The sequence below is a fragment of the Mastigoproctus giganteus genome, chromosome 5 (genome assembly GCF_048544385.1).
Source record: "Mastigoproctus giganteus isolate SK-2022 chromosome 5, ASM4854438v1, whole genome shotgun sequence".
NCBI lineage: Eukaryota > Metazoa > Arthropoda > Arachnida > Uropygi > Thelyphonidae > Mastigoproctus > Mastigoproctus giganteus.
In genome coordinates this window covers 69,722,565-70,734,808 of record NC_143579.1, presented here as the reverse complement: position 1 = coordinate 70,734,808, position 1,012,244 = coordinate 69,722,565, and the positions used below count along the sequence as shown (strand labels likewise).

The 1,012,244-nt window shown below is 37.5% G+C and overlaps 3 protein-coding genes across 8 annotated transcripts in view; 1 reads left to right on the top strand and 2 right to left on the bottom strand.

Moving 5' to 3' along the window:
- Positions 1-67,714, top strand: part of LOC150085475 (ATP-dependent 6-phosphofructokinase-like) — a 499,449-nt gene extending 431,735 nt beyond the window's left edge. For all 4 annotated transcript variants that reach the window (XM_090374056.1, XM_090374057.1, XM_090374058.1 and 1 more), the window contains 4 exons: positions 8,286-8,512; positions 27,669-27,780; positions 31,869-32,077; positions 66,186-67,714. In XM_090374056.1, the coding sequence (XP_090230182.1) occupies positions 8,286-8,512; positions 27,669-27,780; positions 31,869-32,077; positions 66,186-66,351 (714 nt within the window). In that variant the 3' untranslated portion in view covers positions 66,352-67,714. The remainder of the gene's footprint in view (positions 1-8,285; positions 8,513-27,668; positions 27,781-31,868; positions 32,078-66,185) is intronic.
- Positions 67,715-94,905: 27,191 nt separating this feature from the next.
- On the bottom strand, positions 94,906-301,503 carry LOC150085474 (zinc finger protein 385B-like). The gene is made up of 9 exons (XM_090373286.1): positions 301,348-301,503; positions 261,706-261,759; positions 224,601-224,673; positions 209,839-209,968; positions 184,733-184,831; positions 176,470-176,571; positions 139,839-139,972; positions 102,130-102,207; positions 94,906-95,388 (listed from the first exon to the last, which is right to left on the bottom strand). The coding sequence occupies exons 2-9, from the start codon at positions 261,753-261,755 to the stop codon at positions 95,260-95,262; spliced, it is 795 nt and encodes a 264-aa protein (XP_090229412.1). The 5' UTR covers positions 261,756-261,759; positions 301,348-301,503; the 3' UTR covers positions 94,906-95,259.
- Positions 301,504-320,305: 18,802 nt separating this feature from the next.
- On the bottom strand, positions 320,306-940,835 carry LOC150085473 (uncharacterized). Of its 3 annotated transcripts, none has more exons than XM_090374054.1 (26): positions 940,728-940,835; positions 887,827-887,970; positions 864,749-864,869; positions 822,781-822,812; positions 786,593-786,681; positions 739,732-739,767; positions 737,675-737,932; positions 724,791-724,883; positions 687,892-687,979; positions 673,875-674,005; positions 644,233-644,292; positions 607,360-607,415; positions 580,845-581,061; positions 563,183-563,285; positions 543,179-544,585; positions 501,766-501,842; positions 471,975-472,089; positions 453,982-454,106; positions 447,052-447,231; positions 424,341-425,060; positions 399,283-399,376; positions 392,072-392,286; positions 377,694-377,907; positions 341,293-341,420; positions 333,157-333,294; positions 320,306-320,522 (listed from the first exon to the last, which is right to left on the bottom strand). In XM_090374054.1, the coding sequence occupies exons 2-25, from the start codon at positions 887,891-887,893 to the stop codon at positions 333,181-333,183; spliced, it is 4,740 nt and encodes a 1,579-aa protein (XP_090230180.1). In that variant the 5' UTR covers positions 887,894-887,970; positions 940,728-940,835; the 3' UTR covers positions 320,306-320,522; positions 333,157-333,180. The 3 variants fall into 3 exon arrangements, with proteins under 3 accessions (XP_090230180.1, XP_090230178.1, XP_090230179.1); XM_090374052.1 differs by lacking the exon at positions 940,728-940,835 and adding an exon at positions 939,649-940,295; XM_090374053.1 differs by lacking the exon at positions 940,728-940,835 and adding an exon at positions 939,916-940,295.
- Between the last annotated feature and the right edge of the window lie 71,409 nt (positions 940,836-1,012,244).

The window sequence follows — 1,012,244 nt, the reverse complement described above, 5'->3', positions numbered from 1 at the left end:
CGACGTCTACAGAAAGGATAGACAGGATAGGAAGGGAGGAGGAGTTATGCTATTAGTTAAGAAACACATAAAATCCAAGGAAGTGAAGCCAGTCGACATCGCTGGACAGTGCAGTGTCGAGTCAATTTGGTATGACATAAGCATTGGGAGATCAAAATTGAGAGTAGGAGTGTGTTATAAGCCTAATGACTCTGATGAGTATAACAAGAAACTGTACGGGGAAATAGAGTGGGCCAGTAAATCAGAGAGTCTTATAATGGGGGATTTTAATTTCCCAGATATTGACTGGAATTTGTGGGTTGGTCACTCACACACTAGCAAGGCTTTTGTGGATTTATTGGATGATTGTTTTCTACATCAGCATGTTCTGGAGGCAACTAGAGGGAGTAATACTCTTGATCTGATTATCAGTAGTGATTCTTCATGCATTAAGAATCTGCAAATAGAGAACCACTAGGTGGCAGTGATCACAGTGTGCTGAAGTGGGATTTACTCAAAGAGGTAGTAGTAGTAGTAGTGGCATGTGATGCAAGAAAACAAGTGTATGAGCTTATGCAGCATCAGCCAAAAAAAAAAAAAAAAAAAAAAACACACCATTCCCTCCAAATGCCTGTCCAGTTCCTCCATAAATTTATTCAACCTATCAACTTCCACAACGACAGATGGAGTTTTCTTCCAGCAATTAACCACCCGCTAGTTAAAGGCAAATTTCCGCACATCTATTCTACATCTGTCTTTTCTTAATTTAAATTTATGCCCCTTAGGTTTGTAATCTGAACAAGTGGAAGGATCCCATCAGAATTCAGCGTGCTCAACCCATTCAAGGCCTTATACACCTCAATTAGATCACCGCGCAGGTACCTAGTCTCCAGCCACTGCAATTTGCAGAACTTAAGCCTCTCTTGGTAAGAGGATCCCTTCATTCCCCTCACCAATCTTGTTGCCCTTCTCTGTACATGCTCAAGCAAATCTACATCCTTCCTAAAATGAGGCCTCCAGACCTGTACTCAAGGCGTGGCGTGACCGCCTTATACAGAGGAACAATCACTTCCTTTTCCCTGCTAGCAAAATTTCTATATATCATTGACAAAATCCCATGACCTGCTCTGGCAGCCTGTCTGCATTGCTCAGAAAACTTAATATCTGACTGCACAATTACTCCCAGGTCTTTTTCATTTTCTACCACCTTAAGTGCAGTACCACACAGTTGGTACATTTCTCTGGGGTCACTTTTACCCATATGCAGTACTTTCTATTTGTCAAGGTTAAACTTCAGTTGCCAATTCTTAGCCCATCTGCCCAAATTATCTAGATCATGCTGCAGTAGCACACTGCCATTACTGTCATTGACAACCCTGCAAACCTTTGTATCATCTACAAACTTTGACACTAAGCCTGATATACCTTCATGAATATCATTGATAAATATACAAAACAACAGTGGACCCAACACCGAACCCTGTGGGACTCCACTAATAACATTAGTCCACGAAGAGCAGCACCCATTGATTACCACTCTCTGTCTTCTCCCACTTAACCATCCTTTTATCCATTGTAGCAACTTACCCTTAATACCATTCTGCTCCAATTTGTACAATAGTCTTCCATGTGCAACAGTGTCAAAACCTTTCCTGAAATCCAAATATATGATATCAAAATTATTTTTTACATCCAGTTCCTTTGTAACCACATCATAATAACCAATCAAATTTATCAGACAAGACTTTCCCTTAACAAACCCATGCTGTGTTTGAATTATTGCTACAGTCTTGTCTAGATGATCCTGCAATGCATCTTTAACCAGTGACTCCATTATTTTACCCGGAATAGAAGTTAAACTAACTGGTCTGTAATTAGTCGTATCACCCTTCGATCTCCCTTTGTGAATTGGGGATACATTTGCACATCTCCAGTCAATGGGAACCTCCCCTGAGTCCAAGGATGCTCTCATAATTATGGCTAAGGGTTTGCTTAGTTGCTTTGCCGCCTCCTTTAATATAACTGGATAGATCCCATCCACCCGAGATGCTTTTCTTATGGTTAACTTCAACAATTTCTCCTCCACTTTGCTCTCAGTTATTACAAAATCATTAAGTACCGTGCTACAATTTGATAACCTTCTGCCATTTTCAAACCTTAATAATTCCTAATGTGTGAATGTAGATGCAAAATACTCATTCAGTTTGTTTGCTATCTGAGCAGGATCATCAACAGTCGAACCATCGATGTCAAGTGGACCAATCAGATTCATCCCCTTCCTTTTAATTCCTGCTACAATTTGATAACCTTTTGCCATTTGCAAACCTTAATAATTCCTAATGTTTGAATGTAGATGCAAAATACTCATTCAGTTTGTTTGCTATCTGAGCAGGATCATCAACAGTCGAACCATCGATGTGGAGTGGACCAATCAGATTCATCCCCTTCCTTTTAGAGTTTATATAAGTAAAGAAATCCTTCCTGTTTTTCTTAGCTTCTTTTCCAAGGATTTCTCGTAATCTGCCTTTGCCTGCCTAACCTCCTTTGTGACCTGATTACAGACTAGCTTATATCTGCCATAGGCTTCTGAGTCGGTTGATAATTTATATGCATCCCATGCATTTTTCTTCTCTGTTACGAGTCTCATTAGTTCATTTGATAATCATTTAGGCCTAAACCTTGAACAATATATTTTCTAATAGGTATGAAACTTTTAGTAGCATCCACGAATATTTCCTTGAATGCGTCACACTTAGAAGTTACTGTTGGTAACATCGTCAGTTAATTCCACTGTTCAGAATTTAAAAACTGTCTGAGACCACTGCTCACCTTTACGGAAGCAAAAACTCTTTCCTTTACCCCTGATGGTAATTAAATCTTTAAGTAAATCCCACATCAGTACACTGTGATCACTGCCACATAGTGGTTCCTTTATCTGAAAGGGTAAAGGGAAGGGTTTTTGCTTTCGTAAAGGCGACTACTGTTGTCTGAGACAGTATTTAAATTATGTACGGTGGGACCAACTGATGATGTTACCAACAGAAAGTTGAAAATGGGAAGCATTCAAAGAATTAATCTTGGAAGCTACTAGGCTTTACATGCCAACTAAGAAATATTGTTCAAGGTTTAGGCCTAAATGGATGACAGATGAACTAATGAGATATATGGCAGAGTAGAAAAATGCATGGGATTCATATAAATTAATGGGTGGCATGGAAGCTTATGATAGATATAAGCTGGTCTGTACCCAAGTCACAAAGGAGATTATGCAGGCAAAGGCAGATTATGAGAAATCCTTGGCAAAGGATGCAAAGAAAAACAAGAAAGAAGTCTTTACCTATGTAAACTCTAGAAGGAAAGGGATGAATCAGATTGGTCCACTGGATATTGATGGTTCAACTGTTGATGATCCTACTCAGGTGGCTAACAAACTAAATGAGTATTTTGCATCTACATTCACGCATGAGGAGTTATTCAGGAAGGAGAATGATGTAGGTAAAGTAAACATTGGCAGTGAGCTGGATGATTTTGTAATAACTGAGAGGAAAGTGGAGGAGAGATTGTTGAGGATAAACATAAAAAAGGCACCTGGGGTGGATGGGATCTATCCAGTTATATTAAAGGAGGCAGCAAAGGAAGTATGCAAACCCCTAGCCATAATTATGAGAGCTTCTTTGGACTCAGGGGAGGTACCCATAGACTGGAGATGTGCAAATGTAACCCCAATTCACAAAGGAGGATCAAAGGCTGACACAAGTAATTATAGACCTGTTAGTTTAACTTCTGTTCCAGGTAAATTAATGGAGGCACTGGTTAAAGAAGCACTGCAGGATCATCTAGACAAGAATTCAGTTATAGCTCGGACACAGCATGGTTTTAAGGGAAAGTCTTGCCTGACCAATTTGATTGGATACTATGTTGCAGCCACAAAAGAACTGGATGCAGGGAATAACATTCACCCATGAGGAGTTATTCAGGGAGGGGAATGCCAGAGGTGAGTTAACCTCTGTCAGTGAGCTAGATGATTTTGTAATAACTGAGGAAAGTGGAGGAGAAATTGTTGAAATTAAACATAAAAAAGGCACCTAGGGTGGATCGGATCTATCCAATTATATTAAAGGAGGCAGCAAAGCAATTGCTTTGCTGCCTCCTTTAATTAAGCAAACCCTTAGCCATAATTATTGAGAGCTTCTTTGGACTCAGGGGAGGTACTCATGGACTGGAGATTTGCAAATGTAACCCCAATTCACAAAGGAGGAACAAAGGGCGACACAAGTAATTATAACCTGTTAGTTTAACATCTGTTCCAGGAAAATTGATGGAGTCACTGGTTAAAGAAGCATTGCAGAATCATCTAGAAAAGACTTCGGTTATAGCTCGGACACAGCATGGTTTTGTGAAGGGAAAGTCTTTCCTGACCAATTTGATTGGATACTATGATGTGGTCACAAAGGAACTGGATGCAGGGAATAACTTTGATATCATATATTTGGATCTTAGAAAGGCTTTTGATACTGTTGCACATGGAAGACTGCTCAAAAAATTGGAGCAGTGTGGCACTGGAGGCAAATATAGATAAAGGGATTGCTGAGTGGGAGAAGGCAGAGAGTGGTAATCAATGGACACTGCTCATCGTGGACTAATGTTATTAGTGGAGTCCCACAGGGTTCAGTGTTGGGTCCATTGTTATTTTCTGTATTTATAAATGATATTGACGAGAAAAGACTTCAGTTGTAGCTCGGACACTGCATGGTTTTGTTAAGGGAATGTCTCGCCTGACCAATTTGATTGGATACTATGATGTGGTCACAAAGGAACTGGATGCAGGGAATAACTTTGATATCATATATTTGGATCTTAGAAAGGCTTTTGATACTGTTGCACATGGAAGACTGCTAAAAAAATTGGAGCAGTGTGGCACTGGAGGCAAATATAGATAAAGGGATGGCTGAGTGGGAGAAGACAGAGAGTGGTAATCAATGGACACTGCTCATCGTGGACTAATGTTATTAGTGGAGTCCCACAGGGTTCAGTGTTGGGTCCATTGTTGTTTTCTGTATTTATAAATGATATTGATGATGGTATATCAAGCTTAATGTTCAAGTTTGCAGATGATACAAATGTTGGCAGGGTTGTTGAGGACACTAATGACAGTACGCTGCTGCAACAGGATCTAGAAAAGTTGAGCAGATGGGCTGAGAGGTGGCAAATGAAGTTTAATGTTGACAAATATCAAACAAATATTAATTGGTAAAGTGCTACCTATGGGGAGCAGTAACCCCAGAGTGACATTATCAACTCTGTGTTACTACACTGACAGTGGTAGAGAACGAAAAGAACCTGTGGGTAATTGTGCAGGCAGATATGAAGTTTCTAGGCAGTGTAGATGGTCTGCAAGAGCAGCTCATAGTGTCTTGATAATGATATACAGTAATTTTTCTAGCAGGGATAAGGAGGTAATTATCCCCTTGTATAAGGCAATGGTCAGGCCACACCTTGAGTACTGTATACAGGTCTGGGGGCCTCATTTTAAGAAGGATGTAGAGCTGTTGGAACGAGTACTGAGAAGGGCAACAAGATTAGTGAATGGAACAAAGGGTTGCTCTTACGAAGAAAGGCTTAAATTTTGCAAATTAGTGTCTGGAGACTAGGCACCTGCGAGGTGATCTGATTGAGGTGTATAAAGCCTTGAATGGTTTGAGCATGCTCAGTGCTGATGGGATTCTTCCTCTTGCTCAGAATAATCACCTGAGAGGGAATAAATTCAAATTGAGGAAAGGCAGATGTAGAATAGATGTGCGGAAGTTTGCCTTTAACCAGCAGGTAGTTTGTTAGTGGAACAGACTTCCATTCTTTGTTGTGTAAGTTGATAGCCTAAATAAATTTAGGGCTGACCTGGACAGGTATTTGGAAATGAATGGAGGGGTGAAATGGGAGCGGTTTTTTTTTTTTTTTTTCTTTTTTATGCTGGTGCTGCATAAACTTGCTTTCTTGCAGCATATGCCTCTATTAATGCTAATGCAACTAACATCAAGGGCAATGGGAAGGGTTTTTGTTTTCGTAAAGGTGATTGCAGTCATCTTAGTCAGTGCGGCACAGTGTACAGTGGAATCAACTGAGGATGTTACCAATGGTGAATTCTAAATAGGAAGCTTTCAGACACTTAATCTTGGAGGCTACTAGGCTTTTCATACCAACTAAGAAATATTGTTCAAGGTTCAGGCCTAAATGGATGTCAGATGAATTAATGAGGCTCGTGGCAGAGAAGAGAAATGTGTGGGATGTATATGAATTATCAGGTGAAACAGAAGCCTTTGCAAGATATAAGGTAGGCTAAAATCAAGTCACAAAGGAGGTTAGGATAGTGAAGGCTGATTATGAGAAATCCTTGCAAAGGATGCAAAGAAAAAAACAAAGACTGCTTTACTTATGTAAACTCTAGAAGGAAAGGAATGAATCAGAGTGGTCCACTTAACATAGAAGGTTCAACTGTTGCTGATCCTGCCCAAGTAGCTGATATACTCAATGAATATTCTGCATCTACATTCACACATGAGGAGTTATTCATGGAGAGAAATGCCAGAAGTTTACTAAACTATAACAGGGAGCTAAGTGATTTTGTAATAACTGAGAGCAAAGTGGAGGTGAAATTGTTGCAGTTAAACATAAAAAAGGCACCTGGGGCAGATGGAATCCAGTTATATTAAAGGAGGCTGCAAGGGAAGTAAGCAAACTCTTAGCCATAATTATGGGAGCATCCTTAGAGTCAAGGGAGGCCCCTGTGGACTGGAGATGCACAAATGTATCTCCAATTCACAAAGATGCAAAGGGTGTCACAAATAATTATAGACTTTTTAGTTTAACTTCTGTCCAAGGAAAAATAAGAAATCACTGGTTAAAGAGGTGATACAGGATCACCTGGATAAGACTGCAGTAATAATTCAGACACATCGTGGTTTTTTTTAAAGGGAAGTCTTGTCTGACAAATTTGATTGGATACTACGATGTGGTCACAAAGGAACTGGTTGCAAAAAATAATTTTGATATCATATATTTGGATTCCAGGAAAGCTTTTGATACTGTTGCACAAGGAAAACTGCTGTACAAATTGGAGCGGTATGGCATTAAGGGCAAGTTGCTGCAATGGATAAAGGGATGATTGAGTAGGTGACGGCAGAGAGTGGTAATAAATGGACACTGCTGTACATGGACTAATGTTATTTGTGGAAATCCCTAGGTTTCTGCACTTGGCTGATTGCTGTTTTTTGTATTTATCAATGATATTGATGAAGGTATATTAGGCTTAATGGCCAAATTTACAGATGATACAAAGGTTGGCAGGGTTGTTAATGACAGTAAAGACAGTATACTACTGCAACAGGATCTAGAAAGGTTATGCAGATGGGCTGAGAACCGGTAACTGAAAATTAACATTGATAAATGCAAAGTACTGCATATGGGTAGTAGTAACGGAAGAGTAATGTAGCGTGTGATACTACACTCAGTCAGGTGGAGAATGAAAAAGACCTTGGGGTAATTGTGCAGTCAGATATGAAGTTCTCTGTGCAGACAGGCTGCCAGAGCAGGTAATGGAGTTTTTTTGAATGATATATAGGAATTTTGATAGCAGAGATAAGGAGGTAATTATCTCTTTGTATTCTGCAATGGTCAAGCCACACCTTGAGTACTGTGTACAGGTCTGGACGCCTCATTTTCGGAAGGACATAGAGTTGCTAGAATGAGTACACAGAAGGGCAACAAGATTGGTGAGAGGAACAAAGGTTGTTCGCTAATAAAGAAAGTCTTAAGTTGTGCAAGTTGCAGCATCTGGAGACTAGTCACCTGCGAGGTGATCTGATTGAGGTGTTTGAGCAGGCTCAATGCTGACGGGATACTTCTGCTTGCTCAGATGAAGAACCTGAGGGGGCATGGATTCAAATTAAGGAAAGACAGTTGTAAAATAGATGTGCAGAAGTTTGCCACTAGCCAGCAGGTAGTTGATTGCCACTAGCCAGCAGGTAGTTGATTGCCACAACAGATTTTCATCTGTTGTTGTGGAAGTTGATAGCTTAAATGAATTTAAGGCTGAACTCGATAAACATTTGGAGTGACTGGGTGGGTGAAACGGGAAAGATTTTTTTTTTTTTTTCTTGGCTAATGCTTGCTTTCTTGCATCAAATGCCTCAACTAATGCTAATGCTAATCTATATCATGTGTGCATCTTAACATTCTGTGATCACTTTCTACTAGTATTAAGGCTTAAATGTGTTTTCACAATTAGTCAGGCATTCTTTCTTTTTTAATAGATTTGTGATCGCATTCGGCAGTCAGCACAGGGAACAAAGCGAAGAGTCTTTGTTGTTGAAACTATGGGAGGATTTTGTGGTTATCTGTCAACTCTCTCTGGATTAGCGGGGGGTGCTGATTCAGCTTATATTTATGAAGAACATTTCTCAATTAAAGACCTGATTGGAGATGTTTATCACATGCAAGCAAAAATGGCAGAAGGTGTTCACAGAGGTCTTATACTCAGGTAAAGGTAGTTTCTTGAAGTTCACAATTATTCACAACCCATTAGAAGTGTAACTAATATATGATTTTTACATAAGTATTTATATGGATGTTTTTAATCACATATGTGATTTAGCTAGCAATGATATTAAACTGTGTAGAAATGAAAATTTGGTGTTTGTTGGCCAGTTGGCTACTTTATTGATTTAATTTCATTTTTTTTTAGTTTGCTACAATTCAGAAAAGGAGGGTGGGACAATAATGGGAGGGACAATAAATATTCACTTATTTATTGTGTAAAATACTTATTCTATAAAATGTATAAAACATTTATTACGTAAAATCTTGTTTTCAAGTAATAAAAATTCACACTGTATTTTGATGTCTTTATAGTTATTATTATTATTATTAGCTGTATAGTGCAAGGAAGCCTGTGGCTTATGCTGCACCAGCCAAATGGGAATCACCAAGAAAGAGAAGAATGATGATATCCAGCTCAGGACACTAGGTGTGCCAAGCCCATACTCACCAGCATGGGTTTGTTAAGGGAAAGTCTTGTCTGACAAATTTGATAGGATATTATGATGTGGTTACAAAGGAACTGGATGCAAAAAATAATTTTGATATCATATATTTGGATTTCAGGAAAGCTTTTGACACTGTTGCGCATGGAAGACTATTGTACAAATTGGAGCAGAATGGTATTAAGGGTAAGTTGCTACAATGGATAAAAGGATGGTTAAGTGGGAGAAGACAGAGGGTGGTAATCAATGGGTGCTGCTCTTCTTGGACTAATGTTATTAGTGGTGTCCCACAGGGTTCGGTGTTAGGTCCACTGTTGTTTTGTATATTTATCAATGATATTGATGAAGGTATATCAGGCTTAGTGTCGAAGTTTGCAGATGATACAAAGGTTTGCAGGGTTGTTAATGACAGTAATGGCAGTGTGCTACTGCAACAGGATCTAGGTAATTTGGGCAGATGGGCTAAGAAGTGGCAACTGAAGTTTAACCTTGACAAATGCAAAGTACTGCATATGGGTAGAAGTAACCCCAGAGAAACGTACCGTGTGGTACTACACTTAAGGTGGTAGAAAATGAAAAAGACCTGGGAGTAATTGTGCAGGCAGATATGAAGTTTTCTGAGCAATGCAGACAGGCTGCCAGGGCAGGTCATGGGGTTTTGTCAATGATATATAGGAATTTTGCTAGCAGGGAAAAGGAGGTGATTATTCCTCTGTATAAGGCAATGGTCAGGCCACGCCTTGAGTACTGCGTACAGGTCTGGAGGCCTCATTTTAGGAAGGATGTAGATTTACTTGAGCATGTACAGAGAAGGGCAACAAGATTGGTGAGGGGAATGAAGGGATCCTCTTACCAAGAGAGGCTTAAGTTCTGCAAATTGCAGTGGCTGGAGACTAGGCACCTGCGCGGTGATCTGATTGAGGTATATAAGGCCTTGAATGGGTTGAGCATGCTGAATTCTGATGGGATCCTTCCACTTGTTCAGATTACGAACCTAAGGGGGCGTAAATTCAAATTAAGAAAAGACAGATGTAGAATAGATGTGCGGAAATTTGCCTTTAGCCAGCGGGTGGTTAATTGCTGGAATAAATTTCCATCTGTCGTTGTGGAAGTTGATAGGTTGAATAAATTTAAGGAGGAACTGGACAGGCATTTGGAGAGAATGGTGTGATTTTTTTTTTTTTTGTTGGCTGATGCTGCATAAGCTCATACATTTGCTTTCTTGCATCACATGCCACTGCTACTACTACCAGATGTGAGCTCCTGAGGTTAATTTTTGCACTCTTTGTGGTCATTTGTTCTCCTCTTCCTCCCTAAATATTCATTCAATATAATATTGTGCACTGATGATTTCATCTTCAACATTAAATAGGAAGAAAGTTCCATACATTGTACGGTAGATAAATACTCTCCTGAATATTTATATACTGTACAGTGTGGAACTTCCTTCCTTTCTTCTCTTGTCATCCCCAACAGCTATGGTGGCTATTTGAAGATGGAAGTGGTGAAGATCTAATCAACTTTCTCCTCTACCTTTTTCACGTGGTCACTTTCACTTGTGTTCAGATTCTTTTATTAGATTATCAGTTCTGGATTGCCTGCTTGTTTTTATTTTTAACTGCTTCCTTAACATTTTCATAATCAAAGGTCTTTATACAATAAAGCTAAACGATAAGCTTTAGAATTGTATATAGAAGAACTTTCTGTAATAAGGATAGATGGACTGGAACCAGGATATGTCTACCAGGGGCCAAAATTTTGATATTAGCAACAGGTTGTCAGTTTGGCAAGGGAAGTGGGGTTAAATAAATATTAGTAGTCATGTGGGAATTAATGATATTAAGTGCACATGAACTTATGACTTGCTGGATAAGCATAGGGTTACCAAAAATGCCATGAGTAAGGTCAGAATGTTGTCTTTTGTATTTCTGTTTGGGAAGACAGGAGAAGCTAAATACTGAAATCCTTATAGATTAATTTAAGATTTGAGTGATTCCACAGGACTTTTGGGAGGAAATATTTTTTCAGTGTGATCCTCTCTAGTAGGTAGGGGAATATATTTTGTAGAGATTGAATACATTTGAACAAAGGTAGTGCAAAGTTCTTTACTGATATTGAGGAAGCTTTAATAGTATAGGGATGCCTGTCAGTTGAGGATGGTGGGCAATACAGTTACTTGTGTAGAGCAGCAGAGTCTTCTGATGATAGAAAGATATGCCAAGGACATAATATTTTAAATGACCAGAAAGCTAATGCTAGGGCAATAAACTTTACTTTATCCCAACAGTTGTGTACCCCATTTGTAGGAAAGACAGGGCCCTTCTTTTTTTTAATTTTTGGAAAAACATGCTTGTTTGTTTTTTTTTGATTCTGCTTAAACAATGCCAATATGTCATCTTTTCTTAATGGATTGCTGTATCTGTTGTAACTTTTTAAGTTTTAAAAAAATTAAAAATTTTAAAAGATGTTTTACACATTTTATTTAAAAAAAAAAAAAAATGATGAATTTTGCTAAAAATTACAAAAAAACCCAATTAAACATAAAATAAAGCCATTACTCTTGTAGTCACTTCCATTTTCAAATATAAAAGACTTAAGTGTGTAAAATTTTAGAATTTTGAATCATTGATTAACAGTTAACACAGGAATGCTATTTTCAGGGGATACCTGTGAGGTATCTTGCCACCACTGCCCAGCTCATGAAGTATCAGGATAATAAACAATACAAGAAAGTCTGAACTTCGTCAACATAATAGAGCTAACAAACACTTGATCACCCCCAGAAGCAGGGGGCAGTGAGTTTTGCTGTGTGTAATGTATTTAGAGACAACAGGAAAGACAGAGTGAAAGGTCGTGTTGCTTTTTAAAGTATCCTGTGCATGAAAAGAGCATTCCAGATTTAGAACTAAAACATGTCATTACTGAATTTGTATGTTGTGAGGTAATAGGAAATAAGAATGAGCAGGGATAAGTTACATACTGGACAACTGAAAAGTAGAATACGATGAGAACCTCTATATGTGGATAGAATGGGCAAGTGACTGCCTTGTTACAGACTGTTGTAGTTGGAAGGCTTCAAATTTAAAGAGCTTTAGCCACTGGGTAGATGGGGGTTGACCTTGTCTCTGTTTCTCTCCTGTTTTTCTGATAAATCAGTTTGAAAGGATAGCTTCCAAATATAGGGGAAGGTAATTGTTCTCTTTCAAGCTGTATTTAATCCTAGAAAATTCAAGTTCCAAATCTTTTGGGCCCTCAAGATGAGTCTGTTGACTATCTTATACCAACATGTTAGGAAGGGAAGAGAGCAGTTATTCCCAGTTTCAAGATTGAAAGAAATGTGTTAGTTCTGTGAGTTGAGAAATAAATGAAATTCATTTAAATTTTCTCAGTTGGGAAAAACCACTGCAGAGAAATGTTAGATCATCAGGTTATTGGGCCCTTTTTAAGCATAAAAAATTTTATGGTTCTCCACACTATAGTAGTTGTGTTTTTAGTATTATCCATTGATTGAGAAAATGTGTAATGACAAAAAGCTACTATGAATTCACCAAGACTTTTAAATGAATTTGTATTTTATTAATTCATACTACTTCATCAGCATTCCGCATGCTCAATGCTGATGGGATTCTTCCTCTTGCTCAGAATAATCACCTGAGAGGGCATAAATTCAAATTGAGGAAAGACAGTTATAGGATAGATGTGCGGAAGTTTGCCTTTAGCCAGTGGGTAGTTGGTTGGTGGAACAGACTTCCATCTTTTGTTGTGGAAGTTGATAGCCTAAATAAATTTAAGGCTGAGCTGAACAGGTATTTGGAACGAATGGAGGGGTTAAATCGGAGCTGTTTTTTTTTTTTTTTGGCTGATGCTGCATAAGCTTGCTTTCTTGCATCATGTGCCTCTACTAATGAGATGAAATCCAACAACTGTTAACTGGATTAATTTCAAGAAACTGAAAAGCTATGGCATGCTATGTAAGGGAAAAAAGTGAAAAAGATTTGTGGATCAAATTTGCTTCCACTATTACAAAATATATAGACAGTAGAAAATTTGGGAACAAAATCAAAAAAAATTGAATGGTGAATCCCTCCCAGTATCAACACCTATTCTTAGTTGGAATGGCAAAGCATCTTCCTCTCCAGAGGAAACTGAAAATGTCCTGGCAGAATCCTTTACTTGAATCTCAGCCATATCAGCATATGAGTCAGCCTAGTCAGCCTTTAAACAAGAAAAAACCAACACAAAACAGTATAAGCTTCGATACAGTGGTGCCTCTTCCATACAATCAGTGTACAGTTTTTGACCTAGAGAGTTCCCTAAACAGATCAACAAACAGTGCACCAGCACCTGATGGGCTGTTATCACATGCTTCAGCATTTTGACAAGAAAGCTCTAAATCCATTACTGTTATATTTTAATTGATACCTTCAGAAAGCTAGTTCTTGGTGTCACTCAATAGTCCTAGCCCTCCCTAGACCTGGAAAGGATCATTCAGATCCATACTGAATCCTTTAAAATTTGCCTCAATAATACATTAGAAAAGATTTACAGTCAGTTAGTATGGTATCTGAAATCTTGATCAGTGATAAATAAGAACCAGTACAGCTTTTGAAAAAAATCAGTCAATGGTAGACCTTATGATCAAGGCAGAATCTAACATATGGAATGCTTTATCCAAAATGAACATCTTGTTATAATCTGCTTGGACATTGAAAAAGCCTTTGATTCCATCTCGAGCTATGGCATTCTTCAAAATCTGTTTGCCACAAGACTTTTGGGATCAGCAGCCACTAACCACACAAAGCTTTTTTCCAAAACAGAACCGATCAAGTGCATCACTGCAATGCTGTATCACCAATAGTTATTGCAGAAGAAAGGATTCCAAAAGGAGGATCAATTCTTAGTGCCATGCTCTTTATGGTTAAAATACAGTCTAACAGAGAGTATCCCAGCTATTGTCGACACCTATCTCTATGCAGATGACCTTACAGTATCTTACCACTCACAAAATGTGCTTTCTATTGAATGACAACTTCAGATTTCACTAAACAAAATAGTCATGGGCATCTCACAATGGCTTCCGCCTCCCCATATCAAAAACCACAGCATCCACTTCTGCAAAAAGTGTTAACTTCATACAGATCCTAAGCTAGTGCTGGGAACTCAACCAATACCACTTAGGTAAAATATACAGTTCTTAGATCTAGTACTTAATAGTAAATTTACCTTCCAGAAGCATATAATGCAAACACAACTCAATGTATGAAGAAAATGAATATACTTAAAGTTATTTCTTCCACAACATTGCAAGCAGATCGTTTTACACTGCTACACCTATATTGAACCTTAATCAGATTCTGTTTATATAGCTCTAGTTTATGACTTTGCATGTAAGGCTTCATTAAATTGGCTCAATCCTAGTAGCTTTCAAAGTATCCCCAGTATTTCAAAGTATTGCCCTAGTAGCTTTCAAAGTATCCCTAGTGAAAAGTCTGTAGATGATCAATCTACCTCCACTACACCTTAGCAAAAAGACACTGCTTTTTAATTGTGCAGCCAAATTACAGAGTCTCCCTTCTCATCCCATTTGGACATATCTTTTTAATCCTTAGTGGTTAAACATATATAGAAACAAACCTAATGAAAATAAACCTGATGGAATCCGGTTGCAAGAACTAACACAGCAATAGAACATTGATCTTGCAAATATCTCCCAAACCTCAGAAATGGTATAACCACCATGGAAGTTACATATACCTCCTTGCGATAATTGTTTTTGTCATTTTAGACAGTTACATGCAACTCATGCCTTGGCAACCTTTTCAGTATATATAGACAACTCATAAACTGATACATCTGTGGGAGAAGAAGTAATCCTTCCTACATCTGGTGTCTCTGTCCTGTTATTGCTTTAATGCTTTAATACAGTGTGTTTACAGCTGAACCCTGTGTATTCAAGATGGCATTGATCCTTCTTAATAATATTTTAAGTTCACAGGTCATAATATATATAGGTCCTTTAAGTGTGTAGTAATGGATGGCCCTACAAAATAAATCACGGATACACGGGCACATTAGAGTACTAGAAAACAAATGTGTAGATCAAGCAGCAAGGCTTTGATTCCATACAAGTTCCTTATACTGATTACAAGCTAATCATACAATATATGTGGCCGACCGGGCTAGGTGGGTGGGTAAAGTGCCTGCCTGGCAACCCAAAGGTCGCAGGTTCGATTCCCGCCTCGGGCTTGGATCAAAGTACTGCAAAAACCTTGGGAGGTGCATTATGGCCACAAAAGCCTATGCGCCAACAACTACCAAAAAAAAAAAAAAAAAAACAATATATATATGCCTTGACCTGTGGTCTCAAATGTGGCATACCCAGACATAGCAAGCTTCTTCAAATAAAACAATCAAATGGGCGTAGAGATCCAGTTTTCAGTTAAACATGCATAAAGAAGTCATGCTTACCAGAATGCGAATTGGCAATATGCATTTAATGCATTTCTTTTTACTGTTGGGGGGGGGGGGGATCCTCCTCTATCAGCAAACACACATAAGTCTACAGAAAGCCTACAGACACAGGAGTAGTCTTTAGCTATCTTATTTTCAGAGCAATCCTAAGTTGAACAAATTTACCAGGCAAAGAGGGGAGGGACAGACGTTTTGTTCCAGGAAACCTTTTGCCCATGGAAAACAGGAACACGATCTAAACTTAAAATGTGGTTCAAATAAACTTATTTAGGGGGGATAAAATTTAAAAAAATAAATAAAAATAAGAGATGCAACTACATGTTAAATTCTGATTTGTTTTATATTTAATTTATTTTAATAAAAGTATAAATTTTTTTTTTTTTGTTCTTTGTGGTAGAATGTTTTTCAAAATCTCAATAATTTTCATAGGTAAGGTATGACACAAATAAAATTTAAAAACTAGTCTGACTGTTAGTATTGGCAAAATTTGGTAATTATTTTTTGTTTTTCGTGTTTGATTGAGTGACTTGTGGTGGACATTAACATTTATTGTAACAATTTTAAGAGATTTATTTGCATAATGGCAATAAACAGTATCTTGTTATTATTGTTGTTTAGTATTAGCATTAGTTTAGTAGTGGCGATTGATGCAGATCAGAAAGGAAAAAAATAAACACACTACCTACTCACATCATCCGGATTTCCCCTCTAATAACATTGGTCTGCATAGATTTCTGTTGTGACTCACAGATATAAATTAGCATTAGCATTAGTTGAGGCATATAATGCAAGAAAGCAAGCTTATACAGCATCAGCTAAAAAAAAAAAAACCCTTCCCATTTCACCCATCCGGTCACTGCAAATGTTTGTCTAGTTCAGCCTTAAATTTCTTTGAGCTATCAACTACCACAACAACAGATAGAGGTCTATTCCAGCAATCAACTACCTGCTGGCTAAAGGCAAACTTCCATACATGTATTCTACAACTGTCTTTCCTCAGTTTGAATCTATGCCCCCTCAGGTTCCTAATCTCAGCAAGTGTAAGTTTCCCATCAGCATTCACCTTGCTCAACCCATTCAAGGCCTTATACACTTCAATCAGATCACCTCACAGGTGCCCACTCCAGGTGCTGCATTTGCAGAACTTAAGCCTTTCTTGGTAAGAGCACCTTTTTGTTCCCCTCACCAATCTTGTTGCCTTTTTATTCATTCTAGCAACTCTACATAATTCCTAAAATGAGGCCTCCAGACCTGTACACAGTACTCTAGGTGTGGCCTGACCATTGCCTTATACAAGGGGATAATCACCTCCTTGTCTCTGCTAGCAAAATTCCTATATATCATTGACAAAACTCCATACCTGCTCTGGCAGCCCATCTGCACTGCTCAGAGAGCTTCATATCTGACTGCACAATTACTCCCATGTCTTTTTCATTCTCCACCTCCCTGAGTGTAGTACCACACAGTTGGTACATTTCTCTTGGGTTACTGCTACCCATATGGAGTACTTCACATTTGTCAATGTTAAACTACTTCAGTTGCCACTTCTCAGCCCATCTGCCTAACTTTTCTAGATTCTGTTGCAGTAGCATACTGAGGGGCTCACCAGGAATGTGCACTGCCTGTGTGCAAACATTTATACAGCACCCTATTGAATAAAAACATCAGAAAATAATATTCTAAAATTTAACATATTTCTCTAAATTAATCCAAAATTATCACTGTTAATTTTATAATGCATATCAACACCACATTAGGAAAAGTAAAAATAAACCACACACAAAGAGTTAAATAATTAATTTTAAAAAATTAACTACGGTAGGTTATTTAAAAAAATAACCTACCTTAGTTGCTGTTCCTGACATTCTTATTATTGGCCTCTGGCACCTGTGTGCATCGCACACATTGCAAAGATGGATGGCGTGCCCCTGAGCATACTGCCATTTACAACCATGCCAACCTTTGTATCATCTGAAAACTTTGACATTAGGCCTGATATACCTTCATCAAAATAATTGATAAATACACAAAACAACGAGCCCAGCATCGAATCCTGGGGCATTCTGCTAATAACATTAGTCCACGTACAGCAGTGTCCATTTATTACCACTCTCTGCTGTCTCCCACTCAACCATCCATTGCAGTAACTTGCCCTTAATGCCATACCGCTCCAATTTGTACAGCAGTCATCCATGTGCAACAGTATCAAAAGCTTTCCTGAAATCCAAGTATATGATATCAAAATTATTTTTTGCAACCATTTCCTTTGTGACCGTATCATAGTATCCAATCAAATTGGTCAGACAAGACTTTCTCTTAACAGTTACTGTCTGAACAGTTACCGCTGTCTTGTCTTGTCTAGGCGATCCTGTATCACCTATTTAACCAGTTACTCCATTATTTTCCAAGGAACAGAAGTTAAACTAACAGGTCCATAATTATTTGTGTCACTCTTTGAACCCCCCCCCCCCATTTTGTGAATCGGGGATACATTTGCACATCTCCAGTCCATGGGGACCTCCCCTGACTCTAAGGATGCTCGCATAATTATGGCCAAGGGTTTACTTACTTCCCTTGCTGCCTCCTTCGTTATAACTGGATAGATTCCATCTGCTCCAGGTGCCTTTTTTTATGTTTAACTTCAAAAATTTCTCCTCCACTTTGCTCTCAGTTATTACAAAATCACATATCTTCCCGTTAGAGTTTGATAAACATCTGGCATTCTTCTCCTTGAATAACTCCTCTTGTGTGAATGTAGATGCAAAATACTTATTCAGTTTATCAGCTACTTGAGCAGGATCATTGTTCAAGGTTTAGGCCTAAATGGTTATCAAATGAACTAATGAAACTCGTGACAGAGAAGAAAAATGCATGGGATGCTTATAAATTATCAGGCGACACAGAAGCCTATGGCAGATATAAGCTAGTCTGTAATCAAGTCACAAAGAAGGTTAGGCAGGCGAAGGCAGATTACGAGAAATCTTTGGCAAAGGATGCTAAGAAAAACAGCAAGGATTTCTTTACTTATATAAACTCTAAAAGGAAGGGGATGAATCTGATTGGTCCACTTGATATCGATGGTTAGACTGTTGATGATCCTGCTCAGATAGCAAACAAACTGAATGAGTATTTTGCATATACATTCACACAGGAGGAGTTATTAAGGTTTGAAAATGGCAGAAGGTTATCAAATTGTAGCAGGGTGCTTAATGATTTTGTAATAACTGAGAGCAAAGTGGAGGAAGTTAAACATAAGAAAGACACCTGGAGTGCATGGGATCAATCCAGTTATATTAAAGGAGGGGGCAAAGGAAGTAAGCAAACCCTTGGCCATAATTATGAGAGCATTCTTGGACTCAGGGGAGATCCCCACGGACTGGAGATGTGCAAATGTATCCCCAATTCACAAAGGGGTGACACGAGTAATTACAGACCAGTTAATTTAACTTCTGTTCCGGGTAAAATAATGGAGTCACTGGTTAAAGATGCATTGCAGGATCATCTAGACAAGACTGTAGCAATAATTCAAACACAGCATGGGTTTGTTAAGGGAAAGTCTTGTCTGATAAATTTGATTGGTTATTATGATGTGGTTACAAAGGAACTGGATGTAAAAAATAATTTTGATATCATATATTTGGATTTCAGGAAAGGTTTTGACACTGTTGCACATGGAAGACTATTGTACAAATTGGAGCAGAATGGTATTAAGGGTAAGTTGCTACAATGGATAAAAGGATGGTTGAGTGGGAGAAGACAGAGGGTGATAATCAATGGGTGCTGCTCTTCATGGACTAATGTTATTAGTGGAGTCCCACAGGGTTCGGTGTTGCAGGTCGTGGTTTTGTCAATGATATATAGGAATTTTGCTAGCAGGGAAAAGGAGGTGATTGTCCTTCTGTATAAGGCAATGGTCAGGCCACGCCTTGAATACTGCTACAGGTCTGGAGGCCTCATTTTAAAAAGGATGTAGATTTGCTTGAGTGAGTACAGAGAAGGGCAACAAGATTGGTGAGGGAAATGAAGGGATCGTCTTACCAAGAGAGGCTTAAGTTCTGCAAATTGCAGCGGCTGAAGACTAGGCACCTGTGAGATGATCTGATTGAGGTGTATAAGGCCTTGAATGGGTAGAGCTCGCTGAATTCTGCTGGGATTCTTCCACTTGTTTAGTTTACGAACCTAAGGGGGCATAAATTCTAATTAAGGAAAGACATGTAGAATAGATGTGCAGAAATTTTCCTTTAGCCAGCGGGTGGTTAATTGCTGGAGCAAACTTCCATCTGTCATTGTGGAAGTTGATAGGTTAAATAAATTTAAGATAGAACTGGACAAACATTTAGAGGGAATTGTTTTGTAAAATTTTTTATTTGTATTTTTGGTTGATGCTGTATAAGCTCATACACTTGCTTTCTTGCATCACATGCCACTTCTACTACTAGTACTATCATCAATAGTTGAACCATCTATGTTAAGTGGACCAATCTGATTCATCCAGTTTCTTCTATAGTTTACATAAGTAAAGAACTCTTTGCTGTTTTTCTTTGTGTCCTTTGCCAAAGATTTCTCATAATCTGCCTTCGACTACCTAATCTTCTTTGTGATTTGATTACATACTAGCTTATATCTGCCGTAGGCTTCTGTGTTGCCTGATAATTTATATGCATTCCATGCATTTTTGTTTTCTGCCACGAGCCTCATTAATTCATCCAACATCCATTTAGGCCTGAACCTTGAACAGTATCTCTTAGTCGGTATGAAAAGCCTAGTAGTGTCCAAGATTAGGTTCCTGCAGGCTTCCCATTTTGAATTCACCATTGGTAACATCATCAGTTGATCCCACTGTATAGAATTTAAAAACTGTCTGAGACTACTGTAGTTACCTTTACGAAAATAAAAACCCTTCTCTTTATCTTTGATGGTAGTTACATCTTTGAGTAAATCCCACATCAGTACCCTGTGATCACTGTCACCTAGTGGTTTCTTTACCTGCAAATTCTTAATGCATGAATAATCACTGCTGATAATGAGATCAAGGGTATTACTCCCTCTGGTTGCCCCTTGAACATGTTGCTGTAGAAAAGAATCCTCCAATGAATGCACAAAAGTCTTGCTAGCGTGCGAGTGACCTAATCACAAGTTCCAGTCAATATCTGGAAAGTTAAAACCCCGCATTACAAGACATTCTGATTTACTGGTTCATTCTATTTCTCTGCACAAGTGTTCATTGTACTCATCAGAGTCATTAGACCTATATCATACTCCTACTGTCATTTTCCTTTTCTTAGTGCTTATGTCACACCAAACAGACTCAACATTGCACTGTCCACCCGTGTCTGGAAGCACTTTCTTAGATTTTGTGTGTTTCTTAACTAATATATAACCCCCCCCTCCTTTCCTACCCTGTCTGTCCTTTGTGTACACATTGTACGCACCAAATTCCAATTCTGCACTGCTTATATCTGTGTGACACCATGTCTCTGATATTCCAACAATACCTGCCTTTGATGTCTTGATCGAACATTCAGATTCATCAATTTTATTTGCTATAGTAGTAGTAGTAGTAGTGGCATGTGATGCAAGAAAGCAAGTATGTGCTTATGCAGCATCAGCCAAAAAAAAAAAAATCACACAATACCCTCCAAATGCCTGTCTAGTTCCTCAAATTTATTTAACATATCAACTTCCACAACGACAGATGGAAGTTTGTTCCAGCAATTAACCACCTGCGGGCTAAAGGCAAATTTCCGCACATCTATTCTACACCTGTCTTTTCTTAATTTGAATTTATGCCCCCTTAGGTTCGTAATCTGAACAAGTGGAAGGATCCCATCAGAATTCAGCGTGCTCAACCCATTCAAGGCCTTATGCCCCTCAATCAGATCACCGCGCAGGTGCCTAGTCTCCAGCCACTGCAATTTGCAGAACTTAAGCCTCTCTTGGTAAGAGGATTCCTTCATTGCACTGACCAATCTTGTTTCCCTTCTCGGTACACGCTCAAGCAAATCTACCTCCTTTCTAAAACGAGGCCTCCAGACCTGTACGCAGTACTCAAGGCATGGCTTGACCATTGCCTTATACAAAGGGACAATCACCTCCTTTTCCCTGCTAGCAAAATTCCTGTATATCATTGACAAAACCCCATGACCTGCCCTGGCAGCCTGTCTGCATTTCTCAGAAAACTTCATATCTGACAGCACAATTACTCGCAGGTCTTTTTCATTTTCTACCACTTTAAGTGTAGCACCACACAGTTGGTACGTTTCTCTCGGAGTACTTCTACCCATATGCAGTACTTTGCATTTGTCAAGGTTAAACTTCAATTGTTACTTCTTAGCCAATCTGCCAAAAATTTTCTAGATCCTGTTGCAGTAGCATACTGCCATTACTGTCATTAACAACCCTGCCAACCTTTGTATCATCTGCAAACTTTGACACTAAGCCTGATATACCTTCATCAATATCATTGATAAATATACAAAACAACAGTGGACCCAACACCGAACCCTGTGGGACTCCATTAATAACATTAGTCCATGAAAGCAGCACCCATTGATTATCACCCCCAGTCTTCTCCCACTGAACCGTCCTTTTATCCATTGTAGCAACTTACCCTTAATACCAATTTGTATGATAATCTTCCATGCGCAACAGTGTCAAAAGCTTTCATGAAATCCAAATATATGATATCAAAATTATTTTTTGCATCCAGTTCCTTTGTAACCACATCATAATATCCTATCAAATTTGTTAGACAAGACTTTCCCTTAACAAACCCATGTTGTGTCTGAATTATTGCTGCAGTCTTGGCTAGATGATCCTGCAATGCATCTTTAACCAGTGACTCCATTATTTTACCTGGAACAGAAGTTAAACTAACTGGTCTGTAATTACTCGTGTCATCCTTCGATCCCCCTTTGTGAATTGGGATATTTTTGCACATCTCCAGTCCGTGGGGACCTCCCCTGAGTCCAAGGATGCTCTCATAATTATGGCTAAGGGTTTGCTTAGTTTATTTGACGCCTCCATTAATATAACTGGGTAGATCTCATCCACCCCAGATGCCTTTATTATGTTTAACTTCAACAATTTCTCCTCCACTTAGCCCTCAGTTATTATAAAATCATTAAGCACCCTGCTACAATTTGATTACCTTCTGCCATTTTCAAACCTTAATAACTCCGCATGTGTGAATGTAGATGCAAAATACTCATTCAGTTTGTTTGCTATCTGAGCAGGATCATCAACAGTCTAACCATCGATATCAAGTGGACCAATCAGATTCATCCCCTTCCTTTTAGAGTTTATATAAGTAAAGAAATCCTTGCTGTTTTTCTTAGCATCCTTTGCGAAAGATTTCTCGTAATCTTCCTTCGCCTGCCTAACCTCCTTTGTGACCTGATTACAGACTAGCTTATATCTGCCATAGGCTTCTGTGTCGCTTGATAATTTATATGCATCCCATGCATTTTTCTTCTCTGTCACAGGTCTCATTAGTTCATTTGATAACCATTTAGGCCTAAACCTTGAACAATATTTCTTAATAGGTATGAAACTTTTAGTTACTTCTAACTTACATACAGTATACATGTACTTGTTCTTACTCTTATTTACCTAACACAACTCTTGGAGTTACTTGTTTCATGATGACTCCCAGCATCTCTTGAAGCCCCCAGCAACTTGCTCTCTAGGCTGCTGCTCATTACAATAGAAGCACTGTAAGAATCACTTTTGCCTCTGCCTGCGGCTAGCATTAATATTTTAGTCTTGAATCCCCCCAATTTAGCAGTTTTGCAACTACCTAATACTGCCTTGGTAGCATCAGCAAATATTCTTGCACCCTTTCTATTTAAGTGCATCTGATCCCTGTAGAAACAGTCTCTCCTGTTAGAAAGCACAGACCACGCTGAAAAAAATTCTACCCCACGAGCCTTGCACAATCTCTCCAGTGCCGAATTGATTGACAAGGCTCTCATCATACACTCCCTCCTATCGTGTCTGGGCAGAATTGCAGACAATTTCAAATTTAACTCTAACACACAACTTTTTTTCCACAATTGACCTTTACTTGTTAAGTAATTCTGCAGATCTCTTACTTTTAAGGTCATTAGTGCCAACGTGTACAACAATATCACCTTTTGTGCCCTTAAAATGATAATTGCCCTACAACGTCATCAACTTTTGCCCCTGGCAGACATACTCTGGTCCTATTCTAACATACCCTGGTCCTATTCCAGGTGCCATATGTGTTTAGATATATCAAGACCTACCAGTCAACTAGCCAAATGAACCGGCAAAGTGCTTCTTCCATATTCAGTGCTTTCTGGTGCCATCGTGCCAATTAGTATCTGCTTCTAACATAATTTTCCTATTCTTTGTCTTTGACAATGGCAATTCGTGGTTGTACGAACAGTCAAAATATATTTTGACTGTTCGTATAGGTATTACTCCCTCTATGACATCATTTGTCAAAAATATATATGCCACATATTTAAGAATTAAATTACGTGACCAAGATAAAAGTTTGGTCTCCCCATCCCCAGGTGTGGCTTACATGTGTAGAAGACTTGCAATTCTGGAAATATGGTAAAAAGAAAGCCATGACATTTACTATTCCCATGGTAATGGAGAGAACTTTACGATCATATTATTGACTGCTACATTTTTTTCCATAAATGTAGCAGATTATAATTGAAAGAACGAGAAGAGCATTGTATACCCCGACAACATTACTTCAGCTGAAATATTCCATCAACTCCTGAATGTGACCTAGAGAAAGACATACTATTCTGATTAAGAAATTCCCAACTGGACCACAGCTGTTTACACAAAGTAAACTCAAAGATCTTGTGAGATATTTAAAGTTACCCAAAAGACTTCTAGGGTTAAGGCAGAAATTCAAGAATCTGCCAGACTCAGGAACAGTCTTTTCATGCTATAGACATTTTAAAAAAGAATGTATTCCTTATTTTCTGGAGAAGGTTGAATGATATATTGTAACAACATTCCTACAGTTATGAATGTCTTTGGAATTTTCTGCCAACCCCAAGTGGCAGCTATTTATTTACTTATTGAATCAAAGCCCCCAAAGGAGTTCTTCATATTGGAAACAAGTGTGCATTCATTCCTGTTGCCCATTTAGCACACTTAAAAGAAAGCTACAAAAATATTAACCTTCTTTTTAAAAAAAATTCAGTATAATGATGATAATGGTTGGCTAGTGTATAGAGATTTTGAAGTTATTCGTCTGCTATCGGTCAACAATGTGATTACACTCAAATGCCTTGCTCTCTGTGTAAGTGTGATAGTCAAGCAAGAAGTGAAAATTGGTAAAGGAAAGCAGCCACCAAGATGGTCTCAGACGCCAGGTTCAAAGAACATTAAAGATGAGACACTAGTAGATTGAAACAAACTACTGTTATCTCCTCTTCATATAAAGCTAAGTTTAATGAAACAGTTCATCCAAGCTCTGAATAAAGAAGGAATTTATTATAAGTATGTTTGCACTAAATTCTCAATGCTTAAATATGAAAAAATAAAAGAAGGAAGTTTTATTGGACTGCAAGACTCTAAAGAATCCACGAACCAAACTGAAAGAAATGCTTGGACTGGATTTAAATATGTAGTACACAATTTTTTGAGAAACAGTAAACACCCAGATTATGAGGTAGTAACAAGTGACATGCTGGAGACATTCATAAAAACTAGGCTGCAACACAAGTGTTAAGGTGTACACTTTTTTGCACTCTCATCTCAACTATTTCCCAGAAAATTTATGTTGTTTCAGTGAAGAGCAGGGTGAAATATTCCATCAGGATATAAAAGAAATAGAATAAAAGTACCAAGTGGGATGGAATTTAAGTATGACAGCTGACTACTACTGGATTCTAAAAAGAGAATTGCCACTGAAACTAGCTATCTGAAGTAGTCAAAACGACACGGGTTTAAGCCAGTTTAGTGGAAGAGCGATTCAGTTGCAGCTACTTGACAGGAGGACGTAGGTTTTAATATATTTTTATCGGTACTTTTTTTTTATGAATAACCTATTTGTAAAATCTGTAAAAATATGAAATAAACCAGAAGCACCACTACCATAATATTTTTGCTTTTTATTTATAAAAGATTCTGACATGATAGAGAAAATTTAAAGTAACTTTAAAAATTTCCATTTAAAATGTAGTTCCGATTTCTTATCAGCAGTAAAACATCAGAGAACTTTTCTTAAAATGCAAACCAGTGTAATTTGTCTTATTCCTTAAATTTATTCAAACTATCCACATTCACAACACGAGATGGAATTTTTTTTTACAATCAGTCACATTTTTTGCACATCTTACAACCATCCAATATCAATTTTCAGTTTAAATTTCCCCCTATGTATGTCATCCAAGCAAGAGTTAGGATGCAATGTAAGGCCTTAAATGCTTCAATCAGGTCTCCATGCAGTTGTCTAGTTTCCAGACACTGCAGTTTGCAGAACTGAGGTCTGATTTGGTAAGGGCACATTTTTGTGTCCCTGACTAATCTTGTTGCTCTTCTCTGTACTGGTTCCAACAGACCCATATCTTTCCTAAAACAAGTCTTCCAAACCTGCATGCAGTACTCAAGGTGCAGCTTAACCATTGCCTAGTACAATGAGATATTCACCTCCTGCTGTCAAAATTCCTGTATATCATTGACAGGACTCCATGAGCTTTACAGCAACCTGTCTAACAGCTGCTCAGAAAACTTCATGTAAGACTGTACAATTACCCCAGCTCTTTTTCTTTTTCCACTACCTTTAAGTGCTATATTGAGTGGGATTACTGCTTTTCATATACAGTATCTTGCATTTTTCAATGCTAAATCTTAATTGCCACCTAATTTTTCTTGGTCTTATTGCAGCATCATACCCTAATTTCTATCATTAACTAGCCTGCTTTTGTGTATCACTGCAAACTTTGATGTATTCATCTATATTATTATTATTATTAGCCATATGGTGCAAGGAAGCATGAGGCTTATGTTGCACCAGCCAAAAAAATTCCTGAGTTACCCTGGGAGAGAGAGAGAAAGAGAGTAGAAAGGAATCACCAAGAAAGAGAAGAATAATGATATCCAGCTCAGGACCTTGGGTGTGCCAAGCCCATACTCACCAGATGTGAGCCCCTGGGGTTTATTTTTAATAAATATTGAAAACAAAAGGCCCAGCACTGTACCCTAGAAGACTCCACTAATAACATTAGTCCAAGAAGAGTATTGCCCGTTAATAACAACTCTCTGCCTTCTGCCACTCAACCATCTTTTAATCAATAGCAGTAACTTGTCCACACTTTGTATAGCAGTCTTTCATATGAAAAAGTATCAAAAGCTTTGCTAAAATTCAAGTATATGATATCAAAATTATTTTTTACATTCAGTTCCTTGTTACTATGTCATAGTAGCCAATCAGATTGGTCAGACAAGATCTTTCCTTAACAGATCTATGCTGTGATTGCCATATAACTGCATTCCTGTCAAGATGATCCTGCATTACTTCTCTGATCACTGACTCCATTGTTCCCCCCCCTTCCCCAGAACAGACTCAAGCTTACAGTCAATAGTTGCTTACTTCTCCTTTTGAATTCCCCCCCTTTTTTTGAATAGGGAAATCATTTTCACATCTCTAACCAATTATGGCTAAAGGTTTACTTACCTCCTTTGTGGATTTTAATATAATTGGATAGTTCCCATCAACCCCATGTGCCTTATTTAGGTTTAGCCATAATTGGTTAAAAGTTATAAGTTAATATATTTCCAGTATTCCTATCCCTAAACACTTGCAGCATGGTGGATGTAGATGCAAAATATTCATTCATTTTTTTCAGCAACCAGAACAGGGTCACCAGTCACTTTTCTTTTCATTCCTTTTCTTCCAGTGTTAACATAATCAAAAACTCTGCTATTTTCTTAGCATGCTTAGCCAAAGACTTCTCATAATATGCCTTAACCTGCCTAACCCCTCCCCCCCTTCATGGATTGATTGAGATTAGTTTTTACTAACTGTATGTTTCTTGTCTCCTGACAATTTATAATCATCCCATGCATGTTCATCTGTCATCCATTTAGGTCTACATGAGAAAGGGAGCTTATTTGCATCACTGTATAATAAAAATGTATTCTGTATCAATTTTATGCTAGTAAGCTTTTTTTTTTGTTTTATTTTAGAAATGAATATGCAAATGAGAATTACACAACAGATTTTATATACAGATTGTATTCTGAAGAAGGAAAAAACATTTTTTCTACTAGGATGAATGTACTTGGTCACATGCAACAGGTAATTATTATAACGTTATCTAGCTTCTAAAAATTAAATCAAATTCATAGACATCATTTTTTGGTGCCCAGTTGATTTCACTCTTATATTTAATTCTTCTCATCTAAATATTGAGTTAATTTTTATATCAATGTGATCTGATTCATAATATGAATCAGATCACATCGATATGAAAATGTATAAGAAAATCATAGTGAAATATTATCAGTTATATATCATCTCATTATGGAGTTCAGTTATCGTCATTTGTACCAACTGCCTTGTTAGATCCAGTTCTCAGTTGTGAATTTGGTAGCTGAAATTGTGTTATCACCAGCCAGGATGCATCTAAACCATTTTAAGATCTTGCTAACATTTTAAAAATTTACTCAGCTAATGCTTATCTTCAATGCAATCCCCTCTCAACATGGGTACCTGTCACTAGGACAGTGATGCCACTGGATCTCCAGATAAACATCACTGGAATGTAATACCCACAGCCTAGGTTACAGGCTAACGTCATAAGAATATTATTATTATTATTATTATTATTATTGTTGTTATTAGCCATATGGTGCAAGGAAGCCTGGGGCTTATGCTGCACCGGCCAAAAAAAAATTTTCCCTATTACTCTGAGAGAGAGAGAGAGAGAGAGAAGTAGAAAGGAATCACCAAGAAAGAGAAGAATGATGATATCCAGCTCAGGACCCTGTTTGTGCTAAATCCATACTCACCAGATATGAGCCCCTGGAGACAGGTCAACAAATACAGATACTTGGGAAGCATAATGACAGAAATTGGGAAAAGCTTGAAAGAAATAAAAACAAGAATTGCAATGGTAAAGAAGCATTTAGTAATAGAAAAGAACTATTGAGAAGAAATTTCAAGGAGGAATTAAGAAAGCTAATGGTGAAAACATTAATATGGACTATTGTACTATATGGCTCCAAGACATGGACACTGGGAAAGAGGAGATTAGATGCCCAGAAGTTTTCGAGATGTGGGTGTGGAAGAGAATGGAAAGGGTGAAATGGGTGGACAAAATGAGAATGAGATTTTGTGGAAAGTAGAAGAGAGAGAGAGAACGTTTGTAAAGAATTAAGAGGGAGACAAAATAACTTTATAGGACATGTATTGAGAAGAGAAAGCATGCTGAGGAAAGGGATTGAGGGGTAGAGGTGTGGAAAGATAACTGTTGGGAGGAGGAGAATTGGAATGATGGATTGAACAGTAAGAGGAATTTATGCAAGAATTAAAAGTATAGCACAAGATAGACAAGCATGGCATCAATGAAGCCCTGAACCTGCCTGAGGGCAGAGAACTTATAAGCAAATTAACTTATAAACAGATAAGCAAATTAATGTGTCTGCAATTTCATGTACAGCAGGCCTTTGTTATAACGCGATTTGCTTTACGCTGATTCGCTATAACACTGTTCTTATATTATAACCCGTATCTGACTAAAACGCTGTCACAAATCACTATAATACTCATTTACAGATTGCATTTTTGGCATATTTAACAAAATCGTTTCATTTGATGGAGTCAATAGCTTGAAAATGAATAGCAAAACAGTTTTTAAAACGTTTCCCACGCGACTTTAGAAATTTTCCCATGCTCAGTGAAATTTTCTCGCACGCTAATTTAAATTGCAGAACAGTGACTTGTTACATAGTTCCGAGATAAACATTTTAAAAAATGATCAAGTATATTGCTAGTAATATTTGCGTTATATGCATTTATCCGAAGTCTAGTCAACACTCAGTACAGTATTAGACATTGTGAATAGTGGACAGTTTACTTGAACATTGTATCATAATTAATGCAACCAACACAGTTACATTTTTGAAGAGTTAATAATGGCTTTAAAAGTTTACCAGGAAGAGGGCCAAAGTACAGCCCAAAATCGAGACATTTTTCATGATTATATTCATCAATTAAATTAAATCAATTAAAATCAATTTAGATCAATTAAATTCATGGTTTAATTGGAATTTTAAGTTTAATTTTGATATGTAAATAGTTACCACATAATTATATATGTATGTAATGCAGAATATTTTATATGTGCAGATATTTGAATATTAAATATTTTGACCGACATTTGTGCATCTTTTCGCTACCGTTTATTATTGATTAGGAAATATCTATGGCACCGACCACAACTCACAAATACATATGTTACCTTATGGGAATGAGGTGCTCGCTTAGCATGGATTCACTTAGTGCTCTGTTTTTCCAGAACGAATTATCAGCGTTAAGTGGGGGTCACCTGTACTGTATTTATTTTAAATGAATTATTTGCCTGCCGTGTTGAATACTGGTAAATGATGGAAGTCGTGCTGATCATCTAATTGTATAAAACCAATTGGATGACCAGCGTAACTTCTGGGTATGTGGGACAAGCAGTTGGATAGGTTTTAAGAGTAACACTAAGTTGCAGAATGGTAATCCCTTTGGCTCTTAATTCTTGCTTAGCAGCAGCACTAATTGACTCAATAGGAGCAAACAATGCGTTCCCAGTAAAGTCTCGTAATCCATTTGTTATATGGAAATTTTCTTCATTCTACTGAAACTATTATAAATGTAATTACCCAGGGGAATTTAAAAAATATATCAAATTTCTCTATAAAGAAGTTCGTTAAACAGAGGTCCGACTTGTATAAGTCAAAAAATTTTTTTGCTGCCCTCCTGAACTGCCACCTGTAAGCAATGCTTACTTTGCCTATCCACCTGTGGCAGCCCTGGCAATGAGATTAGCAAGAGCAACAGAAGGGTGCTGCATCTGGCGACACCTGCGAGATGATCTGATTAGGGTGTTTAAGGCTTTGAATGGATTGAGCAATTTAAATACTGATGGCATTCTCTCTCTCTCTCACTCAAACTGCACAAGGGGGCATAAATTCAAATTGAGGAGGGATGGTTGCAGGATAGATATGTACAAATTTATCATCAACCTGTGGGTCATTGATTGTTGGAACAAACTTCCATCTGTTGTTGTGAAAGTGGGTAGTTCAAATAAATTCAAGGAAGGAAAAAAATAACTATTGGAGCTGATGGACAGGTGATGTGGGAAGATTTTTCTTTTTTTGAATCATTTGCCACTACTTTATATGAAATGTGCCCTGGTGCATATATTTCCTCTTATTATGTATATAAATATTATTAAAAAAAATAAATATATATATATATATATTCAGTACTATTAGTTACTTTCATTTTTCAGATTTATTTCAAATTTGGCATGCTTCCCAATGTGTGAAACTTGAAACTGATCAACTGTATGATCATTTTTACTGATCATACAGTTCTTGACTCTACCGATATCATCTTTACTGATATGTAAGATTTTGATTATGTAGGCTACAGAGCTTGCAACCAGACACTTTATAGGGGAATTGATTGAGGTTTATGAGGGTCTGAGAGGGGACTAGGGACTATCCAGAACTAGGGACTCATAAATTAAAATTACAGGGAAAGAGGTTTAGATTAGATTGTAGAAAAGTTTTCTTTTAGCCAGCAAGTTGTTGATTACTGGAACAAGTTGCCTCTGCAGATAGTTGAGGCTAACAGTTTGAAGAAATTCAAATGTCATGTGGACAGTTGCCTATGTGAGGAGGGAAGTGTGTAATTTGTATTTTCTTATTTCTTATTTATTTATTTTTTTGGCAAGTGCAGCAAAAGACTGGTTTTCTTGCACTAAAAAAAAAAAGGCCATTGTTAACTATATGGGGTTGAATACTTCCCCTAGCTGTACAGATACACAGTAAATAGTCCATTGTTGATTGAGTGGCATTATATAGGCCAGTGGTTCTCAAATTTTGAGGTGAAACATTTCAAGTAAGAAGCAGAAGGGTAAGCCTAATACATTTTTTTTCTCTTGATTTATATTTTTGTTTCTCAAATATTTTCAAGGCAAATTTGCATAATCAAAAGTATAACAGTTACTAAGGAATCATATTGATAATTGCTTCCTTTTTAATTACTGTACTATCCATCTTTTGAACCTGAAAGCTTTTCACTTAGTAATAATCATAAGGTGTTATATATATATCACATATTGTACACTATTTTATTTACTACTTTTTCTCTTTGTTTATTATCCTTAGGGTGGAAGGCCTTCTCCTTTTGACAGAAACTTTGGAACAAAGACAGCAGCTAAAGCAACAATTTGGTTAATTGAGCAACTCGAGAAGAATAAAAAAACAAATGGAGATATACCTTGCACATCACCTGAAAGTGCAGTTTTATTAGGCTTATGCCAACGGCAGTATGCTTTCACTCCAGTTCAAGAACTAAAAGCACAAACTGATTTTAAGTAAGATAATTTTTCTTCTCACTTTATATGACTACATTTGTCAAAATATAAAATCAGTCACAACTAAAATAATCCACACCATATATTTTAATATATAATAGAGAGTTTGCAACAACAATTTGCTCATAAAAGTTGATTCTGAGCAAATATATATAAATCTTTATCTAGCTACTACTGCCTGGAATGCACAATATAATGAATAAATTTTTCAATCAACTTTCACTTAAGAAGAAATTAAGTGTATGCTGTTTTAATTAACTATTCTTTAGAATACAACATTAATCCTCCCTGCAAGGTTTTTTTTTTTTCATATGCAGAGGACCTAAAAAGCATGCACAAAAAATTTTGAGATGTATTGTAGGGAAAAAAATGAGGGAAAAAATATATAAACATGTATCCAAACACTCTTTATTTCACAGTTATTATGCATAAAAGTAATTTATAGCAATTATTTTAATCCTGTCCTGTTCTTAATCTAGGATGAAGTTAATATAAATGCAATGTGATGTGATGTGAAGATGAATAAACATATTAAACAAAATATTGATATTATTGTTTGTTTGAAAGAATATGATCAAAAAATTAAATCTTTGCTTATATTCTCTTATCCTATCCCTCACTAGATAAACACTAGTGAGTGTGCATGAATGTGCATAAACACATTCATGCACATCTGTTTTGTCTATAATAATAATTGTTCACTGGGGGTTTCATCAATCAATGACAATGTTGTCTCACAGCAGTGACTTTATTTTTCAGTGTTGATTACGCAACCATGCACCTCCTATATGGTTTCATTGAAGGAATTTCACTTGGAGCAAGACTATTACACTGTGAAAACTTTCCTAACAGAAGAGTACCAAATTCTTGAATATTCATAGCCATCAATAGATTTTTGAGAGCAATTACTACATCTTTTCAAACTACAAGGCTGCCAAGGTGACCAAATGCCTACCACAATTGCAGTGCAGACAACAGAGAAATATCTGATAAATTGTACCTCTTTTCATGCAGAGACAGAATCCAGGAGAGTACCTTCACAACTTGCATGAGTGGGCAGAAGAAAACCTGTATTGTGCATTGATAAAGATCTAACAAAGCAATTCTCTATTAACACCTAGAGTACTGTATACAGACCTGGAGGCCTCATTTCAGGAAGGATGTAGAGCTGCTGGAACGAGTACAGAGAAGGGCAACTAGATTGGTGAATGGGACAAAGGGGTTCTCTTACGAAGAAAGGCTTAAGTTTTGCAAATTACAGTGTCTGGAAACTAGGCACCAGCGGGGTGATCTGATAGAGGTGTACAAAGCCTTGAATGGTTTGAGCATGCTCAATGCTGATGGGATTCTTCCTCTAGCTCAGAAAAATCACCTGAGAGGGCATAAATTCAAATTGAGAAGAGACAGATGTAGGATAGATGTGCGGAAATTTGCCTTTAGCCAGCGGGTGGTTGGTGGGTGGAACAGACTTCCATCCCTTGTCGTGGAAGTTGATAGCCTAAATAAGTTTAAGGCTCAGCTGGACAGGTATTTAGAACGAACAGAGGGGTGAAGTGGAAGTGGTTATTTTTATTTATTTATGTTACTTTTTTTTTTTTTTTTTTTTGGCTGATGCTGCATAAGCTTGCTTTCTTGCATCAAATGCCTCTACTAATGCTAATGCTAACACTGGGTACAGTTTTGTTTTTGATCAGTTAATCAGGCCACATGTTGTTCCAAGGTTGCTTACCAGCCAAACTGTACTTTTACCCCCCCCCCCATTCGGAAGAAGTTCTTTTCCAGATAAGATGTAATATGCCTGATGTGCGTGATATGCCTCTACTATACAGTAGAGGCATATCATGCAATTTTACCTCCATTAAAATTTGCCTCATTACTGCACCTTTGGTACTTTCTTCCCATCATAACTGCCATATTTTGCACAGTTCCTCTGTGATATGCTTTGTTTCTTGCTTGATATCTCTGTTGGAATCAAGACTAATGTCATGAAAGAAAGCAAGCTTATACAGCATAAGCCGAGAGGGAAAAAAAAACCTTCTGATTTCATCCATCCATTCGCTCCAAACATTGTCCTGTTATCACATTCTATCAAATTCTATCAGAAGCTATTGAATTCCATGACAGATGGAAGCTTGTTCCAGTCATCAACCCTCTCTGGCTAAAGGCAAATTTATGCACATCTTTCTACAACTGTCTTTCCTCAATTTAAACTTATGTGCCTTCAGGTGTGTAATCTGAGCTAGAGGAAGAATCCCATCAGCATTGAATTTGCTCAAATCATTCAAGGCTTTATACATCTCAAATGCTGCAATTTATAGAACTTAACCCTTTCTTCGCAAGAGCAACCCTTTGTACCCCTCACCAATCTTGTTGCTCTTCTCTGTACTCATTCCAGCAGCTCTTCTCTGTACTCATTCCAGCAGCTCTATATCCTTCCTAAAATGAGAACTAAAGATCTGTATGCAGTACTCAATGTGTGGCCTTCCCATTGCCTTATAGAAAAGGATAATCATCTCCTAATCCCTGATAACAAAATTTCTGTATATCACTGACAAGACCACATGGCTACTCTGGCAGCCTGTCTGCACTGTCAGAAAACTTCATATCTGACTGCACAATCACCCTTAAGTCTTTTTCATTTTCCACTAGCCTGAGTGTAGTATTGCACAGTTGGTATGTTACCCTGGGATTACTTTGCATTTATCCATGTTAAACTTCAGTTGCCACCTCTTAGTCCATCTGCCCAACTTTTCCAGATTCTGCTGCAGCAGAATTTCCCCCATGCTTATGCAGCAGAAGTGTACATTGCCACTTTCATTATCAACCCTATCAACCTTTATGTCATCTGCAAACTTGGACACTAAGCCTGTTATGCCTTCATCAATATCATTGATAAATATAAGAAAACAACAATGGGCCCAACACCAAACCCTGGGGACTCCACTAATAAAATTAGTCTACAAAGAATAGGGTACATTTATTAGCAGTCTCTGTCTTCTCCCCCTCAAATCCCTTTATCCATAGCAGAAACTTGTTCTTAATTCCATACTGCTCCAATTTGAATAGCAGTCTTCCATGTGCAACAGTATCAAAAGCTTTCCTGAAATCCAAGTACAGGAACTCCCTGACTTACGTAAGGGTTGCGTTCCACGGAACGCTACATAAGTCGGGGAATTTCCCCCATGCTTGTGCAGCACTCGCAACTGTGCTCGCTGAATTGGTTGAATAAAAAAAAAATGTTCGATGAACAATTTTTTATCTCATGCACAGGAAAAATTACAAAAGTGTGCAATTTAAAAAAATTTTAAAATTATAAAATTGCAAAAAAAGAGAGGAGATAGGCATAATGTCAGTAAGTTGTACCTCTCGAGCATCGTTGCCAGAATCGAAGTCTTCAGCTGATAAGTACGCCGCTGGGGAGGTTGAGGGCTATGTAGATTTAGAAGGGGGTCGTCTGCTCAACCTTACAAAAGAATATATTAATGGATGACTGGACGATCTTTTTTCTTTTCATCGTAGATTTCTTTGTAGCAAGTGAGCATATCATTCACCCCTCTGTTAACTTTTACGCATCATTCGCTATCAGGATCAATCTTCTCAAACCTCGCCATTGCCGATGCAATTTCAAGAAATGTCATTGCCATCTCTCTGGTGATGAATCGTCTCGGCTCCTCATTTGGTTCATCTTGAGCTTCGTCAGCATTTTCTTTTTTCACTTTCACTGCCTGCAAGTCAATAAGTTCTTTGTTAGATAATTCCTTCTCTTCTTCCTCTAACTCCATGTCCTTGGCATCAACCTCCAACTGAAGTAGCTCTGCAACCTTTACATATTTTCTGTGGGCATATTTTCATGGGCATATTTTCTTCCATGCACCATTTAAACTTTTAGTAATTTCTGTCCAGGCCTTATTAATGTTTAAGATGGAGTGGTAAATATTGTAAAATTTCCAAAAGTCTCTTAACGTAAAATTTTTCTCACCATCTACTGCAGACCATTCCTGAGAAAATGCTGTGTGTAAATAGTATGCTTTTAAATTCGAAATAACACCCTGATCCATAGGTTGGATGAGTATAGTCATGTTTGGCGGTAGAAATATGACTCACATTCAAATTGAAATAATCTAGATGTGTAGGATATTCAGGAGCATTATCTAATAGAAGAAAAATCTTGAAAGGAACGTCGTTGTCTTTACAGTTTTTTTCAATCTCTGGAATGAAGCAGCATTTAAACCAATCCTCAAATAGAGAGATATTGTTATCCATGCTCTCTGGTTCGATCAGAAAAAGCACGGGTAGGGTGGCTTTATTGATGCCCTTAAATGCACGAGGATTTCCAGAATGGTACACAAGTAGTGGTTTTAATCTGTAATCTCCCACTGCATTAGCCCCAAGCAAGAGCGTGGCCCTATCTTTTGACACCTTGAAACCTGGCATTGTATTTTTCTCTTTGGCAATGTATGTTAGATCTGGCATTTTTTTCAAATACAGAGCAGTCTCATCAACGTTAAAAATTTGCTGCATTGAATAGCTGCATCCATCAATAATTTTTTCCAACTCATCACAAAATTTATGTGCAGCTGCAGAATCAGCACTGACAACCTCACCGCATACTTTAACATGGAAAACAGCGCGATACTTGAATCTATTAAACCACCCGTTGCTTGCCGCAAACTTGGGTTGGGGTTCACCATACTTATCCTTAATATCTTTATAAATACTTGTTGCTTTTTCTTGAATGGTCATTAAACTCAGGAGCACTCGCTTCTGAATCTGATTTTCCATCCATATTATTAACAGCTGTTCCATCTTTGATATAGCACCTGAATGCTGTTTTGTGATCACTGTTCATCTTAAGTGCTTTGATCCTTTGACATGTTCTTTTATATGCACACTGTCCTTTAAAATAGTATTCACTGTTGAAGCAGCAAGACCTAATTCCCTTGCCTGACAAACTTTGTTCTGCTTCGTACTTCTTAATTATTTTCATCTTCATTTCTAAATCAATATTTTTTCATTTCCTGGCACTACCACCAATGCACTTTTCGTTGGTTGCATAGGAATGAAGAGAATTCTGAAAATTATTTTTTATACAATTGAAGACTTCAGTGAAGAGAACATATTTCACCATAACAGCGTAAAAACCCACACAATTGCAGTTATCGGAATTATTGCAGATGCAATAAGATCGAGTTTGCTACCCGTTTATAATTAGATGCACTAACAAAAAAGCCCAATAAACTGGAATGTCATATTGTTTTATGGTTGTGACCTCCAGAAATGTGTTTTTGAAAAATATCACAAAGGCGTTCAAAATTGATTCTTATAACGGGAACATATGATAACGATGAAAAGGTAGTGCAATTTCCATTATAAATGTGACCTTTTCGAGAGATAAATAGCTTAGTGGTATAACCAAATTTTCAAATTCCAAGGACTTGGAACGAATTACAAGAGAAAAAAAAAACAATAAAAAAAACTGTGTTATTGGGTTCACATTACGATATTTTCACGATACCTTCATTTATTCCTACGGGATGCAAAATACGTTTCCACGATTTTTTTTAAGTTTTCATCAGCCGGCAGAAACTTACGTAAAGTCGAATTTCCGTAAGTCGAGTATTACATAAGTCGGGGAGTTCCTGTATATGATATCAAAATTAATTTTTGTGTCCAGTTCCTTTGTGACCATGCCATAGTATCCAACCAGATTGGTCAGACAAGACTACCCCTTGACAAACCCATGCTGTATCTGGATTATTACAGAAGTCTTGTCTATATGATCTGTTAATGCTTCAGTAATTTTATTATTTTCCCTGGAACAGAAGTTAAACTAACATGTCTGTAATTACTCGTATCACCTTTTGATCCCCCTTTGTGAATTGGGTATGCATTTACACATCTCCAGTCCATGTGGACCTCCGCTGAATCCGAGAATGCTCCCATAATTTTGGCTAAGCGTCTGCTTACTTCCTTTGCTGCCTCCTTTAATATATTTGGATAGATTCCATTGACCCCAGGTCCTTTTCTTATGCTTAACTTCAACGATTTCTCCTGCAATTTTCTCTCAGTTATTACAAAATCATTTAGCTCCCTCTTTGAGTTTGATAAATTTCTGGCCTCTCCTTTCCCACAGAATTCCTCATATGTGAATGTAGATTCAAAATACTCATTCAGTTTGTCAGCTACCTGAGCAGGATCATAAAAAGTTGAACCATTGATATTAGTATTAGTAGCGGCATATGATGCAAGAAAGCAAGCTTATACAGCATTAGCCAAAAAAAAAAATAATAATAAAAAAAAACATTCCCATTTCACCCATTCATCCAAATGTTTCTCTAGTTCTGCCTTGAATTTATTTAAGCTGTGAACTTCCACAACAGCAGGTGGAAGTTTGTTCCAGCAATCAACCAACCCGCTGGCTAACGGCAGAGTTCCGCACATCTATTCTACAACTGTCTTTCTTCAAATTGAATTTATGTCCCTTCAGGTGATTAACCTGAGCAAGAGGAAGAATCTCATCGACATTGAGCTTGCTCAAACTGTTCAAAGCCTTCTACACCTCACTGAAATTTCAGACACTGAAATTTGCAGGGCTTAAGCCTTTCTTTATAAGAGCAACTCTTTGTTCCATTCACCAACCTCATTGCCCTTCTCTGTACTCGTTCCAGCAGCCCTACATCATTCTTAAAATGAGACCTCCAGACCTGTATACACTACTCAAGGTGTAGCCTGACAATTGCATTATACAAGGGGATAATCACTTTTGTATCCCTTCTAGAAAAATTCCTGTATATCATTGACAAGACACCATGAGCTACTCTTGCAGACTGTCTGCACTACTCAGAAAACTTCATATCTAAGTGCACAATTATTCCCAGGTCTATTTCATTTTGAAGTGTAGTACCACTTCAAAATGGGATTACTGCTACCCATATGCAGTACTTTACAATTGTCAATGGTAAAATTCAATTGCCACCACTTCTCAGTCCATCTGCTCAATATTTTTAGACCCTGTTGCAGTAGCATATTGTCATTAACAACCCTGCCAACCTTTGGAATGTCTGCAAACTTGGACATTAAACCTGTTACCATTAATAAATACAGAAAACTATCAATAAACCTTCATCAATACCATTAATAAATAAATAAAACAATAATGGGCCCAACACCAAACCCTGGGGGATTCCACTAATAACATTAGTCCACAAAGAGCAATGTCCATTGATTTCCACACTGTCTTCTCCCACTCAACCTTCCCTTTAACCATAGCTGCAATTTACCCTTAATGCCATACTGCTCCAATTTCTACAGTCGTCTTCCATGTGCAACAGTATCAAAAGCTTTCCTAAAATCCGAGTATATGATATCAAAATTATTTTTTGGATCCAGTTCCTTCGTGACTACATCATAATGTCCAATCGAATTGGTCAGACAAGATTTTCCCTTAACAAACCCATGCTGTGTCTGAACAATAACTGCAGTCTTGTCTAGATGATTCTGCATTACTTCTTTAACCAGAAACTCCATTAATTTCCCTGGAACAGAAGTTAAACTAACAGATTGTGTCACATTTTAATCCCCTTTGTGAATTGGGGACACATTTGCACATCTCCAGTCCATGGGGACCTCCCCAGAGTCCAAAGAAGCCCTCATAATTATGGCTAAGGGTTTGCTTACTTCCTTTGCTGCCTCCTTTCATATAATTGGATAGATCCCATCCACCCTAGCAGGGTGCTTAATGATTTTGTAATAACTGAGAGCAAAGTGGAGGAGAAATTGTTGAGGTTAAACATAAGAAAGGCACCTGGGGTGAATGGGATCTATCCAGTTATATTAAAGGAGGCGGCAAAGCAACTAAGCAAACTCTTAGTCATAATTATGAGAGCATCCTTGGACTCAGGGGAGGTCCTCACGGACTGGAGATGTGCGAATGTATCCCCAATTCACAAAGAGGGATCAAAGGGTGACACGAGTAATTACAGACCAGTTAATTTAACTTCTGTTCTGGGTAAAATAATGGAGTCACTGGTTAAAGATGCATTGCAGGATCATCTAGACAAGACTGCAGCAATAATTCATACACAGCATGGGTGTGTTAAGGGAAAGTCTTGTCTGACAAATTTGATAGGATATTATAATGTGGTTACAAAGGAACTGGATGCAAAAAATAATTTTGATATCATATATTTGGATTTCAGAAAAGCTTTTGACACTGTTGCACATGGAAGACTATTGTACAAATTGGAGCAGAATGGTATTAAGGGTAAGTTGCTACAATGGATAAAAGGATGGTTGAGTGGGAGAAGACAGAGGGTGGTAATTAATGGGTGCTGCTCTTCGTGGACTAATGTTATTAGTGGAGTCCCATAGGATTCGGTGTTGGGTACTCTGTTGTTTTGTATATTTATCAATGAAATTGATGAAGGTATATCAGGCTTAGTGTCGAAGTTTGCAGATGATGCAAAGGTTGGCAGGGTTGTTAATGACAGTAATGGCAGTGTGCTATGCAACAGGATCTAGATAATTTCGGCAGATGGGCTAATAAGTGGCAACTGAAGTTTAACCTTGACAAATGGAAAGTACTGCATATGGGTAGAAGTAACCCCAGAGAAATGAACCAACTGTGTGGTACTACACTTAAGGTGGTAGAAAATGAAAAAGACCTGGGAATAATTGTGCAGTCAGATATGAAGTTTTCTGAGCAATGCAGACAGGCTGCCAGGGCAGGTCATGGGGTTTTGTCAATGATATATAGGAATTTTTCTAGCAGGGAAAAGGAGCTGATTGTCCCTCTGTATAAGGCAATGGTCAGGCCATACCTTGAGTACTGCGTACAGGTCTGGAGGCCTCATTTTAGGAAGGATGTAGATTTGCTTTAGCATGTACAGAGAAGGGCAACAAGATTGGTGAGGGTAACGAAGGGATCCTCTTAACAAGAGAGGCTTAAGTTCTGCAAATTTCAGTGGCTGGAGACTAGGCACCTGCGCGGTGATCTTATTGAGGTGTATAAGGCCTTGAATGGGTTGAGCACGCTGAATTCTGATGGGATCCTTCCACTTGTTCAGATTATGAACCTAAGGGGGCATAAATTCAAATTAAGAAAAGACAGATGTAGAACAGGTGTGCGGAAATTTGCCTTTAGCCAGTGGGTGGTTAATTGCTGGAACAAACTTCCATCTATCGTTCTGGAAGTTGATAGGTTAAATAAATTTAAGGAGGAACTGGACAGGCATTTGGAGGGAATGGTGTGATTTTTTTTTTTTTTTTTTTTTGTTGGCTGATGCTGCATAAGCTCATACACTTGCTTTCTTGCATCACATGCCACTACTACTATCACTACCACTACTACTACCCCGGGTGCTTTCCTTATGTTTAATTTCAACAATTTCTCCTTCATTTTGTCCTTAGTTATTATAAAATCATTTAGCTCCCTGCTAGAGTTTCATAAACTTCTGGCATTCCCCTCCCTGAATATCTCCTCATGTGTGAATGTAGATGCAAAATACTCATTCAGTTTGTCAGCTACCTGAGCAGGATCATCAACAGTGCAACTGTCAATATGAAGTGTACCTATCTGATTCATCCTCTTCCTTCTAGAGTTTACATAAGTAAGGAATTTTTTTCTGTTTTCTTAGCATCTTTTTCCAAAGATTTGTCGTAATTTGCCTTCGCCTGCCTAACCTCCTTTTTGACTTGATTACAGAGCAGCTTATATCTGCCATAGGCTTCTCTGTCTCCTGATAATTTATATGCATTCAATGCATTTTTCTTTTCTGCCATGAGTATCATTCATTAGTTCTGACATCCATTTCGGCCTAAACTGTGAAGAGTATTTCTAAGTAGTTATGAAAAGCTTAGTAGCTACCAAGATTAATTCCTTGAACAGTTCTGATTTAGAATTTGCTGTTGGAAACATGATCAGTTGGTCCCATTATATAGAATTTAAAAACTATCAGAGACCACTATAGCCACCTTTACAAAAGCAAAAAACCTTCTCTTTACCGCCGATGGTAGTTACATCTTTGAGTATGTCCTACATCAGCACACTGTGATCACTGCCATCTAGTGGTTACTTTATCTGCAGATTCTTAATTCATGAAGAATCATTGCTGATAATCATATCAATAGTATTACCCCCTCTGGTTTCCCCTCTAACATGCTGCTGTAGAAAACAATCATCCAATAAATGCACAAAAGCCTTGCTAGTGTGTGAGTGACCAACCTACAAATTCCAATCAATATCTGGGAAGTTAAAATCCTCCATTATAAGACAGTCTGATTTACTGGTGCACTCCATTTCTCTGTGCAGTTGTTCATTGTACTCATCAGGGTCATTAGGCCTTTACCACAATCCTACTCTAAATTTTGTTTTCCTAGTGCTTATGTCACACCAAACTGACTCATCATTGTACTGTACACCCATGTAAACTTGATACACTGATTTAGATTTTGTGTCTCTTAACTAGAGCATAACCTCGAATCCCTTCCTATCCTGTATGTCCTTTCTGTGTACATTGTACTCCCCAAATTCCAATTCTTTATATCTGTGTGACTTGATAAATTGCAGCAATCCTTGCACAACATGGTACTTATATAACATGGTTTTGCTCTAACACGGTTAGTGAATTTCGGTAAACCTCGCATAACAGGGTATTTTTGAGCCTTTGTAAGGGGGAAACCCAGCTATTATGTTGGATGTAATTTTTCAACATTTCCACTCTTTTTGAATCCCTACTGTAGACTCGCTAGTCAAAAAAATTATTGAGAAATCATTGTATTTATTTTGTTTATAGATAATTTATAGACAATATACACAGAGTAACATTGCCTTAGTCACCTATGCTCCTAAAAAAATAAAAAAAAGATATGATTACTGAAGACATTCAAGAATAAGGCTGCCCAGCTCAGCCTTAAATTTATTTAGGCTATCAACTTCCATGACAAAAGATGGAAGTCTATTCCACCAATCAGCCACCTGCTAGCTAAAGGCAAATTTCCACACAATCATTCTACAACTGTCTTTCCTCAATTTATATCTATGCCCCCCTCATGTTCTTAATCTGAGCAAGAGGAAGAATCCCATCAGCATTCACCTTGCTCAACCCTTCAAGGCCTTATACACTTCAATCAGATCACCTCACAGGTGCCTACTCTCCAGGTGCTGCATTTGCAGAACTTAAACCTTTCTTGGTAAGAGCACCCCTTTGTTCCCCTCACCAATCTTGTTGCCCTTCTTTGTATTCGTTCTAGCAACTCCACATAATTCCTAAAATGAGTCCTCCAGACCTGTACACAGTACTCTAGGTGTGGCCTGACCATTGCCTTATACAAGGGGATAATCACCTCCTTGTCTCTGCTAGCAAAATTCCTATATATCATTGACAAAACTCCATACCTGCTCTGGCAGCCCATCTGCACTGCTCAGAGAGCTTCATATCTGACTGCACAATTACCCCCAGGTCTTTTTCACTTTCCACTTCCCTGAGTGTAGTACCACACAGTAGGTACGTTTCTCTTGGGTTATTGCTACCCATATGCAGTACTTTGCATTTGTCAATGATAAACTTCAGTTGCCACTTCTCAGCCCATTTTCCCAACTTATCTAGATCCACTTGGAGTAGCATACTGTCTCTACTGTCATTAACAACCCTGCCAACCTTTGTATCATCTGAAAACTTGGACATTAATCCTGATATACCTTCATCAGTACCTACCGTGTTATACGAGGGTTACCTTTACTTAGTATTATGTTTGAGCTGAAGGTTGAGAAGATGAAAGAATTTACTTTTTGACATTAGACTTGAATTGCTGTAGATTGTAATTTTCAGGAAATACGTATGAAGAAAGTTTGTTCCAGAAAACAGAAAGCAACAATGAATACACAAAGCAACAATGGGCCCCGAACCCTGGGGAACTCCACTAATAACATTTGTCCACAAAGATCAGTGTCCATTGATTACAACTCTCTGTCGTTTCCCACTCAACCATCCCTTTATCACTGCTGATTGTAGCAAATTTCCCTTAATGCCATACCTCTCCAATTTGTACAGCAGTCTTCCATATGCAACAGTATCAAAAGCTTTCCAGAAATTCAAGTATATCAAAATTATTTTTGACATTCAGTTCCTTTGTGACCACATCATAGTATCCAATCAAATTGGCCAGACAAGACCTCCCTCTAACAAACCCATGCTGTGTCTTAACTATTACTGCAGTCTTCTCTAAATGATCCTGCAATGTTTCTTTAATGAAACATTGCAGGATCTGTGACTCCATTATTTTCCCTGGAACACAAGTTAAACTAACAGGTCTGTAGTTACTTGTGGCACCTTTTGAATCCCCTTTGTGAATTGGTGATACATTTACACACCTGCAGTCCATGGGGACCTCCCTTGAATCCAAGGAAGCTCTCATAATTATGGCTAAGGGTTTGCTTACTTCCTTTGCTGCCTCCCTTTAATATAACTGGGTAGATCCTGTCCACCCCAGGTGCCTTCCTTATATTTAACTTCAACAATTTGTCCTCCACTTTGCTCTGTTATTACAAAATCATTTAGCTCCCTGTTAGCATTTGATAAACTTCTGGCACTCCACTCATTGCATACCTACTCATGTGTGAATGTAGATGCAAAATACTCATTCAGTTTATCAGCTACCTGATCATGATCATCAATAGTCAACCCATCTATGTTAAGTGGTCAAATCTGACTCATCCCCTTCATTCTAGAGTTTACATAAGTAAAGAACTCTTTGCTGGTTTTCTTTGCATCCTTTGCCAAAGATTTCTTATAATCTGTCTTCTCCTGCCTAACCTCCTTTGTGACTTGATTACAGACAAGCTTATACCTGCCATAGGCTTCTGTGTCACTTGATAATTTAGATGCATCCCATACATTTTTCTTCTCTGCCACAAGCCTCATTAATTCATCTGATATTCATTTAGGCTTAAACCTTGAACAGTATTTCTTAGTTGGAATGAAAAGCCTAGTAGCCTCCAAGATTAAGTCCCTGAAGACTTCCCATTTAGAATTCAACATTGGTAACATCATCAGTTGATCCCACTATACAGAATTTAAAAACTATCTGAGACCCCTGTAGTCGTCTTTACGAAAGCAAAAGCCCTTCCGTAGCCTTGATGGTAGTTACATCTTTAAGTAATTCCCATATCAGTACATTGTGATCACTGTCACCTAGTGGTTCATTTATCTGCTAATTCTTAATGCATAAATAATCACTGCTGATAATTAGATCAAGAGTATTACTTCCTCTGGTTGTTTCTTGAACATGCTGCTGTTGAAAACAGTCATCCAATAAATCCAAAAAATTCTTGCTAGTGTGTGAGTGACCAATCCACAAGTTGCAGTCAATATCTGGAAAGATAAAATCCCCCATTATAAGACATTCTGATTTACTGGCCCATTCCATTTCTCTGCACAATTGCTCATTGTACTCATCAGATTCATTAGGCCTATAGCACACACCCACTCTCATTTTTCATTTCCCAGTACTTATGTCACAGCAAACCGACTCAACATTGCATTGTTCACCAACATCAATTGGATGCACTTCCTTAGATTTTGTGTTTCTTAACTAACAGCATAACCCCTCCTCCCTTCCTGTCTTGTCTATCCTTTCTGTACACATTGTACTCCCCAAATTCCAATTCTGCACTGCTTATATCTGTATGACACCACCTCTCTGATATCCCAACAATAGCCTTTGATGTCTTGACTAGCACTTCAAGCTCATCAAATTTATTAACTGTACTCCTAGCATTGGTGTACATGCAAGTATACATGGGCCTCTTTCTACTCTTAGTTACCCTAACACAGCCCATGTATTTATTTGTTCAACTATGACTCCCAACAGTCCTGAAAATCTCCATTGCCTTGCTTTCCATGCTGCTGCCGCTGCTCATTCTAATAGCAGTGCAAGAATCACTTTTGCCTAAGCCTGCAGTGACTGTTAACCTTTTAGTCTGTGTTTCCCCTCCCCCCCAAGCTGGCACTTTTCCGACCCACCTAACACTGCCTCGATAGCATCAGCAAATATTCTTGCACCCTTTCTGTTTCAGTGTACCCCATCCCTGTAGAAGCAGTCTCTCCTGTCGGTAAGCACAGATCATGCTCATAAAAATTCTACCCCTTGAGCCTTGCACAATCTCCCCAGGGCCGAATTGATCGACAAGGCTCTCATCAAATACTCCCTCCTATTGTGTCCGGGCAGAATTGCAGACACTTTCACATTCAACCCTAACTCGCAACTTTTTTTTCAACATTGACCTGTGCTTGTTGGGTAAATCTGCAGATCTCTTACTTTTAATTCCATTAGTTCCAACGTGTACAATAATATCACCTTTTCTGCCCTTAAAGGATGATATCTGCTCTACAGTGTCATCAACTTTTGCCCTAGCAGACATTCCCTGGTCCTGTTCCACCTATCCTTCTTGCATAGTATATTCCCAATCTCCCTGACAATAGAGTCACCAACAAGAACTAGTTCCTTTTTGACCAGCACATTCTGCCTTGGAGAGTGCCTCCTGTGTTGCCTGATGCACAGGAGTCAGCTCTACCATTGATCTGGGCAGCTGAGAGCTTGATGGGCCCCTCATATTAATTTCTTTGAGGGCATTTACCCTACACCCCAAGCTCTGATAGATGCCCATCAGAATGCTGAGCTGGCACCTAATTTCTTGACACTCTAGGCATCTAGCACACACAAAAACATCCTCCTTGGCTAGATCATGACTGTTTTAGAAAGTTCAGCAAACCTTTCACATTTCACACATTTTTTGAGACTGTGATGCATTGGAGAATCGCCCCCTTTGTTTCTCCCCCAAGTCACAGCCCTCTTGCTAGCATGCAGCAGAAACAAAACGTCAGTGAGACAGAGAGTGGAGACACCCTGTCAGAGATGAGTCATTAATTAACCTAACTGTGCTCTTTTGAATGGAATCTAGAAGCCTGAGAGAGAGAGAGAGAGAGAGAGAGAGAGAGAGAGAGAGAGAGAGAGAGATTTTTGGTGTACTGCCCCAGATTTAAGAACAAATATTCCATGGTAGGGTGGATTTGTGATTTGTACAGAGTGAACAGCTGTTTGGAAGAAAAGTAACTCTGAGAGTGAAAGAGAAAACCCAGATTATTTTAGATGTAGAGGAAGCAATATTTGTGATGTGCTTATGACACTAGAGATTAGAAGTCGGGGTAATTCCCAATAGAGATAGATGATCTTGCCCAAAAATCAGTGTGTCATCACAGATAAGCATAAGAATACGAAGCAGAATAATACTTTTTGTGAGATATAAGACAGGACTGAGTTTTAGAAGGATTGAAATCAACTAAGTTATCTTTTTCCCACTGGAGAATTATCTGGAGATGAGCATTTAAAGAATTGGTAGTGGATATTCAAGAAGTTGTAGCTGTTTGAGCAGGGCAAGGTTTCTCAAACTGGAAGGTGGAGTGCAATGTGCTATCATCGGCAAAACTGTGGATAGGATTTTTGGTCATTAATGGAAGAAGGTCATTAATATAGAAGATGAAAAGAGTGGGAAAAGAACTGAACCTTAGGAAACACCAGCATTAGTGGAGAAGCTAGAAGATAGAAAGTTATCTACCATCATCTGTAGTGAGCGGTCAGAGAGAAAACTGGACACCCAATTACAAAAAACAGTTAGCAAACCATAAGATAGAAGCTTATTTAGAAAAACCTTTATGCCAAACACAATCAAAAGCCTTTGAAATATAAACAGAAACTGCTTAAGTTTCATCAAACTTTTCCATTGAATTTGTCTATAGATGGGTACCATAAGCCAGAGTATCACCAGTCGATTGACACTGGCAGAATCCATGCTGGTGATCGTTGATCAGATGGAAGGTTTCTAGATAGTTTAAGGGTTGGTGGTTAATAGATTTCTCCATTACTCTAGAAAGGTTAGAAGTAAATTCAATGGGATTATAATTGGATAGTAGGAATTTGTTACCCTTTTTAGGAACTGGCTGGATACGAGCAAATTTCCAAGCAGTAGGGAAAGTTTCTAGATAGTTTAAGGGTTGGTGGTTAATAGATTTCTCCATTACTCTAGGAAACACTTTTGGAATAAGAAAGTGAAAAAAAACAACACAGAAAAGGAGTAAATTCAGGAGTTTTAAGAACAAGTGGGGAAATACCATCAGGACCTATAATTTTCTTAGCATCAAGATTGTTCAAAATCCTTCTGACTTCCTTTTGACAGGAGACCACAGAAGGCATTGATTGGAGTGTAATGGGAATGGTAGGAGGTGGTTTGCTAAGATCATTAATACAGAAGTTGGAAGAAAAGTAGGATGCTAGCAGGTCAGCTTTATCTTTGGCTGAAGTGACAATAGAATCATCTGGTTTTGATAGAGTGGGAATAGAGATGGGCAAAAGTTGTGGCCAACAGCTTTTCAAGAGACCAGAATGCTCGACTACCATTTGGACAAGAAGCAAGTTTTTTACTCCAGTTGCAAGCAGTTTTGCCTTACAATTGTTGTGAGCTTTGGTGTAGGCAGAAAATGAACCTGGAGATTTATCTTGAAAGGCCTTAGCACATTTATTGGAAAACTCCTGTTAAATAAAGCACGATAAAAATTTAGATAAAGGACAAGATTTAAGGTGGAGTACCATACGATTTGAAACCATACGATTTGGTACCATACGATTTGAAACAGTAATCCAACCAAGGAAAGTAAGAAAAGAAATCTCGTAGACCAGTGGTGTCTAATCTTTTCCGGTACTGGGGCCATATTCAAAGTTAGATTTGTTTCGCGGGCAGCACTGAGTGATTCGAAAAAAATCAGTGTTACATTTTCCATATTTTTTTACATGTAAAAGGAAGTTTCTGTTTTCATGTTACCATTTTTTTATTTTCAGGCTATATATAAAAAATGCAAATTTCCAACACTTTTATGCAATAAATCTGTCAGTGGTTTATTTTTTAGATTTTTATTAAAATTAAAAATATGACTTTTGTTTTTTAAAAAAATACCTTACTTTTGTTTTTAATTGGTTATTTTAGAAATTTTACAACCAGAAAAGGATCACTGCTTTTCAATATTAAGATGAATAAATAAATATAATGATACACCTGAAATTGAAAATATTCAAAAATTTTATTAAGTATAATACACAATAACATTTACTGAACAAATCTTAACGTTTAAAGAGATGATTGAGGCTTGATATTTTTAGATAATTGTTCAAAATTTGGTTGAAAATTTGTGATGCCAATTCTCAATACTTCTGTATGAAGGTGCTCATCTGTTATTCTGTTTCTTTTTAAATATTTATTTTATTTCATGAGTTAAAAAAAAATTGCTCCCAAACATGCATTGATCTAAACAAAGTAATCATTTTCATGGTAACCTTTTATTAGTGGAAAATCTTCAGTGGTACATCCTTGTAGAATTAAAGTAGTTTATTTTCACAGTCCATATACTTATTTTTGAACCATGTTTTGCCTTGAAGATCAATAATTTCAAGTTGCAAGCTGGGATTGTAGTTTTCAGCCATAGAAGTAAAGGAATTCTCAAAGAAGCTCATGTCTTTTTCATGGGATCTTATATCAGCAAATCGACTTTCAAACTCTCAAAAAGTAATTGTAATAATGAGAGGCAACGATTCTCTGGAAATATGTGTTTCACTTTCAGCTCCAACGTGATGAACGCAATGAACCAACGTAAGCAGGGGTCGAGGTGTGGTGCCCACACCACATGGAGGAACGCCGCCCCTCTAAGTTACCAGGCAGTACTAGGTGGTAGATGACTCCCATTAACCGGTGCAATACCACCACTTTGCTTATTGGAGGCTTGAAGTGGTGGAACCCATGTTTAGTCTCTAGAGCTAAGTTCCAGTCAACCCTTCCCTATCTCTTCCATCATACAGTACGATTGATGACTTTTGAGGTTATGATGAACATTCTGGTGAGATCCAATATTCCTTACATTTTGAGGGTACAGCTCTAAAACGGTGTTCGCAGGCCGGCCGCTAGTTAGTACACTGGACCGAACCTATTGGTAACTCTCTAGAAGGCTTCCGGATCAGCTAGTGTATAATCTTACTACCTCTACTCTGCCAGATAGTGACTGGAGGGAATCCGAGTAGTGTGTATGCATGGAGCATTGTCGAGGCCATGTTATGTCAAGGATCTGGGTATATTCTTACCACGTGTACGCCATATCCAAAAATTTCATTACTTCATACAGCATGTCCCACCCACTTTTTCTTACAATTGAATACACCATGAATTGTCAAATTAATAGAGCAAGCTCATCTGCAAAAAGATCTAAACCTCCCAAGCACTTCCTAATTCATTTCACAAATATACGTGGTCTCAATTCTAATCTCAATGATGTCCATTTCCATTTGCAGTCTGCCAAACCCCATGTACTTTTTCTGACAGAATCTCATTTATCGGTTGATTCAACTACTGCTCATCTCAGATGCCCAAATTATTCGCTGTATGATTCCTTTCGCCTCAAAGGTGGTACTTGTCCATTCTGATATTTCCTGTCAGAGACTTGGCAATTTGGAATCTCCTCTTTTTGATCTTCTCTGCTTAAAATCTCTCTACCTCATTGTGTCAAATTCATACCGTTCTCCAAAGTCCACTAATCACATGGAGCTCTTTGACTTCCTGTCTTTGCAACTTGACTTTCTCCAGTCCAACTTTCCTAACAGTGAGGTAATTTTGCTTGGTGATTTTAATGTTCACAACTCCAGCTGGCTTCCGTTTTCTAGTCACACAGACCCAGCAGGTCGAGATGCTGAGGCTTTTGCAATTACTAATGACCTTGCACAGATTGTTCATTTACCTACAAGAATACCGGACAATCCTAATCATACAGCCGATACGCTTGATCTTTTTCTCACAAACAACCCTTCTAAGTACACGGTCGAAGTGAGAGGTCCTTTAGGCACTTCAGATCACAACTTGGTGATTGTCTCTTCTCCAATGGAACCTTCATCTCATGGCTACTCCGAACCTCTTGTTGTTTGGCATTAGAAGAATTCAAAATGGGATGACCTGCGAGATTTCTTTTCTTCTTTTCCTTGGTCGGATTACTGTTTCAAAACTTCTGATATCAACGTTTGCTCAGATCGTGTCAGTGAAATTATTCTTGCAGGAATGGAATCCTTTATCGCACACTCCACTTTAAAATCTCGTCCCAATAAATGTGCTAAGGCTGTTCAAGAGAAGAATGTTGCATATTGTAATTGGCTTGTTTCTAATTCTTCAGTTTCATTTTCTGCCTACACCAAAGCTCGCAACAAATGTAAAGCAGTTATTAATTGGTCCAAACTAGAGTTCAAACAGGCCAAGAGTAGAAAACTTGTTTCTTGCTCTAATGGTAGCCGAGCATTCTGGTCTCTTGCCAAAGCTATTGGCCGGAACTGTTGCCCATCTCTGCACCAACCTCTGTCCAAACCAGATGGTTCTGTTGTCACTTCAGCCAAGGATAAAGCTGACCTGCTAGCATCCCATTTTTCTTCCAACTCATGTATTAATGATCTTGGTAAAACACCTCCCATTCCAACACACTCCATTCAGTACCTCCTGTGGTCTTCCGTCAAAAGGATGTCAGAAGGATTTTGACAAATCTTGATGCTAAGAAAGCTCCAGGTCCTGATGGTATTTCTCCTCTTGTTCTCCAAACCTGTGTTCCTGAACTTACTCCTATTCTTTGCCACCTTTTTTCACTTTCTTATTCCAAAGGTGTTTTTCCTTCTGCTTGGAAATTTGCTCATATCCAGCCAGTTCCTAAAAAGGGTGTCAAATCCCTCCCATCCAATTATTGTCCCATTGCAATTACTTCTACTCTTTCTAAAGTAATGGAGAAATCAATTAACTGCCAACTCTTAAACTACCTAGAAACTTTCCGTCTGATCAACGATCGCCAGTATGGATTCCGCCAGTGTCGATCCACTTGTGATATTCTGGCTTATGTTACCCATTTATGGACTAATTCAATGGAAAGGTTCGGTGAAACACAAGTAGTTGCTCTTGACATCTCAAAGGCTTTCGATCATGTTTGACATAAAGGTCTTCTAAACAAGCTTCCATCTTATGGTTTGCCAACTGTTTTTAGTAATTGGTTATCCAGTTTTCTCTCTGATCGCTCACTGAGGGTGATGGTAGATGGCTCTCTGTCTTCTACTGACGTAGCCCAGTGGTCAGGAGCGAGGGTGCATAGCACGCGTTCCTTGAGTGGACCGGGGTTCAAGCCCGTGACTACTAAATACGATAAATATTTGTATTGACGATTTATTGTAAACTCTACTGACTTGGTTGTCGTGCCGGAGTATAAACAGAAAATTTTTTTTTTTTTTTTTTTAACTTCTCCACTAATGCCGGTGTCCCCCAAGGTTCAGTTCTTTCCCCCACTCTTTTCCTCTTGTATATTAATGACCTTCTTCCATTGGCTGGAAATCCTATCCATAGGTTTGCCGATGATAGCACATTGCATTCCACTTTCCATTTTGAGAAAAGTTGTCCTGCTCAATCAACTTCTCGAAAATCTGCTACCAATTCCTTAAATGCCGATCTTTAAGTAATTCTCCAGTGGGGCAAAGACAACTTAGTTGATTTCAACACTTCTAAAACTCAGTCTTGTCTTATATCTCGCAAAAAGGATTCTGCTGCTCCTATGCTTATCTTTGGTGACACTCCGATTTCTAGGCAAAATGATATATCTCTTTTGGGCATTACCCTGACTTCTAATCTCTCTTGGCACAAACACATTACAAATATTGCTTCCTCTGCATCTAAAAAACTTGGTTTTCTCTTTTCCTCTCGGTGTTACTTTTCTTCCAAACAGCTGCTCACTCTGTATAAATCGCAAATCCACCCTGCCATGGAATATTGTTCCCACATCTGGGGTGGTGCCCCCAAAACTTCTCTCAGGCTTCTTGATTCCATTCAGAAGAGGGCAGTTAGGTTAATTAATGATTCAACTCTAACAGAGTCTCTCCACTTGCTTTCTCATAGACGTACTGTTTCTGCTGCATGCCTCTTCTACAGATACTTCCATTGGCACTGTTCTTCTGAATTGGCTTCTATAATTCCTGCTCTCTCTTTCAAAACAGTCCGAACACGTGCCGTCACCAGCCAACATTCATTTACTATCCAACTTCAAACTAAGAGAAAAACTTTTTATCTTCCTCATTTATTCATTCATCTGCCGTTTTCTGGAACAACCTTCCTTCATACGTATTTCCTGAAAATTACAGTCTACAGAAGTTCAAGTCGAATGTCAACAAATATCTTCTTTCGTCTTCTCAACCTCCAACCCATGCACGGTACTAAGTACTATAGGTTCTAATACCTCTCGTGTTTGGGGTTTACATAAAAAAAAAAAAAAAAAAAAAAGCTCAGTAGAATGTTCAAAGTGAACTGAATTGTCTTGCTCAATTTGGTATTTAAATAATAACTTATTCTGAAATGATTTGATGTCACTATACAAATCAGAGACCAATTTTCCTTTCTCTTGTAGTTTTAAATTAAGATCATTGAAATGACTAGAAATGTCTGTATGAATTGCAAGATCAAGCAGCCACTCCATATTTGATAGTTGCTTTATTGGTTTCCTTTTTTCTATGATAAAAATATCAATTTCATGATGCAATTTAAAGAAACGATATAACACTACCAAGACTAAGCCAGCTCATTGCACCACGTAAAATTATACCTTCGTATTCAACTTCAATTCCTGAAAGAAACTGTTGAAACATACGGTGATTAAGGTCATGTGATCTTATAAAATTTACAGTTGAAATAACCACATTCGTAACATGTTGGAGATCCAATGCTTTCCCACAGAGAGCTTCTTGATGCACAGTGCAGTGAATTCCATTCGAAGGTTCAGCTCCGATATATATCATTTTCTTGGTTATTCTACCCATAAGCCCAATGTTATCACCAATCATTTTTTGCACGGTCAGTTGTGACTCTTACAAGGTTTTTAATATTTAGTCCTAACTTTTCAATAGATTGGCAAAATTTTTCAAAAATATTTTCACCTGTAGTTGTTTAGTGCATAGTTTATCAGCTAAATCTTCAACTGATATAAAATTATCATTAATTCCACGTATGAAGATAAGGAGTTGGGCTGTCATTTACATCAGTACTGTCATCCAGTGCCACACAAAAGTATTTTTTTTGTTTTATGTTTTGCAGAAGTTGTTGGAACAATTTCCAATATCTTCCACTCTTCAAATACTTGTTTGTTGAGACAAACTAATGTCTTGTATCATTGTTCCTTTCTCCAAACAAATTTCTTTCACAATTTTTAACAAAGCACCATTTAACAAATTGACCATCACTGAATGGTTTACTTTCAAAAGCGATCAAATGTACAACTTGATAACGATTCTTTCTTGACTGATACGTTTTTAAATTTCTTGACTGATACGTTTTCGGTGTGTTTTGTTTTTTGTTAATTCGTTTTGTAACTTTGAGCACTTCTTTTTCTTTTATGTTGATCATAAGATTTATGCTTGGAATCAGTGTTGCTTTAAACTATATTCTTTAAAAACTGACCCAGTCTCCTTACACACAAAACACACTGCTTTTTCGTCATACTCAATGAAGAAATAGTCTTCAGTCCTTTGATTTAAAACATGACACACCAAATCAACATTCCTCTTTTGGAACAGTTTTAGGAATTGATTATTTAATTCAATTCAATGAACAAGTTATATCAAAATTGTAGAATTTCACAATATGAAAAGAACTGAACTACATTTACGTGTTTGACACAGTCGAGCTTGATGCTTCCATGCGTGTACACGCAGTGGTGTGACTCTCTCAAATGCTGTTTTAGTTTATTTTCTGTGCAGGCCATATAAAAATTACTCACAGGCCATAGGTTGGACATCACCATTGTAGATCATCCCATTTTGCATTCTTGTAATGGCAAACAACACAAGTTTGAGAATGTCCACGAGAGGAAGGCTCCATTGGAGAAGAGACCATCACCAAGTTGTGATCTGAAGTGCCCTAAGGACCACGCACCTCAACCATGTACTTAAAAGGGTTGTTTCTGAGAAAAAGATCAAGCACATTGGCTGTGTAGTTAAGATTATCTACTATTCTGGTAGGTAATTGAACAATCTGTGTGAGGTCATCAGTAATTGCAAAAGCCTCAGCATCTCGACCAGTTGGGTTCGTGTGACTAGAAAATGGAAGCCAGCTGGAGTTGTGAACATTAAAATCACCAAGAAAAATTATCTCACTGTTAGGAAAGTTGGACTGGAGAAATTCAGTTTTCAAAGAGAGGAAGTCAAAGAGTTCCAAGTGATTAGTGGAGTTGGGAGAACGATAGAGGGAACAGATGAATTTGACCGAATGTGGTAGAAAGATTTTAAGCCAAAGAAGGTCAGAAAGAGATGATTCCAAATTACAAAGTTTCTGACAGGGAATATCAGAGCAGATATGCACAAGTAGCACCTTTGAAATGAAAGGAATTGTACAGGAATGATTACGACAACTGAGATGAGCAATAGTTGAATCAACCGATAATTGGGATTCTGTCAGAAAAAGTATGTCGGTTTTCGCAGACTGTAAATCGAAATGGACATCATTGAGATTAGAACTGAGACCACGTATATTAATGAAATGAATGAGGAAGTGTTTGGTAGGTTTAGATCTTTTCACAGATAAATTTGTGGTATTAGTTCGACAATTCATGGTGTATATAAAAGTAAGAAAAGGTGGCGAGGATATGCTGCATGATGTTAAGAAATTTTTCGATACATATGGCTTACATATTGTGCAAGAATATACCCAGCTCCCTGATGTAACATGTCCCTGACAAGGGCCCCCCCCCCAACATACACACTACGTGGACTCCCTCCAGTCATTCTATGGCTGAGTAGAGGCAGTTAGATTATGCAGCCAGCATGTGAACACTTCGAAAATAAGGAAGATTGGATCTCTCCATGATGTCCATCATAATCTAAAAAGACATCAATCATAGCCGCCTCCGTAGCCAGGTGGGAAGGAGCAGCAGTGCGTAGCACACGCTTCTTGATATAGACCGGGGTTCGAGCCCGTCACCACCAAATACGGAGGATGCGGAAAGGTCAGGAAATGACCACCGCATATCCCGGAGCAATATAGCCTTAGTTGCTAATGCTCCTAAAAAAAAAAAAAAAACCAAACCATCAATCATACTACATATGATGGAAGAGATGGGTGGGTTGTTGCAGCTTTGCTTTGGAGACTAAACCTGGGTTCTACCATTTCAAGCTTCCAATCAGCAAAGTGGTGGTATTGCATCAACTGATGAGAGTCATCTACCACCTAGTATTGCTTGGTAACACAGGGGCAGCATTCCTCCATGTGTCATGGACGGAACACTTCAAACCCCTGCTTACGTTGGTTTGCACCTGGGTAGTCACCTCCAGTATGCCTTGTTTCGGGACCATAATCTTCCATGCTGGTCCAGTGCTGGTTGGCAGATCGACCGTATTTAGCAGTCGGGGCTTGAACCCCGGTCTACTCAAAGAGCGTGTGCTACTGCACTCCTGCTCCTGACTACTCGGCTATGGAGGCCTCTGGCTGGAAAGTAATCCCCAAATCTCTCTCCTCATTCTCTACTCTCTTTAACTCAACGTCTCATAATGTATGTCATTTTGGGATTGCTATTTCCTAAGAGCAAAGATTTGCATTTTGCAGCATTGTAACATGTCTCTCACTTTATGACCATCCCTCAAGACTATCTAAATCATCCAGAAGAAGCACTGCTTGCTACTGGTCATAGACCACTCTCTCAACATTGATATCATTTGCAATTCTAACACTAGTCCAATCTGAAGAGTAGTAGTTGTTATTTTACAGTCCTCTGCTTTCTCTCCTGCAGCCATCCCATTCAAGGTATTCTTGTATGTAAATGTACAATCTGTGCAAGGTCATTAGAAATTGCAAACGCCTCAGCCTCAGTCACACCGAACCAGCTGGGTCGGTGTGACTAGAAAACGGAAGCCAGCTGGAGTTGTGAACGTTGAAATCACCAAGGAAAATTACCTCACTGTTAGGAAAGTTGGACTCAAGAAAGTCAAGCTGCAAAGAGACGAAGTCAAAGAGCTTCAAGTAATTAGTGGAGTTGAGAGAATGGTAGAGGCAGCAGATGAATTTGACACAATGAGGTAGAGAGATTTTAAGCAACAGAAGTTCAAAGAGAGGAGATTCCAAATTATCAATTCTCTGACAGGGAATATCGGAATGGACATATGCACAAGTACCACATTTGAGGCGAAAGGAATCATACAGTGAATAATATAGGCAACTGAGATGAGCAGTATTTGAATCAATTGATAACTGAGATTCTGTCAGAAAAAGTACATGGGGTTTGGCAGACTGCAAGTGGAACTGGACATAGTTGTGATTAGAACTGAGTCCACGTATATTTGTGAAATGAACTAAGAAGTGTGTGGGAGATTTTGATCTTTTCGCAGATAAGCTTACTCTATTAGTTTGACAATTTATGGTGTATTCATTAGTATGAAAACGTTTGTGTGTGGGGGAACATGCTGTATGAAGTAATGAAATTTTTGGATATGGCGTATACATGGTAAGAATATACTCAGATCCTTGACATAATGTAGCCTCGACAATGCCACCCCCCATTTGTGTTCCAAGAACACTTTATTTCTGCACATTCATTCTTCCAGTCAGTGCTTGGCAACAAACATAATAGTCAGTGATTCAGTTACAATATGCAGTATATGAATAACTTATGTGATAGATAAAAAAAATATATATATAAATAATTCCAGATTTATATCATTTAAATTTTAATTGAGAAGGTTCGACAATCTCTAAATGAGCCAAATATAAAATTTCACGAAACTCCATCCACTGAGAGTCACATTATTGTGTGGATGGACAGACATACACTCCTGTATAAAATTTTGGAATCGTGTTTCTTTTTTTAATTTTCAAAGTTTTTATTAAAATAGGACCAACCTGTTTACCAATTTTTATTAAATATATTCTAGAAAGTGGGAGTATTGTTTCAATATTATAGAATATTGTAGGTAGTAGTAGTAGTAGTAGTAGTAGTAGTAGAATGTGATGCAAGAAAGCAAATGTATGAGCTTATGCAGCATCAGCCAAAAAAAAAAAAAAAAAAAATCACACCATTCCCTCCAAATGCCTGTCCAGTTCCTCCTTAAATTTATTCAACCTATTAACTTCCACAACGACAGATGGAAGTTTGTTCCAGTAATTAACCACCCGCTGGCTAAAGGCAAATTTCCGCACATCTATTCTACATCTGTCTTTTCTTAATTTGAATTTATGGCCCCTTAGGTTCGTAATCTGAACAAGTGGAAGGATCCCATCAGAATTCAGCGTGCTCAACCCATTCAAGGCCTTATATACCTCAATCAGATCATCGCGCAGGTGCCTAGTCTCCAGCCACTGCAGTTTGCAGAACTTAAGCCTCTCTTGGTAAGAGGATCCCTTCATTCCCCTCACCAATCTTGTTGCCCTTCTCTGTACACGCTCAAGTAAATCTACATCCTTCCTAAAATGAGGCCTCCAGACCTGTACGCAGTACTCAAGGCGTGGCCTGACCATTGCCTTATACAGAGGGATAATCACCTCCTTTTCCCTGCTAGCAAAATTCCTATATATCATTGACAAAACCCCATGACCTGCCCTGGCAGCCTGTCTGCATTGCTCAGAGAACTTCATATCTGACTGCACAATTACTCCCAGGTCTTTTTCATTTTCTACCACCTTAAGTGTAGTACCACACAGTTGGTACGTTTCTCTGGGGTTACTTCTACCCATATGCAGTACTTTGCATTTGTCAAGGTTAAACTTCAGTTGCCACTTCTTTAGCCCATCTGCCCAAATTATCTAGATCCTGTTGCAGTAGCACACTGCCATTACTGTCATTAACAACCCTGCCAACCTTTGTATCATCTGCAAACTTCGACATTAAGCCTGATATACCTTCATCAATATCATTGATAAATATACAAAACAACAGTGGACCTAACACCGAACCCTGTGGGACATCACTAATAACATTAGTCCAAGAAGAGCGGCACCATTGATTACCACCCTCTGTCTTCTCGCACTTAACCATCCTTTTATCCATTGTAGCAACTTACCCTTAATACCAATTTGTACAATAGTCTTCCATGCACAACAGTGTCAAAAGCTTTCCTGAAATCCAAATATATGATATCAAAATTATTTTTTGCATCCAGTTCCTTTGTAACCACATCATAATATCCTATCAAATTTGTCAGACAAGACTTTCCCTTAACAAACCCATGCTGTGTCTGAATTATTGCTGCAGTCTTGTCTAGATGATCCTGCAATGCATCTTTAACCAGTGACTCCATTATTTTACCCGGAACAGAAGTTAAACTAACTGGTCTGTAATTACTCGTGTCACCCTTCGATCCCCCTTTGTGAATTGGGGATGCATTTGCACATCTCCAGTCCGTGGGAACCTCCCCTGAGTCCAAGGATGCTCTCATAATTATGGCTAAGGGTTTGCTTAGTTGCTTTGCCGCCTCCTTTAATATAACTGGATAGATCCCATCCACCCCAGGTGCTTTTCTTACGTTTAACTTCAACAATTTCTCTTCCACTTTGCTCTCAGTTATTACAAGATCATTAAGCACCCTGCTACAATTTGATAACCTTCTGCCATTTTCAAACCTTAATAATTCCTCACGTGTGAATGTAGATGCAAAATACTCATTCAGTTTGTTTGCTATCTGAGCAGGATCATCAACAGTCGAACCATCGATGTCAAGTGGACCAATCAGATTCATCCCCTTCCTTTTAGAGTTTATATAAGTAAAGAAATCCTTGCTGTTTTTCTTAGCATCTTTTGCCAAGGATTTCTCGTAATCTGACTTCGCCTGCCGAACCTCCTTTGTGACCTGATTACAGATTAACTTATATCTGCCATAGGCTTCTGAGTCGCTTGATAATTTATATGCATCCCATGCATTTTTATTCTCTGTTACGAGTCTCATTAGTTCATTTGACAACCATTTAGGCCTAAACCTTGAACAATATTTCTTAATAGGTATGAAACTTTTAGTAGCTTCCACGATTAATTCCTTGAATGCTTCCCACTGAGAATTTACTGTTGGTAACATCGTCAGTTGATCCCACTGTACAGAATTCAAAAACTGTCGGAGACACTGTACTCGCCTTTACGGAAGCAAAAACCCTTTCCTTTACCCCTGATGGTAATTAAATCTTTAAGTAAATCCCACGTCAGTACACTGTGATCACTGCCACCTAATGGTTCTTTTATCTGCAAATTCCTAATACATGAATGATCACTGCTGATAACCAGATCAAGAGTATTACTTTCTCTGGTTGCCTCTCGAACATGCTGCTGCAGAAAACAATCATCCAATAAATCCACAAAATTCTGACTAGTGTTTGAGTGCCCAACCCACAAGTTCCAGTCAATATCTGGGAAGTTAAAATCCCCCATTATAAGACATTCCGATTTACTAGCCCACTCTTTTTCTCTGTACAATTGTTCATTGTACTCATTCGAGTCATTAGGCCTATAACACACTCCTACTCTAATTTTTGCTTTTGCAGTACTTATGTCACACCAAACTGACTGAACAGTGCACTGTTCATCTATATCAACTGGATGCACTTCTTTTGATTTTATGTTTTTCTTTATTAACAGCATAACACCTCCTCCCTTCCTATCCTGTCTATCCTTTCTGTACGCATTGTACTCCCCAAATTCCAGTTCGGCATTCCTTATATCTGTGTGACACCACGTCTCTGATATCCCAACAATATCCGCCTTTGATGTCTTGACCAACACTTCAATTCATCAAATTTATTTACTATACTTCTAGCATTGGTATACATGCAAGGTGATTCTAGAGTGTTTTGCAATAACATAAATTAAGGTGTAATAGTTGTAACTTTTAAAATCAAATACACATCATTCAGAAAGAGTGTTTGGTGTAGGTTTTGTGATAAACATGGTAAGAAATAAGGAACTGAGTCTTGAAAAAAGAAGTGCTATTATAACTCTGTGTAAAGAAAGTTATTCCGTGAGAAGTACTGATAAAAAAAAACTAGGTGTTTCATTTAAAGGAGTACAAAGTACCATTCGATTATTCAAGGAGACTGGCAATTTAAAGGAAACACCATGATCAGGATTAACTCATTAACAATGGACTCACAAGATAAGACCATAACTCTGATTTCCAAATGCAATCAATGACACTGCACCTGAAATCTGAGCTGAGTTCAGTAGAATCAGAGAAATTCCCATGTCTACATCCACTGTAAAAGTTTGTCTTAAACAAGCGGGACTTCATGCTCATAGATTGTTCGAAAACCCTTATTAAAACTGGAAAATCAAAAGAAACATTGGTCAAATGAAAAGTGTAAAAATGTACTGTGGACAAATGAATCTAAATTCAAAATTTTGCGATTCAAGCATATAGTTTATGTGAGACAATCAACTGAAGAAAAAAATGGTGCTACATTGTTTACTGCCTATAGTCAAGCACAGTGATGGTTGACTGTAAGCACTACAGTCAACCACCACAGCAAGCACAAACAACACTACACTATACTATACTATACTATACTATACTATACTTTAACAATACTATAAAATTAATTGCCGGAATTCCATATCTGTGTAAAGCAGTGATAAAATTTCGTGGAGGATATTTTGATGAAAAATCAGTATAGTTGTTAATATTGATCATTTCAGTATTTATTTTGCTGTAAATTTTTCAATGCTTAATAAAAAATCTTAAAATACTTTGTAGTTGTAATGTAAGGTTATTTTTATATAACCTTACATTGTCATAGCTAATTTCAAAAAATTAATGAAACCTTTGTCATACACTGATTCCAAACTTTTAGGCCGGAGTGTATAAATGGACATGGTGAAGACAATAGGTTCTTTATGCATATATGCCTACACAATGAACAAGAATACTGCACTCTGAAATTGAAAGAAGAGTGGTTGTGTGGATGATTATTGTTATCCAATTCAGTTTGCCCTCAAATTACTTAGATTGCTAACCCTCAAATCACAGGGGGTAAATTGTGAATTAGGATAAGATAGGAAGGAATTGAGAACTTCATTCTGACAGGTAAAAGTACCAATCATGGGCAACAGTTTTAAATATGATGTCATGACCATTGTTGTCTACCCAACTATTGAAGGGTTGAACAAGATTATCCCTTTACAAAACCATGCTGTTTATTTTCAAATATTGTTCTATTTTTAATGATTGCTTCCATGATTTTCTCTGCCACTGAAATTGGACTGGTTGATCTATAGTTACCCACTTCACTCTTAGAACTGTGTTTTTGGATCGTTGATATGCTCGCACTTCTCAAATCCAAAGAAACTTCCCCCTGAGTTCAACAATGTCCTTGTAATTAATTTTATGGTTCAATGCATTCTCTTGATACCTTCAAAATTACTGGGTATGTGTCATCAACCCTAGGAGCCTTACTTGCCTTTAGGTTCAAAACTCATTTGAATAAATAATGTGCTTTTAATTTAAATAAATTAAAAACAAATTAAATGAACTCATGTAAATAAATAATAAATAATTTCAGTATTACTAATTACATACTGCATGGCTACACATACACAGTTTCTTCTCTCCATGAAGGATATTTCATCTGTAAAGATAAATGCAAAGTACCTGTCAGTTCATCAGCTTGGTTATTAATAAGTTTCTCATATTCAGTACGTAATGGTCCATATTGGATACAAGATCTGAATCTCCATTTTGTATTTGCAAAAATTTGCCCTGTTCTTTGTTCTATTAGCAAGTAATTTCTCATAATCAGTCTAGCGGTTACTATTACAGATCAACTTATATCTTTTATAAGCTTTAATACTTTTCATTCCCCTGCAACTCAGCTATGAATTTTTTTTTACCATTGCTGGAACAAACTTCCATCTGTCATGGAAGTTGATAGCTTAAATAGATTCAAGGAAGAAATAGATAAACTTTTGGAGTAAATGGATAGGTGAAATGGGAAGTTTTTTTTTGGTTGATGTTGTATAAGCTTATACTTTCTTGCATCCTATGCCACTAATAATGCTAATTTCAATGGCACTGAAAATTCCCAAGTTAACGATTAGTGATGTGATCTGCAAACAGAAACAGACTGGTGCTGAAACTCATGTAACAACCTAGTAAACCTCTAAAGCTAACAGAACATGACAAGAACGCCCTGCAAAGAATTGTCTGCTTGAAATACAGGTTGACATTGTTGCAGTATACACAGTGAGATGATTATACACTACTGGTGCTGACATGCTGTATGATATGGGTTACCTGTTGTGTAGCCATCCTCAAGCCACTAATCACCCCAACTAATGCCAGACCCTGTCTAGCTTGGCGTATGGTCCATTGTTCTTGGACCATAAACCAATGGAAAGCTGTGCTTTGGAGTGATGAGTCATGGTACATAGTCTACCAGTCTTACAGTTGTGCATGGGCATGGCAGATTCCAAGAGAAAGCTATCTTCCAGACTGTATCATCCCAACAATGAAGTTTCACAGTGGCAGTTTTTCATTGTTTGCCCTGGGACTAATGGTTGTTTTGTACAAAACTGTGAATTCTGAGGTCCAATCAAGATATCCTGGACAATCATGTGTTTTTTACATTGTGGCAACATATCAGAGAAGGCTCATACCTCTATCAGCAGGAAGGACAACACTCCATGTCATAATCTTGCTTTGTGGTGGAATGGTTGGAGGATATGAGTGTCAAAAAAGTTGGAATGGCCAGCCCAGATCCCTGAATTCAATCCTATAGAGAACCTCTGGGATGAATTGGATCATCTCTGTGTGAGGTGGGACTGCCCAAAAAACAGATCCAAACTAGTCGCTGCTTTGAAGGCCAAATGCTGGAAAATATTGGAAAACATTTACAAAAATTGTCTGACTGAAACCTTTAGCCTTTATGATGCTGTCTGGATTGTGGATGACAATGAGGTTTATAATGTTCTTGCTCCTAGTACTTTCCCTAATATGCCGATATAAATAATAATCATCTAGTTGATTTAAAATTTTTTCCCCATGTGAGTTTCCCTTTTCTTGTTCCATTTAAAAAGCAGCAAATGGAAATTGCCCATAAGGAAGCATTAACACTTGTTTGCACATTCTGTCTGCATATAGAAGCTCTCAGCATACTTTTCACAATCTTCTGGCCTATAGGATACCCTCACTCTCATTTTCCCTTTGCTTCTGGCAGTCTCACACTATACAGATTCTGCACTCGTATATACTCAGTACACCATACAGATTCTGCACTTGTATGTAAGTTTCAAATCTCGGAATGCTTTAATTATACTCGGGCTGCTTTTTATAAGGAGAATGACTCTTGTCCCCCCCACCCTTCCTATTTTGCCTCACCCATCACACTGAAATAATGGCACACTTGTAATATGGCAAACTCCATAATGGGGTGCATGTACAGATCCATCATAATAGGGGAGTGCTAATGCACCCCATTATGGAGTCTGCCATATTACAGTGTGATGAGTGCTGGCATTCCTTACGCATGTGTAATGCTGCGTTACCGGCTCTGGAGGTGTGATTTACAGTTATGCCCAGTTGGCTTCTGTTATTTTACCCAATGTATATACTCAGTACACCATTCACCGACCAGCTGATGAAGGGACACCTCACCCCGAAAGCTTCTATTTTATTATTTATATATTTTTTAACCATTTTATGTATTTTATCACTTTATTTTATGTCTGTATTAGTATTTTATTTATGTGTTAAACTTTATTATTTTGATAAAGTGTAACTTAAACCAGTCTTCAAGTGTTCAAGGCTTTTTTTCTAGTATGTACATGATATTATTCAATTTCTGAATGTAGAAACCATCAATTATGCCTGACTCCCATGTTTTCCTCATTAGCACCTGAACTCTCATGTGAAGGGAACATTAATGTAATATCTACATTCTGAAAAACTTGTTGCAACCAACAAATGAAACGATATGGAATGGTAAAGTAATCTGAAACCTCTGTCTCACTGTGATTTCCCTGTGGCAGACACTGACTACTTTATAATCAGGTGGTGTCAGTGATTATGGTTGATGGTTTGATTGCGGCATCAACAAGAATGGCTGTAAGTGTATGCCAATATTTGCAGAAAGTTGCATAGCTGTGGTTTCTGTATTAGTGTTGCAGTCCACTTCCCAAACTTAATGCCAACAAATCAAACTGAAAATTTGATTTGTTTTGTTTCATTCTTGGGGAGTAGTGCATTTTCCATTGTTGACTCTGAAATGTTGGGAAAAGAGTCTGTGGAGTAATGAACTGTGCCACATGTTGTTCGGGCGAAGTGGGAAGAGCTCAGACCAGAGATGGGAAATGCTGTTTTCCAGAGTGTGTCATCCTGACAGTGATGTCCAGAGGAAGAGATGTCATAGTGTGGGGACCACTTCTCACATTTGAACTGTGGTCATTAGCTGTATTGCCTAGGATCATCACATGTCTCTATTGACCATTCTATACCATCTGTGCAGTAGCATTTTTGTGGAGATGGATTTTTTTGCATACCACTTTGTGAATTCTCTTATAGCTCAGAACAGTTACATATGTTCTGATTAACAAGTCAAACATGTAGGCTCCTTAATTTCTGAACAGTGATGTTGATCAGGATATGGCCAATGCTGCTGCCTTCAACTGTACAGATATTTTGACTGCTTTGATGGAGTGGAGCAAAATATTAACTGCCTACTACTGTAAATTGATTGAAAATTCATTTCTGAGAAATCTCAAGTCTGTCACTGAAATGAAAGATTAGACTTAATAAAATCTTTTGTGTTATTAATATATTCCAAAATTAACATTTATTTTCTTTAAAATAGCTATGTCTAAATATTTTTGAGAGTATGGGTTTTGATATAAACTCATTTGAGATCCCAGTTGAGTCCAGTTTCTGTTACTCACTCAAAAATATGATCCAGAAATTGTATAATTATCGAATATCTCCATCTGAAATTATTTATTTTATTTATTTTTAATGAAGATAAATTGAAAACTCAGTTAACATGATATATCTTATTTGCCAGGAAACGTGTTCCCAAACATCAGTGGTGGTTACATTTACGTCCTTTGTTACGAGCTCTTGCAACCCCTGTGTCTTTTCTCATCAAGGAGGGCATTACACCTTCACTTTCAGAGATTGAAAAACCTATCCTAGAAAATATAGATGAAGTAGCTGCAGCAATTGAGTAATCTAAAATAACTGAATTTTTCAATTGAAAGAGAAACACTTAGAGAATTTTTTCAATATAGATTTTAATTTTAATAACCAAGAATTATAATCAGTTAACTTAATGAGCATGTTATTTGATAGAGAATTCATATACTGGTGTTGCTCATGTATAACTTTAATCTTCTCACTCTTCTTAAAGAGTGTAAAAAGTTTATAGCAAATATGCTTTCTAGATTGTTCTCAAGCAAAAAAGTATTAATAAGTATTGTTACAAAAGAGAGTATGTTGCATATTTTTAAATCTTTTTTCCATTTTTTATATTTATTAATATATTTTTGGCAGTTTGATAGAAAGACTACCTACAGTATGCTATCACAATGTCATTTCATTCTGAAATATAGTAAAGTTTCTATTATGTAACCTTCACCTTACTGACATTCCATTTTAACCAGGATTCTCTTGACACTATGATGAGCTCAAATATTGTATGTATCACTACATCAACAGTATATGTGTTTCACTTCTTCAAATATAATATGGTTTAATTTTTTACCTCCTGCACTATATATAAATTACTTATGCACATCGTTGCAATTTTTGTGTTTCATTTTACTATGCAAGTACTTTCCTCCTGTACATATTTCTGCATTTATATATTATCTGTAATCCTACATAACTGAGTAAGGATTGCATAGTAATGAATAAGGCCATTTGCTAGATACAGAACTCAGTAGCAATGCACTTGATAGTGTTCAATTGTTTTTTATAACAGTCACAAAGAAAACATAATTTTTATGAAAAATCACATTCATAAAGCATCGTGTCAATAGGTATGTAGAAGCCAGTCTTCTAGCTAGCCATAGGTAAATGGAGTGTACACAGACCGATAATTAAACATTTAGGTATGACTTTAAACAATCATTTGCCTATTTTTTTGGGCATTGTATTCTTAAAATAATATCCATTATTTTAAGAATACAATGCACAAAAAAGTAGGCAAAGTAGTAGTAGTAGTAAATAGAAGTACTTCACGGTAAAATGAAAAGGTCAGACAAAGCTGTCAAGCCAAGAAAAAAAAGTCAAATCAAGAAAAATTAGTAAAAAAAGATAGAGGAGAATGTCAATAGACTCAATGTCATAAGAGAAGGAAAAGCGATTATGTAGTCAATATGCCCCTGTAATAATTTGAGGGGGCATAAACTGAAATTGAGGAAAGACAGTTGTCAGATAGATGGTGGAAATTTGCCTTTACCCAGTGGGTAGTTGAATGCTGGAACAAACTTCCATCCGTTGTTGAGGAAGTTGATAGCTTAAATAAATTCAAGGCAGAACTAAACAAACATTTAGAATGAATGGATGGGTGAAATGGGAAGGTTTTTTTTTTTTTTTAAGTAGTTGATGCTGTATAAGCTTGCTTTCTTGCATCGTATGCCTCTACTAATGCCAATGCCCAGAATATGCACATAATAGGCAAAAAATAGTTTTAGCACTAAAGATTTTTGATGGGGAACAAAGGGAATCAAATTCCATCAATAACATGAGAGAGAAAACTGTTCTTTTTGTTTAATATATACAAGTTTTTTTTTTTTTTTTTTTTTTTTTTGAAGGATTAATATTAAGATTGAAACTAGCCAAGATGTTTGAGAGATTAGAGAGTATTAAGAGGTTGTTGATTTTAGTGTCATCATAATACAGAAAATGTTGAAAGATTACATGTTGAAGGTCACAGGATACATGTTGGAAAAAGTAAAGCTGTAAAAAAAAGAGAATGGGGAGGGGAGTCTCTCAGACAACAGCATTTACCAATCTATGATTGCCATATTGCTCAATGAGAGGAAAACAGGTCAATTTCTCAACACATCTAAAATGAAGGCAAAGGGAATGCCACTAAGTTGAAAGCACTGTTCCAGAGAATAAAGTACATGAGATTGTCAGAATCAGAAGCAGGAGCAATATCAATATAAACCAGGTTAACTTTTTTTTTTGATTTAATGCTGTTTAGATGAGATTTGTTTTTTGATAGACCGAAGACTCTTTTTTATGGTTCAATCAGTTTCACTATTATTTTTAAGAGGAAAAGAATTAATAATCTTGAATAGATTGTTTCAAAAAATAGATGTCAGTAAATGACAGTAGATGGTTAGAAGAGGTGAGTGGTGAGACTGAAAGCCTTGTCACACTGATCCATCTGTTTCTTGAGACAAAGGTCAGTTGTAACTTCAGAGGTAGAAGCAAAATAGACTCACCTTTTGTAATGATGGCAAAAGAAAGCATGTAACACGTGATCTTTGTTACTGTTAAATTTTTGCCTTAATTGTATGTGGACTGCCTGGTGTTAGCAAGATCAAGTTATTTGTAAGTGCTTTAGCATATATGCATAAAGTGCCTACTGTCTTTATTGTATGTCTATCTGACCATCCATCTACATATAATAACCCAACTCCTAATAGATGGATTTCATAAAATTTTATATTTGGCCCTTTTAGAAAAACTTCTCAAGCAATACTAAATTTCACTAATATTGGACCCATTGAAATTCAGCAATTATTCCTTTGTCTGTCCATACATCTACACATAATAACTCAACTCCCAGTGGATGAATTTTAATAAAATTTTATACTAAACTCTGATAGAGACACTTGTTGAGTCATCCTAAATTTCATTAAAATCAGACCAACAAAAATCTGTCAGTATTTCTTTATACATCCACTGTTAATAATAACTTGACTCTCAATGAATGGATTTTCATGAAATTTTATATTTGACCCTTTTAGAATGATTTATCAAGCCTTCCCAAAGTTCATTAAAATTGCACCAGTAGAAATCTGACAGTTATTTTTTTTTACACATATCACATAGCTATCCATATACTGGGTTATTAGTCATGAATTATTACTATTTGCTAATGCATCTGAAATATAATGCCTTACATACATTAACTAATGTGCGGTTGGACCTCCATATAACAAAATCAATTGTTCGCTTGAAAACATTTGTTATACAGAAATTTCGTTATAAAGAAATATGACCTTTTCAACAATGAAAAATACTGTAATTCAAATCAGAAATATAGCAAAATATGGGAAATAAATCAGAAATAAGTGGGAATGAAAAAATTTTCTAACATTTTAAAACAATTAATTTATTAATACACACATTAAGAAATTACTACTTACATGATGCGCACAATATATTAGTACACTTTTAAGAATTATGTCGTATTTGGTTATTTTTTGTTGTACACTAGATTTTACTGAACATCATTCATAAAAATGTTTTCATTTGTTTAAGCACTCAAGATATATTTTTTGGCACATTTTCTTCACACTGAAGGCCTCGACACAAAGTTTCAAATGCTGCCAACCTTTCATGTTTTGAAGGTTTAATATTGCCTTCGTTGTCCTCAATTTCATACAACTCATCGATATTGTTACTAGTTCTTTGAATAATCTCCAAAAATCACTCGGATATTCAGCTACTATGACATCGTTATCAACTCCTAGAAATTCTTCAAGAACAATTTCTCCACTGATCAAACCTCTCGCTTGGAGCTCTTCCCAAGATTGCTCAGTGCCTTGTAGCAGTTCATCCCTCTCATCACTGTTAATTGGTGTTTTAGCAAACCTGCCTTTCCGAAACAATTCTTAATCGTTGTTTCCGTCACATCTTGACTCCAAACTTTTGTCTACTCTGATATGCACATCTGCAAATCTATAGGTTGGTTGGTTTCTATTCTCAGTATAATTTTTTCCAGATGAGCCTTTGGTAGTGCATTTTAAAATTTTTGATAATGCCTTGGTCCATTGACTGCAGTTAAGACGAACTATTCAGAAGGAAGAAAACAAGCTTCACACTTGTAAGTTTTGAAATTACTGAGTTGGAAGGTGTAGGGCAGTTGTCGACAATCAAAGCAATTTTTTCTGTTTTCTTTCATCATCTTTCTGTTGAATTTTAAAATACACTGTTTAAAATTTCACTTGTCATACAATAACAACCTTACTCCTTTGAAACATCAGGGTCTATTACCAAATGCACCAACCAAGACTGTAATTCTCTTCTTACTATTTTTACCACATACACATTTATCACCTTTAAAAGTCAGTGCCTTATTCGGCAAACATTTAAAAAATAGACCCATTTCATCAACTTTGAATATGTCTTTGGACTTGTAGTCCTCCATATTTTTTTCAAAACTGTTTCTTTCCAATGGGTACAGTCTTCTTCAATTACAATCCCACTTTCACCATAAATAACTTTTTTTTGAGTAAGCCATTGCACTTTTTAAATTTGTCCAGCCAACCAGAACTGGCTTGGAAAGTTTTATGCCCAAAAAAATATGCATACTCCATAGCCTTTTCTTTTATTAATGACCCTGATATCGGCATGTTTTTGTCTCGAATCAACTTCACTCACTTAAAAATGGCTTCATCGGCATCTTACAGGCTTTTGACTGTGTCCCATTTCCTCAAACAGTTTAAGAATCAAAACACCATTTTTACCAGAATGCTTGACACAATACTGGCAAATTTTAAAGCGATTTCTTTTTTTCTTTAAAGTGAATGGCTGTAAGTGTATGCTTACAGCCATTCACTGTTAAAAAAACAGGAAACAATCTATCTACACTATTAAGCACTTCCACTTTTTCCACTACACTCAAGGATTTCCTCTTAGACATTGTAAGGTTACTTGCACAGCAGCCTAAAACAAAACTGATTTAGGGACAAACTTGTACCTACCATACAGAGACAGGGAATATTCCTTAATCTTTGCCAATGACTGTGGACACACAGATAGCAGTTGACCAGCACGACTTCTTGGTACAGTAAATGCTTTACGGGCAACACTAAATTGTGAAATGCTCTTAAGAATTAAACCTTCTAGCTATTAAAAGCTAAGTGATTAATTCTTAATCCTTTTAGCTCTTAATTTGTGCTTTCTACAGCATCAGCTCTATTGCCTAAAGGCCAGAGGCACAAACAATGCATACCCAGATCTCTCGAAATCAGTTCATTATATGGAAATTTTATTTGTTATAGGGAAGCTATTTTCAATGTAATGACCAAGGGGAAATCAAAAAAGTTCACTACATAGAAAAATTTGCAATATGGAAGTTCATTAAAGAGAGGTCCGACTGTATTTCCATTCTCTGTAGCCTTTTTTCTGTCAGTGAATATGCCAACTATGGCATGCTTAGGTTTTATAATTATTGGCTATTGACTTGAACCATATGGATAAAAGCTCACATGACAACATAGTGGGGCAGTTAATAAGAGTATGTCAAGGATTAAGCAACAACAGTGGCAAATGAGAAAATAGGTGAGGCCACTATATTCAGATTGTGATTGTTTTGCTATAGTGCCAAGACCAGTGCATTGAATTACTTCATTGGAGACCATATACTATATATAAAAAATGATTTGCAAAATATTTTACTAGTTCAGTGACTTATTTTATTTCTTTCTTTCTCTCTCTCTTTTTTATTATTAATATTGTTATTAGAAAGGGTCCATTCTCTGTTGATCCAAAACTGCCAATAATAAAAATATAGAGTTAAAATAACCTATTCTAGTCTGATAAAAACTCCACAGCTAGTCCAATTAATTGTGATATACTGTATTATGTATTAAAATTATTATGTGTAGATAATAAACATATGCTCATATTCATATATTTAATGCTCATGTACTTACATTTGTACATTATTATATTTATAAAAGATATATATATATAATACAACAGTATGTATGGTGTATGGCATTTAACTCTCAGTTAAATGGCATAAAGGAGACCAGGTTAATCTGACTTTTGGTTTGTTTTGTATGAAATGCTATCTCAGTAGTATGTGAAATGAATATTTTAACCAGCAAAAATCTATAGCAACAGGTAAAACACAACTGAGCCCACTCCTGACCTGATATGTTTATAAAATCTTTGAAATGGAAAAGGAGGCAATTTATAAAGATTACATTGAAAGTCACACATTATAAGGCATAGTGTTATTGTACTTTTTCATATGAAGTCTCTCATGCTGGAGCACATTATTATTATTATTAGCTATATGCAGGTGGGTAAAGTGCCTGCCTGGCAACCCAAAGGTCGTGGGTTCGAATCCTGCCTTGGGCTTGGATCAGAGTAAAATGCAAAAACCTTGGGAGGTGCATTATGGCCACAGAAGCCGATGTGCCAACAACTAACAAAAAAAAAAAAAAAAAAAAAAATTAGCTATATGGTGCAAGGAAGCCTGAAGCTTATGCTGCACCAGCCATAAAAAAAATTCCCACTGCCACTGCAAGCATGAAAAGCTGCTTGCACTGTTTCTTAACTGCCTGCTGAGACTTTTTTGTCTCAGCTCAGAATTCATCACAAACAGTAGTGACAAGTTTGAGAGTGGTAAGAATAAAGTTTTGCTAATGAATGCACAAATGTAATTTGCCTGTAACAAATATTTGACTGGAAGAGATTTCAGGATCTTTACATTGAGGATCTGTCATAAGAACAAAATTTTGGTGGGGTCTGGCTGCTGGGATCCAAAAGATGGTGAACTATGCTTGAGCAGAATGAAGGTGGTAGAAGCAAAGGAAACTCTGGGGGGGGGGGGGGGCTGCAATAATTCTGCTCTCCAAATTAATCACCAGAACTGGGTATAGAGGCAAAAGACTAAACTATCTAGTGATTGATTTCCTCTAAAGTTTTTCTCTCTGGACAGTTGGTGCTTGAAGGAACCAGTCTCATCCAGTAAGGGTCCCCATAATGTATTCTATATATATATATGATGTATGATAATGGCTGAATTGGATGAAGAGACAGTTGGAAAGTTTAGGGGCTACTGATTAAATCATTTGGGATAGGCAGATGATATCACCTTATTGGGTGAAACCAAAGAAGAAATGATAAAACCCTTAAGGGAAAACAAGAATAGGTTAAACAGGAGGAAACAAAGTGTGGACTTGTGTTAAACATCAAGAAGAAAAGGTGATGTTTTCTGGGAAGATCAAGTGGAAGCAGTAGCAGGGTTCCCTCTAAGCTGTGTGCCTGTGTAGTGCTGCACACTAAAATTTTTAGACATGCACTACATTCTGGAATGCAGATAAATATGGCCACACTCTAGTCCCAGTCTGCCAGGGATTCTTCATGAACGGTTTGCATATTTCTATTACTGGAATACAAATTATGCTTTATATCTGTTAGGAAGAACCACATTTACAGGAAAACTTGGCAGAACCACAGCACAAATAGCTTTTCAGAGAAAATACCTCTTAACCCTTACCAGAGCACATTGTCATATGGTCAGTAAAGGATATATGGGAGGCATATAAGAATTATTTTCTGAATGTTTGTTCTGTAGTTCACAAAATTTGTTAGAACTGTTAAGATTGGTTTCATAAAACTAAATTTAGTCTAATAGTTATAATTATCGGTTAATAAATGTTTTATTTTCCAATTCATGTGTAAAAATCACATGTAATAATAATAATTATTATTAATGATTATAATCATTAATATTTTTATGTGGTACCAGCCATGCAACAGCATAAGGTAACATGCAAAGCAATATTCCACACACTGAGAAAAAAAATTAGAGGAAACTGTGGGTAGTAGGTAGTTTTGTTCTCTTGGGCAATAGACAGAAATGAACAGTGCACTCGAGACAGTAGGAGAAGATTAACTCTGCAAAGGAAAGCAATAGCAGGACTGACAAAGATCACTGAAGGATGACATTTCTTTAACAGTTACGATTTTTTCTGAGCCGATGTATGGGTGTCAAAGCTGGACCTAGAAAAACAAGAGGAAGAATATGGTCTCCTTTGAGTTATGGTTCTAGAGAAGGGTGCTCAGGGAACCATGGATGGTGAGGAAACAGTCAATCAGTCCTGGACCAATGGAAGCCTGTCTGTTCCCTTAAGTAAAATCTATCCTACTTCAAGCATGTGATTCATGTGCAAGGCAGAGGGAAGCAGAAGAGGAAAACAACAGATAAAATGAACAGATAGGATAAAATCATTAGGATGTTACAATGGCTGCAGAAATATAGTGGAGATCTTTTTCAAAAACTCAAAATCAATTCAATGCGACCTAACAAGGAAATTAAATAAAAGTAAAACTTTCATGGTATTGAATGATGTTAAAACCAGAGATCATAAAATGATACTAAGGGGAAGGAATTATAAACTGGGTTGTAGGAAGTTTTCCCTTAGTTAGTGTGTTGTTTAATCATTAGATTTAATTTTCCGAAACCATTGGGCTCAATTACCCACACAGCCTGCAGTATGGTTGTGAGAAGAAAGTGTGTGTGTTTGCAATTCTACCTAGTTCTTTGTTAAATGGTTACTTGGAAAATTCCTTGAATTCCTTGGAAAATTTATTCTTACCTCTTCAAAACGTTGCTATTTATGATGAACTCTGGGCTGGGGAGGAGACAACCCATCTCAGCAGAGTTTCAGTTTTTCACACTTGAAATATATTTTTTAATTTCCTTCTGGTACCTTCACTATATCTCTGTGTTTTAAGGTCAGTAAACAACTTATTTAATATTAGAAATACCCAAGTTATATTAGGGAAAGAAGTGTACAATTACTGGACTTTAAATCACCTGGATTCCTATATTTTATGTGTGCATTCTCACTAACCTCCCCCATAGAATATCTTATATACTGGCACTGTTAATCAGTATCTGGTTCCTAACACTTTCATGGATATTTGAAAATTCTTTGCAAAAATGGACAGCAAAGAATTTGGAAATTATTTGTTGTTATCCTGCTCACATCAAGTGAATTTGCAAGTAACCCACAGGCTTAATACCTAGTTAAAATAACTTACATGAACATTCCAGTGCCTAAAAAACTTTCCAAGAATTATGCAATACAACTCTGGAAAACAAGCATAAAGCTCAGTTATGAGAAATTCATTTTTACATGGTATTTTTGAAAGATTGTCTACACAGCTGGCAATAAAAGACAGGAAGTACAGTCAGTTACAAAAAATATATATGCTTTGATTATTTGAAAGGGAAATAATACATGATTTATTAAAAAAGATTAAATTACTTCAAAAGCACCTTTATACCATGTGTTATGAATTAAGTTAATTTATTGAAATGCTACAATTGGTAAATACCTACCAATTGTAGGTATTTACCAATTGGTAGGTATTTATTGGTAGGGTTTTGAGATTAAATTAATCTCTTCTTCAGGTATAAGAGAGAACATAGCAATACACAAAATTAATTACAAATATTATGTATATGTGTGTGAATTTTGTAAGATAAGTTCAGGAGATTAGAATGGATAGATTTAACTAAACTCAACTACTGATGAAATAAGAAATAAAAAATATATAACTGCAAATAAAGAATCAACAAGGTAATGTTTTCAGGGAATACTTATTGAGGACAAAAGTAGATTTGGTTCAAGTGGGCTCCTTTCTTTCTGTTGATAACAGAACCAGAACATTGTATCATGGAGTGAGGCTTTTCATTAAAGCCTATAATACAGATTATTCTATAGTTAAGTTCTTTTAAGTGCAGTATCTCTCAACCTCCTCCATGTTTATCCTTGGACACAACTACTGAACTTCGGGTGGTTTTTAGTTTAACCTGGCAATTGTGTTGGAGCACCTGACAGCACCTCTTAAAAATAATGGGCATGCATTAACTATGAATTAATGATTAAAAATCTGAAATGTGACCTTTTTAAATAAACAAATTTTTATTGCAGTAGTTTCGGAATAAATTTGTATGGCTTTCACAGAGCAGTTGTGTATTTTCTCAACTATTTGAAGAGTTGAAGCATGGCAGAACACTGTGGGGCATCTTTGCCAATAGTATGCAGTTTCAAATTACATTCGTTTACAGTTAGTTCAGTGTTACTTGGTTTTCCTCTTCCCCTAGTTCTATAAATATCTAGTTTTACACAAGTTGTTTTGCATAATAAAGCCAAGAACACCAGACATGATATTCACTCAAGATGCATGATTTTAAAATTTTGCATGCTTCACAGCGTACTGAGTTTGAATACTATTAATAAAATATGAAAATGGAAGACAAATAGATTCATGTTTATATTTTCTTTAATGTTTTTTTTTTTAAAGGAGCACTTAAATTTGTATGGAGTGTAATCTGCCTTTGATTTCTTACGAATTACAGATTATTCTCAGACATGGTACTTCTCTTCACTTCTTCAGTGATAGCCTGCAGAAACCAATATCTAATAATGAAAGGAATCAAACTTAAGGGTAAGGTTGATGGTATCATAAGGACAGCATTATAGGAGTTCATCGAAGAAGTGTACAGGAAGTACCACAAAACGTCCAAGAATGATCTGTAATTCTTTAAGAAAATCAAAGGTAGATTACACTCCACGCAGGTTTAAGTGCTCAATTATTTCAAAATTTAAGTATTGCAGTCCATTAAGAAAAGATGAAACAAACAGAATTTTTTTTTTTCAGTGAAGCACACTTGACCTCATTTTTATCTGGTAGGCTAGTCTTAGTGAGTTAAACCAAAATTTCAGGCAAAGTTGTCTGTCTGTTCCATTACTACATATCACTGACTTCTCTCTTGCCTTTCAGATTTATCCATTTTAGCTTTTAAAGCTCTATATCTAGTTTTGTACGTTTCACATTTATTTCCTGTGTCACACTAAAGTTTTTGTTATTTCCTTTTTTGACAATTTTTTTCTAATCACTGGTTCTGAAGGGTGGTATCAGTATTTCACCTCAATGGGTTGATTCCGTAATTTCAGTTACATATTTTTGTCTTTCTTATTTCATCAATAGTTCAATTTAATTAAATCTAAAATCTACATTCTCAAGTCATGAAATTTATTTATTATTTTTTTTTTTTTACAACTAGCATCCATGTATATCTAGTCTATTTGCAGAATACAAACAGTAACTGAAAAACAATAGCAAGCAATTCAGTGTGAATGAATGATTACTGCTACCTGTGTACAGCATGGCTTTATGCAGACTTACTCAGTATGCATTTTTAGCACTCTTGATTTTTTACCAAATATCCACATGCATTGTCTCTTTTCCATGAATAGAATTATTTATAATTAATTTTATTTATTGCAATGTTTTCCCCCATTTAAGGCCTGAAGATAAGAATTAGTAAAATCTCTATATATTGCCAATGTGTATGTTAAGTTTAGGTATTAAGGTGATCAATTACACAATTGGTCATCTGTAATAAATTAACATAGCATGTTAATTTATCAGATATGATAAAAGAGTGTTTATTCTGCATTTTAGTCTTTTAGATATGCTTTTCAGAAATATCTTTTTTTTTTTTTTTATTGACTGTGAATTCCGTCTTGTAAGAGCAGTTTTTTCTTGAATTTCAAAAATATTGCATACCTAATTTGTTGTAATGTAAACCACCTGTCTTCTGTGTTTTAATTAATCATTTGTGTAGGAAATATGTTGGAAACTGCCCATTCATTGGTTAAGAATCACTTGATTTTAAATAGTGACAATTTGATATGCTAAGGAAAGAAGTTTTTATGTGGAGTGTTTTTGATCTGTAAATACACACACACAACATATATCTTTGTGTACATATATGCAAAGATGTATTTTTATATATAAAAATATTTTTCTCCTTTATGATACTGTTGGATTGTTTAATAATCACAGAACTACTACTTTTATTTTTAGTAATCATGTATTCAAATTTTTTTAATAAGAACTGTTAATAGCAAAACAGAGTATGTATTTATGTTAAAAATAAAACATATTTAATAAGTACTGTCTCTCGGTGTTTCTTTTAAGTGCTTTCTAATTACCCGAACTGGATATAGATGTGCCAAATTGCTATTATGATATAACATTCTTTCTTTGATTTTATAAAAGTTGTTTATATTATTGATTCTACAAATTTTATTTATTAATTTTAACAAAAATAATTTGATGTTATTGGATCATCATTGTGAATCATCTCAACAAGCTGAGGAAAATAAGATCCTGGAGATACATATTATACAGGGAAAGTATGACTTACTCTTCTTGTAGTTTTCACTGTACAACTGAAGTTGTACAGTGGCATCATTAGTCCTCATATTGTGAAATACTTCATAAGTTGTGAAGGATTTCCCAATATGAGATGTTATTTTAATGCCACTGTACAACTTCAGTTGGTTTACTGCATATAGAAGTGATGCCATTGTACTAACTTATATGTCAGTAAACTCTTCTGCAGTCTGAGGCTTATTAGCCCTAAATTTTATAAGTGTTAAACTACACCTCACTTGGCATCTCTCAGCTGTTGTACCATTAGGGTACTTACCCACTCACTGATGAGTGAGGGGCCAGATAGCCTTGAAAGGCCGACTAGGTAGTTGGTAGTTATGTCCACCGAGAATAAGTAACTGTAGTCTTCTCTATTGGAGAAACATTACTTATTTGAGGTATAATGAGATGGGCAACTCGTTAAGAAGGGTTCCACAATATGAGATGTTATGTAATAGTGCCGCTGTACAACTTTGGCTGATTTACTGTGTATAGAAATTATGCCATTGCACTAACTTATATGCTAATTCACAAGATTAAGCCATGTTTTTTGGTTGACCTTACACCACGTGAAGAAAGTTGAAGTCAAGGGTTGAGAAGATGAAAATTTTTCATAGAGTACTATTTGATATCCAGTATCAATTTGCAACAACTCAATAAACCTATTTTGTATATTTTGCAAAAAAATACTGACATGATTGGAATGGTGAGAAATTTGTATTGCCACCTAAACTGGATGCTAACAGGTCAGCTAAAGGTATAGCTGATCTGTTAACATCCCACTTTTCTTCTAACACATGTATTGATGATCTTTGTAAACCACCTCCTATCATTCCCCGTACACTCCATTCAATGCTTTATGTGGTCTTCCATCAAAAAACATGTCAGAAAAATTTTGAACAGTTTTGATACCATAAAAGTCCTGATGATATTTCTCCATTTGTTCTCAAAACCTGAGCTCACTCCTGCTCTGTGTTGCTTTTTAATACTTTCTTATTCCAACAGTGTTTTCTTGTCAGTTTGAAAATTTGTTCATATCCAGCCAGTTCCTTAAAACAGGTTTCAGATCCCTCCCATCCAATTATTTTCCCATTGCACTTATTTCAACTCAGTCTAAAGTAATTGAGAAATCCATTAACTACCAACTCCTAAACTATCTAGAAACCTTCCAGCTGATTAATGATCACCAAAACAGTTTCTTCAGCATTGATTCACTGGTTATATACTGGAATGGTGAGAAATTTGTATTGCCGCCTAAACTGGATGCTAACAGGTCAGCTGAAGGTATATGTTATTCATCTGTGGACAAATGCAATGCAAAAGTTTAGTGAAACTCAAGCAGTTGCTCTTGACACTTCAAAGGCTTTTCATGTTTGGTATAAAGTTCTAAATAAGCTTCAAACTTATGGTTTGCCAACTGTTTTTTTTAATTGGGTAGCCAGTGTTCTCTCTGACCACTCACTGCAGGTGGTGGTAGATGGCTCTGACTTCTCCACTAATGCTGGTGTTCCCCAAGATTCAGTTCTTTCTCCTACTCTTTTCCATCTTGCATATTAATGACCTTCTTCCATTGACCAGAAATCCTATCCATAGTTTTGCTGATAAGAGCACATTGCATTTCAGTTTGAGGAACCTTGCTCTGTACAAAAGCTTCAACTTCTTGAATATCACTACCAACTCCTTAAATGCTATCTCCAGGTAATTGCCCTTGTGGGTAGCATAGCTGGTAGAATTGCCATCCTCCTCCACACCAGGTGGAAAAGACCTGAGTTCAACTCCTGTTGATGACGTGAGGAATTTTTATGGGCCTTTTTCACAATGTGGCTGAATTAGTCAGTTAGGAAAGGGTGCTGTCTCTGCCATAAGGAAGAATTTCTCATTTTCTTATCCTATCTTGAAATACATTCATTCCCAGCTATTCTCCTGCAGCATGCCCTTTTTCTGAATCCCTGGCAATTCTGAGAAATGAAAGTGCTGATCATCCTCTACCCACTCTCTCAAAACATCTTCAGGTTCCTTACACTGATTATAAGTCTATCATTTGCAAAGCATGCTATGACAACTAGTCACAGAACTGGAAAAGTAACACCAACAATAAACTTTACAGATAAAACAAGACTCAAAGCTGTGGCTCTCTGGTTTCTGATGAAACAGACAAGAAGAAAGTGGCATTGGAAAGACTGAGAATTGGACACAATCATCATACTCATCTCTTCATATTATTGGGCAAAAACCCATCACAGTGCTCATACTGTCACAGACAACTTATGGTCCATCATTTTCTGGTTGATTGTCCCTTACCTTCAACCTACAAACTCGTTTCAAACACTTTTCAGCCACTCTCCACATTGAACATGTCACGTTTTATCTCCTTAGGAAATGAAGCAAATATAGAAGAACCTTTTAACGTAGTTAAAACATACTGGCCTGTATGGGAGTATATAATTTAATATCTCTAATGATATGCATGTAAATAAGCTATGAACAGATACAATTTGGCCTCAGTAGCCCTTGTGTCATTAAATCCAATACCAACAACAGCGAGGGTGGCATGGTTTTTTCTCCCAGAAACTTGGGTTTTTCGTCCAGAAAACCAACCACGGAACACACAATTTACAGACAGCATACATAGAGCAATATGGCCTTAGTTCTGATGCTGTTAAAACCCAACAATCATCACCACCAGGTAATTCTCCAGTGGGGCAAAGGTAACTTCATTGATTTCAATCCTACTAAACCTGTCCTGTCTTATATCTCACAAAAAGGTTTCTTTTGCTGCTATGCTTATATTCGACGACACTCAACTTTCTAGACAAGATCACATATCTCTATTAGAGATTACCCAGACTTCTAATCTCTTTTGGGATAAGTATATCACAAATACAGCTTCCTCTGCATCTATAAAACTGGGTTTTCTTTCGCTCTTGATGTTACTTTTCTTCAAAACAGCTCTTCATCCTGTACAAATCTCAATTCCGCTCTACCATTGAATATTGTTCTCACATCTGGGGCAGTGCTCCAAAAACCTTTCTTAGGTTTCTAGACTCCATTCAGGAGGGCAGTTAGGTTAAATAATGACCCATCTCTAACAAAGACTTTCCATTTGCTGTTTCATAGATATTTTGTTTCTACTGCATGCCTTTTCTATAGATGCTTCATGGGTACTGTTCTGACTTCATTTCTATAATTCCTCTCTCTCTTCCAAACCATTCAAATATGTGCCACAACCAGTGTTTTCTTTTACTGTCCAACTTCAAATTCACATAACCAAGTTTCCCTCAATGTCTGTTTTCTGGAACAACCTCCTTTCATACATATTCCAGGCACCTCCGTAGCCAGGTGGGAAGGAGCAGCAGTTCGTAGTACACGCTTCTTGATTAGACCGGGGTTCGAGCCCGTCACCACCAAATACGGAGGATGCTGAAAGGTCAGGGAATGACCACCGCATATTCCGGAGCAATATGGCCTTAGTTGCTAATGCTCCTAAAAACCAAATAACAACAACATACATATTCCCCGAAAATTACAATATACAGAAATTCAAGTCTAATGTCAACAAGTATCTTTAATACCTCTTGTGCTTGGGGTTTTCCTAATAAAAAAAGGTCAGTAATTTTTCAAAAGATGTGTGATAATTTCTTAAAATGTAAGCCTAACATGCATATTCTCTCTCTCTCTCTCTGATAATGACTTGCACATTAATTAATTTTAAAATTTAAAAGGTCTATAAATACTGGTGTTCAAAGAAAGTGCATCACCCCTTAAAATTGTAATTGTCGTCCAAATAACATAAGTATATGGAAATATTTTTTACAGATGGCATCAGATAAGATTGACACGCATAGGTGATGATATAATATTGCATCAGCTGTTACTTTCAGCTATATAAGCACGCTCTGCAAGAGTTGCAGTCATTCCTTGCTTGTGTCAGGATGGTGAGTTATGTGCAGTTGACGCCACAAATAAAGAGTGCTATTGTTGCTTTACGCAAGGAAGATGTTCTTCCCGTCATATTGTATATAGTGTCTTGTAAGCAGTTGACAGAGAGTAGATTTCTTTCCAAATTCAAGAATACTGGTTCTGTTGATAGGAAAAAAGGAACTGGATGCAAGTGAGTCTCTATGGCAAAACAGGACTGCATTTTGAAGTGCTTACGCCTTAAAAACCGTAAAGCTTCTTCATCTCAGCTGAAAAGAGAATGGGAAGAACATACAGGAGTGGTAGCAAGTGCAGTAACAGTCACAAGATGCCTCTTCAAAAATGGACTTGTAGCCCGTCGTCCTGAGAAGAAGCCCCCTCCTCACACAAAAAATGAAAAAGGCCAGATTAGTTTGGTATAAGGAGCATTTCAAATGGACCACTGAGCAGTGGAAGTCTGTTATTTTCTCAGATGAGAAGAAATTCAACTTGTATGGCTCTGATGAGAAACAAACGATTCGCCATAGACGTGGTGAAGAATACCATCCAGACTGTATGGTTCAATTCTGCAAATTGTAGCACCTTGAGAGTAAGCACATGCGAGGTGTATAAGGCCTTGAATGGGTTGAGCAAGCTGAATGCCGATGGGATTCTTCCTCTTGCTCAGATTAAGAACCTCAGGGGGCATAGATTCAAACTGAGGAAAGACAGTTGTAGAATAGATGTGCCAAAATTTGCCTTTAGCCAGCGGGTAGGTGATTGGTGGAACAGACTTCCATCTTTGGTTGTGGAAGTTAATAGCCTAAATAAATTTAAGGCTGAGCTGGACAGGCATTTGGAATGAACGGAGGGGCGAAATTTTTTTTTTTTGGCTGATGCTGCATAAGCTTTCTTTCTTGCATCGTATGCCTCTAGTAATACTAATGCTAATAATTCAATTGTGTTTGCTCTCTGTGAGATATCTACCCAGTTAACAGGGCCATGTAGCACCATGTAGTATCCTGCTATCCATTTAAGGATTTTCCCTGTGATTCCAACTTATTCCAGCTTAAGTAACTACTCATGTGGGACTGAGTCAAATGCTTTGCTGAAATCCAAACAAACAATATCAAAATTATTCCCCAAATCCAGCTTGTGAGTGATCCTGTCAAAATAGCTAACCAGATTTGTTAAACATGATTTTCCCATTACAAAACCATGGTATGTATCCTTCAGAATTCCATTTCTATCTAAATTATCCCAAATTCCACCTTTGATCATTGCCTCCATGATTTTCCCTACTACTGAAGTTAGACTGACCAATTGGTAATTTCCCACTACACTCTTAGAACCATCTTTATGTATTGGCAGTACATTGGCATTTTTACAATCCAACGGAATCTGTCCTGGGTTCAGCAATGCTCTCATAAGGCGCCTCCGTAGCCAGGTGGGAAGGAGCAGCAGTGCGTAGCACACGCTTCTTGATTAGACCGGGGTTCCAGCCCGTCACCACCAAATACAGAGGATGCGGAAAGGTCAGAGAATGACCACCGCATATCCCGGAGCAATATGGCCTTAGTTGCTAATGCTCCTTAAAAAAAAAAAAAAGCTCTCATAATTAGCCTTAATCGTTCAGTGTACTCAATTGCTGCCTCGCTTAAAATTATATGGTATATGCCATCAACCCCAGGAGCCTTACTTGCCTGTAGGCTTGAAAGTTTTTTCCTTTAAATGAAATTTTAATATCATTAATTATATATTTTTCCACTTCACTCTCATAATTTGTCATTGACATAAAGGGTTTTTCTTCTGTAAATATTGTTACAAAGTAACTGTTGAGTTCATCTGCAACATCAGCTGGGATATCTAATACTATCCCACATCCATTACATAAGGGTCCTCTCTGATTTGCCCTTCTCTTCTTTGCATTTATATGTATGAAGAATTCCTTATCCCCACTCTGTACTCTTTGCCAGCGAGTTCTCATAATCTGCCTTTGCCAGCCTAACATTTTCTGTGGCACTATTACAGATCAATTTGTAGCTGTTATAGGCTTCAGTACTTTTTATTCCTCTATAACTTTTCCATGCCGTCTTTTTTGCTCAAGTAATCTGACATTATTCATTTAACTTGGAATCCTCCTTGTGGAGTACTTTTTAATGGTATATATGCATTCAGGGCTTCTGTGATTAATGTTTCAGAAGTATACCATAATTCAATTGTATTCGCTCTCTGTGAGATATCTACCCAGTTAATATAGGCCAGGTAGCACCTTAAGCCATCATAATTTCCTTTCCTGAAATTTTATCCCATTCCTTTGCCTCTAACTACTGCTACCTCTCTCTTCATTGTCCACTGTAGAACTCCCTGGTCACTTCCTGCTGCTCGTTCCTCCTGTACTGTCAACCCTGTTATGTCATCTGGTTCATGGGTCATGATGACTAGAATATTCTTTTCCGACATGTTGGTACAAATAAAAATCATCTAGTTGATTTAAAAATGGAGGTTCCTTCCCATTTGCTCAAATCAATTAGAGACAAATTAAAATTAGCCATAATAAGACATTCACGCTTACTTGCCCATTCCATTTACATGTAGAGGTGCTCATCACAATCACCTGGTCTGTAGTTTACTCCCACTCTCATTATACCTTTGCTTTCAACAATCTCACACCATACAGATTCTATACTAGCATGTGAAAAATCCGAATCTGGAAATGTTTTTGCCATGCTCAGGCTGTTTTTGATAAGAAGTATGGCTCCCATCGCCCCTTCTATTTGCCTTATCCTTCCTAAATACATTGTACGTACCATACTGAAACTCATTGTCACCTATTTCCGGGTGGCACCACGTTTCCGTAAGCTTTATTATGTCAGCGTTACTTGTCCTAACCAGCAGTTTGAATTCACTCATTTTTTTGATGACATTTCTGGCATTACTTAGTGTTCTTGTATAGTTAATTACCCTGACACACCCCTTGCAGTTATTTAAGCTTGCTTCCCTGGCATTAGCTACCTGCTCATTTGAAATGTTTCTATCCCCAGAACATCTTGCTAATATGATCTGTTGCACTAACAAACAAGAACTCTTGAGGTATGTGCAAGTGTTACTTTTGACCGATATTATCAGATAAACTCGTATCTATGTTACCCTTGTCCCCCCCCCAAAACTGGAAGTTTCTTTCCCTGAATCATTAAGGTATCCTCGATGATACTGGCAAAAACTCTTGCACCACCTTTGTTTAAATGTATCCTGTCTCTACAAAGCAGATTCCTTCTACCTACCAGTGTGGCCAAGTGGATAAAAATTTACCTCCAAAACTCTTCTTCCTCCTCTTGTTCAGACCCCACACACACACACACAAGGAGGCACAAATTCAAACTGAGGAAGGACGGTTGCAGAAGTTTGCCTTTAGCCAGCAGGATTGATTGCTGGAACAAACTTCAATCTGTTGTGGAATTTGGTAGCTTAAATAAACTAAAGGAAGTTTATTGGGGGGAATGAATAGGTGAAATGGGAGGTATGCCGATGCTGTATAAGCTTGCATCTGCTAATGCTATATTAATTTTTTTCATACAGCTGGGTTAAAAAGTTTTCAAGAAGGCCATCTGTCCCTTCATCCTGCCTTCCACTACAAGGAAATGAAGGGGACATATATGCTGGAAATACAACCTATTCTCTGCTGCAACTAAGATCAAAAAGAAACGATTTCTGGATCATTAAATTACACACAGCTTGCTGAGGCAACCTTGTCTCCTATACAGCATGTGCTTTTGTATTGCTGGATTTTTGAATTACAAGGCCAAAAGATAAATGATTGAATATAATTGAAAATATATGATGGAATAAAGAATTTCATTTCTTGAGAGGTTTCATCTTTTCAGGAACCACAAGGCACCAGCATCTGAAACAACCAAGAAACACAGTATATTTCAGTAACCTCTAAGTCTACCAAAGGCTAGATTGAAAGACTGTGAATTTATGCTATGCAAATCACTAATAAACAAAGTACTGACCCAGTTGAGGCTGAAGACAAAAAACAACCTTCACATAGTGCACTCTAATGAAAAATTAATCAAAAATGGAACAGGTAGAATGGACAACTTATGGAAAAATATAACATTAAATTAAAGGGATAAAAATAAAATATACATCAATGATAATTTACATAAAACCTGCAATACAATTCTGTAACCTGATTCATACTGTTTAGCAGGGGAAGAAGATTTGGCAAGACTGGAATCAGTCATAGTCTTTTGTAATGTCTTCTTTAAACATTTTGCCTTAAATGTGTAGACTGCACCTTGATTAGGTCAAGGCTGTTTTACTCTGAAATGTCTTGTTTAATTATTATATTTGCAATATTCCTCTACAGTAGAGCAGAAGTAAGCAGTAAACTATCCTTCCAAAATCTTCCTATCCACCCCTTCCGATTTTATATATATATATATACAGTAAACCCTCGATTTAACGGAATAATAGGGAAGAAGGGGTGTCCGTTAATGCTGAGTCTGTTAAATTGAATGTAACCTGGGGGGGGGGGGGGGCATTTTTTATTGTCTTAATGTAAAAAAAAAAAAAAAGCTTTAATACAATATACAGTACTGCACAATATAAAATTATAATAAAGAATATGTAATATTCTGTTGTAAATATAAAATGTTGCAATTTGGCTTTTGATTTACGGATATATCAGAAACAGTTTTTTTTTTTTTTTTTACTCCATAAATTTCACAAACGTGCTACTCAGATGCCTTGTTCTAATTTCTGTGTCACATTTAAGTTCATACACTTTCTTTTAACTCCTCTATCACTTGATGCTATTTTAAATTGTAGGACTGCAAAACTATTTAATAAATAAAGTCACAATTCAGAAATCACAGAAACACTCTGTATACCTGACCACATGGTAGCTTGAGGCAGACTGAGATCCAAACAAAGTGACCCATTCAAACTGAGGAAGGACGGTTGCAGAAGTTTGCCTTTAGCCAGCAGGATTGATTGCTGGAACAAACTTCAATCTGTTGTGGAATTTGGTAGCTTAAATAAACTAAAGGAAGTTTATTGGAGGGAATGAATAGGTGAAATGGGAGGTATGCCGATGGACTGGTAGACCTACAGTTTAGTGTCCCAAGTCTCGTTTAGCTCGCAAGTCACCACCTGCTGTTATCTGGCTATTTGAACATGTTTTCAGAAAGAATTTCCTGAATTAGATTATAAAAATAAAAGTAGGTAATTATCAAAACAATAATGGAAATAGGTAATTATTATTAATTTTTAATTAATAATAACACTGAAGTTTTGTATAACCTAAAAAAAATAATATGTACATTACTGTATTATTATTTGTCCGGTCTGTTAAATCCAAAATCCATTAAATCAAGGGCTCACTGTATATGTATCTTTCAATAGCCCTTGTATTCTCTCTGTGATATACTTGCATGGGCTTCAACTTAAAATCCCTTCTGCATTTGCTCCTTAAAAGAATAGTTAACCTCCACCTTTTGCTGTCTTAAACCCATGTGGACTTTTCTTCATGAGAAATAAAAGTTCTTGACATCCTTTTCAACAAAAAAGAGAAGTCTCATCTACACTGAAGACTTGACATGGTAAATATTCTCCTTTTTCAACAATGGCTTGCAAAGTTTTACCATAAGCTTCTGCAACCTCAAAATCAGTACTACCCCCCACCTCCCTCAACCAGTTTATTTCAAGTTGTGTAGATTATCTTTGTTTTTTTTTAAATGATCACCACCATTGAAAACTTAGCCTGAAACTTTCAGTGGACATAAATTCACATTTTATATTCTTCAAAGAGATCCTTGACTTTCGCTTGAGTGTGCTTAATGGGAGTCATGCAATTTCATCTTCAATCCACATTATTAACAAGGCTCCCATTTTCTCCATCATCAAATGCTGCAATTTTTTGACAGAATTACATTGTGAATACATTTCTTTATTTTATCTTTCCTTATAATATATTTTGGCAAGCAAACAATCACCCTTTTCAAGCACTTAATCAAGTTTCACTTCAAAATTAATACATATCCTCTTACCAGCAGAAAGAAGTTGAAGATTTTTTTTTTTTTTTGGAGACAAACCCCTTGAAAATATAAATTGCAAATAGTTTTTGAAAATTCACAGAGCAGAAATGTAATAAGAAATTTTAAATGTGGCACATGATAAAAGATTAATAGAGAAATAAAGTAAGAAAAGGCAGCATACCATTAAGATAATTTGATCATTAACAGTTTTCCTTACATTTTATACATTCAATTACTCGTAGCATGATCACAAACCCACAAGAGATGCATGTGCACACAGTGCCACTGACTAAAATATGCAACAAAACATCACTGTACATATAAACAGTAACAGAGCATAATCTAGAATTTAATCTTGACATTACTAAGCTTCATTTGAATTCTGTTGGTACAATAGTAATTGCAGTGGTGTGCAAATCAATCTTAAGGTTATGATTAAGTAACCACCTCTAATTGAATATGATGCAGGTAAATTAAAATGGGAGATGCATGAAATGTTGAGATTTTCATAAATTTATTAGCAGAAAAACTGCACAAAACTGAAAATTACATCCATGCTAAACAAAAGTTTCTTTTTTTTGAAAACTGCACAAAAGTGAAATCATGCTAACTGAAAGTGTGCTAAACAAGGAAAACCGATATTTACAATGATACAAAATAAACAACACAAGTTCATGTTTCAATGTACAGATTATACATATCTGATTGTATGACTATTATGGTGGCAAAAACAAACTCTGTGATCTTTGTTATTATGTTCAAATTAGAAACTGAATATTTCAAAGATTCGCTAGAAACTGAAGATTTCACATGTTGCATTTGTGAAAAAGAATATTTAATTTTTTTAATGTGAAAATACCTTTTCTCTGGAGAACATTGATTATTCTCTCTCAAACTGAGGAGCTTACACTTAGTAACTTCAAGATGCACAGCATCCATATTGGGAAATCACATGTTTTATAATATCAGCAATCAGTACCCCCCCCCCCACACTCCCCAGCAGCATCAACAAAGTGAATTGCATGTTTTTAGAAGAAAACTAGAATGTCCTCAATATCTGAAAAACAAAGATTTCTCTTTTAGGTCTGCACTTTTAAGCTGCAGTTTCTGGCACTGTGTTAACCATTATATAATGTTAAGGATTTTAGCTGCTGCACATGAGGAATTTTCACTTACTTGGTTTGGCCATTAATTGTATATTAATAGACAAGTGTCAGAAAATATCTGTTACCTGGTACAGTGCAGTCGTGATCTAATTTGTGCAATTTGAAAATAATGCATCCTTGATAAATAATAATTAATAAATCTTATAATTCTTAAATAAATCCTATTATACATAAAAGTTTAAACATAAGTGGAATCTATTCACTATATGTGGAATCTTGTGCTGAACAGTAACACAGTGACAGCAGAACTGGAGAAAGAGAGGTTGCGTAAAGACAAGCAGGCAACCAAAAGCCAGCAAGAGTCACCTGAAAATTCCATACACAGTCTGAACATCAAAGTTTTGGGCAACAGTTAGCCTATATCAGTGTGCAGCTTTGAACATAATGGAGAAGAATGACACAAATATGAACAGAAGTTCAGCACAAAATGAGGGATGCAATTACTGGTTACAAAGAACTTCTCTGACAAAAACAGCAATGCAAGACAGAGAAAACACTGGATTCCTTCTTCATAATGCTGAAAGTGTTATCTCCTGATGCACCTTCTACAGAGAGGGCGGTGCTGACTCTCTTTAAAAATTACAGCTGTGAATTACAGGCTCCGAAAAAGCAATGTGTTTGCCATTTTATTTACCTAATTGTTATTTTATATTGTACTTTACACGTAGTCTTATAGTTCTAGTTACGCTGGTTATTTTTAATTGGAATAAGAGTTTTTGTAGATTACTACTTAATATACGTAAAACCATTGTTTCGTTGGAATCGTGCAGCCATTGTTTTTGTATGGAGTGGTAGGGAATTTAAATTTTTAATTGTGGTAACTAGGAAGCTCTAACGTAAAATTAGAGAGTCTTATAATGGGGGATTTTAATTTCCCATATATTGACTGGAATTTGTGGGTTGGTCACTAACACACTAGCAATGCTTTTGTGGATTTACTGGATGATTGTTTTCTACATCAGCATGTTCGGGAGGCAATTAGAGGGAGTAATACTCTTGATCTGATTATCAGTAGTGATTCTTCATGCATTAAGAATCTGCAGATAAAGGAACCACTAGGTGGCAGTGATCACAGTGTGCTGAAGCGGGATTTACTCAAAGAGGTAACTACCATCAGGGGGAATGGGAAGGGTTTTTGCTTTCGTAAAGGTGACTACGGTGGTCTGAGACAGTATTAAATTCTATACGGTGGAACCAACTGATGTTACCAACAGCAAATTCAAAATGGGAGGCATTCAAAGAATTAATCTTGGAAGCTACTAGGCTTTACATACCAATTAAGAAATATTAATCAAGGTTTAGGCCTAAATGGATGTCAGATGAACTAATTAGGCATGTGGCAGAGAAGAAAAATGCACGGGATACATATAAATTAATGGGTGACATGGAAACCTATGATAGATATAAGCTGGTCTGTAACCAAGTTACAAAGATGTTTAGGCAGGCAAAGGCAGATTATGAGAAATTTTTGGAAAAGGATGCAAAGAAAAACTGCAAAGAGTTCTTTACTTATGTAAACTCTAGAAGGAAAGGATGAATCAGATTGGTCCACTGCATATTGATGGTTCAACTGTTGATGGTCCTGCTCAGGTGGCTAACAAACTAAATTAGTATTTTGCATCTACATTCACACATGGAGTTATTTAGAGAGGGGAATGCCAGAGGTGATTTAAACTCTGGCAGTGATATATATGATTTTGAAATAACTGAGAGGAAAGTTGAGGAGAAATTGTTGAAGATAAACATAAAAAAAGGCACCTGGGGTGGATGGGATCTATCCAGTTATATTAAAGGAGGCAGCAAAGGAAGTAAGCAAACCTTTAGCCATAATTATGAGAGCTTCCTTGAACTCAGGGGAAGTACCCATGGAATGGAGATGTGCAAATGTGACCCCAATTCACAAAGGATGATCAAAAGGCAACACAAGTAATTATAGATCTGTTAGTTTAACTTCTGTTCCAGGGAAATTAATGGAGGCACTGGTTAAAGAAGCACTGCAGGATCATCCATACAAGACTTCAGTTATAGCTCGGACACAGCATGGCTTTGTTAAGGGAAAGTCTTGCCTGACCAATTTGATTGGGTATTATGATATGATCACAAAGGAACTGGATCCAGGGAATAACTTTGATATCATATATGTGGATCTTAGAAAGGCCTTTGATACTGTTGCACATGGAAGACTGCTGCACAAATTTGGAGCAGTGTGGCATTGGAGGCAAATTGCTGCTATGGATAAAGGGATGGTTGATTGGGAGAAGACAGAGCATGGTAATGAATGGACACTGCTCTTCGTGGACTAATGTTATTAGTGGAGTCCCTCAGGGTTCAGTGTTGTTTTCTGTATTTATAAATGATATTGATGATGGTATATCAGGCTTAATGTCCAAGTTTGCAAACAATACGAAGGTTTGCAGGGTTGTTAAGGAAACTAAAAACAGTACACTGCTGCAACAAGATCTAGAAAAGTTTAGCAGATGGGCTGAGAGGTGGCAAATGAAGTTTAACCTTGACAAATGTAAAGTACTACACTGACAGTGGTAGAGAATGAAAAGGACCTGGGGGTAATTGTGCAGGCAGATATGAAGTTTTCTGAGCAGTGCAGGCAGTATGCAAGAATAGCTCATGGTGTCTTATCAATGATATACAGCAATTTTTCTAGCAGGAATAAGGAGGTGATTATCCTCTTGTATAAGGCAATGGTCAGGCCACACCTTGAGTACTGTATACACTTCCGGGAAGCCTCACTTTAAGAAGGATGTAGGAGCTCTGTTGGAACGAAGGGTTGCCCTTACGAAGAAAGGCTTAAGTTTTGCAGATTACAGTGTCTGGAGACTAGGGACCGGCGAGGTGATCTGATAGAGGTGTATAAAGCCTTGAATGGTTTGAGAATGCTCAATGCTGATGGGATTCTTGCTCAGAATAATCACCTGAGAGGGCATAAACTGAAACTGATGGTTGTAGGATAGATAATCGGAAGTTTGCCTTTAGCCAGCGGGTAGTTGATTGGTGGAACAGACTTTCTTTTGTTGTGGAAGTTGATAACCTAAATAAATTTAAGGCTGAACTGGACAGGTATTTGGAACGAACGGTGGGGTGAAATGGGAGCAGTTTTTTTTTGCTGCATAAGCTTGCTTTCTTGCATCATATGCCTCTACTAATGCTAATGCTAAAATGTCCTGATCACAAGAATGAAAATTACCGAGTACGAGTAATTGGCCTTTTACGCTCATGCATGAACGTAAAATGCCAATTCTGATACTGCTGAACGAGAAGCATGAACTGAGGACGAGTGCTGTTTTAATCTCACATCCAGCATACATTGTGTCGTGCCCTCATAAGATGAGTCGCAATTGCTGCAAGAAATACCAAGTCAATGATTTGTGTTGTGAAAGGGGATAGGACAGAGACTGTTCAGTATAGCGTGTAATTTCTATATTGGTCTGGCAACAATTATAAATTCAGTATCTTTAAAGAATTTTTAAGCTATTTGTGCCACTGTTCAACTTATGGAACAGAAATAAAGTAGTTTTTGATGTTATCATTGTATTTTGTATCCTATCCTTTGCCTGTACCCAAGTGTACTGTAGCAAGGGGGTAACCCATTTTAGAATCTGCTGTTAAAATCTGTATTTCTGAGTCTAAAGCAGATTCCTTCATTGAATATTTATAGGCATTGAGAAATTGATTAAAAATAATAGACTTCTTGTAGGTGAACGGGTGATAGCTGTTGTAATGCAGCAACATACCAGTGTTTGTTGGTTTACCATAGATGTAAAATTGGACTTTATTAGCTTCCCGAGTAAGCGTTAAATTTAGAATATTTAATGACTTTTAGTATTTTCTCTTTCTAATGTAAAATTGAGTCTAGGATGAATATTATTAAACAAATATAAAATGTCTTGAATAGCACAACTAGCAGTAATAACCAGAACATTGTCTACAATTATGGGAATACCTCCCATGATATGTTATATGGGGTAGAAATGGTGTCAAATGTATATGCTAAATTGTTGAGAGGTAGACCTCTGATATTAAGCCCCTTAGACTCAATTCCATTGGCAAACCAAAAATTTGTTTGTATACCTAGTCCCAAAAGGTGATATAGTTGGCTTCAACTAAGAGTTTAATCAAGTGAAAAATTTCTTTAATAGGAAACTTTGTATAATTAATTGGTATAGTTATTATTTAACATATCCCAAAAAATATCTAATGTGTATTCAACATTTACATTTGTATATAAAGAAGTAATATCTAGTGAGAATAAATTATCATTATCGCCGAGTCTATGTTCCTTAAGGTTATTAAATAATGTGTCATAGTTTTTTTATCCCAAACTGTATTGCCTGCCTAAAGGGTTTTATATTATATACATGTGTGGCTAAGGATGAAAACATTTTATCTTGAAATTATGATGAAAAATTTGATTCCGCATAACATAAGTTGGAAAATTGTTGCGTTGGTGACTATTTATGGATTCATGGAATGCATCCTCCTAAATAATGTGTATTTGTTTGGGATATATTTATGAATCTTTGTTTTTGCACATTCTAGGAATGCAACCCACACATAAATCATGAACACCCTGTGATCATGATTTACCCCCTATCAAGGTAACAAAATGACATGCATACATGCCAGTTTGCTATGAAGATTAAAAAAAAATCACCTTTTCAAGCAATATTACATAAAACATAAATGAACACATACTAGGAACATCATTTATTCAAATAATTGCGGCTTTTTATGAGCATGCGTATAATCTCTCTCTCTCTATTTAAGATTCTGATTCAAACATACTCAGTAATTTCCATTCCCGTGATCAAGACATATAAAGATGGAAAGCCCTGTGAGCTTCAGGAAGGGAAGTCTTTTTCAAAATTTGCATTGAACTTGTTTCCATCTGTTAATTGTTTTTTAACCATTTTATTATTGTATTAATTTGCATTAATTTTATTTTTGTTTATTTGCTGGAGAGTGTTATTAGGAAGTGTTCTACATATCATATTGAAGTAAATTTCTCTCATTCTTCTACAAATTGAAATACAATGTAGAAAGTATTGAGCATCATAGCTCTGTCTTATACTAATCATTTTTACTGCACTTTACTGTACAAGTAACTTTCAGTTGAAAGTTTTATGAAAATAATTTCTCATGTAAATTTTTGTTAAAAATTTAATTTAATTTTATCTTATGATAATTATAAAAAAATTTCTATAATATATCTGCATAAAATAAATTGCTTGGTGACTATGCATTCATGGAAGGCGTCCTCCTAAATAATGTGTATTTCTATGGGATATATGTGTGAATCTTTGTTTAAGTGCACATTCTAGGAATGCAACCCACGCATAAATCATGACCACCCCGTGTAAAATGACAAGCATACATTCCAATTTGTAATGATTTAAAAAAAAAAATCACCTTTTCAAAAGTATTACATAAAACAAAAATGAACATATACTAGGGACAGCATTTATTCAAACAGATAGTTTAAGCTCTATTGTTTTACATGTTGAGTTTTAGTGAATGAGGGGTATAAACAAAGTGATCACAGTGCATGTAGCTGAGGTTCAATAAACAATACAGAGATAAACCATCAATGCTTACAGTAAAAATATCTAGTGGTTTAAAAGCATAAAAGAAAATATATAATACTGGCTTGCATAACACAGTTTTAAAGGATTATGTAAACGTTCATGACATTAACATTCAAGTATAAAACTACACAAACTGAGTGATGTGTTTTATGACAACAGAAAAAAATGCCTGGCAGCTATACAAAACCAAAATTTTATCATAGTTAATTTCTGATTTATTGCAGCATTCCTCCAGGTACAAATGAATGTTCAAAAGCTGTTATTCCTCCTCCATAAACTTGCTGGGTATAATTTCTGTTTACATTCTGTGATGCTTCAACAGTACTATCACCTGGCTTTATACCCTAAAAAAAAACAAAAATCTCAGAATTTATTACACTGAAGCTTAAAGGAGAACTGGAGACCATATCAGGCAAAATTCCCAATTTTTATATTTAATAAAGAACAGTACATTATAAAATAATACTTTAACCATCTCATCACTTAAATGCATTACACTGCACCTTCCAGAAATTGTCCAATATATAAAAATTATTCATCAAATATAAAGAGAGACACTCTTTCTGTATTTAAATTTGTAAAAAGTATAATTCAAATTTACTAAAATATAAGCTTTTTGTAACTACAGGCATCTCAGCTATTAAGGCTCAGCCTCTACCAGTTCTCGGAGCAATTTTCACCTGGCCCCCAAAAGTTTTTTTTTTTTTTTTTTTGTCTAACCTGTATCAACTTAATCAAAGAAGTATCAGTAGTTAAGTGAGAGATTATATTATCAAGAACAAATAATAACAGACAGTGAAAATTATACCAAAGCAATTTAAAGCTGAAAAAGAAAAAACAGGCTACCCATAACTTCCAGAGAGGGTGGGTGAGTTTTCTTATTCCCCAGCGGGGTATCTATAAAGAGCTTTGATTCCATTAAAAGTTTTGATATATCAATATCAACTCTAAGTCACATAAGTAACTAAAACTACTTTAATATGATGTTTAAAAAATGAATAGCAAATGCTTAGAAAATGGTACTCACCTTGTATAAATCTGCAATAAATTTTTTTGATAGATGGTGGTTAAATTTAGGTTGGAAGAAGCATTAAAAAGAACTAAGGCGGGGAATGGGGTGAAAATATTTTAAACAGATTTTAAAATGAGCGCAAGGAAGTAGAAATGCAGATCTCCAATCCTTGGTTGTCATAAAGAGGTTAAAAGACGTAAATGAAAAAAGAGAGAAGACCGGTGGTGCCAATGATGTTTTATAATGTTTATCACCTTTTAGTGTTCAGTATGGCTAACCTGGAAAACTTTCCGGGTTAGCCATACTAAAACGTTATTGTAATATTTCGCCATTTCTTTTGCAGAAAACTTTGCATATTTGGCATTCACTTTTCCGTTTCACCCCTTAGATGTTCAATGAGGTTATGATCAGTGTGTGTGTTGGGAGGGGGGGGGAGGAAATTTTTGGATATTAGAATGTTTTAATTTTGAATGTTCAAAAGCTAAAAAATATATATATATATATATATTTTTTTTTTTTTTTTTTTTTGTGGGCAGTAGTGAGGCTACAAGTACTTTAGATTCTAACCCCCATCCCCCAAGAAATGTTTTTCAATATATTTCCCATTGTCTGCATTTTATGAATTAACCACTACTTCAAATTCAAGTTTATTTACTATGCTCCTAGTATTAGTGTACATGCAAGTACACATGAAAATGTTTTTACACTTAGTAACATTAACAGCCCATGTATCTGCTTGTTCCGCGAGGACCTGCAGCCGGTCTTGAAATTCCTTGCTTTTTGGGCTGCTGCTTTGCAAGGCTAAAGTTTTAACTAAACAGATGATTCCTTCCTTGGAAAATATTTTTGAAGATTCATTCAGATTGCTTAGCCATGGAATGCTTGGCATCCAAGGCCACCCTGGGAGCTAATCTAGAGAAGTGCTGATAAAGTGAGTGATTGGAGAATCTTAATTTTGTTACATGAGTTGTACTAATCAGCTGTTAAGGTTAGCTGCCTACTTTCTTGAAGTCTGGGACAGGTGGTCAAGGGTGAATCCCCTGGCTGGCTAAACAGGTATTGAGAAGTAGTGGGAGCAGAAGTTCCTTTGTTGACTCTATTTCTGTGCCTTTGAGTTTTTGGCTCCTGGGACCCTCACCCATTAAACTTGGGTGAGGGAGGTTTTAGTGGTTTCACATAGATTTTTGAAGCATTTTAGTTTCCATTTGAAATATGCTGTGCGGTCTCTCCATCTGTCTCCATTCTTGTATTTGAAATTGTAAATAGTTGTGTTTCTCATTGTTTTGAGATAAAACTTTTAGTTGTACATAGTATTTATTGTTTTATTATATACTGTATATGAAGATGGGAGAAAGTACTTCACTTATTGAAGAAACAATAAGTGAAGAGGAGCTATGACAAGCGACCTCAGATGTTACCGATGAATGCAAAGAAATTGATAGGGAGATATTGTCAGAGGTACAGGACTTAACTGATACAGAGGTTTTCTCAGGAAGAAATTCGCAAAGAAACCCCCCCCCCCCTCAAGGTCCTGAGTGACCATCTCTCTCTCTCTCTCTCTCTCTCTCTGGTCTGCCAGAGAGCTCACAAAACTCTAAATCAATGAAGCGGATGGAAATACTGCTAAGAAAGATCAGTCTGATGTGTAGAAGTTCAGGGGGATCAATAAAAAGGAAAAGAATGTATCACAGTAAAGAAAGATCAAGATTCCAAGAATTCGAACATGTAAAGGAAATAAGAAGTAGGCTGAAGGCATATTTGTTTGATACGCATAGCAAAATTCAAACTGCTGCGATGCAGATAATCCTTGAATTATGGGATGTGTTGGAAACTAAAGCAGTCAATGTGTATATGGAAAATCTATTGCTGAAAGAAAGATTACACGAAAAAATGTGGTTTCTTATGCCAGTGTATTGAAAGAAAAAGGGTTCAAAAGTTGCCTTGATCAAGTGTGAAAAGTTTAAAACTAATGAAGAACATTAGGACTATTAGAGATTGTGGTGTTCTAGTGGAGGGAGGGAGATGATGACATAACAGGTTGGACTTAAATTTAGCATACCAAGAACAATATATCCTAGAATTGTTATTTTTGAAGTGGAAAAGGAAATTCAGCAAAAATAATTCCTAGCCCAGTTATGGGTTAAAAACTGTAAGGAATATGGTATATCCAAAAAAGAGATTAGCGAAAATATTGAAATTGTGTCTATAAATAAGTCTAAGAATTCAGAAATGATGAATTGGGTACTGGAGGTCAGGTTGAAGGTATGGGATGAAATTAAGATCAATTTTATGCCTTTTGGGTGGCACATAAATATTGTGAGATTTTCTCTGTAACTCAGTGCTATAAATGTTTGAATTATCAGGTCGAAGGTATGGGATGAAATTAAGAAAAAAGATTGATTGCATGTCTTTTGGCTGGCACATAAATATCATGAGATTTTCTCTGAAACTCAGTGCTACAAATGTCTGAATTATGGTCATATATCAAAACATTATCAAAGGGATCTTGTATGTGGACACTGTGCCAGGGCTGCTGGGCACTCTTATAAAGACTGTACATATAAAAGTGAGAATCCATCTTGTATTAATTGCAAGTTACGAAATAGACCAATGAATGAAATAGCCCATACTGCAGAGGACAGGAATTGTCAAGATTTTAAGAGAGTGCTAGTGATGTACAAACAAAATATAAACTATGGCTGAAAAACTATCTATTGTCCAAATAAATGCACAAAAAGCATAGCAGCACAGGTAACTTATGAAATGGAACAAAGAAATATTGATGTTAACATTGTTCCAGGAACCTTATGAGGTTGCGGGCAGTATAAGGGGATATCCCACCAATTATAGGAAGATCTCAGAAGGAGAAGATCCAAAAGCTGCCATAGTGATAAGGAATACAGAATTGGTGGTTACCAAACTGACACACTTATCAAGTGAGAAACTGGTATGCTGTGAAATAATTGGTGAGCATGGGAAAGTGTATTTTGTCTCACTGTACTGTCTGCCCTCGGAGGAGATGGGGCCATATGTGGATCAATTGGAGAGAATTTGTCTTATGTTTTTACCAAATGATATCATAATAGCTCTCGATTCAAATATATATTCCACACTCCGGGGTGGTGTGGAGTCTAATGAGAGAGGTGAGATTCTCAAAGAATTCCTCTCTGCTTCAGGGCTGGAGGTACTGAATGTGCAAGGACACCAGCTAACATATTCCATCACACACGGGGAGTCCTTTACATTTTTAACTATGTGTACAGTTGCTATTTATAATAGGATAGAAAGCTGGAGAGTAGTGGAAGATTTCTCAACAATGACTAAAAAGCAATTCTTTTTGAATTAAGAAGCACTGATGTAAGAGAGGATAAAGAATTAAAACGGTTTGATGTAAAACTGTGAACTTGGGGAAGATTCGACATGGCCTTTTGTACCGAAGTTGATGATGTAAACCGGGATATATTGAGCGAAGTTCAACATGTATAAAAATTGCAAAGTATTCTGCATGCTGCCTCCAAGTGCAGCATGCGGAGGAAGAAATTTAGGAAAAGACCTGTGAATTGGTGGAATAACAATTTAAAAATACAAAGAAGAGAAGTAAGAGACATTCGAAAACAGTTTCAGTTCTATTGTCAGGTAAATGATGTACTAATGAGTGATGTTTATAAAGTAGAATATAAGATGTTAAGCAGAGAGTATGTAAAAGAAAGAGGATTGAGAGACCCATGGAGTTCTGTTTTTAAATTAATAACTCATAAAGTTAATTCTATTTCCATAATAAATTTACTCATTTATATCACTTTTTTTTTTTGTCAAAAAAAACAAACAAAAAAGCATGCAGATGCATTCATTACTCCATAATGAAAACTAATATTCATACATGGAACTTTCATCAATACAATCATTAATATTCAAGTGGCCAATTTACAAAGTTCTCATAAATCAGTGAAAAATGTTTCATTCAGTTATGCAATTTCATAATTAAAATGAATTAATTTAATTGCAGTTAATATAACAATGCACATTTCAAAATGTCATGGGCCACAATTTTGATTGCAGTTAACCGCATTACCATATGATGCAAGAAAGCAAGCTCATGCAGCATCAGCCAAAAAAAAAAAAAAAAAACCTTCCCATTTCACCTACCCATTTCCTCCAAAAGTTTGCCTAGTTCTTCCTTGAATTTATTTCAGCAATCAACTACCCGTGGCTAAAGGCACATTTCTGCACATCTATTCTGTAACCATCTTTTCTCAATTTGAATTTATGCCCCTCAAGTATATAATTTAAGCAAGAAGAATAATCCCATCAGCATCTCAAACCATTCAAAGCCTTGAACACTTCAATCAGATCACCTCACAGGTCTGTTCTCTCCAGATGCTGCAATTATCAGAATTGAAGGCTTTCTTGGTAAGATCACCCCCTTTTGTCCCCCTCACCAATTTCATTGCCCTTCTCTGTACTTGTTCCAGCAACTATACATCCTTCCTAAATTGAGGCACCCAGGCCTGTATGCAGTACTCTAGGTGTGGCCTGACCACTGCTTTATACAAAGGAATAATCACCTCCTTATCCCTGCCAGCAAAATTCTTGCTAAACCCATATGCTCTCATCCAATAACAATCATTTAAGGGCATGTTAAGAGTCATGAAGTTATTCAGACAATTACAAGTGAGTACATACACCACTGCATGTAGGTAAAGTTTATTTATTACAGGTTAAGAGGGAGACAGATAAGTTTATGTACTAATAAAATTAGAATAGACGAGGGGCTGATGTTCTGAAGGCTGCCTTCCCTTCTTTTCAGCTAAACAGAAAAGAAAAGAGAGAGGGGGAGAAAATGTATTAAATAACTAGAAATTAATGGAAAACCAGAATTTGCAAACTTAGGGCTAGTGTGAAACCAGGTATATACACCCTGTTGGTAAAATATAATTTATGGAATACAAAGCTCACTTGGTGAATCTAGTATCAGACTTACAAAGTAAATTGCCAATGGTTATTTAGTAAGTGATTTCTTTCTACAGTCCTCAGGAATAATGGCTATATATACTGAGTGTTTATTGGTTCATTATCTGGGATCCAATATAGAGATACCACTCCTGAGGTCTAGGTTTGGAGTGACAAACTAAACTGGCACCTGAAAGAACTTCCATGGCCAACCTCAGAAGTTCTCTGTGGGTGGTCATGGGCCTCTGAGCTGATTGGTTATGGTGCTTCTAAAGCACAATCACAGTATGAACCAGAATTAAATAATTTCTTTTTAATATGAAGAAATGATTTGTCAAAAAAAAAAAAAAAAAAAAAATTTGCACTAACATAATGTTAAATTCACCTTTTGCAAACTTTTCTAAAAGTTGGCAGAAATATAATTGTAAACGAGTTATAATAAGTTCTTAAGTCATGTTATGTCCAACAAATAAATAAGAAGCTCTATAGTGTAACTATCTCTTAAATTTATATTGGGCAGATATAACAAAACCATTCTGGAAATAAAGACAAAATTTTAGTTTTGTCAAATCCCTGGTATTTAGGATAAACAAATTTCCAATTAACAACTTCAATTCGTGCTTCACTGAGTATTTCTTCTGACCATTCAATTATGAAAAACAGATTAAAATTTTTTTATGAATGTGAAGAGTTGAGCTGAGTTGAGTTGAAAAGCATGCTGAAATGCAGGGAAACAATATCAATAAAGAAACATAGCACTGCAAGTAGAAACAGAAGAAATATTAAATCACCAAATTACTAATGTAATCACTAAATTAAAAAATACCACATCAGAAGTGAGATTTAAGACATAACAGGTGCTTTTTAAAGATCTAATACCAAACGTCAAAGTCGGGTTAAAAATTTTATGTCAGAACATGATTGTCATAAGGGATGAGTACAGAGCCTACTTTGCTAACTCATTATTATTAAGCTAAAATCTTACAAGTTAAGTATCAATTACTCTAAATATCCCACAAGTCTTTGACACAACATTTCTCTTCTTTTCTATACGCAGCAAAGGGTTTCTTTATTGTTAGTTTATTTATTTAAATTTTTTGTAAACATAACAGCTAACACTTACTTTCTTTTTTGCCCACCACTTCTTTACTGGTAGTTTTTTCCCCTCAACTTGTGCCTGATGTTTCTTACTTCCCATATGCTATAAGATACAAATTGCTTCAGTCTGACAAAAAAATTGCTCAGCACCAACTGCTATATCTAAGAAATGTAGTTATGATTAATAAAACCTTCCTTTAACAGACTGCTGAAGAATATAAATAATAAATTTCAATTTTTTTCTCTCATGTCAGCCATTATACTATATTCTTAGTTATAGCAACAATCTATTACCACTGAGACTTTTAGAAATAATAAATTTCTAAAAGAAATAATAAACATTTTTGTGTTGCTTACTATTAATACACTTACTACTGATGTTCTTAATATTAGACCACTCATAACTAATGTTATGAGTGCTCAAACTGTATTATTAATAAGTAACATTAGTGAATCTACATAATCAAGCAGTTATAATCATTTTATTTGATTACAGCAAATCATTTGAACACACATAAAAATTCAAATGATAAGCAGTTAGAACATTAATATCTTGGTTAGTAATGATTATTCTCTCATCATGGACAATCCAAATAATTTTTTTCAACTTCAAAGTGGCTTTTGATTATGTAATTTTTTTAAATTTACATTTGAATATCAAATATCAGCATTAGTAAGGCTGAAATGATGCAAGTAAGTGGAGTTTTTCTGCATCAGCCAAATAAAAGTATGTAAATAATATAAACTTCCCACAAGGTAACCATAGAAATCAGTTCCGCAGAGGGGGGCAAACAGGGAACTTGCCCCTCCCTGGAATCAAGTAAAAAATTCCACAAATTATAATTTTAAAAGTGATTGAGATATGTAACCTTACACCCTCAACCATGGGATGCTTTGCCTGTCTTAAAATTTTATTCCGGGTTGGTTGGATTACAGGTAACGTCATACCAATAACTATTGGTATGACATTACCTGTTACAACCTGTACCATTGAAAGAAGTTTCAGCACCTTGAGCAGTGTTAAAACATGGTTAAGGTGTCCACTGTCTCAGAAACTCGCTTATCAGGAAGAAATTAGAAGAGGAAGCGGTAAAGAATAAATTTATTGAAAATGTCATCAATAGGTTTGCAAGCGATAGACGGAGAATTCAATTCTTATACGATACGTGATTATTGAAATTATTATTATCTATCTATATTAATTCTTGTTTCCTTTATATTTTAAATTTATATACATTATGTATGTGTTTTTGTATTGATGCAATATTGTATTCTATAATCTAATTGTATAATTAAATAAAAATTTATTGATGTAATTATTTATTTGTCTCCAAGCTTTGCCCCCCCCCCCCACCCCTGGAAAATTTTCCGTGGATGCCAATGGTGTGAACTTAGCTAGACTCACTGCCTCTTCCATGGGAGGCAAATTATCCAATAGAGACTGAACTAGATTTAATTAGACTAAACTGTAGGAAAACTTTCTATAATCTAGTCTATACCTCTTCCCCTGTAATATTAATTTATGGCCCCTAGCTCTGGAATTCTTTATAACAGGGAAAATGTCAGAAGCCTTTTAACCCCTCTCAGATCCTATAGATCCAAGATTCCTGGTTGCCAAGCTGCATAACCCACACAATCAGTCTTTCCTTGTATAGTCACTCTTTTGCCAATCTCACCATGCAAATAAGTTGCCCATTTTCGGACCCTTTCAAGAAGCTCAATGACTGTTTTCAGATGTCTCTACTCTTCGACACAGTATTCCAAATGTGGTCTTACAATTGCCTTATACATTGGGATTATGATCTCCATATCCACACAGGATATTGTTTGATAAATCATCAATAAGACACCTTCTGCTTCGTGGCTGCCTGATTATGATCAGAAAACTTTATATCTGCCTGTAACTCCCAGATTCCTTTTTTTCTCTACTGAATTGAATTAAAAGTATCATTAGTGCCAACTAATAATACTTTTAATTCACTCCCATTGAGTGACCAGGACCAGAGTATGTCTGCCAGGAGCAAAAGTAGATGACGTTGTAGAGCAGATATCATATTTTAAGGACACAAAGGGTGATACTGTTGTACACATTGGAACTAATGACATTAAGAGTAGGAGATCTGCAAACTTACTTAGCAAGTATAGATAAATATTGAAAAAAAAAAGTCAAGAGTTAGGATTAAATTTGAAAGTGTCTGCAATTCTGCCCAGACATGACAGGAGGGAGTAGATGATGAGAGCCTTGTCAATCAGTTCGGCCAGGAGAGACAGTGCAAGGCTGATGGGATAGAACTTTTCTCAGCCTGGTCTGTGCTTGTTAACAGGAGAGAATGTTTCTATGGGGATGGGATACACTTAAATAGAAAGGGTGCAAGAATATTTGATGATGCTATTGAGGCAGTGTTAGATGAGTCGGAAAACTGCTAGCTTAGGGGACTATACAGAATAATAGATTAACAGTAGCTGCAGGCATCAGTGAAAGTGATTCTTGCACTGCTTCTATTGAAATGAGCAGCAGCCTGGAAAGCAAGGTGGTGGGGACTTCCAGGAGTTATCATGGAACAAGTAAATATATGGGCTGTGTTAGGATAACTAAAAGTAAGAATATGTGCATGTATACTTGCATGTACACCAATGCTAGTATAGTAAATAAATTTGATGAATTTCGGCTGCTGGTGAAGACATCGAAAGTGTGTATTGTTGGGATATCAGAGACGTGATGTCACACAGAGATAAGGAATGCAGAATTGGAATTTGCAGAGTACAATGTGTAAAGAAAGGATAGAAAGATAAAAAGAGAGGAGGGGAAATGCTGTTAGTTAAGAAACGCAAAATCTAAGGAAGTGCATCCAGCTGACATGGGTGGACAGTGCAATGTTCAGTCAGTTTGGTGTGACATAAGCAATGGGAAAACCAAGTTGAGAGTAGGAGTGTGTTATAGGCCTAATGACTCTGATGAGTACAATGAACAACTATACAGAGAAATAGAGTGAGCCAGTAAAGTGATAAAACTGCTTTTTAACTAAAGGATTAAATTTAGTAGTTATCTTCAATACAAAATAAAATATCATGCAGATTTTATTCAAGGTGAATGATGTTTGGTGGAGTTGAACATAAAATTACAAGGATGGAACAAGAATTTATTAACATGTATGGAACAAGAATTTATTAACATGTATGGACATAATGAGAAAGTGTCTGCAATTCTGCACAGACACGAGAGGAGGGAGTATATGATGAGAGTGGTTGTCGATTCCACCCTGGAGAGATTGTGGAAAGCTCACAGGATAGATTTTTCTCAGTATGGTTCGTGCTTGTTAACAGGAGAGATTGCTTATGCAGAGGTAGGATACACTTAAACAGAAAGTGCAAGAATATATGCTGATGCTATTGAGGCAGTGTTGGGTGGGGGCTGGAAATCTGCTAGCTTGTGGAGGTACACAGAATAATATTTTAACAATAGCCTCAGGAAGAGATGAAAGTGACTCTTGCACTGCTTCTATTGAAACGAGCAGCAGCTTTGAAAGAAAGGTGCTGCAGATTTCAAGGAATGCTGGGAGTTATCATGGAACGAGTAAATACATGGGCTGTGTTAGAGAAACAGAATAAGGCCAGGTACATGTATATTTGCATGTACACCAATGCTAAAGGTACCACTATGTGGCAGTGATCAGTGTATTGATGTGGGATTTACTTTTAGAAGCATGGTAAATAAATTTGATGAATGTGAAGTGCTGGTCAAGCCATAAAATGAACATTATAATTTATTGGAATATCACACGTGGTGTCACACAGATATAAGGGATGCAATATTTGAATAAGGGGAGTACAGTGTGTACAGAAAGGACAAACAGGATAGGGGGGGGGGTTAACTCTTAGCTTAGAAGCACATAAAATCTACAGCAGTGCATCCAGTTGAAATGGGTCACCAGTGCAACGTTGAGTCAGTTTGGTGTGACATAAGCAGCAGGAAAGCAAAAATAAGAGTAAGAGTGTGTTATAGGCTTAATTGACTCTGATGAGTACAACAAACAGTAAATCTGAATGTCTTATAATGTGAGATTTTAACTTTTTAAGTATTGACTTGAACTTGTGGATTGGTCACTCACAGAGAAGCAAGCCTTTTGTGGAATTTTTGGATGGGTGTTTTCTCCAGCAGCAGCAGCATGACAGAGAGGAAACAAGAGGAAGCATTACGCTTGATCTGATTATCACTAGTGATTATTCATGCATTACGAATATGCAAATAAAGGTACCATATGTGGCAATGATCAGTATATTGATGTGGGATTTACTTTAAGATTTAACTTGCCAAAGCTATTGGCCGCAACCTTTGCCCATCTCTGCTCCCACCTCTGTCCAAACTAGATGGTTCTGTTGTCACTTCAGCCAAGGATAAAGCTGACCTGCTAGCATCCCATTTTTCTTTCAACTCATGTATTAATGATCTTGGTAAAACACCTCCCACCATTCCCAACACGCCCCATTCAGTGCCTCCTGTGGTCTTCCATCAAAAGGATATCAGAAGGATTTTGATGAATCTTGATGTTAAGAAAGCTCCAGGTCTTGATAGTATTTCTCCACTTGTTTTCGAAACCTGTGCTCCTGAACTTACTCCTATTCTTTGCCGCCTTTTTTCACTTTCTTATTCCAAAGGTGTTTTTCCTTCTGCTTGGAAATTTGTTCATATCCAGCCAGTTCCTAAAAAGTGTGACAAATCCATCCCATCCAATTATCGTCCTATTGCAATTACTTCTACTCTTTCTAAAGTAATGGCCTGCCAATTAACTGCCAATTAACTGCCAACTCTTAAATTACCTAGAAACCTTCCATTTGATCAACGATCGCCAGTATGGATTCCGTCAGTGTCGATCCACTGGTGATATTCTGGCTTATGTTACCCATTTATGGACTAATTCAATGGAAAGGTTCGGTGAAACACAAGTAGTTGCTCTTGACATCTCAAAGGCTTTCGATCGTGTTTGGCATAAAGGTCTTCTAAACAAGCTTCCATCTTATGGTATGCCAACTGTTTTTAGTAATTGGTTATCCAGTTTTCTCTCTGATCGCTCACTGAGGGTGATGGTAGATGGCTCTCTGTCTTCTGACTTCTCCACTAATGCCGGTGTCCCCCAAGGTTCAGTTCTTTCCCCCACTCTTTCCCTCTTGTATATTAATGACCTTCTTCCATTGACTGGAAATCCTATCCATAGTTTTGCCGATGATAGCACATTGCATTCCACTTTCCATTTTGAGAAACCTTGTCCTGCTCAATCAGCTTCAACATCTCGAAAATCTGCTACCAAATCCTTAAATGCCGATCTTCAGGTAATTCTCCAGTGGGGCAAAGACAACTTAGTCGATTTCAACCCTTCTAAAACTCAGTCTTGTCTTATATCTCGCAAAAAGGATTCTTCTGCTCCTGTGCTTATCTTTAGTGACACTCCGATTTCTAGGCAAAATGATATATCTCTTTTGGGGATTACCATGACTTCTAATCTCTCTCTTGGCACAAGCACATTACAAATATTTCTTCCTCTGCATCTAAAAAACTTGGTTTTCTCTTTCGCTCTTGGGGTTACTTTTCTTCCAAACAGCTGCTCACTCTGTATAAATCGCAAACCCGCTCTGCCATGGAATATTGTTCCCACATCTGGGGTGGTGCCCCCAAAACCTCTCTCAGGCTTCTTGATTCCATTCAGAAGAGGGCAGTTAGGTTAATTAATGATTCATCTCTAACAGAGTCTCTCCACTCGCTTTCTCATAGACGTACTGTTTCTGCTACATGCCTCTTCTACAGATACTTGTATGGGCACTGTTCTTCTGAATTGGCTTCTATAATTCCCACTCTCTCTTTCAAAACAGTCCGAACACGTGCCGCCACCAGCCAACATCCATTTACTGTCCAACTTCAAACCCACAGAACCAACTTTGCATCTTCCTCATTTATTCCTTCAACTGCCGTTTTCTGGAACAACCTTCCTTCATACGTATTTCCTGAAAATTACAGTCTACAGAAGTTCAAGTCCAATGTCAACAAATATCTTCTTTCGTCTTCTCAACCTCCAACCCAAGCATGGTACTAAGTACTATAGGTTCTATCACCTCTCGTGTTTGGGGTTTACATAAAAAAAAAAAAAAACTTCCATCAAGGGTAATGGGAATGGTTTCTTGTTTCGTAAGGTGACTCCAGCGACCTCAGATAGTTTTTAAATTCTGTACAGTGGGACCAACTGATGACGTTACCAACAGCAAATTCTAAAGAGGAACCATTCAATGACTTAATGTTGGAAGCTGCTAGGTTTTTCATAGAAAACTAAGAAATACTGTTTTAAGTTTTAGGCCTAAATGGATGTCAGATGAACTAATGAGAGACTCCTGGCAGAGAAGAAACATGCACGTGATAAAAATATTACTTATTATTATTACACAGAAGCCTATTGTAGATATAAACTAGTCTGTAATCAAGTTATAAAGGGGGATTGGGCAAGCAGAGGCAGATTACGAGAAATCTTTGGCAAAGGTTGCAAAGAAAACCAGCAAGGACTTCTTTACTTATGTAAACTCTAGAATGAGGTCGGGGGATGAATCAGATTGGTTTACTTGGTATTGATGGTTTGACTGTTGATAATGCTGCTCATGTTGCTGACTAACTGAATTGAGTATTTTGCATTTGCATTCACACATGAGGAATTCTTTAGGGAAGTGGAGGCCAGAAGTTTATCAAATTCTAACAGCTCCCTGTTAGAGTTTGATACAATAGAGGTGAGTGAAGAGAAATTGTAATACAATAGAGGAAAGTGAAGAGAAATTGTAATACAATAGAGGAAAGTGAAGAGAAATTCTTGAAGTTAAACATAAGAAAAGCACCTGCGGTGGATGAGATCTATCCAGTTATATTAAAGGAGGCAGTAAAGTAAGTAAGCAAACCCTTTCTCATAATTATGAGAGCATCATTGGATCCAGTGGACGTCTCCACAAACTGGAGATGAGCGAATGTATCTCCAATTCACAAAGGGACAAGTAATTACAGACCTGCTAGTTTAACTTCTGTTCCAGGGAAATTAATAGAGTCTCTACTTAAAGAAGTAATGCAGAATCATCTAGACAAGACTGCAGTTATAGCTGAGACACAGCATGGGTTTATTAAGGGAAAGTCTTGTCTGACCAATTTGATTGGATATTATGATGTAGTCACAAAGGAACTGGATGCAAAATATTAATTAATTTTGATATCATATACTTGGATTTTAGGAAGACTTTTGATACTGTTTCACATGGAAGCCTACTATACAAATTTGAGAGTATGGCATTAAGTGCAAATTGCAGCTATAATATATTTATTTATTTAAATAAATTATCAGACCAACGGGAACTGTACAGTCAAACTGGGATCCTTCGATGGCACATCATGCAGAACGGATGGCACATGAACATTCCATGCATCAATCTTCATGCACAATTTCATTTCTCAGAGGTGGTGCTATTGAATGTCCAGGATCTGGATGGCGACCAAAAAAATTGTGGTGAGTATCGACAAATATACAGGCAAAGACTCTTCAGTGATCGTCAGCCAAGGTCATCACAGTCATCTCCCGTGACTCACTGACCTGCATCTCCAGCCAATTTGTTTGAAGGTCCATGCACGTAGTGCTGTCTAGGAATCCACCTAATACTTCTCTTTGGATACGTGTTCAACTGCACAGTTCCGTAAAGTATCCTCATATTTTAATGTTAACTACTGGCTATTGCCGTGTGGGCTGTTTATAATGTACAAATTTGCTTTTGCGTGTGTTGTAAAAAGGAATTACTCTTGGATCAGAGAAAATTCAATTATTTGCTCGTCGACAAGAATGTCAATACTTTCATTGCAGCTCTTAGAGCCTATCAAAGACATAAAAAACATTTCTGTTTTTGATACGCTCTAAGATGGATACATTTCGAAAAGTATACTTTAAAATATTAAATATATGTAGTAACTATTACTAATATAAAATAACATTAGTAATACAATACACTATAATATAATACTAATACTTACTGGTACTAATACTAACACTAGGTAGATGGCTCTCATCAACCTGTGTAATACCACCACTTTGCCTATTGGAGGCTTGAAGTGGTGAAACCCATGTTTAGTTTCTAGAGCAAAGTTTTCAGTAGTCCTCCCCCATACTTCTCCTTCAACCCATGCACAGTACTAAGTACTATAGGTTTTGATACTTTGTGTTTTGGATTTTTATAAAAAACTTAAGAAGCACAGATCACACTGAGAAAAATTCTACCCCATGAGCCTTGCACACTCTCGCCAGGGCTAAATTAATTGACAAGGCTTTCAACGTATATTCCCTCTTATCATGTCTGGGCAGAATTGCAGACACTTTCAAATTCAGTTCTAACTTGCAACTTTTTCCCACCATTGCTCTGTATTTGTTAAGTAAATTGTAAGCTTAATACCAACATTTACATCACCTTTTGTGTCTTAAGATGATATCTGCTCCAGAATGTTATCTACTTTTCCACTGGTCCTGTTCCACCTGTCCTTCTTACACAACATATTTTCCATTTCCTTGACAGTAAAGTCACTAAGAATAACTACTTCCTGTGGGACTAGTGCATTCCACCTTGGAGACTGCCGCTGTGTTCTCTGATGCACATGTGTGAACTCTGGCTTTGAGTTTTGCAGCTGAGAGCTTGATGGGCCCCAATTTTAATTCTTTTGAGGTTATCTACCCCACTCCTATAAACACCCATCAGAATGTTGAATTGGTGCCTAATTCCTTCGCACTCTCTGCACCTATCTCACACAGAGACATCCCCCTTGGCTGGATCATGTCCTGTTCCAGACAACTTGTGTTACATTTCACGAGTTGCCCATTTTATTAGGCTGTGATACAATGGAGAATTCCCCCTTCGGTTCAACCTCTAGCCACAGCACTCCTGCTACTGTGTGCCCGTTGATTTGCTGCTTTAACCTTTCTGTTTAAATACAATTTAATTGATTAATATAAGCTAACAGATTCCTGAATGCAGTGATACGTATTAGGCTATCAAGTTTTACGTTATGCCTTATGCTGTCAGTGTTAAATTAGTTATATCCCTACTAAATAGTAAAATTCCTTAGCTACATGGAATAGATATATGCCTAACAAGTGATGAGAACCTACAAGCTACTTATTTATCACAATTAAAACCCTGCTATTCCACTGCACTACTTGTTATATGCTATAATATTCATGCCGAAACACCACCAAACACCAATACAATAGCAGTATGAATAGTAAGTTGTAATTCATAAAATGACTAGCTAAATTTAAAAAAAGTTAATGAATGTGACTAAGACTATTAAAACACAATTTAATACGTTAATTAGTCAAAGTTAAAAATTTCCAAAAAACTTATCATTCCCACAATCTAAAAATTCTGAATTCTGGCACTTATAATAATCTTATACCCGAAACCTCAAGTTTATTTACTAGAGACTGGGTAATCGGACTTCAATGGTAGGAAAAATCTTAAAGGCAATGATTAAGAGTGCAACCCAGGGACATTTAGATAGCAGTGCCATTCTGAAGGACACACATGTTGTTAAGGGGAAAAGCATGTTTAACTAACCTGAAAAGCTATTTTGACCTAGTTATTTATGTGATGAATGTATCAAGACAATTCTGGTCCTCACAAGAGGTTACCATATAAGATGGATTCCACAACAAAGGCAGAACGTTATGATTATTTGATATTCTTCAGATTGGTGTAACATCAGAAGTGGGGGGCCAAACAATTGCTTCTTGGACCACTGTTGTTTTTGATTAGCATAAACATTAATGAAGGGATAAGGGGCATGATGTCAAAATTTGATATAAAGATGAAGGAAACAATATTGATATTAGGAGCATTGTTCAGTTGGCAAGCAGTGCTCTTTCAGGATGTCTTAAAATGGCTTCAAGAATTGTCAGAAAGAGTGGCAGCTATATTTTAATGCAGCAAAATGCTAGTTACACTTGGAAATAGCAACCCCAGAATAACTTTAGCATTAATAGAGGCATATGAAGTAAGAAAGACAGCTTATATAGCATCAGCCAATAAAGGGGGAGAAAAAATCCTTCCCATTTCACCCATTAATTCACTCCAAATGCTTCTCTAGTTCTGCCTTTAACTTATTTAAGTTTTCGACCTTCACTACAACAGATGAAATTTTGTTCCTGCTGGCTAATGGCAAATTTCTGCACATATTTTCTACAATTGTTTTTCCTCAATTGGAATTTCTGTCTGCTCAGGTGAGTAATCTGAGCAAGAGGAAGAATGCCATCAGCACTGTGCTTGCTCAAACCATTCAAGGCCTTATAAACCTCAATTAGATCACCTCGAAGGTGCCTAGTCTCCAGATGCTGCAATTTGCAGAATTTAAGTCCTTGGTAAGAGCAACCCTTGGTTCAACTCACCAATCTTGTTGCCCTTCTCTGTACTCATTCCAGCAGTTCATAAAATGAGGCCGCCAGACCTGTATGCAGTACTCAATATTGCCTGACCAATCACCTCCTTATCCCTGCTAGCAAAATTTCTGTATATTATTTACCAAGACACCATGAGCTACTCTTGCAAATTGTCTGCAATGCTCAAAAAACTTCATATCTGAGTGAACAATTATTCCCAGGTCTTTTCATTTTCCACTACCCTGAGTTAGTACCATACTGGGATTACTCCTACCCATATGCAGTGCTTTATATTTGTCAACGTTACAATTCAGTTTCCACCTCTCAGCTCATCTGCTCAATTTTTTCTAGATCCTGTTGCAGTAGCGTTCTGTCATTAACAACCCTGCCAACCTTCATATTGTCTGCAAACTTAGATATTAAACCTGATATATCTTCATCAATATCATGATAAATACAGAAAACAACACTGGGCCTAACACCGAACCCTGGGGGATTCCACTAATAACATTAGTCCACGAAGAGCAGTGCCCATTGATTACCACTCTCTGTCTACTCCCACACCCATCCTTTTAACCATTGCAGCAACTTGCCTTTAATGGCAAGTTGCTGCAATGGATACTTGCCATACTGCTCTAATTTGTACAGTAGTCTTCCATTTGCAACAGTATCAAAAGCTTTCCTAAAATCCAAGTATATGATATCAAAATTATTTTTTGCATCCAGTTCCTTTGTGACCACATCATAGTATCCAGTCAGATTTGTCAGACAAGACTTACCCTTAACAAAGACATGCTGTGTGTGAACTGTAACTGTAGTTTTATCTAGATGATCTTGCAGTGCTTCTTTAACCAGTGACTCCATTATTTTCACTGGAACAGAAGTTAAACTAACAGGTCTGTAATTACTTGTGTCACCCTTTATTCCCGCTTTGTGAATTGGGGACACATTTGCACATCTCCAGTCCATGGGGATCTCCCCTGAGTGCAAGAAAGCATTCATAATTTTATGGTTAAGGGTTTGCTTACTTCCTTTGCTGTCTCTTTTAATATAACTGGATAGATCCCATCCACCCCAGGTGTCTTTTTTATGTTCAGTTTCAACTATTTCTCCTCCACTTTGCTTTCAGTTATTACAAAATCATTTAGCTTCCCTTCTCGAGTTTGATAAGCTTCTGGGCTCCACTTCTCTACAGACATTCCTCATGTGTGAATGTAGATGCATAATACTCATTCAGTTTGTCAGCTACCTCAGCAGGTTCCTAAATAATTGAACCTTCAATATCAAGTGGACCAATCTGATTCATCCCTATCCTTCTAGAATTTACATAAGTAAAGAAGTCTACTGTTTTTTTTTGTTTTTTTTTTGCATCCTTTACAAAAGATTTCTCATAATCTGTCTTCACTTGCCTAACCTCCTTTGTAACTTGATTACAGACTTGCTTATATCTATCATACAAATTCTGTCACCTGATAATTTATCAGGTGACAGAATTTGTATGATAGATATAAGCATCCTATGGATTTTTCTTCTCTGCCACTAGTCTCATTAGTTCATCTGCCATCCATTTAGGCCTAAACTTTGAACAGTATTTCTTAGTTGGGAGAAAAGCCTAGTAGCTTCCAAGATCACTTCTTTAAATGCTTGCGATTTAGAATTCCCTTGATAACATCATCAGTTTATCCCATTGTACAGAATTTAAAAACTGTCTGAGACCACTGTAGTCATATTTACGAAAGCAAAAACCCTTCCCTTTACCCCTGATGGTAGTTACATCTTTAAGTAAATCCCACATCTGCACACTGTGATCACTGCCATTTGTGGTTCCTTTATCTGCAGATTCTTAATCCATGAATAATCTCTGCTAATAATCAAATCAAGAGTATTACTCCCTCTAGTTGCCTCTTGAACATGCTGTTGTAGAAAACAATCATCCAATAAATCCACAAAAGCCTTACTGGTGAGCGAGTGACCAACCCATAAGTTCCAGTCAATATCTGGGAGGTCCCCCATTATAAGACAATCTGATTTACTTTAGAGAAAATTATCTGATCACTGTGTATGAAAAGCATGGGATCTACTCCCAACTGTAAGGAAAGAAAGAAAGGGGTGAGGTGAACTTGAGTGGTCTTGATTTTATAAAATTACTTATTTTTATTTTTTATGATGATAAGGTTTACATAACATGATCATTAAAAGCTTAAGTTTTTTGTAATGGTTTTGAAGAAAATTTAATTGATTGGAAAGCACTAACCAATTCATGGGAAATATTTAACATGGAAAGTTGTATGATGCAATTTGTCTCTGTATACAGCCCAGTTGAAAGCTTAAAAAAAAAAAAAAAAAAAAAAAGAAGCTGAAACAAAAGTTCAATTCATAATTAATCGCAAGAAAATTTAAAATATTAAAATTCCTGTATGCATGTCAAAATTTGTGTGTGTGGGTGGGGGGGGGTATTTGGTGGTCATGGGCTCGAACGCCGGTCTAATCAAGAAACTTGTGCTACGCACTGCTGCTCCTGCCCACCTGGCTACGGAGGTGCCATTTTAGAGCTGATAAAATCATTCAGTGTGCAAAAATTCAAATTTACACACGCACGCATACACTGAGTGATCAATGAATTACGACCACCGAACTAATACCATGTTGGGCCACTGTTCTCACAGATAACAGCCGCTGTTCGTCTAGGCACTAAATCCACTACATGTCTTCAAGGCTGCTTGCAAGGCTATCCGTCGGAATAGATGACAGTTGCATGTTCATATGCCTCACATCCAATTCAAAACTGGATTGAGATCGGGTGAATTGGAACACCAATCAAGATGAGCAATACTGGCATTGTTTTCCTTGAGCCACTCATGCATAGTGTTGGCCTGATGACAGCACATTATCATCCTGGAATATTTCATTTCTGCCCGAGGAAAAATGCAACATGGCAGGGTGCACATGGTCTCCTATGAGACCATGTGCACCTGAGAATACCTGAAATACCTGAGAATCATCATCAATGCAAAGTTTACATTCCTTCCACACCTTGTTAGCAGCAGTGCGTAGCACACGCTTCTTGATTAGACCGGGGTTCGAGCCCGTGACTACCAAATACAGAGGATACGGAAAGGTCAGGGAATGACCATCGCATATCCCCGGAGCAATATGGCCTTAGTTGCTAATGCTCCTAAAAATCAAATAACAAACAACCCACACCTTGTTCACTTCGCAGCTAAGATCATAAGGTACTTCACTCAGTCATGATCTCTAAAGTCGACTGGGGGCACAAATGTAGTGCCCTCTCTCCCCTTTACAAGGTCGTTTTTCTGCAGGTGGTGTGCTACAATGCTAGTATTTGGTGCCATCGGGTTGTCATCAATAGAAATCAAAGTAAATCAGATTTGATTTAGCAACATATTTTCTTATCCAGCACTCATTAGTACTGCATCATCAGAAAACTAACCTCTAGATCCTTGCAGGGACTGTTTCCCTACATCTTGAAATCACAGCCTACTCTGCTGTCACGAGAAAGAACTCCCTGCATCCATCCTAAACTACAAGCTAAACCTTACAAATTCCCAACATTACTACAACACTCTGATATCTAGCAAGCAAACTGGCATATGACCCCAAAGGGCAACATTACCAAGAGATTCATTTTAAATGTCTCTACCACACCTGAAACCTCTTCTGTGATTCTCTCTTTAACTCTACACAACCTATCTGATTTGACATGGCTCAATAAATTCTAAGCTTGCCGAGTTAGGACTTATGGAGGATCCTGTGAATTCCCGAAGGATAGGGAGCACATCCTCTATCACCGTCATCAACATCACACAACTAGAAGGAAAATTCTCATGGAATTCCACTCTCCTCCTTACAGAGAATTCTTCATCATAAACGAGCACTATTATTCACTTCTTGACCCTTGCATAGGATGTCTTCACCCTGAGAAGAGCAAATCTCCACCCCCAAAGGATGTGACATCAATTGCAAACCTTCAACCTTGTCACAGTCCTATATGACTGATGCCCCAGTTAGTATTCTGCTGGAATCCTGTCTTCGGGGTGCAGTACCTTTGCTAACCCACATTGCCGGCAACCTCATTTGAGGGTGCTAGACAACCGCTAAGCCATCCAAGGGTAGGATTTCACCTGCATATCTTGTTGTGGGACAGGTGTGACTGATATCCATCCAGTGATGTCAGATGGGTGATGACTGACATTCCTCCAGTGTGCTGTCCCTGAAAAGTCTTTCCTTGGTCTGGGTAGGCTTTCCAAACCCAGGTGTATTCCAACTCTTCCTCCCTCTCCTCTTCTCTGCTGGAGGATAACTTCTTTCCTCATTCTCCTCCATTTTCCCTACTTTACCCTCCCCTTGTACCACCACCCACACTCAATCCCCCCCCCATTTTTGGGCTCCCCCAGAAAGCTCAGGCAACTCTGGGTGCTGCCTAGCCAGGTTGGTGGTTGTTGTTGGGTTTTTTTGGCACAAAAGCAACTTTGGCCATATTGCGCCCTGCCTAGCCAGAGTTCCACTGTTCTATGCCTTGAACTTCATCCCCATGGCAATGGATGGGCAACATGGGGTTCCACCAGGAGGCCCTACGGCCAAGCTGAGCAGCACTCCAACACAACCTGCACCAACATCTCACACACACACACCATTTTGGCCTTGTACACAGTTTTGTATTCATCACAGAAACATAAACACTGAGTTGGGGAGCCCCCCTGGTGCTGCTGGACAATGACACTATACACTCATGTTCTCAGAAGAGAGAGTATAGAGTATTTATACAAATATTGTTTGGTTCTTAATGTGGTTCCCTAATTAATGTTCCAGAAGCATAACATTTCTGTTAAGCTTCTGGACTCAAACTTTAAAATATTCATAACTAAATAAACAGTAAAAAGACTTATGATTACATTTTAAATTTTGGAGCAAAAACAATGTACAACTTACATTTCACATCTCAGCAGACTTATAATGCCAAATTTCAGACAAAGTGGCCACAATGTTTCGCTTCTAAATTAAAAAAACTAGTACTTGTTATAAAACAGATTTTTTCCATTACTCTTTATATATAATAATCTGGGAGGGAAAAACTTGCTTGTCAAAATAAAGTGAATAATCTCCCTTAATGAAAATAACTATTCCCTCTTCCTATTTTAATTTTCTCCCTTTAACTTTAAAATCCTTTAAGAGATGATCTGTTTGCACACTTTATGGGTGCAACATTTACCCTTTAATAGTGCTGACTGGAAGACAAGAATGTTGACAACATTAATACATAAGGGAAAATCTTACCTGAGTATCAGAAGATTTCACATTGCAGAAAGTTTTAATATAAACCTGCAAATACTTCCTTAAAAACAATTTCACTGAAAGCTTTATCTTCTGTCTTTAAATTCATTCCAATATATGCTTAATGAAATAGGCTGAATTTCCCTTCAAATTAATCGTATTCTTATTTACAGAAGAAAATTTACAGTATTTTAAACCCATAGAACAGTTAATTAATGCAACTCTATACTGTCATTTAACTAACTTGTTTTACTGCCTTAAGGTTATTAAAAAAAAAAACTACCCCTTGCTTCAATCATTAATTGTTTTCTCCTACCAGTAACAAAAACAGAAAACAACAACACTAACCTTGTTAGTACTGCCAGCACTCCCATGGTTAGTAGCAAAAACATTAAACAGCTTATTCCCCAATTGGAGCAATACTGAAACAAGCTTACAACAATATGAAATTAACTTGTTTTACTACCTTTAGGTCATCAAAAAAAAAAAAAAAAAACCCAACTTTCTTCTTTCATTTTCAATCATTAACTGTTGTCTTCTATTGCAAGCACAGAACTACAAAGGTTAGTGGCAAAAACGTTACACAGCTTTATTAACTGGTTGGAGGTTTATTGAGACAAGCTTACAACTCTATGAAAGTATGAAACATGTATTAGCAATGGCCATGTGGTGCAAGGAAGCCTATGGCTTATGCCGCACCAGCCAAAAATAAATAAATAATAAAATAAAACAACAAAAAAAATATAAAATAAATAAAATAAAATAATAAGAATAAAAACAAATTAATAATGTTTAAATTATAATATATCAAAATCACCACTCCTACACCATGCGGAGCCCCAACATACTTCATTCAGGCACCACCCAAACCAGTAACACAATGAGCAACGCTTCAGGCAACCCACCGACACCCATCATCAGACCTCAGAGGTCTAATGATGGGCATCAGCAAGACATCCAAAACACCACTCACTGCACACCAGTCCAGGCAACATCCAAACAAAACATATTAAAACTACAAGCGACACAAGAGCGGCAATCCAGATATATTACAATTTAAATGGATAGAAACCACATAACGTCCTTCCCTAACCATATTAAATAATAATAAGAAGAAAATTTTTAAAAGAAAATAATAAAATAATAATAAAAATTAATAAGAGAAAAGGAAATGGACAACCTATGCATTTCCCTCCTCCCTTAGGTAATTATCCAGCTACTCTTCGAATTTCCCCAGACTGTCAAGCCTCTACCACCCATGTAGGTAACTTATTCCAGTAATTGATAACTCGCTGGCTAAAATAAAACTTCCTGCAATCCAGTTGAAACAACTCCCCCCCGTAACTTGAAATTATGGCCCCTAGTTCTGTGAACAGGAGCAGTTTTAGGTCGGTTGAGGCCCCGGGCGCAGAAGAAAATATTGGGCCCCTTAAAAAAAAGAGAGACAGGGAAAATAAAAATACATGTTAACCATTTTTTTAAATAAATAAAAAATATTATGTACTATTAATGTTTTATTTCCAATAAAATTTGAATATAATATATGTATAATATAATTAATAATAATCACAAAGTTTTGAACTAATAGTTGAACATATTAGTTCAACTATTAGTTGAACTAATATGTTCAACTAATTTGTTGGGGTTTTGCGTGGGCCCTTCAGAAGTCAGGCCCAGGGCGCGTGCCCGGTGCACCCGCTGTTAAATCTGCCTCTGACTGTGAAAATTTCGTTTAAGGCTCTCAGAGGCTTATGCCTCTGAGAGCCTTAAATGCCTCAATCAAGTCTCCTCTAAGGTGCCTAGTTTCCAAGCTCTGCAACCCACATATTCGAAGTCTTTCTTCAGGGGTTAACATCTGATGAGTATGGGCTTGGCAAACCCAGGGTCCTGAGCGGGATATCACCATTCTTTTCTTTCTTGCTTTCCTGGTGATTCCCTTCTACTTCTGACTCTCTCTCAGGGTAACAAGGGAATTTTTTTTTTTTTTTTTTTTGGCTGGTGCAGCATAAGCCTCAGGCTTCCTTGCACCATACGGCTAATAATAATAATGGATGCCATTTGGCTGATCTCACTAGTGAGTTACCCGTCTTTGGACCCTTTCAAGAAGAACAATGTCTTTCTTTAGGTGTCATATGTAATATACAGTATATGACAGTATATTACATATCTATATGTAATATACTGTCATATCTGACAGTATATTACATATAGATGTTAGGAATATGCAGCAAATTTTATTAATTATGCTTAAAATAAAAAGTTACAGCCATAATATATACAAAACCAGGAACCTATTAGGCACTCACGCCTTTAGAGTTTATAAAATCATTCAGCATGCTTAAATTCAAAGTTACCAATTCACACATATCTATTTATGATTATGCTTTCACACCTTTTCCCACTTAATATTTGGTATAAAAAAGATCCAAATATGGATTCAGCAATATTTCTTAATTCAAAAAATTCAAACTTGACAACAGAATTAAAAGAAAAATAATATATATACTAGGGGGCTTCGCCCCTGCATGCCTTTGCTCGCCCACCCCTGCACATGCTTTTCTACGTAAAATGTAGAAGTATACGGAGTAAGTCAAATTTTTTCTACACACCTAATCAGGAAATTACCTACTTATCTACGTGTGCATTTGTAGTGCTCAACATTCTCAAGGTCGAATAAATACCACAATGTAATTATTTACCTGTGTTTACATAGCTCACTTAGGAAAAGGAATTTTGCTTCGGGTTCCATAATGCATGAGGAATACTGTCGATTCCGAAAGAGCAGGACCAAAATATTTAACTGAAATATTTACAAACTATACAAATATTTAAAATATCTACAAAATACTAAACTATTTACAAATATTGTATATAATATTCATTAATATACAAAAAAACATTACAATGGAACATAAAATGTTAGACAGGGAAGCATGTGCACGAAGTTGGTGAACGTTATGGAGGCAGTTGTCAATAATTTCATTTGTAGTGACTTAATTGCCTCGCCATCTTCTCCCATTCACTCAAATACATATCACTAAGAGGAAAACTTTTTTAATGTATATATATATATTATGTTTTTTACTCCTTGCATTACTGTATTTGTTACAGTTCTCCAATATTCATAAGCTTTGATTGAAGTATTATCCATAACATACATTTTACAAAGTAAATAAATAAAATTACTTTTATGTAATAAATGAAATATAAAAAATATAATCTCAATTACTGTTTAAAAACTTCAGTACCTTTATGCAAAAAAAAAAAAAAAAAAAAAAAAACATTGAAAAACTGGACTGAGTATTTCTCATCAAATGCAAGACAAAGTTTTGATGCATTTTTCTGATTGGGTGTTTTCATTCAGATACTTATTCTGCAAAATACCTGACATATTCCTCCCAAGGATGAGACTGTTTTATTCAGAAACTTAGAAAATTCGTAGGGTTACAGAGTGTATCTGGAGCAGAATGGACACTATTTTTTTGTTAATCCATTTGATTTTGTTTGTTGTTATTTGTAGGAAATGGATTAAACTTAAAAATGCAGCTTTCTTCTAGGAAAGTGATGAATTAAAATTAAAAGAGAATTAGAATTAAAAGTAACATATATAAATATACAGAACTGATTTTCTATGACAGCTAGTCAATTTCTTAACACATCAGAAAATAGCATACATACATAGGGAAAACAAAATCTACAAGTGAATTTTGTGAAAATTTAATTTATTGCAGGACTAGTATAATGCTACAATAAACTACAAAAAAAGTAAGTTGGACTCGGGCTACATTTCTGATTATTGCCGAATCCTATCCTCAGTCTAGCACTGGGCTGCAAAACTGGAATGCAAATATAAGATCCACACATACAATGCTGGGGGTATAAAATAGCAGTCTCTATTTGGATTTTGTAGTGTAGTGTTACAGTGATCTACATCACCAATACTGGCCTTTTGATAACATAAACACACAGTAGCACTGCAATGAACTAAACTTTCATAATACCCCAATGGTTATTTAGTGTTTTTTTTTAATGAAAACCCCAAACAACCCAAGCATGGTACTAAGTACCTATAGTACTTAGTACCATGCTTGGGTTGGAGGTTGCGAAAACAAAAGAAGATATTTGTTGACATTAGACTTTAACTTCTGTAGACTGTAATTTTCAGGAAATACGTACGAAGGAAGGTTGTTCCACAAAACGGCAGTTGAATGAATAAACGAGCAAGATGAAAAGTTGGTTCTGTGAGTTTGAAGTTGGACACTAAATGGATGTTGGCTGGTGGCAGCACGTGTTCGGAATGTTTAGAAAGAGAGAGCGGGAATTATAGAAGCCAATTCAGAAGAACAGTGCCCATGGAAGTATCTGTAGAAAAGGCATGCAGCAGAAACATGAATCTACGAGACAGCGAGTGGAGCGACTCTGTTAGAGAGGAGTCATTAATTAACATAACTGCCCTATTCTGAATGGAATCTAAAAGCCTGAGAGAGGTTTTGGGGCACCCCCCGAGATGTGAGAACAATATTCAATGGTAAGGCAGATTTGCGATTTGTACAGAGTGAACAGCTGTTTGGAAGAAAAGTAACACAGAGAGCGAAAGAGAAAATAAAGTTTTTCAGATGCTGAGGAAGCAATATTTGTAATGGGCTTGTGTCAAGAGAGATTACAAGTCAGGGTAATCCCCAAAAGAGATATATCAACTTGCCTAAAAATCGGAGTGTCACTACAGATAAGCATAGGAGCGGAAGGTTCCTTTTTGCGAGATATAAGACAAGACTGAGTTTTAGAAGGGTTGAAATCGACTAAGTTGTCTTTGCCCCACTGGAGAATTACCTGGAGATCGGCATTTAAGGAATTGGTAGCGGATATTCGAGAAGTTGTAGCTGATTGAGCAGGGTAAGGTTTCTCAAAATGTAAAGTGGAATGCATTCCATGCAATGTGCTATCATCGGAAAAACTATGGATAGGATTTCCAGTCAATGGAAGAAGGTCATTAATATATAAGAGGAAAAGAGAGGAGGGAAAGAACTGAACCTTGGGGGACACCAGCATTAGTGGAGAAGTTAGAAGACATAGAGCCATCTACCATCACCCTCAGCGAGCGGTCAGAGAGAAAACTGGATCACCAATTACAAAAAACAGTTGGCAAACCATAAGATGGAAGCTTGTTTAGAAGACCTTCATGCGAAACACGATCAAAAGCCTTTGCGATGTCAAGAGCAACTGCTTGTGTTTCACCAAACTTTTCAATTGAATTAGTCCATAAATGGGTAACATAAGCCAAAATATCACCAGTGGATCGAACTAACGGAATCCATACTGGCGATCGTTGATCAGACAGAAGGTTTCTAGGTAGTTTAAGAGTTGGCAGGTAATTGATTTCTCCATTAATTTAGAAAGAGTAGAACTAATTGCAATGGGAGGGATTTGTCACCCTTTTTTAGGAACTAGCTGGATATGAGCAAAGTTCCAAGCAGAAGGGAACACACCTCTGGAATAAAAAAGTGAAAAAAGGTGGCAAAGAACAGGAGTAAGTTCAGGAGCAGAGGTTTTGAGAACAAGTGGAGAAATACCATCAGGACCTGGAGCTTTCTTAGCATCAAGATTTGTAAAAATCCTCCTGACATCCTTTTGACAGAAGACCACAGGAGGCATTGAATGGAGCATGTTGGGAATGATGGGAGGTGTTTTACCAAGATCATTAATACAGGAGTTGGAAGAAAAATGGGATGCTAGCAGATCAGCTTTATCCTTGGCTGAAGTGACAACAGAACCAACTGGTTTTGACAGAGGTGGGAGCAGAGATAGGTAAAAGTTGCGGCCAATAGCTTTGGCAAGAGACCAGAATGCTCAGCTACCATTAGGGCAAGAAGCAAGTTTTCTACTCTTAGCCTGTTCAAAATCTAGTTTGGACTGATTAATAACTGCTTTACAATTGTTGCGAGCTTTGGTATAGATAGAAAATGAAACTGAAAATTTGGAAACAAGCCAATTACGATATGCAACGTTCTTCTCTTGAACAGCCTTAGCACATTTATTGGAAAACAAAAGTTTAGATAAAGGATGAGATTTTAAAGTGGAGTGTGGAATAAAGGATTCTATTCCTACAAGAATAATTTCACTGACAGAATCTGAGCAAACGTTGACATCAGAAGTTTTGAAACAGTAACCCGACCAAGGAAAAGAAATGTCGCAGGTCATCCCATTTTGCATTCTTGTAATGCCAAACAATATGAGGTTGGGAACAGCCATGAGATAAAGGCTCCGTTGGAGAAGAGACAATCACCAAGTTCTGATCTGAGGTGCCTAAAGGACCACTCGCTTCGACCATGTACTTAGAAGGGTTGTTTGTGAGAAAAAGATCAAGCGTGTTGGCTGCATTGTTAGGATTGCTAAAGGTATTCTTGTGAGTAAATGAACAATCTGTGCAATTAGTAATTGCGAAAGCCTCAGCATCTCGACCAGCTGGGTCGGTGTGACTAGAAAATGGAAGCCAGCTGGAGTTGTGAACATTAACACCAAGGAAAATACCTCACTGTTAGGAAAGTTGGACTGGAGAAAGACAAGTTGCAAAGAGAGGAAGTCAAAGAATTCCAAGTGATTAGTGGAGTTGGGAGAACGGTAGAGACAACAGATGAATTTGATACGAGGTAGAGAGATTTTAAGCCGGAGAAGATCAAAAAGAGGAGATTCCAAATTACAAAATCTCTGACAGGGAATATCGGAACGGACATATGCACAAGTACCACCTTTGAGGTGAAAGGAATCATACAGCGAATAATTTGGACTGCAAGTGGAAATGGACATCGTTGAGATTAGAATCGAGACCACGTATATTTGTAAAATGAACTAGGAAGTTGTTTTCCTCATATATACAATATTAGTATTAGTTGAGGCATATGATGCAAGAAAGCAATCTTATACAGCATTAGCCCCCCCCCCCCCCAAAAAAAAAAAACCCCAGTCCCATTTCACTCATCCAGTCACTCCAAAATTTTGTCTGGTTCAGCCTCAAATTTATTTAAGCTATCAATTTCCACAACAACAAATGGAAGTCTACACCAGAAATCAACTACCCGCTGGCCACTGGTAGTTGACTGCTAAAGGTAAACTTCCACACATCTATTCTACAACTGTCTTTTCTCAATTTGAATCTATGTCCCCTCAGGTTCTTAGTCTTGCAAGCAGCAGTATCCTGTCAGTGTTCAGCCTGCTCAAACCATTCAAGTCCTTATACACCTCGATCAGATCACCTCGAAGGTGCCTAGTCTCCAGATGCTGCAACTTGCAGAACTTAAGCCTTTTTTTGTAAGCACACCACTTTGTTCCTCTATCTTGTTGCCCTTCTCTGTACTCGTTCTAGCAACTCTACATCCTTCCTAAAAACAGGCCTCCAGACCTCTATACAGTAATCAAGGTGGTGTCTGACCATTGCCTTATACAAAGGGATAATCATCTCCTTCTCTCTGCTAACAAAATTCCTATATATCATTGACAAAACTCCATGGGCTGCTCTGGCAGCCCATCTGCACTGCTCAGAGAACTTCATATCCTACTGCACAATTACCCCCAGGTCTTTTTCGTTCTCCCCCTCCCTAAGTGTAGTACCACACAGTTGGTACGTTTCTCTTGGGTTACTGCTACCCATATATAGTACTTTGCATTTGTCAATGTTAAACTTTAGTTGCCACTTCTCAGACAGTCTGCCTAATTTTTCTAGATCCTGTTGCAGTAGCATACTGTCATTAACAACCCTGCCAACCTTTGTATCATCTGTAAACTTGGACAATAAGCCTGATACACCTTCGTCAATATCATTGATAAATATACAAAACAAAAATGGACTCAGCACCGAACCCTGGGAGACTCCACTAATAATATTAACCCACGTAGAGCAGTGTCCATTTATTACCACTCTCTGCCATCTCCCACTCACCATCCCTTTATCCATTGCAGTAACTTGCCCTTAATGCCATACAGCTCCAATTTGTACAGCAGTCTTCCATGTGCAACAGTATCCAAAGCTTTCCTGAAATCCAAGTATATGACATCAAAATTATTTTTTGCATCCAGTTCCTTTGTGACCATAACGTAGTATCCAATCATATTGGTCAGACAGAACCAATAACAGACCGCTTAACAAACCCAAGCTGCATCTGAGCTATTACTGCTGTCTTGTCTAGATGATCCTGCAATGCTTCTTTAACCAGTGACTCCATTATTTTCCCCGGAACACAAGTTAAACTAACAGGTCTATAATTATTTGTGTCACCCTTTGAACCCCATTTGTGAATTGGGGATACATTTGCATATCTCCAGTCCATGGGGACCTCCCCCTGACTATAAGAATGCTCTCATAATTTTGGCTACAGGTTTGCTTACTTCCTTTGCTGCCTCCTTCATTAAAACTGGATTGAATTCATCGGCTCCCGGTGCCTTTTTTATGTTTAACTTCAACAATTTCTTCTTCACTTTGCTCTCAGTTATTAAAAAATCACTTAGCTCCCTGTTAGAGTTTGATAAACTTCTGGCATTCCCCTCCTTGAATAACTCCTCATGTGTGAATGTAGATGCAAAATACTCATTCAGTTTATCAGCTACTTGAGCAGAATCGGCAATAGTCAAACCATCTATGTTAAGTGGACGAATATGATTCATCCCCCTTCCTTCTAGAGTTTACATAAGTAAAGAACTATTTGCTGTTTTTCTTTGCATCCCTTGCCAAAGATTTCTCGTAATCTGCCTTCGTCTGCCTAACCCCCTTTGTGACTCGATTACAGACCAGCTTATATCTGCCATAGGCTTTTGTGTTGCATTAAAATTTACATGCATCCTATGCATTTTTCTTCTCTGCCACGAGCCTCATTAAATCATCTGACATCCATTTAGGCCTGAACCTTGAACAGTATTCCTTAGTTGGTATGAAAAGCCTAGTAGCCTTCAAGATTAAGTCCCTGAAGGCTTTCCATTTAGAAATCACTGTTGGTAATATATCATCAGTTGATCCCACTGTATAGAATTTAAGAACTGTCTGAGAACACTGTAGTTACCTTTACGAAAACAAAAGCCCTTCCCTTTACCCTTGATGGTAGTTACATCTTTAAGTAAATCCCACATTAGTACACTGTGATCACTGTCACCTAGTGGTTCTTTTATCTTCAAAATCTTAATGCATAAATAATAACTGCTGATAATCAGATCAAGAGTATTATTCCCTCTGGTTGCCCCTCAAACATGCTGTAGAAAACAATCCTCCAATAAATCCACAAAACTCTCGCTAGCATGCGAGTGACCAACCCACAAGTTCCAGTCAATATCTGGAAAGTTAAAATCCCCCATTACAAGACATTCTGATTTACTGGCTCATTCTTTTTCTCTGCACAACTGTTCATTGTACTCATCAGAGTCATTAGGCCTATAACACACACCTGCTCTCATTTTCCCTTTCCCAGTGTGTATGTCACACCAAACAGACTCAACATTCCACTGTCCACCCATGTCAACTGGATGTACTTGCTTAGATGTTTCTTAATTAACAGCGTAACCTCCTCCCTTCCTGCCCTGTCTGTCCTTTCTGTTCACGTTGTTAGTTAGTTATTTGGTTTTTAGGAGCATTAGCAACTAAGACCATATTGCTCCGGGATATGCGGTGGTCATTCTCTGACCTTTCCGCATCCTCCGTATTTGGTGGTGACGGGCTGGAACCCCGGTCTAATCAAGAAGCGTGTGCTACGCACTGCTGCTCCTTCCCACCTGGCTACGGAGGCGCCTTGTTCACGTTATACTCCCATAATTCCATTTCTGCACTGCTTATATCTGTGTGACACCATGTCTCTGATATCCCAACAATATCTGCCTTTGTCTTGATCAGCACTTCAAATTAATCAATTTTATTTACTATACTTCTAGCTGTTGTTATTTGGTTTTTAGGAGCATTGGCAACTAAGGCCATATTGCTCCGGGAATATGCGGTGGTCATTCCCTGAACTTTCCGCATCCTCTGTATTTGGTGGTGACGGGCTCGAACTCCGGTCTAATCAAGAAGCGTGTGCTACGCACTGCTGCTCCTTCCCACCTGGCTACGGAGGCGCCTATACTTCTAGAATTAGTTTACATGCAAGTATATATGCTCTTGTTCTTACTCTTAGTTACCCTAACACAGCCCATGTATTTACTTGTTCAATGATGACTCCCAGCAGCTCTTGAAGTCACCAGCAACTTGGTCTCTAGGCTGCTGCTCATTACAATAGAAGCAGTGCATGAATCACTTTTGCCTCTACCTGCGACTACAGTTAATCTTTTAGTCTGTGAATCCCCCCCATCTAGCAGTTTTCCGACCCACCTAACACTGTCTCGATAGTATCAGCAAATATTCTTGCAAAATATTACAAGTATTTAATGCAATGTCCTTTACATTATAACAGCAGAAAAAATTTTAATTGAAACCATACAACCATTATGTGTGCTTGTAGAGAGTTTATTAAGTTTAATGTATTTTATTATTCTATTTTTGTTCTAATGGAGTCCAAATGACAACACGAAATTCAGCAAATCATACAGCAATATAGATTTTAAAATTAGACCGTTGGCCTAATTTTAAAACTGGATAAAATATAAATTTCTGGTATAATTTAAACTGATATTGCTCTTATTGGCTAAATCTTAAAATTGTTAATTAATATAAGAGCTAGTATAGTCTGCAGCATAAAATGCACTATGTTCAAGCTTTATTGTTTTATTGCTGAGACCTGTTGGAGTGATACAGTGAAAGAATGGGGTAAAGGTAAAAATCTGTCTTAATTTAGTATTAATATGCATATATGTAGGGCTTTTTTTTCATCCCTTACTCCTGTTTGCTGTAGTAATGTTTAATTATATAAAACATTGGCTTTTTAGCAACTACACACTACTAAATTAAACATCTAAATCATAAGACTAATGAAGATAATAAATAATATTGTAAAACTGGACAAGGAGAATAGAAGCATGCATTATATATATTAATGTTCATTTCTTTTCAATATTGATCCATTCATTAAGAGCCTCTCATTAGTGTGGAGTAATGTTCACGTGAAAGAATATAACTTATTTTCTTATATTCAAATTAAAAAAAAAATAACGTTCATAGTCAAAGTACAGCATCTAATTAGGCCAATCACCAATCCATGCTAGTGCACAATTGATCTGATTTATTTTATGTTACATAATTAGGGCTCCATTAGAACAAAAGCATCATAATAATAAAAGACAATAAACTTAAATTAAAAAAAAAAAAAAAAATGGGTAAAGTACAATTACAAAATTCAATGGCATTAGTGATTCAGCAGTCATAAAAATAAAAAAATTATACAGTCAGTTCTGCTATAACATGGTACATGCGTTCCTAAAAATCTCCGTGTTATGGCATTTCGAGCATTAAAAACAACAGGGCTTATGGGGAAAATAGGGATAGGGGCAGAGCACTCAAAAAAAAAAAAAAATGTTCAGTGTGGTAAATAAAAGACTAAAAAAAGTTAGAAATCCAATAAAATTGCTAACGCAGGTTTAAACATCTTAAATTTCTAATAAATAAATAAATAAAAATTACAGTAAATATAGCATTATAAAAAATACATGCTAATTAATATTTCTGTTCACTGACTTCGTTTTTTTTATTGTAAAATTTAAAACAATAAAAAAAGATATGCAATCAATAATGACGAACACAAGCACGTACAAATTGCACAAGTGAGATATACAGTAACAATTCCGCGCATTAGAAATAGGGAGCTTAAAAAATAGCAGTGGAGAGAAGGTTCTGAAAGTTTATTTGTTTTTTTATATGTGTGAAGATTTCATGGAAGCGGAAACACATTTCACCATAATAACATAAAAATCCACAGAATTCCAGCTATCAGTATTATCGCAAATGCAATAAGATCGAGTTTACTACCCATTATAATTAGCACTAACAGAAAAGCCCAATAAACCGGGAACTGAAAATTGTTCTTATTGTTTTATGGTAGTGACCTCCAGAAATGTACTGTTCTGCTCACGCTATCACACCTAACGAAATTTCTATTCGAACTGAAAAATGTGAGCTCCTGAAAACATGAGTTGGCCTGCAATATCTTGTGAATACAGCTAATGACAACAGTGTGTCTCTGACCAATACAATTACAGTAAACGGTAAATATAGCTCTCAGACATTTTTTAAGTTTTATAAACCTGTATGTATTGCTGTGCAGATCGCTATGTTCAGTTTGGTGCCAGGTTTTGCATTCACCTGATGTTACTCGCAGACGAAATCGCACTTGAGCCAATGCGAAAATAGCATTATACTCGCATTGTTCCCTAATATATCAGTTGCATTGGAGCAAATTCGAATTGCCAAAATGCGCGTTATAGCAGAACTGACTGTAGTTTTAAAAAAATTTAATTTTCTGCTTAAACTCCGAGACGATTGCACAGTCAGAGGAGTTCACAAATAGAAAGAATACAAAAAACATCACTGTATTCAGCAGTCACGGGCTTGAACCCCAGTCACTCAAGGCACGTGTACTTATGTACACTCATGCCTGATCACTCAGCTATGTTTAATACCAATAAATTTTCTGTTCATACTCCGGGAGGACACATGGTCAGAGAAGTTTACAAGATAGAGAGAATACAAGCAACAGCACCATATTTAGGAATCATGGGCTTGAACTCTGGTCACTCAAGACACGTGTACTTATGTATCTCTGACCATTCGGCTACGGCACTTGAATTAACTTTTGGTTTATCAGTAACTAATAGCTGCAAGGAGCTAGACTTCTGTTGCATCTAAAAAAAAAATTGGAGTAAGCTGAATGCTGATGAGATTCTTCCTCTTGCTCAGCTTAAGAACCTGAGGGGGCATAGATACAAAGTGAGGAAAACAGATAGTTGTAGAATAGATGTGTGGAAATTTGCCTTTAGCCAGAGGGTAGTTGATTGGTGGAACAGGCTTCCATCTTTTGTTGTGGAAGCTAATAGCCTAAATAAATTTAAGGCTGAGCTGGACAGACATTTGGAACGAATGGAGGAGTGAAATAGGAGGTTTTTTTTGCTGATACTGCATAAGCTTGCTTTCTTGCATTGTATGCCTCTGCTAAATTTGATATAGAAAGTTTGATATAGAAAATTTGATATAGAAAGATATAGAAATATCTTTCTATATCAAAAAATACAGAAATCATATGTTTTGAAGTTATAAATGCATCTCTTATCTGTTTCTATTTGTGCAAGGTGATCTAGTATGTCTAATCTTTTGTTGATTATCTTCTCTAGAACTTTGCTTAAGCAGGTAGTGAGGGCTATCAGTCGATAGTTATTTGGGTTGTTCTGATCTTCATTGGGATTTTGGAATGCTAATACTATTGCATGATGCCGCCGTAGCCTAGTGGTCAGGCGCACGGGTGCATAAGTACACGTGCCTTGAGTGACCGGGGTTCAAGCCCGTGACTACTGAATACGGTGCTGTTTCTTGTAATCTGTCTATCTTGTGAACTCCTCTGACCGTTTGGTCATCCCGGAGTATAAACAGAAAATTTATTTATTTATATTGGTTTTCTAGGAAAATGTGAATGAAAATGTAATTTAAGGTTTTCTACTTCTTTTTTCTTTAGATGTTTAAGCATATCATAGTGTATGTTGTCCAGTCCGACTGCACTTGGTTTTGTCTGTGATACTGCTTCACGTAATTCATGTAATGTAATTGGTTGATCGTAGGATTCGATCTTTTTGAGGTAAAAATTAATTCAGTTTTTTTTCTTTTTTTTTTAAAGTTTTCTTCTTATCGGTCAAAAATTGTGTAGTGTAAGATTGTTTTGATGACACTTTGCCGAAAGTGTCTCCTAATATATTAGCTATCTCTGATGGTTCGGCAATGCTTTCTCCATTGCAGTGTAATACTATGGATGGTTAGTTTTTATATTTCTCATTCATTTTCATATTTTATTCCATATTATTTGTGTGTTTGTTGTTCTATTTATTGAGGAAGTCAACTGGATCCAGGAATTTTTTCTGGCTTCTTTCTGAGTATATCTAGCTAGTGCTCATGCTTGTTTATATTTTGAGGAGATTATCTGTTGTAGGATATCTCCGGAACTTATTCCAAGCTTTTGTTGTTTGGTTTTGTCGTCTTCTTGTTCTCATGCAGTCTTTGTTCCACCAGGATTTTGGGTGCAATGGAAAATGAGTTGAAGCTGTAGGTATGGTTTGTTCAGCAGCTTGAATTAAGGTATCTGTGACATGTTTCACAGCTTCTTCAACCAATTTTTCTTGAATAATTTGTGGATTAAATATTGCCAGTTCTCTAAATATTTCCCAGTTGCCTCTTTCTATTTTGCAGCGTGATGGTCTGCTGGGATGGCAGGGAGGGTTTCTGGTCAGTGTTGTGATTACTGGGTAGTGGTCACTGCTGTATGGGTTTTCTATTACTTGCCACTTAAATTCAGGTAGAAGTTAAGGTGTGCATATACAGTACACTGTTGAAATAATGGCACATTGAGATCGGATGATTACATACAGCACAGATATTTTCTTGCAGTGCTGAAAAAAAGGAAACGGCAAGTCACGTGATTACTGTATTTGTTTACATTCACCATTTTGAAAGCGAATTCTGTACTGATATCACAGGTTATACTGCTGTTTCATATTTATTTTAAATTAAAACCCCCTCAAACTATGGCTCCTAAAGTTAATAAATCTCATACGTAGAAAACATCAAAGCTTAGTAACAAACTTGATATAATGCAAACTATTACATTAGGGTCAGCCGGAAAGCTAATTCATATACCCATGTCTATTGTGTCTGTAAATTGCATGTATTCTCTGGTCGATCTGCCTGTTTTGATGGACAAAAACCTTGCTATCTACACCTGAGATGGATTAACTCAGCCATGCAGTGAAAAAAGCAGATAAAAGTTCCTTGTGTCACTGATGGGTTACGAAGCAGGGACTTTAAGGGGTGTGGGGAGGACAGTGACGATACCACTGTGCTACATGCAGACTACACTTGATATAAGAAAGAAAATTGGTGTCAAACAACGTTAACTACAAAATCATTTTGTAATTGATGTTTTTGTAATTAACCAAAAAAAAAACAGTCATTTGGCATTTTCTTGGTTTACTGGAAATGTACTTACAGCCTAAGCTAACTTTGTAAAGTACTAGATAGAAATACAGTTCTATGACATGATGATGATCTAGTAATAAATAGTAGTAGTAGTAATCAAGGCATGTGATGGAAGAAAGCATGTTTATGTAGCATTAGCAAAAAAAAAAAAAAAAAAAAAAAAACATTTCACACATCCAATCCCTCTAAATGTTTGTCCAGTTACTCCTTGAATTTATTTAAGCTATCAACTTCCACAATGACAGATGGAAGTTTGTACCAACAATCAACTACCCACTGGCAAAGGCAAATTTCCGCACATTCATTCTATAACTGTCTTTCCCCAATTTGAATTTATGCCGGTTCTCAGTTTCTCGGTTCTGAATTTCTCAGGTTCGTAATCTGAGAAAGAGGAAGAATTCCATCAGAACTGAATTGAGCCTGCCCAACCCATTCAAAACTTTATACACCTCAATTAGATCACCTCAGAGGTGTCCAGTATCCAGATGCTGCAATTTGCAGAACTTAAAGCTTTTTTTGGTAAGACCACCCTTTCATTACCCTCACCAATCTTGTCCTTCTCTGTACTCGCTCAAGCAACTCTACATCCTTCCTGAAATGAGGCCTCCAGACCTGTATGCACTACTATGGTATACATGTATGGCATACAGGTATCAAGGTATGGCCAGATCACTGCCTTATACAAAGGGATAATCACCTCCTTTTCCCTACTAGCAAAATTCCTGTATATCGCAAAAAGAAAATGCAATTTTGTAATTAACATTGTTTGACACCAAACTCTTGATATAACATTGGATTGTCAATATGTTTTTTATGTGCAGTTAATAAAATTGCATTCATAATCTCTCTATTTCTTAATTAAATATATTAAAAATAAAACTTTGTAGATAACGGAAAAATCGAAATAACGACACTTGAATCCCCAAAGGTGCTGTTATTCTGAAAATCTACTGTAGTTAGATCTACTGTTATAGTTGTATTACTAGGAAAGCGAAAGTATGTATGGTTACCATTATTCAGTAGAGAGAGGTTATGATGATCTATTATTCGTCCTTGTATGTTGATGTTAGTGTTTCCCCACAGATGGCTATCTCTATTCAGATCTCCCATTATACAGAAAGGTGTTGGAAGACTAGTTGGTCTATTTCTTCAAATGATATATCTGGTCCTGGTGGACCAGATATATCATTTGAAGATATATTACTGAGCAGATGGTTGTCCTAAATTGTAGTGTTATTTGTACAGTTATTTGTATTGCTGTAACCATTTAAAGCTGTATATCTGTTTAAAGGAATGTGTTTGGTTGGGATATGGTTATGGACCAAGATGGCTTCATGCATTGGACCTTCTCTTATTCTGTCTTTCCTATATATTGTATAATTTTTTTATTGAAAGAGTGCCTCGTTGTCTATGGTGTCTCTTGAAGACAAATGCAAATTGGCGTATGGTGTGTTATTAGATACCAGCTCATAGTCCTCTACAATTCCACTGGATGAACTGTTCCATTATTTGGTTTTCCTAGGGCCAGAGTGGGCCATACGTGACCCTTTGGGCACACATGCCCAAAGGGGCATGCATACAAATTTTTTGGGTATGTAGAATTCGGAGAGTCCCAAAAAAATTTAGTCAACTATTGAACAGTTTTCTTCAAGATTTGTCAAGTTCAGATAATTGGAAGAAAATGAAAAATTCATTAAGTTTGCAGACAGTGTAAAACTAGCTGAACTGAACCTAAAAATTTCAGTTTGAACGTCTACTGATTTATATTGGGTCAATGCTTGTGCATGTTGGCTTGTTTGTAGGCCACAGCTGTATCATTCTCCTTGCTTCTTGGTACATTGTGTTGTGTTCTATTTTATATTTCTGAATTAGTTTCTCTTATTTCCATTTTTCGCATGTTTTGGAGTAAGCTGGGTGTTCCCCTTTACCGTTTGTACATTTCAAGATGTTGACAGGGCAACTGTAGTCTCGTGTTCTTTAGAACCACATTTTGCACAGGTTGCTGAGTTTCTGTATGCCATTTGCAAATGTTCAAATTTCTGATATTTGTACATCGCAATGGATTTGGTATGTACTGTCTTACTTGGCAGTTCCAGTATCCTGCTTTGACTGTTAAAAAATGTTCTTGTTTATACTCTGGCACGACCACCAGGTCAGTGGAGTTTACAATAAATCATCAATACAAACATTAACTGTATTTAGCAGTCATGGGCTTGAACCCTGGTCCACTCAAACAGCATGTGCTATAGCACTCTTTCTCTTGACCACTCAGCTACGTGTTGGAGGTTTTCAGCATGTTAAAGGTTATGATAAGGTTTCTTGTTGGAATTATATTTCAGTCTCTTCGGATATCAATTCTTTTCACCCCTATCATGCCTTGATTTCTCAGTTCTGTGAGCTCTTCCTCTGACACATTTAAGAGTTCCCACTTGGAGATCACTCCTATGGAAGAATTCTGAGTGTTGTGTGGTGTTACAACTACTGTTATTCCTCTAAATATTGTTGTTGCTAACAGCTTCTAGGAGTGTTTGGGATTTTCTGTTTCTATCGGTATGTCCCCAGATCTTCAGAGTGTTGTGTGGTGTTACAACTACTGTTATTCCTCCAAATATTGTTGTTGCTAACAACTTCTAGGAGTGTTTGGGATTTTCTGTTTCCACCGGTATGTCCCCGGATCTAAGGTGTCGGACTGACTTGAGAGATCCTAGTAGACATTCCAATTTTTTTGGGATGGCCGGTCACGTGATAAGAGGATAGTGGTACTGAAACTGCGGTGTTGCCATGCATTTTGCTGAGAGCCATAGTTGACAATGTAGAGTAACTCGTTAATATGAGAACCCAACTGTAATTCGAAAACAAGAGCCAGTCGATAAATATTTTATGCTGCTGAACACAAAAATCGCTAAATTGATTTTCATGTTCAGCAGCATAAAATTTGTCAAGATTGGGTATTTTCATTTTCGTAACATTTTACATGTTGACCAGTGTTATCAATCCACTGCAGGATGGAAGCCTCTTCAACAATTCATGTTGAAAGAAATGGACCATAATCTGCCATGCTGGTCCAGTGCAGGTTGGCAAGCTTGACCGTATTTAGCAGTCAGGGGCTTGAACCCCAATCTACTCAAAGAGTGTGCAACTGCACTCTTGCTACGACCACTCGGCATTGGAGGCCAAGGAACAGAAGAAAAAAAGGCACAGGATGATTCTAAATTGTCAGAGGATAGAGATTCACACAGTAATTCATAAGATGCTGCTAAAGCAGATTACAAAAAAGTCTTTGGTTAAGAGTAAAAAGAATTCTTTGCTTATATTAACAACAGAAAGAAAGGTAAGAATCATGCGGATCGACTTCACATGGATAGTATTATTCTTATTGATAGCTAACAATAGTTTATCAACAAGAGTTTAAGATATTGATAGTAGAAGTCTATCTAATACTAACTGGAAGTGATTTTATAATAACAGGAAAGAAATTGGAAGAGAAATTATTTCAGCTAAAAGTATATAAGGTACCTGGGGGGTATAATGAAATTGACCTATTCATATTAAAAGAAGCAGTAAAGGAAGTAACCAAACCTTTGGCTATAATAGCAAGAGCATCCTCAGACTCAGAAGAAGTCTTGATAGACTAGAACTTGTGCAAAAGCCTCACCTATTTCAAAGGAGAATGAAACAGGGCAAAATACTCAATTACATAACTATAAATATAGCTAGACGATATGATTGACTGATTAAAGATAGATTCAGGAATGACACATATATACAGTATATCTGCATTCTTAATTTAATACATATCTAAGATATCGCAGAGACACTTGCAAGCAAATCTCATGACATATGTTATCACAGTATGCCCAATAAAATTACATTTCCAGGGCTTGGCACACCCAGGGTCCTGAGCTGGATTTCATCATTCTTCTCTTTCTTGGTGATTCCGTTCTACTTTTGACTCTCTCTCTCTCTCTCTCTCTCTCTCTCTCTCTCTCTCTCTCTCTCTCTCTCTCTCAGGGTAACTCAGAAATATTTTTTTAGCTGGTGCAGCATAAGCCTCAGGCTTCCTTGCACCACATAGCTAGTAGTAATAATAATAATAATTTCAAAATTATATGGTAATCTTACTCCCCCCCCCCCCATCTATGATCTGAGATAATGCAGTATATGTGTATACCAAAATTTTATTTTCCACTTTTTTATTTCATGTATAGTTCATTCCAATCTCTTTTAAACAAAAGAACAAGACTACTCCCTTCATCTCAAGTCAATCATGGAGTTGAGTATAGTGCACAGTGCAGATGAAGAGGATTTGTTTACTCACCACCAGGGAAGACCATAAACTTTTTAAATTTCACATTAACAAGAGTGAGTAACAAATTACATATATTTAAATAGAATAGAACAAATATATCTAACCCTGTTTTTACCAAACATCACTTTTTAGGGAGGTATTTAGATGACAATCTTATTATAATGGATGAGCAGACACAAGACAATATTTTAGAAACATTTAATAATGTGAACGCGAGGTTAAGTTTTACATTGGAGAAGGAGGATTAACAAGGGAAGACCATAAACTTTTTAAATTTCACATTAACAAGAGTGAGTAACAAATTACATTTTAAAATACATCATAAGCCCACAAACACAGGTATGTTATTACATTATTCGAGTTATCATCCTTTCGCTTATAAAGGTTCTATTCTTTTAAATCAATTCACAAATGCATATAAATGTACAACAACGCAGACTGCATTAGACCATGAAATTGAAGAGCTGACATACAGGTTTCTAAATAGGGGAATTTGTTAAGTATCATAAACAATATTAGGATGCAGGCCACAACAGTTTCTAAACTTTTGTCGCTTGAATCACACTTGCAGTTATAATATGTTGTATCTAAGACAGCCTGACAGTGATTGCCTCTGAACTCAATGGAATTTTTCCTATTCGTGCATCACATTTGAAGATCATGGCATGCCAAAGTATTAGGCCAGAGTCTGGAAACCACTGCATTCTACCCTCCCAATGACTCACTCTGTAGATTTTCATATATTGACTAATATTTACATTCTTCTTTGGACTTCTATTTTATAATCTTGTATAATCATATATTTATATATATATATATATTTTTTGTATATTTATATACAAACTTGGCTATATTTTTATATTTTGTGTATATATATATATATATATATATATATATATAATATACAAATATTATATATATATATATATATATACAAAATATAGAATAAGCTAATGGTGTAATTTACACAAAGATTGCAGGTTATAGTGCCAACCGAGAACAACCATAATACTAATAATTTTTTTTCAAAACTGCTTCTTTCCAATGAGTACAGTCTTCTTCGATTGAAACTTCACTTTCATCAGAAATAACTTTTTCAAGTAAGCCATGATGCTCTTTAAATTTGTCCAGCCAACCAGAACTGGCTTGGAATGTTTTGTGCCCCGGAAAAGATGCGTACTCTATAGCCCTTTTTTTTTTTTTTTTTTAATAGCCCCGATATCGGCATGTTTTGGTCTCGAATCAACTTCATCCATTTAAAAACTGCTTCATCTACATCTTCCCATAATTAATTTAGTTATAATTTTGCATGCTTCCGACTGGGTCACATTTCCTCAAACAGTTTGAGAATCAAAACAAGGTTTTTCAGAATGGTTGACACTACTGACAGGGACATCAAATTTTAAAGTGATTTCATTTTTTTTATTGCTGTGATCTACACTATTAAGCACTTCCACTTTTTCACACTACACTCAAGGATTTCCTCTTAGACACGGTAAGGTTACTTGCACAGCAGTTAAAACAAAGCTGAAATTAGGGACCACTTGAAGCTACGATGTAAACAGGGCCAGGTGGACTTTAGTGAACGTGTGGATGACTCATTTCTTCGAAACAACAGATGAATTTCCGAGATAAAGGAAAAATCACTCCCTCCTAATTCTCTAATTGCATGCTTACGTTAGAAAATAGGTTGACCAGAGCCAATGCCCGCATCGGGAATATGCCTTAATCTTTGCCGATGGCCGTGGACAGCTGACCAGCAGAACTTCTTGGCATAGTAGTGTATAAGTTGTATAGGTTTTACTTCTGTTTAGCCATTGCTGACCAACTGCTGGGTAAAGGCCTCTCCCAAACCTTTCCATCTTTTTGTATCCCGTGCCATGGTTGGCCAGTTTCCTCCTGCAGGGTTTTACAGGAACCATTAAATTGTAAAATGTTTTAGCTCTTAAAAGCTAAAAGGATCAATGCTTAATCCATTTAGCTCTTAATTCGTGCTACAGCATCAGCTTTATTGCCTAAAGGCCAGAGGTGCGAACAATGTGTACCCAGGTCTCTCGAAATCAGTTCACTATATGGAAATTTTCTTTGTTATAGGGAAACTATTTTCAATGTAATGACCAAGGGGAAATCAAAAACGCTTGCTACATAGAAAATTTTGCTATATGGAAGTTCATTAAAGAGAGGTCCAACTTTATATATTTTATTGGCCTATTTTATTTTTTTCCCTCCAACCCACTGATAAATTTCTATTTTGAAAATTTGATGACGGAACTTGTGAGCCTGCTGCATTGCCAAACAATACTTTTTTTAGGAACATACTTCTCGTGGTTAGATAAAGATTACTCACTATCAGAATGACTGAATGGTCATTCCAAGCCAGAGCATTTTTCCTTGGCCTACATGATGAGAAACATCTGTATTAGTTTTATGCAAAAAAAATTAGTTTTAAAGTTAAAAAAAAGTCAACAATGTAACTTTTTTTTTCATATTAAAGTTATAAAACACATTATATACAAAAAAGTTACTGGAAAATTTATATGGCTTACATAGTGGACCATACATACCTGTTGCAGCTGAACTTCTGAATTTACTGACACACGACAAGTATCACAAAAGAACTTTCCAGATTTTGCCGGAGTAGCCTGAGACTGCACTGGCATTACTGTTGGTTTTACCTGGCTTGGCTCAGCAGAGTTTCCTGTGGGAGATTGATAGTCAAAGTCTGATCATGCTTCATGATCAGATTGAAGATCAATCAAAGAAATGGAGAATATATGAAACATTGCAAATATAATAACCAGTTAGGAAGGTGGAAGAAAATAATATGGCCCTTTACGTGCAAATTTTAAGATTCTCAACTGTCAGAATTATAGCACAACTAAAATGAAGTGTGTGTGTGTGTGTGTGTGTGTGTGTGTGTGTGTGTGTGTGTGTGTGTGTGAAATTTAAGATAGTCAAGCAAATAAATTATGAGATGACTCTAAGCCACATAGCTGCAACATACCAAGACTGCTTACAGATACCAAAAAAATATAAATATATTTATACAGAAAGATGACCAGGGATGTAGGAGGAGAAAAGTAAGGAAGGAATACACCTAATACTACAGAAAAATTTCCAAGCAATACGTAAACATTATGGTGTAATAAAACATATGATTTCATGATTTTTGGTTTACTGATTTGGTGTTTTTTGAAACAGGAGCATCTTACACATTGTGATTCTATTGTGATTCAATAGAGTCACAATGCGTTAAGTCCATGTTTGCAGAATAATAAAAAAGGTTAAATTGTTAAAAATCATGCCATTAAAAAACACTACACCAACAAGACAGTTTCTAAGTTTGCTTATGATATAAAAATAAACAGAGTGGTTATGCAGCTCTATTTATTTTTGTATCAGATACTAAGGTAGAACTTTTAATTTGTATTTTCTTACCCTACTTGGTTTCTTTCTAAAATGAGGCCTTCATACCTGAATGCAGTACTCACAAGATGTAGCCTAACTATTGCTTTGCACAATGGAAATAGCCTAACTATCACCTCCTTATCCTTGCTAGAAAAGTTCCTTTACACCACTGACCAAATTCTCATTAGCTGTCCTGGCAGCCTGTCAGCATGGCTCAGAGAATTTCATATCTGACTGCACAATTATCCCCAGGTCTTTTTCATTTTCCACTAACCTGAGTGTAGTACCACACAGCTGGTATGTTAATCTGGAATTACTGCTGCCCATATGCAGTACTTTGTATTCGTCAATGTTAAATCTCAACTGCCAGATTTAATATTTTTCAGCCCAACCAACTAATTTTTTATAAGATCTTGTTGAAGTGGCATACATTATTTCTGTCTTTGACCACCCTGCCAACCTTCATATCATCTGCAAACTTATATGTTAAGCCTGATGTACCTTCATCAATATCATTAATAAATGTGAAAAAACAATAATAGGCCCAGCACTGAATCACAAGGTACTCCACTAATAACATTAGTCCATGAAGAGCAGTGCCTATTAATAACCACTGTCTTCTTCCACTCAATCAACCCTTTGTCCAGAGCAGTAACTTGTCCTTAACACTACACTATCCAATCTGTACAGCAGTCTTTTATGTGCAACAGTATCAAAAGCTTTCCAAAAATCAAAATACATCATAACAAAATTATTTTTTGCATCCAGTTCCTTTGTTACTGCATTATACAAGGGATATTCAATAAAGAATTATAATTTTTCACGAACAACTCTACTGCTTGCTACTTCTAGCTGAGATGTAGAATTTAAGACTAAACAAAGCTGCTGTTCAGTTTTGCATAATGAACGTGACATGTAAGGAACCAGTATGCTGCTTTTAAATTGTGTTTCTGTCCGAAGAAAACATCAGCTGAAGTGTATGAAAGAGGCTTATGGTGAATCTATGTTTCCATATAGCACAATTCCCAAATGGTTAAGAATGTTTAAAGATGGATGTGATTCAATCACAAAAAATCAGTGGTCGTGGAGCTCCATCCACTGCTGTCACCACAGAAACCATAAACAATGTTTCTGTAATCATGACAGAAGATTTGTCAGTTAAGAATATCAGTTCAGAAGCACACAAGGTATTCTTCATAACCATGTGTGTATGACGTGTTTTTGCACACTGGATTCACCATCTTCAGTAACCATCTGTTGCTCAAAGTGCAAGTAGTCTTGGAACCCAGTGTGCAAAAACACGTCATACACACACTGGGTATGATGTGTTTTTGCACACTGGGTTCCAAGACTACTTGCACTTGAGCAACAGATGGTTACTGAAGATGGTGAGGTTCTGCACCAGGTGATAACAGTGGATAAGACATGGTTTCATCATTTCAAACAAAAAAAAAAAAAAAAAAAGCAAAAGTTATGGCTTCTGCAGGAAAGGTCATAGCCATCTCTTTTTTTTTTTTTAAATTCAAGAAATGGATTGCTCATACTGTCATTGAGTACTTAGCCAGCATTAATGTTGTATGTGTTTCCCATGCACTCTACACCTCTGACCTTGCACCCTGAGATTTTTTTTTTTTTTTAAATATCCAAAGTTAAAAAAAGAGCCGCAAGGAATGTTTCCAGTTGTCAGAAGAAGTTTTGAAGACATCAGAGGCAATTCTAAAATGCATATCAAAAATGGCTTCCACCATGTTTTTGAAGAATGGCAGATACATTGGAGCAAGAGCATTTCATTGAAAAGGACCATCAAGACATGGATGATTAATATAGGTATGTCGAGGGGAAAAAAATTATGATCATACTTTATTGAACAACCCTTGTAGTATCCAACCAGACTGGTGAGACTAGATCACCCTTTTACAAATCCATGCTGTGACTGCAGTATAATTACAATCCTGTCTAGCAGGTCCTCATTACTTCTTTAACTAGTGACTCCATTATTTTCCTGGAACAGAAGTTAATCTAAAAAGTCTTTAATTATTCATATCATCCTTTGATCCCCCTTTTTGAAATGTGGACAGATTTGCATATCTCCAGTCCACAGGAACACCTCCCCCGAATTCAAAGATGCTCTTATAATTATGGCAAAGAGTTTACTTAACTCTTTTGTTATCTCTTTTAATATAAGTGAATTGAACCATCCAACTCCAGTTGCCTTTTTTTATTTTTAGCTTCAACAATTCCTCTCATTTATCATAAAATTATTTAGTTCTCTGTTAGAGTTTGATAAACTTCTGGCATTCCCTTTCGCAAAGAATTCTTCACGTGTGAATGCAGATGCAAAATACCTATTCGGTTTGTCAGCAAACTGAACAGGATCATCAACAGTTAAACTATCAACATCAAGTAGGCTAATGTGATTTAATCCCTTCTTTACTTGCTAATATTAGTAAAGAATTCTTTGCTGCTTTCATTTGTATTCTTTGCCAGAGACTTCTCATAATCTGCTTTAGCTTGCCTAACCTCCTCTGTGACTTGATTGCAGGCTAGTTTATATCTGCCATAGGCTTCTGTAAAACCTGAAATGTTTGCTGTTTTGAACGCACAGAGTCAATACTATCTGATGCATATAAAATTGGAGATTTTGTCCTTTAAGGCCACTACAAATACATTTCATACATAAGACACATGTCGAGGGGGAAAGGTCCTTTTAGAGTTACACAACAGTTATCATCATCATAATTTGAGTAAAACAGGTAACCATTCCTTATAGAGCAAATGGTCCTTCTAGATGATATCAAAAGTACTTTGTTTGAGGAGATGACACTCTGATTCCTGGGTTTTCACTAAAGACAATTTTGAATATAATCAGTGTTACAATTTAAAAAAAAAAAAAAAAAAAAAATCACCTGTGTACCCTGTATGCACAAAAGGTGTTTTATGTGTAAACACCTTTGACGACACCTACTAAAATTTTGAACAGATAGAACTGAAATCACGAACGATGTAATTTATGCTCACACCCGCTACTTGCTCTACCAAATCAATGTCAGTGATAAATTGGATACACAAGTCCGCTGCTTATTCTACCGAATCAACGTTTGGAAGAGGTTAGGCCAACAGCCTAATTACCCATCTGATTGTAGTCATTTGTTGAATAGTATGATTGCAACAAATACAAGTATTTGTATTGTTACACTCATACTATCATGCTTTGTCACAAATTACACACACACAGAGCTAAGAGATCTGCAAGAAATGACAGTATCCACACATAATACACTATCGAAACTATGACTTGGCTCAGGATCTCAACAAGTACAAGCATGAGATGGTAACGCTGCACATTCCATTTCACAATGAGGAAAGAGAGATACTGTCGGAGATGAAATATGTCAAGATCTATGACGATAATGAAGAGCTCATACTAGATCATAAATTGTATGAATCGGACTTGGACATTCACAAAACTATTATTTGTTATTTGTTATTTGGTTTTTTTTAGGAGCATTAGCAACTAAGGCCATATTGCTCCGGAATATGCGGTGGTCATTCCCTGACCTTTCTGCATCCTCCGTATTTGGTGGTGATGGGCTCGGACCCCAGTCTAAATCAAGAAGCGTGTTCTATGCACTGCTGCTCCTTCCCACCTGGCTACGGAGGCGGCCCACAAAACTATTGAAATATGTAAGACAATGCATCAAGACAATGACAATGTTCACCCTGATGAAGCTTGTGGTAATGACCTGCATAGCCTTGTAACGTGACTGCAAGAAGAAGACCCTCTTTCAAAACTTTTACAATCATCCAAACAGCAAGATGAACGAGGATATAAAGCCTGCCATGCTCAACCAACTCAGCGCAATTACAAAGAAACGAGAAAACTTGATGAACAACAAGGACTTCTACAACTTAATGAGAATGGCCAATGACAAGCAAAAGATTCTACCCATACATGTAATTTGGAATCTGTTATCTCCCAAGTTCAAACCAATTCCAATATTCCTGACCGGCCCAGCTGGTTCCAGAAAAATGTTTACGATTCAGCTCTTGATGGAAATATACAACTGCTTCAGTAATACAGATGGGTACTGTAACGCCTACATTACATGCGCTTAAACCGATAAGGCTGAAGAGGCGATAAGGCTCCAAGATCACTGCCCCCAAGGTATCCATTTCTTGGTTACCAAAAGGTTTCTGCCACGGGTGGCAATGGTTATCCCAAAACCACCTAAGTGGTATGCCCCAAATCATAAACATTTTTCTGCAACCAGCTGGTTTATGCCAGCTCTGAGCACATCCAAGATCACCTCTCCCATATTTTTTACACAACCAGCTGGTTCATGCCAGCTTTGAGCACATCCATCGCATCCCATGAACCTTTGCTTTAAATACTTTACTTTAAATTTTGCAAGATATCCATTTCTCCGGTTACCAAAAGGTTTCTGCCACGGGTGGCAATGGTTAGCCCAAAGCCACCTAAGTGGTATGCCCCGAATCATAAATGCTTTTCTGCCACCAGCTGGTTTATGCCAACTCTGCACACACATCCAAAATCACATTCCATGATCCTTTGCTTTAAATTTTGCAAGATATCCATTTCTCCGGTTACCAAAAGGTTTCTGCCAACATGTAGCAATGGTTAGCCCAAAGGAACCTAAGTGGTATGCCCCGAATCATAAATGCTTTTCCGCCACCAGCTGGTTTATGCCAACTCTGAGCACATCCAAGATCACCTCCCACGATCTCCTTTCCCAACTCCATTTTTCTTTGTTATGAAATGGAAATGACATCAAATGATGTCATTTCCGCGGCACAAAATCATGATGAATTGATTTTACTACCATCCAAAATTTAGTAGGTGCAGCCAAAGATGTTTACACATCAAAAACTGCATTCTGCAAACAGTGAGAAAATAAAAACTACAGGAAAAACTCTTGGCAAAACTACTGAAAATATACATGAAGACATGAATCACTTGAAATTGTTTACTTCAAACTGTGGCCAAAGGTTGTTTTGCCATGCTAATGATTGTTATGCTTCATCAAATGACTCATTCTGCTAGAGAAGCAGAAAGAGGAGTTGAACAGATAGAATCTGGAGAAGCAAATGCACCACACCGTTGTGAAAGTGACAATGTAGAGAATCCTCAGAAAAAATTAAGCACTATGTCCAAATACAGCTCATGACTACTCAAGTAACAGAAGGAACATATATATATATATATATAGAGAGAGAGAGAGAGAGTGAGATCACACTAATATTAAAAAATTAAAAAAATAATAATAATAATAAAGAAAAAAAAGGGGGGGGGAATTTCCTTTATTTGAAGTTTATATTTATATTTATCTACATATCTATTCATGGATCATTGACGATTTAATGAGAATGTAGTGAATTTAACCCAGCAGTAGTATCATGTCCCCACGACTAAATCAGAGGAAAATATTTAATCTTGGTGACTCACTTGGTTAGGGATTAGTAATTGATTCTTTTTGTACATTCCTAATAGTGCCTTTAGTCTTGTATGTGCTTGGTTTTTTTATTTTTTTTTAAAAACAGTTTATATTGTTTTTTGTTTCATGAAACTTGATAGCCCTGAAAGAGCAGACAATATGGTTTACATTACTCCATCGTGTCTATCAAAGTACAATTCACCATACAGCAAAACATAGCTTTTCATCACTATGGTGTGATTTCCACTATCCAAAAGCTTATCAAAGTTCAACACTCACTTGTAGTGCTATCATGGAAAATAAGAGAAATTCCAGTAGAGTTTATAGCCATGAACAAAAATCAGCTTACCCCAGCATATTTGTTTTCCAGGAAGGTATCACAAAATCAACCTCCATTACCTAAAAATGGCAGAACTTTATTCTGACAGGTAGTGTTGCACTGTGTAAAAGTGATGCTTCAACAAGAGGTAGGAAAAAGCCAACAGATTGCCATATATTACAATTCAGTAGGGGGGGGGGGCTTACCTAGTTGGAAGAGTTATGTACTATATTTGATATCAACTGGAATACCGTATACTGGTCGAATGTGATTTTTTCTTCCCTAATGAATTAAGAAGGCATCAAGTTGCAAGTAACATGTAGGTAGTAATATGAGAAGGCTGTTTGGAATAAAAATAAAAATGATCACATTAAAAGAATGGTGTGTATTTCAGTCATGCAGAATTTTCATGTAGTGAATGTCACAAGAACCTTGGAAAAAAATGTGAATGAGTTCATGTTACTGTTTCTTGTTTATAATATTCATTCCATGCATTGACAGCATTAATAGAAATTTATTATTATTTTTATCATTGAAATAAGTTCATTTCAAAGTGTTTTTTGTAAATATTGGTTTAATTTGTTGAGTTAGAGTAATGCTGATATTTTGTTCAATTAATGCCTCCCCAAACTTAAATTTGGCAGAGATCATATGTTTCACATTTCTATTTATGCTATCAACATTTTCCAGAAAACTTAACTATAATTAATAAACTTTTTATTTCATTAAAACTAATGAGTATTTATTAATGGCAAAAACACAACATTTGCAAAATTTTAAATTATTATTATTAAAAATTAACTGAAATTAATAAGTAATGCAATTTATTGGTAAATGGTCAAGCATTAGTACACTAAAATCACAATTCAAAAAGCAAATACATTTTTTCAAATATTAAAGTTAAAACATGGAGCCTGTAAGGGGATCAATATCACTCATGTTACAAAAAGAGACAATACTACTGTTGGGTTAATATATTATCTGTTGTACTTTAATTTTTTGCTTTAGCTGATTGTTAGACATATACAAAAAGGAAAAAAAAAAAAAACTAATTCCCATTGCACAAATTATTATTATTTTTATATCATTTTTTGATTAAAGATGGGAGAAAATGCGATGAACAGGTTTGGCTATGAACAGTAAAAATAAAAGCAATGGATTGTTTTCTGTAAGATTGCTCAACCTTTATAAAAGAATTTTAAAATTGCTTTTGAATTCTGTTTTAGAATTTAATAATTGAAATATCTTTGAAAACAGTAAAATTTGGTTTTATGGTTTTATAATGCATACTTAACTGCTGTTCTTCCTACATTATCATACAAGTATTCACAGCTCGGGACATCAGGACTAAAAAGGAACAGGGATGGACAGTACGTTGAAGCTGATGACATTTAATCAGCTCTTTATAATATATCATATGATACTGAAATAAAATTCTATTCAAGAGATGCTGATTCTCAATTTAGTTTGTTCAAATGCATCTATCTATTGACATCAGAACACTTCTACAAACAACATATGCCAGTGTTATTCAGTGATGACTGTTCACAGATGAAATCCATTTACTAAAAAGCACTGCCTAGCTGTTCCAGCACACCACGGCACAGATAAAAGAACCTCCCTAATGTAAGCGAAAGCAAATGTGTTAGCTTGCTATGAGCTTTAAAAGCTGGAAATTTTTTCCTCTGAATAAGTGAGAAAATTATTAGAGGAAATGCTTCATTTAGATTATTTTAGGAAACTACATATTGGAAAGAATTCAAAGGCAAAAGATAAAAGCCAGAGGGTTAAAGCTTTAAACAAAAATATTTTTTAACATACAGGTGACTCCCGCTTAACACTGATAATTCGTTCCAGAAAAACAGAGCACTAAGTGAATCTGCAATAAGCGAGCACCGAATTCCCATAAGATAACATGTATTTGTGAGCTGCGGTCAGTGTCATAGGATATTTCCTAATCAATAATAAATGGTAGTGACAAATGTCGGTCAAAATATTTAATATGCACAAAAATGTATACACGTAACTACTTACGTATCAAATTAAACTTAAAATTCCAATTAAAATCATGAATTTAATCATGAAAAATGTGTCTATTTTGGGTTGTACTTTGGCCCTCTTCCTGGTAAACTAAAAGGGGTTTTAATTTTAAATCCCCCACAGCCTTACCACCCAACAATAAAGTCAACCGATCCTTAGCCGCTTTGAAACCTGGCATGTTTTTTCTTCTTTCAATATGAAACTTCTTTTAGGCATTCGTTTCCAAAAAAGTCCTGCTTCATCTATGTTAAAAACTTGTTGAGAAGTATAACACATAATACCCCTCTTCAATAATTTTAACAAGTTCTCTTTTGAAAGTTTCGGCTCCTTGATCTGCACTTGCGGCTTCTCCATGGATTTTTTAAATCTATTCAACCAGCCCTTACTAGTTTTAAAATGGTTTCACATTTTTTTTTTAGGGCGAATTTTTTTCAGATCATCATGTAGGCTAATCTCTCTCTTTTTTTTTTTTTTTTTTTTATAATATTTAACTTAACTGAATTCTGCATTGGATATTATCTTCAATAAAATTAGTTAAAGTCTCCATTTCAATCCTAATAGCCGGCCTAGCCCTAGTTGCTTGCAGTGGAACAATTGTCTTTCCTGCTGCTAAAATTAATTCTTTATTTTTTATAATTGTTCTTACAGTTAAACTTGCCAGTCCTAAATTATGGCACACATCCGCTTGTCGTTGACCGGAATCGATTCGCTTCAAAACGCCTAATTTAATTTTCAAATTCAGTCTTTTTCTTACATTTATAGTCATACTGTGTCCAGATTTTGTTGCTTTTTCATTATTATCAGCCATTATTAACTCTTCAAAAATGTAACTGCGTTGGTTACATTAATTATGATACAATATCATAATTAATGATATTGTATCATAATAATACAGATCATATAATATAGTACTGAGTGATGACTAGACTTCGGATAAATGCATATAACACAAATATTATAAGCAATATACTTGATCATTTTTTAAAATGTTGTCTCGGAACTACATAAAACAAGTCACTGTACTGCAATTAAATTAGCATGTGAGAAAATTTCTCAAGTCGGCATGGGAAACGTTTTAATGCTGTTTTGCTATTCATTTTCAAGCTATCAACTCCATCAAATGAAACAATTTCGCTAAATATGCCAAAAATGCAATCTGTAAAAGAACGTTATAGTGATTTGTGATAGCATTATGGTCAGATACGGGTTATAATATAAGAACAGCATTATAGCAAATCAGTGTAAAGCAAACCACATTATAACGAGGGCCTGCTGTACTTATGGGTTTACATTAATGTTTGCTGCTACATGAAGCCTTGATACTCTGATAAGACTTTTCCTCCTTTATTAACTTATTAATTTATGCTGAATATTCTTGTCTTCAAGTTAGTAATAGTATTAATAGTGGCAAATGATGAAAGAAAGCAAGCTTAAAGCATCAGCCAAAAAGGCGGGGTGAAATCTCATTTCACCCATATATCCCCTCCAATGGTTTGTCTAGTTCTTTGAATTTATTTAGGCTATCAACTTCTACAACAGATACAAGTCCGTTGCATCAACAACTTTCTGGCTAAAGGAAAACTTCCACATATCTATTCTGCAACTGTCCTTCCTCAACTTTCTTGTTGCCCTTCACTCATTCCAGCAGCTCTATATCCTTCCTAAAATGAAGCCTAAAATGAACCAATTGCCACCTCTCTGCCCATCTGCTCAATTTTTCTAGATCTTGTTGCAGTAGTGTACTGTCATTAACCAGCATGCCAACCTTCGTCTTGTGTGAAAACGTGGATTAAATCTGATATACCTTCATCAATATCATTAATAAATACAGGAAGGAAGAAAAAAAAAAAAAAAAAAAAAAACAATGGGTCCAACATGAAACTGGGGGGGGGCTCCACTATTAACATTTGTCCATGAAGGGCAGTGTCCATTGATTACCACTCTCTATCTTCAATTCCAACCCAACCATCCCTTTAACCCTATATATATATGCATATATATATATATACAGTGGAACTTCTCTATTATGAACTTCTATTTAAGAATTTCTCTGTATTACGAATTTTTTCGCAAAAACATTGCACCTCGAAACGAAATTACATGTAAAATTAACCCCATATAGGGAAGTGTTAGTCTCTCTATAACGAATTTTTAAAAAAATTAATAAAAGCATTCTTGAAGATTTTCAAGCATTTACTGCTAAACAGCCGATCAAATATATATATATATATTTTTTTATGTAAATCCCAAACACGAGAGGTATCAGAACCTATAGTACTTAGTACCGTGCTTGGGGTTGGAGGTTGAGAAGACGAAAGAAGATATTTGTTGACATTGAACTTGAACTTCTGTAGACTGTAATTTTCAGGAAATACGTATGAAGGAAGTTTGTTCCAGAAAACGGCAGTTGAATAAATAAACGAGGAAGATGAAAAGTTGGTTCTGTGAGTTTGAAGTTGGACAGTAAATGGATGTTGGCTGGTGGTGGCACGTGTTCGGACTGTTTTGAAAGAGAGAGCGGAATTATAGAAGCCAATTCAGAAGCACAGTGCCCATGGAAGTATCTGTAGAAGAGGCATGCAGCAGAAACAGTAAGTCTATGAGACAGCGAGTGGAGGGACTCTGTTAGAGATGAATCATTAATTAACCTAATTGCCCTCTTCTGAATGGAATCAAGAAGCTTGAGAGAGGTTTTGGGAGCACCACCCAGATGTGGGAACAATATTCCATGGCAGGGTGGATTTGCGATTTATATAGAGTCAGCAGTTGTTTGGAAGAAAAGTAACGCCGAGAGCAAAAGAGAAAACAAGTTTTTTAGATGCAGAGGAAGCAATATTTGTAATGTGCTTGTGCCAAGGGAGATTAGAAGTCAGAGTAATCCCCAAAAGAGATATATCATTCTGCCTAGAAATCGGACTGTCACTAAAGATAAGCATAGGAGCGGAAGAATCCTTTTTGCGAGATATAAGACAAGACTGAGTTTTAGAAGGGTTGAAATCAACTAAGTTGTCTTTGCCCCACTGGAGAATTACCTGAAGATTGGCATTTAAGGAATTGGTAGCAGATTTTCGAGAAGATGAAGCTGATTGAGCAGGGCAAGGTTTCTCAAAATGGAAAGTAGAATGCAATGTGCTATCAATGGAAAAACTATGGATAGGATTTCCAGTCAATGGAAGAAGGTCATTAATGTATAAGAGGAAAAGAGTGGGGGAAAGAACTAAACCTTGGGGGACATCAGCATTAGTGGAGAAGTTAGAAGACAGAGAGCCATCTACCATCACCCTCAGTGAGCAATCAGAGAGAAAACTGGATAACCAATTCCTAAAAACAGTTGGCTTGTTGGTTAGTTGGGTTTTATTGGCACATTACAACTAAGGCTATAATGCGCCAAAACCTGGTCATAAAAAAAGTAAAACTTTCAGTGGCCTAATGAATTAGGTCACTAAGTCAAGGTATAAAAACAAGTATAAACTGTAAAATATCAATAAACAAGTAACAATAACAAGGAAGGTTTTTTAAATATCAGTAAAAAGGTTTACTGATTTCAAAAAGCTAAAAATAGCAGACACATGGTTATTGTCGGAAAAAATCTGACTGAGTATATATGGCTCAGTCAGATGGTTAAAAACGGTAAAACGGATATTGTTAAAAACTGGACAGTCAATTAAAATGTGTCTGATTGATAAAATTGTGCCACAGGACACACACATAGGAGGATCATCAGCCCTCAGCAAATACAAATGAGTCAAATGACTATGTCCTATGCGGGTCCAGGCAAGAACAACTTCCTCCTTACGATTCCTGTGCAAACTAGACTGCCACGGTTCAATTACAGGCATTATACGATATAATTTATTCATAGTCTGTCATTCCACGAATCTTGCCATTGGGAGTGTATCTTTTGGTGTATTATTTGCCTGTAGTCTGTATAGAGGACTGACAGGCAGCAATTATTATTGAGAATTGCTGATTTGGCTGCGGTGTCAGCCAAATCATTTCCCTTAATCCCAATGTGGCTGGGAATCCAGCAGAAACGGATATCATATTCACGTTCACGGAGAAAGTGAATCTTCTGCTTAAATGCAAGACAGAACCAGATGAGGATTATATCTCACAGTTATTAAAGCCTGTAACACGCTGAGAGAGTCGGAATATAAAATGAACCGTTGGTATTGGCATTTACTAATGTGATCCAAGGCTAACTCTATAGTGTGCAGCTCTGCAGTAAATATGCTGCATTGAGAGAGAATCTACTCCAATGTAGTGGTCTCTGTAAAGACAGCAGCAGATCCCACATATGATTCCGACTTCGAGCGGTCTGTGTAAACTGGTGTGAAGTCAGAATGTTCAGCTCGGTGTGCTGAATAAAACTGCAGGTAGACAGATGATGGAGTGTCGACTTTCCAAATTTCTAAGGGACAAGTCACATGCTGGAACATGAGCATGCCAGGGTGGAAGGGGTTGCTTTGGTGTTTGGGCAACCTTGTCTACATTGATCTTAAGTTCCTTGAGTAGCTCTTGGAGACGAATACCAAAAGGATGATTGGCAGTCTTAAGGGTGTTGTACAAATTTTCCCATCATGGCTCAAAAACGAAGGGCCACGTAGGATGGTCTGGCAGGGATTTCAGTTTTAAAGCATACTCTAGAGACAACTGCTTACGTCGAAGCGATAACGGTGGTTGGTCTGCTTCGACATATAAGCTCTGGACAGATGTTCGATATGCTCCAATAGTGATGCGGAGAGCCTGATGATGGACAGGATCCAGCCATCAAAGTACACTGTCTCTGGCCGAATTGTATACCAGGGACCCGTAATGTAATCTGGATCGTACAAGCACACGGTAAATGTGTAGTAGGGTGCATCGATCCGCAACCCAAGATGTAGAGGAGAGAGAGAACGCAGAATATTCAGGCCTCTTGTGCACTTTGTGCAGAGTTGACGGATGTGATCCAGAAAGGTCAGCTTTTTATCAAATACGAGTCCCAAGAATTTTGTCCACTGCTACTGGAATTGCATTTTGTCAGAGCCTTAATTCAGATTCAGGATGAAGATTACACTTACGAAAAAAGTGTACGCAAACAGTCTTCTGCAGCAAGAACCTGAATCCATTAGACAGTGCTCACGAATTTAGGCGATCAATGGCTTTTTGCAGTTGTCTTTCAATAACCCTCATGTTGCATGACTGACAAAATATGCTAGTCATCAACATAGAGGGCACTGTTTACAGTTGGAGGAAGTTGTTCTGTGATGGAATTTACTTTGATGGCGAAAAGCGTGACACTTAATACTGATCGTAGTGGTACTCCCTCCTCTTGGCTGAAGGAACGAGAGAGTGAGGATCCCACACGAACTTGGAAAGATCGATTGGCGAAAAATTTTTTAATAAAAATGGGGAGATGACCTCTAAGACCAAGACTATGCAAATCTTTTTTAAGATTCCAAATCTCCAAGTAGTGTCATACGCTTTCTCCATGTCAAAGAATACAGACACCAAATATTCACGTTTTAGGAAAGCATCCCAGATGGATGTTTCCAGTCTAATAAGATGGTCCAGAGTTGACCGGTTTCTTCGGAAGCCGCACTGGATGTTGGAGAGAAGGTCATTTGTTTCTAAATACCATATTAAACGAAAATTAACCATTCTCTCCAGGATTTTGCACAGACAGCTAGTCAGAGCAGTAGGACGATAATTAGTAGTGACATTTGGATCCTTTCCTGGCTTAGCAAAGGCAAGAATGAGTGCCTTGCGCCAGGAATCTGGAAACTGCCCTTCAATAAAGATTCTGTTATATAGAAGGAGCAGATGATCCATAGATTTTGGTGAAAGATGCTTAATCATTTCATAATGGGTGCCATCTGGTCCAACAGCACTTGCTTTGGAAAGAATGAGAGCTCTTTTCAGTTCCTGTATAGTGAATGACCCATTGTAGGGATAAACGCTCTTAGACTTAAAATGAAGTGCCTGTTTTTCGATTTTATGTTTCAGGACCAGGAACTCTGGGGAATACGATGTTGCAGAGATGTCAGAGAATGTTTCCTCAAGAGAATTGGTTACTGCAGTTTGATCTGCAATAGTGCATCCATTATAATCTAGGATTGAAGAAGTGTGGGATGTATATTTTCCCTTCATTTTTTGGATTTTAGCCCAGACCAACTTACTACGGGCACAAGCCAAAGTGTGCTTTGGCTCGTGCGCGTTTAAAGGCTATAAGGTTGGTCATGGTAGGATATTGGCGGAATATCCCCCACGCTTTGTTTTGAGCCTTTTTTGCTGCTGTGCATTGTGAATTCCACCATGGTTTGGGAAATGGTGGAAACCGGGCAGATGTTTTTGGGATGGCATTCACAGCTGCTTGGATGATATTTTCTGTGATGTATGTTACAGCATCATTGATAGGCTCCTGACTGACGGTACTGAGGTCTAAATTTGCCTGATGTTGGAAGGCAGTCCAGTCAGCCTGATCAGTCTTCCACCGTGGTAACCTGAAAGGAAGACACGGTCTCCCACTGTGTAACGAGGTTATCACAGGGAAGTGATCACTTCCGTATGGGTTCTCTTCCACTTTCCAAGTGAGTGAAGGGAGTAGAAAAAGGGAGCAGATAGAGAGATCAATGGCAGAAAACATACAGGTAGGCATGTGGAAGAAAGTGGTTGTTCCAATATTTAGAAGGGAAAGGTCATTGTCATTTAGCATATGCTCTATGACTCGTCCCCTTCTACTGATGCTAGCACTACCCCACAGGGTGTTATGTCCATTAAAATCCCCGAGAAGTAAGAAAGGGGGAGGCAACTGCATTACAAGATCATCAAGGTCTTCCAGGGAGATGTCAGTCCCAGGTGGCAAATAAATAGGGCAGATGATTGATAAAAATCCCACTGTAAGGCGAATTGCAACAGCCTCTATGCTGGTTGTAACTAGCAAGCGCTGAACTGGGGTCTGGTTCCACACAAGGATAGCCACTCCTCCATGAGCAGGACCATCCGCAATTCTATCCTTACGAAAAATTTTGATGTTATGCATGGTGGGATCATCATTTGCCTTGAGTTAAGTCTCCTGCAAGCAAAAGCAACCTGGCTCATGCTTTTGTAGGAGGGCCTTCATGACATTAGTACTTCGCTGCAATCCACGACAATTCCATTCTAGGAATTTAGCCATTATTTTGGCTTGGTGGGTCTATCAGGCGCTTCCGAGATGCTGAAGGCTTACTTTTGCCAGTCTTGGATTTATCTTTTTTGGGGAAGAATGGATGCTGTCCCATGTCCATTTCTTCCTCCGCAAAGAGTTTCAAGACTGATTCATCCGGTACCTCCTTGTCCTCGACATCCATTATTTCTGTTATTACTGGTGGCTCTTTACCACTTGGTTTTGGTAGTGGTGGAGCACTAGGAGGTACAGATATAGGAGTGGCAGCTGAATGTGTTTTTCTGGTGGGCTTTTGTGAACTCCATAAATAGCGGGCAATCAGAGTGAATGACTCTCTTGGTGGTACAGTCATCTCAGTTTGTGTACCGATAGTGCACTTTGCAGAAACATTATGGGCATAAGAAGGTTTCGCACTATTTATTGGTTGTATGCGTTTTCTAGCCTCTGGGTAGGAGATATTCAGCTCTGTTTTTAGTTTTTGGATCTCTTTTTCATCCTTCCACCGCTGGCATGCTCTCCTTGGCAATTTATACAGATCAGTTTGGAAGCTGAACATTCCTTGCTCTCGTGATCTTTCGCACCACATTGAGCACAGGCAGGGTTACCACAACAAGCCGTTTGTGAGTGGCTGTATTTTTGGCATTTAAAACACCTCAGTGGGCTTGGAATATAAATCCTCACTGGGCAGTTTAAATACCCTGCCTTGATGGAATTTGGAGGCCGTGGGGGTGTTAAATGTTAGGATGAGAACTTGGGTAGGGACGAGATTCCCATCCTTCCACATTGATATTCTCTTAACAGCTGTCACTCCTTGGTCTTTTAGTTCAGAACAGATCTCTTCTTCAGAGACATGAAGAAGATCCCACTCTGAAATGACACCTCATGAAGAGTTCAAAGTTTTGTGGGGTGTTACACTGATCGGTATTCCTCCTATGGACGTCGCGTTCAGGATTCTTTCTGCTTGAAGCTTCGACTAAAAGATTGCCAGAACGCAGCCGTTTTACAGATTTTGGTGATCCTGCCAAACCTTCTAATCCTTTCTGGATAAAGAAGGGTGACATCTTCCCAATTCACTGCTCTCCGGTAGAATGGAGAATGAGTAAAATTACGATATTCAACATTCTTCTCTTGAACAGCCTTAACACATTTATTGGAAAACCAAGGTTTAGATAAAGGACGAGATTTTTGTTGTTGCTCTGGAGGTTTAATGGCACATCAGCTGCTAAGGCTATAATGTGCCTATTCACTTATTATATTAAGACATGAGTTTTCTCTAAATCAAAAGAAAATCAGAAATAATTGAAAAGCCCAGTTTGCCTGAGAAAGTCAAAAAATTCAGAAATATTTGCCTTATCACCAATCAGGTTTTCAAGAGTAATTGGTTTATGTAGATTAACCAGTGAGATCAAGGATGAAGTTCTCGCTTGTTTATAATAGGGGCAGCCAATAAGAATATGTTTTACAGTCAAATTGTTAGAACAATGTGTACATTGTGGTGGATCATCTCCTCTCAGTAAATGAAGGTGGGTCAGATGTGTATGTCCTATTCTTGCCCTTGAGAGGACTACTTCTTCTCGTCTCGATGTACGGACACTGGAGCGCCAAATTTTCGGGTCTTGTTTAAACTGAAAGAGTTTATTATTAGTCTGGGAGTGCCACAGGGCTGTCCATTGTGATAGGCAAGCAGCATGAATGGTTAGTGCATAATCTGATGCTGGAACAGGGATGTTGGTTACATCTAAGGTAGTTGGATTTTTTGCAGCTTTATCGGCCAGTTCATTTCCTAAAATACCGGAATGTGCTGGAATCCAGCAAAAAGTGACCTGTTGATTGGGTTCTTTAATTTGCAGTAATAAGCTTCTGATTTCATCTAGAACAGGGTGAACTTTATCTGAGGAATTACATAACGACATGATTGAGCTGAGGGAATCAGTGTAAATGACAGATTTTAAGGAAGAGTTAAAATGAAGATTTTCTAAAGCTAGTTTTATTGCGTATAATTCAGCAGAAAATATACTAAATTCTGACGGAAGGGAAGCTGATACAATTGTATTTGGAAACACTGCAGCTGCTCCAACATTTGAATTAGATTTAGAGCCATCTGTATAAATTGGAGAGAAATCAGAATATCTTTCAATGTGAACTGCGTGAATTTGGTTGATATTTGCTGCTTGCAAGGAATTCTTTCTCCATTGACAGAGGTAAGTGTCACAGATTGGAAGAGGAGGAGGAGTCCATGGAGGTTGAGTATAAGTTGCTACCTGCTTTACGGAATGGATGGAAATATTCCAAACTTGCACAAGTTCAAGAAGGCGAAGACCAGCTGGTTTTACTATGCTAGGTTTGTTTCTGTATAGGGTTTCTAACGGTGGGTTAAAAAGGTATGACCGAATGGGATGAGAAGCACAGCTTTGTATCTTGACAGCATATTTGAGTAACAGTGTTTTCCTGCGTAAAGTTAGTGGGGGCTCATGAGCATCAATGTAGAGACTATGTGCTGGCGACGTTCTGAATGCACCAGTTGCAATTCTCAAAGCACTGTGCTGAATGGGATCAAGCCAGCGTAATGCACTCTTTCTGGCAGAATCATAGATTGGAGCACCGTAATCGAGACGAGATCTGATTAATGCCCTGTATAACCGAAGAAGTGTGGTACGATCTGCACCCCATGTTTGGGCAGATAAAGCTCTGAGTATGTTTAACTTTTTTAGACATGAAGTCCGTACATTTTTAATATGATCTAGGAAATTTAACTTATTGTCAAGGGTTAATCCTAGAAATCGGATGTTGCTGGTGACCGGGACAAAGATGTTAGAAATTTGAAGTTCAGGATCTGGATGAAGTTTGCGTTGTCTACAGAAATGGATGGCAACTGTTTTCTGTTGTGAGAGCCGATAGCCGTTGAGGCTCGCCCATTGTTGAATTTTATTAAGTGATATCTGAAGCTGTCTTTCAATAGACCTCATGTTTTGAGAATGACAAGAGATGGAAAGGTCATCTGCATAAAGGTAAGTCTCAACTGTATTTGGAAGCTGCTTAGTAATACAATCTATTCTCAGGGCAAAAAGTGTGGCACTCAGTACTGATCCCTGTGGAACACCTTCTTCCTGGATGAAAGTTGGGGAAAGGGCATGTTGATATCGAACTTGAAATGTTCTTGTATGTAGAAAGTTCTGAATGAATATAGGAAGATTGCCTCGTAGTCCGAGAAGGTAAAGATCACTAAGTATACCATACCGCCAGGTGGTATCAAAAGCCTTCTCTATGTCTATTGAAACCATTACTAGATGTTCATGTTTGACAAAAGCATTACGGATGGCAAATTCGGCCTTGACCATAAGATCTAAGCATGATCTGTTTTGGCGAAAGCCATATTGACAATGGCTCATTAGATGTTCCGACTCAATGATCCAGACGAGTCTTCTGTGGATAATTTTCTCAAGGATTTTACTGAGGCAGCTTGAGAGAGATATGGGTCTATAGCTATTTGGGTTTGATGGATCTTTTCCAGGCTTCAGGAATGCCAAAATTGTAGAGTGATGCCAAGATGCTGGATAAACATTTTCTAAAAATATGCGATTGTAAAAGACCAGGAGGCAGCGCAGAGCTTTGTCATCAAGATGTTGTAGCATGACATAATAAATTCCATCTGGTCCAGCAGCACCATTGCGAGCTGTTCTAATGACATGTAAAAGTTCAGAATATTGCAGAGGTTTGTTATATGGGAGAGGACGGGTAGTTTGAAAATGAATAGCATGCTTTTCTTTAGTGATTTTAATTCTTTGGAAAGAGGTAGTATAGGCTGACGTTGCTGAGATTTCTGCAAAAGTATTGGCTAAAGCATTAGCTATATCTACAGGATTAGAGAGATCTTTTCCATTCCAGGAGAGGATTGGAGAAGGTATGGTAGGAAACTTACCAGACAGCTGTCTAATTTTTTTCCATATTATTTTGGGATCGGTATTTCTGTGAAAAGTGGATGCAAAACGGGTCCAGGATTCTTTCTTTGCCTGTTTTTGTATGAAGCGTGCTTTTGCCCTTAATTTCTTATAATTAATGAGATTGACTGTGCTCGGACATTTCCGAAACAAATTCCAGGCTTTATTTTTTGCTCTCTTTGCTGTGGTGCATTTGTCATTCCACCAGTAATTATAATGCTTTCGGCCCGGCGGATTTGATATTGGTATTGTGTCTTTAGCCACATTTAGAAGATGCGACGTGATGTAATCTGTCACATCATCAATGTGCTGGAGGCGGATTTTTTCCTCATCGAGGTCAATTGATGATTGAAATTTTGCCCAGTCTGCTCGGACAAATTTCCACTTTCTGCAGGGTTGAATTGAAGGAGTCTTTGCTTTTAGAAAGTTGCATACTATTGGGAAGTGGTCACTGCCCATGGGATCGTTTATTACATACCACTCTATGGCTGGGACTAGTACTGGTGAACAAATTGAGAGATCTATTGCTGAGGTGTGTCCTGTTGGAAGCTGTACGTGTGTCGGTGCACCTGTATTGAGTATAGTGAGATTTAGTGCATCCAAAAAACTTTCAATTAGTCGGCCTCGTCTATCCAATTTAGGAGAGCCCCATAATGGGTGGTGCCCGTTAAAGTCCCCTAATATACAGAGAGGTGGAGGTACCTGTATAAAGAGGTCTTCAAGATCTTTTAAAGAGTTAGTACAGTTTGGCGGTAGGTATATTGAGACTAGTGTTATTGCACTATGGAGAATTATACGAACAGCAACAGCTTCTATATTAGTTTGGAGTGGGATATGTTTAGTTGGGATCTTTGAATTTACTAAGATTGCCACACCACCATGGGCAGCGCTAGCGGTATTTCGATCTCTTCGATAAATGCAATAGTTCTTTATCGAAGGAGAAATTTGTGTGGTTAGGTAAGTTTCCTGTAAACAAAAGGCAACCGGAGAATATTGATTAATTAGGTATTGAATATCGTCTGTGTTTGAACGAAAGCCTCTGCAATTCCATTGTAAGATGCTGTGGTTCATTTTGGTTTAGATGAGGACGATTCATCTGACTGTTTTTTGTTTGAGGAGGATTTTTTTCGGTCTCTTTTCGGGAAGGTAGGGCGACCGGTATCCATAGTATCGTTTGCGTGAAGTTCTAGTATTGGTTCTTCATGATCTGGGTTTACATCTACTTCCATACTACCAGTGGATGATTCAGGTTTATTGTTGTGTTTAGTAGTTTTCAGTTTTTCTTTGTCATGCGGGACTGTCCGAGTCTCAACTGGGATACTGATTGGAGTGTTGGTCGATTCAGTGGTTTTAATTTGATGTGTGTCTTTGACAGGGCTTGATAATGTGTTTTTAACCCATTTAGATAGAGATGTGCAGGGAGGTATGGATACATCTGTTTGAGCTGCTGTTGAATTAAAGCTTCGAGTGTGAGCTGCATATGAACGACTGGGCATGGTCGACATAACCTGTCTGCGTGCCTCAGGGTACGTGACTTTGTGCTCTATTTTATATTTTTGGATTTTCTTCCCCGTTTCCACATTTCACAAGATTTGGAAAAGGCTGGGTGACTTTCTTTGCAGTTTGGACAAATGGGACTTGAGGCTGAACAGTCTGTTTGTGTATGCTCCTTGGAACCACAAATTGGACAAATGGCATCACCTCTACATGCTTGTTGCGAATGTCCATATTTTTGGCATTTAAAGCAACGTAGAGGATTAGGTATGTAAGGCCGTATTCGGCAGTTTAAATAGCCAGCTTTTACTGAGGATGGTAAATCTGGGGTGCTGAATGTTAAAATTATGGATCGGGTTGGAACAAGATTTCCATCTTTTTTGGTTTTTATACGTTTTGCACTAATTACTTTTTGATTGCCCAGTTCCTGTACTAGTTCCTCTTCAGATACTGTAATCAGGTCCCACTCTGTGATGACACCTTTTGACGAGTTTAACGTATTGTGGGGAGTTACAGATACGGGTAGCCCAGCAAAGGTTGTTGTTTTAAGCAGCCATTCTGAATGTTTTGAGGAAGCTGTTTCGATTAGTAGGTCTCCGGACTGCAGACGTTTAACCATTTTCGGCGTACCAGCAATGGATTCCAAAAATCTTTGGATGACAAATGGTGACAATTTGCCAACAGGCTGGTTGGAGAGCGAATGTATTACAAGGAAGTTTGGCATCTCATTGCTCTGCACTTCTCTTCGGAGCCTTTTTGGTTGGTTTAGGTCATCATCATTTGGTATGTCTGGCCTTGAATTTGAAGGCTCTAGAGGTGGATAGTCATTTATATCCATCGTTACTCCTTTTCGCCCTGGAGGATAACTTTTCCCCCAGGTTACCGGCCCCGCCACGGGGAGGCAGGAGCAGTGCCGCTCGGAGGCCAAGCGGTTGAAGTGTTAGTTAATTAGTAAAAATATAAATTGAGGAAAATGTAAAGAAAGGTGTATTTCCTTCCTGTGTTCTACTTGTTACTTTTCAAGTATAGAACTGTTTTTTAAAGTAAAACTGTTTATAGAAATGTGAACGTAAAATATAATTTCAATCACTTATCAAGAGCACTTTATAAATCGCAAGAATATAGCTTGGCCTCGAAATACGCTTGGCACCCGGGGCCGACGAGATTTTAAAGTGGAATGTGGGATAAAGGATTCCATTCCTACAAGAATATTCCCCCTACGGATGTTGCGTTCAGGATTCTTTCTGCTTGCTTTGTGCTTGAAGCTTCGACTAAAAGATCGCCAGAACGCAGCCGTTTTACGGATTTTTGTGATCCTGCCAAACCATCTAATCCTTTTTGGATAAAGAAGGGTGACATCTTCCCAATTGACTGCTCTCCGGTAGAATGGAGAATGAGGAAAAGCGGTGTTATAGATGATGTTTTATCCTCAGTTCTGGCTCTTTTGGCAGAATTGGTGACATTCTCATCTGATAAATTAGGTAGGGGCCTTGTTGGGGCCCCAGAAGAAATTGAATTTAAATTACTCATATGAGTAAAATAAAAATTTCAGATGAGCTAAGTACCTCACCCACCACGGAGTCCTGCGAGGAGATGCCAAATCGTGAACTAGCAGGTACTGCGTACACTAATGGGGTGACAAGTTAGCTTAGGAGCACCATACCCACGTTTCCAATAAGCCTTGATCCCGTCCCAGGACCAAAGCGAGGGAGACTTATTGGAATGCAGTTGACCCTAGCAGTAGAACCACCTGCCGATCGACCCAGTTGGGCCAGTCCGGGACCACCCATCTTGTCGAAGCAGGGGCCAAAGTGGCGTATTAAAGCTGGGCCCCTCAACCACCAGGATACCCCTTTCCGAATTCCACAGGTCGCGGCGCACGGCTGCACACGCTGGATTCCAAAGATGTAACCCTGGAACCAAGGTATGGGCGTTAGATCCCAGTGATGCTAATCTGGAAAACCAGCAGCATCACTGGGAGGTCCCCTAACCACGTACAGGTGCCCACATCAAGGGGAAAACCAGTTGGCAAACCATAAGATGGAAGCTTGTTTAAAAGACCTTTATGCCAAACACGATCGAAAGCCTTTGAGATGTCAAGAGCAACTACTTGTGTTTCACCGAACCTTTCCATTGAATTAGTCCATAAATGAGTAATATAAGCCAGAATATCACCAGTGGATCGACACTGACGGAATCCATACTGGCGATCGTTGATCAGACGGAAGGTTTCTAGGTAGTTAAGAGTTGGCGGTTAATTGATTTCTCCATTACTTTAGAAGGAGTAGAAGTAATTGCAATGGGACGATAATTGGATGGGAGGGATTTGTCACCCTTTTTAGGAACTGGCTGGATATGAGCAATTTCCAAGCAGAAGGAAAAACACCTTTGGAATAAGAAAGTGAAAAAAAAACAGCAAAAAAGAGCACAGGTTTTAAGAACAAGTGAAGAAATACCATCGAGACCTGGAGCTTTCTTAGCATCAAGATTCGTCAAAATCCTTCTGAGATACTTTTGGCGGAAGACCGCAGGAGGCATTGAATGGAGCATGTTGGGAATGATGGGAGGTGTTTTACCAAGATAATTAATACATGAGTTGGAAGAAAAATGGGATGCTAGCAGGTCAGCTTTATCCTTGGCTGAAGTGACAACCGAACCATCTGGTTTGGACAGAGGTGGGAGCAGAGATGGGCAAAAGTTACGGCCAATAGCTTTAGCAAGAGACCAGAATGCTCGGCTACCATTAGGGCAAGAAGCAAGTTTTCTACTCTTAGCCTGTTCAAAATCTAGTTTGGATTGATTAATAACTGCTTTACAAATGTTGCGAGCTTTGGTGTAGGCAGAAAATGAAACTGAAGAATTAGAAAAAAGCCAATTACGATATACAACATTCTTCTCTTGAACAGCCTTAGCACATCTATTGGAAAACCAAGGTTTAGATAAAGGACGAGATTTTATAATTGGTGTGTGGGATAAAGGATTCCATTCCTACAAGAATAATTTCACTGACACGATCTGAGCAAACAGTGACATCAGAAGTTTTAAAACAGTAATCCGACCAAGGAAAAGAAGAAAAGAAATCTCGCAGGTCATCCCATTTTGCATTCTTGTAATGCCAAACAACACAAGGTGGTGAATAGCCATCAGATAAAAGCTCCATTGGAGAAGAGACAATCACCAAGTTGTGATCTGAAGTGGCTAAAGGACCTCTTCACTTCGACCGGGTTGTTTGTGAGAAAAAGATCAAGCGTGTTGGCTGTATGATTATCCAGTATTCTTGTAGGTAAATGAACAATCTGTGCAAGGTCATTAGTAATTGCAAAAGCCTCAGCATCTCGACCAGCTGGGTCGGTGTGACTACAAAATGGAAGCCAGCTGGAGTTGTGAACATTAAAATCACCAAGAAAAATTACCTCACTGTTAGGAAAGTTGGACTGGAGAAAGCCAAGTTGCAAAGAGAGGAAGTTAAAGAGCTCCAAGTGATTAGTGGAGTTGGGAGAACGGTAGAGACAGCAGATGAATTTGACACAATGAGGTAGAGATTTTAAGCCAGAGAAGATCAAAGAGAGGAGATTCTAAATTTCCAAATCTCTGACAGGGAATATCGGAACGGACATATGCACAAGTACCACCTTTGAGGCGAAAGGAGTCATACAGCAAATAATTTGGGCATCTGAAATGAGCAGTATTTGAATCAACCGATAACTGAGATTCTGTCAGAAAAAGTACATGAGATTTGGCAGACTGCAAGTGGAAATGGACATTGTTGAGATTAGAATTGAGACCACGTATATTTGTGAAATGAATTAGGAAGTGCTTGGGAGGTTTAGATCTTTTCGCAGATAAGCTTGCTCTATTACTTTGACAATTCATGGTGTATTCAATATACTGCCTCCTTCCTTCCGAAATTGTGCATTAGCATGTGGAATTAAATAATCCTCCTTTTAGTGAACACTTGTGGCCATTGATGCCGTACGAGGGTCTTCGTTTCATTTTTGTTACAGTTATTAAACAAAATGGGTTTTCTTAAAAGTGGTCGTAAACTTTACAACAAATAGGATAGATTTGTAAATTGATGTTGGCTCAGGGGAAAACTAAATTCGCTGTGGTAAAGCTTTAGCGTGCTGCTGTGGCAATACATATAATGCTACTATAGTCGGTTTTTAGTAATGCCTACTGAGTGACCTTCGCTTCTCACCTCAACTGTACCACGTGACCTTCCTGTCAATCATTATATGATATGTCCGTTCTCAACTAACTGGAGTTCCAGTAGATGGTTTTCAGGAATTTTTTTTTTTTTTTTAATATCGTTCTTTTAGAACAATTTGTCATCAATCACATAGGCTATTTGCTCTTGTATTTTTTTTTCTGTAAAGTAACATACAGCATATATTAATGATAAATTTTGTTTTGTGTATATATGAATGAAAGCAGAATAAAAGAAATTCACAAAGTCGTATATTTCTTTAAAGTGATTGATAGGAAAGGTCACGTGACACTGCTGAATTGGCAAGCGAACGTCATTGAGTAGGCGGTACTAACAATTCACTATAAGGCCAGCGCAGCGAAGTTTGCGGTGTATGTATCGGCAAGAGCTGCAGTCCAGTAATTTTTACAATTGCGGAAACAATGTCGATGAGAAAGTGTTTAAGTATTAATGATAAAGCAAAGATTGTTATGATATTGACCAGGGTTTTAAGAAAAAAAGATGTTGCAGAGAAATGTGGCATACCTGCAAGCAGTTTATCTACAATTTTAAAAAAGCGAGAATCAATTTTAAATGCAATTGAAGGAGGAGGAGCAGACAAGAAGCAAATTAAGTTGGGTATATATACGAAGATGTTGATAAAGCTGTTCTAAAATAGGTGCAAATGATATGTAAAAGAATATACCAATATCGGGCCTAATAATTAAGCAACAAGCTCTGAAATTTGCACAGTCTCTTGGAATGAAATTCCAAGGGACTGTGCAAATACAGAATTTAATGCGAGCACTGGGTGGCTAGATAAATTTAAGAAGCGCCACAGAATTGTGGAAAAGGTTATTTGTGGAGAAAGTGTTAATGTAAGCGAAGAAGATTGCAACAGTTGGAGGAACAATACCTTAAAGAAGATTTTGGAAGAATATGAGCGTAAGGATGTTTTTAATGCTGATTAAATGGGTTTATTCTTTAAATGTTTACCGAATAGAACACTTGCTTTTAAGGATGATAACTGTTTTGGCAGAAAACAAAACAAAGCAAAGAATCACTGTGTTAGTTGGAGCAAATATGACAGGAAGTGAAAAATTAAGACTTTTAGTCATGAGAATATCAAAAAACCCAAGATGTTTTAGAGGCACAAAATCTTTGGAAGTTGACTACACCTTTAATAAAAAAGTATGGATGACAAGTGATATTTTTGAAGAATGGATATTAAAACTAGACAAGCGTATAACAAAAGGAAAATTGTGTTGGTAACTGTCAACTGTCCAGCACATCCTGCCAAACTTAAAAGTGCGAAGTTGTTGTTTTTACCACCAAACGTAACATCAAAATTCCAGCCAATGGACCAAGGCATTATTAAAAATTTTAAATTTCATTATCGAAAGAGAACAATAATGAAGATTGTCAATGCTTTATCAGAAAATAGAAACATGGAGGTTACAATTACCTTAGAGATTGCATCTCTGAACTGGCAAAAATTTGGACAAACGATGTCACTGAATACACTATTCAAAATTGTTTTTCGAAAGCGGGATTTGCAATGAATAAAGAAGTCGAGCGACAACTGGACGAACAAAATGAACTGCCCCTTTCACAACTGAAAAAAATTTGGACATTATTAGAATCGTCTGGAACATCGAAAATGAAATAACACTGGATAGTTATGTTTATGTAGATCACAGCAGAACATCCAAATGAAGATGAAATACTGCTGAACAGTGCTAGATGCAACCATGATCACGAAGAAATTAACAATGACACTGAAGACGCATCAGAACAACCCGTAGAAAAGCCAACTCGCGAAGAAATGATTAACGCTTTTAAAACGATTCATATGGGTCTACAGTTTTGTGAAAATGTTCCTGATAATGTTTTTAATGCTCTGAACAAATGTGAGGTTTTCTTTGAGAATCAGACAATTTTTTAATTGTATTGTGCAAACGAAAATTACAGATTTTTATTAATTTGTGATACCGGCGAAAACTGTGTAAATGTAATTTAAAGAAGTATGTTTTTGAAATAAAATACATTAAAAATAAATGTAGATTCGTTTTCATTTTCTAATTAGATAACAATTTCTAATAAAAAAAGATATTCTCTGTATAACGAAATTTCTCTATAACAAATTTTTTTGCTGGATTTATCGAATTCGTTATAGGGAAGTTCGACTGTTTACAGTAAACCCCCGCTATTAATGGGGGTTACATTCCTGAGAAATGCCGCGAATACTGAGTTATGGCTCCCATAGTGATAAAGGGGTTCCGTTCCAAAGTATGAAATATATAAGAAAAACTAGTCTAAAATTTTGTCTATGTATATATTATATGTACCTTCATAATATGACTATGTACATAGACAGTACATAGTGAAATGCAAGCATATGGCATTGAAATGAAAATAAGAAACAATTTAATATTAAATGTAATATTTATTAGAAATTTCAAACAAATCTTTCAAAAAAGCGCCTTTGCTAGCTAAAAAACTTATCCCGCCAGTGCTATCATCAGTTTCGCTAAAGTGTTGATAAAGGAGTTTTGCCTTTTCACGAATGATGAGTGAACTTAGTGGAATTTGATTTTGAGTTCGGTCTTCTATCCACAGATTTAAAGCCTTTTCCATTTTTTCTAATTTAACATCACGAGTTACAGAGCAAATTTTTGAAGCAATTAGCGCGTTTTCACGGACACTATGGCGGATTTTTCCTTCCGAATTTTTGATTGATCGTACCGTTGATTCATTGATTTTATAATGTTTTGCCACTGAAGAGACACTTTCGCCATTATAAATTTTGTCTAATAACTCAATTTTATTCGCTAATGTCATCACCTTCTTTGATCTTTTCACATTTCCCTTATTATTCGTAGCCATATTTTTGTACGGGTTAAAAAGAACTTGTCCACAATAAAGTCACTTTCTTCCGTTAACACACTCGAAAAAGTCTGTTTTACACTGCAAAACGGTTGATTTTTCACATTTGTAAGCATATCAATTTATAAATTTATTCAATTTATAAGCATACAAATTAAAAGCAAATGACAAAACCTTCCATAACAAGTGCATAACACATACTGAACAAGGTTTAGCAAGAAACATCCACGCCGTGATTTTTTCACCCCTCTCCCCCACCCACTGAGCGCTGTTTTGACTGGGAAAGATAATTTTAGCCATGCCCATGTTTTTTTATGGCAGAAAATGCTCATGGCACTTTAAAATTCACATTTTTTTTAGGTTTCATTTTAGATTGAATACGCGAAACCGCGAATACAGATACCGTGAATAGCGGGGGTTTACTGTATATATATATATATATATATATTTTTATGAAAACCCCAAACACAAAAGGTATCAAAACCTATAGTACTTAGTACCGTGCATGGGTTGAAGGAGAAGTATGGGGGAGGGAAGCCGGAAACTCTGCTCAACGAACTAAACATGGGTTTCACCAATTCAAGCCTCCAATAAGCAAAATGGTGGTATTGTACCAGTTGATGAGAGCCATCTACCGGCTAGAGTTAGTATTAGTGCCTATTAGTATTATATTATTAGTGTTATTTTATATTAGTGTTAGTAGTCGTACTGGTAGTGCCCTGCATGAATTGAGGGAGAAGGTGGGGGATGCCGGAAACTTGCTCTGGAGACTAAACACGGGTTTCACAACTTCAAGCCTCCAAAAACCAAAGTGGTGGTTTTACACAGGTTGATGAGAGCCATCTACCACCTACTGTTAGTATTAGTACCAGTAAGTATTAGTATTATTTTATATTAGTTATCGTTACTGCATATATTTAATATGTTTAAGTATACTTCTCGAAACATATCCTTCTTAGTGCGTATCAAAGACAGAAATGTTTTTTGTCTTTGGTACGCTCTAAGAGCTGCAATGAAAGTATATGAAAGCGATACTTTCATTACGATAAGAGCAAATAATCAAATTTTCTCCAATCCCAGGTAATTCCTTTTTACAATGCACGCAAAGTACAGCAAATTGCCATTATAAATAGCCTACACGGCAATAGCCAGGAGTTAATGTTAAAATATGAGGATACTTTATGGAACTGTGCAATCAAACTTGGATCAGAAGAGAAGCATTAGGTGGATTCCAGGAAGGCACTACGTGCACGGACCTTCAAACCAATTGGCTGGAGATGCAGATCAGTGAGTCACGGGAGATGCCGGTGATGACCTTGGCCAAGAATCACTCAGGACTCTTTGCCTGTACATTTGTCGATCTTTACCAGAACTTTTTCAGTCACCATCCAGATCCTGAACATGCAACATTCATGCAAAATCCGTTCTGCATGATGGGCCGTCGAAGGAGTAGCCCAATATTAATGTCGGATCCCAGTTCGGCTGTACAGTTCTCGTTGGTCTGATAATTTATTTAAATAAATAAATATATTATAGCTGCAATTTGCCCTTAATGCCATACTGCTCAAATTTGTACAGTAGTCTTCCATGTGCAACAGTATCAAAAGCTTTCCTAAAATCCAAGTACAGTGGTACCTCGGGGTCACAAACTTAATTCGTTCTTTGACTCTGTTCGCGAACCGAAACAATTTTCCCCATTGAAATTAATGCAAATCCAATTAATCCGTTCGCCCGCTCCAGAAACATTGTTTTTTTTTGACTTTTTTAAGGATTTATGTGTGGCAAAAATATATAATATAAAATATACAGTATAACTTTACCTTTGTGGTTGATAGTTGCTGGCACAGGTAGATGGTAGAGGAGGAGGAGGAGGAGGACTACTCCTTCGAAGAAGAGTCCCATTCCATAATAACCTCGGGCATTTCTGGTGTTTTTTCTCTTGTTTGTATCCTGGGAAGCAGTTCGATTGCTGGCTCGGTGGCTGGTGTTTTCACAAGATAACGATCCAGAGACAATTGTCTTTTTCTTTGTTGGATAATTTTCCGAAAATGGGACATCACATCGTCATTTAAAATGTCCACTGCTCTGCTTGTTATTTGTTTGTTATTTGGTTTTTAGGAACATTAGCAACTAAAGCCATATTGCTCCGGGATATGCGGTGGTCATTCCCTGACCTTTCCGCATCCTCCGTATTTGGGGGGTGACGGGCTCAAACCCCAGTCTAATCAAGAAGCATGTGCTACGCACTGCTGCTCCTTCCCACCTGGCTACAGAGGCGCCACTGCTCTGCTGATCACAGTTTTGTTAGGGTGATGCTTCTCAATGAAACCTACACTTCACTCCACTTGCTACAAATTTCTTTGATCTCAGCACTTGAAACATGTACCACCTCTTCCTCATCCTCTCCTGAGTGCTCCTCCTGCATAACTTTCATCTGTTCACGTTGCAACTCAACAAGTTCTTCTGTGTTGAGTTCTTGTCTGTGGTCTTCCACCAGCTCCACCACATCCTGCTCGATGACCTCCAAGCTCAAACTCTTGCCAATGGTCACAATCTCGTTTACTAGAGTTACATCCGTCTCCTCGAAGTCTCTATCAGGCACACAACCTGGCTAGTCTCCTCCAGGCAGATTGAAACGTGCGGTTAGAGACATTGTTCCATGCCTTGTCAATGAGGTTTATGCAGTGGAGGATACGGAAGTGATCCTTCGAAAAATCACGCATGGTCAAATCCGTGTCGTTGGTCACATGGAAACACCTGGAAAAAAGAGCCTTTGTATATAACTTCTTGAAGTTGGAAATTACTTGCTGGTTCATGGGGGCGCCTCCGTAGCCAGGTGGGAAGGAGCAGCAGTGCGTAGCACATGCTTCTTGATTAGACCGGGGCTCAAGCCCGTCACCACCAAACACTGGAGGATGCGAAAAGGTCAGGGAATGACCACTGCATATTCCCGGAGAAATATGGCCTTAGTTGCTAATGCTCCTAAAAAAAAAAACCAAACCAACTGGTCCATGGGCTGGATGAGAGGAGTGGTGTTAGGAGGCAGAAATCTGACTTTTATGAAGTCATATTCAACATCAAGGTCTTCTTCCATACCTGGAGGATGGGCAGGAGCATTGTCCATAACCAGCAGACACTTAAGGGACAAATTATTTTCCTCAAGGTATTTCTTGACAGTTGGCGTAAAAACTTCAGTCAACCACTCCATAAAAAGTAATCTTGTTACCCAAGCCTTGCTATTCGCTCTCTGGAAGTTCACCCGTTAGCACTTTATTGCGTTTAAAAGCGTGCGAATTTTCAGAGTGGTAAACTAAAAGAGGCTTAATCTTACAATCCCCACTTGCATTAGCGCACAATAAAAGTTTAAGCCTATCCTTCATTGGTTTGTGGCCAGGCAGTGACTTTTCCTCTTGGGTTATGTAGGCCCTTCTTGGCATTTTTTTCCCAAAAAAGTCCCGTTACATCGCAATTAAAAACTTGATGCGGTACATAACCTTCAAAGTTGATAAAGTTTGCAAATTCCTCCCCATAGGCATCTGCTGCTTTTTTGTCCGAACTAGCTGCCTCTCCAAGCCTAACAACACTATGAATTCCCGTTCATCGACAAAACTTCTCGAACCAGCCTCTACTTGCTTTAAATTCGTCAACGCTAGCATCACTTGTATTCGGCGTTTTCACCACTGAATCACCGTGCAAAAGTAAAGCCTTCTCGCATATTAGGGCCTCGCTAACACTATCTCCAGCAAGCTGCTTTACATTAATCCAAACTAACAATAATTTTTCTACTTCTTCTAACACTTGAGACCTTTGCTTCGTTAACATAGTCACTCCTTGAGCCACATCAGCCGTCTTTAGCGCATCTTTGTTCTTTGAGATAGTACAGATCATAGATTTAGCCATGTCGTACTGCTTGGTGAGATCAGAAACACGAACACCATTCTCATGTTTAGTTATTATTTCCTTCTTCGTTTCTACTGTAATACGCTTAGGCTTCTTTACACCAGTCACTAACACTTTTCACTTTCTTGGGAGCCATAATGAGGGTTAATTTAATGCAAAAAGTAAAAAAAAAAATTGTATCAAGAACGACACAACGACAAACAATGTTCGCAGCGCGCAAACCTGAGTACAACTGATGCTGTTCGCAAGCCAAAAACTTGGCGGCAAAGCCATGTTTGTGCGTTCGTGCGCCGAGGCATTGTTAGCGGGTCGAGTCAAAATTTGTTCGGAAATTGTGTTCGTGGGCCGATTTGTTTGTGACACGAGGTACCACTGTATATGATATCAAAATTATTTTTTGCATTCTGTGTCTTTGTGACTACATCATAATATCCAATCAAATTGGCAAGACAAGACTTCTCCTTAAACAAACCCATGCTGTTTCTGAACTATAACTGCAGTCTTGTCTAGATGATTCTGCATTACTTCTTTAACTAGAGACTCCATTAGTTTCCCTGGAAAAGAAGTTAAACTAACATGTCTGTAATTGTGTCACCCTTTCATCCCCCTTTGTGAATTGGAATACATTCACTCATCTCCAGTTTGTGGAGATCTCCCCTGAATCCAATGATGCTCTCAAAATTATGGCTAAGGATTTGTTTACATCCTTTGCTGCCTCCTTTATTATAACTGGATAGATCCCATCCACTCCAGGTGCTTTTCTTATGTTTAACTTCAACAATTTCTCTTCACTTTCTTCTCACGTATTACAAAATAACTTAGCATCCTGTTAGAGTTTCATAAACTTCTGGCCTCCACTTCCCTAAAGAATTCCTCATGTGTGAATGCAAATGCAAAATATTCAATTCAGTTTGTCAGCAACCTGAGCAGCATTATCAATAGTCAAATCATTGATACCAAGTAAACCAATTTGATTCATCCCCCACCTCATTCTAGAGTTTACATAAGTAAAGAAGTCCTTGCTGGTTTTCTTTGCAACCTTTGCCATAGATTTCTCGTAATCTACCTCTGCTTGCCTAATCCCCTTTATAACTTGATTACAGACTACTTTATATCTACAATAGGCTTCTGTGTCACCTCAAGTTTAATATTTTTATCACATGCATTTTTCTTCTCTGCTAGGAGTCTCTCATTAGTTCATCTGACATCCATTTAGGCCTAAAACTTAAACAGTATTTCTTAGTTGGTATGAAAAGCCTAGCAACTTCCAACAAATTCTAAAGGGGAAGCATTGAATGCTTCTCCTTTAGAATTTGCTGTTGGTAACATCATCAGTTGGTCCCACTGTATAGAATTTAAAAACTATCTGAGATCACTGAAGTCACCTTTACAGAAGCAGAAACTGTTCCCATTACCCTTGATGGTAGTTACATCTTAAATTAAATCCCACAGTACACTGATCACTGCTACCTAGTGGCATCTTCATCTGCAGAATCTTAATGCATGAATAATCACTACTGATAATCAGATCAAGCATAATGCCCTCTTGTTTCCTCCCTGTCATGCTGCTGCTGTAGAAAACAGCATCTGAAAATTTCATAAAAGGCTTGCCTCTGTAAGTGACCAATCCACAAGGTCAAATCGTAATCTCCCATTATAAGACATTAAGATTTACTGTTTGTTATACTTTTCAGAGTCATTAAGCCTATAACACACACTCTTACTCTTATTTTTGCTTTCCTGCTGCTTATGTCACACCAAACTGACTCAACTTTGCACTGGCAACCAATGTCAACTGGACGCACTGCTGTAGGTTTTATGTGCTTCTAAGCTAAAAGATAAACCCCCTCCTATCCTGTTTGTCCTTTTTGTACACATTGCACTCTCCATATTCAAATATTGCATCCCTTATATCTATATGACATCATGTCTGTGATATTCCAATAAGTGATAATGTTCATTTGATGTCGACCAGCAGTTCACATTCATCAAATTTATTTACCCTGCTTCCAGCATTGGTGTACATGCAAATATACATGCACCTGGCCCTACACTGTTTCTCTAACACAGCCCATGTATATACTTGTTCCATGATGATTCTCCAGCAAGTCCTTGAAATCTGCAGCACCCTGCTTTCAAGGCGGCTGCTGCTCATTTCAATAGAAGCAGTGCAAGAATCACTTTCATCTCTTCCTGATGCTATTGTTAATCTATTATTCTGTGTACCTCCACAAGCTAGCACTTTTCCAGCCCTCACCTAACACTGCCTCGATAGCATCAGCAAATATTCTTGCACCCTTTCTATTTAAGTGTATCCTACCCTTGTAGCAGCAATCTCTCCTGTTAACAAGCACACACCACACTGAGAAAAATTCTATCCTGTGAGCTTTGCACAATCTCTCCAGGGCAGAATTGATCAACAAGGCTCTCATCATATACTCACTCCTCTCGTGTCTATGCAGAATTGCAGACAATTTCATATGTCCATACATGTTAATAAATTCTTGTTCCATCCTTGTAATTTTATGTTCAACTCCACCAAACATCATTCACCTTGAATAAAATTCGCATGAAATTTTATTTTGTATTATAAATAACTACTAAATTAAACCTTTAGTTCAAAAACACTTTTATCACTTTACTTTAGAGAAAATTATCTGATCTCTGTGTGAAAAGCACGGGATCTGCTCCCAACTGTTAACAAAGAAATAAAGGGGGAGGTAAACAAGAGTGGTCTTGATTTTATAAAATTACTTATTTTTATGATAAGGTTTACATAGCATCATCATTAGAGGCTTAAATGGCAAAGAGGCTGAACTGACAAAAGAATTAGGTTGATATGATACCAAAAACCAAGACCGAATACAGGCGACAGTTTCTTGAAATGGTTTTGAAGAAAGTTTAATTGACTGGAAAGCAATAACCAAGTCATGGGAAATATGAGAAAATTTTAAATTCCTGCGTGAATGTCAAAATTTGAGGAGGGGGGGAATATATATATATATATACACACAGTCGATTCCGGTTATTTGGACACATCGGTATTAGTGCATTTTGGCCCGATTAAGAAGCTGCCCCAATTATCCGAAGTTTCGTGTAAATAGTTAAAAATACAATGGACTCCCGCTTTACAATTGGTTTACTGTACAATCAAATCGCGTTACGATGGACTTGCCATAGTAAAGTACCGTTCACTAAACAGTGTGTAGTAAGCGCCAGTCAGTGTGATCACGTTTGTGAATTGAATTTTAATTCTATTAAACAGCGATTCTAATTAGCATAAATAGGAGGAATATTATCCACAGGCTATAAAAGTAAAGATATATCAAGCACAAATTTACCCTTTATTACCTTACCAATTAAAAAATTAAATGATACCTGATAATCGGAATAATTAATACGTACTGTAATATGTACATACTAACTAGTTGACATTTCTGTTCACTGATGTGTGGGTGGGGGTTAAAATTTAAAACAGTAAAAAGAGAAGCAATCAATAACAAAGAACACGGCACACACAAATTGCAAGTAACATGATATGCGCAAGTGAGAACGGAGTAACAAGTTAAGCTCTAAAAATAGGAATGAAGAGAAGATTCTGAAAATTAATTTTTTATATGATTGAAAATTCCATGAAATGTAAACACACTTCACCATAATAACCCACAGAATTCCAGCTGTCAGTATTATCACAAATTCAATAAGATCGAGTTTACTATCCATTTATGACAGATTGCACTAACAGAAAAGAAATACAGGTGATTGCTAATTGTTTTTATTGTTTTATGGTTGTGACCTCCAGAAATCTGACCGAATCGTAGGGTAATCTCCAGTGCTGCGGTCTCCTGCCCCGATTAAGCGAAGTAAACCCTGGCTATTTTCTCGATTGGGTTCTGTTTTTTAAGATTTCCTCCAAATAAATGGCTGCCCCGATTAACCGGTGCCCCAAATAACCAGAATCTACTGTATTATTCCAAATTATTTGTTTTTTGATACCAATCTATATTTTCAATCTTACTGACCACAACTGTGAAAAATCCATGTTCTACATTAAAAACATGCATTAATTAATTTTTGAAAATTAAATTCCTTTAGATCTGTCAGATCTTTAGATCAGCAAGCAAATGCAAATTTAAAAACCACACCCTTCAACGTACCCTTTGATTAGCTGAGAGTACATCAGTAACAGAAGTGCATGTTGCATGGAACATGATATACGACACATCAACGGCTTGATTCCAGACAATTGTCCCCTTCAGAATTTCTTATTAAGCTACTCAGGATACACAAAACCAGTATCACTTTATAAATTATTATAGCAATTTAATAAATTAACAACATGAGTACTTTATATAGCTTAGTATAAAGACAATTCATTTAATGTGCTAAATAATGATTCCAATGATTATAAAAAATGTGCATACCATTTTCTTGTGCAATATGAATTCCTCCAGCACCAAAGGAAGGTTTTGTAAACTGGCTAGATTCCACACGAAGTTTTCGACAACGCAATTTATGTTTATTACCTTGTAAAACAGTTTCAATTAATGAGTCATGCAGCTAAAAATTATTTAAATAAAAAGAAATTATAATGCAATTACACAACTAAATGAGTTTTCTAACATTCCTGTGGAATTAAGGTTTTTTTTTTGTTTTTTTTTCTTTTACTTTTTCAAACCATAAAAACTTAGACAAAACAAGATTTAGGTACTTTTCATTTAACCAATACTCATTTCATTAATGCAAAATATAAAAGTATTAATAAATAACACATTCAACTTATTCTGCATAAAGATTCAAATAATATTTAACAATTTTAAATTATACAAATCACAATAAATCCAGAGATAGCAACTGTGATTATTTACATTAAACAATTACAGCTGTTGCTTATTCTAAACAACTGTCATTGTTCTGCTTTAAAATTAACGCTAAGGAAACTACAGACAAGAGGAATCCCTATATATTGTTTAAATTGCATTTATTCTATAATCAGTATGCATATTCCGGAAACTTTCTAGACAATGCATTAAGAATGTTTGGGACAGCATCCAGGTAAAGTTTCGCCTTAATCTGGTGGTGATAGCGAGGCATCTCACAGATGCCCCTTAAAAATTAGCCATTAATCAATGATTAAAATTCTGAAAATTTCTTATAGTTTTCCTAGAGAAATTGGGTGCAAGAGTCTGTCAGGTGCCACACCACCACTTCTGAAACTGTCAGGATTTTGTATAAAGAATGGCCTGGTACCGGACAAGCACTGGAGTCGCGTTTGTTTAAATTTGCAGGTCACTTTTTTGCATTTCTTCTTCTTCTGGGTCAATAAACATCTACCACCTTCCCTAGTTGCTTCTGAAAGCTTACTGATTTCATAACATAAAGAACCCCAGGGACTCACATCTGGTGTGTATGGGCTTGGAACACCAGGGTCCTAAGCTGGATATCATCATTCTTCTCTTTCTGGGTGATTCCCTTCTACTTTTGACTCACTCACTCACTCTCACTGCTCATGACCACCAAATACGGCGGATGCAGAAAGGTCAGGGAATGACCACCGCATATCCCTGGAGCAATATGGCCTTAGTTGCTAATGCTCCTAAAGACCAAATAACAAACAACAAGCAGGTATAATATTTGTATGGGTTAGTATTTCCCTAACATAGCAATGGGAAGGGGTTTTTTTTTTTTTTTTGGCAGATGCAGTATAAGCTTGCTTTCTTGCATCATATGCCTCTACTAATGCTAATCTCTCAGGTTAACTCGGGATATTTGGCGGTTTTTTTTTTTTTTTTTTTTTTTGCTGATGCAGCAAAAACCTCAGACTTCCTTACACCATATAGCTAATAATAATAACAATAATAACGATAATACAAAATCTGGTATATCAAAATGGCTGCTATAAAGGCTGCCAAATTTGAAATAAATTTCAAAACATACGTGCAAATAGAAGGAACTACAGCCCCTCCAAGACTTACGTAAGGTTGTGTTCCACAGAACTCTATGTAAGTTTGGAATTTTACATAAGTCAGAATTTCCCTAAATGCTTATGCAGCACTCACAAATTTGATTGAAACAAATTTGATTCAATTTAATTGAAGCAAAAAAGAAATGTTCGATGAACATGTAAATAGAATTATTTATTCAATTTTTTATCTTACATGCAGGAAAAATTATAAAAGTGTACAAAATGACTTCACCACATACTTTAATGTTTTGGAAACCAGAGTGATGCTTGAACCTATTAAACCACCTGTTGCTTGCCACAAACTTGGCTTGGGTTTCGCCTTACTTATCCTTAATATCTTCATAAATACTTGTTACTTTTGCTTGAATGGCCATTGGACTCAGATGCACCTGCTTCTGAATATGATTTTCAATCAATATTATTAATAGCTTTTCCATCTTTGATATAGCACGTGAACGGTGTTTTGTGATCACTGTTAGTCTTAATGCACTGATCCTTTAACATGTTCTTTTATATGTGCACTGTCCCTTAAAATAGTATTCACTGTTGAAGCAGCAAGACCTAATTCCATGCAACAGATGACAAACTTTGTCCTGCTTTGTACTTCTTAATTAATCATCTTCATTTCTAAAATCAATTTTGTTCTTTCCTAGCATTGCCAGCACTTGCACTTTCTGTTGGTCCCTTTCCCTTCACCATTTCAATAAGTAAACAAGAATGAAGAGAAGATTCTGGAAATTTATTTATGTTTTTTATATGACTGGTAAGATTTCAGTGAAGGGGAACTCATTTCACCATAACACCATAACGTAAAAACCCACAAAATTCCAGTTATCTGTATTATCGCAAATGCAATAAGATTGAGTTTACTACCCATTTATAATAGATTGCGCTAACAGAAAAGCCCAATAAACCGGAAAGTGCAAATTGCTTTTATTGTTTTATGGTCGTGACCTCCAGCAATGTGTTTTAGAAAAATATCAACAAAGCCATTTGAAATTGATTCTTATAGCGGAGCATATGATAACAATGAAAGTGTAGTGCAATTTCCATTATAAAAATGACCTTATAGAGAGATAAATAACTTAATTATTGTTATTTATTGTTATTTGGTTTTTTTTTAGGAGCATTAGCAACTGAGGCCATATTGCTCTGGAGATATGCAGTGGTCATTCCTTGACCTTTCCGCATCCTCTGTATTTGGTGGTCACGGGCTCGAACCCCGGTCTAATCAAAAAGCGTGTGCTATGCACTGCTGCTCCTGCCCACCTGGCTACGGAGGCGCCCATAACTTAGTTATATAGCGAAAATTTCAACTTCCATTTCTTGGAACAAATTACCAAAAAAAAAAACTGTGTTATTGGGTTCGCATTACAATATTTTCATGATACCTCCATTTATTCCCACGGGATGCAAAATACATTTCTACGATTTTTTTAAGTTTGCACCAGCTGGCAAAAACTTACGTAAAGTTGAATTTCCATCATAAGTCAAGTATTACGTAAGCCTGGTAGTGGCCTGTAATAGTATTGAATATACAATTTATTTGTAATTTTTAATATATTTAATGTTTATATTTTATGTATAATATGTTTGTTTTGTAATTATTAGCAAAATTAATTTTTGTTTTGAAAATAAAAGGTTGCATGTTTTAAAAAAATTTCAATATATTTTTAAAACTTAACAAATTACATACGCTTAAGCACACGCTACTTAATCCATTAGAAAATAGCAAAATACTGCCATTCTTCAAGCAGAATTCAAAAATCCCAAAATTTAAGAAAATGGGAACATGTCAGGTGCCCCACCACCATTTTTGCTACAAAATGGAATGGCTACCAGTACTGGGTTAAAATTGATTATTAAAAGGGAAGAAGGTTGGGAGGTGGCTCACTGAAATCATACGCTAACAAATATATATACACAGTGTGGGATGATTTATCTGGAAGTTCCAAAAACCAATAAAGTGAAATATTTATCTGTATTATATATTTATTGGTATTATTATTATCATTATTTTTGCTCACAATCTTAGTGTTTTTAATAACTTTTATATTAACTTAGTCGTGTATACATATACTGTATATACAGAGCTGCAGTGAGGGCAGGACAACCAGGGCACAACCTTGTAAGGGATTGCCAAATGGAAATTTCATTATACACTATTTTATAGATAACTGAAAGAAAATTTGTTGTCTGTGAAGTTGTGAATCTGCAATCGCTTCCCATTTAATTAAGAACTATAATATGAACTAAAAATATTCATCTGCTATTAGGAAACAACCGACTGACGATGTACGCACTGGCAATATCCAACATGACTGAAAGAAAAAGAAACTGCTTTAAAAGTCCTAAGAATATTATTATAAAAGTTATTTTTAAAAATTCTTAATACAGTAGTTTTTAACTCTGTTCACTTATACCCATCATCATTATGTCAAGAAGGCCTGCAGAGAAACCTCTGGGTGGCAAGACCAAAAGGAAGTGTGCATCTCTAAACATTAAGGATAAGGTAGAGTTACTAAAACGTCTGGACAAAGGTGCATCAGTCAAGTTTTTGTGATTCATCACCATCTACGATTTCATGAAACAGAAAGAAAAACTGTTAAAATTTTATGGTGATAGTAATTTACGAAGTTAATGGAGCTCAGAAAGACATTACACTAGACAAAGAATTTAGAAATAGACGAAGTGTTAATGGCATGGATCCGACAACGCCAAAGTGAAAAATACCATCTCAATCATTCTATTATCATGGCCCAGGCAAAACTTTTCCATGAGAAGTTAGACATAGCAACACCGTGTGAATCAGGGTGTTGCTATGCCTACGTCAGGCTGGTATGCAAAATTTAAGAAATGAAATGGTCTTCGTATTTTGGCAGTGTGTGGTGAAAAGGCATCAGCTGATTACGATGCTGCAGAGGCATATTTGAGTGAATTTGCAAAATTGATTGATGATAACAAGTTTACTGCAGAGCAGGTGTATAATGCTGACGAGACTTCTTTATATTGTCCTAGAAAAAACTGTTGTTGCACCAGAGGAATCAGCACCCAGTGGGTTTAAAGACTCAAAAGAAAGGATAACACTTTTAGATTGTGCAAATGCTATGGAGTCATAAAATGAAATTCCTTGTTATTGGTAAAAGCAAAAATCCAAGATCTTTCAAAGGAGTAAGTGGATTACCAAACCAATCATCCTTGATCGGTTTGAAAACCATTTTGTACCAGAGACAAAAGCACGTTGTACATTTACAGGGCTTCCCAGTGACAGCAAGATAATGTGTTTGCCATATATCTGCCACCTAACTGTACATCCTTGATCCAGCCAATGGATCAAGGGATACTGAGGTCATTCAAGGCAATCTGTAAGAATGAATTCATGGACAGAATGCAACAAGGGTTTGGAATAAAGATATTTCAAAAAGATTTTAATATCAAAGATGCAATCTGGATTGCTGCAAAAGCCTGGGACAAGGTTGATGAAGACACTTAAAAACTGATTCTTTCCATAAATTATTGGCATAATTTATGGAAAGAATCAGTCTTTGATGATGATCATGAACAAGAACATGATTTCACTGGACTTAAGGTGTCAGAGAGAAGAAAACTGTCAATGACTTGATGAACTTTGCTAAAGGTTTGTCATGTCTTGAGGCACAGCTGTTGGATTATGATGCAGTGGAAGAGGGCCTCCATATTGATAATGATGCTCCAGTTACCCTCAGATTAACATACAGTGAAATCTGTGACATGATAATGAATGAAAATGAACATAACGAGAGTGATGATGAGGATGATGATGATACTGTTGCAGAAAAAATCAGTATTGAAAGAATGATAAGCCTTACGGAAGAACTGATTCGTGGAATGGAATGGAGGAGTTTTGCTACAGAGCATCACATAATGTCTATAAAATTCAAGAATTGCTTATAAAAGAAAGACCAAAATATCTAAAACAACTTAGTTTAATGGATATATTTCAGAAACTGGCTTCCACAGTAAACTCTACAGGTACATGTACCGCATCTATGCCTTCAACATCTGGTGTGTTTATCCCATCAACTACATCTTTCCAAAACTGTCAAGATATTTCTTCTGATGATGCCATGTAATTGATATCAATCAACTTAGCTCAATAAATATTCATATTTTATTTTCTTGCATTTCTTCTTGTGTTTTTTGTGCATTTTAGGCCTGGCTACCCGAATTCTGAAAAAAACCCCCTATCCGGCAACCCTCGGATACTGGGTAGCCAGATAAATGGTCCTACACCTGTATATATAATAATTAATGAAAATAAAATAATAATAACTAAATAAAATAACATTAAAAATGCATATTATGGTATGTAAAATAACTAAACTGGCTTATATTATGTATTATGTAAAACTCAAAGAATTACATTTTAAACATACTATTTTCTAATTTTATTAATCCCTTCAAACTGCATTAACAGATAGTGGATCAGCTGCATTTTGTGAAGGGAATTAATTGTACAATGCACAAAGAAACAAAGGAGAAAAAAAAAAGGACCTTACACAAATTTATCTATTTAGACTGATTTAAATATATCAAATTCAATAGACACAATTTTAAAATTTACTTTGTTTTTCCAGCTACACATTTCCCACAAGTAAAAGAGAAATTTACATTACTATACTGCATGTAGAGGAGAAATTACAATATGTTCACCACTAATAACAGAAAGACTACTGAACAGAAGCATCCTCATTTAAGCCAAACTGAAGTTGACAAAACTGTTACCAAAATTAAAAATAACAACTACCCCAGAAGAAGACCCCATTAAGGATGAAACTGTCAAAAAATTTAACACACTCCAAACCAATTCCTGCACTCCTCTTTAGTAAATTTCCCAAATTCTTGGAAGTGTATCCTCCTTAAGATTATTTATAAAACTACACATAAACCTTAAACAAATGTTAAGTCATACTTCTTTCTTTCCTTGGGAAAACCCTGAACAGGCTAATTGTTTTTAGGATATGATGTTGCCTAAACAATTTGGCTTTTGGCCAAGCAGATGTACTGAGAATGCTTTTGATGGGCTGCTCCAACTAGTGGACGATAACACTCATCCTCCAACAGTGAGCAACCTGTCACCTAAGGGATGCTTAATGCTTCTTGCAACTCTGCCAAATTATTCAAGCTAATTCACCCACAGGGGAACTACCATTAAGACCAGGTACCAATCTGTAATAAGAATAGAGGATTCCCTCAGGGATCTATCTTTGTGTCTTTCTAGACAAGTATATCATTAGACTATCAAGACAGATAAGATTACATACATGGATTGCCAAATTTAGGATTTAACTAGAATGACAAAGTCCTTACTAATTTTCAAATTGGAAGTGCCAACATCGTCATAATGTCTATATCCAAGACCAAGCCTAAATTAGACCACCTCTTGTTAAATTTCACACACAAAAACAAAGTACCTTGCACTATTGTGGAAATTCACAAGCATGTTTTTAAGAATAGCTCAAAACTGGGGAGTTAATTCCAAGATGCTTCAAATATTCTGCAAATATGTTTTTATCCCTATTGCCACATGGGTGACTGGCTCATGGTCCTTTATGGTCAAGAAGCCAACTTTCAAAACAAATTCAGATCTGCATAGGGTTACCCTGCTCCTTGACATACCAGGGATTGCCTGACTATTTCTGTTCTGGCTCTGCAGATAATCACTCGCTGCATGCCTTTGAATCTCTTTTCAGCTTTGAAGACAACTTTCTGCTGATATTTTGGGCATCACTCTAAACATCAAGATTCAGGTGCTAGGATGGTTCTGCACTCTCTTTAGAGTGCAGAACTGTTTGCAAGTGAGTTTGGTGGACACCAAGCTTCCCTGACATGGGCACATCACTGTGGTGACCTGAAAGACTGGGCTCATATTTCAATGGGCTGCCCCAATACACAGACATCAGATTTCCTTTGACTACCCTCAGTGGAGCTTTTGAAAGAGGTTAGCAATATAAGTTCTTGGAGAAAAAAACAGAAATCTCTGACCAATCACAGCTTCGCTAAAACAGCACTTGAGACAGAAATATCTCCTGAATGGACATGGACAAAGTGCCAGCCTAGGAAACAAGCATTAGGACATCAGCTAAGCTCTATCTCATTAAAGGACAAAGTATCCTCGACCGATGCCCTTCCGACTCCTCATCACGCAGCGTCCCGTCGAGTGAGAGGGAGAGCGAGAGAGAGAGAGAGACGAAGAGAGAGAGAGAAGAGAAGAGAGAGAGAGAGAGAGAGAGAGAGAGAGAGAGAGAGAGAGAGAGGAGAAGAGTAGAGAGAGAGACGAGAGAGAGAGGAGAGAGAGAGGAGAGAGAGAGAGAGAGAGAGAGACTCCTATTTCAAGGCTAAGACCTTGCTGCCACTGGAAGATTTCCTCCACTCTTCTGATGGCTCATCTCCTTGTAGCTAGGGATGTGAAGTTGGAAGCGGTTTTCCAAACACATTACTCACATGATCAATAGTCATCATCAGTACAGAGTACCAAAGTGGAAATAAAGTGAACTTCAGGTACAGTGCTACATTAGATACATATGTACATCCAATATATTTGTCAAAAATAAACAAATTTTTAAAGTGTGCCCTCTTTCCCTAAAATCATTGAGTGCTGTGTGCTCTTGTTAATTTTTTTTTGCATGTCCACTAGAAAATTAAAAACGACAGTTACTAAGAAAATGATAAAATATATTGACCTTCAATATGCATTTGGAGCTGCTGAGAACTGTTTACTGTCAAGCCACAAATTTCACAATGAAGAACTGTATTTGTATTCTGAGTCTGAGCTGACTGACCTATAAGAGAATTTCTGATGCTCTAATAAAAACTATGAGTAATATATAATATAGCTAAGGACATTGATAAATCTTGAATGCCCTCATTCTAAAATATCAGAAAATTAAAGAGGTTTAAATGTGGAATTTAATTCACAAATAGAGAATAAAACTCTATAAGAATCCCTTTCTGTCCTTGAAGAGTTAAATTTAAATCATTTAAGATTTTCAAATATATATCATCCCAGGGGGTCACACCTGGTGAGTACGGACTTGGCACATCCTGGGTCCCGAGTTGGATATCATCATTCTTCTCTTTCTTAGTGATTACCTTCTCTCTCTCTCTCAGGGTAACCCAGAAATGTTTTTTTTCTGGCTGGTGTAGCAAATGCCTCAGGCTTCCTTGCACCATATGGCTAATAATAATATATATATATATATATATTTTTTTTGTCCTCGCTTTTTTCCCATTATTATATGAGGTCAGCATTTTACTGTTTTGGCATGAAATTTTTACAGCTGGATGCCCTTCCTGACGCCAACCCTCACCCTTTATCCGGGCTGGGGATATGCGGTGGTCATTCCTGACCTTCCACATCCTCCATATCTGGTGGTCACAGGCTTGAACCCCGGTCTAATCAGGAAGCGTGTGCTATGCGCTGCTGCTCCTGCCCACGGAGGCGCCAATAATAATAATATCAACAAGGTAACCAGGTTTTCCAAGCCATTTTTGATTTATAAACAATCGAACAAGGTTTTAATTTTTATCGGATAAAACAAAACTTCATGTTTGAGGTCAAAAAGACGTTGCAACACCTTACCACCGGATAACCACCTCACTTTTGTATATAAAAGAAAAATTTCATAAGCAGGTCCAATTTTATTACAAGCTCTTTATATCATTATAAGCTTCTACTTTTAATAAAGTTGATCTCACTTACTGCATCTTTCAAAACTTGTGCAAATCAGTTTGCATTTCCTTAACTACTAGTGCTTCCCTATGTATAATGCAATGATTAAAAACTATCGTTGGAACAATTTATTTTTACCATGCCTTTTAAGCTATATTTTCTCCGGTTAATGCAGCCACACCATCGGTACAAATCGCAACGCAATTATTCCAAGTAAGATTATTTGTTTGAAATAAAATATTTATAACATCAAAAATCTTCTCACCTGTCATTCTTCCTTCCAAAGCTTTGCAAAATAAATCCTACAAAATATTTTCTTCATAGCAGTATCTGACATATACAATAAGTTGAAAAATGTTGGAAATATCTTGGATTCATCTAACTGTATTGCAAAAATTGGACTTTCTCTCAATCAATTTAATAAATTGAATTTTACGTTGTCAGCAATAACTGTAATACACCACGATACTGTGTCTCTGGATAGAGGAATGTTATTTAAATCATTGCTGTACTTTTCTCCATGCATAATTGAAATTATTTTTATTGCAGCAGGGAGAACATAGATTCAGCAATAGTATATAATTTCAAATTTTGTCTATTAAATAAGAAACTTCCAAAGCTGCTCTTAAAGCTTTACCAGGACATCATCATTGCTGTCATATGCTTCTTCATGAAAGATTTCAGATCTTGTATGGCTTCATCAAGTCTTTTGAAAAAGGATTCAGTTTATTCTATTAGTTTTAGATGTTTCTTATGCATGTACCTTTTTAATTTAGGTTTCATGCTTTCAATAGCCAGTTTTTCATAACATATTACGCACACAGGACATTGCTCATCATCATCAACAATGTAAGTGAAGCCATACCTCATACATTCCTCTTTATATTTTCTATTCTTTTTCCTTCCTTTTGATTTGGAATACAATGGCTCTCTACCAGAAATTGGTGGTTGCACTACAACTTGAAATAACGTTGGTATCCAAATTTTCACATGATATATTTCTTACCTTATTAGTTTCTGAAGTATCTGTATCAACATTATTGTCGTCACTCCTCGGCCGTTTTGTTCTGATTACCCAACTGTCCATGGTAAAATATAAATTTTTTTTTCTTCTTAAAAACAACAATAATGACAATGAAACGTGCAATATAAAAAAGTAGCAGAAGAATGAAAAACACATCCAAGTTGACATGAAAGCACCGAATTACAAAGCAGAATAAAGCATATATGCAACAAACTTGCTATATAACGTATCTTTAGTGCCACAGCATATTCACACCTCAGGCCTTTAGACAATATAGGGCAATTTGAGAATTTGTACTGTAGAAAGCATGAGTTAAAATCTAAGGGGATTACCATTCAGCAATTGAGTAGTACTGAGAAGTATTAATGCATACTGAGAAGTTGCAACAGTCAGCTGCTTTCTGTGTGTCCATAGCCAGTGAGAAAATTAAGGTGCATTCCTGATGCAGACAATAAGTAAGAATGCCACCTGTGTCACACGTGCAACCACCCTAACAAAATAAAGAGTGGCAGTAGGGTTCATTCATATCTCGGACTTCATTCAAGTAGTAAGGTTTCCATTTACACAAAAAATAATTTTATTTAACAATTGCTGCGGCTCCTTTAATTTATCCCGTGACCCCTCTGGGGTCACACCCCACAGTTTGCACACCACTGAACTGAACCCATCTAGGTGTAGGAAATATTTTCATTCTTGTTATCAAACTATGTGGAATTCATTGATTTAGTATATTTAAATCGAATTATCAATTCCTAACTGTTAATGCCTTTCATACAACATATTAGTATTAGTACTGACAAATGATGCAAGAAAGCAAGCATTTACATTCTTACAGCATCAAAAAAAAAAAAAAAAAAAGTTTCTCTAGTTCTTCCTTGAATTTATTCAAACTACCCACTTCCACAACACATGGAAGTTTTTCCAAACAATCAACTACCTGCTGGCTGAAAGCAAACTTCCACACATATTCTGCAAATATCCTTCAATTTGAATTTATAAACTTACATGTGTACTCTGAGCAAGAGGAAGAATGTCATCAGCATTGAGCTTACTCAATCCAAGCCTTAAGCACCTCAATCAGATCACCTTGCTTATGGAGTCTCTAGATGCTGCAAGTTTCAGAATTGAAGCCTTTCTTGATGCCTCTCTGATGTAAGAACACATCTTTGTTTGTCTCGCCAATCTAGTTACCCTTCTCTACACCTGTTCGAGCAGATCCACATATGATCTAACATGAGGCCTTCAGACATGTCTAGTGTTTAACATGCGGCTTAACTATTACCTTATACAATGAGATAATCACTTCCTTATCCCTACTAGCAAAATTCCTATACATCAGTGTAAAACCACCATGAACTGTCCTAGCAGCCTATCTGCACTGCTCAGAGAACTACATATCTGTCTGCACAATTATCCCTGGTCTTTTTCATTTTCCACTTCCCTGAGTGTGGTACTAAATAGATGGTATGTTAATCTGGTTTAACTGCTAGCCACATGCAGTACACTGAATTTTTCAATGTTAACTACTGTTAAACAAATGCCGATCTTGCAGCCGAAGTACAATGAATATGCAACTTTTGTGAGATTGTATATTTTCTTCCTCTGAGTTTTTGGGGTTAAGTGTCCACAAACATAGCAGACGTTGTCTGGGTGAGTGACAAGTTCTGTGCTTTGTCTTCTCCATTTTAACAATGCATTAACCTAAAAACAGTAAAAGCAGAAGGTAAATTTGAACAGAAGGTGAATTCTTGTAGCATAGTTTATCATACACTATATACTGAACAACTGAATGGTGTAATAAAATTAATAAAAATTTTAATATGAAAATCAAAATATACTATATTGAAAGAACAGTAATGATGTACTTGCTTAACTTTTAGCCCAATAAACAAAACCAACCAAAAGTTAAGTTTAAAAATTGTATTTCAAACAGTAATGATATCTTTGTACAGAATCCAGTTATCAATCTATATCTTAAATCTGAGACATGATAGGAAATATTCATGATTGATTTTAAATTCTATACATAAAACTTGACCAGAAACAACCACTGATTTGCTGGAGGTAAAAATCATGTTGGGTAGTGTAATTTTTCCAGATCTTACTGACATAGCATATATTAATTAAATAAATTTTCTGTTTATACTCCGGCACGACAACCAAGTCAGCAGAGTTTACAATAAATCGTCAATACAAATATTTATCATATTTAGTAGTCACGGGCTATACACTCTCACTCCTGACCACTCGGCTACGTCAGGCCTATGTATAGTTAAAGTGAGGGGCATGTTCGGGGCTGGGCAGAGAAGGCATATGCCCCACCCCTTAACTAAAAATTTGAAATTAAAGAAAAAGAATGCAGAAGGCATTCTAGAAAAAAAACTCAAAAGCCTTGTTTACTATCATTAACTGCCAATCTCTATCATCTGCAAACTTAGAGACATTAAGTTTGGTATACCTTCATCAATATTATAAGTAAATACAGAAAAAACAATGGTCCCAGCAATGAACCCGAGGGTTCATTGCTGGGACCATTGTTGGGACTCACTAATATAAGTCTATGAAGAAAAGCACCCATTGATAACTGCTCTGTCTTCTCCCACGCAACCATCCACAGCAGTAATTTGCACCCGATGCCACATTGCTCCAATCTGTACTGTAGTCTTTTATGTGCAACAGTATCAAAAGATTTTCTGAAATCCAAGTATGTGACATCAAAATTATTTCTTGCATTCAGCTCCTTCCTCACTGCATTACAGTATTCAATCGAATCGGTCAGAAAAGATCACCCTTTAACAAATCCATGCTGTGAGTGCAGCATAACGGCACTCCTTTCTATAATACTGCATTATGTGTTTAACCAGTGAATCCATTATTTTTTCTAGGAACAGAAGTTTAGCTAACAGGTCTAATACTCATGTCACCTTTTTATCCTCCCCCCCTCCCTTTGTGAATAGGGAATACATTCACATATCTTTTGTCCACAGGGCCTTCCCCTGAATCCAAAGATACTCTCACAATTATAGCTATGGGCTTGCCTGCCTCCTTTGCTTCCTCCCTTAATATAATTGAATAGACTCCTTCCTTCTCCCTGTTAGGATTTGATAAACTTTTTGCATCCCCCCTAAAAAGTTCATCAAGTGTGAATGTAGATGCAAAATACCTTATCAGTTTATCAACACCTGAGCAGGATCATCAAGTCCTTCCTTCTAGTGTTTACATAAGTAAAGTAGTATTTTCTGTTTTTCTTTATATCCTTTGCCATTGACTTCTCATAATTTGTCTTAGCTTGCCTAAGCTCTTTTGTGATTTGATTGCAGACTAGTTTATATCTACTGTAGGCTTCAGTATCACCTAATAATTTATGTGCATCCCATGCATTTTTCTTCTCTGGTATGAGTCTCAGTTCATCTGATATCCATTTAGGTCTAAGCCTTGAGCAGTATTTCTTAGTATAAAAGGCCTAGCAGCTCCTACGATTACTTCCCTGAATGCTTCCCATTTACAATTTGCCATTGGTATAAAATCAGTTAGTACCACCGTATAGAATTTAAAAACTGTCTGAGGCAACTATAGTCTCTATTCATGAAAAAAAAAAAAAAAAAAACAATGACCACTTTATATCAGCGATGAGTTAAATCTACCTCCTATTTTTTTAAATTCTCAGTAACTTGATAAAAAGATAGATTCAAAAAAAAAAAAAAAAAAACTAGAGAGAGAAAAATATAAGTATATATACCTACATATTATTTGTATTAATACGCTTGTATAAACTACAATACACTTAATATTAAACACAGTTTATTTTCAGTAATTTTAAAACCATACACTTAATACTAAACAATTTATTTCTCTGTAATTAAAAACAATACTATTTAATACTAAACACAATTTATTTCTCTGTAATTAAAAACAATACTATTTAATAATAAACACAATTTCAATTAGTCTTCATTTATGAATCTTAAAATTGATACTTGTTTTAAAGATTTCACTTTGATATTTCTTAAAGTTTCTCTTTAAAACATTCAATTTTTTTGAAGGAACCTCAGTTCCTTCAAAAAAATTAGCATTAGCAAGGGCAGATGATGCAAGAAAGCAAGCTTATATAGCATCAGCCAAAACAACAACAACAACAAAAAAAAAAAACCTTATTTCATCCATCCACTCACTCCAAATGTTTGTCAAGTTCTACCATGAATCTATTTAAGCTATCAAATTCTACAACGATAGGTGGAAGTTTGTTCCAGCAATTAACCACACACTGGCTAAAGGCAAATTTCCACACTTCAATTCTACAACTGTCTTTCCTCATTTTGAATTTATGCCCCTCAGGTTGGTAATCTGAGCAAGCAGAAGAATCCCATCAGAATTCAGCGTGCTCAACCCATTCAAAGCCTTATACACCTCAACCAGATCACCTCGCAGTTGCCTAGTCTCCAGCCACTGCAATTTGCAGAACTTAAGCCTTTCTTGGTAAGAGAACCCCTTCATTCCCCTCACCTATCTTGTTGCCCTTCCCATACAAGCTCAAGCAACTCTACATCCTTCCTAAAATGAGACATCTAGACCTGTATGCAGTACTGAAGGCATGGCCTGACCATTGCCTTATAACAAAGGGATAATCACCTCCTTTTCCCTGCTAGCAAAATTCCTGTATATCATTGACAATACCCCATGACCTGCTCTGGCAGCCTGTTTGCATTGCTCAGAAAACTTCATATCTGACTGCACAATTACTCAGAGGTTTTTTTCATTTTCTACCACCCTAAGTGTAGTACCACACAGTTGGTACATTCCTCTGGGGTTACTGCTACCCATATGCAGTACTTTGCATTTGTCAATGTGAAACTTCAGTTGCCACTTTTCAGCCCATCTGCCCAAATTTTCTAGATCCTGTTGCAGTAGTACAACTGCTGTAGATGTCTTTGTCATTGAAATATTTCCTGATTTCTGCCCAAACACGACCAATCCATTCATTTGCCATTATTGGATCTGCAGATTGAGATTCTTTACTAATTTTTGCATAAACGATGTTATGCAAAAATTAGTGGTGTTTTTAAATCGATCCAGCCAACCACTGTTACACACAAAATCTTCTCATCAAAATTGTTCAGCAAATTTTTCCACTTGAGCCTTCAAGATCTGACAGTCTATTGAAAATCCAGCACTTCTTTGTGTGGTGAACCATTGAAGTAATGCTTCCTCATTGTTTGTAACCTCGCACTTTCTAATTTTATTTTATTTTTTCCTGTTATGTTCTTTTCCAGTGCTGATATGTAAACAACTTTATTCTTCCACAATGTCAAACCACTTAAAAAGGACAAAGAAAACTTTTTACACACTTCAACATTTTTTGCACCATGTTCTAATTCATGAATAATTTTGACTTTTTCACTAATCAAGAGACACTTTCTTTTGTTAGCAGACATGTTTCCAAAGGAAGGGTTCACTCCTAACTGATTTTACTTTAAAATGATAAATTGATCTGCATACAAAGTCCCAAAATGCATACAAAGTTCTTAGAAGTCCCGAAATAAATTTATGGTTGTTGTATAGCCACCCACCCCAGAGGACAGAGTCATAAACCGGCCATTAATCCGATGCAGGTGGTCATAAAGCTAAGTCGCCCTTTTCATTTTTGTCTATTCCAAGAATTGGGTTTTTCCCACAACCCGAGCAATTAAGAATGTTTGCACAGTTACCAAAATTTGTTCAGTAAAACCGTGTTATGCTCATTACAACAGTGAGTGATTATATGGGAATATGCATAAATTAAAATCATTATGGCTTTTTTCTTGTTACAGCCATGATTTCGTTATTTCCGTGCTCATTATAACCAAGTTCGACTGTATTTATTTACTAAGTGAAGGGTATTTATGTTAAAAAAAAACTAAGGGGGAAAAAGGGTACTTTTTTTTTTTTGGGCTATAATGTGGGTATTTAAGTTATCACCTGACACCCGCACACTATATCAAAGTTGCAATGTATTTTATTCTCTCAGTGCCTCTTTAACATGGTGCTGTAGAAAACAGTCATCCAATAAGTCTACAAAGTCTTGCTAGTGTGTGAATGACCAACCCACAAGTTCTAATCAATATCCAAAAAGTTAAAATCCCTCATTATAAGACATTCTGATTTACTGGCTCATTTTATTTCTCTGTATTTGTTTTTTATACACATCACAGTCATTAGACCTATAGCACACTCATACTCTTATTTATATTTTCCCAGTGCTTATGTCAGGCCAAACCGAGTCATTGTTGCATTGGCCACCAACATCCACAAGATGCACTGCCTTAGATTTAATATACTTCTTAACTAAAAGCATAATCAGTCCTTCCTATCTTCTCTGATTGCATTGTATTCCTCATATTCAAATTCTACATCCCTTATGCTAGTGACACATGTGTCCGACATCCTGACAATGTCTGCATTTGATGACTTAACCAGTACTTAAAATTCATAAAATTTATTTACCGTACTCCTAGTCAAGAGCTTAGTGTCAGACGTTTACTACAAAATTGCATTTTTGTTTTGAGACAACTTTAGTTTAACTTTATACAAATAACAATGCATACCACGCCGTAAAAATCTATTTCTCTAGTAGTTTCCAAGTTAGCTTGGCTATAAGCAAATTTCAGTTAAACCAAGAAAATGTCAAATGATTTTTTCTTTGTTAATTACAAAAATGTTTACTACAAAATAATTTTGTAGTTAACATTTTCTGACACTAAACCCTTGTATTAGTGTATGTGCAAATATACATGCACCTGTTCTTACTCTTTACCCTAACACAGCCCATGTACTTACTTGATCCATGATGATCTGCAGGCCAGTTTTGTCAGGCTATTGCACATTCCAATAGAAGCAGTGCAAAAATTACTTCCACCTCTGCCTGCAGCTCTAGTTAATCTATTAATCTGTGTATTTCCCCAAGCTAGCAGTTTCCTGATCTACCTAAAATAGCATCACAACAAATATTCTTTCACTCCTATTTAAATGTATCCCATTCTTGTAAAAACAGTCTCCCTTCTCAAAGCACAGACCACACTGAGAAAACTTCTACCCTATTAGCCATGCACCATCTCTCCAGGGCCAAACTGATTGACAATGAGTTCAACATGTACTCTCATGGCTGGGCAAAACTGCACACACTTTCTAATTTAATTCTAACTCATAACTTTCCCCAACATTTCCTTGTATTTAGAAGCACAAGTAAGTCCTCAGATCTACTCATAATATTATTAGTGCCAGTGTATACAATATCCACTTTCGTGCCCTTAAAAGATGGTATCTGCTCTATGACAAACTTTTGCCTGAGGCAGACATACCCAGGTCCTATTTCACCTATTTTTTTCGCACAATATAATTCCAGTTTCCCCAACAACAGTCACCAACAATAACTACCTCATGTGGGACCAGTGCATTCTGCCTTGGGGAATGCCTTTGTGTTGCCTGATGGGCCTCCTATTTTAATTTCTTCAAGGGCATCCACCATGTTCAAGCTCTCCTAAAGGGCAATCAGAATGCTGTTTGTGCTTAATTTCCTCACACTGTCTGCACCAAACACACAAAAAAGACATCTGCTTTGGCTATAATATCATCTCCTGTTCAAGAGAGGGCAAACATCAAACAAGTAGCAATTTTAACTGTCTCCTTCAGTTCTCCCTCGAGCCAAAGCATTCCCACTACTTTGAGATGTTTGCTTTTCTGTTCCAGTCTGAGGCATAATTTCCATTTAAATTCAATTTAATTTAAGAATACTACACAAAGCAAACAGATACCTGAATGCAGTAATAAGACTACTGTAATCGCATGTTATGCAGCAATAATGCATAATACTCTAGCATATTTATGTTATTGTATATATATATATATATATATATATATATATATATATATATATATTATGCTATACAGTTACATTCATAATGTTATAAATTAGTTATAGCCTTACTATACAATAAAATTTCTTAGCTAAAACCAAAAACAACTATACCAAGCTATTAGAACCTTTGAAGAGATATTTAATTACCACAAAAACACTAAAATTACTACTACACTACAAATTACTAGGTATGACATTTTTGCTGAAATCAATAATACAAAGACTATGAAAAAAAAAAAAAAAAGTAAAGTGCAGCCATTATCAACCCACTGCAGGATGGAAGCCTCCTCAACAATTCATGTTGAGGGAAATGGACCATAATCTGCCACGCTGGTCCAGTGCGGGTTGGCAGATCGACCGTATTCAGCAGTCAGGGGCTTGAACCCCAGTCTACTCAAAGAGCGTGTGCTACTGCACTCCCGCTCCTGCCCACTCGGCTACGGAGGCCTATGAATATTAAGTCATAACTTACAAGGTCTCCATCCAAATTTAAAAATAAATTAAATTTTGACTATTAAAACTCTTTAATGAACACAATTTAATATGTTAAGCAAAAAACAGCAAAATTTTTCAGAAAACTTCTGTTTCTTAAATATATTTATTTATTTTTGGTAATAAAGTGTAAGATGAATGATAAAATAGGAGTAAAAATTGATTTACATATTCAATATATTTTATTTACTGGCATCTTTTTAATAAATGAAAGAGAAACAATGACTTTATCCTCAAATCAACAAAAACAAAATTGTAACAACCAGTATTGAAATGCTTTCATGGCTTAAAAAAGAAAAACTAACTCAACTAACGAACAGGTATCTGGTTAGTTTTTTATCATTTATCCCAACCCCATCCAAAGAATAATAGAACAGTAATTTGTACCGAGAACATGCTCCTGGCCTACTCACAATGTTATCATGGCAATCAATTCCTTTATCACATTGCCTTTCTGCAGTCAATGACTTTAATTTTATACAATATTAGATTATTGGATTAGGGCTAGTTTACCCTAGCTGGTGTTCATCCAGATAGGATGTTTCTTCTATTCCATATATTTCCATAGTTTTCTGCTAATGTATCATAAATTCCTAGAGAACAGAATTATAAGCGAGTGACAAACTGGCAAAATTAAATAATAATTCAAAATTCTTTCAATTTAACCCTTCGAGAGTGAGTTTTTCATAGGAGCTGGTTCTGTGAAATTTCTTCATGAAATTTAAAAATTCATAAAAATGAAAACTTTAACCATAAATGCCTTTAAATAATAATTTGTTCGTGTTTTAATTCCACTTGCCCACGTTATAGTGAAGCAATTCTCAAAATCAAATCAGAATTTCTACAAAAAATTATTTTGAAGACTAAATGCGCAAGGCATAATATTTTATGGGTTGAAATTAACTATATAACATTGGTGTAACTATATAACATTAACTATATAAACACCATAGTTTATCCATAAGTAGTGTAAAGGCATTGTTTGATTTTATCTCATATTGTGGCTACCTTCACGAGATACCAGGTATTGCACTACTCCGAAAATGGTGCCGTCTCGGTGGTAGTGCCCACTGAGAATAAATAACAGTAGTCTCCTCTAATTGAGAAGCATTGTTTATTCAAAGTAGTGCAATACCCAGTATCTCCCCCCACCACACACACACACTTCTCCTTCAACCCATTCACGGTACTAGTACTACAGGTTTTAATACCTTTCGCGTTTGGGGTTTTCGTAAAAAAAAAAAAAAAAATCACGTTGTAGTTTCCTTTATCACAAGTAAATATGAGATAAAATCAAACAATGCCTTTACACTACTTATGTAGTTAAACTTATGGGCACGGTTCCCTCTAAGCTGCATGCGTGCGCGGCCGCACACTGATTTCTATGAAGTTACACAGGTGCTTTTACTTCCCACATACACAGCCGACGTATTAGATGGCGACAGAAGTATCAGTGGAAGAATGGATATAGGAAGGGGGGATAGCTCATGCCATAAGATTCGCTATTGCAGGACATTTTCTCACATCTTTTATTTACAAATACATAGTGCATAGTGAAAAGTTATATGTGTTGATTTTTATATATATGAAAAAAATTATTACATTACAAATATATATAAAGGACTGTAGAGGTTGTAGTTTATGTTGTATGTTTTTAAGGTGAGTTTATTATTATAAAAATAATATAAATACCATATAATAGGAAAGGTCAGCATTTTTACATTCCATCCACTCAACCACACACATACACAGTATGCGCGGGGATAGGCGTATAAGGAATGTATCATGATCGTGAAAATTTTCGAAGTTTAGTTTTTTACATACAGTAAACCCTCAATTTAACAGACTAATAGAGGAGAAGGAGTGTCCGTTAATGCCGAAACCCCGTTAAATCGAATGTAACCTGGGGTAGGGGTGCATTTTTTATTGTTCTTAATGTAAAAAAAAAGCTTTAATACAATATACAGTACTGTACAATACAAAATTATAATAAAGAATATGTAATATTCTGTTGTAAATATAAAATTTTGCAATTTGGCCTTTGATTTACGGCTATAAGAAACAGTTTTTTTTACACCGTAAATTTCACAAACACGTGCTACTGAGACACCTTGTTCTAATTTCTCAATTAGCTCTAATTGCTGTGCCACATTTAAGTTCACACGCTTTCTTTTAACTCCTCTATCACTTGATGCCATTTTAAATTGTAAGGATTGCAAAATTATTTAATAAATAAAGTCACAATTCAGAAATCACAGAAACACTCTGTACACAATCTGACCACACGAAAGCTTGAGACAGACTGAGACCGAAACAAAGCGAGTCGGTAGACCTGCAGTTTAGTGTCCCGAGTCACTGCTTGCTCTTATCCGTTATCTGTAATCTGGGAAAACAGCTATTTGAAAACGTTTTCAGAAAGAATGAAAAACAATTTCCTGAATTTGATTATAAAAATAAAAGTAGGTAATTATCTAAACAATAATGGAAATAGGCAATTATTAATTTTTAATTAATAACACTGAAGTTTTGTATAACCTAAAAAAAATAATATGGTCGAGATTAATATATACATTACTGTATTATTATCTGTACGGTCTGTTAAATCTGAAATCCGTTATATCGGGGTCTGTTAAATCGAGGGTTTACTGTATTAATTTTTACTAATTAATACGTAAAAATATGTGGGCAGATTATCGGCAGATCTACTGATCCGGATATTTGGGACACTGTGCATTTTGGCCCGATTAAACGGCTGCCCCAATTATCCGAAGTTTCACGTAAATAGTTAAAAATACAATGAACCCCCGCTTTACAATTGGTTCACTGTACAATCAAATCACGTTACAATGGACTCACCATATGATGTGTAGTAATCGCTGGTCATCGTGATCATGTTTGTGAATTGAAGTTTAATTCTATTAAACAGCAATTCTAATTAGCAAAAATAGGAGGAATATTATCCACAGGCTATAAAAGTAAAGCTATATTAAGCACAAATTTACCCTTTATTACCTTAACAATTAAAAAATTAAATGATATGTGAAAATCGGAATAATATAAGTAATAATCGGAATAATTAATACGTACTGTAATATGTACATACTAACTAGTTTACATTTCTGTTCACTGACATTTGTGGGTGGGGGTTAAAATTTAAAACAGTAAAAAAGATAAGCAATCAATAACAAAGAACATGGCACACACAAATTGCAAGTAACACGATACGCGCAGGTGAGAATGGAATAACAAGTTGCGAAGCTTTAAAAATAGGAATGAAGAGAAGATTCTGAAAATTAATTTTTTTATATGATTGAAGTGTAAACACATTTCACCATAATAACCCACAGAATTCCAGCTGTCGGTATTATCGCAAATTCAATAAGATCGAGTTTACTATCCGTTTATGATAGTAAACCATAATACATTGTGGTTTACTATCATAAACATTTCACCACAATAACCCACAGAATTTCAACTGTCGGTATTATCGCAAATTCAATAAGATCGAGTCTACTAACCGTTTATGATAGATTGCACTAAAGAAAAGTCCAATAAACAGGTGACTGCTAATTGTTTTTATTGTTTTATGGTTGTGACCTCCAGAAATCTGATCGAACCATGTGGCACGGTCAGAGTCTATCGTAGGGTAATCTCTAGTGCTGCGATCTCCTGCCCCAATTAAATGGCATGTTGTCCCAATTAAGCGAAGAAAACCCTGGCTATTTTCTCGATTGGGTTCTATTTTTATAGATTCCATCCAAATAAATGGCTGCCCCGATTAACCGGTGGTGCAAATAACCAGAATCCACTGTATTACTTAATATTTTATTAAAGAAGGTAAAATATGAAAAATTAAACTTTTTAAAAATTTTTATAAACTATTTTAATAATGTGTTAAAAATTTGTGATTTTTCCTAATATTTTATAATAACTTCATGTACAAAATACAGAGAATTAATAGAATTCTTTAATTTTAAAATTTTTCAGATAAAAAATGTCCAAAAGAAAAACTGAAGACGTAAATAAAAAAAAAAAAAAAAAATTGCAAAACATTTAAAAAGGATTGGCTTTTAAAACAAATTGATGCCGAAATTCCATCATCAAACAAAAAGCAAGGCTAAAACTAGATATTTTTCAATACAATGAAGAAAATAGTGTCGTCTTGTGTACTTTTTGGGCAGAAGCAAAAGTTGCAGGAGAACTTAGTACAGGAAGAAAATGGGAAGAATGGAAACTAGATTACTTAAAACAGCATCTAAGTCAGAAGATTCATATAGATGCAGTTATGAAGTTAAATAATCAGAAAAAAGGTGGAATTTTAAGTATTTTGACGGAAACTGTAGAAGTACGTAACATAAAAAAGGAAAGAACTGAACGAATGAAATCAAATTTTTATATGGTTAAGGTTTTAATTAATGATGTGATATCAGCCCTAAAAATTAATGCATCAATGAACTCTGTACAAGACATTCACATGAACACATGAAAAATTTTATAAATATACCTAAAAAACTGGAGAAGGAAAAATTATTCATTTGAATTTGTTGAATATATAAATTCTGTTCTCAAAAAAAAAAAAAAAAAAAAAAAAATATATCCTGAACGAAATAAGAGAATCTACTTTCCAAGCGTTAATTGTAGACAAAAGTACTGATATTTCAGTACAAAAAGTATTAATTTTGTATTTTAAATTGAGTGAAAAATGAAACATATTACAAAACAGTATTTGGAGGTATTCTGAAGCTTACAAACTGTGACAGTATGTCCATTTTAGAAAAAATGTACAATTTTTTTACGAAGAATATATCTTGATATTCAAAAGATGGTCAGATGGAGCAAGTGTTATGCTTAGAAGGAAAAAGGGAGTGGCAGCAATTCTCAAAAAGGAAACATTACATCTATTTGAACAACACTGTGTTGCACAATGAGAAAATTTAGGATTGGACAACAGGTGGAAAAATGTATCTATTATGCAAGATATAGAGACGTTGCTTAGAACTAGCATAAAAAAAGGAAAATTAGAACTAGCCCAAGTTACAGAATACAATGTTGTATCTTTTAGACCAGTGGCTTTCAACCTTTTTTTAATAACAGTACCCCTACTCAATTTTTTGCCTGTTAGATCTGATTGTGTGTGTGTGTGTGTGTGTGTGTGTGTGTGTGTGTGTGTGTGTGTGTGTGTGTGTGTGTGTGTGTGTGTGTGTGTTAGTCAATTTTATTTAATGGTATCTATCTGTAGGGAATTAGGTGTATAAGGACCAAACTAAAAAGTTAGTAAAAGTAAACTAGCTATACTAATAAAAAAAAAATAACAAAAAAAAGATGATGAACAATGAAAATAACAATAAAAAATGATAATAAACAATGAAAATTGTAAATAACATTCTCTCACTTGGTCATCGGTGTGCTACTTCTTCGGGGGCTTTGAGCAGACCGATAGCCAGACTAAAAGAATGCTCATACTTACCCGTTTCTGTTGTCCCCACTCCAATTTTGCCTGATTTTAATTTTTAGGTGAAGTGCTAATAAATGAGAAAAGATAATGTGTTAAATTAAAATTTTGTAAAAATAGTGTCAGAATCAGCAAACTGGGATAGGCGGTACAAAGCCCAACGGGTATGTATCAGATTAAATGAGAATGGGTTCTTACTTCCTTCTTGTTTTGTGGTGGTCAGACTGAAAAGGGATCAATTCCCACTTTCTGGTTGTTTTATGTGTTGATTAAAAGATACTGCGCAGCCGCACTTTTCATTGACTATGGTGTGATGGTGAAATTGCTGTAGACAATATGCCCTATGTCAATGCAAATGTTCTGATAGCCTTGAGAGGGTTTATATTTGAGGTAGTGGGGGGGGGGGGGGGGTTGCCTCTGATGGCAGAAGGAACATATATAAATGAAATGATGTGTTTGTACAAGTACAAACACATCATTTCATTTATATATGTTCTATATTTTTACACTTATGTAAAAAAATATGTTATATATTTTTTTACATAAGTGTTAGTATAATTAAATACAAGAAGTATGTTAATGAAAAAGTGTGTTAATGTAAATATATAGGAAATGCTATTCCCTGGACAAGGGCCTGTATTGTTTTTCTAAGGTATAATGACCCATGTATGTCCGAGGGGATAACTATATACATATTTACAGCCTCCTTCAATGTGAATTTTCACCCTGTGTCTCTAGGTTTTATACAGTGTTTGTAATTAAATGAAGGGATATAAACATTATGTGTTTATATCCCTTCATATAATCGTGCCTAAGGTTTATATACCTTAGGTATGATTATTCTGTTGTTGGGAGTTTGATACAAGTTGATAAATTACCAATTATTAGATTGTCTGTTTTGGGGGGGAGGGATTTTTGGTCAGCCAGGTTACAGTGTGGTCATATGATGAGCCTCTTCTGAGTGCAATAAACCCGGGAATCAAAATTGGGTAGTCATTATCTTAGTTTGATGAAGGACACTGGTTTTTAGACAACCAGGCAAAGATGGGCTACGGGCCATTTATTGGTGTTATAGTTCTAAACTGGTTCAGTGTATTGGGATTGGCATTGGGGTGGTGTAGGTTGAGGTTTGCAAGTATGGCCACTTTAATATGGTGTCTGCTGTAATTGGCAGGTATATTATTCTTGATGAGAATATCTATCAGTTTTTTATTGCTTCCGTCATGTTATCTAGATTATTGAAGATGTGTATTAACTTGTTTGTCTGATTTCTAATAGTGTTGCCATGGATTATATGTATCGCTGAGGTTCATCTCCTCTATATACTTAGCCAAATTGCGATCCTAGTTGGTAAGTTTTATAGCTGGGAAGCTAAAATGGTCTCTCTTATCATTATGTCGAGTGTAAACATTGTCATTGGTGATGGTGATTTGGATGTCGAGATAGCAAGCTTGTAGGTTGCTATCCGGGTTGGTGCATTCTATGGTTAAATCTGCGGGATTTCCTCGGCTATAATATCGAAATTGTCAAAGTTGATAACCAGGACATCATCAATGTATCTGTAGAATATAATTTCTTCTTTGATATTGTTTTCGAAATAATGCAGGTAAAGGTTGGCTATGGAGCAAGAAATACTAGCCCCTGTAGCCACTCCCCTACTCTGCACGTAAATGCTGTCTCCCATAAGAACGTAATTGTTTTTGACACTAAGATTAATAAGGTTGTGCCAATACTGTTTATTACGTCCCATTATATTTTTATAAGTTTCGTAGTAGTGTAAAAGAACTTTTTTAAATTGTCGTGTGATATACTGGTGAAAAGGTTTTTAAAATCGTAAATGTATACACTTCTGATTCTATTGTTTTTGTTTTAGTCTAAATATTTTTTGTTATTGGAGATAAATTTAGTATTAGTGAGTTGGTTGGCTATAATATTTAATTTGTCCTCCATTAAATTACTGGATGGTTTTATGTAGCTGTTTCTGACAGAGGTGATGAACCTTTTTCCAATCAGGACTTTATGGAATTTGGGGATCCAATAAACGAATGGGTATCTTGTATTATATTTTTAATTTGATTTTTTTGTGAATGGCTATAGGTTTTTTGGTAATGCAGCTAGGTGTGGAGTTCACAAGCTTATATGTATCGCTGAGGTTCATCTCCTCTTTAAGTGTGTCAATGCAGAATTTTTTGCATATAACGCTGAAGTTGTTATTGGCCTTATCTGTATTTGTAAGAACAAATTTATTTTGCAGTTCTTTCGTTTTATAATTAATTCTTTTAAGGTTGTATTGTTTAATGTAATTTTGGTGTGGTATGATTTCTTTGAATCTAGCCAGAAGTTGGATAAATACTTCCACCGAACTTATTCTGGCTAGATTCAAAGAAATCATACCACACCAAAATTACATTACAAAACCAGACAATTTAATAATTGGTAATTTATCAACTTTTATCAAACTCCCAACAACAGAATAATTGCACCTAAGGTATTTTAAACACATAACATTCATATCGCTTCATTTAATTACAAACACAATATAAAACCTAGAGACACAGGGTGAAAATTCACATATAGCTATACCCTCTGAGGGTATAGCTATATGTGAGTATAGGTATAGCTATATGTATGAGGGTATAGCTATATGTATATAGCTATACCCTCAGACATACACGGGTCGTTATGCCTTAGAAAAGCTATACCGGCCCTTGTCCTTTACATTAACACACTTTTTCATTAACATACTTCTTGTATTTAACCATACTAACACTTATTGTACTTGTATAAACACATCATTTCATTTATATAGGTGCCTTCCGCCATGAGAGGCAAACACCCCCCCCCCCACTAACTCAAATATAAACCCTCTCAAAGCTATCAGAACATTTGCATTGACATAGGGCATATTGCCTACAGCAATTTCACCATCATGCCATAGTCAATGAAAAGTGCAGCTGCGCAGTATCATTTAATCAACACATAAAGCAACCAGAAGGTGGGAATTGATCCCTTATCAGTCTGACCACCACAAAACAAGAAGGAAGTAAGAACCCATTCTCATTTAATCTGATACATACCCGTTCGGCTTTGTATCGCCTATCCCAGTTTGCTGATTCTGACACTATTTTTACAAAATTTTAATTTAACACATTTTATAATATTTTTATTTAACACATATTATCTTTTCTCATTTATTAGCACTACCAGTTTAATTTCTATTAATTTCTATTCAATCACCTAAAAATTAAAATCAAGCAAAACTGGAATGGGGGACAACAGAAACGGGTAGGTATGAGACATTCTTTTAGTCTGGCTATCGGTCTGCTCAAAGCCCCCGAAGAAGTAGCAGACCGATGACCAAGTGAGAGAATGTTATTTACAATTTTCATTGTTTATTATCATTTTTTATTGTTATTTTCATTGTTCATCATCATTTTTATTTTTATTTCCATTTTCATTAATATAATTTTATATAGGCCTTCCAGGCTAAAGCTAGTTTACTTTTACTAACTTGTTAGTTTGGTCCTTATACACCTAATTTCATACAGATAGATACCATTAAATAAAATTGACTAATATAATTTCATGCATGTATGTGCAATAGCATTAACGTTGCACAACTGACAGGTAACCAATACGGTAAACTTTACCAAATATCATTTTTATAGTCTTCAGTAAGAACACAATATATATATATATATATATATATATATATATATATATATATATATATATATATATATATACAGGGTGTCTCAAAAATATTGGTACAAACGTTTAGGGGAGGTAGGTAACATCTAAAGGAATGTGAATCACATAGGAACCCATAACCAGAAACGTCACGGGAAAGTAGTAGCAGAGGCACAAGACAGTAATTAGACATTTATTTGATATAATATTAACAATGGAGTACGAGATGGATGCATTTCATGATGTTACAACAGATGCTCAAAGGTTCCACCACGAGACGCAATGCATGTGTGCCAACGCAACATGGATTGGCGGACACGATCGAACACACCTGGAGTTTCTTTGGCAGTAGCAGCAGTGCAGACAAGTCTTGCCACGAGATCCATTTCTGTCTCGACATGTGATCCATACACAATAGATTTGAGGGGCCCCCCACAGAAATAAATCAAGGCTCGATAAATCAGGTGAGCATGGGGGCCAGGCAACGGGTCCAACACGGCCAATTCATTGACGTCCAAAATGCCTGTTCAAATGGTCACGAACACACCTTCCATAATGGGCAGGTGCCCCGTCATGTTGAAACCAAATGTTGTGTCTCACATTTGCTGAAACATCATCAAGTAACCCTGGTAGAACTTGTTCAAGAAAGATCCGATATTTAGCAGTTCATGCGGGATGGTAACAGGTATGGGCCGACTAAGCAGTCACCGACCATACCTGCCCACACATTTATTGCGAAGTGATGTTGGGCCGCATGGGGGCGCGCACTGTGGGTTATCGTGAGCCCACACATGAGCATTGTGCTGATTGAATAAGCCTTCCCGAGTGAAATAAGCCTCATCCATGACCAAAACATAGGCTAGAAAAATTCAAGTCTTGAACACTTTCTTGGAGAAACCACTACGCAAAAGCCACACGTGCAGGATGATCTTGGGGGAGCAGTAACTGAACCCTTTGGATATAAAAGGGGTATAAGGGATCGTCGTGCCAGACACGCTGTACACTGCAATGAGACACTCCTAAGGCAGAGGCAACGGCATGTGTGCTGGTAGTAGGATTATTCTGGATGGCATTCAACACACTTTCTTCCATGGCGGGAATTTGCATCGAATGTGGTCTGCCCGCACTACTCCTGTTACCTCTAAATGACCCATAATCGCACAAATTTTGATGCACACGCGCAAACAAACGGTGGTCTGGTACATGTCTGTCTGGGAAGCGTTCTCCATAAATTCGTTGAGTGGCTCGTCCATTGCCCTCTGCTAATCCATACACTAGGTGCATGTCTGCCAGCTCACAGTTCGTATATTGATGCATGCTCTTTGTGCGGCGACTACTGCTTGAATGAGTAAACCAGAAATTTTCCCTCTCGCGAACTGATGAACAATGCCGTGTACCGACTTACGGTGACGTTTCCAGTTATGGGTTCCTATGCAATTCACATTCCTTTAGATATTACCTACCTCCCCTAAATGTTTGTACCAATATTTTTGAGACACCCTGTATAGTAGTAATATAGAACAGTTAAGAAGCAAAATAAGCAGAAAAAGGAAAATAACAAAAGTTATCGTATGTCTAATGATCATTTCCATTTTAAAGACACTTTATCTATTTTACAAACCACACACTATATATATATATATAAAATATTAAAAAATATATAAAAGTACTAAGTAAACATCAATTACAGATTACCAAAATTAAAAAGATACTGTACACCTTTTTATAATGAAATAAACATTTAAATTTTTAAAAAAATAATAAGTTTAAATAACTTAAACCCAAATTACGTGGCACCTGTGGAATGCTGTTGCGGCATCCTAAGGTGCCACGGCACCCCGGTTGAAAACCACTGTTTTAGACCATTAAATGAAGTCAGATGGTTATCCCGACATTTTGCAGTTGATGCTTTAGTAAAAAAATTATGAAATATTAATTGAATATTGCAATGAGCACGTTAATGAATGTAATGATCCTATTAGTAAATACTGTTTACAAATTTTGACAAATTCACAATATCATGTGGCTTAATTGTGCTCAATGATGTATTAGGAGAGCTTGCATCGCTTTGCAAATATCTAAAAAAAAATAACTTGGAAAAAATATTTTCTGGAATGAAAATGTGAAAGTATTATCAAAATTCAAAGTGATGTTGACACCGCAGCTATAATTCACTTTATCAAACGTGTATATCACATCACTTAGAGAACAGATTTCCTGACGATGAATTAAACGATTGGAAAGTATTTGATATTAATGCTATCACAAATGAAAGCAATAATTTTGATTTTGGGAAACTTAATGTGATATACCTTGCAAAAATATATTCACGATTTATTACAAATAACGAAAGTGATGTTATCTCTACAATATCAGAAGATTATTCGGAATTAAAATTTATAATTGCCGAAAAAACTCCTAAAGCTGAAACATTTAAAACTTTCAGCAACACTTTAAATTTCGTACTTACAAATTTAGAGTTTTGTAACCTATCCATTCTCTATGATATTATGGGAACATTTCGAGCATCAAGTGCAGACTGCGAGTGAGGATTTAGCACTATGAATTCAATTAAAACAAAAAATCAAAATAGAATATATGAAGATCATTTAAGTGACCTTATGAGAATCAAATTGCATTTAGCTAATGGTGCAACAACTTCTACAAAGAAGAGAAGAAAAAAATTCCAAGAAAAATAAATCTTCCCTCTTGTGCATTTCTGCACAGCAGAAATGCACAAGAGGGAACATTGCTTATGGGTAAACTTGCTTATGGGAACATTGCTTATGAGTTAGAGGGAACATTGCTTATGGGTAAACTATGATTTATTTACACCAATATTAATTATAAAAAAATTCTGTTTTTTTTTTTTATGCAATACTATCTTGTACATATTTATGCATCATGTCATTCAATTTTTTTTTTAAAACAAAATTGGAAACAATGGCTAATAGGCACAATCTGCTCCTCTTAATATTTTAAAAGCTATTTTCATGTAGCCATATATTTACAAAGGGTCGACAATTACTTAGAAAGAAAAATAAGAGATACCAGCACTTACTGGAAGATGAAAACAATACATACATGGGCATGTTATTTGAAATGACTTCGAAAAATATACAAGGGATCTCCAATAAGTTATCTACCTTGACTATAAATATGCTTGATATATATATATATATATATATAAAACACAGTTTTATCATAGTTTCTTAAGCAGTTAATGATATTTGAGCAGGTCTAGTTCAATACAGTGAAGTATGGAAAAGCAGAAAAAAACAATTAAAATAAACAATCCAAAGGAATACATTGAAGCATCAGACAATCAAATTTTTGACAAAAGAAGGGAATGGACCAAAAGTTAGTCATAAATGCATGAAAGCTGTATATGGTGATGCTATTCCTTCTGAATACCAGATATCATTTTGACGTAAGCAATTTAAATGGGACGAGGAATGCAATGAAAATGATCCTCATTTAGTTTGACCAATAAAAGTAACAACTCCAGAAACGTGCCAAAAAAACTGATGACCTGGTTATACAGGATAGATGTATTCAAGGGTCCATGGACTGCCAGAGAATGCAATATTTCTGAGGAGTAGGTACTGAACACACTCCTCCATGAACACTTAGTCATGTCAAAGTGTCAGTTTACTGAGTGCTAAGAGTGCTCACACCTCTTCAGAAATAGTACAGATCTCAAATTTCTGAGGAAAATGTATACTTGCATGACGCAGATCCATAAGGGTTTCTTTCAAGCTGGTGATGATGAAATAGGTGGTTCATCACTGGAATCTGGAAAACAAACAGGAGTCCATGCAATTGAAACACAATGGATCACTGCCATCCAAAATATCTGGAACTCAAACATCCACCAGGAAGATAATCGCCTCTTTTTTTGGGATATGGAGATGTATCCCATAGAAAAAGTTGAGATTCACTTAATATTTTTTTGAGATTATTTCGATAGATGACATGCCATATAAAAAAAACAATTACTGGAGATGCCTATCTCAAAATTTAAGAGGGGTCACAAAGGAACAGAGAAGAGAGAAATTGATATGAGGTGTCTTGCTTTTCATGGCAATTCTCCTCTAGACATCTAATAAAGCAACTGCTGCAGAGATATTGTTATGGATTCTAGGAGTTAAGCCACCCACCCCATAGACTGATTCAAAGTGATTATTTCCTCTTCAGAAATCTGAAGAAGCAGTTTCATAGACACTGATTTTTGAGAAATAATCATCTCAAAGAAGCAGTAAATGGCCTTTCAGGTATTCCCTCTTTGCACTCAAAAATGGAACCCATATTTGACCAAAAGGGTTTATATGCTGAGAAAAAATTTGGCTATGTTGGTTTCTTTATTACCCCAGTATATAACTTTTTGAGTTGCCCTAATATATACATATCTCAGAGATCACTGAATTATGACATCCATTCGTAATGCCACATAGCCCACATAGAAAAAAGCTATTCGGTATAAAATGCCAAACAGCTTTGTGTGCTAGAGCAGTGGTAATTTACATCTGATCATATAAGTCAAAGTGATAAAGTAGCAGTTATGGGCATAGTAAAGATATCATGGAGTTTCAAAAGGGCATGATTGTGGGAGCTCATGCACTGAGTGCTTACTTACCGGAAACAGCATGTCTTGTCGACTACTCACAGCCCAGTGGTTAAGGTGTACAAAGAATGGTGTTGAACAAGTCAAACCACTTCCTTCTGACAGAGCTGCAAAGGATTACGCAAGATGGATGTTCATGGTAAGCAAATGGTACAGTGCATTTTACAGGCTCAACAGCAAGTCACTGAGCAACAGTTGACATCGCAATACAACGTGGGGAATGCAAGAATAATATCCCAAATTACAATGCACCACACACTCAAACATACGGGGGTTCTACAGCAGACAACCCAAGAGATACCCTCTCCTCACTGCTGATCATCATCAATAGTGAATGCTGTGGTTCAACACACTGGCTGGACACTGGAGGATTTGAAATGATTGTGCTGGTCAGATGGGTCCAAATACCTGGTGCAACACGCTGACAGATGCCTTCATGTGTGATGCAAGCAAAATGATTCCATGGACCCATCGTACATGGGGCCCACTATCCAGGCAGGTGGCACTGGTTGCTTAATATGGGGCATGTTTTGCTGGGAAGAACAAGGACCCCTAGTGCATATGGGCCAACTTTTCACTGGTGATGCCTACCGGCAGCTCTTAAGAGATCATGTGCACACTGCCATGTTGCAATTTTTCCCGGCAATGGGATTGTGTGTGTGTGTGTGTGTGTGTGTGTGTGTGTGTGTGTGTGTGTGTGTGTGTGTGTGTGTGTGTGTGTGTGTGTGTGCAGTCTGCAAACTTATGCACAAAAACCATATGTACATACTCCAGAAAAAAGTTAACACAAGAGGGCATGGGGACACTCATAAAATGTTTAAATTCAATGAAAACCAATTAATTTGTAATAAACAATACACATAATATCCAATTCCATAACTATATGTTCTATTTTCTATAACTGTTTTAAAACACTAGAGGGATCTTTTATACTTAAGAATTACCTTGAGTGTGAAGGTTTTGTAAAATCTCCTGAGATTTTAATTTTTTAGCATGCTTAGCTCCTTTTAAATGCATATCAAAAGGGACTTGAGAAGTAAACGTGATGTCACATACATCACACTTCAGTATCACCTAAAAGCAAAATATGAAGAGAAACTTTATTGACTAAGTTACCCTTCTATTTAAAGTAGTGTGTGTGTGTGTGTGTGTGTGTGTGTGTGTGTGTGTGTGTGTGTGTGTGTGTGTGTGTGTGTGTTTCACATTACTTCATCAAAAATTTTACAAACCACTAAACATAATATAAGAATTATAACAAAAACTCATGAACACTTTAGTACTTATACGGAGGGCAATTCAAAACTCTTCCCAAACTTCTTTATTATTGATCTGCTGCAGCTCAATAATAAAGGAAAATATCCTTACACACACATGACCGAAACATCTTGCTATTTTAAAGCTTCTTGAAATTTTTTTTTAGTCCACAAATAGGAGACTGCTGTGTTTATTCTGAAGAGCAAAAAAAACCAGCGTGTAACATCCATGTCACAAATCCTAGTCCCCCAACCAGTCAGTATGATCAAGAGTTAGTAGCACGCTAGAGTGTGTACTTAAAGAATGTATGGATTGTTTAAATGACGGCATAATTCATAGCTGTAGAATACAACGGAATTTTAGGTACTGTACACACAATGTGCAGAAAATAAACTTATTTAATACCAGTTCCCTATTCAGGTTCACAATTCACAATTAGAAAAGAATAACTTGGAGAAAAGAGACCAGTTGTAAAAAAAACAACAAAACATTTTTATTATTTGTGTTATGCATTTTCTTTCCAAAAAACAATTATAATTGTATATATATTAAAAGAAGCTGTATTTAAGGAACAGGTACAACTTCTAGAAACTCCATACAGTTATACAACATTCTTCACTGTTCATCATCATCATCATGAACTTGATCCGGCTTAGGTCTTTTACAACCTAAGCCACATCCAAGAGCTACAATGTTCCACTGTAGCTCATGGAGGTGGTCTTGATCTTGCCATTGTCTCAGTCGACCCACTTCTCTCTTGCCTGTAGTTTTGTAGTTAAAGACATAGTTAATTTTGGGTTCCAGTTTAGGTTTATTCAGTTTAGGTTTAGGTTTTATCTGAATTTCTTTGATGATCTAGTCTTGTAAAGCCTAATAATGGTCTTAAAAATCTCATTTGTGCATCTTTCTTATTTATTACCAAAGTCTCACAGCTGTAGAATAGAGCTGATTTTGAAGTGATGTTGTGCAGTGATGTTGTGTTCTATTGGCTGACCCATTTTTTCTGATACTGTTTTATGTCATTTACTATGTTTATCTACTTTTAATTTCTCATGAATATCTGAATTTCTTTGATGATCTAGTCTTGTAAAGCCTAATAATGGTCTTAAAAATCTCATTTGTGCAGCTCTTAGTTTTTGTGCATCTTTCTTATTTATTACCAAAGTCTCACAGCTGTAGAATAGAGCTGATTTTGAAGTGATGTTGTGCAGTCGTAATTTTGTTCCAGTTGTCATTTGTTTTCCGAAGTGGCATTTAATTGTTCCCTTCATTTTATTATATTGTTGTAGTTTAGTGTGGATGTCTTTCCCTTCATTTGATATTAAATTTTCCAAATAGGTGAAATCAGATATTTGTTCTGATATTATTTTATCATAAAAATAACAATTTTGACTCATTGTACATTCACATAATCCCATTGATTTCATTTTTGAGGTGGAGATTTTCACCTCGTACTTTTCTGCTTATTTTATTTAGTTCATAAATGCTATCTGTAGTTCATCTTCCAATTTTGCAATTATAACTAGATCATCAGCATATAATACAGTTTTGATTTCATTCCTGGATTTGGTTCAACTGTATTCCATTGTTAATTGTTTGTTTCCCTTCTTTAATAATTTTACTGATGTAAATATTAATTAAATTAGGTGATAGTCCACATCCTTGTTTGATTCCTTTATTGGTGTTAATTGGGTTTGATAGTTTGCCATTAGAATATTTTATGCAGACTTTTGAGTTTTTATATAGGATTTGTTCACTAATAACTAAAATTAACAATCAGAGGGCTGATAACAACTGGACAATGCATCCAATAATGTCTTGCAATAACTAATGCAAAATCACACATTACTTTCTGTGGCCAAAAAGAATTTTAAAAAATAATAATAATAACCCATGGATTGCATCAGCAAAAATTACTCAACCGAAACTACCAGCGGTAGAGTGGTAAAGGGAACGAAGCCATGGCAGAGGGAGAAGCCTACAAATACTTCGGGATTATGCAGGCTCAGCAGTTACAGCACAAGGAAATTAAGGCCTGCCTGACCGAAAAATACCATCAGAGACTCAGAAGCCTGCTGAAAGCAAAGCTGAACGGAGGGAACACAGATAAAGCCATAAACACCATGCAGTCCCAGTGCTAACATACTCCTTTGGGGTCATAGATTGGACTAACACCGAGCTGGAGGATATCATGAGAAAGACAAGGACAATGATGACCAAGAGCCGCCAACAGCACCCGAAATCTGCCGTGGAGAGACTGACAATTGCCTGGAAAGAAGGAGGAAGGGGCCTGATAGACCTCATTGAGCAACAAAAGACAGCGATAGTTAACCTGAAGGATTACTTCCAGAAACACACAGTAGCACTCCACCAGGCCATAAGGAAGATAGACAAGTGGTATACCCCACTCAACCTAAGCGAGGAGTCCCACCTCCCAACCAGGAGGTTCAAACAAAGCTAGAAAGACAGGCATAGAAGACACTCCATGGCAGACACTACAATGATCTCCATCAAGATCACATAGATAAAATTGCCTCCAATGCATGGCTCACAAGCGGAACACTCTTCCCCGAGACTGAAGGATTCGTGCTCGCCATCCAAGACCAGGCAATCAACACCAGGAACTATAGAAAATACATCACCAAGGAATCCAGAGTGTCCGATGACACATGTCGACGATGCCACCTGGATTCAGAAACAATCCAACACATCACTGCAGGATGCAAGGTGATCACCCAGACTGAGTACACTCGTAGATACGACCAGGTAGCCAGGATAATACATCAGAAGCTAACAAGGAAATACCAGTTGGTCAAAGACAGTGTACTGTACTACAAGTACGAACCCCAGACAGTACTAGAGACCCCAACCCACAAGCTGTACTGGGACCGTGCCATAATAATGGATAGGACAATCCCGCACGACAGACTGGACATAACCCTTGTGGACAAGAAGGAAAAGGCTACCTATCTGATTTACATAGCGGTACCCAACACTGGCAACCTGCAGAAAACCTATGGGAGAAAAATCACAAACTACACGAACCTAAGACAGGAGATCAAAGAGATGTGGCATATGCAAAAAGTAATGACCATCCCGATCATCGTGTCAACCACAGGTATGGTGCCAAAGACCCTACATAACAGCAATAGGTCTCCCAGCAAACACCTACAAGGAACTCCAAGAAGTTGCAATCCTGATCACCTGCAGGATAGTCAGAGAGTTCCTCGACCAACAGTAACACGAGACAACAACTTGGTAGCAATACCTGTCATGAGGTGGAATCCCCAATCAGGGAGAAATAATATAAGAGCAACAATAATAATAATTGTCAGTCTATTAATGCTTCTAAATTGATTTAGGATTCATAAACAAAAGTAATTACCAAATATTAGGATATCTTTGTCTTCTATTTTTCTCATTCCCAGGATCATTTTTTTTAAGCTTTAAAATAAATGATTTAACACTTAAAACTAACTTCTTTCCATTATTAAGGTATCTCAATTGAAGGCTTTAGGGAAATATACATTGAAGATCTATGTACCTCAAATCCATTTTTGTTGCCACAATGACTCTATATGTGTAAGAGGTACACATAATTGTATTTATGGATGTGTATTTTTTTTAAAATTAAAATATGTAGTTGTCTGTGTGCTGCACAAAAACTTCGTGTTCCATATAAAAAACGAATAACAGCAGAAGAAAAATACCATACACAACTAAGCCAAATATACTGTTGATTAATTCCACTACTCTTAATATTTTTCATCTTTGTTATCTCTTCTTCTCCATCTGTGCAAAAGCTGATGTATCTAGTGCTGTGTGCCACAAGAGCTCAGGTCTATCACACATTTCACTTAACTATAATTGCATTCTTGGCACCAAATAAAAGTATTTACTTGATGTCAGAGAGTATTTTTGCCTTTCATTTATAACTTCTGTTATGAATAACACTTAAAACTAACTGCTATAAGCTTGTACTCATGAGTAATAGCTGTAAATCTAAATGTCATGTCTACCACTAGGAGAACCTTTTACTAATAACTTATATTCAGTATCGGTAAGGGTACCCAATCCACGTGTTTTACAAGTTTTGCAACTCCAGCGAATGCAAAGTTTTTAGCTATATTTAGCCACTTTATTGACTTAATTGTTATATTAAATTATTTTCTATAAGTAGCTTACAGACCTAGTCAAGATCCTTGGTTTATTCTGAATTTAGATAGCGAGATTTTGGAAGTTAATTAATACTAAGTGTCCGTAGATTTACCATTCGTAACTTGCCACCATTTTTATACGAAATGTTATATCTCATACTAGATAGCGTAGCTTAGTACAGTATAGTATATAATATTATCAATTAATCAGTAAAATTTATTAATCTTGTTAAACTTCATTGTCAATTAAATCGTACTTTTTTTTTTTTTTTAACTAAATACCCATAATGACCTAGATTTTACAAACATAACATTATTAATTAATACATAACTTGATACTGCAATTATCAAGTTATGTATTAATTTATGTATCAAGTTATATAGCAAGTTATCAATACAAGTTATGATAACTTGCTATTAATTAGCAAGTGTATCGATACATAACTCAGATAATACTCAATACTGAAATAAAAAAAAAATATATATATATATATATAGTGTTATAACTGCATTGGGATATAAGTTTAGGGTTATAATTTTGTACTGAAATTGAATTGAAATCATGATTCAGACCAGAGCAGCAAAGCAAAGGGCTCAAGCTAATGGAAGTGCTGTGGCTCAGGGAAGAACTGATAGGGGGTGGGGGGCAGTGCCCTTTGAATCACAGCCTTTTAAAATGCACTGATTGTTTAATGTTTGTGGATCAATCAGGAAAAGGACATGATATTGCCAAGTGGAATGTCTTTGTGTGAGCGCGATGTAAGGAGTGTGAGGAAATCAGGCGACAACTCAATGTTGTTATGGGCCTATATGAGAGCTTGAAGGACAGGGTGAATGCCCTCAAATGATCTAAATTGAGGGCCCACCAAGCTCCCAGCGGCCCACATCAATGCCAGAGCCTGCACTTGATCATCACGCAACACAGCGGCAACCCCCAAGGCAGAATGCACTGGTCCCACAGGAACTAGTAGTTGTCGGTGACTCTATTGTCAAGGAAACAGGGAACATATTGTGTAAAAAGGATAGGTGGAATAGGACCAAGGTATATCAGGCAGGGGCAAAGGTTGATGACATTGTAGTACACATTGGCACTAATGATATTAAGAGTAGGAGACTGGCAGAATTAGTTAACTAGTAATTAGGGTTAAATTTGAAAGTGTCTGCAATTCTGCCCAGACAATACAGGAAGGAGTATATGATGAGAGCCTTGTCGATCAATTCGGCCCTGGAGAGATTGTGAACGGCTCAAGGGGTAGAATTTTTCTCAGCCTGGTCTATGCTTGTTAACAGGAGAGACTGCTTCTACAGGGATGGGATACACTTATATAGAAAGGGTGCAAGAATATCTGCTGATGCTATTGAGGCAGAGTTAGGTGGGTCGGAAAACTGCTAGCTTGGGGGGATACACGGACGAATAGATTAACAGTAGCCGCTGGCAGAGGTGAAAGCCATTCTTGCACTGCTTCTATTGGAATGAGCAGCAGCCTGGAAAACAAGATGCAGGGTATTAGCATTAGCATTAGTAGAGGCATATGATGCAAGAAAGCAAGCTTATTCAGCATCAGCCAAAAAAAAAAAAAAAAAACACACCACTCCCATTTCACCCCTCCGTTCGTTCGAAATACCTGTCCAGTTGAGCCTTAAATTTGTGTAGGCTATCAACTGCAACAACAAATGATGGAAGTCGGTTCCACCAACCAACCACCCGCTGGCCAAAGGCAAATTTCCGCACATCTATCGGACATCCGTCCTTCCTCAATTTGAATTTATGCCCTCTGAGGTGATTATTCTGAGCAAGAGGAAGAATCCCATTGGCATTGAGCATGCTCAAACCATTCAAAGCCTTATACACCTCTATCAGATCACCTCGCCGGTGCCTAGTCTCCAGACTCTGTAATTTGCAAAACTTAAGCCTTTCTTCGTAAGAGCAACCCTTTGTTCCATTCACTAATCTTGTTGCCCTTCTCTGTACCCGTTCCAGCAGCTCTACATCCTTCTTGAAATGAGGCTTCCAGACCTGTATACAGTACTCAAGATGTGGCCTAACCATTGCCTTATACAAGGGAATAATCACCTCATTATCCCTGCTAGAAAAATTCCTATATATATCATTGACAAGACACCATGAGCTACTCTTGCAGCTCGTCTGCACTGCTCAGAGAACTTCATATCTGCCTGCACAATTACCCCCAGGTCCTTTTCATTCTCCACCACTGTCAGTGTAGAAACGCAGAGTTGATACGTTGCTCTGGGGTTACTGTTTCCCATATGTAGTACTTTACATTTGTCAATGTTAAACTTCATTTGCCACCTCTCAGCCCATCTGTTCAACCTTTCCAGATCCTGTTTCAGCAGCATAGCGTCAGTAGTGTCCTTAACAACCCTGCCAACCTTTGTATCATCTGCAAACTTGGACATTAAACTTGATATACCATCATCAATATCATTCATAAACACCGAAAACAACAACGGACCCAACACTGAACCCTGAGGAACTCCACTAATAACATTAGTCTACGTTGAGCAGTGTCCATTGATTACCACTCTCTGTCTTCTGCCACTCAACCATCCCCTTATCCATAGCAGCAATTTGCCTCCAATGCCACACTGCTCCAATTTGTGCAGCAGTCTTCCATGTGCAACAGTATCAAAAGCCTTTCTAAGATCCAAATATATAATATCAAAGTTATTCCTTGCATCCAGTTCTTTTGTGACTACATCATAGTATCCAATCAAATTGGTCAGGCAAGACCTGCCCTTAACAAAACCATGCTGCGTCTGAGCTATAACTGAATTCTTGTCTAGATGATCCTGCAGTGCTTCTTTAACCAGTGCCTCCATTAATTTTCCTGGAACAGAAGTTAAACTAACAGGTCTATCATTACTTGTGTCAGCCTTTGATCCTCCTTTGTGAATTGGGGTTACATTTGCATATCTCCAGTCTATGGGTACCTCCCCTGAGTCCAAAGAAGCTCTCATAATTATGGCTAGGGGTTTGCTTACTTCCTTTGCTGCCTCCTTTAATATAACTGGATAGATCCCATCCACCCCAGGTGCCTTTTTTATGTTTATCCTCAACAATCTCTCCTCCACTTTCCTCTCAGTTATTACAAAATCATCTAGCTCACTGCCAATGTCTACTTTACCTACGTCATTCTCCTTCCTGAATAACTCCTCATACGTGAATGTAGATGCAAAATACTTGTTTAGATTGTTAGCCACCTGAGCAGGATCCTCAACTAACTGGATATTGAACCATCAAGTCCACTGGATATTGAACCATCAATATCCAGTGGACCAATCTGATTCATCCCTTTCCTTCTTGAGTTTAAATAGGTAAAGAACTCTTTTCTGTTTTTCTTTGCATCCTTTGCCAAAGATTTTTCGTAGTCTGCCTTTGCCTACCTAATCTCCTTTGTGACTTGGTTACAGACCAACTTATATCTATCATAGGCTTCCATGTCGCCCATTAATTTGTACGTATTCCATGCATTTTTCTTCTCTGCCACATGTCTCATTAGTTCATCTGACAACCATTTAGGCCTAAACCTTGAACAATATTTCTTAGTTGGTATGTAAAGCCTGGTAGCTTCCAAGATTAGTTCCTTGAATGCTTCCCATTTTGAGTTTGCTGTTGGTAACATCATCAGTTGGTCCCACTGTATAGAATTTAAATACTGTCTCAGACCATCATAGTCGCCTTTACGAAAACAAAAACCCTTCCCTTTACCTCTGATGGTAGTTACCTCCTTGAGTAAATCCCACTTCAACACACTGTGATCACTGCCACCTAGTGGTTCATTTATCTGCAGATTCTTAATGCATGAAGAATCACTACTTATAATCAGATCAAGAGTATTGCTCCCTCTTGTTGCCTCACGAACATGCTGATGTAGAAAACAATCATCCAATAAATCCACAAAAGCCTGGCTAGTGTGTGAGTGACCAACCCACAAATTCCAGTCAATATCTGGGAAATTAAAATCCCCCATTATAAGACTCTCTGATTTACTGGCCCACTCCATTTCCCTGTACAATATCTTAATATACTCATCAGAGTCATTAGGCCTATAGCACACTCCTACTCTCAATTTTGATTTCCCTATGCTTATGTCACACCAAACTGACTCGACACTGCCCTGTCTATCGATGTCGACTGGCTTCACTTCCTTGGATTTTATGTGTTTCTTAACTAATAGCATAACCCCTCCTCCCCTCCCCTCCTGTCCTGTCTATCCTTTCTATACACATTGTATTCCCCAAATTCCAGTTCCGCATTCCTTATATCTGTGTGACACCACGTCTCTGATATCCCAACAATATCTGCCTTTGATGTTTTGAGCAATACCTCAAATTCATCAAATTTATTTACCAAACTCCTAGCATTGGTGTACACGCAAGTATGCATGCACCTGTTTCTATTCTTAGCTACCCTAACACAACCCATGTGTTTACTTGTACCGCAATGACTCCCAGCAGTCTCTGAAATATCCTGCATCTTGTTTTTCAGGCTTCTGCTCATTTGCAAGAATCACTTCCACCTCTGCCAGTGGCTACTGTTAATCTATTAGTCCTTGTATCCCCCCCAACTAGCAGTTTTCCGACCCACCTAACACTGCCTTGACAGCATCAGCAAAAATTCTTGCACCCTTTCTATTTAAGTGTATCCCATCCCTGTAGAAGCAGTCTCTCCTGTTAACAAGTACAGACCAGGCTGAAAAAAATTCTACCCCTTGAGCCTTGCACAATCCCTCCAGGGCCGAATTGATCGACAAGGCTCTCATCATATACTCCCTCCTATCGTGTCTGGGCAGTATTGCAGACACTTTCAAATTCAACCCTAATTCACGGCTTTTTTTCAACAGTGACCTGTACTTGCTAAGTAATTCCGCCAGTCTCCTACTCTTAATATCATTAGTGCCAACGTGTACAACTATATCACCTTTTGTGCCCTTAAAAGATGATATCCGCTCTACAACGTCATCAACCTTTGCCCCTGGCAGACATACCCTGGTCCTATTCCACCTATCCTTTTTACAAAGCATGTTCCCCGTTTCCCTGACAATAGAGTCACCAACAACTACTAGTTCCTGTGGGACCAGCGCATTCTGCCTAGGGGGCTGCCTCTGTGTTGCATGATGATCAAGTGCAAGCTCTGGCGTTGTTGTGGGCAGCTGAGAGCTTGATGGGCCCCTCAATTTATTTCCTTCGAGGGCATCCACCCTGTCCTTCAAGCTCTCATAAAGGCCCACAACAACGCTGAGTTGTCGCCTGATTTCCTTGCACTCCTTACATCGTGCACACACAAAGACATCCCCCTTGGCAGTATCATGTCCCATACCCGACTGCTCCGCAAACATCAAGCAAACAGTGCATTTTAAAAGACTGTGATTCAGAGGGCAACTGCCCCCCTCAGTTCTCCCCTGAGCCACAGCACTCCCATTAGCTTGAGCCTTTCAGAGACTGCTGGGAGTCATTGCGGTACAAGTAAACACATGGGTTGTTTTAGGGTAGCTAAGAATATGACAGGTGCATGTATACTTGCATGTACACCAATGCTAGGAGTTTGGTAAATAAATTTGATCAATTTGAGGTGTTGGTCAAAACATCAAAGGCAGATATTGTTGGGATATCACAGACATGTTGTCACACAGATATAAGGAATGTAGAAATGGAATTGGAGAAGTACAATGTGTACAGGAAGGATGGATGGGATAAGAAGAGGAGGAAGAGTTATTAGTTAAGAAACACAAAATCCACGGAAGTGCAGCCAGTCGACATCACTGCACAGTGCAGTGTCGAGTCAGCTTGGTGTGACGTAATCACTGGGAAATCAAAACTGAGAGTAGGAGTGTGTTGTAGGCCTGTGTTACAGGAGTGTGTTATTCTGATGAGTATAAAAAAAACTGCACAGGGAAATAGAGTGGGCCAGTAAATCAGAGTCTTATAATGGGGGATTTTAATTTCCCGAATTTTGACTGGAATTTGTGGGTTGGTCATTCACATACTAGCAAGGCTTTTGTGGATTTATTGGATGACTGTTTTCTATATCAGCATGTTCGGGAGGCAACTAGAGGGAGTAATACACTTGATCTGATTATCAGTAGTGATTTTTCATGCATTAATATGCAGATAAAGGAATCACTAGGTGGCAGTCATCACAGTGTGCTCAAGTGGGATTTACTTTAAAGAGGTAACTACCATCAGGGGTAAAGGGAAGGGTTTTTGATTTTGGAAAAGGTGACTACGGAGGTATGAGACAGTATTTAAATTCTATACAGTGGGATAGAATATAACTGATGATGTTATGAACAGCAAATTCAAAATGGGAAGCATTCACAGAATTAATCTTGGAAGCTACTAGGCTTTACATACCAATAAGGAATATTGTTCAAGGTTTAGGCCTAATTGGATGTCAGATGAACTAATGAGACATGTAGCAGAGAAGAAAAATGCATGGGATACATATAAATTAATGGTAGATATAAGGCTGGTCTGTAACCAAGACACAAAGGAGATTAAGCATGCAAAGGCAGATTATGAGAAATCTTTGGCAAAGGATGCAAAGAAAAACAGCAAAGAGTTCTTTACCTATGTAAACTCTAGAAGGAAGGGGATGAATCAGAAGGTCCACTGGATATTGATGGTTCAACTGTTGATGATCCTGCTCATGTGGCTACAAACTAAATGACTATTCTGGATCCACATTCACACATGAGGAGTTATTCAGGGAGGGGAATGCCAGAGGTGAATTAAACTCTGGCAGTAAGCTAGATGATTTTGTAATAACTGAGAGGAAAGTGGAGGAGAAATTGTTGAAGATAAACATAAAAAAGGTACCCGGGGTTTGTGGGATCTATCCAGTTATATTAAAGGAGGCAACAAAGGAAGTAAGCAAACCCTTAGCCATAATTATGAGAGCTTCCTTGGACTCGGGATAGGTACCCATGGACTGGAGATGTGCAAATGTGACCCCAATCCACAAAGGAGGATCAAAGGGAGACACATGTAATTACAGACCTGTTAGTTTAACTTCTGTTCCAGGGAAATTAATGGAGGCACTGATTAAAGAAGCACTGCAGGATCATCTAGACAAGACTTCAGTTATAGCTCGAACACAGCATGGTTTTCTTAAGGGGAAGTCTTGTCTGACCAATTTGATTGGGTACTATGATGTGGTCACAGAGGAACTGGATACAGGGAATAACTGATATCATATATTTAGATCTTAGAAAGGTTTTTGATACTGTTGCACATGGAAGACTGCTGCACAAATTTACAAATTGGAGCAGAGTGGCATTGGAGGCAAATTACTGCTATGGATAAAGGGATGGTTGAGCAGGAGATGACAGAGAGAGTGGTAATCAATAGACACTGCTCTTCATGGACTAGTGTTATTAGTGGAGTCCCTCAGGGTTCAGTGCTGGGTCCACTGTGTTTTCTGTATTTATAAATGATACTGATGATGGTATATCAGGCTTAATGTCCAAGTCAGCAGATGATACGAAGGTTGGCAGGGTTGTTAAGGACACTAACACTAAGGACACTAATGACAGTATGCTGCAACAGGATCTAGAAAGTTGAGCAGATGGGCTGAAAGGTGGCAAATGAAGTTTAACATTGACAAATGTAAAGTACTACATATGGGAAGCAGTAACCCCAGAGTAATGTATGAACTCTGTGATACTACACTCTTAGTGGTAGAGAATGAAAAGCATCTGGGGGTAATTGTGCAGGCAGATATGAAGTTTACTGAGCAGTGCAGATGGTCTTCAAGAGTAGCTCATGGTGTCTTGTCAATGATATACAGGAATTTTTCCAGCAGGGATAAGGAGGTGGTTATCCCCTTGTATACGGCAATGGTCAGGCCACACCTTGAGTACTACTGTATACAGATCTGGAGGCCTCATTTTAAGAAGGATGTAGAGCTGTTGGACTAGTACAGAGAAGGGCAACAAGATTAGTGAATGGAACAAAGGGTTGCTCTTACGAAGAAAGGCTTAAGTTTTGCAAATTATACAGTGTCTGGAGACTAGGCACCTGCGAGGTGATCTGACTGAGGTGTATAAAGTCTTGAATGGTTTGAGCATGCTCAATGCTGATGGGATTCTTCGTCTTGCTCAGAATACTTGCCTTAGAGGCCATAAATTCAAATTGAGGAAAGACAGTTGTAGGATAGATGTGCTGAAGTTTGCCTTTAGCCAGCGAGTGGTTGATTGCTGGAACACACTTCCATCTTTTGTTGTGGAAGTTGATAGCCTAAATAAATTTAAGGCTGTGCTGGACAGGTATTTGGAACGAAGGGAGGGGTGAAATGGAAGAGGTTGGTTTTTTTTTATTTTTTTGGGCTGATGCTGCATAAGCTTGCTTTCTAATGCTAATGCTAATATACGTAACACACTATTATTAATCAAGGCAATTCCAATAAAATAAACACCTAAGAGTAATAAATTAACAACTCTAAAGTATATTATACTGTATACACAGACGAGAATTAAAATAATATTATTATTCTCCATTTATATATATATTTTTTTTTTCTTAAAACACTTTTATGTTTGTCTCTGGAGTGTGACCATCACCACATAAGACATTCATTTTGTCTTCTCCCAAACTACTTCTGAACTCACATCTGCTCATATGCTGAGATCTAAAAGATTGCATGTCATGTAGCCTGAATGAATATTTAAACAACAAACAGTTTCATCTGCATATTCTTGCTCTCCATGACACATTAGGAATAATATCTATACTGGGATTCACCTCACTCAACTGAAGAATCAGTGTGAATTGTTGCTAGGGCAAAGGTTGGTCACCAACTTGTAACTCCTGATAAATCACTCCATCACAGTTCAACCATGTGTTGTTTCTGACTGGTTATGTAGTAACCACTCCTCTTAAAGTGGGCTCAACATAACTGTTCTGCAGCTCACCATTCCACAAGTAGAAGTAAGTGTACTTTATATGTCAGGTAAGGACAATCATTCTCTGTTATCTTAGAGATACTATAGAGATCTGTTGACTACCCTACTTAACCAGGGCCAAACTTTCTCTACACAGCCCACTGAGATGCCAAGGAGAACAACCTCTCTTCTACCCAAAAAACATCTTTTAAGAACATTAATGTGAACTTGTGACCGGTAATTTTGTTTAATTTTTTTTTTTTGTGTTTAATTTTGGTCATTCTAAAATTTACCTTTAACAGTTTGTCAATGACTCTGAAGGGTCCCTCTGCAATTTTTTCTACCCTCCAAAATATAGTTAATCTTGCAATAGTTTCTGCAGTGGTTTAATGTTCATAGTTTTTGTACAGAAACTGCACGTGAAAACTTGTCAGGTGACCTGCTGCCATCTTTGCAACTATTTGGCTTTTTCTTGAAGAGTGGCATGGTACCTAACAAGTGCCAATTCTGTGTTTGTTTATAGTTAAGTTATTTGGTTTTCTTCTCCTACTAGTTCAATAATACCCATAGAGTTGGTTTTGAAAGATTTATTGCTGTTTTCGCATAGTAAAGATGAAAGCACAAAACAAAATTAGCAAAGGCTGCCTTTACTAATTTAGTTACAGGGAAGGGTGGTGTTTTGACTCTTACTTCTAGACTGTAGTGGCAATGCCAGCTACAAGAGCTGACATTCTGTACATTTATTTTCTTTGAAAATAAATCTTTAGTAATATTAGTTTTTAATAAATTTAAGTGTTTTTTTATCAATCTTTATTGCTTTCTAAATTGAGAGGTATCAGCCCTGGGTTTAATGAACAATAATGCATGTTCACTCAGCTGCTCTAGTAATCCAGTACATTCAAGGAGTACACCCCATATGGAATAATCAGCAACATTCCTAGGCCTCAATGCAACCTGGAATGCTTGGGATGCTCTAGACTTGAGGCCTTCCTGAGAGTTATTTCAGAGTACCCCCGCCACCCTCCAAGAAACTTCAATGGGCATATATCAGATATTATGCAAGAACTAGAATTGATGCCTGCAATACTCAATGGAGTATGCTTCCATAAATTAGAGGTATAATTTTTAGCTGCTCACAAAGTCATCTGCATAACTCTGATTTCAAACAAAAATTGGTGTAGTCTGAGCATTATTAAGATGCAATCAAATGAGTCTCACTAACATTTTGCCATAATCTAATATATGCCTCTGCTAATGCTAATACAGTTTTGATTAATTTATGTATTTGTTCCTTAACTTTTGAGCACATGTTATATTAGCTTTAGTTTACCACAAATTTTTAACTAAACAAGAACATTCTAACAGAAAAAATGTTATAAGGTTAAGACTTACTCGTGGTTTTGCTATGGGAAGTTTGCCCATTACATTATCCAGCACTGCTTGTGTTACAGGATCGTTATTTGTTCTGAAATAAGAATAAATATCAGTGAAAAGTTTATTAAGATATATTTCAACATTACTTTCAAATGTCTGATAATTACCTTTACTTTGGAACAATACTTGCTTAAGAATATTGCAAGAGGTCATATAGAAATCAGAAAGTGTTATAGAAAACTCAAAACCTTCGTAGGTATAACTCTTCTTATATATTTATTTCTTCGTGCTTTCATCAATTAATTAGCTGTTCTTCAATTACAGTATATGGGTGCAATTACAAATTCACAGATGTGTGTCATATTTACTAGAAAGCAATATTTTCTTTGCCTTATTGGAGAATACTAAATTTACAAAAGAATGTAAATGCAGTCAGAGAAAATAACTATACAGATAAGACAAAATTATCAGCATATAATCAAGGATCAATGCTAGTAAGTTAAACTTGAACATTTCTATTTCCTCTTACAAAAGTTCTGTCAAAATTTAATTAGTTACAAAATATCAGAAATTATTTTTATTCAATGAATTAGTAAATATTAAGAGGAATAATAACAATTTTATTTATTTAGAGTTTGTTGAATGAGACTGTTCATTTAACATAATACCTCCTGAGCTCAATTTGAATTTTATTTTATTATTATTTTTTTAATGAAATTCCCAAACATGAAAAGTATTACAGCCTATAGTACTTAGTACCATTCATGGGTTGAATAACTGAAAAAGATGGAAGGTACTTATTCACATTTGATTTCAATTTCTGTTGATTGTAATTTTTGAGAAATACATATGAAAGCAGGCTGTCCCAGAAAGGAGAATGGATAAATGAGAAAGAGCTGGTTCTTGTGTTTGGATTGGAATAGTAAATGGATGCCGACTGGCTGCAGCACGTGTTCAGACAGGTTCGAAAGATAGTGGGAAAATTACAGATGCCAATTAAGAACAAGTGCCCAAGAAGAAGGAAGTATCTATAGAAAACACACAAAGCAGAAATTGAAAGTTTATAATGCAAAGAGTGGGGAAACTTTGCTAGAGATATGTTTCTGAATGGAGTCCAGAAGCTTGAGAGAGATTTTGGAAATGCTATCCCAGATGTGGAAACAAAAGTTCAGTGTAGAACAATTCAAGGTTTCTACAGAGTGAGTAGTTAGAAATTGGTGTAATTCCAAAGAGAGATATATCAGATGTGGCAATAAAAAGAACACAAAGTGAAGATGCTCAAAAATGATTTTATTTTTATTCAAAGTAATTGCAACGTGATTGAATGCACTTATTACACCGTTCAAGAAGTTTCTAAAAAGTCAGCAAAGGCATCCAAAGATATGTTATTCAGTTCTGCAATTAAGTTTGTCCTCGACATCCTGAAATCTCTTTCTTTTATGTACAGTTTCCACCTTGGGAAAGAGGAAGAAGTCTGCTGGTGCTTGATCAGGAGAGTATGGTGAATAGTTGATCAGTACAATGCAATGTTTCATCAGAAATGGCTTCCCAACAAGTGCAGAATGGGAAGGACATTGTCATCATGCAAAATTGTGACGTCACCCAGGAAATGCACTTCAATAGGCTTTGGAGCACTTGTACACAGAGCGTAGCATTGGCTCTCTCCTCTTCAGGTACAAATTCCTTGCGAATCACAGCCTGTTTGTCGAAAAACACAATCAGCATCATCTTGATCCTGGACCTCTGTAAATGAAACTATCTGGGCCTTGGTGATGATTTTGAAGTTCAGTGCATGCTCTGACACTTCGTCTCTGGGTCATATTGAAACACCCAACATGCATCTCCATAACAATACAGTCAAGGTAATTAAGGATTTTCTTCACAAGCCTGAAAGAAGTCTTCGCATAATGACACTCTTCGTTGCTTCTACACCATGAGGTTGTGTGGCATGAATTTTGTAGAGACCTTTTCCCTAAACCTTTATGCAGAATTTGATGAAGCATCTCTTATTCATATCCAACTCATTAGCCATCATTCTGAGGATCAGATGATCACTTGCCACAATTTCTCAAACTCTTTTGCAACTCTGTCCTCATTTCGAGTGATTGATGGATGTCGACTTCTAAGGTTATCACAAACATCCTCATGTCCATTACTGAATCACTTATGCTATTCAAATACACTTGTATGAGTTTTAATGTTTCATAACCATAAACAGTTTTTAACATTTCAGATTTTCCCACTTTAAACCTAATGAAACTGGTTTTTAATAGGAACCTGACAGCCTACTGGATAACTTTGTACCACTTTTTGTCAGTATAAGTTTGAACTACAACATCCCGCTTCCGTTTATTTTCAAGCTCATCAAACATGACAGCAACCATCTAGGAACTTTATTGCCACACCTCATATGATTTAGTCTACAAATCTGAGTGTCATCAAAGATGAGCACAGAAGCAGTAGACACTGTTGTGCAAAAAATAAGATGGGAGTTTAGAAAGATCAAAATTAAGTAAATTTTTTTGCCCCACTGGAGGATTACCCGGAGATTGGCATTTAAGGAAGTGGATATTTGAGAAGTTGAGTGCTTGTGCAAGACAGGGTTTCTCAAACTAGAAAGTGGAATGTAGAGTGCAATCATCAGCAAAATTATGGAACGGACTTTCCAGTCAGTGGAAGGTCATTAATATCCAAGAGGAAGAACTAAACCAAATCCTCGGAAATAGCAGCACTGGCGAAATTAGAAGACAGAGAGAAGATTACCGTCATGTGCAGTGAATGTTTGGAGAGAAAACTTGACAGCGGCAAAAGACAGTCAGAAGACCATAAGACAAGAGCTTATTTAAAACTTTAATGCAAAACATGATCAAAAGCCTTAGTCGTGAAAAATTGGTTGACTTTAAAAAGCTAACCACCAGTGGATCTAACACTGATGGAATCCATAATGGTGATCAGTGAGCTTATGAGTTTCAAAGCAGTTTAAGAGCTGGCAGCTAACGGATTTCTCTATTACTCTGGAAAGAGTAATGGTAAGCCCAGTAAAGGTATAACAGTACAAGAACAATTTGTCATTCGTCTTAGGAATTGTAAAGTAGAAGGAAAAACACCAGTGGAACAAAAAAATGTGAAAAGGTGACAAAGAATAGGAGCAAGCACAGGAGCACATATTTTGAAAACAAGTGGAAAAATGCCATTAGGACCAGGAGCTTTCTTGGAAACAAGTTTGTTCGGAGTTCTTTTAATATCCGTCTACTGGAAGACCAGTAGGTGAACTACAGGATATACCAAGTGAACTGTAGTACAGTAGGAGGTATTTTTCCAAGATCATCGATACGAGATTTATGAGAAAAGCAGTATGCTGGCAAGTCTTCCTTTGGAGAAGTACTTTTTAAAATACATAGTGCAATATGCTGAGGATGCAACGGACAGAAATCGCAACCAACAGCTTTGGAAAAAAGACCAGAATGCTCACTGCCATTTGGACAAGAAGCAAGTTTTCTACTCTTAGCCTTTTCCAAACTTGGTTTGGAAAAGGCTACGAGTAGATAACTCTTCAGCTTCGTGTCATGAAAAACTGGTTGAAGCTTTAATATAGGCAGAAAATGAAGCTGAATATTTGGATACAAGCCAACTGTAATATGCTACTTTCTTATCTAAAACAACCTTTTATTGGAAAACCAAGGCTTTCGTGGACTTCTACTATTAATAGAATTCTTGATGTAATCATACACAAGGACAATGGAATGTCTGAGCTCCCGGAGCAGGTGGAAATTAAATCTAAAAATTCAACTTTTATTGGGCAGTTGAGAAGCTTCCTTTCACATTTGAAAAGGTAGATGGCAATAAATTCAATGTGCTCTGGAAAATATCCAAGTTTGATGGTCTTGAGGTGGATGTCCTCAAAAGAGCCTGGAAAGTTGCTTCTGCTTCTATTCTCAAGCTGTTTAGTAATTCTTGTCTTCGACGTGGAGTTTTTCCGAAAGACTGGAAAATTACAAATCTTAAGTTTCTCCTTAAACATCCAGAGACACCTCAGGAAGACCCAGCTTCCTACAGGCCCATTGCCTTGCTTCCAGTTTTCTGTAAGGCACTGGAAAAAGAAATCGTTAATCAGCTATTATTTATTCACACCAATAAAGCATTGTAGTCTCTGGATCAATTTGGTTTTACTCGTGGCAAGGGGACCACAGATGCAATTTTTGTCTTTGAAGTTGTCACAGACATTCTCTCAGATATGCCAGACAAGCTTAACTTGTTACCTGGGAGTCTAAAACGCTGATGGAACTGATATTCGGGTGACACTCAAGTCAAGTGGACCCAATTTCGGCGAAGTCCGGACGGTCTATGACAGCCGAATCCTCTGCTTGCACCTTCACGATGGTGGGACTGTTAGTAATCCTGGGTATAACCTCCACACACAAGTACATGGTGGGTGACCACCCAGGTAAGTGTGAACCAACGTAAGCACGGTACGAGGTGTAGCGCCCACACCACGGGGAGGAATGCCGCCCCTCTATGTTACAAGGCAGTACTAGGCAGTAGATGACTCTCATCAACCGGTGCAATACCACCACTTTGCTTATTGGAGGCTTGAAGTGGTGGAACCCATGTTTAGTCTCTAGAGCTAAGTTCCAGTCAACCCTTCCCTATCTCTTCCATCATGCAGTATGACTGATGACTTTTGAGGTTATGACGAACATCCTGGCGAGACCCAATATTCCTTACATTTCGAGGGTACAGCTCTAAAAAAAGTGTTCGCAGGCCAGCCGCTAGTTAGTACACCGGACCGAACCTATTGGTAACTCTCTAGGAGGCTTCCGGATCAGCTAATGTATAATCTTGCTACCTGTACTCTGCCAGATAGTGACTGGAGTGAGTCCAAGTAGTGTGTATGCAGGGAGCATTGTCGAGGCCATGTTATGTCAAGGACCTGGGTATATTCTCACCATGTGTATGCCATATCCAAAAATTTCATTACTTCATACAGCAGGTCCCACCCACTTTTTCTTACTATTGAATACAACATGAATTGTCAAACTAATAGAGCAAGCTTATCTGCGAAAAGATCTAAACCTCCCAAGCACTTCTTGATTAATTTCACACATATACGTGGTCTCAATTCTAATCTCAGCGATGTCCATTTCCACTTGCAGTCTACCAAATCCCATGTACTTTTTCTGAATCTCAGTTATCGGTTGATTCAATTCAACTACTGCTCATCTCAGATGCCCAAATTATTCGCTGTATGATTCCTTTCACCTCATAGGTGGTACTTGTACATATGTCCATTCTGATATTCCCTGTCAGAGACTTGGCAATTTGGAATCTCCTCTCTTTGATCTTCTCTGGCTTAAAATCTCTCTAACTCATTGTGTCAAATTCATCTGTTGTCTCTACCGTTCTCCCAACTCCACTAATCACTTCGAGCTCTTTGACTTCCTCTCTTTGCAACTTGACTTTCTCCAGTCCAACTTTCCTAACAGTGAGGTAATTTTCCTTGGTGACCTTAATGTTCACAACTCCAGCTGGCTTCCGTTTTCTAGTCACACCGATCCAGTTGGTCGAGATGCTGAGGCTTTTGCAATTACTAATGACCTTGCACAGATTGTTCATTTACATGCAAGAATACCAGACAATCCTAACCATACAGCCAACACGCTTGATCTTTTTCTCACAAAACTTTTCTAAGTACATGGTTGAAGTAAGAGGTCCTTTAGGCACTTCAGATCACAACTTGGTGATTGTCTCTTCTCCGATGGAGCCTTTATCTCAGGGCTATTCCCTACCTTGTGTTGTTTGGCATTACATGAATGCAAAATGGGATGACCTGTGAGATTTCTTTTCTTCTTTTCCTTGGTCGGATTACTGTTTCAAAACTTCTGATGTCAACGTTTGCTCAGATCGTATCAGTGAAATTATTCTTGCAGGAATGGAATCCTTTATCCCACACTCCACTTTAAAATCTTGTCCTTTATCTAAACCTTGGTTTTCCAATAAATGTGCTAAGGCTGTTGAAGAGAAGAATGTTGCATATCGTAATTGGCTTGTTTCTGATTCTTCAGTTTCATTTTCTGCCTACACCAAAGCTCGCAACAATAGTAAAGCAGTTATTAATCAATCCAAACTAGATTTTGAACAGGCTAAGAGTAGAAAACTTGCTTCTTGCCCTAATGGTAGCCGAGCATTCTGGTCTCTTGCTAAAGCTATTGGCCGCAACTTTTGCCTATCTCTGCTCCCACCTCTGCCCAAACCAGATGGTTCTGTTGTCATTTCAGCCAAGGATAAAGCCGACCTGCTAGCATCCCATTTTTCTTCCAACTCATGCATTAATGATCTTGGTAAAACACCTCCCACCATTCCCAACGCACTCCATTCAATGCCTCCTGTGGTCTTCCGTCGAAAGGATGTCAGAAGGATTTTGATGAATCTTGATGCTAAGAAAGCTCCAGGTCCTGATGGTATTTCTCCACTTGTTCTCAAAACCTGTGATTCTGAACTTACACCTATTCTTTGCCGCTTTTTTCACTTTCTTATTCCAAAGGTGTTTTTCCTTCTGCTTGGAAATTTCCTCATACCCAGCCAGTTCCTAAAAAGGGTGACAAATCCCTCCCATCCAATTATCATCCCATTGCAATTACTTCTACTCTTTCTAAAGTAATGGAGAAATCAATTAACCGCCGACCCTTAAACTACCTAGAAACCTTCCATCTGATCAATGATCGCCAGTATGGATTCCGTCAGTGTCGATCCACTGGTGATATTCTGGCTTATGTTACCCATTTATGGACTAATTCAATGGAAAGGTTCGGTGAAACACAAGTAGTTGCTCTTAACATCTCAAAGGCTTTCGATCGTGTTTGGTATAAAGGTCTTCTAAACAAACTTCCATCTTATGGTTTGCCAACTGTTTTTAGTAATTGGTTATCCAGTTTTCTCTCTGATCGCTCACTGAGGGTGATGGTAGATGGCTCTCTGTCTTCTAACTTCTCCACTAATGCCGGTGTCCCCCAAGGTTCAGTTCTTTCCCCCACTCTTTTCCTCTTGTATATTAATGACCTTCTTCCATTGACTGGAAATCGTATCCATAGTTTTGCCGATGATAGCACATTGAATTCTACTTTCCATTTTGAGAAACCTTGCCCTGCTCAATCAGCTTAAATTTCTCGAAAATCTGCTACCAAATCCTTAAATGCCGATCTTCAGGTAATTCTCCAGTGGGGCAAAGACAAATTAGTTGATTTCAACCCTTCTAAAACTCAGTCTTGTCTTATATCTCTCAAAAAGGATTCTTCCACTCCTATGCTTATCTTTAGTGACACTCCGATTTCTAGGCAAAATGATATATCTGTTTTGGGGATTACCCCGACTTCTAATCTCTCTTGGCACAAGCACATTACAAATATTGCTTCCTCTACATCTAAAAAACTTGGTTTTCTCTTTCGCTCTCGGCGTTACTTTTCTTTAAAACAGCTGCTCACTCTGTATAAATCGCAAATCGCCCTGCCATGGAATATTGTTCCCACATCTGGGGCGGTGCCCCCAAAACCTCTCTCAAGCTTCTGGATTTCATTCAGAAGAGGGCAGTTAGGTTAATTAATGATTCATCTCTAACAGAGTCTCTCCACTTGCTGTCTAATTGACGTACTGTTTCTGCTGCATGCCTCTTCTACAGATACTTCCACAGGCACTATTATTCTGAATTGGATTCTATAATTGCTGCTCTCTCTTTCAAAACAGTCCAAACATGTGCCGCCACCAGCCAACATCCATTTACTGTCCGACTTCAAACTCACAGAACCAACTTTTCATCTTCCTTGTTTATTCCTTCAACTGCCGTTTTCTGGAACAATCTTCCTTCATACGTATTTCCTGAAAATTACAGTCTACTGAAGTTCAAATCCAATGTCAACAAATATCTTCTTTCGTCTTCTTAACCTCCAACCCAAGCACGGTACTAAGTACTATAAGTTCTAATACCTCTTTTGTTTGGGGTTTACATAAAAAAAAAAAAAAAACTGTCAGACTCCTTACTTTGCAAAAGGAAACTGATACAAAATACCTGCTTGGCCTCTTTGTGGACTTCAAAAATGTGGTGTTTGATTCATGGCTCATCAAGAAATTTTAAGGAACGAAGTTGATTGCCTATGTAGACAATCTTACCATCCTTGTCTGCGGCAATTCAAGAATGAATCTGAAAATCATAGCTAACTTCGTCTTACAAGAACTTTCAATTTGGTCTGCAATTCACAAACTGCAGGTTTCAACAACTAAAACATTGCAGATACTTTTAAAAGGAAAATTAGATAGAGAACGTCTGCCACTTATAAAGTATAGAGGATAGACAATTAAATATACCACCAGAACAACATATTTAGGTATTCAACTTGACAATGCCTTAACTTTTCTGCCACATGCAAGATATGTGAAAGAGAAGTGCAGGTCTTTCCTATCCCGATTGAGACAGGTATCCAGGGAGGGATGGGGCCCAAGATGTCATTCTCTCAGGTTATACTAAATTGTGTTTTTTTACCTATCATTGTTTATGCAGCTGGAGCGTGGGGGCATAGGGACAACGTCTGCAATTAGGAAACAGCTTCTGCAGGCCCAGCGTGCTCCCTCCTGATGATGTCATGGGCATGTAGAACCACGTCTACTATGGCTCTGCAGGTGTTATTGGGAAAATTACCTCTTCCTCCTTATGATTTCTGAGCAGACTAGACTGCCACGGTTCAATTACAGACTTTATATGATATAATTTATTCGCAATCTGTCTATTCCACAAATCCTGCCATTGGGAGTGTATCTTCTGGTGTATTATTTGCCTGTAGTCTGTATTGGGGACTGACAGGCAGCGATTATTATTGGGAATTGCTGATTTGGCTGCGGTGTCAGCCAAATCATTTCCCATAATCCCAATGTGGCTGGGAATCCAGCAGAAGTGGATATCATATTCACGTTCATGGAGAAAGTGAATCTTCTGCTGAAAACAAGACAGAACCGGATGAGGATTATATCTCACAGATATTAAAGCCTGTAACACGCCGAGAGAGTCGGAATATAAAATGAACAGTTGGTATTGGCATTTACTAATGTGATCCAAGGCTAACTCTATAGCATGCAGCTCTGCAGTAAATATGCTGCATTCAGAGGGAATCTGCTCTGATGTAGTGGTGTCTATAAAGACAGCAGCAGATCCCACATATGATTCCGACTTCGAACCGTCTGTGTAAACTGGCGCAAAGTCAGTTGTTGTTGTTGTTACTTGGTTTTCAGGAGCATTAGCAACTAAGGCCATATTGCTCCAGGATATGCGGTGGTCATTCCCTGACCTTTCCCCATCCTCCATATTTGGTGGTGACGGGTTTGAACCCCGGTCTAATCAAGAAGCGTGTGCTACGCACTACTGCTGCTCCTTCCCACCTGGCTACGGAGGCGCCGCGCAAAGTCAGAATGTTCAGCTCAGTGTGCTGAATAAAGCTGCAGGTAGACAGATGATGGAGTGTCCGACTTTCCCCAATTTCTGAGGGACAGGTCACATGCCAGGGTGGAAGGGGTTGCTTTAGTGTTTGGGCAACCTTGTCTACCTTGATATTAAGTTCTTTGAATAGCTCTTGGAGACGAATACCAAAAGGACGATTGGCAGTCTTACGGGTGTTGTACAAATTTTCCCCATCGTGGCTCAAAAACGAATGGCCACGTAGGATAGTCTGGCAGGGATTTCAGTTTTAAAGCGTACTTTAGAGACAACTGCTTACGTCGAAGCGATAACGGTGGTTTGTTTGCTTCGACGTATAAGCTCTGGACAGGAGATGTTCGAAATGCTCCAGTAGCAATACGGAGAGCCTGATGATGGACAGGATCCAGCCATCGAAGTACACTGTCTCTGGCCAAATTGTATACCAGGGACCCGTAATCTAGTCTGGATCGTACAAGTGCACGGTAGATGTATAGTAGGGTGCATCGATCCGTACCCCAAGATGTAGAGGAAAGAGAGCGCAGAATATTCAGGCCTCTTGTGCACTTTGTGCGGAGTTGACGGTGTGATCCAGAAAGGTCAGCTTTTTATCAAATACGAGTCCCAAGAATCTTGTGTCTGCCGCTACTGGAATAGCATTTTGTCCGAGCCTTAATTCAGGTTCAGGATGAAGATTACGCTCGTGACAAAAGTGTACGCAAACAGTCTTCTCCGGTGAGAACCTGAAGCCATTAGCAAGTGCCCAGGAATTAAGGCGATCAATGCCTTTTTGCAGTTGTCTTTCAATAACCCTTATGTTGCATGACTGACAAAATATGCTAAAATCATCAACATAGAGGGCACTGTTTACAGTTGGATGAAGTTGTTCTGTGATGGAATTAACTTTGATGGCGAAAAGCATGACACTCAATACTGATCGTTGCGGTACTCCCTCCTCTTGACTGAAGGAACGAGAGAGTGAGGATCCCACACAAACTTGGAAAGATCGATTGGCTAAAAAGCTTTTAATAAAAATGGGGAGCTGCCCTCTAAGACCAAGGCTATGCAAATCTTTTAAGATGCCAAATCTCCAAGTAGTGTCATACGCTTTCTCCATGTCAAAGAATACAGACACCAAATGTTCACGTTTTAGGAAAGCATCCCGGATGGATGTTTCCAGTCTAATAAGATGGTCCAAAGTGGACTGGTTCCTTCCTGTGAAAACGATAAATCTTTCAAAAACTAGGGTAAGACTACATGTTTATTGAACTAGTGGGAGAAGAAATCAAGTAACTTGAAAAATTGCTTCAAAATAAACTGTACTAAGATCACAGATTCAATCAAGCATTACAGTTCTTATAATGGAAAGAAAGAACCACAACTTGTCTGGTATCACATTACTCTTCAAGCAAAAAGACAAATAACTGCAAAGATGATGGTCACCTGAAGGTACCTGCACACGATTTCCGCAATCAGCCAAATTTTTCTAAGTTTTGTTGCAGTGGTGTGCCTTATTTCCAGTCATTAACCATCCTTCCAACCTTGGTATCATCATTTGTAAATAATAAGGAATCCAGCACCAAATCCTGATGGATGTCACTAATAACATTAATCCAAGAAGAGCAGTGACAATTTATAACTATCCTTTGTTTTCTGCCATTCAACCATTCCTTTATCTATAGCAGTAACTAGCTAATACAGCAATACCTCGCTTAGCACGGCTTCAAACTTTCACTATAACATGGTTTTCAATTAAGTTTAAGTCAAAAATTTACTGTACATAATAACTCATTCAATAGCCTAGCCGTACTCTACATATATGCTGCATTGTCGTAGCCTAGGAACGCGTACATATATGCTGCAGTGCCAACTCTATTGTCTCACATGCACCAATAGCTTCCCTCAGGCAGTCACTAGCAAAGGGCAACAGTGTTCAATATTCTTAATTCCATCCTGACATGATAGCTTTTCAGTTCACAATTTATTTTTTACGCCTTTAAATACGATTGAAAATATATTTGCATCTTGTGGCTAGAAATTGCTGCCAACAACATGCATTCTGTTTGGCAGCATGTTTTGCCCCATTTGGCAAATTATTTCACTGGTTTTGAATTACGAATTCAGACAATTGCCAAAGACATTGTGAAGATCGGAAGAGACTTGGGATTTTAAACTTTTTGACACTGCCTGACTGCATTGACTCACATGCAAATGACTTAGATGATGCAACTCTCCTTGAAATTGACGACCAAACTGCATATGAAGAAGAGGAAAACAATTCTGAAGTAGCACCAAAAAAATTTTCAACAAAAGAATTGAAGAAATTCTTTTTTTTGGGGGGGGGGGGGGGAATTGACATGGCCTGCAAGGCGATTATGAATGGAGATCTGGATGTTGAACGTAGCATCAAGATACGGCAAATTTTACAAGATGGGTTTTGCTGCTACAAAAATGCTTCTTTGATGCTTCTTTTTCTCGACGTACAAGTTTTTGACTGCACCAAAAACTTGTACGCCGAGAAAAAAGAAGAGACGACTTCACTGGACTTTATTATTGAAATACCTAAATAAACAATAAAGCTTTTTTCTCATCTCTAATGATGTTACCTTTCATTAATAAAATTTTTGCAATATTTTTAATTTCAAATCCTTTTAATTGGCTATCAACCGCAAATTGTTTATAGATTTATTATAATTTGTTTATAGACTATTTCTCTGGTATGCATTCAATTAAAACCCATTATAATTATATCTCAATCAGCACGTTTTCACATAACACGGAACAGTTTCGGTACCAATTATCAGTGCTATGCGAGGTATTGCTGTAATTCCATGTTGCTCCAATTTGTATAGTAGCCTTGTGTGAAACAGTGTCTAAAGCTTTGCTGAAATCTAAATGATAGCTAATCAGACTGATCATACAGAATCCCCCCCCCCAACAAAACCTTTTCTTGAATTCTATTTTGTGAAGTCTTCTGACCATGTGGTTGTCCCGTGGTATAAACAGAAAATTTATATTTATTTAAATCCATACTGTGATTTTAAAATAATTGCATTTTTGTTAAGATCATCCTACAAATCTTTTAACTATTGACTCTACATTATTTTTCCTAGAATAGAAGTCAAGCCTACAGGTCTATAATTGCTCATGTGGCCCTCCAATTCCCCACCCTTTGTGAACAGGAGAGATATTTGTACACCAAATGTCTATAGACACCTCCTCTGAATACAAGAATAATTATTCATAATTATGCTACAAACCCAGGTGCCTCATATAATTTTGCCTTCAATAATTTCTCTCCTGCTTCCTTTTCAGTTATAACAAAACCTTTTTTTTTTTTTTTGTTATGTAAACCCCAAACACGAGAGGTATCAGAATCTATAGTACTTAGTACCGTGCTTGGGTTAATTTAGTTCCAAGCTACACAACTTAGGTTGTTGTTTTTGATGTTTCTATCCCTAAAAACTTCATGTGTGAAAGTAGATACAAAATGTTTATTTAGTTTGTCAGCAACCTGAACAGGATTATTAATAGTTTTTCTATTCTATCTAGTGGGCCAATGCTGTTCAAATATTTCATTCTAGTGTCAACATGGGCAAATAATTCTGTGCATTCTTAGCGAAGAATGTCTCATAATCAGCCTTCGCTTTCCAAACCAACCTAGTCACTTGAGAGCAAAGTTTATACTTACTTTAGGTTTCCATGTTGTCTGCAAATTTGTAATCATCCACGCATTTTTCTTCCCTGTCACTAGTCTCATCAGTCCATCTGCCATCCATTTGTGTCTTAACCTTCAAGTTCCAAGTTAGCATTGAATTTGAAATTGTCTGAATTCCTGCCCAGCCCACAATAGCACATGTAGAGCCTTGTCAATCAATTTAGCCCTGGAGAGACTGTGCAAGGCTCATGGGGTAGAATTTTTCTCAGTGTGGTCTGTGCCTGTTAATAAGAGACTGTTTTTACAGGGATAGGATACACTTAAATAGAAGGGATGCAAAAATATTCGCTGATACTATCGAGACTGTTAGGTGAGTCAGAAAACTGATAGCTCAAAGGGATACACAGAATAATAGATTTAACCAGAGCTGCAAAGAGATGTGAAGATTATTGCACTCTTCTATTGGAACATACATGTAATCTAGAAAGCAAGATATCAGGGATTTCAGACCCTGCTGTGGGTCATCATGAAACAAATAAATATATGAGCTGTATTGGGATGCCTAAGGGTAAGAACCAGTGCCTGTATGCATGCATATACACTAATGCTAAGGAGCATAGTAAATAAATTTGATGAATCTGAAGTACTGAGTAAGTCATCAAATGCAGACACTGTGAGGATATCAGAGATATGGTGCCACTCGAACATAAGAGATGCAGAATTTGAATATGGGGAATACCACGTATACAGAAAGCACAAGGTGAGGGGAGGGATATGCTCTTAGTAAAGAATCATCAAATCTAAGGCAGTGCATCCAGTTGGCATGGGTGTCTAGTGCAATACTGCATCAGTCTGGTGCAACATAAGCATTGGTAAAACGAAAATGAAGTAGGAGTATTATAGGCCTAATGACAGAAATGAGTATAACAAACACTATACAGAGAAATAGAGTGGACTAGTAAATCTGAATGTCTTATAATAAACGATTTTAACTTTTATTACATTCACAGGAATTTTATTACTTGTGGGTTGGTCACTCACACACTAGCGAAATTTTCTGGATTTACTGAATAACTGTTTTCTACAGCAGCATGTTAGAAAGGCAAAGAGAGAAAGCAACACTACTGATCTGATTATCACCAGTGATTCTTCATGCATTAAGAACCTTCACATAAAAGACACTCTGGTGGCAGTGATTACAGTATACTCATGTGAGATTTACTTAAAGACATAACTACTGTCAAAAGTAAAGGGAAGGGATTTTGTTTAGGTGAGTGGTCTCAATTTAAAGCTCTTTAAGTGATCTCAAAGAGTTTTAAATTCTACTCAGTTGGATCATCTGATAATGTTACTAACAGCAAATTATAAAATGGGAACCATTCAGGGAAGTAATTGTGGCAGCTACACACCAATTAAGAAATACCGTTGCACGCTTACACCTTAATGGATGTTAGAAGAACTGATCAGGCTTGTGGTAGATAAGAAAAATGCAGGAAATCAATATAAATTAACAAGTGATACAGAAGACTATGGTACATATAAACTAATCTGTAATCAAGTCACAAAAGAGGTTAGGCAAGTTAAGGCAGATTATAAGAAATCTCTGGAAAAGAATGCCAAGAAAAGCAACAAAGACTTCTTTACTTATATTAACAGTAGAAGGAAGGGGCTGAATCAAACTTGTCCACTTGATATCAACAGATTAACTGTAATGATCCTGCAAAGGTTGCTGAAAAACTGAATAGGTTTTTGCATCTACATTCATGCATGAGTTTTTAGGGAGAGAATGGCAGAAGTTCATTAAATTCTAAGAGGGAGCTAAACAATTTTGCAATAACTGAGAGAAAAGTGGAAGAGAAATTGTTGAAGCTTAATATAAAAAAGGCAAGAGGGGTGGGTTCTATCCAATTATATTAAGAGCTAAGCAAATCCTTAGTCATAATTATGAGAACATCTTTGGATTCAGGAGAATGTCCTTAGGGACTGTCCATGTGTGATGTGCAAATGTATCACCAATTCACAAAGGAGGATCAAAAGACAACATGAGTAATTACAGAGCTTTTGGTTAAACTGCTGTTCCAGGGAAAATAATGAAGCCTTGTATAAAGAAGTAATGCAGGACAGAGAAATGCAATTATACTGCAGTCACAACAAGGATTTTTTAAGGGACAACCTTGTCTGACAAATCTGATTGGATGCTATGATGCAAAAAATAATTTTGATATCATATAATTGGATTTCAAGAGAGTTTTTGATACTGTTGCATATAAAAAACAGCTGTAAAAATTGGAGAAGTGTGGCATTAGGAGCAAGTTACTGCTTTGGATAAAAGGATGGTTAAGTGGAAGGAGACAGAGAGTGGTTATTAGTGGACACTGCTATTCATGGTATTATCAGTGGAGTCTCCTAAGGTTCAGTGATGGCCCCATTGAATTTATTAATGATATTGATGAAGGTATATCAGGTTTACTGTCTAAGTCTGCAGATGATACAAAGGTTGGAAGGGTGGTTAGTGACAGTAATTAAGGATGTTACTGCAACAAGATCTAAAAAGAATTATGCAGATGGGCTGAGAAATAGCAAATGAACTTCAAGGGTAACAAATGCAAGGTATTGCTAGGATTGCTGATGAGGTTTTGTCAATGATAAACAGCAAATTTGCCAGTAGGGATAATAAGTAGGTGATTACCCCATTGCACAAGGCAATGGTTAGGCTGAATTTTGAGTACAGGTCTGGAGGCCTTATTTTAGGAAGGACGTAGAGGTCAGAGCCCACACTAATCCTCAAATACAACCGGTTGAAACTGTGTAGTCGGTTCCTACCTGCCCAGGCACTCCCCAAAATTCAAGCACTGCTCCGTCTTGGAGTTGACCTTCAGAAATCGGCTACCGACTACAAATACGTGCTCCTCGAGTGGATTCCATCTGTGGAACTGGGATAATTTCCTCCATATGACGTTAAGTTTCCTCATATTTTCATTATTATAATTTCATTTTTACATGTTTAATTTTGTGTAACTCATAATTTCCCATGTAACAGTAAATATTTTTGGCAATTAATCTCATTTATAATGTAAAACTCCTGGCCATGTCGCCGTGATGAGTATTATTGTCTCTCTAGTACATGTTCTGTACTTATCAGCAATAAAGAATTTTTTTATTTATCTATCTACTGGAATGGGTGCACACCAAAGGAACAAAAGGGTGCTCTTACCAAGAAATGGCTTCAGTTCTGTAAATTGAAATGTATGGAGACTGGGCGCCTCCAAGGTGATCTGCTTGGGGTGTTTAATGCTTTGAATGGATTGAGCAAGCTGAATGTTAATGGCATTCTTCATTGGGATCAGACTACACACAAGGGGAATAAATTCAAATTGAGAAAGGATGGTTGCAGGATAGATGTGTGGAAGTTTACCTTTAGCCAGTGGGTGCCTGATTGTTGGAACCGATTTCTCTCTGCTGTTGTGGAAGTGGACAGTTTGAATAAATTCAAGGAAAAACTAGATAAATTATTGGAGGGGACAGACAGATGTGGGAGTTTTTTTTTTTTTTTTTTGGCTGACGGTTTATAAGCTTGCTTCCTTGCATCATATACTACTAATAATAATATTATTATCTCTTTGTTGGTATAAACAGTTTAGCTGCTTCTATAATTACTTCTCTGAATGCCTTCCATTTAGAATTTGTTTCTGGCCATCGTCGGTTTATCCCACAGAATAGAATTTAAAAAATCTGTCCAAGAGCATTGTAGTCACCTTTAAGAATGCAAATGCTCTTCCCTTTACCCTTGACAGTAGATCCCATATCAATATATTATGATCACTGCCACCTAGTGGTTCCTTTATCTGGATTCTTAATTAATGAGGAGTCACCACTGAAAATCAGATCAAGAGTGTTACTTTCTCTTGTTGCCTCTCTAACATGCTGCCATAGAATACATTCTTACAATAAATCCAGAAAATTTTTGCTACTGTATGAGCAAACTAATCAACAAGTTCCAGTCAATATTCAGAAAGTTAGTCACTCATTATAAGATATTCGATCTGTTGGCCCACTCTATTTCCCTGAACAGCTGTTCATTATACTCAACCCATTGCTCCATTATACTCAAGACCAATACTCCTCCAACCTCCTCCTGCCTTGCTTGTGTTTCCTGTTCACATTGTACTAGCCATGTTCAAATTCCACATCAGTTATGTCCAAGCGGCACAGTCTTTCTGATATCCCTACTACGTCAACTGATGACTTAACCAGTACTTCAAATTCATCAAATTTGTTTACTATACTCCTAGAATTAGGGTACAAGTAAGTATACATGCCTATTTTTGCTTTTAGTAACACTAATAATGCCCATGTATTTACTTGTCCCATGAAGACCCCCAGCAGATCATCTAATCTTAGACACCTTGCTTTTCAGGCTTCTGTATGTCCCAATAGAAACAATGCAAGAATGATTTTCACCTCTGCTTATGGCCACTGTTAACCTTTAGTCTATTTGCACCCTCTAAGTTAAGTTTTCCATGTTGCCTCGACGGCATTAGTAACCCCCTTCTATTTAAATATATCCCATCCCTGTAAAAACAGTCACTCCTTGTTAACAAACAAAGACTATCCTGTAAAAAGTTCTACCCCATGAGATGAGCCTTCAGTCTCTCCATGGTCCAATTAATTGACAAGACTCTCACATCATGTACTTCCTCCGATCATGTCTGGGCAGAATTGCAGACATCTTTAAATTTAATCTGAATTTGCAACTTTTTCTCAAGATTGCTCTGTACTTAAGTAAATCATCAGATCTCTTACACTTAATATCATTAGTAACAACATGTATAACAATATCACCTTTTCTGCCCTTAAAAGTTGATATCATATCCTGATCCTATTCCACCTATCCTTATATATTCCTCTTTTTCATAACAGAGTCACTGACAATTGCTATATCTGTGGGACCAGAGATCTCTGCCGTTGAGGATGTTGTTGTGTTGCCTGTTACATGGTCTGTAGCAATGAGCTGAGCAGATGAGTGCATGATGGATCTCTCTTATTTTTTCAAGGGCATCAACTCTGTTCTTCATGCCCTTCTACATGCCAATCAGAATGCTCAATTTGTGCTTAACCTCCTCATGCTTATTTATGATGAACATACACAAAGGCATCCTCTTTGGCTGTATCATTCATGGCTAAAAATAGCTTTGCAAAGAGGCAGCAAGCACGGTACATTATAAAGTCCTGATTTCAAGAGAACCCTTGGGTCGAGAACTGCTGACAGTTCTCGACCCAAGGCAAAGTATACCCACTGTTTTGAGTCTTTTTTTTTTTTTCACTGCTCCATTGAGGCTTAATTCTAGTCTAAATTTAATTTAAGAATACCTTACAACAACCGCTTCCGTTGTTTTAAATTATGTTATTTGATGGTATATAACAGAGCTATGATGCTCAATACGTTCTACGTTGATATCAATATTTGTAGAAGAATAAGAGAAATTTACCTCAATATGATACACAGAAAACTTCCGTATAATAATCTCCAGAATTAACAAATAAAAGATTAATGCAACATGATTACAATAAATGATCAATGAAACAATTCAAAATTAATAAAACATTTCAAAAAAACAATTTTAAAAAATTAATTAAAAGTTAACATAAATTTCTGTTTGACATCAAAATTTACTATACTTAATTAATTGTATTAATTGTTTTTTGAATTTTAATTAATTAATGTTTAATTAGTTTATTCAATTATTTTTTTACTATAATCATTTTGCTGTAATCTTTTATTTTTATCATAATATAATCACATGGACTTACATAACAAATAAATTGTTATGTACCATGTGATGCAGTTGCCTTATGAAATAGTGTTTGCATTGCTATAAATTTATATTTTATTGACTTAATAAATCCTAATATTAACTACATGCTCACGGAATTACATAGAAGACTACTAAATTGCATTGATACCATTGTTATATTGATACTAATACTATAACAATGGCATCTTTTGTTTTTAGACAATTTCAGAAGCCAAATAAAGAACAAATTAACTAACATGATTAAAGAGGCCTGTGCACTCCGGCTTCATTATTATATCGAATTACTGCAGACACAGAGTGAAACGGAGACAGAATAAATTATGACAAGTTTAATAATAGGAAAAATACATACATATATTAGATTAGATACATACAAAAAAGCTTTCGGTTGTTTTTGTCACCCTTCCTCAGTCAAACTGACAGTTAAGAGTGGAACATGAGGGCGTATACTACCAATCATGTACATGAACTGCGTTATTAATTGTTGGGTGTTGAAGCCTGTGGCTGTGATGCATATGGACTTTGCCAGCGTTTGTCATTAATCAGAATTGTTTCGATGATAGGGTGGACTCGACATCCACTGCTCCTGTTGACCGGGGTATCGGAGCATATGATGCTCAATGACTCCAAACAGGCGCATCGTCGATAGTGGTGGGACCTATCAACAATCACAACATCATGGTATGGGTCAGCGTCATGGTAGGTTGCATAAACGTGTTCAGTAATAGCTGAGTGTTCTACATTCGCTAAGCGGATTGCTCTTTCGTGTTTGGAAAGACATTTTTCGAAACATCTCCCAGTTTCCCCAATGTAGCAGCTAGTGCAGTCACGGCAAGAGATGCAGTAGACAAAACTGCTTTGTAGTAAGGTAGGGACCGTTGTTTTCACCTTAAGAGATGAGGGATTGCAACTGTCTGCCTGGGAGTTGTACGCATTTTATCCCATGTGATTTTAGCATTAGCAAGGCACATGATGTAAGAAAGCAAGCTTATATAGCATCAGCCCAAAAAAAAAAAAAAAACCCCTCATTTCACCCATCCATTCGCTCCAAATGTTGTCAAGTTCTACCTTGAATCTATTTAAGCTATCAACTTCTCCAATGACAGATGGAAGTTTGTTCTAGCAATCAACCACATGCTGGCTAAAGGCAAACTTCCACACATCTATCCTACAACCGTCTTTCCTAAATTTCAATTTATGCCCTCTCAGGCAATTATTCTGAGCAAGAGGAAGAATACCATCCGCATTGAGCATGCTGAAACCATTCAAGTCTTTATACACCTCAATCAGATCACCTCGCAGGTGTCTAGTCTCCAGACACTGTAATTTGCAAAACTTAAGCCTTTCTTTGTAAGAGCAACCCTTTGTTCCATTCACTAATCTAGTTGCCCTTCTCTGTACTCGTTCCAAAAGCGCTACATCCTTCTTAAAATGAGGCCTCCAAACCTGTATACAGCTCAAGGTGTGGCCTGACCATTGCCTTATACAAGGGGATAATCATCTCCTTATCCCTGCTAGAAAAATTCCTGTATATCATTGACAAGACACCATGAGCTACTCTTGCAGCCCGTCTGCACTGCTCAGAAAACTTCATATCTGCCTGCACAATTACCCCCAGGTCCTTTCATTCTCTACCACTGTTAGTGTGGTACCACAGAGTTGCTACGTTACTCTGGGATTACTGCTTCCCATATGTAGTACTTTACACTTGTCAATGTTAAACTTCATTTGCCACCTCTCAGCCCATCTGCTCAACTTTTCTAGATCATGTTGCAGCAGTGTACTCTCATTAGTGTCATTAACAACCCTGCCAACCTTAGTATCATCTGCAAACTTGGACATTAAGCCTGATATACCATCATCAATATCATTTATAAATACAGAAAACAACAATGGACCCAACACTGAACCCTGAGGGACTCCACTAATAACATTAACCAAGAGCAGTGTCCATTGATTACCACTCTCTGTCTTCTCCCACTCAACCATTCCTTTATCCATAGCAGCAATTTGCCTCCAATGCTACACTGCTCCAATTTGTGCAGCAGTCTTCCATGTGCAACAGTATCAAAGGCTTTTCTAAGATCCAAATATATGATATCAAAGTTATTCTTTGCATCCAGTTCCTTTGTGATTACATCATAGTATCCAATCAGAATAGTCAGACAAGACTTCCCCTTAACAAACCCATGCTGTGTCCAAGCTATAAATGAAGTCTTGTCTAGATGATCCTGCAATACTTCTTTAACCAGTGCCTCCATTAATTTCCCTGGAACAGAAGTTAAACTAACAGGTCTGTAATTACCTGTGTCTCCCTTTGATCCTCCTTTGTTGATTGGGGTCACATTTGCACATCTCCAGTCCATGGGTACCTCCCCAGACTCCAGGGAAGCTCTCATAATTATGGTTAAGGGTTTGCTTACTTTCTTTGCTGCCTTTTTTAATAGAACTGGATTGATTCCATCCACCCCAGGTGCCTTTCTTGTGTTTATCTTCAACAATTTCTCCTCCACTTTACTCTCAGTCATTATAAGATTATCAAGCTTACTGTCAGAGTTGAAATACACCTCTCGCATTCCCCTCTCTGAATAACTCCTCATGTGTGAATGTCGATGCAAAATATTCATTTAGTTTGTTAGCTACCTGAGCAGAATCATCAACAGTTGAACCATCAATATCAAATGGACCAATCTGATTCATTCCTGTCCTTCTAGAGTTTACATAAGTAACGAACTCTTTGCTGTTTTTCTTTGCATCCTTTGCCAAAGATTTCTCGTAATCTGCCTTCGCCTGCCTAACCTCCTTTGTAACTTGGTTACAGACCAGCTTACATCTATCATAGGCTTCTGTGTCACATGTTAATTTATATGTATCAAATGCATTTTTCTTCTCTGTCACATGTCTAATTAGTTCATCTGACATCCATTCAGGCCTAAATCTTGAACAATATTTCTTTGTTGGTATGAAAAGCCTAGTAGCTCAGAAGATTAATTCTTTGAATGCTTCCCATTTTGAATTTGCTGTTGGTAACATCATCATTTGGTTCCACAGTATAGAATTTAAATACTGTCTCAGACCACGTAGTCACTTTTACGAAAGCACAAACCCTTCCCTTTACCCTTGATGGTAGTTATCTCTTTGAGTAAATCCCACTTCAGCACACTGTGATCACTGCCACCTAGTGGTTCCTTTATTTGCAGATTCTTGATACATGAAGAATCACTACTGATAACCAGATCAAAAGTATTACTCCCTCTAGTCGCCTCCCAAACATGCTGCTGTAGAAAACAATCATCCAATAAATCCACAAAAGCCTTGCTAGTGTGTGAGTGACCAACCCACAAATTCCAGTCAATATCCGGGAAATTAAAATCCCCCATTATAAGAGACACTAATTTACTGGCCCACTCTATTTCTCTGCACAATTGCTCATTATACTCATCAGATTCATTAGGCCTATAACACACACCTACTCTCATTTTTCCTTTCCCAGTGCTTATGTCACACCAAACAGACTCAACATTGCATTGTCCACCCATATAAATTGGATGCACTTCCTTAGATTTTATGTGTTTCTTAACCAACAGCATAACCCCTCCTCCCTTCCTGTCCTGTCTATCCTTTCGGTACATATTGTACTCCCCAAATTCCAGTTCTGCACTGCTTATATCTGTGTAACACCATGTCTCTAATATCCCAACAATATCTGTCTTTGATGCTTTGACTAGCACTTCAAGCTCATCGAATTTATTAACTATACTCCTAGCATTGGTGTATATGCAAGTACAGTAAACCCCCGCTATTCGCGGTTTCGCGATCGCCGATTTAATATAAAATGAAACCTAAAAAATGTGAATTTTAAAGCGCCGTGAATATTTTCCGCCATAAAAAAACATGGGCGTGGATAAAATTATCTTTCCCGGTCAAAACAGCGTTCAGTGGGTGGGGGGGGGGGAGAGGGGTGACAAAATCGCGAGCGTGGATGTTTCTCACTAATCCTTGTTCTATGTGTTATGCGCTTGTTATGGAAGGTTTCGTTGTTTGCTTTTAATTTATATGCTTATAAATTGAATAAATTTATCAATTTATAAATTGCTATGCTTACAAAAGTGATAAATCTACCGTTTTGCAGTGTAAAACAGACTTTTTCGAGTGTGTTAACGGAAGAAAGTGACTTTATTGTGGACAAGTTCTTTCTAACCCCTACAAAAATATGACTACGAATAACAAGAGAAATGTGAAAATATCAAAGAAGGTGATGACATTAGCGAATAAAATTGAGTTATTAAATAAAATTTCTAATGGTGAAAGTGTCTCCTCAGTGGCAAAACATTATAAAATCAATGAGTCAAGGGTACGATCAATCAAAAATCGGAAGAAAAAATCCGCCGTAGTGTCCGTGAAAACGCGCTAATTGCTTCAAAAATTTGCTCTGTAACTCGTGATGTTAAATTAGAAAAAATGGAAAAACACTTTAAATCTGTGGATAGAAGACCGAACTCAAAATAAAATTCCGTTAAATTCACTCATCATTCTTGAAAACGCAAAACTCCTTATCAACGCTTTAGCGAAACTGGTGATAGCACTGGCGGGATAGGTTTTTTAGCTAGCAAAGACACTGGTTTGAAAGATTTATTTGAAATTTCTAATAAATATTACATTTAATATTAAATTGTTTCTTATTTTCATTTCGATGCCATATGCTTGCATTTCACTAGGTACTGTCTATGTACATAGTCATATTATGAAGGTACATATAATACATACATAGACAAAATTTTAGACTAGTTTTTCTTATATATTTCATACTTTGGAACGGAACCCCTTTATTACTATGGGAGCCATAACTCAGTATTCGCGTTTTCGGTATTCACGGCATTTCTCAGGAACGTAACCCCCGCGAATAGCGGGGGTTTACTGTATACATGCACCTGTTTCTACTCTTAGTTACTCTAACATTGCCCATGTATTTACTTGTTCCAATATGACTCCCAGCAGTCCTGGAAATTCCCATTGCCTTGCTTCCCAGGCTGCTGCTCAATTGCATTTCAATAGAAGTACTGCAAGAATCACTTTTACCTCTGCCAGCGGCTACTGTTAATCTATTAATCCGCGTATCCCCCCCCCACACAAGCTAGCAGTTTTCTGACCCACCTAACTCTGCCTTGATAGCATCAGCAAATATTCTTGCACCCTTTCTATTTAAGTGTATCCCATTCCTGTAGAAGCAGTCTCTGTTAACAAGCATTAGGACCCTAGAAACCTGTTGTGCTAGGTTTGGGTACTATGGGATAAAGGCGTTTGTGGTTGAGTCATTTTATTCATTACCTTGGATGTTTCTCTTGGTCGCTACGTGGCCATCTGTCTGCAGTCACACCAGTCAAGGGTATTGATGGGATAGCCACACCTCGTAAGATCTGCCTTGACTTTAGCAATTTCAGTGTGCCTCTCATCTACAGAACTAGAGTGGGTCCAGGCACGAGTTAGCAAGAAGCTGGCTACACATGTGTGCTGACCGGAAGTTGGTAAATTGGCCAGCACACATTGGTTTACAATGGCAGTTGTCTTCAAGCGCATGCCCTCACGTCGGACAAGGGTGTCTAGGTATGGTGTTGTCCAATTCTAGCTCGATGCTGAATTTTATGAAAGGCGACAGAGAATTGAGGTGGTCTAAGAGTCGGTCACCCGAATTTCTGGGGATAACCACAAACACATCATCCACGTAGCAACAGAAAAGGTTATGGGATCTGGTACATTCGTAAATGCACGACCCTCTAATCCCTCCATCACGATATTTGCCGTGACTGAACTAACCGGGGAATCCGTGGCTAATTGCTCCACCTATTAAGCATAGTCTGAGGGCGGTGGATATATCGTCTGGTGTTAGTTCAGGTGACCGACTTTTAGATCATCTCAATTCTCTGTCGCCTTTCATAAAATTCACCATCGAGCTAGAATTGGACAACACCATACCATACTTAGACACTCTTTGTCCAAAGCGAGGGCATGTGCTTGAAGACAACTGTCCATCGTAAACCAATGTGTGCTGGCCAATTTACCAAATTCCAGTCAGCACACGCACGTAGCCATCTTCTTGCCACTGCATGAACCTTGCTAACTCGTGCCTGGACCCACTCTAGTTCTGTAGATGAGAGGCACACCAAAATTGCTAAAGTCAAGGCGGATCTTACGAGGTGTGGCTATCCCATCAATACCCTTGACAGGTGTGACCTACAGACACATGGCCATGTAGCGACCAACAGAAACATCCAAGGTAATAACTTAACCGCGAGCACCTTTATCCCATATTACTCAAACCTATCACAACGGGTTTCTAGGGTCCTAAAATCACATGGGATAAAATGCGTACAACTCCCAGGCAAAAAGTTACGATCCCTCATCTCTAAAGTAAAAACACCAGTTCCCACCTTACTACAAAGCAGTTTGGTCTACCGCATCTCTTGCCATGATTACACTAGCTGCTACATTGGGGAAACTGGGAGATGGCTCAAAAAACGTCTTTCCAAACACGAAAGAGCGATCCGCTTAGCGGATGTAGAACACTCAGCTATTGCCGAACACGTTTGGACAACCCACCACGATGTTGTGATTGTGGATAGGTCCCGACACTATCGACAATGTGCCTGGTTGGAGTCGTTTAACATCACATGCTCCAATACCTCGGTCAACAAGAGCAGTGGATGTCGGGTCCACCCTATCATCGAAACAACAATTCTGATTAATGACAAACGATGGCAATGTCCACATGGATCACAGCCACAGGCTTCAACATCAACAATTAATCACGCAGTTCATGTACATGATTGACAGTACACGCCCTCATGTTCCACTCTTAACTGTCAGTTTGACTGAGGAAGGTTGACAAAAACAACCGCAAGCTTTTTTGTATGTATCTAATCTAATATATGGATGTATTTTTCCTATTATTATACTTGTCATAATTTATTCTGTCTTCGTTTCGCTCTGTGTCCGCAATAATTCGATATTAATAAATTAACCAACCTTATCAGACAGACAAGTAACAAAAGTGCACTACTAATTTTAAGCAAAAAAAATTTAGCAAAATTCAATTTTTAATTAATTTTTAAAAAATCAACTTTACAGCTGCAAAAAAGCAGTCTATTCACCATAACCGTCACTTGTAATTTTTGATCAGTACAAAAAAATAAAAAAATCACTTTGATTTAGCTAACTTTTTAAAATTTTTTTATTAGAATCTAAATTACCACATATTCTAAGCATTTCTTCATGAAGTTTTGAATATACATTCACAATATTTTGCCTAACACTACTCTTCAACAGTCTTCACATTTAATTCTGAAAAACAGACTTTTCAGACTGTAACGCTGCAGTGAATATGATATGTCATCCACATTTAAAAATATTGCATCCTGTCTCAAAGTCAAAGAGAAATGTAAAAGTAATGTTGCTTTTACATACAAATGAATATAAAATAAAATTAGGAGGGAAAAAATGCATTTTATTTATTGTGCCATAAAAATGCATAGATCCAAATTTATATAATGTTATATCCTATTAATATTACTGAACTCTTTCTTTATATTAGAGTATTATACAAAACTAGGATAAATGGAAAAAACAATAGCATAAATGGAGAAAAGCCTAACATAAACAGTATATAGATTAAAACTTTGCATAACACACTGCATAATCTTGCAGTAGAAGCCACATTACGCAGTATGCTGATTGCAGTTTTAATCGAAAGTATGTAATTCTGCCAAACTGCAGGGTCCACATGCAAAGCAGGCTTTATAGTAAAAAGCTTCCTTCCCATAAACTCTTCCTTTGCTTTATATTTAACGAGCCCAGCCATTATTTCTCCACCACACACCTGTCATTAAATTGTGTATGAACTCAATTCCTTGCACTTCAATCTTCTCAAGAAAAACAATCCCTGATACATCTTGTATCTAGTATGTTTATTACAAAATGAACTCCTTTAAAAGTCATATTTTTCCCATTCCCATCATGAACATTTGGTTAACAACTGATTCTTCTAATTTCAGAAACTGGCTTCATCCTAAATTATAATCCCCAGGAGTGATTAAGTCAGACAGCTTCTGATATGTACACAATGTCTACATTTTGTGTGTATACACTGTTCTTGATTAACCCTTTCATGTACTGTTCTTTTGTTTAACCTTTTCATCAGTGAATTTGGTGAATGTGGGTGAGTCACAGATGGCAAATTTCCAATAGCAGTAGACTCTGTGGAGAAAGTATTTTTCATGGAATTTTGAAATTTTGCAAACAGGAAAGCTTCTTAAGAATACTTTAAAATATAACAATTTGATCTTATTTTGACTATTTCCAAAAAATTCATAAATAAACCCATCATTTTTTCATTTTCATCAACTTATGATTCTGAATTCTAGAGAAATTCAAAAATTTTAGTTTTTGTAGGCTAAAATCAGAAAACTAAGGTCAACAGGTGCAATATCCTCTGACTTTTGAAGGCTACTTTCATTCTGCTATCTAGTAAAACCATCTACTATTAGTTAAAAGCATATAAATAGATGGCAGCACATAATTCATACATTATTAGACAGTTTGAAGAGAACTTCAAATATTGATCAATGTACATGCTTCTCAGGGCTCACCATGTAAGGCTAGATCAACAGATGTACTCATGAAAGGGTTAAAGAAACTATTAAATCTTCTTTCACAGTAGGATTAAGAACCTGTTTCAAATCTAATAAGCTCCTTAACTCAGCAGCAGCAGTCGTGAGTTGGGGATAAATTTGACAGTATCTGCCATTCTGCACAGACACAATAGGATGGAGTATATGATGAGAGCCTTGTCAATCAGTTCGGCCCTGGAGAGACTATGCAAGGCTCGTGGGGTAGAATTTTTCTCACCGTGGTCTGTGCTTGTTAACTGGAGAGACTGCTTCTACAGGGAGGTGATACACCTGAACAGAAAGGATGCAAGAATATTTGCTGATGCTATCGAGGCAGTGTTAGGTGGATCGAAAAACTGCTACCTTGGGGAGATTCACAGAGTAATATATTAACAGTAGCTGCAGGCAGAGGAGAAAGTGATTCCTGCACTGTTTCTATTGGAATGAGCAGCAGCCTGGAAAGCAAGTTGCTGGGGATTTCAAGAAATGATGGGAATTATCACAGAACAAGAAAATACATGGGCTGTGTTAGAGTAACTAAGAATTTTGATAAGAACAGGTGCAAGTATACTTGCATATACAGCGATGCTGGGAGTATAGTAAATAAATTTGATGAATTTGAAGTGCTGGTGAAGACATCAAAGGCAGATGATATTGGGCTATCAGAGACAGATGTTAAGGAATGCAGAATTTGAATTTAGGAAGTACAATGTGTATAATGTGTACAGAAAGGATAGGAAGGGTAATGTTGTTAGTTAAGAAACACAAAATGTAAGGCAGTGAATCCAGTTGACATGGAAGTACAGTGCAATATTGAGTCAGTTTGGTGTGATGTAAGCACTGGGAAAGCAAAAATGTGGGCAGGAGTGTGTTATAAGCCTAATGACTCTGATGAGTACAATGAACAACTGTAGAGAGAAAGAGTGGGACAGTAAATCAGAATCTCCTGTAATGGGGATTTTATATTTCCCAGATATTGACTGGAACTTGTAGATTGGTCACTCAATGCACTAGCCCAAATTTTGTGGAATTATTGGATGATTGTTTTCTACAGCAGCATGTTCGAGAGGCAACCAGAGGGAGTAATACTCTTGATCTGATTATCAGCAGTGATTATTCGTGCATTAAGAATCTGCAGATAAAGGAACCACTTGGTGGCAGTGTTCACAGTATACTGATGTGGAATTTACTTAAAAATGTAACTACCAACGGGGAAGGGTTTCAGTTATCGTAAAGTTGACTACAGTGGTCTCAGAGTTTTTAAATTCTATACAGTGGGACCAACTGATGATGTTACCAACAGCAAATTCTAAATGGGAAGCATTCAGAGAATTAATCTTGGAAGCTGCTAGATTTTTCATACCAACTAAGAAATACTGTTAAATGTTTAGGTCTAAATGGATGTCAGATGAACTAATGAGACCCATGGCAGAGAAGAAAAATGCATGGGATGCATAGAAAGTATCAGGTGGCACAGAAGCTTATGGTAGATATGAACTAGTCTGTAATCAAGTCATAAAGGAGGTTAGGCAAGCGAAGGCAGATTATAAGAAATTATTGGCAAATGCAAAGAAAACTAGCAACGACTTGTTTATTTTTGTAAACTCCAGAAGGAAGGGAATAAATCAGATTGGTCCACTTGATATCGATGGTTTGATTGTTGATGATCATGCTCAGGAAACAGACAAACTGAATGAGTATTTTGTATCTACATTCACATATGAGAAGTTATTTAGGGGAGGGAATGCCAAAAGTTTATCAAACTCTAACAGGGAGCTATGAGCTAAAATATTTCATAATAATTGAGAGCAAAGTGGAGGAGAAATTGAAGTTAAACATAAGAAAAGCACCCAGGGTGGATTGGATCTTTTCAGATATATTTCAATATATCTGAAAGCAAAGGAGGCAGCAAAGGAAGTAAGCAAACCCTAAACCATAATTACGAGAGCATCCTTGGATTCAGTCGAGGTTCCCACAGACTGGAAATGTGCAAATGTATCCTATTCATAAAGGGGGTTCAAAGGGTGACACGAGTAATTACAGACCTGTTAGTTTAACTTTTGTTCCGGGAAAAATTATAGAGTTGCTGGTTAAAGAAGCATTGTACAATCATCTAGACAAGACTGCACTAATAATTCAGATACAGCATGTGTTTGTTCAGGGGAAGTCTTGTCTGACCGATTTGATAGAATACTACAATGCAGTCAAAAGGAAATAGATGCAAAAAATAATTTTGATATCATATACAGCAGACTCTCGATTTACCGGGATCGGATTAACCGGGACACTTCAAGACTCCAAATTAATAAAAAATAAAATAAAATCAACAGAAATTATAAAATTCAAGTAATAACTAGAATAGGTATAAACAGATATTTTGCAAGTCGTAAATAAGCAACAAGGACCGGCATTATAAGTCGTCATTGGGAGATTAGTGTGCCTATTATCTTGCAACCTCCGCTGTCTTCATACATGCCGCTCACAAAAAAAAAAAAAAAAAAAAAGAGAGAGAAATGTTTAGTTTGTTTTAGTGCATCGCGTTGATTGCTGTGTTCCGTCGCAAATCAAAAAAGATAAATTTTCTTTTGTTATTTATGTCAGGGATGTCAACATTTTTTTTTAGTATTTTTTTTTTTTTTTTTTGTTTAGAAATCGCAAAAATGGGTAAACGCAAAAGAGTTGCACTTTCAGTTATACAAAGACTTAAAATTATTCAAAAGTTTGAAAACAGTGCATCCGTTAAATCTCTAATGAACCATTATAATGTTGGTGACCAAACCATATGCGACACTGTGAAAAATAAAAGGGAAGCTATTAGATTTAAAATCGACATAAAAAAAAATAAAGGGAAGCATCGTATTGGACGCGCGAGTAGTACATGGTAAGTTTTTTTTTTTATCTATCACCATATTTTTTACATAGATTGCTGAACATTTTTCGATACAGTATGTCCCCACCTTACCCAACTATGGATTTACGTAAATTTGTTTTCACTCAATTTTTTTAATTATTTTTTATTTTTTTTTTTAGGATTGTAAAATTTAAAACAACAAAAAAAATAATAATAAGCAATCAATAATACGGCACGCACAAATTGCACAAGTGAGATCGGAGTAACAAGCAAAAAAATAGGAAAGAAGAGAAGATTCTTACAATTACTTATGTTTTTTTTTTTTTTATACGACAAGATTTTAGTGAAGGGGACACACATTTCACCATAATAATGTAAAAACCAACAGAATTCCAGCTATACGTATTATCGCAAATGCAATAAGATCGAGTTTACTACCTGTTTATAATAGATTGCGCTAACAGAAAAGCACAATAAAACAGAAAGTGCAAATTGTTTTTGTTTTTTGGTGACCTCCAAAAATGTCCTTTAGTAAAATGCGATCTCGCGCAGGGTGATAGTGAGTTTTCGCCTTAACCCTGTGAAGTTCTTTCCAGAAAATTTCATTTTGACCATTACCATGGGGCCTACTAAGAGAATAAGTGACAGCAGTACTAGTAAATCTACCAAGAAAAGGAAAGCGATCGATTTGGATCAGAAAATTAAACTAATAAGGATGTATGAAAATGGTAAAACATTAACAAGTATCGCGTTGAATTCAGATTTGTCAATAATAATTTAGTAGCAATATGTTACTAGTCATTCCCGAGTTACGTTAAACTCAATGAAGTAAGAAGTCCTGGAACATATCTCTTACGTATATCACGGACTTCTGTATTTTTTGCATTAACCAGGAAATCGATTATCCGGGATTTGTTTTTTACCATCTATCCCAGAAAATCGAGAGTCTGCTGTACTTGGATTTTGGGAAAGCTTTTGATACTGTTGTGCAGGGAAGACTGCTGTACAAATTGGAGCAGTATGGCATTACGGGCAAGTTGCTGATAGGGATAAAGGGATGGTTTGGTGGGATAAGACAGAGAATGGTAATCAATGGACACTGCTCTTTGTGAACTAATGTTATTAGTGGAGTCCCCAAGGATTTGGTGTTGGGCCCATTGTTGTTTTCTATATTTATAAATGATAATGATGAAGTTATATCACAGACTTATGTCCAAGTTTGGAGATGATACGAAGGTTGGCAGGGTTGTTAATGACAGTAATGACAGCAAAAAATATTTAATATTTTGACCAGGGGTTTGTTTTAATTTTAAATCCCCCGCAGCGTTACCACTCAACAATAAAGTCAACCAATCCCTCGCCGCTTTGAAATCTCGCATGTTTTTTTCTTCTTTCAATATGAAACTTCTTTTAGGCATTCATTTCCAAAAAAGTCCTGCTTCATCTATGTTAAATATAACACATAATACCCCTCTTAAATAATTTTAACAAGTTCTGTTTTGAAAGTTTTGGCTCCTTGATCTGCACTTGTGGCTTCTCTCTGGATTTTAAATCTATTCAACCAGCCCTTACTAGTTTTAAATGGTTCCACATTTTTTTTTTTTTTAGGTGAGTTTTCTTCTGATATAGGCTATTCTCTCTCTCTCTCTCTCTCTTTTTTTTTTTTTTTTAATAATATTTAACTAAACTAAATTCTGCATTGGATATTATCTTCAATAAAATTAGTTAAAGTCTCTCCATTTCAATCCTAATAGCCAGCCTAGCCCTAGTTGCTTGCAGTAGAACAGCTGTCTTTCCAGCTGCTAAAATTAATTTTTTTATTTTTACACTTAAACTTGCCAGTCCTAAATTATGGCACACATCAGTTTGTCACTGACCGGAATCGATTCGCTTCAAAACGTCTAATTTAATTTTCAAATTGTCTTTTTCTTACATTTGTAGTCTTCATACTGCATCCAGACATTGTTGCTTTTTCATTCTTATCTGCCATTATTAACTCTTCGAAAATGTAACTGCTTGGCTGCATTAATTATGATACAACATTCGGTAGTAAACTGTCCATTAAGCACGATGTCTAGTGCTGTACTGAGTGATGACTAGACTTCGGATAAATGCATATAACGCAAATATTACAAGCAATACACTTGATCATTTTTTAAAATGTTGATCTCGGAACTACGTAACAAGTCACTGTACTGCAATTAAATTAGTGTGGGAGAAAATTTCACTGAGCGTGGGAAACGTTTAAATGCTGTTTTGCCATTCATTTTTAAGCTATCGACTCCATCAAATGAAACAATTTCGTTAAATATGCCAAAAATGCAATCTGTAAAAGAGCGTTATAGTGATTTGTGACAGCGTTATAGTGATTTGTGACAGCGTTATAGTCAGATATGGGTTATAATATAAGAACAGCGTTATAGCGAATCAGCGTAAAGCGAACCGCATATAACGAGGGCCTGCTGTATATGAAGTTTTCTGAGCAGTGCAGACAGGCTGCAAGAATAGCTCTTGTATTAGGAGGAATTTTGCTAGCTGGGATAAGAAGGTGATTATCCCCATGTATAAGGCAATGGTCAGGCCATACCTTGAGTGCTGCAAACTGGTCTGGAAGCCTCATTTTAGGAAGGATGCAGAGCTACTGGAACAAGTACAGAGAAGGGTAATGGGATTGGTGAGGGGAACAAAGGGTTGCTCTTACCAAGAACAACTTAAGTTCTGCAAACTGCAACATCTAGAGCACTGTTTCCCAAACTTTTTTAGTCACGGAACACTTTTCATCTCACAATATATTTACGGAATACTTACGAAACACAAGTTTAGCAGGAGCCAAAGAACTGTTTGCTAATATATAACGAGGGCCTGCTGTATATGAAGTTTTCTGAGCAGTGCAGACAGGCTGCAAGAATAGCTCTTGGGGTCTTGTCAATGATATAGAGGAATTTTGCTAGCAGGGATAAGAAGGTGATTATCCCCATGTATAAGGCAATGGTCAGGCCACACCTTGAGTGCTGTAAACAGGTCTGGAAGCCTCATTTTAGGAAGGATGCAGAGCTACTGGAACAAGTACAGAGAAGGGTAATGGGATTGGTGAGGGGAACAAAGGGTTGATCTTACCAAGAACAACTTAAGTTCTGCAAACTGCAACATCTAGAGCACTGTTTCCCAAACTTTTTTAGAGTCACGGAACACTTTTCATCTCACAATATATTTAGGGAATACTTACGAAACACAAGTTTAGCAGGAGCCAAAGAACTGTTTGCTAATATTTTATTACCGTGCATCAGGAGCATCTTTATTTCCAATACATATTATTATTAGCCATATGATGCAAGGAAGCTTGAAGCTTATGCTGCAGCAGCCAAAAAAAAAATTTTCTGAGTTACCCAGAGAGAGAGAGAGAGAGAGAGAGGAATCACCAAGAAAGAGAAGGATGATAATATCCAGCTTAGGACCCTGGGTTTACCAAGAACATACTCATCAGATGTGAGCCCCTGGGGTTGTGAAGCCAAAATTCAAATAACTACCATCATACTTTCGTTTTGGTCTTTTATCAGTTGGTTCCTGTTCTTTCACTTCGGATTTTTGGGGGACAAAAGGCTGCAATTGTTCATCTTCACTATGAAGTGTGACAATATTGTGTTCGTTTTCATCGACCACAGTTGCACTACTAGAAGTACTCGCTTCTCGTGTTAAAGTTCCTTTTTTCAATAACAAATCCATGGTCATTTATTTTAATAATAATATTTCAAAATACCGATAATTATCAAAAAACCTTTATACAAGGAAGTGAGTTTAGTTATAATATTGGTTTGCTTCCTCCTCTCCTTCAACCCGTGTATACTCTCAGCTAAATCGCATACAAATGGCATATTAGATCACTACATTGCTACTTTTTCGTAGATGTCATTACTTCTACACGTACTTCTCTATGCAAAAGTCAGCCAAAATAAAGTGTTCCTTGGTCTATTTGATTATTAGTCTATGCCTGTATATTAATAACCGGGAAAAAAAAATTAAATAAAAATAAAAAAATAATGTTAAAAATTATAATGATTCAAAAGTAGTGTATGCTACAAATATGCAAAAATTTATTTATTTTATTTTTTTAATTATTAATTACGATTTTTCACAGAACACTAGTGTTCAGCGAAACACAGTTTGGGAAACGCTGGGCTAGAGACCAGGCACCTAAGAGATGCCTGGTCTGAGACTGAGGTGTATAAGGCTTTGAATGGTTTGAGCAAATTCAGTGCTGATTGAATTCTTCCTCTTGCTCACATTGCACACCTGGGGGGCATAAATTCAAATTGAGGAAAGACAGTTGTAGAATAAATGTGGAAATTTGCCTTTAGCCAGCAGGTGATTGACTGCTGGAACCATCAGTCGTTGTGGATGTTGATAGTTTAAATAAATTCAAGGAAAAACTAAACAAACTTTTGGAGCAAATGGATGGGTGAAATGGGAAGGGATTTTTTTTTGGCTAATGCTCCATCAGCTTGCTTTCTTGCATCATATGCCAATGCTAATGCGCAGTCTGACTGTTTCCAGAATATATTTATTGCTAATGACTCACTAGTTGGGGATCATTAGTTGTCACTTTTTGTACCTTTTTTATAGGCATCTTTAGCTTTATGTACTGCTATTTGAATTAAATTATATTGTTCATTTTTATAACCTGTAAAAGCTGAGAGGTGATGCAATATTGTGTAAGTTGTCAACACTTTCACTTCTGGAGTAAGTTGTGCTTTAAATGGTGTGTTTACTACAGGTCACTTTAATAAAGTTGTTTCAACAATTTGTGAGAATGTTTTTCTGAATACTTGCCACTTAACAAAACTTCCATGTAAATTACATGGAAGTTGTGACATACAAAAACAAAACAGTTATTATATACAGAGTACTAAAAATTCATGAAGCAAACAGTAACAATAAAAACAAATTTAAATCTGGTTATTAGTGAAGACCGTGCCTTTATTAATTACTATGTAAGAAATGGTAAGTATTATTGAGCATGCAAAAAAGTAAAATTTACTGTTCACCCATGACCATTTATCTAGCATTCCCTTATTCAACACAGGTGCAAAACACTAAATTTCAAATGGTTGTTTCGCAGAACGTGTTCAAAAGAACTGATACCATTCATTCATTCATTCATTCATTCATTCATTCTCTTCAAACAAATTAATTTGGTGGATAACCTTAAAGGAGGCATGATATAAAAATAAATATATAAAACTCATACAAAATCTTTTAGAATTTTCCATTTCTAAATACTCTTTCAAACCTATTGCTTATATACTAATGGTGGCCACTGTTAATGACTAATGATAGATTAGTTAACAGATGGAAAGCCTTGCTTCACACATGCTAAATATAAAAATATATATAATAAATAATAAAAAACCAAATTATATCATGCTGCTACAAAAGGAGTTACACTTTTGATCAGTTAAGCCAACATTTCATTACTGCTTTCAAAAATTGATTTTCCCGTATACTTGCTTCTGATTTCTGAAATAACTGCCACTGTTCTTTATTAACTTTTAAATTAGCAGGATTCTTCATTACATATGAAAGATTTTACCTTCATTTTCTTCAAAAATATAAAGCAGCCAGTGAGAGAGCAAACATCTTTAGAATTTATTATTATTATTATTATTATTATCATTAGCCATATGGTACAAGGAAGCCCGAGGCTTATGCTGCACCAGCCAAAAAAAAAAAAAAAATTTCCGAATTACCCCGAGAGAGAGAGAGAAGTAGAAGGGAATCACCAAGAAAAAGAAGAATGATGATGATATCTAGCTCAGGACCCTGGGTGTGCCAAGCCCATACTCACCAGATGTGAGCCCCTATTTCTTAAAACAAGAGGGCTGTAGTAAAATAATGTATCCTTTTTAACAGATTGCCATCTCTCTCTTTCCACAAAAAAACAAAAGAATAATGAACAATGCTTAACTCAATTTAAGATATCATACTTGCTTGAAAGAAGGGAAAAATTTTCAAACATGCAACCACTTGTCAGTATTTCTATTTAGCTATATGCTTATCAAACATTTTCTCTCTTTCACTCTTCCAGTTGCTGTGTGCACTCATGGCTCACATTCACGATTGCAGCACTAATGCTATTAACAGATCCAGTGAAAAAAAAGAATAAAAAAGTCATTAACACAAAAAGTACTCTTCCAGTTATTGTATGCTCTCATAGCTCACTCTCATGATTGCAGCACTAGTGCTATTAACAGACCCAGTGAAAAAAAGAATAAAAAAGTTATTAACAAAAAATGTACCTTTTAGTCTTCACAATAATGCAGTTAAACAAGGTGTGGATATATTAATAAATTGATGTGGATATATTTACTAATTATAATATACAAACAATATCTTTATAAGTAACAAATCTTAAAACATTAAAATACCAAAATCAGGTGAGTAAAAATTATACAATAACTATTCACAAAACAATTTTCAGAATAAGTGAAATGTGCGAATATTTTCAATTCACATCACTAAGACATGTTCATATTAACATGAAATTTTACACAAAACTACATTATCGATTGCAATCACTTTTTACATTATCAATTTGTAAAACAAAATTTCTAGCAGAGTGCACATTGTAGTTCTAACTTCAAGTGATGGATTTAATGCCACAAAATTTAAAATAGAAAAACTTACATTGGAGGATATCCACTTGCCAAAGATGCTGCTATATCTGAAGTGTTCATTGTGCTAAACAAGAAACAAAACAAATGAAACAAAAATTTTGCAATATGAGTCAAATAAGCATTATTCAATCCTGAAGTGAGAAAAAGGTGCAAGATTAAAAGCAAAGTTCTATCAGTTTCAGTTAATCTTTTTTTTATGAAGAAATTAAAAAAAAAAGTTTTGTATTAGCAAAAGTACTGGCAAATTATGCAAGGATGCAACCTGGAACTCCACACTTCCACAACACCAGATGAAAGTTTGTTCGAACAAAAAACTACCCTCACACAAAAAGCAAATTTTTGCGTATCTATCCTCCAAACGTTGTTCCCTCAATTTAAATTTATGCCCCCTTATGCACGTTGCATGAACAAGAGTAAGAACACCAATTTTATTCAGTGGCGTATCCAGGTATCATCATGGGGGGGAACGGCGACTAGGTGTTTGCATGTTTTTTTTTTTTTTTTAGATGGACTTAGGAACACTTATACATGGATATAAATAATATTTTATTGATTATTATCTTTATTTGATTATTAGGAAAGCATGTGAATAATAATACTTACAGTAAACCCTCGATTTAACGGACCCTGATATAACAGATTTCGGATTTAACGGACTGGACAAATAATAATACAGTAATGTACATATTAATCGCAACCATATATTTTTTTTTTTACGTTATACAAAACTTTACTATGGTGAGTCTATTGTAACGTGATTTGATTGTACAGTGAACCAATTGTGAAGTGGGGGTTCATTGTATTTTTAACTATTTACGTGAAACTTCGGATAATTGGGGCAGCCGCTTAATCGGGCCAAAATGCACTAGTCCTGGTGTGTCCCAAATAACGAGAATCGACTGTACTAAATGTTTTTGGTTATACATAAAAAAAAAATACCCAGATCAGTAGATCTGCCGATATTCTGCCCATATATTTTTACGTATTAATTAGTAAAAATTAATACAGTAAACCATCGATTTAACAGACCCCGATATAACGGATTTCACGGACTGGACAAATTTTTTTTTTTTTTTTTTTTTTGGTAGTTGTTGGCGCATAGGCTTCTGTGGCCATATTGCACCTCCCAAGGTTTTTCCAGTACTTTGATCCAAGCCCGAGGCGGGAATCAAACCCGCGACCTTTGGGTTGCCAGGCAGGCACTTTACCTACCCGGCTGGCCCGGTCGGCACTGGACAAATAATAATACAGTAATGTATATATTAATCGTGACCATATTATTTTTTTTTACGTTATACAAAACTTCAGTGTTATTATTAATTAAAAATTAACAATAATTACCTATTTTTATTTTTGAAATTGCAGTCAGGAAATTTTTTTTTTATTCTTTCTGAAAATGTGTTCAAATAGCTGTTTTCCCAGATTACAGATAAGAGCAGGTGGTGATCTGCGATCTGAACATGACTCGGGACACTGAACAGCAGTTCTACCGACTCGCTTTGTTTCTGTCTTGGTCTGCCTCAACTTATCATGCGGTCAGGTTGTATACAGAGTGTTTCTGTGATTTCTAAATTGTGACTTTATTTATTAAATAATTTCTCAATCCTTACAATTTAAAATGGCATCAAGTGATAGAGGAGTTAAAAGAAAGCATGTGAACTTAAATGTGGCACAGAAATTAAAGCTAATTGAGAAATTAGAACAAGGCATCTCAGTAGCACGTGTTCGTGAAATTTACTGAATAAAAAAACAACTGTTTCTGATATCCGCAAATCAAAGGACAAATTGCAACATTTTTCTTTAAAATACAGTGTTGATAGCTCTTTTTTTACATTAAGAACAAGAAAAAATGCCCCCCCCCCAGGTAACATTCGATTTAACAGACACCCCTTCTCCCCTATTAGTCCGTTAAATCGAGGGTTTACTGTATTAATCACAAAAAAAATGACAATAATATATTATTTCCAAACATTTGGCAAAATAACACACAGAACAAACAAGATTATGAAATATAAAAGAAAATTATAAAAGGAAAGAATAATAGAAGTATGCACAGAGGTGGATTTACAGTGAAGCTAATGAAGCTTAAACTTCAGCTTCAGGGCCGCTCACTTGCAAAGGGCCCCTAGTTATTTGTTATTTGGTTTTTAGGAGCATTAGCAACTAAGGCCATATTGCTCGGGGGATATGTGGTGGTCATTTCCTGACCTTTCCGCATCCTCCGTATTTGGTGGTCACGGGCTCGAACCCCGGTCTGATCAAGAAGTGTGTGCTACGCACTGCTGCTCCTGCCCACCTGGCTACGGAGGCGCCAGGACCCCTAGCAATAGGTTCCCATGGTCATATATTTTTGTAAGATATTTTAACCACAATCGGTTAACACCACTACTGTCTCTTTCCATTTCAACTTCTCCTCCGTCAACACTGTCGTGTTGGGTAGCATTGGAGTCATGGGCGGTGGCAGGATATTCTGAAAGGTGATGCATCTGGGAATAAATTTTTTGTTCAGCAAATTTTCAAATACATACAGTATTTTAATTAAGTCAAGTTTGACTGATTTATGTGTACAGCTGAGTCAACGTTTCGTGATTGGTGGAAGAAAGTACTTGTATTTTGAAAGAAAGAATTTGTATTGTTTTAACGTTTCAATAAATTAATAAAAATATTAAAAATTGTGTATTACTTCAAAATCCAAAGGTGGCACTTGCACCATGCTGCCGGCATCCATGGTTTGAGTGGCCACCTGCTTTAAGAAACATACAAAGAAATTTTGTATTCTTTTTCTTAAAGAGGGGCCCAAAAATTGTATAAGTTTCGGGCTCCACAAACCTCCATCCCCCTATGAAAAATTACAATGCCTTTCAATATCAACTTAATTTGGCTGTCAGTATGCATTTACAATATTTACAAAAACATTTTAAATAATCATCGTCTAATTTGCAGAGCCACTTCTTATATTTAGCGTCTTTTAGCCATTGGTCATGTAAGTGTTAACTATATATTTTTCTCAATTTCAAATGGGGGCAAAATTACACACTCTAGTTTAATATGAGAATTCATAAGCGGAAAAAAAAAAAAAAAAAATTAGTTACCTACTCAAAGTAATTGAATCATCACAAATGAAAAAGGGCAAGTTTTCATCAACTCTGTTAAACCTATTCAGAACAGTGGTTTTACATGCGGAAACAATTTAATTTACTGCATTTTTGTTTTGGGCAGTCTACTCCAGTAATTCGAAAAGGGCGCATAAGTATACATATCATGAGTGACCGGGGTTCAACGTTGTGACCATCATCACCGGCAGCATGGTGCAAGTGCACCAGTTTGTGGATTTCGAAGTAATACACAATTTTTAATATTTTCATTAATTTATTGAAACACTGATCACAAAACGTTAGCTCGGCTGTACATGTAAATCAGTCAAAATTGACTGAATTAAAATATTGCATGTATTCGAAAATTTGGTGAACAAAAAATTTATTCCCACATGTGCACCACCTTGCAAAATATTCTACAGGCACCCATGCCCGTGACTGTTAAGTACTGTGCCTTTTCTTATATTCTTGCTATCTTGTGAACTCCTCTGACCGTGTGGTTGCCCGGAGTATAAACAGGAAATTCATTCATAAAATCACTTATTACAGAATCACTACAAAGTTGGCATTGCATTGCACACAAAGCAAATCAATGCACAGTTCTCTATTCAGAGGAGAGATTTCATTGTTTATTGAGCGCAAAAAGAAAAAAAAAATAACTTTTTGAAATTCATATTACATCTTTCTCTAATCTGTAAAGGATCCATCAAAAAGTATTAAATAAAACAATAAATAAATACTGACACCAGAGCAACAAAATTATAGATCGTTGTGTCAATTTGTAACAAAATGCAGAGTAGTAAAAGAAAAATAATATATCCACAGCAATGAGTAACATATATTAGTATCAAAACTTGACGTTTGGAGATCGCCAACATCATGGATCATTCAAAATTTGTGAATGGTCCCATCATATAAACTCATGAAAACCAGAATAATAAAATTACTTACATTTCCAGCCTTTCTATCACAGGTTAGAAAAAAATGGTTGTAATGGTAATGGTGAATTTTTTTCGTGCAAATCACTACACTTGAAAATTTAGAATCACAGAATACTACTGTACATGATGCTTGATAAGAGATGCAGAACTTTCTTTGCCAATAAAGCAAAATGAAAATATCCGATTGGCTGAATTTTTCTGTTTCGTTTCCCACTCTTGCTTCCCCAGTTTTTACTTCAAGTAACTTTGCAACAAATTTTCCCACCCCAAACGAAAACAGAACAGATAAAACGGTTATAAAATGTATTAAAAGTGACAAAATCCAGTCTTGTTGGCTGTATAGAAAGAAAGCAATAGACAAGGGTAGAATGTCGTTGGGAAAATGACCACAAAACCATAAATTTAATGAAACTGCATGCTTTGGAGTGACATGTTGGACACACAACTTGTGTGATTTGAGACCCGCTAATTTTGGGGTGACTGAAGTAGAGGTTTTACTCTTCCTTGTCATTGTTTAATTCCCGCTCTGAACATCATGGGATATGTGTTAATTGCACAAAAAGCTTCTCCCAATGCACCAGTCATTTACCGAATGCCATTGACATATGCAAGGATCAAAGACTTTGCAATTTAGATGTGTCTCTGGTTAGCATAGTAACAACTCATTCGTAGTCCTTGTAGTTTTTCATTTCAGATAAACAAAAAAAAAATCTAAGGCACTAATACAACACTGGCCATAGCTAGACTGTTATGTGACAAATTTCTGTATTGGAAAATAAAACATATTGCCCTCCAACAACAATCAGTGTACCCACACACACACACACACACAAAAATGTAAAATAAATTCAACACTAGAATAAAATCAGATGTGATGTACTGTATATTTATTTTTGGCACTGGTTTTGCTGAATATTTCACTACTATATTTTATTTGCTACTATTTCTATAAGTGTAGCACAGTCAAAACAATACTCATATGGCCAGTCACTGGGCTGATAAGAATGTGTTACATTTATTTTTAAAAAAATGCTCGTTTATGAAATTTGTTAATTGTCTTGAGAAATGAATATGTCTTCCAAATTTCAAGGGCCCCTTTCAAGCTCGAGCCCAAATGCAGCTACATTGGCATAGTTATGCCACTGAACAAAATCATTGTTTTTCTGGAGATTTTGTCTTTCAGTTAGCTCTTTGTAGAAGAAGAGAAGAAGCGAAATGCCACCGCATTCTTTTTCTTTAATTTCGAATTTTTGGTTAAGGGAGGGAATATGCCCCTTCTGTCCCCCCCATATGTCCCTGATTTTATGTACTCAATCCATTCGAAGCCTTAAACACCTCAATCAATCTCCTCACAGTTGCCTAGTTTCCAGATTCAATTTGATTCAAGAAACCTCACAAAAATCCAGCAGACCCATGCTCCCTACATCCAATTGCACTGCTTGCAAACTTAGGGCAAGTCCTAGAATGGGTTATGGTCCTGCAGACCGTGGCTCTTTTCCAAACGCATAATTTATTTTCACCTTGCCAGTACGAATTCACCCCAGGTCATTCCTGTAAGGAATGACCTGGGGTGAATGCCCCTTCGACTTGGTGCTCCATGTTAAAAATTCTGAAGCAAACTTTGAACTCATCATCTTTATTGACTTTGAGTGTGTGTTCAACACTGTCTCTACAGTGCTCTGGAAAGTTCTCCAGCTGAATTACCCATATCACCAAAATTTAATGGGGTCTGTCCAGGCTGACACTCCTCCTATACTATAAGGCAGTCTTCCTTCCGATTGTGACATACAGGGCTGGTGTCTGATTTCATCAGGTTGGGCTTGTGAAGATGAGAGACAAACTGGGTTCTAAAAAACAATCCATGTTGTTGGCCACCTATAGAGTCTGCAGGACAGTTTCCACCACAGCACTACAAGTTACTGCTGGAACCCTCCCACTAGACCTGTATGCTGCCTTTCACAGCTTGATGTTCAGAATTAGAGAGAGAATCCCAACAAAGATATTCGACATAGAGCTTAACATTGAATCAGACCCTAAAGCAGAGAAGATGCGCTGCTACAATGAGTTGGTAAACATCTGGCAGACCCAACGGGAAAAAAAAAATCCCACATCAGTACACTGTGATCACTGCCACCTAGTGGTTCTTTTTTCTGCATTCTTAAAGCAGGAAGAATCACTGCTGTTAATCATATCCAGAGTACTGATTGCTTGTTGCCTCTCTAACACGCTTCTGTAGAAAACAGTCTTCCAATAAATGCACAAGTCTTACTAGTGTGTGATTTACCAAACCACAAGTTCGAATCACATCTGGACAGATAAAACCCCCCATTAAAGACATCTGATTAACTGGCCGCTTTATTTTTCTGTATAATTGTTCGTTATACTTATTAGGCCTATAATACCCTCTTACTCTAAGTTTTATTTTCCCAGTGCTTATGTTACCCCAAACTGACTCAACATTGCACTTACTACTATGTCAACTGGATGCGCCCTTAGATTTAATATACTTCTTAAGCAAAGGCATAAATTCTCTCCACTCCAGTCTGTCCTGTTCATACTGTACTCCCCATATTCAAATTCTGATATGTCTGAGTGACACCACACCGATATCAATACAATATTTGGAATTGGCTTAATAGTACTTCAAATTCAAATTTATTTACTGTGCTCTTAGCATAGCATTAGTTTAAATTAATCTGTTCTTGCTCTTCATTACCCTAACACAGCCCATATATTGTTTTTCCAAGAGGACTCCCAAAACTTTTCTTTCCAGGCTGCTGCATGATCCAATAGAAGCACTGCAAGAATCATTTTCACCTCTGCCTACAACTGTAACTGATCTATTAATCTGTGTATACTTCCAGGGCTAGCAGTTTTCTACCTAACAGTGCCTCGATAGCATTAGCATATATTCTTACACTTCTTCTATTTAAGTGTCTCATCCCTGTTCAACTGTAAAAACAGTCTCTTCTGTTAACAAGCACAGACTACACCAAGAAAAATCCTACCACGTCTTGTAGCTTCTCCAGGGCTGAAATGACAAGGAACTCAACATGAGTTCCCTCCTATTGTGTATGGGCAGGATTGAAGACACAATTTAATCCTAACTTACGACTTTTTCATAATGCTGTCCTACTTGTTAAGTAAGTCTTCAGACTTCTTACTTTTAATATCATTATTTCCAACATGTACAACAACATTACCTTTTGTGCCGTTAAAAGATTATATCTACTCTACAATATTATCTTTTTGCCTCTAGCTGACATACTCTGGTCCTATTCCACCTATACATTTTGCATAATGTGTTTCCTGTTTCCCTGAAAATAGTCACCAACAATAACTACCTATTGTGAAATCAGTACATTTTGCCGCTGTGTTTCCTGATAGACAGGTCTAAGCTATGGCATTGAGTTGGACAGCTGACAGCTTGATGGTTCTCCAATTTAATTTCAAGGGCATCCATCATATTCTTCGAGTTCTTGTAAATGACCATCATAATGCTGAGTTCACATCCCATTTCTTCACACTCTCTGCACAAAAAAGCACACAGATACATCCCTCCCCCACCAGCTGTATCATATCCCATTCCAGATACTCACAAACACTGAACAAGTAGCACATCTGTGAGGCCATGGTTCATAGGAGAATTGCCCCTTCAGTTCTCCCTCGGCCACAGCACTCCTACTACTTTGAGCCCTTTGCTGCTCTAGTCCGAGGCATGATTTTTGTTTAAATTCAATTTAATTTTAGAATACTACACTAAACTAATAGATACTTAAATGCAATAACACTATTCTATTCATAGGCTAATACATCAATAATATGTACTACGTTAAGCAAGTTTACTATATGTGTGTATATATAAAATGCTATCAAGTTAACATTTTATGTATTAAGCTATACCATTATATTTGCACAATTATAAATTAGTTATAACAGATATAAATTTATCCATTAATAGAATTATCTTAGCTAAAAAAAAAATAAAATAAAAAAAATGCCAACCTACATGAATAGAACTTTCGAATAGAATAAATCATAACTCAGAAAATCACTAGCTAAATTTAAAAATAAGCTAATGAACACAACTAGGACTATTACTAAATATTCATTTTATTTCTTTGTGTGTGACCCCAAACACGATTCATTTTAGAGAATAAAATGAATTCCAACTGATGGAATGAATGTGGATTTTGTGCATTGTACATAAAATAAAACACTTCCTAGTTCATTTCACAAATATACGTGGTCTCAATTCTAATCTCAACGATGTCCATTTCCACTTGCAGTCTGCCAAACCCCATGTACTTTTTCTGAATCTCAGTTATCGGTTGATTCAACTACGGCTCATCTCAGTTGCTCAAATCAAATTATTCACTGTATGATTCCTTTCGCCTCAAAGGTGGTACTTGTGCATATGTCCGTTCAGATATTCCCTGTCAAAGACTTGGTAAATTGGAATCTCCTCTTTTCGATCTTCTCTGGCTTAAAATCTCTCTACCTCATTCTGTCAAATCCATCTGTTGTCTCTACCATTCTTTCAACTCCACTAATCACTTCAAGCTCTTTGACTTCCTCTCTTTGCAACTTGACTTTCTCCAGTCCAACTTTCCTAACAGTGAGGTAATTTTCCTCGGTGATTATAATGTTCACAACTCTAGCTGGTTTCCGTTTTCTAGTCACACCAACCCAGCTAGTTGAGATGCTGAGGCTTTTGTAATTACTAATGACCTTGCACAGATTGTTCATTTACCTACAAGAATACCAGACAATCCTGACCATACAGCCAACACGCTTGATCTTTTTCTCACAAAAAACCGTTCTAAGTACATGGTCGAAGTGAGTGGTCCTTTAGGCATCTCAGATCACAACTTGGTGATTGTCTCTTCTCCAATGGAGCCTTTATCTCATGGCTATTCCCAACCTCGTGTTGTTTGGCATTACAAGAATGCAAATTGGGTGACCTGCGAGATTTCTTTTCTATTTTTTTTCTTGGTCGGATTACTGTTTCAAAACTTCTGATGTCAATGTTTGCTCAGATTGTGTCAGTGAAATTATTCTTGTGGGAATGGAATCCTTTATCCCACACTCTACTTTAAAATCTCGTCCTTTATCTAAACCTTGGTTTTCCAATAAATGCTAAGGCTGTTCAAGAGAAGAATGCTGCATATCATAATTGGCTTGTTTTCAATTCTTCAGTTCCATTTTCTGCCTACACTAAAGCTTGCAACAATTGTAAAGCAGTTATTAATCAGTTCAAACTAGATTCTGAACAGGTTAAGAGTAGAAAATTTGCTTCTTGTCCTAATGGTAGCCGAGCATTCTGGTCTCTTGCCAAAGCTATTGGCCTCAACTTTTACTCATCTCTGCTCCCACCTGTCAAAACCAGATGGTTCCATTGTCACTTCAGCCAAGGATAAAGCTGACCTGCTAGCATCCCATTTTTCTTCCAACTCATGTATTAATGACCTTTGCAAAACACCTCCTACCATTTCCAGCATACTCCATTGAATGCCTCCTGTAGTCTTCTATCAAAAGGATGCCAGGATTCTGATGAATCTTGATGTTAAGTAAGCTCGAGGTCCTGACAGTATTTCTCCACTTGTTCTCAAAACCTGTTGTTGTTGTTGTTGGTATGAAAATTTCACGACACAAGGGCAACTGTGGCCAATATGTGTCTGTCAGCGTCATTACGTTCATTTTAATGATTTAGGATGGATATATCAGAGTGTATTTATTATTCCTAGATGTTTAATATATATAAAGAGCTCAGTTAGGTTTGCCTTGTCACCGAGTACATGAGTGAGGGTTAGAGGTGCTTGCAAGTTTGCTAATGATTGGAAGGATGTGGCTCGAATGGCTGAATATGATGGACAATCAATCAGGATATGCCTTACTGTAAGTTGTATCTGACAGACAGAGCAGAGCGGTGGATCTTCTCTTAAAAGTAAATGTTTGTGAGTAAGGAAGGTATGTCCAATGCGCAGTCTGGTTAATATAACTTCCTCCTGTCTATTTGTACGTGAACTAGAATTCCACAAACATAGATCTTTTTTTATTCTGCGAAGTTTATTGCATGATTGGTCCCTCCAAAGTTGTTTCCAGATGGAAATATATTTGGTACGAAATACATCCCTATAATCTGTAAATTGTACAAACTGAAAGTTATCTTGTACATCAAGATCTGGATTTTTTGCGGCTTGGTCTGCATGATTATTTCCTAGAATTCCAGCATGGCTGGGAATCCAACAGATAGACACTTGTTTTCTTGCTTTATGAAAAACTCCGAGTTGTTTTTTGATATGCTGAATCAAGGAATTTGAGGAATGTTTGCTGTTCTGCAAAGCTGCTACTGCACTAAGGGAGTCAGTATAGATTAGAGCAGGTAGAAGTTGATGCTGGGTAATATCATCCAGTGCTAGTTTAATAGCATATAATTCTGCTGTGAAAATACTGCAAACATGAGGCAAGGAGACAGATATAATATATTCCGGTAAAACTACTGCGGCACCTACTGAGTTGTTCGATTTTGAACCATCTGTGTAAATCTGATGACTGTTTCTATTTTCAAAACTGTGCAGTGCATGAAGCTTCTGTATAACGATTGGAGAGATCTCTTTTTTATTCCTGTTTGTAAGGTGTGATATGGATAAAGGCACAGTCGGAGTCCAAGGAGGTTCTGAGTTTATATCTACTGCAGAAATGTGCTGGAAATGTATTTCCCAAACTTGAGCTAAGTGTCTGAGGCGCAGTCCTACTGGTTTATTTTCATTTGGCTTGTGATCATAATTACTCGTCCATGGTGGATTGTGAATAATGGACCAATTTGGATGTGATGGCTGACTGTATATTTTTGCCGCATACATGCACAGTAAATAATCTCGTCGAAGATGCAGCGGGGGTTCCGAAGCATCTGCATACAGGCTGTAGATTGGTGAAGTTCTAAATGCTCCTAAAGCTATGCGGAGAGCATTATGGTGAATGGTATCTAGACGACGTAAGATGCTCCTTCTTGCTGAAGCATATACAGGAGATCCATAGTCTAAACGAGATCTAATCAAAGTTTTATATAATAGTAATAATGTGGACCTGTCGGCTCCCCAGGCCATTGAAGATACTGTGCGCAAGATGTTAAGTTTTAAGAGGCAACTGGTTCGAAGTCTTAGTATATGTTCCTGAAAGTTTAGTTTTCTATCTATTGTTAAGCCCAAAAAGGAGAAATTTTGAACAACAGGTAGAGCAATTTTATTTAAGTATAAGACCGGTTCAGGATGAAGACCACGCATTTTACAGAAGTGGATAACAACAGATTTTTTCTCAGATATTCTATAGCCATTATTTTGAGTCCATACTTCTATTTTGTTTATGGATAATTGCAGCTGTCTTTCAATGGTGTTCATGCTTTGTGATTGAAATGAAATGGAAAGATCATCTGCATACATATATATTTGCAATGATGGGGGTATAACCTTTGTGATATTGTTCACCCGCAGTGCAAACAGGGTTGCACTTAATACTGAGCCCTGGGGAACCCCTTCCTGTTGTATATAGATTGTAGAGAAACAGCCTTTGTATCGTACCTGAAATGTTCTGTCGGCAAGAAAGTTTTCTATAAATTGTGGAAGTTGTCCTCTGTATCCTAATTGAAATAGATCTCGTAGAATTCCGAATCTCCATGTTGTGTCAAAGGCTTTTTCAAGATCTAGATTTACCATCACCATATGCTGCTTTCTTATAAACGAGTTTCTAATATTTGTTTCTACTTTGACATGTAGGTCAAGTGTTGATCTATTTTTCCTAAATCCAAATTGGTGGGGTGATAAAATATTCTCTTTTTCCAGCAACCACGTAAGTCTATTATGCACCATTCGTTCAAGGATTTTTCCCAAGCAGCTGGTCAGTGAAATCGGGCGATAATTATATGTATAGGAAGGATCTTTTCCGGGTTTGGGAAATGCAAGGACAATTGCATGCTTCCATATGGATGGATACAGGTTGTTCAGAAAAATTCTATTATATAGAGCTAGCAGGATTTCCAGACAATCAGAGTTTAGGTGTTGTATCATAGTATAATAAATGCCATCGGAACCTGGTGCGCTATTTGGTAATTTTGTAATGGTTGTAAGTAATTCCTCTTTTAGAAATGGTAGATTATAAGAATGAGATATCTTGGTAGAGAAATTCAATTTACTCCGTTCAGCTTGCTCTTTATATTTTTGAAAGTCAGTGCTGTAGCTTGTAACTGCTGATATGGAAGCGAAAGATTCAGCCAAAATTTCTGATATCTGGTCTGTTTGAAAAACGTCCTGCCCTTTCCAATGGAAGATCGGAGATTGTGTGATTGGATATCTTCCACTTAAAATCCGAATTTTTTTCCACACCGAACCAGGATTCGAGTTCCTAGTAAGTGTAGAAGCGAACACGATCCAAGACTTTTTCTTTGCTTTTTTCCGAATTCTCCTTGCTTCAGCTTTGGCTTTTTTATATGCAATTAAATTGGCGGTAGTTGGGTATTGACGGAATCTATTCCATGCTCGATTTTGTTTTGTTTTTGCTGTTGCACATTCTGCATTCCACCAAGAGTTGTACCGTGCCTGCCTTGCCTTACTTATTTCAGGTATTGTAGCTTTGGAAGCTTCTAGCAGTTGATCGTTAATATATAAGACAGCATCATCTATTGGCAGGGTTTCTATTAATTGCTTATCCAGTTTGATTAATTGCATATATTTACTCCAATTAGCTTTTTTAAAATTCCATACTGTTCTCGTTCCTTCTGTAAGAGTTGATTGTGTCTGTATGGAACATACTATCGGAAAATGATCACTGTTGTAAGGATCATTGAACACGAACCATTCTATACTAGGATAAATTGATGGAGAACATATTGTTAAGTCTATTGCAGAGGTGATACCTGTAGACAAACTGATATAAGTGTGAGATCCGGTATTCAGTAAATTCAGTTGTTGATCATCTATGAGAGTTTCGATTATGTTACCTCTATTGTCTGTGTGAGTAGATCCCCACAAATGATGATGGGCATTCATATCTCCCATAAGGCAGTAGGGAGGTTGGAGCTGCATAGTAAGATCATTTAATTCCGATCTGGAGAGGGGGATATTTGGTGGAAGATAAATGGACGAGATTGTGATAGAAATTCCGATGGCTATTCTTACTGCTACTGCTTCTAAGTTGGTTCTTAATGTTGTTTGCTTAGCTGGTATATGAGTATTTACCAAAATTGCCACTCCTCCTTTGGCAGTTCTGTTATCATTCCTGTCTCTCCGGAAAAGTGTATAATTTTGAAATGTGGGTGAAGATTGAGGTGTTAGATGGGTCTCCTGAAGGCAAATGCAGGCCGGTTTATACTGCTGAATTATATCTTTTATTTCATCCAATTTTCCACGTAAACCACGACAGTTCCACTGTATAATAATATGTTGCATTATTTAGGCCTCGGGACGATTTGCTGAATCTGACTGCGCTTTTGAGTTTTTCCGTTTATCATATTTGGGTCTATCTTTCTTCGGAAAATTAGGACGAGGTGTATCAATATCTTCTGCAGGGTGTAGTTCTAGTATGTTCTCTCTCTGTTCATCAGTGTCCATTTGATCTATATTTGTTTGTTTCTGTTCACACGGTTTATTAGATGATGTTTGCTTTGTTTTTGAAGATTTTACTTCTGATTTCTGCTTTCCAGGCATGGAAGTATCTTGCTCTTTACCACTGGATGTTTCTTGTGAAACTGTTTTTGTCATCAATATTACTTTACTCCAGTCTATAATGTGATTTAGAGGTATTACTACCTCCGTTTGAGTGGCTATAGTTTGCTGTCGTTTCACTGCTGAAGCATAGGAACGTGAAGGTTTGGTTGCAAGTATCTGTTTTCTTGCTTCTGGATAAGACACTTTATTTTCTACTTTGTATTTTTGAATTTGCTTTCCCAATACCCACATTTCGCATGTCTTCGAAAAAGCAGGATGATTTTCGTGACAATTGGGACAGAGTGGTGTAGTGGATGTGCAGTTTGCTTGATTGTGGTCTTTTGATCCACAGAGTGGACAGATGGGATCACTGCGACATGTCGCCTGAGAGTGTCCGTATCGCTGACAGTTGTAACACCTTATTGGATTTGGTATATATGGTCGGATTTTGCAATTTAAATATCCTGCTTTAACTGAATGGGGAAGAGAAGGATTGTTAAATGTAAGAATTACTGATCGGGTTGGAATGAGAATTCCGTCTTTCTTCATCATTATCCTCCTAACATGAATTACTTGTTGTTCTGTTAGCTCGCTCAGTAGTTCTTCCTCTGAAACAGTCAAAAGGTCCCATTCAGTAATAACACCTTTCGATGTATTCAGGGAATTATGTGGGGTAATTTCAACTGGTAGTCCTGCAAAAGTTTTCATTTGTAGTAATTTTTCCGATTGATGACTTAATGAGGTTTCTACTAAGAGATCACCTGATTGTAATCGTTTTATCATTTTTGGTGATCCAACCATGGACTCTATAGTCTTCTGAACTAAGAAAGGGGATAATTTTCCCACGGGTTGTGATGATAACGAATGTATCACCAAAAAAAAAGGGACAGTAGGCTGAGAGCTGTTGATTTTCATTCTCTTAGCCTGAGACATGTTCAGCTGTAAGTCGTCACATTTATTGGAGTTAGCTTTCTCCAATCTTGTGTTATTAGTATTTTGGTCCATTTTCAACTCCTTTTAGTCCTGGGTGATGTATTTTCACCCAGGTCCAGCCCCGCCACGGGGAGGCAGGAGTAGTGCCACCAAGTGACCAAGCGAGTAAAATAGAAGGTTAGTACACAGAAAAATTAAGAAAGGTTACTTTCCTTTCTGAAACTTCTTCCTTATACTTTAAGAAAGAGAACTTTTATTATATATTTGAATAACGGAAGAAAAAACGTGTTAACTTAAAGTGAAAAGCTTATCTCTCTAATATAATCGCAATAGAATTCGCAGGGAAGATCGCTTGGCCTCAAGATTCGCTTGGCACCCGGGGCCTTCTCTCAAAACCTGTGCTCCCGAACTTACTCCTGTTCTTTGCCGCCTTTTTTCACTTACTTTTCCAAAGGTGTTTTTCCTTCTGCTTGGAAATTTGCTCATATCCAGCCAGTTCCTAAAAAGGTTGGCAAATCCCTCCCGTCCAATTATCATACCATTGCAATTACTTCTATTCTTTCTAAAGTAATGGAGAAATCAATTAACCGCCAACTCAAAATACCTAGAAACCTTCTGTCTGATCAACGATCGCCAGTATGGATTCCGTCAGCGTCGATCCACTGGTGATATTCTGGTTTATGTTACCCATTTATGGACTAATTCAATGGAAAACTTCGGTGAAACACAAGCAGTTGCTCTTGACATCTCAAAGGCTTTCGATCATGTCTGGCATAAAAATGTGTCCTAAAGAAGCTTCCATCTTATGGTTTGCCAACTGTTTTTTGTAACTGGTTATCCAGTTTCTTTCTGACCGCTCACTGAGAGTGATGGTAGATGGCTCTCTGTCTTCTAACTTCTCCACTAATGCTGTTTGTGCCCCCTCAAGGTTCAGTTCTTTCTCCCACTCTTTTCCTCTTGTATATTAATGACCTTCTTCCATTGACTGGAAATGCTATCCATAGTTTTGCCAACGATAGCACATTACATTCCACTTTCCATTTTGAGAAACCTTGCTCTGCTCAATCAGCTTCAACTTCTCGAATATCAGCTACCAATTCCTTAAATGCTGATCTCCAGGTTATTCTCTAGTGGGGCAAAGACAACTCAGTTGATTTCAATCCTTCTAAAACTCAGTCTTGTCTTATATCTCACAAAAAGGATTCTTCCGTTCCTATGCTTATCTTTGGTGACACTCCGATTTCTAGGCAAGTTGATATATCTCTTTTGGGAACTGACTTCTAATCTCTATTGGCACAAGCACATTACAATTATTGCTTCTTCTGCATCTAAAAAACTTGGTTTTTCTCTTTCGATCTTGGCGTTACTTTTCTTCAAAACAGCTGCTCACTCTGTATAAATCGCAAATCGCCCTGCCATGGAATATTGTTCCCACATCTGGGGTGGTGCTCCCAAAACCTCTCTCAAGCTTCTAGATTCCATTCAGAAGAGGGCAGTTAGGTTAATTTATGACTCATCTCTAACAGAGTCTCTCCACTCGCTGTCCCATAGACATACTGTTTCTGCTGCATGCCTTTTCTACAGATACTTCCATGGGCACTGTTCTTCTGAATTGGCTTCTATAATTTCCGCTCTCTCTTTCAAAACAGTCCGAACACGTGCCACCACCAGCCAACATCCATTTACTTTCCAACTTCAAACTCACAGAACCAACTTTTCATCTTCCTCATTTATTCATTGAACTGCTGTTTTCTGGAACAACCTTCATTCATACATATTTCCTGAAAATTACAACAAATAATGTCAACAAAAAGCTTCTTTCGTCTTCTCAACCTCCAACCCAAGCACAGTACTAAGTACTATTGGTTCTAATACCTCTCATGTTTGAGGTTCTCATATAAAAAAAAAAATAGAAATGATGATAACTTCCATCTTCACTCTCCATTAGGCAGACTTCATTCTTCTCTAAAATCATCATTTCAACTCATGACAAATCAATTAAGGAGACATACAGTCTCACTGGCATTCTGAAGTTTTCACTTTGAAATTTCTTCCAGTCATTTTGTGTACTTCATTTCACAATACAATAGACTTTCGAAATAACCGCATCTTCGGGGATTCAAGGTGCTATTATTTCGATATTTCTGTTATCTAGAAGGTTTTATTTTTAATGTATTTAATGCAGAAATAATGAGGCCAAATAAGAAACAGAGAGATTAAGAATGCAATTTTATTAACTGCACATAAAAAAACAAACAGTTGACAATCCAATGTTATATTTTGTCATTAATACACTTCTGCTACGCCCCGTTCTATATTCTTTATTATATCAAGTTTAGCCTGCACGGGTAGCACAGTGATATCGTCACTGTCCTCCCCACACAGGGTGGAAAAGGCCTGGGTTCGAATCCTGTTGATAACGCGAGGAAGTTTAATAGGCTTTTTTCACTCCACGGCTGAGTTAGTGGGTTGCAGGTGTAGATAGCAGGGTTTTTGCCCCAGTAACTGGGGTTTTTTGTCCACCAAAATAGACAAATTGAGCAGAGAACACACACAATTTACAGACACAATACACATGGGTATATGAATTAACTTTCTCGGTGATCCCCAAAGTAACAGTTTGGATTATATCAAGTTTGTTACTAAGCTTTAATGTTGTTCTTCTTTTCTTCTCTGTATGAGGTTTATTAACTTCAGGAGCCATAGTGAGGAGTTTTTAATTTAGAATAAATGTAAAACAGCGGTATAATCCATGATATCAGTACAGAATTCATTTTCAAAATGGCAAACATAAACAAATACAGTAATCACATGACTTGCCATTTTCCTTTTCTGGAACTGCAAGACATCTGCGCTGTACGTATACATCCGATCTTAACGTGCCGTTATTTCAACTGTCTACTGTGATTTTAGAGTTTTCCTTTTTTTCCAATAATTCCATGTATTTTATCTACAGGTAGACTTTATTTCCATAAAATCAGTATTAATGATCATATTGGTCATGTTGAGGATATCCAGTTACTTTACATTATTCAGAACCTGGACAGTGGTGAGAACACCATTTGAGGACCATGTGATATAGTCGAGCCATCTTCTCTGGGTTGAAATTCTGAGGGAAACTGAACTGAACATTTGAACAGGGAATTTTCCCTTTATTCAAAGTGTCACTGATGCAGTTCTTGATGGCTTGTGTTTTAGTCAGATGAAAGGCAGCTCTAACTCCAGAGTAGTTTACTCTGGAATGGGTCACCCGTGTCTTTCCAGATGGCCTTTGATGTTGCTTAAGCATGAAACCATAGTGAAGAGATGGTATTCACCATGCACTGGACTTCGAGGCTTTTTTCAGGCTGCCTATTTCACAATGGTGTTAAGCGATCCCTTGAGCAGGTCAACAGCCAAATCTGCACAACAAGTTGTTAAGACATCCCAAAGAATTGCAGTAGAGGCAGAAAAAATACACACATTTGGATGTTCAAGTAGTTACGACTAACAATGATTTTAGTTTACTTGCAAACTGGGTAGCTGAAGTTTATGAAAAGCACTGGAAGAAGTAATGTCACTGGTATGTGGCATTACTTCTCAATTATAATCAAGATATGTTTCTGGAGAGAGCAGTGGGTTGATAAGCTTTCGAGAATGGATGAGAACCAACTGAGGGAGTCCAGGTTAGGAGCTCTGACACTTTCCATGCTAGCAGCCTCAAGATCCTGTGTTAGGATTTGTCTGAGATGGCTAAGCTGCCGAAGAAAGTTAAGGTCTCAACAAATCAATTGTATTGCATTTTGATTTACTAACCAGTTGGTGGCATCCAGAATCTGGTGGTGGATGGATATAAACAGAGCATATATCAACATTCATGTTGCCAAAATTAAGAGTGATTCTTAAGGCTTCAAAGAGTTGGTCTTGACCGGACTGCTAACTAATTACAGTAAAGCAGTTTAACATATACCTCCCCCTCTTCTATCAGACTGAGCTGCAACTGTTGTGGCATATTGTGTAGCATTAGCCACATCAATGTTTTGTTAAGTCTGGTGAGCCAACAGGTTTCAGTAATGCACACAATATCATACTGCTGTAATAGGAGGATCTGCTCAAGGATATGAAACATATTTTGAAGGCTCCAAGCATTTTGATAAAAAGATAACCAATGGATTTTGATGTGGTATGCAAATTATAGTTGGCTGTCCAAATCATAATGTTATAATATTACTATCATTCTGGAGGGGACAATGAACTGAAGTGAAGCTAAGAAAGAGACAGAGAGTGTTGAGATGAACAGGCTTTTCCTGTCATATGTCCCGTTTAGTTAACTTACAGAATGACTAGATGTTTTCAAGGTTTCAAAAGCTATGTTACACCTGGACTTAATTGCTCTAGATCCTGGATGAGGATTAACAGAAGTATGGCAGTAGGCCATACTTCTGTTGGCACTATTGCTAGATGAAGTAGTAAATAAGATGTGAAAAGTTGGTAGCAGGAGTCTGTTGCTGATCTCCTCAGAGCAGCTTATCAACAATAATGGCTTGTTTGAACTCTTTTTGTTGACAATTGGGAAACAGTAAATACCCCATGCAAAAGAGGATCAGTGGAACAGGAAGGTATGTCTGCTGAGGGGAAAAGATAATGATGTTGTAGAACAGCCATCATATTTAAAGGTAAAAAAGTGATACTGTTATATTGGCAATTGGTCCTTGTGCCACAGGGAGAGAATACAGAACTGAACAGAGGGGGTGGGCATAAGGTGAAGTCTATCTGGGCCTTGCACCATACTAAATATGTTATTGTATGGTGAAATAGGTTAGAGTCCCACTTCGAGTTCTGTTATTAGACTTCCCAACTGACTCATTGAATGCAAGCGGTTTTAGAGGTTTCATTGGTATTGCTGGTAACCCTTAAAGAATTTCATTCTGAATGAGTTTGAGTAATTCCAGCTGACATTTTCAATTAGCAAATGCTTGGTTTGGTTTGGTTTGGTTTTATTGGCGCATTAGCATCTAAGGCTATAATGCGCCAAGACCAGGTAATATATAAAAATTTAACATCTCAGTGACCTAATTAATTAGGCCACCGTGTCCAGATCTAATTACAATGATAAATCAATAAACGAAATAATAATAACATGAATTTTAAATACGATTAAAAACGTTTATTGCTTTCAAAAAGCTAAAAATAGCAGACATTGTCATTGTCAGATAAAATCTGACTGAGTGTATACGGCTCAGTCAGATGGCTAAAAGCGGTAAAACGGATATTGCTAAAATCTGGACAGTCAACTAAAATGTGTCTAATTGATAAAATTGTGCCACAGGACTCACACATAGGAGGGTCATCAGCCCTCAGCAAAAACGAATGAGTCAAATGACTATGTCCTATGCGGGTCCGGGCGAGAACAACTTCCTCTTTACGATTCCTGCGCAGACTAGACTGCCACGGTTCAATTAAAGGCTTTATAAGATATAATTTATTCGCAGTCTGTCTATTCCACGAATCCTGCCATTGGGAGTGTATCTTTTCGTGTATTATTCGCCTGCAGTCTGTATAAGGGACTGACAGGCAGCGATTATTATTGGGAACTGCTGATTTGGCTGCATTGTCAGCCAAATCATTTCCCTTAATCCCAATGTGGCTGGGAATCCAGCAGAAGCGGATATCATATTCACGTTCTCGGAGGAAGTGAATCTTCTGCTGAATGCTAGACAGAACTGGATGAGAATTATATCTCACAGATATTAAAGCCTGTAACACGCTGAGAGCGTCGGTATACAAAATGAACCGTTGGTATTCGCATTTACTAATGTGATCCAAGGCTAACTCTATAGCGAGCAGCTCTGCAGTAAATATGCTGCATTCAGAGGGAATCTGCTCTGATGTAATGCTGTCTGTAAAGACAGCAGCAGATCCCACATATGATTCCGACTTCGAGCCGTCTGTGTAAACTGGCGCGAAGTCAGAATATTCAGCTCGGTGTGCTGAATAAAGCTGCAGGTAGACAGACGATGGAGTGTCCGACTTTCCCCAATTTCTAAGTGACAAGTCACATGCCGGGAAATGAGCATGCGAGGGTGGAAGGGGTTGCTTCGGTGTTTGGGCAACCTTGTCTACCTTGATATTAAATTCTTTGAGTAGCTCTTGGACACGAATACCAAAAGGTCGGTTGGCAGTCTTACGTGTGTTATACAAATTTTCCCATCGTGGCTCAAAAACGGATAGCCACGTAGGATGGTCTGGCAGGGATTTCAGTTTGAAAACGTAGTTTAGAGACAACTGCTTACGACGAAGCGATAACGGCGGTTCGTTTGCTTCGACGTATAAGCTCTGGACTGGAGATGTTCGATATGCTCCAATAGCGGTACGGAGTGCCAGATGATGGACAGGATCCAGCCAACGAAGTACACTGTCTCTGGCCGAATTGTATACCAGGGACCCGTAATCTAGTCTGGATCGCACAAGTGCACGGTAAAGCCGAAGGAGGGTACATCGGTCTGCTCCCCAAGATGTAGAGGAGAGAGAGCGGAGGATATTTAGCCCTCTTGTGCACTTGGTGCGGAGTTGACGAATGTGATCAAGAAAGGTCAACTTTTTATCAAATACGAGTCCCAGAAATTTTGTATCCGCCGCAACTGGAATAGCATTTTGTCCGAGCCTTAATTCAGGTTCAGGATGAAGATTACGCTTACGACAAAAGTGTACGCAAACGGTCTTCTCCGGCGAGAACCTGAAACCATTTTCAAGTGCCCAGGAGTTGAGGCGATCAATGGCTTTCTGCAGTTGTCTTTCAATAACCCTCATGTTGCATGACTGACAAAATATGCTAAAGTCATCAACATAGAGGGCACCGTTTACAGTTGGAGGAAGTTGTTCTGTGATGGAATTTACTTTGATGGCGAAAAGCGTGACACTTAAAACTGATCCCTGTGGTACTCCCTCCTCTTGGCTAAAGGAACGAGAGAGTGAGGATCCCACACGAACTTGGAAAGATCGATCGGCTAAAAAGTTTTCAATAAAAATGGGGAGTCGTCCCCTAAGACCAAGGCTATGCAGATCTTTTATGATGCCAAATCTCCAAGTTGTGTCATACGCTTTCTCCATGTCAAAGAACACCGACACCAAGTGTTCGCGTTTTAGGAAAGCATCCCGGATGGATGTTTCCAATCTAATAAGATGGTCCAAAGTGGACCGGTTCCTTCGGAAGCCGCACTGGATGTTGGAGAGAAGGTCATTTGTTTCTAAGTACCATATTAAACGAGAATTAACCATTCTCTCCAGGATTTTGCACAGACAGCTAGTCAGAGCTATAGGACGATAATTGGTGGTGACTTTTGGATCCTTTCCTGGCTTAGGAAAAGCAAGGACGATTGCCTTCCGCCAGGAGTCCGGAAACTGCCCTTCAATAAAGATTCTGTTATAAAGAAGGAGCAGATAATCCATAGATTTTGGTGAAAGCCGTTTAATCATTTCATAATGGATGCCATCTGGTCCAACAGCACTTGCATTAGAAAGAGTGAGGGCTCTCTTCAGTTCCTGCATAGTGAATGCCCCGTTGTAGGGATAGAGGCCCTTGGACTTGAAATTAAGTGCCTGCTTTTCGATTTTATGTTTCAGGACCAGGAACTCTGGGGAATACGAAGATGTTGCGGAGATGTTAGAGAATGTTTCCCCAAGAGCATTGGCTATTGCAGTTGGATCTGCAATAGCGCATCCATTATAATCTAGGATTGAAGAAGGGTGGGATGTATATTTTCCCTTCATTTTCCGGATTTTATCCCAGACTACCTTAGAATTGGTAGCCTGGTTAATAGATGATGTAAAACGGATCCATGATTCCTTTTGACTCTGACGGCGAATGTAGCGTGCTTTGGCTCGTGCACGCTTGAAGGCTATTAGATTACAAGTGGTAGGATATCGACGGAATATCCCCCACGCTTTGTTTTGAGCCTTTTTTGCTGCTGTGCATTGTGAATTCCACCAAGGTTTGGGAAATGGTGGAAACCGGGCAGATGTTTTTGGAACAGCATTCGCAGCTGCTTGGACAATGATTTCTGTGATGTACGTTACTGCGTCATTGATAGGCTCCTGACTGACTGTACTGAGTTCAAAATTTGCCTGATGTTGGAAGGCATTCCAGTCAGCCTGATCAAACTTCCACCGTGGTAACCTAAAAGGAAGACATGGTCTCCCACTGTGTAACAAGGTTATCACAGGGAAGTGATCACTTCCGTATGGATTCTCCTCCACTTCCCAAGTGAGTGATGGGAGTAGAGAAGGGGAGCAGATAGAGAGATCAATGGCAGAAAAAGTACGGGTAGGCATATGGAAGAAGGTGTTTGTTCCAGTATTTAGAAGGGAAAGGGCATTGTCATTGAGCATACGCTCTATGACCCGTCCCCTTCCATTGATGTTAGCACTACCCCACAGGGTGTTATGTCCATTAAAATCCCCAAGAAGTAAGAAAGGGGGTGGCAACTGCGTTACAAGATCATCAAGGTCTTCCTGGGAGATGTCAGTCCCAGGTGGCAAATAAATAGAGCAGACCGTTAATAAAAATCCCACTGTAAGGCGAATTGCAACAGCCTCTATGCTGGTTGTAATTAGCAAAGGCTGAACTGGGGTCTGATTACTCACAAGGATAGCCACTCCTCCATGAGCAGGACCATCCGCAATTCTATCCTTACGAAAGATTGTGATGTTATGCATGGTGGGATCATCATTTGCCTTTAGATATGTCTCCTGCAAGCAAAAGCAAACTGGCTCATGCTTTTGCAGGAGGGCCTTGATGTCATCTGTATTTCGCCGGAATCCACGACAATTCCATTGTAGGAATTTAGCCATTATTTTGGCTTGGTGGGTCCATCAGGCGGCTTCCGAGGTGCTGAGGGCTTACTTTTATCAGTCTTGGCTTTATCTTTTTTGGGGAAGAATGGGCGCTGTCCGGTGTCCATTTCTTCCTCCACGAAGAGTTGCAAGACTGAATCGTCCGGTACCTCCTTGTCCTCTACATCCATTGATTCTGTTAATTTTGGTTGCTCTTTTTTACCACTTGGTTTTGTTAGTGGTGGAGCACTAGGAGGTACGGATATTGGAGTAGCAGCTGATTGTGTTTTTGTGGTGGGCTTTTGTGAACTCAATAAATAGCGTGCAATCGGCGTGAATGACTCTCTTGGTGGTATAGTCATATCTGTTTGTGTACCGATAGTGCACTTCGCAGAAACCTTCTGAGCATATGAAGGCTTTCCGCTATTTATTGGTTGTATGCGTTTTCTGGCCTCTGGGTAGGAAATGTTTAGCTCCGTTTTTAACTTTTGTATCTCCTTTTCGTCCTTCCACCGCTGGCATGCTCGAGAGTATGCAGGGTGCTCTCCTTGGCAGTTAATACAGTTAGGCTTAGGAGCTATACATTCCTTGCTCTCGTGAACTTTAGCACCACATCGAGCACAGGCAGGGTTACCACGACAAGCTGTTTGTGAGTGGCCGTACTTTTGACATTTAAAACACCTCAGTGGGTTTGGAACGTAAATCCTCACTGGGCAGTTTAAGTACCCTGCCTTGATGGAACTTGGAGGCCTTGGGGTGTTGAATGTTAGGATGAGAACTCGGGTAGGGACAAGATTCCCATCCTTACGCATGGATATTCGCTTGACAGCTGTTACTCCTTGTTCTTTTAATTCAGAGCAGATCTCTTCTTCAGAAACGTGAAGAAGATCCCACTCTGATATCACACCTCTTGAAGAGTTCAAAGTTTTGTGAGGGGTTGTGATGATGGGTATTCCCCCTATAGATGTGGCTTTCAAAAACTTTTCAGCTTGATTTACATTTGATGCTTCTATTAGAATATCTCCAGAACGCAGCCGTTTTACGGATTTGGGTGAACCTGCCATCCCTTCTAATCCTTTCTGGATGAAGAAGGGTGACATTTTCCCAAGTGACTGCTCTCCGGTGGAATGGAGAATGAGGAAAAGAGGTGTCACAGATGTTGTTTTCTCCTCAGTTCTGGCTCTTTTAGCTGAATTACTTTCACTCTCATCTAACGATCGATTAAGTAGGGGCCTTGTTGGGGCCCCAGAAGAAGGATTTAAATTACTCATGAGAGTAAAGAAAAAATGTCTGATGCCTAAGTACCTCACCCACCACGGAGCCCTACGAGGGGGCGCCCACCCGTGAACTAGCAGGTACTGCGTACACGAATGGGACGCCGAGTTCGCTTAGAACACCATACCCACGTTACCAATAAGTCTTTATCCCGTCCCAGGACCAAAGGGAGGGAGACTTATTGGAACGCAGTTGACCCTAGCAGTATAGAACCACCCGCCGATTGATCCCAGTCGAGCCGGTCCGGGACCGCCCGTCTTGTCGAAGCAGGGGCCAAAGTGGTGTATTAAGGCTGGGCCCCTCAACCACCAGGATCCCCCTTTCCGCTTCCACGGGTCGCGGCGCACGGCTGCACATGCCGGATTCCAAAGATGTCTAGCAAATGCAGATCATCAGTTACATGGATGAGTCCTCTGATGTTAGCAGTGCATATAGGAATCTCAATCTTGTGACACCTGGTACTCAGTTTGGGTTGACCTTTCATAAAATGGTTGCTATCCTCAAAAGAGGTGTTAGGGCACTTAGCCTAAATGGTAACAAGGATATATATCATAACTTTGTACAGGATGATATGTATAGGAAGGGCCACTTTGTAATTATTATTACTTGTAGTAATAGTAATAATGCAAGGTAGAATCAGGTGCAGCAACCCGTTGAGAATGCAGAAGTAATTACACACCATGACTTCTGTTCCAGATAACATAATGGAGTCACTGGTTAAAGAAGTAATGCAGGATATCTAGACAGAAATTCAGTCATATTGCAATCAGAGCATGTATTTGTTATGACACAGTAATAAATGAACTGGATGCAAAAAATAATTTTGACATCACATACTTGGATTTCAAAAGAGCTTTTGATACTGTTGCCCATAAAAGACTTATACAAATTGGAGCAGTGTAACATTAATGGAGAGTTACTGCTATGGATAAAGGGATGGTTGAGTGAGAGAAAACAGTGATTATCATTGGACACTACTCTTCTCAAACCAATGTTATTAGCAGTCTCCCAGGGTCCAGTGCGGGGCCCACTGTTGTTTTCTATATTTATTAACCTTTTGCAGTCCAGCATTGCTTTCACTGTCTTCCCTATGCAGTCCAGCTCTAACATCCAAAACAATGACTAGCCGAAATGCAATGTTCAAAAATTATTTTTGGGTTTTATACGAGCTAATACAGGAACTACCCGACTTATGTAATACTCAACTTTACATAAGTTTTTGCCAGCCGGTGCAAACTGAAAAAAAAATATGGGAACATTTTGCATCTGTAGGGATAACTGGAGCTATGGTGAAAATATTGTAATGTGAACCCAATAACACAATTTTTTTTGTAATAGGTTCCAAGTCCTTGGAAGTTGAAAATTTCGCTTTATTACTAAGCTATTTATCTGTCTAAAAGGTCATATTTATAATGGCAATTACACTACACTTTCATCATTATCATATGTTCCTGTTATAAGAATCAATTTTGAATGCCTTTGCGATATTTTTCTAAAGCACGTTTCTGGAGGTTACAACCATAAAACAATAAAAACAATTTGCACTTTCTGATTTATTGGGCTTTTCTGTTAGTGCATCTAATTTTAATATACTTAATTGCTCAATCTTATTGCATTTGCGATAATACTGATAACTGCAATTGTGTGGGTTTTTACACTATTAGGGTGAAATGTGTTCCCCTTCACTGAAATCTTCAATCATATAAAAAACAAATTTTCAGGAACTTCTCTTCATTCCTATTTACATATTACAATGAGGAAGGGAAAGCAACTAACAAAAAGTGCAAGTGGTGGTAATGCCAGGAAACAAAACAAAACTGATTTAGAAATGAAAATAGTAGTAGTAGTAGTAGTAGTGGCACATGATGGAAGAAAGCAAGTGTAGGAGCTTATGCAGCATCAGCCAAAAAAAAAAAAAAAAAAAAATCACACCATTCCCTCCAAATGCCTGTCCAGTTCCTCCTTAAATTTATTTAACCTATCAACTTCTACAACGACAGATGGAAGTTTGTTCCAGCAATTAACCACCCGCTGACTAAAGGCAAATTTCCGCACATCTATTCTACATCTGTCCTTTCTTAATTTGAACTTATGTCCCCGTAGGTTGGTAATCTGAACAAGTGGAAGGATCCCATCAGAATTCAGCGTGCTCAACCCATTCAAGGCCTTATAGACCTCAATCAGATCACCGCGCAGGTGCCTAGTCTCCAGCCACTGCAATTTGCAGAACTTAAGCCTCTCTTGGTAAGAGAATCCCTTCATTCCCCTCACCAATCGTGTTGCTCTTCTCTGTACACGCTCAAGCAAATCTACATCCTTCCTAAAATGAGGCCTCCAGACCTGTACGCAGTACTCAAGGCATGGCCTGACCATTGCCTTATACAGAGGGACAATCACCTCCTTTTCCCTGCTAGCAAAATTCCTATATATCATTGACAAAACCCCATGACCCGCCCTAGCAGCCTGTCTGCACTGCTCAGAAAACTTCATATCTGACTGCACAATTACTCCCAGGTCTTTTTCATTTTCTACCACCTTAAGTGTAGTACCACACAGTTGGTACGTTTCTCTGGGGTTACTTCTACCCATATGCAGTACTTTGCATTTGTCAAGGTTGAACTTCAGTTGCCACTTCTTAGCCCATCTGCCCAAATTATCTAGATCCTGTTGCAGTAGCACACTGCCATTACTGTCATTAACAACCCTGCCAACCTTTGTGCCATCTGCAAACTTCGACATTAAGACTGATATACCTTCATCAATATCATTGATAAATACACAAAACAACAGTGGACCCAACACCGAACCCTGTGGGACTCCACTAATAACATTAGTCCACGAAGAGCAGCACCCATTGATTACCACCCTCTGTCTTCTCCCACTTAACCATCCTTTTATCCATTGTAGCAACTTACCCTTAATACCATTCTGCTCCAATTTGTACAGTAGTCTTCCATGCGCAACAGTGTCAAAAGCTTTCCTGAAATCCAAGTATATGATATCAAAATTATTTTTTGCATCCAGTTCCTTTGTGACCACATCATAATAACCAATCAAATTTGTCAGACAAGACTTTCCCTTAACAAACCCATGCTGTGTTTGAATTATTGCTGCAGTCTTGTCTAGATGATCCTGCAATGCATCTTTAACCAGCGACTCCATTATTTTACCCGGAACAGAAGTTAAACTAACTGGTCTGTAATTACTCGTGTCACCCTTCGATCCACCTTTGTGAATTGGGGACACATTTGCACATCTCCAGTCCGTGGGAACCTCCCCTGAGTCCAAGGATGCTCTCATAATTATGGCTAAGGGTTTGCTTAGTTGCTTTGCCGCTTCCTTTAAAATAACTGGATAGATCCCATCCACCCCAGGTGCCTTTCTTATGTTTAACTTCAACAATTTCTCCTCCACTTTGCTCTCAGTTATTACAAAATCATTAAGCACACTGCTACAATTTGATAACCTTCTTCCATTTTCAAATTGTAATAATTCCTCACGTGTGAATGTAGAGGCAAAATACTCATTCAGTTTGTTTGCTATCTGAGCAGGATCATCAACAGTCGAACCATCGATGTCAAGTGGACCAATCATATTCAACCCCTTCCTTTTAGAGTTTATATAAGTAAAGAAATCCTTGCTGTTTTTCTTAGCATCTTTTGCCAAAGATTTCTCGTAATCCGCCTTCGCCTGCCGAACCTCCTTTGTGACCTGATTACAGACTAGCTTATATCTGCCACAGGCTTCTGCGTCACCTGATAATTTATATGCATCCCATGCATTTTTCTTCTCTGTCACGAGTCTCATTAGTTCATTTGATAACCATTTAGGCCTAAACCTTGAACGATATTTCTTAATCGGTATATAAAGTCTAGTAGCTTCCACGATTAATTCCTTGAATGCTTCCCACTTAGAATTTACTGTTTGTAACATCGTCAGTTGATCCCACTGTACAGAATTTAAAAACTGTCTGAGACCACTGTACTCCCCTTTACGGAAGCAAAAACCCTTTCCTTTACCCCTGACGGTAGTTACCTCTTTGAGTAAATCCCACTTCAGCACACTGTGATCACTGCCACCTAGTGGTTCCTTTATCTGCAAATTCTTAATACACGAATGATCACTGCTGATAACCAGATCAAGAGTGTTACTTTCTCTGGTTGCCTCTCGAACATGCTGCTGCAGAAAACAATCATCCAATAACTCCACAAAAGTCTGACTAGTGTGTGAGTGACCAACCCACAAGTTCCAGTCAATATCTGGGAAGTTAAAATCCCCCATTATAAGACATTCTGATTTACTGGCCTACTCTATTTCTCTGTACAATTGTTCATTGTACTCATTCAAGTCATTAGGCCTATAACACACTCCTACTCTTATTTTTCCTTTCGCAGTGCTTATCTCACACCAAACTGACTCAACAGAGCACTGTTCATCTATATTAACTGGGTGCACTTCCTTTGATTTTATGTTTTTCTTAATTCGTACTTCTTAAATGATTAAGAAGTACGAAGCAGGACAAAGTTTGTCACCTATTGCAAGGGAATTAGGCCTCACTGCTTCAACAGTGTGCGTATAAAAGAACATGTAAAAGGATCAATGTACTTAAGATCAACAGTGATCACAAAACAGCATTCATGTGCTATATCAAAGACAGAACAGCTGTTAATAATATGGATGGAAAATCGATTCAGAAGCGAGTGCCCCTGAGTCTAATGACCATTCAAGCAAAAGCAAAAAGTATTTATTAAGATATTAAGGATAAGGGCAGCAAATCCCAAGCCAAGTTCATGGCAAGCAACAGGTGGTTTAATAGGTTCAAGCATCGTGCTGGTTTCCAAAATGTTAAAGTATGAGGTGAAGTCGCCAGTGCCGATTCTGCAACTGCAGAGAATATTATGTCTAACTACACAATTACCCCCATGTCTTTTTCATTCTCCACTACTCTGATTACCTTGATTACTTTGCTGCTCTTGGCTATAAAATAAGTGTTACTGTTAATAAAATGACTACCGCTTAGGAAACTGGATAATTAAAAAAAAAAAAAAACATTAAAATATGCTTAATAATTGCTTAATTAGTTTAAAAAAATGCTTAATAAATGCTTAATTAGTTTTAAAAAATGATGGTAGTTCTACAAAATACAGTATTTTCAACCATGATATAATGTGGATGTCGGGCAACAACTTTAATAGTCACGTTATAGTCGAAAAAAAATTACCATTTCTTTCACAGTTTTTTAACATGAATATACCTTCCTTAGTAAATAAATACTTTACTTACTCACTAAAGGACAAATTACTTTACTTACTCACTAAAGGACAAATTATTACAGGTTATATCATTCCTTTACATTCTACTAATACACAATACTGTTATGGATTTAAATATTACACATCAGTTCTGAAATAGTCATGTAATTTATTTTGCCAGAAATGATGACAGTTTTTTCAGTACATAATTCCTAATAGTGGTCAGATACAAAAAAAGATGTTTACTCTCACATTCTACCCATGCCATCACCTCATTAATGTTTTCAAGCACTTTATTAATGTCTGATGTTTTTTTCCTTACACGAGTCACCCAGATCATCTCTCAGTCACTCCCTATATTAGTGGCCTTTCAATTGTCTTTGCACTGTTCATAGTGGTTATAATTTCTTGCTCACTGAGATAATGTACAACTGGAGCTTCCACATCTACTTCAATCTAAACAGCCAGGTCAATTGCTCTAAAACTGCCACCAAATACATTACGAGTAGTCTTTGCTCCTTTTTCTGAAAACGCTACTAATTCAAGGTTATTATTAGTGATTTTCAAACAGATTTTTACAGCAGTTTTCGATTGCTTTTGGGCTTACTGTCTCCCATGCTAATCCAATATTGTATGCAATGTCTTTCAGTGTTAATTTTTTCAGAAATTTCTAGAACTTGAATTTCTGAGTTCACAATACGAAGTAGCTGACCGCAATAGTAGGCTTTGAAGGTTCGAATAATTCCCTGATCCACGGGCTGAATTAGTGCAGTTTTGGTACTTGGCAGAAATGTGACTCTGATCTTACAATCTTTCGATTTCAGGACATCAGCTGAAGGATGTGCCAGGCAGTGATCCAACAGTAACAGGGCATTTTTTTTCAAGTTTTTTTTGGAAAGCAGGTGGCAACTCACCGATGGTAAAAACTCACTTTCAAACCATGAAGCAAAACTTTCATTCTTCATCAAAGCGTTGTAGTTATTTTTATAAATTACAGGTAGAGATTTTAATGTTGATGTACTTAAAACACTGGAGATTTTCACTTTTACTATGCAATGGCTTTAGCTTGTTTCTAGTCTTGTTTACACACAGTAACAAAGAGAGCAATACTCTGTTACTTTTCATGACTGCTTTGTTGGGTGCCTTTTTAATATAGAGTGACTTGTTGGGAGAAGTTTAAAGAATAGCATTGTTTAGTCACTGTTGTAAAACTGTTCATTAGCATTAGTAGAGGCATATGATGCAAGGAAGCAAGCTTATATAGCATCAGCCAAAAAAAATAAATAAAATAACTCTTCCTATTTCACCCATCCATTCACTTCAAATGTTTGTCTAGTTCGGCCTTGAACTTATTTAAGTTGTTGATCTCCACTACAACAGATAGAAGTTTGTTCCAACTATCAACCACCCGCTAGCTATTGGCAAATTTCTGCACATCTATTCTACAATCTACAATTGACTTTCCTCAATTTGAATTTATGTCCCCTCAGGTGAGTAATCTGAGCAAGAGGAAGAATTCTATCAACACTGAGCTTGCTCAAACCATTCAAAGCCTTATACACCTCAATGAGATCACCTCGCAGGTGCCTAGTCCCCCAGAAGCTGCAATTTGTAGAACTTAGGCCCTTCTTGGTAACAGCAACCCTTTGTTCCACTCACTAATCTTATTGACCTTCTCTATACTCATTTCAGCAGCTCTACATCTTTCCTAAAATGAGGCCTCCAGACCTGTACACAGTACTCAAGATGTGGCCTGACCATTGCCTTATACAAAGGGACAATCATCTCCTTATCCCTGCTAGCAAAATTCCTGTATATCATTAACAAGATACCACAAGCTACTCTTGCAGCCTGTCTGCACTGTCAGAAAACTTCATATCTGACTGCACTATTAGCCCCAAGCCCCCTTTTCATTCTCCACTACCCTGAGTGTAGTACCACCCAGTTCATACGTTACTCTGGGGTTACTGTTAGCCATATGCAGTACTTTACATCTGTCAATGTTAAACTTCAGTTGCAACCTCTCAGCCATTCTGCTGAAATTTTCCAGATTCTGATGCAGTAGCTTACTATCATTACTGTCACTTACAAACCTGCCAACTTTCATATCGTCTGCAAACGTAGACACTAACCCTGATATACCCTCATCAATTTCATTGATAAATACAGAAAACAACAATGGGCCCAACACCGAACCCTGGGGGACTCCACTAATAACATGAATCCATGAAGAGCAGTGTCCATTGATCACAGCTCTCTGTCTTCTCCCACTCAACCATCCTTTTATCCATTGTAGCAACTTGCCCTTAATGCCATACTGCTCCAATTTGTACAGCAGTCTTCCATGTACCATAGTATCAAAAGGTTTCCTGAAATCCAAGTATATGATATCAAAATGTCTTCCATCAGAAAGCTATTGTGATTTATTACTTTTATATTTTGTTTTATTTAATAAAACAAATGAAGAAAAATGCACGAGATGATTATAAATTATCAGCAGGCCACAGAAACTTAACAGAAATAGTAAGCAGTCTGGTCGCTAAGGGGGTTAGGCAATGAACTGTATACAGGAAATCCTCGACTTACATAATACGTAACTTACGGAAATTCAACTTTACTTAAGTATTTGCCGCCCGGTGCAATCATAAAAAAAATCGTGGAAATGTATTTTGCATCCTGTAGGAATAAATGGAGGTATCATGAAAATATCGTAATGTGAACCTAACATTGCTTCTTTTTTTTTTTTTTTTTTTTTTTGGTAATTCGTTCCAAGATCTCAGAAGATGAAATTTTCTCAATATAGCTAAGCTATTTATCTCTCTAAAAGGTCATTTTAATAATGGAAATTGCACTACACTTTCATCATTATCATATGTTCCATTATAAGAATCAATTTTGAACACATTTGTGATATTTTTCTAAAACACATTTCTGGAGGTCACTACCATAAAACAATAAAAACAATTTGCACTTTCCAGTTTATTGGGCTTTTCTGTTAGTGCATCTAATTATAAACGGGTAGTAAACTCAATCTTATTGCATTTGCAATAATCCCGATAACTGGAATTGTTGTTGTTGTTGTTATTTGGTTTTTAGGAGTATTAGCAACTAAGGCCATATTGCTCCGGAGATATGCGGTGGTCATTCCCTGACCTTTCCACATCCTCCGTATTTGGTAGACACAGGCTCGAACCCCGGTCTAATCAAGAAGTGTGTGTTATGCACTGCTGCTCCTGCCCACCTGGCTATGGAGGTGCCTAACTGGAATTGTGTGGGTTTTTAAGTTATTATGGTGAAATGTGTTCCCTCTTCACTAAACTGAGCAGACGTCCCGGATTATACAGGACAGTCCCGGATTTCAGTCGTTTGCCCTGCATTGCAAACTGTCCCGGAAAATGTTATGTTGTTATTTGGTTTTTAGGAGCATTAGCAACTAAGGCCATATTGCTCCGAGGATATGCGATGGTCAATCCCTGACCTTCCCGCATCCTCCGTATTTGGTGGTGAAACCCGGTCGAACCCCGGTCTAATCAAGAAGCGTGTGCTATGCACTGCTGCTCCTTCCCACCTGGCTACGGAAGCGCCTCCCGGAAAATGTCCCAAATTTGATATGTAGCCTCCATGCTTAATGGAAAACATGATTTGCATGTAGTTTGCCGGGAACCAATGGTACAACGGAAAGAGTATCGGTAGCAAATAAGTTGTGGACATCAACAAAAACACAGCTGTCCGTAGAAATGCTGAAAGCAATACTACAAGTGCAATTTTGCTAATTCTTGTGAATAATTTTACAAAGGAATAACAAATAATGAAGAATTATTAAGAAATTTTCACTCAGCGGAAAAATATATTTAATTATATTATTTAATCTCTCTTGTTTTTATTGTTTAAAGAAGTGCGTATTTTTATTATCTGTTTGTTTGTTTTGGGATTTATTGGGTGCATCGGCAACTATGACCATAGTGCACCATACATATGATAATTATGCATGCCATTTCTTCTCAAATAGAGAAAATGGGAAAAAGGAACCAGAAAGTAATATTATTTTTTTTTTTTTTTTTTTTTTTTAGCTAACTAAAGGAGGTGATATACTTTAATCATCTTGAGAAAGTTATATATGCTTGAGACATTTGTTTCATTGTTTAAAAGTGAGGTAAGTGTAGGATCTTTTGTTGTGGCTGAAGTGCAAAGATTCTGGTGTTCTCTTGTATATTTTGTGCATTCAATCAGAATGTGTTTCACTGAGAACACTGTATTACAGTGATGACATTGGGGGGGTATCTCTCCTCTTAAAAGATAACCATGAGTGATATTTGTTTTTTATTATCATTTCACAGAAGAAAACGTAACTTTTTTTTTGATAAACAAAAATTAAAATCGATTAAAAATATGACCCCTGTAATAAGTGTTTTTTTTCCCCTTCTAATTACAATTATTTTTCTCAGTTCACATCCTTCAGGCAACCTTCTGTTCGTTACATAGCGTAACACATACCGTATACTGAATTTTAGCCTTTCTGTGAAAAATAAAAAGATATATATATATATATCTTTTTACTACATTACCGTCATTTGGTATTGCTATCTCATATATTCTGGACACCGTTAAGCTGGACGAAGAATACAGAAACGGATAGCCTGTTAATTATGGTTGATACATTGAGAGGGTTAGCCCTCGAAAAAGTCCTTTTCAATGTATCTATATACCTATAATTAACATAATTTTTTTTATAATATAATTTTGATATGTAAGGTTTTGCCTTATGTTATATTGCATATATATTTTTTTCCAGGTTGCCGTAGGCGCGTACATAGGTTCTTATGTTTCTTGGGCCATTATATTGTACCGGTTGGTTTCTCGGTATACACTATAACCTGCTAAATTTTGATTATAACTACACCATTAGACTCTACCACTATAACTAACATCTTAAATAATAAAAAATATATATATATACACACATGCTATATATTTTTTAAAGAAGTTTGATATTTTATTTTATAAGTTTAGTTCAAAGCCATCAATGTATTTAATTTGTATTTTGTATATGAATATTTTTTATATATAAAAAATTTTTTAAAAAATGTGTATATTGTTTCTAGAGGGGACTGAAAAATCCCGCATTGGAATTCTAAGGATCTGGTCACTTTACCCTTCACTGAAATCTTCAATCATAAAAAACAAATAAATTTTCAGAATCTTCTCTCTTCTTTTTTTTTTTTTTTTTTTTGTTTTGTTTTAGTTAGTTGTTGGTGTATCGGTTTCTGTGGCCATAATGCACCTCCCAAGGTTTTTGCAGTACTCTGATCCAAGCCCGAGGCGGGATTGAAACCTGCGACTTTTGGGTTGCCAGGCAGGCACTTTACCCACCCGGCTAGCCCGGTCGGCGAATCTTCTCTTCATTCCTATTTACTTATTACAATGATGAAGGGAAAGCTTGGTAAAACTTGCTGATGTTATGCCTGTTTCCTCTTTCTTTTTGTAATTTTATAATTTTGAAATTGTAATTTTTCCTGCACATGAGATAAAAAAATTTAATAATTCTATTTACATGTTCATCGAACATTTCTTTTTTTCTTCTATCAAATTTAGCACGCACAGTTGAGAGTGTAGAATTTCCCTGAATGCTTATTTAGGGAAATTCTGACTTACGTAGCATTCCGCGGAATGCAACCCTTATGTTAATCAGGGAGTGGCTCTATATGCAAAGTATTTGGCTAAGAATGCAAAAAAAAAAAGGAGCAAAGATTTGTTTGCTTATGTTAACCCAAGAAGGAAAAGGATGAATAACACTGGCCCATGACTTGAATGGCCTTAACTACTGATGATCCTATTCAAGTTGCTGACAAACAATAAATATTTTACATCTGCATTCATGTAGGAAGAGATTTTTTTTTTAGGGATAGGAATATCAAAAGTATTCCAAGTTATAACTGGGGCTAAATGATTTTGTGCTAACTGAGGAAAGGTGGAAGAGAAATTGTTAAAGCTAACAATTTCTCTTTAAAGCTAAATAAAGTACTGATGAAACAGTAGTGGTAGGGTGTCCATACGTCCCAAATTCCTGAAAGATTTTTTTGGGACACTTAAAATGTCCTAGTTTCTTGTTATGAACATTTTTGTACAAATGTATTTGTGCACAATCAAAAAATAGGAGTTCACTGCATTGTCTTCAGTCACAGCCTGTACATTATTATTTATTATTATTATTAGCCATATGGTGCAAGGAAGCCTGAGACTAATGCTGCACTAGCCAAAAAAAAAAAAAAAAATCTTGAATTACCCTGAGAGAGAGGGAACTAGAAAGGAATCACCAAGAAAGAGAAGAATGATGATATCCAGCTCAGGACCCTGAGTGTGCCAAGCCTATACTCACCAGGTGAGCCCCTGGGGGGCGCCTCCGTAGCCAGGTGGGAAGAAGCAGCAGTGTGTAACGCACGCTTCTTGATTAGACCGGGGTTCGATCCCGTCACCACCAAATACGGGGATGCGGAAAGATCAGGGAATGATCACCGCATATTCCCGGAGCAATATGGCCTTAGTTGCTAATGCTCCTAAAAACCAAATAACAAACAAACAAGCCCCTGGGGTCATTGCCTGTTTGTGTTCCGTGCACGTGCTTCAATCAGTCTATAGATAAAGAAAGTGAAATTTTTTGTAACAGTTTTTAATAAGTTTAAGCTGCATTGTAAAAAGTAAAAAAAGCCTGAAAGTAAATGTGTTTTCAAAGGTTCGTTGGTGAATTTACGCTTTCGTTTTTCCATTGTGTGTGTGGCATACTGAATAGAAATATCAAAAAGGACTCTAGGATAAAATCTAACAAGCATAGGAATACACACTCAGAAAACACAATGAATTAAAGTTTCTGTCAATTCGCACCAGCGTATTTGCATCGAAAACCTCTGATATACTTCATTATTCTAAGCTAGATATCATCATACTTCTCTTTTTGGTGACTCTCTCTCTCTCTCTCTCAGGAATTTATTTTTGTTTGGCTGGTGCAGCATAAGCCCCAAGCTTCCTTGCACTATATACAGTGAAACTTCCCCTAACGGACACCTCCCTTTAACGGACATTTTCAAATTCCCCAATTCACCTCCATTGGGTTTTAACGTGTTTTCAGCTTCTGTCTAGCGGACATTCTCTGTAACAGACGCGGACAGGCAATCTGCACTGTTTCATTTAGATTAGCACTTAATTTGATCTCCCCATAACGGACTGCGGGAGAGCTCACGGCCCTTTTTCTAGGAACTTTTCTTCCACGTATTGCCTCAATCGTGTGTTTATTTTCTATTTCCGATTCTCTAAATTTTATCAAGGTTTACATCACGGTTCTAAACCCTTTTTCAAGAATTTTAAGGCACGTGTAAAACTTATGATGAATTCGGTGTGTGCAGGGGGTGGGGAGGGATTTGGTTGGCCTTTCGTCTTTTGAGTTTCAGTTTTCAGTTTTGTTCAGTGTCATGTGAAGTGCACACAATGTCTTCTCTAAACATTTAACTTTAAAAGATAAAGTCGAACTCATTAATGCATATGATCAGCAAAAAAATAGTGTTCGCAATCTCGCTGCAAAATTCAAAATTGGGAAGATGCAGGTAAGCGACATCCTAAAAAAAAAAAATTAACTGCTCAAACAATTTTGGCAACACGGAAATGATCAGGTTCAAAAATCATTCCCAAAAACTGTTGGACTTCAAATTGACAATGTTATGTATGAGTGGTTTTGTCGCGCACGTGCTAAAAAAATTCCCATTAATGGGCCTATTATTAGGGAAAAGGCTTTGGAGGTTGCGAAATCTATGGGAGTAAATGAGTTCAAAGCTTCTGTGGGATGGCTAGACAAGTTCAAAACTCGGCATAAAATTTCTTGGAAAACCGTAAGTGGTGAAGGTGGATCTGTTGATACTGGGGTTGTAACAGAGTGGACCGTCAAATTGGAAGATTTATGTCGTGATTTTGAAGCTAAGGATATTTACAACTGTGACGAAACAGGGTTGTTTTTTAAGGCTCTTCCTGAAAAAACAATGAGTCTAAAAAACGAAAAGTGCCAGAGCGGAAAAATTTCTAAGGAGCGCTTGACTGTACTATTGTGTACAAATATGCTGGGAGACTTTGAACAACCTCTTGTTATAGGAAAACCACAAAATCCTCGTTGTTTCAAGGGCATAAAGTTGAATCTTTTGAATGTTGACTGGAAGTCTAATAAAAAAGCGTGGATGACACGAGATATCACGAGCAAATGGATAAGTCACTTTAACCAAAACATGATTCGTCAAAACAGAAAAATTATTCTTTTCATGGATAATGCTGCATCTCACCCGCACATTGAATTGTCCAACATTCAAATCGTTTTTCTGCCACCAAACACATCTGCAGAGTGTCAGCCCTTGGATCAAGGGATAATAAAAAATTTTAAACTTCACTACAGAAAACATGTTTTAAGACATCTCATTGCAAACATGAACGATGTAACATGTGCGAGTGACCTTGCAAAGAAAATCAGCATCTGAGATGCGATTCAATGGATTTCCTCTTCAGTAAACGCAAATAGAAAATAAACTGTCGTGAACTGTTTTGTAAAGTCTGGCTTCTCAAATGCAAAAATTGAAGTTGTGAACAGCAATGTGGAGCACCAAGAAGAACAAGAACTCCAACATCTATTGATAATGTACGATACTTCAGCTACAAGTTACCCTGGCTACAAAGATATAGACTCGAATCTCACTACAGAAGATGGTGCTCTAGATATCAACGACATTATCATCGATATTTTTCAAGAAGTTCCTCATGAGGATGAAGAAATGGAAAGAGGTCATTCTGTCGAAGAACATATTAACGACGAACCACCGATGAAAATAGAAGAGGCGCTCATACAAATCAATCGTTTAAAAATGTTTTTCGCCGCTGAAGAAGATACTGAAGGACTTTTGATGGTTTCTTCACTGTAAACAAATGTTGAAAATAAAATTATCTGCCAGAAGAAGGTGCAGAAGAAAACACGTGATTACTGTATGTATTTTTCTTAAGATAAAGTCATAATATGCATAGCACAATTGTATGTATATTATTTACAAAAATATTGTGCAAAATCTGTATATAATTTAATTTAATTTTACATTAAACGTTTAACGATTTTTCTTTATCTCTTGTGTATGTAATTGTATATTATTTACAAAAATATTGTTCAAAATCTGTATATATTTTAATTTAATTTTACATTAAACGTTTAACAATTTTTCTTTCTTTCTTTTTTTTTTTTCTCCCTCAGACTTCTTGTTAGCGGAAACTTCTCTCTAACGGACAAATTTTCGTTCCCCATGGCTGTCCGTTAAAGAGAAGTTTCACTGTAGCTAATAATAATAATTATGTTTTAGGCTATCAGCTAAAAATACTCCCAGAGCCATCGCATCGGGAATGAATCTAGCCGAACCTATATAACATCACTCAAAACGTGAGTTCTCATATACTCTCTCAAAAATATAAAGTGGGGACGATTCTCAAACACTAAAATTTCTACTTACATTACACTGACCCAATCAAAAAATTACTTATGCAAATTCAGAAAAACAATATACTTTTACACAAGCAAACAAAACTGGAATTTTCGATTAAACCAATACATGCATATTGTCACCACTACATACCTTAGTAATAAATTCAGCACCAAAAAAAATAAATAAAAATTAAAAAATAGATGATAAGTGCGCTATTTAAAACGTGTTAATACAAAATTAGCTAAAGTAAAAATTTATAATAAACTAATCTACCAAAATATATATAATAACTGCATGAAAATTAAACACAAGTACAGTATTTCATTCAGAAACGTACTACAGTACACAAAACACACAAGCCCCCTATGTCAAAACAATACTGAAATTCGGTATTAAAGAAAAGTTCAAAAAAAAAAAAATAATAATAATAATAATAAACAAAAACAATTTCGCGTTTTCTTTTAGCGCCAAAATGACTAAGACTGTCATTGGATGAAAATTCGGTGCCATTGTTCAGTGATTAGGGGTAGCTGCAACGATACAAGAATATTAGTGTTATTTAATATTCTTTTATGTCAAAAATGATAATTGCGCTATTTAATATTCTTTTATGTCAAAAATGATAATAGAGCTATTTAATATTCTTTTATGTAATTTCGCAATTATATCATTAATTTTAGAAAGGTTTTCATTAAGTCTAAAAATTTCATCATCATCATAAACTTGGTCCGGTTTAGGTCTTTTAAGACCTGTTCCGTTGTAGCTCTTGGAGGTGGTCTTGATCTCGCCATCGTTGTCTTGGTCGACCAACAACTCTCTTGCCTGTAGGTTTGTAGTTAAAAGCTAATTTTGGTATCCGGTCTGGGTTCATTCTTTCTACGTGGCTGATCCATTTTTCCTGATACCGTTTTATGTCATTTTCCATGTTATCTACTTTTAATTTCTTGCGGATATCTATATTTCTTTGGTGATCTAGTCTTGTAAAGCCTAATAATGGTCTTAAAAATTTCATTTGTGCTGCTTCTAGTTTGTGTGCAGCTTTCTTATTTATGACCCAAGTCTCACAGCTGTAGAAGAGGGCTGGTTTTGAAGTGATGTTGTGCAGTCGTAATTTTGTTTCAGTTGTCATTTGTTTTCCGAAGTGGCGTTTAATCGTTCCATTCATTTTATTATATTTTTGTAGTTTAATGTGGATGTCTTTCCCTTCATTTGATATTAAACTTCCCAAATAGGTGCAGTCAGATATTTGTTCTATTATTTTATCATCAATAACAATTTTGACTCTTTGTATGTTTTTTCCACATAATCCCATTGATTTTGTTTTGGAGGTGGAGATTTTCATCTCGCACTTTTTACCTATTTTATTAAGTTCATGTGCTGCTATCAGCAGTTCATCTTCGGATTTTGCCATTATAACTTGATCATCAGCATATAATATAGTTTGGATTTTATTCCTGTTGTTCAACTGTATTTCATTGTTAATTGTTTGTTTCCATTCTTTAAGAATTTTATTGATGTAGATATTAAATAAATTTGGTGATAGTCCACATCCTTGTTTCACTCCTTTATTGGTGTTACAGTAGTGTTATCCCTCTGTAGTTGTTAATTGGGTCTGATAGTTGGCCATTAGAATATTTTATACAGACTTTTGAGTTTTTATATAGGCTTTGGATCGCTTTCCGGAGTTGGGTTGGAATATTTTCTTCACGTAGAATCTGCCAAAGTTTTTCCCGGTTTACATTGTCATATGCTTTTTCATAATCAATGAAGAGCAGAAATGTTGGTAGATTGAATTCTCTTCTTTTCTCCAAAATTTGCTGTAGTGAGAAAATCGCATCTAATTGTGCTTCTCCGTTTTCTGAACCCACATTGTTCTTCTTCTAAGAAGTGTTCACTGTATTTATTAAGTTTATTCTTTAGTATATTACAGTATAGCTTTGCAGCAGTTGACAGTAGTGTTATCCCTCTGTAGTTGTTAGGTTTATTTCTGGAGCCTTTTTTGTGTAAATTGATTACTGTTCCTGTTTCCCAATCTTTGGGTATCTGTTGCTTATGCCATATGATGTTAAATAATTTTAGTAGTGCGTTTTTTAGTAAGGTGCCCCCCATATTTAAATAGTTCTACATTCAAATGGTCTATGCCTGGGCTTTTTCGGTTTTTTGTAATATTAAATCTAGTTCTTCCATTGTTATATTTTCGTCATCTTTGCTTATCACAGATTCATTTTCCAATTCCCTAGTGCCTGGGTTATACCATAGTTTGGAAAAGTGTTGCTTCCATTCTGCTTGGGAGATGGAGTTGGTTTTTATTTGATCATTTCTGTCTAGTTGTAATTTCTTAAAAATTTTAAAACCTCTTCTCTGTGGGCCCGTGATATCACGTTCTAAAGATTTAACATATTTATCCCAGTCATCTCGTCGGATTCTTCTGGTTAGTTTTCTGACTTCTGCTCGAAGCTTTTTATATTTTATGTGTAGATGTAGGTCTTTAGTTTATAGGAACAGTTTATAGGTCTTTTTTTTTCTCATTAATTGTTTGTTTCAATTCTTCATTCCAAGTTCTTAGCCAGTTTTTATTTTTTATAGGTTTATATCCAAGACTTTCTTCAGCAGCTCCCAGAATTGATTTTTTCATGTTTGACCAGATTTCCTCAACATTATCACTTTCATCTGATTTGAGTTTATCTTTCAATCGACTTTCATACAGGAATTTAGTGCTTTCGTCTTCCAACAAATGTATTTTTAATTTCTTAGTAGTTTTTGTTGGTATTTTCTTCTTTTTATTAAGATAATTTCTTTTTATTTTGAAGGAGCTTTCTACTCTAGTGTCTCTAATTTTGTCATTTAAATTTTCATTAATGATAATATAATCTATTATAGACCTTGTGTTTCTTGCTTCCCATGTGAATTTATGGATATTCTTGTGTCTGAAAAAGTATTTGTAATTTTAAGTTTATTAAAAATGCAGAAGTCTATCAGGCATCTTCCATTATTGTTGACCACGGGTTCGCCTTCTGATCCTATACATTTGTCTACTGATTGAGCACCAACCCTTGCATTAAAATCTCCTGCTAGTATGAGATACTCGTTTTTGTTAGTTTGGTCTATGATCTGTTGTAATTCGTCATAAAATTCTGTGGTTTCATCAATGTTGCCTTCTACTGGTGCGTAGATGCTAATGATTGTTATTGTATAGAATAGAATTTTTAGTCTTAATTTCAATATTCTGGGTGATAACCAAGAGTAGTCTAGTATTTTGTTTTCCCATTCTTTCTTTATTATAAAAGCAACTCCCGATGATGCCCACCTCTCACTTGGTATGCCGGAGTATATCATTATGAAGTTACCTATTTCTTTGGATTCTGGGTTCTTCTTTTTTGTTTCGGTAATGACTGCTATATCAATATTTCTATTTTTTAGTTCCATGGTCAATTCATCTAATTTGTGATTTATTCCCCTAACGTTCCAAGTTGCTACTTTAAGTTCCTTAATCGTAGTCCTATATCCATTGCCTAGGTCGTTACCCTTGAGATCCGTCCAGTTTTTTTCCCATGAGCTTATTTCCAGTATTTAGAATGTCCCCCCCGGATAGGTTACCAGCCTTTCGCGGGGTAAGTGGTGGGGCTACCACCTTATACCCTCTAGACAGACTTCAGGCACAGCATTTCCTCTGTATGTGATGGGACAGTTACACCGCTGTGACTCGATCGCCAGAGCCTCGTCTGTGGAAACGGGTGATTTCGCCCCGAGAAGGTGAGGTTGACATTTGGGTAGGACAGCTTATGGAATGCACGTCACCACCCCTTGAACACACCCGTCTAAAAACTTTAAATTCATAATAATACGAGTATGATTTTATAACGTAACTGCATAACAAATTAACACCAGAGGCTCACATCTGGTGAGTATGGGCTTGGCACACACCCAGGGTCCTGAGCTGGATATCATCATTCTTCTCTTTCTTGGTGATTCTCTCTCAGGGTAACTCGGAATTTTTTTTTTTTTTTTTAGCTGTTGCAGCATAAGCCTCGGCTTCCTTCCACTACAAGGCTAGTAATAATAATAATAACGCAATTTTATCGGGTAGATGTATCATTATCACACAATCTAGGAATTCTGTGATAATGATACATCCCTGAGCATCAGTGTACTTAAGTATTAAGTACACTGATTTTCAGAGAAAGTGCATCACCCCTTAAAATTCTAATTGACATCCGAAAAACGTAAGTACATGGCAATATTTCTTACAGATTGCATCAGATAAGATTGACACGCACATGATGATGACGTAATATTTCATCAACTGTTACTTTTAGTTATATAAGCACTCTCGCTCTGCAAGAGTTGCAGTCATTCCTCGCTTGTATCAGGATGGCGAGTTATGTGGAGTTTCCGCCACAAAGAAAGAGTGCTATTGTTGCTTTACGTGAGGAAGGCTGTTCTTCCCGTATATTGCTTATAGAGTGCCTTGTAATCAGTTGACAGTGAGAGTAGATTTCTTTCCAAACTCAAGAATACTGGTTCTGCTGATAGGAAAAAAGGAACCGGATGCAAATGAGCCTCTACTCCAAAACAGGAACGCGTTTTGAAGCGCTTATGTCTTAAAAACCGTAAAGCTTTTTCGTCTGAGCTGAAAAGAGAATGGGAAGAACAAGGAGGAGTGGTAGCAGTCAGAAGACACATCTTCAAAAATGGACTTGTTGTCTTAAGAAGAGGCCCTTCCTCACACAAAAAAATGAAAAAGGTCCGATTGATTTGGTGTAAGGAGCATGTCAAATGGACCCCCGAGCAGAGGAAGTCAGTTATGTTCTCGGATGAGAAGAAATCCAACCTGTATGACTCTGATGGGAGACAAATGATTCGCCGTAGATGTGGTGAAGAATACCATCCAGAATGTACGATGTCTACAGTGAAATTCCCTACCGGCCAAATGATATGGGGGAGCATTTCGTATTGTGCAGTAGGTCACCTGCAGTTCTTAAAAGGTTCCGTAAATGCCAAAGGATACCCGGCAATATTGGACGGCAAATTGCTGCCAACCATTAGACACCATTTAAATATGCCAAATAACTGCATCTTTGAGGACGACTCTGCTCCTTGTCATCGGGTGAAAAGTGTAAGTAGGCATTTCTGTAGTTACTTTAGTTTCATTTGTGCAATAGAGGTTCGACAGTAATGTGTTTACATTTGTTACAGGTGGAAAAATGGTTGGAAGAACAGTCCATTGCAACTCTTAGCTGGCCAGTAAACAGACCAGACCTCAATCCCATGAGAATTGTTGGCATCGTGTGGAATCTGCAGTTGCCAGAAAGAAACCAAAGACACTTCGTGAACTTCAGGAAGCCATACGTCGTGTTTGTATCCACGAACTATCAGTTGATTATCTTCAGAAATTGATCTTGTCAATGCCTCGACGGTGTGCTGCTGTCATCAGGGCCAGAGGCGGTTCAACTAAATATTTGTTTGCACTTGATGAACTTTTCATTTTCTTTTCCATTTAAAATGATAAACTGAAGTAAATTGAGGACTTCTGATAACATTTCAGCCATAATTGTGTTTACCAAAACTGTTGTATAAAGGTTGAAAATGCGCATTTTAGGATATTTTGAGAGCACCTGTCAAATATTACTCAGCTTTGCTTTAACTATCAATAATATCTTTTGTTTATATTTCTATTAGTGATGCAAGTCATTAATGTGACATACTGTCGCGAAAAAGGGTTAGATATGTGAAATTCCTAGGTGATGCTCTTCCTTTGAACACCAGTGTATAATATTAATGTCCTTAAGTATATAAATTCCTTGTGGTATTTTCAATTTAATTGCTTCAGACAGGAGCATAAAATAAAATTAAATACTAGTTAACTTTTGAGCATGAAGAGCTCAGAGTAGTGGAAACGCTTAAAAAGGACCGGGACTATAAAAAAATACCCAGGGGCTAACATTTGGTGAGTATGGACTTGGAATCCCCAAGGACCTGAGCTGGATATCATCATTCTTTCTTTCTTCGTGATTCCCTTCTACTTCTGATTCTTGTTCTGACTCAGAGTAACTGAGAATTTTTTTTCTTTTTTTGGCTGGTGCAGCAAAAGTCTCAGCTTTCCTTGCAAAATAATAATAAAAGGGGCGCGATGCCACAGTGGTTATGACTACCAGCCTGATGGACCCGGGTTTGAGTACCGCCTTGGCGGAAGCGAACGTGGCTCCATCATGCTGGGAGACCGGTAGAATAATAGTAATAAATCAGAATAATAATATATTAGTATAATAATAATAAATAAATTAATAGTAATAAAAAATTAACAAATAATAAACATCGTGAAAGGTGCTCCATAGGACCTACCCCAAAGTCGAAGTTGCGTTTAAGGTAGATTTTGGCGCCATCTGGCGCTACGCCCGAAAACTACCACTGGACATAAGCGAAGCTAAACAGGTCCATCTCTACAGATGGATGATGTCGCAGAGATATATTAATCATACTGCATCCACTATGGCGCAGGAGTAAGTCACTCGTGTTCAGGTCTTAAGCCGAGGGGTTGGTTCAAAAAATCAGAGACGTCCTCCTAGGGAAGACAATGGAGCGAGTGGCGCTTTCTCCCATATGGCTACAGGAGAAACCGCCACGAGACGTCCTCCCGAGAAGAGAGTGGAGCGAGTAGCGCTTTCTCCCGTATGACTACCACGAGAAAGGCAAGACCATCCAGCCCCACCACCGGGAAGTGCTTCCTGCGCAACTGCGCTAGTGACCACCCAGGAAGTGAGAAAACGCCAATGCATGAAGTGGAGCAACGAAATGAATACGTACATCATGTAAGCATACTACGAAATAACGAAGCTGGAGACCGATATGACAACTTACAGGGCGAGACTGCATACCAAGTGGTTGGAACAATTTTCGGATATTCAGGTCACTGAATAGCGGGCCAGAGAAGGACCATCATCACGAAGAATCTGATAGCTCTTGCAATCTTGGAAAAAATCAAACAGTACTTGAGCGATCAACTAAAAAATAAAGAATACAGAAGCAGAGGAGGAAGAACATACAACCACCGAACCAGAGGAGGAAGAGGAAGAAGAAATACAACCCACAGCAGGTGAAGTAGAAAGAGACGAGGTCATGGTATCCAGAATAGAGGACGAGTGGAAGGCACTAACAGAATTCGAAGGAATGGACCTCACAAAGACTCATGTGATACCGAAGCAGATGCCGAATAGAACCTTGTGGAGAGTCACAGACCACCTGAATCGACACATAATACCCCATTACCTGGACAGCATTGGTGCAACACTGGAGGCCATCCACACAGCCGTGTATTGTACTCCGGAAGCAGCCACGAGGATTAACGGAAGAGAAGCACGAGACCAGCAGCAGAAGAACCGAAAACAGAAGGAACCACCAGGTTGGCAAAGAAGACTTCAGTAGAAGATAGAAGAATTAAGAGAGAAGATAGAAGAATTAAGAGTCAAGATAGGCCAATTGACCCAGTACAACGGGGAAATAGGAGTAAGAAATTAATTGGGAAAGTGAAGAGAATCCGCAAGAGATAAGAAATTAATTGGGAAAGTGAAGAGAATCCGCAAGAGAGAGAGAGCCAGCACCCACGAAAAAAAAAAGAAACTATTATATTTAGGCCACCAGAATAATTAAATTCATCTGCTGAGCTGTGTCTTATGGCTACTAATTGCGTGTTCTATGGTCGATTTTTCTGTTTGCTGGACGAAAAACCCCATTTTCTGGGAGGGAAAACTTGCTATCTATGCTTGATACCGACTAACACAGCCACAGAGTGAAAAAAAAAAAAAAAAAAAAGCCCATTAAAGTTCTTTTGGTCATCGACGGGATTCGAACCCGGGCCTCCCCCCCCCCGGTATGGGGAGGACGGTGACGATACCACTGTGCTGTACGCGAAGACTAGACAGTGTCTATAGTGTTCAGTGTGTTGAGGGTAAAACGGTAGCAGGGTTTCTCCAATCACCGCGAGTTTACATTGTCGTGTGATACAGTACACTGTAAATGCCAGAGATTTAAAAGTGCATGGATACAGTACAGTGTAGTGTTGTGTACTGTTGTTCATATGGTCATTCATAGATGCTGAGCACCTAATGGAACCCAACGTTTCCCTATGAAGGCAGACCAGGTAAACCAGTACATAATTTGAACTCTGGCAGGCCCTGTCACCTAATTTCCTTTGATTTCAATGGCAAGGGCCTATAAAAATAAATAAAAAACATGAGACAAAAAAATCAGAGAATAGGAGAGTGCTTGGACACATTGAAGCAGAACCTCCTTGCACTCAGCAAGAGACTACGCCGATACAAAGTGAGCTCCCAGAGGAAAATAAACAACCAATCTTCGATGAAGACCAAAGAGGCTTCTAGAGGAATCTCGGGGAAGACGGGAAGTAGGGAACGGACCACCCTAGAAGAAGAAGACAATTGAGGAGTTCTGTGGAAACATATATGGAGCTGGGAAGTAAGACATAACAGCCGAGCCACCTGGATAGAACTAAAACGCAAGAAAAGCAAGGACGTACAAGAAATGAGAGGGTGAGAGATTCGGGAAGAAGTAAAACAGATGATCAAGAACTCTCGCAACTGGCGAACTCCAGGAATAGACAACGACCACAACTACTGGCAAGAAGTTCACTTGCACACACAAGCACCTGGAAGAGCAGTTCACCCGAAGGCACCCAGAGACAATCCTGATGTTTCTCACTCAAGCAATCACATATCTGAAGCGTAAAGACGAAGATACAAGAAACCCTGCCTCCAATAATGTACAAGATACTAACCAACTGCATAACCAGGAAGATATCAGACCACTTGGAGAGCCAGAACATAATGGCCGAACAGAAGAAAGGATTCAAGCGGCTGAGCAAAGGATGTAAAGAGCAATTACCCATAGATGCCGCGGTTGTGGAGCAAACCTACAAGAAGCGCCGCAACACGTACACAGCCTACATCGATTACCCTAAGGACTTCGACTCCTTGCCTCAGAGCTGGCTAACAGAGGCGCTGAACATCTACAAAGTCAATCAGATAGTGACAAACTTCCTAGAAGGAACGATGGCGAAATGGAGTACCACCAATGAGGTCGAAAACATTACAACCAGGCCAATCCCCATCAGGAGAGGAATCTTTCAGGGAGATGCCCTGAGCCCATTGTGGTTCTGTTTAATACTTAACCCGCAATCCACCATGCTCAATAATAAAAAGTATGGATATAACATCAAAGGAAGGAAGGAAGGAAGGACCTGTACACCCTCACCTTGTAGGACCTTGATGTACATGGATGACATCAAGCTCTACACAGGAACCGAGAAGCACCTCCAGAAACTACTCCAGATTACCGAAAAAATCAGCAATGATATTATGATGGAATTTGGTCTAGACAAATGCAAGATCCATGGATTGCCCCAAAGGAAATTAGTCAACTGAAACTACCAGCTGCAGAGTGGTAAAGAGAGCGAAGCCATGGCAGAGGGTGAGGCCTACCAATACTTCGGGGTGATGGAGGCTCAGCAGTTACAGCACAAAGAAATTAAGACCTGCCTGACTGAAAAATACCACCAGACTCAAGAAGCCTGGTGAAAGCAAAGCTGAACGGAGAGAACACAGATAAAGCGATAAACACCTATTCAGTCCCAGTGCTAACATACTCTTTCGGGGTTCATAGATTGGACTAATACCGAGCTGGAGGATATCATGAGAAAGACAAGGACAATGATGACCAAGAGCTGGCAACACCACCCGAAATCTGCGGTGGAGAGACTGACAATTGCCCGGGAAGAAGGAGCCTGATAGGACTCATTGAGCAACAGAAGACAGCGATAGTTAACCTGGATTACTTCCAGAAACGCACAGCAGCACTCCACCAGGCCGTACTGTAGCAATCCCCAACCCACAAGCTGTACATCTTAGTTAACATCTTAGTTTGAGTGGGGCATACTATAGTATGCCCCACTCAAATTAAGCGAGGAGTTTCCCTCAACTAGGAGGTACAAATAAAGCTAGAAAGATGGGCCGAAAAGACACTCCATGTGGCAGACACTACAATGATCTCCATCAAAATGACATAGATAAAATTGCTTCCAATGCATGGCTCACGAGCGGGACGCTCTTCCTGAAGACTCGATTCATGCTCGCCATCCAAGACCAGGTAATCAACACCAGGAACTATAGAAAATACCTCGCCACAAAGCCTGGAGTGTCCGATGACACGTCGAGGATGTCACCTGGCCTCAGAAACGATTAAACACATCCCACGGGGTACAAGGTGATCACTCAGACTGAGTACACTCACAGACACGACCAGGTAGCCAGGATAATACATCAGAAGCTAGCAAGGAAATACTAGTTGATCCAAGGAAATGTACCGTACTACAAGTACAAAGCCCAGGAAGTACTTGAGACCCCAACCCACAAGCTGTACTGGGTCCGCCATCATAACAGACAAGAGAATCCTGCACAAAATACCGGACATAACCCTTGTTGACATGAAGGAAAAGGCTATCTGATTGACATGGTACCCAACACTGGTAACCTGCAGAAAACCCATCGGGAAAAAATCAGGAAGTACATGAACCTAAGACAGGAGATCAAAGAGATGTGGCATATGCAACAAGTAACGATCATCTCGATCATCGTGTCAAAAACAGGTATGGTACCAAAGATCCTACATAAAAGCCTAGCAACAATAGGTCTTCCTGTGAACACCTACAAGGAACTCCAGAAAGTAGCAATCCTGAAAACTTGAGGACAGAGAGTTCCTCGACCAACAGTAGTACCACACATAACAATCACTCTGTGTACTTGGTAGCAATGCCTGTCACAAGGTGGAACCCCCAATCAGGGAGAAATAATATAAGGGCAATAATAATAATAATAATAACGGGAACAGGTAAACTACCCAGACTACTATAAATCTGATACATCTATTTGTGGGGAAATAAACCAGAAGACTGGAAAAGTAGAATAATTGTACCTGTAAACACACAAAAAAAAAAAAAAATAATAATAAAATAAAATAAAGAAATTAGTCAATATTATAGACCCATTACCCTTTTAAACGATATACAGTATATAAAATATTCAGGACCTTACAAAATGATTCTTAAAATACAGGGTGTCTCAAAAATATTGGTACAAACCTTTTGGGAAGGTAGTTAACATCTAAAGGAATGTGAATCGCACAGGAACCCATAACTGGAAACGTCACTGTAAGTCAGTACACGGCGCTGTTCATCAGTTCGCGAGAGGGAAAATTTCTGGTTTACTCATTCAGGCAATAGTCGCCGCACGAAGAGCATGCATCAATATACGAACTGTGAGCTGGCAGACATGCACCTAGTGTATGGATTAGCAGAGGGCAATGGACGAGCCACTCAACAAATTTATGCAGAACGCTTCTCAGACAGACATGTACCGGACCGCCGTTTGTTTGCGCGTGTGTATCAAAATTTGTGCAATTATGGGTCATTTAGAGGTAACAGTAGTACAGGCAGACCATGTTCGACGTGAACTCCCACCATGGAAGAAAGTGTGTTGAATGCCGTCCAGAATAATCCTACCAGCACACGTGCCGTTGCCTCTGACTTAGGAGTGTCTCGTTGCAGTGTACAGCATCTGGCACGATTCCTTACACCCCTTTCATCTCCAACGGGTTCAGTTACTGCTCCCCCATGATCCTGCACATGTGGCTTTTGCACAGTGGTTTCTCCAAGAAAGTGTTCAAGACTTGAATTTTTCCTCCTATGTTTTGGTCACAAATGAGGCTTATTTCACTCAGGAAGGCTTATTCAATCAGCACAATGCTCATGTGTGAGCTCATGACAACCCACACAGTGTGCGCCCCCATGCGGTACATCGCCTCGCAAAAAATGTGTGGGCAGGTATGGTCGGTGACTGCTTAGTCGGCCCATACCTGTTACTATCCCACATAAACTCCGCTAAATATCGGATCTTTCTTGAACAAGTTCTACCAGGGTTACTTGATGTTCCAGCAAATGTGAGATGCAACATTTGGTTTCAAAATGACGGGGTGCCTGCCCATTATGGAAGGTGTGTTCGTGACCATTTGAACAGGCGTTTTGGGTGTCGATGGATTGGCCGTGGTGGACTCGTTGCCTGGCCCCCATGCTCACCTGATTTATCGAGCCTTGATTTCTTTCTGTGGGGGGTCCCTCAAATCTATTGTGTTGAATCGCATGTGGAGATGGAAATAGATGTCGTGGCGAGACTTGTCAAAGAAACTACAGGTGTGTTGGACCGTGTCCACCAATCTATGCCGCGTTGGTGTCACGCATGCTTCGCATCTCATGGTGGAACCTTCGAGCATCTGTTGTAACATCTTGAAATGCATCCATCTCGTACTCCATTGTTAATATTATGTCAAATAAATGTTTGCCACTAATTACTGTCGTGTCAATTCTGCTTCTTGTCCCTCTGCTACTACTTTCCCGTGACGTTTCCATTATGGGTTCCTATGCGATTCACATTCCTTTAGATGTTACCTACCTCCCCTAAACGTTTGTACCACTATTTTTGAGACACCCTGTATATGAAGAAACAATAGGGGAAGAACAAGTAGGATTCAGAAAACACAGATGAACAATAGACCAGTTATTTACACCAACATCACTACAGAAAGATATTGCTACCAGAAGAAACCTCTTTATCTATATATACCTGAAGGAATATAAATTTGTATATACTCCTACAGCTATTTGTATATACTCCTTTGTTAATTTCAAACATGCAATTGACTCTGAAAACAGAATATTTAATGAAACAACTGCAAAAAATAAAAAACAATATATCAGGAAATACTAATGTTTGTAAATAATTACTACAAAAATACAAAAGCAATTGTAAAATTTAACAACCTTAAAACACAGGAATTTGAAAGAAAAAGGACTATGCGGGAACGTTCTTTATCCCCATATCTATTTAATAACTACCTAGAGGAACTAAGAAATTCAATTGAAGAAAAAAGACAGTAATAAACAGTAAAAATATAAACCATATATGCAGATGATGTGACACACTGGTTTGCAAAACTTAAGGACCAGTCAGGTTTTCACCTGTAGCGTCTCATAGGAGTGGCCTGGATATGGGAAAAGCATACCAAAGGAACCTCGTGAGGTACAGAAATGATGAAGGAAACAACACTGACACAACAACAGAAACAAAACAGTACAGATTAGCTGATGTTCAGAATTGCTGCTGAGAGTGATTTTACTCTCATCAGTAAAGATTACCTTACCCCAATGCGCTCCTGTCCAGTCCTTGTGTTCGATGCACTACTGTAAACGGTGTGTCGGATGGGCAGGTTTAAAAGGGACAGTGTACTGGCCATTGGGCAAATAGTCCATGATTGTGGAGATGCCTGGCCTCAGTAAACCGCGATATCCTTCGTTCTGTGCAGCAGGTTTGCAATAGATCCCGCTGTCTGGTGTCATTCCTTCTTGGCCTGTAGGAGTATATAAAAATTACAAATTATTATTATGTTAGGGCCACACGTAATCTCTTACATATATCCATATGTAAAAGATTACGTGTGTTCTCTGGTCACTGTGCCTGTTTTGTTGGACAAAAAAGCCCGTTTATGGGGGGGGGGGGGAAACCTTGCTATCTACACCTGTGACCGACTAACTCAGCCACGGAATGAAAAAAAGCCCACTCAAGTTGGCTTTTTTGGCAGTTTTTCGTGGACAACCATGCACATGAGACGATGCTGTAGGCCATACTGAACTCTGCAGCCACACTCCTCACACTTCGAGCTTCCCAATTATTAGACCCCGGGTAGTCATCCAGATGTTGTCTACTGGCCATTTCGTTCTCTAGCACTGTATGAAGCCAATCAAACGTCTGTAACAATCGTGCTCACCATTCGGTAATTTGCATATAACTGCTGAACTGCTGCTTTTATCTGTTTATGTGAGCCTTATCACAATTCAAATTTTTGCATGTGCACCAGCTTTCTACTGAACGGCCAGAGTTATGCAAATTGCTACAGGCTGTTTCGTTTGATTCTGTGGTTGTAACCTTTAGAAATAGTGTTGGTCCTTAAGTTTGGCCCACCAGTGTATTTTCAAAAAAACTCTTTCAAAATAGATTGCTTGTTATGACAAAATGTACAATGCCATATAAAACCACATTGCAGTGATATTTATTTTTCTAATACACAATTATTAGCACAATTAGGACAAACTAATTCTTTCTTAATTAAGTTTTTACATTTCAAATATTTAACTACACTTTCTTTATCTTTGGTTAACTCGACCAGTCAGGTTTTCACCTGTAGCTTCTGATGGGAGTGGCCTGGATATGGGAAAAGCATACCAAAGAAACCTCGTGAGGTACAGAAATCATGAAGGAAACAAAACTGACACAACAACAGAAACAAAACGGTAGAGATTAGCTGATGTCCAGAATCGCTGCTGAGACTGATTTTACTCTCATCACTAAAGATTGCCTTAACCCATTGCGCTCCTGTCCAGTCCTTGTGTTCCTAATTCCACATTCTGATATACCCTGTATCACAGAGTACTACTCTGTGCCCTGTGTAACTCAAGTATGTTACTCGCAACGATCAGTTGACAGATTAACATTTTTTTTACATTTTTGTATTAAATCCAAAATTATTGAAGTAGGTAAACCAGATCAGTGATTGACAGTTGCCACTCAATGCTTTTCCTGCACTCGCTACTTTCCCCCCACTCGAACCTGTTACTGTTGCTCCAAGTAGCAGGTTCTTGTGGTATTTCTCCACTTGGTTTCCCACCTCTGTGCCGTATGTACTCTGTGTTGGAATGCAGGCTTCTGCTTAAGTCAGAAAAAAGTAGTGTCTGGTTTATGCAGTATTGTTTGTTGTTGTTTGTTTTTTGGTTTTTAGGAGCATTAGCAACTAAGGCCATATTGCTCCGGGATATGCGGTAGTTATTCCCTGACCTTTCCGCTTCCTCCGTATTTGGAGGTGATGGGCTCGAACCCCAGTCTAATAAAGAAGCGTGTGCTACATACTGCTGCTCCTTCCCACCTGGCTACGGAGGCGATGCAGTATTATGTTATGTTCTGTTGTGTCTCTGGCTATTGGCCGCAAGGCCCCTAGTAGAACCCTACGTTGCCCACCACCACCACTACTGGGAGGTGAGCCAAGCTGCCCTGATACTCTTGCTGATCTCCGCCAGGGTCGCCTGAGCTTTTTGGACGGAGACCAAAAAAAAGGGAAGAGGGTGGGGTAGATAGCAGAAGTGGTGGAGTCAAAGTAGGCAAAAGGAGAAGGATGAGGAAAGAAGGCATCCTCCAGCAGAAAGAAGAGGTGGGAAGGGAGAAGTAGCAATCACCCCTGGTCTGGGAGCCCACCGAAGGCCAGGGAAAGGAAGACAGCTTGCAGAACAAGGGCATTCTGAAAAGTTGGGTAAGTGCAACGTGAAGTGTCTGAGTTTGATATATATCTGTTCAGTGCCGTCATTCCAACGTGGAAGATGTCCAGTTGGGTGTTCATTCAGTTCTGAAAGTGGCCGGTGATGAGAGAAGAGCATATACGAGGAGAGATCATAGCGGTTTCAGGAAGTCTGGTGTGGATGTCTATGTTGTGTGATCAGACGTGGAGATGAGACGAATGTATTGGGAGGAACCCTGTGTAATTAGTGTTTATCTCGTGGTGTTCAGAGAAGGAATTAAACAATGACAAGGAAGATTAAAACGTCTACTTCAGTCATTCCAAAATTAGCAGCTCTCAATCACACAAGTTGTCTGTCCAACATGTCACTCCAAAGCATGCAATTTCATTAAATTTATGGTTTTGAGGTCCTTTCCTATTTTCACAACAACATTCTAACCTTGTCTATTGCTTTTTTTTTCTATACAGCCATCAAGACTGGACTTTGTCACTTTTAATACATTTTATAACCGTTTTATCTGTTTTGTTTTCGCCTGGAGTGGGAAAATTTGTTGCAAAGTTACTTGAAGGAGAAACTGGGGAAACAAAAACAAAAAAATTCAGCCAATCAGATATTTTCATTTTGCTTTATTCGCAAAGTAAGAAAGTTCTGCATCTCTTATCAAGCATCATGTACGGTACTATTCTGTGATCCTAAATTTTCAAGTGATTTGCATGAAAAAAATTCACCCATTACAACCATTCTTTTCTAACCTGTGATAGAAAGGCCAAAAATGTAAGTAAATTTATTATTCTAGTTTTCATTACTTTACATGATGGACCATTCACAAATTATGAATGTCCATGACGTCGGCAATCGCCAAATGTTGTACAGTTTGTGATACTAATATATGTTACCCACTGCTCTAGATATATTTTTATTTATTATTATTTTGTACTATTCTTTGCATTTTGTTACAATTTGACAGATCAATTTGTAATTTTATTACTCTGATGTAAGCAATTTATTTATTTATATGTATTTTTTTTTATTGAAAATTCGTTGTTGAATCATCTGCAGATTACAGAAAAATATTATAATATGAATTTCCACCAATCACTCAGAACTCAACTTCCTTTCTTTGAAATTCGACTTTCTGCAGTCTAACTTCCCTAATATAGAGGGTCACTTTACACTGGTTCACTTTTTGAATTACTGCAGTATCCTGCCCAAAACAAAGATGCAGTAACTTAAATCGTTTCTGCATGCAAAACCACTGTTCTGAATAGGTTTAACAGAGTGTTTACGAAAACTTTCCATTTTTCATTTGTGATGATTCAATTACTTTGAGTAGGTAACTATTTTTTTTTTTTTTTTTTTTTTACTTATGAATTTTCATATTAAACTATAGTGTCTGATTTTTTCCCTTTTTGAAAATGAGCAAAAAATATAGTCAACACTTTCATGATCGATGGCTCAAAGACGCTAAATATAAGAAGTGGCCCTGCAAATTAGACGATGATTATTTAAAATGTTTTTGTAAATATTGTAAATGCATGCTGACAGCTGAATTAAGTGATATTGAAAGGCATCGTAATATAAATGAAGCAAAAGAAAGCCGAAGAGCCCTTTAATTTCCACACGAGACAGTACTGCTATTCAAGAAAATTGGGGATACAGAACATGCAATGGCAGAAGGAAGCACAGCATTTTTCCTAGGAGGGGTGGAGGTTTTGTGGGGCCTGAAACTGATACAATTTTTGGGGCTATCTTTAAGAAAAAAGAATGTAAAATTTCTTTGTACTTTACTTAAAGCTGGTGGCCACTCAAACCATGAACACTAGCGGCATGGTCCAAGTGCACCTTTGGATTTCTAAGTAATACACAATTTTTAATATTTTCATTAATTTATTGAAACATTAAAACAATACAAATTCTTTCTTTCAAAATACAAGTACTTTCTCCCACTGATCACGAAACGTTGGCTCGGCTGTACATGTAAATCAGCCAAACTTGATTTAATTAAAATATTGCATGTATTAAAAGTTGGTGAACAAAAAATTTATTCCTACATGCGCCACCTTGCAAAATATCCTGCCGACACTCATGACTCCAACGCTACCCAACACAACAGTGCGACAGAGGAGAAGTCGGAATAGAAAGAGATAGCGGTGTGAATCGATTGCAGTTAAAATACCGTATCTTACTTTTGCAAATCTTACAAAAACATATGACCATGGGAACATATTGCTAGGACACCTCCCAGGGTTGAAGGGGCCTTTTGCAAGTGAGCGGCCCTGAAGCTTAAGCTTCATTAGCTTCACTGTAAATCCGCCTCTGCACGTACTTCTATTATTCTTTCCTTTTATAATTTTCTTATATATTTCATAAACGTTTGTTCTGTATATTATATTGCCAAATGGTCGAATATAATATATTATTGTCATTTTTTTTCATTCTTTCCTAATATTGAAATAAAGATAATAATCAATAAAACATTATTTATGTGCATTACTTATAAACATAAGTGTTCCTAGGTCTATCTAAAAAAAAAAACATTCAAACTAATGGTCGCCATGCCCCCCTTACGATGATACCTGGATATGCCACTGCTTCTAACAAACAACTGCACACGCATATTGTGAATGTTCAACTCATCAGTGTAGAGTGATATGTAGGATCTGCCTAATACTTGACACAACATTTTTTTGATTTAAATTGTCAGATGGAAAGCTTTCTCACAGCAGAATATGGAAAGGAAGTTAAGTAGAAAGTGGAAGAAAAGAATAAATGCAATGAAGAAACTTAGATAAATATATTTTTAATGATAACATTTATTTAATTAACAAACGTTTTCCACAGGATATCATTTATTTTTTCTCATTTAAACAGTATGAAGAGGCATTAAATTTACATTGTACAGTAATAAAACTTTGTCCCATAATTAATACATAGCTCATAGTGACTTCCAGCAATGCAGTTTTGCTTGTTTCTATTATCCAGATAAGCTTTGCTTAACACAAAACAAAAGAAAATTTTTGATGCATGATTAAAATTACAATTTAATGCTTAATAACTAAAAAAAGCCATAAAGGGAGCATTAATATAGGCTGAAACATTCAGTAGGAAAAGATGACTCTTTATCCATGTAAAGTTTACAACTATAATTAGATTGCATTCAGTATAAAATAACTACAGGATTTAATTTTCATTTGCAAAGTAGTGAAAAAAAGAGTAATTTTTTCCCTACTGAGTGCTTCAAAGATTTTGTGGCATATTTGTTTATAGAAAAATTTTCAAAAAAAATAATCATGTCACAGCAATCATTACACCTATTAATTATTTAAGTAAGACATGTTCTAGAGATTGCACTGAGTGGGGGTAAAGCTAATGATTTTCCAACTATTAAGAAAATGCAGGTGAAGAAAATCCCACCAACCTACAAAAATATAAAAGTGGAATATATGCTTTTGCAGTAAAAGTACATTATTATTAAAAATGTTTTGCATTTAGTGTGTATGTCATATTTACATTAACCTATGAATCTAAGCAGTGAAAGAAATCTTCATGTCCCAAAAGTATTTTCATCATGGCGTCGAAAAAAATACAGGCAAAATTTGACAATTGACTACGAGTGTATTTAAGCTGTATGGATACCATACAAAGCATTAATTGTCATTTCTAAAGTTAACAAAAATATATTTAAAAGTAGAAGTCGCATAACCTTTACATTTTTTTTTCCTCAGATAATTTATGCAGTAGTAAAGACAAGTTGTATGCTAAAGTGGATCTCTTCAGTTGTTTCAAACACACAATTGTTTCATCACAATCATAAATTACTGTAGGGATGTTAATTAAATGCAGTTACCAAAGGGGGGGAAACTTATTTTCTGGAACTGGCTGCTTTACATTTCAAGTGAAAATGGATTCTATATATTGCCTAAAAGAAAGGCAAACATAATGAACAGTTTATATTTAAACAGAACATAAAAAAACATATATTCAAAATTTGTATTCAAAATATTTCAAAGAAAATACAGTATCTGAACAATGTAATAATTCTACAAAATTTGTAACTGACAATTACAGCATGCCATATAAACATGCAAAAATAAAAAGGTGCATTTTGTTAGAAAGATAAAGTCTGCATACATTCAATTACTGCATAAAGCCCTGTAGCACTATTAGGAACTACTGAATTTGCCAATCCATTTGGATGCAAAGGCCATTGTTATATTTTGACACAGAGCTGCATATTGCAATACTATTATTAATCACAGGGCTACTGTCGAAATGTACCTTGATTTTTAAAAATCTCAAGAAATATTTTAAAAAGCTTATTTTTCTTTGATTAATCAAAGGATTCATTTATTAAAACATATTAATTAAAAACTAATTAAGTAATCATAATTTTGAAGCTCTTTAACAAAAGCAAATATGCAAGGGGAAATAATAATAATAAAAAAAATTTCGGTTTTTCTTCAGTACAACCATATACCATTTTACAATGAACATAAATGCATCAAACTCATTTTCAAGCACCCTTCGTATGAAACAAAAAAAAAAAAAAAAAAAAGGCTGTGTGAACTCGTATTCCCAGTTGTTTTGGTATTTTTTACAGGGATGTTCGAAAATGAGTCTGATGCATGTTTTATTTCCGCATGTGTATTTGCTTTTGTTAAAGAGTTCCAAAATTCACGAATTCTTAATTACTTCTTAATTAATATGTTTTAATGCTTTTATCGATGCTTTTTTTTTTTCAAAACTATTTTTCAAACATCAGGAGGTGAAAACGTAAATTGCAGCATTCAATACTAGAATCACCAAATCACAATAGCAAATTTTTATATTGAAGCTGTCACTAAGTAAGTAAATAGTTATTTTAGTTTTGCATTTTTGTAACTTCTACAAATTTGACACATTTAATACTAAATGCACCATTCTTCATGTTCAGTAATAATAAGTTAGTGTTCTATAATAAAGAAAGTAAAAAAAAAATTTTTTATCTCAATATGTACTTTCATTTTTAGTATTTTATGCCAAAAAAAAAATACTAGACCACAATGAACAACTAATGTAGTTGGTAACCTAAACTTTTACCAACTAAGTTGGTAAAAGTTCATTTCACAAATATACATGGTCTCAATTCTAATCTCAACAATGTCCATTTCCACTTGCAGTCTGCCAAATCCCATGTACTTTTTCTTACAGAATCTCAGTTATCGGTTGATTCGACCACTGCTCATCTCAGTTGCCAGAATTATTCGCTGTATGATTCCTTTTGCCTCAAAGGTAGTACTTGTGCATATGTCCATTCCGATATTCCCTGTCAGAGACTTGGTAATTTTGAATCTCCTCGTTTTGATCTTCTCTGGCTTAAAATCCCTCTACCTCATTGTGTCAAATTCATCTGCTGTCTATACCGTTCTCCCAACTCCACTACTCACTTGGAGCTCTTTGACTTCATCTCTTTGCAACTTGACTTTCTCCAGCCCAACTTTCCTAACAGTGAGGTAATTTTCCTTGCTGATTTTCATGTTCACAACTCCAGCTGACTTCGGTTTTCTAGTCACACTGACCCAGCTGGTCAAGACGCTGAGGCTTTTGCAATTACTAACGACCTTGCATAGATTGTTCATTTACCTACAAGAATACCAGATAATCCTAACCATGCAGCCAACACGCTTGATCTTTTTCTCACAAACAACCGTTCTAAGCACATGGTTGAAGTGAGTGATCCTTTAGACACCTCAGATCACAACTTGGTGCTTGCCTCTTCTCCAATGGAGCCTTTATCTCATGGCTATTCCTAACCTTGTATTGTTTGGTATTACAAGAATGCAAAATGGGATGACCTGCGAGATTTCTTTTCTTCTTTTCCTTGGTCGGATTACTGTTTCAAAATTTCTGATGTCAATGTTTGCTCAGATTGTGTCAGTGAAATTATTCTTGTGGGAATGGAATCCTTTATCCGACACTCTACTTTAAAATCTCGTCCTTTATCTAAACCTTGGTTTTCCAATAAATGTGCTACGGCTGTTCAAGAGAAGAATGCTGCATATCATAATTGGCTTGTTTTCAATTCTTCAGTTCCATTTTCTGCCTACACCAAAACTTGCAACAATTGTAAAGCAGTTATTAATCAGTCCAAACTAGATTTTGAACAGGCTAAGAGTAGAAAACTTGCTTGTTGCCCTAATGGTAGCTGAGCATTCTGGTCTCTTGCCAAAGCTATTGGCCGCAACTTTTGCCCTTCTCTGCTCCAACCTCTGTCAAAACCAGGTGGTTCTGTTGTCACTTCAGCCAAGGATAAAACTGACCTGCTAGCATCCATTTTTCTTCCATCTCCTGTATCAATGATCCTGGTAAAACACTTCCCACCATTCCCAACTTGCTCCATTCAATGCTTCCTGTGGTCTTCCGTCAAAAGGATGTCAGAAGGATTTTGATGAATCTTGATGCTAAGAAAGCTCCAGGTCCTGATGGTATTTCTCCACTTGTTCTCAAAACCTGTGGTCCTGAACTTACTCATGTTCTTTGCTGCTTTTTTTCACTTTCTTATACCAGATGTGTTTTTCCTTCTGCTTGGAAATTTGCTCATATCCAGCCAGTTCCTAAAAAGGGTGACAAATCCCTCCCATCCAATTATCGTCCCATTGCAATTACTTCTACTCTTTCTAAAGTAATGGAGAAATCAATTAACTGCCAACTCTTAAACTACCTAGAAACCTTCCGTCTGATCAATGATCGCCAGTATGGATTCCGTCAGCATCGGTCCACTGGTGATATTCTGGCTTATGTTACCCATTTATGGACTAATTAAATGGAAAAGTTTGGTGAAACACAAGCAGTTGCTCTTGACATCTCAAAGGCTTTCGATCATGTTTGGCAAAAAGGTCTCCTAAACAAGCTTCCATTTGCAATTGATTATCCAGTTTTCTCTCTGATCGCTCACTGAGGGTGATGGTAGATGGCTCTATGTCTTCCAACTTTTCCACTAATGCTGGTGTCCCCCAAGGTTCAGTTCTTTCCACACCTATTTTCCTCTTGTATATTAATGACCTTCTTCCATTGACTTGAAATTCTATCTATAGTTTTGCCGATGATAGCACATTGCCTTCCACTTTCCATTTTGAGAAACCTTGCCCTGCTAAATCAACTTCAACTTCTCGAATATCCGCTACCAATTCCTTAAATGCCCATCTCTAGGTAATTCTCCAGTGGGGCAAAGACAGCTTAGTTGATTTGAATCCTTCTAAAACTCAGTCTTGTCTTATATCTCGCAAAAAGGATTCTTCTTCTCCTATGCTTATCTTTGATGACACTCCAGTTTCTAGGCAAAAAGATATATCTCTTTTGGGGATTACCCTGACTTCTAATCTCTCTTGGCTCAAGCACATTACAGATATTGCTTCCTCTGCATCTAAAAAACTTGGTTTTCTCTTTTTCGTTCTCAGCGTTACTTTTCTTCCAAACAGCTGTTCACTCTGTACAAATCGCAAATCCACCCTGCCATGGAATATTGTTCCCACATCTGGGGCGGTGTCCCCAAAACCTCTCTCAGGCTTCTAGATCCCATTCAGAAGATGGCAGTTAGGTTAATTAATGACTCCTCTCTAACAGTCTCTCTCCACTCGCTGTCTCACAGACGTATTGTTTCTGCTACATGCCTTTTCTACAGGTACTTCCATGGGCACTGTTCTTTGAAATTGCCTTTTTTTAATTCCCACTCTCTCTTTCAAAACAGTCCAAACACATGCCACCACCAGCAATATCCATTTACTGTCCAACTTCATACTCACAGAACCAACTTTTCATCTTTCTTGTTTATTCATTCAATTGCTGTTTTCTGGAACAACCTTCCTTCATACGTATTTCCTGAAAATTACTGTCTATAGAAGTTCAAGTCTAATGTCAACAAATATCTTCTTTCGTCTTCTCAACCTCCAACCCAAGCATGGTACTAAGTACTATAGGTTATAATACCTCTCGTGTTTGGGGTTTTCATAAAAAAAAAAAAAAAAAAAAAAAATTATAATTTCTAGTGCAGTGTGAACATTCAAAAACTTCTTGTTGCTTTGCAAAGCACTGTTTTTTACCTTTTCAAGCTTCTCCATTTGTGCCTGTTTTCCTCATACACTTACATGATATCCAGCTTTTCAAAAGTTGGCGGCTATGTCCTTGAGTGAATAACCCATGATTTCTAACAGATATCTTAAAAATTATAATCCCTATTCATAACTTAATTCAATTTGCTGGGCCACTCTATTTGTGGGTACAGTGTTTACTATGCTCATCATGGTGATTTGTGCCTGCTCTCATTTCTGTTTTACCAATGTTTATGTTGCATCATTCTGACTCAATGCTACACTGACAACTTATCTATTATGTAATTAGTTATATAATCTACATCAGAATGTCTTAATAATGAGGGATTTTAACTTTCCTGATATCGACTGGAATTTGTGTTTGTCACTCACACAGTAGCAGGATTTTATGAATTTACTGGATGACTGTTTTCTACACCAGCATGTTAGAGCAGTAAAAAGAGAAAGAAATACTCTTGATCTGATTATCAGCAGCAACCCTTCATACATTAAGAATCTGTACATAAAAGAACCACTAGGAGCAGTGATCATAATGTATCAATGTGGGATTTATTTTAAAAAGTAGCCACTGTCAAGGGCAAAGGGAAGGCCTTTTGATTTTGTAAATGTGACTACAATGTTTTGAGACAGTTTTTAAAAATCTATTCAGTGGAACTAACTGATGATGTTACTAACAGCAAATTCTAAATGGGAAACATTCATGGAAGTAATGGTGGAAGCTATAAGGCTTTTTATACCAACTAAGAGGGTACTGTCTGAAACCATGCCTCTTAGATGGTATGAAAAACGGGGTATTGTTGCAGACAGTACTATGTGAGAAGAGATAATGTTCAAGGTTTTGAACTAAAATGGATGTCAAAGGACCTGATGAGACTAGTGGCAGAGAAAAAAAAAAATGCAAACAATGTTTATACATTCTCAGGAGATACAGAAACCTATAGCAGGTACAAAATAGTTGAATGAAAAGAAAGGTGGCAAAGAATTCTTTACTTGTTTGAACCACACTGATTAGCTATATATGAATGATGAATGATATAACAGTAGATCATTCTGCTGAAGTTAGTATTAGTATTAGTGGTAGCAAATGATGCAAGAAAGCAAACTTATACAGCATCAGCCAAAAAAAAAATCCATTTTAATGTCCATCCTCACCAATCAATCTAGTTCCTCGTTGAATTCATTCAAACTATTTACTTTCACAATGAATGGTTTGTTTGTTTGTTTGTTTGTTATTTGGTTTTTAGGAGCATTAGCAACTAAGGCCATATTGCTCCGGGAATATGCGGTGGTCATTCCCTGACCTTTCCGCATCCTCCATATTTGTGGTGACGGGCTCGAACCCCGGTCTAATCAAGAAGCGTGTGCTACGCACTGCTGCTCCTTCCCACCTGGCTACGGAGGCGCCTCGCAATGAATGGAAGCTTGTTATAGCAATCAACCATCTGTTGGCTGAAGGCAAACTTCTGCACATCTACCCTGCAATCATACTTCCTCCATGTGAATTTATGTCCCATCATGTACATAGGCTGAGCAAGAAGAAGAATACCATCAGCACTGAGTTTGCACAAGGCATTCAAAGCATTAAATGCCTACCTCAATCATATCATCTCACAGGTGCCTAGTCTTTAGAGCAAGAGGAAGAATTCCATCAGTATTGCCAATCAGAGCTTTAAAACCTCAATCAGATAATCTCTCTGCTGCAATTTGCAGAACCGAAGCCTATCTTGATAAGGGCACACCTTTGGTCCCCTCACCAGTCTTGTCCTTCTGTATGCCAGTTCCAGCAGTGCTACATCCTACCTAAAATGAGGCCTCCAGACTTGTATGCAATACTCATGATGTGGCCTGACCATTGCCTTATACAATGGGATAATCACTTCCTTATTCCTGCCATCAAAATTCCTGTATATAATTGAGATAAAAACTCCATGAAATATCTTGGCAGCATGTCTGCACTGCTCAGACAACTTCATATGTGACTGCACAATTACCCCAGGTCCTCCCATTTTCCATAACCTTGTGTGTAGTACCACACAGTTAGTATGTTAATCTGGGATTACAGATTATAACCATCCCTTTATCCATAGCAGTAACCTACCCTTAAGGCCCCCACTGTCCAATCTGTACAAAACTGGAGCACTATAGTACTGTTTTCCATAACACTTTATATACAACGGTATTAAATGCTTTCCTAAAATCCAAGTATATGATATTAAAATCATTTTTTTGCATCCAATTCCTTAGTTATTGCATCATAGAGTCCAATCAGATTGGTCAGACAAGATCTCTGCTTCACGAACCCATGCTCTGACTGACGTATAACTGCACTCCTGTCTAGATAGTCCTGCATCACTTCTTTAACTAGTGACTCAATTATTTTCCCTGGAATGGAAGTTAAGCTAACATCTCTGTAATTACTCATGTCACTCTTTGATTCCCTTTGTGAATTGGAAATACGTTTGCACATCTTAAGTCCATAGGGACCTCGTCTGAATCCAATGATGCGCTCACAATTATGGCTAATGGTTTGCTTGCCTCCTTTTTTTTTTTTTTTTTTTTTGATTTGGTAGTTGTTGGCGCATCGGCTTCTATGGCCATATTGCACCTCTCAAGGTTTTTGCAGTACTTTGATCCAAGCCTGAGGCGGGAATCGAACCCGCGACCTTTGGGTTGCCGGGCAGGTACTTTACCCACTCGGCTAGCCCGGTTGGCGCTTGCCTTCTTTGCTGCCTCCCTAAATATAATTGGATAGATCCCATCAGGACCGGTATATTTATCATCCTTGATGATTGAATTGAATACTACAATTTTGAATAGAAACAGAAACACATTTTTTATTAATTTTATTTTCATCAATTACATTTGCACTTTATGTGCTTTAATATTGTAGCATGGGTACTGGCCATTTGAATTGATTTTAATCATTACCACTGCCGCTAGGAGTGCCACTTGTTTGGTGGCAGTTTGAACCGATTTTGTCTCTCTTCTTCTTCTTGAAGTTCTCTACCCACAGGCAGGTTCAGGCTCCATCCTCTTACCCACAGGCAGGTTCAGGCTCCATCCTCTTACCCACAGGCAGGTTCATCCCCTTACCATCAAATCCATCGTTCCAATTCTCATTTTCCCAACAGCTCTCTTCCCACGCATGCTCTCCTCTATCACTTTCCTCAGCATGCCTTCTCTTCTCATATAAAGTTCTTTTGTCTTCTTCTTAGTTCTTTTACTAACATTCTCTCTTCTCCTACTTTTCTCATTGCTCACTCTGTCCACCCATTTCACCCTTTCCATTCTCCTCCACACCCACATCTCAAAAGCCGTCTGATCTCCTCTCTTCCGAGTGTCCATATCTCTGCGCCATAAAATACAACAGTCCATATTGTTTTCACCATTTTCTTTCTTAATTTCTTCTTGAAACTTCTTCTCAATAGTTCTTTTCTATTACTAACTTAAACGAGACCTTACATATGATCAATTTTTCCTACGTTCCATTAATATTTTAGAAATAAACAAGGAATTACCTTTTATTCAGTCAGCAGGATTTCTTCTTTACCAATTCTCCTTATGTGAATAAATCATGAAATGATACATTAAAACAATATTACATAATTTAAAACTCATAATGTGTTCCTCACTATTGACACATGGGCAGTCAAATCCCCCATGCAACCTTTAGTGAAGGAAGGCATTTTGTAATAAACACGAAATTGAAATACGAAAAATACTATTAAAATGAGATAAAAGTACGATAAAACAATGAATTAAAATCCACTAAAATTTCCTCCCTTAAGCGGACTAAACCTTTTCACCAATTGTCATGTTCACAGGGTGGAATGAAACTAACGAAACATGTGTGTGTTTGGAATTTTATAAATAGGAGATTAGTCTTTAGTACGCATGTGTTCGAATGACTATGAATCAGACACGAGAAATGGACAATGAATGTTAACAGAGTATTTCTGTAATTTCATTTCTAAAGTTTCGGCAATCAATAACTTAATATAATTATGTTGAATATTTAAAATTTTGGCTTCATTAAACAGGAATGTGTGGTTTTCATTTATTGCACGGAATGCTAGTTCCGATGCATTTGCACATGAAGCATGGACTGATGCTTCGTGTTGCTTAACCCTTGAGTTTAAAATACATCTGGTAAATCCAATGTAAGAAGAATCACAATCCTTACACGAAATGTGGTAGATGAGGTCATGTGTTTGTTCGGAAGTCAATAACACCATGTGAATTTTTAGTGTTGCATATAATTTACAGCCCAGTTTTGCTACTATTTTAATTTCTGTACCTCTAAAAAAGTTGTTAATTTGTCTATACCAGTGTTCAACATACGGCATTGAAATAAAATATTTTTTTATTAATCCTGTCATTATGTTTGTTATTGATTATTTTGTCTTTAGCTTCTAATTTAATACTATTCATAGAGGTAATAGGGTATCCTCTATTTAGGAACCTATTTGTCAGTTCTTCTATTTCTATCTGTAGGGCAAGTTGTGTGGAAGAGTATATATGTATGTCAATGATATACAGGAATTTTGCTAGTAGGGTAAAGGAGGTGATTATCCTTCTGTATAAGGCAATGGTCAGGCCACGCCTTGAGTACTGCGTACAGGTCTGGAAGCCTCATTTTAGGAAGAATGTAGATTTGCTTGAGCATGTACAGAGAAGGAACAAAACTGATGAGGGGAATGAAAGGATCCTCTTACCAAGAGAGGCTTAAGTTCTGCACAGCGGCTGGAGACTAGGCACCTGCGAGGTGATCTGATTGAGGTGTATAAGGCCTAGAATGGGTTGAGCATGCTGAATTCTGATCGGATTCTTCCACTTGCTCAGATTACGAACCTAAGGGGGCATAAATTCAAATTGAGGAAAGACAGTTGTAGAATAGATGTGCGGAAATTTGCCTTTAGCCAGTGGGTGGTTAATTGCTGGAACAAACTTTCATCTTTCGTTGTGGAAGTTGATAGCTTAAATAAATTCAAGGAGGAACTGAACAAACATTTAGAGGGAATAGTTTTGAATTTTTTTTTTTTGGCTGATACTACATAAGCTCATATGCTTGCTTTCTTGCATCACGTGCCTCTATTACTATTACATCGTACAGATCGTTCATTTACCTACCAGAATACCAGACAATCCTAACCACACAGCCAACACTCTTGATCCTTTTCTTACAAAAACCCTTCTAATTACACGGTTGAAGTGAGTGGTCCTCTACATATTTCAGATCACAACTTGGTGATGGTCTCTTATCCAATGGAGCCATTCTCTCTTGGCTATTCCAAACCTCTTGTTGTTTGGCATTACAAGAATGCTAAATGGGATGATCTGCGAGATTTCTTTTCTTCTTTTTCTTCGTTGGATTACTGTTTCAAACCTTCTGAAGTCAACATTTGTTCAGATTGTGTCAGAGAAATTATATTAGTAGGGTTGAAATCCTTTATTCCACATTCCATCTTAAAATATTGTTCTATATCTCTAAATCTTAGTTTTCAAATAATGTGCTAAGGCTGTTCAAGACAAAAAAGTTGCATATCACAGTTGGCTTGCACCCATCTATCCAGGTTCAATCAATGATTGCCAGTATGGATTCCATAAGTGTTGATCCACTGGTGATATATTGGCTTATGTTACCCATCTATGGACAAATTCGATGGAAAAGTTTGGCAAAACTCAAGCAGTTGTTTTTGCCATTTCAAAGGCTTTTTATTGTGTTTGGCACAATCAAAGCCTTTGAAATGTCAAGATATACTAAATAAGCTTTCATCATCTGGTTAGCCAATTGTTTTTTGTAATTCAGCATCCAGGTTTTTCTCTGATTGCCACTGCAGGTCATCACGCACAGTAGCGATCTATCTTCTAAAAAGGTAGACAGCTCTATCTTCTAGTTACTCTACTAATCGAGATGTTCCCCAAGGTTCAGTTCTTTCTCCCAATCTTTCCTCTTGTATATTAATGACCCTCTCCCATTGACTGAAAATCCTATCCATAGTTTTGCTAATGACAGCACATTGCATTCCACCTTCTAGTTAAAGAAACCTTGCTCTGCACAAACAACTTCAATTTCTTCAATATCCACTACCAATTCCTAAATGCTGATCTCCAGTTAATTACCCAGTGGGGGCAAAGATAACTTAGTTGATTTCAATACTTAAATAATGTTCTTGTTTATACATCGGCACGACCACCAGGTCAATGGATTTTACAATAAATCATCGATACAAATGTTAATTGCATTTAGCAGTCATGGGCTTCAACCCTGGTCCACTCAAAGAGTGCATGCTACTGCATTCATGCTCCTGACCACTCGGCTACGTCAGACTTCTAAAACATAGTCCTGTCTTATATCTTGCAAAAAGGTTCCTTCTGCTCCTTTTGCTTATCTTCAATGACACACATTTCTGGGCAATATGGATTACTCTGAGTTCTATTCTGTCTTGGTACAAGCACATTACAAATATTGCTTCCTCTACATGTAAAAAACCGGACTTTCACTTTCACTCTCAGTGTTACTTTTCTTCCAAACAGCTGCTCACTCTGTACAAATTGCAAATCCATCCTACCATGGAATATAGTTTCCACATCTGGAGTGGTGCCTGAAAAACCTCTCTCAGACTTCTAGACTCCATTCAAAAGAGGGCAATCAGGTTAATTAATGATCCATCTCTAACAAAGTCTCTGCAATCTCTGTCTCTTAGATGTTCTGTTTCTGCTGCATGCTTTTTCTATAGCTGCTTCCATGGGCATTGTTCTTCTGAATTGGCTTCTAAAATTCCTACTCTCTCTCTTCCTAACTAGTCCGAACGTGTGCCACAACTAGACAGTATCCCTTTACTGTCCAACTTTAAACCCAACAAACTAACTTTTCTCCTTACTCATTGATTTCTTCAACTTCTGTTTTCTGGAACAACCTCCTTGAATACATATTTCCTGAAAATTATAACCTACAGAAATTCAAGTCTCACATCAACAAGTATCTTATTTCATCTTCTCAACTTTAACCCATGCATGGTATTAAGTACTATAGGTTCTAATATTCTCATGCTTGGGGTATTCATAAAGGGGGGGGGAAACAGATCTTGCAAAAAGTATTCCATGTGTAGTCTTACAATTGCCTTTTGCAGTGGGATTGTGACCCCCCCCCACTCCGCAAGCAAAGTTTCGATAATTTATCAATATGACACCATGGGTTTCCTTCCTGCTTGTCTGTACTTCTTTGAGGCCTGCCTGTATTGCTTATTAAAATACATTTACACAAAAGCAAGCCTTCTCAACAAAAGAAGTGTTTGCCATGCATGTACATTCTAGATAGTAGGGATTTCACAGTATCCATTTTTTTTTTTAATCACATCTGCTAATAAACAGGGTGAACTATAATTTTAGAATAAGCCAGTGTAACAAAAATAACAGTCTCACAAAATTTTGTGGATATTAACAAACACTCAGTGACCTGGGATTCTTCAATGGAGGCCGTGGCATTACCATTGAAAAACCTGTGTAGAAGAGGAATATCCACATATTCTTCATTGGAAAACACAAATGGTATGTTCACAGTTATTATAAGTATCAGTAAGGCCAAATTATGCAAGAAATTGGACTTTTTCTGTACAAACAAAAAAAAAAAAAAATTAAAAATTAAATATTCACATTATTTCCAATTACTTCCAGTTACTTCTGTAACAACACAGCATGATCTGTTTGTTAGCTCATATGCTACATTACAAATACCAGTTTTGCAACTGTTCAGAAGTGGATCCACGTTGGCATAACATTTTTCACTCAGAACAATGTCAGGAATCATCTGAAGTTTTGATAAAGTCAGAAAACACTGTGTATTGCTCATGTTTTTTTATCTCTTATATTACCACAATGTACATAATATGCTTAAAGCAGATAATTATCACAATTATCTACTTATTATTATTTTATTATGTTATCATAAATGTGCAAGAAATTAATATGTTTCAAGTAATTAATTTCCATTTGAAGAGTTCATAAACTCCCTCTGAACATTATAACTAAAGGAAGAAAATTAATAAATAAATTTCATTTTTTATTTACTTTTTCAATTCAGGAAAAGGATGCAAAATGCTTAATGCAGGTAAATAAGTAAGTCCTGTATTCTTTAATTATCTTATAATTTTCTTCAGAGTTTTACTGAAGGGAAAATGCAAAAATTTCTCATTATACACCTCTTTTGTAAACAGGAACAGGTTGATGTATACAGTTCTAGTTCTAGATAAAAATGAAATTGAAAGTGGTAGTGCACAAATTTATAATCAAAAGTTGAGTTATTATATTACATTCATGTGTGCTGTTTTTTAAATTTTTCTTAAATAATTTCTTATTTCAAAAGTTTTACTTGAAGAATAAACTTAATGATAATAATATGCTAAGGTGACTTTTATTAGCAATAATAATAATAAAATCATATTACTACAAAGATCAATCTCTTACCTGATGCATTTGGAATATGTATTACTAAACTGGACAACCTTCTTTGTTTGCAGATTTTTTTAAAGCATGTAAAGCATGGGATGTTTTTGTAGTATCAACACTTGAGTGGATGCCCAGTAATGTAGTCATCTTGTTTGCCTACAGGGATATACATTGCTAATCACTAATGGCATATTATCAGATTACAGCTGATTTCCCTAATTAAATTGTATCAATTAACTTGCTGGCTCTTAATGCAATTTTTAAATTTATATAATAGAGTAGTACACTATTTTATTTTATTTTTTATGAGACAGGGATTGGAGGAGAGACTTTGTAACAGATGGGTCATTAATTAACCTGACTAGCCTCTTCTGAATGGAGTCATGAAGATTGAGTGAGGTTTTGGGAGTACAACCCAGATATGGGAACAATATTCCAAATTGGATTTGGGATTTATACAGAGTGAGTAATTGTTTAAAAGAAAAGTAAGGTTGAGACTGAAAAAGAAAACCCAGTTTTTTTATACAGAGAAAGCAATATTTGTGATGTGCTTATGCAAGAGAGGGAGAGAAATAGAGAGATAGATATATAAAATAGATATATAATATGTGATCTTGCCTAGAAATCTGAATGCCATAGAAGATAAACGTAGGAGCAGCAGACTCTTTTTTGAAAGATATATGACAGGATTGAGATTTAAAAGGCTTCAAATCACTACATTATCCTTGCATTGTTGGAGAATTATCTGGAGATCAGCATTTATGGAATTGGTAAAATGGAATTTGAGAAGTGGAGACAATTCATGTAGGATAAGGTTTCTTAAACTGGATGGTAGAATTTGGTGTACTATTATTGGCAAAACCACGGAGAGGATTTATAGTCAGTGGAAGACGGTCATTAACATAAAAGAGGAAAGATTGAAAGAAAGAAATAAACTTTGGGGCACATTAGCATCAGTGAAGAAGTTAGAAGACAAGAGCAATTGACCATCAGTGAGCATTCAGAGTGAAAATTGGTTACATAATTCCAACAAATAGCCAACCTATCTAAAAGATCTGTGTGCCAAACATGAATAAAAGCCTTATAAATATCAAGAGCAGATACTTGAGTGTCACCAAATTTTACCATCAAGTTTGTCCAAAGGTCAGTAAGATAAGTCAATAAATGGATCAACACTGATGGTATGCCTACCGATCATTGTTCAGAAGAAGGTCACGAGATATTTTAAGAGTTGGCATTGAAGCATTTCTTCATTACTTTGGAAAGGGTAGAGGTCAGTGCAATAGAGGGACAATAATTGGAAGTGAGGGATTTGTCATCCTTTTTTAGGAATGGCTGGATATGAGCAAATTTCTATGCAGAAGAAAAAAACAGTGGAATAAAAAAGTGTAAAAAGGCAACAAGAACTGAAGCAAGCACAAGTTTTGAGAACAGTGAAAATATGCTATCATGACCGTTTAGAATTCTTCTAACACCCTTTTTCGGAAGATCACAGGAGGCACCAAGTGCAGTGTGTTGGGTGTGATAGGAGATGATTTACTACAATCGCTGATATAAGAGTTAGAAGAAAAGTAGGATGCTAGCAAGATGGCTTTATCTTTAGCTGAGGATGCAGTAGTGGAATCTCCCTCTCTAATTGATCTAAATGCTAATATCTTTTATATATATATGAACTGAAAACATAAGCCTAAGAAAAATACTTTACAAACTTTGATTAGTGTTTTATAACCTTGAAGAATCAGGAACATAATTTGTTACCTGATTGCTATCGTTAATCTGTATATAGGCACTTCCCACTTTACAAGTTTTCATTTTACAAGTTCCCAGGTTTACGAGTGCTTTTTTTCAAGTATCAAGTTTCAACAAAATCGAAAATATGAACATTAATTGTAATAAATAAATTCTAAACATTCATAAATACGGCATTTCAAACCATGCACATAGCTATACAATACAGTACTACTATGTGTGCGTTTGTTCAGGCAGATGAGAGCATCTCATTGACTCACATAACATAAAGCAATTATCATGACATTACAAAGAGTGGTTGTGTTGCTCTTCATTTTTGCTGTTTTGTCTTATTTCAAATTTATCTGGCTTATTAAGAGGGATAAATTTGAAGGATGTTTAGAATAAACTTTTCCTCAGTTTATTGATAATTTTTGAAAGATTTCAAGAACCAGCAGAGATCGTACAAAATGAAACAGAAGCAGTTGTTAATATTGCTAACAAATTGCAGCTTGAGGTTTCTACAACTAATCTGCTTCAAGCACACAATGGAGAGCTCACAAATGAAGACCTCTTTGAAATGGCAAAATATGAAGTAGCCGAGGAAGAAGATTTAAGAGCTGAACCTCCTGTTCATTCCTTCACTCACAAAGGGTTTAACGAAGTTTTTCTATGCATAGAAAAAGCAACTGAGATTTTCAAGTCACAAGATTGAAATTTCGAGTGCACTAGAAAAGTTGCTACAGATTTAAAAAATGCTTATGCATGCTATCATGAAATTTATAAAGACATTTTTTCCAAGACTTGTTTGTTTCCAAGACAGTCTTGGAAACAAACAACTCTTGAAGCATTTCTGAAGAAGAAGACAACTCGTTGTGCTTCCAACAAACCAACAACAAGTGCCAAACAAGCAATGAGTGATGAACCATCAACGAGTGTGCATTTAGTCAATGACGATGAAGAATAAACATTCTTTAACATTTGTATGACAAATAATTTCTTAATTATTATAATTTTCTTGATTTTAAATGTTTTCATTTCTTTGGATAAATTTTATGCATAAACTATTGTTTTGTTGTGAATTTAACCCCTGTTTTGAACATTGCATCTATGGGAAATAAATTCCTGCTTTATGAGTTTTCACTTTATGAGCACGCGCTAGGAATGAATTAACTTGTAAAGTCAGGAACTAACTGTATTCCTTTATCCATATGTTGTATAATTCGGAATAATCTATACTGTTTAGAAATAGTGATGAATACAACAATTATTATACTTTGCATTTGTTTCTGGATAGTTTTTGCACACATGTTTTTTCTGCTACTGTATACAGCTTAGTACATTGTAGTGTTTGGATACTCTATAACTAGTAATGAAGCAAGTTTATAGTTGTAGCTACTACACTGTTGCTAGTACTGTCTTCAGATAACAGAGAGAAGAGTCAGGAAGCATAATAGTCTTTTAAATAAGAGAACTAGTGACATTAGGCAATGGTTCCTTTGTTGAGATTTTCCATTTAAGTATTAATTTTTTTATTTACTGATATTCTGGTAGACAAGAGCTAGTGCTATTTTTAAAGGGGCTTGGAATTGATGCAAATGAACACTTTATGGTCTACTAATACCTTATGAAAATAAAGATTCATTCATATTCCAAACAATGCAAGGCTGAGAATGAACATGTGTGTGTGTGTGTGAGAGAGAGAGAGAGAGAGAGAGAGAGAGAGAGAGAGAGAGAGAGAGAGAGAGAGAGAGAGAGAGAGGGGGGGGGTCTCTGTTTGAGAAGATATCATGATCATCAATTTGGGATCTGAAGTGCCTAGATGACCACAAACCTTGACTGAATAATTTTTCTTGTGGGGTTATCCAATCTTGGGCTTGTCCACTTCTAGCTTTCCATTTGGCAATGCAGGCCAAATGGTAAGCAATACCATTTGGCCTGCATTCATTTGTCATCGTGAGAAATTCTCTTCTTGATTTCAGTCTTTGAATGGAAGGTTGTTGTTCGAAAATTGGGTGTTATCTGTCACCGTTTGTAGTTTGGTGCTTGCTTGTATCTCCCATCTGGCAGGACAATACCAGTACGGGTGTATACCTGGACTAATATTATTAGTGGAGTTCCCCTAGGATTCAATATTAGGCTCATTGGTGTTTTCAATATTTATTAATCATATTGATGAAGGGATATCAAACTTAAAATTTCAGTCTTCAGATGATATAACGGTTTGCAAATTGTTTAATGACAGTAACCAGGGTATGCCACTGGGAAAGACCTAGAAAAATTAGGCCAGGGGTTTCCTAGGATATGTGGTGTCTGGGTGTCAATTGCAATTTGGCACTCCCTTTAAAATTTTCTTCATATGTGTATGCAAGTTTCAAGTTTTTAGTTGCTCCTTGAAGGTTAGCGCCCAGGTGCAGTGCACCCCTTGCACCCACGGGATAGCCTGCCCCTGAATTAGGCAGATGAGCTGAGAGGTGCAATTGAAGTCTAACATTGACAAATGAAACTGTAAATGGGTTAGCAGTAATCCCAAAATATCATACCACTGTGTGATATTTTGTTTATGAAGTTCTCTGAGCAGTGCAGACAGGCTGCCAGGACTGCTCGTGGGATTTTGTCAATGATACATAGGAATTTTTCCACCAGGAATAATGAGGTGATTATCCTGTTGTATAAAGAAACAATAATTTATTTTTTTTACAATAAAAAATATTTATTGCAAAAAATATTTATTACAGAAATTAATATTTATTGCAAAAAAATAGCTCATGAAATCCCAGGTGAAAAGAAGAGCCAAGGACCAAAAACCTGGATTACAGAGAAAGTAAAAGATGCTGTAGAGGAAAAGAAACTTGCAAATCAAAAATGGCTGGGTGAAAGAGATGATGCATAGAAGAACGTTTATGTTGAAAAGAAGAAAATAGCCAATCAGTTCATAGTAGAAGCGAAAAATGAAGAATAGGAAAGGAAGTGTGCGACTATTAATAGCAAATTTAGTTTCAAGTGATAGGTGGAATCGTGGAAGGTCCTTAAAAACTTGAGAAAACAGAATAAACATGTTGGTTTGCAATTAATACCTTTGAAAGACTGGATGAAGTACTATGAAGGACTTTTAAAAGAAAACCGGGAAGAGTTCAAGATGGGGGAGGATTTCGGTGTGGAAGACTTGGGTGTAAAAGTATCTATTAGGGAAGTGGAACACTTACTAAAGGAGGGAAACAATGGCAAATCACCTGGACCTGGAAGAGCTTATATGAAACTTTTGAAATACAGAGGAAGAGGAGTGGCTATCTTGATACAAAAACTAATAAATGGTTTGATACTGTTAAATAGTATACTGAGAGGAGAAGAAATATGGAAAGAAATGACAACTGGATATATTACATCAATTTATAAGAAGGGTGTAAAAGCTGTTCAAATTACAGAGGAATATGCTTCCTGAACGCACTTTTAAAGATTCTTGGAAAATGGATCAGGAACCATTTAGAAGCTTGAATCGAGGTGTCAGAAGAACAAAGTGATTTTTTAGCCGGGAGGTCATGTATAGACCATATCTCAACAGTACAACAGATCTTTGATAATTGTCAATCGAAAGGAAAATAAATCTTTATGATTTTCATTGACCTTGAAAAGGCATATGACAGTGTTCCCAAAAAACTCTTATGGGAAACATTGAAGGAGGCAAGTATTAGTGAACAATTGATTAATATTATTAAGAAAATTAACAGGAATAATAGATTCAGAATTAAAGTGGGATCGGCTTTATCACCTAAATTCCACACTTCAAAAGGCTTATTAAACGGCTGTTGCATGTCACCAACACTTTTCAAAATTTATATCGACATCTGCCTGAGATCCTGGTCAAAAAAATGCAATAAAATGGGTTTGCCAATCAATAACATCTATTTGGAGTGAATGGATGGGTGAAATGGGAAAGTTTTTTTTTTTTTTTTTGGCTGATGCTGTATAAGCTTCCTTTTTTTCATCATATGCCTTTACTAATGCTAATGCTATATTCACGATTTACTTTTTGCAGACAATCAAGTGGTGATAATACAAGACTTAGAAGATGCAGACTGTGCATGTCGTAAATTGTTTGAGGAATATAACAGATGAGGTCGGAAAATAAATTTTAGCAAGACTGAAACTGAAATGTCTTCAGAATCAGGGCACATTCTAAATATTGAAGGTTTTCAAATCAAACAAGTCGATAAATTCAAATATTTGGGATCAATCTTACAAAGTGATGGATCATCCCAAGCAGAGATCAATATGAGAATTGGAGATGGCTGAAAGGCTATCGGCATGCTAAATTCTGTTCTATGGAGCAGAAATATTCTAAATAAAACAAAGAAACGCATATTTCCAATGACTGTACAAAGTTTTTTATTGTATAGAGCAGAAACCAGGACTTTGAATAGGCAAGGGGAAAACAAATTGCTCTCCACAGAAATGGATTTTTGGAGATACTCAGAAGAACTTCCAGAAGGGACAGAAAACGGAATGAATACATGAGTGAAATTGGAAGTAAAACAGAATATTATTGCTACTATTGAAGAAAAGCATTTAACATAGTATGGACAAGTAAAACAGATGCAAGGAACCAGATATCCAAAGGTTATCTTGGAATGGATACCTCCAGGAAGAATGAAAAGAGGAAGACCTAAGAGGCCATGGATGGATGGATGGATGGAGTACGGGAGTGCACAATGGCCCGAGGTTTAACCGACCAAGACACCTTAACCACACATTGCGGTGGGAAAAAATTCCTACCAAAAAATAACTTGTAGGCTGAGGAAACCCATTGTAAATGGAAACACTCTTCTTGAAGAAGATAAAGCAACATCTAATTAGGCCACATCTATAGTGCTGCATACAGTTCTGGAAGCCTCATTTTAGGAAGGATGTTGATCTGTTGGAATGGGTGCAGAGAAGAGATTAGTGAGAAGACCAGAATAGTGTTCTTACCAAGAAAGGCTTCAGTTGTGCAAATTGGAGCATCTGTAGACTAGGCACCTGTGATGAGATCAGATTGATGTGTTTAAGGCTTTGCATGGATCAAATAAGCTAAATATTGATAACAATTTTACTCTTGCTTATATAAACACGCAGAAGGCAGCATATATTTAAACTGAGGAAGGATGGTTGTAACACATGCAGAAATCTGTTTTCAGCCAGCTGGTGCTTAAGTGTTGGAACAAACTTCTATCTGGTGTTGTTTGTTTGTTTGTTTGTTATTTGGTTTTTAGGAGCATTAGCAACTAAGGCCATATTGCTCCAGGATATGCGGTGGTCATTCCCTGACCTTTCCGCATTCTCCGTATTTGGTGGTGACGGGCTCGAACCCCGGTCTAATCAAGAAGCGTGTGCTACGCACTGCTGCTGCTCCTTCCCACCTGGCTACGGAGGTGCCTTATCTGGTGTTATGGAAGTGGATAGTTTAGATAAATTTAGGGAGGAATTAGACAAATTATTAGAGGAGTCAGATAGGTGATGTGGGAAGTGTGTTTTTTGTTTATTTTTTCTTGGTTAATGCTGTATAAGTTTGCTTCTTTACATTATTTCCTAATGCTAATAAAACATAGGTATCAGATAATTAAATACCACACACAGTGTTCAAAATAACACTAATTAATTAATGGGTTAAATACTCATTAATTTAAAAATAAAATAACACACATTAACTTGTTGATTAAAGATAATTCCACTCATTAATTAAAAAAAAAAAAGTGTTGAAATACTACATTTGCAGGCTTGTGAGTAAATATCTGAGTGGCCCAGTGGTTAAGGCACTTGCCTGTGAAAGAGGTAGACCTCAGTTCAAATCCAACAAAATTATTTGTATGAAAAACCTGTGGCTGCCAACCAGCAGCAAAATTTAAAATAAAAAAATATATAACAGAGTTCAGAGAGAGCAAAGCATCATGGGAGAAGAAGCCAGTGCAAAGCATCATGGGATGTTATACACCAGAGTCCGTCCACAGGAAAAGGATCACAGGAGGTAAACAGTGCCACCTGGTGGCAAAAACACACCGGAGTCCGGGAGAGGAGAGTCACATGATCGAGCGGGACGTAGCAAGACCTGGCAATGAGAGTCAGCCAGAGGAGAGTTGACTGATTGGTGATGTCATCACCTGTGACTCATCTGTGCAAAGGATCATAGGAGACAAAATCTGTCCAGACTGGTGGCACCCCCAGTAGCGGATGCTGCAATTAAACTCTGTTCAAAGTGCCCGTGACTGTGGTACAACCTAGCGGCGATGGCCACAATGAAAATCTGTTCAAAGTGCCATCACTCCTACTATTCCCATTGTTTTAAGTGGTTATGCTGTTCATTTTAAACAGCTTGAAATTGCTGAGTTCTCATGATAAAATATATAAATCTAATGTGAAATAACACAAAATTTTTTTATATTTGAAACTAACTGTTTTTTTCCAAACCCTTTTACCGCAAGCCATTCTGTCCAATGCTCTTCTTGCTTCTTTACACTTTAAATTCATAGCTAACACTATCTCACTTCTTGGAACAGATGGGAATCTTGTTTGTACAAAGTCTGTAAAAAACAGTAATATATCACTTTATGTTTGTTAATTACAAAAACAATTCAAACCTTGTTTATCAGCACATGTAGTCCTAAATTTATGATAAGGATGTATGCATTACAGCATTACATTAATTTTATAATATATGATTTAAATCAAATAACATTTTTCCATTTAAAGAACTGGCTAGACAGGGTAGGAAGGGAGGAGGGGTTATGCTGTTCATTAATTAAGAAACACACAAAATCTAAGGAAGTGCATCCAGTTAACATTGGTAGACAGTGCAATGTTGAGTCAGTTTGGTGTGACATAAGCACTAATAACCTCTGATGAGTACAATAAACAATTGTGCAGAGAAATAGAGGGGGGTCACTAAATCAGAATTTCTTGTAATGGGGAGATTTTAACTTTCCAGATATTAACTGTAACTTGTGAGTTGGTCACTCGCATACTAGCAAAACTTTTGTGGATTTATTGGATGATTGTCTTCTATAGGAACATGTTCGAGGGGCAACCAGAGGGAGTAATACTCTTGATCTGATTATCAGCAGTGATTATTCATGCATTAAGAATTTGCAGATAAAGGAATCACCAGGTGGCAGTGATCACAGTGTGCTGAAGTGGGATTTACTCAAAGAGGTAACTACCACCATGGGTAAAGGGAAGGGTTTTTGCTTTCGTAAAGGTGACTATGGTGGTCTGAGACAGTATTTAAATTCTATACATTGGGACCAACTGATGATGTTACCAACAGCAAATTCAAAATGGGAAGCATTCAAAGAAATAATCTTGGAAGCTACTAGGCTTTTCATACCTACTAAGAAATATTGTTCAAGGTTTAGGCCTAAATGGATGTCAGATGAACTAATGAGGTTTGTGGCAGAGAAGAAAAATGCATGGGATGAACATAAATTATCAGCATCCTATGGTAGATATAAGCTAGTTTGTAATCAAGTCACAAAGGAGGTTAGGCTTGGCAAAGGATGCAAAGAAAAACAACAAAGACATCTTTACTTATGTAAACTCTAGAAGGGGTTGAATCAGATTGGTACACTTGATATTGATGGTTCAACTGTTGATGATCCTACTCGGATAGCTAAAAACTGAATGAGTAATTTGCATCTACATTCACACATGAGGAATTCTGTAAGGAAGGGGAGGAAAGAAGTTTACTATACTCTAACAGGGAGCTAAATGATTTTGTAATAATGGAGAACAAAGTGGAGGAGAAATTGTTGAAGTTAAACATAAAAAAGGCACCTGGAAGGGATGGAATCTATCCAGTTATATTGAAGAAGGCAGTGAGGGAAGTAGGCAAACCCTTAGCCATAATTATGAGAGCATCCTTAGATTCAGGGGAAGTTCCCATGGACTGGAGATGTGCAAATGTATCCCAATTCACAAAGGTGATACAAACAATTATAGACCCGTTAGTTTAACTTCTATTCTGGGGAATATAATGGCGTCACTGGTTAAAGAAGCATTGCAGGATCATGTAGACAAGACTGCAATAATAGTTCAGACACAGCATGGGTTTGCTAAGGGTAGGTCTTGTCTGACCAATATGATTGGATACTACGAGGATACTAAAGGAACTGGATACAAAAAATAATTTTGATATCATATACTTGGATTTCAGAAAAGATTTTGATACGGTTGCACATGGAAGACTAATGCATAAATTGGAGCAGTATGGCGTTAAGGGCGAGTTGCGACTATGGATAAAGGGAAGGGATGGTTGAGTGGGAGATGACCGAAAGTGGTAATAAATGGAAACTGCTCTTCTTGGACTAATGTTATTAGTCCAAGAGTCCCCCAGGGTTCAGTGCGGGGCCCATTGTTGTTTTGTGTATTTATCAAATATCGTTGAAGGTATATCAGGCTTAATGTCGAAGTTTGCAGATGATGCAAAGTTGGCAGGGCTGTTAACGATAGTAATGACAGTATGCTACTCCAACTGGATCTAGATAAGTTGGGAAAATGGGCTGAGAAGTGGCAACTGGAGTTTAACATTGACAAATGCAAAGTACTGCATATGGGTAGCAAACGTACCAACTGTATGGTACTATACTCAGGGAAGTGGAGAATGAAAAATGACCTGGGGGTAATTGTGCAGTCAGATATGAAGTTCTCTGAGCAGTGCAGACAGGCTGACAAAGCAGGTCATGGAGTCTAGTCAATGATATGTAGGAATTTTGCTAGCAGAGACAAGGAAGTGATTATCCCTTTGTATAAAGCAATGATCAAGTCACACCTTGAGTATGGCATACAGGTCTGAAGGCCTCATTTTAGGAAGGATGTAGAGTTGCTAGAACAACTACAAAGAAGGGCAACAAGATTGGTGAGAGGAACAAAGGGGGTGCTCCTTCCAAGGAAGGCTTAAGTTCTGTAAGTTTCAGCATCTGGAGACTAGGCGCCTTCGAGGTGATCTGATTAAGGTGTATAAGACCTTGAATGGTTTGAGCAGGCTCAATGCTGACAGGATACTTCCACTTGCTCAGACTAAGAACCTGATGGGGGTATAGATTAAAATTGAGGAAAGAAAGTTGTAGAATAGATGTGCAGAAGTTTGCTTTTAGCCAGCAGGTAGTTGGTTGGAACAGACTTCCATATGTTGTTGTGAAAGTTGATTGTCTTAAATAAATTAAGGCTGAACTAGTCAGACATTTGGAGTAACTGGATGGGTGAAATGGGAAGGGCTTTTTTTTTTTTTTTTTTTTTTTGGGTGATTCTGTATAAGCTTGCTTTCTTGCATCATATATCTCAACTAATGCTAAATGCAAACCAAACTGATTTTTGTTTCTGTTTAGGCTGTGTGATCAAAGGCTGGGTTTCATGAACACTTACTACTTAGTTTGATAATATTTTGCCCCTTTTAATTTTATGTAAACAACAGGAAAGAACAGGGAAATTGTAGAATTTTTGAAAGAATATATATTAAACTATTTATCCACCCTTGCTTTATAATATATCTTGTCTCTTTTAAGAAACGAAACAGCATCAATCACAGACCACTTATATCTCTCCTCCAACCAACTGATTTAGATTGTAGAAGAATGAAGGTGAGTCAATTCTCTCAATTTGAAAGAGCAGGTCAACTGGCTACTGATGATTGGAGGTACCAACAAGTGAAGTGACTATGGGGTGGTTATCTCCAGAACTAAAATTTATCTTGTGGGATAATAGGAATACCCTAAGAAGTAATTTGTTGGAGGATATTCTGTTAAAAATGAAACTGTGGCCACCTGGACAATATTATTTGTACAACCTTTGCATTTTTCATGCATAATTTGATTTGTCATTTATGTACTTATTTTATATTGTCATAAAAACCATGCTATACATATAATTTTTATTATATTTTAGTATCAGAATAAAATTAAATTTTAGAAATCAGAATATTTTAAGTAGCTGTTATCACACACACACACAATGTTCTTGAAATTGATACTAACAATTAAGTGAAACGGTTCATTGAAATAGAAGAAGAAAAGTCTACATTCAGTTTGAAGTAGGAGCAACAGGTTTTGAGCTAGAGTGTTAAACTGATTAATGACATCATTTCCACTTCTGGCATTTTGCATATAATAGTAAATTTATAAAAAGCAATCATTATCAAAAATGTTTACTTTAATTAGAAATGTTTTATTTATGCAAAAACGTTTTTGTTTTAATTATTACTAAGTATCTGAATAATGTTGCTTGCACTGTACATGGTTTCAATAAATCCAGAACAATAAATGTTTGTTGATTAAAATTTAGCTATGAATTGAAGAGCACTCAGAAACTTAATAACACTGTACTGATTTTCTGAATGTATATGTAACAGCAGGAGTACATGAATACTATTAGTATTGCAATCAAATTTAATTAGTATTGAAGCATGATCAAAATAAATATCACAAAATACGTTCCAAATGAGTGCTGTGTGACAGGAGACAGACTTCAATATGGTGTGAGAAGGAATCCTGTACACGTGCGATTAGCACTGTGTTGTTTTTAACAGCAGTGGCAGCTTCGTGGATTCGATTCAAACAAGTCATCTCAGTTATTAACTTCTGTGGCATAAATTTGTTTCATGTGATCCCACACATAAAAATCCAACAGGCTAAGGTCAGGAGAGCATGACCGCCAAGAAATGGTCAATATGACTAATCCAGTGAGTCTGGTAATGATCATTTAAGAATGTTCTTACTTGTTGCCCAAAATGTGAAGGCACTCCGTCATGTTGAAACCACATATTGGTTTCAGCGTTTTAGACTCCTAGATAGCAAGTACAGCTTGCTATCTGGGAGTCTAAAACACTGATGGAACTGATATTCGGGTGACACTCAAGTTAAGTGGATCCAATTTCGGTGAAGTCTGGGCAGTCTGTGACAGCCAAAAATCCTCTGCTTGCACCTTCACGATGGTGGGACTGTTAGTAATCCTGGGTATAACCTCCATGCACAAGCACACGGTGGGTGACCACCCAGGTGTGAACCAATATAAGCAGGGGTCGAGGTGTGGCATCCACACCAATGGAGGAATGCCACCCCTCTGTGTTACCAGGCAGTACTAGGTGGTAGATGACTCTCATCAACCGGTGCAATACCACCACTTTGCTTATTGGAGGCTTGAAGTGGTGGAACCCATGTTTAGTCTCCAGAGCTAAGTTCCGGTCAACCCTTCCCCATCTCTTCCATCATGCAGTATGATTGATGACTTTTGAGGTTACGATGAACATCGTAGCGAGATCTAATCTTCCTTACATTTAGAAGGTACAGGGCGCCTCCGTAGCCAGGTGGGCAGGAGCAGCAGTGGGTAGCACACGCTTCTTGATTAGACCGGGGTTCGAGCCCGTGCCAACATCCATTTACTGTTCAACTTCAAACTCACAGAACCAACTTTTCATCTTCCTCATTTATTCATTCAACTGCTGTTTTGTGGAACAACCTTCCTTCATACGTATTTCCTGAAAATTACAGTCTACAACAGTTTAAGTCCAACGTCAACAAATATCTTCTTTCGTCTTCTCAACCTCCAACTCAAGCACGGTATTAAGTACTATAGGTTCTAATACCTCTCGTGTTTGGGGTTTACATTAAAAAAACAACAACATATTGGCACATACAGTTAAAGGAATACCTTCTGGAAATGTTGGCAATGTCCTCTGCAAAAACTGTAAGTAATGATCAGCTTTTAAACAAGCAGGGAACTGATGATGAATAAAGTTATCTTCTACAATGCCGGCCCTTGGAAATGGAATTGCTGAATGGTGTTAGGATTTTCCACCGACCATGTATGGAGATTGTGCATGTTGAATATCCCATCGTGTGTAAATGTTGGTCAACAGGATATCAACAAGGAAGGCAGGGCTGTTGTTGACACGATTAATATTTGCAAACAAAATCTCTTACATGCAAGTGAATCTACTGCTTGTAATGCCCGAGTTGTATGCACATGGTATGCACACAGCCCATGTTCATGCAGTGTGCACCAAATGAAAGTTTTGGGGATGACCCGTACTTGCAGCAATCTAATGTCACGAGATCCAGCACCTCTTCATCATATTCTTCTATTTCTTCCTTTCTTGGTGATTCCCTTTTACTCTCTCTCTCTCTCTCAGGGTAACGTGGGAAATTTTTTTTTTGTTTTGGCTGGTGCAGCATAAGCCTCAGGCTTCCTTGCACCATATGGCTAATAATAATAATAATAATCTGTTTGTATAGAATATGATCGGGGCTGGCCTCGGCCATGATGTCCTTTTACCATACCATTCCCTCAAATTATGAGAAAAGAGGAATACAAACACATAAGACAACAAAAACTCATTTAGGCCCACTTAAAAACAATATATTCTGTGATTAATTATTTTAGCCAGTGATGAATTGCTTACAAACATAAGCAATGAGAAGACTGCTTCAAGAAATATACTTTGCCCTCTACAGAAACGATGAGACGAAGATTTGTCTATAACAATGGTACAGACTTTATTGCTGTGTATATTCTATTATTAAGAGCATTTCCAAAGCTCCCCCAGAAAGAGATCTGAACTCAGTTTTTTTCAAGTGGCTGAATATTCTCTTGCTATAAGAATGGTTATGAGGAATTCTTAAAATGTCAAGACTTATAATTTGTTAAATTTCAAGCTTCCTTGTTCACTTGTTAGTTCCCTAGCCAAGGGACACTATATAGTTCTTTCATTATTATGAAATAAAAACTCACAGAAGTGATACTGCAAAATATGATTATCTTTATCTTCAGTAGTACTGAGAAATACTGGAAACATTTTCTTCTTCTGTTTTTGTGAAATTGATTATTTGAACGTAGTTAAAAAATTTTGTTTTCTGAATATAGCACTTATGCGATATAACACTATGTGATTGTATTTAAGTTAAAGGTTAAATAATATTTAATTTAACACTTCCATAAACTCAGTTGGCAACTTGCTATCAATGAATTCTGTTTGGAACCAGAAGACTTTCAAGTGCCATAAGGAACCACACATTAGGAATTTGTGACAGAAAGTTGGCTGGTCACTAAATTAAGCCCACAATTTACCAAATTCATTCATAAAGTCACACAGCATCTGCTATGAGTGTATTAAATATTTTAAGTTATAAAAAATTAAAAATTAAAGTGAAAAAATAATTAATTTAATGAAAAAATGCATTTTTTTGTTAAATTAATTTTTTACTTAATTTTTAATTGCATTAAATCGATTTTTAATTGTGTTCATTTGATTTTTAATTATTGTTAATTATTTCTTACTGTAATGTAAGATTTTCAATTTTTTTAAAATTGTTTTCGTTTTACTTTCTGGAGAGTATCATAGGGAAGTGATCTACGTATCATATTGAGGTAAACTTCTCTTATTCTTTAACAAAAATTTTGTGTATAAAAATTTATATACATTTCCTATATATACATATTTTTCTGTTAAAAATCAGTGAAAAAATGACAGTTTCAAAAATGGAACATTAAAATGTTCCATTTTTGAAACATTTTAAAAAGTATTAAATATTGAAAATGAAAATGGAAGTTTAAAGTTTTGGTAAAAATTGTTTCTGGCATGGAACTGGACATTGAAAGAAGCTGCATATTCAAAAGAAAACTGGATGATCTGGTGAGTGGTTACTGATTTATTTTGGAAGAGGGAGAAAAAACAAGCTAGGCAACCAACCATACACTTATTCTTTAAAGACTCTAGTCCAATACTAGAAGATCCCCCCCCCCTATGATTGAAAAATTAGTCATCAAAATGAAACAATACTGCTTATGTATGTTTTATTTTAATAAATTTTAACTTAACCTGGCAGTAGTATTGTGTTGCATTACAGGCTCAACAGGAAAATATTTAATCTTGGTGACTCACTGGTTGGAAATTCAGCAGCTGTTACTTTTTGTACTGTCTTAATAGTCTTTAGTCTTGTATGATTTTATTCTATACGGTGGGACCAACTGGTGATGTTACCAACAGCAAATTCAAAATGGGAAGAATTCAAAGAATTAAACTTGGAAGCTACTAGGCTTTTCATACCAACTAAGAATTATTGTTCAAAATTTAGGCCTAAATGGATGTCAGATGAACTAATTAGACATGTGACAGAGAAGAAAAATGGATGGGACACATATAAAATAACAGGCAACACAAAAGCCTATTACAGATACAAGCTAGTCTGTAACCAAGTCACAAAGGAGGTTAGGTAGGTGAAGGCAGATTATGAGAAATCTTTGGCAAAGGATGCAAAGAGTTCTTTACTTATGTAAACTCTAGAAGGAAGGGGATGAATCAGATTGGTTCACTTGATATCGATGGTTCAACTGTTGACAATCCTGCTTAGGTAGCTAACAAACTAAATGAATATTTTGCAGCCACATTCACACATGAGGAGTTATTCAGGGAGGGGAATGCCACAGGTATATTAAACTCTGGCAGTAAGCTAACTAATCTTGTAATAACTGAGAGTAAAGTAGAGGAGAAATTGTTGAAGATAAACATAACAAAGGCACCTGGGGTGGATGGAATCTATCCAGTTATATTAAAGGAGGCGGCAAAGGAAGTAAACAAACCATTAGCTATAATTATGAGAGCTTCCTTGGATTCAGGGGAGGTACCCATGGACTGGAGATGCGCAAATGTGACCCCAATCCACCAAGGAGGATCAAAGAAAGACACGGGTAATTACAGACCTGTTAGTTTAACTTCTGTTCCAGGGAAATTAATGGAAGCACTGGTTAAAGAAGCATTGCAGGATCATCTAGACAAGATTTCAGTTAGAGCTTGGACACAGCATGGGTTTGTTCAGGGGAAGTCTTGTCTGACCAATTTGATTGGATACTATGATGTAGTCACAAAGGAACTGGATGCAAAGAATAATATTGATATCTTATATTTGGATCTTAGAAGGGCCTTTGATACTGTTGCAAATGGAAGACTGCTGCACAAATTGGAGCAGTGTGGCATTGGAGGCAAATTGCTGCTATGGATAAAGGGGTGGTTGAGTGGGAGAAGACAGAGAGTGGTAATCAATGGACACAGCTCTTTGTGGACTAATGTTATTAGTGGAGTCCTCAGGGATCAGTGTTGGGTCCATTACTGTTTTCTGTGATTATAAATGATACTGATAATGGTATATCAGGCTTAATGTTCAAGTTTGCAGATGATATGAAGGTTGGCAGGGTTGTTAATGACACTAAGAAGCCTATGGCAGATATAAGCTAGTCTGTAATCAGGTCACAAAGGTGGTTAGGCAGGCGAAGGCAGATTACGAGAAATCCTTGTCAAAAGATGCTAAGAAAAACAGCAAGGATTTCTTTACTTATATAAACTCTAAAAGGAAGGGGATGAATCTGATTGGTCCACTTGACATCGATGGTTTGACTGTTGATGATTCTGCTCAGATAGCAAACAAACTGAATGAGTACTTTGCATCTACATTCACACATTGAGGAGTTATTAAGGTTTGAAAATGCCAGAAGGTTATCAAATTGTACCACGGTACTTAATGATTTTGTAATAACTGAGAACAGAGTGGAGGAGAAATTGTTGAAGTTAAACATAAGAAAAGCACCTGGGGTGGATGGGATCTATCCAGTTATATTAAAGGAGGCGGCAAAGCAACTAAGCAAACCCTTAGCCATAATTATGAGAGAATCCTTGGACTTAGGAGACGTTTCCACAGACTGGAGATGTGCAAATATCCCCAATTCACAAAGTGGGATCGAAGGGTGACACGAGTAATTACAGACCAGTTAGTTTAACTTCTGTTCCGGGTAAAATAATGGAGTCATTGGTTAAAGATGCATTGCAGGATCATCTAGACATGGCTGCAGCAATAATTCAGACACAGCATGGGTTTGTTAAGGGAAAGTCTTGTCTGACAAATTTGATTGGTTATTATAATGTGGTTACAAAGGAACTGGATGCAAAAAATAATTTGATATCATATATTTGGATTTCAGGAAAGCTTTTGACACTGTTGCGCATGGAAGACTATTGTACAAATTGGAGCAGAATGGTATTAAGGGTAAGTTGCTATAATGGATAAAAAGATGGTTAAGTGGGAGAAGACAGAGGATGGTAATCAATGGGTGCTGCTCTTCGTGGACTAATGTTATTAGTTGAGTCCAACAGGGTTCAGAATTGGGTCCACTGTTGTTTTGTATATTTATCAATGATATTGATGAAGGTATATCAGGCTTAATGTCGAAGTTTGCAGATGATACAAAGGTTGGCAGGGTTGTTAATGACAGTAATGGCAGTGTGCTACTGCAACAGGATCTGGATAATTTGGGCAGATGGGCTAAGAAGTGGCAACTGAAGTTTAACCTTGACAAATGCAAAGTACTGCATATGGGTAGAAGTAACCCGAGAGAAACGTACCAACTGTGTGGTACTACACTTAAGGTGGTAGAAAATGAAAAAGACCTGGGAGTAATTGTGCAGTCAGATATGAAGTTTTCTGAGCAATGCAGACAGGCTGCCAGGGCAGGTCATGGGGTTTTGTCAATGATATATAGGAATTTTGCTAGCAGGGAAAAGGAGGTGATTATCCCTCTGTATAAGGCAATGGTCAGGCCACGCCTTGAGCGTATACAGAGAAGGGCAACAAGATTGGTGAGGGGAATGAAGGGATCCTCTTATCAAGAGAGGCTTAAGTTCTGCAAATTGCAGTGGCTGGAGACTAGGCACCTGCGCAGTGATCTGATTGAGGTGTATAAGGCCTTGAATGGGTTCAGCACGCTGAATTCTGATGGGATCCTTCCACTTGTTCAGATTACGAACCTAAGGGGGCATAAATTCAAATTAAGCAAGGACAGATGTAGAATAGATGTGCGGAAAGCCGACCGGGCTAGCCAGGTGGGTAAAGTGCCTGCCTGGCAACCCAAAGGTCGCGGGTTCGATTCCCGCCTCGGGCTTGGATCAAAGTACTGCAAAAACCTTGGGAGGTGCACTATGGCCACAGAAGCCGATGCGCCAACAACTACCAAACAAAAAAAAAAAAAAAAAAAAAAAAGATGTGCGGAAATTTGCCTTTAGCCAGCGGGTGGTTAATTGCTGGAACAAACTTCCATCTGTCGTTGTGGAAGTTGATAGGTTGAATAAATTTAAGGAGGAACTGGACAGGCATTTGGAGGGAATGGTGTGATTTTTTTTTTTTTTTTTTTTTTGGCTGATGCTGCATAAGCTCGTACACTTGCTTTCTTGCATCACATGCTGCTGCTGTTACTACTACTACTACTGCTACTAATGACAGTACGCTGCTGCAACAGGATCTAGAAAAGTTGAGCAGATGGACTGAGAGGTGGCAAATGGAGTTTAACATTGACAAATGTAAAGTACTACGTATGGGAAGCAGTAACCACAGAGTAACGTATCCACTGTGTGGTACCACACTGACAGTGGTAGAGAATGAAAAGGACCTAGGGGTAATTGTGCAGGAAGATATGAAGTTTGCAGACATAAGCTACTCTTGCAGACAGTCTGCACGTATGGTCAGGCCACACCTTGAGTACTGTATATAGGTCTGGCGGCCTCATTTTAAAAAGGATGTAGAGCTGTTGGAACGAGTACAGAGAAGGGCAATAAGATTAGTGAATGGAACAAATGGTTGCTCTTACGAAGAAAGGCTTAAATTTTGCAGATTACAGTGTCTGGTGACTAGGCACCTGCGAGGTGATCTGATTGAGGTGTATAAAGCCTTGAATGGTTTGAGAATGCTCAATGCTGATGGGATTCTTCCTCTTGGTCAGATTAATCGCTTGAGAGGACATAAATTCAAATTGAGGAAAGACAGTTGTAGAATAGGTGTGCGGAAGTTTGCCTTTAGCCAGCGGGTGGTCGATTGTTGGATGTAGAAGTTGATAGTTTAAATAGATTCAAGGTAGAACTTGAAAAACATTTGAAGTGAGTGTATGAGTAAAATAAGGGTGTTTTTTTGGCTGATACTATATAAGCTTGCTTTCTTGCATCATGTGCCTTTGCTAATGCTGCTGCTGCTGCTGTGTGTGTGTGTTTGTTTTGTCAGTATTCCATAATATCATTTATGATACGCCAATGTGTCTGCCCTAGTACGTGTAGAGAAACACTGCTTTTCGTCACAATGGCATGTTTATTCGCTATCTTAAAGCTTCTCAATCTAGTTGTCTATATAAGTATTATCAAGGAAAATAAGGGAAATTCTGGTAGAGTTAGGCCATAAGCAGTAAATCAGTTAACCCCAGTGAATTTTCACATACTGAAAGTTATGTGAAACTTGGTAAAAATGAATTTCATGTTACTATTTTATATTTATAATATATTAATCATTACATACACAGGCAGAATTTATTAAAATTTATTTGATTTTTTATTGAAATATGTAATTTCAAAGTGTTTTTCACAAATATTGGCTTAATTTGTTGTGCTCAAGTACTGACAAAGTTTTGTGCAATTAATGTGCCCGCAAACTTAAATTATTCAGAGATTGACTATCATGTTTTTATTTTAAGGCGAAACGTTTTTCAGGAAATTTAAATGTAATTAATAAAGTTTTTTTTCATTAAAATTAATGAATATTTTTAGTTGCTAAAAAGCACATTTGCAAAATTTTCAATTATTATTAAAAAACGAAGAAATATTAATAAGCTCCCTAATGAGAAGGGTTTTTTTTTACTAATACTAATGCTAATAATCTACTGATCAAAGGCCAAGCAGTCGTATTCTCCAAGCACAATTCAGAAAACGAAACACTTTTTTTCAAATATTAAAGTTAAGGCTTGGGGCCTATCAGGCTATGCAATATCACTTGTGTTACAAAGTAGGGTAATACTACTGCCAGATTAATAAACTTTGAATTTTAATGTTATTTAGCAACCATGGCATAATATATATTGAAATGGGGTAAGTATTGACAATTTGTAGCTTTTATGGAATCTATTCTGTTATATGAAAAGGTGTATGCTGCAGCACACATTTCTACTATGCACATTTTTGGATAGTATATTATGTGTGTTATAGCAGGATGAACCACATTAGTTTTTAATAAACTTTTTAACATTTTTTATTATTCTTTATTCCTTTCTAAATTGAGAGAGAGAGAGAGAGAGAGATGCATCCCTGAGTGGCGATGTTTTTGCTTTATTTTATAACTAAACTCAATGATATGGCAAAATATTCTCAGGTGTTTAATACAGCCATAATTATTAAAACACTTCAGAATTTTTTATATTTTTGTGTATTTCTTCTTATTTTCATTAATGAATAGCTGTACTCTTTAATGAAAATATGAGGAAATTTGCAGAATTTTTAAAATATTCCAATTTTAAAATTTTTCTATTTTTTAATACAAAAATAAACATGGAGAAAAACTATGTTATTGCAAAAATATGCAATATTTTGAAGTATGTTACAAAGTTGAGAATCAGAATAGATCAATTCAAAAAGACAAATTTTTTGCCATAAACCAAGATAGTTAGGAGCTATGGTTATCATAAACAATCCATTCTCGAGAAAACAATGCTTAGGGAGACAACAATAAATAGAACTGTAATTGAAATCACGAGAAGACAGGCAAATTATATATATAGATGCTTACTGCAATCAAATAATGACACGATGAAATAAATAAAGTTGATAGTGCAGAGTGCATACAAATGTTACATAATGAACAGTTGCACCAAACATTACATAATGAACAGTTGCACCAAACATTACATAATGAACAGTTGCACCAAACATTACATAATGAACAGTTGCACCAAACTTGATATAGCATTAGCATTAGTTGAGGCATATGATGCAAGAAAGCAAGTTTATACAGCATCAGCCAAAAAAAAAAACACTTCCCATTTCCCCCATCCAGTCACTAAAAATGTTTGTCTAGTTCAGCCTTAAATTTATTTAAGCTATCAACTTCCACAACAACAGATGGAAGTCTGTTCCAGCAATCAACTACCCGCAGGTCATGTCATGTCGCTTCTTAAATTTTATCCACATTTTTAAATAAAGTGAAGAGGAACAGAAAATATGATAACTCATTACATTAAATCCTTTTTCAGTCATACCCTTATGTTTGTTGTCTGAGAAAGCATAAGGTTCTTTTTTTTTTTTTTTTTTACATTGAAGCTTAACAACTTTTCTATCAATCATTTACATTAATTATTTAATCACCTAGCACCCAATGCTGCTTATTTGCACTGATAGTACCATCAAGTATAAAAAATACTCACAATGTAAATATCGATATACAAAAAGAATTATTTTAGAAGAGGGGAAAAAAACAAGCTAGGCAATCAACCATACACTTATTCTTTAAAGACTAGTCCAATACAAGCAGATCCCCCACCCCTATGATTGAAAAATTAGTCATCAAAAATGAAACAATACTGCTTATGTATGTTTTATTTTAATAAATTTTAATTTAACCTGGCAGGAGTATTGTGTTACCTTACAGTCTCAACAGGAAAATATTTAATCCTGGTGACTCACTGGTTGGGAATTGTTGTTATTTGGTTTTTAGGAGCATTAGCAACTAAGGCCATATTGCTCCGGGAATATGCGGTGGTCATTCCCTGACGTTCCGCATCCTCCGTATTTGGTGGTCTCGGGCTCGAACCCCGATCTAATCAAGAAGCATGTGTTATGCACTGCCGATCCTGCCCACCTGGCTACGGAGGCGCCGATTGGGAATTACGAACTGTTACTTTTTGTACTGTCTTAATAGTGTCTTTATCCTTGTATGTGTGTTTTTTTGTCAGTATTCCATAATATCATTTACATTACTCCATAGTGTATGCCCTAGTACAATTTGTCGTGTAGTGAAACACTGCTTTTCATCACAATGGCATGTTTATTCACTCTCTGAAAGCTTCTCAAACTAATTGCCTATATAAGTATTATCAAGGAAAATAAGGGAAATTCTGGTAGAGTTTGTGGCCATGTAAATATCGATATACAATACTAATTTATTGACGATTGTAAATATCGATATCACTTGCACTGATAGTACCATCAAGTATGAAAAATACTCACAATGTAAATATCGATATACAAAAAGAATTATTTTAGAAGAGGGGAAAAACAAGCTAGGCTAAATAAATGTTTAAGGTTACTGATGATGTTACCAAATTTATCCTTTATTGGACCGATGCGGTCGGTATTTTCCCTTTTGTGTTTACAAATATTCTTTATTACTGGTCTTTACCAATGTCTTTTCAGATTCTGTCCTATCATATCTTATTCCATAAGCATTTGAAGATTAATTTATACTTGTCATAGTGCTCAATGTCATTTGATAACACACATTCATTCCACACAATTTACTTTTCTGTTATTCATTTCATAGCTCATCCACTTTAGTTCATGTCTGAAACAATAAATAATGCATTAAAGGTATTAAAAAGATGAGTAGCTTTTAGAATTGCTCTCTTGAATGTTTCCATTTAGCATTTGTACTTGTTAGATTCGTCAACTGTTCCTACTGCACACAGTTCAAATAATGGCAAAGTTCATCACAGTGTCCCTTGCTTAAAATGAAAACCCATCCCTTACCTATCTTTAAATAAGATGTTTCTTCTCAAGATCTCCATCGAGAAATAAGCAATTGAAAGCATTACAAATGTACAATTACCTTTGTCATCTCTGTCCTTACTCATTGCATATGTGAATAAGGATCTGGCATATGGTTTGTAACATGATGCTTAATCATTAAAATAACTATTGTGGGGTCTAAAGCATTTGCTTCCCTTTACCTTCGACAACAGCTATCTCTTTATATATATCCCCTATTAATATATAATCACTGCATGCTAATGGCTCCTTAATTCAAAAGTTCTCAGTATCAGCTGTCCCATGTGTCATTTCTAAAATGTTGATTTTCAAAATGAGCTAAGAACTGCTCTGACTATGGCTGTTTAGCTGTATACTGTTGATACAGTTTAGATAGAAAGTAAGATGCAGTTTAGCTGTATTCTGCCATCTTCATTTATGAAGTGGTACCAGAACTGATCCTTAGAGGGGACCCAACTTCTAATGTTAACCCAATCAGAAGAGTAATCACAATCCTTTGCCTCCAGCCATGCAACAACTCTGCAATCCATCTGAGAATCTTACCCATGACCCTGATGTGTTCCAGCTTACAGAATAAGCTCTCATGAGCAACCAAGTCAAATACTTTACTAAAATCCAAATAAGCAATGTCAAATTTATTTCCTACATCCAGCTCATGAGTAACTGTCAAAATAGCCAAATAAGTTAGTTAATCGTGATTTTCCCTTAATAAAACTGGTTATTTGGTCTTCAGGATTTCATTTCTAAGTGATCCTGTACTGCAATCTTTGTCATTGTCACTGATTTTCTCTACCACTGAAGTCAGGATGATAAGCGTGTAGTTATTCACTTCACTCTCAGAATGGCCTTTACATATTGGCATCACTATCCTGTCAAATGATGCCCTCATGGTTAACCTTAATTGACCAATGCACTCTCCTTCTGCCTCTCCCAAATTGGGAGAAGTGATGGAATGTAACAGGTTACATGCTATCAACCACAGGAACTTTACTAGTCTGTACGCTCAAAAATTTTTCTAACAAGCAATCATCTAATTTCATACAGTTCTTCTCCTCACTATGAAGAGTCTTTCATCTGTGACCATAGCTTTAAAGGTATACCGTAATTCTAATGAATTTGTGCTCTGTGCTATCTGCTCATTTGATAGATGCCATGTAGCATCTTAAGCTATCATAATCTCCTTTCTTGAAATTAAAACTCATTCCTCTGCATTTAATAATGCTACCCTCCACTCTCTCCCTCTTAACCACCCAACTTAGAACTCCATGATGTTTCCTGCTAGTGGTTCCTGTACTGTCAGCTCTATGATATCTGTTTCATGGATGATGATCAGGTCTAGTATATTCTTGCCCTAGTACTTTTCCTAACAAGCTGATACAAATAACAATCATCTAGATGATTTAAAAATTTTGTTTCCCCATGGTGAGTTCCCTACCACTTGCTCCAATCAGTCAGGGGCAAATTGAGCTCACCCAAAAAACATTAATACTTGATTACCCCTTCCATTTGAATGAAGAAGCTCTCATTATAATCATCACAATCTTCTGGTCTGCGGATTATTCCCACTCTCACTATACCTTTTCTTCCAACTAACTCACAGCACAAAGATTCTACATTAATATGCATAACTTCTGACTCTGTGGAATCTTTTGCCAAGCTCAGGCTGTTTTCGATAAGAAGCATAACCCCCAATTACCCCTTCTATCTTACCTATCCTTTCTAAATACATTATATGCACCATGACTCATTATCCCTTATTTCTGAGTGACACTACATTTCTGTTAACCCTAATATTTGACTGTCACTTGTCCTAAACTTCTGTTTAGGACAACTGATACTCACTCTTTACTGCAGTGTTTCCCAAACTATGTTCCACAGAACACTAGTGTTCAGGTATGTTCGTGTCAGATGGCACCTGGGATTTCTCCATCTCCGCAGAAACACTAGTGTTCAGTGAGATGTGAACAAGTGATTCATGAAAAATCATAATTAATAATTAAAAAATAATAATAATAAATTTTGCATATTTGTAATGTGCACCACTTTTGTATCCTTATAATTTTTAACATTTTTTTTTTTTTTGGTTATTAATATACTGGTATAGACTAATAATCACTTTATTTTAGTGGGCTTTTGCAGAGAGAAGTATGCATAGAGGAAATTACATCTACGAAAAAGTAGCAATGTAGTGATCTAATATGCCATTTGTATGCGATTTAGCCTGGAGTACACAGGTTGAAGGAGAGGGGAAGTGAACCGATATCATAACTAAACTCACTTCCCTGTATAAATATTTTTCTTTATAATTATCAGTATTTCGAAATATTATTATTAAAATAAATGACCATGGATTTGTGTTGAAAAAAGGAACTTTAAAACGAGAAGCAAGTACTTCTAGTATTGCAACTGTGGTCGATGAAAACTAACACAATATTATTATTATTATTATTATCATTAGCCATATATGGTGCAAGGAAGCCTGAGGCTTATGCTGCACCAGCCAAAAAAAAAAAAAAAAAAAAATTTCTGAATTACCCCGAGAGAGAGAGAGAGAGAGAGAGAGAGAGAGAGAGAGAGAGAGAGAGAGAGAGAGAGAGTGGAAGGGAATCACCAAGAAAAAGAAGAATGATGAATGATGATATCCAGCTCAGGACCCTGGGTGTGCCAAGCCCATACTCACCAGATGTGAGCCCCTGGGTAAATTGTCACACTTCAAAGTGAGGATGAACAATCGCAGCCTTTTGTTCCCCAAAACTCCCAAGTGAAAAAACAGGGACCAACTAATAAAAGACCAGAATGAAAGTATGATGACAGTTATTTGAATTTCGGCTTAACAAGTGTTGGAAATAAAGATGCTCTTGATGCACAGTGTCGTATGTAATAAAATAATAACAAATAGTTATTTGGCTTCTGCTAAACTTGTGTGCCATAAATATATTGCGAGATGAAAAGTGTTCCAGGACTAAAAAAGTTTGAGAAACCCTGCATTACTGTATATACACAATTAAGGCTATGTATTCCTATATAGTTTTCCACCTTGACACACTCCTTGAAGTTAATTATGCATGTTTCCCTAGCATTAGTTTTGGTTCATTTAAAGTGTCGCTACTCTCTGAACATCATGCCAAAATCAGCTGTTGTAGCAACAAACAAGAAATCTTCAGATGTGTGCGAAGATTACTTTGCATCCATAACATCAGATAAACATACATCTGTATTACTCCTGTTCTCCCTAATTAGCAGTTCCCTTAAACTCTCAAGGTTATCATCATTAATAGTTGCATACCCAAACCCTTTGTGGTATCCCCAATTGTTCAAATGAATTCCATCCCATCTCTACAAAAGAGATCCCATCCACCTACATGTAGGGTGGGGGGAGCTGGGGCCCGTGCCCCTCTGTCGTTTTTCAGAGGATATACACCAATCATTTAAATTCCCTTTAGCTACAAAAAAAATTTTTTTTTTGCATTGTGGCTCAGCTATTTTCAACTGACAACAGTTGGCAACACTGATGCTGACGTGATCACCATTCTAGTTTGAGGTGCCATGCAGCTTGGTTGTGCGTAATGTTTACTTCGAAGTAATTCAGAGTTAAGCTGTGTGCGTAGTCTGCCAGTCACATTACGTTTGAGTGCAGTATTTGTTTTGATCTCTGCATTATTGTGTACACTTGTTTGTGCACAAACAAGGCACAAAATGGTGCCCCCTGTCACAAATGGTGCCCTTCCATCCCTTGTCGAGGAAGTTGATAGCCTAAATAAGTTTAAGGCTCAGCTGGACAGGTATTTCGAACGAACAGAGGGGTGAAGTGGAAGTGGTTATTATTTATTTATTTATTATTTTTTTATTTATTTATTTTATTTTATTTTTTTGGCTGATGCTGCATAAGCTTGCTTTCTTGCATCAAATGCCTCTACTAATGCTAATGCTAATGCTAACATGCCGACAGGTCCCGTTGAAAAAGTCAATATTAACCCGTCTATTTTGAAATAATGAAAAACTAAAACTATTAATAATTCTTTATTATTTTTATATGCATTATATTTTATTATTATTTATTATTCTTTACTATTTTAAATGCATTTGGTTCCATTTCTTTCATGTGGAAATGTACACCGGAATAAAACCCACTCACAGTGTTAGCTCCATCATATCCTTGGCCCCGACATTTAGAAAGATTCAAATGATTTTATTGCAGTGTAGTGCAAATAGTTGTTGTTATAACTGCAGCAGTTTGATTGGTCAGATCAGCATTTCCCAAACTTTTTTAGTCACGGAACACTTTTCACTCAAAAAAAAAAAAAAAAACCACTTCATCTCCCTGTTCGTTCAAAATACCTGTCCAGCCGAGCCTTAAATTTATTTAGGCTTTCAACTTCCACAACAAGGGATGGAAGTCTGTTCCACCAACCAACTACCCGCTGGCTAAAGGCAAATTTCCGCACATCTATCCTACATCTGTCTTTCCTGAATTTGAATTTATGCCCTCTCAGGTGATTATTCTGAGCAAGAGGAAGAATCCCATCAGCACTGAGCATGCTCAAACCATTCAAGGCATTATACACCTCTATCAGATCACCTCGCCGGTGCCTAGTCTTCAGACACTGTAATTTGCAAAACTTAAGAGCAACCCTTTGTTCCATTCACTAATCTTGTTGCCCTTCTCTGTACTCGTTCCAGCAGCTCTACATCCTTCTTGAAATGAGGCCTCCAGACCTGTATACAGTACTCAAGGTGTGGCCTGACCATTGCCTTATACAAGGGAATAATCCCCTCCTTGTCCCTGCTAGAAAAATTCCTGTATATCATTGACAAGACACCATGAGCTACTCTTGCAGCCCATCTGCACTGCTCACAGAACTTCATATCTGCCTGCACAATTACCCCCAGGTCCTTTTCATTCTCTACCACTGTCAGTGAAGTACCACAGAGTTGATACGTTGCTCTGGGGTTGCTGTTTCCTGTATGTAGTACTTTACATTTGTCAATGTTAAACTTCATTTGCCACCTCTCAGCCCATCTGCTCAACCGTTCCAGATCCTGTTGCAGCAGCATAGTGTCAGTAGTTTCCTTAACAACCCTGCCAACTGTATCGTCTGCAAACTTGGACATTACGCTTGATATACCATCATCAATATCATTTATAAATACAGAAAACAATAATGGATCCAATACTGAACCCTGAGGGACTCCACTAATAACATTAGTCCACTGATTACCACTCTCTGTCTTCTGCCACTCAACCATCCCCTTATCCATAGCAGCAATTTGCCTCCAATGCCACACTGCTCCAATTTGTGCAGCTGTCTTCCATGTGCAACAGTATCAAAAGCCTTTCTAAGATCCAAGTATATAATATCACAGTTATTCCCTACATCCAATTCTTTTGTGACTGCATCATAGTATCCAATCAAATTGGTCAGGCAAGACTTTCCCTTAACAAAACCATGCTGTGTCTGAGCTATAACTGAAGTCTTGTCTAGATGATCCTGCAGTGCTTCTTTAACCAGTGCCTCCATTAATTTTCCTGGAACAGAAGTTAAACTCACAGGTCTATAATTACTTGTGTCTTCCTTTGTGAATTGGGGTCACATTTGCACATCTCCAGTCTATGGGTTCCTCCCTTGAGTCCAAGGGAGCTCTCATAATTATGGATAAGGGTTTGCTTACTTCCTTTGCTGCCTCCTTTAATATAACTGGATAGATCCCATCCACCCCAGGTGCCTTTCTTGTGTTTATCTTCAACAATTTCTCCTCCACTTTACTCTCAGTTATTACAAGATTATCTAGCTTACTGCCAGAGTTGAATACACCTCTGGCATTCCCCTCGCTGAATAACTCCTCATGTGTGAATTTCGATGCAAAAATATTCATTTAGTTTGTTAGTTACCTGAGCAGGATCATCAACAGTTGAACCATTGATATCAAGTGGACCAATCTGATTCATCCCCTTCCTTCTAGAGTTTACATAAGTAAAGAACTCTTTGCTGTTTTTCGTTGCATCCTTTGCCAAGGTTATACCCAGGATTACTAACAGTCCCACCATCGTGAAGGTGCAAGCAGAGGATTTGGCTGTCACAGACTGTCCGGACTTCGCCGAAATTGGGTCCACTTGACTTGAATGTCACCCAAATATCAGTTCCATCAGCGTTTTAGACTCCCATGTAGCAAGTGCAGCTTGTCTGGCATATCTGAGAGAATGTCTGTGACAACCTCTACAGCAATGACTAACATATATTATTATTACAAACTATATATAACATTTGATGATCACCAATGTCACGGACCATTCATAATTTGTGAATGGTCCATCATGTAAACTTATGAAATAATAAATTCACTTACAATTAATAATAAAATCACTTTTTACAGAATCACTACAAAGTTGGTATTGCATTGTGCACAAAGCAAATCACTGAGTGCAAAAGGGAAAAAAAAGTGCGGACAAGGAAAATAACTTTTTTAAATTCATATATCTTTCTGATCTGTAAATGATCCTTCAACAAATTTTCAATAAAAAAATTTACTGACACCACAGTAATAAAATTACAAATCATTCTGCCATTTTGCAACAAAATGCAAAGAATAGTCTTATATTAGGGTCACCCGGAAAGTTATTTCATATACCCATGTGTATTGGGTCTGTGAAAATTGCATGTGTTCTCTGATTGATTTGTCTGTTTTTCTGAACGAAAAACCCCAATTTCTGGAGGGGAACCTTGTTATCTATGCCTGAGAGCGACTAACTTAGCCAAAGGGTGAAAAAAGCCCATAAAAGTCCCTAAACTGCTCGGTGTGAGGAAGATGGTGACAATACCACTGTGCTAAATGCACAGACAAAATGCAAAGAATAGTAAAATAAATAAATAAAAATAAATAAACAGCAATGAGTAACATATATTAGTGTCAAAACTGGACAATGTTAGATGATTTAATTTGTGAATGGTTCACATTCACAAATTATGAATCCACAATTTGTGAATAAAAACTGGAAACTAATAAAAACTGAAATAATAAATTTACTTACATCTTCAGCCTTTTTATCATAAGTTAGAAAAAAAATGGTGGTAAAGAGTAAATTTTTTTGTACTCTGAGAAACTTAAAAATGTAGAATCACTGCACTTGAAAATGTAGAATCACAGAATGATGCTTGATAATAGCTGCAGAACTTTCGTTCTTTGTCAATAAAGCAAAAAAAAAAAACTCTGTGATTGGCTGAATTTTTTTTTGTTTTGTTTCCCCACTCTCATTTCTCCTTCAAGTAACTTTCCAAGGAGAGTTTTTTTTTGCACCATAAACAAAAACAGAACAGATACATATAAAACAGTTAAAATGTATTATTCATTGCCAGCGACAAAGTCCGGGTTCTGTTGACTGTATAGAAACAAAGCAATAGACAAGGGTAGAACATTGATGTGAAAATGGCAAATGAACCTCAAAACCATAAATTGAATGAAACTTCATACTGCCTGGTCATTGCCTACTCTGGCTGGTCATTGTTTATTCTGCTCTCTGAACACCATGGGAAAAACGCTAATCACAGGAAGGGTTCCTCCCAATGATGGCCTGGTGAGTTTCAGAATGTAAAACGCAAGAATCAAAGGAACTGCAATTTAGATGTGTCTCTGGTTAGCATAGTAACAACTGATTCCTAGTCCTTTTGGTTTTCATTTCAGATTAAAAAAAAAAAAAAAGCCAAATCTAGTATGATAGGTGCTAAACTGGCAGGTGCCTCCGTAGCCAGGCGGGAAGGAGCAGCAGTGCATAGCACACACTTCTTGATTAGACCGGGGTTCGGGCCCATCACCACCAAATACGGAGGATGCGGAAAGGTCAGGGAATGACCACCGCATATTCCGGAGCGATATGGCCTTAAGTTGCTAATGCTCCTAAAAACAAATAACAAACAAACAAACTGGACATGGCCAGACTGGTTATGGGAAAAATTTGTGTATTGTAAAATAAAACATATTGCCCTCTGACAATGATCAGAGTATGCATACACACAAAAAATGTAAAATAAATTCACCAACACTAAAATAAAATCAGACTGTGATGTATACTTATATTTGACACTGTTTTTGTTCAATATTTCATGACCTTTTATTTTCCAATATTTCTATAAGCATGGCATCAGTCTAAACAATACTCGGGAGGCCAGTCACCGGGTTGATAAGAATGTGTTACATTTAATTTTAAAAAAATGCTCGTTTATTAATAAAATTCGTTAATTGTTTTGAGAAATGGAACTGTCTTCCAAATTTCACAGGTCCCTTTCAAGCTCGGCTCCAATGCAGCTGCACTGACATAGTTATGCCACTGGGTTTGTGTTGCATTCCAGCTCCAACTTAATAAATAAATAAAGCATAAATTATTCAAATAAAAACACACCAATATTACAAAACAACTTTATAGCAACGGTTGTGATGTATACTGCATTTTGGCAAGGTTGCTCGGCCATATAGTGAGTGCCGGACAAAAGTAATTACTTTTCATACATGTATACCCCACCTTACGTCTGGCCCTTATGTAAGGTGGTGTATACATGTATGAAAATTAATTACTTTTGATAATTAGCCCTAGATAATGGCCAAAATTTCCTCATCTTTATGAATTATACAGACTTTGCTTTTTTTGCATATTATGAAATTGGAAAAAAAAAAAAATTTAATAATAAAAAATAAAAATACTATTTTTTTCTGTGTCCTTTGTACTTATTAATAAAATGCTAATCATAAATACAGTATATGTAAATATATGAAAATAAATGTCATTGTTTTGGGTTTCATAGGAGCCCTGTGTGATTTAAATACGTTTTAAAATGAATTCTTTTATTTAAAAAAAACCCCCTTCTTCCTCCTTTTTTTTTCTCTTTTCTTTTATCTCTTTTTTTCATATATTCTTTTTTCTTTTAATTTTAATTTTTTGCCATGCACTCAGCCACAAGAATGCGGGGGCCCAATTGGGTCCAATCGGCCTAAGGCAGGCCCTGCCTAGTGGCTCCACTAATAACGTTTGTCTAAGAAGAGCAGTGCTTATTGATAACTTTCAGTTTTCTCTCACTCGATCATTCCTTTATCCATAGCAGTAACTTGCCCTTAAGTAACCCCCTTCGATTTGTACAGCAGTCTTTTATGTGCAATGGTATCAAAAGCTTTCTGAAATCTAAGTATGCGATGTCAAAATTATTTTTTGCATCCAGTTCTTTTGTAACTGGATCACAGTATCCAATCAGATTGGTCAGAAAAGATTGATCTTTAACAAATACAAGCTCTGAATACAGTATAGCTGCATTCTGGACAGGATGGTTCTGGATTATTTTCTAACCAGCAGTTCCAGTATTTTCTCTGGAACACCAAGCTAACAGTCTTGTAATTAATCGTGTCATCCTTTGTGACTGGATACAAATGCACATCTCCAGTCTATAGGGATCTCTTCTGAATCCAAAAAGGCTCTCATTATCATAGATAAAGGTTTGCTTAACTCCTTTTCTGCCTCCATCAATATAATTGGACAGATCCCATACATCCCAACTGCCTTTTTTACTTTAGCTTTAATAAATTTAACCCCAGGGGCTCATTTCCTTTTACACACACACACACACACACACACACACACACACACACACACACACACACACACACACACACACACACACACACACACACACTCTCACTCTCTCTCTCTCTCTCTCTCTCTCTGGGTGACTCAGAATTTTTGTTTTTTTGGCTGGTGCAGCATAAGCCTCAGGCTTCCTTGCACCATATGTCTAATAATAATAACAATACTAATAATTTCTTATCCACTTTTCTCACAGTTATCACAAAATCATTTAGCCCTCTGTAAGAATGTGAAATAATTCTGGTATTTCCATCCCTTAAAAATTCTTCATGTCTGAATGTAGATGCAAACTACTCAGTTTGTCAGACCTGAACAGGTTCATCAACAGTTAAACCACTGATATAAAGTGAACCAATTTGATTCATCGTCTTCTTTCTAGCACGTCTATAAGTAAAGAAGTCTTTGCTGCTTTTCTTTTTCTCATAATCTGCCCTAACTTTTCCAACCTCCTTTGTGATTTCACTGCAGACAAGTTTATATCTACTGTAAGACAAGTTTATATCTACTGTATTGCCTGATAATTTATATGCATCCCATGCATTTTTATTCTCTGCTACAAGTCCCTTTAGTTCATCTGGCATCTAATCTAAACCTTGAAGGTATCTCTCAGTTGCTATAAAAGTCAGTAGCTTCTACATTTACTTTCCTGAAAGTTTCCAATTAAAAATTTGCCATTGATAACATAAGTTGGTCCCACTGTACAGGATTTGAAAACTGTATTAGACCACTGTAGTCACCTGTACAAAAGCAAAAGCTTTCCCTTCGCCTTTGACAGTAGTTTCATCTCTAAGTAAAACCCACTGCAATACATTGGGATCACTCCCACTTAGTGGGTCTTTTATCTGCAGATTCTTAATGCATGAAGAGTTGCTGCCAATAATCAAATCAAGAGTATTACTTTTCCTGTTGCCTCTCTAACATGCTTGTGTAGAAAATATCATCCAGTAAATCCACAAAAACCTTGCTACTGTGTGAGTGACCAACACATAAGTTCCATTCAACACCTGGAAAATTAGAATCCCCATTATAAGACAATCTGATTTACTGGCACACTATCTCTCTGTACAGCTGTTCATTATAATCATTAGTCATTAGGCTGTATGCACTCCTACTCTCATTTTTGTTTTCCCAGTGCTTAATTAGCATCAAGCTGATTGAACATTGCACTGGCCGCCCATGTCAACTGGGTGCATTGTTTTAGATTTTATGTGCTTTTTAGGAGATTTTATGTGATTCTACTTCCCTTATATATGAGTGACACCTGGTCTCAGATATCTCTACAATGTTCCCATTTGAGGTATGCAAGTATTTTTACTATTAGTAATCCTAACATTGTCCATGTATTTGCTTGTTCCATAAGGATCCCCCCCCCCAGCTAGCATTGAAATCCCCAAGGCCTTGCTTTCCAGGCTTCTCCAAATTTCTGATAGAAGCAGAGCAAGGATAACTTACTCTGATGCCCAGTGGCTAATGTTAAACTATTAATTAGTCTGTGTATCCCTTCAAGATAGCAGTTTTCCAGCCTGCCTAACACTGTTTTGATAGCATTAGCAAATATTCTTAGACCCCTTCTATTTACTTGTATCCTATCTCTGTGAAAACAGTCTCTCCTGTTAACTAGTACAGACCATGATCAGAAAAATTCTATCCCCACGAGCCTTGCACAGTCTCTCTTTCTCTCTCTCTCCAGGGCCAAAATGATTGACAAGGCTCTCATCAAACCCATCAACTAGCTGTTCTACATCAACCTTTGCTCCATGGAGATATACCCTGATCTTATTCTATCTATCTTTTTTACAAAGCATATATTCCCATTTCCCAGACAATTGAGCCCCTGACACAGCTACCTTCTGTGAGACCAGTGTGTTCTGCCATAGAGGGTCTCGTTGTGACTTCTGTTGCCTGAGTGTAGTGTCCAGCTTTCTGCTGAGCAACTGAGTACTTGAAGGAGCCCTCTTTTTAATTTCTTTCAGGACATCCACCATGTTCCTGATACCTTCATATAAGCCAATTAGAATGCTGACTTGGCACCTAAGATCCTCACACTCTGCAACAAAAGCATACAGAAACATCACTCTTTGGCTGTATCATGTCAAACTACAGAAAATTTTGCAAAAAAGTCCACCACAAACAGCAGAGCAAGTGTAGCTATTATTTACAAGAGAACAGCCATTGCCATTTCTCTCTTGAGCCAAAACATTCCTGCTATTTTCAGCTTTCTGCTTTGCTGCTCTTGTTTGAGGCATGATTATTGTATAAATTTAATTATAAACTAAAATTACTGTACAAGCTAAGTAAGAATATGACAATACACATTATTACCAGATTATGTTATGTATTATCTGTTATGCTATTTCGCTGCCAAGTTACAATTTATATATCTTGCTGCCAAATTACATTATATATTATGCTGCTGTACAATTATGTTTATAATATTGTTATAGTTTATAGTCTTAGAGAAGCAATTAATAGTAATTACACTCCTATGGAACATCAAAAAGGAATATGAAAACAAATATGAAATATCAATGTGATTAAACTGACAATGGCAAAGATTCCCTAACTTCAGCTCCAGTGTTTTAAAAAATTTTTTATAGACATACTAAAAACAATTATCTTTCAACAACCACGATTAGTAATAATAATAATAATGAAACTGAAGATTTGAAAACAAACCAATTATGATATGCAACATTCTTCTCCTGAATGGCCTTAGCGCTTTTATTGGAAAACCAAGGTTTAGATAAAGAACAAGATTTTAAAGTAGAGTGTGGGATAAAGGATTCCATTCCTACAAGAATGATTTCACTGTCACTATCTGAGCAAACACTGACATCAGAAGTCTTGAAACAGAAATCTGACCAAAGAAAAGAAAAAAAGAAATTTTGCATTCTTGTAATGCCAAATAAAATGACGTTGGGAATATCCACTAGATAAAGGCTCCATTGGAGAAGAGACAATCACCAAGTTGTGATCTGAGGTGCCTAAAGGACCACTACTTCGACTGAGTACTTAGAAGGGTTGTTTGTGAGAAAAAGATCAAGCGTGTTGGTTGTATGGTTAGGACTGTCTGGTATTGTTGTAGGTAAAAAACAATCTGTGCAAAGTCATTAGTAATTGGAAAAGCCTCAGCATCTCAACCAGCTGGGTCGGTGTGACTAGAAAATGGAAGCCAGCTGGAGTTGTGAACATTAAAATCACCAAGGAAAATTAGCTCACTGTTAGGAAAGTTGGACTGGAGAAAGTCAAGTTGCAAAGAGAGGAAATCAAAGAGCTCCAAGTGATTAGTGGAGTGGGGAGAACGGTAGAGACAACAGATGAATTTGACACAATGAAGTAGAGAGATTTTAAGCCAGAGAAGATCGAAAAGAGGAGTTTCCAAATTACCAAGTTTCTGACAGGGAATATCGGAACGGACATAGCACAAGTACCACCTTTGAGGTGAAAGGAATCATACAGCGAATAATTTGGACAACTGAGATGAGCAGTAGTTGATTCAACCGATAACTGAGATTCTGTCAGAAAAAGTACATAGGGTTTGGCAGACTGCAAGTGAAAATGGACATCGTTGAGAACAGAATTGAGACCACGTATATTTGTGAAATGAACTAGGAAATGTTTGGTAGGTTTAGATCTTTTTGCAGATAAGCTTACTCTATTAGTTTGACTATTCATGGTGTATTCATTAGTAAGAAAAAGTTTGGGGGGGGAATATGCTGTATGAAGTAATGAAATTTTTGGATATAGCGTACACATGGTAAGAATATACCCAGATTCTTGACATAATGTGGCCTCGACAATGCCCCCCGCATGCACACTACTCGACTCCCTCCAGTCACTATCTGGCAGAGTAGAGGTAGCAAGATTATACACTAGCTGATCCAGAAGCCTCCTAAAGAGTTACCAAATGGTTCGGTCTGGTGTAATAACTAGCAGCCAGCCTGCGAACACCGTTTTAGAGCTGTACCCTCAAAATATAAGGAAGATTGGATCTAAACATGAGACTAAACATGGGTTCCACCACTTCAAGTCCCCAATAAGCAAAGTGGTGGTATTGGACCGGTTGATGAGAGTTATCTACCACCTAGTTTTGCTACTAGCAAAATGGCAAGTTATTCCATGATCCCTTCTACCAGTAAAATTACTACTGCCAAAATGGTAAGCTGTAATACCTTTCATTCATCAAAGTTGAACCTCAAGTGCCATTTTTCAATCTGCCTAGTTTATCTAAACTTCTTGAAGTGGTATATCCATTTATAAATATCGTAGAACACTTTAGGGCTATAAGCCTCGGGTTGCCTCATCATTGCATCACCAGGGTACCTGCCCACCCACCGATGAGGAGCCAACAAGCTCCAAAACAGTGCTCTCTGTGTGGTGGTATCTGCCAAGAATAAGTAACAGTAGTCTTCTCCATTGGTGAAGCATTTCTTATTTGAGGTAAGTAGTGTTCATTGTCTGATGGCAACAGCGGTTTCCCCCATCTCCGCATTGTGTACTCTGTTTGTCAAGCACAGAACACTGTATAGGCCAGAGATTTAAAAGTGTATGGGTAGTAGTTAATGTGTAGTGTTATGTTCTGTTGTTCTTTTGACCATTTAACCATTGGGCCCCTATTTGGACCTACCATTACCCCACTGCTATGGGGAGGCAGGTCAGGTACCCAGTAGATTTATTAGTACTTTGGCAGGCCCTGCCACCTAGTTTCCAAAGAATTCAGTAGCTTGTTAGTTTGTTATTAGGAGCATTAGCAACTAAGGCCATATTGCTCCGGGATATGCGGTGGTCATTCCCTGACCTTTCTGCATCCTCCGTATTTGGTGGTGACGGGCTCGAACCCTGGTCTAATCAAGAAGCGTGTGCTACGCAATGCTGTTCCTTCCCATCTGGCTACGGAGGCGCCGATTTCAGTTTCATTATTATTATTATTATTACTAACCATAGGGTGCAAGGAAGCATATATATATTAAAAAAGTGGGGGGGAAAGAGGCGCTGGAATTTGGTAAGGTCAAAAGAGGTCTTGCATAAGCGGTTTGAATTTAGAGACGGTGGTGAATTTTTCATTGTGTGGGATGTGTGTTGACAGTTTAGGCAGAGCATGGGGGGGAGACTGAAGGCTGGGAAAAGACAAAAATATGCGGATGATAGAGAAGGCGACCCCAAGAACGGTCAGTGGCACAGGCCAATGCCCCACTTACCCCCCCCCCCCCCCACACACACACTGGGGAAAGGGAGAGAAAACGGGCCAGGCAAGGGTGCCTAGCTCAGATTGCCAACAGGCAGAGCAGCAGATTCAGTCAAGGTTCGGTCTGCCACGGTCCAGTACGGTGTGGTGGTCACTTCCTTGTAGCACTTAGGTATTTGTCAGTTCAGTAGCATGTAGTGTCAATCCAGTGTGTGTCGTTCTTGGGATGTGGCTGTAGTTCTGCTCAGTATCTGATAGCAGTGCAGTACAGTGATTGGAGTCCATCCATGGTATGTTGGGTTCGGGGTATCAATCTTGAGCAGGTTCTTTCACTATTGTGGATCAGGTCCTGTGAGTCTCTTGTTATGCTAGTTCAGTAACAAGGGGTTAGTCTTGTATCTGGGTGAGAGTCCGTTCTTTTTGCGCAATCCGTTCTTGATTCCTGTATATAGCAGTAAGTGTCCTCCTTCAGGTGAACAGTTCCTGGGTGAATTTTGTGAACCTCTTACACTCCTATTGCGAATCCAAGCAGTTTTGGTTTCATGTCACAAGGGAAGTAAGTTTGTTTCGTTGTCAGGAGGCAGCGGAGATCTTCACTGTTTTCACAGTTGTACATTGTGAGACTATGTCTCAACCTCCCCACAGATACAGCGGGGATCGTTCACTAATTTAAAGCTGTTAAGTTTGGCATTTAGGGCCTCATGGCCCGTTAACAGATACATTGTGTACAGTCCAGGGTGGAACCATGATAGTACTTTTGGGAATAATCTTCCAACATTAGGCAGAAATTTCTTCATTATCTCCCCTTTTGTAGATTCTGTCCACCTGTCTTGCCAGATGTGCTGCAAGTGGTTGGTGAGTTTTGTTTTCTCGTTTTTGGGTTTCCTGTAGAAGCAATGGTGTGGCCCAGGAAGGTGCAGGGAAGTCCTTTTGCAAGATGCTGCATAACAGCACAATGCACAACCTCAGGGTCAAGGGGGAGTGCTCCTGCCAGAACTCGCAGTGCATGTGTGCTCGCAGTGCATGTGTACTCACAGTGCAGCAGGCCCATATAATGGAAAGGAGTATTGTCCATCTGTTAACTGCCGTAGTTGCCTTCCAGAACCAGACAGGTGATACTTAGGTTATAGCCAGTATGAATGTTATTTTGTAGTATAGTCCCAAAGTATGCCTCTTGAGTCCCCAATCTCTTTTAGTTGTCCTGGCAATGAGGGCAGGCAGAATATTTCTTGATTTTCTCACTTATTCAAGGTAGTGCAGTATCATGGTAACTCGTTGTGAAGGTATTCACAATATGAGATGTACTGAATGATGCCAATTCCTAGATAATTAGTAGCTGGCTGCATGTGGAAATGATGCACTTGCACCACTTATACATATTATGAATCTTGGAAGAAACTTCGAGAGAGCTGTTCAGGGTGGAAGCAAGGAGATAATTGAAAGACCAGACAAGGAGGGCAGAAACAATATTAAAGATGATCTATTTCACAATCTATTAATCTATTAGATGACTGCTCAAATTTTCCATAAATTTCAAACATTCCAAAAAAATAGAGCAGCGTGTGTACCCTGTACACACTAAAGATTTTTTATTTTACGGGAAAACATCTATGGCAGCACTGGTAACAGGTATAAATATCTTTGGAAAAAAATTTCCCTGGAAAAAAAAATCCCATTTTCTAATTATTATTATAATAATTAGAAAATTATTATTATAATAATGCACATTACTGACATATAATCACAATTTAATTATATCAAAATCACAAATTAAAATTTGCAAAAAAATCATGGAAATTATAATCAAACGTTTAAGTATTATAATAATCTTAATAATACTTAAAGGCTAAACTTCATTATTTGGGTAACACTTGTCTCTGCGCAGTGTGCAATGTCATAGAAGGGATTGATTGTATGGTCGAATTCTGTGATTGGTGATTATTGTGAAGGGGTTTTCTTTCTGATTGTTTTGTGTCATTGAGGAGGGAGGGTGCTTAGCTGCGGTATGGCATTCCCCCCCTATCCTGCTGTTTTAAAATTGGTAAATGAGTTCGCGATTTAAAAACAATATCAAGTGGGGGGATAAACACCCTAGGCACATCAACCTAGGAGCACAGTGGGCTCCTAGGTTGATGTGCCTAGGGAAAGCAGTATCAAATTTTGCGATTTTTTTCACTATTTAATATTTGAAGTAACCATTAGGTTACTAGAAGGACAGTGTCTTCCAACATTTGAATTTTTAAAAATGTTCGAATTACCATCGTCCATAAGCACCAACATCTATTGCAGTGAAACAGTATCAAATTTTGTGATTTTTTCACTGTTTAATATTAGAAATAACTGTTAGTCGAAATATGGAATTGTACCCAAGATCTGGAGTTTTACCTACTTAAATAATCTTATTAATAATAACAAGAAAATGGGATATTTTTTCTGGAATTCGACAGCACTAGAGAAAAACTGTTTAAATTTTTTAATGATTTGATTGAAACTTACTTATGCTACTTAGAAGGTTGATGTTGATCAAAATCTTACATTTTATTCTTTCATAATATTATTATCTGCTTTCTTGCATAATATTCTCTTTTATTCTTGTATAATGTTATTGTGAAATCTTATCGCAATTGTAAAACTGTTTAAATTTTTGAACAGATTGATCGAAACTTACTTACGCTACTTAGAAGGTTGCTGTTGATTAAAATCTTGCAGTTTATTCTTGCATAATATTAATACCTGCTTTCTTGTGTAATATTCTGCTTTTATTCTTTCATAATATTATTACCTGCTTTCTTGCATAATATTCTCTTTTATTCTTGTATAATATTATCGTGAAATCTTATCGCAATTGTAAAACTGCTTAAATTTTTGAACAGCTTGATCGAAACTTACTTACACTACTTAGAAGATTGCTGTTGATTAAAATCTTGCAGTTTATTCTTGCATAATATTACTACCTGCTCTCTTGCATAATATTCTACTTTTATTCTTACATAATATTAATACCTGCTGCTTACTCTACCGAATCAATGTTAGAGTAAATCACTAGAGTAAAATGGTTACCAGTTGATTTTACTCTAGTGCCACCACATATGTTTTCACATCAAAAATTTTATTAACTAATTGCGTCATTTCCGTTACAAGAAAATTTCATTACCAATCGATTTTACTCTAGTGCCACCATAGATGTTTTCACATCAAAAAAGTTAGTTAAAATTTTTGAATTGAGGAAAAGAAAATGGAGGAGACAAAATAGTATTACTGAATCTCACTCTCATCAATATAAATGCTTTAATCATTAAATTATGTTTTAAATCATTAATCATAAATCAATGGAAGGTGCAGGAGACCTGTGGTATATTATTCATGGGGACAGCATGGGATAATTCTAAAAATTGCCTACAATTCTAAAAAAATAAAAATTAAAATAAAAAAAACATTCCCATTTCACCCATCCAGTCACTCCAAATGTTTGTCTAGTTCAGCATTAAATTTATTTAAGCTATCAACTTCCACAACAACAGATGGAAGTCTGTTCCAGCAATCAGCTACCAGTTGGCTAAAGACAAACTTCTGCACATCTATTCTACAACAGTCTTTCCTCAAATTGAATCTATGTCTCTTCAGGTTCTTAATCTGAGCAAGCGTAAGTATCCCATCAGCACTGAGCCTGCTCAAACCATTCAAGGCCTTGTACACCTCAATCAGATCACCTTGCAGATGCCTAGTCTCCAGATGCTGCAACTTACAGAATTTAAGCCTCTCCTGGTAAGAGAACCCCTTTGTTCCTCTCACCAATCTTGTTGCCCTTCTTTGTACTCTTTCCAGCAACTCTACATCCTTCTTAAAATGAGGCTTCCAGACCTGTGCACAGTACTCTAGGTGTGGCCTGATTGCCTTATACAAATGTATAATCACCTCCTTGTCTCTGTTAGCAAAATTCCTATATATCATTGACAAAACTCCATGAACTGCTCTGGTAGCCAGTCTGCATTGTTCAGACAGAAAGGTTCATGTACAGAGTCTGGCAAATCACCAGTGCGACAGAATACAATTTTATGCATTAATGCTGCACAAAGACACTGACAGGCCTTTTGAGAGAAGGAAAAAATAAACAGAAACTCATTAAGAGCCACTAGAATCAAGTTTAAACTTAAGAAGCATCAACAAATGAAACAATCATGATCAATAATACAACAGCAAAGCCATAAGTGCTATGAAATCAGAGGATTATTTTTTATTCTTAATTAATCTTATTTTATGAATTTGATTAATTAAGTATTCAATTTCCACAAATTTCACTAATTTTGACTATGGAGTTGCCGATTACTGAATACTCAATATACTATTAGAAGAATTGAGTTTAATATTAAACTGAACTATAAAAAAGGGAAAAAGGTCGTTATCTTGGATTTCAAGATTCTAGTGATTATTAGGAAGTTACTAGTGGACACAGTGCAAGAAGAAATGAAAACTGTGAAGAGTAAGGCTTGCAACAGTAAAATAGTTAAGTTAATCATTAATGGGAATGGGGAAAAGAAGCAATGGGAAGGAAAAGAAACTATCCAATCCCAGTGATGCTCTATTAGAACTAATTGTTAGCTTTGGTAAGAGTGGAGAGGAGGAAGACGACCTTTACATAAAAAGGAATGAAGAAAATGAGAAGAACCCCACTGCACTTCCTAAGAATACGAGATACTGGATCTTAGAGAGAGAAAGAAATGCCATGGAGGAAGCCTAGTGAGACACCACTGCATTCCGGCTCCTGTATTGTAAAATACAGGAGCAGGAGTTCAATAGCGCAAGCTCTTTGAGCTGACCAGGGTTAAAGCCCCTGACTGCTAAATACGGTTGATCTGCCAACCCGCACTGGACCAGTGTGGCAGATTACGGTTCATTTCCCTCAACATGAAATGTTGAGGAGGCTTCCAACCTGCAGTGGATTGATAATGGTTGCAGTTTACCTTTATATATATATATATAAGATTATGTCATGGTTGCTAGATTTTGGTTTCATGTTAGAACTCCAATACTGATGCAAAATCTTTTTAGGATGATTTTAAAATGAACAATAGTTTTTAATGGGGAAAAACAAAGCACACAGACAACTTACTTCCACATATAGCAAGCTCATTAAATATCTTCTAGTTGAAACAAGAAGGGAATTAAATTCTGAAGAATTCACATACAGTTCAGAACAAACATTACAATAACTCTATTTCCATTTTATAATTGCCAAAACTCTTTAAACAGCAATAGAAAATCTTTCTGCACTGGATAAATGTATTTAAGCAAACTTAGTAGTAGTCTCACTTTATTGTAGGAATATTAGACACCATAGATGCCACAAATTCTACACTAAATATGCTATCATAATGAATACAGAACTTCTATAATTTCAATCTGCAATTAAGTACTTAGCAATTTTAATTAATTTATTAAGTAAAAATGAAAGTAAAACTGAAAGCTATTAAGTATTAATTAAGTAAATACTTTAAAATATTTAAGGGCAAAGGCCTCATGCTACGAGGTAGAATGACTAACATGTAGGTTAGTGCAAATGCATCATTTTAACATAGCTATCTACCAAAGTAGTTAATGAATTAAATTGGCATCGTTTTGGTTATATCTCATATTGTGAATGCCTTCACAACGAGTTGCCATGGTATTGTTTGTTATTGTTATTTGTTTGTTGTTTGGTTTTTAGGAGCATTAGCAACTAAGGCCATATTGCTCCGGGATATGCGGTGGTCATTCCCTGACCTTTCCGCATCCTCCGTATTTGGTGGTGACGGGTCATGGTATTGTACTACCTCGAATAAATAGCACTTCACCAGTGGAGAACAGTTATTTATTTGAGGTAAATTAGTACAATACCATGGTAACTCGTTGCAAAGGCATTCACAATATGAGATATAACCAAAATGATGCCAATTTAATAAATTAATTTAACTACTTTGGTAGATAGCTATGTTAAAATGATGCATTTGCACTAACCTACATGTTAGTAAATACTTTATAATAATCAAATCATACTGATGTAATAAAGGCTATTAATGCTACATTCAGCATTTCTTCATTAACAACCACTGCTAGTAACAACAGCTGCACTTCACATCAGTGTATGCATAATCCATTTTCACTGTCACAATTCATAAACAACTTTATATATGTTAAAATTAAATGATACCAAACAGCTCACTGAACATTGCTTTATAAAACTAAAAGAGTAATAATAGAGTTATCTTTCCATCCTGTACTGAACAAAACAAACTACTATAAATGTAGTAAAATCTATGAAAACAATATCTAAATAAAATAAAAATTTATTTCAGTCACATCAGCTTATAAGACATTTAAATCCTGAAAGCAAAAGTGTACAGAAGAAGTAACACTCATCGTAAAAGATGTTTTTTTCTCTTACAACTGAAGGATATGACATTTACCAATAATAGCATCAACTTCATTTTTTGGCAAGGCTGGTCTTGTTTTTTTGGTGACATTTGACTTCTGACCAAGAGCACAACTACTAGCCAGCTGAAGAACATCAGGGAACAGAACACTCATGAGGTGCCTTGTCAGCCGTGATGCATTAGTCCCAAATATCAAACAGCGATTCAAAGATTTTGCCTTTATATTTATGCCATGTGATAACGATACCTATAAAGAGAAATAATTAGAAATGATCAGAAAATCATCCTGTATACAATGATGTTTTGAGTAAATCTAGACAATTATATCTTAAACAGATCATTAGGATAATGATGATTAATATTAGTACTAAGTAAGGATTTTTTTTTTTTTCAGTAGTGATGAGAAATCAGTGCAATGAGTTAATTATTATGAATTACCATTACCATAGAAGAGACAATCCCATGACTTTCCAGAAAATTTATGCCAAAAAATAATTATTGTCAGCAAAGCGCTTGGAGTATACTTAAAACTTTAATGGCTCTGAATTGAAATTGTCACCATATGCAGAAGTGTTCAAGCAAAATAAAAAATAAAAAAGCCACTATATACAGGGTGTCTCAAAAATATTGGTACAAACGTTTAGGAGAGGTAGGTAACATCTAAAGGAATGTGAATCGCATAGGAACCCATAACCGGAGACGTCACGGGGAAAGTAGTAGCAGAGGCACAAGAAGCAGAAATGACACAAGACAATAATTAGTGGCAAACATTTATTTGACATAATATTAACAATGGAGTATGAGATGGATGCATTTCATGATATTACAACAGATGCTTGAAGGTTCCACCATGAGACACAATGCATGCGTGACACCGACGCAGCATGGATTGGCGGACACGGTCGAACACACCTGGAGTTTCTTTGACAGTAGCAGCAGCGCAGACGAGTCTCGCCACGAGATCCATTTCCGTCTCCACAGGCGATTCATACACGATAGATTTGAGGGCCCCCCACAGAAAGAAATCAAGGCTCAATAAATCAGGTGAGTGTGGGGGCCAGGCAACGGGTCCACCACAGCCAATCCATCGACACCCAAAACGCCTGTTCAAATGGTCACGAACACACTTTCCATAATGGGCAGGCGCCCCGACAAGTTGAAACCAAATGTTGCATCTCACATTTGCTGGAACATCATCAAGTAACCCTGATAGAACTTGTTCAAGAAAGATCCGATATTTAGCGGAGTTCTTGCGGGATGGTAACAGGTATGGGCCGACTAAGCAGTCACCGACCATACCTGCCCACACATTTATTGCGAAGCAATGTTGTGCCGCATGGGGGCGCACACCGTGTGGGCCCTCTGCTAATCCATACACTAGGTGCACGTCTCCTAGCTCACAGTTCGTATATCGATGCACGCCCTTCGTGCGCCGACTACTGATTGAATGAGTAAACCAGAAATTTTCCCTCTCTCGAACTGATGAACAGCGCCGTGTACCAACTTACGATGACGTTTCTGGTTATGGGTTTCTATGTGATTCACATTCCTTTAGATGTTACCTACCTCCCCTAAACATTTGTGCCAATATTTTTGAGACACCCTGTATATATATATATTTATTATTCAGTTTTACTGTTTTTGTTTTGTTTTGTTACACTGGATTAAACATGATTTGTGGGCTAGTCATAAAATCTAATTTCATTTGCAGCACTCCTTTATTAGATAATGAAATACTCCATTTCAAGTCACAGTATTTTTATACTGAAAAAAAAAAAAAAATCTATTATGTAACATTTCTGCAACCTTCACTCTAATCACAATGCAATGGAATGTTCATTGTTTATTATTTGGTTTTTAGGAGCATTAGCAACTAAGGCCATATTGCTCCAGGGATATGTGGTGGTCATTCCCTGACCTTTCCACATCCTCTGTATTTGGTGGTCACGGGCTTGAACCCCGGCCTAATCAAGAAGCATGTGCTATGCACTGCTGCTGCTCCTGCCCACCTGGCTACGGAGGTGCTGCAATGGAATGTTTTATCTAATCCCATCCAAGTTCTCGATGGCCTCATAAAAAAAAAAAACACCTTTTCTAGGTAAACCAAGCATTTGTAAATATTTAGTAGGAGTAAAACAGATTTCTTGGTCAAAGCAAGCAAAAAAAAAAAAAAAAAAAAAGTTCTTTTAGAACTGAATGTTGTAAAATGGTAATAAATTTATCAATAATAGCACTAACTTCATTTTTTGGCAATGCTGGTCTTGTTTTTTTTTGGGAATAGGATGCTCATGAGATGCCATGTCAATTTGTTAACTTGAATTTGAAAACTTGAATCATGAATTTGCTAACTTGTTAATGATTGGCATTACTTTCAACAACATGATCCGATATTTAGTGGTTTCTGGTTGTAAAACTGATGTAAGTATGGATGCTAAACAGCATTTATCTATTTGCATTTGAACAGGGGAAAAATACATAAAAATTTCAAGATTGGTTATTCATGAAAATATATACAGCCACTCCCTGACTGTATTCCATGACTGTAGTAAGGGTTGCATTCTGTGAAAATCTACATAAGTCGGAATTTCCCTAAATGCTTATGATATATGACTCACAAATTTGATTCAATTTGATTGAAGCAAAAAAGAAATGTTCGATGAACATATAAATAGAATTATTTATTCAATTTTTTATCTCATGTGCAGGAAAAATTAGAAAAAGAGAGGGGAGATGCATAACGTCAGCAAGTTTTACCTTTTGAGCATCGTTGCCAGAATTAACTCTTCAGCTGATTGTCGTTGTTGTGTTTAACAACACATAGGCTGCTAGGGCCATATTGTGTCTTTTTAATGGTGAATATGAAATATTAGCTTTATTGTAATAACTATATTTTATGATATATTCTATACGATTTAGGAAAGTAATTAGTTCTTTTTCATTAGAATCATCTCCCAGAATCTGCAATAAATTATTGATGACTGTGTATTAGTAGTTGATTTAAAGGTGTTTAAGTGGATACACTTAGTAGTTGATTTAAAGGTGTTTAAGTGGATACACTTAAACACCTTTAAATCAACTACTAATACACAGTCATCAATAATTTATTGCAGATTCTGGGAGATGATTCTAATGAAAAAGAACTAATTACTTTCCTAAATCGTATAGAATATATCATAAAATATAGTTATTACAATAAAGCTAATATTTCATATTCACCATTAAAAAGACACAATATGGCCCTAGCAGCCTATGTGTTGTTAAACACAACAACGACAATCAGCTGAAGAGTTAATTCTGGCAACGGTTAATTCTGGCAAAATATTACTTTTGATGCGGCATGCATCAAAAGTAATATTTTGAAAGTGGGGGACAGTCCACTAACAAATGGCGAATGGTCAGTTGTGCTTGACATGATGTACATTGGGGAGCGCTGTCATTAGTTAATAGATACAGGTGAGTGAGGTGAGTATGCCCAATCCTTAGCCTTCCTAAAATTATTTCATCTCGCCTGTTATTTCGGAAGCTGGAGAGCCACAGCTTTGGGTCTGGTTTTATTTGGTAGAGTTTGTTTCCTGGATAACCTTTCCAGATTAATGAGCAGCTATTATAACATGCTTTACGGATAAGGTGTTTGTAATCTGTATATGGAACTTGAATAGTTTGCGAAATAGTGGTTTCTGGTTGTTTGGCTGCATGATCTGCTCTTTCGTTGCCAGCTATTCCAGAATGTCCTGGGATCCAGCAGAATGTCACAATTTGGTTCATTTCCTTACAGGCAAGTAACTTAGAACGAATCTGTTTTATTACAGGGTGAGAGGAGTTGTTACCACTTATTACAGCAGTGACAGCACTGAGTGAGTCGGTGTATATTAAAGTAGTCATAATTAAAAATTCAGTTATCTGATCAAGAGCTAAATTAATAGCATAAAGCTCAGCAGTAAAGATACTGCATTCTGTTGGTAATGAAATAGAAATGGTGAATGAAGGAAAGATTGCTGCAGCACCTACTTGGGTCTCAGTTTTTGATCCATCTGTATAGATTTTACAGCTCTCTGAGTTAGAAGAGTGAGTTTCATGTAATTGTGCGATATTGGAGGGGGATAAGGTGTTCTTACCCCACTGTTGAAAATAGTTGTCGTAATTAACAGAAATATTTGTCCAAGGCGGATCAGGGGTATCATGTCCTGACGTATATTGCTGATGTCTATATTCCATGCTTGAGTGAGTTCTTTAAGTCTAAGTGCAGCACGTCGGTTTTCATTTGGCTTACTGTTGTAAAATGACTCCCATTCAGTATTATACAGACATTTCCAACTAAGGTGGGAGGGAAGACTGCGAATTTTTGCGGCATGCATCAAAAGTAATGTTTTCCTCCGAAGATGTAAAGGTGGTTCATGAGCTTCGATATAAAGGCTCTGAACTGGGAAGGTTCTGAAAGCCCCTAGAGAAACTCTCAGCGCACTGTGCTGGATCGTATTCAATCACTCTAAAGTAGTTCTTCTTGCAGAGTTATACTCTGATGAGAACTCGATAAAGATGGATCAGGTTATGTTGATTAGCACCCCATGACATAGATGACACACACCAGAGAATATTCAACTTTTTCAAACAGATAGTTCTAAGATAAGCCACATGTGCTTGAAAGTTCAGTTTCTTATCCAGCATGAGGACAAGAACACGGACAGTGTGAACAAGAGGAATTGAAATGTTATTGATCTTTAGCTCAGGATTGGGATGTAGTGAGCATAATTTGCAAAAATGAGCAGTGGTGGATTTCTGCTCAGCTAGGCAGTATCCATTATGTAAGATCCATGATTCTATTCTGGCAAGAGCAATTTGTAACTGTCTTTCAACAGTATTCATACTTTGTGACTGGCAGGATATGGTGGGGTCATCTGCATACATGTATATTTGGATGGTTTTTGGAAGTTCTTCCAATATGTTGTTGACCCGAGTCGCAAATAGGATAGCACTCAGTATGGAACCCTGTGGAACACTCTCTTCTTGAATGTGAGTCGTTGATAGCACGTTTTGATATCGGACTTGAAAGGTGCATAACCTTAAAAAGTTCTGGATGAATCGTGGAAGGTAGCCTCTCAGCCCCAACTGATGTATATCTTTAATAATACCATGACGCCAAGTGGTATCAAATGCTTTCTGAATATCTAGGTTCACCATCACTAGATGTTGTCTCATGACAAAAGCGTTACGTATGTTAGATTCAATTTTGAGTAGTAAATCTAGAGTAGACCTGTTTTTACGGAAGCCATATTGGTGATCGGAAAGAAAATTTTGGGAGTCTAGAACCCAGATGAGCCTCTTATGCACCATCCTTTCAAAGATTTTGCCCAAACAGCTTGTCAACGATATTGGTCTGTAATTCTCAATTATGAAAGGATCTTTACTGGTTTTAGAATAGCACAAATATAGGAATGACTCCATGAGATGGGATATGTATTTCCTGAGAAGATCCGGTTATAAAACAGTAATAGTATGTAGAGATCGGCTTCACATAGATGCTTAAGCATACTGTAGTAGTGAACACCATCTGGTCCTGCTGCACTATTTGGAGACTTGCTCAAGGATTCTTTGAGTTCAGCTATAGAAAAGGGTTGGTTATACGGAAGTGAAAGTCTAGTTGAAAAATTAAATTTATGACGTTCCTCAACAGTTTTAATGCGTTGAAAGGAGGTGACATAAGAAGAGGAGGCGGAAATGTTATAGAAAGATTCTGCTAAAGCATTTGCAATGTCAGTAGAAGAGGATAGGTCCTGCCCATTCCATTGTATTATTGGAGATTGCTGCGGAGGAAATTTTCCATTGAGAGCTTGTATTTTTTTCCATATAATTCAAGTGTCAGTATTTTTGTTAATAGCTGATACAAAGTTAATCCAGGAGTCCTGTTTTGCTTTCTTCCTAATTTGCCTTGCTTTTGCTCTGAGTTTTTTGTATAAAATTAGATTGGCAGTAGTTGGGCATTGCGGAACTGGTTCCAAGCACGGTTTTTTTCTACTTTCGCTTTAGAGCAATCCGCATTCCACCACTGGTTTTTACTACTTGCTTTTTTTTTTTTTTGGTAGTTATTGGCGCATCGGCTTCTGTGGCCATAATGCACCTCCCAAGGTTTTTGCAGTACTTTGATCCAAGCCCGAGGCGGGATTCGAACCCGCGACCTTCGGGTTGCCAAGTAGGCACTTTGCCCACCCGGCTAGCCCTGTCGGCTCTACTACTTGCATTAGTCTGATTTTGGGATGGAAATTTCTGCTGCAGATAAGATTTGGCTGGTAATGTGGTCAGTTACGTCATCAATATGTTGTTGTTGAACATATTGTGTGTCGAGTAGGACACAAGTTGAGTAGTTTATCCAGTCTGCTTTATAAAAATTCCAAGAAGTACGGCCTTTAGGACATGACATGACATGACCTGTGTTTCAATTGAACCGATAATAGGAAAATGATCACTGTGGAATGGATCATTCAGCACTAAACATTCCATGCTTGCAAAAAGAGATGCTGAACAGATGGATAAGTCTATGGCTGGGGTAGTACCTGTAGGTAGTTGTATATTAGTTGGAGAGCCAGAATTCAGCAGAGTCAGGTTATGGTCATCCAGAAAAGTTTCAATTAATTGGCCTCTCCTATCCATGGTGGAAGATCCCCACAATGGATGGTGGCCGTTGAAATCACCGAATAAACAGACAGGAGGTGGCAGCTGTGTGATTAGATTGTCAAGTTCAGTCTGGGAGCAAGGATAATTGGGTGAGATATAAATGGATGCAAGCATTAATGATATTCCCATTGCCATCCAAACTGCTACAACTTCTGAGGAAGTTTGTAGCTGGAGATGTCTTGATGGTATAGTAGATTTTACAAGAATAGCTACCCCTCCACGAGCAGGACTATCAGAATCTCTGTCTCGTCTAAACATGGTGTAATTTTTGAATCTGAGAGAGACTTTTGGCGATAGAAATGTTTCCTGTAAGCATACACTTACTGCATTTGTTTGAAAAAGTAAATCACTCAGGTCATCAAAATTACTGCAATCCTCTACAGTTCCATTGTATGAATTTATTCATTGTTTGGGTTTGATTGAAGAAGACTGATCTGACTGTTTTTTCTGAGAAGGCTTCAGTCTGCTTTGTTTTGATTTTTAATCCCTTGAAAAGGTTTGGGCATCCTGTTTCTATGGTATCATTAGCATATAATTCTAAAACTAATTCTTCATCCTCTGGTTGAATATCAATTTCCATTTTCCTATTGCATTGTTTCACTTTTTCCTGGCCTTCAACATTTTCTGATTTTGCTGTTTTGCGCAATGATGAGATGGCATCATTTGGGATACTAACTTACAGTCAATGTAAGAAACTTACATTGACTGTAAGTTTCTTTTTGGATGTTAGCAGTTTTGGCCCAGGTGGAGAAAGAACTGCTTGGTTCTATGGAGACATCTGTTTGTGTTGCAACTGGGCAGCTATTTCTGGTTACTGACACGTATGATCTGCTAGGCATGGTTAACAGCACTTGCTTTCTTGCTTCAGGATATGTGACTTTATGCTCCGCTTTATATTTCTGGATTTTTTTTCCTGTTTTCCAGAGGTCACATGCTTTAGAAAATGCAGGATGGCTTCCTTTACAGTTTGAGAAAGTAGGAGAGGAAGCTGTACACTCTCCTTGGAGCAACAAATAGGACACACAGCATCACCTTGGCATGCAGTCTGTGCATGGCCATACTTCTGGCACTTAAAGCAGCGAATGGGATTCAGAATGTAATGTCGAACCTTGAAGTTTAAGTAACCTGCTTTGACAGAAGATGGAAGATTTGGAGTGCTGAACGTCAAAATAATGGACCTAGTTGGTAGTAGGTTGCCATCTTTTTTGGTCATTATTCTCTGAGCATGTGTCACCTTTTGTTCGCTAAGCTAAGTCCCATTCAATGATAACGCCTTTAGACATGTTCAGGGTGTTATGGGGCGTAACTGACACTGGAATATTGTTGAATGTCGTTAAATGTAACAATTTTTCTGAATGAGATGTTTTTGAAGTTTTGATTAAAAGGTCTCCAGATTGGAGATGCTTTACCATTTTAGGGGATCCAACAACCAATTCTAACGATTCTAAACATTTCTGTATCAGACAAGGCAATAGCTTGCCGACAGGTTGTGTGGACAATGAGTGCATTATGAGAAATGCTGGCATATCTGAAATCTGTTTTTCCGTCCGAAGTCTCTTCAGACGATTTGACTCATGTTCTGAGACAGAGTTAACAACTTTGCCGCCTGTGGGCTCCAGAGATGGATATTCATTGCAATCCATCATTGCTCCTTTTAGCCCTGGAAGAGGGAATTCCTTCTCCCAGATTACCGGCCCCGCCACGTGGAGGCAGGAGTGGTGCCAACCAGTGACCAAGCAATCAGCACAAGAGGAGAGCAGTACATTGCTAGCGATAGCAGTAACATTGCAAGCGGGGTTAGCAGTAACGTTGCTAGCGATAAAGCAGTGGCATTGCTCAGCGAGGGAAGCAGTAACGTTGCGAGCTTTGGAGGGTTTATGAAAGCACTAGTACTCGCCCTAGAAAAAACGAAATTTTTAGAAAAAAAAAAAAAAAAAAAAATCGCACTAGAAAGATCGCTTGGCATTCGGAGCCTCTTCAGCTGATAAGCACGCCACTGCGGAAGTTGAGAGCTGGGAAGAATTTAGAAGGGGTTTTTTCCAACACATCACAAAATTTCTCTGCAGCTGCAGAATCAGCACTGGTGACTTCATCAAATATTTTAATGTTTTGGAAACCAGCACGATTCTTGAACCTAATAAACCACCCGTTGCTTGCCACGAACTTGGCTTGGGGTTCGCCGTACTTATCCAAAAGCAACTTCATAAATATTTATTGCTTTTGCTTGAATAGTCATTGGACTCAGGGGCACTCCCTTCTGAATCTGATCTTCCATCGATATTATTAATAGCTTTTCCATCTTTGATATAGCACGTGAACACTGTTTTCTGATCACTGTTAATCTTAAATTTTTTTTTTTTTTTTTTATGAGAACCCCAAACACGAGAGGTATTATAACCTATAGTACTTAGTACCGTGCTTGGGTTGGAGGTTGAGAAGACGAAAGAAGATATTTGTTGATATTGGACTTGAACTTCTGTAGATTGTAATTTTCAGGAAATACGTATGAAGGAAGGTTGTTCCAGAAAATGGCAGTTGAATGAATAAATGAGGAAGATGAAAATTTGGTTCTGTGGGTTTGAAGTTGGACAGTAAATGGATGTTGGCTGGTGGCGGCACGTGTTCGGACTGTTTTGAAAGAGAGAGCGGGAATTATAGAAGCCAATTCAGAAGAACAGTGCCCATGGAAGTATCTGTAGAAGAGGCATGCAGCAGAAACAGTACGTCTATGAGAAAGCGAGTGGAGAGACTCTGTTAGAGATGAATCATTAATTAACCTAACTGCCCTCTTCTGAATGGAATCAAGAAGCCTGAGAGAGGTTTTGGGGGCACCACCCCAGATGTGGGAACAATATTCCATGGCAGGGCGGATTTGCGATTTATACAGAGTGAGCAGCTGTTTGGGAGAAAAGTAACGCCGAGAGCGAAAGAGAAAACCAAGTTTTTTAGATGCAGAGGAAGCAATATTTGTAATGTGCTTTTTCCAAGAGAGATTAGAAGTCAGGGTAATCCCCAAAAGAGATATATCATTTTGCCTAGAAATCGGAGTGTCACTAAAGATAAGCATAGGAGCAGAAGAATCCTTTTTGCGAGATATAAGACAAGATTGAGTTTTAGAAGGGTTGAAATCAACTAAGTTGTCTTTGCCCCACTGGAGAATTACCTGAAGATTGGCATTTAAGGAATTGGCAGCAGATTTTCGAGAACTTGAAGCTGATTGAGCTGGACAAGGTTTCTCAAAATGGAAAGTTGAATGCAATGTGCTATCATCGGCAAAACTATGGATAGGATTTCCAGTCAATGGAAGAAGGTCATTGATATACAAGAGGAAAAGAGTGGGGGAAAGAACTGAACCTTGGGGGACACCGGCATTAGTGGAGAAGTTAGAAGACAGAGAGCCATCTACCATCACCCTCAGTGAGCGATCAGAGAGAAAACTGGATAACCAATTACTAAAAACAGTTGGCAAACCATAAGATGGAAGCTTGTTTAGAAGACCTTTATGCCAAACACGATCAAAAGCCTTTGAGATGTCAAGAGCAACTACTTGTGTTTCACCGAACCTTTCCATTGAATTAGTCCATAAATGGGTAACATAAGCCAGAATATCACCAGTGGATCGACACTGACAGAATCGATACTGGCGATCGTTGATCAGACGGAAGGTTTCTAGGTAGTTTAAGAGTTGGCGGTTAATTGATTTCTCCATTACTTTAGAAAGAGTAGAAGTAATTGCAATGGGACGATAATTGGATGGGAGGGATTTGTCACCCTTTTTAGGAACTGGCTGGATATGAGCAAATTTCCAAGCAGAAGGAAAAACACCTTTGGAATAAGAAAGTGAAAAAAGGCGGCAAAGAATAGGAGTAAGTTCAGGAGCACAGGTTTTGAGAACAAGTGGAGAAATACCATCAGGACCTGGAGCTTTCTTAGCATCAAGATTCATCAAAATCCTTCTGATATCCTTTTGACGGAAGACCACAGGAGGCATTGAATGGAGCGTGTTAGGAATGGTGGGAGGTGTTTTGCCAAGATCATTAATACATGAGCTCGAAGAAAAATGGGATGCTAGCAGGTCAGCTTTATCCTTGGCTGAAGTGACAACAGAACCATCTGGTTTGGACAGAGGTGGGAGCAGAGATGGGCAAAAGTTGCGGCCAATAGCTTTGGCAAGAGACCAGAATGCTCGGCTACCATTAGGGCAAGAAGCAAGTTTTCTACTCTTAGCCTGTTCAAACTCTAGTTTGGACTGATTAATAACTGCTTTACAATTGTTGCGAGCTTTGGTGTAGGCAGAAAATGAAACTGAAGAATTAGAAACAAGCCAATTACGATATGCAACGTTCTTCTCTTGGACAGCCTTGGCACATTTATTGGAAAACCAAGGTTTAGATAAAGGACGAGATTTTAAAGTGGAGTGTGGGATAAAGGATTCCATTCCTGCAAGAATAATTTCACTGACACGATCTGAGCAAACGTTGACATCAGAACTTTTGAAACAGTAATCCGACCAAGGAAAAGAAGAAAAGAAGTCTCGCAGGTCATCCCATTTTGCATTCTTGTAATGCCAAACAATACGAGGTTCGGAATAGCCATGAGATAAAGGTTCCATTGGAGAAGAGACAATCACCAAGTTGTGATCTGAAGTGCCTAAAGGACCTCTCACTTCAACCTTGTACTTAGAAGGGTTGTTTGTGAGAAAAAGATCAAGCGTATTGGCTGTATGATTAGGATTGTCCGGTATTCTTGTAGGTAAATGAACAATCTGTGCTAGGTCATTAGTAATTGCAAAAGCCTCAGCATCTCGACCTGCTGGGTCGGTGTGACTAGAAAATGGAAGCCAGCTGGAGTTGTGAACGTTAAAATCACCAAGGAAAATTACCTCACTGTTAGGAAAGTTGGACTGGAGAAAGTCAAGTTGCAAAGAGAGGAAGTCAAAGAGCTCGAAGTGATTAGTGGAGTTGGGAGAACGGTAGAGACAACAGATGAATTTTACACAATGAGGTAGAGAGATTTTAAGCCAGAGAAGATCAAAGAGAGCAGATTCCAAATTGCCAAGTCTCTGACAGGGAATATCAGAACGGACATATGCACAAGTACCACCTTTGAGGCGAAAGCGATCATACAGCAAATAATTTGGACATCTGAGATGAGCAGTAGTTGAATCAACTGATAACTGAGATTCAGTCAGAAAAAGTACATGGGGTTTGGAAGACTGCAAGTGGAAATGGACATCGTTGAGATTAGAATTGAGACCACGTATATTTGTGAAATGAATTAGGAAGTCCTTGGGAGGTTTAGATCTTTTCGCAGATAAGCTTGCTCTATTATTTTGACAATTCATGGTGTATTCAATAGTAAGAAAAAGTGAGTGGGACATGCTGTATGAAGTAATGAAATTTTTGGATATGGCGTACATGTGGTAAGAATATACCCAGATCCTTGACATAACGTGGCCTCGACAATGCTCCCCGCATACACACTACTCGGACTCCCTCCAGTCACTATCTGGCAGAGTAGAGGTAGCAAGATTATACACTAGCTGATCCGGAAGCTTCCTAGAGAGTTACCAATAGGGTCAGTCCGGTGTACTAACTAGCGGCCGGCCTGCGAACACCGTTTTAGAGCTGTACCCTCGAAATGTAAGGAATATTGGATCTCGCCACGACATTCATCATAACCTCAAAAATCATCAATCATACTGCATGATGGAAGAGATAGGGAAGGGTTGGCCGGAACTTAGCTCTAGCGACTAAACATGGGTTCCACCACTTCAAGCCTCCAATAAGCAAAGTGGTGGTATTTCACCGGTTGATGAGAGTCATCTACCACCTAGTACTGCCTGGTAACATAGAGGGGCGGCGTTCCTCCATGTGGTGTGGGCGCCACACCTCGACCCCTGCCTACGTTGGTTCACACCCGGGTGGTCACCCACCATGTACTTGTGCATGAAGGTTATACCCAGGATTACTAACAGTCCCACCATCGTGAAGGTGCAAGCAGAGGATTTGGCTGTCATAGACCGTCCGGACTTCGCCGAAATTGGGTCCACTTTGACTTGAGTGTCACCCGAATATCAGTTCCATCAGCGTTTTAGACTCCCAGGTAGCAAGAACAGCTTGTCTGGCATATCTGAGAGAATGTCTGTGACCAACCTCAAGCAATGATCCTTTAACATGTTCTTTTATTTTATTATTATTATTATTATTATTAGCCATAAGGTGCAAGGAAGCCTGAGGCTTATGCTGCACTAGCCAAAAAAAAAAAAAAAAAAAAAAAAAAAAATGTTGAATTACCCTGAGAGCAAGAGAGAGAGAACAAGAGTCAGAAGTAGAAGGGAATCACCAAGAAAGAGAAGAATGATTATTATTATTATTAATATGATGCAAGGAAGCCTAAGGCTTATGCTGCACCAGGAAAAAAAAAAGTTCCCGAGTTACCTTGAGAGAGAGAGAGAGAGAGAGAGAGAGAGTCAAAAGTAGAAGGGAATCACCAAGAAAGAGAAGAATGATGATATCCAGCTCAGGACCCTGGGTGTGCCAAGCCCATACTCACCAGATGTGAGCCCCCGGGGTTATGATGATATCCAGCTCAGGACCCTGGGTGTGCCAAGCCCATAGTCACCAGATGTGGGCCCCTGGGGTTATATGTGCACTGTCCCTTAAAATAATATTCACTGTTGAAGCAGCGAGACCTAATTCTGTGCAACAGATGAAAAATTTTGTCCTGCTTTGTACTTCTTAATTAATCATCTTCATTTCTAAATCAATTTTGTTTCGTTTCCTAGCATTGTCAAAACTTGCACTTTCTGTTGGTCCCTTTCCCTTCACCATTGCAATAAGAAAATAGGAATGAAGAGAAGATTCTGAAAATTTATTTATGTTTTTTATATGATTGAAGATTTCAGTGAAGGGGAACTCATTTCACCATAATACTGTAATGTAAAACCCACAAAATTCCAGTTATCGGTATTATTGCAAATGCAATAAGATCGAGTTTACTACCTGTTTATAATAGATTGCGCTAACAGAAAAGCACAATAAACTGGAAAGTGCAAATTTCTTTTATTGTTTTATGGTTGTGACCTCCAGAAATGTGTTTTGGAAAAATATCAACAAAGCCATTCAAAACTGATTCTTATAACGGAACATATGATAATGATGAAAGTGTAGTGCAATTTCCATTATAAAAATGACTTTTAGAGAGATAAATAGCTTAGTTATATAGTGAAATTTTCAATTTCTAATTTTTGGAACGAATTACCAAAAAAACAATGTGTTATTGGGTTCACATTACGATATTTTCACGATATTTATTCCTACGGGATGCAAAATACATATCCACAATTTTTTTAAGTTTGCACTAACTGACCAAAACTTACGTAAAGTCAAATTTCCGTAAGTTGAGTATTACATAAGCCAGGGAGTGGTTATATTGTTTAGTTCATGAAGCTTTGCTCACTTGCACGGTGTTTGTAAACTAGGTGTTCATAACTCAGGGAGTGACCCATTAATTTATCATCTCTTACACTTTTTTACTTTGTTACTTCAATATCCTGGTAAAAATTAATTTAACATATACATTAGAATTTTTAATTTTCCCCAAGTTTAATTATCAACAGACCATCAAATATCACAACGTGAATTTTATCAATACTGGCTTCTCTGGGAGACTGACAAAAATTATATAAATTTTTAAAAAAAAATTGTATTAGACATAGAAAAGTACAAAGGAAACTATACCAGTTCATCATCATCAGAATCATCTGGTGGTGAATCTTCACACTTTTCTCCAATGGAATGACTATCATCATTATCATCTGCCCCATTTTCATTCTCAGGAAAAGGTTGATCACCTTCAAAAGATTCATTATCAGAAGCCATGTGATCCATATTGGTCAAAGTTACTTCATCTGAAATTAATTCTGTCTTCAGACTGGGTGAAGTTACCTCATTTCCTGTATTTTCCACATGGGTAGAAAAAGAATTATTAAAATTGCTTAAATTAATGAGCAGCAATAGCATTAATTAATTTAAATTAACAGCTATTGAAATTAATTTAAAATAATTTATATTTTTTTTAGATCTCAAAATTCTGAAAATTTTAATTTAATCAATACTAGGGGACTTCGCCCCCTGCTCACTGTGCTCTCTTCTTTTGATAAAACAAAATAAAATACATTTTAGGAAGGATGTTGAGTTGTTTGAGTGTGTACAGAGAAGGGCAAAAAGATTGGTGAAGGGAATGAAGGGATCCTCTTACCAAGAAAGTCTTAAGTTCTGCAAATAGCAGTGGCTGGAGACTAGGCACCTGCGAGGTGATCTGATTGAGGTGTATAAGGCCTTGAATGGATTGAGCACGCTGAATTTTCTGATGGGATTCTTATGCTTGTTCAGATTAGGAATCTGAGGGAGCATAAATTCAAATAAAATAGCTGTGAGGAAATTTGCCTTTAGCCAGCAGGTGGTTAATTGCTGGAACAAACTTCCATCTGTCATGGAAGTTTATATCTTAAATAAATTGAAGGAGGAACTGGACAAACATTTAGAGGGAATGGATGTGTTAAATTTGTTTTCCCCCCCTTTTTATTGGCTGATGCTACATAAGCTTATACGCTTGCTTTCTTGCATCACATGCCTCCATTACCACTCCTACTACTACAACAAAAGCTTTCCTAGATTCAAAATTAAGCATGTCAGAGAACCTGGTGTGAGGTAAGTGGAAATAAGGGTAAAATAGGTGAGCTGAAGGGTAAAATGAAAGAAGGAATGGGTGAGCAAGTATCAATATCTTACTACATGCGGTTTCAATTTTTGTTCCTTCCTGATAGTAGCAAATGGGAGGGGACTCAACATGGGAGAGAAAATTTTTAAATAAACTGGATGATTATTATTTGTAACAACATGTTAGAGATAATACTAGGGGAAAAAATATCCTGGAGCATCTTTACCCATGAACAAGATGACATTACAGAATCGGAACCATTAGCAAGTAATGATCATGCCTTCCTTAGTTGGAAAATGAAGGAAGTGGTTACAAATGCTAACGTTAAAAGCATAGGCATTAATTTGAGGAAAGCGGAATTATAACAATTTAAGATGCTGCTACATGGTATGTCCTCTATCAACTGTGCAGTTAGCACATGAAAGTTGAATACATTACATTTGTAAAACATCTTTAAAGCAACGGAAGAGTTCTTAACGTCACAGAAGCTATGAATGCATATATACAAAAAGTTCCCAGAATTTTATTATAAAAGTTTATTGAATGAGCCATTGGGCTCTAATCACCTTCCTTCTGTGTGTGTGTGCATGCGCGCGTGCGCGCACACACACACACACACACGGTTATGGTTATTTTTCAGTCATCTTCACCTCACATTCTCATGCAAATATGTCAAAACCTCAACATGGTAAGCAGCAGTCATGTTCTCCCCCCTTTCCTCACCAAATTACAAATTCATGTGTACTATGCCCTCGTCATTGAAAAAAACAATTAGTATGACTTTGACATTGGATTTTGTTGCACGAGACTTCTTGGGAAATGGGAACATTTTTGAGTGCCATACACCCAACTCTCAATCCCAGTGACCAATTTTCTTAGGAAGCTTGGATTCTACGTAAATTTTTAGAGCAAATCACTTGCAATGGTTTTTCTGTAGTCTACATAATTGTCTGACAGCAAGTGTGGAACAAACTTTGAACACGTGCTATGCATCTCTAAACCTTGCCAAACTTGTGCGACTGAGCCTACAGACAGTCCAAGTTCATGAGCAATCTCAACAGTAGTTATTCGCTTATCATTTCACAAAACTTACTTCACTTTCATAACATTTTTGTTGTTTCTTGATGTTGAAGGGTGTCCACAGCAACACCGATCTTCCAGTGTTTCGTGTCTGTTTTTAAACTGATTAAACCATTTAAAAACTGCTGTTTTCTTCAAAACATCATCTCCATAAACTTTCTGTAATGATTGCAGTGGCTCTGTAGCACTTTTCCCAAATTTAAAGAAGAACTTCATGTCAGCAAGCTGTTCACAAACTGTGACATTCTACAATTAATCAGCTGTGACACACAAGTGAAGTGGTCAAGCCAGTTCCCACTTCGCATGCATGCACACAAAGGTCAACATCAGTGCCAAGTTGGAACTGGCTTGACCACTTCACTCACGTGTCACAGCTGATTGATTGTGAATGTCACAGTTTGAACAGCTTGCTGATATCAAGCGCGCGCACGCACACACGCACACACACACACACCATTAAAAAAATATAGCATAAAGAGGATGCAAAGGTGGATGAATACAAAGTGGCCAGCCAAACAGAATATAAAAAAGATGGCATGGGAAAGTTACAATGCAATTAAAAGTACTGAAGCCTACAACAGCTACAAGTTGATCTATAATAGTATCATGCAAAAGGTTAGGTTGGCAAAGGTTGAGTTTGAAAAATCACTGTCTAAGAGAGCAAATAATGGGAATAAGGATTTTTTTTAATGTATGCGAATACAAAGAAGAAGAAAATGAAACAGATCAGTTCCTTGTGTAATGGGTGTGGAAAAGTCTTAAATAACCTAGCTTTTCTTGTTGATGTACTGAAGAGGTACTTCACAATGATCTTTATAGATGAAAGACCCTTCACAGGAAAACATTCAAGCTTAAAAAAACAAGTAAAAGAGAGGTAGAGAGAGAGAGAGAGAATCAGAAACCAGCAATAGTCACCCATCATTGCTGGATCCCATTGTCCTTGGTACCTCTGTTCCATCGTGTGGATATCTTGGTGGAATCGTTCCCCCTGCTCGTCACTGACAGATCCCAAATTGTCCATAAAGAAGCCCAGGTGCAAATGTAGGAAGTGTATCTTCAGTGATATTCGGCATCCTAACTTTTGATAGTTATGCAACAATTCTATCAACTCTTTATAGTTCTCCACTTTTTTGTTCCCTAAAACCCACTAACAACAGCTCTGAAGAATTTCTGCTTCAGCTAATTCGGTGGCATTAAGTTTAGTTTCAGTTTCAATACATCATCAGAGTATTGCTTCCCTTGTTGCCTCTAAAGCATGCTGCTGTGAAAAACAGTGAATCAAGAAATCCACAAAAGTCTTGCTAGTCTGTGAGTAATCAACCCACAAATTCCAGTCAACATCTGGAAAGTTAAAATTCCTCATTATGAGACATTCTAATTTACTGGCCCATTCTATTTCACTTATAGCTGTTTGATATACACATCACAGTCATTAGGCCTATAACATACTCTACTCAATTTTATTTTCCCAGTGCTTATATCACACCAAACTGACTCAACATTGCAATCGTCATCCATGTCAATTGGATGCATTGCCTCAGATTTAATATACTTTTAACTAAGAGAATAACATCTCACCTATCCTGTCCTAACTGTCCCTCCTATATACATTGCACTCTCCATATTCAAATACATCATCACTTAAGTCTGGGTGACACTATGTTCCCATTATTCCTACAATGTCTCTATTTGATGACTTAATCAGTACTTCAAATACATCAATTTTTTTACAATGCTCATAGCATTAGTGTACATGCAAGTATACAAGCACATGTTTTTACTCTTAGTTAACCTAACACAACCAATGTATTTATTTGTTCTATGATAACCCACAGCAGGGCCTGAAGTCCCACAAACCTTGCTTTCCAGGCTGCTACATGTACCAATAGTAGCAGTGCAAAAATCACTTTCACCTCTGCCTGCAACTATACACAGACTAATAGTTAAGTTATTAGTCTGTGTATCCCCCACGCTAGCAGTTTTCCTACAATGCCTATCACCTATCACTGCCTCGATAGCATCAACAAATATTCTTACACCCCTTCTATTCAAGTGTATCCCATTCCTTTAATAACAGTCTCTCCTGTTGACAAGCATGGACCAAACTGAAAAAAATTCTACTACATGAGCCTTGCACTTTCTCTCCAGGGCTGAAATGATTGATAAGATTGTATGCCTTCAACATACACTCCCTTCTGTTGTGCAGAATTGTAGACACTTTCAAATTCAATCCTAACTGTCAACTTTTTACAAACATTGCCATGTACTTGTTAAGTAAGTCCTCAGATCTCCTACTCTTAATATCATTAGTGCTAACATGTATAACAATATCACCTTTTGTGCCCTTAAGAGATGATATCTGCTCTACAACATCATCTCCTTTTGCTCCCTGGCAGACATACCCCAGTTCTATTTCATCCAATCCTCATTGCTCAACATATTTCTCATTTCCTTGCCAATAGAGTCACTGACAATAATCACCTCCTTTGAGATCAGCACATTCTGCCTTGGAGATTGCCACTGTGTTGCATGATACACAAGTGTGAGCTCTAGCATTGAGTTGGGCAGCTGAGAGCTTGATAGGCTCCTATTTTAATTCCTTTGAGGGCATCTACCCTACCCTTCAAACACTCATAAACGCCCATCAAAACACTGAGTTGGCGCCTAACTTCTTCATACTCCCTGCATCTAGAACACACAAAAAGACATCCCCCTTAGCCGGATCATGTCATGTTCCAGAAAGTCTGCAAACATTTCACGTTGCACATTTTGTTAAGCTGTGATATGTTGGATAATGTCCTGTTTGGTTATCCCTTGACCCACAGCACTTCTGCTACTTTGTGCCAGTTTCTTTGCTGCCCTAGTTGGGGGAATGAGTTCCTTTAAAATACAATTCAATTGATTAACAATGAAAATTAATAAATTTAATTGATTAATTAGCAATACTCCACTAAGCTAATACTAAGCAGTGATACGTATTATGCTATCAAGTTTTACGTTATATCTTATGCTATCAAGCTCAAGACATATGTTGCACGATAGTGTTACAATCATTGAGTTAAATTAGTTATATTTTTACTAAAAAATAAAATTCCTTAACTAAACATAAATCTCCCAGTATGCAAAAAGGTGCTGGGATTTGAGATGCCAGATTGTCTGATTCATTATTTGTGATTTATTTGTGGCCTGTATAGAGATACAATTGCTATGTATAATTTCACTGTAATTTGTACTACAATTGATCTTAAGTTGTATTTGAAGGGATTGTTTGGAAGGTACATATGAATTTACAAGAACTGCATGCACTGTGGTGTTTGTGATTTGATCTTTACAATATATTGTATAATCTTTTATTGAAGGAAAATTCTCTGGTTTAATACAGGTTTTTTGAAAGCTGAGACACAGTGGAGAAAACTGTTTAATCAGGTTACATACACCGATGAGCCAAAACATTATGACCAAAGAGTCATTATGCAAATTGAAGCAACTGCAGATGAACTACGGCGCATGTGCGGGTCGGGACACGGTATAAAAAATACCTGATACTGAGCTCCATTAATCAGTGTTACTCTTGTTCTTTAGCTGGGAAAGGCAGCGGACTTAAGCAAGTTTGACAAAGGCCAAATTGTAATGGCCAGATGACCGGGTCAGAGCATATCCAAAATGGCACGGCTGGTGGAATGCTTGCAGTCAGCCATGGTTAGTACTTACCGAAAGTGGCCTGAGGAGGGGGAACCCATGAACAGCTGGTGACGTGTTGGACAACCACAGTCATTGATGTTCAAGGTGAGTGAAGGCTCTCCTGGATGGTACGTGGCAACAGAAGGGCAACTGTGGCACAACTCGCTGGTAACTGGAATGCTGGTGACGGGAGTAATGTGTCAAACACAGTACGTCAAACCCTGCTGAAAATGAGGTTGCGTAGCCGCAGGCCACTCCGATTGCCCATAACCATGGTTCACTGGCGACAGAGCATACAATGGGCAGACGAGCATCGAAACTGGACCTTGAGTGATTGGAAGAAGGTCGTCTGTCCTGGTCCGATGAATCACATTTCCTGTGGTACCATGTGGACGATTACGTGGGTATGTGTGCGTCATTTACCTGGGGAAGTGATGGCACCTGGATGCACCATGGGACCAAAACAAGCCGGTGGCACTGGTGTCATGCTTTGGGCGATGTTCTGCTGGGATACCCTGGGTGCAGTCATCCATGTGCCGGGCACTCTGATGTCTACCACTACCTAAACATCACTGCTGACCAGGTACACCCTTTCATGGCAATGGTCTTCCCCTCTGGTGGTGCCATTTTTCAACTCTACACTGGCTTTGATTATCAGTAGTGATCCTTCATGCATTAAGAATCTGCAGGTAAATGAATTAGGTGGCAGTGATCACAGTGTGCTGAAGTGGGATTTACTGAAAGAGGTAACTACCATTAGGGGTAAAGGGAAGGGTTATTGCACCATTCCACACTGCCCAGATTGTTCGAGACTGGTTCACAGAACATGAGGAAGAATTACAGGTATTTCCCTGGCCTCCAAATTCCACAGACATCAATCCCATCGAGCATCTGTGGTTTGTGTTGGAACAACAACTCCGATCTGTGGCGTCTCAGCCATGGACCTTACAGGAATTAAAGGATCTGCTGGTTACGTGTCGGTACCACATGCCTCACCAGGTACGAGCTGTTTTGGCTGCCTGTTGAGGACCAACATCATATTAGGTAGGCGGTCATAATTTTTTGGTTCATCGGTGTATATATTACTAACTGTGACAGTTATAAAACAATAATATATGCACTATTTCAATAAGATATAGAGGCTGCTGTTTTTTTTTTTATAGTGAATCAGTATATTAGGCCATATTGTACCAGAGTATTACAACTGGTGTGTGTGTGTGTGTGTGTGTGTGTGTGTGTGTGTGTGTGTGTGTGTGTGTGTGTGTGTGTGTGTGTGTGTGTGTGTGTGTGTGTGTGTGTTCAGAATACCAATCTGCAAGTTGCACGGACTGATAATCCCAGATTACTCATGGGGAAAAATTGATATACACAGATGCCAGATTGAGGATTGCTTTTTGCTAAAAAAATTAAAAATTTAATATTTATACATACTACAGCATTTAAGAATAAGTTATGACAAAGTTAATACCTGAGCATATAGACCTTTCTTCTGTCACTGTAGCTATCTGAATGCAAGTATCAGCTGTATTTAATTTATCTGAAGGTAGGACTTGAATATTGAACTAAAATTTTTAAATAAAATTGTTGTTAATATGCATTACATCATTACAAAAAATTAATCATGTGCTTAATTTCAAATAAATTCAGAGCAAAAACTTCAGGCATATGACAGTTATAAAACAATAATATATGCACTATACTTCTCCTTCAGGTGAAGTGCTGGAGCAATGACGAGAAAATGAGTGGTGATATTAGATTTATGCATTTTACAATATACTCAATTTTCTCTTGGCTAACTCAAAAGTGAATCTCTTACCCACCTATGTCAATTAATATTTCCAAATAGCATTTAAAATTTTTAAATGCTATTTGGAAAAAGTTCAAACTAAAATAACACTGGTTGGCAAAAAAAATTAAATTTTTTTTCACTTCCTGTTAAAATGAAGGGTTATTCTTGTAGATTTGGTGTTACCGTTAGCAGAGGCATATGATGCAAGAAAGATGGAAGTTTGTTCCAGCAATCAACCACCAACTGGCTAAAGTCAAATTTCCACACATCTATTTTATAACTATCTTTCCTCAATTTGAATTTAGGCCCCTCAGGTGCCAAATCTGAGCAAAAGGAGGAATCCAATCAGCATTGAGCTTGCTCAAACCATTCAAGGCCTTATACATCTCAATCAGATCACCTCGCAGGTGCATGATCTCCAGACACTGCAATTTGCTTTCCAGAACTTATGCCTTTCTTCGTAAGGGCAACCCTTTATAGGCTATAGGCCTAATGACTCTGATGAGTATAATAAGAAATTGTACAGGGAAATAGAGTGGGCCAGTAAATCAGAGAGTCTTATAATGGGGGATTTTAATTTCCCAGATATTGACTGGAATTTGGGGGCTGGTCACTCACACACTAGCAAGGCTTTTGTGGATTTACTGGATGATTGTTTTATACATCAGCATGTTCGGGAGGCAACTAGAGGGAGTAATACTCTTCATTTGATTATCAGTAGTGATTCTTCATGCATTAAGAATCTGCAGGTAAATGAACCACTAGGTGGCAGTGATCACAGTGTGCTGAAGTGGGATTTACTTAAAGAGGTAACTACCATTAGGGCTAAAGGGAAGGGTTATTGCTTTCGTAAAGGCGACTACGATGGACTGAGACAGTATTTAAATTCTATACAGTGGGACCACCTGATGATGTTACCAACAGCAAATTCAAAATGGGAAGCATTCAAAGAACTTATCTTGGAAGCTACTAGGCTTTACATACCAACTAAGAAATATTGTTCAAGGTTTAGGCCTAAGTGGGTGTCAGATGAACTAATGAGACATATGGCAGAGAAAAAAAATGCATGGGATACATACAAATTAACACGTGACACAGAAGCCTATGATGGATACAAGTTGATCTTTAACCAAGTTACAAAGGAGGTTAGGCAGGCGAAGGCAGATTACGAGAAATCTTTGGCAAGGGATGCAAAGAAAAAAACAGCAAAGAGTTCTTTACTTATGTAAACTCTAGAAGGAAGGGGATGAATCAGATTGGTCCACTTGATATCGATGGGTCAACTGTTGATGATCCTGCTCAGGCAGCTAACAAACTAAATGAATATTTTTCATCGACATTCACACATGAGGAGTTATTCAGTGAGGGGAACGCCAGAGGTGTATTCAACTCTGGAAGTAAGCTAGAGAATCTTGTAATAACTGAGAGTAAAGTGGAGGAGAAATTGTTGAAAATAAATACAAGAAAGGCACCTGGGGTGGATGGGATCTATCCAGTTATATTAAAGGAGGCAGCAAAGGAAGTAAGCAAACCCTCAGCCATAATTATCAGAGCTTCCTTGGACTCAGGGGAGGTACCCGCAGACTGGAGATGTGCAAATGTGACCCCAATTCACAAAGGAGGATCAAAGGGCGACACAAGTAATTATAGACCTGTTAGTTTAACTTCTGTTCCTGGAAAATTAATGAAGGCACTGGTTAAAGAAGCACTGCAGGATCATCTAGACAAGACTTCAGTTATAGCTCAGACACAGCATGGTTTTGTTAAGGGGAAGTCTTGCCTGACCAATTTGATTGGATACTATGATGCAGTCACAAAAGAACTAACTTTGATATTATATACTTGGATCTTAGAAAGGCTTTTGATACCGTTGCACATGGAAGACTGCTGCATAAATTGGAGCAGTGTGGCGTTGGAGGCAAATTGCTGCTATGGATGAACCCCAGGGGCTCACATTTGGTGAGTATGGGCTTGGCAAACCCAGGGTCCTGAGCTGGATATCATCATTCTTCTCTTTCTTGGTGATTCCTTTCTACTTCTCTCTCTCTCTCAGGGTAATTTGGGAATTTTTTTTTTTTTTTTCTTTGGCCGGTGCAGAATATAAAGGGATGGTTGAGTGGGAGAAGACAAAGAGTGGTAATCAATGTACACAGCTTTCCTGGACTAATGTTATTAGTGGAGTTCCATCAGGGTTCAGTGTTGGGTCCATTGTTTTCTGTATTTATTAATGATATTGATGATGGTATATCAGACAATGTCCAAGTTTGCAGATGATACAAAGGTCGGCAGAGTTGTTAATGACACTAATGACAGTACACTGCTGCAACAGAATCTAGAAAAGTTGAGCAGATGGGCTGAGAGGTGGCAACTGAAGTTTAACATTGAGAAATGTAAAGTACTGCATATGCCAATTTGATTGGATACTATGATGTGGTCACAAAGGAACTGGATGCAAAGAATAATTTTGATATCATATATATTTGGATAAGCAGTAACTCCAGAGAAACATATGAACTGTGTGGTACTACACTGACAGTGGTAGAGAACGAAAAGTACCTGGGAATAATTGTGCAGGCAGATATGAAGTTTTTTTAGTAGTGAAAACGGTCTGCAAGAGTAACTCATTGTGTCTTGTCAATGATATACAGGAATTTTTCTAGCAGGGATAAGAAGGTGATTATCCCCTTGTATAAGGTAATGGTAGGCCACACCTTGAGTACTGTATACAGGTCTGGAATCCTCATTTTAAGAATGATGTAGAGCTGCTGGAACGAGTACAGAGAAGGGCAACAAGGTTAGTGAAGGGAACAAAGGGTTGCTTTTACGAAGAAAGACTTAAGTTTTTAAAATTACAGTGTCTAGAGACCAGGCACCCGCAAGGTGATCTGATTGAGGTGTATTAACCCTTGAATGGTTTTAGCAAGCTCAATGCTGATGGGATTCTTCCTCTTGCTCAGAATAATCATTCGAGAAGGCATAAATTCAAATTGAGGAATTTGAATTCCATACATCTATCCAGTTGCTGGATAGATGTGTGGAAGTTTGCCTTTAGTGAGCGGGTGGTTGATTGTTGGAACAAACTTCCATCTGTCATTGTAGAAGTTGATAGCTGAAATAGATTCAAGGTAGAACTAGATAAACACTTGGAGTGAGTGGATGGATGAAATGAGATGGGTTTTATTTTTTTGCCTGATGCTATATAAGCTTGCTTTCTTGCATAGTGCCTTTACTAATTATTATTATTAGCTATATGGTGCAAGGAAGCCTGAAGCTTATGCTGCACCAGCCAAAAAAAAATTCCCAAGTTACCCTGAGAGAGAGAGAGAGTCAAAAGGGAATCACCAAGAAAGTGAAGAATGAATATCCAGCTCGGGACCCTGGGCATGCCCAGCCTATACTCTTTGTGAATTGGGAATATATCTGCACATCTCCAGTCCGTGAGGACCTCCCCTGAGTCCAAGGATATCCTCACAACCATGGTTAAGGGCTTGCTTACCTTTGCTGCCTTCTTTAATATAACTGGATAGATCCCATCCACCTTGGGTGGATGGGATAACTTCAACAATTTTTCCAACACTTTGCTCTCCGTTGTTACAAAATAATTTAACTCCCTGTTAGAGTTTGATAAGTTTCTAGCCTTCATTTCCTTACAGAATTCCTCATGTGCAAATGTAAATACAAAATACTCATTCAGTTTGTCAGCTACCTGAGCAGAATCATCAACAATTGAACCATCAATATCAAGTGGACCAATCTGATTCATCCTCTTCTAGAGTTTATATATGTAAAGAAGTCTTTACTGTTTTACTTTGCATCCTTTGCCAAAGATTTCTCGTAATCTTCCTTTGCTTGTCTCACCTCCTATGTGACTTGATTACAGACCAGCTTGTATCTACCATAGGCTTCTGTCTCACCTATAGTTTATATGCATCCCATGCATTTTTCTTCTCTGCCACGAGTCCCATTAGTTCATCTGACATCCATTTAGGCCCAAACCTTGAACGTATTTCTTAGTTTGGACAAAAAGCCCAGTAGCTTCCAAGATTACTTCCTTGAATGGTTCTCATTTAGAATTTGCTGTTGGTAACATCATCAGTTGCTCCCACTGTAGTCACCTTTATGAAAGCAAAAACCCCTGATGGTAGTTACATCTTTGAGTAAATCCCACATCAGCACACTGTGATCCCTCTCACCTAGTGGTTCCTTTATCTGCAGATTCTTAATTCATGCATTAAGTCTATTCTATTCTTTAAGCTAGTGACTGGAGGGAGTTTGACTAGTGTGTATGTAGGGGGAGAGTGGTATTGTCAAGGCCAAAAGAGTTAGGTGTATTCTTTCTGTGTGTACACCATATCCAAAACTTTCACTAATTGACAAACCATCCCCCCAATCTACTTTCAGTTTACTAAATGCATAATGAATAGTTGAACTAACAGAACTTATCTGTGATAAAATCTAAAACACAAGGAAGTTTTTGATCTAAAACAGATCGAAGCCTTCATCATTAATTTCATAAATATATATAGGATTAATTTCATAAATGTACATAGGCTCAGTTCAAATTACAGTAATGTCCATTTCCACCTAAACTCTACCAATCCCACTTACTTTTTCTAAGAGCCTCAATTGCTGGTTGCTTCAACTACTAATCATCTCAATTTCCCTAACTATTCACTCTATGATTCTGTTTGCTGAACTGTTTCCATCGGCTACTTTACTTAATGGCCACTCTCTTTTAATCCTTTTTGCTATGCTCTTTGCCAGACCTAGCCGCCTGTCAGTTTTATAATGCACTCAGGGCCAGTGTCTTTATACCTACCCACCTGAAATTTAAGGTGTCTGCCATTACCAGAATCACAGCTCATCTTCTCCTCTGAAGCACAGACCATATTTTTTTTGGCAGAGTTGTTTTCTCTCTGAGGTCAATTCTAGACTATTGATCCTTTTATCTTTACCATACCAAGATTTATCCGAGTCAACCACTTACTGGCTTTAAGGAGCAATTTGGAGACGATGCTTTTTTTGCCATCTCCAACTTATCAAATTTGCCATTACCTGATACAGAACTATTATATTTACATGTAAACGGAACAGTCTCCCACTGACACTTCAACTGTTCCGTTCTTAGTCCGAACTCCCCCCATTGACAGCAATATTCTGCAATCTACTTCAAACAAACACCTGTGGAAACCTCAGATACACAAGCTATTAGCCTAACCCTATCTGTTTAAAAATAATTAATTCCTAATACAAAAATTTATTATGTTTTTAGGTTTGTAAGATTGGGCTCTTACAAAACCACCTCCTATAATAGCCAACACATTTCACTCAATGCCTAATGTGGTCTTCTAAGAGAAGCACATTAGAATACTTCTGAACAATCTTAATACCAAGAAAGTTTCACATTCTGGTGGCATTTCTCTAACTGTTCTCAAAAGCTTTGTTGTCCCCATTGTGAATATGCCTTAATTTGCTCTCTGGCTATGGACACACAGAAAGAAGCTGACCAGTGCGACTTCTCAGTACGTATTAATACTTCTGAGTACACTTGCTTAACGGTAATCCCTTTAGCTCTTATTTTGTGTTTCCTACAGCACAAATTCTCAAATTGTCTATATTACCTAAAGGCTAGAGGTGTGAATATATGCAGCGGCAGTAAATACTTTATATAGCAAGTCTATTCAACACATGCTTTATTCTGCTTCGTAATTCGGTGCTTTCAGGTCAACTTGGCTATGTTTTTCATTCTTCTGCTACTTTTCTACCTTTTATATTGCTTGTTTCATGTTATTATTGTTGTTTTTAAGAATAAAAAAATATATTTTACCATGTAAAATTGGGTAACCAGGGTTTGTCCAGTGGCAAAGTATTGCGACATCTTTTTGACCTCAAACATGAAGTTTTATTGTTTTTATCAGATGACAATCAGAATCTTGCTCAATTGTTTATAAATCAAAAATGGCTTGGAAAACTTAGTTGCCCTGTTGATATATTTGGAAAACTTAATGATTTAAATTTAAGCTTCAAGGATAGGGAACAAATATATTAATAATCGGTGATAAAATAGAAGCCTTCAAAAAGAAGCTTAATCTTTGGAAAACATTCATTGAGCGTAATAATAATAATGAAATGTTCTCGCGTTTTTCTGATTTTGTTAATAATATTAACATTTTACAATTTAAGGATATCATTGCCACCTATCTAACAATGCCAATTAAGAATTTTTCCAAACGATTTAATGTATCTCCAGAAAAAAAAAAAAAAAAAGGGAAAAAAAAGTGGTATTGGATTTGTGATCTCTTTGCTTATGAAATTTCTTCATGTCCTGAAATTACCATTCAGCACAAAAGGAAGATCTCATCGACCTGTTGCTGACAAATTGTGAAAAATTTTGGCTCTCTCTTGGAGACGAGTATTCAAAATTATCGAAATTTGCAATACAAACATTGCTACCTTTTGAGTCTACATATTTATGTGAGGTTGGCTTCTCAACATTAACAGCTATAAAAACAGAACAGCGTTCCAGACTTGACCAGAACATGACATGAGATTAGCAATTTCAAATATGGATCAAATATTATCGGTAATCCAAGCTCATCCTTCTCATTAATTGTTTTGTTTCGTTTTACAATCGTCAATTTTTTTTATTGTTTTGTAATCTAAATTGAAGAATAATAACTGGATTTGTTATTTTTACTGTATTCAATTAAAATATTAAACAATTATTTTGATGTGTAAATTAAAATGGAAACAATTTTTTTATTCCTTTCTCAGTAGTGGAATAAAAGTTTCTACTACATAATTTATAAAATGCTTCATTAATATCATTGATAAATATACAAAACAACAATGGGCTCAACACCGAACTGTGAGGGACTCCACTAATAACATTAGTTCAGGAAGAGCAGTGTCCATTGATTACCACTCTGTCTACTCCCACTCGACATTCCCTTTATTCATAGCAGCAATTTTCCCTTAATGCCATACTGTTCAAATCTGTACAGCAGTCTTTTATGTGCAGCAGTATCAAAACCTTCCCTGAAATCTAAGTATATAATATCAAAACCATTTTTTGGTTCTTGTTGCTTTGTGACCACATCATATTACCCAACCAAATTGTTCAGACAAGATTTCCCCTTAACAAACCCATGCTGTGTCTGAAATCTGAACTATAACTGCAGTCTTCTCTAGCTGATCCTGCATTGTTTCTTTAACCAGTGCCTCCATTATTTTCCATGCAACAGAAGTTAAACTAAGAGGTTGGTAATTACTCGTCTCACCCTTTCATCCCCCTTTGCAAAATGGGGATATATTTGCACATGTCTAGTGTATAGGGTCCTACCTGAATCCAAGGATTCTCTCATAATTATGGCTAAGGGTTTGCTTACTTTCACTGCTACCTCCCTTAACAAAACTGGATAGATCCCATCCACCCCATGTGCCTTTTTTATGTTTAACTTCAACAATTTCTCCTCCACTTTCCCCTCAGTTATTACAAAATCATTTAGTTCCCTGTCGAGCGCCTCCGTAGCCAGGTGGGAAGGAGCAGCAGTGCGTAGCACATGCTTCTTGATTAGACCGGGTTTCGAGCCCATCACCACCAAATACGGAGGATGCGGAAAGGTCAGGGAATGACCACCGCATATCCCGGAGCAATATGGCCTTAGTTGCTAATGCTCCTAAAAACCAAACAATAAACAAACAGTTCCCTGTCAATTCTGTCAAATGTGAATGTAGATACAAAATAATTTGTCATACATATTTTGTCAGCTACCTTAGCAGGATCATCAATAGTCGAACAACCGATATCAAGTGGACCAATCTGATTCAACCGCTTCCTTCTAGAGTTTACATAAGTAAAAAATGTCTTTGCTGTTCTTCTTTGCATCCTTTGCCATAGATTTCTTGTAATCTGCCTTTGCTTGCCAAACCTTCTTTTTGACTTGATTAGAGACTAGCTTATATCTACCATACACTTCTGTGTCGCTTGGTAATTTATATGCATCCCATGCATTTTTCTTCTTTCCCATGAGTCTCATCATTAGTTCCTCGCAAGATTAATTCCTTGAATGCTTCACATTGAGAATTTGCTGTTGGTAACATCTAGTTGGTCCCACTGTACTGAATTTAACTGTCTGTGATCTATGGAGTCGCCTTTACAAAAGCAAAAATCCTTTCCTTTACCACTGTTCGTAGTTACATCTTCAAGTTAATCCCATATTAGTACACTGTGATCACTGCCACCTAGTAGTTCCTTTATCTGAAGATTCTAAATGCATGAATAATAACTGCTGGTAATCAGATCAAGAGTATTACTCCCTCTGGTTACGTTTTAAACATGCTGCTGTTGTAGAAACCAATCCATAAGTTCCAGTCAATATCTGGGAAGTTAAAATCCCCCCTTATAGGATATTCTGAATTACTGTCCCACTCTATTTATCTGTACAGCTGTTCGTTGTACTCATCAGTCAATTATGCCTTTAATACAATCCTACTCTCATTTTTGCTTTTCAAGTTCTTATGTCACACCAAAGTGACTTTACATTGCACTGGTCACCCATGTCAACTGGATGCACTGCCTTAGATTTTGTGTTTCCTAACTAAAAGCATAAACTCTTTCCCTTCCAATCCTGTCTGTTATTTCTTTTAAAGAAGGGTTCTCACAGCTAATATTGGTAACTATACTTTTAATATGTATTTATCTGAAAAGGAGGATGTTGATAGATTAATATCAGAATTTAAGAGAGACTGGCAATTGGAATGGAATGCTGCTCATTTGGGCAGGGGGCTCACATCTGGGGAGTATGGGCTTGGCACACCCAGGGTCCTTAGCTGGATATCATCATTCTTCTCTTTATTGGTGATTCCTTCTACTTCTGACTCTTCTCTCTCTCTCTCTTTTAATTTTTTTGGCTGGTGCAGCATTAGCCTCAGGCTTCCTTGCACCATATGGCTAATAATAATAATGATAATATAGTTTTATTCTTAATGTCTTTGAATACACTAAGCAGTGAAAATATTTTGTCTTGGCTTAAATGTCGCATTTATGATTACAGACCATGGGAGTATAAATGTCAAATTAAATGCACTTGGATTGTCCTCATCGCCTCTCTGCCCTTGTGGAGCTTTTGAACAGTTGATCATTTAAACCTAGAATGTAACCATTATTTAGATGTTAGAAATCAGCAACAGATTTTGACAAATATATATACACTGGTGTTCAAAGAAAGTGCATCACCTAGAAATTTCACATTTCTAACCCTTGTTCGTGATAGTATGTTACATTAATGAACAAGCATCACAAATAGAAATATAAACAAAAGATATTTATTAATAGTTAAGGCAAAGCTAAGTAATATTTGACAGGTGCTCTCAAAATATTCCAAAATGAGCATTTGCAACCTTTATACAACAGTTTTGGTAAACACAACAATTATGGCTGAAATGTTATCAGAAGCCCTCAATTTGCTTCAGGTTATCATTTTAAATGGAAAACAAAATGAAAAGTTCAACAGGTGCAAACTAATATTTAGTTGAACCGCCTCTGGCCCTGATGACAGCAGCACACCGTCGAGGCATTGACAAGATCAATTTCTGAAGATAATCAACTGTTAGTTCATGGTTCCAAACACGAATTATGGCTTCCTGAAGTTCACAAAGGATCTTTGGTTACTTTCTGGCAACTGCAGATTCCACATGATGCCAACAGTTCTCTATGGGATTCAGGTTCAGGCTGTTTCCTGGCCAGTTAAGAGTTGTAATGGACCATTCTTCCAACCATTTTTTCACCTGTAACAAATGTAAACACATTACTGTAGAATCTCTAATGCAGAAATGAAGCTAAAGTAACTACAGAAGTGTCTACTTACACTTTTTGGGCGAAAAGTCAAGGAGCAGAGTCATCCTGAAAGATGCAGTTACTTGGCAGGTTGAAATGGTCTCTAATGGTTGGCAGCAATTAGCCTTCCAATATAGCCAGGTAGCCATATCATTTGGCTGGTAGGGAATTTCACTGTCAACACCATACAGTCTGGATGGTATTCTTCACCATGTCTATGGCGAATTGTTTGTCTCCCATCAGAACCATGCAGGTTGAATTTCTTTTCATCTGAGAAAATAACTGACTTCCACTGCTTGGGGGTCCATTTGACATGCTCCTTACACCAAATTAATCGGGCCTTTTTCATTTTTTTGTGTGAGGAAGGGCCTCTTCCTAGGACAACTGGCTGCAAGTCCATTTTTGAAGAGGTGTCTTCTGACTGTTACTGCACTTTCTACCACTCCTCTTTGTTCTTCCCATTCTCTTTTCAGCTCAGACAAAGAAGCTTTACCGTTTTTAAGGCATAAGTGCTTCAAAATGCGGTCCTGTTTTGGAGTAGAGAGTCATATGCATCCGGTTCCTTTTTTCCTATCAGCAGAACCAGTATTCTTGAGTTTGGAAAGAAATCTACTCACTGTCAACTGATTACAAGGCACTCTATAAGCAATATAACAGGAAGAACAGCCTTCCTCACGTAAAGCAACAATAGCACTCTTTCTTTGTGGTGTCAACTGCACATAACTCGTCATCCTGACACAAGTAAGGAATGACTGCAACAATTCTTGCAGAGTGAGCGTGCTTATATAACTGAAAGTAACAGCTGATGCAATATTACGTCATCACCTATGTGTGTCAATCTTATCTGATGCAATCTGTAAGAAATATTGCCATATACTTATGTTATTTGGATGACAATTACAATTTTAAGGGGTGCACTTTCTTTGAACACCAGTGTAGTCTCACTGATTTTCCACAGGAGGTGGAAACAAAGGAAAATTTCTTGTATTTCTCTGAATTTTCTGATAGAGTGTGTTCTTAGGAGATGAAAACACATTGCTTTGAAAATGTTAATCCTTAATGAGGTATTAACACCAAAGAGTTTATAAGGTTTTACTTGGCTCTGAGATTTGCTGAGTCATATATTGTTAGTTGCTCTTAAGAACTGTTGTTGAAAATTAAATCTTGTGCATATGAGATGTTAAATGGTTATGTCTTTGCAGGAAAATAAGTCCTGTGTATGATTTTCATTATAGGTATTAAATTTTAATGATTATATACAAAACCAAAGGTATTAACTTCCAGGAAACTACATTCTAGAAGATAGTGTCAAAAACACTAACTGTTTTATTGCTATTGACATTTATGATGAATATCTCTCTCTTGGAGACATATATTTCTCTTGGAGACTTGTTCCGAGTCCTCAAACTTTAAAGCACGAGGACTCAGAACATTTGTACATCTTGGATTCCTATAGCCGGAATTGTTTTGCTGGGTTCCCACTGACAAAAGCTCACACAAAAAAAGCCTACATGAAAATTCCGCACAGAAAAAACTCCACCGTCATAAATGCTCACAAGAAAAATACCCACATGAAAAATTGTTCACACGGATAAATTCTCACACAAAAAAGTGCTCACATGGAAGAATGCTCACATTATTTTTAGTTTACAAAAAACAAATTATTTCATATTTCCAAATGCAACAAAATGTTGAATTTATATATTTTATTTCTACTTCTATACGATGTATTTTAATATAACTTTTGATTTTAATATAAAATAGAATAGTCGGATGTAAATGTTTGTAAGGGAAATTACAGGAAATAAAATGCTCCGATTTTATTGCAACTAAAGCCTTTTATTTTATTTATAAAAATCAATTATTTTTTCTCTGTCTTACATAGTGAACAGTCAACACTTTTTGGTTTTTTATCAACAAACAACTAATTCAGACATATTTCAGTGATTTATTTATTTGTCAAGGATTTGAATAGAATTTTCATTTCTATAGCTAGCCAATCTCTGCAAGTATTTCAGTTTGTCTTCTACCTGCTCATATTCCTGCACAAAAGTGGTAACCAAGTCAACCAAGTCATGCAGTGCATCATATCTTCTCTTTTTCACCTCTAGATGACCTGCCTGTGTATTAGCCAGTATCAATTTGTGCCAAGCCAAGTCCATCTTCAGTCCATCAAACAAAAACCACACACTGGGACAACTGCAGTGGAATAGGGAATTAAGGGCATTGTGAAATCCCTCACAGCAGTTTGTAGTTTTAGGCGACCGCTCAAGAGCTGCATCATGATGATTCCATATTTTTATTGGAAATTTATTTTTATAAATAAAATAAAAGCCTTTAGTTGCAATAAAACCAGAGCATTTTATTTTTTGTAATTTGACTTACAAACATTTACATCCAAATATTCTATTTTATATTAAAATCAAAAGTTTTATATCAAAAGTTATATTAAAATACATCGTATAGAAGTCTATACGATGTATTTTCCACCCAGTTGACATCTCTATTCTGTCTAGTGGACATTCTCTGTAACAGACGCGGACAGGCAATCTGCACTGTTTCGTTTAGATTAGCACTTAATTTGATCTCCCCATAACGGACTGCGGGAGAGCTCACGGCCCTTTTTCTAGGAACTTTTCTTCCACATATTGCCTCAATCTATTTTCTATTTCCAATTCTCTGAATTTTATCAAGGTTTACGTCGCGGTTGTAAACCCTTTTTCAAGAATTTTTAAGGCACGTGTAAAACTTCTGATGAATTCGGTGTGTGCAGGGGACGGGGTGAATTTGGTCGGCCTTTCGTCTTTTGAGTTTCAGTTTTCAGTTTTGTTCAGTGTCGTGTGAAGTGGACAATGTCTTCTCGTAAACTTTTAACTTTAAAAGATAAAGTCGAACTCATTAATGCGTATGATCGGCAAAAAAATAGTGTTCGCAATCTCGCTGCAAAATTCAAAATCGGGAAGACGCAGGTAAGCGACATCCTAAAGAAAAAAAATGAACTGCTTAAACAATTTTTGCAACACGGAAATGATCAGGTTCAAAAATCATTCCCGAAAACTGTTGGACTTCAAATTGACAATGTTACGTATGAGTGGTTTTGATTCAGAGGACAATTCCCCCCTCAGTTCTCCCCAAGCCACAGCACTCCCACTATCTTGAGCCTTTTGCTTTGTTGCTCTGGTCTAAGGCATGAATTCAGTTCTCAATTTTTTTTCTTCTTTGTATTCACATGTGTGATTATAAAGAAGAAAAGAATGAATTGGACAGGACCTTACTTGTTGATGCAGGAAAGTTTTAGATAGCCCAGCTAATATTGGTGTTGAACTGAACCAGTATTTTGCAACTCAACTTTACTGAAGAAAGAGCCCTTTATCAGAAAAACTTTTTAGCCTAAGGATAAATAAGGACCCTGGAGATGAGGACATATACCCAGTAATTTTGAAGAAGGCAGTGAGAGAGAGAGGGAGTGCACTGTGCCATTAAGATTAATTATAACTAGGGTGAGATTCCTTTGGACTTGTTAAGTGCCAAAATATTACCAATACCTGGAGTGGTTCTGAGAGTGAACTGGGTAAATACAGACTACTCAGTCTGATTTCAATGGTAGGAAAATCTTGGAGGAAATACAGTCAGACCTCTATATAATAAAATCGATAGTTTGTTTGAAAAAACCGTTAAACAGAAATTTCAATTTAAAGAAATATGACCTTTTCTACAATGAAAAATACTGTAATTCAACATTAGATATATAGATATATAGTAAAAGATAGGAAATAAATCAGAAATAAGTGGGAAGAAATAAAAATTTTCTAACCTTTTAAAACAATTCATTTATTAATACATACATATTACGAAATGACTACTTACACATTGCACACAATATATTAGTACACTTTTACAGAATTATTTCATAAAATATTTGGATATTTTTTGTTGTACATTGGAATTTATTGTACATCGTTCATAAAATTTGTTTAAACACTGAAATATACTGCCTGGCACATTTTCTTCACACTGAAGGCTTTAACACAAAGTTTCAAATGCTGCCAATATTTTGTGTCTGGAAGTTTTAATATTGCCCTCATTGCCTTCTTTTGCCTTCATTTTCGTCCAACTCATTGTAACTAGTACTTTGAATACTCTCCAAAATGTTCTAGTCACTCTGATATTCAGTAAAGGCCTTCAAACTAGAATGATCCTATTTATTATTTCAGAAGGCTTTTTCTTCATTTCCTTTTTCTGATAATATTTTCATGATAGACTAGCCCTGCTACTATGAAATCATTATAAACCCCTCAAAATTCGTCAACAACAATTTCTTCACTGATCAAACCTTTCGCTTGGAGTTCTTCCCAAGATTGCATAATATCTTGCAGTAGTTCATCTCTCTCATTGCTGTTTTAGCAAAATCTGCGTTTGCGAAACAATTCTTTATCGTTGTTTCTGTTACATTTTGATTCCACACTTTCACCAACTCTGATATGCACATTTGCAAATCTATAACAGAATCTATTGGTTGGTTGGTTTTTATTCTCAGTATAATTTTTATCAGTATGTGTCTTCAGTAGTGCATTTTCAAATTCTCGATAATGCCCTGGTTCGTTGCTGAAGTTTAGACAAGGTATCGGAGGGAAGAAAACAAGCTTCACACTTGTAAATTTCAAAATTACTGAGTGAAGGTGGTTTTTCTGTTTTCTTTCATCATCTTTCTATTGAAATTTAAAATCCACTGTTCAAAAAATTTAACTTGTCTTCCAAGATTTTTTGTTGTAGTTATGGTCCAACTCTAATGACTTTATTCCTTGGAAACATCGCCATTGTTTACTTTTGCCTATTACCAAAAGCTTCAGTTTTTCATTACAGCCATATTTTAGCATTTAGCATTAGTAGAGACATATGAAGCAAGAAAGCAAGCTTATACAGCATTTGTAAAAAAATAAAAAAATAAAAAAATAAATAAAAAAGAAACCTTCCTTAAAAAAGGAAACTTAAAAAAGAAAGAAAAAAAAGAAAAAGAAAGCATCCGTTTACTCCAAAAGTTTGTCCACTTCTTTATTGAATTTATTTAAACTATCAACTTCTACAATGACAGATGGAAGTTTGTTCAGCAATCTTCTTCTTTTTCCCACAGACTAAAGGCAAATTTCCGCACATCTCTTTGACAACTGTCTTTCCTCAATTTCAGTTCATGCCCCCTCAGGTTTGTAATCTGAGCAACAGGAAGAATCCTATCGGAATTGAGCCTGTTCAAACCAGAGAAGGCCTTATACACCTCAATCAGATCACCTCACAGATGCCTAGTCTTCAGACGCTGCAATTTGCAGAACTTAAGTCTTTCTTCATAAGCGCACCCCTTTGTTCCCCTCACCAATCTTGTTGTCCTTCTCTGTACCCGTGCTAGCAACTCTACATTGTTCCTAAAATCCTAAAAATATACAAGAGGATAACCACCTCCTTATCTCTGCTCGCAAAATTCCTGTATATCATTGACAAGACCCCATGACCTGCTCTGGCAGCCTGTCTGCACTGTCAGAAAACTTCATATCTGACTGCATAATTACCCCCCAGGTCTCTTTTATTCTCCACTTCCCTGATTGTAACACCACACAGTTGGTTCATTTCTCTGGGGTTATGCTACCTATATGCGTCAGCTTCCACTCCTCAGCCCATCTGCCCAACTTTTCTAAATCCTGTTGCAGTAGCATACTGGCATTACTGTCATTAACAACCTGCCAACATTTGTATCATCTGCAAACTTCGACATTAAGCTTGATATACCTTCATCAATATCATTAATAAATTTACAAAACAACAACGGGCCCAACACCAAACTCTGGGGAACACTACTAATAACATTAGTCCTAGAAGAGCAGTGTCCATTGATTACCACTCTTTGTCTTCTCTCACTCAACCATCCTTTTATCCATTGTAGCACTTGCCCTTAATGCCATACTGCTCCAATTTGTACAGTAGTCTTCCATGTGCAACAGTATCAATAGCTTTTCTGAAATTCAAGTATACGATATCAAAATTATTTTTTGCATCCAGTTCCTTTGTGAGCATGTCATAGTATTCAATCAAATTGGTCAGACAAGACTTTCCCTTTACAAACCCATGCTGTGTCTGAATTATTACTGCAGTCTTGTCTAGATGATCCTGCAATGCTTCTTTAACCAGTGACTCTATTATTTTCCCCAGAACAGAAGTTAAACTAACAGGTCTGTAATTACTCATGTCATCCTTTGATTCCCCTTTGAGAATTGGAGATACATTTGCACATCTCCTGTCCATGGGGACCTCCCCTGAATCCAGAGGTGCTCTCATCATGGTGAGGGTTTCTTCCTTTGCTGCCTCCTTTAATATGACTGGATAGATCCCATCCACCACAGGTGCCTTTTTTATGTTTAATTTCAAAAATTTCTCCTCCACTCTGCTCTCAGTTATTACAAAATCATTTAACTCCCTGTTAGAGTTTGATAAACTTCTGGCCTTACCCTCTCTCTGAATAACTCCTCATTTGTGAATGTAGATGCAAAATACTTATTCAGTTTGGCAGATATCAGAGCAGGATCATCTACAGTCAAACCATTGATATCAAGTTGACCAATCTGATTCATCCCCTTCCTTTTAGAGTTTATATAAGTAAAGAAGCTTTTGCATCCTTTGCCAAAGATTTCTCTTAATTTGCACCAACCAAGACTGTAATTTTCTCCTTACTATTTTTACCACCAAAAATTTTATCACCTTTAAAAGTTGGTGTCTTCTTCGGCAAACATTTAAAATACAGACCTGTTTTATCAATGTTGAATACGTCTTTGGGCTTGTGTTTTTTTTTACATCTTTTGTCAAAGATTTCTCGTAATCTGCCTTTGCCTGTCTAACCTCCTGTGTGACTTGGTTACAGACCAGCTTATATCTATCATAGGCTTCCATGTTCCCCATTAATTTATATGTATCTCAGTCCTCCATAATTTTTTTAAAACTCTTTCTTTTCAATGGGTGCAGTCTTCTTCGAGTAAGCCACGGCGCTTTTTGAATTTTTCCAGCCAACCAGAATTGGCTTGGAATGTTTTATTGCCCCATTCTCCATAGCCTTTTCTTTTATTAATCATCCTGATATTGGCACGTTTTGGTTTCGAATCAATTTCACCCACTTAAAAATGGCTTCATCTACATCTTCATACAAGTATAATATTGCACGCTTCTGACTGGGTCCAGTTTCCTCAAAGAGTTTGAGAATCGAAACCTGTATATCAGAATGGTTGACACACTAATTTTCTCCTTACTATTTTTACCACCAAAAATTTTATCACCTTTAAAAGTTGGTGTCTTCTTCGGCAAACATTTAAAATACAGACCTGTTTTATCAATGTTGAATACGTCTTTGGGCTTGTGTTTTTTTTTACATCTTTTGTCAAAGATTTCTCGTAATCTGCCTTTGCCTGTCTAACCTCCTGTGTGACTTGGTTACAGACCAGCTTATATCTATCATAGGCTTCCATGTTCCCCATTAATTTATATGTATCTCAGTCCTCCATAATTTTTTTAAAACTCTTTCTTTTCAATGGGTGCAGTCTTCTTCGAGTAAGCCACGGCGCTTTTTGAATTTTTCCAGCCAACCAGAATTGGCTTGGAATGTTTTATTGCCCCATTCTCCATAGCCTTTTCTTTTATTAATCATCCTGATATTGGCACGTTTTGGTTTCGAATCAATTTCACCCACTTAAAAATGGCTTCATCTACATCTTCATACAAGTATAATATTGCACGCTTCTGACTGGGTCCAGTTTCCTCAAAGAGTTTGAGAATCGAAACCTGTATATCAGAATGGTTGACACACTAATGGCAGAGATACCAAATTTTAAAGCAATCCTTTTTTTTTTTAATGCTACATTCTATGCTCTCAAGCATTTACACTTTTTCCACTACACTCAAGGATTTCTTCTTTGACACTGTAAGATTACTTGCACAGCAGCTAAAACAAAACTGATTTTGGGACCACTTGTACCAAAACTGATTTTGGGACCATGTAAACAGAGACAGGTGATATTTAGTGAATGTGTGGATCACCCATTTCTGCGAAACAACAGATGAATTTCTGGGATAAAGGAAAATCACGCTATCCTAATTCTCTAAGAGGGTGCTTACAGCAGAAAATAGGTTGACCAGAGCCAATGTCTGTGTCAGGAATATGCGTGCAGTTGACCAGCACGACTTGTTGTTATCAGGTTTTAGGAGCATTAGCGACTAAGGCCATACTGCTCTATGTATATTGTCAGTAAATTTCGTGTGTTCTGAGGTCAATTTTCTTTTTGCTGGACAAAAAACCTGAGTTTCCAGGAGGAAAAAACCATGCTACCCTCGTCTGAGACCGACTAACTCAGCCACATTGTGAAAGAGGACAGTAAAAAATTTCCTCATGTCTTTTCCACCTGATGTGCGAAGGAAGGCAATCCTACCAACTGTGCTAACCACGAGGATCCAGCACAACTTCTCAGTACAGTTGTGGCAGTTGTATATGTTTTACAGGTATCACTAAATTGTGGAATGTTTTAGCTCTTAATTCATGCTCTTAGGAATTAATCCCTGTAGCTCTTAAAAGCTAAAGGGATTAATTCTTAATCCTTTTAGCCCTTAATTCCTACTTTCTGCAGCATCAGCTCTATTTCCTAAAGCCTAGAGGTGCAGACAATGCATATCCAGGTCTCTTACTATGGAAATATTCTTCATTGTCGCTGTATACGGAAACTATTTTCAATGTAATGACCAAGGGGATATCATAAAAATTTTCTACATAGAAAAATTTGCTATATGGAAGTTTGTTAGAGAGAGTTCCGCTGTAATTAAGAATGCAATACAGGGGCATACAGATAAAGATGGTATTCTGAAGAAAACAGCAAAGATGTGTAAAGGGAGAATCTTGTTTAACTAACTTAGTCACCTGTTTTGACAGTCATTCATAAGTTATATGTAGGAAGAAATGATGTCATTATTTGAATTTTAATGAAACATTTGACTCATTCCTACACAAGAGGTTACAGTACAAGGTGGAACATATCGGAGTCATGGGTAAGATCTTTTGACAGATCACAGGATGGCTACAGAACAGGAGTCAGAAGATTGTGAGAAATAGTTATTCTTAGATTGACTTATGGTTAGCAATGGTCCCTTAGGGACAAGTGCCAGGACCACTGTTGTGTCTGATTTTCTTAAATGTCACTGGTGAAGGGATACAGGGTGTAATTTCAAAATTTTCGGATGGCATCAAGATTAGGAGAGTGGCTAATGACAAATACCAAGAAGTGCTCCTTTAGAGTAACTTGGATAGGTTTCAAGGATGGTTAGAAAAGAGGCAGCTATTTGTTTTATATCTTACATTTGAAAAATAACAAATCAAAAATAACCTATACACTTGGACAGGTTGAATTAAAATTGTTAAAGAAAAAAAGGAATTTGGTGGTTATGATACAGGCAGACATGAAGTACTCTATGCAGTGTAGGGTTTGTTTGTTTGTTTGTGGATTTTTTTTGGCGCATGGGCATCTATGGCCATAGTGCGCCAGCAGTGTAGGGAATTGGCATGGAGGGCTCATGGTGTCATCAATCATTTATTGAACATTTCCTTGTCATAACTTTGTCATCAAATGTATAAGTAAATTTTGAGTCCATACTCAGAATACTGTGCTCAAATATGGAGAATGCATTTACAAAAAGGTATCAGGCTTATTGAAAAGTCCAAAGAAAAGCAACACACCCCTGGTGGGTTGAGTTGGTAATTAGGTACGTGAGAGAGAGAGAGAGAGAGGGGGGGGGTAATTAAATGAATGAAGTTGAAATTTTCCTGGTTATAAATTATACTAGAAATAGGTGCCATAAATTCAAATTATGAAATTAACAATAATAATCATACAGAGTGCATTTTAGGAAGTTTTCTTTTATTCAGCAAATTTTTAAGTACTGGAATAAGTTAACTGCATGGGTAACTGAGGTTAACAACAGCTTTCGGAAATTTAAAGATCAGCTGGATGGGTAATTAAATGGGGAGTGAAACACAGTTTTTTTTTTTTTTTTTTTGCCTGGTGCAGCAAAAGCCTCTGGATACCTTGCATGGCATGGTTAATAATTAATACAGGAAATTCAATCTTGTTAAGGGATCTATACTGTAATTATTCCAATTACAAGGCTTCAATAAACATATTATCACTTTTATCATTACCTTCCCATGCCAAGGATGGGTAGTCAATATAACTGCTGCCTTCCTGGAATGGGTAGCTGTTTCTTAGACTCTCAAAGAAAAGCCATCACATCCTAGAATTTTATCACTTCAAGCAATGATAAGGATTCTAAGATGATTTTACTACAAGTTAATCCATTTTCATGTTCCCATATATACATTTCTAAATTTTTTTTAAAAAATATAATCAACCAGTTTCTGTATTTATATGATGGACACATTATTACATGGTTGAATATTTTTTGTAATATCTAGAGAATTCCTGTTGGATACTTTTTGATTTTGTTGTTTGTTAAAAATATAGCTTCACAGATGAAAATGTTATTTTCCTCTGCTGATTCCATATTCCATATTTTATGATTGCAAGCAATCATAAATACACCCATAATGTCTATAAAATATTAAGGATAATAGAAAATAATAGAAAAAGTAAATCAATCAAATAATAATACTATCAGGGACTTAAGAAAACGCAAAAAAAAAAAAAAAAAAAAAAATTATCGCTTTTTACCCACAATCTAGATGACTTCAACTGGGGCCAACCACCCAGACTGAAGGCAAAAAAAACGACAAGAGATTCGCTGTATATACATATAGTTAAATTCATTTAAATTTACTTAAGCTCACGCTGAGGTAACATGCAAATTCAGCTCAGGGTCCTACTATTGGAACGGGTTTGCGATCCCGGGCATACCCGAGCCATAACTTATATCTTGTAATGTCTTTAAACTGTCCTACACTCTTTATTTTTATTTCTCCGAAATTATTAGGGCAATCCGAGGACGTAGGAGAAACTATTTCTTATCTATGCCACTATTTTTCGCCTTTGTGGAGTTCAGGTTCTATTATTCCTACTCCTTTAGTTTTTCTTCTTACTATCTGCATGTTTCTCTTTGCGTTAACTTAAATTTAATTATTTATTTATATTTATTTTTACCGTATCCATCACATAGGGGGCACCACATATTATTTTGATGACTATTACATTATGTCCTAGATACGGTAAATATGTAGTATGTATTATATATTTAATCTTATTTTAATCATTAAATTACATTCTCTGTCGGGTCAACGATGATTAATATTTATATTAATCTTACTTATATTTCTTACATTTGATTCTAATAATTCTAAAATTTATTTACATTTGATTTATATTTGGCCTATACTGGTTTAGATTTAAATTACTTAGCATATATTGATCATTACAGAGAACCTCTTGTCGTTTTTTGCCTTCAGTCTGGATGGTTGGCCCCAGTTGAAGTCATCTAGATTGTCGGTAAAAAGCGATAATATATATATATATTTTTTTTTTGTGTTTTCTTAAGTCCCTGATAGTATTATTATTTGATTGATTTACTTTTTCTATTATTTTCTATTATCCTTAATATTTTATATATATATATATATATTTATAGGAACTTCTTGACTTATGTAATACTTGGCTTACAGAAATTCAACTTTACGTAAGTTTTCACCGGCCGGTGCAAACTTAAAAATATCGTGCGTATTTTGCACCTCGTAGGAATAAATGGGGGTATTGTGAAAATATGTAATGTGAACCCAATAGCACTTTTTTTTTTTTGTAATTCATTCCAAGTGCTTGGAAGTTGAAAATTATGGTATATTACTAAGCTATTTATCTTTCTAAAAGGTCATATTTATAATGGAAATTGCACTACCCTTTCATCATTATCACGTGTTCCCATTATTAGAATCAATTTTGAACGACTTTGTGATATTTTTCTGAAGCACGTTTCTGGAGGTCACGACCATAAAACAATAAAAACAATTTGCACTTTCCGGTTATTGGACTTTTCTGTTAGTGCAATCTATTATAAACAGGTAGTAAACTCTATCTTACTGCATTTGCGATCATCCCGATAACTGGAATTGCGTGGGTTTTTACAGTATTATCGTGAAATGAGTTCCCTTTCACTGAAATCTTCAATCCTATAAAAAACAAATAAAGTTTCAGAATCTTCTCTTCATTCCTATTTATGTATTACAATGATGAAGGGAAAGGAACCAACAGAAAGTGCAAGTGATGGCAGTGTCAGGAAATGAAACAAAATTGATTTAGAAATGAAGATGATTAATTGGAAGTTGAAAATTTCGCAGCTAGAATTATGAAGCAGGACAAAGTGTCATCTACTGCACGGAATTAGGTCACGCTGCTTCAATAGTGAATGCTATTTTAAGGGACAGTGCACGTATAAAATAACATGTCAAAGATCAATGCACTTAAGACCAACAGGGATCACAAAGCAGCGTTCAGGTGCTATATCGAAGATGGAACAACTGTTAATAATATGGATGGAAAATCAGATTCATAACCTGAGTCTAATGACCATTCAAACAAAATCAACAAGTATTTATGAAGATATTAAGGATAAGAACAGCGAACCCCAACCCAAGTTCGTGGCAACCAACGGGTTGTTCAAGCTGTTTGTTTGTTATTTGGTTTTTAGGAGCATTAGCAACTAAGGCCATATTGCTCCGGGGATATGCGGTGGTCATTCCCTGACCTTTCCACATCCTCCGTATTTGGTGGTCTCGGGCTCGAACCCCGGTCTAATCAAGAAGCGTGTGCTACGCACTGCTGCTCCTTCCCACCTGGCTACGGAGGCACCAAGGTTGTTCAAGCATCGCACTGGTTTCCACAATGTTAAAGTATGCAGTGAAGTCACCAGTGCTGATTCTGCAGCTGCAGAGAAATTTTGTGATGTGTTGGAAAATATTATTGATGAAGGCGGCTATTCAACGCAACAAATTTTTAATGTTCACGAGACTACTCTGTATTGGAAAAAAATGCCAGTCGAACAGACATTGCCAAAGAGGAAAATACAATGCCAGGTTTCAAGGCATCAAAAGGTAGGGCCACGCTCTTGCTTGGGGCTAATGAAGTGGGAGATCACAGATTAAAACCACTGCTTGTGTACCATTCTGGAAATCCTCGTGCATTTAAAGGCATAAATAAAGCCATCCTACCCGTGCATTTCCGAACGAACCAGAGAGCATGGATAACAATATCTCTCTCTTTGAGGATTGGTTTAAATGCTGCTTCATTCCCAGGGCTGAAAAATATTGTAAAGACAATGATGTTTCTTTCAAGATTTTGCTTCTATGAGATAATGCTCCTGGATATCCTACGCATCCAGATGATTTCAATTTGAATGTGAGTCATATTTCTATTGCCAAACACAACTTCACTCATCCAACCTATGGATCAGGGTGTTATTTTGAATTTAAAAGCATACTATTTATGCACAAAATTCGCTCAGGCATTGTCTGCAGTAGACGATGAGAAAGATTTTACGTTAAGAGACTTGGAAAGCTTAATAATATATTTACCAAGCCATCTTAAACATTAATAAGGCCTGGGCAAAAATTACTAAAAGTTGTTTAAATGCCACATGAAATAAAATGGTGCAGGTAAAAGGCTTCGAAGGATTTGAAAAAGACGAATCATATGAAGAAGTTACAGATAAGATTCTAAAATTGCAGAGCTACTTCAGTTGGAGGTAGATGGCAAACATGTGGAGGAGTTAATAGAGGAAGAAGAGAAGGAATTATCTAACGAAGAACTTATTGACTTGCAGGCAGTGATAGTGAAAAGAAGAAAATGCTGACGAAGCTCAAGATGAACAAAATGAGGAGTCGAAACACTTCCTTACCAGAGAGATGACAATGCCATTTCGTGAAATTGCATCGGCAATGGCGAGGTTTGAGAAGATGGATCCTGACAGCAAACGATTCTTAAACGTTAATAGAGGGGTGAATGATATGCTTACTTGCTACAAGAAAATCTATGATGAAAAGAAAAAGGCCACCATCCAGTCATCCATCAATATGTTCTTTCGCAGGGTTGAGCGGTTGACCACTTCTAAATCTCCACAGCCCTCAACCTCCGCAGTGGCGTACTTATCAGCTGAAAGCATCGATTCTGGCAACGATGCTCGAGAGGTAAAACTTACTGACCTTATGCCTGTCTCCTCTTTTTTTGTAATTTTATAATTTTGAAATTTTTTTAAATTGCACGCTTTTGTAATTTTTCCTGCGCATGAGATAATAAATACAATAAATAATTCTATTTACATGTTCGTTGAACATTTCTTTTTTGATTCAATCAATTCAGCAAGCACAGCTGCAAGAAATTCCGACTTATGTAGCATTCCATGGAACGCAACTCTTACGTAAGTCGGGGAGTTCCTGTATTTTTTTTTTTTTTTTTTTTTTGATTTGGTAGTTGTTGGCGCATCGGCTTCTGTGGCCATATTGCACCTCCCAAGGTTTTTGCAGTACTTTGATCCAAGCCCGAGGCGGGAATCGAACCCGCGACCTTTGGGTTGCCGGGCAGGTACTTTACCCACTCGGCTAGCCCGGTCGGCTGTTCCTGTATGTATATTTTATATATATATATATATATAGAGAGAGAGAGAGAGAGAGCTCTCTTCTCAGAATATCTTTTATAACTGCATTCAGGATAGTTTCTTTTTTCTTTTTTTTTTAATAATTAGGAATGATTGTAATTCACTTTGCAGCTTAAAGCAACTTTTAAGAATGTACCAATTTCTTAACAATTAAAAAATTAACACATAATACCAACAGCAGTACAGGTAATATTTATAAGTATCATTTAATAAATCACCGTATACATCATACCTGAAGGCCAGCAGGAAGGGTATTCACTTGAGAAATTTGAGAAGAGGGTTTTGATGGTAGTGACGATACTGCTAAAGGTACCTGGGATCCTGATGCATGCAAAATCTGAGTTGGTGGAGTTTTTGATACAGTTTGTGTAGTTGTGAGTATACTGGGTGGCGAAGCTTTCATTATGACTGGCAGTTGCAGTGACTGAGGCTTAAACGATGATGGATTTTGAGACACTTCAACAGAATTTCTAACAAATTTTTTTGTTTGAGAATGAGTGATTATGGAATTAGAAGGTGGTGAGGAAGCTAGAAGTAACTGTTGAGAAAGTTTTCCTATTGGAGCTTGCTGAGCTGAAACGCGTACTTGAGAATGAGGCTTTGTAGAAGCAACAGATTGTGTTGTGGTGAGAACAACCTGAGAGGGTGGCACTTTTAATATAGTATGTGATGGCGATGATTTGACTGCTGGCTTATGGGATGGTGAAATTATTAGCGTTTGAGCTTGTTGAGGTAGTGAATGTGTAGTTTTTGCGACTATAATTGGATGTGTCGATGAAAAGGTTTGTGATTGAAATATTTTTGAGGAGACTGGTGAGGAAGTTACAAGTACTGATTTAGGGTTAGGAAATTTGGTGTTGTGATTTGTACTCTGATATAATTCAGGTTTTTGTGAATCTGATTGTTGAAGAGATTGCAATCCACAGTCATGAACAGTTGAATCACCTCCATCCTAAAATGAAATAATGATAAATAAATAATAAATGATAACATTTACTCATTCATCAATGTGATAAATAAATAATAAATGATAACATTTACTCATTCATCTCTTCATCAATGTTACAAAAATGGACACCTTGTACTATATATTTAATACCAAAAAAATGGGAAAGGAAATTTTCCATTTTATAATTTCCTTTCCCCCACAAAATAAATTAATATCACGAAACTAAGAAACAATGGCTGACATGGCCCTCAGGCATAAATGAGAAATAAAGATTCCTTATAATTAAACGAGAACAATTATATTATCCTTTAAATTAACAATACAATTAAAAAAAAAAAAAAAAAGAAACCCATCAAGTGCAGACGCATGTAGTTTCAAGAGGGCAAAGAAGAAAGATATATTGGTTCTGGAGGGGCACCACATGTCTGATTCCTGGATATGTCAACCATTTTTTACCTGTTCAGTATTGTCTGATTGAGATTTTAAATGTTATCCAAGGTTTTAATTATGGGATGGATATGATCCTAGGGTTGTTGTTGTTATTTGGTTTTTAGGAGCATTAGCAACTAAGGCCATATTGCTCCGGGGATGCGCGGTGGTCATTCCCTGACCTTTCCGCATCCTCTGTATTTGGTGATGATCCTAGGGTAATGTATAGAGACCCTGGCATGTTCATTGTGGAATCACACACATATACCGAGATAAAAAGTATGCAGTGAGCCATTTGTACTGTAGTCAAACAAGTGGACATTTTACTGTAGTCCACAAATCCAGCTAGTTTAATAAATTTCCTAGTTAGTTACACAAATGTAGCTGGTCAAAATGAGGAGGTTTTTTTTTTTTTTTCCTTTAAATGAAAAACAAAAACACAAAAAGTATTAGAAGTTACAGCACTTAGTACCATGCATGGGTTTAAAGTTGAGAAGACTGCAAGTGGATATGGACGTCGTTGAGATTAGAATTGAGACCACGTATATTTGTGAAATGAACTAGGAAGTGTTTGGGAAGTTTAGATAAGCTTACTCTGTAAGTTTGAAGCTTATCTGCAATTAAACAAATGAAGCATAACAATCCAGTATAGGTGAGAAATATCAAACTGACACAGTAGTGTAAACAGACTAAATTTTGTTGGAGACGACTTTGTTAAAAATTAATTTTTAATTTTTCCTTTTATTTTTATTATTTTAGATGTGATCTGGTTTTTATTCCTTTCCTTTTTGGTCTCTGTCAGGTCGACTATGAAATATACATCAGCCTACTTTTTTACCTCTTGCTACATATATTTCATATCAAAAAAAGAGACCTTGCTTCTTGGTATATTTCCATTGGTTTTGGCTGCTGACACTTGATGACAGTTAAATTCGTTGGATCTGTAGCATTAAATACTATTTGTATTTTTGAGGTTGTCGACATGCCTGTGACAACCTCAAGGTTGTTGCAGACATTACTCCCAGGTAGCAAGTACAGACAAGCTGTACTTGCTACCTGGGAGTCTAACATGCTGATGCAACTGATATTCAGGTGACGTTCAAAGTCAAGTGGACCCAATTTTGGCTAAGTCCGAATGGTCTGTGACAGCCAAATCCCCTGCTTGCACCTTCACGATGGTGGGACTGTTAGTAATCCTGGTATAACCCCCATATGCAAGCACACTGTGGGTGACCACCCAAATGTGAATCAACATAAGCAGGGGTCGAGGTGTGCCACCCGCACCACATGGAGGAATGCTGCCCCTCTGTGTTACCAGGCAATACTAGGTGGTAGATGACTCTCATCAATCGATGCAATACCACCACTACGCTTATTGGAAGCTTGAAGTGGTGGAACCCATGTTTAGTCTCCAGAGCTAAGTTCCAGTCAACCCTTCTCCAACTCTTCCATCATGCAGTATGACTGATGACTCTTGAGGTTATGATGGACATCGTGGCGAGATCCAATCTTCCTTACATTTTGAGGGTACAGCTCTAAAAGGTGTTCGCAGCGTGGCCGTTAGTTAGTACACCGGACTGAACCTATTGGTAACTCTCTAGGAGGCTTCCAAATCAGCTAGTGTATAATCTTGCTACCTCTACTCTGTCAGATAGTGAATGGAGGGAGTCCGAGTAGTGTGTATGCAGGGGGCATTGTCGAGGCCACATTATGTCAAGGATCTGGGTATATTCTTACCATGTGTACGCCATATCCAAAAATTTCATTACTTCATATAGCGTCCCCCCACTTTTTCTTACTATTAGAATACACCATGAATTGTCAAACTAATAGGGTAAGCTTATCTGCAAAAAGATATCTTCTTTGGTTCACTGATACAGCTTGGCACCACAGTAAGTTATCTGCTTTTATTTATATCCTTTCGTCTGCATTTTACATTACTTTTGTTTTTAAATTCCTCTTGGGTGGCTTGCTATTTTATTTCTTTTTATTTAATCTTAACTTAATTTTTAATTTTATTATTTTAGATTTTATCTGGTTTTTATTCCTTTCTTTTTGGTCTCGGTCGGGTCGGGTCGGCTATGACATATACGTCCGCCTACTTTTTTACCTCTTGCTACATATATTTCATATCAGAAACAGAGGCCTTGATTTTTGTGGTCAGCATTCCTCCATTTATACTCTAATCTACTTATCAATATTCCATTATGGTCGTTGGGTATTTCTGCTATTACTTGTAGTGTCCCTTGTCTATAATCCATACCAATTTTTTAATTTTCATTATTTTCAAGCCATTACTATTCACTACAACCATTTGTTATTATACATCACACACACACACACACACACACACACACACACACACACACACACACACACACACACACACACACACACACACACACAGTGTGTTCAAAGAAAGTGCATCACCCCTTAAAATTATAATTGTCATCCAAATAAAGTATGTATATGGCAATATTTCTTACAGATTGCATCAGATAAGATTGACACGTGTAGGTGATGACATATAAACACACTCTGCAAGAGTTGCAGTCATTCCTTGCTTGTGTCAGGATGGCGAATTATGTACAGTTGACGCCACAAAGAAAGAGTGCAAAGAGAATGGTTGCTCTATGTGAGGAAGGATGTTCTTCCCGTCATATTGCTTATAGAGTGCTTTGTAATCAGTTGGCAGTGAGTAGATTTCTTTCCAAACTCAAGAATACTGGTTCTGCTGATAGGAAAAAAGGAACCAGCTGCAAATGAGTCTCTATGCGAAAACAGGACTGTGTTTTGAAGTGCTTATGCCTTATAAACTGTAAAGCTTCTTCGTCAGAGCTGAAAAGAGAATGGGAAGAACATATAGGAGTGGTAGCGAGTGCAGTAACAGTCAGAAGACACCTCTTCAAAAATGGACTTGCAGCCAGTTGTCCTAGGAAGAGGCCCTTCCTCACACAAAAAAATGAAAAAGGCCCGATTAATTTGGTGTAAGGAGCATGTCAAATGGACCCCCGAGCAGTGGAAGTCAGTTATTTTCTCAGATGAAAAGAAATTCAACCTGCATGACTCTGATGGGAGACAAACGATTCGCCGTAGATGGGGTGAAGAATATCATCCAGACTGTATGGTGTCTACAGTGAAATTCCCTACCAGCCAAATGATATGGGAATGCATTTTGTATCGCAGAGTAGGTCACCTGCAGTTTATAAAAGGTTCCATAAATGCCAATGGATACCTAGCTATATTGGAAGGCAAATTGCTGCCAACCATTAGACACCATTTCAACCTGCCAAGTAACTGCATCTTTCAGGACTACTCTGCTCCTTGTCATCAGGCGAAAAGTGTAAGTAGGTACTTCTGTAGTTACTTTAGCTTCATTTCTGCAACAGAGGTTCGAAGGTAATGTGTTTACATTTGTTACAGGTGAAAAAATGGTTGGAAAAACGGTCCATTACAACAGTTAGCTGGCCAGGAAACAGCTCGGACCTGAATCCTAAAGAGAACTGTTAGCATCCAGTGGAATCTGCAGTGGCCAGAAAGAAACTAAAGACCCTTCGTGAACTTCAGGAAGCCATAATTCATGTTTTGAACCATGAACTATCAGTTGATTATCTTCAGAAATTGATCTTGTCAATGCCTTGATGGTGTGCTGCTGTCATCAGGCCAAGAGGCGGTTCAACTAAATATTAGTTTGCACCTAGTGAACTTTTCATTTTGTTTTACATTTAAAATGATAACCTGAAGCAAATTGAGGGCTTCTGATAACATTTCAGTCATAATTGTTGTGTTTACCAAAACTGTTGTATAAAGGTTGCAAATTCTCATTTTGAAATATTTTGAGACCACCTGTCAAATATTACTTAGCTTTGCCTTAACTATTAATAAATATTTTTGTTTATATTTCTATTTGTGATGCTAGTTCATTAATGTAACATATCATCATGAAAAAGGGTTAGAAATGTGAAATTTCTAGGAGATGCTGTTTCTTTGAACACCAGTGTATATATATAAGTAGTAGTAGTAGTAGTAAATGCATGCGATGCAAGAAAGACAGCATATGAGCTTATGTAGAATCAGCGAAAAAAAAAAAAAAAAAAAAAAAAAAAACAATTTCACACATTCATTCCCTTTGAAATTTTGTCTAGTTCCTCTGAATTTATTTCAGCTATCAACTTCCACAATGACAGATAATAAGTACATATATTGAAAGGAAGAGAGTAGGTAATGTGCTAGCAAAACGGGAATTTGAACTACAGAGAACAAGGAAGGTATAAAAAAAATAAAATAAAAAATACCTAATGCTAAAAATCTTATGATTTCAACATCTTCGTCAAGAATCAACAACTGTCGAAACCACCAGATAGATAGCATGTATAAGGCCTCTGTTTCTACATTGAAATATACGTAGCATGTGGTAGAAGTGAAGAAGCAATTTAGCAGTAGCGGAAGTAAATCCAAAAAGTGGTAGAGGGCACAAGTAAACCATATGTATATTTCAAAGCTGACCGATTAGATAAGCAAAAAATGAGAAAGGGAATAACTACATGAGTGTGAAGCCAAAAAAGAGATTCACTTGAAGCCAAGTATGGTATGCTATAAATACTATAACGACCCTGTGTATCAGGATACACAGGGTCGAGGCCACGTTATGTCAAGGATCGAGGTATATTCAAAAATTTCATTACTTCATACAGCATGTCCCACCCACTTTTTCTTACTATTGAATACACCATGAATTGTCAAACTAATAGAGTAAGCTTACCTGCGAAAAGATCTAAACCTTCCAAACACTTCCTAATTCATTTCCCAATTATACATGGTCTCAATTCAAATCTCAACGATGTCCATTTCCACTTGCAGTCAGCCAAACGCCATGTACTTTTACTGACAGAATCTCAGTTATCGGTTGATTCAACTACTGCTCATCTCAGATGCCCAAATTATTCGCTGTATGATTCCTTTCGTCTCAAAGGTGGTACTTGTGCATATGTCCATTCTGATATTCCCTGTCAGAGACTTGGCAATTTGGAATCTCCTCTCTTTGATCTTCTCTGGCTTAAAATCTCTCTACATCATGTCAAATTCATCTGTTGTCTCTACTGTTCTCCCAACTCTACTAATCACTTGGAGCTCTTTGACTTCCTCTCTTTGCAACTTGACTTTCTCCAGTCCAACTTTCCTAACAGTGAATTAATTTTCCTTGCTGATTTTAATGTTCACAACTCCAGCTAGCTTCTGTTTTCTAGTAACACTGACCCAGCCGGTTGAGATACTGAGGCTTTTGCAATTACTAATGATCTTGCATAGATTGTTCATTTACCTACAAGAACACTGGATAATCCTAACCATACAGCCAACACCATTGACCTTTTTCTTACAAACAACCCTTTTAAGTACATGTTCGAAGAGAGTGGTCCTTTAAGCACCTTAGATCACAACTTGGTGATTGTCTCTTTTCCAATGGAGCCTTTATCTCATAGCTATTCCCAACCTTGTATTGTTTGGCATTACAAGAATGCAAAATGGGATGATATGCGAGATTTCTTTTCTTCTTTTCCTTAGTCGGAAAACTGTTTCAAAACTTCTGATATTAACATTTGCTCAGATCGTGTGAGTGAAATTCTGCTTGTAGGAATGGAATCCTTTATTCCAGACTCCACTTTAAAATCTCGTCCTTTATCGAAACCTTGTTTTGCAATAAATGTGCAAAGGCTGTTCAAGAGAAGAACATTGCATATCGTAATTGGCTTGTTTCCAATTTTTCAGTTTCATTTTCTGCCTACACCAAAGCTCGCAACAATTGTAAAGCAATTATTAATCAGTCCAAACTAGATTTTGAACAGGTTAAGAGTAGAAAACTTGCTTCTTGCCCTAATTGCAGCCGAGCATTCTGGTCTCTTCCCAAAGCTATTGGCCGCAACTTTCGTCACTTCGGCCAAGGATAAAGCTGACCTGCTAGCATCCCATTTTTCTTCCAACTCATGTATTAATGATCTTGGTAAAATACTTCCCACCATTACTAGAACGCTCCACTCAATGCCTCCTGTGGTCTTCCATGAAAAAGATTTTGACGAACTTTGATGCTCAGAAAGCCCCAGGTCCTGATGGTATTTCTCCACTTGTTCTCAAAACCTGTGCTCCTGAACTTACTCCTGTTCTTTGCCACCTTTTTTTCACTTTTTTATTCCAAAGGTGGATTTCCTTCTACTTGGAAATTTGCTCATATCTAGCCAGTTCCTAAAAAGGGTGACAAATCCCTCCCACCAAATTATTGTTCCATTGCAATTATTTCTACTTTTTCTCACGTAATGGAGAAATCAATTAACTGCCAACCCTTAAACTACCTTCCGTCTGAAAAATGATCGCCAGTATGGTTCCGTCAGTGTCGATTCACTGATGATATTCTGGCTTATATTACTCATTTAATTCATATAAAAAGTTCGGTGAAACACGAGTAGTTGCTCTTGATATCTCAAAGGCTTTCGACCATGTTTGGCATAAAGGTCTTCTAAATAAGCTTCTATCTTATGGGTTGCCAACTGTTTTTTGTAATTGCTTATCCAGATTTCTCTCTGACGCTCAGTGAAGGTGATAGTAAATGGCTCTCTGTCTTCTAACTTCGCCACTAATGCTGGTCACCCATTAGGTTCAGTTCTTTCCCCCACTCTTTTCTTCTTGTATATTAATGAGCTTCTTCCATTGACTGGACATCCTATCCATAGTTTTGCCGATGATAGCACATAGCATTCAACTTTCCATTTTGATAAACCTTGCCCTGCTCAATCAGCTTTAACTTCTCGAATATCTGCTACGAATTCCTTAAATGCCAATCTCCAGGTAATTCTCCCGTGGGGCAAAGACAACTTAGTTGTTTTCAATCCTTCTAAAACTGTCTTGTCTTATATCTTGCAAAAAGGATTCTTCTGCTCCTATGCTTATCTTTTTGTGACACTCCGATTTCTAGGCAAAATGATATAGCTTGTTTGGGGATTACCCTGACTTCTAATCTCTCTTGGCACAAGCACATTACAAATATTGTTTCTTCAGCATCTAAAAAACTTGGTTTTCTCTTTCGCTCTCAGAGTTACTTTTATTCCGAACAGCTGTTCACTCTGTACAAATCGCAAATCCGCCCTAGCATGGAATCTGGTTCGGTGCCCCCAAAACCTCACTCAGGCTTCTAGATTCCATTCAGAAGTGGGCAGTTAGGTTAATTAATGACTCATCTCTAACAGAGTCTCTCCAATAGCTGTACCATAGATGTAATATTTCTGCTGCATGACTTTTCTACAGATACTTCTATGGCCACTGTTCTTCTGAATTGGCTTCTATAATTCCCGCTCTCTCTTTCAAAACTGTCCAAACACGTGCCGCCACCAGCCAACATCCATTTACAGTCCAATTTCAAACTCATAGAACCAACTTTTCATCTTCCTCGTTTATTCATTCAACTGCAGTTTTCTGGAACAACATATCTTCTTATGTATTTCCTGAAAATTACAGTCTACAGACGTTCATGTCTAATGTCAACAAATATCTTTTTTCATCTAAACACGGTACTATGTACCATAGGTTCTAATACCTCTCATGTTTGTGTTTTCATTAAAAAAAAAAAAAAAAAATATCAACTACCACAACAACAGATGAAATTCTCTTCTAGCAATCAACTACATGCTAGTTAAAGGCAAACTTCTGCACACATATTCTACAACTGTCTTTCCTCAATTTGAATCTATGCCTCCTCAGTTTCTTAATCTCAGCAAGTGAAAGTATCATATCAGCAGTAAGTCTGCTCAATCCATTCAAGGCTTGAACACCTCAATCAGACCATCTCGCAGGTGCTCAGTCTCCAGATGCTGCGACTTGCAGAATTTAAGTCTCTCCTGGTAAGAGAGACTTGAGATTGTCAAAGACATTCTCTCAGATATGCCAGACAAGCTGTACTTGCTACCTGGGAGACTAAAATGCTGATGGAACTGATATTCGGGTAACACTCAAGTCAAGTGGACCCAATTTCAGCGAAGTCCGGATGGTCTGTGACAGCCAAATCCTCTGCTTGCACCTTCACGATGGTGGGACTGTTAGTAATCCTGGGTATAACCTCCATGCAGGTGTGAATCAACGTAAGCAGGTTTCGAGGTGTGGCGCCCACACCACATGGAGGTACGCCGCCCCTCTATGTTACCAGGCAGTACTAGGTGGTAGATGACTCTTCAACTGGTGCAATACCACCACTTTGCTTATTGGAGGCTTGAAGTTTGTTTGTTTGTTTGGTTTGGATTTCATTGGCGCATTAGCAACTAATGCTATAATGCACCAAGTCCAAGCTTGAAGTGTTGGAACCCATGTTTAGTCTCTAGAGCTAAGTTCCGGTCAACCCTTCCCCATCTCTTCCATCATGCAGTATGATTGATGACTTTTGAGGTTACGATGAACATCGTGGTGAGATCCAATATTCCTTACATTTCGAGGGTACAGCTCTAAAACGGTGTTCGCAGGCCAGTCGCTAGTTAGTACACGGGCCGAACCTATTGGTAACTCTCTAGGAGGCTTCCGGATCAGCTAGTGTATAATCTTGCTACCTCTACTCTGCCAGATAATGACTGGAGGGAGTCCGAGTAGTGTGAATGTGGGGAGCATTGTCGAGGCCACGTTATGTCAAGGATCTGGGTATATTCTTACCATGTGTATGCCATATCCAAAAATTTCATTACTTCATACAGCATGTCCCACCCACTTTTTCTTACTATTGAATACACCATGAATTGTCAAACTAATAGAGCAAGCTTATCTGCGAAAAGATCTAAACCTCCCAAGCACTTCCAAATTCATTTCACAAATATACGTGGTCTCAATTCTAATCTGAACGATGTCCATTTCCACTTGCAGTCTGCCAAACCCCATGTACTTTTTCTGAGAGAATCTCAGTTATCGGTTGATTCAACTACTGCTCATCTCAGATGCCCAAATTATTCGCTGTATGATTCCTTTCGTCTCAAAGGTGGTACTTGTGCATATGTCCATTCTGATATTCCCTGTCAGAGACTTGGCAATTTGGAATCTCCTCTCTTTGATCTTCTCTGGCTTAAAATCTCTCTACCTGAACAGATGAATTTGAGGGTGTCAAATTCATCTGTTGTCTCTACCGTTCTCCCAACTCCACTAATCACTTGGAGCTTTTTGACTCCTCTCTTTGCAACTTGACTTTCTCCAGTCCAACTTTCCTAACAGTGAGGTAATTTTCCTTGGTGATTTTAATGTTCACCACTCCAGCTGCCTTCCGTTTTCTAGTCACACCAACCCAGCTGGTCGAGATGGTGAAGCTTTTGCAATTACTAATGCTCTTGCACAGATTGTTCATTTACCTAGAAGAATACCGGACAATCCTAATCATACAGCCAAGATGCTTGATCTTTTTCTCACAAACAACCCTTCTAAGTACACGGTCGAAGTGAAAGGTCCTTTAGGTACTTCATATCACAACTTGGTGATTGTCTCTTCTCCAATGGAACCTTTATCTCATGGCTATTCCCAACCTCGTTTTGTTTGGCATTACAAGAATGCAAAATGGGATGACCTGCGAGACTTCTTTCCTTCTTTTCCTTGGTCGGATTACTGTTTCAAAACTTCTGATGTCAACGTTTGCTCAGATCGTGTCAGTGAAATTATTCTTGCAGGAATGGAATCCTTTATCCCACACTCCACTTTAAAATGTCATCCTTTATCTAAACCTTGGTTTTCCAATAAATGTGCTAAGGCTGTTCAAGAGAAGGATGTTGCATATCATAATTGGCTTGTTTCTAATTCTTCAGTTTCATTTTCTGCCTACACCAAAGCTTGCAACAATTGTAAAGCAGTTATTAACCAGTCCAAATTGAGTTTGAACAGTCTAAGAGTAGAAAACTTGCTTCTTGCCCTAATGGTAGCCGAGCATTCTGGTCTCTTTCCAAAGCTATTGGCCGCAACTTTTGCCCATCTCAGCTCCCACCTCTGTCCAAACTAGATGGTTCTGTTGTCACTTCAGCCAAGGATAAAGCTGACCTGCTAGCATCCCATTTTTCTTTCAACTCATGCATTAACGATCTTGGTAAAACACCTCCCACTATTCGCGACACGCTCCATTCAATGCCTCCTGTGGTCTTCCGTCAAAAGGATGTCAGAAGGATTTTGACGAATCTTGATGCCCAGAAAGCTCCAGATCCCGATGGTATTTCTCCACTTGTTCTCAAAACCTGTGCTCCTGAACTTACTCGTATTCTGTGCCGCATTTTTTCACTATCTTATTCCAAAGGTGTTTTTGCCTATACTTGGAAATCTGCTCATATCCAGCCAGTTCCTAAAAAGGGTGACAAATCCCTCCAATCCAATTATCGTCCCATTGCAATTACTTCTACTCTTTCTAAAGTAATGGAGAAATCAATTAACTGCCAAATTTTAAACTAACTAGAAACCTTCCATCTGATCAACGATCACCAGTGTGGATTCCGTCAGTGTCGATCCACTGGTGATATTCTGGCTTATGTTACCCATTTATGGACTAATTCAATGGAAAGATTCGGTGAAACACAAGTAGTTGCTCTTGAAATCTGAAAGGCTTTCGATCGTGTTTGGCATAAAGGTCTTCTAAACAAGCTTCCATCTTATGGTTTGCCAACTGTTTTTAGTAATTGGTTATCCAGTTTTCTCTCTGATCGCTCACTGAGGGTGATGGTAGATGGCTCTCTGTCTTCTAATTTCTCCACTAATGCCGGTGTCCTCCAAGGTTCAGTTCTTTCCCCCACTCTTTTCCTCTTGTATATTAATGACCTTCTTCCATTGACTGGAAATCCTATCCATAGTTTTGCCGATGATAGCACATTGCATTCCACTTTCCATTTTGAGAAACCTTGTCCTGCTCAATGAGCTTCAACTTCTAGAAAATCTGCTACCAAATCCTTAAATGCCAATCTTCAGGTAATTCTCCAGTGGGGCAAAGACAATTTAGTTGATTTCAACCCTTCTAAAACTAAGTCTTGTCTTATATCTAGCAAAAAAACAAGGATTCTTCTGCTCCTATGCTCATCTTTAGTGACACTCCGATTTCTAGGCAAAATGATATATCTCTTTTGGGTATTACCCTGACTTCTAATCTCTCTTGGCACAAGCACATTACAAATATTGCTTCATCTGCATCTAAAAAACTTGATTTTCTCTTTCGCTCTCGGCACTACTTTTTTTTCCAAACAGCTGCTCACTCTGTATAAATAGCAAATCCACCCTGCAATGGAATATTGTTCCCACATTGGGGTGGTGCCCCCAAAACCTCTCTCAGGCTTCTTGATTCCGTTCAGAAGAGAGCAGTTAGGTTAATTAATGATTCATCTCTAACAGAGTCTCTCCACTCGCTGTCTCATAGATGTACTGCTTCTGCTGCATGCCTTTTCCACAGATAATTCCACGGGCACTGTTCTTCTGAATTAGCTTTTATAATTCCTGCTCCCTCTTTCAAAGCAGTCCGAACACGTGCCGCCACCAGCCAACATCCATTTACTGACCAACTTCAAACTCACAGAACCAACTTTTCATCTTCCTCGTTTATTCATTCAACTGCCGTTTTCTGGAACAACCTTCCTTCATATGTATTTTCTGAAAATTGCAGTCTACAGAAGTTCAAGTCCAATGTCAACAAATATCTTCTATCTTCTTCTCAACCTCCAACCCAAGCATGGTACTAAGTACTATAGGTTCTAATACCTCTCGGGTTTGGGGTTTACATAAAAAAAAAAAAAAAAGAGAGAACACCTTTGTTCCTCTCACCAATCTTGTTGTCCTTCTCTGCGCTCGTTCTAGTAACTCTAGGTCCTTCCTAAAATGAGGCTTCCAGACCTGTAAGCCGTACTGAAAGTGTGGCCTGACCATTGCCTTATACAAAGGTATAATCACCACCTTGTCACTGCTAGCAAAATTCCTATATATCATTGACCAAACTCTCATTCTCCACCTTCCTGAGTCCTGAGTGCAGTACCACACATATGGTACATTTCTCTTCAGTTACTGCAACCCATATGCATTACTTTGGATTTGTCAATATTAAACTTCAGTTGCCACTTCTCAGCCGATCTACCTAACTTTTCTAGATCCTGTTGCAGTAGCATACTGTGTACTATATATTAACAAACTTGCCAACTTTTGTAGCATCTGCAAACTTGGACATTAAGCCTGATATATACCTTCATCGATATCATTAATAAATACCCAAAACAACAATGGGCTCAGCCTCAAACCCTGGAGGACTCCACTAATAACATTAGTACACGTAGAGCAGTGTCCAATTATTACCACTCTCTACCATCTCCCACTCAACCATCCCTTTATCTATTGCAGCAACTTGCCCTTAATGCCATACCAAGGTTGTTCAAGAAAAGAATGTTGTATATCATAATTGGCTTGTTTCCAATTCTCAGTTTCATTTTCTGCCTACACTAAAGCTTGCAACAATTGTAAAGCAGAAATTAATCAGTCCAAACTAGATTATGAACAGGCTAAGAGTAGAAAACTCGCTTCTTGCCCTAATGGTAGCTGAGCATTCTGGTCTCTTGCCAAAGCTACTGGCTGCAACTTTTGCCCACCTCTGTCAAAACCAGATAGTTCTGTTGTCACTTCAGCCTAGGATAAAGCTGACCTGCTAGGATCCCATTTTTCTTCCAACTCATGTATTAATGATCCAACACGCTCTATTCAATGCTTCTGTGGTCTTCCGTCAAAAGGATGTCAGAAGGATTTTGACGAATCTTGATGTTAAGAAAGCTCCAGATCCTGATGGTATTTCTCCACTTTTCTCAAAACCTGTGCACCTGAATTTACTCCTGTTCTTTGCCTCCTTTTTTCTTCTTCCAAAGGTGGTTTTCCTTCGGCTTGGAAATTATCTAGCAAGTTCCTAAAAAGGGTGACAAATCGCTTCCATCCAATTATGGTCCCAGTACAATTACTTCTACTCTTTCTTCTTCTTCTTCTTCTTTGGTCCTTAGCTGGCAGCTGGGGGAGGCGGTTGGCCACGCAACCAGTATGCTGCTGTAGGTGCCGCAGGGTTTCGGACTTGCTCTGTGATGTTCTTCCATACCTTACGATCCATGGCTTCAGTCCTGGCCTGGTTAAGGTCGAGACGTCGGCTCTTCAAGTCATCTTCCACTTGCTTGGCCCACGTTTTCCTAGGCGCGGTCCGTTGGATGCTCCATTGGGTGGGTCGTTGTCTCCAAAGGAGTGTGGATGGTATTCTGTTCGTGCCCATTCTACATACGTGGCCAAACCATCTGAGCCTTCGCTTCTGGATTTGGTCGGCAATGGTTGGTTGCTGTTGGCATCTGGCGCGGATGGTATCATTAGTGATGCGGTCGCGAAGAGAGATGCCCAAGATCTACCGCAGGCATCGCATTTGGAATACCTCAAGTTTGTTCAAATCTAACTTGAGACAAATCCATGTTTCCGATCCGTAAAGAAGAATGGGCAGGATCAAAGTCCGGAAGAGTCGGATTTTAGTCTTTGTGGAAATGTTGGTCCTCTTCCACAGACACCATTTGAGCGAGGCGAACGCAGTGGCCGCCTGTCCAATTCTGCTGTGAATTTCCATGGTGGATGCAACTTTCTTCTCCTGGACCAGCGACCCAAGGTATTTAAAGTCCTGCACTTGCTCGATCTGGACGCCTTCGAGATAGATGGTGGCTTGCGACCCATCTGTTGTCAGGGCCTTTGTCTTACCAGCATTGATCTTCAAACCGTATGGCCGGGCAATGCGGGCAATGTCGTAGAGGATTTCCGTGGCTTCAGCGTCGTTACCGGCAAGGATAGCACTATCATCAGCAAACATCAGGTCAGTCACATAGTGATCCTTGTCATATTGTATGCCCTGTCTGTTTCTGAATGCTTGCCTCATAATGGCGTCGACCACAATGTTGAAAAGCAACGGGGAGGCTACATCCCCTTGGCGGACTCCAGTTTGGATGGTAAATTCCTCAGATAAATCGTTCTGGATGCGCACCTGGCTGGTTAAACCGTTGTATGCAGTTTGGAGGAGTGTGATGACTTTTCGAGGTACATGTTCAACCTCTAGTAGTTTCCATAAGGCAGGCCGGTGGACACAGTCGAAAGCAGACTTAAAGTCAATGAAAACAATGACGGTTTTCCTTCGGCTTGGAAATTATCTAGCAAGTTCCTAAAAAGGGTGACAAATCGCTTCCATCCAATTATCGTCCCAGTACAATTACTTCTACTCTTTATAAAGTAATGGAGAAATCAATTAACCGCCAACTCTTAAACTAGCTAAAAACCTTCCATCCGATTAATGATTGCCAGTATGGCTTCCATCAGTGCCAATCTACTGGTGATATTCTGGTTTATGTTACCCATTTACAGACAAATTGAATGGAAAAGTTCGGTGAAAAACAAGCAGTTGCTCTTGACATATGAATTCGCTTTTATAATTCCCCCTCTCTTTCAAAACAGTCCGAACACATGCCGCCACCAGCCAACATCCATTTACTGGAACAGCCTTCCTTAATACGTATTTCCTGAAAATTAGTCTACAGAAGTTCAAGTCAAATGTTGACAAATATCTTCTCTCGTCTTCTCAACCTCCAACCCAAGCACAGTACTAAGTACCATAGGTACTAAAAAAAATACTGCTTCAATTTATACAGCAGTCTTCCATGTGCAAGAGTATCAAAAGCTTTCCTGAAATCCAAGTATAGGATATCAAAATTATTTTTTTGCATCCAGTTCCTTTGTAACCACATCATAGTATCCAATCAAATTGGGCTCCGTTATTTTTCCTGGAACAGAAGTTAAACTAACTGGCCTATAATTATTTCCATCTCCCATTGATCTCCCACCTTTTGTAAATTGGGGATACATTTGCACATCTCCAATCCATGGGGACCTCTCTTGAATCTAAGGATGCTCTCATAATATGGCTAAGGGTTTGCTTACTTCCCTCGCTGCCTCCTTCAATATAACTGGATAGATACCATCTGCTGCAGGTGCCTTTTTAATGTTTAACTTCAACAATTTCTCCTCCACTTCGCTCTCCATTATTACAAAATCATTTAGCTCCCTGTTACAGTTTAGTAAACTTCTGTGGTCCCTTTCTTTACAGAATTCCTCATGTGTGAATGTAGATGCATTCAGTTTGTCAGCTATATGAGCAGGATCATCAATAGTCGACAGCATCAAGTGGATCAATCTGGTTCATTCCCTTCCTTCTAGAGTTTACATAAATAAAGAAGTCTTTAATTTATATGCATCCCATGCATATAAATTAGCAGGTCTTCTGTGTCATGAGATGCATTTTTTATTGCATCCCATGCATTTTTCTTCTCTGCCATGAGTATCATTAGTTCATCTGACTTCCATTTGAGCCTAAACCTAGAACAGTATTTTTTAATTGGAACTAAAAGCCTAGTAGCTTCCAAGATTACTTTCTTGAATGCTTCCCATTTAGAATTTGCTGTTGGTAACATTATCAATTGGTTCCACTGAATGGAATTTAAAAAATCTCTGACACCAGTGTAGTTACCTTTACGAAAATAAAAACTCTTCCCTTTACCCTTGATGGTAGTTACAATCTTTAATCTTTAAGTAAATCCCACATCAGTAGACTATGACCACTGTCACCCAGTGGTGCCTTTATCTACAAATTCCTAATGTATGCATCATCATTGTTGAAAATCAGATCAAGAGCATTACCCCCTCTGGTTGCCCATCAAACATGTTGCTGTAGAAAACACCCCTCCAATAAATTCACAAAAGTCTTGGTAGCGTGCAAGTGACCAACCCACAAATTCTAGTCAGTATCTGGAAATATCCCCCATGTGGGGGATATTTCCAGATACTGATTTACTGGGCTACACTATTTTTCTGCACAAGTGTTCACTGTACAGTAATCTCCCACTATTTGGTGGGGGGATTACATTCCTGAGAAATGCCGCAAATACCGAAAACGCGAATATTTAGTTATGGCTCCCATAGTAATAAAAGGGTTCCGTTCCAAGGTATGAAATATATAAGAAAAACTAGTCTAAAATTTTGTCTATGTATGTATTATATGTACCTACATAATATGACTATGCACGACATTGGTCAAGATTTTTGCAGCTCTGGTGAACGCTAAGTTTTCATTTATATTTAGTCGTTTTATTGACTTAATTATTATACTAAATTATTTTCTATAAGTAGATGTATAGTTATAGCTAAGCTCCATGGTTTATTTTGAATTTAGATAGCAATTTTAAAAGGTAATACTTAGTGTCCGTAGATTTTACACTTGTAACTTTCCGCCATTGTTATATGATACGGAATACCGTAAGGTTTAACGCAAAACTAGATAGCAAAATACGTAGCAGTGGATTAGAAATCTGTTAGATTAGTATACTGTATTATCAATAAAATTATGCTTAAACAAATCATGACCCAGACTAGAGCAACAAAGCAGCATTCACAGAATAGCCAGAGTGCTGTGGCTCACAGAAGAACTGAAGGGAGTGATTCTCCCACGTATCAGAGTGTAAAACAATGCACGAAATTTGAAATGTTTGAAGACCTGTCTAGAACAGGACATGTTCTAGCCAAGGATGTCTTTGTGTGTACTAGGTGCAGAGACTGTGAAGAAATTAGGCGTCAACTCAGCATTCTGATGGGCATCTAAGTGTTGAGAGTTGAGACATGAGAGTTGAGGTGTAGGGTAAATGCCCTTGAAGAAATAATTATGAGGGGCCCATCAAGCTCTCGGCTGCCCAACTCAAGGCCACAGCTCATCCCTGTGCATCAGGCAATACTGCGACAATCTCCACGGCAGAATGCGCTGGTCCCACAGGAACTAGTTATTGTAGATGACACTATTGTCAGGGAGATGGGGAATATAGTATGCAAGAAGGATAGGTGGAACAGGACCAAGGCATGTGTGCCAGGGGAAAAAGTTGATGAAGTTGTAGAACAGTTATCATCTTTTAAGGGCACAAAAGGTAATATTGTTGTACACATTGGCACCAATGACTTTAAGAGTAAAAGATCTGCAGATTTACTTAACAAGTACAGGTCAATGTTGAAGAAAAGTCACGAGTTAAGGTTAAATTTGAAAGTGTCTACAATTCTGCCCAGACATGATAGAAGGGAGTATATGATGAGAGCATTGTCAATCAATTCAGCCTGGAGAGATTGTGCAAGGCTCATGGAGTAGAATTTTTTTCTGCATTGTCTGTTCTTGCTAACAGGAGAGACTGCTTCTACAGGGATCAGATACACTTAAATAGAAAGGCTACAAGAATATTTGCTGCTGCTATCGAGGCAGTGTTAGGTAGGTCAGAAAACTGCTAGTTTGAGGTGGGGGGGATTCATAGGCTAGAAGATTAATGGTAGCCGCAGGCAGAAGCAAATGCGATTCTCGCACTGCTTCTATTGTAATGAGCAGCAGCAGCATAGAGAGCAAGTTGCTGAGGAATTCAAGAGCTGCTGGGAGCCATCATGGAACAATTAAATACATGGGCTGTGTTAGAGTAACTAAGAGTAAGAACAAATGCATGTATACTTGCATGTACACCAATGCTAGAAGTATAGTAAATAAAATTGGTGAATTTGAAGTACTGATCAAGAAATCAAAGGCAGATATTGTTGAGATATCAAAGACCTCTGTAGTCACCTCTGTAGTCAAAGACATGATGTCACACAGACATAAGCAGTGCAGAATTGGAATTTGGGGAGTACAATGTGTACAGAAAGGACAGACAGGATAGGAAGGGAGGAGGGGTTATGCTATTAGTTAAGAAACACATAAAATCTAAGGAAGTGCATCCAGTTGACACGGGTGGACAATGCACTGTTGAGTCCGTTTGGTGCGACATAAACACTGGGAAAGGGAAAATGAGAGTAGGAGAAGGCCTAATAAGTACAATGAACAGTTGTGCAGAGAAATAGAATGGGCCAGTAAATCAGAATGTCTTGGAATGGGGGATTTTAACTTTTCAGACACTGACTGTAACTTGAGGGTTGGTCAGTCATACGCTAGCAAGACTTTTGTGGATTTATTGGAGGATTGTTTTCTACAACAACATGTTCGAGGGGCAACCAGAGGGAGTATTAACCTTGATCTGATTATTAGCAGTGATGATGCATGCATTAGGAATTCGCAGATAAAGGAACCACTAGTAAGACAGTGATCACAGTGTACTGATGTGGGATTTACTTAAAGATGTAACTATGATTAAAGGTAAAGGGGAGGGTTTTTGTTTTTGTAAAGGTGACTACAGAGGTCTCAGACAGTTTTTAAATTCTATAGAGTGGGATCAACTGATGATGTTACCAATGGTGAATTCTAAATGGGAAGCCTTCAGGGACTTAATCTTGGAGGCTACTAGGCTTTTCATACCAACTAAGAAATACTGTTCAAGGTTCAGGCATAAATGGATGTCGGATGAATTAACAAGGCTCATGTCAGAGAAGAAAAATGCATGTGATGCATATAAATTATCAGGCAACACAGAAGCCTATGGCAGATATAAGCTAGTTTGGAATCAAGTCACAAAGGAGGTTAGGCAGGCAAAGGCAGATTACAAGAAATCTTTGGCCAAGGAAGAGAAGAAAAACAGCAAAGAGTTCTTTACTTATGTAAATTCTAGAAGGAAGGGGATAAATGAGATTGGTCCACTTAACATAGATGGTTTGACTATTGATGATCCTGCTCAAGTAGGCTGATAAACTGAATGAGTATTTTGCATCTTCATTCACACATGAGTTACTCAAGGAGGGGAATGTCAGAGGTTTGTCAAACTCTAACAGGGAGCTAAGTGATTTTGTGATAACTGAGAGCAAAGTGGAGGAGAAATTGTTGAAGTTCAACATAAAAAATGTAACCGGGGCAGATGGAATCTATCCTGAGAGCAAAGTGAAGGAAAAATTTTTCTTCCGATTTCTTGTTGATCATACCATTGACTCATTGCTTTTATGATGTTTTGCCACTGACAAGGACACTTTCACCATTAGAAATTTTGTCTAATAACAATTTTTCTCGCTAATGTCATCACCTTCTTTGGTATTTTCACGATTCTCTTGTTATTTGTAGTCATATTTTTGTAGTGGTTAGAAAAAAACTTGTTCACAATAAAGTCACTTTCTTTTAGCTGTTCACACACTCAAAAAAGTCTGTTTACACTAACACTGTAAAACAGTAGTTTTTCAGTTTTGCAAGCATATCAATTAAAAGCAAACGACAAAACCTTGCATCCACTGAGAGTTGTTTTATCTGGGCAGGATGATTTTAGCCATGCGAATGTTTTTTATGGTGGAAAACATTCACAGTGCTTTAAAATTCACATTTTTTTTAGGTTTCGTTTTATAGACCTTAAATTGATATAGATGGACATTACACTGTCCATCTATGTCAACTGAATGCACTTCTTTAGATTTTATGTATTTCTTAACTAAGAGCATAACCCCTCCTCCCTTCCTACCCTGTCTATCCTTTCTGTACACATTGTACTCCCCAAATTCCAATTCTGCACTGCTTATATCTGTGTGACACCATGTTTCTCATATCCCAACAATATCTGCCTTTGATGTCTTGATCAGCACTTCAAATTCATCAAATTTATTTACTATACTTCTAGCATTGGCATACATGCAAGTATACATGCACCTGTTCTTACTCTTATTTACCCTATCACAGCCCATGTATTTATTTGTTTCATGATGATTCCCAGCAGCTCTTGAAGTGTCCAGCAACCTGCTCTTTAGGCTGCTGCTCATTACAGCAGGAGCTGTGCAAGAATCGCTTTTGCCTCTGCCTGCGACTACTGTTAATCTTTTAGTCTGTGAATCTCCCTAAGCTAGCAGTTTTCCGGCCCACCTAACACTGACTCGATAGCATCAGCAAATATTCTTGCATCCTTTCTATTTAAGTGTACTCCGTCCCTGTAGAAGCAGTCTCTCCTGTTAGCAAGCACAGACCACGCTGAAAAAAATTCTACCCCATGAGCCTTGCACAATCTCTCTAGGGCCGAAATGATTGAAAAGGCTTTCATCATATATTCCCTCCTATCTTGTCTGGGCAGAATTGCAGACACTTTCAAATTCAACCCTAGCTCGTGACTCTTTTTCAACACTGACCTGTACTTGTTAAGAAAATTTACAGATCTCTTACTCTTAAGGTCATTAGTGCCAATATTTACAAGAATATTACCCTTTTTGCCCTTAAAAGATAATATCTGATCCTCAACTTTATTGACTTTTGCCCCTGGCAGACAAATTGTCACTGTATATAGGAGTTCCCATGGTCTGTTGGTAAATACTGTTTACCAACAGAATGTATGGGCAACATTGTCTACTGTGTTATTAAGCTCTCTGAGCAGGTCTTGGATATGAACACCAAAAGGACAGTTGCCATTGTGTCTCAAAAATGGATGGCTGTGTAGCGTTGTGTGGCAGGAATTTCAGTTTAAAAATAAATTTTAGCGACAATTGCTTCGTAGGAGCAACAGAAGTAGCTTAGTTGCTTTGATGTATAAACTCTAGACCGAGAATGATCTAAATGCTCCAGTAGCAATGTGGATGGCTTTATGGTTAACTGGTCAAACCATCAAAGTATGCAGTTTCTGGCTGATGCGTAGTACACTTTGGACTCATAATGTAATTTAGATCAGAGGTGCTCCATAGAGGTAGAGTAAAATGCAGTGGTCTGCTCTCCAATTACTGAATAATTGGAGGTTGTGTGCTATCCAATTATTGAACAAGATAGCACACAGTGCACTTTGTCCAGAGTTGACAGATGTGTGGTAAGAATATCAACCTATTATCAAATACAAGCACCACAAATTTTTTCTCAGGTGCTATTGGATTGATATTTTGTCCGAGCTCCAATTCTGGCTCAGGGTGAAGGTTCCATTTGTGACAAAAATGTATGCAGATGGTCTTCTGGGATGAAAACTTTAACCCATTAGCCACTCCTCAAGAATTGACATGGTCAATGGCAAGCTGAAACTGCCTTTTGACAACCCTCAAAGTTGCATGCCTGTGAAAAGAGTCATCAAAGAAGAGGGCACTGTTTAAAGGTTGAAGAAAGTCATTCAGTAATAGAATTAACTTTGATAACAAAAGGCAAAACTCTCAGAACTGACTCTTGGAGAACTCTCTCCTCTTGGCAAAAAGATCAAGAGAGCTGAAGAACATATACTTGTCTAATATACTAAGTCTAAAGGAAAAGTATACTTGATATTTACAATTTAATATAAATTGTAGCTTTCGTGAACACATCTACCATGCAAATGGAGTATTGTTTGTATTTATATCAACAAAATATATTTCAATATTTTTCTTGGATTATAATCATTAAAAAATTAGTTAATGTTAATTAAGAAAATTAACATTAATAATCAAGAAAGAACTAATGATCTGCGTAATACATAACCTAAAGTGGCAGAAAACAAGGGGAAAAGTACAATGATTAGTTTTTTCTTAGATAAGATAAATCTTCTGTTCTATTATGATGACTAGAATTTCAGCAAAAATCATTTTTATAATTTAGAAATATTTAAATTTTTATTCTTACTTCATAATGTGTAACTATATCCTTGTGATCATCCCTTGATACAACTTTTGTAGAAGCAGGTGACTTTATCTGGCTGCAATAATAAAGATGCTTTGGCCAGTGAGAAGTCTGACAGGAATGACTACAATAACTGGTATTCCAACAACACAGAAACATGGCTTCCCTATTGCATTTAGCACACTAAATTAAAAATTGAAAATGTAAATAACAGGTCAATGAGACAGTTTGCGTGATACAGCATAAATAATTTAAATGAGTTACACCTATTATTTAAATTATTGCATTATTTATTAACCTGTTTACTAATTTGAATATAATTAAAAATTTTTTCACAATAAAGAAGTTCTTGTATTCAGTAATTTCTAAGAAAATTGTAGTACCACATTGATTTAAATCCGACTGAAGAATTTTATCCTTCTTAGGCAATAGTTATTTTTCACTTCCTTAATGCTTACACTTATAAAAAATTAAATGACAGATGACCATTGTAACTTTCTTTTTTCTAGATTCAAAATTATTTTGTTGCTATAAATTAATGTGTACAGAAATTACATTACCACACTAATTAAGTCTAAAAAGATGAATGTGAAATGATAATTTTAATATCTTTTAACCTTTATATTTTTAAATATTTGTGTTAATAAAAAATAAATAATAAACACAAAATGATAATTACAACAGATGTTTCGGATAACGATAATTTCTATAATAAAAAGTAATCCTGAAACAATGTGAATTGTGTGGCAACAATTCTTGTATCCTTAACAGTGAAATGGATACAATTGCTGTTCATATAATATCCTCCATATGCTTGCAGATGAAATGTTTACTTGACTTGACAACCTTCTGGTACTTGTGGTAGCAGATACTTGAACAGCAAGAAGCTGATGTTTGCTCTTTAACATCTGCAGTTTGTCAAAATCTTGTAATGGTTTCAGTGTACCTGTTTCTCCATGGTAGCAAATGTTTTATGATTTGGTGCTTGTAGAGTTGGAAATTTATTAGCATATCTGTAAACAGTAACTATGGCATTCTTATAAACCTCACCATAAATTAAAATCATATCAGTTAACTTAGCAAAAGTAAACAGATTTGTGGCATCTTCCTTTACATCAGTTTAACAAATGCCACACTATAAACAATTAGGCAGTCAATGGGGAACCTGAAACTCAAATAGCAGACAGCTGAAACTAGTATGTACTTTTCAGCACTGGTTACTAACAACTGAGTGAGTGTTCTATGATTCATGTAGGGAACAACATTGGTATGTTATGGAACAACATGTCAGCATTAATATGTATTGAGGGTTTAGTGTCAAACAACGTAACTACAAAAACGCATTTTTGTTTTGAGAAAACTTTAGTTTTATTTTATACAAATAACAATATAATATCGGTGTGGATACACCACAGTTTACCCATAAATTTGAACTACGTATGTAGTGTGAAAGGCATCATTTTAATTGTATCTCATATTGTTGTTGCCTTCACAAGATAGCTGGTATTGCACTACTTCAAATAAATAATGCTTCGCTAGTAGTGTCTCTAGTAGACTACTGTTATTTATTTTCAGGGGATACCACCACACAGACGATCATTTTTGAAGCTTTTTGGCTTCATCACCAGTGAGTGGGCAGGTACCCTGGTAATGCAACATGCCATCACAGTTGCAAAGTTAAATAATTTTACATGCCATCACAGTTAAATAACATGCCATCACAGTTGCGAAGTTAAATAACTTCGCAACTGTAATGGCATGTTGCATTACCAGGGTACCTGCCCACTCACTGATGATGAAGACAAAAAGCTTCAAAATGATCGTCTGGGTGGTGGTATCCCCTGAAAATAAATAACAGTAGTGCAATACCAGCTATCTCATTGTGAAGGCAACAACAATATGAGATACAATTAAAACGATGCCTTTCACTCTATATATGTAGTTCAAATTTATGGATAAACTATGGTGTATCCACATCAATATTATATAGTTAATTATCTAAACCCATAAGAAATTATGCCTTGTGCATTTCATCTTCTAATACAAATAACAATGCATATCATGTCATAGAACTGTATCTCTCTAGTACTTTACAAGTTCAAGCTAACTATGAGCACATTTCTGGTAAACCAAGAAAATGTCAAGTGACTTTTTTTTGGTTAATTACAAAAACATCAACTACAAAATGATTTTGTAGTTAACGTTGTTTGACACTAAACGCTCGGTATGTTATGAACTGTTTAAAGCCTGTTTCATATAAATCATACTTTTTTATATACATTTGAATACAAATTTATATAAAAAAGTTTTGGTGTTTTACATGGTTTTACAATTTAGGATTAAGGTATAATATCTTAGAAATAATTACTTTTGAGATATATGTTTATATCTCAAACTTTTTTTTTTTTATTTTCAGCTGTAGAAGATGTTCCTGCGTTTGTTCCGTGCAATTTCACTATACATCAAGTTAGCTTTGCATTAGCAACATCTACCTAATAGCTTGAGGAGTCACCTTTTTCCCATAATATAGTCTATACATGTCTTAGCATGGATTCCACAAGGAGAGACTCCTATAGTAGTGCTACCCACGAATTGCTTAATATATCCAGTAATACCTGTACACTGTCAAGTGGTTCAATTCCTGAAACCAGTTAGCAACCTGCCGGGTCTTGTGGCATGGCACACTTGTCTTGTTGATAGAAGCCAAAGTTGTATGGATACACTGTCACCATACAACTTGGTCAGTGTATTTTGATCAGAGGATCCAGGGCATGCCATAAAATGAATCTCCAAACTATGACCTCCAGCCTGCTGAACACCAACTGAATACTGGTGTTCCACAGTGCTGAACAGCACTGTGATTCCAGGTGCCATGGAATTACAGTGCTTTCTCCAAATGCAGATATGTCCATCAGTATGACATAGTTGGAAACAGGATTCATCAGACCAAGCAACAGATTTCCAAATGAAAATCTGTGGCCAGTGTACAACATGTACACTGTCAGTGGTTCATTGTACATGCTGATGTGCCCATGCAAGGTGTTGTATCTTGAGTCTCACAGTCAGAATGGGTACTTGAAACATTCTGATGGCTGTCGAATGCCATAGTCTATAAGAGCTAATATCCACCAAACAATCCATGTGGATAGTTCTTACTACTGATAGGTTGTACTGGGTGGTTAATTGGCCACTGTACTGTGTCCCTGCTGTATTAAAAATTGAGACCCAACAATAGATTGTGACACCACAGAATTGGAGAACTTAACCATGTTAGCTGTTGTTAAGACAGTGGCATCTGCTCATTTTGGTCTCACAGTCATTCCACATTTGAAGTCAGAAAGATCTCAATGCCAAACCATTCTCCCTCACAGACAATCAATACCTGATCACCACATGTGCAAACTACAATCTTGCATTAGACATTTTCAACTTTGAGCCTTTGCCAGCATTAGACAAATCCATTCCTACACAATGTGTGTAGGAATGGATTGGTCTAGAGGCAACTAGAAGGAGTAATACTCTTGATCTGATTAGCAGCAGGTAACTGATAATTCCTGCATTAAGAATTTGTAGATAAAAGAATCACTAGGTGACAGAGATCACAGTGCACTGATGTGGGATTTACTTAATGAAGTAACTACCATCAGGGGTAAAGTGAAGTGTTTTTGCTTTTGTAAAGGTAATTAGAGTGGTCTCAGACAGTTGGTGAGGCCAATTGATGGTGTAATCAACAGCAAATTTTAAATGGGAAGCATTCAAGGAATTAATCTTGGAAGCCAATAGGCTTCTGATACCAACTAAGAAATACTGTCCAAGGTTTAAACCTAAACGGATGTCAGATGAACTACTGCGACTCATGGCAGAGAATAAAAATGCATCGGATGCATATTAATTATCAGGCAACACAGAAGCCTATGGTAGATATAAGCTAGTCAGTAATAAAATCACAAAGGAGGTTAGGCAAACAAAGACTGACTACAAGAAACCTCTGGCAAGGATGCAAATCAAAACAGCAAACACTTCTTTACTTATGTTAACTCTAGAAGGAAGGAGATGAATCAGATTTGTCCACTTGATATTGATGGTTTGACTGTTGATGATCCTGCTCAGGTAACTGACAAACTGAACGAGTATTTTGCATCTATATTCACACATGAGGAATTCTGTAGGGAAGTAGAGGCCAGGATGTATCAAACTCTAACAGGGAGCTAAATTTTCTAATAATTGAGAGCAAAGTGAAGGAGAAATTGTTGAAGTTAAACCTAAGAAAGGCACCTGGGGTGGATGTAATCTATCCACTTGTATTAAATGGAGGCAAGCAAACCCATAGCCATAAATTATTAGAGCATCCTTGGACTCAGGGGAGGTCCCCACAGCCTGGAGATGTGCAAATGTATCCCCAATTCACAAAGGGGGACAGGAGTAATTACAGACCTGTTAGTTTAACTTCTGTTCTGGGAAAAATAATGGAATCACAGGTTAAACAAGTAATGCAGGACCCATTTGGACAGGCATGCAATTATACTGCAATCACAACATGGATTTGCCAAGGAGTGGTGTTGTCTAACCAATCTGATAGGTTACTATGATGCAGTGACCAAGGAACTGGATGCAAAAAATAATTTTGACATCATATACTTGGATTTCAGGAAGGCTTTTGAAACTGTTGAACATAAAAGACTGCTGTACAAATTGGAGTAATATGGCATTAAGGGCAAGTTGCTGCTATGGATAAAGGGATGATTATGTGGAAGAAGACAGAGAGTGGTAATCAATGGACACTGCTTTTCATGGACTAATGTTATTAGTAGAGTTCTCCAGAGTTTGGTGTTGGACCCACTGTTATTTTCTATATTTATGAATGATATAGATGAAAGTATATCAGACTTAATGTCTAAGTTTTCAAATGATACGAAAGTTGGCAGGGTTGCTAATGACAGAAATGACAGCACAGTACTGCAACAGGATCTAGAAAAGTTGAGCAGATGGGCTGAGAGGCATCAACTGAAGTTTAACATTGACAAATGCAAAGTACTGCATTTGTCAATGCATATGGGTAGTAGTAAACCCAGAGTGATGTACCAATGTGCAATACAACAGGATCTAGAAAAGTTGAGCAGATGGGCTGAGAGGCATCAACTGAAGTTTAACATTGACAAATGCAAAGTACTGCATTTGTCAATGCATATGGGTAGTAGTAAACCCAGAGTGATGTACCAATGTGCAACACTCAGGCTAGTGGAGAATAAAAAAGACCTGGAGGTAATTGTACACTCAGATATGAAGTTTTCTGAGCAGTGCAGACTGGCTGCCAGAGCAGCTCATGGAGTCTTATCAATGATATACAGGAATTTTGCTAGCAGGGATAAGAAGGTGATTATTCCCCTGTATAAGGCAATGGTCAAGACATACATTGAGTGCTACTTAGAGGTCTGGAGGCCTCACTTTCGGAAAGTTGTAAAGCTGCTGGAACAAGTACAGAGAAAGGCAATGAGATTGGTGAGGGGAACAAAGGGTTGCTACTACCAAGAAAGGCATAAGTTCTGAAATTGCAGTGGCACCTACAAGGTGATCTGATTGAGGTGTATAAGGCCTTGAATGGTTTGAGCAAGTGCAATGCTGATGGGATTCTTCCTCTTGCCCAGATTATGCAACTGAGGGGACACAAATTTAAATTTAAGAAAGACAATTGTAGAATAGATGCATGGAAATTTGCATTTAGTTGATTGCTAGAACAAACTTCCATGTGTCATTGTGGAAGTGGATAGTTTAAATAAATTCAAGGAAGAATTGGACAGACTTTTGGTGTGAAAGGATGGGTGAAATGGGAAGTGTTTTTTTTTTTTTTTTTTTTTCCTGATGCCGTATAAGCTTGCTTTCTTGCATCATATGCCTCTACCAATGCTAATACTAATAGTAGTTTATTTCTGTAGTTTTGAATTTTACTTTTCAACTGTAGGATGGTAACGTGCTTTGCAACGTTCCAATCCTACAGCAATTGGGAATATTAGTACCCACTTTAACTATTCCTTAAAATTGTAGACGTCCAATCACTGTGCTAATGATTTATAAGGAGGGCCCCTTAAGAAAACCACTGGGGAAAACTTCAGCATGATGGTTTTATACTGCCATCTTCCACTCTATTTGATTTCTCACTTGCTCCTTGACAGGTATTGCTATTCTAATACATTACAGAAGACATGTAATACATCTATACAACCATGTTATGTTGATTTACATATTCTTTAAATTCTTAGCAAATGGCATTATAACTTGTGTGATATGCATGAAATAGTTTTCTTTGTCACCTTATTTGAATATTTAATAAGATTAAGAATCATATTACTTGAACTGATGTCGTTCACTACACTTTTTCTTCAGGCGCACTATAGCTTGTAGCTTATGCACCACTAAACTCCCATAACACACACACTTTTTCTTACCACTGTTTAGACTATTAACAATCAGTTACAGTTCTATTTGAGAGGGTTTTTTTTCTTTCTTCTGTCATTATGGTTATGCTATGCTTTATGAGTTTGAATATTAAGAAAAATACTAGAAAAGAATCAATTAATGGAAACATCAGTGGTATAATGTACAGCTAAAGCATATTCTTACTAACTCTTGACAAGGTGTGTCATTTTCATAAAATTTCTTCATAACATGAGATCGTTTGAATATTAAAAAAAAAAAAAAAAAAAAAAAAAAGAGAGAAGAAATGGTTATGTTGATATTTTACACACTGATTATTTAAGTATTGTGAAAATTTTAGCTATTTTTCTGCTGCACAGTAAACATATTAGCATGTTCTACATCTGAATTAAATCTATTTAGATGTAATTCACATAATAAAGAAACGTGTAATTGCATATTTCTGTCATTGTGAGAAGTTTTACTGTGTTTAGACAACTACAGAAGTCATATTTCACATACCCACTGCTTTTGCTTTGTTTCCTCTACTGCAATTATTTTTTCAAAATCTGAATGGTGCTGAATTTCTTCTAGACTTTGCTTTTTATCTGCTTCCAGACTAGCACGCATTTCCATTTGAATCAGATCTAAAAATAACAGGTGGATATTAACAAACAGCAGAAAAAATCAAACTAAGACTGAAATATACAGTTTTGAAAGGGTTTTAGTATTAGAAAAACAGAGGAAAATAATAATAACATTAAGCTGCACTATGCAGACAGAGGCTTATTCCCTCTATTCTACTGTAATCACATTTCTTTTTTCACAGTTACTGTTGTTCATTTTATAAATTGAAGAACTGTAAATGTTACAGTTCTGCAATACATGACATTATTTGAATAATTTTACCAGTTTCAGTTTCTGAATAGTTTCATAATTTTATGCATTTTCGAATAGTTTTACATTTCTAATATACAAATGTCTGAATAGTTTTATAAGTTTTGATTTAATATAAGTAAATTAATATTTAATATAACCAAAAGCAAAAAGAAGCACGCCAGCAAAAAATGACATAATTAAAAAAAATGTGTGTGAAGATATTTTAATGCCATGCACTACTTGATGGACATGGGCTAAAAAGAATTCACTTGAATATAAGTGACATTGAGAAAGCCAAAGAAGATGCTTTCTTGTGTAGCAAATCAAACACAATGAGAAAGTGAAGTTTAATCAGGAGAAATTTGTATCTCTGTATATGAGTTTGAATATTAAGGAAAAGACTAGAAAAGAATCAATTAATGGAAACATCAGCGGCATAATGTACAGCTAAAGCATACTCCTACCAACTCTTGACAAGGTGTGTGTCATTTTCATAAAATCCCAAAGCATGCATGAATAAAAAGATGACCATTTGATAATCTAGAAATAGATTTAAACTGTTCATTTTGTAATTTCATCCTTTACTTTACTTTAAACATTATTATGGATATAACAGGAATCTTTTTTTTTTTCACTTCCAAATATATATTTTTAAAAAAAAAATGTTAATGAAAGCACCTGCTGGTGTCCTTTGTGTAGAGTATGCTCATTTATGTATCTCTCTTCAAGCTTATAACTCAAATAAGCAAAAAATGGTGAATTGAATGTGCCATTCAGTACCGTTGAAATAATGCCAAGAAATAGTACAGAACTGAATATCACTTTAAATATTATTCTTTATTTTAACAACATAATAGATAAATGAAGCCAGCAATGGATACAAGTACAAACTGAAAACTAAACAAAGTCTAAACAAGTTCATGTTCATCTTTCCAAATCAGCAGCCATGAAATTTTGGAAAAAAAAAAAAAAAAAAAAGTAAAAAAAAACATCCACCTTTAAAATTCTTATAATGCGGTCAATTTTAAAATTTCTTGCTAGAATTATTTTTTTCTTGTCAATTCAATACGTTGCTCTGAAAACTTTAAAACAGAATAACAGCAGGAATGACTCAAGGAATGCTAGCAGGGTTTTTTTTTTTTCTAAATTAAGTGCTGACTTGCAGGTGTGCATATGGATCTTGATATACTACCCTTTAGAAGCTTATATGGCTGCACATATGAATATTTAAGATATAATTTTTTTCCTCTTATCATTAACATTATGACTACTGTGACATTAATAAAACCATTTTCATCATTACTACATACTTGCATTTTTTAGAGTAACAGAAGGTTGTACATTGCATCATAATTATAACATCTCTTGTCATTATTGACATCATGATTGTAATACACTAATGACATTAAGAGTAGTTAATGCTGAAAGAAAGTCACCAGTTACGGTTAAATTTGAGTGTCTGCAATTCTGCCCAGACACGAGAGGAGGGAGGCGCCTCCATAGTCAGGTGGGTAGGAGGAGCAGCAGTGCGTAGCACACGCTTCTTGATTAGACCGGGGTTCGAGCCCACAACCACCAAATACGGAGGATGCGGAAAAGGTCAGGGAATGACCACTGCATATCTCCCGGAGCAATATGGCCTTAGTTGCTAATGCTCCTAAAAACCAAACAACCAACCAATGATAGGAGGGAGTATATGATGAGAACCTTGTCACCCTTGGCCCTGGAGAGATTGTGCTAGGCTCACGGGGTAGAATTTTTCTCAGCATGTCTGTGCTAGTTAACAGGAGAGACTGCTTCTACAGGAATGGGATAAACTTAAATAGAAAAGGTGCAAGAATATTTGCTGATGCTATCGAGGCAATGTTAGGTGGATCGGAAAACTGCTAGCTTGGGAGGATACTCAGACTAATAGATTAACAATAGCCACAGGAAGAGGTGAAAGTGATTCTTGCACTGTTTCTACTGGAATGAGCAGAAGTCTAGAAAGCATGGTGCCGAGGATTTCAAGGACTGCTGGGTGTCATCTTGGAACAAGTAAATACATGGTGTATTAGCATAGGAGCATGTTATAGGTCAAATGACTCTGATGAGAACAACAAACAAATGTACAGAGAAATAGAGTGGTCCAGTAAATCAGAATGGGGATTTTACTTTCCAGATATTGACTGGAACTTGTGTGTGTTGGTCACTTGCAGATTAGCAAGTTTTTGTGGCAACTGGGCTAGCCGGGTGGGTAAAGTGCCTGCCTGGCAACCCAAAGGTCGCAGGTTCGAATCCCGCCTCGGGCTTGAATCAGAGTTGTTGTTATTTGGTTTTTAGGAGCATTAGCAACTAAGGCCATATTGCTCCGGTGCGGTGGTCATTCCCTGACCTTTCCGCATACTCCGTATTTGGTGGTGACGGGCTCGAACCCGGGTCTAATCAAGAAGCGTGTGCTACGCACTGCTGCTCCTTCCCACCTGGCTACGGAGGCGCCTTTGAATCAGAGTAAAATGCAAAAACTTTGGGAGGTGCATTATGGCCACAGAAGCCGATGCACCAACAACTAACAAAAAAAAAAAAAAAAAGTTTTTTGTGATTTATTCAATGCCTGTAGTCTAGAGCAGCATGTTAGAGAAGCGACAAGAGGAAGCAGTACTCTTGATCTGATTATCAGCAGCAATTCTTTGTACTTTAAGTGATTACGTTAATTGCAGTTCAGTGGACTGCAGTCACATATAATTGACACATTCATTGTCAAAATAATTAATTAATTGTTGATTCTTCTGAGCTAGTAGTCATGCCAGAGTATAAACAAAACTATGTTTGTCTGCATCATTTAACCAACCTTTTATTTGACTAACTTTCCCACCAATGGCACGTTGTTTCAATTTATCAAAAACATGTTTATGGGGATGATATCAAAATCTTATTAAAGTATAAACATATTATGCCAAAATTATTATTTTCTTAATGTTTTTTTGTGAATATTTCATAATTGTAAATTATACCATACAGAATAACAATGTGTTGGAAAGTTCTTATAAAACTGCATAAAGCTTTCTGAGACCATCTTGACTTCTATGGCTCCAATAAAAAAAATATATAAAGCATAATTTCATCTGCAAAAAATCCAAAGGACAGAGTTTCAATAGCTACTAAATCACAGCTCTGGATTGCAGAGTTGTTGGGTTATGACAACCTGGATTCCCGACTTGGGTAATTACCAAGTTAGGAACTGAAGAGCTAAAGAAAGAAAGCAGTGTAAATTTATTGCTAAATACCCCCCCCCAACAAGACAGCATGTTTTTTGATGGAAAATCTAATCAGAATGAAATAACTGTCATAAAGAACTGCATGTGAATTTCTCTGAATAGTGTAATAAAGCTTCAAAGATGGGACACATGGTACTGTCAATGACACACACACACAAATTACTGCCAGTAAGAATAAAGATGTAATTATACTACTTGTAAAATAATAATAAGAGAAGTTTACTTCAATATAATATGTAGAACACTTCCATATGATATTCTCCAGCAATTAAAACAAAAAAATCGAAAATCTTACATTATAGTAAAAAATAATTAAAAATCAATCTAACGCAATTAAAAATTAAATAAATTAATTAAAAGAAATTTAACAAAAAAATTGCAAAACGACTTTCCTTCTTTGAAGCTGACAACACTTTTCAACCGTATGTGGTGATCACAGGAACGAAAATTATTGAATAGGGGTGAGCATAAAACTTAAATAGGGATTATTTGTCTTTGTGCATGCACGTAAAAGAACACAAATCAGAAATTAGAAATGCACGGCAAACATTAGCCTATGGCAGATATAAGTTAATCTGTAATCAGGTCACAAAGGAGGTTCGGCAGGCGAAGGCAGATTACGAGAAATCCTTGGCAAAAGATGCTAAGAAAAACAGCAAGGATTTCTTTATTATATAAACTCTAAAAGGAAGGGGATGAATCTGATTGGTCCACTTGACATCGATGGTTCGACTGTTGATGATCCTGCTCAGATAGCAAACAAACTGAATGTATTTTGCAGCTACATTCACACGTGAGGAATTATTAAGGTTTGAAAATGGCAGAAGGTTATCAAATTGTAGCAGGGTGCTTAATGATCTTGTAATAACTGAGAGCAAAGTGGAAGAGAAATTGTTGAAGTTAAACGTAAGAAAAGCACCTGGGGTGGATGGGATCTATCCAGTTATATTAAAGGAGGTGGCAAGGCAACTAAGCAAACCCTTAGCCATAATTATGAGAGCATCCTTGGACTCAGGGGAGGTTCCCACAGACTGGAGATGTGCAAATGTATCCCCAATTCACAAAGGGGGATCGAAGGGTGACACGAGTAATTACAGACCAGTTAGTTTAACTTCTGTTCCGGGTAAAATAATGGAGTCGCTGGTTAAAGATGCATTGCAGGATCATCTAGACAAGACTGCAGCAATAATTCAGACACAGCATGGGTTTGTTAAGGGAAAGTCTTGTCTGACAAATTTGATAGGATATTATGATGTGGTTACAAAGGAACTGGATGCAAAAAACAATTTTGATATCATATATTTGGATTTCAGGAAAGCTTTTGACACTGTTGCGCATGGAAGACTATTGTACAAATTGGAGCAGAATGGTATTAAGGGTAAGTTGCTACAATGGATAAAAGGATGGTTAAGTGCGAGAAGACAGAGGGTGGTAATCAATGGGTGCTGCTCTTCTTGGACTAATGTTATTAGTGGAGTCCCACAGGGTTCGGTGTTAGGTCCACTGTTGTTTTGTATATTTATCAATGATATTGATGAAGGTATATCAGGCTTAATGTCGAAGTTTGCAGATGATACAAAGGTTGGCAGGGTTGTTAATGACAGTAATGGCAGTCTGCTACTGCAACAGGATCTAGATAATTTGGGCAGATGGGCTAAGAAGTGGCAACTGAAGTTTAACCTTGACAAATGCAAAGTACTGCATATGGGTAGAAATAACCCCAGAGAAACGTACCAACTGTGTGGCACTACACTTAAGGTGGTAGAAAATGAAAAAGACCTGGGAGTAATTGTGCAGTCAGATATGAAGTTCTCTGAGCAATGCAGACAGGCTGCCAGGGCAGGTCATGGGGTTTTGTCAATGATATATAGGAATTTTGCTAGCAGGGAAAAGGAGGTGATTATCCCTCTGTATAAGGCAATGGTCAGGCCACGCCTTGAGTACTGCGTACAGGTCTGGAGACCTCATTTTAGGAAGGATGTGGATTTACTTGAGCGGGTACAGAGAAGGGCAACAAGATTGGTTAGGGGAATGAAGGGATCCTCTTACCAAGAGAGGCTTAAGTTCTGCAAATTGCAGTGGCTGGAGACTAGGCACCTGTGCGGTGATCTGATTGAGGTATATAAGGCCTTGAACGGATTGAGCACGCTGAATTCTGATGGGATCCTTCCACTTGTTCAGATTACGAACCTAAGGGGGCATAAATTCAAATTAAGAAAAGACAGATGTAGAATAGATGTGCGGAAATTTGCCTTTAGCCAGCGGGTGGTTAATTGTTGGAACAAACTTCCATCTGTCGTTGTGGAAGTTGATAGGTTGAATAAATTTAAGGAGGAACTGGACAGGCATTTGGAGGGAATGGTGTGATTTTTTTTTTTTTTTTTTTTGGCTGATAAGTATGGGCTTGGCAAACCCAGGGTCCTGAGCTGGATATCATCATTCTTCTCTTTCTTGGTGATACCTTTCTCTCTCTCTCTCTCTCTCTCTCTCTCTCACACACACACACACACACACACACACACACACACACACACACACACACACACACACACACACACAGTGGGGTAACTCGGGAATTTTTTTTTTTTGGCTGGTGCAGCATAAGCCTCAGGCTTCCTTGTACCATATGGCTAATAATAATAATAATCACAGATTACATGAAAAAAAAAAATTATTAGACAAATATTAAAGGAAAATTAATTCTAAAAATGGCCAGTTTACTTCTTTATTAAAATTTTTGTTGTCAATCTTCTGCTTTGCTCAATAACTGAGCAATGATTACGGAGGAAAGATTTGACGTAACGATACAGATCAATGGTTTCCATTTAGATGTATGGTCATCATAATCTGCAACGTGTTTAATTGTCAACATTATTCATTCATTTATTCACACAATATTATTCATTATGCTGAAAGCTCTCTCAGCTTTAGTACTGCTAATTGCAATGGTTTCAAAGATATTTCTGGCTTTCTTATTTGAAAAGGCAATTTCACTCAACTTTATAGATAAACTGTCTTTGACAAAATCTCTAAAATCATTAATTTTTATTTCACATTTTATCAGAAAACTTAAATTTCTTATTAAGTTGTTACCATCTTGCCACCGAGATGAAAGTTCTTTCATATTTCACAATTTCTGGTAGCATATGTTTAAAATTTTTTTCAATGGTATCATTATTTTCTTTATTTAGTTTAAAACCACTCTCCGTTGCATTATATACTTTAAGGATAAAACAATGTATTTAATAACTTGACACAATGTAATTTTTAAAATGTTTTCTTACTTTTCATTTTGATTCCTTCAAATTCTTTCCACTTCAACGTGCTCTCAATTTTAGTTTCATAATTTCCTTCAGAATTTTTCAAATTAGCAATAGCATTGATAGTTAGAATAATTAATTTATCTGCTTTTACCATAGTGAATCTGTAAAACTTCTGAAAGGTAAGAGAGCTCCTGCAGGATGTCAATCATTAGTGCTAAATCGTTAATAAATTCCAGATTAAAAGTCGGTTTAATAAATAATCCCGAATATTTAATGTCTGACTGAAAATGTTTGCACAAAGTGGGATAATTCCTCCAACCCTAAATTGCCATCCGCAAGCTACAAGCGGGCGGCAATTTAGGGTTGGAGGACATTGCTACTGTCACTAGTTCTTTGAATACTGTACAAAATGTCAGAATCACACGAATATTCAGCTATTGTGACCATATAAACTTAGATAGGAGAAATTCAATGGAAGCCATGGGTCACTCACTTCTCCAAAAAACATATACCTGTTTGTCAGAGTAAAGGGGAACCACAACACAGGTTGCCCAGAGGCTGTTATCTGTGTTGGGAATCTTCTTAATCATCTAACTGGATATGGAAAGTATACTGACCAGCATGATTTCTCGGTATGTGACTGCTTAGGTTTTACGGACACTACTAACATGAAACAGTAATCCCTTTCACCCTTAATTCACCCTTTCTAATTGCCTAAAGGCCAGAGGTGAGAACAATGCATACAAAGTTGTCTCTCGTAATCCGTCCATTATATGGAAATTTTCTTCATTCAACGGAAACTATTTTAAATGTAATTACAAAGGGGAATTCAAAAAAATTTGCCATAAAGACGTTGGTTAAACAGAGGTCTGACTGTAATTAAATCAAAAATGAAGCAATTTTAAAAAATATAACTGATTGATTGCACCATTAAAATACAGGAGATGGGGCCCCCGTTTGCCCCACCACAGTTTCGGCTCTAGATACTCAATAATTTCATTCAGGATTTAATCTGTAAAATAAATGATCGTCTCAACAATGGGCTCTCGCGAGCCCACCACTGGCCTTATGGCATAGCCATACAGAAGACAGAGCAGGAACACACAATGGCCAGATATCAGATTTTATAGCCACCTCATCCTTTCAAGTGATAAATCAACCTAATAACTTACCAACTTTTAGTAGTACCATGTGGGAGAATGACACTGATGTTACTCTTGCCACCAATTCAGTAGCTTATAAAATCACAGACTGGTGTGTCCAGGCAGTCTGGACCACCACATCAGATCATAGAGCCATCACCTTCAACCTAAACAGGCCATTACAAATAACTCAATACTCTTTGTTGGATATCAAAAGGTATAACCTTAAAAAGGCAAACTGGCAGATTTTCGAAGAACATACAGCAGCTGAGCTGCAAAAACAGGAAAATGAGTGGTCTAGATCAGGCAACTGTAGCCTGGACGAGCAAGCACTGACTACGACAGACATTTTAATAAAAACAGCAAACCTGTCTATCCCACAGAAAAAAACCAAGGAAGCAGGTAGTCTCCTGGTGGTGCCTTGAACTGACCATACTCAGCAAAAGGGTGCACCAGGCGAGGAGAAATTTCCAAAGAGCCAGAACATTTTGGCCATAAGGTGGATGCACTGAGAGATTCTTATAGAACTCTCAGAATCAGTATACAGCCCTCATAAGAGACAAGAAAAAGGAATGCTGGAGGCACTTGGTGGAAACTACTGGAAACAATAACCCTTGGGGAGTTGTCTATAGAATAGTGACCAACCAGATGCCAAGAGGAGATGTCTTAGAAACTACTGTCAAACCAGATGGAACCCCAACACTGTGTTGGGCGGATTCTGTAAATAGCATCCTAGACAGTATTATTCAGACTGAAACTGGGGATCATTCCCCCACCCAGCTAGACATTATAAAATAAAACACTGAATATGACAATGCCAATAATGAACCGCTGTTTAGTTTACTGTACAATACCTAGAAACAGCACTATCTAAAACTAAAAACAATAAATGCCCAAGTTTTGACCTCTTAGAGATTGAGATTATCAAAAAATTAGCAGAAATAGCACCAGACAAATTAACAGCGCTATATAATAACTGCATGACAGAAGGTATATTCCCAAATATATGGAAAAAAGCTGTGTTAAGACTAATTCTAAAACGCCCCGAGAAACCCCTTACCGATCCCAAATGATATAGACCAATAGCCCTATATCTTGTACTAGGGAAAATATACAAAAGACTAATGCATAGCAGATTAGCACAATACTAAACAGAAGCAGGTTTACATTCCAATAACCAGTATGGATTTAAGCAGGGCAACTCTACAGAGGATGCCATACACTACCTACTGACAACAGTTAAAAACTCAGAGAAGAAATATATGCTGGCAATCTCTATTGACTTTGCTGGGGCATTTGACTCACTCTGGTGGTCTAGTGTCCTAAGGAGGCTATGCCAGGCAAATGCCCCACAAAACCTCTATAAGATAATAAACAGCTACCTTACAGACAGAAGTGTCTCAGTATGCACAAGGTTTCAGGCATTGGCACACCCTGTGAATAAAGGCTGCCTGCAGGTTTCAATCTTTGGCCCTTTCTTCTGGAACATTGTTCTGGATGAATTTCTGGCCATGGATCTGGGCCCTGTGGAAAGACTGGACTTTGCAGACGACATGACTTTCCTTGTAAAAGGCAACTCACGAGTGGTTGTAGAGCAAAGATCAAATGTTGCCCTCTTGAAGCTGCAGGAATGGGCGCAAATGCACATGCTCAAAATATCGCCTGACAAAACCAAACAAATAGTTCTAAAAGGCAATTTGGACAAAAGACGTCCACAAATCAAAATTAACACAACCACTATAAAAATGGTAACAGAACTAAAATATCTTGAAGTAGTCTTCGATTAAAATTAACTTTTTATCCCCATTTGACCTACTTGGCGAAGAAAGTGAGAAATTATGCAGGTATGATTGCCAGGATCAGTCAGGCAGACTGGAGCTCCCTTCCCCCCCCCCCTGCCTCCCCCATACTTCGCCTAGTGGGACTTGTCCCCACTGACATCTTTGGGGATGCCTACTCTATCGTCCCCACCCTTCTACTTGTTTCCCCCAGTCTTCAGTCTCCTCCCCACTGTAACTAAACCGACCGCGTAAGCCCCTAACAATGCCGCCAATTTCTAATCAACGTCTAAAAATTAACAGCTTTCTCATAAACCTCTTTTGGCCTTTCCGAATTTGGACTATCTAGCAGCCGGCCTGCGAACACAGTTTTAGAGCTGTACCCTCAAAATGTAAGGAAGAGTGAATCTTGCCATGATGTCTATGATGTTCATCATAACCTCAAAAGACATCGATCATACTGCATGATGGAAGAGGTGGCGGGTTGCCAGAGCGTTGCCCTTGAGATTAAACATGGATTCCACCCCTTCAAGCTTTCAATAAGGAAAGTGGTAGTATTGCACCAGTTGATGAGAGTCATCTACCACCTAGTATTGTCTGATAATATAGAGGGGGCGGCATTTCTCTGTGTGGTATGGGTGCCACACCTCAGTTCCTGCTTATATTGATACAGCACTAGTAGGTGCAGTATTTCTGGACTTGCACATATGGGGTTATAGCCAGGAGTTATTCTACTAATTCCTACTATCAGAAATGTTCAAGCAGAGGATTTAGTTGATGCAGAATGATGAGAGTTTGCTGAAACCCAGAAATTCAGTCCGGTTGACTTGAGTAATATCTGAATATCAGTTTCATCATCATCAGTGTTTTAGACACCCAGGTGGCAAGCCCTTGACATACATGAGCGAATGTCTGTGACAGCCTCTCACATAATGATTGCCTTTTTATTAATGAAATAATTATTTAACACAATTTTTATTTGAAAATATCAGAATGCAGAAAATTTATACATGACATAAAATAAAATAGTCCAAAGTGTTAAATGTTCCATATTGTTTTTTTCTTTTAGTAAAGTTCACAAAAAAAAAAAAATATATATATATATATATATATATATATATATATATATATATATATATATATATAGACAATAGACCAATATAAAAAGTAAAGTGGTCTGCACGAACCAAAAACCAAAACCAAGGGCACTTGTAAGATCACTGAGTGTAATGGTTCAATGGTGATATTAAATTGCTTAATTCGCTGTTCACTGCTGACGTGAAATGTATAAATTGATGTAGTGGCCAATAGGTGTAGAGAAATTGAGCCATTACTTGCATGTTGGCTGGCAGGTGTTCACCTTGGACATCTGGTTGACGAAGTTTACTAGAAGGGCCACTGATATTTCTGTATTCTTGGGGATGTGCTATTAATTTCCCTATTGAAGTAGGAAAATAGTTCCAGGTCCAGCAAGAAAATATTGGGAAGGTCAGCTGATCATTAAGAATAATGGAAGTCTTTTATTAGGATTTTAAAACTTAGGAAGGGCAAAAGTGGGTCAGTATTTCCAGAAATCTCACCATCTATCATCATGTTACACTTTTCTACATAGCAAGGAAGCACAGCAGACATTATGCTAATTGTTCATGTACTGATGCAGAGAATGAGAGCATAGTGAAACTGTATATTTTACTGCAAGCAATCATTCGGGCAGCACAACATTCATCACAGAGAAACTAATCTACATGCTCCTAGGCAGTTTTCCATGTTCATATTATTCTTTACTGTAAATTCCTAATAACAACGTCAGTTTTATATCAGTTGTTGTTATCAATACCAGAACACTACTAATTGTATTGAGAAATGCATTATTCTGTAATACAGTATATTAGTCCAAAGATAGTGTTAAATTATTAAATATCCAACAGCATTATTTTACAGGTAAGGCATAGCTCAGTTTGTATGTAGCCTTGAACCCTTACTGTAAGTAATGCACTATGCACTTTAAAAAGCACTGCTCCAATGGAGAGGTATACAGTCAGTCCTCATATAGCACAACAGTTGTGTTCCTAGAAACCCTCGTGCAATGCAAAATCATGCAATATAAACAACATGCCCTATGGGAAAAATAGGGTTAGTTGCCGACCACCCAAGATTGAACACACATTTGTAACAAAAACATTACCAAACACAATAAATTATCGTAATAAAATACGTAAGTATTTTATTACGACTATTATGTAATAAGATATTGCTAATGCTTTTGCTTCTATCATAAGCAAACTTGTTTTTTGTTTCATTTTCTATCCAAACAGATGACAGCCGTTCCATCTCTTCCAATTCTTTGTGTCTTGATCTAATGGATTTTAATTACACTTTGAGTTGTTCCTGCTATGAAAGTTGTTTTTATGCATCTTTCTAATTCTCGGTATTGCCTCATTTAGGCCTGTAGTTCGTGCAATATCACATGGTCTTTCATTTTGCTCAAAGCGTTTCACAATTTCATATTTTTTCTCTATCGACAGAGGCGGACTGGCCATAAGCCTTACCGGAGAAACCCCGGTGGGCCGGAGGCCAGTGTGATTTTGGCCATAAACCATAGTATGAGGCCACAACAAATTTTCCCAGGTAAGAATTTTTGACCCAGTCTGCCTCTATTTATCGATATTGCTTTTCTTTTTCTCTCTGAATCTGCAGTGTCTTCACCAGGACGCTTCCTTTTCACACCTTTTAAGTATTTTACTCATTTTTAGGGAATAAAGCACAATTACAAAATGAGAAGGCATGCTTGATACACATAAACAAAGCTGTGTGCATGTAGCAACTGAATAAACAACACCGTAAAGGCGAGATACACTATTAACACCGCATTTTACTGAAGAACATTTCTGGGGGTTACTACCATAAAACAATAAAAACAATTTCCAGTTGCATTTCTGCCAGTGGAATCTGTTATAAACTGGTAGTAAACTCGATCTAATTGCATTTGCGATAATACTGATAGCTGGAATTGTGTGGGTTTTTACATTATTATGGTGAAATGTGTTCCCCTTTCACTGATATAAAAAAACATAAGTACGTTTTCAGAATCTTCTCTTCATTCCTATTGTGTTGCATTCAGTTGGGGTGATTCCCCATTCGACTGCCATTTCTTGTAGACACAAAGACGAATCGTGCATAAGTGAATTCGGCTCGTGTTATATAAGATATCGTTCCCCTATTTATAAATCGTGTATGATCGAATTCGTGTAGTGTAAACACGTGTTATACGAGGACTAACTGTATTGCTATTTATAAATGTCTGTATTTTCCGCCTCCGTAGCCAGGTGGGAAGGAGCAGCAGTGCATAGCACATGCTTCGTGATTAGACCGGTGTTCGAGCCAGTCACCACCAAATACGGAGGATGTGGAAAGGTCAGGAAATGACCACCGCATATTCCCGGAGCAATATGGCCTTAGTTGCTAATGCTCCTAAAAGCCAAATAACAAACAACTGTATTTTCCATACCACAATTCTAACCCTTTTGTTTTTTTGAGTATAATCAATGTGGAAGTAAGTACTATGAGTGAATGATGATCCTATGATGAGAAATACCAGCAATACGTGAGATTAGCATTAGTAGAGGCATATGATGCAAGAAAGAAAGCTTATATAGTATCAGCCAAAAAAAAAAAAACCTTCCCATTTCACCCATTCATTCACTCCAAATTTTTGTCTAGTTCTGCCTTGAATTTATTTAAGTTGTCAACTTCCACAATGACAGATGGAAGTTTGTTTCAGCAATCAAACACCCGCTGGTTACAGGCAAATTTCGGCACATCAATTCTACAACTGTCTTTCCTCAATTTGAATTTATGTCTCCTCAGGCATTTAATCTGGGCAAAAGGAAGAATCCCATCAGCATTTATCTTGCACAAACCATCTAAGGCCTTACACCCCTCAATCAGATCACCTCGCAAGTGGCTAGTCTCCAGACACTGCAATTTTCAGAACTTAACCATTAAGAGCAACCCTACATTCCATTCACCAATCCCGTTGCCCTTTTCTGTACTCATTCAAGCAGCTCTACATCCTTCCTAAAATGAGGCCTCCAGACCTGTATACAGTACTCAAGTTGTTGCCTGACCATTGCCTTATACAAGGGGATAATCACCTCGTTACTCCTGCTATCAGAATTCCTCTATATCATTGACAATACACCATGAGTTACTCTTACAGATTGTCTGCACTGTTCAGAAAACTTCATATCTGACTGCACAATTATCCCCAGGGCTTTTTCCTAATCCAATACCCTGAGTGTAGTACCACACACTTGATATGTTACTCTGGGGTTACTGCTACCCATATGCAGTACTTTACATTTTGTCAATGTTAACTTCCGTTGCCAACTCTCAGCCCAGAGGCTCAATTTTTCTAGATCTTGTTGCAGTGGCGTACTGTCATTAACATCAACAACTTCATATCATCTGCAAACTTGGATATTAAGCCTGATATACCTTCATCAATACAAAAAACAGCAATGGGCCCAACACCATCAGGAACTCCACTAATAACATTAGTCCAAGAAGAGAAGTGTCCATAGATTAACACTCTTCTGTCTTCTCCCTAAAGCAGCAATTTTCCCTTAATGCCATACTGTTCCAATTTGTACAGTAGTCTCCAGGTGCAACCGTAACAAAAGCTTTTCTAAAATACACGCATATGATACTTGGATTACTTAACTGAACAAATGAACTGATTGCAAAATTATTTTTTTGCATCCAGTTCCTTTGTGACAACATCATATTATCCAATCAAATTGGACAGAGAAGACTTCCCCTTAACAAACCCATTCTGTGTTTGAAATATAACTGCAGTCTTGTCTAGATGACATAGCAGTGCTTCTTTAACCAGTGCCTCCATTAATTTCCCTGGAACAGAAGTTGAACTAACAGGTCTTAATTACTTGTGTCACAATTTGATCCCCCTTTGTGAACTGGGGACACAATTTGCACATCGCTAGTGCATGGGAACCAGATCTGAGTCTAAAGAAGAACTTATTATTAAGACTAAGGGTTTTGTTACTTCCTCTGCTGACTTCTTTAGTATTACTGGAAAGATCCCATCAACCTCAGGTTATTTTCTTATGTTTAACTTCAACAATTTCTCCTCCACTTTGCTCTGAGTTATTACAAAATCATTTAGCTCCCTGCCAGAGTTTGATAACCTTCTGGCATTCCCCTCCCGGAATATCTCTGAATGTGTGAATGTACATGCAAAATACTCATTCAGTTTGTCAGCTACCTCAGCAGGATCATCAACAGTCAAACCAGCAATATCAAGTGGACCAATCTGATTTATTCCCTTCCTTCTAGAGTTTACATAAGTAAAGAAGTCTTTACTGTTTTTCTTTGCATCTTTTGCCAAGGATTTCTCCTAATCTGCCTTCGCCTGTGAAAACTCCTTTGTGACTTGATTACAGACCATCTCGTATCTACAATAGGCTTCTGTGTGACCTGATATTTTATGTACAACCTATGCATTTTTCTTCTCTGCCACGCATTTCATTAGTTCATCTGACATATTCATTTAGGCCTAAAAAAGCCTTGGACGATATTTTTTAGTTGATATGGAAAGGCTAGTAGCTTCCAAAATTAATTCTTTGAATGCTTTCCATTTAAAGTTTGCTGCTGGTAACATTATCAGTTGGTTCCACTGCATAGAATTTAAAAACTGTTTGAGACCACTATAGTCACCTTCATGAAATCAAAAACCCCTCCCTTTACCTCTGATGGTAGTTACATCTTTGAGTAAATCCCACATCAGCACACTGTGATCACTGACACATAGTGGTTCCATTATCTGCAGATTCTTAATGCACAAAGGTGACTGCTGATAATAAGATCAAGTGTATTACTCTCTCTGCTTGCTTCTCTAACATGCTGCCATAGAAAAGAATTATCCAATAAATCTACAAAAGCCTTGCTAGTGTGCAAGTGACCAATCCACAAGTTCCAGTCAATATCTGCGAAGTTAAAATGCTCCATTATAAGACAATCTGATTCACTGGCCCACTCTATTTCTCTGTTCATTGTACTCATCAGAGTCATTGGGCCTATAGCACACTCCTACTCTCATTTTTTTCTTTCCTAGTGCTTATGTTACACGAAACTGACTCAACATTGCACTGTCTACCCACATCAATTCGATGCACTTCCTTAGATTTTATGTTTCTTAACTAACAGAATGATCCCTCCACCTTTCCTATCCTGTCTATCCTTTCTGTACACATTGTACTCCCCAAATTCCAATTCTGTATTCCTTATATCTCTGTGACACCATGTCATACAGATATAAGGTGACACAGAAGCCTGTTCTTACTCTTAGTGACCCTAACACAGCCCATGTATTTACTTGTTCCGTGATGACTCCCAGCAGTCCCTCAAATCCCTAGCACCTTGTTTTCCAGGCTGCTGCTCATTTCAATAGAAGCAGTGCAAGAATCACTTTCATCTCTGCTAATAGCCACTATTAATCTATTAGTCTGTGTACTCTCCCAACCTAGCAGTTTTCCAAGCCACCTAACACTGCCTTGATAGCATTAGCAAATATTCTTGCATCCTTTCTATTTAAGTCTATTCCATCCCTGTACAAACAATCTCTCCTGTTAACAAGCACATACAACAGTGAGAAAACTTCTGCCTCATGACCCTAGCACAATATCTCCAGGGGTGAATTGACTAACAAGGTTCTCATCATATACTCCCTCCTATCATGTCTGGGCAGAATTGCAGAAGACACCGCCAAATTTAACTCAAGGCTTTTTTTGACATTGACTTGTACTTGTTTTGTAAGTCCGCATGCAGATCTCCTACACTTAATGTCATTAGTGCCACGAGATGCTTGATGTTGCAGAAGTTTTAAGAGCTCAATGAATTTGGTGCAAAATACCAAAACAGCTTGTGGTGAATGCATTTAAAAAATGACATTGATGAATTCATTAGCAACTTAATTTGCTCAACATTATATATAAGCTGAGGCTATTAACTTACATGTACAATACTGTCATATAGTTCCTGTAGCATGATATCTTTTGCCTTAAATTTCTTGAATTTTAAAAACTTCTACAGCTTCAAACATGATAGATAAAATAAGTCCTTTGAGTGATTAGGCTTAGTTGAGAAATTGTAAAAAATGAATTTGAAATGATTCATTTATTCACACAGTAGCAGTGGCCACTAAGTGAGGAATTATCACTAAATCACTGATTTTACTCATTGAATTTTAAATGATTCAATACCCAACTTGCTTGTGAGAAATGACAAGTAACTATAGGGCCTGTTCTCAAGTCTCTGCTCAGAGTGGGCATATTGTCTGTTGTGCCATTGGAAAATAAACGTTTTTTTAATAACTACCCTTTATATGCATTTATATAAGCCCCCCCCCCCCCCATTTATTGTTAGAAATATATCTGATTTTTGCTCTAAACTTATTGGGAGGAACTATCCTCTGCATGAAAATTAAGAATCACAAGAATCATTTTTTTTTTTTTTTTTTTTTTTTTGTTTGTTTCTACCAAATCAAGTTGGATTTGTTTGTATATGTTAAAGCTTGGGATGCTGTTTGTAGTTGAACCAGGTCATTTCATTGTTATTGGAGCACTGGTGTATCCACTCAATATCAACACATAGATAGTTGTGGAGAGCAGAGCCATAGCCAAGTGGCTATGGCTCTGCTCAATGACTTGATTCACTCACTAGCCATCACTAATACCAAACATCACAGATATTTCTCAGTGCTCATCACTGGATTTGCAGCTCAATAACTCATGCATGATGCCTATTTCCCCATCAATGAGACCCTAAAAAGAATTGAAACTATGGTATGGGAATAGCTTACATTTTAAATAAATGGCAATATATTTGTCCATTGAAGCAGTGCTTTTTATTAAAAGTGCAAAATGGAATACCAAGACAACTTTTGGTGAAGTTCTGCCAAATATGAGATTGAAGTACTTAATGGCAAACTTAGTTTGCTCAGTGCTGTCTACAAATCTGGGGTATGCCCTAACCAAAGAATAATGGTCTATAGTTCTTATAGCATGAGACCTTTTGTCCAAAATTTGTTGAGATATCGAACAACAAAAAACCACAGTGAAAATATTAAACCACTGAATAAAATAATCTTTAATCTATACATAAAATGACTTCACTCACTTGTATTATGACTCAGTTCAGCCAATTCCTGTTGGTAATACCATTTCTGTCTTTTTAGTTGCAGCTGCAAAGCTTTGATGGTGCTTTTCAAATCAACTATTTCATCTGTAATATGCTTTAAAATTTTAAAGTTTATTAACTGAAGTTTACATTTATACAAAATGAACAAAGTAAGCCAAACCTTTAATAAAACCAAATATATTGTTTGAATATCTCAAGAACAAAGAACATTAGAAGTTATATAATTAGCAACATTACATTATACAAGTAACATTGAATCAGCAATATTAAAAGCAGAAATGTTAAATGTTCCCTTTATCAGATATCAAGAGAAAAGCTTTGAAATGTACTTATAATTTAACTTATCATTTTTTTAATTTTCTTGAGAGATTTTCATTTCCATAAAACAAAATTTTTAAGGTTCACATACTGCCAAATGAATATTAATATCTTGAATAGTTAAGGTAGCATTTCTCAAGTGTTAAATAACACAGTTTACATAAATTTCAAGATTTTATATAAAATGTATACTATATCCTTATCTACTTTGATTAACCTGTACCTCATTATGCCATTGATTTTTGATTCTAACATGCACATTCAATTAAATATAAATGTAACTCCATTTATAATTTTAAAAATCAGGAAGAAATAATTGAAAATTGTTCACTTTTTGATGCCATATTTATTTTCAATCTATTATAAACACAACTGTGGAAAATACATTTTTTTTATATTAAAAACACATTTTTAATGGTTTCTTGAAAATAAAAAATCATCTGCAGCACTTAAGACATTTTTCATCACCTGTTTATCTAAACAGTTCATGAAAATTATTTTCCTTATTATCTTGAATGACAGCGAGCAAAATTTCAATAAAAAAAAAAAAAAACCATGCATTTCTACAATTGGACACCACTCAAACTCATTCATGACATTAGCATTAAGAAACGAACATGATGCAAGAAAGCAAAAAAAAAAAAAAAAACATGAAGCCAAAGGGTTCAACAATTGGAGATACTGCCATAAATGTAAAGATTACATGCTTCAATAACTGTACATAAGAGATGCTGCTAATGTTAAATTTGTGTTTTTCATCACCTTTATATAATTATCAAGAAGAGGCTTAACTGAACTATTCCTGTTTGCATAAAAACTGAACTGAATCATTCCTGTTTGGAATGCAGAATTGGAATTTGGGGAGTAGAATGCGTACAGAAAAAAATAGACAGGATAGGAAGGGAGGAGGGGTTATGCTGTTAGTTAAGAAACACAAAATCTAAGGAAGTGCATTCAGCTGACATAGTTCGACAGTGCAATATTGAGTCAGTTTGGTATGACATAAGTACTAGGAAAGCAAAAAATGAGGGTAGGAGTTTGTTATAGGCCTAATTACTTTGATGAGTACAAAGAACAATTATACAGAGAAATAGAGTGGGCCAATAAATCAGTGTCTTATAATGGGGAATTTTAACTTCCCAGATATTGACTGGAACTTGTGAGTTGGTCACTCGCACACTGGCAAGACTTTTGTGGATTAATTGGAGGATTGTTTTCTACAGCAGCATGTTAAAGAGGTAACAAGAGGAAGTAACACTCTTGATTATTCATGCATTAAGAATTTACAGATAAAGGAGTCATTAGGTGGCAGTGATCACAGTGTACTGATATGGGATTTACTTAAAGATGTAACTACCATCAGGGGTAAAGGGAAGGGTTTTTGCTTTCATAAAAGTGACTACAGAGGTCTCAGACAGTTTTTAAATTCTATAGAGTGGAATCAACTGATGATGTTACCAATGGTGAATTCTAAAGGGGAAGCCTTCAGCGACTTAATTTTGGAGGCTACTAGGCTTTTCATACTAACTAAGAAATACTATTCAAGGTTCAGGCATAAATGGATGTCGGATGAATTAATGAGGCTCATGTCAGAGACGAAAAATGCATGGGATGCATATAAATTATCAGACGACACAGAAGCCTACGACAGATAAGTTAGTCTGGAATCAAGTCACAAAGGAGGTTAGGCAGATTACAAGAAATCTTTAGCAAAGGAAGAGAAGAAAAACAGCAAAGATTTCTTTACTTATATAAACTATAAAAGGAAGGGGATGAATCAGATTGGTCCACTTGATATCAATGGTATGACTGTAGATAATCATTCTCATATAGCTGCCAAATGAAATGAGTATTTTGCATCTATATTTACACATGAGGAGTTATTCGTGGAGGAGAATGTCAGATGTTTATCAAACTATAACAGGCAGTTAAATGATTTTGTAATAACTGAGAGCAAAGTAGAGGAGAAATTGTTGAAGTTAAACATAAGAAAGGCACCTTGGGTGGACAGGATCTTCAGTTATATTAAAGGAGATGGTAAGGGAAGTAAGCAAACCCTTAGCCACAATTATAAGAGCAATCTTGGACTCAGGGGAAGTCCCCATGGACTGGAGATGTGCAAATGCATCTCCAATTCACAAAGGGTGATTACGTAATTCTTTGATCACACAAGTAATTACAATGTGTTAGTTTGACTTCTGTTCCAGGGAAAATAATGGAGTCACTGGTTAAAAAAGCACAGCAGGATCATCTAGACAAGGCTGCAATAACAATTCATACACATGAGTTTGTTAAGGGGAAAGTCTTGTCTGACCAATTTGATTGGATATTATGACGTGGTCAAAGGAGCTGTATGCAAAAAATAATTTTGATATCATATACTTGCATTTCAGGAAAGCTTTTGATACTGCTGCACATGGAGAACTACTGCAAATTGGAGCAGTATGGCATTAAGGGCAAGTTGCTACAATGGATAAAAAGGATGATTGGGTGGGAGAAGACAGACAGTGGTAATCAATGGACACGGCTCTTCGTGGACTAAAGTTATTAGTGGTGTCACTCAGGGTTCAGTGTTGGGCCCATTGTTGGTTTGAATACATGGTGCAGAGAAACTCTACCGACAAACTTGAACAGGTGATAATGGTTACCAAAGAAAACATTTTTTTCAAAGTAAACATAGGTCGTAAATGAGTCATTATAGCAGCAGAAGCTATTAAAGGGTTTTAAAAATCAGAAATACACATTCAGTAATTTAATGTTGTTTAATGCACACAAATCATTTGCTGTTGCATACAAAATCGGAAAAACAATCCACAACACAGTGCTCGAACTTACGACTACCATCAACATTAACGTATGCATGCATTGAGAGGTCCTCAGAGTGGTGTGTATCTGCCGCTAATAGCATAAACGTGTAATGTCACATTATGGTCAGTATGGGTACAGACATTGAGCATTTCACTGTTGCAGAAATGGTGGATATCCATTTAATGTATGGTGCAGTAAATGGAAATGGAAGAGAGGCTCGCAATATTTATCAAAAACGCTTCCAGGACAGATGGTTGCCTCACCACACAACATTTGCTGCAATACACCAAAGATTGCAGGATAGTGGTTCTTTCAGTGTGAATATGCATGCTATTGGACGTCAAAGCACTGGGACACCAGGTTTGAGGAACAGGTTTTGCAGTTCTTTGCTAATACTCCTTCTACCAACACAAGAGCCATTGCACACCAATTGGGTGTGCAGCATCGTTTGGTGTGGGATGTGATGCACGAAGTCGGACTACTACATTTTTGATACCAGAAAGTGCATGCACCAGAACCTGCTGACTTTGCCGTGTAGAGTTCTCCCACCGGTTTTTACAGGAAACCAAATTGCAGCCTGATTTTGCCAATAATATGCTTTACACTGATGAGGCATGTTTCACCCAAGAGGGATTGTTCAACAGCCGCAACAGTTATGTCTGTGGGCAGAGAATAATCCCCGTGCAATGGTTGAACATGGCTACCAACACAGATTTAGTGTCAATGTATGGGCTGACATTGTGTGAAATGTTTTAGTTGGACCATACATGTTGCCTGCACGTTTAGATGGATGACTCTATTTGCGTTTTCTATAGCAAACACTTCCAGAGTTGTTGGAGGATGTTCCTCAGATTGTCCGAGCACAAATGTGGTTCCAACATGATGGCACACCACATTTTGACTGACGTGTACGCGCACACTTACATACAACCTTTCCAGGCAGATGGATTGGTCGAGGTGGACCTGTAGCCTGGTCCAGCAAGGTTGCCTGATCTGACTTGTTTGGACTTTTTCTTTTGAGGTTAAATGAAGACTCTTGTGTATTAAATGCCAGTTGACACAGTGGAGGAACTTATAACTCAGACTGTCGCAGCAAGTGCAGAGATACAAGACAATCCTAGGAACTTCCAATGCCTACAACATTCAATGATGCATCAGTGTGAGTTATGCACTGAACATCATGGCCACCAGTTCAAGCTCTTCTTATGAATTGTTTTTTCTATTTTGTGTGCAACAGCAAATGATTTGTATGCATTAAACAACATTAAATTACTGAGTGTTGTTCTGATTTTTACAACCTTTAATAGCTTCTGCTGCTATAACGACTCATTTACGACTTATGTTTACTTGACAAAAAATGTTTCTTTTGGTACCATCTATCACCTGTTCAAGTTTGTCGGTAGAGTTTCTCTGTACCCTGTATTTATCTCTGGCCTTGTCTGAGCAATCCTTAGTTACTCTGTTACTACTAACAATGTGCTAATGAAGGAACTAGATGCAAAAACTAATTTGGATATCATATGCTTAGATTTCAGCAAATCAATACTATTCCACATGAAAGACTGCTGTACATATTGGAGCAGTGTGGCATTAGGAGTAAATCACTGCTAAGGATAAAGGGACGGTTGATTGGAAAGCACAAAGCGTGGTCATTAGTGGGCACTGTTCCCTTGGACTACCATTATTAGTGGAGTTCCCCAAGGTTTAGTGCTGGGTTCATTGTTGTTTTCAATATTTATTAATGATATTGACAGAGACGTGTCAAGCTTAATGTCTAAGTTTGCAGGTGATATGAAGTTGGCAGAGTGGTTAATGACAGTATTCAGGGTATGCTGCAACCAGATATAGAAAAATTAGGCAGATGGGCTGAGAAGTGGCAAGTGAAGTTTAGCATTGATAAAAAAGCATGGCATTGCATATGGGTAGCAGTAATCTCAGAATAACAAACGTTTGTTGCCATACTCATGGTAGAGTAGAATGAAAAATACCTGGTGGTAATTGTGCAGCCATGTGTGAAGTTCTCTGCACAGTACAGACAAGCTGCTAGAACTGGTGATGGGGTTTTGTCAATGATGTACATGAATTATGGAAGCATGGACAAGGAGGCAATTATCCCATTGTATAAGGCAATGGTTAGGCCACAATTTGAGTACTGCATACAGGTCTGGAAGCCTCATTTTAGGAAGGATGTTGATCTGTGGGAACAGATACAGAGAAGAGCCACAAGATTAGTGAGGGAAACAAATGGGTGCTCTTACCAAGAAAGACTTCAGTTCTGCAAAATGCAGCTTCTAGAGACTAGGTACCTGAGAGGAGAACTGATTGGGGTATTTAAGCTTTGAATGGATTGAGTAAGCAAACTATACTGTTTGAGCTATCCCACTGGCTGAAAGCAAATTAATATTGAACTAGCCACTGACTAAACAAATTATTAGAGGGATCAGACAGGTTATGGGAAAGGTGTTTTTTTTTTTTTTTCTGATGCTGTAAGTTTGCTTTCTTGCATCACTTGCCATTACTAATACTAACCCAGTAATGAACTTTGAAACCTAGTTCATTCAAATGAGTACCAATTTATAACCACCCTTTGTCTTCTGTTGTTCAGCCAATCCGTTTATCCACTGTGGTTGTTGTTGTTATTTGGTTTTTAGGAGCATTAGCAACTAAAGCCATATTGCTCCGGGAATATGAGGTAGTCATTCCCTGACCTTTCCATATCCTCCATATTTGGTGGTGACGGGCTCGAAACCCGGTCTAATCAAGAAGTGTGTGCTACCCACTGCTGCTCCTTTCCACCTGGCTATGGAGGCGCCTTATCCACTGTGGTATCTTCAAATCAATGACAATATATACATATATGTTTATATCAATATATCAATATATCAATCAATGACATATATACATATATGTTTGTCCCAATTTATACAAAAAGCATTCATGTGAATGGTATCAAAAGCCTTAATAAAGTCTAAATATACTGTATCAAAATTATTCTGCATCTAGTTCTTTTGTGACAGTTTCATAAAACAACCAGTTGCAAAGTAATAGCTTAACACACAAACCCATGCTATACTTCTTGTTTAACTCCTTTCCTGTGTTCAAGTGTGCATCGTGAATTTCTTAAAATTTCTTTGCAAAATAAGTAAATTACAGGTCCGTAATTACCCATTTTACCATTGGAACCAACTTTTTAAATTGGTGATTTACAAGGGACAGCCACCTTGAGACAGTATCTTGGTTATCATAGAGATATAAAGAGTGAAACAGGGAAGGAGTGGGGGAATATAAAAAATATATAAAGAGGAATCATAATCTACTTCTACACATTCTGCTGAGGCTTAACCATTTAGCAAAATTCAATGTATAACCTATTTTTATTTTAAAATTAAGCGATCAATTTTGATAATTTGCTTAAACTCATATATGTAAATTAATTATATAATTACTTGGGATGACAATGTTCTATGCATATATGATTATAAATTAAAGCAGGAAAACATCAATTAAATGATATAACATGCAAAGGACCTTTTGGTATTATCACTTAAAAGCAAGCGTACTATCTGGCTAGTTTCAAAATGGCTGCAAAACTTTACTTGTACACACAGAGAATTTTTTTTGAGCTGGATATCATCATTCTTCTCTTTCTTGGTGATTCCTTTCTACTTTCTCTCTCTCTCTCTCTCTCTCTCTCTCTCTCTCTCTCAGATGGTAACTTGGGAATTTTTTTTTTTTTTTTTTTTTGGCTGGTGCAGCATAAGCCTTAGGCTTCCTTGTACCATATGGCCATTAATAATAATAATAATAATAAAATAATAATTTTACAGGTCTGAGGAGGAGGAGTTCAACCACTCCACTTTGTATATCTACATATTATGATATAGTCACTTTGAGACAATATCATCACCTTATAGCTTTCATTGTGTTTGCACCATTAGAATTGAAATTTTGGTCATTGGCAAAGTGCAAGAAGAAGGGATTTTAAATAGGAGTATAAAAACGTTAAAACTTGAATTTTTCATGAACAATGATCATGGTGATTTTTTATTCTGATGTTTTGATTAATGTCAACATGAATTGAAAAAAATGCCACATTTTTTTACTTGGAATTTCTTCTTTAAACATCATGTAAGATTGCAGATAATAAGCATGGGCATTGAATATACAGGTAATAATCAACAAAGGCTTAAAGGGCATATATTAAAGTATCACTACTGATTGCAATATACAACATTGCTTCTTCCAGTTACGTTTAATATATGCAAAGTCATTCACAGTGACATGATATCTGGGCTTTGAAAACTATAACTCTATTATCATATGACACAGTAGAAGGATACATCACAGATCTATCTAATAACATTTTTCACAAGTTCAGCTTTAATGATATTTTAATAACATTAAAGCTAAACTTATGATATAATTTAAAAGTATAAAATTTGCAATTCAGCAAGGTGAAAATACCAATATTTTAAACATGGAAGAGCTACTATATTTGTCAGGGAATTTCAAAAAAAATGAAATCTCTGAGAAAATGTTATTTTAAAAGTCACTCAAGTGACAAGTCAACAGAGTATATCCTCAACCTAATAAATGAGTTTATCACTAAAACTCATTTGACAGGTTTGGATCATAACAAATCACAGTGATTTGTTACAATCCAAAATTTGAGCAGACACCAAATGTTTCGGTATCTGTACAAATCATACATCTGAATAGTGGTGTGTAAAAAGGCTTAAAAGTGAAAATGATTTCACACTGCATCTCTTGCAAAATTCACACATTATCTGTTTAATCAGAGAATACTCTTTGCATGGGGGTGCCTCTGTAGCCATGTGGGAAGGAGTAGCAGTGAGTAAACACGCTTCTTGATTAGACTGGGGTTCGAGCCCGTCACCACCAAATACGGAGGATGTAGAAAGGTCAGGGAATGACCACCGCATATCCCGGAGCAATATGGCCTTAGTTGCTAATGCTCCTAAAAAAAACTAAATAACAAATATCTTTGCATGGGATCTGAACCCCAAAGCAAAAGATGTTCTTAGTGTCATAGTAAAAGTAGTAAATTTTGTCATATTATCATATGACACAGTAGAGTGATACTTTATAGAGCAGACTATTTTCATCATATTTTCCATTTTGTATGATGAAATTGGCTGACAATGTGATAATCTATTTTTACATACAGAAGTCATGCGGTTATCAAGAGGAAAGATTCTTCATTCCATGCTTAAGGAAGAACTTGAAATTTTGCTTTCAGAACCCCACTCTAGCCAAAGTATTCTGTGAAAAAATAAAAGGAAATAAATAAAATACTGCCTTGAATTTATCCCTGCAAGGATAAAATAGTAATAGCCTAAGAAAACTGTTCAAATTATCAAAGAGCTACATTTAAAATGAAAATTAATGCAAAACAACCTTGAAGATTTTTGTATTACTGTGAAAGCAGAATATCCACAACTGTTGAAAATGGCAGTTGAAGTGTTTCACTTTTTCTTCAGCTTATCTGGTTATCTAGTGAGCTTCTCTAGTGAGGAGAACAAAAAGTTATCTTACCAAGAAAGGCTTCAATTCTGTAAACTGTAATGTCTGGAGACTAGACACCTGTGAAGAGATCTGATTGAAGTATTTAAGGCTCTGAATAGATTGAGTAAGCTAAATGCTGTCAACCTTCTTCCTCTTGCTCAGACCATATTCTTCCTCAATATGCTCCTTTACATATGTAAAGGAGCATATTGAGGAAGGATGGTTGCTGGATAAGCAGAAATTTGCCTTCAGCCATTGGGTAGTTTGATTAGTGGAACAAGCTTCCATCTGTTATTGTGGAAGTGGGCAACTAGAATAAATTCAAGGCAGAACTATTGATTTTTTTTTTTATTAAAACCTCAAACACTAAAGGTATTAGAACCTACGGTACTTAGTACTGTGCATAACTTGAAAGTTGATATCGTGAAAGAAAATATTTGGTGATACTATCCCTGAATTTCTACAGACTGTAATTTTCAGGAAATAAGTGTTAAGGGAGAGTGTTCCAGAAAACGAAAGATGAAGGAATAACGAGGAAGAGGAAATGTTGGTTCTGCGAGTTTGAAGTTAGACAGTAAAAGGATGCCAACCTGTTGTGCACATGTCTATGAGAGCTTGAGCTGTAGGGTAAATGCCCTTGAAGAAATTAATATGAGGGGCCCCATCAAGCACTCAGCTGCCCAGCAAAATGGCAAAGCTGACTCCTGTGTATCAGGCAACAAAGAGGCAATCTCCGAGGTAGAATGCGCTGGTCCCAAAGGAACGAGTTATTGTTGGTGACTCTATTCTCAGGGAGATGGGGAATATACTATGCAAGAAGGATAGGTGGAACAGGACCAAGGTATGTCTCCTAGGGGCAAAAGATGATGACGTTGTAGAGCAGATATCATCTTTTAAGGGGTCAAAAGGTGATATTGTTGTACACGTTGGAACTAAGATATTACAAGTAAGAGATGTGCAGATTTACTCAATAAGTACAGGTAAAAGTTGAAAAAAAAAGTCGCGAGTTTGGGTTGAGTGTGAAAGTGTCTGCAATTCTGTCCAGGCATGATAGAAGGGAGTATATGATGAGAGACTTGTGGATCAATTCACCCCTGGAGAGAGTGTGCAAGGCTCAAGGGGTAGAATTTTTTTCAGCCTGGTCTGTGCTTGTTGACAGGAGAGATTGCTTCTACAGGGATAGGGTACACTTAAATAGAAAGGGTGCAAGAATATTTGCTGATGCTATTGAGGCAGTGTTAGGTGGGTCGGAAAACTGCTAGCTTGGGGAGGGATACACAGACTAAAAGGTTAACAATAGCCACTGGCAGAGGTGAAAGTGATTCTTGCACTGCTTCTATTAGAATGAGCAGCAGCACGGAAAGCAAGGCAATGGAGATTTCCAGGACTACTGGGAGTCATAGTGGAACAAATAAATACATGGGCTGTGTTAGGGTAATGAAGAGTAGAAACAGGTGCATGTACACCAATGATAGGAGTATAGTTAATAAATTTGATGAGCTTGAAGCGCTAGTCAAGACGTCAAAGGCAAATATTGTTGGGATATCAGAGAAGTGGTGCCACAAAGATATAAGCAGTGCAGAATTGGAATTTTGTGAGTACAGAAACACAAAATCCAAGGAAGTGCATCCAGTTGATGTTGGTGAACAATGCAATGTTGAGCCTGTTTAGTGTGACATAAGCAATGGGAAAGGAAAAATGGGAGTAGGTGTGTGTTATAGGCCTAATGAATCAGATGAGTATAATGAGCAATTGTGCAGATAAATAGAGTGGGCCAGTAAATCAGAATATCTTATAATGAGGGATTTTAACTTTCCAGATATCGACTGGAACTTGTGGGTTGGTCACTTGCTTACTGGCAAGACATTTTTGAATTTATTGGATGACTGTTTTCTATGGCAGCATTTCGGGAGGCAACCAGAGGGAGTAATACTCTTAATCTGATTATCAGCAGTGATTATTCATGCATTAAGAATTTGCAGATAAAGGAACCACTGGGTGACAGTGATCACAATGTACTGATATGGGAATTACTTAAAGATGAAACTACCATCAAGGCTAAAGGGAAGGGCTTTTGCTTTCATAAAGGTGACAACAGGGGTCTCAGACAGTTTTTAAATTCTGCACAGTGGGATCAACTGATGATGTTACTAATTTTGAATTCTAAATGGGAAAGCCTTCAGGGACTTAATCTTGGAGGCTACTAGGCTTTTCATACCAACTAAGAAATACTGTTCAAGGTTCAGGCCTGAATTGGATGTCAGATGAATTAATAAGGCTCGTGGCAGGGAAGAAAAATATATAGGATGCATATAAATTATCATGGAGCACAGAAGCCTATGGCAGATATAAGCTTATCTGTAATCAAGTCACAAAGGAAGTTAAGCAGGTGAAGGCAGATTACGAGAAATCTTTGGCAAAGGATGCAAACAAAAACAGCAAAGAGTTCTTTATTTATGTAAACTCTAGGAGGAAGGGGACGAATCAGATTGGTCAACTTGATATCGATGGTTTAACTGTTGACGATCCTGCTCAACTAGCTAACAAACTAAATGAATATTTTGCATCTACATTCCCACATGAGGAGTTATTCAGGGAGGGGAATGCCAGAGGTGTATTAAACTCTGGCAGTAAGCTTCAATTCTTGTAATAACTGATTGTAAAGTGGAGGAGAATTTGTTGAAGATAAACATAAGAAAGACAACTGGGGCGGATGGAATCTATCCAGTTATCTTAAAGGAGGCAGCAAAGGAAGTAAGGAAACCCACAGCCATAATTATGAGAGCTTCCTTGGACTCATGGGAGGTACCCATGAGACTGGAGATGTGCAAATGTGTCCCCAATCCACAAAGGAGGAGGATCAAAGGGAGATGCAGGTAGTAGTAGTAGTAGTAGTGGCATGTGATGCAAGAAAGCAAATGCATGAGCTTATGCAGCATCAGCCAAAAAAAAATCACACCATTCCCTCCAAATGCCTGTCCAGTTCCTCCTTAAATTTATTCAACCTATCAACTTCCACAATGACAGATGGAAGTTTGTCCCAGCAATTAACCACCCGCTGGCTAAAGTAAAATTTCCGCACATATATTCTACATCTGTCCTTTCTTAATTTGAATTTCTTAATTTGAATTTATGCCCCCTTAGGTTCGTAATCTGAACAAGTGGAAGGATCCCATCAGAATTCAGCGTGCTGAACCCATTCAAGGCCTTATACACCTCAATCAGATCACCGTGCAGGTGCCTAGTCTCCAGCAACTGCAATTTGCAGAACTTAAGCCTCTCTTGATAAGAGGATCCCTTCATTCCCCTCACCAATCTCGTTGCCCTTCTCTGTACACACTCAAGTAAATCTACATCCTTCCTAAAATGAGGCCTCCAGACCTGTACGCAGTACTCAAGGCTTGGCCTGACCATTGCCTTATAAGAGGGATAATCACCTCCTTATCCCTGCTAGCAAAATTCCTATATATCATTGACAAAACTCCATGACCTGCCCTGGCAGCCTGTCTGCATTGTTCAGAAAACTTCATATCTGACTGCACAATTACTCCCAGGTCTTTTTCATTTTCTACCACCTTAAGTGTAGTACCACACAGTTGGTACGTTTCTCTGGGGTTACTTCTACCCATACTTTGCATTTGTCAAGGTTAAACTTCAGTTGCCACTTCTTAGCCCATCTGCCCAAATTATCTAGATCCTGTTGCAGTAGCACACTGCCATTACTGTCATTAACAACCCTGCCAACCTTTGTATCATCTGCAAACTTCGACACTAAGCCTGATATACCTTCATCAATATCATTGATAAATATACAAAACAACAGTGGACCCAACACCGAACCCTGTGGGACTCCACTAATAACATTAGTCCAAGAAGAGCAGCACCCATTGATTACCACCCTCTGTCTTCTCCCACTTAACCATCCTTTTATCCATTGTAGCAACTTACCCTTAATACCATTCTGCTCCAATCTGTACAATAGTCTTCCATGCGCAACAGTGTCAAAAGCTTTCCTGAAATCCAAATATATGATATCAAAATTATTTTTTGCATCCAGTTCCTTTGTAACCACATCATAATATCCTATCAAATATGTCAGACAAAACTTTCCCTTAACAAACCCATGCTGTGTCTGAATTATTGCTGCAGTCTTGTCTAGATGATCCTGCAATGCATCTTTAACCAGTGACTCCATTATTTTACCCGGAACAGAAGTTAAACTAACTGGTCTGTAATTACTCGTGTCACCCTTCGAACCCCCTTTGTGAATTGGGGATACATTTGCACATCTCCAGTCCGTGGGAACCTCCCCTGAGTCCAAGGATGCTGTCATAATTATGGCTAAGGGTTAGTTGCTTTGCCGCCTCCTTTAATATAACTGGATAGATCCCATCCACCCTAGGTGCTTTTCTTATGTTTAACTTCAACAGTTTCTCTTCCACTTTGCTCTCAGTTATTACAAAACCATTTGATACAATTTGATAACCTTCTGCCATTTTCAAACCTTAATAATTCCTCATGTGTGAATGTAGATGCAAAATACTCATTCAGTTTGTTTGCTATCTGAGCAGGATCATCAACATTCGAACCATCGATGTCAAGTGGACCAATCAGATTCAACCCCTTCCTTTTAGAGTTTATATAATAAAGAAATCCTTGCTGTTTTTCTTAGCATCTTTTGCCAAGGATTTCTCGTAATCTGCCTTCGCCTGCCGAACCTCCTATGTGACCTGATTACAGATTAGCTTATATCTGCCATAGGGTTCTGAGTCTCTTGATAATTTATATGCATCCCATGCATTTTTCTTCTCTGTTACGAGTCTCATTAGTTCATTTGACAACCATTTAGGCCTAAACCTTGAACAATATTTCTTAATAGGAATGAAACGTTTAGTAGCATCCACAATTAATTCCTTGAATGCTTCCCACAGGTAATTACAGATCTGTTAGTTGAACTTCTGTTCCAGGGAAATTAATGGAGGCACTGGTTAAAGAAGCATTGCAGGATCATCTTGACAAGATTTCAGTTATAGCTCGGACACAGCATGGGTTTGTTTTAAGGGGAAGTCTTGTCTGACCAATTTGTTTGGATACTATGGTGTAGTCACAAAGGAACTGGATGCAAAGAATAATTTTGATATCATATATTTGGATCTTAGAAAAGCCTCTGATACTGTTGCACATGGAAGACTGCTGCACAAATTGGAGCAGTGTGGCATTGGAGGCAAATTGCTGCTATGGATAAAGGGATGGTTGAATGGGAGAAGACAGAGAGTAGTAATCAATGGACACTGCTCTTTGTGGACTAATGTTATGAGTGGAGTCCCTCAAGGTTCAGGGCCCATTGTTGTTTTCTGTATTTATAAATGATATTGATGACGGTATATCAGGCTTAATATTCAAGTCTGCAGAGACATCACGAAGGTTGGCAGGGTTATTAATGACACTAATGACAGTATGCTACTGCAATAGGATCTAGAAAAGTTGAGCAGATGGGCTGAGAGGTAGCAAATGAAGTTTAACATTGACAAATGTAAAGTACTACATATGGGAAGCAGTAACCACAGAGTAACATATCAACTCTGTGGTACTACAGTGACGGTGGTAGAGAATGAAAAGGACATGGGGGTAATTGTGCAAGCAGATATGAAGTTTTCTGAGCAGTGCAGACGGTCCATCTGCAAGAGTAGCTCATGGTGTCTTGTCAGTGATATATGGGAATTTTTCTAACAGGGATAAGGAGGTAATTATCCCCTTGTATAAGGCAATAGTCAGTACTGTATACAGGTCTGCAGGCCTCATTTTAAGAAGGATATATAGAGCTGTTGAAACGAGTAGAGAGAAGGGCAAAAGATTAGTGAATGGAACAAAGGGTTGCTCTTGCGAAGAAAGGCTTAAGTTTTGCAAATTACAGTGTCTGGAGACTAGGCACCTGCGAGGTGATTTGATTGAGGTATAAAGCCTTGAATGGTTTGAGCATGCTCAATGCTGATGGGATTGTTCCTCTTGCTCAGAATAATCACCTGAGAGGGCATAAATTCAAATTGAGGAAAGACAGTTGTAGGATAGATGACAAAGTTTGTCTTTAGCCAGCGGGTGGTTGATTGCTGGAACAAACTTCCGTCTGTTGTTGTAGAAGTTGATAGGTTAAATAGATTCAGAAATAGGGGTAATTTTTTTGGCTGATGCTATATAAGTTTGCTTTCTTGCATCATGTGCCTTTGCTAATGCTAATATTGGAATGTTGATTTTTTTTCAACATTCCTAAAATTACAGCACAATGAATGAGTTCTCCCACATTTATGTGCAGCAAACATGACATGCTTCACAGCCAGGTGTTTTTTCTTCTCCATGAGTGTGATACCAAACAGGTGGTACATTAATCTGGGTTTACTTCTACCCAAATGTGGCACCCTGCATGTGTAAATGTTAAACTTCAATTAAACTTCTCAGCCCAGTTGCAAAATATGTGAATGATTCCTTATAATTATTGTCTTAATAGACTGTGAGAAACAACTTGGGAGAATTATTTCATTTATAAAAAGAACATCGTAAGAGCCCTTACACACATGGCTCTTTATAAATAAATTTGACCTGGTGTTCGTCTTCCACAAGTGCCTATTTATGAGGTGGGGAACAAGGTTATGCTTTATGCCAGAACTTTTGATTCTATAAAAAATGTTGATACTTTGGATACTACAGCTATTGGCACTGCTAAGGCAGTTCTTTCTGATTATTTGCTTAGAAAACATTTGCTGTTCATTGACTCATTTTGCATGATAATCTAAATCTGTAACTGAACCTGAAATGTCAGGACTTTCTTTGAACAGCAGAACTGAAAAGTACAGAAAGTTTAGTTAGAAATTTTAACCATTCCTGGAGACATAAGAGAGACAATAAGAATTAAATATGATAGTGCTATAAACAAGAAATCTGGATTTCACATTTCAAAACAAACAGATGTCATTGTTGACCTTTTCAAATAGCGGATACAAAAAAAATTGTAATTCAATTAATTTGATAAACTGGTAATAGATGCAAAAATGTTATTACATATTTGCATGCATATATTCTATTGTTAGTGCATATTATCCAATGTCGACTTATAACTAAACAATGAAAAAAATAAAATAAAGGATAAAACAATCAACTTCAGGTACTTGATAAGATTGCTAACATATTTGGATTATTTTCATATGAGTTATACTTCATAATCGGGTTGTTGCTATTGCAACACCAGGGTACCTGCCCACCCACCGATCAGAGGCTAAAAAAGCCTCCAAATGGTGCTGTCTGAAAAATTCCTGTCAATGATATACAGGAATTTTTCTAGCAGGAATAAGGAGGTGATTATTCCCTTGTATAAGGCAATGGTTAGGCCACATCTTGAGTACTGTATACAGGTCTGGAGGCCTCATTTCAAGAAGGATGTAGAGCTGCTGGAACGGGTACAGAGAAGGGAAACAAGATTAGTAAATGGAACAAAGGGTTGCTCTTACGAAGAAAGGCTTAAGTTTTGCAAATTACAGAGTCTGGAGACTAGGCACCGGCGAGGTGATCTGATAGAGGTGTATAAGGCTTTGAATGGTTTGAGCATGCTCAATGCCAATGGGATTCTTCATCTTTCTCAGAATAATCACCTCAGAGGCATAAATTCAAATTGAGGAAGGACGGATGTCGGATAGATGTGCGGAAATTTGCCTTTGGCCAGCGGGGTGGTTGGTTGGTGGAACCGACTTCCATCACTTGTTGTTGAAGTTGATAGCCTAAACAAATTTAAAGCTCAACTGGACAGGTATTTCGAACGAACGGAGGGGTGAAATGGGAGAGGGTTTTTTTTTTTTTTTTTTTGGCTGATGCTGAATAAGCTTGCTTTCTTGCATCATATGCCTCTACTAATGCTAATGCTAAGTCACTTTAACCAAAACATGATTCGTCAAAACAGAAAAATTATTCTTTTCATGGATAATGCTGCATCTCAATCCGCACATTGAATTGTCCAACATTCAAATCGTTTTTCTGCCACCAAACACATCTGCAGAGTGTCAGCCCTTGGATCAAGGAATAATAAAAAATTTTAAACTTCACTACAGAAAACGTGTTTTAAGACATCTCATTGCAAATATGAATGATGTGATATGTGCGAGTGACCTTGCAAAGAAAATCAGCATGCTAGATGCGATTCAATGGATTTCCTCTTCAGTAAACGCCATTAGAAAACAAACCGTCGTGAACTGTTTTGTAAAGTCTGGCTTCTCAAACGCAAAAATTGAAGTTGTGAACAGCAATGTGGAGCACCAAGAAGAACAAGAACTTCAACATCTATTGATAATGTACAATACTTCAGCTACAAGTGACCCTGGCTACAAAGATATAGACTCGAACCTCACTACAGAAGATGGTGCTCTAGATATCAACGACATTATCATCGATATTTTTCAAGAAGTTCCTCATGAGGATGAAGAAATGGAAGGAGGTCATTCTGTCAAAGAACATATTAACGACGAACCACCGATGAAAATAGAAGAAGCGCTCATACAAATCAATCGTTTAAAAATGTTTTTCGCCGCTGAAGAAGATACTGAAGGACTTTCGATGGTTTCTTCACTCCAAACAAATGTTTAAAACAAAATTATCAGCCGGAAGAAGGTGCAGAAGAAAATAAATGATTACTGTATGTATTTTTCTTAAGATAAAGTCATAATATGCATAGCACAATTGTATGTATATTATTTACAAAAATATTGTGCAAAATCTGTATATAATTTAATTTAATTTTACATTAAACGTTTAACGATTTTTCTTTATCTCTTGTGTATGTAATTGTATATTATTTACAAAAATATTGTTCAAAATCTGTATATTTTAATTTAATTTTACATTAAACGTTTAACGATTTTTCTTTATCTCTTTTGTATGTAATTGTATATTATTTACAAAAATATTGTTCAAAATCTGTATATTTTAATTTAATTTTACATTAAACGTTTAACGATTTTTCTTTATCTCTTGTGTATGTAATTGTATATTATTTACAAAAATATTGTTCAAAATCTGTATACATTTTAATTTAATTTTACATTAAACGTTTAACGATTTTTCTTTCTTTCTTTTTTTTTTCTCCCTCAGACTTCTTGTTAGCGGACACTTCTCTCTAACGGACAAATTTTCGTTCCCCATGGCTATCTGTTAAAGAGAAGTTTCACTGTACATATAAATATAGATATATATGTATATGTATATATAAATATAGATATATATATATATATGTATATATACATATAAATATAGATATATATATATATATATGTATATATACATATAAATATAGATATATATATATGTACAAATGGGTAAAGCACTATTGTCTTCATTATACATAGCCATATATTTGTCTACCTGTGTCCATCTGCATGGTAGAACTAGATTCTCAATAGACAGATTTTGATGAAATTTTATATATTTGGGCCTTTCAGAGTAAAGTTTATCAAGTCATGAAGTTTTGGTAAATATTTCCTTAGTGCAATATAGAAATTTTTGATAATCGAATACAATGAAATATAATGCAATATGTAAATTACCTAATTTTTTTTTGGCATGTTCACATTAAGTGTTGTCTTCACCATGTCCAACCATCTATCTATCCATCCACATGTACAAACTTGATTTCCAGTAAATACATTTTGATGAAATTTTTAAAAAAATTGTTGAGGCATCCCAAATTTCATTAAAAATGGGACCAATCAAAATTCTGATGGCTTTTTTATATTATATATATATATAATTTTGAATTATGTCTGTATATAAATCAAAGTATGTTTCAGATATTCTGCAATTGCTCTACATGGAAAAGTATTAATTATCAAATATATATATATATATTAATAAATACAGTAATACCCCGACTTACGCTATCCCGACTTACGCAGCCGACCGGGCTAGCCGAGTGGGTAAAGTACCTGCCCGGGAACCCAAAGGTCGCGGGTTCGATTCCCGCCTCGGGCTTGGATCAAAGTACTGCAAAAACCTTGGGAGGTGCAATATGGCCACAGAAGCCGATGCGCCAACAACTACGAAATCAAAATCAAATCAATCCGACTTACGCGAGCTCGGAGTTACGCGGTTCTTGATTTTTTCGTTTGGCAACACTGCCGCCCACTATCTTCAAGGTCATTTTTCATATGCTATCGATATACGGTGCAACGGCGGAGAGTGAGAGCAAAAGATGAACAATATTCAATTTTGCTGCCGCATAAGCTGCAAACATATACAAGAATTTGCATTCCAACTTTCATATTTATATGTGTGCATTCGAATTCGTGCTCAACTTTTGTCGGAAATTACATCGTTTTCACGAATAAAAAAACTTTCCAGGCTTTAAGGTTTCCAAAGGCCGATTGACAATGATGATCGGCGGAAATGCAGCTGGTGACTGCAAGTTAAAACCTCTTTATTTATCGCTCCGAAAACCCAAGGGTTTTAAAAAATATATCTAAAATTAGCTTACCAGTGATTTGGAAGTCAAATCATAAAGCTTGGGTGACAGATTCCGTTTTTGAGGACTGGTTTGGTCAACACTTCATACCCGAAGTCGAAAGTTATTGCAAGTCTAACAAGATTCCATTTAAATTGATCCTTCTTATTAACAATGCATCCAGTCGCCCTCCTGCCACCCTAATTAATTTCGACCGATGTTTGAAAGTTGTGTTTTTGCTTCCAAAAACAACCGATGGACCAGGGAGTCATCAAAGCATTCAAGGCCTACTACACGAGGCATTCGTTTGCACGTCTGAATGAAGCTATGAGACAAAATAGTGAGATATCTGTTAAAGACTTTTGGAAACAATTCAATGTTTTAGATGCCGTAAGAATCATTGAAGAATCTTGGGATGAAATTCACAAAAAAACATTGAGTGGTGTCTGAAAGAAACTCTGTCCATTTTTTTTTTCAAAAACGAGACGAAAACAACGCCCGAAACTGATCATGTCGCTCATATGATAGAAGTTGTTAATCTTGCCAGGCAATTAGATTTGGAAGTAAATGGTGATGATGTCAACGAGCTGTTAGATTCACATAGTGAGGAGCTGACAATGAATGAGCTCATAGAGATGCGTGAGCAAAACGTCACTGAAGTATCCGACACTTCAGACCCAGTTCTACCAGAAAAGCACATGACAATTGCAAGCTTGACAGAAGGTCTGAGCTCAATTGAAAAGGGCTTAAAAATTTTAGAAAACATACTCCAACGGAGAACGCGGTTATAGCTACAAAGCAAGGAATAAAAAATTATTAGCTTGCTATGAAGAAATTCTGCGTGAAAAAAAGAAGGCGCTGTCGTCAGACGAATTTGTTAGATTTTATGAAGTCATCGACATCGAAATAACTTTTTTTACATAACTCATTTATTTTTTTAATACATATTTTGTAGTAATATGTACAAATAACTGCAATTTTATTAAATATTTTTCTTCTAAACTAGTGTTTTTGTTAGTCCTTGGTCCCAATTAAACAAAATATATGTGTATTTATATGTAAAGTTGTACCCCGATTTACGCGAATTCGACTTAAGCGATTTTCGTCGGACCCACCTATCACGTAACTTTGGGGTATTACTGTATATTAATTATGAAATAAATATGGAAACTGTCTACACTTTTTATTGGATTATTGGATTTATTATTATGATTGGATTACTGTATTGTATCTGCTTCTGTTTTGTGCCCTGTTTGAAATTAAATTTTATTTTCTCATATTTAAGTATAAATTGTTTTTGTTTTCCATGAATTACTGCTAGTTAAAAATTGTAAGCATTAGGAAGGCTGATGTTGAATGAATACAATGAATACAAAATACAAATATGAAAAATACAAATGCACAGTTTAATGTATAGATCTTGTGAAAGTAGACCTTTAATCAAATATCAAGAGAACAAAACACAATGATCTTTTGATTTTTAACTTAAAACGTTTACTTTGGAACTTATCAAAATTGTAACCCACTAATAATGATAATAAACTGTAGTCTGTCATCTTCTATCTCTAAAACAAAACATTGATTAGATATAAATCAAAATGAAAATGATTTTAAGTGTATTGAAGTTCTCTTTAATCCAAAAAAAAAAAAAAAAAATGAACTCAAACACAAAGACAGTTGATAACATAAAGAAACAAACTGTATACTCAATTACTCAGTTCCTTGTATAATCGAGCAGTCCTGGAAACATTGGGCTCTATATTTAATAAAATCACTTAAGGTTATTAAATAAAACATGAACTAAATATAGCATTGAAACAAAAAGACTTAGTATTAATCTTTGGTACATATGAGTTAGTGCAGTTGCATCAGTTTTATATGTAGTAAACTACCAAGGTAGATGAATTGGCATTGTTTCAATTATATCTCATATTGTTAATGCCTTCACAACGAATTGCCCTGATATTGCACTACCTCGAATAAGTAACGCTTCACCAATGGAGAAGACTATTGTTTCTTATTCTCAGCGGATACCTCCACTGAGAATAAGTAACACCGCAGTAGTAACACCGCATAAGTAGTACCGCAGAGTTGATACATTGCTCTGGGGTTACTGTTACCCATATGTAGTACTTTACATTTGTCAATGTTAAACTTCATTTGCCACCTCTCAGCCCATCTGTTCAACCTTTCCAGATCCTGTTGCAGCAGCATAGCGTCAGTAGTGTCCTTAACGACCCTGCCAACCTTTGTATCATCTGCAAACTTAGACATTAAACTTGATATCCCATCATCAATATCATTCATAAACACCGAAAACAACAATGGACCCAACACTGAACCTTGAGGAACTCCACTAATAACATTAGTCCACGTTGAGCAGTGTCCATTGATTACCACTCTCTGTCTTCTGCCACTCAACCATCCCTTTATCCATAGCAGCAATTTGCCTCCAATGCCACACTGCTCCAATTTGTGCAGCAGTCTTCCATGTGCAACAGTATCAAAAGCCTTTCTAAGATCCAAATATATAATATCAAAGTTATTCCCTGCATCCAGTTCTTTTGTAACTACATCATAGTATCCAATCAAATTGGTCAGGCAAGACCTGCCCTTAACAAAACCATGCTGCGTCTGAGCTATAACTGAATTCTTGTCTAGATGATCCTGCAGTGCTTCTTTAACCAGTGCCTCCATTAATTTACCTGGAACAGAAGTTAAACTAACAGGTCTATAATTACTTGTGTCAGCCTTTGATCCTCCTTTGTGAATTGGGGTTACATTTGCACATCTCCAGTCTATGGGTACCTCCCCTGAGTCCAAAGAAGCTCTCATAATTATGGCTAGGGGTTTGCATACTTCCTTTACTGCCTCCTTTAATAAAACTGGATAGATCCCATCCACCCCAGGTGCCTTTTTTATGTTTATCCTCAACAATCTCTCCTCCACTTTCCTCTCAGTTATTACAAAATCATCCAGCTCACTGCCAATGTTTACTTTACCTACATCATTCTCCTTCCTGAATAACTCCTCATGCGTGAATGTAGATGCAAAATACTCGTTTAGATTGTTAGCCACCTGAGCAGGATCCTCAACTGTTGAACCATCAATATCCAGTGGACCAATCTGATTCATCCCTTTCCTTCTCGAGTTCAAGTATGTAAAGAACTCCTTTCTGTTTTTCTTTGCATCCTTTGCCAAGGATTTTCCGTAGTCTGCCTTTGCCTGCCTAATCTCCTTTGTGACTTGGTTACAGACCAACTTATATCTATCATAGGCTTCCATGTCACCCATTAATTTGTATGTATCCCATGCATTTTTCTTCTCTGCCACATGTCTCATTAGTCCATCTGACAACCATTTAGGCCTAAACCTTGAACAATATTTCTTAGTTGGTATGTAAAGCCTGGTAGCCTCCAAGATTAGTTCCTTGAATGCTTCCCATTTTGAGTTTGCTGTTGGTAACATCATCAGTTGGTCCCACTGTATAGAATTTAAATACTGTCTCAGACCATCATAGTCGCCTTTACGAAAACAAAAACCCTTCCCTTTACCTCTGATGGTAGTTACCTCCTTGAGTAAATCCCACTTCAACACACTGTGATCACTGCCACCTAGTGGTTCATTTATCTGCAGGTTCTTAATGCATGAAGAATCACTACTGATAATCAGATCAAGAGTATTGCTCCCTCTTGTTGCCTCACGAACATGCTGATGTAGAAAACAATCATCCAATAAATCCACAAAAGCCTTGCTAGTGTGCGAGTGACCAACCCACAAATTCCAGTCAATATCTGGGAAATTAAAATCCCCCATTATAAGACTCTCTGATTTACTGGCCCACTCTATTTCCCTGTACAATATATTATTATACTCATCAGAGTCATTAGGCCTATAGCACACTCCTACTCTCAATTTTGATTTCCCTATGCTTATGTCACACCAAACTGACTCGACACTGCCCTGTCCATCGATGTCAACTGGCTTCACTTCCTTTGACTTTATGTGTTTCTTAATTAATAGCATAACCCCTCCTCCCCTCCTGTCCTGTCTATCCTTTCTATATACATTGTATTCCCCAAATTCCAGTTCCGCATTACTTATATCTGTGTGACACCACGTCTCTGATATCCCAACAATATCTGCCTTTGATGTTTTGAGCAATACCTCAAATTCATCAAATTTATTTACTAAAGTCCTAGCATTGGTGTACACGCAGGTATACATGCACCTGTTTCTATTCTTAGCTATCCTAACACAACCCATGTGTTTACTTGTAACGCAATGACTACCAGCAGTCTCTGAAATATCCTGTATCTTGTTTTTCAGACTTCTGCTCATTTCAATAGAAGCAGTGCAAGAATCACTTCCACCTCTGCCAGTGGCTACTGTTAATCTATTAGTCCTTGTATCCCCCCCAACTAGCAGTTTTCCGACCCACCTAACACTGCCTCGACAGCATCAGCAAAAATTCTTGCACCCTTTCTATTTAAGTGTATCCCATCCCTGTAGAAGCAATCTCTCCTGTTAACAAGTACAGTCCAGCTGAAAAAAATTCTACCCCTTGAGCCTTGCACAATCCCTCCAGGGCCGAATTGATCGACAAGGCTCTCATCATATACTCCCTCCTATCGTGTCTGGGCAGAATTGCAGACACTTTCAAGTTCAACCCTAATTCACGACTTATCCATTCGCTCGTGATATCTCGTGTCATCCACGCTTTTTTATTAGACTTCCAGTCAACATTCAAAAGATTCAACTTTATGCCCTTGAAACAACGAGGATTTTGTGGTTTTCCTCTAACAAGAGGTTGTTCAAAGTCTCCCAGCATATGTGTACACAATAGTACAGTCAAGCGTTCCTTAGAAATTTTTCCGCCCTGGCACTTTTCGTTTTTTAGACTCAATGTTTTTTCAGGAAGAGCTTTAAAAAACAACCCTGTTTCGTCACAGTTGTAAATATCCTTAGCTTCAAAATCACGACATAAATCTTCCAATTTGACGGTCCGCTCTGTTACAACCCCAGTATCAACAGATTCACCTTCACCACTTACGGTTTTCCAAGAAATTTTATGCCGAGTTTTGAACTTGTCTAGCCATCCCACAGAAGCTTTGAACTCATTTACTCACATAGATTTTGCAACCTCCAAAGCCTTTTCCCTAATAATAGGCCCATTAATGGGAATTTTTTTAGCACGTGCACGACAAAACCACTCATGCGTAACATTTTCAATTTGAAATCCAACAGTTTTCGGGAATGATTTTTGAACCTGATCATTTCCGTGTTGCCAAAATTGCTTGAGCAGTTCATTTTTTTCTTTAGGATGTCGCTTACCTGCGTCTTCTCGATTTTGAATTTTGCAGCGAGATTGCGAACACTATTTTTTTGCCGATCATACGCATTAATGAGTTCAACTTTATCTTTTAAAGTTAAATGTTTAGAGAAGACATTGTGTGCACTTCACGCAACACTGAACAAAACTGAAAACTGAAACTCAAAAGACAAAAGGCCGACCAAATCCCCCCCACCCCCTGCACACACCGAATTCATCAGAAGTTTTACACGTGCCTTAAAATTCTTGAAAAAGGGTTTAGAACCATGACGTAAACCTTGATAAAATTTAGAGAATCGGAAATAGAAAATAAACACACGATTGAGGCAATACTTGGAAGAAAAATTCCTAGAAAAAGGGCCGTGAGCTCTCCTGCAGTCCGTTATGGGGAGATCAAATTAAGTGCTAATCTAAACGAAACAGTGCAGATTGCCTGTCCGCGTCTGTTACAGAGAATGTCCACTAGACAGAAGCTGAAAACACGTTAAAACCAATGGAGATGAGTTGGGGAATTTGAAAATGTCCGTTGTAGAGAGATTTCCGTTAGGAGAAGTTTCACTGTATATATATACATATACATATATATCTATATTTAGGTATATATACATATACATATCTATATTTATACATATATATATATACATATATATATGTATTTCATTAATAACATATTTGATATGAAAATGGTAAATGAAAATTTTACATGATAAAAAACCAGTTTGAATATGGTTGAAAAAATTATTCATAACAATCAAAAAAGAGCAAAAAATGCTAACATTCAGAATATCTGTAGCAAGAGAATAATCATTGCATCTGAGATGCTGACAAAATGTATCTGCTAACTGCTAACCATAATCAAATGAATCGATGTTCCCCTTGATTATGCCCATTATAATAATTTGAGTTTATCCTTTGAATAATTAGTAGTAGTAACTACTAATTATTCAAAGGTATTAAAATTCAGTACAGCTTTGCAACCCAAGTCAATCAAACCTGGGAAAGGGTTCGGGGAACCCACCAATTTTTTTTTTTTGAAAATTATAACATAAAATGCACTAAATAAAGAGTACTTTCATATTACATAAAAAAAAAAAAAAAAAAATATATATATATATATATATATATATATATATATGCATGCCATTCTTCTTAAATGGATCATGTATAGCATTCAAATGAGATGCAATTTATTTGGTTTCAGCACTTCACTAGCAAGAACTTCTATGCCCTCAATGTATTTGTCAAAAACCTTTTTACTGAAGTCATTTTTCAAATAAAGGGTGAAATAAAATTAACAATATACTGTATTACTAATAATAAAAACATGCATAAGTAAGAAAGCGTGAGGCAAACATCAGATCACTGCCTTACTAATGAAAAACATGTTAATATTATAAACAAAAAAGTTGGACATGCATGTGACAAGCAGCTCTAGTTTGAAGTATTATTTTAATAATAATATTTTATTAGTAATTATGAATATTTTATTTAATATTATTTATGAATAGACATAGTTAAGTCTAGGCAAAAGCTTCAAGCTATGAAAACCATATAAAAAGTCAATGACTTTATATAGCTTTGACCTTAGTGACTTTACTGACTGCACCATCTCGCATTTATATGTGGATATATCTCATAACTGGGTTGCTCGGGTCTTTGCAATGCTTATTTGCTCAATGATGAGACTCCAATCAAAGTTGAAACCCAGGTCTGGGTAGTGCATACACTTTAAATGAAAAGCAATATCCTTCTCCATTGGAGCAATGCCTTTTATTTAAAGTAGTGTAATGTCAAATCAACTTGTGATGAAGTGCTTCCACAATATGAGAATGATAACTAAGTAGCAAACCCAATCCACAATATGAGCACTAAACAGCAAACCCAGTTTGCTCATATCTATGTACAGAAAGAGGCTATCCCCAATATATACATATTATTTATGAGTATTTTATTAAATTCAACATAAAGGAAGGTATCAGATATCCATTTAGCAAATCTAATGGTAACCCACAGGTTGAGAATCGCTGATTAAAACAAGTTGAATATTTTAATTTCAGTAACATCTCATTAATTTGTGTTGGCTTTTAACATACGGAGTTTAAGATGATATTTATTTTAAATTTATTTGATATGTTTATTTAGTTTTTGGTCCTGTTTATATATTTTTTCTGTAAGTTTAACTTTAAACTAACTTTTTTGGGATTGCAAATACTGCATATTTAAGAATATCAGATTTCAGTATGGGTTTTGCCAATCACACTCCAAAGCCACTAACAGTTCTGCAGTAGCTGTTTAATTGTTAGTTGAAGTATTTCTGAATTCCCACCTATATGACTGCAGGGCAACTTCTAGAAAAAGGGACTGCAATCTTAAAACATCAGACCTGTTTTTTTCAATAATGTGCTATATACAGGGTGTTTCAAAAATATTGGTACAAATGTTTAGGGGCCGACCGGGCTAACCGGGTGGATAAAGTGCCTGCCTGGCTACCCAAAAGTCGCGGGTTCGAATCCCGCCTCGGGCTTGGATCAGAGTAGTGCAAGAACCTTGGGAGGTGCATTATGGCCACAGAAGCCGATGCGCCAAAAACAAACTAAAAAAAACGTTGAGGGGAGGTAGGTAACATCTAAAGGAATGTGAATCGCATAGGAACCCATAACCGGAAACGTCACGGGAAAGTAGTAGCAGAGGCACAAGAAGCAGAAATGACACAAGACAGTAATTAGTGGCAAACATTTATTTGACATAATATTAACAATGGAGTACGAGGTGGATGCATTTGATGATGTTACAACAGATGCTCGAAGGTTCCACCATGAGACGCGATGCATGCGTGACACCGACACAGCATGGATTGGCAGACACGGTCGAACACACCTGGAGTTTCTTTGACAGTAGCAGCAGCACAGATGAGTCTCGACACGAGATCCATTTCTGTCTCCACAGGCGACGGAAATGGATCTGAGGATTTGAGGACACGATAGATTTGAGGGCCCCCCCCCCCACAGAAAGAAATCAAGGCTCGATAAATCAGGTGAGCGTGGGGGCCAGGCAACGGGTCCACTACGGCCAATCCGTCGATGCCCAAAACGGCTGTTCAAATGGTCACGAACACACCTTCCATAATGGGCAGGCACCCCGTCATGTTGAAACGAAATGTTGCGTCTCACATTTGCTGGAACATCGTCAAGTAACCCTGGTAGAACTTGTTCAAGAAAGATCCGATATTTAGCGGAGTTCATGTGGGATGGTAACAGGTATGGGCCGACTAAGCAGTCACCGACCATACCTGCGCACACATTTATTGCGAAGCGATGTTGTGCCGCACGGGGGCGCACACCGTGTGGGCCCTCTGCTAATCCATACACTTGGTGCATGTCTGCCAGCTCACAGTTTGTATATCGATGCATGCTCTTCATGCGGCGACTACTGCTTGAATGAGTAAACCAGAAATTTTCCCTCTCGTGAGCTGATAAACAGCGCCGTGTACCAACTTACGGTGACGTTTCCGGTTATGGGTTCCTATGCGATTTACATTCCTTTAGATGTTACCTACCTCCCCTAGACGTTTGTACCGATATTTTTGAGACACCCTGTACATATGTATGTAATGTGTAATAAAGTATATGACATAGGGTGCTGGAATGAATTTCTATTCTAAATGTAGTATGTGCAATATGATTATAATCATCAATGAGAGTAACAGATGAATCAAGTCAAAAACATAATGTACCTACTGTTTTCTGGAGGATAAGGAATATTTAGTGAATCAGCCTACTAATATTATTACAATCGGTTTGCTTGAAAATATTGGATTATATTTGCAATAACCTCTTTAGAATTTAATAAAAAAACTTGATAAAAATAATTACTATATTTTTTGAAAATAAGATCACTTTAAGAGAAATAGTATGAGGACTGTTCAATAAAGAATGATCATAATTTTTTTTTTCAAGACATAACCTTTATTAATCATAGATATTTTGATAGTCCTTTTCAAAGTGGCCCCCATTTGATGAAATGCATTTACTCCAACATTTCTCCATTCTTCAAAACCTAGTGGAAGCCATTTTTTGACATGTGTCTGAGAATTGCCTCTGATGTCTTTACAACTTCTGGTGAGTGGAAACATTTTCCTCACAGCTCTTTTAACTTTGGTAATAAAAAAAAACTGCAAGGCACAAGGTAAGGAGTATAGGGTGGATGAAGAACACATTTGACATTAATGCTGACTAAATACTCAAAGACAATATGTGCAAAGTGTGGTCTTGCTCTGTCATGATGCAACATCAACTCACCTGCATGCAGTTGTGGTTATTTGCAGTGAATGTGATCCCATAAAGTGAGCAGCAGAGTCCTGTAGTAAGGTCCTGTAACAAGCATATGACGTGGCACAACATATGGGTAAACCATTCCTCAAATGTCAAAAAAAGAGATGCCATAACCTTTCCTGCAGAAGCCACAACTTGCTTTTTTTGGTGTTGGCAATGACTTAGACTTCCAAACAGAGCTTTGTTGCTTACTCTCTGGGTTGAAATGATGAAGCCACATCTCATCCGCCATTATCACCTTGTGCAGAACCTCATCATCTTCAGTAACCATCCATTGCAGCTCTTAACAAACCTCCATGCAAACTTGCTGTTGCTCAGGTGTGATTAGCCTTGTAAGAGCATACACAAAACATTTCACATGCAAATGGTGATGGAGATTACCACGTGTGCTTCCTGCTGATATTTTCAACATCTCTGCCAATTGCTTTACTGTTATATGGTGATCTTTTTTCTCCCGACTGCAGAAGCAATGTTTATGGTTTCTGTAGTGACAGCAGTGGTTGGAGCTCCAGGCCTGCCAATTTTTGTAATTGAATCATGTCCATCTTTAAACATTCTGAACCACCCATGAGCAGTGCTATATGGAAGTGTAGAGCTACCATAAGCCTATTTTAACATTTCATATGCTTCAGCTGATGTTTTATTGAGACAGAAACAAAATCTGAGGGCAGCATACTGTTCTTCATGTATCACGTCCATTGTTATGTAGGTGAACAGCATAAACTGGACCAACCACCATGGTCACCCCATGTGCAAGAGTCAACTGCACAATTGCTATGTGATGCAGCTTGGGTTTGGTCTTAAATTCTGCAACTTAGAAATAGCCAACAGTATGGTTGTTCATGAAAAATTATGATCGTTCATTACTGGGCTGCCCTTGTATTAAGAAAGGAAAGCATTTTCTATTAACTATAACAGGAAACATTATCATTCATTCTTCATTATCTCTTCTAAAACTTAGTAGCATTATCTGACTCTTACTTCATATATATGTGTTTCTTCCCCTATATTCATGCTATCTTTTGTTTCTAACTGCTGATTTTTTGAATTTGATTCACCTAGCAAACAGAAGAAATAGGGTTACTCATTTTTAATATTTAATTACTGTCATTATATGCAGAGACTGCTATAATTAAAAATGTCACGATCATTCACTAGTATTAAAATGAATATAATGAAAAAATTTAAACCTATAATTCTAATCGGTACTGGCATTTGGCCTTTGCATTAATGTTAATCTTGGATTTTTCTCCTTTCCATATGATTAATGAATTCAAGAACTGTATTAGTGAAACTGAGGGGAGAAAATAAAAATTTTAATATTCCCTTTATTGAAATAAATATACCAGTGTTTCTGAACTACTACTTACTTCATGATCCAATGGCAGAAGCTCCCATGGTGACCTTACGAGCGGTAAAATAAATATAAATTTAGCTGCATATAATTAAAAATTAATTTATTTAATGGAAGCATAGAAAATAATGATTTTTTTTATTCAAAGCTATCCATTAAATAAAGTGTGTGTGTGTGTGTGTGTGTGTGTGTGTGTGTGTGTGTGTGTGTGTGTGTGTGTGTGTGTGTGTGTGTGTGTGTGTGTGTGTGTGTGTGTGTGCCCAAGTGCTTTCTGGTAGCTCCCACCCCCCAATGCATGAAAGGCATTAGAGCTATAGTACCTCAGAATATTATATGGGGTCAAGGCTGAGAAGCTAAAAGATACTTGACAATGGACTTGAATTTCTCTAGATTGTAATTTTCAGGAAATATATGTGAAGGAAGATTGTTCCAAAGAAGAGGTAAAAGAAGAAGAGGGATAAATAAAGAATAGGAAAAGTTATTTCTGTAAATTTAGAGTTTAAGAGTCAAAGGATTTAGAATAGTTGAGGTATATGTTCAGACTGGTTCGGAAGAGGGATGTAAAATTATAAATACAAATTAATAAGTATGTAACTTAATTATTAATACCTATTATTCTTTTATGCAGTTAACTAATAAAACATTAAATCAGAAAAAATAAATAAAAAAAGTCTTGTTTGAAATAAACAAGAGTAGTTAATTTTTATTATTACACCTAAAAACTGTTTCCATGAATAATCAATTTTAATTGTATAATATCAATAGCAAGATAATTTTTCAAAAGAAATGAGACAACTTTCTAAGTATTTTAAATAAAGTTAAAGCTAAATAATATAATTTTGATGTGGAAGTGATCTAACTGACCTTAAAATAGGTTTTACTGATAAATGTAAACAAATGGAGCAGTACTCTCACAAAGCTGCAGTTAGAAGACTGAAACAATTAAAAATCTTTATATTTCTTCCATTTTTAATATAATTACATTTAATATGGACACCTGAGTTTTGGTAAATATTTCATAAAAAAAAGTTCATAAAATTTCTAAAATAGTAGGTTTTAAAGTTTTTTCTTCCCTTCTTTCTTTTGATTTCATCGTTTGGATGGGTAGTTAATTCACAATACAGGTGGTCGTAGCATGGGGCCACAGCTCAATAAACCTAATTGAGCAGTTTAGGACTAATTAATTAACTGAGGAGCAGAGTGCAAATGGGTCATATTGACTTTTTGTGTGTGTGCCTTCAAACTGCAACATGCAAAGTGGCAGCAAAACTAATAACCTATGCTTCCTGTATTATTTGCCATTTAAACCTTTCCAATAGTTGAGAAACACTATTAACATTATTCTGTATATTAATATGTAAAAGGCAAAAATAACCTTATCAAAGAAGTTCATTAAAGAAACATTGGTTGGTATGCAGGAATATGAAATATCTAATTAAGGCAGTTCACTGATTTGATTACACAGTGGCCAAAAAAATATGAACCCTTATTCAGTATCAAATCGGGCTGCCTTTGTTTCGAATAACAGCAAGTGTGCAGCAAGCATATATTCTACAAGGTTTTAGTGTCTAATTGTAACCATTCTTCTAGCAAAATATTGTGTAGCTGTGACAAAATTGAAGGAAGAGGACTTCATTGCCAAATAGCTCTTTCTCCAGCATATCCCAGACATTCTCAACAGGATTGAGATTAGGTGAGTGCAAGGGCCAGGGCCAGGGAAAATGGTGGAAATCTGTGTTGTGTTTTCCGAACCATTCTTGCATGATTCTGGCACAATGTTCTGTTGCATTGTCATCCATAAAGTGCCCATCACCTTTGGGATAAAAGTGTAACATTGCAGAGCACAGCAGATCTGACACAAAATTCAGATAGTCCCTGGATGACATTCGACCTTCCATGAGTACCAATGGAGTCTGTGCCAAAAAACATTCACCATACCATGATTCCAGATGCTTGGGTTGTCTTCTTAACAAAGCAAGGCAAGCAGGTTCTTGCCACAATTAGAAGTCACTGTCCAATTACAACATTCTTGTCACCACTGCAAGCAGATTTTTATATTTTTCTCTTGGTGGCTTCCAAACAGGCAGGCGATTAACAATACTGAATTTCTTCAATTCCCTGTGCATGTTCCAGGAAATAGGTCAGTTCTGGGCTTGGCTAAATTAGGATGTTATTTCCTGCATACTGGTTCTATTTTTCCATAACGTCCTCCTTAAAGTATGACAGCTTCACCCTTGAAGTACTGTTTTGATGCAACATTTATGCCTTTGAGATATGTAAGGACTGTTTGTTTTAGTCCAGTGTTCTATTGAACAGGCACAGTGCTGGTGAATTTAAATGACCTAGAAGACAGAGACTCCACCCAGTCATATAAATAACTATCCTACCTCCCAGCACTACCAAGGCATGGATGGAATTCTCAAAATCAGTCATCGTTGCTGCCTCAGAGTGAGCTCCTCGGAACACTCCCAGCTAACTCACATAGCTCAGGACATAAATTAGAGACAGGACAGAGACTAGAGATGGTCCCTTTGTTCAGATCTTCCAATCTACCAGTTGGTAACTACTAACTGGTAGCTAGCAAACCAACACTACTACCCTGTAGTAGTAGCCAACAATGGAGGGCTGCTAGAGCAGCCATAGGGGTTTACTGCTTCCTGCAAGCACTCCACATATTGACTCCAAGTCAGGTCACTGGTGGGCAATCACGTACAAGGAAGGCTTTGCCGCCACAAAGCCTATGACAGCAAGTCATCCATCAATAATAGTATATCACAGTTAGATAACATGCTAGTACAAACTTGGGCAGCATGGCACCGCAATGGCCAGGAGCCACACAATCAAACCTTAACTTGAACATGCTGAAGAGCCTGTTTCCTTATTTGCAACACAAAGTGGCAGCAAACCATGACACTAGGAAACCAGCTCAAGCATCCTCATGCAGTAACACTATGTATGGTTTCTTGAGTCTTAATGAGAAAGGCTCCTATTCCTACTGTTGTCTTGCTTGCCTTTGCTTCCATTCAATGTGTCATATATTGGGGCCATGTTGTCAAGTTGGAGCCAAGGCACTTGAGTTAACTGCAATCAGCAGGTTTCAGCAAAAGCCTCAGGTGTGATAGTCCTTACCAATCAGGGCAATGTCACTACACCCACCATTATGCTTAAGCAGTCATTCTCAATTGCATACTGATTTACTTGAGTTAAGGAGTGAGAAAATGAAATGTCCTGATTTTATCATTTATTAAGTATCTTCTCAGTGCAACCATGCCAACCAAGAACCTTCACGGTGGTTTTCCACTTCCAATATAGCAGTTGGTTACCAGTTCTAAGAACCTTGTAGGAGGTGATATCCCTCAGAGGCACTTCGGTAGCAACGTGTCTTGACAACACCTACAAGGACTACACTATATATTCTTTGAATGGGAGAGGAATCCTGTGCTTCTATGTGGACGCAGCCTTCACCAATGGCAAGAGGTTCCATTTCTGATTCCCATCAGCCATTGCCCAACATTTCTGTGGAATATCATTAGGGTACACTACAATGAGAAACAGGCTCCAGACGAAGCTGTTATGCAGGTTATATGGCCTCTACTAAACCAGGCATTATCAGCAAAGATCAGATGACCTCCATCACAGACCATGAATAAGGCCTAACACTCAGGCTTGACCCTATCACTGGATTCTAGCAAACGGGGCACAGATAACTGCCCTAAGACAATTTGACTAATCGCTTTGAGACAGTTATCTCTGCCCTAAGCTGATTAGTCAAATCCAGTCACACCACAGCATGGAATTGCTTACACACTAAAAAGGTAAACAGATCTGTCCAGTGGGATCATAAGGAGGTTTGTCCCAGGAGCTATAACAGGTTACAACACTTTGTCAACCCAGGTGGGTGTGTACTCTGACTTTCTTGCTCACCATGCATTCAATGAACCTAGCTTGCTCCCCTCTTGAGGTTCCTGGGTGGAATTAAGATAATCACTTACTAAACCATTGTGTGTTTTTAAGAGAAAGCCATAATTCCTCTGGCTATCAAAGTGAGTTAGCTGCTAATTGTGAGAAGTGCTTGTCTTCAGTATGGCAGGAAAACAACAAAATTACATTGTTACACAGTAAAAGATACAGCCACTTCTACTAACTAATAATTCTCTTCAATAAGTCTTCTGCTACTGCTGCTCATCTTTGAACCCACAACACCAGAATCATCTGATTGATCCACAGCCAATGCCTACCAACCCATATTTTTCTCTCTCTATCTCTTTTTTTTTTTTTTTTTGAACAATATTAGCCTGAAATATGGTAACTGAGCACGCGCACACACACACACACATTGTTCATGGAATGTAGGAATCCCACCAATTCAAGTCTTTGTTAGTAATGCACATGGCATAACCAAATTTTTCAAAATGCTAGATGGGACAAGGAGACATATAGAAGCCAACACATTTACCACATCTAAACTTTGTGCACTTCCTCCACTGGAGATCAACAGAATGGTATTTTGTATAACACAAACATTACAGTGCAGAGTAAGTGTGTCAAAAGTGAAAGATACAGCATAACATAACATCAGGCAAGTACTGGATTGGATTTTTCTGGAGCATTAGCAGCAGTTGCTATTATTTGTCAAGACAAAGGTAAAAATAGATTCTGGTAACACAGGAGCGTCAGAGAAAGTGCAAACCATTTGCACATTGTGCAGATGCATATGTGCATAACAACAGTGTTTACCTTGATTAGCTACTCTAACACTGCATTAAAACAAAAAATACACTGAGTGGCCACTTTATTAGATACATATATCCTTTTCAAGAAAAGGATATATGTATCCTTTTCTTGAAAAGGATACATATATTTCTTCAGTAAACAGCATCATTAACTAAATTCAAGTTTAGACTCCACCACTATCGCTGCAATGTGTACTATGCAATATGAAGTAGGTGGGTAGAAAAGCTGTATGTCTGCAGTTCAGTGGAAGAATGGGCAAAATTAAAGATTATTATTTATTATTATTATTATTAGCTATATGGTGCAAGGAAGCCTGAGGCTTATGCTGCACCAGCCAAAAAAAAAAAAAAAAAATTCCAGAGTTACCCTGAGAGAGTGAGAGAGAGAGAGAGAGAGAGAGAGAGAGAGAGAGAGAGAGAGAGAGAGAGAGAGAGAGGTAGAAGGGAATCACCAAGAAAGAGAAGAATGATGATATCCAGCTCAGGACCCTGGGATCCTAAGAGCCCTGGGTGTGCCAAGCCCATACTCACCAGATGTGAGCCCCTGGGATTAAGTGACTTTGAACATCATGGTAATCAGAACTAGACTTGACAGCATGAACATCTTGGAAACTGTAACTCTGCTGGAGTTTTAACATATGACTCTGTCTCAAGGTGTATCATGACTAGTCCAAAAAACCAAATAACAGCCAGCCAACAGTGATCCTGTGGTTGGAAATAGCTTGTATGTGTAAGAGGCCAATGGAGGCTAACAGGACTTGTGCAGGGGATAGAAAAGCTGTGCTCAATCGCATACAACCCAGTACAGCAGTGGCAACTAGAGGCAATTCAGAATGCACAACTCTTCATACCTCACCATGGATGGGGTATTGCAGTGACCCAACTGGGTTTCACTCCAGCCAAAAAAAAATAAATAAATAAATAACAGGAAAGTACAGTGGCCTTGGGAACACCAACACTGGACAGGATAAGAGAAATGTTGCCTGGTCTGATGAATCCATCCCGGTTCTTGCTGTTTCATACTTATGGGAAGACTAGAATATGGTAAAAACAGCAGAGTCCATTGACCCATCCTATCAGATGTCAGCAATGCAGGCCGCTGGTAGCAGTGGTGTGAAATAAATTTCCATTTATTTTTTAATACATCAAGGAAAAGCTAACATATTTTTAGAAAATAACACTTTTTTTTTTTTTTTTTTTTTATTTGGTAGTTGTTGGCGCATCGGCTTCTGTGGCCATATTGCACCTCCCACGGTTTTTGCAGTACTTTGATCCAAGCCCGAGGCGGGAATCGAACCCGCGACCTTTGGGTTGCCGGGCAGGTACTTTACCCACTCGGCTAGCCCGGTCGGCGAAAATAACACTACTCTGCAATAGAATTTCCTACAATTACTGCCTGGCGACCACACTGTCCATCCTCTGGCAGTTATGGAGTGGCTCAGGATCTTTAGAAATGACTGTTTATCCCCGAGCTAACCTAAAGTAACTAATAACCTAATAACAACATCAGTGGATGAATCTTTTATTGTTAAAAATTTGAAGGCTGTAGTTCTGTAGTTCTAATTTATTGTTAAAAATTAGAACTACAGTCGGACCTCTCTTTAACAAACTTTCATATGGCTAAATTTTCTATGTAGCGAACTTTTTTGATTTCCCCTGGGTCATTATATTGAAAATAGTTTCTCTACAATGAAGAAAATTTCCATAGAACGAACTGATTTCGAGAGACCCAGGTACGTATTGTTTGCAACTCTGGCCTTTAGGCAATAAAGCTGATGCTGTAGAAAGCATGAATTAAGAGCGAAAAGGATTAAGCATTAATCCCTTTAGCTTTTATCAGCTAAAAGCTTTAATTTCCCGAATTAAGAGCTAAAACATTTTACAATTTAATGATGTCTGTAAAACCCTGCAGGAAGAAACTGGGCAACCATGATGTGGGATAGAAAAAGATTGAAGTTTGGGAGAGGCTTTGCCCAGCAGTAGGTCAGCAATGGCCAAAAAGAAGTAAAACCTATGCAATTTATACGCTACCATGCCGAGAAGTCCTGCTGGTCAGCTGTCCACAGACGTTGGAAAAGATTAAGGCATATTCCCGATGCAGGCATTGGCTCTGGTCAACCTATTTCCTACCGTAGGCATCCTATTAGAGAATTAGGAGAGAGAGTGTTTGTTATTAGGTTTTTAGGAGCATTAGCAACTAAGGCCATATTGCTCCGGGAGATATGCGATGGTCATTTCCTGACCTTTCCGCATCCTACGTATTTGGTGATCACGGGCTCGAACCCTGGTCTAATCAAGAAGCGTGTGCTACGCAACTGCTGCTCCTGCCCACCTGGCTATAGAGGCGCCGTTCAGGAGAGAGAGATTTTCTTTATCTTGGAAATTCATCTGTTGGTTCGAAGAAATAAGTCATCCACACGTTTACTAAATTCCACCTGTCCCTGTTTACATGGTAGCTACAAGTGGTCCCTAATTTGAGCTTTGTTTTAACTGCTGTGCAAGTAACCTTACAGTGTCTAAGAGGAAATCTTGAGTGTAGTGTGAAAAAGTGGAAGTACTTAATAGTGTAGATTGCGGCATTAAAAAAAAAAAGAAATCACTTTAAAATTTGATGTCCCTGCCAGGTCCAAAGACATATTCAACATTGAAGAAACATGTCTATTTTTTAAATGTTTGCAGAACAAGACACTGACTTTTACAGGTGATAAATGTTTAGGTGGTAAAAATAGTAAGGAGAGAATTACACTCTCGGTTGCAAATATGGCTGGTAATGAAAACCTAAAGCTTTTGGTAATAGGCAAAAGTAAATAACTCCAATGTTTTAAAGGAATAAAGTCTTTAGATTTGGACTAAAACTACAAAAAAAAACCTTGAATGACAAGCAAAATTTTTGAGCAGTGGATTTTAAATTTCAATAGAAAGATGATGAAAGAAAACACAAAAATCATGTTGACTGTCGACAACTGCCCTGCCCACCCTCACTCGGTAATTTCAAAACTTACAAGTGTGAAACTTGTTTTCTTCCTTCTGAATAATTCGTCTTAACTGCAGCCAATGGACCAAGGCATTATCAAGAATTTGAAAATGCACCACTGAAGGAGCATACTGAAAAAAATTATACTGAGAATAGAAACCAACCAACTTATAGATTCTATTATAGATTTGTGGGTGTGCATATCAGAGTTGGCGAAAGTGTGGAGCCAAGATGTGATGGAAACAATGATTAAGAATTGTTTCACAAAAGCAGGTATTACTAAAACACCAATTAACAGCAACGAGAGGGATGAACTACTAGAAGATATTGGGAAGAGTTCCAAGCGAGGTTTCATCAGTGGAGAAATTGTTCTTGACGAATTTTTAGGAGTTGATAATGATGTCATAGTAGCTGAATATCCGAGTGACTCTAACATTTTGGAACGTATTTAAAGAACTAGTGACAATATCAACGACGAGTTGGATGAAAATTAGGGCAATATTAAACCTTCCAAACAAATGTTGGCAGCATTTGAAACTTTGCATTGAAGCCTTCAGTGGGAAGAAAATGTAACAGAAAATATATCTGAGTGTTTAAAGTTTACACAAATGCGAACATTTTTATGAACGGTGTACAGTAGAATCCAGTGTACAACAAAAAATAACCAAATATTTTACGACATAATTCTTAAAAGTGTACTAATAAATTGTGGGCATCAGTAAGTAGTCATTTCTTAATATGTATGAATTAATAAATTTTTTTAAATTTTAGAAAATTTATTCATTCAGACTTCATTCCCATCTTTTACTATATTTCTGAATTTACAGTATTTTTCATTGTTGAACAGGTCATATTTCTTTATAATGAAATTTCTGTATAATGAATTTTTTCAAGGGAACAATCAATTTCGTTATATAGAGGTCTGACTGTATTTGGTTACATCATCAAACAACAGGTAGCTTTAATCGGTGACCTTGTGTCGAGCAGTAAATAAATGTATCAAATCTAAATGAGTGGCCAAGTGCTGTTCAGAAACACAATGTCAATGCTTGGTTACATCACCCATAGTAGCAATCAAGTAGAGAAGCAAGATGCTATTCCAGTACAGATATCAAAATAGTTTTAGAAAATAACACTTACTCTGCATTAGGATTTTCTGCCAAAACTGCATGGGGACCATTCTCTCTGTGACAGAGCTATGGCTTAGGTTCATAAGAAATAAATACATTTATCCACAAGTCAGGCTAAAGTAATTAATATAATTTTTAATTGAACAATATCAACAGTAGGCGATTCCATTATTCATCAAAAACTTTTAAGTTGCTGTTGTGACCAGTTTCGGTTGGTTCCACCATCAGACAAGTAACCTCAATCAGCAACCCTGTGTCAAGCATGAATAAATACAGAGTATTTAATCTAAATGAGCAGCCAAGAGGTGTTTGGATCTAAAACTTCCAATTAACAAAACAACTTTCATTATGTGTGAATTAAAGGCCACTCGGACTGCCTCAAGATAGTGACTGGAGGGAGTCCGAGCAGTGTGTATGCGGAGGGCATTGTCGAGGCCACGTTATGTCAAGGATCTGGATATATTCTTACAATGTGCACGCCATATCCAAAAATTTCATTACTTCATACAGCATGTCCCACCTACTTTTTCTTACCATTGAATACACCATGAATTGTCAAACTAATATCAAATTTATCTGCAAAAAGATCTAAACCTCCCAAACACTTCCTAATTCATTTCACAAATATACGTGTTCTCAATTCTAATCTCAACGATGTCCATTTCCACTAGCAGTCTGCCAAACCCCATGTACTTTTTCTGACAGAATCTCAGTTATCAGTTGATTCAACTACTGCTCATCTCAGTTACCCAAATTATTCGCTCTATGATTCCTTTTGCCTCAAATGTGGTACTTGTGCATATGTCCATTCCGATATTCCCTGTCGGAGAGTTGGTAATTTGGAATCTCCTCTTTTCGATCTCCTCTGGCTTAAAATCTCTCTACCTGAACAGATGAATTTGAGGGTGTCAAATTCATCTGTTGTCTCTCTACCGTTCTCCCAATTCCACTAATCACTTGGAGCTCTTTGATTTCCTCTCGTTGCAACTTGACTTTCTCCAGTCCAACTTTCCTAACAGTGAGGTAATTTTCCTTGGTGATTTTAATGTTCACAAGTCAAGCTGGCTTCCGTATTCTAGTCACACCGACCCAGCTGGTCAAGATGCCGAGGCTTTTGCAATTACTAATGAGCTTGCACAGATTATTCATTTACCTACAAGAATACCAGACAATCCTAACCATACAGCCAACATCCTGGAACTTTTTCTCACAAACAATCCTTCTAAGTACACGGTCGAAGTGAGAGGTCCTTTAGGCACATCAGATCACAACTTGGTGATTGTCTCTTCTCCAATGGAGCCTTTACCTCATGGCTATTCCCAACCTCGTATTGTTTCGCATTACAAGGATGCAAAATGGGATGACCTCTGAGATTTCTTTTCTTCTTTTCCTTGGTCGGATTACTGTTTCAAAACTTCTGATGTCAACGTTTGCCCAGATCGTGTCAGTGAAATTATTCTTGCAGGAATGGAATCCTTTATCCCACACTCCACTTTAAAATCTCGTCCTTTATGTAAACCTTGGTTTTCCAATAAATGTGCTAAGGCTGTTCAACGTTGCACACAGTAATTGGCTTGTTTCTAATTCTTCAGTTTCATTTTCTGCCTACATCAAAGCTAGCAACAATTGTAAAGCATTCATTAATCAGTCCAAACTAGATTTCGAACAGGATAGGTGTAGAAAACTTGCTTCCTGCCCTAATGGTAGCCGAACATTCTGGTCTCTTGCCAAAGCTATTGTCTGCTACTTTTGCCCAACTCTGCTCCCACCTCTGTCCAAACCAGATGGTTCTGTTGTCACTTCGGCCAAGGATAATGTTGTCCTGCTAGCATCCCATTTTTCTTCCAACTCATGTATTAATGATCTTGGTAAAAAACCACCCAGCATTCCCAACCTACCAGCTCCATTCAATGCCTCCTGTGATTTTCTGTCAAAAGGATTTTGATGAATCTTGATGCTAGGAAAGCTCCAGGTCCTGATTGTATTTCTCCAATTGTTCTCAAAACCTGTGCTCCTGAACTTACTCCTTTTCTTTGTCCCCTTTTTACATTTTCTTATTTCAAAGGTGTTTTTCCTTCTGCTTGGAAATTTGCTCATATCCAGCCAGTTCCTAAAAAGGGTCACAAATCCCTCCCATCCAATTATCGTCCTATTCCAATTACTTCTACTCTTTCTAAAGTAAAGGAGAAATCAATTAACCGCCAAATCTTACACTACCTAGAAACCTTCCGTCTGATCAACAATCGCCAGTTATGGACTAATTCAATATAAAATTTCGGTGAAACACAAGCAGTTGCTCTTGACATCTCAAAGGCTTTCGATCGTGTTTGGCATAAAGGTCTTCTAAACAAGCTTCCATCTTATGGTTTGCCAACTGTTTTTTGTAATTGGTTATCCAGTTTTCTCTATGATCACTCACTGAGAGTGGAGGTTGGTTTTTAGGAGCATTAGCAACTAAGGCCATATTGTTCTGGGGATATGCGATGGTCATTCCCTGACCTTTCCGCATCCTCCATATTTGGTGGTCAAGGGCTCAAACCCCAGTCTAATCAAGAAGCGCGTGCTATGCACTGCTGCTCCTGCCCACCTGGCTGAGAGTGATGGTAGATGGCTCTCTGTCTTCTAACTTCTTCACTAATGCCGGTGTCCTCCAAGGTTCAGTTCTTTCCTCCATTCTTTTCCTCTTGTATATTAATGATCTTCTTCCATTGACTGGAAATCCTATCCATAGTTTTGCTGATGATAGCACAATGTATTCCACTTTCCATTTTAAGAAACTTTTTTTGCTCAATAGACGCTGTCTCATAGACGTACTCTTTCTGCCGCATGCCTTTTCTTCAGATACTTCCATGGGCACTGTTCTTCTGAATTGTCTTCTATAATTCCCACTCTCTCTCTTTCAAAAACAGTCTGAACACATGTTGCCACCAGCCAACATCCATTTACTGTCCAACTTCAAACTCACAGAACCAACTTTTCATCTTCCTCTTTTATTCCTGCGACTGCCATTTTCTGGACCAACCTTCCTTCGTACATATTTCCTGAAAATTATAGTCTACAGAAGTTTAAGTCTAATGTCCAGAAATATCTCCTTTCGTCTTCTCAACCTCCAACCCAAGCACGGTACTAAGTACTATAGGTTCCAATACCTCTCGTGTTTGGGGTTTACATTTGGGGTTTACAAAGATAAGCTTAGGAGCAGAAAAATACTTTTTGCGAGATATAAGACAAGACTGAGTTTTAGAAGGATTGAAATCAACTAAGTTGTCTTTACCCCACTGGAGATCGACATTAAGGAATTGGTAGCGGATATTCGAGAAGTTGAAGCTGATTGAGCAGGGCAGGTTTTTCAAAATGGAAAGTGGAAAGCAATGTGCTGTCATCAGCAAAACTATGGATGGGATTTCCAGTCAATGGAAGAAGGTCATTAACATAGAAGAGGAAAAGAGTGGGGAAAAAGAACTGAACTTCAGGGGACACCAGCATTAGTGGAAAAGTTAGAAGACAGAGAGCCATCTGCCATAACCCTCAGTGAGTGATCAGAGAGAAAACTGGATAACCAATTACAAAAAACAGTTAGCAAACCATAAGATGGAAGCTTGTTAGGAAGACCTTTATTCCAAACACGATCGAAAGCCTTGGAGATGTCAAGAGCAACTGCTTGTGTTTCACCGAACTTTTTCATTAAATTTGTACATAAATTCGTAACATAAGCCAGAATATCACCGGTGGATCAACACTGACAGAATCCATACAGGCAATCGTTAATCAGACGGAAGGTTTCTAGGTAGTTTAAGAGTTGGGTGTTAATTGATTTCTCAATTACTTTAGAAAAAGTAGAAGTAATTGCAATGGGATGATAACTGGATGGGAGGGATTTGTCACCCTTTTTAGAACTGGATGGATATGAGCAAATTTCCAAGCAGAAGGAAAAACAACTTTGAAATAAGAAAGTGAAGAAAGGCGGCAAAGAACAGGAGTAAGTTTAGCAGCACAGGTTTTGAGAACAAGTGGAGAAATACCATCAGGACCTGGAGCTTTCTTAGCATCAAGATTCGTTAAAATCCTTCTGACATCCTTTTGATAGAAGACCACAGGAGGCACTGAATTGAGCATGTTGGGACTGATGGGAGGTGTTTTACCAAGATCATTAATACATGAGTTGGAAGAAAATCAGGATGCTAGCAGGTCAGCTTTATCCTTGGCCGAAGTGAAAACAGAACCATCTGGTTTTGACAGAGGTGGGAGCAGAGATGATCAAAAGTTGCAGCCAACAGCTTTGGCAAGAGACCAGAATGTTCAGCTACCATTAGGGCAGGAAGCAAGTGTTCTACACTTATCCTGTTCGAAATCTAGTTTGGACTGATTAATAACTGCTTTACAATTGTGGCTAACTTTGATGTAGGCAGAAAATGATACTGAAGATTTGGAAACAAGCCAATTACAATATGCAACGTTCTTCTCTTGAACAGCCTTAGCACACTTATTGGAAAACCAAGGGTTAGATAAAGGATGAGATTTTAAAGTGGAGTATGGAATAAAGGATTCCATTCCTACAAGAATAATTTCACCAACACGATCTGAGCAGCCACTGACATCTGAAGTTTTGAAACAGTAATACGACCAAACAATACGAGGTTGGAAATATCCATGAGATAAAGGCTCCACTGGAGAAGAGACAATCACCAAGTTGTGATCTGAGGTGCCTAAAGGACTACTCACTTCGACTGTGTACTTAGAAGGGTTGTTTGTGAGAAAAAGATCAAGCGTGTTGGCTGCATGGTTAGGATTGTCCGGTATTCTTGTAGGGAAATGAACAATCTGTGCAAGGTCATTAGTAATTGCAAAAGCCTCAGTATCTCGTCCAGCTGGGTCTGACGAAAAAATGGAAACCATTTGGACTTATGAACATTAAAATCACCAAGGAAAATTACCTCACTGTTAGGAAAGTTGGACTGGAGAAAGTCAAGTTGCAAAGAGAGGAAATCAAAGAGCTCCAAGTGATTAGTGGAGTTGGGAAAACAGTAGAAACAACAGATGAATTGGACATAATGAGGTACAGAGATTTTAAGCCAGAGAAGATCTAAAAGAGGAGATTCCAAATTACCAAGTCTCTGGCAGGGAATACCAGAATGGACATATGAACAAGTACCACTTTTGAGGCAAAAGGAATCATACAGCGAATAATTTGGTCAACTGAGATGAGTAGTAGTTGAATCATCCGACAACTGAGATTCTCTTGGAAATGGACATCGTTGAGATTAGAATCTAGACCACGTATATTTGTGAAATTAACTAGGAAGTGTTTGGGAGGTTTAGATCTTTTCGCAGATAAGCTTACTCTATTAGTTTGACAATTCATGGTGTATTCAATAGTAAGAAAAAGTGGGGGGGGACATGCTGTATGAAGTAATGAAATTTTTGTATATGGCATACTGATGGTAAGAATATACCCATCTCCTTGACATAACATGGCCTCACCCACATACGCACTACTCAGACTGCCTCCAGTCACTATCTGGCATAATAGAGGTAGCAAGATTATACACTAGCTGATTCAGAGTTACCAATAGGTTCAGTCCGGTGAACTAACTAGAGGCCGGCCTGTGATTACCGTTTTAGAGCTGTACCCTCGAAATGTAAGGAAGATTGGATCTCACCATGAAGTTCATCATAACCTCAAAAGTCATCAGTCATACTGCATGATGGACGAGATGGGGAAGGGTTGACTGGAATTTAGCTCTGGAGACTAAACATGGGTTCCACCACTTCAAGCCTCCAACATAGGCTTAAGGTAGATAAAAACTAGTCTGCAATCAAGTCACAAAGAAGGTTAGGCAAGCCAATGCAGATTACAAAAAGTCTCTATCAAAGAATGCCAAGAAAAACCACAAAATACTTATTTCCTTATACTATCAGTAAAAGGAAGGTTTGAATCATATTGGTCCACTTGATGTCAATGGTTTAACTGTTGATGATCCTGCTCAAGTTGCTGATGTGCTGTACAGGTATTTTGCATCTACATTCACACATGAGGAATTCTGTAGAAAAGTGGATGCTGGAAGTTTATCACACTCTAACAGGGAGCTGAATTATTTTGTAATAACGGAGAGCAAAGTGGAAGAGAAATTGTTGAAGTTAAACATAAAAAATGCACCCGGGATGGCTGGGATCTATCCAGTTATATTAAGGAAGATGACAAAGGAGGTAAGTAAAAACCTTTAGCCAAAATTAGAGAGCATTTTTTGATTCTGGGGAGTTGCCTGTGGACTGGAGATATGCAAATGTATCTCCGATTCACAAAGGAGAGTCAAAAAATGATGTGAGCAGGGTCAGAGTGAACAGATGAGATGAGATACTGAGAAATGTCTTGATATCTATCCGCCTCTTGGACCCCACCAGAACGTACTTAGAGCTATTTAAATTAAATAAAATTAAAATAAATATTAATTAAAAATTATTCTAAATATTTCATTCATACACATACATTATGTATTTATTAATTTGTTGTTTATGATGTCAAATTTTCATGCTCTGCATGGATAGTTTTGTGTGACAATGGAAGTAGTGTTACTTGCAACAGCCAATATTTTATTGTGTATCTGCTCTAGGCTCAGTCATACTGCTCGCAGTTCCGCAAGATATATGGTTGAAATGTAACATAATGATGTCGGTGTATTGTGTTGTATTACCTCTTTTTTTATGAGTTCCTGAGTTCTTTTTTTCAAGTATCAACAGAATCGAAAATATGAACTTTAATTGCAATAAATAAATGCTAAACATTCATAAATATGGCATTTCAAACTACGCGTGTAACTATACAATACATAGCTACTGTGCGTGCATTTATTTGTTCAGGCAGAGTAAAGGAGGGAGGTCCAACACTTAAAAGAATTTTGGAAAAAATTCCATATTTTAGATGCAATCAAAATAATACAATATGCCTGGGACAAAATTACAGAGAAGAACATGTTTGGAATAAACTCTGTCATCATTTTATTGATAATTTTGAAGGATTTCAAGAATCCTTAAAAATTATTAATATTAATAATTAGCATTATTAAAACTTCAGGTTAATAATGCTAACCAATTGCAGCTTGAGGTTTCTACAACTAACGTCACTGATCTGTTTCAAACACACAATGGAGAGCTCACAAATCAAGACTTCCTTGAAATGGCAAAATGTGAAGAAGCTGAACAAAGAGAAGATTTAACAGATGAAACTCCTGTTCATTTCTTTACTCTCAAGGGGATTGATGAAGCGTTTCAATGCAGAAAAAGCAATCGAGATTTTCGAGTCACAAGATTCAAATTTTGAGCACACTAGAAAAGTTTCTCAGATTTAAAAAAATGCTTATGCTATCATGAAATTTTTAAAGAAAAGAGAAGACTGTCTTGGAAACACATGATTCTTGAAGCATTTCCAAAGAAGAAAACGGCTCCTTGTGCTTCCAACAAACCAACAAGTGCCGAGCCAATGAGTGAAGAACCATCAATGAGTGTGCATTTATTGTTTGTTTGTTTGTTTCGGAATTTATTGGGCGCATCGGCAACTATGGCCATAGTGCGCCAGTGCATTTATTGATGATGAAGAATAAACATTATTTAACATTTGTATAACATAAATAATTTCTTTATTATTATAATTTGCTTGATTTTAAAGGCTATGTTTTCATTTCTTTTGATAAATAAATCATTGTTTAAGCATAAACTATTGTTTTGTTGAACCCCGGTTTTTAACATTATGTCTGTGGGAAAAAAATTCCCGCTTTACAAGTTTTTGCTTTATGAGCTTGCACTAGGAATGAATTAACTCGTAAAGTCAGGAACTACCTGTAAGTACCTAAACTAAATCCCACAGTTTAGAGTATATATCTATTGAAGGTCATTTATTTAACATGCAATAATTTACAAATACATTAATAAGTAATAAATAACCTTACAATATTTATTTGTAAAATTATTTAAAAAATTCATGTAGGTAGAACGATATGTCCTTCTATCCTGCATTTCAAATATATGTTAGTGTGCATGTCCAAATATTTAATAAAATTAAAAACATCAATATTGTGTCGGAATAGGCACATGTCAATCCTGATTCTATTATTATATTATCAAATGCTTTAAAATTAATCATGTATTAGTAATAACATAAATATAAAATGGAAGCATCAAATTAATTTTCCTTCAGATGACTGATCAATGCCAAGAAAAAAACAGAAAAGATAAAGAAGTAACGAAAAGAGTTAAATGCGGCCATAAAAATGGGGAAATTAAAAGGAAAAAAAGATCAGAAATCATTGCTGAAACAGCAATGCAACCCATTCTTAATATTTTTTTATTAAAAAAATCTAAAATCATTATAGATGGATCTACTTCCACTTTCATTTGTGGTTTTATAACTAAAGAAAAAGAAACCAATAAGATAGACATTCAAGCTCAAAATAATGAACAAAAATAATGAAAAACACATCCCATTTCACCCATCTATTCGTCCCAGAACATTGTCTACGTCTTCTTTGAATTTATTTAAGTAATCAACTTCCACAAATACAGACAAAAATTTCTTCCGGTAATCAACTACTCGCTGGTTAATGGCAAATTTCCGGACATCTATTCTACACCTATTCTTTCCTCAATTTGAATTTATGCCCCCTCAGGTTCATAATCTGAGCAAGAGGAAGAATCACATCAGCACTGAGCCTGCTCAAACTATTCAAGGCCTTATACACCTCAATTAGATCACCTCGCAGGAGCCAAATGTCCAGACACTGCAATTTGCAGAACTTAAGCCTTTCTTCGTAAGAAGACCTCCTCATTCCCCTCGCCAATCTTGTTGCCTGTCTCAGTATTCGTTCTAGCAACTCTACATCCTTCCCAAGATGAGACCTCCAGACCTGTAAGCAGCACTGAAGGCATGGCCTGACCAATTGCCTTATACAAGTGGACAATCACCTCATTATTCATGCTAGCAAAATTCTTGTATATCATTGACAAGACACAATGGGCTACTCTTGCAGCATGTCTGCACTGCTCAGAAGACTTCATATTTGACTGCACAATTATTTTGCAGGTCTTTTTCATTCTCTAACACCCTGAGTGTAGTACCACACAATTGTACTCCCCTCAGTATTCTGGGGTTACTGCTACCCATATGCAGTATTTTCCATTTGTCAACATTAAACTTCAGTTGCCACTTCTCAGCTCATCTGCCTAACTTTTTAAGATCCTGTTGCAGTAGCATACTGTCATTACTGTCATTAACAATCCTGCCAATCTTTGTGTCATCAGAAACTTCAATATTAAGCCTGATATACCTTCATCAATATCATTGATAAATATAATAAAACAATAATGGGCTCAACACCGAACCCTTGGGGACTCCACTAATAACGTTAGCTCACAAAAAGCAGTGTCCATCGATTACGACTCTCTGTCTTCTCTGGCTCAACCATCAATTTATTCTTAGCTGCAACTTGCCCTTAATGCCATACTGCTTCAATTTGTACAGTAGTATTCCATGTGCAACAGTATCAAAAGCTTTCCTGAAATCCAAGTATATGATATCAAAATTATTTTTTGCATCCCGTTCCTTTGTGACCACATCATAGTATCCAATCAAACTGATGAGACAAGACTTCCGCTTAACAAACCCATGCTGTGTGTGAATTATTACTGAAGTCTTCTGTAGATGATCCTGCAATGCTTCTTTAACTAGTGACTCCATTATTTTACCCAGAACAGAAGTTAAACTAACAGGTCTGTAATTATTCATGTCACCCTTTGATCCCCCTTTGTGAATTGGGGATACATTTGCACAGCTCTAGTCTGTGGGGACCTCCCCTGAATCCAAGGATAATCTCATAATTACGGCTAAGCATTGCTTACTTTCTTTGGCACCTCCTATGGATTTGTTGCTGCCATACTGATGCCTACTGGTGAATACATGCCTGTTTTATAACGGGTTTGCAGTTCATATAAGAAGAAGTGAAGACATGGGGTTAAGTGGATTTTTTGCTGTTTGATCGAGTTTCTTGTTCAGCATGCCCAGGAGTCCAGCAGAACCTTATCACACTGTTCTATTCTTCAAGGTTTATCAACTGTGCTCTGGTTTCTTTCAAAATAGAATGAGTGTAAGGATATTTGTGTTGTAAAGCAGCTACTACACTCAGGGAATCAGTACAGATTATTATCTCTTGATTAGGCACGTTACTGACATGTTCAATAACCATTTTGATTGCATGAAGTTCGGCGGTGTAAATACTGCAACTGGGGAAAGAGTTTCAGAATTTCAAGTTGGAAGAACAACTGCAGCACCTATATGTGTATTAGATTTAGGTCCATCAGTACTGTTCCATCAGTATTTGCATACAGTGTGTGTTTGATGATACATGAGCTGAATGTAGCTGCTGTATATTTTGATTGTCCAGTGCCCTACTTTCAAAAAAAAAATCATCACATAACAGTTTGAATTGGATCATTGTGGCTTCGTTTTTCCAGTGTTCAGGTGGATATTGTATAATGAGACACTCCAATTCTGCATTAAATTCTTTAATCTAATTTCAATGGTTTATTTTCATTTGGTTTATTCCTGTAGCTGTTTACAAAAGATGGGTTAGGGAGGTAAGGTGGAAGACTGAAGTTTGGCTGCATATATAAACAGAAGCATCTATCGCCGAAAGAATAACAGAGATTCATGTGTATCGATATATAGACTATGGACTGCTGATGTTTAGAAGGCAAACTAGAGTTATTCTAAGGGCACTGTGCTGAATAGCACTGAGGTACTATAATGCTGATTTTCAAGCTGAGTCATATATAGGTGAACCATAGTCTAGTCGGGATCGGATTATGGTTTGAAACAGGTGAAGAAGGGAGTACTGGACAGCTCCCTATGACATTGCAGAAAGCATTCTAAGGATATTCATTTTCTTCAGACAAATAGTTTGAACATGCTGTATTTATTTTTGGAAATATAATTTCTTATCTAATATTAAACCTGGGGATCTGATGTTGTCATTTAATGGTATAACATGATTCCCCAAATGCAATTCAGCGTCAAAGTGTGCATTTTTCACTTCTTGCAGAAATGTATAGCAAATGTTTCTTGGAGACAGTCGGTAACCATTTGGTAACATCCATAATTGTATTTTATTTATTGACAGTTGAAGGTTCCTTTCAATGGAATACATATTTTGAGAGTGATTGGATGTAATGTAATCATTGGCATAAAGATAAGTTTCTAGAGAATTTGGGATGGTTGTTGTTAGAGTGTATATTCTAACTGCAAAGAGTGTGGCACTCAGGACTGATTCTTATGGTACTCCTTGCTCCTGCATGGAGATTCAAGAAAGTACACATTGAAAATGGATGTGAAAGGTCCGATCTTCGATAAAGCTCTGATTTAATGATCGTAAATGTCCTCTCAGTCCCAGGGCATGTAGGTAACAAAGGACATCATGATGCCACATGGTTTCAAAGGTTTTTTTCTATATCTAAGCTCACCACAACCAAATGTTCATTCTTTACAAATGCATTTCACACATTTGCCTCAGCCTTTATCATAAGGTCTAGGGCAGATCTATTTTTACGAATACCAACTGATCTTTATTCATAGTAGTTTGAGTATCCAGCGACCAGATGAGGTAACTCTGTATTATTTTTTTCAGAGTCTTACCCAAGCAGCCAGTAAGTGACATTCATCTATAATCATGTGGGTCTAACTGGTCTTTTTTCTAGCTTTGAAATGGGTAGAACTTGTTTTTTTTGTTTTTTTTTTTTTTGTTATTTAGGAGCATTAGCAACTAAGGCCATATTGCTCCGGAATATGCGGTGGTCATTCCCTGACCTTTCCGCATTCTCCGTATTTGGGGGTGACGGGCTCGAACCCCGGTCTAATCAAGAAGCGTGTGCTATGCACTGCTGCTCCTTCCCACCTGGCTACGGAGGCGCCTCGGGGGGGGGGTAGAACTATGGAACGATGCAAGGAAATAGGAAAGTAATGTGCGACAAAAATTTGGTTGAAAAGTTTTAGGAGAATAAAGGACTCTCCATTTAGATTTTTTAACATTAGGTAATACACCTGTGAGTCAAAACGTTATGAGCAGTGAGTTGTTATGGAAATCGAAGCAACTGCAGGTGAACTATGGTGCATGCGCAGGTCAGGACACAGTATAAAAACCACCTGATATCGAGCTCCATTAATCAGTGTTACTCTTGTTCTTCAGATGGGAAAGGCAGCGGATTTAAGTGAGTTTGACAAAGGCCAAATTGTAATGGCCAGATGACTGGGTCAGAGCATATCCGAAACAGCATGGCCGGTGGGATGCTCATGGTCAGCCGTGGTTAGTATCTACCAAAAGCTGTCCGAGGAGGGAAACCCCACGAACAGCCGGCGAGGTGTTGGACAACCACTGCTCATCGATGCTCAAGATGAGCGAAGGCTCTCCGATGGTACGAGGCAACAGAAGGGTAACTGTGGTGTAACTCGCCAGTAATTTGAATGCTGGTGATGGGAGTAATGTGTTGTCACAACACACAGCATATCGAACCCTGCTGAAAATGGGGCTGCGTAGCTGCAGGCCGTTCCGAGTGCCCATGCTAACCATGGTTCACCAACGACAGTGGCTACAATGGGCAAGCGAGCATCGAAACTGGACCTTGAGTGATTGGAAGAAGGTTGTCTGGCCCGATGAATCACATTTCCTGTTGCACCATGTGGATGGGTGGGTATATGTGCATTGTTTACCTGTGGAAGTGATGGCGCCTGGATGCACTGTGGGATGAAAACAAGCCAGTGGCAGGCAGTGTCATGATTTGGGTGATGTTCTGCTGGGATACCCTGGGTCGTCATCCATGTGCCGGGCACTCTGACATCTACCACCTACCTAAACATCATTGCTGACCAGGTACACCCTTTCACAGCAACGATCTTCCCCTCTGGTGGTACTGTCTTTCAGCAGGATAATGCGCCATGCCACACCACCCAGATTGTTCGAGACTGGTTCACGGAACATGAGGAAGACTTATAGGTATTGCCTTGGCCTCCAAAATTCCCTAGACATCGATCCCATCGAGCACCTGTGGTTTGTGTTGGAACAGCAACTCCAATCTGCAGTGTCTCAGCCACGAAGTTAGAGGATCTGCTGGTTACGTATCAGTACCAGATACCACAAGACACATTTAGAAATCTTGTAGTGCCCATGCCTCACCAGGTACAAGTTGTTTTGGCTACAGTGGAGGACCAATGTCACATTAGGTAGGTGGTCATAATGTTTTGGCTCATCGGTGTATATGCCATGTGGATGAGGTGCACTGTTGGCTGATTTCTTTAAAGATTCTTCTAATTCACAGATTGTTAGTGGTTCATTATAAGAGAGAGGGCTGGCTTTGTTCCGAAATTTAGTTTTATATTTTTAAGCTATTGATTTGTCTTTTTAAGAAACATGGGTCGCATGTGGTTGATGCAGAATATTGAACAAAAGATTCCATGAGGATTTTTGCTATATCCTCAGGAAGGGTTATCTCTCCTGTTCATTATAGATGACTGAGGAAGAAATTGAGGGAAATTTTGCAGAAAGGCATCTTATTTTCCACTAGATTAATCCTGCATCTGTAGCTTTAGTGGCACATTAGACAAACTGAATTCAAGATTCTTTCTTAGCTTTCTGCCTGATGTTACGGGCACGTGCTTTAAGTTTCTTGTAGTTTATGAGATTGGCAACGGTCGGATTCTTTCAAAACTGGTTCTACACCTTCTTGTTCTTTTCTCTCTTAGCAGCATTACGTGCAGAATTCCCAAACACATCAATTACCAGTTGATGTGTTTGGGTATTTTGTTTGAAGTTTGCAGTATGGCAGTAACAGCAGCTGTCAACGTCTGTTCTATAATGTGTTTATAAGCAATGGATCGATTGTGGATGATATGATCATCGAGTGTAATTCTGGATGCATATTTATTCTAGTCAGCTTTAGAGAATTTCTATTTAACTCAGCTGCTTACTGTAAGTTTCTCCATGTGCAGAGCTTACAGATTATAAGAAAATGGTCTCTATTTAATGGGTTGTCTAAAACTATCCAATTGAAGTCTGGGTGAGCATATCAGCAGGTCTATAGCAGAGGTTGAGCCTATCAGAAAATGAACAAAGGTGTGTGAGAGAGCCTGTGTTAAGTTAAGCACTGTGAGATTATGCTTTACAAGAAAGGGCTCTATTATACATCCCTGGTTGTCTGTCTGTCTGTAACGATCCTCATAATCGGTGATGCACATTAAAATCACTCAACACACAGAAAAGAGATGGTAGTTGTAGGATAACACCATCTAGTTCAGTTAGTGAGCATGTCTGATTTGGTGAGATATATATTGACACAAGAGTAAGTGTTATTCCAAAAGCAAGGAATAATACTTACTCCATTCCCCTACAAACCTCTTTACTTCTAAAGAGGTTTGTAGGGGAATACATTTGGAAGGGATTTTATTGTCACCCAATACAGCAATGCCACCATGTGAACTATGGGTAGTGATCCTGTCATGCCTGTACAGTGTATAGTTTCTAACTAAAAGCATTGTCTACAGAAATTTGTTTCTCATAGACAGATACTACTGGATTATGCTGTTTTATAAAATCATGAATATGAACGATATTGCTCTGTACAGTTCCACTGAATTAACTGATCGATTATTTAGCTTTAAAAGTATAAAGTGTTTCTGGCTGCTTTTTAGAGCCAATTCTAGATTGATTATGCTCCCTCAGGTGCACCATAATATAAGAGCCAATCTTAGATCATGCACCTGAGGGAGCATAATGTTTTAGAGCCAAACATTTGGCACCCGAAGCCAAATAGCACTGATTTTGGCAAAAAAACATGTTCAGAAGCATTTACATTTCTACAAATATTTAGTAAATATTGCTTTTCTTTTCTTTACTTTATTTACAATTATTTGAGAGTTTAACAACAGCATTTAATTATATACAGTTGCAAGGCAAGGACTTCATGCAAGCTTACCATTTTGTAATAACCTTGAAAAATCAAATAAAAAATATGTTCAATAATTTTGAAAAAGTGAGAAAAAGAACAAATGAATTTATTAAATATCTAGGAAATCTTGAATCACTTAGTGAGATTTAAATTGAATCGTATTACACTGCTGTTAGAGCCAGAAAAGTAAAAAGAATGCCTGAGGAAGTCACTAAGGACAATGTTATACTAGATCTTTATAAGAAGTATGAGGTAAATTTACAAAACTATAATTACAGTAGTAATTCAATAACAAATACACTGAGTAATATTTGAAAAAAAAAAGTAAAAAACAAAAGTGAAAAAAAAAAAAAAAAAAAAAAGAGTATTTTTTCCTTCCTCGATCCAAGAAATTTACATAGTATTAATGAATTAATAAACAGCGATAATAACAAGGTGTTAATTTCTACGTTGCAAAATATTAATGCTGACTGTACAGAACTGAGGAATGAATTGATTCACTTTAGTGAAAATTATCAAAATTTAGAAATAAAAAAAAAAAAAAAAACTGAATTGTGTCTTAATGCCAACAGGGATAATTCATGTAAAGGTTGCACTCATTGTACATTTAATGCTATTAGATAACTATTCACAGGCTAAAAGAATTAAAAGAGATGTATCTTCTCAGGAAATACCATCTTTCCTCATTATGCAATCACTAAGTGCACAGCCATTAAATAAAGTATCTCCTTTTCTTGTACAGAAAAGTATTGAGCCTGGGTCTCCAAAAATAGTCAAGAGGCTGCAGTCTGGTGACCTTTCAATTGAAACATCTCAACCAAGACATTCAGAGCAGCTGTTAAAACAAAAAAACATTTGGTGAACTCCAGTTTTAGTCACTCCTTGTGCTACCCTATATAGCTCTAGGGGAGTTATAACAAAATCGGACTTGACCGTCTCAGAAGAGGAAATTGTGGAGAGCTTAGCTTAGAGATCAGAAAGTTACACATGACATATGAATTATGACTAAAGAGGATGGCAATTTAATACCCACATGTAGTATCATACTAACTTTCAGCACTTCTGTCTTGCCAAAAACAGTTAAAGTAGGTTACTTGTTATGTAGAATTCATCCTTACATAAGAGATCACAGCCAATAGGGTGTACTGTCCCTGTTCCTATATGCCCAAGCTGCAAATGTGATCATCTGACCTTCTCCAAAACATGTGAATTATGGAAACTGGGAAAAAAAATTCAAAAATACAAGGTTGAAAACAAACTAACTTATCTGGAAGCAAGAACACAAATCTTAGCAAATACGCCCGCTCGGTCTTATACAGCCACTATTAAAGATTATAAAACAGTTGCAATTAAAACAGAAGTCTCTGTTGTCCCAAATGTATCTTTAGCCACTTGGGCTAGATCAGCACTCTTACTCATGAAAACAAACACATCTATATAAGATATAGATAAGATAATTAATACTGATAAGATAATTAATATTCCAACAACTATAGCACTTGACAAAGAGCCAACATCATGGGGAATAACTACAGCAAAGCTCATTATTACTAGGATAACAAAGCAAAAGGATCCCACTAATATGGAAATAGATCAAATGACAGAAACTGATACCATACTAATGCAACATACTGAAGATGACATGGAGTTTGGTCGCTGAAAAAAGATAAGCCAAAAGCAACGATATAAATCTACCTTCTCAAAGAAGCAGTCAATTCAAGCATAAAAATATGTAATTCAAAAATATGTAATAAAAATATGTAATTGTAATTTGAATTACATCTAAAAATATGTAAATCGAAATATAATATAATGGAATTGCCATGATTTCTGCTGTAATATTAATGAGCAAACAGACCTATTGGAACAATATGAATCCGTTATTATATGCTACAGGAAATTTACCTTAGTTCTAGAGTATAGGGAATATAGACTTGACAGAAAAAAGGGTGATCTGCTCAGGGGAGTTGGGATTCTTGTTAAACCAAATATCCCATCTAGACGAATCCCCTGCAAACAACCTTAGAAACAGTGGCAGTATGCTTTGTCATCGGAATTACTTTAACCCTGGTCTACATTTATATCCCTCCAAATTTTTCATACACTCATACTGATCTTGATAATATAGTAGCTCAACTTTGTATTTTAGGAGATCTGAACAGCCACAACCCATTATGTGGATCTTCTCACCTTGAAGCTAGAGGCAGAATAATCGAATCTTTACCTTGATGACTACCAACTCACTTTGTTAAACACAAGAGCTCACACCTATATCCATCTGATGACTAGTTCTTTTTTGTGCTCTAAATATTAATAACATACTGATAGATTTAGTGCTCTAAACCTATCAATATGTTCTTCTACCATCTATCCTACTATGGAACAATCAGTGCTTCATGCTTCAATTTCATTTGTATTTAAAAGATAATGGAGAAGTCTTCACATAGCAGTGTTCACTTCTCCATTATCTGTACAATACAAACTCAGCCAACCCCTCATTTATCAAGTTGCACCACCTGGAACTTCCAAAAGGCAGACTGTGATAGTTATTCAAAGCATATCCAGTTTGATTAGCAGCTGATCCTCTCTTCTCCTATAAAATATGTAACCAACACACACACACATCACTAACCAAATATTGGCTGCTGCCACTGTGTCAATTCCAAAAACATGAGCAGGTAGATGTTTTTGCAGTCACTGATGGAACAGAGACTGTGCCCTTGCAAAATCTAAGCAGATTAAAGCCTGGAACCAATTCTATAAATTTCCTACTGTTCATATCCTCATTAATTACAAGAAAGTCAAAGCTGAAGCATGACGAGTCAGATAGAAAGCCACAAGGATCTTGGATAAAATTTGGCAACACAATTAACAAAGACAGATTCAAGATTGATTTGGAAAAGAATTCAGGCTCTTCATGGTAAATATCATCAAACCTCCCCCCACCCTGATCCTCAGCTGGAACGGTAACAATTTGTCCTCTTATGCAGAGCCAGCAGAAGCACTTGTTGAAGCTTTTTCTGCAGTATACTACTGCATATGACATATTTTCAATATATAAAATCTTGCACTGAGCAAGACAAGATAAACTTTGATACTACAACCTCCTATCCCCATAATCAACCTTTTACTTCAGTAGAACTTAAACAGTCATTTACATAACTTTTCTGGTGCCTCCTTAGCCGGGTGGGCAGGAGCAGCAGTGCATAGCACACGCTTCTTGATCAGACCGGGGTTTAAGCCCGTGACCACTAAATACGGAGAATGCGGAAAGGTCAGGGAATGACCACCGCACATCCCTGGAGCAATATGGCCTTAGTTGCTAATGTTCCTAAAAACCAAACAACAACAACAACAACATAACTTTTATAGCACAGCTACAGGCTCCGATGGCATCTGGTACATCACATTGCAACATCTGGACAAGGACGCTTTAACCTCCCTATTGATCTTTTACAACCAGATGCTCAGAGAAAACACATATCAACTATCCTAGTATCATTCAATTGTGTTAGTTTTCCTAAAACCAGGAAAAGACCCCTCCTTACCAAATAGCTACAGACCAATTTCACTTACCAGCTGCTTAGGAAAGATACGGGAAAGGATGATACATCGCAGACTTACATGGTTCCTAGAAATGCAAACTTCTCGATAAGCCATCAATATGGTTTTCTAAAGAACTGATCCACGTTAGACGTGCATATAAAAGCCAAAGCTAACATCCACAATGCATTTATCAAGAGACAATATTTAGTAATGGTATAACTAGATACTGAAAAAGCCTTCGACACTACATGGAAGTATGGAATTCTTAAAGACTTACATAATTTCAGTCTAAGAGATTACTTGTTTCAACAAATGCAAAACTTTCTTAAACTTAGGACTTTTCAGGTTCGTTACTGCACATCATTATTCTCCCTACATGTACAAGAAGAAGGTGTACCATAAGGATCAATTCTAAGTGCAACATTATTCACAGTCAGAATAAACAATATGAGCCAGGGCAATTCCAAGAATGGTTGAAGCATACATGTATGCAAATGATCTCACTATCTCCTGTCACTCTTATCTAGGGCTTACAATACCGGTCAAAATCTTAATACAGTCTATTCCGGTTATTTGGGACACATCGGGACTAGTTCATTTTGGCCCGATTAAGCAGCTGCCCCAATTATCCGAAGTTTCACGTAAATAGTTAAAAATACAATGTACTCCCCCCCCCCTTTACAATTGGTTCACTGTTCAATCACATCACATTACGATGGAGTCACCATTGTAAAGTACCGTTCACTATACGATGTGTAATAAGCGCCGGTCATTGTGATCACGTTTGTGAATTGAATTTTAATTCTATTAAACAGCGATTCTAATTAGCGAAAATAGGAGGAATATTATCCATAGGCTATAAAAGTAAAGATATATTAAGTACAAATTTACCCTTTATTACCTTACCAATTAAAAAATTAAATGATACGTGAAATTCGGAAGAATATAGTTGATAATCGGAATAATTAATACGTACTGTAATATGTACATACTAATTAAACTAGTTGACATTTCTGTTCAATGTCATTTGTTGGTGGGGGTTAATAATTAAAACAGTAAAAAGATAAGCAATCAATAACACAGAACACCGCACACACACAAATTGCAAGTAATACGATACGCGCAAGTGAGAACGGAGTAACAAATTATGAAGCTTTAAAAATAGAAATGAAGAGAAACGCCCAATAATTATTTTTTTTTATATGATTGAAGATTCCATCAAAGTGTAAACACATTTCACCATAATAACCCACAGAATTCCAGCTGTCGGTATTATCGCAAATTCAATAAGATAGAGTTTACTATCAGTTTATGATAGATTTCACTAATACAAAAGCTCAATAAACAGGTGACTGCTAATTGTTTTTATTGTTTTATGGTTGTGACCTCCAGAAATTCGACCGAACTACATGGTACGGTTGGGGACAATCGTAGGGTAATCTTCAGTGCTGCGGTCTTCTGCCCTGATTAAATGGCATTTTGTCCCAATTAAGCGAAGTAAATCCTGGCTATTTTCTCGATTGGGTTCTGTTTTTTAAGATTTGCCCCAAATAAACGGCTGCCCCGATTAACCGGTGGCCCATATAACCGGAATCCACTGTACTGGTATATCAGTATTTTTAATTTATTTTATTTTATTTTATTTTTTATTTTATTAACAACAAGATACACAACAGGTAACCATTAACAGTGTATCTGAGAGCAGAACAATGAACACAATTGATAACAATAATATGAAATCCAACAGGAAGATATAAATTAAAAAAGATATTGATATAAATTTAAAAATAAAAATATGTACAAAAGAGGATTGCATTAAGTTAATTTAACGGTAAAATAAATAATAAATTAATTAGTTAGAGAATAGAAAAATAATTTAAAAAAATAATAATAATAAACTACAATAATTAGATGAGAGCTAGTCATTTTGCATTTGAAGAGAAGAGGCAAACTTGTGGATGGAGTTTATCAGTGATTGGGAGTTGTCAAAGAAGTCAATGAGAGAGTCATTTGCTGATTTTGTTCAGTGGACTGAACTTCATAAAGTCCATAGTGGCAGAGTCAAGACTAAACTTGTTCAAGATTCAAGTGAACTCAGAATCAAGGTTCCTAACTTGTCTACAAGGAGCACTGAAGTTTATTTTACTAAGGATGTCAGATGCTTCATAAGTTCCAGTGATTACTTTGGCTAGAAGGGTGATGTCAGCAATAACTCTTCTAGAGCACAGAGGCCTCAGATGAAAATAATCACACAGCAATTCATAGTACACTGTGTGATAAAATAGAGGATTATGGAACGTAAGGTAACAGACAAAATTTTTTTGTACTGCTTCAATTTTCTTAATTAAAGTTTTCGTGTGAGGATTCCAGATGGGTGAGCTGAATCAAGGATTGGGAGAACTATAGTTTTATAAAGGATGACAGCATATCTGTAGTTTTTAAACTTGTAGGTGTTCCGTTTGATAAATCCCAGTGTTTTGAATGCTTTGCTGGTGATTTTAAGGACATGGGCATCAAATTTTGCACTGCTGGAGAAGAGAATCCCCAAGTCGTTTACTTGATCACACCTTTCGATGATCACAGAGTTAACAGTGTACTCCATATTTATTAGTTGTGGAGATCTGCAGGATGAAAAAGAGATTACTTTGCACTTTGAGGGGTTAGCAGACAATCCGTTCAGAGGTAGCCACAGAGAGAATTTATTGAGGGCACATTGAAGCTGTTGAGAAGCCGTTGTCTCCTTCACTGCTGAGTAGATCTTAAGTTCATCTGCATATAGAGAAACTTGAATATTGGAGGTGCAGATGAAAGAAGGAAGATCATTTATGAAAACAATGAAAAGTAGAGGACCTAGGGGAGAGGCTTGAGGTACTCCACTTAGTGGTATAAAACGGTCTGAGTTCACTTGATTGATGATAACGCTCAAGGAACAATGCGTACTATAGCTGCGTAGCCATGAGAGCAAAGGGTCACGGATACCATATAGCTTAAGTTTTTCCATAAGTTGTTTGTGCGGGACTTTATCAAATGCCTTAGATATATCTGTGTAGACTGCATCAACTTGAAGGTGGTTATCAAGGACTTCAGAGGTGTATTGCCAGAAAGGAAGCAAATCTGTGACTACAGACTTGCCACTGCAGAAACCATGTTGGTTCTGATCAATGAAAGGCCTGAAAAATTCGAAGAGATGTTTGTGTACTGCTGTGTCGAAGAGTTTAGCCAGACTGTTTTGCAACAATATGAGTCTGTAATCACTTACATCATTTTTATCACCTTTCTTGAAAACTGGAACTATATTGACCTGCTTCAAGTGCTTAGGATACTTCCCCTGCCTGAGAGACAAGTTGAAGATCCGCAATATGAGGGGTTTTAAGGTAGCAACAGTCATTTTCCAAAATAGGCCAGGAATGTTATCTGGAACTCTAGTATAGTCATTTTTTCGATCTTTTTAATGCTAACTTTAAATCTTCATCTTTGATAAAGATGTTGATGAGGATATCATCTTTAACAGGTGTGGAGTCAGGAAATGAGGCAGGTCTCAATGTATCATTTGTTTGGATTCTGGAAAAATGTTTGGCAAACTCTTGAGCAATACTGAATTCGTCCGATAGGAGAATTCCATGTGGATTATGCAGTTGTAACTTTCTGCTGGTTATATTCTTATGCTTCATGAAATTCCAGAATGGTTTAATATCTCTGTGAGTAAGCATACTATCCTGAATTGCAACAATATTGCAACAATATTGCAACAATGTATACATGTTGTAAGATTTTAATATGAGGGTTTTCACTTCTTTGCAGAGTTGGCTGAATATTTCATAGTATCGACTGTCACCTGATTGCTTATTCTTGTTTCTATAGAATTCTTGGATTTAATTTTATGTATTAGTTCGCTGTTATACCAGTGGCAGGTAGGTAGAACATGCCATCAGATGGGATTGGGGAACAATGTCAGATATAACTGAGTGGACACAGTTGATCAGGTTATTGGTAAGCACATCGATGTCATCAACAGCATCAAAGAGCTGCTTGTCCATACTGCTGAGAGCTAGGTTGAGCAGAGGCCAGTCAGCCATTCTGAAATTGAATTGTAGAGAACAGGAGCTGCATTTGAGGTTATGAGAAGTCACAGTGATGTCAAAAGTAACTGACAAATGATCTGAGTGGAATATAGGATTGTCTTTGTGAACCTCAATATCAGTAGAGGAGAATACTAGGTCAAGGTGGGCAAATTCTCTGGTTGAAAAATTGCAAATTTGTTCAAGACCATAGATGTGAAGCATATTAAAGAGAGCCGTAGTCTGCAGTGATGGAGAGGATGATCCTAAATTGGCCAGTTGACAGTTAAAGTCACCCAAAACCATTGCTATGTCAGCAGTCTGAATTAGCGGGAAGATAGAGTCCAGCACATTTTCAAAGTACTGAAGGTCACTATTAGTTAAGGGAGGTGGAAAATAAAGTAATACTAATAAAACTTTTAACTTGCCAAGATGGAGAAGGCAATATAATATTCAATATTTGTGAAATCTGATGCAATATCACAGAGTATGTGGTTAGAATGGATAATAGCTACTCCACCTCTACGAGATCCTCTGTCCTCTCTATGGATTGTATACTGCCCATCTAATCTCCTGATCATCAATATCTATGGAGAGCCAGGTTTCAGTGAGTAGGTAAATGTCGTAAATATGTGAGCCTTGGATTGCTCTAAAGTGGTTTAGGTTGCTAACTATACTCCTGCAATTCTGGAAGTAAACGCAGAACAGTTGAGATCTGAGGATTCTATGACGAGAAGAGAGCGTAGTATGTGTAAATAGCAGGGCCACTGATTGCTATGCATGTGGAGAAGAGATTTTAGACTCCCTTGGCGGTCTGTCCATGAAACGTTTTACTAGAGCCCCTGATAAGAGGGATCTTAGATTCAGCACTTTTTATGTTTATGAAACTGGGATACCAGTATTAATACTGGTATTCCAAAAACAAATGTTTTTCTCAATAAATTTTGATGACAGTTAGGTGCAATAAAGTAAGGAAAAAACAAGTACTGTAATTACTTGAATTCAAGTTTTAAATAAACATTTATTGCAGCATTAATAAATATTCTGAAAAAAAATCATTAAAAATACAATTATTCTAAAAACAAAAAAATACACATTGTTACTGCAAAGTTTAGTTAAGTTTAAGCATCCACATTACCTGTCCGAATAAATTGAGCTCTTAAGAAACATAAGCAATCAATAGTATGATCGTTTAAAATGGATCTAATTTTGGTAGATACAGTATTTGATTAGCGGCAGAAAACGCCCTTTAGGATTCTATTCTGGTACTACTGTACTGAGATAATCAGAGACGATCTCAGTCCATATTTTCTAGGCTTTCAATAAAAGTATTTCATTATTTTCCGACTCAAGTTTATCTTTTAAAATCTCACTGAGTCAGGAAATTTCTTATTTTGGAAAGGATTTGCGGAACACTGATGTTCTGTTCCATGTTGGTCTTCCATAGTTGAATTATGTTCATCATTTTCTGAAGGAGAAAGATGTTTTATTCAGCAAAGTATAATTTTCACTATAGTATATTTACTGAGTCTGGTAGAGAGCAAAGAGTAGGGATAAGAAATAAGGAGAGCAAAGAGGAATTCTTCACATATATAAATTCAAAGAAGAGAAGGACAAATCAGATCGGATGCATATGTAATTGCGTGGGATAGTATTAGATACCCCAACTGATGTTACAGATGAGCTCGACAGTTACTTTGCATCGATATTTACAGAAGAAAAACCCTTCACGTCAATGAGAAATTATGGGAGTGAAGTTGAAAAAAATGTAATTAATGATGTTGAAATTTCACATGTTGATTTAATGAAAAAACGTTTGTGCCCACAGGCAAGTTAGGCTCCTGCGGTTGATGGCATATACCCTATAATCTTAAAGGAGGCAGCAAGTGAGTGCATTGAACCATTAAGGCTAGTTATGAGAGCATCACTGGACAGGAGAGATTCCATTGGATTGGTGTAAATTGGAACATAAAGGCGGTTCTAAGAGTGTAATGGGAAATTACCGATTGGCCAGTCTAACTTCAGTAGTAGGGAAAATCATGGAGACAATGATCAAGGGTGGAATTCAGGATCATTTAGATGGAAATGGAATTCTGTAGGATACACAGCATAGTTTTGTAAAGGGAAAATAATGTTTAACAAATCTGGTTAGCCATTTTGACAGGTCACTCATGAGCTGGATTTAGAAAATAATTTCGACATTGTTTATTTGGATTTCAGCAAAGCATTGGACTCAGTCCCACATGAGCAGTTACTTTATAAGTTGGAGCAGGCTGGAATCATAAGGAAAATCCTTAGATGGATAGCACGATGGCTTGAGGGCACCAGACAGGGGGTTGTGATAAATGGTTATTCCTCAGATTGGGTTAATGTAAGAAGTGGGATTCCCCAAGGATCAGTATTGGGACTACTGTTGTTTTTGATTATCTTAAATGAGATCTATGAAGGGATATAGGTGTGATGTTTAAACTTGCAGATGGTGTAAAGACCAGTAGAGTAGTTAATGATCGCCGCCAAGCTTCTTCATAGATAGACTTCTGGGATGTTCAGAAAAGTGGCAGCTATGTGCTTTAATTCAGCAAAATGCAAGGTCTTACACCTGGGGAACAGCAATTCCAAAATAACTTATACACTTGGTGGAGTTGAACTAAAGTCAGTAGTGGAGGAACAGGACTTGGGAGTTACGATAAGGTCAGACATGAAGTTGTCCGAGAATTGTGGACAGGTTGCAATGTTGCATGGTATCCTATCGATGATTTATCGAACATTTGCTAGGAGAGCTAAGGATGTCATAATCACATAAAAGTGATTTTATAACCTTTCTAGACTTTTAATGTTATAAATTATAAACTATAAATTTAAGTTATAAATTAAATTATAAACTTTTTTTTTTTTTAAATTAGTACTGAAAAACCGTTTTTTTTTGTATCAATACCAGTATTTGAATACCGGAAAAAAATGACCAGGATCCCGGTATTTGGGATCTCGGTATTGTAAGCCCTACTCTTATCATATGAACATTATAGAGAGACAGCTTCAATTGGCAATAAATGAACTTGAAGCTTGGACCTTGCAAAATGGATATTGAATATCTCAACAAAAATCTACAGTAATTTTTTTCTGCAAACAACAGGTACTACACCTTGATCCAGAACTTCAAATTAAGAATATTCTGATACCAGTGACTAATACCATCAATGCTCTTGGCCCGATACAGATAACAAACTAAACTTTAAGGCTCACATAGCAAAACTCCGAACTAGCTGCCTACTAAAACTAAATATCCTTCGGTTGGCATCAGCTACATCATGGTGTGCAAACAGAGACTCACTTTTACATCTCGATAAAGCATTAATTAGATTACAACTCGATTATAGATTGTATATGCTTCAGCAAGGAAAAGTGATTTGCAACAACTAAACAACATTCAGTACGGTGCCTTTTGAACAGCTGCTGGAGCCTCCCCCAATGCACAGTTTGTACATTGCCGCTAATGAACCCCCACCATCACATAGAAGGCAAACCCTCCTATACCTATATGCTGCAAAGATACAAAGCTTTCCTACTCATCCGAATTGAAAATATCTCATTGATCCTCAGTGGTTTCCTTTCTATGAAGCAAAGCCTGCAGAACTCAGAACTCAACCTGCAGGATTTCACCTGAGATAACAAATACTTAAATGGAATTTGGAATTCAGAAATATCCATCAGGATACTTACTTACCTGATTCACTATGAAAAACTCTTGTTACTTGTAGTGATGTTTCCTTCACACAATGGGGAAATCCACCAGCTCACTTTCCAACAACTGCATGCTGCTTATACTTCAGAAAACTCCCATAAAGGTGCAATATGTGGTTATGAGATTTTGCGCCATCAGTGCAAAATCTCATAATCACATTGGTGCAGCAGCTGTTTTTTCTTCTTTTACAGACAATATTTAACTACCCCTGGAATGTACCACATTAACTGCTGAGCTTTATGCAAGCCAACCAGCCTTGACAAAAATCTAGTCTTTCCTTATAGTCAATCATAATTTATACAGACTCCCTAAGTGCATTATCGGCTATTAGAAATGAAAACTCCTCTACCCATTCAGTGCTCAAAGACACTGAAAGTCACGTCCAATGCTGTCAAGATAAGCACGTTAAGTCTTTATAACTTATTCCATGTTTCACAATATTTAAACTATACCTATCAGTCTTAATAGTATTAATCTGATGAAATAATTCCTTATTTCATCTAACTGCAAATTTATAACCCTCTCATATGCCTAGTCTGAGCAAGAGGAAGAATCCCATCAGCACTGAGCTTGCTCAATCCAATCAAAGCCTCGAACACATCAATCAGATTGCCTCGCAGGTACCTATCTCTAGACCAGTGATTTTCAAGCAGTGTGCTGTGAAGGGTCCACAGATGTGCCGCTGGTGTTTGGGAGAAGTCAAAAAGAAGTAAGAAAAAACTGAGAAATAAAAAAAAAACCGAGATAAGTGTTAGAAGTACTGTATATTTTTCATCAAAGGCCTATAAGAATGAAAACAATAAGAGTTTAATAATAAAAAAAAGTTATTATAGTAAAATTCCAAGAACATCCGTCCGTATTGTTCCAGATCCCAAAATAACTCTGCAATGTACTTTTACCACCCCACCTTTCACCTTTGTCAAGCCACCAGCGTCAGTCTTCAGTCAGCTGTTTTTCAGATCAGGTATGTTATTCCGTGCGAATTGCACTAATGCATTTTTGCTTGTTATTTCTATTTCATTTTAGTTATTTTGTTGTTTCTGAATTTAGTTGATTTTTATTTTTATTTTTATTTTTTTTAGGGCTTATTAAACATGGACAGATTTCAAATTATAAAAATGTAAGTTAGATGATGACAATGAATCATGTGTAGCTGGCACTAGTTCTGATTAGAATAACACATAGTACAGTTAATGTTAGTTCTAAAACTGTCATGTACCAGTATAATAAGACTATTTGTCCTTCAGATTCTTTTCATCTGGAGAAAAGCAGCCATGTACTAAGTGTGTTGTTTGCGGTGAGAAACTGGTAAACCAAGCTATGGTTCCGAGTAAGCTGAAAAGACACCTTCACACAAAGCACTCATATTTATGTGAGAAACCAATTGAATATTTTAAAAGGCTTATAGTTGATTAAACGCACCAGGCTAAACATTGGACCAAAATCACAACTATTTATAACAAAGCCCAAGAAGCAAGCTATGCCATTGCTGAAATCATGGCAAAAAAAGATTAAAATACATATGATTGCTGAGTCAGTAATTTTACCAGTATGTTGTAAAATTGTAAATATTATGTTTGGCGAGGAATATGAAAAATAGATTTTGAAAATCCCTATGTCTGATAACACTATTAGTTGGCATATACAAGGCAGGTCTCAACACATTGAGTCACAAGTGAAAGCTAACATTAAAGAAGCTGTTTTTTTTGCCATCCAGTTGGATGAGTCAACTGACATCTGGAAAAGCTCAACTCCTAACACTCAGCAGGTTTGTTTGTAATGGAGACATCATTGAACAATTTTTATTTTGCAAATCACTTCCAGAAACAACAAGAGGCCAAGACATTCTTGATGATATCAACAGTTATTTCAGTTCTCATGATTTGTCATGGAAATTATGCATCAGCATTTGCATGGACGGTGAAGAAATCATGAATCAGCATCTGCACGAAAGGTGCTCCCTCCATGTTGGAAGCCTGAAAGGATTCATTGCAGTGGTCAAGCAAAGGAACCCTGGCATTGTTTTTACATACATTTTTCCTGCACAGAGAGAGACCCTCATTTCAAAATCAGCAGTACCTGAGCTCCAAAAAGTACTGGATGCGACAATTAAATGGTTAACTACATCAAGAGTAGGCCATTAAAATCGAAGTTGTTTTCAACACTGAGTTCTGCCATGGAGGCTGCTCACACACAACTCCTACTGCACACAGACGTGAGGTGGATATTCAAGGTTCTACAAAATGAGGGAAGTCCTTATAATTTCTTTTTCGTCTGAAGAGTCTGAGCTGACTGACCTGCTTAGTGAAGAGACTTGATACAATAAAGTTGCTTTCCTAGCTGACATCTCCCAAGCCTTGAACACTCTTAACAAGAGTATGCAGAGAAAAAATTAATGATAAAATCTCTCCTTAAAAAAACTGATGGTGTGCCTCGACAATTTTAGAACCTTGTTCAGTGTGCCGTAAGTTGAAAATCATTGCTCTAGATGCTGCAATTTTCAGAACTGAAGCCTTTCTTTGTAAGATCACCACTTTGGTCCCCTTACCAATCTTGTTGCCCTTCTCCGTAACCACTTCAGCAGTTCTATATAATTCTAAAATGAGGCCCCTGGACCTGCATGCAGTACTCAAGATATGGCCTGACCATTGCCTTATATAATGGAATAATTACTTCCTTATTACTGATAGAAAAATTCCTGCATATGAGTGACAAAACCCCCATGAGCTGTCCTGGCAGCATGTTTGCACTGCTCAGTGAACTTCATATATGACTGCACTATTACCCTCGGGTCTTTTTCATTTTCCACTATCCTGAGTGTAGTACCCCATATTTGGTACATTAATCTGGGATTGCTGCCAAGAATATGCAGTACTTTGCATTTCTAGCTCTTGTTGCAGTAGCATACCACCAAATACGGAGGATGCGGGAAGGTCAGGGAATGACCACCAAATATCCCCGGAGCAATGTGGCCTTAGTTGCTAATGCTCCTAAAAACCAAATAATAACAAGCAGTAGCATACTGTCGTTACTGTCCTTAATCAACCTACAAACTTTCATATCATCTGCAAACTTAGACATTAGGCCTGATATACCTTCATTAATATCATAAATAAATACAGAAAACAATGGGCACAGCACCAAACCCTGGGGGGACTCCATTGATAACATTAATCCACAATGAGCAGTGCCCATTAATAACAATTTTCTGTATTCTCCCACTCGACCATCACTTTATCTACAGAAGTAACTTGCCCTTAATGCCACACTGCTCTAATTTTTACAGCAGTCTATTATGTGCAACAGCATTAAAAGCATTCCTGAAACCAAAGTATATGATATCAAAATAATTTTTTGTCTTTAGTTTCTTTGTTACTGTAGCATAGTTTCCAATAAAATTGGTCAGACATATCATCTGCAAGATTGTCAGACAAGATTGTCCCTTGATGAACCCATGCTGTGAGTGAACTATAACTGCACCCCTGGCCAGATGGTCCTGCATTAATTCTCTGACCAGTGACTCCGTTATCTTCCCTGGAACAGAAGTAAAGCTAACAAGTCTGTAATTACTTTCATCACTCTTTGATCCCCCCACCTTTGTGAATTGGCGATATATTCATTGATTTCCAGTCCACAGGGACCTTCCCTGAATCCAAGGATGTCTCTTAAAATGAAGAAGGATGGTTCCAAATAGATGTGCAGAAGTTTCCTTTTGCCTTCAGCATACGGGTTCTTGATTGTTGGACCAAGCTTCCATCTATTGTTGAGGAAGTGGATAGTTTGAATAAATTAAAGGAAGAATTAGACACACTATTGTAGAGGACGGACAGGTGAAATGGGATTTTTTTTTTTTTTTTTGGCTGATCCTGAGCAAGCTTGCTTTCTTGCATCATTTGTCACTGTTAATGTTAATACTAATATGTATATGTAAAGTGAAATATTTGATATGTAGCTGTTATTTTTCTAGAAAAGGCTAAACCTTTTGGCACAAGAAATTCAAATTTATAGAATAGATGCTTTTAAAAATGAGTACACCTGTTTGGAAGGAAATCCAGAATATATGGAAAATTATTATTATTTATATGCAATTCTAAACTTTCAGACTTTTATTTAGTCAACTTTCTTTGCTTAAAACTTTCATTTTAGAAGAGATGAAGGTGAGAATGATGACTTGTCAGAGTCAGTTATTTTTTTGGCCATACTCCAATATACGGTGCCCCCTTGTAATTGGCTGTTAGAACGGGGGAAAGCAGTGATTGACAGGTTTTGACCCCGCCTACTGACTGCATCCCCTCTTCGTTTCACGCGGACGTCACGTGACACGACGTCACTGAAGCGCTAAATGCGAAATTCGCTGCATGTTCTTTCTTTCGAATGCTTGTGTCTGTTGCGTGCGGTACTCAGCTGTTAATTGTTGGTTTTCTCGTTATTTGCTGGTTATTGCCTCGTGGTTCAGGACTGATGAGGTGAGTTTACTTCGATTTGTGTTTCTGTGTTATTTTCACGTATCGTTAACCTAGTATTGTGTCCATTGCGTTGTTTTCAGAAAAAAAAAAAAAAAAAATTGTGTTGCCATTTTGTGCTTATGCAAAGAGCAATTTTATTGTTCGTTGCATGTGTTAATTGACTTTAGTTTCTGTTTTGCAAAAAAAGGTTAGGTTTTTACGCGACTTCGGGAAGGATTCAAGCAAAAACCAGTCGTTGGACGGAAAAAAAAAAAAATGTATATTGTGAATTACATTTTTAATTGTCTTTCGTTTGTGTTTAATTAAAAATGGTAGGTTACCTTTTTGCGGGACTTCGCCATTTATTTGTCGAAAATTGGTCGTTTGCTGCGTCTCATTGTTTTTTTTTCGTTTTGAACAACGTTTTTCGATTGGGAATTACGTTTTTAATTGTCTTTCGTTTGTGTTTAATTTAAAATGGTAGGTTACCTTTTTGCGGGACTTCGCCATTTATTTGTCGAAAATTGGTCGTTTGCTGCGTCTCATTATGTTTTTTTTTCGTTTTGAAGAACGAAATTAGTGTCTTTTATTTGCAATTATTTTGGCTGCTGCTCCGAAAAAATTACTATTGCTGATAATTTCGTTATTTTTCAGTTCCGCCATACTGTTATGTCGCGTGACATTCGCCACGTGCAGTTGTCGAGAAGAAGAGGGGGAACGCAGTGAGTGGGCGGAGTTACGAACCGTACGTCACTGCTTTCCCCCTCTTCTTCTCGACGTAATTGTCAAAGGGGCACCGTGTTCTGGAGTATTACCATTTTTTTTTATTTAAAATTTGTTTAACATTTGTTTATTTTCAATAAACAAATGTTAAACATATGTATTTCAAGAAACAAATGTTCAACAAATGTATTTCAAAAACAAATGTTCGGTGGTCATATGAATGAAACGTCTGATTGTAGAAAGAATTGATTTTATTGTTATGTAAATTACACTTACATTTAATGTGTATAGGTTTTTATAAGATGACAAAATATGATTAGTCAAGAAGTAGAAGTTCAAAGAGAAATTTTGCTTAAAACTTTGGATTCTGTTCTATTTAACTGCAATATTATTCCTCAAATATGTTAATGTGATTATGTTTATGATATATAAAATCACAATTTCTCTTTAATAAACATTTCTTTTTCATTTTTAGAGAGCATATTACCTAAACATGCCTTCAGCATGTTTAGGTTAATATGCTCTTGATAAATTACTGCTGATTAAATTAGAACTTTTATTTTTATTCACTGTTCTGGTTTTATTTTAACTGTCCCGGGTTTAAGCTATAAAACTCATTTTTGTCTTAGTTATGGTCATCAGCATCTGGTCACCTATGCTACAGTAAAAAACATTGAACAACATTTATGAAATTAATTAATATTACATACCTCCTATGCTGCTATTTTCTTTTTTGTTCTCAAAGATATCTTCTGAAGACAACACAGGTTTTACAGATAATTGCATATTTCCAGTACAATTCGAAGAAAAGTTTTGTCCACTAATATTCTCAAAATATATATCTATTTGGTCACTTTTAATACAACTTAAGCTGTCACGGTCATCATCATCATAGCTTTTCACCATATTTTTTTCAGCTGAATACATTTCTATATCTTGTGTGTTACAGTTCTCCTTTGCAGGTAATAGATTATAACCTTGCAGCATACTATTTTTATCAAGAAATTCATCTTTTACAATGTTACAAAGATATTCCTGATTTTTCTCATTTACATTAAGAGTTAGTTTCTGATTGTTATCATCTGATGTATCAAAATCTGGTTCTTTCTCTGTACATGGTACACCATAATTATTTCTTGTGCAATCCTCATGTTTTCTTTCATGATCCTTTAATTTCTCATCATCTTCTTCTTCATCACCTATGTCTTCATTTTCCTCCTTTTCTTCAATCTCCTCTTCTTCCTTTTCTTCAATCTCCTCTTCCTCCTTTTCTTCAATCTCCTCTTCTTCCTTTTCTTCAATCTCTTCTTCCTTTTCTTCAATTTCCTCTTCCTCATCATCAATCTTTTCACTATCATCATCATCATCCTCGTCACTGTCACTAGAATTTTCTTGATTAGATTCCGTAACAGTTGTTATCCCTAGCTTAGCTTTACACGACTCAATTGTTTCATCTAATCTTTGAGTAAAGCAATCTCTTTTAGTCAGAAATGCACGATACAACACTTCGACTTCTGCAGATTTTATATTTTCACAGTAAACAAAATCTTTATTTACATCTAGCCTATTTTCTTGGCCTGATAATATTTCTTCACATTTCTTCATATCATTTTCATTACTGCTGATTAAATTAGAACTTTTAATGTCTATATCTTTTTCAGGTGGCTTATCACCAAGGGTACTTAAGTAATTCCTATTTTCACTTTCTTCACTTTCTCCATCAGATTTAGGCTCTATTGTTTCCATTATTCTTTCTAAAGTAGACTGAAGTTTTTCTTTGTTTTCTCGCTGTTTAAATGGTAATGTTTTCAAATCTATTGTTGTACTTTTCAACTCAAGCTGTTTTGGCATATCTATACCAAGTGAATTGCTCACTTCAAATATTCCAATTGGCGGAGTTTTCTTCTTTTCATTATCTAAATTCATATTTTGTGTATCACTGCTATCATGACTATTATCTGACAGTTGAGAAAGAAAGGAAGAGTTACTGCTTGTGCTAGTAAATAATAATTTATTCCTGTCTTCACTCTGAAAGTGTTTGGCATTTGAAATACCAAACTCTGAATAACGACTCAAGCTTGCTTTTTCTCTAATTGTAAATAAATTACTCCTGGGAGCTGAAAGCAAAGCATAATATGAATAAATAAATAACTCACTTAAAAATAGAGAATAAATATCAAAACAAAATTAATAAATATAATTTTATTGTGGTTATACTAGTGGGGGAAAAAAGTTCAACAACAAAATTTATGGGTAAAACACTATGATAATTACAAAGGATAACATCACAAAGATATTTAAGGATAATCATTACATATTTCAAATACTAATAATTATCTTTTGTAACTAACAAAAATACAACATAAATTATCATACATCATAAACAACTGTTTATCATACATTTATGAAGTTTAATGTTTCTATAAGAATTTTGTCTTATGCATCTGTATAGGAAAAGGGACAAATGAATCAGTAATATAAAGGAGCTATCAATAATAAAGTAAAAATACATGGAAATGGGAGAATGATGTATAACAAAATTTTATGTTGAGTCAAACTGGTGCCCATGGGATCGTTTATTACATACCACTCTATGGTTGGGACTAGTACTGGTGAACAAATTGAGAGATCTATTGCTGAGGTGTGTCTTGTTGGGAGCTGTACGTGTGTCGGTGCACCTGTATTGAGTATAATGAGATTTAGTGCCTCCAAAAAACTTTCAATTAGTCGGCCTCGTCTATCCAATTTAGGAGAGCCCCATAATGGGTGGTGCCCGTTAAAGTCCCCCAATATACAGAGAGGTGGAGGTATCTGTATAAAGAGGTCTTCAAGATCTTTTAAAGAGGTACTACAGTTTGGTGGTAGGTACATTGAGACCAGTGTTATTGCACTATGGAGAATTATACGAACAGCAACAGCTTCTATTTTAGTTTGGAGTGGGATATGTTTAGTTGGGATCTTTGAATTTACTAGGATTGCCACACCACCATGGGCAGCTTTAGCAGTATTTCAATCTCTTCGATAAATGCAATAGTTCTTTATCGAAGGAGAAATTTGTGTGGTTAGGTAAGTTTTCTGTAAACAAAAGGCAACCGGAGAATATTGGTTAATTAGGTATTGAATATCGTCTGTGTTGGAACGAAAGCCTCTGCAATTCCATTGTAAGATGCTGTGGTTCATTTTGGTTTAGTTGAGGTTGATTCATCTGACTGTTTTTTGTTTGAGGAGGATTTTTTTCGGTCTTTTTTCGGGAAGGTAGGGCCAGTATCCATAGTATCGTTTGCGTGAAGTTCTAGTAATGGTTCTTCATGATCTGGGTTTACATCTACTTCCATACTACTGGTGGATGATTCAGGTTTATTGTTGTTTTTATTAGTTTTTAGTTTTTCTTTCTCATGTGGGACTGTCCGAGTCTCAATTGGGATACTAATTGGGGCGTTGGTCGATTCACTGATTTTAATTTGATGTGTGTCTTTTACAGAGTTTGATAATGTGTTTTTAACCCAGTTAGCTAGAGATGTGCTGGGAGGTATTGATACATCTGTTTGAGCTGCTGTTGAATTAAAGCTTCGAGTGTGAGATGCATATGAACTACTGGGCATGGTCAACATAACCTATCTGCGTGCCTCGGGGTACGTAACTTTGTGCTCTATTTTATATTTTTGGATTTTCTTCCCTGTTTTCCACATTTCACAAGATTTGGAAAAGGCTGGGTGACTTTCTTTGCAGTTGGGGCAAATGGGATTTGAGGCTGAACAGTCTGTTTGTGTATGCTCCTTGGAATCACAAATTGGACAAATGGCATCACCTCTACATGCTTGTTGCGAGTGTCCATATTTTTGGCATTTAAAGCAACGTAGGGGATTAGGTATAAGGTATATAAGGCCGTATCCGGCAGTTTAAATAGCCAGCTTTTACTGAGGATGGTAAATCTGGGGTGCTGAATGTTAAAATTATGGATCGGGTTGGAACAAGATTTCCATCTTTTTTGGTCTTTATACGTTTTGCACTAATTACTTTTTGTAATCAGGTCCCACTCTGATGACACCTTTTGACGAGTTTAACGTATTGTGGGGAGTGATAGATACCGGTAGCCCAGCAAAAGTTGTTGTTTTAAGTAGCCATTCTGAATGTTTTGAGGAGGCTGTTTCGATTAGGAGGTCTCTGGATTGCAGTCATTTAACCATTTTCAGTGTTCCAGCAATGGATTCCAAAAATCTTTGGATGACAAATGGTGATAATTTGCTGACAGGCTGGTTGGAGAGCGAATGTATTACAAGGAAGTTTGGCATCTCATTGCACTGCACTTCTCTTCGGAGCCTTTTTCGTTGGTTCAGGTCATCATCATTTGGTTTGTCTGGCCTTGAATTTGAAGGCTCTAGTGGTGGATAGTCATTTATATCCATCATTACTCCTTTTCACCCTGGAGGATAACTTTTCCTCCAGGTTACTGGCCCCGCCACGGGGAGGCAGGAGCAGTGCCGCTCGGAGGCCAAGCGGTTGAAGTGTTAGTTAATCAGTAAAAATATAAATAGAGGAAAATGTAAAGAAAGGTGTATTTCCTTTCTGTGTTCTACTTGTTACTTTTCAAATATAGAACTGTTTTTAAAGTAAGACTGTTGAAAGAAATGTGAATGTAAAATATAATTTCAGTCGCTTATCAAGAGCACTTTATGAATCGCAAGAATATAGCTTGGCCTCGAAATATGCTTGGCACCCGGGGCCAGTGAGGGAAGTGAGCAAACCCTTATCCATAATTATGAGAGCATCCTTAGATTCAGGGAAGGTTCCCATGGACTGCAGATGGGCAAATGTATCCCCAGTTCACAAAGAGAGTTCAAAGAGTGACACAAATAATTATAGATCTGTTAGTTGAACTTCTTCCTGGGGATAACAATGGAGTCACTGTTTAAAGAGGTGATACAGGATCACCTAGACACGACTGCAGTGATAGTTCAGACACAGCATGGGTTTGTTAAGGAGAAGTCTTGACTGACCAATTTGGGATACTACAATGTGGTCACAAAGGAACTGGATGCAAAAAATAATTTTGATATCATATACTTGGCCTTCAGGAAAGCTTTTGATACTGTTGCACATGGAAGACTGCTGTACAAATTGGAGCGGTATGGCATTAAGGGCAAATTTCTGCAGTGTATAAAGGTATGGCTGAGTGGGAGATGGCAGAAAGTGGTAATAAATGGACACTGCTCTACATGGTCTAATGTTATTAGTGGAGTCCCCCAGGATTCGGTGCTGGGCATGTTGTTTTGTGTATTTATCAATGATATCGAGGCTTAATGTCCAAGTTTGCAGATGATAAAAGGTTGGCAGGGTTGTTAATGACATTATAGTGTCTTTAATGACATTAAAGACACTATGCTACTGTAACAGGATCTAGAAAAGTTAGTCAGATGGGCTGATAAGTGGCAATTGAAGTTTAACATTGAGAAATGCAAAGTACTGGATATGGATAGCAGTAACTCAAGAGAAACGTACACTGGGGGGGGGGATGAAAAAAGACATGGGAGTAATTGTGTAGTCAGATATGAAGTTTCCTGAGCAGTGCAGATGGGCTGCCAGAGGAGGTCATGGAGTTTTGTCAATGATATATAGGAATTTTGCTACAAGAGACAAAGAGGTGATTATCCCTTTGTATAAGGCAGGGGTGGCCAACAAGTCGATTGCAGCTTTAATTTCGGTCGATCAAAATGAATTTTAAATATATATAAAAACAGATTAGTCAAAATCTAAATATTATTATTATTATGCACCCCACTATATATACGCTTATTACAAATCCGTTGAACCACATGACTACTCTTATCGCTGCTCAGCCCTAGGCTTGTCTAGTGAAAATGTATGCAGTTACATTGTGGACAGCATAGTGTATGTGTCGAATTGTTATTTAGCTTACTTAATATTAATAACTGGACAGTTCTTATACGTTAATTTAATAACCTGTGATTTAAAATGAATACTACCAAAAAGAGGAAAACGTATCATTTTCATCAAGAGTAGGAACTAGAATACTTTTTTGTAAAGATAAAAGAAAAATGTTGTTTGATTTGTAAGGCTTCCGTGGCTATAACCAAAAAAGGAAATTTAGAAAGGCACTTCAACACACTGATTTAATAGTATTTCTGCATATAAACATCAATTTTTGGCAAAGGCTAAGGATCTCAAAGAAAAAGAAATCCGCTCATTTCACAAATATGCAAGATCATTTGCAAAAATATCCTGTTTTTGAATTTAATAGTGAGAATTATGTTTCTAAAATTGAGAAAGTTGTGAATGATTTTAAAACCAGATTCAGTGATTTTAAAACAATTGAAGAGATTGTTCAATATATTTCTTATCCATTTAATGTCGACTTAGATACGAAACAAATTGCAGAAAAAATCGCTGAGATTTTTCAGATGGACAAAATATTATTTAAAAATGAAATTATTACATTGCGAAACGATATCTTCCTAAAAGCCAGAGCATCAGAAGACGACATTTGGAAATGTTTGCCGAGAGAACTACCGAAATGTAAAAAAATACAGTGAACTTTTAAATTTCTGTTTTGGTTCCACATATCTATGTGAATCAGCCTTTTTGTATTTGAAACAAACACAAAGATGAAGAAGCACTCTAATCTTACAGACTTGCATACGGAAGATTCTTTACGGTTGGCCTTTATCCCCAATTTTGAAAGCTTGGCAGATGACACAGATGACACAAAGACAGAAACTTCGCATAAATTAAAATTTTAAATACATATGAATTTAAAATAAGAATTCTGAATGGTATTTAATTTTAAAATTTATAAACAATATTTTTCAATATGTGTTAATTAACTTTTTTATCTATGTGCAATGAAATTCTTGAGATGGTAGATCGCAGCACATTTTGAAGAAAAAAAGTAGATCGCACCACAAATTAAGTTGGCCACCCCTGGTATAAGGCAATGGTCGGGCCACACCTTGAGTAATGCGTACAGGTCTGGAGGTTTCATTTCAGGAAGGACGTAGAGTTGCTAGATCTAGTACAGAGAAGAGCAATCATACAGCGAATAATTTGGGCAACTGAGATGAGCAGTAGGTGAATCAACCGATAACTGAGATTCTGTCAGAAAAAGTACATGAGGTTCGGCAGACTGCAAGTGGAAATGGACATCGTTGAGATCAGAATTGAGACCACGTATATTAGTGAAATAAACTAGGAAGTGTTTGGGAGGTATAGATCTTTTCGCAGATAAGCTTACTCTATTAGTTTGACAATTCATGGTGTATTCAATAGTAAGAAAAAATGGGTGGGACATGCTGTATGAAGTAATGAAATTTTTGGATATGGCACACACATAGTAAGAATATACCTAGATCCTTGACATAATGTGGCCTCGAAATGGCCTCCGCATACACACTACTCGGACTCCCTCCAGTCACTGTCTGGCAGAGTAGAGATAGCAAGATTATACACTAGCTGACCCGGAAGCCTCCTAAAGAGTTACCAATAGGTTCGGTCCGGTGTACTAACTAGCAGCTGGTCTTGCGAACACCGTTTTAGAGCTGTACCCTCGAAATGTAAGGAAGATTGGATCTTGCCATGATGTCCATCATAACCTCAAAAGTCATCAGTCGTACTGCATGATGGAAGAGATGTTTGTTGTTTGTTATTTGGTTTTTAGGAGAATTAGCAATATTCTGCTCCGGGATATGAGGTGGTTATTCTCTGACCTTTCTGCATCCTCCGTATTTGGTGGTGACGGGCTCGAACCCCGGTCTAATCAAGAAGCGTGTGCTATGCACTGCTGCTCCTTCCCACCTGGCTACGGAGGCGCAATGGAAGAGATGGGGAAGGGTTGGCCAGAACTTAGCTCTGGAGACTAAACATGGGTTCCGCCACTTCAAGCCTCCAATAAGCAAAGTGGTATTGTACCAGTTGATGAGAGTCATCTACCGCCTAGTATTGCCTGGTAACACAGAGTGGTGGCATTCCTCCATGTGGTGTGGGCGCCACCTTGGTTCACACCTGGGTGGTCACCCACAGTGTGCTTGTGCATGGGGGTTATACCCAGGATTACAAACAGTCCCACCATCGTGAAGGTGCAAACAGAGGATTTTGCTGTCACAGACCGTCCGAACTTCGGCAAAATTGGGTATAAGGCCTTGAATGGTTTGAGCAGGCTCAATGCTGAAGAAATACTTCCACTTACCAAGACTAAGAACCTGAGGGGGCATAGATTCAAATTGAAGAAAGGCAGTTTTAGAATAGATTTGCAGAAGTTTGCCTTTAGCCAGCGGGTAGTTGATTTCTGGAACAGACTTCCATCTGTTGTTATGGAAATTGATAGCTTAAATAAATTTAAGGCCGAACTAGACAAACATTGGAGTTACCAGATGGGCAAAATGGGAAGGTTTTTTTTTTTTTTTTGGCTGATGTTGTATAAGCTTGCTTTCTTGCATCATATGACAATACTAATGACAATACTAATGCTAAATATTGAAAGTGGTGGATAATTTTAAGTACCTAGGGAATTAATTAACAAAGAATGGCAGCCTAGATATGGAAATAACTAGGAGAACAGCAGTTAGTCAGAGTTTTTTTTGTAATGTTAATAGCTTGTTATGGGCTAGGGAAGTTTCAATGAAGTGCAAAAAGCTGGTATATTTGGTCTCTATTTTGACCTATGCTGCTGAGACATGGAAGAAGAATAAAAAGGATTCTAGTAGAATCTAAGCAATGGACTGAAGGTGCTGAGGACTATGCTAGCTAAAACTAGAAGAGATAAAATAAGAAATACTGACATAAGAATGAATTTTGGATTAGAAATTATGAGGAAGAAGATAGTAACATCACGTTTGCAATAGTTTGGACACATAAAGAGAATGAACTTGGACAGATTACCAAGAAGAATGTGTGAGATGAAAATGGATATGAAGAGGCCAAGAAGAAGACCTAGGAAGAGATGGAGAGATCAGATTAGAGAAGATGTGGAAACGAATGGAATGGTAAGAATGACAGAAGACAAGATCTGGGGATGATAAAAATATTGCAAGGCTTTGACTCACCTGACCCACAACCTTAGGTTGGAACAGTGAGGAAGATGATGATGCATCTAAAAGAATTGTGTTGTTATTTTAGGACACAACAGTTCATGAATGCCAGTGATAAGAACATTACAAATAACTGGTAAATATATATTAGTGGAAATTGGAACTATAAAGAGGGAGTGGAGATAGTTCACAATTTTTAACAGTGACAGGTAATATAATGGCAACTGATGATAAATCGATGCTTCAAAGTAAAATATTGATTGATTAAAATATTCTGGATTTGTCAAGTCAGGTGTGGGCATGATGTACACAAAAGGAAACAATCATTAAAAAGACCAATGAGAAGGAAGAATCCCTTGCATGGGTTCAAACGATTTCTTGCAGGCAGAGTCAATTATTAAAGAGTGTATTGGTGAGTCCTTAGGGATGGCTCAAGTATGTCAATCTGATGGTGGTCTATCTTTGCATGAACCACGTTATCAGCGCATTGAATCCTGTGAAATGTTGGGACAGCATTTCAATCAGAGTGAGGAGAGCACGTTTAAAAAATGGATTAAAAGCGATCTCGAAATGTGCTCATAGGGCTGAAGACCATTAGAATCAAGCCATACAGAATCCAGGAAAGATTTGGTAAAGATTACTGAAGTCTGTATGTCTAATTGATGGTGCTTCTTTTCCTGCAACATCTTTACAAAGTATTCATTACCTGGTCAAGACTCCAGAAACATTGGAGAAAGGGGCTGACAGTGTGAAAAAAAAAAGGCTCTTTAGGATACCTGAAGTTGGAGTGAATGCTACTACTGTTCTGACCTTGGTTTACTTGATGTAAGTGAGTTATGAAAGTACAGTGAAACTTCTCCTAACGGACACCTCTCTTTAACGGACATCTCTCAAATTTTCAAATTCCCCAACTCTCCTCTATTGGTTTTAACGTGTTTTCAGCTTCTGTCTAGCAGACATTCTCTGTAACGGATGCGGACAGGCAATCTGCACTGTTTTGTTTAGATTAGCACTTAATTTGATCTCCCAATAACGGACAACGGGTGAGCTCACGGCCCTTTTTCTAAGAACGTTTCTTCCCCGTATTGCTTCAATCGTGTGTTTATTTTCTATTTTCGATTCTCTGAAATTTATCAAGGTTTATGTCGCAGTTCAAAACCCTTTTTCAAGAATTTTAAGGCATGTGTAAAACTTCTTATGATGAATTCGGTGTGTGCAGGGGGGGGGGGGGGGGAATTTGGTCGGCCTTTCGTCTTTTGAGTTTGATTTTTCAGTTTTGTTCAGTGTCGTGTGAAGTGCACAATGTCTTCTCATAAACATTTAACTTTAAAACATAAAGTCGAACTCATTAATGCATATGATCGGCAAAAAAATAGTGTTCGAAATCTTGCTGCAAAATTCAAAATCGAGAAGACGCAGGTAAGCGACATCCTAAAGAAAAAAAATGAACTCAAACAATTTTGGCAACACGGAAATGATCAGGTTTAAAAATCATTCCCGAAAACTGTTGGACTTCAAATTGACAATTTTACGTATGAGTGGTTTTGTTGCGCACGTGCTAAAAAAATTCCCATTAATGGGCCTATTATTAGGGAAAAGGCTCTGGAGGTTGCGAAATCTATGGGAGTAAATGAGTTCAAAGCTTCTGTGGGATGGCTAGACAAGTTCAAAACTCTGCATAAAATTTCTTGGAAAACCATAAGTGGTGAAGGTGAATCTGTTGATACTGGGGTTGTAACAGAGTGGACCGTCAAATTGGAAGATTTATGTCGTGATTTTGAAGCTAAGGATATTTACAACTGTGACGAAACAGGGTTGTTTTTTAAAGCTCTTCCTGAAAAAACAATGAGTCTAAAATACGAAAAGTGCCAGGGCGGAAATATTTCTAAGGAACGCTTGACTGTACTATTGTGTACAAATATGCTGGGAGACTTTGAACAACCTCTTGTTAGAGGAAAACCACAAAATCCTCGTTGTTTCAAGGGCATAAAGTTGAATCTTTTGAATGTTGACTGGAAGTCCAATAAAAAAGCGTGGATGACACGAGATATCACGAGTGAATGGCTAAGTCACTTTAACCAAAACATGATTCGTCAAAACAGAAAAATTATTCTTTTCATGGATAATGTTGCATCTCACCCGCACATTGAATTGTCCAACATTCAAATCGTTTTTCTGCCACCAAACACATCTGCAGAGTGTCAGCCCTTGGATCAAGGGATAATAAAAAATTTTAAACTTCACTACAGAAAACGTGTTTTAAGACATCTCATTGCAAACATGAACGATGTGACATGTGCGAGTGACCTTGCAAAGAAAATCAACATCCTAGATGCGATTCAATGGATTTCCTCTTCAGTAAACGCCATTAGAAAACAAACCGTCGTGAACTGTTTTGTAAAGTCTGGCTTCTCAAATGCAAAAATTGAAGTTGTGAACAGCAATGTGGAGCACCAAGAAGAACAAGAACTTCAACATCTATTGATAATGTACAATACTTCAGCTACACGTGACCCTGGCTACAAAGATATAGACTCGAACCTCACTACAGAAGATGGTGCTCTAGATATCAACGACATTATCATCGATATTTTTCAAGAAGTTCCTCATGAGGATGAAGAAATGGAAGGAGGTCATTCTGTCGAAGAACATATTAACGACGAACCACCGATGAAAATAGAAGAAGCGCTCATACAAATCAATCGTTTAAAAATGTTTTTCCCCGCTGAAGAAGATACTGAAGGACTTTCGATGGTTTCTTCACTCCAAACAAATGTTGAAAACAAAATTATCTTCTGCACCGAAAGAAGGTGCAGAAGAAAATAAGTGATTACTGTATGTATTTTTCTTAAGATAAAGTCATAATATGCATGGCACAATTGTATGTATATTATTTACAAAAATATTGTGCAAAATCTGTATATAATTTAATTTAATTTTACATTAAACGTTTAACGATTTTTCTTTATCTCTTGTGTATGTAATTGTATATTATTTACAAAAATATTGTTCAAAATCTGTATATATTTTAATTTAATTTTACATTAAACGTTTAACGATTTTTCTTTCTTTCTTTTTTTTTTTCTCCCTCAGACTTCTTGTTAGCGAACACTTCTCTTTAACGGACAAATTTTCGTTCCCCATGGCTGTCCGTTAAAGGGAAGTTTCACTGTATTTTGAACAAGGAGAAGAGAGTGCAACAGACTAACGACAATCATTGACCTAGGTGTTATCAAAATATGAGAGAGGTTAAACACATTTTATTTTTATTTTATGAGAAATTCCAAGTATGACAGTTGTTATTTGGTTTTCAGGAGCATTAGCAACTAAGGCCATATTGCTCCGGTGGTCACTCCCTGACCTTTCCGCATCCCCCGTATTTGGTGGTGACGGGCTCGAACCCCGGTCTAATCAGGAAGTGTGTGCTACGCACTACTGATCCTTCCCACCTAGCTACGGAGGTGCCTAAGCATGACAGGTATTACAACCAACAGTACTTAGTACCATGCAGGCATTGAAGGCTGAGAAGCTGAATGGAGATACTTCTTGATATTAGATTGAATTTCTGTAGATGGAAATTTTCAGGAAATACGTATAAAGGGAGAATATGCCAGAAAACAGAAGCTGAAAGAATAAACAAGGAAGAAAGAAAGTTGGTCCTGTGAGTTTGAAGTTGGACAGTAAAAGGATGTTGACTTGTTGCGGCACCTGTTTGGAAGAAAGAGTGGGATTTATAGAAGCCAATTCAGAAGAACAGTGCCCATGGAACTATCTACAGAAAAAGCATGCAGCAGAAACAGAACATCTATGAGACAGAGAGTACAGAGATTTTGTTAGAGATGAACCATTAATTAACCTAACTGCCCTCTTTTGAACAAAGGCAGCTAGCTTAATTAAAGACTTAAATTCTCAGGCTTCCATAGATTTTTTCACTAGAAGCCTGAGAGTGGTTATAAGAGTAACACCCCAGATGTGGGAACGATATTCCATGGCAGGATGAATTTACGGTTTGTACAGAGTGGGGCGCCTCCACAGCTAGGTGGGCAGGAGGCAGCAGTGCGTAGCACATGTTTCTTGATTAGACCGGGGTTCTAGCCTGTGCCCACCAAATAAGGAGGATGCGGAAAGGTCAGGGAATGACCACCGCATATCCCCCCCCCGAGCAATATGGCCTTAGTTGCTAATGCTTCTAAAAACAAAAAATACAAAATAACAACAAATAACAAATGTACAGAGTGAACAGCTGTTTGGAAGAAAAGTAATTTCGAGAGCGAAAGAGAAAACCCAGTTTTTTTAGATGCAAAGGAAGCAATACTTGTGATGTGCTTATGCCAAGAGGGATTATAAGTCAGGGTAATCCTTAATTGAGATATGTGATCTTGTCTAGAAATATAAGTGTCATTGAAGATAAGCACAAGAGCAAAAGAATCCTTTTTGACAGATATAAGTTGGGACTGAATTTTAGAAGGATCGCAATCAACTAAGTTATCTTTGCTCCACTGGGGCAAAGATAACTTAGTTGATTTACTTGAAGATCAGCATTTAAGAAATTGGTAGTGGATATTTGAGAAGTTGAAGCTGTTTGTGCAGGGCAACATCTTGTTGTTGTTATTTGGTTTTTAGGAGCATTAGCAACTAAGGCCATATTGCTCCGGGGATGTGCGGTGGTCATTCCCTGACCTTTCCGCATCCTCCGTATTTGGTGGTGACGGGCTCGAACCCCGGTCTAATCAAGAAGCGTGTGCTACACACTGGTGCTCCTTCCCACCTGGCTACGGAGGCGCCACAGGGCAACATCTGCACAAACGAAAACCATTTACCAAAACCCATAGTGAGCAGTCTGATAGAAAACTGGATACCCAATTACAAAAAACCGTTGACAAACCATAAGATGGAAGCTTATTTAGAAGACCATTATGCCAAACAAAATCAAAAGCCTTTGAAATGACAAGAGTAACTGCTTGCATTTCACTAAACTTCTCCATTTGATTTGTCCAGAGATGGCTAACATAAGCCAGAATATCACCAATGGATTGACATAAGTGGAATTCATACTGCTGATCATTGATCAAATGGAAGTTTTCTATACAGTTTAAGAGTTGGCAGTTAATTGATTTTTCCATTAGTTTAGAAAGAGTAGAAATAATTGCTATGGGACACTAATTGGATTGGAGGGATTTGTCACCCTTTTTAGGAACTGGCTGGATATGAGCAAATTTCCAAGAAGGAAAAATACCTTTGGAAAAAGAAAGTGAAAGAAGGCGACAAAGAAAGGAGTAAGTTCGGGAGCACATGTTTTGAGAACAAGTGGGGAAATAGTAGTGGTGGCATGTGATGCAAGAAAGCAAGTGTGTGAGCTTATGCAGCATCAGCCAAAAAAAAAAAAAAAAATCACACCATTGCCTCCAAATGCCTGTCCAGTTCCTCCTTAAATTTAATCAACCTATCAACTTCCACAACGACAGATGGAAGTTTGTTCCAGCAATTAACCACTCGCTGGCTAAAGGCAAATTTCCACACATCTATTCTACATCTGTCTTTTCTCAATTTGAATTTATACCCCCTTAGGTTCGTAATCTGAACAAGTGGAAGGATCCCATCAGAATTCAGCGTGCTCAACCCATTCAAGGCCTTATATACCTCAATCATCACCGCGCAGGTGCCTAGTCTCCAGCCACTGCAATTTGCAGAACTTATGACTCTCTTGGTAAGAGGATCCCTTCATTCCCCTCACCAAACATGTTGCCCTTCTCTTGTACACGCTCAAGTAAATCTACATCCTTCCTAAAATGAGGCCTCCAGACCTGTACACAGTACTCAAGGTGAGGCCTGACCATTGCCTTATACAGAGGGATAATCACTCCCTTTTCCCTGCTAGCAAAATTCCTATATATCATTGACAAAACCCCATAACCTGCCCTGGCAGCCTGTCTGCATTACTCAGAAAACTTCATATCTGACTGCACAATTACTCCCAGGTCTTTTTCATTTTCTACCACTTTAAGTGTAGTACCACACAGTTGGTATGTTTCTCTGGGGTTACTTCTACCCATATGCAGTACTTTGCATTTGTCAAGGTTAAACTTCAGTTGCCACTTCTTAGCCCATCTGCCCAAATTATCTAGATCCTGTTGCAGTAGCACACTGCCATCACTGTCTTTAACAACCCTGCCAACCTTTGTATCATCTGCAAACTTCGACATTAAGCCTGATATATACCTTCATCAATATCATTGATAAATATACAAAACAACAGTGGACCTAACACCGAACCCTGTGGGACTCCACTAATAACATTAGTCCACGAAGAGCAGCACCCATTGATTACCACCCTCTGTCTTCTCCCACTTAACCATCCTTTTATCCATTGTAGCAACTTACCCTTAATACCATTCTTCTCCAATTTGTACAATAGTCTTCCATGCGCAACAGTGTCAAAAGCTTTCCTGAAATCCAAATATATGATATCAAAATTATTTTTTGCATCCAGTTCCTTTGTAACCACATCATAATATCCAATCAAATTTGTCAGACAAGACTTTCCCTTAACAAACCCATGCTCTGTCTGAATTATTGCTGCAGTCTTGTCTAGATGATCCTGCCATGAATCTTTAACCAGTGACTCCATTATTTTACCCGGAACAGAAGTTAAACTAACTGGTCTGTAATTACTCGTGTCACCCTTCAATCCCCCTTTGTGAATTGGGGATACATTTGCACATCTCCAGTCCGTGGGAACCTCCCCTGAGTCCAAGGACGCTCTCATAATTATGGCTAAGGGTTTGCTTAGATGCTTTGCCGCCTCCTTTAATATAACTGGATAGATCCCATCCACCCCAGGTGCTTTTCTTATGTTTAATTTCAACAATTTCTCCTCCACTTTGCTTTCAGTTATTACAAAATCATTAAGTATCCTGCTACAATTTGATAACCTTCTGTCATTTTCAAACCTTAATAATTCCTCATGTGTGAATGTAGATGCAAAATACTCATTCAGTTTGTTTGCTATCTGAGCAGGATCATCAACAGTCGAACCATCGATGTCAAGTGGACCAATCAGATTCATCCCCTTCCTTTTAGAGTTTATATAAGTAAAGATATCCTTGCTGTTTTTCTTAGCATCTTTTGCCAAGGATTTCTCGTAATCTGCCTTTGCCTGCCTAACCTCCTTTGTCACCTGATTACAGACTAGCTTTTATCTGCCATAGGCTTCTGAGTCGCTTGATAATTTATATGCATCCTATGCATTTTTCTTCTCTATTACGAGTCTCATTAGTTCATTAGATAACCATTTAGGCCTAAATCTTGAACAATATTTCTTAATAGGTATGAAACTTTTAGTAGCTTCCACGATTAATTCCTTGAACGCTTCCCACTTAGAATTTACTGTTGGTCACATCGTCAGTTGATCCCACTGTACAAAATTTAAAAACTGTCGGAGAGCACTGTACTCACCTTTATGGAAACAAAAACCCTTTCCTTTACCCCTGATGGTTAGTAAATCCCACATCAGTACACTGTGATCACTGCCACCTAGTGGTTCCTTTATCTGCAAATTCTTTGTACATTTATAATCACTGCTGATAACCAGATCAAGAGTATTATCATCTGGTTGTCTCTTGAACATGCTGCTGCAGAAAACAATCATCCAATAAATCCAGAAAAGTCTGACTAGTGTGTGAGTGATCAACCCACAAGTTCCAGTCAATATCTGGGAAGTTAAAATCCCCCATTATAAGACATTCCGATTTACTAGCCCACTCTATTTCTCTGTACAAATACCATCAGTACCTGGAGCTTTCTTAGCATCATGATTTATCAAAATCCTTCTGACAGCCTTTTGACAGAAGACCACAGGAGGCATTGAATGGAGCATGCTGGAAATGGTGAGGTGGTTTACCAAAATCATCATTACCAATATAATACGAGTTGGAAGAAAACTAGGATTCTAGCAAGTCAGCTTTATCTTTGGCTGAAGTTACAATAGAACCATCTGGTTTTGACAGAGGTGGGAAAAGAGATGGGTAAAAGTTGCAGTCAAACAGACCAGAATGCTCAGCTACTATTTGGATAGGAAGCAAGTTTTCTAATCTTAGCCTATTTGAAATCTAGTTAGGATAGATTAATAACTGCTTTACAATTGTTGTGAGTTTTGGTGTAGGCAAGAAATGAACCTGGAGATTTGGATACAAGCCAATTGCAATATGCAATAATCTTACCTTGAATAGTTTTATCACATTTATTAGAAAACCAATGTTTAGATAAAGGACAATATTTTAAGTTGAAGTGTTCAATAAAGGATTTTATCTACAGATGAATAATTTCACTGACATGATTTGTGCAAACATTGACATCAGATGTTTCAAAACTGTAATCAAACCACAGGAGAAAAAAAAAGAAAAGAAATCTCGCAAGTCATCCCATTTTGCATTCTTGTAATGCCAAACAACATGAGGTTGGGAATAGCCATGAGATAAAGGTTCCATTGGAGAAGAGACAATCACCAAGTTGTGATCTGAAGTGCCTAAAGGACCTCTCACTTTGACCGTGTACTTAGAAGGGTTGTTTGTGAGAAAAAGATCAAGCGTATTGGCTGTATGATTAGGATTGTCCGGTATTTTTGTAGGTAAATGAACAATCTGTGCTAGGTCATTAGTAATTGCAAAAGCCTCAGCATCTCGACCTGCTGGGTTGGTGTGACTAGAAAACGGAAGCCAGCTGGAGTTGTGAACATTAAAATCACCATGGAAAAATTACCTCACTGTTAGGAAAGTTGGACTGGAGAAAGTCATTTTGCAAAGAGAGGAAGTCAAAGAGCTCCAAGTGATTAGTGGAGTTGGGAGAACGGTAGAGACAAGATGAATTTGACACAATGAGGTAGAGAGATTTTAAGCCAGAGAAGATCACAGAGAGGAGATTCCAAATTGCCAAGTCTCTGACAGGGAATATCAGAATGGACATATGCACAAGTACCACCTTTGAGGTGAAAGGAATCATACAGCGAATAATTTGTCATCTGAGATGAGCAGTAGTTGAATCAACCGATAACTGAGATTCTGTCAGAAAAAGTACATGGGGTTTGGCAGACTGCAAGTGGAAATGGACATCATTGAGATTAGAACTGAGACCACGTATATTTGTGAAATGAATTAGGAAGTGCTTGGGAGGTTTAGATCTTTTCGCAGATAAGCTTCCTCTATTAGTTTGACAATTCATGGTGTATTCAATAGTAAGAAAAAGTGGGTGGGACATGCTGTATGAAGTAATGAAATTTTTGGATATGGCGCACACGTGGTAAGAATATACCCAGATCCTTCATATAACGTGGCCTCGACAATGCCCCCCGCATACACACTACTCGGACTCCCTCCAGTCACTATCTGGCAGAGTAGAGGTAGCAAGATTATACACTAGCTGATCCAGAAGCCTCCTACAGAGTTACCAATAAGTTCGGTCCGGTGTAGTAACTAGCGGCTGGCCTGCGAACACCATTTTAGAGCTGTACCCTCGAAATGTAAGGAATATTGGATCTCGCCACGACATTCATCATAACCTCAAAAGTCATCAATCATACTGCATGATGGAAGAGATAGGGAAGGGTTGACCGGAACTTAGCTCTAGAGACTAAACATGGGTTCCACCACTTCAAGCCTCAATTATTTAGTAGCAGTAACGACAAAATATTTTATAGAATTTTTACTGATAAAATATTTTATAATTGCCACCTAGTTAAAGGTGGCAATTATTTAGGGCCAAAAGCAGAGACAATTCCTATATATTACAAAAAATACAGGATATGTGCACATAGTTTTGGGAAAAAGCTATAGAGATCCCTTTAAGGGGGTTTAAAATGACTCTACTGGACACTGTTTAACTTAGAAAAGCAAATTTAGAAAAACAAATTTAAGAAATGTGTAGTTATTTTATAAAAATCTTAAAATTAGCAGAAACTACCCATTGTGTATTAACTTTTCATGGAGGGTAGGTCATGGACATATACCAGTGAATGACACCACATATAGATTTAGTCAGACAGGTAACAAATTATGCGAATTTTGTACTGAAATAGAAATAGTGCACCATTTACTTTATTACTGTTGATTCGGGCAGAAAGTTTCGAAGAGAATTTGTCAGTTTTTGAGAATAAGACAGTTCATGCTGGAGGAGGTAATTTACTTATAATTCGATTATCCCCTGGGTAAGAAAATAATGTTCATGATATTGTTAATTACAGAGACAAAATACCATGTGTGGAAACGGAAAAGATTTGGGACCTTTAGGGGATATCTCTGGGACTTGAAACAAAATACGTCTGCAACGGTTTTTGCAGTTGGAAAAATGGCATATAGGGTCTGGTAAGTTTCTTAAAAGGTGGGTAGAGCCACCACTTCTGTGCAGTTTGGTTGGAGATGAGGTACATCTTAAAATGCTAGTTTTAGATATATATATATATATATAAAAAAAAAAAAAAGAGGCAACTGGTTTTTTTTTCAATTTTTACAAAATTCAGTTTTCTTGATAAAAATCTAGATCTCACAGGGACTCGTGTTTTCATCAAAACAGTTCTGTTCAAAGTCTGAATTAAGATTTTCCATGATATAGGTTTAAATTTTATAGCCCATTTGCTTGGTTTGATAGTCTGGTCAGATTGTTTTTTTTTTTTTTTTTTTCACATTAAATTCAAACAAGCCTTGAAACGGTGCATCTGGGTGGTGGTATCCATCGAGAATAAGTAACAATAGTCTTCTCTAATAGTGAAGTGTTACTTATTCGAGGTAGTGCAATCCATGGTAATTTGTTGCGAAAGCAGCAACAATATGAGATACAATTAAATCGATGCCTTTCATAGTTCACTATTACAAATGAAGTATAGCAAATTATCACTGAAGTTCAGTAGAAAATTCATAAATTCGTAGTGTATAATGCCTTGTGTGTTTATTTTTACTTAGTAATCATTACTATGTACAATGCTTGGTGTCTCTCATATTGTGGAGTTATACTTCATAACTGGGTTGGCATGACGGCAACACCTGGGTAACACACACCGATGATAGACCAAAATGCCTTGAAACAGTGCCGTCTGGGTGATGGTATCCACTGAGAATAAGCAACAATAGTCTTCTCTATTAGTGAAGCATTACTTATTAGAGGTAGTGCAATATATAGTAGCTCGTTATGAAGGCAGCCACAATATGAGATATAATTAAATCGATGCCTTTCATATTACTGTTGGAGTCCACTACTATGAACGAAGTATTGTGAATTATCACTGATAGTTCAGTAGTGAATTCATAAAAGCACATATAGAAATTCAGAGAAATGCACAAGGCATAAACGCCTTGTGCATTTATTTTTACTTAGCAGTCATTTATGTGCAAGAGTATCAAAAGCTTTCCTGAATTCCAATTATATGATATCAAAATTATTTTTTGCATCCAGTTCCTTTGGAATTATCTCAAATATCTAAAACCATTAATATACGTGGCTTTTTATTTTATTTAAAAACTTCTAATTACTCAAAAAAAAAAAAAAAAAATTCATTCTAGGTTGTGAAAAACTGTACAGAAATCCACTTGTGGAAGTGGTTAAAATATTTCTGCAACTTTCCTACTCAAACTTTTAAAATTAATATTATAAAGTAATTTACAAAATACATAAGGTAAAACTACTTACACATGGCTATATTACTCCTAATGACAGCAGATTGTTTGGAGTTGTTGGAAATAGCTGAAAATTCAGTAGATGAGTCTATTTCAGGTGTATTTTCAATCCCGATCTACAAATTGAATAAAAATTAAATTTGCCCAAAAATATAACAAATTAAAGTTGGTTTAATATGAATCTAAAAGTAGGATGAAATACTTCAACAAACAAAAGTATAACAGAATCTTAAGTCTGTATAAGTCCATAATATAAACCAGACAGTAGAGACAACAGATATAATACAGCAGCTACATTAGCATTAGTAGAGGCATATGATGCAAGGAAACCTTCCCATTTCACCCATCCATTCACTCCAAATGTTTGTCTAGTTCTGCCTTGCCTTGAACTTATTTAAGCTGTTGACCTTCACTACAACAGATGGATGTTTGTTCCAACTATCAACCACCCACTGGCTAAAGGAAAATTTCTGCATATCTATTCTACAATTGTTTTTCCTCAATTTGAATTTATTTCCTCTCAGGTGAGTAATCTCAGAAAGAGGAAGAATCCCATCAGCACTGAGCTTACTCAAACCATTCAAGGCCTTATAAACCTCACTTAGATCACCTTGGAGATGCCTAGTCTCCAGAAGCTGCAATTTGCAGAATTAAGCCTATCTTGGTAACAGCACCCCTTTGTTCCACTCACCAATTTCATTGCTATTTTCTGTACTCATACCAGCAGCTCTACATCATTCCTAAAATGAAGCCTCCAGACCTGTATACAGTACTCAAGGTGTGGCTTGACCATCGCCTTATACAAGGTGACAATAACCTCCTTATCCCTGTTAGCAAAATTCCTGTATGACATTGAAAGACACCATGAGCTACTCTTGCAGCCTTTTTGCAGAGCTCCGAAAACTTCATATCTGACTGCACAATTAGCCCCAGACCTTTTCATTCTCCACTACCCTGAGTGTAGTAGCACCCAGTTGATACATTACTCTGGGGTTACTGATACCCATATGCAGTACTTTACATTTGTCAATGTTAAACTTCAGTTGCCACCTCTCAGCCCATTTGATCAACTTTTCCAGATCCTGTTGCAGTAGCGTACTATCATTACTGTCATTAACAACACTGCCATCCTTCATATAGTCTGCAAACTTAGACATTAACCCTGATATACCTTCATCAATATCATTGATAAATACCAAAAACAACAATGGGCCGAACACTGAATCCTGGGGGACTCCACTAATAACATTAGTCGTGAAGAGCAGTGTCCATTGATAACCACTCTCTGTCTTCTCCTACTCAACCATACTTTTATCCATTGCAGCAACTTGCCCTTAATGCCATAATGCTCCCATTTGTACAGTAGTTTTCCATGTGCCACAGTATCAAAATCTTTCCTGAAATCCATGTATATGATATCAAAATTATTCTTTGCATCCTTTGTTCTATGGATACTATATTGGATACTATGATGTGGTCACAAAGTTCCTTTGTGACCACATCATAGTATCCAATCAAATTTTTCATACAAGACTTCCCCTTAACAAATCCATACTGTGTTTGAACTATAACTGCAGTCTTGTCTAGATGATCCTGTATCGCTTCCTTAACCAGTGACTCCATTATTTTCCCAGGAACAGAAGTTAGACTTACAGGTCTATAATTACCAGTGTCACCCCTTTGATCCCTCCCCTTTGTGAATTGTGGACACATTTGCACATCTCCAGTTCATGGGGACCTCCTCTGAGTCCGAGGAATCTTTCATAATTATGGCTAAGAGTTTGCTTACTTCCTTTGCTGCCTCCTTTAATATAACTGGATAAATCCCATCCACCCTAGGTGCCTTCGTTATCTTTAACTTCAACGGTTTCTCCTCCCCTTTGCTCTCAGTTATTACAAAATCACTTAGCTCCCTGTTAGAGTTAGACGTTGTAAAGCATATATCATCTTTTAAGGGCACAAAAGGTGATATTGTTGTACATGTTGGCACCAATGACATTAAGGGTAGGAGATCTGCAGATTTACTTAACAAGTACAGGTCTATGTTGCAAAAAAGTCGTGAATTAGGGTTAATTTTGAAAGAGTCTGCAATTCTGCCCAGACACGATAGGAGGGAATACATGATGAGAGCCTTGTCAATCAATTCGGTCCTGGAGGGAATGTGCAAGGCTCAAGGGGTAGAATTTTTTTTCAGCGTGGTCTGTGCTTGTTAACAGGAGAGACTGCTTCTACAGGGATGGCATACACTTAAATAGAAAGGGTACAAAAATATTTGCTGATGCTATCGAGGCAGTGTTAGGTGAGTCGGAAAACTGCTAGCTTGGGGGGATTCACACACTGAAAGGTTAAAAGTAGCTGCAGGCAGAGGTGAAGGTGGTTCTAGCACGACTTCTATTAGAATAAGTAGCGACCTGGAGCGAGGGGTGCTAGGGGTTTCAGGGACTGATGGCAGTCATAGTGAAACAGGCGGGTATATGGGATGTGTTAGGGTAACTAATAATAAGGATAGGTACATGTATACTTGCATGTATACCAATGCTAGAAGTATAGTAAATAAATTTGATGAATTTGAAGTGTTGGTCAAGACATCAAAGGCGGATATTGTTGGGATATCAGTGACGTGGTGACACACAGATATATGGAATGCGGATCTGGAATTTGGGGACTACAATGTGTACAGAAAGGATAGACAGGATAGGAAGGGAGGAGGTGTTATGCTGTTAATTAAGAAAAACATAAATTCAAAAGAAGTGCTTCAGTTGATATAGATGAACAGTGCACTGTTGAGTCAGTTTGGTATGATATAAGCACTGCGAAAGCAAAAATAAGAGTAGGAGTGTGTTATAGGCCTAATGACTCGAATGAGTACAATGAACAATTGTACAGAGAAATAGAGTGGGCTAGTAAATCAGAATGTCTTATAATGGGGGATTTTAACTTCCCAGATATTGACTGGAACTTGTGGGTTGGTCACTCACACACTAGTCAGACTTTTGGGGATTTATTGGATGATTGTTTTCTGCAGCAGCATGTTCCATTATGTTACATTTGTAAAATCTAAGTCGTTATATGTATTTAATTACAAGTACAATTTAATTGACAATGAGGTTCAACAAGATTAATAAATTTACTGATTAATTAATAATATTATATACCTATACTATACTAAGATAATGCTAACTAGTTCGGGATATAATGTTGTATCGTATAACAATGGCGCAAGTTACGAAAGGTAAATCTAAGGATACTTAAATATTAATTAACTTCCAAAATCTCACTGTCTCAATTCAGAATAAATGAAGGATCTCGCCTAGGTCTATAAGCTACTTACAGAAAATAATTTAATATAACAATTGGTCAATAAAGCGGCTAACTATAGCTAAAAACCTCCAGTTCGCTGGCTCAGCGAAATTTGTAAAACACGTGGATTGGATACCCTTACCGATACTAAGTAATAACCTACAGAATCTCTATCTACATTAAAATTTAAACTATGCATCGTAATTAGGAATAGAGAGCTACTCTAGAAAATAAGTTAATATGCCAATTCAAGTTAATAAAACAGAAAAAACTTCTTTATGTTCCTCAGCCGTAAAACTTCTGTTCTTAAGCTTTTGCTTAAGAACAGAAGCTTTTAAAAAGAAGAACAGAAGCAAAAGAACAGGTCTTAAAAACTTCTGTTCTTAAGAAGTCCGCTCACCCGGACTATATGTGTACGGATATGGTTTCCCCGTCATAGGAGCAGGCCGCTGCTGTCAAACAGTGTGATGTTCTTACCAAAACAACCATCCAGAAAAAGGCACAAAATTTGATTACAGCTTCTGATTCAACACAAATCTCAACTAGCAGGGAAGTGAAAGACAAAGTTAGTAGAACACTGAAAAAGGATCTAAAGGAGGTAAAAGTAAAAGCACTTTGTATGATTAAAAACAATGGAATTATCATTGAAACAAGCTCAAAAGATGATTTGAACTCCATTGCTTCCTTAAAATCTCTCTCTGATGCTGGGCTAGCAGCTGGACCGCCAAAAGAACTAAATCCTACAATCCTAATTTTTGATATAGACAATGATTTAAGTAAAGCAGACATTCTGAATGACATCTTTTCTAAAAATCTAAAAAACTTTGCTATCACGAGAGAAGAAATAGGAAAAGAAATCAGCTTTTGTTTTAATACAAAGGCTAGATCAAAAAATTAATCAAAGTGGGTGCTGGAATTAGCTCCTCGGATTCATTCCATTGTTACCTCACTAGATCAAATCTACATTGGATGGTCATCCCATAAGGTTAAAAATTGCACTGTCGTGACAAAGTGTTTTTGTTGTCCAATGTTCGGTTACATATCAAACACATGCAAACAGGATGTGCCTACTTGCAGGCACTGTGCTCGTCAAGGGCATTTATTTAATGAATGCCCTCACAAGGAAGTCCCACCCATCTGCTGAAATTGCACAAAAATAAAGATAACAAGGACTCGATTCATGATACTTCTTGCTGAGAACACTTACAAGCTTTAGAAACTGTACGCTCCAAACCATTCACTGTGAAATGTAAGGAATCACAAAGTGATAATTTACCAGTACCACTCCTTTTGATATCAAAAGTATGTATGCTACAGTTAAATGCCCAACGGACATGATCAGTTGCTGATGATGTTTGCTGCTTAGTAGATGAATCGCCTTTTGATCTGATTTGCTTACAGGAGCCATTTCATTCCGGTGGTAAAGTCATGGGTTACCCCATGGCCTCAGGAATAATTCAACCCAATCATAAGGATTCAAAGTCTGCAATAATTATCTTCAAAAAAAAAACCTTGATATAGTCAGAGTTTCCAGATTTGTACACAATTTGCAATGTGCATTAATGTTACTACAGCAACACTTTCATTTTATGTTATTTCTCTGTATTACCCACCACCTACAGATATTGCTTCGCATCTTCATTACATAGAATCGGTGCTTCACTCTATTAACCCAGAGCCTCTACTAGTTTTAATGAATGCAAATTCTAAATCTTCTCTATGGTACAGCAAATCCAGAGATATAAGAGGACACCTTTTAGAAGATCCTATTTTATCACATCAACTGAATGTCATTAACTTTCCAGGTCAGCCTTATACCTTTTCCAACTCCTTAGGACAATCAAATACAGACATTACATTGGATACTAACAAATACTCTCATTTATTCATAGCTGGCAGGTAAACACTGATCTGACTACATCTGACCATAGGATCATCTCTTTCCTATTAGAAAAAACACCTCAAGTTTCGAGGCAACAGCCAAAGACATTCACTTCATAATATTGGTTGGAGCAACTTTGACAAATCTATAATACAGGTTTTTCCTTCGTATGATATTAAAGATATTTCTGACTATAATCCTGAGGAATTAGCACTTCTTATTCAAAAGAGAGTTCAGAAAGCCATTTTCAGATTAACAAGACAGAAGTTCTTGACCACCAAAACCACACCTTGGTGGTCACAGGAACTCACGATACTAAGACAAAGTTCATTGAGCTAGAAAAACCTTTCAAAAAGACCGAAGAAACAACAATATCTTACCATCAGAACTCTCAAGACTACACAAGAATTTCAAAATACTAAGAAACTATACATCAAAACCACCAAAAAAGTAATTGGAACCCTGGCAAATTTCGTAAAAATTGCTGGTAATGAGGATCCATGGGGTTTGATATACAAAATCTGCAGAAACAAAATAGATCCAGGATATATCCCTAATATAGTAATAACAAATACTGAAGACTCTTTAAACTGGAACAATACTGTCAATAAAATACTAGACACATTCTTCCTGCAGGATGATCCAACTCTTGACTCCCCTGTGCAGGCTGAAATCAGAAATTTAAATGAATTGCATTTCACACCCGCTTCAACTTTCACAATGGAAGAATCTGCAGTTAATTCAATGAAAAAGGACAAATGTCCTGGAATGTATTTTTCTTAAATGTTTCTATGAGCTACGACCAAATCACATGCTTTTCCTCTTTAATAAATGCTTAGAATTTAGTACTTTTCCTGTTATCTGAAAGTCAGTTTTACTGAAAATTTTACTAAAACCAGGAAAACCTCAGCATGATCCAAAATCTTACAGGCCGATTGCCTTTCTTTCCCACTTAGGAAAACTACTTGAACACTTAATCAGTCTCAGAGTCAATTCACTGCTTGCAGAGGCTAATCTAAATTCATCCCTTCAATATGGCTTTACACCAGGCCGTGGCTGTGAAGATGCGCTGTTTCAAATGAAAAAGCTCATAGATGAATCTACATTTAAATATACCCTAATTTTATTTACAGACTTCAAAGGTGCTTTCAATACACTATGGTGGGGAAGTGTCCTTCGTTGTCTTGAAGGTATAACTGAGTTGCAAATTGCCCTCAGTTATCATACCTTCTCATTAAGGGCTATTTTAGTAATCGCTCTGTCTTGAAAAAAACTAAACACCAATCTATATTCAGACATATTCCTCAAGGCTGCCCCCCAAGAGGTCTATTCTTGGGCCCCTAGTGTGGAACTTAGTCCTAAATGATTGGCTTCTCCTCAATTTTTTTGAGGGGAAGCCAATTTTTGATAAAGGAACCACTAGGTGGCAGTGATCACAGTGTGCTGAAGTGGGATTTACTCAAAGAGGTAACTACCACCAAAGGAGTAAAGGGAAGGGTTTTTGCTTTCGCAAAGGTGACTACGGTGGTCTGAGACAGTATTTAAATTCTATACAGTGGAACCAACTGATGATGTTACCAACAGCAAATTCAAAATGGGAAGCATTCAAAGAATTAATCTTAGAAGCTACTAGGCTTTTCATACTAACAAAGAAATATTGTTCAAGATTTAGGCCTAAATGGATGTCTGATAAACTAATTAGACATGTGGCAGAGAAGAAAAATGTATCGGATGCAGATAAAGTATCAGGCGACACAGAAGCCTATGGCAGGTATAAACTAGTCTGTAGTCAAGTCACAAAGGAGGTTAGGCAGGCGAAGGCAGATTATGAGAAATCTTTGGCAAAGGAAAACAGCAAAGAGTTCTTTACTTATGTAAACTCTAGAAGGAAGGGGATGAATCAGATTGGTCCACTTGATATCGATTGGTCAACTGTTGAAGATCCTGCTCAGGTAGCTAACAAACTAAATGAATATTTTGCATCGACTTTCACCATGAGGAGTTATTCAGGGAGGGGAATGCCAGAGGTGTATTCAACTCTGGCAGTAAGCTAGATAATCTTGTAATAACTGAGAGTAAAGAGGAGGAGAAATTGTTGCAGATAAACACAAGAAAGGCACCCGGGGTGGATGGAATCTATCCAGTTATATTAAAGGAGGCAGCAAAGGAAGTAAGCAAACTCTTAGTCATAATTATGAGAGCTTCATTGGACTCAGGGGAGGTACACATGGACTGGAGATGTGCAAATGTGACCCCAATTCACAAAGGAGGATCAAAGGGCAACACAAGTAATTATAGACCTGTTAGTTTAACTTCTGTTCCAGGAAAAGTAATGGAGGCACTGGTTAAAGAAGGACTGCAGGATCATCTGGAAAAGACTTCAGTTATAGCTCGGACACAGCATGGTTTTGTTAAGGGAAAGTCTTGCCTGACCAATTTGATTGGATACTATGATGTGGTTACAAAGGAACTGGATACAGGGAATAACTTTGATATCATATATTTTGATCTTAGAAAAGCCTTTGATCTTAGAAAAGCCTCACAAGGAAGAATGCTGCATAAATTGGAGCAGTGTGACATTGGAGGCAAATTGCTGCAATGGATAAAGGAATGGTTGAGTGGGAGAAGACAGAGAGTGATAATCAATGGACACTGCTCTTTGTGGACTAATATTATTAGTGGATCCCTCAGAGTTCAGTGTTGGGTCCATTGTTGTTTTCTGTATATATAAATGATATTGATGATGGTATATCAGGCTTAATGTCCAAGTTTGCAGATGATACAAAGGTTGGCTGGGTTGTTAATGACACTAATGCAGTACACTGCTGCAACAGGATCTAGAAAAGTTGAGCAGATGGGCTGAGAGGTGGCAAATGAAGTTTAACATTGACAAATGTAAAGTACTACACATAGGAAGCAGTAATCCTAGAGTAATGTATCAACTCTGTGATACAATACTGACAGCGGTAGAGAAAGAAAAGAACCTGGGGGAATTGTGCAGGCAGATATGAAGTTTTCTGAGCAGTGCAGATGGTCTGCAAGAGTAGCTCATGGTGTCTTGTCAATGATATACAGGAATCTTTCTAGCAGGGTTAAGGAGGTGATTATCCCCTTGTATAAGGCAATGGTCAGACCACACCTTGAGTACTGTATACAGGTCTGGAGGCTTCATTTTAAGAAGGATGTAGAGCTGTTGGAACGAGTACAGAGAAGGGCAACAAGATTAGTGAATGGAACACAGGGTTGCCCTTACGAAGAAAGGCTTAAATTTTGCAAATTACGGTGTCTGGAGACTACGCACCTGCAAGGTGATCTGATTGAGGTGTATAAAGCCTTGAATGGTTTGAGCATGCTCAATGCTGATGGGATTCTTTCTCTTGGTCAGAATAATCGCCTGAGAGGGCATAAATTCAAATTGAGGAAAGGCAGTTGTAGGATGGATGTGCGGAAGTTTGCCTTTAGCCAGCGGGTGGTTGATTGCTAGAAGAAACTTCCATCTGTCATTGTAGAAGTTGATAGCTTAAACAGATTCAAGGCAGAACTTGACAAACAATTGGAGCGAGTGAATGGGTGAAATAAGGGGTTTTTTTTTGGTTGATTCGATATAAGCTTGCTTTCTTGCCTCATGTGCCTTTGCTAATGCTAATTACTTTTGTTTTAGCTATATTCATCTTTAGTCCAAAATTCTTAGTAACTGTGCATACGTATTGTGGCTTATGACCACAATGTCATCTGAAAATCATAAATGGTTTAGGTACTCTCCATTCACATTGTCTCCTTTCTGCAACCAGTCTAATCTTCTGAAAGCTTCCTCAAGGGCAGCAATAAAAAGCTTCGAAGATATTGTCTCTCCTTGTTGAACTCCTTTTTAAATTTTAAATTTGCTACTGTCTTTGTCAAGTCTAATGAAGGAGGTAGCGTTCTCATATATTTTCTTCAAAATCATAATATATGGGGTATCTGTTCCTTGTCTTTCCAGTGCCCGAAACATTGCCTTATGCTGTATGGACACACTGATTAAAGTTTAAAAATAATAACTACTTTTTAAGTAAGCATATTTCTTGTCACAAAGTTTTTTCAAAAACAAAAAAGATATGCAAATTTCTAAAAATACTAATTCTGACCGACAATACTTCACAGAAGGTATTTACATATTAGGTTTGATTGTCGATGCTTTATGGGTGTTGTCCATCTTAGCAGTTAGCTGCTGAAAGTTTGGTTGATGACTTGATAGGGCAGTATGTACAAACTCATTTAAATGCTCATCAGTCAAAACAGGACCGATACTTATTTTAAATAAATTTAAGTGTTTAATACAAAGACTCACAAGGATATGTCGTTCCAAAAATAAAGATTAATCTCTGAGCACATTCTTTTGTGTTAGGTTAATTTTGTTCCAGAACATGCTTCCAAAACTCAATAGTCAAGCAGCCACTTCCTTTTCATTGTTTCAATCCTTCATTCTCTTGGAGCTCCAGTGGCTCCAACTCTGCAGCTGCTGTATCCCGAGCAACTGGTGGTGGTCTTGTTGACATTATGAAGGATGGCAATAGCCATTCTTCATAATGTCAACAAGAAAAGGATTTTCTAAAAATGCAAATAATGGTATAAGTGCTCTTAAATCACAAAATCCATTAATTTCTTCTGCCAGTTAGTGTAACTTGCATGCATAATCTCTAGTTATTATTTCAAATCCAGGTAGAGTTTGCAAAGTTTTACTCAAACACGTGAAATGCATGAAGGTTTTAGAAACTAAGTCCTTGTCTAAGAGTTTCAGTTTGTTGTGGAAGCTGAACACACACTGCCCTAGATCAGAAATAAGTTTACCTTGTCCTTACAGAGATACATTTAATGATTGTAAATGCTCAACAACATCTGTGAAAAATGCCATATCTATTAACCACTGGGCATCTTCAAGTTGAGGGAAAAATATTTCTTTGACAAATTGTTTGATTGGCTCCATCAAGTGAAAGAACTTGTTAGAACATCCCTTACCGAGAGCCACCTTACTAAACAGAACCACGATACATCATCTGGAAGCTGATTGTTATCTATTTCTTCCATGAAGACTTGGAACTGTTGATATGTTTTGGTGCTTGAGAGAATGTATTTAACAATTTTCAGGACTACCTCCATAACATGTTCATGTTTAATATTTAGCTGCTAGGTGTTCCCTATGAATAATGTAATGGACAGGGATAAAACTGGGTAAAAAAATGCATCAGCAGTTAAAAGTCCCACAAGCCTTTATTGGCATCTCTCATAGCTGGGGCACCGTCAGTTGCAACACTGACTCTCTTCTTAATCAGTACAGAAGCTTTGCCAAGAGCAGGATCAAGAGCTCCTTTTACATCTGAAGCTTGAGTCATATCCTTCAAAGCAATCAGGTCTTTCACGTCTAGATTATTTGTTAAAAAACAAACAAATATGGCTAGTTGTGGTTTGCTTCAATGTATGTAAATTCGTCCAAGAACCAGTGCTGAGCAATTCTTTAAATCATGTTGAAAGTTGTTCATGATGTCAGCGCTGTTTACAGAAATTCGTCTTTCCACTGTATGTCTGGACACAGGGATTTGTTCAATCATTTTGTGCCATTTTCTATATTCTGGGTCTAAAACTGAAATTACTTAGCAATATTTTTCTTAATGAATTCTCCTTCTCGGAAGCTTTTTCCGAGCAATATTGAAGGCCAAAATAAATCCAGCCTCTGTTGTTACATCTGCCTCTTTAATAAGCATTGACAGAACTTGTTAGAACATTGCTAAGACATTGCTTGGTTTGACTGTTAAACTTTTCTTTTAAAGACAATATTTGGTTCGCCTTAACATGGAATCAGCAGGATATTGTTCGAAGAAAGAACTGTGATTTGTTTCATAATGGTGCTTAAGATTACTGACCTTGAACTGGGATAATGTTACTTGACACAAAAGACAACATTGGTTTACCATTTCTCTCCACAAAAACAAACTCCTCTTCCCACTCTGCCTTAAATCCCCTATTCTCGTCTTCATATTTATGTTTTTCAGACGGCATAATAACTATTAAAGGGTCTCACTTAAAAAGAAACTAATAATGTTCACACAAATTAACTTGTGCACTGTAAAAAACTGATAGAACCACACGTATGTCTAAAGCATTTTACGACGTACATAGGCATTTTATTATATAGCTCTTTCCAATATTCTTCCACAACTGCGGCTCCCAAAGGTCGTCTAGCTGCCCACCTCAGGTATAGAGTAACATATATCTCGAACTTCACAGTGTACAGTGTATTGAAAAACTAGATAGCGTAATACGTAACACAGCATTTAAGAATCTATTAGCTTAGTGTAGTACTGTTGATTAATCATTTAAATTTATTAATTTTATTAATTTTCTTGTTAATCCCCAATTAAATTGTATTTAATTGATTAACAAGAAATCATGCCCCAGACTAGAGCAGCAAAACAACAGGCACAAAGAAGCAGAAGTTTGCTTTGGCTCAAGGAAGAACCGGAGGGCATGATTCTCCAATGCATCACAACCTAAAAAAATGTGCAACTCATGAAATGTTTGCAGACATTTCTGGAATAAGACATGATCTAGCCAAGGAGGATGTCTTTGTGTGTGCTAGGTTCAGAGAGTGTGAAGAAATTAGGTGCCACTCAGCATTCTGATGGGAAGGAATTAAAATGGGGGCCCATCAAGCTAGGCATGCCAAATATAATTTTGATATTATATACTTGGATTTCAGGAAAGTTTTGATACTGTTGATACATAAAAGGCTGCTATACAAATTGGAGCAGTGGAGCAAGGGGAAGTTATGGCTATGGATAAAGGGATGGCTGAGTGGGAGAAGACAGAGTTGTTATCAATGGACATTGCTCTTTGTAGACTAATGTTATTAGTGGAGTACCCTAGATTTAAAAATTCTAAGCCACACCAAAATTCTTGCCCGACCCAATTAGGCTTTATCAAGACCTTCAGTGTAAAACCCTAAACAGTGCTCCTAAAGCAAAAACCCAAATTCGCAATAAAACATCCTCGCGACTATTTATTTTTCTAATTTTTATTTTGGTCCTAGCCACTGAATCCCAGGAAAGTAGGTGGCAGGATCTGCCAGAGTACTGTTTCAATCACTGGTAACACCGGACTGGCATCCCCGTGGCCGGTATTGGTAACGTCAGGCCCCACTAGGGGCCCGGCGGCTAACAGGCTGGATGAACAATGGGCACAACATACTACATAGTACATATCCCACACACTTTTAAATCTCTGGCTTGGCCGATACAGAGAACATACGTGGAGATGGGAGAAATCCCAGGAACCGTTAGACCCTCAACATACCAAATACCCCAGGTTTCAGTACTGGGCCCACTGCTGTTTTCTATATTTATCAATGATACCGATGAAGCATATCGAGCAAAATGTCCAAATTTGCAGATGATACAAAGGTTGCTAGGTGGTGAATGACTGTAATGATGGTACGCTACTGTAACGGTCTAGAAAAGTTAAGGCAGATGGGCTGAAAAATGGAATTTGAAGTTTAACATTTGCAAAGTACTGCATATGTGAAGCAGTAACCACAAAATAACGTAATAACTGTGTGGTCCTACACTCTAGGCGGAAAAAAATGAAAAAGGCCTGGGGGTAATTGTAAAGTCATATATTAATGACTATATGGTTTTGTCAATCATATGCAGGAATTTTGCTAGCAGGGATAAGAAGGTGATTGTATAAGCCAGGGGTGGGCAACCTCCGGCCCACGAACATGCGTAATCCGGTCCACGGTCATTTTCAAATATATTTATTATTATATATATTATTGAATTAATGGAATTTTTGAAGTAAATTTAGAAAATATTCTATGCAGTGCCACAACAAATATCGATCCAGCTATTGATTCACTGATAAAAATAAACAGCATTAAATCTCATTAAATATCATAAAAAGAAAATATTGCAATTTTTGTTACTGGAATTGTATTTGTATTTTGTTACTATAAGTATAAATATTACAATAAATAACATAAAACTGCTTGTGACAATTTTTTCATTACACGCCATTTTTTTAATAATCCTAAGAATCGTGGAAGGCAAAAAAAAAAAAAAAAAAATTGGCCTATATGTACCTCACAGACATTTTATTTCGCCCATCATTTATAAAAGTTGTCCACCCCTGGTATAAGCCAATGGTCAGGCCATATCTTGAGTACTGCACACAGGACTGCAGGCCTCATTTTAGGAAGGATATAGAGCTGCTGGAATGAGTACACAGAAGGGCAACAAAATTATTATTATTATTGTTAGCCATATGGTGCAAGGAAGCCTGTGGCTCATGCTGCACCAGCCAAAAAAAAAATTTTTTTTTTTTAATTACCCTGAGAGAGAGAGAGAAAAGTAGAAAGGAATCACCAAGAAAAAGAAGAATGATGATATCCAGCTCAGGACCCTGGATGTGCCAAGCCCATACTCACCAGAAATGAGCCCCTGGGTTAGGGAAACAGAGGGGTGCTCTTTCCAAGAAATGCTTCAATTCTGAAAACTGCAGTCTGGGCAACAGGCGCCTGTATGATGATCTGACTGAGGTATTTAAGGGTTTGAATGGATTGAGCATGCTCAGTGCTACGATTCTACCTCTTCCTTAGACTATGCACATTAGGGGGCATAAATTTAATTTGAGGAAGGATTGTTATAGAACGGAAGTGCAGAAGTTTGCCTTTAGCCAGCGGGTGGCTGAATGTTGGAACAACCTTCCATCTTCTGTTGTGGAAGTGGATAGTTTGAACGAACTCAAAGAAGAACTACATAAACTATAGAAGAGGATAGACATGTGATGGGGGAAGGGTTTTTTTGGTTGATTCACTATAAGTTTGCTTTCTTGTATCATTTGCCACTATTAATACTAATACAGAAAGTGGTTATTGATGGACGCTGCTCTTCTTGGACTAATGTTATTAGCAGAGTCCCTCAGGGTTAATTGCTGGGCCCTTTGCTATTTCACATATATATTCATGATAATGATGAAAGCATATCTGGCTTAATGTGTATTAAGCCATGTGTAGTGTGTATTCTAATGATATGAAGTTTGGTAGAACGGTTACTCATAGTAATCAGGATCTCATAGTAAACGGTTACTCATAGTAAACAAGATCTAGAAAATTTAGGCAAATAGGCTGAAAAGTGGCATTTGAAGTTGAATATTGAGAAATGGAAGATACTTCATATGGGTAACAGTAATCCAGATTAATGTATGACTTGTGTGGCACTACACTCAAGGTATCGGAGAATGAGAAAGACCTGTGGGTAACTGTGCAGCCAGATAGGAAGTTCTTAGAGCAGTGCAGATAAACTGACAGAACAGCTCATGGGGCTTTTGTCAATGATATGCAGAAATTTTGTCACCAGGGATAAGGAAGTGATTAAACCAAAGTATAAGCAATGGTGAGGCCACATATTGAATACTGCATATAGGTCTGGAGGCCTCCTTTTAGGAAGGATGTGAATCTGTTGCAAGGGCCACAGAGAAGAGCGAGATTGGTAAGAGGACCAAAAGGGTAGTCTTACCTCAAAAGACTTCAGTTCTGTAAACTACAGTACCTGGAGGAGACCTGATTGAGGTGTGTAAGGCTTTCAACGGATTGTGTAAGCCTGATGCTAATGGAATCCATCCTCTTCCTCACAATACAGATATGAGAGGGCATAAATTTGGACTGAAGAAAGATGTTTGCAAGGTAGATGAATGGAAATTTACCTTCAGCCATCTGGTGGTTGATTGTTGGTAGAAACTCCTATCTAGTGTAATAGAGGTAGGTAATTTGAATAAATTCAAGGAAGAAACAAAATGTTAGTAGGGATGTAATGGTGAAATGGGAAGTGTTGGCTCTTTTTTATTTGGCTGATGCTCTAAATTGTTGCATTTTTTTTATCATTCCCACTACTGAAAATAATCTTAACAAATAGCTAGGGCTTACAACATGAAAAACAATTGCATTTCTCTTATTCGAAAAAAAAAAAAAAAAAAAAAAAAAAGAATGCTTTTTCAAGTAAGAAATTTATTCACAAATCACAAATAAGAAATTTACCTAACAAGTGAATATGATTATTCATAACAGAATAAATGAATATTATTCTTCATAACAGAATAAGAGAAAGTTATTCTTCATTAACAGAAACAGCTTCATTTTGAATAACAAAATTATTTTGATTTGCAAATATGCATTGTTTTGAATAAATTTTGCCCAACACTGCTCTCATAGTTAGCTCTATTATGCCTAAGCTATGATTAATCCTTAACAGCATTTCTTAGCTTGTAGAAATTTTATATGGATGCACTCAACAATAAAACTGCTGATGAATGTCTAACCTATGCTCTAAAATTTCCCCAACAACCAGCTTATATAAATGGTACTAATTATTAAATATTTGTTCTGCTTCACAAATACTTAGATAACCTGGTTTGAGAGAAATACTCTACAGAGATGTCTGATCTGCTTTCAAAGAGGTACAAATTATAAAAAATTTAAGAAATTTTAAAAATTTACAATTTTTTACACAATTTTTTGAACTTTTTTTACAAATAAATTGTAAAAAATGTTTTAAAAATTTGTAAAAAGTTGCAAAAATGAAAAAAGCAGTGCCACAATTGTGGTCAAAATAACATGGTTACAAAAAAATTGTTTTGTGGCTATGTTATTAAGATCATAATTGTGGCAACCTAGTGTACAGTTTTGTACACTAGGTAAGCAAAAAAACTATTCTGAGAACTATTTAATAAATTTTTAAACCTGCACAGAGCATTTGTAAACTCTGTATATGCATACATATACTAACCACTTTATTATAATGGCAGTCCAGAATAATCAATTAATGATAATGAAGTGAAAATAATGCAGAATTAGAGAAACAGCTCTTTTGAAAAAATCTCAAAAATGTTTCTGAGAAACCAGTAGTCAACTATTCAAAGCTTCTTCATTTTGCAACCCTGCTAGTTTCTGATCTAAACTCACCAAGCCCTTGCAGAATTTAAACTCACCAAGGCATCAAGAATTTATTTTTATGTTTTTATTATTATTATTATTAGCCATATGGTTGTTGTTGTTATTTAGTTTTTAGGAGCATTAGCAACTAAGGCCATATTGCTCCAGAGATATGCGGTGGTCATTCCCTGACCTTTTCACATCCTCCGTATTTGGTGGTCATGGGCTCGAACCCCGGTCTAATCAAGAAGCGTGTGCTACGCACTGCTGCTACTGTCAAACTGGCTACGGAGGTGCACTAGCCATATGGTGCAAGGAAGCCTGGGGCTTATGCTGCATCAGCCAAAAAAAATTCCCGAGTTACACTGAGAGAGAGAGAGAGAGTCAGAAGTAAAAGGGAATCACCAAGAAAAAAAAGAATGACGATATCTGGCTCAAGACCCTGGGTGTGCCAAGCCCATACTCACCAGATTTGAGGCCCTGGGCTTGCTGTTTTTCTTTGCTTTAACGGTTTTTACCAAAAAATTATTAGTAATATATATTTTTATTTAAACAGAATTAATTTTATATTAAATAATACAAATATAAAAATTTAAAATATATACTTCATTTGCAAACAAAGAAAGGAGAAAAAAATTGCATCATAACAGTTGTAATTTAAAAACCATTATATTTTTAAGCCAAACTAATTAGTTCGAAATGCTTTAAATCTTGCTAGAATAATCATATGCTCCCCTTCAGTGGTTGGTATCACAGGTTAAAATAAATGGTGTTGATTACCAAGAAGAGTCAATCCCATGCTTCTTGAAACACTCAATAACAATTATATGCGGCTACACCATATGCATCATCCTGGTGAAACAGATTTCCCATATAAACATAGATTGACATCCACTAGCACCTCATTCCTCCCAATCACAGAGAATAATTAGCACTTCATGTGGTTTCTTTTATATACCGAGATGGAATTTGGCCAAGTCTCACCATCCAAGTTTTTTACTCCATTCTGAATGATCCCCTGGATTTCTAATGCTAAAGCAGACATTACTTATTCTTTGGCAACAGATTCTTCTTCAATACTCCATATAATAGAGCGTATAATGCACTGTGGCAAAAATTGCAATGGTTATCCAGTATTACATTCCACATATTATTCTGTTTCTTTTTATTTGATTTTTCATTGTTTGGCTTGTCTAAAATACCTCTTGTTCTATTGTACAACAATACCTGTTTTTTCAATAAACGTCCACTAGGCAAGCAGCACTAATCACATCCCAAATTTGGAAATAACATGAGTCTCATACCCTCTAAAGCTCAGTAACCAATATTGTAGGTGTTTATATTAGAGTTCATATGTTTACAAAGTTTTAAAACTTTCTTACTGCTGTTCACTAACTAATAAATTAAAAGTGAAAAAAATAAGATAACCTATTAAAAGCATTAAAAATGAATATCATGCATTCTCTTCCTCCCCCTGCCCCCAACATATACATAACCAGCCTGGCAATACCATCCCTTCAACATTGCCATACCTACCAGAAAGTCATCATGTTTTATGGAAACATTCTTGAAATTGGGATCAAATGGTGCACGAAAAGAAGCATACTCAAAGTTTCCAAATCGTTCTTTTAATCGCTGAATATGGACTTCTAATTCTTCAAGTGCATTTTCATAAGTTCCTTTCTTTTTTGTTTTTAATGGAGTAGGCAATTTCTTTGATAAAAGGAAACATTGGATTATAGGAACCCATGCTCTAGAAATATAATAATTATATAGTTATAATATAACATATAAAAGGTAACAATTTTAGTTACAAAAAAAATATAAATAAATAAAAGCAACTGCACCACAAAATACACTTTCCAATGTCTATAATTCTTTTTTTTTTTTTTTTTTTTTTGTGCAATAACAATAAAATACAATAAAAGTATTTCAAAAAATCATTTAGCATATATATGTTTATAAAGGACATTTAAACCATCATCATTTATCATTAAAAACATTTTGGGATTCATTAAACAGGACAACATGCATATTTTGCTAAGATGTATACAACTACAGGTGACTTCCACTTTGTGCACCCCTGACAACATATTATAACATGGTTTACATTTTAAAAAATTGAAAGCAAAATATTTTTATACTAAAATACCTGGAAGAAAGACATACATGAGTAACATTGGGTGGGAATGATCCCACTGAGCTAGGTGCATACACACTTTGTTATGTGCAGATCTACCATCTCCCTTCTCCCCACAAGTTGGTAATGAGTTACCAGGAGGTCATATCTCGTGCTGGTTCAAATTTGTATATACATAGTTTCACTGTAAAAGCATTACTGATGGTCAGGACAGACAAAGCATATGAGACTGGAGGAATGGACATGAAGGCAATCCATAACATCAATAAGGCCTGGAATAAATCTTCCCATCTTGTATAAAGGATGTCTGACAAAAACTATACCAAGAAGTCATACTGGACTCCCCTGTTCAGTTGTATGAGCTACCCAATACAACTGAATGCATCAGTCACATAGCAATTGTAGCAGGTGTCATTAGAGCCATTGCAGATGATATAGAGAATTTGCTAACTTACCACAGCAAGTTCCTTGCCAATGATGCCCTACAGGAGTTAGATCTTCATGTTGCTTTTAGAAAATACAAAAGTCTGGGCTCACTCACATGAGGGTTTTAACTATCAAAGTGACCGAAGAGGCACTTTCACTAAACACTTAGAATTTCTTGAAAGAGCATGAAAATCTCTTTTTATGAGAAAGTGATGTAAAGAAAGGCAGTGACCACTTATTTGGGTGCTAATAAAAATTTTTGCATAAAAAGTGAAAAAAGGGTGAGCAGTCCACCGCTGATTCACTTTTCAACATGGGGGGGCTCTGTGGAGCCCCCATATCATCATCATCATCATCAGCCATTTTCAATCCACTGCAGGATGAAGGCCTCTCCAGCAACTTTCCAGTTGCTTCTGTTTTGAGCACTGGACATCCATTTACTACCCACAAACTCATGAATTTCATCTATCCATCTCCGCCTTTGTCTTCCAGGTTTTCTTCTAGCTCCTCTTGGATACCATTCTGTTATTTTCTTAGTCCATCTGTCATCATGTCTTCGAGCTATGTGTCCTGCCCAAGACCATTTTGAGGGTTTTTCTTAGTCCATCTGTCATCATGTCTTCGAGCTATGTGTCCTGCCCAAGACCATTTTGAGGAGCCCCCATAAGCATTATATATTCCTAAGGTATGAGGGGCTATCAAAAGGTTCATACTCTTACCTAGATATAATAGCCCTAGAAAGGTGAAACTTCACTAGAACTTTAATACTTTTCTATGTACTCTCCATGTTAGGTCCTTGAGGTTGTCACAGACATTCTCTCAGATATGCCAGACAAGCTGTACTTGCTATCTGGGAGTCTAAAACGCTGATGGAACTGATATTCGGGTGACACTCAAGTCAAGTGGACCCAATTTCGGCGAAGTCCGGACGGTCTCTGACAGCCAAATCCTCTGCTTGCACCTTCACGATGGTGGGACTGTTAGTAATCCTGGGTATAACCTCCATGCGCAAGTACATGGTGGGTGACCACCCAGGTGTGAACCAACGTAAGCAGGGGTCGAGGTGTGGGGCCCACACCACATGGAGGAACGCCGCCCCTCTATGTTACCAGGCAGTACTAGGTGGTAGATGACTCTCATCAACCGGTGAAATACCACCACTTTGCTTATTGGAGGCATGAAATGGTGGAACCCATGTTTAGTCTCTAGAGCTAAGTTCCGGTCAACCTTTCCCTATCTCTTCCATCATGCAGTATGATTGATGACTTTTGAGGTTATGATGAACGTCGTGGCGAGATCCAATATTCCTTACATTTCGAGGGTACAGCTCTAAAACGGTGTTCGCAGGCCGGCCGCTAGTTAGTACACCGGACTGAACCTATTGGTAACTCTCTAGGAAGCTTCCGGATCAGCTAGTGTATAATCGTGCTGCCTCTACTCTGCCAGATAGTGACTGGAGGGAGTCCGAGTAGTGTGTATGCGGGGAGCATTGTCAAGGCCACGTTATGTCAAGGATCTGGGTATATTCTTACCACATGTACGCCACATCCAAAAATTTCATTACTTCATACAGCATGTCCCACCTACTTTTTCTTACTATTGAATACACCATGAATTGTCAAACTAATAGAGCAAGCTTATCTGCGAAAAGATCTAAACCTCCCAAGGACTTCCTAATTCATTTCACAAATATACGTGGTCTCAATTCTAATCCCAACGATGTCCATTTCCACTTGCAGTCTGCCAAACCCCATGTACTTTTTCTGACAGAATCTCAGATATCGGTTGATTCATCTACTGCTCATCTCAGATGCCCAAATTATTCGCTGTATGATTCCTTTCGTCTCAAAGGTGGTACTTGTGCATATGTCCGTTCTGATATTCCCTGTCAGAGACTTGGCAATTTGGAATCTGCTCTCTTTGATCTTCTCTGGCTTAAAATCTCTCTACCTCATTGTGTCAAATTCATCTGTTGTCTCTACCGTTCTCCCAACTCCACTAATCACTTGGAGCTCTTTGACTTCCTCTCTTTGTAACTTGACTTTCTCCAGTCCAACTTTCCTAACAGTGAAGTAATTTTCCTTGGTGATTTTAATGTTCACAACTCCAGCTGGCTTCCGTTTTCTAGTCACACCGACCCAGCAGGTCGAGATGCTGAGGCTTTTGCAATTACTAATGACCTAGCACAGATTGTTCATTTACCTACAAGAATACCGGACAATCCTAATCATACAGCCAATACGCTTGATCTTTTTCTCACAAACAACCCTTCTAAGTACACGGTCAAAGTGAGAGGTCCTTTAGGCACTTCAGATCACAACTTGGTGATTGTCTCTTCTCCAATGGAACCTTTATCTCATGGCTATTCCCAACCACGTATTGTTTGGCATTACAAGAATGCAAAATGGGATGACCTGCGAGACTTCTTTTCTTCTTTTCCTTGGTCGGATTACTGTTTCAAAACTTCTGATGCCAACGTTTGCTCAGATCGTGTCAGTGAAATTATTCTTGCAGGAATGGAATCCTTTATCCCACACTCCACTTTAAAATCTCGTCCTTTATCTAAACCTTGGTTTTCCAATAAATGTGCTAAGGCTGTCCAAGAGAAGAATGTTGCATATCGTAATTGGCTTGTTTCTAATTCTTCAGTTTCATTTTCTGCCTACACCAAAGCTCGCAACAATTGTAAAGCAGTTATTAATCAGTCCAAACTAGAGTTTGAACAGGCTAAGAGTAGAAAACTTGCTTCTTGCCCTAATGGTAGCCGAGCATTCTGGTCTCTTGCCAAAGCTATTGGCCGCAACTTTTGCCCATCTTTGCTCCCACCTCTGTCCAAACCAGATGGTTCTGTTGCCACTTCAGCCAAAGATAAAGCTGACCTGCTAGCATCCCATTTTTCTTCCAGCTCATGTATTAATGATCTTGGTAAAACACCTCCCACCATTCCCAACACGCTCCATTCAATGCCTCCTGTGGTCTTCCGTCAAAAGGATATCAGAAGGATTTTGATGAATCTTGATGCTAGGAAAGCTCCAGGTCCTGATGGTATTTCTCCACTTGTTCTCAAAACCTGTGCTCCTGAAATTACTCCTATTCTTTGCCGCCTTTTTTCACTTTCTTATTCCAAAGGTGTTTTTCCTTCTGCTTGGAAATTTGCTCATATCCGGCCAGTTCCTAAAAAGGGTGACAAATCCCTCCCATCCAATTATCGTCCCATTGCAATTACTTCTACTCTTTCTAAAGTAATGGAGAAATCAATTAACCGCCAACTCTTAAACTACCTAGAAACCTTCCGTCTGATCAACGATCACCAGTATGGATTCCGTCAGTGTCGATCCACTGGAGATATTCTGGCTTATGTTACCCATTTATGGACTAATTTAATGGAAAGGTTCGGTGAAACACAAGTAGTTGCTCTTGACATCTCAAAGGCTTTTGATCGTGTTTGGCATAAAGGTCTTCTAAACAAGCTTCCATCTTATGGTTTGCCAACTGTTTTTAGTAATTGGTTATCCAGTTTTCTCTCTGATCGCTCACTGAGGGTGATGGTAGATGACTCTCTGTCTTCTAACTTCTCCACTAATGCCGGTGTCCCCCAAGGTTCAGTTCTTTCCCCCACTTTTTTCCTCTTGTATATTAATGACCTTATTCCATTGACTGGAAATCCTATCCATAGTTTTGCGATGATAGCACAATGCATTCAACTTTCCATTTTGAGAAACCTTGTCCTGCTCAATCAGCTTCAACTTCTCGAAAATCTGCTGCCAATTCCGTAAATGCCGATCTTCAGGTAATTCTCCAGTGGGGCAAAGACAACTTAGTTGATTTCAACCCTTCTAAAACTCAGTCTTGTCTTATATCTCACAAAAAGGATTCTTCTGCTCCTATGCTTATCTTTAGTGACACTCCGATTTCTAGGCAAAATGATATATCTCTTTTGGGGATTACGCTGACTTCTAATCTCTCTTGGCACAAGCACATTACAAATATTGCTTCCTCTGCATCTAAAAAACTTGGTTTTCTCTTTCGCTCTCGGCGTTACTTTTCTTCCAAACAGCTTCTCACTCTGTATAAATTGCAAATTCGCCCTGCCATGGAATATTGTTCCCATATCTGGGGTGGTGCCCCCAAAACCTCTCTCCGGCTTCTTGATTCCATTCAGAAGAGGGCAGTTAGGTTAATTAATGATTCATCTCTAACAGAGTCTCTCCACTCGCTTTCTCATAGACGCACTGTTTCTGCTGCATGCCTCTTCTACAGATACTTCCATGGGCACTGTTCTTCTGAATTGGCTTCTATAATTCCCGCTCTCTCTTTCAAAACAGTCCGAACACGTGCCGCCACCAGCCAACATCCATTTACTGTCCAACTTCAAACCCACAGAACCAACTTTTCATCTTCCTCATTTATTCATTCAAATGCCATTTTCTAGAATAACCTTCCTTCATACGTATTTCCTGAAAATTACAATCTACAGAAGTTCAAGTCCAATGTCAACAAATATCTTCTTTCGTCTTCTTAACCTCAAACCCAAGCACGGTACTAAGTACTATAGGTTCTAATACCTCTCGTGTTTGGGGTTCTCATAAAAAAAAAAAAAAAAAAAAAAAAATGTACAGTAACACATTTCCCCCATCTATGATCAGTTGTTTAATGCCTTGATCATAGAAGTCTGCACTTTTTGCCTGAAACCACGATTCCACTGACTTCCTGAGTCGAACCAAAGCAGCATCCATGCAATGGTTTCTTCATTTTTGAAAACAAGAAGTCTGATGGTGCTAGGTCAGGAGAATAGGGTGGGTGCTGCAGTAGTTCGAAGCCGCACTGGGCAACAAAGTTGGTGGTGGCAACAGCTTCTGTAAAGGCATCAGCAATTAGCATTAGCATTAGCAATTAGCATTAGTAGAGGCATATGATGCAAGAAAACAAGCTTAGGCAGCATCAACCAAAAAACAAAAAAGAAAAAACACGCTCTCATTTCACCCCTCCATTCTTTCCAAGTACCTGTCCAACTCAGCCTTAAATTTAATTAGGCTATCAACTTCCACAACAAAGGATGGAAGTCTGTTCCCTCAATCAACTACCCATTGGCTAAAGGCAAACTTCCGCACATCTATCCTACATCTGTCTTTCCTCAATTTGAATTTATGCCCTCTCAAATGATTATTCTGAGCAAGAGGAAGAATTCCATCAACATTGAGCATGCTCAATTCAAAGCTTTATACACCTCAATCAGATCACCTCGCAGGTGCCTAGTCTCCAGACACTGTAATTTGCAAAACTTAAGCCTTTCTTCATAAGGGCAACCCTTTGTTCCATTCACTGATCTTGTTGCCCTTCTCTCTACTCATTCCAACAGCTCTACATCCTTCTTAAAACGAGGCCTCCAGACGTATACAGTACTCATGGTGTGGACTGACCATTGCCTTATATAAGGAGATAATCACCTCCTTATCCCTGCTAGAAAAATTCCTGTATATCATTGACAAGACACTATGAGCTACTCTTGCAGACTGTCTGCACTGCTCAGAAAACTTCATATCTGCTGCACAATTACTCCCAGGTCCTTTTCATTCTCTACCACTGTCAGTGTAGTACCACAGAGTTAATACGTCACTCTGGGATTGCTGCCTCCCATATGTAGTACTTTACATTTGTCAATGTTAAACTTCATTTGCCACCTCTCAGCCCATCTCCTTAACTTTTGTAGATCCTGTTGCAGCAGAAACATACTGTCATTAGTGTCCTTAACAACCCTGCCAACCTTTGTATCATCTGCAAACTTGGACATTAAGCTTGATATACCATATCATCAATATCATTTATAAATACAAGAAACAACAATGGACCCAATACTTAACCCTGAGGGACTCCACTAATAATATTAGTCTACGATGAGCAGTGTCCATTGATTACCACTCTCTGTCTTCTCCCCCTCAACCATCACTTTATCCATAGCAGCAATTTTCCACCAATGCCACACTGCTCCAATTTGTGCAGCAGTCTTCCATGTGCAACAGTATCAAAAGCCTTTCTAAGATCCAAATATATAATATCAAAGTTATTCCCTGCATCCAGTTCCTTTGTGACCACATTATAGTATCCAATCAAATTGGTCAGGCAAGACATTCCCTTAACAAAACCAGGCTGTGTCCGAGCTATAACTGAAGTCTTGTCTAGGTGATCCTGCAGTGCTTCTTTTAACCAGTGCCTCCATTAATTTTTCTGGAACAGATGTTAAACTAACCGGTCAATAATTACTTGTATTGCCCTTTGATCCTCCTTCGTGAATTGGGGTCACATTTGCACATATGGGTACCTCCCCTGAGTCCAAAGAAGCTCTCATAATTATGGCTAAGGGTTTGCTGCCACCTTTAATATAACTGGACAGTTCCAGTCCACCCCGGGTGCCTTTTTTATGTTTAACTTCAACAATTTCTCCTCCACTTTACTCTCAGTTATTACAAAATCATCTAGCTCACTGCCAGGGTTCAACTTGCCTCTGGCATTCCCCTCCCTGAATAACTCCTCATGGGTGAATGTATATGCAAAATACTCATTTAGTTTGTTAGCCACCTGAGCAGGATCATCAACAGCTGAACCATCAATGTCCAGTGGACCAATCTGATTCATCCCTTTCCTACTAGAGTTTACATAGGTAAAGAACTCTTTTCTGTTTTTCTTTGCATCCTTTGCCAAGGATTTCTCATAATCTCTGTGTCTTGGTTACACACCAGCTTATATCTATCATAGGCTTCCATGTCACCCATTAATTTATATGTATCCCATGCATTTTTCTTCTCTTCCACATGTCTCATTAGTTCATCATGACATCCTTGAACAATACTTCTTAGTTGGTATGTAGAGCCTAGTAGCTTCCAAGATAAATTCTTTGAATGCTTCCCATTTTGAATTTGCTGTTGGTAACATCATCAGTTGGTCCCACCGTATAGAATTTAAATACTGTCTCAGACCACCGTAGTCACCTTTACAAAAACAAAAACCCTTCCTTTACCCCTGATGGTAGTTACCTCTTTGAGTAAATCCCACTTCAGCACACTGTGATCACTGCCACCTAGTGGTTCCTTTATCTGCAGATTCTTAATGCATGAAGAATCACTACTGATAAGCAGATCAAGAGTATTACTTCCTCTAGTTTCTTCCTGAACATGCTGATGTATAAAACAATCATCCAGTAAATCCACAAAAGCCTTGCTAGTGTGTGAGTGACCAACCCACAAATTCCAGTCAATGCCTGGCAAATTAAAATCCCCCATTATAAGACTCTCTGATTTACTGGCCCACTCTATTTCCCTGTACAGTTTCTTATTATACTCATCAGAGTCATTAGGCCTATAACACACTCCTACTATCAATTTTGATCTCCCAATGCTTGTCGTGCCAAACTGATTCGACACTGCACTGTCCAGCAATGTCAACTGGCTTCACTTCCTTGGATTTGAAGTTTCTTATGTGTTTCTTAACTAATAGTATAACCCCTCCTCCCTTCCTGTACACATTATACTCCCCAAATTCCAGTTCTGCATTCCTTATATCTATGTGACACGACGTCTCTGATATGCCAACAATATATGCCTTTGATGTTCTGAGCAATACCTCAAATTCATCAAATTTATTTACCAAACTCCTAGCATTGGTGTACATGCAGGTATATATGCACCTGTTCCTATTCCTAGCTACCCTAACACAACCCATGTGTTTACTTGTACTGCAATAACTCCCAGCAGTCTCTGAAATACCCTGCATCTTGTTTTCCAGGCTGCTGCTCATTCCAATAGAAGCAGTGCAAGAATCATTTTCACCTCTGCCAATGGCTACTGTTAATATATTAGTCCTTATATCCCCCACAAGCTAGCAGTTTTCCGACCCACCTAACACTGCCTCGATAGCATCAGCAAATATTCTTGCACCCTTTTTATTTAAGTGTATCCCATCCCTGTAGAAGCAGTCTCTCCTGTTAACAAGTACAGACCAGGCTGGAAAAAATTCTACCCTGGCAATCTTGGAACCTATTGTGCAAATCCCTTAGACATGTGCAGATGGTCATGTAAAATGCTGTGAGCAGACTCATAACTAATTCCCACTGCATTTGCGATGAAATTAACTGCCACATGTCTGTCACACAGCACCAGCTGCTCAACCTTTGCAACTGTCTCACTGTCTGTGGATGTTGATGGCCTTCCTTCTCTTGTACGACTGCAATGGAACTCCCGTTTCCACTTTTTTTACAGTGTCATAGGATGGACAATTCTGCCCATACACAGCTTTCATTTCTTCGCTCAATTTCTTGAGCTTTCTTGCCCTGCAAATGCAAGAACTTAATCACTGCTCAATACGTCACTTTTTCAACCACAGTGTCCTTCCTCAGATTCTGGACTCCACTCTGGTATATGATCACCCACGGGAATAAAATTTCAAATGTTAGTTATTGAATATGTAGACAACTTATATTAAAAACGGCATCTTCCTACTGATGTTTTATCTAGGTCAGGGTACAAACTTTTTGATACCACCTTGTACATATGTACATACATTTAACTTTATACAATAAACTTTGTTCATTTTATACATTGTAAAAAATTTTTTGCCATATGTTTCTTTAATAATACATAAAATATGGTGGTAATATACTTTTACTTTAAATTTTGCACAGAAATAGCATTTTGAAAACAAAAAAAACTAATAATAAAAATAAAAAAAGTACCCCACTCAACAAAGATTTCTGTTTAATACACAATCCAGTGCTAAGTAGGGGAATTCTTCATTTACTGAGAATCCTTCACAGTAAGACTAAATCCCTTAAGTAAGCACCAGGAGTATTAGCAACCATTCCCAGAACCAGGTTCATTCACAAACAGATCAGTCAGTATCCCGGTGTTCCCAACCCTAGCCCACCCAAAAACCTCCAACTGAAAAAGGAAAATTAAAACATTATTATAATTACACAAACATGGAATATAGATTTTTATTAAGGCATGTTTTGGGAACCTTGACAGAACCCATCTTTTTAGTTTCTGTCCTTAAAAATCAGTTGAAGTATGGTCTGAGGATGGGTTCTGGCAAGTTTCCCAAAACGTTGATTTAATGTATAGTGATTCAGTTAATAGCTAAAGTCAATACAGAAATATCGATTCCATGGAAAACCACCATATAACATTCTTCTCCAACTAAATTAGACAAATCTGGTTATGTCTTCAAGACTATTAAGAAAAAGAAATACTATTTTCAAAACAAGCTGATGCTACAATTAGAGTTATTCTTAGCAAGGTGCTATATTGCTACCTGTACACCAAGACACCCCAATATTAAAATAAAATCATAAAATCATCAAAGCAACATGCTCTCTCCTATTAGTACAAGTGCACAATTCTTCACTCAAGAATTTATTACTGTAAATGAACTTTGTTACTGTAAACAAACCCACCTCACAGTCACCAAAGCAAGAGTTACATTTCCTAAAAATAAAATTCTGATATACAGTGATGAATGTTTGCTAGTTTTCTCTTAAACTGGGGCCCTTTTTTAGCAAAATTTGGAGCTATTTTACTTATAAGTGCCTTATATGTGGGAATTTATTTTTGTGTTTAAATATTTATAAAATTAAACATAAGAACAAAATCAGCAGCTACCATCATTATATTACTGTCACAGAAAGTTTGTAAACAGATTGGGAGGATTAGTGTAATTCTACAATATTTTAGTTGTGAGGTTCTGTGGGAATACAATTAATACTGTACTAATATTACCACTGAAATAGCATATCACACGGCATTATTGTGTTTGTAATTTAGTATTCACTTTTAGTACTGCAATACTGATTCATTTTTTTTTTTAAATTCGGATTATGGCTAGGACTACAGCAGTAAAGCATATGACCCACAGTAGAAAGTCCTTGGCTCAGGGCCATATGCTTCTGCTGTAGTTCTAAATATAATTTCATTTAAAAAATATATTAATTAGTCCTACAGTATTAAAGATGAATGGTGCCCAACAAATCAAGGCCTTACTGCATTCATCACATGACAAATACAGTAAGCCCTTTGTACGCGTATCCCCTGAAAACACCAAAGCCAAATAATATAAAAATCACAATTTTGTTACTGTAAACGAACCACAGCAACATGAACAATAAATGAAACAACTTCAAATTTAAAACAGTATGGCCATTGAGTCCCATTTTTTCAGACAGCCACAGCCACTGCATTTCGAACGTAACACAAATCAAGCATCAAACAGCAACTGACAATATGCTATCAACTCGCCAATGAAATGGATTTGCACAACACATTCACACATTTTTCATGCAGACTTAAGTGTGTGTGTGTGTGTGTGTGTGTGTGTGTGTGTGTGTGTGTGTGTGTGTGTGTGTGTGTGTGTGTGTGTGTGTGTGTGTGTGTGTGTGTGTGTGTGTTTTCAGGCCATTTCATGTCACATGTCTATTTATGTACAAATGTTCTTAAAGTATTCTACTAAGTGTGGCCCAGAGGTATTTAAGCCTTTGAGAAGACGAAAGAAGATATTTGTTGACATTGGACTTGAACTTCTATAGATTACAATTTTCGAGAAATACTTAATATGAATAAATAAGAAGAAGAAAAGTTGGTTCTGTGAGTTTGAAGCTAAACAGTAAAAGGATGTTTACTGGTTGCAGCATGTGTTCGGACTGCTTTGGAAGAGAGTGTGGGAATTATAGAACAGTGCCCATGGAAGTACCTACAGAAAATGCAAGCAGTAAAAAATCATGCTGACACAGAGAGTAGAGATACTCAGTTAGAGATGAGTCATAAATTAAACTAACTGTCCTCTTTTGAATGGAATTTAGAAGTTTGAGAGAGGTTTGGGGGACGCTGCCCCAGATGTGGAACAATATTCCATGGTAGGGTAGATTTGCAATTTGTAAAGAGTGAAGGATGTTTCGAAGAAAAGTAACACTGAGAGCGAAAGAGAAAACCCAGTTTTTTAGTTGTAGAGGTAGCAATATTTGTGATGTGCTTATGCCAAGAGATATTAGAAGTCAGGGTAATACCCAATAGAGATATATGATCTTTCCTAGAAATCGGAATGTCATCAAAAATGAGCATAGGAACAGGAGAATCCTTTTTGAAAGATATAAGACAGGACTGAAATCAACTAAGTTATATTTGCCCCACTAAAGAATTACCTGGAGATTAGCATTTAAAGAATTGGTAGTGGATATTTGAGAAGTTTAAGCTGTTTGTGCGGGGCAAAGTTTCTCAAACTTGAAGGTGGAATGCAATGCGCTATCATTACCAAAACTACGGATAGGATTTCCAGTCAATGGAAGAAAGTCAATAATATACAAGAGGAAAAGAGTGGGAAAAAGAGCTGAACCTTGGAAAACAACAGCATTAGTGAAGAAGTTAGAAGACAGAGAGCCATCTACCATAACCCATAGTGAGCAGTCTGAGAGAAAACTGGATACCCAATTAGAAAAAACAGTTGCCAAACCATAAGATGGAAGCTTATTTAGAAGACCTTTATGCCAAACATAATTTTCAGGCCATTTCATGTCACATGTCTATTTATATACAAATGGTCTCAAAAGATTACACTAAGTGTGGCCCAGAGGTGTTTAAGCGTAAGATAAGTTGAGAAGATGAAAGAATATATTTGTTGACATTAGACCTGAACTTCTGTACATTGCAATTTTTGGGAAATACTTAGCATTAGTAGAGGCATATGATGCAAGAAAGCAAGCTTATGCAGCATCAGCCAAAAAAAAACCTTCCACTTCACCCCTCCGTTCGTTCGAAATACCTGTCCAGCTGAGTCTTCAATTTATTTAGGATATCAACTTCCATAACAAGGGATGGAAGTCTATTCCACCAACCAACTACCCACTGGCTAAAGGCAAATTTCCGCACATCTATCCTACATCTGTCTTTCATCAATTTGAATTTATGCCCTCTCAGGTGATTATTCTGAGCAAGAGGCAGAATCCCATCAGCATTGAGCATGCTCAAACCATTCAAGGCTTTATACACCTCTATCAGATCACCTCACCGGTGCCAAGTCTCCAGACACTGTAATTTGCAAATCTTAAGCCTTTCTTTGTAAGAGTAACCCTTTGTTCCTTTCACTAATCTTGTTGCCCTTCTCTGTACTCATTCCAGCAGCTCTACATCCTTGTTGAAATGAGGCCTCCAGACCTGTATACAGTTGTATACAACTGTATACAGGCCTGTATACAACTGTATACAGACCTGTATACAGTTGTATACAGGTCTGGAGGCCGGTACACAGTACTCAAGGTGTGGCCTGACCATTGCCTTATACAAGAGAATAATCACCTCCTTATCCCTGCTAGAAAAATTCCTATATATCATTGAGAGACACCATGAGCTACTCTTGCAGCCCGTCTGCACTGCTCAGAGAACTTCATATCTGCCTGCACAATTACCCCCAGGTCCTTTTCATTCTCTACCACTGTCAGAGTAGTACCACAGAGTTGATACGTTGCTCTGGGGGTTGCTGTTTCCCATATGTAGTACTTTACATTTCTCAATGTTAAACTTTATTTGCCACCTCTCAGCCCATCTGCTCAACCTTTCCAGATCCTGTTGCAGCAGCATAGCGCTAGTAGTGTTCTTAACAACCCTGCCAACCTTTGTATCGTCTGCAAACTTGGACATTAAGCTTGATATATCATCATCAATATTATTTATAAATACAGAAAACAATAATGGATCCAACACTGAACCCTGAGGGACTCCACTATTAACATTAGTCCACGATGAGCAGTGTCCATTGATTACCACTCTCTGTCTTCTCTCCCTCAACCACCCCTTTATCCATAGCAGCAATTTGCCTCCAATGCCACACTGCTCCAATTTGTGCAGCAGTCTTCCATGTGCAACAGTATCAAAAGCCTTTCTAAGATCCAAGTATATAATATCAAAGTTATTCCCTGCATCCAGTTCTTTTGTGACTGCATCATAGTATCCAATCAAACTGGTCAGGCAAGACTTCCCCTTAACAAAACGATTCTGTGTCCAAACTATAACTGAAGTCTTGTCTAGACGATCCTGCAGTGCTTCTTTAACCAGTGTCTCCATTAATTTTCCTGGAACAGAAGTTAAACTCACAGGTCTATAATTACTTGTGTCAGCCTTTGATCCTCCTTTGTGAATTGGGGTTACATTTGCACATCTCCAGTCTATGGGTACCTTCCCTGAGTCCAAGGAAGCTCTCATAATTATGGCTAAGGGTTTGCTTACTTCCTTTGCTGCCTCCTTTAATATAACTGGATAGATTCCATCCACCCCAGGTGCCTTTCTTGTGTTTATCTTCAACAATTTCTCCTCCACTTTACTCTCAGTTATTACAAGATTATCTAGCTTACTGCCAGAGTTGAATACACCACTGGCATTCCCCTCGCTGAATAACTCCTCATGTGTGAATGTCGATGCAAAATATTCATTTAGTTTGTTAGCTACCTGAGCAAGATCATCAACAGTTGAACCATCGATATCAAGTAGACCAATCTGATTCATTTCCTTCCTTCTAGAGTTTACATAAGTAAAGAACTCTTTGCTGTTTTTTTTTGCATCCATTGCCAAAGATTTCTCGTAATTTGCCTTCGCCTGCCTAACCTCCTTTGTAACTTGGTTACAGATCAACTTATATCTATCATAGGCTTCTGTGTCAGATGTTAATTTATATGTATCCCATGCATTTTTCTTCTCTGCCATATGTCTCATTAGTTCATCTGACATCCATTTAGGCCTAAACCTTGAACAATATTTCTTAGTTGGTATGTAAAGCCTAGTAGCTACCAAGATAAGTTCTTTGAATGCTTCCCATTTTGAATTTGCTGTTGGTAACATCATCAGTTGGTCCCACTGTATAGAATTTATATACTGTCTCAGACCATCGTAGTCGCCTTTACGAAAGCAAAAACTCTTCCCTTTACCCCTGATGGTAGTTACCTCTTTGAGTAAATCCCACTTCAGCACACTGTGATCACTGCCACCTAGTGGTTCCTCTATCTGCAGATTCTTAATGCATGAAGAATCACTACTTATAATCAAATCAAGAGTATTACTCCCTCTAGTTGCCTCCCGAACATGCTGATGTAGAAAACAATCATCCAATAAATCCACAAAAGCCTTGCTAGTGTGTGAGTGACCAACCCACAAATTCCAGTCAATATCTGGGAAATTAAAATCCCCCATTATAAGACTCTGATTTACTGGCTCACTCTACTTCCCTGTACAGTTTCTTATTACACTCATCAGAGTCATTAGGCCTATAGCACACTCCTACTCTCAATTTTGATCTCCCAATGCTTATGTCACACCAAACTGACTCGACACAGTGATGTTGGCTGGCTTCACTTCCTTGGATTTTATGTATTTCTTAACTAATAGCATAACCCCCCTCCTCCCTTCATATCCTGTCTATCCTTTCTGTAGACGTTGTACTCCCCAAATTCCAGTTCTGCATTCCTTATATCTGTGTGATGCCATGTCTCTGATATCTCAACAATATCCGCCTTTTTATGCTTTGAGCAATACCTCAAATTCATCAAATTTATTTACCAAACTCCTAGCATTAGTGTACACGCAAGTTTATACACCTGTTCTTTTTCTTAGCCACCCTAACACAACCCATGTGTTTACTTGTACCGCAATGACTCCTAGCAGTCTCTGAAATATCCTGCATCTTGTTTTCCAGGCTTCTGCTCATTCCAATAGAAGCAGTGCAAGAATCACTTTCACCTTTGCCAGTGGCTACTGTTAATCTATTAGTCTTTGTATCCCCCCCCCAAGCTAGTAGTTTTCCGACCCACCTAACAATGCCTAGAAGCCTTTGAAATGTCAAGAGTAACTACTTGCATTTCACTAAATTTCTCCATTGGATTTATCCATAGATGGCTAAGCCAGTTGATCGACATCGGTGGAATCCATACTGCCGATCGTTGATCAAATGGAAGTTTTCTATATAGTTTAAGGGTTGGCAGTTAATTGATTTTTCCATTACTTTAGAAAGAGTAGAAGTAATTGCGATGGGACAATATGAGAAAATTTCTAAGAAGGAAAAACACCTTTGGAAAAAGAAAGCAAAAAAAAGGCAACAGAGAAAGGAGTAAGTTTAGGAGCACACATTTGGAGAACAAGTGAAGAAATACTATCAGGACCTGGAGCTTTCTTAGCATCATGATTGAACAAAATTCTTCTGATAGCATTTTGGCAGACAACCACAGGAGGCATTGAATGGAGCATACTGGAAATGGTGGGAGGTGGTTTTCCAAGATCATCAATACAAGAGTTGGAAGAAAAATAGGATTCTAGCAAGTCAGCTTTATCTTTGGCTGAAGTTACAATAGAACCATCTGGTTTTGACAGAGGTGGGTAATAGTTGCAGCCAATAGTTTTGGCAAGAGACCAGAATGTTACCATTTGGACAAGAAGCAAGTTTTCTACTCTTATCCTATTTGAAATCTACTTTGGACTGATTAATAATTGCTTTACAATTGTTGCGAGCTTTGGTGTATGCAGAAAATGAACCTGGAGATTCTGATACAAGCCAATTACGATATGCAACATTCTTCTCTTGAACAGCCTTTGCACATTCATTGGAAAACCACAGTTTACATAAAGGACGAGATTTTAAGGTGGAGTGTGGAATAAAGGATTCCATCCCTGCAAGAATAATTTCACTGACACAATCTGAGCAAACATTCAGGATGTGTCGCTTAAGTTTCATTATTGCTGAGGAAGGAGGCAGACACCTCCGAAAGCTTCAATAGTGTTTATCGCTTTTAAATTTATATTTTAATGCATTTTAACTTATTTTATTTTATTTTATTTTTATTTCAAACATTTACATCAGAAAAATTGAAACCGTAATCCGACCAAGGAAATTTTACAGATCATTCCATTTTACACTCTTGTAATGCCAAACAACACGAGATAGAGAATGGCCATGAGAGAAAGGTTCCATTGGAGAAGAGACTATCATGAACTTGTGATCTAAGGTGCCTAGAGCAGTGGCATGCAAACTTATTTCACTCGCGACCCCCTTTATTAAATATAAAATTGACGCAACCCCTTAATGTAAACCCCGAGGTAGGATGACCAGATTTTTAGAGAACAAAAATGGCATTTTATAAATTATGTAGTAGAAAATTATATCCGAGTACTGAGAAAGGAATAAAAAAATTGTCTCCTTTTTAATTTACATATTAAAATAATTGTTTAATATTTTAATTGAATATGGTATAGCAAAACACAATAAATCAAATTCTTCAATTAAAATTACAAAACAATAAAAAATGTATAATTACAAAACAAAAAAATTAATAAGAAGGACGAGCCTGGATAACCGATAATATTTGGTGCAATATTTGTAATTGCTAATCTCATGTCGTCTTTTGGATCAAGTCTGGAATGTTGTTTTGCTTTTATAGCTTTTAATTTTGAGAAGCCAACTTCATATAAATTTGTAGACCTAAAAGGTAGCAAGTTTGTATCGCCATTTTCGATAATTCTGGATACTCTTCTTGAAGAGAAAGGCAAAAATTTTCACAAGTTGGTGGTCCTGAAACGCACAAGTAATGATTCGTCAGACTTCAGGTTGATAAGATCTTCCTTTTGTTCAATGGTAATTTCGGAGCACTAAGAAATTTCAAAAACAAGGGGATCACGAATCTAATACAGCTTTTTTTTCTGGAGGTACATTAAATCGTTTGGAAAAATTCTTAATTAGCATTGTCAGGTAGGTGGCAATGATATCCCTAAATTGTAGACTGTCAATATTATTGCTATATATGCAATAAGGCCTCTAAGGTTGGGATTATTCATACCACAAATTTAAACAGATACGCCAACCGTTTAAAACTGATTTAATAATAAAATAAAATAATACAAAAGACTAAAAAATATTTACAAAAATTGATTATTTACAAAAAACTAGTTTGAAATAAAAATAAAATAAAATAAGTAAATAAGTTAAAATGCATTAAAATATAAATTTAAAAGTGATAAAAACACTATTGAAGCTTTCGGAGGTGTCTGCCTCCTTCCTCAGCAATAATGAAACTTAAGCAACACATCCTTAAATATCAGGTTCGTGGCACACGTGGATGACCAGGTGCATACTCGGTATTCCTTTCACGTGTACCAGAACCGGAAGTGGTCTGGGGGCGGGAAAAACTAAAACGTTTATCTCTGGCAAAAAATACCACCTCAAAAAGGGGGTGGTTTTTTGAGGTCTCTGTTCATGCTATTGTTGCCATAGGATCCAATCCACAGACTTTCCAGCCACTTGCCGTCTCAGAATCTATGTGCCCAGTCAAGGATGACAGCGTTGTCGGGGGAGATCTGGTGTTGTTTTTCCCAATAGTACTTGGCAATGGTGGATTTATTGAGCTCTGCAGTCCGTATCACTCTTGAATATTCCCCCAGACGGTCCTTAAAATGCGTTCCTGTCTCCCTCACGTAAAAGCTCAATAAATCCGCCATTGCTGAGCACTATTGGAAAAAATAACACCAGATCTCCCCCGACAACGCTGTCATCCTTGACTGAGTGCATAGATTCTTGGACCGCAAGTGGCTGGAAAGTCTGTGGATTGGATCCTCTGGCAACAATAGCATGAACAGAGACAGGGGAGTTAGGCTTCACCCCCTTTTTGAGGTGGTGGTTTTTGCCAGAGAGACACGTGAAAGGAATTACTGAGTATGCACCTGGTCATCCACGTGTGCCATGAACCTGGTATTTAAGGATGTGTCACTTAAGTTTCATTATTGCTGAGGAAGGAGGCAGACACCTCTGAAAGCTTCAATAGTATTTTTATCGCTTTTAAATTTATATTTTAATGCATTTTAACTTATTTACTTATTTTATTTTATTTTTGTTTCAAACTAGTTTTTTTGTAAATAATCAATTTTTGTAAATATTATTTTACAGTCTTTTGTATTATTTTATTTTATTATTAAATTAGTTTTAAACAGTTGGTGTATCTGTTTAAATTTGTAATATTATTGCTATTAACAAATTCAGAAAAACAAGGGAATTTTTATTACACTCCAATTCAATTTTCCAAAGATTAAGTTTCTTTTTGAAAGCTTCTATTTTATCACTGTGTATTAATATCAGTTCCCTGTTCTTGAAGACTTAAATTTAAATCATTAAGTTTTTCAAATATATCAACAAGGTAACTAAGGTTTCCAAGCCATTTTTGATTTGTAAACAATTAAGTAAGGTTCTGATTTTTACCCGATAAAATCAATAAAAACTGCATGTTTGAAGTCAAAAAGATGTTGCAACACTTTACCACTGGACAACCACCTCATTTTCGTATATAAAAGAAGCGTTTCATAAGCGGATCACATTTAATTACAAAGTTAGTGAAAACTCTACTATTTAAGCTTCCACTTTTAATAAAGTTGATCACACTTACTGCATCTTTCAAAACTTTGTCCAATTCAATTTGCATTTCCTTTGCTACTAATGCTTCCCTATGTATAATGCAATGCAGTAGTGTAGCTACCCTTTTTTGGGCTTGGAGTATCTGACATATACAATAAGTTGAGCAAGGTTGGAAATATCTGTGGATTCATCTAACTGTATTGCAAAAATTGGACTTTCTTTCAATTGATTTAATAAATTGAATTTTATGTTGTCCGTGATAACTGTAATATGCCACGAGACTGGTCTCTGGACAGAGGAATGGTTTTTAAATCGTTGCTATATTTTTCTCCATGCATAATTGAAATCATTTTTGTTGCAGCAAGGAGAACAAGTTGATATGAAAGCACCGAATTACGAAGCAGAATAAGGCATGCATGCAACAGACTTGCTATTTGCAGCACATTTCTTCGTTATGTTTCAAATTATTTCAAGTATCTCATATGGTCAATATCTAAGCAGAGTATGTATATATTCTGTGATAGATTTGGGTCAATTGATTCTGGTATTCAGGCACTGGAGTCTGCTAGTATTAACCATATGAATCTATATTGTCCATAACAATATGGGTCCATAGCCAGTGAGCAAATTAAGGTATATATCCCCAATGCAATAGGCAGTAGGGTTCATTCATATCTTAGACTTAGTTCGAGTTGTAAATTCTCTACACCTACAGTATTGAAAAAGTAATTTTAACAACAGGTCTTTAGCTTTTATGTACACCAAAACTAAATTTATTTAAAAATTGCCGTGACCCCTTTAATTTATCTTGCAACCCCTCTGTGGGTCACACCCTGTAGTTTGCACACCACTGGCCTAGGGGACCACTCACCTCGAACGTACACTTAGAAGGGTTGTTTGTGAGAAAAAGATCAAGCATGGCTGTGTGGTTAGGATTATCTAGTATTCTGATAGGTAAATGAACAATCTGTGCAAGTCATTAGTAATTGCAAATGCCTCTGCATCTTGACTAGTTGGGTCCATGTGACTAGAAAATGGAAGTCACCTGGAGTTGTGAACATTAAAATCACCAAATAAAATTACCTCATTATTAGAAAAGTTGGACTGTAGAAAGTCAAGTTTCAAAGAGAGGAAGTGAAAGAGTTCCAAGTGATTAGTGGAGCTGGGAGAATGATAGAGGCAACAGATGAATTTGACAGAATGTGGTATAGAGATTTTAAGTCACAGAAGATCAAAAATAAGAGATTCCAAATTACTAAGTCTCTGACATGTATGTATCAGAACGGACATATACAATAGTACCACCTTTGAAGTGAAAGGAATCACAGTGAATAATTCGAACAACTGAGATGAGCAGTGGTTGAATCAACTAATAACTGGGATTCTGTCAGAAATAGTAGATAGGGTTTGGCAGACTATAAGTGGAAATGGGCATCACTGAGATCAGAAATGAGACCATGTATATTTGTGAAATGAACAAGGAAGTGTTTGGGAGGTTTACATCATTTTTGAGAATATAGACTGCACAGGCCGTTCAACTGCAGTAACCTAAAGCCAGAATGGGGAAAATGCATGATCCATCAGATTCTGAAGAACATCTTGTTGTGGGAGTACATTCAGCAGGAGAGACAATTCAAGAAATCAAAGACATAACTGCTTTCTCAAAAGCATCCATCTCAAAGGTTTTTAATGACTGGAAAACAAGCAGTTCTTCCTCATCATCTCAAAGGTGTAAATGTGGCAGAAAAACAATACTTCCAAAGTGAAGTCATAATACTCTAAGAAGGACTGTACAAAAAAATGACATCCAGTATGCAGAAAATAATATCCGAATTCAAAAAAAGCCCAGAACTGCCCTATTCCAACATGTACCATACAGAGAATTGAAGAAATTGGGTATTGGCAGTCGCCCACCTATTCGGAAGCCACTTGTTTCAGAGAAAAAAACAGAAAAATCCAATTAGAGTAATACCAAGAAAACTGTGATTCGACAGTAGAACAATGGAAGAGAGTCACGTGTTGAGACGAATCACGATACACTTTCTTTTCCATTGATGGTAGGCAGAGAGTGTGGCAAGAACCTCATAAAGTGATGGACCATGCTTGCCTTGTTAAGACAACCCATGCATCTGGAGGTCTTATCATGGTATGGAGAATATTTTCTTGGCATGGACTGAATTCATTGATACTGGTGGAAGGTCAAATGTTACCAGGGAGTACCTGAATTTTGTATCAGATCTACTGCACCCTGCAATGTTCCACTTTTATCCCGAAGGTGATGGTCAATTTATGGAGCCACTTTATGGATGACAATGAAACAGCGCATCATGCCAGAATGGTTCGGAGAACATGACACAGATTTTCACCATCTTCTCTGGCATCTACATTCGCTGATCTCAATCCTATCGATAATGTGTGGGATCTGCTGGAGAGAGCTATTTGTCTACGAAATCTTCCTCCTTCAAATTTGTTGCAACTATGCAATATTTTGCTGGAAGAATGGTTACAATTAGACCAAAAAGCAATTACACCTTATAGCAATCATGCTGCACTGCACACTTGCTGTTATTCGAAACAAGGCTGGCCCGATTCAATACTGAATAAAGGTTCATATTTTTTTTGGCCAGTGTGTGTATATGAACACTGAATGGAAGGTGCCTATGTGTGAAATACTCATGTTGTTAATCTAACCCCAATAATCACACCCAGCTGAATGTTATAGGTCATGCCTCCCACCCATTATTTACACAGAACATGGTGTACTGAATGTCTAAGCTCTGCCTATATGTAGAAACAACATGCTGCATGGTGGTGGTGGTGGTAGCAGGTGCCATGCATATAATTGAGGTGTAAGGTGTTCTAAATGCAAATCTATCCCAATATACATACATGTACACCTTGATATAATGCAAGTGTCAGGGGGACAACTTTAACACCCATATTTATGAGTAAAGTGTATTATATTACAACCAAAAATAAAATTTAACAAGTTTTTTTTTTTATCCCAATCTTTAACAGTAATACACAATCACTAAAATGCCTTCAGTAAACAAAATGTTAAATGGAAAATATACTGCTACCGTAATTTTTTTTTTTTTAATAATACCATACTTCAAAATAAAAATACAGTAAACTCTGTAAAATTGGGCATTTTAAAAATCTGACACTAAAAATCTGAATCAATACTTCAATAATCTTCAAGAATCCATGGGAACAAAGTAACAATTATGTTTTTATAAGATTGGTGTACATTAATCCGTTTTTGTGTCCAGCAGGATTTAAATTGCAGAGATAATGCAATGCTTTTTTTTCTGCTGTGTTAATTCTCACAGCAGAACAAATTTGCCTTGGCAACAAATTGCCCTGATATTCACTACTTTCAAACAGCTTGCCTAACCAAAATAGGCCATTTGTTTAGATGAGATTGCTACGACAGTAGCAGTTTTTGTTTTTGGATTAAGTGTTCCTCATTAGACAGCACATAGTTTTTAGTGATGACATTCGGGCAGAACAATTACAAAAAAAATTGAATTGCCATGGTTTTTAGTGATGACATTTGGGCAGAACAATTACAAAAAAAATTGTGTTGCCATGCGGTATATGCAGAACTATGAAAACAGAGGATCCACTGGATATGATATACCTGGGCCCCAATACAGAAAGGCCCAAAACAGTTTCTAAAATGGTTATAATATAGCTATAATAAAAGAAAGGGGAGGTCCAAACCACCATGCACTAAAGTACCCAGATATCATTGCTGTTGTTATTTGGTTTTTTTTAGGAGCATTAGCAACTAAGGCCATATTGCTCTGGGATATGCGATGGTCATTCCCTGACCTTTCCGCATCCTCCGTATTTGGTGGTGACGGGCTCGAACCCCGGTCTAATCAAGAAGCGTGTGCTAAGCACTGCTGCTCCTTCCCACCTGGCTATGGAGGCGCCTGATATCATTGCACAGTCCTGGGTATGTGAAATCAGTTTTCTAAGTTGTAACATATATAAAGCTGTTTGTTGAAAGTAGTGCAAACACAGGGCAACTCATTACAAAGGCAAGTTTTTTCTGCATTTAGAAATAAGACCATTGCATTATCCATGAAGTTTAAATCCTGGTGAATGCTGTTATTGTTTGGTTTTTAGGAGCATTAGCAACTAAGGCCATATTGCTCCGAGAATATGTGGTGACCTTTCCCTGACCTTTCCGCATCCTCCATATTTGGTGGTGACAGGATCGAACCCCGGTCTAATCAAGAAGCATATGTTACGCACTGCTGCTCCTTCCCACCTGGCTACAGAGGTGCCCTTGGTGAATGCAAAAAACAGATGAAACGACATGATAGCCGTTATAAATGTTCACAGATGTAAATAAGTTTTGTTGTTAGTGCCTAATATTCATTTAAATGTGCTCCTCTAAAACTTCAACTTAGGTATGCCTCCCTAACATCCAATAAATTTTAAAATTTGGTACCTCTCAATCCCTGAAGGTGACGAATTTTAAAGTGTTTATTGTATTATACAGCAATGCTTTGTACACTTATACTTAAAAAATAAAATTTCAAAACTGTCAATTCGGTTATAATGATCTCACACTTCCAAATGAGACAAGATTACAGGAAGAAAATCCAATTTACTCTATAGCGCATAAATAGAAAATAAGGAACAACTCGGCCATATAATGATAGGCCACATAATCTGACAAGTGCTATAGTGGAGTGGATGCACAATGGTACAAAAAAAATAAAAAATAAAAAAAAGCAAGCATTGTTTTTTGCCAACAGGCACCCCTTGGGTTAAGTATTCCTGGAAATCACTGTGTAGATGAAAAAACATCTCAGAAATCACAGACAATAGTGAAATATGGTTGGGATGCATTCTGGATCAGACTATGGGACTTCCCTTTCCCTTTGGTAAGGATGTTCTACACAGTGTATGATGTTCTACACTGTGTTATAATTACAGAGAGCACTAACTGCAGTCAGTAGCAGCAACTTATAAAATTATACATCAAACTGTATGAATTTGTGTACACTTTTGCATTATGCCCTTAACAGTTTTTAACATTTTATTTTTAACATTTAAACATTTTGTTTTTAACATTTTAACATTATATTTTGTGATTTCATCCTTGAAAAGAATGCCAGATGATATTGTTTACAAATTATAAATGAATATATCACAACAGACAAAAAAGGTAACTAATTTCAGAGGTTAATGTTCAGTTTTACAAATGTCCCAGATGCAATAAAAATATGTTTAGTGTATTTTTTTTTTATTGCATTCTTAATTGAGATAAGATGGGAGAAACTGAAAAATCTATGGTAATTACTCTAGAAAAACTAGTGTTGCTTATAAAAATTCAATCATCTAATGGAGGAAATATACTGCAGAAAAAGATACTATAGCTTGGTGGACTGCACTTTTAAAACCATTTTCACCTTGTCATCAACTATACAAGAACACTTGCTTCTCCAAATGTCTATTGTGAAATTAGTGTTTTACTATAAACTACACTTTTTTTTAAATCCCTCTTTGGGGATATAATCACAGTAATGTTATACACAAAACTGTGACATAACCAGGAGCAATATATCAAAGTTTACATTGTATTTCCAAGTTCTAGACATGATCCTAACTCATCCATAATAAGAGCAAATTACTATAGCTTGGAGAAAACTAAAACTTTAGTATTTGAAAAATGAGTTGTTGTTTTAACACTAAGATTTCATACATGAACTTTCTACACTTCCTATATAGAAGACTTTGAAATAATTTGCTATACTTTCAAATAAATTCTAAATAGACAACAATCACTGAATTATGACCACCTACCTAATATTTCGTAGGTCCACCTTTTGCCCTCAGTACAGCAGCTATCTGACGTGGCATTGATTCAACAAAATGTTGGAAGCGTTCGGGAGGTATGGCCAACCAAGCTGTGTGTAATGCGATCAGCACTGCAGGTATGGAGGTGATGGGTGTATCCAGACGCCTGATATGCCTTTCCATAGTATCCCACAGGTGCTCTATGGGATTGATATCGAGAGAGTTCAGAGGCCAATCGATATGCTGGAAGTCGGAACTGTGTTCCTCAAACCATTCCTGCACAACAAGTGCCCGATGGCTCAGTGTATCGTCATCTTGGAATACCATCACCATTCGGGAAAAAGTATAACATAGAGGGGTGTACACAGTCAGCAAGCAGTTGATGATAGCGGAGACCAGTGATACATTGTTCCAAATGCACCAGGGGTCCAGGTTCTTGCCAGTGAAACATGCCCCACACCATACAACTGCCTCCACTGGCCTGCACTTTTGTTACCATACATGATGGACAAGAGCCTTGTGTTGTTGATGCCAAATCCGTACATACACGACCATCCATGGTATGGAGTAAATAACGTGACTCATCTGACCAGCACACCTTCTTCCAGTCTTCTAATGTCCAACTTGCATGCTCTTTGCATCAGGTGAGTCCTTTAAGCCGATGAACCTTGGTTAGGAGAGGATGCCGTAGGGGTCGTCTGCTGGTATAGCCCATACATGCAACACATGGTCATGGCAGATATTGTTCCAGGTTGGCCCATGTTGTATTGGGTAGTCAACTATTGAACAGTGCTGCACCTATTCGCGTGTACGAGTCATCGGACCCAGCGCTCACCTTTAACTTCAACCTTTCACTGACCCTTGCCGTTTTGCCATTGGGTCATTGTTTGACCATTTTGACGGCAGTCCTGGTACACTTCAGCGTACCAGGACAGTACAGCGGCTCTCGAAACTACAGCGGCTCTCGAACACCCAACCAGTTCAGCCATTTGGGAAATCACGGCACCAGCTCGTCCAGCTCCCACAATCTGTCCTTTATCAAAGTCCAATAAATCCTTCCTTTTACCCATCACACTAGGAATTTTACTACATACTGAACCACTAACACCTTATCTATGCTACGTAGGTCGACTAACTGTGCACTCTCGTACCTCATGATTCACTTTTCATAAAGGTGGTCATAATTCATTGATCACTCAGTGTATATTTAAGTCATCAACTCCATAAGATATAAATACAAACAAAACAAACCTGTCATGTGCTCCAAAAAATCTGGCATCTATAGTATCATCAACAATGCGTACAACCTGAAAATATACAGACACACAAATATATATATATTTGTGTGTATATTTTATATATATACATATATAAAATTATAACAACAAATACATCTTATTTTGTTTACCTTCCTCTCACACCTTGCCTTAGCAGATAATACAGTGCATTGGGGGGGGGAGAGACAGAGAGAGAGTTTGTTATGTTCACTATTTGGTTTTTAGGAGCATTAGCAACTAAGGCCATATTTCTCCGGGATATGCGGTGGTCATTCCCTGACCTTTCTGCATCCTCTGTATTTGGTGGTGATGGGCTTGAACCCCGGTCTAATCAAGAAGCGTGTGCTATGCACTGCTGCTCCTTCCCACCTGGCTACGGAGGACCGAGAGAGAGAGAGAGCATATCACTGCTATCTTATACCATGTGGAGGCATGGGAAAGGGTCCAATTCCTGTCATCAGCCAAAGTTGGGAAATATATTTCCCAATCGGCATAAAAGCAAATTTTTTTTTTAAGGCTTTTACTGGTAGCAAAGTTGGTTGATCTCAGCTGAGAGTGGGATGTTTTTTTTTCCCTAAAGTCTTGGGTTTTTCACCCCATAAAATGAGCATAGAATACATGCACTAGTTTAGAGACATGATATACTGATTATTGCCTTGGGAATAAATTATAAATAATAATCCTCTCATGCTCATGCTCTTTCAACCCTCCACCTCTAGCCTAAGAGACATGAAAAAAAAAAAAAAAATGGGGGAGAGGAGGTTAATTGACTAATAAAAAATATGAGGTAACATATATTAAAATCAATTCAAGTGAATTTAATATTAAGAGATCCATACATTTCAGGCTATGGAACTGTATAATTATTTTATTATATCATTAAATTGCAATGATTCAATCATTTTATAGTGAAAATGGCACATCCAATAAAACATTTGTATGGCAGTTTCCCTTCTGAATCCACAATTCGAATGACTGAAAACAACTGCCACATGCTGTTTTTCAGCTTTTTTTACAGCAAACTCTAATGATACATTCCTGCATTTAAAAATATTTTTATTTAAAATGGATTATGAAAAATAATCAGTTATTATAACCACAGCATTTGTGCAGTAGCTACATCTATGGTTAGCAGCTTGAAGATTACATGGCCAGATTAATGGCAACAAAAGTAGTCACAATCCAAACTGGTTGCAAGTTTTCATGTGATTACAATTTTTAGTTCATAACATGACTATTGATATATATATACCTGAAATATACCAGTAAATTTTGAAGGAAAAGCATACAGTAAAAGTTGAGTCACTGAAAGAACGAGTGCTTGCCCTCGAGAATAATGTAACTGGGACCTCGTCAGTAACTCAAGACTATAGTAACCGACCAAGTGATGCACTCGTGATTCAGGCCTCAGAACAGAATAACCAAGTGAAAACTGCTCTGGTTCAGAAGGACTAAGTTCTATTAGGAGACTCCACTGTCAGGGATATGGGAAATATTTTTTGTATTAAGGATAGGTGGACTAGAATCAGGATATGTCTGCTGGGAGCAACTTTAATGATGTCACAAACAGACTATCAGATTTTAAGGAGGGGGGGGGTAAAGAGAATATTATTATTCACGTGGAGACTAATGATATTAAGCACACACACGATCTGATGATTTGTTAGACAAATATAGGACCATGCTGAAGAAATTCCGCAAGTTAGAGCACAATGTTTATGTGTCTGCAATTCTGCCCAGGCACAATAGGGTGGATTATAGGCTGAAAGCCTTGTGGATAACTCAAGACCTGAAGGACTCTGCAAGATTTTTTTGGGTGAAAAAATTTTTATCAGCTTGGCCCGGACTCATAGGTAGAAGGAATCTGTTTTGTAGAGTTGGGATACATTTAAAAAAAGGTGGTGAAAGGGTTTTTGCCAGAATAACTTAGAATACCTTAAAGGTTCAGGGAAATTGCTAGTTTGGGAGGGACAAGAGTAATATAAATATGCAATTATCTGATAATATTGGTCAAAGTAATGCTTGCACATGCCTCAAGGGTTCTTGTTTGTTACTGCAACAGATCATATTAGCAAGATGTTCTGAGGGAAGAAACATTTCAAATGAGCGGGTAACCAATGACAGGGAAGCAAGCTTAAATAACTTCAAGGGGTGTGCCAGAACACTAGGTCTCAATTGTTTATACAGTAATGTCAGAAGTGTCATCAATAAAATGAGTGAATTTGAACTGCTGGTTAGGACAAATAACGCTGACATAATAGGGCTTATGGAACCATGGTGCAACCCAGAAATACGGGATGATGAGTTTTAGTATGGTATGTACAATGTACTTAGGAAGCACAGCGCAAATAGAAAGAGTGATGAAGTAATACTTCTTATCAAAAGCAACCTCGGTGCTACAAAAGCTTTCACAGATTAAGATGTTTTGCATGTTAGTATACAATCTGTGTGGTGTAAGACAGTTGGAAGCAAAGGTATAATGACAGTGAGGGTAATCTACAGGCCAGGTGATTCTGAAGATTATGATGAGAGCCTATCGTGGAAATGGAATGGGCAAGTAACCATGAATGTCTTATTATGGGTGATTTTCATTTGGTTCTAACTGATTGGAGCAAATGGGAAGGAAACTCGAATTGGGGACAAAATTTTAAAATCAACTAGACGATTATTATTTGTATAAATATATCAGGGAAAGTACTAGGGAAAAGACCTCATCATCACTGAAACAGATGACATAATAGGGCTGAAAGTACAGGAACCTGTAGCGTGAAGTGATCACAAAGTTCTATGGTGGACAATGAAGAGAGAGGTAGCAGTAGTTAAAGGCAAAGGAATAGGTTAAAATTTCAGAAAAGGAAATTATGATGGCTTAATGTGCTATATGGTCTCTATTAACTGGGTACATATCTCACAGAGAGCAAATAAAATTGAATTATGGTATACTTTAAAAACATTAATCACAGAAGCCCTGAATTCATATATACCATTAAAAAAATACTCCGCGAGGAGGATTCCAAGTTGGATGAATAATGAAGTTGTCAGATTACCTGAGAAGAAAAAGACAGATGGAAAAGTGACAGCAATAAAAAGTACTGAAGCCTATAACAGCTACAAATTGATCTGCAATAGTGCTATAGAAAAGGTTGGGCTGGCAGATTATGAGAAATCGGTAGCAGAGTGGGGATAAGGACTTCTTTGCATATATAAATGCAAAGAAGAGAAGAGCCACAGTGTTCCCAATAGTTTGAGCCTTTTACTTTGCTGCTCTGGTCTGAGTCATGATTTCTATTCAATTGCAAATAAAATTCCAATACAAAATATAACCCTAAACTTATATCCCAATGCAGTTATAACACTATATATATACGTATTTCTGTATCAAATATTATCTCCGAGTTACGTTATATGACTTTCTTATCTCCTGTCAAGTTATATGTATTAATTTATAATGTCACTTTTGTAAAAACTAGGTCGTTATATGTATGTAGTTAAAAAAGTACAATTTAATTGACAGTGAAATTTAATAAGATTAGTAAATTTTACATTTCAATAATTGATACTACTATACTTGCCATCTAGTTTTACGTTAAACCTTAAGCTATCTAGTTCGGGGTATACGTTGTATCATATAACAAGGGCGGCAAGTTATGAACGGTAAATCTCCGGTCACTAGATATTAAATATTTTCAAAATTGTGCTATCTAAATTCAAAATAAACCATGGAGCTTGACTAGGTCTATAAGCTACTTATAGAAAATAATTTAATCTAAGAATTAAGTCAATAATCCGGCTAAATATAATTAAAAACTTCGCTTTTGCAGGAACTGCAAAACTTGTCCAACATCTGGATTAGATACCCTTACCAATACTAACTAATAACCTACAAAATCTCTATCTAAGTTCAAATTAAACTAAGTATCTTTACTAGGAATATAAATCACTTCTAGAAAATAAATTAATATGCCAATTTAAGTCAATAAAAAAGCAAAAATTTAAGAAAAACTTCTCTATTAGCTGGAGCCGTTAAAAAAAAAAAATGTTGATCTCATTTGAAATTTTATTCCGTAATTTTTTTTGAAATGGCCTTGTTATGGTAACTACTTATATTTTGTTCCCACAAAGCTCTTTCATTGGGAAAAAAAAAAAAAAAAAGACTAATAAATTTTCTGTATCCATGATCAAACATTTGATTAGTCTGCATGATCAGAAACAAACCAATTTGAACAATTAGCAATGATGAGCAATCTCCTGAATAAATTCACTTCTACTGTTACATGTGTAACAAAAGGTTCGAACTTTGGTACAATGGTTTGAATCTTCATGCGATGATAAATTATCCAGAAATTGCCTCTGAGTTACCATCTATATATTTCCTTGAAATTCTGTAATCAGATCAAAGATGTATTTGAGATACATAATGTAAAAATGTACCTCACTACAATGTGCAAATGTTATGATTTCAAACATTTAAAAAATTCAAAAAAAAAAAAATTTTTAAGTTCACATGGTTAATTATATGGTTTGATTTGGTTTAATTATAATTATATGGTTTTAAGTTAAATAAACAAAAGAAAAACTATTTTTCTCATGAATAAAATAATTCTATCCATACAAGACTAAAATTTCTACTCTAGGATTTTAATTTAACCATTTATAAACCACAGTAGTGACACTTTAACTTCTCAGATGATTAGCATTTCTGTCTCAGTGTTTCACTCCTCCAATAAGGAAAGTCATAATATTACCAGATGAAGAGAGAGTCCTTTATCATCTATTATTACCTTACATGTGGGGGTATACCCCGTATGTTTTTGACAATGTAAACAAAACTGTAACATTTTAGTCTTGGTACATGTAATTCTATTCTTTAGCAAATACTCATACGAATATTATAGTTTTTGCTTCACCTTCTACTGCTTTTAAATTTACAATATTTCATTTTTTTTTTTATTATAAAATGGATAATTAAGCAGGCATGACTAAAACTCTATTTATGGTTAAAATTTTTGTGTGCTACAATTTTGTGGCCTTAGGTAAAGTAAATCTTATTCATAATCTGCCATTCATTCACATCGTTGTATCAGCAGCAAAAGCTGTTTTAAATAAGGAGGGGTAATTATTCGGTTATTTTCAAAACAAAGATAAGTCAATCCCTGAAAACCATGCAACTGTCGTTGCATGGTTTCCCATTCTGGATATTGTGGTTTTACTTCCCAAAAGTTCAACAGCCAATAGCATAAATGCAATTTACAAAAATAAACATATTTACATGGGGTACAATGCTGACTAAATTAGTCAAGTTGCAGGGTCTTCAAGAAACTTTCTGCTGAACAAACCTTCTGCAGTCAGTCACTGTCCTTTGTAGAACAGTGACTGTGAGTGCTGTTTTCCATACCATGTGGATGAAGCCTGTTAAATTCATGGTTTGGATGGGATCTTTTTTCAACACCAGTCAGGTAGCAGTCTTCTGTAGATATGTAGTTTACTCAACAATAATTTCCTTTTTTGCATAGTAATACACGGAAACTGTATTACTAGGTATGAGAAGCACAAAAACCGAAAGTTCCCAGATAAAGGGGTTCCTGGAAAAGTACTCTATGCAAGAGAGGGATCCTATTTGGCACAGTTGCAGCCCAAATTCCATGCCTGTAATACTAGCTTCAAAATGGATCACAAAACAGGTGTAATTTACAACAATGGCACCAATGGATTCAGCCATCTTGGTTCTTATTCAGAACAGTCCAATCCATGTAAAAGTTCTTCTACAAATAATGTGCAGTAGATCTAACAGACCATCAATTGATCAATTCAATCAATTCGGCCCTGAAGAGACTATGCAAGGCTCATGACATAAAATTTTTCTCATCATGGTCTATGCTTTTTAACAGGGAGAGACTGTTTTTACAGGAATAGAATATACTTAAATAGAAGGGATGCAAGATTATTTGCTGTTGTGTTTCTGAGGCAGTGTTAGGCAGATCAGAAAACTACCAGCTTCTAGGGGGGGGGGATAAAGGATTAACAGATTAATAGCAATCACAGCTGATGTGTAAGCAATCCTTGCACTACTTCTACTGGGACATGAAACAGCCTGAAAAGGAAAGTTTGAGATATTACAAGGACTGCTGGGGGTGAGGTCCTCATGAAACAAGTAAAAACATCAGCTGTGTCACAGTTACTAAGAATAAAAGCAGGTAGGTGCATGTATGCTTGCATGTACACTACTGCTAGCAGTTCAGATGGTGTTGATAAATCATCAAATGCAGACATTGTAATGATACAATATAGATACATGGTTCCACTCATAAGGTTTGTAGAATTTAAATATGAGGAGCACAATGTGTACAGAAAGGGAAGACAGGGCAAGACAGGAGGAGGGGGGTTATGCCCTTAGTTAAGACATACACTCTAAAGAACAGGCCAGGGCAAACTTTTGGGCTGAAGGACCACAATAGGAATTCAAAAAGAAGGCGGGCCGCATGTAAAATACTATTTTTAGATATATATTATTTGTTATCATGAAGAAGAAATATAATGAGATTCTTAAAACTTCTTGTAAATGTTCATCGGTGATGCTTGATCGTAAAGAATTTTTATTTAGATTCATGAGGGAAAATGTTTGTTCACATATGTAGGTTGATCCAAAAATAACCAACATTTTTCGGGCAAAATGTTTAAGTTGGTCGGATTTGTTCGAATTACGAGTATTGTAAAATTTACAGATTTCCTCACAACGGCACAATTCCCTTAAATCGGTATCACACTGCAGATCTATAATCTGAAGCTGTAGTTCACTCGGTACACTATCAATTTCTATTGGCAATGGGTCGCGCACTATTGCCAAACTTGTCTCAATTTTTCGGAAGTCGCCAAATCTTCGTGAAAAGTCGTCATTCGAAGCGTTGATAATTTCACAATATTTTTCAAATTTATTTTCTGGAATCTTCATCAACTTCATGGTTGGAAAGTGGTCTATCTTGTTAATCAATAAATATCGAAAGAACAACTGGAGTTTTAATTGAAATCCATTCAAACTTTTTACCATATCATAGGCGTATAAATTTTTCCCTTGTAACACGGTGTTGAAAGTATTTAAGTGTGTCACGATGTCCAGGGTAAATGCAATATCACAAATCCAGTTATTATCAGTTAATTCGGGAAAGTCCATAATATTTTTCAGTTTTAAAAAGAGAACGATGTCATCTTTAAGATCCCATACTCGCCAAAGAACTTTTCCTAAGCTAAGCCATCGAATTTGGCTATGATAAACGACCTCCATAGCCGAGTGGTCAGGAGCAAGAGCGGGAGTGCAGTAGCACACTCTCTTTCAGTAGACTGGGGTTCAAGCCTCTGACTGCTGAATACGGTCGATCTGCCAACCCGCACTGGACCAGCGTGGCAGATTATGGTCCATTTCCCTCAGCATGAATCGTTGAGGAGGCTTCCATCCTGCAGTGGGTTGATAATGGCTGCACTTTAACTTTTTTTTAAGGAATATCTGTGTACTTGGATTCGATATCTTGAAGAATATTAACGAATTGTCTGTGTTTCAGGCCCCCCTCGATCGTATTAAATTTACTAGTTTAATAATACAAGATGAAGAAGAACTCTTTATTATATACAGAAGGCACATGTGACATGTTCAACTTTTAGCACATTTTTACATAATACTTGTTGATGTATATAATACAATGAATTGTAATTAAATTATAATCAGGATAATTTTCACAAATTTTATCTTTAACAAATTTTCTTTAACGCTCCAACATTTTTACCTGTCAAACTTGGTGCTCCGTCAGTTGTTATGCTTACCATTTTGTTCCATTGTAAATTATATCTTGTTAAGCATTTCTGAACTTTTTCAAATAAATCAGCTCCCATTGTTTGGTCTTTAAGAGATTCCATTGAAAGAAGCTCTTCAATAATTTCAAAATTAGAGGTACATCCACGTATGAAAATCAATAACTGCGCAGTATTCTTTTGGTTGTTACTTTCATCGAGAGCTATCGAGTACCATGTTATGGATTCTAATACTGATAATAATTGCTCATTCAAATTTGTATCGATACATTCAATTCTTCTTGCTACGGTTCGCCGAGATAAACTTATATTCTCAAATTTGTGTTTAATGTCAGGAAATATAATTCCCCAAGCTGCAGTCATACATTCTTTAATATAGTCTCCATCATAAAAAGGCTCGTTGCTTTTTACAATTATATGAGAAATAACAAAACTTGCCTCTACAGTAGCTTCTTGTTCCTTAGTTAGCCGCGTAAACACATTTTGTTGTCTAAATAAATTTTATCAATCCATCAGCAGTTTCTTTCTCGCTTCCGAAGTTAAATTGGCACCATATTCGGAATGTTTAGTAGTGAAATGTCTTTTAATATTGTACTCTTTAAACTGAGACACTATCCGGGCAGATGAGACAAACAGTCTCGTTATTTATGTCAGCAAAAAAATATTTTGAGTTCCACTCTTCATTGAAGACACGATGCTCTTGTTGAATTTTTCGTTTTTTATTCATTTTTAAAGGGGCGTAAATATTATTTTTATCGCTACTGGCACCAAAATGATAACCGAAGACAACGCAAAAAAACTAACTGGTGGATGACCGTCAGAGAAAACAGATTGGAACTGCAGCCGGTCAGCAGTCCTATTACTCCGCCACTGCAGCAAAGCCGTTGTCGTTTGTTTTGTTTGTTATTTGGTTTTTAGGAGCATTTGCAAGTAAGGCCATATTGCTCCGGGATATGCGGTGGTCATTCCCTGACCTTTCCACATCCTCCGTATTTGGTGGTGACGGGCTCGAACCCCGGTCTAATTAAGAAACGTGTGCTACGCACTGCTGCTCCTTCCCACCTAGCTATGGAGGCGCCGAAGCCGTTGTCATCATCACTGGTTGTCTGCTACCATAGTTTCACGCGGTCAGTTTATAATCGCAAATTATACCGTTATAAAAGTGCCCTTGGCTCGCTCCAGTTCGCGCCCAATTTCAAATTCTATCTCAATTTGAACAATACAGAGATGATGAAACAATTTACACAAGTCGACAAATTCTATAATGTATTATATATACAAATTTATTTTCCAAAAAGGCGTCGCAAAAGGCATAAAATAAGTTAACTTTTTTAGAAAATACAATTAAAGCTTGCAGGCCGCACAAAACTGTGCGGCGGACCGCATCCGGTCCGCGGGCCATAGTTTGCCCGGGCCTGCTAAAGAATTACAATCAGTTGATTTTGGTGGCCAGTTCAATTTCGAGTCAGTTTTGTGTGACACGAGCACTGGGAAAACAAAAATGAAAGTAGGAGGGCATAATAGAACCTAATGACTGTGATGAGTAAAATGAACAACTAAATATATATTGTGGATTTATTGGCTGACTGTTTTCTACACTGGAACGTTAGAGATGCAATGAGAGAAAGTAATACTCTTAATCTGATTATCACTAGTGATTCTTCATGCATTAAAAATCTGCTGATAAAAGAACCACTGGATACCAGGGATCACAGTGTGTTAACAAGGGATTTACTTAAAGATATAAGGATGTTCAATAAAGATACTTAAAGATATAAGGCTGTTCAATAAAGACTATTTTTTTTTCACAACACACCTTCATTAATCACCTATATTTTGATGGTTCTTTTCAAAGTAGACCCCATTTGATGAAATGTACTTACTCCAATATTTCTGCCACCATCATAAAAAATGGTGGAAGCCATTTTTGACATGTGTTTGAGAATTGCCTCCAATGTCTTTACATCTTCTGACAACTGGAAACATTTTTCTCGTAGTTCCTACTTTTATTTTAGAAATAAAAAAAAATAAAAAAATTGCAGGATGAAAGGTCAGGGCTGTAGGGCAGATAAGGAACACATCTGACATTAATGCTGGCTAATTACTTGATGACAGCATGAGAAATGTGAGATCCCACATTGTCATGATGCAGCATCCACCAACATATGGGTGGATGCTGTGGGTGGTCATTTGCAATGAATGTGATCCAGCAAAGTGTGCAGTAGCAGTACAGTTTAGCCAGGTCTTGTAACAGTCATATTAGGTGGCACAGCATGCTGGTAAACCATTCCTTGAATGTCAAAAAAAAAAAAAAAAAAGAGATGCCCATAACCTTTCCTGCAAAAAACCACACTTTGCTTTTTTTTTTTTGTGTTGGAAATGACGTAGATTTCCAGACACAGCTTTGTTGCTATCTCTTGGTCGAAATGATGAAGCCATGTCTCATCTTACCAATGTCTTTACATCTTCTGACAACTGGAAACATTTTTCTCGTAGTTCCTACTTTTATTTTAGAAATAAAAAAAAATAAAAAAATTGCAGGATGAAAGGTCAGGGCTGTAGGGCAGATAAGGAACACATCTGACATTAATGCTGGCTAATTACTTGATGACAGCATGAGAAATGTGAGATCCCACATTGTCATGATGCAGCATCCACCAACATATGGGTGGATGCTGTGGGTGGTCATTTGCAATGAATGTGATCCAGCAAAGTGTGCAGTAGCAGTACAGTTTAGCCAGGTCTTGTAACAGTCATATTAGGTGGCACAGCATGCTGGTAAACCATTCCTTGAATGTCAAAAAAAAAAAAAAAAAGAGATGCCCATAACCTTTCCTGCAAAAAACCACACTTTGCTTTTTTTTTTTTGTGTTGGAAATGACGTAGATTTCCAGACACAGCTTTGTTGCTATCTCTTGGTCGAAATGATGAAGCCATGTCTCATCTGCCGTTCATGAGATCCCATTCAGTGATGACACCTCTTGACATGTTCAGAGAAACATGTGGTGAAACTGTAAAATAAATTTCACCAAATGTTTTTAGTTTCAGTAGATGCTGAGATTGTTGAGCAGTGGCAACTTCAACCAGTAAATCTCATGATTTTAAGCAACGAACTGTCTTGGGGGTACCTATTATGCTTTCTAACCATTTCTGCACTAGAAAGGGCGAGAGTTTTCCAATAGGTTGTATCTGGGTCAAGTGAATAATAAAGAAAGATGGGAGTTCTGATTCTGGCTAAATCAATCTTTTGACATTTAGCTGCAACAAAATCAGTCTCCAAATGTTTTCGCCTTGTAAGGGTCTCATCTATGCACCTAGTGGATTTCTGGGTTTTAAGATTTGCTCCATTTCGTCCTGGAAGGGAGAGCTTTTCCCCTCCAGGTTACCAGCCCCACCACGTGGAGGCAGGAGCAGTGCCAACTTTGTGACCAAGTGGTAGTGGGTTAGTAATAAAACAAAAAATTAAGAGAAGAAAGAAAGGAAGAAAGAAGGTTACTTTTCCTTCTGATCTAGTAAACTGCTTTCTTTACTGAATGAATTGCATATTAATGTAATGCTGAAAATAAGGAAACAATTTTATTTCATCAAGAAAGAGTGCTAATTTACTGGCAAAGATGATCACAAACTTGCTTGGCACCTGGGGCCAGAGTGTAGTGAGATTTGTCACTCCACAGAACTGATTTCACTGCTCTGTAAACCAATTACAGCATTCTTTGTTCCATGCAAAGTGCGACCACTCATTGTAGTTGGTGAAGTATGGCTTAGGAAACACCACTCTCTCATGAAAACTGAGGATACAGAGCTCTGTATGTAGTGTGTTCATACAGACCTCAACCTCTACTAATATCTTAAAATCCTGGTTGATGTTTTGCAGGAATGTCTGACAAGATTATGCTATTATCCTCACAAGTACTTGGTGGCCATGTGGAGCAAGCATCTGTGATCTTACTGCATTGCTAGAAAGTGATGAGCATAGTACTATCACTCTTCCATTTCATGATAATATTACCAAGAGTAAACTTTAGATAGTATAGGCTATGAGCAATTGCATGAATCAACAGGCCATCAATATGACTTCTAACAATAACATCCCTCTCAAAATTAGTCAGCCCAGCTCTGTGTGCAATAGGTTAGGTAAGAAATCTAACTCCTATGGCTCATACACCTTCGTTATATATCAGTTTATATAAGGAAGGTGTATGAGCATTATGAACCCCCCCCTTATATATTGGTCATATTGCACGTTCAGCACCTTTCCGTCCTGAGGATAATATGTAAATACCAAAAAGATTACTTTAGTTCACTAACGCAATCCATTTCAATCCACAGGACTTATATCTAGGTTGCTTCAGTGGTGTTGCATCAGTAGCCAGCTTTTTATCCATGGTGCTGCCCTAAGTAGCCACTGAATTCTGGAGCTTTTGTTGAGAATGATATTCTAATTTTTTATGGAAAATACATCAACAAAGGATACTTTCCCAATCTTTCAAGCCATGCTTTTCAGTTTATTGTACTATTTGGTAGCACATATTGTTGTGAAAGCCTTATCTCATTGATGAAAAATATAAAGTGAAAGTCATGGTTTTTACTGATAGATGAATATTTATGTAATGTACGCCATATTGCTATATTGAGTGTACCAGCGAATACTGAATTTTTGTGCAAGCAAAAATATTTCACTAAAAATGTAATTTGCCTATTTATGTACTGAATAAATAATAACTCATTAAAATTTTTCTTTGCATTTTAAATTTTAACAATAAAAGTATTTTTAAAGGCCAATGTATGTATGTAAATACACACATTTCTAGGCATACACAGGCATCTTGATATGGCATACATAAAATTTGGCCAGAAGAGACTTGATAATTTCTGAATCTTGTCCCTCACTCATAAAGGTTGGACGCCCTTGATAATAGAGTAAAGGTTTTGTTTGTCTAAATTTTGCCAAAACTTGCAATATCGAATGAGACGACTAGTAAATAAAAAGACTTAAGGCAGTATTCAGAGACATGTCAAAACACAGTTATACAGACGCTTTTGTATTACTGATAAAAATTTGATACAAACCATTTAAATGTGTCAATCTTTATGGTATTTGTTTGATTATTTTGGAAGGATGTAGCATTTATTATGGATACATATTAAATAATAGGTCCTTGAGGTTGTCACACACATTTTCTCAGATATGCCAGACAAGCTGTACTTGCTACCTGGGAGTCTAAAACACTGATGGAACTGATATTCGGGTGACACTCAAGTCAAGTGGACCCAATTTCGGCGAAGTCCGGACTGTCTGTGACAGCCAAATCCCCTGCTTGCACCTTCACGATGGTGGGACTGTTAGTAATCCTGGGAATAACCTCCATGCACAAGTACATGGTGGGTGACCACACAGGGGTGAACCAACGTAAACAGGGGTCGAGTTGTGGCGCCCACACCACATGGAGGAATACCACCCCTCTACGTTACCAGGCCGTACTAGGTGGTAGATGATTCTCATCAACCGGTGCAATACCACCACTTTGCTTATTGGAGGCTAGAAAAGTGGTGGAACCCATGTTTAGTCTCTAGAGCTAAGTTCCGGTCAACCCTTCCCTATCTGTTCCATCATGCAGTATGATTGATGACTTTTGAGGTTATGATGAACATCGTGGTGAGATCCAATATTCCTTACATTTCGAGGGTACAGCTCTAAAACGGTGATCGCAGGCCGGCCGCTAGTTAGTACCCCGGACCGAACCTATTGGTAACTCTCTAGGAGGCTTCCGGATCAGCTAGTGTATAATCTTGCTACCTCCACTCTGCCAGATAGTGACTGGAGGGAGTCCAAGTAGTGTGTATGCGGGGAGCATTGTCGAGGCCACGTTATGTCAAGGATCTGAGTATATTCTTACCACGTGTACGGCATATCCAAAAATTTCATTACCACATACAGCATGTCCCACCCACTTTTTCTTACTATCGAATACACCATGAATTGTCAAACTAATAGAGCAAGCTTATCTGCGAAAAGATCTAAACCTCCCAAGCACTTCCTAATTCATTTCACAAATATACGTGGTCTCAATTCTAATCTCAACGATATCCATTTCCACTTGCAGTCTGCCAAACACCATGTACTTTTTCTGACAGAATCTCAGTTATCGGTTGATTCAACTACTGCTCATCTCAGATGCCCAAATTATTCGCTGTATGATTCCTTTCGTCTCAAAGGTGGTACTTGTGCATATGTCCATTCTGATATTCCCTGACAGAGACTTGGCAATTTGGAATCTCCTCTCTTTGATCTTCTCTGGCTTAAAATCTCCCTACCTCATTGCGTCAAATTCATCTGTTGTCTCTACCGTTCTCCCAACTCCACTAATCACTTGGAGCTCTTTGACTTCCTCTCTTTGCAACTTGACTTTCTCCAGTCCAACTTTCCTAACAGTGAGGTAATTTTCCTTGGTGATTTTAATGTTCACAACTCCAGCTGGCTTCCGTTTTCTAGTCACACCGACCCAGCAGGTCGAGATGCTGAGGCTTTTGCAATTACTAATGACCTAGCACATATTGTTCATTTACCTACAAGAATACCGGATACTCCTAATCATATTTTGATATTTTTCTCACAAACAACCCTTCTAAGTACACGATCGAAGTGAGAGGTCCATTAGGCACTTCAGTTCACAACTTGGCGATTGACTCTTCTCCAATGGAACCATTATCTCATGGCTATTCCCAACCTCGTGTTGTTTGGCATTACAAGAATGCAAAATGGGATGACCTGCGAGACTTCTTTTCTTCTTTTCCTTGGTCGGATTACTGTTTCAAAACTTCTGATGTCAACGTTTGCTCAGATCGTGTCAGTGAATTTATTCTTGCAGGAATGGAATCCTTTATTCCACACTCCACTTTAAAATCTCGTCCTTTATCTAAACCTTGGTTTTCCAATAAATGTGCTAAGGCTGTTCAAGAGAAGAATGTTGCATATCGTAATTGGTTTGTTTCTAATTCTTCAGTTTCATTTTCTGCCTACACCAAAGCTCGCAACAATTGTAAAGCAGTTATTAATCAGTCCAAACTAGAGTTTGAACAAGCTAAGAGTAGAAAACTTGCTTCTTGCCATAATGGTAGCCAAGCATTATGGTCTCTTGCCAAAGCTATTGGCCGAAACTTTTGCCCATCTCTGCTCCCACCTCTGTCCAAAACAGATGGTTCTGTTGTCACTTCAGCCAAGGATAAAGCTGACCTGCTAGCATCCCATTTTTCTTCCAGCTCATGCATTAGTGATCTTGGAAAAACACCTCCCACCATTCCCAACACACTCCATTCAATGCCTCCTGTGGTCTTCCGTCAAAAGGATATCAGAAGGATTTTGATGAATCTTGATGCTAAGAAAGCTCCAGGTCCTGATGGTATTTCTCCACTTCTTCTCAAAACCTGTGCTCCTGAACTTATCCTATTCTTTGCCACCTTTTTTCACTTTCTCATTCCAAAGGTGTTTTTCCTTCTGCTTGGAAATTTGCCCATATCCAGCCAGTTCCTAAAAAGGGTGACAAATCCCTCCCATCCAATTATCGTCCCATTGCAATTACTTCTACTCTTTCTAAAGTAATGGAGAAATCAATTAACCGCCAACTCTTAAACTACCTAGAAACCTTCCGTCTGATCAACGATCGCCAGTATGGATTCCGTCAGTGTCAATCCACTGGTGATATTCTGGCTTATGTTACCCATTTATCGACTAATTCAATGGAAAGGTTCGGTGAAACACAAGTAGTTGCTCTTGACATCTCAAAGGCTTTTGATCGTGTTTGGCATAAAGGTCTTCTAAACAAGCTTCCATCTTATGGTTTGCCAACTGTTTTTAGTAATTGGTTATCCAGTTTTCTCTCTGATCGCTCACTGAGGGTGATGGTAGATGACTCTCTGTCTTCTAACTTCTCCACTAATGCCGGTGTCCCCCAAGGTTCAGTTCTTTCCCCCACTTTTTTCCTCTTGTATATTAATGACCTTATTCCATTGACTGGAAATCCTATCCATAGTTTTGCGATGATAGCACAATGCATTCAACTTTCCATTTTGAGAAACCTTGTCCTGCTCAATCAGCTTCAACTTCTCGAAAATCTGCTGCCAATTCCGTAAATGCCGATCTTCAGGTAATTCTCCAGTGGGGCAAAGACAACTTAGTTGATTTCAACCCTTCTAAAACTCAGTCTTGTCTTATATCTCACAAAAAGGATTCTTCTGCTCCTATGCTTATCTTTAGTGACACTCCGATTTCTAGGCAAAATGATATATCTCTTTTGGGAATTACCCTGACTTCTAATCTCTCTTGGCACAAGCACATTACAAATATTGCTTCCTCTGCATCTAAAAAACTTGGTTTTCTCTTTCGCTCTCGACGTTACTTTTCTTCCAAACAGCTTCTCACTCTGTATAAATCGCAAATTCGCCCTGCCATGGAATATTGTTCCCACATCTGGGGTGGTGCCCCCAAAACCTCTCTCAGGCTTCTTGATTCCATTCAGAAGAGGGCAGTTAGGTTAATTAATGATTCATCTCTAACAGAGTCTCTCCACTTGCTTTCTCATAGACGTACTGTTTCTGCTGCATGCCTCTTCTACAGATACTTCCATGGGCACTGTTCTTCTGAATTGGCTTCTATAATTCCCGCTCTCTCTTTCAAAACAGTCCAAACACGTGCCGCCACCAGCCAACATCCATTTACTGTCCAACTTCAAACCCACAGAACCAACTTTTCATCTTCCTCATTTATTCATTCAACTGCCATTTTCTGTAACAACCTTCCTTCATACATATTTCCTGAAAATTACAATCTACAGAAGTTCAAGTCCAATGTCAACAAATACCTTCTTTCGTCTTCTCAACCTCCAACCCAAGCATGGTACTAAGTACTATAGGTTCTAATACCTCTTGTGTTTGGGGTTCGCATAAAAAAAAAAAAAAAACTAGTATACATAAATAATATACTAGTTTATAAATAATAATAAACAAGTGTACAGGATTTTACAATTAAAAGGCACCAAGATCTACCATTGTTTATTTTTAGGTTTAGGCTATTTGTTGCCTACCCTTCAGCAATTTTTGAGCAAAATATTTTGCATTTGGTTTTAAAATTGGACTAAGTATTAGCTCTCAGATTTTATAATTTCTAATTTTACCTCACCTTATCAAAGGCCTTTGTTTTTTACTAAATGGATGAGTTGTTCCCCATCCTGAGTTTAGTATAAACTGAATGTAAACTGACTATACTTGAAAAAAACAATCACTAAACACAACTGTGCAAAACGACTCACTATGGTGTAAGTATACATTTGGATTTCCTCTCAAATACAACACTACAACAATTACCTTTATTTCTAATGTCTAATAACATTTTTAGACTAACCTGAAGTGTATCAAGCAAAATTTATATTTATATATCTTAATATATAAATAGTAATACTTAATTCAATTTTAACATCAAATTAAAAAAATTCTGGCCCAAATATGATGAAAAAAAGTCCAGCTGCTGGCCTAAACTTAAAAGGAAATGACAGAGACTCCAGTACCTTTTAAATGTCATCTGATTGAGGTGTACAAGGCCTTGAATGGTTTGAGCAAGCTCAGTGCTGATAAGATTCTTCCATTTGTTCAGATTCCACACCTGAGGGGGCATAAATTCAAATTGAGGAAAGACAGTTGTAGAATAGATGTGCAGAAATTTGACTTTAGCCAACAGGTGGTTCATTTCTGAAACAAACTTCCATCTGTCACTGTGGAAGTTGACGTCTTAAATAAATTAAAGGCTGAACTAGACAAACTTTTGGAGTGAATTACTGGGTGAAATGGGAAGGTTTTTTTTTTTTTTTTTGGCTGATGCTAAAAACACTTGCTTTCTTACATCATATGCCTCTACTAATGCTAAAGCCAATGAAATACACCCGTCATCATCATCATCATCATCAGCCATTTTCAATCCACTGCAGGATGAAGGCCTCTCCAGCAACTTTCCAGTTCCTTCTGTTTTGAGCACTGGCCATCCATTTACTACTCAAAAACTCATGAATTTCATCTATCCATCTCTGCCTTTGTCTTCCAGGTTTTCTTCTAGCTCCTCTTGGGTACCATTCTGTTATTTTCTTAGTCCATCTGTCATCATGTCTTCTAGCTATGTGTCCTGCCCAAGACCATTTTAGTTCTTTAGTTTTGATAAGAATGTCCTTTACTTGAGTTTGCTGCCTAATCCACGTGTTTCTCTTCTTATCTAACAGTCTGATTCCCAATATAATTCGTTCCATTCTTCGCTGTGTAGTTCTCAGCTTCTCTTCCATTCTTTTGGTGAGTGCCCAAGTTTCACTTCCATAAGTCATGGTGGGGAGTATACATTGATTCATTATTTTACGTTTCAGACAAACTGGGATATTGCTCTTCAGTATGTGACTATATTTCCTGAATGCTATCCATCCAAAATTTATTCTTCTCTTGACTTCCAGCCATTTATCATTATTACAGCTAATAACTTGTCCCAGATAAGTATATGACTCCACCTTTTCAATTACTGCTCCTTCAATCATTATTTCCCTTTCCGTGGCATACTTGTTCATCATTACTTTTGTTTTAGCCATATTCATCTTTAGTCCAAAATCCTTACTAACTGTGCATAACTGATTAAGATTTTCCTCTAATTCTTTGGGATCGTGGCTTATGACCACAATGTCATCTGCAAATCGTAAATGGTTTAGGTACTCTCCGTTCACATTGACTCCTTTCTGCGACCAGTCTAATCTTCTGAAAGCTTCCTCAAGGGCAGCAGTAAACAGCTTCGGAGATATTGTGTCTCCTTGTCGAACTCCTTTCTCGATTTTAAATTTGCTACTGTCTTTGTCTAGTCTAATAAAGGATGTAGCACTCTCATATATTTTCTTCAAAATCATAATATATGGAGTATCTATGCCTTGTCTTTCCAGTGCCCGAAACATTGCCTTATGCTGTATGGAGTCAAATGCCTTTTCATAATCCACAAATGCCAGGCATAATGGTGTTTTATATTCATTTGCTTTCTCCATTAGCTGTGATATTACGTGAAGGTGATCCATAGTTGAGAATCCTGCCCTAAAGCCAGCTTGCTCTTTCGGTTGATTCTCATCAAGTATTCTTTCTAATCTGTTAGTAATGACCCTTGTGAACAACTTGTAGATATGGGATAATAAGCTAATTGGTCTATAATTTCCAATTTCTGATTTATCTCCTTTCTTATGCAGCAAAACTATGATTGCATTATTCCACTGCTTAGGCATCACACCTTTTCTAATGCACTTTGTGAAGAGCCTTGCCAGTTTTTGTGTTATGTCTCTTCCTCCCAATTTTAACAACTCTACAGTAACTTCATCTTCCCCCGGAGCTTTCCGATTCTTCATTTTCTTCAATGCATGTTCTACCTCATCAGGAAGAATATCGGGTATGTCGTATGTGTTGCTACTTTGCAATCCATCTTCCCCACTGCTGGTATCATTCCCTCGCTCCTTGTATAATTCTCTATAGTAGTCTTCTGCTATTTGAATTATGCCTTCTCTGCTGTTTATAAGTACACCATCGCTATTCTTCAGTTTCAGTATCATTTGTCTTTCTGTATTACTGCTCATGGCTGCTGATTTAAATCCTTTGTTTTCCCTTAATGCTTGTTCTACTTTTCTTGTGTTAAATCTTCTTATGTCCTCTCTGAGTCTCTTTCTAATGGCTTTGCATAACTCAGTATACTCAATTTTCTCCCTGTCAGTGTTTTTCTTGCTCTTCATTTGTCGTCTTTGGTTCATCATGACAAGTGTTTCTTGACTAATTTTTTCTTCTTTGGATTTCTGTTTCCCTATAGGTTTCTTGGGCTTTATCACTTTCAGAAAGTTGTAATATTCCTCGTCGATATCTTGGTCTTGAGCAGTCTGCAGAAGCTCAAACTTGTTCTTCAGTTCCAGTACATACTGCTTTTTCTCCTCCTCTGTTATTTCAAAGACCTTTGTATTATTTACTCGAGTCAGTTTTTTCCTTTCCTTTCCTACATCTATATCAAGTGTACATCTTACCATTCTGTGATCACTTCCAACATTTACCTTATTCAGGACGGTAACATCATTCACAATATATCTTCTGTTAGTGAGGATGAAGTCGATTTCATTAGTTGTTAATCCATTTGGACTCTTCCATGTCCACTTTCTGTTCACCCTTTTCTTGAAAAAAGTGTTCATTACTGACATTCCTTGAGATTCTGCAAATTCCACAAGTCTTTCACCTCTTTTATTTCTTTCAGCAATTCCAAAATTTCCTATAGTTCCTCTTTCTGCGCTGTTTTGCCTTTTTCCAACCTTAGCATTGAAGTCCCCCATAATAATAGTGTAGTGGGTTTTCTGTTCATCTAGAAGACTCTCAATTTCAGTGTACATTTCTTCAACCTCTTCATCATCATGGCTCGATGTTGGTGCATATACACCCGTATAGGGTCTAAATATAAGGTATTTTTTAACTTATTGTTAGACCATACCAATCTAAACAGAAGGTACATTTTAAATGAAATGTCATGTAATATCTAAGGTTGTAATATGTAAGGTTTAAGTGGTAATTTGCAGTCAATCATTATATACATCAATAGAAAAGACTAAACTATATTAAAATGAGTTGTACTTCAATAGGCTAGTTGTAATGAAATAAATAAGAAAGGTCAATGCAGTCTAAGGAGCAAATCTTTATTTCACAGTTTTTTTTTTGTTTTTTTTTTATGTAAACCTCAAACACGAGAGGTATTAGATCCTATGGTACTTAGTACCGTGCTTGGGTTGGAGGTTGAGAAGACGACAGAAGATATTTGTTGACATTGGACTTGAACTTCTGTAGAATGCAATTTTCAGAAAATACATATGAAGGAAGGTTGTTCCAGAAAACGGCAGTTGAATGAATAAACGAGGAAGATGAAAAGTTGGTTCTGTGAGTTTGAAGTTGGTCAGTAAATGGATGTTGGCTGGTGGCGGCACGTGTTCGGACTGCTTTGAAAGAGGGAGCAGGAATTATAAAAGCCAATTCAGAAGAACAGTGCCCGTGGAATTATCTGTGGAAAAGGCATGCAGCAGAAGCAGTACATCTATGAGACAACGAGTGGAGAGACTCTGTTAGAGATGAATCATTAATTAACCTAACTGACCTCTTCTCAATGGAATCAAGAAGACTGAGAGAGGTTTTGGGGGCACCACCCCAGATGTGGGAAAAATATTCCATGGAAGGGCGGATTTGCGATTTATACAGAGTGAGCAGCTGTTTGAAAGAAAAGTAACACCGACAGCAAAAAAGAGAAAACAAGTTTTTTAGATGCAGAGGAAGCAATATTTGTAATGTGCTTATGACAAGAGAGATTAGAAGTCAGGGTAATCCCCAAAAGAGATATATCGTTTTGCCTAGAAATCAGTCACTAAAGATAAGCATAGGAGCAGAAGAATCCTTTTTGCGAGATATAAGACAAGACTGAGTTTTAGAAGGGTTGAAATCAACTAAGTTGTCTTTGCCCCACTGAAGAATTACCCGAAGATCGGCATTTAACTGGTAGAAGATTTTCGAGAAGTTGAAGCTGATTGAGCAGGGGAAGGTTTCTCAAAATGGAAAGTGGAATGCAATGTGCTATCATCAGCAAAACTATGGATAGGATTTCCAGTCAATGGAACGAGGTCATTAATATACAAGAGGAAAAGAGTGGGAGAAAGAACTGAACCTTGAGGGGGCACGAACAGCATTAGTGGAGAAGTTAGAAGACAGAGAGTCATCGACCATCACCCTCAATGAGCGATCAGAGAGAAAACTGGATAACCAATTACTAAAAACAGTTGGCAAACCATAAGATGGAAGCCTGCTAAGAAGACCTTTATGCAAACACGATTGAAAGCCTATGAGATGTCAAGGGCAACTACTCTTGTTTCACCGAACCTTTCCATTGAATTAGTCCATAAATGGGTAACATAAGCCAGAACATCACAAGTGGATCGACACTCATGGAATCCATACTGGCAATTCGTTGATCAGACGGAAGGTTTCTAGGTAGTTTAAGAGTTGGCGGTTAATTGATATCTCCATTACTTTAGAAAGAGTAGAAGTAATTGCAATGGGACAATAATTGGATGGGAGGGATTTGTCACCCTTTTTAGGAACTGGCTGGATATGAGCAAATTTCCAAGAAGGAAAAACACCTTGGGAATAAGAAAGTGAAAAAAGGCGACAAAGAATAGGAGTAAGTTCTGGAGCACAGGTGGAGAAATACCATTGGGACCTGGAGCTTTCTTAGCATCAAGATTCGTCAAACTCCTTCTGACATCCTTTTGACGGAAGACCACAGGAGGCATTGAATGGAGCGTTTTGGGAATGATGGGAGGTGTTTTACCAAGATCATTAATATATGAGTTGGAAGAAAAATGGGATGCTAGCAGGTCAGCTTTATCCTTGGCTGAAGTGACAACAGAACCATCTCGTTTGGACAGAGGTGGAGCAGAGATGGGCAAAAGTTGCGGCCAATAGCTTTGGCAAGGGACCAGAATGCTCGCCTACCATTAGAACAACAAGCAAGTTTTCTACTCTTAGCCTGTTCAAACTCTAGTTTGGACAGATTAATAAATGCTTTACAATTGTTGCGAGCTTTGGTGTAGGCAGAAAATGAAACTGAAGAATTAGAAACAAACCAATTACGATATGCAACATTCTTCTCTTGAATAGCCTTAGCACATTTATTGGAAAACCAAGGACAAGATTTTAAAGTGGAGTGTGGGATAAAGGATTCCATTCCTGCAAGAATAATTTCACTGACACGATCTGAGCAAACGTTGACATCAGAAGTTTTGAAACTGTAATCCAACCAAAGAAAAGAAGAAAAGAAATCTTGTAGGTCATCCCATTTTGCATTCTTGTAATGCCACACAACACGAGGTTGGGAATAGCCATGAGGTAAAGGCTCCATTGAAGAAGAGACAATCACCAAGTTGTGATCTGAAGTGCCTAAAGGACCTCTCACTTCGACCGTGTAGTTAGAAGGGTTGTTTGTGAGAAAAAGATCAAGCGTGTTGGCTGTATGATTAGGATTGTCCAGTATTCTTGTAGGTAAATGAACAATCTGTGCAAGGTCATTAGTAAATGCAAAAGCCTCAGCATCTCAACCAGCTGGGTCAGTGTGCCTAGAAAATGGAAGCCAGCTGGAGTTGTGAACATTAAAATCACCAAGGAAAATTCCCTCACTGTTAGGAAAGTTGGACTGGAGAAAGTCAAGTTGCAAAGAGAGGAAGTCAAAGAGCTCCAAGTGATTAGTGGAGTCGGGAGAACGGTACAGACAACAGATGAATTTTATACAATAAGGTAGAGAGATTTTAAGCCAGAGAAGATCAAAGAGAGTAGATTCCAAACTTCCAAGTCTCTGACAGGGAATGTCAGAACGGACATATGCACAAGTACCACCTTTGAAGCGAAAGGAATCATACAGCGAATAATTTGGGCATCTGAGATTAACAGTAGTTGAATCAACCGATAACTGAGATTCTGTCAGAAAAAGTACATGGAGTTTGGCAGACTGCAAGTGGAAATGGAGAACATTAAGATTAGAATTGAGACCACGTATATTTGTGAAATGAATTAGGAAGTGCTTGGGAGGTTCAGATATTTTCGCAGATAAGCTTGTTCTATTAGTTTGACAATTCATGGTGTATTCAATAGTAAGAAAAAGTGGGTGAGACATGCTGTATGAAGTAATGAAATTTTTCAATATGGCATACACATGGTAAGAATATACCCAGATCCTTGACATAATGTGGTCTCGACAATGCTGCCCACATACACACTACTCGGACTCCCTCCAGTCACTATCTGGCAGAGTAGAAGTAGCAAGATTATACACTAGCTGATGCGGAAGCCTCCTAGACAGTTACCAATAGGTTCGGTCCGGTGTACTAACTAGCTGCCGGCCTGCGAACACCGTTTTAGAGCTGTACCCTCGAAATGTAAGGAATCACTAGCAAACAGAGCAAAGAGGGGGGGGGGGGATAAAGAATTCTTCACATATATAAATGCCAAGAAGAGCAGGACAAACCAGATCGGACCTTTACGTAAGGGAAAGGGGATAGTAATAAATACACCAGCTGCCGTTGCAGATGAACTCAACAGTTATTTTGCATCGATATTTACAAATGAAAAGCCTTTTGTGGCAATGGGAAATTGTGGGAGCGAAGTTTAAAAAATATGTAATTAATGATATTGAAATTTCGCAAGATTATTTAATGAAAAAACTTTCGAGCCTACAGACCAGTAAGGCTCCTGGAGTTGATGGAATATACCCTATAATCTTAAGAGAGGCGGCAAGCGAGTGCATTGAACCATTGAGGCTAATTAGTTAGTTAGTTATTTGGTTTTTAGGAGCATTAGCAACTAAGGCCATATTGCTCCGGGATATGCGGTGGTCATTCCTGACCTTTCTGCATCCTCTGTATTTGGTGGTGACGGGCTCGAACCCCGGTCTAATCAAGAAGCATATGCTACGCACTGCTGCTCCTTCCCACCTGGCTACGGAGGCGCCGAGGCTAATTATGCGAGCATCACTAGACTCTGGGGAGATTCCCTTGGATTGGAAAAGTGCAAATGTATCTCCCATACATAAGGGTGGCTCTAAAAGTGAAGTTGGAAATTATCGACCTGTCAGTCTGACTTCAGTAGTAGGGAAAATCATGGAGGCGATGATCAAGGGTGGAATTCAGGATCATTTGGATCGAATTGAAATTCTCAAGGATACTCAGCATGGTTTTGTAAAGGGAAAATCATGTTTAACAAATCTGGTTCGCTATTTCGAAAGGGTCACTCACGAGCTGGATTTAGGGAATAATTTCGACATTGTTTATTTAGATTTCAGCAAAGCTTTTGACTCAGTCCCACATGGGCGGTTGCTTTATAAGCTGGAACAGGTTGGAATCACTGGGAAAATCCTTAGATGGATAGAAGGATGGCTTCAGGGCAGGAGGCAGAGGGTTGTGATAAATGGCTATTCCTCAGATTGGGTTGATGTAAGAAGTGGGGTTCCCCAAGGATCAGTATTAGGCCACTGTTGTTTTTAATTTTCATAAACGACATTGATGAAGGGATAGAGGGCGTGATGTCTAAATTTGCAGATGATGTTAAAATTGGTAGAGTAGTTAATGATCACTGTCAAGCTGAGCTTCTTCAGAGAGACCTAGATAGACTTCAAGAATGGTCAGAAAAATGGCAGCTGTGCTTTAATCCAACAAAGTGTAAGGTATTACACCTGGGAAACAGTAATCCCAAAATAACTTATTCACTTGGTGGAGTTCAACTAAACCCAGTACTGGAGAGAAAGGGACTTGGGTGTTACGATACGGTCAGACATGAAATTCTCTGAGCATTGTAAACAGGTTGCAAGGAAGGCCCATGGTTGTCCTATCGATGATCTATCGAACTTTTGCAAGTAGAGATAGGGACGTGATAATCCCATTATATAAAGCTTATGTTAGACCACACTTGGAATACTGTGTTCAAGTATGGAGACCGCACCTAAAGAAAGACATCGAGCTTCTTGAAAGGGTGCAAAGAAGGGTAACTCGCCTGGTGAGATCGGCAAAAGGGCGTCCTTATGAAGAAAGACTTCGAATACGTGGGTTGCAGAGTTTGGAAACTAGACACCTTAGAGGAGATTTGATTGAGGTGTTTAAGGCTCTGAGAGGCATCAGTAAAATGAATGAGGACAAAATTTTCAAGATTATAAATGATGCTAGAACTAGGGGACATAAATTCAAGTTACGGGGGGAAATGTTTAGATTGGACTGCAGGAAGTTTTATTTTAGCCAGCGAGTTATAAATTACTGGAATAAGTTGCCTTCATGGGTGGTAGAGGCCGACAGTTTTGGGGAAATTCAAAGGTCATCTGGATAGTACTTTCGGAGTAAGGGAAGCGCATAGGATGACATAGGTTTAATTTCCTTTTTATTTATATTGTTTTTTTTTTTATTTATTAATTATTTGTATTTATTTTTTGTTTTTTATCATTGTTTTGTTCGGATTTTTTTTTTTTTTTTTTTTTTGGCTGGTGCAGCATAAGCCATAGGCTTTCTTGCACCATGCGGCCGTTACTAATTACTAATACTAATAACGGATCTCGCCACGATGTTCATCATAACCTCAAAAGTCATCAATCACACTGCATGATGGAAGAGATAGGGAAGGGTTGACTGGAACTTAGCTCTAGAGACTAAACATGGGTTTCCACCACTTCAAGCAAAGTGGTGGTATTGCACCGGTTGATGAAAATCATCTACCACCTAGTACTGCTTGGTAACATAGAGGGACAGCATTCCTCTATGTGGTGTGGGCGCCACACCTCGACCCCTGCTTACGTTCGTTCACACCTGGGTGGTCACCCACCATGTACTTGAGCATGGAGGTTATACCCAGGATTACTAACAGTCCCACCATCGTGAAGGTGCAAGCAGAGGATCTGGCTGTCACAGACCATCCTGACTTCGCCGAAATTGGGTCCACTTGACTTGAGTGTCAATCGAAAATCAGTTCCCTCAGTGTTTTAGGCTCCCAGGTAGCAAGTGCAGCTTGTCTGGCATATCTGAGAGAATGTCTGTGACAACCTCAAGGACCAACCTCAAGGTAAAATCAACCAAAGGTTGATTGTTCAACTTGCCACCTTTGTGCAGATCGATAAGAAATAGCGTAACGTATATCTTGAACTGATAGAGTAAGGTATAACGTAAAACATTATAGGGTAATATGTAGCACTGTATTAGGAATCTGTTAGCTTAGTATAGTATTATCAATTAATCAATAAAATTTATTAATCTTATTAAATTTAATTGTTAATTAAACTGCATTTAAATAGAAATCACGACCCAGACTAGAGCTGCGAAGCTAAGATCACAGAGTAGCAGGAGTGCTGTGACTCGGGAGAAACAGAGGGGGGGCAATTCTCAAATGCATCACAGTCTCAAAAAACGTGTAAGATGTGAAATGTTTGACATTTCTGTTCACTGACATTTTGGGTGAGGGTTAAAATTTAAAACAGTAAAATGATAAGGAATCAGTGACAAAGAACACGGCACACACAAATTGCAAGTAACACAATACTTGCAAGTGAGAACGGAGTTACAATTTTACAAAGCTTTAAAAATAGGAATGAAGAGAAGATTCTGAAAATTAATTTTTTTATATGATTGAAGATTCCATGGAAGTGTAAACACATTTTACCATAATAACCCACAGAATTCCAGCTGCCGGTATTATCGCAAATTCAATAAGATCGAGTTTACTATTCGTTTATGATAGATTGCAATAACAGAAAAGACCAATAAACAGGTGACTGCTAATTGTTTTTATTGTTTTATGGTTGACTTCTAGAAATCCGAGTGAACCACGTGGTTCGCTCGGAGAAAATCGTAGGGTAATCTCCAGTTCTGCGGTCTCCTGCCCCGATTAAACGGCATGTTGTCCCAATTAAGCAAAGTAAATCCTGGCTATTTTCTCGACTGGGTTCTGTTTTTTAAGATTTGCCCCAAATAAACGGCTGCCCTGATTAACCGGTGGCCCAAAGAACCGGAATCCACTGTATAAGAAAGGCGCCTGGAGTGGATGGGATCTATCCATATATATTAAAGGAGGCAGCAAAGGAAGTAAGCAAATCCTTAGCCATAATTATGAGAGCTTTCTTAGACTCAGTGGAGGTCCCCATGGACTAAAGATGTGCAAATATATTCCGAATTCACAAAGGAGGGGTTCAAAAGGTGACACAAGTAACTATAGACCTGTTAGTTTAACTTGTGTTCCAGGGAAAATAATGGCGTCATTGTTAAAGAAGCATTGTAGGATCATCTAGACAAGACTGCAGTGGTAGTTAAGACATAGCATGGGTCTGTTAAATGAAGGTCCTGTTTGACTAATTTGATTGAATACTATGATATGGTCACAAAGAAACTGGATGCAAAAAATAATTTTGATATCATATACTTGGATTTCAGGAAAGCTATTGATATTGTTGCACCTGGAAGACTGCTGTACAAATTGGAGCTGTGTAGCATTAAGGGCAAGTTGCAACAATGGATAAAGGATTGGTTGAGTGGGAGACGACAGAGAGTGGTAATCAATGAACACTGCTCTTTGTGGACCAATGTTATTAGTGGAGTTCCCTAGGGTTCGATGCTGGGCCCATTGTTGTTTTGTGTATTCATCACTGATAATAATTAGAGTATATTAGTCTTAATGTCCAAATTTGCAGTTGATATACAGGTTGGCATGGTTGTTAATGACAGTAAAGATAAGGCAGTTATTCTACTGCAACTGGATGTAGATAAGTTGGGCAAATGGGCTGAAGTTTAACATTGACAAATGAAAAGTACTACATAAGGGTAGACATGTGTATAGTATCTTATGTAGGACGGCACCTGAACGAAAGTTCAGTAACTCAAGAGAAACGTACCAACTGTGTGGTAAGTTTCTCACTATTGACCAATGAGAAACTTTCTCACTATTGACCAATGAGCAATGCAGATCGGCTGCCAGAGCAGCTCATGGATCCTGTCAATGATATATTGGAATTTTGCTAGCAGGGACAAGGTGGTGATTATCCAGTTGTACAAAGCAATGGTTTTTTTCTTTTTTTGGCTGAGGCTGCATAAGCTTGTTTTCTTGCATCGTATGCTAATGCTAATGACAAAACTGTACATTACAATAATGGGAAAACTATAATCAGAACCATCCTCAGAAGGATGCAGGCCCAGAGTGAAGTAGCCTATACACATCCCCTTTCAATTTGTATAAGCATTTCATATATTGTAATGAAAATGCACTAAGTTCACCCAAAGAACAGAGCTCTGCTCACTTTATCCTTAGGAACAGAGCTCTGCTCACTTTAGCCTTAAGAACAGTTCTGCCTTTACTGAAATAAGCAATTTGCCACATAAAAAAAAAATAAATAAATAAACACACTCGCACACGTGCATGTGTACGTGTGCATATATAAAATGATGAAACTTAACCAGCTATATGGATGGATCACCTTTGAAGTGGTCTCCTTGACACTATATAGGTAGTTCTCGACTTTACGAGTTAATCCAATCCTAGCGCGCGCTCATAAAGCGAAAACTCGTAAAGTGGGAATTAAATCCCATAGACAATGTTAAAAATAGGGGTTACGTTCTCAACAATGAAATTAGTTAGCTAATTAATTTATGTTTAAACAATGATTGATTTATCCAAAGAAATTAAAACGTAGCCTGTAAAATCAAGCGAATTATAATAATAAAGAAATTATTTATGACTTACAAATTTTAAAGAATGTTTATTCTTCATCATCACTAAATGCACACTCGTTGATCACTTATTATTGGCTCGGCACTGGTTGGTTTGTTGCACAAGGAGTCGTCTTCTTCAGAAATGCTTCAAGAGGCGTTTGTTTTCAAGATAATCTTCTATTTTCTTTAAAAATTTCAATAGATGCATAAGCATTTTTTAACGGAACGCCCAAATTGCAACTAACACGATTTTCGGAGTAACAAGTTTACAAAGCCTTAAAAAAAGGAATGAAGAGAAGATTCTGAAAATTTATTTATGTTTTTTATACGACTGAAGATTTCAGTAAAGTGGAAACACATTTTACCATAATAACGCAGAAAACAACACAATCCCAGCTATCACTAATAACATGGAGTTTACTAACCGTTTATAATTGTTTGCAGTAATAAAAAAGCCCAATAAATCAGAAAGTGCAAATTGTTATTGTTTTATGGTCGTGACCTCCAGAAATGTGCTTTAGAAAAATGTCACAAAGGCGTTCAGAATTGGTTCTTATAACAGAACACATGAGAATAATGAAAGTGTAGTGCATTTTAGTGATTTGAATTGGTAACTAATAAATTTGCACTATAAAAACTACCTTTTAGAGAGTTATATAGCAAAAATTTCAACTTCCAAGGTCATGGAATGAATTACCAAAAAACAATGTGTTATTGGGTTCACGTTACAATATTTTCAAGATACGATGGCATCTCTGGAACGGATTAATATCGTAAAGATGGATACACTGTATTGTATCCATCATGCATCTATGTGAGTGGTTTGAAATGCAGTATTTATGAATGTTTAACATTCATTTTTTGCAATTAATGTTCATATTTTCGATTTTGTGGGTACTTGATACTTTGAAAAAAAAAAAAATTTGTAAACCGGAACTCGTAAAATGAGAACTACCTGTATATACCAATTCATCAGTAACTTCTTGATGCATTACTGATAGGCTTCTTTTGGAATTGCTATTAGTTCCTGTGTCATATTGTCAATAATTTTCTCTGTTGTTGTAGTAGTAGTAGTGGCATGTGATGCAAGAAAGCAAGTGTATGAGCTTATGCAGCAACAGCCAAAAAAAAAAAAAAAAAAATGTAAAGCTGTGATCATTCAAAGGGGCTTTACGCTTGGGAAATGAAAAAAAAAAAATTACAGGGAGCTAAATTTAGTGAGTATGGTGGTCTTGATCAAATGTAGTAGTGGTGGTAGTGGTGGCATGTGATGCAAGAAAGCAAGTGTATGAGCTTATGCAGCATCAGCCAAAAAAAAAAAAAAAAAAAAAATTGTAAAGCTGTGATCATTCAAAGGGGCTTTACGCTTGGGAAATGAAAAAAAAAAAAAATTACAGGGAGCTAAATTTAGTGGTATGGTGGTCTTGATCAAATGTAGTAGTGGTGGTAGTGGTGGCATGTGATACAAGAAAGCAAGTGTATGAGCTTATGCAGCATCAGCCAAAAAAAAAAAAAAAAATCACACCATTCCCTCCAAATGCCTGTCCAGTTCCTCCTTAAATTTATTTAACATATCAACTTCCACAGCAACAGATGGAAGTTTGTTCCAGCAATTAACCACCCGCTGGATAAAGGCAAATTTCTGCACATCTATTCTACATCTGTCTTTTCTTAATTTGAATTTATGCTCCCTTAGGTTCGTAATCTGAACAAGTGGAAGGATCCCATCAGAATTCAGTGTGCTCAACCCATTCAAGGCCGTATACACCTCAATCAGATCACAGTGCAGGTCCCTAGTCTCCAGCCACTGCAATTTGCAGAACTTAAGCCTCTCTTGGTAAGAGGATCCCTTCATTCCCCTCACCAATCTTGTTGCCCTTCTCTGTACACGCTCAAGCAAATCTACATCCTTCCTAAAATGAGGCCCCCAGACCTGTGGCGGCCTCCGTAGCCGAGTGGTCAGGAGCAGGTGTGCAGTAGCACACGCTCTTTGAGTAGACCGGGGGTTCAAGCCCCTGACTGCTGAATACAGTTGATCTGCCAACCGCAATGGTCCAGCGTGGCAGATTATGGTCTATTTCCCTCACCGTGAATTGTTGAGGAGGCTTCCATCCTGCAGTGGGTTGACAATGGCTGCACTTTACCTTTTTTTTTTACCAGACCTGTATGCAGTACTCAAGGCATGGCCTGACCATTGCCTTATACTGAGAGACAATCACCTCCTTTTCCCTGGCCGCCTCCATAGCCAGGAGCAGCAGTGCATAGCACATGCTTCTTGATTAGGCCGGGGTTCGAGCCCGTGACCACCAAATACGGAGGATGCTGAAAGGTCAGGGAATGACCACCGCATATCCCCGGAACAATATGGCCTTGGTTGCTAATGCTCCTAAAAAAAAAAAAAACCAAACCAAACCAACCTTTTCCCTTCTAGCAAAATTCCTATATATCATTGACAAAACCCCATGACCTGCCCTGGCAGCCTGTCTGCATTGCTCAGAAAACTTCATATCTGACCGCAAAATTACTCCCAGGTCTTTTTCATTTTCTACCACCTTAAGTATAGTATCACACAGTTGGTACGTTTCTCTGGGGTTACTTCTACCCATATGCAGTACTTTGCATTTGTCAAGGTTAAACTTCAGTTGCCACTTCTTAGCCCATCTGCCCAAATTATCTAGATCCTGTTGCAGTAGCACACTGCCGTTTCTTCCCCCTTAACAAACCCATGCTGTGTCTGAACTATAACTGCAGTCTTGTCTAGATGATCCTGCATCACTTCCTTAACCCATGACGCCATTATTTTCCCTGGAACAGAAGTTAGACTAACAGGTCTGTAATTACCCATGTCACTCTTTGATTCCCTCTTTGTGAACTGCGACAGATTTGCACATCTCCAGTGCATTCGGACCTCCCTGAGTCCAACGAAGTTTTCATAATTATGACTAATCGCTTGCTTACTTCCTTTGCTGCCGCCTTTACTATAACTGGATAGAGTCCATCCACTCCAGATGCCTTCCTTATATTTAAATTCAACAATTTCTCCTCCACTTTGCTCTCAGTTATTACAAAATCACTTAGCTCTCTGTTAGAATCTGATAAACTTCTGGCATTCCTCTTCTTGAATAACTCCTCGTGTGAATGTAGATGTAAAATACTCATTCAGTTTATGAGCTACCTGAGCATGATCATTCATAGTCAAACCAGCTATGTTACGCGGACCAATTTGATTCATCCCCTTCTAGAGTTTAACATAAGTAAAGAACTCTTTGCTGTTTTCTTTGCATCCTTTGCCTAAGATTTCTCGTAATCTGCCTTCGCCTGTCTAACCTCCTTTGTGACTTGATTACAGACAACTTATATCTGCCGTAGGCTTCTGTGTCGCCTGATAATTTATATGCATCCCATGCATTTCTCTTCTCTGCCACAAGCCTCATTAATTCATCTGACATCCATTTAGGCCTAAACCTTGAACAGTATTTTTTAGTTGGTATGAAAAGTCTAATACCCACTAAGATTAAGTCCATTTAGAATTCACCATTTAGAATTCGCCATTGGTGAATTCTAATTTAGAATTCACCAATTCTAAATTCTTTCCATTTAGAATTCACCATTGGTAACATCATCAGTTGATCCCACCGTATAGAATTTAAAAGCTCTCTGAGATCACTGTATTGACCTTTAGAAAAGCAAAAACCTTATCCCTGATGGTAGTTACATCTTTAAGTAAATCCCACATCAGTACACTGTGATTGCTACCACCTAGTGGTTCCTTTATCTGCAAATTCTTAATGCATGAATAATCACTGCTGATTGATTGATTGATTGAATTTTATTGGCGCATTAGCTTCTAAGGCTATAATGCACCAAGACCAGATCTTATATAAAAAATTTTAAACATTCAGTGACCTAATTAGTTAGGCAATCACTGCTGAAAATCAGCTCAAGAGTTTTACTCCGGTTACCTTTCGAACATGCACATATCGCAGTGATATCTCTTTTTAGCAGAGGCAAAACTGGCTCACTGGTATAGCAGCCTGGTGTTTGAAGTTTTTTCAGAAATCTTACCTAGAGAAAGCTTTATTTTAGCTTTAGTTGAATCTTCAATCAGCAGAAATTTTCTTTTCTTCTTGAAGTTTGATTTTTTTCTCCCCACAAGAAAATCTTTTAAATTTTTTTTTCTCCTGAAACTTAGTATTCAGTATTATCTTCGTTTCAGTTATTTTGGAATATCCAGGTCAATTTTTGTAATGGATAATTTTTAATAACTTTTTCCCCCTATAAATTGTGCATTCTGCTGGTCTCATTTCTGATTAATTTTTCATTAAAGAAAGCTATGCAGTGATGATCACTAGAAGAGAAGTTCACAGCCCACATGTCATTTTTTGTCTTCATCCTTTTCTGGGTAAGTTAGTTTGCATGGTATACAACCACAGCTTCTCAACTCTCCAGTGTCTTATGATTCCCAACAAGACATACTCCCCAGCAGATGAACTTCTTCTTTATTCCATCATATGTTTTAATTTTATTCTATCATTTACCTTCTGACTTTTTAATCCACAGATCCAGAAAATCAAAAGCATGTGAAGGATTTCAAGGATTCAAGGTCATTTCAGCATAGTACAGTGTTGTGTGTAGATTATAATTCTTGTGTATTCGTTCCTTTTGCTCATGTACTTTTGAAATAGATTTTTCCACCTTTACCCACTGAAATTGGCCATACTCTTAAAAGCTGCCTAGTATAACACACTCCTTCTCTTCTTTTTCACCTTCCTAGTCCTAATCACATACATACCAGCATGATAATTTTATCACAACAACTTACAAATGTTGAATAGTCTCTTGTCGCTTCTTTATCCCTCTTCCACCTTCTTCCCATCTTTCAAGCCTATAATATTAGTTGATACATTATACATCTTGAAATCTGTGCATGGTCAGTGAACTGCACAACATTTCTGGAATTTCTATTGTTGATATTTTCTGATTTCAGCAACATTTCAAATTATGTTAATTAGAGTTTTTAAAGCAGACACTTTACCCATGGTACTACAATTGGTTCTAGAAATTGTAATTAGATGGGGTTCTTAGTGTCATAAGAACCTTCATCACGTTACATACCCTACTCCCTCACAGCTTTTCAAGTTACTGCATGTCGATACAGGACATTTCAAATGTTCAGTGTTCCATGACTAATAAATTTTCCTTTCATGAAGTCTCTACATCAATTTACTTGTATAACAGTGGTAACCTCTGAACAGTGCATCTTCTGTAACAATTCAATTCATATATGAAATAATTGTAAACATGAATTTATGTTGCAGTAGTGGTTAAATGCAACTTAGTGAACTAATGAACCAAATAATTTGATGGTCAGCTTCCACAGCTGGAGGCTAGGGGATTAACCTCTATCCACCAAGCCCCACCACAGGGAGGAAGAGCCCACTAGATCACGGGAACTTTATAAAACTCAATTAGTTTGTCTTGGAAACCAAAAGGAATATATGAGGTCTCTACAGAACTTTAACTGCTAAGTCCGATACCAGGGATAAAGAAACATGGTATTTGCCATCTCTTACAACAGCCTTGTAATAGATGTCACCTCAAGAAGAAGAAGAAGAAGAAGAAGAAATAAGAAGCAGACTGGCACTCAACATTCTCTTATATTACCTCATTGAAAAGTCATCAGTATGTGATAATGCCTAAAAAACCATGCAATACAAATTACTCAGACAAAAAGCATCAGCTTGATTAATGTCACAGGTGAATTATGGTAAAAAATATGTCATTAACTTATACTCAAAACCAAGGCAGCCAGAATGAACTTTATAAGAGAATTCCATGCATAATTATTGAAGTACTACCTTCCTTGGTTGTATCATGAACATACACAGACTCAAGTCTCATAGTCCATGGGACTTGAGTCTCATGGACTATGTTCATGCTGAAGTTAAGATGTGTCAAAAACTTCTTGCTTGCTCACACAGATATACAGGGCAGGCCATATATACACACTGGCCAAAAAATTATGAACCTTATTCAGCATCAAATCGGGCTGCCTTTATTTCAAATAACAGCAAGTATACAGCACATTATGGATTATATAAGGTGTTTTATTGCATTTTGGTCTAAATGTAACAAATACTTCCAGAAAAATCTCTCTAATACTGTTTAGTTGTGACAAAATTGAAGGAAGAGGATTTTGTTGCCGAATAGCTCTCTCCAGCATATCCTACACATTTTCAATAGGATTGATATCACATGAATGGGGGCCAGAGAATATGGTGGAAACATGTTATGTTCTCCAAACCATGTCATTCATAAAGTGGCCATCACCACTTTATGGATGACATTAATGGATGAAAGTGTAACATTACAGGGTGCAGTAGATCTGATACAAAATTCAGGCACACCCTGGATGACATTTGACCTTCCACCAGTATCAACAGACCCAGTACATGTCAACAAAACATTCCTCATACCATGATACCACCTCCAGATGCTTGGGTTGTCTTAACAAGGCAAGAAGGGTTCTTCACTTTGTAAGGTTCTTGCCACACTCTCTTTTCCTACCATCAGTGCAAAAGAAACAAAAGAAGGTGTATCATGATTTGTGATGAGTTTCTTCTGCTGTTCCACTGTGCAATCATGATGTTCTTGGCACTAATGCAAGCAATTTTTTTCTGTTTTTCTCTGAAACAAGTGGCTTCCAAATAGGTAGGCAACTGCCAAAACCCAATTTCCTGTGCATAGTACAGGTTGAAATAGGGCAGTTCTGGGCCTGGCTGAATTCAGATGTTATTTGCTGCACACTGGTTGTCATATTTTTCTGTAAAGGCCTCCTCAGAGTACAATGACTTCGTTCTTGAAGTATTGTTTTCGGGGATGGTGCTAGTGTTTGTGGTGCCTGAGACAAAATCTTGTAAAGGCACCTAATTCATATATTGTATCTTAACACGGATATATATGCAGCAGTGCCTATTTTAGGCAGTGCATGTGGCAAGTGCCTCAATTGCACATCACCAATTGTGCCAGTCCTGATTGTTTTTCTGCCACATTTATACCTTTGAGATGTGGAAGAACTGCTTGCTTTCAAGTCATTAAAGACCTTTGAGATGAATGCATTTGAGAAACCAGTTATATCTTTCATTTCTTGAATTGTGGCTCCTGCTAAACATGCACCCACGATAAGACCTTTTTCAAAGTTTGAAAGATCATGCATTTTCCCCATTCTGGCTTCAGATTACTTCAGTTGAAAAGCCTTTGCAATCTTTATACTCAACGAGGCAACACTTCATTACCTCACATCATAGTACAGTGTTCTTTGCATTTATTTGCATTTCTTCTGTCTGACTTCCTTAATACAAAGGTTCGTACTTTTTTTTTGCCAGTATGTGAATCAGTTTACTGAAAAGATTTGCAATTTGCCAAGAAGTAAATGACCAAAAACAGTTTGTTTGAAAGAGTCATTTAAATGTCATAAATAACATCATGTAAATATAATATTAATTAATATGGATATGAAATCAATTTAAAGGCTTAAATTGTGCAAATTATTCATGGATAAATGACAGGAGTATTATCTTTATGATGCAGAATATGGAAGACGACCTCTTTATCGCTTTCACCTAAAAATTTAATTTGGAAAATGAAGCCTATTTGGAAGAAATATAACTTGAAAGATAGAGTACTCAGACTCTAAAAAGTTTCCAAATACTATTTTGTATAATTTTGCTCATTGCCTTAAAAATATCTACCTTTGCTGGCCAAAATGGGAATCCCTTTAGTTTTGCCCATACAAGTTGATGTGGTCTCCTCTACAAATAAAAAAAAAAAAAAAAAAAAAAAATAAAATTTGTTATTAAATGCCATGCTACAGAAAAATATCAAATACAACTGGAATTTCAAATTAATTTATTAATTATTTTTTTATTTAGTTGTCTTTTTGAGTTGATGGAAATCATAATGATAAGATTACTTTATCAAGCAGGGAAAAAAAAAAGTTACATCATATTTATACAGTGTATTACCCTTTGAAACAACAAAGCCTTAAAGATAATGTTCTTCAAGAATATCATTTTCCCTTCCCCATTCTCTATCACTAAGTCTCATCTTTTCATCAAATTTTAACACTGGGATGGTAAAAATTTAACAGGGTTTGAAGCAAGAAATCACTAAATCTATACCTCTTTCCTCCAAGTGTTAAAGAGTTCTGAATAAATGGTACTTGGATAGAGTAAGATCCAGAAGGTATGGTGATGAGGCATAATTTTCAATTAAAATATCCAATGTTTTCCTGAGACATTCCAACAGCATGGATTTAGGTATAATTTTAAGTTTTCACTTCACAAATGCAAGTTTTTGTGATTAATTCTTAAAACAAGCAATAAAAATCATATTATCTGGTAATGATAATCTGAGTCAGTTGCAACAGTTCAAAATAAATACACCCACTCATCCCTCCTACAATCTGCTTCTGGTTAAACAGTAAGTTAGGTTGCTCAGGTAACTAACAAACTAAATGAATATTTTGCATCGACATTCACACATGAGGAGTTATTCAGTGAGGGGAATGCCAGAGGTGTATTCAACTCTGGCAGTAAGCTAGATAATCTTGTAATAACTAAGAGTAAAGTGGAGGAGAAATTGTTGAAGATAAACACAAGAAAGGCACCTGGGGTGGATGGAATCTATCCAGTTATATATTAAAGGAGGTGGCAAAGGAAGTAAGCAAACCCTTAGCCATAATTATGAGAGCTTCCCTGGACTCAGGGGAGGTACCCATGGACTGGAGATGTGCAAATGTGACCCCAATCCACAAAGGAGAATCAAAGGGAGACACAGGTAATTACAGACCAGTTAGTTTAATTTCTGTTCCAGGGAAATTAATGGAGGCACTGGTTAAAGAAGCATTGCAGGATCATCTAGACAAGACTTCAGTTATAGCTCGGACACAGCATGGGTTTGTTAAGGGGGAGGTCTTGTCTGGCTAATTTGATTGGATACTATGATGTAATCACAAAGGAACTAGATGCAAAGAATAACTTTGATATCATATACTTGGATCTTAGAAAGGCTTTTGATACTGTTGCACATGGAAGACTGCTACACAAATTGGAGCAGTGTGCCATTGGAGGCAAACTGCTGCTATGGATAAAGGGATGGTTGAGTGGGAGAAGACAGAGTAGTAATCAATGGACACTGCTCTTCGTGGACTAATATTAGTGAAGTCCCTCAGGGTTCAGTGTTGGGTCCATTGTTGTGTTCTATATTTATAAATGATATTGATGATGGTATATCAGGCTTAATGTCCAAGTCTGCAGACGATACGAAGGTTGGCAGGGTTGTTAATGACACTAATGACAGTACACTGCTGCAACAGAATCTAGAAAAGTTGAGCAGATGGGCTGAGAGGTGGCAAATGAAGTTGAACGTTGATAAATGTAAAGTACTACATATGGGAAGTAGTAATCCCAGAGTAACATATCAACTCTGTGGTACCACACTGACAGTGATAGAGAATGAAAAGGACCTCGGGGTAATTGTGCAGGCAGATATGAAGTTTTCTGAGCAGTGCAAATGGTCTGCAAGAGTAGCTCATGGTGTCTTGTCAATGATATACAGGAATTTTTCTAGCAGGGATAAGGAGGTGGTTATCTCCTTGTATAACGCAATGGTCAGGCCACTACTTGAGTACTGTATACAGGTCTGGGGGCCTCATTTTAAGAAGGATGTAGAGCTGTTGGAATGAGTACAGAGAAGGGCAACAAGATTAGTGAATGGAACAAAGGATTGCTCTTACGAAGAAAGGCTTAAGTTTTGCAAATTACAGTGTCTGGAGACTAGGCACCTGTGAGGTGATCTGATTGAGGTGTATAAAGCCTTGAATGGTTTGAGCATGCTCAATGCGGATGGGATTCTTCCTCTTGCTCAGAGTAATCGCCTGAGATGGCATAAATTCAAATTGAGGAAAGACGGTCGTAGGATAGATGTGCGAAAGTTTGCCTTTAGCCAGCGGGTGGTTGATTGGTGGAACAAACTTCCATCTGTCATTGTAGAAGTTGATAGATTAAATAGATTCATGGCAGAACTTGACAAACATTTGGAGCGAGTGGATGTGTGAAATAAGAGTTGTTTTTTTTTTGGCTGATGCTATATAAGCTTGCTTTCTTGCATCATGTGCCTATGCTAAAGCTAGTTGGTGATTTATTTTTCAGTTCCAGGTATGGAAATAACATTGAGACCAAAGCGTTTATGTAATTCATTTTGCTTCAAATCCTGTATGGGTTTGGTAATCAACAGGCCCTTGTGGGATTCCTCCTCTGAAGAGGTAAGACTGCTTGCCCTTTGTCTTCTCTTTTTCTTTCTCCTATGATTTGATTAAAAAAAAATTATCAGAGAGCATTTGGAAATGCTCCCTGGTAATTTTTAAGCTCTCTGATAACTTTTAAAGTTTTAACATATTTCCACTTGGTTGTATTTATATACAGTTCTCTGACCATTAGACAATCAGTTAAACTTATTTTCTTCTAGGGACCCATTAAATTGATCCCTGCAGCAGTCAAATTTGAATATGTTTTGAATTAACTGGAAGCTTCCACTCACAATTTTCACTTATATGCAGACTGGCAAAAACTATGAGTTAGCTTCCCCATTCTTTGGTAATTCATTTATACATATTTTTATTTTATCTCATTGCAATAGCGGTAGAAAGCTATGACTTATCTTTTTTGTCCTTTAGTAATTCCTTCATATGCTTCATACATTTTTATTTTATCACACTGAAATAGTGGTTTTCAAAACCTAACTTACTGGTTCGACTTCTTTTTTTTTTTCCCAAGGTATATGCAGTAAAGCAGATTACCAAAGAGAGACACAATTTAAAGTAACACTGAATTAACATAATTATTTTAAGAATGGAAATCAGAAATAAAAAACAGGAATAGAAATAATGCAGATCATACCATTTTACATTCTTGTAACGCCAAATGACAAGAGGCTGTGAAAGGCCATGCAACAGAGGCTCCATTAGAGTGGCTATCATCACTAAGATGTGGTCTGAGATACAGTGAGGAAAAAATCAAGAACATTAGGTTTATAATTAGGACTGTCTGTTATTCTGGTAGGTACACTAACAAATTGTGCAAGGGCATAGGCCTTAGCATCTTAATCACATAGATCTGTTCAAATATAAAACTGACTCCAGTAGGGGGTTGTGAAACTTGTGAAAATTTTGAAATCAACAATAAAAATTAATTCACTGTTAGAAAATTTTAGGAAAAGCTGAGTTTCAAGGAAAGAAAATCCAAAAGTTCTGAGTGATTTTGGACACTCTAATTATAACTGGAATTATAAATTCTTAATATTTATGAAATGATTAAGAAGTTTTTTGGAAGTTTAGTTCTTTTCCCAGAAAAGTTGTTTCTTTAGTTTGACTGGCTGTGTATATGCCCCCCCCCCACACACTTTGAACTTCCTCCAATTACTGGCAGAGCAGAAGCAGCAAGATTATACATCAGCTGATCCATATGCCATCTAGTTCTATCTGAGAGACTATATAACAGTCGGTCAGGCAAAAATTGTTTTAACCTGTGCCCCTGAAATGCGAGGAATATTGGAATTTGCTATGATGCCTTTTATTAGCCTCATAAGATTTGCTGATGTACTGCATTGAATCATAACCTAGTGCAGTACATCATCTATCAACTAGTATTGCTTAGTGTCATCAACATCTAACCATTCCTCTACATTTCCATCCTGGAACGTGGTCCTTGATGGGTAGCTGGCTACCGAACATAATTGCACTACTAAGATCACTTACGCAGATGATTTAATTATCCTTGTTTCTGGAAACTCCAGACTACAACTTGAAATCCGTGCTAATGAAATCCTATCAGACCTAGATGAGTGGTGTAGTACACATAAATTAACTATTTCTGTTCCCAAAACAAAAATTCTTCTCAAAGGAAAATTAGACCCAAATAGACCTCCAAGTATTAAGATTAAAGAACAATTAATAAAATTAGTTAACTCGCACAAATACCTAGGAATTATATTAGATAACAAACTTCAATTCATTACCCATGCTAAATATGTATTAAGCAAAATCAAGACTTTGACAGGTAAAATAATCAGAATTACCAAAGGTTCTTGGGGTCTAAAACCCTCCACTCTCAAAGCTGAACTACAAATGCATATTTATTCCTATTGTCTGCTATGCTGCGGACACTTGAGGCCCCAGTATACGCAGAATCATGGTGGAAAAAATCTTGACTCAAGCCCAGCGCTTCTTCCTGATTGCAACTTCAAGAGCTTGTCGCACGATTTCAGGTAATCAACAGCAAACTGCCAATTAAATACGAAGTGCAGTACAATTACTTTCAGTATTGTAGAAGGAAGGGTATTGCAGCACAGTTCAACCAATTTTCTGTTAACCTGGACATGCCAGTGAAAGACGACAACACTAGATTAAGAAACCAGTTCCTCCAGGAATGGCAAAACGAATGGACTAATGCCAACACTGGACAAATTACTACCTTTTTTATACCTCAAGTTTCTGAATTTGACAAAAAACATTGGCCCTGGTTTAACCCAGGTCTTCACCTAACTTTCCTATTATCCGGGCATGGCAGCCTAAACTCAAAGTTATTTACTCTAGGTTTGGCTGCATCTCCTCTATGTAAATGTGTCTCAGAGGAGACAGTCCAACATGTAATCTTAGAATGTCAATATTATGTAGATATTCGATTTAAACTTCAGACATTGACCGAAGTTTATGATGTAAATAACTTCACCAAGTTTTTAGAATGTAAGGAAAATTATCAGGCACTGGCTAACTTTGCTGACAAGGCTTTCCGCAGAAGGAAAGGACCTGTCGACAGAATATTATGTAATAAGTGTACTACCACTGTATATATTGCCTTGGTATTAATCGTATTGTTATAGAACCTCTGATGAGGAAATTTATTTGTATTTATTGCCAGATGGTAATATTAGCATTAAGTATATATAAGTCAATGTGCCAGGTTCACTGTTGGGTGGGCAGTGTCCTGGGACTTCGGCCTCTAATAAGGTGCATAAATTGTAAATCTTAAATTGTATAAATTGAAAATCTTAAATTCCATAAATTGTAAGATATATGTCTGCCCTCATTGTAACCAAACTGGTAAGTTTTAACTATCTGTATGGCTGTATAAGTTGTGAAGGTTAATGTAGAAATTGGTGCCATCAACATATTGTAATAACTGAGTTTCAAGTGTTATGGATATATAGTCAAATGTTATTGTTGTTGTAGTAGTGGGGTTTTAGGAGCATTAGCAACTAAGGCCATATTGCTTCGTGGATATGCAGTGGTCATTCCCTGACCTTTCCGCATCCTCCGTATTTGGTGTGCTACGCACTGCCGCTCCTGCCCACCTGGCTACAGAGGTGCATATAGTCAAATGTGTGACTATACTACATTGGTCTCAGGCAAGAGACTTATTGGTTGTAATCATTCCTGTAAAGTTGGTGGATCAAGATGTTTTGCAAAGCCACAAATTGTAAATAATGTACAGTTACTCTTCAGCGGTGGATAGGGGGAACCCTGGAGCCCGCAGAAAATAATAAAATACTTTGAATACTCTACATTTCCATCAGCATTTTAAATTTCCAAGTGGCAGCTTTAGCTATTATCACTGGAAGATTGTCTAGAACCAAACCTCAGACAAAGACCTCTGAATTTAAGAACTTCTATATTGTCCTCAAGAAATTTTTACCAACACTTCATCATGTGATGTTCACATGATGGCAATTGTGATGTGGAATATGAATAGCAGTAACCTCTTGGGGGATGAGTTAACATACTGACATGAAATTTGGTACAAAGATCCCTACGGATATTCTAAATCAGCTTTGAATGAAAAGATTGCTGTTCCAAATTTATAACACTGTTTCTGTAGGAGGAAACAGGATTAGAATTGGACTCAAAACTTCTCCAAATGGTTTGCAGAATATATGCTGATAATTAATATTGATCTGATTCTTCCTTCTTGGATAGTGACTGAACAATCAAAATACACATCCATTTATATATATATATACAGTAAACCCCCGCTATTCGCGGTATCTATATTCGCGGTTTCGCATATTCGCGATCGCCAATTTAATATAAAATGAAACCTAAAAAAATGTGAATTTTAAAGCGCCTTGAATATTTTCCGCCATAAAAAAACATGGGCGTGGCTAAAATTATCTTTCCCTGTCAGAACAGCGCTCAGTGGGTGGGGGGGAGAGGGATGGTAAAATCGCGAGCGTGGATGTTTCTCGCTAATCCTTGTTCGGTATGTGTTATGCGCTTGTTATGGAAGGTTTCGTCGTTTGCTTTTAATTTATATGCTTATAAATGGAATAAATTTATCAAATTATAAATTGATATGCTTACAAAAATGATAAATCTACCCTTTTGCAGTGTAAAATAGACTTTTTCGAGTGTGTTAACGGAAGAAAGTGACTTTATTGTGGACAAGTTCTTTCTAACCCCTACAAAAATATGGCTACGAATAACAAGAGAAATGTGAAAATATCAAAGAAGGTGATGACATTAGCGAATAAAATTGAGTTATTAGATAAAATTTCTAATGGTGAAAGTGTCTCCTCAGTGGCAAAACATTATAAAATCAATGAGTCAACGGTACGATCAATCAAAAAATCGGAAGAAAAAATCCGCCGTAGTGTCCGTGAAAACGCGCTAATTGCTTCAAAAATTTGCTCTGTAACTCGTGATGTTTAATTTGAAAAAATGAAAAAAGCTTTAAATCTATGGATAGAAGACCGAACTCAAAATAAAATTCCGTTAAGTTCACTCATCATTGGTGAAAAGGCAAAACTCCTTTATCAACACTTTAGCGAAACTGGTGATAGCACTGGCAGGATACGTTTTTTTGCTAGCAAAGGCGCTGGTTTGAAAGATTTGTTTGAAATTTCTAATAAATATTACATTTAATATTAAATTGTTTCTTATTTTCATTTCGAAGCCTTATGCTTGCATTTCACTATGTACTATCTATGTACATAGTCATATTATGAAGGTACACATAATACATACATAGACAAAATTTTAGACTAGTTTTTCTTATATATTTCATACTGTGGAAAGGAACCCCTTTATTACTATGGGAGCCATAACTCAGTATTCGCGACATTTCTCAGGAACGTAACCCCCGCGAATAGTGGGGTTTTACTGTATAAAACTCAATATATCTATGAAAAAATAAAAAAATAAAATTGTTGCATTTCTATTCGTTCAATTTTAATTAAACTTGAGATAGCTAAAACAAAAGAACTAAATATAAAAGATGCCCTTTTTCTGGACATCTGTACATAACTTCTATAACAACTAGAACACAAAAAACCACATAAAACCTCAAAATTTAACACAGAATCCAGTAAGAACATTCATTTCTGAGAAAAGTTAGACTGTTAGACAGAAATGCTTTAAACTTTAAGGGAAATAACTTATTCATCTTGGAACAAGTTATTACACTTAATTAACAACTGCATTAGTAACTTAGCTTAGCCTTCCTTCTAGCACTCAGTTTCCTTTTTCTGACCTCAAGATTGAAAAATTATAAATTATTGGCGACTTTAAGTCTGCCAGCTTTATGTTTAGTATATCCCCTCTCTTTAATATATAATTTTATATTTGTAATTCTTTATTATTTGCTGATTACTTGAAGATTGGGAGGGATTAATAACCAGAACCACACTATACTTATTCAAAATGCTGCCTTGAAACTAAGGCATTATACTGTCTATAATTTATCATGATAATTGCAAGGACTGCATTTCAGTAGCATGAATCCCAGATTAGCATACAATTTGGATAGCAAATTCAAGATAGCTGATAAGGAAAAAAGACCTAGGGATAATTGTATAGTCTAACATAAAGTTCTCTGAGCAATGCAGACAGGAATCTAGAACAGCTCATAGGGGTTCTTTTGATGATATACAGGAACACTGCCAACAAAGCCAAAGATGTAACTTCCCGTTGTATAAAGCAACAGTTCAGCCACAACTGGAATACTGGTTTGGAAACCTAATTTTAGGAAGTGCACAAATCTGTTAAAAAGGATATTCAAGAAAAAAAAACTAAAATTATGTAAATTGCAGTGTTTGGAAACTAAACATCTGTGTGGTGATCTAACCTATATATAGGCTTTAAGTAAACTAAATAATGATGGCATTTCCACTCTTCCTCAGACAACATACACAGAAGGGAACATAAATTTAAAAAGGATGGTTTCTGAATAGATGTGTGAAAATTTGCCTTCAACCAGAAAGTAAGAGTACAAGAATAAAATTTTGAGAGGTGTGGAAGTAAGTAGTTTAAATAAATTTAAAAGACTGAACAAGGACTGAATATATTATTATTTAGAAGGAATGGACAAATGAAGTGGGTGGATAAAAATGTATCTTTCTTTTTTGCTGATACTACATAGGTTTATCAGCTTTGCTTCCTTGCACTGGACCAATTCCAAATATGGTCTGAAAGATGTCAACAGGATGTGATAAATGTTAAACTTTGTAATTTGAGAAGAGAAGCTCAGAAGGGCATGGTGTTTTAGTAAGACAATGTGACTTGAATATTTGAAGTATTGTATTCATTGTATTCAGTTAGAGGCAATATCTGGGGAAAAAAAAATTCTAGGGAACTCTACAGAAACTAAACTAGTGTTTTTAGCAGATACAACAAGACAGCTGGTAGTGAAGGTGGGGGAACAGAACAGCTGAAAAGGAGGGAGTGTAGAAAATTATATTTGAGTGGTACATTCAATCTGCTATAATTTTCAGAATGTTAAAAAATAACAACATTCTGAAAACTCATAAATAATGGTAGAAATGGAGAAGTCTAGAATTCATAGCTAAAATTGAACATTTACTTCTGAGCTGATTGCTGTAAATCAGAGCAAAGCTCAAAATTTTATCAAAAGTTTATTCTATGTACGTAAATTAACTTCAGAAAATGTAAAAAAAAAAAGTGCACCGGGCTATAAATAAAAATGAATCATTGATGATAATAGCCAAGAATTGAATCAGTGTGCCAAGACTCGAGTAGCTCATTTCCTGTCTTTACTTTTATGCCACCAGTATATTTACTGTTTTTAAATGACTGCTTATGGCACAGAACTCAGATTACTGTTGAATGCTTATATGCATTGAATTTACTGTTAAATGCTTATATGCAGCGGACTTGTTAATCCCAACACCTGTATCAGTTGGGGAAGTTGTAACAACTGCTTTATGCAAGAGGACTGATTTTCCATGTTCAAACTTCCTTGGGTTTTTACAATCTTGACACTGCTACTACTTGTGCAGAGCTGTCCTTGGAGGTATCAGGACAATAAGTGTAAAGTACGGAAAAAGCCTTTCAGGGTGAGGATGCACAGAATAGGTGTCTACTTAAAACTAATGACCTAGAACAAGTACTATGAATGTCAACAACACAATTAAAGCATTAGTTCCCTGTTCCAAGGCACACAGGTTCTTTAGTGGGACTCTTCTGAATGGACACAGGGACATAGCACCAAACCACAGGAAACTAAATGTCAAATAAGCCAGTGCTAGTAACGTGAGGGACCTAACATGCTCTAAAGAAGACACTATCAACTATAAATAGGTACACAAATTCATTCACAATTAACTGACACAAATTAAATATAAGCATACATGAAGGAATACTGAAATTCACAATACACATTTTAATTGTTCACTCCAATAAAACTGAATAAACCTGCACAGAGGTTTTGTACATAATCTCTAAATCAAAGTAATTAGGAACCAAAGAACTGCTTTTCCAGAATTGCTTAAGTGACACAAGTCTCTCCTATCTTGCAAGCATTTCACTTTGTGACTTAGCATGTATTCCATATTCTTAATAAACTTTCTCTCCAATATATGCATCAGACAAAATGCTTCAAACATAATCCCCCTTTTGTAGGTAGAAAAGAAACAGCCAATTGATGAATTCTAATTCCATGAAGGTCTGTCCTATTTTCTTTATTACTATTTGTAAAATAATCTGCTGACCTGGACTAAACTTCAGTAACAGTTAACTTTATTAGAAGACATTCACATTCACCATACATATAAAGTTCAGCAAATTAATTATGATGGTGGATGTTGCCATCATTAACACTATAATAGGCATGCAACAGAAATACTAAACATACGTAATTTCTAGTTAATTATTCTTCTTCCACTTAATAAGTCACTGGCATTGGCTGTTATTTCAACAGTGAAAAGTGAATAAAGTAAGTCTGATATGGATTTTCCCTTTGATGTGATGTGTGGCATCCCCCGGCATGTCATATAAATTTCTAAATGTGCATGATTGATAATGAGAGGGGGAGAGAAACAAAGACAGGATTATGCTTTATGCTACTTTAAAACAAGACTGGGAAAAGCATTAGATTTTTCTGGAAATCAGTAGAAAAGGCACATCCATTTCTTGATTCTCACTAATGTTTTCTTTACTTGAAGCTGAACCTTCAACAAATTTCAGGATGTGAAATTGGACAAAATATACTTATTTGATGCAAATGACAAAACATGTAAAGATGAAGAACCTTGATACATGAACATTGTCTGAAAGTGAATGAATGTCAGTAAACAAACTATGTACTTCTGAATTTCTGATAATTTAGAGATCAATGCAAACCACATAAGGTTAAGACTGCCCTTTACAAAAATAATTTCTCAATCCTATTTGGCACTTGACTAAATCTGCTAATAAGCAATTTTCTTTTAGAGAAATGTAACAACTTCTCTAAAAGAAATGTTAAAATGGAAAAATAACCTCTGATGCACATACAATCACTTTAAGTAATGCTTACATTTCTGAATGCTTAAGACTCCTACTTTTCCACAACATGTATGCTGATTTCTTCTTAGAGATATACTTCTATGTTTACCATCATAGTTCTGCTGGAATACAACTAGGCTAGAGGTGCATACATGAACAACATCAGCCTATGATTTCCTTGATACTCAACTGTATCCCCCCCCCGTCTCAACTATGTCTTAATTTCAGCTGTCCTCTTAGACCTGAATCTTTAAGCAAATGTCCTCCATGTCAATGACCATGCTTTTGACTTCTGTATCCTGTAACTGCTTCCATCCTCCTTAGATGGCAGGTGGCATTCTGGCTAGTATGCATGTGTTTGTTTGGATTATACTCCATTTGACAAATTTTTTTACTGAGGTCTGGTGAGTTTCTTTTTCAAATTTAATATTATGAATTCAACAAGCAGTTTTTATTTTACAGTCAGTTGAACTTTACTGACCGTTCATGGCTAAATTTCTATATTAGCCAGTGTGTTAACACACACATGCACGTACTTCATACTTAATTATATTGGTGAGTTCTGATTCAGATTTAGGGAATTTCACCAACTAAATCATTAAGAAAATTTAAATTAACTTCATGACTGGCTTGTGAATGGCCTGAAATATCTGAGCAACTGCTTTATTTAATTCTTGTCAAGTATTTTTATTTTTATAAGACGATTTTGTAATGTTATCACTATGGTAGCATTCTAAGCCTAATTCTGTTTCCTTATTGCAAAAATACTTTGTTAAACTTTAATTTAATTTTAATAGCCTCCTTCTAGGTTACCCCTGAATATTAATTTTTATTATGTAATGTTCACTATTTATGTTTTTATAAATTAGTTTTGTTTTTGAACTAATGCATTAAAATTTATGTAATGCTGTCTGTGGATTAGTTTTAGGCTATCCCCCTCCCCCCAGCAAGATCTCTATTCTTATTTTACCAGTCAGTTTGGCTCTTTAGCCCTTTGGGGTTCATTTTAGAATGTTTATAAATTATTTTGGATCTTTCTTATTTTTTGATGTGAAAACATCTTTGGCAGCACCTACTATATTTTTCGAAGTGAAGTAAAACCAATTGGTAATGAAAATGCGAGAAGAAATGAGTATGTCACTTTCTAAATGATGCTAACTCAGTCACTGATGTTTATTCGATAGAATAAGTAGTGGGTGTGAGCATAAAATGTTTCATCATTCATAACTTCGATTCTAGCTGTTTGATTTTAAAAATTTAAAGTTTTGATTTTCATCAAAGATGTTTTTTTACATAAAATAAAACATCTTTCATGTGTACAGGGTACATATGCATTTTTTTATTTGCTTTGTTTTCTGTGTTTCAAGGTTTTCAACCCAGATAGTATATGACAAATATATCACCTTCTGTGTATAAAAATCTTTAAATAAGAGTGGTGTCTGAAAAGTTCATGGCCTGAATAAGAACAGTTAATTGAGGAGTCTGGTAACATGTTACTCTTCAACAGAGTCCATGTTGGAGTCAGGACACTTTTGCCATAGATGCTGCAATGTGTTGATTCCAGCTGCAAACAATTTTTCTTTTTGCCCTCCAGCAATGACGTCACTGTTGGTGGGAAAATGAATGCCAACCAAGTATTTTTCAAAATAGGATATATGTGAAGGTCTGATGGTGCTAGATTTGATGAATATGGAGAATGGTTCAAGATTTTAAAGTTGCATGGCCATCATGTTCACATTCCACTTCCTCTGGTGCCTCATCTTCATGTCTTTAATGTCTTGGTGAAACCTCTCACCCTGTTCTTCAGTAACACTTCCTAGATTTTCTGGGAAGTAGTTGATGTGGGAATGTAAAAAATATATCTTGGCATATGTTTTGCAGCCCAGCTTCTTGAAATTTGTTACATATATTCAACTATATTCTTGTAGTCTGGATCCCTGTTGTCTCCTAACAACAAGGATCCAGAGTTCTCAACAACAGAACTAAAGTTAATCCACGCCTGTTTTTCCTCTTTATTCACAGTTCCCTCAAAAAAATTGGTCTCTATCAGTTTGAAAATTTGAGGTCCAACAAAAATACCTTGTTTTAGCTTCTCTTGGGTGATTGATGAGAATTTAGTACAGAGGTAGTTGAAGCAGGGACCTTCCTGAGGTAAAAATTTCACAAAGCTTTCATCAAACCAAGACAGTGGTTTATGAACTATGTTCTTTGATCCAGGCAACAAACAGCCCATCCTTGGCCAGATCCTGGCATTCCAATGCTTAATACTTACTTGACTGTCCCACTCACACAAAAGCAAGGCATTTTTGTGCAGCCAGATTGATATCCAAGTAACATGCCTACCACTTTAAAGCCAGCACAGACCAACCAACCAAGTTCTTCATGCTTAATATTTTTCAACAACTTCTTCAAGTTTTCACACGTTTCTTAAGTCTAGAACCATGGATTCTGCCTTTGGTAAATGTAAATCTCTTACCAGATCATTGAGTTCATGCTGTGAAAACAGTTGAAGGCTGGACTCAATGTCTCCAGGCTTGTAGACTTCAGTTTTCTTCAGAAGCTTCACTTTCAGCATTCTCTGCTGCTACATTCTCCAATATAAGTGGAGGGCATGGAATTGGCAGGTTATCTCCATGTGGGACTGGTCTAATGGCAGATGGAATATTAGGATACACAATGCCTTTCTTACTCTTTGCATTGTATCCCTCTTCATTAACTAAACAAAAGTAACAGTCATCACAGTGGTTTCTAAGCTTCTGACAGATCATGGGAATTGTAAATTGCATAGCCTTCTTTTTAACATTTTTCCACAATCTAAATGCTTCAACACAGGTTCGGCAAACTTATGTGGAGCCCACTGTTTATCTTGGTCACAGCGTTTCACTCAAAATTCAGCACAATATACATTTTTTACAAATTCTGTAATATCTTGTACAACGACTAAAGGACCACAAATAAAATAAAAAAAGTTCAGCTTGTTTAAACACTTGCATGAAGACATTTTACTCACTTTTCTGCATAAGGCTGACACGATAATCTCAAAAATAAACTGAACTCACACTAATAAACACTGTTGCATGGAGTTCTCAAGGTCAAGAAACAAATGACTGAAGGCTTTGAAAACTACGCAGAGTGGTGTTACTAATAATAAGGTCATTTGAAGTCTAGGTTGAAGGTTTACAGGAAAGAAATCAGTACAGTAATGTATCAGTGTCCCCTTTTGCTGATGTAGTTAAATAGTCTTCTGAAGAGGTTATTCATCAGAATCTTCTCATTAAAAGGTTCCATCTGATAATTCTGCTGATTCAAGTAAAGCAGTTAAGACAGATATTCTCAAAAGTTTAAAACTATTATTGAAACAGGTTAAAATTAGGAATTTAAAAAAAAATTATACAACAAGAGTATACTAACTGAAATGGCTACTCCTAGTGATCTTGATCAAATAAAAAAAAACAGCACTAAGCTTAAAGACATTCATTTTTATTCTGAGGTTCCAAAGAAAATAGGCATTAATATCACAATTTATGATACTGACAGGAATCTTAGTTGGAAGATTTGCTTGAGGAAATGCATCAGAGAAACCTTGAACAAAATGCTTTGAGTGTCTGGGATGTGGACATTTCTTAAACCATTATTATCTGACCTTCTTATTATTATCTTTATGGATACAAAATATGTGCAAGTCACATTACAGACATATAATTAAACCAACATAGGTTTGAGTACTTTATTATATTCAAATAACACAGTTCACTAATGCACCATGTTGCTCAATTTGTTATCCCTGGGAAGATGCCAATTTAGAAAGTAAACTGTATTTCTCAATTGGATCTAGTTCTAAACTTCTATTAACTCGAGTACCAAAGTTTCAGGTAGGATTAGATCCAATTTTAAATATACAGATATGATTTATTAATCATGGGCTTATCATCCTTTCCTAGACTTTGTACTCACACAAAAATGCTTTAAGTGTTAGGAATTTGGACACTCCTTACACAATTATAAATCTGACCCTCCATCTTGAGGACACAAAATATGTGCAAGTCACAAAGCCTTAACTTTGGAAAATCGTAATAATAATTCTAAGGATCTTCTGACTTTAATTTCAATATTATGCCCCAGACTAGAGCAGCAAAGCAATGGGAAGTAGCAGGAGTACTGTGATTCAGGAGAGAACTGGGGGGGGGGGAATATTCTCCAATGCATCAGAGCATAAAAAAGTGTGCAATCTGTGGAATGTTTGCACAACTCTCTAAAACAGGACATGATCTAGCCAAGGAGGATGTCTTGTGTGTGCAAGGTGCAGAGTGTAAAGAAATTAGATGCCAATCTCAGTGTTCTGATGGGCACTTATGAAAGTTTAAAGAGTTGAGTAGATGCCCTGAAAGTATTAAAATGGGGGACCCATTATGCTCTCAGCTGCCCAGCTCAACACCAGAGCTCATTCTTGTGCATCAGGTAACATAGGAGCATTCTCCAAGGCAGAATGTGCTGGACCCACAGGAGTTAGTTATTGTGGATGACTCTATTGTCAGGGAGACAGGTATTATATTGTGTAAAAAGGATAGGTGGAATAGGACCAGGGTATGTCTGCCAGGGGGCTAAAGTTGATGTTGTAGAACAGATATCATCTTTTAAGGGCACAAAGGGTAATATCGTTGTACACGTTGGCACTAATGACATTAAGACTATAATATTTGCATATTTAATTAACAAGTACAGGTCAATGCTGAAAAGAAGTCGTGAGTTAGGGTTAAATTTGAAAGCATCTGCAATTCCGCCCAGACACGATAGGAGAGAGAGAGTATATGTTGAGGGCTTTGTCAAACAATTTGGCCCTGGAGGGATTGTGCAAGGCTCATGGGGTAGAATTTTTGTCAGCATGGTCTGTGCTTATTAACAGGAAAGACTGCTTCTCCAGGGATGGGACACATCACTGTAGAAGCAGTCTTTGGCCTAATGCAAGAGTGTTTGCATGTGCTATTGAGGAAGCATTAGGTGGGTCGGAAAACTGCTAGCTTGGGGAGATTCGTAGACTGAATGGTTAATAGTAGCCGCAGGCAGAGGTGAAAGTGATTCTTGCACTGCTTCTATTAGAATGAGCAACGGCCTGGAGGGCAGGGTGCTGGAGGTTCAGGGACTGGTGGAAGTCATCAAGAAACAAATGAATACATGGGCTATGTTAGGGTAACTAAGAATGAGAAAAGGTGAATGTACACCAATGCTAGAAGTATAAGAAATAAATTAGTTTTCTGAGCAATGCAGGGAGGCTGCCAGAGCAGGTCATGAGGTATTGTCAATGATATACAGGAATTTTGCTAGTAGGGATAAGGAGGTGATTATCCCTTTGTATAAGGTGATGGTCAGGCCATGCCTTGAGTACTGTGCAAATTGAAGTGCTGGTCAAGACATCATAGGCAGGTATTATTGTGATATCAGAGACATGGTGTCAAGATATAAGCAGTGCAGAATTGGAATTTGGGGAGTACAATGTGGGATATAAGTAGTGCAGAATTGGAATTTGGGTAGGAAGGGAGGAGGGGTTATGCTGTTAATTAAGAAAAAGATAAAATCTAAGGAAGTGCACCCAGTTGGCATAAATGGACAGTACAATGTTGAGTCATTTTGGTGTGACATAACCACTGGAAAAGCAAAAATAAGAGTTGGAGTGTGTTATAGGCCTAATGACTCTATTGAGTACAATGAACAATTGTACAGAGCAATAGAATGGATCAGTAAATCAGACTATGTTATAATGGGGGATTTTAACTTCCCAGATATTGACTGCAAATTGTGGGTTGGTCACTCACACACTAGCAAGACTATTGTGGATTTATTGGATGATTGTTTTCTGAAGCAGCATGTTCGAGAGACAACCAGAGGATAATACTCTTGATCTGGTTATCAGCAGTGATTATAAATGTACAAAGAATTTGCAGATAAAGGAACCACTAGGTGGCAGTGATCATAGTGTGTTGATGTGGGATTTACTTAAATATATAATTACCATCAGTGAAAAAAAGGGAAGGGTTTTTACTTCCATAAGGGTGACTACAGTGGTTTCAGACAGTTTTTAATTTCTGTACAGTGGGACTAATTAATGATGTTAGCAACAGCAAATTCTAGGCTTTTCATACTGATTAAGAAATATTGTTCAAAGTTTAGGCCAAAATGGGTGTCAGATGACCTAATGAGATCCATTACAGAAAATAAAAATGCACAGGATGCATACAAATTATTGAGTGACACAGAAACCTAGGACAGATATCAGCTAGGCTGGAATCAAGTCACAAAGGAGGTGAGGTAAGTGAAGGGAGGTTACAAGAAATCTTTGGCAAAGGATGCTAAGAAAAACAGCAAGGACTTCTTTACTTATATAAAATCTAGAAGAAAGAAAGAAGTTGAATCAGTTTGATTGAACTTCTTTCGATGGTTCGACTGTTGATGATCCTGCTCAGATAGCTGATAATTTGAATGAGTATTTTGCATCTGCATTCACAAATGAGTTGTTTTTAAGGGAGGAAAATTCCAGAAGTTCATCAAACTTCTGGAATTCTTGGTCCTTGAGGTTGTCACAGACATTCTCTCAGATAGGCCACACAAGCTGTACTTGCTACCTGGAAGTTTAAAATGCTGATGGAACTGATATTCGGGTGACACTCAAGTCAAGTGGACCCAATTTCGGCGAAGTCCGGACGGTCTGTGACAGCCAAATCCTCTGCTTGCACCTTCACGATGGTGGGACTGTTATAATCCTGGGTATAACCTCCATGCACAAGTACATGGTGGGTGACCACCCAGGTGTGAACCAACGTAAGCAGGGTCGAGGTGTGGCACCCACACCACATGGAGGAACGCTGCCCCTCTATGTTACCAGGCAGTACTAGGTGGTAGATAACTCTCTTCAACCGGTGAAATCCCACCACTTTTCTTATTGGAGGCGTGAAGTGGTGTAACCCATTTTTAGTCTCTAGAGCTAAGTTCCGGTCAACCATTCCCTATCTCTTCCATCATGCAGTATGATTGATGACTTTTGAGGTTAGGATGAATGTCGTGGCGAGATCCAATATTCCTTACATTTCGAAGGTACAGCTCTAAAACGGTGTTCGCAGGGCGGCCGCTAGTTAGTACACCGGATCGAACCAATTGGTAACTCTGTAGGAGGCTTCCGGATCAGCTAGTGTATAATCTTGCTACCTCTACTCTGCCAGATAGTGACTGGAGGAAGTCCGAGTAAAGGTGTTTTTCCTTCTGTGAGTAGTGTGTATGCGGGGAGCATTGTCGAGGCCACATTATGTCAAGGATCTGGGTATATTCTTACCACATGTACGCCATATTCAAAAATTTCATTACTTCATACAGCATGTCCCACCCACTTTTTCTTACTATTGAATACACCATGAATTGTCAAACTAATAGAGCAAGCTTATCTGTGAAAAGATCTAAACCTCCCAAGCACTTCCTAATTCATTTTACAAATATACGTGGTCTCAATTCCAATCTTAACGATGTCCATTTCCACTTGCAGTCTGCCAAACACCATGTACTTTTCCTGACAGAATCTCAGTTATCAGTTGATTCAACTACTGCTCATCTCAGATGTCCAAATTATTCGTTGTATGATTCCTTTCGCCTCAAAGGTGGTACTTGTGCATATGTCCATTCTGACATTCCCTGTCAGAGACTTGGCAATTTGGAATCTCCTCTCTTTGATCTTCTCTGGCTTAAAATGTCTCTACCTCATTGTGTAAAATTCATCTGTTGTCTCTACCGTTCTCCGAACTCCACTAATCACTTGGAGCTCTTTGACTTCCTCTCTCTCTTTGCAACTTGACTTTCTCCAGTCCAACTTTCCTAACAGTGAGGTAATTTTCCTTGGTGATTTTAATGTTCACAACTCCAGCTGGCTTCCGTTTTCTAGTCACACAGACCCATCAGGTCGAGATGCTGAGGCTTTTGCAATTACTAATAACCTAGCACAGATTGTTCATTTACCTACAAGAATACTGGACAATCCTAATCATACAGCCAATACGCTTGATCTTTTTCTCACAAACAACCCTTCTAAGTACATGGTCGAAGTGAGAGGTCCTTTAGGCACTTCAGATCACAACTCGGTGTTTGTCTCTTCTCCAATGGAACCTTGATCTCATGGCTATTCCCAACCTCGTGTTGTTTGGCATTACAAGAATGCAAAATGGGATGACCTGCAAGACTTCTTTTCTTCTTTTCCATGGTCGGATTACTGTTTCAAAACTTCTGATGTCAACGTTTGCTCAGATCGTGTCAGTGAAATTATTCTTGCAGGAATGGAATCCTTTATCCCACACTCCACTTTAAAATCTCGTCCTTTATCTAAACCTTGGCTTTCCAATAAATGTTCTAAGGCTGTTCAAGAGAAGAATGTTGCATATCGTAATTGGTTTGTTTCTAATTCTTCAGTTTCATTTTCTGCCTACACCAAAGCTCGCAACAATTGTAAAGCAATTATTAATCAGTCCAAACTAGAGTTTGAACAGGCTAAGAGTAGAAAACTGGCTTCTTGCCCTAATGGTAGCCCAGCATTCTGGTCTCTTGCCAAAACTATAGGCCGCAACTTTTGCCCATCTCGGCTCCCACCTCTGTCCAAACCAGATGGTTCTGTTGTCACTTCAGCCGAGGATAAAGCTACCCTGCTAGCATCCCATTTTTTTTCCAGCTCATGTATTAATGATCTTGGTAAAACACCTCCCACCATTCCCAACACGCTCCATTCAATGCCTCGTGTGGTCTTCCGTCAAAAAGATATCAGAAGGATTTTGATGAATCTCGACGCTAAGAAAGCTCCAGGTCCTGCTGGTATTTGTCCACTTGTTCTCAAAACCTGTGCTCCTGAACTTACTCCTATTCTTTGCCGCCTTTTTTCACTTTCTTATTCCAAAGGTGTTTTTCCTTCTGCTTGGAAATTTGCTATCCAGCCAGTTCCTAAAAAGGGTGACAAATCCCTCCCATCCAATTATATTCCCACTGCAATTACTTCTACTCTTTCTAAAGTAATGGAGAAATCAATTAACCGCCAACTCTTAAACTACCTAGAAACCATCCTTCTGATCAATGATCGCCAGTATGGATTACGTTAGTGTCAATCCACTGGTTATATTCTGGTTTATGTTACCCTTTTATGGACTAATTCAATGGAAAGGTTCCGTGAAACATCTCAAAGGCTTTCGATCGTGTTTGGCATAAAGGTCTTCTAAACAAGCTTCCATCTTATGGTTTTCCAACTGTTTTTAGTAATTGGTTATCCAGTTTTCTCTCTGATTGCTCACTGAGGGTGATGGTAGATGGCTCTCTGTCTTCTAACTTCTCCACTAATGCCGGTGTCCCCCAAGATTCAGTTCTTTCCCCCACTCTTCTCCTCTTGTATATTAATGACCTTATTCCATTGACTGGAAATCCTATCCATAGTTTTGCTGATGATAGCACACTGCATTCCACTTTCTATTTTGAGAAACCTTGTCCTGCTCAATCAGCTTCAACTTCTCAAAAATCTGCTACCAATTCCTTAAATTCCGATCTTCAGGTAATTCTCCAGTGGGGCAAAGACAACTTAGTTGATTTCAACCCTTCTAAAACTCAGTCTTGTCTTATATCTTGCAAAAAGGATTCTTCTGCTCCTATGCTTATCTTTAGTGACACTCCAATTTCTAGGCAAAATGATATATCTCTTTTGGGGATTACCTTGACTTCTAACCTCTCTTGGCACAAGCACATTACAAATATTGCTTCCTCTGCATCTAAAAAACTTGGTTTTCTCTTTCGCTCTCGGCGTTACTTTTCTTCCAAACAGCTTCTCACTCTTTACAAATCGCAAATCCGCCCTGCCATGGAATATTGTTCCCACACCTGGTGTGGTGCCCCTAAAACCTCTCTCAGGCTTCTTGATTCCATTCAGAAGAGGGCAGTTAGGTTAATTAATGATTCATCTCTAACAGAGTCTCTCCACTCACTTTCTCATAGACGTACTGTTTCTGATGCATGCCTCTTCTACAGATACTTCCATGGGCACTGTTCTTCTGAATTGGCGTCTATAATTCTCGCTCTCTCTTTCAAATCAGTCCGAACACGTGCCGTCACTAGCCAACATCCATTTACTGTCCAACTTCAAACCCACAGAACCAACTTTTCATCTTCCTCATTTATTCATTCAACTGCCGTTTTCTGGAACAACCTTCCTTCATACGTATTTCCTGAAAATTACAATCTACAGAAGTTCAAGTACAATGTCAACAAATATCTTCTTTCGTCTTCTCAACCTCCAACCCAAGCACGGTACTAAGTACTATAGGTTCTAATACCTCTCATGTTTGGGGTTCACAAAAAAAAAAAAAAAAACTGTAACAGAGTGCTTAATGATTTTGTAATAACTGAGAGCAAAGTGGAGGAGAAATTGTTGAAGTTAAACATAAGAAAGGCACCTGGGACAGATGGGATCTATCCAGTTATATTAAAGGAGGTGGCAAAGGAAGTATGCAAACCCTTAGCCATAATTATGAGAGCATCCTTGGACTCTGGGGAAGTCCCCAAGGACTGGAGATGTGCAAATGGATCCCCAATTCACAAAGGGATCTAAGGGATCACGAGTAATTTCAGACCAGTTAATTTAACTTCTGTTCTGGGAAAAATAATAGAGTCACTAGTTAAAGATGGACTGCAGGATCATCTAGGCAAGACTACAGTAATAATTCAGACACAGCATAGGTTTGTTAAGGGAAAGTCTTGTCTGACAAATCTGATTCGTTATTATGATGTGGTAACAAAGGAACTGGATGCAAAAACTAATTTTGATATCATATACTTGGATTTTAGGAAAGCTTTTGACACTGTTGCGCAAGGAAGACTACTGTTCAAATTGGAGCAGTATGGTCTTAAGGGTAAGTTGCTACAATGGATAAAAGGGTGGTTGAGTGGAAGAAGACAGAGAGTGGTAGTCAGTGGATGCTGCTCTTCATGGACTAATGTTATTACTTGAGTTCCAGAGGGTTCGGTGTTGGGCCCACTGTTGTTTTGTATATTTATCAATGATATTAATGAAGGTATATCAGGCTTAGTGTCAAAGTTTGCAGATGATTCAAAGGTTGGCAGGGTTGTTAAAGACAGCAATGGCAGTGTGCTATTGCAACAGGATCTAGAAAATTTGGGCAGATCGGCTGAGAAGTGGCAACTGAAGTTTAACATTGAAAAATGCAAAGTACTGAATATGTACTGCATATGGCCAAAAGTAATTCTAGAGAAACGTACCAACTGTGTGGTACAACACTTAGGGTGGTAGAAAATGAAAAAGATCTGGGAGTAATTGTGCAGTCAGATATGAAGTTTTCTGAGCAATACAGGGAGGCTGCCAGAACAGGTCATGGGATATTGTCAATGATATACAGGAATTTTGCTAGTAGGGATAAGGAGGTGATTATCCCTTTGTACAAAGCGATGGTCAGGCCATGCCTTGAGTAGTTGAGTAAAGGTCTGGAGGCCTCATTTTAGGAAGGATGTTGAGTTGCTTTAGCATGTATAGAGAAGGGCGAGGGAACCAAGGGGTACTCTTACCTTTATTGGTAAGAGTACGCCTTAAGTTCTGCAAACTGCAGTGGCTAAAAACTAGGCACCTCCCAGGTGGTCTGATTGAGGTGTAGAAGGCCTTGAATCAGTTGAGCATGCTGAATTCTGATGGGATTTTTCTGCTTGTTCAGATTATGAACCTGAGGTGGGGCATAAATTTAAATTGAGGAAAGGCAGTTGTAGAATAGATGTGTGGAAATTTCCTTTAGCCAGTGGGTGGTTAATTGCTGGAACAAACTTCCATCTGTCGTTGTGGATGTTGATAGCTTAAATAAATCCAAGGAGGAACTGGACAAACTTTTAGAGGGAATGGACATGTGAAATTGGTATTTTTTTTTTTTTGGCTGATGTTACATACACTCATATGCTTGCTTTCTTGCCTCACATGCCTCCATTGCTACTACTACTATTAACTACTATCTGACATACACAAACCAGTTTTAAAACTTCTCTGACTGTCTTATGCGACAATTTTCAATTAAGAGATAGTTCTCCAAAGTTTTAGGGATGAATCTGCCTCTGAACCTACCAATTCTATAAAAGTTTAACATGTGAAACCTCTTTATAATGAATTCTACCACATATATGAGTATAGAGATTATACACATAAGAGAGGATATCAAAAAGTTTTCTTCTAACCATGTTCTACGTGTTCCAGGAGGTTGAGATTTGGAACATATATTACTCCTCTGTTTAGTCACTACCTTAAGATTTAATTTTTGTTTTGAAATTTTATTGAATTAAATCGGAATCATGACTCTGACCAGAGCAGCAAAGCAAAAGGCTCAAGCTAATGGGAGTGCTGTGGTTCAGGGGAGAACTGAGGGGGGCAGTTGCCCTCTGAATCACAGTCTTTTAAAATGCACTGTTTGCTTGATGTTTGCGGAGCAGTCGGGTACGGGACATGATACTGCCAAGGGGGATGTCTTTGTGTGTGCACGATGTAAGGAGTGCAAGGAAATCAGGCGACAACTCAGCGTTGTTATGGGCCTTTATGAGAGCTTGAAGGACAGGGTGGATGCCCTCGAAGGAAATAAATTGAGGGGCCCATCAAGCTCTCAGCTGCCCACATCAACGCCAGAGCTTGCACTTGGTCATCAGGCAACACAGAGGCAGCCCCCTAGGCAGAATGCAGTGGTCCCACAGGAACTAGTAGTTGTTGGTGACTCTATTGTCAGGGAAACGGGGAACATGCTTTGTAAAAAGGATAGGTGGAATAGGACCAGGGTATCTCTGCCAGGGGCAAAGGTTGATGATGTTGTAGAGCGGATATCATCTTTTAAGGGCACAAAAGGTGATATAGTTGTACACGTTGGCACTAATGATATTAAGAGTAGGAGACCGGCGGAATTACTTAGCAAGTACAGGTCACTGTTGAAAAAAAGCCGTGAATTAGGGTTGAATTTGAAAGTGTCTGCAATTCTGCCCAGACACGATAGGAGGGAGTATATGATGAGAGCCTTGTCGATCAATTCGGCCCTGGAGGGATTGTGCAAGGCTCAAGGGGTAGAATTTTTTTCAGCCTGGACTGTACTTGTTAACAGGAGAGATTGCTTCTACAGGGATGGGATACACTTAAATAGAAAGGGTGCACGAATTTTTGCTGATGCTGTCGAGGCAGTGTTAGGTGGGTCGGAAAACTGCTAAAGGGGGGGGATACAAGGACTAATAGATTAACAGTAGCCACTGGCAGAGGTGAAAGTGATTCTTGCACTGCTTCTATTGAAATGAGCAGAAGCCTGAAAAACAAGATGCAGGATATTTCAGAGACTGCTGGGAGTCATTGCAGTACAAGTAAACACATGGGTTGTGTTAGGGTAGCTAAGAATAGAAACAGGTGCATGTATACCTGCGTGTACACCAATGCTGGGAGTTTGGTAAATAAATTTGATGAATTTGAGGTATTGCTCAAAACATCAAAGGCAAATATTGTTGGGATATCAGACACGTGGTGTCACACAGATATAAGTAATGCGGAACTGGAATTTGGGGAATACAATGTGTATAGAAAGGATAGACAGGACAGGAGGGGAGGAGGGGTTATGCTATTAGTTAAGAAACACATAAAGTCCAAGGAAGTGAAGCCAGTCGACATCGATGGACAGGGCAGTGTCGAGTCAGTTTGGTGTGACATAAGCATAGGGAAATCAAAATTGAGAGTAGGAGTGTGCTATAGGACTAATGACTCTGATGAATATAATAAGATATTGTACAGGGAAATAGAGTGGGCCAGTAAATCAGAGAGTCTTATAATATTGGGTAATTTTAATTTCCCAGATACTGACTGGAATTTGTGGGTTGGTCACTCGCACACTAGCAAGGCTTTTGTGGATTTATTGGATGATTGTTTTCTACATCAGCATGTTCGTGAGGCAACAAGAAGGAGCAATACTCTTGATCTGATTACCAGTAGTGATTCTTCATGCATTAAGAATCTGCAGATAAATGAACCACTAGGTGGCAGTGATCACAGTGTGTTGAAGTGGGATTTACTCAAGGAGGTAACTACCATCAGAGGTAAAGGGAAGGGTTTTTGTTTTCGTAAAGGCGACTATGATGGTCTGAGACAGTATTTAAATTCTATACAGTGGGACCAACTGATGATGTTACCAACAGCAAACTCAAAATGGGAAGCATTCAATGAACTAATCTTGGAGGCTACCAGGCTTTACATACCAACTAAGAAATATTGTTCAAGGTTTAGGCCTAAATGGTTGTCAGATGAACTAATGAGACATGTGGCAGAGAAGAAAAATGCATGGGATACATACAAATTAATGGGTGACATGGAAGCCTATGATAGATATAAGTTGGTCTGTAACCAAGTCACAAAGGAGATTAGGCAGGCAAAGGCAGACTACGAAAAATCCTTGGCAAAGGATGCAAAGAAAAACAGAAAAGAGTTCTTTACATATTTAAACTCAAGAAGGAAAGGGATGAATCAGATTGGTCCACTGGATATTGATGGTTCTACAGTTGAGGATCCTGCTCAGGTGGCTAACAATCTAAACGAGTATTTTGCATCTACATTCACGCATGAGGAGTTATTCAGGAAGGAGAATGATGTAGGTATAGTAAACATTGGCAGTGAGCTGGATGATTTTGTTATAACTGAGAGGAAAGTGGAGGAGAGATTGTTGAGGATAAACATAAAAAAGGCACCTGGGGTGGATGGGATCTATCCAGTTATATTAAAGGAGGCAGCAAAGGAAGTAAGCAAACCCCTAGCCATAATTATGAGAGCTTCTTTGGACTCAGGGGAGGTACCCATAGACTGGAGATGTGCAAATGTAACCCCAATTCACAAAGGAGGATCAAAGGCTGACACAAGTAATTATAGACCTGTTAGTTTAACTTCTGTTCCAGGTAAATTAATGGAGGCACTGGTTAAAGAAGCACTGCAGGATCATCTAGACAAGAATTCAGTTATAGCTCAGACGCAGCATGGTTTTGTTAAGGGCAGGTCTCGCCTGACCAATTTGGTTGGATACTATGATTGTAGTCACAAAAGAACTGGATGCAGGGAATAACTTTGATATTATATATTTGGATCTTAGAAAGGCTTTTGATACTGTTGCACATGGAAGACTGCTGCACAAATTGGAGCAGTGTGGCATTGGAGGCAAATTGCTGCTATGGATAAAGGGATGGTTGAGTGGCAGAAGACAGAGAGTGGTAATCAATGGACACTGCTCAACGTGGACTAATGTTATTAGTGGAGTTCCTCAGGGTTCAGTGTTGGGTCCATTGTTGTTTTCGGTGTTTATGAATGATATTGATGATGGGATATCAAGTTTAATGTCCAAGTTTGCAGATGATACAAAGGTTGGCAGGGTTGTTAAGGACACTACTGACGCTATGCTGCTGCAACAGGATCTGGAAAGGTTGAACAGATGGGCTGAGAGGTGGCAAATAAAGTTTAACATTGATAAATGTAAAGTACTACATATGGGAAACAGTAACCCCAGAGCAACGTATCAACTCTGCGGTACTACACTGACAGTGGTGGAGAATGAAAAGGACCTGGGGGTAATTGTGCAGGCAGATATGAAGTTCTCTGAGCAGTGCAGACGAGCTGCAAGAGTAGCTCATGGTGTCTTGTCAATGATATACAGGAATTTTTCTAGCAGGGATAAGGAGGTGATTATTCCCTTGTATAAGGCAATGGTTAGGCCACATCTTGAGTACTGTATACAGGTCTGGAGGCCTCTTTCAAGAAGGATGTAGAGCTGCTGGAACGGGTACAGAGAAGGGCAACAAGATTAGTGAATGGAACAAAGGGTTGCTCTTACGAAGAAAGGCTTAAGTTTTGCAAATTACAGTCTGGAGACTAGGCACCGGCGAGGTGATCTGATAGAGGTGTATAAGGCTTTGAATGGTTTGAGCATGCTCAATGCCAATGGGATTCTTCATCTTGCTCAGAATAATCACCTCAGAGGGCATAAATTCAAATTGAGGAAGGACGGATGTCGGATAGATGTGCAGAAATTTGCCTTTGGCCAGCGGGTGGTTGGTTGGTGGAACCGACTTCCATCACTTGTTGTTGAAGTTGATAGCCTAAACAAATTTAAAGCTCAACTGGACAGGTATTTTGAACGAACGGAGGGGTGAAATGGGAGTGGTGTTTGTGTGTTTTTTTTTTTTTTTTTTTTTTGGCTGATGCTGAATAAGCTTGCTTTCTTGCATCATATGCCTCTACTAATGCTAATGCTAATGCTAATACCCAAAGCAACCATTTCTTTCATCTTTTGGAGCACTTCCTTATGCCATTTTTTTTACTTTTTTTACTTTGCTTTTGAATTCCTGCACTTGAATTCCTTCAGTCACAGAAATTACTTCTGCACTGCCAAAAAAATGCTTTCCACACAAAAACGATTTCAACTGCAGAAAGAGGAAGAAGTCAAAAGGTGCCAGGTCACAGGAATAAGATGGAACTTCTGGGTAAGATTAGTGGTTGCAACAGCAGTGTGGTCCATTGTCATAAGGCAACAGCACACGTTTGCACTGAGCATTCTGCATCACTTTTCCTTAACTGCTGCATGTAATTGCTTCACTAAGTTGTTATAGTAATGTGCATTGATGGTGGTCCAGGTAATATGCGAGAATAATGCCCCTCCCATCCCAGAAAACTGACAGCAACATCTTCCCTGCAAATGGCTGCATTCTGGACTTTTTGGGAATTGGTGACAATGGATGTTTTGAAACCGGTTTTGTTTCTGGGTCAAAATGATATATCCACGATTCATCCACAGTCACCAATCGGAGAAAAAACAGGCCAGAATCACTGTCACACATGGTGATCAATTCCTAAGAGCAGGTCTGCTTTTTTTACTTTCTAAAAACATGTGATCAAGTGGGGAATCCATCGTGTTGAGACCTTATTCATAATAAAATCATTGTGAATAATGCTCTCCACTGATCCATAGCTCATCCTGGTATCTGTTTAATCATTATTTGGTGGGCAATGAGGATCAGCTGTTCAATTTTTTCCAAAAATTCAGCAGTGTAAGATGTGGATGGCTGCCCGCTTCTTTCCTCATCATGGATACCCTCCCCGCCTTGAACAGTCTCCACTGATGTTTTACAATGTCATGCGATGGACAGATATTGCCATACACTGTAGATATCTCTTCATGGACAGGCTTTTGGCTGTTTGTCTTAAAAAAACAGGAATTTTATAATGGACTGATATTCAACTTTATCCATGATGATACTCTGTCACATATTCAGCTCTATAACAAAATAAACATGAGTCAGAGCAGTGAAACTTCTGGCATATATTAGTAGATAAACAAGCGATACAGTCAATAAAACAAAATGTTCATAGAGTAGATAGAAGGTCAGGGAAAAAACTTTTCGATACCCCTCTTAAATATTTTGTGTGTGTGCGCGGAAATCTGCCTGATCATTAGAGTTCTTCCCATAAGTTAACATATTTATATAATTGCTAGTGTTTGTCATTCTGTGCAATGCTCCCACCACACAATTTGCTTGCCAAATTAGTGAAAATACATTAATTTCTCAATTTATGCTCCAGCCAATGGCAAATGAAAATAACAGGATTGCAAGTAGGATTTCTGCCAATGGGTTATGAGGTATAAGGATAGGTGTAGGAGGGAATAAAAATGCAGTGTGAAGAAAAGGGGCAAAAGTAACAGGATATGGTAGTGATGAGAGATAAAAAGTAAATATTTTAAAAAATTAAATTATAGAAATATAAGTATTATAGATAAGAGACTGTGGGGGCAAGATTTAAAACTGACAAGCATTTTGATGAATACTTATTCTGGTATTATAATAACATACTCAGAGAAAATATATTTACAATTTCATGAATTAAAAAAGAAAAAACACTGTTTGACTTGTAATTATTTTGATAATGTTTTTGTCATATACAAGTAACTGATTTTTCATTGTCAGAATTCATTAAAATATCTTTAAAAATAAATAATGCTGGAGTAGACTCTTACAGAAATGTGTTAAAACGGTGAAATTAGCAATAAAAGTTGGGATGATGTAAGTAATCAAGATTGTAAAATTTTTGTATATTCCATAACCTTGGTATTCCAAGAGAGATTTTCAACTAACTCATTATGCCTCCCTTAAATTTCCATAAAACTTTAAAAAAATGCATAGATATATTTCATGAACTGCTAGTGGGTAATATTCCATGGACTGAAAAGATTAATAGATAGGATATGAACTACCTGACTGAGTGACACCTGCATGAATAAAGAATGATGTAAACCAGAGAGAATTTGGTAACTAAGGCATTCAGTTAGGATAACTGACAAAAACACCACACTTTATTTCTGGAGAAATGGAATGGGACTGAAACCTTAAGGATAACATTTCCAATTTTGTTTCTTTTATTTTTATATGTTACATCCAGCATTTTTCATTTGGTGATATTAGAGCCTAATCTGAAAAATATTTTGATTAAAAAAAACAAAAAAAACTTACACATGGTTCAGCAAACCAGTCTTTGATGGTGTAGGCATGGAGATAGCAGTCAGGACAAACTTCTAGTTCACTCATTTCATATTCGCATGTTTTAACAAGTGACCTGGCACAATTAGACAGGTGATGCTGAGCTACAAACAATTAAACTATAAATTAATTAATGTTTCTAATTACTGATACACAAGTACCATTAAAGAAAGCACTAGCAAGATTATCTTGTCCTTTATTTTTATAAATCAAGAATTCCGAATATTAAATAAAGTAATAAAATTTTCACAAAAAAGTGTGGTGTATCCTAAGAGACTTAAAAGATTGTGGAGTGGCTGCAGAATGGCCACATGATGTGGAAATATATAACTTAGCCTCTTTCCCTTACCCAATTCCATCCTTTTCATAAAAGTGATATAATGAGTGATATCACCTACCTATCCAATTCTTCATCCCAGCAAGGTTAATGCATCTGTCTGTCTTCTATAAAATGATGGTGTCAGATTGTTTCAAATGAATGCTACAGAGACCACAAAGCTTTTAGAGAAACCATTCAGACTTCGAGGACATTGGGGATGATATATTCAATGGAAATATTTAATGAAAAAACCCAAGAAAATTAATTATAATTTATATCAAGCTTATATAAAATGAGTTTTGTACACAGTGCTCCACTCAATCTAAATGTTGAATTCCTATATTGTAGATAATATGTATATTATGGCAAATGTGTACATTTTATGAAATGTACTCAAACAGATCTGTGAAACCAGTAAAATTATTTGTGAAATGACTGAACATAAATTACAACCCTCTACCACAAAATCAAACAAACCATACAAATTAAAATAACATAAAATAACAATATCACTGAACAAAATAAAAAATACATATACCAGATTATATATTATCTACTTCATAGTGAGTAATATATTACTCGATATATACACTGCACTGCCACTTTATTAGGTACACCCCCTGTTGTGCACACAAATGGTTTGTCCCACAACGTTGCACGTAACATGACCACAGTTGTGGATATAAATTCGGCAGAACAACCTTTCTAGTATCAGTTAAGTGTACAAACAGTAGCAAGAGTGGGGAAAAGAAGTGATCTAACAGACTTTGAACATGGCATGGTAGTAGGTGCAAGACGTACTGGACACAATCTATCTGAGATCAGCAAACTACACATGTGATTAAGTAGGCCTTTAAGCTCCTAAATAATCATGGGATACAACAAACAAGTAATTGAAACCACTGTCATGAAGGTCAGGTAAACGTTATGGGCTTATTTCTTTGTAATGTGGGCTAAAAATCCTAAATAACTCACAGATAGAAGAACCTTATTCCCTACAACAGTTATCAGAACCACAGTCCTAATTAAAGAGACATTTACAAAATTCTGCAGTCTCTAATGGGATTAGAATATGGACCTTTCCAAAAATGATGAAACCACTGTACTTTGTGTAGTATCATATCCTGATTATTGTCATTAACCACCCTGCCAACTCTGTATCATATGAAAACTTAGCTATTAAGCTTCAATGTTGAAAAAAAGCCATGAGTTAGGGTTGCATTTGAAAGTGTCTTCAATTCTGTTCAGACATGATAGGAGGGAGTATATGATGAGAGCCTTGTCGATCAATTCGGCACTGGAGAGATTGTGCAAGGCTCCAGTGGTAGAATTAGAATTTTTCTCAGCGTCTGTGCTTGTTAACAGGAGAGACTGCTTCTACAGGGATTGGATAACTTAAATAGAAAGGGTGCAAGAATATTTGCTGATACTATCGAGGCAGGTGAGAAAGCTGCTAGTTTGGGGGGGATACACGGGCAAATAGATTAACAGTAGCCGCTGGCAGAGGTGAAAGTGATTCTTGCATTGCTTCTACTGAAATGCAATTGAGCAGCAGCCTGGAAAGCAAGACAATGGGGATTTCCAGGACTACTGAGAGTCATAGTGGAACAAGTAAATACATGGGCTGTGTTATGGTAACTAAGAGTAGAAACAAGTGCATGTACACCAATGCTAGGAGTATAGTTAATAAATCTGATGAGCTTAAAGTGCTAGTCAAGACATCAAAGGGAAATACTGTTGGGATATCAGAGACTTGGTGTCACACAGATATAAGCAGTGCAGAATTAGAATTTGGCAAGTATAATGTGTACAGAAAGGATAGACAGGACAGAAGGGAGGAGGGGTTATGCTGTTAGTTAAGAAACATAAAATCGAAGGAAGTGCTCCCAGCTGGCATAAAAGAACAGTGCAACGTTGAGTCAGTTAGGTGTGACATAAGCACTGGGAAAGGAAAAATGAGAGTAGGTGTGTGTTATAGGCCTAATGACTCTGATGAGTATAATGAGCAATTGTGCAAAGAAATAGAGTGGGCCAGTAAATCAGAGTGTCTTATAATGGGGGATTTTAATTTCCCAGATACTGACTGGAATTTGTGAGTTGGTCACTCACACACTAGTAAGGCTTTTGTGGATTAATTGGTTGATTGATTTCTATAGCAGCATGTTCGGGAGGCAAATAGAGGGAGTAATACTCTTGATCTGATTATCAGTAGTGATTCTTCATGCATTAAGAATCTGCAGATAGAGGAACCACTAGGTGGCAGTGATCACAATGTGCTGAAGTGAGATTTACTTAGACATAACTACCATCAGGGATAAAGGGAAAGGTTTTTGCTTTTGTAAAGGTTTGCTTTCTACAGTGGTCTGAGACAGTATTTAAATTCTATAAGGTGGGACGAAATGATGATGTTACCAAAAGTAAATTCAAAATGGTAAGCATTCAAAGAATTAATCTTGGAAGCTACTAGTCTTTTCATACCAACTAAGAAATATTGTTCAAGGTTTAGGCCTAAATGGATGTCAGATGAATTAATTAGACATGTGGCAAAGAAGGAAATTGCATGGGATATGTATAAATTAACAGGTGACACAGATCGGTTTGGTTTTTTTTTAAGGAGCATTAGCAACTAAGGCCATATTGCTCCGAGGATATGCGGTGGTCATTCCCTGACCTTTCCGCATCCTCCCTATTTGGTGGTCATGGACTCGAACCCCGGTCTAATCAAGAAGCGTGTACTACGCACTGCCGCTCCTGCCCACCTGGCTACGGAGGCACCAGGTGACACAGAAGCCAATCATAGGTATAAGCTGGTCTGTAACCAAGTCACAAAGGAGGTTAAGTAGGCAAAGGCAGATTACAAGAAATCTATGACAAAGGATGCAAAGAAAAACAGCAAACAGTTCTTTACTTATGTAAACTCTAGAAGGAAGGGGATGAATCAGATTGGTCCACTTGATATCGATGATTCAACTGTTGATGGTCCTGCTCAGGTAGCTAACAAACTAAATGAATATTTTGCATCTACATTCACACATGAGGAGTTATTCAGGGAGGGGAATGCCAGAGGTGTATTAAACTCTAGCAGTCAGCTAGATAATCTTGTAATAACTGAGAGTAAAGTGGAGGAGAAATTGTTGAAGATAAGAAAGACACCTGGGGTGGATGGAATCTATCCAGTTATATTAAAGGACGCAGTAAAGGAAGTAAGCAAACCCTCAGCCAAAATTATGAGAGCTTGCTTGGACTCGGGGGAGGAACCCATGGACTGGAGATGTGCAAATGTGACCTCAATCCACAAAGGAGAATCAAAAGGAGACATGTAATTACAGATCTGTTAGTTTAATTTTGGTCGCAGCGAAATTAATGGAGGCACCGGTTAAAGAAACATTGCAGGATTATCTAGACAAGACTTCAGTTATAGCTCGGACACAGCATGGGTTTGTTAAGGGGAAGTCTTGTATGAAAAATTTGATTGGATACTATGATGTAGTAACAAAGGAACTGCATGCAAAGAATAATTTTGATATCATATACTTGGATTGTAGGAAAGCTTTTGATACTGTGGCATATGGAAGACTACTATACAAATTGGAGCGGTATGGCTTTAAGGGCAAGTTGCTACAATGGATAAAAGGATGGTTGAGTGGGAGAAGACAGAGAGTGGTTATCAATGGACACTACTCTTCATGGACTAATGTTATTAGTGGAGACCCCCAAGGTTCGGTGTTGGGCCCATTGTTGTTTTCGGTATTTATCAATGATTGATATTGGTGATAGTATATCAAGCTTAATGTCCAAGTCTGCAGATGATATGAAGGTTGGCAGAGTTGTTAATGATAATAATGACAGTATGCTGCTGCAACAGAATCTTGAAAAGTTGAGCAGATGGGCTGAGAGGTGGCAACTGAAGTTTAACATTGACAAATGTAAAGTACTGCACATGGGAAGCAGTAACACCACAGTAACGTATCAACTGTTTGGTACTACACTGACAGTGGTAGAGAATGAAAAGGACCTGGGAGTAATTGTGCAGGCAGATATGAAGTTTTCTGAGCAGTGCAGATGGTCTGCAAGAGTAGCTCATGTTGTCTTGTCAATGACATTTAGGAATTTTTCTAGCAGGGATAAGGAGGTGATTATCGCCTTGTATAAGGCAATGGTCAAGCACACCTTGAGTACTGTATACAGGTCTGGAGGCCTCATTTTAAGAAGGATGTAGAACTGTTGGAACGAGTACAGAGAAAGGCAACAAGATTAGTGAATGGAACAAAGGTTTGCTCTTATGAAGAAAGGCTTAAGTTTTGCAAATTACAGTGTCTGGATACTAGGTGATCTGATTAAGGTGTATAAAGCGTTGAATGGTTTGAGCATGCTCAATGCTGATGGGATTCTTCCTTTTGCTCAGAGGTGACTCTGTAGCCAGGTGGGGCAGAAGCATCAGTGCGTAGCATATGCTTCTGGATTAGACCGGGGTTCGAGCCAGTGACCACCAAATACGGAGGATGAGGAAAGGTCAGAGAATGACCACCGCATATCCCCGGAGCAATATGGCCTTAGATGCTAATGCTCCTAAAAAAAAAAAAACACCTCAGAATAATCACCTGAGAGGGCATAAATTCAAATTGAAGAAAGACAATTGTAGGATAGATGTGTGGTAGTTTGTCTTTAGCCAGCGGGTGGTTGATTGCTGGAACAAACTTCCATCTGTCATAGAAGTTGATAGCTTAAACTCTCCAGTGGGCCAAAGACGACTTAATTGATTTCAAACCTTCCAAAACTCAGTCTTGTCTTATATCTCGCAAAAATGATTCTTCTGCTCCTATGCTTATGTTTGGTGACACTCCGATTTCTAGGCAAGATGACATATCTCTTTTGATGATTACCTGACTTCTTATTCTCTCTTGGAACAAGCACATTACAAATATTGCTTCCTCTGTATCTAAAAAATTTGGATTTCTCTTTCGCTCTCGGCATTACTTTTCTTTGCTCTGCTCTGTACAAATCGCAAATCTGCCCTACCATGGAAATTTGTTCCCACATTTGGGGTGGTGCCCCCAAACCTCTCTCTGCCTTCTAGATTCCATTTAGAAGAGGGCAGTTAGGTTAATTAAAGACTCATCTCTAACAGTCTCTACACTCACTGTCTCATAGATGTACTGTTTCTGCTGCATGCCTTTTCAACAGATACTTCCATGGGCACTGTTCTTCTGAATTGGCTTCTGTAATTCCTGCTCTCTCTCTTTCAAAACAGTCAGAACGTGCCGCCACCAGCCAACATCCATTTACTGTCCAACTTCAAACTAATAGAACCAATTTTTTTATCTTCCTCGTTTATTCATTCAACTGCCATTTTATGGAACAGCCTTCCTTCATACATATTTCCTGAAAATTACAGTCTACAGAAGTTCAAGTCTAATGTCACCAAATATCTTCTTTCGTCTTCTTAACCTCTAACTCAAGCACGGTACTAAATACTATAGGTTCTAATGCCTCTCTTGTTTGGGGTTTTCATGAAAAAAAAAAAAAAAAAAAAAAAACAGATTGAAGGCAGAACTAGACAAGCATTTGGATCAAGTGGATGGGTGAAATGAGAAGGGTGTGTGTGTGTGTGTGTGTGGTTTTTTTTTTTTTTTGGCTGATGCTATATAAGCTTGCTTTCTTGCATCATGTGCCCTTGCTGATGCTAATATGCCATCAACAATATCGTTAATAAATATCTGAAACAACAATGGCCCCAGCACTGAATTCTGGGGAGTCCACTAATAATATTAGTCCAAGTAAAGGAGTGACAAATAATAATTCTTTAATCTTCTCCCACTCAACCATTCCTTTGTTCATAGCAGTCCCAAGTCCCTAATTCCACACTGCTCCAATTTGATCAGCCATCTTTTGATGTGGAACACTATCAAAATCTTCTCTGAAATCCAGATATATTATGTCAACATTTTTTGCAACCAGTTCCTTAGTTACTGCATCTATTCAGGCTAGTCAGACAAGATCATTCCTTAAGATAGTCATACTGTGTTAGATATATAAGTGAATTCATGTCTACATCAAAGGAATCGAAGGTTGACACGAGTAATTACAGACCAGTTAGTTTAACTTCTGTTCCGGGTAAAATAATGGAGTCACTGGTTAAAGATGCATTGCAGGATCATCTAGACAAGACTGCAGCAATAATTCAGTCCCAGCATGGGTTTGTTAAGGGAAAGTCTTGTCTGACAAATTTGATTCGTTATTATGATGTGGTTAAAAAGGAACTGAATGCAAAAAATAATTTTAATATCATATATTAAAATTTCAGGAAAGCTTTTGACACAGTTGCGCATGGAAGACTATTGTACAAATTGAAGCAGAATGGTATTAAGGGTAAGTTGCTACAATGAATAAAAGGATGGTTAAGTGGGAGAAGACAGAGGGTGGTAATTAATGGGTGCTGCTCTTCATGGACTAATGTTATTAGTGGAGTCCCACAGGGTTCGGTGTTGAGTCCTCTGTTGTTTTTTATATTTATCAATGATATTGATGAAGGTAAATCAGGCTTAATGTCGAAGTTTGCAGATGATACAAAGGTTGGAAGGGTTGTTAATAACAGTAATGGCAGTGTGCTACTGCAACAGGATCTAGATAATTTGGGCAGATGGGCTAAGAAGTGGCAACTGAAGTTTAACCTTAACAAATGCAAAGTACTGCATATGGGTAGAAGTAACCCCAGAGAAACGTACCAACTGTGTGGTACTACATTTAAGGTGGTAGAAAATGAAAAAGACCTGGGAGTAATTGTGAAGTCAGATATGAAGTTTTCTGAGCAATGCAGACAGGCTGCCAGGGCAGGTCATGGGGTTTTGTCAATGATATATAGGAATTTTGCTAGCAGGGAAAAGGAGGTGATTGTCCGTCTGTATAAGGCAATGGTCAGGCCATGCCTTGAGTACTGCGTACAGGTCTGGAGGCCTCATTTTAGGAAGGATGTAGATTTGCTTGAGCGTGTACAGGAAGGGCAACAAGATTGGTGAGGGGAATGAAGGAATCCTCTTACCAAGAGAGGCTTAAGTTTTGCAAATTGCAGTGGCTGGAGACTAGGCACCTGCGCGGTGATCTGATTGAGGTGTATAAGGCCTTGAATGGGTTGAGCACGCTGAATTCTGATGGGATCCTTCCACTTGTTCAGATTATGAACCTAAGGGGGCATAAATTCAAATTAAGAAGACAGATGTACAATAGATGTACAGAAATTTGCCTTTAGCCAGCAGGTGGTTAATTTCTGGAACAAACTACCATCTGTCGTTGTGGAAGTTGATAGGTTAAATAAATTTAAGGAGGAACTGGACAGGCATTTGGAGGGAATGGTGTGATTTTTTTTTTTTTTTTTTTGGCTGATGCTGCATAAGCTCATACACTTGCTTTCTTGCATCACATGCCACTACTACTACATGGTTCTGATGTTTTTCACCAGTGACTCCATTATTTTTTTTTAGAGAAGAAGTCAAGCTAATAAGTCAGTAATTGCTCATGTCACCCTTTGATCTCCACTTGATGGATTTGGGGGTTATATTTGCACAACTCCAATCAACTGGACCTTGTTTGAATCCAAGATTGCTCTCATAATCATGGCTAAAGGTTTACTTATCTCTTTTCCTGCCTCCTTTAATACAATTTGAGAGATCCTGTCCACCAGAGGTGCGTTTCCTTACATTCAGCTGCAATTTGTATTCCAGTTTTGCCTCAGTTATCATAAAATTATTATCTCCCTACATACTTTTGGCATTCCTATCTCTAAAAAATTCTTCATGTGTGAATGTATGTGCAAAATAACTATTCAGTTTGACAGCAATCTGACCAGGATCAGCAATAGTTGAACCAAAGTAATTCATCTCTTTCCTTCTAGTGTTTGTATAAGCAAAGAAGTCTTTCCTATTTTTGTTTGCATCGTTTACCACAGACTTCTAATAAACTGCCTTGGTTTTCCTAAACCTCTTTCCGACTGGAGTGCAGACTGCATTATATCTTTTTTCTTTTTATTATGAAAACCTCAAACAGAAAAAGTATTGCAACCTATAGGAGTATGGGTTGAAGGTTGAGAAGATACTTGGAATTTGTAATTTTCAAGAAATAGGTGTGCAGAAAAAATGGAAGATGAAAAGATAAATGAGGAAGAAGAAGAACAGTTGATTTTGTGAATTTGAAGTTGGACGGTAAACGAATATTGACTGATTGCGGCACGATTCAGTCTGGTTTGGAAGAGAGAGAGAGAGAGAGGAAATTACAGTGCCCATGAATGTATCTATAGAAAAGGCATACAGCAGAAACAGAACATCTATGAGACAGATAGTGGAGAGCTTTTGTAGGAAATGGGTCATGATTAATTGTCTCCTTTGAATGGAGTCTAGAAGTCTGAAAGAGTTTATGGGGGTGCTGCTCCAGATGTGGGAGCAATATTCCATGGTAGAACAGTTTTGTGAATTGTACAGAGTGAGTAGCTGTTTAGAAAAAAAAAGTAATGCCAAGGACAAAAGAAAAAACGAAATTTTTATATGCAGAGGAAGTAATATTTAAGATGTCCTTAAGCCAAGAGAAATTAGAGGTCAGGGCAATCCCTAATAGAATTATGTGATGTCTAGAAATCCGAGTATCGTTAAAGATAAGCATAAGAGCAGAAGAATCCTTCCTATGGGATATAAGACAGGGTTGAATTTTAGAAGGATTGAAATTAACTAGTTATCTTTGACCCATTGGAGAATTACCTGATGATCAGCATTTAAGGAATTAGTAGGAAATATTCCAGAAGTCAAAGCTGTTTGAACAGGGCAAGGTTTCTCAAAAGGGAAGGTAGAATGCAATGTGCTCTCACAAGCAAAACTATGAATATGGTTTCCAGTCAATGGACTAAGGTAATTAATATACAAGTGAAAAAGGGTGAAAGAAAGAACTAAATCTTGAGACACTGAGCCTTAGGAAACACAAGCATTAGCAAAGAAGTCAAAAGACAGAGAGCCATCTACTATCAGGTAGATGGCTCTCCACTGAGCAGTCAGAGAAAAACTGGATATCTAATTACAAATCACATCAACAATCTATAAGATGGCAACCGGTTTCGAAGATCTTTATGACAAACATGATTAAAAGCTTTAGAAATTTCAAAAGCAACTGCTTGAGTTTCACCAAACGTTTCCACTGAATTTAGCATTAGCAGTGGCATGTGATACAAGAAAGCAAGCTTATACAGCATCAGCCAAAAAAAAAAAAAAAAAAAAATCATTTCCTCTATTCATTCACTCCAAATGTTTTTTTTTTTTTTTTTATGAGAACCCCAAACATGAGAGGTACTAGAACCTATAGTACTTAGTACCGTGCTTGGGTTTGAGGTTAAGAAGACGAAAGAAGATATTTGTTGACATTGGACTTGAACTTCTGTAGATTGTAATTTTCAGGAAATACGTATGAAGGAAGGTTGTTCCAGAAAATGGCAGTTGAATGAATAATTGAGGAAGATGAAAAGTTGGTTCTGTGGGTTTGAAGTTGGACAGTAAATGGATGTTGGCTGGTGGCGGCACGTGTTCGGACTGTTTTGAAAGAGAGACCAGGAATTATAGAAGCCAATTCAGAAGAACAGTGCCCATGGAAGTATCTGTAGAAGAGGCATGCAGCAGAAACAGTGCGTCTATGAGAAAGCGAGTGGAGAGACTCTGTTAGAGATGAATCATTAATTAACCTAACTGCCCTCTTCTGAATGGAATCAAGAAGCCGGAGAGAGGTTTTGGGGGCACCACCCCACATATGGGAACAATATTCCATGGCAGGGAGAATTTGCGATTTATACAGAGTGAGAAGCTGTTTGGAAGAAAAGTAACGCCGAGAGCGAAAGAGAAAACCAAGTTTTTTAGATGCAGAGGAAGCAATATTTGTAATGTGCTTGTGCCAAGAGAGATTAGAAGTCAGGGTAATCCCCAAAAGAGATATATCATTTTGCCTAGAAATCGGAGTGTCACTAAAGATAAGCATAGGAGTAGAAGAATCCTTTTTGCGAGATATAAGACAAGACTGAGTTTTAGAAGGGTTGAAATCAACTAAGTTGTCTTTGCCCCACTGGAGAATTACCTGAAGATCGGCATTTAAGGAATTGGTAGCAGATTTTCGAGAAGTTGAAGCTGATTGAGCAGGACAAGGTTTCTCAAAATGGAAAGTTGAATGCAATGTGCTATCATCGGCAAAACTATGGATAGGATTTCCAGTCAATGGAAGAAGGTCATTGATATACAAGAGGAAAAGAGTGGGGGAAAGAACTGAACCTTGGGGGACACCGGCATTAGTGGAGAAGTTAGAAGACAGAGAGCCATCTACCATCACCCTCAGTGAGCGATCAGAGAGAAAACTGGATAACCAATTACTAAAAACAGTTGGCAAACCATAAGATGGAAGCTTGTTTAGAAGACCTTTATGCCAAACACGATCAAAAGCCTTTGAGATGTCAAGAGCAACTACTTGTGTTTCACCGAACCTTTCCATTGAATTGAATATTGAGGTAAACTCCTCTTATTAATTTACTAATTGAATTAGTCCATAAATGGGTAACATAAGCCAGAATATCTCCAGTGGATCGACACTGACGGAATCCATACTGGTGATCGTTGATCAGACGGAAGGTTTCTAGGTAGTTTAAGAGTTGGCGGTTAATTGATTTCTCCATTACTTTAGAAAGAGTAGAAGTAATTGCAATGGGACGATAATTGGATTGGAGGGATTTGTCACCCTTTTTAGGAACTGGCTGGATATGGGCAAATTTCCAAGCAGAAGGAAAAACACCTATGGAATAAGAAAGTGAAAAAAGGCGGCAAAGAATAGGAGTAAGTTCAGGAGCACAGGTTTTGAGAACAAGTGGAGAAATACCATCAGGACCTGGAGCTTTCTTAGCAACAAGATTCATCAAAATCCTTCTGATATCCTTTTGACGGAAGACCACAGGAGGCATTGAATGGAGCGTGTTGGGAATGGTGGGAGGTGTTTTACCAAGATCATTAATACATGAGCTGGAAGAAAAATGGGATGCTAGCAGGTCAGCTTTATCCTTGGCTGAAGTGGCAACAGAACCATCTGGTTTGGACAGAGGTGGGAGCAAAGATGGGCAAAAGTTGCGGCCAATAGCTTTGGCAAGAGACCAGAATGCTCGGCTACCATTAGGGTAAGAAGCAAGTTTTCTACTCTTAGCCTGTTCAAACTCTAGTTTTGACTGGTTAATAACTGCTTTACAACTGTTGCGAGCTTTGGTGTAGGCAGAAAATGAAACTGAAGAATTAGAAACAAGCCAATTACGATATGCAACATTCTTCTCTTGGACAGCCTTAGCACATTTATTGGAAAACCAAGGTTTAGATAAAGGACGAGATTTTAAAGTGGAGTGTGGGATAAAGGATTCCATTCCTGCAAGAATAATTTCACTGACACGATCTGAGCAAACGTTGACATCAGAAGTTTTGAAACAGTAATTCGACCAAGGAAAAGAAGAAAAGAAGTCTCGCAGGTCATCCCATTTTGCATTCTTGTAATGCCAAAAAACACGTGGTTGGGAATAGCCATGAGATAAAGGTTCCATTGGAGAAGAGACAATCACCAAGTTGTGATCTGAAGTCCCTAAAGGACATATCACTTCGACCGTGTACTTAGAAGGGTTGTTTGTGAGAAAAAGATCAAGCGTATTGGCTGTATGATTAGGATTGTCCGGTATTCTTGTAGGTAAATGAACAATCTGTGCTAGGTCATTAGTAATTGCAAAAGCCTCAGCATCTCGACCTGCTGGGTCGGTGTGACTAGAAAACGGAAGCCAGCTGGAGTTGTGAACATTAAAATCACCAAGGAAAATTACTTCACTGTTAGGAAAGTTGGACTGGAGAAAGTCAAGTTACAAAGAGAGGAAGTCAAAGAGCTCCAAGTGATTAGTGGAGTTCGGAGAACGGTAGAGACAACAGATGAATTTGACACAATGAGGTAGAGAGATTTTAAGCCAGAGAAGATCAAAGAGAGGAGATTCCAAATTGCCAAGTCTCTGACAGGGAATATCAGAACGGACATATGCACAAGTACCACCTTTGAGGCGAAAGGAATCATACAGCGAATAATTTGGGCATCTGAGATGAGCAGTAGTTGAATCAACCGATAACTGAGATTCTGTCAGAAAAAGTACATGGGGTTTGGCAGACTGCAAGTGGAAATGGACATCGTTGAGATTAGAATTGAGACCACGTATATTTGTGAAATGAATTAGGAAGTCCTTGGGAGGTTTAGATCTTTTCGCAGATAAGCTTGCTCTATTAGTTTGACAATTCATGGTGTATTCAATAGTAAGAAAAAGTAGGTGGGACATGCTGTATGAAGTAATGAAATTTTTGGATATGGCGTACATGTGGTAAGAATATACCCAGATCCTTGACATAACGTGGCCTCGACAATGCTCCCCGCATACACACTACTCGGACTCCCTCCAGTCACTATCTGGCAGAGTAGAGGCAGCAAGATTATACACTAGCTGATCCGGAAGCTTCCTAGAGAGTTACCAATAGGTTCAGTCCGGTGTACTAACTAGCGGCCGGCCTGCGAACACAGTTTTAGAGCTGTACCCTCGAAATGTAAGGAATATTGGATCTCGCCACGACGTTCATCATAACCTCAAAAGTCATCAATCATACTGCATGATGGAAGAGATAGGGAAAGGTTGACCGGAACTTAGCTCTAGAGACTAAACATGGGTTCCACCATTTCAAGCCTCCAATAAGCAAAGTGGTGGTATTTCACCGGTTGATGAGAGTCATCTACCACCTAGTACTGCCTGGTAACATAGAGGGGCGGCGTTCCTCCATGTGGTGTGGACGCCACACCTCGACCCCTGCTTACGTTGGTTCACACCTGGGTGGTCACCCACCATGTACTTGCGCATGGAGGTTATACCCAGGATTACTAACAGTCCCACCATCGTGAAGGTGCAAGCAGAGGATTTGGCTGTCACAGACCGTCCGGACTTCGCCGAAATTGGGTCCACTTGACTTGAGTGTCACCCGAATATCAGTTCCATCAGAGTTTTAGACTCCCAGATAGCAAGTACAGCTTGTCTGGCATATCTGAGAGAATGTCTGTGACAACCTCAAGGACCAATTTTGACTCAAGTTTGTCCAGTTCTTGCTTGAATCTGTTTAAACTATCAACTTCCACAACAACAGATGGAAGTTGATAACAAGTCTCCCAGAAACCTGAACTGTATAAAGGTTTCTGGGAGCCTCGGCAAGAGGAGTCTGTCAACAGCATGGTCTGATGATGGTATTGGTAAGATGCCTCAAACATCACTTTAAATTGTATAGTGGTTTAGACAATTAGCTGAATAAACTATATTATTAATTTCACATGGTTTATGAGTGGTATTAATTATAGTAATAGTATTAATGGAAAATAATCATGTAACATCCTTCCCAACTATATTAAATAAGTGAACTCATTATATTAGGTCACAAGGGAACAACTATGAAAATGAGATCACAGGAAAAGTCAGTAAAGGCAGTAAATATAAAAAAAACATACTCATTGAAACTTGTTGATCACACTTCACACAAATGTTTATATTCTTTTCATTTAGTCCTATTTTATTCTTTACATGAAAAAAAAATATATATATATATCTCTACTTACAGCCATTAAATACTACTGAATTGTGATGAATCCACTTAATATCTGCTAGAAATGATTCTGTACAGCCATACATTTTTTGCTTGATATTCTGAAAATAAAATGTATAACAATAATATTAATAAAATCTATGAAATTTGTTCAGCTGGGTTGATGCTCAGCTCTATATTATTCTAGAGTGTAGTGCAAAAAAAACAGAAAGAGAGAGATAAAATCATGAGTTAAATGATAAATCTGAAAACAAGCAAATATTAAAAAAAATATAGCAATTTATATTGTGCAGTTTAAAGTAGTATCTCTTGATGAAAAAATTCTTTTAATTGTATTGGGGCTTCAATAAACAACAGAGATGCGCTAAAAAGTATTTCATCTCTCTATCTCTCTACTTACTGCTACCCAACAAGAAAGTTTTTTCATTACATCCACTACGATACATAGAGGCGCCTCCGTAGCCAGGTGGGAAGGAGCAGCAGTGCGTAGCACACGCTTCTTGATTAGACCGGGGTTCGAGCCCGTCACCACCAAATACGGAGGATGCGGAAAGGTCATTCAGTGAATGACCACCGCATATCCCGGAGCAATATGGCCTTAGTTGCTAATGCTCCTAAAAAAAAAAAAACCAAAACCAAATAACGATACATAGGTGGACGTAATGAAGTTAAGCTATAATTTTTTATTGTTATTTTGGTTTTTTTTTAGGAGCATTAGCAACTAAGGCCATATTGCTCCGAGATTTGCGGTGGTCATTCCCTGACCTTTCCGCATCCTCCGTATTTAGTGGTGACAGGTTCGAACCCCGGTCTAATCAAGAAGCGTAAGCTATAATGTAATGTAATGTTAAGCTGTATTCGTGTATGCAGCATAAAAGAAATATTTGATTTTTTTTATTACAAAATCACAGATGTCGTGCTCAGTAGCAATCAATAGCATTAGCATGGGCATATGGTGCTGGAAGGCAAACTTATATAATATCAGCAAACAACGTTTCTTGGTAAACAAAAACCTCCCCTTTCACCTATCCATTCACTCTAAAACTTTGTCCGGTTCTTCCTTGAATGTATTTAAGCTATAATCTTCCACAATAGATGGAAGATTTTGTTCCAGCAATTAACGACTCACTGGCTAAAGGCAAATTTCCATACATCTATTCTACAACTGTCTTTCCTCAATTTAAATGTATATCCCATAAAGTGCATAATCTGAGCAAGAGGAAGAATCCTATCAGCACTGGAGCTTGCACAAACCATTCAAAGCCTTATACATCTCAATCAGATCACCTCACAGGTGCTTAGTCTCCAGATGCTGCAATCTGCAGAAATTAACATTTCTTGGTAAGAGCAGCCTTTGTTCCCCCTCAACAATCTCATTGCCCTTATCTCATTCCAGCAGCTCTACATCCTAACTAAAATGAGACCTCCACACATGTTGTTGTTGTTGTTGTTATTTGGTTTTTAGGAGCATTAGCAACTAAGGCCATATTGCTCCGGGAATATGCGGTGGTCATTCCCTGACCTTTCCGCATCCTCCGTATTTGGTGGTGACGAGCTCGAACCCCGGTCTAATCAAGAAGCGTGTGCTATGCACTGCTGCTCCTTCCCACCTGGCTACGGAGGCGCCTATCCACACATGTACGCGGTACTAAAGGTGTGGCCTGACCACTGCCTTATATAAGGGGATAAACACCTCCTTATTCCCCCCTAGCAAAGTTCCATTCACAAGACACTTAGATGCTCTGTATATCATTCACAAGACACTTAGATGCTCTGGCAGCCTGTCTGCGCTGCTCTGAAAACTGCATATCTAATGGCACAATTAACCTCCACCCCCAGGTAATTTTCATTCTCCACTACCTTGAGTGTAGTAACACACAGTTGGAACGTTACTCTGGGGTTGCTGCTACCCATATGCAATACTTCCCATTTGTCAATATTAAACTACAACTGCCACCTCTCAGCCTATCTGCGCAGCTTTTCTAGATCCTGTTGCAGTGGCATACTGTCATTACTATCATTACCAACTCTGCCAACTGTTGTATCATCAGCAAACTTGGACATTAAGCCTGATAAACCTTCTTCAATTCCATTTATAAATACAGAAAACACCAATGACCCCAACACCATACCGTGGGGGACTCCACTAATAACATTAGTCCATGAAGAGCAATATCCACTGGTTACCACTCTTTGCTTTCTCCTACTCAGCCATCCCTTTAACCATAGTTGCAACATGCCCTTAGTGCCATACTGCTCCAATTTCTACAGCAATCTTTTATGTGCAACTGTATCAAAAGTTTTTTCTGAAATCCAAGTACATGATATCAAAATTATTTTTTGCATCCAGTTCCTTTGTTACCACGTCACAGTATCAACCCAAATTTGTCAAACAAGACTTTCCTGTAACAAACCCATGCCGAGTCTGAACTATAACTGCAGTCTTGTCTAGGTGATCCTGCATTGCTTCTTTAAACAGTGACTCCATTATTTTTCCTGGAACAGAAGTTAAACTAACAGGTCTGAAATTACTTGTGTCACCCTTTGATCCCCTTTTTTGAATTGGAGACATATTTGCACATCTCCAGTTCATGGGGACCTACCCTGGGTCTAGCGAAGCTTTCATAATTATGGATAAGGGTTTACTTACTTCCTTTGTTGCTTCCTTTAATACAACTGGAACCTATCCAGTTGTATTAAAGGTGCCTTTCTTAGCTTCAATTTCAACAATTTCTCCTCCACTTTGTTCTCGGTTATTGCAAAATCATTTAGCTCCCTGCCAGAAGTTGATAAGCTTCTGGCCTCCACTTCCCAACAGACCTCATGTGTGAATGTAGATGCAAAATACTCATTCAGTTTGTCAGCTACCTCAGCAGGTTCATCAACGTTCAAACCATTGATGTCAAGTGGACCAATCTGATTCATCCCCTTCCTTCTAGAGTTTATATAGGTAGTAAAGTCTTTACTGTTTCTCTTTGCATTCTTTGCCAAAGATTTCTCGTAATCTGCTTTTGCTTGCCTAACCTCCTTTGTGACTAGATTACAGACTATCTTATATCTGCCATGGAATCTGTGTCTCCTGATAATTTATGTGCATCCCATGCATTTTTCTTCTCTGCCACGAGTCTCATCAGTTCATCTGACATCCATTTAGGCCTAAACCTTGGACGGTATTTCGTGGTTGGTATGAAAAGCCTAGTAGCTTCCAAGATTAATTCCTTGAATGCTTCCCATTTAGAATTTGCTGTTGGTAACATTATCAGTTGGTCCCACTGTATAGAATTTTAAAAAATCTCTGAGACCACTGTAGTCACCTTTATGAAAGCAAAAACCCTTCCCTTTACACCTGATGGTAGTTACATCTCTGAGTAAATCCCACATCATTACACTGTGATTACTGCCACCTAATGGTTCCTTTATCTGCGGATTCTTAATGCATGAAGAATCATTACTGATAATCAAATCAAGAGTATTACTCCCTCTGGTTGCCATGCTGCTGTAGAAAACAATCCTCCAATAAATCCACAAAAATCTTGCTAGTGTGTGAGTGACCAACCCACAAGTTCCAGTCTATATCTGAGAAGTTAAAATCCCCCATTACAAGACAATCTGATTTACTGGTCCACTCTATTTCTCTGTACAATTGTTCATTGTACTTATCAGTCATTAGGCCTATAACACACTCCTCCTTTCAACTGGGTTTTCTCAGTGCTTATGTAACACCAAACTGACTCCACACTGCACTGTCCACCAATCTCAACTGGATGCATTTCCTTAGATTTCATATGTTTCTTAACTAACAGCATCATCCCTCCTCCTCTTCTATCCTGTCTATCCTTCCTGTAAACACTGTACTCCCCAAATTCCAAATCTGCATTTTCCATTTCTGTGTGACACCCTATCTCTGATATCCCAACAATATCCACTTTTGATGTCTTGACCAGCACTTCAAATTCAACAAATTTATTAACTATACTTCTAACATTGGTGTACATGCAAGTATACATGCACCTGACCTTACTCTTAGTTACCTTAACACAACCCATGTATATACTTGTTCCTTGAAATCCCCAGTACCTTGCTTTCCAGGCTGCTGCTGCTCATTCTAATAGAAGCAGTGCAAGAATCACTTTCGCCTCTGCCTGTGGTTACTGTTAATCTTTTATTCTGTGAATTCCCCCAAGCTAGCAGTTTTCCGATCCACCTAATACTGCCTCGATAATATCAGCAAATATTCTTGTCCCTGTAGAAACAATTTCTCCTGTTAACAAGTACAGACCAGGCTGAGAAAAATTCTACCCCATGAGCCTTGCACAATCTCTCCAGGGCCGAATTGATTGACAAGGTTCTCATCATATCCCCCCTGCTATCATGTCTCAGCAGAATTTCAAGAATTTTAGGGTATGGACTAAATGCGTTTTATGAATCGCTCCACTGCACAAAATTATTCAACTTGAATGAAAATGTGAACGTGACCAAAATTTGTGTAAAATTGGAATTACATCAGGCAACATGACCATTGCCAATTGCATGGATGAAAAGTAGGGTACAGTATGCATAATTGACCCTAGGTAGCGCTTGACCTTATTTCGGTTGATTTTGCTGGACCTCCTAGTTATGAGCATATTTTATTTATTATTATTATTGAAAATATGTGTGCAATTTGTGTCATATTTTTCATACAGTACACTTTAAAAAGAACTATTTTCCAATAGGCAGTTACTGTTTAACACACATACACAGTCTCTATATAGACATGGCACTGTCTCGTTGCATGAAGGAATATTTAGTTTATAATTGTAGAGTTTCTATTTATACTTAAAGCTTGATATTTCTTACTTTTTCTCTTTGCAAATTCCTTTATTATTTTATTAAAATCCACGGTCATTGCTGCACCACATTCAATGGTATGCATAAAAGAATTTGGCCCTGAAGCTATTTCTCAAATGTCTACAATTTCAATGGCAAGTTATAGTCTCTTAAAAAAAAAAAAAAAAAAAAAAAACAGGTATGGGTCCAATCAGACAAATCACCTTAAGGCCAGACCTGATGATGTGTAAAGCTTGCACATCCCTGATCTAGAGCATAGATCGCTATAAAAGAATTCTTTTCTCTATAAAAACATAGATCTCTATAAAAGAATACTTAGGGCTATACTAGCCCTAAGACTGCCACAAGTGGGTAGGCGAGGTAAGAGTCACTTACGGGCAGCAGTTGAGGAGGGCGGCAAAAAAATTTTTGACATGTACAAGTCGAACCTCTGTTTAACGAACTTCTTTAAAGAGAAATTTGATATTTAGTGATTTTTTTAAATTCCCCTGGGTAATTACATTTATAATAGTTTCAGTAGAACAAAAAAAACTTCCATATAACGAATGGATTAGGAGAACGTATTTTCGCACCTATTGTGGCTATTGAGTCAATTAGTGCTGCTGCCAAGCACAAATTAAAAGCCAAAGAGATTACCATTTTGCAACTTTGTGTTACTTTTAAAACCTATCCAACCACCTGTCCCACATACCCAGAAGTCGCGCTGGTCATCCAATTGGTTTTATACAATCAGATGATCAGTGCCACTTCCATCGTTTACCAGTATTCAACACGACAGACAAATAATTCATTTGAAATAAATACGGTACACGAAATTGCAGGCACATTAATTTGCTTATCCGGATCTGCATTTCATATTTATAGTTTGCAGTTATAAAATCTTCTTTTTCTTCAAGTTCTCTGCCCTCAGGCAGGTTCAGGGCTTCATTGATGCCATGCTTCTCTATCTTGTACTATTCTTTTAATTCCTGCATAATTTTTTGGGCACAACAATTTTCTCATTAACTGAAAGGTTTAGAAATATGAAAGAACATGCAGAAATATTTAAAATATTTTATAATATTTCTGAATTTAAAAAAAATGGTAATATAACGATTTCTTAAATTTTGCAAAGATTTACGCAATAAATTAAGTGACATTGATCATAACGAGTCTGATATTGATGGTTTAGCATTATTTGAAGAACTTAAGAGAGTACTTCAAATTTATATTAAAGACGATATTACTCCATTTGAAGTGTTACAATATATTTTTAAAAACAATTTTACAGATACTTTTTCAAATGTAGCAGTTGCATTAAAAATTTATGCAAATGAGAGGAACAAAGGGGTGCTCTTACCAAGAAAGGCTTAAGTTTTGCAAATTGCAGCTTCTAGAGTTTAGGCTCCTGCGAGGTGATCTGATTGAGGTGTATAAGGTCTTGAATGGGTTGAGCAGGCTCAATGTTGATGGGATTCTTCCTCTTGCTCAGATTATGCACTTGTAAGAGCATAAATTCAAATTGAAGAAAGACAGTTGTAGAACATTTGTTCGGAAATTTGCATTAAGTCTGGGAGTGGTTGAATGTGGAATAAACTTCCATCTGTTGTGGAAGTTGATAACTTAAATAAATTCAGGAAAGAACTGGACAAACTTTTGGAGCGGATGGAGAAATGAATGGGAAATGGTTTTTTTTTTTTTTTTTTGCTGCTGCTGTAAAAGCTTGCTTTCTTGCATCATATGCCCCTGCTAATGCCAATTTTTCTGACAATTTTTCCCGTTTCAGTTAGCTCAGGTGAACGGAGTTTTTCAAAATTAAAATTAATGAAAATTATTTACAATCGATAATGTGTCAACAACGACTCTAATTTAGCAATAATTTCAATGGAAAGTGATCATTTGGAACAAATAAACATAAATGAAATACATAATTAATAAATTTGCATCTCTTAAAGCAAGGAAACATAGATTTGCATAATTTTTTTAACATTATAATTTTCCTTTTATTTTATTATTGTGATAGAGTATGATTGCTGTGATTTAGAATTTAAAGTTTATTTCCAGAATTTCGGAATGATTTTGTTATTTTTGTTTGTTGTTTCATTATATTAAATGTGAGATATGTTGTAATTCTTTTCTTTTTCAATAAATTAATAATAATTGTTTACATCTTATTTTATTTTTAATCGAAATATTTTGGGGCGGCAATTTGGATTTCAATTACTGGAGCACATAGGGTTGCAGCAGCCCTGATACTAGACAAACGCTTAAAGCGTGTGCCATCGGATGCCTTCCTACACCCGGTTTTACAGGAAGCAGAGGGTAACAGCATGCAAACTAGACAGGCACTTCGAATGCCACATTGGACGACGTTAGCTGCCGTTGAACGCCTGCCAATGATGTTGGAGGCGTTGCAAGCGCAAATGCCTTGGCATTTGTATAGCCTGAGGAGACATTCTCCACGTGTATGGGGTAGTTGGCCATAACTCGTTTGTTTATTATACTTTGGGGAAGATGATATTTGACACAGAGAAATTTATTTGTGAAGATGGAAATGAGGCCTCCCTTGTATAGCACGTCATTAAAAGACTTTTCAACAAAGAAATAAAGGCAATGTGTTGTATTGAAATTGGAAAATAATTGTTTCCAATCCGGGACGAACTATGTAATAATGAGAATAATCAGAAAGCTCAGTTCTGAACCTTATATTTATTGTAAATATTACTTCTACAGTGGCAGACAAAAAAAACTGCATCACCTTAAAAAAAGTAGCATTTGTAGTGAAACATATAAGATATTGTTTGATTACAGTCATTTCTATAAATACGGCATTGAAAGGTATACATGCTCATTAGTATCCTGTTTTGCGGAGGTGTAAGCATGGCTTCATATGTTCAGTTGACACCAAGAAAAAAAGTGTAGCTTTTGCTCTGTCCCAGGAAGAGCTTTCTACGTGTGTTATTGCCGATAAGATAGGCTGCCACTAGTCAACAGTATCCCGGGTGCTCAAATTAAAGCACGAAACCAGTGATGTGAAGAGAAGACCTAAATCAGGCCGTAAGAGAGTGACTCCGCCTTCCCAAGGTCGATATTTGAAATGGCTGTGCCTTCATAATCAGCATGTTAGTGCTCATGATCTAAAACTGGACTTTGAGATGGCCTCTGGTGTTGAAACAAGTGCACGAACTATCCAAAGACAGCTTTCGGAATGTGGTCTGCATGCCTATCGGCCCAAGAAAAAGCCTTTGTTGACCCACCAAATGAGGAAGACTTGACTTGCTTGGGCTAAAATGCATGTTTCATCGAAAACAGAGCAATGGGACACCATCATCTTTTCTGACAAATCAAAATTCAACCTGCATGGCTCGGATGGGAAGCGATATGTCAGAAGATGAAAGTTGGAGGCATACCATCCTGACTACATAACACCGACTGTAAAGTTCCCCGCCAGTCAGATGGTCTGGGGATGCACACCATCTGACTGGTGGGGAACTTAATTTGCCCCACAAAGGAATGGGGCAAATTAAGTTTATTAACAGAACAGTGAATGCACAAATCTACACTGCTATCTTGGAGGAGTGCCGGAAACCCATTATTAGGGCTCACCACACAGATGTCCAAAACTGCAATTTTCAACAGGACTCAGCACCTTGCCACACAGAAAAATTGGTAAGTTTTATGCTATTCAGATTTAATGATGAGTTTGTCTTCTTGTCTCAGGCTTAAAAATACTTACACCAATGTTTTCCCTCATTTTTATCCCTTAAAGTGCAGTCATACCTCAGAAATGCTGGCATTACAGTGTTGGACTAGCCCTGCAACAGTTCAGATTTAAACCCTATTGAAAATTGCTTGTACATAATGTCATCTAAAATTGCTCAGAAGAAGCCAACAAGTAGGATTCAGCTGCAGGAGGGCATTGTAAGGGTGTGGTACCAGGAAATTGGGCAACCATATATCCGGAAGTTGATTAACTCTATGCCAGATCGCTGCAAGACTGTGATTGCAGCTCGAGGAGGAACAACAAAATATTGAGGACATTTCGCTGATTTACAGTACATAATATTATTGCATTAACTTGTCATTTCAGTTTGTACGTGTAAATGCAATAAAATGTATGTTTGGTTGTCATGATTGCCATTTGAATGATTTCTCAATCATATTTGCATTAGTAACGAATGGGCCTGGAGTACTGGGGTCCATAGTTTCAAATACAGATATATACAGTTATACCCAGTTATTTATTAACAAATAAAGTACAAATAAAATAAAATAAAATAAAAGTACAAAACCAGTAGCTTTCGGAACACGTGTCCCTTTATCAACTGATAAGTTAATATAAAATTTGAATACATTACAAGCAAAGTGTGGCACGTTAATCATGCGTCATTGTTATAGCACGGACGTGTGCTGCTTTACGCCAGTGATCATCCATCAATAAAACGGTTGTCTCTAGGATGGGATGTAGACGCATGCCTTTCTGGCGATTTAATGCCTTAGGATTGTTTATTATGTTTAGTGACTCTAGCCATAGGCGGTGGCGAAAGTGTCGCGCGTGGTCCACTATCTCAAAGTCGCGCTTGGGGTCAAGATCGTGGTTCAGAAACAGGAGCGAACCGTTCACCTGGAGGAGCAGATACACCAGAACCCACCTACACCTATTACAACGTGGTGTAGATACGTTGACGATATTTTTACCATAATACCACGTGGTTCTGAAACGGTACTACTAGAACACCTCAACTCCCTATCCAATTTCATCAAGTTTACCGTAGAATCAGAAGTGAACGGTTCGCTCCCGTTTCTGGACGTGCTAGTGCATCACGTAGGCCCACGTCTAGAGACCTCAGTATACCGCAAACCCATGTGGTGCGGTCAATTCACCAACTACGGGTCCGGCCACGCTCCAAGCCATCTCAATAGCACTGCCCGCACCCTATTCTCCAGGGCCTGGAGCCATTCCAGTACCGACACAATTAGACGTAACGAGATCTCCCGTGTGAAGGCGGACCTAACCAGATGCGGTTATCCATCCCATGTACTAAACAGATGCTTGTTACAGGCAGAAGAACTTACATCCAACCCAAGACCTCCGAAGCAAGTCGGCATATCGTCTGCCTACATTCCGTACTATCCAGGAGTGTCAGGACATATCTCGAAGGTCCTTAGAAGTTACAACATCAAATGTGTGCAATTACCCGGTAGGAACCTACGTTCACTTGTCTCCAGTGTGAAGACCCCTGTCACACCTGTCTTACGCAGCAATGTAGTGTACCGTATCACCTGTAGGGCCTGTAACAGTTGCTACGTAGGTGAGACATCGAGACGTCTCCAGGATCGCCTCACGGAACACGACAGAGCAATCCGGCTTGCCGAAACTGACCAGTCCACGGTCGCAGAACATTTTTGGGCTACCAACCACGATCTTGACCCTAAGCGCGACTTTGAGATAGTGGACCACGCGCGACTTTGAGATAGTGGACCACGCGCGACACTTTCGCCACCACCTATGGCTAGAGTCACTAAACATAATAAACAATCCTAAGGCATTAAATCGCCAGAAAGGCATGCGTCTACATCCCATCCTAGAGACAACCGTTTTATTGATGGATGATCACTGGCGTAAAGCAGCACACGTCCGTGCTACAACAATGACGCATGATTAACGTGCCACACTTTGCTTGTAATGTATTCAAATTTTATATTAACTTATCAGTTGATAAAGGGACACGTATTCCGAAAGCTACTGGTTTTGTACTTTTATTTTATTTTATTTGTACTTTATTTGTTAATAAATAACTGGATATAACTGTATATATCTGTATTTGAAATATTTGCATTAATTAGGCATTTTACCCACTGGGAAGATATTTATGGCAATAGGTATATCAGGTGAAGGCTTTTTCTTTTCAGTTGTCATTTCAGTTTGTACATGTAAATGCAATAAAATGTATGTTTGGTTGTCATGATTGCCATTTGAATGATTTCTCAATCATATTTGCATTAATTAGGCATTTTACCCACTGGGAAGATATTTATGGCAATAGGTATATCAGGTGAAGGCTTTTTTTTGGTTTTCATTCAGAGATATATATCCCATCTAACAAATGCATTTCGAACTTTTCTGCAACCCACAATGCAATGCAAAACACATTATCTGCTTCTTGATTAGACCGGGGTTCGAGCCCATGCCCACCAAATACGGAGGATGCGGAAATGTCGGGGAAGGACCACTGCATATCCCCTTAGTTGCTAATGCTCCTAAAAACGAAATAACAACAAACAAACAAACATTATTTGCAAAATTCACAAGTGATGCAGTTTTTTCCCCCACTGTATTTTAGTACTGTTTCATTATTTAATGAAATACAAGTTTGTTCACTTGTAGAGACAATTTACTAGTAGATTCCTTTGATTATCTGGTATCACAAAATGGCAACGATGGAGGTAATGGTCTGGATTAGAGGTAGAGCCAGAATAGGAGTGGAGTAGTTCCTGGAATTGAAGCACTACTGATGAGATGTCCATGTTTGGTGAAGGCTTTATGTGCAAAATCTTGCAGAAGATTAAATTTTTCTTTGGAGTCCAAGAGAGACGACTCACTGCCCGGAGAAAATGATTGACACATAGCAGACAGAGGCTGGCGAAGATCCAAGTAATATGGACATGTGAAAAGAACATGCTGCCAGTCTTCTGGGCTGCCAAAGTTACAGAGGGAAGAATCAGACAGGTTAAATATAGCAAGCTTAGCATGAAGGGAACTATGGCCAATTAGAAGAAAAAGTGTGGAGACTCGGACTGAACCATTTTAGAACAGCCTTCTGTAAGGCAGAGGACACAATGGATTGTTGATATGGGGGTTTGATGGCGCATAAGCTACTTTGGCTATAATGCGCCTATTCATTCATTATAAAAAGAAATGAGAAAGTTTCATAAATTCAGAATTGATTAAAAAGTCCAGTTTGCTTTAAGAAGTTGAAAAATTCGGAAATATCTGCATCGTCTCCAATGAGATTCTCTAAAGGTCTACGAAGATTAACCAGTGATAGCAGGGTTGAAGTTCTGTCTTGTTCATAGTAAGGGCAGTCAATGAGAATGTGTTTAATACTCAGATTTATATTACAAAGTGGACACTGTGGCGGGTCGTTCCCTGTGAGTAAATAGAGGTGAGTCAGATAAGTATGTCCTATTCTTACCCTTGAAAGGACTACTTCTTCTCGTCTTGATGTGCGGACACTGGAGCGCCAAATTTTTGGATCATGTTTAAATTGAAAGAGTTTATTATTAATTTGAGAGTGCCATATTGCTGTCCATTTTGACAGGCATGCAGCCTGAATGGTTAATGCATAGTCTGATGGCAGAACAGGGATATTAGTTAAGTCGAAGCTAGTTGGATTTTTTGCAGCTTTATCAGCCAGTTCATTGCCCAAAATTCCAGAATGAGTTGGAATCCAACAGAAGGTGACCAGTTGATGCTTTTTATTTCGTCTAGAACAGGGTGTACTTTATCTAAGGGGTTACATAAAGCCAAGACTGAGCTGAGGGAATCAGTGTAAATAACAGATTTAAAGCACAGTCAGAAGAGAGATTTTGTAAAGCTAGTTTCATTGCATATAATTCAGCTGAGAAGATACTGAATTCAGATAGCAAGGATGCTGAAATAAAGGTATTTGGAAACACTGCAGCTGCTACAACGTTTGAATTAGATTTAGAGCCGTCTGTATAAATTTGAGAAAAGTCAATGTATCTTTGGGTGTGAGCTTCGTGAAGTTGTTTGATATTTGATGTTTGTAAAATGTTCTTTCCCCATTGAGAGAGGTAAGTGTCACAGGTCGGTATAGCAAGTGGAACCCATGGTGGTTGAGAAGAAGTTGTTACCTGTTGTATGGAATGGATGGAAACATTCCAAATTTGCATCAGTTCAAGAAGGCGAAGACCAGCTGGCTTTACTATGCTTGGTTTATTTCTGAAAAGGTTTTCGAATGGTGGATTGAACAGATATGACTGAGTCGGATGCATGGCACAGCTTTGTATCTTGACAGCATACTTCAATAACAGTGTTTTCCTACGTAAAGTTAGTGGGGATTCATGGGCATCAATGTAGAGACTATGTGCTGGTGATGTTCTGAAAGCACCTAGTGAAAATCTTGACAGCATACTTCAATAACAGTGTTTTCCTACGTAAAGTTAGTGGGGATTCATGGGCATCAATGTAGAGACTATGTGCTGGTGATGTTCTGAAAGCACCTAGTGAAAGTCTCAAAGCACTGTGTTGAATTGGTTCAAGCCAGCGCAATGCACTCAATCTGGCTGAATCATAGATGGGAGCTCCATAATCAAGACGGGATCTGATTAATGTGCGATATAGCCGAAGCAGAGATGTACGATCTGCGCCCCATGTTTGGGAGGATAAAGCTCTGAGTATATTTAACTTTTTTAGACAGGAAGAACGAACATTTTTAATGTGGTCTATAAAATTTAACCTGTTATCAAGGGTTAATCCTAGAAATCTGATGCTATTAGTGACCGGGATGGAGACATTATAAATTTGAAGTTCAGGATCCAGATGAAGTTTGCACTGTCTACAAAAATGAATGGCAACTGTTTTCTGCTGCGAGAGTTAATAGCCATTGAGGCTGGCCCACTGTTGTATTTTATTAAATGATATCTGGAGCTGCCGTTCAATAGACCTCATGTTTTGGGAATGGCAGGAGATGGAAAGATCATCTGCATAAAGGTAGGTCTCAACTGTATTTAGAAGCTGATTGGTGATGGAATCTATTCTAAGAGCAAACAAAGTGGCACTCAGTACTGATCCCTGTGGTACTCCTTCTTCCTGTATAAACGTTTTGGAGAGGGGCATCTTGGTACTGAATTTGAAATGATCTAGTACGTAGGAAGTTCTGAACAAATATAGGAAGGTTGCCTCTCAGACCAAGAGAGTAAAGATCACTAAGTATGCCATGCTGCCAGGTAGTGTCAAAAGCCTTCTCGATATCTATTGAAACCATTACAAGATGTTCACGTTTAACAAAGGCATTTCGAATGGCGAATTCAGCCTTGACCATAAGATCTAAGCAAGACCTATTTTTATGAAAGCCATATTGGCTATGGCTCATTAGATGTTGTGACTCAATGATCCATACGAGTCTTCTGTGGACAATTTTTAAGGATTTTGCTCAGGCAGCTTGAGAGAGAGAGATCGGTCTATAGCTATAGGGGTTAGTTGGATCTTTCCCAGGTTTTAGGAATGCCAAAACAGTAGAGTGATGCCAAGAAGCTGGAAAAACATTTTCTAAAAATATACGATTGTAAAAAACCAGAAGCAGGTGTAAAGCTTTGTCATCGAGATGTTGTAGCATGACATAATAAATCCCATCTGGCCCGGCAGCACCACTGTGGGCTGTTCTAATGGCATGCAAAAGTTCAGAGTATTGCAGAGGTTTGTTATATGGAAGAAGACGGGCAGTTTGAAAGTTTATGGCATGCTTTTCTCTAGTGTTTTTAATTCATTGGAATGATGTAGAATATGCTGATGCTGCTGATATTTCAGCAAAAGTATTGCCCAAAGCATTAGAAATATCTAAGGAGCTGGATAGATCTTGCCCTTTCCAGGAGAGGATTGGAGAAGGTATAGTAGGAAACTTACCAGATAACTGTCTAATTTTTTTCCATATAATTTTGGGATCAGTGTTTCTGTTAAAGGTCAATGCAATGATTCTTTCTTCACTTGCCTTTGTGTAAAACGTGCTTTTGCCTTTAGCTTCTTGTAATTAATAAGGTTGATTGTGGTTGGACATTGCCGAAATAAATTCCAGGCTTTGATTTTTGCTTTCTTTGCTTTTGTGCATTCGTCATTCCACCAGTAATTATAATGCTTGCGACCAGGGGGATTTGATAATGGTATTGTGTCCTTGGCCACTTTTAGGAGATGTGATGTGATGTAATCTGTTACATTATCAATATTCTGGAGCTGGATTTTTTCCTTGTCAAGAGAGATTGATGTTCGAAATTTTGCCCAGTTTGCACGAACAAATTTCCATTTCCTGCGGAGTTTATTTGAAGGAGACTGTGATATTAAAAAATTGCATATGATTGGAAGGTGGTCACTGCCCATAGGATCATTTAAAACATACCACTCTATGGTTGGAAGAAGTATTGGAGAACAAATTGAGAGATCTATTGCTGAGGTGTGTCCAGTTGGGAGTTGTATGTGAGTGTGCGCACCAGTATTGAGTAAGGCGAGGTTTTGTGACTCTAGAAAGCTTTCAACGAGTCGACCACGTGTGTCTAGTTTAGGATCGCCCCATAAGGGGTGGTGCCCATTAAAATCCCCTAATATACAGAGAGGTGGAGGTATCTGTATGAAGAGATCTTCAAGATCTTTTAAACAGTAAGTATGGTTTGGTGGTAGGTATATTGAGACAAGTGTTATTGAAATATGAAATATGGAAATATGGAGAGTTATATGAACAGCAACAGCTTCTATTTCAGTTTGAAGTGGAATATGTTTAGTTGGGATCTTTGAATTTATCAGGATTGCTACACCACCACGGGCAGCATTTGCTGTATTACGATCTCTTCGAATAAGTTTCGAAGTAAGTTTCCTGAAGACAAAGGGCAACTGGAGAATATTGGTTAATTAGATCACGGATATCATCTGTGTTGCAACGAAAGCCTCTGCAATTCCATTGTAAAATACAAGGCATTATTTGTGTTTAATTGATGGAGATGTATCTGACTGCTTTTTGAAGGTTACTCGCTTATGATGCTCTAATTTAGATTTATCTTTTTTGGAGAAAACTGGCCGACCTGTGTCCATTTCTTCTTCTGCATGGATTTCTAGAAGGGGATCTTCCTGTATGGATGTGCCATCTGTGTCCATGGTTGTGTCCTGAAAATTTTTCGCTTCATTTGCGTTTGAACTATGAGATATGGTATCTATGACTGGAGTAGGAGATGCTGCTGGTATTGTCAGAGGAGTATTATTTGCCTGGTCAGAGAACTTGGACTGTTGCTTAGAAAGAACATTTCTAGCCCAATCAGAAATTGATTTGTTAGTGGGAACTGTTACATCAGTTTGAGTGGAGACTGTCTGATATTTTTTTAAAGCATTGGCATAGGTCATATTTTTGGTTATAGAAGGAGCAAGTAATTTTCTCGCTTCTGGGTAACTTACTTTGTTCTCAACCTTGTATTTTACTATTTTCTTCTCGGTTTTCCACTTTTCACATGTCTTTGAATATGCAGGATGGTCACTTATGCAATTTGGGCAGGTCATTTTTGTAGCTGTACAGTTACTTTATATGTGATCTGAGGATCCACAATTAGGGCAGACAGGAACTCCTCTGCATACAGTTTGTGAGTGGCCATACTTTTGGCATTTGTAACACCTTAAAGGGTTTGGAATGTAAGGGCGGATGCGGCAAAGTAAATAACCTGCTTTTACAGAGGAGGGTAAGTTGGGTGTATTGAAGGTGAGAATAATATTTCTTGTAGGTGTAAGTTCATTATCTTTTTTAATCATTATTCGTCTTGCTTCAATTACATGTTTTCCCTGCAGCTCTTGGGTTATTTCTTCCTCGGTGACATTTAATAAGTCCCAACTGGATATCACACTCTTAGATGAATTTAGGGTTGTGTGTGGAGATATTTTAACTGGAATGCCAGCAAAGCTTGTAAGTTGTAACAGCTTCTCGGAATGTCTGTGGTTGGTGGTTTCTACTAGTAAGTTTCCTGATTGCAGTCTCTTCACCGTCTTGGGAGATCCTGCAATACCCTCCAGATGTTTTTGTATGACAAACGGAGACAATTTATTAATGGGTTGACTAGTAAGAGAGTGGATAATTAAGAACGATGGGCAAGGTTGCTCCATCCAATCAATCTTTTGTCTCTTTGGATTATCATTCTCAATATCCTGATGGTTTGTGTTTGCCATGTTTGCTCCTTTTAGCCCTTGGCAAGTGGACTTACCTGCCAAGATTTCCAGCCCCGCCACAGGGAGACAGGAGCAGTGCCGCTAGGAGGCCAAGTGGTTAAAGTGTTAGTTGGTTAGTGGAAATAGAAATATATGGATAAATAAAGAAAGGTGAGTTTCCTTTCTCTATTCTAACTTGTGGCTTTCAAGTGTAGAACGATATAAAAATAAAGCTGCTAATAGAAACGTACGAAATTAGAAATAACTTTAATTGCTTTTGATGAGCACTCTATATATAGCAGAAAAATCGCTTGACCTCGAATTCGCTTGGCACCCGGGGCCAGGACACAATGGAATAAACTTTCTTGTGACAATACCTTTGGAGGAAGAAGACTACTGATCTTTCCAGAGTTGAATTCGGTGGTTCCAGCAACGAGTTTTTTCAATTTTAGGATCACAGGGATATTAACAGTTAAGTCTAAAAGGTCAATGGAAATGGCATGTCTAAAATAATAGCAAAAACCTCGATAAACAATTTGGAGATCCAGAGATAGGCAACCATTTAAAACCTGTAGTGCAGCTGTCAAAACAGTGTGACCGGAACGACTCAACATTAGAGCATACATCTTTGAATAGAGGAGAGCTTCCTTGGATGGCAATGTTCTTAGTATACCAAAACCAGGCTCCAGCACCATAGATACAAATCAGAAAAACAGCACTTTGTACAAAAGATGAGGGCACAATGGTTAATACCCCAGGATTGATGTGACAGATGGACAAGCATAGAAGTATACTTTCCTATTCTATCATCAAGGTGCAAGACATGTTTTGGAAGTTTAACTTACGGTCTAGAAAAATACCCAAAAATTTATGAGTCAACTATGGAGAGAGAATGACCAAAACGTTTAACAGTCAGTGACCTGAAAATGAATGGTAAGGTTGCCGTTAAGATAAAGAAGCTTAGTCTCATATACTTGGGGAAGGAACTGGTACCCGGACATTCACCCTCCAATGGTCATCCCCAGGCATGTAGAACTGGGCCTGGGTCCACCATTCTGACAGTGCCTCGAGCACTAAAGTCCTGCATCCACCGGAAGTAGTACTATACCGGTGGATGCCAGTGATCCCACTCCCAGGTTGCCAAAATCTGGGCTCGGAATATACTTCCATCCTTTTAACTTACTGAACAAATGTAGATCAAGAAAGGATGGACTGTGCTTGCGGCTATCGCTGAGCTGTACCACCACCACCACAAGCATCGTAGCTGTATATGTCCGCAGGCTGTCGTTACTTGTGGAACTGTGTTTATATTTTAAAAATACACCATGGTAAGAATCTTCGAGTGTATTTATACCAGAGCTGGGAAGCATTTAAATAATATTAAATACTTTTTAGTAACCTAAAAACTTTTTATTCTCAGCATCTTGTATTTAAAATGAAAGAAAATTCTGAAAAATATTTGGTATCTTTTAGGGAAAAAAAAAAAAAGAGTATTTAAGTACTTAAAAAGTATTTTAAATACTTGTTATATATTTTAAGTACTTTGAGAGTATCTTAAATACTTACAAAGTATCTAAAATACTTTACCTTATTTAGATGCTTTCAAGTATTTAAATATTTTTTAAGTATTTAAAACACTTAAGTTTTTAAAATATTTTTGGAAAAAAGTTTTTGTATTTAGTATTTTAAAATATATTTGAAAAAAGGCTTTTAAATACTTATTAAAAGTATTTAAAATACCTTTAGTAAGTATATTTCCCAGTTCTGCATATAACACATTTAATTCACTAATTGAATTTATTTCTCATTAGGCATCACCACAAAATGTACAGCTGGCTTATTAAAATAGGTGCAAAAGACAAACAAGAACATACTGAGACTGATTTCTCCTAGTACAAGCACATCACAAACCACATTGTGAACTAAGAATGATGCTGACTTAATTTTGAATAAGAATCTTTCTAAGAAAATTCGAAATTATCAAGAAGAATTTTTAAAATTTGGTTTTACATTTATCACCATCAACGATGAACTACATCCCAAATGTGTACCCTGTCTTGAGATATTAGCTAATGATAGCATGAAACCATCACAATTGACAAGACATTTAAAAACTAAGCAGCCAGAGCATGAAGAGCAACCTGTACAATTTTTTCAATGACTTTTAAACTCATGCAATAACCAGACTACCATTTTGCGAAACTTTACGAAAATTAATGACAAATGTTTGCAAGCATCTCTTGAGATTTCCTACCTTATTGCACAAGATAAGAAGCAGTACACCATTGGTGAAACCCTAGTTCTGCCTGCTGCAGTAAGAATGATGGTAATCATACATGGTAAAGAGTATGCTGACAAATTAAATCAATTCCGTTGTCTGCAAATACCGCTGGAAGACAAATAGAAACCATAGGAATTTACAGATAAAGGAACCACTGGGTGAGAGTGATCACAGTCTACTGATGTGGGGTTTACTTAAAGATGTAACTACCATCAAGGGTAAAGGGAAGGGTTTTTGTTTTCGTATAGTGGTCTCAGGCAGTTTTTAAATTCTATACAGTGGGATCAACTGATGATTTGAAATGAAAACAGTGAATTCTAAATGGGAAGCCTTCAAGGAATTGATCTTGGAAGTTACTAGGCTTTTCAACCAAGAAATATTGTTCAATATTTAGACATAAATGGATGTCAGATGAACTAATTAGACATGTGGCAGAGAAGAAAAATGCATGGGATATATATAAATTAACAGGTGATACAGAAGCATATGGCAGATATAAGCTATTCTGTAATCAAGTCACAAATGGGATTAGGCAAGTGAAGGCTGATTACGAGAAATCCTTGGAAAAGGATGCAAAAAACAACAACAGACTTCTTTACTTATGTAAACTCTAGAAGGAAGGGGATGAATCAGATTGGTCCACTTGATGTTGATAGTTCGACTGTTGATTATCCTGCTCAGATAGCTAACAAACTGAATGAGTATTTTGCATCTATATTCACACATGAGGAATTCTGTAAGGAAGGGGAGAATAGAAGTTTACTAAACTTGAACAGGCAGCTAAATGATTTTGTAATAATGAAGAGCAAGTGGAGGAGATATTGTTGAAGTCAAACATAAAAAAAAAAAGGAACCTGGGTAGATGGAATCTATCCAGTTTTATTGAAGGACACAGTGAAGGAAGTAAGCAAACTTCAGGGGAGGTCCCCATGAACTGGAGATATGCAAATGTCCCTAATTCACAAAGGGTGATGCAAATAATTATAGACCTGTTAGTTTAACTTTGGTTCCGTGGAAAATAATGGATCACTGGTTGAAGAAGTGATGCAGGATAACCTAGATAAGACTGCAGTAATAGTTCAGACACAGAATGGATTTGTTAAGGGGACTTCTTGTCTGATCAATTTCACTGGATACTACAATGTGGTCACAAAGGAACTGGATCCAAAAAATAATTTTGATATCATATACTTGGATTTTAGGAAAGCTTTTGATACTGTTGCACATAGAACACTGCTATACAATTTGGAGAGTTATGGCATTAAGGGCAAGTTGCTGCAATAGATAAAGATGATTGAGTGGGAGATGGCAGAGAGTGGTAATAAATGGACACTGCTCTACATGGACTAATGTTATTAGTGGATGATGATCCCAATGTTTCGTGCTGGGCCAATTGATGTTTTGTGTATTTATTAATGATATCAATGAAAGTATATCAAGCTTAATGTCTAAATTTGCGGATGACACAAAGGTTGGCAGGGTTGTTAATGATAGTAAAGACAGTATGCTACTACAACAGGATCTAGAAAAGTTAAGTAGATGGGCTGAGAAGTAGCAACTGAAGTTTAATATTGAAAAATGCAAAGTACTGCATATGGGTAGCAGTAACCCGAGAGAAACGTACCAACTGTGTGGTACTACACTCAGGGAGGTGGAGAATGAAAAAGACATGGGAGTAATTGTGCAGTCCGATATGAAGTTCTCTGAGCAGTGCAGAGAGGCTGCTAGAGCAGGTCATGGAGTTTTGTCAATGATATATAGGAATTTTGCTAGCAGAGACAAGAAGGTGATTATAGCTTTGTATAAGGCAATTGCCAGGCCCGTACAGCTCTGGAGATCTTATTTTAGGAAGGATGTAGAGTTGCTAGAATGAGTACAGAGAAGGGCAACAATACTGATGAGAGGAACAAAAGGGTTCTACTACCAGGAGAGGCTTAAATTCTGTCAATTGCAGCATCTGGTGACTAGGCACCTGCAAGGTGATCTGATTGAGGTATTCAAGGCCTTGAATGGTTTGAGCAGACTCAAGGCTGATGGGATGGATACTTCCACTTGCTCAGATTAAGAAGGGGCAAAGATTCAAATTGAAGAAACAGTTGTAGAATAGATGTGCAGAAGTTTGCCTTTAGCCAGTGGGTAGTTGATTGCTGGAACAGACTTCCATCTGTTGTTGTGGAAGTTGGTAACTTAAATAAATTTAAGGCTGAATTAGTAAAATAATTGGAGTGACCAGATGGGCGAAATGGGAAGGTTTTTTTTTTTTTTTTCTTGGCTGATGCTCTATAAGCTTGCTTTCTTGCATCATATGCCCCAACTAATGCTAATACTAAAAAGACTTAGATGTCACAATTCAATCTGACATGAAATTTTTCATGCAATGCAAACAGGCAGCAAGGAAGGCACATAGTGTCCTGTCCATTATTTACAGGACTTTGCTAGTAGGAAGAAGGATGTCATTATCCCTCTATATAAGATGTAGTTTAGATTGCATTTGGAACATTTTATTTATTTAAGTCTGGAGACTTCACCCAAAAAAGACAAAAGTTCTGGAGAAGGTTCAAAGAAGGATGAACAGATCAGTGATGAGTGCAAATCGAAACATATGTGAAGAATGGCTCAGGTGTGGACAGCAAAGTTTTACAACTAGACATCTAAGGGGAGATCTGAGTTTTGTATTTTATATTATTTCTATTATTTATTTATTATATTATTTATTATATTATTACTATTATCTATTTATTGCATTTTATATTATTATTTTTTTATTTATTTTATAGTTTATTTATTTATTTATTGGCTGATGCAGCAAAGTCTGCTTCCTTATATCATTTGGCCTTGGACTGTAAAAGTACTAATACTTTTACAGTCCAAGAAACTTCATTGTATACCTTAATTTTCCTAAGATATAAAGGTCTAACTCTGTACAAGTAAACAATGTTCTGAATAAAGAAAACTGTAGCTTGTTTTTTCTTTCCTGTCTATTATTTTATTATTTTTTTACAAAAAAAAAAAAGTCCACTTTAAAATCAAAATAGTTTGGTGAAACTCAAATTTTCACCAAAAAATTCACAACCTCATATTAAATGAACACTCTAAAGAGAAAAAAAAAAAAAGAACAAAATAAAAGTCATCGTCCATTTCTAACAAACCTTTTCCTTTTAGATATGTTTGTTTGTTTGTTGTTTGGTTTTTAGGAGCATTAGCAACTAAGGCCATACTGCTCCAGGAATATGCAGTGGTCATTCCCTGACCTTTCCGCATCCTCCGTATTTGGTGGTGACGGGCTCGAATCCCGGTCTAATCAAGAAGCGTGTGCTACGCACTGTTGCTCCTTCCCACCTGGCTACGGAGGCGCCCCTTTTAGATATAAAATGTTCTCTGTTCCAACTTTTTTCTAAAATATATACACTGATGAGCTAAAACATAATGAACAGTGAGTCGTTATGCAAATCGAAGCAACTGCAGGTGAACTAGAGCGGATGCGCTGTAGTTCACCTGCAGATGCTTGGATACGGTATAAAAAACACCTGATACTGAGTTCCATTAATCAGTGTTGCTCCGTTAATCAGTTTTACTCCTGTTCTTCAGATGGGAAAGGCAGCGGACTTAAGCGAGTTTGACAAAGGTCAAATTGTAATGGCCCGATGACTGGGTCAGAGCATATCCGAAATGGCAAGGCTGGTTGGGTGCTCATGGTCGGCCGTGGTTAGTAATTACCGAAAGTGGTCCGAGGAGGGGAAACTCACAAACCGCTGGCGAGGTGTTGGACGACCATGGCTCATTGACGCTCAAGGTGAGGCGAAGGCTCTCCAGGATAGTACATGGCAACAGAAGGGCAACTGTGGTGCAACTCACCAGTAACTGGAATGGTGACGGGAGTAATGTGTCACAACACACAGTACATCAAACCCTGCTGAAAATGGGGCTGTGTAGCCGCAGGACACTCCAAGTGCCCGTGCTAACCACGGTTCACTGGCGACAGTGCCTACAACGGGCACGCGAGCATCGAAACTGGACCTTGAGTGATTGAAAGAAGGTCGTCAGGTCTGATGAATCTCCGTGTGGACGGCCGGATACATGTGCAGTGTTTACCTGGGGAAGTGATGGCACCTGGATGCACAGTGGGACAAAAAAAAAAAGCCGGTGGTGGCAGTGTCATGCTTTGGATGATGTTCTGCTGGGATACCCTGGGTCCAGTCATCCCTGTGCCAGGCTCTCTAATGTTTACCACCTACCTAAACATCATTGCTGACCAGGTACACCCTTTCATGGCAATGGTCTTCCCCTCTGGCTGTGCCATCTTTCAGCAGGATAATGTGCTATGCTACACCGCCAGGACTGTTCGAGACTGGTTCGCGGAACATGAGGAAGACTTTCAGGTATTGCTCTGGCCTCCAAATTCCCCAGACATCTATGGTTTGTTTTGGAACAGCAACTCCGATCTATGGCAACTCACCTTACAGGAGTTAAAGGATCTGCTGGTTGCGTGTTGGTACCAGATACCACAAAACACGTTTAGAAATCTTGTAGTGTCTATGCCTCACCAGGTATAAGCTATTTTGGATTTTTTTTTTTTTTTTTTATGTGAACCCCAAACACGAGAGGTATTAGAACCTATAGTACTTAGTACCGTGCTTGTGTTTGAGGTTAAGAAGACGAAAGAAGATATTTGTTGACATTGGACTTGAACTTCTGTAGATTGTAATTTTCAGGAAATACGTATGAAGGAAGGTTGTTCCAGAAAACGGCAGTTGAATGAATAAATGAGGAAGATGAAAAGTTGGTTCTGTGGGTTTGAAGTTGGACAGTAAATGGATGTTGGCTGGTGGCGGCATGTGTTCGGACTCTTTTGAAAGAGAGAGCAGGAATTATAGAAGCCAATTCAGAAGAACAGTGCCCATGGAAGTATCTGTAGAAGAGGCATGCAGCAGAAACAGTGCGTCTATGAGAAAGCGAGTGGAGAGACTCTGTTAGAGATGAATCATTAATTAACCTAACTGCCCTCTTCTGAATGGAATCAAGAAGCCGGAGAGAGGTTTTGGGGGCACCACCCCAGATATGGGAACAATATTCCATGGCAGGGCGGATTTGCGATTTATACAGAGTGAGCAACTGTTTGGAAGAAAAGTAACACTGAGAGCGAAAGAGAAAACCAAGTTTTTGAGATGCAGAGGAAGCAATATTTGTAATGTGCTTGTGCCAAGAGAGATTAGAAGTCAGGGTAATCCCCAAAAGAGATATATCATTTTGCCTAGAAATCGGAGTGTCACTAAAGATAAGCATAGGAGTAGAAGAATCCTTTTTGCGAGATATAAGACAAGACTGAGTTTTAGAAGGGTTGAAATCAACTAAGTTGTCTTTGCCCCACTGGAGAATTACCTGAAGATCGGCATTTAAGGAATTGGTAGCAGATTTTCGAGAAGTTGAAGCTGATTGAGCAGGACAAGGTTTCTCAAAATGGAAAGTTGAATGCAATGTGCTATCATCGGCAAAACTATGGATAGGATTTCCAGTCAATGGAAGAAGGTCATTGATATACAAGAGGAAAAGAGTGGGGGAAAGAACTGAACCTTGGGGGACACCGGCATTAGTGGAGAAGTTAGAAGACAGAGAGCCATCTACCATCACCCTCAGTGAGCGATCAGAGAGAAAACTGGATAACCAATTACTAAAAGCAGTTGGCAAACCATAAGATGGAAGCTTGTTTAGAAGACCTTTATGCCAAACACGATCAAAAGCCTTTGAGATGTCAAGAGCAACTACTTGTGTTTCACCGAACCTTTCCATTGAATTAGTCCATAAATGGGTAACATAAGCCAGAATATCTCCAGTGGATCGACACTGACGGAATCCATACTGGTGATCGTTGATCAGACGGAAGGTTTCTAGGTAGTTTAAGAGTTGGCGGTTAATTGATTTCTCCATTACTTTAGAAAGAGTAGAAGTAATTGCAATGGGACGATAATTGGATGGGAGGGATTTGTCACCCTTTTTAGGAACTGGCTGGATATGAGCAAATTTCCAAGCAGAAGGAAAAACACCTTTGGAATAGGAAAGTTAAAAAAGGCGGCAAAGAATAGGAGTAAGTTCAGGAGCACAGGTTTTGAGAACAAGTGGAGAAATACCATCAGGACCTGGAGCTTTCTTAGCATCAAGATTCATCAAAATCCTTCTGATATCCTTTTGACGGAAGACCACAGGAGGCATTGAATGGAGCGTGTTGGGAATGGTGGGAGGTGTTTTACCAAGATCATTAATACATGAGCTGGAAGAAAAATGGGATGCTAGCAGGTCAGCTTTATCCTTGGCTGAAGTGGCAACAGAACCATCTGGTTTGGACAGAGGTGGGAGCAAAGATGGGCAAAAGTTGCGGCCAATAGCTTTGGCAAGAGACCAGAATACTCGGCTACCATTAGGGTAAGAAGCAAGTTTTCTACTCTTAGCCTGTTCAAACTCTAGTTTGGACTGGTTAATAACTGCTTTACAACTGTTGCGAGCTTTGGTGTAGGCAGAAAATGAAACTGAAGAATTAGAAACAAGCCAATTATGATATGCAACATTCTTCTCTTGGACAGCCTTAGCACATTTATTGGAAAACCAAGGTTTAGATAAAGGACGAGATTTTAAAGTGGAGTGTGGGATAAAGGATTCCATTCCTGCAAGAATAATTTCACTGACACGATCTGAGCAAACGTTGACATCAGAAGTTTTGAAACAGTAATCCGACCAAGGAAAAGAAGAAAAGAAGTCTCGCAGGTCATCCCATTTTGCATTCTTGTAATGCCAAACAACACGTGGTTGGGAATAGCCATGAGATAATGGTTCCATTGGAGAAGAGTCAATCGCCAAGTTGTGAACTGAAGTGCCTAATGGACCTCTCACTTCGATCGTGTACTTAGAAGGGTTGTTTGTGAGAAAAATATCAAAATATGATTAGGAGTATCCGGTATTCTTGTAGGTAAATGAACAATATGTGCTAGGTCATTAGTAATTGCAAAAGCCTCAGCATCTCGACCTGCTGGGTCGGTGTGACTAGAAAACGGAAGCCAGCTGGAGTTGTGAACATTAAAATCACCAAGGAAAATTACCTCACTGTTAGGAAAGTTGGACTGGAGAAAGTCAAGTTGCAAAGAGAGGAAGTCAAAGAGCTCCAAGTGATTAGTGGAGTTGGGAGAACGGTAGAGACAACAGATGAATTTGACACAATGAGGTAGAGAGATTTTAAGCCAGAGAAGATCAAAGAGAGGAGATTCCAAATTGCCAAGTCTCTGACAGGGAATATCAGAACGGACATATGCACAAGTACCACCTTTGAGGCAAAAGGAATCATACAGCGAATAATTTGGGCATCTGAGATGAGCAGTAGATGAATCAACCGATAACTGAGATTCTGTCAGAAAAAGTACATGGGGTTTGGCAGACTGCAAGTGGAAATGGACATTGTTGAGATTAGAATTGAGACCACGTATATTTGTGAAATGAATTAGGAAGTCCTTGGGAGGTTTAGATCTTTTCGCAGATAAGCTTGCTCTATTAGTTTGACAATTCATGGTGTATTCAATAGTAAGGAAAAGTAGGTGGGACATGCTGTATGAAGTAATGAAATTTTTGGATATGGCGTACATGTGGTAAGAATATACCCAGATCCTTGACATAAAGTGACCTCGACAATGCTCCCCGCATACACACTACTCGGACTCCCTCCAGTCACTATCTGGCAGAGTAGAGGCAGCAAGATTATACACTAGCTGATCCGGAAGCTTCCTAGAGAGTTACCAATAGGTTCAGTCCGGTGTACTAACTAGTGGCCGGCCTGCGAACACCGTTTTAGAGCTGTACCCTCGAAATGTAAGGAATATTGGATCTCGCCACGACGTTCATCATAACCTCAAAAGTCATCAATCATACTGCATGATGGAAGAGATAGGGAAAGGTTGACCGGAACTTAGCTCTAGAGACTAAACATGTGTTCCACCATTTCAAGCCTCCAATAAGCAAAGTGGTGGTATTTCACCGGTTGATGAGAGTCATCTACCACCTAGTACTGCCTGGTAACATAGAGGGGCGGCGTTCCTCCATGTGGTGTGGGCGCCACACCTCGACCCCTGCTTACGTTGGTTCACACCTGGGTGGTCACCCACCATGTACTTGCGCATGGAGGTTATACCCAGGATTACTAACAGTCCCACCATCGTGAAGGTGCAAGCAGAGGATTTGGCTGTCACAGACCGTCCGGACTTCGCCGAAATTGGGTCCACTTGACTTGAGTGTCACCCGAATATCAGTTCCATCAGCGTTTTAGACTCCCAGATAGCAAGTATAGCTTGTCTGGCATATCTGAGAGAATGTCTGTGACAACCTCAAGGACCTATGGAGGCACATGGAGGGTCAACATCATATTAGGTAGATGGTCATAATGTTTTGGCTCATCAGTGTACATGTTGCTAATTCATGTTGAGCATTATGCAACTGGGCTTTTTACAGTATTGCTTTCATCTAATAGAGAAACAAGATGTTAACCGAGTGTCCTTTAATTGATACGGCAGGTTGAGTTTAAAAAGACTATCTGCAAATGTTATAATACCAAATTTAATTTAATATTAATCATTAAAATCACAGTACCTTGGTATTAATCAGTAATCATTATAACACAGTTATATTTAGCATTAATATCAGGCTTATTATTTAAAGCTGTTTTGAGTGATGCATTTACCTGATGTATTTACACACAAATTATTTTAAGTGGTTAATATATTTGGGAAAGAATTAAGATAAATTTCCCAAGTGGATCTGGTAGAATTCCATTTGGCAGAATTACAGAATTCACTTTCTCTTTTATTCTCAAAAAGAATTTTTTTTAGTTTCATTACCAACTATTGTATCTAATTTTTTTAAATCTACGTTTACCTTAACTAGGTTAATCAGGAGCAAATTGCACTCTTGATCTTTTTCTCATGAACAAGCATTCAAGCACATGGCAGAAGTGGGTGGTCCTCTAAGTACCTCAGATGACAACTTGGTGATGGTCTCTTCTCCAATGGCGCCTTTCTTCTCTTGTGGGTGTTCTCAGCCATTACAAGAATGCAAAATGGGATGATCTGCAAAATTTCTATTCTTTTCCTCGGTTGGATTACTGTTTTAAATCTGCTGACATCCATGTTTATTCAGATCATTTCAGTGAAATTATCCTTAGTTACTTATTTGTTGTCATCTCTCTCTCTCTCTCTCTCTCTCTCTCTCTCTCTCTCTCTCTCTCTCTCTCTCTCTCTGGCAGTTCTGTTATCCTCCATTCTCTACTCCCACTTTCACTGGAATGGCCATGTTTCTTACCTATCTTTCCTGGTCTTTTTACACACACACCTCTCAGAAACTTCATTTCCTTCGCTTGCATTATAATAATATCCTTCTCCTGCCTTACCCACAATTTCAATTAATGGGTTATTATTGGTACATAATAAGCTCTATAGAGTACCACCTTGCAGTTCTCAGGTTAGGCCTTGCAGGCCTTCCTCCAAATTAGATTTTCTACACAGTTATAAAACATTCTTCCTTGGCCTGCTTTTCTGCATATCTCTGTATCCATTTTCCCTTCTTTATCTACTCTACTTATCTTCTCTTATCTTCTTTCCCTCAATAAAGATGTTAATTACCTCCTCTCCTTCCTTCCTTCCTTCCTTGTCATTCTCAATACATTACGCTTAGCTTCACTAAACTTTAAATTGTATTTCTTTGCTTCCTCCACCCAGCTTTCCACCTGCTCCTATACCTCTCCATCCCCATAAATCAAAAAATCAGTTTTTAATTGTAAAGCAGTTTTTAATTAGTCCAAACTAGATTTTGAACAGGCCAAAAATAGAAAACTTGCTTCTTGTCCAAATGGTAGTCAAACATTCTGGCCTCTTGCCAAAGCTATTGGCCACAACTTTTGCCCATCTGTACTCATACCACTTTAAAACCTGATGGTTCTATTGCCTCCTCAGCTAAAAGCAAAGCCGACTTATAACATCCTATGTTTCATCTAACTTTTTAATTGACAATCTTGATAAGCCACCTCCTACCATTTTCCCCGTACACTCCACCACTCAATGCCTCCTGTGGTCTTCTGCTAAAGGATGTCAGAAGAATTTTGCACAATCTTGATGCTAAGAAAGCTCTAGGTCCTGATGGTATGTTTCCATTTGTCTAATGTCAACAAGTATCTTCTGTCTTCTCAACCTTCAACCCATACACAGTATTAAGTAATATATATTCCAATATCTTTAATGTTTTGAGTTTTCATTAAAAAAATAGAAAAAATAAATAAATAAACAAACTTGCCATTTCGAAGTTTGGTGTTCTGCGTAGAGTATATTTAGTAAAAAAATATCTATAATAGAACTCTCCTCTCAATTTTTTTTTTTTTTTTTTTTACCATGACATCTGATAGACTTCAAATACCTTTTTCAGTAAAGCTGTTCTGATTTCTGAGTTTCATTTCCATGTGTTTGTGCGTTTGTCAACATCCTGTAACAGTATTTTTAGAACTATTCAAAATCTTTCTGCAAAATTTTTATCAGCCTTCTTTTATTTATAGCCTTTCATCACTGGAGTCAACTCAGGATCCATATTTTCTGGTGGACCACAAGAGCCAACAGAAAATCTAGATCATCAGCTAATAGTCATGACATGATAAGTGATCCATATGTGGCCAAAACCGTTGGAGCTGCTTGGATCACAGCCTGACATACCATAAAATGTTGTGCTGACTCATTCTTAATTTAGACACTGTTAAAGAAGTGAGGAAGTGCCATTGTTAGTTTCCTTTTTTAGAAAATTCTTGAATCACAAAAGATTGAAACAAAGAAAAGCAATCAGTGTCACGCATCATCTGTTAATTAATTTCCTTATTTTTCTTTTTTAAGCTGAAATTAATTACAGCTAATTAACACTACCAATCAGTAATAGTATGGTTTTTTAACTGCAGTATACAGATGTAGGAATTAATATTCCTGTGCATGAAAATGTAAGCAACCTTACATTTTCATGCAGGTTGATGATATTTCCAATTCTTTTTAAAATAACAGAATCAAAAAATTGCATAAGAAAGGCAAATATCTATATTAAAAATAAGAAAAAAATATATATAACTAATCACATAATGGAATAGGCAAATGGTAGAATTTAGAGAACAGCAGAGAAAAACTTAGCAGATAATATCAAGTGCTTTCTGTTGTCTTTGCTTACTGTTATTCTTCTAGCTTTATGATGGAATTATTTTAGAAGTTTACTACATTACTGTCAGCTGATATTATCATTATATGTTTTTATATACCACAAAGTCCTTGCGCACTTTAAAGCTGCAATAATTTAGCTTCTAAACAAGATAAAAAAAAAGTTGTGTTCAAGTTGTTGTTGTTATTTGGTTTTTAGGAGCATTAGCAACTAAGGCCATATTGCTCCGGGATATGCGGTGGTCCCTGACCTTTCCGCATCCTCCGTATTTGGTGGTGACGGGCTCGAACCCTGGTCTAATCAAGAAGCGTGTGCTACGCACTGCTGCTCCTTCCCACCTGGCTACGGAGGCACCTGTGTTCAAGTTATGGCAATAATCGGATTTGTGATCCTGGTGTAAAAATCATTTAAAGAGTGAAGTTTTGAGGGGGGAAAAACCACACTTCTGACTTTCCCCAATGAAAAAAAGTACAATGGGGACAAATTGGGTAGGCAAGCTGGCCAAGTAGTCGGCCCACCTCCTCCGAGCCATCTGTTTGAGAAGAATGTTTAAAAATATGTCAAACATTCCAAAATAAGTGATCCATCTTGTGTAAAAACCATATTGGCTTCAATTCTTAATTGTCTTAATTCAGGAATAAAAATATCCAGTAGCACTACAAGATAACTATCACCATTAAACACTGTTTCTTCAAAAAAGAAAGGAACATTTATGCATGTTTTTCTCAGGACACACCAGACACCAACTTTAGAAGAATCCCAGTCATGTTCTCAAACTTCTTGTAGTCTCTATGTCTTCCAAAATATGGCAATTATGATGATTAAGCTTGCCACTAATGTGAAACATTGCATCATCACTAAACATTAGATCGTAAAGAGAGAGAGATCAATGTCATTTTAGGCTTTTTCATTAAACTCCAAACAGAAAGCTAATCTCGCATGGTAGTCCTCCTCCGGCAACATTTCATGCACTTGAATCTTTTATGGTTGCTTGTGCAATTCTATCTAAAAATTTTATGCATTCCTGATTTAGAAACACAGAGTTTGCCTGTCTTAGTGATTTTCATGGGTTTTGCTGAAAAGCTTCCTCAACACCATCTCCTTGTTAAATCTGGACATTCCAGTTCATGCCTTATCATTAACTTTTTCATCCAGTTTTAAATTGAATTTCTGTGTGGAGTTTCCTTTGCATAATGTATCATAAATTTTCTTCTAATCACTGATTTGGACTTAAGCTCTAATAGCTAAAGAACACAGTTCACTTTCTCTTCTATTAGACTTGGTAATTTGGAATCTCCTCTTTTTGATTTTCTCGGGCTTAAAATCTCTCTAACTCATTCTGTCAAATTCATTTGTTGTCTCTACCATTCACCCAACTCCACTAATCACTTGGAACTCTTTGACTTCTTCTCTTTGCAACTTGACTTTCTTCAGTCCTAACAGTGAGGTACTTTCCTAAAAGTGAGGTAATTTTCCTTGGTGATTTTAATGTTCACAACTCAAGCTGGCTTCCATTTTCTAGTCACACAGACCCAGCTGGTCGAGATGCTGAAACTTTTGCAATTACTAATGACCTCGCACAGATTGTTCATTTATCTATCAGAATACCAGACAATCCCAACCACACAGCCAACACGCTTGATCTTTTTCTCACAAACAACCCTTCTAAGTATACAGTCGAAGTGAGTGGTTCTTTAGGCACCTCAGATCACAACTTGGTGATTGTCTCTTCTCCAATGGAGCCTTTATCTCATGGCTATTCCCAACCACGTGTTGTTTGGCATTACAAGAATGCAAAATGGGATGACTTGCAAGATTTCTTTTCTTCTTTTCCTTGGTCGGATTACTGTTTCAAAACTTCTGATGTCAACATTTGCTCAGATTGTATCAGTGAAATTATTCTAGTAGGAAAGGAATCATTCATTCCACACTTCACCTTAAAATCTCATCCTTTATCTAAACCTCGGTTTTCCAATAAATGTGATATAAGGCTGTTCAAGAGAAGAATGCTGCATATTGTAATTGGCTTGTTTCCAATTCTTCAGCTTAATTTTCTGCCTACACCAAAGCTCACAACAATTGTAAAGCAGGTATTAATCAGTCCAAACTAGATTTTGAACAGGCTAAGAGTAGAAAACTTGCTTCTTGCCCTAATGATAGCCGAGCATTCTGGTCTCTTGCCAAAGCTATTGGTCGCAACATTTGCCTCTCTCCACTCCCACCTCTGTCAAACCAGATGGTTCTATTTTCACTTCAGCCAAGGATAAAGCTTTAGAAAACAGGCCTTGTACGTCGGGTTCCATTATATCACCCAAGTTTCTTGCGATGACCGACTAACTGGTTAAAATAAATTTATTAAAATAAAAATAAAAAATGATATATACATAAGATAAAACAGAAATAAAATAAGATAAAAGTGCTAAAATACAATAAGATAAAAGTGTTAAAAAATAATATAATAAAAGCATTAAAATACATAGTAGCTTTCGAAGTGAAATGCCTCTTCATCAGCTAGTCTGTGAATACATAATCGTGATACATGATCATGCCCAGCTGACTTGTGCTATTGTAACCATCAATATATACTGAAGTACACCATTCACAGACTAGCTGATGAAAAGGCACTTCGCTTCAAAAGCTACTATGTATTTTAACGCTTTTTATTATATTATATTTTAACACTTTTATCTTATTTTATTTCTGTTTTATCTTATGTATATATCATTTTTCATTTTTATTTTAATAAATTTATTTTAACCAGCTAGTCGGTCATCACAAGAAACTTGGATAATATGAAGGATAAAGCTGACCTGCTAGTATTCCAGTTTTCTTCCAACTTGTATATTAATGATCTTGGTAAAACACCTCCCACCATTCTCAACATGCTCTATTCAATGCCTCCTTGTGGTCTTCCATCAAAAGGATGTCAGGAGGATTTTGACAAATCTTGATGCCAAGAAAGCTCCAGGTCCTAATGGTATTTTTCCGCTTGCCCTCCAAACTTGTGCTTCTGAATTAACTCCTGTTCTTTTCTGCCTTTTTTCACTTTCTTATTCCAAAGGTGGAATAAGAAATTCTTGGAAATTTGCTCATATCCAGCAATTACTTCTACTTTTACTTCTACTGGAATTACTACTACTTTTTCTAAAATAATGGAAAAATCAATTAACCAACTCTTAAACTATCTAGAATTCTGCCATCTGATCAACGATCAGCAGTATAGATTCCATCAGTGTCAATCCACTGGTGATATTCTGGCTTATGTTACCCATTTATGGACAAATTCAATGAAAAAGTTAAACACAAGCAGTTGCTCTTGATATCTCAAAGGTTTTCGATCGTGTTTGGCATAAAGGTCTTCTAAACAAGCTTCCATCTTATGGTTTGCCAACTGGTTTTGTAATTGGTTATCCAGTTTCTCTCTGACCACTCACTGAGAGTGATGGTAGATGGCTCTCTGTCTTCTAACTTCTCCACTAATGCTGGTGCCCCCCCCAAGATTCAGTTCTTTCCCCCACACTTTTCCTCTTGACATTCTTCCATTGACTGGAAATCCTATGCATAGTTTTACTGATGAGAGCACATTGCATTCCACTTTCCAGTTTGAGAATCAGCTTCAATTTCTCAAATATCCGTTACCAATTCCTTAAATGCAGATCTCCAGGTAATTCTAATTCTCCAGTGGGGCAAACTCAACTTAGTTGATTCCAATCCTTCTAAAACTCAGTCTTGTCTTATATCTTGCAAAATGGATTTTTCTGCTCCTATGCTTATCTTCAATGACACTCAGATTTCTAGACATGATTACATATCTCTATTAGGGATTACCCTAACTTCTAATCTCTCTTGGCACAAGCACATTACAAATATTGCTTCCTCTGCATCTAAAAAACTTGGTTTTCTCTTTCACTCTTGCCGCTAATTTTCTTCCAAACAGTTGTTCACTCTATACAAATCGCAAATCCGCCCTACCATGGAATATTGTTCCCACATCTGGGGCGGTGTGCCCAAAACTTCTCTCAGGCTTCTAGATTCCATTCAGAAAAAAGGCAGTTAGGTTAATTAATGACTCATCTCTAACAGAGTCTCTCCACTCTCTGTCTCTTCTGCCACATGCCTTTTCTACAGATACTTCCATGGGCACTGTTCTTCTGAATTGGCTTCTATAATTCCCACTCTCTCTCTCTCTCTTTCAAAACAGTCCGAACTCGTGCCACCACCAGCCAACATCCATTTACTGTCCAACTTCAAACTCACAGAGCCGATTTTTCATCTTTCTCGTTTATTCATTCAACTGCCGTTTTCTGGAACAACCTTCATTCATATGTATTTCCTGAAAATTACAGTCTACAGAAGTTCAAGTCCAATGTCAACAAATATCTTCTTTCATCTTCTCAACCTCCAATCCAAGCACGGTATTAAGTACTATAGGTTCTAATACCTCTCGTGTTTGGGGTTTTCATTAAAAAAAAAAAAAATCTCTTGCAGGATAAATTATCTGAAAAAGTTAAAAAATAAATTAAAGTAAAATTGCATAAAAACTAGAATAAATTACCCTTTCAATGCATTTTATATATTATTTCTGTTTCATATAGAACCTAAGTTATTGCAGTTTTAAGGTGCACAAGGACACCCTATATATTATATAATTTAATTATTTACTTATATATATTAACTTACTTTTAAGTTATTTCCCCTTCCTCCATTTTATTTTGGTTTTTATACTTAAGTTACTGGTTTTTGTTGTTTTTTGCTTTTTACGTGGCTGCATACTGCGAGCATAGTCTCAGTTTTAAATTTACATATTGTAATTGTGTGTCAGCAACATATGTAGTAGATAATGTTTTGCAGCTACTGATGTTTGCCTTACTATCTTATTGTTCTTTTGTCTTGCTGTTTTATTTTTTATTACTAATATTTTATTTAAATTTGTTTTATATATATTTGCAACATATTTTCAAACACATTAGTATGACAATTTCTATCGTAAAATCTTCCTATTTACAATCTCTAATGCCACTGTTTAATTAAACATTAAGCCATCACAATATACATTTTTGCAATTTTATTAGAATGCTGTTATGTTCTTAATATTGTATACCCAAGTATTATCAACCAATATCTAATGTTATACTGTGTAAAGCAAGCTATGAATTGATTTTAATTAGGCCAAGATATGAAAGCTAAAGGCATTAAATAAATAAAAGCATGAAATTAGAAAAAATATGAAATAAGATAAAACAAAATACTAAATAAAAGTATGAAATAAAACAAAATACTAAATAAAAGTATGAAATAAAACAAAATACAAAATAAAAGTATGAAATAAAACAAAATACAAAATAAAAGTACGAAATAAAATTAAATAAATAAGCACTAATTACTGCCTGTATACACTGGTAGGCTCTCAATGGGGACCAACACCTATCAGTGTACCATTAAAAGCAATTAGCAACACTGCTATCTGTTTCTATGAACCCCATACCAGTTTTACATTATGGTAAAATATGATGGATAGCATCTTAAAAGCAAGTTAACATTTTTTTTTTATCAAACATAAGAAATAACAAGTCATGTTAACATGACTTCAAACAGCATTCTTCAGTCTTTTTTTTTTTTGTGAAACATTAAGTAGAAAAGTTATTTTCTCTCTGCAAAGAATGAAAGTCTCTCATATTCTGAAGATAAATGTAATAACAAGATAAAGTGAGAATGTCTTCACTTCCACATAAAATATAATCAACTTAAATTTATTACATTTATAATTTAATGTTTATTTAAATTATTTATAATTTATTTGCATATAATATCAAAGGCATTTGAAAAAAAAAGCAATGGATGTTTTTGTGAAACGGCACTTAATTACAAAAGAAATTAGGTTAATGAATATATCAAGACATATTTATGTGTTAACCTAATCACCAAGCATATTCAGGCACTTGTTCCATTATGCCATGAGTGAAGTAATACTGAAATGCCATGAGTGAAGTAATAATGAAAGTCTCTCATATTCTGAAGATAAATGTAATAACAAGATAAAGTGAGAATGCCTTCACTTCCACATAAAATATAATCAACTTAAATTTATTACATTTATAATTTAATGTTTATTTAAATTATTTATAATTTATTTGCATATAATATCAAAGGCATTTGAAAAAAAAAGCAATGGATGTTTTTGTGAAACGGCACTTAATTACAAAAGAAATTAGGTTAATGAATATATCAAGACATATTTATGTGTTAACCTAATCACCAAGCATATTCAGGCACTTGTTCCATTATGCCATGAGTGAAGTAATACTGCTGGCTGGTGTAAAATTCAAAGATAATCCTGTTCAATCAGTGAAATGTTTAATTTTGTAATCATCACCAAATTGGTTCCCCACTAAATTTTTTTTTTTTTTTTTTTTGAAGGCCTGATAACAGGTACATGTGTAACATTTCTTTTCTTCTTACACAAGTAAGAAGAAAAGAAATGTTACACATATACCTGTTATCTATTCAACACTTCACTATTAGGAAGGGCACAGTTTCTCTCCAGAAAATCTAAGGAGAAACTGTGCTATTTACCTTGCTTTTAAAATAGACCACATATTACTTTTCTTATTTCCATATTTATTATGATATTTTCTAGTGATATTTTTTAGAAATAAAAATGCACAAAACAATTTGTAAAATAAATTGACATTACCTTTTCAATAGTTCCCAAATCCATAGGATGAAAAACATAGGTGGAGTATGATGGATATTCTTTATGGGATACAGGATTCATAAATGCTTCTGGCTGCAATAATAAAGTGTAATATAAAATAATATGTTTGTTATATGTCACATTATAAAATAATATAAAGTATACTGTATAAATATGTGCACACATGTACATGAGGCAAAATACAAATTACTCAAATATTAATAAATGCAATGCAAGAAAAACAGTGAAAGATATGCTGGGTAAGCTTTTTTTTTGTTTTGTTTTTACTTCTATTATAAAAGTAAATTGTTATTTTATATGAAATAAAAAACAAAAAAAAGGGAAATTTAAAAGCAGCTTCACAACTTCAAAGTTTATAATGTGTATTTTAAACTTAGTAAAAGTTATCAAGCTCTGAATGATAGTTGTGTTCTTATTGGTGACTAGTTACAAGATTCACGAGCAGCTAGAATGCAAAATGCAAACACAAAATGCCACTTTCAATGCAGCAGAATGAGCACAATGTTTTTTTTTCCCCTTTTGGGCAGCTGAATGCCAGCTCTGTAAGTTTCAAAAAAGGTTTCATGTGATACACAAACCAACCTCCCAAGCCATTCATCTTATATTCAAGGTGTATCTGAAAAGTTTCAGGACTGATTTTTTTTTTTTTTTTTTTTTAACGATACTACTAGCACCATACATTGACCACTGTTGGAACTATTCACTACCAAGTCTGAACTGGCTCTGTGCCAAGTTTCATCAGTGTCAACTCGTTTCTCACAGAGGAACGAGTTAGCATTAGTAGAGGCATATGATGCAAGAAAGCAAGCTTATGCAGCATCAGCCAATATAAAAAAAAAAAAAAAAAACTTCCACTTCATCCCTCCACTCGTACGAAATACCTGTCCAGCTGAGCCTTAAATTTATTTAGGCTATCAACTTCGACAACAAGGAATGGAAGTCTGATCCACCAACCAACTATCCGCTGGCTATGGGCAAACTTCCGCACATCTATCCTACATCTGTCTTTCCTCAATTTGAATTTATGCCCTTTAAGGTGATAACCTGAGCAATAGGAAGAATCCCATCAGCATTGAGCATGCTCAAACCATTCAGGCTTTATACACCTCAATCAGATCACCTCGCAGGTGCCTAGTCTCCATACACTGTAATTTGCAAAAATAATTAAGCCTTTCTTTGTAAGAGTAACCCTTTGTTTCATTCACTAATCTTGTTGTTCTTCTCTGTACTCGTTCCAACAACTCTACATCCTTCTTAAAATGAGGCCTCCAGACCTGTATACAGTACTCAAGGTGTGGCCTGACCATTGCCTTATACAAGGGGATAATCACCTCCCTATCCCTGCTAGAAAAATTCTTGTATATCATTGACAAGAAACCATGAGCTACTCTTGCAAACTGTCTGCACTGCTCAGAAAACTCTGCCCAGAGTAACGTATCAGAGTTGATACGTTACTCTGGGGTTACTGCTCCCCATATGTAGTACTTTACATTTGTCAATGTTAAACTTCATTTGCCACCTCTCAGCCCATCTGCACAACTTTTCTAGATCCTGTTGCAGCAGCGTACTGGCATCAGTAGGGTTCAGATTTTTATGTATTATCATATTCATTTTTCGTTTACATAAAGGCATGAAACTTAGTGGGACAATGTTACATGGCCTAAGGATCCTAAATAAACGTGTTTGTAATTTCATATTTCATCATATTTTACACATTACGTCATAATTTCAAAAAAAATATATGAAATATATTTAATAGCATACTTTATGCTTGTCGACATAAAATTTTCATATTTCGTCTTACGATAATCGACAAATTATTTATCAGATTTATTTAAAATATATTTCTAAAAAACCGTGGGAATTTACATTTAATCATTTCACATTTCAGCGTGGACAGGCATCATCATCATCATCATCATCAGCCATTTTCAATCCATTGCAGGAAGAAGGCCTCTCCAGCAACTTTCCAGTTCCTTCTGTTTTGAGCACTGGCCATCCATTTACTACCCAAAAACTCATGAATTTCATCTATCCATCTCCGCCTTTGTCTTCCAGGTTTTCTTCTAGCTCCTCTTGGGTACCATTCTGTTATTTTTCTTAGTCAATCTGTCATCATGTCTTCCAGCTATGTGTCCTGCCCAAGACCATTTTAGTTCTTTAGTTGTGATAAGAATGTCCTTTACTTGAGTTTGCTGCCTAATCCACGTGTTTCTCTTCTTATCTAACAGTCTGATTCCTAATATAATTCGTTCCATTCTTCGCTGTGTAGTTCTCAGCTTCTCTTCCATTCTTTTGTTGAGTGCCCAAGTTTCACTTGCATAAGTCATGGTGGGGAGTATACATTGGTTCATTATTTTACGTTTCAGACAAACTGGGATATTGCTCTTCAGTATGTGACTATATTTCCTGAATGCTATCCATCCAAAATTTATTCTTCTCTTGATTTCCAGCCATTTATCATTATTACAGCTAATAACTTGTCCGAGATAAGTATATGACTCCACCTTTTCAATTACTGCTCCTTCAATCATTATTTCCCTTTCTGTGGCATACTTGTTCATCATTACTTTTGTTTTAGCCATATTCATCTTTAGTCCAAAATCCTTACTAACTGTGCATAACTGATTAAGATTTTCCTCTAATTCTTTGGGATCGTGGCTTATGACCACAATGTCGTCTGCAAATCGTAAATGGTTTAGGTACTCTCCGTTCACATTGACTCCCTTCTGTGACCAGTCTAATCTTCTGAAAGCTTCCTCAAGGGCAGCAGTAAACAGCTTCAGACATATTGTGTCTCCTTGTCGAACTCCTTTCTCGATTTTAAATTTCCTACTGTCTTTGTCTAGTCTAATAAAGGAGGTAGCACTCTCATATATTTTCTTCAAAATCATAATATATGGGGTATCTATGCCTTGTCTTTCCAGTGCCTGAAACATGGCCTTATGCTGTATGGAGTCAAATGCCTTTTCATAATCCACAAATGCCAGGCATAATGGTGTTTTATATTCATTTGCTTTCTCCATTAGCTGTGATATTACATGAAGGTGATCCATAGTTGAGAATCCTGTCCTAAAGCCAGCTTTCTCTTTCAGTTGATTCTCATCAAGTATTCTTTCTAATCTGTTAGTAATGACCCTTGTGAACAGCTTGTAGATGTGGGATAACAAGCTAATTTGGTCTATAATTTTCAATTTCTGATTGATCTCCTTTCTTATGCAGCAAAACTATGATTGCATTATTCCACTGCTGAGGCGTCACACCTTTTCTAATGCACTTTGTGAAGAGCCTTGCCAGTTTTTGTGTTATGTCTCTTACTCCCAATTTTAACAACTCTACAGTAACTTCATCTTCCCCCGGGGCTTTCTGATTCTTCATTTTCTTCAATGCATGTTCTACTTCATCAGGAAGAATATCAGGTATGTCGTATGTGTTGCTACTTTGCAATCCACCTTCCCCACTGCTGGCATCATTCCCTCACTCCTTGTATAATTCTCTATAGTAGTCTTCTGCTATTTGAATTATGCCTTCTCTGCTGTTTATAAGTACACCATCGCTATTCTATTCTTCAGTTTCAGTATCATTTGTCTTTCTGTATTACTGCTCATGGCTGCTGATTTAAATCCTTTGTTTTCCCTTAATACTTCTTCCACTTTTCTTGTGTTAGATTTTCTTATGTCCTCTCTGAGTCTCTTTCTAATGGCTTTGCATAACGGGCCTTTGCAGGCACGAGTGGCTAAATCCCAAAGTTATTTTGATTGGCTCTTTACTCACTCACAACCACACTGTAGTGTAATTTAAGCTTTAATTTAAACCTTTACAGAAGTTTCGCCTTATACTGAGTTCAATGAATTATTCGTTCAACTTATTTTATACAGTACAAACTTCAGCTGTTGGTGAAATGAAGCCAAAATCAAGCAAAATTGAGCTTTTCAGAAAATGGATTTATGTGCAAAATACAAAATGATGCAAAATACTCATTTAGTTTGTTAGCTACCTCAGCAGGATCAGTTGCTGCATATCAAGATTTGATTAAGATGGCAGACTTTTTTAAAATATCATAACTGTGATGAACCCAAAACAAAAAGACAGTTAGCTGCATGGGTTGAAAAAAATTCATCGAGGATAAAGAAACTCCGGTTCCAAAAGGCTTGAGCCAAAATGATGTTGGTGATTTTTTTTTATTTATTGCCAAGGAGTTGCACACAAAGAATTTGTACTGGAAGGACAGACAGTCATCTCCGAATTTTACAGAGGAGTGAAGAACAGACTGTTAAAAATAATTTGATGTGTTAGGCCAGACACAGCCTAGTCAGGTGGGTGGTTCTTGCTTCACGACAATGCACCTTCACACAATGCGATTGTCGTCAAGGTGTTTCTTGCATGGAATGGCATTACAGTGCTTCACTGTCCCCTGTATTTTACAGATTTTGAACCTGCTGATTATTTTCTGGTCCCCAGAGTGAAATCCTACCTAAAAGGGCACCATTTTGACAGTGTTTCAGAGACTGAAACTAGCATAATAAGGTTTCATCAGGGTTCTACAAAGCCATCAAGAAGCTGTACAAGTCTACAAAGGTGTATCGAGTTATGAGGGATATACTTTGAAAATTAAATGGTAATAAGTTTTTTTCTTGAGATTGATTTTTTTTTAACGTAGTGCTAAAATTCCAGACATGCCTTGTATGACACAGGACATGTGTTCACACAGGTTGTTTTCCGATATATGTCAAAAAAAAAAAAAAAATCGGAGAAGCATTTGAAAATGATTAAAGTGTGGAAAACATTCTGACTTCAAACAGAGCCTCTTCGAACAGGATTTTTTTTTTCTTCTTTGACAGAGCATAAGTCATATGTCACAGCAGTGGACTGGAAGTTTATTTTAATACTATATGGATGTCACTGATTTGCATTTTTTGCTGAGAAAGAAAGCCTTTTGTTGTTAGCATCCATGTTGTCTCAGTCTAATGATTTTTTGATTTGGCTTCATTCACTTTCACTTGTGCAGGTTTTGTGATGGGTCTTATGATGTAGAAATATAGTCTTCTCAGTAACGAAAAGTTTGGAGGTTGTGTTCTGGTTAGTGATGCTGTTAGTGAAAATTTGACCTGTATCTTTCTGAACATTACTAGACTGCAAATCTACCATTATCCCAGAGCTGTATCTTTTTTTTTTTGCCTTCTGCAGTTACAAGCAAATGGTTCCCTTTTTTGTATCTAAGAAGAGAATTATTGATGATGGACATTGGGAGCTAGTCTCACATCTTCCTGTTTTGGAATTGTGGCAAGATTGTTTTTGTAGTGACAGAACTAGTTAAAACTGGTTTTAAAAGAGATTAACCAGAAGTATTATTGCCTACTTAATCTTTAGTTTGAATTAAAATTGCTGGATACACTCTGTACTTTAGAAAGTTTCTATCTTCTGTATCTGGTTACAATGATCACACGAATGATTTTTATAATTCTGAAATTCATAACGTTTGTTTGTTTGTTATTTGGTTTTTAGGAGCATTAGCAACTACGGCCATACTGCTCCGTGAATATGTGGTGGTCATTCCCGACCTTTCCGCATCCTTCGTATTTGGTGGTGACGGGCTCGAACCCCAGTCTAATCAAGAAGCGTGTGCTACGCACTGCTGCTCCTTCCCACCTGGCTACGGAGGCACCTAATTCATAACGTGGTCCAATTCAATGTAATATGATACCAAATCAGATATAGCTTTCTAGCATGTTAGATGTCCTCTTGATGTTCTTGTAGATTTTTTTTCCAAAGGCCCAATGTAAACCACTGGCACGAAAACTGGTATGCAGAGCTCTAGTGCCTTCCATCTGCATTATTTCCATCTTGTTGAAGAATTACCTTCAGGTTTCACTGACTTGACAATCAACTATTGAACTCCTGGTTCCTGACTACTGAAATTATCTTGTGGCTCAGAATTTTTATATATATGCATGAAATAGCAATCAAATTATTTTCTTTTATATGTTGAATTTTAGGATTACAGAATTTGATGGACAGTAACTCTGATGATAAATTTGCAAAACATTAAAACAGAATAAAATATATTTATTAAATTAGCGAAATTACACTAATCTAAACCTGGATGATGCATAATACATTGTGTACTAAAGGATCCATAGAGACTCACCGAATAAGCACTTTGCTTTGAAAACTTTTTTTTGCTGCTTTTGTGGTGTCCATTAATATGCATCCTATTATAGAAGCAATAACTTATAACATGATGCCCAATAAGCTCTATGAGCCTTTAATGCATCGTGTTATCCTCTGGAACTAGAGCAATTCCAACTTTCCATTTTCCTCTCTTCCCTTTCTCACTGAACATAGTTTGTCCTCAAAAATTCCTGTATGTTTTCTATTTGGTCTTTATTAAGCTACATATTCATGTTTTCATCAGAATCGACAAAGTAGCACTTCACTTAAAAGCTAATCCAAGTTTTTATCTGTTTTATTGTGTCATAGCTTTTAATATTTTGTACAGATCTTGGTTTTAGTGTGTTTTACTAGTTCAATAAACATATTTTATTTTATTTTAATTTTAGCAAACTTTTAATTAATAATGAGAATAATTACACAGTATAACATGATTTGATGCTCAAGACATTTTTTCTAATATTTCTGATGGTATTCAGTATCAGATCATCTGAACATCCAGTGAAAGAGAAGAATGTTGCCTTCATTTTTCCCTGAAGTCTGTCACGGACATTCTTCTTCCAATGACAGCTGGAAGTCTAAAAATGCCAATGGAGCTAATATTCAAGTACCACCTGAATCTATTTTAACTTCACCAAAGCGCAGTCGTTTTGTAAAAATAACATATTCTACTTGCAGGTTTGCTGGTACTATTTAGTAACCCTTGGCAGACCATGTTTTTACTTAAGAGAAAATTTATGGCATGACATCAACTCTTTTGTCGCACAGTATGAAGCATGACTTTTGAAGTTATGATGAGCAACATGGTGAGATCCAATATTCCTAAGATTTCATGGGTATAGATTTATGGTCCACCAGACCAAATCTAGTTGTAATGCTCTAGAAGGCATCCACAGTTCTAAGTGGTATGTATGCTACTGGGGTTTTACTTTACAGTAAAAATCTGAAAATCCGGGCCACCCGAGAATCCAGACTTTTCAAAAACTCACAAATTTTTAAATTTAGCGGACTTTTGTGTGTGTGTGTGTGTGTGTGTGTGTGTGTGTGTGTGTGTGTGTGTGTGTGTGTGTGTGTGTGTGTGCGCGCGTGGGTGGGTGCCACAGACGCCCAGCGACAACAAGTGAACTCGCAGTCGCTATTTTGAAACGAGCAATCAAACCGTGGTAACCTATTTGATCCTATATATAGCATACATATTTACAAGCCCATAATAATGGCTCCTAAAATAGATAAACTTCATGGTGTGAAGAGAAAGAAGAACACATTGAAATAATTAAAAAACTAGAAAGTTGTGTGAGCAATATTGTTTTAATGGAAACATACAACATCGGAAAGTCTACAATTTACGATATAAAAAAGGCAAAGAATAAAATTCTAGAATACACAACCTCGTCTGAGCCTTACAATAAAATTGCTGAGTGAAAAAGTTTACATCGGCCAAAATTAGAGAATCTCGATAAAGTGTTGTACGAATGGTTTTTGCTAAAACGATCGGCAGGTATGGCAATTTCTGGACCGATGCTTATTGCAAAAGCAAGGTCTTTTAAGGAGCAAATGAACATTGAATCAGAGTGCACATTTAGTGATGGATGGCTTAGGAATTTCAAGACTTGTCATGGTATTAGACAGTTAGATATTGCTGGAGAAAGACAGTTGGCCGATACACAAGCAGCAACAGAATATAGTGCAACATTTGAAAAAAATTGTATCTGATTACGACCTTACAGCCGATCAAATTTATAATGCTGACGAAACAGCAGTTTACTGGAAGTGTTTGTCCCCAAAAACTTTGGCTGGAAATCAAGAATGAAATGTAACAGGGTTTAAGCTTAATAAGGAAAGAGTAACTGTTCTTATGTGTGCTAATGCTTCAGGTCAGCATAAAATTAAGCTTTTGGTGATTGGTAAATTTCAGCACCCACGGGCCTTTAAAGGAATTGTGTACTTACCTGTGACCTATATAAACCCAAAAGAATGCTTGGATGGACAAAGATATATTTCGTGATTGGTTTGTTCATGATTTTGTTCCATCAGTTCGTCAGAACTTGAGAAAATTGGGGAAGCCTGCAAATACAAAGTGCCTGCTACTTCTCGACAACTGTAGGGCCCACCTGAATGAATCAAAATTAGTGTCTGATTGCAAAAATATTTTTGCATGTTACTTGCCACCAAACGTAACAACATTAATTCAACCCATGGATCAAGGAGTCATTAGGAACTTTAAATATCGCTATAAAAATTATTTTATGATGTGATGCATAAGAATGTCGACCCTTCAGAATTTCAATGTAGTTTTACAATCAAAGATGCAACATTTTCACTCATGACTGCATGGAATGCAGTCAAGCCTGTAACTCTTTTAAGAGCGTGGCAAAAGTTATGGCAGAACATGATGTTTGCAATCTGATTGAAACGAAGATTTTGAAGGATTTCACATAAAGCTGAAGAGATCTGAAGTGAAAGAACTAATGGAAACTGTTAAATTATGTATGGAAGACAACCCTCTACGCAAACTTAATGCTGATTATATAGAAGAGTGGATACATACTGAAGATGATGTGGAAGCTGCAGCAACTTTCGCTGATCAAGAAATTATTCAAAGCATTATAACTCCTGATAAGATAGAAGGGAATTATTCAGAAGAATCTGGTGAAGAAAACAACAAAGTTGAAGAAGAAAAGATATCTTGGGCTACTGCAGAAAAGTCCGTTGAAACAGTTATTAAATTTATGGAACAGAACCATAGCTTCAATCTTCAGGACGTCATGCATGCCCTCAAGGTGCATAATAACATTATAAATTTTGTGATAATTTTATCACAAAGAAATTACAATGTCGTACACAAGATGATATACGAAAGTATTTAACGAAAGCAATAGAAGCATCAAGCAGTGCAGCAGATAGAGCAGAAGCTGCAAGTGTTCCATCCCCAAGCAGTGCAACAGAAATCGTGGAAAAGAACAAATAAATATTTGTTTGTTTTTCAAACTTTGTATTTTATATGAAAATGTTTCGTTAATAAACTAAAACAAATAATTAATTTATATAAAATATGTATCTTCTGATTTCATTTAAATACTGTATTTTTCTTTTACATTGTTAAACACGATTTCAAGCATTACACGCTCTTTTTTTTTTTTTTTTGTGAAAATTTTTGTGTTTACATCTGTCAGGTGTTGACTTTATTTTTCTTTAAAACTGCTCGTTTCGATAAAGGAAGCATGCTTTGCTAATGAATAAACTGTCAAAATTTATCTGGTCATCTCTTTATTCCCTCTTAAATTTGAATTTTAAAAGTAATGCCTGAAAATCCGGATCGACCCAGTCCCCGAGCAGTCTGGATTTTCGGACTTTTACTGTATATTAAAAAACAGGGTATAACTTTCTTATATATGCCATAAATTTCTTCAGTTCTTAGGCCAAATGAGATAAGATAACTCGCTAAACTTTTACTTCGTCTACATGATTACACCATAAAGGGACAAAACTTATCTACAAAAAAAGATCTAAACCATATGAAAGTATATGGTTTAGATATCATTTTGCTAGCAGGGACAGGGAGGTGATTATCCTGTTGTACAAGGCAATGGTTGGTCAGGCCACAACTAGAGTACTGTGTACAGGTCTGGAGGCCTCATTTCAGGAAGGATGTAGAGTTGCTAGAACGAGTACAGAGAAGATCAACAAGATTGGTGAGGGTTGCTCTTATCAAGGAAGGGTTAAGTTCTACAAATTGCAACACCTGGAGAGTAGGCACCTGCAAGGTGATCTGATTGAGGTGTATAAGGCCTTGAATGGATTGAGCAAGCTGAATGCAGATGGGATTCTTCCTCTTGCTCAGATTAAGAACCTGAGGGGGCATAGATTCAAACTGAGGAAAGACATTTAAGACATATTTAAGGTTGTGTCGCTTGAACTTCATTATTGTTGAGAAAGGAGGCAGATGTCCCCAAAAGCTTCAATGGTGTTTTATCGCTTTTAAATTTATAATTTTTAATGTATTTTAAGTTCATTGATTCATTTTTATTTGTTTTAAAGTAAATTAGTTTTTGGTAAATTATTTTACAGTTTTTATTGTATTATTTCAGTATACTATTCAGTATTATTTTATCATTAAATCAGTTTATTTAAATGGTTGGTGACTATTTGTCTAAACTATTTTTCTATTTGTCTATTTTTCTATTTGTCAACTATACAAATAGTTGACTATTTGTCTAAACTGATTCATTTTTATTTGTTTTAAAGTAAATTAGTTTTTGGTAAATTATTTTACAGTTTTTATTGTATTATTTCAGTATACTATTCAGTATTATTTTATCATTAAATCAGTTTATTTAAATGGTTGGTGACTATTTGTCTAAACTATTTTTCTATTTGTCTATTTTTCTATTTGTCAACTATACAAATAGTTGACTATTTGTCTAAACTATTTAGACTATTTGTCTAAACTTGTGGCTGAGGAAAGACAGTTGTAGAATGGATGTGCAGAAGTTTGCCTTTAGCCAGCAGGTGGTTGATTGGTGGAACAGACTTCCATCTTTTGTTGTGGAAGTTAATAGCCTAAATAAATCTCAGGCTGAGTTGGCAATTTCAAGCAATTTTGAATGAATGAAGGGATAAAATAGGAGGGTTTTTTTTTTTTTTTTTTGGTTGATGCTGCATAAGCTTGCTTTCTTGCATCGTATGCCTCCACTAATGCTAATGTATAATATCAAACCATAATATGTGGCCTTAGTTCTAGTCTCAATGACTTCTAGTTCCATCTATAAGCTACCATGCCACACATACTTTTTCTGACAGAACCTCAATTATCAGCTGACTCAACCATCACTCATCTCATTTATCCTAATTATTCACTTGATGTTCATTCCATTTTAAAGGCAGTGCTTGTGCATGCATCTGCTCTAATATTTCTTGTCAGACACTTCCCAGTCTGAAACATCCACTGAGTCAAATCTCTTCTCCAATGAAGCATATATATATATTATTGAAATATTAATACAAATACCCGTAGAATGGCAAAACTGTAGAGCGAAAATTTAACATAAACCTAACAATTAATCGTAATTGGGAGTGTAGAGAAGAGGTAACAAGACAGAAACTGTAGCCAAAAGCCTCCAAATAATTTAGAATATAATTTAATCCAATTCACATAAATCCATTTTAAAATTTAAAATATAGAACCAATTGTATAAAAATTTAGTGGCAACCCCCTAGTAAGGTACCAGTTCTGAGAAACATGAAATATCACCGAAAGAGACTAATCAAACTACTAAAACAAAATAAAATAAAAATAGACTGACCATTATGCCCCATATCGACAGAGGACCACGAGGCCAATAATGGTCATGGAATCACTGCATTTCAATCGCTAGACAAATCGTCACATAGGCAAACCAATCGAAGGACCTATCCACCCCTCCTTCGTCCGATCGAGCCACAAATGCAGAGGATTTGCATAGCGGTGGTCCTTATGCAGCGAAAAATAAACAATAGAACAGACTAGCACTGCAGACAAACTGAAAGCTTAACCAGCTTATATAGATAGAGAAAATAGAAAATAAATTTATAGATGTGGTATAAGTGCAGCTTAAGCACGTCAAACCAACTACTACCATCTGATTTCCATATATATAAGTAATGACATTATAAAATAAAAAATAAAATATATAAATAAGAAAATAAATAAACATGAAGTAGCCATTAGAGGCAGTAAAATACAAATCTTAAACATGATACCCAATATATTACTGAAATATTAATACAAATGCCCGTAGTATGGCAAAACTGTAGAGTGAAAATTTAACATAAACCTAACAATTAATCATAATTGGAAAGGTAGAGAAGAGGTAACAAGACAGAAACTGTAGCCGAAAGCCTACAAATAATTTAGAATATAATTTAAATCCAATTCAAATAAATCCATTTTAAAATTTAAAATGGATTTATTTGAATTGGATTCAAACCATTTCAAAGCTAGTTGGCTTTTCATCAGTGGGTGAAAAGCCAACTAGTTTTGAAACGGTGCTGTCTGGGTGGTGCCCACTGAGAATAAGTAACAATAGTCTTCTCTATTAGTGAAGCGTTACTTATTCAAGGTAGTGCAATACATAGGCAACTCGTGACGGATGAGCACAATATGAGATACAGATGAAATGATGCCCTTTATACTACTATCATCGTAGTTTTTCTTTAAGAGTTGCTATGGTGTATCTACGCTGACATTATATAGATATACAATCTTAAACTTAAAATATTATGCCTAATTGCATTTAGTTTTATTTAAATAATAAACATTAAAAAAATTTGGTCCCTGTTTTAAGCAGATTCATTTTAAGTGGAAGTTTCTGGAACCATTTATCCTTGGATAATGAGGTTCCATTGTACATAAAAAATATATATAGTTATAAATTTATATTTTATATCTAACTTCTTGCTTTATCATATTTCTTTATTCTTACCATCCTCAAATATGTATTCATACACTGCAATTGATAATATCATCCAAAAAAATACATCTTTTCTCAAATATTTATATATTTGAGAAAAGATGTATTTATATAAATATAAATGAGAAGATAAAACTTACTGTAATTACAATTAAAAAATTATAAAAGAGAGAGATTTTAATTAAAAAATAATAGAGTTAATATAATTAACGTGAAAAAAAATTGAATTTTAGTGACGCTTACAGAATTATATTTTAAAGTCTGCATAGCAAATTTAAGCAAAGTACACAACTGGTCAACATTCAAACTGGACAAAGCTGGTGAGCGACTCTCAGTGTCTTCTGCAGCCATGATCAACTTGCATTCAGGACAAACCCAGTCATCAGGTAAATCTTTATTCTGATTGGCACAGGACACATGATAAACACGAGGACACGTTTCACAGCAGAGCACAGTTCCTTCTTTGTGGCAAATCCAGCAGTATGAATCATTACGTCCAGTCTAATACATATGAGACACAAATATATAGTATTAATATTGGCAACATGATACAAGCAAAGCTTATAGAGCATCAGCAAAAAAAATGTTATTAATAAAATAAAATTTTTAAATAAATTTCTTTTCTGTTTATACTCCGGCACGACAACGAAGTCAGTAGTTTACAATAAATCGTCAATACAAATATTTATCATATTTAGTAGTCATGGGCTTGAACCCCGGTCCACTCGAGGAATGCGTGCTATGCACTTTCACTCCTGACCACTCTGCTACATCAGAGTCATCAAAAAAGGTGTCCGTGATTTCCCTTTTAATTATCTTCGGAGATATTTGATTGTTTGATGTGATCGTAGCAGCAAACAGTGTGGTAACTCACTAAGTTTTATTTGACACCTCAACAATGACTTTGGCTGCATCATGAGTGTGTGCAGAATGACTCCTATGTGCACCGCCTCAGTCAGTGTCAGTAATTTGGCAGTACAACAGAAAGCGCAGTGTATGTTGTGACGTTGCACTGTTATGACAGATTTAAATTCAGCATACCACACACACACTCGGCACTTTCTGTTGCACGGCCACCTTACTGACACTGACTGAGGGGGTGCATGTAGGAGTCATTCTGCGCATACTCACGGCGCAGCCAAGGTCATTGTTGAGGTGTCAAATAAAACTTAGCGAGTTACCACACTGTTTGCTGCTATGATTACAGCAATCGATCAAATATTTCAGAAGATAATTAAAAGGGAAATCATGGACACCTTTTTCTATGATCCTGTATAGTGAATAACAAAAACAAAATTAATTAAATTTAAGTACCCAAGCATATTTTTTATTATTAATATTTTTAAAAATAAATTATCTACTCCACTACTTTATTGTAGACTTTGTGTGAATTGCCACTTTCAGTGCAAAGAAAGAGGAATGAGTTTCACTCCCATGGATGCTTAATCTGGAGTAGATCCCGCATCAATCACATCGTCCTTTGAGAGTGGGATATCAGAAAGGATGAAAGAAGGATACACAATTTTTTTTTTTGTTATTTTGTGCTTCTTTTATTTGTTTGTTTGTTTATAAACCTCATTCTCTTAGTTCTGCTACTATTACTGGCATACATGTACTTAGATATAGCAGCTTTTGAAATTGCAGCATCTGTCCTTTTTTTTTTTTTTTTTTTTTCATTTTAAGAAGGCCTATACCATTAGCTTTAATATTCCAATTACAAACTAATGAAAATTACTAAAATAAAATCGACTGGAACCCTTGTCATGAGCTGGGCTACCAAAATAATTCAAGAAAATGGTTTTTAAATTACAGAACATAAAGTACAACTATCTATTCAGGTTTAACAATAATCTCCAACACAGTCTTGCAATGATATTCGGATGATTCAACCGTCCTAAGTGATATTTACTATTTGGAATGCTCACTTTAAAATAACCTTTTTTCAGTAATAAACAATAGTTTAAGCAAGGAACAAAAATGTTTTGATTATTATTATTTTTAATCATTCTGTAACAGATTAATAGGGGCTCACATCTGGTGAGTATGGGCTTGGCACTCCCAGGGTCCTGAGCCAGATATCATCATTCTTCTCTTTCTTGGTGATTCCCATTTACTTCTGACTCTCTCTCTCTCTCTCTCTCTCTCTCTCTCTCTCTCTCTCTCTCTCTCTCTCTCTCTCTCTCTCTCTCTCAGGGTAACGCGGAAATTTTTTTTTGGCTGGTGCAACATAAGCCTCAGGCTTCCTTGCACTGTGGCTAGTAATAATAATAATAATAGTTATCAGGAGTCAAAACTCTTACCTTTGTTGATTTGGCCTGAGAAGGAAGCTCTCTCATCTAAATGACAGAAAAAAATAATAATAGTATCATTATTATTTAAAAAAAAAGAAGAGAAGATAGAAAGCTAATTTTAAATGCATAAATAGCTAATTTTAAAAACAGGACCAGAAAAAACTCAAGCCATACCTGTGAACCATGAATGTGTAATAAAAATTAAACAGAAATATAGATATATTTCATAACACCAAGGTTAAAATATCACAACATAAATAAAACATTTTTTTTAATTATGAATCAAACATTTTACTGCATAACCAATATTTATTATTATTTTCTATTTATCTCTTTATAGAATAATCGGTATTAATTTTATCTGCTCAATTGAATTTGTAAACGTTTTTCTCATCTGAAAGCATTTCTTTTACAAATAATGACTGAAGCCTCTTCTCATTTAAAATATGCTCCACCATCATTAGGCATCATATATCATATGACTGGTCAACTTTTATTTCAATTCCAGTATTATTTACTTTCAAAAGTATATAAATGCTTTTAAATATTAATTTTCTTGACTATCCAACATTAGAGCAAAATAATTGTTAGAAATCAAACCAGAATCTTAAAAAAAAAAACTCATTTGTTCTTTTTAATATTCCCTAGATCTATTTACGATGCACATAACCTATGCTGTGGCAAATGCCCTCTATATTTAAAATAAATTAACATAAGAAACAAAATGCAAATTTAAACACCAACCCAACCAATAAACTAGTCTAAAGCAAATGCAAATATGCAATGAAATCATACTACAGTATATAAAATTAACATAAATAAGTAAATTAAATCAATTGTAATGACCACTCTCTGTGCATTAGACTTGCTGCTTTGTGACTCATTTTTTGAAATACAGAAAAATGATCTTGCTGCATGTCGATTCTATACAGATGTTGAATTGAATAACTCACCAAAGAATTGTGCCAACAGCAAAGAGAATTTTATGAGCAATGTATTACTGAGTTTAATTCATTTTCTATTTTTCATTCTGTATTTACTGGAAAAGGTCAACAACTGAAATAAAACCCTTTTTAAGTTCCACATACACCACATACTGGTGTTCCCTGATGAGGTGGTGCTTATAGGTTCCTTGTCTTTATTTTTTAATTTTATTTATTGTGGAAGTGGCATTCTTCCTTTTGGTAGGTGTAAGCATGTATGTCTCCTTGGTCATGGGGGTCCTCCATTTGCACTGTTGGCAGTGAATACTGCTTTTTTTTTTTTTTTTTTTTTCTTAATTTTATGATTTGATTTTATTTTGAAAATTAGGATATCTTTGTACTCAGATAGCAAAAATCACACGTTGCCAAATATAACCCTACTTGTAGCATTGTTAATTTCATAGTAATTGGTATTTTTGTTTCTATGCAATAGTCATGGAGTCATACCCACGTTTATCTTTATAGTAATATCATTCTGAAAATTACAAGTGCTGTGAATATCATTATGTCAATACTATGTATATATCATATACCACACAGATTCTACTATTAGAGCAACATGTACTAAGTGTGTGCAAAATATGCCAGCTTAAAGGCCATGGCATGTAGAAATAACTTGCTGAATTTTGAATTTTCAAACTCAGTTTATCTCAGTTGATTTTCCCCAGCCAAAAGTTACATAGGTTCATTTAACATTGTTATCATTCACCCATTGTTAAATTTAAATAATTTAAGTGCTTTGATTTAAATAACCATTATTTTACAAAAAGAAATTACTCAAGGAACACCAACAACAGTGAAATATTTACATACCATTACAACAGAACAAAGCCAGCCACCGAGGGGGGGGCAAGTCAGCCTCAGTAGGTGCCGGTCCCAAGCCTGGATTGGTGTCAGGAAGGGCATCCGGCCATAAAAAAAACTATGCCAAAACAAAAGAAAATGATAGAATGACGGAAAATAGATATGGAATGGCTAGAGCATACCCCATAAGCGACGCGCAGTCACATTGCCCGGAAACTGTGAGAAAAGGGTCAGGGCTACCGAACAAAGGACAGGTTCAGTTAAAGAAGTTAGTCCAGCTAGAGAAGAAGAAGAGGATGAAAAGTGTTAGAATACGAACATTGGGATGATGAATGGAAAGAGTAGAAAGATTGTGGATTTGATACAAAGAAGAAGAGTGAAGATCCTATGCCTACAAGAGACAAGGTGGAAGGGAAATAAAGCAAAAGAGCTCGGTGAAGGGGTACAAGTTGTTCTTTAGGGGAGCGGATGAGAGAGGAAGAAATGGAGTCGGTATTGTAGTTGATAAGGAGTTAAAAGATGGAGTGTGTGAGGTTAACAGAAGAAGTGATAGGATTATGAGCATCAAACTGGAAGTGGGTGGACACTTGACCACAATAGTATGTGCGTATGCCCCGCAAGTAGGATGCAGGGAAGAAGAAAAGGACAGTTTTTGGATGGAAATGGATCAAGTGGTCATGGTAATACCTGAGAAAGAGAGGTTGATTGTTGGGGGCGATTTAAATGGACATTTAGGAAGAAGCAAGAGAGAGAGAGAGAGAGAGAGAGAGAGAGAGGAAGGAAGAGTGTATGGAAGGTGGAGTATTGGGGAAAGAAATAGAGAAGGGGAGAGGATAGTAGAACACGCAGTGGCATTCGATCTGGCGATAGTTAACACCTACTTCAAAAAGAAAGAAAGCCAGTTGATAACATACAAGAGTGGGGAAAGGACAAGCCAGATTGACTATATCATGTGCTGTAGGAGGCATCTAAAGGAAACGAGGAACAGCAAGGTGATAAATGGAGAAAGTGTGTCTGCACAACATAGATTGCTTGTGGTCGACTGAGAGGTTGCAGTGGACAAAAGTAGGAAATATTCAAGACAGAGGGAGAAAAAGATAAAATGGTGGGGATTGAAAGAGGAGGATTTGAGGAAGGAGTTTAGGGAAAAGGTGCTAAAAGGAATAAAGTTACTGGAAGATATTCAAGAGTGGTGGAAGTTAAATAGCTGTATCATAAGGAAAGTTGGAGAAGAGTTGTAGGAGAAAACATCAGGAAAGGGGGTGCCAGAGGGAAAGGAGGCTTGGTCGTGGAATGAGGAAGTGCAATCGGTGATAAAACAAAAGAAGGAGATGAAGAAAAGATGGGATTTAACAGGTAGACAGGAAGATAAAGAAGCATATAAATTAGCAAATAAGAAAGCAAAAAGGGCTGTGGCAATAGCAAAGGCAAGGGCAGTGGACGAGGCCTATGGGGAACTGGAAAGGAAAGATGGAGATAGGCAATTGATGAGAATAGCCAAAGCGAGAGACAAGGCATCAAAGGACTTCTCATCAATAAAACAGATAAAAGATGAGAGGGGAGTGGTTATACAGGACCAGGAGAAGGTTAAGGAAAGGTGGAAAGACTATTTTAAAAAGTTATTAAATGAGGAAAACCCAAGAGCATTGTGCGAGGATGGAGAGACGAATGAAAGAGTAGTGGAAGACATAAGCAGGAAAGATGTGGAAAGCGCACTCAGAAAAATGAAGAGGGGGAAAGCAGTAGGTGTTGATCAGATACCAGTAGAGGTATGGAGAAGTCTGGGAGAAGAAGGGATTGATATCCTATGGGACTTTATGGAAAAACTGTGGCAGCAGGAGAGGATACCCGATGAGTGGAGGGAAAGTATACTTGTGCCAATCTATAAAGGAAAGGGTGATGTGCAGGAATGTGGGAACTACAGGGGAATAATGTTAAGCCGACCAGGCTAGCTAGGTGGGTAAAGTGCCTGTCTGGCAACTCAAAGGTCGCGGGTCCGAATCCCACCTCAGGCTTGGATCAAAGTACTGCAAAAACCTTGGGAGGTGCATTATGGCCACAGAAGCTGAAATTAATATCTCATTCAATGAAGATCTGGGAAAGAATTGAGGAAGAAAGGATAAGGCAGGAGCCGGAAATAGGATAGGAACAGTTTGGTTTCATGCAGGGAAGAGGAACAACAGATGCTGTCTTTGCTTTAAGGCAGGTGATGGAAAGATACAGGGAGATGCAAGCAGAGTTGCACATGGCATTCACAGACCTGGAAAAAGCATATGATAGAGTGCCCAGACAAGAGGTATGGAGATGCATGAGGGAGAAGGGTGCATCAGAAAAGTACGTAAGGCTTGTGAAGGAAATATACGAGGGAGCGGTGACTCAGGTTAAGTAGTAGTGTAGGTATGACTGAGGGGTTCTCTGTAGAAGCTGGACTGCACCAGAGATCAGCTCTTAGCCCATATCTGTTTGATCTGGTAATGGATGTGTTGGTGAGAGAAGTGAAGAGTAGAGCACCGTGGAGTATGCTGTTCGCGGATGATATCGTACTGTGCGAACCATCCCAAGGAAAGGTAGAGAAGAAATTGGAGGAACGGAGGAAAGCATTGGAAGAGAGACGCATGAGGATAAGTAGAACAAAGACAGAATATATGGTATTGAATGGAGAAGATGAGAGTTCTATAAAACTGCAGGAGGAAAAGCTACCATCAGTTTTTCGAAATTTAAGTATCTGGGATCGAACGCTGAGAGGGATGGAGGATTGAGTGCAGAAATACAGCATACAGTGCAATGTGGATGGTTGAACTGGAGAAAGATGAGTGGGGTGCTGTGTGATAAGAAAGTAAACTGCAGAATGAAGGGAAGAGTGTATAAAACTGTGTTTAGACCTGCATTGATGTACGGTGCTGAGACATGGGCGATTACAGGGGCCCAGGAGAAGAAGATGGAAGTGGTGGAGATGAGGATGCTAAGAAGGAGGTGTGGTGTGACGAGGAAGGACAGGATAAGAAATGACTACATCAGAGGTACGGTTAAGGTGGGGGCCTCTGAGTAAAAAAATGCAGGAATCTAGGTTGAGGTGGCTTGGACATGTGGAACGAAGAAGTGAGGAGTATGTGGGGAAGAGGTGTGAAAAGTTGGAGGTGATAGGGAAGAGGAAGAGGGGGAGACCTAAGCTGAGATGGAAGAACAAGGTGGCAGAGGATTTAAAAGAGAGAGGATGGAGGAGAGAGGAAGCCCAGGATAGGGAGAAATGGAGGAAAAGAATTAAGGATGAAAATGCCGACCCCATATAAACGTGGGAAGAAGGCGAAGTTAAAGAAGAAGAAGACAACAAAACAAAGATTATATTGACAAAGATATATATATTGTGTTTTTAAATAATTAATATAAATGTCTAAATGATTATTTTCAATTTATCACTTGCAACATTAATGTTATTGCCGTGTGGCAATTAGACATTATATGTGCTTGATATATTATAGTTTGATTGTTTAAACTACTTCAATTTTCTGGTATTTATTTTCTATAAAGGTATTAAGGTGTAGACGGAACAGGAGATTCAGTTAGAATGTGTAGTCTAACCTATTCCTGGGGGTCTGTAATGGTATTAAAGATATGATTAATACTAAATGAAGTTAAAGTTAAAATTATAATTATTTTAACAAACTTTAAATAGCATTAATTAAACATCAAATCAATATCAACTAAACATTTCTTTACCTGGTCATCTACCAGCTACTTCATCGGGGGCTTTGAGCGGATCGATAGCCAGATTAAAGGAATGTCTCATAATTACCCGTTTCTGTTAACTCCTTATCAGTTTTGCCATTGTATTGAGATTATTTTTGCTCTTATAAATTATTTAGTTAATTGAATAGGGATAGATATAATTTAATTTGTAATATCAGATAATTTTAATTTTTAGAAAAACTTTAATCTTAGCATCGTAATCAGCAAACTGGTGGAGGAGAAACAAAGCCCAACAGGTAATTATCGGAATAAGGGAGAAGAGTTATACTTATGGTAGCTGTCCGTTGGTGGTCTGTCGAAAAAAGAGGGGTTAGTCCCGTTCTCTGTTTGATATATAACAGGGTTGGTTTTAAGTGCGCAGCCACGCCTATTGTTAATTGATATTGTTGCAGTGCGATGCAATTTGTACGTCATGAGATGAGAGGTCTGATTTCTATGTAGGCCAGGGGTGGAGGCTGAGTCCGGGGGGAATACTTCTGATTTATTAGAAATTACGTGGTTAAAATAATATATACACGAATTGGTTGTTTGTTATTTACATGCATTGTCTATTGCTTTTTACATGAGTTAGTTGTTGCTATTTACGTGAATTAGTATTTGCTATCCCTTTGGACTGGATTAGTATTAGCAAATAGTACAGTAAACCCCCGCTATTCGCGGTATCTGTATTCGCGGTTTCGCGTATTCGCGGTCGCTGATTTAAACCTAAAAAAATTTGAATTTTAAAGCGCCGTGAACAAAACATGGGCGTGGCTAAAATCATTTTGCCTAGTCCACAGAGTAGTACAGTCAGTTGTCGTATAACACGTGTTTGCACTACCCGAATTCGATCATACACGATTTATAAACAGGGGAACGAAATCTTATATAACACGAACCGAATTCGCTTATGCACGATTCGCTTTTGTGATTACAAGAAATGGCAGTCAGACAGGAATCACCCCAACTGAACCCAACATAGGAATAAAGAGAAGATTCTGAAAATGGATTTATTTTTTTACAGCAGTGCAGGGAAAAACACATTTCACCATAATAACGTAAAATTCCAGCTATCGGTATTATCGCAAATGCAATTAGATCGAGTTTACTACCCGTTTATAACAGATTCCACTAGCAGGAAAGCAACTGGAAATTGTTTTTATTGTTTTATTGTTTACTAAAGCAGAAATGTGCTTTAGTGAAATGTGAGCTAATGAGGTGTTAATAGAGTTGTCTCTGCCTTTATGGCGTTGTTTATTCAGTTGCCATACGCTCACAGCTTTGTTTATGTGTATCAAGCGGGCTTCCTCATTTTGTAATTGTGCTTTATTCCCTAAAAATGAATAAAAATAACTTAAAAGTTGTAAAAAGGAAGCGTCCTGCGCTCAATGGGTGGGGGAGTGACAAAATTGCGAGCGCGGATGTTTCACGCTAATCCTTGTTCAGTATGTGTAATGCACTTGTCATAGAAGGTTTCATCTCTTGCTTTTAATTGATACATTTACAAAAGTGAAAATCTACCATTTTGCAGTGTGTTGGTGTAACCAGACTTTTTCGAGCGTGTTAACGTTAAAAGAAAGTGACTTTATTGTGGACAAATTATTTTCTAATCCTACAGAAATATGCCCGCGAATAACAAGGGAATTGTGAAAAGATCAAAGAAGGTGATGACATTAGCGAGTAAAATTGAATTGTTAGACAAAATTTCTAATGGTGAAAGTGTCTCCTCAGTGGCAAAACATTATAAAATCAATGAGTCAACGGTGCGATCAATCAAGAAATCGGAAGAAAAAATCCGCCGTAGTGTCCGTGAAAACGCGCTAATTGCATCAAAAATTTGCTCTATAACTCGTGATGTGAAATTAGAAAAAATGGAAAAGGCTTTAAATCTGTGGATAGAAGACCGAACTCACAATAAAATCCCGTTGAGTTCACTCATCATTCGTGAAAAGGCAAAACACCTTTATCAGCGCTTCAGCGAAACTGGTGATAGCACTGGCGGGATAAGTTTTTTAGCCAGCAAAGGCTGGTTTGAAAGATTTAAAAATCGATATGGCCTTCATAATGTGAAACTGGTAGGCGAGTCTGCATCAGCGGATTTCGTGGCTGCAGAAAGTTTCCCAACTGAACTAAAAAAATTAATTATTGACAAAGGATATGTTCCCGAACAGGTGTTCAATGCAGACGAAACTGGGTTGTTTTGGAAGAGAATGCCAGCCAGAACATACTTAACACAAAATGAAAAATCTGCTCCTGGATTCAAAGCTTCCAAAGATAGGCTTACTCTTTTGTTTTGTGCAAACGCTAATGGACACATGATCAAACCAATGCTCGTGTATAAATCGCAGAATCCACGTGCTTTGAAGGGAAAGAATAAAGGTCATCTTCCAGTTTATTGGAAATCCAATAAAAAAGCCTGGGTAACAACTACACTTTTTAGAGAGTGGTTTAATGATAGCTTTGTGCAAGAGGTGGAAAGTTACTTAGCTTCAAAATCTTTGCCTTTCAAAGTTCTGCTTCTTATTGACAACGCGCCAGGACATTCAAGCAGTCTAGAATTTGACCACCCAAACGTTGAAATTGTGTTTTTGCCACCCAACACCACATCACTTTTACAACCGCTAGACCAAGGTGTGATTTCTGCGTTTAAGTCCTACAATGTTAGGAGAACTTTTACTGGCTTAATTGAAAAAATGGAAAGCGAGTCAGACTTAACTATAAGCCAAAGTTGGAAAAATTATAACATTGCAGATTGCCTGATCAACATCAAGACATCAGTTGATGAGATAAGTGCATCTACAATTAACGCGTGTTGGCGAAAATTGTGGCCAGAAGTGGTTGTTGCTAAAACAATCCCTAATGTCAATGAACTGGTTGCCGATATTGTAGAAATCGCACATGGAATAGAAGGCGGGGGCTTTGAAAACATCGATGCAACAGACATTCAGGAACTTATTGAGACTCATGCAGATGAACTTACAATAGAAGAGTTGGATGAATTAGTAACAAGGTCAAATGAAAACCAAAATGATCCTGAGGAGGAAGATCTCGACGTTGTTAGACCACAGTTAAATAGTAAGTCATTAAAAGAAATCTTTAGCCTCTCTATACAACTTTCAGAAAAGGTGGTAGAAACGGATCCTAATTTGGAAAGAAGCATCAAGTTTAAACGAGACCTAGAACAATTACTCCTGCCTTACGGGGAAATTCAAAAGGAGCTCAATAAAAAAATGAAGAAACAAACTTCGATTATGAGTTATTTTTCGCCCAGCAATCCATGTTCTTGATATGTTTTTGAAAGGTTTGTTTAAAATGTCTAATAAATATGTACAGTATTACATTTAATAAATTGTTTCTTATTTTCATTTCGATGCCTTATGCTTGTATTTTTCTATGTACTTTCTACGTTTGTCTATGTACATAGTCATATTATGTAGGTAAGTACTGTACACATAATATGTACAGACAAAATTTTAGACTAATTTTTGTTATATATTTCATACTTTGGAACGGAACCCCTTTATTACTATGGGAGCCATAACTCAGTATTCGCGGAATTTCTCAGGAACGTAACCCCCGCGAATAGTGGGGGTTTACTGTACTAGCAACTAAATTGAGGTGTATAAGGCACCTCAATCAGATTGAGGTGACTTATATCTCGCAGGTGCCTAGTCTCCAGCCACTGCAATTTGCAGAACTTAAGCCTTTCTTGGTAAGAGGACCACTTCGCTCCCCTCACCAATCCTGTTGCCCTTCTCTGTACACGTTCAAGCAACTCTACATACTTCCTAAAATGAGGCCTCCAGAAGGGATAATCACCTCCTTTTCAATGCTAGCAAAATTCCTGTATATCATTGACAATAACCCATGACCTGCTATGGCAGCATGTCTGTACTGCATAATTACTCCCAGGTCTTTTTCATTTTCTACCAGCCTAAGTGTAGTACTACACAGTTGGTATGTTTCTCTGGGGTTATTTTTACCCATATGCAGTAATTTGCATTTGTCAATGTTAAACTTCAGTTGCCACTTTTCAGCCCATCTTACCAAATTTTCTAGATCCTATTGCAGTAGCACAGTGCCATTATTGTCATTAAAAAGCTGCCAACTTTTGTATCATCTGAAAACTTCAACATTAACCTGAAATACCTCCATCAATATCATTGATAAATATACAAAAACTTCATTATCAATTAAATTGTACTTTTAACTATACATATAACGACTTGGGTTACGTAACATAAATAATTAGTAAAAAATAAATAATTAATACTTAACTTGATACGGAAGTTATATAAAGGGATTTCGTAGATAAGACTCGATACTAAAACATAAATATAGCGTTGTAACTGTGTTGGGATATAAGTTTAGTGTTTTAATTTTGTACTGAAATTTAAATTTTATTGAAATAAAATCAAAATCATGATCAGTGATCACTCAGACCAGAGCAGCAAAGCAAAAGGCTCAAGCAAATGGGAGTGCTGTGGCTCAGGGGAGAACTGAGGGGGGGCACTTGCCCTCTGAATCACAGCCTATTAAAATGCACTACTTGCTTGATGTTTGTGAAGCAGTCGGGTACGGGACATGATACTGCCATGGGGGATGTCCTTGTGTGTGCGCGATGCAAGGAGTGTAAGCAAAACAGGCGACAACTCAGCGTTGTTATGGGCCTTTATGAGAGCTTGAAGGACACGGTGGATGCCCTCGAAGGATTAAAAGTGAGGGGCCCATCAAGCTCTCAGCTGCCCACATCAACGCCAGAGCTTGCACTTGGTCATCTTGCAACACAGCAGCAGCCCCCAAGGCAGAATGCGCTGGTCCCAAAGGAACTAGTAGTTGTTGGTGACTCTATTGTCAGGGAAACGGGAAACATGCTTTGTAAAAAGGATAGGTGGAACAAAACCAGGGTATGTCTGCCAGGGGCAAAGGTTGATGACGTTGTAGAGCGGATATCATCTTTTAAGGGCACAAAAGGTGATATAGTTGTACATGTTGGCACTAATGATATTAAGAGTAGGAGACCGGCGGAATTACTTAACAAGTACAAGTCACTGTTGAAAAAAAGCCGTGAATTAGGGTTGAATTTGAAAGTGTCTGCAATTCTGCCCAGACATGATAGGAGGGAGTGTATAATGAGAACCCTGTCAATCAATTCAGCCCTGGAAAGATTGTGCAAGGCTCAAGGGGTAGAATTTTTTTTCAGCCTGGTCTGTACTTGTTAACAGGAGAGACTGCTTCTACAGGGATGGGACACACTTAATTAGAAAGGGTGCAAGAATGTTTGCTGATGCTATCGAGGCAGTGTTAGGTGGGTCGGAAAACTGCTAGATTGGTGGGATACAAGGACTAATAGATTAACAGTAGCCACTGGCAGAGGTGAAAGTGATTCTTGCACTGCTTCTATTGGAATGAGCCGCAGCCTGGAAAATAAGATGCAGGATATTTCAGAGACTGCTGGGAATCATTGGGGTACAAGTAAACACATGGGTTGTGTTAGGGTAGCTAAGAAAAAGAACAGGTGCATGTATACTTGCGTGTACACCAATGCTAGGACTTTAGTAAATAAATTTGATGAATTTGAGGTATTGCTCAAAACATCAAAGGCAGACATTGTGGGATTTCAGAGACGTGGTGTTACACAGATATAAGGAATGCAGAACTGGAATTTGGGGAGTACAATGTCTACAGAAGGGATAGACAGGATAGGAAGGGAGGAGGGGTTATGCTATTAGTTAAGAAATACATAAAATCCAAGGAAGTGAAGCCAGTCGACACTGCTGGACAGTGCAGTGTCGAGTCAGTTTGGTGTGACATAAGCATTGGGAGATCAAAATTGAGAATAGGATTGTGCTATAGGCCTAATGACTCTGATGAGTGTAATAAGAAATTGTACAGGGAAATAGAGTGGGCCAGTAAATCAGAGAGTATTAAAATCCCCCATTATAAGACATTATAATCCACCATATATTGACTGCAATTTGGGGGCTGGTCACTCACACACTAGCAAGGCTTTTGTGGATTTATTGGATGATTGTTTTCTACATCAGCATGTTCGGGAGGCAACTAGAGGGAGTAATACTCTTGATTTGATTATCAGTAGTGATTCTTCATGCATTAAGAATCTGCAGGTAAATGAACCACTAGGTGGCAGTGATCACAGTGTGCTGCAGTGGGATTTACTCAAAGAGGTAACTACCATTAGGGATAAAGGGAAGGGTTATTGCTTTCGTAAAGGCGACTACGATGGACTGAGACAGTATATAAATTCTATACAGTGGGACCAACTGATGACGTTACCAACAGCAAATTCAAAATGGGAAGCATTCGAGAGAACTTATCTTGGAAGCTACTAGGCTTTACATACCAACTAAGAAATATTGTTCACGGTTTAGGCCTTAAGTGAATGTCAGATGAACTAATGAGACATATGGCAGAGAAGAAAAATGCATGGGATACATACAAATTAACACGTGACACAGAAGCCTATGATAGATACAAGTTGATCTGTAACCAAGTTACAAAGGAGGTTAGGCAGGCGAAGGCAGATTACGAGAAATCTTTGGCAAGGGATGCAAAGAAAAACAGCAAAGAGTTCTTTACTTATGTAAACTCTAGAAGGAAGGGGATGAATCAGATTGGTCCACTTGATATCGATGGGTCAACTGTTGATGATCCTGCTCAGGTAGCTAACAAACTAAATGAATATTTTGCATCGACATTCACACATGAGGAGTTATTCAGCGAGGGGAATGCCAGAGGTGTATTCAACTCTAGCAGTAAGCTATAGAATCTTGTAATAACTGAGAGTAAAGTGGAGGAGAAATTGTTGAAGATAAATACAAGAAAGGCACCTGGGGTGGATGGGATCTATCCAGTTATATTAAAGGAGGCAGCAAAGGAAGTAAGCAAATGCTTAGCCATAATTATGAGAGCTTACTTGGACTCAGGGGAAGTACCCATGGACTGGAGATGTTCAAATGTGACCCCAATTCACAAAGGAGGATCAAAGGGCGACACAAGTAATTATAGACTTGTTAGTTTAACTTCTATTCCCGGAAAATTAATGGAGGCACTGGTTAAAGAAGCACTGCAGGATCATCTAGACAAGACTTCAGTCATAGCTCAGACACAGCATGGTTTTGTTAAGGGGAAGTCTTGCCTGACCAATTTTATTGGATACTATGATGCAGTCACAAAAGAACTGGATGCAGGGAATAACTTTGATATTATATACTTGGATCTTAGAAAGGCTTTTGATACTGTTGCACATGGAAGGCTGCTGCACAAATTGGAGCAGTGTGGCATTGGAGGCAAATTGCTGCTATGGATAAAGGGGTGGTTGAGGGGGAGAAGACAGAGAGTGGTAATCAATGGACACTGCTCATCGTGGACTAATGTTATTAGTGGAGTCCCTCAGGGTTCAGTATTGGGTCCATTATTGTTTTCTGTATTTATAAATGATATTGATGATGGTATATCAAGCTTAATGTCCAAGTTTGAAAACGATACGAAGGTTGGCAGGGTTGTCAAGGACACTACTGACACTATGCTATGCAACAGGATCTGGAAAGGTTGAGCAGATGGGCTGAGAGGTGGCAAATGAAGTTTAACATTGACAAATAGAGCAACGTATCAACTGTGTGGTACTACACTGACAGTGGTAGAGAATGAAATGGACCTGGAGGGTGGTTGTGCAGGCAGATATGAAGTTTTCTGAGCAGTGCAGACGGGCTGCAAGAGTAGCTCATGGTGTATTGTCGATGATATATAGGAATTTTTCTAGCAGGGATAAGGAGGTGATTATTCCCTTGTATAAGGCAATGGTCAGGCCATACCTAGAGTACTGTATACAGGTCTGGAGGCCTCATTTCAAGAAGGATGTAGAGCTGCTGGAACGAGTACAGAGAAGGGCAACAAGATTAGTGAATGGAAAGGGGAAGTCTTGCCTGACCAATTTTATTGGATACTATGATGCAGTCACAAAAGAACTGGATGCAGGGAATAACTTTGATATTATATACTTGGATCTTAGAAAGGCTTTTGATACTGTTGCACATGGAAGGCTGCTGCACAAATTGGAGCAGTGTGGCATTGGAGGGGTGCTCTTACGAACAAAGGGGTGCTCTTACGAAGAAAGGCTTAAGTTTTGCAAATTACAGTGTCTGGAGACTAGGCACCAGCGAGGTGATCTGATAGAGGTGTATAAAGCCTTGAATGGTTTGAGCATGCTCAATGCTAATGGGATTCTTCCTCTTGCTCAGAGTAATCACCTGAGAGGGCATAAATTCAAATTGGGGAAAGATAGATGTAGGATAGACGTGAGGAAATTTGCCTTTAGCCAGCGGGTGGTTGGTTGGTGGAACAGACTTCCATCCCTTGTCATGGAAGTTGATAGCCTAAATAAATAAGGCTCAGCTGGACAGGTATTTCGAACGAACAGAGGGGTGAAGTGGAAGTGGTTATTTTTTATTTATTTATTTTATTTTATTTTTTGGCTGATGCTGCATAAGCTTGATTTCTTGCATCAAATGCCTCTACTAATGCTAATGCTAATGCTAACAGTGGGCCCAACACCGAACCCTGTGGAACTCACACTAATAACATTGGTCCACGAAGAGCAGCATCCGTTGATTACCATTCTCTATTTCCTCCCACTAAACCACCCTTTTATCCATTGTAGCAGGTTACCCTTCATACCATACTGCTCCAATCTGTACAGTAATCTTCCATGCACAAAAGTGTCAAATGCAAAAAAATTTTTGCATCCAGTTCCTTTGTAACAACATCATAGTATCCAATCAAATTTGTCAGACAAGACTTTCCCTTAACAAATCCATGCTGTGACTGAATTATTGCTGAAATCTAGTCAGGTTAATGATCCTGCAATACATCTTTAATCAGTGATGCTATTATTTTAACCAGAACAGAAGTTAAACTAACAAGACTGTAATTATTCGTGTCACCCTTATATTCTCCTTTGTGAACTGGTGATACATTTGCACATACCCAATCCATTGCGACTTCCCCTAAGTCCACGGATGCTTTCATAATTATAGCTAGGGGTTTGCTTACTTCCTTTTCCCTCTTTTTTAATATAACTAGTTTGTTTTCTTGTTTGGTTTTTTTTTTTAGGAGCATTAGCAACTAAGGCCATATTGCTCAGGGAATATGCGGTGGTCATTCCCTGACCTTTCCGCAACCTCCGTATTTGGTGGTGACGGGCTCGAACCCCGGTCTAATCAAGAAGTGTGTGCTACACACTGCTGCTCCTTCCCACCTGGCTATGGAGGCGCCTAATATAACTGGATAGATCACATCCACCCCAGTTGTCTTTCTTAAGTTTACCTTCAACAATTTCTCCTCCACTTTGCTCTCAGTTATTACAAAATCATTAAGTACCCAGTTACAGTCTGATAAACTTCTGGCATTTTCCTCCTTTAATAACTCCTCATGTGTGAATGCAAATGCAAAATACTCACTCAGATTATCAGCTATCTGAGCAGGATCATCAACAGTCGAACCATCGATATAAAGCAAACCAATCTGATTCATCCCCTTCCTCCTAAAATTTATATAACTAAAGAAGACCTTGATGTTTTTCTTAGCATCCTTTGCCAAAGATTTCTTGTAATTTGCCTTCGCTTCCCTAATTTTCTTTGTGACCTGATTACAGACTAGCTTATATCTGCCATAGGATTCTGTGTTGCCTGATACTTTATACGCATCCCGTTCATTTTTCTTCTCTGCCACGAGTCTCCTTAGTTCATCTGACATACATTTAGGCCTAAACCTTAATCAGATTGTCTTATAATGGGGGATTTTAACTTCCCAGATATATACTGGAACTTGTGGGTTGGTCTCATACACACCAGAAAGACTTTTGTGGATTTATTGGATGATTGTTTTCTATAGCAGCATGTTAGAGAGGCAACCAAAGGGAGTAATACTCTTGATCTGATTATCAAGTGATTCTTCGTGCATTATGAATAAAGGAACCACCAGATAAAGGAACCACCAGGTGGCAATGATCACAGTGTAGTGATGTCTGATTTACTTAGAGATGTAAGTACCATTGGGGTAAAGGAAAGGGTTTTTGCTTTCGTAAAATTGAGCACAGTTGTCTCAGAGATTTTTAAATTTTATGCAGTGGCATCAACTGATGATGCTACCAACAGCAAATTCTAAATTGGAAGTATTCAAGGAATTAATCTTGGAAGCTACTAGACTTTTCATATTAATTAAGAACTACTTTTCAATGTTTAGGTCAGAGAAGAAAAATGCATGAGACACATAAATTATCAGGAGACACAGTAGCCTATGGTAGATAAAATATAGTCTGTAATCAAGTCATAAAGGACGTTAGGAAGCAAAGGCAGATTATGCAAAACCTTTGGCAAACAATGCAGAGAAAAATAGTAAAGACTTCTTTACCTATGTAAACTCTAGAAGGGGATGAATCAGATGGGTCCACTTGACATCAATGGTTCGATTGTTGATGAACCTGCTGAGGAAGCTGACAAACTGAATGAGTATTTTGAATCTACATTTACACAAGGAGGTCTGTAGGAAAGTGGAGGCCAGAAGCTTATCAAACCCTGGCAGGAAGCTAAATAATTTTGTAATAACTGAGAGTAAAATGGAGGAGAAATTATTGAAATTGAACATAAGAAAGGCACTTAGGGTGGATGGGATCTATCCAGTTATATTAAGGGAAGCAGCAAAGGAAGTAAGTGAAGCTTTAGCCATAATTATGAAAGCTTCCTTGGACTCAGGGGAGGTCCCCATGGCCTGGAGATGTACAAATGTGTTCCCAATTCACAAAGGGGAATCAAAGGGTGACACAAGTAATTACAGATCTGTTAGTCTAACTTCTGTTCCATAGAAAATAATGGAATTACTGGATCATCTGGAAAGGCTGCAGTTATAGGTCAGGCACAGGAAAGGTTTGTTAGGGGGAAGTCTTGTCTGACAAATTTGATTGGATACTATGATGTGGTCACAAACGAACTGGATGCAAAACATAATTTCATAAAAAGTTTTTGATACTGTGGCACATGGAAGACTACTGCACAAATTGGAACAGTACAGCATTAAGGGTAAATTGCTACAATGGATAAAAGGATGGTTTGATTGGGAGAAGACAGAGAGTGGTAACCAATGGACACTGCTCTTCGTGGAATAATGTTATTAGTGCAGTCCCCTAGGGTTCAATGTTGGGTCCATTATTGTTTTTGGTATTTATCAATGATATTGATGAAGGAATATCAGGGTTAATGTCTAAGTTTGCAGACGACGTGAAGATTGGCAGGATTGTTAATGACAGTAATGACGGTACACTACTGGAACAAGATCTGGTAACATTGAGCAGATGGGCTGAAAGGTGGCAACTAAAGTTTAACATTGACAAATGTAAAGTACTGCATATGGGTAGCAGTAACCCCAGAATAATGTATCAACTGGATGGTACTACACTCAGAGTAGTGGAGAATGAAAATGACCTGGGGGTAATTGTGCAGTTAGATATGATATTTTCTGAGCAGTGCAGACAGGCTTAAAGAGTAGCTCATGGTGTATTTTCAATGATATACAGGAATTTTGCTAACAGGGATAATGGGGTGATTGTACCCTTGTATAAGGCAATGGTCAGGCATACCTTGAGTACTGCATACAGGTCTGGAGGTCTCTTTGTAGGAAAGATGTAGAGCTGCTGGAATGAGTACAGACAACAAGATTAGTGAGTGGAACAAAGCGTTGCTGTTACCAAGAAAGGCTTATCTTCTGAAAATTGCAACTTCTAGAGACTAGGCACCTGCGAGGTGATCTAATTGAAGTGTATAATAATGCCTTGAATGGTTTGATCAAACTCAATGCTAATGGAATTCTTCCTCTTGCTCAGATTACTCACGTGAGGGGACATAAATTTAAATTGAGGAAAGGCAACAAGATGTTTGGAAATTCACCTTTAGCTATCGGGTGGTTGATAGTTGGAACAAACTTCCATCTGTTGTAGTGGAGGTCAACAACTTATATAAGTTCAAGGCAGAAGTAGACAAACATTTGGAGTGAATGGATGGGTGAAATGGGAAGTTGTTTTTTTTTTTTTTTTTTTGGCTGATGCTATATAAGCTTGCTTTCTTGCATCATATGCCTCTACTAATGCTAAATATAGAATTTGCCTCCCATTTGCAAATGGGAGGCAAATACAGTGGGACTAACTGATGATGTTACCAATAGCAAATTCTAAATGGGAGGCATCCAAGGATATAATCATAGAAGCTTTTCACACTAACTAAGAAATACCATTCAATGCTTAGACCTAAATGGATGTCGGATGAACTAATGAGATTTGCTGCTGAAAATAAAATGCAGAGAATGCATATAAATTACCAGGTAAGAGGAAGTCTATGGTATGTATATAAAATAGTTTGCACCACGTCACCAAGTATGTTAGGCGAGCTACGGCAGATTATGAGAAATCAGGATGCCAAGAAAAATAGAAAAGGTTTCTTTTCTTGTGTAAACAACTAGAAGGCAGGGAATGAATCACAACGGTCAATTTGATATCAATGGTTGAACTCTTAATGATTCTGCTCAGGTTTCTGACAAGCTGAATAAGTACAAATTTTGTATTATGCCTCTACATTCACACATGAGGAATTCTTTAAGGGGGTAAATACCAGAAGTTTATCAAACTACCAGGAAGCTGAAGAATTTTGTAATAACTGAGAGGAAAGTGGGATCGAAATTGCTAAAGTTAAGTGTAAGAAAGGCACCTGGCGTGGATGGGATCTATCCAATTATATTAAGAAAGGTAGCAAAGGATGTAAGCAGACCCTTAGCCATAATTATGAGAGCATCTTTGGATTCAAAGGAAATCCCCATGAACTAGAGATATACGAACGTATCCCCAATTCATAAAAGGGATCAAAGAGTAATTCTTATCTGTTCCAGGGAAAATGATAGAGTCAGTGGTTAAATAAGTAATGCAGGACCATCTAGAGAGGAGTACAGCTATGTGTCTAGATGCTAGACACATAGCATGGGTTTATCAAGAGACAATTTTGTCTGACCAATTTGATTGGATACTATGATGTAGTAACAAAGGAACTGGATGCAAAAAATAATTGCAGACAGGCTGCCAGGCCAGCACATGGGATTTTCTGTATGATATACAGAAATTTTGCAAGCAGGGATAAGGAGAAGATTATTCCATTGTGCAAGACAATGGTCTGCCACATCTTGAGTACTTCGTAGTATGTGGTCTGAAGGACTCATTTTATAAGACTGGTGAAGGGAACAAAGGGAGTGCTCTTACCAAAAAAAGGCTTCAGTTCTGCAAACTGCAGCATTTGGAGACTAGGCATTTGCAAGATGATCTGATTGAGGTGTTTAAGGCTTTGAATGGATTGAGCAAGCTTAGTGCTAATGGGATTCTTCCTCTTGCTCAGACTATGCACATGAGGGTCATAAATTCAAATTGAGGATGGATGGTTGCAGAATAGATGTGTGGAAGTTTGCTTTTGGCAAATAGGTGGTTGATTGTTGGAACAAATTTCCATCTGATGTTGTGGAAATGGATAGTCTAAATAAATCCAAGGAAGAACAAGACAAACTGTTAGAGGGGATGAATAGGTGAAACGGAATTTTTTTTTTTTTTTTGGCTGACGTATAAGCTTGCTTTCTTGCATCATCTGCTACTATTAACACTAATATCCCTTTGTTCACCTTGAAAGCATATTAATTATGGTAATTCTTACATTTATTTCCCTTCTAAGACAGGTAATTTCCTATTACAATAATGACCAGATGCTAGACACCTATATAGGAATGGACAGAGGGGAATGCTGAGGTTGGGAGAGTGATGCTTTTAATAAAAAATTGCCTGAAGGCAACAAGAATCTTTCCTCAGTCAGATTAAAGAGATGCAGATGTTGAGTCAGTATGGTGTGAAATGACTTGCAGTAAAGGGAAGATGATATTGGGAGTGTGTTATTGGACAAATGATTCTGAAGAGTAAGACAGAAAATCTCTTTAGGCAATCTGAATGGGCTAGCAAGTACAACTGTCTCATTATGGGTGACTTCACCCTAACTCTTATAGACTGGAATGTGGGGATCAGAAATACACTATATGGTAACAGGTTTTTGAATAAACTGTATGATTGCATGTTATTCCAGCATATGTGAAAAAGTAAATGGGGGCTCTAACATCCAAGATCTAGTTCTCATTAAGGAGCCTAATGTATCAAACACATATTACATTAGGCTCCTTAGTACAATTTCAAGAGAAAAGACTATAATGAAATGAAATATTTCTTGGACTCAATTAACTAAAATGACTATTGTATGGTGTCAAATACAAATATGTTATGGAAAATGTTTGAGGGATTTATCCTTGAACAGCAAAACATTCATACTAATAGTCAAATTCCATATATGTAAGATGCCAAAATGGATGATTTGTGAGATAATTGAAAAAAAAAAAAGAAAAATATGGGACAGTAACATGCAATCATGTGATTCTGATTTGTATGAGCATTATAAGAGAATATGTAATAAAGCTACTTCTTGAGTAAGAGAGCTAAGGATAGGTAGAAGTTTTTCCAAATGTAAACATGAGAAACAAGGGAGTAATTCCAATAAGTCCTTTAACTGGTTGCAGCAGTAAGTCCACAGAAAGCCCAGCAAAAATGGCAGATGAAATAAACAGATATTTCTCGTTAATATTTACAGCGGAAAGCAAACTTGAAACTTTGGGAAATATTAAGGTATCAGATTGCTGTAAAATAAATTATATAATGATCTCAGACAAGTGCTTCCTATAAAAGCTACTGACATTAAAGGAAGTTATTTTTGGTTTGGTTTTTTTTTTTAGGAGCATTAGCAACTAAGGCCATATTGCTCCGGGAATATGCGGTGGTCATTCCCTGACCTTTCCGCATCCTCCGTATTTGGTGGTCACGGGATTGAACCCCGGTCTAATCAAGAAGTGTGTGCTACATACTGCTGCTCCTGCCCACCTGGCTATGAAGGCACCATTAAAGGAAGTCAAGGCTCCAGTGGAAGACAGTATATATTCAGTTGTAATCAAAAAAACTACATGAGTGTATCACACTATAACTGTGCCACATTTTCCCAAAGCATCAACGGACTTTTGGAAAATTCCCTTGGATTGGAGAAGTGTTAATGTCTCCTCAATCCACAAAGATGATGAAAGAGAGGAGACAGTTAACTATAGGCCAGTGAGTTTAACTTCCATGGTAGGGAAGAAGATGGAATCTATGGTTAAGGATGGCATTCAGGACCATCTGGACAAGAATGGAATCTTGAACAGATCCTAGCATGGGGTTGTTTGCACAATTACAGTTTGATACACTCATGTGTGAACAATCTGGTAAATCACTATGTATGGTCATTAAGCACTTAGATGCAGGTAACAATTTTGATATTATATATCTAACTTTAAAAAAGCTTTCGATATGGTTCCTCATGGAAAGCTGCTATATAACTGGAAGAAGCAGGAGTTACTTGTAAGATCCTAAGCTGTATTGCAGGACGGCTAAAGCACAGGAGACAAGAGGGTTGTCCCAAATGGTTAGTCTTCAAGGTGGATCAGTGTAACAAGTGGGGGTCCATCATGGATCAAATAATACTGACAAGAATGTCCAAGGTAAGCTGTCAAATTATGTTAATGATTTTAAGGTAAGAAGGGTGGTTAACAGTTCAAGCCAGGCCATACTGCTTCAAAAAGACTTGCCTCTGATGCATATACGGTGTGAAAAGTGACAACTAAAGTTTAATGCTTCTAAATATAAGGTTATGCATTTAGGGAACGTAAATCCTGAAATCACACGTAAGCTATGAGGAAAAGGGCTATAAGTGGTTCAATGTGAAAAAGACTTAGGTGTTACAATGAAGTGAAATTTTCCACACAATTGAAACAAGCAGTGGGGGGGGGAGCATTTTGTATCTTGTGCATTATTTACAGGACCTTTGCTAGTGGGGAGAAGGACATCATTATTCCTCTACACAAGATCTGATTAGACGACATTTGGAATATTGTATTTAGGTCTGGAGACTTCACCTAAAAAGATATAAGAGGGTTCAAAATGAAGTAAGTATTTCTTTTTCTTAACCCATTTTTTTTGTAGAAGATCTGAACTGCTTCAACTGCTTCAGTCAAATGTTTTTTTTTTTTTTTTTTACAACAAAACTGCAAACAAATTAAATGGACAAAAGTTTCTAAGCTCCTGCATGCAGGAGGTCAGAGACTAATCAGGAGTTTAACCAGAATTATGTCCATTAAAAAACTTATACATGTCCTTGCAATAGTTCATTTTGTGCCTTCAATACAGTCAGACAATGGGCATCTACCTAGCTTATAGTCAATGAACAATAACATTAAGTAACTTTTTTTTCTCTCTACTTTCTCAAATGAAAGCAACAGGTAAATGCTTAACTTAACTTAGTGCATTAAAAGTTTCCATACACATTATTATTCAGGTAATATTTGGAAATAATTAATTCTTGAAAACTTGAAATAGTTTTCTTATAGAAAAATTTTGTTAAAATGGTATTCATTGTAATAAGGAGAGGATTTTACTGTACTGTCACTGGTGTTTAATTTGTAGGCAGTAAGTTTGGCTAAGTTTAAGCAGAACTGGATGATTACTTTGTGTGAATGGGAAGAGTATGAATATTCTGTTTTAATTTAGTTGTTGTTGTTATTAGTAATATTATTATTATAGAGTAAATCCTCGAATTAACGGACCCCGATATAGCAGATTTCGGATTTAACAGACCGGACAAATAATAATACAGTAATGTACATATTAATCTCGACCATATTATTTTTTTTATGTTATACAAAACTTCAGCGTTATTATTAATTAAAAATTATTAATAATTACCTATTTCCATTATTGTTTTCATAAGTATCTACTTTTATTTTTATAACCAAATTCAGAATATTGTAGTCAGGAAATTGTTTTTTATTCTTTCTGAAAACGTGCTCAAATAGTTGTTTCCCAAATTACAGATAAGAGCAGGCAGTGACTTGTGAGCTGAACGTGACTCGGGACACTAAACTGCAGGTCTACTGACTCACTTTGTCTCAGTCTCAGTCTGCCTAAAGCTATCGTGTGGTCAGGTTGTATACAGAGTGTTTCTGTGATTTCTGAATTGTGACTTTATTTATTAAATAATTTTGCAATCCTTACAATTTAAAATGGCATCAAGTGACAGAGGAGTTAAAAGAAAGTGTATGAGCTTAAATGTGGCACAGAAATTAGAACTAATTGAGAAATTAGAACAAGGCATCTCAGTAGCACGTGTTTGTGAAATTTACGGCGTAAAAAAAAAACAAACTGTTTCTGATATCCATAAATCAAAGGCCAAATTGCAACATAATTTTATACTGTACAGTATTGTATATTGTATTAAAGCTTTTTTTTTACATTAAGGACAATAAAAAATGGCCACCCCCCCCCCAGGTTACATTCGATTTAACAGACTTTCGGCATTAACAGACACCCCCTTCTCCCCTAGTCCGTTAAATTGAGGGTTTACTGTATATTTATTTATTTTATTTATTTTTTTGGCCAATGCAGAAAAAGTCTGCTTCCATGAATCATTTGGCCTTACTACTACTAATATTGATTTAACTTTGTTCTCTATCTTGATGATCTCATGTGTTATGCAACTACACAACAGCCCGAAAAATCAGCTATTTTAAATGCACATGTAATTCTCAATGCTAAACAGTTCCTGGTTACATTCAGTATATTTCACAGCTGCAGGCAGTAATTTTAAGGTATCTGTAACTTACTGCTCTTAGCTGACTGGTAATGTCTCCAAAACTGGTGCTGACTTGTGCTCCTGATCTCCTGTTCAGTACCTCTGAGGATCCCAACAGGTAACATCAACATGTTTACCTAATCTTATTTAATGTCTCTCATACATTATATCAAGCTAACAAAATTAATAATTCAAAACTGATAGATTGATTTTACCTATAAATATTTTATACAGATAAGAGATATGAATTTTCAATCAAACAATTCTAAATGAAATCAAATGAAATCTAAATGATATAAATTAAACTAATACACTTCATTATTTTCAATATAACATAACAATGTAACTCATTTGGCCAGAGCATGGTACCCAATGACAATTGGACACCAAGATCTGATTAATAAACTTAAAAATTTAATAAACTTACTGAATTATAATAAAATTCAGCTTCAAAAAGGAAACTTCAGGAACTGAACACATACAAGGGACACTCTGAAACTAATGCCATCAAATTGTTTTCCAAAACAAGTGGGGAAAACAATTTGGAGGCATACAAAATATAATTGTGGCACATGAAAATTTAAATATTAGCTTCAATACTGCATGACAGGTGGCAGTCACTCATAGTAGTCTATGAAGAAATGGAAGGTGGTGAGATAGACACTGATGAGTGTAGGAAGGAGTAGAGTGCTACTGAGTTCTTGAATGCAGAGAACATTGTGCCCATTGAGATTCAGCAATATTCGAAGAATGTTTATGGGTGATGTGACAGTTGATGTGAGAAGAGTTAAGTGATGAGTTAAACATGTCAGTGATGGTGGTAGTGGTTTCAAGATGATGCCAAGGCCAGCTTGGCATCAATATAACATAACTTTCTCTGCAGCAATGGTGAAAAATAAACAGGGAGTGGATAAACTGATTCACAAAGACTGAGCCATTAAGACTCAGAAAATGTGTCCAAGAGTGGTGGGAATATGTGTTAATACACTGAAAACAATTCTGGACAATCGGATAGGAAACTGTGTACCAAGTGGGTTCTATGAATGCTAACAGCAAATTATGAGGAGCAAAGAGCAGGCTTATGCTGATTTTTGGAGTGGTATGAGACCAAATGATTTTCTTGACAGCATCATCACTGAAGATGAGACCACAGCTAAAGAGGCAGTCTAATGGAGTGGTAACACAAGGATTCTCTGATAGAGAAGAAATTCAAGGCTCAGCTGTCTTCTGGAAATATCGTGTGTTTCACTTTTATTTTGATGGGGTAATGCTTGTATATTTTCTGAATGGGGGAACATAGATCAATTCAGCTCACTAAGTGGAAACACTGAAGAAGCTGAAGTCACAAATTGTAAGAATGAGGCTAGAGAAGAAAGGAAAATTTCTCTTTCAGTGCAACAATGCCATATTCCCATAGCAGCATCCTGGAAAGAGAAATCACTACAAAATTTAGATGGACTGTTCTGCTGCATCTCCTATGTTTTTCCCACCTTGCATCATCAAATTTTCACCAGTTTAGCCCTACAAAGGATGGACTCTTGGGGAACACTTTGCCAACGACAATGATGTCATTGTGGTTATGCAGAAGTGTCTCCTGGAGGCTAACAGTAACTTTTATAAGAGGAAGGGAAGCAGGTTTTGGTTCAGCAGTGGAGAAAATGTATACAAATTGGTGGTAAATATGTGTGGAAAAAAATGTATTTAAAATATGTAGCAAATTGTTTAAATTAGTATTAGTATTAGCAATGGACACATGGTGCAAGGAAGCCTATGGCTTATGCTGCACTAGCCAAGAAAAAAAAATAATAATAATACAGCAAACCCCCACTATTCATGGGGGTTACGTTCCTGAGAAATGGCGCAATACCAAAAACACAAATACTGAGTTATGGCTCCCATAGTAACAAAAGGGTTCCATTCCAAAGTATGAAATATATAAGAAAAACTAGTCTAAAATTTTGTCTATGTAGGTATTATATGTACCTACACAATATGACTTTGTACATAGACAGTACATAGCAAAATACAAGCATAAGGTATTGAAATGAAAATAAGAAACAATTTAATATTAAAGCTAACATTTATTAGAATTTTCAGACAAATCTTTCAAAAACATGTTCTTTATTCTTTTCCTTCAAAGCATGTGGATTCTGTGAGTTATACACTAGCATCGGTTTGATCATGTGTCCACTAGCGTATGCACAAAACAAAACAGAAAGCCTATCATTGGAAGTTTTGAATCCAGGAGCAGATTTTTCATTTTGTGTTAAGTATGTTCTGGCTGGCATTCTCTTCCAAAAAAACCCAGTTTCACCTGCATTGAACACCTGTTTGGGAACATATCCTTTGTCCATAATTAATTTTTTTTAATTCAGTCAGGAAACTTTCTGCAGACACGAAATCTGCTGATGCAGAGTTACCTACAAGTTTCATGTTATGAAGGCTATATCGATTTTTAAACCTTTCAAACCAGCCTTTGCTAGCTAAAAAACTTATCCCGCCAGTGATATCACCAGTTTCGCTAGTGTTGATAAAGGTGTTTTGCCTTTTCACGGATGATGAGTAAACTTAACAGAATTTTATTTTGAGCTCCTGAGAAATGGCACGAATACTGAAAACGCGAATACTGAGTTACTTTAAATCCACAGATTTAAAGCTTTTTCCATTTTTTCTAATTTAACATTATGAGTTACAGAGCAAATTTTTGAAGCAATTAGCACATTTTCACAGACACTACAGCACATTTTTTCTTCCGATTTCTCGATTGAGCGTACTGTTGACTCATTGATTTTATAATGTTTTGCCACTGACACAACACTTTCACCATTAGACTTTCATAGCCATATTTTCATAGGGGTTAGAAAAGAACTTATCCACAATAAAGTCATTTCTTTTAACCGTTAACACACTCAAAAAAGTCTGTTTACACTAATACACTGCAAAATGGCAGATTTTTCACTTTCGTAAGCATTTCGTAATTAAAAGCAAACGATGAAACCTTCCATGACAAGTGCATAACACATATTGAACAAGGATTAGTGGGAAACATCCATGCTGGTGATTGTGTCGCCCCTCTCCCCCATCCCACTGATCATTGTTTTGACCAGGCAAGATGATTTTAGCTATGTGCCCATATTTTTTATGGCAGAAAATGTTCAATTCACTTTTTTTTTTTAAGTTTCATTTTATCTTAAATCAGAGAGCGCGAATATACGAAACAGCAAATACAGATACCGTGAATGGCGGGGGTTTACTGTAATAAAAATAAATTAATTAATTAATTTAATTAAATTTTAAAAATAAATAATTACTGTCAGCCTCTACCACCCATGTAGGTAACTTATTCCTGTAATTTATAACTTGCTGGCTAAAACAAAACTTCCTGCAATCCAGTCTAAACACCTTCTTTCTGTAACTTGAAATTATAGCCCAGAGTTCTAGAATCATTTATAACCATGAAAATTTCATCCTCATTCATTTTACTTATGCCTCTCAGAGACTTAAACACCTCAATCAAGTCTTCTCTAAGGTGCCTAGTTTCCAAGCTCTGCAACCCGAATATTCGAAGATTTTCCTCATATGGGCACCCTTTTGCTGACCTCACCAAGCAAGTTACCCTTCTTTTGGACCCTTTCAAGAAACAAAATGTCTTTCTTTAGGTGCAGTCTCCATACTTGAACACAGTATTCCTAATTCCATTATAAAATAGCCTTATATAATGGAATTAGGACATCCTTATCTCTACTAGCAATTGTTCGATAAATCATCAATAGGATACCATGGGCCTTTCTTGCAACCTGTCTACAATGCTCGGAGAACTTCATGTCTGACCGTATCATAACACCCAAGTCCCTTTCCTCCACAACTCCAGCAAATTTTTTTAGCATTAGTTGAGGCATATGATGTAAGAAAGCAAGCTTATACAGCATTGGCCAAAAAAAAAAAAAAAACCCTTCCCATTTCACCCATCCGGTCACTCCAAATGTTTGTCTAGTTCATCCTTAAATTTATTTAGGCTATCAACTTCCAAAACAACAGATGGAAGTCTGCTCCAGCAATCAACTACCTGCTGGCTAAAGGTAAACTTCTGCATATCTATTCTACAACTGTCTTTCCTCGATTTGAATCTATGATCTCCTCAGGTTCTTAATCTAAGCAAGCAGAAGTATCCATCAGCATTGAGCCTGCTCAAACCATTCAAGGCTTTGTACACCTCAATCAGATCACTTCGCAGGTGCCTAGTCTCCAGTGTATAAGTTATTTGTATAAGTTAAGTATATAAATTATTTTGGGGTTACTGTTCCCCAGGTGTAATACCTTACACTTTGCTGGATTAAAGCATAGCTGCCATTTTTCTGGCCATTCGTGAAGTCTATCTAGGTCACTCTGAAGAAGCTCTGCTTGACAGTTATCAATCACTAACTTCTCTACCAATCTTTACATCATCTGCAAATTTAGATATCACACCCTGTATCCCTTCATTGATATCATTTAGGAAGATCAAAAACAACAGTAGTCCAAATACTGATCCTTGGGGAACCCCATTTCTTACATCAAAATTGGCATACTTGCAGTGATATTCAAGGAAACAAATTTGGAGGCATTAGTTTAGGAGTGATTTTCATATGTATGAAATGTGATTGAAAAGTTTCTGGACTGGCCACAATGCAAATCATCATAATTAGTACAAAATTTAACTGCTAGGTGACAGCAGAATGCAGTCACCTTATTGAAACTTCCTTTGGGAGGAACAATGAGCACAACTCAAGCATATGAATGTTTTTAAAAGTTCAAAGTTTAATGAATTATGTAGAAACTGGTAGCATATTGCATTTTTCTAAGACAATATGCAATATATTAGATACAAATGCAAAATACTTCATATGGGTAGAAGTAACCCCAGAGAAACGTACCAACTGTGTGGTACTACACTTAACGTGGTAGAAAATGAAAAAGACCTGGGAGTAATTGTGCAGTCAGATATGAAGTTTTCTGAACAATGCAGACAGGCTGCCAGGGCAGGTCATGGGGTTTTGTCAATGATATATAGGAATTTTGCCAGCAGGGAAAAGGAGGTGATTGTCCCTCTGTATAAGGCAATGGTCAGGTCACACCTTGAGTATGCGTACAGGTCTGGAGGCCTCATTTTAGTAAGGATGTAGATTTGTTTGAGCATGTACAGAGAAGGGCAACAAGATTGGTGAGGGGAATGAAGGGATCCTCTTACCAAGAGAGGCTTAAGTTCTGCAAATTGCAGTGGTTGGAGACTAGGCACCTGCGTGGTGATCTGATTGAGGTGTATAAGGCCTTGAATGGGTTCAGCATGCTGAATTCTGATGGGATCCTTCCACTTGTTCAGATTACAAACATAAGGGGGCATAAATTCAAATTAAGAAAAGACAGATGTAGAATAGACGTACAGAAATTTGCCTTTAGCCAGAGGGTGGTTAATTGCTGGAAAAAACTTCCATCTGTCGTTGTGAAAGTTGATAGGTTGAATAGATTTAAGGAGGAGCTGGACAGGCATTTGGAGGGAATGGTGCGATTTTTTTTTTTTTTTTGGCTGATGCTACATAAGCTCATACACTTGCTTTCTTGCATCACATGCCACTACTACTACTACTACTACTACATAAAATTTTATGTGTCTAAAGAAATCATTCCACTAAGAATAAATGCAACACACGGTGTTTATTTTATTCATTCACAGTTAGTGAAATACAGTGGATTCCGGTTATTTGGGCCACCGGTTAATCGGGGCAGCCGTTTATTTGGGGCAAATCTTAAAAAACAGAAACCAATCGAGAAAATAGCCAGGGTTTACTTCGCTTAATTGGGACAGCATGCCGTTTAATTGGGGCAGGAGACTGCAGCACTGGAGATTACCCTACGATTGTCTCCGACGGTACCACGTGGTCGGTCGAAATTCTGGAGGTCACAACCATAAAACAATAAGCAGTCACCTGTTTATTGGGCTTTTCTGTTAGTGAAATCTATCATAAACGGACAGTAAACTCGATCTTACTGAATTTGCGATAACACCGACAGCTGGAATTCTGTGGGTTATTATGGTGAAATGTGTTTACACTTCCATGAAATCTTCAATCATATAAAAAAATTAATTTCCAGAATCTTCTCTTCATTCCTATTTTTAAAGCTTTGTAACTCGTTACTCTGTTCTCACTTGTGCGTATTGTGTTACTTGCAATTTGTGTGTTCCGTGTTCTTTGTTATTGATTGCTTATCTTTTTACTGTTTTAAATTTTAACCTCCCCTCGCCCACAGATGTCAACTAGTTAGTATGTACATATTACAGTACGTATTAATTATTCCGATTATCACGTATATTCTTTTGATTTTCACGTATCATTTAATTTTTTAATTGGTAAGGTAATAAAGGGTAAATTTGTGCTTAATATATCTTTGTTTTTATAGCCTGTGGATAATATTCCTCCTATTTTTGCTAATTAGAATCGCTCTTTAATAGAATTAAAATTCAATTCACAAATGTGATCACAATGACAGGCACTTACTGAACATTGTATAGTGAACGGTACTTTACTATGCTACCTATCAAATCACGTTACGATGGAGTCGCCATCGTAACGTGATTTGATTGTACAGTGAACCAATTGTAAAGGGGGAGTACATTGTATTTTTAACTATTTACGTGAAACTTCAGATAATTGGGCAGCCGCTTAATCAGACCAAAATGCACTAGTCCCGATGTGTCCCAAATAACCGGAATCGACTGTACTTCTGTTGACAACCCTGAACATTCAGGATATCTATCCCAGAGCAAAACAAATTCAAAAATGTGATTCAGATTAAAGTGAACTTGTTCAGCAAAACAAGCATCTTGCTATCAGAGATTTCTTTAATGAGACAGGAATCTTATATGGAAGAGGGGGATCTACATGAGTGTTCATCATTGAGATAATTAATAAATTAAGACTATTATATCACATAGCAGATTTAAGTAATTTATTACTATATAATATTGGTGTAAATACACCATAGTTTACCTGTAAATTTAACTACATAAGTATTTTAACAGCATCATTTGATTTTTATCTCATATTGTGGCTACCTTCATGAGATACCAGGCATTGCACTACTTCGAATAAATAACGCTTCTCTAGTAGAGGAGACTACTGTTATTTATTCTCAGTGGGCACCACCGCGATACGTTTCGGAACATGGCTCGCTCATCGGTGAGCGGGTAGGTACCCTGATAGTGCAGACATGCCATCATGGTTGCATCTCTTATATTGTAGAATTAACTTTGAACCGTGATGGCATGTCTGCATTATCAGGGTACCTGCCCGCCCACCGATGAGTGAGCCAACAAGCTCCGAAACATGTCTGGGTGGTGGTGCCCACTGAGAATAAATAACAGTAGTCTCCTCTACTAGAGAAGCGTTATTTATTCGAAGTAGTGCAATACCTAGTATCTGGTTGTGAAGGCAGCCGCAATATGAGATAAAAATCAAACGATGCCGTTACACTACTTATGTAGTTAAATTTATGGGTAAACTATGGTGTATTTACAGAGATATTATATAGTTAATTTCACCCATAACATATTATGCCTTGTGCATTTAGTCTTCAAAAGTAATTTATTACTGAAATGCTACAATTTGAATGATTGAAACACCTCAATGCAAAATACTTAAACAATTCTGGTTATATTTTGGGAACTCACCGTTTCCTATCTTCACGCCTATAGGATTAGAACATTGGTTTGAGGTAATTTTCTAGAAAGTTTTACAAAATTCTATTAATAATCTAATTATGTTAAATTAAGATTGTAGAAGGGCCTCCACAGCTGAGTGGTCAGAAGTGGGAATGCATTAGCACTCGCTTTTTGAGTAGACTGGGGTTCAAGCCCCTGACTGCTAAATGCAGTTGATCTGCCAACCCACACTAGACCAGCATGGCAGATTATGATCCATTTACCTCAACATGAATTGTTGAGGAGGCTTCCATCCTGCAGTGGATTGATAACGGCTGCTGCTTAGTTTTAAATTGGGAGACTTAAGTTACAGAATAATTCTTTATGAGTAATTTTAAAACATTCAAGATTATTATGAGTATTAAATACAATATCCAATTTACCCTAATTACAATATTTATCAAAGACCTTTAGTGTATCATAAGTAATTAATTAATCAATACAGTTTAGCTGAAAATCCTTAGGGTTACTCTCCTATCCTATCAAGTTGGAAAAGCTTACCTGTTTATATGACCCTGGAGTGGAGTTTTCTGGAATGTCTGGATTTATATTGTCTGGGTTCATATTAGCTAGAGTTGATTTTGGAATAGCCAATGGGAAGGGTTTTTTTATGAGACAACTTTTAGGCACTGGGATATATTACAGGGATTTATCTCCAGGTGTGCTGATAACAAGGTTAAGGTAGAAGAGTAACCTATGGATTTAGTTGTTTAGAATTCTAAGATTCTTTTTCTTGTGATCTTTTTCAGGCTTTCTACTTGGAATAGATTATAATAGGTGCTGTGGAAGATGATACCTTGTTTCTTGTTTACTGCTGAGCTTCTGCAACATTTTTGAAGTAGGCTTCCTTAAATGTTCTTCTGGAGTATGATGAATCTGTTGAAAGTACTTAGGGTATTGGTGAAATCCCATGTACCTCTGCAGGAAAGGGCATGAGCAGCTGTTTTGGATTTGTGGATTCTGACATAGTGGGTGGCTTTCTTGTGTTACTGTATCCTTATTTTTTACTCTTTTATAAGATTCACCAATGAAGGTTAAGTTCCAGGAGCACTGGATATAGTATATCGGACCTCTGGGGTTGGATGGGTGATGACAATTCTTGGAAAGCTTTTGTTTTTTGGATTGGGTTCCTAGAATGTAAGTATGTTATAGGTTTTTGCTGATTTTGCTATAATGCTGCTGATTCCTGAAATATATGGTATGGTGAGCTGGTTTTTTGGTATTTCTTCTTTCTTCTGCAGGGAGGTTGTAGCTACTGTGAGAGTTCTATTGATGATTCAGTCTACTAATGTTGGAGAATACTGATTCTTCAAGGCTTTTACTGCCTTTATGGTTGTGATTTCCTGTTTTAGAAATTCTGTATGTAAATTCTTAAGGCACTATTAGTGTAGGTCCTGATGATGGCTATTTTGGTTGAGAAGTGATGTGACAGAGAATGCAGCCTGAAGTTTAGATTGCATCCTTTGCCTGTGGATACATCCTGTGTTTATATACTGTTGTCTTATCTAGATTATCTGTTCTTGAGTAGAGGAAGTCCAAGAATGGAAGTTGTTTGTCTTTTCTGTTTCTATCTTAAATTTGATTTTGTGGTGGAAGCTTTTGAAGTTATGATGGAAGTTGAAGAGGCAGACTATGCCCTGATTCCAAGCAAAGAGAATGTCATCTGCATATCTGATTTACATCTTCAGTTTTATGGGCTACTAGTCTAGAAAGGTTACCAATAAAGGTTTCTGCCAGGAGGGGAGATAGGGAGTTGCCCAAGCTGAGAACTGAAATCTGGATAAAGAAAGATCAGTTAAGGGGAAACAGGATTGTCCTGCAGAAAAGTCAATTAGATTCAAGATGTCAGATGACGTTAATGGGCTTGGGTAATCAAAATATGGATATTTTGTCTGGATTATTGTATATGATGGATTTTGTGTTTTGCAGTAGAATGGTGGTGTACACCGATTCTACATCAAAGGATGTGGATTGAGTAAGTAATTCTGAATAATATGTTCCTGAGGAGCTTGGTTAGCTAGACAGATTTGTTTTCCAGGGTGGAATCTTCCATCTATAATGGGTCTTATGGAGAATCCTGGGTTGTGAACTTTGATGTATGCAAAAGGTGAAGGAGCTTCTGAGTTTCTGGGGTTGCATTTGTTGAAGAAAACCTGTTAAATCTTCTTTTGTTCCAGAAGAGAGGTGAGCTTCTTTTTCTTTATTTCTAGTGAACTTGTGGGATCCCTGTTGATGGGTTTGTAGGCTTCTTGGTCTAATAGGTGCTCTAGGATTTTCTGGTGATAGTCTTCTTGATTTAGGATGACTGTGACATTACCCTTGTATGCTATTTGAATAGAGATATCTTTCGCATTCCCAATGGTTGCTGCTTCTTGTTTTGAGATGTTGCATCTTTTTTTGATTTTCTCCTAGTACTTGAACTGCTTGAGGGTGTTGATGGCCGTGATGTTGATGTGGTCTCTGGCTTCAGGGATAGGAATTTTCTTCAGACTGTCATTTGGAATGGGGGAGGGGAGTTAAGAAATTTTTTGTAAAAGGTTTTGTCCTGTGGTTGACAAGGGTCTATTGCTTAAACTAATGGTGGGCAACAGCTACAATACCCATCAGAAAAATAAAAAAAAAAAAGAAAAAAAAAGAACCAGCTCATCATACTATACATTCCAGGAATCAGCAGCATTATAGCAAAAGCAGCAAAACCCTATAACATATCTACATTCTATGCAGGAACCCAATCCAAGGCTTTCCAAGAATCAACATCAACAATCCAACCCCAGTGGCCCGATATACTATATCCAAAGCTCCTGCAACTCAATCTACATCAGTGAATCATATAGAAGACTGAAAAAAAGAATACAGGAACACAAGAAAGACAACCAACATAGCAGAATCCACAAATCCGAAACAGCCGCTCATGCCCTTTTCTGCAGAGGAACATGGAATTTACCAACACCTTAGTACTTTCAACAGATTCATCATGCTCCAGAAGAAGTCTACTTCATAAAATGTTTTAGAAGCTCAGCAATAAACAAGAAACAAGGAGTCATCTTCCATAGTGCCTATTATAATCTATTCCAAGTAGAAAAGCCTGAAAAGAAGAATCCAACAACTATAAACAACTAAATCCATAGGTTACTCTCCTACCTTAACCTTGTCACCAGCACTCCAGGAGTGCTGGTGTGACAAGGTTAATGTATCCCCATAATATATCCCAGTGCCCAAAAATTATCTTCCCATTGGCTACACCAAAATTAACATTAACCTATATGAACCCCCTCTTTCCCAGACCACTCCATGTACTTCTCAGAAAATTCCACTCCAGGATTGCAAAAAACAGGTAAGCTTTCCCAAGTTAACAAGGTAGGGGAGTATCTCTAAGGATTTCCAGTTAAGCTATATTGATTAATTAATTAATTACTGAAATGTGTTAAGAGTTTTAACCTCAGGCTGCAAGAGATTTAGACAATGTACAAGTTAGTAACTTGTAGGTTGTCTAAATCTCTCGCAGCCTGAGGCTAAAGTCCTTAACACATTCAGTCTTAATTTATGTTATACACCATCAGGCATCTCTCATATTGTGGAGTTATACTTCATAACTGTTTTTTCATCATTGCATCACTAAAGTACTTACCCACCCACCAAAGAAGGGCTAAATAGCCCTGATACGGTGCCATCTGGGTGGTGGTGGTATCCACTGAGAATAAGTAATAACAGTCTTCTCCTTTGGTGAAGTGTTACTTATTCGAAGTAGTGCAATATCACGGCAACTCGTTGTGAAGGTATTCACAATATGAGATATAACTTAAATGATGCCGCTTTTGCATATTTATGCTAATTCAGAGTTTATCTGCGTACTAATATGATGTGTTTGCACTAACTTGTACACTGATTAATTTATTACTTATGATATACTAAAGGTCGTTGTAAAATACTGTAATTATAATAAATTGAATATTGTATATTATATATACAATATATATAATATACAATACCAAGACGGCGTAGTTGGCCTCAAGAAGAAGTCAACAGATTACATGAAGAATACAAAACTCTCAAAAGAAAATACGTAAAATTGATTTAAGAAAGCAAATTGCAATCCTGGCACAATTTTTTGTCCGTATGTCTGGGAATAATAATCCTTGGGGCATCATCTATAAAATTGCTAAAAATAAAATGATCTTGTGTGACATTTACCTCCAACTCAATTACCTCCAACAGTATGGAAACTATTACACTAACAGACTCCATAAATGCCGTCTTGGACCAACTGCTGCCTAATGATGATCTCACTATTGACACTTCACACCATCTATCTATTCGAGATTTAAACCAAAAATACCTTCCTTTAGAAGAAACAAGTCCATTAACTGCAGAAGAACTTACTTCAATCTTGAATAAAATTCAGTCAAACAAATGTCCTGGCGATGACCTGATTGACAATATATTTATCAAACACTTTTATGACCTAAGGCCCAAAGTTCTACTTAAATTATTTAACAACTGCTTAAATACTGGAATGCTTCCCAAACCATGGAAACACGCCATTCTTAAGATTTTACATAAACCTGGTAAGCCACTAGATAATGCCAGATCCTACCGCCCCATAGCCTTGCTCTCTCACCTGGGAAAAGTGTTAGAGAGATTAATCGCCAATAAAATAACCACACTGCAGGGAGCCACAAACTCCACATCCTCTCTTAAATACGGATTTAGGCAAGGGCTTGGATGCGAAGACGCCTTATTAGAACTCCACCACCTCATTGACTGCTCCACTTCCAAGTACGTTATGGCAATCTTTATCGATTTTGAGGGCGCTTTTGATACTTTATGGTGGGAGAGTGCCCTCAGTAGACTCCGTTCCAATCAGGAACGGAGTCTACTGAGTCTACTGCTCTCTTCAGCTTTATAAACTTGTTAGAAACTACTTTGCTGATCGCACCGTCACCGTCATCACTAAAAGCACGAAGATTAACAGATCTGTCTCCCGTGGTTGCCCCCAAGGATCAATTTTGGGTCCCTTGATTTGGAACCTAGTTCTCGATGATTGGCTGCTTAGGACGACTGAATTTCAAAATGTGCAACAACTTGCATATGCAGATAACATTATCATTTTAGTGAATGGAAACTCAAGATCTGAATTAGAACTCTATGCCAATAAAGTACTCTTTGAATTATCGTCCTGGTCCTCTAAGAACAAATTAAAATTATCCCCAACAAAATCGAAGATCATGATTTTTAAACACAAATAAGACTATCGCAGACCACCAGTTGTAAAACTTGACAAGAAATCACTTCCACTTGTCCGAAGCACCAAATATTTAGGAGTCATCATCGACGACCGCTTTTCCTTTACTGAGCATATTCAACATCTGTCCGTCAAAGTTAAGAGTTTTACCGCAATGCTGCTCCAAATTACCAGACAAGACTGGGGACTGAAAACTAAAACCCTACATCTATTTTATAATGCTGCCATAATCCCAATTACAACCTATGCTGCCAGCCTTTGGTTTAGACGTACTGCACTCAAAACAGTACAAACCAAGTTATCCACTATTCAACGTTGTTTTCTCCTTAGCCTACTTCACGTTTGCCGAACAGTATCAACTCCAGCTTAACAGACTCTTGCAGGCACCATACCACTTGACTTGCATGTTGTGTTTAGAGGGCTTTGCTTTCACATCCGCAAAGGCATTTCTACGGAATTTCAGGGAATCATTGTTAACCCTCAGGCTGATCCCAAAACTGAGCGAACCAGATGCTGGAATTTGTGAACACCTGGCAGAATAGATGGAATTCTACCGAAAAAAGGAGCTATCACCAAAAATTTCGTTCCCGACGTAACTGCACTACTCTCATCATCCACCAGAAAATGGTTTTCACCCTCACTGTTTACCTCCTACATACTAACTGGTCATGGTTCGCTTAATGCAAAACTCTACCAATTCAGACTTTCCAATACAGTCTCCTGTCGATGTGGGCTACTGGAAGACTTTCCTCACGTACTTTTTGAATGCTCCATCTACGAGGATCTAAGATCGGCTCTTAAGGCAACAGTACCAAACTTGTGTCCCGGAGGTGAGAAGACACTCATTTCTGTCCACAATTTCCAGGCCCTTCAAACCTTCTGCAATGCTGCTTTTAATCACAGGAAGTCTCTCAACCTCAATGTTAATTCAAGAAATGAAACTGAAAACACATCATAAATCATAATACAACTGTGCGCTGCCTCGTCGTCCTGATGATGTCATATACAAAATTGCTGTGGCTTTCAAGAACACGCAAAGATTTTAACAGATGTTGCACTTTTCTGACTCATCCTTTATCAAGACTCTCTTCAACTAAACCTCTGCTCAGTGATACCATCATCGACCAGAGATTTCTGACACCACTCCAGTTTAACAAAATTCAGAATTATATCAGAACTTGTTCCTGCCGATCATGATTGAATGACATTACTACTTCTGTTTGACAATACACCCTTTCTCTTTGTGGACCACTTTGGGCACCACTACACAAAGATGTGGGCAAGAAATGGATAAAGATTTTATTTTACTTTTTTTTTTTATTTTATTTTATACATATATTTTTTTTAAATTTTATTTATTTATTTTTTTTAATTTTTTATTTATTTTTTTATTTACTTATTTTTTATATATATATATATATTTTTTTTTTTTAATTATTATTATTTTTTTTTTTTTACTTTATGCTATTCTCATCCTTATTTCTTCATCTTCTGCTGTCCTGTCTCCTGGGAGTGTGTGTGTGTGTGTGTGTGTGTGTGTGTGTGTGTGTGTGTGTGTGTGTGTGTGTGTGTGTGTGTGTGTGTGTGTGTGTGTGTGTGTGTGCTGTTGTCAGCACGGGGTTCCTTTTTTTTTTTTTTTTTTTTTTTTGAATGGCTCCAAACCCTCTTTGGACATTCAGTACGTGACTGTTGAGGTTGGCCATGGTTCCTGCGCAGCTGTGGCCTACCTCCCCGTGGTGTAGACGGACACTGGGCAGGCTTTCCAGGTGATCGCCTGCCTGGTGACAAAACGGCCAGAAACAACTAAACAACACAACAACACACACACACTGCACGAACATAACGTTACACACATTTCTGGCCTGTTACAGTGCTCCGTAACCATCACAGTGTACAAAGACGGAGTTGAACTTTCGTTCAGGTGCCGTCCTACATAAGATACTATACTACTATACATTGTATATTATATGTTGTAAATATTGTACATTGTAAATATTGTAATTAATATTCAAAATAATCTTGAATATTATCAAATTATCCATAAAGAATTATTCTGTAACCCAAGTATCCATTAAAACCAAGCAACTGTAACTTTTAAAACCTTAATTTAACATATGGTCAACGTCTGTCAAGGACATCAGGTATCACTTCAGAGACCCACATTTAATTTCTCAGATCATTACAAGTGAAGAAACATAAGTTTTTGGGTACAATTCTAAAACAAAGTGACAGATTTTGCAATGGAAAGTCTAAAGGCCAGGCAAGTTGGTTCTGATGTAAGGGCATGCTGATTGACATTGAGTGAACTATACATATATGAAATGTGTGGGCAAAAAAGATCACAAGATATGGGCATACTAAAAAATGATTTCTTTCTCCATCATGCTCTGGCCCATTCTATTTTGTGTATGACTGCTGCACACCACCCCATTCTTTGTTGAAGGATAACTGAAAACTTTTTTTGGTCACTTCTTATGTGTGTATGTGTGTAGTTGTGTATCATTCCATAAGAATATAAAATAAATTTCAAATGCATTTAATTCCTTATGTAATGTAGTATTAAAATACAAAGAGTTTTTCATGTACATGAATACAAAGAAGAAAAGAGAAAATCAGATCAGACTGTTGTGTAATGGATGCAGAAAAGTCTTAAATAATCAAGCTGATATTGTTGAATTGAATAGGTACTTTACTCAATATTTACAAACAAAAACCATTCGTGGTGTGGAGAAAATGTTATTGTTGTTATTGTTATTTGGTTTTCAGGAGCATTAGCAACTAAGGCCATATTGCTCCGGGAATATGCGGTGGTCATTCCCTGACCTTTCCGCATCCTCCGTATTTGGTGGTGACGGGCTCGAACCCCGGTCTAATCAAGAAGCGTGTGCTACGCACTGCTGCTCCTTCCCACCTGGCTACGGAGGCGCCTGGAGAAAATGTGGGAGTGAAGCTGGGAAGCATGCAATTAGCTATATTTAAATTTCATAAGATTATTTATTAGAGAGACTCTTGAGCGTAAAAACAAGTAAGGCTATAGAGTTGATGAATACAGCCAGTAATTTGTGAGAGAGGCAGCAAGACAGCATATTTAACATTAAGGTTAATTAAGAGAGCACCAAGGGACTCAGAAGGTTTTCTCTTGGACTGGAGAAGTGCCAATGTATCACCAATGTTTTTACAGCTCCAGCTAATAGAGAGGTTTTCTTAAATTTTTGCTTTTTTATTGGCCTATTAATTTATTTGCCTATTTGCTTTTTAAATTGGCCTATTAATTTATTTTCTAGAGTTGCTTTATATTCCTAGTAAGGGTATCTAATCCACGTTTTGGACAAGTTTTGCAGCTCCCGCAAAAGCTAAGTTTTTAATTATATTTAGCCGGATTATTGACTTAATTGTTACATTAAATTATTTTCTATAAGTAGCTCATAGACTTAGTCAAGCTCCATGGTTTATTTTGAATTTAGATAGCACGATTTTGAAAGTAATTAATACCTTGTGTCTGTAGATTTACCATTCATAACTTGCCTCCATTGTCATATGTTACAATGTATACCCGAACTAGACAGCATTAGGTTTAACGGAAAACTAGATAGCAACTACAGTGGTATCAATTAATCAGTAAAATTTACTAATCTTATTAAATTTCATTGTCAATTAAACTGTACTTTTTTTAACTAAATACACATAACAACCTAGTTTTTACAAACATTATAAATTAATACATAAAACTTAACAGGAGATAAGAAAGTCATATAATGTAACTCGGAGATAATATTCGATAATGAAATACATATTGAGGGTGATTCACTACCGGTGCGACAAACTTGCAGGAGGTGTAGGGGGCACAAAGACGAATCGGAATCACATAGCATTGCAGGGTCTGAAATGCCTTCGTCATGCAGTAGAGGACGTTAACCAGGATGTCGTGTGAACAGCGATCCCGCTGGAAGTCAGCATTTGCGAACTGTTTCTGTTGTAGAAACCAAGTAGCAAAAGTCCTCCGGAGTGGATAATCCACAGGCTCCAATGATTGGACGCATTGCAGATGGTATGAACTCATTTGGTTTGTTGACAGTATCCTCCATACAGTGGATTGGGGAATACCCAATCGTTGGCCTATCGCTCGAGTACTCGTACTCGGATTGCCTTCGATTGGGTATTCCCCAATCGAATTTAATGGACATCCCATTAAATGTCCTCTACCGCATGATGAAGGCATTTTGGACCCTGCAATGCTATGTGATTCCGATTCGTCTTTGTGCCCCCTACACCTCCTGCAAGTTTGTCGCACTGGTAGTGAATCACCCTGTATATAGTGTTATAACTGCATTGGGATATAAGTTTAGGGTTATATTTTGTATTGGAATTTTATTTGAAATTGAATAGAAATCATGACTCGGACCATAGCAGCAAAGCAAAAGGCTCAAACTAATGGGAGTGCTGTGGCTCAGGGAAGAACTGACGGGGGCGGTTGTCCTCTGAATCATAGCCTTTTAAAATGCACTGCTTTTTTGATGTGGAGCTATCAGGAACGGGACATGGTATTGCCAAGGGGAATATCTTTGTGTGTGTGTGTGTGCGCGCGATGTAAGGAGTGTGAGGAAATCAGGAGACAACTCAGTGTTGTTATGGGCCTATATGAGAGCTTGAAGGACAGGGTGGATGCCCTCAAAGGATTTAAATTCAGGAGCCCATCAAGCTCTCAGCTGCCCAGATCAATGCCAGAGCTTTCATTTGAATATCATGCAACACAGCGGCAACCCCCAAGGCAGAATGCACCAGTCCCAAAGGAACTAGCTTTTGTCAGTAACTCTATTGTCAGGGAAACGGGAAACATATTGTGCAAAAAGGATAGGTGGAACAAGACCAGATTATGTCTCAAAGGGGCAAAGGTTGCTGACGTACAGCAGATATCATCTTTTAAGGGCACAAAGGGTGATATTGTTGTACACGTTAGCACTAATGATATTAAGGGAAGGAGACCAGCGGAATTACTTAACAAGTACAGGTCAATGTTGAAAAAAAACCGTGAGTTACAGTTGAATTTGAAAGTGTCTGCAATTCTGCCCAGACACAACAGAAGGGAGTATATGATGAGAGCTTTGTTGATCAATTCGGCCCTGGAGAGATTGTGCAAGGCTCAAGGTGTAGAATTTTTCTCAGATTGGTCTGTGCTTGTTGAGCAGCAGCCTGCAAAGAAAGGCAATGGGGGATTTCCAGGACTGCTTGGAGTCATATTGGAACAAGTAAATACATGAGTTGTGTTAGGGTAACTAATAGTAGAAACAGGTGCATATATACTTGCATGTACACCAATGTTAGGAGTATAGTTAATAAATTTGATGAGCTTGAAGTGCTAGTCAAGACATCAAAAGCAGATATTGTTGGGAAATCAGAGACATGGTGTCACACAGACTTAAGCAGTGCAGAATTGGAATTTGGAAGCTACTAGGCTTTTCATACAACTAAGAAATATTGTTTAAGATTTAGGCCTAAATGGATATCAGATGAACAAATTGGACATGTGGCAGAGAAGAAAAATGGATGGGTTACATATAAATTAACAGGTGACACAAAAGCTAAGGATAGATATAAGCTGGTCTGTAATCAAATCACATAGGAGGTTAGGCAGGCAAAGGCAGATTACGGGAACTTTTTGGCAAAGGATGCAAAGAAAAACAGCAAAGACATCTTTACTTATGTAAAACTCTAGAAAGAAGGGGATGAATCAGATTGGTCCACTTGATATCAATTGTTCAACTATTGATGATCCTGCTCAGGTAGCAAACAAACTAAATGAATATTTTTCATCTACATTCTTTGTTTTGTTGTTTGTTATTTGGTTTTTAGGAGCATTAGCAACTAAGGCCATATTGCTCCGGGATATGCGGTGGTCATTCCCTGACCTTTCCACATCCTCTGTATTTGGTGGTCACTCGCTCAAACCCCAGTCTAATCAAGAAGTGTGTTACGCACTGCTGCTCCTGTCCACCTGACTATGCAGGTGCCGTTATTCAGGGAAGGGAATGCCAGAGGTGAATTAAACTCTGGCAGTATTCTAGATAATCTTGTAATAATTGAGAGTAAAGTGGAGGAGAAATTGTTGAAGATAAATATAAGAAAGGCACCTGGGGTGGATGGAATCTATACAGTTATATAAGTAAAGGAAGTAAGCAAACCCATAGCCATAATTATGAGAGCTTCCTTGAACTTATGGGAAGTACCCATGGACTGAAAATATGCAAATGAGACCCCAATCCACAAAGGAGGTTCAAAGGGAGAAACAAGTAATTACAGACCTGTTAGTTTAACTTCTGTTCCATGGAAATTAATGGAGGCACTGGTTAAAGAAGCATTGCAGGATCATCTAGACAAGACTTCAGTTATAGCTCGGACACAGCATGGGTTTGCTAAGGGGAAGTCTTGTCTGACCAATTTAGCATTAGCATTAGTAGAGGCATATGATGCAAGAAAGCAAGCTTATTCAGCATCAGCCAAAAAAAAAAAAAAAAAAAAAAAAGCACAACCACTACTCCTATTTCACGCCTCCGTTCGTTCGAAATACCTGTCCAGCTGAGCCTTAAATTTGTTTAGGCTATCAACTTCAACAACAAGTGATGGAAGTCTATTCCACAAACCAACTGCCCGCTGGCTAAAGGCAAATTTCCGCACATCTATCCGACATCCGTCCTTCCTCAATTTGAATTTATGCCCTCTCAGGTGATTATTCTGAGCAAGAGGAAGAATCCCATCGGCATTGAGCATGCTCAAGCCATTCAAAGCCTTATACACCTCTATCAGATCACCTCACTGATGCCTAGTCTCCAGACTCTGTAATTTGCAAAACTTAAGCCTTTCTTCGTAAGAGCAACCCTTTGTTCCATTCACTAATCTTGTTGCCCTTCTCTGTACTCGTTCCAGCAGCTCTACATCCTTCTTGAAATGAGGCCTCCAGACCTGTATACAGTACTCAAGGTGTGGCCTGACCAATGCCTTATACAAGGGAATAATCACATCCCTATCCCTGCTAGAAAAATTCCTGTATATCATTGACAAGACACCATGAGCTACTCTTGCAGCTCGTCTACACTGCTCAGAGAACTTCATTTCTGCCTGCACAATTACCCCCAGGTCCTTTTCATTCTCTACCACTGTCAGCGTAGTACCACAAAGTTGATACGTTGATCTGCGGTTACTGTTTCCCATATGTAGTACTTTACATTTGTCAATGTTAAACTTCATTTGCCACCTCTCAGCCCATCTGCTCAACCTTTCCAGATCCTGTTGCAGCAGCATAGCATCAGTAGTGTCCTTAACAACCCTGCCAACCTTTGTATCGTCTGCAAACTTGGACATTAAGCTTGATATATCATCATCTATATCATTTATAAATACAGAAAACAACAATGGACCCAACACTGAACCCTGAGGAACTCCACTAATAACATTAGTCCACGTTGAGCAGTGTCCATTGATTACCACTCTCTGTCTTCTGCCACTCAACCATCCCTTTATCCATAGCAGCAATTTGCCTCCAATGCCACACTGCTCCAATTTGTGCAGCAGTCTTCCATGCGCAACAGTATCAAAAGCCTTTCTAAGATCCAAATATATAATATCAAAGTTATTCCCTGCATCCAGTTCCTTTGTGACTACATCATAGTATCCAATCAAATTGGTCAGACAAGACCTGCCCTTAACAAAACCATGCTGTGTCTGAGCTCTAACTGAATTCTTGTCCAGATGATCCTGCAGTGCTTCTTTAACCAGTGCCTCCATTAATTTTCCTGGAACCGAAGTTAAACTAACAGGTCTATAATTACTTGTGTCAGCCTTTGATCCTCCTTTGTGAATTGGGGTTACATTTGCACATCTCCAGTCTATGGGTACCTCCCCTGAGTCCAAAGAAGCTCTCATAATTATGGCCATGGGTTTGCTTACTTCCTTTGCTGCCTCCTTTAATATAACTGGATAGATCCCATCCACTCCGGGTGCCTTTTTTATGTTTATCCTCAACAATTTCTCCTCCACTTTCCTCTCAGTTATTACAAAATCATCTAGCTCACTGCCAATGTTTACTTCACCTACGACATTCCCCTGCAAAAGTAGCTCATGGTGTCTTGTCAATGATATACAGAAATTTTTCTAGCAGGGAGAAGGAGGTGATTATTCCCTTGTATAAAGCAATGGTCAGGCCACACCTTGAGTACTGTGTACAGGCTGGAGGCCTCATTTTAAGAAGGTTTGTGTTTGTTTGTTGTTGGGTTTTATTGGCGCATCAGCAACTAAGGCTATAATGCAGCAAATTTTAAGAAGGATGTAAAGCTGTTGGAATGAGTACAGAAAAGGGCAACAAGATTAGTGAACGGAACAAATGGTTGCTCTTACAAAGAAAGGCTTAAGTTTTGCAAATTACAGTGTCTGGAGACTAGGCACCTGTGAGGTGATCTGATTGAGGTGTATAAAGCCTTGAATGGTTTGAGCATGCTCGATGCTGATAGGATTGTTCCTCTTGCTCAGAATGCCTGAGAGGGCATAAATTCAAATTGAGGAAAGACAATTGTAGGATAGATGTGTGGAAGTTTGCCTTGAGCCAGTGGGTAGTTGATTGCTGGAACAAACTTCCATCTGTTGTTGTAGAAGTTGACAGCTTAAAGAGATTTAAGGCAGAACTAAACAAACATTTGGAGCAAGCGGATGGGTGAAATGAGGAGTGTGTTTTTTTTTTTTTTTTTTGGCTGATGCTATATTAGTTTGCTTTCTTGCATCATGTGTCCTTGCTAATGCTAATGCTAATATATAAAGGCAGTTCTAAAAGTAAACTGGGAAACTACTGACTGGTCAGTCTGGCTTTGGTGGTAGGGAAAATCCTACTAGAAAAAATTTGACTTCGGTAGTTGGGAAGCAATGATCAAGAGTGCAGCAGTGATCATTCAGGCACAAAAAGAATTCTGAAGAAAAACACACACACAGTTTTTAAAGATAAATTATGTTTAATGAACCTGGTCAGCTATTTTGAGAGTCACTGATGAGCTGGGTGTATAAAATAATTTCAACATTATTTACTTAGATTTCAGCAAGACTGGTCTCAGTCACGCATGAAAGGTTACTGCATAAGCTGACATATGTTGGAATCATAGGAAAAATCTTTAGATGAATCAAGGGTAGCTGCACAGTAGGGGATAGAAGGTCATGATTAATGGCTACTCTTCAGATTGTTCTAATGCAAAAAGTCAGGTTCCTAAGTAATGAGATCAGTTTGTTTTTGATTTTCTTGAATGATATTGACAAAGAAAGCAGGTTTGACATAGTCGAGTGAGGGAGTGAGAATCTAGAGCGAGAGTGCAGCAGCACACACTCTTTGAGTGGACCGGGGTTTGAGCCCATGACTGCTAAATACGATTAACGTTTGTATTGATGATTTATTATAAACTCCACTGACCTGGTGGTCGTCCGGAGTATAAACAAGAACATTTTTAAATATAAAGTTTAATGTCAAAATTTGCAGATGATTTGCAGATTAGTAGTGTAGTAAATGATTAGTGAGAAGCCATGCTTCTTCGGGGCAGCTTAGATAGACTTCAGGAATGGTCAGAAAAGTGGCAGCTATGTTTTAATGCAGCAAAATGCAAAGTCTTACACTGGGGAACAGGAATCCCAAAATAACTTATACTCTTGGTGGGGACGAATTAAAAATAGTAGAGGAAGAAAGGAATTTGGGAGTTACAAGATGGTCAGATATGAAGTTGTCCATGCAGAGTAGACGGGTAGCAAAGAAGGCCATGGTGTCCTATCAGTGATCCATTGAACATTTGCTTGTATAGATAAGAGGTCATAATTCCACTGTACAAGGCAATTGTAAGACCACACTTGGAATACTCTACTCAAGCATGGAGGCTGCACCTAAAAAAAAAAAAAAAAACATCAATTGTGTGAACTAAAGAACTTTGTAGCTAAGCACCTTAAAGAATACCTAACTGAGGTGTATAAGGCTCTAAGAAGAGAAAGTAAAATAATTAAAGTAAAATTTTCATTGTTATAAATGATTCCAGAACTAGGGGTCATAAATTCAAATTATGGGATGGGAGGTACAGACTGGATAGCAGGAAGTTTTCTTTTAATCAACGAGTTGTTAATTACTGGAATAAGGTGGCTCCGCAGGAAGCCTAGACTAACAATTAGAGAGGCGCCTCTGTAGCCAGATGAGCAGGAGCAACAGTGCATAGCACACGCTTCTTGATTAGACCGAGGTTCGAGTCCGTGACCACCAAATATGGAGGATGCGGAAAGGTCAAAGAATGACCACCGCATATCCCCGGAGCAATATGGCCTTAGTTGCTAATGCTCCTAAAAACCGAATAACAAACAACAGTTGGAGAAATTCAAAGATCAGTTGAATAGGTATTTACGTGAGGAATAAGTCAAATAAATAATTAATTTTATTATTTATTTATTATTTTTTAATTAATTTTTTTGCTGTTCCAGCTTTTTTTTTTGGCTGTTAGTATTAGTCATGTGACACAAGGTTTCCTTGTGTCACATGACTAATACTAATATATAAATGTTTAATAGATAAATCACTTACCAAAACTTGATAACTGTAAAATTTTTGCCTCTTTGCACACTTTTTAGAGTCACTGCTATCAACTGACAAGGTTCGCCTTTTGGTTTCACCTATCAAGTTAATAAAAGATCTAATTTATTATATGTATTGGGGGTTAAATTAATCAATTTGTTTATTACAAACCAATAAAAAATGAATTTATAAGCAAGCCTATAAAATATCAAAAAAAAAAAAAGATTCCAAACTCTAACTGGATATAACACAGCGTGTTGCGGATATTGAAAATATCTGACAATGTCATCATGTGACTCTTCATTTTATTGTGTCTAACAATAAAGCACATTATTAAAATATATTTATTTCATTTTGAAACCTAGAATATTTGCAACTATTTTCAGCAGGTGGTGTTTACAATGCATTGCAATGGTTTACTGTTTGTTTGTTTGTTATTTGGTTTTTAGGAGCATTAGCAACTAAGGCCATATTGCTCCAGGATATGCGGTGGTCATTCCCTGACCTTTCCGCATCCTCCGTATTTGATGGTGACGGGCTCGAACCCCGGTCTAATCAAGAAGCGTGTGCTACGCACTGCTGCTCCTTCCCACCTGGCTACGGAGGCGGCAATGGTTTACTGTTATATACTATTGATGGCAAGTAATTTCACAGTGTTATTTTTAAAAATGCAACTTTTTGAACAAAGATCTATAAAATTTCACTTTTGCTGAAGAAATCAGCTTCAGTGACATCAAAAATTATTGTTTAAACACAAAATAAAAAAAGTTTTATCAACAAATAGAATATATGAATGGTAAAGGAGGTCCAAAGATGGATATAACATCAGTGCGGATGATGTAAGGTGCAGAAAGCCTAGACATCAATTAATGATGAACTTGACGTGCAAGTTCATCATTTTATTTCTGATGCAGGAGACATTAACAATTATGTCTCCTGCATCAAAGCATTTCAGACTGAACTGGCCAAAGAAGTAACTGATGTATACCAAAATAGCTGAAAGACAGTTCCTCTCAAATTGTATATAATTCTAATATGATATTTACCAAGCCATCACATCTGATATCTTAAATATGAAAAGAATTTTATGTAACTTCCTTATTCCCAGTTTTCAGCAGTATATCAGATGGAAATAAGAATTAAATTTTCAGAGTAAGTGTTGCAATCGTGATCTAGGATTTCTAAAAATAATACTGATAGGAAGTGAAACATGGTATCATCTTTATGACCCAAATAAAAAACATCAATCTTCTGGATGGAAAATAAAGTTATATTACAATTATTTGCTTTACTGAAAAGGAGTAATTCACTAAGAATTTATAAGAGGAGATATACTATTACTAAGGCTATTACTACCTAGAAATCATTAAACATACACTTGAGAAATGGAATCAAAAAGAAGAGACACGATCCATGGGCAAGGAAAATTGTAAAACAATGTCACTCCATACTTCTCTCAATATGCAAAAATAACTTCTGAATACCCTCGAAAATGTTTGGTAACTTTCTTACAACATCTACCTAATTTACCTAACCTTGTACCATGTGATTTTTATTATTTTTTTTTTCCCCAAACCAAAAGGACTCAATTAAAGGAAAATGATTTTTCAACAAAGCCGAAGTTATGGCATTTAAGGCAAAGGCAATCAAAAGCTTTTTAAAAAAAAAAGCTCTTCTTGCACAATTATATAACCAATGGAAAAAAAAATATGTGTAACTAGACAAGGTCATTATTTTGAAAATTTCCTGTGTAAAAAATACCATATTTTTTAAAATAAAAATTCAGTCTTTGGAACTACAGATACTACAGATAATTACTGAAAATTTTTTTCCTTGATCAATAATAATAAAATAATCCTATAAATATTAACTAAAAAGACTAAAAATTAAAACTTCACACCGTATAAATTATTTTGGCATAAATGTAAGTTTATTAGTTTAAGGTAAAAGGTTGCAATGGCATCCAAATAAAGCAACAATTAGCTGAACTTTGAACAATGTTTCAAACTCCCTTTTTTTGGAATTCATTACTAAGTCTGGAGTTCAAGAGAGTGACTACTGCTGAATTATGCCATTCAGTCTCTAAATAGTATAATTTAGTCTTTATGACCACAGTTACAGTGTCTAATTTTTTAAAAACATTAAAAAACTGCATGTTAGAAAAAGCAAAAGAGCTACATGGGAGAGGCCAGATTGGGTTAATGTTTTTAAATTTGAATTTTTTTTTACATCTTCAACTTTTAGAAACCTATAATGTATACTTAAAACTATTCAATAATAATTACTATTGAATGGTTTTAAGTATCATTATAATATAGTAAACTCCATAAAATCCAGCACTCTAAAATCAGGATTCTGTAAAATCTTACTTTTACAAAAAAAACATTTTATAATATAGAAAATATGACGACAGCAATCTTGAACTCATATCAACAATTGCATTTATCTTTAAGAATCTATGCAAAAAAAAGACTTTCTTTCTTATGAAATGTGACCTTTCTTTATAAGAAAGAAATGTCACTCAAAAGGTTGGCCACTCTTGTTATTGCTTAATCCTCCCCAGACCCCCTGCTTCTTTCCACTGAAATCTACATGTGCAAAAAAAGCAGTGTGATCAGTCCAAATTAGTGGCATTGATAATCATTTGATTTTCCTCGTTTGTAATCCAATGGGTGATCGTTATCTGTTTTGTGCAGTATGGTAGTTTTATCTGTTTTATGCAGTTTTAATTTGTTATAAATTTGTAGTCTGATGAAATGGGTATAAGGCAGAAGACGTTTTCATAAAATGCTGGCTTAAAATTGAAGGTATTAAAAGGTATTAAAACATAGAAACAGGGGAGCTAAAAGGCATTTCTGTCCTCCTGCAACTGAGAAAATGATACCTTTACTTGTGAATTTGTATGTCAGATATATGCAATAAAATCGTTTTTCCAAATTCTCCATTTAAAATCTAAGTGCAATCAGAAAACACAATACATAATGGAATAATCACCTCAATTTCTCTTCTGGTTAAGTTCCTATATATCATACCATGAGCTGTCTTATTAGTTTATCTACACTGCTCAGAGACCTTCACATCAGACTTCATAGCTACCCTCAACTTTTTATTATCAACTGCCTTGAATTTCATACCACCAAGTGATATATTACTAGGATTACTGCTGGTAGACCTTTCATTTTCCCACATAACATGTCAGTTGCCATTTCTCAGCACATTCATAATTTATCTAGGTCATGTTAAAGTAGCATACTGTAATTACTATCATTAATTACACTGCCAACTTTAAAAAAATCAGCAAACTTGGACAAAGACAAACCCAAAATACTTACGTCACTAGCATTAGCACAGGCATATGAAGCAAGAAAGCAAGCTTATAAAAAAAAAAAAAAAGTAAGAAAACTTTCCTGTTTCACCCATCCATTCACTCCAAAAGTTTGTCTAGTTCAGCCTTGAATTTATTTAAGCTGCCAAATTCCACAACAACAGATGGAAGTTTGTTCCAGCAATCAACCACCCACTGGCTAAAGACAAATTACCACACATCTATTCTACAACTGTTTTTCCTCAATTTGAATTTATGCTCCCTCAGGTGCAGAATCTGAGAAAGAGGAAGAATCCCATCAGCATTGAACTTGCTCAAACCGTTTAAAGTCTTATCAATCAGATAACCTCCCAGGTACCTAGTCTCCAGATGCTGCAATTTGCAGTACTTAAGCCTTTCTTGGTAACAGCAACAATTTATTCCACTCACTAATGTTGTTGCCCTTCTCTGTACTCATTCCAGCAGCTCTACATCTTTCCTAAAATGAGGCATCCAGACCTGTATGCAGTCCCCAAGGTGTAGCTTGACCATTGCCTTATACAAGGAAATAATCACCTCCTTATCCCTGCTAGCAAAATTCCTAGATATATCACTGACAAGACACCATGAGATGCTCTGCAACCTGTCTGCACAGCTCAAAAAACTTCATATGACTGCGCAATTACTCCTAGGTCTTTTTCATTCTCCACTACCCTGAGAGTAGTACCACCCAGTTGATACATTACTCTGAGGTTACTGCTACCCATATGCAGTACTTTACATTTATCAATGTTAAACTTTAGTTGCCACCTCTCAGCCCATCTGCTCAACTTTTCCAGATGCTGTTGCAGTAGCATACTATCATTAACAACCCTGCAAACCTTCGAATATCGTCTGAAAACTTGGACATTAAGTCTGATATACCTTCATCAATATCATTGATGAATACAGAAAACAACAATGGGCCCAACACGGATCCCTGGGGGACACCACTAATAATATTAGTCCTCAAAGAGAAGTGTCGATTGATTACCACTCTCTGTCTTCTCATACTCAACCATCCCTTTATCCATAGCAGCAACTTTCCCTTAATGCCATACTGCTCCAACTTGTAGAGTAGCCTTCCATGTGAAACAGTACCAAAAGCTTTCCTAAAATCCAAGTATATGATATCAAAATTATTTTTGCATCCAGTTCCTTTGTGACCACATTGTAGTATCCAATCAAATTGGTCAGACAAGACTTCCCCTTAACAAATCCATGCTGTGTCTGAACTATAACTGGAGACTTGCCTAGATGAACTTTCAGTGCTTCTTTAACCAGTGACTCCATTATTTTTTCCAGAACAGGAAAAAATAATGGAGTCACTGGTTGTCACTAGTGACTCGTGTCACCTTTCTATTCCCTTGGTGAATTGGGAATACATTTGGATATCTCCAGTCCATGAGGACCTTCCCTGTCCAAGGAAGCCCTCATAATTGTGGCTAAGGGCCTGCTTGCTTACTTTGATGCCTCCTTTAATACAACTGGATAAATCTCAGGTGCCTTTTTTATGTTTAACTTCAACAATTTCTCCTCCACTTTGCTCTCGGTTATTACAAAATCATTTAACTCCATGTTACAGTTTGATAAGCTTCTGGCCTCCATTCCCTACAGAAATCCTCATGTGTGAATGGAGATGCAAAATACTCATTCAGTTTTTCAGCTACCTGAACAGAATCATCAACAATAGAACCAAGGTATCAAGTGGACCAATCTGATTCATCCACTTTCTTCTAGAGTTTACATAAGTAAAGAAGTCTTTACTTATGTAAACTTGTTTTCTTTCTTTGCATCCTTTTCCAAAGATTTCTTGTAATCTGCCTTTGCTTGCCTAACCTCCTTTGTGCTTTGTGACTTGATTATACACCATCTTATATCTACTATAGGCATCTGTGTCTCCTAATAATTTATATTCATCTCATGCATTTTTCTTCTCTGCCACAAGTCTCATTACTTCATCTGACATCCATTTAGGCCTAGACCTTGAACAGTATTTCTTAGTTGGTATGAAAAGCCTGGTAGCTTCCAAGATTAATTCCATGAATGCTTCCCATTTTGAATTTCCTATTGGTAACATCATCAGTTGTTCCTGCTGTATAGAATTTAAAAACTGTCTGAGACAACTGTAGTCACCTTTATGAAAGCAAAATGCTTTTTTCCCTTTGCCACCTGATGGTAGTTACATCTTTAAGTAAATCCCACATCAGTACACTGTGATCATTGCCACCTAGTGATTCCTTTATCTGCAAATTCTTAATTAGATAGTATGAACCAGAGCTGTAATGCTCAATACGTTCTACGCTGATATCAATATTTGTAAAAATAATAAGAGAGGTTTACCTCAATATAGTATGTAGAACACTTCCGTATGACACTCTCCAGAAATTAAAACGATTAATTTCTGGAGAGTATCATACGGAAGTGTTCTACACACTATATTGAGGTAAACTTCTCTTATTATTTTGCAAATTCTTAATGCACAAATAATCGCTGCTGATAATCAGATCAAGAGTGTTACTCTCTCTGGTTGCCTCTTGAACATGCTGCTGTAGAAAACAATCATCCAATAAATCCACAAAAGTCTTGCTAGTGTGCAAGTGGCCAACCCCAAGTTCCAGTCAATATCTGGGAAGTTAAAATCCCCCATTTGAAGATAATCTGATTTACTGGTCAACTCGTATTTCTCTGCACTGTTGTTTCCCAGTGCTTAGGTCACAACAAACTGACTCAAGACTGTACTGTCCACTCATGTCAACTGGATGCACTTCCTTAGATTTTATGTGTTTCATAACTAACAGCATGACACCTCCTCCCTTTCTGTACACATTGTACTCGACAAATTCCAAATCTATATTCCTTATAATTGTGTGACACCAAGTCTCTGATATCCCAAGAATATCTGCCTTTGTTGCCTTGATCAGCACCACAGATTCATCAAATTTATTAACTCTACTCCTAGCATTGGTGTACATGCAAGTATCTTAGTTACTCTATCACAGCCCAGGTATTTATTTGTTCCACGATGACTCCCAGCAGTCCTTAAAATCCCCAGCACCTCGTTTTCCAGATATTAGAAGTACCTCCCCAGAACTTCACTTTCCAAATATTAGGAGTTAGGAGACCAGCACTGAACTTTCTTAGTGCACAGTTGATAATACAGTTAGGTCACAATTAGTGTGACTAATGAATCCCATGAAGTACTCACATTATTCAAAGTTATAATTATGTGTAAAATATGGTAATTTGTTCCAGCATGATGGAAATAGGTAAAGAAAAATTTTAAACATAAGTTTTTATATGTTTATTAACGAAATATTACAGTAAAGGATAAAAATAATATACTTATAATTTAAATTTATTATTAACAGTCATATAGTACTGTAATTATAGAAAGCAAAATAAAAACAAAAAAAATTCTAAATATCATTCCTAAAGGTAAGCTTACACTGATGAAAACATCTTTACCATGTTTTGAAATATTTTAGCAGCGTAGACTGAACTGTTTTCTCCTTCTTTAAATCTTCGTACATATGCTGGTAGATGCAGAGTGCTTTATCCACATCTCAGCGATTTGCATGCTTCGATCGAGGATAGGGTCAGCATCCATAATTTTTTGTTTCACGACTTCCCCAGCTCGAAAGATATCTTCGAATTCCTTGAGAGTGAACTCCATCACTTTCACATTATCTCGTTCTTCGGCATCATTGTCGGCTTCTTCCAATGCTCTTTTTTGATATGAAAGTAGGAGATCATCATCAGTCAATTCTTCCGAGTGTGAATTGAGCAGTTTCCGAACATCATCATTTTCTAGTTCATCAAATTCAAGTTCTCTTCCAATATTTGTTATTTCTTCTATAACAGTTTCTTCGAAACCACTACTATTTGCACAATGAGGCAAAATGCACTTCCACACTCCACACATGTTTGCACTTATTTGTTGCCAAGCATGCTGAATATTTTCTATTGCATGTCTGATGTGATGTTAGAATTTTCCCAGAACTCTGTTAAGGAAATTGAATCATCTCCTGTAGTTTTAGCAATTGCCTGTTCAAATGTTTTTCTTATGTAGTAGACCTTAAATGTAGCAATGGTCCCTTGATCCATGGGCTGCAACAAAGATGTTGTGTTTGGTGGCAAAAAAATGATTTTTACATTTTTACATAATGAACCGAGTGTAGTTGGATGATCTGGGGCATAATCCAAAATTAGTAGAACTTTAAATGCGATGTTGCTTTCCTTGCAATATTTTTCAACAGCTGGGCAAAAATAGCTTGAAAACCAGTCGGTGAACACGACTTGGGTCACCCATGCTTTCTTATTTGATCGCCAAATAATTGGAAGTGATCTATAGTTGTAGCCTTTTAGAGCACGAGGATTTGGAGACCGATAAACAAGCATTGGTTTCAATTTAAAATCGCCTTGAGCATTACCTCCCAATAAAAGTGTTAGGCGATTTTTAGACACTTTAAATCCAGGTTGATTTTTTTCTTTCTTAGAAATGTAAGTTCTGGAAGGCATCCTTTTCCAGAATAAACCAGTTTCATTCACGTTAAATATTTGTTGATCAGTGTATCCACCATCTTCGATTATTTTTTTTAAAACATCAGGATATTTAGATGCTGTATCCTCATCTGCACTGGCCACCTCACCGGTAATTTTAACATTATGCAGCTGAACTCTATTTTTAAATCGATCAAACCAACCAGCACTTGCACTAAACGTTTCTTCTACTTCATTATTTTTTTCTTTCACTCTCTTAAACAAATTTAAAGCTTTGTCTGAATGGCTGCTCTGCTAAGGGAAATGCATTTTTGATTGCAATCCTCAATCCATATAGTTAAAAGACGCTCCATTTATATCATAGTAATACTTCTATTCCTTGTAGACGTTTGCAAATCACAAAAGGCTGATGCAACTTTACATTTTTCTTTTATTTCCCCTGCATGTTTTATAATATTCCAAAATAATTAAATGCACAAGGCATAATACATTAAGAGTTTAATATCTATATAATATCGGTGTGTAGATACACCATAGACAACTCTTAAAAACTACAAAGTAGTTGTGGGCATCATTTGCTCTTTCTCATATTGTGCTCTGCCTTCACGACGAGTTGCCATGATATTGCACTACCTCAAATAAGTAACGCTTCACTAATAGAGAAGACTATTGTTACTTATTCTCAGTGAGTACCACCACCCAGACATGTTTCAAGGTTATTGTGAATTTAATGTGAAAAAAAACCCATTGGACCAGATCTATTAAATCAAACAAATGAATTATAAAATCCAAACCTAAATCATGAAAAATCTTAATTCAGACGATCATTTCAAAGCTATTTGTGAATTTAATGTGAAAAATAATCCATTGGACCAGGTCTATTAAACCAAACAAATGAGTTATAAAATTTAAACCTATATCATGGAACTGTTTTGATGAGAGCCTAAGAGATCTACATTTGTATCAAGAAAACTGAATTTTGTAATAAACGAAAAAAACTTTTTTTTTTTTTTTTCAAATAACTAAAACCAGTACTTAAGATGAACCTCATCTCCAACCAAACTGCACAGAAGAGGTGGCTCTCCCCACCTTTTCAGAAACTTATCAGACCCTAAACGCCATTTTTCCAACTGTAAAAACCTTTGCATGGAAGCAGACATTGTTTGTTTCAAGTCCCAAAGATATCCCCTAAAGGTCCCAAACCTTTTCCGTTTTCGAAGCTTCCACACATGATATTTTGCCTCTGTAATTAAAAATATCGTGAACATTTTTTTCTTGCCCAAGGGATGATCGAATTGCAAGTAAATTACCTCCTCCAGTGTGAACTGTCTTATCCTCAAAAATCTACAAATTCTTTTCCAAACTTCCTGCGCGAATCGACAGTAATAAAATAAATGGTACACTGTTTCAATTTCGGTACAAAATTCGCATAATCTGTTGCCTGTCTGACTAAATCTATACGTAATATCGTTCACTGGTATATTTCCGTAACCAACCCTCCACGAAAAATCAATACGCGATGGGTAGTTTCCGCCAATTTTTAGATTTTTAAAAAACAACTGCGCATTATGGTTTCCTAAATTTGGCTTTTCTGGATTTTCTGAGTTAAACAGTGTCCAGTAGAGTCGTTTTAAACCACCCTTAAAAGGATCTATATCTTTCTCCCTTAATTGCGTGCACATATCTCGAATTTTTTTGTAATATATAGGCATTGTCTCTGCTTTTGGCCCCTGATAATTGCCGCCTTTAATTAAGGCTGTATTAAATCCCATAAAATATTTTATCAGTACCGCTACTAAATGGTTAGATTGCACCATATTAGCTACATCCAGCAGTCTCTTACAGCTACACCTCAAATTAATTTTTGGAATACTTATTCCCCCATCTTCCCACGGTAAAAATAAAAATTTCTGCGCTATCTCTTGCCGTTTTCCTCCCCATAGAAACTGAAATGTTGGAACGTAAAATCGTCTCATTGTTCTAGCTGTGATTCCTGTTATAAACACCGTGTATAAGATCATAGGAAGAATTACGGTTCTAACAATAATGGATTTGATTGTCCCACTTCCCACTCTTTTAAACTTTCCCGTATTTTAGTGGTGAGCCCTCCTACGGGTAGCATGGGACTCTCTCTAAACGGAACTCCCAATATTTGGATCGATTTATCCGACTCCACTTCTCGTTGTGGTAAAGGCCGATGTACCCATTCCCCTAGCAATTTTATCCTAGTCTTGTCTTCGTTTATGTTTAACCCCGACTTCTTACCAAAAGAAGTAACGAGTGACATAAATTCTTCCACCGCATAACTCGTAGTGAGAGTGGCGGTAACATCATCTGCATACACTATACATTTACACTGCTCTGCCAGCTTTGGCAACAGTATCCCCTGAATGGCCTCAGTTCTGTCTATTCTTCCCAGTAGTGGTTCTAGTGCTAACGTAAATAACAAAGGACTAAGCGGACATCCTTGTTTTACTCCCCTATCAATTTTAATGTTTTTCGAAATTTCTCCATTTATCAAAAGTCGTGTGCTACTACGTGTATATAGATTTCTCAGGACTGTAAACAACTTAGATCCTATGTTCGTATCTTTAATTATAGAGAAAAGGTAGTCGTGGTCGATTCTATCGAAAGCCTTTTCTAGGTCGATTGCCACTAACGCTAAATTGTAACTCTTTCTTTTCCGATATTCTAATATATCTTTTAATAGCCAAAGGTTATATTCTATCCGCCTCCCCGATATACCGTAGCACTGTGTGCTTCTAACTACCTGGGTTACGTCGCATTAGCTTAGTTGTCAAAATCTTTGCAAATATTTTGTAGTCACAATATTTTGTAGTCACAACGTTATAGGTCTCCAGTTAGCAATTTTCGTTAAATCCTGTCCATGCTTCGGAATGAAAGTAGTATAGGCATTTAAAAAGCCTTCGGGTACAACCCCTTCCTGAAAAAATTTGTTAAAGACGGCCAAAAGAATAGGCGCTAACAAATTCCAAAATTTCTTATAAAATTCAACCCCCAAACCATCCGGTCCCGGCACACGTCGTAATTTACATGATTTTAGAGCCACAGTTAGATCCCCCATAATTATTTCCCTGTCCTGTAATGCTTTTTGCTCGGGTGTGAATTGTCCAATCGTCCAAATGGAGTTGTCTCTCTCTTTTTTCTGCAAAGCAAGCTCTTTTTCATAGTAATTTACAAAACTATTCATAATAGTTAGCGTTGTTGAATGTGTGTTGTCATCGTCTTTAATTTCCTGAACCGTTTTGGCTAAATTATTTAGCCTTAGTCTTCTTTGGTAAAACGCAGCTGAAGGACTATCAGCTTCCCTAAATTTCAGCTGTATTTTTCGCGCCTTTTCTTTCTCTTCTTCCAATATTATACCGTCAATAATCGCTTGTACTTCCGCTGTTGCCCTTCCATCCCCGCACCGTTGGTAAATTCTTTTTTCTTGTAAGAGATCTTTCAGACTATTTCTGCGTTGTTCGTTTCTTTCCTTAATTTTGGAGTAATAAAATGATTTAGCACTTTCTTTAATTTTCGCCAACATTTCCCACTCATTTCCACCTTGCTCTACTATCTCTTTAATAACTGTTGTAAAGTCCCAGTCCTCTCTCTCCAGAACTGCTGGGTTGAGCTTCCAATAACCTTTACCCAGACTAACGTTCGTAAATAAATCTCCCTTCCACATTACTGCCATGTGATCTGAAACTTGTCGACCTCCCGCAAATTTCACATGCCGTATCATTGTTATCTTATCCTTCAACTGACTTGTTGCATAAATGCGATCTATCCTAGTTCCTATATTATTGGCTATTCTCGTGGCCGCTCGTTTCTCCGGATTTTTTTCCCTCCAGACGTCAACTAAGTCCAATTTAGTACAAACCTCGATTAATCCACGAACCCCCCCTGTACCAAGATGCGGGGCACCTGCCAGAATTTTGTCCATAATGGGGTCAGGAACGCAGTTCCAGTCCCCTGCCATTATAACCCACTGCACCCCCCTCATATAGTTGCCCAGCCCCTGAAACAGAGTTTTCCTTCCTAAAGTGGAATTTGGACTATAGACACAGATTAGTCTAATTGTGTGCCCCCCATAACTCCAATCCACTGCCACAACCCGACCTTCTGTATCCCTACCCGCCAGTCGTACAGTCCCTAAAATTGGAGGAACCACTACTATTCCCACCCCTGTGGATCGATTTGTCCCAAAACTCCAAAATCCTAACAACCGGTATCTGTTTTGAAACTGCTGGATGTCTGCTAAACTTGCGAAGTGGGTTTCTTGTAGAAACCAAATCTTCACCCCCATGTTCATCATAATTTGCCATATCATCCTTTGTTTGTTAATCGCTCTCAGACCCTGTACATTTAACGACATAAATGTTATTCCGGACATTATGAGCAGAACTTTACTAGAACTTCTGCTAAGATATTCCTATGTTCGGCATTTAACTTTAACTTGTTACTGGTGAGCAACACGGTGAGATATCCAACATTCTTGTTTTTAATATTGGAAATAACGAAATCGCCCCAACTGAACTGAATATTAACTACTTGACCCTCCTCGTTTTCATTACAAAGAAAATTCGGTTCTCCTCGAGTTTTAACAATTTCCGCCAAGCTTCGCCTATATTCCCTGTATTCTTTTGTGTTTCCTACTACATTTAACCATTCTATTCCTTCGTATTCCCTCGTTTGTATGCCATCTGAATCCGAATCAGACCCCGAAAGTGTTTTGCAATCTTTCTTACCGCCTGACAAAATTGATACCTCTTCCCCCTCTATTTGTTTTGTTTCGGTCTCTTCTTGAATTTCCTCAGTTCCCCCTTTTGCTCTTTTAGTTTTACCACTTATTTCTTCCTTCTCCCCCTGCTTATGTACATTTTGTACTGTATTTTCCGCTTTCATATCCTCGGTTAGTTCTGCGTGTTCCGATTGTGTTACCGACATATCGTATGCTATTGTAAACGTTGGTGTGATTTCTTTAATCTGCGTCTCACCCCTCTGCGCTACTATAGTTTCCACGCTCTCAGCGTTAGGCATATCTTTTGGCGGCTCGCTCGCTTTCTGCTGTCCTTCCCCACCAGCAACTCTTTCGGCAAACGTGCATTCCGGGCATTGAATGAATTTATGCGTAGAAGCTCCGCATTTTTTACAATTATTAAGGCAGTTGGCCGTAATATGACCGGTGCCGTTACAATTAAAACAACGTGATTTTTGGCATTCTGCTCCCAAATGGTCTTTACCTCCATACCTCAAGCAAACTTTCTGAACTCCTGGGTAATTTATTAATAATCTATGACCCATAAAATCGATGATGTTTGGCACGGGCGTTTTCATGTCAATATGAATTTGCACCGTACCTGTTTCTACGCCTGGCCATTCCTCATATTCTTTCCTGTGAATCTTTACAACCTTACCAAACTCGTTAAAAAAACTCTCAACAGGATTATTAGACATTTCTACCAGAAACCTGTCAATAGTAACCACTTTGCATATGTTACCAATTTGCACAGGTTTGATCATTACGTTTCTAATAGAAAACCCTTTCAAAACCTTGTCTCTTGCCTCTATTGTTTTCAAGACCAACTGATATTTCTGCCTAGGTAATGGAGTTAATCCTTTTATCTCATGAACCGAAACAACCTGATTCACTCCCCGCATTACCTCTCTAATTGGACAAACCTCTGTAGTCTGAAACTCCACTGTTCTTTCTCTAAAAAAGAACTGTGCCATAATTAATCTCGGTTCCTTAAGGAAAATGAATAGTTAAAAAATCCCGTGTCCTGCCTGACACCAGCAAAACGAAAAAAGAAAATAGCTAACGTGGCAGAAATAAATTTCAAAGAAATGTTAAAAAGAAAATCAATCACTTACTACCCTCCTAAAGGAGGTTCCCCAAAACGGGGTAACCTCAGCTGAAAGGACCGCCGATAACCTCTTGATACGATCAGACACTTTCCTCAAACTTCAGAACGAGTAGAACACCAATGAACGAAACAATTCACAAACTAGCCTCTAGACATGTTTCAAGGCTATTGGCCTATCATCAGTGGGTGAGCAGGTACCCTAGTACTGCAGACATGACGACCCAGTTGTGAAGATAATCACACAATATGAGAGATGCCAAAAGGTGTATAAGACAATATTTAAAATAATTAAATGCACAAGGCATAATACATTAAGAGTTTAATATCTATATAATATCGGTGTGTAGATACACCATAGACAACTCTTAAAAAACTACAAAGTAATCACAACCCAGTTGTGAAGATAATCACATAATCACATAAGATAATGACCTGCCCTGGCAGGCTGTCTGCATTGCTCAGAAAACTTCATATCTGACTGCACAATTACTCCCAGGTCTTTTTCATTTTCTACCACCTTAAGCATAGTACCACACAGTTGGTACGTTTCTCTGGGGTTACTTCTACCCATATGCAGTACTTTGCATTTGTCAAGGTTAAACTTCAGTTGCCACTTCTTAGCCCATCTGCCCAAATTATCTAGATCCTGTTGCAGTAGCACACTGCCATCACTGTCATTAACAACCCTGCCAACCTTTGTATCATCTGCAAACTTCGACATTAAGCCTGATATATACCTTCATCAATATCATTGATAAATATACAAAACAACAGTGGACCTAACACCGAACCCTGTGGGACTCCACTAATAACATTAGTCCACGATGAGCAGCCACCCATTGATTACCACCCTCTGACTTCTCCCACTTAACCATCCTTTTATCCATTGTAGCAACTTACCCTTAATACCATTCTGCTCCAATTTGTACAATAGTCTTCCATGGGCAACAGTGTCAAAAGCTTTCCTGAAATCCAAATATATGATATCAAAATTATTTTTTGCATCCAGTTCCTTTGTAACCACATCATAATATCCTATCAAATTTGTCAGACAAGACTTTCCCTTAACAAACCCATGCTCTGTCTGAATTATTGCTGCAGTCTTGTCTAGATGATCCTGCAATGCATCTTTAACCAGTGACTCCATTATTTTATCCGGAACAGAAGTTAAACTAACTGGTCTGTAATTACTCGTGTCACCCTTCGATCCCCCTTTGTGAATTGGGGATACATTTGCACATCTCCAGTCCGTGGGGACCTCCCCTGAATCCAAGGATGCTCTCATAATTATGGCTAAGGTCTGCTTAGTTGCTTTGCTGCCTCCTTTAATATAACTGGATAGATCCCATCCACCCCAGGTGCTTTTCTTATGTTTAACTTCAACAATTTCTCCTCCACTTTGCTTTCAGTTATTAGAAAATCATTAAGTATCCTGCTACAATTTGATAACCTTCTGCCATTTTCAAACCTTAATAATTCCTCATGTGTGAATGTAGATGCAAAATACTCATTGAGTTTGTTTGCTATCTGAGCAGGATCATCAACGGTCGAACCATTGATGTCAAGTGGACCAATCAGATTCATCCCCTTCCTTTTAGAGTTTATATAAGTAAAGAAATCCTTGCTATTTTTCTTAGCATCTTTTGCCAAGGATTTCTCGTAATCTGCCTTCGCCTGCCGAACCTCCTTTGTGACCTGATTACAGACTAGCTTATATCTGCCATAGTCTTCTGAGTCGCTTGATAATTTATATGCATCCCATGCATTTTTCTTCTCTGTTACAAGTCTCATTAGTTCATTAGATAACCATTTAGGCCTAAACCTTGAACAATATTTCTTAATAGGTATGAAACTTTCAGTAGCATCCACAATTAATTCCTTGAATGCTTCCTACTTAGAATTTACTGTTGGTAACATCGTCAGTTGATCCCACTGTACAGAATTTAAAAACTGTCGGAGACCACTGTACTCACCTTTACGGAAGCAAAAACCCTTTCCTTTACCTCTGATGGTAATTAAACTAAGTAAATCCCACATCAGTACACTGTGATCACTGAGTACACTGTGAAATAAAACTATATCGCTTTCATAGAGTATTCTATAAGTCATAGAGAAAATCGCTTGTCACTACTGCTTGGCACTTGGAGTCAACAGATAGGTGAAATAGGGGGAAAATAATTTTTTTTTTTTTTTTTTTTTTGGCTGATGCTGTATAAGCTTGCGTTCTTTCATCATATGCCACTACTAATGCTAATGCTGATGCAAATTTTTAACTGACTTTTATGATTATCTGACCAGCTACAAGTTCTGATCACATCAGATGATAGAGCTTCCTCTGTATCTCTAGTTACTTTGCCTCTTAACTACAAATTATGTTTTATGAAAACCCCAAATAATGAAAGGAATCAGAATGTATACTGTGTAGTACTATGCATGGGTTAAAGGCTGAGAAGACAGAAGATACTTGTTAACATTAGACTAGAATTTCTGTAAATTTTAATTTTAAAAGAAATTAGCATTAGTAGAGGCATATGATGCAGGAAAGCAAGCTTATAGCATTAGCCAAAAAAAAAAAAATTAAATTAAATTAAAAAAAATGAAACCCCTTCCCATTTCACAAATCCATTCACTCCAAATGTTTGTCTAGTTCTGCCTTGAACTTATTTAAGTTGCTGACCTCACTACAACAGATGGACGTTTGTTCCAACTATCAACCACCTGCTGGCCAAATGGAAATTTCCACACATCTATTCTACAATTGTCTTTCCTCAATTTGAATTTATGCCCCCTCAAGTGAGTAATCCAAGCAATCCCATTAGAACTGAGCTTGCTCAATCATTCAAGGCCTTAAACACCTCAATTAGATCACCCCACAGGTGCCTAGTCTCCAGAAGCTGCAATTTGCTGAACTTAAGAAATTCTTGATAACACCAACCCTTTGTTCCACTCACCAATCTCATTGCCCTTCTCTGTACTTGTTCCAGCAGCTCAACATCTTGCCTAAAATGAAGACTACAGACCTCTACACAGTACTCAAGATATGTCATGACCATTGCCTTATACAAGGGGACAATTAACCCATTATCCCTGCTAGCAAAATTTCAAAAATATATTGACAAGCCACCATGAGCTACTCTTGCAGCCTTTTTTGCACTGTTCAGAAAACTTCATATCTGACTGCACAATTACCCCATGTCTTTTTCATTCTCCACTACCCTGAGAGTAGTACCACCGTTGACATGTTACTCTGGGATTACTGCTACCCATATGCAATACTTTACATTTGCCAATGTTAAACTTTAGTTACCACCTTTCAGCCCATCTGCTCAACTTTTCCAGATCCTGTTGCAGTAATGTACTATCATTAACAACCCTGCCAACATTCGTATCGTCTGAAAACTTATACATTAACCCCGATATACCTTCATCAATATCATTGATAAACACCGAAAACAACAATATGCCCAACATCGAACACTAGGAGACTCCACTAATAACATTAGTCCGTGAAGAGCAGTGTCCATTGATAACCACTCTCTGTCTTTCTTCTCCCACTCATCCATTCTTTTATCTATTGTAACAACTTGCCCTTAATGCCACACTGCTCCAATTTCTACTGTAGTTTTCCATGTGCCACAGTATCTAAAGCTTTCCTAAAATCCAAGTATATGATATCAAAATTATTCTTTCCATCTAGTTCCTTTGAGACCACATCATAGTTATCCAATCAAATTTGTCAGACAAGACTTCCCCTTAACAAACCCATGCTGTCTGAACTATAACTACAATCTTGTCTAGATAATTCTGCATTGCTTCCTTAACCAGTGGCTCCATTATTTTCCCTGGAACAGAAGTTAGACTAACACCGCTAGTCTAACTTCTGTAATTACCCGTGTCACCCTTTGATTCTCCTTTGTGAATTGGGAACACATTTGCACAACTAAAGTCCATGGGGACCTCCCCCGAGTCCAAGAAAGCTTTCATAATTATGACTAAGAGTTTGCTTGTTTCCCTCACTGCCTCCTTTAATATAACTGGATAGATCGCATCCACCCCAGGTGCCTTCCTTATGTTTAACTTCAACAATTTCTACTCCATTTTGCTCTCAGTTATTACAAAATCACTTAGCTTCCTGTTAGTGTTTGATAAACTTCTGGCATTCCCCCTCCTTGATAACTCATCATGTGTGTGTGTGTGAATGTAGATGTGAAATACTCATTTAGTTTAACAGCTACCTGAGCATGATCATCAATTGTCAAACCATTATGTTAAGTGGACCAATCTGATTCATCTCATTCCATCTAGAGTTTACATAAGTAAAGAACCCTTTGCTATTTTTCTTTGCATCCTTTGCCAAAGCTTTCTCGTAATCTGCCTTCACCTGCATAACCTCCTTTGTGACTTTATTACAGACTAGCTTATATCTGCCAAAGCTTCTGTGTCACTTGATAATTTATATGCATCCCATGCATTTCTCTTCTCTACCATGAGCCTCATTAGGTCATCTTACCTAATGAAGCTCGTGGCAGTTCAAGGTGTAGGCCTAAATGAATGACATCCATTTAGGCTTAAACCTTGAACAGTGTTTCTTTGTTGGTATGAAAAGCCTAGTACCCTCCAAGATTAAGTCCCTGAAGGCATCTCATTTAGAATTCAATGTTGGTAACATCAACAGATGATCCTACTGTATAGAATTTAAAAACTCTCTGAGACCACTGTAGTCACCTGTACAAAATTCCCTGACCCCCTGATGGTAGTTACATCTTTAAGTAAATCCCACATCAGTACACTGTGATCACTGCCATCTAGTGGTTCCTTTATCTGCAGATTCTTAACGCATGATTAATCACTGCTGATAATCAGATCAAGAATATTTCTTCCTCTGGTAGCCTCTTTAACATGTTGCTGTAGAAAACAGTAATCCAATAAATCCACAAAAGTCTTGCTAGTGTGCGAGTGAACAATCAACAAGTTCCAGTCAATCTCTGGGAAATTAAAAATCCCCCAGTATAAGACATTCCGATTTACTGGCCCACTCTATTTCTCTGCACAATTGATCATTATACTCATTAGGCCTATAAAACACAACTACTCTCATTTTCCCTTTCCCAGTGCTTATGTCACACCACACTGACTTAACATTGCATTGTCCACCATTGTCAATTGAGTGCACTTCCTTAGATTTTATGTGTTTCTTAACTAACAGCATAACCCTTCCTCCCTTCCTACCCTGTCTATCCTTTCTGTACACATTGTACTCCCCAATTCAAATTCTTATATCCGTGTGGCACCATGTCTCTGATATAATAACAATATCCACTTTTGATGTCTTGACCAGCACTTCAAATTCATCAAATTTATTTACTATACTCCTAGCATAAGTGTACATGCAAGTATTCATACACCTCTTCTTAGTCTTAGTTTCCCTAACACAACCCATGTATTTACTTGTTCCATGGTGCCTCCCGGCAGCTCTTGAAATCCCCAGTACCTTGCTTTCCAGGCTGCTGCTCATTCCAATAGAAGCTGTGCAAGAATCACTTTCACCTCTGCCTGTGGCTACTATTAATCTATTAGTCTATGAATCTCCCCAAGCTAGCAGTTTTCTGACCCACCTAACACTTCCTCGATAGCATCTGCAAATATTCCTGCACCCTTTCTATTTAAGTGTATCCCATCCCTAGAAACAATCTCTCGTGTTAAAAAAATTCTATCCCATGAGCCTTGCACAATCTCTCCTGGGCTGAATTGATTGACAAGGCTCTCATCATATACTCCCTCCTATCATGTCTGGGCAGAATTGGAGACACCTCCAAATTCAACCCTAGCTCAACTTTTTTTCAATATTGACCTGTACTTGTTAAGGAAGTCTGCAGATCTCCTACTCTTAATGCCATTAGTGCCAATGCATACAACAATATCACCCATTGTGCCCTTAAAAGATGATATCTGCCCTACGTTATAAAATTTTGCCCCTGGCAGAGATACCTGTACTATTACACCTATCCTTTTTGCACAATATATTTCCCATCTCCCTGACACCAGAGTCACCGACAATAATTAGCTCCTGTGGGACCAGCGCATTCTGCCCTGAAGCCTGCCACTTTAGAGGCAGGCTTCAGGGTAGAATGTAAATGAGTGGAATACTCATTCAAGTGGAAACACTGGCATTGATGTGGGCAGCTGAGAGTTTGATGGGTCCCCCAATTTAAGTCCTTCGAGGGCATCTTCCCTATCCTTCAAGCTCTCATAAAGGCCCATAACAATGCTGAGTCACTGCCTATCTTCTTCACACTGCTTACATAGAGCACACAAAGACATCTCCCTTGGCAATATCATGTGCCATCCCAGAAAGGTATGCAAACATTTCACAAGTTGCCCATTTCTTTAGGCTGTGATGCATTGGAGAATCACTCCCTTCAGTTCTTCCCCGAGCCACAGTACTCCTGCTACTTTGTACCCGTTGCTTTGCTGCTCTAGTTTGAAGCATGATTCCATTTAAATACTTTTAATTAATTAACAATGAAAATTAACAAGGTTCGTAAATTTAATTGATTAATTTACTATACTACACAATACTATACTAAGCTGATGGAGTAATATGTATTCCGCTATATAGTTTTACGTTATACTTAGCTATCAAATTCGAGATATACATTATACTTAGCTATCAAATTCGAGATATACATTATCAAGTTACGCTATACAGTAACGATCACAATGCTAAATTAGTTATATCATTAGCTAAATAAAAAAAGATAAGTCCAAACAGTGATTAAAACCTTCAAAATACTTATTTATTACAATTAAAACCCTACTATTCTTCTATGCTACTGATTATGCTACAATATTCTAGCCAAAACACAATACGATGGATTAAGAGTAGCGAGTTGTAACTTACAAAGTCACTAGCTAAATTTAAAAAAATATGCTAACGATTGCCACTAAGCCTATTTAATATATTTGTAAAACACAAATTAATACATTAACTAATCAAAAATTATAACAGATTTATGCCGAAAAGGTGATTAAACCCTTCAAAATTCTTATTTATTACAATTTAAACCCTACTATACTTCTGAGCTACTGATTATGCTGCAATATTACCGCCAAAACCACCACTTAATCTATTTGTAAAACAAATTAATATGGAACTAATCAAAAATACAATAAAATTTCAATGAAAACTTATCAGCTTGCAGCAGCTACAGAAGTCTACATCTTCACCAAGCGATACCTGGCGGCCCCTGGGTGAAATGCATATGAAGGAAGGATAACCTTACAAAATGGAAGAAAAAGATCAAATTCCTAATTGTTATGCAGAAGTTCAATGTGCTGCACAACTTTAAAAATAGAAACAGTTATCTGTTTTATATGAATAGGTCAAAATTGAACAATTCATTAGGTGCAGAAGTGTTTTTTCTGGAATCAACTTATCTGTCTCTTTGCCTCTTGTTTGCATTACTTTTAAAGCAGAACTGTGTGCTTCTCAACTGACTTTCTTATTGCATTGTTAGCTCTAAAGAACAATAACATTTGAGTTCCTCACAATTGGGATATGAAAGAGTGTTATCCAGAAAAATACTGATTAAAAACAGTAAATACTCATTGGTTCAACATCTTAAGAATCAACTCAGAGATTTTTAAAAAGCAAGAAAACAAGCTGCTGTCTGTTGGAAGCTCAGGAAATGATCATGTGGATTGAGCTACAAAATATCTCAACCACGATATACATGATAACTTTCAGTTTGTGCTTTTTATAGATTATAGATACATTTTTCGTGCCAAATATATTTCCATTTGGGCACAACTTTCAAAAGATCAACTGCACAATAATGTTCACAGAATAAAAAAATCTGAGTTTATAGTATTCCAGTTAACATTCAAATAGACAGGAAGAAGTTATAACTGACAGGAGTTATTGTACAATATTTTCTTACACATAGATATCTTTCTATGATCCTCCACTCTGTTTTTTGTCTGTCAGATACAACTGAGTAAGGCACATTCTGACTGTCTGTCCATCATACTCAGCCATCTCCTTCTGATCATTAGTAAACCTGCAAGCTTCTCTGACTCTCTTTCTTGATGACAAAGCAAACCTAATAAATCTCTTTATGCATATTAAGCAGTAAAGTCAACAGAAGATCATAACATGATTTTACAAATGTCCCAAAGGTTTTGTCAGACTAGTGTTTAAGTCAAGCAATGGTAAGGCAGACCATCTACAGGCAAAACATTGGCAGTCACTTTACCATCATTTTGGACAAAGACAGACATATAAACTGTGAAGAAATAACCAACAAAGCTGGAATACCAAAATCATCTCTTCATCAAACTTTAACTGAGGTGTTAGAAAAAGGAATGGTCACTGCCTGAAGTTCCACATTTGCTGTGAGATGAACAACAAGCAAAGCATAAAACAATTGCAGTTACTTGAATGTCACCAACAAGAAAGCGAAGAAGTTTTAAAACATAACCCCTGGCACTTTTACTTTACTATTGAATGACAGTTATAAACAAAAGAATACTTTTATTCTGTCATACATATCAAAGTAAATGAATTTGAAAGTATTTTTTTATGCTGTCTTTAATAGCATATTTTGATGTCAAGAGGAAATCAAAATATGCTATTTTTGTTAACATCAGCAAACATTTATACATTTATTTCCTCAAGACAGTGATTTGGTTTACTGCAGTGATGTAAATTCTCTAATGGAAACTCTAGAACACCTTCACAATCCAGCTGAATGGCAGTTGTGGCATTCAAAAGTGAGTTTGGAAGCAGATTGCTCCATAATGAAAATAAATTAGCATCAGTAGCCTTAGCACATGCTGCACAAATGAAAGAAAACTATGGTAACATGAAACTTCTCTTGACATGCATCAAATATGAGCAGTTTTCTTGGCATATATGTGGAGACCTTAAAATGATTGCCCTTTAACTAGATCTACAACTTGGCTAAACCAAATATTGTGAATTATTTGTGAATGGGACAGTAGGCATAAGAAAATCATTATTTTAAAAAACAATGACCTCAAAAAAGGAACTGATTCCAGGAAAGAAAAACGTTAAAAACAAACCATTGGTTACTTCTGAACAATTTTGTCAAAGCAATAGATCGAATGAAGCAGGTTTTCTTTACCTGAAAGAAATTTACTGGAGTCAGTGAGAACAAAATCAAAGAGGGCATGTTTGAGGGATCCCAAATAAGAAAACTGATGAAAGTGGAACATTTTGAAGAACAGTTAAATTAAGCTGAATGAACTGCATTAAACTCACACTTAAAAAAGTTATTGAAAATTTTTTGGGAAATTTCAAGGCTGAAAATTATCAAAAAATAGTCAATGAGTTTCTCAAAGCCAATTGAAGTTATGGGATATAAAATGTGTCTAAAGATCCATTTCTTTGATTCATATTTGGATTCCTTGCCAGAAAACCTAGGAGCCCTTAGTGATGAGTATGGGGAGCATTTCCATCAAACTGCAGTCGATTCAGGTTATTTGGGACACATCAGGACTAGTGCATTTTGGCCCGATTAAGCGGCTGTCCCAATTATCCGAAGTTTCACGTAAATAGTTTAAAATACAATGGATCCCCACTTTATAATTGGTTCACTGTAAAATCAAATCACGTTACAATGGACTCACTATAGTAAAGTACTGTTCACTTTATGATGTGTAGTAAGCGCTGGTCATTGTGATCACATTTGTGAATTTAATTTTAATTCTATTAAAGAGCGATTCTAATTAGCGAAAATAGGAGGAATATTATCCACAGGCTATAAAAGTATGTCATCGGTTTGGCTGAAACAAGAAGAAGAAATGAATCACTTATAAGTTTATCAAGTGGAAATCTGCTGTACACCAATGGAAACAGTGAAAGGAGTGAAGGTGGAGTTGGGTTTCTGGTCCATAAAGATTTTAAAAACAACATTTTGGAATTCAAAAGTACATCACCAAGGGTGTCAAGACTAATATTCAAGATTTCTAAGAAGTACAAGCTAAAGATTATAATGATTTATGCACCAACATCGAGCCATGATGATGACGAGGTTGAAGAAATGTACACTGAAATTGAGAGTCCTCTAGATGAGCAGAAAACCCACTACACTATTATTATGGGGGACTTCAATGCTAAGGTTGGAAAAAGGCAAAACAGCGCAGAAAGAGGAACTATAGGAAATTTTGGAATTGGTGAAAGAAATAAAAGAGGTGAAAGACTTGCGGAATTTGCAGAATCTCAAGGACTGTCAGTAATGAACACTTTTTTCAAGAAAAGGGTGAACAGAAAGTGGACATGGAAGAGTCCAAATGGATTAACAACTAATGAAATCGACTTCATCCTCACTAACAGAAGATATATTGTGAATGATGTTACTGTCCTGAATAAGGTAAATGTTGGAAGTGATCACAGAATGGTAAGATGTACACTTGATATAGATGTAGGAAAGGAAAAAACTGACTCGAGTAAATAATACAAAGGTCTTTGAAATAACAGAGGAGGAGAAAAAGCAGTATGTACTGGAACTTAAGAACAAGTTTGAGCTTCTGCAGACTGCTCAGGACCAAGATATCGACGAGGAATATTACAACTTTCTGAAAGTGATAAAGCCCAAGAAACCTATAGGGAAACAGAAATCCAAAGAAGAAAAAATTAGTCAAGAAACACTTGTCATGATGAACCAAAGACGACAAATGAAGAGCAAGAAAAATACTGACAGGGAGAAAATTGAGTATACTGAGTTATGCAAAGCCATTAGAAAGAGACTTAGAGAGGACATAAGAAGATTTAACACAAGAAAAGTAGAACAAGCATTAAGGGAAAACAAAGGATTTAAATCAGCAGCCATGAGCAGTAATACAGAAAGACAAATGATACTGAAACTGAAGAATAGAATAGCGATGGTGTACTTATAAACAGCAGAAGACTACTATAGAGAATTATACAAGGAGCGAGGGAATGATACCAGCAGTGGGGAACATGGATTGCAAAGTAGCAACACATACGACATACCCGATATTCTTCCTGATGAGGTCGAACATGCATTGAAGAAAATGAAGAATCGGAAAGCCCCGGGGGAAGATGAAGTTACTGTAGAGTTGTTAAAATTGGGAGGAAGAGACATAACACAAAAACTGGCAAGGCTCTTCACAAAGTGCATTAGAAAAGGTGTGATGCCTAAGCAGTGGAATAATGCAATCATAGTTTTGCTGCATAAGAAAGGAGATAAATCAGAAATTGGAAATTATAGACCAATTAGCTTGTTATCCCATATCTACAAGTTGTTCACAAGGGTCATTACTAACAGATTAGAAAGAATACTTGATGAGAATCAACCGAAAGAGCAAGCTGGCTTTAGGACAGGATTCTCAACTATGGATCACCTTCACGTAATATCACAGCTAATGGAGAAAGCAAATGAATATAAAACACCATTATGCCTGGCATTTGTGGATTATGAAAAGGCATTTGACTCCATACAGCATAAGGCAATGTTTCGGGCACTGGAAAGACAAGGCATAGATACTCCATATATTATGTTGTTATTTGTTATTTGGTTTTTTAGGAGCATTAGCAACTAAGGCCATATTGCTCCGGTGCGGTGGTCATTCCCTGACCTTTCCGCATGTTCCGTATTTGGTGGTGACGGGCTCGAACCCCGGTCTAATCAAGAAGGGTGTGCTACGCACTGCTGCTCCTTCCCACCTGGCTACGGAGGCGCCTCCATATATTATGATTTTGAAGAAAATATATGAGAGTGCTACATCCTTTATTAGACTAGACAAAGACAGTAGCAAATTTAAAATCGAGAAAGGAGTTCGACAAGGAGACACAGCATCTCCGAAGCTGTTTACTGCTGCCCTTGAGGAAGCTTTCAGAAGATTAGACTGGTCGCAGAAAGGAGTCAATGTGAAACGGAGAGTACCTAAACCATTTACGATTTGCAGATGACATTGTGGTCATAAGCCACGATCCCAAAGAATTAGAGGAAAATCTTAATCAGTTATGCACAGTTAGTAAGGATTTTGGACAAAAGATGAATATGGCTAAAACAAAAATAATGATGAACAAGTATGCCACAGAAAGGGAAATAATGATTGAAGGAGCAGTAATTGAAAAGGTGGAGTCATATACTTATCTGGGACAAGTTATTAGCTGTAATAATGATAAATGGCTGGAAGTCAAGAGAAGAATAAATTTTGGATGGATAGCATTCAGGAAATATAGTCACATACTGAAGAGCAATATCCCAGTTTGTCTGAAACGTAAAATAATGAATCAATGTATACTCCCCACCATGACTTATGGAAGTGAAACTTGGGCACTCACCAAAAGAATGGAAGAGAAGCTAAGTGGAACGAATTATATTGGGAATCAGACTGTTAGATAAGAAGAGAAACACATGGATTAGGCAGCAAACTCAAGTAAAGGACATTCTTATCAAAACTAAAGAACTAAAATGGTCTTGGGCAGGACACATAGCTCGAAGACATGATGACAGATGGACTAAGAAAATAACAGAATGGTACCCAAGAGGAGCTAGAAGAAAACCTGGAAGACAAAGGCGGAGATGGATAGATGAAATTCATGAGTTTTTGAGTAGTAAATGGATGGCCAGTGCTCAAAACAGAAGGAATTGGAAAGTTGCTGGAGAGGCCTTCATCCTGCAGTGGATTGAAAATGGCTGATGATGATGAAGCACAAATTTACCCTTTATTACCTTACCAATTAAAAAATCCACAGGCTATAAAAGTAAAGATATATTAAGCACAAATTTACCTTTATTACCTTACCAATTAAAAAATTAAATGATATGTGAAAATCGGAAGAATATACATGATAATCGGAATAATTAATACATACAGTCAGTCTCAGTCCTCGAATAATACGTGTTTACACTACATGAATTCAATCATATACGATTTATAAATAGGGGAACGATATCGTATATAACACAAACCGAATTCACTTATGCACGATTCGCCTTTGTGTTTACAAGAAATGGCAGTCTAATGCAGAATCACCCCAACTGAAAGCAACATGATAGGAATGAAGAGAAGATTCTGAAAATTTATTTTTGTTTTTTTATATCAGTGAAGGGGAAACACATTTCACCATAATAACGTAAAAACAGACACAATTCCAGCTATCGGTGTTATCGCAAATGCAATTAGATCGAGTTTACTACCAGTTTATAACAGATTCCACCAACAGAAATGCAACTGAAAATTGTTTTTATTGTTTTATAGTAGTGATCTCCAGAAATGTGCTTTAGTAAAATTTGAGCTAATGAGGTGTTAATAGTGTCTCTGCCTTTTACGGGGTTTATTCAGTTGCTATACGCGCCAGCTTTGTTTATGTGTATCAAGCGTGCCTCCTCGTTTTGTAATTGTGCTTTATTCCCTAAAAATGAGTAAAATACTTAAAAGGTGTGAAAAGGAAGCATCCTGGTGAAGACACTACAGATTCAGAGAGAAAAAGAAAAGCAATATGAATAGACAGAGGTGGACTGGGTCAAAAATTCTTACTGGGGAAAATTTGTAGCGACCTCATACTAGCGTTTATGGCCGAAATCACACCAGCCTCCATCGTCTACTGGCCTCCGGCCCACCAGGATTTCCCCAGTAAGGCTTATGGCAAGTCCGCCTCTGTCCATAGAGAAAAAAATATTAAATTCTGAAACGCTTTGAGCAAAATGAAAGAACATGTGATATTGCACGTGCTACAGGCCTAAATGAGGCAACACTGAGAATTAGAAAGAATGCAGAGAATATAAAAACTTACATAGCAGGAACAAGTCAAAGTGTAATAAAATCCATTAGATTAAGACACAAAGAATTGGAAGAGATGGAACGGCTGTCATCTGTTTGGATAGAAAATCAAGCAAAGAACAAGTTTGCTTACGATAGAAGCAAAAGCATTAGCAATATTTTGTTACGTAATAGTCGTAATAAAATACTTATGTATTTTATTACAATTATTTATTGTGTTTGGTAATGTTTTGGTTACAAATGGGTGTTCAATCTTGGGTGGTCGGCACATAACCCTATTTTTCCCATAGGGCCTGTTATTTATATTGCACGATTTTGCATTGCACGAGAGTTTCTAGGAACACAACTATCATGCTATACGAGGACTGACTCTACTGTAATATGTACATACTAACTAGTTGACATTTCTGTTCACTGACATTTGTGGGTGGGAGTTAAAATTTAAAACAGTAAAAACATAAGCATTCAATAACAAAGAACACGGCACACACAAATTGCAAGTAACACAATACACACGCGCAAGTGAGAACGGAGTAACAAGTTACGAAGCTTTAAAAATAGGAATGAAGAAAAGATTCTGAAAATTAATTTTTTTATATGACTGAAGACTTCATGGAAGTGTAAACACATTTCACCATAATAACCCACAGAATTCCAGCTATCGGTATTATTGCAAATTCAATAAGATCGAGTTTACTATACATTTAAGATAGAATGCACTAACAGAAAAGCCCAATAAACAGGTAACTGCTAATTGTTTTTATTGTTTTATGGTTGTGACCTCCAGAAATCTGACCGGACCACGTGGTCCAGTCAGAGACAATCGTAGGGCAATCTCCAGTGCTGCGGTCTCCTTCCCCGATTAAACGGCATGTTGTCCCAATCATGTGTAGTAAACCCTGGCTATTTTCTCGATTGGGTTCTGTTTTTTAAGATTTGACCCAAATAAACAGTTGTCCCGATTAACTGGTGGCCCAAATAACTGGAATCCACTGTATTTCCAAGATGAAAATAATTGAGGGTGGAGGGAAGTTCTGCAGGCAAAACGTAATAGGAAATTATCAGGAACTAGATTCTAGTCACGTGTCATCTGGCTTACCAACTCTGAATCAGGGGTATCAAGAGTTGCCACAGACCCTGGAGAAAATGTCTCTGTGCCAGACTGCATTTCACTGTAGTGGGGGGGACCAGAATTGGAGTCCAAACCCCTCTTCACAATGACCAAGGAAGCTTAAATGTCTGTCTCGTTTCAACACTACTGCCATTAACCCATCCATGGTACCAGCCTACCAATAGCCTACTTTGACTGCTTTCAATAAAAAAGTATAATGTGGACTGTAAAATGAATGTCAGAAGACACATTAGCCAGCCACTATCCATTAATGGATACTGGCTGGTTAATTCCAGAGACCAAAAGCAAATATCATTTAAAAACCTACAGAAGTGAAAGTAAAGTGTCAAAAAGTTTATTTTTTCTTAATCTTTAACCTGTCCACTGTACTTTTTTATAGTTTCACTCGCAGAAAGTAGAATGTTTATTAAAAAATGAAAGTGAATAAGTGCACTCTATCAAAAATGTCACAAAGTGTACCGTGATCACTAAATTAACCTTTTACAGCACAGCATGTTCAAAGTTCCATTTTCTGTGCTTTGTCATACAACGAATTCTCACACAGAATTCACTGAATTATTGTACTCTCAAAACTGTCGCATACAGCAAAATGTCTCATACAATGAACTGTAACAATATACCAAATTATCTCGTACACCAAACAGTCATGGACTGAATTGCCACATACAATAAATCATCATTCACCGAATTATCTTTCGCCGAATTGAAGTGAACCGTTATGAAAAAAAAACTGAGTGAAAAATCCTTCTAGCTATTTTATAATTGTTTTTTTCAATCTTTTACAGCTATCTCACTCACACTTAATTCAACAGAAATTTTCCTAGTGGCTCACCTTTATTGAGTTTTTCCAGAGAATCCAACTTAGTTTTCATAGAAACAACTCCTCTCCTTCTTTTCTTCCATATTTCATTAATTTGCATTAATATTTAATTAAATTACATTTTGTAATAACATGGTTTGGAACAAACACAAAACAGATCCTTCAGAAAGCTTACAACTCAACAGGTGGGTGTGGAGTCGTGTACTACACTAGCTGCAAGCATACTGGACCAGTGTTCACAACACACTGCAGTGTGTCATAGACATCAGACTATGTTTCAGAAGGAAGGGGTGGGGGGCAGTTAATCCATTGAATCAGTTAAGCAGAGGTCAGTTGATCTGGCAAATCAGTTAAGCAGAGGTCAGTTAAGAGGGCTTCTACTGTGGTTAATTGGCAACCAAGGAGGCTGTGAATTTGTCTAAAGTAGAAATATGGAAATGTATTTCCCAAGCTTGCACCTGAGATGCAAGCCATTTAGTTTATTTTCATTTGGCTTGCAATCATAGTTCACTGTAGTTCATGAATAATGGACCAGTTTTCAGGTGATAATTGACTGGGTATTTTCACTACATATATATGAAGAGTAAATAATCTTCTTGAAGATGTAGCAGAGGCTAGATGCATCTGCATACAACTTCGGGATACTCAGATGCATATAATCTTCTACAGACCAAAGTGCTCTCTGAATAGTTCCACTATGCAGAGAGCACTGTGGTGAATGGTATATAGGTGCTGTAACTTGTTCCATCTAGCTGAAGTACACAGAGATCCATAATCCAACAAGACTTAGTCATACTTTTATATAACTGTAGCAATGTGTACCTGTCGGCTTCCCAGGACATTGAAGATACTGTGTGCAAGGTATTAAGTTTAGGCAACTAGTCTGAATTCGTGCAGGTTCATGAAAGTTGTTTATTATCTAAAGTTAAGCCTAAAAAAAGGAGAAATTTTGAAAAACAAGTAGAGAAAAATTTTAAATAGAGAACTGATTTGCAATGGAGAGCAGGAATTTTAAAGATGTATATAACAGTTGATTTTTTTTCAGGTATTCTATATCCATTATTTCTTGTCCAAGTTTCTATTCTGTTTATGAATAGCTGAAGCTGTCGCTCAATCATATTCATGCTTTGTGACTGAAATATGATGGAAAGGTCATCTGCATACATATAAATTTCCAATGGATCAGTATAGCTTTTGTGCTATTGTTCACCCTAAAGGGCAATTAGGGATACATTTACTATTGAGTCTTAGAAGGGGGGGGGGGAGTCTCCTTCGTGTTGTATATATATTGTAGATAGTCTTTATATCATACTTGGAAATGTTTTGAAAGAAGGGAAATTCTCTATAAATTGGGGAAGTTCCCCTCTCTGTATACTGACTGAAATAAATCTTGCAGGATTCTGAATCCCAATGTTGTATCAAAATCTTTCTCAAGATCTCAATTTACCATCACTATGTGGTTTTCTAATAAACAAATTTCATATATTTGTTTCAACTTTGACATGTAGGTTAAGGATCAATCTATTTTAACTAAGTCCAAATTTTTGAAGTAATAAAGCATTCTTTTTATCCCACAACCATGTAACTCTCCCATGAACCATTTGTTTGAAGATTTTACCTAAGAAGCTGGTGAATGAAATGGAATGATAATTATAATTTTAAGAAGAATATTTTCCTGTTTTGAGAAATGTATGAACAACTGCATGCTGCCATATGGATGGTTACAGGTTACTTAGAAAAATTAAATTACAAGGGTGGTTCAATAAAGAATCGCCCTGACCTAGCTGCAGAGGTGCTGGCCTGTTGGTTCTTGGCACAGATTTTAGTCCTCCTCTACAAAGCCACCATGCAGATTTACACATTTTTCTTATCGATGGATGAGGCTATGGATACCGTTTTTGTAGAAGTGGTGGGGTTGGTCTTTGAACCATGACTTTGTTGCAGAAATGAGTGTTTCGTCATCAGGGAAGTGGGTCCCCTGAAGAAATGATTTGAGGTAGGATTCCCCCCCCCCCAGAAGAAATGATTTGAGTAGACTGGATGGGGCAGTATTTCATATCCACAAGTGGCCGCTTATGTTGTTACAATTTCGGAAGTGTGAACTGGGGCACTGTCTTGAAGCATTCTCACACCTTTGGACAGCATGCCACGCCTATATGTTTTGATTTTTTCCCATAGTTTTGTGAGTAAGTTGGCATAATAGGCACATGTAATTGTTCTACCTTTCGGCAGGTAATCAGTCATTATTACACCTTTCTCATCCCAAAACACTGTCAGCAAGATCTTTCCTGCTGATACTTGCCTTCTTGGGAGGAAGGGGACCATGATGTTGCCATTCCATTTGACTGCTTTTTACTTTCAGGATCAAAATGGTGTATCCAACTTTCATCCTGAGTGATTAGATGAGAGAAAAAGTCTTCCTCATTTTTTTTTGGCACAGGGCTAACCTTGTGATTTCTGTTGTCAATCAGCCTTCTGGAAACCAGTCAATAATCGGGGAATCCATCTTGCACTCAATTTCCGTAAATGCAGTTGGTCATGAAGGACTGTTTAAACAGAGCCCACACTAATCTTCACCTCCTGGGACAATTCATGCACAGATATCCAGTGATCTTCCATGATTAACGACTCCACTTTTCTGATTGTGCTGTCATTAATGGCTGAATGGGGACTACCTGGAATGGGCTCAGATTCTACCGATGTCCGACCACACCTAAACTGCCTATGCCAGTGCTTCACAATGCCATAGGATGGGGCTTCATACTTACCGTATTTCCCCATGTATAAGACGCACCTTTTTTCGAAAAATTTGGGGTCTAAAAACTGGGTGCGTCTTATACAGTGGTTGTAGATTTTTTTTACTTGCATTTCCCACTTTTTTCGTGCTTGTTGTCTTTGAGCTCATTGTTTCGCACTTGTTACCGGTATATTAGGTTACGTTTTACCACATTCTGCCCAGAAATGGCTCAGAAAAGATTTTCGTACAGTGCTGAATTCAAGTTAAAAGTGATCCAGTTCAAGTGATTCAATTCAAGTGGACCAAACTTGAATTGAATTCAAGTTAAAAGTAATCCAGTTTGCAAAAGTGAATGGAAATCGTGCTGCTGAACGTAAGTTTGGTCCTCCTCCAACTGAGAAAACAATCCGAGACTGGCTACGGGAAGAAGAAACCCTACCGAAAACGCCACGGCAGAAGGCCATGAGAGGCAAGTCAGAAAAATCGCCTGATTTAGAGAGGGAATTGAAGATATGGATTGAGGAGCAAAGGGCAATTGGAATTCCTGTGTCCACGAAGCATGAGGCAAGGAGAACTGCTGATGATAAAGAAGTTACTGATTTCAAAGGGGGACACAATTGGTGCTTCAGTTTCATGAAACGGAATGGACTAAGCATGCGTAGACGCACCAGACTTTCCCAAAAGATGCCTGAAAGCTATGAGCAGAAGGTCCTTGAATTTCATCGTTTTGTCATTCAATGTCGGAAGACATCAGTTTGAGTTGGGACAGATTGCAAATATGGACAAAGTCCCCCTTCAATTTGATGTCCCAAGTAGCAGAACTGTTGATAAGGTGAAAACTGTAACTGTGAAGACAAGTGGACATGAAAAAAGTCATCATACAGTTGTTCTAGCTTGTTGTGCGGACGGAACCAAGCTGCCTCCTATGATTGGTTCCGTCCGCACAACAAGCTAGAATGGAATCAAGCTGCCTCCTATGCTGATTTTCAAACGCAAAACAATGCCAAAAGAAGACATTCCTTGAGGAGTGATTGTCCACATTCATGACAAGGGTTGGATGGATCAGGATGGGATGAAGATCTGGTTTGAGAAAGTTTGGAGCAGGAGACCAGGTGGGCTCTTACGCAAACTTATGTATGAACTGATCAAGCTCTTACGGTGCTTGATCAGTTCAGGGCACGCATAACAAAAAATACAAAGAAGATTGCTGCAGAGCAAAAAACAAAACTTGCCATCATACCTTGACATCCCAGCTCCAACCACTTGATGTCAGCATTAATAAACCCTTCAAAGCTGACATGAGAGACGAATGGAACCAATCGATGAAGTCTTCTGGGGACAATTTGAAAATTTGGGGACAATATGAAAGGTATAGGAAGAGAGAAGAAAACCAACTATAGGAGAAATTTGTACCTGGGTGAAAAGATCCTGGGATATCAAGATTGAGATCGTTGTCAAGTCATTTAAGAAGTGTGGCATTTCAAATGCCATAGATGGAACTGAGGATGAGCCAATATATGAAGACTGATTCATCATCAGACAGATGAGGACAAGCTAATGGATGGGAGTTTTGACAGTTATGAATTTTATGATGAATAAAACTTGAGTTCAATAACTTTATGTAATACATTTTTTTTTCAAATTTCAAGCCCCAAAATTAAGGTGCGTCTTATACATGGGGAAATACGGTATATACAGCAGATATCTCCTCGTGAATTTCTTTAGGAGATTTCCCCTTCAAGAACAGATACTAGATTACAGCTCTAGCTTCAACTTTGTCCACGATGCTACTTCATCACACATTCAGCTCTGTAAGAGAAAAACAAATTAAGACACAGGGATGAAATTTTACACCTTTAGCACAGAGATATATATGATGCTATACACAAAATATCATGACTCTGCAATATGTGGAAGTAGGTGAGGGTAATTCTTCATTGAACCACCCTCGTATACAGGGTGATTCACTACCAGTGCGACAAACTTGCAGGAGGTGTAGGGGGCACAAAGACAAATCGTAATCACATAGCATTGCAGGGTCCGAAATGGCTTCGTCATGCGGTAGAGGACGTTGAACGGCAGGTCGCGTGAACAGCGATCCCGCTAGAAGTCAGCATTTGCGAACCGTTTCCTGTTGAAGAAACCAAGTAGCAAAAGTCCTCCGGAGTGGATAATCTGCAGGCTCCAATGATTGGACGCGTTGCAGATGGTATGAACTCATTTGGTTTTTTGACAGTATCCTCCATACAGTGGATTGGGAAATACCCAATTGTTGGCCTATCGCTCGAGTACTCGTACTCGGATTGCCTTCTGCAAGACGTAGGACATTCTCCTCATTGTCTGGAGTCCTCGTTGTTCGCTCTCGATTCATGGTACCTCTCATGAAACAACCAGTCTCACGAAACCTTCTGTGCACACGTGCAAAAATCATATGATGAGGAGTACGCCTGTGCGGGAAACGTTCCTGGTACAAGCACAGAGCGACATGCACGTTACAGTCCGCAGATCCATATGCGAGGTGCATGTCGGCCAGTTCAACGTTTCAATACTCGTCCATCCTACTGCCTCGGGAACCGGTTCGCAAATGCTGACTTCCAGCGGGATCGCTGTTCACGCGACCTCCCGTTCAGCATCCTCTACCGCATGACGAAGGCATTTCGGACCCTGCAATGCTATGTGATTCCGATTCGCCTTTGTGCCCCCTACACCTCCTGCAAGTTTGTCGCACTGGTAGTGAATCACCCTGTATAAAGCCAATAAAGCAACTATAGAATCAGAATTTAAATTTGGTGTCATGTTATAATAAATACCTGCAGTGGTCTTAGGCATCTGTAATGGTTGTAAGTAGTTCCTCTTTGAAGAATGATAAATTATATGAAAGGTATAGGAGATGAGAAGTTCAACTTGCACTTTAACTCTTTGAAAATTAGTATTGCAGCTTTTTAACTGATGTAGTAGCAAAAGAATCAGTGAAAGGTTAATCTGCCATTTATTTAAAAAGATGAGACACTGCTATAGCAGCTTGTTTCACAACATAATGGTCTCCCATCAAATAGTGGGTGGTCTCTAGTTTTGAAAAGACCAAAATGGCATTCTCTAGTTTGTAAGTGTAATGTTCTAGCTTCATCTACAGAAGAGCAGCTCACAGCAGTGACCATTAAGAACACTGCATTTATTAGGCAGCTTAAATCTTGCGGGATAAAAAAAACATAAGAGAGAATGAGGATGGCTTCCTGTTTGTCACAAGTATAGTTACAATATAATGTTTTGCTGACTTTTAACTGCTGTTTCATAGATTTAAAACTGTTATGATATTTATGGCATATATTAGAAAACTGTTATTATAAAATTCATTAGCACTGTGATACCTTTTATTATCAACATTAAATCTGGAATAAGCACCAGTCATTAAACGAAAAAAATAAAAATAAAAATATATAAACATACAAGGCTATTACCTAAGAGCAGATAAAACAAACAAGTTAAAAGTTCTTAAGATGTACAGAAGACAGAATCCACAATCACCAGATTTCAAGTACAAATATTTTCACTTTATTCAAGGTTAAAAATCATATCTCATATCTGCTACTCACATGAACAATAAATATTGGCAATAAATGAAGAGTGCACTTTTGTGCTCAAAATCTCTGGCAATTCTCTACCTTATGTATATTTTCAGTGATTTTACCTTATGTATATTTGTAATGATTTTACCTTATCTATAGTTTTTGTGATTTTACCTCACGTATATTTGTAGTAATTTTAATTTGCGCATTTCTTTCTCATTATTGGTATAAAAAAAAAATTATTGGTATATCAAGATTTAATTGATAATTTACAATTTACTCAGCTTATCTAAAAATGTGCCTTTTATTACAATTCTAATTTAACTTTCAATCAAAATCTGTTAGCACTTATCTGCTATAATAAAATAATGGAAAAACAAATTATCTTTAAACTTTTATTTATGTAATCCTAGCTGAATTCTCTGAAATTCTGAACTATAATCCTACCTTTCACTTTTGATGCAATTTCACTCTCTGAACTAGAAACGGAAATTTTTTGATTATTATTTTATATAAAAAGTATGAATAGTCAGTATTTCAAAATATATGCTCTTCACTGTTTACACAACAGTATAACATTTGCAAAATTCAATACAGGCTTTCATAATAATGTAGACAACATAAAAATTAAATGCACAATAATGATACAATTATGTGAAAGATAAAATAAAAATTACTCCAAAATTCAAATAATTCTTAAAATTTATATATATTTTATGCAGACATCTTGTATGAATGACAGTCCAGTTGATACTAAAGTTCTTCCCATATGTTACAGAGTTCATTATAGTCTACAAGTTGTTGCATACATACATACATACATATATATAGGATTGTGATGAAAAAATGCCATGAGTTAGGTCAAAATGTATGTGTTTGCAATTCTGCCCAGGCATGATGGTAGGGACAATATGCTGAAAACCTTGTGGATTAAATCAAAACCTGAGAGAATGGTTCAAGGTTTTTGGGTTTGGATGGGGGAATTTATCTGCATGAACTACTCTAGCAGATAAATTAATTAATCAGAGGGTTTCTCTTAAAAGAATTGGAAAAATCTATTACTTTGCCAAATTCCTATAGACCAATAGCCTTATTTCTAGTAGTGGTTAAATTATGCCTCTTACAATTCAGGATTTCTACATACTTTTCTGATGCAAACATCAAATCGCTACTTCAATCTAGCTTCAAGCAGTGCCTTCCACAAAGATGTCATATATAAATTAAGCAGTGTTTCTGAGCCATCCAACATAAAAATATATATTAGTATTAGTAATGGCCACATGGTGCAAGACCTATGGCTTATGCTGCACCAGCCAAAAAAATTTTTTAAAAATAATAATAATAATAAAATAAAATAAAAAAAATACATAAAATAAAATAATAAGAATAAAAACAAATTAACAATAAGAAGAATAAAATTTTAAAAAAAATAATAATAATAAAAATTAATAAGAGAAAAGGAAATGGACAACCTATGCATTTCCCTCCTCCCTTAGGTAATTATCCAGCTGACTTTTGAATTTCCCCAGACTGTCAGCCTCTAACACCCATTTAGGTAACTTATTACAGTAATTTATAACTCACTGGCTAAAAGAAAACTTCCTGCAATCCAGTCTAAACAACTCCCCCCGTAACTTAAAATTATGGCCTCTAGTTCTAGAATCATTTATAACCATGAAAATTTCGTCCGTATTCATTTTGCTTATGCCTCTCAGAGCCTTAAACACCTGTCAGGTCCCCTCTAAGGTGCCTAGTTTCCAAGCTCTGCAACCACATATTCGAAGCCTTTCCTATATGGACGCCCTTTTGCCAATCTCACCAGGCGAGTTACCAATCTTTGGACCCTTTCAAGAAGAACAATGTCTTTCTTTAGGTGGGGGTCTCCATACTTGAACACAGTATTGCAAGTGTGGTCTAACAATAGCCTTATATAATGGGATTATGACGTCTTTATCTCTACTAGAAATTGTTCGATAAATCATCAATAGGACACCATGGGCCCTCCTTGCAACCAGTCTATAATGCTCAGAAAACTTCATATCTGACCGTATCATAATACCTAAGTCCTTTCTCCACTACCGGCTTTAGTTTAACTCCACCAATTGTATATGTTATTTTGGGATTACCGTTCCCCAGGTGCAATACCTTACACTTTGCTGGATTAAAGCATAGCTGCCATTTTTCTGACCATCTCTGAAGTCTATCTAGGTCACTCTGAAGCAGCTCTCTTGGTGGCAATCATTAACTACTCTACAAATCTTTATATCATCTGCAAATTTAGACATTATGTCCTCTATCCCTTCATCAATGTCATTTATGAAAATTAAAAACAACAATGGTCCTAATACTGATCCTTGGGGAACCCCACTTCTTACATCAACCCAATTTGAGAAATAACCATTTATCACACCCCTCTGCCTCCTGCCTTGAAGCCACCCTGCTATCCATCTAAGGATTTTCCCTGTGATTCCAACCTGTATCAGTTTATAAAGTAACTGCTCATGTGGGATTAGGTCAAATGCTTTGCTGAAATCCAAATAAACAACGTTGAAATTATTCCCTAAGTCCAGCTTTTGAGTGACCCTGTCAAAATAGCTAACCAGATTAGTTAAACATGATTTTCCCTTTACAAAACAATGCTGAGTATCCTTCAGAATTCCATTTCTATTTAAGTGATTCTGAATTCCACCCTTGATCACAGCCTCCATGATTTTCCCTACTACTGAAGTCAGACTAACCGGTAATTTCCTACTTCACTCTTAGAACCACCCTTATGTATTGGCGATACATTGGCACTTTTCCAATCCAATGGAATCACTCGAGTCTAGTGATGCTCTCATAATTAGCCTCAATGGTTCAATGCACTCACTTGCCGCTTCCCTTAAGATTATAGGGTAAATACTAACTAATCAACCCCAGGAGCCTTACTGGCCGGTAGGCTCAAAAGTTTTTTCATTAAATAAACGTGTGAAACTTCAACATTATTGATTACATTTTTTTCAACTTCACTCCCAGAATTTCTCATTGACGTGAAGGGTTTTTCTTCTGTAAATATCGATGCAAAGTAACTGTTGAGCTCATCTGCAACTTCAGCTGGGGTATCTAATACTATCCCACATCCATTACATTAAGGGTCTGATCTGGTTTGTCCTTCTTTGCATTTATATATGTGAAGAATTCCTTATCCCCCATTCTTTGCTCTCTTTGCCCGTGATTTCTCATAATCTGCTTTTGCCAGCCTAACCTTTTCAGAGGCATTATTACAGATCAATTTGTAGCTGTTATAGGCTTTAAAACTTTTTATTGCTCTGTAACTTTTCCATGCCATCTTTTTCTGCTCATGTAATTTGGCAACTTCATTATTCATCCAACTTGGAATCCTTCTCGTGGAGTATTTTTTTAATGGTATATAAGCATTCAAGGCTTCAGTGATTAATGTTTTAAAGGTATACCATAATTCAATTGTATTCGCTCTCTGTGAGAATCTACCCAGTTAATAGAGGCCATGTAGCACCTTAAGGCATTGTAATTTCCTTTCCTGAAATTATAACCTATTCCTTTGCCTTTAACTTCTGCTACCTCTCTCTTCATCGTCCACCGTAGAACCTGCTACTGGTTCCTGTACTGTCAGCCCTATTATGTATTATGTCACCTGGTTCATGGGTGATAATGAGGTCTATAGTATTCTTTTCCCTAGTACTTTCACTGATGTGTTGATACAAATAACAATAATCTAGTAGATTTAAAAATTTAGTCCCCCATATGAAGTTTCCTTCCCATTTGCTCCAATCAATTAGAGGCAAATTGAAATCATCCATAATAAGACATTCATGCTTACTTGCTCATTCCATTTGCATGTAGAGACTCTCATCATAATCTTCACAATCACCTGGCCTGTAGATTACTCCCACTCTCATTATACCTTTGCTTCCAACTATTTCACACCATACAGATTCTATACTAGCATGTGAAACGTCTGAATCTGGGAAAGCTAAGATAAGAAGCATGACCCCACTGCCCCTTCTATCTTCCCTGTCCTTACCTAAATACATTATACATACTGTACTGAAACACATCATCCCTTATCTCCAGGTAGCACCACATTCCTATAAGCCCTATTATGTCAACGTTACTTGTCCTAACCAGCAGTTCGAATTCACTCATTTTATTAACAAGACTTCTGACATTACTGTACACTGATGACCCAAAACATTATGACCAGTGAGTCATTATGTAAATACCAACGAACCAAACTGCAGGTGAACAACGATGCATGTGCGGGTCAGGACACAGTATACAAAACTCCTGATACTGAGCTCCGTTAATCAGTGTTACTCTTGTTCTTCAGATGGGAAAAGCAGCGGACTTAAGCGCGTTTGACAAAAGCCAAATTGTAATGGCCAGACGACTGGGTCAGAGCATATCCGAAATGGCACGGCTGGTGGGATGCTCAGTCAGCCGTGGTTAGTACCTATCAAAAGTGGTCCGAGGAGGGAAAACCCACAAACCGCCGGTGAGGTGTTGGACAACAACGGCTCATCGATGCTCGAGGTAAACAAAGGCTCTCCCAGATGGTACGTAGCAAGTGTGGCGCAACTCGTCAGTAATTGGAATGTTGGTGATAGGAGTAATGTGTCACAAAACACACAGTACATCGAACCCTGCTGAAAGTGGGGCTGCGTAGCCACAGATCGCTCTGAGTGCCCATGCTAACCACGGTTCACCGGTGACAATGCCTACAATGGGCATGAGAGCATTGAAACTGGACTTTGAGTGATTGGAAGAAGGTCGTCTGGTTTGATGAATCATGTTTGCTGTTGCACCATGTGGATGGCTGGGTACGTGTGCGTCATTTACCTGAGGAAGTGATGGCGCTTGGATGCACCATCCAAGTGGGACGAAAACAAGCTGGTGGCAGTGGTGTCATGCTTCGGGCAATGTTCTGCTGAGATACCCTGGGTCCAGCCATCCAAGTGCCGGGCACTCTGACATCTACCACCTACCTAAACAACATTGCTGACCAGGTACACCCTTTCATGGCAATGGTCTTCCCCTTTGGCGGTGCCGTCTTTCAGCAGGATAATGCACCATGCCACACCACCCGGATCGTTCGAGACTGGTTCACGGAACATGAAGAAGACTTCCAAGTATTGCCCTGGCCTCCAAATTCCTCAGACATCAATCCTATCGAGCATCTGTGATTTGGGTTAGAACAGCAACTCCGATCTGCAGCATCTCAACCATTGGGAGGAAAAACCCACGTTTCCTGTTGCCTTACAGGAGTTAAAAGATCTGCTGGTTACGTGTTGGTACCAGATACTACAAGACACATTTAGAAATCATGTAGCATCCATGCCTTGTTGGGCACGAGCTGTTTTGGCTGCAGGTGTAGGACCAACATCATATTACGTAGGTGGTCATAATGTTTTGGCTCATTGGTGTATAAACAATTAAGACTTAGTGTTCTTGTATAGTTAACAACCCTGACACACCCCTTAAAGTTATTTAAGCTCACTACCCTGGCATTTGCTACCCACGCATTTGAAACGCTTTTGCCCTCAGAACATCTTGCTACTATGTTCTGTTGCGGTAACAAATACTCTTGAGGTATGTGCAAGAGTTAATTTGACCAATACCATCAGATAAATGCATATCTATATTACCCTTGTCCCCCCCAAACTAGCAGTTTCCCTGAACCTTTAAGGTATCCTCAATAATACTGGCAAAAACTTTTGCACCAAACTTTGTTTAAATGTATTCCGCCTCTACAAAACAGATTCCTTCTACCTACAAGTGTAGGCCAAGCTGATAGCAATTTACCCCCAAAAAGCCTTGCAGAGTCCCTCAAGTCTGGAGTTAATCCACAAGGCTTTCAACATATAATCCCTCCTTTCGTGCCTGGGCAGAACTGCAGACACATCAACATTGTGACCTAACTTGTGACATTTCTTCAGCATAGTCCTATATTTATCTAACAAATCATCAGATTGTGTATACTTAATGTCATTAGTCCCCATGAATAATAATATTCTCTTTTCCCCCCCTTAAAATCTGACAATCTGTTGTTGACATCATTAATAGTTGCTCCCGGCAGACATACCCTGGTTCTAGTCCACCTACCCTTATTACAAAAAATATTTCCCGTTTCCCTGACAATGGAGTCTCCTAATAGAACCAAGTCCTTTTAAACCAGAGTAGTTTGCACTTGGTTATGCTGGGGCTCGAATTGGGAGTGCATCACTTGGTAGGTTGCTAGAGTCTTGAGTCCCTGACGAGCTCCCAGTTACATCATTCAAATCTTATTTATTTTGAAGGAATTTTGACCTCTTCAAAAGGATATTCTTCCTCTAATGGAAGAACATCCTTCACTCTCTCTGCTATATGGGCTGTCCATCCAACTTTTACCTTCTCACCAAAAGTTATTTCATTGACCGCTTAGTAACAATTCCATTAAGAGTTACATGTATATACAGAGTCTGTCCTAATGGTTCCATCCTAGAGCCATTTGGAACCTGGTCCTGGACCTTTCCTTCAATGACATATCTGCTTTTGCCAATGACCTTGTCATCTTAGTCCAAGGTTCATCCAAAGCTGAGACTGAAAACAGATCCACATCTGTTGTCACTGAGTTAAATTCATGGACATCTCTTCACAAGATGAAAAATCTCACCCACTAAAACAAAATCAATCCTCCTCAGGGGCACTCTCATTACTGCAAGATCTTCAATCATCAGCTCAATCAAGCATCTATACAATGTGCATGGCATTTGAATTTCTGGACAAAATCCTTACTTTCATCTTAAGTACATTAATGATAAAATCAAGAGGTTTGTGAGGTCAGTGCACCTCATGTATGTACCTCAACAGATCATAGTATATTTGAGAGAAATTTCTGGAACCACCCAGACATAATTTCAAGGGTTACCAGGAAAGAATAGGAATTAAAGGCAAGATCTCTATTCTCCTCCTTCTACTCCTGCATCTTCATCCCTGTAGTCACCTAAGAAGCTAGGTTCTGGTTCCACCATACTGACAAAGTAATTACTAGAAAGCACCTTGATACAATACAATGCATCATTCTTCTTACCATCACCTAGACCTGGAGGAGGGTGGTCTCCACTCTGGCCCTGCAAGTCATTACAGGCAAATACGGTGCCTCCGTAGCCAGGTAGGAAAGAGCAGCAGTGCGTAGCACACGCTTCTTGATTAGACCGGGGTTCGAGCCCGTCACCACCAAATACGGAGGATGTGGAAAGGTCAGGGAATGACCACCGCATATTCCCAGAACAATATGGCCTTAGTTGCTAATGCTCCTAAAAACCAAATAACAACAACAGGCAAATTACCCCTTGGATTTGGAGGAATCTGCTCATGCTATTGCAGCAACTCGTGGCCACATTCCAGGGAAGTGAACTTACCTAAAATAATAAATATACAGAATCAGGATAACCTCTACCAGAAGTCACAAAACAAACAGGTTTTTTCTAGCAAAGGAGTAGTTACCAAAGTTAGAAAAGGAGTTGATTGATTGATTGATTGATTTTTGATTTTTTTTTTTGATTTTTTATTGGAGCATTAGCTTCTCAGGCTATAATGCGCCAAGACCAGGTCACATATAAAAAATTTTAAACATTCAGTGACCTAATTAGTTAGGTCACTATGTCAAAATGTATAAAAGGTATAAAAAATAAATCAATAAAAATCACAATAAAATATAAATTTTATAAACGAGCAAAAACGTTTATTGATTTTAAAAAGCTAAAAACAGCAGACACATTGTCATTGTCGGATAAAATCTGACTGAGTGTATAAGGCTCAGTCAGATGTTTAAAAGCGGTAAAACGAGTATTGCTAAAATCTGGACAGTCAATTAAAATGTGTCTGATAGTTAAAATTGTGCCACAGGACACACACATAGGAGGGTCATCAGCCCTCAGCAAAAACGAATGAGTCAGATGGCTATGTCCTATGCGGGTCCGGGCAAGAACAACTTCCTCCTTACGATTCCTGCGCAGACTAGACTGCCACGGTTCAATTACAGGTTTTATATGATATAATTTATTCGCAGTCTGTCTATTCCACGAATCCTGCCACTGGGAATGTATATTTTGATGTATTATTTGCCTGTAGTCTGTATAGGGGACTAACAGGCAGTGGTTATTATTGGGGATTGCTGATTTGGCTGCGGCGTCAGCCAAATCATTTCCCCTAATCCCAGTGTGGCTGGGAATCCAGCAGAAGCGGATATCATATTCACGTTCATGCAGAACGTGAATCTTCTGCTGAATGCTAGACAGAACTGGATGAGAATTATATCTCACAGATATTAAAGCCTGTAACACGCTGAGAGCGTCGGAATATAAAATGAACCGTTGGTATTGGCATTTACTAATGTGATCCAAGGCTAACTTTATAGCGTGCAGCTCTGCAGTAAATATGCTGCATTCAGAGGGAATCTGCTCCGATGTAGTGCTGTCTCTAAAGACAGCAGCAGATCCCACATATGATTCCGCCTTCGAGCCGTCTGTGTAGACTGGCGCAAAGTCAGAATGTTCAGCTCGGTGTGCTGAAAAAAGCTGCAGGTAGACAGACGATGGAGTGTCCGACTTTCCCCAATTTCTAAGGGACAAGTCACATGCCGGGACATGAGCATGCCAGGGTGGAAGGGGTTGCTTTGGTGTTTGGGCAACCTTGTCTACCTTGATATTAAGTTCTTTGAGTAGCTCTTGGACACGAATACCAAAAGGACGATTGGCAGTCTTACGGGTGTTGTACAAATTTTCCCATCGTGGCTCAAAAACGGATAGCCACGTAGGGTGGTCTGGCAGGGATTTCAGTTTTAGAGCGTAGTTTAGAGACAACTGCTTACGTCGAAGCAATAACGGCGGTTCGTTTGCTTCGACGTATAAGCTCTGAACTGGAGATGTTCGATATGCTCCAATAGCGGTACGGAGAGCCAGATGATGGACAGGATCCAGCCAACGAAGTACATTGTCTCTGGCCGAATTGTATACCAGGGACCCGTAATCTAGTCTGGATCGTACAAGTGCACGGTAGATGCGTAGTAGGGTGCATCGATCCGCACCCCAAGATGTAGAGGAAAGAGAGCGTAGAATATTCAGCCCTCTTGTGCACTTTGTGCGGAGTTGACGGATGTGATCCAGAAAGGTCAACTTTTTGTCAAATACGAGTCCCAAGAATTTTGTATCCGCTGCTACTGGAATAGCATTTTGTCCGAGCCTTAATTCAGGTTCAGGATGAAGATTACGCTTACGACAAAAGTGTACGCAAACGGTCTTCTCCGGTGAGAACCTGAAGCCATTTGCAAGTGCCCAGGAGTTGAGGCGATCAATGGCTTTCTGCAGTTGTCTTTCAATAACCCTCATGTTGCATGACTGACAAAATATGCTAAAGTCATCAACATAGAGGGCACTGTTTTAGAAAAGGAGTAGACTTCTTCATACCAAAAAAAATTATTGTCAACAAAAAGTTGAAATCATGGTTCATTCCAGGTTTATAAACCAGGTTTTTTTTTTCTATCAGGTCCAGAACCCTTTCAGACAAATTTTGTTCTCCTTTGGATTACTGATAACCTTAGCTGCTCCTGTGGACACAATGAGGACTGAGACCATGTCCTCTTCCACTGCCAGATGTACCATCAGGCAAGTCAAGCTCTTCAAATGCCACTGGAGACTTCATATCATCCCCAGATACACACACATTGATTTATACTCCCAGATTCTTTCCTTCACTTTACATCCAGTAAGCTCTTGCACATCAACAGAGGACATAACCTTGGAAGGCTCCATTATTATATATAGATATAACCCTACTTGTTGATGCTGTAGACTCCATCCTCCACAATGTCGGATTTCTTGCCGACCCTCGTATCCTCCAGGAGTGGAGGATATGAGGGTCGTATCCTCCACATTATTTCACCCCCAATTCACAGAGACTGTGAATTGGGGTGAAATAATTCTGATGCTATAAGCCCAGCTCATAGCAAGAGATCACACTGGCTCCTGAATTTTCAGGGAGAAGATCAGAGGGATACTTATTGGTGATTATGGGCTTTGCCCACTGCTATGGGATCTTCCTATCCTATAGATTTCTGGAGGTAAGATAATATAGGTAGAGCTACTTTCGTCTCCATCTATAAAAACACTTATACTATCCACTGTTCTGTTCCTTAAAATTTTGAGTCATCCTTGGAAGTCGGCCTACTAAAAATAACCTTGCCTATGTTCTCAAGGACTAGCCTCACAACTCTAGGTTGGGCACACGAAGATGAACCCTTGAAAGTAGATGGCCACATTCTCATGGAGGGGATGGGAGCAATTCAGTGACTGCTGCTAGCTGGTTGCAAAGAGACCAGTGACACAACACTAAAAACATGCCTCACACTTACCACCCATATGACTTGCTCAGCACAGAGGTTCACAGCGTATGAGTGAAATCTCTAGAACAACCCAGACATGAAAAAGGAAAAAAATGTCCAAAATATCTAGTATATAGAAGAGATCTATTTTGTACAGATGAAATAGATTTGAGCAAAGGTGGCATGCGGGTCTTTACCAAAATCATTTATGAAGGCTTGAAGGGTTCAGGTAAACACCTAGTTTGTTGTGTGTGTGTGGGGGGGGGGGGATACAGATAATATGCATTTATCTGATGGGTCAATTAATACTTTCATATATCTGGATCTGGACTATTCTTGCATAAGGACACTAAGGCCTAAAAGTCTTCATATATTCGAAATATGTGCCAAGAGATATTTTAAATAAATGAGAAAAGTTTAAGTTTGTTTCCCTAGGCTGGGGAAACAAACTTAAATAACTTTAAGGGATGTATTAAAAGATGTATCAGTAAATAACAGAACAGAGGTTCCCAACCTTTGAATGTGTCCCATTTCAACAATTCAATCAGGCTTTGTAACCCAAGGAAATTCAAACATAAGAAAGGGGATCACTGCTTGGACAATTTTTTTTTAAACTTATGCTGTGAAATGAACCAAATGAAGACAATTCACCAAAGGCACAAATGGAATTAAAGAAAACCATCAGAACAGATAAATTTATAATTCATTTTAAAAATATGATGACAACTGGTATTATCTAGTATTAGAGAAAAACTACATGTTTTTCTATAATAATTAATGACGTGTGAGGCGGTACTTTAAAGGTAAGGATGGGGATTTTAATTTCGGGAAAGAGGATTATGACAATAAAATGATTTGGCTAAGTATTTGTAGTGCTTGAGGCAAATGAGCAAACAAGCTTATGCAAAAATAGTTTGTTTTTTTTGTTAGAACAGTGTGCTTTTCCATAATATTTAAATCAGGCAGAGATCTGCCTAATCATTTAATTTCAATTTCAACATTGCATGACAGTGAAAAAAAAATTATTTCTTTTTTAATAAATGAATTATCTTATGCATCACAAATTAACAATAGCAAAAGTACACGAGACTATAAATTAAAGCCAATATTGCTCTAAAACATTCACTCATTCTATGGGCTGGTAAAGAAGAGATGCTTTGGAACTCTTCCAAAATATTATTTATAATTCTTGAAAGCATACTGTTAGCTAACAGATTGAGAACAGGGCAAAGAGTCTTTTGAACATATTTACACCAAGCTTTAACTTGTTATTTACAAGTCTAGAGGAAAGCTGTTTAGAGTGAACACTTGTTTTTATCATTTGTCATATACCAAAAATGATCCATTTGAACAATTTTTGAACATTGATTTCCATCATGCAGTATGATTGATGTCTTTTGAGTTCATGATGGACACATCACGGCGAGATCCAATCTTCCTTAAATTTTGATGGTAGAGCTCTAAAACAGTGTTTGCAGGCAGGTCTCTAGATAGTCTACTGAACTGAACCTATTCTCTAAGAGGCTTCCAGATCATCTGGTGTACAATCTCGCTGCCTCTACTCTGCAACATAGTGACTGGAGGGAGTCCAAGTAATGTGTATGAGGGAGGGGGGCATTGTCGAGCCCACTTTACGTCAAGAAGCTGGGTAGATCCTTACCATATGTATGTTGTATCAAAAATTTCATTACTTCATACAGCATGTCATTGCCACCTTTTCTTACTTCAGAATACTACATGAATTGTCAAATTAACAGAACAAATGTATCTGAAAAAAAAAAAAGATCTAAACCTACAAAAACACTTCTACGTTCACTTCACAAATACATGTTGTCTCAGTTCTAATCTCAGTGATGTCCATTTCCACTTACAGTCTGCCAAATCCCATGTACTTTTCTGTCAGAATCCCAGTTCTCGGTTGATCAGCCCTACTCATCTCAGTTGTCCAAATTATTCACTGCACCATGATTCTTTCACTTCAAAGGTGATACTTGTGTATATGTCCAATCTGATATTCCCTGTCAGAGACAGTAATTTAGAATATTCTCTTTTTGATCATCTCTGGTTTAAAATCTCTCTACCGCATTCTATCAAATTCGCCTGTTTCCTCTATCGTTCACCCCAACTCCACTAACCACTTGAAACTCTTTCACTTCCCCTCTTTGAAACTTGCTTTTTACAGTCCAACTTTCCTAACAGTGAGGTAATTTTCCTTAGTGATTTTAACGTTCCAAATGTTTGCTCAGAACATGTCAGAGAAATTTTTTTTTAAGGGGTGAAATCCTTTATTCTATACTTCACCTTAAAATCTTGTCCTTTATCTAAACCTTGGTTTGCCAATAAATGTGCTAAGACTGTTCAAGAGAAGAATGTTGCATATCGCAATTAGCTAGTATCCAAATCTCCAGGTTCACTTTCTGCCTACACCAAAGCTCACAACAATTGTAAAGCAGTTATTAATCAGTCTAGATTTCAAACAGGCTAAGAGTAGAAAACTTGCTCCTTGCCCAAATGGTAATCAAGTATTCTGGTATCTTGCCAAAGCTACTGGCCACAACTTTTGACCATCTCTGTTCCCTCCTCTGTCAAAAAACCAGATGGTTCTATTGCCACTTCAGCCAAAGATAAAGCTGACCTGCTAGCATCCTATTTTAATTCCAACTTGTGTATTGATGACCTTAGTAAACCACTACCGACCATTCCCAGTACACTCCATTCAATGCCTCCTGTGGTCCTCCAACAAAAGGATGTCAAAAGAAATTTGAACAATCTCAATGCTAAAAAAGCTCCAGGTCCTGATGGTATTTCTCCACTTGTTCTTAAAACCTGTGCTCCTGAACTTGCTCCTATTCTGTATTACATTTTTTCACTTTCTTATTCAAAAGATGTTTTCCCTTTATCTTGGAAATTTGCTCATATCCAGCCAGTTCCTTAAATGGGTGACAAATTCCTCCCACCCAATTATCATTCCATTGCACTCACTTTTACTCTTTCTAAAATAATGGAGAAATCAATTAACCACCAACTCTTAAACTATCTAAAAAATTTCCATCTGATCAATGATTGCAAGTATGGATTCCATCAGTGTCGATACACTGGTGATATTCTGGATTATGCTAACCATCTATGGACAAATTAAATGGAAAAGTTTTGTGAAACTCAAGCAGTTACTCTCGACATTTCAATGGCATTTGATTGTGTTTGGCATGAAGGCCTACTAAATAAGCCCATCTTATGGTTTGCCAACTGTTTTTTGTAATTGGGTATCCAGTTTTCTCTCTGGCCACTCACTGTGGGTAGATGGCTCTCTGTCTTCTAATGCTGATGTTGTCAAGGTTCAGTTCTTCCTCCCACTCTTTTCCTCTTGTGTATTAATGACCTTCTTTCATTGACCAGATATCCTATCATTAGTTCGCTGATAACAGCACATTGCATTCCACCTTTCAGTTTGAGAAACCTTGCCCCATAAACAGCTTGACCTTCTTAAATATCCACTACCAATTCCTTAAATGCTGATCTTCAGGTAATTCTCAAGTGGGGCAAAGATAAATTAGTTGATTTCAATCCTTCTAAAACCCAGTCCTGTCTTATGTCTTGCAAAAAGAATTCTTCAGCTCCTGTGCTTATCTTCGATGACACTGATTTCTAGGCTGGATCATATATCTCTATTGGGAATTACCCTGAGTTTTAATCTCTCTTGGCATAAGCACATTACAAATATTGCTTCCTCTGCAACTAAAAAACTAGGTTTTCTCTTTTGCTCTCCGTGTTATTTTTCTATATCGTTCCCAATCTGGGGCAATGTTCCCAAAACCTCTCTCAAGCTTCTAGATTCCATTCAAAAGAGGACAGTTAGGTTAATTAAGGTTAATTTAGGGTTAGGTTAATTATTAAAGGCTCAGCAAACAGATACATTAGAGAAGGGAAAAAGATTAGGAAGCCATGGATTACAGAATCCACTTTTAAACTTATTGAATAGAGAACAACTGCAAAAGCTCAGGGTGTACAAGGAAATGAAGAGTATCAGAAACTGAGCAAACCCATCAAGAAACTGAAATCATTCAGAAACTGTTTAAGTCATGACAAATGGGGATTATATCAATCAAAAGAGCAAAGAAATTGAATTCCACAAGAAACAAAAAACACTAAGAAGATGTATGATGTTATTAAGTCTTAAGACAAAAGTTCCATCCAAAACTTAATGTAATTAAGTTTTGGATGGAACTTTTGTCCAAGGGCAAAATTGTAATAGAGGAGAACACAATTAAAGGAAGATGGAAAGAATACTGTGAACAGCTCTTCATAGCACCGGCTGACATTAATGACTTACTTGCCATGCTTACAATGAAGCATGGCAAGTAAGTCACCTGGATTTGATGAAATCCCAGCAAAATTTATTAAAGCTACAGGGTGCTGAGTTTTTTCATAAAATTATTGTAAAGATTTGAGAAACAGGACAGTGGCCATCAGATTGGAAGAAATCAATTTTCATTCCCTTACCAAAAAAGGAAATCTGAGAGTTTGTTCAAATTACTGACTATTAGCCTAACTTCTCATGCTAGTAAAATTCTTCTTAAAATCATACTAAACAAAATTTCAAGAAAACTTGAAGAAGAAAAGAAGAGCAAGCAGGTTTCAGAAAGGGTAGAGGAACCAGTGATCATATCTTAAGTCTACGTCTGACTGTTGAAAAATGCAAAGATTTGGATTTTATTGGCGCATTAAAAAAAATGCAAAGAATTCAAAGTTCCAGTCGTTTTGAGTTTTATAGATTATTCAAAAGCATTTTATCGTATTCAACATGAGAAACTTTGCTAAACGATTAATATGGGATTCCCAATTCACATAATTCAACTGGGGTGCATTTTGTCACCTCACCTTTCTTTTTAATCTTTATGCCGAAGATATCAGCCATGAAGCTTTGGAAGATTTAGACACTGGCATCAAAATTGGAGGAATGAAGATAAACATAACTCCAGGCTGCTACAGATGATACTACACTAATCTGCAATTCCAAGGATCACTTGAAAGAAACTCTAAGGAGAGTTTGTGAAGAAAGTAAGAACAAAGGATTGTTTCTGAATGTGAGCAAAACTAAAATTATGGTAATTGGTGATAATCTCGGTTCCAGTAAAGTGAACGTTAATGGACGAGATATCAAAGAAGTTGATGAATTTGATTACTTAGGATCACAAATAAATAAAAATGGTGACTGCTCAAATGATGTAAAGAGAAGACAGGCAATTGCTAAAACAATGGTTACTGATCTGACAAAATTACGAAGAGATCAAGATCTGCCCCTAAAGATTAAACTGAGAATCACTGATTCAATAATTTTTCCAGTTGCCACTTATGGATATGAAGCATGGAATCTGAAAAGAATTGACAGGAAGAAAATTGAGGCATTTGAAATGTGGTGTTACAGGAGAATACTGTGTATTTCTTACCTTGATTGAAGAACAAATGAATGGGTACCGAATAAAATTGGCAGGCCTAAAATTCTTCTTCTTCATAGCCTCAACAGATGAAAATTCAAATATTTTGGACACATAGCAAGAAGGGATAACTTTTTGTTGAAGAATATAATGGAAGGAAAAATTGGGGTGGGTTGTGTATGGGGGAACAACCGCAATCGTTTAAGGCGTGAATTCTTCTTTGTGTTATTAAGTCTTGGTGGTTATAAGTAAAGTATAATTTTATTTATCAAAGGCCAATGATAGGAGAGGTAAGATTCATATGGCATAGTATTTACATCGATGTTTCTTACAAAAGCTAAAGCTATACAAGTGTTGCTCAGAGTAGTGGGCGATGTAGAAATGTACTTCAAGTTGAACTCACGTTGAACTTTTGAATTTTTCTTTCCAATGATATACGTTTCTTATATTTCTGTTCATATTTCCTTTGCAATTTTTTCGACATTATGAAAATTTTCTTCAACTCAGCACACTTATCGGGCTCATAACTTTACAAATTTTATTTTATCGGTTATTATTGCTAAATAATATTGTAGATCCTGTTATTATCTACAAATCAACACCAATTTCAACATCTTATCTCTTTGCAATCCAAAGTTACACTGCCCAAACGCCGTGCAGAATTCTTCATGCATTAAGAATCTGCAGATAAAAGAACCACTAAGTGGGAGTGATCAAAGTGTATTGATGTGGGGCTTAAATATGTATCTATTAACAAATGTAAGGGGAAGGTTTTTGCTTTTGTAAAGGTGACCGCAGTGGCCTCAGTTTTTAAATTCTATACAGTGGGACCAATTAATGTTGTTACCAACAACAAATTCTAAATGGGTAGCACTCGGGGAAATAATCAAAGAAACAAAGGCTTTTCATATTAATTAAGAAATACTGTTTGGCAGCTAAGACCTAAATGGAAGTCAAATGAACTATTGAGACACAGGTAGAGAAGAAAAATGCATATATGTCTGCAATCAAGTCACAAAGGAGATTAGGCAAGCCAAGGCAGATTACAAGATGTATATGACAAAGAACACCAAGAAAAACAGCAAAGACTTCTTTACTTATATAGGTCGACCGTCACTAATCCGGCAGCGTTGGAACCTGTGGGGTGCCAGATTAGTGAGTTTGCCAGATCATTGGTGGTTATTTTAGCACATACAGTTTACCCAACAGTTTACTCATCCTACTTTTAACATATTGACTGCCAAGCTAGTTTAAGAAAAAAATTCCCCAGGGGCCAAAAATATTTAGCAAATAATTTGATTAGTAATTCTAAAATAAAAAGTGTAATATCAGTGTTGTCGTTTTTTCACTTAAAATATCAAAAAAAAAAAAAAAAAAAGTCTTTTTTTTTTTATGTCACATATGTGGCCGACGTGGCCCAATAGGTTACTTTATTTCTTGAGTAGCCATGTCAGCCACATACATGTGACGCTATTACGGCACACATATGAAGGTCGTTTGTGATTAGTTTATTGCACGCGCAGTGAGCGCTACAATAAAACTAATTGCGATAAAACTCTCAAAGGTCACAACAATAAGTTTGTCAGTATTGTAAGAGATTTTGTGAAAACAAGTTCGTTAGTGCACTGTATTATCCATCATATTGTGCTATGTTTTTCCGCAAGTTTGTACAAGTGTGTTGTAAAAAAAAATCTAAAAAGGAATGGCTAAAAGAAAATTACTAAAATAAGAGGAACTGAGAGAAATTGTGGAATTTATTATTATTATTATTAGCTATATGGTGCAAGGAAGCCTGATGCTTATGCTGCACCAGGCAAAAAAAAATTTCCCTAAGAGAGAGAGAGAGAGAAGGGAATCACCAAGAAAGATAAGAATGATGATATCCAGCTTAGAAACCTGGGTGTGCCAAGCCCATACTCACCAGATGTGAGCCCCTGGGGTGTAGACAAAGTGGCAGTTCAGTACGTCTAATCCTTTCTGCAGGTATCTTATATATGAATTCTCCTTTAATGCTTCAGATCTCTTGCTATTAAAAAGGTGTCGGCACGATGGGTATTTACAATTAAACAGAGAAACTTCTCACAGACACACCGCTGTCGAGTTTTTTCAGAAGTTCAACTTTATCTGTTATGGACAATGTATGGTGTTTGCGCTTTACACCACGAGAGACACTTCCTTTATGCTGTTGTTTTTGTGTTATTTGGTTTTTAGGAGCATTAGCAACTAAGGCCATAATGCTCCTGGGATAAGCGGTGGTCATTCCCCGACCTTTCCGCATCCTCCGTATTTGGTGGTCACGGGCTCGAAGCCCGGTCTAATCAAGAAGCATGTGCTACACACTGCTGCTCCTGCCCACTTGGCCATGGAGGCGCCAGTCTTCCTTTATGCATTAGAACCATGGCTGAGGCTAAATGTGAGCAGGTTATAATAATAAATGCAGAAAAACAAATTAAGTGGGAATGGCTTGCCAGTGTTGTATGAGTTCATGCCAACAGCTGATGTTGCATCCAACGCCACCAAAACAGTAGCGGCAAGTCGCTGTGCCAACCTGGGAAATTTGAAATTACGTTGTTAGAAATTATGTCCGAATTAGCGGTGGAACCGGATTACCGGTGGCCGGATTAGTGATGGGCGACCTGTATTAACAATAGAAGAAAGGGGCTGAATCACATTGGCCCAACCAATGTCAAGGGTTTAACTGTGGATGATCCTTCTCAGGTTGCTGACAGGCTGAATAGGTATTTTGCATCAACATTCACTTGTGAGAAATTCTTTAGCAAGGGGGAGTGCAGAAGTTTATCAAACTCTAACAGGGAGCTAAATGATCTAGTGATAACTGAGAGGAAAGTGAAAAAGAAATTGTGAAGTTAAATAAAAAAAAAGCACCTGGGATTGATGAGATCTATCAAATTATATTAAGATTGGCAACAAAGGAGGTAAGTACACCTCAACCAAAATTATCAGAGCACATTTAGATTCAGGGAAAGTTCCTGTGGACTGGAGATGAACAAATGTATCCCCAGTTCACAAAATGGAAACAAAGGGTGACACGAGTAATTACAGACCTGTTAGTTTAACTTCTGTTCCAGGGAAAATAATGGAGTCACTGGTTAAAGAAGCATTTAGCATTAGCATTAGTAGAGGCATATGCAAGAAAGCAAGCTTACACAGCAACAGCCGCAAAAAAAAAAAAAAAACTTCCCATTTCACCCATCCAGTCACTCCAAATATTTTTCTAATTCAGCCTTAAATTTATTTAAGCTATCAATTTCCACAACAACAGATGGAAGTCTGTTCCAGCAATCAACTACCCGCTGGCTAAAGGCAAATTTCCGCACATCTATTCTACAACTGTCTTTCCTCAATTTGAATTTATGTCGCCTCAGGTGATTAATCTGGGCAAGAGGAAGGATCCCATTAGCATTAAGCTTGCTCAAACCATTCAAGGCCTTACACAACTCAATCAGATCACCTCGCAAGTGCCTAGTCACCACGCACGGTAATTTGCAAATCTTAGGCCTTTCTTCGTAAGCGCACCCCTTTGTTCCTCTCACCAATCTTGTTGCCATTCTCTGTACTCGTTCCAGCAGCTCTACATCATTCCTAAAATGAGGCCTGCAGCCCTATATACAGTACTCAAGGTGTGGCCTGACCATTGCCTTATACGACGGGATAATCACCTCCATTATCCCTGCTACAAAAATTCCAGTATATCACTGACAAGACACAATGAGCTACTCTTGCAGACTGTCTGCACTGCTCAGAAAACTTCATATCTAACTGCTTAATTATCCCCAATCCTTTTCATTCTCTACCACCTAGAGTGTACTACCACACAGTTGTTATGTTACTTGGGGTTACTGCTACCCATATGCAGTACTTTACATTTCTCAATGTTAAACTTTAGTTGCCACCTATCATTCCATCTGCAAAACATTTCCATATCCTGTTCCAGTAGCGTGCTATCATTACTGTAATTAACAATCCTGCCAACCTTCGCATCATCTGCAAACTTCGATAAATTGATAAATTTATCTAAGTTTATTGATAAATTTATCAAAAAAAGATAAAATTGATAAATACCAAAAACAACAATGAACCCAACACTAAAACCTGGTGGACTCCACTAATAACATTATTACACAAAGAGCAGTGTCCATTGATTATCACTCTCTGTCTTCTCCCATTCAATCATCCCTTTATCCATAGCAGTATTTTGCCCTTAAAGTCATACTGCTCCAATTTGTACAGTAGTCTTCCATGTGCAACAGTATCAAAAGCTTTATTAAGATCCAAGTATATGATATCAAAATTATTTTCTGCATCCAGTTCCTTTGTGACCACATCATAGTATCCAATTAAATTAATCAGACAAGACTTCCCCTTAACAAACCCATGCCACATCCAACCATAACCGAAGAATGATTGTCTAGATGATCCTGCAGTGCTTCTTTGACCAGTGCCTCCATTAATTTCACCGGAACAGAAGTTAAACTAACAGTGTGACACAAGTTAAACCAGCTAGTTAAATAGAAGTTAAACTAGCAGGGTGACACAAGTAATAACAGGTCTGTAATTACTTCTGTCACCCTTTGATCCTCCTTTGTGAATTGGGGTCACAATTGCTCATTTCCAGTCCATTGGGAACTCCCATGAGTCCAAGGAAGCTCTCATAATTATGGCTAATGGTTTGCTTACTTCTTTTGGCACATCCTTGGGCACTGGATGTGCTAAATACAAATAAAAAAGGCACTGGGGTGGATAGATCCACCCCAGTGCCCTTTTTATTTGTATCTTCAACAAATTCTCCTCCACTTTGCTCTCAGTTATTAAAAAATTAATTAACTCACTACCATAGTTTAATACACCACTGGTGTTCCCTTCCCTGAATACATCATCTGTAAATGTAGATGCAAAATACTCATTCAGTTTGTTAGCTATATGATCAGGATCATCAACAGTTGAACCATTGATATCAAGTGAACCAATCTGATTGATCCCCTTCCTTCCAGAGTTTACATAAGTAAAGAACTCTTTGCTGTTTTTCTTTGCATCCTTTGCCAAAGATTTCTCGTAATCTGCCTTTGCCTGACTAACCTTCTATGTGACTTGGTTACAGACCAGCTTATATCTTCCATAGGCTTCTGTGCCACCTGAAATTTATTAATTAATTTACAGGTATCCTATGCATTTTTCTTCCCAGCCACATGTCTCATTAGTTCATCTGACATCCATTTAGGCCTAAAATTTTAACAATATTTCTTAGATGGTATGAAAAGCCTAGTAGCTTCCAAGATTAATTCTTTGAATGCTTCCCATTTAGAATTTGCTGTTGGTAACATCATAAGTTGGTTCCACTGTATAGACTTTAAAAACTGTCTCAGACCTCCACAGTCACCTTTACGAAAGCAAAAACCCTTCCCATTTCCCTTGGTGGTAGTTACCTCTTTGAGTAAATCCAACATCAGCACTCTGTGATCACTGCTACCTAGTGGTTCCATTACCTGCAGATTCTTAATGCATGAAAAATCACTACTGATAATCAAATCAAGAGTATTACTCCCTCTGGTTGCCTCCCAAACATGCTGCTATAGAAAACAATCATCCAATAAATCTGCAAAAGCCTTGCTAGTGTGCAAATGACCCCACAAGTTCCAGTCAATATCTGGGAAATTAAAATCCCCAATTATAAGACATTTTGATTTACTGGCCCACTCTCTCTCTACAGCTGTTCATTATAGTCATCAGAGTCATTAGGCATACAGCACAGTCCTACTCTCAAATTTTGCTTTCCCAGTATAACCCCTTCTTCCCTTCCTATCCTTCCTGTACACATTGTACTCCCCAAATTCCAATTCTGCATTCCTTATATCTGTGTGACACCATGTCTCTGATATTCCAACAATATCTGCCTTTGATGTTTTGACCAGCACCTCAAATTCCTCAAGTTTATTTACTACACTCTTAGCATTGATGTACACACAAGTATACATGCACCTTCTTATTCTTAGATACTCTAACACAGCCCATCTACTTACTTGTTCTGCAATGACTTCCAGCAGTATCTGAAATCCCCAGCACCTTGTTTTCCAGGCTGCTGCTCATTCCAATAGAAGCAGTGCAAGAATGACTTTCACCTCTGCCAGTGGCTACTGTTAATCTATTAGTCCGTTCCCCCAAGCTAGCAGTTTTCTGACCCATCTAATACTGCCTCGATAGCATCAGCAAATATTTTTGCTGATGCTATTGAGGCTGATGCCCTTTCTATTTAAGTGTATCCCATCCCTGTAGAAGCAATCTCTCCTATTAACAAGCACAGTGCTGGCTGAAAAAATCTACCCCATGGGCCTTGCATAATCTCTCCAGGGCTGAATTGATTGACAAGGCTCTCATCATGTACTCCCTCTTGTTGTGTCTGGGCAGAATTTTTTTTATTTTTTTTTTATGAAAATTCCAAACACGAAAGGTATCAAAACCTATAGTACTTAGTACCATGCATGGGTTGAAGGAGAAGTGTGTGTGGGGGGGGGGGGGGGGGATGCCGGAAACTTTGCCCTAGAAACTAAACATGGGTTTTCACCACTTCAAGCCTCCAATAAGCAAAATGGTAGTATTGCAACGGTTGATGAGAGCCACCTAGTGTTAGTATTAATGCATATTAGTATTATATTATACTATTGTATTATTAGTGTTATTTTATATTAGTGTTAGTAGTGGTACTGGTTTATTAGTACTAGTAGTACCGTGCGTGGGTTGAGGGAGAAGGCAGGGATGCCAGAAATGCAGACACCTTCAAATTCAATCCTAACTCGCAGCTTTTTTTCAACATTGACCTGTACTTGTTAAGTAATTCCACGGTTCTCCTCCTCTCAATATCACTGGTGCCAATGTTTTCAACAATATCACCTTTTGTGCCCTTAAAAGATATCTGCTCTATGATGTCCAAACTTTTGTCCCTGGCAGACATACTCTGGTCCTGTTCCACCTATCCTTTTTGCACAATATATTTCCTGTTTCCCTGACTATAGAGTCACCAACAACAACTAGTTCTTGTGGGACCAGCGCATTCTGCCTTGGGGATTGTCGCTGTTTTGCCTGATGTTCAAGTGCAAGCTCTGGCATTGATGTGGACAGCTGAGAGCTTGATGAGCCTCTCAATTTAAGTCCTTTGAGTGCATCTACCCTGTTTTTCAAGCTCTCATAAAGGCCCATAACAATGGTAAGTTGGTGCCGCATTTCCTCACACTGCTTACATTGAGCACACACAAAAATATTCTCCTTGCAATATGATATGATGTCTCATTCCTGATTGTTCCACAAACATTAAACAAGCAGTACATTTCAAAAGGCTGTGATTCAGAGGACAACTCCCCCCCCCTCAGTTCTCTCCTGAGCCATAGCACTCCCACTACCTTGAACCTTTTGCTTTACTGCTCTGGTCCGAGATATGATTTTGATTCAATTTTAATACAATTCAAATATAAATTTAATACAATTAAAAATATTACACTAAACGTCTATCCCAATGCAGTAATAGCACTATATATATATTTCAGCATTGAGTTTTATCTCCTTCTGAATTACGTTATATTAATTTCGTGTCTCCTATCAAGTTATATGTACTAAGTTATAACGTTACGGCTGTAAAACTGTAAGTGGTTATACGTATTAGTTAAAACATTACATTTGTAAAATCAAAGTATTTACAATAAATAATAAATTTAGCTATCTATTGCCACCCGCATGGTTCGAACTCTCAGTTATCTATGCCAAATCACAGATTCTAAAACTCTACTAATATTATTACTGTCGTACGTCACGTCTACATGACAAGTTAAATTATTAAAACACGTAAGCAGTGCTATAATTTATAGTTTATAATTCTCTGCTGACACTGATTACACTGCTACAAGTTACGTAAAAATTTCCAGTATCTGCTATACCAATACGAAAAACAATGGCAGCAGATTTAAATGCTACTGTCAATACAATGTCGGCAGAATCAACTGTGGTTTTCTATGCAATTACAAGGCTGAGTAATGAATAAATGCACTAAATTAATCCGAAAATCACAAAAAATATTATACTAATAAATTTAAATCAAAAGTTATACAAAAATAATAATTTCAAACAATAAATAAATAAAAAAAAGTCGACTTAGTGGTTTTGAACACGACCCGTTCCCACTAGCCTCCTGACAGGCTCCCTTGCTTCAGCCAACTTCACGATCATCTAGACAAAACTGCAGTAATAATTCAGACACAGCAGGGGTTTGTTAAGGGGAAGTCTTGTCTAACCAATTTGATTGGATACTAAAATGTGATTACAAAGGAACTGGATGCAAAAAAAAGTTTTGATAACATATACTTGGATTTTAGGAAAACATTTGATAATGTTGCAAATAAAAGACTGCTGTATAAATTAGTATTAGTATTAGTATTAGCTGCATGGTGCAAGAAAGCCTATGGCTTATAGCTGCACCAGCCAAAAAAAAAAAAAAAAAAATCCGAACAAAACAATGATAAAAACAAAAAAATAAATAAATAATAATAATTAATAAAAAAAAAAGGAAATTAAACCTATCATCCTATGCTCTTCCCTTACCCGAAAGTACCATCCAGATGACCTTTGAATTTCCCCAAACTGTCGGCCTCTACCACCCATGAAGGCAACTTATTCCAGTAATTTATAACTCGCTGGCTAAAATAAAACTTCCTGCAGTCCAATCTAAACATTTCCCCCCTTAACTTGAATTTATGTCCCCTAGTTCTAGCATCATTTATAATCTTGAAAATTTCGTTCTCATTCATTTTACTGATGCCTCTCAGAGCCTTAAACACCTCAATCAAATCTCCTCTAAGGTGTCTAGTTTCCAAATTCTGCAACTCACATATTCGAAGTCTTCCTTCATAAGGACGCCCTTTTGCCGATCTCACCAGGCGAGTTACCCATCTTTGCACCCTTTCAAGAAGCTCGATGTCTTTCTTTAGGTGCGGTATCCATACTTGAATACAGTATTCCAAGTGTGGTCTAACATAAGCCTTATATAATGGGATTATCACGTCCCTATCTCTACTTGCAAAAGTTCGATAGATCATCGACAGGACACCATGGGCCTTCCTTGCAACCTGCTTACAATGCTCAGAGAATTTCATGTCTGACCGTATCATAACACCCAAGTCCCTTTCCTCCAGTACTGGGTTTAGTTAAACTCCACCAAGTGAATAAGTTATTTTGGGATTACTGTTTCCCAGGTGTAATACCTTACACTTTGTTGCATTAAAGCATAGCTGCCATTTTTCTGACCATTCCTGAAGTCTATCTAGGTCTCTCTGAAGAAGCTCAGCTTGACAGTGATCATTAACTACTCTACCAATTTTAACATCATCTGCAAATTTAGACATCACGCCCTCTATCCCTTCATCAATGTCGTTTGTGAAAATTAAAAACAACAGTGGTCTTAATACTGATCCTTGGGGAACCCCACTTCTTACATCAACCCAATCTGAGGAATAGCCATTTATCACAACCCTCTGCCTCCTGCCCTGAAGCCATCCTTCTATCCATCTAAGGATTTTCCCAGTGATTCCAACCTGTTCCAGCTTATAAAGCAACCGATCATGTGGGACTGAGTCAAAAGCTTTGCTGAAATCTAAATAAACAATGTCGAAATTATTCCCTAAATCCAGCTCGTAAGTGACCCTTTCGAAATAGCGAACCAGATTTGTTAAACATGATTTTCCTTTACAAAACCATGCTGAGTATCCTTGAGAATTTCAATTCGATCCAAATGATCCTGAATTACACTCTTGATCATTGCCTCCATGATTTTCCTTCTACTACTGAAGTCAGACTGACAGGTCAATAATTTCCAACTTCACTTTTAGAGCCACCCTTATGTATGGGAGATACATTTGCACTTTTCCAATCCAAGGGAATCTCCCCAGAATCTAGTGATGCTCGCATAATTAGCCTCAATGGTTCAATGCACTCGCTTGCCGCCTCCCTTAAGATTATAGGGTATATTCCATATAACTCCAGGAGCTTTACTGGTCTGTAGGCTCGAAAATGTTTTCATTAAATAATCTTGCGAAATTTCAATATCATTAATTACATATTTTTTAACTTCGCTCCCACAATTTCCCATTGCCACAAAAAGCTTTTCATTTGTAAATATCGATGCAAAATAACTGTTGAGTTCATCTGCAACAGCAGCTGGTGTATTTAATACTATCCCCTTTCCCTTACGTAAAGGTCCGATCTCGTTTGTCCTGCTCTTCTTGGAATTTATATATGTGAAGAATTCTTTATCCCTCCTCTTTGCTCTGTTTGCTAGTGATTTCTCATAAACTGCCTTTGCCTGTCGAACCTTTTCTGTGGCTCTATTACACATCACCTTGTAGCTGTTATAGGCTTCAGTACTTTTTATTGCTCTGTAACCTTTCCATGCCACCTTTTTCTGCTCAAGTAATGTGGCAACTTCACTATTCATCCAACTTAGAACACTCCTCGTGGAGTATTTTTTAATGGTATATACGCATTCAAGGCATCTGTGATTAATGTTTTAAAAGTGTACCACAGTTCAAATGTATTCATTTTCTGCACGATATCTACCCAGTTAATAGAGGCCATGTAGTACCTTAAGGCATCGTAATTTCCTTTTCTGAAATTAAAACCCATTCCTTTGCCTTTTACTTCTGCTACCTCTCTTGTCATCATCCACCGTAGAACTCCGTGATCACTTCCTGCTACTGGTTCATTTACTGTCAGCCCTGTTATGTCATCTGATTCATGTATGATGATGAGGTCTAGGATATTCTTTTCTCTAGTACTTTCCATGACATGTTAATACAAATAATAGTCATCTAGTTGATTTAGAAATTTTGTTCCCCATGTCGAGTTTCCTTCCCATTTACTCCAATCAATTAGAGGAAAATTGAAATCACCCATAATAAGGCATTGACGCTTACTTGCCCATTCCATTTGCATGTAGAGGCTTTTGTCATAATCTTCACAATCACCTGGTCTGTAGATTACTCATACTCGCATTATACCTTTGTTTCCAACTATCTCACACCATACAGACTCTATACTAGCACGTGAAATGTCTGAATCCGGGAAAGCTATCGTTGCACTCAGGCTGCTTCTGATAAGAAGCATTACCCCACCACCCCTTCTATCTACCCTATCCTTCCTAAATACATTATACAAGCCGTACTTAAACTCATCATCCCCAATTTCAGGGTGGCACCACGACTCTGTAAGCCCTATTATGTCCGCGTTACTTGTTTTAACCAGCAGTTCGAATTCGTTCATTTTATTGACGACACTTCTAACGTTACTGTATAAACAATTAAGATTTACTGTTCTTGTATATTTAACAACCCTAACACAACCCTTGAAGTTTTTTAGGCTCTCTTCCCCGATATTAACTACCCTCTCACGTGAAACGTTTATGCCCCAGAACATCTAGATAATACGTCCAGTTGGGGTAACAGATAAGAACTCTTAAGGTATGTGCAAGAGTTACTTTGACCAATATTATCAGATAAACGCATGTCAGTATTACCCACATCCCCCCTAACTAGCAGTTTCCCTGAACCTTTAAGGTATCCTCAATAATACTGGCAAAAACTTTTGCAACACCTTTGTTTAAGTGTATCCCGTCTCTACAAAACAAATTCCTTCTACCTCCAAGTGTGGGCCATGCTGATAGAAATTTCCCCCCTAAAGCCTTGCAGATTCCTTCAAGTCTTGAGTTAATCCACAAGGCTCTTAACATATAATCCCTCCTATCGTGTCTGGGCAGAATTGCAGACACATAGACATTATGGCCTAGCTCGCGACATTTCCTCAGCATGGTCCTGTATTTTTCCAACAGTTGGAGCAGTATGGCATTAATGGGCAAGTTGCTGCTGTGGATAAAGGGATGGATGAGTGGGAGAAGGCAGAGAGAGGTAATCAATGGACACTATCCAGTTATATTAAAGGAGGCGGCAAAGCAACTAAGCAAACCCTTGGCCATAATTATGAGAGCATCCTTGGACTCAGGGGAGGTTCCCACGGACTGGAGATGTGCAAATGTATCCCCAATTCACAAAGGGGGGATCGAAGGGTGACACGAGTAATTACAGACCAGTTAGTTTAACTTCTGTTCCGGGTAAAATAATGGAGTCACTGGTTAAAGAAGCATTGCAGGATCATCTAGAAAAGACTGCAACAATAATTCAGACACAGCATGGGTTTGTTAAGGGAAAGTCTTGTCTGACAAATTTGATAGGATATTATGATGTGGTTACAAAGGAACTGGATGCAGGGAATAACTTTGATATTATATACTTGGATCTTAGAAAGGCTTTTGATACTGTTGCACATGGAAGACTGCTGCACAAATTGGAGCAGTGTGACATTGGAGGCAAATTGCTGCTGTGGATAAAGGGGTGGCTGAGGGGGAGAAGACAGAGAGTGGTAATCAATGGACACTGCTCGTTGTGGACTAATGTTATTAGTGGAGTCCCTCAGGGCTCAGTGTTGGGTCCATTATTGTTTTCTGTATTCATAAATGATATTGATGATGGTATATCAAGCTTAATGTCCAAGTTTGCAGACGATACAAAGGTAGGCACTACTGACACTATGCTACTGCAACAGGATCTGGAAAGGTTGAGCAGATGGGCTGAGAGGTGGCAAATGAAGTTTAACATTGACAAATGTAAAGTACTACACATGGGAAACAGCAACCCCAGAGCAACGTATCAACTCTGTGGTACTACACTGACAGTGGTAGAGAATGAAAGGGACCTGGGGGTGGTTGTGCAGGCAGATATGAAGTTCTCTGAGCAGTGCAGACGGGCTGCAAGAGTAGATGTATTGTGTATTGTCAATGATATATAGGAATTTTTCTAGCAGGGATAAGGAGGTGATTATTCCCTTGTATAAGGCAATGGTCAGACCACACCTAGAGTACTGTATACAGGTCTGGAGGCCTCATTTCAAGAAGGATGTAGAGCTGCTGGAACGAGTACAGAGAAGGGCAACAAGATTAGTGAATGGAACAAAGGGGTGCTCTTACGAAGAAAGGCTTAAGTTTTGCGAATTACAGTGTCTGGAGACTAGGCACCAGCGAGGTGATCTGATAGAGGTGTATAAAGCCTTGAATGGTTTGAGCAAGCTCAATGCTGATGGGATTCTTCCTCTCGCTCAGAATAATCACCTGAGAGGGCATAAATTCAAATTGAGGAAAGACAGATGTAGGATAGACGTGCGGAAATTTGCCTTTAGCCAGCGGGTGGTTGGTTGGTGGAACAGACTTCCATCCCTTGTCGTGGAAGTTGATAGCCTAAATAAGTTTAAGGCTCAGCTGGACAGGTATTTTGAACGAACAGAGGGGTGAAGTGGAAGTGGTTTTTTTTTTTTTTTTTTGGCTGATGCTGCATAAGCTTGCTTTCTTACATCAAATGCCTCTACTAATGCTAATGCTAATAAGTGTGGCCATGCTGATAAATTTCACCCCAGAGCCTGCAGATTCCCTCAAGTCCTCAGCATGGTTTGAGATTCCCTCAAGTCTTCAGAATGTTTTCAGCGTGGTCCCACATTCATTCAAAAAATGGTCAAGTTGTGTTTGTTTAATATTATTAGTCTCCACATAAATAATAATACTGTCTTTACTCCCTTTAAAATCTGACAATCTGTTGGTAACATCGTCGACTGATCCTGGCACGGCAAAGATCCCTGGTTCTGGTCCACCTATCTTTATTACAAAAATGTTACCCATTTCCCTGACAATCATCTACCAATAAAATTAAATTTCCTTGTGAAAGGCAGTAAGCATTTGACTATTCTTTTCTTGGACCCGATTTGGGGTGCATCACTTGGCAGGTCACAAGATATTTGAGTCCCCGACAAGCTACCAATTACATTTGTTTTAATTTGAGATTGGCACGCTCCTTACATCGGATGAAAAGAAAAGAATCCTTAGTTGAGCTGGTTTGTCTACTACACCGACCGTAGAATATATGCTACAGGCTATACAATCAACGAACTTATGACTCACACCAGAAATGCCTGCAGACATTTCCATTTGAGTCATGATGTCCTTGGACTTTGTATTGTAAGTGGATCTTGTAATAATCATTATGTAGTTAAAATTCATAATTAAGAAAATTACAAAATTTAAATTTAAAATATATTACAGAATTTAAATTAATAAAATATACTGTATTACTGAAATAAGATTTAAAAATTACAGAAATTATATTTAAATAAATTTTAAAAAAAATTTGTCTATGACGCCTGATGTTAATCACTTTCACTTAATCCCCTTCAATAGCAGGATTCAAGAAAAAGGTGAGATTTCCTCATCAACTAATTTCTCTATTAATGCATCAAGTTTTAATTTTGGATTGTCATGCAAGAGCGACCTTCAAATAGCACAGTGAACAAACTATTAAGCTGTGGCTCACAAGGGAATCACTCTCAACGTTTCCAATCTGAGTCATATGCCATGGTTTTTTTCGATACTCTTCTAATAACCATAGTTATAGTTACAAAATATTCAAGAATTAATTTTAAAATATTATAGAAATCATATTTAAAAAAATCCAGAAAGTAATTAACAGATTATTACTTATACTGTATAACAGATTATTACTTATACTGTATAAGAGGTATTCCATAAGTTATCTACCTTGATCCTTCAGAGAAAACTAGTTTTATCATAAAAACATGACTGTCTGCATCTTTTTTCCATTGGTTCAGTACAATACAGTGAAGTGCTGAAGAATAACAGATATTTAAAGTAGCCAACCGAAAGGAAAACAAGGATGTCATGAAATTGGAGCATCGGAATATAATCAAATTTAAACAAGGGAAAACGAACAATTATTCATGAATGCATGAAAGTTGTATATCAGGTGGTAGATGACTCTCATCGACCGGTGCAATACCACCACTTTGCTTATTGGAGGCTTGAAGTGGTGAAACCCATGTTTGGTCTCTAGAGCAAAGTTTCCGGCATCCCCCCCCCCCTCCCACCCAATACTTCTCTTTCAACCCATACACGGTACTAAGTACTATAGGTTTTGATGCCTTCGTGTTTGGGGTTTCCATAAAAAAAAAAAATATCGTGATGCTGCCCATACAGAATACCAGATAAAATTTTGGTCTAAGAAGTTTAAATGGAGTTCAGAATCCATAACTGATAGCTTACAATAGGATGTAACTGTTTGTGACAGTTACATCCGATGTTACAAACAGTTACATAACTGTTTGTGACAGCCAACAGATGTGAAAAATCTAGAAATACACCAAAAAAATTGAAGACCATTTTACAGATACATTAGGGCAGATTCAGATGTCTAGTATCATTGTTGCGGGCCCCAGAGTTCCCCCCATTCTCCGCTGAGTCCTCTGTACTGAGTACAGCCCAAGCCGTTGCTTCCGGCTAATAACAAAACATGCTCTGCATTGGCCAGACCCAACAGGCATATAGCAGCCAGGGTGCACCAGATACCAGGTCTAGTGCCCCCTGACCCCCATCCCTAGCTGCATGGAGGCGTGCCAGGTTCTACTATCGATGACTCTTTACTGGGGTCCCAGGGTAGCTGAGGGGGCCCCAAGCAGTAACTGAAAAGAGTTAGTGATAGTGGGAGAAGTTTGGGATAGGAGGATAGTAAGTTGGGAATGGGAGAAGATATTCCCTAGAAAACTAAGTGATGAGAGTAGTAACAGATTACAGATTGTAGTGATGGACAGTGAGTCGATCCCACCCTGGAAAGGGATCAGCAAGTCCACCTAGTGGCCTCGGTCTAGTGCATTAGGGCAGGGGTTGGCAATCCTTTTTGAGTGAAGAGCCATTTTTGATCTAATTTTAAAAAAAAAAGAATCCAAAGAGCTGCCCACACCTCAGTTCAAGCTGGGGTGAGGAGGAGGGTTTTTTAAGAAATGGAATTGAGTGGAAAGGTGTTTTATTAAAAAATATGTATTTTTAAATATTATTTATTAATACTGAAAAAACGTAACAAACATCAATTAGGTAGTTAACAAACATCCAATGAGTCTCTCAACATCAGGCGAGTATGCTATAATTTTCATCTTTAAACATACTGAGAGACTAGCATTGTTCAGACGGTTTCTTGATTGATTTTTAATATAGTTCATGTTCAAAAATATTTGCTCGCAGAAATACATTGCTTGTTGTACATGTGGGCTAAAAGTTAAAGAGCCTCGGTTACATGTTCAAAGAGACGCATGCGGCTTGCGAGCCACAGGTTGCCGACCCCTGCATTAGGGTCTGTGATTGCCAGAGAAAGTAATATTTCTGAGGTGTTGGTAATTAACATCCTCCATGAACACTGGGCTATGTCAAAGGTCAGTTCTTGCTGGGTGTTTAGACTAAATGGATGTAAGACGAACTGATGAGACTTGGGGCAGAGAAGAAAAATACCTGGAATGTATATAAAATATAAGGCGACACAGAAGCCTATCGTAGATATAAACTAGTCCGCAGTCAAGTCACAAAGGGGGTTAGGCAAGTTAAAGCAGATTACGAAAGATCTCTGGCAAAGAATGCCAAGAAAGGCAGCAAGATTTTTTGCTTAAATTAACAGGGGAAGGAAGGGGTTGAATCACATTGGTCCAACTGTTGATGATCCTGCTCAAGAATGACTATGTAGCAATAGAATGACTGTGTTGGGTTGCTTGTGCATACGTGCATTTCGGCATAAACTGTATAATATGCTTTTTGGTTTCCTGATACGTTACTTTGTTTCCTGTTTTGTATTTCTTTCTCCACTTTCCACACTTTCCACATTTCACAATTTTTTGAATATGCCGGATGGTTACCTTTGCAATTGGGACAGGTGAAGGAGGTTACAGTACAATCAGCTTCTGTTGAACCACAGTTTGGGCAAATCATAGTGCCACGGCATGCTACCTGGGAGTGTCCATATTTCTGACATTTATAACACATGATGGGATTCGGTATATATGGACGTACACAACAATTCAAATACCCTGCTTTAACCATTGTTAGTAAGTTTGGGGTACTACAGGTCAGTATTATGTTCCGTGTTGGCTTTAATTCTCCATCTTTCCGGATTAATATTCTTTTTGCATGTATTACTCTCTCTGTCAATTCTTACACAATTTCATCCTCTGGGATGTTAATGAGGTCGCACTCTGCTGTAACTCCTTTAGATGTATTCGAGTGTCATGAGGTGTTATTTTCATGGAAATTCCACCAAATGTAGTCAGTTTCAATAATATTTCTGAGTGTTTTGGCTTCATTGTCTCTCTACCAGCAGATCGCCAGACTATAATTGCTTTACCATCTTTGGTGATCCTGCAGCATTTTCTAAGCATTTCTGGATTAGAAATGGGGATAATTTGCTCACAGGAAAATCTGATACAGAATGAATAAGTGAATAAAGAAAGAGGCTGGGTGATTTTGTTGACATAGATCTGTTTTTTGTCTTTTATTTTGATAGGAGTCATGATCAGGTTGGTCTTTATCAGTAGGTGATCTCAACTGATCAAGTGGAGGAAAAATTTTCTTTGTCCATTTTGTACTCTTTCTGGCCCTGAGGGTTGGTTTTCCCACTCAGGTTACCGGCCCCGCCATGGGGAGGCAGGAGTAATGCCACGAGTGGCCAAGCAGTTGTTAGGTTAGTTGGGTTAGTACCTCTAATAAAAATAAAAGGAAAGGTGTCTTTTCTTTCCTGACTTAACTTACAACTTATAAGATGAAGTCTACTGTGCTTTTTTAAAGAACTTAAGAGAAACAAACGGGAAACTTAAAGAGAAGAGTGATTCCTTTAAAGGAGAATGCTTTGAATCACTTTATAGAGCTCAGAAAATCGCTTGGCCACAGAAACGCTTGGCACCCGGGCCACTTTTTTTTGTGTTCCATCTGAAGAGTTAAAGACTGTCCAGGTGGAATGTGTTAAACCTTATGGTGGAACAGATTATGGGAAATTTGCTCTGGAACGCATGTGAGAAGACAGTCAAAGTTTCTCTGGAGATGCTGTTATTGTTGAGCATTTCAAATGGATACTGACCAAACGAAGTGACTTGAGAGCATATATCAGAACAGGAATGAAGATATGCATATTCATCCCATTTGAGATGGTATTTCTTGAACAAGATGAATGCATCTCCACATACACCCAGGCCATTTCTGGTCTTCATACATGTTGAAAATGACTCCAGTAAGCTTTTAGACACTGAGTTGTGACCCTGTCTTGCTATTGATGAATGTATCATCACAACAAATTCACTGCTGACAAAGGAGGTGGCCACCACTGAAAGCTCAGTGTGTATTAGTGTATTTTGGCAATTTTTTTGCAACTACTCTCATTTTAATCAGTATATTTTGGATTTTATTTTAAGTTATTATTTTGTTTTAAATATAAGTTTATTTATGAATTTTTTTTATAATATATTATTCGGTCATTCACTGGATTGATATGTACTGTTTTAGTTACTGTAGGTGAAGATTTTTCAACCACTGAGACTTATTTGCAGATACCCATCGTTTTGATTAATTAACATATTAAATTGTGTTTTAAAAACAGTTTAAATAGTCTTAGTTACGTCTGTTAGCTAATTTTAAATTTAGCTAGTGATTTTGTAAGTTACGGCTTACTATTCGTACTGCTATTGTATCGGTGTTTTGGCACGAATTTCGTAGCACGTAACAAGTGCTACGATACAGAGGAATAATAGAGTTTTAATTGTGATAAATAAGTAGCTCGAAAGTTCTAATCACTTGTTGGGCATATATCTTTTTTGTGTTTAGCTAAGGAATTTTTACTTTTTAGCAAAGATATAACTAATTTAATATTGCAATCCTTATGGTAAGCATAACGATCACAATGAACTTGATAGCATAAAGTATAATGTAAAACTAGATAGCATAATACGTATCACTGCATTTAGGAATCTATTAGCATAGTGTAGCATTGTTGATTAATCAATTAAATTTATTAATCTTATTAATTTTCACTGTTAATCAATTAAATTGTATTTAAACAGAAATCATACCCCAGACTAGAATAGCAAAGCAATGGGCACAAAGTAGCGGAAGTACTGTGGCTTGGGGGAGAACCAAAGGAGGCAATTCACCAATGCATAACTGCCTAAAAAAAATGTGCAACTTGTGAAATGTTTCAGACCTTTCTAGAGCAGGATGTGATCCAGCCAAGGAGGGTATCTTTGTGTCTGATAGGTGCAGAGAGAGAGAAAGAGAGAGTGTGTGTGTGCGCATGCACGTGTGTGTGTGTGTGTGTGTGTGTGTGTGTGTGTGTGTGTGTGTGTGTGTGTGTGTGTGTGTGTGTGTGTGTGTGTGTGTGTGTGTGTGTGTGTGTGTGTGTCTAAAGAAATTAGGTGCCAACTCGGCATTCTAATTGGCATTCATGAGAGTTTGAAGAGTAGGGATAGATACCTTTGAAGAAATTAAAATGGAGGGCCCATCCAGCTCTCAGCTGCCCAACTCAATGCCAGAGCTGAGCTCACTCTTGTGCATCAGACAACACAGCATCAATCTTCAAGGCAGAATTCACTGGTCCCACAGTAGCTAGTTATTGTCGGTGACTCCATCGTCAGGGAAATGAGAAATGTATTGTGCAAGAGGGATAGGTAAAATAGGATCGAGATATGTCTACCAGGGACAAAAGCAGATGATGTTGTAGAGCAGATATCATATCGTACGTGTACAACGATATCACAAAAGATGATATTGTTGTACTTAGGTCCTTGAAGCTGTCACAGACATTCTCTCAGATATGCCAGACAAGCTGTCCTTGCTACCTGTGAGTCTAAAACGCTGATGGAACTGATATTCGGGTGACACTCAAGTCAAAGCGGACCCAATTTCGGCGAAGTCCGGACGGTCTATGACAGCCAAATCCTCTGCTTGCACCTTCACGATGGAGGGACTGTTAGTAATCCTGGGTATAACCTTCATGCACAAGTACATGGTGGGTGACCACCCAGGTGTGAACCAACGTAAGCAGGGGTCGAGGTGTGGCACCCACACCACATGGAGGAACGCCACCCCTCTATGTTACCAGGCAGTACTAGGTGGTAGATGACTCTCATCAACCGGTGAAATACCACCACTTTGCTTATTGGAGGCTTGAAGTGGTGGAACCCATGTTTAGTCTCTAGAGCTAAGTTCCGGCCAACCCTTCCCTATCTCTTCCATCATGCAGTATGATTGATGATTTTTGAGGTTATGATGAATGTCGTGGCGAGATCCAATATTCCTTACATTTCGAGGGTACAGCTCTAAAACGGTGTTCGCAGGCCGGCCGCTAGTTAGTACACCGGACTGAACCTATTGGTAACTCTCTAGGAAGCTTCCGGATCAGCTAGTGTATAATCTTGCTACCTCTACTCTGCCAGATAGTGACTGGAGGGAGTCCGAGTAGTGTGTATGCGGGGAGCATTGTCGAGGCCACGTTATGTCAAGGATCTGGGTATATTCTTACCACATGTACGCCATATCCAAAAATTTCATTACTTCATACAGCATGTCCCACCCACTTTTTCTTACTATTGAATACACCATGAATTGTCAAAATAATAGAGCAAGCTTATCTGCGAAAAGATCTAAACCTCCCAAGGACTTCCTAATTCATTTCACAAATATATGTGGTCTCAATTCTAATCTCAACGATGTCCATTTCCACTTGCAGTCTTCCAAACCCCATGTACTTTTTCTGACTGAATCTCAGTTATCAGTTGATTCAACTACTGCTCATCTCAGATGTCCAAATTATTTGCTGTATGATTCCTTTCGCCTCAAAGGTGGTACTTGTGCATATGTCCGTTCTGATATTCCCTGTCAGTGACTTGGCAATTTGGAATCTCCTCTCTTTGATCTTCTCTGGCTTAAAATGTCTCTACCTCATTGTGTAAAATTCATCTGTTGTCTCTACCGTTCTCCCAACTCCACTAATCACTTGGAGCTCTTTGACTTCCTCTCTTTGCAACTTGACTTTCTCCAGTCCAACTTTCCTAACAGTGAGGTAATTTTCCTTGGTGATTTTAACGTTCACAACTCCAGCTGGCTTCCGTTTTCTAGTCACACCGACCCAGCAGGTCGAGATGCTGAGGCTTTTGCAATTACTAATGACCTAGCACAGATTGTTCATTTACCTACAAGAATACCGGACAATCCTAATCATACAGCCAATACGCTTGATCTTTTTCTCACAAACAACCCTTCTAAGTACAAGGTTGAAGTGAGAGGTCCTTTAGGCACTTCAGATCACAACTTGGTGATTGCCTCTTCTCCAATGGAACCTTTATCTCATGGCTATTCCCAACCTCGTATTGTTTGGCATTACAAGAATGCAAAATGGGATGACCTGCGAGACTTCTTTTCTTCTTTTCCTTGGTCTGATTACTGTTTCAAAACTTCTGATGTCAATGTTTGCTCAGATCGTGTCAGTGAAATTATTCTTGCAGGAATGGAATCCTTTATCCCACACTCCACTTTAAGATCTCGTCCTTTATCTAAACCTTGGTTTTCCAATAAATGTGCTAAGGCTGTCCAAGAGAAGAACGTTGCATATCGTAATTGGCTTGTTTCTAATTCTTCAGTTTCATTTTCTGCCTACACCAAAGCTCGCAACAATTGTAAAGCAGTTATTAATCAGTCCAAACTAGAGTTTGAACAGGCTAAGAGTAGAAAACTTGCTTCTTGCCCTAATGGTAGCCAAGCATTCTGGTCTCTTGCCAAAGCTATTGCCCGCAACTTTTGCCCATCTCTGCTCCCACCTCTGTCCAAACCAGATGGTTCTGTTGTCACTTCAGCCAAGGATAAAGCTGACCTGCTAGCATCCCATTTTTCTTTGAGCTCATGTATTAATGATCTTGGTAAAACACCTCCCACCATTCCTAACACGCTCCATTCAATGCCTCCTGTGGTCTTCCGTCAAAAGGATGTCAGAAGGATTTTGACGAATCTTGATGCTAAGAAAGCTCCAGGTCCCAATGGTATTTCTCCACTTGTTCTCAAAAGCTGTGCTCCTGAACTTACTCCTATTCTTTGCCGCCTTTTTTCACTTTCTTATTCCAAAGGTGTTTTTCCTTCTGCTTGGAAATTTGCTCATATCCAGCCAGTTCCTAAAAAGGGTGACAAATCCCTCCCATCCAATTATCGTCCCATTGCAATTACTTCTACTCTTTCTAAAGTAATGGAGAAATCAATTAACCGCCAACTCTTAAACTACCTAGAAACTTTCCGTCTGATCAACGATCGCCAGTATGGATTCCGTCAGTGTCGATCCACTGGTGATATTCTGGCTTATGTTACCCATTTATGGACTAATTCAATGGAAAGGTTCGGTGAAACACAAGTAGTTGCTCTTGACATCTCAAAGGCTTTTGATCGTGTTTGGCATAAAGGTCTTCTAAACAAGATTCCATCTTATGGTTTGCCAACTTTTTTAGTAATTGGTTATCCAGTTTTCTCTCTGATCGCTCACTGAGGGTGATGGTAAATGGCTCTCTGTCTTCTAACTTCTCCACTAGTGCCGGAGTCCCCCAAGGTTCAGTTCTTTCCCCCACTCTTTTCCTCTTGTATATCAATGACCTTCTTCCATTGACTGGAAATCCTATCCATAGTTTTGCCGATGATAGCACATTGCATTCAACTTTCCATTTTGAGAAACCTTGTCCAGCTCAATCAGCTTTAAGTTCTCGAAAATCTGCTGCCAATTCCTTAAATGCCGATCTTCAGGTAATTCTCCAGTGGGGCAAAGACAACTTAGTTGATTTCAACCCTTCTAAAACTCAATCTTGTCTTATATCTCGCAAAAAGGATTCTTCTGCTCCTATGCTTATCTTTAGTGACACTCCGATTTCTAGGCAAAATGATATATCTCTTTTGGGGATTACCCTGACTTCTAATCTCTCTTGGCACAAGCACATTACAAATATTGCTTCCTCTGCATCTAAAAAACTTGGTTTTCTCTTTCGCTCTCGGCGTTACTTTTCTCCCAAACAGCTGCTCACTCTGTATAAATCGCAAATCCGCTCTGCCATGGAATATTGTTCCCACATCTGGGGTGGTGCCCCCAAAACCTCTCTCAGGCTTCTTGATTCCATTCAGAAGAGGGCAGTTCGGTTAATTAATGATTCATCTCTAACAGAGTCTCTCCACTCGCTGTCTCATAGACGCACTGTTTCTGCTGCATGCCTCTTCTACAGATACTTCCATGGGCACTGTTCTTCTGAATTGGCTTCTATAATTCCCGCTCTCTCTTTCAAAACAGTCCGAACACGTGCCGCCACCTGCCAACATCCATTTACTGTCCAACTTCAAACCCACAGAACCAACTTTTCATCTTCCTCATTTATTCATTCAACTGCCGTTTTCTGGAACAACCTTCCTTCATACGTATTTCCTGAAAATTACAATCTACAGAAGTTCAAGTCCAATATCAACAAATATCTTCTTTCGTCTTCTCAACCTCCAACCCAAGCACGGTACTAAGTACTATAGGTTTAATACCTCTCGTGTTTGGGGTTCTCATTAAAAAAAAAAAAAAAAAAAAAAAAAAAAACAGATTGGCACTAATGATAATAAGAGTAGGAAATCTGAGGCCTTAACAAGTACAGGGCAATATTGGCAAAAAGTAGAATTAGGATTGAATTTGAAAGTTTCTGCAATTCTGCCCAGATACAATAGGAGGGAGTATATATTGAGTGCCTTGTCAATCAATTTGGCCCTGGAGAGAATGTGCAAGGCTCAATGGGGTAGAATTTTTCTCAGCATGGTCTATGCTTGTGAACAGGAGAGAGTGTTTTTACAGGGATGGGATACACTTGAATAGAAGGGGGTGCAAGAATATTTGCTGATGCTATCAAGCCAGTGAGAGGTGGGTTGGAAACCTGTTAGCTTGGTGGGATACATAGTTTAACCTGAGCAGCAGGCAGAGCTGAAAGTGATTCTTGCATTGCAGTACCATTTGGACAGGCATGCATATATACTGCAATCACAGCATGGATTTGTCAGGGGACAGTTGTTGTTGTTGTTGTTTGGTTTTTAGGAGCATTAGCAACTAAGGCCATATTGCTCCGGGAATATGCGGTGGTCATTCCCTGACCTTTCCACATCATCCGTATTTGGTGGTGACGGGCTCGAACCCCGGTCTAATCAAGAAGCGTGTGGTATGCACTGCTGCTCCTTCCCACCTGGCTACAGAGGTGCCTGTCAAGGGACAGTCTTGTCTAACCAATCTGATAGGTTACTATGATGCAGTGACCAAGGAACTGGATGCAAAAAATAATTTTGACATCATATACTTTGATTTCAGTAAGCTTTTGATACTGTTGCACATAAAAGACTGCTGTACAAACTGGAGCAATGTAGCATTAAGGAAAAGTTATTACTATGGATAAAGGAATGGTTAAGTGGAGAAAGACAGAGAGTGGTTATTAATGGGCACTGCTCTTCCTGGACTAATGTTATTAGTGGAGTTCCCCCAGTGCTAAGTACATTGTTGTTCTCAATAATTAACAATGATATTGATGAAGGTATGTCAGGTTTAATGTCTAAGTTTGCAGATGATACAAAGTTTAGCAAGGTGGTTAATGATAGTCATCAGGGTGAGCTACTGCAACAAGATCTAGGAAAATTGGGTCAACTGGCTGAGAAAGGGTAGTTGAAATTTAACACTGACAAATGCAAGGTACTGCACAAGGGTTGCAGTAAACCCAGAATAACTTATCAACTATGTGGTACTACACTCAGGGTAGCGGAGAATGAAAAGATCTGGGGGTAATTGTGACATGGCAGTCAGACATGAAATTCTCTGAGCAGTGCTGACATGCTGCCAGGGCAACGCATAGGGGTTTTGTCAATGATATATAGAAACTTTGCTAGCAGGGATAAGGAGGTGATTAACCCTTTGTATAAGGCCATAGTTAGGCCTCACCTTGAATACTGTACACAGGTTTGGAGCCTCACTTTAGGAAGGATGTAGACCTGATGGAATGGGTGCAGAGAAGGGCAACCAGATTGGTGAAGGGAACAAATAGGTGCTCTTACCTAGAAAATCTTCAGTTCTGTAAATAGAAGCATCTCAAGATTAGGCACCTGTAGGAAGGTCTGATTGGGGTGTTTAAAGCCTCGAATGAATTGAGTAAGCTGAATGATAATGGTATTCTTCCACTTGCTACACACATCTAATTGAATTTGTACTAAAAGTACGAATTCAAGTTAAGGAAGGATGATTGCAGGAGAGATATGAAGAAGTTCATCTTCAGCCAGTGGGTGGTTGATTGTTGGAACAGGCGTCCATCTGTTTTTGTGGAAGTAGATAGGCTGAATAAAATCAAGGAAGAACTACACTAATTCTTGGAGGATACGGATCGGTAAATTGTGTTTGTTTGTTTGTTTTTTTTTTTTAGCTGATGCTATATAAGTTTCTTTCTGCATCACTTGCCATTACTACTAACCTTTAGTGATCATGTATATGAAGTATAGTTATTTTAGAGTTATTCTTTGCGCACTTTGTCAAAGTAATTTCAGAGTTTGTTTCAGAACACCTAACTTCCTGAGTAACTTCTTTATCACAGGCTAACTGTCATACAGTCCATTGTATTCTGATAATGATAATTTATAATATTTTTTAGATAATTTATTATTATTTTTTTATTATCATTATCAGAAGACAATGGACAATATGGTAATATAAATAAATAAATATAAACATACTTATGAATGATAATTTATAAATATTTGGTGTAACTTTCTTTTTCAATTACAAAGTTCATCAGCTATTTAATCATCCAATTTGGTTTATAGATCTTTAAAGTTAAAAATATTTCCTTTAAACATTTTTCAGTTATCATTTACTCCTTAGATTAACCATCTCTACAGAAATTATGAATTCGAACGATGCTAAGGCCATCATAATTCTACTTGCAAAAATAGTAATAGTAATAGAGGCATGTGATGCAAGAAAGCAAGCATATGAGCTTATGTAGCATCAGCAAAAAAAAAAAAAAAAAAATTCACACAACCATTCCCTCTAAATGTTTGTCCAGTTCCTCCTTGAATTTATTTAAGCTTTCAATTTCCACAACGACAGATGGAAGTTTGTTCCAGCAATTAATGGTGCCTTGATTTTAAAATTCTTAATATACATTAAATGTACAGTACAAACACAGTCAATAATACTGTTTCCTCTTGTAACATTTCTAAATTTCATTAAATTGATTCAGAAAGAAGTTACCTAATTATCCAGTCTGTCACTAATAAATTGAATTTCTCCATGATAATACTTTCAGATCCTCATGTTTTCTGAATTTATTTATATAAATGGTCATCATATTCATTGTACCTATTTGGCCATTCATCACAGTTCCATTTTTTAAAACAGGAAAACCAGATAATAAGAATGTCAGGTGTGAAATGAAAGCCTCTCCTTTTAAGCGAACAACTGAACCATTCATTATCTGACACTAAGGCTCTCTACTATCAGATAGCCTTATTATCAGATTTCAATGCTTTCAAAACATAACATCTTTTGATAATAGATATGTCTTCATCTATTCAAATTTGTTTCAAATTAAAAAGAGACCTTACCTTTTACTTGATGGTTCATATATACTGTCTTTTAATGAAAGATTCTGAATCACATCTGAGTGATCTTCTCTTTCCTCTAATAATGAATCACAATTATCATGGATTTCTTCCTTATCTTCATCTAAATTTAAACATTACAGTAGCATAAGTATCAGTGAAACTATAACAAAACAGCATTTTAATGAACAAGGTTACTATACACATGAACATAGGGTGTGGTTCAAATTTCATTAAAAGTAACACTGTAACAAATTTTTCACAAATTTTCCCTTTAATTTATTTCTTTCCATTTCTTTATGATTTTGTATATGCTGATTACGAATGAGGCTTATGGATGCTTTTGCTACTTAGGCTATAATACACATACAATACTGAAAAATATACATTTGGTGTAAGCAACTTAAATTCAATTATAGCATCAAATACTTTTTAGGTAAAGGAAGGCCTACATTTGTTGTAACATCATGATGTCATAGATGCAATGAAGTAAGAAAATGATGTTTGCCCCCCACCTTAATAGTGAAAACAATCGAAAAATATTTCAGACTCTTAGTGGCTCATGCATAACAGAAGATTATCTTAGGTAGGAATTTGAAATGATAATATATATTTCTAGTTTAGACTGGCAAGTATCACTTTTTCCCGTCTATCTAAACAAGAACTAGCATTAGTCAGTTGAGGCATGTAATGCAAGAAAGCAAGCTTATACAGCATCAGCCAAAAAAAAAAACCTTCCCATTTCACCGATCCAGTCACTCTAACTGCTTGTCTAGTTCAGCCTTAAATTTATTTAAGCTATCAACTTCCATAACAACAGATGGAAGTCTGTTCCAGCAATCAACTACCCGCTGGCTAAAGGCAAACTTCCGCACATCTATTCTACAACTGTCTTTCCTCAATTTGACCCTATGTCCCCTCGGGTTCTTAATCTGAGCAAGCGGAAGTATCCCATCAGCATTGAGCCTGCTCAAACCATTCAAGGCCTTATACACCTCGATCAGATCATCACACATGCTTATCACACATGCTAAGTACTCAATCCATTCATGGTTTTAAACATCTCAATCAGATCTACTTGATGGTGCCAAGTTTCCAAACACTGCAATTTGCAGAACTGAAGTATTTTTTTATAATGTAAGAGTATCTTTTTTTGTTCCTCTGACTAATCTTGTTGCTCTTCTCTGCATTTCAAGAGATTTACATCCTCCCTAAAATGAGGCTTCCAGACCTGTAAGCAGTACTCAAGATGTGGCCTGAACATTGCCTTATACAACAGGATAATCATCTCCTTATCCCTGCTAACAAAGTTTCAGATATCATTGACAAAACCCATCAGCCTGTCTGCACCAATCAGAAAACTTTATGTCTGAATGCACACCCTATAGGTCTTTTTTGTTCTCTACTAACTTGGGTGTGGTACCACACAGTTGGTATGTTATTCTGGGATTATTTCTACCCATATGCAGTACCTTGCATTTATCTATGTTAATCTTCAACTGCCACTTCTCAACCCATCTGCCTAATTTTTCTATACCCTGTTGCATTAGCACAGCCTGATTACTGTCATTAACCATCATGCCAACCTGTATATCATCATCTGCAAACTTAGACATGCCTTCATCACTATTGTCAATAAATATAAAAAACAACAATGGGGGGGGGGAATCCACAAATAATAACATTTGTCCAAAAATAGCAGTGCCAATTGCTAACAAATCTCTGTCCTCTCCCACTCAATCATCCCTGTATCCAAAGCAGAAATTTGTCCTTAATGTCATACTCCTCCAATTTGTAATTCTTTATGTGGAACAGTGTCAAAAGCTTTTCTGAAATCTACATATATTATGTCAAAACTACTTTTGCATCCAGTTCCTTTGTTACTGAATTAATAATATCAAATCAAAATGGTCAGTCAAGATCTCCCCTTAACAAATCCATGCTGTGATTGCCATACATTCCTATCTAGGTGGTCCTGCATTTCTTCTTTAACCAGTGACTCCATTATTTTCCCTGCAACAGAAGTCAAGCTTATATGTCTGCAATTGCTCACTTCATCCTCTTTTGTGAATTGAGGATACATTTGCACAGCTCCAGTACACAGGGACTTCCCCTGAATCTAAAGAGTTATGACAATGGTCTGTTGACTTCTTTGTCAGCTTCTCCAATGGAATAGATCCCATCTGCCCTTGCTGTGTTATTTGCTTGTTTCTTTGTTTGTTATTTGGTTTTTAGGAGCATTAGCAACTAAGGTCATATTGCCCCGGGGATATGCAGTGGTCATTCCCTGACCTTTCCGCATCCTCCGTATTTGGTGTTCACGGGCTCGAACCCCGGTCTAATCAAGAAGCGTGTGCTATGCACTGCTGGTGTTATTTGCATTGTGCTTCAACAATTTCACTTCCATTTCCCTCTCAGTTATTACAAACCAATTTAGCTCTCTGTAATTTGATATACTTCCAACATTCCCATCTCTCTAAAAAAATTCATCATGTGTGAAAATGTACATGAAAAATATCTATCCAATTTTTCAGCTGGCTTTTAGCCACCATCATTCCAAGAACCAAAGCATCCATAAAAACAACTTTACTACACACAGCAAGAGAGCATAGTAGAGAAAGAGTTTCAAATCATTTCAATAACTTCAGTAAAATACCTGCATAAACCATAAGCTTTTTTACAGAACTGATTGCAATTTCAACAAGCAAATCTTCACATTCCCCTAATCATTAGATGACTCAATTATGGACTTAGATCCCTCCAATGCAAAGCTCTTAACTGCTCATCAAAAGAGCAGAATTTAATGGATCCTAGATGCAAGATACCTACTAATTCACTGTGCTACTGCTCAGATGTGAAGGATTTTTTTGAAAGATGTCACTGATCAAAATGAAATAGAATGACCTGCTTCTTATTGAAACTATGAAAAATAGAAATAGAATGTTTGTGGAGACTTCAAGATGCTAGAAATTCCTTCTCTGTTTCAAGGAGGTCACACCAAGAAGTATCTGCATCCTCTGTCTATGGGAAAGTAGAGCAATAGACCAGTATTATACAAGGAAAAAATGGGATGGTACAAAAGTAATTACTGGTAGACAATGCTCCAATACAAATAAACAAGATTTAGCTGCTGAAATTTCATATCAGGCTAAGCCTAGTGAAGCAATTGGCAAAGATTTAAATAGTTAAAGTGATACTGTTCAGATCTTTAATGTGCTGAAAGGAAAATTACTTCTGTTGAAAAGAATGCCTAACAAGCAATTATAACTTCAGTGCATGGTTTTTAGGTAACAACCACAATTTAAAGGAAAATTGAACTTCTGAAAACTGTTTTTTTATCAAAATGAATAGAATAAATGCAATTTAAAAAAAAATAATAACTACTATGTTATTTTTTTCATAAATGCTGACACTACTGATTTTTTAAAACTGAAAACTTTTTTTTAGGTGCATTAGCACATATATATATATAAAGCTATTGTCTTCACCATGTCCATCAGTCTGTCCATCCATCCATCCATCTGCTTGTCTGTCTGTCCATCTGTCTGTAATAACTCGGCCCCTAATAGATGGATTTTCATAAAATTTTATACTTCGCTGTTTTAGAAAAATTTGTCAAGAATTTGGAATAAATTTCATTAAAATAGGACCAATGGAAATCTCATAATTATTATTTCTTTGTCTGTCTCTTCACATATAATAACTCGAGTCCCACATGTAATAACTTTCAACATAATCCATCCATGGGTGAATGGAATATGATGAAATTTTATACGTAGCTCTTTTAGAGAAATTTGTCGAGCCATCATTAAAATTGAACCATTTCATTAAAATCGAACCAACAGAAATCTGGCAATTTTTATTGTTTTGTTGATCTTGCCACATGTAATAACTTGACTCTTAGTGGATGGATTTTTGTGAAAGTTGATATTTGGCTCTTTTAGAAGAATTTGGAAAATTCTCCAGATTTCATTAAAATTGTGCCAATAGAACTGGTAAGATTTTAATTAAATTTGGTGCTATTATTACTTTTGTTTTTTAATACATATCACATAGGCTATCCATATACTGTATATTGTAGCTGAAGTACTGGATATAATGTTTGTTGCTCTGAACTGACTGGAGGAATGAATGGCAATATGGTGGATGCACAGAAATACTCTCAGTTCATACATAAAAATTGTTGCTTTTTTTTTTTTTTTTTTTGTTATAAATAATAAATTATCACTATTCTAAATTGCCAGAAATGTAACATACTGCATATATTAACTAGCTTGTTTAAATCAAATTTAGCTTTACACCACACATAAAAAAAAATATGGTTTTACATTATTTCTAATACAGAGTGTAATATTTTATTTTGCAGACTCAACATGTTTTATACAACATAAACTAGCACAGATAATGGCGAATTTGTTTACTAGAAATGAACAATAAAATTTCAAGCAAAAATCTACAGAATTATTTTAAAATTCTGAATTTAGCAAGCATGAAATGGGTAAAATGGCTCAGTGGTTCAAAAAAATTGAGTGTTCATCATAAATCCAGAGTTGGCTGCTATGTCTTGGGATGTATTTCCTGAAAATTACAATTTACAGAAATAGAACTGGTAAGATTTTAATGAAATTTGGTGCTATTATTACTTTTGTTTTTTAATACATATCACATAGGCTATCCATATACTGTATATTGTAGCTGAAGTACTGGATATAATGTTTGTTGCTCTGAACTGACTGGAGGAATGAATGGTAATATGGTGGATGCACAGAAATACTCTCAGTTCATACATAAAAATTGTTGCTTTTTTTTTTTTTTTTTTGTTATAAATAATAAATTATCACTATTCTAAATTATCAGAAATGTAACATACTGCATATATTAACTAGCTTGTTTAAATCAAATTTAGCTTTACACCACACATACAAAAAAAAATATGGTTTTACATTATTTCTAATACAGAGTGTAATATTTTATTTTGCAGACTCAACATGTTTTATACAACATAAACTAGCACAGATAATGGCAAATTTGTTTACTAGAAATGAACAATAAAATTTCAAGCAAAAATCTACAGAATTATTTTAAAATTCTGAATTTAGCAAGCGTGAAATGGGTAAAATGGCTCAATGGTTCAAAAAAATTGAGTGTTCATCATAAATCCAGAATTGGCTGCTATGTCTTGGGATGTATTTCCTGAAAATTACAATTTACAGAAATTGAAGTCCAATGTCAACAAGTATCATCTGTCTTTGCAACCTTCAATGTACATGTAGTGGTTGAGAATAAGGTTCTATAGATTCCAATACATTTCATGTTTGGGGTCACCATAAAAAGAAAAATAAATTGATTGCTTTTAAAATAAAATGCATTAAGATCATATAAAAATGAATAACTGACTCATTGCCCACATTAAAAAACCCTTTTAGCTCACTGAAAGACATGGAAAATTACAATCAACAGCACATGATTTTATTACATTAGTAACAAGAAACTCACAGACAATATTGCCCCAAAGTGTGAAGTTAAGTTTTAAAAATAGATTTAAACAATTGCATGAAGAACATTTCATTTAGTAGCTGTTGATCATGATTAGGAGCAACTAACATGAAAGAGAGGAAACTAGAAAAAAATTTCACTATGGTCTTTAAAGTACACAACTGCTATTTGATTTCAGTCTCATCGTAAATGAAAAAATTTATATTCTGGTTAAGTTCGTTGACCTTGTTGATTTCATTATTTTTTTAGAATGAGAGAAGCATTGGTAATAATACTGGATTCACTTTTGGATATTTTAATGTTCTGTGTATTTCATTTTCTTGCTACCATTGTATCATGGGTGAGTGTAGAGAAAGGTAATTTGCACTTAACATCAAATTTTTCATATACTGGTCATAAGCTTCAACCTAATCATGTTAATTCCCATGGTGGAGGTGTTCTCCATTATTACTGGAATTTTATTACTGTTTGTAAAACTTCCACATGTAGTCCAATTTTAAAGCTGTTTGCTCTCCTTTGGGTTTTAATGTTAACATTTCGGGTCTTTGCTTGAGAAAATAAATTGTTCAAGTATTGATTATAGTTATTTACTGTCCCCAGTATCAACATTCATATGTGATAAGGTGGTTGGCTGAACTGCATTAGGCAGGCCAAGTTCAATCAGGTTTAACTTTGCCAACCCCCCCCCATCCCACACAATGTGGTGCAAGGCTTGATCAATACGGATGTCCACAAATCTCCTTTACAACAGTGAATAGGGTACATGACGCAAATCTGAATCCACTTTCAGGTGACAGAAGATATCTTCAAATTTTTATTCACCAACTGGAAAATGTGTGCACTACAATAGATGACAGCATACTCACAAATTGTAATAATAGCAGAATTCACCAACAAAATTCCATCTTCTCAGGTTTGTCACTGATCAACAGCTACTGTACAAGCTGTAACTTGTATGGTTTCATCCTCATACAGTGATATAACATGTTGCACAGTGTTGAATTTGACATTCCCACAACTGGAAGATCACGTGAATTTCCCTCAGCTTCATACAAAACTTCTTCAACTCAGCACCATGCCTTCACTGACTTTTCGGAGCAATATGGCCTTAGTTGCTAATACTCCTAAAAACCAAATAAACAAACAAACAACATCACAGATTTTTGTTTGCCGCCACTCATCAAGGATGACTGCCCAAACAGGAATCCTTTAAGAATTTTCTGTAAGTTGCAGAACTATGGATCTACTCAGTGGTTTCTTTTTAAACCCTGATTGAAATTTATGCACAACAGCAGTCACACTTTCTCAGGGTTGATAAATTCTGCCAGGATTATATTTTTTTGCAATTATACTTCCATTTATTGCACCCACATTTTCTGGTTGGTAAATCTATTTGTGGAGCAATCAGGAATGGGACATGATATTACCAAGGAGAATGTCTTTGTGTGTGCATGATGTAAGGAGTGTGAGGAAATCAGGTGCCAACTCAGCGGTAATATGGGCCTATATGAAAGCTTGAAGGACAGAGTGGATGCCCTCGAAGGATTTAAATTGAAGGGCCCATCAAGCTCTCAACTGCCCACATCAATGCGGCCCACGTGCCAAGTGTTTTTGTCAGATAGTTGGTCAGATTTGATTATCATTGTGCTGATTTGGTCTAGTGATAAGTGTGGTTCTTTTGAATCCCTGTCTGGCAAACTACTTGAAGAAGCTCCTCCTCCAAGTGGTCTGGGCTGGGCAGCTGGGATGATTGTCCCCCAGCTGGCAGATCGAGCTTATTTAGGCTGTTTTGTTTTGAAACTTCGTGTGCTAAATTCTTTTGTCTAGATTATACTATTGGCTGATAATAATGCCAAAAGCTAAAAAGAAAGCTCCGGTGCCTCCTGTTGAAGAACTTGAGACAATTTCGGAAGAAGATATTGAGGTAGAGATTCCGAAGGAATCACCTCAAAGAACTCCGGTCAAGGCGAGTCCCAGACGGAAGTTTCGAGAGGAGTCTCAGACTGATCAGGATATAGACCTTTCTTCTGAACTGATTGGATTGGAAGAATTGAGTTGTATGAGAAGTAGACTGAGGCTCTTTATTGCAGATCTTCCGGATGCAACTGGCCAAGATGTTGATATAGTCATGGGGTATTGGGATAAAATGGCGGATTTGGTACAGTCCTTGGTGTTTCAGAATGGGATACTAAAGGAGGTTAGATATTTTTAGACAAGAAAAAGTATCTATCCAAAAGATGTACGCTGAAGCTGTTGATTCCCAGAAGGTAAAATCCAAGAATAAATCCATAATATTGAAGGCAAAATCAGATAAATATCGAACAAGTGACGAAGTTAAGACTCAGTTAATAGGCCGAGTTGCCCCTATTTTAACGGATGTCAAGATCGTGTCGGTTCGTCCGATAAGAGATAAGCGAGTGTTTATTGAGGCTGCATCAGAATCCGATGTTGACAAGATAAAAAATTGTCCAGAAATTCAGAATCTCGAATTGGAGGTTGAGAAGACCCTCCGAAGATTGCCGAGATTTGTGATTTTTGATGTTGACTCAGAAGTAAGTCAAGATATTTTAAAGCATGAACTTTGGGGAAAGAACTTGGCTAATGATTGTCTCAGTAAGGATCAAGTACTCTCAGAAATAAAGGTGATGGCAAGGAACAAAGCAAGAAACTCTAAAGGGTACAAAAGGGTACAATTATGTGGTGGAGGTTTCCCCACGTATAAGAAGACAATTGGTGAATTGTTCTAGAGTGTTCTTGAAATGGAGTTCGCATCGGGTCCGTGAACTATGGACCCCTACACAATGTTTTAAATGTATGGCCATGTGGCCCGGCACTGTAAAGCGGACGAGTTCTGCGGTCATTGTGCTGGGAGAGGCCATACATTTAAGTCTTATACTAAGAAGGCAGATGTCCCGCGGTGCGTTAATTGTCAGAAAAGGAAACTGCCCTCTGCACACGCTGCAAATGATCGGACGTGTCCTGATTACTTGCGAGCGACTGATATTTTGAAACGTCGAACAGAAATGTAAGACGTGGTGTGAGATGTTTTCCTAATGATGAATGTGTGGCTTCTCCCGGTGGTGACCAGGGGTTGTCAGTTATAGTTGACGCTGTTGGTTGGGGTTCATAGGGATCGGACTGAAGTAATTTTGTAAAAAAGAATGGTGGAGTGTTGTTATTTATTATTATGTTTAACAAAAAATATAGATCAATTTTTATTATTGTTTGTTTGGCAGATGTCAAACGTGGTTTCCTGGATAGGGCAACCTACCTCCTCATGGTGGGGGCGGAGATGCCATCCCCACCGCGAGGCTAAAGGTTGTACTATCTAGTTTTATATTGTTTAGTCAAATTAGACTATCATAATTGTTGTTTAAAATTGACCAATGAATGCTGTGTTAGAAATAACGATTGTGATGTAAGTGGCATATGGGCTGTTGCCCAGGGGGCCTCTTAGGTGTAGTTTGATTAAATGAAATGAAAATGAATGCCCACATCAACGCCAGAGCTTGCACTTGAACATCACACAAAACCCAGCAACCTCCAAGGCAGAATGCACTGTTCCCAAAGGAACTAGTTGTTGTCAGTGGCTCTATTGTCAGGGAAACAGGGAACATATTGTGCAAAAAGGATATGAGAACAGGGTATGTCTGCCAGGGGCAAAGGCTGATGACATTGTGGAGCAGATATCATTTTTTAAGGGCACAAAATGTGATATTGTTGTACACGTCTGCACTAATGATATTAAGAGTAGGAGACCGGCAGAATTACTTAACAAGTACAGGTCAATGTTGAAAAAAAGCCGTGAGTTAGAGTTGAATTTGAAAGAGTCTGCAATTCTGCCCAGACACGATAGGAGGGAGTATATGATGAAAGCCTTCTTGATCGAATCAGCCCAGGAGAGATTGTGCAGGGCTCAAGGGGTAGACTTTTTTTTTGCAGCCTGGTCTGTGCTTGTTAACAGGAGAGACTGCTTGTACAGGGATGGGATACAATTAAATAAAAAGGGTGCAAGAATATTTGCTGATGCTATCAAGGCAGTGTTAGGTGGGTCGGAAAACTGCTGGCTTGGGAGGGATACATGGACTAATAGATTAACAGCAGCCAGTGGCAGAGGTGAAAGTGATTCTTGCACTGCTTCTATTGAAATGCAATTGAGCAGCAGCCTGGAAAGCAAGGCAATGGGGATTTCCAGGACTGCTGGAAGTCATAGTGGAACAAGTAAATACATGGACTGTGTTAGGGTAACTAAGAGTAGAAACAGGTGTATGTACACTTGTGTGTACACCAATGCTAGGAGTATAGTTAATAAATTTTAAGAGCTTGAAGTGCTAGTCAAGATATCAAAGGCAGATATTGTTGGGAAATCAGAGACATGGTGTCACACAGACTTAAGCAGTGCAGATTTGGAATTTGGGGAGTACAATGTGTACAGAAAGGATAGACAGGACAGGAAGGGACGAGGGGTTATGCTGTTAGTTAAGAAACATAAAATATAAAAAAGTGCATCCAATTGATGTTGTTGGACAATACAAAGTTGAATCTGGTTTTTTTTTTTTTTTCTTAGTTGTTGGTGCATCGGCTTCTGTGGCCATAATGCACCTCCCAAGGTTTTTGCAGTACTTTAATCCAAGCCCGAGACGGGATTCGAACCTGCAACCTTTGGGTTGCCAGGCAGGCACTTTACCCACCCGGCTAGCCCAGTCGGCACCTGTTTTGTGTGACATAATCACTGGGAAAGGAAAAATGAGAGTAGGTGTGTGTGTGCTATAGGCCTAATGAATCTGCTGAGTATAATGAGCAATTATGAAGATAAATAGAGTGGGCCAGTAAATCAGAATGTCTTATAATGGGAGAGTTTAATTTTCCCAGATAAACTGGAATTTGTGGTTGGTCACTCACACACGAGCAAGGCTTTTGTGGATTTACTGGATGATTGTTTTCTACAGCAGCATGTTTGGGAGGCAACTAGAAAGAGTAATACTCTTGATCTGATTATCAGTAGTGATTCTTCATGCATTAAGAATCTGCAGATAAAGGAACCACTAGGTGGCAGTGATCACAGTGTGCTGAAGTGGGATTTACTCAAAGAGGTAACTACCACCAAGGGAAATGGGAAGGGTTTTTGCTTTCGTAAAGGTGACTATGGTGGTCTGAGACAGTATTTAAATTTTATACATTGGGACCAACTGATGATGTTACCAACAGAAAATTCAAAATGGAAAGCATTCAAAGAAATAATCTTGGAAGCTACTAGGCTTTTCATACCTACTAAGAAATATTGCTTAAGATTTAGGCCTAAATGGATGTCAGATGAACTAATTAGACATGTGGCAGAGAAGAAAAATGCATGGGATACATATAAATTAACAGGTAGGAGTAGTAGTAGTAGTGGCATGTGATGCAAGAAAGCATGTGTATGAGCTTATGCAGCATCAGCCAAAAAAAAAAAAAAAATCACACCATTCCCTCCAAAGGCAAATGTCCAGTTCCTCCTTAAATTTATTCAACATATCAACTTCCACAACAACAGATGGAAGTTTGTTCCAGCAATTAACCACCCGCTGGCTAAAGGCAAATTTCCGCACATCTATTCTACATCTGTCTTTTCTTAATTTGAATTTATGCCCCCTTAGGTTCGTAATCTGAACAAATGGAAGGATCCCATCAGAATTCAGCATGCTCAACCCATTCAAGGCCTTATACACCTCAATCAGATCACCGCGCAGGTGCCTAGTTTCCAGCCACTGCAATTTGCAGAACTTAAGCCTCTTTTGGTAAGAGGATCCCTTCATTCTCCTCACCAATCTTGTTGCCCTTCTCTGTACACGCTCAAGTAAATCTACATCATTCCTAAAATGAGGCCTCCAGACCTGTACGCAGTATTCAAGGTGTGGCCTCACCATTGCCTTATACAGAGGGATAATCACCTCCTTTTCCCTGCTAGCAAAATTCCTATATATCATTGACAAAACCCCATGACCTGCCCTGGCAGCCTGTCTGCATTGCTCAGAAAACTTCATATCTGACTGCACAATTACTCCCAGGTCTTTTTCATTTTCTACCACCTTAAGTGTAGTACCACACAGTTGGTACGTTTCTCTGGGGTTACTTCTACCCATATGCAGTACTTTGCATTTGTCAAGGTTAAACTTCAGTTGCCACTTCTTAGCCCATCTGCCCAAATTATCTAGATCCTGTTGCAGTAGCACACTTCCATTACTGTCATTAACAACCCTGCAAACCTTTGTATCATCTGCAAACTTCGACACTAAGCCTGATATACCTTCATCAATATCATTGATAAATATACAAAACAACAGAGGACCCTACACAGAACCCTGTGAGACTCCACTAATAACATTAGTCCACGAAGAGCAGCACCCATTAATTACCACCCTCTGTCTTCTCCCACTTAACCATCCTTTTATCCATTGTAGCAACTTACCCTTAATACAATTCTGCTCCAATTTGTACAATAGTCTTTCATGCGCAACAGTGTAAAAAGCTTTCCTGAAATCCAAATATATGATATTAAAATTATTTTTTGCATCCAGTTCCTTTGTAACCACATCATAATATCCTATCAAATTTGTCAGACAAGACTTTCCCTTAACAAACCCATACTGTGTCTGAATTATTGCAGCAGTCTTGTCTAGATGATCCTGTAATGCATCTTTAACCAGTGACTCCATTATTTTACCCGGAACAGAAGTTAAAATAACTGGTCTGTAATTACTCGTCTCACAGGAGGTGACACAGAAGCCTATGATAGATATAAGCTGGTCTCTAACCAAGTCACAATGGAGGTTAGGCAGGCAAAGGCAAATTACAAGAAATCTCTGGCAAAGGATAAAGAGAAAAACAGCTAAGAGTTTCTGTTTATACGCCGCACGACAATCAAGTCAGTAGAGTTTACACAAAATACGGAGGATGCAGAAAGGTCAGGGAATGACCACCGCATATCCCCGAAGCAATGTGGCCTTAGTTGCTAATGCTCCTAAAAACCAAATAACAACAAGCAGAGTTTACAATAAATCGTCAATACAAATATTTATCATATTTAGTAGTCATGGGCTTGAACCCCAGTCCACTCAAGGAATGCATGCTATGCACTCTCGCTCCTGACTACTTGGTTACGTCAGGCCTCTTTACTTATGTAAACTTTAGAAGGAAGGGTATGAATCAGATTGGTCCACTGGATATCGATGGTTCAACTGTTCATGATCCTGCTCGGGTAGGTAACAAACTAAATGAATGTTTTGCATCTACATTCACACAGGAGGAGTTATTCAGGAAGGGGAATGCCAGAGGTGTAGTAAACTCTGGCAGCAGGCTAGATAATCTTGTAATAACTGAGAGTAAAGTGGAGGAGAAATTGTTGAAGATAAACATAAGAAATGCACCCGGGGTGGATGGGATCTATCCAGTTATATTAAATGAGGCAGCAAAGGAAGTAAGCAAACCCTTAGCCATAATTATGACAGCTTCCTTGGACTGAGGGGAGGTACCTATGCACTGGAAATGTCCAAATGTGACCCCAATCCACAAAGGAAGATCAAAGGGAGACACAAGTAAATACAGATCTGTTAGTTTAACTTCTGTTCCAGGGAAATTAATGGAGGCACTGGTTAAAGAAACATTGCAGGATCATCTTGACAAGACTTCAGTTATAGCTCAGACATAGCATGGGTTTGTTACGGGGAAGTATTGTCGGACCAATTTGATTGGATACTATGATGTAGTCACAAATGAACTGGATGCAAAGAATAATTTTGATATCATATATTTGAATCTTAGAAAGGCTTTTGATGCTGTTGCACGTGGAAGACTGCTGCACAAATTGGAGCAGTGTGGCATTGGAGGCAAATTGCTGCTATGGATAAAGGGATAGTTGAGTGGGAGAAGACAGAGAGTAGTAATCAACGGACACTGCTCTTCGTGGACTTTAGTGTAGTCCCCCAGGGTTCAGGGTTGGGTCCACTGTTGTTTTCTGTATTCATTAATGATACTGATAATGGTATATCAGGCTTAATGTCCAAGTTTGCAGACAATACGAAGGTCGGCAGGGTTGTTAATGACACTAATGACAGTACGCTGCTGCAACTAATGACAGTACGCTGCTGCAACAGGATCTAGAAAAGTTGAGTAGATGGGCTGAGAGGTGGCAACTGAAGTTTAACATTGACAAATGTAAAGTACTGCATATGGGAAGCAGTAACCCCAAAGTAATGTATCAACTGTGTGGTACTACACTGACAGAGGTAGAGAGTGAAAAGAACCTGAGACTAATTGGGCAGTCAGATATGAAGTTTTTTGAGCAGTGCAGACGGTCTGCAAGAGTAGCCCATAGTGTCTTGTCAATGATATACAGGAATTTTTCTAGCAGGGATAAGGAAGTGATTATCCCCATAGTAATGAAATATTTTAACATGTATGTAGGTAATCTCCAATCTTTCTTGGGTACATCAGATAAATCCATTTACCTGACATATCCAAGTAAGAATGGATAATGGCTACCTAAATGGACCATCTACAAAGCCAAACCTTTTAAAAGAAATTCTTTTATTCAGCTAAGATTGCAACAACTGCAATATATCCAAATTTTGCATCATTGGCTGCTTAGTATTATTGATACAACTTGCAAATTAATGTCAGGAATTTACAACTTACATGGCAATTAATACAGTGGCAATTCCAGCAACCAAACTACACAACTATCTAGTACTGAGGGTAAGGCATTCGAAGCAGCTCAAGACTGATGAGATTATTTTTATTTTTGTAGATATTAAAATAATATTGAGTTTGATTCTAAACTGTAAGTCTCTGAAATAAAGAACAAATTAAAAGAGGGTCTTGGACATTTATGTAATGTTTGCTTGGTAGCCTAATGGTAAATGAATCAAAAAGAACGATTTTTTCACTTATTTTGTAAACTACCTGCTACTGCAGTATCTCAGGGCCTCTTTGTGGCAGATATATATATATATATCTGTATTATTATAAACTAAGGTGATTATTTTGCATAAAGCATGAGACTACGCATAAGATTCACTAGTGAACGGGTTAGTGCCATTGCACCATGTTTTGTTTGTAGTAAACTGTCGAAGTAAATAATTAGCATTGTTTTAATTGTATCTCATATTATGAATACCTTCACAACGAGTTGCCATGGCATTGCACTACCTCGAAAACGTAACGCTTCGCCAAGGGAGAAGACTAATGGAATACATATATTACTTATTCTTGGTGGATACCACCACCCAGACAACACCATTTCAAGGCTTGTTTGGCCTGTCCTCGGTTGGATGTTGTTGTTTAAGGGTTTTAAGACACAAGGGCATCAAAGGCCAAGATGTGTCTTCCCAGGTTTTTTTTTTTTTTATGTAAATCAATTTTTTCAGATTTGTTTGTCAAATTGGAATTGCCGAATAAAATTAAACAGTTCATCTAGATTTGCAGAGTTGTCTAATATCTGTTGAAGGGTAAATGGATTCTGATTATTGCATAAACTCTGGAAACAAAGGAATCTGGAATTTCTGAAGCATGGGCATACCAAAAGGATGTGTTTTACTGTAAGCTGAACTTGGCATTGAAAACAGAGAGGGGAAATTTTATTAGCTAGCAAACGATAATGTGTGAGATGGGTGTGGCCAATTCTTAGTCTGGCAAGCATTACTTCTTCTCTGCAACTTTTCCTGATGCTTGAGTTCCATGTTTGTGGATTTGGTTTTATTTCCTGCAGTTTATTGTTCATTTGATTTCTTCATATCTGGGTCCATTCATCTTCATATGCTCTAATAATAATTGGTCTAAAATCAGAGTATGGAACTATCTTTGTATTTTTTGGCAGTTCAGAAGCTGACTTTGCTGCATTATCTGCTTTTTCATTGCCTTTTATTCCAGAGTGTCCTGGGATCCAGCAGAGAGTTATTTTAGAGTGTTTTTTTTTTTTTTTTTTTTTTTGACAGAGGTTGATTAGAGAGTCAATTTCTAGTGGGGCAGGATAACGAGAATGATGTTTACCCTGTATGGCTGATATAGCACTGAGCGAGTCAGAATATATTAGGATAGAAAGTGATGCTGTTGTTGTTGTTATTTGGTTTTTAGGAGCATTAGCAACTAAGGCCATATTGCTCCGGGTATATGCGATGGTCATTCCCTGACCTTTCTGCATCCTCCATATTTGGTGGCTCACGGGCTCGAACCCCGGTCTAATCAAGAAGCGTGTGCTGCTCCTGCCCACCTGGCTACGGAGGCGCCTCAGAAAGTGATGGCTGTTGACATATTTCACTTAATGCAAGTTGGATGGCATATAATTCTACAGAAAGTATGCTGTACTCAAGTGGAAGAGATTTTGAAACCACATGCGAAAGGTTGTTGTTGTTTGGTTTTTAGGAGCATTAGCAACTAAGGCCATATTGCTCCGGGGATATGCAGTGGTCATTCCCTGACCTTTCCGCATCCTCCATATTTGGTGGCTCACGAGCTCGAATCCCGGTCTAATCAAGAAGCATGTGCTACGCACTGCTGCTGCTCCTGCCCACCTGGCTACGGAGGCGCCACACATGCGAAGGGAACACAGCTGCTGCATCTACATGAGAGTGTGATTTAGATCCATCTGTATAGATGAGTTTCCCAGTGTATTCCAAAGTATGGTTGGCATGTAGCTGTTGGATGTTAAAGGAGGATATGATGTTTTTTAACCATTGAGCGATGTACAGATCAATATCCATATCATGTCTCTCCATTGGAGGTAAAGGCATATTTGAACTTTCCTCAATTTTGTTGAGATCAATTTCCCATTTTTGCATTATTTCTTGGAGGCGTATCCCAGTAGGCCTGGGTTCATTATGCCTGAATTCATAGTCTTTGCCAAAGAGGTTGGCAATTGGTTTAGGTATACCCAACAAGGATGAGATGGAGAGCTTCTTATTTTGGCAGCGTACTGGCAGAGAAGGCTTTGTCTTCTAACATACAGAGAGGGTTCGTGTGCTTCCACGTACAAGCTCTGAACTGGTGAGGTTCTGTAGGCATCTAGTGCGGATCGAAGGGCACTGTGTTGGATGGTGTTCACGGATTGTAAGATGCTGTTTTTAGCTAAGGCATATATTATAGCTCCATAATCTAATCGTGACCGGATTAGAGCACAATATAAATTCTGCAATGACTGCCTGTCAGCACCCCAAGATGTTGAGGATACTGCACGAAGAATGTTTAACTTCTGTAGGCACGTAGTTTGTAGATAGGTTACGTTTATGAAAATTTAATTTGGTATTAAAAATCAATCCAAATAGTCTTATGGAGTCTGTCATTGCATTTCTCTGCCTTTCAGTTTTAATACAAGTTCGAGATGAAGCGATCGCAATTTACAGAAATGTATTGCTGCTGTTTTCTCCTCAGTTAATTGATAGCTGTTGCATTATGTCCAAGTTTCAATTTTATTTATTGCTAATTGTAGTTGTCTTTCAATGGTAGCCATGCTCGATGATTGACAGCAGATAGCAAGATCATCTGCATACATATAAGTTTCCACCATAGCTGGGATGTCTCGAGTGATGCTACTGATACATAGTGCAAAAAGTGTGGCACTTAAGATCGATCCTTGAGGTACTCCTTCTTACGTGTGAATTGTGGACAGGTCATTCTGGAATCATACTTGAAAGTTCCTGAGATTGAGAAAATTCTGTATGAATCAAGGCAGGTTACCTCTCAGTCCAAGATTGTTTAAGTCTTGCAGGATTCCATATCTCCAGGTTGTGTCGAATGCTTTGGTAATATCGAAAATTATCATTACCCTGTGTTGTTTTTTAACAAAAGCATTTCGAGTGTGAGCTTCAACTTTGATGTGGACATCCGTTGTAGACCTGTTACGGGGGAAGCCAAATTGGTGTCGCGTTATAGAGTCTTGATCTTCAATATTCCAGGTAATTCTCCTGCGAACCATATTTTCTAGTATTTTTTCTAAAAAATTGGTCAAAAATATAGCATGATAGCTATTAGGGGAGGTTGTATCTTTCCCAGGTTTTGCTATGGCTACCACTATTGAATGATGCCATGTATCAGGGTAAATATTCTTGTCAAATATTCTGTTGTAAAATTTTAATAGTGCAAATTTTGAGTTGGAGTTGAGATGGCGAAGCATTATGTAGTAAATGCCATCTAGTCCAGCAAAACTATTTCAAGAATTCTGGAGAGCTTCGTTAAATTCAGTAATAGTGAATGGAAGATTATAGGAAAAAGATTGGTTCGTATTGAAGTTAATTTTATATTTTTCTATAGATGTTTTTGTGTGTCTAAACGAGTCTTCATAAGAATCAGAGGATGAAGTAGCAGTGAATGTTTCAGCTAGTGCCTCTGAAATATCAGTCGAAGGAGAAATATCCCTTCCTTTCCAAGAGAGGATTGGGGCAGAAGTTTGTTGATACTTTCCACTGAGGATTCGGAACTTTCTCCAGATTATTCTGGGATCAGTGTTTCTACAAATGGTAGAAGTAAATCGAATCCACATCCAGTTTTGCTTTCCTATGAATTCGGTATGCTTCAGCTTTGAGTCATTTATAGTTTATAAGGTTCTCCATTGTAGCATTTCGGTGAAAGACATTCCAAGCTTTGTTTTGTTTTCTTTTGGCAGGGAAGCAATCCCTTGTCCACCATCCATTATATCTTTGTTTGGTAATATTTGATTTCAGTATTGTGCTGACAGCAGCTCCAAGTACTATATGCCTAGTTTCATTATTAATAGATGCAATAAGGATCAAATGGATTGAATTAGAAAAATTTTTCCAATTTGCTTGGTGAAAATTCACGAAATTTGTTGGTTGGAGGCATAGTTTGTATCCATCTGTATTTTGCAAATTACAGGAAAGTGATCACTGTTGTGAAGATCAGTTAATACCATCCAATCAAGGCTAGGATAAATGGACAAGGAACATATGGACAGGTCCAGAGCAGAGCTTGATCCTGTGGGCAGGTGGATATAAGTATGTACACCGGTATTTAGTAATGTTAAGTGATGGTTGTCAAGAACTGTTTCAATCATCCTCCCTCTACGATCTATGTTCGGGGAACCCACAAAGGATGATATGCATTCAGATCACCTAGAGAGCATATAGGGTGGGGCAGTTGATTTAGTAAATTGTCAAGTTCTGCAGTGGAACATGGAAAGTTTGGTGGAATATAAATGGAAACAAGAGTAAGAGAAATGCCAACAATGATATGAATGGCTACTGCTTCTAGATTGGTGCATGGCTGGAGAGGTTTGGATGGTACATTATTACGAACTAAAATTGCTACTCCTCTCTTGCCGGAGACTGGGAACATCTGTCATGTCTGTATAGGAACCTTCAGAAGTGTGGAGTATAATTTGATGATAAATATGTTTCCTGTAGACAAATGCTTGCAGGATCGTGCTGATGGATTAAATATTTTAATTCATTGAGATTGCTTCTTAGACCTCTACAATTCCATTGAATTATTTTCTGCATTATTTGGGTTTAGGTTAGGAAGATTGGTCTGATCGTTTTGTTTTCCCTCGATCCTGTTTATATTTTTCTTATTTTGGAAAAACTGGATGAGTAATATCCATCTCATCATCAGCATGTAGCAGGAGAACTGCATCTTCATTATCTGACTTCTCATCAATTTCCATTGTTCGATCAGTTGGTTTATTCTGTGTAAGGTGTGCCTCTTTCTCCTTTGTTAATGTTCCTGACTTGGCAGCATCTTGCTGTGGCTTGGATGGTTTTGTATTAGTAGAATTTGATATACTCTTGGTCTTTGTTGCTGTCAGCACCTCCCCATCTGCCAAGATGGATCTGGCCAATTGAGCAAGAGATAATTTAGGGGGAATTGTAATGCAAGTCTATGTTGAAAACTCTTTAGTGTTTTTGACTGAATTGGAATATGATTTGGAAGGAATCATGTTTAATATCTGTTTACGTGCTTCTTGGTATGATAAATTTTTTCTACCTTGTACTTCAGTATTTTTTTTCTTATTTTCCATGATTTGCAAGTTCTAGAATATGCAGGGGGAGCACCCTGGCAGTTGGGACATTTTGGTGTTGCTGCTGTACATTCAGTTTGGGAGTGGTTTGAGAATGACCATGCTTCTGGCACTTAAAGCATCTAAGTGGATTTGGAATATATGACCGAATTTTACAGGAAAGGTAGCCAGCTTTAACTGATGCCGGGAGATTTGGAGTATTGAAGATAAGGATAACTTTTCTCGTGGGTGTAAGGACACCATCCTGTTTGGTCATTATTCTTTTGGCACTGATGACGCGTTGTGCCTCAAGTTCTTCAGCAATTTCTTCCTCGGAAACATTAAGGAGATCCCATTCTGAAATGACCCCTTTTGAGGTGTTTAATGTTCTATATGGGGTTACAGAAATGGGAAGTCCTCCAAAGGTCGTTTGCTTCAGGAGCTGCCTAGAATGAGTAGGACTAGATGTTTCTATAAGGAGATCTCCTGAGCGAAGTCATTTGACTATTTTTGGAGTGCCTGCTACAGCCTCTATGCTTTCCTGCACCAAAAATGGAGATAAGCTGCTAAGAGGTTTCGTAGACAAGGAATGTAAAATTAGGAAAGCAGGCAGATCAGGTGAAGAATCATCTTTTTTGATTCTTTTTTATTGAGATGACTCAAGTTCACATAAGCATGTAGGCTCTACAGTCAGTGATATTAAGGGATCCATGTTTGCTCCTATTCGCCGAGTATTAAATTTATACTCACGTTAACAGCCCCACCACGTTGAGGCAGGAGCGGTGCCACCAGTAACCAGGTGATAAGAGATTAGTGGTTACTGTGTTAAAGAAATTAGTTATATAAATACAAAAGAAAGGTGTATTTCCTTTCTTAGTATAAAGCTTGCCTCTTTATTTAGGAGCCAAAAATAAATAACTTTGAAAGAAAAGATTAGAAATCTCTTAAACTACTCGTTTATAGAAAGGACGCTTTTAAATCGCTTTGGAAAATTGCTAGATCACTTCGCTTGGCACTTGGGGCCGTCCTCGGTTGGCAGGTAGGTGCACTGGTGTTGCAATCGTGACAATCCCATTATGAAGATTAACTCCACAATATGAGAGCTACCTGATGGTGTGCAATAGTATAAACTAAGGTGATTATTTTGCATAAAGCATGAGACTACACGTAAGATTCACTAGTGAACGGGTTAGTGCCATTGCAACATCTTTTGTTCATAGTGAATTGTCGAAGTAGATAATTGGCATCGTTTTAATTGTATCTCATATTGTGCATACCTTCACAACGAGTTGCCATGGTATTGCACTACCTCGAATAAGTAACACTTCACTAATGGAGATGACCAATGTCACTTATTCTCAGCGGAAACTTGCCCACTGGGGAGAGGCCAACAAACCTTGAAACCATGCCATCTAGGTGGTGGTACCTGCCAAGAATAAGAAACATTAGCCTTTTCCATTGGTGAAGCGTTACTTATTCGAGGTAGCGCAATACCAATTTGTTGTGAAGGTATTCACAATGTGAGATACAATTAAAAGGATGCCAATTATCTATTTCAACAATTCACTACAAACAAATCATGGCACAATGGCACTAACCCGTTCACTAGTATCTATATTATGTATTTTTAGCAATATAGAACATCATATATAACATTTGTGACATATGGTGCTGGCTCTCACATCAGTTTGCATTTGTTTCAATGGCTACTATGTCTAAATTATATTGTTTTTACACTATTCTAACCATGGTGTAACTCATCTTTATCTGTCCTTCTCAAGAAGAAGCAATATGCTTACAGAACTTATCAAATGAAATCCACTACAGGGCAATCACTCATGCTTTTCGTTTGAAAGATTTGGCTTTAAAGTCACTAAGTGTGAAACTGTGACCAATTTTGGGTTTGCAAAATTAGTCAAAGGAGAAGGTGTTTTTTTTTGTTTTTTTTTATCTCAGATAGCAACCCCTTTTTGCAGTTTAATATAAATGAATTGATGACCAAGGTTGTAGAGTCTGAAAGAAGTGAATCTCCATGTTTTCATTAAGTGCGTTCAGGATTCTTTTCTCCTATCTAAGGTTCAAATGGTTCCTCATCAGTTTAAATTTAAAATTAATTCATTGAAGGTGTTTCTGCAATGGCCCTTAAAAGGATTCAAATTTTTGATATAAAAACAGTTAGTTTGTTTTTTTTTTGATGTATTGTATTTTTTCTTCTCTTATTCTCTTGAGTGTAGTTTTTTTCCCTCAATTTTTAAAAAAATTATAGTGTAGTCCCAGTTCCAAAAAGTTCTGAGCCTTGGTCTATTTTAGATTTCCATCCAATTTGTTTGTTCTCCTTTACTCAAAAGTGTTGATAAACTGGTTCAGAACATGTGTTTAACATCACACCACATTCAATTCATTATGGGATTTCTTCTCAGCCAAAGGAATCTTTTCTAACTTATTTTGTCTCCCATATTTATAAAGCATGGAATGACAAGTGTGCTGTGCATGTTTATTTATTTATTTTTTGGGAATTTCTGGTATATCTTTTATATTAATTAGTTTGTTATTAATTCTCGTGAAACAAGCACATTTGATTACAGGGCCCGTTTTCAATTTGCAATCTTAGTAACAGATTAACAACTGAAGTGACAGATATGACAGGCAATAAATTATCTGTCATATCTGTCACTTCAGTTGTTAATCAAGTGAAATCTGGATGTCATGTTTCATATTGGTAATGTTTGTAATGATTGAATATCATGATAAATTCATATTATTCACTTCTATCAGTCTGTTCAATTTCTCAGTGTAATCTTTGACCCAAAGTTGAATTTCAGGTTGCACTGTAGTAAAGTTAGATATTCCCCACATGATGCTTTCTTTTGTACCTGACTGTATTATTATGTATACCTCAAATTATATATAACTCCTCTGTTGCTTTATATCTCATTTATTTGGTCATCAGAATGCAAGGCTGTCATTCAAATAAATCCTCCTTAGTGAATTTTTTTTCTTTTGAAGTAGATCACCTTTAAAATTAGGGAAGTGCCTGTTTTTTCGAGGTGATCATTATAACATTAACGTTATGCTGCTGATATCAGTTTGGAACACCAAGGTGGACCTTTTTTAGCAATTCTGAGTTTGTGTTCTGGCAAATTCCCCAAGCAGGCTCAAGATCTGTGTCTCAGATATTTTGAGCTTGCTCATGATAGACTCACTCTTTCTTAATTCAACAATCAAGATTAACTCAATATTATGGTGTAGTCTCACTTAATACTGTAAGAACTTTGCACATTAACTGGAACTGTAATTCTATTTGAATTTTGTAATATTTTTAACCGGGCTGCTAAATGCAATTTGCAATTTTTTTTAAAACTGCACTTTCTCCCCCATTTTTCTCTGTATCACAGTACTGTCTGTTTTTCTACATAGTTTGGTCATCAATACAAAAGCAAAGGCATTTAGCCATAAAAAAACAAAAAATAAAATAAATATATATATATATATATATGTAGGTATATCATGAAACCAGAATATTATAAAACTTAGTAAAAGTTAATATAACTTTAATTTTAGTGTTGGTCACACAGTGCAAGGAATCCATAAGGAAGTTTACCGTCAAGAGCTAAACTGGTTTCTGTATTCTGTAATTTTTTCTGTTCATCTTCATTGTGCAACTCCATGGAAAGTGAAGCTGTAGGAAGATGTAATGAGGGCACAGCATTCTTCTTTAGCACACTCTTGCGACAACCCAAGACACCTTTATGAAAACATATACTAATCATTGTCAATGAGCAAATGTTAATGTTAGGTAAGTGAAAAAAAAAACAACATAAATTTAGGAAAAAATACAGTTTGTCATTATATTTAAATTGAATATTTAATTATTTATTGATATTTACATATTGTATAGCCATAATATTACATAATGTATTGTATACATTGTATTTACACATTACATAAAGATCTGAATATGCTATGATATTCATCAATTTGCTTTTTTTAGATGTAGCCCTAATTTAAATTGGATTATAATTGAATTACATGTACTGTAATAACAGCTAGAGTATTTATAAGTAACCAAGATGGTAGAAAGCACACAACTAAATAATAACCAAGGATCATATTCATTTCCCACTTATGCCTGATGGAAAAAATTTCCAAGCTATTTTTGGGTCAGCACGTCTACATGTGGTTAGTATCAGAAAAGGCATTTATTCATAAAAACCAAGTTCTAATAAACAATGGCTGATCCCACCCCTCCATTAAGGAAACTAGAGATCTATTGATTAGCATCAAGGCAAGTCACACCATGAGTTATCAATTTAATATATATGTGGTATTAGTTCTAAGGTTATTTTCTGTTTCCAGGATGAAAAAGGAAATGTGATATTACAAGAAGGCATCATTAACAGGATTACATCATTAAAGAATTCAAAAACAAACTTTTCCAAATGAATGGCAATGGCAATAATGAGCAGTTAAGTTTATGAATTGTATGTATACCAGAGGAAGAACTAGGCAATCCTACGCCTGGTGCAAAAGTGTTATAAGTCCACCCCCATTATATGCAGGTAGTCAATCTTTATGAATTTATAAAAATTACTATTGCAACAGTCTACGATTTGCATGTATTTATTAATAAAATAATTTAAATAATACAATGAATATAACAAAATATCAAAAAAAAAATAATAATAAACTTACAAATATTCATTTATGTCTACAGAGAATTTATTTCTATATAAATTACAAAGAAAGTACATATAATTACAAAGAAATTAAAAATAAAACAGATAGTTTATGTTTATATATCTAGTATAAAATCACAGAAACAAAATATTGTAAAATATAGTACTTTTAAAATTATAGAATAAACTAAAAATATGCAATGAAGGTGTATTATTTTAATTGAATTTATCTTGCTTTGAAGGATCTTTCGCAAGAAGTTACTGTTACAGGCAGGGTAAGAAAAATTCATAATGCTATTTCTATATTTGGATAAGATTCTGTTAGACAATACTCATGAACGAATTGGAGAAGTTGTAAAGGGATTACAGATTTTATAGCTTGCAAAATTGATAAAACATGATTTTTCAAATATCTGTTAAAATATCTGACACATTTAAATCTTTGCTGTATTTTAATGTAAGGTTTAATGTAAGGTTGGAAGCAGCCTTCTGCAAGTCAGATTTATTAATTAATGCAAGTGAGTTCCAAATATAAAATCAAAATCTCAAGAAATAGTATTCAGTTTTTCAAATCTAGTGCTTAAGCCATTCATAAGAACATCCAAAACATTTAATTTCAATACAAAATTGTTGTTCAGCAGATAAATTTAAATCGTCTGATGATTTGTAAAGCATCATTCTTTTTTTTTTTTTTTTTTCTTTTTTCAAAATATATTCATTTTTTCTGCTGTGGTAGAAGCATATCTGAAAACATCTTGAAATTCACTTTCCTGTATTTCTTGGAAATTTTTTTATCAATCCACTTATTAACTGGGAAGAGTTGTGATGCAAAACTTTGTAGCTTGCATTGCTTTATTTACACAGTCAATATTATGAAAAATTGTATTCCATATTGCCAATCTTCATAAAAATAGATAGTCTATTTATAAAAGCAGACTGTGAGCAATACTGATAGTTCTGCATTTGCAGACGTATGTTCAATATTAAATTAAGACTTCATGAACTTTTGTTATTTGTAAGAACAAAGATTTTATAGCTCGTTCTTTGGACGACCATCTTGTGTCTGTACGTTCTTTAAGTGAAATCTTCAAAGTATTCATTAAAATTTCCCAGTAACTAGTGAAACCAGAAAAAAAAGTAAATATTCTTTGAACAACACCAAAAAAACTTATCATCCCAGATGTTATTAATGCTACATGTACACCAGCTAAATTAAGACTATGTGCAGAACATGGTACAAACGTGGCAAATTCCTTTTTTTTTTTTTTTTTTTTTTTTAATTATTGCCTGTGCGCCCTCATATTTTCCCACCATATCAGCCCCATTATCGTATCCCTGCCCCCTTACATTTTCAATGTTGAACCCATCCTTTTCTAATTTGGTAAGAATTTCTATTGCTAATCCAATGGCAGCCTTTTCTTTGCTTTCTATAAATCAATGAAACTCTCTTCTATTGATAATTTTTTTGTCAATAATTTACACATATCTAATTATTTGGGACATTTGTTCGTGATGTGATAAATCGGGTGTGCAATCAATTAACAAGTAGGAAAAAAGTACTTAGCTTTTTTAATTTTTGAAATAATACTGTCCCGAATTTCATTTTAAATTAAGCATATAAATTTGTCTTGAATTTTATGCGATAAATAATTCACAGTTCCTTTCCGATGATTTGAAATTTGTTCTGCTAGTTCTTTATTATAATGACAAGTAGATCTTATGTATAGCTTAGCTTAATTTACAATTATAATGACAAGTTTAATAATAATCCAGCTTTCGGATTCCCAACTATCTCATTTGAACCTCTTAATACAAGACTATTTTTTTTTGCAAAATAATATTGCATCCAGAATAATTTTTAAAATTCTTCTATATTTTTCTTTTTCTATTAAAATTGCCTTTTGTAGAGCATCATCAATAAGTCCAGAATTTTTTAGACTCTTTTCCATTGATTTCCATTTTTGAAAGTGTTCATGGTGTTTTAACGAATTTTCGTAATTTGAAATACATCTATATAAGTGTTTCCAAAAGGAAAAGGCTTTCTGTGAATTGACTAGTGAAGGCACATTGCCAGTATTTTTATTAGTTCCAAATAAAATGTATGGAAAAACAAAGATTTAGTTTCTTTGGAGTAAACCAGCCAATCTCTGTCTAAAATTCACCATTAGCAAGTTTTGTTTTTTTTTTTAAATCACTCAATAGAAAATCGACATCCGTCCTCAGATAAAGAATAACGAAAATTCTCATTTTTGCCTTGATCCCTTCCATTTTCTATTAAAAAGCATCTTATTTTGTCAGAAATATTTGATGGCCAAGAAGTGGGATTATTCAAGTAAAGCATGCTATGATTATTATTATTTTCAATTTTTACAATCTGAGAGGACTCATACTCTAACTTAGTTTTCTGGTCATTTTCAGAATTATTATTATGTTATAACCTCTGTTTCGCTACAATTTTCTTCAGCTTCAAGAATGATTGAATTGCAGCTAACAGGGTTTTCTTTAATGTGATTAGTGATCTCCACTGGTGCACCAATTTCAAAAATTACTTGACAATTTCTTTCCTTCTCTTCCTTCCTCCACTTCTTCTTTCGAAATTTTGCTCCACTTGGTCAATTTGGACATCTTATTCTTACTTATAATTTATAAATTTTAAATTTTTAAAGATTTTTTTTTAAATTAAATTTGGACACAGCCAAATAAATAACAATGTTTATTGTGGATATGTAGAGTAGAATGAAACAATTTTAAAAATGCCATTTTTTAAACAGAATTTTTAAAAATTGTTATATTCTAGTGTAAATGTCTACACTAAGGGCATTTTTTAACAATTTTTAAAGAACAGTATTTTAAAAAATTGTTTCATTCAAGCATATATACAAATTGAAATAAAAAAAAAGAGAAACTCATTAATACATTATTTTAAATAGGAGTTTGCACACAATCTACATTTTTGAAGTATAAAAAACTATTTTAACAAGAAAAAATGTTCTGCTCAAAAAATTAACAAGGGGGAACTCTTTACTCAAAAAATTTAACAAGTAGAACTACACCCTCCCAATTTGATTACTGTGTCTAAACTTCATTTTGAAAATAAGACAAAAGTCGAATTCTAAAACATATATGTTAATTAACTAACAATTACATATAATGTTGTAACCTATAAAAATTAAATACATGGTTACAGTTCAACTAAAGGAAATTAAAATACAGTCAGACCTCCATATAACGTAATCGATCGGTCGCTTGAAAAAATTCGTTATACAGAAATTTCGTTATTAGCATTAGCATAGGCATACGATGCAAGAAAGCAAGCTTATGCAGCATCAGCCAAAAAATAAAAAACCTCCCATTTCACCCCTCATTAATTCCAAATGCCTGTCCAGCTCAGCCTTAAATTTATTTAGGCTGTCAACTTCCACAATAAAAGATGGAAGTTTGTTCCACCAATCAACAACACACCAGTTAAAGGAAAATTTCCACACATGTTTACAGCTATCTTTCCTAAATTTGAATCTGAGCAGAGGAAGAATCACATCAGCATTCAGTTTGCTCAACCCATTCAAAGCCTTATACACCTCAATCAGATCACCTCGCAAGTGCCTATACTCTGAATTTGAAAGTGTCTGCAATTCTGCCCAGACATGATAGAAGGGAATACATGATGAGAGCCTTGTCAATCAATTCAGCCCTAGAGGGAATGTGCAAGGCTAAAGGGGTAGAATTTTTTTCAGCGTGGTCTGTGCTTGTTAACAGAAGAGACTGCTTCTACAGGGATGGAATACACTTAAATAGAAAGAGTGCAAGAATATTTGCTGATGCTATAGAGACAGTGTTAGGTGGGTCGGAAAACTGCTAGCTTGGGTGGATTCACAAACTAAAAGGTTAAAAGTAGATGTAGGCAGAGGTGAAAAGTGACTCTTGCACTACTTCTATTAGAATAAGTAGTGACCTGGAGCAAGGGGTGCTGGGGGTTTCAGAGACTGATGGCAGTCATCGTGAAACAGGTGGGTATATGGGATGTGTTAGGGTAACTAATAATAAGGATAGGTACATGTATACTTGCATGTATACCTATACTTCAAACATTGGTATATTTGCATGTATACCAATGCTAGAAGTATAGTAAATAAATCTGATGAATTTAAAGTATTGGTCAAGACATCAAAGGCGGATACTGTTGGGATAGCAGAGACATGGTGTCCCACAGATATAAGGAATGCAGAACTAGAATTTGGGGAGTACAATGTGTACAGAAAGGATAGACAGGATAGGAAGGGAGGAGGTGTTATACTGTTAATTAAGAAAAACAAAATCTAAGGAAGTACATCCAGTTGACATGGTGGGTTGACAATGCAATGTTGAGTCTGTTTGTGACATAAGCACTGCGAAAGCAAAAATAAGAGTAAGAGTGTGTTATAGGCCTAATCACTCGATTGGGTACAATGAACAATTGTACAGAGAAACAGAGTGGGCTAGTTTGTTATTTGGTTTTTAGGAGCATTAGCAACTAAGGCCATATTGCTCCGTGAATATGCGGTGGTCATTCCCTGACCTTTCCGTATTTCGTGGTGATGGGCTCGAACCCCAGTCTAATCAAGAAGCGTGTGCTATGCACTGCTGCTCCTTCCCACCTGGCTACGGAAGTGCTAGAGTGGGCTAGTAAATCAGAATGTCTTATAATGAGGGATTTTAACTTCCCAGATATTGACTGGAACTTGTAGATTGGTCACCCACACACTAGTAAGACTTTTGTGGATTTATTGGTTGATTGTTTTTTGCAGCAGCATGTTCAAAAGGCAACCAGAGAGGGTAATACTCTTGATCTGGTTATCAGCAGTGATCATTCATGTATTAAGAATTTGCAGATAAAGGAACCACTAGGTGGCAGTGATCACAGGGTACTGATGTGGGATTTACTTAAAGATATAATTACCAACAGGAGTAAAGGAAAGGGTTTTTGCTTCCACAAAGGTGAGTACAGTGAGCTCTGACAGTTTTTAAATTCTGTACAGTGGAATCAACTGACGATGTTACCAACAGTAAATTCTAAGTGGGAACCATTCAAGGAATTAATCGTGGATGCTACTAAAAGTTTCATTCCTATTAAGAAATGTTGTTCAAGGTTTAGGCCTAAATGGTTATTAAATGAACTAATGAGACTCATGACAGAGAAGAAAAATGCATGGGATGCTTATATATTATCAAGCGACTCAGAATCCTATGGTAGATATAAGCTAGTCTGTAATCAGGTCACAAAGGAGGTTAGGCAGGCAAAGGCAGATTACGAAAAATCTTTAGCAAAAGATGCTAAGAAAAACAGCAAGGATTTCTTTACTTATATAAACTCTAAAAGGAAGGGGATGAATCTGATTGGTCCACTTGATATCGATAGTTCGACTGTTGATGATTCTGCTCAGATAGCAAACTAACTGAATGAGTATTTTGCATCTACATTCACACGAGGAGTTATTAAGGTTTGAAAATGGCATAAGGTTATCATATTGTAGCAGGGTGCTTAATGATTTTGTAATAACTGAGAGCAAAGTGGAGGAGAAATTGTTGAAATTAAACATAAGAAAGGCACCTGGGGTGGATGGGATCTATCCAGTTATATTAAAGACGGCAGCAAAGCAACTAAGCAAACCCTTAGCCATAATTATGAGAGTATCCTTGGACTCAGGGAACCTCCCCTGAGTCCAAGGATGAGGTGTGGGGACCTCCCACGAACTGGAGATGTGCAAATGTATCCCGAATTCACAAAGGGAGATCGAAGGGTGACACGAGTAATTACAGACCAGTTAGTTTAACTTCTGTTCCGGGTAAAATAATGGAGTCACTGGTTAAAGATTCATGGCAGGATCATCTAGACAAGACTGCAGCAATAATTCAGACACAGCATGGGTTTGTTAAGGGAAAATCTTGTCTGACAAATTTGATAGGATATTATGATGTGGTTACAAAGGAACTGGATGCAAAAAATAATTTTGATATCATATATTTGGATTTCAGGAAAGCTTTTGACACTGTTGCGCATGGAAGACTATTGTACAAATTGGAGCAGAATGGTATTAAGGGTAAGTTGCTACAATGGATAAAAGGATGGTTAAGTGGGAGAAGACAGAGGGTGGTAATTAATGGTTGCTACTCTTCGTGGACTAATGTTATTAGTGGAGTCTCACAGGGTTCTGTGTAGGGTCCTCTGTTGTTTTGTATATTTATCAATGATATTGATGAAGGTATATCAGGCTTAGTGTCGAAGTTTGCAGATGATACAAAGGTTTGCAGGGTTGTTAATGACAGTAATGGCAGTGTGCTACTGCAACAGGATCTAGATAATTTGGGCAGATGGGCTAAGAAGTGGCAACTGAAGTTTAACCTTGACAAATGCAAAGTACTGCATATGAGTAGAAGTAACCCCAGAGAAACGTATCCAATGTGTGGTACTACAATTAAGGTGGTAGAAAATGAAAACGACATGGGAGTAATTGTGCAGTCAGATATGAAGTTTTCTGAGCAATGCAGACAGGCTGCCAGGGCAGGTCATGGGGTTTTGTCAATGATATATAGGAATTTTGCTAGCAGAGTAAAGGAGGTGATTGTCCGTCTGTATAAGGCAATGGTCGGGCCACGCCTTGAGTACTGCGTACAGGTCTGGAGGCCTCATTTTATGAAGGATGTAGATTTGCTTGAGCGTATACAGAGAAGGGCAACAAGATTGGTGAGGGGAATGAAGGGATCCTCTTACCAAGAGAGGCTAAAGTTCTGCAAATTGCAGTGGCTGGAGACTAGGTACCTGCGCGGTGATCTGATTGAGGTGTATAAGGCCTTGAATGGGTTGAGTATGCTGAATTCTGATGGAATCCTTCCACTAGTTCAGATTACGAACCTAAGGGGGCATAAATTCAAATTAAGAAAAGACAGATGTAGAATAGATGTGCGGAAATTTGCCTTTAGCCAGCGGGTGGTTAATTGCTGAAACAAACTTCCATCTGTCGTTGTGGAAGTTGATAGGCTGAATAGGTTTAAGGAGGAGCTAGACAGGCATTTGGAGGGAATGGTGTGATTTTTTTTTTTTTTTTTTTTTGGCTGATGCTGCATAAGCTCATACACTTGCTTTCTTGTATCACATGCCACTACTACTAGGCACTGCAATTTGCAGAACTTAAGCCTTTCTTGGTAAGAGCAACACTTTCTTCCCCTCACCAGTCTTGTTTAGCAAAATTCCTATACATTAGCATTAGCATTAGTAGAGGCATATGATGCAAGAAAGCAAGCTTATGCCGCATCAGCCAAAAAAAAAAAACTCCGATTTCACCCCTCCGTTCATTCGAAATACCTGTCCATCTGTGCCTTAAATTTACTTAGGCTAACTTACACAACAACTGATGGAAGTCTGTTCCACCAACCAACCAACTACCTGTTGGTTAAAGGCAAATTTCCGCACATCTATCCTACATCTGTCTTTCCTCAATTTGAATTTATGCCCTCTCAGGTGATTATTCTGAGCAAGAGGAAGAATCCCATCGGCATTGAGCATACTCAAACCATTCAAGGAAGTTACACACTATACTGAACAATCGCTCGGTTCTTTCCACGTTCGCAACACAAATTAATGATCTGGTATACAACATTTCTTGCGGTGATTGCGACTCATCTTACCAAGGTTCGACGCGATTTTCTCTTAATATTCGTGTAAATCAACATGAAGCCTTAGTTCGTGCTTCTCGTTCAGCAGCATCAGAATTAGCCTTTCATGCCATTAACGAAAAACATACTTTTTTATTTAATGAGGCAAAAATACTTAATATTCAATGTAATTATACGCGACTATTAATTGCAGAAAACATAGAAATAAAATTACACGAGATTTCTGTTAATGTTCGGCAGCCATATTTGATCTCCGATGCGTGGACCTTTACACGCATGCGCGAAGACAAATAATCACTATTTAAGTTTCAGGTTCAACCCTGTTCGGTAATTTTCATTCCTGTGATCACGACATATGGTCGAAAAGCGTTGTCAGCTTCAGGAAGAAAAATCGTATTGAATATTTTCATTAGATTCTTTTTAATTGTGTTAAATTGATTTTTAATTGTTTTAAATTGATTTGAATTGTATTAAATTGGTTTTTAATTATTTAATTATTTATATTTTACTCTAATGTACTGGTAAGTTGTCGATTTTTTCATTTTTTTCCGTTTTAATTTCTGGAGAGTATCATACGGAAGTGTCCTACGTACTATATTGAGGTAAACTCCTCTTACTATTTTACAAACTTTTATAAATACAGAAAACAACAATGGACCCAACACTGAACCCTGAGAGACTCCACTAATAACATTAGTCCACGATGAGCATTGTCCACTGATTACCACTCTCTGTCTTCTCCCCCTCAACGATCCCTTTATCCATAGCAGCAATTTGCCTCCAATGCCACACTGCTCCAATTTGTGCAGCAGTCTTCCATGTGCAACAGTATCAAAAGCCTTTCTAAGATTCAAATATATAATATCAAATTTATTCCCTGCATCCAGTTCTTTTGTGGCTGCAACATAGTATCCAATCAAATTGGTCAGGCAAGACTTTCCCTTAAAACCATGCTGTGTCCGAGCTATAACTGAAGTCTTGTCTAGATGATCCTGCAGTGCTTCTTTAACCAGTGCCTCCATTAATTTTCCTGGAACAGAAGTAAAACTCACAGGTCTATAATTATTTGTGTCAGCCTTTGATCCTCCTTTGTGAATTGGGGTCACATTTGCACATCTCCAGTCTATGGGTACCTCCCCTGAGTCCAAAGAAGCTCTCATAATTATGGCTAAGGGTTTGCTTACTTCCTTTGCTGCCTCCTTTAATATAACTGGATAGATCCTATCCACCCCAGGTGCCTTTTTTATGTTTATCCTCAACAATTTCTCCTCCACTTTCCTCTCAGTTATTACAAAATCATCTAGCTCACTGCCAGAGTTTACTTCACCTCTTTTCATAAAAACAGAAAAGAACACTTTTCTGTTTTTCTTTGCATCCTTTGCCAAGTATTTCTCATAATCTGCCTTTGCCTGCCTAATCTCCTTTGTGACTTGGTTACAGACCAGCTTATATCTATCATAGGCTTCCATGTCACCCATTAATTTATATGTATCCCATGCATTTTTCTTCTCTGCCATATGTCTCATTAGTTCATCTGACATCCACTTAAGCCTAAACCTTGAACAATATTTCTTAGTTGGTATGTAAAGCCTTGTAGCTTCCAAGATAAGTTCTTTGAATGCTTCCCATTTTGAATTTGCTGTTGGTAACATCATGAGTTGGTCCCACTGTATAGAATTTAAATACTGTCTCATACCATCGTAGTTGCCTGTACGAAAGCAAAAACCCTTCCCTTTACCCCTGATGGTAGTTACCTCTTTGAGTAAATCCCACTTCAGCACACTGTGATCACTGCCACCTAGTGGTTCCTTTATCTGCAGATTCTTAATGCATGAAGAATCACTACTGATAATCAGATCAAGACTATTACTCCCTCTAGTTGCCTCCCGAACATGCTGATGTAGAAAACAATCATCCAATAAATCCACAAAAGCCTTGCTAGTGTGTGAGTGACCAACACACAAATTCCAGTCAATATCTGGGAAATTGAAATCCCCCATCATAAGACTCTGATTTACTGGCCCACTCTATTTCCCTGTACAGTTTCTTATTATACTCATCAGTCATTAGGCCTATAGCACACTCCTACTCTCAATTTTGATCTCCCAATGCTTATGTCACACCAAACTGACTCGACACTGCACTGTCCAGCGATGTCGACTGGCTTCACTTCTTTGGATTTTATGTTTCTTAACTATTAGCATAACCCCCTCCTCTCTTCCTATCCTATCTATCCTTTCTGTACACATTGTACTCCCCAAATTCCAGTTCTGCATTCCTTGTATCTGTGTGACACTACGTCTCTGATATCCCAACAATATCTGCCTTTGATGTTTTGAGCAATACCTCAAATTCATCAAATTTATTTACCAAACTCCTAGCATTAGTGTATACACAGAAGTATACATACACCTGTTCCTATTCTTAGCTACTCTAACACAACCCATGTGTTTACTTGTACCGCAATGACTCCCAGCAGTCTCTGAAATACCCTGCATCTTGTTTTCCAGGCTGCTGCTCATTTCAATAGAAGCAGTACAAGAATCACTTTCACCTCTGCCAGTGGCTACTGTTAATCTATTAGTCCATGTATCCCCCCCAAGCGAGCAGTTTTCCGACCCACTTAACACTGCCTCGATAGCATCAGCAAATATTCTAGCACCCTTTCTATTTAAGTGTATCCCATCCCTGTAGAAGCAATCTCTCCTGTTAACAAGTACAGTCCAGGCTGAAAAAAATTCTACCCCTTGAGCCTTGCACAATCTTTCCAGGGACGAATTGATCAACAAGGCTCTCATCATTTACTCTCTCCTATTGTGTCTGGGCAGAATTGCAGACACTTTCAAATTCAATCCTAATTCACAGCTTTTTTTCAACAGTGACCTGTACTTGTTAAGTAATTCTGCTGGTCTCCTACTCTTAATATCGTGCCAAAATGTACAACTATATCACCTTTTGTGCCCTTAAAAGATGATATCCGCTCTACAATGTCATCAACCTTTTCCCCTGGCAGACATACCTTGGTCCTGTTCCACTTATCATTTTTACATACCATGTTCCCCGTTTCCCCTGACAATAGAGTCACCAACAACTACTAGTTCCTGTGAGACCAGCGCATTCTGCCTTGGGGGTTGCCGCTATGTTGCGTGATGACCAAGTGCAAGCTCTGGCATTGATGTGGGCAGCTGAGAGCCTGATGGGCCCCTCAATTTAGATCCTTCAAGGACATCCACCCTGTCCTTTAAGCCCTTATATAGGCCCATAACAACATTAAGTTGTCACCTGATTTACTTACACTCCTTACATCGCGCACACGCACAAAGACATCCCCTATGGCAATATCATGTCCCATACCCGATTGCTCCACAAACATCAAGCAAGCAGTGCATTTTTAAAGGCTGTGATTCAGAGGGCAACTGCCCCCCCCTCAATTCTCCCCTGAGCCACAGCACTCCCATTCGCTTGAGCCTTTTGCTTTGCTGCTCCGGTCTGAGTCATGATTTCGATTTAATTTCAATAACATTTCAATTTCAGTACAAAATTATATCCCTAAACTTGTATGCCAACAGAGTTATAATGCTATATATATTTTTCAGTATCGAGTATTATCTATGAGTTCTGTTTATATAACTTCAGTATCAAGTTATGTATTAATTAATTACGTTACGTTTTTAAAATCTAAGTCATTATATGTATTTAGTTAAAAAGTACAATTTAATTGACAATGAAGTTTAACAAGATTAATAGATTTTACTGATGAATTGACAATATTATATTATATACTATACTATATTAAGCTAACGCTATCTAGTTCGCGATATAACGTTGTATCGTATAACAATGGCAGCAAGTTACGAATGGACAAGACTGATAAGATATCATTGATAAGACTCCATGACCTGCTTTGGCAGCTGCTCTGCAATGCTCAGCATATTTCATATTTGACTGCACAATTACCCCCAGGTCTTTTTCACTTTCCACTTCCCTGAGTGTAGTACCACACAGTTGGTACGTTACTCTTGGATTATTACTATGCAGTACTTTGCATTTGTCAATGTTAAACTTCAGTTGCCACTTTTCAGCCCATTTCCCCAACTTATCTAGATTCAGTTGGAGTAGCATATTTTCTTTACTGTCATTAACAACCCTGCCAACCTTTGTATCATCTGCAAACTTGGACATTAAACCTGATATACCTTCACTAATATCATTGATAAATATACAAAACAAAAATGGGCCCAACACCGAATCCTGGAGAACTAGACTAATAACATTTTTCCACGAAGAGCAGTGACCATTGATTACCACTCTCTGTCGTCTCTCCCTCAACCATCCATTTATCCATTGTAAAAACTTACAATGAGATATGGCATTAAAACCTTAATGCCATACCTCTCCAATTTGTCTAGTTTTTGAAAATTATTTTTGGCATTCAGTTGCTTTGTGACCACATCATAGTATTCAATCAAATTGGTCAGACAATACCTCCCCTTTAACAAACCCATGCTGTGTCTTAACTATTACTGCAGTCTTATCTAGATGATCCTGCAATGCTTCTTTAACCAGTGATTCCATTATTTTCCCCAGAACACAAGTTAAACTAATAGGTCTATAGTTACCTGTGTCACCTTTTGAACCACCTTTGTGAATTGAGGATACATTGGCACACATCCAGTACATAGGGACCTCCCCTGAGCCCAAGGAAGCTGTCATAATTATGGCTAAGGGTTTGCTTACTTTCATTGCTGCCTCCTTTAATATAACTGAATAGATCCTGTCCACCCTGAGGTGTCTTTTCTATGTTTAACTTCAACAATTTCTCCTCCAATTTGCTCTCAGTTATTACAAAATCACTTAGCTCCCTGTTAGAGTTTGATAAACTTCTGGCACTCCCCTCATTGAATAACTCCTCATGTGTGAATATAGATGCAAAATACTCATTCAGTTTATCAACTACCTAAGCAGGATCATTCATAGTGAACCCATCTATGTTAAGTGGTCCAATCTGATTCCTCCCTTTCCTTCTAGAGTTTACATAAGTAAAAGCTCTTTGCTGTTTTTCTTTGCATCCTTTGCCAAGGATTTCTCGTAATCTGCCTTTGCCTGCCTAACCTCCTTTGTGACTTGATTACAGACTGGTTTATATCTGCCATAGGCTTTTGTGTCACCTGATACTTTATATACATTCTTCTCTGCCACAAGCTCATTAGTTCATCTGACATCCATTTAGGCCTAAACCTTGAATAGTGTTTCTTAGTTGGAAAGAAAAGCCTAGTAGCCTACAAAATTAGCACATTTTCTTCACACTGAAGGCCTTGATGCAAAGTTTCAAATGCTGCCAACATTTCATATTTGGAAGGTTTAATATTGCTCATTGCCTTCGTTGTTTTCATATTGTCACCAGTTCTTTGAATACTCTCCAAAATGCTGGAGTCACTCGGATATCCAGCTACTATGATATCGTTATCAACTCATAAAAATTCTTCAAGAACAATTTCTGCACTGATCAAACCTCGTGCTTGGAGTTCATCCCAACATTGCTCAACGTCTTGTAGCAGTTCATCCTTCTCATCACTGTTAATTGGCATTTTAGCAAAACCTGATTTTGCAAAACAATTCTTAATCGTTGTTTCCAATACATCTTGACTCCACACTTTTGCCAACTCTGATATGCACATCCGCAAATCTATAGGTTGGTTGGTTTCTATTATCAGTATAATGTTTTTTCAGTATGTGCCTTTGGTAGTGCATTTTAAAATTCTTCATAATGCCTTGGTCCACTGGCTGCAGTTTAGACGAGGTATTTGGAGGAAAGAAAATAAGCTTCACATTTGTAAGTTTAGAAATTACCGAGTGAAGGTGGGCAGGGCAGCTGTCAACAATCAAAGCGATTTTTCTGTTTTTGTTGTCATCTTTCTATTGAAATTTAAAATCCACTGTTCAAAAATTTCAACACCTTTACTCCTTTGAAACATCGGGGTTATTTACTTTTGCCTATTACCAAAAGCTTCAGTTTTTCATTACGAGCCATATTTGCACCAATCAAGACTGTAATTCTTTCCTTACTATTTTTACCACCTATACATTTGTCACCTTTAAAAGTCAGTGTCTTGTTCGGCAAACGTTTAAAAAATAGACCTGTTTCATCAACGTTGAATATGTCTTTGGGCTCGTAGTCCTCCATAATTTTTTTTCAAAACTGTTTTTTTCCAATGGGTACAGCCTTCTTCAATTACAACACCACTTTCACCAAAAATAACTTTTTTGCATAAGCCATGGCACTTTTTAAATTTGCACAGACAACCAGAATTGGCTTGGAAAATTTTATGCCCCGGAAAAGATGAGTACTCCGTAGCCTTTTGTTTTATTAATGGCCCTGATATCGGCATGTTTTGGTCTCAAATCAACTTCACCCACTTAAAAACTGCCTCATCCACATCTTCACACAGGCATAATTTCGCACGCTTCCGACTGGGTCCCGTTTCTTCAAACAGTCTGAGAATCGAAACTCGGTTTTTCAGAAGGGATACCGAATTTTAAAGTGATTTCTTTTTTTTTTAACGCCCCAATCTACACTATTAAGCATTTCCACTTTTTCCACCACACTCAAGGATTTCCTCTTAGACATTGTAAGGTTACTCACACAGCAGCAAACAAAACTGATTTAAGGACCACTTGTATCTACCATACAGACACGGGTGAAATTTAGTGAAAGTATAGATGACTCATTTCTGCGAAACAACAGATGAATTTTCGGAATAAAGGAAAATCAATCTCTCCTAATTCTCTAATAAGGTGATTGCAATAGAAAACAGGTTAACCAGAGCCAATGTCCATGTCGGGAATACGCCTTAATCTTTGTCAATGGATGTGGACACAGAAAGCAGTTTCCCAGCGCAGCTCCTCGGTACAGTAAATGCTTTATGGGCAACACTAAATTTTGGAATGCTCTTAAGAATTAAATCCTTTAGCTATTAAAAGCTGAAGTGATTAATTTTTAATCCTTTTAGCTCTTAATTCATGCTTTCTACAGCATCAGCTCTATTGCCTAAAGGCCAGAGGTGCGAACAATGCATACTCAGGTCTCTCGAAATTAGTTCACTATACGGAAATTTTCTTCATTATACAGAAACTATTTTCAATGTAATGACCAACTGGAAATCAAAAAAAGTTCGCTCTATAGAAAAATTCGCTATATGGAAGTTTGTTAAAGAGTGGCCCGACTGTACATAAAAGAAAGGTTTGTTTATAACAGTTTATTAAAACTTACTTTTTTAATGTGGAGATGAAACAAATGAATAATAAAATTTGAATTAAACTTTTATTTCTTTTAACCTACGACTACTCACACTTGAGCATTTGTGCAGTTCAAGCAAAATATAACTGCCAACTCGCTAGCACTGAGGACAAACCACTGGAGGATAAGCCAAAAAGCTCAGGTGTGACATCACAAAACAGGCCATACTTTCTAGAAATTTGGAATTGGAGTTTCTCTGTTATTTTCGAAATTTGTAAAACACTGTTCCTCCCTGATATTTTTTCCCGTAAGTGATTATAAATCCCGAATTTATAATTTTTTTCACTCTCACAAAAATTTCTGGAATCATAAGTAGCATGTACAAAGATAATGCAGTATTTCTTTTTATTTTAAACAAAGAACACAAGTTGACCAGAAGCTGTTATCCATGTCGGGAAAATGCCTTAATCTTTTGAATGCTATAGAAAGCAGTTGACTAGCATGACTTCTCGTTATGTGGGATAGGTGGCTGCAAACGTCTTACGTTCCACTTACATTGTGGAATAATGTAAGTGGAACGTAATTGCTTAAATTGCCTAGACACCAGAGGTGGGAACAAAGCACACAAAGTTAAATAAGTTAAATCTCTCATAATCCGTTCGTTATATGAAAATTTTCTTCATTCTACAGAACCTTTTAAATGTAATTACCAAAAGGAATTCAAAAAATTCGCTATAAAGAAGTTCGTTAAACACAGATCTGACTGTAATTAAATCAAAAATGAAGCAATTTTAAAATATATAAGTGGTCGAATGTGCCCTTAAAATGCTGCACCTGGGGCTGGTGTCCCGCTCGCCCCACCCTAGTTCCAGCTCTGATGTATACTCAGCTAATTTGCATGTATGTGGAAGAAAATATCCATGCCTCTGGACAAGCTAACTAGAGTAAAAAACATTTAAAGAAAGTTCAATGGGTTATACAGTGAGATCATCACCTCCAATGTTAAATAAATCATTAATTGGACATCACGGGCTTTCCTGGCCACCTGTTTATACTGCTCAGAGAACTTCACATCAGTCCGTGCCATAACTCCCAGATCCCTTTCTTCCTCTACCGTTTTTAATTCAATCCAACCAAGTGTATAAGCTATTCTGGGATTGCTATTCCCCAAATGTAAGACCTTGCATTTAGGTGCATTAAAATATTGCTGCCACTTTTCTGACCATACTTGAAGCCTGTTCAAGTCATCCTCAAGGAGGATGACTATCAATGATAAAATCATCCTCCGTGGTGCACTGATAAAATGCCATGACTGTATGGCACTTTATCAATAACGCTCCCAATCTTTATATCATCCACAAAATTTGATATCACGGCCTTATGCGTTTGTTGATGTTGTTTATGAAAATCAAACAAGAGTGGTCAAAAAATCAATTCTTGGGAGCCCATTTCTGATGTTACACCAATCACAAGAATATCTATTAATCACAACCATCTGCCTTCTACTCTGCAACCACCTTGTGATCCACCTTAGAATCTTGACAGCTGGCATCCCAACACATGCCAGCTTATACAGTAGCCTCTCGTGAGGAACTGAGCTGAATATCTTGCTAAAATCCAAATAAACTGTCTAAATTGTTCCTTACATCTATCTTATGAATAACTGTGTCAAAATAGCTTACCAGATTAGTTAAACACGATTTTCCCTTAACAAAACCAGCAATCAACCACCCGCTGGCTAAAGGAAAATATCCACACATGCAACTGTCTTTCCTCAATTTGAATTTATGTACCCTCGTGTGCATAATCTGAGCAAGAGGAAGAATCCTATCAGCATTGAGCCTGCTCAAACCATTCAAAGCCTTATATGCCTCAATCAAATCACTTCACAGGTGTCCGGTCTCTAGATGCTACAATTTTAAGAACTTAGCCTTTCTTGGTAAGTGATTGTAGGGAAGGGCATCTAATCTCACTGCCCTTCCCTGCAATCACTCCAACAGCTCTACATCCTTCCCAAAATGAGGCCTCCAAGCCTGTATCCAGTACTCAAGGTACGGCCCGACCACTGCTTTATTCAAGGGGATAATCGCCTCCTTATCCCAGCTAGCAAAATTCCTACATATCATTGACAACACCTCATGAGCTGCTCTGGCAGCCTGTCTGCACTGCTCAAAAAAAAATTGTGTCGAGTATGCATACCGGAAGTTAAGTGAAACTTCTTTAGAATCTTTTGAAACATTTATTATTGCAATGTTACAGTGGTTTAATATTTTACAATTGTTTTACAAGTGTGTTACAAAGTTTTTACAGATCTCTTCTTTGTACTCAATGGAGGTGGTTTCGGTGGTCGCATTGCATGTATATGTGCTCTATACACCATATAACGCTCACTATCAATCTTTGGCATGTTGAATTATAAATTTTTTTCTGTCAAAATTTTGTATGACATAGTAGAGAATGACGAAAGAAATATTTTGTTTTTTAATTTTTAAAATTGGACTGCTAGAAGCTGAGATATAGCAATTTACGACGTAAATGCAACACGCTTGCGATATACACCATGGCTGCACTGTAGGGGTACTGATTGCATCATGCATTGCTGCTACATATACGGCACTGCATCGCTCATGCCTGATACAGAGTAGTACAATGGTAGGGGTGATGAATCATTTCATGTCGCATTTTTGTGGCAATTTTTGTCAATCCACAGACACAAGTTACTCCCATGTGAAAACTGTTGGGTGCACCTAAAAAAGTTTCACTTCAAAACTTCATACCTGACTGCACAATCACCCCAGGTCCCTTTCATTCTCCACTACCCTGAGTGTAGCACCGCATAATTGGTATGTTACTCTCTGGGGTTACCGCCACGCATATGCATCACTGCATTTCTCAATGTTAAACCCTAGTTGCTACCCCTCAGCCCATCTGCCCAACCCCTCTAGATCCAGCAGTGTACTGTCATTAGCAACCCTGCCGACCTCCATATCATTTGCAAACTTGGACATTAAGCCTGATATACCCTCATTAATACCATTGATAAATATAGAAAACAACAATGAGCCCAACATCGAATCCTGGGGTATCTACCAATAACATTAGTCCACAAAGAGCAATGTCCACTGACTACCCACTTACCCCTGATGGCAGCGATATCTTTAAGTAAGTCCCACATCAGACCACTATGATCACTGCCACCCAGTGGTTCCTCCATCTGCAGATTCTCACTGCACAAATAATCACTGCTAACGATCAGATCAAGAGCATCCTTCCTTCTGGCCACCCCCTGAACATGTTGTTGCAGAAAACAATCATCCAACAAATCCACAAAAGTCCCACTTGTGTGCGAGTGACCAACCCACAAGTTCCAGTCACTATCTGGGAAGTTAAAATCTCCCTTTACAGACATTCTGCTCCACTGGCCCAATCTACACCCCCTGCACAGCTGTTCACTATACTCATCACAGTCATTAGGCCCATAACACACTCCTCCCATTTTTGCCTTGCCAGTGCCTATGTCACACCAAACCGACTCAACACTGTTGCACTGTCCACCCATTTCAACCAGATGCACTGATTTAGATTTCATGTGTTTCTTAACCAACAGCACAATCCCTCTTCCCTTCTCATCCCGTCTATCCCTTCTACACACATCACACTCCCCAAACTCAATCTCTGCATTCCCCATATCTGCATGACACCACGTCACTGACATCCCAACAATATCTGCCTCTGACCTTCTGACCAGCACCTCAAAGTCCATCAAATTCATCCACTATACTCCTAGCATTGGTATACATATAAGTATACCAATAAGTATACATATAAGTCTACATGCATCTGTTCTTACCCTTAGCTATCCTAACACAGCCCATGCATCTACTTATTCCATGGGGATTTTAAGAACTCCCAGCAGTTCTTAAAATCCCCAGTACTTTGCTTTCCAGACTGCTGCCCATTCCGATGGAAGCAGCACAAGAATCACTTTCAACCTCTGTCTGTGGCTATTGCCAATCTGTTAGTCTGTGTATTCCCATAAGCTAGCAGTTTTCAGACTCGCCTAACACTGCTCGATAGCATCAGCAGATATTCTTGCACCTGTTCTATCTAAGTATATCCCATCCCTGTAGAAGTAGTCTCTCCTGTTAACAAGTACAGACAACACAGAAAAATTTCACCCCATCAGGCTTGCACAATCTCTCCGGGCCAAATTGATCGACAAGGCTCTCACTATATATTCCCTCCTATATTGTCTGTGCAGAATTGGAGATGCTTTCATATTTAACTCTAACTCACAACCTTTTTTTCAACATTGACCTGCACTTGTTAAGTAAGTCTACAGATCTCCTACTCTTAATGTCATTGGTGTCAAGGTGTACAACAATATCACCTTTTGTGCCCTTAAAAGATGATATCTGCTCTACAACATCATAAACTTTTGCCACTGGCAGACTACCTACTGGTGTTATTCCACCTATCTTTTTTGCACAATATATTTCCTGTTTCCCTGACAATAGTGTCACTGATAACAACTAGCTCCTGTGGGATCAGTGCAGTCTGCCTTGGGGATTGCCGTTGTGTTGTCTGATCATCAAGTGCAAGCCCTGGCATTTATGTGGGCAGCTGAGATGTTGATTGACCCCCAATTTAAATCCTTCAAGGGCATCCACCCTGTCCTTCAAGCTCTCATTAAGGCCCATAACAATGCTGATTTGGTGTCTAACAGCCTTGGCAATATCATGTCCCATTCCCGATAGCTCTGCAAACATCAAATAAGCAAAACGTTTCTTAAGGCTGTGATTCAGAGGACAACCTCCACACACACACAGTTCCCCCCCAGAGCCATGGCACTCCCACTAGCTTGAGCCTTTTGCTTTGTGCTCTAAGATGTCAGTCCCAGGTGGCAAATAAATTCAACAGACATTAATAGAAACCCTACTGCAAAGCAAATTGCTACTGCTTCTATGTTGGTGGAAGGTGGCACTTGAAATGGGGTCTGGTTGCCCACAAAGATAGCAACTCCTCCATCAGCAGATCCATCCTCAGTTCTGCCTTCACATATGATGGTAGTATTATGAAAGGAAGAGTTTTTATTTGAATTCAAATGTCTCCTGCAAGAAAAAGCAAACTAACTCATACTTTTGCAGGGGGGCCTTGATGTCATCACTATTTCGCCAGAATCTACAATTTCATTGCAGGAATTTAGCCATTATTTTGGCTTGGTGGATCTGTCGGTCTACCTCCAATGTGGAGAAAGCTTACTTTTCTCAGTCTTGGATTTATCTCTTTTGGGGAAGTATGGACACTGTACTGTGTACATTTCTTTATCTGCAAAGAGTGTCAAGACTGAATTGTCTAGTACCTCTAGTATGCAAGGTGATCATCTTCTAGGCAGTTAATGCAGGTGGGTTTTGTATATGAGCATGATGTAGTTTCATAGTCCTTTGCAGCACACTGAAGGGGCGCCTCCGTAGCCAGGTGGGAAGGAGCAGCAGTGCATAGCACACGCTTCTTGATTAGACCGAGGTTCGAGCCCGTCACCACCAAATACGGAGGATGCAGAAAGGTCAGGGAATGACCACCGCATATCCCGGAGCAATATGGCCTTAGTTGCAAATGCTCCTGAAAACCAAATAACAAACAAAGCACACTGAGTGCATGCACTCAGTGTGCTGCAAACTGAGTGCAAGCAAAGGCTCCATGACAGACCATTTTCAAGTGTCCATATTTCTAGTACTTAAAAGTATTTAGGCCATATGGACACACCAGATAATTAATATAGTCAGCCTTGATCTTATTAGGAGATGGTGGTGAATTAAAAGTCCGGATGATGTTTCTAGTAGGAATTCCCATCTCTATGCATGAATATTCATTTTGCTGTTGTCAATCCTTTTAATTCAGAGCAGATTTTCTCTTCGGCCACTTCAAAGAAGATCCCATTATGTAATGACACAGTAAGTGATCAGTATCTTATGGGGGGGGGTATCTGTGATTGGCATTGCCCCCATAAATGTGGTTCAGAGGAGCTGTTCTAAATATTTGTCACTTCAGGTCACTACAAGGATATCGCATGAATGAAGCCATTTCACTAATTAAGGAGGATTGCCAACCCTTCTGGATGAAATGATATTGGTGAGGCCCCAGAAGAGATAACACTATCAGAATTCATAGTGTTTTTATTTTATATTCAGCACCTGGCTTCCCCACCCACCACAAAACCCAAACAGGGATGAACTAGCAAGCAATAAATGCACTCAAGAGTAGGATGCCAGGGCTAATCAGACACTATACCCACACTGCCACTAGCCAGAATCCTGTCCCTCCTTCAGATCATGAGGGTAGGGGCATGTCATTGACACAGTTGACCATTTCAGGAAAAACTCACAAGCCAACTGATCCTAGCTGAGCCATCCAGGACTAGCCATCTTGTCGAAGTAAGGGACAAAGTGGTGTGTTGAAGCTGAGGCCCTCAACTTCCAGGATTCCCCTTTCCAAGTTTCCGAGGGTCGCAGCACACAGCAAACTGGATTCCTATGATTTGGCCTGGAACCTAGGCTGTAAGGTTCCAGGCCAAATCATAGGAATCACACAGCAGTCACAAGCAGAATGGTGACTCTTGCATCTTCCAGTGGAAGATGCAGCAGCCCGGAAAACTTCAAGGACTTCAATGCCTTCTGAAGTCCTTGTGGAACAAGCAAATACATGAGCCGTGTTAGGGTTACAAAGAGTAACCCTAACACAAAGGAGCACAGTACATAAATTTGATGAAATTGAAGTACTGATCCAGCCCTCAAAATATGGTCACTGCAGGGGTATAAAAGACATGGCACCACACTGACACAAGCAATGCAAAATCTGAATATGAGGAGCACAATGTGCACAGAAAGAGTAGACCAAACAGGAAAGGGTGGGAGGGGCCATGCTCCCAGGTAATATTGAGGATAGCACACAGAGTAAAATTGAGGGCAGCACATCCAGCCGACACGGGTGGCCAGCAATTCCAGTACTTGTGCCGAGCCAATCTGGCAAGACACAAGCACCGGAAAAAGAAAAATGATGAGTAATCATGAGATGTAGAATATTGTTACGTCTAGTATATTCTTTGACATGCTGGTACAAATAATAATCATCTACTTTATTTAAAAATTGTGTTCCCCATTCTGATTTTCCCTCTCATCCCACTTATTCCAATCAATTAAGGGCAAGTTGAAATCATGCATAACATGGTTATTTCAACTGACATAATTAAGGTGTCTAAGAGAATTAGGCAAAACTTATTCTTCAAAAGAACCATATTTTCAATGGATTCATGTCTTATAAGTTGACTGATTTTTACTTGGTAATCTATTACAAGTGTCAGTAGTACCCCACTGTAAGGTATTGTAAAAATAACAGTCCAGTTTGTAGTCACTGTGGAAATTTTAATCATACTTATCTGGCTTGCCCAAACGGGGGGAGAAAAAGGAAAGGTGTGCAAATGGTATATGACACAGCGTTTGAAGAACCTATGTCTGGACTAAATGAATGAGAGGAAGATCTTGGAGGAATTTCTGAATGGCATAGGTCAGAGCATCAGGTGGACGTAAAAATGACCTTTAAATGAACTTTAACGCTTAATGCGATTTTCACTCTTGGCTTTATTTGTTTGATTTTGCATAGATACGGTATGGTGTTCCTTTTATTATGTTCATTTTTATGAGTGTAAATAATTTTGTTCTCCTGTAAAACAGTGAGCTATAAATTATAATGTAAGTGTTAATGTATGCTACAGTATAATACTTAGAATGCCTTCCTTATTGCAGGCTTATGATATAGTGACTGCAATATTTTACATGTCAGAGAAGCGTTCATAAACTACAAATAATAAAAACAAATATTATGATTTAAAAATTTCATATTATTATTTGTCCCAGGGTTTTTTTTTTTTTGGCACATAGAGTTTTTTCCTAGGGAGTTTTTTTCCAAGGGTATTTTGTCCTACACTGCTCTTAAACACATATTGTTAAGTACGTGTCTTGCCACTAATGCCTGGTTTCAATAATTCGTAGAAATACAAAAATGAAGGTATTGAAAAAAAAGAGAGGAAATGGTTATTTTATAGCAAAATGTGGCTTTCCATGCCTCTTATTTGTATCTTGCACAAATAATGTTTCATTTTGCAGCTCAATTGGTTTTAGGACCGGAAACACCTAAATCCAAACATTCTATGTCATGAGAATTTGCTACAACACAAACAATTTCACAAAACAGAAATTATTAGAAAAGGGTCTTCAAAAAGGCGGACTAATTCATGGCATTGCATAAGGAGCACTAAGAAGTGAAATTTCGAAATGGCACCATATATTGAAAATATTAAAATGTATATTGTTCTGTGCTGAAAATAATTTGGTATTTCGTGGACAAGTTTGTTGAACAGAGATCCGACTGTACTTATATTTATTTGTTATGATTTTACCAATTATCGAAAAAAGGCAGGTAGCCAAGAATTTGCCAAGGGGGGCCAAAAATCTCGCTATGCCTCTGGCTGTGATTGTGTGTGTCCAAGCTTTATGAGAAAATGGTGGAGTTAATATCATAACCTGTCCCTTCTTTGTTTGCACCCTGAATATATATATAAAACATCTTGTGTAATCATAGTTGGTGTGTGTGTGTGTGTGAGCGCGTTCTGTTTTGTTCATAAGCACCCCCTCAAACATGCAGTTGAGAGCACAACCTACATGGACACACCTCCACTGCCTGTGTTGACACCCTGCTGAATACTCCTTAGTCAGCATTGCATGGGATGCTGACACTGGTTGCCAATTGTTAGATAATTCCACTGAATTCCACTAAACCCTCAAAATGTACAAAGTATTGGATCTTTCCATGGTGCCTATCAAAACCTTAACAAACAACACTCATAATGCATTATGGAAGTGATTGGTGTTGCCAGAGCCTTGCTCTCTGGAGAAGTACTCTCCAAAGTTGGGTGTGCAAGATAACCCGAAATAAATCAATATTTATTAATTATGAAAACTGTAGTTTTTCAAAACATAATTGAAAATAAAGATTATAAATAAATGTTTTTTAATACTTCAATATGCGGCTTTATTTGATCATGCCGTCAGTTTCGCCCATGTCCGAAACAAAGCAACCACGTGCTCAGAGTATATCTTCCATCCTTGTTTAACTTACTGAACAAATGTAGATCAAGAAAGGATGGATTGTGCTTGTGATCTTTTCAAATTATATGTGATTTTATGTATATATAAAGTGCTTTAGCATCATAATACACAGCCATTTCTGAATAAACAGAAAATTTTTAAGGCGGCATCGTTTTAGGTTATATCTCATATTGTGAATACCTTCACAACGAGTTGCCATGATATTGCACTACTTCGAATAAGTAACGCTTCACCTAAGGAGAAGACTAATGTTACTTATTCTCAGATAGGTACCACCACCCAGACGGCACCGTTTCAGGGCTATTTGGCCCTTCTTCGGTGAGTGGGTAGGTACCCAAGTGATGCAATGATCGCAAAAACAGTTATGAAGTATAACTCCACAATATGAGAGATGCCTGATGATGTATGATGTATTTAGACTAAGGTGCATTTAAGGCTAGAGCCTCAAGCTGCGAACAGTCCAAATACACAACAGTACATAGTCCAAATTTGTTCGCAGCTTGAGGCTCTAGCCCTAAATGCACCTTAGTCTAAATACATCATACACCATCAGGCATCTCTCATATTGTGGAGTTATACTTCATAACTGTTTTTGCGATCATTGCATCACTTGGGTACCTACCCACTCACCGAAGAAGGGCCAAATAGCCCTGAAACGGTGCCGTCTGGGTGGTGGTACCTATCTGAGAATAAGTAACATTAGTCTTCTCCTTAGGTGAAGCGTTACTTATTCGAAGTAGTGCAATATCATGGCAACTCGTTGTGAAGGTATTCACAATATGAGATATAACCTAAAACGATGCCGCCTTAAAAATTTTCTGTTTATTCAGAAATGGCTGTGTATTATGATGCTAAAGCACTTTATATATACATAGTCCAAATTTGTTCGCAGCTTGAGGCTCTAGCCCTAAATGCACCTTAGTCTAAATGTGATTTTATATATTTGATTCTAGATATAATGCATACTATGTAAATTATTAATATATAAAACAAATAGTCTTACATTACATTTAGTACATTTTGTACTTGAACTTCAATTTAATTTTTTTTTTTTTTGTGATCTTTTAAAATATGTGATTTTAGATATAATAAATTAAATTTAAATCATTTACATGGATGTTAATACCTTCCATGTAAATGATTTATAAATTTAAAAAATATATTAAACTTATATATTTAATATTTTATTACGGGGTGCGCACTAGTCTTTTTAAGTAAAATAACAGTTCGCAACCAAAAACGTTTGGAGACCACTGTTCTAGAGAATAAACATGGGTTTCACTGCTTAAAGTCGCAATGAACAAGCTACCCAAAGGAGAGGTAGTTCCCTCAACTAAAACACCTGCTGGCTTCTATACAAAATCATGGCACCAATCAATAAACAATATCCTCAATACCACCTTTCGGCAACTCCCCACAGCTCACTCTGCAGAGCAGCTCCGTCTCTGCGAAGAAAACGCAAACTACAACCCAGTACAACGCGAAGACCAATTCACACTAGCAGACCTCTACTTGGCGACTGCCAAATTACGAAACAAGAAGATGCCTGGTGAAGACTATCTGGAACCAGAGATTGTGAAAAAGGCCGTAGAATACATCCCAACAACTATCCTAAATTTATTCAACCACTGTCTCTCTGTAAGCTACTTCTCTCACGACTGGAGATCTGTCGGATCCGACTGATCTTGAAGAACCCGACAAAATCACGGGAACTTCTGGAGTCGTACAGACCTATAGCACTATTACCGGTACTGAGCAAACTATTTGAACACTTACTCCACAACAGAATAGAAACCCACTACCTAGAAGCAGGGCTACGATCCCCCAAACAATTTGACTTTCGTAGAGGCTGCTTCACTATAGACGCTTTGGAATGTATAATAACCACAGCTACCAACTGTAACCGCAAATACTTCCTGATGATCTCTGTCGATTTTGCCGGGGCATTTGACTCACTCTGGTGGCCAAGTGTCCTCGGACACTTGGCCCTCGGCAGACTCTGGGAGGCAAATATCTCCAATAACCTGTACCACTGTATCAAAACCTACCTATCTGATAGAAGGATCTCAGTATGTGCTCCCTACTCTCAACTTACTCGGCCTATCTTCCGGGGGTGCCCACAAGGTTCAATCCTGAGGCCACTCCTTTGGAATCTGGTGATGGACAGCTTCCTCAATCAAAATCTCCATGGGGCAGATGCACAAGCTTTTGCAGACGACCTCGTCCTGATACTGGAGGTGGACAGCCGGGCACAACTGGAAGCCACTGCAAACCGGGCAATTGACTCCCTGCAAACGTGGGCGAAACAGAACCACCTTACGATATCACCAACCAAGACATCCTCAAGGGTTCTCTCGACACGAGAAGACCACCACAAATCAAAATAGAAGGAACCATGATTAAGTTAACTACAGAACTAAAATACCTCGGAATCATATTGGATAAAAACTTATCCTTTACCCCACACTTCGTCTATCTCCAGAGAAAGATCAGGAACTACTGAGCCCCTCATAGCAAGCGTCACACGAAAAGATTGGGGACTAAGGAAAAGGACCCTGTCTCTCTTTTATAAGGCTTTTTTCATCCCTGCCGTCTCATACGCTGCAGGGATTTGGTACAACAAAGCAACCAAGGCTGTCAACAAAAGGAAATTAGAATCAATACAGCGTAGCATCTTGCTCACCATCACAAGAGTGTGCTGCACTGTCAGCTCTCATGCACTGCAGGCCCTGGCAGGATCACTCCCCCTGGACCTGGAAATTGTCCGCTGCGGCATGCTCTTTCAACTGTCCAGAGGTAAAAGTGTATCCTGCATCAGCTTCACTACTGATCCAGCCAACAACAGCAACATAGAGAAAAAATGTCTTATCAACCATCTCCGGAAAACCTGGCAGTCCCGATGGGCAGAATCAACTAAAGGCGCCATAACCCGGAAATTTATCCCGGACGTTATCCAAATCTACCCCCACCAGCCGGCCTGGTTCTCACCGGGGCTCCACACCATCTTCCTTCTAACGGGACACGGTTCCTTTAATGCCAAACTTTTGACCTTCGGAATAAAAGAATCACCACTATGCCACTGCGGTGAAAATCAGACATGGACACATCTGATGCATGAATGTCCCCTCTTTGAGGATATAAGATATCACTTTATAACAAAAATATGTTTCAACCCAAAGGATCGGGAACACCTTGTACTGTGGGAGGAGGAGTACTACAGAGCCCTCTCGCAATTTGCGCACGAAATGTTCAGCAGACTACGAGCACTACCACAACTTCCCTAGACTCGACACTGGAACTCTGACAACTGAAACGGACAACAATGACTAGGACCTTACTGGATGAGATCTAGATCCCATTAGTGACACCATCCCACACTGACATCCTGATTATTGGACCAGCAGTGGACAGGATCCTATCCCAACACTGACCAACTATTGGATGGGACACTGTCACGGACCTGACGAAGCCACAGCTTTGCTGCATACACGCCATGTTGGCGATCTGAGCCAGCTCCCTTGTTCGGCCCTTTCTTCTCCCTCACACCGGTGGGGGGAGGTGATGGCTTTTCTGTCTCCTCCCCTCCTTGCCGACCCCACTCTTCCCTCTGGTGGGGCATGGGCATGCCCCACTGATTCCACCTGGGGTCGTCTTCCCTATTGATCCCATTCTTCTGTCTTTATCCCCCCAATCTTCATTCTCCCTACACAACTCTTATCTGTATGCAAGCGAATGCCCCACACACCAAAAATAACCGTATCTAAATTACGCTATTTGCCCACCATTTTGGCTTTTCCAATTCTAGCGCAATATCCGCATACAATTTTTTTTTTTTTTTTAAATGTCCTAGCCACTGAAATCTCAGGAAACTAGGTGGGGCAGGACCTGCCAGAGTGCAAATTTAAACTAGTGGTTACCTGGTCTGCCTCCACGGGGGCGAAGTGCGGGCAACGTTGGGCCTCAGCTGGGGTCCAGCGGCTAAATGGCCAGAAGAACAACGGTACATAACATAACACACTCACATGATCCACACACTTTTAAATCTCTGGCCTTCCCAGTGAACTGGTACACTCACAATGAAAGCAACGTGGAGATGGGGGAACCCCTGGTGCCGTTAGACACTTAACACACTTACTTCAAGTCTCCTGCGGCCAAAAGGAACAGACTTGCGGCCACTGCTAAGAAAAAGGGCATAACTACAACAACTGCCCCAATAAAGCCAAGGAACCCGTCTGCATCAACTGTAAGAGCCTTCGGCTGGAGTACACACACTCCATCAAGGATGCAAATTGCCTCACCTATTTGAAAATAAAGAGCACATTCCAACAAAGAATAGATTATGGGGATCTCTGGTACTAAGTCATCTATTCCTGTATTTGTGGCTTACCTGCAACCTGCATATGCTGCATCTACAACAGATTTTGTGAAGGAAATGAACATTTTGTCTAACTCATTAAATAATAGGACTATAAACACCAGTAAAGAATATACTGTAGCTGCAACTTTAAGATCTCAAATCTATGCACATAAACATGTGGAGAGAAAGGTTTAGTTTTGTTAAGTCGTGGCTACTGTTAATGAAAAAGTAGGAATAACCTCCACTGTTCACTTTTTTTAGTAACAAACAGATTCAACTAATACTAGTTAGAAAACGCGTTCTCTAACATTCAGAGTGGCAGATTTTGGGATAAAGCATTTATCCAGCCTGTCAATAACATGCTAGTATCCAGTTGCATGCATGAAATGTGAAGCACCTGCATCAACAATTTGATTCCAGATAATGCTTCAATGTCACGAAGTCAGAGTGCTTCCGATTGGAGGAAAGTGTATCTCAATAAAGCCAGCTTGACATCAATAATTGTGACAGATACCACTCAACACAAGCATATAATTATTTTTAACTTAAATTTCTGAATTTTTTCTAACTATCAGAAAAAACATTTTCAAAAACAGCTATTTAGCATTTCAGCTGTGTGGATGGAGTAGACAAAGTGCATGAATTGCTGAAATACAGGGGTCTCACTGACACCCCCCATGTAACAGGCTTGGGGTTTACCATTTGAAAATTTAAAATTCTTTAGGAAAGAATTTTCATTTTTTTTTTTATTTCAGAACTTACCCTGTAAGTCTGAATGTCACTGATTTCGGCTTTAAATTGTTTTTAGGTTTTAGGCGTTCTTTTATTGCTTTCAGCTCATTCTCTGATGACAATCTTTTTTTTGTTCATTTTGTCATATACATGTATATTTTTTTTAGTCACATAAATGTTGGTGAGTGAAAGTTAATCCATGTTAAGTTATCAGAAAAAAAATTTAAAAACTAAAGGATGCTAAAAAATTATTAATGTGTGTAGGAATGACTGGCATAATATAACATATTTAAACAGGGAGAAAGGGAAGGAGGTGTTACAAATGATGTTACTAATTGTGATTATTATCAAAGTTGTTCATATTGAATAATCGGGTATAAAATAATTTGTAAATTAGTTTTTAAATAGTAATTAATTAATAACTTACAATACTTAAAAACTAATTTACTGATTAATTATAGGAAAACATAGAGCTCTACAATTTACAAATAATAACATAAAAAGCATTTAAAACTGTGTTCAAAATATGCAGTCTAAGCATTCCCTCTATTCATAAGAGACACTGTAGACACAGGAAATGTGTCTTACTACTTTGTGAGTTTTGAAAATGTCACCATGGTCTTGTGTCAGTGGCACTGAGAATAATTGAGCAGGTGATCACTATATCTCACAACTCCATGAAAAATACTAAACCAACCATTACATCCCCCCGACTTCCCCCCCCCACAGTGGCGACTATAGAGAATACAGGTTTGGAAGCCTCATTTTAGGAAGGATATAGATCTACTGGTATATTGCACAGAACGGCTGGGAAGGCAAAATGTCATAATAAAGTCTTAATATAGTAATATTAAGACATCAAAGGCATATATTGTTGGGATATCAGAGACCGTGTCACACAGAGATAAGGAATGCAGAATTTGAATTTGGGGAGTACAATATGCACAGAAAGGATAGAAAGGGAGGAGAGGTCATGTTATTTAGTTAAGAAACACACAAAATCTAAGGAAGTGCATCCAGTTGACATGGGTGGATATTATTATTATTATTAGCTTTATGGTGCAAGGAAGCCTGAGACTTATGCTACACCAGGCAAAAAAAAAAAAAAATTCTGAATTACCCTGAGAGAGAGAGAGAGAGAGAGATGTAGAAGGGAATCACCAAGAAAGAGAAGAATGATGATATCCAGCTCAGGACCCTGGGTGGTGCCAAACCCATACTCACTAGATGTGAGCCCCTGGGGTTAATATAGTACAGTGTTGAGTCAGTTTGGTGTGACATAAGCACTAGGAAAGCAAAGTTGAGAGTAGGAGTGTGTTCTAGGCCTAATGACTCAGATGAGTACTGGGAAAGCAGAGTTGAGAGTAGGAGTGCATTCTAGGCCTAATGAATCGGATGAGTACAATGAACAGCTGTACAGAGTGGGCCAGTAAATCAGATTGTCTTATAATGGGGGGATTTTAACTTCCCAGATATAGACTGGAATTTTTGTAGATTTATTGAATGATCGTTTTCTATAGCAGCATGTCCGAGAAGCAACCAGAGGGAGTAATACTCTTCATCTGATTATCAGCAGTGATTCTTCATGCATTAAGCATGAAGAATCACTGCAGATAAAGGAACTACTAGGTGACAGTGATCGCAGTGTACTAATGTGAGATTTACTCAAAGATGTAACTACCATCAGCGTAAAGGGAAGGGTTTTTGCATTCGTAAATGCCTCGTTTAGGAACGATGTCGAGATACTAGAATGAGTACAGAGAATGAGAGAAACAAAATTAGTGAGTGGAACAAAGGGTTGCTGTTACCAAGTAGGAGTAAGTTCTGTAAATTGCAGCATCTAGAGATTAGACACCTGCAAGGTTTCGGTTTGGTTTGGTTTTGGTTTTTATGGTGCATAGGCAACTAAGGCCACACCTGCAAGGTGATCTGATTGATGTGAATAAGACTTTGAATGGTTTCAGCAAGCTCAATGCTCATGGGATTCTTCCTCTTGTTCAGATTCCGCACCTGAGGGAGGGCATAAATTCAAATCAAGGGAAGACAGTTGTAGAATAGATGTGTGGAAATTTGCATTTAGGCAGCAGGTGGTTGGTTGCTTGAACAAACTTCCATCTGCCATTGTGGAAGTAGACAGCTTAAATAAATTCAAGGCTGAACTAGACAAACTTTTGGAGTGAATGGATTGGTGAAATGGGAAGTTTTTTTTTTTTTTTTGGCTGATGGTATCTATATAAGCTTGCTTTTTTTTGGCTGATGGTATCTATATAAGCTTGCTTTCTTGAATCATATGCCTCTACTAATTCTAATGCTACTATTAATAGCAATTAATGCTTTAAAATAGCTGCTAATGAACACAACGCATATCGGAAAAGCTCAGGAATGCAAGATACACATAACAAACAAAACAAAAAATAAAGTGCAAGGATGCTACAGGCTTTTGCAGCACTGGCAAAAAGAAACAAGTAGATAAAGAAAATACAAATTATATGCTTCCCTACTCATATAGGTAACTAACCACTTGACCTTTGAATTTATTCAAACTGTACGCCTCAACTACCTGTGAGGGTAACTTGTTCCAGCAATCAATGCCTTGTTGCTAAAAGAAAACTTCCTACAATCTAATCTAAACTCAACCCCTGTAATTTCAATTTATGACCCCTAGTTCTGGAATTCTTTATAACAGTGGAAATTCCACCTTCATTCATTTTACTAATCTCTCTCGGAGCCTTATAAGCCTCAATCAAATCACCTCTAGGGTGCTTGGTTACCAAGCTCTGTAGCTCACATAATCTTAGTCTTTTCTCATACGGTCGCCCTTTTTGCCGATCTCACCATTTGAGTTTTTAGACAGACAGACAGACCCTTTCAAAATGTCTTTTTTCAGATGTGGTCTCCATACTTGAACACAATAATCCAAATGTGGTCTTATAATTCCCTTATACAGTGGGATTATGACCACTATCTCTACAGGGTACTGTTCAATATAACATCGATAGGAAAGTTTACACTGTTTACACTGCTCAAAAAACTTCATATCTGCCTGTATGGTAACTCCCAGATCCCTTTATATTGAATAATATGCTATTACAGACAACTCCCAGTTTACAAATGAGTTCCATTCCAAGACGTTGTTCGTTATATGTTTTGTTTGTAATGTGTATCTTGCATTCCTGAGCTTTTACGATGCGCATTGTGTACATTAGCAGCCATTTTAAAGCATTAAAACTAAGTACTAAACATCGAATAATCTATACCAGCATTATTCAACCAGGGGTACGCGGGAGCTTCCCAGGGGGTACGCCAGAGATTAACAAGAAACAAAAATATTTTGGAACAATTGAAACGTATTTTTTACTTAACCATATTCTGTAGTAATTACACTATTGCCATTATTAAGCTAAGTGATGATTCGTCAGAATTGATGTTTTATCCTATTTTTTACTTAAGCATGTTTTGTATTGTAGTAAAATATAGTAGACATACATACATGGGGGTACAAAAATAAGAATGTGGTTCTTTGGTGGTACACGAACAAAAAAAGTTGAGAAACATTGATCTATACAATACGTTTTATTATAATGTATGTATGCATTATGGTTTATCATATACGATATGTAACGTAAAATAAAATAAGAAAAGAATAAAAAAACAATATATCGTACTTGTTAATTTTAATTAAAAATATAAAATGTACAAAATAGTAATAAAGAAAATCAGTACAATATTAACATAATATATGTACTGTACATACATATGTATTCAACTTTTACTCGTCAATATCTTCATCAGAGTTCAATATTTTCCACATAAGTGACACCAGGTGCAGATGAGAAAGATGGAAGGACATCTAATATTGAAGAAACAGCTGGGTTTTCCACTTTTTCAAAATAATTTTTTATAAAAGATTGCACAGTTAGTTTCTTGTTTTCTTCAAAAATCTCACTGTACAAGGCTAAACAGTCATAAATACCTCTTTTCACTTTTGCAATTCTTTCCATATTTGCGTCTCCTTCTACAAAGATTGCCAACCCCTCAGAAATTTATTTAAAAGCTGCAGCCATTTTTTCCCATGAGAAAACATTCTACATGGCACGGAATGTAAACAAACGTTTTTTTACTGGGTTGATTACTTTTAAATCACCAAAGAACAGTTCAGTACAATTATCATATAATAATTTTCTGATAATTATTGTAATAAATACATTTTTTAAAAGTTTATTTATTTAAATCTTACAATTATGTTCACTATACGAATGGCATTTCATTTTATTAGGAACTCTATCTATTGGCAACTTTAAGAAATTTTGAATGAATTGTGACATTCGTTATAGGAAATGTTTGTAAATCGAGAGTTGCCTGTATTCTATTCAATGGAGGCCTTATATCAATTCTATATATAAGGCATCTGAAGCCGAGTGGTCCGAAACAGGAGTGCAATAGCACACACTCTTTGAGTAGACCAGGGTTCAAACCCCTGACTACTAAATATGATCAATCTGCATGTCAGTTAATCTCAACCTAAGCTAAATTAGCAGAAATGGCCTGCAGATTTTTATAGAATCAATCATTGTATTATCTGTAATCACATCAATATCCAAGTCGTTGTATAGATTAAGGGATGGAACACCAACTTTCTTAATAAAGGGATGGAACACCAACCCAATTTTATATAATAATGTGTGGTGCATTAGTTGAGGCATATGATGCAAGAAAGCAAATTTATACAGCATCAGCGAAAAAGAAAAAAAAAACCTTCCCATTTCATCCATCCAGCCACTCCAAATGTTTGTCTAGTTCAGCCTTGAATTAATTTAGGCTATCAACTTCCACAACAGATGGAAATCAACTACCTGCTGGCTAAAGGCAAACTTCTGCACATCTGTTCTAAAACTGTCTTTCCTCAATTTGAATCTATGCCCACTCAGGTTCATAATCTCAGCCAGCGGAAAAATCCCATCAGCATTGAACCTGCTCAAATCATTCAAGGCCTTATACACCTCAATCAGATCACCTCGCAGGTGCCTAGTCTCCAGACACTGCAACTTGCAGAACTTAAGCCTTTATTGGTAAGAACACCCCTCTGTTCCTCTCACCAATCTTGTAGCCCCTCTTTGTACTTGTTCTATCAACTCTACATCCTTTCTAAAATGAGGCCTCCAGACCTGTATGCAGTACTCCAGGTATAGCCTGACCACTGCCTTATACAAAGGGATAATCACCTCCTTGATTATGCTAGCAAAATTCCTATATATCATTGACAAAACTCCATGGCCTGCTCTGGCAGCCTGTCTGCACTGTCAGAGAACTACATATCTGACTGCACAATTATCCCCAGGTCTTTTTCATTCTCCACTTCCCTGAGTGTAGTACCACACAGTTGGTAAGTTTCTCCTGGGTTACTGCTACCCATATGCAGTACTTTGCATTTTTCATTGTTAAACTTAAGTTGCCACTTCTCAGCCCATCTGCCTAAATTTTCTAGATTCTGTAGTATACCGTCTCTGCTGTAATTAAAAACCCTGCCAACCTTTCTATCATATGCAAATATAGACATTAAGCCTAATATACCTTCATCAATATCACTGATGAAGAAAACAACAATGGGCCCAGCACCGAACCCTGGGGGACTCCACTAATAACATTAGTCCACTTAGAGCAGTGTCCATTTATGACCACTCTCTGTCATCTCTCAATGAACCATCCCTTTATCCATTGTAGCAGCTTGCCCTTAATGCCATACCACTCCAATTTGTATAGCAGTCTTCCATGTGTAACAGTTTCAAAAGTATATGATATCAAAATTATTTTTTGCATCCAGTTCCTTTTTGACCACATTGTAGTATCCAATCAAATTGGTCAGACAAGATCTACCCTTAACAAACCCATGCTGTCTGAACTGTTACTGCAGTCTTGTCTAGATGATCCTGCAATGCTTCTTTAATCAGTTACTCCATTATTTTCCCCAGAAATAAAGTTAAACGAACAGGTCTATAATTATTTGTGTCATCCTTTGAACCCCCTTTGTGAATTGGGGATACATTTGCACATCTCCAGGCCATGGGAACCTCCCCTGAATCTAAGGATGCTCTCATAATTATGGCTAAGGGTTTGCCTATTTCCCTCTCTGCCTCCTTCAATATTACTGGATAGATTCCATCCCCCCAATGCTTTTTTTATGTTTAACTGCAATAATTTCTCATCCACTTTGCTTTCCATTATTACAAAATCATTTAGCTCCCGGTTAGAGTTTAGTAAACGTCTGTCCTTCCCTTTCTTACACAATTCCCTCATGTGTGAATGTAGATGCAAAATACTCGTTCAGTTTGTCAGCTATCTGAGCAGGATCATCAACAGTTGAACCATCAATAAGAAGTGGACCAATCTGATTCATTCCCATCCTTCAAGAGTTTATATAAGTAAAGAAATCTTTGTTGTTTTTCTTTGCATCCTTTGCCAAGGATTTCTTGTAATCAGCTTTCTCTTGCCTAACCTCCTTTGTGAGTTGATTACAGACTAGCTTTTATCTACCATACGCTTCTGTGTAACCTCATATGCATCCCATGCATTTTTCTTCTCTGCCACAAGCCTCATTAGCTCATCTGACATCCATTTAGGTCTAAATCTTGTCCAGTATTTCTTAGTTGGTATCAAAGCCTAGTGGCTTCCAAGATTAGTTCATTGAAGGCTTCCCATTTAGAATTCGCTGTTTTTAACATCATCAGTTGATCCCACTGTGTAGAATTTAAAAACTGTCTGAGACCATTGTAGCCACTTTTATGAAATCAAAAACCCTTCCATTTACCCTTGATGGTAGTTATATCTTTAAGTAAATCACACATCAGTACACTGTGATCACTATCACCTATTGGTTCCTATATCTGCAAATTCTTAATGGATGAATAATCACTGCTGATAATCAGATCAAGAGTATTACTCCCTCTGGTTGTCCCCCGAACATGTTGTGGTAAATAACAATAATCCAATAAATCCACAAGTCTTGCATGTGAGTGATCTACCCGCAAGTTCCAGTCAATATCTGGAAAGTCAAAATCCCCCATAGAAGACATTCTGAGTTACTGGCCCACTCTATTTCTCTGCACAATTGTTCTTTGTAGTCATCAGAGTCATTAGGACTATAAAACACTCCTACTCTCATTTTCCCTTTCCCAGTGCTTATGTCACACCAAACTGACTCAACATTGCACTGTCCACCAATGTCAACTGGATTCACTTTCTTAACTAACAGCATAACCCCTCCTCCCTTCCTACCCTGTCATTCCTTTCTGTACACATTGTAATCCACAAATTCCAATTCTGCACTGCTTATGTCTGTGTGACACCATGTCTCTGATATCCCAACAATATATACCTTTGATGTCTTTACTAGCACTTCAAATTCATCAAATTTATTTCCTATACTTCTAGCATTGGTGTGCATACAAGTATACATGCACCTGTTCTTATTCTTAGTTACCTTAACACAGCCCATGTATTTACTTGTTCCATGATGGCTCCCAACAGTTCTTGAAATCCCCAGCAACCTGCACTCCAGGCTGCTGCTCATTCTAATAGAAGCAATGCAGGTATCACATTTGCCTCTGCCTGCAGCGACTGTTAATCTTTTAGTCTGTGAATTCCCCCCAAGCTAGCAGTTTTCTCACCCACCTAACACTGCCTAACATTACAGATTATTTTAAGGTAATTTCATTAAATAATTAGTATTTAGTATTAGCTATATACTATAAGGAAGTGATAGGCTTCAGATGCACAACCCAAAAAAAAGATAATAATAATAATGAGGACTGCAACTGCCCAGTGGTTACGACACTGGATTATCAACGTGATGGATTTTGTTCGAGTCCTGCTTTGGCAGAAATGAATGTGGCTCCATCATGCTGGGAGACCAGTATAATAATAGTAATAAATTAGAATAATAATAGTGAAAAATAAATAAAAATAAAATAAAAAATATTTCAAAAATTGCCTACGGACCTACCTTCCCCAAGGTCGGAGTGACAGCTAAAGCAGATCGTGGCACCATCTGCTGTTACTCCCAAGAACTAGCACTACCACTGGATGTAAGCCGAAGCTAAACAGGTCGACCTCCATAGATGGATGATGTCGAAGAGAAATAATAATCATACTGCATTGAGTTTAGCAGAGGAATAAGTTACTTGCGGTCAGGCCTTAGGAAAAGGAGTCAGTGCAAAAAGTCAGAGACAGTCCCCAAGGAAGACAGTGGAGCAAGTGGTGTTGTCTCCTGTATGGCTACCACAAGAGAAGGGCAAGACCATCCGGCCCCACCAACTGGAAGTGCCTCCTGCACTAGTCACCACCCGGGAAGGAAGGAAGAAAACGCCAATACATAAAGTGGAGTATCGAAATGAATACATACATCGTGCGAGAATACTATGAAATAAACAAGCTAGAAACTACCCTGTGTACTTGGTAGCAATATCCGTCATGGGGTGGAACCTCCAATCAGTGAGAAATAATATAAGATAATCATAATAACCAGGCAGCTAGGATAATCATCCAAAGTTAGCAAGTAAATACCAATTGATCAAAGAAAGTGTACCATATTACAAGTACGAACCCCAGGCAGTACTAGAGACCTCAACCCCCAAGCTGTACTGGAACCGCACCATAATAACGGAGAAGAGAGAATCCCGCACAACAGACTGGATATAACTCTTGTTGACAAGAAGGAAAAGGCTACCTATCTAATTGACACAGCAGTGCCCAACACTGGCAGCCTCAAAAAAAACCCATGAGGAAAAAATAAAGAAAGCGAACCTAAGACAGGAGATCAAAGAGATGTGGCATATGCAACAAGTAACAACCATCCCAATCATCATGTCAACCATGGGTATGGTGCCAAAGGCCCTACATAACAGCTTAGCTGCCACAGGTCTCCTAAAGAATACCTACAAAGAACTCCAGAAAGTCGCAATCCTGAACACCTGTGGTTCAGGAAGTTCCTCAACCAACAGTAACACCAGACATAACAACCACTCTGTGTACTTGGTAGCAATACCCATCATGGGGTGGAATCCCCAATCCGGGAGTAATAATATAAGAGCAACAATAATAATAATAATAACAGATAAGACAATCCCGCACAACAGACTGGACATAACCCTTGTAAACAAGAAAGAAAAGGCTACCTATCTAATTGACATAGTGGTACCCAACATTGGCAACCTGCAGAAAACCCATGGGGAAAAAATATGGAAGTACACAAACCTGACAGGAGATCAAAGAGATGTGGCATATGCAGCAATTTATGACAATCCGTGATCATCGTGTCAAAGATCCTACATAACAACCTAGCAGCAATAGGTCTCCCAGAGCACACCTACAAGGAACTCCGGAAGGTCGCAATCCTGAACACCTGCAGGATAGTCAGAGAGTTCCTCGACCAACAGTAACACCAGATAACAACAACCACCCTGCGTACTTGGAAGCAATACCTATCACAAGGTGGAACCCCCAATCAGGGAGAAAATAATATAATAATAATAATAACAAGGATAATAAGGATTATCTGCTAACACCACCCAAAGTCATCCATTGAGAGACTGACCATAGCCCAGAATGATGGAAGGAGAGATATGACAGACTGCACTGAACAACAACAAAAGGTGACTGAACAAGAAAAGGCATTTAAAAACCTGAAGGATTACTTCCAGGAAAACAAAGCACCAATCTAACAAGCCATAAGGAGGGTAGATGGAACTGATATTCGGGTGACACTCAAGTCAAGTGGACCCAATTTCGGCAAAGTCAGGACAGTCTGTGACAGCCAAATCCTCTGCTTGCACCTTCACGATGGTGGGACTTTTATTAATCCTGGGTATAACCTCCATGCACAAGTACATGGTGGGTGACCACCCAGGTGTGAACCAACGTAAGCAGGGGTCGAGGTATGGAGCCCACAACACATGGAGGAACGCTGCCCCTCTATGTTACCAGGCAGTACTAGGTGGTAGATGACTCTCATCAACCGGTGAAATACCACCACTTTCCTTATTGGAGGCTTGAAGGGGTGCAACGCATGTTTAGTCTCTAGAGCAAAGTTCCGGTCAACCCTTCCCTATCTCTTCCATCATGCAGTATGATTGATGACTTTTGAGGTCATGATGAACGTCGTGGCGAGATCCAATATTCCTTACATTTCGAGGGTACAGCTCTAAAACGGTGTTCGCAGGCCGGCCGCTAGTTAGTACACCGGACCGAACCTATTGGTAACTCTCTAGGAGGCTTCCGGATCAGCTAGTCTATAATCTTGCTACCTCTACTCTGCCAGATAGTGACTGGAGGGAGTCCAAGTAGTGTGTATGCGGGGAGCATTGTCGAGGCCACGTTATGTCAAGGATCTGGGTATATTCTTACCATATGTACGCCATATCCAAAAATTTCATTACTTCATACAGCATGTCACACCCACTTTTTCTTACTATTGAATACACCATGAATTGTCAAACTAATAGAGCAAGCTTATCCGCGAAAAGATCTAATCTCCCAAGGACTTCCTAATTCATTTCAAAAATATACGTGGTCTCAATTCTAATCTCAATGATGTCCATTTCCACTTGCAGTCTGCCAAACCCCATGTACTTTTTCTGACAGAATATCAGTTATCGGTTGATTCAACTACTGCTCATCTCAGATGCCCAAATTATTTGCTGTATGATTCCTTTCGCCTCAAAGGTGGTACTTGTGCATATGTCCGTTCTGATATTCCCTGTCAGAGACTTGGCAATTTGGAATCTCCTCTCTTTGATCTTCTCTGGCTTAAAATCTCTCTACCTCATTGTGTCAAATTCATCTGTTGTCTCTACCGTTCTCCCAACTCCACTAATCACTTGGAACTCTTTGACTTCCTCTCTTTGCAACTTGACTTTCTCCAGTCCAACTTTCCTAACAGTGAGGTAATTTTCCTTGGTGACTTTAATGTTCACAACTCCAGCTGGCTTCCGTTTTCTAGTCACACCGACCCAGCAGGTCGAGATGCTGAGGCTTTTGCAATTACTAACGACCTTGCATAGATTGTTCATTTACCTACAAGAATACCAGATAATCCTAATCATACAGCCAATATGCTTGATCTTTTTCTCACAAACAACCCTTCTAAGTACACGGTCGAAGTGAGAGGTCCTTCAGGCACTTCAGATCACAACTTGGTGATTGTCTCTTCTCCAATGGAACCTTTATCTCATGGCTATTCCCAACCTCGTGTTGTTTGGCATTACAAGAATCCAAAATTGGATGACCTGCGAGACTTCTTTTCTTCTTTTCCTTGGTCGGATTACTGTTTCAAAACTCTGAAACAGTAATCTCAACGTTTGCTCAGATCGTGTCAGTGAAATTATTCTTGCAGGAATGGAATCCTTTATCCCACACTCCACTTTAAAATCTCGTCCTTTATCTAAACCTTGGTTTTCCAATAAATGTGCTAAGGCTGTCCAAGAGAAGAATGTTGCATATCGTACTTGGCTTGTTTCTAATTCTTCAATTTCATTTTCTGCCTACACCAAAGCTCGCAAAAATTGTAAAGCAGTTATTAATCAGTCCAAACTAGAGTTTGAACAGGCTAAGAGTAGAAAACTTGCTTCTTGCCCTAATGGTAGCCGAGCATTCTGGTCTCTTGCCAAAGCTATTGGCCGCAACTTTTGTCCATCTCTGCTCCCAGCTCTGTCCAAACCAGATGGTTCTGTTGTCACTTCAGCCAAGGATAAAGCTGACCTGCTAGCACTTTTCTTCCAGCTCATGCATTAATGATCTTGGTAAAACACCTCCCACCATTCCCAACACGCTCCATTCAATGCCTCCTGTGGTCTTCCGTCAAAAGGATATCAGAAGGATTTTGATGAATCTTGATGCTAAGAAAGCTCCAGGTCCTGATGGTATTTCTCCACTTGTTCTCAAAACCTGTGCTCCTGAACTTACTCCTATTCTTTGCCGCCTTTTTTCACTTTCCTATTCCAAAGGTGTTTTTCCTTCTGCTTGGAAATTTGCTCATATCCAGCCAGTTCCTAAAAAGGGTGACAAATCCCTCACATCCAATTATCGTCCCATTGCAATTACTTCTACTCTTTCTAAAGTAATGGAGAAATCAATTAACCGCCAACTCTTAAACTACCTAGAAACCTTCCGTCTGATCAACGATCGCCAGTATGGATTCCGTCAGTGTCGATCCACTGGTGATATTCTGGCTTATGTTACCCATTTATGGACTAATTCAATGGAAAGGTTCGGTGAAACACAAGTAGTTGCTCTTGACATCTCAAAGGCTTTTGATCGTGTTTGGCATAAAGGTCTTCTAAACAGGCTTCCATCTTATGGTTTGCCAACTGTTTTTAGTAATTGGTTATCCAGTTCTCTCTCTGATCACTCACTTAGGATGATGGTAGATGGCTCTCTGTCTTCTAACTTCTCCACTAATGCCGGTGTCCCCCAAGGTTCAGTTCTTTCCCCCACTCTTTTCCTCTTGTATATCAATGACCTTCTTCCATTGACTGGAAATCCTATCCATAGTTTTGCCGATGATAGCACATTGCATTCAACTTTCCATTTTGAGAAACCTTGTCCTGCTCAATCAGCTTCAACTTCTCGAAAATCTGCTACCAATTCCTTAAATGCCGATCTTCAGGTAATCCTCCAGTGGGGCAAAGACAACTTAGTTGATTTCAACCCTTCTAAAACTCAGTCTTGTCTCATATCTCGCAAAAAGGATTCTTCTGCTCCTATGCTTATCTTTAGTGACACTTCGATTTCTAGGCAAAAATGATATATCTCTTTTGGGGATTATCCTGACTTCTAATCTCTCTTGGTACAAGCACATTACAAATATTGCTTCCTCTGCATCTAAAAAACTTGGTTTTCTCTTTCGCTCTTGGCGTTACTTTTCTTCCAAACAGCTGCTCACTCTGTATAAATCGCAAATCCGCCCTGCCATGGAATATTGTTCCCACATCTGGGGTGGTGCCCCCAAAACCTCTCTCAGGCTTCTTGATTCCCTTCAGAAGAGGACAGTTAGGTTAATTAATGATTCATCTCTAACAGAGTCTCTCCACTCGCTTTCTCATAGACGCACTGTTTCTGCTGCATGCCTCTTCTACAGATACTTCCATGGGCACTGTTCTTCTAAATTGGCTTCTATAATTCCCGCTCTCTCTTTCAAAACAGTCCGAACACGTGCCGCCACCAGCCAACATCCATTTACCGTCCAACTTCAAACCCACAGAACCAACTTTTCATCTTCCTCATTTATTCATTCAACTGCCGTTTTCTGGAACAACCTTCCTTCATACATATTTCCTGAAAATTACAATCTACAGAAATTCAAGTCCAATGTCAACAAATATCTTCTTTCGTCTTCTCAACCTCCAACCCAAGCACGGTACTAAGTACTATAGGTTCTAATACCTCTCGTGTTTGGGGTTCACATAAAAAAAAAAAAAAGAAAAGAAAAATGGCACACAACTTTCAACCTCAACAAGGAGATCCCATTCACATAAATAGAAAGATAGGCAATGACCATTATCAAGGCTACATAGATAAGATGACTTCCAATGCATAACTCATGAGCAGGAAGCTCTTCACTGAGACCAAAGTATTGCCATCCAAGACCAGGTAATCAACACCAGGAACTACATCAAGCACCCTGGAGTGATATTTGACACATGTTGACAATGCCGCATGCTCCCAGAAACAGTTCAGCACATCACCACAGGATGCAGGATGATCACCCAAACGGGGTACACTCACAGACACGACCAGGTCCCCAATACATCAAAAGATAGTGCAAAAATACTAGATGATTAAAGACTATACTGAATTACAAGTACTAACCCCAGGCTGTACTAAAGGCCTCTACTCACAAACTATACTAGTACAGAACCATAATAACAGACAAGACAACCCCACACAACAGACCAGACATAATCCTCATAAACAAGAAGGAAGTGGCTACCTATCTGATTAACAGAGGAGTGCCTAATTAAGAGGAAAAGATCAGGAAGTACACAAACTTAAGACAGTAAGTCAAAGAAATGTGACAAATGAAATGAGTAATGACCATCTCAATCACTGTATCGACCATCAGAACGGTGCCAAAGAACCTCTACAAGAACTTAGCAGCAATTGGCCTCCCAGAAAACACTTACATGTAACTCCAGAAAGCTGCAATCCTGAGCACCTGTCAGAGAATTCCTCATCCAATAATAATAATAATAATAGTAACTGGACACAACCAACTGTCCCATGAACTTGATACCAGTTCCTGTCACAGGGTGGATAAAATCCCATAAGGAGTAAAACTAATAATAATAATAAAATAAACACAATAATAATAAAATAATTAAAAAGAATAATACATAAATAAAAAATAACAATAGAAATATAAAAATATATAAGAAATAAAAGAAAATATATAAAAAGGTAGCTAGTATATAACAGAGCTATGGTGCTCAATACGTTCATTCTACAATGATATCAATATTTGTAGAAGAAATAATCTTTTATTAATTTTAATTTCTGGAGAATATCATACAGAAGTATTCTACATATCATATTGAGGTAAATTTCTCTTATTCTTCTACAGATAAAAAAGTAGATAAAATAGACTAAATTATGTGCTTTCCTTCTCACATAGGTTACTATCCAAACTACTTCTGAATTTTCAAGCTGTTAGCCTCAACTACCTACAGAGGTAACGTTTTCCAGGAATCAACAACTCACTAGCTAAAAGAAAACTTTCTGCCATCCAGACTAAACCTCTCATCCAATGTACATGACAGAAATGTCCTTAGTACCAGAAACACTTATAACAATGAAAATTTTGCCTTCATTCATTTTACTACTGTTCCCCCCCCCCCGACCACCAAGCTTTATAGACCTCAATCAGGTCCTCTCTAAAGTCGCTGGTTGCCAAGCTCTGTAACCCACATAATCGAATTCTTTTCTCCCATCAATATCTTTTTTATGAGGTCTCCATACTTGGACAGAGTATTCCAGGTGTAAGCCTGGTCTTACACATACCTTAAAGAGAGGATTATGACCTCCCTATCTCTACAAACTATTGTTCAATAAATCATTGATAGGATACCACTGGCTTCCTGCCACCTGTCTACGCTGCTTAGAGAATTTCGTGTCCACCTGTATCATAACTCCCTGATCCCATTCTTCCTCAGCTGTTTTTAATTCAACCACAACAAGTATATAATTGAACGAGTATATGATTCCCCAAAGCTACGTCCAAAACAGATGAACAATGAGCTAAATTCCAGGGTTATTATATAAATATTTTTAGATTGGTTAGTATTAGTATTAATAAAGGCAAAGAAAAAAAAAAAAAAAAAAGACACTAACCACTGCAATTTTCCTGTCTTTTCTGATAAATTGCCTAATTCTTCTTTACATTTATTCACACTACCCACTTCCACAATACCAGATGGAAATTTATCCCAAAAATCAATTGGTATCCAGTTGAAAGCAAATTTACAAAAATCTATCTAATAAATTATTTTTCAATTTAAATTTAAGCCCATTTAAGTGTGTCATCAGAGAAAGAGTAAAGGATGCCATCAGCGTTGGTTTACCCCATGCATTTAAACCCTTATACACTTCAATCAGTTCTCCTCACAGGTGTGGCGCCTCCGTAGCCAGGTGGGAAGGAGCAGCAGTGCGTAGCACACGCTTCTTGATTAGACCGGGGTTCGAGCCCGTCACCACCAAATACGGAGGATGCGGAAAGGTCAGGGAATGACCACCGCATACCCCGGAGCAATATGGCCCTAGTTGCTAATGCTCCTAAAAAAAAAAACCAAAAAACCATCCTCACAGGTGCCTAAGTTTCCAAATCTCCAATTTACATAACTAAAGCAGTTCTTAGTAAGGGTATCCTTTTGTGGCCCCAACTCATCTGGTTGCTCTTCCCTACACTCATTCTAACAAATCCACATCCCTCCTAAAATGAGGCTTCCAAACCTGTATGCAGCACTCAAAATGTGTTATGTTTTAGTATAAGATATATAACAATGCCTTACACAATAATTATGACAAAGGTAATCACTCTTTGTCATAATTCTGTCAACGATACATAGGAATTTTGGCAAGATTCCTGTATATTATCGACAGAATCACATGAGCTGTCCTAGCCTCCCATCTTCACTGTTCAGCAAACTTCACATCGGAATGTACAATTACCCCTATATTTTTTTTAATTCTCCAATACCTTGAGTGGATACCACCGTATTAGTATGTTATTCTTTGATTACTGTTATCTAAATGAAAACTTGCATTTATTAAACCTTAATTGCCACTTTTCAGTCCATCTGCCTAATTAGCATTAGCATTAGTAGAGGCATATGATGCAAGAAAGCAAGCTTCTGCACCATCAGCCAAAATAAAAAAAAAAAAACCACTCCCATTTCACCCCTCCATTCGAAATACCTGTCCAGCTGAGTCTTCAATTTATTTAGGCTATCAACTTCCACAACAAGGGATGGAAGTCTGTTCCACCAACCAACTACCCACTGGCTAAAGGCAAATTTCCACACATCTATCCTACATCTGTCTTTCCTCAATTTCAATTTATTCCATCTCAGGTGATTATTCTGAGCAGGAGGAAGAATCCCATCAGCATTGAGCATGCTCAAACCATTCAAAGCTTTATACACCTCTATCAGATCACCCCGCCAGTGCCAAGTCTCCAGACACTGTAATTTGCAAAACTTAAAACATTTCTTCGTAAGAGCAACCCTTTGTTCCATTCACTAATCTTGTTGCCCTTCTCTGTACTCGTTCCAGCAGCTCTACATCCTTCTTAAAAAATGAGGCCTCCAGACCTGTATACAGTACTCAAGGTGTGGCATGACCATTGCCTTATACAAGGGAATAATCACCTCCTTATCCCTGCTAGAAAAATTCCTGTATATCATTGACAAGACACCATAAGCTACTCTTGCAGCCCGTCTGCACTGCTCAGAAAACTTCATATCTGCCTGCACAATTACCACCAGGTCCTTTTCATTTTCTACCAGTGTCAATGTAATACCACAGAGTTGATACGTTACTCTGGGGTTACTGTTTCCCATATGTAGTACTTAACATTTGTCAATTTAAACTTCATTTTCCACCTCACAACCCATCTGCTCAACCTTTCCAGATTGAGCAGATGGGTTGATAGACCTCAATCTGTTGCAGCAGCATACTGTCAGTAGTGTCCTTAACAACCCTGCCAACCTTTATATTGTCTGCAAACTTGGACATTAAGCTTGATATACCATCATCAATATCATTTATAAATACAGAAAACAACAATGGACCCAACACTGAACCCTGAGGGACTCCACTAATAACATTAGTCCACAATGAGCAGTGTCCATTGATTACTGCTCTCTGTCTTCTCCCGGTCAACCATCCCTTTATCCATAGCAGCAATTGCCTCCAATGCCACACTTCTCCAATTTGTGCAGCAGTCTTCCATGTGCAAAAGTATCAAAAGCCTTTCTAAGATGTAGGATAGATGTGCGGAAATTTGCCTTTAGCCAGCGGGTAGTCGGTTGGTGGAACAGACTTCCATCCCTTGTTGTGGAAGTTGATAGCCTAAATAAATTTAAGGCTCAGCTGGACAGGTATTTAGAACGAACGGAGGGGGTGAAGTGGAAGGGTTTTTTTTTTTTTTTTTGGCTAATGCTGCATAAGCTTGCTTTCTTGCATCATATGCCTCTACTAATGCTAATATCCACATATATAATATCAAAGTTATTCCCTGCATCCAGTTCTTTTGTGACTGCATCATAGTATCCAATCAAATTGGTCAGGCAAGACTTTACCTTAACAAAACCATGCTGTGTCCGAGCTATAACTGAAGTCTTGTCTAGATGATCCTGCAGTGCCCCCATTAATTTTCCTGGAACAGAAGTTAAACTCACAGGTCTATAATTACTTGTGTCAGCCTTTGATCCTCCTTTGCGAATTGGGATCACATTTCACACATCTCCAGTATATGAGTACAACTCCTAAGTCCAAAGAAGCTCTCATAATTATGGCTAAGGGTTTGCTTACTTCCTTTGCTGCCTCCTTTAATATAACTGGATAGATCCCATCCACCCCAGGTGCCTTTTTTATGTTTATCCTCAAAAATTTCTCCTCCACTTTCCTCTCAGTTATTACAAAATCATCTAGCTCACTGCCAGTGTTTACTTCACCTCTGGCATTCCTCTTCCTGAATAACTTCTCATGTGTAAATGTAGATGCAAAATACTCGTTTATTTTGTTAGCCACCTGAGCAGGATCATCAACAGTTGAACCATCAATATCCGTGGACCAATCTGATCCATCCCTTTCCTTCTAGAGTTTACATAGGTAAAGAACTCTTTTCAGTTTTTCTTTGCATCCTTTGCCAAGGATTTCTCATAATCTGCCTTTGCCTGCCTAATCTCCTTTGTGACTTGGTTACAGACCAGCTTATATCTATCATAGGCTTCCATGTCACCAATTAATTTACATGTATCCCATGCAGTTTTCTTCTCTGCCATATGTCTAATTAGTTCATCTGACATCCATTTAGGCCTAAACCTTGAACAATATTTCTTAGTTGGTATGTAAAGCCTAGTAGCTTCCAAGATAAATTCTTTGAATGCTTCCCTTTTTGAATTTGCTGTTGGTAACATCATCAGTTGGTCCCACTGTATAGAATTTAAATACTGTCTCACACCATCATAGTCGCCTTTACGAAAGCAAAAACCCTTCCCTTTACCCCTGATGGTAGTTACCTCTTTGAGTAAATCCCACTTCGGCACACTGTGATCACTTCCACCTAGTGGTTCCTTTATCTGCAGATTCTTAATACATGAAGAATCACTACTGATAATCAGATGAAGAGTATTACTCCCTCTAGTTGCCTCCCAAACATGCTGATGTAGAAAACAATCATCCAATAAATCCACAAAAGCCTTGCTAGTGTGTGAGTGACCAACCCACAAATTCCAGTCAATATCTAGGAAATTGAAATCCCCCATTATAAGACTCTCTGATTTACTGGCCCACTCTATTTCCCTGTACAGTTTCTTATTATACTCATCAGAGTCATTAGGCCTATAGCACACTCCTACTCTCAATTTTGATCTCCCAATGCTTATGTCACACCAAACTGACTCGACACTGCACTGTCTAACGATGTTGACTGGCTTCACTTCCTTGGATTTTATGTGTTTCTTAACTAATAGCATAACCCTCCTCCCTTCCTATCCTGTCTATTCTTTCTGTACACATTGTACTCCCCAAATTCCAGTTCTGCATTCCTTATATCTGTGTGACACCATGTCTCTGATATCCGAACAATATCTGCCTTTGATGTTTTGGGCAAAACCTCAAATTTATTTACCAAACTCCTAGCATTGGTGTACATGCAAGTATACATGCACCTGTTCCTATTCTTAACTACCCTAACACAACCCATGTGTTTACTTGTACTGCAATGACTCCCAGCAGTCTCTGAAATACCCTGCATCTTGTTTTCCAGGCTGCTGCTCATTCCAATAGAAGCAGTGCAAGAATCACTTTCACTTCACCTCTGCCAGTGGCTACTGCTAATCTATTAGTCCTTGTATCCATCCAAGCTAGCAGTTTTCCGACCCACCTATCACTGCCTCGATAGCATCAGCAAATATTCTTGCACCCTTTCTATTTAAGTGTATCCCATCCCTGTAGAAGCAATCTCTCCTGTTAACAAGTACAGACTAGGCCGAAAAAAATTCTACCCCTTGAGCCTTGCACAATCTTTCCAGTACCGAATTTATCGACAAGCTTAGGCTGAATCACTAAATCTAAGATGCCACGATGGTGCATTGTGATTCACTGATCGCATATCCCCAGGGGCTCACATCTGGTGAGTATGGGCTTGGCACACCTAGGATCCTGAGCTGGATATCATCATTCTTCTCTTTCTTGGTGATTCCTTTCTACTTTGGGCTCTCCCCCCCCTCTCTCTCTCTCTCTCTCTCTCGGTAACTTGTGAATTTTTTTTGGCTGGTGCAGCATAAGCCTCAGGCTTCCTTGTACCATATGGCTAATAATAATAATAAAATAATAATAATAATAATAATATATCAACATCATGACAGAAATCTGATTACTCTCAGTTGTTCCAATTAAGTATATATGATAAATTTTATACATAACAAAAACCAAATAGCAAATAAAAGAATGGCATAGAAAACCTATTTTGCCTTGTCTCATCATATATTCCTTGGAATTTATGTGTTTCTTAACGTGTCTGGGCAGAATTGCAGACACTTTAAAATTCAACCCTAATTCACAGCTTTTTTTTCAACAGTGACCTGTACTTAAATGTACGTAATTTATCTAGACAGATGGACTAAAAAGTAGCACTGACAGTAATTGAGGCATACTACTCTTGTTGGAGTAGTATTCCCTGGTAACTGTCATTAACCATCCTGCCAACATTTGTATCATCAGCATTAAACTTGATATGCCTTCATCAATATTACTAATAAATATTGAAAATACTAATAACATTAGTCCAGGAAAAGCAGTGGCCACTAATAATCAAAATTTTAGTTAGTCAGTTAATTTAAAATTGAATTTACTGACTAACTAACAAGAAAAGACATAAAACTACATGAAAAAGCACAAATAATTTTATTTGTGGATTAAAATCTTTACAAAAAAAGAAATTATGTTAGGAAAGTTATGTGTAATGATTTTAAAGAGTTTATTCACCTGTGTAACTTGTAAAATTCCCTCCCTGTATTGAATTAACTGATATTGATTTAGCCTAAAAATATGGCTAAATCACTAAATCTAAGATGCCACGATGGTGGATAGTGATTCACTGATCTCATATATCAACATCATGACAGAAATCTGATTACTCTCAGTTTTTCCAATTAAGTATATATGATAAATTTTATACATAACAAAAACCAAATAGCAAATAAAAGAATGGCAGAGAAAACCTATTTTGCCAATGTAATGATATCCACTACAGAATCAGAGTTAGGCTTATCTAAAATGTAAAATTTGTAAAATTACTGCAGGTGATTTACCACTGAAAAGTAATGGAGATACAAAATTCAAAATAAAAATATTGTCTATCTTGAAAATTATTTGTTTATAAACCAACTAATAATAACTGCTTGTCACTTGTTTCAATTTTACTGTATTGGATTACTATTGCAAATATTATGCAAATTTCATGAAAAAGGTATTTATACCAAATTGTACTACTTAGTCCTAAGAATAATAAACAAAAAGTAGTATGTAATGGTAACAATCAGAATACCATAAACGCTTACAATGGAGATGCTATCTGCTTATACCTATTGGTAAATTGTAACAGGTGAACTTGTGCAAATAGTTGGGAAGTATCATATGCACTAATTTACATTAATCTACTCTTTTTTGTGTGTGGCTGTCAACCTGTTTTAGCAGAAAAAAAAAATTAAAAAGTTTGATAAAAATGTTCCTCTTGCAGATGCCACACTGAACATGCTATTTATTTTATCATGGGATTTTTGTTTCCTTCAGTTTTTTTTCTTTTTTTTTAATAGTATAATTATTATAATCTCACCTCTAACACAAAGAAAATCACTGTCCTTAAAGTGAATGGAGCAAACTGGCATCCATTTTGTAACGGGTCTTTCTATATAAAGTTTGATTCTCCATTCCGTTGCTAGTCGCTCGTCGGTAGGAAAGCGATGAAAAGTTATGTTTTCGGTTTTACTGCTGTTTTTGCACCCATAAACGCAACAATAATTAACCATATTCGTTGATTAGCAACATTGGCAAATTAAACTGACCACATGTGTAAAATAATTTGAAGAATTGTTACCTGTACCTTTCCCTAAATGACGTCATATATTACTGAGATTGCAGCGCCCTCCTTGGTACCATGATTGAATAGCCACCTTGCTAGCTCTTTTGTACTTCCCCGATTGAGCTCTATACTTGTGTTCATTGTGGGTGTGATAATCTTAACCAAAAATTTGGTTTCTCATATAGCAGTTCATGCAATTACTGTACAGCGCAAATGGTGTTTCTAAGTAATATTTATGTGTTCACTTCCAGAATTTTTAGTAGTGTTTTCCATCAAGAATGTTTTTTTTCTGTCTGATGTAGTTACTTGATAGTTACCTTCCCTAGCTAGTGGTGTAACCAGTGATCACAATGCTTTGGGAAAGGGTTAAATTTTATACCCTTCTCGAATTGGTTTAATTTCCTGTAGAAATTTCAAGCCAGAAAGTAATTTTGCGCCTCTCATACATCTGCTCACAGGTACAAATGCCCCCCCCCCTTCATATGTTCCTATACCGATTTAATATTTGGGGTGGCAATCAGCATTGTACTATTAATTAATCAGTTAGCAGTGGGTTTTTACATAAAAGTGGACTGCTAATCGGCAGGTTCTATACAATGTAATCCAGTAATCTCTCTCGTCCATACATCGCAAAAATGGATTTAAAGCAATCCATCTGTTTGCGCATACCCAATTAAATTATCATGTTTAGAAACAACCAAGTTGACTAGTCAAACCTGCGTTGTTTCTAAACACGTTAAAACATAATTAGCTAGGAAAGGAGTAAACCTTTCAGGCTACAAATTACCCGAGTGCAGCGCAGCGCACGAAGCGTAATGTTACCCCCTGCTTACCCAATCACCGGCACTTCTCCCAAACAAAAATATATCACTACTCCTTATCTTGTACCCCGCACCAGCTTTTGTAATGTTTTCGCTGCAATTGTTACTGGTGTACACAGCGCCAGTTAAATACTAAGACGAAGCAGAAGGTTAATGTGATCAGATGTCCTGTTCTTTTCTAAATCTGCCAGCTCCCCCCCCCCTTTTATTTCATGGTCTCCCCCCACCTTCCCCAATAATGCTTTGCCTTAAATTGTTATTTAGTATTAGTTAAGTAGAGTACGTATATTGCAAAGGCATCGTGATGATAGTAGCTATAAAATAACTTTCATAACGAACAGCTGTTCATTGCGCGGCTGCGTTACAACTAAGATCGTCTTTGGACTTCATAATATCTTGAATACCTTAGGTTTAACTCCCCTCCAAGATTTACGGTATTGAGTATGCAGTACGTTTACAAATATGAAATAAACGAATAGAAATCCATTTAAGGGTTAACATGACGATTTTGTCTGTTTTCGAAATTAGAAATAGTAATGCAGCAATAAATTTTTAGGCCCATCATGAAAAAATTTATCCCCACCTACTTATATAAATATCGGATTTTGGGCTTCTTGTATTACAGAAGCCATATAATGGAACTTAACTACAAGTTAACAGCAGTAAAATTTAATATTAATCTCAACGATTAATAATATAAAATTAATAATTTTATAAATATGAATAAAGATTTAATAACATTAAATTATATTGTTGGAACTGAAAGTTTTGAATCTTGTTAGCTATTGCAAATGTACAGGTGCACAAAATGTTAATGCTTTATATTTCTTACAAAAAAGATGGTGGAGGTTAAAGACCAAGCTGAGTCAGTATCGGGAAGGGAACACTAGATTAATGGTTTAAGCTGCTTTCCACTCCATCAGACCAGTAATTAGCAATGCATGTTGAACCTCAGACATGCTTTAGACCTCTATTGAAACTAAATGGATACAGAAGTAGAAAAAGGTGCGTGTGTGTGAATCAAATCTGTATGAAAAAAATGAAATTGTTTCAGATTTTAAAAACAGCATCTAGTAATGCTCGTTTAACTTTTCATAATGGCTGTTGAAGGTAGCTTTTTATTAACAGCTTCATCCTATGTATGCCTCCAGGGCTGAGGCCCACGGAGGTAGGCCAGCATTCAGGTCAACCTTCAACCTCAGACAAATATGAATTGCTTGCTAAAGTACTTGGAAAAAATTTGCTCTGATTGGTGATTAGCCATCTAAGAAACTGTTATAGTGTGATACTCTTGGATTTCCATTTACAGTGAATGATTGAAATATTAAGTTAGCATTTGTCCGATTTTATGAATATTAGCGGGTCTCAATTACACAAGTGAAAGAGTGAATGACTGGATCCTCACCTAAATAGAAAGAAGAAAAAAAATTCCAATTGTTCCAGTGAAAGTAACTGAATTCACCCCACCCAAAAAAAAAGCATTACATGTTTAGTCAGACATGCAAACAATGTATCTTATTTTTTTTTTTGGACATTTGGGATATTGTTATAACATGAATGTCTAACAGGAAGATCAAATGATAAACTAGGAATATTATAAAGAGGTTTGAATTCAAATGAGGTGAGGAGAAAATGCCATTATCTGTTTGAAAATCTCCATGATAATGCTCTATAACACACTGCACTCTCCGCTCAAGAATTTTTGGCAATAAAAAACATTTCTATAATAACCCTGGGGGCTCACATCTGGTGAGTTGGCAAACCCAGGGTCCTGAGCTGGATATCATCATTCTTCTCTTTCTTGGTGATGCCTTTCTACTTCTCTCTCTCACACACGGGAGTAACTCGGGAAATTTTTTTTTTTTTTTGGCTGGTGCAGCATAAGCCTCTGGCTTCCTTGTACCATGTGGCTAATAATAATAATATTATTATTATTCACTTGACCTTCCCCCATAGACAAAAGTTTTGATGATATTCATCCAACAGAATGTGATATAGCGAACTCAACCAGCTCACATAAAACTTCTCGAATTGCTACAAAAAATTGTAAATATATTGAGCCACTTGCATGCTGTTGGAGGAAAGTACTTTGAAGTAGGCCACATGTAAAAACATTGTAGGTGCCCTAATTTTTTTTAGAAAAATACACACAATATTTTTTTGCCAGGCTTTTTATAACTCCTATGTAGTTATAACATGCTGTAATTTTTGATTTACACTGGTCTTTTAACAAACTTGGAAATAACTAGAATTAATGGTTAAATACAATTCCATTTAATATACAAGTAATTTTATTTTATAAGCTCTCAGCCTTTAAGTATTAAGGCCAAAAGTTCCCTTGCATTCAGCATTTTTTTTTTTCCCCCCACATGTGATATTCCAAAAGCCTCTGTAGAGAACTTTTCATATTAAGCTGATAATATATATTTTGATCAAACCTTGTACCAGAAAAAGAACTGTTGGATTTTCTTTTGTGTAATATTAGTGAAAAAAATATTTTGGTTTACTATATTTTATTTTCTAAAATATTTATAAAAAAAACTGATTTGCTATAAAAACATTTAAAAAATTTATTTTCAAAATTAATTTTTAGCTCTTTTGTTGAATTTTAAATGGTATTTTATTGTAATTTACATAAGTTATCCCACTTTTTATTGTCTGAAATTTGTTGTATTTTTTCACTGATCTTTTGTTTTTTCTTGTTCCTCGAATTTTCCTGTTTTTCATCTGGCAAACCCCCTTTATGTGGGGGAAGGAGAAGCAATTTTCAGAGAAAAACACATTGAACCAAATTTTAATATGCCATTGGTTATATTATCTGCAGTTCGTATGATTGCTAGATGAACAGTATTTGTATGTTATAGCTAATTCCAAAAAGAAAAACCTTTTACTTGCATGTCATCTGCCAGATACCAAATAGTTACTCTCTCACAACTTTAGTAAACTGAAACAAAACTGCAAAGTTCCACATCATCATGTGGAAAAAGGTACAAAGGGAATATGATTTTTAAAAATGATGTTGCAGAAAGCCTAGGTGGTCCTTGTTTACAATGCTTTGAAGACACCAGACTTTTCCCCTCTCTTCAAATCCTTGTTTATAACCATAGAAGAAGAAATATTGTACAATCTAAGAAATGAAACAAACCTGAAGGTTCTGCTTTTCAGAAAAGCCATAGGTCAGAAAAATAAAAAATACAGAGGCACTAAAACCTGGAACAATCTTCCTGTTAAAATCAAAAATTGCCACTTCACTAAACCAATTCAAGAAACTATTAATTGAACACATTACCAGGGATGTCTGATTCAAATTACCTTCTGCTCAGCTCCAGTATTTTAAAAACAGATGAAATCATTACCAATATAGAAATAATGTACAAATTTTAAAGGAAGCAGTCAAATAGTTAGTAAATTTCTGTGTAGACATCTCATCATTTAATTGTAAAAGTGTTCACAATGCAATTATAAGTAGACATGGTTCACAAAGTCTTCTGTAAAAAAATGTACAAAAAATTCAAATTTATTTATGTCTTATCTGTTGAACATTACCTGTTCAATTAATGGTTTCTTGAATCAGTTTAGTGAAGTGGCAACTTTTGATTTTTACAGGAAGATTGTTCCAGGTTTTATGATAGGGTCAGACATAAAGTTCTCTGAGAATTGTAGATGGGTTGCAAGGAAGGCTCATGGTGTCCTATCAATGATTTATCGAACAATCGCTAGTAGAGATAAACACATCATAATCCCATTATATAAGGCTATTGTTAGACCACACTTGAAATACTGTGTTCAAGTATGGATACCACACCTGAAGAAAGACATTGTTCTTCATGAAAGGGTCCAAAGACTGGTAACTCGCCTGGTGAGATCGGCAAAAGGGAGTCCATATGCAGAAAGACTTTGAATCTCTGGGTTGAGAGCTTGGAAACTAGGCACTTTAGAGGAAACTTGATTGAAGTGTTTAAGGCTCTGAGAGGCATAAGAAAAATGAATAAGGACAACATTTTTATGGTTATAAATGATTCTAGAACTAGGGGGCCATAATTTCAAGTTACGGGGGGAGTTGTTTAGACTGGATTGCAGTGAGTTGAAAATTACTGGAATAAGTTACCTACATGGGTGGCAGTAGAGGCTGACAGTCTGAGAAAATTCAAAGGTCAGCTGGATAAATACCTAAGGGAGGAGGGAAATGCATAGGTTGTCCATTTCCTTTTCTATTGTTAATTTTTAATATTATCATTTTTTTTAAATTTTCTTCTTATTATTATTAATTTGTTTTTATTCTTATTATTTTATTTATTTTTTGTTATTTTATTTAATTTTTGGCTGGTGCAGCATATGCCATAGGCTTTATACTAATACTAATTTCAGAACTGTATATGTTTATTGTTATTCATATTGTTTTCTAAGGAAACACCCTAAAAAGCCAATGGCTTATGTGTTCTCCCTCCCTTTTTGATGTTATCTCCCAAAAAGTGCAACATAAAATAGGGATAAATAAATTATTATTATTAAAAAAAGAAAAGAAAAGAAAAAAGTGGTGTCAGATACTATGCCATGGATGAAGGGTTAATATGAAAAATACAAATAATTTTCTTTTTCTTTCAGGTTTATATGTAAAACTTAATGATGGAAAGTGGACATTGCATTTTGTGCAGCTGTTTTTCCAATGACAACAGCAATTACTGTTGTAATTCAGAGAGCATATTATCGAGAAATGTGTTTTAATGATGCTGCTTCTGAAAATATCATTTGTCTGTATTTCATGATTTCAAGAAACTGGAACAGTTATTTATAGGCAACAATCAGGCGCACCACATTTGACATGAACAGAAGGAACTGAGCAATGTGTTCAAAGAAGCCTAAAAGTATTTAAGAGATATTTGTACCAAATTTCAAATTGGTAAGGTTTTCTCAGTGGTATCTTCTTTGAGCTGCCATTATTAAGAATTCTTGGAAAAACAGTTCCATAATAAGAATGCTATTAGACTTTATGTAAAAGTTTACACATCAATCCTTATCTGAAAAAAAAAAAAAAAGAAAAACAGACATTTTTAATAATTAATGTTATAATAAATTTAAGATATCAGTATACTCAGAACCATTCCAGGGTGTATTGCCACCATGGTGCAAACATTTTTTTGCTGCCCTTTTTTAATAAAAAGAAAAGTTATGTAATTTTTAAAACTTAATTTCATTTACAATTAACATTTATGTGGATAATGTATGAGTTCTATGTTTTAATTGTGACTCTTGACTCATAAAAATGTTTGTAGAAAATAAACTGAACTATAAATTAATATGTACTGTATTAGTAAAAATGAAATAGTTATAAAATGTAATAAATATTTTTACGTGAAAATTTTAAAAAATAATAATTGCCATGCCACCTTTTAGATTTTTCCACCCAGGCAGTGCCCCACTGTATTGGCACAGCCCTGCGTATACTGTTTTTTTACAGAAAACAAAATGTTTTCTTATTTATATTTTAAAAAAGTAGCAAAATAAATTTTCTGCACTTTTTGCCTAGACCCTACATTAGTAGGCATATGATGCAAGAAAGCAAGCTTATGCTGCATCAGCCAAAAAAAAAAAAAAAATATCCCATTTCACACATCCATTTGCTCTAAAAGTTTGTCCAGTTCTTCCTTGAATATATTTAACCTATCAACTTCCACAACGACAGATGGAAGTTTGTTCCAGCAATCAACTATCATGTGTAAATGTAATTTACACATGATAGTTGATTACAGACTAGCTTGTATCTACTTCTGTGTCACCTGACAATTTATGTGCATCCCATGCATTTTTCTTCTCTGCCACGAGTCTCTTTAGTTCATCCGACATCCATTTGGGCCTAAACCTAGAGTAGTGTTTCTTAGTTGGAACAAAAAGCCTAGCAGCTTCCTTAAATGCTTGCCATTTAGAATTTTCTGTTGTAACATCATCAGTTGGTCCCACTGCATAGAACCTAAAAAATCTCCGAGACCACTGCAGTCGCCTTTACCCCTGATGGTACTTACATCTTTAAGTAAATCCCACATCAGTACACTGTGATCACTGCCACCTAATGGTTCCTTTAGCTGTAAATTCTTAATGCATGAATGATCACTGCTGATAATCAACTCAAGAGTGTTACTTCCTCTTGTTGCCTCTCGAACATCTTGCTGTAGAAAACAGTTATCCAATAAATCCACAAAAGTCTTGCTAGTGTGCGAGTGACCAACCACAAGTTCCAGTCTAAATCGGGGAACTTAAAATCCCCCATTATAAGACACTGATTTACTGTCCCACTCTATTTCTCTGTATAATTGTTCATTGTGCTCAACAGTCATGAGGCCTATAGCACACACCTACTCTCATTTTTCCTTTCCCAGTGCTTATGTCACATCAAACAGGCTCAACATTGCATTTTCCACCAACATCAATTGGATGCACTTCCTTAGATTTTGTGTTTCTTAACTAACAGCATAACCCCTCCTTCCTTCCTATCCTTTACGTATACATTGTACTCCCCAAAGTCCAATTCTGCATCCCTTATATCTGAGTGACACCACGTCTCTGATATCCCAACAATACCCGCCTTGAATGTCTTAACCAGCACTTCAAATTTATTTACTATACTCCTAGCATTGACGTACAAGCAAGTATACGTGCACCTATTCTTACTCTTTGTTATTCTAACGCAGCCCATGTATTTACTTGTTTCATAACTCCCAGCAGTTCCTGAAATCCACAGCAACTTGCTTTCCGGGCTGCTGCTCATTCCAATAGAAGCAGTGCAAAAATCATTTCCACCTCTGCCTGCAGCTACTGTTAATCTTTTAGTCTGTGAATCCCTCCAAGCTAGCAGTTTTCCGACCCACCTAAAATTTCCTCGATAGCGTCAGCAAATATTCTTTCACCCATTCTATTTAAGTGTATCCCATCCCTGTAGAAACAATCTTTCCTGTTAACAAGCACAGACCACACTGAGAAAAATTGTACTCCATGAGTCCTGCACAATCTCTCCAGGACCGAATTGATTGACAAGGCTCTCATCATATATTCCCTCCTATCGTGTCTGGGCAGGATTATAGATACTTCCAAATTTAATCCTAACTCGCACATTTTTTTTTCAACATTGACCTGTACTTGCTAAGTAAATCCGCAGATCTCCTACACTTAATGTAATTAGTGCCAACGTGTACAACGATATCACCCTTAAAAGATGATGTTTGCTCTACAATGTCATCAACTTTTGCCCCTGGCAGACATACCTTGGTCCTATTCCACCTATCCTTTTTGCACAATATATTTCCCGTTTCCCCTGACAATTGAGTTACCAACAACAACCTTGAATGGACACAGAGAATTATCCTACTCCTTATGACCAGCGCTTGCAGAACAACCTCTGCTGCGGCTCTCCAAGCAGTCACTGGTAAGCTTCCCCTAGCTCTTCGTGCCATTTTCCAGAGTTTAATTTACTGCATTCGCATGAATCAAGTTGCCTCCTTCCTTGGTATTCAAACAGGTTGACACCGACATCAGAGCAAAGAGGAAACGTATTTGGGCTGAACTCATCTCCATATGGCAGACTCGTTGGTCAACGAGCCAGCCATATGGAGACAAGGGTCACATTACCAAGAAATTTCTTCCCTTAGTCTTGTCAATTGATAAGAAGTGCTTTCAATGGTTTACACCAAACCTAGAGACATCATATCTCTTAACTGGGCATGGCTCCATCAAGAAAAAGCGGCATGATCTGGGCCTTTCTGAAGATGATAAATGTTTTTGTGGAGAAACTGAAGACTAGAGACACTCTCCTCTTGCACCATATATCTTGACCTCTGGCAAAAAGTACTCACAGATCTTAACCTGACTACCATGCAACCTGTTAGTGCACTAATCAATTCCAAACAAGCTTTCACAGCTTTTTCCACATTTGCTACTTCTCTCTTCAAGTGAAGATGCCTTATCCTGGCATCATCTCCTCCACAAACCATCCAACAACCACTAATTAAGTTCCAGCCTGCTTCTCTGGGTCAAACCTTGGCAAAATGCAAACTTGGGCTGTCTCTCCCGAGTAGAATCTGCTGACGATGAGCTCTCTGATGAGATTTTTATGATATCATGCTAACCCCTTCTGAGGTTAGGATTGGTACTTGCCATGTGAGCTTCATATGGCACTCCCATGGGAGCATCTGTCTCCCATGACTTTCTACCCATGGGGCCAGTTGCCTTCCCCACTCTTCCCTGTTTCCATGTCTAGCAGGCTCCCTTTTCCGTGCCTTGTGTAGCACATGCTTCTTGATTAGACCGGGGTTCGAGCCGTAACCACCAAATACGGAGGATGCGGAAAGGTGGGAATGACCACCGCATATCCCCGAAGCAATATGGCCTTAGTTGCTAATGCTCCTAAAAACCAAATAACAAAAAAAAAACAAACATCTTTTTTTTTTAGCTACTTTGTGCCCCACCTTTCTTCACTATTTCCGTACTCACTCCTTCCAAACTTTTTTTTTTTTTTTTTTTTTTTTGTTTCTGTCAGGAAGCTCAGATGACCCTGGCAGAGGCCAGCCAGAGTATAATGGGCAGCCTGGCTCACCTCCCTGTGGTGGTCAACATGGGGTTTCCACTAGGGGCTCTGCAGCCAGAACAAAACTACATTTTTCTGGCTTTTATAGAAGTTCTGTAATTCTTCAAAAAGTACCATGGCGCAGATGTGGAGAACCACTGGTGGCACCTTCCCCAAAACACTATGCCACTATCTCATCTTCAGTGTTGATGAAATGGGCCTTTATTGGAAAAAGTTGCCCTCAAGAACTTTCACTGCCCTTGAAGAAAAGTCGACTCCTGGGTTTTAAGCATCAAAAGACAGGCTGACATTTTTATTAGGAGCAAATGTGTCAGGAAATTTAAAATTGGAGCCAATGTTGGTGTACCATTCTGAAACACCATGTGTTATAAAAGGCTTAAACAAAGCCATATTGCCTCCGTACTGGAAGTCAAACAAGAAGGCTTTGGTGACACAGGACAACTTGGATTGGTACACCAACTATTTTTGCCCTACTGTTCTCAAATTCTGCAATGACAAAAATTTACCAACCAAGGCTATTCTTCTTTTGGACATCCTACAAGTCTGGCTAAAGGTTAGAACACTTCTTAAAGTTAATGTTCTGTGCATGACCCCTAATACAACATCAGTTTTGCAACCCATGGATCAGGGGGTAATAGCCACCTTCAAAGCTTATTACCTATGTCAAACATTTACAGAAATGTAAAAGTTTTAGACATGTCCTGCGTTACCATCAGAGAATATTGGCAGTTTGATGTCTTAAAGGGCATCAATCACATTAAACAGCCAGGCAAGAAGTGACTGTCATTTGTTGAAATGGAGTGTGGCATAAACTTCTTCCAGATTTCATGTATGACTTCAGAGGATTCAAGCCACAACAGAATGTTGTAGAAGATGTCAGCAGGCTGGCACAAGAGGCAGGGTTAGAAGTTACAGTTGAAGATGTAACTGAGCTCTCGAAAAGTCATGCAGAGACTCTCAAATGAATACCTTGAAAAGTTAGCTGCAGAACTTAGCCAACAACTTGAGGAAGAGAAAGAAGAAGTCCCTCCTCTAAAAATTATGAAGACCAGTGATCTACAATGGATTCTTGCAAGTGTAGAGTTCCTCACTTATGAGCTGTGTGACATTGATCACGACTAGGAGAAAAGTGCCACAGTTAAAAGAGGTGTCATATCAACTCTGAGCCCTTATTTTGAAATTCTTAAGGAAAGGAAGAAGAAATCCAGGCAATCAACACTTGATTCTTTCTCCAAAAAAGGCAACCTTCTCAGCCAAGGCCATCAACAGAAGATCCTCGACCAGGACCTTCAAAAACCAACTAAAACTTCGGCATTAGTACTGTCAAAATATTTTATGTATATTACAGTAGTATGTATACTACATACTACTGTATTAATTTATTTTTTTTATTAGTGTCATTAACAACCCTGCCAACCTTCTATCATCTGCAAACTTGGACATTAAACCTGATATACCTTCATTGATATCATTAATAAATACACAAAACAACAATAGGCCCACCACCAAACCCTGGGGGACTCCACTAATAACATTAGACCATGTAGAGCAGTATCCATTGATTACCACTCTCTGTCTTCTCCCATTCAACCTTCCCTTTATCCATAGCAGCAATTTGCCTCCACTGATACGATACACTGCTTCAATTTGTGCAGCAGTCTTCCATGTGCAACAATATCAAAAGCCTTTCTAAGATCCAAATATATGATATAAAAATTATTCTTTGCATCCAGTTCCTTTTGTGAGTACATCATAGTATCCAATCAAATTGGTCAGGCTAGACTTTCCCTTAACAAACCCATGCTGTGTCCAAGCTATAACTGAAGTCTTGTCTAGATGATCCTGCAATGCTTCTTTAACCAGTGCCTCCATATGGCATGGAATATACCAGTGCCTCCATTAATTTCCCTGGAACAGAAGTTAAACTAACAGGTCTATAATTACCTGTGTCCCCCTTTGTGGATTGGATCACATTTGCACATCTCCAGTCCATGGGTACAAGGAAGTTCTCATAATTATGGCTAAGGATTTGCTTACTTCCTTTGCTGCCTCCTTTCATATAACTGGATAGATTCCATCCATCTCGGGTGCCTTTATGTTTATCTTCAACAATTTCTCCTCCACTTTATTCTCAGTTATTACAAGATTATCTAGCTTACTGCCAGAGTTTAATACACCTCTGGCATTCCCCTTTCTGTATAACTCCTCATGTGTGAATGTTGATGCAAAATATTCATTTAGTTTGTTAGCTACCTGAGCAGGATCATCAACAGTTGAACCATCAATATCAAGTGGACCAATCTGATTCCTCCCCTTCCTTCTAGAGTTACCATAAGTCAAAAACTCTTTGCTGTTTTTCTTTGCATCCTTTGCCAAAGATTTCTCATAATCTGCCTAACCTCCTTTGTGACTTGGTTACAGACCAGCTTATATCTATCATAGGCTTCTGTATCACCTGTAAATTTATATGTATCCCATGCATTTTTCTTCTCTGCCACATGTCTTATTAGTTCATCAGTTTTGGTAAACATGACAATTATGGCTGAAATGTTATCAGAAGCCCTCAATTTGCTTCAGTTTATCATTTTAAATGGATAACAAAATGAAAAGTTTATCAGGTGCAAACTAATATTTAGTTGAACCCCCTCTGGCCCTGATGACAGCAGCGCACCATTGAGACATTGACAAGATCAATTTCTGAAGATAATCAACTGATAGTTTGTGGTTCCAAACACGAATTATGGCTTCCTGATATTCACGAAGGGTTTTTAGTTTCTTTCTTTCTGGAAACTGCAGATTCAACACAATGCCAACATTTCTCTTTAGGATTCAGGTCTGGGCTGTTTCCTGGTCAGCTAAGAGTTGCAATGGACCGTTCTTCCAACTTTTTTTTTACCTGCAACAAATGTAAACACATTACTGTTGAACCTCTATTGCAGAAATGAAGCTAAAGTAACTACAGAAGTGCCTACTTACACTTTTTGCCCAATCACAAGAAGCAGAGTCCTCCCGAAAGATGCAGTTACTTGCCAGGTTGAAATGATCTCTAATGGTTAGCAGCAATTTGCCTTACAATATAGCCAGGTATCCATTGGCATTTACAGAACCTTTTATTAACTGCAGGTGACCTACTCCGCAATACAAAATGCACCCCTATATCATTTGGCTGATAGGGAATTTCACTGTAGACACCATACAGTCTGGATGGTATTCTTCACGTCTACGGCAAAGCGTTTGTCTCCCATCAGAGCCATGCAGGTTGGATTTCTCCTAATCCGAGAAAATAACTTACTACCTCTGCTCAGGGGTTCTTTTTTCCTATCCGGTTCTTACACCAAATTAATTGGGCCTTTTTTATTTTTTATACGAGGAGGGGCTTCTTCTTAGGATGATGGGCTACAAGTCCATTTTTGAAGAGGTTTCTTCTGACTGTTACTGCACTTGCTACCACTACTGTATGTTCTTCCCCTTCTCTTTTCAGCTCAGACAAAGAAGCTTTTACGGTTTTTAAGGCATAAGCGCTTCAAAGTGCAGTCCTGTTTGGGCGTAGAGACTCGTTTGTGTCCGGTCCTTTTTTCCTATCATCAGAAAACCAGTATTCGTGAATTTGGAAAGAAATCTACTCACTGTCGACTGATTACAAGACACTCTATAAGCAATATGACGGGAAGGACATCCTTCCTCACGTAAAGCAACAATAGCACTCTTTCTTTGTGACGTCAACTGCATGTAACTCACCATCCTGACACAAGCAAGAAATGACTGCAACTCTTGCAGAGCGTGCTTATATAGCTGAAAGTAATGGCTGTAATGCAATATTACCTCATCGCCTATGCGTGTCTGTAAGAAATATTGCCATATACTTGTTATTTGGACAACAATTCCAATTTTAAGGGACGATGCACTTTCTTTGAACACCAGTGTAGAAAGATGTAATATGAATTTCAAAAAGTTATTTTTCATGATTTCAATAATTTGTAAATATTTTATTTTGAAGTTTTGTATGAATTGAGTATTAAATATTTAATAACTTCTGTAGTACTGTATTTATATTTTACCTTTCTTATCATAATTACATATAATGTAACAAATTAATACATTTTTTCACAAAGTCCTTATGGACACCCCAAAATCTGCTCCAGTTTATCTCTGTGTGCCGTACGAAAATTATAAGTTCCAAAGTGTGCTGTGGCGTGAAAAAGGTTGGGAAGCACTGCTGTATTACACGTTATTGCAACGGTTCATAACTTATCTATATAACTTTTGTGGCGTAATGATCGCCAGCTTGGTTAAGCCTTTTTTATTTTTATTTGTGATCAGGCATCACATATTATTGTACGTTCTGATAAGCCAATGATTTTATGCTGCAAAGAAACTCAAGTAGGTATGCAATTTGTATACGTGAATATGAAAAGGTAACGTATGTATTAATATACAATAAAAATATCGGAATAGCTTTTATCGTTGGCTGGTGGATACATTGCTTGAACTTAGCTGTAATAGCATGGGTAATCCTGCACTTTAATGTCGTGAGTCACGGTCAGCTCGAAAGTCACCGCTAGCTCAACCTGTTGCGAATGGCATTCTGACGGAGCAGTTCCGACTTGACTGAGCATGCGTGACACTCACTATCTGCCGGTCTGTATACTGGCAATGTACTATGTCGTGTTCTCGTAGTAATTTATTATTTTTTTTCCCCCGTTTTCCGAAAGAATGAAAAAAAAATTTCCTGGCTATATAAGAATTTGATTATAAAAATAAAAGTAGATAGTTATAAAAACAATAATGGAAATTCTTATTAATTATTATTTTCAGATGATACATTTTGTATCGCCTGAAAATAATAATATTATGACTATATATTTTTAAGTTTATACTCCGGGGCGACCAAACGGTCAGAGGAGTTCACAATATAGACAGAATACAAGAAACAGCAGTCACTGTGCTTGAACGCGGTCACTCAAGGCACGTGTACTTATGCACCCGCGCGCCTCACCACTAGGCTACGGCGATCTTTTGCGATTATTTGTAATAACTTGTATACATCGCACATTGCAGGGTACCAATTAACTGGCGCCTCCGTAGCCAGGTGGGCAGGAGCTGCAGTGTGTAGCACACGCTTCTTGATTAGACCGGGGTTCGAGCCCGTGACCACCAAATACGGAGGATGCGGAAAGGTCAGGGAATGACAACCGTCCCTGGAGTAATATAGCCTTAGTTGCTAATGCTCCTAAAAACCAAATAACAAAACAAACAAACCAATTAACTTTGCGATTGAAAGGCAACTGTGTCATACGTTAATTGGTAACACTGCAATGTATACAAATTATTACAAATATTCACAAAATATAGTCATATCATTATTATTTACAGGCAATACAAAATGTATTATCTGAAAATAATAATTACCTATTTCCATAATCGATGGCTCACATCTGGTGAGTATGGGCTTGGCACTCCCAGGGTTCTGAGCTGGATATCATCATTCTTCTCTTTCTTGGTAATTCCCTTCTACTTCTCTCTCACAGGGTAACTCAAATTGTTTTTTGGCTGTTGCAGCATAAGCCTTAGGCTTCCTTGCACCATATGGCTAATAATAATAATAATAAATTCGTATGTAGTCATGAAATTGTTTTTTATTCTTTCTGAAAATAAAAAATAAATTACTGCGAGTACGTAGTACGTGGTACACTCGTAGCCGAGTGGGCAGGAGCGGGAGTGCAGTAGCACACGCTCTTTGAGTAGACCGGGGTTCAAGCCCCTGACTGCTGAATACGGTCGATCTGCCAACCCGCACTGGACCAGCGTGGCAGATTATGGTCCATTTCCCTCAACATGAATTGTTGAGGAGGCTTCCATCCTGCAGTGGGTTGATAATGGCTGCACTTTACTTTACTTACGTAGTACATTGCCAGCATATAGACCGGCAGATACAGTGACTGTCGCGCATGCTCAATCAAGTCGGAACTGCTCCGTCAGAATGCCGTTCACGACAGATTGGAGCTGTCTGTAACACCCTACTATCACTTCACGAGACTTCACTTGTATACATGCCTAACGTCAAATGTGGGAGCCATATTTACCAATTAGTTTATTGCTCAGAGAGACACGGTTGTCATTGGTGTATTCACAAGATAACCCGTTGGGCTTAAAGGCCGAATGACATTGTCAGGAGCTCAGATTTTTCTGTTCGAACAGAAATTTCGTTAGGCGTGACAAGAGGAAAATGCTAATAGAAAATTAAATTAGAAGTAAATAATCTGTTTTGAGCGCACAAGTAAGAATATCCGAAAACAAATAACAACAACATCAAGGACGTTGCTCCTGTGCCTATTCCGAAGCATTCTCCACTTCAACCAGCTACTCGGCATACTCACGGCAAATGTCCAGTCACAGGGACGCTCAATAAATGCCAAAGGAAGAAAATAGATCAACAGAATTACAATTAACAAATTGAGAGGACGAACAAGTCGATCATTTCAATTTGCACAACTCATAACAATATCTTACAAGTTCAATTTTCAGGGTTGAGAAGTAGTTTTTTGTTGTAATTAAATTTCATTAAAAATTTTTGTTTCGTATTTTGACAGAATAAATCCTTATTCAAAATTAAACTTGCAGTATTTCAACATACAACTAATTTTTCCTTAGCGCTGATTGAATTTCTAAATTGCATATTTTGCCCTTGAATGTCATCCAAGGGCAAATTTTGGATTATATAGGATGTGGACATGTTTTTGTAAAGGGCGGCTCCTTGAACGTCAGTTCAACTCCGCCTCGTATCTGTGAAGAACAGTATCACTACAAATGGGCCAGATATGTGTGTGACATAGGTTTGTGTGTGTTATGTTCTGGCCTCTTGGCTACCCAGAAGCATCAGTCACCTGGACAGATGATTCTGGGTACCCGTCCATACCACAGGAAGGTGGGCCAGTCACAATAGGAAATGGATTATATAGGAAATTAAATTCTTCTTCATTCACCCGTAAGTACATCTTGAAACGATTTTCATCTTCTTCTTCTTCTAAGTCCTGCAGTAAATGATGGAATTCGCCTTTTCCTGTTCTCTTCTAGTTGGTTGTGTTTCCATTGCTTACTCTCTTTTGTTTTTCACGGCCAAAGGAAAAGCGCATGCATTTTCTAAATCTTCTTCAAAATTTGAAGAGGAGGATGAACTGTGCAATTCATTTCGCTTCGGCTTTCCTCAAAGAGAATGACACATATACAACGTTACATGTTGCCAGACGTACCCCTTTTGGAATTATAATAAAATTTCCAAGATATCCATTTTTTTAACATTTGAAATGGGGAATTTGAAAAAAGCAGAAATCATAAAACAACCTGTTGAGATGATTATTTAGGAAAAAAGAATTAACTGACGATAAAGTTGTTGTTGAAATGCGCCCTTAATTAAAGACTCAAAAAACGAAATTCTATCCTATTTACAAAGAGAGTTATAGAATATTTATATTATGCTTACTTTGTAACCTTTTACATTCTACTTGACTTCTTTTTTATTGCATTGTAATGTTTTAAGGCTCAGGCAACAAACTTTTTTTTTATATTTAAAATTCCAAATATCAATATTGATTTGCTATATTAAGAATATGTTCTGTTGAAATCATTCCATAAAAATATTGAGATAAAAGACCTCAAAAATACCACAGATATTTTGATAAAATTTTTAAATGCATACGAAGTACGTAATACAGAAAAAAATATTAATTTTGTTTTTGCTTTACCTCACTCAAATGCAGTAAGTGAACGAGAATTTAACTTAATGTTTAACGCATGGAAAAAGGATAGAAGTAAATTAGACCTAAAGAATGTTGAAGGAGAACTGTTGTTAAAAACCAATCACAATATGTCATGCAAAGATTTTTACGCATATGTACTAAAATATGAAAAACTGTTAAAGAAAATTCGCTCAAATGAAATGAAAAATATTGCTAGGTAAATATTTTCTTTTTTGATAAAATAAATCAAGTTTATTGTATATGTATTGTAAACAATTATCTAAAACATTTGATGTTAATATTTATAAAACTTTCTTTAGTGTTTATAACTCTTGCAATAAAATTTTCCGAATTAAAGCACAAGCTATAATTCGGTTAATTTTATTAAAATTTGACTAATTTTGCATTCCATGAACTTGTAAAAATCAAAAAAATATAGAAAGAAAATGCGAGTACCCCAAAACGTGAAATGAATACCCCAAACATAAGCATGAGTACCCCGAGATCAAATTTTTAATCTGGTCACTACGTTATAGTGATGTTGCTTCTACGACCGACTTCACAGTTTACACTAAACAGGGACATAATGAGTAATAGTGTGTTTCCGCCTTAAAGTGCAGGATTACCGTAGCATTTTCTCGTAAATGACAATTTACGTCACGTTAATTATAGCAGTATTACTATTAATTAATACTAGTCTGCTACCACTGCTACTAAATTATTAGTATATAATACTTTTTTTTGTCTTATTGTCTTTTTCTTTTTTTTTTTTCAGATATAAAAGTATAACTTATTAAATAAATCTCTCCAAAATGTATTCTCTCAAATCAGGTGCCCAGACAAGAAAAGACAAGAAAGAACGAGAGGAAAATGAAAAAAAAAAAAAAAGGGGGGGGGGAATCAACAAACGCTCTTTAAATTTGGATTAAGTGTGGCTTCAAAAAAATTTTTCATTGAACTCACCTATAGAATTGAAGCAAGAAGAAACTGTTGTAAACATCATCTTCAGACAAGGAGCAGTTGATTTGGGTAATCATGCACAGGATTTTGATGAAAGGGCAGATGCAGAAAATGAAAATAGAAAACAGAAAAACAGACACACGGGAGAATGTGGAAGTGAATTTGGAAAACGAGAGGAGTAATCATAATGTAGGCCTTGACATTGGATGTATCACAATCGAGTTTCCATCTAAAAAGGAAATAGAAAAGTATGTTACAAATGGTCACATCCCTCTGCCTAAAACATTCCCAAAACATACCTACAATCAAGTTTTCCCAGAAACCATACTGAAATTTCAAAGCACCAATGGAAAACTACATTTAAGTGACTGGCTTGTCTGTAGACAACAGAAAAAGCATTATATTGCTTTCCATGTCGATTATTTTGGCACAAGACAGTCAATTGTCTCAAGACTAGCACTTCTTCGTCTAAATCTGCACTGGTATCTGCAGAAGGCTGGGATTCTAATGTAAAGTGCCGGAAACTTTCCTAAAACATTTGATGGATCCCAAAACATGAAAAAGGCAATAGGCACGGAGAATGTTACCTAGCTTGGCGAGAACTAGAAAGGCGTCTGCTGTCTGGGACAGGAGTTGACACCATCTTAGAAGATTCAATCAAAATTGAAGCTGTGAAATGATACAATCGTTTAAAGCGCATCATCGATGTTGTACTCCTCTTGGGAGAAGTGGTCTGGCATTTACTGGTTCATTCCATCGAATTGGTGATTCAAACAATGGACACTTTTTAGTACTCCCCAGGTGGGACCCCATCCTTCAGGAACATCTGCTAAGTGTAGAGGAGTCACAGAAAAGGAGTGAGCGGCTTCTAGTTCATTATCTGTCCCCTGACTCACAAAATTAAATTATTGCAGAATGCTCGAATCTTGTGAAACGACATATTTTGGTGGAGAGACAATCTACAAAGTACTTTGCAGCAATAGTAGATGTCACACCAGATTCCTCCCATATTGAACAAACAACATTTCTTTTGAGATACGTACTTTTAAAAGAAACGCAGTATGATACTCAAAAAAGATTTTTCAAGTTTGCAGATTGTGGACACAAAAGATGGGAAGAAATTGCTCAGTTGATAATTAATACATTGCAAGAACATGCTGTTCCTCTAAGTGATTATAGAGCTCAAACTTACGATATTGGGGAAAATATGGCTGGAAAATAAAACGGCGCACAAGCAAAAATACAAGAACAATGCTCAAGGGCAATTTTTCACCTTGCGGTTGTCAAACACTCAACTTATGTGGAAATGATGCTGCTGAATGCATACCTGAAGCAATAATCTTTTTCGGAACAGTTCAAACTGTGTACCACTTGCTCAATTCCAGTCCTAAGCAGTGGCAATTACTACAAAACCGTATTGGTTGTTCTCTTCATGGTAGGTCTGAAACAAGTTGGTCAGACAATGTTAAATGTGTAAAGCCTTTTGCAGTTCACTTGCCTGCCAATATATTAGCACTGGAAGACCTCCTAGAACTAAACTTGACGGCCAAAACAAGAAATGAAGTCGACAGAGTTTCATTATATGTAACATATTTTGCCAGTGTGTTAATGTCAGCTATGTGGTACAAAATATTAGCTGGCATGGATATTTGCAACAAGGTCATTCAATCTAGAGACGCCACACTGGATGCTGAAGTAGCAAACATGAAAACTCTCCTCACAGATCTCACAAAACTTCGAAACAACTGGAAATGCATGTGGAATGAAGCTAAATTGGTTGCGTAAAACCTAAAGATAGAAATAAATCTCTCCCGTACATGTGGTGGAGGTAGGCGCAAGAGGGCAAGGCTGCATGATGACAGCACACCTGATATTAACTTGGAGGAAATGAATGCCGCATAATTATTATTTATTATTTATTTTTTTTTATGAAAACCCCAAACACGAGAGGTATTAGAACCTATAGTACTTAGTACCGTCTTGGTTTGGAAGTTGAGAAAACGAAAGAAGATATTTGTTGACACTAGACTTGAACTTCTGTAGACTGTAATTTTCAGGAAATACGTATAAAAGAATGTTGACCCAGATAACGGCAGATGAATGAATAAACTAGGAAGATGAAAAGTTAGTTCTGAGAGTTTGAAGTTGGACAGTAAATGGATGTTGGTGGCACGTGTTAGAACTGTTTTGAAAGAGAGAAGGTATTATAGAAGCCAATTCAGAAAAACAGTGCCTATGGAAGTATCTGTAGAAGACATGTAGCAGAAACAGGACGTTTATGAGACAGCGAGTGTTAGAGAGGAGTCACAAATTAACCTAACTACCCTCTTCAGAATGAAATCTAGAAGCCTGAACAGGTTCTCAGGCTTCTAGATTTTGGGGGCACCGCCCTGGATGTGGGAACAATATTCCATGGTAGGGCGGATTTGCGATTTGTACAGAGTGAACAGTTGTTTGTAAGAAACGTAACGCCGAGAGCGAAAGAGAAACCAAGTATTTTAGATGAAGAGGAAGCAATATTTGTAATGTGCTTGTGCCAAGAGACATTAGAAGTCAGGGTAATCCCCAAAAGAAATATATCATTTTGCCTAGAAATCGGGTGTCACCAAAGGTTAAGCATAGGAGCAGAAGAATTCTTTCTGCGAGATATATAAGACAAGACTGAGTTTTAGACGCATTGAAATCAACTAAGTTGTCTTTATCCCAATGGAGAATTACTTGCAGATCGCCATTTAAGGAATTGTAGAGGATATTCGAGAAGTTGAAACTGATTGACCAGGGCAACGGTTCTCAAAATGAAAAGTGGAATACAATGTGCTATCATCGGCAAAACTATAGATAGGATTTCCAGTCAATGAAAGAAGGTCATTAATATACGAGGAAAAAAGTGGGGGAAAGAACTGAACCTTGGGGGGACACAAGCATTAGTGGAGAAGACAGAGAGCCACCTACCATCAACCTCAGCGAACGATCAGAGAAAACTCTATAACCAATTACAAAAAACAGTTGGCAAACCATAAGATGGAAGCTTGTTTAGAAGACCTTTATGCCAAACACGAATGAAAGCCTTTGAGATACCAAGAGCAACCGCTTCTATTTGACCGAACATATCCATTGAATTTGTTCATAAATGGGTAACATAAGCAAGAATATCACCAGTAGATCGACACTGACAGAATTCGTTCTGGCGATCGTTGATCGTACTGAAGGTTTCTAGGTAGTTCAAGAGTTGGCGGTTAATTGATTTCTCCATTATTTTAGAAAGAGTGAAAGTAATTGCAATTGGACGATAATTGGATGGGAGGGATTTGTCACCCTTTTTAGGAACTGGCTGGATATGAGCAAATTTCCAAGCAGAAGGAAGAATACTTTTGGAATAAGAAAGTGAAAAAAGGCGGCAAAGAACAGGAGTAAGTTCAGGAGCGCACAGGTTTTGAAAACAAGTAAAAAAATACCATCCGGTTCTGGAGCTTTCTTAGCATGAAGATTCGTCAAAATCCTTCTAACATCCTTTGGACGGAAGAGCACAGAAGGCATTGAATGGAGCATGTTGAGAATGGTGGGAGGTGTTTTATCAAGATCATCAATACATGAGTGGAAGAAAAATAGGATGCTAGCAGGTCAGTTTTATCCTTGGTTGAAGTGACAACAGAATCATCTGGTTTTGACAGAGATGGGAGCAGAGATGGGCAAAATTTGGGGCCACTAGCTTTGGCAAGAGACCAGAATGCTCGACTACCATTAGAACAAGAAGCACGTTTTCTGCACTTAGCCTGTTCAATACCTAGTTTGGAATGATTAATAACTGCTTTACAATCGTTGCAAGCTTTGGTGTAGGGGAAAAAGAAACTGAAGAATTGGAAACAAGTCAATTAATATATGCAACGTTCTTCTCTTGAACAGCCTTAGCACATTTATTGGAAAACCAAGGTATAGACAAAGGAGGAGATTTTAAAGTGGGGTGCGAAATAAAGTATTCCGAAACAGTAATCAGACCAGGGAAAAGAAATCTCGCAGGTCATCTCATTTTACATTCTTATAAGGCCAAACAATAGGAGGATGGAATAGCCATGAGATAAAGGCTCCATTGGAGAAGAGACAATCACCATGTTTTGATCTGACATGCCTAAAGGACCACTACTTCCACCGTGTAGTTAGAAGGGTTGTTTGTGAGAAAAAGATCAAACGTGTTGGCTGTATGGTTAGGACTGTCTAAATGAACAATCTGAGCAAGGTCATTAGTAATTGCAAAAGCCTCAGCATCTCGACCAGCTGGGTCAGTGTGACTAGAAAATGGACGCCAGCTGGAGTTGTGAACACTAAAATCACCAAGGAAAATTACCTCGCTGTTAGGAAAGTTGGACTGGAGAAAGTCAAACTGCAAAGAGAGGAAGTCAAAGAGCTCCAAGTGATTAGTGGAGTTGGGAGAACGGTAGAGACAACAGATGAATTTTACACACTGAGGTAGAGAGATTTTAAGCCAGAGAAGATCGAAAAGAGGAGATTCCAAATTACCAGGTCTCTGACAGGGAATGTCGGAATCGAAATAAGCACAAGTACCCCCTGTGAGGCGAAATGAATCATAAAGCGAATAATTTGGGCAACTGAGATGAGCAATAGTTGAACCAACCGATAACTGAGATTATGTCAGAAAAAAAGTACATGGGGTTTGACAGACTGCAAGTGGAAATGGACATCGTTGAGATTAGAATTGAGACCATGTATATTTGTGAAATGAACTAGGACGTGTTTGGGAGATTTGCATATTTTCGCAGATAAGCTTACTCTATCAGTTTGACAAATCAAGGTGTATTCAATAGTAAGGAAAAGTGAGGGGGACATGCTGTATGAAGTAATGAAATTTCTGGACATGGCATACACATAGTAACAATATACCCAGATTCTTGACATAACGTGGCCTCGATAATGCCCCTGCATACACACACTACTCGGCCTCACTCTAGTCACTATCTGGCAGATTATACACTAGCTGATCCTGAAGCCTCCTAAAGAGTTACCAATAGGTTCGATTCAGTGGACTTATGTGACTGGCCACATAAGTACACCGCATCGTACTTCTTACCTTTGAAGTAAATCACATCAGGAATATTCCATAAAGCGGGATTATGAAACTTAGTAAATTGCTTAGCAATAAAAGTGAGCAAGAACAAAAACAGTACATTTCTCGAGAAATGAGCAAGAGAGAAATCTAGTCAGATGTTATGATAAAATTTGTTTCAGATCCTTCCAAATATGTAGCTGCTAGTTTTGAGATTTCGAAAATTATTGCTCAAAAGGGAAAACCACTGCACCTACAGAAAGAAAGCGTGCTTCTTTGAAGGGTCCAAAAACATATAACTCGCCTGGTGAGATCGTCAAAAGGGTGTCCATATGAGGAAAGAATTCGAATATGTGGGTTGCAGAGATTGGAAACTTATAACTGATTCTAGAAATAGGGGCCATAATTTTAAGTTATGGAGGGAGATGTTTAGACTGGATTGCAGGAAGTTTCATTTTAGCTAGCTGGTGATATATTATTGGAATAAGTTACCTACATGGGTGGTACAGGCTAACAGTTTTGGGAAATTCAAAGATCAGCTGCATAATTACCTACAGGATAAGGGAAAAGCATAGGTTGTCTATTTCCTTTTCTCTTATTATAATTTTTTTTATTTTATTATTATTATTTTTATTTATTTATTATTTTTTTTCCCTTTGGCTGGTGCAGCAGCCGCCGTAGGCTTTCTTTCACCATGTGGCCATTGCCAATACTATGCTCCAGCCAAAAAAAAAAAAATAATAAAATAAAATAATAATAATAATAACGAATACAGTCCTTCTATAACGGGGTAAATGTAGTAGTAGTAGTAGTGGCATGTGATGCAGAAAAGCAAGCGTACGAGCTTATGCAGCATCAGCCAAAAAAAAAATTACAAAACAATCCCCTCCAAATATTTGTCCAGTTTCTCCTCAAATTTATTTAACCTATCAACTTCCACGGCGACAGATAGAAGTTTGTTCCAGAAATTAACCACCCGCTGGCTAAAGGCAAATTTTCGCACATCTATTTTACATCTGCCCTTCCTCAATTTCAATTTATGGCCCCTTAGGTTCGTAATCTGTACAAGTGGAAGAATCCCATCAGAATTTAGCCTGCATAACCCATTCAAGGCCTTATACACCTCAACCAGATCACCTCCATGTGCCTAATCTCCAGCTGCTGCAATTTGCAAAATTTAAGCTTCTCCAGGTAAGAGGATCCCTTCATTCCCCTCACCAATCTTGTTGCCCTTCTCTGTACACGCTCAAGCAGATCTCCATCCTTCCTAAAATGAGGCCTCCAGACCCTCACGCAGTACTCTGGTCGTGCCCTGACCATTGCCTTATACAGAGGTAAAACATCACCTCCTTTTCCCTGCTAACAAAATTCCTGAATATCATTGACAAAACCCCATGACCTGCCCTGGCAGCCTGTCTGCATTGTCAGAAAACTTCATATCTGACTGCACAATTATTCCCAGGTCTTTTTCATTTTCTACCACCTTAAGTGTAGTACCACACAGTTGGTACGTTTCTCTGGGGTTACTTCTACCCATATGCAGTACTTTGCATTTTTCAATGTTAAACTTCAGTTGCCACTTCTCAGCCCATCTGCCCAAATTTTCTAGATCCTATTGCAGTAACACACCCCCATTAATGTCATTAACAACCCTGCCAACCTTTGTATAATCTGCAAACTTCAATACTAAACCTGATATACCTTCTTCAATATCATTGATAAATATACAAAACAACAGTAGACCCAACACCGAACCCTGTGGGACTCCGCTAATAACATTAGTCCACGAAGAGCAGCGCCTATTGATTACCATCCTCTGTCTTCTCTCACTCAACCATCCTTTTATCCATTGTAGCAACTTAACCTTAATACCATTCTGCTCCAATTTGTACAGTAGTCGTCTATGCGCAACAGTGTCAAAAGCTTTTCAGAAATCCAAGTATATGATATCAAAATTATTTTTTGCATCCAGTTCCTTTGTAACCACATCGTAATAGCCAATTAAATTTGTCAGACAAGACTGACAAATTTGCTGACAAATATGGCTGCAGTCTTGTCTAGATGATCCTGCAATGAATCTTTAACCAGTGACTCCATTATTTTACCCGGAACAGAAGTTAAACTAACTGATCTGTAATTACTCGTGTCACCCTTCGATCCCCTTTTGTGAATTGGGGACACATTTGCACATCTCCAGTCCGTGGGCACTTCCCCTGAGTCCAAGGATGCTCTCATAATTATGGCTAAGGGTTTCCTTACTTCCTTTGCTGCTGCCTTTAATATAACTGGATAGATTCCATCCACCCCAGGTGCCTTTCTTATGTTTAGCTTCAACAATTTCTCCTCCATTTTGTTCTCAGTTATTAAAAATCAATAAGCACCCTGTTACAATTTGATAACCTTGTGGCAATTTCAATCCTTAATAACTCCTCATGCGTGAATGTAGATGCAAAATACTCATTCAGTTTGTCTGCTATCTGAGCAGGATCATCAACAGTCGAACCTTCGATATCAAGTGGACCAATCAGATTCATCCCCTTCCTTTTAGAGTTTATATAAGTAAAGAAATCCTTGCTATTTTTCTTAGCATCTTTTGCTAAAGATTTTTCGTAATCTCCCTTCGCCTGCCTAACCTCCTTTGTGACTTGATTACAGACTAGCTTATATCTGCCATATAAGTCTTCTGAGTCGCTTGATAATTTATATGCATCCCATGCATTTTTCTTTTCTGCCACGAGTCTCATTAGTTCATTTAATAACCATTTAGGCCTAAACCTTGAACTATTTTTCTTTATAGGTATGAAACGTTTAGTAGCTTCCATTAGTAATTCCTTGAATGCTTCCCACTTAGAATTTGCTGTTGGTAACATCATCACTTGGTCCCACTGTACAGAATTTAAAAACTGTCTGAGACCACTATAGTCACCATCATGGAAGCAAAAACCCCTTCCTTTACCCCTGATGGTAATTATATCTTTAAGTAAATCCCACATCAATACACTGTGATCACTGCCACCTAATGGTTCCTTTATCTGAAAATTCTTAATACACGAATGATCACTGCTGATAACCAGATCAAGAGTATTACCCTCTCTGGTTGCCTCTCGAATATGCTGCTGCAGAAAACAATCATCCGATAAATCCACAAAAGTCTTACTAATATGTGAGTGACTAACCCATAAGTTCCAGTCTATATCTGGGAAGTTAAATTCCCCCATTATAAAACATTCTGATTTACTAGCTCACTCTATTTCTCTGTACAATTGTTCATTGTACTCATTCGAGTCATTAGGCCTATAACACACTCCTACTTTTATTTTTGCTTTTGCAGTGATTATGTCACACCAAACTGACTCAACAATGCACTGTTCATCTATATCAAGTGGATGCACTTCTTTTGATTTTATGTTTTTCTTAATTACCAGCATAACACCTCCTCCCTTCCTATCCTGTCTATTCTTTCTCTACACATTGTATTCCCCAAATTCCAGTTCTCCATTTCTTATATCTGTGGGACACCACGTCTCTGCTATCCCAACAATATCCTCCTTTGATGCCTTGACCAACACTTCAAATTCATCAAATTTATTTACTATACTTCTAGCATTCGTACACATGCAAGTATACATGTACCTATTCTTATTATTAGTTACCCTAACACATCCCATATACCCACCTGTTTCACGATGACTGCCATCAGTCCCTGAAACCCCCAACACCCCTCGCTCCACGCCGCTGCTTATTCTAATAGAAGTAGTGCAAGGATCACCTTCACCTCTGCCTGCAGCTACTTTTAACCTTTCAGTCTGTGAATTCCCCCAAGCTAGCAGTTTTCCGACCCACCTACACTGCCTCGATAGCATCAGCAAATATACTTGCACCCTTTCTATTTAAGTGTATCCCATCCCTGTAGAAGCAGTCTCTCCTGTTAAGAAGCACAGACCAGGCTGAAAAATTTTTTACCCCTTGAGCCTTTTACATTTCCTCCAAGGCCGAATTGATTGAAAAGGCTCTCACCATGTACTCCCTCCTATCATGTCTGCGCAGAATTGTAGACACTTTCAAATTTAACCCTAATTCACGACTTTTTTGCAACATTGACCTGTACTTGTTAAGTAAATCTGCAGATCTCCTACTCTTAATGTCATTGGTGCCAACGTGTACAACAATATCACCCTTTATGCCCTTAAAATAAGATATATGCTTTTCAACGTCATCAAATTTTGCCCCTGGCAGACATACCTTGGTCCTATTCCATCTATCCTTTTTACACAATATATTCCCTATTTCCCTGACAATAGAATCATCGAATAACTAACTCCTGTGCGACCAGCGCATTCTGCCTTGAAGGTTGCGGTTGTGTTGCCCAGGAGTGCACTCTGGCGTTGAGTTGGCCAGCTGAGAGCTTAACAGGCCCCTCATATTAATTTCTTCAAGGGCATCTACTCTACACCTCAAGCTCTCATAGACGCCCATCAGAACGCTGAACTGACGACTAATTTCTAGACGCTCTCTTCACCTGGCACACACAAAGACATCCTTCTTGGCTAGGTCATATTCCGTTCCAGAGAGTTTGGAAAACATTTCACAAGTAGCACATTTTTTTAGGCTGCGATGCGTTGGAGAATCACCCCCCCCCTCAGTTTTTTCCCGAGTCACAGCACTCCTGCCACTTTGTGCCCGTTGCTTTTCTGCTCTAGTCTGGGGCATGATATTTTAAATTAATAAGATCAATAAATTAAATTAATTAATTGTCAATACTATAACTATCTAATAGAATACTAAATGCAGGGATCCGAATTACGCTATATAATTTTACGTTAGAGCTACCTAGTTACCACAATTAAAAATTTGAATTCCCTACGACTATGTACAAAAACAGTGGCTGCAAGATTCGAACGAAACAAAGGTTTTACGTATATTAAGTAGTAATTTACAAAAACTCTTATCTAAATTAAAAATAAAAATAACCAGCATATCTAGAACTATATGGCTACTTATAAAGTTCAATATAAAATAACAATTAGGTAAATAAAATGGCAAACACTTATCGCTTTTTCCGAGCCTGTAATTCACAGCTGTAATTTTTAAAGAGAGTCCGCGCCCTCAAAAATGTGTTCTTAAAAATCTCCGCGTTATGGCATTTTTCACATTAAAAACAACAGGATTTATGGGAAAAAAAGCGATAGGAGCAGAGCACTCAAAAAAAAAAAAAAAAAAAAGTTCAGTTGTGGCAAGTAAAACACAAAAAATTTAGAAAGCTTGCCCCCTGGTCGCTGCACTCATTCTTTTGATAAAATAAAATACTTACAGAAACTTTTGGCAATGTGTGTGTCTCTTCCTCAGCTATGAATAAATAAATAAATAAGTTACTATATCGATATAATTTCGCTTTAGATACACCATAGAGAACTCTTAAAGAAAAACTACGATCATAGTGTGAAAGGCATCACTTCATCTACACTGTGCTGCCACTTTTACACCTACCTAGTAGCGTGTTCAGCCTCTTTTAACCTTCAAAACAGCCTGAATTCGTCTAGGCATGGATTGAACAAGATGCTGAAAACGTTATGCAGGAATGGAGTACGATGCAGACATGAGTGTGTCACGCAGTTCCTTGAGATTCGACGGAAGAGTAGGCCTGCAGCAAACAGCTCTTTCCAGCTCATCCCAAAGATGTTCAAAGATGGACTGAGTGGGCCACTGCAGCAAAGGAAAGTCATTGTCATGTTCCTGGAACCATTGCATAGTAATTCGGGCTTTGTGCTCCGGCGCATTATCCTACTGGAAATAACCATCTGACTGAAGATAAACTGTTAACATAAACGGATGCACTTGGTCAGCAACGATGTTTAGGTACGATGTGGTATTCAGACGTGAATCTATGGGTATCAATGGACCTAACATGGTTAAAGAAAACATTCCCCACACAATAACACTGCCCCCACCACCTTGCACAGTAGTCGTCAGACATGACGGGTCTATGGATTCATGTTGTTTTTGCCAAATTCTGAGCCTTCCATCAACTGATCCACCTCAGGGGCTCACATCTGGTGAATATGGGCTTGGCACACCCAGATCCTGAGCTGGATATCATTATTCTTCTCTTTCTTGGTGATTCCCTTCTCTCTCTCTCTCTCTCTCTCTCTCTCTCTCTCTCTCTCTCTCTCTCTCTCTCTCTCTCTCTCTCTCTCTCTCTCTCAGGGTAACTCAGGAATTTGTTTTTGGCTGGTGTTGCTGTGTTTTTTTTTTAAGCCTCATTTTTTTTAAGCCTCAGACTTCCTTGCACCATGTGGCTAAGTAGTAGTAATGATGTACCAGGAACTTCGACTCGTCAGATCAGGCAACTATTTTCCAATACAGTGCTGGTGTTGCTGTGTCCACAGGAGGCGTGCTCTCTTGTTCTTCATTGATAACAAAGGTAGGCGATGTGGCCGTTGGCTGTTGTAACCCATTCGCGACAAAGTGCGGCTAGTGGTCCGTTGTGATATTTTGTTCTGCGCACCAAGGTTGTATTCTGATGTGATGTGCGACTTTGTGGCCTGTCTCTTTGCTTGCACAATTCTTGCCATCCTCCTCTGACCTCTCTCATCAACAAGCGATTTTCTTCCACAGGAGTGCCATTGAGGGGATATTTTCTGTTCGTTGCACCATTCTCAATACACCCTCAAAACTGTGGTTTGAAGGGTGTATCGAGAAAAATTTGAAAATATAAAAGAGCAGTTTTATATTTTGAAATTTCAGTGTAGGTGTTCAGTGTCGGTGCCTGGCATTTCGCAGCCAGGGGGCATAGAACGCCTGGTCCCCTGCCCCCTGACTCCCTACCCAAGCCACGTGGAGGCAGCCAAGTTCCACAGTCAGGAAGAGACTCTTATTGAGATTTCGAGAGAACCAAAGTTTGAATGAATGGAGAAAGGGAAATAGAAGGAGAAGTGTGGGAAAGGGATGGGGAGGAAAGACAGTGGGGGAAGGAGAAGGAGACATCCCCTGAAAAAAAAAAAAAAAAAAGCAGGAGCAGAGTGACTAGTAAACAACAGTCCTGTTTCCACAACCTATACACTATTTACATAAAATTTTCTGATTTTATACTCCGAGACGACCAAATGGTCAGAGGAGTTCATAAGGTAGAGAGAATAGAAGAAACAGCACCGTATTCAGCAGTCACGGGTTGAACCCCGATCACTCAAGGCACGTGTACTTATGCACCCGCGCGCCTGACCACTAGGCTACGGCGGCCTTAACATCACAATTTGGGCACGATCACCACTCTGGAAATCACCCAAAATTAAAAAAAAAAAAAGACTAGAGCAAATCCAAATCAACATCCTTCCAACCAGATATAAACCACACTAGAATGGCCAGCACTATACGGAGCTAAAACAGCAATTTCAACACCTTATACTTAAACATCAAAGTTAAATAGCTCATCTGAATCAGGGAGCTTAAAAAAAAAAAAACTTCTTTTCTATGGCTATATACCAAATCTTTCAAATTTTGCACTCATTTACATCGTATCTTCAATTCAAGAATAACTATATACAATAAGATACACTGGCTTCCTTGCATACAGTCCACTTGAATTGAGCCTTCTTAACACAGCCTGGTTGGAAATGTTTTCACCTGTGGCCGCAGCAACCTGAAGAGAAAGTTGATGAGAGGACATTGTAAGGTTTCGTCTTGCTGTTAGAGCCAGATAGTAGGCCGTTCTGGTTGACATAGTCCTCGGGTGACCTTGACCAGCTATTCTTCAACAATCCGCCATCTCAAAGCATAATCTAAATGACGATGACTTACCATCCTGAGAACTGAAATGCAAGCCAAACCCGTGTTCGCAACCCATGTTTTTATAGGCATGAATAATTTGCATAATGTGCAGCTCTGTAAGACGGTAGACATTTCTATTGGATACTTAGAATTTGCATGCGAGAATGCCTATCACATCAAATATTCACCTTCAGCAACACCGTTCACATAAAATATTCATGAAAAACATTTTGTTCTGTTAGTTTTGTTGAGCAGTGTAGCTTATACAACCACAGTATCAGCGCCTCTGTAGCCAGGTGGGCAGGAGCAGCAGTGCGTAGCACACGCTTCTTGATTAGACTGGGGTTCGAGCCCGTGACCACCAAATACGGAGGATGCGGAAAGGTCAGGGAATGACCACCGCATATCCCCGGAGCAATATGGCCTTGTTGTTAATGCTCCTAAAAAGTTGCTAATGCTCCTAAAAAAACCAAATAACAATAACAACCGCAGTATATTATATCTGTATATTGTGTGTTCCCTTTGCAGTTGGTCTGATCAGTGGGCAGAAAAAATGCTGGTTTTTGGGAGTGATGAAACCATGCCACCCTCAGTCGACACCAACTAACATGGTGACAGTATGAAAAAAAAAAAGCCCATGAACATTCCTTGTGTCCTTTCCACTACGTGTGGGAGAACAGTAATTATAACTCGTACTGTCCTCAAGGGCAATATTATCATTATTAGCCATATAGTGCAAGGAAGCCTGAGGCTTTTGCTGCACAAGGAAGAAAAAAAAAAATTTTTTTTTGAGTTACCCTGAAAGAGAGAGAAGGGAATCACCAAGAAAGAGAAGAATGATGATATCCAGCTCAGGACCCTGGGTGTGCTAAACCCATACTCACCAGATGTGAGCCCCTGGGGTTTTCATTACTGTACATTGAAAATATCTAATTGTCTAGGGAGAAAGGGAAATAGAAGAATAATACGTCAGGATAATACGTGCAGAAGGGCAGAAAAATAAAGAGAGAGAACACTGAGAACTACACCAGACAGCATTGTGTGGTGTAGTTCTCAGTGTTCTTTTAAGCTTATAACTGTATTTCATTTATTTTAATTATTGTTCATTTCATATATTTAAATTATTGCTTATTTCATTTATTTTAATTATTGCTCATTTTATTTATTGCATTTTAATCAATTTATTTCTAACTTGCATTGTTTTGTATTCCATTCATATTAAATATCCTGTGAGCACCTTCATACAGAAATCATTAGGAAAGGGCCTCTAAAAATAAGTGAGTCAGAGCACAGTCTGTTATTGTTGCTGCTTTTGTTGTTAAATGGTTTACAGCACGTGGGAATCTAAAGGCCATAAATATGCGTAGTTGACAGCTATTAGTATAAAGGCCTACATAAAAGCAATACTTCCGACTTGTGAAATCGATATTCATGTATGACAGTATGCTTATTTAATTTTGGTTTTAGCATAGTTGAAGAAAACGCTTAAAGCACTGACTTATCAGTGTTACATTTTATCATTTTCAATGGACTGATAAAAGCTAAGGAACTATCCTAATAATAAAGGCTGGTTGAAGAAACAATCAGATCACTGTATAGCATCACGATCATAGGCTGAAATGGAAATTTTTACAAAATGGAATGTTCGTCAGGATAATACGTGTAGAAGCCAGTTAACATGTAAATTACATTACCAATGCATACGACCAGTGGTATGCTGGTAATTTTTTTAACTGGCTGACTAAAAAAAAAAAAAAAACAAGACCAAGAATATGTGTGTATGTATATTTATTGCAAGTTTTACTGATTTACAATTTGGAATACAAAAATTTGAAACAATAAAAAAATATTTATTTTTTATTATAATTTCCATATGGCTAATTGATTCTCACAAAATGTTTTCGTTGACTGGTGCCAACAAGGAACTACGTGACTTGCTGTTGCGTATCAGAGTGGAAGGGACGCCAGCATTGATTGGCAAGAACAAGTCACATCCAACCCGATCTATCTTTCTGGAAGATGTCACGTGATAGAAGAATACGATATCAGAGTTTAAATGAAGGAATAAACCGCAAAACTGCATTTTTTAAAAAAAATGATCGATCTTTCAAGAGGATGAACGCGACTTCGGAGCTGAAATGAAATAAAAAACCGTAAAAGTGCACTTTTTTTAAAATGAAACGATTGATCAAAATTCCAGATCTTGGGTACAAGCCCAGCTGGATATTATCATTCTTCTCTTTCTTGGTGATTCCCTTCTACTTTTGACTCTCTCTCTCTCTCTCTCTCTCTCTCTCTCTGAGTAACTCGGGATTTTTTTTTTTTTTTTTTTTTTTTGGCTGGTGTAGCATAAGCCTTAAGCTTCCTTGCACCATGTAGCTAATAATAATAATAATAATAATAATAATAATAATAATAATAATAATAATAATATTTCGACTAACGCTCAGAAACAAAGTAGTGATTGACAGGTGCCACTCACTGCTTTCTCCAACCACATGTAACAGGCCAAAAAATATCGTAATACATTGAAGTCGAGCGCGAGCATCAGCTAGCATCGTGAACATCTCCAAAACAGAAAGCTACACGTAGCGCTCCAACGTCAGATCGTTTGAAACAAAAATTTCATGGGATATCACTAGCCACAGAGAAGTATGTTACTTCCTTGCACCATATGGCTAATAATAATAATAATAATAATAATAATAATAATATTCTGTGTCACCAGCGACTCACTTTTTCTATTCCCAGTTTCAAGATGGATGTTGTTTAAGTTGGATGTATTGCGTATTTATGTAGTGTTGATTGCGAGTAGAAAGAGAAAACGAAGATGGTGGATTCATCCAAACAAATTCAAATAGGTTAAAAAAAAAGTTTTATATTATGTTTGAAACACACAGGAAGTCTCCCTAGAATTTTATTTTACAGAATGTCATTAGAGTTTTGATGATCTAATCTTAATTAGTGAAAAAAAAAACGCAAAATTTGATACCGTGATGCAGAAAACAATACCGAAGTTTGCATCTATGCTTTATGTGCTGTACAGTGTTGCCAACTCTTAATAATACTTCCAGCTAGCCGTATGCTCAAAATCCACTATTTTTAACACTTAACCCGCCAACTTTTTAATTTTTCATTTGGGTTAAATCCTATTAATGGGTGCAATAAAAATTTATAACCCCTACATTATGTCCATACAAAAACTTCCAAATTGCATATCAAATGCAGTTTATTCTGAGGAAGAAGTCAAAAATAACAACTACCGTTTAACGGAGTTGATGAATTTATGCAGTGACAATATTGATCACGTGATTTCTTGGTTGGCGAAAAATCACATTTTGCAAAGTACAGCTTTTTGTGAAGTTTGCAATCTTGAAATGAGGCTTACAAAGAGTAAATGTAAAACTGATATTTTTAGATGGGTTTGCAAGAAACTTTGCAATAAAACAAAGAGTATTAGACATAAATCATTTTTTGATGATAGTAGATTATTGTTATCTCAAAATTTATTATTTCTATACTTCTGATCCCAAGATTGGTCTCAAGACCGCATTGCTCTTGATTTAAATATCAATAAAAACACTGTTATTAAAAAATGCAAAGATCTGAGGGAGTTCTGCATGATATCAATAATTGATTCAGATAGTTAATTAGGGGGATTTCAGAAAATGGAATACCTATCGAAGTTGAAAATGATGAACCAGCATTTTTCAAAAGTAAATATAATAGAGGACGACTAATAGGAACACAAATTCGATTTGATTCAACAATTTAAAGCTATGACCCAATGGTCATGTCGTTCGACCGTGAGTGTAACTCAGTATTCAAATTGTTGGGGTTCCCCTCAGGGGAATTCCTGAATAATATAAAACCGATCAGTGTTGCCATTTTAGCGGTTTTCCCGCTAGATTTAGCGGAATTGCTTCAGGTTTAGCGGATTAAAATATGAAATAGCGGATAGCGGATTTTTTAGCGGGAAGAGTATAAATGTTTAGCATTTTATATATTTTGGCAATATAACATTTAAATTAAGAAATATTTATTTAACAAATATTAAATTAATTGTTCAAGTAATTATTTAATTAACAATATAAATATTTCATAATTGAAATGTTTTATCGATATACATCGTAAACATAGTAGGGATATCATATTTCATAGTTTTTTGTTGTCTTTTTTTATAAAGCGAAGAATCGGTTTTATATTATTCTGGAATTTCCCTGAGGAGAACCCCAACAATTTTACGTAGTTACACCCGCGGTCAAACGATCTGACCGTTGGGTCATAGCTTTAATTGTTGAATCAAATCTAAAAATGTGGGAAAAATTCTAATGACGCCTTTTTTGAAACCGCGAAGAAATGGCATTGAATAATTTTTATTCGTCGTATTTGATTGGCTTCCAAGAAATGCGATCCCAATTACCGACATAACATTAAAAGTCATTTAAAAACTTTCAAACATATTAAGTCAGTAGAAGAACCATTTTCACCTAATAGATCAGGCAACCAATCTAAATTAAATTTTCGCACCAAGAATTTACAAACAGTGGAAGCTGAAGCAAAGTTAAGTTTGTTTGTTGTGCTCACTCGTCAATACTGGCAATAGACCACCTTGGTGAATTATGTAAGAATGCATTCCAAGATCAAACAGCCAAAACTTTAAAAATTCATCAAACAAAATGCAACGGCGTTATAAAATATATCCTACACCCCCACTTTCAGACAGATTTATTATAGTCAGTGCTCAATGGCTTTTCAAATTATAGTTTGTTACTAGATGAATCAAACGATATTAGTGTAACAAAACTATTAGGTATTGCAATTGTGTATTATGATGAGCAATTCGATAAAAGAGTTTCTACATTCTTAGCTCTTGTAGAATTAGATCAATGTAACGCTGAAAATATTTCAAATTCAATTAAAATAACGCCGGAAAATTTTAAACTTCCTTTAAATAAATTTTCTGTTTATACTCCGGGACGACCAAACGGTCAGAGGAGTTTACAAGATACACAGAATACAAGAAACAGTACCGTATTCAGCAGTCACGGGCTTGAACTCCGGTCACTCAAGGCACGTGTACTTATGCACCCGCGCGCCTGACCACTAGGCTACGGCATCAGAGCCAGTCTGTTTTCAGTATCATTTAATCTAGCTTTCATAATTACAATATACCAAAAATAATATGATGAATTAGCTGAAACGATTTAAACCAGAATTTAAATAATTTGTGGGCATTGGGACAGATAATGCTAGCGTTATGATTGGAGTTAATAACAGCGTTTATACACATTTGAAGTCCGATGTACCGAAATTGATATTAATTAAATGCGTATGTCATTCTTTGCAATTAGCAGTATCTCATGCAACCCGCGAAACATTCCCTAGAAGTCTAGAATTCATGATCGCTGAAACTTATAATTGGTTTAGTAAATCCACTAGCTGACAAAATCAATTCAAATGTTTATACAGTGCCATAAACGATGGTGCAGATCCGAAAAAGATAGTTCATTCGTGTCAAACAAGGTGATTATCCATTGAAGTTGCTATAACAAGAATTTTAGAACAGTATATTGAAATAAAAGCCCATTTTGAAATAACTCGTTTGACTGACAAACGTTATACTGCACAACTTCTTTATTCAATGTTCAAAGATGAAAGTAATTTAGCGTATATTTTATTTTTAAAACCTATCTTATCTGAAGTACAAAGAGTAGACAAATCTTTTGAATCAAATTGAAAAAAATGAGCAACAGTATATAAACATTACTCTTGTTAAATGGGAAAACATCAACAATACAATGAAGTTTTGGTCAGAAGTTTGGAAATATCCAGATGCAAGCGGTGAAAATCCATTTAAAGAAATTAGCCAATTTGCATTGGGTATTTTAATTTTGCCATTATCCAATGCAGATGTGGAAAGAATATTCAGCAACTTAAATCTAGTAAAAAACAAAACACGCAACAGAATGAGTGTTGGCATGGTTAATGCAATCTTATCAGTACGATACGGGCTCAAAAGTGTTGTAAAAATAGTTTTACCTGAAGAAGTGCTTCGCAAAATAGGTACACAAGAAGCATATGATGAGGAGATATTGAATTTCGAAATTAATTTAGATTTTTAGATATTGATTTTATATTAAAAACAGAAAATAAATAACTATTTATATATACTATTTGTTTGTTTGTTTTTATTCACTACAAAGTACAAACAAATGAAAATTTAAAAAATTTGGCGGGTTAAGTGTTAAAAATAGCGGATTTTGAGTATGCGGCTAGCGGGAAATATTATTAAGAGTTGGCAACACTGAAACCGATTCTTCATTTTGTAAAAAAAAAAAAAAAGTATGAAATAAGATATCCCTACTATGTTACGATGTATATCAATACAACATTTCAATGATGAAATATTTATATTGTTAAATAAATATTTCTTAATTTAAATGTTACATTGCCAAAATACATAAAATGCTAAACATATTTTAAATTTTTACTCTTTCCAGTTAATCGCTATTACATATTTTAATCCGCCAAACCTGAAGCAATTCCGCTAAAACAAGCGGGAAATTGGCAACACTGGTGCTCTACCGACAGGCCAGTGCGACAAACTTGCAGGAGGTGTAGGGGTACAAAGCCGAATCTGAATCACATAGCATTGCAGGGTACGAAATGCCTTCGTCATGCGGGAGGTCGCGTGAACAAAGAAGCAAAGAAAAAGAACAGAAACAGCAACTGGTTAGTGTAACAGAAATCATTTTAATGACAAGTTTTACATTGGCAAAAAGCCATGCTACAGAAGGTGTTCGAAAGTTCGACCAGAAGCAGTCACTCAGGCTCCACAGCGCCGCCGCATGGAATCCCTAACGTTCTGGAAGATTCCTGGCGTGTTTCGAATCTCCCCGGCAGCTACAGAGATGCGAGCGACAAGGTCTTCAACTGAATCAACGGGGGTCTCGTACACCAATGTCTTCATTTGACCCCAGCAGAAGAAGTCCAGGCATGATAGGTCCGGCGATCTAGCAAGCCAATGAACCGGACCACCACGACCTATCCAATGCTGTCCAAATGTAACGTTTAGGTGTTGGCGGACGACATTGGTGTAATGTGGGAGAGCCCCATCATGCTGGAACCACATTGAGCGGCGCAACGACTGAGGAACATGTGCTTCTTCAATAATTTCGGACAGGACTTGCTGTAGAAAGATCAAGTATGCCCTACCGTCCAGATGAGGGGGCAGAAGGTACGGTCCAATGAGGTGGTCTCCAACAATGCCGGCCCAAACATTGACAGAAAAATGGCGTTGAGTTGCACGTGTTCGCGTACCATGGGGGGTTCTCCAAAGCCCACAAATGGGCGTTATGTTGATTGAAGGTTTCCCCTCTTGTGAAACTTGCCTCATCCGTGAACAATATGGATGCAGCAAATGCGCTGTCTGCCGCACTCTGTTGAAGAAACCAAGTAGCAAAAGTCCACCGGAGTGGATAATCCGCAGGCTCCAATGATTTGACGGGTTGCAGTTGGTATGAACTCATTTGGTTTGTTGACAGTATCCCCCATACAGTGGATTGGGAAATACCCAATCGTTGGCCTATCGCTCGAGTATTTGTACTCGGATTGCCTTCTGCAAGACGTAGGACATTCTCCTCATTGTCTGGCGTCCTCGTCGTTCGCTCTCGATTCATGGCACCTCTCGTGAAACAACCAGTCTCACGTAACCTTCTATGCACACGTGCGAAAATCGTATGATGAGGAGCACGCCTGTGCGAGAAACGTTCCTGATACAAGCGCAGAGCGGCTCGCCCGTTATCCGCAGCTCCATACGCGAGGTGCATGTCGGCCAGTTCAACGTTTGAATACTCGTCCATCCTATTGCCTCGGGAACCGCTCCCTTCTCCATCCTCTTCCTTATAGTGGACTGCCTTCCCTCTTTGGTCCACTCCAACTACTGTTCCCCACTTTTGACCTCTTCTTCTTCTCTTACTCCCCCCCATATGCTCTCTTATCTTTTTATTTTATTTATTTTTATTTATTTATTATTTTTTTTTATTTTTATTATTATTTTTTTTTTTTTTTTTTTTTTTTACAGCCTCAACTTTTTATTTTTATTTTCACTCTTAATTTTTTTTATTATTTTTTATTCTATTTTTTATTTATTTTTTTATTTTATTATAACTTTTTTTTTTTTTTTTTTTTTTTTTTTATGGCTTCTGTCAGGTAGCTTAGGCAACCCTGGCAGAGGCAGCCAGAGTATAATGGGCAGCCTGGCTCACCTCCCAGTGGTTGTGGCGGGCAACGTGGAGTCCCAGTAGGGGCCCCGCGGCCAAGCAGCCAGACACAACAACAGAACAAAGCACAATACTACATTACCAGACATTACACTTTTTTTTTCTGGCTGTGCAGTAGTTCTGCATTTCATCACAGAGTACACATGGTGCAGATGTGGGAAACCACCGGTGGCGCCTGAACCTAAATACTATGCCACTATGCCTCGGGAACCGGTTCGCAAATGCTGACTTCCAGCGGGATCGCTGTTCACGCGACCTCCCGTTCAACGTCCTCTACCGCATGACGAAGGCATTTCGGACCCTGCAATGCTATGTGATTCCCATTCGTCTTCGTGCCCCCTACACCTCCTGCAAGTTTGTCGCACTGGTAGTGAATTACCTTGTATGTTTGGAAATTTGCCTTTAGCCAGCAAGTGGTTGATAGTTGGAACAAACTTCCATCTCTTGTGAAAGTTCATAACTTTAAAAAAAATTAAGGCTGAGCTTGACAAGCATTTGGAGTGAATAGGTGGATGAAATGGGAGGGATTTTTTTCTTTTGGGGTGATGCTGCATAAGCTTGCATTCTTTCATCGTATGCTTCATCGTATCATAAAGCTAATAATGCTAATAATGCTAAATAGCATCTGACACTCCATAGCAAACGTATTCCAGAAGTATATAGAATGCAAACTAGAATACTACAAAGAAGCTCAAAATACTGAATTGAATGATATTGGTGGTGGATCATGTTTTATTTCAATTGTTATAGGGTTTGGCTGCATCAGCAACTTAGGCCATATTTCAACTTTTTTAATTTGTAAATTCCGTGTGTCCTGTGGCCCATTTTTTGGACAAAAACCGGAGTTTCTGATAAAAAAAAAAATCATACTGCTCTTGCTTCAGAATGACTAACTCAAACAACGTAGTGGAAAAGACAAAAATTCCTCACATCATTGACAAGATTAGAACACAGGTCATTTTCACACGCAGTTGGGAGGATGTTGGCATGACATAATGTTGTGGATTGTTCCACTGGTGGTTTCCTACATAACTGTAGTAAACTGTGAAGCCCCTATTTTTCAAAATGGGTAGTTCAGCCTACTGCTATCAGATTTCAGGCATTATTACAAACTTGGAATAGCGCCTCCGTAGCCAGGCGGGCAGGAGCAGCAGTGCGTAGTACACGCTTCTTGATTAGATCGGGGTTCGAGCCCGTGACCACCAAATACGGAGGATGCGGAAAGGTCAGGGAATGACCACTGTATATCTCTGGAGCAATATGGCCTTAGTAGCTAATGCTCCTAAAAACCAAATAACAACAATACAACAAAAAAATTGGAATATACATTTTGACAAAGTTCTTCAAGATCCAAACAGTCCGGATCCACCCATGGTCTTATGTTAAACCATCCAGTGACAGTTGTTTGCTAAATTGGGGAAAGCACTCTCTTGGAAATGTCAACGTACATGTAGACATGTATAGTATCTTCTGCATAGCGGCTCCAGGAACATAAGTTCATCTCCACCCTATTACTCTGTGATGATACGAAACTCTGTAGAGCGGCCAGAAACGTGTAGTGGTATGTTTGTGTATATTATGTGTTGTTTAGTTGTTACTGGCCTCTTTGCCATCGGGAAGGCTATTTCCCGGAAAGCGTACCCGGTGCCCGTCTACACCACGAGGAGGTAGGCCACAACTAGATATGTCCTTAGCCAAGTGGAGATAGACCATTACAATCTTTGTCTGCCCTGAAGAGGGCGAAGTCCCACACCCACTGGAGATATTGTTATACCAGTGGGTGCCAGCAAATTCCGTACCCGCAGCTACCCAAACTTAGGGTACCAGCGTAGAGAAAAAAAAAAAATAATAAATAAAATCTTAATTAAAAAAAAAAAGAAAAAAAAAGTTAGTTAAAAAAAAAGTAAAATAAAATAAACTAAGATAAAAATTTATAGATAAGAGTAGAAAAAAAAATTAAATAAAAAAAGAACAAATAAATAAAAATAAAATAAAACAGTATTAAAAAAAAGAAGTAAAATTAAAAAAAAATAATATACAGCAATACCTCGCATAGCGCTGATAATTGGTAACGAAACTGTTCCGTGTTATGTGAAACCGTGCTGATTGAGGTATAATTATAATGGATTTTAATTGAATCCGGAAAAACAGTCTATAAACAAATTAAAATAAATCTATAAACAATTTGCGCTTGATAGCTAATTAAAAGGATTTGAAATAAAAGAATATTGCAAAAATTTTATTAATGAAAAGGCAACATCATGAGATGAGAAAAAAGCTTTATTGTTTATTTAGGTACAGTATTTCAATAATGAAGTCTAGTGAAGTCGTCTCTTCTTTTTCTGCCAGGTGGGCAGGAGCAACAGTGCATAGCACACGCTTCTTGATTAGACCGGGGTTCGAGCCCGTGACCACCAAATACGGAGGATGTGGAAAGGTCAGGGAATGACCACCGCATATCCCAGGAGCAATATGGCCTTAGTTGCTAATGCTCCTAAAAACCAAAAACAACAACAACAACATCTTCTTTTTCTCGGCATACAAGTCTTTGTAGTATCAAATCCCATCTTGTAAAATTTGCCGTATCTTGATGCTGCGTTCCACGTTCCGATTTCCATTCATAACCACCTCGCAGGCCATGTCAACTCCCCGAAAAACTTTCTCCAATTCTTCTGTTGAAAATTCTTTTGATGCCACTTCAGTGTTATCCACATCAGAATTGTTTTCTTCTTCTTAATATGCAGTTTGCTCATCAATTTCAATGAGAGTTGCATCATCTAAGTCATTTGCATGTGAGTCAATGCAGTCATGTACATTGGCAGTGTCCAAAGTTTCGAACCCCAAGTCTCTCCGATCTTCACAATGTTTTCGGCAATTGTCTGAACTTGCGATTCAAAACCAGTGAAATCATTTGCCAAATGGGGAAAAACATGCTGCCAAACAGAACGCATGTTGTTGGCAGTGATTTCTAGCCAAGATGCAGATATATTTTCGATCGCATTCCTGACGTTATAATTTTTCCAAAATGTTTGTAAAGATAATGATCCCACTCCTTTTGAAGCTTGAATCGCTTGGGAAAAAGTCCACCGCAGATAATACACCTTGAATGTAGCAATTACACCTTGTTCCATGGGTTGTAGGAGAGACGTTGTGTTAGGTGGAAGAAAGCATATTTTTATATTTTAATTGAGATCAGAAATTTCAGGTGGATGGCCTGGTGCATTGTCTAAAAGCAACAATATTTCGAACTCCATCCCTTCATTTTTGCAGTAACGTTCAACCGTCAGACAAGAATAATTCGTGAACCATTCTGTAAACATTTCTCTTGTAATCCATGCTTTCTTATGGATCGCCAAATTACGGGCAATGTGCTTTTTACGCAACCATTTAGAGCTCTTGGGTTTCTGCTCTGAACACGAGTAGAGGTTTTAATTTAAAACCCCCAGATGAATTCCACCCAACAAAAGTGTTAAACGATCTTTTGATGCTTTATATCCAGATTGGGCCTTTGCATTTTCAGCTAAAAATGTAATTCGTGAGGGCATTTTTTTCCAGAACAGTGCAGTTTCGTCGACGTTGAAAATTTATTCGTCCTTGTAGCCACATTCCTCAATGATGTCTTTCAATTCACTGGGAAATCTTGCAGCAGCGTCTTTGTTTGTACTTGCACATTCACCTGATATACGAACATTGTGAAGCTCAACACGGTTTTTAAATCGGAAAAACCAACAACGACAGGCTGTAAATATTTCTTTAATCTCCTCTTCATTTTCTTCTTTTTCCTTCAGCGTGTTATAAAGACTCATGGCTTTCGCTGGAATGATGTTTTGATTCAAAGGGGAATTCTCTTTTGATTACAATCTTCTATCCATATCAATATAAGACGTTCCATATTAACCAATAGCGAACTTCTTCGCTTAGTTATCACTTTCGTCATGTAAGATGCTGTAGAAATTCCCTGCTCTTTATACTGATCCTTCTTTCGAATAATCGTTCGTTCGAAATGATGCTTCATCCATTCCATTTTTAGGCGCGATTTTAGCATACAATGCACCATCTTCATGGCACTTGATAATATCAAGTTTTTTTTTCCTAATGTAAGCCATTTACGTTTAGTAGCTCCACCGGTCTCATTATTTTTCCTTTTTTGACTCATTGTTTCGTATTTAAAGGGGTAAAAAATAAATTGTGAAATAAAAAGTTTGAAAAGCTATTACCTTGTCTGGTCAGGATGGAACAAGGAACACTGTTGCCGCTGACTACCTGAGGAGAGCTATTGGCACATGTGCACGTCAGACAATAGAGTTGGCACCGCAGCATATATGTATGCATACCCAGGCTACGACAATGCAGTGTGTATGTGGAGTTCGTGTCCAGGCTATTACTGTAAATTTGCTACTGAAAATTAGTCAAAGTTTATTGCTTCTTCTGAAAACTAAAATTTATTATAAGTTAAGATACAAAAATACAAATTTGTATAAACAAACAGGAGCTTTCAGGGCGATGGAACATTATAGTCATAAAACAAACTTTATGACTATGTATTATGATACCAAAGGCCTTGTTGCAGACTTAAACTTAATTGAAAACCGTGTTATAGTGAAACCCGTGCTGTTTGAAGCCGTGCTAAGCCAGGTATTGCTGTATATACAGCTAGGCCTAGCATAACGATATATTCAGTTAACGCTATTTGAAAAATGATACCACTTTTCACTTTACACGATGCAAATTTCCAGTTAACGCGATCTTTTTTTTTTATGCGATAGTTGAAAAAGATTTGAATCGCGCGTTAAGCTTACCGCGAGTCGTACGGTCAATAAACAAACGTTTGCCTGTTGCCCGCCTCGGTGTATTCCATCAACCATCGGAAGAAAACGTGTTTGTCTCCTGCTAATAAAGTCAATGCAGACTTGCATTTAAAAATTCAAATTTTTAAATGAGCCAGATGAAAATGTTACAGCGAAGGAGATAACGGTAAAAGAATTAGATGAAATCTTTCGTATCGCATAGAATCTCAAACAAAAGGTTTGATATTTATTTATTTCTGTTTATCTATTTATTTATTTATTTATCTCTGCGATATTTATTTCGCCAGGACCCAGAGAAGATTGTTGTCGACTATCGGAAATTGATTGATGAAAAGAGAAAGTCAACACTGTTCAAATATTTCCGCAACAGTAATTTCTTCATTGTGTATTTTATGTCAGAGGTTCCCAAAGTTTCTCGGTTCAGGAGCCTTTAACGTCTCAGTAATTTTTTCAAGGCGCACCCAGACCAAAAGAAATACCTAACAGTTTCGTTTAGTAGTTAGGTCCAAACAACTTAATAAGAAATGATGAAACTGTGAACTACCTCGAGCTAGTAATTCCCGCGGTGTCCGACAGATGTCGAGTATCGCTGTGTTTCCCTCGAAAATTTAAAATATTCCGCTGCGCGCAGTTTAAGAACCGCTGTTTTATGCAATAAACATTTAATTCCATAATTATTTTCATTATCTTTTACATTATATACGACGACCGAGCTAGCCGGGTGGGTAAAGTACCTCCCTGGTAACCCAAAGGTCGCGGGTTCGAATCCCGTCTCGGGCTTGGATCAAAGTACTGCAAAAACCTTGGGAGGTGCATTATGGCCACAGAAGCCGATGCGCCAACAACTACCAAAAAAAAAAACATTATATACAGTTTAAAAGGTATTTTTAAAATTCTTTATGGACATTCCAGAAGGGCAAGGATCAATTATAATTTTTCCTATTGGTTATGATATTCGATTAACGCGTTTCCGTTTTGCGCGATGCTTTCGCGGGACGAATTAATCGCGTTAATCGAGGCCCGCCTCTATATAGATACAAAGTAAAAAAAAAAGGAAATTGCTAATAAAATAAATAAATAAATAAAAAGTAAATTTTTATTTATTTAAAAATGAAGTAAATAAAATAAAATAAAATAAAATAAGATAAAAAAAAAAAAAAAAACAGTTGCCCAGATAAATTTAAAAGAAAAAAAAAATTAGATAAAAAGAGGCAGTGCAATACCAGTGGGTGCCAGCAATCCTCGGGTTGCCCAGACCTGAGGAGATAAAAGTAAAAAAAAAAAAAAATCTTCTAAGAGCTATTCAAGGTGATAATATTTTATCTTTGCAAGACACCGCTCACTGTTGAGGCTGACATTATTGAAGGTGCTGGAAGCACGGTAGGAGGTGAAGCTGAAGCAGGATTGGCCAACAGAAGGTTTCTTCTAGCAAATAAATCAGAAACAAATTGTTGTAGGATTCCAAGGTGTGAAGCAGATTCTACTAGATGTTTTTCGTTGCCAGGTGAGAAGGTGTTTATGCGGTCTTGTAGGGATTTCTGTAGGTCAGCATAAAGAGGGCAGTTATAGAGCAGGTGGTTCCAGTCTTCCAGTTGAAGACAAAGGCAAGAATCGGTATTGCTTATTCTGAACTGAAAGAATTTGGAGTTGAAAGAGCCATGCCCCGTTATGATAAATGATGTGTAGAGGTTTGGAGAGAACCATAGGGAATTTTTCTTCTTGGCAGTAAAGGAGGCGTCTGGTATAAATTTATGTGTAGTTCTGCCTTTAGGGGTTGTATTCCAACGATCTTGCCAAATTTTTGTTAAAGCAGACCAAATCCGGGTTTTTTCAGCTTTGGTGTCTACAAGGACATCATTCTGTATTCCATAGAATTCCATGGAGGTCTGATGTTTTTGAAAGTAGCAGAAGGCACGATGTAAAATGTGCAAGTCCAGAGGTAATACTCCAGCTATGACCTGCAGGGCATCAGTTGAGACAGTTCTGCAGGCACGGAGAATTGTAAGAATCACGGATCTTTGCAAGGAGAGTAGTTTTGTTTTTCAGTTTGACGTTTTTAATTCTGTCATATCGATTAGTGCAACATGGCCTAAGTAGCCCTTGCACCAAAAAACAACAACAACAATTGTTCAAAATTTGATCAGATCATTATTACGGGACGCCACTTTGACTCAGCAAGAAATCTGTTCGAGTGTCTAAATCCAGTCCAACACTGGTCTCAGGATTGCCCTAGAGACATTTGTAATATCACATGTTCCAAGTTTTTATATAGATGTTGATTATCTCCACTTTATCTTAGAAGAAAGGTGGTTCTCTTAACTATGCAATAAAAATGCGTAGTCCCGAAGATCACCCGATGTAGACTTATCTCTATGGTCAATATTTATAGAAATAAAGCTACAGAAATTCATATACTATATTAGTTTCTATAAGTGGGTTTCTCCAGCTTGATAGATAGAACCAGTGAATCTCCATATTTGTTCCACTGGTCGAATCAAAGGTACTTCATCGACCTTGGTAGATAAAACAGATTAAGGAAAAATTTTGATACAGCTATACATGAAGGAAGCAGAATGGACTATCTAAGAGCAGTGTTTCCCAACTTGACACATGCATTGCAATTATTAGAGGAACATGATGAAAGAAAGCAAGCTTACACAGCAGCAGTAAATAAAGGGGGGGGGGAAACAATATCACCTATCCATTTGCTGCAAAAGTTTGTCAAAGTTCTTGAATTTATTTAAGCCACTCATTTCCACAACAACAGATTGAAGTTTGTTTGGGCAATCAACCACCCACTGGTGAAAGGCAAATTTCCACATATCAAACTGTCTTTCCTCATGAATTTATGCTCCCTGAAATTCGTAATCTAAACAAGAGGAAGAATCCCATCAGCATTGCAGATCACCTCGCAAGTGCCTAGGCACTAATCGCTGCAATTTTCAGAATTTCAGCCTTTCTTGGAAAGAGAAACACATTGCCTACCTCGCCAATCTCGTTGCCTTTCTCTGTTCTCGTTCCAGCAGCTCTACATCCAAAAATAAGGCCACCAAACCTATGTGCAATACTCAAGGTGTGGCCTGACCATTGCCTTATTCAAAAGGGACAATGTGAATGTAAATGGAACATGCTAGCAAAGTTATTGAATATCATTGGCAAGAGGGCTATCAGCTGCTCTGGCATCTGGTCTGCACTGCTCAAAAACTTCATAGCTGATTGCACAATTACCTTCGGGTCTTTTTCATTCTCCACCTCCCTGAGTGTAGTACTCTGAGATTACTCCGGGGCCGCATTAACGCTACGGTCAAACCGGCCATGGCCAGAGGTTTCACCCGAAGAGGAGCCACATTTTCAGTGTAAATATTTTCTAAAGTAGTGATAAAAAAATTCTAATAATAATCATAAACCAAGAAAACGTGTAATATAAAAGCATACTTAACTTAAACGTTTAAATTTTATTCTTATACCTTTTTATTGCACAATAAATAAGTTAAAAGTTTATTAAAATTGTTTTTATTGTTACTTTATTTTTTAACTGAAAAACAAAATATTTTTGACCTCTTTTGCATTTTTATCAAGGAATTACTATTCACAATATATATATATATATATATATATATTAATCGGGCCTCAAATTTAAATATGGCGGAGTGCCTATTTGATCCTTAATCCGGCCCTGATTACCGCTACCCATCTATAGTACTTTGCATATGCTAATGTTAAACTTCAGTTGCCATCTCTCTGCCCAATTTTTCTAAATCCTGTTGGAGTAGCATACTGTCATTAATAACCTTGCCAACCTGCAAAACTTTGAAAACTTGGACATTAAGCTTGATATTCCTTCATCAATATGCTTGATAAATATACAAAAACAATAATGGGTCCAACACCGAACCCTTGGGGACCTCCACTAATGACATTAATCCAAGAAAAGCAGTGCCAATTGATTACCATTCGTATAATGCTCCAATTTGTACAGGAGTCTCTGTGGGCAATTGAATCAAAGTATATGAAATCAAAATTATTTTTCGCATCCAATTCCTTTGTGACCGTATCGTAGGATCCAATCAAATTGGTCCGACTACAATTCCCCTTAACAAACCCATGCTGCGTCTGAACTAAAGCCTTGTCTAGATGATTTGCAATGCTAATTTAACCAGTGACTCCATTATTTTCCCCCTGAACAGAGGTTAAACTCACAGTTCTGCAATTTCTTCTACAATTGGCTCTGAAATATTACAAAATCATTAACTACCGTTATATTTTGATAAACTCTTGGCCCAACTTTCCTGATGTGTGAATGTAGATGGAAAATACTCATTCGGTTTGTCAGCTACCTGAGCAGGATCATTAATAATCGAAACATCGTTATCAAGTGGACGAATCTGATTCATTCCGTTCCTTCTAGAGTTTTCATAACTGATGATGTTTTTGCTGTTTTTCTTTACATCCTTTGCCAAAGATTTCTTGTTATCTGTCTTCGTCTGCCTTGCCTCCTTTGTGATTGATTACGCACTAGTTTATATCTCCCATAAGGTTCTGTGTCACTTGTTACTTTATATGCATCCTATGCATTTTGCTTCCCTGCCACGTGTCTCATTAGTTCATCTGACATCCACTGAGGCCTCAACCTTGAACGGTATTTGTTCGTATGAAAATCCTAGCAGCTTCCAAGATTAATTCCTTGAATACATCCAGTTAAAATTTTGTTTTTGTAACATCAGTTGGTCTCACAGTATAGAATTTAAAATTGTCTGAGACGATCATAGTCACCTATATTTATCAATGATATTGATGAAGGTATATCAGGCTTAATGTCGAAGTTTGCAGATGATACAAAGGTTGGCAGGGTTGTTAATGACAGTAATGGCAGTGTGCTACTGCAACAGGATCTAGATAATTTGGGCAGATGGGCTAAGAAGTGGCAACTGAAGTTTAACCTTGACAAATGCAAAGTACTGCATATGGGTAGAAGTAACCCCAGAGAAACGTACCAACTGTGTGGTACTACACTTAAGGTGGTAGAAAATGAAAAAGACCTGGGAGTAATTGTGCAGGCAGATATGAAGTTCCCTGAGCAATGCAGACAGGCTGCCAGGGCAGGTCATGGGGTTTTATCAATGATATATAGGAATTTTGCTAGCAGGGAAAAGGAGGTGATTATCCCTCTGTATAAGGCAATGGTCAGGCCACGCCTTGAGTACTGCGTACAGGTCTGGAGGTTTCATTTTAGGAAGGGTGTAGATTTACTTGAACGTGTACAGAGAAGGGCAACAAGATTGGTGAGGGGAATGAAGGGATCCTCTTACCAAGAGAGGCTTAAGTTCTGCAAATTGCAGTGGCTGGAGACTAGGCACCTGCGAGGTGATCTGATTGAGGTATATAAGGCCTTGAATGGGTTGAGCACGTTGAATTCTGATGGGATCCTTCCACTTGTTCAGATTACGAACCTAAGGGGGCATAAATTCAAATTAAGAAAAGACAGATGTAGAATAGATGTGCGGAAATTTGCCTTTAGCCAGCGGGTGGTTAATTGCTGGAACAAACTTCTATCTGTCGTTGTGGAAGTTGATAGGTTGAATTAATTTAAGGAGGAACTGGACAGGCATTTGGAGGGAATGGTGTGATTTTTTTTTTTTTTTTTATTTTTTAAAATTTTTTTTATTATTTTTTTTTTTTTTCGGCTGATGCTGCATAAGCTCATACATTTGCTTTCTTGCATCACATGCCACTACTACTACTACTACTACTACTACTACTACCTTTACAAAAACCCTTTTTAGGCTTTACCACTGATAGTAGTTACATCTTTAAGTAAATTTCACATCAGTACACTGTGATCACTGCCACCAAGTGGTTCCTTTATCTGCAGATTCTTAATGCATGAATAATCACTGCTGATAATCGGATCAAGAATATTACTTCCTCTGGTTGCCTCTCAAACAGGCTTCTGTAGAAAACAATCATTCAATGAATTCACAAAACTCTTTACTAGCACGTGTGACCAACCCACAGGTTCCAGTCAATATCTGGGAAGTTAAAATCCTCCATTATAAAACATTTCGCTTTACCGTCCCTGTCTATTTCTCTGTACAGTTGTTTATTGTGCTCATCAGAGTCATTAGTTCTATAACACATTCGTACTCTCATTTTTGATTTCCCAGTGCTTACATCATACCGAACTCAGCAAACATTGCACTCTCCACCCATTAATCTGAATGCTCTGCCTTAGGTTTTATGTTTCTTAAATAACAGCATAAGCCCTCCTCTCTATCAATCCTTGCCGTACACATTGTACTCCCAAAATTCCAATTCTTCATTCCTTATATCTGTATGACACTATGTTTCTTATATACCTACAATATCTGCCATAGACGTCTTGACCATCCCTTCAAATGCAGCAAATTTATTTACTATACTCCTATCATTGGTGTACATGCAATATACACGCACCCCTTATTCTTAGTTATCCTAACACAGCCCATGTATTTACTTGTTCCATGATGGTCCCCAACAGTTCTTGAAAGCCCCAGCACCTTGCTTTCCATGCAGAGACGGATTTAAACTTGTTGAGACCCTGAGCTATAACATGTATGATGCCCTTGAGCAGTTCACTGGCAATGTTAAAAAATAATTTTTAAGGTTGAACGAGGACCATTGTAATATGTGGCTCTAAGCTGTAGCTTGTTTAGCTTATGTCTAAATCCGGCCTTGTTTCCTGGCTGATGGTCATTCCAATAGAAGCAGTGCAAGAATCACTCTCTCAACTGCAAGTGACTGGAAAACTTGAAGAAATAATTTTAATTTGACCTGAAATAAAGTCTTGGAAGGTGGTGTACTTTAGACAAAGCTACAGGACACTGAGCGAACAGCTTGCTGATTACTAAAGCAGTTGTATTTATAATTCTTGAATGGAGGTAAACAGATAAATGAATCTCTTGTGTCAACTTTACTTCCATGTTATCTGCGCGTGTAGCACAGTGCGTGGAAACGGCCCCGGGTTCGAATTCCGTCGATTGTTGTTGTTGTTGTTGTTATTTGGATTTTAGGAGCATTAGCAACTAAGGCCATATTGCTCCGGGAATATGCGGTGGTCATTCCCTGACCTTTCCGCATCCTCCGTATTTGGTGGTGACGGGCTCGAACCCCGGTGTAATCAAGAAGCGTGTGCTACGCACTGCTGCTCCTTCCCACCTGGCTACGGAGGCGCCAATTCCGTCGATGACGAGAAGAACTTTGAAGGGCTTTCTTCACTCCGTGGCTGAGTTAGTAGGTGCCAGGCATAGATATCGATTTTTTCTCTGGGAACTGTATTTTCGTTCAGCAAAACACGCAAATTGACCAGAGAACTCACTCCATTTACAGACATAATCCTCAAGGGCATGTGATTTAACTTTCTGGATGACCCTAATCTAATAGTTTACTTCAATGTTATGAAGAGAGTGTGCACTCAATGTCTGAAAATTCATTACGTTCATTCCCCACCATTATCATTTTTCCTCAAAATTTATGATATGATGATAATGAGCAAAGGGGGGAGGGATGCTTTCGTCAGGATTTATCTCCATGAAAAAGTGGTAAAAGGTCGCAGCGATATTGCCATTATGGGAGATTATTTCTTTTTAGTTAAGAAAAGCAAAATAAAGTGGCAAGCATTTCTAAGAAAATAAAATGTATATAGCAGATTAGATGTTTCTGAATAAGACCAAGTTTAATTCACCATATCAGGGTTCGAGCCATGAAAAATAAATACGGTAGTGTTTCTCTCTTTTTTTCCAATTCTATTTTCACCTTTCAGAGCTTCCCTCCTTCTCTGGGTCCATTGCCCTTCGAGGATAGCACAGGTGGTAGGATTGTTGTCCTCTCCGCATGATCTGAGTCCTGTCGATCACGGGAAGAATTTTAATGAACCTTTTTCACAACATGGCTGTTAGTCGGTCTCAGCGAGAGCAGCATGTTTTTTCCTCCCGGAAATTCGGGTTTTTCATCCAGCAAACATACACGATTTTTACATACAATATAACGGTCCGACGTGGCCTAGTTGCCGATGTTTTTAAAACCCGCAAGGGCGCCATGCGCCCTAGGCAAGACTTAAAATTTTTGCACCCCAGTTGAATTTGTGTACCAACCATCCACCCATCACCCTGCCTACCAACAAGTACTGTATACCTATTCCCACCTGTCTGCGTTGTAGCGCAGTGGTATCGTCACCCTTATCCCCACAACCGGTGGGAAAGTCCCCTGTTCGAACTTTAATGAGCTTTTTTTCACTCTACGGCTGAGTTAACCGGTCTCATCCGTAGATAGCAAGGTTTTTTCGTCTAGCAAAACAATCAAATCGACCGAAGAACACACGCAATATACACACACACAAACGTACGTGTTTATGTAATCAATTAGGGGTAACACTAATATAATAATTTGAATTTTAGTTTTACTAGTTGTACCCGGCGTAATATACGCCATCAGCATCATATCTTAAAGGTTATTAATTAAATATCAACACATTTTATTTATTCATAAATGTCATTATAAACACAATTAAAAATTTCATTCTTCTCAGATAAAACACTTAATGAGTCCATTGATCTAACTCTTAAATGACCAACAAATAGTTGCCCGTGACTGAATACAGGTTTCAGAAGGTATAAGAATATTCTCTCAAAAATCTGTCCCTATGACTTGTTGATGGTCATTGAAAATGCTAAACGTATTGGAAACTGTCTTCTTTTGAATTTGAAAGGCATATTTGTATCTGATGGAATAAGAGTTATTCGCGGTATGAGAACAATTAAGTTCAATCCATCTATTACGCGAGCCTCTACGACGTGTCTTTGTAGACGTGTAATTATCAACGTTGTTCCATTGCAGAGCTCCCTTGATGGCATTAAGCTGTTGAGAAATTCTTCAGGGTATGCCAGATGCTCACTTGGTTCATCGCTTGCTACAGTATCCACACTTTTGTAAACAGTCACTTCTCCAGGAGCACCTCCGTAGCCAGGTGGGCAGGCGCAGCAGTGCGTAGCACACGCTTTTTGATTAGATGGGGGTTCAAGCCCGTGACTACCAAATACGGAAAGGTCAGGGAATGAGCACCGCCTATTCCCGGAGCAATATGGCTGTTGCTAATGCTCCTAAAACCCAAATAACAACAACAACAACTTCTCCGGAAATACGGTCTGACACTTTGTTGTTCAGTTCCAAAGAACCTTCATTTGTACGAGGGTAATTCAAAAAATAAGTTACACTTGACCATCGTATCCCAAGAGACATTTATTAAAGTATGTAACATTATGGAATAGAAAGCACATACCTTCCATTACTTTTCTACATAGTCACCGAGTTGGTGTGAACACTACTCGGAACGTGTGACTAAACGTTCGATTCCCTGATGATAGAAATCCACGTAAAAAGTATCACGTACAAAGATAATGCAGTATTTCTTTTAATAAAATTTTTATTTTAAACAAAGAACACAAGTTTACCAGAAGCTATTATCCGTGTCAGGAATACGCGTTAATCTTTTGACTGACTATAGAAAGCAGTTGACTAGCATGATTTCTCGGTATGTGGTATAAGTGGCTGATTACCGTTCCGTTTACATTGTGGAACGGTCATCCCTTTAACCCTTAATTTGCGCTTTGTAATTTCCTAAAGGCCGGAGATGGAAACAAAGCATACAAAGTTAAGTCTCTCGTAATGCGTTCGTTATATGGAAATTTTCTTCATTCTACAGAAACTTTTAAAGGTAATTACCAAAAGGAATTCCAAAAATTCGCTGTAAAGAAATTCGTTAAACACAGGTCCGAATGTAATTAAATAAAAAATGGAGCAATTTTAAAATATATAACTGGTCGGATGCACTCTTAAAATGCTGCACCTGGGACTGGCACCCCGCTTGACCCATTCTAGTTCCAGCTCTGCATGGATTATAACTTAAAAGGTACAATCCATGTATTGTCCCGTCATACATTTCTACTTTAACAGCAGGTCCTTCTCTTATATATCGGATAGCCGGTTCCCTGACAAAAGCACACACGAAAATTCTGCACAGAAAAAAACCCCCACTGTCATAAATGCTCACACGGAAGAATGCTTACATTATTTTTAGTTTACAAAAATCAAATTATTTCATATTTCAAAATGCAACAAAATGTTGAATTTATATATTTTACTTTTACTTCCATACGATGTATTTTAATATACTGTAACTTTTGATTTTAATTTAAAATAAAATATTTGGATGTAAATGTTTGTAAGGGAAATTAAAAGAAATAAAATGCTCTGGTTTTATTGCAACTAAAGCCTTTTATTTTATTTATAAAAATAAATTATTTTTTCTCTGTCTTGCAAAGTGAACAGTCAACACTATTTGATTTTTTTTTTTTTTTTTTTTTTTTTTTATCAACAAACAACTAATTCAGACATATTTCAGTGATTTATTTATTTGTCAAGGATTTGATTAGAATTTTCATTACTGTAAGTTAGCCAATCTTTGCAAGTATTTCAGTTTGTCTTCTATCTGCTCTTATTCCTGCACAAAAGTAGCAACCAAGTCATGCAGTGCATCATATCTTCTCTTTTTCGCCTCTAGAGAGACCTGCCTGTGCATTAGCCAGCGTCAATCTTTGGCAAGCCAGGTCCTCTTCAGTCCGTCAAACAAAGACCGCATGTTGGGACGACTGCAGTGGAATAGGGAATTAAGTGCATTGTGAAATCCCTCACCGCAGTCTGTAGTTTTAGGCGACCGTTCAAGAGCTGCATCATGATGATTCCATATTCTTATTGGAAACTGAGGATCTCTACCTGCTACACCCTCAATTGTCATTCAGTTATGAAGACAAAAGATGGCAATATAGTACAACAACCAACCAAACATTGTCATGATTCCTGTCCTCAAAAAGCAAAAGCCAACGTTGCCAGAAGCAAAATGAGGCAATACATGAGACTAGTTAGTTCATACACCTCGCAATGTGATGGGGAATGTGTTGTAAGAGTTGAGTAATGATGTACTGGCATATATGTCCTTGCGAGAAATCCTCTCACTCGCAGAAAAGACGGTCATTTGCCCAATCCAATAACAATAAATTTTGACATTCCTGAGAAGTACCATCAACTGATACTTCATGATTCAGATGTCGATCCAGATAGAATTCTGGTTTTAGGTAATGAACTATTTGTTGAATTAAACAAAGATACAATTTATGGAGATGGTCCCTTTGATAAAGTTCCAAACATGTTTTACCAACTGTATACGTGGCATGCCAAAGCAGGTAACTCATATCCGCCATGTATTTACATTTTGTTACAGAAAAAGAACTTGGATACTTATAATAGAATGTTTGAAATCATGAAGCTGTTGGTTCCAAATCTGGTGCCTCAAAAAGTTTTAGTGGGTTGAGAAAGCTTGCATGAATGCAGTGAGGACTTGTTCCACACACTGAGGTCAAAGGGTCCTGTTTCCATTTGTGTCAGAGTTTCATCAGGAAACTCAGTAACGTTGGCTTAAAGACTGAATTTGAAACTGATATAAATATAAAACTCAGGCTGAAGTTTCTTGCTGCATTAACCCAGTCCATGATGTGAGGCTTTAATGAGCTTGCCACCCCATTTTGAATCCAGACAGCCACAACTCTGGTTTTTGTTTGATCTGGTAAAGTTTGTTTGGTATTACTTCGGCAGATTTGTGACCAGTTTTCATAACGCGGCTTGCGAATTACAGGGTTGTAATCAGTATATGGAACCTGAAAGCGCTGTGAGAATGTGGAAAGAGGTTTCTTAGCAGCAAGACCAGCAGACTCATTTCTCGGAATCCCTAAATGTCCCAGTACCCAACGAAACGTTACTGATTGATTGGACTCTTTGCACGAGAGTAACTGACGGTGAATAGTTTTCAATGTAGGGAGACAGGTAGAGAAATTCTCCCTTATAGCAAAGACTGCACCGAGAAAGTCAGTATAGATTAGGGCAGGTGAAATGGAGCGTTTAACAATCTCTTCAAGTGCAAGCTTTATGGCATACAGCTCACCAGTGAAGATACTGCATTTGGCTGATAATGAGGCTGACGGGAAAACTGCTGCATTACCTACAGCGTTTTCGGTTTTCGATCAGTCAGGTGTATATGCACAGGAATTGCAGTTGAGTTTGGAATTGGCTCATGCAACTGTCTGATATTGGAAGAAGCTAAAACATCCTTTCCCCATCAGAGAAAGTAGTCATCATGAGAGACATGAAAACGTAACCAAGGTGGTATAGGAAGAGAAATGTCCTTAGAAATGTCACTTAGATCAACATTTCAAGTATGAAGAAGTTAAGTCGGAGCGAGGCAGGGCAGGTTTTATATGGCTTACACTCATAAAAGGAATTCTACCTGTATTAAATAGGTACTCCCAACTATGATGGGAAGGAAGACTTCGGATCTTAGCAGCATATTGAGACAGCGATATTTTTCTGTAAAGATGTAACGGAAGATCATGTGCCTCAATGCAAAGGCTATGGACCAGAGAAGTCCTGGAAGCTCCTGGGGCTGTCCTCAGAGCGCTGTGCTGTATGACTTTCAGCCATTCTAATGTGCTTACCCTGGCAGAGTCACATACTGGAGAACCATAATCCATGCGTGAACGGATTAGGGACTTGTATAGGTGCAGTAAGGTATACTGGTCAGCTCCCCATGCCATGGAAGAGATTGTTCGAAGTATATTCATATGCTTTAGAAAAGTATTTCTTAAATGAGTGATGTGATCTGGGAAGTTTAGCTTGGTGTCCAATATCAGTCCAAGAACTCTAATGGTATTAACAAGTGGGATTGGCGTTTTGTTTATTTCTAGTTGAGGATCAGGATGGAGAGCCTGTGGCTTGCAGAAGTGAGTGGCAGTGCATTTATTTTCTGAGAGTCGATAACCATTCTGTAAGTCCAGGATTCTATTTTGGTTATGGCTAGTTGGAGCTGCCGTTCGATGGTGTTCATACTTTTAGATTGAAGGAAATCATTATCAGCCACATGGTGCAAGAAAGCCTGAGGTTTTTGCTGCTCCAGACAAACAAACAAACAAAAAAAAAAAAGAGTTATCCTGAGAGAGAGAGAGAGAGAGAGAGAGAGAGAGAGAGAGAGAGAGAGAGAGAAGGAAATCTCCAAGAAAGAAATGATAATATCCAGCTCAAGACCCTGGGTGTGATCTAAGTTTCATCGGTTTTTGGGACGTTCCGTGTCACATTGCTAACTCAAATTAATTGCGAATAGTGTTGGATTAAGTATCGAACCTGTGGGACGCCTTCCTTTTGAAGGTGAGATGTAGACTATGTTTTTATATCGGACCTGAAACTACCCAAGTCGCAAGAAATTTTGAATTATTTCAGGCAACTGTTCCCTTAGACCTAGATGGTAAAGATCCATTATAATACCATGACGCCAAGTGGTGTCGAATGCCTTTTCAAGATCTAAGTTGACCATGACTAGAAGTTTTCACACGACGGAAGGCATTGCAAATATGAGATTGAGCTTTGATTAGAACGTCTAGCGTTGATCTGTTCTTCCGAAATCCATACTGTTGGTCCGGAAGGAGATTCTGTGACTCCAGGATGTGTCTTGTATGAACCACCCTTTCGAAAATTTTCATGGCGCAGCTTGTAAGAGATATTGGCCTATAATTTTTAAGCAGGAAAAGATATGGCGATAATGATGAATGGCGCCAGATAGAAGGATAGGCATTTTCAGAGAAAATCAACTGGCTACACAAGTCCTCTTCATCTAAATGCTTAGCATAATGTAATGAACACCATCTGGTCCCGAATCACTCTTTGGAAATCTATTTAATGATTCTTTCAGTTCTATTAATGTAAAGGGTTGTTGGTTGTACGGAAAGGAGCAGTGCGTGAGGAAGTTGATTTTATGTCATTCTGCACCATCTTCAATTAAAATTAGCATTAGTAGAGGCATTTGACCAAGAAAGCAAGCTTATGCATCATCAGCCAAAAAAAAAAAAAAAAAACACACTTCCACTTCACCCCTCTGTTCGTTTGAAATACCTGTCCAGCTGAGCTTTAAACTTATTTAGGCTATCAACTTCCACGACAAGGGATGGAAGTCTGTTCCACCAACCAACTACCCGCTGGCTAAAGGCAAATTTCCGCACATCTATCCTACATCTGTCTTTCCTCAATTTGAATTTATTCCCTCTCAGGTGACTATTCTGAGCAAGAGGAAGAATCCCATCACCATTCTCAGGTAATTATTCTTAGCAAGAGGAAGAATCCCATCAGCATTGAGCATGCTCAAACCATTCAAGGCTTTATACACCTCTATCAGATCATCTCGCTGGTGCCTAGTCTCCAGACACTGTAATTTGCAAAACTTAATCCTTTCTTCGTAAGAGCACCCCTTTGTTCCATTCACTAATCTTGTTGCCCTTCTCTGTACTCGTTCCAGCAGCTCTACATCCTTCTTGAAATGAGGCCTCCAGGCCTGTATACAGTACTTTAGGTGTGGCCTGACCATTGCCTTATACAAGGGAATAATCACCTCCTTATCCCTGCTAGAAAAATTCCCATATATCATTGACAATACACCACGAGCTACTCTTGCAGCCCGTCTGCACTGCTCAGAGAACTTCATATCTGCCTGCACAACCACCCCCAGGTCCCTTTCATTCTCTGCCACTGTCAGTGTAGTACCACAGAGTTGATACGTTGCTCTGGGGTTGCTGTTTCCCATATGTAGTACTTTACATTTGTCAATGTTAAACTTCATTTGCCACCTCTCAGCCCATCTGCTCAACCTTTCCAGATCCTGTTGCAGCAGCATAGTTTCAGTAGTGTCCTTGACAACCCTGCCAACCTTCGTTTCGTCTGCAAATTTGGACATTAAGCTTGATATACCATCATCAATATCATTTATAAATGAAGAAAACAATTATGGACCCAACACTGAACCCTGAGGGACTCCACTGATAACATTAGTCCACGATGAGCAGTGTCCATTGATTACCACCCTCTGTCTTCTCCCCCTCAACCACCCCTTTATCCATAACAGCATTTTGCCTCCAATACCACACTGCTCCAATTTGTGAAGCAGTCTTCCATGTGCAACATTATCAAAAGCCTTTCTAAGATCCAAGTATATAATATCAAAGTTATTCCATGCATCCAGTTCTTTTGTGACTGCATCATAGTATCCAATCAAATTGGTCAGGCAAGACTTCCCCTTAACAATACCATGCTGTGTCCGAGCTATAACTGAAGTCTTGTCTAGATGATCCTACAGTGCTTCTTTAACCAGTGCCTCCATTAATTTTCCTGGAACAGAAGTTAAACTCACAGGTCTATAATTACTTGTGTCAGCCTTTGATCCTCCTTTGTGAATTGGGATCACATTTCACACATCTCCAGTCTGAGTACAACCCCCGAGTCCAAAGAAGTTCTCATAATTATGGCTAAGGGTTTGCTTACTTCCTTTGCTGCCTCCTTTAATATAACTAGATAGATCCCATCCACCCCAGGTGCCTTTCTTGTACTTATCTTCAACAATTTCTCCTCCACTTTACTCTCAGTTATTACAAGATTATCTAGCTTACTGCCAGAGTTGAATACACCTCTGCCATTCCCCTCACTGAATAACTCATGTGTGAATGTTGATGCAAAATATTTATTTAGTTTGTTAGCAACCTGAGCAGGATCATCAACAGTAGACCCATCGATATCAAGTGGACCAATCTGATTCATCCCCTTCCTTCTAGAGTTTACATAAGTAAAGAACTCTTTGCTGTTTTTCTTTGCATCCCTTGCCAAAGATATCTCGTAATCTGCCTTCGCCTGCCTAACCTCCTTTGTAACTTGGTTACAGATCAACTTGTATCTATCATAGGCTTCTGTGTCACGTGTTAATTTGTATGTATCCCATGCATTTTTCTTCTCTGCCATATCTCTCAGTTCATCTGACCTGCATTTAGGCCTAAACCTTGAACAATATTTCTTAGTTGGTATGTAAAGCCTGGTAGCCTCCAAGATTAGTTCTTTGAATGCTTCCCATTTTGAGTTTGCTGTTGGTAACATCATCAGTTGGTCCCACTGTATAGAATTTAAATACTGTCTCAGTCCATCGTAGTCGCCTTTACGAAAGCAATAACCCTTCCCTTTACCCCTATTGATAACTCTCTGAGCAAATCCCACTTCAGCACAGTGTGATCACTTCCACCTAGAGGTTCATTTATCTGCAGATTCTTAATGCATGAAGGATCACTACTAATAATCAAATCAAGAGTATTACTCCCTCTAGTTGCCTCCTGAACATGCTGATGTAGAAAACAATCATCCAATAAATCCACAAAAGCCGTGATAGTGTGAGTGACCAACCCCCAAATTCCAGTTAATATCTGGGAGAATTAAAATCCCCCATTATAAGACTCTCTGATTTACTGGCCCACTCTATTTCCCTGTACAGTTTCTTATTATACTCATCAGAGTCATTAGGCCTATAGCACACTCCTACTCTCAATTTTGATCTCCTAATGCTTATGTCACACCAAACTGACTCGACACTGCACTGTCCAGCGATGTCGACTGGCTTCACTTCCTTGGATTTTATGTATTTCTTAACTAATAGCATAACCCCCTCCTCCCTTTCTATCCTTTCTGTAGACATTGTACTCCCCAAATTCCAGTTCTGCCTTCCTTATATCTGTGTGACAACACATCTCTGATATCCCAACAATATCTGCCTTTCATGTTTTGAGCAATACCTCAAATTTATTTACTAAACTCCTAGCATTGGTGTACACGCAAGTATACATGCACCTGTTTCTATTCTTAGCTACTCTAATACAACCCATGTGTTTACTTGTACCGCAATGACTCCCAGCAGTCTCTGAAATATCCTGCATCTTGTTTTTCAGGCTTCTGTTCATTCCAATAGAAGCAGTGCAAGAATCTCTTTCACCTCAGCCAGCGGCTACTGTTAATCTATTAGTCCTTGTATCCATCCAAGCTAGCAGTTTTACGACCCACCTAACACTGCCTCAATATTATCAGCAAACATTCTTGCACCCTTTCTATTTAAGTGTATCCCATCCCTGTAGAAGCAGTCTCTCCTGTTAACAAGTACAGTCCAGGCTGAAAAAAATTCTACCCCTTGAGTCTTGCACAATCTTTCCAGTGCCGAATTGATCGACAAGGCCCATATCATGTACTCCCTCCTATCGTGTCTGGGCAGAATTGCAGACACTTTCAAATTCAACCCTAATTCACGGCTTTTTTTCAACAGTGACCTGTACTTGTTAAGTAATTCTGCTGGTCTCCTACTCTTGATATCATTAGTGCCAACGTGTACAACTATATCACCTTTTGTGCCCTTAAAAGATGATATCCGCTCTACGTCATCAACCTTTGCCCCTGGCAGACATACCCTCGTCTGTTCCACCTATCCTTTTTAAAAAGCATGTTCCCTGTTTCCCTGACAATAGAGTCACCAAGAGCTACAAGTTCCTGTGGGACCATCTCATTGTCTTGGGGGTTGCATGAGGACCAAGTGCAAGCTCTGGCGTTGTGGGCAACTGAGAGCTTGATGGGCCCCTCAATTTAGCTCCTTCGAGGCATCCACCCTGTCCTTCAAACTCTCATATCAGCCCATAACACTGAGTTGTTGCCTGATTTCGATACTCCTTGCATCGTGCGCGCGCGCGCACCCACACACACACACACACATGGCAATATCATATCCCGTACCTGATTGTTCCACAAACATCATGCAAGCAGTGCATTTTAAAAGGCTGTGATTCAGAAGGCAACTGCCCCCCTCAGTTCTCCTCTGAGCCACAGCACTTCCATTAGCTTGAGCCTTTTGCTTTGTTGCTCTGGTCTGAGTCATGGTTTCTTTTAATTTCAATTTCAGTTCAAAATTATAACCCTAAACTTGTATCCCAACAGTTAGAACGGTATATATATTTTTCAGTGTCAAGTATTAATTATCTACGAATTCCCTTTATATAACTTCCGTATCAGTTATGTATTAATTAATTATGTTACGTTTGTAATCTAAGTCGTTATATGTATTTAGTTAAAAGTACAATTTAATTGACAACAAAGTTGAACAAGTTTAATAGATTCTACTGATCAACTGACAATATTATAACCTATACTAAGGCTATCTAGTTCGGTATACAACGTATCGTATAACAAAGGAGAAAAGTTACGAACGGTAAATCTAAGAACACGTTAGGTATTAATTAACTTTCAAATCTTGCTGTCTCAATTCAGAATAACTAACGATCCTTTCTAGGTCTATAAGCTACTTACAGAAAATAATTTGATGTAATCAATATTCAATAAAGCGGCTAAATATGGCTAAAAAACTTCTCGTTCAGAGGAGTTGCAACTTGTAACACGTGGATTTGATACCCTTACCGATTCTTTTATGCAATTACAAGGCCGAGTAGAGAATAAATACACCAGATTAATCAGAAAATCACAAAATAATGCTATACTACTAAATTTAAATCAAAAGTTTTAGAAAAACAATAATTTCAAATCAAAAAATAAGAAAAATCCACTTAGTGGCTTTGAACAAGTTTGGCTCGTACTAGCCTCGTCAGCAGACCTTGATATACTCTGGATGGAGGATGCATAGGAAGCAGAAGCAGAGATGGTGGCAAAGATTCTGCTAACGCATTGGCAACTTTTTCAGTAATGTCTTTCCCTTTCCAGTGAATTATCGGAGAGGACAGCCGAACAAATTTGCCATTTAGCACCTGTATCCTTCTTCAGTGAACCCCGCGTCAGTGTCTTTTCTGATGTTTGATGGAAAAGCAAACAACGAATCACGTTTTTCTTTCCTTCTAATTTGCCTTGCTTATGCTTTAAGCCTTTTATAAGCAATTAAGTTAGCGGTAGTAGGACGCTTCTGGAAATTATTCCATGCATGGTTTTTCTCCTGTTTGGCAACAGAACACTGCATTCCACCAGTGATTTCTTGGATTTTGGAATGAAAGCATTTGCCGCAGTCATAATATGGTTGGTGATGTAAGTAGTTACATCATAAATTTCTGTTGGATATAAATTCTAAGAGCATTTGGGCAGAATAGCCATCCCAGTTTGCCTTACTAAACTTCCAATTGGATCGTTGCTCAGGATTTTGAGTTACCACTGTTTGTATTGAGCAAATAATTGGAAAATGGTCACTGTTATCAGGATTGGAAAAATGGATGGAGAGCAAATTGGCAAGTCAACTGCAGTAGATCTAGAGTTCAGTAAATTAAGATCACTATTCATAAATTCTTCAGTTAATTTGCCTCTTCTGTCCATTGTAGCTGCCCCCACAATGGATGGTGTCCATTAAAGTCACTGAAAAGACAAATTGGAGTTGTGTAATGAGGCTGTCAAGTCCTGAATTGGAAAGAGGTAGAGATAGTGGATTATAAGCGATAACAAGGGCAACACTGATGTACCAACTGCAATACGAGCATCCACAGCTTCTAGATTAGTTCTTAACTGGATTGGCTTGGATAGCACGTTAGAATTAACCAGAATGGCTACTCCTCCTGTGCAGGAGACTGAATTATCTATCTCATCTGTATATCATATAATCGGAGAATTCTGGCAAAACTTTGGGGTGACAATGTTTCCAGTAGGCATACAGCTATGGGGTTGAATCGAGCTATTAAATCCCTTAAGTCATCAGAATGACTGCTTAGTCCTCTTTAATTCCAACTGTATGATGTTATGCATTATTTAGGTTTACCTAAGGATGATTCATCTGGCTGTTTTTTGGATGGGAGGAATTTTTTCGGTCTTTTTTTTGAGAATGTGAGGCCACCAGTATCCAGTGTCATTGGCATGCAATTCTAGGATGGGTTCCTCATAATCCGGGTGTACATCCACTTCCATGCTGTTGGTTTCTGGTTTGGTTTTCTTACAGTCTTTAGTAGCTCTCATTCTTTCAGTGTCCTGAGAGACTGTTGATACTTCAACAGTCTCGCAGCACACTGTTGAAGTATCAGTTGGGATACTAATTGGAGTGTGGCTTCACTAATTTTAGTTTTAGGAGTAACTTTTTCGGAGGCTGATAAGATCTCTTTAACTCAATTTGCAAAAGAGGTATTGACACATCTGTTTGAGCTGCAATTCAAAGATAGCTTCGGGTGCGAGACACATAGGATAGACTGGGCATGGTCAGCATAATTTGTCTGCATTTTTCAGGATATGTTACTTTATGTTCTGTTTTGTGTCTCTGAATTTTCTTTCGTTTTCCACATATCACACGATTTAGAAAACGCAGAATGACTTCCTTTGCGTTTGGGACACGAGGGTGGAGTTCAGGTCGAGAAATCTGCTTGTGTATGGTTCCATCTTTTTTGATCATTGTGCTTCACACTGATTACCTTCTAATTACTAAGTCCTTGGACTAATTCCTCCTCAGACACTGAAAGTAGGTCCCACTCTGTGATGATGCCTTTCGTTGAATTTAAAGTAAAGTATTGTGGGGAGTAACAGATACTGGCAACCCACCAAATGTTTTTGTCTTTAATAGCCACTCAGAGATTGCAATCAGGGGACCAGGTCTCCTGATTGTAATCTCTTCACTATTTTGATCCCGCAATAGATTCCAAATATTTTTGGATCATAAATGGTTAATACTTGCCCACAGGCTGAGTAAACAGGGAGTGTATCGCCAGAAAGTTAAGACACTCTGCTTCTCTTCAGTCTTTTAGGTTGTTTTGAGCCATTTTCATTGGATATTTCTGACCTTGAGCTTGATGGCTGTAAAGGAGGAAAATTATTTAAGTCCATCTTTGCTCCTTTTGGCCCTGGGAGAATAACTTTGTTCTCTCAGGTTACCAGCCCACCCATGTGACCAATCACCTCAACACAGCAAACTTAACCACAGAAAAATATCTACTGGCTATCTCCATTGACTTTGCTGGTGCCTTCGATTCATTTTTGGTGGCTCAGCATTGTCAGATTACGTGAACTCAATATTCCACTCAACTTCTACCGCTGTTTCCAGAATTACTCTTCAACCGCTCAGTAACTACAAATTTTCAGAAAACTTCCGACCAGTTGTCAGAGGTCACCCACAGGGCTCAGTTGAGTACCTATTTACAGCATGTTTTCCTATAATCTAATGTGTTCTAAAACAATTAATACACTTTGGTTTGCACATTTCGGTGCTTGTATCATTGCATGTGTGATTATTTCATGTCTTTTTGAATAATTTCATCCAAAATCTGTGTTTTCTTCAACATATTTACACTGCACCAACATAACATTTACTCATTTCGGGTCTTTTGAGTTCTGTATTGAACAGTGTACTCAGTTGGAGTTGATCTGACGTTCAGATACCTTCCTACCCAAGATACTATACATACACACAAGTCTACATAATATGAAAAAAAAAAAAAAAAAAAAAGATAATTCCAGCTCACTTCACTGTACAGTGTGCGGATGTGTTTTTGTTGTTTTTAGTGTGGGGGCAGCATTATCCACAAAAAGTGGGGGTTGGAGGTGGCAGCCCACAAAATAATAATAATAAAAAAAAGAACTTCCCAACATTGTAACAGCACAAGATGCAATAAAGACAGCATCTGACCATGCTCTTCAAATCACCTACTAATGTTCGGCAACAAAAGAGGAGGGTTGCATGTGGTGTGAATTTCTTTGTTTAAAAAAATGCTGTTTTCGCCTTTGCTTTTTTTTAAACTTCAGCAACGATCATATTGTATTAGGTCACATGACATGCTCATGAAACACCAATTGGGCTATACGTGACTTTCAAATCTTGGGTACAATTTGTCTTTGCGCAATGGGCGTGGTCTTAAACAGCGCTATTGTACGGTCGAATCTGTTTGTTTGTTTTGGTTTTTTTTTTAGGAGCATTAGCAACTAAGGCCATATTGCTCCAGGATATGCAGTGGTCATTCCCTGACCTTTCCGTATCCTCTGTATTAGATGGTGACGGGCTCGAACCCCGCTCTAATCAAGAAGCGTGTGCTACGCACTGCTGCTCCTTCCCACCTGGCTACGGAGGCACCGGGGGGGGGGGTAAAATCCCCTCAGATGTCCTGCCCTGGAATACTAAGGATCTGGTCACTTCCTGAATATTCAGCACAGTTCGGGATTGTAGGTGCCATGTCAATTGATTGTGGATCACCTTTTCAAATGTCTTACTTATGCAGATAGTGAGGGATATTGGAGTCACATTGAACCTTATCAGATATGGGGATGACCAGGCCTGTAGTCACATACCAAGAGCTTGGACGGTTACTTTCTGGAAAAATGCTATTAAAGAATAATAATAATTAGTTCACACCTTTGTTATCCAGCCTTTGAAGCATCATATAATAGATCTGATGAGATCCTGGTGCCGTGTAATGATGTTTTTAATGATCCCTGCAGTTCATATATGGTAAATAGCTGATTAAATGAAAGAGATAGCTTAGTACTGAAGTTTAATTTATGCTGCTCAGCTTGAGGTCTATTTTGTTGGAAGGATAGATCATATTAACCCAGTGGTTTCCAACCTTTTTTTAATAACGGCACCCCTAAGTTATTTTATTTTGCGGCACCCCTACTCAATTTTCTGCCTGTTAGATCTGATTCTCTCTCTGTATATGTCTAATATTAAAAAAAAAAAAAAATGTTATATGCTAGTTATTACAATAATATAACTATAAATAAAATTACAATTCATAATACAAATTATATACATATAATAATTTTATTTTTTATATAGAGGTACTAAGTAAACATCAATTATAGATCACCACAAAATTAAAATGATACTGTACACTTTTTTATAATGAAATATATAAATAAAAAAAAAAAAAAAAAAAAAATAAGTTTAAGCAACTTAAACCCAAATGACATGGCACCACTGGAACGTTGTTGTGGCATCCTGGGTGAAAACAACTGTATTAACAACCCCAAGGGGATCACATATGCTGAGTTTGGGCTTGGCACACCCAGGACCCTGAGCTGGATATCATCATTCTTCTCTTTCTTGATGATTCCCTTCTCCTTCTGAGTCTCTCTCTCTTTCTCTCTCTCTCTCTCTCTCTCTCTCTCTCTCTCTCTCTCTGGGTGTAATTCAGAATTTTTTTTTGGCTGGTGCAGCATAAGCCTCAGGCTTCCTTGCACCATATGGCTAATAATAATAAAATAACAAATGGACAAGTTCTGTCTATTACACCTTAAGATTGAAGAAATTGCTGATATAAATTTACCATTTTTTTTTATTCTACTGTCTTAAAAATAGTGGAAGCAGACTTAATAGTTTTTATTTTTTATTATTATTTTTTTTTGTGCTTTTCTTCTTATATAGTGCAATTTCTTTTTAGCTTTATGAAATAAATTCTTTAGTTGTGGGGCATTTCCACAACAGGTTATTATTGCTTTCTTTTCTTTTCTTACATTCATTCTTTCTTTCCTTCCTTCAAAGCATGGTAAAGTGCTTTGCCCTTGGTTGTACGTGCATCAGCAACTTAGGCCATATTGTGCTGTACCTTCTATTATTATTGTATGTAAATCGAGTGTTCTGTGGTCGATTTGCTGTTTGCTGGATAAAAAACCAGTGCTGGGAAACCATGCTACCCTTCCCCAAGTCCAGCAATCCATGTTAAAGTGCCATGAATAACAACTGTCTTCTTTCATTCATATTCATATTCATCAATCCTTTTATCGATAGCAGTAACTTTCCCCTAATCCCACCTTGCTCCAATTTTTTTTACAGCAGTTCATCATGGAAACAGTATCATAAGCTTTACTGAAATCTAAGTACACGAGGACAAAATTATTTTTTGCATCCAGTTCTCTTGTAACTATCTCATAGCAGATAATTACATGGTCAGGCAGTTTTCCAGCTTAACATATCCATGCTGTGATTTCTGTAAAACTGCATTCCTATCAAGATTCAAAGAATTTCTTTAACTGTTGACTCCATTATTTCCTCTGAAACAGAAGTTAAGCTTAGAGGCCTATAATTACTTATTATACCCTTAGACCATACTTTGTGAATATGAGTGACACTAGCAAGTCTCCAGCTTGTGAACATTTCCCGAATCCAAGGTTTCTCTCATAATTAGAGTTAAAGGCTGCTTAGTATTTAGTTTTTTTTTTTTAATATAATTGGATTGATTCTATCAATTGCAGATGTCTTATTTACTTTTTTTTTTAAAACAGTTTTCCTTCAGGCTTTTTTTTCAATTATTATAAAATCTAATTTAACAAGTTTCAATTCCTTTTAGAATTATTTATAGTTCTGGTATCTTTATCGCTACAAATGTCTTCGAACATGACTGTAGATGCAAAATATTTATTTAGTTTGTCAGCAATGTGTACAGGATTATCAACGGTTATGCCATTCACCCCTTTCCTTCTAATGTTGACATATGCAAAGAATTTATTGCTACTTTTTTTTTTAGTATTCTTATCCAGAAAAGATGCCTTTCAGATGACAAACTAAATGATATTATTTAGTTTGTCAGCAATGTGTACAGGATCATCAACTGTAATGCCATTCACCCCTTTCCTTCTAATGTCGACATATGCAAAGAATTCTTGGCTACTTTTTTTTTTAGTATTCTTATCCAGAAACTTCTTATAATTTGCATTAATCTGCTTAATGCCCTTTGTTACTTCATTGTACACAGTTACAAATTAACTTTGGTTGATCTCTGTGTATCCTCACAAAAGGTATTAGAACCTATAGTAGTTAGTACCGTGCTTGGGGTGGAGGTTGAGAAGATGAAAGAAGATAAACCCCAGGGGCTCACATCTGGTGAGAATGGGCTTGGCACACCCAGAGTCCTGAGCTGGATATCATCATTCTTCTCTTTCTTGGTGATTCCCTTCTACTTTTGACTCTCTCTCTCTTACACAGGGTTGCTCGGGAACATTTTATTTTTCCTGGTGCAGCATAAGCCACAGGCTTCCTTGCATCATATGGATATTAATAATAATAATAATAATAATAATAATAATAATTTGTTGACATTACACTTGAACTTCTGCAGACTGTAATTTTCAGGAAATACATATGAAGGAAGGTTGTTCCAGAAAACGGCAGTTGAATGAATAAACGAGGAAGATGAAAAGTTGGTCCTGTGAATTTGAAGTTGGACAGTAAATGGATGTTGGTGGCACGTGTTTGGACTGTTTTGAAAGAGAGAGTGCTTATTATAGAAGCCAATTCAGAAGAACAGTGCCCATGGAAGTATCTGTAGAAAAGGCATGCAGCAGAAACAGTACATCTATGAGACAGAGTGGAGAGACTCTGTTAGAGATGAGTCACTAATTAACCTAACTGCCCTCTTCTAAATGGAATCCAGAAACCTGAGAAATTTTGGCGGTGCACCCAAAACCTGAGAGGTTTTGGGGGCACCGCCCGAAATGTGGGAACAATATTCCCTGGTAGAGCAGATTTGTGATTTGTACAGAGTGAACAGCTGTTCGGAAGAAAAGTAATGCTGAAAGCGAAAGAGAAACCAAGTTTTTTAGATGAAGAGGAAGCAACATTTGTAATGTGCTTGTGCCAAGAGAGATTAGAAGTTAGGGTAGTCCCCAAAACAGATATATCATTTTGCCTAGAAATTGGAGTGTCACCAAAGATAAGCATAGGAGCAGAAGAATCCTTTTTGCGAGAAATAAGACAAGACCAAGTTTTAGAAGGATTGAAATCAACTAAGTTGTCTTTGCCCTACTGAAGAATTACTTGGAGATCGGCATTTAAGGAATTGGTAGCGGATATTCGAGAAGTTGAAGTTGATTGAGCAGGGCAAGGTTTCTCAAAATGGAAAGTGGAATGTAATGTGCTATCATCGGCAAAACTATGGATAGGATTTCCAGTCAATGGAAGAAGGTCATTAATATACAACAGGAAAAGAGGTGGGTGAAAGAACTGAACCTTGTGGGACACCAGCATTAGTGGAGAAGTTAGAAGACAGAGAGCCATCTACCATCACCCTCAGTGAGCAATCAGAGAGAAAACTGGATAACCAATTACTAAAAACAGTTGGCAAACCATAAGATGGAAGCTTGTTTAGAAGACCTTTATGCCAAACATGATCGAAAACCTTTGCGATGTCAAGAGCAACTACTTGTGTTTCACCGAACCTTTCCATTGAATTAGTCCATAAATGAGTAACATAAGCCAGAATATCACCAGTGGATCGACACTGACGGACACCATACTGGCGATCGTTGATCAGACGGAAGGTTTCTAGATAGTTTAAGAGTTGGCGGCTAATTGATTTCTCCATTACTTTAGAAAGAGTAGAAGTAATTGCAATGGGACGATAATTGGATGGGAGGGATTTGTCACCCTTTTTAGGAACTGGCTGGATATGAGCAAATTTCCAAGCAGAAGGAAAAACACCTTTGGAATAAGAAAGTGAAAAAAGGCGGCAAAGAACAGCAGTAAGTTCAGGAGCACAGGTTTTGAGAACAAGTGGAGAAATATCATCAGGACCTGGAGCTTTCTTAGCATCAAGATTCATCCAAATCCGTTTGATGGAAGACCACAGGAGGCATTGAATGGAGTGTGTTGGGAATGGTGGGAGGTGTTTCACCAAGATTATTAATACATGAGTTGGAAGAAAAATAGGATGCTAGCAGGTCAGCTTTACTTTTTGGCTGAAGTGACAATAGAACCATCTGGTTTAGACAGAAGTGGGAGCAGATATGGGCAAAAGTTGCGGCCAATAGCTTTGGCGAGACCAAAATGGTCGGCTACCATTAGGGCAAGAAGCAAGTTTTCTACACTTCGCCTGTACAAAATCTAGTTTGGACTGATTAATACCTGCTTTACAATTGTTGTGAGCTTTGGTGTAGGCAGAAAATGAAGCTGAAGAATTGGAAACAAGCCAATTACGATATGCAACATTCTTCTCTTGAACAGCCTTAGCACATTTATTGGAAAACCGAGGTTTAGATAAAGGATGAGATTTTAAAGTGGAGTGTGGGATAAAGGATTCCATTCCTACAAGAATAATTTCACTGACATGATTTGAGCAAACGTTGACATCAGAAGTTTTGAAACAGTAATCCGACCAAGTAAAAGAAGAAAAGATGTCTCGCAGGTCATCCCATTTTGCATTCCTGTAATGCAAAACAACACGAGGTAAAGGCTCAATTGGAGAAGAGACAATCACCAAGTTGTGATCTGAGGTTGAAGTGGTTCTAAAGGACCACTCACATCGACCGTGTACTTTTAAGGGTTGTTTGTGAGAAAAAAAATTAAGCGTTTTGGCTATATGGCTAGGGTTGTCCTGTATTCTGGTAGGTAAATGAACAATCTGTGCGAGGTCAGAGTAACGCAAAAGCCTCAGCATCTCGACCAGCTAGGTCGGTGTGACTATAAAATGGAAGCCAGCTGGAGTTGTGAACACTAAAATCACCAAGGAAATTTACCTCACTGTTAGGAAAGTTGGACTGGAAAAAGTCAAGTTGTAAAGAGAGAGGAAGCCGAAGAGCTCCAAGTGATTAGTGGAGTTGGGAGAATGGTAGAGGCAACAGATGAATTTGTCAGAATGAGGTAGAGAGATTTTAAGTCAGAGAAGATCGAAAAGAGGAGATTCCAAATTACCAAGTCTCTGACAGGACATATGCACAAGTACTGCCTTTGAGGTGAAAGGAATCATACAGCGAATAATTTTGGCAACTGAGATGAACAGTTGTTGGTTTTTTTTAAGGTCTTAAACAACAATCACTTAGCTGGCGCAAAAGGCTTAGGAGCTGCCATAATTGCTTTACACTCTGAATGCTTAACATTTAGAATTGGCACTTAGTAACATCATCAGTTGGTCCCACTGAAAATAAATTGAAAACTATCTAAGACCATTATAACCATATTTGCAATAGCAAAATGCTTTCCTTTTATCCCTAAATTTATTTAAAGACATGGCAGTAGTCATGTCTTTAAATAAATTAACGCATCAAGACAATATGATCACTGACACCTATGGAGTTGAGCTGGGTATGAAATAAACAAACTGATCAAAAATTAGAATCATTTTAAAAATGAAAGTTTTAAGAAAAATAAATGGAACTAACAGATGGGAGCAATGGCCTTGCTATTGCTCCCATCTCAACTACAAATGAGGAAATAAGAAGATCCTTGGTAACTAACAACCAATGAGAGGTAAGTGAAGGAAATTAAGGTGGTATGGGAATGGAAAAGGGAATAAATGGATAATGGAAATTAGGTAAACAGTTGTTTAAAACAAAAAGATAACATGTAAGAAATAGTGAACAGAAGGTTCATACCCAAGGTCTGATGCTAATGAAGTAAATCTGTGCACCCACTTGGCATAACAGATTTGGACAATGATGATTCCTTTAATTACAATATACGTTATAATTC

Bases quoted from the DNA above. Each gene is read 5' to 3' on its own strand.
- LOC150085473 (XM_090374052.1), bottom strand. From the start codon at position 939,841: ATGGTTAATTATTGTTGCGTTTATGGGTGCAAAAACAGCAGTAAAACC. The intron at 887,971-939,648 runs GTGAGATTATAA...GTTTTCATAAAG, and splicing joins TGATTTTCTTTGTGTTAGAG to GTGTCTTGGGTTGTCGCAAG. The intron at 392,287-399,282 runs GTATTAACTTTG...TGGAAAATACAG, and splicing joins AGAAAGGTCTATATGCTCAG to GAAATGAGGTAACTTCACCC.
- LOC150085474 (XM_090373286.1), bottom strand. From the start codon at position 261,755: ATGAACACTTCAGATATAGCAGCATCTTTGGCAAGTGGATATCCTCCA. The intron at 139,973-176,469 runs GTATGCACATTT...AATCTCCCACAG, and splicing joins TCATATTGCACAAGAAAATG to GAAACTCTGCTGAGCCAAGC. The intron at 102,208-139,838 runs GTATGTATGGTC...TGTATCTTATAG, and splicing joins CAGAAGTTCAGCTGCAACAG to CATATGGGAAGTAAGAAACA.